Source organism: Pseudophryne corroboree, chromosome 3 (assembly GCF_028390025.1).
Source record: "Pseudophryne corroboree isolate aPseCor3 chromosome 3, aPseCor3.hap2, whole genome shotgun sequence".
NCBI classification, from domain to species: domain Eukaryota; kingdom Metazoa; phylum Chordata; class Amphibia; order Anura; family Myobatrachidae; genus Pseudophryne; species Pseudophryne corroboree.
Window position 1 is genome coordinate 183,783,576 of NC_086446.1, and position 1,153,433 is coordinate 184,937,008.

At 45.5% G+C, this 1,153,433-nt stretch overlaps 2 protein-coding genes, 1 long non-coding RNA gene and 1 pseudogene across 16 annotated transcripts in view; 3 read left to right on the forward strand and 1 right to left on the reverse strand.

The window, feature by feature from the left end:
• Window positions 1-109,699, forward strand: part of LRMDA (leucine rich melanocyte differentiation associated) — a 1,251,204-nt gene extending 1,141,505 nt beyond the window's left edge. Inside the window, exons 4-7 of the mRNA XM_063958686.1 lie at window positions 48,515-48,641; window positions 55,907-56,046; window positions 64,632-64,758; window positions 109,387-109,699. Of these exons, the coding sequence (XP_063814756.1) occupies window positions 48,515-48,641; window positions 55,907-56,046; window positions 64,632-64,758; window positions 109,387-109,578 (586 nt within the window). The 3' untranslated portion in view covers window positions 109,579-109,699. The remainder of the gene's footprint in view (window positions 1-48,514; window positions 48,642-55,906; window positions 56,047-64,631; window positions 64,759-109,386) is intronic.
• A 22,845-nt stretch (window positions 109,700-132,544) lies between these two features.
• LOC135055071 (uncharacterized) lies at window positions 132,545-728,819 on the forward strand. Its single transcript, XR_010243638.1, has 3 exons — window positions 132,545-132,630; window positions 437,433-437,517; window positions 728,540-728,819. It is a non-coding gene; the product is annotated as an uncharacterized LOC135055071 (long non-coding RNA).
• On the forward strand, window positions 560,207-563,095 carry LOC135055972 (junctophilin-3-like; annotated as a pseudogene).
• A 356,233-nt stretch (window positions 728,820-1,085,052) lies between the features above and the next one.
• Window positions 1,085,053-1,153,433, reverse strand: part of KCNMA1 (potassium calcium-activated channel subfamily M alpha 1) — a 1,046,495-nt gene continuing 978,114 nt past the window's right edge. For 8 of the 14 annotated variants that reach the window (XM_063958697.1, XM_063958687.1, XM_063958689.1 and 5 more), the window contains 7 exons: window positions 1,136,135-1,136,248; window positions 1,125,719-1,125,849; window positions 1,115,850-1,116,044; window positions 1,105,394-1,105,512; window positions 1,097,819-1,098,043; window positions 1,089,233-1,089,252; window positions 1,085,053-1,085,787 (listed from right to left, as the gene is read on the reverse strand). In XM_063958697.1, the coding sequence (XP_063814767.1) occupies window positions 1,085,633-1,085,787; window positions 1,089,233-1,089,252; window positions 1,097,819-1,098,043; window positions 1,105,394-1,105,512; window positions 1,115,850-1,116,044; window positions 1,125,719-1,125,849; window positions 1,136,135-1,136,248 (959 nt within the window). In that variant the 3' untranslated portion in view covers window positions 1,085,053-1,085,632. The remainder of the gene's footprint in view (window positions 1,085,788-1,089,232; window positions 1,089,253-1,097,818; window positions 1,098,044-1,105,393; window positions 1,105,513-1,115,849; window positions 1,116,045-1,125,718; window positions 1,125,850-1,136,134; window positions 1,136,249-1,153,433) is intronic. The other 6 variants (XM_063958688.1, XM_063958698.1, XM_063958701.1 and 3 more) reach the window with 3 other exon arrangements.

Sequence of the window (1,153,433 nt, forward strand, 5' to 3'; positions counted from 1 at the left end):
CAGACAATGCACTCTCTAATAGGTAAGCAAATCAGTGTGTGGTTGGCCACAAACCCTCTGAATACTGGTCACACCCCTAAACGTGGACCCTTACCACTGCTTCCCCCCGGTGGGCCCTTCATGCCCCAGTCCGACACTGGATAAGAGCCTGTCCTGGCGAAGAGCTAGAAGCAGTGTGGTTGCGTAACACTATCCCACTGCTTCCTGGTTCAGGTCCTTGACACACACTGCGCATTTGCGACCATCTTTCCATAAAAGTTTGTGAAGCTGTAACCCTTAAGCTACAAACAGGATAACACCATCTGGAGATAGCATTACCTATCAAGGCCAAAATCAGGAATGCTTCCAATTCTGGAGCTTGGTAAATCCGGCAGCACAATGTAACAGGCCCGGACAGTGATATAGGGGGTCATTCCGAGTTGTTCGCTCGTTATTTTTTTCTCGCAACGGAGCGATTAGTCGCTAATGCGCATGCGCAATGTCCGCAGTGCGACTGCGCCAAGTAAATTTGCTATGCAGTTAGGTATTTTACTCACGGCATTACAAGGTTTTTTCTTCGTTCTGGTGATCGTAATGTGATTGACAGGAAGTGGGTGTTTCTGGGCGGAAACTGGCCGTTTTATGGGTGTGTGTGAAAAAACGCTACCGTTTCTGGGAAAAACGCGGGAGTGGCTGGAGAAACGGAGGAGTGTCTGGGCGAACGCTGGGTGTGTTTGTGACGTCAAACTAGGAACGAAACTGACTGAACTGATCACAGATGCCGAGTAAGTCTGGAGCTACTCAGAAACTGCTAAGAAGTGTCTATTCGCAATTTAGAGAATCTTTCGTTCGCAATTTAGATAAGCTAAGATTCACTCCCAGTAGGCGGCAGCTTAGCGTGTGCAAAGCTGCTAAAAGCAGCTTGCGAGCGAACAACTCGGAATGACCCCCATAGTGCCTGCTGCCGTGCAGGTGTCGTCGCTACACCCACCTGTGGCAACTCCCGTCACAAACGATACCCAGAAGCGCCCTCCGGATCGATCGCCGGCACGAACACCTCCCTGCAGCGGTCGACGAAGCACCTAGAAGGAAGGAATGTACCGGTTGAGACGTGTGCGTGTCGACCTCCGTCGGAGGTACAGGGCGCGTCAGGGGTAGCGGCGACCTTCACCGGCTGGGCGGAAGGTCATCACTGGCCGAAAGGCCTAAGCTACCCAGTTCTCACACACTCGCACTCTCGCACGTTGTGTGGTGAGAGGGGTCCTCACGTCCGTGAGCAAACCCCCGACCGGTATACGGGGACGATGACAAAACAGACACAGAGTAATACTCACTCCCAACTCGCTGGTCACCTTGATGGTCGCACCTCTCCGCTCCTGTTGGGGCAAGAAGAGCAGCCTCCCTAACTGCAGGCTACACTAACGGCAAACAACTTACAGCCAACTACGCCTGCCTGACCAAACTATCTTCAGCAACTGAGGCTACTGGTTCTATTCCGAACTAGCAGAGACCGGACTAACTAAACACATTCGCTAACCAACAAGCCAGTAGAACAATTCCCCGGTACAACAGGTTAACCCCGAATAACCAATTCCACTTACCGGATACTGGTAAGTAGCTACTTCTTTCCGCTCCTAACTGAGGACGCAAGCGGGGGTCCAGAGCGGACGGCCGTCCACTCCGGATTACCGGAGAATAGAGGAGCGTGGGACCGGAACGTTACTCCACACTCTCTAATCCCTCGTATTGTACACCGCGTGGGGCCAGCCGGCTCCTCACGCCGGCCGACTGCGAACCCCTCGTGAGCTGCCGCACAGCCCACTCCCAACCGGTTCTACCCGGGACGGACGGTACGATACCACCCCAAGTCCTATAAAATGCAGTAGGTGGAAGCCTGGATGAGGGCGCAGGCCAGAGGCCTGAACTGTGGGCACAGGCCGGAGGCCTGAACTGTGGGCACAGGCCTGAAATGTGGGCACAGGCCTAGAGGGCCTGAACTGTGGGCACAGGCCTGGAGGGCCTGAACTGTGGGCACAGGCCTGGAGGGCCTGAACTGTGGGCACGGGCCTGGAGGGCCTGAACTGTGGGCACAGGCCTGGAGGGCCTGGACGGTGGGCACAGGCCTGGAGGGCCTGGACGGTGGGCACAGGCCTGGAGGGCCTGGACGGTGGGCACAGGCCTGGAGGGCCTGGACGGTGTGGGCACAGGCAGGAGGCCTGACTACTGTGGGCACAGGCCTGGAGGGCCTGGACGGTGGGGCACAGGTGGGAGGACTGGACTATGGGCACAGGCGGGAGGCCTGACTACCGTGGGCACAGGCAGAGAGGGCCTGGTTATCCCCGCAGGCCTAGTGCCTGTCCCTGGTGCTCTAGGGTGGACTAAATATAAGTGCAGGTGGCCCAGGGCCGCCTAAGTGTCTCGGTGGGAGAGGCTGCAGCGGGGAGCTTCGTTGGCTCTTTTGCTTCCCACACGCTGCAGCACTCTCCGCCGGACTTCTGCTGCTGGGCGCCTTACTCCGCCGACGTCTTCCTCTTCGTCGTCCTCGCCGCCGGCTCTGCAGGCTCCGCCGCCGCCGCCGCCGCCCGGTCTTCAGTCTTCTGTAGGAGATCTTCTTTCTTCTGCAGGAGCTCTTCTTTCTTCTTCGTCCGGCGTCCGACTGAGCTCTCCCGCTCCTGCAGCGTTTCTTATATGATGCTGGGAGCGGGCGGAGCTATGACGCAGCGAGCTCTGATTGGCTCGCCGCGGCGTCTTCCCATTGGCGGCCAAGGCGCGAGCTCCGATTGGCTCGCGCTTGGCGTGCCGTTCAAAATGCCGTGACGTGATTGGAGGGGCTTGAATCCCTACGGATGCAAGTCCCTCCAAGCTGGGGCCTACCCGCCGCCGCGCCGAAGCCCGCCGCGACGAACGGAGGCGGGGGACAACCCCCTTCACATGTCCCCCCCCCCCCTTTGTCCTTTGTGGTCCTCACAAAGCAAGAATCCGACCACACAAAGATTGGGTCTGCGTAGCGGGGGCCCGGAACACCCCTATTTGAATGCTGAGAACGTCTTGGTAAGGGAGGAGTGACCACGTCAGTCAGTTGAGTCCTTGATAACTCCTCTGGCTGATTCTCCTCGACAGGCAACCACCATTCTTCGTCTGACAGGGGGACAGTAGTTTCCCAGGCAGGAGCCTCAACTCCGTCCGCCTTTTCAGGGGACCCAGCATCAATAACCGGATCCAGGAAAGGACAAGGTCGCAGTTTACTCCGATGTAACGTGCGTAGAAGTCCAGTCCCATCAGTAGACTCCACTTGATACACTGGACCACCCGGGGACAAGCGACGTCGAATAATATATGGGGTAACCTCCCACCGTTCTGACAGTTTTCCCCCCGGACGGACCTCACGCACCAAAACCCGCTGGCCCACGGCCAGCGACCCAGGTTCGTGGGACCTCGCAGGCGCATGTTGTTGATCCGCGATGAGTCTTCCAGCCAGCTCGTGGGCCGCATCCAACCATAGTCGATGTTCCTCTACCCATTCGGCAGGGGCCAGGGGAATTTCTTCTTCGGTTCCGGACAGTTGTAAGTCGTGCGCCTCCCGCCCCTGTCGACCAAACAACAAAAAAAAAGTGGAAAATCCGGTGGTGTGATGAACTCGGTTGTTATAAGTCCAGACCAACTCCTGCACATGTTCGGGCCATCGTTGCTTCTTTGCTGCAGATGCTCCGCGTGTTGGAACGAGCTAAGTCTGGTTAAACCTCTCACAGGCTCCATTTCCCTGCGGGTGGTAAGGCGTCGTACGGGACTTTTGGATGCCATAAAGATGGCAGAGACGTTCCATCAGCTGCCCCTGGAAGCAGGCCCCTTGATCAGAATGAATCCGCTCGGGGCAACCGTACTGCCGAATGAAATGTTCAATGATTGCCCGTGTTGCTGATTCCGCAGTTTGGTTTCGGGTCGGGACCACTACCGTGAACTTGGTGAAATGGTCAGTCATCACCAGGGCATACTGGTGTCCACTAACCGACTCCCCAATCAACACATAGTTAATCATCAGCCACTCCAACGGCTGACTGGTCCGGATTGTCTGGATGGGCACGTGCTGTTCCTGCGGCTTAACTACCGCACACTTCCTGCACTCACGACACACCTGATCCACGACCGCTTGCAGCCGGGGGGTGAAATACTGGCGTCTCAACCAATGGTATGTCTTATGGGACCCCTGTTCGTGCGCCTCTTCGACCAATGCCCGCACCCGGGCTTCCGGCACCACCACCTGTTCAACAGTATGCAGTTCCTGCTCCAAATAGCATCGTCTCCGCAAAGTACCAGAACAGACCCGCAATTGGTCCCAACGACGCATCACCTTTCTACAGAATACTGTCAGCCCATCCTGCTCTCGTCGAGACGGCAGATGACCCCTCTGTATCCACTGTCGAATAAGGTCCAAACCCTCGTCAGCCTGTTGCTCCTGTGCCCAGTCCATTTCCGTGTACCTGAGTAAGGCAGTCCGGGCGTTCTGTTGACACAACTCTCTACCAACGGGCTGCCGCACACGAGTTAGATCCGGCATTTCCTCCCCACCGTCGTCCTCTTCCTCACAAGGCTCTGGGATTTCCACTGGGAAGCGAGACAGGGTATCCGCGTTGGTATTACTCTTCCCCGAACGATAATGAATCTTATAGGAAAACTTGGCCAACCTGGCCACCCACCGTTGCTCTAGGGCACCCAGCTTGGCAGTCTCCAGGTACGCCAAGGGGTTGTTGTCCGTAAAGATGTCCACGTGAGCGGCGGTCAAGTATTCCGCAAATTTCTCAGTTACTGCCCACACCACTGCCAGCAATTCCAGCTTGAAGGAACTGTAGCTGTCTGGGTTCCTCTCGGTCTCTCGCAAGCTACGACTGCCGTAGGCAATCACCCGCTCTAGTCCATCCTGAACTTGAACTAAGACCACACCCAACCCCTGCAGACTTCCATCCGTGTGCAAAATGAAGGGCTTCTCAAAATCTGCATACCCTAACACTGGAGCCTCCGTGAGACTTTTCTTCAGTCGGTTAAAGGCCAGGTCCTGCGCTCCTCCCCATGTCTTCAGGGTTGCTTTCCTTGTAGTCGCGATCCCTCGAAGCAACGCATGTAGGGGTTCCGCGATCCGGGCAAAATCTTTGATGAAGCGTCGGTAATACCCTACCAAACCCAGGAACGCTTGCAGTTCCGTGACAGTGGTGGGCACCTTCCACTCCTGAACTGCCGCAACCTTGCTGGGGGTTGGGTATACTCCATCACGGGACACCACATGTCCGAGATACTCCAAACTGGATTTCTACAGATGGCACTTCCGAGGTTTAAGCTTCAGAGCATACTTCTCCAACCGCTGGAGAACCATGTCAAGTCGAGCAAAATGTTCCTCCAAGGTTGCCGCAAACACAATGATGTCGTCCAGGTAGATCAGTAAGGCCTCAAAATTCAAATCTCCCAAGCATCTTTCCATCATCCGTTGGAACGTGGCGGGCGCATTGTTCAACCCAAACGGCATGCGACAAAATTCGAACAACCCCATGGGCGTCACAAACGCGGTTTTCTCCCTATCCTGTGGGGCCACAGGCACTTGCCAGTATCCACTGGCCAGGTCCAAGGTCGAAAAGAATTTCGCATTGCCCAACGCGGCTAGGGACTCCTCGATCCTGGGGAGAGGGTAAGCATCACGGACGGTGCAACTGTTCAACTTCCGATAGCCCACACAAAAACGGATGGTCCCATCCTTCTTTCGGACTAGGACTATGGGTGCAGCCCATGGACTCTTACTCTCCTGGATCACGTGATTGTCCAGCATCTGACGCAGCATTGTCTTGACTTCCTGATACAATCGGGGAGGTATCGGCCGATACCGTTCTCGAACAGGGGGGGCATCTCCAGTGCGAATCTCATGTTGCAGGTCATCAGTGTATCCGAAATCCTCCTCATGTCGCAAGAAAACTTTCTGCTGATTCCAGAGCATCTGATCCAACTTGGCCACATCCCCGGCCGCGCACTCTTCCAGCGACACGTCCATCTGTTTTCGGATAACCGTTCCGTTCCACTCGGGGCTGGCCTCTTCTAGCTCCTCCACTCGAACAGACAATGCCCATGCTTCCGAAGCCTCTGGCTGTAGGGAGAGTTTCCGCATCCCCTGAATACTACCTTCATGAATTGCCACCACCTGAGCGATAACTGCTCCTGCCGGGATTCGACAAAGCTGGTGTGTGAGGTTACAGAAACGGACGGAGACCTTCCCCCCGGCCACCACCGACACGGTACGAGCCACCATCACCCCAGACCCTACTCCTAGCACATCCGTTGGCTCTACCATTACCTCCATGCCATTTAGGCTCTGATGAGTCCGTACCTCCAAAGGGATAAGGACTTCTTGACGAGGGGGTAATTCCAGGCGCTGGTGGTGACCAATCTTCAAAAGGCCCAGGTGTTCATCGATAGCCCCTAGGCCTCTGGCTCCTTGTTGTCGTCCCACCTGTTGAAAAGCCTGCTGGACAGGACGCTGAACTCCCAAATTCTTCCAGTATCGTGGTCCATTTTCCTGGAACAATAGCTGATCGAGATGTCGGAGCACATTCATTCCGAGGATCACCGGGCCATGGCTCAGTCCGGGACTGCTAACTACCAGCAGCCCCTTTCTGCCCAGGTTTTGGCCACAAACTTCAATTTCCATCCACACCACCCCCACCACGGGGATGGGCAGGTTATTAGCCGCAGTGAGGGTAATGAAGCTCTCGGACACCTCACCCTTGAGATGAGCGTAGTGTTTCAAAAAACATGCCTCAGACACGGTGGATACCTGAGAGCCGGTATCCAACAGGCAGGACTGATCTTTCCCCCCAAGGCGGCCGACTACTATGGGACACTCTCCTACCAATTCAGCCTGTTCGTTAATGGCTGACTTCCCCTCGTCGCTCTCCCTCACGGGTGGTCCCGTTACCGCGAGGGAGGTCAGTTTAACGGTGCCTCTGGGATCGCTTCCGTACAGGTTTGTGCGATATGCCCGTACCGATGGCAGCGGTAACAACGAGGGCCCCGGCCCTCTCCAGGATGGCTATCTGGTCCAGTGCTCCGTCCACGGGGCAGTCTGGTGTCCCTCTCTCTGGATCTGGACTCCGTACACTGGCGGTCCCGCCGGTACACTTCATCCCGCAGTTGGGCGACTTCCTCCCTCATCTCTTTGGTCACCCGGAGGAAGGTCTCTTTTAGATCTTGCACACAGGTTTCCAATGGGTTGGTTTCCCTGCTAGCCACTGGCGCGGACACCGGTTGCACCCATTGGGGGAACACAGCGTGGGGTCCGTAATTGGTATTTCGGTCCCTGGCTACGGCGTCAATTTCGACCTGATGGAAGGTCAAGGTATCATCCTGGGATATTTTATCCAGCATGACATGCCTCAAGGGCACATTCCTAAGTCCCATGGCGAACTGGTCCCGTAATATCTGGCTGGTATTGGTGAGTGCCCCAAACCCATCAGGAACCTTTCGACGCACTTCTCCCATCATCTCCTGGAGTGCGTTGGCGTACTGGGGTATGGATTCGTCCTCCCTCTGGAAGCGGCCAAACAGGCGCTGTCGGAGGGTTCCTGCGGAGGAGGTGTCCCCGTAGATATCCCCCAGTATATCGTAGATCTCCTCCAGTTCCTCGCGTTCGTCTTCAGGTCGTAAGAGGATCGTCCGGCGAGCCTCGCCTTCCAGGGAATTCAGGGCGAGGGGCACTCGTAAGTCTTCGGGCACCCGGTAGATAAGGAAAGTCGCCTCTAGTCGGGCTTTCCAGTCCTCTAAGGTCATATTACGTCCGTCATACCGAGGTAAGTGGGCGAGGGCTGGTCCAACGTTGAGTCGACGGGATGACCTTCGTCGCTCGTCGTCCGACCCTCTCCGGGCCACCTGAGTGGCATCTGAGTCCCTCCGGGAGGATCGTCTTTGCTCATCTCCCAACGTCTTCTCGGCGGGAGGGTGTGACTGATCTTCATCCATCCTGCCGACTACGCCAAATGTAACAGGCCCGGACAGTGATATAGTGCCTGCTGCCGTGCAGGTGTCGTCACTCCACCCACCTGTGGCAACTCCCGTCACAAACGATACCCAGAAGCGTCAGGGAACTCCGCCTTCCGGATCGATCGCCAGCACGAACACCTCCCTGCAGCGGTCGACGAAGAACCTAGAAGGAAGGAACGTACCGGTTGAGACGTGCGTGTCGACCTCCGTCGGAGGTGCAGGGCGCGTCAGGGGTAGCTGCGACCTTCACCGGCTGGGCAGAAGGTCATCACTGGCAGAAAGGCCTCAGCTACCCAGTTCTCACACACTCGCACGTTGTGTGGTGAGAGGGGTCCTCACGTCCGTGAGCAAACCCCCGACCGGTATACGGGGACGATGACAAAACAGACACAGAGTAATAGTCACTCCCGACTCGCTGGTCACCTTGATGGTCGCACCTCTCCGCTCCTGTTGGGGCAAGAAGAGCAGCCTCCCTAACTGCAGGCTACACTAACGGCAAACAACAACTTACAGCCAACTACGTCTGCCTGAGCAACTATCTTCAGCAACTGAGGCTACTGATTCTATTCCGAACTAGCAGAGACCGGACTAACTAAACACATTCGCTAACCAACAAGCCAGTAGAACAATTCCCCGGTACAACAGGTTAACCCCGAATAACCAATTCCACTTACCGGATACTGGTAAGTAGCTACTTCCTTCCGCTCCTAACTGAGGACGCAAGCGGGGGTCCAGAGCGGACGGCCGTCCACTCCGGATTACCGGAGACTAGAGGAGCGTGGGACGGGAACGTTACTCCACACTCTCTAATCCCTCGTATTGTACACCGCGTGGGGCCAGCCGGCTCCTCACGCCGGCCGACTGCGAACCCCTCGGGAGCTGCCGCACAGCCCACTCCCAACCGGTTCTACCCGGGCCGGACGGTACGATACCACCCCAAGTCCTATAAAATGCAGTAGGTGGAAGCCTGGATGAGGGCGCAGGCCTGGGGTGTGGGCACGGGCCTGGAGTGTGGGCGCAGGCAGGAGGCCTGACTTAGGGGCACAGGCCGGAGGCCTGAACTGTGGGCTCAGGCCGGAGGCCTGAACTGTGGGCTCAGGCCGGAGGCCTGAACTGTGGGCACAGGCCGGGGCCTGAACTGTGGGCACAGGCCTGGAAGCCTGAACTGTGGGCACAGGCCTGGAGGGCCTGAACTGTGGGCACAGGCCTGGAGGGCCTGAACTGTGGGCACAGGCCTGGAGGGCCTGAACTGTGGGCACAGGCCTGGAGGGCCTGGACGGTGGGGGCACAGGCCGGAGTCCTGGACTGTGGGCACAGGCAGGAGGCCTGACTACTGTGGGCACAGGCCTGGAGGGCCTGGACGGTGAGGCACAGGCAGGAGGCCTGACTACCGTGGGCACAGGCCGAGAGGGCCTGGTTATCCCCGCAGGCCTAGTGCCTGTCCCTGGTGCTCTAGGGTGGACTAAATATAAGTGCAGGTGGCCCAGGGCCGCCTACCTGTCTCGGTGGGAGAGGCTGCAGCGGGGAGCTTCGTTGGCTCTTTGCTTCCCACACGCTGCAGCACTCTCCGCCGGACTTCTGCTGCTGGGCGCCTTCCTCCACCGACGTCTTCCTCTTCGTCGTCCTCGCCGCCGGCTCCGCCGCCGCCACCGCCCGGTCTTCAGTCTTCTGTAGGAGATCTTCTTTCTTCTGCAGGAGCTCTTCTTTCTTCTTCGTCCGGCGTCCGACTGAGCTCTCCCGCTCCGCAGCGTCTCTTATATGACGCTGGGAGTGGGCGGAGCTATGATGCGGCGAGCTCTGATTGGCTCGCCGCGGCGTCTTCCCATTGGCGGCCAAGGCGCGAGCTCCGATTGGCTCGCGCTTGGCGCGCCGTTCAAAATGCCGTGACGTGATTGGAGGGGCTTGAATCCCTACGGATGCAAGTCCCTCCAAGCTGGGGCCTACCCGCCGCCGCGCCGAAGCCCGCCGCGAGGAACGGAGGCGGGGGACAACCCCCTTCACAACAGCATTCAGCATTTTTACACGAAAATGGAGGGACAGCTGCAGATACTGTAGATATTTGCTGTGATTTCTCATTAGTACATCTGGGGGTTACCTAGTACCCCTCCCCCCTTCCCCTCCGAAGATGGCTGCTATTGGGGAACACCCAGCAAAATATTTAATGATAAATAGGCCAGATGATGACTAAATTAGATAAATCTGTTGCATAATGCTCTTTCAAATAAGGATGGATGAAGTAATGGGCAAATTTTATTAAAATAAGTTTGGAGTACTAATAAATTTGTTGTAAAAACTGTGAATAATAGCATTGTTGTCCCGTGGACAACAATAAGCAACTACTAATTAATTATTCTGATTTAGTGGTCTATTTACTAAGGATAAAGCCTTGCAGAAACCTACACAGGTTACGTATCACTGCAATTGACCAAATCCTGGACTTGGAAATAAAAGACCCAATATGGCTTAGCATGCCAACACTATCTTCAGATGCACCCCACAAGGTAAGACAGGGTGGCAAATGTGCCATCTCCAAGATGTTATCCCACTATACATTGGGAAGCGGCTCTGAACTCGCACGCCTCATTACGCCCCAATATTGATAGCAATAGTTATCCCTTTACTGCCAACATCTTGCTTGGTTAAGCAAAGTTTGTTTGTTAAAGCGCTTCATAAAAACAGTATGGGCCTATTTTCCTTGTTCAAAGGAACATAGGTTTACCCAAACTTTAAAGGACTGTTAAATCAATACTACAGGAAGTGAGCTGAAATGACAAGGCAGAGGGAATCAGAGCTGTAACTGGATATTTTGGTTCCTTGTGCCAAACAGAGGGAACAGAGTTTTCCCTAAAAATGGAAGGGCCGTTGTCTCGTAGAGAAGGGGCATTGCCACACAATAGTATCCCCAATTCAAATTACACCACCCAATAGTGCAACCTTATTTCTATTATACCGCACAATACTGTCCCTTATTCACATTACGTTGCACTGTAGTGTCGCTTATTGATGTTACACCCACAATAATGACCATTATTCACATTACATCACATAGTAGTACCCCTTATGCAAGTTTTGCCACAGAGTAAAGCCCCTGATTATGGTATACAGAAGACCATACCACTATGTGAATTATATTTCTATTGGTGAGGCTGTACTGTTCCCTTGGACCACACACATACAGACCAACAAGAAACTAACTGCTAAACTGCAAATAGTCTACTTAAATTTCTACTTATCTACTAATTTATTACACAAACACACAGACACACACCACACACACACACACACACCCTCTTCACTCCTACCTGGCACTGCAAAAAGACCTCATCTGTGTGGCTGTCTCCTGGCCACAGATATGAGCTGCAGTAAGAGGATACGGGCCACCACTGCTGGGATCCGATGACATGGACAAGGCAGAGGCATAGATGGTTTTGTCAGCACACCTACCAAGCATGGTCGCCGCCGCAGCCAATGACAACAGAGGTTTGCCTAACCATTAGGGAGTGCATAGATTGGAACTCTTACAAAATATATATAGTAAATATTGCTAGTGCATGCATGATAATATTCCAGATTAATAACAGGAATGCACTGTAGGAAATACACCACTGTCCTGTGCCGTATAATGTAACACATGTACGTGATTAATGATTAATTAATGCACAGTCTGGAACCTAATCCCAATGGAAAGAGGTGGGCTCTCAGGCAGTGGGGTCCACCAAGGGCTTCCCCTGTACCCCTGTGGGCAAGTCTAATCCTGGATGCCGCCCACAGGCCATCTGTGCTGTGTGCAACGCACCTTCAGCACCACCCTAGTTACTGCTCTTGAGGGAATGATCAGATAAGTAGTAGCAACAAGAATATACGGATATTTGAAATGTGACTGAAGGTGTCATCCATGCAGAATGTGTGTGTCTTGTGTGTAGTTCCAGTAAGTTACTGGAAAATAGTGACACAATCTCTTATTGTCATTGTTACACTCAAGCACCGCTGACCCACTACTGTATATGTGGAAGCAACTGGAAAAAGTTGTAGCTGCTAATTTATTTTCTAATCATAACATATTAGATGTACATGATTGAGTGATGTAAACTCTAAACCATCCATTTCCCATTAGCATGTGTGGGAAGCGCCTTCTATTACCCCCCTTTCATTAATTGGATTGGGGTTATATGTGTTTCACTTAAGAGCAGCAATGATCACTAATGGAATGACCTTGATATCATTATCTCTCTCTCAGCTATGAGACAAAGATTGTTATTCACGTTTCCTATATTTGTCATTACTTGAACATAATGAACGTCTAATATATTGTCCACGTACTTACACAATTTGAGAAGTGTCATGTATATGCAATATACCCAGCAATGGGTCATTTCCATTTCATTGCTGGGAAGTGATTTGGCTAGTCTCTGACATTACCGAGTCTGTGAATTATTAACCTTTTTCCTTCACTATTGTATAGGAAATAATTTAGTGTATTTAAGGCATCGGACATTGCTACTGTGCTGCCACTGCTTAAGGTTCCTTTGTGCCTTCATAACATAATGAAATGAATTTCACTGACATTTTCTCATCCAATATTATTCAACACAGCCTAGTTAGTGAATATAAAGTACTACAGTTCCCAGAATAAAAAGTCCAGAGGACACTGTTATGTTGTTATTTTATTGCACTTTAAATTGAATTTATACTAACACACAAAGCATGCTATGCAGGACAAAGGTGATGATTGAACGGAGTATGCAGAAGAAATATAGGTCTTTTGATTGAGACAAACAACAACAGAAAGATAATTGAATTGTAAGAAGAACATACCAACGGTAGGTACACAGGTGCATTCACAGTGGTTGCTGGACAGACTGTACATGTAATTACAGGCCAGCAACGAATGCATCTCAGACGGGTGTGGTTCATCAAATCGACAGTATCTAGGTCGACAATGTTTAGGTCGACCACTGTAGGTCGACAGTCACTAGGTCGACATGGATGGAAGGTCGACAGGGTTTCTAGGTCGACATGTGCTAGGTCTAAAGGTCGACATGAGGATTTTTTTTTTTTGGTGTCGTTTTCTTCGTAGAGTGACCGGGATCCCAAATTAGTGCACCGCGTCCCCTCGCATGGCTCGCTTCGCTCGCCATGTTTCGGGCATGGTGCCTTCGCTTCGCTCGGCACAGATTACCGTTCCAATCATAGTCCACGTGGATCGTTAAGTATGAAAAAATTCAAAAGAAGAATTTTTTTTTTTAAAAACTCATGTCGACCTTTAGACCTGTCGACCTAGCACATGTCGACCTAGAAACCCTGTCGACCTTCCATCCATGTTGACCTAGTGACTGTCGACCTATAGTGGTCGACCTAAACATTATCGACCTAGATACTGTCGATCTTCAGACCGGATCCCTCTCAGACAGAATGTACAGACACATGGAAAGTATCCAGGTTCATTGGCCCCCACGCTGTTCCTGGAAGTTAGGAATACTGCTAGTGTCAAACCCGGGTATATTTAGAGATAGACATTGTCACTTACTAACAAACCAATCCACTATTCTGCTCTATCTTGCATCAGAGCTCTCAATTCTACACAAACTAAAACTATGACTATGGATACAACTTTACACATAGGGCCTAATTCATGTTTGTATGCAATGGCCGATGTTCACGCAACAGAGCGATTGTTGGCAAAGTGTGCATGTTCTGCGATCGCAATGCGCATGCACGAGGGTGTCGCTGTGATCACGCTTGCACTGAGAAGCTTTGTTTTAGAGTGATTGACAGGAAGTGTCCGTTTGCAGATGTTAATGGTGAGTGTGTGGGGAGTGGTGGGGAAACCGCAGGCATGTCATGGCCACTTTCAGGGCCTATATTTTCTGGCTGCATGATCGTACGTGCAAATACATGGCGTCTGAGCCACTAATGCTGTGGCCCATCAGCGTAGCCGTAGACCAACCTTTAGACTCAATGGGGGTCATTCCGAATTGATCGCAAGCTGCCGTTGTTCGCTGCGTAGCGATCAGTGAAAAAAAGGCTAATCTGCACATGCGTATGCACCGCAATGCGCACGCGCGTCGTATGGGTAAGAAGTCCTTTGTGGTTTTGCACTGGTTCTAGCTACGATTCCAATCGCACAGTCGAACGCAAGGAGATTGACAGAAAGAGGGCATTTCTGGGTGTCAACTGACCGTTTTTTGGAGTGTTTGGAGAAATGCAGGCGTGGCTGGGCATTTGCTGGGCGGGTATCTGACGTAACTACCGTGTCACTCGTCGCAGCAATCATCGCACAGGATAAGTAACTACAGGGCTGGTCTTGTTTTGCACAAAATGTGTTTGCAGGCGCTCGGCTGCACAGGCGTTTGCACTCCTGCAAAGGGAAAATACACTCCCCCGTGGGCGGCGACTATGCGTATGCACAGCTGCTAAAAACTGCTAGCAAGCGATCAACTCGGAATGACCCCCAATGTTCTCCATAATTGCGTATAATCCGCTAATGTAAATGCAATTGTGATTGCATTTGCAATGTGTCCGGTGGGCGTTGCTTTTCAATCCTGGGCGACAGCTTCACTTGTATTAGCAGTTCCGTAGCCTAGAGATTGCAAATTACATTTGCTTACAAACATGATTTAGGCCAATAAGGGCTGATTCTGAAATGGACACAGCTGTGCGTCTGCGTCCATCTGGTCTGGCTGCAGTGTGTGACCTTACACATTGCGGCTGCATCCCGGAAGGATGCGGCCGCAGCGTGATTGACAGCGGTGGGCGTTCTTGGTGCATCGCCACTCAGTCGTACCGAGCACTGATTCAGAATTGTTGGGAGGTATGTTGTATACATATTTTTTTTATTAATGGAACTGAAAGCCCAAGTCAGAGCTTTTAGTTCCACTGTGCATACCTGGTCGGAGTGCCATGCATGTGTACATCCCCCAGACTGGCCAGGCAAAGCAATAAGTTCAGTCTCTCTTGTCCAGTATATTGATCATGTAGATTGCAGCGATAACTGATTATCGATGGACTGATTGACAACAAGACAATACTGTATATTGTTCTGAACATTTTCTTGGGAGGAAAGGGGTTAACATCTCCCAGTTATAACTCTTTAATACTTGTCTGCAATATAAGTGCTTTGCCTTTGAGATCCCCTTGATTCCTGTTATCTTAGGTTCGAACCATCGCTTATTTATTGTGGATCCTCATTTATTACAAAAAAGGGCAAGAATTAATGGTTTTGTACGTATTAATGCATTACTTGGGAGAAATTCAAATTCTAGTATTTATGGTAAACTGCTACATAATGAAATGCGAGAGAGAGAGGGGACGCTGACACCACAAACTGTAAAAAGCCTGTTCCCACTTAAAAGTGCGTAAAATATGGAGAAGAAACTGGCAGGCTTTTATTTACAATAAAAAAAATGGAGAATAGAACAATGATCTCTGCTCATGTAGACAAGTTTGCCTATGAGAAAATAAATTATCACATGGTGAAAAAAGTTATATAAAAGCATGGAGAATTAGTTTTTAGCAGTGACACAAAGTTTAATCACCATGAGCAGCAGGGCGGTGAGTTTCCATATTGCGCTACAATACAGCACTCATCGCTGATAAATCAGGGCTTGTTAACTTACCCCATAAATTGGTCATCTTGCCATTAGGATGGGTGCTCTTTATTCCATTTTCTTTCCCAAAACAATATATGCTGCATTGTAAAAGCACCTGCTTTCCTAATCATATTTTAATATAAGTAGGACATTTTATGTGTAGCCAGCAGTTAAAAACAGTAATTAGAATGATATAAATTATTAATACAAAACTGAACAAGTCCAGGAGTTGATCGTTTGTGTCTCGGGCTAAATACAACTAACAACTAAAGTTTAGTGCAGAATATTCCAAGCTGAGCGCCTACTCGACAACATTGATGAGAGCAAAAATATTTATACATAACATTCATTCACCAAAATGTTAACTATTAATTAGAAATACAGGATGTAGTTAATCAAAAAATAAGTTTACAAACTGCCCCTTAAGATGTCTAAAGGTACATACACTACACACGGTGCGATTTGAACTACCGATATGGACTATATATTCCATATCAGTAGAAAACATAGTACATATCGCACCGTGTGTGTACAGCTTGCGATGCCGATGCGTGCTCCCACAGGGTAGGTATCGCAAGAAAAACAGACTGTGCAGGCATGGCAATTTTGACTAGAAAGTGTACAATCTAGTTTCTCGTATAGTCAAAATTGTACATAGCCAAAATTGCACCGTGTGTATAGTCAATATCAGTGGTGCTGGGCTCCGAGGAGTTCAAGGGAAAACGCAAAGTCAAAATTGGCCTTTTGGCAGAATCACACCGTGTATGCACCTTAACTCCTAAGCAAGCCTGTCAAATGCACTAAGGCTTATTTAGGTGCCTTTGGACACTATGCTACTGGGTTTGATATTTTATCAATGAGAATCAGCCAAATTGAACTTGATGTTACGTATTGCAGTTTATTTATTGAACATGGGAGTGACACTGTCTACTGTACAAACTGGAATGAGTGAAACCTGGCCAGTTTGGCCATGGTTATAAGTATCCCTTATCTTAAATGCAACCTACCTGGTTGAGGACAGTGGTGGCCATATCAGCACAGTTGTTGTGAGCCAATGGTTGCTATATCTGACCACTTTGGTGCTTATAAGCATAACGGGAAACTATTAATGCAAGTGGAAAACTTTGTGAGGATAATCACTTACTGTACAGTACTTACCTACTTTAAGGGACAAGTGCTGCAGGCATCACAAGGATGTTGGAGATTACTTCTCATCTTGTCTTTAACACAGCCTTTGCAATACTTGTATCCACAAATAAAATAATTTGGCTCACCTGTAAAAATAACTTTTTCTGGTCATGTAGCACCAGCACTAGCCACATACAAGCTAACCTGACAACTAAATCCTTTACTTGCTGACCTTCTATCAGTGATGTAGATACCAATGACGTTTATTTTTGTATTTGTTTATTATACCTTGTTCAGCCAGACCTGATTCTTCATCACGGGTCAGCGAGACATGTTAGACATATCTTATGATAGTTTGACCATTCTGTTAAGGTGCATACACACGGTGAGATATTGACTAAGTGCCGATTTTGACTATTCGATTTCCCTTGAACTTCCCGGAGCCCAGAACCACCGATATTGACTATCTTTACTTACGATTTTGTCACTGTGTGATTTTTACTAAGTGCCAATTTTGACTATGCTACGTACTAGATTGTACACAATATTGTAAAAATTGCCTTGCCTGCACAGTAGATTGTGATCTTCAACAAGATCTGGAGCAAGAACCTCCATACAGTACTATTTAAGTACAACTTTTTAGGCTTTCATTTATAGTGTTTCAACATTTTGTTTATTCACTCTGGAAAATGTGTACCTTAATGATTGACAATATTACAGGGAACTGAACTTGGTGATTCAGAAGAACAGTGGTGATATGCACATAAAAGATCAGATTTAGGACAATTAAGTTTACATGGATCTTGGTTATCGCCAATTCTAGCCCACTGTATAACATTTTGTTTTGTATAAAATAAATATTTTATAGAGTAGCTGAGAGATTTTGTGCAACTGTAGAACTGGAAGTCTGCACAGTCTTTATTTTTGTTTTGTTGACAATACATTTGCATAGTCTCCTACAGACCCTCACTCTTGCTGGTGTCTGGGCCGACATTGCACTCTGTCAAATTCTCTTGCAAAACCTGGGAATATCTCAGTGGAAATTGACCCAAAGTTTTATATGCTATGAAGCACCGTGTAATTTTTTTCCCCGGCAAATCGTTTTTTTTTTAGATAACATTTTGTCCCTTTACAAATGCTCATGTTACATGTCAGAAGCTTTCACACTGCAGAATCTGTCACATTCCCTTCCAAGTTTTTGATTGTCTAAATAACACAGTAACCCATCATTCAGTTGTCTAGAACACTGACAGTACAATAACCCATAATTCTTACTGCCACTCAGCGCCTCAAGGTTACCATTTTGTACTTTGCTCTTAAGGAGTGTTCATTTAAATGTTTGAGGGGTGAGAAATGTAATGTGTTCAACCGTACCTAAGCTGTCCTTTCCTTTTTAATTTCTACTATACTATTTGTGCTGTCATTTTTTTGTGGCACCTTTTATATTAATCACAAGCTTGGTGTAGACCTCCCCAATATCATCATATGTTACTCTTGGATGGTATATAAAATTATTGGGGGAGGGGGTGTTGCTGATACTGTCTGTTGAGGCTGCTTTACTCCTCTGTTCATGCATGTAACATTTAACAATCTGTTGAATATTAACATTTAATTTTTTTTCTAGATTCTATTGTAACTGACAGGAAGACTCCTGACAAATATTAACAAAAGCAGACAATACAAACCGGGAATTTATTTGCTAAAAACAAATGTGGCAGATTTACTCAGCAGGTCTTCTGTTTTCATCTGCTGTACACTGTATACATTATGTACATTGGTCTATGATTTTTTTGTATTTTATTTTTTTCAGTCGAGACATGGTGGGTTTTCAGCTGACTTGGGGCAGATGAACCTACAAGCGATCTTCTTATCACTTGTTATGAATTTTTAATGGTGCTCCAGCCCATCAGCTTCTGTAATTTTTCAAACACATGACAGGAGTTGATTGGCTGGAGTGCCATTTAACATCCGTACCAATTAATATATCACTCGTTAAATCTGCCCCTTCCAAACGGGGATAAAAAATATGTGATCTATTGCATTGAAAGTTCCTAACAGAGATGCAGAAAGGGGTGCAGCCACAAGTTGCTACAGTCACAGACCCTCAAGTGGCACAGCGGCTCAGTCACTGTATATTGTATACACAGTGGGGCTTGGCCAACCCCTGGTAATGCCCCATCTGATATCTCCTATGACTAATGGGTCTGGAGGATTGGGCTTATTCCTTGCTGCTATGACTTCATAGAAATATGAAATACAGAATATTGAATTTGACGGCAGATAAGAATCATTTGTCCCATCTAGTCTGCCCTAAACACATGTACATGCACACACTTACACAGTAGGGTTATTAGTTTGTCAGGAGCCAATAAACCTACCAATATATTTTTGGTTTGTGGGAGGAATCCGAAGCACCCGGAGGAAACCCACGCAAGTACTGGGAGAATATACAAACTCCGCACAGTTAGGGCCATGCTGGGAATCGAACCCATGACCTCATTGCTGTGATGATAACAATTACATCATTAGCAGTAATGCTAACCATTACACCATTCGTACTGCCCTAAATCCTTATATATACATTAGTACATAAATTAATATCCACTTATCATATAATGTTTTTTTGATAGTTTTCTCAAACATATCATGGGATGAAGGAATACATTGTTTGATATATTTAATTTTAAAGGGGCACTAACTTCAAAAATGTACTTTGTTCAAATGTACTTGGCAAAGTACTGTAGGGTTATGTTACCTGTTTGTGCAGTGCAAGCTATGAGCAAACTAAGGAGTGTGCTTGCCCCCTCATTACATGTACCTTGTCATCACATTTAGTTCGTTTTGGAACTGGTCACCCACCAGTCAATTCATAGCTGCCCCCAATGATTACACTTATGCCTTGCCATTGGGCCACAAAACTTCCCCCATTTACTTTTTTTGTGTACATGTAAAACTGCCAGGACAGATTTTGTTAAGTTAGTATTTAGACTAGTTACAAAATGCACATAAATATTCCTATATAGTACATGCAAGTATCCATAACAAACTAACAAAACATCTTCAGATTGTTTAGTTTTACAGGACTTCCATCAATGAGCTACTTCAACAATTGCAGTGTCGGGTGTTGATGTTTTCCACTTGAGTTTCTGTCTGATATATTAACAATGAGTTTGTTAGGATACAATAGCCAGGAGCCAAAACAAAAACGTGTTTGTTGTGTGGAGATGTAAATCAGCAAATTATCCCCAAAAGCCATGGCACCATTGTGTTATCAGCAGAACACATCTCATGCAGGACTCTCCCACTTAGACAAGTCTTTGCCAATTATAGTGTTTGTTTTGGATCCTCAGATTACAGCAAATGTCACTGCTTTGCATTTCCAGTGCATGCAGTACTTTAAAAGGCTGCTAAAACTTTTACAATCAACCATACCAGTTTTAAATAATGCAAACTAAAATCTGTTGCCGCAATACAAGAGTGCAGCCCACCCAAACAGAATTTTTATAACCTTTTGTAAATAATGTAGAAATAGAGTTCTGATTCAGTATTATTGCTAGTCAAAACTCATTAATACAAATTAGTCAACCATTGCATGAAATTGAGGCGGGGGGATGGGGTGAGCATGTGCCCCCCCACTCAGTGCTTTTCTATGGGAAAAATCACAAATTTTGTGTGTTATTCCTCATCTGCCTGACCACTTATCAAGATTCTGTGACCTTATTGCATATCTGCATCACATACCTATCAAATGACACCTGAACCATCAAAACCAGCGTTGTCATTTCGGAGGAGCTGCTCTCACAAAAAAATTGCTTAGCCAATTAAATATATAAATTAATATAAATTATTTTTAAGAACTAATGCACCGTCCATTCTGTAAATGATCAAGAATCCTATGGGGGGTATTCAGTTAGGGCGCACTTTTCGCTATTTTTTAGGGCGAATGGAGATTTACCCTATTCAATAGCAGGGACGTTTTTTCGCCTAGGCAGGTGCAAAAAACATGTGGATCAGTGATTCAACGTGTTTTTGCACCTACACCAGTGAAAATTGTGGGCTGTTTTTTGGCCTATTTTGAGGCATTTTTCACTGATGTTTTTTCACACAAAAAAAGAATGAAAAGGCATTGGCGAAAATGCCTTGAAAACGGCCCGCAATTGAAAATGCAGGGGGAAGAGAGGGGGGGGTGAATTTGATAAGTCTGAGCTAATTGGATACCCCCCTATAAGTCACATTGGATTTCCACAACCTGTATAAATGAATCCTTATATATTTATATTATCACAGAACTCTCCAATGATTTCTATCACTATAATGTACAGCATGGGTCATCTAAAATGTAGGTAAGCTCAGTTAGGGCAATTCAATATTTTATATTGCATAACCCTGCCCTGTTGGTGCTGCTGCAGGCCTTAAGCACACAGGGGCTACTAATAGCTTTCTCCACAGTGGAGGTGGAGATGGGTATTGTGATTTGCCAGCACAGGGTTGAAAACGACATTTTCAGAATCCAGTTCAGAAAAGGGGGTGGGTCTTTGGAGAGATCATCCTGAGTGAAGGTGGGCAGAGAGAACCAGGCGAATGACCCAATAGAATGAAACTATTAAAGAACAGTAATTTATTGTTCTTTAATTTATTCATTGAATTCTAATGTCCCCGTCCAGCCCTCTGCCTATGCCTAATATAGCAGCAAGGCTAGTGGTTTTATTGTTAATAAGGGCAGAGGCGGTCCTAGGCAAAGGCAAACTAGGCAATTGCCTAGGGCATCTGGTATGCCTAGGGGCACAAGCAGCTTCTGCTGATTAAAATGATATGTGGCATGCCTATATTCTATGTGTAGCATTTCGTATGCAGATACAGCCACAGTCGCACACAGTATATAGGCATGCCACATATCATTTTAATCAGCAGAATCTGCTTGTGCATCCTAGCCATATAGCAATGCAAACAAGATGCATTTTCATAAAAAATAGGCATCTGACGTTGCCAGTTGACTCACGTCAGGAACTATATGTGTCATTATGTGTATAAGGGCATTAATAATGTGTAACATATGTGTAAGGGACACTATGTGTGTCATTATGTGTATAAGGGCACTAATAATGTGCGGCATATGTGTAAGGGACTTTATGTGTGTCATTACATGTATAAGGGCATTAACAATGTGTGGCATATGTGTAAGGGAAATTATGTGTATAAGGGCATTAATAAGGGTTGGCATAAAGTGTAAGGTGCATTATGTTTATAAGGACATTAATAATGTGTGTCATATGTGTAAGGGGCATTACTGTGTGGTATTATGTGTATAAATGCATTACTAATGTGTGGCATTATGTGTATAAGGTGCTCTACTGTGTAGCGTAACGTATAGAAAGGGCACTACTGTGTGGTCTAATATGAATAAAGAGTAATTTGGTGTGGTGTAATGAGAATAAAGAGCAATATGGTGTGGTGTAATGTGAATAAGGAGCAATTCAGTATGATGTTATGTGAATTAGGGGCACTACTGTGAGGAGTAACATATATAAGGTAAAGTGGCACTACTGTGTGATGTAATGTGAATAAGGGACACTATCATATTATAATTTGTGAATAAAGTTGCACTACTGTGAGACATAAGTTGAATTGGGGGTACTATTGTGTGGCCACGCCCCTTGCCAGCAAAAACACATACCTTTTTGGGCTGTGCACCGAATGTGCACACTGTTCTTATTTAAATGACAGGGGGTAGGAAAACAAAAAAAGGACTGCTATGGGTGGGGGGTGATGGTGCTGGGAAAGGGGTGCAGGGTCAGAGGCGGAACTAGTGGTGGTGCTAGGGGGCACCAGACAAAATCTTGCCTAGGGCATCATATTGGTTAGGGCCGGCTCTGAATAAGGGGCACTACTGCGTGGCATAATGTGAATAAGGAGATCTCCTGTGTTGCGTAGCATGAATAAGGGACATTACTGTGTGGTATAACATGAATAAGGAACAGTGTAATGTGTAAGGAACAGTGTAATGTGAATAAGGTTGTACTACTGCATGGTGTAATTTGATTTAGGTGCACTATTGTGTGACCACGCACCTTCCCCATGAGACCACACCTCTCTTTTCACTATTTGAAATAGGGGGAAGAGGGCGCCAGTGCTCCTTCTGGCACACTGCACCAAAATGTCTTATTACTGCCTAGCACATGTGACATCATGACATCACAGAAGAGGGGGCCAGGAGCTGGATGCTACCTGAGGATGTGTCTATCACCCCTGCAGTCCTTCTAGGCACCCCACAAACCAGAGAATAGTGATACTCCGGCAGCAACAGTACTGCTCTCTCAGCCTCGCACCCTGGCCATTGGCACCGGTCGGCAGTCACACCCCTCTTGTTACAACCCTCAAAATATCAAACACATCAATCTCTGCATGAGCAAAACTTGTTGCCCATCACATGCTGAACTTAATATCAGTTCAAAGATGACAATAGTAGCTTCTCTATTTTACTAGTTGTATAAAGTTAATATTATTTTTTCCCCCAGTACTTTTCATTGTAACAGTCCACCATGGAATAAAAATGCTAATCAACAGCGTCATCACTGTGTATTATTTATTTCTTTGTAATATATATTTGACATAAGATCAAGAATTCAAAACCTGCAGGATAACCCTGGCCTCACTTTTTTTTCTTTAGTTGCCTCTAACTGCCTTATTATATTCCCTGCTCTACGCTTAGCTATGCATTTCAGACCCACTGACAGTATAATTGACCTAAAAGTTCTGGATTTCATCTTAATGCACTGTTCTGCATGTACATCAACTACCTTAAAAAAAAATTGTTTCTGTCTACGTTTCACTTGACTTCCATTTTGAAGAAAGCATTTCTTTTTTGTCATCATTATTTCCTTGTGAATAGCCTTGGTATCTTGAGAGATGGAGTTAGACTTACACTGTATGCAATTGTACTTCCTTTATTACCTTTGTCTCATTATACATGATAAACACACATTAGTGAGATTCACTGCATGTTTTGGAGAATGAATGGGGGATCTTTTTAAACTGTTTCTGACACTCTGTAACCAGGGGGGTTTAATGGCATTCTTTCTTTTGATTCAATAATTTATCTGTCAGAGGGAAGGGGGGTAGGAGTAGCATAGAAGCTGCCAGGTTGACACACTCATTTCGGGAGGAATGAGATGCTGTGAAATAGTCTTTAACATGCACTTGCTTTTTTTTTTCTCTGTAAATTGCAATAAATGTTTCCACTGTATCTCTTTCTTTTAAGAACAAAAACAATTTAGCTGACATTTTTAACCCAGCCAGGACCTGAAATGCATAACTGTTATTTCAAGCATACATAACAGGTGTAATTACAAGTTTATAGTTCTTACAAAATAAATGTTTTCAAGAATAGTATCTATCCACTTTTTATATACAGCCGATACAAACCCAGTGTGTCAAAGGAAGCGGGTAGAGAGAGACACTATTTTACTCTCATGGGTGCAGCTCCAATATTGAGTTGTCTTACCTGCATCGGGTGCTAATATTTATACATTTTGGATAAGACCCCACCCCCTCTTACATTAATCCACCAAGTTCTTTTTAGTAATCTCCCATCCTCCCCTTGGGACAGACATCTCTAAGGAAGTGACCAGCAAAGTGACTATGCAAGATATGTGATATATCTCTCCCCCCCCCCCCCCCCTTAAGAAACAAAAAGAAAAGCTAAAGGCACACTTGCCAACATTCTGGTTGGCACAGTGCAGGGGAGAGCAGGTCAGGAGACTTGCACACTTTTCCGGGGATGCCGGGAGTGCCACACAATTTTCAGGAGCCTCACAGCCGTTACGGGAGGGTAGACAAGTAGGCATAAAGGCTTACAATCTAAACAACATTAGATTGTAAGCTCTCACGAGCAGGGCCCTCTTACCTCATGTGCTTATCCTTTGTCTTACTTTAATAATCTTCAACTGTACCACATCCAGCAGTCTTCTGCCACCTGATACTTATTCCAGTGTCATCTGCTGATGTAACTATGTTTATTTACCCTGTACTTGTCCTATACTGTCATCAACTGTAAGTTGCTGTTTTCCTGTTTGATTATTTATGTACTCTGTAATTGGGCGCTGCGGAACCCTTGTAGTGCCATATAAATAAAGGATAACAACAACATAAAAGAATAGCTGGTTTAGCTATGCTGCTGGACTAGTAATATAAATACTCCATTTCATCCCTAGGACAATAAAATTATTCATGAAGTCACAAGAAGTGATGAACAGTAGCAGGAACTTAGTCCTCTTTCCTGATCCTCCTACCCATTGTACTACTCCCTAGAGATTCTTTCCAACAGTCTATTCTTTTGGACCCATTTTGTCAGCAGAAGCTGTTATGCATTTGCCTGTATAGCGGTGTAAGTAAACACTTAATAGAGCCTCTCAGAAACAGGCACTTATGCTTTTGCCTGTCTGCTCCAATCTTTTTCTTTATTTGGTGATTGTTACAGAGGAGGGAGAGGTCATTGGGTCTCTTTGACCCTCTATACTGTAATTGAACTGTTTATACATCTGATTTGTGCTTACCTCTGCCTGTTTTTTTCCGTTTTTTTCGCATTCAGTTTCTAATTATGTTTCCTTTACACCACTTGTATACCTGTATGTTCTTGTTGTGACCAGAATATGGCCACCTACTGTGAAATCTGCAGCTACAAAGGCAGTTGGGCTGCTATGTCATATTGTGTGGCCTCCAGATGACCCCAGGTAAACAGACAAAAGTGTTTGTTCAGACAAATTGCCTAAATTAAACGGATTTAACCAATTTGTCTGAATGATTGTTTTTGTCAGATTTTCAGTATTTGGGACCAAATGGCTGATTGTCATTTGCTCCCACACATTACCAGATTTTTGTTCCAACCAGCAAGTTGGTTGGACAGATAATCCTAAAGTGTGTAGTCAGCTTTAAATGGGCTTTATAAACAGTCTATCTCTCTCTATACACATTTATATAGACAGACCCTTTATAGATTGTAAGGTTGCATGAGCAGAGTCCTACTTTTTGTCTCCTCTGCATAATTATTAGTGATGAGCGGGTTCGGTTTCTCGGAAACCGAACCCCCCTGAACTTCACCCATTTTACACGGGTCCGAGGCAGGTTCGAACCTTCCCGCCTTGCTCGGCTAACCTGAGCGCGCCCGAACGTCATCATCCCGCTGTCGGATTCTCGCGAGATTCGGATTCTATATAAGCAGCCGCGCGTCGCCGCCATTTTCACTCGTGCATTGGAGATGATAGGGAGAGGACGTGGCTGGCGTCCTCTCCGTTTATTGTTGAACTTGATTGCTTTATTGCTTAATTGTGGGGAGGACTGGGGAGCAGCTGTTAGGAGGAGTACAGTGCAGAGTTTTGCTGATAAGTGACCACCAGTTTTATCCGTTCTCTGCCTGAAAAAAACGCTCCATACCATATCTGTGCTCATTGTGCTGCATAATATATCTGTGCTCACACTGCTTAATTGTGGGGACTGGGGAGTAGCTGTATTATATAGCAGGAGTACAGTGCAGGGTTTTGCTGACAATGACCACCAGTATACGTTGTCTGCCTGAAAAACACTCCATATCTGTGCTCAGTGTGCTGCTTTATTGTGGGGACTGGGGACCACCAGTATAATTAATATTATATAGGAGGAGTACAGTGCAGAGTTTTGCTGACACAGTGACCACCAGTATACTATATATAGCAGTACGGTAGGCCACTGCTGTACCTACCTCTGTGTCATTCATTAAGTATACTATCCATCTACATTCTATACCTGTGGTGCATTTTAGTTTTGCAGTTTGCTGACACAGTGACCACCAGTATACTATATATAGCAGTACGGTAGGCCACTGCTGTACCTACCTCTGTGTCGTCATTAAGTATACTATCCATCTACATTCTATACCTGTGGTGCGCCTCTTTTTTTCTTTGCATCATGTGCTGTTTGGGGACAATTTTTTTGAAGTGCCATCCTGTCTTGACACTGCAGTGCCACTCCTAGATGGGCCAGGTGTTTGTGTCGGCCACTTGTGTCGCTTAGCTTAGTCACACAGCGACCTTGGTGCGCCTCTTTTTTTCTTTGCACCATGTGCTGTTTGGGGACAATTTTTTTGAAGTGCCATCCTGTCTTGACACTGCAGTGCCATCTAGGAGTGGCACTGCAGTGTCAAGACAGGATGGCACTTCAAAAAAATTGTCCCCAAACAGCACATGATGCAAAGAAAAAAAGAGGCGCACCAAGCTCCTAGATGGGCCAGGTGTTTGTGTCGGCCACTTGTGTCGCTTAGCTTAGCCATCCAGCGACCTCGGTGCAAATTGCAGGACTAAAAATAATATTGTGAGGTGTGAGGTGTTCAGAATAGACTGGAAATGAGTGGAAATTATGGTAATTGAGGTTAATAATACTATGGGATCAAAATGACCCCCAAATTCTATGATTTAAGCTGTTTTTTAGGGTTTTTTGAAAAAAAACAAAACACCTGAATCCAAAACACACCCGAATCCGACAAAAAATGTTCGGTGAGGTTTTACCAAAACGCGTCCGAATCCAAAACACGGCCGCGGAACCGAATCCAAAACCAAAACACAAAACCCGAAAAATGTCCGGTGCACATCACTAATAATTATCCGAATCGGCTTTATTGGCCAGGTGTAATCATGTACACTAGGAATTCTTTGTGGTACAATGCATCGCCAAGCAGCAGCATGAAGGGGTAATACATAGCATAAGAAGGGGGAAAAACGTAGCTTACATTACAAACATTACACGTATGAGGTCATACTGCACATTGCAACTGTACGATAGACTCGACATATTAGACATATTATACATGTTAGACTTTTTATATATTGTTCAGCTGGTGGACAGCTAGTGGGAAGAAGCTTTTAATGGATCTGGTCGGCTTCATGGGAATGAACCTGTAGCGTCTGCCTGATGGAAGCGGTTCAAACAGTTTGTGACCTGGGTGCTGCCTCGATTTTCTCCGCTCGCTTCCTGACCCTTGACTGGTATAATTCCTGTATGGGAGGGAGGTCAGCCCAGGTTTGGACTGGCCCACAGGGGTACAGGGGAACCACCGGTGGGCCCCACTGCTGGGGGCCCACCTTTTGCTCTAAGGATCAGGTTCCAGACTATGCACTTGAATTATACATATGTTATCTTATACTGGACTATGGTGTATTTTCTACAGTGCATCGCTGTTATTAATCTGGTACATTATCATGCATGCAGCAGCTGAATTTACTGTATATATTTATGAAGGGGCCCAGACGTTACACTCTCTGATGGTTAGTCAAACCAATGAGGTGCAGACTGGCCACACCCCTAACATGGGCACCTTCCACTACATTCCCCCGGTGGGCCCTACATGCCCCAGTCCGACACTGGGTCAGCCCCAACAATCTTTTCAACTGTCCTCACCACCCTTTGCAGCCTCCGTCTGTCACTCTCATTGGCAGCTCCGTACCAGACTGTGATCGAGTAACATAGGACTGATTCTACGATCGCTGTGTAGAAGAATTATGCAAACCACAAACTTTAATTCTGTATCTATGTGAATTTCTATACTACTGTATCTGTATTAGACTGCACTTGTGTATCTTTTTCTTAGTTGTTACCCCTACAGAATAACTGTGCTACCCAGGGCTGTAACTAGAGTGGTGAGACATGTGCCAGCGCACAGGGCACAGCAAAGCATGGGGCACTGTCCTGCAGCACCTGTTAATTTTCTGATTTAATCGATTTCACTTGCAACTGCCTCCTCTTTAATCCCCAGCATCACACGGCATCCCCCATCACCCCCTCACATCTATAAGCACCTTCAGTCACACACTCCTTTATTTAAGGCACACATTTAAAAAGCCTCCCATACTTCGCATACAGGAGTAAATAGCTCCATAAGTTAGGTGTCTGATTGCAATATGGAAGACCATGGGATCGAATATGACAGTATTTTGAAACGTGTGCTTTAAATAAAGGAGGATGTGACTGAAGTTGCTGGGTATGACTACTAATACCCCTTTCACATCGCAAAAATAACCCGGTATCGACCCGGCATACTGCCGGGTCAACACGGGTCACTCTGCGATGTGAAAGGGGCCTTTGAGAATTCCCGGGTCGCCTGACCTGGTAATTCGACCCAGGTAATAAGAAGGGTTATTCCCGGGTTGAATACCAGGTCAGGCGCAGTGTGAATGGGTTGCCGGGTCGATGTGACCCGATACGCATTTGCAGTATAGGGAAAGGCGGCACGGAGATGAGCTCATCTCCCAGCGCTGCCCCCACTGCCGGTTCCACCCCCCGCCGCTATGGCAACCGAACCGGCAGCGCAAAGTCTCCAATGCCGGATCCCACCTGGGAAGGACCCGTTTCCAATTCCTGGCTGGGATCCGGCATTGGAGATGTGAAAGGGGTATAAGAAATGTGTGATTTAAATTAAAGGATAATGTAACTAAATGACAAAGAGCTCTCAAATTAAGGTCATAAAAGATGGTGTAAGAGGATCGACATCCAAGTATAGGTGTTTGTGTGTGTGTGTGTGTGTGTGTGTGTGTGTGTGTGTGTGTGTATATATATATATATATATATATATATATAAAATCATGTGGGGACATAGGGGGTCATTCCAAGTTGATCGCACTCTGTCGATTTTCGCTACACTGCGATCATGTCTCTACTGCGCATGCGTATGCACTGCAATGTGCACGCGCGTCATACGGGTACAATGCGGATCGTATCTGAGCATTGGATTTAATGAAGAATCCATACGCACAGCCGATCGCAAAGAGATTGACAGGAAGAGGGCGTTTATGGGTGTCAACTGACCGTTTTCTGGGAGTGGTAGGGAAAACGCAGGCGTGTCCGTGCGTTTGGAGGGCAGGTGTGTGACGTCAATTCCGGCACCAAAAAGACTGAAGTGATCGCAAGGGCTGAGTAAGTTCAGACCTACTCTGAAACTGCACAAAATGTTTTTGTAGGGCTCGTTTGCACAAGCGTTCGCACACTTGCAAAGCAAAAATACACTCCACCGTGGGCGGCGACTTTGCATTTGCACGGCTGCTAAAAACAGCTAGCGAGCGATCAACTCGGAATGAGGGCCATAATAGCAAATGCTTTTTTTCTGGCCCAGGGCATCAAAGTGTCTAGTTATGGCTCTGGTGGTGCCTTATAAATAAACAGTAATAAAAAAATATGTATAGGTTTAAATATCCATTGTGAATGTTGTGTACAATATATGTTTATTTACACCGTACTCTACTATCAGAGTGCAGTGGACATAAGCCTATATTTTACACCCCCTGCATAAGGTCTCTTGCAGCATTCCTCTTACTGTTATACAGCCAAAGTTATCTGATAGAACTAAGGTAAGTTTTTGTGTTACATAGCTGTCAACTGTCATTATTTTTCTGGTACAGTCCCATGTACTGTATCTTATTTTCACCAGGGTTGATAATCTTCACTATACAGGTCTGTTAGTATAATTATTCAAATATCACTTTCCATTAATAGTATTTGTTTATTATAACTTAATATTTATTGAATAGGAATGTTGACAATTCAAACATTCAGTAAGCATAACATGATGGAGAATGTAGTCCTTGAATGTCTACAAACAACAATCCACATGACATGACTGCTGAGTGGCAGAGGCTAAGCAGCAAGTTTACCTAGACCTTAATTGCCAACATATTTAACATCCCCTCTGGGTGAGCTGGAGGAGCAGTCTGACTCTGGAGGATAAGTGGAGGGGACGCTCAGACACAATTAGTGCAGCAACACCAATTTACTAAAGGGAGTGTGCATGATGCGAGAGGGTGGCCTGCTCTTCCGGAGAGTTGAGGTACATACAGTACATGTATATAAATAAATATTATATATGAATGATATGCAAACTAAAACACACCACTGATGTGTAGCCTCTAAGATCTAAACTTGACTGGAAAATCCGTGGGAAAACCGTGTGCCTCATCTCATCGAGCATACTTGTGGCAAATGCCAAACTTAGATTTTGGATAATATCTAATGTAGAGAAATTGAATTTAGTGAATTGAAGAGCTTGCATAGAACCTCAGATAACCTCAAAATTATCTTTATAATGTACTCATAAATTTGACTTTCTAGTGTGAGACATCCACGCGGTCATAATGTGTGGAATACATTAACTGATTATATGCTACTTTGAGCAATTGCATATGCATTGACAGCTCTGTTTTTTTGCCAATGGCTAGAAACCATTGATGGTTCACCTACTCAGATTCAAGTGGTGATGCGCCTGCAATTCATACAATTCTACATTAGCCATGGTTGTGTATGCTTAGTTCAGGAGCACACACATTGCAAAATCCCCAACATTTGCTCCACAGATGGACTTGTGTCCAACTCTCGATCAACCCCTATGTGTTGGACATACTGTAGTTTGTATACATAGAAACTATGCACCTAATAAATATGGCTAGCTATTTATGGAATGCCAACGTTTGCTTGATACACATGTATTTTAGTTGTACTATTATTTCTTTCCACACTACCGTTTAATAGAAAATAAAAGAAGTCGCCTTAGGAAAAACAATGGTCTGTGATACAAGTTTTACTTTCTCTCGGGCCCTATTATCATCTCATCCTTATTTTTATAGCCAACAGATTAAAATGCTAGCAATGCAATCTTTGATCTCCCCGTTCGCTGACACAAATCCTTTCTACGCCCCCAACGTGTTCTTCAGAGGTAATTAGTACTAATTAAAAGGTTTCCAACAGCCTCTGGTTCTCCCCCCCCCCCCCCCCCCCCCCCCTCCTGCCTCTCTCCAAGGAAAGTGCATTGTGCCTTTGAAATGCAAGAATCACTCTCTGTTTAACTCAGGCGTCAAGTGGACTTCTGCAGTTCCATTATATTTGAGAAGGGAACACAGTCGCGTCTGTCAATGTTGTGTATATTTTATCCCTGTGTAGCCCTTCTCACAATCATAGGGTATTCTGGATAGGAAAACAGGACTTAGCTTCTATACGGTGCTCACTGTCAGCTTTAATCCATGAGCTTGTTGTTCAACAAGTCATGTTCATTGCTGAAGGTTGCGTAACATGGTTCTTGTTCAGTAAAATCAACAAATACTATTACATTGATATCCAGAATAAATACATTTACATGTTCTGGCACAGTAATACTCTGTAATTTACAAGGATACAGTATTAAGCGAAACTTGATGAGAAAATCAGCAAGGATTAAGTAATTGTGCCCTCCGATGATGTCATAGCACAATACTGTTTACATAAATAATTTGCGTGAATAATAACTAAATAAAACTAGGTTCTAGGGAATATTTATGCTTCTTAATGTAAACATATTGTTTGCTTGATTTTTTAAGTTCCTAAATGCTGTAAAAAGCTATGCTATAACTGTTAAATGTTGGTTGGGGAGTTTGCTATTAATATTTACTTCTTTAAAAAAAAAAAAACTCTACAACTGTGAATTTGGAACATTGCGTGATATACGCATATATAAGCAGACACATACATACAGTATATATAACGAACTGAAGCGGGTGAGCGCTTACCATTTAAAACTAGCTTCTGTGTGAGGCTGCTTCCCCTAAGCTTTATAGAAGGCATGTCAATGGAGTTGTGGTCTATGTGTTAGCCTTACGTGTAAATATGCCTGTTTTCACATGTATCTTTAGATCCATTAGCGCCACGGATAGGGCTTGTGCAAATGTGCCCTGATAATGATGGAGTTTAGGAAACCTAGCATACAGATGGGTTCAGTCTGGCCGCATATATATGTACAACTCTGCATATGGATGAAATTACACACCTTGTTACATGCACATAATGTGGGATCAATTGTGCCCAACATGAGTTTCATCTCACATGTGTGTGGCCTTTAAATGTCCATTCTGAATTATAAAATGTAATTTAAATCAGATTTGATTGAGCAGAACAGATAACCAGACAGGACTTCTTCTTCCTCCTCATTGGGATCCATTTGTTTATCTTAATGCTTAATTACTGTATCTGGATTTGTACAATTTTCTCTTCGATATACAGTACATAGCCAAATTGATCATAGATCTGAACCAATTTACCAGGTTGTGGTTTATGGACACAGTAGGCTGATTCAGAGTTGCAAACAAGTCCATTTTGCAGACAGATGTTGTTATTTTTTTACACTGTGCATGCTCCGTATATGCTACTTTGAGCAATTGCGTATGCATTGATAGTTCGGTGTTTTTGCCAATGGCACTAACCATCATGGGCTTTCCACCAATGTTCACCATCAGCGTGCCCCCCATCAATGGTGGAAGAACTCACCATAACCATCAGATCATTGATGGGTGATGATAACCAGTTCTGCAACTACAGCCAATTGTCATATGCATCTCAACCACATCTCCACTGGTGGCTGAATTTGTGCAGCTGGGGGCTCACATATACAATAAATGTTTTGATAGTGTGTCATGGGTGTATTCAGAGCTGAAAATCTGATTTTAGATGGCCCTTCTGCACTAAGAATTGGGCTGGTGAAAATACCTGCTGATAGCAATGATTGCTACTTTCACATGCTGATGTGGCAACAAAGATGTGGCCATTTTTAAATACAGGAGATAATCTGCCTTTATTTCAGAGAAGACAATGTGCCAGCATTTAATTTTCGAATTGTGCTCCATTCCGATTCAGGTTCATTAAGGGGAAATTGCATGACCTAATATGAAGTGTAACATAGATACAATATAATACATTTGTATTTGTATTGTACACAGGATAAAATGATCCACATGTTAACACATAGATCTGGAAACTTATCCGGATTATATGTGTTAATGCCAGGGTGATTTACTCTGCAAAAAAAAGGGCTCTAATTGTATAGCCCCAGGCTGACACAATTTTTCACATCCAGTCAATTATCGGGGCTAATTGAATTCCCCACTCAGTATAATATTTTTTTAAAAATCACTCATTCACCCTGTCAAGAATAGATAACTAAATAACAAATATTAGAAGGACTGTATTAGCCTGCGAGTAAAAACTTCCCCACACTACTTTTGTCACATTACTCTGCATTACCACAATTCACATTGTAAGTATAACTGTGCCCCAATACAGAGCTATTATACACCACATCCTTACACTAGAATTCCTCATTTCTCATAACCTCCTTTACTGTACTGTATATCAATACAACATATTTTTCACAATGCAACATCAAAGTAAAAAAAGGAGCACATGACAATATCAGGATGACCCCACAGTATTACACTACAACAATATCAACCTCTTTTACCAGTATACAAAAGCGCCTACATAAACGTTCTTGCCACGCAACACTGGTAGCGGTGATAGATCAAAACATATATTGAATACACAATGTACAAGAAAAATTGACAGTGTATGAAGCCATTTGGGGCTGGGTGTCTCATACGCCCCAGCTTGATTGTTCGTACCCCTGAAAACTGCCTGTATTCTCAGTAACTCCGGCGGATCCTAGATACAGGCGCAAACAGTGGTACTTGGCGGGGGCAATGATTTTGAAAGAGGGTTATCTAGGTTTGATGAAATTCTGTTTACACTTTAACTTACTGTTGTAAAGTGAATTTACAGCCCAATATTGCTATTCAGCATATAAACAACTACCTATAGAATAGTATCTATAAATCTAAACCACTTTTAATCTCCCATTGTACATCATCCTGTATGTTACTCACTAAGCTCCTTTAAACCCATTCTGGTAAGGTCAGACTTTACTGAAGGAAAAAAGTTGGGTGCTCTAAAAAAAAAAAAAAAGGCCTGCTCACTTACAGGCTCATCTAGACATGGTCAGCTTCTCCATGAGTGAGTGTCCATCTCCAATCATTGCAACAGAATGGTTCTTATCATATCAGGTTTCTGGTTCAATATCACTGGTTCTGAAAGTTTTCTATCATTCAAGGAAAGTCGGTAGTATAGCATATTTTGGGGCTTAGTACTACATTCAGGTATTTTAGCATTATAAATAGGTATATTAGGAACAATTTGTAATTTAGTATAGAGTTAAAAAATGAAACATTAAACTGAACTATACATTTGCTGGAACAAATGCTACATATTCCTTCCACGTTCCCTGACCTATTTAAATATATTTTCATATTATTAAGTAATGTTTAAAACACATGCCATGTGAGCAATATGGACTCTAAAATGCAAGCAAGTCTCAATTTAAAAAGTACACACAGAAGTATGACACGCTAGTTTGACAAAACCTCCCAGAATCATTGGGTTATCCAGGGGCCATGACGTTGGGAGGAAGGTTCTATGTAAGATCAGACCCAGTGCCAAGATAGCATCCCTGCCAAAAACTTCAGTCACATTCTTACAACTAGAAACCTCTACTGATCTCAAGTCATTAATCAAAGCAGAGAGCTGTCTTGACCCAGGCTACTTCCCTTTGAAGTGTGGTGTCCTCTACTGTGGAGTGGGAATAATTTGCTGCCTGATTCAATGAGCCATCAGTGGAGCAAGCAGACCTAATGACATGTGAGAATATTAACCTCCCAGCACACAGAGCTGTGAATCCTGCCTGGCAGTCTATAACTCACCCGTCACACCCAGCCTCACTCTGTCTGTGTTGCTGTCTCTCCCCTTCATTCACATGGTGAACCTGGGGACACAGAGAAGGGCCCCACACTCTGCAAAACTAATTATCTTCTGTGGCAGGGTGCAGAAAAAGGCAGCTATGGGTTTCAGTGGCCAAGTGACTTTCTGAAATTGAGCACCGCACAAAAATGCTGTGCTGGTGGAAGTCTGGCTCATACATGACAGGTATCTGTGAGCTGCCCGACAGGCATCTAATTGCTGCAACTTGCTATCTTAAGGATTACAAAATTATTTTTAACGCCTTAACAATATCTGTGCTACAGTGTTAAGTAATACACTGTAACTCACTGTGCATTATAAAGGTAACACGGGTAGGGATATTTTATCTGGAAAGCTACTGCTATTCATTGGTAATGTAATATACACAGTTGTGATCAGCAAGTGTTTTTTTAGCACAGTCACTGATGGTAATTTGTGAAGTTCAAAATGTCCAGTTCGCAGACCAAAAGCACATTTGGACTCATGGATGGAGTAGACTGTGCAAGTGCGCTAACATTTCTGCTTTAGAGCGTGACTGGTACATGTGTTTTTTAGATTATCATTGGACAGGTAGTGGGAAGGAGTTCCTAGCAAAGTTAGAGTAAGCGCATCCGTGCACCTCATATTATGGAACACTGCAGAAATGAAAGATTATTGAAATGTGGCAAAGAGAGCACATTTCTAAGGCATGCCATGCACAGCAGGGGCAAACACAGGATATCTGGAGGGGGGTTACAAATATTTCATTTTAGAGCTATTGTTGCCAGCCCATGAAGATGCATAATTATCATGTAACAAGCTATAGTCTTCCCCAAAGTGTAGTTAAGACATACGGCAGACATATGCAGGCCCAATAATCACGGTAAACCACTTACCAGATTTTCTCGTTGGCAGGGGCGTTTTAATAGAGGAGGAGGCCGCTATGCACCACAGGGTGGGCCCCCTCCTCTGCATGGCGCAGTAGTCTCTGGCATTGTGTCGGATTCTACTGCGCATGCGCAGGTCTCTGGAAACATGGCACCCGCCATGTTCCGGAGACCAATTTGACTACTACACATGCACGTGGCCATTTTGGCTGCGATTTTCACTGCGACTGCTGCGCCCGATGCTGGACTCTGGAAAGGTAATTACTAAAATATGGGTGCAGTGTGTACTGTGGACCCTCCTGGACCCAGGGGCCTGTGTGTACCGCACACATTGCACCCATTATAGAAACACCAATGCTCCCTGGTGCAATGATGCAGCACTCAGATCCACAGACACACACACACTTTGCAGACAAATCTGCTGCTACTGGGCATGTGCAGCAGCTCCTCCCTTTATACTGCATGTAGTAGTCGCTGCAAATATAAAAACTTTTTCCCAACGCGAGAGGGGTGTGAATACCACAACTTCCACTTATCTCACAAGGCATGCAGAGTTCTAGAGTATTCCTCAACTACTTTTCCAGATATATCCAGCATATTCATCTCACTCCAACAATCTTGGGCGATGTGCTTCTTCGCTAAAATGACCCCATTGACTCCTACACTGATGTGGTAATTATCCAACATTGCTGGCTGTTTTATATACACTAAAAGCAAGTGATATATCAGTGATTGACTAAACAACTGGTTCCGGATGCTATTTTTTTCTAAGGACTTGGCACCCATTAATAACAACGACATTAACACTACTGATAACCCAATAACAACCCTAAATGACTCTCTAGCTGAGCTCCAGGAGCGGATGAGTGCCAGTTGGCTGAGACTGAACCTGATGATAGGTAACAGGACAAGACTGCAGCATAGCCAACTGACAGGACTTACGCTTGCGGGTTCAGAACTACAAAACACTGAGCATGTGCAGAATTTTGGTTTTGTCCTGGATAGTGACCTGACATAAACATTAGGTATTAGCCACAATCAAATCCTCATTCGTTCATCTCAGGAACAAAGCCAGAATCATGCACTTAATTCCCTCAGAAAACATGCCTAAAGTCATACATGCATTTGTATCATCACGCCTAGACTACTGCAATGCCCTCTACCTTGGTCTCCCAGCAAAAGAATTGCACTGCTTGCAGATTGTACAAAAGGCAGCTGCCAGACTATTAACCAACCAGTCCCGTTCCAGCCACATAACACCCATTATCTACTCCCTTCACTGGCTACCTGCAAAATGGCAAATCGTTTACAAGATTGGCTTACTCACTTTTAAAGGTTTACATGACCAGGGCCACATAACCAGGGCCCAAGGTACTTGAAGCAGCTTCTGATTCCTAAGACCAATACACACTTGCCGATAAAATGAGCGACGTCGCTCATTTCCCCCCTCCCTGAGCGACGTTGCTCATTTTATCGGCAAGTGTGTATGCCACCAGCGACGACCGATGTGCGGCCCCACGGGTCGGCAACGATCGTCGCTGTCGGCAGTGCATGCATGCTCTATCTGGACTGTCGTCCAGGAGCTGCATGCACGGCCGGCGGAGGCGTGACGTCACTGAGCGATATGAGCGGTCATATCGCTTAGTGTGTACAGGTGGCCGCCGACTGGCCGGCCCGAGAGGGGAAACACTAGACGACGTCGCTCACAGAGTGACATCGTCTAATGTGTATGGGACTGTCCCACTCGATCACTACGATCTGTAGAAGAAGGACTACGAGCAAACTAGAATCTCACGGAGTTTATCTGGGGGTTGAGCTTTCAACTTTGTGGCTCCGACTCTATGGAACTCTCTTCCCTGCACAGAGCGAGAAGCCTCCACTCTAGAATCCTTCAAAAATTGACTAAGGACTTACTCAAGCATTTCACTAATATCCACTGTTAAGCTTGTTTTGTATTTTGAGCTGTAAAGACAATTGTAAAGCACTTTGAGTCCTATTAGGAGAAAAGTGCTAAATAAATATTATTATTATTATTATTATTGTTGTTGTTGATGATGATGATGATGATGATGATGATAATAATAATATTATTATTATTATTATTATTATTTAGAGATTGAGACTGAAGTATTTAAGGAATTGGGATTTTTTTAATTGATATTTATTAATTTATACCATGAACTCATTTTTATAATGTTTGATTTTATTTGTTTCATCCTGATTGATGTTATGTTAATATGATAAGCCCATGAGGCAAATTTGAGCACTGTTTTTTTTTATATTTATTGCTGTTCTATTGTTCTGTTGGAGAATGACTATACCTATTTTAAATAGATGCTGTGGCCAAACCACCCTGAGTAGCGTCTGATCACAGTCATAGAGTCTCATTTTTTTTTTTTTTTTTTGCATGTAGTGGCTGCTGGTCAGGCAGTGGGGAAAGGGGGTTCTGGGTAACTGGAAATTCCCCCTGCATTTGCCTAAGCATAGCCACCCCTAATCTGCTAAAGAACTTACATTTTGCACCAGCTGAGAGCTGGAAAAGGTTTCATTAAAAGGGGTGATGTGAAACAGATAGGAGGTGGGTTTTACACTTTTCCACAGTGTGTGTGTGTGAGATTTTTGTGCCCCTCCATATATCGAGGCACACTTTGAGTTTGTAGAGGTTGCTGTTGTGAGCAGAGAGTTGTACACACTGAAGTGTATTAGGTGGACTGCAATTGAGTCTCCCATCCAAAGACTGCACTATGGGGGTCATTCTGAGTTGATCGCACGCTGCCGATTTTCGCAGCGCAGCGTTCAGGTAAAAAAATGGCAAAACGTCTCATGCATATGCACCGCAATGCGCACACGCGTCGTACGGGTACAAACAGCATTGTTGCTGTGCAATGCTTCTAGCGACGATTCCATTCGCACAGCTGATCGCAAGGAGATTGACAGGTAGAGGGCGTTTATGGGTGTCAACTGACTGTTTTCTGGGAGTGGTAGGGAAAACGCAGACGTGACTAGGTGTTTGCAGCGCGGGTATCTGCACTCAGTTCCGGGTCCTCCGTCGCTGGAATCATCGCACAGGATAAGTAACAGGGCTGGTCTTGTTTTGCGCAAAATGGTTTTGTACTGCTCGGCTGCACATGCGATCGCACACTTGCAAAGCGAAAATACACTCCCCCGTGGGCGGCAACAATGCGTTTGCACGGCTGCTAAAAGTAGCTAGCGAGCAATCAACTCGGAATGAGGGCCTTTTGTTAGCATGCTGGGGCCTGCCCATCGCAAGGCCACCCAGCATGCTGAACACCGCCCCCCCTTCAACAAGCAGAAATTGTGATTGCATCGCAACAAGCACAAATTAAGGTTGCTTCCTGCCGCCGCAGGAGGCCTGCTGCCATGTTTCCAATCGCGGCGGCTGTGTGTAACATCATGCAGCCGTCGCAATCATGCCCCGCTCACTCCGCACGTCCCCCCATTTGCGGTTGGATAGCTTACTGCGATCCAACCTGAATAAGGCCCTGTGTACGTAACTATTTGATTACATATTTATTTATTTTATTTATTAACAGTTTCTTATATAGCGTAGCATATTCCGTTGCGCTTTACAATTAGAACAACAGTAATAGCACGAACTGGGCAAAAACAGACAGACATAGAGGTAGGAGGGCCCTGATCGCAAGCTTACAATATATAGGGAAATAGGCATTGATACACAAGGATAGATGCTACCTATTGCATAATGGTCCACCAGATTGCTGGGTTCTTAATGGGTTGTATGATATGATCACCCAGCAATGTTGGCCAAGTGTCAGGAGGGTGTGAGAGCAAAGAAAGGCAAAATATGTGATGTTATGTGTTCTGTACAGAGAGAGTGTAATTAGATAGGGATGCATTGAAGGTTATGTGGAATTTGATAGGCTTGTCTGAAGAGGTGAGTTTTCAGGGAAGGTTTAAAGGGTTGAAGACTGGGGGTGAGTCTTATTGTGCATGGGAGGGCATTTCACAGAGTGGGTGAAGCCCGGATAAAGTCCTGTAATTTTGAGTGGGAACAAGTAATACGTGTGGATGAGGGACGCAGATCTTGTGCAGAGCGGAGATGTCGGGTAGGGAGATATTTTGAGATGAGTGAAGAGATGTATGTTGGTGCAGTTTGTTTAATAGCTGGTATGTAAGTAAAAGTATTTTATTTTTAATATGGTAGAATACCGGTAACCAATGGAGGGACTGACAGAGCGGAACTGCAGATGATGAACGTCATCTAGCGAGGAAGATTAGCCTCTTAACTGCATTCAGAATGGAGTGTAGTGGTGAGAGCCTATGTTTGGGAAGACCAGTCAGGAGACTATTACAATAATCAATGCAGGAGATAATGAGGGCATGGATTAGAGTTTTTGCTGTGTCTTGTGTAAGATATGGTCGTACTTTGGATATGTTTCTTAGATTTATGTAACATGATTTTGAGACAGATTGAATGTGAGGAACAAAGGACACTTCAGAGTCAAGAATGACACATAGACAGCGAGCTTGTGGGGTAGGGGTGATTGCTGAGTTATCAACAGATAGATAGATATATCAGGTTGGTAACTACTGTTGGCTGGTGGAAATATAATGAATTCTGTTTTAGTTACCACAGTGTGCATTCAGATAGTAGACTGGCTGAAACTGACCTGGCTGTGGCTCTTCTTGGGACTGGAGACTGGCAGGATAGTCGCAAGATGCCAAGACAAGAACCACAGTGGAACTCACCTAGTTCTAAGAGAAACCTAAGCCACCAACTTTTGGATTCACATGGACAAGGGACAAAGGCCATCTCCATGCATTATAGCTGATGTAAAATGTCCAGGCTAACATTCACAAACATAACGGGGTCACATGGATTGGTTAAGGTGCTTGAGGCTGGAATACCCACTCCTATTTAATGTAAAAATAGTACTTCAATAGTAATCCAAGCACAGTGTTCACTGTTGTGGTATACATGTTCCTGTTAGGATGACTGTCCATGCATTGCTGTGTTTCTGTGAATGGCATTTTGCAGAGTATATTGTGTATGCTTAATAAATTACCTCCACTGTATGGGGCAATACTGAACAATTAATAATATGGGTGACAATGCCAGAGGCAGTGTGGAGAAAACCAGCAATTATTTTTAAAAGTAATTTAGTATATTAGGTATTGTGCCTTGAATTAATGGAAACCTTCCAAAGAAAACCTCTTCTCCTCAGGCCGACACTAGCCAAAAGGAATTGTTGAGGCTTACATTAATGCGGTGGACAAAATTACATCCTTACTCTTCATTGTGGGACACTTGCCTGCACACCCCTCCGCCCTCCGTTCTGCTAATGAGGGTGGAGAGTAAGAAAAGAACAGTGGTGATTTGAAATTGACTGTGACAGATAGCTTGATCATAATTATCTTAACAAGGATAGGGTTAATTACAGTGAAAACCAAAAGTTCATATATACTCAAGACAAGGGGAAACCTGAATATGTTTTGATGGTTTGTCATTGCCATAAAGTCTTTGATGGGGTTGTTTCTCAGTCTTATAAAGGACGGGCAGAGAATGTCAGTGTTAGCAATCGGTAGGTCATACTGGTTCCAGAGCAACATGTCCAAAGAAATTCATAGGCCTATTTCTGATATTATTGAGGCCATAAGTGTTTTATCGCCAACTATCGTGGAGATAAAATTAGTTAGCGCCTTGATTTTACATTAATTTATTGTTGTGGCAACTGAATAATTCTCAGCTGCTATGATGAAAACTATAAAGGTGATCTATCAGTCTGGAGCTCCTGGTTTAGCAAACTTTGTTATGTTCGGGGCATGGTACATGCTTGAAAAGGAAAGCTTGGTTTGAGTTGTAATCAATAAAAGCCTTTCTAAATAGCTCCATTCATTTTTTAAAGATCCAGGCTGAAAAAAAAAAAAATTTAATTATTTTTTTCTTCAGGCCTCTGAGATGGTTTGTACAGGTATAACAGTGTAGTGTTCATTCTAGTACCCTGCACCTTTCAAAACCTGTGCAGTTTTTCTTTCCTGCCTTGGGGTGTCGCTCTCCGCTGTGGTGCTTCTCAGCACTGACCTGTAACTCGGGGCTGTGATACAGACCTGTATGTGCTGAGAAGCACCAGAGCAGAGAGCGACACCCCAGGCAGGAAAGAGGAACTGCACGGGTTTTGAAAGGTGCGGGGTGCTAGAATGAACACGAACAGTGGTACAAGTATACTTAGGAGCATATTTATTAATAGTTGCAGCATGTCCCCAAACATGAAGATTCTTTATTGCTGCAATAAGGAATCTATGGTCGCATGAATGTATTATATTGCTAGAACATGAGGGCAGATTCATAACACGGCTTTTCAGCACTCTGTACTGGCCACACCCCTGGAATGCACAAAGTCATGACATCATGCGGAGGAGGTGGGACCAACAGAGTTGGTGCTCCGGGGGTACTGTAAGAGCTGTGGCGTGCTCGTCTGGAGCATCCAAAGGATGCTCCAGCGGCACTGCTGTAGCGATGCAAAGTGCTTTTCCAAGGACCCTGATAACCAGATGCGGTGCTGCCCACAGGGCATACTTTCTGACTTTTCGGCTGCCCCATGAGAGAGGGGGTTCCAAGTCTATACAAAAGGGCATGATTGCGTCATTGTGGCCCTGCCCCCTGCTATTCAATTTCCAGATTATGTAGTAGAGTGGGGGTGGGGCTATGATGATCGCCCACTTTCAAGCATGGCTGGGAGGTATGGGGGTTGAGTCCGGCTCAGGAGTCCCGCGGCTGGTCCAGGAGAGTAGGCAAGTATGCCACAGAGCTCTGTGTGGTGGAAATGCTCACACACTCCTATTTATGGTACTACAGGTGGGACTAAGATACGAGCCCATACTGGTGATCAGTAAGAAGTAAAGTGACCCTTTACTGATCACTTTACTTCTATGTTCAACTCTCCCAGTTGTGGTACTGCGCATGCACAAATATCGATGGATCAGCACATGTGCAAGTGGACAGCATCAGGGAAGGAATGCTCCAGAAAAAAATTGCATTGTGTAGCTTGTAGGCTACAATGGCTAACGTCATCTTTAGATGATGTTAGATGCCAGGTTCCATGCACCAGAATGCTATATATTGATAAATGTGCGCCTTAATGTCATTATCACTGACTGTAACGCCGTACAAATACACACATATTTTGATATGCAAAAAGCCTGCAGAATTGCTATAGGGATTTTTGACATTTGATAAATCGTCCCTTAGGACAAGGTATTTTTCTACTCTAATACTAGCAAGGGTTGTAAAAATAATCCTACAAAAGGTAAAAGGCTGCACATGTAGTTGTACAATCTTGTAACCAAATGATCTAATATCAGCACTGCTGTGTGGTTAGTGACTACATAAAGATGTCACCACTAATAAATATGTTGGTTTTGATCGTCCAATGAAATTTAGGTATCAAATTGGCTCTGATGAAATCAGAGAATGCACAAGAGCATAACAGTGACCTGACATGAAAACAATTATTTAGGAACCTCCTGAGATTTGGGACTGACTTTTGAAAGAGCATATTATATTCTAACAGGCACATACGATTATCCAAAGCAGGCAGGTGTAAAAAGCAATTGGACTCCGGTGGTGTGGTTTTTTCTTTTTGCTACATTTTATGTGACTGAGATTTCAAAGTTTTCATTTTCCACTCTCTTTTGTAGTAATAGATACTGTATATAACTGGTTAACACTAGCCACCTGCAATACTTTGGTTAATATTCTGGCTTCCAGTTGGTTAATGCATCAGGCTCAGTATTATTTACTACAAATACCTAACTACCTGTCACAGATCTTCTATCTGAGCCTTACAGCTATCATTGTTGATTTATGTGATGTCCTTGCAATGCACAAATATGTGCTTTTGACTGGACATGATGCACTGCTTGCCCCAGAGGACCTTGTATGAGCCCAGAAGACAGCGACATACTATATATACTGGAAAGAACAAATATTTAGGGTTCTGCTCTGACTATGAATGAGTTAAACTCCAAATTATACCCTCCAATACTATGCTCTATTTATTGATGTTGCAGGGAAGTAGGCAGAAAGGGTTGGCTGATATTTACTCAGGCATGAATGATGGATGACATCTTAAATTTGTGCCCAGGGATTGAAGGTGAACTGTGACAGCCTTATTTATCTTGGGAATGGAGGTTGGGTCCATGAAAGACTAGGTGCTTTGAGATGCTAGACATTGACAAATGCATCTTACTGGAGTTTTGGGCATTCTAGGATATCCTTTTATTATTTTTTGCCCTTACAGCATACAGTATGCTACTATACTAAATGCCATACTTTTGTTTTTAACCACCACTACAATAGTAGTATCTTTCCTTCTTTTAATAGTATAAGAAGGCAAAAAAGATCTGTTGTGACATTTTTTTCACTCATAACGGAAAACTTCTGACTAAAACTGTTTGGTAATTTGTGTATTACAAAATTCAGTTTATGTATGGATAGTTTTACAGACAAATAGATATATCACATTATCTGGAGACACACTGGTTAGCACTACTGCCTACCAGTGTTGGTGTTTTGGCTTTGATTCTATCTAGACCAAATTCTATCATCTTGGGGTTTGTAATTTGTGTTCTCACAGGTTTGCTCTGGTTTTCTTCCACGGTTTAAAATAGTAATCATTTACTTGGCTTCTGAATAAACTTGGTCCAGAGAGTCTATGGTAGGATAACCATGTTGAAATGTTCTACTACCGAAGGGACTAATGCGTCTACATAGACTCCTCTGGTTTGGCATCTCTGCATAGTATGTTGAAATTTCATAAGTAAAAAGAAACTAATTGTCTACTTTATTAGGTACACATTTTAATATTGGGTAGGACCTCCCCTTACCCAAAGAACAGCCTAAATTATTTGTGACATAGGTTCAACAAGGTGCTGGAAACATTCCTTAGAGATTCTGGTTGCTATTGACATGATAGCATCATGCAATTGCTGTAGATTTGTTGGGTTCACAGTCATGCTCTCTTTCTCCGCCACATCCCAAATGTGCTTTATTGGAATAAGATTAGGTGACTGTGGAGACCGGTGTACACTGAACTCATTGTTGGGTTTGTAGAACCAGCTTGAGATGATCTGCATGTCAGATGGGCCAATCCCGCTTACAACAGCATGCAGATAAATGTAGGATGGAAGGATTTATCACATGGTAGTACACTGGATCGTGCAGTGTGTACAGTCGACTGATGTATCCTTCCATCAGCTGTAAGGTCGCGACCGATGTATCCTTCCATCGGCATCAGGTCATCTGGAATACACATCATTCTAATGTGTATCTGGCCTTACCTCACAATTCTTTCCCATTCTGGGGTTTGGTCATCTAAACAACAACTTAACCACTTGACCATGTCAGCATGCTTTTATATATGATGTTGCTACCACATTGGTTCCTTAGATATTTGCATTAAAGAGCAAGTGTGAAGATGTTCCTAATAAAGTGGCCGCTGAGTATGGCATATTTCTAGGAAATTGCTCACCAGCTTAATAGAACCTTGGGTCAGATAGTGCTTTTCTGTTTAGTTTACAAACTACATTGTCATTGGTGTACTGTCATTGTCACAGTCATGCCTTCATTAATCTTTCAAACAGTATTAGTAATTTCTTACAGAACATGGTCTGTGATATAGGCTTTACTTTGGCCTGCATTACCTTCAGCTGTGACCCTAACTTAGTGTTTCCAGCAGAATGGGAGCAGGGTAGGGCGCTGACATGTGTGGAGGGCTTCCCTACATGCGCCAAAGGTGTGCGTATTTCCAAAAAGGGACATGGTTGGCTGGGGAGGGTGGCAAGCCCAGCACTTATGGAGGTGCTGGGCTCCCCCCAAGCTCTCCCCTCAATATAAATAGATGCCGTGTGCATCTATTCACCAACAGTGCTCGGAAACAGCAACTATTCCCACCCGAGGGACACTGTGGCCTGTGGGTGCTGACCTCACCGGGCAGGCTGTTTTAGCAGGGCGACGCGATTAAGGCAGGGCACATTTTCCCACTTTAAAATTCGGCGCGGTGCCCTGCTAAAACAGCCTAGCATGAAAACTACTCCAATTACTGAGTGTTTAAAACGTTTACATCACTATAGAACAGGTTTGTTTGTTTTTTCTATATCACATACTGTATGCTTTTTAACGTGTAACAAAACAAATATTACGTTGACAAATACTTAAGTTAATTAGTGCATTGTGATAAATAGATCACCTAATATTTATAGCAGGACACCAATAGACAATTTATTGGGAAATGGGTGTGGTATATTATATACTAATCCTGGTGTTGACATTACACTGGCAACATTCTGAGTGTCAACAATGTGACTGCATACCTAAAATATGTCACATGACATAACATGGTAAAAGAAGGTCTCTACAGTACGATAAATACACACGTGTACACATGGTTTTATATATAAAATATTAATATTCTGGAAGGAATAAATATGGCTACCACACACAGACATTTTCTCAGCATGCCATGGTGGTAGATAGAGGTTTAGGATCCCAGGTATGTTCCAGGACATGTGCAAATATTTTTTTATTGTTTTTTTACGTGCACGCTGGATCATTTACAGTGCATCCGGAAAGTACTCACAGCACTTCACTTTTTCCACATTTTGTTATGTTAGACCCTTATTCCACAATGGAATAAATTTATTTTTTTCCCTCAAAATTCTACACCCAATACCCCTTAATGACAATGTGAAAAAGTTTTTTTGAGATTTTTGCAAATTTATTAGAAATAAAAAACGAAGAAATCACATGTACATAAGTATTCACAGCCTTTTCTCAATACTTTGTTGATGCACCTTTGGCAGCAATTATAGCCTCAAGTCTTTTTGAATATGATGCCACAAGCTTGGCATACCTATCTTTGGGCAGTTTCGCTTATTCCTCTTTGCAGCACCTCTCAAGCTCCATCATGTTGGATGGGAAGCGTCGGTGCACAGCCATTTTCAGATCTCTCCAGAGATGTTCAATCGGATTCAAGTCTGGGACTGGCTGGGCCACTCAAGGACATTCACAGAGTTGTCCTGAAGCCACTCCTTTGATATCTTGGCTGTGTGCTTAGGGTTGTTGTCCTGCTGAAAGTTGAACCGTTGCTCAGTCTGAGGTCAAGAGCGCTCTGGAGCATGTTTTCAAGCAGGATGTCTCTGTACATTGCTGCATTCATCTTTCCCTCTATCCTGACTAGTTTCCCAGTTCCTGCCGCTGAATACCCACAGTATGATGCTGCCACCATAATGCGTCACTGTAGGGATGGTATTGGCCTGGTGATGAGTGGTGCCTGGTTTCCTCCAAACATGATGCCTGGCATTCACGCCAAATAGTTCAATCGTTGTATCATCAGACCACAGAATTTTGTTTCTCATGGTCTGAGAGTCCTTCAGGTGCATTTTGGAAAACTCCAAGCGGGCTGCCATGTACTTTTTACTAAGGAGTGTCTTCCGTCTAGCCACTCTACCATACAGGCCTGACTGGTGAATTGCTGCAGAGATGGTTGTCCTTCTGGAAGGTTTAACTCTCTCCACAGAGGAATGCTGTAGCTCTGACAGAGTGACCATCAGATTCTTGGTCACCTCCCTGACTAGGGCTCTTCTCCCCCGATCGCTCAGTTTAGACGGCCGGCCAACTCTAGGAAGAGTCCTGGTGGTTCTGAACTCCTTCCATTTATGGATGATGGAGGCCACCGTGCTCATTAGGACTTTCAAAGCTGCAGATATTTTTCTACCCTTCCCCAGATTTGTTCCTCGAGACAATCCTGTCTCGGTGGTCTACAGACGATTCCTTTGACTTCATGCTTGGTTTGTGAACACACGTGCACTGTCAAGTGTAGTACCTTTATATAGACAGGTGTGTGCCTTTCCAAATCATGCCCAATCAACTGAATTTACCACAGGTAGACTCCACTTAAGCTGTAGGAACATCTCAAGGATGATCAGTATAAACAGGATGCACCTGAGCTCAATTTTGAGCTTCATGGCAAAGGCTATGAATACTTATGTACATGTGATTTCTTAGTTTTATATTTTTAATAAATTTGCAAAAATCTCAAACTTTTTTCACGTTGTCATTATGGGGTATTGTGTGTAAAATTTTGAGGGAAAAAATTCATTTATTCCAGTTTGGAATAAGGCTGTAACATAACAGAATGTGCGAAAAGTGAAGCGCTGTGAATACTTTCTGGATGCACTGTATTTCTGTACTCCGCAGAAGTATTTTCATACTGTTTGTTTGATGCTATTTACTATTTATATTAAAATCTGTTTGCGCACTTCATGGTATTTTTCCCTCTTTGTGCTCTAATGCAGGTCCCTGGATGGACTGGAAGGCTTTGTGTGCCTGAAGGAGCTTATACTGGACAACAACCAACTGGGGAATCATGTCTGCTTTCCATCACTACCATACCTTCACACGTTGACTATCAATAAGAACCAGATATCCTTTTACACAGCTTTCACCTATAAATAAGCAACTTATTATTATATTTTATTCCTATCTAAAAAGGTTAGCATTGCTGATAACACACTTATACTGCTTTCACATGCGAAAGGTAGGTCGCACCTGGGATTTCTACAAGGGTCCTTCCCGGGTGCAACTCACTTGAGACCCCTTTCAGACTGGCGGCACCAACCCGGCATAATGGTTGGTGATGTGTGCGGAGGCAGCGCCTGGAGATCAGATCACACTCAAGCACCGTCTGTCCCTATTGCGCCGCCTCTCCCTATAGAGTGAGCGGGTTCCAGGTCGCATCGACCCGGCAACCCATTCACACTGCATTTCAACCAGTGAATAACCCTGCTTTATTCCCGGGTTGAAGTATCGGGTCAGTCAACCCAGGAAATTGCAACATACCCCTTTCATATCGCACCTTGGCCCGTGTCGATCCAGCAATATATCGGGTTATTTGTGTGTATGTGAAAGGGGTATAAGCTGTAGAACTGTGACGGCAGAAGTGCCAATCTGAAACTACTGTTGACTCTGGGTAGTGTATAAGACACGAGCCTCTATGCCATATGATATTTTTTGTTATTTATACCCACAACAAGCTTATACGGAAACATACAGCTAAAAAAAGCTGGGACATCTTCTTATGTTCATTCAATTACACTGGATATTAATAATAATAATAATAATTTTATTTATATAGCGCTCTTTCTCCAATAGGACTCAAGGCGCTTAACAGATACATAGCATAATATAGTACAGAAAATAATAAAGTACATTTTCATAAAATACAGAAACATGAAGATACTAAAAGGGACATTATGGAAATGCTTGAGTAAACAGAAAAGTCTTGAGTCTACTTTTGAAGGATTCTATAGTTGGGGCCTCTCGCACTGTGCGGGGAAGTGAGTTCCATAGAGTTGGAGCCGCATGACTAAAAGCTCGTCCCCCAGATGAATTACGGTAGATTCTAGGTACTGCTAAAAGTCCTTCATCTACAGATCGCAGTAATCGAGTGGGGCAGTATGGGGTCAGAAGCTGTTTCAAGTACCTTGGGCCTTGGTCATGTAATGCTTTGAAACTCAGTAAGCCAATCTTGAAGATGATTCGCCATCTTACAGGCAGCCAGTGAAGGGAGTAGAGGATGGGTGTTATGTGGCTAGAATGGGGCTGGTTGGTTAACAGCCTGGCAGCTGTGTTTTGCACCAGCTGTAAGCGTTGCAATTCTTTTGCTGGGAGACCAAGGTAGAGGGCATTACAGTAGTCTAATCGAGATGATACAAATGCATGTATGACTTTTGGCATATCATCTGAGGGAATTAAGTGCTTGATTCTGGCTATGTTCCTCAGGTGAAAGAATGAAGATTTGATTGTGGCTGATATCTGATGTTTAAGTGTCAAGTCACAATCCAGGACAACGCCAAGATTCTGCACACGATCAGTGGTTTGTAATTCTGAATCCCCCAGTGTAAGTCCAGTTGGTTGGCTATGCTGCAGTCTTGTCCTTTGATATTGCGGTCGTATCATAAGGACCTCTGTTTTATCCGGGTTCAGTCGCAGCAAACTGGCGCTCATCCACTCCTGTAGTTCAGCTAGAAAGCCATTTAGGGTTGCTATTGGGTTATCAGTGCCCGGAGCAAAGGACAAGTACAGTTGTGTATCATCTGCATAGCAGTGGTAGACCAGGCCATGGCGCCTGATTATTTCGCCCAATGTGAGCATGTATACTGCAATTGAGCAACCATTTTTTTCTGCATTCTGCTAGTTTAGGCTGCTGATAATTGTGTAGCTTTGTTCATTTTTTCTGCCTTTGTGATGTTGTAAATTATGTTCGGATTCATTTTCAAACATCCCAACTGTCTTGATTTTGGCCGAAGGTACAATATATGTATCAGGAATGTACTTTTTCGAGCATGATCTAAGTGCTTAAAATAGAGACCTGACAGCAGAATTCAACAAATTCATATAATCCACGCAATTATCTACTCAAAAGGTCCCAAGAAATTTTAGCCATTGCTCACTTGATGCTTTACAAAATGGTTTCCAGTTATTTCCAGTTTTTGGAGGCGTTTACCTCAAAGCCATAAAAAGGATTTAAAGAACTCAGGGGGTAATTCAGATCTGGACGCAGCTGCGCATTTACATGCAGCGGCCACATCCAGGGTGTCTGCGATCGCGCGCCAGCCACAGTGCACGTACGGATGTGGCCATCGGGGGGGGAGGGGGGGTGACACGGCATTGTGGGCCAAATGGGGGCGTGTCAACAGAATTTTTGGGGGGTGGCTGCTTGATGTTACATGCACCCGCTCCCAAACAAATAGCGCCGGACCGTCTGCTGGCACAGCCAGGGTGAGCTGGCAGAGGCCAACCCCAAATCGATGTGTCCGCAATTAAACTGTGGATGCATCGTGAGGCAATGCCACACATTCTGGACCCAGCATGTGAGAAGATGGACGCATATCTTGCTGCGGATGCAACAATCTACATCCATCTTTGAATGAGGTCCTTAGACCTGGATGTATGTACTCCATTTATGCATGCAGTTTATGGATAGGTCATTCAAAAGGTAGCCTCATTCATTTTCCAGTGGCTCATTCATTTTCCAGTGGCTCATTCATTTTCCAGTGGACAGTAAACTGAATAACCATATATCTAACATGGCCTCCTTTCAACAGCTGGGAAAAGGTGGTGGTCTTTAAAGTGGGGGTGAACCCTGTGTCTCATGCATTTCATGGACCTGAGCCACTTTGCAAGAGTGATGCCAAGTTCATCCGCTTGAAATACCACCTCACAGCAGCTCTAGCATCCTGACACAGTACTTTCTATTCTTCACAGAGACTTACAGCAACTTCTGCAGCTTGGTGACTTTGGGTATTGAGGGGCTGTGGCCAAATATTATAGTTGTGGCCATGTCCCATCCAAAAACAAATTAATGTAAAATACTAGGCACACTTGCAAAGGGGAACATCTGTCCCCCTCAGCAGCTGGCCCAGGGCCACTCCAACAGACCCAGGTAATCAGTACCAACAGCTGTCAGAAAGCCAATGCTGAAAACCCGTCAGCTGGCATGCCGAACATAAGTATCAGGGCGAGGATTTGGCTGCGAGATGGGAGGGTTAGGGTTAGGCTGCCAGGGGATGGGGGTGGGGTGTGTGTGGGGGGGTTGTTAGATGGAGGGAAGGAATCAGTGACGTGCAGTGAGGTTAGTGACTGGTGAGGCACTGGCTGCTCAGAACCCCCCCCCCCCCCCCATAAAAAAGCACATGGTTCCCCTACTTAAGCAAAACTAGCACGAGACTGAACCAGTCAGGGGGGATAATGCCATAGCAGGGGAGACAGTCAGTAAGGGGTCCTCCTGACATAGCATTAAACACCCCCCTCCCCCCAATAAAAAAAAATATAAAAATGGGGTCCCATCTCCTGAGCAACAGCCAGCAATGGGCTGAAAGTCCAGTGCTATGCCGCACACCCCTGGTGGCGATGGGTGCGGGGTTCATGATGGGACAATATTGTTTTTTATAGGTGGCCTACATGTCCCAGCAAGAACCGCAAGTGCCAGCATGCCCAGACATTAAGGGCCCACTGGCACCTGTAGTCCGCCTGTAAAAAGAATATAACAATAAAAACACAGCACCTAATGTTTTAATAGTTTATTATGCTGCGTCTTCACCTGAGGGCAGCAGCCTTTAAGCTCTTTTTCATGTCCGCCGCCTCTTTAAGGCTTCCAGCATCTTCACCTGGGGGGGGGGGGGGGAGGGGGGATCTTTAAGCTCTTTTGCATGGCCGTTGCCTCCCCAGGGCTTTCAGGGTCTTCTATCTTCGGGAGCTCTTCCCTGCTCTCTTCCCGCCGCTGGACTGACAGCGCTGCCTCATATAAGCCAGTCGAGGGGGTGGGGTGATGACGCGCGAGCCGTGATTGGCTCACTGCATCCATCTTGAATTTAAAAAATGACGCTGAGGCACCATTTTCGAAATGGGAAGCCGGCTCTTCACTGCCGAACTCTGCAGAATGGCTGGAAGGGACTGGATCCTCTCGGATCCAGGTCTCCTGCCAGCCATCCTTTCTCCGTCTGGTCCCGCCGCATTGCGCTGCCGCATGTGCCCGCTGGCTAGTGGATCCAGTAGCTCCGCTGGTCCAATCACATCTGCGGGACTGACAGGGGCGTGCTTTCAGGTGGGCTGAATGCACGCCCCTGTCATTGAGGCACATACAGTACACTGGTGCGCTACCCTGTCCTTTTTCAATGGGCATTTACATCCCATGGCCCCCCCACTTCCTGAACTTTATATTGTCAGTGGGAGGCACCACTCCCGCTGACTCCTACCCCAATATGTAGGGATTTTTACAGGGGAGGAACTATTAGAATGATAAAAGAAGATATCTATGTCACAGAACATGTGTTATAAATATCTACTTTGTATTATTTTAATCATTATGGCAGGGGAGGCACTGCCTCTCCTGCCTCCCCTGACTACACGTCCCTGGAAGTGATAAGGTTAGAATTAGAATACTGACCCTAAAAGTTTAAGAAACCTGGCTCTCTATAGATGCCGGTGTCTGTCTTCTGACCACTGGCATTCTAAGCGCTGGGAACCCAACCCCCAGGAAAGGCTATACTCTCCGTTTACTTATTGCTGGTTTTCATTGTTTTGTTTTAGCCCTGTAATAGTCATTTGTCATGCTAAATTGTGACTGTTTTCACATGAAACATAGATCTATAGAATGTGACGGCAGAAAAGAACCACTTGGCTCATCTAGTTTGCCTTAAACACATGTACACGCACTAGGGTTCATTTTTGTAGGGAGCCAATTAGCCTTCTACTATATTTTTGGTTTGTCGGAGGACACCGGAGTACCTAATGGAAACCCACTCAATTACAGGGAAAAAATACAAACTACACACAGGGTCATGGTGGAAAATGTACCCATGACCTCAGTGCTATGAGGCAGTAATGCTAACCATTACACCATCCATGCTGCCCTAAACATGCATTGATCAAGTAACACCCATTTCAGTACACGGGTGCTTCCCAGGTACGAGTCGCTGAGGCCCCTTTCACACTGGCGTGATGCGTGCAGGGGTGGCACTTGGAGATCAGATGAGCTTTATGTGCTGCCCGTCCATACAGTATGAACGGGAAACGGGTTGCATCGGCCTGGCAACCCGTTCACACCGCACAGTAACACTGGTTGAAGCTTTATTCAACCCTGGTTGCTACCAGGGTTTAAATACCAGGTTGCTCAACCCAGGATATTTCCCCTGGGCCCTTTCAGACGGCACAGCAACCCGGGTTACTACACGCTCATGTGCAATAACCCGGGTTACAAACTGTCGGTCTGAAAGGGGTATAAGACTGTAGTGTCCATGTAAATGAGTACAAGTCAACTGTTTTGGAAATAGTACTGTCTCTGCCACAGGTACAGAAATGGATTTAGCTGTTTGAATATCTGTACAAGAAACATCATAGTACGGGGCTGAATGGTAGAAAGCTAAGTACCACCTCTGTGGGCTCATGCATATCAGAGCCACAGCTAAGCTGTTAATAGTAAACAAAAGGTTTCTTTAAAACAATGTTATAGATGCAAATCATTAAATGAGCATAATACATTTTTCATTTACAGATATGTATTTGTCTGTAAATATTTTCATTTACTGTATGTGATTGATGACAAGCGCGTGAGGCATGGTGCGTGAGGATTGAAAATAATTGCAATAAAGAATAATGATTTGTATTATGAACTGTGTTTACCATCCCAGCCAATTAGGCATCTGCTGTGGCAACACTGAGGCACTTTTATTTTATCTTGTTTCCCACTTTTTGTTGTTTTCTTTTTTCTGCTTGTTATGTACCTGTCACTTAGTTTTCCTAATAAAATAATGGGTGAAAGGGTGTTGGATAGCAGTGCATGGGAAAATGATGTGCACAATCACAGATGAGAAACAATTGCTTAAAACAAACAAAAAATGTGTGTAAGTTAGTAATTATGAACGCATTATGTAAGGTGTAATATTTATCTGTTAAAGCTGATACATAATAAATATTTAAAAGGCAGCACAGTCTTTACATTCACAAAAGCAAAGTGAATATTGTCAAAAACATAAACTAAATAAGTGAGAATTTAATAGAATTCATCAGTTGATAGCCGTTTGAGCACATGCCCTCTGGTGGTAGAATAACAGTAAGCATGGCTTTCTGCTCTAAACTGATGCAGCTTGGAGTCCTATAACTTCTATTATTTTTTTTATTTTCTTTTATATATTCAAGAGGAGTCTTATTTAAACTTTAGACAAATATCCTATGCCATCAATGGAACAGATAATACAATTATGCTTCATAACTAATTACATTTGCTTTTATAGCCTCACTTGTTGTGTTTCAAATATTTTGCTTTGGAATTCAAGCTACTGACAGCTACCTGAGTTAAATACTGGTTACTCGGGTTAGTGAGAAATAGCAGCAGAGCTGATGGGATTGGAAATACATGTACCTTAGATTTTGGGCCTATTTATCAGCAATCACATATTCAGTGTGATCTGGGTGCAATATTAGTTCCCAGAATCGCATTCCTGTATGCAACTGTACCAGCACTATGTATTATAGAGCACCGACAGGGGCAGGGGCTCCGTTATGTGCCCATCTTTGCGATGAACTAAGTGTGGAAGTGGGACTACTGTGCATGCATGGTCTGGGTGACCACACATGCACAGCAGCCATTTCCAGGAACGGGTTCCAGGAGAACCCTCTGCTGACTGTCTATGTGATGTGCTACAACTGGCTACCCCCATCTTCACATGATGTTAGCTGTGGGTGTCAATCCCGGGAATGCTTCACATTACAGAAATTGATAAATCTGGCAGCATCGCATGCAAGATAGAAACCTATGGGGGATATGACTGCTGGTTGGAATGGAGGAATCGCAGCAGGTATCGGAGATATCTGCTGCGGTTCCTCCTACTTACATTCAGATGATACTAAAAATTTGCGGCTAATCACCAAAAATGGGTGTTTTCAGGAAAATAGCCGCAAATATTTTTTGATAAATGGGCCCCTTAGCCATGCAGGACACATACTAGTTTCTTTTTTGTTCTTTCTTTCTCCTTCTATGGACTTTTGGAGTCAAAGTAATAAACTGTGTACTGGAACCTAGAGAGGGAAAATAGGAAAGTTTGGACAGTAACATGTGGATGTAACATATTGGTCGAAAGAAAGTAACATAACCACTTTGTGTTGCCCTGTTCCTTAACATTTTTCACCTGACAGAGCTGGACTTTCTTCTGGACTCACTGGCTCTATCTGCCCCGGCCCTGGAATATCTCAGCTTGCTTGGTAACCAGGCCTGTCCCAATGAGCTTGTTTGCATGGAAAAAGATGAAAATGACTATCAACGTTATAGGTCGGTAGCTACTTTCTCCTCCGTATTGGTTTTGTCGCCATCAGTGAGTCAACCTAATAAGATGGTGTTGTTACTATGGGTGTATGAGGCCAATAATCCCTTACGTGAGAGTGACAATACAATGTTCATAAAGCACATATGTGTCCTCATACACTATTGCTGCAATTGCTAGGCATAACTTCTTGGCACGTCAAGTCCCATGTAGCACTGCGTGCACTGAGGGTCCAATTCATGTACTTTTCGATCAAATGTGTGTCTTAATCGCAATGTAACAAAACCGCTTCACAAGACTGCACTGATTGTTTTTATTTGTGACATTTGTGTATCTGTGTGTGAATTACTCTTAATCTGTATTCGAAGTGCTATGATGCAGTGGCCATGACCTTTTACCACGCCAAGTACCGTTGTGCTTTGTATACAAATGCAGACTCAGTCGCACACAGATGTACAAGTATCGCACATCAGATTAATCAGTTCAGTCTTGTGAGGTGCTTTTGTCGCATCACGTTGCGATTAAGACACACATTTGATCGAAAAAGATGTGAAAAGGACAAAAGGCAATATGTATGAGGAAACATCTGTATGTTCTTAAAACTAATAATAGTACTGATATAGATGGTTCAGAAAGGTTTACTCACTTTAAAGTAAAATTCTTTAACCCAACATGCCATGCTGTCAAAGTGACGGTGTCTAATTTTCACTTATTTACTAATAGTCACTCAATTATCGACTTTCGAACGGGGCATGATAGTGGGAGCCCAACAGATGAGGATAGTGCGGTGGAAAACCACAGGTTCTTAATGATTATGTCTGGCCAGAATTGGCCGTGGTAACAGATAAGCGACAAATCACATCCACATTCAGTGCAGAAGGTACCAGACACATATCCAGCAGGTCAGTGCTTTAGCTTCCTTGAGATATGGGAGCAGTAGAGCCACCTGTATATAGTTGAATTTCTCATGGATGTTGGGGTCTAAGATGAACACTAAAGGGTTACAGCCAGCCAGGCAAACCCACTCCAGAGAGTAGAATGATTGTCTAGTCTTAGAAAATGGCATCTGAATGAGGCACTCTTGCCTAGATATCAGGGGTGCCACAAGTAATAGGTTATATATATATATATATATCATGTCAGGTCAGTCACTTGGAGCTTCAAAGACCTCTGCTGTAGCATCCCTGGCAAAGGGTTAGCAATCTGTAAGTGCATATAGTAGACCTGGGAAGACAGTCTGATGCCCAAAAATCTCTGATCTAAGCAAACTGAGTATTCTCTATTGCCAGTTAGACCTGACACTGTTCTAACTCTAACTCTAGGACACAGGAGTCAGGACTGTGACCTGACGGGATGCATAACAGCCTGAGTAGACTGAAACTGTCATCTCTTTCATCCTTCCATGTTTGCAAATTAACAGGGGTGGCTGCGCCCCTCTCTTGTCCTGCATTGTGCTCCGTACCCAGTCACTGATGACAGCCATGTCTGTGCTCTTGCCGGACCCTTTGTCATTGTGATGCCATTCGGATAGCCTCTTTCAAGTAGACATTAAAGCACAAGTTTATTGCTCCACCTGGTCCCTCACCTGTCTGTTCAGAAGTCTCCTTTTACAGTATATCTGTGACACATCTTTGTTTTCTAGGGCATTTATTGCTGGTCTTATTTTTTATTGCTCGCATAATGTGTATTTTATATATGGTATAAAGGCACTATAATGGGAAATCCGGTACCATCTTGTCATGAATACACTAAACTACTATCCGTATGATACAATGCAGCATGTCAATACTGTAGCTGTATCACATACATAATAAATAATTGCTGTAAATCAAGCGTGCTGGCCTACAGGTACAAGAATATAAGAAAAAAAACCTCTTGATCTCTCACAATATCATAAAACACTAATAAAAAAATCCATTGTGTTACATAAGGATTACTGCTTATCATTGAAATCACATTGATATTAAATCTTTTCTTTCTGCGGAGATCCCTGACACGTTTGTTATAAAAAAAATAAAAAATGTCAACAAGCGTGACTGTATACCTCACTGTTTAATTATCCAGGGCATGGCAAACGAAGCTGTGTCCTCCTGTCAGAATGACCTGTAGTTTTATTGACATCATTAGAGTAATTCTGAACATTAGCTGGAGTATCACTGTTAATAGACAGAATATGACATTTACAGTAATATTCTCCTTGCAGTGACAACACTTAACCTGAAAATAAAGTTCATTGTGGTTTAGGTGATCTGCTCGATGTGAGACTGAGCTGCCGTCTGTATGAGCAATGCGCTCTAGGCCATTCTGACGGGTGTTGGATCACAGCAGCCAATGACAGAAAGCTGAACATATCGGCAAGCTATTCCTTCAGTGCTTTCATTTTGACGTTTTGTAGAAGCCGCTTAAGCAGTTAACTATTTGGCTACAAAACAATACGCCATCTGCTTATAGACTTTAAATATAAGCAGGAAGTAAGGAAGAAAATGCAGAGCAGAGTACTGAGTGATCTACACAAGAGCAGGAATTAGGTGCCACGCAACAGGAAGGGCCATGGCAAATGCATGGGTGATGACTGTGGCTCTGCTGAGTCTGGGTCCTCGCAGATATTCACAGCCGCTCTCTGCTCTTCATCAGATCATTTTTATTTCCACTAATGAAATGAAATAGTTTCAACTTTAGGAGTACAGAACATGTTTGGCCAGTTAAATAAGTTCATTTATTTGAAGGTTGGTGTGACATAACTATCTTGCATTGACAAAAACCAGCAATGTATTCAGTAATTCATTGCAGCTTTATTTTAATACAAAATGAGTAATATCCTATGATGTGATTGTCACAAAGGCTGTTACCAATTTATTTCAGGCATTGTCAGTAAAGGCTTGTGATCCTCGATTTAATACAGAAGCAATGTGAATATGAAGATAGTTTACTGTACATATTATTGTTTGCTCTGTACCTTTAGCTACAGTTTGGTTTGGTGCATAAACTTAAATCTTTATGCGCACTATTACATAGATTACAAGCACAATAAGCATCTTACATTGCTGAGTCTGTGCTTTTGTCTGCCGAGAGATCAAGCTATAAGGGTGTCAGTTGAGCAGGGTCTTAAAGACACAAGATATCACTTGCCCGCTCTTCATGCTTCACCTTTAGCAAATACTGAATTCTGCAGACAGACAGTCTTGAGTAGACAGAATCTATCATCTCCCATCTTCGTCTATCTCCCAATCCACTGAGAGTGGCGGAGTTCTTCTCTCATCATATGATGTGCTCCTTTCCCAGCCAGTGATGACAACTCTGTCTTTGTTTACGCCAACCCCTTTGTCACTGTGGTTGCATTTGGATGAACTCTTTCAACTAGACATTCAAGTTTGTGTTTTCCCCACCTGGTCCATTCACCTGAGTGTAGGTTTCACTCTCCTTTTATAATATATAAATGACACTGTGAATATAATGTATGTTGCTCTACCCTACTAAGGTGCTTATTAAATGTAGCTCTTAGCAGGGGCATAACTAAAAGTTTGTGGGCCCCATAGCAAAATCTTGAAAGCCCCCCCTCCCCCCCATTGGCAAAGAGGGGTACAAAAACACACATTTGTCCACCTATGGAAAAAAAAACCCCACACTCAACACTGCAGGCGGGATCTCTTTCATCCATGGAAGTTACACAACTAGCCAGGGGTGAGTGAGTGCTGGTATACATGAAGGGGGTAGGAGAGAGCTGATTTACATGGGGGGAGGGGGGGGATAGAGTGGGTATGCATGGGATGAGAACAGGAATATATGGTGAGGGGAAAACAAGCCTACATGGAATGTAGAGAAGGTATACAGTACATGGATTAGAGCCAGTGTAAATGGGAGTGTGGGGGGGTAGCTATACGTGGAGTGTGGAGCAGGTATACATTGAGGAGGGAGGGCTGGGTACATGTGCTGCAGCTCATACTTGGTATTACTATGTCAACAATTTGCAGATGATTGTTTATTACACTGCAACCCAACACTTCTACCTATAACACACTACATCGACAACTAGGACCCAAAACTACTACCTATAACACATTACCATGACACAATTTACAGCACCACCCACCAATACACTACTACCTATAATAAAACATTACAGTGACATATATTGCAGCACCACCCAGCACTACCTATAATAACACATTACAGTCACACACATTACAGTGACATATATTACAGCACCACCCAGCACTACCTATAATAACACATTACAGTGACACACATTACAGTGACATATATTACAGCACCACCCAGCACTACCTATAATAACACATTACAGTCACACACATTACAGTGACATATATTACAGCACCACCCAGCACTACCTATAATAACACATTACAGTGACACACATTACAGTGACATATATTACAGCACCACCCAGCACTACCTATAATAACACATTACAGTGACACACATTACAGTGACATATATTACAGCACCACCCAGCACTACCTATAATAACACATTACAGTGACACACATTACAGTGACATATATTACAGCACCACCCAGCACTACCTATAATAACACATTACAGTCACACACATTACAGTGACATATATTACAGCACCACCCAGCACTACCTATAATAACACATTACAGTCACACACATTACAGTGACATATATTACAGCACCACCCAGCACTACCTATAATAACGCATAACAGTGACATATATTACAGCACCACCAAGCATTACCTATACAGGTTGAGTATCCCTTATCCAAAATGCTTAGGACCAGAAGTATTTTGGATATCGGATTTTTCCGTATTTTGGAATAATTGCATACTATAATGAGATATCATGGCGATGGGACCTAAGTCTAAGCACAGAATGCATTTATGTTTCATATACACCTTATACACATAGCCGGAAGGTAATTTTAGCCAATATTTTTGGTAACTTTGTGCATTGAACAAAGTGTGTGTACATTCACACAATTAATTTATGTTTCATATACACCTTATACACACAGCCTGAAGGTCATTTAATACAATAGTTTTAATAACTTTGTGTATTAAACAAAGTTTGTGTACATTGAGCCATCAAAAAACAAAGGTTTCACTAACTCACTCTCACTCAAAAAAGTCCGTATTTCGGAATATTCCGTATTTCGGAATATTTGGATATGGGATACTCAACCTGTACACACAGCCTGAGGGTAATTTTAGCAAATATTTTTAATAACTTTGTGCATTAAACAAAGTGTGTGTACATTCACACAATTCATTTATGTTTCATATACACCTTATACACACAGCCTGAAGGTCATTTAATACAATATTTTTAATAACTTATTGTATTAAACAAAGTTTGTGTACATTGAGCCATAAGAAAACAAAGGTTTCACTATCTCACTCTCACTCAAAAAAGTCCGTATTTCGGAATATTCCGTATTTCGGAATATTTCGATATGGGATACTCAACCTGTAATAACACATTACAGTGACATATATTACAGCACCACCCAGCACTACCTATAATAACACATTACAGTCACACACATTACAGTGACATATATTACAGCACCACCCAGCACTACCTATAATAACACATTACAGTGACCTATATTACAGCACCACCCAGCACTACCTATAATAACACATTACAGTGACATATATTACAGCACCACCGAGCATTACCTATAATAACACATTACAGTGACATATATTACAGCACCACCCAGCACTACCTATATTAATAACGCATTACAGTGACACACATTACAGTGACATATATTACAGCACCACCCAGCACTACCTATAATAACACATTACAGTGACACACATTACAGTGACATATATTACAGCACCACCCAGCACTACCTATAATAACACATTACAGTCACACACATTACAGTGACATATATTACAGCACCACCCAGCACTACCTATAATAACACATTACAGTAACACACATTACAGTGACATATATTACAGCACCACCCAGCACTACCTATAATAACACATTACAGTGACACACATTACAGTGACATATATTACAGCACCACCCAGCACTACCTATAATAACACATTACAGTGACACACATTACAGTGACATATATCACAGCACCACCCAGCATTACCTATAATAACACATTACAGTGACACACATTACAGTGACATATATTACAGCACCACCCAGCACTACCTATAATAACACATTACAGTGACACACATTACAGTGACATATATTACAGCACCACCCAGCACTACCTATAATAACACATTACAGTGACACACATTACAGTGACATATATCACAGCACCACCCAGCATTACCTATAATAACACATTACAGTGACACACATTACAGTGACATATATTACAGCACCACCCAGCACTACCTATAATAACACATTACAGTGACATATATCACAGCACCACCGAGCATTACCTATATAACACATTACAGTGACACACATTACAGTGACATATATTACAGCACCACCCAGCACTACCTATAATAACACATTACAGTGACATATATCACAGCACCACCTATAATAACACATTACAGTGACACACATTAGAGTGACATATATTACAGCACCACCCAGCACTACCTATAATAACACATTACAGTGACACACATTACAGTGACATATATTACAGCACCACCCAGCACTACCTATAATAACACATTACAGTGACATATATCACAGCACCACCGAGCATTACCTATGTAACACATTACAGTGACACACATTACAGTGACATATATTACAGCACCACCCAGCACTACCTATAATAACACATTACAGTGACATATATCACAGCACCACCTATAATAACACATTACAGTGACACACATTAGAGTGACATATATTACAGCACCACCCAGCACTACCTATAATAACACATTACAGTGACACACATTACAGTGACATATATTACAGCACCACCCAGCACTACCTATAATAACACATTACAGTGACATATATCACAGCACCACCGAGCATTACCTATATAACACATTACAGTGACACACATTACAGTGACATATATTACAGCACCACCCAGCACTACCTATAATAACACATTACAGTGACATATATCACAGCACCACCTATAATAACACATTACAGTGACACACATTAGAGTGACATATATTACAGCACCACCCAGCACTACCTATAATAACACATTACAGTGACATATATTACAGCACCACCCAGCACTACCTATAATAACACATTACAGTGACACACATTGCATCACTACTACCTATAATTGCGGACTGTACATTACTGGTCCCTTGCAACTGGAATATGCCACGTATGCATCCTGAGGGTGGGGGGTACAGGGCATTGCTTTGTGTACAGGGCATTGTCATGCTGAATCAGAAAGGGGTCTTCCGAAAAGTGTTGCCACAGAGTTGGAAGCTTACAATTTTCTAGCATGTCATTGTACACTGTAGCATAAGGATTTCCCCTCACTAGAGCTAAGGGGCGCAGTCCAAATCATGATAAACAGCCCAAGAATATTATTCCTTCATCACTACTAAAATGTACAGTTGAGAATGTGCTTTCGAATAGGAAGTGTTCTCTTGGCATCCGACATAAACACATATATGTCCTTTAGTTATATTCCTATGGATCCAGAATCACTGAAACCAAAGTCTGCAATTGTGCATGATACTCCGATGCTTGTGTGGGGCTGCTCAGCCATGGGAACCAAATTCATGAAGCTCAGAGTTACAAAATGCCTTTTCTTGCTGACATTGCTTACAGAGGCATTTTGTAACTCTGTAGTGGGTATTACAATGATCTTCAACACTCGACAATGCCGTTTTGTGAGCTTATGTGACCTACCACATCGGCGCTGAGTAACTTTTGTTCCTAGACATTTCCCCTTCACAATAACAGCATTTACAGCTGATCGAGGCATCTATAGCATGGCAGAATTTGACAAACTGATGTGCTGGAGAGGTGGCATCCCATGACCATTCCATGTTAAGTCACTGAGCTCATCAATACGACCCATTCTACTATTATTGTTGGATGATTGACTGTGGAGTCTGCATGGCTGTATGAATAGTTTTATACATCTTTTAGTAGTGGATGTGGCTGAAATGTACAAAAACACCAATTAGAAGGGGTGTCCTCATACTTTTGGCCATGTAATATATATAGCAATAAATCCAATGAATAACCCAGGTGCAGTAACACATTTATTGGCCCTACACACTTAAATATTTCACTGAAAGATATGAACGATCTTGTTCATTATTGAACGAGATATCTTTCAGTGTGTAGGCACCAACGATGTACGATGCGCGGCACCGCGCTCGTTCACCGTTGTTGCCGGCTTGTTCATACCTGAAGGCCAATCTGGACAATATCGGCCATATTAGCATGCAGGGCTATGGAGCCGGGTGACAGGGAGAGTGAAGAAACTTCACTCTCTCCGTCACCCTTCCTCCCCCGTTGCCGGGTCATCCAGCGGCTGTATCGGCCGCCGGGCAGCTCGGCGGCGGGTCGCCGAGTGTGTAGGGCCCATTACTGGACAAAGAGATGGATGTGACTTGTGGGATATGCAATCTTTACCTGAAGCTCTGTCTTTGCAGGTACTATGTCCTGAACAAACTTCCTACACTAAAGTTTCTGGATACGAGGAAAGTGACAAAGAAAGAGCGTGAAGTGGCAAGTTCCAGAGGGGCCTTTATGAAAGTTGTAAAGCCACAAGAAAACAAGGTAAGCTTTTATAATGAATACAAAATGTAAAAAAATGCCCATCATTTTTACAGTTAGAAAATTTAATATACAGTGCACTAGCACTGAAATAACCTAAATCTACACATCTGCATAGCCTATCCATCTATGGCTCACTATTGATGATTCATTGCTGATGGTAAAAAAAAATGGTTGATGGTCATTACTATTCATTACACACAATATTCAAACTAAATGCTGTGTACCATATAGTCCCTCATTAGTAAATGGGAGATCTGGAAGTTATTACTATGTGATGTCACCATGGACAAACATAGGTCATGGGGGAAGGGGCAGGACTTCAGTGTGAACAGATGCAGCTAGAACTGAAGGTAATGAAGTTACACTGAATCTGTTGTAACAAGGTACACCCCCTAGGTCTGCATAGAATCCCTTACAACCCCCCCCCCCCCCCCCCCCCCCAAAACATAAACATTGCTAAAGTTTAAAATAAGTATATCTGGTGTGTTTTATTTCCAGAACTTTTCTTTTAACATAATATATTTATTTGTATATTAAACCAAAAGAAGTCACCATAATAGAATGGCTATGCTTCCTGTCACAATTCCCTGTGCTGCAAAGTTGGGAGTTATGATCTATTCCTGTGTTTTAATATTAGAGAGTACTTTCCAGATTCTAACTCTACAGTGATCCTTATCTACAAAGCACACTGGATGCACACAGCAAAGCGCCTTCAGACACACCAGTGCGAAACCATCAAACACACCTGCTCTTAGCTCTCAGGTGATGTCTCCACAACCTAGAAGTGTGCAAATTGGTGATCTGAGCTGATGGCAAAAATCTTCTTTTTTCGTTTTTATTGAGTAGAAATGTCAGTGTGCCTTTATACACAACAAGTCACGTCCCTAGAAAGGTGTTCCTCATATCAATCATCTCCTTCATCAAAATTAATCTTTGTACTGTACTGAAAAACTTGACACAGTAGTGCGCTTACCATACGTAACACACTCCCCCTAATTCCTCACATTCAGCCTAATTCAGAGCAGCAAATTTGTTAGCAGTTGGGCAAAACCATGTGCACTGCAAGGGGGGCAGATAGAACATGTGCAGAGAGAGTTAGATTTGGGTGGGGTGTGTTCAAACTGAAATCTAAATTGCAGTGTAAAAATAAAGCAGCCAGTATTTACCCTGCACAGAAACAAAATAACCCACCCAAATCTAACTCATTGGCCATGCACAGTTTTGGCTTTCTACACCATCTTGTTCCGCAAGCCTATGTCCTTTGGCTGAAACCTAGGTGTGCTCCTGCACAGTTCAAACCATACTGTACATGCCACTAAAGCGGAACTGCTCTGTGACTGGACATTTTGAGCTTTGTAAATGAAGCAAAGTGTTTTCAGCTCTAACAGATTTATTGGTGCCACTGTAAATGGTGCCTGTTAGATTATTTAAATCTCTTCAATTATCCACAATTCTGATGTTCTCTGTAACATTTATAATTCTACTTAATTATAATACTCTATTTATACACTGAATGTGTTTTACCCCTAACACGTGTTTACTTACAACACAAGTGAGTTTTAATCTCATTGGATGATTGCACCAGGGCCGGTTATCAGCCTGGGTCAGCCATTGATGGTAGGGGGGAGCATAATGAGATGTTTTACTTTTGCGTTGATTTCTGTTGGTACATTTTCCAACAGCAGGCAGGGGGCCATCAATACTGTAGAAAATACACCACAATTAGTGCTTGCTCTCATGTTAATTTCTGTACGGATCCCTGTAATTGTCACTAATGGCAATTAGACAGCAAAAGGCTGCGTAGACATTTGCATTGTTCCCTTGTGTAATGCTGAGACTGGGTAATATGTATTAACACTTTATGCACTGCAGCCATCAGTAGTGTAATGGGTCACGATGAAAGTGCTTACACCAATAGTGTATACTGTGTCCTTTCAATATACATCTAAGTCAGGCATGTCCAAACTGCAGTTTGGACATGCCTGATCTAAGTGAATCGTTTTTTGTTTTTTTAAGCTATCTTACAAATGTCCCTTACTGCTCTATTATTCTAGCATGCTATGCCAGCTACAGTAGCACATTTGGAATAATACTTTCTGTAACCAACTGCATGTAGATGTAGACCAGGTATTTTGCTCCCCAGCAGGGTACATCTTGTTATGTTAGCAGGGCATACCTTGTTATTTTATTTCTTCAAATCATTGCCATTGATTGTGATATGTGTAAGTACTTTGTTAGACCACAGCCTCTTCCTGTGTATACACCTGGTTACTGTGTACCTGACAGGGAAGCAGACGACCACCCAAAGTTCTCTGTTTTTACAGATGCAGGCTGGCACAAGACGTGTCTGCTCAGCTGTGCATGGTCACTATTAGTGACAGGAAACACAACTCACATAGTGCCTATCAGTGGTTATGGAGCAAATGTCACTAGAAAGAGAGGACTAGTCATAATTACACTCTTCCAGAAGAATACAGCTGCTCAGCCCTTATGGCTATCTATCCAGCATTACTGTAAACATGTATGTAGTGTTGTGGTACCATGGGCATACTTTTTCCCTATCTCCAAGACCATGCCTGCCGTTCCTTGGCCACTGGAAGCAATGCGTTGATTTCATACTTTTTATAGTTAAGTCATTTATGCATACCTGGACCAGTAACCATTAGACAGTAAATGTTAATGGTCCTGTCACTAGCTAACAGAAATCTACTCCCTACTCCCTAGTCCCCGCTAGTTTCCCGGCATTGGTTATCATCATAAATCACCCCAGACAGCCTTTTTATTCCTTAGACGACTCCTCCCCTTCCCAGACTGACAGGTAAATTGCACTCACACTTTGCCACTAAAAGGGATCTCTTCACAGCAGCTCTGGTTGATTAAGCACATGCTTTCAGCTGCCCCAGGCTGAAAAGGAGAACTGCACTGAAATTAATCAAGCAGGTAAGACACACAGTCCCTATCTCCTCAATGGATGGTTTTCCGGGGCTTAACAAATAAACACTCCTGGTTCCTTTAAACCAAACTGCCCCTGTTGCCACAAAAAGAATAAAAAATGAAATAAAATAAAAAATAAATAAATATATATATATATATATATATATATATATACTTCCCACGGATCGGCACTCCCTCCTCCACTTGATAATGGCTCCGGTGCCTTCCAAGGAAATCCAGACAGACGAAAAAGGAGAGGCGGCACTCGGAGACTTTAAAGTTTAAATATTGTATTAAACAAGTAGACCGGTCTACGTATATGTATATATATATAAATAATTTGAAGATTGTTGCTGTTATTCTTTTTTCATTTTTTTTTTTAAACAGACCAGCAAAACCTAATTATTGCAAATATGATAATGCAGGCAACTCCCCTGCTATGCACAGTGATGTGATGATTCTAAAAGGAATAGGTCATTGATTGATAGCTCTGTTCCCCTACTCTATCTGCATCTATTGAGCTCTCCTAGTTCCGCATGTCCAGCTTAATTTTCAGCCTTTGTTTTAGTACCCCTCTGATTGAACACAATTACATCTGTCATGAGCACAGGTTGGTCTGTCAGAGTGATGGAGCCAGTGCTGGAGTGAGGACATTCATAAAACTTGCAATAAAGTTTGAAGTTGAAAATCAAATCAAAGCGATGACTTAGTCAGCTCTCCAGCTGTGCCGCTGTACACAGCTTAATGTTAGCGCTCCAGATGGCACAGTGGCTGGATCCCTATGAATAATGTACCAACCGCTGAAGATTATTTACTGGACCAGATCTGAAATTATTCACAGGACTTCACTGATCGTTCAGTGGACACCAGACAAAATGTACATCCTATTTACACTACTAATGTAACTCAATACAGAAATCAAAGACACCTGTTTTCTATTCACACATCAGTTCTTAGCCTTTGTTGAGAGACATAATGCTCTCCCTCTTGAATTACATGGCTCATTTTGCAATCATTTATAAAGATTACATGTTGGAATGATATCAGAATATTGCTTGGCAAAGGCTAAAGAAGATGTAATGGGTAGGACATAAAGGAGATTAGCAACATTCCACAGATATCCATAGGAATAGGTAGATGATCCTTATCCATTTGCATTACCTTTTAGTTACTGCAGTAATATAGCTACTGTGATCATCTAATCACTAGTGTAGACATACCAGTTGGATTGACTGTGTATAAAAATAGTTATGGTTCATAGAAATATTGTTTAATAATTGTTTAATATGGGATATTGTTCAATTTCTGTTGGGTACAGTGTCCAAAGCATCAGAGTATAGTGTACTCCCACTTCTAGAGGTTTCGCTGACAGATGGAAGAAAGTTATAATAACTCAGATGTCAAAGTGTTGAAAGGCAACCATTACGTCTGTAAGTTCATCTATAAGGGAGATGAGGGGATGCTTGCAGGACTGAACTTGGCCAAAATGAAGCAGCTATGTCACCAATCCCACCCAAAGCCAAATTCAGAGACAATGGATGCGATGCCCTTAGCCTTAGGCTATTTTATTTAAACAGGACTGGAAGTTGAGTACTCTATTTTAACAAGACCCTGGGAGAACAGATTAGCTCAATAATACTAACAAGAAAGAAGTCGTTTGCGAATGTAGTTATTATATTATATATTGGATTTCACCATTTACATAGTGGTTAGTATTACAATCTCACAACCCTAAGTTCAATTCAGTTCAGTTCCTGACATAGGCAGTAAATGTGTGGAGTTTGTATGTCCTCCACACCCATGTTTGATTGGATATCTTCTGGGTGCTCTAGTTTTCACCCACACTCTAAAAACATACTGGTGGACTAACTGCTCCTGACAATAAATTACTGACCGCATGACAGTATATTCTCTGTAAAGGGCTCCATAGTAAGTGTGTGCAAAAGAAATAATTGTTAATAAAACATTTATATAACTAGTTGCTCTAAAATTATTATTTTAAATATCTGTGTTAATGATAGCCACTTTTAAAAATAATTCTAGTGTCTGTTCTGAAGGCGTACATTGGAGGACACCTGTTTCAGGCATAGGCGTGCGCAGGGGGGGTGCCTGGTGCGCACAGGCACCCCCTAATGTCTGGCACCCCGATCTCACATGCTTGATGCAGCGATCGCCGAGCAGGCTGATTACTGTCCCCTCTGCGCTGCACCCTGTCAGGACTGTATTACTGACTGGACGGCTGGGTTAATCAAGGGTGCCACTGCCACTGGCTTTCAAACTCCCGGCTCCACCTCCATGTACCATACCCTCCAACATTTTACACATAAAAATTGGTACAAATTAGAAAAGGGGGCGTGCCCATGGGTAAAGGGGCGTGGCTACATCCCTTTTCCTATACTTTCAATGGAAGTTTGGAGAACCAAAAGTTGGTACGGACCTTTAAAAAAAGGTACTGTACCTGCTAAAAAGGTACAGCTGGAGGGTATGATGTACAAAAACAGCGTAGCGTGATGTGACGTGATGATGTCATGCTGCTCGCAAGCCCACCTGTCACACGCCTACCTCTCTCCTTCTATTCTATGCCAACACCAGCCACTGATGAGCAGCATGCAGCCAGTGTTCAATACTGGCAGGCGGTCGGCAGCAGCATTAACACGTCACACGTTTTTCCAGCAGCAGCAGTACTAGTGTGCAACTGTCAGTGTCAGCTTGCAGGGGAAAGAGAGGGGAAGCCAGATCAGGCTGAGGAGGAGCAATGTAATTGCAGTGAGTGCCATCAGGGGTGTTTGTTTGGTGCACATCACAACATATGACAATGCATCTGCTTTATTAGGACTGGTACATGGGTGGATATTTTATATTGCGTTGACCATCAATAGATGATGCCAGACACGCCCAAAAGGCGGTGCTAGACACACCCCTCCAACAGTGCACCCCCTAATAAAATGTGCTGCGCACGCCTATGCCTATGTACTATCTATAGTAGATGCATCACAGCTTGAGGCTCTTACATTATAACTTGATTTGTACAGTTCCCATATGCTGTCTTCTTTCCCCCAGTTTATCTTTGTAGAAATGTTATTCTAGCATTCAGCACAGTGATAGGAAATCTCTGCCTCACCAAAGCTTAAGAGTTACTACTCTGAATATTAAAATGATAGGCAAGTATCCACAGGATTGTACGAGCTATAGATAGTATAGGGTTATGCCCTTCCTGCACATCAAACTTCTAGTTATGCTGTTATAAGCAGACATAAAGAAGGCACTTGAAAATATAGATAAGGAAACAACTCTTAGCAACATTTGCTCTCTGATGATTCGTGTTAACCTTGGATCATTGCCCTCTTCTACCTGAAATCATAGGCGTGCGCAGCACATTTTATTAGGGGGTGCACTTTTGGAAGGGTGTGTCTAGCACCACCTTTTGGGCGTGTCTAGCACCACCTATTGACGGTCAACGCAATATAAAATATCCACCCTTGTACCAATCCTAATAATGCAGATGCATTGTCAGATGTTGTGGTGTGCACCAAACAAACACCCCTGATGGCACTCACTGCAATTACACTGCTCCTCCTCAGCCTGGTCTGGCTCCCCCTCTCTTTCCCCTGCAAGCTGCAGTCACTCACTGACACTGACAGTCGCAGACTTGTTACTGCTGATGCTGGAAAAAGCGTTATGTGTCAATCCTGCTGCCCACTGCCTGCCAGTATTGAATTTGTCTTTCCAAAAGGAGTGCTGGCTGAATGCAGCTCCTCATCAGTGGCTGGCGTTGGCACAGAATAGAAGGAGAGAGGTGGGCTTATGACGGGTGTGACAGGTGGGCGTGCGAGCAGCATGATGTCATCACGTCACATCACGCTGTTTTTGTACATGGAGGTGGAGCCGGGAGTTTGAAAGCCGGTGGCAGTGGTACCCTTGATTAACCCAGGCGTCCAGTCAGTAATGCAGTCCTGACAGGGTGCAGCGCAGAGGGGACAGTAATCAGCCTGCTCGGAGATCGCTGCATCAGGCATGTGAGATCGGGGTGCCAGACATTAGGGGGTGCCTGTGCGCACCAGGCACCCCCCCTGCGCACGCCTATGGTCCTGTCCCCTATTGCAGGTGTTAGCAGGGCTCTTGGGACAGAGCAAATTAATTCTGCAGCAGCAGCGGTTTTGCTGCAGAGCTCCATTGGAAGTGCAGCAGTCACACTTTGATCCTGCTGTGAACCATACAAGTGCAGCTGTACAAGCAGGGGCCCCTTTATGGCCTGGAGCCCTGAGGCAGGCGTCTCTATTTTCCTCTGGGAGTTACGCACCTAGTTGGCGTTGAAACTGTAGTTTGAAGGTTAGCTGTTATGTACTATGAAGGTACGTCAAGCTTTTGTTACCATGACCTGGGTTATGCTTTATATAACCTCACATAAAAAGGGAGCATAATCAGTGGGCAAGTATATTATTATTTATTTCATTATTATCCTTTATTTATATGGTGCCACAAGGGTTCTGCAGTGTTTTACAAAGTACATAAACAGAATGAACAAAACAAGTAAGAAGTGACTTACAGTACAGACCATTGCAGGACAAGGACATGCTTTATACACATTACTGCATCAGCGGTCATAATACCCAAATAAGCAGCAAGGCGGCAAAACCCAAGGGTTAGGTGAATGCTTATATTGGGAAGTCCTACTCATGTCCCTGGTAGCTGGAAACAGAGGGGGGATTTAACCTTCTAATGGGTGCAGTGTCGGACTGGGGTGTGAAGGGGCCACTGGGGGGTATGCAGTGGTAGGGGCCCATGCTTAGAGGCTTGGCTAACCATTAGTGAGTGCATGGTCTGGGTCCCTTGATAAATATATACAGTAAATACTGCTAGTGCATGCATGATAATGTACCAGATTAATAACAGCAATACACAGTAGAAAATACATCATAGTCCTGTGCAGTCTAGTATAACATATTTATAATGTATAACTTCATTGCACAGTCTGGAATCTGATCCCTAGCGAAGGGGGTGGGCCCCCAGGCAGTGGGGCCTGCCGGGGTTTTCCTCTGTACCTCAGTGGGCCAGTCGACCCTGGATGAGTTGAGATTAAGCCCATAGCAATCAGATTCTAGCTATTATCTGTCTAGTACATTTTATAAAATTACTGAATTTGATTGTTTGCTATGAGTAACTCCTCCATTTTCATCCTTAGAAGGTTTGATAAATCTCGCCGTGAGTAAGAATCTCTGGTCAGGCAACTCTGATATTCAAAAAGAAGCTAAGTGATCTCACTGAAGAGATATCATTTTGTTTCCTTTCTAATTATTTATTATGTCCATACAGTACTATATACATTCCTGAAAATGCTGACTTCTACATTGATAATGTGGATTTTTATTTTTTTACGTATGTAATCGATTTAACCATGGAGTGAATTATGTACATGTATTTATGTCATATGAATAAACATGGTGGAGCTTTGGGCCTTGTAGTGTCGTGGCTGTCAGGGAGGGGTGCTGAAGTGGCCTCAAGGAGCAAAAATGTAAATCTGGACCTGCGTTCCAGGCACTTTACATGACCCTCAGACAGGTTTCATCTTGTTGTAGCACACCCCAGGCCTGGGAACCTAACACACACTATTCTTTCATCTCCATTTCCAAAGGACTTTTTAAAATGCTGTACAAAAATCTCCCTCACTGCTGCAATAAAATGAAGAAATAATATGCTTTGAAAGTGATTTATGGTGGCACCTAAACAGCCAGATTTATAAAGAAGTATTTTGGGTCTGGGAGAAACCCCAGGAGTCAGGTCAAAAATGAGTCTAAGCGTGATTTAAAAGGCTCTGTTTCTGACATGACATTTAATGTGTGTGCTGTGAGACCCATATGTCCCTAATAAAAGAGCATTACTTTTCAAATATAAGGCACATGCTGTGTGTATGTGTTTTTTCCTTGTCTGTAGAATCCATAACCTTTTCCTACAGTCGAAAATGCTAACCACAAAGGAAGTTTTACATGCAATAAAACTTCAGCTCAGAAAATCGCTTTTCATTAAGCTGGCTAGTGGGCTGACAGCTGGACTAGGAATGAAATGAATGCATGTAGACACAGCTGAGATATTGATCCTATTTACACTGTACATTGGTTAGCTGAGGCTTTCCGCTATACTTCAGCAGCAGTCAAAGTAACCAGCCTGGATGGGAACAATCCAGTGTGCGATTCCAGGACGATAGCTCAGATTTAGGAGTTTAGAAATGAAGACCCTCATGGCAGTTCTACTATGAACATGCTTGGACAGTGCCCATGACTAAAATGCCCACATGAACGTGTAAAAATACCTAACAAGCAACTGTCATATAGGGGGAGTGGCTAAGAGACAAAGGCCAATTACAAATCTGTATTTGTTATTATTATTACAGGTTGAGTATCCAATATCCAAATATTCCGAAATATGGATTTTTTTTTAGTGAGATAGTGAAACCTTTGTTTTCTGATGGCTCAATGTACACAAGCATTGTTTAATACAAACAGTTATTAAACATATTGTATTAAATGACCTTCAGGCTGTGTGTATAAGGTGTATATGAAACATAAATCTATTGTATGAATGTACACACACTTTCTTTAATGCACAAAGTTATTAAAAATATTGGCTAAAATGACCTTCAGGCTGTGTGTATAAGGTGTATATGAAACATAAATGTATTCTGTGCTTAGACTTAGGTCCCATCGCCATGATATCCGAGTCATTATGGTATGCAATTATTTCAAAATACAGAAAAATACGATATCCAAAATACTTCTGGTCCCAAGCATTTTGGATAAGGGATACTCAACATGTACAGGTTGAGTATCCCATATCCAAATATTCCGAAATACGGAATATTCCGAAATACAGACTTTTTTGAGTGAGACTGAGATAGTGAAACCTTTGTTTTTTGATGGTTCAATGTACACAAACTTTGTTTAATACTCAAAGTTATTAAAAATATTGTATTAAATGACCTTCAGGCTGTGTGCATAAGGTGTATATGAAACATAAATGAATTGTGTGAATGTAGACACACTTTGTTTAATGTACAAAGTTATAAAAAATATTGGCTAAAATTACCTTCAGGCAGTGTGTATAAGGTGTATATGAAACATAAATGCATTCTGTGCTTAGATTTAGGTCCCATCACCATGATATCTCATTATGGTATGCAATTATTCCAAAATACGGAAAAATCCGATATCCAAAATTGCTCTGGTCCCAAGCATTTTGGATAAGGGATACTCAACCTGTATTATCCTTTATTTATATGTCGCCACAAGGGTTCTGCAGTGCCCAATTACAGAGTACATAAACAAATAATCAAAACAGGAAAACAGCAACTTACAGTTGAAGACAATACAGGGTAAATAAACATAGTTACATCAGCAGATGACACTGGAATAAGCATCTGATGGCAGGAGACTGTTGGATTTTGTGCAGTTGAAGATTATTAAAGTAAGAAAAGGATAAGCCCCCTTTCCCCTTTTCCCCAGAACAGAAAAGGATAAGCACATGAGGGAAGAGTGCCCTACTCGTGAGAGCTTACATTCTAAACAGGGCTGGTTATGGACCCAGGGTGAAAGTTTCCTTTGCCCCCCCCCCCCCCAAATAAATAAATACATATATATATATATATATATATATATATATATATGCAATTCTGGTCGGCACTCTTCCAAAAAGGTATCAACCTGCCTTGGTGCCCTCCAAGGTTGTCACACCAATGATACAGATTATAAGCTGGCGGCACTCACAGGACTTGTTACCACAGATTACACGAGGCTGCCCCCGTGAATATCAACGTTTCGATTGTTTAATCGTCTTCAGGATAACACATAGTACAAAAAACAAACATTTATAACTCACCCTGTAAATAGACGCCGTCTCACGCTGCCGGGCTCCGGGCGTCCGTCGTCCCATGATGACGTCACACAACGGCGACGTGCGCTCTCCAGCGCTCACACCAAGTTCCGTACTGGACTCCCGTTGCCTGGCAACAAGAAAGGGCATAATCATGTGACTTGCATCCTCCACCGCAATACATAAACATAAAAGTTTAAAAAGCAGTTCCACATACCCACCAATCTACATTAGGGATTTCATAATCAGACATCTCTATAATTCATTAATATACTCATATATATAAAAAAAATACTGAAGTATTTTGTTATAAAGAAAAAACCAATATCACTCCCATTTAGAGAAAACAATTAAGGCCAAAATTTTCATTGATGCCAAAGAAAAAACCAATATCACTCCCATTTAGAGAAAACAATTAAGGGCAACATTTTCATTGAGGCCATATGGGGATACAGTATTTAATTCATGTATCCACCTGGCCTCACACTGCAATAAACATCTGTCTCTATCTCCACCTCTAACCCTTTTTTCCACCTGATCGATAATCATATATCTTAAAGTTGATAACCCATGTTTATACATTCTAAAGTGCCTTGCTACTGGTTGTTCTTGGGCTACTATTTGTCCTTCTATTGCTTTTCTAATAGATGACCGATGCATATTCATCCGTTCCTTAAATTGCCTGGTGGTCTTCCCTACATAGAGAAGACCACACGGGCACCGGATGAAATACACTACATGGGTGCTTGTGCATGTTAATACTTTCTTTATAGGGATCCGTTTACCGGTATGTGGGTGTGCAAATGTATCACCTTTTTCAAGGTAACTACATGTAGTGCACCCCACACACCGGTAACACCCTGGCTTTCTCGTTAGAAAATTAGATTTTATCTGGACTTTGGTATTTTCAGATATATCATTTTTTACAAGCCACTGTTTAAGATTTTTACTTCGTCTGAAGCTAGGCATTAATTTTGCTGTTCTTAGCGCCTTCAAATCTGGGTCTGTGGTAACTAATGGCCACAACATCTTTGTTTCCTTAACCACTTGCTGACTCTGCGCATGGAATTGTTGAACAAAGGGTATTCTGGACATATCCCCTTGTAACTTCCTAGTACTTAATAGTAATTGCTCCCTGGGTTCCGCAATGCTTTGGTTTTAGCTTTAAGCAATTGGTCATATTTGTAACCTCTAGCCATAAATTGCCTAATCATAGAATCTATTTCCTTGATCGTTTTTTCCATGTCGTCAGAGATTCGATGAACTCTTACGAACTGGGAGAAGGGGAGCCCCTCCTTAGTCGCTCTTGGATGCTGACTCGAATGATGCAACATATTATTGCGATCTGTTTTCTTCCTATAAAGTGAGGTGTGTAATGCCCCTTCACTTAATTGAATGGTTACATCAAGGTAATTTACTTCACAATCACTAATCAAGTATGTAAATTTGATATATTCATTAGCAGTATTAGCCATGGTCATTAGATCATGAAAATCACTCTCCTCTCCCAACCAAATGATAAATAAGTCGTCTATATATCTCAAAAAGACCAAAAATTTAGATGCTATATTGGAATCAGAGAAAAATATCTCTTGTTCTACCTCAAACATGTAACTTGTTGCCAGGCAACGGGAGTCCAGTACGGAACTTGGTGTGAGCGCTGGAGAGCGCACGTCGCCGTTGTGTGATGTCATCATGGGACGACGGACGCCCGGAGCCCGGCAGCGTGAGACGGCGTCTATTCACAGGGTGAGTTATAAATGTTTGTTTTTTGTACTATGTGTTATCCTGAAGACGATTAAACAATAGAAACGTTGATATTCACGGGGGCAGTCTCGTGTAATCTGTGGTAACAAGTCCTGTGAGTGCCGCCAGCTTATACTCTGTATATATATATATATATATATATATATATATATAAATAAAAAAAATTATAAAAAAAAGAAATACAAAAAAAGAGAAGAAATAAAAAAATAGGCAACAAAGGGTTATAGGCACATAACATAACATAGTTATAGGCACATAGTTATAACATAGGCGCGTGCAAAAAATAGGGGCATGGCTTCATAGGGAAGGGGCGTGGCCACAGTTATGCCCCCTGTAGTTGTTCCCCCAGCAGATTTGCCCCCTGTAGCTGTGCCCTCAGTAGTTGTGCCCCTGTAGTTTTGCCCTCTGTTGCTGTGCGCTCAGTAGTTGTGCCCCTGTAGTTTTGCCCTCTGTTGCTGTGCGCTCAGTAGTTGTGCCCCTGTAGTTTTGTCCCCTGTTGCTTTGCCCTCAGTAGTTACGCCCCTGTAGATTTTTCCCTGTTGCTGTGCCCTCAGTAGTTGTGCCCCCTGTTGATGTGCCCTCAGTAGTTGTGCCCCCTCTTGCTGTGCCCTCAGTAGTTGTGCCCCTGTAGTTTTGCCCCCTGTTGCTGTGCCGTCAGTAGCGGTGTGTAGAAAAAAAATACTCACCAGCCTGCTCCTGCTTCCCGACCGCTGCTGCTGTCCTCCATCTCCGGATGCCGCTCCTCGGATCTATGCCCATAGCAACGCACACTGCACAATTATGACCTCTAGCGTCTGCTCCCACAATGTCGTGCAGTGCGCGATTATATCAGGTGCACCGCACGGCACCAGCAGTAGTCGTTCTTGCCCCGCCCTCCCCCCCCATTTTTTTTTTAAATAAATAAAAAAAATTATTACAAAAAAAATAAAAAATAGGCAACAAAGGGTTAGTGCGTGCCATAGGTGCGCACAAAAATAGGGGCGTGGTCACAGTTATGCCCCTAGTAGATTTGCCCCCTGTAGCTGTGCCCTCAGTAGTTGTGCCCCCTGTTGCTGTGCGCTCAGTAGTTGTGCCCCTGTTGCTGTGCGCTCAGTAGTTGTGCCCCTGTAGTTTTGCTCCCTGTTGCTGTGCCCTCAGTAGTTGTGCCCCTGTAGTTTTGCCCCCTGTTGCTGTGCCCTCAATAGTGGCGCGTGAAAAATAAAATACTCACCAGCCCCGCTCCTGCTTCCCGACCGCTGCTGCGGTCCTCCATAGCACCGCACACTGCACAGACACTAAAGGTCAATTATGACCCCTAGCGTCTCCTCCCACAATGCCGTGCGGTGCGCGATTATGTCAGGTGCACGGCACCAGCAGTAGCGGCTCCCTCAGGACAGCAGTGCCCCCGGCAAAAACCCTGCTTGCTCGTGGCAAGAGCCGCTACTGTTTCTAAAGGCCAGTACTGACGAGAGAGATGTGTGCTGAGCAATTTTAACACAGACCGCTCAGCACACATCTCTCCCCACGAGCGAGGGGGGGGGGGGGGGCGCTCTCTTTACACAGCGCTGAAGTGAGCAACCCGCTAGATTGAGCCTGCATACAGGCTCAATCTAGCACCGGTGATAGCATCGCTATCGCTGGGGGACATACACACAACAGATCCGTGCTTAAAATCTAAGCAATCTAGTCAGATTGCTTAGATTTTAAACACGGATCTCTCCGTGTGTACCCCCCCTTAAAGGGGAGGGGTAGACAAACTTGGGTGACACAGACGGGGTTGTTACAGTGTTGCTGGCTTAAAGGTTCTGTGTTAATATTTGGACGGAGTTACCAACTCTCCCAAATTAAATGGTGGGAGTTGTCCTCTAGTTAATTTGCAATTTTATAAATCTTTGTTGACAGGATTACTGGTATGTACGGTAATCCTGTATCTCTGCAATCTCATCCTATACAATTTCTAAAGGCTATTCTTGCCATTCATTGTGAGTGCCATGCAACAAATGGTTGTTGAATATGGTTGCGCAAATTGGAGAAGATCAGGACTTTCAGCACATCTGTACCACTTCTAGCAGGACTGGTGACTTTTAGTGAAGTCGGAAAATAACCTCACATGGAGGTTGATAGTGGCTCTCTGCCAACAACATTTACCATCATACAGATAATGCTATGAGCAATTTAGATCAGATTTTAATCAGACGTTGTGGTAGTTTTCTGGCCAGATTCCCTATATTAGCTGTGATGATGGTGCATGGGTAGTCTGTATGCTGTGTGAGTCCATTTACCATGCTTATCTTATGTTAGTAAATCTCAATGCTTGCACCATTTCGTCTGCTTTAGGGGCCTAATTATCACAATCTGTGTTTTTATGCAGTTGTGATGAGGTGGCTTCAGCTAAAGTCACAAAACAAAAATGTATATTTCCGCTTGTTTTTAGCAAAAGTCTGTCCTATAAGAACCTGTCCCAGCACAGAGTTGGAAGCAAAGTGATAGCAAGCACTAGCACTTTGCGACCAGGTTTGGACCTGGCTAGTGTAGTGTGCATACATGGCCGTCGTCCTGCACATACATCAGCAGGAACTGTTCTGATCCTTCTCACCTAAAAACTGCGAAATAGTTGTTCTAAGGTTACTATGGGCTAATGACAGCTGAAGGTGGCATTGGTTCCTGAGGCAAAGTCCCAAAATTCCAGACCTTTGCTAAATTTTACTGTTTAGCAGCCCCCTATTGAGGCTGATTTTGTGAATGGAAATGGAGGTACCCCATTCATAGATCCTGGGGATGCTTACGTTTTGCGGGTACACTCCAAAACCTGTTTTTGTGGCAACTCTGGCAAAAATACTTTCATAACTATGCCCCTAGAAACAAGATTGGTAATAAGATTGGCAGCTATATTTGCACACATTAAAACTTGGTAATGGGGTGCAGATGAGATAAGTAGCTGATGTGCACAGGTTTATCACTGTGCTGCAGGGCATGAATATCACTTACATGGCCGAACACAAATAGAGGGATGTTTACTACTAGTTAAACACTTAGGTGCATACAAATAAGCAGAAGGGTTAAACACACAAGGCATGTACACATAAACCCTGAATTGGGTTTCTGAGTACCAAGCTTCTTCTTACCAAGCCCTACCACTAAGAAGAAAGCGTATGAAAGTACTTTTCCCCTTTCGTTTTTCTATCTTTTTTTTTTCTTTTTTTTTTTGTCTTCCTCTCTCTCTTTGTTAAGTTAGTGCTCACACAAAGCAGCTTTGTGGCTTTTCCAGACTTGTCACAGCCGTCAGTCGGGATAAGGAAAACGATATTGTTTCCAGTACTTGAGTTCCTTCCGCGCTGACATGTGCCACTCGATGAGGATGATAAATGCCTCCCTCATTAGCTTGGGGTGTGGGATTACTGGCTGACAACACATTAATCACCAGCTTCTGTGGCAGACTGACGAGCAATAGACATTGTTAACAAAACTTTTCTAATATGTCACTCTTCTGTCTGGCAGGCAATAATCAATCACTCAGATTGGCAGGCCTGATAAATCATACTATTTATACTCTATGTAATGAAAGATCTTTCCCACATTCTGTCATTTTATTTCTGTGGACAGTCACGCAGGGTGCGGTCCTACCCTTGTGTGGCAATGCAGGAGTTAATGGCTCCATTGGGACCCCTACAATGTAGTTTTTCGTTGTCTTATAAGTTCTGCTACCTCTGGATGCTAAAATGTATCCAATCTAGTTGTTTGCTCTGGCTACCTATAACTTGGAATGTTTTTTTCTCTTCTTTACTTCCTGAAAGTTTTATCATGAATGTGTATGGTATCTATCGTGGGTTTTCTTGTACATGTACAGTAAAAGACTAATATGCAAGTGCATCACATTGGTGTACTTCTTCAGATGTGTGTATATGCCATGCTTCCGAGGCCTGTAAGTAAGCTTTAGCTGTGTTTACATTAGGGCCCCACTTTTATACCCGTGTTCTGTAAATTGCCGTGTCCTCCAGTGCCCAGTCTCCCCTTCTCCCCTTCCTGTGTAGACCGCACTGTAGCAGTTCTTCTGATTGTTTATTGCTTTACTTGTGAAAGGTTTAAACAAAGAAACACCAAACTAGTTCTTGTAATTTTGTATAATGTATTACTTAAATAAATTTTCCTTGTTGTTTATTGTTTTATTTGCTTTTAACATATTTGACTAATTTTTTGACTGGATTTGATGCACATGTGGTTTTCGGCACATAATGTCGGTCTCTGGAATATATGTCTAGGATCAGAGAGCTGAACATTATTGGTGTCTACCAGTGCTTTATTTACCTCTCTGTTACATGTCACTAGCAATGCCCTGCTTCTCATGGGAGGCTGCGCATTGCCACAGGTCATGTGACGAGAAAGGGACAAGGTCTGTAACAGGATATGGGTAGCCCTTGTTTCTTTCCTAGTTCTGTCTGTTATATGATTAATGTCCCTGCAGGCTCTCTGCGGGTCAGGTGAGGGCCTGTCACTACAGCTGCAAATGACACTTCTAGCAGATGTTACAGCTCATACTCTTATTTACTGTCACTTCTAAACAAGGGCAGTGTGTGTGTAAATACAATAAACAACACAAATTCCTATACAGCAATTACAATGCTACAAGAAAAGAAGGAATAAATAATATAAGAATAGATTCTCTTTGAATTATAGCCACAGATCACATCAATATTCATAAGAATTATGAGTTTGGTTGCAGTTAGACACAGTGTGAAGATTCTTCACCTGTTTACATGTAGAAATTACATCATTTATATTTCTCACTATACTAACATATAGTTTGTTTGGAATTTGTTGATTTTATGCTCATAACTGATAATTATGTTTGATTTTTTTTTCTATACCTTATTCTGATTTTACTTATAGTAAGTTCTGCAATAGAATTGTTCACAATGTAAATATTATAATATAATATATGTAATTTAAAATTTAGGGGATCAATGCCAATACAAGTGAAGCAATGGTCTCTGCATTTTTAGTTGTTTTTTTTTTTGGGGGGGGGAGGAAAAGACACTTGCAGTAGCCATGCTTGCTACAAAAGCAACATATGTACACACATAGAAGGCATGGGGGATAATGTCTACATCACGATATACACCCAGTATTATGTCTGGGAAATTTAGATGGATCTTTGAGACCCATATTAAATTTTTTTTTTTAATTTAAGCAAACCAAAATATCTATTAGCATTACCACAACATTTGTAATGCTAGGATATCATTATGATTCACAAGTTATGTATTGGTAGTAAGTTGTATAGCACTTTACACATGACATATGTAGACTGGTGGAGAACATATGAGAGAGATGACACAAGAGCTTAGTCTACAGGGGGATACTAGTGGCAAGAGTTATGGGATGCTGCTTTATTATTAGACGGCCACTCACTGCTGGAGGAAGTGGCAATTATGATTTTAACAGGAGCAAAGGATGAGTTTTGTGGGAAAATTTGAAATAATAAGAGCCAGTGCTCAATACAGAGGTGCTGCAAGTGTGAAAGTGAGAAGCAGTACTGTATGTGGGAGGTTTGGGGGGCGAGATTGCTTACAGTATGTATGGAGGTGCAGAGTACTTTTCAGTCTTATAAAGAGCTAATTAGGGAAATTTGTCCACCTTCATTAATGATCCTCTCCGCTATCACTGTCTGCATAATACAAATTAATTGTCTAGTCCTTATGTACCAAAGGTTCCATACTGCAACCTTACCTAACTCATTGTCTTGGCAGGTGACCTCCATATGTATTCTTCCTTGGGGTGTAGTATGGCTGACCTGCGGTCAGGAGATCGCCGGTCAGCTTACCGACGCCGGGATCCCGGCAGCATACCGACGCCGGGATTCCGGCGGGGAGGGGTGAGTGCAGCAAGCCCCTTGCGGGCTCGGTGGTGACCTACGGTCGCATCGGGTTCTATTCCCACTCTATGGGTGTCGTGGACACCCACGAGTGGAAATAGTCCCTGTTGGTCGGCATGCCGACCATCGGGATAGTGAGAGGTCGGGATGCTGGAGGAGGTCATGTGACTGTCGGTCTCCCGACCGCCGGTCACATGAATACCACCCCTTCCTTGATATCTTCCTCTTCTTTATGCCTGCAGAACTTCCCTTGTCCTGCACCCCACTTTTGAAATTAGCTAATTTACTATAGATCTTGTTTTCTGACCTTGAAACTTTACTTAAAAACAAATTTGTTCCAAAGAGTGAAAAAATAATAGCTCTCGATTATATGTATAACATTTAAAATGAATGCACATACTTTTACTATACAGTGTGTCTCTATACTGACTTAAGTAAGATTTAGAGGCTTTATAAAATACAACTACGTTTGACTTTATAGGCATCATCAAAAGGTAAAACCATTCTTAATTTGTCTTCCTTCATCCATACAATCAGTCATGAACAAGGCCTACAGTGGTGTTATTATTTTTATTAGTTCTGCACATTGCTGCAGAATGTAGCAGTAATATATAACCAGCAGTAATAATCAAAATGTATTCAGTGTCTTTGCTAAGCAGAATGACACATAGATCCATTTGTGGAATGTATGACTGCTGAAAAATAATTTTACCCAAACTGAGCATGTCTCCAAAAGTGATGTCTCACTCTGAGCTGCTCGACTAGGTCAGAGGCTGCTTGCCAGAGATGAGATCCTAAAATGTGGATGAAGTTGTGGATAATATGGCACAAATGTTCTCTCTCTGTGCTCTTTATTTCTTCTTAATTAGTCCCAAGAGTGGGCATTGATTTTGTAACGCTAGTAGCTCACATCTGCTGGTGTTGGACAGGTCATTCTGTCTGTGTCCTTCCCTCTTCAATCCCCAGCAGGTGACATTTCTTGCAAAGGAAAAGGCACTTGCTCAATGTGACACTGGCTGTCTCTCCTGTCCCTCGACGGGCACAGATGGCTGGTCGAATGAAGACATCAAGCTAATAGGTACGTTGACAGCTCTCCGCAGTGCTGGAACTTTTCATGCTTGCAAGGAGAGGAAGAGATGGACAGACAACTTCGGTGCCAAGGCTTGTGGGTTCTGCTGAAGCAATGGCATATGGTCTTTTTCATGAGGAGATTCAAGAAAGAGCAGACATCAGTAGGTGACACAATGTGGGCTCAGCGTGAAGGCATCTCCAAACCAAGATGCTTTTGTTGTCAGTCTCTGCACAGGAGGCCGAATTTTTAACAAACACCTTAATGTAATACTATGCTTATACATTTCATGAATTTACATTTACAGCATAGAATTCCATTTTATATTGAGTGTTTGAAAGGTTATTCAAATTTTCTTATAATGTAGTTTTTTCTGTGTATATATTACTTTGGGCAATGTGAAGATATTGTTTTAATATTAGTTTTCAGATAAACAAACAATAATGGGGTGTAGTATAAAGTTAAGTAACCCAGGAAACACCCACATATATAACTAACTTCAATTTGAAATTAAGAAATATTGGTATTAATGGAAATAACAAAAGTTGTGGAAAGATGCAAATGGAGCAGAGAAGAATCAGGAAGAATAGGGAAGGTACCATTTCTCCAGTAGAATCCTTGTTGTGAATGGCAGTTATACATCAGTGTCACATTTATTCCACATGAGCTTTTCAAGGTGAAACTATATTGTTTATACAATTTATCATGAACTAATACTGTATGTTGCACAGTATTTATGTAGTTATCCCTATTAGTGCTGACCTAAGAGCAACTCAAACATTATTGCATGCCCAGCCCACACACTGTACTATTACCTGATATACCAATTTGGGTGTAGTATGGTATGCCGGCGGTTGGGCTCCCGGTGACCAGCATACCGGCGCCGGGAGCCCGACCGCCAGCATTCCGACAGTGTGGCGACCGCAAAGGAGCCCCTTGCGGGCTCGCTGCGCCCGCCACGCTACGCGCGCCACGCTATTTATTCTCCCTCCAGGGGGGTCGTGGACCCCCATGAGGGAGAATAGCTGCCGGTATGCCGGGTGTCGGGATCCCGGCGCCGGTATACTGTGCGCCGGGATCCCGACATTCGGCATACTGAAGACCACCCACCAATTTATATGGATGTGTTCTCTCTCTCTCTCTCTCTCTCTATATATATATATATATATATACGGAGAGTTGGAGAGATAGGGTTCGGCGCTCAGTGTTGTTAAAAAATGGTAAAAGGCACACAAATATCTAAAAGTTTAAAAGATTTATTTTTTAAAAAATTTTTAAATTTTTTTTTTAATATATGAGAGTAAAACAAGGGTACTTAAAAACATATACGTATGGATCAAGTAAAATCAAGTAAAAAAAGGTCAAGTAAAAAATTTTTTTTCAAGTAAAAAAATGTTTTTGGAATACGTAAATTTTTTTACAAGGATAAGAGGATTAATTTAGCTTTAAGAAACAGCAGGGGATTGGTGCAGGAAACCCAACGCGTTTCGTCTCAAACAGACTTCTTCAAAGTGACCCTTTGAAGAAGTCTGTTTGAGACGAAACGCGTTGGGTTTCCTGCACCAATCCCCTGCTGTTTCTTAAAGCTAAGTTAATCCTCTTATCCTTGTAAAAAATTTTACGTATTCCAAAAACATTTTTTTACTTGAAAAAAATTTTTTTACTTGACCTTTTTTTACTTGATTTTACTTGATCCATACGTATATGTTTTTAAGTACCCTTGTTTTACTCTCATATATTAAAAAAAAAATTTTAACATTTTTTTAAAAAATAAATCTTTTAAACTTTTAGATATTTGTGTGCCTTTTACCATTTTTTAACAACACTGAGCGCCGAACCCTATCTCTCCAACTCTCCATAAATCTAGCAGTGTGGTACCGGCACTGCATCCTTAGGGCCCGGCAGACACCTTTAAATGAGGTTATGTGTGTTTTCTATGGTAAATTTTAGGTATATGTAATCCCTCTTTGTAAGGTTGATTCTTTTTACTGAGATATATCTCGCAAGTGGCGCTGCACCTCCCCCCCCCCTTTTTCTCTCTATATATATATATACATACATACATATATATATATATATACATACATACATACATACATACATATACACAGGTTAAATATCCCATATCCAAATATTCCGAAATATGGACTTTTTTGAGTCTGACTGAGATAGTGAAACCTTTGTTTTCTGATGGCTCAATGTACACAAACTTTGTTTAATAGAAAACAAATATAAAAAATATTGATTAAATGACCTTCAGGCTGTGTGTATAAGGTAATGTTGTAATAGAAAAGGGCCTTCCCCAAACTGTTGCCACAAAGTTGGAAGCATAGCATTGGTAAAATGTCTTGGTATGCTAAAGCATTAAGACTGCCCTTCACTGGAGATAAGGAGCCTAGACCAAACCCTCAAAAACAGCCCCATACCATTATCCCTCCTCCACCAAAATTCACAGTTTGGCATAATGCAGTCAGGCAGGTAACGTTCTCCCGGCATCCGCCAAACCCAGAATCGCCCATCTTGCTGCCAGAGGAGCATTATTCGTCACTCCACAGAACACATTTCCACAGCTCCACAGTCCAGTGTTGGTGTGCTTTACACCACTCCACACATGCCATAGGACTTGGTGATGTGAGGCTTGCATACAGCTGATCAGCCATGGAAACCTATTCCATTACGCGCCCACCGCACAGTTTTTGTGCTTACATTAATGCCTGTGGAAGTTTGGAACTCTTCAGCTATGGAATCAGCTGAGCGTTGGCGACTTTTACGCACAATGCACCTTAGCTGTCGTTGACCCCGCTCTGTGATTTTATGTGGTCTTCCGCTGCGTGGCTGAGTTGCTGCCGCTTCTAAACACTTTTACTCGGGGCCGGCTCCAGGCCTACTAGCACCCTGAGCGAGAAAATTTCAACCCCCCCCCCTTCCCCCGCTACATGCTTGCTCCTGGAAAAGTGGGCGTGGCCTCGCAACTTAATATTATCAAACTATAAATAAAGATATTTCCACCCCCCCTCTATGCACGCAATTAGCAGCCTTACACATAACAGCCACAGTAGTGTTCCTTGAACATAATGGGGGTCATTTCGAGTTGATCGCTAGCTACTTTTAGCAGCCGTGCAAACGCATCGTCGCTGCCCACCGGGGAGTGTATTTTTGCTTTGCAGAAGTGCAAACGCTTGTGCAGCAGAGCGGCTGCAAAATCATTTTGTGCAAAAAAAGACCAGCCCTGTAGTTACTCTTCATGTGCGTTGATTCTAACGACGGAGGGACAGCTTTTGATGTCACACACCCGCCCAGTCACGCCTGCGTTTTTCCAGACATGCCTGCGTTTTTCTAAGCACTCCCTAAAAACGGTCGGTTGCCACCCAGAAACGCCTACTTCATGTCAATCTTCCTGCGTTTGGCTGTGCGACTGAAAGCTTCGCTAGAACCTGTGCAAAACCACAAAGGACTTTGTGCCCGTACGTCGCGCGTGTGCATTGCGGTGCATACGCATGCGCAGAAATGCCAATTTTTAGCCTGATCGCTGCGCTGTGAACAACGGCAGCTAGCGATCAACTCGGAATGACCCCCAATGTCTCCAGTATAGTGCCAGATACACATAATGTCTCCAGTACAGTGCCAGATACACATAGGGGGTCGGAAATGCGCATGTGTGGCAGGCGCATTGCACACGCGCATCGTTGCCCAGTGACGATCACTGCCGTGACGCCGTCAGCGAGAAAAGTGATCGCAGCGGCGATCGCAAGAAGACGGTCAGGCGGGAGGCATTCCGGGGCGGATACTCATCGTTTTCCAGACGTGGTGAGTTCAACGCAGGTAGAACCAGACGTTTGGAGGGCGGATGTCTGACGTCACAGCCGGGACCTTCATCGCTGGATCCGTCGCACTGGGTAAGTAGCTGCAGAGTTAGTCTTGTTTTACTTAAAACTTTTTTTAGCATAGCAGGGCTGCACAAGTGATCGCAGCTGTGCTATGCTAAAATACACTCGTCAGGTTGATCGCACGAGCAGCAAAAAGTTGCTACGTGCGATCAACTCGGAATGACCCCCATAATGTCTACAGTTTAGTGCCAAATACACATAATGTCTACAGTAGTGCAGTGCCAGATAAACATGACATGCCCCCCAGCAGTGCCAGCTACACATGATATGCCCCCCAGCAGTGCCAGCTACACATGGTATGCCCCCAGCAGTGCCAGCTACACATGATATGCCCCCCAGCAGTGCCAGCTACACATGATATGCCACCCAGCAGTGCCAGCTACACGATATGCCCCCAGCAGTGCCAGCTAGACATAATATGCCCCCCAGTAGTGCCAGCTACACATGATATGCTCCCAGCAGTGCCAGCTACACATGATATGCCCCCCACCAGTGCCAGCTACACATGAACTGCCCCCCACAGCAGTGACAGATAGACATGATATGCTCCCCAGCAGTGCCAGATAGACATGATATGCCCCCCAGCAGTGCCAGCTACACATGATATGCCCCCCACCAGTGCCAGCTACGCATGATATGCCCCCAGCAGTTCCAGCTAGACATGATATGCCCCGCAGCAGTGCCAGCTACATATGCTATGTCCCCCAGCAGTGCCAGCTACACATGCTATGCCCCCAGCAGTGCCAGCTACACATGATATGCCCCCCAGCAGTGCCAGCTAGACATGATATGCCCCCCAGCAGTGCCAACTAGACATGATATCCCCCAGCAGTGCCAGTTACACATGATATGCCCCCAGCAGTGCCAGCTACACATGATATGCCCCCCAGCAGTGTCAGATACACATGTCCCCACAGTGCCAGTTACATATATGCCCCCAGTGCCAGATACATAAATGCCCACAGTGCCACATACATAAATGCCCCCACAGTGCTAGATACATAAATGCCCCCACAGTGCCAGTTACGTATATGCCCCCACAGTGCCAGGTACATATATGCCCCCACAGTGCCAGGTACATATATGCCCCCACAGTGCCAGATACATATATGCCCTCACAATGCCAGATACATATATGCCCCCACAGTGCCAAATACATATATGCACCCACAGTGCCAGATACATAAATACCCCCACAGTGCCAGATACATAAATGCCCCCACAGTGCCAGATAGATATGCGCCCCCACAGTGCCAGGTACATATATGCCCCCACAGTGCCAGGTACATATATTCCCCAACAGTGCCAGACACATAAATGCACATACAGTGCCAGACACATAAATGCCCCCACAGTGCCAGATACATAAATGCCCCCACAGTGCCAGATAGATATGCGCCCCCACAGTGCCAGGTACATATATGCCCCCACAGTGCCAGGTACATATATTCCCCAACAGTGCCAGACACATAAATGCACATACAGTGCCAGACACATAAATGCCCCCACAGTGCCAGATACATAAATGCCCCCACAGTGCCAGATACATAAATGCACCCACAGTGCCAGATACATAAATTCCCCCAGTGCCAGATACATAAATGACCCACAGTGCCAGATACATAAATGTCCCCACAGTGCCAGATACACATGTCTCCAGAGTGCCAGATATGCCCCGACAGTACCTGTGCCGACGACGAGGGAGGGAGAGTGCTGCTGTGGGCAGACTAGGCTGAACTACTCAGTGCGCGCTGTTCGGCGCCGGCGTCTGATGTCAGCACGCACAGATCAGTTTAGCATAGTACCGCCTACAGCACCCCCCCCCCCCCCCCCTAACACACAGGCAGCCACTGTAATCGCTGGAGGTGGGCCGGGACAGATGTAGGCTGGCAGCTTCTGCAGGCTCCAGGACAGGGCCGGCTCCAGGTTCCGATATGGTTGCGCCATGGTGTGGCACCCATTAAGGGTGGCACCCTAAGCGGCCGCTCAAGTCGAACATGCCTGGAGCCGGCCCTGCTTTCACTTACTATTAATATCACTTGCAGTTGACTGTGGAATATCCAGCAGAGATGAAATTTCATTAACTGTCTTATTTCAAAAGTGGCATCCTACCAAAGTACCATGCTTGAAGTCACTGAGCTCTTCAGAACGACCCATTTTGTATCACAAATTTTCAAATGGAAACTGCATGGCTAGGCTTGATTTTATAAACCTGTGGCAACGGGTCTGATTGAAACACCTCAATTCAGAGGTTCCCAAACGCAGTCCTCAAGGTACCCCAACGGTCCTGGTTTTAAATGTATCCATGCTTGGCCGTAGGTGACTTAATTAGTACCTTAATCAATTTGATTTACCTATCTGTGCTGAGCCATGGATATACCTAAAACCTGGACTGTTGGGGTGCCTTGCCGACCATGTTTGTGAACCTCTGCCTCAATTCAATAATTAGCAGATGTGGCCAAATACTTTTGTACATATAGTGTGTGTTTGTGTGTATATACACAGTGAAGCCAGTGCAGTCACATACTGTCTCTGGCTCACTGACACTGAGCTGAGGTGGCAGATTGTAATTGGGGGGTCCTGCCAAGACTACAAAATTGTCTTTACATTTTTTTTTAAATAAATAAACGCTGAAAATCTTACTCCTCACAGAATGTATGATTGCCCAGTGTAAATATTTTTGGTGCTCAAGTCCTGTTCTGACAAATTTACTTTGGCCAATCCTGAACTGGACACCCTGAAACAATTCATTGAACTAGGGTTCTATTTGTCTTTCCGCTTCTCCCATTGGCGCTTCAGTATTATTTGTAAGTAAAAAAAATGGAGATTTAAGAACTTGCATTGATTATAGTGAGAGCACTCAATGAGGGAACCATTAGAAAAAGATATCCACTGCCACATATCTCTGAACTTTTTAATGTATCCAAAGAACAAGAACATTTACTAAACTAGACTTGAGAGTATCATATAATTTGATCCAAAGTCGAGTCGGTTATGATTGAAAAAAAAAAAAACATTATTAGAGCAATATATGGTCACTGTGAGTATTTAGTAATTTATTTTAAATTAATCAATGCACCAGCAACCTTTCAGCACTTTGTGAATGTATTTGCAGAGTAATTTTAAATAATTTTGATGTATTTAGACAACATCTTCATCTGTTCACAGAAACAACATTGAGTACATGTTTAACGAGGCTAAGAATCCATGGATTATATGCTTCCTTTGAATTTCTGGGTCATAGTATTGAATTCCTGGGTCATATTGGCCCTCATTCCGAGTCGTTCGCTCGGTAAATTTCTTCGCATCGCAGTGATTTTCCGCTTAGTGCGCATGCGCAATATCCGCACTGCGACTGCGCCAAGTAATTTTGCTATGAAGATAGTATTTTTACTCACGGCTTTTTCTTCGCTCCGGCGATCGTAGTGTGATTGACAGGAAATGGGTGTTACTGGGCGGAAACAGGCCGTTTTAAGGGCGTGTGGGAAAAAACGCTACCGTTTCCGGAAAAAACGCGGGAGTGGCTGGAGAAACGGGGGAGTGTCTGGGCGAACGCTGGGTGTGTTTGTGACGTCAAACCAGGAACGACAAGCACTGAACTGATCGCAGATGCCGAGTAAGTCAGAAGCTACTCTGAAACTGCTAAGAAGTTTGTAATCGCAATATTGCGAATACGTCGTTCGCAATTTTAAGATGCTAAGATTCACTCCCAGTAGGCAGCGGCTTAGCGTGAGCAACTCTGCTAAAATCGCCTTGCGAGCGAACAACTCGGAATGACCTCCATTGTTTCTACAAGAAGAACAGCAGTTCAATGATTATTGAGATTTTGAAGTGATAAGAGATGCATTAATATTTTTCCCAAAATTGTGCAACCTGTAAAGTACACCTCTCAATCTTGGAAAGCATTCTGTGAAAATCTTCTTGTAAAATAAAAACTGTCATCAGAATATCGCCCATAAACAAACCGGTAGAGAGAGACTAAATAAGTGTCTCAAGCAATATTTAAATTTTTTAATAATGATCATGAAGACACTTGGGTTGAGTACTTGCCTCTAGTAGAATTTGTATACTGTACAACAGTTACCATGCATTTGCTCTACAAAGTCCATTTTTTCAGTAGTTCCGGGGATGTAACGGTACTTCAGGAATAACAAAAAAACACATGTAAGATACGGCTAATTTACATCAAGTACAGTTAATACATAAATTGCAGGTAGATAGAAGGTGTTTACCAACTCCATCAATTAATGTAGGAGTTAAAGTTTGGTTGTCTACAAAATACTTTAACTTTTCTCAACCTTCTCCTAAATTTTCTAATTAGTACATTTAGCCATTCACTGCATTAGCTGTTCTTTCTTCAGTTACAATGGCGTTACAATTTGCATTTACCATGAGGAGAGGTTATTGATGGTCTCTGATACCTACTGTTTTTCCTCCAGTTCAGTGGTTCCCAAACTCGTTCCTCAAGGACCCTGAACAGTTCCTGTTTTTCAGGTTGCCTAGCAGGTGCACAGGTGTATTAATTACTCGCTGACACATTTTAAAAGATCCACAGGTGGAGCAAATTATCTAACTTGTGATTCTGTGAGGAGACCTGGAAAACGTGGACTGTTGAAGGTCCTTGTGGACTGAGTTTGGGAACCACTGCTCCAGTTTAAGTACAAGATGAACATGCAGTTGAGAAAATACTGGGGCAGATGTATTATCCTGGAGAGGGCATAAGGAAGTGATAAACCAGTGATATGTGCAAGGTGATAAGGGCAGCAGCCAATCAGATCCTAACTGTTAATTTACATATTGTAGCTGATTGGCTGGTGCCTTTGTCACCTTGCACATATCACTGGTTTATCACTTCCTTATGCCCTCTCCAGGTTAATACATCTGCCCCACTGTACTATATTCTTGAAAATGAGTCAAGCCTCTGCATTTTTTTGTTAAATGTAAAGAGTGCTTTGGAGAATTTTGTTCATGGGAAAAACTTGAAATTGTCTATTATTCCCATCTTGTTGTTGTTGTTTTTTAATGGAAGTATGCTACTGAGCCTGGAAGTCACTTTGAGAAGAGTGGCATAATGTTACAATCCGCTTTATATGTTGTGATGTCTTAGCGCATATTTCATGCCACATAGTTTAGTAGGTTGACCTGACAGTATGGCTCTAAGGATATCCATGCTTGAGTCCAGATGGTTAAATCAAATTGTCTGAGGTACTAATTAAGTCACCTGTGCTCAAGCCTGTATATCCTTAAAACCTAGACTGTAGTGGAGGAGTTTGGAAAACTTTGCTCTAAGGTATTTGGAGACATTGTGCGGTGGTTGAGCTGAACTTCCAGGTGCTGGAGTTATTTGAATGCAACTGCACTTTCACAGCCATCTGGCTTTTATGTGCTTTGATTTTGGCCTTGTAGGGCTTTGTTCTGGGTTCTCACTTAGGGGGTGATTCTAAGATGGACTGTACTTGGATGCTTGTACTGGATATTAGCACAAGCTAAGATGCTGGAACAAGACTAAAGCAGAGCTGGACAGGAAACAGTGGAACGACTGCAATGGAGTCGGTAACTCCAAGGGCTGGCTCTGGACTGGAGACTGGATCAATGAGTCTGTGGTAACCGAATAAGTGTTTAAGTATGGAGTCTCTGTATTTAACCAAACTAGTATTGGATAGCAGAGGAGGACAGAGATAGTGGATAACCAGACTGGAATTGGATTGATAGACTGGAACCATACTAACACCTTGGTATCAGGGAGCTCAGCACAGAGCTGCATTCACTGGAAAAGCGACTTTGTACTGGCAATTTGGGAGTGCCCAGGAAGCTCCCCTTATAGGTATTTGTCTTGTGATTGACTGCTGTTATCAGCTTATTAAGAACAGTGACTGGAGTGGCTGAGAATGATCAGGTGACCGCTTCCAACATGGCTGCACCCATGTCTGAGTTTTGGAGGGAACTCTAGTGTGGAGGGAGAGCAGAGTGCTGTGGACAGTCCTCAGCGTCCGCTGGGAGCGAAGCCCACATGCAAATCCCAGCACTACCAGTGAGCAGTGTGAGGGCACACTGAGAGCGGACCGTAACCAGGGCTGGATTAAGCCCTTGGGGGACTCAGGGCTCCCAGGACAGGGGTCCCTCCCACCAGCAATCAACCCCCTCCACCCCAACGAGGCCGATCACCAGCAACAGAAGCCATCGGAGGGAGGTCCCCCACACTGCAGCAGGGAGAGAAGACTCCAGGCTGAGTTTAAGGAAGTGTTCCACACTGCCGGGGAAGGAATGCGGTATGTCCCATACCACATACGGCTGTGCATGTGGCTTCCTTCCCCCTTCTCTTGGGCAGCACAGTCTGGGACGGATCCATGCAATCTCCAGCCTCCGCTGCTGCCAGGAGAGCTGCTGCTGGAGGCGGAGGCTGAAGACGGGAGTGGACACAGAAGCATCAGGGCCCCCTCCCTTAATCCGGCTCTGACCGTAGCACCAACAAGTAGAGGAACCGCAAAGCTAAATAGAATGTTTTAGTACTCCGGATTGTAACAGCTATACTTTGTATTTTCATTAGTAATTGAATTTCAGTATAATCTGTTATGTTTTGGACTTGTAGTAAACCACAGTCAGTACTTTCGGTGTCTTTGTTTCAATGTAAGCTTCTATTTAAGGCTTTGGTATTGTAATTTCCTCAGCAATATCTTGCTACAAGATTGTACGTTATATTTTGTATATTTCCTGACTGTACAAACCATGCTATAGCTTTCTTTATTCACTGCCTGGTCATTAGGAATGAAAATTTAAACCAGACATAACGATAATCTATAACCACTACAAAGTCAGGGCCCACACTACTTATTTATTTGTGCGGTGCGCCTCTGTTTCTGATCCTACATTTGCGGCTCTGCTGATACTCTGCATACAGTAAAGACATAGCATCAAAGTCTTACCTAATACCACTGGGAGCCATCACCATCGTTAATTCAAATTTTTACATTTTGACAAAAACTATGGTTTAAATTAAGCAATACATTCCTTATTGTATGTTTCATGTTTGTGTGTACTACATTGTGTGTATTACATTGATGAGTGTGCCTAAATGTGATTTTTTCCTGCAAAAATACAACTGTAATGTGCACAATGCACCCCACTGAAAGTATATAGGGATGATGTTGGTTTTGTAGGAACTTAGATATTTTAACTGAACCTTAAGTCTTTTGTTGGCTATACTATGTATAATGTTGCCTGAGTCAGTAAGCTAGACCAGGGCCGAAACTAGGATTTTTGGCGCAAAGGGCAAGGCAGTAATTTGGCACCTGCAGACAAACAATTTGGCACCCCCACCCCCCAAAAAAACACAAAATAAAACATAAAAAAATAAAAACATAAATAAAATTAAAAAAAAATAATAAAAATACAAATGAACAAAAATTAATTTTTAAATTACAACTGCGCCACGCAGCAGTGCAAACTTATTCTAATTACACTGCACAGTAGTATCCCTCATTACGCCGACCCACAGGGGAAAGAGGGAAGGTGATAGAGAGAGAGAGGGGTTAGGGAGAGAAAGTAATAACACACATAAGTACATACAGTGCCCCTTCCCTGAGTCACACTCACCATTTAGGCAGGCTCAGGCTGATGCTGGATAGTGAGGTCTCCACTCTCCTCCCCTCCTCTCTCCCATGCTGGCCAGCCTTGCGCTGACAGTGCAGTGTCTTGTAGCCCCGTCACCTTTTTGGACTTCACCTCCGGCTGCACTGTGGCTGATGAAAGACTTGGAGGGTTGAGGTAACTTGCCGGATGCACCTCAATGGATAAACTGAAAGTAAACTACAGCCCTTGCAAGGGCTGCTGGGAACTATAGTTTATTTTTAGTTTCTTCACTGCAAGGAGCCGGGCGCATTGTAATGAAGAAACTGAAAATAAACTACAGTTCCCTTTAGCCCTTGCAAGGGCTGTAGTTTGCTTTCAGTTTATTCATTGCCCATGCGTCCGGCTCCTTGAAAACCACAGCTGCAGGGGAATAGGGTGTGTTAGGGGGGTTAAAGTGACTGTCCTGGCACCCCCTCTGATCCAGCACTCGGGTCACAAACCCCCCCCACTGCACAGGATTATGGTTTACTTTCTGCAGTGCATTCCTGTTAATTATCTGGCACATTATAATACATGCACTAGCAGTAATTATTATGTATATTTATCGGGATGCGGTTATGTGACCAGCGTTCAGGAGACCGCCGGTCAAAACACCTCCCCCATCATCCCGCCCCCGGAAAATCCAGACAGTCAGCATGCCAACCAACAGAGACTATTCCCAACCGTGGGTGTCCATGACACCCATACAGCGGGAATAGAACCTGTGGCGACCACAGCACCGAGCCTGCAAGGGGCTTGTTACGCTCGTTTCCCCGCCCTGCCGCCTTTCCGCTGCGGGGATACCGGCGGAGGTATGCTGACTGCCGGTCACGAATATTCAACACACATTTATCAAGAGGCCCAGTCTATGCGCTAATGGTTAGTCAAGCCTCTAGGCATGGACACCTACCACTACATTACCCCAGTGGGCCCTTCATGCCCCAGTCCGACACTGGGAAACTTGTTTATTATGAAAATTAACACACTCCCAACTGTAAGCTTATAGATATAAGTAATATAGGTGATATAATTATACAGCTTTTCCAGGAACTCTGTATTGTAAATATTTCTGTGTAGCCAACAGTTATCATTGATATACATAAGTACAGTCCAGGAAAAGCTTTACAAGCTGACCTACTTTTCAAACAACCAATGATAACACCATTGACATATCCTTAAATCACTATTTTTAAAGACTTGTTCATTATGTTTCTGCATAACATTTAAACAGTGCACCCCATTCACAGGAGTTCTCTCCATGGTACATAGCACCGATTGGACAGTGGTACCAATGTATCTGGGTGTGCCTGCTAGCCAGTCACATTCTCTTACCTGCTGGTAAGATGAGAAAAATGGGAGAGAGACACAGCAAAGAGATGCCCATGGGGTCTCCATCAATTTCCCTCTGACATGCGCTATGTGATTGATGAGCTAGCCTAAGGCGCTGAAGTTTACTCTTTCAACCGTTCATAATTTATACATCTTATCTCTGCCAAAACAAAAAAAATGGACCAGTCAGTAGAAGCATATGATCAAGCAGTCTGGACTACATTTTAATTTAACTGTATCTTAAAAGAAGACAAGAGAGAGAATGATCTGACAGAGCAGAGGCGGTAGATTTTAAATGTTGGTAATTTGAAGTGAAACTCAGTGCTCTCTATGAGTAGGAAGTTTATTCTTCTTAAGTAGTTCAGTGCACTAACTCCCAGTCTTAGCAGAAAGGGGTATATTTAAGGAAGGGCAGAAATAGGGCTTTTTTATTTTTATACACTTCGCCACATACAAAATGGTTACTCTCAGTGACTGCAATACTATTGCCAGTTTAGGTTAATTGTAAATAATAATATATGCTTAATTCTTTGCTTAAACCATCTTTTTTCAGTGTTGAATGGTTTGTGCTATTGTTGTTTTGAATATTTTTTATCTTTTTATTTCTTTAGATTTTTTTTTCTTTTTCATTTGCTGTTATCCTTTGCTCATTCACAAGTCGGCATACCAGTATTGGCAGAGAATTCATGTATTTTACTGTTAAATTGTGGTGACAAGTGAAAGGAAAAAAAAGTGGCACCACATTTAGTTATACAGGGGCCAAATTCCTTTGCAGTTTAGAGATGTTCACATTCATGGGGTTAATTTTCCCCTATTGCATGTGTTTTGTTCTGGAGGGATGTTCTGGATACTTTGGTTACTCTCAGCCAGCAGGTCTGTTTTACATTGTGTTAGTGGAATGCTGGACAGGATTTATATCAACACAAGGAAAGCTAATTTATCATATTTTCATCCATCTCTTTTCATTTGTGATGAGGGATGAGGAAGTGGTGCGTTATTGTTAAGCTAACTTTGATTGAACTGCTTCCAGCACTGAGATCTTTCCTGACCCCCCCTTCCTCCTTCCCAAACTGTCATACCTGTTTTGTGTCATCATGGTAACTACACAAGTCTGCTTTTTTAAGGGCATGCACTGAGAAGGGAATGGAAACATCTGTCATGCATGAAATAAAACCAGGTAGCCATGCAGCAGTGGCCCAGGAACAATGAGGGTGAATAATAGTTGGCGGGTCACACAGGGAACTTTAACACCTGTAGGTTCAGTGCATTGTGGCTTTGTTTTGAAGGAACCACAATATAATCTGGCTAACATTTCATGCAGTTTTTCATTATTCGCTGTGGGAATGCCTCCAAGAATCATTCATTGATCATTCCCTTTTTTGTTTTGCTTAATAATTAGATGTGGGTGTTTTATAAGTCGTTATTTGAATTGATTCCGCTTGTTGCTCTTTAGATGCAAAATGTTTAATAATTTGGAATGAAAACTCATAACTTAAAAATATCTTTGTACTGATCACAGCTGGAGGTGGTCAGTTTTGCTTAAAAGAGACAAAACAGTTCCCATGAAGAGAACACTAAACATAAATAAAAGATTAAAAATGAGCAGCTAATCTATTTCTACGACTGAATCTCTTTATGAAAGTTAAAGAAAAAGCTCTTCTCCATATATAACAAGCACCAGGCTGGCTATAGCTATCACTGGGTGTGTACCACAGATCCAACAGGTTAAGCGGTAAGAGCCCTGTTACCGCTGCAAACTGGTTTCAGTCAGTTGCATTTTAGGATATTATTGATAAATTCAGATCAGAGAAGAATTGATTACAGCAACCAGAGCCGTAACTAGACTTTTTGGTGTCCATTTTTTTCCAATAGCCTCGTGGGGAGGGGCATGACAAGATTGAGCCCAGAGAAATATATATATACACTCACATTTATGGACCACTGTAAGAAAATGGATTTGTAGACAAACATCAAAGATGGCTCATCCTCGGGGATTTCAATACATGGGTGGATGATAAGCTCTCACGCCTTGGCCAAGACCCCCTGTGCACAATGAATGGTCTGGGCTTCACACAGGTCATTCCCTCTGCTACACATAAAAGTGGTCACACTCTCGATCTTGTCTTTCAGATTGGATTAGAAGTCACTGACCTAAAAATAAACCCAGTCATCTGGTCAGACCACTACTCCCTTTGTTTCTCAGTTGCAACCCCTCAAATAAGATCTCTGCCCGTGGAGTTCACCAGGTATCGTCCAAGGAGGGGTATGACTCCCCAGGCTCTTGCAGCAAATCTGGATCTCTCTGCTATACTGGGTGCCTGTGAAGATCCCTGTTCCCTAGTCCGTTATTATAATAGGGATTTTATGGCTGCAATTGATATTATCGCCCCTGTGCGTATAAGACCTCGTAAACCACAACGTCAAGCTCCATGGTTCGACAACAGTGTTAGTGAGCTCAAGAAAAGGGGCCGTAGACTGGAAAGACGATGGAGGAAGACTAACCTAGTGGATGACAAAATAAAACTAATAAAGCATAACGAAGAATATCAATCGACAATCACTCATACGAAATCACAGTTCCTGTCAAATGAGATCACAGCAGCAAACAATAGGCCAGCTCAACTTTTCCGCACAGTGGAGATGCTTTGCAAGCCAGCATGCCTGCAGACTGATGAGACCCTCTCCCAGGCAAGATGCAACGAGTTTGCAAACTTCTTTGCAGATAAAATATCCACCATTCGGGCTGGAATCTCCACAGTGCCATCAAAGGAGTGCCAAACTACAAAGCCTGCCAATCAGGGACGTGCAGTCAGGGGAGGCTCTGCCTCCCCTGTCAAATTCCGATCTGAGAATTACAATAATACAAAGAAGATATTTATAATACAGACTCTGTGTTATAAATAACTTCTTTGTATTAATCTACTTCTTTTTGTAGTAAAACCTGGAAATTCCTGGATATGAGGCAGCGAGTGTGCTGCCTCCCACTGACAATTATAAACTGTATAAACTGGAAAAGCCCATTGAAAAAAACAAGAAGATGAGGCATCTCTAATTCTGCCTCAGTGACAGGGCTGCAGGGACGGATCAAGAGGGGGCGTGACACTGCTGCCTGACCCTCCCTGATTGGATGACTGGAAAAGGAGGCTTGGCTATGCTGGTTATCGTCACTATCTGGTTTCCTGCCCGAGCAGCCCCTGTACATCTGCCCCTTAGCTCCCAGCGGTGCGCTTTTGCTGTAGTGTGTGCCGGAGCTCTGTGAGGGACCAGCTGCCTTGACTACACCGGACTCCCCCTAGTGCTGCTGGTGGCCTCTACTTTCCTGCAGGTTCATAGAACAGGTAATACTTGGCTGCTGCGACCCCACATCACTCCCCAACCTCCCCTCTATCAGGGCTGTCTTCCTGCAGCTGAGCAGTGCCGCAATTCACGGGTGTTTAGGGGGCGGGGCCTAATGCCAAGAATTGCCCACCCCCAGGACATACCTGTGCTGCTCAGTGCTGTGTAATCAGGTCGTGTCACTGTCTCTCCTGCTTGCTGCCTCTTAATAACCCCCTCTCTCTCTCCATAACACTCCCTCCTCTTGCTCCTCTCTCTCTGTCTCTCTCTCTCTCTCTGTCTCTCTCTCTCTTTCTCTTTGTCTCCCTAACACTATGTCTCCTTCACACTCTCTCTCCCCCTGAAACTGTCACTCTCCCCCTGACACTGTCACTCTCCCCCTGACACTGTCACTCTCCCCCTGACACTGTTACTCTCTCCCTGACACTGGACCTTATTCAGAGTTGGCCACATCAGCAGCTCGCAGCACAGTTTGTCAGCATCAGCAAACTGCGCATGTGCTGCAGCCGCATCACACCTGCACTACCTTACACAGGATGCAGCCACAGTGTAATTGACAGCGGCAGTGTTCGCAGGGCAGCATTGGGGGGGGCATGGCATGACAAACGGGAGCATTTTCAGTTTTAAAAAATGACGGTGGGCCGCCTGACAGCGCAGTCAGGGGTCAACTTTAATTTGCTGCGTCTGCAATGCGGACACATTGTGAGGCGGCACTACACATGCTGGGTGGCCTTGCCCTGTGCTGGGCGGTCCCCAGCATGTGAGGAGATGGACGCAGATCTGACTGCATATGCAGCGATCTGCGTCCATCTCTGAATAAGGTCCACTGTCTCTCCCTCTCTCTCTCTCTCTCCCTCCCAGACACTCTCTCTCTCTCCCTCTTTCTTTCCCTGACACACTCTCAATTGCTCCCCTCTCTCTCTTTGTCTCACGCTCCCTTTCTCCCTGACACTCTCTCTCTCACTCCCGCTCGCTCCCCTCTCTCTCCTGCTGACACCTTTTCTATCTTTTGCTCTATCCCTGTCTCTCTCCATTTCTTTCTTGCTTCTCTCTCTCACCCTGTCACCCTCTCTCTTTTGCTCCTCTCTGTCTCCATGATAACCTCGCTCTCTCTCTCTCTCACTCCCTCACTATCTGCTCCCCTAAGAGGAATTGTAGTGACAGCGGCAGGAGGTGGGGGATGTGTGGGTGTATGGGCGGGTGGGGGGGGGGGGCAGAGTTATCCACGTACCGGGAACCAAGATTTTGGTTGCCGGCCCTGCCCCTCGTCCTCTCTCTGCCCCTGTTCCTCCCGATTTGTGAATACAAGTCTCTGACTGTATTACCCCACAACTAAAGCTCCCTTCAGTCTCTCCATCTACCCTGTTTCTGCCTCTCTCTCTTTGTGACTGCTCTGTCATTGTTCTGTTTTTGACACTCTATTAGCTCAGCCAGTCGCCTCTCTTTGCCCCTATTCCTCTCTGTGTGTGACCGCACTCTCATTGTCCTGTCTTTAACACTATCCCCCAGCCACACCCTCTCTCTCTGTCTTCACTCATCGCATCATTGCACCACCCACACTGGCCAGTGCCTCCCCAGCCATTGACCTCACCGCACGTCACTGCTGCCAATATAAGCCACTTGCCTTCATGGACCAGCTTTGACCCAGTGGATGTAAAGGACACTGCTGAAATTGCTCGGATTTTGCGTCCCACCACCTGTGATCTGGACCCAGCCTCAACCAAGCTTCTAATAGGTTGTATGGATATAATTGGTCCTGTCTTTGCAAAAATTGTTCAATGCAGACAGGCATTTTTCCTGGACCCCTAAAGGAAGCAATTGTTAGACCGCTTCTTAAAAAACCTAATTTAGATCCCGACTGCATGACCAACTATAGACCGGTATCAAACCTTCCTTTCCTAGGAAAGGTTATTGAGAAAGTGGTTGCAAATCAACTGGAAACCCGCCTGACAACCCATGATATTTATGATCCATTTCAATCAGGATTCAGGAGAAGACATAGCACTGAAACAGCCCTGGTGTGTGTGTTAAATGATCTTCTGATGGCAAGAGACAGGTGACTGTTCAATATTAATCCTTCTGGATCTCTCGGCAGCATTTGATACCGTGGACCATGGGCTTCTGATTGAGCGACTGATACATTTCTGTGGACTGGATGGCACAGTCCTAAACTGGTTCAAATCATTTCTCACAGGCAGGTCACAAAGAGTATCGTCTGGATTATACTCATCACCACCAGTGCCATTGCCACAAGGTTCTATACTATCCCAAATGCTTTTTGCAGTATACATGCTCCCATTGGGCGAAATAATCAGGCGCCATGGCCTGGTCTACCACTGCTATGCAGATGATACACAACTGTACTTGTCCTTTGCTCCGGGCACTGATAACCCAATAGCAACCCTAAATGGCTGTCTAGCTGAGCTACAGGAGTGGATGAGCGCCAGTTGGCTGCGACTGAACCCGGATAAAACAGGTCCTTATGATACGACAGCAATATCAAAGGACAAGACTGCAGCATAGCCAACCAACTGGAATTACACTCGGGGATTCAGAATTACAGACCAGTGATCGTGTGCGGAATCTTGGCGTTGTCCTGGATTGTGACTTGACACTTAAACATAAGATATCAGCCACAATCAAATCTTCATTCTTTCACCTGAGGAACACAGCCAGAATCAAGCACTTAATTCCCTCAGATGATATACCAAAAGTCATACATGCATTTGTATCATCTCGATTAGACTACTGTAATGCCCTCTACCTTGGTCTCCCAGCAAAAGAATTGCAACGCTTACAGCTGGTGCAAAACACAGCTGCCAGGCTGTTAACCAACCAGCCCCGTTCTAGCCACATAACACCCATCCTCTACTCCCTTCACTGGCTGCCTGTAAGATGGCGAATCATCTTCAAGATTGGCTTACTGAGTTTAAAAGCATTACATGACCAGGGCCCAAGGTACCTGAAGCAGCTTCTGACCCCATACTGCCCCACTCGATTACTGCGATCTGTAGATGAAGGACTTTTAGCAGTACCTAGAATCTACCGTAATTCATCTGGGGGTCGAGCTTTTAGTCATGCGGCTCCGAGTCTATGGAACTCACTTCCCCGCACAGTGCGAGAGAACCCAACTATAGTATCCTTCAAAAGTAGACTCAAGACTTTTCTGTTTACTCAAGCATTTCCATAATGTCCCTTTTAGTATCTTCATGCTTCTGTATTTTATGAAAATGTACTTCATTATTTTCTGTACTATATTATGCTATGTATCTGTTAAGCGCCTTGAGTCCTATTGGAGAAAGAGCGCTATATAAATGAAATTATTATTATTATTATACCACATTCATGCATTTAACTTGAGAGTTTGTTGTTATTCAATTACAATACCCTTTATTGAATAATACATTTCAAAATACTGCCATACCCATGATCAAACCTATAACCTGTTGAGTTCTAATCATACACCCTACTCATTGAGCTATTTGATCAAGCATGAAAACTATGAACACTATATGAAGCTACTGGTCCTTTGTAAAAAATAATAATCAGCATTGTAATTGAGCAGATCTATGTAGTGTGCAGCCACACCTCCAATCTCTTGCAGGCACGCACTACATAGATCTGCTCAGCAATGCTGATCATTTTTTTCACAAAGTACAAGGTAAGCTTCAAATGGTTAGAATTCTCTAGCTTAGAATTATCTACCTTTCTATGCAAGGGCAGATAGCTCAATGAATTGATTGTCTGACTGCAATGCCACAGTCAGTGGGTTTGCATCCCGGGTATGTCAGCATCTTGAAATGTAATAAAGGACAGTGAGACTAAATATCAAAGAAATCTCAAGTTGAGTTCATGAATCTTGTATAGGTATTAGCGACAGAAGGGGTCATGGTAGGAGACAGTGGCAATCAGGAAATGCTGGGCTTCAAAAAGAGGGGAAACTGCAGGTGAAAGTAATTAAAACAGATAATTGACAAGTGCCGCCAACAGCGCCCCCTACCCTGCAGCGTTATGTGCGGTGCCCCCTCCGCACACATCTAGTTACGGTCCTGACAGCAACAGAAAATCATTCTTGTTGCTGGAAAAATAGACTTCTAACCCTTTCACACCAAGCCTCTGACCTTGGATATTGCTGGGGCAACCTGGCTTGGTGCGAAAGGATCAACCCAGCAGTTTGAATGGTGTAACCCGGGTTACACCAAAAGTATGCAGAGAACAGACCACCAGTGCATGGATATGATATAATCTCTAAGCGCCGGAAAAGGGATGGCCTGGGTCCAGCCTGCAGTGTGAATGCAGCTTCAATCAGTTTAGACACGACTTGAAACAGTGTTCGATAACTCAAGTTGGACCCAGGTTATTGGTGTTAAAGTGGTATTATAGGAAAGATTAAGCCAAGAGGAATTAGGTGTAAATTGCATATCTGACATGACCCGTATGTTGCTTGATACTGGTCATATATTGCCTACAATAAATTCACCAGATTATTTTTATACTTTCTAGTTGCCGCTGTGGGAAATTTTCGGTTAGCTGGCAGAGTGGAATGCAGTAGAATGGAATCGGTCCTGGTAATGTCCACAATGGGTCTGGTATCACTGTGGATCTCCTGGTTATAATGTGACCTGCTTCCATCCATACACCCCTAAAAATGCACTGAATGTACCAATCTTTTTGCTCTGAAATGGTTTTCTTCTTTTTGCATTACTCTGCAAATTAAGACACACAAGTCTGCCTGCTCTTTACTTTGTAATACCCCCCCCCCCCCGCACACACACACACACACACACACACACACACACACACCCCTTCCCTGACCCTACCCAATATCCTTCCATGATGTTGTGCAAACTCCCTCTTCTCTGTAAGTCTATGTGCTTTTTCTGTACTCTAGGTGTACTTACCTATGCAAATGGAGGAGCACCAAAACAGTTATTTTGTTTCAGTTGTCCCATGGATAGCTAATTTTACAAAGGTGTGCTTAATGACTGTAGTTTTCTAACTTTCAGATACTTACTGCCAAATACAATTGATTGTAAAGGTTATTTCCTTGTTACACTGCAGCACTTCAGCTGTAAAGAAAAAAAAATGCTGAACACAAGTGCTCCAATTGTTAAGGAATATACTGTATGTTTTAACATTATTAAACTTCCTGGGCAATGCAGGATCATAAAGACTGTGGGGATCTCCACGCTAATATAACAAACAGGTCACACAACTGTCCAGGTCACATTATAACCAGGAGATCCACATTGATACCAGATCCACTGTGGTTACTATCAGGACCAATTCCATTCTACTGCCTTTCACTCTGCTGGCAAACTGAAAATTGCTAAGAGCAACAACTAGAATTAATAAAATAATCTGGTAAATTTATTGTAGACAATATTTGGCTACTGTCTAAGAATGTCTGGGGTATAATGACATTTTGGAGAGCATGATAAATACCAGATCTCATCAACTTCACCAAAGAGGATGTCCACATTTAGGTTATGGCTGCTTGGTGCTGCAAATTGCAACAGTGAGCTTGGTGGGGCCATAATAACATGAGTGCATGTCACCCTGCCTTCTGCACATGCCAATTGGACCTTATCTCCACATCTCCAGGACCTACCAGAGGGGCATAAAGCCATTTTCACTACTTAGTTTTTTTGTATTAGCTTTTAGCTGGAGGGATTGGTCATCTAGGGGGGGGGGGGGGGGGGAGGGGGTTTGGGACACATTCTGCACCTTTTTCCAATATAAAAAACAACAACTTTTAAACACATTAACATGCCAAAAGCCCTTCACACCCATCAGTAATTTACGCCCAAAATGTGGTATTTGAGGTAGAAAAAAATGAGCCCCACCCCTATTAAAGAAAAAACCTAACTTACTCTTTTATTGCACTCACTGCAAAGTCCTTATGTATAACATAGATTAAGCTATTTAAAACACTCCAACTTGATAATTCACAGCTTTCAGTATATTTGAATATATTAAAGGTTTGTTAGGTAATAGGCTTATCAATAATGTTGACTTTTTTCTTCATGTTCCTTTAGTACATTAAAGAAAAACACAACAACTAGCAGCAAAGGAGTTAATGCAGGACCAACACTTCTCCTTTCACTGAGTATGTTTGTGCTGCTTTTGGAGCTGCATTTGACAGCCAATATGTAGATAGAACCGAGCCCCGTAAGGAATTGCAATAACACTTGAAATGCATTGTTTTATATGTTACTCACTTGAGAACAATGAAAGCTGTTGCTGGAACCCAAATACTATTATAAACAGATTTATCGGAGCATGCGTTTTCCCACCTTTCCCCAGGAGTTATGGCTTTAATCTTAAGAATTTATGTTGGTTTGCTTGTGGCTTTTATACGCGTTATGCATTCACTTTTGAGACTTTTCAGCTATTTAGTGTCGCGGTGTTTAAAACAAGTGTTATCAAGGAAATAATTTCAGCTCTAGATCATTTTTTATATTCACTCCCGAATACTACATATAAAAGAGCCAGATGGTAATATAATAGAGTTATAGGAAACGTCAGACAGACTTATACGCGCTCTGCCCTTTTGCGTTCTGCATTGCCTTTATCCAGCAAACAGGAACGAATAAAGGATGCAACCTCCCCCCCCCCCACCACCATCGCCACCCTTTCACAGGCCTGTCTCTCTCGCTCTCATCACACCCTAAAAATATGAGCAATTAAATTAATTTTCACTAGCGCCTGTTTCTTTTTCCCCCCTCCTCGTTCAGGAACTGAAAAAGCTTTTAAGAACCCCTCCCAAAAAGAAAATAACTGTTTTGGAGTGAAAACAGAAAATCGTAATTTCTCTAAACAGCCTGTGCTGATATTCCCTGGAGAGCCAGAGCTTATTTTCCTCCGTTTTATATTATTTCCTACTAAATCAGATCTAACAGGGGGAGAGACGAAGAGAGGATGGAATCGGTTCATAAAGTGTTTGTGAACGAGCTGCATATAACTGCTTCTCCACCAAACTTAAAATTAAATTAACGTTCCTGCTGCTCACACAGTATCTTTGATGCCTTTCCGGTACCATATGTAACAGTTTTCTTTAAGGCTTTGAGAGTTGCAATTATTATGGCCTTCATTTAAAACTGGTTGCTCTATGTTTAGCATGCATAGTCAATAGTAATTCATATTGTTGTGTTGTTAAAGGTAGCGTAGTACAGTGCTGAATTTGTCCGTAATCATTATGTGAAGTACATGAAGAATGCAATGCCTACAGGAAAAATTAGTATTGGAATTTAACTAGGTGTAAGTTCAGTGAAGGACCTGCCATTATTTTGTATGGGTATTAAACTTGGTGGATGTTGTAGCACATTCTTTGTGTGCGTAATGTACAGATAACACAATGAGCACAGTGTATCCACCCTTCTACTTCTGTCGACTAACACCAAATATACAACACGTACACCGACACATCCCATATATATATAGGCTTACCATACTATCCTTATAAACTGGGACACTCATGAATTACACAGGTTTTGTGATTTATAAAACCAGATGAAATGCAGGCTTGAATTAAGCCAGCCACAGAATTCATGAGTGTCCTGGTTTAAAGGAATAGTATGGTAAGCCCACATATAAACAGGGCCAGCAACAGAAATCTTTGGGCCCGGTACACTCATATTTGTGGGGCCGCCTATCACTCCAAGGTAGGTACAGGCTAGTTGGCCATTGGTATGTCCCCCCCCCCCCCGCCCCCACCCCCCAACTCTCTCCAGCCTTACTCCTCACCTGTATTGCTTCAGTCTTCCAGCTTCATCCTGACTTCCTCCAGCACCATCCTTCCCACCCCCGGTGTCTCTCAGCCCCTTCCTCATTCCCCTGTGTCTCTCAGCCTCACACTGTCTATCAGCCTCCCCATTCCCATGTCTCTTTGCCTCCCCATTGTCCTATGTCTCTAAGTCCTTCAGTCCCCCCATCACCTTGTGTCACTCAGCCCCTCCCCTTACATCACCCTGTGCCTATCAGCCTCCCCTTGTCTCTCAGCCCTGGGACAAATGTGGGATTTGTGGGGAAGGTGGATTTTTTTCTATAAACACACGTGTGTGTATAGTCATCAATGCTGGGTCTGGGCACTTACAGTAGCAGCTCAGCACTCTATAGATCCAGACTGGGGCAGCCAGCATAATTAATCTAAGATCTTTGATCCCGGCAAAGTACTGCTTTGCCGGGATCAATGATCTTTGATTATGCTGGCTGCCTCGTTCTGGATCAGCACATACAGGGCTCCGACTGGACTCCCAATTATGGGGCCCGTCACAAGTATCCCCTTTGACCCCCCTGTCACCAGGCCTGCATATATACCATATTTTAGTGAGATTTCTGCACATAATGACACCTACATGCTTCACTGCCAGGAGGAGGGGTCCCAGAGTTTCAGTGGGCAGGGCTCCTCAGTCTGAGGTCACTTGGCAAGCATGTTGTAACAGAAAATCATTTTTCCTGTCTACAGCAGCACATCAATTGCTCTGGGCCAAAATTGATGGGAGGCCTGGAGCTGCAGCTCCATTCGCCCTATTGTTAATCCAGCCCTGCTGATACAGATATGTATGCAAATCCGACGGTTTACTTACAAATCTGATTGTTGAGAGTCAGCGCAAGATTGACATGCAAGTGAAATGCAGGCATGAATGAAGCTAGCCACAGACCCTGTGTAATTGATGAGTGTCCCGGGTTAAAGGAAAAGTATGGTAAGCCTGCATACAGTATATACCATATCTTACTGAGATTTCTGCACATAATAACACCTACATGCTCCACTGCCAGTGGGAGGTGTTCCAGTGGGCAGGACCCCTCTGTCTGAGGGCAGCTGGCAAGCATGCTGTAACAGGAAATGGTTTGGCATGGGTCAACTAGTAATGCATGGTCACATTAACTCTGAGAAGTATAGAGATGTTCTCCATAACTCTGTGCTCCCTACATTGTGGCTGTTCTACAGCAATGGCATGGTTTTTTTTTTTTTTATCAAGGAGTCCATTCCACCTGTCTTGATGCTTGACTGGTATACAGAGAATTTGGTAACCCTGATGGAATGGCCAGCTCAGAGTCCAGATCTAAACCTCATTGATAACCTCTGCGGTGAACTGGAGCGACAGCTGCATTCTAGGCTGACTCGATCTTCTTCATTGTCACAGTTGGTCACTGTACATAAGGCGGAATAGCAAAACATACCACCTTGCTGTTGTCCAGGAACATGTGAACAGTTAGACAAGAAGGGTGTCTGCAGTAATCACTGCACATGGTGGACCTAAAAAGTATTGTCAATAAAATCTTGTTGATCTATTTGCTGTCTGTGTTCAATCATGTGGTGCAGGTGAGTTATTGAAATGATCAACACAAAAATGGTTGACACAAGCTTTTTACCTTTTTTTGTGTCATTTGCTCATTTCTTGATATGTGACCTCAGTTATAGCAAACGTAGACGCTCGCCATGCTTCAGGCTTGGTGTCTCGCTCTACTACTGCTGCGCTCGGCAAAGGTTACTATTCCCAATAAAAGTCCACATGGATGGTAAATCAAGCAAAAGTTGAAAAATATGTGAAAACGCCCCAAAAAATTGTCGCCCATTGTCATTTTGACCTTTTGTACCTATGAGCCTTATGCACTGTTTACCTTTTTACCTGTCAACCTTTTGACCCTATCGACTTTATAACCATGTCGACCTATTTGCTGTCTATCTAGACAGTGTAGATTTATCATCCAGATACCAGTAGCCACTACCTTAAAGTACCTAACCAGAAAAAGAAAGAATAGAAAACAGTAATTGTAGATTATATAGTGTGTGTGTGTGTGTGTGTGCGTGATTTGCCCATAAAAAGGCTGCTTATAGGTCCAAACGTATTTGCACATTCTTACACGTACACAGTTAATTTTAATCCATGCAGTCCATGCAGCTATCTAAGTTCCACTTATAAGTGTTAACATGTCCTTGGTTAGTGCATTGTGGGGCATAAGTACTACAGTGTTGAACTATAACCAGTCGCCTGCAATGATCCTTCAAACTTGTCTTCATGTGCCAGTGTGTTGCATAGCTCTCTGACGCCAGGTCTAGTGACAGTCACCAGGTGGTGATTCTCGGTCAAAGTAAAAAGAGAGGGTTTATCATGAGGTCATAATACCAGGTCAGAGCATAACCTTCTAAGAATGTCTCACTGATAGCAGTGTCTCTTGGAGCCTCTACATGGGAGAGAAATTTAAATTGGTAGGATGTATAAAGAATGTGTTATCACTTTTATTTCATTTTTATAGATAGTACTAAATGCTTTGCAAGCAATTATAATAGATACACTGATTGCTATTTGCACATACCATAGCTGTTTATTGTGTAATCTGTCTGCTTCATACATAGATCGGTACTGTATCCTCAGTGCTGGCCCATGTTACGGTATGACCAGGTCACTTGATTGTTCAGTAATGACTGCATTTTACATCTCCTTCCATCTTTGTATTGCTGCAATTCTCCAAGCTCCACGAAGAATACATCATTCCATCTAAATGGTTTTATCAATTTTTGCAGCTCAGGCACTTCTACCAGACATTTCAAATTATCTTCCATAATAGACACCTGACTATGTTCGAATCCTATTGTATGTGTTGTGTGTCCACAAACTACCTAATATCCACAATCAATTGTGAGCTAACCACTCCCAGCTTCTCAACAAAGGACCCCACAAATAGAATAGAGAGGCCACTCTAGCATATGCCTTGGATGAAGAGGAATGGGCAAATAAAGAGAGAACACTGACCTATGTTCTAGTAGTAGCAGTAAAGTTATAACCAAAAAAAACCCCTAGAAGTTCTTGTACTAATAGTACTTAACCACTTAATACCCCTTTTACACTCGCACTCCCGGTCACTCCCGGGATGCTTCCCGGGATGCGTCCCGGGATGCATTCCCGGGACTGACCCCTTTCACACTGCACTAAGACCTGGGATAGACCCGGGACAGCCCCATTCACACTGATCCCGGGATATCCCTGCAAATGCATATGTATGTCATTAGAAATGGCCTTTTTCTGGCTCACATAGATGAGGTCACACTAGTCAACAAAGGGAGGGGTGAAGAAGAATCAACACAACATGTTTGGCGAATTAAATTTTTTTATTTCACCTTTGATATTTGGTTTAATTTTTTATGATTTCCCCCACAAAAAAACACACATTGCCAGCAACTGTGTATATATGGAGAAACAATGTAGAAAACACTGCAAACATGGTCTACTGTTACGCACATTTGGCTATGTTATGCATAGATTTGCAATCAAGTTTTGATTGGCATAAAATAAAAAAAAACACTGGTAGGCTTGTAGAAACAACACCATAAACTACAGTGTCCCTGCAATATATTATTACTGTGTCAAAAATAAATAAAAAGTGCTTTAATGTAGACACTATACAAAACAGAACAGAACATAGAAAAACAATTAAAGAATGCACAAACAGTTGTGCATAAACACTGACCACACTGTGGTTATTTAACAACAAAAGAACTTTCACTGTGTTTCAGGGCACATTGCGCAATACAGTAAACTCTGAGGTTTGCGCGCTAGATGGTGCAGTATTTGGGGCATAGTATGGGCCAGGATTAAATGAGGAAAAACCCTGCTCAGGGTATTGTGAGTTGTGGTGTTGGGTTGGTGCTCTTGAGGTATTGCTCATACGCTCAAAGAACGCCATGTTCATTTGGTGCAATTCCCTGTGACGTTCATACTGCTCTCTACTCATGCGTTCCTGCATTGTCATGACTTGGATAAGAAATGAATCATGCATTTGGCGTTCTGCCTCTAGAAACCTGTCGAGCCTTGCATCCTCCTCTGCGGACATTGCAGCGTTGGGGTGACGGTGACGACACTTTGTACAGTCCCACTGTCACTGGTCTGAGCATCCACGACCTCTTCAATGGTTGCAGTTATGCTGTCGTCGTTTCTAGATGTGTTGATGGACGGGTGGGAGGATGTGTCGCTGTCCTCAGGTGTGTCGTCAATTAACAACGGTGATGACGGGCAGACGTCATTGCTTGTCTGTGTCTCTTCTGGAGTGCCTTCTGTAGCAGTGTATTGTGAACTGAAAGACAGACTCACCGGACTGCAGAGAGCTGTGTGTCCAAAGATATTTGCACAGATGTCATAGTACTGCCAGTCGATACGGCCAAACCCGCTCTTTTCCGGTTGTTGTCATGCACTTTCATGAAATGCTTTTTAAGAGTTTTCATTTTGTTGATCACTTGCTGCTGTGTGCGGATGATTCCTCTGGCTTCCAGCATCTTGGAGATGTTTTTATAAATCACTGCATCTTTAACTGTGCCCATAGGCGTGCGCAGCACATTTTATTAGGGGGTGCACCGTCGGAGGGGTGTGTCTAGCACCGCCTTTTGGGCGTGTCTAGCACCATCTATTGATTGTCAACGCAATATAAAATATCCACCCTTGTACCAATCCTAATAAAGCAGATACATTGTCAGAAGTTGTGTGCACCAAACAAACACCCCTGATGGCACTCACTGCAATTACACTGCTCTTCCTCAGCCTGGTCTGGCTCCCCCTCTCTTTCCCCTGCAAGCTGCAGCAGCTTACTTACAAGTCAGTTCACTCACTGACACTGACAGTCGCAGACTAGTACTGCTGCTGCTGGAAAACGAGCGACGTGTCAATGCTGCTGCCGACCGCCTGCCAGTATTGAATTTGTCTTCCTAAGAGGAACACTGGCTGCATGCTGATCCTCATCAGTGGCTGGCATTGGCATAGCATAGAAGGAGAGAGGTGAGCGTGTGGCGGGCGTGGCAGGTGGGCGTGCGAGCATGTTTTTGTACATGGAGGTGGAGCTGGGAGTTTGAAAGCCGGTGGCAGTGGCTCCCTTGATTAACCCAGGCGTCCGGTCAGTAATGCAGTCCTGACAGGGTGCAGCGCAGAGGGGACAGTAATCAGCCTGCTCGGCGATCGCTGCATCAAGCATGTGCCTTCCTCAAACGCTTCCTGGACGCTCCCCTGGGCTCTGAAAGATGACATCAGTATAATACACTTTAAACCCTAGCAGGGAAACGAGGACACAACACCGATTTGTAGTTAATCACTGGGTTCCGACACCACAGAGTAATATATATCTGAAAGGGGGTTTAACAATACAAATTATGCACTACAATACAACAGAGTAAATGGCTACAGTCAATGTACATACGTGAGAATATTCGCATGCACTTCCTGGTCCAGTCCTCCGCTAATCAGGTAGATAGCGTTGAGAGTCTTGTGTCTGGCCGGCCTGCAGCAGGCTTTATTTATACAAATCTTCCAAAAGCAATACAATGGATACTGTAATCCCTTTGTCAATTGGACACAGGGATGCATCTTTACAGTACAGGAGAGGTCATAGGTTAATTTGAAAAGGTGGGCGATGTCTTTCTCAACTGCTCTTGTGGGTGGTCTCCTCTGGATTCCCGCCGCATACATAATATACAGTAAATACAGTTTATATCTATATTCTGCTTCTGCACATAACTATCCACAGGAACATGCGATCTTCCGCAAACCAACACCGGAATGTTACCCTTAAAATACCCTACAGCTGGATACCAGACACCACCTTATAACCTTAGTCTGTCCCCTCCTATCATGCAAAGGTGAATCCCTTTGTTCTGGAATCATTTAAACAGTTGATACTTGCTGATGTGGTGCAGGGGGACTATGTGTACAATGTGCACTATTTGGATTAAATATGTAATGTTTTGATGGCCCTCCATGCGTTCACAAACTCCACCGTAAATACCCATACCACGCGCAGGACCGCGGGAGCGACCATATGCAAATTGTGGATATGTGCACACACGGCGGGCATGTGTATGTATTTTATATGTGCTGCGTGTTCTATAATATTTTTCGACTTTGACAGTCCACCCTTTGGCAGTCAACAATAACTTCCACTATCTAAACACTAAACAGAAAAATATCAATACAATATCTACAGATGATTGGATGGTAGGGGGAGAGTTGTAGGCGGGAAATGTATGACCTAGTGGGATAGTAAAAAGCATGTATGTATGAATCCATGTCTGAGGGGCATGTACCATCGTGCCGTATATGTTCTAGATAAGCTTCGAGGTATTGCGAAGTATACATTAAATCCTTCTTATCCCGTATTAAGGGTCTGTAAGTGGGCCAACAAACACTACCGAGCTCTTTTCGGCTTCTTGTTCCAACAAATGGGGTGCACATTTAGTTGATGATACATGGAGGGGGAACATATGTGAGTGCTAGTATATGTGGCTATCACCTTACGACTATGTGTGTCACTAACTGAAGGTTGTAGAGATGAAGATAAGACACATATCTAGAATACATTCACATAACATTTTCATAATCATTCTTGGGTGTAGTCGATGTCTTTTCCGGATCGGTGTATCTGGGCAGAGGGGGAGACAAAGGAAAAACGGGTGAAAGAAACAGGCCATGGAATTCATTTGCAATCCTTATCATAACACTGTCTCTATGGATGGGTCGTAAATTAAATCTGCTGCTGTAACAATGCCCCCGCTCCTTAAACTCGTCAACTTTGTGCCGTGCTTGCGCCGCATCAGAATTCGAACATACCTAAATTTCAAACCAATAATTATGATGACTCCCAGGATACAAAGGAGAAACTTTCCTACACTCATAATAACATTTTGAGCCCACTCTCCTAATCCTGAGAACCAATTTCGTGGGTTCAACCATGAGACCCAGCCGGTCAGCTCATTACTCACAGCAGTCAGGGTAAGGTTGTGTCTCCTCCGAAACTCCCACTTCAACTGCAATATATCATCCATCTTTTGATCGATAATCTCTGTGGGGTCGTCAGTGCTGTTTGTAATATACGTGCAGCACTTCACACCATATTGAGTTGCCAAAGTGACACAGTACCCACCCGTCACGGCTGTGATATAATTGAGGACCATCCTATGCTGGATCAGTTCTGTCTTGTAAGCTTGCAACTCCCTACCCGTATACCTGAAGGTGTCGTCATACATCTCAGTGATATTATCTATCAAGTTCGCTAGCGCATGGATATACCTATAATTTATAATTCCTCTGGCAGTACGGGTGATGTCTAATGCGAGAAGGAATTGAATCTTGGTGGATTCGTGGATCAAATCAGAGGCTACGTGCTCTGTCCTATCTATGAGGTGTCTCTTGACGATGTGTTCATAGTGAGTATGTGTGTAAGGAGCCTGAGCACTGCGGTGAACATCTTTCATCTTATCATGGGTTATGGTCATGACCTCTGGCAACACTCTTCCAATATAAAACAATCCCTCTGAGTTTGGGGCAAGCCACTTATACGCCTTCCTCCCACATATGAAATAGGCATCATCGGGGAGAACATATGGGACAGAATATGACATTACCATATTACAAACTTTCCAAGTGAAAAACCCAATCCCTAGTTCTTCCATCTGTTCAGTACAAGTATCAGGCTGGATGATATGAGCACAGTACCCTGGTGATACTTCTCCAACCCACATAATCTTGCTTCCTCTAGTATACCTATACCGAAAATACCTTCCACTGTTTGCTATTTGGTGTACAAGTTCAGAGTCTATGGGTATCCTATCGGCTCTGTGCGAAAAGGCCATGGTCTGGTTATTCCATGTCACTTCCCAATTTCCTGGTTTTTGGTAATTGGAAATATTGAAACATAGGCCCTCATTCCGAGTCGTTCGCTCGTTCTTTTTTTTCGCATCGCAGTGAAAGTCAGCTTAGATCGCATGCGCAATGTTCGCACTGCGACTGCGCTAAGTAATTCTGCTATGAAGAAAGGATTTTTACTCACGGCTTTTTGTTCGCACCGGCGAACGTAGTGTGATTGACAGGAAATGGGTGTTACTGGGCGGAAACACGGCGTTTTATGGGCGTGTGGCTGAAAACGCTACCGTTTCCGGAAAAAACGCAGGAGTGGCCGGAGAAACGGGGGAGTGTCTGGGCGAACGCTGGGAGTGTTTGTGACGTCAAACCAGGAACGACAAGCACTGAACTGATCGCACAGGCAGAGTAAGTCTGGAGCTACTCTAAAACTGCTAAGTTTTTTTTGTTCGCAATATTGCGTAAACTTCGTTCGCACTTTTAAGATGCTAAGATACACTCCCAGTAGGCGTAGACTAAGCGTGTGTAACTCTGCTAAATTCGCCTTGCGACCGATCAACTCGGAATGAGGGCCATAATAAGGATCTATCTACATGATACTGGTGGAGCTTCAAACTAGGGGGCCTAGAAATATTGAATTTCTTGTCCACCGGCCTCCCACCCCGTAATTCGAGTACCTCATCTATTGCTAAAGGGTACGGTACTAATCCTGACTTGCTCTGACCTTGAGGTACTTGTGAGCACACCCAGCATTCTGTCTGGTTTAAGACCTTACCCACTAGTGAGTGGTAATCACTCAACGGATGACGGTCCATGTTGATATTAAGGCTGGACTGACATCTCTGGATGCACCCATCCTCGACTATGTTCTCACAATTCCTACAAATGCAATTTTCCTCAGCCAATAACCCTTCACAGTGCCTCCGAGCTCCCTGACTACCAGATCGTTTTCTGAAACTCGCCTTTGCTCGAGTGATGTGTTGCTCTTGGAATTCTACAAATCCATCCTTGCCATCAGAACCCATTCCAGATCCTTTCTCGACCTCTCTGGGACCCTCACCGAAACAGACTGTCCTGGCCAACAACAGGATTAACAGGAAAACCCGAAACACAGTCTTTTGGGGTAAGTCCATCTTGTTAAAGGAAGAGAAGGGAAACAAGAAGGGGGAGAAAGGGAAGGAGAGAAGAAGGGTAGTGGAAGATGGAGAAAATAATAAAAAAAGAAAACTGGTGCGACAACCGCCTCTGGTCTTGTTGTTCTCCGCGCTCAGGTGCCGTGACAACAGTCCTGCCTCTCAACCTTCCCGGAACAGACACTCCAGTGATACGATATTCTCTACACTCTGCTCTTTGTCACGGGTTCTCTCTGGGTCAGCGACCTTCTTGCAGTGGGACGAGTGGACCCAAGTCTCTCTTTCGGCAACCTTTAATGCTGTCGTGCTGGTTAGTAAGACTTGGTACGGTCCTTCCCACCTGTCAATGGGGCAACCTGAGCGTAGAAAATTTTGAATCATTACATAATCCCCAGGTTCAATGTCATGACAATTACTGTTTGTCAGGTCAGGAATCACCAGCTTTAGATTTCTGTTTTGATTCCTCAGCTGCTGGCTCATCTTAACCAAATATTTACAGTCACTTCGTTATTGCATTTCAAATCATCCTGGGGTCTATCATTACATGGGGTTGTCTGCCAAAAAGAATCTCAAAGGGTGATAGGTTAAGGGGGGACCTGGGAGTGGTTTTGATGCTGTACAATACTAGTGGCAAAGCTTCTGGCCACAACAATCCAGTTTCAGCCATCACTTTGCTCAGCTTGTTCTTAATAGTGCTGTTTACTCTCTCCACCTTCGCACTCGCCTGTGGGCGGTACGGAGTATGCAGCTTGCTATTAATTCCCATCAGTTTGCACATAACCTGAAAGACTTCACCTGTAAAATGGGTACCCCTATCGCTTTCAATTATTCTAGGGATACCATATCTGCACACAAATTCCTGCACAATTTTCTTTGCAGTGAACGTAGCAGTATTTGTGGCAGCAGGGAACGCTTCTACCCAATTGGAAAACACATCAATACAGACTAACACATATTTTAAATTCCTACAGGGTGGTAACTGTATGAAATCAATTTGTATTACCTGAAAAGGGCCGTCTGTCAGAGGGATATGGGATGGTTCTGTTGGTATTGACTTTCCAATATTCTTCCTCAAGCAAGTAAGACATGTCATTGCTCTCTTACCCGCATGAGAAGAGAATCCTGGCGCACACCAGTAGGCTCTCACCAGCTTACACATACCCTCTTTACCCAGATGAGTCAGACCGTGTGCCGCCTCAGCTAAGTTTGGAAGATATGCTCTGGGGGCCACTGGCTTACCCTGTCCACCTGTCCAGAGTCCTGAGGACTCCTGGCCCTACCCCTTTGACCTCCAGACCGCCTTTTCCTGTGGAGAACACAAATTTTGCATTTCAATTATTTTTTGTGTGTTGATTGTGTTGAATGTCATCAGTGATGTGATATCTGTTTGTATAGGGGTGCTGGCTGCTGATTTAGCAGCTTCGTCTGCCCGGCTGTTACCAAATGAGATTGGATCTTGGTTGTAAGTGTGTGCTTTGCACTTGATAACAGCCACTCTGTATGGTCCTTGTATCGCTGTTAGAAGCCTTTTTATGTGGGATGCATGCGCTACAGGTGTGCCAGCTGCCGTCATGAAATTTCTGAGGCGCCGAAATCATACACTACTCCAAAGGCATACCTAGAATCTGTGTATATATTGGCTGACTTACCCTTAGCCAATTCACACGCTCTGGTTAGGGCGACCAGCTCAGCAACTTGTGCTGAGTGCGGTGGGCCCAGGGGTTCAGCTTCTATGATACCTCTGTCATCTACGACTGCGTATCCAGTACACAGGTCTCCCGAGTCCGTCTGTCTGTGGCAACTACCGTCAGTGTAAAAAGTAAAATCTACGCCTTCCAGTGGGTTGTCACTAATGTCGGGTCTTGCAGTGAAAGTCTGGTTCAGGTATTCCATACAATCATGCTTGTCAGTGTCTGCACTAAATCCTCCTTCACCATCATTCTCATCCTCCACCCTTTGTGCCTGTCCAGGCACACCCGGCAGATAAGTTGCAGGATTTAGTGCGCTGCATCTCTTTATGGTGATGTTTACAGGGGCCATTAGTGCTAATTCCCACTTTGTAAACCGTGCCGATGAGACATGTCTGGTTGGGGCGGAGTTCAGTAAGGCTGACACTGCATGAGGTGTATGGGTTGTCAGGTTGTGTCCTAACACTACATCTTTGCTTTTACTTTCTAGCACAGCTATCGCTGCAACACTTCGCAAGCATGTGGGGAGAGACCGCGCTACGGTGTCCAACTGTGCACTGTAGTAAGCTACCGGCCTGCTGACATCACCATGTCTCTGGGTTAAAACACCTGCCGCACACCCAGCACTTTCCGTACCGTACAATTCAAAGGGATTCCCATAATATGGCATGCCTAATGCAGGTGCCTGTGATAGGCACTGTTTGAGTCTCTCAAATGCTAGTTCGGACTCATCTGTGTGCGAGATCCGATCTGGTTTGTTCGAAGAGACCATTTCTTGCAAAGGTAAAGCTAGTATGGAGAACCCTGGGATCCAGTTTCGGCAGTACCCACACATTCCAAGAAAAGTGCGGATCTGTTGCTGGGTTTGTGGCAGAGTCATGTCGCGAATCGCCTGTATTCTATCAGCGCTGAGGTGTCTAAGTCCTTGCGTCAAGCAATGTCCCAAATATTTTACCCTGGTCTGGAACAGCTGCAACTTATCCTTTGAAACCTTGTGTCCCGTATTAGAAAGGTGAAACAGAAGCTGTTTCGTGTCTTTCAAGGACGATTTTAGTGACTCAGAACACAGTAGTAAGTCATCTACATACTGTATTAATACTGATCCGCTCTCAGGTTGAAAGGATTGTAAACAGTCATGCAAAGCCTGGGAGAAAATACTTGGGCTGTCAATGAAACCTTGGGGTAGGCGAGTCCAGGTGTACTGTACTCCCCTGTATGTAAATGCAAACAGGTATTGGCTGTCAGGGTGCAGAGGGACAGAAAAGAAAGCAGAACAGAGGTCAATGACAGTGAAAAATTTTGCAGTAGGGGGAATTTGCATGAGGATGACAGCTGGATTTGGCACTATGGGGAATCTGCTCTCAACTATCTTGTTTATCCCCCTTAGATCCTGCACTAGCCTGTAACCCCTCCCCCCACTCTTTTTCACAGGGAAGATGGGACTATTGGCAGTGCTGGACGTCCTGACTAGGATGCGCTCTATGAATGGGTACACTCCTAATTCCACCTCTGGCTTCAGAGGATACTGAGGGATTTTTGGAGCTCTCCTACCATCTTTTATTTGCACTACTACTGGAGCTACATTTGCCATCAATCCAGTGTCTTGTCCATCTTTGGTCCAGAGGGATCCCGGTATTTGTGAGATAATTTCCTCTACCTTTGATGGACACCTGTCTATAACAGCAGAGTGTGACATCAGCCTTTGTGGGGTGTCTAACATATCCTGCACTTCCTGAACGTGATTCTCGGGTATATCCAAGAAGACACCATCAGGAGTACAATATATGACACACCTCATTTTACACAATAAATCTCTCCCTAGTAGGTTAGTCGGAGCTGATGCAGCTAGCAAAAAGGAATGCTTGGTCTGCAAAGGCCCTATCGTAATCTCTGCAGGTCTACTCAAAGGGTAGTGTTGCACTACTCCTGTTACTCCCATTGCCGAAATTGTTTTACCAGTGGTTTTCATACCTACCATCGAATTTAACACTGACCTGGCCGCCCCTGTATCTACAAAAAAAGGTAATGATCTACCAGCTACATCAACTGTGACCTCAGGTTCACTACCAAGGCTAGCAATCAACGTCACTGGCTGCAGACTACAGGTGTGGCCCAACCCCTATTGTATATTGTGACCCTCCCGCAGCGCACTGGCAGCTACAATATGTGAGGGGGGTAACTGAGAATTTTCGGAGGCCTGCCAGTCCCTCCTAGGTGGGTACCTCCTTGTTTCCCCTGCATGTGGCTCATAACTTCTCCTATGCGATCCCTGATCCCTATTATGTGTATTATAGTGTGGTTCATATCCTGGTCTAGGGGGTCGGTATACCTTATGTGTGTTTGTATACCTACAATTCCGTGCAAAATGTCCTTCCTTCTGACAGTTATAGCATACTATTACACGTGACTTACCATCAGGGGTCTGGGGTTTTGGCTGATGCGGTTTGGTTGTAAGAGCATTTATACTTACTGTCATCAGCTTATCCCCCTGTGACTCCCTGTGCTCAATGACGTTCCGATCGTGCTCGATAGCGGACTCTCTTAATGCAGCCACGAGATACCTCTCCAATTAGGTAGAGTGGTTTGTACCCTTGTTCTTAATGTCTCTTTTAACCCGTCCATTAATACTGACACAGCTACCTCCCTATGATGTACATTGTCCTTAATGTCCTCGATCCCAGTGTATCTAGCCATTTCCTGCAGTGCTCGGTGGAAATATTCAGATGCCATTTCACCTTCTTTTTGTCTTATGGAAAAGATTTTATTCCATTTGACAACAGTAGGGAAATATACTCCTAATTGCAGATTGATTTGTCGTACATTCTCCTGAGTGTACTCATCACTGAGAGGTACTTCTGCATCTAATTTACAATCAGTAATGAATTTTGCGGGGTCAATATTGGAAGGTAAACATACTCGTAGCACTGTTCGCCAATCTTTGTTTGTGGGTTCAGTGGCGTTACCTAATTCTTTAATGAACCTCTGGCATGCAACTAGATCCTTTCTGGGATCGGGAAATTCAGACATAATTGTCCTCAATTCTGTCCGGGACCAGGGACAATGCATAGCAATGTTTCTGATGGGAGTGACTCCCTGAGCGTCAGTCTTCCCATTGGGGACTGCGATCACCCTGACAGGATTTAATTCAATTACGTCATTCTGAGTTGACTCCACAATCTGAGGTGCTATTGTCTCTGCATAATGTATGGTACCGTACTTACCTGTGGACACGACCTCACTTATCCCTCCACTAGGTGGCCTTACTACTGATCTTACTGGTTGGGCCGTGCCCACCTGAGAATTCTGTATGGTGGCTGCTAGAAAGAGTGCCGATATCATGCTGGGCTCGTCTTCTTGCTCGCAGTCCTGGGGAAAATTTAAAATGGGATACAACTGGCAAGGGTTAGCGTTAGTACATTTATCAACTATACTCTTATAGGATACCAATATGCCATTGTCTGTAGCCACTTTCTCCCCCACAATATACGGTGGTGGTGGTGCAGTTGCCATCATTTTCCTGCTAGGTTTGGAACCTGCTACGTGAGCTAATTCTCTTTGCATATCGCCCTCTTGCTGCCATAAGTTTAAACAGTTTGTGTGTCTGCCCCTTTGTTTTCGGGATTTTATCAGACATATCCTAATCCTTAAATTCTGCAATACCTCTGGTTCAAAACTGCCTACCTTAGGGAATGGTTCCCTATCTCCCGCAGTTATACGTTCCCATTCATTGCACAAAACTTCTGTGTGTGGTCCATACTTCTCACACATTATGAACCTCGCTGACCCCCTGGGCCGCGGTATGTCAACCTGAACCCTGGTTGAACGTCCCTTACTTGAGCAACTGGCCCCCATATTTTTGCAGGTATTGTCCTTTCGGCTAAGCCCACAAAAAAAACCCTAAATACTCAATATAAGGCAACGGTGAAAGTTCTCTGAGCGCTCTTCACCTGCTCACCGCCCACGTTGGCCAGTACTACCATACACTGTCGATAGCAAAGGCAATGTACCCAATTTAGGGCCCTATGTAACCTCTATTTACTGGAAGTATCTGGGAATAACTTACCCTTTCCAGTAAATATAAGTTGTTGGAGATTTCCTGAGAGAGACAAGCGAAAACTCCCTAAACCTTTATTATACACAAATCACGCTTGCGTATGCTATATACAGCGCTAATGATACCGCGATTTTACGCAAAGCTCGTAAAAAAGGGTATCACGTTGTGCAAAATATTGCATCCACGAACGCGCGGTCCAATCACACAGCGTATAGGTACTTGTTACTTATCCGCCGTACGACCACTGGAATCGATTTTCAGGCTGCGAAACCTCAGCCGGAGCGTATAAAAAAAACCTAAATGGGTAAACCTTCGCTAACCCCCTGGGCTGCGGTACTCTAAACCTCGCTGACCTCCTGGGCCGCTGTACTCTGCTACCTTGCTCCTTTGTACTTCAATCTATATTAACGTGAGTCAGCTGCCTCACGCCACCAAGTCTCCACTCCCTTGATGTACCACTCGACGGGATCCCGAATTCCCTGGGTCCACAAAACCTTTAATATGTTTGCTCACTCACGTTCGTTCACTCAAATACACTTTGTTTTTTTCTGTACAGAAAATTATCTTTCATTCAGATAAACAGCCTTAGTACCAGAGGTAGTACAGTAAAAAAAGGTTTTATTTAAACTACATTTTTTTGGAAACCGAACAATTTGTGCTAATGTAACGTGACTACTGTCCCACCCCTAAACGAAACAATACTATTATGTAATTTGTACTTAGCGGCCGTACCCTTACGCACGTTGCGTAAACATGCGACCGTGTGTATGTCTTTACGTTGCGTACGCAGTCCCGTACTTTGTCCGAGACACGTGTACAAAAACCGTACGTCCGCAATAGTACAAATCCCACACTTCTATAAATGTAAGCGATATTACCTATAATCGTTTACTTAACAGAACACAGTTTCTTTCTGTATAAACCTGTTTAACTAGGCCAGACTGTATTTGTGTTTTACGTTTTACTTCCTTAATATTTATTCTATATTTTTAACTAAATAGCAACAAATTTCTCCGCACAGGTCTAAATGAATCTAGTAATCAGTATTTATGGCAACAATATGAGCAGGTACACAAAGTACAGGTGTACGCTTGTGTTGTGTGCGCATTTGGCGCTAAACAGAAATTCAAGACTTTTTAAATAGCTTTGCGTATTTACTTTATGGGTCCCACCAGCATCCCTACAAACCATGCAGAGCAGACGCCATCTAATCAGCAATAAAATAGAGTTTCCCAGTGTATCCTGCGGCCAGAAAAAGGTTTACGTAGGATACCTGTCCGCCTTTTGCTGATAGATAAAGTCTGCTTTAACCTGCTAGGCTGCGGGTATGTGGAAAAACCGGACGATGCCCCCAATTGATAATGTCGATATTATCTTAAACCATAAAGCTATACCTTTAAACACACCTTTACCATGGAGCCGCTACGGCCGCTAAACTTAATATGCACTCTATGTACCTTTTACGCTATTTGCGTAACGAGTCCCGTACTGTGTACGGACTCTGCGTACAAACTCCGCACTGGGGGTACTAAGTACACGCAGCGCGTACACACTTAATTAATACACTTTAAAACCTTATACAGTTAGGCAATGTAATACACTTTAAACCCTAGCAGGGAAAAGAGGACACAACACCGATTTGTAGTTAATCACTGGGTTCCGACACCACAGAGTAATATATATCTGAAAGGGGGTTTAACAATACAAATTATGCACTACAATACAACAGAGTAAATGGCTACAGTCAATGTACATACGTGAGAATATTCGCGTGCGCTTCCTGGTCCAGTCCTCCGCTAATCAGGTAGATAGCGTTGAGAGTCTTGTGTCTGGCCGGCCTGCAGCAGGCTTTATTTATACAAGTCTTCCAAAAGCAATGCAATGGATACTGTAATCCCTTTGTCCATTGGACACAGGGATGCATCTTTACAGTACAGGAGAGGTCATAGGTTGAATTGAAAAGGTGGGCGATGTCTTTCTCAACTGCTCTTGTGGGTGGTCTCCTCTGGATTCCCGCCGCATACATAATATACAGTAAATACAGTTTATATCTATATTCTGCTTCTGCACATAACTATCCACAGGAACATGCGATCTTCCGCAAACCAACACCAGAATGTTACCCTTAAAATACCCTACAGCTGGATACCAGACACCACCTTATTACCTTAGTCTGTCCCCTCCTATCATGCAAAGGTGAATCCCTTTGTTCTGGAATCATTTAAACTGTTGATACTTGCTGATGTGGTGCAGGGGGACTATGTGTACAATGTGCACTATTGGGATTAAATATGTAATGTTTTGATGGCCCTCCATGCGTTCACAAACTCCGCCGTAAATACCCATACCACGCGCAGGACCGCGGGAGCGACCATACGCAAATTGCGGATATGTGCACGCATGGCGGAACAAGTGCACGCGCAGTGGGCATGTGTGCATATTTTATACGTGCTGCGTGTTCTATAATATTTTTCGACTTTGACACTACACAAGCCACCGCTTGTACGCATGAGCAGGCCCGGCCTCTGCCAGATCCAGTGCACAGGCACCGGGACCTGGATAGATGGGAACGGCGGTTCTTACCTGTCTCCTATACGGTCAGTAGCAGTCCTCCTGCCCACCAAAGGTAGGAGCCAACGCTGGCTGTGGCACACTTACATAGAGAATGTGACTTGCTTTAATAAAAATCCTGCTGAATTGTTCAAGTAAGTCTCAAAACCATGGGGATAACTGTAGGAGACATACATTCTCATCATAATAACTTTGGCAGAGATTCTTTTTCCCTGTGTTCTGTCCCCACACCTTGCTTTCTTCTATTTCTTTTCCATTTGATAATTTAAAAATGAGTCCTAGTACACCCATGGTATAGATATGTCACCGGGTAATTATCAAAACAAGTGACTACCGATTCAGTAGTGGATCTTGCCACGGGCAAGCAGGACTTTTGCCCGGGCGCTGCCTTCCAGAGGGCGCTGGCGCCTACCGGAGGGCACCGCACCATGGCAAGATCCGCAACTGCTGTGCCCCCCGCTGCCCGCTGTGTCCCCTGCTGGTCCCGCTGTGAAGGGAACTAGACGCTACGCGTCTAGTTTCCCTACGTGGAGAGGACATTTGCTATGCGGTGCGCGATGACATCATCACGCACCATACAGCATTTCAGCGGAGCTACTCTACTGTACAGGGGGCGTAACTGACCACGCCCCCTGTATGAAGCCACACTCCTATTTCCCACCCGGGGCGCAAAAAGGGCTAGAACCTGCCCTGTTCCTATTGGATGACCGTCTGCTCTCCTCTCTGGGTACAGGGGTAGCTTAAGCCCCCTACTAAATGTAAGTAGGAGCTGCTGCTGGTGAAATTATTTATTTACTTATTTTGCATAGTGAGTCCTGCAGTGGTAAAGCTGACCGCTCAGTGAAGAAGCACAGGTAGAGTCGGGGAAGGAGGGGGCACTTCCCATGCCCTGTGCACAGAAAGTTGCTTTACTGTAATGCACCTATGTAAACACAGTGGCCACATGTTGCCTCTAAATTGTGTAGGAACAATCTTTCTTTTACACCGTGCAATCTGTGCCTTACGAGGTGCAGAAACTACACGGTCATGTATCTTCGCCAGTCTGTGCCAACCTCGGTGGTACCCAGTAAGGGTAAACATTTGTGAAATGGTACATGTTAGAAAGTATGGCATTGTAACATAATCTTTGTAAATAAGGCACATTAGTATATTAACATAATTGAGAAGCAGGACACATGTTAATGGAATAATAAAAGTGCTATCTTTCTGCTTCTGATACTAAAATCTATTACTGTGACAAATAATTACTTCAAAATATGAATACAATTTGTCAAATTGTCAGAGCCTTTAAAAAAATGTCATCATCTTAGCTAGTGACAAGTGCGATTAATACATCCAAGTTATAAACATGGCATTTAGTAAGTGACCTTCCAACATTCCATGTGGTACAAAATGCTCTGCTCTCTTTTCATCAAATGATTAATTTAGCCCAGATACAGTAATGCTGGTTACACACTGGCAGATATATTGGCCAATCAGTTGGTTGTCCAATATATCTTTTGCTGATCTGCAGGTGTGTACAAGCAATATGTCTGTGAAAGACGTCTTTCACAGATATATTGCATCTGCTGTGCGACACAGCAGATGACCAATATATCTGCAGATACACCGTAATGCCTGTGACACATTATGACAGGAATCGCAATGCCCGTTATACATTATGCTACACACTGCAATGCCCCTGATACATTATAGCACATACAATGTCTGTGACACAGTATGACACACACCACAATGATCCTGAGACATTATACCACATACCACAATGCCCGTGATATAGTATACAACACACCGTAATGCCTGACACATTATGACACACACCGCAATGTCCGTGATACATTATGCCACACACCGTAATGCCCATTACACATTAAGTTCTACAGTAAGGCTTCTAATTACTTTTAAATTACCCACTCGTTGCCAGGGGTTTCATGCTCTTGGTTCCATGCACGGTGCCAGGGGTTTTCATGCTCAGGGTGTCATGCTCGTTGCCAGGGGTTTCATGCACTGGGTGTCATGATCGTTGCCAGCGGTTTCATACTCTTGGTTCCATGCACGGTGCCAGGGGTTTTCATGCTCAGGGTGTCATGCTCGTTGCCAGGGGTTTCATGCACTGGGTGTCATGCTCGTTGCCAGGGGTTTCATGCACTGGGTGTCATGCTTGTTGCCAGGGGTTTCATGCACTGGGTGTCATGCTCGTTGCTAGGGGGGTAGTGCTTGTTGCTAGGGCCATGCTCCCAGTGCCACATATGCCCCCAGTGCCAGATATTCCCCCACAGTGCCAGGTATATGCCCCCAGTGCCAGATATTCCCCCACAGTGCCAGGTACATGCCCCCAGTGCCACATATACCCCCCCCCCCAGTGCCACATATGCCCCCTCAGTGCCTGCTCCCCCCAGTGCCAAATATTCCCCCACAGTGCCACATATGCCCCCTCAGTGCCTGCTCCCCCCAGTGCCAGATATTCCCCCACAGTGCCAGGTATATGCCCGCAGTGCCAGATATTCCCCCACAGTGCCACATATGCCCCCTCAGTGCCTGCTCCCCCCAGTGCCAAATATTCCCCCACAGTGCCAGGTATATGCCCCCAGTGCCAGATCTTCCCCCACATTGCCAGGTATATGCCCCCAGTGCCAGATCTTCCCCCACATTGCCAGGTATATGCCCCCAGTGCCAGATATTCCCCCACAGTGCCAGGTATATGCCCCCAGTGCCATATCTTCCCCCACAGTGCCAGCTATATGCCCCCAGTGCCAGATCTTCCCCACAGTGCCAGGTATATGCCCCCAGTGCCAGATCTTCCTCCACAGTGCCAGGTATATGCCCCCAGTGCCAGATCTTCCCCCACAGTGCCAGGTATATGCCCCCAGTGCCAGATCTTCCCCCACAGTGCCAGGTATATGCCCCCAGTGCCAGATATTCCCCCACAGTGCCAGGTATATGCCCCCAGTGCCAGATATTCCCCCACAGTGCCACATATGCCCCCTCAGTGCCTGCTCCTCCCAGTGCCAAATATTCCCCCACAGTGCCAGGTATATGCCCCCACAGTGCCAGGTATATGCCCCCAGTGCCAGATCTTCCCCCACAGTGCCAGGTATATGCCCCCAGTGCCAGATCTTCCCCCACAGTGCCAGGTATATGCCCCCAGTGCCAGATCTTCCCCCACAGTGCCAGGTATATGCCCCCAGTGCCAGATCTTCCCCCACAGTGCCAGGTATATGCCCCCAGTGCCAGATCTTCCCCCACAGTGCCTGCTCCCCCCCCCCCCCCGCTCCTTTGTGTTGGAGGGACACGGAGGGCACAGCGCGCGCCTCTCCTGTGTCCCTCCTGGCTCTCCTGCCGGTCTAATAAAGGAAGTGCCGGTTCGTGAGCCAATCAGAGCTCACGAACGGCACTTCCTTTATTAGACAGGCCGGGGGAGAGCCAGGGAGGGACACAGGAGAGGCGCGCGATGTGCGCTCCGTGTCCCTCCTTACAGCAGCGGAGGGAAGGAGACCGCAGATTGAGATGCGGACGCTCGTCCGCATGTCAATATGTCCAAAGTCAGTGGCGCCCCCGCAGCCCCTTGCCCCCAAGCCACCGCGAGGACTGCGGGGGCAGTAGTTACGCCACTGACCAGGGACAAGTTGATTTTGGAGGGTCTGATAAGAATGAATAGAGTTTTTGAATTAGAATTCATAGTATGCGTGCACTGAATGAGCACCATTTCTGAAACACCATTTATTAAGGGCCAACCAGAAACATACAGACCTCGGAGGAAGTAGCTAAACACTGTGTTGTTTTTTTTTACTAACAAAATGCAATTGCATAATAACCCAAACAGCCACACCAGCTTTTGTTGTCTAATACTGTGCATACAAAAGAAGGTTTCATCTGCCTCGTGTAAATTGTCCAGCATTGCCTTTGCACAAAATCTATTAAAAAAAATATCTAGATGCAGATAGTCCAATAATATAAGCGAGCGGACATTTTTTTTTTTTTTACGGACATTCCCTTTGCTGTGCTTTGTATCAATTCTGACCTTGCTTGCAGACTACAGAAGCTGTGGGGGCCTGTTTATCAAGTGTTTTCTTTCCAATAAAATTATGTAGAAGCTGTAGTTTCTGCTTCATTTTTATGAATTGCTGCTATGTACTAATAGTCTAATGCAGAAGACTGCACATATATCTCCTGCAGAAGGCTAATTATTATCAGTGTAGACAGCGCCTACATGTAGCCGGGAGAGAACACTGAGCACTACAGCGGCAGCCTCTCTACCTAGCGCAGCACACAGCGCTGGTGACAGAGGCAGCTGCAGCAGTGTCCTCTTTCTCCTTGCTTGACGTGTGTGGGACCGAGCGATTGTCCCCGTGGCCTCCTGCTGCTCATCTGTGCCTCCCCCGTGCCCAGCGTTCGGCCAGTTCGCGGGTACAAGAAAACTTTGTTTTAAAATATTTTTAAAGGAGGGGTGCTGGCCACACCTCCCTGCATTGGCCACACACCCCTCAGATTACCTGGGCCTGGCACAGCTGTCGGTGCCCCTGAATAAATCTGTTGTGACACAGATTGATAATTGTGGCTGTGCCGTGATTGTGAATAGATAGGCCCCATAATACTTATTGAATACATTGTATAAGAAGCGTTGAGATGCATTAATGTAACGCATATGCTTTGATTGCGCTGTAAAAAGCAACAACAAAATACAAGGCTTTGTCCATGGCTTTAACTAGGAGATTGTTCAAGGTGCCAGGGTAGAGAGGAGGAGTCCTAGGAGGGAGAGCGAGGACAAGGTGTTAGGACAAAGAGGAGGGGCACCAGGAGAGAGGGAGAAGAGGGCAAGGGGGATACGGTCATTATGTCGACACCACTTAGGTCGACAGTCATTGGGTCGACCACTATTGATCGACATGCATTAGGTCGACAGGGTCACTAGGTCAATATGGTCATTCGTTGACAGTTCGAAAGGTCGACATGAGTTTTTCATTAGTTTTTTCAATTTTTGGACTTTTTCATACTTTATGATCCACATGGACTACAATTGGGAATAGTAACCTGGGCCGAGCGCAGCAGTACCAGAGCGAGGCACCTTGCCATGCGAGGGGACACGGTGCACTAATTGGGTTTCCCCGTCACTTTACAAAGAAAACGACACCAAAAAAAGTTAAAAAACTCATGTTGACCTAATAACCATGTTGACCTAGTGACCCTGTCGACCTAATGACTTTCGATCTAAGTTGTGTCAACCCAACGACCCATACCCAGGGCAAGGTGCCAGAGAAGATAGGAGGTTAAGCAAGGTGCCAGAATTAAGAGCAGGGAGGAGGCAAGGGGGTATATTTACAAAGATTCATGTTTTGGCTGTTTTGAAGGGTGTTTGAACTCGAATGGTATCGGGTGCATTTTACTGCAACTTTTTGAATCCTGATACGATCATTCACTAAGCTGCCGAGTTTTGCACAATCGTTTTTTCCGATGTCGATGTGATTTGTAATATCAGGCAGTGTTTTACGGGAGTGATGAGTAAACACTGCCTGACAAAACACAAGGAATCCCGGCCAGACCTGTGAGATTCGTGCAGGGCTTCATTGTGTACCTTAAAAAGTTGATTAAAGTCTTAAAAAATCTTTAAAAAATTGCGTGGGGTCCCCCCTCCTAAGCATAACCAGCCTCAGGCTCTTTGAGCCGGTCCAGGTTGAAAAAATATGGTGAAAAAAATGACAGGGGTTCCCCCATATTTAATCAACCAGCACCGGGCTCTGCACCTGGTCCTGGTTCCAAAGATACGGGGGACAAAAAGCGTAGGGGTCCCCCGTATTTTTGAAACCAGCACCGGGCTCCACTAGCCAGGTACGTAATGCCACAGCCGGGGGACACTTTTATACTGGTCCCTGCGGCCCTGGCATTACATACCCAACTAGTCACCCCTGGCCGGGGTACCCTGGAGGAGTGGGAACCCCTTAAATCAAGCCCCCCCCCCTCCAGCCACCCAAGGGCCAGGGGTGAAGCCCGAGGCTGTCCCCCCCATCCAAGGGCGGCGGCTGGGGGGCTGATAGCCTTGTGAAAAAATGTGAATATTGTTTTTAGTAGCAGTACTACAAGTCCCAGCAAGCCTCCCCCGCAAGCTGGTACTTGGAGAACCACAAGTACCAGCATGCGGTGGAAAACCGGGCCCGCTGGTACCTGTAGTACTACTACTAAAAAAATACCCCCCAAAAAAACAGGACACACACACCGTGAAAGTATAAGTTTATTACATACATGCACACCTCCATACACACATACTTACCTATGTTCCCACGAGGCTCGGTCCTCTTCTCCATGTAGAATCCTTGGGGTACCTGTGGAAAAAATTATACTCACATAATCCAGTGTGGAATCGGACCTTTGAATAATCCACGTACTTGGCAAAATAAAAAAACGGAAACCCGACCACGCACTGAAAGGGGTCCCATGTTTACACATGGGACCCCTTTCCCCGACTGCCAGGACCCCCCCTGACTCCTGTCAAAGAGGGTCCCTTCAGCCAATCAGGGAGCGCCACGTCGTGGCACTCTCCTGATTGGCTGTGTGCTCCTGTAGTGTCTGTCAGGCAGCACACAGCACAGATACAATGTAGCGCCTATGCGCTCCATTGTAGCCAATGGTCGGAACTTTGCGGTCAGCGGTGAGGTTACTTTCGGTCAACCGCTGACCGCAAAGTTCCCATATTTTTTTAACCAGGACCGGCTCAAAGAGCCGGGGGGGGGGAGAGAAGAGATAGGAGCGTTGGAATAGAGGGTGAAAAAAATCCTGCACAACAGCTAGTGTGAGAGAGGTTATGCACATCCACTGTTGAATTACTGGATATTTAAAGTCACAAGTAATCCACTCTTTATTTAACTATTTGATTTTGCTCACTAACAATGACTAACATCGACTCAAAATGCCAGTGAAAGGATATACACTCCCACAGTAGCACAATCACTGACCAATACCTCCTCTGTGACGCTGCTGACTGACCACTGCGCTCTAGGCAGGGGGTCGCACGCACACAGCAATAGCCCGTACTGGCGTGAAGGATGCAGGAGCCACAGACGCCGCTTCCTGCCCCCCTCAGTACGTGCCTGTTCCTCACACTGAGGCGAAGCTCCGCGGGCGCAGCTGGTACGCGGGGGAACTAGCTCCCTCGCCCCGGAGGACGGTAAGTGTGCATGCCGTGTGCATTCTGGTGGCGGAACATGCCATTTATCCACACTAACATAATGAACAACAATAGTTCACAGCAAGTAGCGACACCCGTCACATCTCTGCCCAAACTCCAGTTACATTGTAAGAACAATAGGCGATGCCCTTGCAGCTGCACAGTGAATTTTACCAGACTTTTTAAGTATTTGCATTATTCTGCTGCGGCCATAGCTGTGCTGTATGCGCGGTGCATGGGCTCCCACAGCTCAGGTGAGTCTGCATAGTAGAGAATACACTGCTGTGACTTGTGGTACAGGATAATGGTGACCATGTATGACGTGCAGAGGTCTAGTACAGGACAGTTACATGGCCACATATTGCTGTAACGTGTAATTTTTTTTGAAGCCTGGTGATACCTTATTGCAGGTATGTGTCTCTTCTATAGATTAAATGTATTCATGTAAATTACTACTGAAATTCATAAATTTAATGTGCGGCATTCCGGAAGGTCAGGGCCCCCAGACTGCTATCAGGTTGCCATTATAGGTGATTTATTGCCTGCATGATGATGCATCGCCTCTGGTGCTCCTGATATGTGAGCACTAAAGGGTTAACAGAGTCCCAAGCCCTTACATGCAGTTGCTGGCACGGTTCCTCTGACATGTCAGGGAGACGCAGCTAATTGGCAATGATTAGGTATGTCTGAGAGCCGATTCCCTGTGATTTCAGCACACATAATTGTTCTGTGTAATCCAGCCTGTCAGAGGTCTTTCATCTCCCCGAGAGATCACAGGCGATGGGTCTGTGCAGGCTGGGTCTCATTCAGCCACACACGGCTCGCCTCATCCACCTTTGCGAGGGAATTCTCCCAGCGCTGTTGTGACTAGTTGGTTGAGGATTATGTGTTATATTGAGGTCACCTGTGCGTTCCTGCCCCATGATTGATTGACTGGAATTAATTACGTTGTCAGAGCTGTAATGGAAGTTAAGATTGCAGGCTCTGATAGATGCAAGGAGCTAGCAATTCTGCCTGTTTCCTGCTGAGATATAGCTTTATAACATACAAGTGATGTTAATGTGTATATATTTCTATAAACTAGACAGTGTTCTAATCTCATGGTTTTTATAATTGGTGAGTTCTGAGGTTTTGTGATATTAAGGAAAACTACAATAAATATTTCAGAATATGTAATGTACCCCCACTGTAATTTTATTTGAAGCCTGTTAGAAGCCCTCTCAGATGTCTGCTTCCTATAATGTAGAAAGCATGAGGCTCTTATATAGCTGCAGTCCTCATCTTTGACAACTAATATTCTAATAATTATCTCACACACACCTTGCAAGTGCCTTTATTAGGTGGGGTAGTACTGATTTTCCCATCGCCCCATCTGTGGACAGATCTGTCCCATGATAGGAAGATTGGGACTCGGATATCTAATGTGTATTACAACTCTGCATTAGTACCTGAAGACCACCCATTCACAGCAGTGCACTAGGCTTTCCCTCAGGGGACATGATGATCACACACCCATTCTAAAGTAACAACGACCTCTGCCCCTACTTCTGGTTCTAAACTGCCTGTTCAAACACTCTGGAACATTGGTATTCGCTTCCTTTCCTATAATGTTATTAGTACATGGGGGTCTTTGTAGTTCCCCATGGTAGTGCAAGACTGACTTACAAATATCTGCCTTCTGTAATATGTAGATGAGTACATTAGGAATAAATGGAAGATATAAAATTGACAATAAGCAGTGATATGCATTTCTTTTTTTAATTAACATTTATATTGCATATACATACTCAACAGTTAGAAAATGTGCCCGGAGGAGCAGGTCACAGCTAGGGGAGCTCCTAGGAATTTTTTCTGGTTTTATTGTTTTCTGAGCTTGTTAGGTTACAGGAAGGCTGCTGGTAATAGCCTCCCTGCTTCATGGGACTTAGGGGGGGAGTAGGAACCAACTCTTGAAGTTAATGGTTGTCTATCTCCACTGACAGGACACTGAGCTCCTGAGGGTGCTGATCGCAAGCCCACAAGGTGATCACTCACTCCTGCAGCACGGCCGTCACCCCCTAACAGAGCCAGAAGAAAGAAGAGTGGCGAGTACAACGCCGGCATCTCGGTTAGCGGGTCGCCGTCGGGAATGGCGGCACAAGGGTAGGAGCGCAACTCTGACAAGGCTGTGCTCCGGCAGGCTCAGAAACTTACTGTGTAGGCGCGTGAGGGGCATCCTGGGCCAGCGCAATTCACCCTAAACTGGTCACTAGACTAATAGGAGCTAAACCCTGCTGTTAGCGACACACACCTAAGTCCAGTATAAACAACTTAGTGCGGGAAGCCGCGCGCCATTGCAAGGAGCGGGGCTTCCTCTCCGAGCGGATCCAGCACTCACCAGCGCCATTATCTCCATGCAGATCATAGGAAAGAGACGCTGACAGGGAGCGCTGCCCTCCAGATAACTCCAGCAATACCTCTGCGATACCAGGGTGTTATGGACAGGGGGGGTGGGTGTGTGTGATTATAGTACTAGTTACCCTAATAAGGTTAATTAGTCATCGCCAGGCTTTTATCGTAATAACTGCCTACAGGGGCGCTGTGTGGCTGGCTCCTTATACTCTGTGACTCTCTGAAGGTACTCTGGGGGAAACTGTGTCTGACATTTTTCTGTGTGTGTGTGTATGTGTGTGTATCCAGTTTACCATGTCTAAGGACTCTGTGTCCTGTGCTGCAGAATGTGTATCTTCTCCTGAGGAGTCTATCCCATGTACTCAGGACTGCAATGTGCTTTCCCAGCCTTCTGAATCCAAACCTCCATGGGTGGATTTATTAAGGGGAATGATATACCAGATTTCAACAAGGATGTCACATACTGAGAAAGAGACACAGTTTTTGAGAAAATCTGTAGAGGATTTGAAGTATTCAGTCCCCGCTACTTCCGCAAAAACACCACCTACATACCCGAAATACGTACACTTGCCCAGATAATGCAAGTTGACACTGATACCGACTCTGATACAGGGGACGGTGATGGTGATATGCAGGGGGGAGATGCATCCCTTGCTAGATAGGTGCAGCTAATGATTGAAGCCATTAGGGATGTTATACATATTTCTGAGACGGTATCTGAGCAGGACGAGGAATCTTACTTTACCGAAAATAAGAAATCCTTGCTTACCTTCCCTGCTTCAAAAGAGTTAAACTCTTTATTTGAAAAATCCTGGGAAAAGAATTCTCATTGCTTTTCCTTTCCCTGAGTAGAATAGAAACAAGTGGGAACACCCACCTATAGTAGACGCCTCTGTATCTAGGTTGTCTAAAAAGGTGGTTTTACCTGTCCCTGGTTCAACCGCCTTAAAAGAGCCGGCTGACCGCAAGATTGAGACTATGCTCAAATCACTATACACCGCTACTGGCGTGGCTTTATGGCCCACTATTGTTTGTGCGTGGATTTCTAAGGCCATAGTAAAGTGGTCAGGCACATTACTAGAGGACTTAGATACTATGGATAGGAGTGACATTGAATTGTTTTTACGTCACATACAGGTTTCATGGTGGAGGCCATGAAGGACTTTGGCATGCTGAACGCACGGGCTACTTCCATGGCGGTCTCGGTGCGCAGAGGACGGCGGATGCAGAATCCAAGAAAAGTGTGGAGAACCTACCATTCACAGGTCAGGCTGTGTTTGGGGACGCATTGGATGCGTGGATCTCCACGGCAAATGCGGGTAAGTCAACCTTTGTTCCCTCAGCAACACCACCGACTAGGAAACCTTATCCTACGTCTACACTGCATTCCTTTCGGACCGCAAAAGTTAAGAAGTCCAAACCCCCTTCCACTTTCTTTAGGGGTGGTCGGGGAAAATCCAGAAAACCTGCACCAACAGGTTATCAGGAACAGAAACCGGGTTCTGCTTCCTCAAAATCTTTAGCATGACAGTGGACCTCCCAGCCTGGAGATCAGGCAGGTGGGAGCGAGACGAAAAAATTTCAGTCACATCTGGGCGTCTTCCTGCCCAGACCCCTGGGTAAGAGATATTGTTGCCCAAGGGTACAGACTAGAGTTTCAAGAACTCCCTCCTCACAGATTCTTCAAATCTGGTTTACCAGCTTCGCTACAAGAGAAAACACTACTGCTATAAGCACCAAGATACAAGTTTCAATTCTGGTCCCCTATGCGGTGCTGTAAAGGTTAAGTGTATACCTTATATGCACAGGAAAGAGAAAAAAAAACAGCAGCGCTTGAGGGAGCAGAGGTGAATAATTGGAATGGAGAGCTAGAATTTATATATAATATATGAATTCATTAAATTTCACAAACACATATATAATGTGGACATTGATACAAAAAACACGTGTAGATAAAACAAAGTATTCCTTAAGATAAAAATTACTGGTTCACTGAATCAGCACAATTAATAAATGTGCACTTATAGGCACTCGGCAGGTGCAGATCTTCAGAGCTTAAAAGCCATAGTATTAGGCTGATACAGATAAGCACGCTCAGTATGAGGCCAGGCTGAAATAAGAGGTCTAAATAGCAACTGTAGCAAAAGTTATTAATACGGGTGAGACAATTGTTGCAAAATGTCTCAGCAGTGTTCCTTTATGTGGTTATACCTTAACAGTGTTTTCACAGAGGGACTCCCAATACAGGCGGTGAGGAATGATGTTTCATTGTACTGATGATCCACTGGCTGAAGCGACCACCTCTGTGTGACGCGTCAAGGACTCCTCCTCCTACCTTACTGGTTCACGGCTCAGTCGAAGCAGTCTCATCCACCCACTCCGTCAACACAGAGGTGGTCGCTGCAGCCTGTCTCAACAAACAGACCAAGGCTCTCATTTGCGGTGCATCCAGGTAAGCCTATAACAGGACCTACGCTCCTCCCTCCAAACACAGGAGTGGGCATTGCATTGGACTCTACCCGAGGACGCTCGGGTTCACCAGCCAACGGGAAGAGGTAACCAAACACCTCACACCTGGTTTCCTGCATTCTGCCGCAGCAGGCATCAGTACAGTGAAACATCATTTCTCACCGCCTTTATTGGGAGTCCCTCTGTGGAAACACTGTTAAGGTATAACCACATAAAGGAACACTGCTGAGACATTTTACCAGCTTCGCTGACAGAAAGTGCTATCCTACAGGAAGCCATTCAAAAATTAGTAAAAAAAAAATGTTATTGTTCCATTTCCGCCTCACCTAAGACACAAGGGTTATTACTCAAACCTGTTTTTGGTACCGAAACCAGACGGTTCGGTAAGACTGATATTAAACCTAAAGTCTTTGAACCCATACTTGAGGGAATTCAAATTCAAGATGGAGTCTCTGAGAGCGGAGATCTCAGATCTGGAGGAGGGGTAATTCCTAGTATCCCTGGATATCAATGATGCGTAACCTTCACATTCCAATCTGGCCGTCTCACCAAGCTTATCTCAGATTTGCGCTACTGGACTGTCACTATCAGTTCCAGGCACTGCCATTTGTCCTCTCCACAGCACCGAGGGTGTTCGCCAAGATCATGGCAGAGATGATGCTACTCCTCCGCAGGCAGGGAGTGAACATAATTCCATATCTGGATGATCTGCTGATAAAAGCATCTTCCAGGGAGAGGTTGTTGCAGAGTATTGCTCTCTCAACTCGACTACTCCAGGATCACGGATGGATCCTGAACCTTCCAAAGTCACATTTGGAGCCGACAAGGAGACTGAACTTCCTGGGGATGATACTAGACACGGAAGTGCAGAGGGTGTTTCTACCGGTGGAGAAAGCGTTGGTGATCCAATCAATGGTACGGGATGTCCTGAAGCCAGCCCGGGTATCGGTTCATCAGTGCATTCGCCTTCTGAGGAAGATGGTAGCCTCCTACGAGGTTCTACGGTACAGAAGATTCCATGCTAGGTCATTCCAATTGGATCTCCTAGACAAATGGTTGGGATCACATCTTCATATGCACCAGCGGATACGTCTGTCGCCAAAAGGCAGAATTTCACTCCTCTGGTGGCTGCACACTTCTCATCTACTCGGACTTCCTCAGCAGACACGATATCATCCAGGAGAATGGGGCCTCCACCCGGAGGTGTTCGCAGAGGTCACATGCCGATGGGGTGTACCTCAGATAAACATGATGGCCTTTACCTCAACAGGAAGCTTCGGAGGTACTGTTCCAGGTCGAGAGACCCACAAGCTTCCTGGTAACTCCGTGGATGTTCCAGTCAGTGTATGTGTTCCCTCCACTTCCACTCATCCCAAGGATTCTCAAACTAATAAAAAGATCAAGAGTTCTGGTCCGGACTGGCCAAGAAGGGCTTGGTACGCGGATCTTCTGGATTTACTGCTGGAGGATCCGAGGCCTCTTCCTCTTTGCGAGGACCTTCTTCAACAGGGGCCATTCGTCTATCAAGATTTTCCATGGCTACGTTTGATGGCATGGAGGTTGAACGCCAGATCTTAGCTCGGAAGGGCATTCAGAACAAGGTCATCCCTACCCTGATACCAGGCTAGGAAGTGAGTAACGTATAAACATTACTATCGGATTTGTAAAAAGTATGTGTCTTGGTGTGAATCCAAGAAGTTTCCTACGGTGGAGTTTCAACTGGGATGGCTTCTCCTCTTTCTGCAAGCAGGTGTGGATGTGGGCCTACGCTTAGGCGCCATAAAGGTCCAGATTTCTGCCTTGTCCATTTTCTTCCAGAAACAATTGGCTTCTCTCCCTGAGGTTCAGACATTCTTGAAAGGGGTTCTGCACATCCAACCACCCTTTGTGCCTCCTACGGCACCTTGGGATCTTAATGTGGTACTGCAGTTCCTGCAATCGGATTGGTACGAGCCCTTACAGGAGGTGGATGTCAAGATTCTTACTTGGAAGGCGGTCACACTGTTGGCATTAGCATCTGCTAGACGTGTGTCGGAATTGGAGGCATTGTCGTGCAAAAGCCCCTACTTGATTTTCCATGAGGAACTCAAAACGCGTCAGCAGTTTCTTCCAAAGGTTGTGTCAGCTTTTCATATCAACCAACCTATTGTGGTGTCAGTGGCTACTGACTCCACAATTACCTCAAAGTCCTTGGATGTTGTGAGGACTTTGAAAATATATGTGGAGAAAACTTCTCGTCACAGGAAATCTGATGCTCTGTTTGTCCTTTATGTTCACAACAAGGTTGTATGTCCTGCTTCTAAGCAGACAATTTCTCGCTGGATCAGGTTCACTATCCAGCATGCTTATTCTACGGCAGGCTTGCCGTGTCCAAAATCTGTTAAGGCCAACTCTACTCGTAAAGTGGGTTCTTCCTGGGCGGCTATGAAGCTTTGCCTAGCAGCTACTTGGTCAGGGTCGAACACGTTTGCTAAGTTCTACAAGTTTGATACTTTGGCCTCTGAGGACCTAAAGTTTGGTCAATCTGTTCTGCAGGAACCTCAGCGCTCTCCCTCCCATACTGGGAGCTTTGGTACATCCCCATGGTACTAAATTGAACCCCAGCATCCTCTAGGATGTAAGAGAAAATAGGATTTTAATTACCTACCGGTAAATCCTTTTCTCGTAGTCCGTAGAGGATTCTGGACGCCCACCCAGTGCTTCGTTTTCCTGCATTGGTACTTGGTTAAGTATTGTTGGTTCAGTCGTTGCTGAATATTTTCAAGTTGGTTAACTAGGCTTTCTTTTTATTATGTGTGAGCTGGTGTGAGTCTCACCACTATCTGTGTTTTTCCTTCTCTCGAAGTATGTCCGTCTCCTCGGGCACAGTTTCTAGACTAAGTCTGCTAGGAGGGGCATAGAGGGAGGGGGCCAGACCACACTATTAAACTCTTAAAGTGCCAGTGGCTTCCAAGGGACCTGTCTATACCCCATGGTACCCAATAGAACCCCAGCATCCTCTACGGACTACAAGAAAAGGATTTACCGGTAGGTAATTAAAATCCTATTTTCAGTCCGTCACATCAGTCCCTGCCCCAGAGAAGCTTATACCCCTTTTCCACTGCAACCTGGAAAATTGCCTGGGCTATTAACCTGGCAATTTTCTGGGTCTCAGCTCCGTGGTTTTACACATTGACATGCAAAAACCTGGGATTTTGAAGCCCGTGGAAAAGAAGGGGTACTCCCACATAAACACTACAGTTCATTTTTTTTTTATCAGAATGCAATTAACTAACCAGTATAGTTTGGAGTGTGGGAGGAATCCCACATAAACGAGGGGGAAACATGAAAATCCACCTATACTGTAAAGGGTCTTGGGGGTCTATTCATAAAGCTCTGATTTGCAGAAAACAGGGCTTTTCTGTGCTTCGTGCTATTCATGGAGCAGGTTACTGTGGAGAAGTCCCTGACTTCTCCAGCGGCACCCCCACTCTGCAGCTGAATTGCATCACCATACTTTTGTATGGAGAGTGCAATTCATGAAAGAATGGATAGGTCTGCTTTCCGTTTCTCCATGTAAATCAGGTTCACCATCCCGGGGTTGCGCAACCTGCCCTGCACCCGTGCTAGCTCCGCCCCCTGACCTCCCAGCAGCCCCTGCTGCCTCCTGGTTGGTCAGCCGGGGGCGCAAGTGCAGACTGACACCCCCCCCCCCCCCACCCCGGCTGTCTCCGCGCATCGGAGAGGGGACTGCCTGGAGAAGACGTCACCGCTGGACTCCTGGATTCCGCAGCACATCACCGGATAGGTGGTTGTACATGAATTGCTACTTACAGTATTACAGTCAGCTATACATCGCATCAAAGCGATATAAGTAATAATTCTGTTTTCATTATTTTTTCATGAATTAAACCTCTCTGCAGTGCGGCAGCTAGCTAACAACCACAAGATGGGCAGGAATGGAGTTTCCGTAAAAAAATGGAATGGAGTTTCCGTAAAAAAAACCCAGAATCTCTAAACGTAAAGAAATGCAATATTGGTTTTAAGGTTTCCTGCTGGGAACACATTGGCAGATATATTGGCCAATCAATTGATCTGCAGGTGTGGACAAGCAGTATACTGTATATCACACTTGCCTACTCTCCCGGAATGGCCGGGAGGCTCCCGAAAATCGGGTGACCCTCCCAGCCCCCCGGAAGAGCAGGCAAGTCTCCCGATTCGTGGGGTCCCCCCTGCCTGTCCGCCCACTTAGTGTGTAAAGTGGGCGGTCCGGGCAGTTGATGACGCGATTCTTGCTGAATTGCATCATCATAGCCACGCCCCCCTGCAGTGTAATGCCGGTGATCGCGGCATTACAGAGCAGGGGCGTGGCTTACAAGAGGCATCATCATGACCCCGCCCTTGCTCCGCCCCGTTCCACCCTTTCTCCGCCCGCCTCCGGCCCACCCCCTCCTCGACGTCACAGCCTCCCCTGCCCGCCCTCTGAGCCGACCTGGCTGCTCTCTCCCGCAGAGAGCAGCCAGAATGTAGGTAAGTATGCTGTATATATGTGAACAACGTCTTTCACAGACATATTGCATCTGCTGTACAGCACAGCAGATGGCCAATATATCTGCAGATAAACATTTTCCACATTTTATGTTACAGCCTCATTCCAAAAATTGAATAAATTCATTTTTCCCCTCAAAATTCTACACACAATACCCCATAATTACATCGTGAAATTTTTTTTTGAGATTTTTGCAGATTTATTAAAAATAAAAAACTCAAAAATCACATGTACATAAGTATTCACAGCCTTTGCCAGGAAGCTCAAATTTGAGCTCAGTTGCATCCTGTTTCCACTGATCATCCTTGAGCTGTTCCTACAGCTTAATTGGAGACCACCTGTGGTAAATTCAGTTGACTGAACATTATTTGGAAAGGCACACACCTGTCTATATATAAAGTCTCATACTTGACAGTCCATGTATGAGCACAAGCCAAGCATGAAGTCAAAGGCATTGTCTGTAGACCCCTGAGACAGGATTGTCTCGTGGTACAAATGTGGGGAAGGGTACAGAAAAATATCTGCTGCTTTGAAGGTCCCAATGAGCACAGTGGCCTCCTTCATCCGTAAATGGAAGTTGTTCAGAACCACCAGGACTCTTACTAGAGCTGGCTGGCCGTCTAATCTGAGTGATCGGGGTAGAAGGGCCCTAGTCGAGGAGGTGACCAAGAACTTGATGGTCACTCTGTCAGAGCTACAGCATTCCTCTGTGGAGAGAGGAGAATCTTCCAGAAGGACAACCATCTCTGCAGCAATCCACCAGTCAGGCCTGTATGGTAGAGTGACCAGACAGAAGCCACTGCTTAGTAAAAAGCATATAGCAGCCCACCTGGAGTTTGCCAAAATGCACCTGAAGGACTCTCAGACCATGAGAAACAACATTATCTGGTCTTATGAGACAAAGATAGAACTCTTTGGCATGAATACCAGGCATCATGTTTGGAGGAACCAGGCACCGCTCATCACCAGACCAATACCACGCTACAGATGGTGGTGGCAGCATCATGCTGTGGGGATGTTTTTCAGCAACGGGAACTGGGAGACTAGCCAGGATAGAGGGAAAGATGAATGCAGCAATGTACAGAGACATCATGGATGAAAATCTGCTCCAGAGCACTCTTGACCGCAGACTGTGGCGACGGTTCAACTTTCAGCAGGACAACGACCCTAAGCACACAGCCAAGATATCAAAGGAGTGGCTTCAGGACAACTCTGTGAATGTATTTGATGGTTTCAGCCACAGCCCAGACTTGGAGACATGTGAAAATGGCTGTGCACCAACGCTTCCCATCCAACCTGATGGAGCTTGAGAGGTGCTGCAAAGAGGAATGGGTGAAACTGGCCAAAGATACTGTAGGTGTGCCAAGCTTGTGGCATCAAATTCAAAAAGATTTGAGGCTGTAATTGCTGCCAAAGGTGCATCAATAAAGTATTGAGCAAAGGCTGTGAATACTTATGTACATGTGATTTCTTAGTTTTGTATTTTTTTTAATATTTTTTTTAAATAAAGTATTTTTATTTCGAAGGAGAGTAGTTTGCATACAGACATTGCATAACAGGAACACAATAAACACGTAATGACATGTCCTCATCGGGGAACAGCATTCTCTTTCGACTTATTATCAAGCTATGTCATTTGCTCAGAGGCGCATAGGAATGTACAGTTATATATACCATTATTTTGCATAATCCGTACACTCTAGTATTCATGAAATCACATTATACTTTGTTTTGGTTTCCCCCCCCCCCCCCAAATATAACACTTACGGCCAACCCGTCCGAGTAAAACCTTTTAGAAAAGAAGAAAACAATCAGAAACCAAACACAGAGAACCCCGGAAATAAAAAAAAAACCAAAGAGACCAAGACCATTAGGGGGAAGAGGACGCATTGGGGGACACTAGCACTCTAACTCCTACCCTGTCCAGCTGGGCACAGATCCACCCTCTCATTCACAACCCATTGGGTGAGAGGAAAGCCTATGGCCCTAGAAGAGCATAACTTGGCAAATCCAGGACTTGTTAGTAACCCTATCACCAGTAAATTGTAGGGTCTGGGACGGAGTATATGGATTCCAGCCATGGAGACCAAATTCTTTCAAATTTAGCGGAGGCATTATGTTTCATATAAATGTATCGTTCCTTAAAAACAGTGTCGTTTATTAGTGCCTTAAGAGCGGGGAGTGTAGGGCCCTTGGGGGCCATCCATAGCCTTGCAATGCTCACCTTCGCCATTGCACATATGTTGCGAGCATATAGGCCCCCTGGACCAGACACAAAGTCAGAGCCACCCATTCCCAGGATGCAAAATTGCGGAGTAAGCATGGCCTCGTCCACCCCTGTGTTCCCCAGAATCGATCCGACCCCCGCCCAGAAAGCCAGCAACACCGGACAATCCCAAATGAGGTGCCAAAAAGTACCTGCAGTCATCCCACACTTAGGGCAGTCACCCACACGACCCGTCCCGAATTTGGCCAGACTGGCCGGGGTCATATATATTCTATGCAAAAGGAAATATTGTATCTGTTGATACCTGATGGATTTGGTAACCGTGCACGGAGTTTCCAAAGCAAGGGCCCAGTTCTCTTCATCTATGGGGCCCAGATCCTGCTCCCATTTGACACGGAGACGTGTCAAAGGATCTGTATGGAGTTTGGCGAGTAGATAACCATAAGCATGGGAAATCATCTTAACTCGACCCAGCAAACCTACAAAGGTCTTAATGGGAAATGGTATAATTTTAGGGGGGGAATTGACAAATTGGGACTGCAAGGCATGTCTGAGTTGGAGGTATCTAAAAAAAATAGGAGTTAGGCAAATTAAACTCATCTTTTAGTTGTTGGAAGGATTTGAGCGTATTATCCGTATAAAGGTGATTTATGGAAATCACTGATTTAGGGCCCCAAACTTCCCTCCCCTCGAGCGCATATAGTTCAGGAAGCCATTTAGAATACCAGAGGGGGGTGTCCGGGTCCAATCCATCAAATTTCAAAAGAATTTTTAGTGCCTGCCACACCTTCATGGCTTGGTATATAAGAGGAGGGAGGAACCGGGCCAAGCTCCCACTCAGCAACACCTGCAGGGGGGATAAGTCGGGGAAGTAGCATTGGACAAATACCCAGTGTAGAGAAGTGACGCCAGTATCCTGCACCCATGCACTAATATGAGACAGCTGAGCGGCATAGTAGTACATCTGAAAGTTTGGCAAGGCCAGACCTCCGTCGCTGCGCAGCCTGGTGAGAGTGTTCAGTTGTATTCTAGGACGTTTGCTAGCCCATATTAAAGAAGACAGGACACTATTCAATTTTCTAAAGAAGGATGGATGAATATATACAGGGGATTGCAGAATCACATATAGAATCTTAGGTAGTATCATTTTTACGAGGCTGACCCTGCCAGATACAGTCAATGGAAGCTTACACCAAGTCTTGGATTTACGAGTAATTTGTTGCATGATCGGATCAAGGTTCAAAGGTGTAAAGTCAGAGGGGTCATTGGTTACCTGAATCCCAAGATATTTAAATTTTGCCGTCCAACATAGCGGTAGGGAGATTTTAGGAACAGCAGGGGGGGGGGGGCAATCACAGGCATAATAGAGGACTTAGACCAGTTAATATGAAGGCCTGAATATACACCTCAATCAATTGCAACAATGTAGGCATAGACCTGGTGTAATCCTGCAGAAACAACAGCATGTCGTCAGCGTAAAGGGCAATCCTATCCTCACGAGGGCCGGTATGAATGCCCACTACGCCTGGGTGGGACCTTATTAGACAGGCCAAGGGTTCGATGGCCAGGGCAAACAAGGTTGGGGACAGAGGACATCCCTGCCTGGTCCCGCGAAACAGGCGGAACGAGGGAGAGATATAGCCATTCACCGAGATCCTGGCAGTCGGGTGCTGATAAAGCAATTTAATCCATTTTATAAAATTAGGCCCGAAACCCATAGTTGTCATGACCTCCCATAGATAGGACCACTCGATACTGTCAAATGCCTTGGCGGCATCCAGCGAGACCACTACCGAGTCAGAGGGGAAGTCATATGGGATTTGTAACATGGTATATAATCTACGTAGGTTAATAGAAGTGGACATCCCTGGCATAAAGCCGGTCTGGTCGGAGTGGATAATGGAAGTAATTACGGTGTTGAGTCGAACTGCTAGAATCTTTGCCAGGATCTTAGCGTCAGTGGGAATCAATGATATCGGTCTATAGGATTCTGGGGATCTATGGTCTTTTCCGGGCTTCGGGATCACTATAATAATCGCCTCCGCCATAGAGGGGGGAAGTTGATCATTAACAAAATATCAGAATACAGGGCGTGAAGCCTAGGACCGAAGAAATCAATGTGGGTCTTGTATACCTCTGAGGGGATGCCGTCATAACCCGGTGCCTTGCCGCTGGGAGACAAGCCAATAGCCGCCGTTACCTCTTCTAGAGTCAAGGGTGCCTCCAGCATCTCAGAGGCCTCCGGGGGGAGTGTGGGTAGGGGAATATTACTTAAGTAAGCGGAGAGGTCTGATGTCGAGTCTACCAGTTGTGAACTGTAGACCTCAGCATAGTAGGAGCGGAATAGCTGCGCAATTTCCGGCGTGGTGTTCACAAGGGCGCCATCGCTACCGGTCATCTGAGCAATTGTAGAACCTGGGCGGTCACTGTGCACCAAGCGAGCCAACAGGCCACCTGGCCTATCGCCCTGCATATAAATATTAGTAGCCTGAAATAGAAGCGAGCGCGAGTTTTTATCAGACAGATGGGCCACCCATGCCGACTGGGCCGCCAGCCAGCGTACCTTCAACGCAGGGGTGCCATCCACCAAGTATCTAGATTCCAAATCCCTGGCGTCACTCTCAAGGGCTCGCTCTCTCTCCCTGCAGGACATTTTGAGGGCAGAAATACGTATAATATACGTTCCCCTTAGGAATGCCTTAAATGAATCCCAAACCACTGTTCCGGGGGCCGAGCCTACATTGTCAGTAAAGTATCCCTCCCACTGAGTCACCTGGTCAGAGCAGTCACCCATTTGCAGCAGCCAGGAAGGATGCAGTTTCCAATAGGATTGACCCCTCTGGCTCACCATAGCGAGAGTCAACACCATAGGGGAGTGATCAGATATACCCCGGGCCTCGTACTGGACGTCAATCACCCTAGGGAGAAGAACGGGGGAGAGTAAGGTCAGATCGATCCTGGAGAACGAACCGTGCGTGCCAGAGAAGCATGAAAACTGTCTAGTCGTAGGGTGCCGAGCTCTCCACACATCCACCCACTGCAAATTATTCAGAAAATCAGCAAATTTAGTAGGACTAGAGCGGACCCCAGCAGCCTGCGGAGAGCGCCATCTGTCTAAAGCTAAATTCATGACATTGTTAAAGTCACCCAAGCAGATTACCGGGGTGACCGGAGAGGAGGCTATGAATGAAGCGGCTTGCTGTAGTACATCGTACGAGAATGGGGGGGGGATATAAACCGCCAGTATGTAATAGGGTTGGGAACTTAGTCTACATTCAAGGAACACAAATCGACCGTATTTGTCAGTCTTGACCGATACCAGCTCAAATTGGACCGATTTCTTTATCAGGATTGACACACCCCTGGAGGAAGAGGAGTGAGAAGCGTGATAGGCCCAGCCCACCCAGGGTCTCCTAAGTGACAGTAACCTATTCCCCTCCAAGTGAGTCTCGCAGAGACATGCAACATCCGGGCCATATTTCCGAAGTGTAGTTAAAGCTAAGGAACGCTTTATCTTATTATTTAAACCTCGAACATTCCATGTCAGAAATTTCAAATTAGCCATAGATCTGGTAATATTCTATGTAGTAACCTAAAGATACAGTCCAGCGAATATTCCTGGAAATTGTTAGTGAGGGTAAGAACAGTGCTATACTACTCAATCCCTGACTCTCAATCGACAGTATCCAATGCATCAGACATACTTCCCACATCAAAATGAATGTACTCCAAAACAAATTTAAGCATGAGAAAAATAACAAACTATAGAAAGAAAAAAACTTGTGTAAGGCACAGCAACAAGCTGTTCGCTGAACTCTCCCCCCCTCCCCGTATACCACCGCTAACTTCGACATACTTAAATCCCAAACTACCGTTTCTATCTCTCAAGGGCTAAATACTAAACAAAACCCTTAACCAAAAACAAGCGATCAAGAGAAAGAAAAGTCCTGAGCCACCAACGCCAAGGGGGGGCTCCCTGGACAATGGGTAGATGCCTCTGGTGGTCCCAACCGATCATTAGACAGTGCAGGGCCTCAATCCGGTGCCATCTGGCGCGCTCCCGGTGCATATCTGTCCAGCCATTGGGCCGCCTCTCTAGGGGAATTGAAGAATTTGGTTTCCCTGTCCGCTATCACCCGGAGTCGGGAGGGGAATAGCATAGAGTAGGAGAGGTTCAGGTCTCTGAGGCGCCTCTTGATAGGCATAAACTGGGCTCGATCCTTCTGGATGTCCGCGGCAAAATCAGGAAAAGCAGACACGGTAACCCCGTTCCTGGTTAGGGGGCCTTTTGTGCGTCCCAACCGGAGGACCGAGTCACGGTCCTTATAATGCAGAAATTTGGCGATGAAGGTGCGCGGAGGGGCGCCAGGAGGTAGAGGACGAGATGGTATCCGGTGTGCACGCTCCACCGTAAACTGTGCCGTGAAGGATTCAGTGCCGTACAGTTCCTTAAGCCATGACTCCAGGAAGACCTTAGGCTGGGAGCCCTCCTCCTTCTCCGGCAGGCCCACAAAACGCACATTATTTCTACGCAGCCTTCCCTCCATATCTAGTAATTTGGATTGAAGGGATGTTACGTGCTGGGTTACCGTGGAAATAGATTGTTTCATAGGACCGCACATATCCTCCAGATTCGAGACACGGGTTTCTGCCTCTCCCACTCTCTTTCGTATGCGCTGGACGTCCTGCCGAAGCAGTGAGAGATCACACTGCACTTTCTCCATCTTATCTGAAAGACGCTGTTCCGATCCAGCTATTGCCTCCAGCACTTGTTGAAGGGATGGAGCCGCGGGTGTGTTAGGGGATTCAGCAGCTGTTGCAGATGGGGAGTAGGAGTGGGACGGAGAGGCTCCCTGCGAAGCGGCCTGCGAGGCCCGTTGGTTTAGTGGGTTAGGTTGTCTAGCAAATTTCTCCAGCTTCGCCGCAGCCGTGCGCTGGCCGTCCCGAACCATGACGGACAATAGGTAGTAACAGACACTCCGGTATAATCTCAGGTCAAAAGCGTAGAAGGAGACATCAGCAATGAGTGAATTTTAGGGTTGTAATAAGCAGAAACACATCCGCAGCTGGTCTCTAAAGTAGTAGGCAAATGTAAAAGAAAGTACTGGCAGCGTCCCAGAATATAGGTGAGAGCAGGAGTGATGCAGTTATTTAGTTTGTAAAATAAGACAGCAACTGAAGTAAAAGTGTAAATTGATCCCAGGAGGTAGAAGTCACTCACCAGTTACATACCAGGCAGCCTTTAAGTGAGAGTATTCCCTCTATGACTGGAAGCAGCAGTCCAGAGCAATGGGGCCATTCATGCAGCTATCCACGAAATGGCCGCCACACACAGTGCCCTTTTCTCCCCTCCAGGATTTGCTGGGTACGTTCCGAAAGGTCAGGGCCCCCGATCTGCAGCCCACAAGTAGGAGGGTGACCAACCGTCGTCCCCACACTGCCCCGCGGCGTCCAGCAGCGACAGCGGCCCGTCTCTGAGGCCCCGTGCACAGCGCGGCCGGGAATCTCCAAAATTGAGGCCGGGGATCCGGAGGAGGTATAGGCCGCAAATCCGGATGTATGTCTCCTCGGCCGTACAGACCCCGGGGAGAGCGGGGAAATCGCCTGCCGGTGCCCTGCAGCGTAGGGAAGAAAAGCAGGGTATTCAGGCACACCAAAGGGGTCAGGATATTACAGGAGGATGTTTAATCCAGGGAGCTCCCGGGATCTGCTTCCTATTCCTGTGCTGCTGTGGCCACGCCCCCCCTAGTTTTGTATTTTTAATAAATTTTGCAAAAATATCAAAAAAACTTTTTTAACGTTGTTATTGTGGGGTATTGTGTGTAGAATTTTGAGGGGGAAAAATGAATTTATTCCAGTTTGGAATAAGGCTGTAACATAACAAAATGTGGAAAAAGTGAAGCACTGTGAATACTTTCCAGATGCACTGTATCTCAAGCTTTGCTAAACACCCCCCCCTTTATCACACTGTTACGAATTTGTAGGTGTAGAGCATTATCATGCAGATCCTACAGTTTATAAGTAATAATATACATGTACTTTTTATGAAAAGGCACCTTTAACTGCAACACTTTATGCTTTTTCCAAGAGTAGGTCATACACCTGAAACTTCTTTAAGAGCTGATCAAGTTGCCAGCACAGGGGACAAATGGAGCTACAGTAAATATAAACCCCCAATTCTGTAAAAACATAACTAGTATGAACTTATGCACATGTGAAAACTTATAATAGCAATACTCAAATAAGCACTTGCAATAGCATGCATTTCTAGACAAAAGGGTCAACTATTTTCTACACAGATTTTTATTTGTTATTTATCAAAAGCAACTATTTAATAGGAATATCAGTCATGAAAGTGCTGACGTTGTCTTCTTATCATTATTGCCATCTCAGGGCAGCAATAGTGGAAGGGGTAGGGGAAAAAAATAAAAATTATATATATATATATATATATATATATATATACATACAGTATATTTATTATTAACATAGGTTTGGGGATGGCTGGGTCTTCCTCTAGCAATATGTATCTTTCCTGTTATCTGCCCACTGCTGCCGTTGTCTGCCCACTGCCTCCTGTTATGTGCCTGCCCGCTTCTTGTTATTCACTGAACTTTGTAAATCTGAACACAGTTGCCCACATGCATTCAGTGGAATCCATGTTGGGAAAGGCACAATTTAAGAACAAAAGCGTTTGGGGCATTAATAGGAGCATGTTGTATTCGTACCTATGTGTATTTATAGTGGAGGGCATATAACAGGAAAGATCCGGAAATAATAAAGTACAGTCTACAAGTTAAACGACTGATCTATAGAATAAGAGTTCTAGCAAACTTCATGTGAAAAAGTTTGTGATTTAACGTACGAACAAGTGTTGCTACAAATGGAAGGCCTCAACACACAACTTTGAAAGGACACTATTTTTATAAAGACACCTCCAAGGTCTGAGCCAAAATGGAAGTTGCAACATAAAAATTCTGAAATGTCACACACAACACTGTAGCACACTAATAATACCCCTTTCACACTGCCAATGCCGGATCCCACCCATGAATTGGAAACGGGTCTTTCCCGGGTAGGATCCGGCATTGGCAGCTGCTGCAGGCTTCCCCGACCGGGCAATATGCCGGGTGGGTTGCCATAGCAGCGGGGGCGGAGACCGCGGCGAGGACGGAGATGGAGGTGGCACTGGGAGATGAGATAATTTCCGCGCCACCTCTCCCTGCTGTAGTAAACGGGTCCCGGGACGCATCGACCCGGGAGTCTGTTTACGCAGCTACTGACCCGATATTCAACCCGGGTATAACATTGCTTTATTCCCGGGTTGAATTGCCGGGTCAGGCGACCCGCGATTCCGGCTATGCCCCTTTCACACCGCTCACCGACCCGCCAATGTGCCGGGTCGATAGCAGGTTATTTGTGCGGTGTGAAAGGGGTATTACATAGTTATCAATCTTTAAATAAATCAGATTACATGCATTATATAATGTACATTCCTGTCATATTAATATTTATCACTAAATAAATCTGGAATCAATACATTCAAATCATTGGATCCTTCAACATCTTGTTTCCTTTCTGCAAGGCCCCATAACGTTCACATTATTTTTAATACTTTGATAAGGTATAAAATGCCTTGTTGCATGTAAAGATGATAACAGACAAACACTTTTGAGGAAAGCAGCTATATAATGTGCACCTCATTGTCTTTTATTTAATTCTACTTTGTCTTATGCATTGCTTAAATTAGCAATTGGGGTATGCTGAATGCTTGAAACACTTCCTAGGGTGCGATTCAATTTTTCCCCCCCAGACTGCCACTAGGTAACACTTGATGGAGCAATTCAATTGTTCAGAGCCTGCCCTAACTAATATGATGCCCTAGGCAAGATTTTGGCTGGTGCCCCCTAGCACCACCGCTAGTTCCGCCTCTGACCCTGCACCCCTTTCCCAGCACCATCACCCCACACCCATAGCAGTCCTTTTTTTTGTTTTCCTACCCCCTGTAATTTAAAAAAGAACAGTGTGCACATTCGGCACACAGCCCAAAAAGGTATGTGTTTTTGCTGGCAAGGAGCATGGCCAAACAATAGTACCCCCAATTCAAATTATGCCTCACAGTAGTGCAACTTTATTCACAATTTATCATGCAATAGTGTCCCTTATTCACATTACATCACACAGTAGTACCACTTTACCTTATATACTTTACTCCTCACAGTAGAGCCCCTCATTCACATAACATCATACTGAATTGCTCCTTATTCACTTTACACCACACCATATTGCTCTTTATTCTCATTACACCACACCATATTGCTCTTTATTCACATTACACCACACCATATTGCTCTTTATTCTCATTACACCACACCATATTGCTCCTTATTCACATTACACCACACCATATTGCTATTTATTCACATTAGACCACACAGTAGTGCCCCTTCTATACGTTACACCACACAGTAGAGCACCTTATACACATAATGCCACACATTGGTAATGCATTTATACACATAATACCACACAGTAATGCCCCTTACACATATGACACATTATGAATGTCCTTATAAACATAATATGCCTTACACATTATGCCAACCTTTATTAATGCCCTTATACACATAATTTCCCTTACACATATGCCGCACATTGTTAATGCCCTTATACACATAATGACACACATAATGTCCCTTACACATATGCCGCACATTATTAGTATCCTTATACACATAATGACACACACAGTGCCCCTTACACATATGTTACACATTATTAATGACCTTATACACATAATGACACATATAGTTCCTGGCGTGACAGCTCTGCTAATGTCGGGTGCCTATTTTTTATGAAAATGCATCTTATTTGCATTGCTATGTGGCTAGGATGCACAAGCATCTTCTGCTGATTAAAATGATATGTGGCATGCCTATACATGCCAGCGACTGTGGCTGTATCTGCATACGAAATTCTACACACAGAATATAGGCATGCCGCATATCATTTTAATCAGCAGAAGCAGCTTGTGCCCCTAGGCATACCAGATGCCCTAGGCAATTGCCTAGTTTGCCTATGCCTAGGGCCGGCTCTGCAATTGTTGCTTTGTTTGGAGCACATGCTACTGGGTGTCACATTTCTGCTTGCTGCCTCCTGAGGCGGCGAGCAGAAATGTTAGAAAACTCTGTTTGGGTGCCCTAACCAGGAGTTTAGATGGGTTTAGCTGATGTATGCTGCTAAACCTGGTCTAAGTGGGCGTGACAAGCGTGATAAATAATGGGCGGTTGGAACAATTTAATTCAATTTAATTGCTCTGTTGGGAGCCAATTAATTATAGCGGCTCCCATAACAACTGAACAGCCCCCCTAGAGTTCCTCAATTATAAATCTATGGGCCGGATTCAAATGTCCCGCCACCCCCCCCTTTTCTCCGCGATTGTACCTGGCCGCAGATATTCTATTGTTGCTATTGATGGGTGCAACAAGTTCATTTCAGCTCGCTACCCCGTCCGTACTGAGCTCAGTGGGCCCCGTTTGGTATCGCCTTGCCCTATACTGTCACAACTGAGGGCTGGTGCTGACCAGGGGAAGCCTCAATTGTAGGGGCTGAGGTATATGTGAACCTGGGAGGCAGTACAGGGTTTTTAGACATGCAGGGAACCTTTACCACAGATGCCCGAAGGCGTGACCACGACAACAAAGGGAAGTTCAAAGGTTTTAGTGAAACTCAGCTCACAAGCATATGTCAGCAGTTAGCAATATTAAGAACAGCATATAAATCACAGTTCCCAGGAGTGCATATATGCAGTCTGTAGGTGTGGTATAATTAAGCACAGTCTTGTAGGACTTGGAGATGATATGTCCTTACCAACACCGATGCACTGGGTAGCTGATGGGAAACAGAAGCTGATGACTGAACTGCCGGGAAATGCAGGATAGAACCGACACAGGTGGTGAGCTGTGAAATGGTGTCAGATACCAGTGTAATGGAAGATCAGACGCAGAAACACTGGTGATGCTAGAGATCGATGACAGAGCACCGATGGTGACTTGGGATCAATGGCAGAACACCGATGGTGACTTGGGATCGATGGCAGAACACCGATGGTTACTTGGGATCGATGGCGGAACACCGATGGTTACTGGAGATCGATGGTGGAACATCGATGGTTACTGGAGATCGATGGCGGAACACCGATGGTTATTGGAGATCGATGGCGGAACACCGATGGTTACTGGAGATCGATGGCGGAACACCGATGGTTACTGGCAGGGCACCGCTGGAAGCTGGAAGCCGGTGTCGGGTAACTGCCAGTCACAGGGTGCAATGATGAGACACTGCAGAGTCAGGCTGTACTGCAGAGAAAGTCCATGGAATCACTGAAGACAATTGAAGCACTGACATCTTTCCACCCCAGGAACAGGATATTTATACCTGCTGGGAAGCAGGGATTGGCTGGCTGATTAAGCAGAGTCTAGAGTGCAGCTGCTGGATAATTAGGCTGAGACCAGAGTGCAGCCGATAAGCTGAAAGGTAACATGTGACTAGAAAACATGGCTACGCCCATGTTAGCTTTTGGAGGGAAAGATTGTTTGTAACTTGAATGTGAGCTTTAACCATGAAGCTGCCAGAATCACAGTAAAGAGATTTGAGACAATGAGATGCAGCGTGCTGCACACAGACAGTGCAGATGGAATCCAGGCTTGGAACGCTGGGACAGTCTCAGGAGGCATTTGGAAGGTAAATACTGATAAGGAATTACCTGGATCATGACAGCTGGTTACTAAGGTAATACTAATAAGACTATATAGTCAAAATTGTAAGAAAAGTTAGTGCAGATCGCAGAGTGAAAGTCAGTTGAGAAATAACCAAACCGAGGCTTGAGATACATGATTAATATGCACGAAATACGTAAGTGAAGGAATCCTCAAATAGAGGCTTGGCTAATGAGAGCCTATAAATAGGTCCAACATGATCAAGGCTTGGGACGCACGAAGTAAGAGTGCGGATGCGCAGGACGGCGCAGAGATGCAGACGGTGCATGATATATAAAACACAGGAGCAGGGCTCAAAATGTGTCTGAGGAAGCCGCTGAGAGTGTTATTACAGGCGGAGAAGCGCGTTATACATCACAAGGAGCCCACACATCACTTAGGCTAGATGAAACCACGGACCCCATGTGTATTGGAACAATCAGCAAACCAACAGTCCCGGCTCAATCAGCATGGCTGTCTATCTATAAATAAACAGCAGAGGCTAAAGGGGACAAGCTGCATTTGTGGAGCCAGGGGAGTCAAGTGGAGAAAGGATTTTATTTGAAATGGCCACAGTGGGTGAGATAATGACCATTACATGCATGTAGGATCTTGATCACAAGTTGTGCACAGCTGTGAATTACGTGACTTAACAGCCCTACCATTATTGGAATTACAATAGCCTCTGAACTGAGGGCATTTACGCTTTGAGGTTATATGGTTATAATGCAAATATAAGAAGAAGTGTGATACATGTTCTCAAGCCTTGCAAATTCCAGTGCAAATTAATTTCAGTGAGAATACCATGTACAGTTTTTAATGTATGAATATTATTGTGTTTTATCAGAGAATAAATATGTTTTTTTTAAATATATTACACATGACCGTTTAGAGTAGGGGTGGGCAAAATACGGCCCGCTGGCCGGATGCGGCCCGCAAACCGATACTGTCCGGCCCACTGCCTCCCACCAGCGAGCAATGACAAGCGGCCCGAACGGCTGAGCTGCTTGTCATTGCTCTGAGCTGCAGTACCTCCAAGCTGCCGGCGGCGCCTGTCTCCCCTGCTGCTGCGTTGTAGCAGCCTCCTCCCTCCTCAAAAGTCCCCAGTGACAACGTCTGGGTTCAGCCGAAAAGGGGTGGAGCTACGTGCCGAGGAGGGGGCGGGGCTACACGGGACCTCAGGGGGCGGAGCTACACGGGACAAGATCCAGACTTGTACAGAATAGATCCATCCTTCCTGCCACTGCCAGCCAGCCAGATCAGTAAAGTTAATGGAAAAAGTGAGTGAGAGAAAGAAAGGGGTGTGTGTGTGTGTGATAGTGTGCGTATATTTGTGTGTGCGGGCAGTGGCGTCAGTCTGTTTTTAGGTTTGGGGGAGAGATCTTTAGCTCTCGCTGTACCAACCCCTCCCGTGTTCTGTCACCATGTCACCCCCGTGTTCTGTCACGTATAACCCCCCCGTGTTCTGTCACTGTCACCCCCCCGTGTTCTGTCACTGTGTCACCCCCCCGTGTTCTGTCACAGTGTCACCCCCACCGTGTTCTGTCACCGTATCACACCCCCCGTGTTCTGTCACCGTGTCACACCCCCCGTGTTCTGTCACCGTGTCACACCCCCCCGTGTTCTGTAACCGTGTCACCCCCACCGTGTTCTGTCACCGCGTCACACACCCCGTGTTCTGTCACTGTCACCCCCCCTCCCCGTGTTCTGTCACTGTCACACCTTTCCCCAGGGGCCATAAGACACTGGATAATTTGCTTGCTGCACAATAATTATCCTAAGTAAAATGTTAATGTGCAAAAGGGGGCTCTACCTGCTGTAATGTGTAAAAGGGGCTCTACCTTCCATACTGTGTAAAAGGGGCTCTATCTGGTGTAATGTGTGTAAGTGGCGCTGTGTGGCGCAATTTGAATAATGGAGACTATTGTGCAGCCTAATATGAATCTGTATTATTTTTTGCCCACACCCCTTCCACATGAAGCACGTCCCTATATTTTTGGCAAGTGGGGGGAGCTGCTATTTTCTATGTGGCCCTCGGATACTGACAGGAAATGTCAAGTGGCCCCTTAGCTGAAATAATTGCCCACCCCTGGTTTAGAGTGTTGTTTGTGATTTAATCACAGATTTATACATTTATTATTGTAGTGGAAATAGCACATCCCCAACTGCTTTTATATATATATATATATATATATATATATATAAAATCATTCCATGGTGCAGCACTCGTGCTGATCTCAGAAATAAATGGACTTCAAGTCCATTTATTTCTGAGATCAGCACGAGTGCCGCACCATGGAATGATTATCAAGTTTATTTTGTGAGGGCACCAGCGACAGTAATGATCAAGGCTAACACGGAGTGCCGGACCACAGCTGCCACATATATATATATATATATATATATATATATACACGATGTCCGGCACTCCAATACTAACTTGAAACACGCCCGGTGCCCTCACAGCCAAATTAAGATGAATAGAAGATAATAACAGGCGGCACTCACAGCTTGATGGACACTGATAAATAAACGGCCAGACTCCGTGAAGATAGATCAACGTTTCAATTTATAAAATTGTCGTATCCTGACGACAATTTTATAAATTGAAACGTTGATCTATCTTCACGGAGTCTGGCCGTTTATTTACCAGTGTCCATCAAGCTGTGAGTGCCGCCTGTTATTATCTTCTATATATATATATATATATATATATATATATATATATATATATATATACATATATATTTATATTTATTTTTCTTTCTTTTGATATAAATAGAGGTTGGCAATTACCTCATTAGGGGGAAGCAGCAACATTCACTAATGAGAAATAAATTAAACTTAAAAAGATATGATTCCACCAGCAGGTTAGCGCATATCGTGTTCATTTGTGTTTCTTTTGTGCACCTTGCGATCCCAATGCAATTACGATGCGCGGTTCTGCACAGTTGGCATCGCAAGCCTAGATAGACTGTGCAGGCAAGTTAATTTTGACTATCTCGTAGAAAAGAGAGTCAAAATTGACACTTAGCCAACATCGCACATAGTCATTATTGCAAGCACAGTCATTAAGTGCTTGCGATACCGACCTAACCCCTATAGCATAGTGAGAATCCGGTTTAGCCCGAATCTCACCATGTGTACACACCTTTATATCACTCATGGCCGATCTTCCATCTGAGCTGGCAAATTCCCGCAGAGACAGGGAAATGTTGCGCAGACAGGTCGACACGGTTGAGCCAGCCTGGGCCCAGGCTTTGGCTCGGTCTGTGGACACCTTGGTCCATGTGGTCGGTTCTTCCTTTACTATGCCGGCACCACCTCCTTCTAAGAGGAGATTTGTGCACGCAATCTGATGTCTCGGAATACCCTGACTCAGATCTGGAAGAAGGAGAAATCCACTACGGATCTGATGTCGATCCCTTATCGGATGAATCTCCTGACGAGGACTTGCAAGGCATCAACGCCCTCATAAGGGTGGTCAGACAAACCTTGGATATTAAGGACCCGGAGGCACCCACAACTACATCATTGTTTGGTAAGTCTCCTAAAAACACTGTTTCTTTTCCAGTTGACCAGAAACTGGAGGGACCTCTTGCAGCAGCCTGGAAGACTCCTGACAGAAAATGTCATATTTCCAGATCCCTTAAAGTTTTATATCCTTTCCCGGAGGAGTCCAGGGCCAAGTGGGAAAATCCACCTCCTGTCGATGCTTTGGTTTCGCGTCTCTCATAGAAGACGATGCTTCCTGTCCCACGGGATACATCCTTTAAGGATGCGCCTGACCATCGCTTGGAGTCTACCTTGAAGTCCATTTATACTATGGCAGGGGTTGTACTTCATCCAGCCCTGGTAGGATCATGGGTCAACAAAGCCGTGGAAAGCTGGCTGAAGAACTAGGCCGGGGTTTGGAAGACAACCATCCTCGTTAGGAGCTTAGAACACGCGCTGAACATATTAGAGAATCTGCGCTGTACTTGGGTAAGGCCTCCAGAGACACAGGTCTCCTCAACTTAAGGATTTTTGCATCGGCTGTGGCTGCACGCAGTACCCTTTGGCTTTGGTCATGGCACGCGGATGCCAAAAAAGCAGTGGAATCCTTACCGTTTTCAGGATACATTCTCTTCGGACCCGAACTTGACAAATGGTTTTCGCAGGCAACAGGTGGGAAATCCATTTTCTTACCCACTGCAGCTTCGGCTCCTCGCAAAGCCTTTGCCATACCATCCTTTTCGGTTCTTTTGGTGTTCCTCAAAGTTCAGATGTAAGTTGAGAGGTGCTTTCGCTACCGTCAGGGGGCAGAGAGGCGTCCACTTCATCCTCCCGTCCTCAGGAGCCTAAACCGGCTGACAAGCCAGTGGCATTATGAGCTCCCGACCCACCTAGGGGATCCTACGGTGGGTGCTCATCTTTTGGACTTTAAGGAGAATTGGTTGAGGACTTGCTGGGACACCTGGGTCCAGAACATCGTGTCCCGGGGTTACAAAATAGCCTTCCACCCTCTGGCTCTGTTCTTCACAACAGGACTCCCACAGTTACTGGACAAAAGATTGGTCATGCAGGCGACCATAGAGAAACTGCTGTCCTCCAGGGTTATCCAGCCCGTTTCGGAAAGCGGCCAAGATATTTTTCCAATCTTTTTGTTCCCAAGCCGTTCAGATCAATATGTCCCATCCTCAACTTAAAGTCCTTCATCGAGTATCTCAGTTACAACAAATTCAAAATGGAGTCCATCCAGTCAGTCATTGCCAGCCTAGAACCACAGGAATTCCTGGTGTCTCTGGATATAAAAGACGCGTACGTGCATGTCCCGATCTGGCTGCTGCTTCAGGCTTTTCTGCGGTTCGCAGTGTGGGAAGACCAATACCAATTCAGGGCCCTTCCATTCGGTCTATCTTCTGCGCCCAGAGTCTTCACCAAGGTAAAGGACGTTTCAATTAGACCTGTTGTACCAGTGGACGGGCTGGCTCTCCCCTACACATGCATCGACTGGTACGCCTGTCGACCGAGACAAGACTGTCTCTCCAATGGTGGCTACAGTCCAGCTATTTTCAGCATGGCCGTCAATCCAGAATCCTGGATCCGGAATCGCTGCTGACAATGGATGCCAGCCTCGGGCTGGAGGGCAGTGGTCCTGTGCCATCAGTATCAAAGGCGATGGACGCACCAGGAAGCACAGCTCTCAATCAATGTCCTGGAACTTCGATCGGTTGCAAATGCCTTAAAACAGGTGGATTACCTTCTCCGAGGGTGGGCAATCCGCGTTCAATCAGACAACGCCACGGCGGTGGCATACATAAATCGGCAGGGAGGAACAAGAAGCTGGAAAGCGATGTGCGAGGTCCGCCTCATTCTACTTTGGGCAGTAAAATACGCAGTCGTCAGTCTTCATCCCTGGCGTCAACAACTAGGAAGCAGATTATCTCAGTCGTCAGGACCTCCATCCAGGGAAGTGGGTGCTTTACCCGTCTGTTTTCTACCAGCTCACAATGAGGTGGTGCCTGCCCGAGATCGATTTAATGGCGTCCAGGCTCAACAAGAAACTTCCGCGGAATTGCTCCAGGTCAAGAAAAGTCCGGCGGTGACAGCTGTGGATGCGCTGTCAATTCCCTGGGATTTCCGAAAGGTGTATCTGTTTCCTCCTCTGCCACTTTTGCAGAGGGTCCTCAAATGCATCAAGAGAGAGGAAGTCAGAGTGACTCTCGTTGCTCCAGACTGGCCTCGTAGAGCATGGTATTCGGACCAGCGAATACATCTAACGGACGAGGCGTGGCGACTTCTGCTTCAAGAAGATCTCCTTCAGCAAGGACCATTCGTCTTCCAAAACTTAGGTTAGCTTTGTTTTAACGGCGTGGCTGTTGAGACCATGCTGTTAAGAAGATGGGGCATACCAACTATGCTGCAAGCCAGGAAACCGGTGACTTCTGCACATTACCATCGCATCTGGAAGTCCTATGTCTCCTGGTGCGATACTCGTCATTTACCTACTATGTTGTTCAGCTTGTCCGGTCTTTTACGCTTCCTCCAAGAAGGTCTGTGAGCGGGACTTCAGCTGGGCTCACTTAAGGTCCAGGTTTCAGCCTTGTCATTTTTTTCCCATTGCGCTTATGATGGACGTTCAGACTTTTCTGCAGGGGGTTTTGCAGCTATAGCCGCCATTTTCGCACCGACGGAACCATGGAATTTATCCCTTTTTCTCTCCTTCCTATAGTCGGAGGTATTCAAACCGTTGGAATCTGTGGAGCTCCGTTTTTTCACCTGGAAGATGGTCTTGTTACTGGCATTGGCATCAGCAAGACGGGTTTCGGATCTCAGCGCCCTGTCTTGCAAGGCGCCATACTTGATATTCCACGAGGACTGAGCCGAGCTGCGAACACATCTGGAATTTTTAACAAAGATTGTTCCAGCGTTCCATCCCATTGTGGTTCCAGCTTTGTCAGGAGACTCTAGTTCCCTGGAAGTGGTGCGCACCAATGTGGGACGAACGGCGTCCCTCTGCAAGACTGATGTACTGTTTGTCTATGACGCATCAAAATGGAATTGGCCTGCTTTCATACAGTCCTTGGCTCGTTGGATCAGGCTGACTATTAGTCAGGCATATCTGACGGATTCACAGCGGCCTCCTAGTCGATTTCAACTTGTTCTACTCGTTCGGTTGCTTCTTCCTGGGCAGCTGCCTGTGGGGTCTCGCTTACCCAATTGTGGTGAGCGGACACTTGGTCTACCTCGTGCACTTTCATTCGGTTCTGCACTATTGCGGCTTCTGCATCTCGCTTTGGTCGCATGGTGTTACAGGGGTCTCAGCGCTCTCCCGCCCTTAGGGATAGCTTTGTGACGTCCCCATCATAAGAAGACTCCAGTGTCCCTTATGGTCTGGAGGAGAAAACAGGAATTTAGTACTTACCGATAATTCCCTTTCTCCGAGGCCATAGCGGACACTGGGCACCCTCCCCGCGCTGCTTTTCTGTTACGGTATATCTGCGCCTGGGTGGTTTGGATCTTATGTTCTTCTGTTCTGATCCTGGTCTGTCTGCTGCTTTCTTCCTCTCAGGAGATTGCCTGGTCTCCGACTCCTCTCGGGCACCTTTCTAAGAATGGTGTCTGGGAAAGAAATAGATGGGGAGAAGCCTGTGATACTTTAAAATTGAAAGTGTCGTCACCATCTGTCACCACCTATTTACCCATCGTAAGAAGAGTCCAGTGTCCCCTATGGCCTTGGAGAAAGGGAATTATCGATAAGTACCAAATTCCTGTTTTATGGACACTATTAGAGAAAAAGAGTGGGTCTATAAGAAATACTAATGTGTCATCTTCATCTTTGTTTGATGTACGGTTTCCTAGCTATCCAACAGCCTTGCAACCAATTCAGGCCTATTCTCTTAACTTGTGCATTCATTCCTTCACTCAGTTTGCATTGGGTGTCTCTGGTACAGTATGTAGACACGCATCTCAACAACCCCCCTCCTTCGGGAGTTGCGACTGCAAGCTACACCGCTGCCCTCAGGCATAGATTTACATGTTGCTCCGATCCATCCAGCACCTTTTGTTGAGCCACAACATGCCTCATTCTGCTGCCACAAAATAGTTTCAACCACCATTGTGTATAAGAGGAACACACAGGATAATTTATTCTTAATCGTGCTATTGTTTATAATATGAAAAAAGTACATTATTTACAAAACAATTAGGGACATGGAAAATGCTGGCTAAACATGTCTGCTATCATTACATAAATGACCAGGCCTGGTAACATTCTCAGATTTATAGATGTCTTCAGGGATACATTTGTCTGGTATTTCCCCTTTTTCTTCTTCTCTTTTTGTGAATTAATCCAGGCTAAGTAAAACAAGCCTTTTACATTAATACTTATCAAGCCCAAGTTAATTACTGAAAAAGTAACTGGGGAATTCTTGGACAAATGTCTCCCTGATGAAGATCATTTGCTATGTAGGAACAGTATCATATTTTTCTTCTTCTACTTATAAATAAGTAATGCTGGTTACAGCATTGGGTTTCTCTACACCAGGGGTATTTCACATGCAGGAACTACACATCCCAACACGCCCTGCCTCAGATACATCATGCCTCAGTAGCAGAACTGTGTCAAGGTATGCTGGAATGTAGTTTCACAGTTGCTGAAGTGTCACATATTGAATATCCCTATTCTACACTCTTGCTACACCCCATCATTCGGAGTGTACATGTATTTTTGACGTCCTTTCTGCTGAAATTGATCCATTTGCTGTTTGATGGTAAGAATGTGGAATCAATGGGTTTCCTTGCAGCTCCTGAAGCATTGTGGAATAGTCCATCTCTGTGGCTTAAAGCGCGTAGGGTAACCTCCCGCTGATAAATGGATTCATCCATTCTAAAAGGGGGAAAAAATTGGGGTCCCAGGTCAGTTGACTTTTACTCTGAGGCATACCAGTCCTCCGGTCAGAAGCCTTTATTGCTGCATTGCAAACTGGGTCTGATAATATTGAGAGATTGTGACAATCAAGTCTGGTCTCTCATTTCCACTGTACATCTGGAAACTGCCATGCCATTCACACATATGCAAGTTCCCTGAGACTGCTGCAGCAAAGCAGTAGTATCCTTCACTGTTCACGGCCAGCATCATCTTAAGCTGGGTATACACTGGGACGTTGGGTATTCGTTCCGACATCGGAACAAATGCCCGTCAACCTAGATTGCCCATACATACCGCAGCGATGTTAATGAAGGTTGGTACGATCGTGTTCCATTCTTCATTTGCACAAACAAGGACGCTAACAATATGTGCAGCATGTCAAACCTAGCGACCGTGGGAGCATGCAATCACCCCTATACACTGAGCAATGTAGTTGATTTGTATGAAACGGCAATTGGGCCTGACATCACTCCAGTGTGTATCCAGCTTTAGTGAGATTTTATTCCTACATTGCAGCTATAGGCGACTTTTTTGTTTGTTAGTTTTTTTCACTGCGATATTGATATTCAGTCAATATCGATATTCAGCTAATATTCAGTTTTCAAAGATTGTTCCTTCAAAATCTGTCCATGTTTATCCCAAATTTTCAGTATTCACCAGCTGAACAATGAAATTCCCCTTTTTATGCAGGTTTATTAAGTAGAACGTAAATTCAGTTTGCGCAATATAATGAGGATTGTAGTGGTCACATATGGGACTGCTCATTTTTAGCCTCATAAAGTGACTAAACTCGTCTAAAGTACTGGATGCGACAAGGAAAATGTGCGAAAAGCCTTTTTGCACATTTCTGCTTGCCTCCTCAGGAGGACGTCAGTAGCAGTAATGGGTGCCCATGGTATTCTTGCCCGTATGGAGCAGCGATTGAAGTGGCCGTGTGCCCAAAAGAATAGTTGAATTCCCCCTAAGAAAGAAATATGAATACGCAAGTATCTGACACGAGACTACAAAAACTTTAATTCTCATAGGGGGTCATTCCGACCCGTTCGCACGCAGCGGTTCTTCGCTGCGGTGTGAATGGGTCGGGACTGCGGCTGCGCGGCACCCGCAATGAGCACGCATCACCGGGCAGCAATGCCGCCAGCGCAGAAAGTGATCGTAGCGGCGATCACATGAAGACTGACAGGCGGGAGGCATTCCGGGGCGTCAACTGACTGTTTTCCAGGCGTGGGGAGGCGAACGCAGGCAGATCCGGGCGTTTGGAGGGCGGATGTCTGACGTCAATCCTGGGACCTTCGTCGCTGGATCCGTCGCACAGGGTAAGTAAGTCTGACCCTGGTCTTGTTTTGCAGGAATCTTTTTTAGCATAGCAGGGCTGCACAAGCGATCGCAGCCCTGCTATGCTAAAATACACTCCCCCCATAGGCGGCGTCAAGTTGATCGCACGAGCAGCAAAAAGTTGCTACGTGCGATCAACTCTGAATGAGGGCCATAGTCGCCTGTATTGACTATTACAATATAAACACAACAACTCTCCAAACTTCCATCTAATGCTCCTTTGCATTGCCTGCCAGTGCACCCCAGTGTTTGCATTCTTCCCATTTCTATATGGACCATTACCAGTCTGCAGCATTTAATCTCTTTTGTCAAACTCCTGTTTCCCTACTGATTGCAAGCTTGTGAACAGGGCCCTCAAACTCATCTGTTAATACCCAGTCTTGTTTTATTACTGTGCTTGTTCGCAATTGTTAAGCACTTGGAGTATCTTGGTGCTTTGTTATGTTAAGAATAATGATAATCAGCCGTGTCTCCTACCTTTGTGAAAGAGGGCGGCTGCCACTGGCCTTGCTGCGTGGTTTGGAGAAAGTGGAGAGGCGAAAGAGCCCCTGCTGCTGGCGCATGCGCACAAGTGACCGTTTGACTGTACATATGCAAAACCTTGAGTTCCATGGACTGCATCGGCTGCAGCCCATAGAAGCTGGCTAGGGCTGATGATAAGGTAGGGAGTGGCTTCCTACAGGCAGAGTAACCCTAACCCTCCCCCTATTCCGCCGTCGGCATTTTTGCCAGTGTTCAGTTGACGGTATTCAAATGCCGGGATCCTGACAGCTGGCATCAAATGATGTATATTCTGTGTATGGGTTTGTTGCTGGTATGTGAGACAATGTTGTCTTCCAGTAAAAAGGACTGCTATTATTTGGTACAGCTCTGCTACATTGCTTATGACTTGGGTTGCAGAGCTAACATTCTAAGCAGTCAGCCCTTATTCTGAGCATGTCTCTGGTTGAATTGTTAACCAGGCACTCTTAGTGTACTTAAAGTTTCAGCCCAGTTTTCTGCTTATCGGGCTGTTCTTTTAATTAGGCGTTCTTGGCTGTCTTTCTGTCTTAAATGTTGTTATTTTCCTTTTCCCCTCTCTTTTTCTGTTTTTTTGTGTGCTTGTCTGTGTAGGGACTTTGGAGCTCTCAGGCTGAAAGGGTTGTTAAGCAAGTTGAAAGGCCTTTTGGTGCAAAGGGAGATGAAGCAGATGAGTCGGGATCAGTAAAACACCTCTAAATAGGAATGAAAGATAAACACCCAATTGAGCCCTGCTTTATCGTTCTGCATGAAAGCAGTGACAAGGACTTAAGCCTATATAAGAGCTGTGCTAATGATCTGGAAACCTGGGCAGGAGAAGGGGGGATTAGCTGGTAATTTATAAATAGATAAAATAAAGATATGTTACTGCATGGAAGCAGCTAGTGGTGCAAATAAACAACATTATGATACTTAACATGTTTCTCTTCCATTCTCCACATGTTTATGCATATACAGTATACCCTCCTTGTTAGATTTTAGTATTCGTACAAATAAAGGGAACCCTCTGTTGCGGCTAGAGAGCCTGCTGTATGGCCAATGACACAGGTCTGCTGTCACAGTACATAAAAGTGATCGTGTTAGTGTAGCACAAATTCTAGGTAAGAGAAAAAGAAGCAATGTTTTATGTGTGTTGTGAATCACATATTCAGCAATAGTGTACCTAAATCAGAAGTGGATTCCGTCTCATTTACAACTGAGCTTTCCCATGCAGCGGATCTGCGAAAATATGCTAATGATGCTACCGCAGGTATTTGTACAGAGATGCCCACTGACAGTGTCTCTGAGCCAGTGCTTGAGTACAAAGACCTAACCAACATAGGCCACACCACTATACCGCTGAGCAACCATAAGGGTTGTAAGTAAGCCGCTGGAGCCATTACAACTGCGTGCCAATTCGCAGCATGCTTTTTCCTTTTTCAGGCCACGTAATCCCAAAAACATGTTGCATGGCTTGGCACATTATACTGTACTTGGGACCTAATGCATCTCCGCAAGTTATACTGTGCGCTATATACTGTATGATTGGAATCAGACATTGTTCATCATTTTATATATGAAACCAGATACTTTGCAGCAGCATGGCTTAAATTGTGGCTCAGAGAATACTAAATATTGTGTACATGACAGTATATTGCATTTGGTACTAGACGTAGTTAAGCTTTGCAGAAGATACTGTACAACTCAACTTGTTATACTTGGCACAAGATGATTTTGAGTACATGTGTTGCATAATTTGTCCTGGTCTTTGTTTTGTTTTGTTTTTTGTTTATGTGGTAGAAATAGGCCAAGTCTCTCAAGTTTGGTCTTGACGAAGCAGCGCATCAGGGCAGAGTTATTATAATTTCAGAGTTCATAGAACTTTTCTGTTAACCTTTAGAAACTGAAACGATGGGGCCGAATTCAATGTTTTTTTCACTAGAGGGTGCCCAACGCCAGCGGTTGCGGAGGACACATTTTTTCTTGCAGCCTCCTGAAGTGCGAGAAAAAATGTGTCCAAACTCGTCAGTTTGGTCATCCAAATGGGCGTTTGGATGCCCAAAGCAGGAGTTTAGATGGGTTTAGCCGTTTTACGCGGCTAAACCTAGTCTGTTTGGGCGCAAAATACACCATGTGCGTTGGCGCCCAAACAACAAATGAATAGTGACAATTGTTTGGGCGTCTAAACAGTCCCGTTTAGACAGGATTTTTAGATGCCCAAAACAATTTAATCCCCCCATGAACATCTGTTATAAAAAATTATATATATTTTTGTTTATCTTTCATTTTCTTTTGTAAGTATTCTTAGATGTCAAATCAGCAGCCTTTAGGTCTGTGCTTTTTTTAATGTCTGTTTGAATATCATGTACAATAAATACTATTTTATAGAGAAATAACTTTCATGGCTATTATACTTCCATTATGCTAAGTGTGCAATTGGCTGCTATGTGTAGAGACATTCAGTGACAGAGTTGCAGCCACCAAAATGCTGAATGATGACTATATTTGGTTAAAAACCACCACAGTGTTCTTGCATTGGATCAGTTTGTCCTGCAGGGTCATGGTCGCCAGTTTTTATTTTTTATTTTTGCACAAAACATTATTTGCCACCACAATTATGTGTTTATACATTCTGTTTCATAGACAAAAGTATACAATGCTCAAAGAGCTTACTCCCATTCAGTGTGTTTTGCTACAGAATGTTTATGTTGTCATAGCTGTAAAATAAACCTTTAAAACATTACTCAGACAACAGCCACTAGCCATAAGCTTGGTTATAAAGTCTGCATCATTGAAACTTGTTATCTTCAATCCTAGCTCCCCTGGAGTTGTTTACGATTGTACAGTAAGCACCAATCATGGCCAGGCAAGAGCCTCTTGTGGGCCCTTCCCTGCCTGATAAAGCCTGACAAACAGCTCGTTACCACTTAATTAGGCAGGTGAAAATTTACCACCCACTAGACAGAAGCCTGAGATGGTCTCCCGTCGTCGGCTATGTAGAAGACTTGGAGGCGAGGCTTCTCTGCTTTAATTACCCTTAAATCTGCTGATTTGCAAACTTAAATAGCAAATTAGTTCCTGCTGAAGAACTGTAAGCAATCCTGTATCATCCCAAGTCCCCACGGTGAACAGAGGCAGAACACCTTCATACACTAAGAGTTGTATTTCTGCGGCAAAACAGGAAGCAGGGAGTGGCGGGGAAACAATGCTGAGGTTTATGGGTCATTATGTAACAGTAGTATGGGTCCATGTAAAAGATTCATCAATAATCAGTCTATATTTTCTAACCTGTTCATAACAATTACATTAGATCAGTACTGTAAGTACATATTTGCTGTAAATAGCTATTTTCAGACAAAATCCCATTCATAGAAGTCCATTGTCAAAAACTAGTTAAATTAATTGTTTAAATTAATGTAATTAAAAGGGGTTTCATTAACAAGTTCATTACTGTGTTACGTTCAGTCAGTTGGGAGATACTTCACATGCTTAATACAACTAGATTCTAGGAAGAGCATGAGATTCTGTCCTAATACAGTATACTTCAACTCACATCCAATCATAGACCTGCACCTCCATTTGTCATGTGTTTCCTTCTCTTTTTTTTTTTTTAAAATGTGTTTATTCAAGAAAAGCATGAGATTATACAACGTTACACGCACAGATAACGATATACCAAATACGACAGTAGACATTGACAATATAGGCGTAACAGGGTACAAAGTAAGAGGATCATAATCCGTATATGTGTAGGTGAAGACCTCCAAGCCTCAGATTTAATGGTGCGGGAAAACAAATGAATGGGGACATGGTCAAAAATCTATATTATAAAAGGAGGGAGACTGAATTTCAGGAAGCTAAAAGGGAGGCATACCTTTGTCCAGGAGTTCTAAATTGTACCAAGTGGACAGTCTTACAGCGCTCCGTACCGTTTCTTTAGTCAAATATGGCAAGGTGCGTACGTAAGGTAACCATATATCGAGAAAAAATTGTGCTTTGGATTATATATCCAAAAAACACTCCGACCAATCCACCTGATCCAAATAAAGGAGGCGAGGAGTCATAAGAGAGAAGAAAACAGGTTCAGGCTTAATCCACTGTGATAGGATAGTTTTTTTTTGACGCTGCAGCGACCTTAGCTAATAGTAGGCGATTACCTTTGGAAATAGAAAGGGGGGTATGAGAGGGATAATAGTTCATAGAGCCCAGGCCTTATGAATCGTAAAAGGAATATGCAATTCATCATTAATATAGGATCCCACATTATTCCATAAGGCTCGCACTAGATCGCAGGACCATATACAGTGGGTCAGGTCCGCCTCTGGCTTGGAGCATTTGAAACAATTGGAGGTGTCTGAAGCACCCGTCAAGAAACAAAGTCTTGGGGTGTAATATGTTCTGTGAAGTAATTTATAATTCATCTCCGCATACAGTATGATGCAAAGACCAGTTGCTTATTCAATGCGGTGCATGATGCTATAATAGTTTTCAAGGGAATGTCTGGGAATGTGACTGACCATTTGGCCATGCCGGTAGTAAGGGTAGAGATAGCTAAAGTCCTCCAGGTTTGCATGTAAGTAAGGGAGGTAGGAGCTGAGGAACCTGATCCACTCTGTGTGATAGAATCTAAGACATTAGACCTGTCGGCATCAGTCAATTGGGACAATAGTTTGGTAATGTAGCTGCAAATTTGAAAGTAGACAAATAGGGGGAAGTGTAAGTCTGGGAAGCGTTCTTGAAGTGAGGATAAAGAAAGAATAGAGGAGCAATTTTTGTCCAGGAATTGATACATCATACGTAAACCCCGAGGCTGCCATAGTCCAACCACCCAATCAGACGCACCATTTTGAAAATCATAATTATGTAGCAGTGGGAGAAATACTGTGCGGAAAGGGGAAAGAGCATGTCTTTTCCGCAGCAAACGCTAAGCATAACATGGGGTATTGTGCAATGGGTTGGTCTTAATCAAGGGGGGAATAGATGTAGGGTATCTATGTAATAAGCTCACTAAATTACAATCAGGGCTAAATGCTTGATCCAGGGTCGTGTCAGTATGATCATTTCGTCCCCCTCTCCAGTCCAGAGCAAACCGATAATTTGCCGCTAGGGCATAATCTTGTATGCAAGGTAAGTTAACACCACCCAAAGGTAATGAAATCCCAAAACGTTTTCAGGCCCATATAAATTTAGATAGGGCAGCATTAATAATGTCTGCATCTCTCTTCAAAAAGGTGGACCGGCTAGAGCAAACAAGGGAAAGAAATCATCTTATATAAATAACACCTTCCTAGATAGGAAAGTGGGAGATGCTTCCACTTTTCAAAATCAGCCAACAGTTGGGCAATAAAAAAGGGTATGTTCACTGAATACAAGTCTGTTGGCGCAAAGGGTATACGCAGACCCAAATAAACAATAAAATCACGAGCCCAACAAATGGGAAAACTAGATTTGACAGCATCATATAAGGCCAGGGTTTGACAAAGTTAATTAGGAACCCAGAGATATCCTTACATAGCTTCAAGGTTTTCAACAACGATGGAAAGGCAGTTTGCGGATCACTAAAATAAAGAAGCAAGTCATCGGCAAAGGGCGACACCTTAATCTCCTATGCGCCAACAAAAATGCCTCTTCATGTTGTGTCTCTAAGAAATGTACGGATCAAGGGTTCCAAGGCAAGATTAAAAAGCAATGGAGAGAGGGGGCATCCCTGCCGTGTGCCTCTCTGTAATGTAAAAGAGGGGGAGTTAACACCATTTAGAGTTCACTCTAGGCTGTTTTAGCAGGGCGCCACGCCCTGCCCGATTTTTTTAAGGGCAAAACCTGCCCTGCCCTTTCTGCGGCGCCCTGCTAAAACAGCCGCCCGCTTTCTGCCCCTCTCAGCGTGTAAAGATACCGCGCGCATGCGCACGGCATCCATTCACGCTGTCAGAGAGCTTGGGGGAAGCCCAGCACCTCCGTAGGTGCTGGGCCCGCCCCCAACAGTGATGGCGCCATCTGCCCACGCCCCGTCTGTGTACTGACTCGCCCACTTGCATTACGTGCAAGTGGACACCCCCCTATTTCCATAGCCACACCCCCAAAGCCGCGCGCTTGTGCCCCTAACGGACGCGCGCCCTGCCCTGCCCGTCCGCTGGAGTGAACACTACCATTAATAGTTAAGCAAGCAGTCGGCTGGGCATATAGCATACGGAAAATACCAGTGAACCATGGCCCAAACTGTTGGACATGCGACCAGGAAACACGATCAAATGCTTTGTCTGCGCCACAGCTGACCACTATAGCCTTTTTGTTTTCAGAATATTTATTACTTATCATAGCCGCGAGCAACGTCCGTACATTATGCACAGATGTGCGACCCCGCACGAATCCCGTCTGAACAGGGTGCAGTATCCTGGGTAATACAGGATCCAAAACAACATGGATTTACTGGTGGTAGATCATGCCAAACAAATCTTATTGACTTTGTAGCTGTAGATGTAGCATATCTAGACTTTAGTAAGGCATTTGACACTGTCCCACATTGCAGACTGCTAAATAAACTTGAAAGCGTGGGGGTGGATTATAAAACAGTTAAATGGATAAGAACCTGGTTGCAGGATAGGAAACAGACAGTTGTAGTTAATGGAGTGCAATCTATGGAGGGAAATGTTACCAGTGGAGTACCCCAGGGATCTGTACTTGGTCCAGTTCTCTTTAATATCTTTGTTGGTGACATTGCAGATGGTATTGAAGGGAAGGTATGCCTTTTTGCAGATGATACAAAGATATGCAACAGGGTAGACACACCGGGAGGGGTAAAACAAATGATTGATGACCTAGGTAGGCTTGAGAAATGGTCAAGAACGTGGCAACTACAGTTTAATGCTAAAAAATGCAAAATCATACACTTAGGTCTCAAAAACCCAAAGGCTAAATATAGTATCAAGGGTACAATAATGGAAACTACTGAGGAGGAAAGGGATTTAGGAGTCACTATTTCAAGTGACTTGAAGGCAGGAAAGCAATGCAACTAAGCAATGAGAAAGGCAAGTCAGATGCTTGGTTGCATAGGGAGAGGAATCAGTAGTAGAAAAAAAGAATTGATAATGCCACTGTATAGGTCATTGGTGCGGCCCCATCTGGAATACTGTGTCCAGTTCTGGAGACCATATCTCCAGAAGGATATAAATACATTAGAGAGTGTACAAAGAAGGGCAACTAAAATGGTGCATGGCCTACATCACAAAACGTACCCGGAAAGGCTAAAAGATCTTAACATGTATAGTTTGGAGGAGAGAAGAGAAAGGGGGGACATGATAGAAACTTTCAAATATATCAAGGGTCTTAACAAAGTTCAGGAGGAAAACATTCTTCAAAGGAAAATAAATATTAGAACTCGAGGACATACACTGAGACTGGAGGGGGGGAGGTTCAGGGGAAATTTAAGGAAAAATTACTTCACGGAAAGGGTAGTGGATAAGTGGAATAGTCTCCGATCAGAGGTGGTAGAGTCTAAGACTGTAGAGCAATTTAAACATGCTTGGGATAGGCATATGAATATCCTTACAAAGAATTAAGGTTCAAAAAGGGTTGATTACCTAAAGGATAAAAAAAGGGGCAGAGTGGGCCAAGTGGTTCTTATCTGCCGTCAAATTCTATGTTTCTATGTTTCTAAGACGTAGGGCAATTAATTTGGTGAATCATTTCAAATCTTGATTAAGAAGAGAGATCGTTTATAAGATTGTACTAACGCAGGATCTTTTCCTGGTTTCGGGAAAAATACTGTCCTAGCATCATTAAAACCACGTGGGGGAGAATGACCAGTTAATAAGGAGTTAAATAAAGTGAGGAGGTGGAGCATTAAATGGGACAAAAGAAGTTGATAATATTCAGCTCCAAAGCCATCTGGGCCAGGAGATTTGCCTTTATGGATTGAGTTAATCAGGGATTGGAGTTCAAATTCCGATACTGGAATAACCAGAGAGTCTCTCTCTCCAACTCAGTGAGCGTAGGAAGTTGTGCAGCAGTAATAAATTGCATACCCAGAGTAGGAGAGTCTGGAGGGGCTGTATAAAGCTCCTGATAATAACGGATGAAGTGTTCTGAAATAAGCGAGGCATCTGTAACGGGCTTGGGAATCTGTATTGAGCTGTAGAATGTAAGAAGATGAATTATATTTTCTCACCAGATTGGCCAGTAACCTACCAGATTTATTAAATCCTCTGAAATATCTATTACGTTGAGCATTGTGCGCATATTGGGCAATTTCCGCTCATGCGCATGTTTAGCGGCAAGATAAGTTTGTCGATTAACCGAGGATTCATTAAGCAGCAGTGTGTCATAAGCTTTTGCTAAGTCACGGCTCAATTCATCTAATTTAGCAGTCAGCAATTTGCGCTTCCTGGACACATACTCAATAATCTGGCCACGGATCACTGGCTTTGATGCTGTCCAAGACAAATTAATATCATCTAAGTGGGTGGCATTATCATTCCTGTAATTCAAAAAAGCCTGCTCGATATGGTGACTAAAATCGGTGGACTTATGGAAATAGCTAGGGAATCTCCAATTGTACAATATCAGGATGGGGGTTTCTAATAATAGGGTGAACCAAACAGGGGCATGGTCAGAAATATCAATGAGTGCTATACCCGAGTCTGCTATACGTTGATATAAAGAGAGAGAAATCAACCAAAATCTATACGTGAGGATGTATGATGGGGATGGGAATTGAAGGAATATTCATGTGCGGTAGGATGTTGGCACCTCCAGGGATCAAAGAGCTGCAGGGAGTCAACTAATAGTTGTAAGGAAGGTGCATATGTACATGTAGGATCTATCCAAACCCAGGGAAAGCACATTATTGAAGTCCCCTCCCAATATGAGTGAACCCTCTACCCAACCCTGCAGTTTTACAAATAGATCAGTAAAGAAAAGATCATTCGGGGTGGTAGGGGCATAAATGGTGGCCAAAGTATACAATGAGCCACACAGCATTAACTTAAGAAATAAAAAGCGTCCCTCAGTGTCAATCCATGAATCGCGAATAGTAAACTGTAAATGTTTTCTAAACAAAATAAGGACTCCCCTACGTTTGGCTGTGAACGATGCGGCCTGGTAATCACCTAACCAATTGTCTCGTAAAACGTTGGGATCTTTTACATTCCAGTGGGTCTTTTGAAGAAACGCCACGTCAGGTTTTAGACGTTTAAGATGAGTCAAAACCTTACGCCTCTTGATCGGGGAGTTTAACCCCTCCACATTCCATGACATACATTTAAGGAATTTTTGTACCCTGTTGGTATTATTGTAGGAATCAGCCAATACCCACTCTAGGCCAGGAAAAAGACACAGAGTTAAGTTGTGATCGTCCCTTACCCATCCCAGCGAGCGGGCAGTGGGGACACAATGACAGCCCATAATGCCGTAATTTCATTAAAAAATGAGAGCAAGACATGCCTGTAACATACCAATTAAGTGTAAGGAACAGTAATTTTAACTTTTGTAGAACCGGAGAGAGCAAATCACAGTATAACCCAGTAACATTAAACGGCCAAGAAAAAGAGAAAGGAAAGTAGGAAGAAGTGGAGAAGCTGCCAAGACCCAAGGCAAGTCAAGAGCCGCCCAGTAGTTCATTGATAGGAGAGAGCAATAGGGCGTAGAGTGAGAAAAAACAAGCAGTCCTTCCATAGACAGAAAGACATCACATAGAGATAATATAAAAATCACAATTTTAGGTGAACAATATAACATACACCATGTAGGCAAGAGCCATAATCAATATGACCTGAATGCATAACAAGTAGAGGATACAATGTCCGGCGGTCATAGAGTGATCAATCGTTATCAGACACACGTGTCTGAGAGGCAGACGAGAGCGAGTCCACAAAGTTCTTTGCGGCATGTGGAGATTTAAAAAAGAACATTTTGCTATTATGGGACACCCTCAATTTTGCAGGATAGAGCAAGGCAAAGCAAAGATTCATGGCAAACAGGCGTTGACAAACTGGAGCGTATTCTCTTCTCTCCATGGCGACCATGTAGGAAAAGTTTTGAAACAGCAACAATTTGGCATCGGTATAACATAATTCAGAGTGTTTTCGGTATGCCTCGAAAAATGGACCTTGTCAGCATAGTTTAGCAACTTCATTATGACCGGGCGGGGTCTATCACGAGAGGCCTGTCTTGTCAGGACCGATTCTGTGGACACGTTCCACAATCAGCGACCCAGTACTGAACTTGGTGCCTAGCTCCTGCGGGACACGATCCGAAACCAGTTTCATGAGTTCTGCAGGTTTCACCGTTTCTGGGAGGCCGATGATGCGGACATTGTTTCGTTTATTTCTATTCTCAAAGTCTTCCAGCTTATCCTGCATGGAGGTTACCACTTTTTCATGGTTAGATATGGTAGTGTGCGCAGTGGTCAGCTCATCTTCTAAGTCCGAAATCCTTTGTTTTGCCTCAGATAAACGTTCATGTTGTATGAGCTGAGTAAGGGCAGAGTCCAAAGAATTTTGTATGGGGGCCAATTTTTGATCAAGCAAAATAGCCAAAAGGTGGGTAAGTTCTTGTGTGGGAAATTAACTGACCGTCTCCGAGCTGGGAGCGATCAAGTCCGCTCATTTTGGGCTGTTGTTGGGACCTGCGGCAGGTGGTGCAGGAGAGCAAGGAGCAGAAAGTTCCTTACCACGTCCTTTCCCAGTCTGATTACCCCTAAGGCCCCGTACAGGCTTTGCCACAAACTTATCCATGAGAGCTGCAGTAGATGCAAATCAGAACCAGGCCATCAGATATAATGAAGCAATGAAAAATCTGAACAATGTCAATGTGAGAGCAGAAGCCGTTATCTCTAATGATAAGTATAGTCAGTATGTTGGGGGAGCAAAGAGACCTTTACTGTAGTGGGTCTCCAGCAACAGCCCCAATAGGATGCAGCTGCTTGTAGTTTGGAGGGAGATAGCCCCTGTGGGACTTAATACAGTAATGAAAACGCTGGCCTGCCAGCAGTATTTGTATAACAGGGGGGTTCATCAGGCACCCTATTTCAGCAGCAGCAGAGGGTGGTAGGAAGAGAGAAGCCACAGCGCAGTTGAGGCAGAGAGAGGAGAAAGAACCGCTGCAGCAGTAGTGCCTGGCCTATCCAAGATGGCGCCTGCGGCAACGCCCTTCAGAAGCAGGGCTGAGGATCCGGTGTTCTGGCGAGCAGGGAGATGTGAGTCCCCGCAACCGTTCCCAGGACTCTTACTGGCGCCGGGGATGATAATATCCGGGGTTTGCACGCACTCTACCACTCGCGGGTGGTTGCCGAGCTTGGAGTCAGCGGGGAGCTCAGTAAGCCAGCGTCCGTGCAGCGCAATCCGCCCACTGGAAGTGTGTCTCCTTCTCTTATATACAGAGATCAGGTAGTTTAGTATTTGGTTTAATCATTTCAATTAGGTCAATGATATCTTAGGACATGTTACTAAAGCACTTAGGAATGAAGAATGTATATCCCATGCCAATTAATAGCATTGCCTATCCTTCTACACTATACTGTATTGCACGACTAGAGACATACTTCACAACTATCCTGATTTAAGCTTTTGCACGCTCTGTGCTGCTGGCCCACCGGTGGGCCAGAAGGTTGGGGAAAATTGGCCCTCATTCCGAGTTGATCGCTCGCTAGCTGCTTTTAGCATCAGTGCACACGCTAGGCCGCCGCCCTCTGGGAGTGTATCTTAGCAGAAGTGCGAACGAAAGGTTAGCCGAACTGTGCGTAAAAATTTTCATACAGTTTCTGAGCAGCTCGAAACTTACTCCTACCTTGCGGTCACTGCAGACTGTTTAGTTCCTGTTTTGACGTCACAAACACGCCCTGCGTTCGGCCAGCCACTCCCCCGTTTCTACAGCCACTTCTGTGTTTCTCTGACATCCTAGTGGATGCTGGGAACTCCGTAAGGACCATGGGGAATAGACGGGCTCCGCAGGAGACTGGGCACTCTAAAAGAAAGATTAGGTACTATCTGGTGTGCACTGGCTCCTCCCTCTATGCCCCTCCTCCAGACCTCAGTTAGAATCTGTGCCCGGCCAGAGCTGGGTGCTCCTAGTGGGCTCTCCTGAGCTTGCTAGAAAAGAAAGTATTTGTTAGGTTTTTTATTTTCAGTGAGATCTGCTGGCAACAGACTCACTGCTACGTGGGACTGAGGGGAGAGAAGCAAACCTACCTGCTTGCAGCTAGCTTGTGCTTCTTAGGCTACTGGACACCATTAGCTCCAGAGGGTTCGAACACAGGGCCTGACCTCGAACGTTTGTTCCCGGAGCCGCGCCGCCGTCCCCCTTGCAGAGCCAGAAGACAGAAGAGAAGCGATGAAATCGGCGGCAGAAGACTCCTGTCTTCATTAAGGTAGCGCACAGCACCGCAGCTGTGCGCCATTGCTCCCACAGCACACCACACACTCCGGTCACTGTAGGGTGCAGGGCGCTGGGGGGGGGGGGGGGGCGCCCTGGGCAGCAATTATACTACCTTTTGGCACTTAAAATACACATAATACAGTCTGCAAACTGTATATGTGTAAAAAACCCCGCCATTAAGTTACATAAAACGCGGGACAGAAGCCCGCCGCTGAGGGGGCGGGGCCTTCTTCCTCAGCACACCAGCGCCATTTTCCCTTCACCGCTCCGCTGGAAGCAGCTCCCCAGGCTCTCCCCTGCAGTATCCTGATACAAGAAGGGTAAAAAAGAGAGGGGGGGCACATAAATTTAGGCGCAAATAAGATATTTAAGCAGCTATTGGGGAAATCACTTTTTATAGTGTAAATCCCTGTGTTATATAGCGCTGTGGTGTGTGCTGGCATACTCTCTCTCTGTCTCCCCAAAGGACTTTGTGGGGTCCTGTCCTCAGTCTGAGCATTCCCTGTGTGTGTGCGGTGTGTTGTTTGATGAGGAGGGTTACGTGGAGGCGGAGCAGGGGCAGATAAGTGTGGTGTCGCCCTCGACGGGGCCGACACCTGATTGGATGGATATGTGGAAAGTCTTAACCGACAGTGTCAACTCCTTACATAAAAGGTTCGATGACGCAGCAGCCTTGGGACAGCCGGGGTCTCAGCCCGCGCCTGCCCAGGCGACTCAGAAGCCGTCAGGGGCTCATAAACGCCCGCTAGCTCAGATGGTAGACACAGATGTCGACACGGAGTCTGACTCCAGTGTAGATGAGGATGAGACAAATGTACAGTCTACAAAAGCCATCCGATGCATGATTACTGCAATGAAAGATGTATTGCACATTTCTGACATTAACCCGGTTACCACCAAAGGGGTATTATGTTTGGGGAGAAAAAGCAGCCAGTGACTTTTCCCCCATCTGATGAATTAAATGAATTGTGTGAAGAAGCGTGGAGTTCCCCTGATAAGAAACGAGTGATTTCTAAGAGGTTACTGATGGCGTACCCTTTCCCGCCAACGGATAGGTTACGTTGGGAAACATCCCCTAGGGTGGACAAGGCGCTAACACGCTTATCTAAAAGGGTGGCACTGCCGTCTCGGGATACGGCCGCCCTAAAGGAGCCTGCGGATAGAAAGCAGGAAGCTATCCTGAAGTCTGTGTATACACACTCTGGTACTCTACTGAGACCTGCTATTGCTTCAGCCTGGATGTGTAGTGCTGCAGCAGCATGGACTGATTCCCTGTCAGACAACATTGATTCCCTCGACAGGGATACTGTTTTGCTAACCCTCGAACATATAAAAGATGTCGTCTTATATATGCGGGATGCCCAGAGGGACATTTGCCTGCTGGCATCTAGAATTAATGCAATGTCCATTTCTGCCAGGAGAGTATTATGGACTCGGCAGTGGACAGGTGATGCTGATTCTAAAAAACACATGGAGGTTTTGCCTTATAAGGGTGAGGAATTGTTTGGGGACGGTCTCTCGGACCTCGTATCCACAGCAACTGCTGGGAAGTCGACTTTTTTACCTCGGGTTCCCTCACAGCCTAAGAAAGCACCGTATTATCAAGTGCAGTCCTTTCGGCCTCAGAAAGGCAAGCGGGTCAGAGGAGCATCCTTTCTGGCCAGAGGCAAGGGTAGAGGAAAGAAGCTGCACCAGGCAGCCAGGTCCCAGGAACAAAAATCCTCCCCTGCTTCCACTAAGTCCATCGCATGACGTTGGGGCTCCACAGGCGGAGCCAGGTGCGGTGGGGGCGCGTCTCCGAAACTTCAGCAACCAGTGGGTTCGCTCACAGGTGGATCTCTGGGCTGTACAAATTGTATCTCAGGGATACAAACTGGAGTTCGAGGCGACTCCCCCTCGCCGTTACCTCAAATCAGCCTTGCCAGCTGCTCCCAGGGAAAGGGAGGTAGTACTGGCGGCAATTCACAAGCTGTACCTCCAGCAGGTGATAATCAAGGTCCCCCTCCTTCAACAGGGAAGGGGTTACAAATCCACAATGTTTGTGGTACCGAAACCAGACGGTTCGGTGAGACCCATTCTGAATTTAAAATCCTTGAACACTTATATAAAGAAGTTCAAGTTCAAAATGGAATCGCTCAGGGCGGTTATTGCAAGCCTGGAAGAGGGGGATTTTATGGTGTCGCTGGACATCAAGGATGCTTACTTGCATGTCCCCATTTACCCACCTCACCAGGAATACCTCAGGTTTGTGGTACAGGACTGTCATTACCAATTCCAGACGTTACCGTTTGGTCTCTCCACGGCACCGAGAATATTTACCAAGGTAATGGCCGAAATGATGATACTCCTTCGGAAGAAGGGAGTTATAATTATCCCGTACTTGGACGATCTCCTCATAAAGGCGAGGTCCAGAGAGCAGTTGTTGGTCAGCGTAGCACTCTCTCAGGAAGTGTTGCAACAGCACGGCTGGATTCTGAATATCCCAAAGTCGCAGCTGATTCCTGCGACGCGTCTGCTTTTCCTGGGCATGATTCTGGACACAGAACAGAAGAAGGTGTTTCTCCCGGTGGAGAAGGCCCAGGAATTGTCATCTCTGGTCAGGGACCTCCTGAAACCAAAACAGGTGTCGGTGCATCACTGCACGCAAGTCCTGGGAAAGATGGTGGCTTCTTACGAAGCAATTCCCTTCTGCAGGTTCCATGCAAGGATCTTTCAGTGGGATCTGTTGGACAAATGGTCCGGATCGCATCTTCAGATGCATCGGTTGATCACCCTATCCCCAAGGGCCAGGATGTCTCTGCTGTGGTGGCTGCAGAGTGCTCATCTTCTCGCGGGCCGCAGGTTCGGCATACAGGACTGGGTCCTGGTGACCACGGATGCAAGCCTCCGAGGATGGGGGGCAGTCACTCAGGGAAGAAACTTCCAAGGACAGTGGTCAAGTCTGGAGACTTCACTACACATAAATATACTGGAACTAAGGGCCATTTACAACGCCCTGAGTCAAGCAGAGCCCCTGCTTCAAAACCACCCAGTACTGATTCAGATGGCGTCCCGCCTCAGCAAAAAGCTAAAAAAATATTGCGCCAGGTCAAGGGACCCTCAGGCAATAGCTGTGGACGCACTAGTGACACCGTGGGTGTACCAGTCGGTTTATGTGTTCCCTCCTCTTCCTCTCATACCCAAGGTACTGAGGATAGTAAGAAAGAGAGGAGTAAGAACTATACTCATCGTTCCGGATTGGCCAAGAAGAAGGGCCCTGTCTGTTCCAAGACTTACCGTGGCTGCATTTGACGGCATGGCGGTTGAACGCCGGATCCTAACGGAAAAGGGCATACCAGATGAAGTGATTCCTACGCTGATAAAAGCTAGGAAGGATGTGACAGCAAAGCATTATCACCGCATATGGCGGAAATATGTCGCTTGGTGTGAGGCCAGGAAGGCCCCAACAGAGGAATTCCAGCTGGGTCAATTTCTGCACTTCCTACAGTCAGGGGTGACTATGGGCCTAAAATTGGGGTCCATAAAGGTCCAGATTTCGGCCCTATCTATTTTCTTTCAAAAAGAACTGGCTTCACTGCCTGAAGTTCAGACGTTTGTAAAGGGAGTGCTGCATATTCAGCCCCCTTTTGTGCCTCCAGTGGCACCTTGGGATCTTAACGTTGTGTTGGATTTCCTAAAAATCACACTGGTTTGAGCCACTTAGGACCGTGGAGCTAAAGTATCTCATGTGGAAGGTGGTCATGCTGTTGGCCTTAGCTTCAGCTAGGCGTGTGTCAGAATTGGCGGCTTTGTCGTATAAAAGCCCGTATCTGATCTTCCATATGGACAGGGCAGAATTGAGGACTCGTCCCCAAATTTCTCCCAAAGTTGGTATCAGCGTTTCATTTGAACCAACCTATTGTGGTGCCTGCGGCTACTCGGTACTTGGAGGATTCCAAGTTGCTGGACGTAGTCCGGGCTTTGAAAATGTATGTTTCCAGGACGGCTGGAGTCAGGAAAACTGACTCGCTATTTATCCTGCATGCACCCAACAAGCTGGGTGTTCCTGCTTCAAAGCAAACTATTGCTCGCTGGATCTGTTGCACGATTCAGCTGGCACATTCTACGGCTGGACTGCCGCATCCTAAATCAGTAAAAGCCCATTCCACAAGGAAGGTTGGCTCTTCTTGGGCGGCTGCCCGAGGGGTCTCGGCTTTACAGATTTGCCGAGCTGCTACTTGGTCGGGTTCAAACACATTTGCTAAATTCTACAAGTTTGATACCCTGGCTGAGGAGGACCTTGAGTTTGCTCATTCGGTGCTGCAGAGTCATCCGCTCTCTCCCGCCCGTTTGGGAGCTTTGGTATAATCCCCATGGTCCTTACGGAGTTCCCAGCATCCACTAGGACGTCAGAGAAAATAAGAATTTACTCACCGGTAATTCTATTTCTCATAGTCCGTAGTGGATGCTGGACGCCCGTCCCAAGTGCGGACTCTCTGCAATACATGTATATAGTTATTGCTTCACTAAAGGGTTATTGTTATGAGCCATCCGTAAAAGGAGGCTCAGTTGTTGTTCATACTGTTAACTGGGTATGGTTATCACAAGTTGTACAGTGTGATTGGTGTGGCTGGTATGAGTCTTACCCTGGATTCCAAATCCTTTCCTTGTTGTGTCAGCTCTTCCGGGCACAGTTTCCCTAACTGAGGTCTGGAGGAGGGGCATAGAGGGAGGAGCCAGTGCACATCAGATAGTACCTAATCTTTCTTTTAGAGTGCCCAGTCTCCTGCGGAGCCCGTCTATTCCCCATGGTCCTTACGGAGTTCCCAGAATCCACTACGGACTACGAGAAATAGAATTACCGGTGAGTAAATTCTTATTTTTTTATCAGGCACGCCTGCGTTTTTTAGCACACTCCTTGAAAACGGCTAGTTACCACCCAGAAAAACCCACTTCCTTTCAATCACTCACCGATCAACACAGCGACTGAAAAGCGTCGCTCGACCTTGTGTAAAACTGCATAGTTTTGTGTGAAAGTACTTCGCGTGTGCGTACTGCGGCCCGTAAGCATCCGCAGAAGTGCCGCTTTTTTAACTAATCGCTGCGCTGCGAACGAAAGCAGCTAGCGATCAACTCGGAATGAGGGCCATTGTCACGCTGCACTGCTATACTTACGTGTGGTGTTCATTTAGTGCTGGGAGAGCTTGGGGGCAGCCCTGCAGCTGCCAGTGTGCTGGGAGAGCCTCCAGACTGACTCAATGCAGTGGCATAACATGGTCACCCCCCAAACATCACATACAGATGTATCTTCATACATCTAGCCTCATACATCTAGCCAGGGCCGGTGCAATGTCTCTCCGCACACTAAGCAAAGCTTCAGCCTAGCGCCCCCTAACCTGCAATCCCCACCACCACCTCTCAAAGGGGAATGCAGGTGGGCTGAGGTGAATTACATCATTATACATATGATTACACCGGCAGCAGAAGGCAGCGCAGTGTAAAAAGAGAAGGCTGCATACAGAGACATCCTTCAGATTTTTGCTAGATTAATTCAATGGTGCCCCCAGATGCCGCCGCCCCTAGGCAGCCGCCTAAAGCTGCCTAATGATAGAGCTGTCCCTGCATCTAGCCTCAATACGCCATGCAGCGTGAGATGCCTGGCTTGGGTGAGGTCCCATGCAACTCTGATGACATCGGGCGTCTTTTTTTTGCCGCAGTGCGGCTTGGACGCATGAGGAGACTGTGCAGATTAGTTTGCTATGACAGTTGTATATTGTGTGTGACTGAGACTGTATATGGAGAAGAAAAGAACTTGTGCAAAAAAGCTACGGCTGCTACTTTGTAGCACTTTGTGTGCAGTATCAGAGACTCAGTCCAGGGGCGTTTTAAGAGAGGAGGAGGCCCGTGTTCAGCCTCCTCCGTTCGGCCCCCTCCTCTCTTGCCGGAGCTCCGTAGAGTCTGAGCACTAGAGGGCTCAGACTCTACTGCGCATGCAGAGATCTCCGGGAAAATGGCACGGCGGCCATTTTCCCTGAGATCTCTCTGCTGTGCATGCGCAGAATGCTGTGAAAATGGCCACTGGGCCATTTTCACTGTGTTCTAGCGGCGCAGCGGATGCCGGCGCTGGACTTCGGAGTGGTAAGTATTTTACAAATGGGTGCAGTGTGTGCGATGGGGGCCCCCTCTGGACTCAGTAGCCCGTGTGCACCGCACACACTGCACCCATTATAGAATCGCCAGTGACTCAGTCGCACACAGATATACAAGTGTTGTATATCAAATTAATCAGCACAGCCTCCTTTTGCGTTCTAGTCACATTCCAGTGATTGTGCAGAGCGAAAAAAATTGTGGGTCCCAGGGACCCACTACATTTAAAAATTGGGGTCCTACTCCACTGTTTCTGGGTCCTATCACATATTATGGGGGTAGAGGCAGGAAGAAGCTAGTTAGAGCTGGAGGTAGAGGGGGTTAGGGCAGGCAGTGCTGGAGGTAGAGAGGGGTAAGTGCAGTTGGGATAGTGCTGAAGGGCAAGGAAGGGGCTAGGGGCAGGCAGTGCTGGGGGTAGTGAAGGGCTAAAGGTAGCAGCTGGGGTAGTACTGGGGGCAAGATGGGGGTTAGGGGCAGTCAGTACTGGGGGTACAGAGGAGGAAAGGATACCAGCAGGGGCAAGTAGTGTTCAATGCTGTAAGTGTAATAACACTTAAAACAATGCTGTGATCCTAGCTCACCACTCTGTCACTACAGCCACACACAGCAATTACTGCACACTTACTAAAGACACACACTATAATCACTGCACCCCCACTACAGCCACACACTGCAATCACTGCACCCTTACTAAAGACACACACTATAATCACTGCACCCCACTACAGCCACACACTGCAATCACTGCACCCTTACTAAAGACACACACTATAATTACTGCACCCCCACTACAGCCACACACTGCAGCCACACACAGCAATCACTGCACCCTTACTAAAGACACACACTATAATCACTGCACCCCACTACAGCCACACACTGCAATCACTGCGCCCTTACTAAAGACACAAACTATAATCACTGCACCCCCACTACAGCCACACACTGCAATCACTGCGCCCTTACTAAAGACACACTATAATCACTGCACCCCCACTACAGCCACACACTGTAATCACTGCGCCTTCACTACTGCCACACACTGCAATCACTACTACTAACATAGAATTTGACGGCAGATAAGAACCACTTGGCCCATCTAGTCTGCCCCCTTTCTTTTTTATCCTTTAGGTAATCTCAACCCTTTTTGAACCTTAATTCTTTGTAAGGATATTCATATGCCTATCCCAAGCATGTTTAAATTGCACTACAGTCTTAGCCTCTACCACCTCTGATGGGAGGCTATTCCACTTATTCACTACTACTATGTACTTTCTCTGCTACCCTTTCTCCGTTCTTTCTGTAACTATGTCCCGCCAGCAGCGGCCCATCACGTTGCGGATGCCCGCCTCTGGCGATCCTGGCCTCTGTTGGGGGTCCCCGCGAGGTGAGGCATCGGCCTGTCTTAATCACTGAGGGGCAGTGCTCTCAGATGGCTCTCTCCTCCCAGCTCCCCTCCACTGGTGGCACAGCAGCACGGTCTATGGATAACTGTGGGGTGGCGCTGAGGCCACGGGGTATCATCAGGGGCATAATTAGAACTTTGGGAGCCCCATAGCAAAATTTTGAAAGGGCCACCTTTTTACAGAGAGGGGAGGTAGAGGGTGACACACGGGGTAGAGTGGGGAGTACAGGGTAACACACAAACGAGTAGAGTGTGCGTACAAGGTGGCACAAACACACACAGTGATAGGGGGTACAGGGTCACACGGGTAGGGGGTGTACACTGTGTCATACACACAGGGGTAGGGGTACAGGGTATCATACACAAGGATGGGGACCAAGGTGTCATACACACACATGTGGTTAGAGGAGTACAGTGTGTCACACACACACACACACACACACACACACACACACACACACACACGGGCAAATGGGTGCAGGGTGTAATGCGCAGGGGAAGTGGGTGTACACTGTGTCACACATACACAGGGGTAGGGAGTGTACACTGTCATACACACAGGGGTAGGGAGTACAGTGCAGGGTGTCATGCACTTGGGGGAGGGGGTACAAGGTGTCACACAAACACACACACACCGAGGGGTACAGGTGGTCACACACAAGGGAAGGGGGGGTACACTGTCACACATGGGCGTGTAGGGGGGTACAGAGTGTCACGCATACAGTGCAGGGTGTCATACACTTGGTGGTACAAGGAGTCACATACACAAACAGGGATACAATGTGTCACACAGTGTCTGTGTGGGCAGTAACAAGCAGGGTATGGTCCGCGGGCTTTGAGTTACCTGTGTCCAGCACCCAGCAGCTCATCGTTGTCCTGGTACTGCTAGTCCTGGCTCCTGGGCACACACCAATCCACCATCTGTAGGAGCGGGGAGAGCTGCCCATGTCTCCCTGGGACACCCGGCAGTGCCTGCTCGGCTCCCCACTCATGCAGGGCCAGCCGCCGAGCGCAGTCCATTGCTTCCTTCAGCACTGCTACCCACCGCAGAAGGGCTGTTTGCAGTGTGTCTGGTACAGGGGATGCGGCCCACAGTTACGCCACTGGGTATCGGGATTCCAGCAGCTCTGGTGTAGGCTGTAGGTGCTGCTCGCGGCGGGAGGGACTAGTGGGTGGACGGATAAAGGCGGAACAAACTCCTGAGCGCGGCGGGGGTGGGTGACCTTGGGGACGAGCTTCTGTGGGATTGTCTACAAGTTTAATGAATGATGTCTGCCTTCCCGGCTGCTCTCTGCAGCTGGCCATGGGAGACATCAATTATTAAACCTGTAGCCAATCCAGGTGGAGCGCGTCCCCGGGGACCCACCCACTTTGAAAAAGTGAGTCCCCGGGCACCAAAATCGCGTAAAATACATTGCATTGCAAATAAGATGCATTTTCGGCACAAAAAGATGCCCGACGCTCGAAGATTCTTGCGCGACCTGGCACGCCAAGAGAGGCTGTTTGGTGTGACTGCAGCAAAGATGTTTGAAGATACATCTGTATATATCTTACACATATACAGGGTGTTTCACTTGCTATTGGCTCCAAACTTTTTCTTAGAACTTTTAAAAGTAATTGACGGAATTTAGTGCATATTGACATAGACATATCTTGATCTATGAGACACATGAGGAAGTTATAGCAAGTGTTAAAGTGTACGCCATTAGCATCCAGGCCAGCTGTTCAGGCATGTGTAAAGTGAATGACTGCTGTTCACCACTCTAGCCAGTAGGTGTTCCTGCTTCTGACAATGGTGTTGTGTACTGTGGTGACCACATTCATCGTGTCTGTGTGTTATGTGCCGATATGAACGAGTTCACAGTTGAACAAAACGTATTTATTGTCCAGATGTGCTGGAAAACTGAGTTGATAAAGGCATTTCAAAGACAATTTTTTTATTTTTTTAACATCAATAGTTTTTATTGAAATTTATAACATGTGGGGGGGTACAAAAAAAGAATAGGAAAGAGGGAGGGGGAATATAGTAAAAGGGGGAGGGGGATGTACACATAAATAAAATCAAACATATTCAAAAAAGAAACACATTAGCGAACCAGGTAGTGTGGATCATTAGATGAACAAAACAAAGGCACATAACGAAGATATGTAGGGTCTGTCAGCCCCGGATCAAGTATTAAAATAACTTAGGCAGTAATACTACAGTTATCATGACCAAGTCAACACACAGGAAAAAAAGGAGAAGAAAAATAATTACGAGGTAGGATTTTCGTTCAAGCTAAAATGTAAGGGAGATGCCCTAGTAGAGTATGATATAAGGGCAGCAACTTCTCCATCTGTAACATATTCATGCCAAGAGAACCATTTCAGAATAGGTGAGGAAGAAGAAGAGGAGTAGGGCATGTATTCAGTTTCCATGGTATAATTAAAATGAATCTTATGAAATACTTTTATGACGGGGCACTACCGACTGTTTCCAAGCTTGGGCTAAAGTTGCCCTTGCAGCTATACAGATGTGTCCCAGTAATTACCTTTGAGAAACTGGAACTTCTGCTGGATAAATATGAAGCAGTGCCAAAGTGGGGGATGGGCTTAGACAATCGTAAAACTTTATTTATCAGCTGAAAAACGTCTGACCGAAAAATTCGGAGTAAAGGACATGACCAAAAAACATGAAACAAATGGCCTATTTCTCCACAATTCCTCCAACAAAATCGAGAGCAGGAAGGCCAGAAGGTGTGCAGCCTATCAGGGGTCAAATATAGTCTCTTCAATAGTTTAACATGCATTTCTGAACGATTTAAACATCTAGACATGCGGAATGTTAAACAATATAATTTCTCCCATTGTGCGTCAGTAATAGAAACCTCTAAATCCTTCTCCCAGCGTTTCTGGGCATTAGACTTTTGGGATGGAGCTAATGCTATGAGTGTATTATACCAAAAAGATATATCTTTAGAAGATGTAATCAATAATACGTGGGACAAAACAGATTGAGCTATAGGACTGGGATGAGTTTGTGAATGGGGCAAGCTCTTAAACCAGTGTCTAATCTGAATATAATGAAAGAGTTCTTTATGCGGGAGAGAGAATCTGTCGTGTAGCTGAGTAAATGAAAGAAAAGCATTTCCATCCAATAGATCACCAAGAGTATGAATATTGCAAGCATTCCAAACAGAAATATTCAAATTGGGTATTAACTTACTCACAGCTTTCAATGAAAGAGTTGCATATTGGGCAGTAAACCCAAGAAGTTTGCTTAATAAATTATCCCATACACGTAAAGATGAGACCGTAGAAGAAAAAATGGATACGTTTATGTTGCAGAGGGCTTTTGGAGTCTACAGCAGGTCCTATAGGGGGTAATCTAAACAACCAACATTTCAGTGTGTGCCCACAAGGACCTAAAATAGGTTAGATTTTAGTTGAGCTAGCAAACAAGCTTATTGGTATAAAACTAAATCAGGGAGAGCACGACCTCCTCGGTGTCGAGGTAGGATCATTCTAGTACGTGCCAGTTTAGGGGGATGGTATTTCCATCAATATTTTGACAAAATAATTCTGCACTTATCAAGGTAATATTTAGAGAAAGAATAAGGTATGGTCCGAAATAAATACATAAGCTTAGGAAGTAAAGACATTTTAAAGGCAGATAAACTTCCTAGCCAGGATATTTCATATAAAAGCCAAGAGGATGTCAAGGTTTGGAAGGTAAGGATCAGGGGGGTAAATTCACTTCAAAGACCTTAGAGGTGGAGGATGGAATTTGTATCCCGAGATATGTAAGCGAGTCAGATTTCCAGTTATATGGATATTGAGAACGTAGATTAGCCGTGAGTGCATCTGATAAGTGAATAGGTAAAGCGTCCGCTAAAACTATTTAGTAAAGAGTACAGATGAGGAAGGGAGGAGGAGGGGCGTGAAGCAAATAAAAGCACATCGTCCGCAAAGAGACATAGCTTGTGAGACAATTGACCATGAGTCAATCCGGGGAATGCTGTGTCTGATCTAACTTTAGCAGCCAGGCGTTCTATCACAAGTACATATATCAAGGGTGAGAGAGGGCAACCCTGACGCGTACCATTGGAAATTAGGAATGTGTCTGACAGGAAACCATTACTGAACACCCTTGCAGTTGGCGAACTGTATAATGCTAAGATTGATGACAAAATCTGATTTGAAAAACCAAATTTAGCTAAAATTAAGCATGCAATACCAGTTTAATCTGTCAAACGCTTTCTCAGCGTCCAGAGATAGCAAGAGAAACCCTTCGCCTTCAAAGACTGCATCTATTACATTAAAGACTCTACGGGTATTATCGGAGCCCTGCCTGCCAGACACAAACCCAACCTGGTCTGGATGAATCAGCAAGGGTTAATAAGCATTAAGACGGAACGCTATAATTTTGGCATATAGCTTTGCACTACTTAACAGTGATGTAATCGGGCGATAATTTTGGCAATAAGCCGGATCCTTCCTTGGTTTGGGAATTGCTACTACTTGGGCCTCTAACATTTCTCTAGGGAAGGAGCCAACACGGGTGACTTCGTTAAGTAAAGAAGCCAAGATAGTAGCGAAGCCGTCAGTAAAAGTAACATAGAAATCATTAATAAATCCATCGGGACCAGGGGCCTTGTTTGTAGGGAGAGATTTAATCGCTGACTCAACCTCGAGTGCAGTCCAAGGAGCGTTTAAGGAATCTAGCTGGTCGGGAGTCAAGGAGGGAAAATTAAGAGAGGACAGAAAGGACTGTATAGATTCAGAGGTAGGTTGGGGCGTGAGGGGGTCAGAATGTAAGTTTTATATAACTGTGCATAGTATTCAGCAAATTGATTAGCAATATCTAAGGGATTCGCTAATTTAGAACCTGTAGGGGAAAAGACAAATTTAATTCTGTTACAAGGTTGTTGAACCCGTAATCTGCGAGCAAGCATTTTACCAGGCCTATTACCAACTAAATAGAATTTTTGTTGTAGTCTATTGAGAGCTGCTTGAGTTTTAACAACTAAGAGTTTTTGTAACTGGCTACGAATTTCAGATAGTTCTTTGCGTAAAATCCCAAGTGGAGTGCTGCTTATTTCTATCGTCAGCTACTTTAAGTCTATTTTAGAGATTCATTTGAAGTTGTTTGGCTTGTTTTTTTAAGTGTGGCTCCAGCTTGAATAGCGGAACCGTGGACTACTGCTTTAAGTGCGCACTAGAAGTTTTGTGGAGAAGTATCAGAGGGGGTGTTTGTTTCTGTGTAAAGAGAGATACAGTCAGAAATAATCTTTTTTGCTAATGGGTCAGATAATAAATGCGGAGATAGACGCCACAAACTAGGAGGCATGAATGCATTATTAATATTCCAATTCCAATACAACGGTGTGTGATCAGACCAGGTGATGGGCAAGGTATCTATTGTACAAGAATGTTGTAAGCACCATTTATCACACAGAACCAGGTCAATACGTGGGTATGAATTATGAACTGGTGAGAAGAACGTATAGTCTCTACCGGATGGATTGTGAATGCGCCAGATGTCGTACAGGCCAAACTCGGCCAATACATTACATAGCGCTAATTATGGGCGGGACCGGGTTTTGGATTTAGTAGAAGATGGTGGGGACGATTTATCTAGTTTTGAATCAATTACTAAATTGAAGTCTCCCATTAGAATTAGGGAACCGACACGAATCTTTTGTATAATTAAGCACAGTTCCCTAATAAAGGCTACTTGATTCGAATTGGGGGCATATAAGGAGACTATGGTAACAGGCTTATTTTCCAAAATACCCGTGAGTATGAGGTAACGACCTGATTTATCAGCAAGTTGAGAGTGGAGGGTGAAGGGAACATTGGAGGTAATTCCAAGTTGATCGCAGCAGGAAATTTTTTAGCAGTTGGGCAAAACCATGTGCACTGCTGGGGGGGCAGATATAACATTAGCAGAGAGAGTTAGATTTGGGTGGGTTATTTTGTTTCTGTGCAGGGTAAATACTGGCTGCTTTATTTTTACACTGCAATTTAGATTGCAGATTGAACACACCACACCCAAATCTAACTCTCTCTGCACATGTTATATCTGCCCTTCCTGCAGTGCACATGGTTTTGCCCAACTGCTAACAAAATTCCTGCTGCGATCAACTCAGAATTACCCCCATTTTTCCTGAATAAAATAGTTACTCCGTTTCTCTTAAAGGGACTGTTGGCAAAATAACCTACATGGTATCTTTGATCTTTTAATATAGGGGGATTGTGGGAGGAAAAATGTGTTTCTTGTAAAGCGACTATATCTGCTTTATATTTATAAAAAGAGGATAAAGCTAACCGTCGTTTGTTAGGGGAATTTAAGCCTTATACATTTAACGAGAAAAAACCTACCATAATGACTCAGTCAAAATGTAATGGAACTGGTGACATCCCTTAGAGAAGGGGACGGGAGGGGGAGGGAGATAAAAAAGGGCAAAAAAGGGCAATATAAATAGGAACATTGTAAACATTGTAAAGAAGGGAAAGAAAAAACAAAACGACCCAGTGTATCGGGTCTGCATAGCTACTGTAGGGGAAAAAAAATGCTGTAGATAAACGAGGGGGTGGGCGGGCTCGACATGCCACCCAGGGTCAAATAGGGAACCAAAGAACATAAAGAGGATAATAAAGGCACAACTCCAAATATGTCAAATTAACATATGGAAAAAAACAAAACATATCTGTTCAGGGGAGATGCAGCATTCCTCCATATCCCAAAATGTATTAGTAAGATAGGCTTAATAAACATACAAACACAATCTAGAACTATCATGGGAACATAGACAGTAAGAACCAGCATGGAAAAGTTCTAACTTACTTAACGGACTGCAATAATCAATAATATAATTCGAACTTGCAGGAAGCAATATATCTCTAAAAGAGTATAGTAAGACAAGTAATAACAATACTTATGGAACACGTTCAAGTAGTGGACCATTCCGATCGAGGTGGGGGACGTATTTCGGAAGGGCAATTTAACAGAAATGTCCCAGTCCGCAAGCAATTTCACTCCGGCTTCCAGCTCTGATATAATAAACGAGGAACGGTCATAAGTGACGATCAGTTTCACTGGAAAGCCTCATCTGTATTGGATTTCTTGGGCCCGTAGGGCAGACATGATAGGAGCCAATCGTCGTCTCTTAGAGATGGTAAACCCAGAAAAGTCCAGAAATAATTGCAGTCCGCCTTAGACGTTCTCTGTGTCACGAGTTGCTTGAAGGATGCGCTCTTTGACAGTAAAGAAGTGTATTCGTAGTAACGTGTCTCTAGGTGAAGAGTTAGATAGAAATCGAGGCTTAAGCAAGCGGTGAATCCGATCGATAAGCAGCTCTGAGTCATCCGTATGAGGCAGGAGTTTACGGAACAAAGACATAGCGAAAGAGTCGGATATTCCACAAATTTTTATATTATTCCGTCTGGACCGGTCCTCCATATCTGCCATTTTGTTTTTGAACACTTCCAAATCACTCTGTTTGTGATCATGAGCTGTAATGAGGTCATTGTGCGACGTCACCAGTTCTTCCATCTTACGCTCGAGAGCGTCTGTCCTATCGCCAATAACTGTACGTTCGACCTTGACTTCACGTATTGCAGCCGCCAGGATCTGACAGAGGGTCTTTACAGTAAGGGGTTCCTCAGAGTTGGGATTCGCACCCGGTACTGTGAGCAGACCGGTCGGGTCATTCCGATTAGGACTTTTCAAAGGAGGTACAGAGATTCCTCTGGGTGGGGGTGACGACTGAGGCTGTTTTCGAATTGGGAAAGATATTGGAAGGGGAAGCGCTCCTTTAGCCTTCTTGGGCGGCATAATGGGATAAACAAAAAGGGAGCTGATGGATAATGAGGTGGAAGAAGGCCGCAGAGCCGGTACGTTATAGTGTGAATGGAATGCCGCATCTAAAATTACGTCATATAGTTAGGAATAAGACCCTGGGTGGAAAGGCACATATTGGAGATCACATTTACTCACTGTAAGGGTGCATTGATGTGTTGATGCCCAATCACTGAGAAAAATACACTGTAAAAAAAGCTGGCAGGAGCTATAGACAGGGCAAAGTCACAGACTGCACTACTAATCCAGTGGGAGCCAGCAGTGTGTATTATGGCACAGAACAGCTGAATCAGAGGGCAAATGTAAAGAAAACCCAGGTAGAAGGGCCGGAGTAAAATAGACTTCAGTAGGCTTCTGTGTGACACAGTGACGCAGTGTAAGCTATGCGAGCTGAGTAATGAAGCTGTAAAATGTCCGCCGCCAGTGACACAGGCAGGGGACTTCAGAGTTTACCTGATGATTCAGGGCAATAAAAGAGATTTCTCCACCGTCTGGAGGTGCCAGGGGGTATGGGGTGGGTTACCGCTGCAGTGTGGATGAGGCAGGTGTCCGCAGGCTGCTCAGAGGGTCCCGGAGCGCACGGCCGGGTTGCCTCCAAACTCGAGGCCCCGGCTTCAGGTCGGGATGGAGGCCGCAATCGCTGGGTGGTGTAAGAAGCTGCCTGGCCGTTCAGTGCTGCACAGTAAACTGCCCACAGCCGTGGGCAGACCTCAGGAGGCAATAGTATCCAGGGGGACAGTGCGAGACAGCACATCTGGGCACACTTTGCAAGAGCCCTTCTGCTGCACGTCCAGCAAAGACAATTTATTGAGCAGTTTGGAGGTTGGGAACCACCGGCAAAATTCACCATTCAGTATCTGGTGAGAAAAATCAATGTAAAGCAGTTAGACGATGAGCAAATCAATACTTGTTACTTTCAGCAGAATGGTGCCACCTGCCACACCTCAGATTCCAGCACAGCTGAAATTTCTTTATTTTTTTATGTCATTTCCAAGGACCTTTGGCCACCAAGTTCGCCTGACCATATGCCACTGGATTTCTTCCTATGGGGCATGTTTAAAGGGAAAGTGTACCACAACAAGCCACGGACTCTCATGGCACTGTGAGAAAACATTCAGCGGGAAATTGAGACTGTGATTCTTGATATGTTGGTTAAAACCTTCCATAACATGTAGCGACATGTTCAAGATGGCCTGGATACTAATAGTGGGCACTTTCAACACCTGCTATGACTTCCTCTTGTTTCTCATAGACCAAGGTATGCCTGCGTCAAATTTCACTAAAGTAAGTAAATTACTTTAAAACTTATAAGAAAAACTTGTGGGCCAACAGCAAGTGATGCACCATGTGTGTGTGTGTATATGAATATATATATATATATATATATATAACACACACAAATATATATATCTCCTATATATTTGTCTAAATCTGTGACTCTGTGCCCGTAACGCTGGGTGGAGTCACAGCGGTGGGCGGAGTCAGCAAGTCTCTGCTTCTGCTGCCTGTCCATCTCTCTCTCTCCCCTCCCCCCACCCATCAGCAGCTCTGATTCCCCGGCTGCGGCGCCGGCCCAACAACAACGGCTGATGCCGCCCCCGGCATACACATTAGGAGGGACGGGTGGCGCAGGAGAAGGCTCTCATAGCCCTCCCTGCGCCGTGTACACAGACCCGCCGCCTCCTCCGCACAAATCCCGCTGTCAGCTCTCCTGCTGTGACAGGAGGCGAGTGCTGCAGTGACGTCATCTCCTGCAGTACTCTCCTCCTGTCACACAGCCGGCACACACTCTCCAGTCTCCGGGGGCTGCCAGCATCTACAGGCAAGCTGGAAACACCCCCGGAGCGAGAGAGAACAGACCTGTGAGGCCACGCCCCTTTCACAACAGGCCACACACCCTTTTCGGCCGCGGGGGGGGGAGAGATGTGTGTAACAGTCATGCTGGAATGCTGAACCAGTGACGCCTCTGGACACTGTACTGTTTACCAGCCTGCAGCAGCCGCCCACAGCCCCAACGGTGAGTTCCTCCGGCCATCCTACCCACTGTTTCTATGTCTGCTCGCCACTTTACACAAGTCTCCTCTTCTGGTGCCCTCCCCCTCCACTACTTTCCCCCCTCTCTTCATCAGCTTCCTCACTGGGGACCCTCCCTGCCGACCCGCGTCTCTATATCCCCTCCCTACCACCCCGCGTCTCTCTATCCCCTCCCTACCGCCCCGCGTCTCTCTATCCCCTCCCTACCGCCCCGCGTCTCTATATCCCCTCCCTACCGCCCCGCGTCTCTCTATCCCCTCCCTACCGCCCCGCGTCTCTATATCCCCTCCCAGCAGCCCCGCGTCTCTCTATCCCCTCCCTACCGCCCCACGTGTCTCTATCCCCTCCCTACCGCCCCACGTCTCTATATCCCCTCCCAGCCGCCCCGCGTCTCTCTATCCCCTCCCTACCGCCCCGCATCTCTATATCCCCTCCCAGCCGCCCCGCGTCTCTCTATCCCCTCCCTACCGCCCCGCGTCTCTATATCCCCTCCCTACCACCCGCCTCTCTCTACCCCCTCCTCCCTATGCCTCTGTATCCCCTCCCTACCGCCCGCGTCTCAGTATCCCCTCCCTACCGCTCTGCGTCTCTGTATCACCTCCCTACCGCCCCGTGTCTCTGTATCCCCTCCTACCGCCCCGCGTCTCTGTATCCCCTCCCTACCGCCCAGCGTCTCTCTATCCCCTCCCAGCCGCCCCGCATCTCTGTATCCCCTCCCTATCGGCCCGGGTCTCTCTATCCCCTCCCTACCGCCCCGCGTCTCTCTATCCCCTCCCTGCCGACCCGCGTCTCTCTATCCCCTCCCTACCGCCCCGCGTCTCTATATATCCCCTCCCTACCGCCCTGCGTCTATCCCCTCCCTACGGCCCTGCGTCTCTCTATCCCCTCCCTGCCGCCCTGCGTCTCTCTATCCCCTCCCTACCGCCCCCCTTCTATCTATCCCCTCCCTACCGGCCCGCGTCTCTCTATCCCCTCTATCCACTCATACAAATATTGAACCGCAGCAAGGCGTGCAGGGGTTAAGGGGGCGTAGCCCCTTTCGACGGTGTGAAGAGCGCCCGTAGGGCGCGATGAAGCACCTAGTATATATATATATATATATATACACACACACACACACACACACACACACACACACACACACACACACACATATATATTCAGTAAACTGAGAGAAGAATTGTAAATTGGACTAAAAGGTGATTATCAGAGACATGGGGGGGGATTTATCAAGCATTCTAAAAATTAAAAGTGGAGGTGTTGTCCACAGCAAGTAATAAAGGTGAGACATTTGAATAGGATTTTGGAGAATATGGGAATCCGATGCAAGTGTTTATAGTATTGTGTGGCAGAGATAGAAGCTGGGATACATCTGTGAGGAACATTCTAGATAGGAGGAGTTTTGAGTAGCCATGGTGGAGATGAAGAGAGGATGGAATAAGGGCGTCATTGTGAGTTTATCGCTCGCTAGCTGTTTTTAGCAGCCATGCAAACGCATAGTCGCTGCCCACAGGAGAGTGTATTTTAGCTGTGCACATGTGCAAACGCCTGTGCAGCCAAGCAGTACAAAAACAGTTTGTGCAGTTTCTGAGTAGGTCTGAACTTACTCAGCCGCTGCGATCACTTAAGCCTGTCCGGTCCCGGAATTGACGTCAGACACCCGCCCTGCAAATGATTGGACACGCCTGCGTTTTTCCAAACACTCCCAGAAAACGGTCAGTTGACATCCATAAACGCCTTCTTCCTGTCAATCTCCTTGCGATCGGCTGTGCGAATGGATTCTTCGTACAATCCATCTCTCAGCAACGATCCGCTTTGTACCCGTGCAACGCGCCTGCGCATTGCGGTGCATGCGCAGTAGTGACCTGATCGCTGTGAAAAATGGCAGCGTGCGATCAGGTTGGAATGACCCCCAAAGTTGTATCAAGAAAAGTATGTATTTCACATGTTAAGGTGACGACTGCTGTCAGCCACTTACTGTGATTTGATCAATTTAATGTGACCAATCTAGTTTAATGTTCATCAGCCTGCTATAGTGATGCACAAATGTATTCTTTAATCATATTTTTTTGACAACAATGGTATGACTTTGAAAGATGAATTTTGGGGGGCTTTGTTGACAACTGTTCACATCCTGTTCCTTCTCTTAAATGGATTGTCAGCAATTTTTTTTAATATTGTAATTACCAATCTTACCAAGTGTGCACCACACTTGTCAATTCTGCAACCAAGTGTTGAAATACCATCCCCCCCACCTCCTCTTCCCTTAGATCCAAGCACACACCACACATTTTGTAATGAATAGCTTCATAAAAGGAAAATATTTTAATTACATTTTAGTTTGGGGCTCGTTATTAGGCGAGAGTAGCTAAATTGAATAATGCAATCCCAGTAATAATTATGTGTAAATGAGCACATTTAAATGATATTTTACAGCTTCTTTATAAAATTACAGCTAGAGGCAGTACAATGATAGACACACAAAGGCCGCACAGAAATTATCATAAACTATTAGCTTGTTTGCAAAGGGTTTTATGTTAATCTTCGAGTACTTAAATCACTCTGCAATTAACATATCAGGGGGAGATGCCTCCGAGTGCTCAGATAAAAAGCTATCCACATTAAGGAAATCAAAGCAAGAAGGGGTCACCCCCTCCCCATCATGCACACACATATACACAAACGCACGCACACATACAGCTTTCTGTTATTAGTTAAAGACTTGTAATGATGTGTTATCTAATCATGGTTATAATTAACGCTTTTCTGTATTAAAAATGACAGGCGATGCAGTAGTGATTCCAGCTGTATAACTGTGGGGGAAATTAGGTGGTCATACTGTTTTTGGGAGGGAAATGTAGCACGCACTGTAGCTATGTGAGGGCTGTAGATATAAGCCTTGTTGAGAGTGACAGTCTTGTTATTGAAAGGCACGCATCTGTCTTGCCAAGCCTGCCATTTTCATTTACTCTCAGTATTCTGTCTTGAAGTTGTGAATATTACAAAGTGATACTCATATTCCCTCCGGCTATATTTTCCAGTGAATGTATTTACTGAACATTGCAAAGGCAGTGAGTAAGCTGAAATATAACTTTTTAGTTACAAGTGCTACTTAAAGTCTTGGGTTGTTTAGAGGATTTGCAGTCAATTTTTGGCCCTTCCATCTTTATATCTTGCCAACAGCACCACGTAAAATAGTACTGGTGTAGTAAATATGGCACATCTCCCAGTTACAGTTTAATGACGGGTAGTTGCTGTGTACCTCCCAGTTTATGTTGGCCACTAGGTTAATACTGGCTGCCAAGGATTTGCCCTCTACTTTTTTCTCACATGGTCCAAGCTAAGGGTCTAATTCAGAACTGATAGCAGCAGCAGCAACAGTTTTCTCTAATGGGCAAAACCATGTGCAGTGCAGGGGTACAAATATAACATGTGCCCAGAGAGTTAGATTTGGGTAGGGTGTGTTCAAACTGAAATCTAAATTGCAGTGTAAAAATAAAGCAGCCAGTATTTACCCTGCACAGAAACAATATAACCCACCCAAATCTAACTCTGTCTGCACATGTTATATCTGCCCTGCCTGCAGTGCACATGGTTTTGCCCATTAGAGAAAGATTTTGTTACTGCGATCAAGTCTGAATTAGGCCCTAAATTAGTTGTCGTTTCTAGTTGATGTCATAAAAACACTTTCACTCTTTTATTCCTCCATGGACACGCCAGAGACCACTTTTCCCCATCCATGGTTTCTTTCACCTCAGTTTTTTTTTTTTTTGTTTCTCTTTCTCCTCTTCTCCCCTCCCCTCAATAGTATTTGCTATTGTATCCGCATCTCAGATGCAGTTTGTTAAAAAAAAATACACAAAAACTAAGTGGCAATCATGGAAATCTTTTTTTTTCTTCGATGTACATAATTTTTTCTTGGCACAGTCACTGACCTATATATCTGCATGTATATTGATCTGTAAATCTTTATGTCATGTATTGCTTGCCACTTTTTATTTCAAAATAAAGAGTTAAAGAAAAAATAATACTTTCACTCTGATACAAGCTTAACCTCAACTCCCTGTTATAACTTGTGCCAGCTATGTCATTACTGTGTATGTATAATACCCTGCGCTTCCTAGTTTAAACATGTTATAGGGACAACTTCACCACAGTGATATAATAGCACACAAATGCACACAACGTGGGTCACAGAACAAAGATAAAATACTAAACTTTTAATTTTGATGAGTTAATCCAGCATCTGCTCCAGATAATTCAAAGATTGCGATATGATAAGTCTGTTTGGTGAGTATCTGAAACAATAGATGTGCTGCCCTCCCACAGGCTTATTCAGCAATGGAGGGAAGACCATAAAAATAAAAATGATAGTGCAGCAGTCTTTAACAGACACAAGAATTTAATACAATATTGTACTCACAAGACAGAGAGAAAAAGTAACATATATAACTCCTCTCCTGGCATGTACAGCAACGCTTCTTAATGTCTCACAGAGTCCACGGGTGTTCAGCGTGGTAGGCAGACACATGCAGGTCCGGAATATCCAGCTGCGCTCCCAGACAGTGATCAGCGTTGATGGGTGTCCAGAACGATGTGTCACAACAACCACACTCTTTACGCGTTTCGGACCACAAAGGGTTCTTCATCAGATGTGGGGTACTGATAGTCAATCCTAATCCTTATAAAAGCGTCCCAATTACCCCAGATTCAGAGCACTGGAGTGTGCGCTACCTTTCATGTCTAAAAGCGGAAGTGACGTTTTACCGGAATTCAGCGCTCGTCCTAGCGCAGGCTTGCGTTCCAAGTATGCATTCCACCTCAGATAGTTCCGGGATAAGTCCGTTTTCATATTAAATGCATAAAAGTCCATCATTCGGAATTTCCGGTGGACGTGCCTAACGCAGTGGCAGCTTCTTACAATGGGCTCCCCATTCCCCAGCTAATATAATCGTCTGGGGGCCACCATCGCGCCCCCCCCCCCGACCGGTTGAAAACCTCCCTGAAGTGACGGGTATAGCAGCGGGCAAGATCCAGGACATTGTGGTCAGACCCCGCACCGTGACAAGCTGGACTGTGTGCTGGCTCCCTGCACACGGCGGCCATCTTGGGAGGCGCGGAAACGGAGCTCTCCTCCACCCAGTTTCTGTGCAGGTCGCTGCCTGGATAGCAGTTCCCCCTCCATTGTACGGCCGGCTGCTTTACTCACAGCTGGAACCTGCAGTTTGGGGTGCTGCTGGAGGATCCCTGTGAGCGCTTCTCTATGAGAGCGGCAGTGCTGGGTTGTTTACCCTTAGCGCCCCTACTTATTTATGGTAGATTGGTCTGAAGTCTCCTTACAAAAGGAACAAATGACAGCTATTTTCTTTGACACCTGGTTACCTTATATCACAACACTATCTTCAGAGACTAAAGGGGGGTACTCACGGAGCGATCGCTGCTTAAAATCTAAGCAATCTGACTAGATTGCTTAGATTTTAAGCAGGATCGCTCCGTGTGTAGCCCCCACAGCGATAGCGATGCGCAGCCCCGCGCATCACTATCGCTGGTGCTAGATTGGCCTGCTGTGCAGGCCAATCTAGCGGGTTGCTCATTTCACCCGCTGGGTGAAATGAGCGCCCCCCGTCTCCCCCCGCACGCTCAGCACACATCGCGCTGTGCTGAGCGGTGGGAGAGATGTGTGCTGAGCGGTTCGCTCAGCACACATCTCTCCCTCATCGGCTGGTGAGTACCGGCCTTAAGACACTGTTGCGCCAAAGCTTCCAACTCACCACATTGTATAACATGACAGTACTAGACACTGGTTACCCTTTTTGAGAAGAGAGTGAGGTTTTTAGATTTGTTTGCATGTTATCATTTTTGATATTGTGAATTCTTGTCCTTCAAATGTGCTTCATGTTCAATACTCTTGTATTTACTGTGATTTTCTCTTATTTTCATATTGATGATGTGTGTACCCCTAGTTTGTCTACTATTCTCTTGTCAATAAAAATGTTTAAAAAAAAAAAAAGTCCATCATTCTATAAAAAACATATATGGACAAACAAATAGGTAAATGGATCAGGGTAATATAAGAACAATTGTTTAACCCATCACCAAAATAACACAGAAGTCCAACTTTAACTAAAGTGACTTAGAGATTTTAAAGTGACATTGCATAAATATAAGATAATAGATCCAACAATAAAAGATATGTATATAAAAACACGTAAAAGAGGAAAAGAAATCAAGATCAAGTTAAAAAAAACACCCCAATTCGAACTCACTATTAAGACCTTTAGGAACTAAAGTTTTTAGGCGATAGATCCAGTGCATTTCGGCTTTTGATAGCCTTTGTTCCAAATCTCTGGATCTTTCTCTTGGTAAAACCTGTTCTATACCATAAATACTTGTGATGTGGCACTCTTTTTTTTTTTTGTCATGTACTTTTTTAAAATGTGCAGACACCGTGTATCCAAGCCTTTTCTTATATTACAGGTTGAGTATCCCATATCCAAATATCCGAAATACAGAATATTCCGAAATATGGACTTTTTGAGTGAGAGTGAGATAGTGAAACTTTTTTGTTTTTCGATGGCTCAGTGTACACAAACTTTGTTTGATACACACAGTTATTAAAAATATTGTATTAAATGACCTTCAGGCTGTGTGTATAAGGAGTATATGAAACATAAATGAATTGTGTGATGTAGATACACTTTGCTTAATGCACAAAGCTATAAAAAATATTGGCTAAAATTACCTTCAGACTGTGTGTATAAGGTGTATATAAAACATAAATGCATTCTGTGCTTAGATTTAGGTCCCATCGCCATGATATCTCATTATGGTATGCAATTATTCCAAAATAAGGAAAAATCCGATACCCAAAATACCTCTGGTCCCAAACATTTTGGATAAGGGATACTTAACCTGTATATACGTGTTCGGCTAGGCGTACTTTTAGTGCCCTTGTTGTTTTGCCAACATATCTAAGTCTCTAAGTCTGCAACTACACTCAAGGACATTGATAATAAGGATAGCCAGGAAACAAAGCGCAGACTACGGTGCTCTGAATCCGGGGTAATATTGACGCTTTTATAAGGATTAGGATTGGCTACCAGTACCACACTTCTGAATGAAGGACCCTTTGTGGTCCGAAACGCATAAAGAGTGTGACACCTCGTTCTGGACACCCGTCAATGCCGATCACTGTCTGGGAACGCAGCTGCAGATTCTGGACCTGAATGTGTCTGCCTACCATGCTGAACACCTGTGGACTCTGTGAGACATTAAAGGGCCCTACACATTAGGCGATTTGCCCGATGACCGATACGGCAGACGGGCGACCCGGCGGCAGGGGGGAGGTTACGGGGAGTGAAGGTTTTCCACTCACCCCATCACCCGGCTCCAAATGGGTGCATGCTAATATGGACGAGATTGTCCATATTGGCATGCATGCATAAGCGTCCCAGCACCAACGATGAATGAGCGCGGGGCCGTTCATAGTTAGTGCCTACACACTGACCGATATGAACGAGTTCTCGTTCATTAATGAACAATAACGTTCATAACGATCACTGTTATCGGCCAGTGTGTAGGGCCCTTTAGAAGCGTTGCTGTACATGCCAGTAGAGGATGTTATATATGCTACTTTTTTTCTCTGTCTTGTGAGTACAATATTGTATTAAATTCTTGTGTCTGTTAAAGACTGCTGCACTATCATTTTTATTTTCATGGTCTTCCCTCCATTGCTGAATAAGCCTGTGGGAGGGCAGCACATCTATTGTTTCAGATGCTCACCAAGCAGACTTATCATATCGCAATCTATGAATTATCTGGAGCAGATGCTGGATTAACTCATCAAAATTAAAAGTTTAGTATTTTATCTTTGTTCTGTGACCCACGTTGTGTGCATTTGTGTGCTATTATATCACTGTGGTGAAGTTGTCCCTATTACATGCTTAAACTAGGAAGCGCAGGTTATTATACAAAGTCCTTTGTTTTTATTTGTACTAATTAGGGTGTTGGATGAACACCCAAGCTATGTGTTTTCCCAGCTGCATGTCCTGTTTTTAACAGCACATAACTTCAGCAACATTTTTTTTTAAATAATGTAATTACTGTGTGCCATACAATTGATTGCCCACTTTTAGCATTACTATACAGTATGATCCCTTTCTTTCTTTCTTTCTTTCTTTCTTTCTTTCTTTCTTTCTTTCTTTCTTTCTTTCTTTCTTTCTTTCTTTCTTTCTTTCTTTCTTTCTTTCTTTCTTTCTTTCTTTCTTTTTCTTTCTTTTTCTTTCTTTCTTTCTTTCTTTCTTTCTTTCTTTCTTTCTTTCTTTCTTTCTTTCTTTCTTTCTTTCTTTCTTTCTTTCTTTCTTTCTTTCTTTCTTTCTTTTTCTTTCTTTCTTTCTTTCTTTCTTTCTTTCTTTCTTTTTCTTTCTTTCTTTCTTTCTTTCTTTCTTTCTTTCTTTCTTTCTTTCTTTCTTTCTTTCTTTTTCTTTCTTTCTTTCTTTCTTTCTTTCTTTCTTTCTTTCTTTCTTTCTTTCTTTCTTTCTTTCTTTCTTTCTTTCTTTCTTTCTTTCTTTCTTTTTCTTTCTTTCTTTCTTTTTCTTTCTTTCTTTCATGTTTTTTTACTTGTTGATCATATGCTTGAAAGACTTTTTGTGAACTGAATGTTTGTGGATTTAAATCTCTGCGTTCTTGTAGCAATGATTATCATCATGTTTTCCAAAAACATGAGCAAATTAAAAATTCAGTCATTCACTGTTTTACTATGCAGTTCCTATAATCTGCCACATTTTATAGAATTTTATAAAGGTATATCTCATTGTTAGCTGCATCCTAGTGCATTTAATGTTGTAACCCTATGTTAATGCTTCTCAATACCTTTATGAACAGGTGTTCTCTTAACATCTTGACCTCTAATGTGACGTAGTTTACTCACAGGGGTTCTACTCTTCTTGTACTGTGATCGGTGTTATAGACAGCTCATGAACAGCACCAGGGTTAGAGTTCAGCAATTTGAAGATGCCACGGCTTTCTCCCAGTCTTTGGAGTGGGATACTTCTCTGACAGGCTATAATTGAGTTGAAATAGACTCAAGAGTAATGAGTAATGTAGCACGAGCTGAGAGGTGAGCGAGACAGATTGGAGGAGAATTCTCTGAACTTTCTGTGGTTGCTAATGAAAGAATGACTAATATAATTAGAGACCGCTTTATACTGGATTATTCTGCGTTAAATCTGGAGTGTATTTAAATACAATGGTCCATTACAAGCAGGGCGAGAGGTTAAAGAGAGTTCTGCTATGCTGTATCTACACTTGTAAGTGCAACATTGATTACCACTAGCCTGTCCTCCACACGAACATGCAAATGAAGAGGTATGCCAGAGGGCTAAATGTTTCCATTTGCAAGGTTAATAAATGTTTTATGGTTTGTTTTTCTTTCCTTCCTTTTTATTACATGGTAGGTCGACTATGGCTATGCAGAATTTTTTTAAGTGCTCTATATGATATGGAAATAAGTCTTTTATCCAGATTGTACTTTATTGCTACTGAGTGGTTATAGCTGTGTGAAGTTGAAGTGATAAACATTATATACACTGGTATGCTGCATTTAGGTAAGGTGTACACAGTAATGTGTCAAAATTAGGTAACTGCAGGAGAGGAAACTGAAAATAAGCCGATGTATTGCTTAAATCATTTCAGATTTCCATTGTTGTGCTATTACTAAAATTGAGGTATGCTATTTATGTTTGTCTTGTGATGTGTTATCAAAATGTATCATACTGCATACATACTGTGTATTAAATACCTGCTGATCTACAGCTATCATCTACAAAACACTGCAAGGGCTCAATCAATGCCTATCAAGCCCTCCAGATCGGTTTCATAGTTGCCAGCTCCTGCTGAAATTTTGAATTTTTCATTGATAGTGTTTCCTTGTTTATAATGGTCCAGCTGCTAGAGAACTACTAATATATATATTTATATATATAATTATAGATAGATATAGATAGATATATAGAGAGAGATAGGTGTGTGTGTGTGTGTGTGTGTGTGTGTGTGTGTGTGTGTGTGTGTGTGTGTGTGTGTGTATATACAGGTTGAATATCCCATATCCAAATATTCTGAAATACGGAATATTCCAAAATACAGACTTTTTTGCGTGAGAGTGAGATAGTGAAACCTTTGTTTTTTGATGGCTCAATGTACACAAACTTTGTTTAATACACACAGTTATTAAAAATATTTTATTAAATGACCTTCAGGCTGTGTGTATAAGGCGTATATGAAACATAAATGAATTGTGTGAATGTACACATACTTTGTTCAATGCACAAAGTTACAAAAAATATTGGCTAAAATGACCTTCAGGCTGTGTGTATAAGGTGTATATGAAACATAAATGCATTCTGTGCTTAGATTTAGGTCCCAATCACCATGATATCTCATTATAGGATGCAATTATTCCAAAATACGGAAAAATCCGATATCCAAAATACCTCTGGTCCCAAGCATATTGGATAAGGGATACTCAACCTGTATATATATATCTGTCATAAAAACGTTTGTGCCAGAGTTTTGACTGTATAAAATATATGAAAAATACTAATAATTTGTTTGAAATATCTTCATTGCATTATTCTAATAATTGTTAAAGCCAAAACTCTGGAGTAAAAAGTCTATGGCAGGTTAGGCGTAAAGGAGATATGGGAAGGTCTGCAACTGGGGGGTGGGAAATCGGGAGAGAAGTGTAGGGGGGCATGTCTGGGTGCTGGATTTCAGGATTTGAATTTGATTTGTATAGTCTGCCACAGTCTGATAGAATCAAGTGCTAAACAAAGCACATGATCCTGTAGGGGCAGTGGATTATTGTGTGCAGAGACCTTTTCCTGGATCCTGCCTGCTATTGTTGGCGTTTACAGGGTGCTGTGATTGGTGGCAATCTGCATCTCCATCAGTGATGCAGTGGATGGAAACTGGGAAGTTTAATTGCCAATCCAAGCCTGGACTTGCATGATCTCTCTCTCTCTCACCACTCTCCCATCTTTCTCTACCTCTGCGATCTCTCTCTCCCTCTCTTTCTCTCTCTCTCGTCCTCACCTCTCTCTTATTTCTCCCATCTATTCCTCTCACCTCCCCATTCTTTTTCTCCCTCACCCCCTCTTTGTTTCCCCTCTCTCCCTCACTCCTCTCTCCCTCACCCCTTTCTACCTCTCCTCTCTCTCCCTTACATCTCCCCCCTTCTTCTCTCCTCTCTCCCATCTCTCTCTCCCCTATCTCTCATCTTTCTCCCTAATGGTCCCATATTCTGAACTGGAGTCAAAGGGCAATACTACTATGTGGCATTATGTGTATAAGGTCTATAAGGGTTACTAATATGTGGAATAATGTGCTATATAGGATATTACTATTGTGTGGCATATTGTGAATAAGGGACCCTATTGGGTGGTATTCAATTCTTTTCACACCCGTTCTGTTTCTGCTGACAGGCGTGGTATAATCATTTCAGCTCACTACCACGGGGGACTAGCGAGGTCGTCCAACCCTTTAAGCAGCTATACCTGATTACTTTGGGTGCAATACTGTATGTGTGATAACGGTGATCACTTCAGAACGGAGATTGGGCGTGATATATCATTTGAATACCGCCAATTGTGTGACATAATGTGTGGTGTAATTTTAATTTTTGTGTATGTGTGTGTGTGTGTGTGTGTGTGTGTGTGTGTGGGGGGGGGGGGGGGGGGGGGCATATCACTGCCTTGACCCGGGTGCTGAACATCTTAGTTTCGGCTCTGATATGGGAAATGTTATTTTAGCTGAACGTATGCATTGTTTTTATTTTTTGGGGACATTTGCCTGTATACAGTATCCTTAAAGAAGTTTAGTAGCTGAGTGATGTAGAGTTATTGCAGTAAAGGTATCCACTATCAGCCAAGGTCAAAGAGATCACTAGCCCAATGTGTGCTGGAAGATATTAAATTAATTTGAGGGATATACAGGTGAAACTCAGAAAATTAGAATACTACATAAAATCAATAAAAAAAGGATTTTAAATACAGAAATGCCGGCCCTCTGCAAAGTATAATCATGCATATGTACTCAGTACGTGGTTTGGGCCCCTTTTGCATGAATTACTGCCTCAATGCGGTGTGGCATGGATTCTATCAGCCTGTGGCACTGCTGAGGTGTTATGGAAGACCAGGATGCTTCAATAGCGGTCTTCAGCTCTTCTGCATTGTTTGGTCTCATGTCTCTCATCTTTCTCTTGCTAATGCCTCATAGATTCTCTTTTTTCTTTAGCCCGGGTAAGACGTTACTGATGTTGTTGTTCAGGAGCAGCTTGACAAGAGGAATACGACATTTGAAGACCATGTCCAGGGTCCGTCTATGTGTGGTGGCTCTTGATGCACTAACTCCAGCCTCAGTCCACTCCTTGTGAAGCTCCCCCACACTTTGGTCGGAATATTAGATAGGAAAAAACAGACACCCAACTGACTTTTCAAACAATTGAATATCCCCCTTTGAATGTCCTTTTCCTGACAAGAAAATAAGAACAGGTATTTCTCTTACGTCCTAGAGGATGCTGGGGGCTCCAAAAGGACCATGGGGTATAGACGGGATCCGCAGGAGCTTGGGCACACTGAAAAGACTTTGACTGGGTGTGAACTGGCTCCTCCCTCTATGCCCCTCCTCCAGACCTCAGTTAGACTTTGTGCCCAGGAGTGACTGGACACTCACTAGGGGAGCTCTACTGAGTTTCTCTAGAAAAGACTTTTGTTAGGTTTTTTATTTTCAGGGAGACCTGCTGGCTACAGGCTCCCTGCATCGAGGGACTGAGGGGAGAGAAGTCTACTTCTACTTAGTTAAGGGCTCTGCTTCTTAGGCTACTGGACACCATTAGGTCCAGAGGGTTCGATCACTTGGTTCGCCTAGCTTCTTGTTCCCGGAGCCCCGCCGTCACCCCCCTCACAGAAGCCAGAAGAAAGAAGCCGGGTGAGTATGTGAAGATCCGAAGACATCAGACGGCAGAAGACTTAAGTAACGAGGTAGCAGCTGCGCTCCATGCTCCCACACACTTCAACAACGGCACTTGTGGGTGCAGGGCGCTGGGGGGGGGGGGGGGGACCGCCCTGGGCAGCATGTTACTGGGTCTTTTAAGGGCTGGCAGACAGGCATTTTTGGTGCCCGGGCACCATTTTCTGTACCCCCGCCAGCATTCGAGTTTAAATTTTTGCGGAACTGAAGCACGCCGGGAATATATTTGGTGCATATATTGTAATTAACAGCAGCGCTTTTCCACATATATCGTTTGGTGGGATATATGGGCGCTGGGGTGTGCGCTGGCATACTCCCTCTGTGTTTTCTCTATCCGGGCTTTCTTGTGGGTCTGTCCCCTAGCTGAGGCAGTGTGTGTGTGTCGGTGTGTCGGTACTATGTGTCTGCATGTCTGAAGCTGAGTGTTACTCCCCGGAGGAGGTTGCTGGGGGAGCAGATGCGGGTCTGGAGATGGCTCTGTCGGCACAGCCGACACCTGATTTGCTTACAATGTTAAGTGCACTTAATACAAATGTGGCCTCATTGTCTAAAAGATTGGATAAATCGGAGTCTCAGACTCAAGTGTGGAGGAAATCCATGGAGGATGCTTTGTCTCAGGTGCAGGCCCCGTCAGGGTCACAAAAGCGTTAGTTTACCCAGATGGTAGATACGGATACCGACACGGATTCTGATTCCGATGTCGACTTCACTGAGGCTACTTTACACGCAAGGCTAGTTAAGAGTATTCAGTACATGATTGTGGCTATTAAAGATGTTTTATGTATCTCTGATGAACCTGCGGTGCAGGAAACAAGGATTTGTTTGTTTAAAGGGAAAAAACCTGAGGTGACGTTTCCCCCCTCTCATGAAATGAATACTCTTTGTGAAAAGGCTTGGGAGTCGCCGGACAAGAGGTGGCAGATTCCCAAGAGAATTTTCATGGCGTATCCTTTCCCCTCTGATGACAGGGAAAAATGGGAGTCGTCTCCGAATGTCGACAAGGCTTTATCCCGTTTGTCTAAGAAGGTGGCGCTTCCGTCCCCTGACACGGCAGCTCTCAAGGATCCGGCGGATCGCAAGCTGGATACGTCTCTGAAGGCCATTTTCGCTAATACGGGTGCATTGTTCAGACCTGTTGTGGCGTCGGTATGGGTGAGTAGTGCTATTGCTAAATGGGCTGATAATTTAGCTTCTGATATGGATACCCTTGATAAAGATAATGTTCTTTTGACTCTTGGTTATATCAAGGACGCTGCAGATTACCTGAAGGATGCGGCGAGGGATGTTGGTCTCTTGGGATCAAGAGCCAATGCCATGGCGATCTCTGCCAGGAGGGCGCTGTGGATCCATCAATGGAAAGCTGATGCCGACTCCAAGAAAGCTATGGAAGCTCTCCCCTTCAAAGGTAGTGTCTTGTTTGGTGACGGCTTGACTGACCTGGTGTCTACCGCGACTGCGGGTAAGTCATCTTTTCTTCCTTATGTTCCCACATAGCAGAAAAAGGCACCCCATCAGCAGATGCAGTCCTTTCGTCCAAATAAATACAAGCGAGGAAAAGACTCGTCCTTCCTCGCTTCAAAGGGTAGAGGGCGGGGAAGAAAGTCGCCTGCAGTATCAGGCGCCCAGGACCAAAAGTCCTCCCCCGCCTCTACCAAGTCCACCGCATGACGCTGAGGCTCCCCTGGTGGAGTCCGGACCGGTGGGGGGCCGTCTGCGGATCTTCAGTCAGGTCTGGGTTCAATCAGGCCTGGATTCTTGGGTCCTAGAAATAGTGTCTCAGGGATACAGGCTGGAATTTCAGGAGATGCCCCCTCACCGCTTTTTCATTTCGGCCTTGCCAATGTCTCTTCCGGACAGGGAGGTCGTGAAGGCAGCAATACAAAAGTTGTGTCAACAGAGGGACATTGTTCCCGTTCCCCCGTCCCAACAGGAGGAGGGGTTCTACTCGAGCCTCTTTGTTGTACCGAAGCCGGGCGGTTCGGTCAGACCTATTCTGAACCTAAAATCCCTCAATCCTTACTTGAAAGTTTTCAAGTTCAAGATGGAATCTCTTTGAGCTGTGATTTCCAGCCTAGAAGGGGGGGATTTTATGGCGTCAGTCGATATAAAAAATGCCTACTTACACGTCCCGATATATCCTCCGCATCAAGCTTTCCTCAGGTTTGCGATACAGGATTGTCATTACCAATTTCAGACGTTGCCGTTTGGGCTTTCCACGGCCCCAAGGATTTTCACCAGTCATGGTGGAAATGATGGTTCTCCTTCGCAAACAAGGGGTTACATTTATCCCATACTTGGACGATCTCCTAATAAAGGCGAGGTCCAAGGAAAAATTGTTAAGAAATGTGGAATTGTCTCTGTCGGTTCTGCGACAACACGGTTGAGTTCTAAATTTACCAAAGTCTCAGTTGATTCCGACCACTCTGCTGCCCTTTCTGGGCATGATTCTAGATACGGAGTTACAGAGAGTGTTTCTTCCGGAAGACAAAGCTCTGGAACTACAGACAATGGTCAGGGAGCTTCTGAGGCCGACAAGTGTGTCGATTCATCAGTGTACTCGGGTTCTGGGGAAAATGGTTGCGGCGTACGAAGCCATTCCGTTTGGCAGGTTTCATGCCCGGGTGTTTCAGTGGGATCTGCTGAGCAAATGGTCTGGGTCTCACCTGCACATGCACCGGAAAATAAGTCTATTTTCCAGGGACAGGATTTCTCTCCTGTGGTGGCTACAAAGCTCCCACCTTCTAGGAGGGCGCCGATTCGGAATCCAGGACTGGGTCCTACTGACAACAGATGCAAGTCTCCGAGGCTGGGGCGCAGTCACCCAAGGAAGAAATTTCCAGGGGAAATGGTCAAACCAGGAATCTTGTCTCCACATAAATGTCCTCGAGTTAAGAGCCATTTACAACAGCCTGCTACAAGCAAAGAGCCTTCTTCAGGGTCGACCTGTCCTGATCCAGTCGGACAACATAACAGCAGTGGCGCATGTAAACCGTCAAGGCGGAACAAGGAGCAGGGCAGCTATGGTGGAGGCCACAAGAATCCTTCGCTGGGCGGAACAGCACGTCAGCGCTTTGTCGGCAGTCTTCCTCCCGGGAGTGGACAACTGGGAAGCAGACTTCCTCAGCAGACACGATCTCCATCCGGGAGAGTGGGCTCTTCATCAAGAGGTATTTGCAGAAGTGACGAAGCGTTGGGGAATTCCTCTGATAGACATGATGGCGTCTCTCCTCAACAAGAAGCTCCTGAGGTATTGTTCCAGGTCAAGGGACCCCCAAGCCAGTGCAGTGGACGCCCTGGTGACTCCGTGGGTGTTTCAGTCGGTATATGTGTTCCCTCCACTTTCTCTCGTTCCAAAGGTGCTGGGAATCATACAACGAGCAAAGGTTCAGGCGATTCTCGTAGTTCCAGATTGGCCGCGCAGGGTCTGGTATCCGGATCTTCAGGAATTATTGGTGAAAGATCCTTGGCCGCTCCCTCTACGAGAGGACCTGTTATTGCAGGGTCCATGCGTATTTCCGGACTTACCGCGGCTGCGTTTGACGGCATGGAAGTTGAGCGCCAAATTTTAGCTCGAAAAGGTATTCCTGGGGAGGTCATCCCCACTCTCCTTAAGGCGAGGAAGGAGAGGTTACGGCGAAACATTATCACCGTATTTAGAGAAAGTATGTTTCGTGGTGTGAGACCAAAACTGTTCCTGCGGAGGAATTTCACTTGGGTCGGTTTCTTCATTTTTTGCAGGCAGGCGTCGATGCAGGCCTGAAATTGGGTTCCATCAAAGTGCAGATTTCGGCTTTATCTATTTTCTTTCAAAAGGAATTGGCCGTCCTTCCAGAGGTTCAGACTTTTGTGAAGGGAGTGCTGCATATCCATCCTCCATTTGTACCGCCTGTGGCGCCGTGGGATCTTGAAGTGGTCTTGCAGTTTCTTATGTCTCCCTGGTTTGAGCCTTTGCGTAAGGTTGAGTTAAAGTTTCTCACTTGGAAGGTAGTCATGCTTTTGGCTCTGGCGTCTGCCAGGCGAGTGTCAGAGTTGGCGGCCTTATCTCACAAGAGTCCATATTTGATCTTCCATTCGGATAGAGCAGAATTGAGGACTCGTCAACAATTTCTGCCGAAGGTGGTTTCTTCCTTTCACATTAACCAACCGATTGTGGTACCTGTGGCTACGGATGCTGTGGCAGTTCCAAAGTCTCTTGATGTTGTAAGAGCTTTGAAGATTTACGTCGCCAGAACGGCTCTTGCCAGGAAAACAGAGGCTCTCTTTGTCCTGTATGCTTCCAACAAGATTGGAAATCCTGCTTCTAAGCAGACTATTGCACACTGGATTTGTAGTACGATTCAGCAAGCTCATTCTTCGGCTGGGCTACCGTTGCCGAAGTCAGTAAAGGCCCATTCTACCAGAAAAGTGGGCTCGTCTTGGGTGGCTGCCCGAGGGGTCTTGGCACTTCAGCTTTGCCGAGCTGCTACGTGGTCGGGTTCAAACACCTTTGCTAAGTTTACAAGTTTGATACCCTGGCTGATGAGGACCTCATGTTTGCTCAATCGGTGCTGCAGAGTCGTCCGCACTCTCCCGCCCGTTCTGGAGCTTTGGTCCTCTAGGACGTAAGAGAAAATAGGATTTTAGTACCTACCGGTAAATCCTTTTCTCCTAGTCCGTAGAGGATGCTGGGCGCCATTCCCAGTGCGGACTGTTACTTGCAGTGTATTATTGCTGGTTAAATTTGTTTACATGCGGGTTGTGTATTAGTTGTATTCAGCTTGTTGCTGTTGTTAATTCATACTGTTATCTGGTTTCCTGATACTCCGGTAGTACGGTATGTTGTGGTGTGGACTGGTAGGTTTTCTCGCCCTTGGTTTAACTGAGGTCTGGAGGAGGGCCATAGAGGAAGGAGCAAGTTCACACCCAGTGAAAGTCTTTTCAGTGTGCCCAAGCTCCTGCGGATCCTGTCTATACCCCATGGTCCTTTTGGAGTCCCCAGCATCCTCTACGGACTAGGAGAAAAGGATTTACCGGTAGGTACTAAAATCCTATTTTTGCTCAGTGGTCCGGAGTCCTCTTTTCTGATGAGAGCAAATTTTGCATCTCATTTGGAAACCAAGGTCCCAGAATATGGAGGAAGAATTGAGAGGCACACAATCCAAGATGCTTAAAGTCCAGTGTGAAGTTTCCACAGTCTGTGTTTATTCGGGGAGCCATGTAATCTGCTGGTGTTTGACCACTGTGCTTTATTAAATCCAGAGTCAGCGCAACCGTCTACCAGGACATTTTAGAGCACATCATGTTTCCTTCAGCAGACAAGCTTTATGGAGATGCTGACTTCATTTTCCAGCAGGACTTGGCACCTGCCCACACTGCCAAAAGTACCAAACCTGGTTCACTGACCGTGGGATTACTGTGCTGGATTGGCCAGCAAACTCCCCCGACCTGAACCCCACAGAGAATCTATGGGGCATTGCCAAGAGAAAGATGAGATACATGAGACCGAAACAATGCAGAAGAGCTGAAGGCCGCTATTGAAGCATGCTTGTTCTTCTATAACAACTCAGCAGTGCCACAGGCTGATAGCCACGCCGCATTAAGGCAGTAATTCATGCAAAAGGGGCCCAAACCAAGTACTGAATAGATATGCATGATTACACAGAGGGCCGATATTTCTGTATTTAAAATCCTTTTTTTTATTGAATTTATGTAATAATCTAATTTTCTGAGATTTTGGATTTGGGTTATCTTAAGCTGTAAGCCACAATAATCAAAATTATAACAAATAAAGGCTTGAATTATCTCACTTTGCATGTAATGAGTCTATATAATACATTAGTTTCACCTTTTAAGTTGACTTACTGAAATAAATGAACTTTTGCACGATATTCTAATTTTCTGAGTTTCACCTGTACTCCATGTCAGTAGCTTTCTCTGCTAGTGGGTTTGGATGTTCGCTATGCATTAAACCAATATTTAAGAGTGTTATGACAAAAACATTACTTTAGAACGTAAAATAAATGTACTTAATGTTTGATTTGAGGAATGATAATATTATAAACACTTGGTTATTATTCTAAAGTATGTAACCCAGAAGGCAAGGTAGGCTTAATGCCTAAAAGTTTTAATTTGACTAATTTTCTCTTACGTCCTAGAGGATGATGGGGTTCCATTTAGTACCATGGGGGTATAGACGGTCCCTTGGGAGCCACTGGCACTTTAAGAGTTTAATAGTGTGGGCTGGCCCCTTTTTCTATGCCCCTCCTACCAGACTCAGTTTAGAAAATGTGTCCAGAGGAGCCGGTCACAGCTAGGGGAGCTCTTAGGAGTTTTTCTAGTTTTATTATTTTCTGAGTTTGTTAGGTTACAGGAAGGCTGCTGGCAACAGTCTCCCTGCTTCGTGGGATTTAGGGGGGAGTAGGAACCAACTCTGGAAGTTAATGGTTAATCTCCGCTGACAGGACACTGAGCTCCTGAGGGTGCTGATCGCAAGCCCACGAGGCGACCGCTCACTCACGCAGCACGGGCGCCACCTCCTAACAGAGCCAGAAGACCGAAAAGTGGCGAGTACAGCACCGGCGGGCCGGTTAGCGGGTCGCCGGTGGGAATGGCGGCACAGCTCCGGCAGGCTCAGCAACACACTGTGTAGGCGCTGGAGGGGCGTCCTGGACCAGCGCAATTCACCCTAAACTGGTCACTTGGCTAACAGGGGCTAATCCCTGCTGTTAGCAACAAACCCCTCAGGCCAGTATAAACAACTTAGTGCGGGAAGCCGCGCGCCATTGCAAGGGTCAGGGGGTCCCTCTCAGAGCGGATCCAGCACTCACCAGCGCCATTTTCTCCCTGCAGATCATAGGAAAGAGACGCTGACAGGGAGCGCTGCCCTCCAGATAACTCCAACCATTCCTCTGCGGTACCAGGGTGTTATGGACAGGGGGGAATGTGATTATAGTACTAGTTACCCTACTAAGGTTAATTAGTCAGCGCCAGGCTTTTATCATAATAACTGCCTACAGGGGCGCTGTGTGGCTGGCTCCTTATTCTCTGTGACTCTCTGAAGGTACTCTGGGGGAAACTGTGTCTGACATTTTCCTGTGTGTGTGTGTGTGTGTGTGTGTGTGTGTGTGTGTGTGTGTGTAAGTAAGTGTGTATATCCCACATTACCATGTCTAAGGACTCTGTGTCCTGTGCTGCAGAATGTGTATCTTCTCCTGAGGAGTCTATCCATGTACTCAGGACTGCAATGTGCTTTCCCAGCCTTCTGAATCTGAACCCCCATGGGTGGATTCTTTAAGGGGAATGATATCCCAGATTTCAACAAGGATGTTACATACTGAGAAAGACACAGTTTTTGAGAAAATCTGTAGAGGGTTTGATGTATTCAGCTACCGCTACTTCCTCAAAAACCCCACCTACATACCCGAAAAAACGTACACTTGCCCAGATAATGCAAGTTTACACTGATACCGACTCTGATACAGGGGACGGTGATGGGGATATGCAGGGGGGAGATGCATCCCTTGCTAGAGGGGTGCAGCTAATGATTGAAGCCATTAGGGATGTTTGTCATATTTTTGAGAAGGTACCTGAGCAGGAGGAGGAATCTTATTTTACCGAAAATAAGAAATCCTCGCTTACCTTCCCTGCTTCTAAAGAGTTTAACTCTTTATTTGAAAAATCCTGGGAAAACCCAGAGAAGAAAGTCCAGATCCCTAAAAGAATTCTCATTGCTTTCCCTTTCCCTGAAGAAGATAGAAAGAAGTGGGAAAACCCACCTATAGTAGACACTTCTGTATGTAGGTTGTCTAAAAAAGGTGGTTTTACCTGTCCCTGGTTCAACCGCCTTAAAAGAGCCAGCTGATCGCAAAATCGACACTATGCTCAAATCCATATACACGGCTTCAGGGGCGATACTACGTCCTACTATTGCCTGTGCATGGATTTCCAAAGCAAGATTGAGACTACGCTCAAATCACTATACACAGCTACTGGCGTGGCTTTAAGGCCCACTATTGCTTGTGCGTGGATTTCTAAGGCCATAGTAAAGTGGTCAGGCACATTACTAGATGACATTGAATTGTTTTACGTCACATACAGGATTCTGCAGGTTTCATGGTGGAGGCCATGAAGGACCTTGGCATGCTGAACGCATGGACTACTTCCATGGCGGTCTCGGCGCGTAGAGGACTCTGGCTACGCCAATGGACGGCGGATGCAGAACCAAGAAAAGTGTGGAGAACCTACCCTTCACAGCTCAGGCTCTGTTTGGGGACGCATTGGATGCGTGGATCTCCACGGCAACTGCGGGTAAGTCAACCTTTCTTACCTCCGTAACACCACCGCCTAGGAAATCATCCTACATCTACACTGCAGTCCTTTTGGGCCGCTAAAGTTAAGAAGTCCAAACCCCCTTCCACTTTCTTTAGGGGTGGTCGGGGAAAATCCAGAAAACCTGCACCAACAGGTTCTCAGGAACAGAACCCAGGTTCTGCTTCCTCAAAATCTTCAGCATGACGGTGGACCTCCCAGCCTGGAGATTGGGCAGGTGGGAGCGAGACTAAAAAATTTAGGTCACATCTGGGCGTCTTCATGCCCAGACCCCTGGGTAAGAGATATTTTTGCCCAGGGGTACAGACTGGCGTTTCAAGAACTCCCACCTCACAGATTCTTCAAATCAGGCTTACCAGCTTCGCTGTCAGAAAGTGCTAGCCTACAGGAAGCCATTCAAAAATTGGTTCAAACAAATGCTATTGTTCCAGTTCCACCTCAACTAAAACACAAGGGTTATTACTCAAACCTGTTTGTGGTACCGAGTCCAGACGGTTCGGTAAGGCTGATATTAAACCTAAAGTCATTGAACCCAAACTTGAGGGAATTCAAATTCAAGATGGAGAGCGGTGATCTCAGGTCTGGAGGAGGGGGAATTCCTGTTATCCCAGGATATCAAGGATGCATACCTTCACATTCCGATCTGGCCACCTCACCAGGCTTATCTCAGATTTTCTCTGCTGGATTGTCACTATCAGTTCCAGGCACTGCCTTCTGGCCTCTCCACAGCACCGAGAGTGTTCACCAAGGTCATGGCAGAGATGATGCTATTCCGCAGGCAAGGAGTGAACATAATTCCATATTTGGACGATCTGCTGATAAAAGCATCTTCCAAGGAGAGGTTGTTGCAGAGTATTGCTCTCTCAACTCGACTACTCCAGGATCATGGGTGAATCCTGAACCTTCCAAAGTCACATTTGGAGCCGACAAGGAGACTGCCTTTCCTGGGGATGATACTCGACACGGAAGTGCAGAGGGTGTTTCTACCGCTGGAGAAAGCTTCTGTGATCCAATCAATGGTCCAGGATGTCCTGAAGCCAGCCTGAGTATCGGTTCATCAGTGCATTCGCCTTCTGGGGAAGATGGTAGCCTCCTACGATGCTCTTCAGTACGGAAGATTCCATGCAAGGTCCTTCCAGCTGGATCACCAAGACAAATGGTCGGGATCACATCTTCACATGCACCAGCTGATACGCCTGTCGCCGAAAGCCAGAATTTCACTCCTCTGGTGGCTGCAGACTTCTCACCTACTCGAGGACCGCAGGTTCAGTATTCAGAATTGGATCCTTCTAACCACGGATGCAAGTCTCAGAGGTTGGGAGCAGTCACCCAAGGGGATAATTTCCAAGGAAAGTGGTCAAGTCTGGAATCCATCCTTCTGGAACTAAGAGCCATATACAACGGCCTTCTACAAGCGGCACATCTTCTGCAAGATCAGGCCATTCAGGTTCAGTTGGACAATGTAACGGCAGTGTCCTACATAAACCGACAGGGCGGAACGAAGAGCAGAGCGACAATGTCAGAGGTAACAAGAATCCTCCTCTGGGCAGAAAAGAATGCGGTGGCACTGTCAGCAATCTTCGTTCCGGGAGTGGACAACTGGGAAGCGGACTTCCTCAGCAGACACGATCTCCATCCTGGAGAATGGGGCCTCCACCCGGAGGTATTCGCAGAGGTAAGAAGCCGATGGGGTGTACCTCAAGTGGACATGATGGCCTCTAGCTTCAACAAAAAGCTTCGGAGGTACTGTTCCAGGTCGAGAAACCCACAGGCAGTGGCAGTGGACGCACTGGTAACTCAGTGGATGTTCCAGTCAGTGTATGTGTTCCCTCCACTTCCGCTCATCCCATGGAGTTTCAAACTAATAAAAAGAACAAGAGTTCAGGCGATCCTCATTGCTCTGGACTGGCCAAGAAGGACTTGGTACGCGGATCTTCTGGAATTACTGCTGGAGCATCCGAGGCCTTTTCCTCTTCGTGAGGACCTTCTACAACAGAGGCCGTTCGCCTATCAAAACTTACCGTGGCTACGTTTGATGGCATGGAGGTTGAACACCAGATATTACCTCGGAAGGGCATTCCGAAAAAGTTCAATCCTACCCTGATACATTCCAGGGTGGGGGTAACGTCTAAACATTACCATTGGATTTGGAAAAAGTATGTGTCTTGGTGTGAATCCAAGAAATTTCCTACAGTGGAGTTTAAACTAGGATGGCTTCTCCTTTTTCTGCAAGCAGGTGTGGATGTGGGCCTATGCTTGGGCTTCATAAAGGTCCAGATTTCTGCCTTGTCCATTTTCTTCCAGAAACGCTTGGCTGCCCTCCCTGAGGATCAGACAATCTTGAAAGGGGTTCTGCTCATCCAACCACCCTTTGTGTCTCCTACGGCACCTTGGGATCTTAATGTGGTGCTGCAGTTCCTGCACACTGTTGGCATTGGCTTCTGCTGGACGTGTGTCAGAATTGGGGGCATTGTCATGCAAGAGCCCCTACTTGATTTTCCATGAGAATAGAGCTGAGCTCAGGAAGCGTCAGCAATTTCTTCCAAAGGTTGTTCGGCTTTTCATATCAACCAACCTATTGTGGTGCCAGTGGCTACTGACCCTCAACTACCTCAAAGTCCTTGGATGTTGTGAGGGCTTTGAAGTTATATGTGAAGAGAACTTCTCGTCACAGGAAGTCGGACGCTTTGTCCTTTATGACCCCAACAAGGTTGAGTGTCCTGCTTCTAAGCAGACAGTTTCTCGCTGGATCAGGTTTACTATCCAACATGCTTATTCTACGGCAGGCTTGCCATGTCCAAAATCTGTTAAGGCCCACTCTAATCGTACAGTGGGTTCTTCCTGGGCGGCTGCCCGGGGTGTCTCGGCTTTAGAGCTTTGCCGAGCAGCTACTTGGTCTGGGTCAGACACGTTTGCTAAGTTCTACAAGTTTGATACTTTGGCCTCTGAGGACCTAAAGTTTAGTCATTCTGTTCTGCAGGTCATTCTGTTCTCAGCACTCTCCCTCCCGTACTGGGAGCTTTGGTACATCCCCATGGTACTAAATGGACCCCAGCATCCTTTAGGACGTAAGAGAAAATAGGATTTTAAATACCTACCGGTAAATCCTTTTCTCGTAGTCCGTAGAGGATGTTGGGTGCCCGCCCAGTGCTTCGTATTCCTTGTTACTTAGTTCAGTGTTGTTGTTTCAGCCGTTGCTGAATTGTTCCAATTTGGTTAGCTTGGCTTTCCTTTTTATTATGTGTGAGCTGGTGTGAATCTCACCACTATCTTTGTGTTTCCTACTCTCGAAGTATGTCCGTCTCCTCTGGCACAGTTTCTAGCCTGAGTCTGGTAGGAGGGGCATATAGGGAGGGGCCAGCCCACACTATTAAACTCTTAAAGTGCCAGTGGCTCCCAAGGGACCTGTCTATACCCTATGGTACTCAATCGAACCCCAGCATCCTCTACGGACTACGAGAAAAGGATTCACCGGTAGGTAATTAAAATTCTATTTTTTCAAATGTTCTGATTCCAATTGACAAGATCTTCCTAAAAATGTCCTGCTTGTTTAACATTCTCTGATTTTAGCTATGTTCCACTGTACATGAAATAGTAAGGTTTCATCACAGCTATGAAAACCTATGGCCCTCATTCCGAGTTGATCGGTCGCAAGGCGAATTTAGCAGAGTTACACACGCTAAGCCTACGCCTACTGGGAGTGTATCTTAGCTTCTTAAAATTGCGACCGATGTATTCGCAATATTGCGATTACAAACTACTTTGCAGTTTCTGAGTAACTTCAACCTTACTCTGCCTGTGCGATCAGTTCAGTGCTTGTCGTTCCTGGTTTGACGTCACAAACACACCCAGCGTTCGCTCAGACACTCCCCCGTTTCTCCAGCCACTCCTGCGTTTTTTCCGGAAACGGTAGCGTTTTCATCCACACGCCCATAAAACGCCGTGTTTCCGCCCAGTAACACCCATTTCCTGTCAATCACATTACGATCGCCGGAGCGATGAAAAAGCCGTGAGTAAAAATACTATCTTCATTGTTAAATTACTTGGCGCAGTCGCAGTGCGAATATTGCGCATGCGTACTAAGCGGATTTTCATTGCGATGCGATGAAAAATACTGAGCGAACGACTCGGAATGAGGGCCTATATTCCTACTGCACATCCTTTTCTGTTTTCAGTTTTGTGTTAAAATGATCTTGCCTGTTCAATGCCTCTCATACACATTTGCAGCAAATTAGCCACCATTGGGGCTATGTAATATAATTAAATAATAATGAGATTGGTATATAACAATGAAGGGTTGATATCATAAGGAATGTTTATAGATGTTTGAACGTCTGTCAGAAGGTTAAACACTGAGTAGGCAGTTACTGTTTCTAGGAATATCGCATTGCCATATGGTGTACAGGAGTTGCTATGAAAAGTGGCCTTATGGGTCACCAGCACAAATGCAAACACACAATTACCATGTAACATATTTCATGGGGTCAGGAGAAAGCCGCAAATCTTCAATGTAAACTGACACCTTCTGCTTGCCCTGGCCCCCAGAGTGTAGAAAATGTTTAGATTCAACAATAACTAGGCTACAGGTCAGTTTCCAACCTGAGGTGCTAATACAGCAGGACACACTAGGAATGTACATTAACTCCATGTTTAAAGTTATGTATTTAATATTTAAATGCATTATTATCAAATTGCTTTATTTTGTCATAACAATTTATATTTAGCTGGAAAAAAACAAAGTCCGGGTTGTTTTTGCTGTTTATTTTCGTTTACTATATACAGTAAAGGTGCATACACACGGTGAGATATTGATTGTGCCGATTTTGACTTTGTGATTTCCCTTGAGCTCCTCGGAGCCCCACCGATATTGACTATTTTTACTTACGATTTTGACTGTGTGATTGTGACTAAGTGGCATTTTGGAGTATACTATATACTAAGTACACAATATAGTCAAAATTGCCTTACCCTGCACAGTCTATTTTTTCTTGTAATACTGACCCCGCGGGAGCATGCATCGGTATCGCAGGTTAGTGCAATTTGCGCTAACTTTCCTTTACGATTTTCACTATATAGTCAAAATGGTAAGATTACATCGCACTGTGTGTATGCACCTTAAGAAACATATATTTCTCTTTTTATATAACACCAGTCCCTGCCCTATTGGAGTTTACAGCCTAAATTCTATGCCATGCAAGCACAGTAGGGTCAGTGGCTGAACTAGTGAGTGCTGGGCCGAGGTGCAACAATAGTCCCCTTTCTCTTTCATCCACTAGGGGACACTGGAGAGCTTACGCTGGGGTTTAGAGACTTAGTTACCAGGAGCTGGCACATATCAATTTAGAAACAATTTGGTGAAGCTCCTCCCCTTCTAATACCCATCATCCCCCTCCTCTACTGCCCTATAGTTGTTTAGTTGCAATAATTACAATTAAATATCGTGTGTGTGTGTGTGTGTGTGTGTGTGTGTGTGTGTGTGTGTGTGTATCTGTGTTACCACTTCTCTCACGGGACCATGACAGGCAGATCAAACACAACAGCTTCTCAGAAGCTCTTTTCATGTACAGGGGTGCTTCATGGCTTTGACGGTATGAGGCCTGGGACACTGCCATTTAGTTCATAGGTGCCTGTCGGCTCCGGACCACCTCCTCATTTACAATGTAATTCCAGATTTACACTGTCAAATCCTAAAGGTAATTCCACCTCGTGTGAATCATGCTCGGCTGAGGCAACGGATCAGCCAACAGAGGTGTCTGACATGCCAGCCTGGCCATCGGCTTTGGCTGGTTCTGTAGTGACTTTGTCGACCGAATTAGCCGAGTCTCGTAAGTCAGAGCCAGCCTGGGCGAGGGACTTAGCGAAATCCATGGAGGGTCTCGCTCATGTCTTGATTTCTGCTAGTAGAATTTCTCCTAAATCTTCCCTCAGACAGAAACGTCCACTGCTAGTGGTTCTCAAATCTGATGAGTCAGATGCTTCATCATGAAGATCTGGAAGAAGGTGAATGGAAAGAACTTCCGGAAATAGTTCTACCAGATTCCAACACAGGTACACACGGCGTGAAACCTTTAAATATAAGAGAGGTCCTTAACTTCCTGGAAGATCCCATTCCGGAACCTAAGGAATTTCAGCTGTTTGGAGAACAACCGGTTTCTTCTACTGTTTCTCAACAGCTACATGACATTTGGTGACGGCTTGGAAACAGCCTGACAAACGTTTCCAGGTGCTGAAGAAGTTCTTTTCTCATTTATCCTTTTCAGTCTTCGATGACAGGTAAATGGGACACTCCGGCACCAGTAGATGCTTCGGTGTCTAGACTTTCCAAAAAGACGACTCTTACAGGTGCCGGGGGCAACTATGCTCAAGGACGCTTCAGATCGGAGACTTGAGGCTACCCTGAAGTCTATCTACACAGCACCATGAGCCCAACTCAGACCGACTCTGGTGAGTGCATGGGTTAACTCTGCCATTGTAAAATGGGCAGAAGAGTTGGGTAATGGTCTTGATGCTGGTTCTCCGAGGTCTGATCTTAAGGTCATCGCGGAACATATACGTGAATCAGCCACTTTCTTTGCGAGTGCCGCAAATGTTATTAGTTCAGTTAGTTCTAGAGTCTCTTCCTCAGCCGTCTATGGCTACGCTTATGGCATGAAGATACAGAATCCAAGAAGGCGGTCGAGGTTCTTCCATTTAAGGGCGATATATTGTTTGGTGCGGAATTAGACAAGTGAATTTCTCAGGGTACTGGGGGTAAATCCATGTTTTTACCATCTGCACCTCCGCCTGCTAGATGACCTTACACAGGTCCTTCCTTACATTCATTTTGTCCTCAGCAGTCCTTTCGTGGGAGAGGCAGAGTTGCTTCTTCCCAGGGCAGAGGAGGAAGTACGGATGGTGTAATGGTTAGCATTACTGCCTCACAGCACTGAGGTCATGGGTTCGATTCCCACCATGGCCCTAACTGTGCGGAGTTTGTATATTCTCCCCCGTACTTGCGTGGTTTTCCCCCGGGTACTCCAGTTTCCTCCCACAATCCAAAGATATACTGGCTTCCAACAAAATTAACCCTAGCGTGAATGTGTGTACATGTGATAGGGAATATAGATTGTAAGCTCCACTGGGGCAGGGACTGATGTGAATGAGCAAATATTTTCTGTAAAGCACTGCGGAATATGTGTGCGCTATATAAATAACTGGTAATAAATAATAAAATAAGATCTCGAGGGCATCCAAGTACAACGGTACATCGCCCCGAAGCCAAACCAACTGAAAAATAGGTGGCAAGACGGACTTCTGACCCACCTGGGACCTCCTTGGGTGGGTGCTCGTCTCCGGTCTTACCACGCTTGGGAACAAACATTCGCGGACTCTTGGATTCACCATTTAGTATCGTCAGGCTACAGAATTGATTTTTCAGTTTTGCCACTGCATAGGTTTTTCACAACGTGACTACCACTGTCTCCAGCCAAGTCAGCAGTTCTGCATGAGGCCATTCAGTCTCTTCTTTTATCAGATGTACTGATTCCAGTTCCACCGACGGAGAGGTCAGGGTTTCCAAAACCGGATGGCTCTGTCTGGCCGATTCTAAACCTGAAATCCCTAAACGAATACCTGACCTTTCATCGATTCAAGATGGAATCCATTCCATCGGTAATAGCAAAACTGGAACCGGTGGAGTTCTTAATTTCTATGGATATAAAATATGCGTATCTCCACATCCCGATTTGGGAACCGCATCAGGCCTATCTGAGGTTTGCCATTTTACAAGATCACTATCCGTTTTGTGCCCTGCCTTTTCAGATTATCGGCTTCCCGGCGCTTCACCAGGTCATGTCTGTGGTGATCACTCACCTTTGGTCCTTGGGTGTCATGCGTTGTTAACATAACATACCAGACCCTGATCCATCACGGATGGATACTCAATTTTGACAAATCACAATTGACCCCATTTCGCCGTCTTCTCTTCATCCGTCTGATGTTCAATACAGTTCTCCAGAAAGTTTTTCTGCTTCTGGACAAGTCACAGGACATTAGGCAAGTAGTCCAGGTGGTATTGCGACCAAAATGGTTATGCATTCTTCTGCTCTGCAAAATGGTGGCAACCTTCGAGCATTACAATTGGAAAGGTTCCATCATCTCACTGGTCAGGTTCCCATCTACACCTTCATCGACGGAATTGGACTATCTTGACGACGAGTCTCAGAGGTTGGGGAGCTCAGAGCAATCTACAACGTTCTGATATCAGCGTCTCATCTGCTTCGCTCACATCCGGTTTGGATGCAGTCAGACAATGCGACTGCAGTTGCAAACATCAACAGGCAGGGCGGAACCCGCAGCCGGCTGGCGATGCGAGAGGTCAATCAGATTTTGCAATGGTCCAAAGTGAATCAAGTAATTCTGTCCGCCATGTTCATTCCAAGTGTAGACAACTGGGAGGCAGATTATCTCAGTCACCAGGACGTTCATCCCGTGGAGTGGGCCTTGCACCCAGAGGTCGTCCGTCGCTGGGGACACCCTCAGTTCGATCTCATGGCGTCACGATTCAATCATCAACTACCCAGGCACATGTCCAGAACAGGGGATCCAGCAGCAGAGGCGGTGGATGCTCTCACTACCCCTTGGGAGTTTGACCTGGCGTACATATTTCTACCCATACCCCCCTTCCTTGTGTACTCAAACGCATAAAACACGAGTCGGTAAGGGTCATGCTGGGGGCACCAAATTGGCCGCGCGTAAGCTGGGTTTCGGACCTTCAACTACTTCTGGCGGACGAACCGTGAACTCTACCGCTCCGGACAGATCTTCTCAGTCAAGATCCGTTCCTACACCCCAATTTAATACAAGTGCATTTGACGGGGTGACAGTTGAGACCGCTATTCTAAGAGATAAGGGTATTCCTGAATCTGTCTTTCCCACCATGCTGAGGGCCAGAAAGCCGGTCACGGTGGCCCATTATTACCGTATTTGTCAGTCTTATGTCACCTGATGTCAGTCCAGACACCTTCCATCCGGATCTTTTTGTCTATCCAAGTTTTTACTGTTCTTTCAACATGGCTTGGACGCCTGTCTTTGCCTAGGTGCCTTGAAGATCCAGATTTCTGCCCTCTCCTTTTTCTTTCAACGTCGGTTGGCGCTACTACTGGAGGTTCAGATGTTTCTTCAGGGAGCTCTTCGACTTCAGCCTCCTTTTGTTCCACCTACGGTGTGGTTCTGTCTTTCCGTCAGTCCCCCACATTTGAACCATTGGAGGAGGTGGATCTACGATTTCTCACCTGGACGATGGTATTTTAGTTACTCCTAGCCTCTGCACGCCGGGTATCTGAACTGTGTGCCCTTTCGTGCAAACTCCAATACATTGTCTTCCACAATGACAGAGCGGATCTTCGTACTCAGGCTGCCTTCCTTCCTAAGGTTGTATCCGCTTTTCACATAACTCAGCCTATTGTGGTGCCGGCTCTTCCTGATGAGTCTGGCCAGACCTCAAGTTTGAATGTTGTTTGGTCTCTGCGCACCTATGTTTCTCTTACGTTCTAGAGGATGCTGGGGTCCACATTAGTACCATGGGGTATAGACGGGTCCACTAGGAACCATTGGCACTTTAAGAGTTTGAGAGTGTGGGCTGGCTCCTCCCTCTATGCCCCTCCTACCAGACTCGGTTTAGAAAATGTGCCCGGAGGAGCCGGTCACAGCTAGGGGAGCTCTATAGAGCTTCTCTGGTAAAAGGTATTTTTAGAGTTTATTATTTTACAGGGAGGCTGCTAGCAACAGCCTCCATGCTTTGTGGGACTAAGGGGAAGAGAAGTGTCCGCCCTGCGGGGTCTGAGCCACTATCTCCACTGACAGGACACTGAGCTCCTGAGGGGATCGAATGTTCCCCGCCACAGGGGATCGCTCACCCCAGCAGCAAGCTGCACCCCCTTACAGAGCCAGAAGATCTGTGGTGAGCTAGTCACCGCCCCCCCTAACAAGCAGGGGGCCGGTGTGAAGATGGCGGCAAGAGGGTATGGAGCACAGTACTAACTACGCTCCGGGGCTCAGCGGTACATAGTGCGGCGCTGTGAGGGGCATCCTGAGCCAGCACCTACACCCTACACTGACCTCCAAGCCTGTCAGGGTCCCAGCACAATTCCTCAGGCCAGTATAATCTGCAGAAGAACGGGAAGACAGCGCCATGAAGAGGGCGGAGCTTCTCCTCAGAGCGGACCCAGCAGCGTTCACTGCCATTTTCCTGCCTGCAGAAGCGCTGTCAGTGAGAGCTGTCCCTCCAATTCAACTCCAGCTATCTCTTACGGTACCAGGGGGTTGTAGAATGGGGGAGAAGCTGTATAAAGACTCTGTAACCTATTAAGGTGCACAGTCAGCACTGGTTGGGGGTCTCCATATACCTTAAAAGCGCTGTGTGTGGGTTGGCTCCAATCTCTGTGTCTCTCTTGCCATTCTTGGGGGTGAAACTCTGTCCTCCCCTGTGTGTGTGTGTAGTGTCTGTGGTCTCCATTAAGCTATGTCCAGGGACTCTGTGTCATATGCTGAAGAGTATATGTCCTCTCAGGATGATCCCATTCCATGTAATCAGGATTGCACTGTTTTAGCGCAGATACCAGCAAGGGAGCCGGAATGGTTATCCTCTATTAAAACTATGATTTCTCAGATTTCTACTAGGGTTGCACAGAATGAATCTGCAATTCAGGTTTTACAGAACTCTATGGCAGTTTGGCCCGGTTCTGTTACCGCAGGACCCCCTACTGTATGTTCCCACAAACGTGCTCTTGCCCAGATTATGCAAGATGACACGGATACCGATTCTGACACGGCAGACGGTGAGGGGGATGTGCTGCGGGGGGCGGCATCTCTTGCAAAAGGGGTGCAGTTGATGATAGAGGCTATTAGAGATGTGTTGAATATTGCTGATACAACACCTGAACAGGTTGAGGAGGCTTACTTCACTGACAATAAGAAAGCCTCGCTAACCTTCCCTGCGTCTAAAAAATTAAGGGGCAGATGTATTAAGCCCGGAGAAGGCATAAGGGAGTGATAAACCAATGATATGTGCAAGGTGATAAACACACCAGCCAATCAGCTTCTAACTGTTAATTTACATATTGGACCTGATTGGCTGGTGCGTTTATCAACTTGCACATATCACTGGTTTATCACTTCCTTATGCCTTCTACAGGTTAATACATCTGCCCCAATATGCTATATTTGAGAAAGCATGAGAAAACCCGGAGAAAAAATTCCAGATCCCTAGGAGGGTTCTGGTTGCTTTCTCCTTCCCTGAGGAAAACCCACCCATAGTTGACGCGTCTGTATCCAGACTCTCAAAAAAGGTGGTTTTACCTGTTCCAGGATCTACCGCCTTAAAAGAGCCAGCTGATCGCAAAATCGACACTATGCTCAAATCCATATACACGGCTTCAGGGGCGATACTACGTCCTACTATTGCCTGTGCATGGATTTCCAAAGCTATAGTAAAGTGGTCTGGTATGTTACTTGAGGATTTGGATACAATGGATAAAAATTATGTTGAATTGTTTTTACGTAACATTCAGGATTCTGCAGGATTGATGGTGGAATCCATGAAAGACCTGAGTTCCATGTCTGTCTCAGCTCATAGGGGACTTTGGCTGCGCCAGTGGTCTGCTGACGCGGAATCCAGGAGAGGTGTGGAGACCCTACCCCTACACAGGTCAGGCTCTCTTTGTGGAAGCGTTGGATGCGTGGATTTCCACGGCTACAGCGGGTAAGTCTCCTTTTCTTCCCTCAGCTGCACCTGCTACGAAGAAACCCTTTTCTTCAGCTGCATCTCAGTCCTTTCGGACTGCCAAAGCACGAAAGGCCAAGCCGTCTAACACCTTCTTTAGAGGAGGTCGTCCAAAATCCAAGAAACCTGCTGCGGCAGGTTCCCAGGAACAGAAACCTACTTTGGGTACGCCAAAGTCCTCAGCATGACGGTGGACTGTGCGGCCTATAGGTGGGACCAGTGGGGGCGAGACTCAGGCATTTCAGTCATGTCTGGGTGTCGTCCGTCCTGGATCCCTGGGTGCAAGATATTGTGTCTGGAATTTCTGGAAAGGCTGGAATTTCAAGATCTCCCTCCTCACCAGTTCTTCAAATCAGGCTTGCCAGCTTTGCTGGCAGACAGGACTATCCTACAGGAAGCCATCCAGAAGTTGGTGGAGGCACAGGTTATTGTACCAGTTCCTCCCCATATGCAAAACAAAGGTTACTATTCAAACCTTTTTGTGGTACCAAAACCGGATGGTTCGGTCAGGCCCATTCTGAACTTAAAATCCCTAATCCCCTTTCTGAGGGAGTTCAAGTTCAAAATGGAGTCTCTAAGGGCGGTGATATCAGGTCTGAAGGAGGGGGAATTCCTGGTATCCCTGGATATCAAGGATGCATACCTCCACATTCCGATTTGGCCGCCGCATCAAGCTTATCTCCGATTCGCACTGTTGGACTGTCATTTTCAATTCTGGGCCCTGCCATATGGCCTCTCCACAGCACCGAGGGTATTCACCAAGGTGATGGCGGAAATGATGGTTCTCCGCAGACAGGGGGTGAACATAATTCCATATCTGGACGATCTGCCGATAAAGGCATCGTCCAAGGAGAAGCTGTTACAGTCCATAGTTCTCATGACCCATCTACTCAGGGAACACGGTTGGATCCTGAATCTTCCAAAATCACATTTGGAACCAACCTGGAGGTTGTCCTTTCTGGGAATGATCCTCGACACGAAAGTGCAGAGGGTGTTTCTTCCAGAAGAAAAAGCGTTGGTGATGCAAACAATGGTCCAGGATGTCCTGAAGCCAGTCCGGGTGTCGGTTCATCAGTGCATTCGCCTTCTGGGGAAGATGGTGGCCTCTTACGAGGCTCTGCAGTACGGGAGGTTTCATGCTCGGTCCTTCCAACTGGATCACCTGGACAAGTGGTTGGGATCTCATCTACACATGCACCAGAGAATAGGTCTGTCGCCAAAGGCCAGGATTTCACTCCTCTGGTTCGGGATTCAGGACTGGATCCTTCTAACCATGGATCCAAGTCTCCGGGGCTGGGGCGCAGTCACTCAAGTGGAAACCTTCCAAGGAAGGTGGTCAAGTCTGGAAGCCAGCCTGCCGATAAACATTCCGGAACTAAGAGCCATCTACAACGGTCTTCTCCAAGCGGCCCATCTTCTGAGAAATCTGGCCATTCAAGTGCAGTTGGACAATGTAACGACAGTGGCTTACATAAACCGACAGGGCAGAACGAAGAGCAGAGGTGCAGTGTCAGAGGTAACAAGAATTGTCCTCTGGGCAGAAAAACATGCGTTGTCGCTGTCAGCAATCTTCATTTTCTGGGAGTAGACAACTGGGAAGCGGACTTCCTCAGAAGACACGATCTCCATCCAGGGGAGTGGGGTCTCCATCCGGAGGTGTTCAAGGAGGTAACAGATCTTTGGGGTGTACCCCAGATCGACATGATGGCCTCTCGTCTCAACAAGATATTGTTCCAGGTCGAGGGACCCGCAAGCAGTAACGGTGGACGCCCTAGTGACTCCGTGGGTATTCCAGTCGGTGTACGTGTTTCCACCACTCCCACTCATTCCAAGAGTGCTAAAGCTCATAAGGAAAATAAGGGTTCAAGCAATCCTCATTGTTTCAGACTGGCCAAGAAGGTCTTGGTACGCGGATCTTCTGGATCTACTGCTAGAAGAGCCGAGGCCTCTTCCTCTTCGGGAGGACCTGCTGCAGCAAGGGCCATTCGCCTATCAAAACTTACCACATCTACATTTGACGGCATGGAGGTTGAACGCCAGATACTAGCTCGGAAGGGCATTCCGAACAAGGTTATTCCTACCCTGATACAGGCTAGTAAAGGAGTAACGTCTAAACATTACCATCGTATTTGGAAAAAATATGTATCTTGGTGTGAGTCCAAGAGGTTTCCTACGGTGGAGTTTCAACTGGGACGTTTTCTCCTCGTCCTGCAAGCAGGTGTGGATATGGGCCTGAGGTTAGGATCCGTAAAGGTCCAAATTTTGGCCCTATCCATTTTCTTCCAGAAACAGTTGGCTGCCCTTCAGACTTTTTTGAAGGGAGTTCTGCACATCCAACCTCCTTTTGTACCGTCTACGGCACCCTAGGATCTTAACGTGGTGTTGCAGTTCCTCCTGTCAGACTGGTTTGAGCCTCTACAGGAGGTTGAGGTCAAGTTTCATACGTGGAAGGCTGTCACTTTGTTGGCCTTAGCTTCTGCTAGATGTGTGTCGGAGTTGGGGGCTTTGTCATGTAAAAGCCCCTACTTGATCTTCCATGAAGATGGAGCTGAGCTTCGGACACGTCTGCAGTTTCTTCCGAAGGTTGTGTCTGCATTTCATATCAACCAGCCTGTTGAGTCTGACTCCTCAATTTCTTCAAAGTCCTTAGATGTTGTAAGGGCTCTGAAAATCTATGTGAGGAGGACTGCTCGTCACAGGAAATCAGACTCTCTGTTTGTCCAGTATGATCCCAAGAAAATTGGGTGTCCTGATTCTAAGCAGACGATCTCTCGCTGGATCAGGTTCACTATCCAGCATGCGTATTCTACGGTAGGATTGCTGTGTCCAAAATCTGTTAAGGCCCACTCTACTCGTAAGGTGGGTTCTTCATGGGCGGCTGCCCGGGGTGTCTCGGCTTTGCAGCTTTGCCGGGCGGCTACTTGGCCGGGGTCGAACACGTTCGCAAAGTTCTACAAGTTCGATACTTTGGCCTCTGAAGACCTGAAGTTTGGTCAATCAGTTCTGTAGGGGCCTCCGCGCTCTCCCTTCCTTTCTGGGAGCTTTGGTACATCCACATGGTACTAATGTGGACCCCAGCATCCTCTAGGACGTAAGAGAAAATAGGATTTTAATTACCTATCGGTAAATCCTTTTCTCGTAGTCCGTAGAGGATGCTGGGAGCCCGCCCAGCGCTTAGTTTTCCTGCAGTGGTTTTCTGGTTCAGTACAACTTTGTTTTTAGTTATGTTCTGCATTGTTACTTGGTAAGTACTGTTTCAGCGGTTGCTGAGTTTCTAAGCATGTTTGCTTGGTTTGCCTTCTGTGTGTGAGCTGGTATGAATCTCGCCACTATCTGTGTTAAATTCTTCTCTCGAAGATGTCCGTCTCCTCGGGCGCAGTTTCTAGACGGAGTCTGGTAGGAGGGACATAGAGGGAGGAGCAGTCCCACACTCTCAAATTCTTAAAGTGCCAATGGCTCCTAGTGGACCCGTCTATACCCCATGGTACTAATGTGGACCCCAGCATACTCTACTGACTACGAGAAAAGGATTTACCGGTAGGTAATTAAAATCCTATTTTCTAGGACGGCATCTTTCCGGAAATTGTACGCTTTGTTCGTCTTGTAAGACGCCGCCCAACGGGGTTGGCTTGCTTCGAAGTAGACCTTGGCCAGATGGATTCGCTTGACCATTCGTCAGGCATATGTCAGCAGGGCTCTTTAGCCTCCATACTCCATTGTCGCACATTCCACCAGATCGGTGGGTACTTCTTGGGCGGCAGGTCGGAGTTCTTTCACACTCTTAACTTAGCTGTGAGGCCACCTGGTTGTTGTCCACTACGTTTATTACATTTTATCGTTTTGACACATTTGCTTCTGTGGCCTCTCGTTTTGGTCAATTAGTTCTGCAGGTTCCCCAGAGCTCTCCTGCCCATGGGGAAAACTTTGGAATGTCCCCAGCGTAAGCTCTCCAGTGTCCCCTAGTGGATGTAAGAGAAAATGGGATTTTGGTACCTACTGGTAAATCCTTTTCTCTGATTCCACAGGAGACACTGCACTCCCACCACAGCTCTTTCATCTGCTTTTTCTTATACTTATTGGGTTTTGACCTGTTCGTCATGTTTCCGTGTGAGTGTGTGTTCTCCGTGTAGTTACCCCATATGTTCCATCTCCTCTGTGCTTACATTTTCCTAACTGGGGGATGATGGGTATTAGAGGGGGAGGAGCTTCACCAAATTGTTTCTAAGTTGATATGTGCCAGCTCCCGGTAACTAAGCCTCTAAACCCCAGCGTAAGCTTTCCAGTCTTCCCTAGTGGAATCAGAGAAAAGGATTTACCGGTAGGTACCAAAATCCAATTTTTTCCATCACACACAGAAGCATACCTCTCAACATTTGGGAGGGCGGGAGTAGGGAATCTTGCTTGTGCGTCCTAATAACGTGCATGGTCTCATGCCACTTGAGTGCACACCCCCTGGTGCACACATTTTGGGGGCAATACTGCATGTCATGCCCCTGTTCTTTGTTATGCTGGTGGCTTGCTATGAGCTACAGGAGCTGCTAGGCAGCCCCCAGCCTCTACTGGCAAGGTGTGGATGACGCATGAGCACATCATTCATTATCCACTGCGACAGAGTGCCTCCCCAATTCCCATCACACACACATCCGCAGGACATTGCAGCCACGGGACTTCCCCACTGATATTGGGACAATGATTCACACTTCTTCCAAATTTGGGACCCCAAGACAGAGGCTCCATCTCCAAAAAAAAAAATTGTGGAGTAGTAGCCCATAGGCTACAGTTGGCGGGTAATTCCATCTTTATTGAACTTACCAAGTGTTTGTGTTGCATTGTAAAATGGGAGCTAATGCAGAGGTGATTGCAAAATGGTCCCAAATGATTCTGAAAAATAAAACTAACACAAAAGTAGCATATTTCTGCCCATATGCTGAGTTCAGGAAGTCTCCCAAGCAAGCAGGTGTAAATAACGGAGTCATGCAAATCTGCATGAGGCCATTGTTCAGGTAGTGAGCAATGCAAATGGGATACATATGATATCCTGGCAGACGAGATGCCGGCTGTCACTATACCGACAGCGGCATCCTGTCTGCCAGACTCCCTGCTGGGAGTACCCTTGCAGGCTCGCTTTGCTCGCCACACGGTGGCGTGGACCCACCAGCCGAGTGGGAATACCCAGCGTGAGTCAGGATTCCGGGCGTCTGTATTTCACCAGCTGTTGGGATTCCTGTGTTGGTCTGCTGAATTCTGGGATCCCGACAGTCGGTATATTGACTGCATCCCATGCAAATTCAGGAAAGATAAGATACACCAACTGGTAATGAGTACACACTGGTAGCTCAATATTAGAAACAGTGTGAAACTTGTATAAACACATGCGATTCCTTAAAGTGTTTTCCCTACACTGCACAGAAAGGCAGATGATGAATTGAGAATTTTTTTTATGGCTGAACAGGCTGAGTTTAAAAATATAAATATAAATAATTGTTGGACATTTCTACGGTCTACACATGGTGGCAAACCGCTGTTCTCCCGAGCATGTAGTATAGTATGTTTGCATGTACGTAACCATTACCTGCATAATACATTAGTATGTACATCTCAGAAAATAGGTAATTTCTAACTAACCTAAATCATACATGGGTTGTGAACTATAACTATAGTACTTTGAAACCTACAATATTTTATACTGGCAATAATAATAATAATAATATATAATTAAGGGTTAACAATAGGACTGGCTATATCCATACAATCGGGATGTAGTTAATATCCCTGCTGTCGGGATCCCGGCGTTCAGGATCCTGATGCCGGAAACCCGACAGCTGAGAATGCCTACAACCTCGCCAGGGCTATTCCCAATTGTGGGTGTCAAAGACACAAATAGAGTGGGAATAGAACCAGTGGCAGTGAGCCACCGTGCCCGCAGCGTGGTGAGTGCAGCAAACCCGCTAGGGGCCTCCATGTGGCTTTCTGACGGCATTCTGGCGGGCGGGATGCCGCTGTCTGGATAATGACAGCCGGCATCCCGTCCGCTGGGATTTCATATCCAACCCATAGAATCATAATTTATTAATATAATGTAGGCAGTGGGAGTGGGGGAAAAACATATAGCTATCCCTAATGCACACTGAGTGAGAAATAACGCTACATAATCAGATAATACAGAGATCTTAGTTGCGTATATCTGTAGATATAGGGTTAAGCCCCCAGGCCGAGTGGCAAGGCGTCTCTGTCACTGGGGGTCCCTAATACTAGGTGTGGGTCCCCATCATGTCGGCGCAGGTCAGCTACCCCAAGGCAGCACACAGGTGAAAATTAGTAAGGGTTAATAAGAAGCACATAAGTGCTATGTAAGTGAGGTGTGATTAAAATACTACAAAAATATATACAATGTGACAGGGAAAAACATAAGTGTTAATAAAGTGTTAGGGTGTGCCAACCTGAAGCAGCCTATTACCAATAAATGGGCAGTGGGAGTGGTAATCATGAACTTGTCTGGGAGTGGTAAGAATAAACTTACAGCTTACCTGGGATATGTGGGACCTCGATAGCCAGGTTCATGTATACAGAGTGGATTTGGGGAGCCAGACTTGGATTTTCTGTTACAGATAAAAAGTTTAAAAGAAATAGAATTCATTCATTTACAATTATTACTTTGTCAAAATAGGATTTTAATAACTACCGGTAAATCCTTTTCTCTTGGTCCGTAGAGGATGCTGGGGTCACTTCAAGAACCATGGGGTATAGACGGGATCCGCAGGAGACATGGGCACTTTAAGACTTTCAAATGGTGTGACCTGGCTCCTCCCTGTATGCCCCTCCTCCAGACTCCAGTTTAAGGAACTGTGCCCAGGGAGACGGACATTTCAAGGAAAGGATTTATTGTTAAACCACGGTGAGCATCTTACCAGCTCACACCTCCAGCATGCCGCAGAACGTGGCATTCAACAGAACACAAGCCAACGGCATGAAGAATTATCAGCAATATGCTGACGAAAATCGTAACACAACCTGTGTGTAACCACAACCAATAACTGCAGATACAGTACGCACTGGGACGGGCGCCCAGCATCCTCTACGGACTAAGAGAAAAGGATTTACTGGTAGGTATTAAAATCCTACTTTCTCATACGTCCTAGAGGATGCTGGGGTGACTTCAAGAACCATGGGGTTTACACCAAAGCTCTAGAACGGGCGGGAGAGTGCGGATGACTCTGCAGTACCGATTGACCAACTTAAGGTCTTCATCGGCCAAGGTGTCAAACTTGTAGAACTTTGCAAAATGTGTTTGACCCCGACCAAGTAGCTGCACGGCAAAGTTGCCATGCCGAGACCCCCGGACAGCCAGGAGGAGCCCATCTATTTAGTAGAAAGGGCTTTCACCGATTATTATTATTTATTATTATCCTTTATTTATATGGTGCCACAAGGGTTCCGCAGCGCCCAATTACAGAGTACATAAACAAATAATCAAACATGAAAACAGCAACTTACAGTTGATGACAGTATAAGACAAGTACAGGGTAAATAAACATAGTTACATCAGCAGATGACACTGGAATAAGTATCAGGTCGCAGAAGACTGATGGATTTGGTGCAGTTGAAGATTATTAAAGTAAGAAAGGATAAGCACATGAGGGAAGAGGGCCCTGCTCGTGAGAGCTTACATTCTAAGGTATCGGCAATCCAGCCATGGAATGAGTGTGCTGAATGGGGTTCCGGATCCAGCATGCAATGATCTGCTTGGAAGCAGGACACCCAACCTTGTTGGGAGCATACAGGACAAACAGAGCCTCTGTTTTCCTAATCTGAGCCGTTCTGGCGACATAAATCTTCAACGCTCTGACCACCTCCAGAGATTTTGACTGAACGAAGGCGTCAGTAGCCACAGGCACCACCATAGGTTGGTCGATGTGGACAGAGGAAACCACCTTCGGTAGAAATTGCTGATGTGTCCTCAATTCAGCTCTATCATCCAGGAAGATCAACTAAGGGCTCTTGAGAGACAAGACCGCTAACTCAGACATCTGCCTTGCAGATGCCAAGGCCAATAGGATGACCACTTTCCAAGTAAGGAATTTCAACTCCACCTTCTGTAAAGGTTCAAACCAATGTGATTGAAGGAACTGCAACACCCCATGACGATCCCAAGGTGCCACTGGAGGCACAAATGAAGGTTGGGCGTGCAACACGTCTTTCACGCAAACTGAACTTCCGGAAGGGAAGCGAATAGTTTCAGAAAGAAAATTTCCAATGCTGAAAACTGGACCATAATGGAGTCCAACTGCAGTCTGCATTTCCCCCAGCCTATAGGAAACGGAGAAAACACTTCAGTTGAAACGGTCTTGGATTTTCTCCAAGACACATATTTTCTCCAAAAACGGTGGTAATGTTTAGACGTTACTCCTTTCCTGGCCTGAACAAGAGTGGGGATGACTTCCTTGGGAATACCCTTTCGGAGTAGGATTTGGCGCTCAACAGTCATGCCGTCAAATGTAGCTGCGGCAAGTCTAGGTACACACCTGGTACCTACCGTAGTAGGTCCTCGCGAAGAGGAAAAGGCCCAGGATCTTTTAATGAGCAACTCCTGAAGATCTGAGCACCAAGCCCTCCTTGGCCAGTCTGGGGCAGTGAAAATTGCCTGAACCCTTGTTCTTCTTATTATCCCAAGAACTTTTGGGATCAGTGGAAGTGGAAGGAATACACTGACCGGAGTAGTCACTGGGTTACCAGAGCATCTACTGCTATTGCCTGAGGGCCTCTTGACCTGGAACAATTTTTCTGAAGTTTCTCGTTGGGACGAGAAGTCATCCTGTCTACTGAAGGAACTCCCCAAAGACTTGTCACCTCTGCGAAGACTTCTTGGTGGAGGTCCCACTCTCCCGGACGGAGATCGTGTCTGCTGAGGAACCATGCTTCCCAGTTGTCCACCGGAATGAAAATTGCCGACAGAGCCCTTACATATTTTTCTGCCCAGAGGAGGATCTTTGTCACCTCTGCCATTTCCGCTCTGCGTTTTGTTCCGTCTTGCTGTTACCTTATCCTACTGAATCTGCACGGGGTGATCTTGAAGAAGATGTACCGCCTGCTGAAGGCCGTCGTAAATGGCTCTCAATTTCAGCATATTCATGTGAAGGCAGGCTTCCCGACTTTAGCATTTTTCTTGGAAGCTTTTCCCTTGAGTGACAGCTCCCCAGCCTCGGAGACTTGCATCCGTGGTTACCAGGACCCAGTCCTGAATCCCGAACCTACTTCCCTCTAGTAAGTGTGAGGTGTGGAGCCACCACAGGAGGGAAATCCTGGCTTTTGACAACAGGATTATCTTCCCGTGCATGTGTAGGTGGGAACCGGACCCCTCGTCCAACAGGACCTACTAGAACACCTTGGCAAGGAACCTGCCAACTGAACGTCCTTGTAGGCCACAACCCCCTTTTCTAATGTATTGATGGATTGACACTCCAGCTGGTCTTGCAATTCGTATGTCCAGATTCTGGATCTCCAGATCCTTTTCCACTGGAAGAAAAAACTCACTGTAGTATCTAATATTATTCCCATAACCGTCAATCGCGTCGATGGGCCATCAGTGATTCTGGCTAGTTCAGGAGCCAACCCTGTTGTTGAACTGTCAGGGAGAGTGCAACGTTTTGCACCAACTGGTTTCTTGATCTCGCCGTTATCTAGATCGTCCCCGTACGGGATAAACGTGACTCCGTACTAGAGAAGGAGAACCAACATTACTGCCATCACCCTGGTGAAATTGGTAATGACCATCCTGAATAGCAAACCTCAGGTAAATCTAATGCGGAGGAAAATGTAATTAGACCTCCTTTATTCTTTTTTAGATTGGATTTGAATTTCTTTAAATAGAAATTAAGGGATGTCAGATTTAGGATTGGTCTGACCTAACCGTCTGGCTTCGGGAGCACGAAGAGGCTTGAATAACAGCCTTCTCCCTATTGTGACAGGGGACACCAGGACTATGACCTGATCCTGACACAACTCTTGTGTTGCGTTGCATACTCCCTCCCCTTCCGGAGGAGAATCGGTAATAATGAAGAATTGGTGAGGGAAAACGCCTGGAAACTCCAGTATGCACCCTTGGGACACCATTCGTAAAACCCACGGGTCCAAGTCCGTTCCAGGACCGACTGAAAAGTTTTAGACGTGACCTCACCGGTGTGGGCTCCCTCAAGAGAGTCCCAGCGTCATGCGGTGGATCTGGCAGAAACAGAGGATGATTTCTGCTCCTGTGACCTTGAAGAGGCTGTTGACCTCTTCCCTTTTCTCCTTCCTCTACCTGCAAAGAAAGAAGGGGGAATCCTTATCTATCGGGCTGACATGACTGCATCTGACAATTATGTGTCATCATCCGTTTCGAGGGAACCTAGACCCAGAAGGTAGACTTACCCGCAGCATCTGCCGAGATCAAATTAACTAGGTCGTCACCGAACCGGGCTTCACCTTCATCGGGAAGAGACTCCATATCTTCTCGGAGTCAGCCTCAGCATTCCATTGGTGAATCCACAACGCCCTCCTAGCCAAAACCACCATGGAATCGGCCCCCGAACCCAAGAGTCCTCTATCCCTTGCAGTCACACGAAAGCATGCTGCAGCGTACTTGATACGCCCCAACGTAAGGAGTATCCCATCTCTCCCCAGGGTATCTATAACGGATGACCAGGCCACCGACCATTTTTGAATACTACTACTCCCCATGCGCATGTAATGGCAAGGTCTAACTGACGTACGCGTGGACACATAACTAGAAAATAACGAAAGCTTCCTACATATGATCCGCTGGCTATGTGACAGGGCCCCATGTAGAACAGGGGGTGACACCCACTTTATTCTATCCGCGGCGGGAAATCGAAATCCTCTTGAGGATTTGATATCATCTTGTCCAGTGGCGCACGCAAGGGGGGTTTCCGAGTACCCAGAAACCCCCCTGATGGGTCAAGTGTTTGGGTTTTTTATGAGACGGAGACGGCTGTCTCCGTCTCTCTACAGTGACCGCTGCGGCCATCCCTACCGCTGCCGCCAAGATCGGAGCTGACGGCACCTCTCTATGCTTTCCACAGCATATGAGATACAGGCAGCGGCCGGCAGCGGAAGACAGCCAGGCGGCCGACGGGAGCTGCAGGACAGTACTCGGCAGCAGTGGCCGGCCGAGGGGAGCTGCGGGCAGACTTGCGGGGGTGGCGGCCAGTTGGATGAATTGGTACTCTGGAGCGGGTGGCACTCGTCCAGCTTCAGGTGCAGTTGATTTCTTTATTTGCAACTGTGCATGTAATATATATATATTATTTTTGTGTTTTTTTTTGGTTATGATTTTTTTTTTCTTTTTTTTGGCAAGGGGTTGTGGTTTCCAAATTTGTAATGATATATATATATATATATATATATATATATACTGTATATGTATGTATGTGTATATATATATATATATACTGTATATGTGTATATATATATAGATATATATATATCTCCAAAGTAGCACGGCACTCACAGGGACTCGTTTCAGCAAAGTTTTAATTGAGGTGTTTACATCAACATGTTTCGAGGCTGACGCCTCTTCCTCAGGACTCACCAACAAACGTTCGTTGCTGTGTCCTGAGGAAGAGGCGTCAGCCTCGAAACATGTTGATGTAAACATCGGGTTCGTTGGTGTGTCCTGAGGAAGAGGCAATTAAAACTTTGCTGAAACGAGTCCCTGTGAGTGCCGTGCTACTTTGGAGGTATGACGACGGGGGTCCACCATGAGACACAGCATACCTCCCAACTTTGTCCCATCGGCAAGAGGGACACATGCGCGGAGAAGCCGCGCGCTCTTGAAAAGGGGGCGTGACCTATGGAAAATGGGGCGTGGCTTCGCGGGAGGACCCACGATCGCGAGCCACGCCCCGTTTTCGTCACTAAGGGGGCATGCCCAGCGCTCTGTGAGCCGCTGTCATGCCCCCTCTCCCTCGGTCTGCACTGAATAGACGCTGTGCGCATGCGCATAGCGTCTATTCACCGCTGCTCTGCTAAGCAGGGCAGCGAGAGACGGAGCCTCCCAACTGCCCCCCCCCCCACCGCGGGACACTGCGGCCCGCGGGTGGGACAGCCCCCAAAAAACGGGACTGTCCCGCGAAAATCTGGACAGTTGGGAGGTATGGACACAGGTGCAAAGGACCAAGCACCACAACTGCCTCCAAGTCCGCCAACTGCCACCCGCATCACAGTGTGTGTGAGATGAGCGCCGGAAATTTTTCGAGTTTTGGTTTTGGGTTCGGTTCCGCGGCCGTGTTTTGGGTTCGACCGCGTTTTGGCAAAACCTCACCGAATTTTTTTTGTCGGATTCGGGTGTGTTTTGGATTCGGGTGTTTTTTTCCAAAAAACCTAAAAAACAGCTTAAATCATAGAATTTGGCGGTCATTTTGATCCCAAAGTATTATTAACCTCAAAAACCATAATTTCCACTCATTTTCAGTCTATTCTGAATACCTCACACCTCACAATATTATTTTTAGTCCTAAAATTTGCACCGAGGTCGCTGTGTGAGTAAGATAAGCGACCCTAGTGGCCGACACAAACACCGGGCCCATCTAGGAGTGGCACTGCAGTGTCACGCAGGATGGCCCTTCCAAAAAACCCTCCCCAAACAGCACATGACGCAAAGAAAAAAAGAGGCGCAATGAGGTAGCTGTGTGAGTAAGATTAGCGACCCTAGTGGCCGACACAAACACCGGGCCCATCTAGGAGTGGCACTGCAGTGTCACGCAGGATGTCCCTTCCAAAAAACCCTCCCCAAACAGCACATGACGCAAAGAAAAAAAGAGGCGCAATGAGGTAGCTGTGTGAGTAAGATAAGCGACCCTAGTGGCCGACACAAACACCGGGCCCATCTAGGAGTGGCACTGCAGTGTCACGCAGGATGTCCCTTCCAAAAAACCCTCCCCAAACAGCACATGACGCAAAGAAAAAGAAAAGAAAAAAGAGGTGCAAGATGGAATTGTCCTTGGGCCCTCCCACCCACCCTTATGTTGTATAAACAAAACAGGACATGCACACTTTAACCAACCCATCATTTCAGTGACAGGGTCTGCCACACGACTGTGACTGATATGACGGGTTGGTTTGGACCCCCCCAAAAAAAGAAGCAATTAATCTCTCCTTGCACAAACTGGCTCTACAGAGGCAAGATGTCCACCTCATCATCACCCTCCGATATATCACCGTGTACATCCCCCTCCTCACAGATTATCAATTCGTCCCCACTGGAATCCACCATCTCAGCTCCCTGTGTACTTTGTGGAGGCAATTGCTGCTGGTCAATGTCTCCGCGGAGGAATTGATTATAATTCATTTTAATGAACATCATCTTCTCCACATTTTCTGGATGTAACCTCGTACGCCGATTGCTGACAAGGTGAGCGGCGGCACTAAACACTCTTTCGGAGTACACACTTGTGGGAGGGCAACTTAGGTAGAATAAAGCCAGTTTGTGCAAGGGCCTCCAAATTGCCTCTTTTTCCTGCCAGTATAAGTACGGACTGTGTGACGTGCCTACTTGGATGCGGTCACTCATATAATCCTCCACCATTCTATCAATGTTGAGAGAATCATATGCAGTGACAGTAGACGACATGTCCGTAATCATTGTCAGGTCCTTCAGTCCGGACCAGATGTCAGCATCAGCAGTCGCTCCAGACTGCCCTGCATCACCGCCAGCGGGTGGGCTCGGAATTCTGAGCCTTTTCCTCGCACCCCCAGTTGCGGGAGAATGTGAAGGAGGAGATGTTGACAGGTCGCGTTCCGCTTGACTTGACAATTTTGTCACCAGCAGGTCTTTCAACCCCAGCAGACTTGTGTCTGCCGGAAAGAGAGATCCAAGGTAGGCTTTAAATCTAGGATCGAGCACGGTGGCCAAAATGTAGTGCTCTGATTTCAACAGATTGACCACCCGTGAATCCTTGTTAAGCGAATTAAGGGCTCCATCCACAAGTCCCACATGCCTAGCGGAATCGCTCCGTGTTAGCTCCTCCTTCAATGTCTCCAGCTTCTTCTGCAAAAGCCTGATGAGGGGAATGACCTGACTCAGGCTGGCAGTGTCTGAACTGACTTCACGTGTGGCAAGTTCAAAGGGCATCAGAACCTTGCACAACGTTGAAATCATTCTCCACTGCGCTTGAGACAGGTGCATTCCACCTACTATATCGTGCTCAATTGTATAGGCTTGAATGGCCTTTTGCTGCTCCTCCAACCTCTGAAGCATATAGAGGGTTGAATTCCACCTCGTTACCACTTCTTGCTTCAGATGATGGCAGGGCAGGTTCAGTAGTTTTTGGTGGTGCTCCAGTCTTCTGTACGTGGTGCCTGTACGCCGAAAGTGTCCCGCAATTCTTCTGGCCACCGACAGCATCTCTTGCACGCCCCTGTCGTTTTTTAAAAAATTCTGCACCACCAAATTCAAGGTATGTGCAAAACATGGGACGTGCTGGAATTTGCCCATATTTAATGCACACACAATATTGCTGGCGTTGTCCGATGCCACAAATCCACAGGAGAGTCCAATTGGGGTAAGCCATTCCGCGATGATCTTCCTCAGTTGCCGTAAGAGGTTTTCAGCTGTGTGCGTATTCTGGAAAGCGGTGATACAAAGCGTAGCCTGCCTAGGAAAGAGTTGGCGTTTGCGAGATGCTGCTACTGGTGCCGCCGCTGCTGTTCTTGCGGCGGGAGTCCATACATCTACCCAGTGGGCTGTCACAGTCATATAGTCCTGACCCTGCCCTGCTCCACTTGTCCACATGTCCCTGGTTAAGTGGACATTGGGTACAACTGCATTTTTTAGGACACTGGTGAGTCTTTTTCTGACGTCCGTGTACATTCTCGGTATCGCCTGCCTAGAGAAGTGGAACCTAGATGGTATTTGGTAACGGGGGCACACTGCCTCAATAAATTGTCTAGTTCCCTGTGAACTAACGGCGGATACCGGACGCACGTCTAACACCAACATAGTTGTCAAGGCCTCAGTTATCCGCTTTGCAGCAGGATGACTGCTGTGATATTTCATCTTCCTCGCAAAGGACTGTTGAACAGTCAATTGCTTACTGGAAGTAGTACAAGTGGGCTTACGACTTCCCCTCTGGGATGACCATCGACTCCCAGCAGCAACAACAGCAGCGCCAGCAGCAGTAGGCGTTACACGCAAGGATGCATCGGAGGAATCCCAGGCAGGAGAGGACTCGTCAGAATTGCCAGTGACATTGCCTGCTGGACTATTGGCATTCCTGGGGAAGGAGGAAATTGACACTGAGGGAGTTGGTGGGGTGGTTTGCGTGAGCTTGGTTACAAGAGGAAGGGATTTACTGGTCAGTGGACTGCTTCCGCTGTCACCCAAAGTTTTTGAACTTGTCACTGACTTATTATGAATGCGCTGCAGGTGACGTATAAGGGAGGATGTTCCGAGGTGGTTAACGTCCTTACCCCTACTTATTACAGCTTGACAAAGGGAACACACGGCTTGACACCTGTTGTCCGCATTTCTGGTGAAATACTTCCACACCGAAGAGCTGATTTTTTTGGTATTTTCACCAGGCATGTCAACGGCCATATTCCTACCACGGACAACAGGTGTCTCCCCGGGTGCCTGACTTAAACAAACCACCTCACCATCAGAATCCTCCTGGTCAATTTCCTCCCCAGCGCCAGCAACACCCATATCCTCCTCATCCTGGTGTACTTCAACACTGACATCTTCAATCTGACTATCAGGAACTGGACTGCGGGTGCTCCTTCCATCACTTGCAGGGGGCGTGCAAATGGTGGAAGGCGCATGCTCTTCACGTCCAGTGTTGGGAAGGTCAGGCATCGCAACCGACACAATTGGAGTCGGACTCTCCTTGTGGATTTGGGATTTCGAAGAACGCACAGTTCTTTGCGGTGCTACTGCTTTTGCCAGCTTTAGTCTTTTCATTTTTCTAGCGAGAGGCTGAGTGCTTCCATCCTCATGTGAAGCTGAACCACTAGCCATGAACATAGGCCAGGGCCTCAGCCGTTCCTTGCCACTCCGTGTGGTAAATGGCATATTGGCAAGTTTACGCTTCTCCTCCGACAATTTTATTTTAGGTTTTGGAGTCCTTTTTTTACTGATATTTGGTGTTTTGGATTTGACATGCTCTGTACTATGACATTGGGCATCGGCCTTGGCAGACGACGTTGCTGGCATTTCATCGTCTCGGCCATGACTAGTGGCAGCAGCTTCAGCACGAGGTGGAAGTGGATCTTGATCTTTCCCTAATTTTGGAACCTCAACATTTTTGTTCTCCATATTTTAATAGGCACAACTAAAAGGCACCTCAGGTAAACAATGGAGATGGATGGATTGGATACTAGTATACAATTATGGACGGGCTGCCGAGTGCCGACACAGAGGTAGCCACAGCCGTGAACTACCGCACTGTACTGTGTCTGCTGCTAATATATAGACTGGTTGATAAAGAGATAGTATACTCGTAACTAGTATGTATGTATAAAGAAAGGAAAAAAAAACCACGGTTAGGTGGTATATACAATTATGGACGGGCTGCCGAGTGCCGACACAGAGGTAGCCACAGCCGTGAACTACCGCACTGTACTGTGTCTGCTGCTAATATATAGACTGGTTGATAAAGAGATAGTATACTCGTAACTAGTATGTATGTATAAAGAAAGAAAAAAAAACCACGGTTAGGTGGTAATTACAATTATGGACGGGCTGCCGAGTGCCGACACAGAGGTAGCCACAGCCGTGAACTACCGCACTGTACTGTGTCTGCTGCTAATATAGACTGGTTGATAAAGAGATAGTATACTCGTAACTAGTATGTATGTATAAAGAAAGAAAAAAAAACCACGGTTAGGTGGTATATACAATTATGGACGGGCTGCCGAGTGCCGACACAGAGGTAGCCACAGCCGTGAACTACCGCACTGTACTGTGTCTGCTGCTAATATATAGACTGGTTGATAAAGAGATAGTATACTCGTAACTAGTATGTATGTATAAAGAAAGAAAAAAAAACCACGGTTAGGTGGTATATACAATTATGGACGGGCTGCCGAGTGCCGACACAGAGGTAGCCACAGCCGTGAACTACCGCACTGTACTGTGTCTGCTGCTAATATATAGACTGGTTGATAAAGAGATAGTATACTCGTAACTAGTATGTATGTATAAAGAAAGAAAAAAAAACCACGGTTAGGTGGTATATACAATTATGGACGGGCTGCCGAGTGCCGACACAGAGGTAGCCACAGCCGTGAACTACCGCACTGTACTGTGTCTGCTGCTAATATATAGACTGGTTGATAAAGAGATAGTATACTCGTAACTAGTATGTATGTATAAAGAAAGAAAAAAAAAACCACGGTTAGGTGGTATATACAATTATGGACGGGCTGCCGAGTGCCGACACAGAGGTAGCCACAGCCGTGAACTACCGCACTGTACTGTGTCTGCTGCTAATATAGACTGGTTGATAAAGAGATAGTATACTCGTAACTAGTATGACTATAAAGAAAGAAAAAAAAACCACGGTTAGGTGGTATATACAATTATGGACGGGCTGCCGAGTGCCGACACAGAGGTAGCCACAGCCGTGAACTACCGCACTGTACTGTGTCTGCTGCTAATATATAGACTGGTTGATAAAGAGATAGTATACTCGTAACTAGTATGTATGTATAAAGAAAGAAAAAAAAACCACGGTTAGGTGGTATATACAATTATGGACGGGCTGCCGAGTGCCGACACAGAGGTAGCCACAGCCGTGAACTACCGCACTGTACTGTGTCTGCTGCTAATATAGACTGGTTGATAAAGAGATAGTATACTCGTAACTAGTATGTATGTATAAAGAAAGAAAAAAAAACCACGGTTAGGTGGTATATACAATTATGGACGGGCTGCCGAGTGCCGACACAGAGGTAGCCACAGCCGTGAACTACCGCACTGTACTGTGTCTGCTGCTAATATAGACTGGTTGATAAAGAGATAGTATACTCGTAACTAGTATGACTATAAAGAAAGAAAAAAAAAACACGGTTAGGTGGTATATACAATTATGGACGGGCTGCCGAGTGCCGACACAGAGGTAGCCACAGCCGTGAACTACCGCACTGTACTGTGTCTGCTGCTAATATAGACTGGTTGATAAAGAGATAGTATACTACTAATATTATATATACTGGTGGTCAGGTCACTGGTCACTAGTCACACTGGCAGTGGCACTCCTGCAGCAAAAGTGTGCACTGTTTAATTTTAATATAATATTATGTACTCCTGGCTCCTGCTATAACCTATAACTGGCACTGCAGTGCTCCCCAGTCTCCCCCACAATTATAAGCTGTGTGAGCTGAGCACAGTCAGATATATATATACATTGATGCAGCACACTGGGCTGAGCAGTGCACACAGATATGGTATGTGACTGAGTCACTGTGTGTATCGTTTTTTTCAGGCAGAGAACGGATATATTAAATAAAACAAACAACTGCACTGTCTGGTGGTCACTGTGGTCGTCAGTCACTAAACTCTGCACTCTCTTCTACAGTATCACAGCCTCAGGTCAATCTCTCTCTCTCTCTCTCAACCCTAATCTAAATGGAGAGGACGCCAGCCACGTGCTCTCCCTATCAATCTCAATGCACGTGTGAAAATGGCGGCGACGCGCGGCTCCTTATATAGAATCCGAGTCTCGCGAGAATCCGACAGCGTCATGATGACGTTCGGGCGCGCTCGGGTTAACCGAGCAAGGCGGGAGGATCCGAGTCTGCTCGGACCCGTGAAAAAAACATGAAGTTCGTGCGGGTTCGGATTCAGAGAAACCGAACCCGCTCATCTCTAATATATATATATATATCTATCTATCTATCTATCTATCTGGAAACCCCCCTTTGCAAATCCTGCGTTTGCCCCTGTTGTCAGGGCTGACCCAGACTAGAGATGAGCGGGTTCGGTTTCTCTGAAACCGAACCCGCACGAACTTCATGTTTTTTTTACGGGTCCGAGCAGACTCGGATCCTCCCGCCTTGCTCGGTTAACCCGAGCGCGCCCCGAACGTCATCATGACGCTGTCGGATTCTCGCGAGACTCGGATTCTATATAAGGAGCCGCGCGTCGCCGCCATTTTCACACGTGCATTGAGATTGATAGGGAGAGGACGTGGCTGGCGTCCTCTCCATTAGAAATTAGATTAGAAGAGAGAGAGAGATTGTGCAGAGTCAGACAGAGTTTACCACAGTGACCAGTGCAGTTGTTGTTAGTTAACTTTTATTTATTTTAATATAATATATCCGTTCTCTGCTATATCCGTTCTCTGCCTGAAAAAAAACGATACACAGCAGCAGCCAGTCACACAGTGTGACTCAGTCTGTGTGCACTCAGCTCAGCCCAGTGTGCTGCACATCAATGTATAAAAGGCAAAGCTTATAATAATTGTGGGGGAGACTGGGGAGCACTGCAGGTTGTTATAGCAGGAGCCCCCAGGAGTACATAATATTATATTAATTTAAAATTAAACAGTGCACACTTTTGCTGCAGGAGTGCCACTGCCAGTGTGACTAGTGGTGACCAGTGCCTGACCACCAGTATAGTAGTATATTGTTGTATGTATTGTATACTATCTCTTTATCAACCAGTCTATATTAGCAGCAGACACAGTACAGTGCGGTAGTTCACGGCTGTGGCTACCTCTGTGTCGGCAGTCGGAACTCGGCAGGCAGTCCGTCCATCCATAATTGTATTACAATATATACCACCTAACCGTGGTATTTTTTTTTCTTTCTTTATACCGTCGTCATAGTGTCATACTAGTTGTTACGAGTATACTACTATCTCTTTATCAACCAGTGTACAGTGCGGTAGTTCACGGCTGTGGCTACCTCTGTGTCGGCAGTCGGCAGGCAGTCCGTCCATCCATAATTGTATTATTATTATAATATATACCACCTAACCGTGGTTTTTTTTTCATTCTTTATACCGTCATAGTGTCATACTAGTTGTTACGAGTATACTACTATCTCTTTATCAACCAGTGTACAGTGCGGTAGTTCACGGCTGTGGCTACCTCTGTGTCGGCAGTCGGCAGGCAGTCCGTCCATCCATAATTGTATTATTATTATAATATATACCACCTAACCGTGGTTTTTTTTTCATTCTTTATACCGTCGTCATAGTGTCATACTAGTTGTTACGAGTATACTACTATCTCTTTATCAACCAGTGTACAGTGCGGTAGTTCACGGCTGTGGCTACCTCTGTGTCGGCAGTCGGCAGGCAGTCCGTCCATCCATAATTGTATTATTATTATAATATATACCACCTAACCGTGGTTTTTTTTTCATTCTTTATACCGTCGTCATAGTGTCATACTAGTTGTTACGAGTATACTACTATCTCTTTATCAACCAGTGTACAGTGCGGTAGTTCACGGCTGTGGCTACCTCTGTGTCGGCAGTCGGCAGGCAGTCCGTCCATCCATAATTGTATTATTATTATAATATATACCACCTAACTGTGGTATTTTTTTTTCTTTCTTTATACCGTCGTCATAGTGTCATACTAGTTGTTACGAGTATACTACTATCTCTTTATCAACCAGTGTACAGTGCGGTAGTTCACGGCTGTGGCTACCTCTGTGTCGGCAGTCGGCAGGCAGTCCGTCCATCCATAATTGTATTATTATTATAATATATACCACCTAACTATGGTATTTTTTTTTCTTTCTTTATACCGTCGTCATAGTGTCATACTAGTTGTTACGAGTATACTACTATCTCTTTATCAACCAGTGTACAGTGCGGTAGTTCACGGCTGTGGCTACCTCTGTGTCGGCAGTCGGCAGGCAGTCCGTCCATCCATAATTGTATTATTATTATAATATATACCACCTAACCGTGGTTTTTTTTTCATTCTTTATACCGTCGTCATAGTGTCATACTAGTTGTTACGAGTATACTACTATCTCTTTATCAACCAGTGTACAGTGCGGTAGTTCACGGCTGTGGCTACCTCTGTGTCGGCAGTCGGCAGGCAGTCCGTCCATCCATAATTGTATTATTATTATAATATATACCACCTAACTGTGGTATTTTTTTTTCTTTCTTTATACCGTCGTCATAGTGTCATACTAGTTGTTACGAGTATACTACTATCTCTTTATCAACCAGTGTACAGTGCGGTAGTTCACGGCTGTGGCTACCTCTGTGTCGGCAGTCGGCAGGCAGTCCGTCCATCCATAATTGTATTATTATTATAATATATACCACCTAACCGTGGTTTTTTTTTCATTCTTTATACCGTCATAGTGTCATACTAGTTGTTACGAGTATACTACTATCTCTTTATCAACCAGTGTACAGTGCGGTAGTTCACGGCTGTGGCTACCTCTGTGTCGGCAGTCGGCAGGCAGTCCGTCCATCCATAATTGTATTATTATTATAATATATACCACCTAACCGTGGTTTTTTTATACCACCTAACCGTGGCAGTCCGTCCATAATTGTATACTAGTATCCAATCCATCCATCTCCATTGTTTACCTGAGGTGCCTTTTAGTTCTGCCTATAAAATATGGAGAACAAAAAAGTTGAGGTTCCAAAATTAGGGAAAGATCAAGATCCACTTCCACCTCGTGCTGAAGCTGCTGCCACTAGTCATGGCCGAGACGATGAAATGCCAGCAACGTCGTCTGCCAAGGCCGATGCCCAATGTCATAGTACAGAGCATGTCAAATCCAAAACACCAAATATCAGAAAAAAAAGGACTCCAAAACCTAAAATAAAATTGTCGGAGGAGAAGCGTAAACTTGCCAATATGCCATTTACCACACGGAGTGGCAAGGAACGGCTGAGGCCCTGGCCTATGTTCATGGCTAGTGGTTCAGCTTCACATGAGGATGGAAGCACTCAGCCTCTCGCTAGAAAACTGAAAAGACTCAAGCTGGCAAAAGCACCGCAAAGAACTGTGCGTTCTTTGAAATCCCAAATCCACAAGGAGAGTCCAATTGTGTCGTTTGCGATGCCTGACCTTCCCAACACTGGACGTGAAGAGCATGCGCCTTCCACTATTTGCATGCCCCCTGCAAGTGCTGGAAGGAGCACCCGCAGTCCAGTTCCTGATAGTCAGATTGAAGATGTCAGTGTTGAAGTACACCAGGATGAGGAGGATATGGGTGTTGCTGGCGCTGGGGAGGAAATTGACCAGGAGGATTCTGATGGTGAGGTGGTTTGTTTAAGTCAGGCACCCGGGAAGACACCTGTTGTCCGTGGGAGGAATATGGCCGTTGACATGCCAGGTGAAAATACCAAAAAAATCAGCTCTTCGGTGTGGAGGTATTTCACCAGAAATGCGGACAACAGGTGTCAAGCCGTGTGTTCCCTTTGTCAAGCTGTAATAAGTAGGGGTAAGGACGTTAACCACCTCGGAACATCCTCCCTTATACGTCACCTGCAGCGCATTCATAATAAGTCAGTGACAAGTTCAAAAACTTTGGGTGACAGCGGAAGCAGTCCACTGACCAGTAAATCCCTTCCTCTTGTAACCAAGCTCACGCAAACCACCCCACCAACTCCCTCAGTGTCAATTTCCTCCTTCCCCAGGAATGCCAATAGTCCTGCAGGCCATGTCACTGGCAAGTCTGACGAGTCCTCTCCTGCCTGGGATTCCTCCGATGCATCCTTGCGTGTAACGCCTACTGCTGCTGGCGCTGCTGTTGTTGCCGCTGGGAGTCGATGGTCATCCCAGAGGGGAAGTCGTAAGCCCACTTGTACTACTTCCAGTAAGCAATTGACTGTTCAACAGTCCTTTGCGAGGAAGATGAAATATCACAGCAGTCATCCTACTGCAAAGCGGATAACTGAGTCCTTGACAACTATGTTGGTGTTAGACGTGCGTCCGGTATCCGCCGTTAGTTCACAGGGAACTAGACAATTTATTGAGGCAGTGTGCCCCCGTTACCAAATACCATCTAGGTTCCACTTCTCTAGGCAGGCGATACCGAGAATGTACACGGACGTCAGAAAAAGACTCACCAGTGTCCTAAAAAATGCAGTTGTACCCAATGTCCACTTAACCACGGACATGTGGACAAGTGGAGCAGGGCAGGGTCAGGACTATATGACTGTGACAGCCCACTGGGTAGATGTATGGACTCCCGCCGCAAGAACAGCAGCGGCGGCACCAGTAGCAGCATCTCGCAAACGCCAACTCTTTCCTAGGCAGGCTACGCTTTGTATCACCGCTTTCCAGAATACGCACACAGCTGAAAACCTCTTACGGCAACTGAGGAAGATCATCGCGGAATGGCTTACCCCAATTGGACTCTCCTGTGGATTTGTGGCATCGGACAACGCCAGCAATATTGTGTGTGCATTAAATATGGGCAAATTCCAGCACGTCCCATGTTTTGCACATACCTTGAATTTGGTGGTGCAGAATTTTTTAAAAAACGACAGGGGCGTGCAAGAGATGCTGTCGGTGGCCAGAAAAATTGCGGGACACTTTCGGCGTACAGGCACCACGTACAGAAGACTGGAGCACCACCAAAAACTACTGAACCTGCCCTGCCATCATCTGAAGCAAGAAGTGGTAACGAGGTGGAATTCAACCCTCTATATGCTTCAGAGGTTGGAGGAGCAGCAAAAGGCCATTCAAGCCTATACAATTGAGCACGATATAGGAGATGGAATGCACCTGTCTCAAGTGCAGTGGAGAATGATTTCAACGTTGTGCAAGGTTCTGATGCCCTTTGAACTTGCCACACGTGAAGTCAGTTCAGACACTGCCAGCCTGAGTCAGGTCATTCCCCTCATCAGGCTTTTGCAGAAGAAGCTGGAGGCATTGAAGAAGGAGCTAACACGGAGCGATTCCGCTAGGCATGTGGGACTTGTGGATGCAGCCCTTAATTCGCTTAACAAGGATTCACGGGTGGTCAATCTGTTGAAATCAGAGCACTACATTTTGGCCACCGTGCTCGATCCTAGATTTAAAGCCTACCTTGGATCTCTCTTTCCGGCAGACACAGGTCTGCTGGGGTTGAAAGACCTGCTGGTGACAAAATTGTCAAGTCAAGCGGAACGCGACCTGTCAACATCTCCTCCTTCACATTCTCCCGCAACTGGGGGTGCGAGGAAAAGGCTCAGAATTCCGAGCCCACCCGCTGGCGGTGATGCAGGGCAGTCTGGAGCGACTGCTGATGCTGACATCTGGTCCGGACTGAAGGACCTGACAACGATTACGGACATGTCGTCTACTGTCACTGCATATGATTCTCTCAACATTGATAGAATGGTGGAGGATTATATGAGTGACCGCATCCAAGTAGGCACGTCACACAGTCCGTACTTATACTGGCAGGAAAAAGAGGCAATTTGGAGGCCCTTGCACAAACTGGCTTTATTCTACCTAAGTTGCCCTCCCACAAGTGTGTACTCCGAAAGAGTGTTTAGTGCCGCCGCTCACCTTGTCAGCAATCGGCGTACGAGGTTACATCCAGAAAATGTGGAGAAGATGATGTTCATTAAAATGAATTATAATCAATTCCTCCGCGGAGACATTGACCAGCAGCAATTGCCTCCACAAAGTACACAGGGAGCTGAGATGGTGGATTCCAGTGGGGACGAATTGATAATCTGTGAGGAGGGGGATGTACACGGTGATATATCGGAGGGTGAAGATGAGGTGGACATCTTGCCTCTGTAGAGCCAGTTTGTGCAAGGAGAGATTAATTGCTTCTTTTTTGGGGGGGGTCCAAACCAACCCGTCATATCAGTCACAGTCGTGTGGCAGACCCTGTCACTGAAATGATGGGTTGGTTAAAGTGTGCATGTCCTGTTTTGTTTATACAACATAAGGGTGGGTGGGAGGGCCCAAGGATAATTCCATCTTGCACCTCTTTTTTCTTTTCTTTTTCTTTGCATCATGTGCTGATTGGGGAGGGTTTTTTGGAAGGGACATCCTGCGTGACACTGCAGTGCCACTCCTAGATGGGCCCGGTGTTTGTGTCGGCCACTAGGGTCGCTTATCTTTCTCACACAGTCAGCTACCTCATTGCGCCTCTTTTTTTCTTTGCGTCATGTGCTGTTTGGGGAGGGTTTTTTGGAAGGGACATCCTGCGTGACACTGCAGTGCCACTCCTAGATGTGCCCGGTGTTTGTGTCGGCCACTAGGGTCGCTAATCTTACTCACACAGTCAGCTACCTCATTGCGCCTCTTTTTTTCTTTGCGTCATGTGCTGTTTGGGGAGGGTTTTTTGGAAGGGCCATCCTGCGTGACACTGCAGTGCCACTCCTAGATGGGCCCGGTGTTTGTGTCGGCCACTAGGGTCGCTAATCTTACTCACACAGCTACCTCATTGCGCCTCTTTTTTTCTTTGCGTCATGTGCTGTTTGGGGAGGGTTTTTTGGAAGGGACATCCTGCGTGACACTGCAGTGCCACTCCTAGATGGGCCCGGTGTTTGTGTCGGCCACTAGGGTCGCTTATCTTTCTCACACAGCTACCTCATTGCGCCTCTTTTTTTCTTTGCGTCATGTGCTGTTTGGGGAGGGTTTTTTGGAAGGGACATCCTGCGTGACACTGCAGTGCCACTCCTAGATGGGCCCGGTGTTTGTGTCGGCCACTAGGGTCGCTTATCTTTCTCACACAGTCAGCTACCTCATTGCGCCTCTTTTTTTCTTTGCGTCATGTGCTGTTTGGGGAGGGTTTTTTGGAAGGGACATCCTGCGTGACACTGCAGTGCCACTCCTAGATGGGCCCGGTGTTTGTGTCGGCCACTAGGGTCGCTTATCTTACTCACACAGCGACCTCGGTGCAAATTTTAGGACTAAAAATAATATTGTGAGGTGTGATGTGTTCAGAATAGGCTGAAAATGAGTGTAAATTATGTTTTTTGAGGTTAATAATACTTTGGGATCAAAATTACCCCCAAATTCTATGATTTAAGCTGTTTTTTAGGGTTTTTTGAAAAAAACACCCGAATCCAAAACACACCCGAATCCGACAAAAAAAATTCGGTGAGGTTTTGCCAAAACGCGGTCGAACCCAAAACACGGCCGCGGAACCGAACCCAAAACCAAAACACAAAACCCGAAAAATTTCCGGCGCTCATCTCTAACCCAGACCTTCTCGAACAGAGCGTTTAGCACATGAGAATGAAGAATGTCACTTCAGCCGTATTAGAAAAAAAAAAATATATATATATATATACACATGCATACAAATATATATACATATACGCACATAGACCCCTTTGTTCGGAACAGCAGGGTCCTCAGTGACGTAACTTAATACGTCTTTATTATGTACTAATCAAGTACTAAATGCTCCTTCTTTTTTTTTTTTTTCCGGATCTCATCAGGAAGCATTATGGTCGACACAGGAATTAGCATCTGTGTCGGTATAAGGGAGTAGTAACTGGGCAAAATAACCTGTTTGCGACCCCGAGGAGTCTGAGGGAAACATAGGTATGAACAAGACATCCATAGATATTCCTGTGTCTCTTACACCGATTTATTCAACCTTACTATATATATATACGTATATACATAGCCCTTTCTGATATGCATCACATTTAATATGCAATTTTTTTTTTACCCAGTCATATATCGGTGGTGCCGACAGGGCCACCCACCCGCGTCTGTGTCCCTAATATAGTTTTCACTTGGGAAAAAAGCATCCATCCACCTACATGTTGACACACATGTACCAAGTACCATCAGGAGTCGGCCGTGCCGACAGGGTCACTCCCACAGCCGCTTGTGGGAAGCACTCCGCTTCAGACATGCCGACACACGTGTACCAAGCATGTCAGAGAGACACAGATAGAGTTTGCCAGCTCATAACCCCGCGCATAATCAACAGTTCTGAACATTATAGAATGCCCCAAACCTGCAGCGCTTTTATATTACACATATATTGCACCATTTGACTGTGCCCCCCCCCCCCCCGTTTTGCACCCTGATACACTTAGCAGTGTGAGGAAGGACCAGTGTATTGCAATAGAAAATGGTGCTGGATGTGTGAGCTGTGAGGGCTAAGCCCCGCCCCCGCAATGGCGCGCTTCAGTCCCGCTATTTTAGTTAAAATTTTTATACTGGCGGGGGTTAGGACAGTGCCCCAGCACCTATGTCCCCTGTAGCCAGTCTTATAAATGAGGTATATATGCTGCCCAGGGCGCCCCTCGCTGCGCCTTGCACCCTGGAGTGCCTCTGTGTGTGGGAGCATGGCGCGCAGCATGCGATCGCTGTGCGGTACCTCACAAGCCGTCACTGAAGTCTTCTTTGCTTCTTCTACTCACCTGTCTTCTGACTTCTGGCTCTGCAAGGGGGGTGACGACGGGCTCTGGGAATGAACCCCTAGGCGTACCTAGTGATCAAACCCTCAGGAGCTAATGGTGTCCTGTAGCCAAAGAAGCAGAGCCTTTAAACTCACTAGATGTAGGTCTGACTTCTCTCCCCTAAGTCCCACGAAGCAGGGAGACTGTTGCCAGCAGTTCTCCCTGAAAATAAAAAACCTAACATAAGTCTTTTTCAGAGAAACTCAGTAGAGCTCCTCAGAGTGCATCCAGTCTGCCTGGGCACAGATTGTAAACTGGAGTCTGGAGGAGGGGCATAGAGGGAGGAGCCAGGTCACACCATTTGAAAGTCTTAAAGTGCCCATGTCTCCTGCGGATCCCGTCTATACCCCATGGTTCTTGAAGTGACCCTAGCATCCTCTAGGACGTATGAGAAAAATATTTTATTTAATAATAATTTTATAAGGGTTTTTTTTTTCACACACTAGACTGTACGGATCGTACAGTATATCGTTCACATCGTCTAGTGTGTATTCACTATGTCGCTGATAATGCGCGATCCCGCATGTCGTCAGTGACACCCTCTGTCGGACCTGCTGTATGTCCAACAGAGACATCACCAGCCGCTGCCAGCATCTGCAAGTGTGTATGTAAACATAGTCTAGTGTGTATCCAGCCTAATTTTGCTGTCGCTGATGGTTACCCTTTGACTGTTGGAAGAAAGCCCTATTGAGAAAACACCTGTTTTCAACAGAGCTGTGCTTTTATATTTTTATGTCTTACAGGTTTTGCTTTGGTTTTCGTTGTTGGTGAGACCTTGTATAAACTACAAATGTTTTACTCGTCTTTGCAACTTAAGTGTAAACTTAGAAACATTTACTCATACTTACTCTCCTGCTTACTGTATTCTCCTGGGATGTCTGGGAGTTCTTCTGGACTCCCAAGAGAGTCCAGTAGATCAACCTCCCAAATTTATGGGGGCAGCCCATCTGCTTGATTCAATTTGTTATGAATTGCATCATGATCCCACCCTATGCTTTGTGATAAATCCTGCACTTTATCAGTAAGAGGTAGGGCCTCAGAAAAGCTAGTCATGGTTTTATGCCCTTCCCACCTGCATCTCCTGGAGAGTAATAAGAGAAAGTCAGCAAGTGTGCATTCACTTTACACTATTATGTTTGCATCTATATCACTGTATCTTGTTTGGATGACATTTAGGGGGCATTCATTTATTTTCCATAAAATTGGTACAATAATTCAATCATTTTTCAATACAAATGCAGCAGTAGTCCAAGAGATGACAAAAAACGAAGAGTATCACATTAGTCCTATAACATTAAGATACCATAAGCCATTTTCAGATGGATGACAATTTGATGGTTTTGAGAGTATTGCGTACCAGTAGACCCTGCGCGTTTCATCCCAAAAGACTTCTTTAGGGTTAGATAATGGAAACAATATGTGGACAAATGATGCGGCCTGTGGGCTAGCTTTAGGGACGTATTGGGGCCGATTCAATTGATATAACCCGCGGCTACTCGTAGAGGGTGCAAAATGGAGCAGTTCAATTGTTGCTCCATATACACGGCCAGCAGCCTCAGGGTTGACATTTCTTCTCTGTTTGAGTGCGACATGCACTATATGTAGGGGCGCCCAAAAATCAGTTGAATTGTGACAATTGTTTGGAAGTCTAAACAGTCCCGTTTAGATTTTTTTTTTAGACGCCCAAAACAGTTGCATAGGCCCCATTAATTTAACCCACAGTAAATTATGGCGGCTAATTGAATTCACCCCTTATGGTAATATTTTTAATTTAATAAGTACAGGACTGCTTTTGCACCGTACTCGCAAATATTAATCCCTCCCCAGATGTACAGTGGAGAGATAGCAACAGATTACTCCGATATGTGCCGCAGTCTCTCCATTTCCATGCGCAAATACAGCCCCCATAAATTTCTATTGTGGTTGCTGTTCTGCTGCTGGACTTACCAAATGAATCAAATATTTATCACATCGGCATTCAAAATGTGGATTGTGATAAATATGCCCAAGATTATTGCTGCTGATACATTTTACATTTTTATTAGACACTGTAGTTTCATATTTTTCTTGCGTATACCTGATAATAAGCTTTTTAAATTAAAAGATAGATGCGCTAATACTTCAAAGACAGTGATATCTATAATAATTGTACAGCTGTAATATATTAATAAGGAAATTGTGATAGTAGAAGTTTACATTCAGTGATGGCTAACCTTGACACTCCAGCTGTTGTTGAACTACACATTCCAGCATGCCCTGCATCAGTTTTAGCATGGCCAAACAACAAACCTGTAGCAGGGCATGCTGGAATATGTAGTTCAACAACAGCTGGAGTGTCAAGGTTAGCCATCACTGTACTAGGCTGTACCTATTTGTTTTCAGGACACAGCGCTGAACGTGCTTGTTTCATGGCAACATCCACTGTTCTTACACATTTGTTGTAAAAGCCAGCTGAGATATTGTGCATTGGATTGGTAAATATGTACAGGTCAATGGGGATTTCACAAGCTTCTTGGGTGCGTTGCAGCTCATAATGAATGTGGCCCTTTTTAACGCCATTGGTTTAAAGGCCAAATGCAGCAAAGGGCTCCAGGGATTTTATTCATTCTGGAGACAAGATCTTTTTATTGCTTTACAAAAAGGCAAACAAGAATTAAGTCCTTCTATTCCCCCAGTTCAATATGGACAAAAGAGGCTAACAGGAAGATATGCAATAACCGACACTGTCAGATCTTCATGATCTTCTGCCTTACAGTACCAAATTGTTTTGTATCTTGTAGTTTACGTGTGGACCGTTTGTTTGTGTTTGTCAGATTTGATTTTATTGAGAACGTAGAATATATAAATGTATGCATTTTTTCTGTAACTTGGGACATTATGCATAAAATATAATATAGGGTCTGATTCAGAGATGGACGGAATGGCAGAGCCGCAAACAAGCAGGTTTGCAATTCTGTCCACCAAAATGCAAATGCAGTAGGAGGTATCTATATGAAATGAACACCTACTGCATTGAATTTGTAATCCGAGTGCAGCATCTGTAGACGCTGCCTTGGATCACCATCGTGACCATCGATTGTGATGGTTGTAGGTTTGGCCAGGCTGCGTAAGCTGAGGCTTACTCAGCCTGACTAGTTCCTGGCAGCTTGCTAGCCACGCAGACCCTGGCCTCATCCCTCCAGGAGAACGGGTGCGACACCACCCCTGTTTCTGTGAAAGCCCCATCTCTGCCTCCAAACTTCATAGTTTGCCAGTTAAGCTGTGGGTGGGAGACACTATAGGTGAGGTCAATATCTCCGCCCCCTATCGCGCCCGCCAGCAGTATTCTAATGTTGCTGCGGACGGGAGCAACAAGTTCATTTCAGCTCGCTACCCCCGGGGGTAGCGAGCCAAAATGCGCATTAAGAGAGCTTTTCATGCTCGCGCCAATTACTTTACTCGGGTTTAGGTGCTTTTCAGTGCGATAAGTGGAGACATTTGAATATTGCCCCTCGATCTTCCGTCACTTTAGACGGGAGATCGGGGGGAAAATTACATTTGAATTCCCCCCTATGAGTGGACTCGCAGATAGAGGGGTGCTGATGCGCAGGACACATTCTGTGCATGCCCAGTCCTCCCACCATAGGAGATGTATGCTAACCATCGGGTTAGCGTGCATCTCTGAATCAAGCTCATAGTACATTTACACATTACTTGTAAAGAAGAATTGTGCAGCTCCTAACTTTCACCTCGTTATTGCATACCTCCCAACTGACCCGATTTTCGCGGGAAAGTCCCGTTTTTTGAGAACTGTCCCACCCGTGGGTCGCAGTGTCCCGCGGTGGGGGGGCAGTTGGGAGGCTCTGTCTCTCGCTGCCCTGCTTAGCAGAGCAGCGGTGAATAGACGCTGTGCGCATGCGCACACCGTCTATTCAGTGGAGACAGGAGGAGAGGGGGCATGCCAGCGGCTCACAGAGCGCTGGGCATGCCCCCTCAGTGACGGAAAATGGGGGCGTGGATTGTGATAGCGGCCCCTCCCACGAAGCCACGCCCCCTGTTGCACAGGCCACACCCCTCTTCTGGAGCGCGTGCGGTTTAGCGCATGTGTCCCTCCTTGGGCCAGGACAAAGTTGGGAGGTATGTTATTCATTAGTTTAGAAGTATGTGAGGAAATGTGCTATCCATTGATAAGCGTCAAATATGCTAGGTCTAGTGCAATTTGAAGCTAGTAACAATCTTCAAGATGTATTAAAGCCAGTACCACAGAGAAAATCACTTTTGCGTGTACTACATACTTATTGGCAACGTCATACAACTGTGCCACATCTATAAACTCACCTTTGTAGATTTGATTTTTTTTCACATATCTGCAAGATTACCTGCCAGTAAGTGTAATGCGTGTATCAAGTGACTGAGGAGAACAGCAGTGGGTATCTTGCACATGTGCCATCTGTGCCAAATGGGATCTTACGGTTTTGAAGAGATATCGCACATGTGCTTTAAGACCGACCAGCAGGGCTGATACATACGGGACTACAGAGATTACCGGAAGGGAGCGTTTTCTCTCCCCCACTCCGGTAACTGAGTTGGTAACATCTTGGCGTTATTGCTTCCTGCTTGATAAGCAGAAAAACAGGAGCAGCTTTAGCAGCACAATATGTGCCTTAATAATACATCTTTCCCTGTATGTGGAAACTCTCAGTAGCTATGTCCATGACATTGTTATTGATCACTTTAATATATTGTACTAGGATTACTAGACAACCCTCATTGACTTAACAAGGCCCAACTCTCATCCCTGGTTAGGATGTGTTCCTGCTGACACAAACCAAAGGGGCAGGCAGATAGTGTGGAAATACAAATAATAACCAGGAGAAACTATGTAGTATTTATTTATATAAGATGCCAAATGGTGATAAAATTCGCTGAAATTCTGTTGTTCAGAGCCAGCACTGTGAGTAAAAACAATCAGTATCTGATTGGCTTAACCTTCAGCCACATAGTTGGGGGGCGGTGCGAGGGTGTGAGGCAGGGTAGAAGCATGAGAATACAAAAAAAGGCAGTATTGGGTCCATGATCACGTCAATGCCAAGATTACTGGCCTTATAAAGCAAACGGGCGTGGCTGTGAGGACGCGTTTCAGTGAGAATTGCATCATCGGCCACCTGGACCACCCACTTTACTTGTTAAGTTAGCGGCCAAGCAGGGGTGCAGCTGAATTTGTAAGACTTACACGTTCTTCCGGGGGGGCAAGTGGGCCACCCGATTTTCGGGAGCCTCCCGGCTATTCTGGGAGAGTAGGGAAGTATGCATAGACAGCCAGTCTGAGACATCAGCATCTAGCCGGGGTGAACGGAGCACTGCTGCTGGTGCCTGCAGACTGTCCTCTTATTACTTGAGCTGAGTGGCTTAACAGTGCCAGTGCTGTATGTGTGTGTGCTGTATCAGCTGCCCAGACCAGAAGACACTGCATCACAAGGTACAGATAGTTGCTGCAGTCATGTTAAACAGCCCTTCTAGTCGCGCCTAGCCGTGAGCGCTTCTTTTTGTGCATCTTTTCCCCAAAAAGGTGTCTTATTCGCATCACTATGCAAATAATACGCACAGGCAAACTATGCTGATTAAAATGATATGCAGCATGCCTATATTCTGTGTGCGACTGCAGGTGCCTCTAGGTGGAAGGTCTATTCACTTCTGGTTCCTAGCTTCCGGTGTGCATCCCAACGTGAATGTGGTCACCTGACACATTTTTCCACCCAATGATGCTGCAGATTCAGCAGAAGGATTTGTCACTGTTGACACAAAATAGATGGGCAAACAGTGGCCCTCATTCCGAGTTGTTCGCTCGGTAATTTTCTTCGCATCGCAGCGATTTTCCGCTAACTGCGCATGCGCAATGTTCACACTGCGACTGCGCCAAGTAAATTTGCTATGCAGTTAGGTATTTTACTCACGGCATTGCGAGGTTTTTTCTTCGTTCTGGTGATCGTAATGTGATTGACAGGAAGTGGGTGTTTCTGGGCGGAAACTAACGTTTTATGGGAGTGTTTGAAAAAACGCTACCGTTTCTGGGAAAAACGCGGGAGTGGCTGGAGAAACGGAGGAGTGTCTGGGCGAACGCTGGGTGTGTTTATGACGTCAAACCAGGAACGACAAGCACTGAACTGATCGCACTGGAAGAGTAAGTCTCGAGCTACTCAGAAACTGCACAGAGAAGTCTTTTCGCAATATTGCGAATCTTTCGTTCGCAATTTTGATAAGCTAAGATTCACTCCCAGTAGGCGGCGGCTTAGCGTGTGCAAAGCTGCTAAAAGCAGCTTGCGAGCGAACAACTCGGAATGACCACCAATGTACAAATACATATAATAAAAGGAGAAACTGTATTATTTACAAAAGATGATAGCACTACAATACAGTAGGCTCTCTAACTATTTGAAAAGGGCGTTAACTAGTGAATAACAGCTTATCAGTGTTGGAGTTTGAATGTTAACCCTTTGTTTGCATAGGTTTCTTCCTGGTCCTCCTATTTCATCCCACAGTCCGATAACATACTATAGTAATAATGTAGACGGTAAGCTTCAATGGGCCAGAGACTGATGGGAATAACAATCTCCGTACAATGCTGCATAATATGGTAGTGCTTTATAAAGAAACAGTAATAAAGAACAGAGCTGCAGGTGTCCCTAGTTGTCAGTGATGGGAAGTTCATGTCCAATAGTTTGAGGTATTTCTTACACATTTAAGAAATTAAAATAAAACAAACCATTGTGAGATGTCCCAGAGTGATTTGTGCTCTAATTCCCTGGAAAAAACCTTGATCTCCGATTATAACTTCAGGAGTACCTCTTACCTCACCTTCAAATCTAACCCTTTGCCTTTAGACTCAGCTCTTGATTTAATATCGGCCCATCTCTATCCCAGAGCCATCTAATAGATTTTAGTGCTCGAGTCCAGACTGTGACAGCTGTACAGTGATAAGTACGTGCCAGCTATAGTTCCAAAAGAAAGACTCTGGTATTTAGGTTTGTCGAATATTGTATCAGAATGTTGCTACAAAATTGCGCACTCAAGATCCAGCAGAATAGCCCAAGACCATCAACCTTCCCAAGATTTTATTTGTCTTCTGTAAGCAGAGGCTTGTAAAAGCTCTGGTTCCTGTGGTGTTTAAACTCAAAATTTAAAAGGTCAGTGCTTTAATAGCCAAACACATTGCTCCTTTAAATTTTCATCTTAAACACAGCTATTTAGTGGCTACTCTTCACACAGAGGAACCATCTTTTCTCCTCCAGGACAGCATACAAAAATCCTGCGTGGTGACCCAAAGATTACAGAATTTGAGTAATCGGTCCACTGAATGCTGGTCCATGGACCTGACAAGTCTCTTTCATTGCTGCAGAACAGCTGTAAGTTCTTAAACCTATTACTTTAATCCCTGAAAAAGGCCTTTTGAAATTTACGCTGTATTTTGCGTACCTAAACTTTTTATATTTTTTTCGAATACTTCAGCAGTTTTACAGCTTACATTTTGTACCATTTTAGGTTATTTGACTTGAATTGCTTAAATTGCAATAAAAACTGGAAAATGGGGGTGTTCTAAAACTTTTAACAGGTAACGAAAATCCACTAACGCAGGTAGAGTACACACAGATATACGGTATACGGGCTCCACCCACCCTATGGAATGCCCTCCAACGCACAATAAGACTCTCTAGTCTCCAAACCTTCAAGTGTTCCCTCAAAACTTACCTCTTCAGACGAGCTTACCAGTGTCCGGAACCGTCCACATAACCTTCATAAACTTTCCTATCCAATTACGTCCCCAGTGTACAGTCCACACATATCCTCACATATTTTCTCTTTCTTCACTTTCCTGACCTCAGGACATCATTGCCGTGTGATCATATCACCACTAAGAATATTTGCAATCTAGTGGACCATTATGCAATAGATAACGCCTATCCTTGTGTATCAATGCCTACTTTCCTATAAATTGTAAGTTTGCGAGCAGGGCCTTCATACCTCTGTCTGTTATTACCCAGTTTTGTTTTATCACTGTTGCTTCCAGTTGTCAAGCCCAGCGAAATTTGCTGCACTATATAAGAAATTGTTAATAAATAGAAAAAAATCATAAATATATAATATACATATACCTACACTAAGGGGGTGATTCAGTTGTTTCCCCCACAGCTGCCACTAGATGGCACCTGATGGACCAATTCAATTGTTGCTCCGCTTGCTTGAGAGTGCCATGGGGGCACACATTTATTCTTGCAGCCTCCTGAGATGGCGAGGAGAAATGTACAAAATCTCTGGTTTTGGCTAACAGCCGTGGGAGAGATGTCTGCGGCGGTGGGGGCAGCAGCGGGAGAGCAGCGGAGGAGGATGAGACTGAGAGGAGATGGGGGGAGCAGCGGCTGCAGCAGCGGAGGCTCACGGCAGCGTCCACCCGGCTCCAGCAAGCAGGACCTCGCTTGCTGGAGCCGGGTGGATGCTGACGCTGGAAACGGGGCTAAAACCTGTCGGGTTTGGCCCCACTTCCGACAATGCACGCTGATCGGCGGCTGAAGCCGCCAATCAGCGTGCATTCCGACAGTATTCAGACAAGTCGGGTTACCCGACTTGATCGGAATAAACGGGGCCCTAATGAATAGGTCGGAACCCCTTCCGACCTCAAACTGTCGGAAGCTGCCGTCTTTCCGACAAGATGGCAGCTTCCGACAGTTATTGAATATACCCCTAAATGGTAACTATAATATGTAAAACCAGCACTCCATATTTTAGTATCCCTAGTATTGGCTACATTACCTATCTAATGTGTCCCATATGTTACCAACAACATATCTACAGTACATATATGTGACTTGGGGCAGCGGTTGGGAGACCGCCGGTCAACATCCTGGCAGCGAGACCCCGACTTTTAGAAGGCCAGCGGGGAGGGCGAGCACCACGAAGCCCCTCGCTGTGCTCACCACAGTTTGTCTTCCCACTCTATGGGTGTCGTGGACACCCACAAGTTGGAATAGTCCCTGTTGATCGGTATCCCGGCGTCGATATAGTGATCGGTGGTGTCCTGACTGCCGATCACATAACCGCATCCTGTTCAGCTTCCTGTCAGGACACATTCTGGGCACAGACCTTTAAGACTGCATGATTCAATTGCCCCACATAGGCCTCTGAATCACTCATCTATTGAAACACCCAGGGGTAGCCACCCAGCTTGATTCTATTCCCCCCCCCCCCCCACACACACACCCACACACCCCAGTTTCGAACATGTTACTTTAATGAGGCTCATCAGACATATACAAATACATCAGCCCTCAGACAGACAGAAGGCTACCCAATACAATTAAGTAATTAAAACAATTGTGACACTAAACACTGCTTTTACCTGTCAGCAGCAAGCTTTCTCAGGAGCAAACTGTGATTGACAGGAAAAAAAAAGCTTAAACAATACAGAAGCAATTAATTAGTAAGGGTGATGTCGAAGGGTCGTGTTGGATATACAAGTACCTAGCAAGCATCTCAATTAGGAGATACAGTTAACAGTGACTACAATCATCTTGTTAAGTGAAAGAGTGGTGAATTAGGATATTGCAGTGGGAAAAATATGTAACAACTGTCTAATACTGTACTCCTTTCTCGCCAAGAACCTGGAAAAAGCACAGGTTGTGTGCTGAAGTGATGAAAGGGTTGACCCAGGTTATCTGATCCATGTTCATGCTCCTTTTAATGACCTGGTATTTAACCAGTTGCAACTAGGTTTCTGTGATGTGGAAAGGGTTACGCTGGTTGGTTAGTCTAAACCAGGTTATGATCAAGGAACCTCTTTGACACTTAGGGGGTCATTCCGAGTTGATCGCTCGCTAGCATCTTTTTGCTGTGCTGTGATCAGATAGTCGCCGCCTATGGGGGAGTGTATTTTCGCTTTGCAAGTGTGCGAACGCTTTTGCAGCAGATGGCACAAAAAATGTTGTTGCAGTTTCTGAGTAGCTCTGGACTTACTCAACCGCTGCGATCACTTCAGTCTTTTTGGTCCCGGAATTGACGTCAGACACTCGCCCTGCAAACACTTGGACACGCCTGCGTTTTTCCAAACACTCCCAGAAAACGGTCAGTTGACACCCATAAACGCCCTCTTACGGTCAATCACCTTGCGATCGTCTGTGCGAATGGATTTTTCGTTAAATCCATCGCCCAGCACCGATCCTCTTTGCACCCGTACGACGCACCTGCGCATTGTGATGCATTCACATGCGCAGTTTTAACCTGATCGCAGCGCTGCAAAAAGTTCCTAGCGAGCGATCAACTCGGAATAACCCTCTATATCAGAGGTGCATGGTACTATTGCAGTGATGTAAGAAGGTGACAGCCCTATTCTTCAGGGCAGACACATTCCTATTGTGAAAGGCAAAGATTTGTGATTTTCCAGGGACTGATGCAAGGTGTGCACAACATGGTTGAATCTGTATTCAATATCCCGTGTCAGTCCCAGAGTGTTTGTAAGAAAGGGATATTAGGTACATAAGAAGATAAATTATTTAAAATTGTAGCCCATTGCAATATCTATACTTCCTTGTAAGTTTTACCTGTCAATAGGACATAGGAGTCAATTCTATTTAGCGCGATGTGAATCGCACCGGGAAGCAGGTCCCGGAGCTATTCAATTCAGAGCGCTGTTATTTTAGAAAATGCGGTACTCGCGCCTTAAACTGAGTGTTTAGTTGCAAGTACAGGCATTCTCCGACTTAAGTGCCTGCCGCAATGCTGATTGTACTGTGCTAAGGCACAAAACAGCAGTTTTGTTGGATTTCTGCTCACTCCTCTGTAGGGGTGCAAGCAGAAATCCTGTAGTCGAACTTAAAAGCCCGCTGAATTGAATAGCTCCGGGACCTTCTTCCCGGCGATTCTAACAGACACCATAGTGATAGTTGCGTTAATCTCCATGAGTCACATTAGTCTTAACTTTATATAGTTGTTGTATACTCATTAATTGTAAAAATCAAGTGACTGCCAAGATAAGTTCCTTATGAAACCACGTTTAAAAGTTTCTAAGGCCCTTTGTGCTGTTGGACCATATAGTCACTTGCACTGCTGAGGTTCCAGTTATGCCCTTGGTTATTAGACTTCTTTGTTGAAGTAAAGTTTGCTTTGTCAGTAGTATGGTAGGTTTGGAAAGTTAGATCAAAGGTTCCGAACTATGGGCTTCATTCAGATTGCATTGCTGTAGCGATGCGACCACAATTTACCTTTACTGGCACTAATGTGCAGGTCACGTTCTGCGCATGTGTGCCTGGCCAAAACCATCGCATCGCATTGCCTGCGAACCCCTCTGCCTAATTGACAGGTGCGGCTGCGATGCTGGGGTGGGACGCTGAAAACGGGTGGGTCGGTGCCATTTTCAGAGTGCTGCCTGGCGTCACATGCAGCCTCTCTGATGGAAAAAATTCACAGCAGGGGTCATCCACAATTGCCACGACTGGTCACAGCAGCTGGGTGGGGCGGTCAGCATCATGCGATAGTAGCAGTAGCAGATTCTGCTTTTTAGTGGAATCTGCTACCCTTACTGAATAGGGGGGCTAATTCAGTAAGGATAGTAAATTCTGCTAATCAGCAGAATTTGCTGTCCTTTTCCTAGCATGCTGGAGGCCGCCCAGCATGCTGACCGGAGTCTCCCCCCCCCCCCCCCTTCAACAAGCAGAAATTGCCTAGTGGATGCTGGAGTCCATTTAGTACCATAGGCAGAGGCGGAACTACCGCCAGTGCAACCAGTGCGTTGCACTGGGGCCCGCCTCTGTCCAGGGGCCCAAAGCATGTAATGAGTCAAACTGACTCATTACATGCCGCTGTGCGCTGCGGGCAACCGCTGCCCGCAGCGCACAGCCGCCCAGAGAGGAGAGGAGCAGTGGTACGGGGGAGAAGGAGGAGGAGGGAGCCGGAGGAGGGAGCCGCAGCAGCGCTTTGTTACTGGTGGAGGCGCTGCTGCTGCTGCCCCTCTGCTTCACCACTAGGCTGTCTTCCGAGAACAGCCTATAGTGAAGCAGAGGGGCAGCAGCGCCTCCACCAGTAACACAGCGCTGCTGCGGCTCCCTCCTTCACCTTCCTTCTCTCCTGCCCAGGAATCGTCTGACGCTGCACCGAGGAACCTGAGCCAGCGGAGAGGGTAAGTATAATTCATTCTTTCTTTCTTTCTTTCTTTCTTTCTTTCTTTCTTTCTTTCTTTCTTTCTTTCTTTCTTTCTTTCTTTCTTTCTTTCTTCAAAAAAGGGGGACTGTCTGCCACAATGTGTAAAAAGGGGGAATCTGCTTGCCGCATTGTGTAAAAAGGGGGAATCTGCTTGCCGCAATGTGTAAAAAGGGGGAATCTGCCTGCCGTAGTGTGTAAAAACGGGGAATCTGCCTGCCGCAATGTGTAAAAACAGGGAATCTGCCTGCCGCAATGTGTAAAAATGGTGAATCTGCCTGCCGCAATGTGTAAAAATGGGGAATCTGCTTGCCTCAATGTGTAAAAAGGGGGAATCTGCCTGCCACAATGTGTAAAAACGGGGAATCTGCCTGCCGTAGTGTGTAAAAAGGGGGAATCTGCCTGCCGCAGTGTGTAAAAACGGGGAATCTGCCTGCCGCAATGTGTAAAAACGGGGAATGTGCCTGCCGCAATGTGTAAAAACGGGGAATCTGCCTGCCGCAATGTGTAAAAAGGGGGAATCTGCCTGCCGCAATGTGTAAAAACGGGGAATCTGCTTGCCGCAATGTGTAAAAAGGGGGACTGTCTGCCGCAATGTGTAAAAAGGAGGAATCTGCTTGCCGCAATGTGTAAAAAGGGGGAATCTGCCTGCCGCAATGTGTAAAAACGGGGAATCTGCCTGCCGCAATGTGTAAAAAGGGGGAATCTGCCTGCCGCAATGTGTAAAAACGGGGAATCTGCTTGCCGCAAAGTGTAAAAAGGGGGACTGTCTGCCGCAATGTGTAAAAAGGGGGAATCTGCTTGCCGCAATGTGTAAAAAGGGGGAATCTGCCTGCCGTAATGTGTAAAAAGGGGGAATCTGCCTGCCGTAATGTGTAAAAAGGGGGAATCTGCCTGCCGTAATGTGTAACAAGGGCACGCTGTCTGCCGTAATGTGTAACAAGGGCACGCTGTCTGCCGTAATGTGTAACAAGGGCACGCTGTCTGCCGTAATGTGTAAAAAGGGCACGCTGTCTGCCGTTATGTGTAAAAAGTGTACGCTGTCTGCCGCTATGTTTAACAAGGGCACGCTGTCTGCCGTTATGTGAAAAAAGTGTACGCTGTCTGCCTCTATGTTTAACAAGGGCACGCTGTCTGCCGTTATTTGTAAAAAGTGTACGCTGTCTGCCGCTATGTGTAACAAGGGCACGCTGTCTGCCGATATTTGTAAAAAGTGTACGCTGTCTGCCGCTATGTGTAACAAGGGCACGCTGTCTGCCGTTATGTGTAAAAAGGGGACGCTGTCTGCCGTTATGTGTAAAAAGTGCACGCTGTCTGCCGTTATGTGTAAAAAGGGCACGCTGTCTGCCGCTATGTGTAAAAAGGGCACGCTGTCTGCCGTTATGTGTAAAAACGGGGGACGCTGTCTGCCGTAATGTGTAAAAAGGGGACGCTGTCTGCTGTAATGTGTAAAAAGAGGAATCTGTCCGCCGTAAGGTGTAATAGGGTCTCTACCTGGTGTAGTGGTGCTACTGTGCGGCGTAATTTGAATAATGGAGACTACTGTGCACCGTTTTATGAATTGGTATTATTTTGTGGCCACACCCCTTCCCCACGAAGCCACGCCACTATGTATTTTTGCGCGCGCCTGCGGCGCTCACTGCCCCTGTTATGCATGCAGGGGTGGGGCTCCGATGCCGTTTCTTGCACACAGTGCTAAAATGTCTAGTTACGGCACTGTTGCTAGGTATCCACTACCTTGAGCAGGTCCCCCTCACCAGATCCTCTCCAGGGGTGAGGGGATGGACTTGGATGGGATGGGGGGCCCCAAGCCATTTTGTCGCACATGGGCCCACCGCTCGCTAGTTCCGCCACTGACCATAGGGGTATAGACGGGTCCTTTGGGAGCCACTGGCACTTTAAGAGTTTAATAGTGTGGGCTGGCCCTCTATGCCCCTCCTACCAGACTCACTTTAGAAAATGTGCCAGGAGGAGCCGGTCACAGCTGGAGAGCTCCTAGGAGTTTTTCTAGTTTTATTGTTTTTTTAAAAGAGTTAGGTACAGGAATGCTGCTGGCAACAGCCTCCCTGCTTCGTGGGACTTAGGGGGGGGAGTAGGAACCAACTCTTGAAGTTAATGGTTCTCTGTCTCCGCTAACATGACACTGAGCTCCTGAGGGTGCTGATCGCAAGCCCACGAGGCGACCGCTCACTCCCGCAGCACGGCTGCCACCCCCTAACAGAGTCAGAAAAAAGAAGAGTGGTGAGTACAGCGCCGGCGGCCCGGTTAGCGGGTCGCCGGCGGGAATGGAGGCTCAGCAACATGCATATGTAGACGCTGCTGAGGGGCGTCCTGGGCCAGCGCAATCACCCTAAGACTGGTAAATATAGCTAACAGAGGCTAATCCCGCTGTTAGCATCAAAGACCTCAGACCGGTATAATCAAATTGTGCGTAAAGCCGCGCGCCATTACAGGGGGCTGGGCTTCTCAGAGCGGATCCAGCACTCACCAGCGCCATTTTCTCCCTGCAGATCACTGAAGCAGGACGCTGATAGGGAGCGCTGACCCACACATAACTCCAGTTATCATCTGCGGTACCAGGGTGTTATAGACATGGGGGGAGAATGTAGTTAGTACTAATTAACCTATTGAGGTTAGTCAGCGCCGGGCTTTTATCATAATAACTGCCCACAGGGGCGCTGTGTGGCTGGCTCTTTATACTCTGTGACTCTCTGAAGGTACTCTGGGGAAACTGTGTCTGACATTTTCCTGTATGTGTGTGTAAGTGTATATATCCACATTACCATGTCTAAGGGCTCTGTGTCATGTGCTGCAGAGTGTGTATCTTCTTCTGAGGAGTCTATTCCATGTACACAGGACTGCAATGTGCTATCCCCACCTTCTGACTCCGAACCCCCATGGGTGGATTCTTTAAGGGGAATGATATCCCAGATTTCATCAAGGATGTCACATAATGAGAAAGAGACGCAGTTTTTGAGAAAATCTGTATAGAGGGTTTGAAGTATTCAGCTCCCACTACTTCCTCAAATACCCCACCTACATACCCGAAAAAACGTACACTTGCCCAGATAATGCAAGTTGACCCTGATACCGACTGATACAGGGGACGGTGATGGGGATATGCAGGGGGGGGGGGGGGGGTGATGCATCCCTTGCTAAAGGGGTGCAGCGAATGATTGAAGCCATTAGGGATGTTTTACATATTTCTGAGAAGGTACCTGAACAAGTAGAGGAATCTCATTGTACAGAAATTAGGAAATCCTCGCTTACCTTCCCTGCTTCTAAGGAGTTAAACTCTTTATTTGAAAAATCCTGGGAAAACCCAGAGAAAAAATTCCAGATTCCTAAAAGAATTCTCATTGCTTTCCCATTCCCTGAAGAGGATAGAAAGAAGTGGGAAAACCCACCTATAGTAGACGCTTCTGTATCTAGGTTGTCTAAAAAGGTGGTTTTACCTGCCTTAAAAGAGCCGGCTGACCGCAAGATTAAGACTACGCTCAAATCACTATACACTGCTACAGGCGTGGCTTTAAGGCCCACTATTGCTTGTGCGTGGATTTCTAAAGCCATAGTAAAGTGGTCAGGCACATTACTAGAGGACTTAGATACTATGAATAGGAGTGACATTGACTTGTTTTTACGTCACATACAGGATTCTGCTGGCTTCATGGTGGAGGCCATGAAGGATCTTGGCATGCTGAATGCTAGGGCTTCTTCCATGGCGGTCTCGGCACGTAGAGGACTCTGGCTACGCCAATGGACTGCGGATGCAGAATCCAAGAAAAGTGTGGAGAACCTACCCTTCACAGGTCAGGCTCTGTTTGGGGATGCATTAGATGCGTGGATCTCCACGGCAACTGCGGGTAAGTCAACCTTTCTCCCCTCAGCAGCACCACCGGCTAGGAAATCTTATCCTACATCTACACTGCAGTCCTTTCGGTCCGCAAAATTTAAAAAATCCAAATCCCCTTCCACCGTCTTTAGGGGTGGTCGGGGAAAATCCAGAAAACCTGCACCAACAGGTTCTCAGGAACAGAAACCGAGTTCTGCTTCCTCAAAATCTTCAGCATGACGGTGGACCGCCCAGCCTGGAGATCGGGCAGGTGGGAGCGAGACTAAAATATTTCAGTCACATCTGGGTGTCATCATGCCTAGACCCCGGGGTGACAGACATTGTTACCCAGGGCTACAGACTGGAGTTTCAGGAACTCCCTCCTCAAAGATTCTTCAAATCAGGCTTACCAGTTTCGCTGACAGAAAGTGCTATTCTGCAGGAATCCATTCAAAAATTGGTCCAAACAAATGTTATTGTTCCAGTTTCACCTCACCTAAAACACAAGGGTTATTACCCAAACTTGTTTGTGGTACCGAAACCGGATGGTTCGGTAAGGCTGATATTAACCTTAAAGTCATTGAATTCCTACTTAAGGGAATTCAAATTCAAGATGGAGTCTCTGAGAGTGGTGATTTCAGGTCTGGAGGAGGGGGAATTCCTGTTATCCCAGGATATCAAGGATGCATACCTTCACATTCCGATCTGGCCGCCTCACCAGGCTTATCTCAGATTTGCGCTGCTGGATTGTCACTATCAGTTCCAGGCACTGCCTTCTGACCTCTCCACAGCACCGAGAGTGTTCACCAAGGTCATGGCAGAGATGATGCTACTCCGCAGGCAAGGAGTGAACATAATTCCATATTTGGATGATCTGCTGATAAAAGCATCTTCCAGGGAGAGGTTGTTGCAGAGTATTGCTCTCTCAATTCGACTACTCCAGGATCATGGGTGGATCCTGAACCTTCCAAAGTCGCATTTGGAGCCGACAAGGAGACTGCCCTTCCTGGGGTTGATACTTGACACGGAAGTGCAGAGGGTGTTTCTACCGGTAGAGAAAGCGTTGATGATCCAATCAATGGTCCGGGATGTCCTGAAGCCAACCCGGGTATCGGTTCATCAGTGCATTCACCTTCTGGGGAAGATGGTAGCCTCCTACGAGGCTCTGCAGTACGGAAGATTCCATGCGAGGTCCTTCCAACTGGATCTCCTAGATAAATGGTCGGGATCACATCTTCACATGCACCAGCTGATACGCCTGTTGCCGAAAGCCATAATTTCACTCTTCTGGTGGCTGCAAACTTCTCACCTATTCGAGGGCCGCAGCTTCGGGATTCAGAATTGGATCCTTCTAACGACGGATGCAAGTTTCAGAGGTTGGGGAGCGGTCACCCAAGGGAAAACTTCCAAGGAAAGTGGTCAAGTCTGGAATCCATCTTTCTGATAAACATTCTGGAACTAAGGGCCATATACAAAGGCCTTCTACAAGCGGCACATCTTCTGCAAGATCAGGCCATTCAAGTTCAGTCGGACAGTGTAACGGCAGTGTCCTACATAAATTGACAGGGCGGAACAAAGAGCAGAGCGGCAATGTCAGAGGTAACAAGAATCCTCCTCTGGGCAGAAAAGCACGTGGTGGCGCTATCAGCAATCTTCGTTCCAGTGGTGGACAACTGGGATGCGGACTTCCTCAGCAGACACAATCTCCACCCAGGAGAATGTGGCCTCCATCCAGAGGTGTTTGCAGAGGTGACAAGCCGATGGGGTGTACCTCAGGTAGACATGATGGCTTCTCGCCTCAACAAGAAGCTTCGGAGGTACTACTCCAGGTCGAGAGACCCACAGGCAGTGGCGGTGGACGCACTGGTAACTCCGTGGGTGTTCCAGTCAGTGTATGTGTTCCCTCCACTTCCACTCATCCCAAGGATTATCAAACTAATAAAAAGATCAAGCGTTCAGGCGATCCTCATTGCTACGGACTGGCCAAGGATGGCTTGGTACGCGGATCTTCTGGAATTACTGCTGGAGGATCCGAGGCTTCTTCCTCTTCACGAGGACCTTCTGCAAAAGGGGCCTATCAAGACTTACCGTAGCTACGTTTGACGGCATTTAGGTTGAGCGCCAGATCTTAGTTCGGAAGGGTATTCCGAAAAAGGTCAATCCTATGCTGATACAAGCTAGGAAGGGGGTTACGTCTAAACATTACCATCGGATTTGTAAAAAGTATGTATCTTGGTGTAAATCCAAGAAGTTTTAAACGGAGTTTCAACTGTGACGGTTTCTCCTCTTTCTGCAAGCAGGTCTGGATGTGGGCCTACGCTTGCGCTCCATAAAGGTCCAGATTTCTGCCTTGTCCATTTTTTTCCAGAAACAATTGGCTGCCCTCCCTGAGGTTCAGACATTATTGAAAGGGGTTCTGCACATCCAACCACCCTTTGTGCCTCCTACGGCACCTTGAGATCTTAATGTGGTGCTGCAGTTCCTGCAATCGGATTGGTTTGCACCTTTGCAGGAGGTGGACGTCAAGTTTCTTACTTGGAAGGCGGTCACACGGTTGACATTGGCATCTGCTAGACGTGTGTCAGAATTGGGTGCATTGTCATGCAAGAGCCCCTACTTGATTTTCCATGACGATAGAGCTGAGCTCAGAACACGTCAGCAATTTCTTCCGAAGGTTGTGTCAGCTTTTCATATCAACCAACCTATTGTGGTGCCAGTGGATACTGACTCCTCAATTAACTCAAAGTCATTGGATGTGGTGAGGGCTTTGAAAATTTATGTGAAGAGAACTCGTCACATGAGTCGGGCGCTTTGTTTGTCCTTTATGATCCCAACAAGGTTTGGTGTCCTGCTTCTGAGCAGACGATTTCTCGCTGGATCAGGTTTACTATCCGGCATGCTTATTCTATGGCAGGCTTGCCATGTCCAAAATTTGCTAATGCCCACTCTGCTCGTAAAGTGGGTTCTTCCTGGGCGGCTGCACGGGGTGTCTCGGCTTTACAGCTTTGCCAAGCAGCTACTTGGTCTGGGTCGAACACATTTGCTAAGTTTCCACAAGTTCGATAATTTGGCCTCTGAAGACCTAAAGTTTGGTCATTCTGTTCTGCAGGAATCTCAGCACTCTCCCTCCCGTTCTGGGAGCTTTGGTACATCCCCATGGTACTAAATGGACCCCAGCATCCTCTAGAACGTAAGAGAAAATAGGATTTTAATTACCTACCGGTAAAACCTTTTCTCATAGTCCGTAGAGGATGCTGGGCGCCCGCCCAGTGCTTCGTATTCCTGCATTGTTACTTATTTCAATGTTGTTGTTTCAGCCTTGGTTAGCTTGGCTTTCCTTTTTGTTATGTGTGAGCTGGTATGAAACTCACCACTATCTGTGTATTTCCTTCTCTCGAAGTATGTCCGTCTCCTCGGGCACAGTTTTAAGACTGAGTCTTGTAGGAGGGGCATAGAGGGAGGGGCCAGCGCACAGTATTAAACGCTTAAAGTGCCAGTGGCTCCCAAAGGACCCGTCTATACCCCTATGGTACTAAATGGATCCCTGCATCCTCTACAGACTACGAGAAAAGGATTTACCGGTAGGTAATTAAAATTCTATTTTCTGCTTGTTAGCAGAAATACTGGAAACCTCCTGCTGGCGCAGCTTGGCTGCGCCCGCAGGAGACCTTCCTCCTTCTCCCTGATCACGGCGGCTGCATGTGATGTCACCGTGATCACGCCCATGACACGCCCCCTTCACCCAACTCCACCCCCCATTTGCGCCGCGTCGCCATCGCAATGCTCCGTCCCCTCCCTGGAAATGGAGCGCTGCCCGTCCCACGACCGCGCAGAGGCGATCGCATTTTCTGCAGCCCCCCCGCACAAAGTCTGGGCACATGCCCAGGACGGGCGCTGCGCATGCGCCTGCGGGGCGATCGTAAAAATTCCGGTTGGATCACGACTTGCGATCCATCCTGAATTAGCCTCAGAATCCTGTATTTGTTGTGGTATGTACTTTTCTGCAGCAGGTTACACTGGTTTCCACAGGGAAAGCATCGGGGTGTATAGTGGATCTTGATCCAGAGGCACCAACAGGCTAAAGTTTTAGCTGTCCCAGGATGCATTGGGGCCTCCTCTATAACCCCGCATCCAGGCACTGAGCGCTCAGTTTCGAGTTTGTGCCTGCAGCAGCAGGTCACCTAACAGGAGAGCTGCACTGGGCAGGCCTGAAAAGAAGATTTTCTAAAAGAAGATTTTCTGCAGCGGAGTACACTGGTATTCCACAGGGAATAACATCAGGGTGTAGAGTTGGATCTTGATCCGAGGCACCAACAGGCTAAAGCTTTGACTGTTCCCAGGATGCACTGCACCACCTCCTCTATAGCCCCGCCTCCAGGCACTGGAGCTCAGTTTTGTAAATTGGTGCCTGCAGTGCAGGTCACTAACAGGAGAGTATGCGCTAGGCAGCCAAGCGGCTTCTCATACTCCCGCGGCCTGGTTCCCGGGCACTTGCAGCGGAGAATTCACAGGTCGGGTGTACTAACGCCCCATTTAATAAGCCTCACTAGTACCTGGGGTAGAAGTCCAGCATAGGGGAGGCGGCGATTGACCTGTAGCCCCCCCCCCCTCCCCCAAGCCCAGGACGCCATCTCCTCGCAGATTTCCCGCCCAGGAGCTGCCTCACACTCTTCCTCTCTCCCTAACTGAGGCACTGAGCGCCATCTTCTGAACATAGCTGCTGCTGGTCTCCGTGATTGCAGGGCAAGGTCTCCCTTGTAAAGCCGCTCGTACACAGCGCTGAGACTTTACAAACACTTAAGTATTCTACATATCTTGATACAGACAGAGGGGCAGATTTATTAAGCTCGGTGAAGTGATAAAGTGGAAGGTGATAAAGGACCAGCCAATCAGATCTTAGCTACCATGTCACAGGCTGGGTTTGAAAAATGACAGTTAGGAGCTGAATGGCTGGTGCTTTATCACCTTCCAATTTATCACTTCACTGAGATTAATAAATCTGCCCCAGAGTTAGTTGAGAAAGAGTGTACCTTTACAGAATATATTGTACGAGTATTCTGGTATATCCTCCGGTCACTGACTGCGCTGTGATATGTATGTATGTATGTATGTATGTATATATATATATATATATATGTTGGATATTTGGATATCAGATTTTTCCGTAGTTTAGAATAATTGCATACAATAATGAGATAAAATAAAACCTCTGAAGGAGCTACCCCCTCCCTTCAGTGCATGTGCGTTCCTGCGAAAGTGGGCGTGGCCTCACAAAAGTGGGTGTTTCCTCGCAACAATGCCCCCCCGTGTAGTGCCAGATACACAAATAATGCCTCTCAGCAGTGCCAGATGCACAAATAATGCCCCTCAGCAGTGCCAGATACACAAATAATGACCCTCAGCAGTGCCAGATACACAAATAATGCCCCCAGCAGTGCAAGATACACAAATAATGCCCCACAGCACTGACAGATACAATGCCCCCACCAGTGCAAGATGCCCCCAGCAGTGCAAGATACACAAATAATGCCCCACAGCACTGCCAGATAAAATGGGGTCTGGGACTCAGGATCGACAGCAAAAAGGTCGACAAACATTAGGTCGACGCCAATTGGTCGACACACCTTAGGTTGACATGGACAAAAGGTCGACATGGACAAAAGGTCGACTGGGACAAGGTCGACATGGAAAAAGGTCGACATGAGTTGTTGTTTTTTTGGTGTCGTTTTCTTCGTAGAGTGACCGGGAACCCCAATTAGTGCACCGTGTCCCCTCGCATGGTGCCTTCGCTCCGCTACCGCTTCGCTCGGCACAGATTACCGTTCCAATCGTAGTCCACGTGGATCGTTAAGTATGAAAAGGTTCCAAAAAAGAAAAAAATCGTGAAAAACTCATGTTGACCTTTTTCCATGTCGACCTTGTTCCTGTCGTCCTTTTGCCCATGTCGACCTTTTGTCCATGTCGACCTAAGGTTTGTCGACCAATTGGCGTCGACCTAAGGTTTGTCGACTTTTTTGCTGTCGATCTGGAGTCCGGATACCAATAAAATGCCCCCACCAGTGCCAGATACAATTCCCCCCCGCAGTGCCATTTAAAATGCCCCCCGCAGCGCCAGATAAAATGCCCCCCCCCCCCCGCAGTGTCCGATACAGTGCCCCACACAATGCTAACCCTTGCTGGCTTATTTTACTGCCACCGGTGCTGCGCCTCCTGTATGAGGGATGGAAGGGGAGGAGACTGCAGTGTGCCTCACCTGTGAAGTCCGGAGAGCGGCTGCGGTGAGGGCGACAGAGTATCCAGCGACGACGGGCATTTAAAATATGGTGCCGGTAAGTGAGACAATCAAAACTCACGGTCCGGCAGCCAATCAGGTGCAGCCTCTGCCGGTCCACGAGCTCTGATTGGCTGACGGCCGGTACCATATTAAAAATGAAGGGAGGAGGAGTGCCAGTGACTGCCCAAGCCCATGCGCTCTTTGAGCTACCGAAAATACCACGGCGAGCTACCAGTAGCTCGCGAACTACGGGTTGGAGATCACTGTTTTAGACAGTGTTAGTTAAGAACAAGTATACTGCTATATGAATATTTAGTACAAGTATTCTATGATATACATCCAGTGTTTACTGTGCATTGTTATATCTGTATACATACATATCTATATGTAGATTTACTTGTTCAGTGCAGTCTTATTGTTTATATGTAATCATTTCTGCATTGTACCTGTGATTGTGTGTGCCTTTAGCTGCTGTGTGGATTCTATTCTGTGTATCGCACGTATTGCTATCACTATATTCTGTACCCTGGGGGACTAAGTGCGTCAGGGTCTCATTTCAAATCTTGGTGTTAATTCAATTTGCCGACAGTTGAATAGCGCCGGGAATTAGCTCCTGGTGCTATTCAATACAGCGCCAAGTGACACTTAATTGTCGGGAATTCTTCTCTCACCACCGGGTGATGCGAGAGGAAATCCGACAAAAGTGCTGGTGCGCGGCTGGGGTGAGGCTGAATCTGTTGGGAATCAGCATCGCGCCGGGGAGTTAAGTCGGAGAATGCTCGTTCTCCCAACAAATCAACCTATTAAGTCCAGGAGAACGGGCATTCGCCGACTTAACATGAGCTGAATTGAATAGCGATGGGAGCTAATTCTCCGCGCTATTCAACTGTCGGCAAATTGAATTGACCCCATAGTGTTCCACAGGATATACTGTTTTGTATTTTTCACTGTGTTTCAGTCACCGCACACCGCTTAAATCCTCTGTTTTGTGCTTTGAATTTGCTATCACATAACACAGTTTTTTGTTGTTGCAGGTATTGTGTTTGTCTAGCTATATTGTACTGCTGCGCCCTAAGGCTACATTCCTAATAATGTCCGCTACTCAGGGCGGGAAATCCTCAGATGCACCTGCATCATGCAGTGCTGGCGCTACGGATTTGTCTGAGGAAAAGGTTTCAGCTGAGGGTCCAGGTACTGCGTGCCCTGCACCTTCCAGTCAGTTTGCAGCACCTGTGGCAAATCAAGAACCACCTTGGGCTGCTTTTTCAGATATGCTGTTGACACTTGTAAAGCAGCTTACTCCTCCTGTGGGACCTCCTGTGCCATTGCAGCCCCATATTGTCCCTGTAGTCAACCTACCTTGGGCGGATGCTCTGTCTACCCAGTTAAAACAACTAAATCAGTCTTTGGTTAGACAAAAACCTACCCTTTGCCCTGATGGGGCCATGGGATCATCTAAACGGGCCATTTCTTCCTCACAATCCACTAATATTTCGGATGATGCTTCCGATGAGGATGGGGATTATACTGATCCGTCAGACACTGATACAGTTGCTTCTGATGAGGAATCTACAACTCCAGTTGATGTTCCTGACTTAGTGGAGGCTACCAAGCTGATTCTCCAGATTGATGACGATATTGAGCCCTGTTACGTCTAAGAAACCTGATAAGTTTAAACGTCAGAAGGTTGCTAAAGTAGTTTTACCACATTCTGAACTTTTAATTGACATACGTCAGGAATCCTGTTCATCTCCAGGGAAGACATTTTCCCTGTCTAAAAGATGCTAGCTCATTATCCGATCCCTGCGGAGTTGAGTAACAAGTGGGAAACTCCACCGCCGGTGGACTCTCTTGTCGCCCGTCTAGTGGTATCTTCTACTCTGCATGTCACCTCACTGAAGGAACCAACGGATAAGCGTGTGGAGGGAGGCCTGTAGTCTATTTACACACTTACCGGTGCTGTGCGTAGACCCAAAAGCTATTGAAGCATGGGTTCAGGCAATTGAGGATGAGCTACCTCTTAATTTTTCTGACACTGACAGACAATATTTGTCATATATTACCACAGTCTCTCAATATATTCAGGAGGTGGCCTCTGATGCAGGTGTAATGGCGGCCAAGGCGTCTACTACGTCTATCCTAGCTCGCCGGATTTTGTGGTTAAGGTCCTGGAAAGTTGACCTGGACTCCATAAAGACCGTGAAGGTTCTCCCTTTTAAGGGAGATATACTATTTGGAGAAGATCTGAACAAGATCGTGACTGACTTGGCAACAGCTAAGACTGCATTTCTCTCAAGTACTAATCCTTCTGCTCTGAAGGCTAAGAGTACCACTTTTCGTTCCTTTCGGCCTCCAGGTAAAGCAAAGGGTCAGGCGTACCCGAGACAGGCTCGTACTTCCAAAACCACCAAGCCCAAGTCTAAGCAATCTTGGGCCGCCCGTCAAATCAGTATACATCACCATTCACCGAGCGCTTGGCTTTCTCCCATTCTTGGGCCGCCCGTCAGCCTGCTTCCAAACAGGATAAGCCTGCGGCATGACGGGGCGGTCCTCCCCCTGGGGGACCTCAGGGTGGAAGGCCGACTTATGCAGTTCGCCCAGGTCTGGTTAAAGACCACTTCAGACTCCTGGGTGCGGGAAGTTGTCTCTCACGAGTACGCGATCTCCTTCAAGAGATGTCCCCCTCACCAGTTCTGCTCGACGGTTATCCCTTCGGATCCACTGAAAGCACAGACTTTACACTTGGTTGTACAATCTCTCCTAGATCCTGGAGTGATTGTACCGGTACCTCTGTCTCAAAGAGGCAGGGGCTACTATTCGACCCTGTTTCTAGTACCAAAACCAAATGGGCCTATTCTCAACCTCAAATCTGTGAACAAATTTGTGAGGGTATTCAAATTCCGTATGGAAACTCTGCATTCCATTGTACTGGCCATGGAACCCAAGGACTATATGGTATCCCTGGACATACAGGATGCTTACCTGCACATTCCTATTGCCATGTTGCATCAGCAGTATCAGTGGTTTGCTATTGGCAACCTACATTATCAATTCCAGGCCTTGCCTTTTGGACAGACCATGGCTCCTTGGATCGTCACCAAGGTCATGGCAGTCATGACGGCTCTTCTCCGCCATCAGGGTGTCCGGATCATGCCATATCTGGACGACTTGCTGATGCTGGCGAACTCCCCAGAGGTTCTCCTCAGTCATCTGAAACTGACGGTCCAATTCCTACAAGCCCACAGGTGGCTCATCAACTGGAAGAAGTACTCGCTGGTTCCTGCTCAGAGCATGGTGCACCTGGGGGCATTGTTGGACACACACAACCAATGATTGATCTTGTCTCCAGAGAAGGTCCTGAAACTTCATGACAGGATCAGATACTTCCTCTCTTGCCAGAGAGTGTCCGTACACTCGGCGATGCAAGTACTAGGCCTCATGGTGTTGGCATTCCACATGGTAGAGAACGCTCAATTTCATTCCCGCCTTCTGCAGAGGTCAATCCTTTCCAAGTAGGACGAGCTGCCTCACCGGATCAGGTCTCAAATGATCTCCTCGACTCCGAAGGTTCGTCTGTCACCGAGCTGGTGGCTACAGGACCAACCGTTGAGCAGGGGCTGTACCTTCTGGATCTCCAACTGGGTCCTCCTGATGACAGACGCCAGTCTGCGAGGTTGGGGTGCATTGTTGGAGCAACACTCTCTCCAGGGTCGGTGGACCAGGGAGGAATCTCTCCTCCCGATAAACATTCTGGAATTGCGGGCAGCGTTCAATGCGTTGACACTGGCCCTGCCTCTGGTACAGAACAGGCCTGTTCAACTACAATCAGACAACGACACCACGGTGGCGTACATAAATCATCAAGGCGTCACTCGAAGCCGCATGGCAATGATGGAAGTGTCAAAAATCCTCCAATGGGCGGAACGCCATCTGCCAGCTATATCGGCAGTGTGCATTCCGGGAGTCCTCAACTGAGAAGCGGACTTCCTCAGTTGTCAGGACGTGCACGCTGGAGAGTGGAGCCTTCATCCAGAAGTCTTTCAACTCCTAGTGGACAAGTGGGGCCTACCAGATGTAGACCTGATGGCGTCTCGACACAATCACAAGGCTCCGGTCTTCGGAGCAAGGACAAGGGATCCTCAAGCAGCATTCGTGGACGCACTGGCAATTCCATGGAACTTTCGGCTGCCATACGTGTTCCCTCCAGTATCACTCCTGCCCAGGGTAATACGGAAGTTCAAGCAAGAAGGAGGCATACTACTTCTAATTGCTCCACCGTGGCCCAGAAGGCATTGGTTCTCAGACCTGCAGGGTCTCTCGATAGAGCGTCCTCTTCTACTATCGCAATGCCCAGACCTCCTCGTTCAGGGCCCTTGTGTCTACCCGAACCTGGCCAAGACTGGCTTTGACGGCATGGCTCTTGAAGCATCACTCCTGAGAGCAAAAGGATTCTCTGAGGCGGTCATTCAAACTATGTTGAAAGCCGTAAACCAGCTTCTGAGTCTGGAATTCTTACTTCACATGGTATGCCGCTAAGAATTATGATGCTTATACTTTCAAAACTTTCAGACTTTTGGCTTTTCTTCAACAAGGCCTAGACTTGGGCCTTCATCTGGCCTACCTAAATCATATATCTGCCTAGTCGGTGTGATTTCAGAGAAAAATTGTGTCTCTTCCTGACACTTTCACTCAGGGTGTTCTAAGGATTCAGCCTCCCTATGTCCCTCCTGTGGCTCCATGGGATCTGTCTGTCGTCTTAAATGCCCTGCAAGAGTCTCCATTTGAACCTCTTGAGTCTGTGGACCTTAAATGCCTTACGCTTAAGGTTGTGTTTCTGTTGGCTATTGCCTCTGCTAGAAGCGTGTCGGACTTAGGTGCTTTGTCCTGTCGTCCACCCTTTTCTGATTTTTCACTGTGAGCGGGCAGTTCTTTGAACTCGCCCTGGTTATTTGCCTAAGAGATTGTTCTTCCGGCCTTCATCTCTTCTGTTTTGTCCTCTAAAGAAAGATCTTTAGACATGGTAAGGGCTCTCCATATTTATATGGAAAGGACTGCCTTTATCAGGAGGTCAGATTCTCTTTTTGTACTTTTTGGTTTGGCCTGCGAATAAGCAGACCTTGGCCAGATGGATTAGAATAGTGATTGCGCAAGCTTATGCTGCTCCCAGCTCCTGCTGCTATCAAGGCCCATTCTACTCTGTCGGTTGGACCTTTTTGGGTGGCCCGCCGTGGCGAGTCCGCAGAACAATTGTGCAAGGCGGCTACGTGGCCCTTAGTGAACACGTTCATTGGGTTCTATGCCTTTGATACTTCCGCCTCCCAGGATGCTTCCTTTGGACGCTGGGCTCTTGTGCCCGCTACAGTGCGTCCCCTCCCATGGGGAACTGCTTTAGGATATCCCCAATGTTATTTCCTGTGGAATCCAGCTGCAGAAAAGGCGATTTATGGTAGACTTACCATTGTTGAATCCCTTTCTGCGAGGTACACTGGATTCCACAGGGCGCCCACCCTTAAGCACTTAGCTTCTTTGGGTTTGTATAGCATTAGCCGCTAGTCCCTTCTCCTGTCGTGAGAATGTGGTTCTATGTGACTAACATCTACCATCTCTCTTACCTGCTACTGCATTGGACTGGTTAACAAAACTGAGCTCCAGTGCCTGGAGGCGGGGCTATAGAGGAGGAGGTGCAGTGCATCCTTGGAACAGTCAAAGCTTTAGACTATTGGTGCCTCAGTTCAAGATCCAACTCTACACCCTGATGTTATTCCCTGTGGAATCCAGCGCTGTATGTCAGTGTGATATTCAGCGCTGCAGCTCCATCACCTCCCAAGCGGCTACTCATACTCCCGCGGCCTGGTTCCCGGGCACTTGCGGCGGAGAAGTCACAGGTCGGGTGTACTAACGCCCCATTTAATAAGTCTCACTAGTACCTGGGGTAAAAGTCCAGCATAGGGGAGGCGGCGCTTGACCTGTAGCCTCCCCTCCCCCCCAGCCCAGGACGCCATCTCCTCGCAGATTTCCCGCCCAGGAGCTGCCTCACACTCTTCCTCTCTCCCTGACTGAGGCACTATATACATACATACAGGTTGAGTATCCCTTGTCCAAAATGTTTGGGACCAGAAGTATTTTGGATATCCGATTTTTCCGTAGTTTGGAATAATTGCATACAATAATGAGATATCATGGCGATGGGACCTAAGTCTAAGCACAGCATGCATTTATGTTTTATATACACCTAATACACACAGCCTGAAGGTAATTTTAGTCAATATTTTTTATAACTTTTTGCATTAAACAAAGTGTGTGTACATTCACACAATTCATTTATGTTTCATATACACCTTATACACTCAGCCTAAAGGTCATTTAAAACAATATTTTTAATAACTTTGTGTATTAAACAAAGTTTGTGTACATTGAGCCATCAAAAAACAAAGGTATCACTATCTCACTCTAACTCAAAAAATTCTGTATTTCGGAATATTTGGATATGGGATACTCAACCTGTATATACATACTTGACCAGTGCAGTTTTATTGTGATAATTTCTGCATTGCCTCTGACTGTGTGCCTTTATCTAATGTGTGGTTTCACACTCAGTGTTTCCCAGATATAACTGTCATTATATTCTGTACCCTGGGCTAGGTGCGTTTGGGTCTTGTAATATAGTATTACACAGTATTTATCAAATACGTATATTCTACTGTGTTGCAGTCACATAAAGGGGGTAATTCCAAGTTGATCGCAGCAGGAATTTTGTTAGCAGTTGGGCAAAACCATGTGCACTGCAGGGGAGGCAGATATAACATGTGCAGAAAGAGTTAGATTTGGGTGGGTTATTTTATTTCTGTGCAGGTTAAATACTGGCTGCTTTATTTTTACACTGCAAATTAGATTGCAGATTGAACACACCACACCCAAATCTAACTCTTTCTGCACATGTTAAATCTGCCTCCCCTGCAGTGCACATGGTTTTGCCCAACTGCTAACAAAATTCCTGCTGCGATCAACTTGGAATTACCCCCAATACCAGGTTTTATTCGCAGGTATTGTTTTTTGTGTGGGTTCATCGTACTAAGTAGCCCTATTGCTGCATTTATCTCTTAATGTCTAACAGAAAGGGCAGTAAATCCGAGTAAGCTCCTGCATCATGCAGAGCATGCTCCAAGGATTTACCAGAGGGGGAAGTGTTGTATGATGGTCTGTGTATTACTTGCTATGCACCTCCCAGGCAGTCTGCAGCTCCTGCATCTACTCAGGAGCCACCCTGGGCTGAGTTCACCACCCTGCTGGGTACTTTGGTGGGACACCTAGCACCCCTATGGGACCACTGGTGCCACTACCACCACAATTGTCCCTATGGTTAATACGCCTTGGGCGGAAAATTTGTCTAACCATCTGCAGCAACTGAATCAGTCTCTGGTTAGGCAGAAATCTACCCCAGGTAACTCCCGTGTCCCTGGGTCCACTAAGCGGGCTGCTTCCTCCTCACAATCCACAAACCTCTCTGATGTTTCATCTGAAGAGGAGGGGGAGCATACGGTCCTGTCAGACACTGAATCCTGTGTTACTGATGAGGATTCTCCCTTGCAGATTGATGTCCCTGCCTTAGTGGTTGCTCTTAAGCATATCCTACAAATCACTAATGACGAGGATTCCACTACTGCGGCAAATAAAACTGATACATTTAAACAACAGAAGGTTATTAAAACTGTATTACCCCATTATGATCATGTAGTGGACATCAGTAGGGAACCCTGGTCTAATCCAGAGAAGAAATTCCCTCTGCCTAAAGGGGCCTTGGCTCGCTATCCTCTATTCTCATGTCACCCGCCTTGTGGTGTCATCCACGCTGAATGTCACCACTGTCACTTCACTGAAAGATCCAACAGATAAGCCTGTGGAGGGATGCCTGAAATCTATCTAATCCCTTACAGGAGCTATACATAGACCCACTATAGCTGCCTCTTGGGCTGCAAAAGGTATTGAGGCGTGGGTTCAGGCGTTAGAGAAAGAGCTGTCCGAGGATATTTCTGACAATGCCAGACAATACCTGTTCTCACATTACCACCGCCACCTATTACATTCAGGAGGCATCCTCTAAGGCAGGTGTATTGGCAGCCAAGGCGTCGACCACGTATGTCCTGGCTCGCCGCATACTGTAGTAGAGGTCATGGAAAGTAAACCTGGGCTCCAAAAAGACCTTGGAGGTACTCACCTTTACTGGGGACATTTTGTTTGGGGAAGACCTAAAGAAAATTGTGTCTGAATCAGCAGCTGCTAAGACTGCTTTTCTCCCAACTACTAATCCTTCTGCACAGAAGGTAAAAGGTACCACTTTTAGTTCCTTTCAGCCTCAAGGGAATGCAAAAGATCAGTCATACCCGAGACAATCTCGTGTTCCCAAAACCACCAAGCCCAAGGTGAAACAATCTTGGGCAGCCCGTCGGCCTGCTTCAAAACATGACAAGCCTGCTACATATGGGGTGGACCTCCCCCTGGGGGACCCCAGGGTAGGAGGCCGACTTCTACAGTTCACCCAGATCTGATTGAAAATACCACTTCAGACGCATGGGCACTGGAACTTGTATCTCTCGGGTACGCTGTCTCCTTCACGAGACAAACCCCTCGCCAGTTCTGCACAACGGCCCCCCCTTCGTATCCCTCCGTTAAAGGTGCAAGCTCTACAAACGGTTGTGGGTTCTCTCCCGAGTACAGGAGTGGTTGTGCCGGTACCTCAGTCCCAGAGAGGCAGAGGTTACTACTCGACCCTGTTACTGGTCCTGAAACCCAATGGGTCCTTCCGGCCTATACTCAAGCTCAAATCAATGAAAAATTTGTGAGAATGTCCAAGTTTCGTATGGAAACGCTTGACTCAATTGTGCTGGCTATGGACCCCGGAGACTATATGGTATCCCTGGATATACAGGATGCATATCTTCATATTCCTATTGACATGTCGCATCAGCAGTTCCTGCGGTTTGCTATTGGCAACCTTCACTACCAATTCCAGGCTCTGCCATTTGGACTGGCGACGGCTTCTTGGATCTTCATCAAGGTCATGGCCATGATGACGGCCCATCTCTGTCATCAGGGAATCAGAATCCTGCCATACTTAAATGACCTACTGATTCTGTCAAATTCCCATGAAGTCCTCTGCAACTGACGATGACCTTCCTGCAAGCCCATGGAGTACTAATCAATTAGAAGAGGTCCTCGCTGGTACAAGCTCAGAGCATGGTGCACCTGAGATTGATTGTTTCTGTCTCCAGACAAAGTCCTGAAGCTTCAGGACTGGATAATATGCTTCCTTCGTTGCCCTAGAGCGTCGATACACTCGGCGATGCAAGTACTTGGCCTGATGGTGTCGGCCTTCGACATGGTAGAGTACGCTCAATTTAATTCCCGCCCACTACAACGGTTATTCCTTTCCTAGTGGGATGGCCTACCTCATCGGATCAGATCTCAAATTAGCTCTTTGAATCCAGAGGTTCGTCTGTCGCTGACCTGGTGACTCCAGAACAGCAGTTAATCAGGGGCCATCCCTTCCTGATCCTCGACTGGGTCCTCCTGACAACGGACGTCAGTCTGAGGGTATGGGGAGTGATGTTGGAGCAACACTCTTTTCAGGGTCGTTGGACCAAGGAGGAATCCTTCAGATATATACACTTTGGAGCTGAGAGCAGAGTTCGATGCACTATCTCTTGCCCTGCCCCTGGTACAGAACAGGCCTGTTCAAGTATGGTCAGACCACGCTGGCATATTTAAACCATCAAGGGGGCTCTTGAAGCTGCATGGCAATGATAGAAGTGTCAAAATTCCTTTGTTGGGCGGAACGCCATCTGCCAGCCATATCGGCAGTGTTCATTCCGGGTGTCCTAAACTGGGAAGCGGACTTCACCGGTCTTTGGATCTTGGACCAGGGATCCTCAGGCAGCGTTTGTGGACGCACTGGCAGTTCCATGGAACTTTCGGCTGTCCTATGTATTCCCTTTGGTGTCACTCCTGCCCATGGTCCTACGGAAGTTCAAACAAGAAGGAGGAATGCTGCTTCTAGTCATTCCAGCGTAGCAGGGTCTGTCGACAGGCCTTCTACTTCCTCAGTGACCAGACCTCCTTGTACAGGGTCCTTGTCTCTATCCAGACCTGGCCAGACTGGCTTTGACGGCGTGGCTCTTGAAGCATCACTCCTGAGGGCCAAAGGATTTCCGAGGCGGTTAGCCATACTATATGTAGGCCTGCAAACCGGCATCTGAACGGATTTATTACAGGGTTTGGAATTCTTACTTCACTTGGTGTGCTGATAAGAATTACGATGCCTATAGATTCAGAACTTCCCGAATTCTGGCTTTTCTGCAGAGGGGCCTGGACTTAGGTCTTCATCTGGCCTCCTTCAAGGTTTGCATATCTGCCTGGGATCAGTACGTAGTCCCGCTGGACGGGATCCCGGCGGTCAAAATACCGACACCGGAATCCCGACCACACAATCCCGACAGGGGTGGCGAGCGGAACGCAGCCCCTTGCGGGCTCGCTTTGCTCGCCACGCTGCGGGCACGGTGCCTCGCTACGCTCGGCACACTATTATATTCTCCCTCTATGGGTGTCGTGGACACCCACGGAGGGAGAATATGTCGGGATTGTGGCGGTCGGGATTCCAGCGTCGGTATTTCGACCGCCGGGATTCCGTCCAGCGGGATGTTGACCGCATCCCATCTGCCTTGTCGGTATGGTTTCAGAGGAAAATTGCGTCTATATATGATGTTCATACATTCACTCAGGGTGTCCTACGGATTCAGCCTCCCAATGTTCCTCCTGTGGCTCCATGGGATCTGTCTGTTGTCCTGCGTACCCTGCAAGAGTCTCCATTTGAACCTCTTGAATCTCTGTGGACCTTAAATGGCTCCCGCCAATGTCCTGTTTTTGCTGGCTATTGCATTTGCGAGACGGGTTTCGGACTTAGGCGCTTTGTCCTATCGTCCACCCTTTGTGATATTTCACCATGACCGGGCGGTTCTACGAACTCGTCCAGGTTGTTTGCCTAAAATGTTGTCATCATTTCACCTTAACCAAGAGATTGTGGTCCCTGGCCTTTATCTCTTCGGACTTGACTCCCAAAGAACGTTCTTTGGATGTGGTAAGGACTCTCCGTCTCGATGTGGAGAGGACTGCCTCTATTCAGAGAGGTCAGATACCCTTATTGTCCTGTTTGGTTTACACAAATGTTGGCCTGCGAATAAGCAATCCTTGGCCAGATGTATTAGAATGGTGATTGCACAAGCTTATGCTCAGGCTGGACTCCCATCTCCTGCTGCCATTAAAGCCCATTCTACTTGGTCTGTTAAACCTTCTTGGGCGGCCCGCCGTGGTGTGTCCGCAGAACATTTGTGCAAGACCACAAAATATATTTAAACAAGGGAGCGCTAAGAACAGGGTCAGTTTAAATCACACATTTATTACAATCCACATATAAACAGCAAATAAAATCAAGGATAATATCCGGATATTAAAAACAATATAGTGCACTCTTTATTTAGTCCCATGCCCTGAGCTCGAATTAGTAATTGTCTATTCACACAGATAGATCCGTACAATCTCCACTGGTACGCATTAATTGTGTCCAATTGTAACCATGCTGTCTTGATAATTAATTGGCTTTAAACAAGGCAACCTTCTTATTATTTGTATCCAGCAAAAATGTATCAGTCACTGGAAGGCTCCTTAATAGATAGCAGTAGGGGGAGAGCGCTGTGTAGTAAATGGATGCACAGCGGTATGCTACGACCCCTACGTCCCAGCCGCAGCACGTCTTTTGAAAGGTTACTCACAGCCGCCTCTGCTTCCCTCGGGGTGCAGACCGTTTTGCACTCGGTCCTGCTGTTGCTTTATCCCCGGTCAGGTTTCCATTGCGCTGCGTGCGGTAGTGGGATCCGTTTGTGAAAGAGCTCCGGGCACCGGAATCCAAGTAGTGAACGCCCCTCTTACGCGTTTCTCCGCCCACGGGGCCAGCGGTTTCCTCAGAGAGTTATAACTCTCTGAGGAAACCGCTGGCCCCGTGGGCGGAGAAACGCGTAAGAGGGGCGTTCACTACTTGGATTCCGGTGCCCGGAGCTCTTTCACAAACGGATCCCACTACCGCACGCAGCGCAATGGAAACCTGACCGGGGATAAAGCAACAGCAGGACCGAGTGCAAAACGGTCTGCACCCCGAGGGAAGCAGAGGCGGCTGTGAGTAACCTTTCAAAAGACGTGCTGCGGCTGGGACGTAGGGGTCGTAGCATACCGCTGTGCATCCATTTACTACACAGCGCTCTCCCCCTACTGCTATCTATTAAGGAGCCTTCCAGTGACTGATACATTTTTGCTGGATACAAATAATAAGAAGGTTGCCTTGTTTAAAGCCAATTAATTATCAAGACAGCATGGTTACAATTGGACACAATTAATGCGTACCAGTGGAGATTTTACGGATCTATCTGTGTGAATAGACAATTACTAATTCGAGCTCAGGGCATGGGACTAAATAAAGAGTGCACTATATTGTTTTTAATATCCGGATATTATCCTTGATTTTATTTGCTGTTTATATGTGGATTGTAATAAATGTGTGATTTAAACTGACCCTGTTCTTAGCGCTCCCTTGTTTAAATATATTTTGTGGTTTTTGGTAATTGGTGGAACAGTACCACCGGTGGGAGCAGTAGAGATTAGGTGTGTTTTTTTAATCAATTATGGGTAGTAATTAACAGATTTCTTGGTGGTATTATCATAAAGCGCTGTGTATTTTAGAAATATTTAGACTATTTGTGCAAGACGGCTACGTGGTCCTCTGTGAACACATTTCTTAGGTTCTATACCTTTGATACTTTCGTCACCCAGGATGCTTCCTTTGGACGCCGGATTCTCACATCTGCTAAGGCACATCCCCTCCCTTGAGGAACTGCTTTAGGACATCCCCAATGTATTCCCTGTGGAAACCAATGTAACCTGATGCAGAAAAGGAGAGTTATAGTAGACTTACCATTGATAACTCTCTGTCTGCGAGGTACATTGGGTTCCACAGGGTGCCCACCCTGATGCACCTAGCTTCTTTGGGTTGTATGGCATTAGCCTGTGGTACCTTCTCCTGTCGTGAGAATGTGGTTCTATGTGACTAACATCTGCCTTCTCTCTTGCCTGCTCCTGCATTAGACTGGTTAATGAAACTGAGCTCTCAGTGCCTGGAGGCGGGGTTATTGAGGAGGCCCCAGTGCATCCTGGCACAGCTAAAGCTCTCTCTGGATCAAGATTCACTCTACACCCCAATGTTTTCCCTGTGGAACCCAATGTACCTCACAGAAAGACCGTTAACAATGGTAAGTCTACCGTAACTCTCCTTTTTTATTTGAAGATACCTCTTTTATGAACTATTGATTGGATATTTTATTCTGTCCTAAACACACACACACACACACACACACACACACACTCACACTCACACTCACACTCACACTCACACTCTCTCTCTCTCTCTCTCTTGACGTGTGAAATGTGTTCAAAATGGGATGGTATTCATGTGACCGCCGGTCAGCTGACCGACAGTCACATGACCTCCTCCGTGAGCCCGACGGCTCACTATCCCGATGGTCGGCATGCCGACCAACAGGGACTATTTCCACTCATGGGTGTCCACGACACCCATAGAGTGGGAATAGAACCCGTGGCGACCGCAGGTCGCCACCGAGCCCGCAGCGTGGCGAGCGCAGCGAGCCCGCAAGGGGCTTGCTGCACTCGCCCCTCCCCGCCGGGATCCCGGCGTCGGTATGCTGCCAGGATCCCGGCGTCGGTAAGGTGACCGGCGGTCAGGAGACCGCCGGTCACCAGTACTACACCCTTCAAAATGATCTCTCTTCCAATCTTACCTAACTCCACACTGATATGTCTAAATCCTGTCACTATACATTCATAAATGCTACTTCGTGAATCGGGACTATCCTACCACACTTGACAATTGAGAGGTACAATTAAGATACAGCTTCTTGTAGGTTGGAAGCAGGTTAGTTCAAATATGTTCTCTCCGAGATGTTTTATAGGAAAAGGTGGGAACTTTATTCTTGGTATTAAATTATTTCCATATGTTAAGCCAGTTATGCTGTTATCAATAGGCCAGCCAACCTCATAGGGTGTGACTTAACAAGATTTAAGTTGTCATGTTTAAAACTCCACACCATATTAAATGTAAGACATTAGGATTGCCTAATCAATTGATTTAAATCTGAATAAAATGGTTTATTGGGGAATAATATTTTATGAGATATCGTTTCTCCCCAGTTAAAAAGCTAGGAGACTAATATACCTGCTGCTAAATTATTACTTGTTCTATTGCTTGTCTGTTATCTTGCTCTTTACTAAACATGATTCTCTAACCTGCTTCTGCTAAATTGCTGGTTATATTTCTCTTCTGCCTACATTGATTTTTGCTTATTACCCTTTGTTATCGTACAGTATGCTGCCTACTGTATCTTGACCTCAGCTTTTGACCATATTCTGTTAGCTTCCTGCCCTGAACTCAGATCTGTACCTGACTATTGCTAACTGTATTGCCATACTGTTTATCTTGTCTGTAATCTTGTATAGTTAGCAGATTATTGCTTGAGGTTCAGGGCCGTATTTAATTAGAGTCGAAATCTGCCGTCTTGTCGGAAAGTCTGCAGTTTCTGACTGGAATAAGTCGGAAGGGGTTCCGACCTATTCAATCCGGGCCCAGTTTTTCCGATAAGTTGGGAAATCCAACTTGTCGGAATGTTGTCGGAATACACGCAGCTCGGTGCCATCAGCTGCCGAGCTGCGTGTATTGTCAGAAGCAGGGCCAAACCCGACAGGTTTTAGCCCCGTTTCCAACAATGTCAATCTGACTTTTAAAAAAGTCTGATTGACACTGTCTGGACTGGGCCAAACCTATCAGGTTTGGCCCTGCATTGAGTAGAGTGCTATCGGGTTCTTTCCGTCGGCAAGGAGCCGACAACTATTGAATACGGCCCTACTGTATGTCTCCAAAGTAGAATTGTTTGCACAGGCTTCTACAGTATGTAAACTTGTGCTACCATGCACACCGGTCCCTGTGGAGAAGGGTCCTATGTACTGAAAGACCAGAAGAGAATTATAGGGGGGAATTCAGTTGTTTTGGGGCACCACTACAATAATTGTAGCAGTGCCCGATGGAGCAATTCAGTTGTTCTGAGCGTCCTTTAAATATTGCGCTTTTTGCACCCAGTTAGCAGCTAAACCCATCTAATGCCCTGGTTAGGGAACTAAGTGGCTGCAAGAAGAAATGTCTCTCCCGGCGGCACTCGTTGAATTGCTCCGTCTGATATCATCTAGAGGCAGTAGTTGGGAAAACATTTGAATTGCACCCATACAGTTTTACCTGAAAGTTTGGCCAATTCACTACTCCATCTGGGTATCCTGGACCACTGTTTAAGAAAAAAAACAACAACTTTCCACTATGGGTATTGGGCTGTTTTCATTGGTTACATTTACTAATTCCTTATTCCACAAACCAGCCATTCTCTTCTCTGATACGTTGTGTGTGTATTTATGAGCATTAAGTTAAATATGAGAAACAAAGCGTAAACTCCATCTATGTTGGCTGCACAATTTCTGGACCTGCTTTATAACTGGGTGCAGTGCCCAGTGTCTGTTGATGTTGCCAAATCTGCATGTATCTGAGCTCATAATGGTCATTTTAAGATTATTATAGCTTAAAAATAATATTCTTGGTTGCTGCTCTGCATCTTGAGGCTTATCCAAGTTCATACAATTTCTGTCCATCCTAAATTAGATAGTATCAATAGATGTCAGAAGAGCAGTAAATAGAATTTCTCTAACGTCCTAAGTGGATGCTGGGGACTCCGTAAGGACCATGGGGAATAGCGGCTCCGCAGGAGACTGGGCACATCTAAAGAAAGCTTTAGGACTATCTGGTGTGCACTGGCTCCTCCCCCTATGACCCTCCTCCAAGCCTCAGTTAGATCTCTGTGCCCGAACGCGAAGGGTGCACACTAGGGGCTCTCCTGAGCTTCTTAGTGAAAGTTTTAGATTAGGTTTTTTATTTTCAGTGAGACCTGCTGGCAACAGGCTCACTGCATCGAGGGACTAAGGTGAGAAGAAGCGAACTCACCTGCGTGCAGAGTGGATTGGGCTTCTTAGGCTACTGGACATTAGCTCCAGAGGGACGATCACAGGCCCAGCTTGGATGGGTCCCAGAGCCGCGCCGCCGGCCCCCTTACAGAGCCAGAAGGCAGAAGAGGTCCGGAAAATCGTCGGCAGAAGACGTCCTGTCTTCAACAAGGTAGCGCACAGCACTGCAGCTGTGCGCCATTGCTCTCAGAGACGCAATAAAAACACCTTGGATGGCAAAAAAAAATGCATCACATATAGCTCCTGGGCTATATGGATGCATTTAACCCCTGCCAGAATCCATAAAAAAGCAGGAGAAAAGTCCGCGAAAAAGGGGCGGAGCCTATCTCCTCAGCACACTGGCGCCATTTTCCCTCACAGCTCCGTTGGAGGGAAGCTCCCTGTCTCTCCCCTGCAGTCACTACACTACAGAAAGGGTTAAAAAAAGAGAGGGGGGCACTAATTAGGCGCAGTATTAACTATACAGCAGCTATAAGGGGAAAAACACTTATATAAGGTTATCCCTGTATATATGTAGCGCTCTGGTGTGTGCTGGCAAACTCTCCCTCTGTCTCCCCAAAGGGCTAGTGGGGTCCTGTCCTCTATCAGAGCATTCCCTGTGTGTGTGCTGTATGTCGGTACTTTTGTGTCGACATGTATGAGGAGAAAAATGATGTGGAGACTGAGCAGATTGCCTGTAATAGTGATGTCACCCCCTAGGGCAGGCCTGGCCAACCTGTGGCTCTCCAGCTGTTGTGAAACTACAAGTCCCATCATGCCTTGCCACAGTTTTGCTATTAGGGAATGCTAAAACTGTGGAAGGGCATGCTGGGATTGGAGAGCCACAGGTTGGCCAGGCCTGCCCTAGGGGGTCGACACCTGAGTGGATGAACTGTTGGAAGGAATTACGTGACAGTGTCAGCTCTGTATAAAAGACAGTGGTTGACATGAGACAGCCGGCTACTCAGCTTGTGCCTGTCCAGACGTCTCATAGGCTGTCAGGGGCTCTAAAGCGCCCGTTACCTCAGATGGCAGATATAGACGCCAACACGGATACTGACTCCAGTGTCGACGGTGAAGAGACGAATGTGACTTCCAGTAGGGCCACACGTTACATGATTGAGGCAATGAAAAATGTTTTACACATTTCTGATAATACGAGTACCACCAAAAAAGGGGTATTATGTTCGGTGAGGAAAAACTACCTGTAGTTTTCCTGAATCTGAGAAATTAAATGAGGTGTGTGATGATGCGTGGGTTTCCCCCGATAACAACGGATAATTTCTAAAATGTTATTGGCATTATATCCTTTCCAGCCAGAGGTTAGGGTGCGTTGGGAAACACCCCCTAGGGGGGATAAAGCGCTCACACGCTTGTAAGGGCTCTACCTTCGCCTGAGATGGCCGCCCTTAAGGATCCTGCTGATAGAAAGCAGGAGGGTATCCTAAAAGGTATTTACACACATACTGGTGTTATACTGCGACCAGCAATCGCCTCAGCCTGGATGTGCAGTGCTGGGTTGGCGTGGTCGGATTCCCTGACTGAAAATATTGATACCCTAGATAGGGACAGTATATTTTTGCCTATAGAGCATTTAAAAGATGCATTTTTATATATGCGTGATGCACAGCGGAATATTTGCCGACTGGCATCAAGTCTAAGCGCGTTGTCCATTTCTACCAGTAGAGGGTTATGGACACGTCAGTGGTCAGGTGATGCGTATTCCAAACGGCATTTGGAAGTATTGCTTTATTAAGGCAGGAGTTATTTGGGGTCGGTCTTTCAGACCTGGTGGCCACGGCAACAGCTGGGAATTCCACGTTTGTACCCCAGGTCGCCTCTCAACATGAGAAGACGCCGTATTATCAGGCGCAGTCTTTTCGTGGACAAGCGGGCAAAAGGTTCCTCATTTCTGCCCTGTGACAGAGGGAGAGGAAAAAGGCTGCAGAAATCAGCCAGTTCCCAGGAACAGAAACCCTCTCCCGCCTCTGCCAAGCCCTCAGTATACGCTGGGGCTTTACAAGCAGAATCAGGCACGGTGGGGGGCCCGTCTCAATGAATTTCAGCGCGCAGTGGGCTCACTCGCAAGTAGACCCCTGGATCCTTCAGGTGATATCTCAGGGGTACAAATTAGAATTCGAGACATCTCCCCCTCGCCGTTTCCTAAAGTCGGCTTTACCGATGTCTCCTTCTGACAGGGAGACAGTTTTGGAAGCCATTCACAAGCTGTATTCCCAGCAGGTGATAATCAAGATACCCCTCCTGCAACAGGGAACGGGGTATTATTCCACACTGTTGTGGTACCGAAGCCGGACGGCTCGGTGAGACCGATTCTAAATCTAAAATCTTTGAACACTTACGTACAGAGGTTCAAATTCAAGATTGAGTCACTCAGAGCAGTGATTGCGAACCTGGAAGAAGGGGACTACATGATGTCTCGGGACATCAAGGATGCTTACCTTCATGTCAAAATTTACCCTTCTCACCAAGGGTACCTCAGGTTTATGGTACAGAACTGTCACTATCAGTTCAGACGCTGCCGTATGGATGGTACACGGCACCCCGGGTCTTTACCAAGGTAATGGCCGAAATGATGATATTCCTTCGAAGGAAGTGAATTTTAGTTATCCCTTCCTTGGACAATTCCCTGATAAGGGTAAGATCCAGGGAACAGTTGGAGGTCGGTGTAGCACTATCTCAGGTAGTGTTGCGGCAGCACGATTGGATTCTCAATATTCCAAAATCGCACCTGGTTCCGACGACGTGTCTTCTGTTCCTAGGGATGATCCTGGACACAGTCCAGAAAAAGGTGTTTCTCCCGGAGGAGAAAGCCAGGGAGTTATCCGAGCTAGTCAGGAACCTCCTAAAACCGAGCCAAGTCTCAGTGCATCAATGCACAAGGGTTCTGGGTAAAATGGTGGCTTCCTACGAAGCAATCCCATTCGGCAGATTCCACGCAAGAACTTTCAAGTGGGACCTGCTGGACAAATGGTCCGGATCGCATCTTCAGATGCATCAGCGGATAACCCTGTCACCAAGGACAAGGGTGTCCCTCCTGTGGTGGTTGCAGAGTGCTCATCTTCTAGAGGGCCGCAGATTAGGCATTCAGGACTGGGTCCTGGTGACCACGGATGCCAGCCTGCGAGGCTGGGGAGCAGTCACACAGGGAAGGAATATCCAGGGCTTATGGTCAAGCCTGGAGACATCACTTCACATAAATATCCTGAAGCTAAGGGACATTTACAATGCTCTAAGCTTAGCAAGACCTCTGCTTCAAGGTCAGCCGGTGTTGATCCAGTCGGACAACATCACGGCAGTCACCCACGTAAACAGACAGGGTGGCACAAGAAGCAGGAGGGCAATGGCAGAAGCTGCAAGGATTCTTCGCTGGGCGGAAAATCATGTGATAGCACTGTCAGCAGTATTCATTCCGGGAGTGGACAGCTGGGAAGCAGACTTCCTCAGCACGACCTCCACCCGGGAGAGTGGGGACTTCACCCAGAAGTCTTCCACATGATTAAAAACTCGACAGGTATTGCGCCAGGTCCAGGGACCCTCAGGCAATAAGCTGTAGACGCTCTGGTAACACCGTGGGTGTACCAGTCAGGGTATGTGTTCCCTCCTCTGCCTCTCATACCCAAGGTACTGAGATTGATAAGATGGAGAGGAGTAAGCACTATATTCGTGGTTCCGGATTGGCCAAGAAGGACTTGGTAACCGGAACTTCAAGAGATGCTCACGGAGGATCTGTGGCCTCTACCTCTAAGAAGGGACCTGCTCCAGCAAGGACCCTGTCTGTTCCAAGACTTACCGCGGCTGCGTTTGATGGCATGGCGGTTGAACGCCGGATCCTGAAGGAAAAAAGGCATTCCGGATGAAGTCATCCCTATCCTGATCAAAGCCAGGAAGGATGTAACCGCAAAAACATTATCACCGCAATTGGCGAAAATATGTTGCGTGGTGCGAGGCCTGTAAGGCCCGACGGAGGAAATTCAACTGGGTCGATTCCTACATTTCCTGCAAACAGGAGTGTCTATGGGCCTGAAATTGGGGTCCATTAAGGTTCAAATTTTGGCCCTGTCAATTTTCTTCCAAAAAGAACTAGCTTCAGTCCCTGAAGTTCAGACGTTTGTAAAAGGGGTACTGCCTCCTTTTGTGCCTCCAGTGGCACTTTGGGATCTCAATGTAGTTTTGGGTTCCAAAAGTCACATTGGTTTGAACCACTTAAATCTGTGGAGTTAAAATATCTCACATGGAAAGTGGTCATGCTGTTGGCCCTGGCCTGGGTCAGGCGCGTGTCAGAATTGGCGGCTTTATCCTGAAAAAGCCCTTATCTGATTTTCCATTCGGACAGGGCGGAATTGAGGACTCGTCCTCAGTTTCTCCCCAAGGTGGTTTCAGCGTCTCACCTGAACCAACCTATTGGTGGTGCCTGCGGCTACTAGGGACTTGGAGGCCTCCAGGTTGCTAGACGTTGTCAGTGCCCTGAAAATATATGTTTCCAGGACGGCTGGAGTCAGGAAATCTGACTCGCTGTTTATCCTGTGTGCACCCAACAAGCTGGGTGCTCCTGCTTCTAAGCAGACTATTGCTCGTTGGATTTGTAGTACAATTCAGCTTACACATTCTGTGGCAGGCCTGCCACAGCCAAAAATCTGTAAATGCCCACTCCACAAGGAAGGTGGGCTCATCTTGGGCGGCTGCCCGAGGGGTCTCTGCTTTACAACTTTGCCGAGCAGCTACTTGGTCAGGAGCAAATACGTTTGTAAAATTCTACAAAATTGATATCCTGGCTGAGGAGGACCTGGAGTTCTCTCATTTGGTGCTGCAGAGTCATCCGCACTCTCCCGCCCGTTTGGGAGCTTTGGTATAATCCCCATGGTCCTTACGGAGTCCCCAGCATCCACTTAGGACGTTAGAGAAAATAAGAATTTACTTACCGATAATTCTATTTCTCATAGTCCGTAGTGGATGCTGGGGATTGTCTGCAATACTTGTACATAGTTATTGTTACAAAAATCGGGTTATTATTGTTGTGAGCCATCTTTCAGAGGCTCCTCTGTTATCATGCTGTTAACTGGGTTCAGATCACAGGTTATACGGTGTGATTGGTGTGGCTGGTATGAGTCTTACCCGGGATTCAAAATCCTTCCTTATTGTGTACGCTCGTCCGGGCACAGTATCCTAACTGAGGCTTGGAGGAGGGTCATAGGGGGAGGAGCCAGTGCACACCAGATAGTCCTAAAGCTTTCTTTAGATGTGCCCAGTCTCCTGCGGAGCCGCTATTCCCCATGGTCCTTACGGAGTCCCCAGCATCCACTACGGACTATGAGAAATAGAATTATCGGTAAGTAAATTCTTATTATGTGCAATATTATGGATATCCTGAAAATCTTGACCACTTAAAGAAAAGCTGGTATGTAGACAAGTTTGTCTGGACAGCAATATACTGACAATTGGTCATCAGGAGTGGTAGGCCCAGGAAAAGGGGGCATACTAAGTACAGCTGTAGTATTGCATAGAAAATATTCTGTGTGGGGCTCAACAATCTGGTAGCAATTTGTGACACTTTCTGTGCATTCACTGTATACAAAAGCAGCAACCACTGTTACTGTAGTCTACAAAGTTATTATAATTTACTGCGGTCTTCTAAGTGTGGCAGTGATTATTTAAATACTTTTTATTAGCTACTGTGTATAGTCTGTGTAAGATTGAACAATATACTGTATTTTACCTGGATGAACATTACATTTCTAGTTTAGTTGTACTTTGACTGTACACTATTTTAAACAGTCCAGTAGCACAACCACAATCTGGAGGGCGGGCAGAGTTGTTTGGATGGCCATCACTGTAACTGGTATTAGCATACCAACAAGAACATAACCTACTTACCTAGGTTCACCTGTATGAACAAGTGTAACATCCATCTAACAGTTTGAAAGTCAGCATAGGCCTTTTAAATTACCTATGCACATGGTCAGCCTGTGGTTGGAAATATACATAGATAATGTTTAATATTCCAAGTACATCTAGGAATGAAGATAGACAAAATGTTCCTCTGACCATGTGTACTGTTACAGTTCCCTTATCGGCCATATTTTATCTCATCAGATGTTATTTGGGGCGTTCCGCAAAACCAGTTTAATTTAAGGTTCATTTGAGTTGTATCAGAGAGCAATTAAGATGCTGATTTAATATGGTAGCACAACCGGGAGAATGATATTCTGCTACCTTCCTCTCAGTGTCCATTGTATAATTAACTTATTCAGAACTGGCAAGGTACTACTGTATGCTATTCAGGGCAGTTCCATGTATGTCGTACTGGTGTCAGAAGGGTTAAGCTGACGGTGTTTAGAAAAATCTGCTAGATGTCAAAAACTGGCAAGCACCCAGTTTATGAAGCTACTCTGTAATTTACCACAAAAATGTGTCACCATTGGGGAAAAAAAAAGGAAGAGGAAAGAAGGAGGGGGAAAAGATCACGGATAATAAATACTCTTAATTTATTAGCTAACAACAAAGAGATCAGAGCCAGCCGTAATGTGATTGTTTGACATAATTTTGTCAAAGAAGAAAAGCAAAGCTGACCAGAGATGTATATTACACATTCAGCCAGATGTCTGGGCTCTTGGCTTGTCAGCAGCAGAGCTAAACAAAACGGCAAACACAGGAGAAAACTGGCAAGATCTGTGCTCATTTATCATCAGGAGAGACAGCTTCAAGAGCAAGTGAAATAAGACCTAGTTCTCCAGGTTTGGTGAAGGGCCAGGCTTTGAGTATTATCAATTGAATGTTTTGTGTATCATGTTTGGCAGCTACATTGAAATTCACCATCACTTTAATTCCAGTTGTTGTTTTTTTTTTTGTCCAGGCCTTTGCTGCGATTACTTTCTGAGCTTTTTCAATGAAGGTGGAGAGAACACTTTGGGCTTGATTCAGAGGTGTACGCAGATCTGGCCATTTCTCATGGATTCTCAAGTGCAAAAATATGCAAATGACAGTTTAAGCATTTCCCGTATGCACTACAGTGCAACAGACTTCCCAAACCCACCGACTCCTCGAGCAGGCCCTGCCTGGCACAGAATCTCCATTGTAACTTCAAGATATGGCCACTATGGCTGTGGTGCTGTGAAAGGCATGTCAGCCTGCATGCTGAAACACACCCATGACACTAGCATAACACGCCCATGACACTTCCTCTTTTTGCGAACATTTTAGGTCACCTCCCAGTTGGCCCGGATTAAGAGCCATTTGGGCCTGGAACAGAAACGGTTCAAAGGCCTATTATGAGACGTTGAGGAGCTCTGACCGGTGCTGTGTGGGTGTTGCCAGAGCCTTATGGACGCGTACACCTTTACACTATCAGCCCCAGTGTTTTCCTAAATATGACATGCTGTCATATTGATGCCCATGTTTTGGGGGATGTGATATACAAGATCTACATTCATTAGGTCTGCATTCATTCAGTCGACAGGTACAAGGTCGACATTGCAAAAGGTCTACAGGGTCAAAAGTTCAACATGACAATGGTTGCACAAGAATGGTTTACACACTTTTTTTGCATTTTTGTTGTTAGTGTGGCAAGATTTTTCACCATTTGTACAAAGGCATCCCCTCGCGGGCTCGCTTCGCTTGCCATGCTGTGATCGGGCACCCATTACTTTTTATGCGCCCAGATAGACAGTGTTTAGCCGCAAATAGCGGCTAACCCTGTCTAAGTAGCCCCCGCAATGGCCCAAATGGGACACTTTTCACACAATTCTGTTTGCCACCTCGGGAGAAATGTCGTCACTGGCGGTGATCTCGCCCAAATGACAGAACACTTGAAATACTGCCGTCGAGCACTACCTAATAGCTGGTGCCTAAGAAACAATTGAATCAACCCCAGTGTGTACTTTCTTCTATGGGATCGTGAGGTCAGCCATAAATTTTTAAGCAGCTCATAAGATGTTTCCTCCCAATCTGATTGCTACATGAGCTTCTGAAGGCATTTATAGGCTTATGCTCCAGCATACACACCTTTGCAGTTATCAGGCCAATCAGCTGATATCGGGTGTTCGGCCCAATAAATAGGTGTCGCCTATGTAAATGTTGACTTTATAGCAACTATTTGGTCAATTCAGTGAACTACGTTGAAACACATTTCCACATCTGTATTTACCAGATCCTTACTGAGTTACCAAAATCAGGCACAGTATTAGATTTGTTGCTTTAGTCTCATATTTTGTTAAACACTTTGGTGGAGGCAGGTAGTAATTCATTTTCTATTTATGAAGCTACAATATTATGGATTTTCTGCTAAACTTAAGTCACCGCTAGAGAAGTCCTTCTCCACTGGACTACTATTTGGAACTGGTAAGTGACCCTAATTAGTACACATTGGAATAATTGTGCTGTCTGTTTTTGAAATACTAAGCACTCTGAGGGGGGAATTCAAATGTTATCGCACCCCCAATCTCCCGTCTCTAAAGTGACGGGAGATCGTAGGGCAATTTTGAAATGCCCCCACTTATTGTGGTGATCGCGCCCATTACTCTCTGGTTTAGATACTTTGCGCAAGCCTTAAAAGGCGCCCAAACGGGTCTCTATACGCGCATTTCAGCTCGCTGCCCCTGGGGGGAGTGAGCGGAAATTAACTTGTCGCTCCAGTCGGCAGCAACATTTGTGAAGGAACAGAGTGGAATGTTTGAAACTTAGATATTTACTATTCTCTAATAATGGAAGGATTTAAGCCAGTTTCTGAATAACTGGAGGTTTTGAAATAGTAAAGCCATCTTTATATTACTTAAACTGCCTTTTCAATATTAATTCACCCAATTCAGGAGGCATAATTTCTCCTAAGGTAGCAGGTTCCTATTTGAGGTAACTGAAGTTTGCCTATATGGGATGCGGTAAACTCCCATACCAAACCTGCATTTGGTGTTGAGAATTACAGTCAGTTGACAATAAAGACAAAACTTTTGAGAACACTATGAAACAGCTACTGAGTTTAGGGCAATTTAATGAACTGGTTTGTTAATGTGAGAGATTTAAAAAAAAAACAATTTTTTAACCTCTCTATTTCTGGTTACCAATAAATGCATCACATTGGTGTGTGTATGTGTATATATATATATATATATATATATATATATTTCTCATACGTCCTAGAGGATGCTAGGGATGCTTCAAGTACCATGGGGTATAGACGGGATCCGCAGGAGACATGGGCACTTTAAGACTTTAAATGGGTGTGAACTGGCTCCTCCCTCTATGCCCCTCCTCCAGACTCCAGTTAGATTCTGTGCCCAGTGAGACTGGATGCACACTGAGGAGCTCTCCAGAGTTTCTCTAGAAAAGACTTTTGTTAGGTTTTTTATTTTCAGGGAGACCTGCTGGCTACAGGCTCCCTGCATCGAGGGACTGAGGGGAGAGAAGTCTACTTCTACTTAGTTAAGGGCTCTGCTTCTTAGGCTACTGGACACCATTAGCTCCAGAGAGTCTGATCGCTAGGTACGCCTAGATGCTCGTTCCCGGAGCCGCGCCGTCAACGCCCTTGCAGAGCCAGAAGTCAGAAGCCGGGTGAGTAGAAGAAGATCAGAAGACTTCAGTGACGGCAGAAGACGGCTTTTGAGGTACCGCGCCATGCTCCCACATACAAACGGCACTGCAGGGTGCAGGGCGCAGGGGGGGCGCCCTGGGCAGCAGACCCTCGCCAGTATAAATATATAACATTAAGCGGGACTGAAGCGCGACATTATGGGGGCGTGGCTTAGCCCTCACAGCTCTAACCAGCGCCATTTTCTCTTCACATAAGCTGCAGAGACGCTGAGCCTGGCCTTCCACACTACTGTGCAAGTAACAGGGTGCAAAATGGGGGGGGGGGGGCACAAGTGATTTGGTGCTGTTTTATTAAATATAAAGGCGCTAACAGATCTGGGCAGTATATTACTCGCTTCAGAACCGGGATAGGCGCTGGGTTGTGAGCTGGCAGATCTCCCTCTGGGTTTCTCTAACAGGCTTTGCTGTGGGTCTGTCCCCTGTAGCCCCAGTGTGGTTGTGGGTGTCAGTACGCGGGTGTCAACATGTCTGAGGCTGAGTGCTCTTCCCAGGAGGAGGCTGGAGTGGGGACAGAAAAGGCTGTGGGAGTGAACGTGTCGGCACCGCCGACGGCTGATTGGGTAAACATGTTGAGTGTTTTAAATGCAAATGTGGCTTGGTTGACTAAGAGATTAGATAAATCTGAGTCTAGGAACCAGACATGGAGGAAATCCATGGAGGATGCATTTTCACAAGCTCAGTCCCCTTCGGGGTCACAGAAACGTGCATTTACCCAGATAGCAGATACAGATACCGACACGGACTCTGATTCCAGTGTCGACTATAGTGATGCCAGATTGAATCCTAAACTGGCTAAGAGCATTCAGTACATGATTGTGGCAATAAAAGAAGTCTTGCATATCACGGAGGACCCTGCTGTTCCTGATACAAGGGTCTGTATGTTTAAAGGAAAGAAACCTGAGGTAATGTTTCCTCCCTCTCATGAACTGAACGCTCTCTTTGAAAAGGTTTGGGAAAATCCTGACAAGAAGGTGCAGGTCCCCAAAAGAATTCCAGTGGCATATCCGTTCCCCTCTGGGGACAGGGAAAAGTGGGAGTCAACCCCCACGGTGGACAAAGCTCTATCGTGTCTGTCCAAAACGGTGGCGCTTCCGTCTCCGGACACGGCAGCCCTAAAGGATCCTGCGGATCGTAAGCAGGAAAATACACTAAAATCTATTTATGTCACTACAGGTTCGCTACTCAGGCCGGCCGTTGCTTCGGCATGGGTGAGTAGCGCTATTGAAAAGTGGGCAGATAACTTGTCATCTGAGATAGATACCCTGGACAGGGATAACGTGCTTTTGACTCTGAGTCATATCAGGGATGCTGCAGCATATTTAAAAGAAGCTGCAAGGGATATTGGCCTTTTGGGATCAAGGGCCAATGCCATGGCAGTCTCAGCTAGGAGGGCATTGTGGATTCATCAATGGAATGCTGATGCTGACTCTAAGAAGACTATGGAGTCTCTACCGTTTAACGGTAGTGTCTTGTTTGGTGACGGCCTCACTGACCTGGTATCTATGGCTACCGCGGGTAAGTCATCATTTTTACCTTATGTTCCTGCACAACAAAAGAAAACGCCCCACTATCAGATGCAGTCCTTTCGGCCCAATAAATACAAAAAAGGACGAGGGTCCTCCTTCCTTGCTGCGAGAGGAAGAGGAAAGGGAAAGAGGTCACAGGCTGTGGCAAGTTCCCAAGAGCAGAAGTCCTCTCCGGCTTCTACCAAATCCACCGAATGACGCTGGGGCTCCTCTTCGGGAGTCCGCACCGGTGGGGGCGCATCTCAAGCTCTTCAGTCAGGTCTGGGTTCACTCGGACCTGGATCCTTGGATATTAAAAATAGTAACCCAAGGGTACAAATTAGAGTTTCAAGACGTGCCCCCTCACCGATTTTTCAAATCGGCCTTGCCAGCTACGCTTCCAGAAAGGGAGATAGTATGTGCTGCAATACTAAAGCTGTGTCAAAATCAAGTAATTGTCACGGTACCCCGGTCACAGCAGGGGGAGGGTTTTTATTCGAGTCTGTTCGTGGTCCCGAACCCGGACGGCTCAGTCAGACCGATTCTGAACCTAAAATCCCTTAATTTCTTTCTAAAAAAATTCAAATTCAAGATGGAATCTCTCCAAGCAGTGATCTCCAGTCTGGAGGAGGGGGATTTTATGGTGTCGGTCGACATAAAGGATGCCTACTTACACGTCCCCATATATCCTCCGCATCAGGCACACCTGAGGTTTCCTGTTCAGGATTTTCATTACCAATTTCAGACGTTGCCGTTTGGTCTGTCCGAAGCTCCAAGGATTTTCACCAAGGTTATGGCGGAAATGATGGTTCTCCTGCGCAAGCAGGGAATCACAGTTATCCCGTACTTGGACGATCTCCTCATAAAGGCGAGATCCAAGGAGCAATTGCTGAAAAATGTTGCGCTATCGCTGACGATTCTGCAACAACATGGTTGGCTCCTAAACTTGCCAAAATTACAGTTGGTTCCGACGATACGGCTGTCGTTCCTGGGTATGATTCTGGATACAGAATTACAGAGAGTTTTTCTTCCAGTGGAAAAGGCTCTGAAAATACAGAACATGGTACAACAGATTCTGAAACCGGCAAGAGTGTCGATTCTTCAATGCACTCGTTTGCTTGGGAAGATGGTGGCAGCCTACGAGGCCATTCAGTATGGCAGGTTCCATGTCAGGGTGTTTCAGTGGGACCTGTTGGACAAGTGGTCCGGGTCTCACCTGGACATGCACCGGAAAATAATCTTATCTTCCAGGACCAGAATCTCCCTCCTGTGGTGGCTGCACAGTTCTCACCTTCTGGAGGGACGCAGGTTCGGGATTCAGGATTGGATCCTGGTGACCACAGATGCAAGTCTCCGAGGCTGGGGAGCAGTCACACAGGGCAGAAATTTTCAGGGAAAATGGTCAAGCCAGGGTAGCTAGTCTGCTCATAAACATTCTGGAATTAAGGGCCATTTACAACGGCATTCTGCAAGCGGAACATCTTCGTGGTATGCCCGTCTTGATTCAGTCAGACAACATAACAGCAGTGGCGTACATAAACTGCCAGGACGGAACAAGGAGCAGAGCGGCGATGGCCGAGGCCACAAAAGTTCTTCGCTGGGCGGAGGGACATGCAAGCGCTCTGTCAGCAGTCTTCATTCCAGGAGTGGACAACTGGGAAGCAGACTTCCTCAGCAGACACGATCTCCATCCAGGAGAGTGGGGTCTTCATCAAGAGGTCTTTGCAGAAGTGACAAGTCGTTGGAGTCTTCCTCAAGTAGACATGATGGCGTCCCGCCTCAACAAGAAACTTCAGAGATATTGTTCCAGGTCGAGGGACCCTCAAGCAATAGCGGTGGACGCCCTAGTGACACCATGGGTGTTTCCGTCGGTCTATGTGTTCCCTCCACTTCCACTCATTCCAAAGGTGATAAAGATTATAAGAAGAACAAGGGTTCAGGCGATACTCATTGTTCCAGACTGGCCAAGGAGGGCATGGTATCCAGATCTTCAGGAGTTGCTCATAGAAGATCCCTGGCCTCTTCCGCTACGGGAGGACCTGTTACAACAAGGACCGTGCGTGTATCAAGACTTACCGTGGCTGCGTTTGACGGCATGGCGGTTGAACGCCGAATCCTAGCCCGAAAGGGTATTCCCAGTGAAGTCGTTCCCACACTTCTTCAAGCTAGAAAAGAGGTAACGGCAAAGCATTACCACCGTATTTGGAGGAAATATGTGTCTTGGTGTGAATCCAAGAAGGCTCCTGCGGAAGAATATTCAGCTGGGGCGTTTGCTCCATTTTTTGCAAGCAGTTGTGGATGCGGGCCTAAAGTTAGGCTCTATTAAAGTACAAATTTCGGCCTTATCAATCTTAATTCAGAAAGAATTGTCCTCCCTTCCAGAGGTTCAGACCTTCGTGAAAGGCATGCTACACATCCAACCTCCATTTGTGCCTCCTGTGGCACAGTGGGATCTTAATGTGGTATTGCAGTTCCTGCAATCACATTGGTTTGAACCTTTACGTAAGGTTGAGTTTAAATTCCTTACTTGGAAAGTAGTCATGTTGTTGGCCTTGGCATCCGCAAGGCGGGTATCTGAGTTGGCGGCTTTGTCTCACAAAAGCACCTATTTAATCTTCCATGCTGATAGGGCGGAGTTGAGAATTCGTCAGCAATTTCTGCCAAAAGTGGTTTCATCATTTCACGTAAACCAGCCTATTGTGGTGCCAGTGGCTACTGACGCCTTGGCGGAATCGAAGTCTCTCGATCTGGTCAGAGCTTTGAAAATCTATGTCGCCAGAACGGCTCAAATTAGGAAAACAAGGCTCTGTTTGTCCTATGGGCTCCCAACAAATTTGGGGCTCGTGCTTCCAAGCAGACTATTGCACACTGGATCTGTAATACGATTCAGCAGGCTCATTCTACGGCAGGATTGGCGTTACCGAAATCGGTGAAGGCCCATTCTACCAGGAAGGTGGGCTCATCCTGGGCGGCTGCCCGAGGGGTCTTGGCATTACAGCTTTGCCGAGCTGCTACTTGGTCGGGATCAAACACTTTTGCGAAGTTTTACAAGTTTGATACCCTGGCTGAGGAGGACCTCTTGTTTGGTCAATCGGTGCTGCAGAGTCATCCGCACTCTCCCGCCCGTTCTAGAGCTTTGGTATAAACCCCATGGTTCTTGAAGCATCCCCAGCATCCTCTGGGACGTATGAGAAAATAGGATTTTAATACCTACCGATAAATCCTTTTCTCTTAGTCCGTAGAGGATGCTGTGCGCCCGTACCTGTGCGGACACTATCTGCAGTACTTGTTTTATAGTTATTGCTTGTGTTTCAGTTATGGTCAGCCTGTTGCTGATTTTGTTCATGCTGTTGACTGGAATTCTGTTTAATGCCATGTTGTACGGCGTGTTTGTGGTGTGAGCTGGTATGAATCTCACCCTTAGTTTAACAATAAATCCTTTTCCTCGAAATGTCCGTCTCCCTGGGCACAGTTCCTATAACTGGAGTCTGGAGGAGGGGCATAGAGGGAGGAGCCAGTTCACACCCATTTAAAGTCTTAAAGTGCCCATGTCTCCTGCGGATCCCGTCTATACCCCATGGTTCTTGAAGCATCCCCAGCATCCTCTACGGACTAAGAGAAAAGGATTTACCGGTAGGTATTAAAATCCTATTTTATATATATATGTCTCTGAATTTAGTAATCATGAGTGTATTAAATCTTACACCGTATGTGAGATCAAATACATTCCCCTTTATATTACTATCTATGTATCTGGATCTGTTAGACTTCACCATAGGCATTCACGGAGGGCTGTCTGTTCAAAGTGAGAACAGGCTTTTGCATCCGTTCGGCCACCGTAGAGACTGGAGCGCATAGCGCTTCCGGTTTCCGGGTCGTGGAACGCATTGCGTTCCATTGAAAACGCGATCGATGCCCGGATCGTTTTGTCTCCTGTTTGGCAGTGAGACTCGTTGGTATTCTTGAGGGAAATTAGGTGTAGGCCGTTGGGGATGTCGGCACGACTAGGGTGGATCCCTGTGTAGCAGAAGAATGGTTGGGGAGACTTTCTGGTAGGGTGCACTACTCACTTCCTGTCTAAGGGGTATTTAAGGACAGCCCACCAGCTTCTAAGCTGTGTGGCTGTAGAGGTTGTGAGGACCTGATTATCATTGGTGAGTACTGAATTTTTACTATATACCAGGCTAGAAAGTAATTGCATTTTGGGCTTCCGACGGATTGAGAGGTTGGCTTACTTTACATTCATTTACAGTGATCATTCTGGTTGTCTAAGCTGTTCCATGACTGTGAATTCCAATAAACATAAGTGTAAGTACTATGTTTTGGGCTTACCTACTGGTGTACCTGTAGACACGTGGATTGTATACATATATAGGTTTGTGTGTTGATGTGCCCATATAGATATATGCACTGATTTGCCTATTCACAGAATCTCCATTTGAATATGGCCTCATTAACCATGCAGCCTGGGTATTGTCTGAACCTGACATATTGATTTGTCTGAGTAAGTGTACTGGATTACTGGCACTATGATACTAGTTGTACCACGCTTCATTGGTTTTCAATACCCTTTATTTGTGCACGACGATATATGCCCTTGGTGTAGGTGTATACACATGGTGATTACTAATAGAGACATTGGTTTGTGTTTTTGACTCACATATGGTGCTTAACGAACTTGTTTGATAATTGATATGAGGGGCGTGGTGGTCTACAGATGTTTTATTGTATTTTGTTTCTGCAATGTATGTATTTTTTCTATTTCTTTTTCAGTATCAATATATGATGCTTTCAAAATATTGTGTATAATTGGAAGCTTGTCTTGATAAAGATCCCAAACTGAGGATTGAAACGTCGACTAAATAAGCCTAATCTCGACTGCAATAAAGCTATTGTGAAAAAGTGAATTCGTGAGAAATCATTCGATTGGATGAGTGCGCCTCCACATTGCTGGTCTTCTGTCTATATATATATATATATATATATATATATTACACACACACCTTGGTCATGTTTGACTTCAGACATTAACTTTTAGATTTTTTTTCATTTTCTGCTCTAACGACTCTGCTCACTTATATGAATGATACTCCTTTTTGATTGGTCTTTGGTGACCAGGCTTCTCTATGATAGGCCTGATGATTGAATAGTTTTGGTATTTTTGTTTTATCAGGGATTTTAATGATTTTCAAACCCTTTATATACTATAGTTAATTTCATTAGTATGTTGGTTTGTTCCCCTATATTTAGCTGTGTTGGTGTTCTCAATCTCTATGCCAAGCTAATGTGAGGATTATTAGTGTGTTAAGGGAATAAGATATGCACCTACATGGCTTGGCTAAATAAAATGTATTATAACACGGAGTGGGATGTTAATAGTGGTTAAGAATGTGAGATCCATCAGAATATATTAATATATAAATATATTGCTTTTTTGATAAGTGGACCAACACTGTGTTTTTTAGGAAATGTAATCCTTCCCAGTTTGCGTTCCACCAGAATGTAATTGGGACTTTCGGGGCTGCATTCAACCGGTGGGTTCAGCGGTAGAGCACAAGTTGGAATCAGGGCTTCCCAGCGCTATGAGGTAAATTGACTTACGGTTGAACGTCCCAGGGGATTTGGAACACGTCGGGTGACAGGAAGTCTCCAATATGTGCTATATTAGTAGGGAGACGATTTTAGCAGTGATTGAGGTCTCAAGTAATAAATAACTATTAAGGTGCTTCTTTAGATCTATTTATATTTCTATGTTTAATGATATGCTTGCTATAGTGATTGATAGTTGTTGTTGGTGGATTTGTTTATGAGATGATGATCACGTCTCATGACATCACTTCCGGTGATGTCTCCACGTAGAAATGGCCTGGGGGTGCCCTTGGGGTACTTATAGACACACTGGGACAGCCCGAGGGGTTTATTTGGTCTGGCTGACATGCTCTAAAGTCTTGACGAAGGTCTGAGTGGACCGAAACGTCGACAATGAATCTTTTCTCTGTTGGTATGTGAACAGTAAATTTGCACCTCTAAGCAAGTCTGGTGTATGCACTCAGTCATTGGAGATTATCTATCTATCTATTTTATATATATATATATATATATATATATTAATTACATTTGTTGAAAGTCTTAAAACCACCAAAAGGGTGTTGCTGTATCTATCGGGTGATTTCATAACTATGATTGTTTGGAATCATGTTTCCTGGGATTTGAGGCATCGCTAGGTGGATGAGAAACAAGATCAAGTTCTTCTTGTTAACAAGTGCCTCATTCCTTTTGTTCTTTATCTGAGAACATGTAGTTCAAAGGTCAGTAGCTGGAGGGGTAAACAAGAGTTTTAAATCAGTTTACCATGAGTTGCGTACAATTAAATATTGGCATGGTCTGCTTTCAAGTGATGTTAAAGCCTTTAATTTGGAGAATACAGTAACTGTTGACACACAGACCTGGCACATCTGTAGAAGGATGTGAGCATAGTATGATCTATCCTACCGTAAGATACTCACTTGGTCAGGTATTATAATAAATATAATGTGGCACGGCTTTTTCTACCACTTTACATGAAATCTGCCTGTAGCAAATCCTGCATCTTTAGTTGTTACTTTCGTGACTAATACTTGAAACAAGCAGAATGGTGGTTAGCATACTGCCTCACAACACTGGAATCTTGGGTTCCATTCCCACCATCTCTCGATCACTGTGACATTTGTATGTTTTCCCTGGATGGACTGATGTGAATATTTAGAATACCAGCTGAGATCACTCAAGATGGCTGCTTCACCCTTTGAAAAACGTAAAGTGCTTTGTATCCTATTGTTGGGTGAAAGCTGATTAAATAAAGAATAATCATTATTTAGTTGCTCAGGGATAGAAAGTGAAGAATGCTACTTTGCTTCTCAAAAGATTACTTTTAATCAATATTAATATATATTTTTCATTACAATGTCTAAGATCTAGTTATCGCTTGTGTTCCTTTAATAATTCTTTTGAAGACTGTTAGTCAGTGACTAGATTTGTCAAGAAAAAAAGTCCATAAATTATAGCTGCACAAATGAAATATTTGCTCATGAAGTCCTTTCGCTAGCTGGAAATCATACATGTGCACAAATCTGTGACACATTTTGACACCGATGAGGAACATTGAAATAAGCAAGCTTCGAGTCTGTTGTCTCTCACACCTTTTAATGCAAAGATTCACGAGCTATAAAATCCATTTCCTATCCACAGTGGGGCTTCAGAGAGACTGCTGTGAGAAAAAAAGCACAGCCAGCGAGGCTCTGAGATGGAGGCTGACAACCGCAGTTATTTATTCTGCCAAGCATTAGATGTTAAGTCTCAAGGTCTGGAGGATATAGTGCTTTTGCAAATCTTCAGTTTGGCTTTGTGTGACACCCTTCCTTTCTCCATGCTATGTGAATGGCAAATCTATCAAATGCTTACCTGTCTCCTCACAATTTGAATTCTGTAGGAAGAGGTCAAGCAGAAATTATTGGACCAGATAGTAACATTTTGATGGTGCAGCCCCTCTCTTCTAGCTTTAAACAATTGTTTTAACATGGTCAATTATTAACATGGATATTATGGGGGGAATTCATATGCAGGCAAAATTACGTTTTTTTTCTCCAGTGTTAACTTTTCGCACTTATCGCCCAATAATTTCACTCTTCACCTGTATGCATGCCCCTATCTATTGGGCAATTCAATTGGAAATGAGTGAAAACGAAATTCGCCTGATAATTCTTGTCGGCAAAACCTGTGTTACTTGTAGGTGAAAATGGGGAAATCTGCCTGTACCCCCAAAAAAGGCAAACTAATATTGGATAAACGTGTAGAAGTCTATTAGTGGCTATAAGGCAAGTATTTGGTTTTCTTAAAATGTGTCAAATAGCTGTTATATGTATTTTTCTATAACAGTGGAAAAATTATACAGTGCCAGTGGTTTCCAGCAAAATAAGTGCTATAATTAAATTAGGGGTGCATAAAAATGTCAATCAGTAGGTTTTTGTGTCATTTTAAGGGACTTTTAAAATGTGTAAAAAACACATGTACAGTAACTCCCACCTGCAGCCTTAAAACACCTTTGCCATTCGTATAATTCCCCAGTATATTTGTCCCACATATTTAAACCCATTTTCCTGCACTTTGCAGTTTTTCACCGCGAAAATGACATGTCATTATTGTTCAAATTACGATAATGAAAAAGTTGTCATCACGGGGGGTATCCAAGAGGTTCTGAACCAAGTCCCAACATTTTTACCTTAAATTAAGGATTTTCCCCAACTTTTGCAACTGCTCAGGGGGTGGCGAAAAATTCCCTGTTTCATGTACAATCGAATTGGCTCAGTTTTTCACGCAAAAACAGCATGTCGCCTGCAATTGAATTCCCTCCTTTATCTAAGCCTTTCTTTTCTTTAACCCAAATTTTTTTTTACACTGTACTGCACCCACTAAATCCACTTGCTTTCATTTTTGGAGGGTATCCTATATAATAATAGGCTATGGCTGCTCCTTACCTCTGCTATTTGCACCAGTGGCCACTAGAGACCACGGTCCAAATGAGTCCTTAAAGTGAAAGTGATCATTAAGAGAGATGTTACAGACTGCTGCTAATTAATTAGCATATGTACAGAAGGTGCTGGGAAGAGAGAGAGAGTGGGAGGAGGGGTAGGTTTTTGGTGTGGCAGTTGCCATTAACAACAAACTTTCATATTCAAAATTGACTAGATTTTCTATCCGTTAGTGTGAATTCCACTTACTGTTCATTTATATATATAAAAGGTTAACGTTGCTCCTCACCCCTTTTGTGCCACCGGCAGGGCCGGAGCTTCCATTAGGCAGCTTTAGGCAGCCGCCTAGGGGCGCCGGATCCTGAGGGGGCGGACGGCTACAGCTGCCTGAAAAAGGTAGCGTGGTCCTACCTCACAGTCGTCGCAACCCCCCCCCCCTCCCCCCGGCACTCATATCTTACAGTAGTCGCGACTGGCAAGTTCCCATATTGCAGCCTCCAGCTCTGCCTCCACCTGGCACAGGCAGTAACTTTGACAGCTCCTGGAGTCCTGGTTGGGGGTAACATTTGGCACTGCTCTTCATTCCAGACTCTTTTGCAGATTACTCAGTCCCAACTCTGCATCACAGCCTGCAGGTAAGGTGGCTGCACAATGCACTCTCTGCATTTGATAAGAAAAGAGGGGGAGAGCAGCAGTCTGGGGAGGGAGGGGCGGAGATTAGCAGCAGGCACGCACACTGTCTGGGGGGGAACGTGCAGCAGCACACACACAGATGGTGGGGGAAATGGAACAGCAGACATTTAACAGAGTGGGGGGGGGGGCGGGTGAGAGCAGCAGGCACCCACACATACTTGGGAGATGGAGAGAAGAGAGCAGCCATGCAACAGATTGGGGGTGGGGGAGAGCAGCAGCATGTCTTTCACCTGGAGGGCAGATATGGGGAAGGGGCAGTAGGCAGAAGTTTTGCCTAGGGTGCCAAGAAACCTTGCACCGGCCCTGGCCACCGGTGGCCACTGGAGTGTGCCTGACGGAGTTCCATCCAGGACATAGACACACACACACCCAGGATTAGCTGCCCCGCCGGTCTCCATGGAAATGGGGGAGTGCCACAAGTCCACACCCCCCAGACTTGCGGCACGTCTGAAGCAAGCGTCTCCATGGAAATGGGGGCATGTCATAATTCCAAGCCCCCTAACTTGCGTCACACCCCCATGCGTCGTGTCTGCGGCTCCCCCGTGACATGCGCGCATTCACAAATGCCCAGCCCGATTTGGAGCCCCAGTCCATTCCTGCACACACTGCACCCTTCACCATATACTGCCCCTATCCTCTTCCATATTCTGCTTCCCCACCATAGACAATCCCTATATACACACTCCATAACCACACCTCCATAACCACACCTCCATAACCCACCATATAGTAACCCCTATATAAAGGGCACGCCCCTCCTCCATGTACTGTTCCAGCCATATACTGCATACTATGCACCCCTTCCTCCTTATTCTATGCTGCAACCCCAGGTTATTTGCCATCCCCAGACTCGAATAGCAACAAATAGCAGCAGTAACCAGGAAATGGATGCAAGAACCACTACATGGTATACCACAGCGCTCAGAGTGGAAGCACTGGGGACACTTGTGGCCACTTTCTGGCGGATGGAGAAGGTAAATCAGTCCGTCAGATGCAGATGATGTGGGTAAGGAGGAGGTAGATATCCGGCTCAGCTGCTTTATAAATAGAAACCCAGCAGCTCCTGTCTGAGTAGTTAATGCCCCTTCCCATAATCCAGCCCTGGTATCCGTCATTTTGACGGGCTTTTGCCTAGTTTTTATATAATTATTTATTAACAGTTTCTTATATAGCGCAGCATATTCCGTTGTGCTTTACAATTAGAACAACAGTAATAGAATAAACGGGGCAAAAACAGACAGCATAGAGGTAGGAAGGCCCTGCTCGCAAGTTTACAGTCTATAGAATACATTTCCTTATCCAAATTCTATGACAGGGACTTTACCAATAGTGAATGAGCATGCCTCTAAACTCTTAAGTTAGGAATTAGAGCAGGGGTATGTATGCATCATAGTATGCATGTCCCTGATTTGTATTCTTAATATATGTATTTCTGCTATATTTATTTCTGCACGCACTGGAGGTATTGACTTTCATTGCCTGTGCTGGGACAGTCCGCTTAGATTGGAGCTACAGTATGTTTGTAGTTCCCAGGGATGTGCACTATTGCCACTGCAGCTGTGAATGTGTATGCAGCAACTATGGGAAAAATGCAGCTGCCACAGCTGTGTGGATTTGTATTAAGACAATCATCGGTGGCTGTGTGAGTCCCAGTAGCTGCGTACAAAGATGCAGTGCTGGTCGCAGATCAGTAGAGTATGGAATTTCTGAGTATCCTTAAGCTGCGTACACGGTGCGGCCTGTGTGGCACCCATCGCATCGACACCGCAAGATGCATACACATGGTGCAATATGCACTATATTTACTTCCGATATGGATTATATATCGTGTGTATGCATCTTAATGTTCGCGCTGAATGGCTGCAGGTAGTGAGATGTCTGAGCCACTGCAGCTGCATACAGTATAACAATTGCGGGCTGAGACACTCCTCGAAAATGGTCAAGATGCCGCCACTCCCCAGAACCGACTTCCAAACTATCCCTGATTACAATTACTTTGCAAATAATTTCTCTCTGTCACAAGGGCATTGCGGCACATGCACAGTGCGACTTAGACATATGCGCAGTCAGATAATCGCTCAACTGCAAAAATATATTGGGACTGCTTACATCTATGAATCAAGCCCCATATGTATACATACAGTACAAACTGTGTGTATGTATGTACAGTTTTACAGTCATGGAAGTTTAAAATGCACTGGCTAACTTGGAACCAGAGACCTACAGAAGAAGAGAAGACCTTTGCAGCACACTTGTTTTTTGTTGCCGGCCACAGTTGTTCAGTGTCCACTTCAGAATAACTGTAAATCAGTGAGATGTCACCATTGTAAGCACTACTGAAATGAGCTTCAAAGTGTTATGTTCTTGAAATGACATCTAGCGCATCTTGGTATATTAGAGAAACTAAACACCTTTCATACCTTCAGGCCATGACTCTATGTGTCTCCCTTCTCTATTCTTTCCAACGTCCTCATTTTATAACTCTAACTGACCAGCATTAACTTTCTATAACAATATTTTATTTATTGACCAATTTTTTTTGTATTTTTTTGTTTTATTCATACTTAGACAGATGCACTATTGAAAAGAAATACAGATTGAGCAAATGTTCTAAGTACAAATGATTGTACAGAAGTAGCTGGACTATTTTAATTATATTTCAATAGTAGTAGATCAGTTTTAATTTTGTATCATGTCATTTGCACGACATGGTGTTTTTGTGTTATTATGGATCATTTACATTAACTGAGCACTATACTTTTTGTATATCAGATTTAAATAGCTGTGTGTGTGTGTGTGTGTGTGTGTGTGTGTGTGTGTATGCCTACTGCAGAATTGATGATCCAAGCTGTTTTTATTTATTGGTCTAGTAGCATAGATGACTTTGTTGCTACAGTACTCTACAGCATATTATACTCAGTTATGTTTTAAACAGAAGTAGTATTTACAGACACAATTTATTTTAGTTATGCATCTTTTAAGAGGTTACTCAGAATTGTACTGTAAAAAAGTTAAGTCTGGACAAAAGTCTTTTTTTCTCTTGCAATTTTGATTGTATACAGTATTTCACATAAAACATACCTCCCAACATTTGTGACCTGAAAATCGGGACCCTGCGGTGCATGCACCTAAAAAGTGGCGTAAAGGTGATGGGAATTGGATGGGGCCTCACGACATGCCCGAGTTTTCTTCACTGTGAAGATATGCCCAGCACTCTTGGAGTTGCTGGGCTTCCCTCAGATTCTCCCCATACTGTGAACTGATGCCTCCACACAGTGTGTGTGGAGGCATCAGTTAAGAGTACGGGGAGAATGCACCCATTAGGGGTGAATTGAATTGTGGCTGGGAAATTCTACATCTACCAATAGTTTTACTAATGTGCAGGTTTATTTATCCGAATTTTCCATATTGCCTTCATGTATCCATTTAGAATGGAGAAATCTTGACTTCTTTATCATCCCCCAATTTAACATCCCCAAATTCCACTATACACGCTTTGAGCGGAATTCAGTTCTTATCGTGGGTCCGTGCATCAGCGCGCACCCGCCGGCAGCTATTCAAATGTATCTGCTGACGGGCACGAGAACTTAATTTCAGCTTGCTACCCCCAGGGGTGGCAAGCTGAAATTCATGAAAAGTAACCCATTTTGGCGCCCAAACAGGATTTTCGTGTTGCGCCCATTCGTTTTGTTGGGTTTTGCTGCTCTACGTGACTAAACCCGACTGATGTGGGTGCGATCAGCGTGATAAGGGAGATCAATTGAATATCGCCTCGTGATCTCCCGTCAATATAGACGAGAGAGCAGGTGCAAGAAAACAATTGTATTCCCCACTTTGTCTTTTCTTGTCCTACACTCTACACTAATTTGTTATTGCCTCCCCTCCACTAAAGCCCTCACTGCTATTTCATCCTATCCACTTTCTAGTGAGTACTTTCAATGGTTTCTAAACTTGCTATACTGTAGGTCTGAGGCTCTCACAGTCAGAAGGGTTGCGCAGTGGGGGTCCCGGCACTTGCTCGGATGCTGTGGCTCTGTCTGCAGAGCGGCTGCGGCGGGTGTCCGGTGGAGGGATGGGGTCTGGGGTTCCATGCAAAAGCCAGTGGCGTTCCTTCAGGAGTTTATGGGTGCTGGGCGCTGCCATTTTCTTTTCCTTCATTTGAGCAAGCACCAGCCAATCCAGGTATTCAGTTGTTCAACTGACCACAGACAGCCAATCCCTGCTTTCCAGCAGGTATAAGAAGGGCCAGCTGGGAAGTCTCTACTTGCCAGTGTAGTGATGTCTCATGAGCTCCTGTGGATTCTATCCCTATTCAGAGTCTCCAGTATGGATTACCATCTCACTGCACTACCTGGCTCCATTGGTTCCAGTCCGATAATTGTTTCATCGGTTCCACAATATATTTGCTATTTTCCAGACCAATATTTAGTCCGTTGGTTCCAGTCCGATAATTGCATCATTGGTTCCAGGTCAATATGTGCTCCATTTCCAGTCCGATATTTACTCCATTAGTTTCAGTCCAGTACTTAATCCATCAATTCTAGCTCAATACGTGGACCATCGGTTCCACTCCAATATCCTGTACTCTGAATTTTATCCTGTTACTTCACTTCCCTATGATATGCAAGCGCTAATACTGGGCTACCCAGCCAGAGGGCAGTGACCTGCACATCTGACGCAGGAAAGTCCAAACTTCCTTGTTGGGGTCCTGGTGAAAACCACAAGCATGTTAGACTCTGAGCCTCTGTTCTGGGTCTCTGTCAATTGTCCGGTACTAGTCAGTATTTCTGCATAATCCATGAGCAGGAACTATATTTGGCCAGCTAGTTTCCAGATGCCGACTCCAGGATCCGTTTCAGCCCAAGATCCAATTCCGGATTCACAAATACCTTACAGCGTGACGGTATGTACTAGCCACATGGATCCGGCAGTGGGTCAGTGACAGTGGGGATCTCCTTTAGAAGTCTCCCAGAGACAGATGGCTTAGTCCTTTCAGGAGATGTCAGTACGTCAAGATGCCTTTCAAGTAATGCTCTCCAAAACCACAGTCACTCCCAGGTCAGAACAAGCACCTCCTAGACCAGTGTCTCCTCAAGTAGCTATGTTGTCTGCCCGCATTCAGCTTTCAACCCCCAACAAGTTTGATGGGTCTCCAAAATTGTGCAGAGGGTACTTGAACCAGTGCAATGGTCATTTCGCTCTTCAGCCATCAAATTTTCCCAGTGAGAAAACTCGAGTGGCATACATTGTGTCTGTGCTATAGGACAAGCTTTGGATTGGGTCTTGCCATTGTGGGAAAGATCGGATTCTTTACTTTCCAACTACTCAGACTTTATCTCTATATTTAAAGAACCGGGGAAGGCATTAATCAGTCACTAAAGTAATTATACGTCTCCGCTGGGGTAATAGACCAATGCCCAGTATGTGATCCAGTTCCAGATGTTGGTGTCTGAGTTGCAATGGAACGAGGAGGCTCTCCTTACAGCATTCTGGTGCGGTCTTTCGGAGAGGCTGTAGGATGACCTAGCCACTAGAGATCTTCCATCTAAGCTCAAAGAGGTGATTTCACTATTTAATAAGGTAGATCTTTGCTACAGAGGATGTGAAGCGCAGAAGAGCAAGGGAGACCGGTATAGATATTGTCCCCTGACTCGTTCTAGTGCTTCTTCAACTGCTCCTGTAGATGAGCCTATGCAAATCTACTGCTCTCGTTTAACTCCAGAGGAATGCCAAAGATGTTGTTGAGAAAATATTTGTATGCACATACTGCGGAGTGTCAAACCGTCTAGTGGCATCTTGTCCCCGTTGTCCTTGAAACTACCGGTCCTACTCAGTCCCGGAGAAGCCAAATTCTTGCTATTTTAGAATCTGGAGTCAAAGGAAATCTAATTACTGACAGTTTTGTCCAACAATGTCAACTTCCTGTCCAGCCTCTATCACAGCCTATTTACTTATCTGCAGTGGATGGCAATTTAATACAAAATAGTTCCATAGCCCATCACACCTTGCCCCTTAAACTTCTATTGGGAGTTCTTCATCTGGAGCCTATCCCTGCTTCCCAGCAGGTATAGAAAGGGCCACCTGAGAAGTCTCAATTTCCCAATGCAGTGATATACACAGTTTGTCTGCATGTCTCATGTGAGCTCCTGTGGATTCTTTCCTTATTTAGAGACTCCTTTGCAGATTCCCATCTAGCTGCATTATGTGGCTCCATCGGTTCCATGCCGGTATTTGCTCCATCAGTTTCAGCCCGATATTTGCTCCATCGGCTCTAGTACGATATCCACTCCATCGGTTCTAACTCAATATCTACTCCATTGGTTTCCGTCCAGTACTCACTCCATCAATTCTAGTTCAATACGCGGACCATCGGTTCCACTCCGATATTCATACATCTTTCTCAGTTTAGTATCCTGTACTCCGAATCTTATCTTGCTATCTGCATTACCCACATTCCTGCTACTTAATTTCCCTGTGATATTCAAGCGCTAGTATTGGGCAACCCAGTCAGGAGGTCGTGACCTACACATGGGGCGCAGGGAAGCCCAAACTTCCTTGTGGGGGTCCCTGGTGAAAACCACTAGCATGTTAGACTCTGCACCTCTGTTCTGGGTCTCTGTCAACTGTCCGGTACTAGTCAGTATTTCTGCATAGTCCATGAGCAGGAATTATATTTGTCCAGCTGGTTTCCAGACGCTGACTCCAGGATCCATTTCAGCCCAAATCAAGAGCCACAAAAACCTTACAGCGTGACAGAGGCTCTTGTACAGAGGGAATGACTGTATTAATTTTCAATCTATACTATGTATTTACTGTAAGAAACTCATGATTGGTGTACATTTCCATGTTACTGTATATCCCAAACTTTTACTAATAAATGTATTTGCTTTCAGCCCCTTTATTGATTGCAAAGTTGAACTGACAGTTAAATATTCAGAGTAGAAAGTTCAGTGCCATTCCACCCTCCATTAAGAGATTCATTTATCTAATTAAGTTTCTCTAAGGTAAGTGACAAGTTAGTTGTGGACATTTTCATGATATAAGTACTGTATTAAGAACTCAAAGTTATAAACATTTAACCAGCATATCCATACAGTATTAATCAATAAAGAGTTTGCACAAGCACACACATACAGCTCTTAAAACTTGTGCAATTACTTTTATTCTGGCCACCAGATGCGAGCAGTCAAGCCTACAGAAGAATACAGGCCAAATAAATCTGTCAACAGCCGTCACCCCCACATACTATTTTTTTTCCTTCAGATATTAACTGGTTGTGTAGTTTTTGACAAAAGAAAAAAAATTATTCATTAAGCCAACCCATCATATATTAGCTAACTGGAAAATCGCCTGCGAGAAACCTGTTTGGTTTTGTAGTTGTGATCACAAGTAAATTTTTAACTTAATTAATTGACCATTCTTGTTGACAAGAAATTTATGGGCTCGTAATTTGTGGGGGAATAGATGCCTTGCGGAGGAAATGAAAAATCCATCACGGGGGCCAAACAGATATATTTTTTTTATACATGTAATTTTTTTTTCTTTTTTGAAGGTCTTTGCTTTTTTTGAGTTAGGCCAGTGTTTGTGCAGTCTGGATTAAATATACTTCCAATCCATTGCCTGCCTGAACAGCACCCGTGGAGGTCTGTGATAACAAAAGCGTGGTGAGTTATGGCGTGCTGTGAAAGCAGAGCCTTGATGAGATTAAACTATTTCGGAGCACAAGTGTTTCTTAAAGCCTGATTTGTAGTTGCAAGTGGATGTTAAATCACATTTATATATCGGAAAGCGTGCTTGGGAGAAGAGCACAATTACACCGCGAGACAGCTACTTTCTATTTCATTTTTATCCGGGGTTCTTCTTAGCTTTTATGTCCCTCGCCTCCCTCTCTGCTAAAAGGCTTCACCTTCAAAAGTTCTCTGCGGAGGGGCGGCCACTCCAGACTTCCTCTGATAACGGCTCCTTCTGTGTCCAGCATTTACAAACATACACACAGTGTCTATTTCTTACGTAGGTTTCAAAGTTATTATACATTACCGGGTGTCACCTAATAGGTATTTTTCCTGAGATAGCATGCTAGTTTAAAATTGGTGTGTCGACAGTCCTGTTGTTATGTGAAACTAATGTACATTTAATTTTAATATGTGTATAATATCCTATTAATATTTAGAAACAGCTGAAAACAGCTTTTTTTTCTTCTTATATTTGTCAATGAACTGGTTCATCAATAAGCCTCTTTGAGGGTGTTACACTTCTTCATGGAACTGAGCTTTTAGCCCAAGGGTAAGGAGGATCACGTCTACAGGCATAGTCATAGGGGACCACTTTTGTCAAATTGATCTAGTGAATAATTCTTTTTACCAACAGTAGATTCTCTACATTAGCCAGTGGTGCTTGGTAAAAGACCCAAAATACTATTTTTTTTATAGTGTGCGGGGACTGGGGGGGGGGGGGGGGGAAGGGATGTGTTGTTGGTAATATACCCATGTCATTGCAGCAATTCACATTCAGCTAAGCATTTGCGTTACTGTACAGTCACTTTCTGTGTTACTGTGAGACATGATATGTGTTCATGGTATGGCACAATGATTTACCAAACTGTGTGCTCTTCGTACAGATGATCATAAGATGTGGCATGGCTATGTATATCACCCACGTTATGCCAGCACAGATTGGTTGCTGTATTACTCCACAGACACAAGGAAAGGAAGCAGTACATGATCATATGGATAACAATGATTATGCAAGGAAAAGAACAGGTTGACCCTGCTCCCTAGATAAGAGATCTCTTTATACAATTCATCAAAATGCCATTGCCATTGATTAATATCATTATTATTTTATTTTTAAGTAGCCAACATATAAAAGTGATTTATATTACAGTTCTTAAGCCGTTGCTAGAGAAAAAAACAACGTTCATCAAGTTATTCACTCAGGTCACAAAGACACACAAGGGAAGGACAACTGTGTGTTAGAAATTGTGTTTATATTACTGTTGCCGGAATCTGTCGGAGTAGATTTATTCCAGCCATTATTAGCAGTAACTTCTTTACTGCCAGAGGGTTCTGGCTGCAGAACACTTCTTAAGCTGAAAGTTGAATTGTAGGTTTACATATTAATGAGTAATAATGGTCAGTGATGTGTTTTATATGTTGGCTACATGACTTCTATGCTGTTTCACTTATTTTGATGATGAAGAGAGTTTGGTACTTATGGAAAGGGCTAAATGTACCAGAGTGATGTTAATAAAAGCCCTAGTAGAAATAATATCAATAAAAGTTTAGGGCCTATTTAAGTATTTTTTGGATGCATAAATCAGTGTCTCAAAATGTACAACTCCCCTTATGCCACCTTAATTGCTAAATGTCTAGTACAGTATGCACTTCACGCTACAGTACATGTTAGTGTGGGTCCTGTCTAATCTATATACATAAGCATGTGAGGTCACCATGTTCTGTGTACACAGTGATTTGTAAGTATGTATTGTGTGTTTTGCAGTCCCTCATGCGTGGAAAGAGAGCACATTACAGCCCCACGGGTAGAGCTGTACTTCATGCCCTTTTTTTACACCGATTGTTTATTTAGCCAGGTATAAATAGGTAGAAACAAAGAGCTAGTGCCACACAGTCGGCTTCTTAAAATTCATCTGCATGAGCTGCATTAAGTGGAGAGCTTGCTGGTACGAGTCATTAAATTCTTGTTGCATGTAACCCCTGCTTGTTGTACAAAAGGTGCACACGAACATCTCTGCGCAACCTGCTGAGGCCTTCTACAAACACCCAGCAGCTTTAACCCTGTTCACTGCCAAAAAAATAAAAAATACATGGGGATTACTGTATCTGCAATTTATCCTATGAACCTCAATTATTTTAGTGAAGTTACATTGTAGCATAATGTTAATTTAATTAATTAACTAAAAATTTTTGCCCTACGTCAAATTAAGATGTATACGTGGCATGAAATATAACCGTTCTTTGTGGTGTTGCTTTGAGAAATACATCATATCACATTCTATTAATATTGAAAATCCATGTATTACAGTTTTATGCCACCAGATGACATTATGAAAGAATCGTACTGCGCATTATGAATGATAAGTATGCAGTGCATGCTCACTGTGCTTTATAACTCAAATTATGATGTTTTTCCTGGCCTCAACTAATGACCCAAGGGCATCTATAGTCTGAGTAAAGGTTAAGAATCAATTACTGGAACAATAAAACAAACAAAATAAAACACATATCTGCACTAAGAGGAACTGCAAGTGATGGACAGTTATTTACTCACAAACCATAGATGGCAATGATATTAAGTAAATTCAGGTAGGTACTTTGCCATCCTGAATTCCTCAACCAACTTCGGTGCTAGACAGCCGGTGCTGGTATTCTGAATAACCACCAGACCATGAGCTGGGAGAAGGGATTATGCAAGTATTGAGTTAAAAAAAAATTCTGGTGTCTCTTCTTGAATCTGCTCATCTGTGGTGGCCAGAGTAATTACCGTGATTGGGATCCCTTTAGTGGTAACTTTTGTCATGTAGAGGTCCCAGAATAATGAACATATGTCCTGAAGACTCCTTCCCATTATTATATGAAGAGTAATAAAAAATGACACGTTTTCAAATAAATCTGTTTCATTACACTATAAATAATCTGCAAATCAATACTCACGGTGAGCTCATTTAGTGTATTATTTATTTATAACCAGTTATTTATATAGCGTACACATATTCCGCAGCGCTGTACAGAGAATATTTGCCCATTCACATCAGTCCCTGCCCCATTGGAGCTTACAATCTATGTTCCCTACCACAAGTACACCCACACACATTCTTGCTAGTGTTAACTTTTGTTGAGTATAGTGTATACTGTAGTTCTTACCACAACTTCATATATGTACAATTTTTCAAACCAATTTAAAAACCACAACATAAAGTTAATACCCCTTTCAGACTAGCAAAAGATTACTGGGTTATTGCACGTGAATGCGCAGAAAATCCCAGGTCGAGCATCCCGCATTTCATCCCAGGTTGCGACCTGGGTTGAAGCCAGAATCGATGCGTGGAATGGGAACGGGTAAAACGGTTCAAAGTGACCCGGCCGCTTTCTCTGCATAGGAGGAGGTGGCGCTTGGAGAGAATTATCTCCAAGCGCCTCCTCCTGTAGCATCAGTGGTGATGTCACCGACCTGGCAATATGCCATGTCGGGCTGCAAATCTGAAAGGGGTCGCACCTGGGAAGCACCCAAGTACAAATTCCCGGGTGCGACCAGGCTCTGCTAATCTGATAGGGGTATCACTGTGATGTTATAACACATATTAACCATTTGATGTTTAGGGAGCGATTCAATTGTTTTCTCTGGTGGCTGTCACTAGTGAGCGTCTGGCAGAGCAATTCAATTGTTGCTACGTTCAGGTGCGAGTTCCACAGGAGGACACAATTTATCGTGCAGCCTCCTAAGATGAAAGCAGCAATAGAAACCCTTTTTTAACCTTTAGGTAATCTCTACCCTATTTAATCTTCAGTTCTTTATAAGGATATTCATATGTCTATCCCAAGCATGTTTAAATTGCTCTATTGTCTTAACCACTACCACCTCTGACCGGAGGCTATTCCATTTTTCCACTACCCTTTCTGTGAAGTTTTTCCTCAAATTTCCCCTGAACCTACCACTTTCCAGTCTCAGCGTGTGTTCTAGTACTTCTCTTCCTATGAAGAATGTTTCCCTCCTGTACCTTGGACTTTAAATGAGTTTAACCATGTTAATTAATGGGCACCTGCAGACAATTGAATTGCTCCTTCGAATGCCCATTACTTAGAGCCGTCAAATAACAATTGAATTTCCACCTTTACAGTATGTTCAGATTGTAGTGGATTCAGTCAAACTGATGGTGACATAATAGTCTTGCATTGCAAGAGAATTTGATGTGTGCTACATACTGTGTGTACATACATACCTGCCAAACAGAGTTATTTATTTTATGGACAGAAACTGCAAGAAACAATGTCATATTTTTTTCTTATTTAGCCTTATGGTGTTGTGTGCAAAACAAATCGATTATTTACAAATTATGTACTGTACTTTACTGGTTTACAAAATAGGGGGAAATACTTACACTCTGGTTATATGTGACGTTTTATAAGTGAGCACTATCCATTTAAAGCTATAATTCAACCAAATTTCTCCTTAGCTGCCTCTGTGATCACCACCTAACCACTTCCATCTTCTATCCTGCAGTGATGTTTGATTATTCCACTTGTTAGACAATCTAGAGAGCAGCATATACAGTATTGTTGAGAGCGGCACGGGAATACTTTGCCCATGTACTAGGTTAGTTAATATGTTAATTGGACATGTTTAGCTTGTGATAAATAGGTTGCTTCCAGCAGTTAGACAGGGTAATAACTTGCCAATATACCAGTACAGTACTTAAACCATCAATAATATGATGTTGTTCACTTAAGCATCAACTAATTACTAATTAACTAATGAAGTTCTCAGTTGGAATACTGCCAGTTTAGAAGATAACTGACAAACAACCGCGTTCACTATCATTGGGAGTGAAAGCAATTTCAGAGCACATGACGTTGCTATATAATGCAGCATGCTACTATCTGATAAATGAGTGATTGTTTTCAAAGGAGCAATCCATAGTGAAGAGAGTACATCTATTCTGTCCCTCTAAGGCCTATTGCTATCAGTGTTATGGATCTAAGAGATGCAGATGAAAATACACCTTGTGACCAAGTATCAGTGACTTGCATTAACACCTAAATATTTAGCAAAAGGATCTTGAGAGCTTTTGACCAGGCCAATTACCTTTAGAAGCTGCTGTGTGCCCTGCTCAGATACTGAAACTGGCTTTTTACACTGCTTTGTTAAAGCACTCCTTGGGGATCTTCCTACGTTACAGGCCCCATGCTAAGCAGTAGCATTCCTGTCCTTGGAAACAGCTACCTTGCCCGATGTGAACTCCTCCAAGTCACAGTAAGGGCAGATCTGTGTTGTTTTAGCACATTGTCTGCATGTCCAGATATATCACAAGATAAAATGTTACAGTGTTTACACTTTTCTCCTTCACTCCCTCCCTTTGCAGACTGGGACATGTAATTAAATTGTGTTGTTAGAGGCCTTTGTGAGACAGGAACTGACCTGCACTGGGAAGAATATCTCACTTTCCGCTATTAAAGCAGTGATACTGTCAAGGCAGTCCTGGGTCTCTGGGTTTCTTATGCAGACTCCTTTATCTCCTTGCAGCTGAGGTGGTGCAGTATACAGTATGATCACAGCATCTGATATTGTTAGCCGTTCCTTTCTTACATATGTGATCTGTCGATTAACCCTATCCATGTACATATTGATATGTCATCGTCATTAAACATATTACGTGCACTAAGCTTTGCTATTTTATGTTTAAAACACTTGAATGTTGCTCACATGTATTATGTGTATCAAATCTTTTCCCCAGCCTGAAACTGGTTGTTGCTGGAATGTACGCGTGTGTCTGCAGCAAAGCGGCTGGGCGTATTACGGACACGTAGATTTAAGAAAGAGTCAAGAAGAATGACCAAGATGTGCCTCTGTCAGTCAGATGCCAAGTGCTTGAGAACCGCAGAGCCTGCAGCATGTGAAATGTTTGTCAGCCTGACAGTCGGGGCCCAAAGAGCTCCCTTCTCCCCAAGAGCAAATAAACCCAGTCTTGTTTCTTTGCTTTTAACTTGCACATTTCACAGGCCTGTGATTGGAAGCACTATTAATAACCTTCAGTGCGTGGTGACAAGCTTGATTCCAGCATTCAGCACGCTGGGAACCTGCCAAGTGTCGTAAATGCTTGCTTTAATCTGCAACTACAGCAATACTCCATTTGCATCTTAAATGGATGACACACTAGCACCCCCTTCTGCTGACAGGCTGAGCTTTCAGCTGGGCCAGCTTCCCTCACACTCTCTCACATTGCAGGATTATCTACCTTGCTGTAGACAAGGCCCATCTGTGCACAAGCAGTTACAATTTGTAGGCAGAATACCTGCGGGATTGTTGGAAAACGTTTCTGTAGTATTTATTCTTTGCAATGCCATAGAGGGGTGCTGGAAAATGAACAATGTCGGGATACTGTATTTTTTTTATTTTATGTACAGTGGCAAAATGGCGAAAATGAAATTGTCCCCTTAAACCCATATAAATGTTGGTGATGTGCACTGGAAATGTTTTGGGTTTTGGTTTTGGATTCGTTTCCACGGCTGTGTTTTGGATTCGGACGCGTTTTGGCAAAACCTCACTGAATTTTTTTTGTCGGATTCGGGTGTGTTTTGGATTCGGGTGTTTTTTTACAAAAAACCCTCAAAAACAGCTTAAATCATAGAATTTGGGGGTCATTTTGATCCCATAGTATTATTAACCTCAATAACCATAATTTCCACTCATTTCCAGTCTATTCTGAACACCTCACACCTCACAATATTATTTTTAGTCCTAAAATTTGCACCGAGGTCGCTGGATGACTAAGCTAAGCGACCCAAGTGGCCGACACAAACACCTGGCCCATCTAGGCACTGCAGTGGCACACAGGATGGCAGATTCAAAAAAAAGTCCCCAAACAGCACATGATGCAAAGAAAAAAAGAGGTGCACCAAGGTCGCTGGATGGCTAAGCTAAGCGACCCAAGTGGCCGACACAAACACCTGGCCCATCTAGGAGTGGCACTGCAGTGTCAGACAGGATGGCAGATTTAAAAAATAGTCCCCAAACAGCACATGATGCAAAGAAAAAAAGAGGTGCAATGAGGTAGCTGTGTGACTAAGCTAAGCGACCCAAGTGGCCGACACAAACACCTGGCCCATCTAGGAGTGGCACTGCAGTTTTCTAGCGAGAGGATGAGTGCTTCCATCCTCATGTGAATCTGAACCACTAGCCATGAACATAGGCCAGGGCCTCAGCCGTTCCTTGCCACTCCGTGTCGTAAATGGCTTATTGGCAAGTTTACGCTTCTCATCAGACGCTTTTAATTTTGATTTTTGGGTCATTGTACTGAACTTTTGTAGTATACTTGACGACACAGAGGTAGAGCAATGGACTACTGTACCGTACTGCTATATATATACTGGTTGTCACAGCAACATTCTGCACTGTCCCCTCCTACTATATACTGCGCACAACTAAAATGCAGCACAGGTATGGATGCATAGTATACTTGACGACACAGAGGTAGAGCAGTGGACTACTGTACCATACTGCTATATATATATATACTGGTGGTCAGCAACATTCTGCACTGTCCCCTCCTACTATATACTGTGCACAACTAAAATGCAGCACAGGTATGGATGCATAGTATACTTGATGACACAGAGGTAGAGCAGTGGACTACTGTACCGTACTGCTATATATATATACTGGTGGTCACAGCAACATTCTGCACTGTCCCCTCCTACTATATACTGCGCACAACTAAAATGCAGCACAGGTATGGATGCATAGTATACTTGACGACACAGAGGTAGAGCAGTGGAATACTGTACGGTACTGCTATATATATACTGGTGGTCACAGCAACATTCTACACTGTCCCCTCCTACTATATACTGCGCACAACTAAAATGTAGCACAGTATGGATGCATAGTATACTTGACGACACAGTGGTAGAGCAGTGGACTACTGTACCGTACTGCTATATATATATATACTGGTGGTCACAGCAACTTTCTGCACTGTCCCCTCCTACTATATACTGCGCACAACTAAAATGCAGCACAGGTATGGATGTATAGTATACTTGACACAGAGGTAGAGCAGTGGACTACTGTACTGCACTGCTATATATATACTGGTGGTCACAGCAACATTCTGCACTGTCCCCTCCTACTATATACTGCGCACAACTAAAATGCAGCACAGGTATGGATGCATAGTATACTTGACGACACAGAGGTAGAGCAGTGGACTACTGTACCGTACTGCTATATATATACTGGAGGTCACAGCAACATTCTACACTGTCCCCTCCTACTATATACTGCGCACAACTAAAATGCAGCACAGGTATGGATGCATAGTATACTTGACGACACAGTGGTAGAGCAGTGGACTACTGTACCGTACTGCTATATATATATATATACTGGTGGTCACAGCAACATTCTGCACTGTCCCCTCCTATTATATACTGCGCACAACTAAAATGCAGCACAGGTATGGATGCATAGTATACTTGACGACACAGAGGTAGAGCAGTGGACTACTGTACAGTACTGCTATATATATATATACTGGTGGTCACAGCAACATTCTGCACTGTCCTCCTACTATGTACTACAATGCAGCACAAATATGGAGCGTTTTTCAGGCAGAGAACGTAGATATTTTCAGCACACTGAGCACAGATATTTGCAAGCACACTGAGCACAGATATTTGCAGCACACTGAACACAGAAACTGAGAGAACGCAGCCACGTCCTCGCTATCATCTCCAAAGCACGAGTGAAAATGGCGGCGAGGCGCGGCTCCTTATATAGAATACGAATCTCGCGAGAATCCGACAGCGGGATGATGTCGTTCGGGCGCGCTCGGGTTAACCGAGCAAGGCGGGAAGATTCGAGTCTGCCCCGGAACCGTGTAACTTAAGTGAAGTTCGGGGGGGGGGGGGGGAGGGGGGTTCGGATCCCGAGGAACCGAACCCGCTCATCACTAATAAATATTTAAACGTCTTTCAAATATAAAGGTATTGATACATTTCAGAAGGCTTTATTAACTTGCAATCCAATTTATAGTCACAATCATTCACAGTATTGTTAATGAGATAAAGTTAGAATATGACTGTGTTACTACCACAAATATGGGTGTGGATTATTAGATCTACACTAAAAAGGTCTACAGTCAATAGGTCTACCACTAATGGTAGACGTGCATTAGGTTGATAGGGTCAAAAGGTCGACATGGAATAGATACAGTAGAAAGGGTCGACACGGTCAAAAGGGCTACAGGGTTAAACTGTTTACATGGTAGACACAATTTTATTTATTTTTTGCCACTTTTCTGCCACAAACAATCCCCATTAGTTTACCACATCCTCTCACATGGCTTGCTTCACTCACCAGCTTACTATTCCTAGTCGTGGTCCATGTGGATGGTAAAGTATAAAAAAAAGCTAAAATATTAATAATAAAGTTTGTGTCATCCATTTGAATGTCGACCTTTTGACCCTGTCGAACTAATCATTTCGACCATACCTTTTTAGTGTAGCTCTATACACCGGATACCCACTAATATGTATGAGATATTGCCAAACTAAAGACAACTGCATTAGAAGAAAAATAATTTTGAATGAAATAGATTCAAACTGGAACAATTTAAAGATACTGCAATATTTGCCTATTGTACAATAGTTGCCAACTGTCCATGTAAACATTAACAGGGTGTCAATATTAGTCCCTGCAAAATACCTAATTTTTGTCATTGGCCAAATGCGCAATAAAATTACACATTTTCAGCATGTTAGATGCAATTATAACATCAGGCGCTCCATGGTAAAATATGAAAGCTGTTGCTTTCCTCTTGGACATTCATGCGCACCATAGCCACATTTTGTACAGGCTCTCTATGTACAGTAAAAAAAAAAAAATGAAACCCCTGTGCACATACGGTTGAGTATGAAGTCCTGGCAGTCGGGATCCCGATGTGCAGAATTCTGACACATCCCGGTAATTCCTCACCAATACTAATCTACCCCCCCCCCTCCCCTCTCCTGCAGCCTAACCCTAACCTACCTCCCCTAGTGCCTAACTCCAACTATACTGGCTCAACTAGGACTCTAAATTTTAGCAAAGCCAACTTTGACATGATGAGGGAAGCTTTAAAGGACATTCAATGGGAAATTCTGTTTCAAGGAAAAAATACTAGGGAGAAATGGGATGTATTAAAATCACTGCTAGTTAAAAAAAACTCGCAAATTTATTCCCATGAGCAGCAAAAAAAGGAATAAAAATCCCAAACCAATGTGGCTTAACAAAAAGATAAAGGAACTAATAGGCAAAAAAAGGCAAGCATTCAAAAAATACAAATCTGACGGGAATGCGGAGTCATTTTAGCACTATAAGGATTGTAACAAAATATGCAAAAAAGAAATAAGAGCGGCTACAGTAGAAACTGAAAAACTAGTAGCACAGGAAAGCAAAGCGAATCCCAATTTTTTTTTCAAATACATCAACTGCAAGAGATTAAAGAAGGAGAATATAGGTCCTTTAAAAGACAAGTTTGGAGTCTTAATCAAAAATGATAATGACATAGCGGACATACTAAATGAGTTTTTTTTTCCAACGGTATTTACAAGAGAGGACCAAATGTAGGGGGACACAATCTCAACAAAGATAATGTCCCACTGCGAAGTGCTCATTTAAGTGAGGAGGTAGTCTGTGACTGATTAAAAAATGTAAAGATTAATAAGTCACCTGGTCCCGATGGAATTCACCAAAGGGTTCTTATGAAGCTTCACTCTGAACTATCAGGACCGCTATTTTAAGATTCAGTTATATCAGGTATGTTTCCCAAAGACTGGCGTATAGCGTAAGTAGTGCCAATATTCAAAAAGGGAAGTAAAGCTGAACCGTGTAATTATAGACCAGTTAGTCTCACATCTATAGTGGGGAAAGTATTGGAAGGTATTCTAAGGGATAGTATTCAGAAGTTCCTTGAAGCCAATAAGGTCATTAAAAGGAATCAACTTGGATTTGTGAAGGACAGATCATATCAAACCAATTTACTTGGCTTTTATGAAACAGTAAGTGTGAACCTTGATCAGGGTAAGGAGGTGGATGTAATCTTTTTAGACTTTGCCAAAGCGTTTGACACAGTACCACACATACAACTTATCTATAAGCTACAAGAAATAGGGCTAGGGAGCATGATATGCACTTGGGTCAGAAATTGGTTGGATAATAGGGAGCAGCGAGTTGTGGTTAATGGATCATTTTTTAGATTGGACTGAAGTGCTAAGTGGTGTGCCGCAAGGGTCTGTACTTGGACCACTATTGTTCAACATTTTTATTAACGAGCTAACAGTAGGTCTAGAGAGCATGGTGTCAATTTTTGCAGACGATACCAAATTGTGTAAGGTTATAAATACGGAGGGGGATGCTGAGTCTCTTCAGAACTACTTAGTTAAACTAGAGGCATGGGCAGCTAAATGGAGAATGAGCTTCAATACAGACAAGTGTAAGGTAATGCACTGTGGTAGCAAGAACGAGTGTGGTTCATCAAATCGACAGTATCTAGGTCGACAATGTTTAGGTCGACCACTATAAGTCGACAGTCACTAGGTCGACAGGGATGGAAGGTCGACAGGGTTTCTAGGTCGACATGTGCTAGGTCAACAGGTCAAAAGGTCGACATGAGGGGGGGTTGTGTCGTTTTTTTCGTAGAGTGACTGGGAACCCCAATTAGTGCACCGTGTCCCCTCACATGGCTTGCTTCGCTCGCCACGCTTCGGCATGGTGCCTCGCTCCGCTACCGCTTCGCTCGGCACAGATTACCGTTCCAATCGTAGTCCACGTGGATCGTTAAGTATGAAAAAGTTCAAAAAAAGGTTGTTGTTTTTTAAACTCATGTCAACATTTTGACCTGTCGACCTAGCACATGTCGACCTAGAAACCCTGTCGACCTAGTGACTGTTGACCTAAACATTGTTGACCTAGACAGTGTTGATCTTCAGAGCGGATCCCGCAAGAACCTAAGTAACACCTACATTCTAAATGGGGTAATATTAGGGGATTCTGTACTGGAAAAAGACTTAGGTGTTCAAATAGATAGCAAACTAATCAGCAGTACCCAAAGTAGGATTGCAGCAAAGAAGGCTAATAAGGTATTAGTATGCATAAAACGGGGAATTGATGCAAGGGACGAGAGTGTTATACTCCCATTATATAAATCACTAGTGAAGCCACATCTTGAATACAGTGTACAATTTTGGGCACCATACTACAAAAAGGATATCCTGGAGCTAGAAAAGGTTCAGAGGTGGGCGACCAAACTAATTAAGGACATGGAGACGCTGAAATACGAGGAAAGGCTTGCAAGGCTAGGCATGTTTACACTGGAAAAGATGAGTCTAAGAGGGGACATGATCAACATCTACAAATATATGAGGGGAAAATACACAGAGCTTACGCAGGACCTGTTTTTGGTAAGATCAGCACAGAGGACACGTGGACACTCGCTTAGGTTAGAGGAGAGGAGATTCTGCACAAAGCTGCGAAAGATTTTTTCACAGTAAGGACAATACGTGTTTGGAATTCCCTGCCTGAGGGAGTTGTATTGGCGGACTCAGTCAACACCTTTAAGAATGGTTTAGATAAATTCCTAATGGATAAGGATTTCCAGGGTTATGGTGCGTAGTCACACACTATAGTTATTAAAAAAAGAGGAATAAAACACAATAGCCGACATCAGCATCAGACAAAATTTAGTCCAAAAATAATACTGCATAGGAGACCACAAATAGGTTGAACTCGATGGACAAATTGTCTTTTTTCAACCTTAGATACCATGTTACTACGTTACTTACCCCTGAGATGTGTCAGGATTCTTGCCATTGGATTTCCCGTCTGTCTCCTGATTGTCGGGATCCTGACCGCATCCCTTCACATGGGGCTTTGACAATGCAGCAGTTGCATCCCCTACTGATATGGCCGTGCCTTTGCCTGTTATCAACCATAATGCAGCAACTATACATTAAATTCATATTAAAACAGACATCACGTAACTTAATATCTGTTTCACTTCTCAATGAAGTTAGTCATATTCTGGGGAGGATACAATTCACAAATGCATAATAAAGATAAATTAGGAAGCCATCATTTCAAAAGGAGTGCTCATTATATAGCTTTATCGCTAAACAATACAGACAAAAATGTATAGATTCATAATTATCATTAATCTTTATTTGAAAGCTGCCACAATGCAGTAATGCTGGACAATCAGAGTTACAAATCATCCACAATATATTTTCACTTAAGAAAGAAGTACAAAGGAGGTTCAGATGTGAAACAAACTGCAGAGAAGGACCTGCTCATGAGCGATATAATGACGAGTAGCAAATCCACACAGGTGCCAATTCAATAAACTGAGTTAGCTGACAATTGCTGAAAACCAGGTGAAAAATCCTTATTTTAAAGGCCTATACACAGTGGGTGATTTTGAGCTCACAGTAGCTCACTTTTGGCATTTTGAGCTACTTTGAGCTCAAACTCGTCCAGTGTGTATGGGCTAGCAGTGAGTGCTGATGCGCGCTCCCTCATCATCGCTAGCCACCGACGTCTGTCGGAGTATTTGTACAGTCGAGTGAAGCACTTTCCACAGTCTCTTACTGTGGAAAGTGCTTCACACCCCTCCCCCCCGTGAACATCGCTGGCACGGGAAAAATAGCTCAGTGTACAGTATATGCACTGAGCTATTTTCCTGCCAGCGATATTCACGATCATCATTGTACATATACGCTGGGCAAAAATGCCCAGTGTGTACACACCTTAAGAGAAAAAAAAATGTCAGGACACAGTACAGCCCCTGGGCCAACCTTTAAAATGAATAATAATGTATTGCAAGATTTTTTTATATAGCAATACAGAGAGGTACAGGAATTTTTCAGGTGATTTGTTTTTCTAAAAGCTAGGAAAATAAGTTAAATGATGATGGACTTGTACAGTATGTTGGGTCTTGTATTCATGGGAAAAAGCTTTTTGGACATTCCAATGTTTTTCAAACTTGTAAACACTTCAAAATCATTATAGAATCCTATAAATTTACTCCCAAATACTCTAGACACTTTTATTTATTGAAATACAATTTCTGGACATCATTTTTATAAAAAAGTGCAAAAATCACCTATTTGACCCCTTTGACTGCCTCCAAAGCTTTGCTTATGGCCACAAGCAGCCTTGTACACCGTCCTGTCAAATGTTTTGTCATTTATTTTTGGGGGTTTCGGGATGATTTTTCCACCCTTTCATGTACTTAAAAAAGTTCACACACTGAAAAATTAATGTACAATATCCTTGACTTGCCGTATTTTATTGAATTGCTAGGAAATCGGGAGTTTGCTGCATGCAAATGTCCTGTGAAATGCGCACAATGTTAATCTGTGAGCACAGGCATATAATCTGCAACTAATTACAATTAATGTTTCACATACAGTTACAAAAATGCAAGCAATGTACTGATAATACTATACAGATCAATACACTGTACTTAGGTCAATGGACTATGGACCAAGAAATCCTGCCTCCCCTCTATGTGTACCTTTAAAACCCCTTGAAATCAGGCAGATCTCCATTGTATCTTCTAGGTCAAGAAGCAATAATTGATCAGCTTTTTGATTGCTTATAAGTACAATAGCTTTTACATAATACACTGTAGTGATCTGCTATTATTTACCTTAATGTACTAAATATTTGTGACTATAAATTAAATTGTGAAAATTCCATGTATTGGCAGTAGCATTCACACTATGGGGTGTGTTTAATTTACCCTGTTGTCGGGATCCCAGTGGTCAGAATACAGACGCCGGAATTTCGACAGCCGACTATGCCGCCAGCTGAAATCCCGGCACAACATGGCAATTTTCCACTCGTGGGTGTCCACAACACCCATAGAGTGGGAACAGATCCTGTGGCGAGTGCAGCGAGCCCGCAAAGGGACTCTTAGTGCTCGCCCCATCGCCGGTTATCCATACCGATCCCCACACTACAGGTACAATCGTTGGGCTTATCTTTTGATTACCATAGTGTTCATGTGATAGCTCAAGAGTGCATACGCACCTTCAATCACGGTTTATTAGGAGTAAACTGGTGGCACCTGAAGGTCCAGTCTTATGTGCACTTCCTTTCCTTAAGATTCCATTATGCGATTTCATACCAAAAGTCAAATGTGTGAGCACTGCCGACCATTCTGCATACAGTATCCTGCCTTTGTGTCTTTTGATCCAATATTTTAGACAGATGGGAGGTCGAAGATTGCAAGTCTGATTGTACAGGTGTATACACGCACATCGGCACTGTGGTATAGACCTCCAAATGTAATTGCAATCAAAAGTAAAATCTCATCGAAAGTGTGATTGTACATGTGTGTACCCAGCTATACTGAGCAACTTTCTATGACCTCATTAAACTAAAAGCAGTCTTCCAGCTTTCAGCACAGTAGTCCAAGTTAGCGCATGCATACTGTATGCAGCACTTATGTAGCCCTAAGATTGCAGATTTCTGTTACAAAAATCCTTGGTTTTGGAGTGTGGCGGGAAGGAGTGGGGGAGAGTTGATATGCCATACTGGAGTTCTGCAGCATTACAATGGCGCATCGCGTAGCCCGCGGCTAACTGAATCAATCCTTAAAAGTTGAAATTAGATTTGCAGGATACTCGGTCCACTATGTATTTTACTCCAACAGTGATGATATAACAGGAAGCACAATATGTGAAGGACACATCGCTATATCTCATATGTTGGAAACATTGAATGTGTTCCCAATTGAAACTTTACTTTATGTTTAATATTGTACCACAACAATAGTAAACCTAAAATGCACTAAAAGTATGTGTTTTGAGCGCCCAGGACAGAGTTCAAAAAGCTTTTTCCCATCAATACAAGACCCAACATGCGCAACAAGCACAATAAGTAATGGGTGCCTAGAACATAGGATTTGCTCTTTTGGGTGCCAAAAGAAATGAGAGGCCACAACACACATACAAACAGTATGCTTTAAACGATTAGCAGTGATTGATTTGCACTTATTTGTGTAATTTATGTACTGATAACCTAAACTGTATTCACATCCACACACACAATTGTTGCTTATTCAATTTGGTCAGTATAAGCCAATTAACCTGTAATACATTGTTTGTTCCATTCAAGACAAAAAAAATTCTAATGGCACATTTCTGATATATATATATGAACCATAAGATGTCCATTCACATCACCTTCATTTTGTGTACCAACAATTTGATGCTTTTCTATACATCCACATCAGTATAAGATGATGGCACTGGCTGACTCTTCCTTTGTAGTGTAATTTGTGAATCTCAAATACAAATATAAATGGAAACTACCGAGGAGGAAAGGAATTTCAGAGTCACTATTTCAAGTTACTTAAAGGCAGATAAGCAATGCTACAAAGCAATGAGAAAAGCAAGTCAGATGCTTGGTTGCATAGGGAGAGGAATCAGTAGTAGGAAAAAAGAAGTGATAATGCCACTGTATAGGTCATTGGTGCGGCCCCATCTGGAATACTGCATCCAGTTCTGGAGACCACATCTCCAGAAGGATATAAATGCATTAGAGAGCGTACAAAGAAGGGCAACTAAAATGGTGCATGGCCTACCCAACAAAACTTACCTGGAAAGACTAAAATATCTTAGCATGTATACAGTAGTTTGGAGCAGAGAAGGGAAAGGGTGGACATGAAACTTTTAATTATTTCAAGGGTTTTAACATGGTACAGGAGTGAAACATTCTTCAAAGGAAGAGAAGTATTAATACTCAAGGACATGCACTGAAATTGAGGGGAGGCAGGTTCAGGGGAAATTTTAAGGAAAAATTACTTCACAGAAAGGGTAGTGGATAAGGGGGGTAATTCCAAGTTGATCGCAGCAGCAAATTTTTTAGCAATTGGGAAAAACCATGTGCACTGCAGGGGGGGGGGGGGGGGGGGGGGCAGATATAACATTTGCAGAGAGAGTTAGATTTGGGTGGGTTATTTTGTTTCTGTGCAGGGTAAATACTGGCTGCTTTATTTTTACACTGCAATTTAGATTGCAGATTGAACTCACCACACCCAAATCTCTCTCTCTCTGCACATGTTATATCTGCCTCCCCTGCAGTGCAAATGGTTTTGCCCAACTGCTAAAAAATTTCCTGCTGCGATCAACTTGGAATTACCCCCAAGGTAAGAGGTGGTAGAGGCTAAGACAGTAGAGCAATTTAAACATGCTTGGGATGGGCATATGAATATCCTTACAAAGGATCAAAAAGGGTTGAGATTACCTAAAGGATAAAAAAGGGACAGACTAGATGTGCCAAGTGGTTCTTATCTGCCAAATTTTATGTTGCTATTTTACACACACACACACACACACACACACACACACACACACACACACACACACACACACACACACATCCCCGTAGGTGCAGCACTCGCTGATGTGCTAATTTCCACTAAGACAGCAGGCATATACTCCGTTTGTGTCTATATGGTATTGTCATCAGGGAGTAAATATAACAAAACAGTTTTTACCATAAATAAGCCCTTTGCCATGTGTGCGGCATTTGCAGGAAACGGGATGCACCACTCACCTTGCTGCGCCATTTTGGTGATATCATGCCGCTCCATATCTTGCCACTACCACAGGCTGATGACCTCACCCTCACCAAGACAACCAGTACACTCACCACAAAAATAAATACAATACATGCTAGTGCTGAATCAATATATAAATATATATATATATATATATATATATATATATATACACACACACACACTGTATGCTTTACATACCCTCCAACTGTACTTTTTTGGCAGGTACAGTACCGTTTTTTTTTTCTGGTCTGTATCGGCCAAAAGGGCCCTTGTACCGGTTTTCAGCACCGCTTACCCACACCCCTTTTACAGGTGACCACACCCCTTTACAATTTTGTTCCTGTTTTTAGCTGGGCAGTGTTGGAAGGTAAATACTGTATACAGTATGTGGTTTAATAGCGCACAATAGATTGTGAAGTCTATGGTCAGCAAAGGATCAAGACTCAGGTGGCATTTTTTTTTTTATTAAAGCTCTTTTCCAACTGGGCCTTTAAGCATCATCAGTGATGTGTAACATTTATATAAGGGTAACATATCCTATGATGCTGAAATAACAGGAAGATTAATTGAGCACGTGTATATCTTTACAGAATCATACAATGAAAGAGCTTATAAACCTGCAGTTCTGAATGGCTTGTATTCCCTATAAAGCATTTGCTTATTAATTTAAACAGTATATTATTGTATTGCAACTTTTCCCCAAGAGTGCTAATGCCTATGGGCCTAATTCAGACCCGATCGCTAGGCTGTGTTTTAATACAGCGGGCGATCAGGTCTAAACTGCGCATGCTTATGAACCGCAATGTGCAGGTGCTTCGCATGGGTACAAAGCGGATCGCCGCTCAGCGATGGGTTTGTGCGAATGATCCATTCGCAAGGGCATTCGGAAGGAGATTGTCAGGAAGAAGGCATTTGTGGGTGTCAACTGACCGTTTTCTGAGAGTGTTTGGAAAAATGCAGGCGTGTCCAAGCATTTGCAAGGCGAGTCAATTACGGTCCTGAACAGGCTGAAGAGATCGCAGCGGCTGAGTAAGTCCTGGACTGCGCAGAGACTGCACAAAATCTGTTTGTACAGCTTTGCTACACATGCGTTCGCACACTTGAACAGCTAAAATACACTCCCCCTGTAGGTTGGCGACTATCTGATCGCAGCAGTACAAAAATTGCCTGCTAGTGATCAGGTCTGAATTAGGCCCAATAGCTTTTAAAGTCTGTCAGATAATTAAATACAGTACATGTGATGGAGCACTAGACTTTATTAAAGAATGTTCAGACTGATATCAATGATCTATTACGCTGTAAAATCTCTAGTATTCAGTAAAAGTCCTGGAACACCCCTCTAGTTTGTTTGTTCTTACAGTATCTTTCTGCTTGCAATTAGAACAAATTGTTGGAAGTTGGCAGTACAGTGTGAGTGGGCAGCAGCTGGCACTGCCATCTAATACTCTGATGTGTCAGACACTTGGTGTATCATAATTTCATACACCTCATATAGTTACTTTCATATCTTGGACATTAAGTACACCATCCCACTCACCCCCCCCCCCCCCCCCCTTTCCCCTTTCCAATGTCCGCCCCCTTCCTCAAGTCTTAAGGAAACAAAAGCTCATTTGTTATTACATGCTCTCTGTGCTACACTGAAACAAATCAATCTCAACTTCTCAGAGGTCTTGTGATTATGTGTGTGTAAAGACTTTGTGGGCCTTTGATCTTGAAAATTCATTTAATCCTCTTCCTAACTCAGCCCTGCTTCAGGCTGTTTAAACAGCAGCAGAGGGTGGGGGATTCTTGGAGGAAAATAGGAAACCTTCATAACTGCTGGGGTACTTTCATTTAGAGCCACCATTTCATGTATTAGTGTTATTCATCCTTTTTCCTCATCTACTTTATATTACAGTTGTTTTCTTACCTTCCTACTTATTTTGGCCTTGAAACTTGTTAAGCAGGAGAAAAGGCATTATATAAAAAGGTATGAGAGGGGACACATTTCCAAGAGGAAATGGGTGCTGGAGGTGAATTGATCTTCAAATGAAAATGTTTGATCAGTGAGGGGAAAAGGATAGCAATGCTTGATGCTCATAGCGACCTGGGTCAGGAGAGCCTTTGATGGAGATCTTTGATGCTTAGCAAGGGGTCTTCTTATACGTAGAAGAGTGTTGCCCCTCAGTGGGTGGGAATGTTAATAATGTAGCAATTTAGCAAGATTAATTAGGACAGAGGTTCTGGATTAGAGACTCTTCTATGTCAGACAAGGGAAGGGGGTAAGGATGGAGAGTTTAAAAGACCTGTGATCTATCATCTGAAAGAAAATTAGTCAGGGCAAGCGGGAGCCAGCTTAACCAGACTTTAAAAGTATTAAACCCAAAATGGAAGAGGATATTGAAAAGTGTTTGGGAGGGAAATGAGACTTCACTGTGATTATACATCAAAATAAACCCTTTGTTATTAAGACTTATAGTCTATCTCCCTTATTTCCACTGGACTGCTTTGGACAAAATAAGGCAAAACATGAGTTCATATCCTTTTCCCTAACAGTCCCCCACCGGCTCCTGTAATGCGAACAAGCCTCAACTATCACTAACATACAGTACTTCTAACATAAAAACAGACTGTTTTATTTATATATGTGAATAGCATTAATCTAGGACTAGCATGCTCCATACTTCCTGAGTTCTAAGCAACTGAATTACAAGTGTATTTTGCTGAAGCAGATGGACAGGACATTAAAGGTGGTGATTCACATGTTTTTGGCGGCGCCCAAAGTAATTCAATTGTTGCTCCAATCGGTTGCCCGTTAAGTGTCCAAAAGCACTGGATAGTGAAACCCGACTAAATTAGTGCCCACAAAACGAAAATTCCAGTTTGGGCAAACTTTTCACACATTTCTACTTAACACCTCAGTGGGCTGCGATTGCTGCTATCAGGCGCCATATAATGGCTGCCGCCTAAAACCAATTGAATTGCCCACTCATTTTTATTGGCTTCATGGATCTGACCTCCCTTGTTTTTTGCCAGTGCTAATTTTAAAAGCTACATTTCTGCTGTCAGTCGCTGATTTATAGACTATTATTCTCTGACTATGGGGTATATTTACTAGAATATGTCACTTTTTGACAGTTCTGGCCTTGGCATTTAAAAGGCAGTATTATTAAATCCACTTTTTTTGGGGGGGGAATTCAGTTGTTTTTAGTGCCATGGTAATTAATGATGCCTGATGGAGCAATTCAGTTGTTTTGGGCGCCCTTTAACCACTTGCCTGGCATGGTCGCATCAGGTGCGACCATGCCTGCCTGCAAGTGCTTTATCAGACCTGCTCGCACAGGATGCGACCAGTCAGATAAAAAGTGTTAGCAGTGGCAGGGAAGTGAAACTTCCCTCCGCTGCTGCTCTCAGAGGGAGAGCACCCCCAGCGGCTGGCAAGTGTAAATCATCGTCCCCAAGCCCAACCCCCCCCTCCTGTGTACCTGACAGCTATCCGGGCACAAAAACCTAAAGCAATGTTACTGATGTTCCGATGTTCCCGATTGATGTTCTTATGTTTGAAAAAATATATTTCTCATACGTCCTAGAGGATGCTGGGGACTCCGTAAGGACCATGGGGTATAGACGGGATCCGCAGGAGACATGGGCACACTATAAGACTTTGAATGGGTGTGGACTGGCTCCTCCCTCTATGCCCCTCCTCCAGACCTCAGTTAGATTCTGTGCCCAGGAGTGACTGGACACACACTAGGGGAGCTCTACTGAGTTTCTCTGGAAAGACTTTATGTTAGGCTTTTTTATTTTCAGGGAGACCTGCTGGCTACAGGCTCCCTGCTTCGTGGGACTGAGGGGAGAGAAGTCAGACCTACTTCTTCTTAGTTCAAAGGCTCTGCTTCTTAGGCTACTGGACACCATTAGCTCCAGAGGGTTCGATCACTTGGTGCGCCTAGCTGCTTGTTCCCGGAGCCGCCCCGTCACTCCCCTCACAGAAGCCAGAAGCAAGAAGCCGGGTTAGTATTAGAAGAACAGAAGACTTCAGTAATGGCAGAAGACTTCAGTAACAGAGGTACAGTGCAGCGGTCACGCTGCGCTCCATGCTCCCACACACCAACGGCACTCACAGGGTGCAGGGCACTGGGGGGGAGCGCCCTGGGCAGCAAGTTACCGAGGGTCTTTTCACTGGCAAGAACTGCATATTCGGTGCCCGGGCACCGTGTACGATACCCCCGCCAGTATAAAGCAGCGGTCGCGCTGCGTGCCATTGCTCCCACACTCCAACGGCTTTACAAGGTTCAGGGCGCAGGGGGTGCGCCCTGTGCAGCAATATACTCTTACATTAAGCCTGGTTAAACACGTATACAGTGCATAGGCACTGTATACGGACCCCTGCCAGCATAAAAAGCTAAAATATTAGCAGGGCTGAAGCGCTCCGAGAAGGGGCGGGGCTTAGCCCTCACAACATGATTCAGCGCCATTTTCTACATGTCCCCGCCAAAACAGTGTACAGTGTAAACGAAGGGGGGGCACAGTGATTCTTAGATAATGGGCATGTAATCAATTGAGTTGTGCATATATGTCTGTGTTTTCCCTGTCAGATATACCCACTATAGCTTTTTAGTACACATGTGTCGACATGAGTGAGTGCTATGTCGCAAACAGCTATGGGATTCTCTCTGTCGGCATCGGCGACTCCTGTTGATAATTGATTCAGTAGATGAAGTGTCAACAGGTTAGTAATTGTATGCTTTTCAAAGTAAACACTGTGGGGGAGACACAGTAATATGTGGGTGGCCCTGTCGGCACCAACTGTTATTACTGGGTGAAAATTAACATGCTGTAACTAACCTGTATATATATACTTTTATATGTATATGTATGGTACTGTTCCATGGGCCTGTAGCTCGAGCACAGACATGGTAGTATTTGTGGGGAAGTGTTATTAAAATTATATGTGTATACTTCCCTCGGACCCCTCGGGTCGCAAGAATGTTATTTTGCCTGGTTACTACTCCCTGCTGTCGATGAATACTAGGTTTTCTGTCGACTATAAGGTTTCCTGTTAGATCCACTGGGGCATTCAGTACATGGTCATACACATTCAGAACACATTATTGTCACTAGGGACCCGATGGTTCCGGACAATCCGCTTATATGTATGGTGTATATATATATATATATATATATGATATGTGTGTATATGTGTATTACATTTATGTATGTTCATATGATTTCTAATGACTGCTGAAGTGAAAGTATTCCTTCTCATGTGCTGGTCGCTCTGTTGATAAAGCTCTAGGTCGGCCGTGACGAGTTGGTCTCAGATCCTCACAAGGAGTCCGAATGTTTATTCTTTTCCCGCCGCGGATAGAATACTGTGAAAGTCAACTCCTGGTCGATACGGGGCCCTGTCACAAAGGATCGTACACAGGAAGCTAAGTGATATTTTATTTCTATGCTTTGGAGTTATTTGCATTACATGCACATGGGGGAGTGTTTGTATTGGGAAATGTGTCTTATGTTTATTCTTCTCTATAACATGGCGGCAGGCTGCCGTGCAACTGCAGAAGAAATGCTGAGGCTGACTCCGAGAGATACTGGAGTGTTTCCCTGGGATGGTGTACCGCTGTTTGGGGAGGCCTCAGTTCAGTCAGTCTCGGCGGATACCACTGGTAAGTCTAACTTCGTGAGTTAGATTCCCTCACAACGGTTGGTGACGCATTCTGTTGTGGGATGCAGTCATTTTAACCTGTTTGATACCGTTCTTTTTTCCCTTTCGGTGCAGATTGTGGAAGGTGAAAAGGTAAGAGTTCTGCAGCCTTGTTAGGTTCGCAGAAGCGGATGTCGTTTTCTGTTTCTGCCACATCCACCGCATGTCGCTGGGTCTATCTGGCTGGAGCCCACTCCGGTGGGAACTCGTCTACTACTCTTCAGTCAGTCTGGGAATGGACTTGGACCTTTGAGTTAATAATAGAATCCAAAGGGGGACATGCTGGAGTTTACAAATGATTCCCCTCACTGATTTTTCGAATAGATCTTACCGATTCCCCTCTGGAAGGGGAGGTAGTACGCAACGCCATACCAGAGTTGTGTCAGGTTCGGGACATTGTCCTGCTGTCCCTTTAAAAAAAAAAAAAGAAAAGAAACAAAGGTTTCTACTCACGAAGGGAGCTCCAGCACGTAAAGGTAGAAAAAGGGTTAAATGCGTTTTTCTCCGCATTCAGCTTACCTGGGTTGATATCCAGTATTGTCTTTGCCATTTCACCGGAGTGATGGCAGGATGATGGGTTTCTTTCAATAGTAAGAGCCATTGTTATTCTGTACTGAGACGCTCTCCTGATTAAGGCGAGGTCAAGAAACAAGTGGTGCAAATTGTTGTTTCTCTCTGACCGTTCTTCAACACAGGGAATGGCTGTTGTTCCCAATGACGCAGATGTCGGAGGTGGGTATCAGAGTAGATACTGAACGGTTGAGGTTCTGTGTTTTCCTGTGGAAAGAGGTCTGAGGATCCAGAGTCGGATCAGATTTGCAGTGACAATCCATCAATATGTTCCTTTGATGAAGAAGATGGTGCGGCCTAAGAGGCTTTTCGGTGAGCAGGTCAAATGCCAGAGTGGTTTTCACGGGGCCAGTTGGAAAGGTGGTCCGGGTCTCACCTGCACATGCACCAGAATATAATCCTAATGGCCAGGATATCGCTCCTGTGGTGTCTGCTCAGTTCTCACCTCCTAGAGGGACGAAGGTTCGGAATCCAGGTGGAGTTCCTGGTGTCCATGCATGCAGATCTCCGAGACTGGGGAGAAGTCCTTGCAAGCAAAGTATTTCCATAGTAAAAGGTCAAGCTGGGAAGCTTGTCTGAAATAAACTTTATTGAATTAAGAGCTATTTTCAGTGAACATATGCTTAGTGATCTGCCCGTGTTAATTCTGTCGGATAACTTGGCAGCAGTGGTGTAAGTAAGCCGCTAGGGCGGAACAAGGAGCAAAGCGGCAATGGCAGATGCCGTAAAAGTTTTCCGCTGGGTGAAAAGACTGGTAAACGCTATATTAGCAGTCTTCGTTCCGGATGTGAACAACGGAGAAATAGATTCCTCTGCAGATGCGATCTCTGTCCGGTAGAAATACAGTCGTCATCGAGAAGTTTCACTGAAGCAACAAGTTTTTGAGGAGTGCCTCAATTGGACATATTGGCGTCTCGCCTCAACGAGAGATCTCAGGGATATTGTTCCAGGTCAGGGGACACTCAAGCTATAGCAGTGGACGTCCTCGGGACACCTTGGGTGTTTTCAGTCGGTCTATGTGACCACTCCGTTTTCACTCTTCTGAAGGTGATAAACGTAAGACGAACAAAGGTTCAGGCATTGTTCCGGTCTAAACATGGAGGGCATGGTATCCAGTTCTTCAAGATTTACTCCTAAAAGATCCCTGGCCTCTTCCTCTATGTGAGGAACTGTTACAGCATGATCCGTGCGTGTATCAAGTCTTACCGCTGCTGCGTTTGACAGCTTGGCGGTTGAACGCCATATCCTAGCCAGAAAGGGTATTCCCAGTGAAGTCATTTCCACTTTTCTTCAGGCTAGAACAGAAGTAACGGCAAAGCCTTACCACCGTGTTTGGAGAAAATATGTGTCTTGGTGTGAATCCAAGAAGGCTACTACGGAAGCTTCAGCTGGGTCGTTCTTCTCCATTCTTTGCAAGCAGGTGTGGGTGCAGGCCTAAAGTTAGGCTCCATTCAAGTGCGGTTTTGGCCTTATAAATTTTCTTTCAAGAAAGAATTGGCGACCTTTCCGGAAGTTCGGACCTTCGTGGAAGGAGTACTGCACATACAACCTCCATTTGTGCCCCCATTGGCACCGTGGGACCTTGACATGGTGTTGCGTTTTCTTGTGTCACAATGGGGGTAATTCCAAGTTGATCGCAGCAGGAATTTTTTTTAGCAGTTGGGCAAAACCATGTGCAGTGCAGGGGGGGGGGGCAGATATAACATTTGCAGAGAGAGTTAGATTTGGGTAGGATATTTTGTTTCTGTGCAGGGTAAATACTGGCTGCTTTATTTTTACACTGCAATTTAGATTGCAGATTGAACTCACCCCACCCAAATCTAACTCTCTCTGCACATGTTACATCTGCCACACCTGCAGCGCACATGGTTTTGCCCAACTGCTAACAAAGTTCCTGCTGCGATCAACTCAGAATTACCCCCAATGATTGGAACCTTTATGAAAGGTTGTGTTAAAATTTCTCTCTTGGAGAGTGGTCATGCTTTTGGCTTTGGCGTCCGCAAGGCGGGTGTCCGAGGTAGCGGCTGGGTCTCGCAAGAGCCTCTGTTTGATCTTCCAGGTGGATAGAGCGGAGTTGAGAACTCGGATAATAGTTCTGCCAAAAGGTGGTCTAGGTGTTTCGCAGAAACCAGCCTATTGGATGCCTGTGGTTACTTAAGCATTGGCTGATTCAAGGTCTCTCGATGTAGTCAGGGCTTTGAATATTTATGTTGCCAATTTGGCTCAGATTGGGCAAACAGAGGCTCTGTTTGTCCGGTATGCTCCCAGCGTGATTGGGGCACCTGCGTCTCTGCAGTCGGTTACACGCTAGATCTGTGATCCGATTCGGCATGCTCGTTCTACGGCTGGATTGCCGTTACCGAATTCGGTGGGGACCTATTCTACTAGGAAGGTGGGTTTTTCTTGGGCGAATGCCCGAGGAGTCTCGGCGGTTCAACTTTGCCGAGCGGATACTTGGTCGGGTTCAAACACTTTTGCTAAGCTCTACAAGTTTGATACCCTGGTTGATGGGGACCACATGTTTGCTCAATCAGTGCTGCAGAGTCGTCCGCACTCTCCCGCCCGTTCTGGAGCTTTGGTATAAACCCCATGGTCCTTACGGAGTCCCCAGCATCCTCTAGGACGTATGAGAAGATAGGATTTTAATTCCTACCGGTAAATCCTTTTCTCTTAGTCCGTAGAGGATGCTGGGCGCCCGTCCCAGTGCGTACTGTGTCTACAGTTATTGGTTATGGTTACACTCTTGTGGTGTTTCTTTTCTGTCAGGCTGTTGCTGATGTTGTGCATGCCATGGCAGGCGGTGTCTTATTATTAGTTGTGTTGACGCACTGGTTGTGTTACATGTTCTCTCAGCATGTGGCTGTGTATTTTTCATGCCGTTGGCTGGTATTCTGTTGAATGCCACGTTCTGAGGTATGTTCGTGGTGTGAGCTGGTATGACGCTCACCGTGTTTAAACAATAAATTCTTTCCTCGAAAAGTCCATCTCCCTGGGCACAGTTTTCTAACTGAGGTCTGGAGGAGGGGAATAGAGGGAGGAACCAGTTCACACCCATTCAAAGTCTTATAGTGTGCCCATGTCTCCTGCGGATCCCGTCTATACCCCATGGTCCTTACGGAGTCCCCAGCATCCTCTACGGACTAAGAGAAAAGGATTTACCGGTAGGTATTAAAATCCTATTTTTTCCTCCCTTTTAAAAAAAAAAAACTAAAATAATTTTGGATAGGGTTAAATTCATGTTCTTCCCCTAATTCACTCATATCCCTCCCCCCCTCCTGACAATTTCTGAGCATTTTGTTTTTGGGGGAAAATAGTCAGTTGAGTGGTTAATGATGGCGATTGTTGCGCCCAAGGCATCAGATTTAGTCACCCAAAGTGGCTAAACTCATCTAATTGATATTATTTATTTACAGTTTCATATATAGCGCAGCATATTCCTTTGTGCTTTACAATTGGAAACAACAGTGATGAGACAAATTAGGTAATAACAGACAGACACAGAGGTAGGATGGCCCTGCTTGCAAGTTTACAATCTATAGGGAATTAGGAAGGATACACAATGATAGTCACTATCTATATAATAGCAGTTCCACCAGATTACAAAAACAGACCTGATGCAATGTAATGTCCTGGTTAGGGCACCCAGACTGCCGTTTGAGTGCCTAAACGAAAATGCAAATATTTGTACTTGCCACCTCAGGAGTCTGCGAGAAGAAATGTTGGCACCTGCAGTATTCACGCCCCATCAAAGCAACAATTGAATTGCTCTGTTGGGCATCCCATTACACAGAACACTGCTAAAAACAATGTAATTACCTCTTAGGTTCTGTATTTTAAGTTAATTCTCGTTTAAAACCCATGGCCAGTGTAAATTAAGTGCAATGGTTAAAAAACACCTCTTATTGAATATGCCCCTATATCTGTGATTAACTATCCTGTAGAAAGCTACAAACTGTGGGTAATTTCACCATGGACTTCAAGTAGTAGCCTGCAAATTGCAGGCATGGGCATGATTCCAGTGAGTTAGCCCCTCTTTCTCCTGCAGGTTCCACAGAGTATCCACAGGATACATTGGGATATGGTGGAGCGACAGTGGATCTGCACCAAACGGTCAAAGCTTTCTGGCCTCCCAGCATGCAGCGGGCCCGTCCATATATCCCCACCTCCTGGCTCAGGCAAATAAGTTTTTTGTTTGGTGCGGGAGGAGCCGGACCATGGTCTAAGGGCTGCTACTTTTTAGCAGCCATAAGCTTTTGTTATTTTATTTTTATAGTCTTTCTAAACAGCGTCTTATACGTACCTTAGAAAGAGCCACTCCGGCAACTCCCCGCTGGGTCGCGACAACGCTTACCCATGAGTACAGTGCTGTTTTGGCGGGCGTCTGTGTTGGATAAAACTAGCAGGTCCAGCAGACGTTACCAGGCTGTGGCCAGAGCACAGGGAGAATGTAAGGCATTGGTTCCGCTTAGAGGGGGAATGCGGACACTGCCACACTGTTTTGGTAGGAGACTACCAAACAGTCGCTGACGCGGCTGCCACCGAGAGTGCACCAGTGCTAGGGCTTAGTGATCATAGGCTCCAAGGGGGTAGTATGAGGCCGCAATCCCTAGGGTTGATGTCAGCAGTGGGGAGTCGGACACTCCCCTGTGCGTGACCAGTTTCCTCCGAGTCCCCCGCCATGAATTGTTTTCCTGCTTCCGTCCGAGATGCTGTGTACTAAGGGGACCCAGTCACAGCATAGGCGGCTGTGTTACTGGTGCGTCAGTGTTCACTTGGGCGTCTCTGTCTGTGTTCACTATAGGTTCACGGAGCGGCGGTGTACACTAATAGCGTCTGGATCCACTCAGCATTCTCAAACGTACTGATCGGTCCTGGAAGCAGGGTAAGTGTCCCTGTATCCCACTCTACTGAGTATGGGTTATACAGCACTAAGGGGATAATTCCGAGTTGATAGCTCGCTGATGTTTTTTGCCACGCAACGAACAGGTTATAATTGCGCATGCGTATGCACCGCAATGCACACTCGCGTCATATGGGTACAAAGCAAATCGTGGGCGATTGATTTAATGAACAACCCATTCGCACAGCCGATTGCAAAGGGATTGACAGGAAGAGGGCGTTTGTGGGTGTCAACTGACCGTTTACAGGGAGTGTTTGGAAAAACACAGGCGTGTCCAAGCGTTTGCAGGGTGGGTGTCTGACGTCAGTTCCGGGACCAAAAAGACTGAAGTGATTGCAAGGGCTGAGTAAGTCCAGAGTTACTCAGAAACTGCAAAAAACTTTTTCGTCCCGCTCGGCTGCACAGGCGTTCGCACACTTGCAAAGCAAAAATACACTCCCCCGTGGGCGGCGACTATGCGTTTGCATGGCTGCAAAACGTAGCTAGGGAGCGATCAACCCGAAATGAGGGCCTAAGGGGGTCATTCCAAGTTGATTGTAGCTGTGCTAAATTTAGCACAGATACGATCATATTCTTCCCTGACATACAGGGGGGCGCCCAGCACAGGGCTAGTCCGCCCCGCATGTCAGTGCCCCTTCCCCCCGCACATATACAAAAGCATCGCACAGCTGCGTTGCCTTTGTATTTGAGGAGTAGCTCCCGGCCAGCGCAGCTCCTCCTGCGGGCCGGGAGTTAATTGTCGCTGCCACTGGCCGCAGCTGCTGCATGAGACATCACTCAGCCGCCGCGGCCCCCCCTCCCCAACGGTCCGGCCACGCCTGCTTAACGCCGGGGCATGCGCAGTTCCTACCCATTCGCTGCGCTGCGACAAACTGCAGCGAGCGATCGGGTCGGAATGACCCCCTAAGTCTCTATCTACCTTTTGAGTACGAATAGTTGGATAAGTGCATAATGCATATGAGTCTGATAATATTACCGTGGTTTATTTCACTATGCGTCTGAAGACGGTTAAAACTTTTATAAAGTAATACAGTAATATGTTTCTCCTACATACTTGAAATGTATCTGTAGTTGATTGCTTATTATACTAATGTATAACCTGTGACTGGCTGCTAGTGTGATTGCTGACTTTTCTCTGTCTATTCTGATCCTCAATGCTGGTGTTAGCAGTGTAGGGTTGGATTGTATGTCGTCACTTTAACACATCTTACAGTTATTACAGTCACAAATTGTTTAGAACATTGTGAAAGTGTCTGATTATTTATCATGTCTAAGACCGGCAAGGGTGAGGAAAATACACTCACAGCAGCACCAACACTCATATCATGTGTGTCATGCAAAGCTGGGTTAACCTCTCAGGATCTGGTTCAGGATGGGTTGTGTGCAAATTGTTTTACAGTAGCTTTCACCAAGGTCTCTTGAAAAATTCAAGGCAGACGCATGTGCAAGTTGATCCCACGTGGGTTATGGGGGTGATTCCGAGTTGTTCGCTCGCTAGCTGCTTTTAGCAGCATTGCACATGCTAAGCCGCCGCCCTCTGGGAGTGTATCTTAGGTTAGCAGAAGTGCGAACGAAAGATTATCAGAATTGCGAATAGAAATTTCTTAGCAGTTTCTGAGTAGCTCCAGACTTACTCAGCCATTGCGACCAGCTCAGTCCTTTTCGTTCCTGGTTTGACGTCACAAACACACCCAGCGTTTGCCCAACCACTCCCCCTTTTCTCCAGCCACTCCTGCATTTTGCAACTCAAACGCCTGCGTTTTTCTGCACACTCCCATAAAACGGCCAGTTTCCGCCCAGAAACACCCACTTCCTGTCAATCACAGTACGATCAGCACAGCGATGAAAAAGCTTCGTTATGCCGTGAGTAAAATACTTAACTTTTGTGTAAAATAACTAAGCGCATGCGCTCTGCGAACCTTGCGCATGCGCAGTAAGCGACTAATCGCAGTATAGCGAAAATCGGCAACGAGCGAACAACTCGGAATGACCCCCTATATTTGTACAGACATTATCCAGTATAGCTGAGTGGATAATTCCAACTTCTGTACCAGGTATAGGTTTACACTATTAACCCTTATGTGCAGTATTCCACCTGCGGTTTATCATTTCCAGCAGGGAAAGCAGTAGCCTCAGAAGCAGGCTGAAAAGCCAGTGGTAAGTTAGACACGGAACAACATCTTCATCATCTACACATGTTTCAGATGAGGATTCGTCAGAGGAGGAAGACTCATTACACTCTGGTTCTGCGTACGAAGATAATGAGGAAGGTCTCAGCTCAGTGGACTTATCTGGGTTGATTAATGCAATGAAGGCCATTCTATCCTTAGGTGAATCAGCAGAGCCTGTGTTAAAATCGAAGGCACCTGTATTTAAACGTCGCAAAACAGTTAAGACTTGCGTTTCCTGGATCAGAACAGGTGACGGAAATTATGGAAGAGGCTTGGGCAACACCCAGTAAGAAGTTTAGAATTCTTAGAAAATAGAATTCTAGTTATCCTTTTCTGGCTGGGGACTGTTTAAAGAAGGAGGTAGGTCCTAAAGTAGATAGCCATGTTATTTGATTAGTGTGAAAACTACATTACCTCTGCCTTTAACATCATTAAATGATGTCACAGATAGGAGAGTAGATGGTTTGCTAAAAGCTATTTTTTCCCTGTCTGGGGAAATCATTACACCAGCCATGGCTTCAGTCTGGATGGCTAAAGCAGTGGCTGCCTAGGCTGATGCATTTTGAGGGGAAACTTCAATGGCATCTAAAGAGCAAAAATCCCATTTTGCACATATCAAAAAGGCTGAAATATTCATGGAAGAAGCAGCCTTGGACATGGGTAATATTGCCTCTAAGGCATCAGCTTCAGCAGTAGCCGCTCGCAGAGCAGTTTGGCGACGCACTTGGAAAGCTGATTCAGAAGCCAAGAAGGTTTTGGAGTCTTTGCCTTTTATTGGAGATATTCTCTTTTTGGTAAAGAGTTGACCAGTATTTTGGAGTCAGAAGCAGACTCCAAGAAAGTAAAGTTTCCTTCCACTTACAAATTTAAGCCTAAAATCCCAGCTTTTCTGCCCTTTCGGTCTCAAGGAAAAGCAAAAGGAAAAGATGATGGCAAACTCCCAATACAACAGGTCTGGTAAGACTAAAAAGCATTGGGCTACCAGAGGACTAGCTTCTAAAACAGAAGATAAGCCATCAGCCTGATGGTGCGCGCCTCCACCTGGGCGACCCCAGGGTGGGAGGCTGACTTCTTCATTTTGCACAGATCTGGGAGCAGTCTACCAAGGATGCCTAAGTGCAAGAAGCGGTATCTCACGGTTATGTGTTTGCTTTCAGGAAAAACCCTCCTCAAAGGTTTTTTTGTACCAGCCCGTCTTTGGTAGGGACGAGGGCCACTTTTCAGCCTGCTTCTGAGGCTACTGCTTCCCCTGCTGGAAATGATAAACCGCAGGTGGAATGCTGCACATAAGGGCAAGAGGCAGTTCAGAATTTGCTTCAGTCAGGAGTAATGATTCCGGTTCCTTCTGCACAATAATGACAGGGTTTCTATTCCAACGTGTTTCTAGTCCTCAAGCCAAATGGGCCCATACTCAATCTAAAAATACAGAACAAGTACATTTGGGTCCTCGTTTTCATATGGAGACTTTACGTTCCATCATTTTGGCCATGGAGCCAGGGGATTTTATGGTGTTTCTAGATATCCAGGATGCTTACCTACATGTCATGTTCCTATAGCCTTGTCCCATCAGCGCTATCTCAGGTTCGCTATCCTCGCACAGCATTTTCAGTTTCAAGCCCTAACATTTGGATTGGCCACAGCTCCCAGAGTATTCATCAAAATGATGGTAATAATGGCAGCTTATCTCCGTCAGCAGGGGATAAGAATTTTTCCATACCTCAACAATCTTTTCATCCTGGCACAGTGTCAGGAATTGCTTCTGTGTCATCTGCAGCAGACAATAGAGTGTCTGCAGAAGCATGGATGGCTCATAAATTGGCAAAATCATCTCTGGTTCCGTCACATCGGATGACTCACTTGTATTGGATTCGAGTCTTCCAAGAGTAATTTTACCTCTGAACAAAATAGCCAGGATTCAGGAGATTCTACACAGTCGGAAAGTATCCATTCATGCAGCAATGCATGTTATGGGGTTGATGGTGTCAACATTCAACATGGTAGAGTATGCTCCGTTCCATTCAAGGCCTCTGCAGCATCTGATCTTCACCCAATGAAATGGTTTTCGGGGGTAATTCAGAGTTAATCGCAGCAGCAAATTTGTTAGCAGTTGGGCAAAACCATGTGCACTGCAGGTGTGGCAGATATAACATTTGCAGAGAGATCTTTGTGGATGCCATGTCAGTGAGATGGGACTGTCGTCTGGCCTATGTGTTTCTAACCATCGCCCTGCTACCCAGGGTGTGGTGAGAAAGGTAAAACAAGGAAAAAGTGTTGTGATACTAATAGCTCCGGCTTGTCCCAGAAGACATTGGTACACAGATCTGCAGAGGATGTCGATGGAGGCTCCATTCCTACTGCCTCAACGTGCATGTCAGGTCTATAACTGTGTCTGTACCCGGAGGGGGCACTAGTGGGTCAGTGGTGGTGCGGTGGAGGAAATGAGGAGGCTGTAGAAGATTCCTGCGCATGTGCGCAATGATATTTATTAGCACTCAGAGGTATGAACAGTCAGTGAAGCACAATAACAATACTGATGGTTTGAGCAGAGAAGCTGACAGAGGTATAAGAACAGTCACAGGTGATGATCTGTAAACCAGTGAAATTAATAACAGTGATGACCAGCCTGGAAGCCGATGGCAAACATTGATGATCAACTTGAAAGTCGATGGTAACTGGATCAAATATGCATGATGGTAATGCAACTGATGACAGTGAACACAGGCAATAGTAACTCCGGTGATTGGTCTGGTAACCAACAGCAATGAATTCACACAATCTGTATATATGCAAAAGTCCACAAAGACGAGCAAGGCCAAAGCAGGAGACCGTTTATAAATTGCATGCTGGCTGTTTTAAGTGCCAGATGGAATAGCACAGTGCTGAACGCAGATAAACAACACACAGGTGAGAATGGTAAGTAGCACCTGGAGAGAGTCTCTTACTGCATGCAGAGGTGGAATCTGACTGTGGAAGGAGTTGTAGCAGAGCTGGATGGCTGGGGCCTGTTGTTCCACGGAGACACTGGGGCAAGGAAATCACTGATGACAGGAGACTGGAGCCAGGAGACGCTGTACACTGGATGTGACGCGATGTTCATGACGATGAGACTGAGCCGATGTTCTGGATTTATACCCCCTTGTCAGCAGTTATTGGATGCTTGAATCATGTGCAGACAGCGCAGGATTGGATGTTTGCAGGTCAGCTGACCGCAAGTGTCATGGTGGCGCCCATGCTGCACAGATGGTGGGTACACACTAGATGAACTTCAGAGGTACCCAATGACAATGGGCACCGTGCCCGCAGACAGAGCATTCATGCAGCCACAGACTGGGGCCGTGACCTCCGGAGGCCTGCACACCAGCGCACTGGTAAGTGAGATGCCACTGAACGCTTATTCCTGACAGTCCAGATCTACTGATTCAAAGGCCTTGTCATCATAGACATCTGGCTCAACTGTCTTTGATGGCGTTGCTCTTGAGACCTCCATCCTGAAGTCAAGAGGATTCTCACAACAGGTAATTGAAGCAATGCTTAGAGCAAGGAAACCCTCCTCAGCTCGCATTTATCACAGAATATGGCAAGCCTATATTCAGTGGTATAGTGAACGGAAATTTGACCCCAGGTCTTTCATAGTTTCTATAATCTTAGCATTTCTTCAGGCAGGAATGGATAAAGGTTTAAGGGTGGCTTCCTTGAGAGTGCAAGTGTCAGCACTAACTGTATAGTTCCAAAAGAAAATTGCCGACCTACAGGATGTGTGCACTTTTTTCTAGGGAATGGTGCGCATTCTACCTCCTTTTGTTCCTTCTACAGTGCCTTGGGACTTAAGTTTAGTTTTAAAGGCCCTTCAAGTTGCCCCATTTGAGCCACTTAAGAGCGTAGATCTTAAATAGTTGACAGCTAAAGTTCTCTTTCTGCTGGCCATGGCTTCAGCTAGAAGAGTTTCAGATTTAGGGGCATTATTATATCGTCCTCCATTTCTGATTTTTTTTATCCAGATAGAACAGTTTTCAGAACTAAATTTTGGTATCTTCCTAAGGTGGTGTCTAAGTTTCACTTTAATTAAGAAATTATAGTCCCGGCTTTTCAAGGGCCGAAATTTTCTGCGTGAGATGCATCGTTGGACATAGTCCGTGCCTTAAGGATCTACGTAGATCGTACCAGTGCTATCAGAAAGACAGATTCTCTTTTTGTTCTCTACGGATTTCACAAGAGAGGATGGCCTGCTGATAAGCAGACACTGGTAAGGTGGCTTCAGATGATGATTTCAGAAGCATAGTCTCAAAATAATCTCCCTGTTCCGTATAATGTCTCTGCTCGCTCTACTCGTAAGGTAGGTCCATCATGGGCAGCACAACAGATATGTAAGGCAGCCACATGGTCTTCCATTAACACATTCATTAGACATTATGCCGTGGATACCTTTGCCTTTCAGGACGCTGAATTCGGGCGAAGGATTCTCCTGTCCAATCAGGATAATCCCCACCACTATATTGCTTTGGGACATCCCAATGTATCCTGTGGACCCTGCAAGAGAAATATACGTTATGGTAAGAACTTACCGTTGATAACAGTATTTCTCCTAAGTCCACAGGGATCCCACCCTGATGCACCTGATTCGAGGATCCTTTTACTTACTAACCTCTTCTCTCTTGTACGGAAGGGTTTGCATGTGTGGTGTTCTCACCTGATTAGGGCTCTACGTGATGCTCCTGCCTTGAGCTTTGGAAAACAACTGATTTGCCTGAGCCAGGAGGCGGGGATATATGGACGGGCCCGTTGCATGCTGGGAGGCCGAAAGCTTTGACCGTTTGGTGCAGATCCGCTGTCGCTCCACCATATCCCAGTGTATCCTGTGGAACCTGTGGACTTAGGAGAAATACTGTTATCAACAGTAAGTTCTTACCATAACGTATATTTTAAGTGTCAATAATTTAAGAGGCAAAGTCCCTTTGTGGGTGCCTTAAGTGAAAGACCATTAGGCTTAGAGTCAGCACCATTTATTAGAAAAAATGTATGGGCAAATCCCCTAAAACATCCTTTTTCGGTTGAAAACCCTCAAATATTAAGAATCCCCAGAATGTACTATGGAGAGACTGCCACAGATATCTCCAATGCAGCATCTGCTGTGGTCTTCCCATTGCCAACAGCAACCACATCCCCATACGTTTTATGGGGCTGGGAAGTGGTCAGATTTACCAAACAGCTTGACCCGATCTCCAGATGGCATGAAAATTAACCCTGCTCAGCACTGTCCACCGCACATGCGTGGTCTGCTGTTCATATGCAGAACGGCCTTGACTCTCAATATAGTAGGGAATGATTTCTTTTGTGATCATTAAGCTTCTTTACACATCGTAGGGATCCTCTCCTTTTGTATCTCCTGTCCCTTCATTTGAATTTTTCTTACATTTGGGGGAAATGTAGTTGCTTATAGCAGCGATAAGAAATTCAAGTTATTGGGTCTGAAACTGTAAATATGCCCCTTAGAATCTATTTTCCCTGAAAGTTGTTATAACACTACTAGTTGACTCATCGCGCCCTACGGGCGCTCATCACACCGTCGCAAGGGGCTACGCCCCCTTAACTTTTGCACGGCCTTGGGCCGTGCAATATTTAGATTATATGGAGTATTACCTCCAATCATAATTCTATGAGTGGTTAAATATTGCACGGACAAAGGGCGTGCGATGGTTAAGGAGCCTAAGCCCCTTGTGACGGCGTGAACAGCGCACACGGGGTACGAATCACATCGAAGGTGCTGTGGTTGGGGGAGTGGAAGGGGAGACGTGGATGAGGGAGGCAGTTCGGGGGTGCAGTGGATGGGTATGGGGCAGTTGCGGGGGTGCTGCGGGTGCGGGCAGTTGTGGTGGAACGGCTGGTGGGGGAGGGCCAGGTGCAGGTGTGCCATGGGTGGGAGTCCGGAGCCACCGCGGGGGGTCGTGGGTGGGGGAGGGACAATTGCAAGGGTGGCGCAGGTGGGGGAGAGACGGTGCGGGGGTGAGATGCGGGTGGGGTAGGGGTGTGGGGGTGCTGTGGATGGGGGAGGTATGGTGTGCAGTGTATGTATGGTGTGTAGTAATGCAGTGTATGTATGTATAGTAATGGAGTGTATGATGTATGCATGTATATATACTGTATGGATGGTTTGCAGTGTATGTATTTAATGTGTGGAGTGTATATATGTATGAATAGTACTGTAGTGTATGTGTGTATGTATGTGTGTGTATATATATATATATATATATATATATACATATATACATACATACATATACAGTGGGGCATAAAAGTATTTGGACAGCCACCGATTGTGCAAGTTGACCCACTTAAAAAGATGAGAGAGGTCTGTAATTTCCATCATAGATGCACTTCAACTGTGAGAGACAGAATCTGAAAATCACATTGTATGATTTTAAACAATTTACTTGTATATTCTTATGGAAAATAAATATTTGGACACCTACCAAGCAGCAAGATTGCTTGCTCTTACAGACCTGTTACTTCTTCTTTAAGAAGCTCTTCTATCCTCCACTCGTTACCTGTATTAATGGCACCTGTTTGAACTGGTTATCTGTATAAAAGACACCTGTCCACACCCTCAAACAGACTGCTACCTCTCCACCATGGCCAAGATCAGAGAGCTGTCTAAGGACACCAGGGACAAAATTGTAGTGCTGCACAAGGCTGGGATGAACTACTCAACTACAGGTTGAGTATCCCATATCCAAATATTCCGAAATACAGACTTTTTTGAGTGAGATAGTGAAACCTTTGTTTTCTGATGGCTCAATGTACACAAACTTTGTTTAATACACAAAGTTATTAATAATACTGTATTAAATGACCTTCAGGCTGTGTATATAAGGTGTATATGAAACAAATGAATTGTGTGAATGTACACACACTTTGTTTAATGCAAAAAGTTATAAAAAAATATTGGCTAAAATTACCTTTAGGCTGTGCGTATAAGGTGTATATGTAACATAAATGCATTCTGTGCTTAGACTTGGGTCCCATCACCATGATATCTCATTATGGTATGCAATTATTCCAAAATACGGAAAAATCCCATATCCAAAATACCTCTGGTCCCAAGCATTTTGGATAAAGGATACTCAACCTGTATATGCAAGCAGCTTGGTGAGAAGAGATCAACTGTTGGCGCAATTATAAAAAAATGGAAGAAATACAAGATCACTGACAAATTCCCTCGACCTGGGGCTCCATGCAAGATCTCACCTTTTGGGATATAAATGATCTTGAGAATGGTGAGAAATCAGCCCAGAACTACACGGGGGGACCTGGTCAATGACCTCGAGAGCTGGGAGCACAGTCACAATGGTTACCATTAGTAACACACTACGTTGTCATGGATTGAAATCCTGCAGCGCCTGAAAGGTCCCCCTGCTTAAGCCAGCACATGTCCAGGCCCATCTAAAGTTTGCCAGTGACCATATGGATGATCCAGAGGAGGATTGGGAGAATGTAATGTCGTCACATAAGAGCAAAATCAAACGTTTTGGTATAAACTCCACTCGCAGTGTTTGGAGGGAGAAGAATGTTGAATGGCATCCCAAGAACACCATACCTACTGTGAAGCATGGGGGTGGAAACATCATGCTTTGGGACTGCTTTTCTGCAAAGGAGACAGGACGACTGATCCGTATTAAGGAGAGGATGAATGGGGCCATGTATCGTGAGATTTTGGGCAAAAAACTCAGTAAGAGCATTGCAGATGGAACGTGGTTGGGTCTTCCAGCATGACAATGACCAAAAAAACACACCGCCCGGGCAACTAAGGAGTGGCTCCGTAAGAAGCATTTCAAGGTCCTGGAGAAAATCTGTGGAGGGAGTTGAAAGTTAGTGTTGTTCCGGCGACAGCCCCAAAACATTGGGCCAAAATACCTGTTACAGTGTGTGCAAACCTGGTCAAGAACTATAGGAAACATTTGACCTCTGTAATTGCCACCCGAGGTTATATTACAAAGTATTGAGTTAAACTTCATACAATCATACAATGTGATTTCCTAGGTTGTTTTTTTTTCAGATTCTGTCTCTCACAGTTGGAGTGTACCTATGATGGAAATTACAGACCTCTCTCATCTTTTTAAGTGGGTCAACTTGCACAATCGGTGGCTGTCCAAATACTTTTTTGCCCCACTGTGTCATATATATATATATATATATATATATATATATATGGTGCGGGGGGATGAGGTATTTGCAAGCGACCAAAGGTGTCTAATCAATAATGAAAAAAACCAGGTGCTATAAAATTATATAATTTAATTTTAAAAAGACAAAGCACTATAAAGGGGTAATACGTGAAATAATAACAATATTAAAATGCAGCCTAGTCAAGAAATATTAGATAAAAAAAGAAGCAAGAGGCTAAGCTAAAAAAAAGTCAGAGATACATATGCCAAAATTCATAAAAGAGTACATAAAAACACAGAGAATCGGGTGTAAAATGCACAGGATAAAACATAAAAAAGGGGGGAGAGGTAGCTTATCTTAATAGGTTGAGGTAAAATCAGAGTAGCACCCAACGCGTTTCGTCCCTCATGGACTTCATCAAGGGGTGGTGAAAGGCTAGAGACAGAACATATTTATACCTCATAACTGGGGGAAGTACTGTTGACATCACTTCCTGTTTGTTAATTAATGCAATGTTGACATCACTTCCTGTTTGTTAATTAATGCAATGTTAACATATATTCAAAGTGCATATATATACAAATAAATATGAAAATAGTGCAATGGAGAACACTACTAATGTGTTCCTTAATCAAAACGAGACATGCTGGTGCTGAGAAGCATAAAAAACAGGTAGATCCGTCTACTTCCGGTCCGTAGACGGATCTACCCGCACCACTTTCTAACTAGTAGGTATATATACCAGTGCCTACATATACTTTTGAGGTTTTTAAGTTGACGCCCTAAAATTTTTAAGGGAGTGTCCACCAGGTTATGTTCTGTTAATTACTACGGAACGTATCTTTCCCGTACTGTCGTATATACCCTAAATACTACATCTGTGGCGCTGCTAGCTTCTTTTGTACACATATATATATATATATATATATATATATATACAGCTGGAGTATCCCTTATCCAAAATGCTTAGGACCAGAAGTATTTTGAATATCGGATTTTTCCGTATTTTGGAAGTGAGTGTACATTCACACAATTCATTTATGTTTCATAAACACCTTACACACACAGCCTAAAGGTCATTTAATACCATATTTTTAATAACTTTGTGTATTAAACAGTTTGTGTACATTGAGCCATCAGAAAACAAAGGTTTCACTATAACGCGCTCACTCAAAAAATTCTGTATTTCGGAATATTCCGTATTTCGGAATATTTGGATATGGGATACTCAACCTGTATATGTAATGTGTGCAGTATATGTATGTAGTGCAGTAGTGCAGTGCAGTGTGTGTGTGTGTGTGTGTGTGTGTGTGTGTGTGTGTGTGTGTGTGTGTGTATAATATATATATATATATAATGTAATGTGTGCAGTGTAGGTATAGTGTGTAGTAATGCAGTGTGAGGGCGGGCAGGAGTAATGGGAGCAGAATCCGGGCAGTGTGTACAGTAGAAGGGGGATATTATCCCCTGTACCCTGGGACATGGAGACTGTCGCAGGCAGGATGGAGCTGGAGATATAGGTTGAGGCCGCTCCGGGGAGATACCGTGCTGCGCTGCCCGCTCTGTGGCTCCTCCACGCGGTCCCCGTGTGGCTGGCTCCGGCCTGTGCGCAGTGATATGAGGCGGCCTCTCTCCACCTGAGCCTTGGAATCACTGCCAGCTAGAGCCGGGAAAAGAGGGCTGGGGGAGAGAGGAGGGGGCCCCCGCCCTCTTTTCCCGGCTCTAGCTGGCAGTGATTCCCAGGCTCAGGGAATCAGTGTGGTCATACATACAGCTGCGGCGCTGACTGACTAAGGGGTGCGTCCTCCTCCTCCTCCTATTGGCCTAGCTCTTTGACTGTGACTCTGCCCAGCGTTAGCCACACAGTCACAGAGTGACAGATCTGGGCAATTATATAGGAGATTATGCAGTTTGACAAGTAGAAATCTGAAGAGAGAAGCTGTTCACTGACCTGGTTTTGGGCCTAATGCAGACCTGATCGCAGCAGCAAAACTTCTCTCTAATGGGCAAAACCATGTGCAGTGCAGGTGGGGCAGATATAACATGTGCAGAGAGAGTTAGATTTGGGTGGGGTGTGTTCAAACTGAAATCTAAATTGCAAAGTATAAATAAAGCAGCCAGTATTTACCCTGTACAGAAACAAAATAACCCACCCAAATCTACAGATGGAGCCGCACTCATCTGAGGCGGCTCCATTGCAAACGTGCACTCCCGGCGTGACTAGGTAATCTGTCCACCTAGTCAGGCCGGGAGTGCACAAAGATGCTCACATTCAGAGCTTCTCTGTCCAGGTGCGCGGCTAGAGACGCTCTCCATTCAAGTGAATGAGGCGCGTCTACGTCGCGGGTATGCGTGCCAGGCGGACGGGGATGCTCTCGGCGATAGGCGCGCCTAGTCACAGATGGAGCCACGACTAGCGTGGCTCCATCTGTAACTCTCTCAGCACATGTTCTATCAGCCCCACCTGCAGTGCGCATGGTTTTGCCCATTCGAGAAAAATTTTGCTGCTGCGATCACGTCTGAATTACGCCCTTTGTCTACTTTAATTCTTGCTAAAAACATTGCAAGGAAGCATTCTGTAACTCAAAGCATAGTTGCCAATCTCCCGGAAGGTCCGTGAGAGTTCCAAATTTAATTCTGCCCACCTCCAAACTGAATAGGGCGACCCAGAGGGTAGATAATGGTATTCACTTTGAACCGCGTCATCCTAATCTTGCCTCCCCTTTCCTCACACACACACACACACACACACACACACACACACACACACACACACACACACACACACACCACAGAAAATATTGCAGATTGCAGATTTAATCAGTATTGCTGAAGCCTGGGTGATACAATTGAAGAAAATCCTTTGGAGATGGTAGATATATAGTTTTCCTTAAACATCTCACTTACATTCCCAAATAGCCATGGGAATATTTTCATCTTAACACTTTTAAAAAGCTACTGAGGGCATGTAGACCAATCAGATGGATCACTGTTCATGATATCCCATGATGTTTGTGACTTCCTTTCTGTGTGGTGATCCCTGTTTTTCACTTGGACCAGATCATGGAGCACAGTTATGTGACTGGCGGTTAGGAGACCGCCGGTCACAAAACCTCCCCCTACATCCAAACCACTTAAAATCCTGACAGTTGGCATGCCGACTAACAGGGACTATAGTGTGGCGAGCACAGCGAGCCCGCAAGGGATTTGTTGCGCTCACCCCTCTGTTGGCATTCCGCCGCCGGGATCCTGCCATCAGTATAGTGACCAGCGGTCACGCATACCCAACCCAAAAGGGCTGTGCCGGTCAGTCCCCTAGTGACTGCTACCCTGGGTACAGTCCATTTCTTTTTCTTCCACTAGGGGTCACTGGAGTACTCTTGGGATATGGACGGGGCGTTAGCAGGGATAGCCACATTTAAATTAGTAACCCTCCATTCCCTCCGTACTCCCAAGGTACCTCAGTGTTTTTTTGTATCTCAGCCGGGAAGGCACACATGGAGAGTACTCCACACTTTACTTCTATTTTTATTTTTACACTCAATCCCTTCCCAGCTTTCTAAGAAGCTTAGGTCCGGGATTGTGGAGGCTGCTGAGGGCAGCAATTGGCTTGTCGGTGCTCAGCAGCGGAGCCCCACCATAGACCAAACTCAGCATTAGCGGATTACAGCCTAAGGCTGCGAAGTGGAGCTGGACAGTGCTTAGAGAGAATCCCCATCATAGCCTCCACTGGATTCAGGTAATAGGCAGCTCACAATGGCTCCGCTCACTTGTACACAGTATTGCTGGGGGAGCGGGGCGGACAGCTTATGCTGCCGCCCTGCCATGTGGGGACTTTACATGTTTCTGTATAGTGTATCGAAGGGCTGTATAAATGTCTGCCCCAGATCAGCCGAGGTCAGCCATGCTGCCGCCGCTCGGCGCTCCCAGCAGCCCAGGTCCCACATGTGGGTCCGCTACCCGCTATCGCCAGAAAGGGGGAACACTGACAATTGATAGAACAGCCGAGCACAGTTCATCGGTCGCAGTCAGCTCCAGTGGCTGCCGCGGCTCTCTCCCTGTGCACGGCAGTCACTGTGCTCCGGCCGCAGACAGCTCCAGTGGCACGACGAATACTGTACTCTGGCCACAGACAGCTCCAGCGGCTGTCACGGCTCACCTCTCCCTGCACAATCCCCGACCGCGGACAGCTTTCTCTGCTGCTGCAGCCCGCCAGCACTCCTTGCATGTGTAACGCTGAGGGGGGAGATTGCTGATACTAATAGCGGGGAGGCTACAAACACAGCAGCACGGTGGGAAGAACGGTGATGTAGGGTCCCTGCTATCAGGCTATTAAGCCTGAAACAAATGTGCTTATAGATCTGATGTATATTTGTCAAAAAGTGTTTATAGTAGACATAGGAGATCTAATGTGTATATATCAAATGTGCTTATATTATACATAATTGTGCATATATTATACTTATGGATTTCATGTATAGATATGACAAGCGTGACAACACATGGCTGGACACCATTTTAACACTACTTCCTGGTTCTTCTTTCATGTAGTTTGGTGCCGGTCCTACAACACTCGGCCACTGGAGGAGCAGGGGTGTTAGTAGGAACTCTGTTAAACAAATACTTAACTGAGTTTAGTGTATATCATGTGCACTGCAATTCTGGCTAATACACACTTTAGTTCAATTTTTTACTTAGTCGTGGGTCTTGTCTTTCACTGTATTCCTGGCTGTCTGTAACGATGAGTAAAGCTAATGCAAAATCATGTTACATAATAGGGTTCAAATACGAACTGTTACCCTGATCATACTTGGGAGCATGAAATAATCCAGATAAACGGTTTTCTATGCCTAGATGGTTTCGTCTAACTACCCATTCCCAGATGTTATGTCTGAGTTAAAATCGGAGCTTGCTGCTGCGCGACAAGATCGTGAGGCCGCTAGATCTGATTCTATGGTAAAGCTATCTGCACTGCCAGAGTCGGCTCAGGATATGTCAAGGACTTTGCAGAGTTTACAATAGTCCAGGTCTATCTACTAAAAGTAGTCATAGTTTGGTTCATCATTTCCCGTTGTCAGCTGTGTTGCATTCTGACGATTCAATGCCAGACAAGAGGAAAGTTAATTGGGCCAGGAGTCATATAGTGAAGGTACTAATAGTCCGGCCATTGATAATCTCATTAGGACAGTACACCAGGTTCGAAATTTTACTGAGACTTGAGGAACCTCTTTCACATGCTGAAATTGTATTTGCTAAAAGAACACAGCACCTGTGTTTTCTTTATTCATAGACAACTGAATAGGAAAATCCACCAACAGTGGATTCCTCGTTGTCAAAAATGTATAAGAGGTTAACCATTCCAGTCCAGCTGCAACTACGCTTAAAGACCCGTCAGATCGTAATCTAGACGCTAAGCTAAAGTCAATATACCCAGCCCTGCCATAGTTGCTTTTTGGGTTCACAAGCCTGTAGTTGCATGGGCAACACAGCTCAAGTTGGGCCTACAACAGGATCTTCCCTTAGGCAAGCTTATACTTTTTGATAATCACAGTTGTGAATCTGCTAAGGATTTACGTACGGCTTCCATGTACGTCGGCTAGGTTAGTTCTCATCTTTCAGCTTCACTAGTTGCAGCTCGAAGGGCGCTTGGCTGCGTTCTGGGAAAGCAGACAAAACTAGGAATAAAAGCATTGCCTTACACTGGCGATATATTATTTGGTCCAGAATTGGACAAATAGATTTCTCAGGCTATGGGGGAAAAGTCTGTTTTCCTGCCATTGCCCACACCAGTTCCTAAACAGAAATACACCGGACCAGCGTTCAAATCTTTTAGGCCTCAGTCCTTTTGAGGCCGTGCTCGAGAAACCGTCATACAGAGTAGATGTGGTAGAGAACGTGGTTTTCAACTAGTGATGTGCACCGGAAATTTTTCGGGTTTTGGGTTCGGTTCCGCGGCCGTGTTTGGGTTCGGACGCGTTTTGGCAAAACCTCACCGGAAATTTTTTGTCGGATTCGGGTGTGTTTTGGATTCGGGTGTTTTTTTCAAAAAACACTAAAAAAACAGCTTAAATCATAGAATTTGGGGGTCATTTTGATCCCATAGTAGTATTAACCTCAATAACCATAATTTCCACTCATTTTCAGTCTATTCTGAACACCTCACACCTCACAATATTATTTTTAGTCCTAAAATTTGCACCAAGGTCGCTGGATGGCTAAGCTAAGCGACACAAGTGGCCGACACAAACACCTGGCCCATCTAGGAGTGGCACTGCAGTGTCAGACAGGATGGCACTTGAAAAAAATAGTCCCCAAACAGCACATGATGCAAAGAAAAAAAGAGGTGCAATGGGGTAGCTGTGTGACTAAGCTCAGCGACCCAAGTGGCCGACACAAACACCTGGCCCATCTAGGAGTGGCACTGCAGTGTCAGACAGGATGGCACTTGAAAAAAATAGTCCCCAAACAGCACATGATGCAAAGAAAAAAAGAGGCGCAATGGGGTAGCTGTGTGACTAAGCTCAGCGACCCAAGTGGCCGACACAAACACCTGGCCCATCTAGGAGTGGCACTGCAGTGTCAGACAGGATGGCACTTGAAAAAAATAGTCCCCAAACAGCACATGATGCAAAGAAAAAAAGAGGCGCAATGAGATAGCTGTGTGACTAAGCTAAGCGACCCTACTGGCCGACACAAACACCTGGCCCATCTAGGAGTGACACTGGAGTGTCAGGCAGGATGGCCCTTCAAAAAAATACTCTCCTAACAGCACATGATGCAAAGACAAATGAAAGAAAAAAGAGGTGCAAGATGGAATTGTCCTTGGGCCCTCCCACCCACCCTTATGTTGTATAAACAGGACATGCACACTTTAACGAACCCATCATTTCAGCGACAGGGTCTGCCACACGACTGTGACTGAAATGACTGGTTGGTTTGGGCCCCCACCAAAAAAGAAGCAATCAATCTCTCCTTGCACAAACTGGCTAAATGTCCACCTCATCATCATCGTCCGATTCATCACCCCTTTCACTGTGTACATCCCCCTCCTCACAGATTATTAATTCATCCCCACTGGAATCCACCATCTCAGGTCCCCGTGTACTTTCTGGAGGCAATTGCTGCTGGTGAATGTCTCCACGGAGGAATTGATTATAATTCAATTTAATGAACATCATCTTCTCCACATTTTCTGGAAGTAACCTCGTACGCCGATTGCTGACAAGGTGAGCGGCTGCACTAAACACTCTTTCGGAGTACACACTGGAGGGAGGGCAATTTAGGTAGAATAAAGCCAGTTTCTGCAAGGGCCTCCAAATTGCCTCTTTTTCCTGCCAGAATACGTACGGACTGTCTGACGTGCCTACTTGGATGCGGTCACTCATATAATCCTCCACCATTCTTTCAATGGTGAGAGAATCATATGCAGTGACAGTAGACGACATGTCCGTAATCGTTGGCAGGTCCTTCAGTCCGGACCAGATGTCAGCACTCACTCCAGACTGCCCTGCATCACCGCCAGCGGGTGGGCTCGGAATTCTTAGCCTTTTCCTCGCAGCCCCAGTTGCGGGAGAATGTGAAGGAGGAGCTGTTGACGGGTCACGTTCCGCTTGACTTGACAATTTTCTCACCAGCAGGTCTTTAAACCCCTGCAGACTTGTGTCTGCCGGAAAGAGAGATACAACGTAGGTTTTAAATCTAGGATCGAGCACGGTGGCCAAAATGTAGTGCTCTGATTTCAACAGATTGACCACCCGTGAATCCTGGTTAAGCGAATGAAGGGCTCCATCCACAAGTCCCACATGCCTAGCGGAATCACTCTGTTTTAGCTCCTCCTTCAATGTCTCCAGCTTCTTCTGCAAAAGCCTGATGAGGGGAATGACCTGACTCAGGCTGGCAGTGTCTGAACTGACTTCACGTGTGGCAAGGTCAAAGGGTTGCAGAACCCTTGCACAACGTTGAAATCATTCTCCACTGCGCTTGAGACAGGTGCATTCCACCTCCTTTGCCTATATCGTGGCCAGATGTATAGGCTTGAATGGCCTTTTGCTGCTCCTCCATCCTCTGAAGCATATAGAGGGTTGAATTCCACCTCGTTACCACCTCTTGCTTCAGATGATGGCAGGGCAGGTTCAGGTATTTTTGGTGGTGCTCCAGTCTTCTGTACGTGGTGCCTGAACGCCGAAAGTGGCCCGCAATTCTTCGGGCCACCGACAGCATCTCTTGCACGCCCCTGTCGTTTATTAAATAATTCTGCACCACCAAATTCAAGGTATGTGCAAAACATGGGACGTGCTGGAATTTGCCCAGATGTAATGCACGCACAATATTGCTGGCGTTGTCCAATGTCACAAATCCCCAGGAGAGTCCAATTGGGGTAAGCCATTCTGCGATGATCTTCCTCAGTTGCCGTAAGAGGTTTTCAGCTGTGTGCGTATTCTGGAAAGCGGTGATACAAAGTGTAGCCTGCCTAGGAACGATTTGGCGTTTGCGAGATGCTGCTACTGGTGCCGCCGCTGCTGTTCTTGCAGCGGGAGGCAATACATCTACCCAGTGGGCTGTCACAGTCATATAGTCCTGAGTCTGCCCTGCTCCACTTGTCCACATGTCCGTGGTTAAGTGGACATTGGGTACAACTGCATTTTTTAGGACACTGGTGAGTCTTTTTCTGAGGTCTGTGTACATTTTCGGTATCGCCTGCCTAGAGAAATGGAACCTAGATGGTATTTGGTACCGGGGACACAGTACCTCAATCAAGTCTATAGTTGCCTCTGAATTAACGATGGATACCGGAACCAAGTTTCTCACCGCCCAGGCTGCCAAGGCCTGAGTTATCTGCTTTGCAGCAGGATGACTGCTGTGATATTTCATCTTCCTCGCAAAGGACTGGAAGTAGTACAAGTGGTCTTCTGACTTCCCCTCTGGGATGACGATCGACTCCCAGCAGCAACAACAGCAGCGCCAGCAGCAGTAGGCGTTACACTCAAGGATGCATCGGAGGAATCCCAGGCAGGAGAGGACTCGTCAGACTTGCCAGTGACATGGCCTGCAGGACTATTGGCTTTCCTGGGTAAGGAGGAAATTGACACTGAGGGAGTTGGTGGTGTGGTTTGCAGGAGCTTGGTTACAAGAGGAAGGGATTTACTGGTCAGTGTACTGCTTCCGCTGACGCCCAAAGTTTTTGAACTTGTCACTGACTTATGATGAATGTGCTGCAGGTGACGTATAAGGGAGGATGTTCTGAGGTGGTTAACATCCTTACCCCTACTTATTACAGCTTGACAAAGGCAACACATGGCTTGACACCTGTTGTCCGCATTTGTGTTGAAATAATTCCACACCGAAGAGCTGATTTTTTTTGTATTTTGACCAGGCATGTCAATGGCCATATTCCTCCCACGGACAACAGGTGTCTCCCCGGGTGCCTGACTTAAACAAACCACCTCACCATCAGAATCCTCCTTGTCAATTTCCTCCCCAGCGCCAGCAACACCCATATCCTCATCCTGGTGTACTTCAACACTGACATCTTCAATTTGACTATCAGGAACTGGACTGCGGGTGCTCCTTCCAGCACTTGCAGGGGGCGTGCAAATGGTGGAAGGCGCAAGCTCTTCCCGTCCAGTGTTGGAAAGGTCAGGCATCGCAACCGACACAATTGGACTCTCCTTGGGGATTTGTGATTTCGAAGAACGCATAGTTCTTTGCTGTGCTTTTGCCAGCTTTAGTCTTTTCTTTTTTCTAGCGAGAGGATGAGTGCTTCCATCCTCATGTGAAGCTGAACCACTAGCCATGAACATAGGCCAGGGCCTCAGCCGTTCCTTGCCACTCCGTGTCGTAAATGGCATATTGGCAAGTTTACGCTTCTCCTCAGACGCTTTTAATTTTGATTTTTGAGGCATTTTACTGATCTTTGGGTTTTGGATTTTACATGCTCTGTACTATGACATTGGGCATCGGCCTTGGCAGACGACGTTGATGGCATTTCATCGTCTCGGCCATGACTAGTGGCAGCAGCTTCAGCACGAGGTGGAAGTGGATCTTGATCTTTCCCTATTTTTTAAACCTCCACATTTTTGTTCTCCATATTTTAATGCGCACAACTAAAAGGCACCACAGGTATACAGTGTAGATGGATGGATAGTATACTTTATGGATGACGAGTGACGACACAGAGGTAGGTACAGCAGTGGCCTACCGTACTGCTATATACAGTATAATGGACCTGGTGGACACTGTCAGCAGACTGCTAAACTACTAGTATAAAAAAAAAGCCACCACAGGTATACAATGTAGATGGATGGATAGTATACTTAATGGATGACGAGTGAAGACACAGAGGTAGGTACAGCAGTGGCCTACCGTACTGCTATATACAGTATAATGGACCTGGTGGACACTATCAGCAGACTGCTAAACTACTAGTATAAAAAAAAAGCCACCACAGGTATACAATGTAGATGGATGGATAGTATACTTAATGGATGACGAGTGAAGACACAGAGGTAGGTACAGCAGTGGCCTACCGTACTGCTATATACAGTATAATGGACCTGGTGGACACTATCAGCAGACTGCTAAACTACTAGTATAAAAAAAAAGCCATCACAGGTATACAATGTAGATGGATGGATAGTATACTTAATGGATGACGAGTGACGACACAGAGGTAGGTACAGCAGTGGCCTACCGTACTGCTATATACAGTATAATGGACCTGGTGGACACTGTCAGCAAACTGCTAAACTACTAGTATAAAAAAAAAGCCACAGGAGTGTTTTTCAGGCAGACAAACATATACTGGTGGTCACTGTCAGCAAAACTCTGCACTGTACTCCTGCTATAGCTGCTCCCCAGTCCCCACAATTAAGCAGTGTGAGCACTCAGCACAGATATATCATGCAGCACACTGAGCACAGATATGGTATGGAGCGTTTTTTTCAGGCAGAGAAGAGAACGGATAAAAAACTGGTGGTCACTATCAGCAAAACTCTGCACTGTACTCCGCCTAACAGCTGCTCCCCAATCCTCCCCACAATAGTAAAATAAACAAGCAAAGCAATCAGATCAACTGTCTCGTATATAAACGTAGAGGACGCCAGCCACGTCCTCTCCCTATCAATCTCAATGCACGTGTGAAAATGGCGGCGACTTATATAGAATCCGAATCTCGCGAGAATCCGACAGCGGGATGATGACGTTCGGGCGCGCTCGGGTTAGCCGAGCAAGGCGGGAGGATCCGAGTCTGCTCGGACCCGTGTAAAAAAGGTAAAGCTCGGGTGGGTTCGGTTTCTCGGAAACCGAACCCGCTCATCACTATTTTCAACAAACCATTCACCGTCGTCAGGACACAAAGACTGCTGACAAGACAGTGGTATGATGGGCTTCCAGCCCATCTCCGATCTTCAGTTGTGGGAGCACGCCTTCAGACGTTTCAATTGGCGTGGTTTGAGACATCCACAGATGGGTGGATCTGCAATTTAGTGTTCAAAGGTTACAAAATACAGTTCGATTGTCTTCCACCAAGGCGGTTTTTCAACATAAGCATGCCTGGGTCAGAAGACAAAAAGGCGGTTCTGCAGACTGCGGTTCAGTCTCGTAGATTCATTAGTTTTGATTCTAGTTCCAGTTCACCAACAGGGTCGAGGTTATTATTCCAGTCTTTTTGTAGTACCACAGCTGGACGGCTTGGTCAGGCCGATATTGAACCTAAAGGGGCTCAATCAGTACATCACTTTCAACAAATTCAAGATGGAATCCCTGCGGTCAGTGATTAAGGTTTAGAACCACAGGAATTCATGACTTCGATGGATCTCAAGGATGCGTACTTGCATATTCCAATTTGACCACCGCATCAGGTGTACTTATGGTTTGCAGTACAACAAAACCATTATCAATTTCAGGCACTACCTTTGGGCCTCTCGTCAGCACCTCAGGTATTCACAAAGGTGATGTCTGGGATGATAGCTCATCTCAGATACCTAGCAGTGATAATAGTTCCGTATTTAGACGACCTTCTCATCAAGGCTCCGTCTCAACAAATACTCCTTCAACATGCCTTACTAACGTACAATGTACTAGTTCAGGACGGTTGGATTGTCAACTTCAAGAAATCAAGCCTGGTTCCGTCACAAAGAATTTAATTCTTAGGAATGATTCTGGATGCGGTGGATCAACAAATTTACCTGCCAGACCAGAAAGCACAAAGTATTCGTCATCTGGTACAGCTGGTGCTCAAACCACAGACAGTCTAGGTGCATTTGTGCATTCGACTGTTAGGGAAGATGGTGGCGTCTTTCGAAGCACTCCAGTTCGGAAGATTTCACTCTCACATCTTTTTCAACTGGATCCACTCGCAACATGGGGGTCATTCCGAGTTGTTCGCTCGCAAGTGAATTTTAGCAGATTTGCTCATGCTAAGCCGCCGCCTACTGGGAGTGAATCTTAGCATCTTAAAATTGCGAACAATGTATTCGCAATATTGCGATTACACACCTCGTAGCAGTTTCTGAGTAGCTTCAGACTTACTCGGCATCTGCGATCATTTCACTGCTTGTCGTTCCTGGTTTGACGTCACAAACACACCCAGCGTTCGCCCAGACACTCCCCCGTTTCTCCAGCCACTCCTGCGTTTTTTCCGGAAACGGTAGCGTTTTTTCCCACACGCCCATAAAACGGCCTGTTTCCGCCCAGTAACACCCATTTCCTGTCAATCACATTACGATCGCCAGAACGATGAAAATGCCATGAGTAAAATTCCTAAGTGCATAGCAAATTTACTTGGCGCAGTCGCAGTGCGGACATTGCGCATGTGCATTAAGCGGAAAATCGCTGCGATGCGAAGATTTTTACCGAGCGAACAACTCGGAATGACTCCCAATGGTCAGGATCGCATCTACAAATTCATCAGATGGTGCGGTTGTCTCCAAGGGCCAGAGTGTCACTACTCTGGTGGCTCCACATACACAATTTCACTGCAGGAAAAAGGTTCGGAATCTGAAATTGGACAATTCAGATGACGGATGCAGGTCTCAGAGGTTGGGGAGCAGTGGTCCTATGTTGTCAGCTTCAGTGACTATGGTCAGACTCAAAAAGATTACTGTCAATAACTGGTCCTGGAGCCAATTTACAACGCCCTGCGACAGGCATTACACATGCTCCCGTCTCAGACTGTCTAGGTTCAGTCAGACAACGCGACGGCAGTCACATACAAGAAGTTGCATGGCCATGCGAGAAGTTGCTTGAATCCTGCATTGGGCCGAGCATCACCAAGTGATATTGTCGGCAGTGTTCATTCCAGGAGTGGACAACTGGGAAGTAGATTATCTCAGCCGTCAGGATTTTCATCCAGGAGAATGGCCTTTACATCCAGAAGTGTTCCAAATGTTAGTCCAGCGGTGTGCTTACCCACAGGTGGATCTAATGGCATCTCGCCAAAATCATCAAACACCCCAGTATGTGTCCAGAACAAGAGATCCAAAAGCTGTGGCAGTGAATGCTCTCACAATAGCATAGCTGTACAGCCTCGTGTATCTATTTCCACCATTTCTGCTGCTTCCTCGCTTGCTAAAGCGGATCAAAAGAGAATCCACAACCGTCATACTAGTGGCGCCTCATTGGCCACGGAGAGAGTGGTTCTCGGATCTCCATGGTCTACTCGCAGACGATTCGTGGTCGCTTCCACTACATCCAGACCTACTACAACAGGGTCCGTTCCTTTACCCCGATTTAATGCGGCTGCATTTGACTGGGTGGTTGTTCAAACCGCTCTCTTAAGATAAGAGGGCATTCCAGAGTCGGTTATACCAACCATGTTATGTGCTAGAAAGCCGGTTACAGCAGCTCATTATCACAGGGTTATGCGAGCTTATATAGGTTGGTGTGAAGCTCGGAATTTTCCAATATCTTCTTTCAGGTTGTCCCATCGTTTGCTATTGTTACAGATGGGGTTAGATAGAGGACTACATTTAGCTACACTAAAGGTGCAGGTCTCTGCCTTGTCAATTTTCTTTCAAAGGCATTTGGCCCTTTTGCTAACAGTTCACACTTTCCTGCAAGGTGTCCTTAGAGGTCAACCTCCATTTATACCACCTACAGCGCCATGGGACTTGAATCTGGTTTTAGATTTTTTAGTCTTCAATTTTTGAACCCTTACAACACGTGGATTGTATGTTTCTGTTTTTCTCCCAGCCTTAGCTTTGGCAAGGCGTGTTTCAGAATTGAGTACCTTGTCATGCAAGCCACCGTATCTTATATTTCATGATGACAGAGCGGAACTTCGGACGAATCACGCTTTTCTACCAAAGGTAGTATCTTCTTTTTACATCAATCAACAAATCGTAGTTCCTGTTTTTCAGAAGGTTCAGAAAGAAACTAATTTGGATGTGTTACGCGCACTTCGCGTTTATGTAGCCCGAACATCAACAGCACGTAAAACAGATATATTGTTTGTCCTCTAGGATGCAGTCAAGATAGGGTGGCCATCTTCCAAACAGACCTTGGCCAGATGGATTAAGCTGACCATTTGTCAGGCTTATTTTCATGCTAGTCTACAACCGCCTGCATCTGTTTCAGCACATTCCACGCGTTCTGTGGGAACGTCATGGGCAGCAGGTCATGGAGCTTCTACGACGCAGCTTTGCCGTGCGGCTACATGGTCATCAGTGCACACGTTTGTGCGCTTTTACAAGTTTGATATGTTTGTGGTATCAGCATCTAGCTTTGGCCATCTAGTATTGCAGGTGCCAAACAGCTTTGGTACGTCCCAAGAGTACTCCAGTGACCCCTAGTGGATGAAAAAGAAAATAGGATTTTGGTACTTACCAGATAAATCCTTTTCTTTGAATCCACAGGGGGCACTGAATGCCCACCCAGAGCAGTTTCACCTGGTTTGTGGTAAGTACAGTAGATCTTATGGTAACACTTTCTCACCGACTTGTTCAAATGTTAAGGTGATTGTTATCTATTGTCGTGTTAACTTTATAGTTGTCCGTTATTTTATGTGTCAACTTTATAGTTGTCCGTTATGTTATTATGTAATTCTCCATTGTTCATCCTCTCTATCACTTGGGTCAGTAAAAAACACTGAGGTGCCTTGGGAGTATGGAGGGGGTGGAGGGTTACTAATTTAAATATTTAAATGTGCCTATCCCTGCTAACGCCCCGTCCATATCCCAAGAGTACTTCAGTGCCCCCTGTGGATTCAAAGAAAAGGATTTCTCTGGTAAGTACCAAATTCCTATTTTTTCACCCTAATGGAGAATGCAGATTTAAAGTTATGGATTTATAACTTTATAAGTCTGGTTTTCCATCATGCTTATTGTGACAATGAAATAAAAAAATCGCTTTCGCTGCAATTCATCAATGTTTCCTGGGCATCTGAGAATACACAGCTACCTTGCTGATATTGGTTTGAAATGAGTTAACTTTTCACTTCAACTGGCATGTGTACACATATGCACACGCGTGACACAGCTAGCGAGATCATGAATGCACAATGGAACATAAATATTTTAAGTTATTGGAAATTGAAAAAAATGCTTTTATTTAATGAATTATGCATTTATTTTGGGGATCGGTATGATATCCTGGCTGTCGGGATCCCAGCGGTCAGGAGACCGATGCCAGGACCCTGACAGTGGACACTGGCAACGCTCCGTTTCTAGGGCGAAGACTGAGCATTGCGAGGGGGGGTTGCGGCCAAAAGGGGGGCAGTGTGGCGTGAACAGAGGCGTGTCGGGTGCGTGATCGCGGTGGCTCTGTGGCATCATAAGCTGCCGCCAGGATCGGGAACATGGCGGCGGGCCTTCTGCTGGTGCAGCTAAGCTGCTCCGGCAGGAGGCATCCTTTATTTCTGCTAACAAGCAGAAATTGCGATGTATTTTAAATTTCTGCTTGTTGAAAGGGGGGGAGGCGGCGGTCAGCTGCTGGTCGACCTTGCCCTGCGATGGGCGGCCCCCAGCATGCAAGCAAAAGGATTGCAAATTCTGCTATCCTTACTGAATTGGGCCCTTAATTCATTGCATAAGGAAGGTACAACAGGCGAGACACAGTAAATCCTGGTGATAGCACTGCAATTACCGGTGGTGACCCTTAATGTATAGGACAATGCACTATTGCTTTCAGAATTACTCATTTTCACCCTTCTATAAATATGCCCTATAGTATGAAGTATATATATTTTTCTTTTGTTTTCTTGAATGAAATAAAATGGTTTCTGTGCAATGCTATCTTTTTCAGCATGAGCGGTCATGGTGATCTTCAGTTATTTTAAAGATGAGAAATACAATTTCTAAAAAGGCCTATATACATAGAAACAATTTCCAACAGCATCTAAAGTATATTACAATAGTTTCTGTCTTCATCATGTCATTGGAACCTTGTATGTATCAAATACCATAAATTCCACTTTATGGGACTGGACAGAGATAGTCTGCGTCAACTCTGTTGTCCATTCGCCATTGGGCCGTGTCGAAGTCACCCATCCTGTAGCTCCTGCAGACTTGCCCTGCTTACAGTGGTTGGTTTTCGGGACTTTGCTTCAGCTACAGGAATTGGCAGCTGTCCTTATGGATGCCCATTCTCACTGTTCTTTCTCTCGGCTGGTTTCTGTGGAGACTGGGGTTGACCCCAGCCTTGATTTTTCTTGAGTTGGGCCCCACTGTCTGAGGTACCTGAATCCCTGAGTGCACTTTGAGAAATGGGGGTGGCAGGCTGGGTAGCGCCGTGGCTGTAGAGACATAGTGTATCTGCAAAGGCCCATGGGAGGAGGATCTGTTACTGCTGGTCATGTGCAGCAACCCTCCTCCTGCAGCCATATTTGTTGCCCCCCTGCTGCCCTCACTGAATGTTCCTGGCCCTTCAGCTCCCACTGCTGAGAGCACCAATTGCGGTAGCCAGTCCAAACAGGACCTCCGCCCAGGGGTAGATCTAAAAGAAAATGACAGGAGGGGGGCACCATGATAGGGGGAAGGGGGAGTGGTCAGCTTGTGCAACATGGCATGCAACTCGTATTTGTGGGGTGGGTGCATGCTTGCGCTCACATCCGCTAAACGGGCATGTCCTCGCTACAAGGGATGTGGCCTCACAGGGTATGCCGTCCTTTGCACACAAATACATTTGCCCACATACTGTGCTCATGCTGGTGGGACACAGATAGCCAGCCCATCTTGCTGGATGGACACAGATGACAGAAATGTCCAGATACTGCCATACTTGCTGGTTGCTGGTCTTAGACCTGTTATTGACAAATAATGGGTATTTGATATCAAATATTATAGTAGGGGAGCCCATAGGAAACAGCGACCACAATATGGTCACAGTCAATATAAATTTTTTTTTTGTAAACACATTTTTATTCAAGTTTTTCAAAGTACAGAGAAACATACAACATTGCAAAAAGGAAGAATGATGCAGGATATGTGAGTACTGCAATTATACAAAAGGCATAACGAGGTATAAAACGATGCAGCAATATAAAGGTACAAAAAAGAGAGCTTCCCCAAATCCTGAAGGCAAGGTACATAATAGTCAAAGTGAGGTAGAAGGGGAAAATCTGAAAGACTAGATTAATGCATACTCAATCTCTCCTGAATACAGCATTCGAGGGCCCATATCTCTATCTCCGATTGGAGTCTGAAGAAGTCTATGGAAACAACATACATTATACCTCATAATAGGCAAGGGGAGAGAAGATGTGTCTCTCAACATTCCTGTGTACTGATCGAGTGTGATCAGAGATCAGAAAGAAAGAAAGAAGAATAGAGTTAACAAAGAGAAAAAGAAAGAGGTGAAAGGAGAAAGAGGAAAAGGGAGAAAAAAGAGGGGCAGGGGGGGGGATTTAGGACGGCGGTCCTACTAGATTGCTCATCGGCGCCCTCAGAGACAACACCCAGCCACCTGTCCGGCATCTAATTACGACAAGGGATGGACCCAAGCATTGAGAGGGGAGGGGGGGGGGGGGTGATCAAACTCTATGGGATTGTGAGATATCTTGTTCAAATATCTTCATAATCTGTGAACACGTTTCAGGGGGTCTAGTAAGGATATAGGGTCTCCACTTTTGAAAAAAGTGCCCATTCCCGAGGTGAAATTGGGCAGCAATGAGTGACGCTCAAAGTATAACAACTTCATTAACAAATTATGTACCTCCGCCATGGAGGGTGAAGATCTAGAAATCCAGGACTTCAATAATACTTTTTTCACTACGGTGACCAGTATTGTCAGGGCACGAGATGTATCTTGTCAGAGGGTAAGGACCATCTGTCAAAATTTGCAAATAGCAGCGGGACGGGATCCATGGGTACCACCAGGGAGAAAGTAGAGTTAACAAAGTTCCGCAACTTATACCAGAATTTCTTCACCGTGCCACACTCCCAAAAGTTATGGAATAAAGTGGCCGAGGAATGGTGGCATTTCAGGCAGGAGCCATTCTCCTCTTGTTCAAAAAAGCTGCGTTGTTTTTGGGAAATATATGCCCTATGTATTGTTTTTATATGGGTTTCCTGAAGGGAGGAGGTGTGCAGGACTTTTAAGGTATTATGGTAATATTTAAAAATAGTATCTCCCGTTATAGCTATACCCAGGTCCTTTTCCCATTGCGCAGCCGTGGACCCCCACGCTGACAACTTGCTTGAGGAAATGAGTAGACGGTATATTTGTGACGTTTTATAAGTATTGTTCAGAAATGTTGTCACTAACAGAGCCACAGGGTCGGGGAGATCCCCGCAGGGCATAGGAAGGGGCAGAGATTTAATGTAGTGGGAGAGTTGTGCATAGGAAAAAGCATACATCTTTGAGACACCATACGTCTCCTCCCAATAGGAAAAAGGGAGAAGCTGGCCCCCTGGGTCAAAGACCTGGGAGGTGCTGCGTAATCCTCGTAATTTAAGTCTATGAAAATGAGTGCTATGGAGGCCTGGAAGGAACATTGGGTTCCCCCAGAGTGGTATCCATTTAAAGTTCAAGGGGTTCCTACCCAACCGTTTGCTAGAGGCCCACCAGGCATCATATGTGTCCCTAAAATAAGGGTTAGAGTATAATCCAGAAGGCAATTTCGTTTTGGGGGTAAGTAACAATGCTCCCGGGGCATAAGTTGCAGATAGAGCACAGTCTAGCTCATAATCCGTATATATATTCGTCTCCAACAGCCAGTCTAGCATATATCGGAAGAACAAAGCACGTGAGTATTGGAGTAAATCAGGGAAACCCCAACCGCCACTAGTCTTGGGCATTTGGAGTTTTTGTCTAGAAATTCTGGGTTTTTTGGATCTCCATATAAACCTCTGGAAAATGGCATACAGTTCCCCCACATCCCTAAGGGAGAGGCGAAGCGGTAGCACCTGCATGCAGTATGTCAATTTAGGCAGCAGTATAGTCTTAATAACTTCTAATCTGCCCAACAAATACAGAGGAAGGGCACTCCAGTTCTCCAGAGACTTGCCAAAATGAGTGAGTAGTGGGGCATAATTCAGTTTGTACAGGGCAGAGAAGCACTTGGGGATCAAGATACCCAAGTATTTAATATGCGAAGGCATAATCCTAATAGAATTTAGTCCAGCGGAGGCCGGAAAGATAGGGGGGGGGGGGGGGGGGGCCTGTAATCATTAATAGTTCTGATTTATCTACATTAATCTTGTACCCTGAAAAAGTGCTAAAATGGCGAATCATATTAAAAAGCTGAGGGATCGAGTGGGTCCGGTCAGAGAGAAAAAGCAGCATATCATCCGCAAAAAGGGCTAAGCGCAAGTCAACCCCACCTACCTTAATTCCGGTGTACAAAGAGGAATGTCGGAGAGTCAAAGCTAAGGGCTCCAGTGCTAGTACAAATAACAAAGGGGATAAAGGGCAACCTTGACGGGTGCCTCTCAAAATTGGGAAAGCTCACGACAATATTCCATTACAAATTATTTGTGACGATGCCCCAGAGTACAGGGTTCTTATAAGATCAATAAAGCGAGCTGGAAAACCAAAGTGGGCCAACGTGTCATAGAGATGGTCCCAGTGTACCATATCGAAGGCCTTTTCTGCGTCAAGTGATAATATGGCTCTCGGCACTTCAGGTCTGGCACACTGGGAAGCACTCACCATTGCCAGGACTCTCCTAATATTTATTACCGGGTTCCTGCCCTTCACGAAGCCTGTCTGGTCAGCGTGGATGACATTAGGAAATATTGATTTAAGCCTGTCGGCAAGGATTTTTGTCAGAAGTTTGTAATCGATATTGAGGAGAGAAATTGGTCTATAGGAGCTCGGATCAGAGGGGTTTCGGCCGGGTTTTGGAAGTAATCTTAGAACTGCGGAATTGAAGTAGGGAGGCATCGATCCAGAGGTCTTAATTACATTCAAAACCGAGGTAAGGACCAGAGTTATACTGGGGCTGAGTAGTCTATAATAATCCGGGGTGAGACCATCTGGTCCCGGTGCCTTGCCAGACTTTAGCCCTGAAATTGCCTTCTGGACCTTGGCTTCAGAGATAGGTGACAGGAGAGAAGTACCCTGGGCTGCAGAAATCTGCGGGATAGGAAGGTTTTCCCAGAATGAGGAATAGTCTGCCGCAGGAGCAGGGGGGAAGAGTATAAATCTGTGTAGAAAGATTGGAGGATGGAGGCCGTCTGCTCATTTGTAGAGGACAGGGAACCATCCGCCATTTTTAGCGGCTGAATAATGGATGAGGGGCGCTGGCCTTTTAAAAGGTTCGAAAGCGTTTTGCTAGATTTGTTTCCATATTTAAAAAATCTATATTCTTTCCGGAAAGTGTAGTTAGCCTCAAGTTTAGAGAGCAGGGCCTTAAAAAGAGTCTTAGCCTTGGCATATTCTATTTTATTATGGGTGGACAGTGTCTGTTTGAAGTTAGTAAATGTACATGTGAGGGATTGTTGTGCTGCCATGTAATCCTTCAGTAAGGCCTTCTTGGCCGCTAGAGTGTGAGCAATAATGTTGCCTCTAATTGTGGCCTTGGAAGCCTGCCAAAATAAAAGGGGGTCAGTGACAGAAGTGTCAGCGTTATGAAAAGCAAAGTCATCCCAGCTATCACTAACCCTCTGGCGCAGGGGGATGGAGGGGGCTAGAGTGGGGGGGCATCTCCATGAAATAAAGTTTTTCTGGGAGGGTGTCAATTGTAGTTCCACCCATATGGCCGCATGATCCGATACAGAGATGGACTCAATTTCAGAATGGACAACTTTGGGCAGCAAGAACTCAGACAACAGCATATAATCAATGCGGGACAGGGTGCCCTGTGCCGCAGACAAGCACGTAAAATCCCTATCAGTCGGATGCATAACCCTCCAAATGTCCATCAGCTGTAACTTCCTAGCCAAGGCGGGCACCCCAAATTTCGGCGGGTTATTCCCATGTTCAGATGGGAACTGTTTGTCTAAATGCTTCGAGGAAATCAAATTCCAGTCCCCACAAACTAGAAGCGGAGTGTCCGCCATTGGTGTAAGTTTGGTAAGAATAGTTTGCAGAAAGCGCTTTCTGTAGACATTTGGAGCGTAAACATTACACAGTGTATACAATTGGTTATTATAGAATATCTGACATATGACCCATCTACCCCCCTCATTGGCAAGAGTCAACTTAACCTCTACTGGGACAGATTGTTTAACAATGAATACAACTCCCCTGGTTTTCTTTGAGAAGGATGCGGATGCTATGACCTTCCAACCCAGGGCATTCAACCTGTGGATGTCCTGGGATAAGAGGTGGGACTCCTGCAGGAATACCAGGTCCGCATGAAGCTTTTGCAAATATATAAGTACCTTTTTTCTTTTTTGTGGGGAGTTTAGTCCTCCCACATTCCAGCTACAGATCTTAAGAGAAGGCATAAACCCAAAAGAAAGGGTTAGAAAAAATAGGAGACCCACAATAACCGTTGCCCCCCTATAGGTGATACTAATACCTATTCGAGAGATCGCCGTCCTGGGAGATAAAGGGGAAGGGGGAGACAGGAGACAGGGACAGAAAGGAAGAAAGGACAGTAATTGAAAGAAGAACAAAAACAGCATAAAACGCATATTGACATTCCGGTTGTTTAGCCCTAACATAGTCGCCAAACAGAGTGTACACAGCAAAATTTCCATGGGGGCCCCCAAAAATACAATCAATACGACCCCACCGCCGGCCCACCCACCGCGCACCGCTACGCCCTGTTTGCAAAAGCGCGTGCATAGCATCCCCTCTCAGTAAGGAGCCCGTCACTTGAACAAATAGCAGCTTGGTCGCTTACAGAAGACTATAAATATCATGGCCTAGTTGCTGACATCAGTGTAATAACAGTGGCAGATTTGCAAACTAGGGAACAGGATCCACAGAATAGGCACATATAGAACAGTCATCATAAACCATATAGACAGTGTAACAAATGGTAACAACAAAACGTAGTTACAGCATCAATAACTGTATCAGAGCAGAGGATGGTGTATCCAACCGATTTCAGGAACCACACGTATCATAGACAGCCATTCACTGAAAAATTAGGGACACGTTAGTCCTGTGAGTGAGAGTCGTCATCTGGTAAGTGCAGAAACGCCTCTGCATCCTGCACGGAGAGGAAGTCCTTGAACGAGCCATCTCTATTAATACGCAGTCTCGCCGGATGTAACAGCGCAAACTTTTGGTGTTCCCGGATAAGCTTTGAGCATAGGGGGGAGAATTATTTTCTGGCTTTTGTCAGCTCGGCCGAGTAGTCTTGGAATATTAAAAGGGAGTGCCCTTCCCAGGAAATAGGGCGCTGCTTACGGGACGCTTGCCAGAGGATTTCCTTATGTAGGTAATTTAAAACCCTAAAGATCACAGCCCGGGGTCTGCTGCCCTCTTGTGACCGGAGTGGTCCAAGGCGATGGGCTCTCTCTATAACGATGTCGGCACATACATTGCTAACTTGCAGTAAACTTGGCAGGGTATCTCCAACAAAAATAAGCAATTCGGAGCCTTTCACCGTTTCTGGCAGCCCTATGACGCGCAGGTTCTGTTGTATGGCCCTGTTTTCCAATTCGTCTGTCTTATTGTGTAAGTGGTAACAGGCTTTGGTGTTGAGACTCACCGCCTTTTTTAGATTAGCAATATCTGCAAAGCATTACCCCATTCTGTGTTCTGTAGTGGAGAGTCTCTGTGAAAATTTAGCTAATTGCCTGTTTATATCAGCGGTCTGTTCTTTCAGGAGTGGCCCCATCGTGTCTTTAATTGCCTGCACCATAGCAGTGTAGGTAATACGAGAGTCTGAGACAGCCTGTGAGTGCAGTACAGGTGGAGGGGGGGCTTCTTTCCCCCGGTATGTCATGTAGCAGGAGGGGTGAAGAGGGTGCCCCATTCGGGGATGGTATGGGAGAGCTTGGGGAGCCGCTAATGCAGCGTGCGGTGTACCTGCTGCGGCGTCCGCCGCCATCTTAACTTCTGTGCTGCGCCGCTCCCTCTCCCTCTCTTCTCCTTCTGGGCTTTGGTGCGTGGCATGAGCGGCGTGAAATAGCGCTCCATGCGCTGCAGGGCGGTCATGGGCGGCACGGGGACCCAGCGGGTCGATCGTGGGAGGCTGTGTGGCCTTGAAAGGGCTCAAATAGGCTGGGGGTCCGGGAGCTCAGCTCAGCAGCAGCCTTCCATGCGGCGCCCGGAACCGGAAGGCCAATATCAATTTTTATAAGCAGTCCTATATCAGTTTTTATAAGCAGTCCTATGTAAGTTCAACTAGGACACTGAACTTCAGTAAAGCCAACTTTGACATGATGAGAGAAGCTTTAAGGGATACTGAATGGGAAATTTTGTGTCAAGGAAAAAACACTACGGAGAAATGGGAGGCATTAAAATCACTACTCGATGAGATTACTCGTAAATTTATTCCCATGGGCAGCATACAAAAAGACTAAAAACTCTAAACCAATGTTGCTTAATAAAAATATTAAGGAATTAATGGGCAGGAAAAAAGGCGAGCATTCAGAAAATACAAATCAGACGGGAAGGCAGAGTCATTCCAGTACTATAAGGTTTGCAACAAAATATACAAAAAAGAAATAAGAACGGCTAAAGTAGAAACTGAAAAGCTAGTGGCAAAAGAAAGTAAATCAGACCTCAATTTTTTTTTTTAAATATATCAACAGCAAAATATTAAAGAAGGAGAGTATAGGCCCTATAAAGGACAAACTAGGAGGCTTAATAAAAAAATTAAAACGACATAGTGGATACATTAAATTTGTTTTTCTCATCGGTATTTACAATAGAGGATCAGATGCATGAACTAACACCCAACCCCAATAAGGATAATGTCCCACTGCTTAGTGCTTATTTAAGTGAGGAACAGGGCCGGTTCTAGACCTTGTGGCGCCCAGGGCGAAAGTTTCCAATAGTTGTGTCCCCTGCAGCTGTTCCCCCATTAGTTGTATAAAAAATACTTACCAGCCCCGTTCCTGTTTCCGACCACTGCACTGTCTCCGCCGCCGCTCCTCTGATCTATGGGAGAGACGTCATGACGTCTCTCCCATGGCGCTGCACAGAAAGGTCCTCTCCGCGAAGGGAAACTAGACGCTACCTCACTGCACGTCTAGATTCCCTTCGCGGAGAGGACCTTTTCAAACCCACCGCCGCCATCCTAGTTAGTAGCGGCTCTTGCCACGGTGGCAGCGCCCCTGGGACAGCGGCGCCCCGGGCAAAAGTACTGAGCCGCTACTAGTGAGGAAGTCTGTGACCGATTGAAAAAAATTATGATTAATAAGTCACCTGGTTTAGATGGTATTCATCCAAGGGTTCTCATCGAGCTACACTCCGAATTAACAAGACCTCTATTTTTTATCTTCAATGATTCACTTACATCAGGCATGGTTCCCAAAGACTGGCGTATAGCGTAAGTAGTGTCAATCTTCAAAACGGAAAGTAAAGCTGAACCAGGCAATTATAGACCAGTTAGTTTACATCTATAGTGGGGAAAGTCCTAGAAAGCATTCTGAGGGATAGTGTACAGAAGATCCTTTAAGCCAAAAAGATTATTAATAGGAACCAACATGATTTTGTGGAGGATAGATCATGTCATACAAACTTACTAGGCTTTTATGAAACAGTTAGTGTGAACCTAGATCAGGGTAAGGAGGTGGATGTGATCTTTTTAGACTTTGCTAAAGCTTTCGACAAAGTGCCACACATGAGACTTATCTATAAGTTACATGAACTAGTGCTAGGGAGCATAATATGCACTTGAGTTAATAACTGGTTAGATAATAGGGAGCAGCACGTTGTGGTAAATGGAACATTTTCAAATTATACTGTTCTAAGTGGTGTGCCACAACGGTCTGTACTTGGACTGCTATTGTTCAACATTTTCATTGGCGATCTAGCGGAAGGTCTAGAGCGCATGGTGTAAATTTTTTACAGACGATACCGAACTATGTAAGGTTATAAATTTGGAGGGAGACGCTGAGTCTCTCTAGAATGATTTATTTAAACTGGAATCATGGGCAGCAAAATGGAGAATGAGGTTCAATACAGACAAGTGTAAGGTAATGCACCTTGGTAGCAGGAACAAAAATATCACCTACATACTTAACGGGATGATTTTAGGGACTCCGTACTGGAAAAAGATTTAGGTGTTCATATAGATAACAAACTTAGCAGCAGCACCCAATGTAGTATAGCAGCAAATAAGGCAAACAAGGTACTAGCATGCATAAAGAGGGGTATTGATGCATGGGATGAGAGTGTTATACTCCCACTATAGAAAGCTAGTGAGGCCCCATCTGGAATACTGTGAACAATTTTGGGCACCCTACTACAAAAAGGATATCCTGGAACTAGAAAAGGTTCAGAAGCGGGTGACCAAATTAATTAAGGGGATGGAGATGTTGGAATACCAGGAAAGACTTGCAAGGCTTGACATGTTCACACTAGAAAAGAGGAGATTAAGAGAGGACATGATCAACATTTATAAATATTTAAGGGGACAATACACAGAGCTTTCGGGGGATCTGTTTTTGTTAAGACCAGCACAGAAAACACTGGACACCCACATAGGTTAGAGGAGAGGAGATTTGGCACACAGAGGCGGAAAGGTTTCTTCACAGTAAGGATACGTGTTTGGAATTCCCTGCCTGAGAAATTAGTAATGGCAGACTTGGTCAATACTTTTAAGAATGGCCTAGATAAATTCCTAATGGATAAGGATATACAGGGTTATGGTGGATAGATCACGTACCATAGTTATAATAAAATGAGGAAATACAACACAACGGCCGACTTTATCAACAGATAAAATTACTCCTGAAAATAATAGAGTAGGAGAAAACAACTCGACAAACGAATTGTCTTTTTCCAACCTCACAAACTATGTACACAAAAAGACCAGTAGCAAACATGTAACAACTGTCCACTCTCTTCATTCACTGTTTAGTGTGGTTGCTGGTGTCTGATACCCCCGGCAACCACGGGCCCTTTATTTTATTCTGTGGGAGAGATATGCTCTGCCCTCCAGTCCGAAAGTCATGCCGAACTGATGTTTCATATAGAAATAGCGCAACGCAACTTATTGGCCACGTTACAGTGCTGGGGGCAAGGGATTCTACGGCATGGACTGATTGAGAAATATAGTGTGGGAAGAACACTGCCCACGTTATGTCGCTGCAGACACCCGGGGTTTGTACCATAGTTTTCGATATCCTGGCCAAGTCTGCTCAGCAGAAGGGGTGAGAAGCGGCGGAGATATGACGCGGCAAGAGGGCAGAGAGGAGGCATAATGTGGGGACATGATTACTGTGATCGCATCATTGTAGCCGTGCCCCCGCTCTGTAATGCAGATATTACCGGCATTATACTGCAGGGGGCATGGCTATGATGATGCAATTCAGCAAGAATCACGTCATCGACTACCAGGACTTCCAAAACGGGAGACTTGCCTGTTCTTCCGGGGGACCTGGAGGGCATCCTGATTTTTGGGAACCTCCTGGCTATTTCGGGAGAGTATGCAAGTATGGTTTGCACATGTATAAAGGACACACACAGGATGGCAAGGTCTCCCTCCCGCATGTGCACACTTTAAACACAAGTAGTATAGGTGATGTCAGAATCATCTCGAACAGTCTGCAAAATACACATGTGGTATCATATGGAGCTCTCCAGTAATAGCTTTATGTAGTCAGTGAATGTCACATTGAGGTCCAAGAATTGCAGACTTGGGCATGTGCATTCTCTCTCACAAGTCACTCAGGCTGAGACTAAGGGACAGTCTGCACTCTACTTGCCAAGTCTAATCAACAGTGTAATACAAGTGTAAGCAATAGCTCTGGTAAAGCAGAAATAGTTTGCAGACTGTCCCCTACTCACTCCCACAATGATATACTGTAGACATACTTGAATGTCCCTAGGCATTCCAAGAATGCACTAGGCCAGGGGTTCCCAAACTCGGTCCTCAGGATCCCACACAGTGCATGTTTTGCAGGTAACCCAGCAAGTGCACAGGTGTATTAATTACTCACTGACACATTTTAAAAGGTCCACAGGTGGAGCTAATTATTTCACTTGTGATTCTGTGAGGAGACCTGCAAAACATGCACTGTGTGGGGTCCTGAGGACCGAGTTTGAGAACCTGTGCACTAGACAATTGCTTATATTGCCTAACCTGCTCTGATCATTGCCAAGTTTTTCTGATTCTGAAGTTGGAATCTTAGCAGCTCTCTACATTACCTTGATTCTGAGCCTGCTCCCCATGTGTGCTTTTGTAATGGAGTTCGTGGGATAATTGTCGGAAATTCCTCTCGCACCCCCGGGGGGTGTGAGCAGAAATCCGAAAAAAGTGCTGGTACAACGCTGATTCTGTCAGGACTGTTAAGTCGGAGAATGCCGTTATCCCGACAAATCAACCTGTTAAGTCCGGGAGAACGGGCATTCGCCAACAACGGGAGCTAATTCCCGGCGCCATTTAACTGTCGGCAAATTGAATTGACCCCTTTGTCTATTATAGCCAAAATATCTGTGCCTCGGCCATAATGGATGACAGGCCATCTCGCCCACTGAACAATCTATGCATAAAGATAGCAGCTACCTGAAAATATCAGCATGTATACCCCACCTCTTGTGTGAACCATTACCCCAGCAATAGGGGATTTTTATTGAGTTTGAAAACAAAGTATTTTCTGATTGCTGTTATATATGGAAATAAGAAGGCATAGTCTACAGGACCCCTAAATCTGAGAATCTGACCACATTCATTGGAGTGAGGGCTACTAATTCATGAGATATCTGAAATGGGCATCTCCTTAGCTATGGGGGTCATTACGAGTTGTTCGCTCGTTGCTGATTTTCGCAACGGAGCGATTAAGGCAAAAATGCGCATGCGCATGGTACGCAGTGCGCATACGCTAAGTATTTTAGCACAAAACTTAGTAGATTTACTCACGTCCGAACGAAGAATTTCCATCGTTGAAGTGATCGGAGTGTGATTGACAGGATGTGGGTGTTTCTGGGTGGAAACTGACCGTTTTCTGGGAGTGTGCGGAAAAACGCAGGCGTGCCAGAATAAAACGCGGGAGTGTCTGGAGAAATGGGGGAGTGGCTGGCCGAACGCAGGGCGTGTTTGTGACGTCAAACCAGGAACGAAACAGGCTGAGCTGATCGCAGTGAAGTAGTAAGTCTCGAGCTACTCAGAAACTGCTAAGAATTTTCTATTCGGAATTCTGCTAATCTTTCATTCGCAATTCTGCTAAGCTAAAATACACTCCCAGAGGGCGGCGGCCTAGCGTGTGCAATGCTGCTAAAATCTGCTAGCGAGCGAACAACTTGGAATGAGGGCCTTTGTCTGATTATGCTGGTGCTTTAATCAGTAGATTTGATGTAACTGATGAATCTTGTACACCATGTTTATGTGATAGGTCCGACGCACTACATTTAATTTTCAAGAGCTGGCTTTCCTCTAAGCTTCTTTACAATTTTGCAAATATCAAATCTACTGTATCTTGTCAGTAATTGGCTATATACTATTTATTTTGTGTATTTTTTTAGCTGCCTCCATTTCTTGGTGCTGCATTTCTGTCTTCCTATTAAAGAGGCAATTTGTCATTTTACCTTATGTTATTAATCAAGATACACTGCAGTATTCTTAAAATGAGATCATTTTGATAAATCATGCCTGACATAAAATGACTTTATTCCTTTTAAGTGCAATTTAGACTGTAAATTTTTTTCCCATTTATGATTCATGGGTGAAACATGGATAAAATCTGCTCTCACATTTGGACTATATCTCCGGTGATAATTCACAAAAACTCCATGATGAAAAATCAGTGGCATTTGAATGCTGGCTCCATATTTTTCTGGCAGGCACTTGTCCTTTCAATTCTGACATCCTTTCATTAAGCTTTGCCACCAAACTTCGGTTTGGCTTTATGCCTGAGACAACAAAAATATAAATCTGATACTAGTATTCTCTGTCACACTACATGTTTGTTGATTGTTGTCAACATATTCTAATAGGTTTACATTCAGTTATGCAGGTTAACAATCACTTATCAAGCTAAGCAAGTGGAAACAATTATTGTTAACTTTTCTATAGCATTAACATATTACATTTCCGTTTACAATGTTTAATCACTCACAGAAGCCCCTGCCCCAATAGCTATCAGACTAAAGGGTCTATTTACTAAGCCTTGGACGGAGATAAAATGGACAGAGATAAAGTCCCAGCCAATCAACTCCTAACGATCATGTCACAGGCTGGGTTTGAAAAATGACAGGAGCTGATTGGCTGGTACTTTATCTCCATCCAAGGCTTAGTAAATAGACCCCTAAATTCTATAACCAACCAACCCATACTATAGGATCAGTTTCACCAAAAGGCGATCAATATCCCAGTGGTTTTGGACTGTGGCTGGAAACTGGAGAAGAGAGAGACCAGTCAGTCATGGGGAGAACATACACATTACACATACAGTGGTGCTTGAAAGTTTGGGAACCCTTCAGAATTTTCTATGTTTCTGCTGAAATTTGGACTAAAACTGCCTCAGATTTTCAAACAAGTCCTAAAAGTATATAAAGAACCAAATCAAACAAATGAGACAACAAAATTAGACTTGCTCATTTTTTTTAATGAGTACAATGATCCAATATCACATATCTGTCAGTGGCAAAAGTACGTGAACTTTTGCTTTCAGTATTCGGTATGACCCCCTTGTGCAGCAATAACTGTATGTGAATGTTTCCAGTAATTGTTTGTTAGTCCTGAACATCAGCTTGGAGGAATTTTACCCCATTCCTCCATGTAAAACAGCTTAAACTCTGTTATGTTGGTTGGGTTCGTCCCATGAACTGATAGCTTCAGGTCCTTCCACAGCATTTTAGATTGGATTAAGGTCAGGACTTTGACTTGGCCATTCCAAAACGTTACATTTATTCTTTGGATCACTGTCTTGTTGCATTACCCACGTTCCTTCGAGATGCAGCTCATGGACAGATGTCTTGACATTTTCCTTATTCTGGTATAATTCATTGTCCCATCAATGATGGCAAGTCATCCTGGGCCAGATGCAGCAAAACAGGCCCAGACCATGATACTACCACCACTGTGTTTCACAGATGGTATGAGGTTTTTATGCTGGATTGCAGTGTTCTTCTTTCTCCAAACGTAAGGTTTCTCATTGGAACAAAACATTGTTCCAGTAGTCTTCTGGCTTGTCCAGGTGATCTTTAGCAAACTGCAGACAGACATCAATGGGGTTTTTTGGAAAACAGCTGCTTTCTTCTTGCAATCCTGAAATGCACACCATTGGTTGTTCAGTGTCCTCCTGATGGTGGACTCATGAACATTAACATTGGTTAATGTCAAAAAGGCCTTCAGTTGCTTAGTTAGAGGTTACCTTGGATTTTTTTGTGACCTTGAAAACTATTAGACGCCTTGCTCTTGGCGTGATGTTTGTTGGTCGACCATTCCTGGGAAGGCTGATAATGGTCTGGAATTTCCTCAATTTGTACACAATCTGTCTGACTGTTGATTGGTGGAGTCCAAACTCTTTAGAGATGGTTATGTAACATTTTCCAGCCTGATGAACATCAACAATTTTTCTTATGAGGTCTTCAGAAATCTCCTTTGTTCGTGGCATGATACACTTCCACAAACGTGTTGTGAACATCAGATTTTGATAGGTCCCTGTTCTTTTAAAAAGACAGGTTGTCCACTCCCACCTGATTGTTATCCCATAAAAATATCTGCTAAGCCTAAAGGTTCACGTACTTTTGCCACTCATAGTAATGTGATATTGGGTCTTTTTCCTCAATAAGAAAATCAGCACGTCTAATTTTTTTGATTTGATACTCTTTATCTACTTTTAGGATGTGTGTAAAAATCTGAGTTAGGTTTAGGCCAAATTTCAGCAGAAATAGATAAATTCTGAATGGTTCACAAACTTTCACGTACCACTGTACATATTGCCTTGTTTGGAAATGGAGCACAGAGAGACCAGTGAAACATAGGGAGAACATACACATTTCACATACATATTGCCTTGTTTAGTTATGCTATCTGCACGTGGGAACCCATTCAGCACTGAACGCAAAACTTGATAAAAAGCAGTTTCTGCAATCAAATAGTTGCTACACAGAAATAAAGAAAAAATGCCCATTGCAGAAATTGCGATTGCATCGCAATGTGTGATGTGATCGCATTACTATTTGCAAATACTGGAACATCGAAGAATTTTTCCATCTGCACCAAAGTCAAGCACAAGATGCTGGAAGTGGTCATCGCTGACGTCAGAGACTCCCCTGAAAAATGCCTTACCACACCTGCATTTTCTCTTATGTCCTAGAGGATACTGGGGATCCATTTAGTCCCAGGATGTATAGACAGGCCCACTAGGAGCCATAGGCACTTTAAGAATTTGATAGTGTGGACTGGCTCCTCCCTCTATGCCCCTCCTACCAGACTCAGTTTAGAAAATGTGCCCGGAGGAGCACCAGCCTGCCTGCTTCGTGGGACTTAGGGGGGGGGGGGGGGACAGCCCAACCTCCCATAAGGTTAATGGTCCCATCACCAGATGACAGGACACTAGCTCCTGAGGGAACTATTCGCAAGCCCCACCACGGCGAGCGTACATTTCCGCAGCACACCACCACCCCTAACAGAGCCAAAAGAAAGAAGAGTGGTGAGTACTAAGCCGAAGTCCCAGCTAGTGGGTCGCCGGCCATTATGGCAGCACGAGGGTACGGAGACGCACGGCTTCTACCCGGGGCGGATTGCCTCTCCAGACACAGTACCCAACTGCGTCTCAGTACACTGTACACAGTACCCAAACTGGCAAACACAGCCTTAAAAAGGTTCTGCTCCATTTTAAGCACAAAAATTTCCTCAGCCAGTATAAAAAAAAAGTGGGAAGACCGTGTGCCATTGAAGTGGTGGGGCTTCACTATGAGAGGATCCAGCAGCTCACCAGCGACATTTTACCTCTGCAGTGGACACAGACGCTGATTGACTCCAGATTACCTCAGCGGTACCAGGAGGTCATAGCAGGGGGGGAGTGATATTAGAGTACTAAGTCTTCAATCAGGGTACTTGGTCTGCGACCCAGCTAAGCTTGGCATTAGCGATAAGGGCGCTGTGGGCTGGCACATTTACATTATGTCAGGCATAGAGTGTGTTTCATGTACGGCAGAGTGTTCCTCTTCCCCAGGGAGCTCACTACTATGTACTCAGTGTAGTGCACCTTCTCAGGCTAGCGTGGTTGAACCAGTGTGGCTGGATTCCCTCAAAGGAAGGATTTCAAATATCTCTAATAACTTGTCCCGCAACGAGAAAGAGACGCAATACTTAAGACAGACTGTGGATGAGATTATGAACAGAGACTCAGTCCCCAAACAAGCGTCTCAGTCCCTTGCTATTTGTCCACAAAAGCGAACTCTGGCCCATATCCTGCAGTCTGATGCTGAGGGGTCAGACATGGAGGAGGGGGAGGTAGATTGAGAAAGGGGGCACGCTGCTCTGTCACAGGGAATACAGGCTCTTATAGAGTCTATCAGAGATGTGCTACAAATTCCTGATAAGGTGATAGAGGAGTGTGAGGAATCCTATTTTAATGTAAAAAAGAAGACCTCAGTCACTTTACCAGTGTCAAAGGAATTGAATACCCTATTTGAAGAACCGTGGGTAAATCCTGATAAGAAATCTCAAATCCCTAAAAGATTACTCATATTTTCCTCCTGAGGATAGGAAAAAATGGTAAAGTCCACCGATAGTGGTTGTCACGGTAGATTGTGTTACCCGTCCCCAGGGCTGCCACCAGAAATTGAGGGGCCGCGACTGAGAAAATAGGCAGGGCCCCTCACCCCCCCCCCCCCCCCCCCCCACACACACACTTTTACAAAAAATATTTACCACCTTATTAAAATAAATAAAAATGTATACATTATCAAACGTGATGGGTGCTCATGAAATATGTAAGGGGTGGGGGAATCAATAAATATTTATGAGGTGGGGCAACATTAAATAAGGGGTGAGCGAGGGTTATTATTATATAAGAATAATAGAATATGTGTGTGTGTATATACACATTATTTTATTCTTATATAATAATGACCCTCGCTCACCCCTTATTTAATGTTGCCGCACCTCATAAATATTTAATGATTCCCCCACCCTTTAATATTTCATGAGCCCCCATTGCATTTGATAATGTATTTGACCTTATTTAAAAAAAAAAATAATAATTAAAAAAATAATAATAATAATTTTATATATATATATATATATATATATCTGAAAGTAGAGGAAGAAACAACAGAGCACCTATAGTGTAGTATCCTTTAGTGAAATTTTTGTCACACGCAAGAATAATATTGCGTACCGGATTACGGCTTGACACAGTGCCTGTCGATCCCCTGGTCTTTTGAGTCCAATCTTCTGTCGGAGTCTTAAGGCAGCATTAGTGTGTGCTGGGTGCAGTGCTGCAGTGCATTGATCATTCTCACTGCAGCTGCAGTGAGAATGATCAGTGCACTGCAGCACTGCACCCAGCACACACTAATGCTGCCTTAAGACTCCGACAGAAGATTGGACTCAAAAGACCAGGGGATCGACAGGCACTGTGTCAAGCCGTAATCCGGTACGCAATATTATTCTTGCGTGTGACAAAAATTTCACTAAAGGATACTACACTATAGGCGCTCTGTTGTTTCTTCCTCTACTTTCAGATTTCCGTTTTGGGCCACGAATACCTAGTGGCACATTTTGAAGAACTGAGCAGCCACCCGTTAAAACGGGGAGAGTGTGGACTTTTGACTAATCAAACCTTGAACTAGTTGAACAAAACTTACTTACTGGACTGGTCATTTGACCTATTTATTCTGGACTGCAGATTGCACTTTTTACAGTGAGATATTACGTATAAAATTGACGAGCGCACTGATCCACTCATCTGTAAATATATATATATATATATATATATATATACATATATACAGAGTATAGGCTGGCGGCACTTACAGGACTTGTTACCACAGATTACACGAGACTGCCCCCGTGAATATCAACGTTTCGATTGTTTAATCGTCTTCAGGATAACACATAGTACAAAAAACAAACATTTATAACTCACCCTGTGAATAGACGCCGTCTCACGCTGCCGGGCTCCGGGCGTCCGTCGTCCCATGATGACGTCACACAACGGCGACGTGCGCTCTCCAGCGCTCACACCAAGTTCCGTACTGGACTCCCGTTGCCTGGCGACAAGAAAGGGCATAATCATGTGACTTGCATCCTCCACCGCAATACATAAACATAAAAGTTTAAAAAGCAGTTCCACATACCCACCAATCAACATTAGGGATTTCATAATCAGACATCTCAATAATTCATTAATATACTCATATATATAAAAAAAAAAAGAAAAAAACAATATCACTCCCATTTAGAGAAAACAATTAAGGCCAACATTTTCATTGAGGCCAAAGAAAAAACCAATATCACTCCCATTTAGAGAAAACAATTAAGGCCAAAATTTTCATTGAGGCCATATGGGGATACAGTATTAAATTCATGTATCCACCTGGCCTCACACTGCAATAAACATTTGTCTCTATCTCCACCTCTAACCCTTTTTTCACCTGATCGATAATCATATATCTTAAAGCTGATAACCCATGTTTATACATTCTAAAGTACCTTGCTACTGGTTGTTCTTGGGCTACTATTTGTCCTTCTATTGCTTTTCTAATGGATGACCGATGCATATTCATCCATTCCTTAAATTGCCTGGTGGTCTTCCCTACATAGAGAAGACCACACGGGCACCGGATGAAATACACTACATGGGTGCTTGTGCATGTTAATACTTTCTTTATAGGGATCCGTTTACCGGTAAGTGGGTGTGCAAATGTATCACCTTTTTCAAGGTAACTACATGTAGTGCACCCCACACACCGGTAACACCCTGGCTTTCTCGTTAGAAAATTAAATTTTATCTGGACTTTGGTATTTTCAGATATATCATTTTTTACAAGCCACTGTTTAAGATTTTTACTTCGTCTGAAGCTAGGCATTAATTTTGCTTTTCTTAGCGCCTTCAAATCTGGGTCTGTGGTAACTAATGGCCACAACATCTTAGTTTCCTTAACCACTTGCTGACTCTGCGCATGGAATTGTTGAACAAAGGGTATTCTGGACATATCCCCTTGTGACTTCCTAGTACTTAATAGTAATTGCTCCCTGGGTATCCACAATGCTTTAATTTTGGCTTTAAGCAATTGGTCATATTTGTAACCTCTAGCCATAAATTGCCTAATCATAGAATCTATTTCCTTGATCGTTTTTTCCATGTCGTCAGAGATTCGATGAACTCTGACAAACTGGGAGAAGGGGAGCCCCTCCTTAGTCGCTCTTGGGTGCTGACTCGAATGATGAAACATATTATTGCGATCTGTTTTCTTCCTATAAAGTGAGGTGTGTAATGCCCCTTCACTTAGTTGAATAGTTACATCAAGGTAATTTACTTCACAATCACTAATCGAGTATGTAAATTTGATATATTCATTAGCAGTATTAGCCATGGTCATTAGATCGTGAAAATCACTCTCCTCTCCCAACCAAATGATAAATAAGTCGTCTATATATCTCAAAAAGACCAAAAATTTAGATGCTATATTGGAATCAGAGAAAAATATCTCTCGTTCTACCTCAAACATGTAACTGTTTGCAAAGGCTGGGGCCACACAGGACCCCATTGCACAGCCTTGCTGCTGCAAATACCATTTATTATTAAACAGGAAGTAATTCTTTTTTAAAGTCAATTCCAGTAGACCAATAAAAAATGAAACATCTGGTCCAGTGTATAAGGGGTTATTAGTGAGAAGTCTCCTGGCTGCATTTAAACCCCCTTCATGAGGTATACTAGTGTATACATTTATAACATCAAGGGAACATAGGAGACATTTTGGGAGGGAGGATGGTAATTGTTTCAATTTGAGAATAAGGGATGTAGTATCCTTTAAATACGTAGTCTGGGCCTGTATCACTGGTTGGAAATATGTATCTAAATATTTTGAAACCTTATAGTAAATGGAATTACGGGCTGAAATTATTGGACGTCCAGGTGGTGATATTGGATCTTTATGAACTTTCGGGATTGTATATAGGCCCTCATTCCGAGTTGTTCGCTCGGTATTTTTCATCGCATCGCAGTGAAAATCCGCTTAGTACGCATGCGCAATGTTCGCACTGCGACTGCGCCAAGTAACTTTACTATGAAGAAAGTATTTTTACTCACGGCTTTTTCTTCGCTCCGGCGAACGTAATGTGATTGACAGGAAATGGGTGTTACTGGGCGGAAACACGGCGTTTCAGGGGCGTGTGGCTGAAAACGCTACCGTTTCCGGAAAAAACGCAGGAGTGGCCGGAGAAACGGTGGGAGTGCCTGGGCGAACGCTGGGTGTGTTTGTGACGTCAACCAGGAACGACAAGCACTGAAATGATCGCACAGGCAGAGTAAGTCTGGAGCTACTCTGAAACTGCTAAGTAGTTAGTAATCGCATTATTGCGAATACATCGGTCGCAATTTTAAGAAGCTAAGATTCACTCCCAGTAGGCGGCGGCTTAGCGTGTGTAACTCTGCTAAATTCACCTTGCGACCGATCAACTCGGAATGAGGGCCATAGTACAGGCGCTATCGGACACCGCTGATATAATGCATTTTTTTATGTATCGGAAATTATATTATCTGATACAGCCTTTGTAAGTACAGAAAATAACTCATTGTTAAATGCAGTTGTAGGGTCAGCTTGTAATTCACAATATACAGTACTATCTCCCAATTGACGGTAAACCTCTTTGCAATATTGATCCAAGTCCTGGACCACAATCCCTCCCCCCTTATCCGCTGGACGGATGACAATATTCATGTCCTTACTGAGACTGTTGATGGCCTCAAATTCTTCTTTAGATATGTTAGACCCACTAGATTTAGTATCTATCTTAATGTCCCCGATTTTCTAATCCAACCTTCGCTGGAAACATTTAAGTGAGACATTGTTCGTATAAGGATCAAATGTGGATCAAATAGTAGCCCAAGAACAACCAGTAGCAAGGCACTTTAGAATGTATAAACATGGGTTATCAACTTTAAGATATATGATTATCGATCTGGAGAGCGCACGTCGCCATTGTGTGACGTCATCATGGGACGACAGACGCCCGGAGCCCGGCAGCGTGAGACGGCGTCTATTCACAGGGTGAGTTATAAATGTTTGTTTTTTGTACTATGTGTTATCCTGAAGACGATTAAACAATCGAAACGTTGATATTCACGGGGGCAGTCTCGTGTAATCTGTGGTAACAAGTCCTGTGAGTGCCGCCAGCCTATACTCTGTATCATTGGTGTGACAACCTTGGAGGGCACCAGGGCAGGTTGATACCTTTTTGGAAGAGTGCCGACCAGAATTGCATATATATATATATATATATATATAGAAACTGGGTAGTACGGCACTCAGACACTGGTAGTTAAATTGAGTCCAAGCCCTGGATTGCTGTCGTCAACGTTTCAATTTAATAAATTTTTCTCAAGACATACAATGTCTTGAGAAAAATTTATTAAATTGAAACGTTGACGACAGCAATCCAGGGCTTGGACTCAATTTAACTACCAGTGTCTGAGTGCCGTACTACCCAGTTTCTATCCACATCCCCCTGCCTGTGGAGGACCAGTAAGGGCACCGGACCAAACAGCCAGCAACACCAGTGAGTGCCAGATCATCACACAGAATATATATATATATATATATATATATATAAAACTTGCCAAGGGGGGAGGAGGATCAGCCAGGGGATGCAGTACTGACATTAGGGGAAATGGCCATACTGTCTTAAGTGTCACAACAATCAAAAAACACTTACATACAGTAATACTCACCCTCTGCAAATCCGTCCTGAGCGTCCTCTCACCCACTCTGTCTGCTCCTGGCCTCCTGTGCTCTTCAGTCGATTGTCCAGCATGGCGGCTGACTGCTGAGCGGCTCCTCTTCACTTCACTGATGCGGCATCATGACATCACGCCGCGCCCGGCTCCAATAAACTTTATTAAACCGCAAGCTGCTGCTTGCTTAATATGATTAGCAGCGGGCGGCGGCGGGCAGAGGAGAGCAGCCTGCGGCCCACCGATGACAGCCTCAGGGGAAGGGGAGCAGCGGCGGCCTCAGGCAGTCTCACCAGCGGTGGCCGCCGCCGGGAATACCTACGGCAAACTGTTTGAGCAGCCCGGGCCCTCCACTCTCTGTCAGAGTGGCCGGGCCCGGGACAAGTGTACACAGGGCACCCCCTTGATGGCGGCCCTGCCCGTCCCTGGTGCATCCTCCCTGAAGGACGCTGCTGATCGTAAGATTGAGACTACACTCAAATCCTTTACACAGCGGCTGGGGTGGCTCAGAGTCCCACTATAGCATGTGCGTGGATTACTAAAGCCATTGCTAAATGGTCGGGTAATCTTATTGAAGGGTTGGATTCCTTATCTAGGGGGGAGATTGTGTTACTCCTGCAACATATATCGGACTCTGCGAACTTTATGGTGGAAGCCATAAAAGAAGTAGGTTTGCTTAATGCATACAACACTGCTATGGCAGTGTCAGCACGCAGGGGCTTGTGGTTACGCCAGTGGACTGCGGACGCGGACTCCAGGAAAGGCATGGAAGGCCTACCCTTCACATGAGCGGCCTTATTTGGAGATGAACTGGACAAATGGATCTCCAAAGCTGCTGTGGGTAAGTCCACATATCTTCCTTCTGCAGCTCCACCAACAACTAAGACCTCAGGACCTACCCTACAGTCCTTTCTGACTGCCAAGTTTAAGGGCAAAGTCAGAGGATCTTCTACTGCCAACAGAGGCGCTAGAGGTAAATCACGCAAACCAGCAGCTGCCGGTTCTCAGGAACAGAGCTCCAGTTCGGCTTCCTCAAAGCCTGCTGCATGACGGTGGACCACATGGCCTGGAAGACTGGCAGGTGGGAGCCCGACTATAGAATTTCAGTCACATCTGGACAACATGCCAGGATCCATAGATCTTATTGCCCAGGGATGCAGACTGGAGTTTCAGGGGCTCCCACCTCACAGATTCTTCAAATCAGGCTTATCAGCTTCACAAGAGGCTAGTATAACCTTACAGAATGCCGTTCAAAAACTGGTACTGATTCAGGTCATTGTTTCAGTTCCACCTCATCTGTGGAAGGGGTACTATTCCAACTTGTTTGTGGTACTGAAACCGGACGGTTCGGTGAGACCGATTTTGAATCTAAAATCGTTGAACCAGTACTTACGAGTTTTCAAATTCAAGATGGCGTTTCTGAGAGCTGTTATCCCAGGTCTGGAGGAGGGGGTATTCCTAGTGTCTCTGGATATCAAGGATGCGTACCTTCACATTCCGATCTGGCCGCCTCACCAAACTTATCTACGGATTGCACTGCAGGACTGTCGCTACCAGTTCCAGGCCCTGCCATTTGGCCTCTCCACAGCACCGAGAGTGTTCACCAAGGTGATGGCAGAGATGATATTTCTCCTTCGCAAGCAGGGAGTGAACATTATTCTGTACCTGGACGATCTTATAAAGGCACCGTCAATGGAAAGGTTGTTGGACACATTGGTCTCACAACCACACTACTCCTGGATCACGGTTGGATTCTAAATCTTCCGAATCTCATTTAGAGCCAACTCGGAGGCTCCCATTTCTGGGAATGATACTGGACACAGAGTAGCAGAAAGTTTTTCTTCCATTGGAAAAGGCATTGGTAATCCAGTCGATGGTTCGGGATATCCTGAAGCCAACCCGGATATCGGTGCATGTATGCCTTCGCATTCTGGGGAGGCACTTCAGTACGGATGGTTTCCAGCTGGATCTGTTGGACCGGATCGCATCTTCACATGCACCAAAGATTCCGTCTGTCGCCAAAGGCCAAGATCTCCCTTCTGTGGTGGCTACAGACTTCTCACCTAATCGAGGGCCGAAGGTTCAGGATTCAAAATTGGATTCTGCTAACCACAAATGCAAGCCTCAGAGGTTGGGGTGCAATTACCCAGGGGGTGCAGTTTCAAGGAAGATGGTCAAGTCAGGAAGTCGTCCTTCCAATCAACATTCTGGAATTCATGGCTGTTTACAACGCCCTTCTGTAGACCTCATATCATCTTCAAGATTGGGCCATTCAGGTTCAGTCGGACAGTGTGAAGGCGGTGATGTACATAAACTGACAGGTCAGAATGAAGAGCAGAGCATCAATGTCCGACATATCAAGAATTCTCCTCTGGGCAGAAAAACACGCTGTGGCATTGTCGGCGGTCTTCATTCCGGGAGTAGACAACTGGGAAGCAGACTTCCTTAGCAGACAACGACCTGCACCTGCACTATGATCCAAGCCAGGAAGAGGGTAACGTCTAAACATTACCATCATATTTGGAAGAAATACGTCTCTTGGTGTGAGAGCAGAAAATATTCTGAGGCGGAATTTCATCTGGGACGTTTCCTGCTTTTTCTGCAGTCGGATGTGGATGTGGGACTACGTCTGGGCTCCATAAAAGTCCAGATTTTGACCTTGTCCGTTATCTTTCAGAAACAATTGGCGTCTCTTCCTGAGGTCCAGACGTTCTTGAAAGGGGTTCTGCACATCCAGCCTTCCTTTGTGCCTCCCACGGCATCTTAGGATCTCAATTTAATGCTGCAGTTCCTGCAATCGGACTGGTTTGAACCTTTACAGGAGGTAGACGTAAAATATCTTACATGGAAAACTGTCACACTGTTGGCCTTGGCTTCTGCAAGACTTGTGTCGGAACTGGGGGTGTTGTCTCACAAGAGTCCCTATTTAATCTTCCATGATGACAGAGCTGAACTCAGGACTCGTCAGCAGTTTCTTCCTAAGATGGTGTCGGCGTTTCACATAAACCAACCAGGTTGTGACCGACGCCGCTGTTACTTCAAAGTCTTTGGATGTTGTGAGGGCTTTGAAGGTGTATGTAAAAAGAATGGCTCATCACAGGAAATCAGACTCACTGTTTGTTCTTTAAGATCCCGATAAGATCGGGTGTCCTGCTTCAAAGCAGTCTATTGCACGCTGGATCAGGCTCACTATCCAGCATGCTTATTCCATGGCAGGCTTGCCGGTTCCAAAATCTGTACAGACCCTCTCTACTAGGTCGGTGAGTTCTTCTTGGGCGGCTGTCCGGGGTGTTTTGGCTTTACAGCTCTGCCGAGCAGCTACTTGGTCAGGTTCGAACACATTTGCAAAGTTTTACAATTTCGATACCTTGGCTTCTGAGGACCTTCAGTTTGGTCAATCAGTTCTGCAGGACCCTCAGCATTCTCCCACCCGGTTTGGGAGCTTTGATGCTTCCCCATAGTACTAAATGGATCCCCAGTATCCTCTAGGATGTAAGAGAAAATAGGATTTTAATTACCTACCGGTAAATCCTTTTCTCGTATTCCGTAGAGGATAGTGGGTGCCCGCCCAGTGCTTCGTTCGTCCTGCACTGTTACTTGGTTAAGTATTGTTGTTTGGTTCAGCCGTTCCAAGTTTGGTTAGCATGGCTTTCATCTTGTTTGTGTGTGCTGGTTCGGAATCTCACCACTATCCTTTTATATCCTTCTCTCAAAGTATGTCCGTCTCCTCGGGCACAGTTTCCTAGACTGAGTCTCATAGGAATGGCATAGAGGGAGGAGTCAGCCCACACTATCAAATTCTTAAAGTGCCCATGGCTCCTAGTGGACCCGTCTATACCCCCATAATTCTGAATGGATCCCCAGTATCCTCTACGGACTACGAGAAAAGGATTTACCGGTAGGTAATTAAAATCCTATTTTTACAAACACGCCCACAAAACACCATGTTTCCTCCCCTAAACGCTGGCTTCCTGTCAGTCAAAATGTAATTGCATCGAAGCACAATGCGTTCGCAGAAATAATTGCAAATCACGGGTGCACATGCGTAATACGAATGCTGTGCATGCGCAGTCGTTCGGTAATCGGTCAGATTGCATTTTGTCAATTTTGTGATCCGTACTGAATAGGGTCCATAAAACTGATGGCATAACTAAAAGTATTTGGGTCCCATAGCAAAACTGTGATGGGTTTTTTATATACCATCACAAGCTTAGCACCCCACAAGCAGAAAATGTGGTGGGAATGCACTTAACAAAATTACTTACAAAAAGAGAGGCACAACAGTTTTATGTATGTTAAATACAAATTAAATAGAACATTGTGCTTTTAAAATTTGAAAAAGGTTGGTAATCATCAGAAGTTTCAAGTTGATCCTGAATCAGCAGAATACCCCCCCCCCCCTCCCGAAAAAGAAAAGTTCCATATACAAATATATGAATCTAATCTACTTTATAGCACTGTATCGCTGGGGTCATGACTTAGATTCCAAACAGGGTATTATCTATTTGGTTAATTAGCTTCTGACACAAAAATACAAACGAGCCTGGCATCCTTCTCAACTCCTACTTCATATGTTCCTTATTTCTTCCCCCCTCTGCTTCCCTCTGCTCTCTTACATCGAGGCACCCCCTGACCTCCAACCATTTGCAACCGGGTTCAGCTGAAAATATACCCTGTATAGTCTCATTACCTTCCATGCACAACCTACACAGGCAGGATGTGAGTTATGACTGTATTATGGGGGTCATTCCGAGTTGATTGCTAGCTGCCGTTGTTCGCAGCGCAGCGATCAGGCATAAAAACTGCATTTCTGCGCATGCGTATGCCCCGCAATGCGCATGCACGATGTACGGGTACAAAGCCCGTTGTGTGTGCGCACAGGTTCTAGCGAAGTTTTCAGTCGCACTGACTGCCGCAAGAAGATTGACAGGAAGGGGGCGTTTCTGGGTGTCAACTGACCGTCTTCAGGGAGGGTTTGCAAAAACGCAGGCATGTCTGAAAAAACGCAGGCGTGGCTGGGCTTTCGCTGGGCGGGTGTATGACGTCAAATCCGGACACGAATAGGCTGAAGTGATCGCAAGCGCTGAGTAGGTTCAGAGCTACTCAGAAACTGCACAAACTGTTTTTGCAGATCTCAGCTGCACATGCATTTGCACTTCTGCTAAGCTAAAATACATTCCCCAGTGGGCGGCGGCATAGTGTTTGCACGGCTGCTAAAACTAGCCAGCGAGTGATCGACTCGGAATGACCCCCTTTGTCTCTTTGACCCCCTTTGTCTTCTACATAAAGTCACTCAAATGTGTTAGTTATTTTTTTCAGGCATCTTCATGATACACATTTTCTGGTTAATCACCCCAAAAAATAGGATTTTAATTACCAACCGGTAAATCCTTTTTACCCATGGTATCCCATGGTACTAATGCTGGGGTCCACATTAGTACCATGGGGTATAGGGTTCCGGTATGAAAGATAGATAGTGTCTAGTTAGACAGTCAATAGATAGACACCATATGTTAGATGGACATTAGGTCGACAGGGTCAAAAGGTCAACAGGGTCAAGAGGTCGACATGGAAAAGGTCGACAAGTCGAAAGGTCAACAGGTCGAAAGGTCGACAAGAAAATGGTCGACATGAAAAAGGTAGACACCATGTTTTTTGCATTTTTGTGGTTTGTGTGGATAGTTTTGTCATCTGGGACCTCCAATTGTAGAAAGGCATACCCTCGCGGGGCTCGCTTTGCTCGCCACGCTTCGGGCACGGTGGCTCGCTGCGCTCGCCACAAGGTTTATAACCAACTCTATGCCGACATGGATAGAGAAAGTATGAAATAATCCAAAAACATGTTACATTTAAAAAAAAACATTTGTCTATCTTTTTTATGTCGACAATTTTCATGGCGACCTTTTGACCATGTCGACATTTTGACCTGTCGATCTTTTACATGTCGACCTTTTGACCCTGTCGACCTTTTGACCCTGTCGACCTAATGTCTGTCTAATATATGGTGTCTATCTATTGACTGTCTAACTAGACACTGTCTATCTATCAAACGGATAGGGGGGTATAGATGGGTCCACTAGGAGCCACTGGCACTTTAAGAGTTTGAGAGTGTGGGCTGGCTCCTCCCTCCATGCTCCTCCTACCAGACTCAGTCTAGAAACTGTGCCCGAGGAGTCGGACAACTTTGAGAGAAGGATTTTACACAGATAGTGGCGAGATTCACACCGGCTCACACACAAGGCAAACCAAGCTAACCAGCTTGAAAGATCAGCAACGGCTGAACAATATTACTTAATCAAGTAACAAAACAGTACTTAACCAAGAACTAAGCAGTACTGAACTAAGTAGCCACTGCAGGATCACGAAGCGCTGGGCGGGCGCCCAGCATCCTCTGTGGACTACAAGAAAAGGATTTACCGGTAGATAATTAAAATCCTATTTTCTCTTAAGTCCTAGAGGATGCTGGGGTCCACATTAGTACCATGGGGATGTACCAAAGCTCCCAGAACAGGAGGGAGATCGCGGAGGCTCCTGCAGAACTGATTGACCAAACTTTAGGTCCTCAGAGGCCAAAGTATCGAACTTGTAGAACTTTGCAAACATGTTCGACCAAGACCAAGTAGCCGCTCGGCAAAGTTGTAGAGCCGAGACACACCGGGCAGCCGCCTAGGAAGAACCCACCTTATGAGTAGGGTGGGCCTTAACAGACGTAGGACACGGCAATACTGCCGTAGAATACGCATGCTGGATAGTGAACCTGATCCAGTGAGAGATTGTCTGCTTAGAAGCAGGACACCCAAGATTCTTGGGATCATACAGGACAAACAGAGAGTCCAATTTTCTGTGATGAACAGTCCTCTTCACATAGATTTTCAGAGCCCTTACAACATCCAAGGACTTTGATGAAATTGAGGAGTCAGTAGCAACTGGCACCACAATAGGTTGGTTGATATGAAAGGCAGACACAACCTTCGGAAGAAACTACTGACGTGTCTGGAGCTCAGCTCCATCTTGTCACAACTGAGGGCCTGAGCTGACGGGAGGCAGCCTCAGTTGTAGGGGCTGAGATGTACCGGAACCTGGGAGGTTGTATCAGACCCCTGGACATGTAAGTAACATGAATAATAACTGCCCGAAGGCGTGACCACGACAACTTAGATAAAAGTCAATGATGTTTATTATGACAACTCCGCATCACAGCAGCAATAAAAGAAAACGTAAAAGTCAGCAAAGAATAAATACAGTTCCTGAGTACTACAGCATGGCAGGAGCCACAGGGCACTGGTAGTGTGAGATAGTTCTTATGATCTTCTAGATGGAAAGTCCTTACCAGGCCCGGCTGTAGCAATGGAGATAACCCAGGATTGTACCAGCTGGTGTTCCAGGAAGAGCTGGGTTGCTGAAGGTAAAACAGCTGCTGTGGATACTGGCTGGAACCAGACTGTTGTTAGCACGGAGTGGATACTGGCTGGAACCAGTTAAATAATAAATGAACTTTGGGAGCGATGAAATGTGAACTGAAATGTAGAACTTGAGAGCGGAGAAATAATAATTCCGGTGGAGAGTGGTAAAGTGTAGAAAGGACACCGACCCTTTAAGGGAAGCTGTACTCTGCTGGAAGCTGAGGCTGGAAGCAGGTAGTGTTGTAGCTGGAAACAGATGAATCCACAATGGATTGGAGAGTCAGGCTACACCGCAGGTGGAATGCTGGTGCGGGTCTCTATGGTGGAAGTCTTGAGACAGGAGCTGGAACCTGGAAGACAATCATAGAAGAGAGACAAACAGGAACTAGGTTTGACAACCAAAGCACTGACGTCTTCCTTGCTCAGGTACAGCTTACTTATACCTGCAGCAAGGAAGGGGTTGGCTAGGCAATTATGCAAATCAACAACACAGACAGCAGATTGGTGGAAATGATCAGATGACAGAATCCAAGATGGCTGCGCCCATGCAGACACTTGGAGGGAAGTTTGGTTTGTAATCCATGTGGTCTGGGAAACAGTAATGGCGGCGCCGGCCACCGGAGACAGGAGACGCCAGGCTGATAGATGCACATTTAACCACGCGGGCACAGCGGAGGCCGCGGCTGATGAAAAGACCACTCTGCATGTGGAAACTCAGGAACAGCGGAATCCGGTCCTGGAACGCTGAGCCCGCCTTAGGAGGCATCTGAAGGGTAAGTAATGGCGTCCAGATACCCGGATCGTGACAGCACCCCCCCCTTTAGGAGTGGCCCCAGGACACTTCTTAGGCTTTAAAGGAAACTTTGCGTGGAAATTTCGGACCAAGGCAGGAGCATGGACGTCAGAGGCATTGGTCCAAGAGCGTTCTTCAGGACCATAGCCCTTCCAGTCAATGAGATACTGAAGTTGACCGTAACGGTGACGTGAGTCCAGGATCTTGGCCACTTCATACTCAACGCCTCGTTGAGTTTGGACTTTCGGAGTTGGTGGAAGTGAGGAATGAAACCGATTCAAGATTAGCGGTTTCAACAGGGAAACATGGAATGTCCTGGGTATTTTTAAGAAGGGAGGTAACTGGAGTCTGTAAGCAACAGGATTGATGACTTGATCAATTTTAAAAGGACCGATGTAGCGAGGTGCAAACTTCATACTGGGAACTCTTAACCTCAAATTCTTCGTGGATAACCATACCCGATCACCCACCTTGAGAGCAGGAACTGCTCGACGCTTCTTATCCGCAAACTTCTTGTACCTGAACGATGCCTTGAGCAGAGCTGATCGTACGCTCTTCCAGATATTGGCAAACTGATGCAAGGTGATATCCACTGCGGGAACAGAAGTTGCTGGAAGCGGTTGGAACTCAGGGACTTTAGGGTGGAATCCAAAGTTGGTGAAGAATGGTGTTGAGGAAGATGAAGAATGATACTGGTTGTTATGACAGAACTCGGCCCAGGGAAGTAATTGAACCCAGTCATCTTGAGAGGAGGACACATAGATGCGGAGGAAGGCCTCCAAGTCCTGATTCACCCTCTCAGTTTGACCATTGGTCTGAGGATGGTAAGCCGTGGAAAACTTTAACTTGACTTGGAGGACTTGACATAAACTTCGCCAGAATTTGGCTGTGAATTGAACTCCTCGATCTGAGATAATTTCTTCTGGAAGACCGTGGAGTCGGAAGATCTCTTGTATGAATACTTGAGCCAACTTGGAAGCTGACGGAAGACCGGTGAGAGGAATGAAGTGTGCCATCTTGGTGAACCGGTCAACTACCACCCAGATGGTATTGAACTTGTTGCACATGGGCAAATCTGTAATAAAATCCATCGACAAATGGGTCCATGGTCGACGGGGAACAGATAGTGGAACCAGTTGCCCCGCAGGCGACTGGCGGGATACTTTATGTTGAGCACACTTTGGGCAAGATGCAATAAACTCCAAAACGTCCTTTTTCAGAGTTGGCCACCAATAGGACCTAGAGATAAACTCCAGGGTTTTTTGGATACCTGTATGTCCGGCAAAACGGGAAGCATGGGCCCAATGCATGAGCTTCTTCCTTAGTGTCGGCTTCACAAAACTTTTCCCTGATGGGGGCGTAGAGTCCATCCCTACCGTGGAGAATGCCAACGGATTTATAATAGGATGCTTGTCTGAAGACTCTGACTCATTTTCTTGCTCCCATGAGCGGGAAAGGGCATCGGCCTTGCGATTCTGAGAGCCCGGACAGAACTGGAGTTTAAAGTCGAACCTGGAAAAGAAAAGTGCCCATCTGGCCTGACGAGGGTTGAGACATTGTGCGCCTTTTAGATATAGAAGGTTCTTGTGGTCTGTAAGGATGGTGATTGAATGAGAAGCTCCCTCCAACAGATATCTCCACTCCTCTAGAGCGAGCTTGATGGCTAGCAACTCCTGGTCGCCAATGGCATAGTTGCGCTCCGCTGGGGAGAACTTCCGTGAGAAGAAACTGCAAGGATGTAAATGACCATCTTTAGCCCTCTGAGATAACACCGCTCCTACTCCAACGGAGGAGGCATCCACCTCTAAGATGAAAGGAGAGTCGATGTCAGGCTGTTTCAGGACAGGTGCAGAGATGAACCTCTGTTTTAAAAGATGAAAAGCTTGCATGGCTTCTTCAGACCACTTGGACGGGTTAGCACCCTTCTTGGTGAAAGCAGTAATAGGCGCCACAATGGTGGAAAAGTCTCGTATAAACTTTCGGTAATAATTGGCGAACCCTAAGAACCTCTGGACCCCTTTGAGGGTTAAGGGTACCGGCCAATTCTGGATTGCTTGTAGTTTCTCAGGATCCATCTCTAGTCCGGAACCGGACACAATGTACCCTAGAAACGGAATGGACTTGACTTCAAAGACGCATTTCTCTAATTTGCAGTAGAGATGATTGACACGGAGACGGGACAGAACCTCCTTTACCCAGAAACGATGTTCCTCTAAATCGTTGGCAAAAATGAGGATATCATCTAGATAGACCACGACATGACGGTATAGAATGTCTCTGAAGATCTCATTGACGAAATGCTGGAAGACAGCTGGAGCATTGCTCAATCCGAAGGGCATGACGAGGTACTCATAATGTCCGTCACGGGTGTTAAATGCGGTCTTCCACTCGTCACCCTCACGGATCCGGATGAGATTGTATGCACCTCTCAGGTCCAGCTTTGTAAAGATGGTAGCTCCGCTAACTCTGTCAAAGAGCTCAGTAATCAGGGGTAAAGGATAGCGGTTCTTGATGGTAATGTCGTTCAAACCTCTGTAGTCGATGCACGGCCGCAGACCACCATCTTTCTTCTTTACAAAAAAGAAGCCTGCGCCGGCTGGAGAAGAAGAAGGTCGAATGAACCCCTTTGCTAGGTTCTCTTTAATGTATTCCTCCATAGAATGTGTCTCGGGGAGAGACAACGGATAAGTTCGGCCTCGAGGTGGAACCTTCCCTGGAACGAGATCAATCGGGCAGTCCCATTCTCTATGAGGAGGAAGGATATCAGCAGAAGCTTTACTGAACACATCCGTGAAATCTTGATATGGAGGAGGTGGAACATCAGACGACCTGGGGGAGGAAGAACAGACAGGCAACACTTTAAACAAACATGTCTTAGTACAGGAGGAACCCCATGCCAGGATTTGCGTAGTCGTCCAATCAATTGTAGGATTGTGAAGACGGAGCCATGGAAGGCCCAGGACCACAGGATGTGTGGCTCTTGGAATCACTAAAAATGAAATAAGTTCGGAATGAAGAACTCCCACTCTCAGACGAACTGGTAGAGTCCTTAGAGAAATAACTGTATCAAAAATTTTACTGCCATCCACAGCAGTTAAGGAAAAGGACGAAGGAAGTCTCTCGGTGGGTAGGGACCACCGTTTAACATAGGCTTCAGTAATAAAGTTCCCAGCTGCTCCGGAATCCAGGAGGGCAATGACGTTCTGATAACGTTGAGCAACTTGAAGCGAGACTGGGAGGTTACAATCTTGAGGAGATGGAGAGGAGATCATTACTCCTAGCCGGCCCTCTCCTTGGCGAGCTAGGATTTGGAGTTTCCCGGACGTTTGGGACAGGCATTAATGGTGTGAGACGGAGCTGCACAATACAGACAGAGAAACTCGGAGAGACGTCTTCGGCGCTCAGCAGGAGTTAAACGGGAACGGCCAATTTGCATGGATTCATCTGTAGTTGGTGACAGTTGGCGAGGAGGAGGAGTAGAAGATTTTGGAGCAGATGATCTTCCACGCTCAGTTGCTCTCTCTCTGAAACGTAAGTCAACTTTCGTACAAAGTGAGATTAGCTCATCTAACTTGGAGGGTAAGTCTCTGGTAGCTAACTCATCTTTAATACGCTCGGATAAACCATGCCAGAATGCAGCATACAGGGCCTCGTCGTTCCATGCCAGTTCGGATGCCAGGATCTGGAACTGTATAAGATATTGTCCTACAGTACGTGATTCCTGGCGTAAACGGAGAATCTCAGACGAAGCTGAAGTTACCCGGCCTGGCTCGTCGAAGATGCGCCTGAATGTTGACACAAATGCAGTGTAAGAAGATAGCAGGGTGTCGGACCTCTCCCATAACGGTGATGCCCAATCAAGGGCTGAGCCACTGAGAAGAGAAATAATGTAGGCAATTTTTGTACGGTCACTGGGAAAATTGCCAGGTTGTAGCTCAAACTGAATCTCACACTGGTTGAGAAATCCCCTGCAGAATCTTGGAGATCCGTCAAATTTTGCTGGCGTTGGAAGATGAAGACGTGGAGCAGAAATGGGTAAGGTGGGTGGGGTTATAGCTGGAGTCACTGTGGTTGACGCACCAGACGCGCCTGATCCACGGAGAGTTGTCTGAATCCCATCCAGCCGAGTAGAGAGATCCTGGAGACAGCGGATGATGTGGCCCTGTGCAGCCTCCTGATGTTCTAGTCGGGCTGCCAGTTCTTGCATCGGCCTGGCCGCTTGATCCTGGTCTCCGGCTGGATTCATTAGGTCAGTGCTTACTGTCACAACTGAGGGCCTGAGCTGACGGGAGGCAGCCTCAGTTGTAGGGGCTGAGATGTACCGGAACCTGGGAGGTTGTATCAGACCCCTGGACATGTAAGTAACATGAATAATAACTGCCCGAAGGCGTGACCACGACAACTTAGATAAAAGTCAATGATGTTTATTATGACAACTCCGCATCACAGCAGCAATAAAAGAAAACGTAAAAGTCAGCAAAGAATAAATACAGTTCCTGAGTACTACAGCATGGCAGGAGCCACAGGGCACTGGTAGTGTGAGATAGTTCTTATGATCTTCTAGATGGAAAGTCCTTACCAGGCCCGGCTGTAGCAATGGAGATAACCCAGGATTGTACCAGCTGGTGTTCCAGGAAGAGCTGGGTTGCTGAAGGTAAAACAGCTGCTGTGGATACTGGCTGGAACCAGACTGTTGTTAGCACGGAGTGGATACTGGCTGGAACCAGTTAAATAATAAATGAACTTTGGGAGCGATGAAATGTGAACTGAAATGTAGAACTTGAGAGCGGAGAAATAATAATTCCGGTGGAGAGTGGTAAAGTGTAGAAAGGACACCGACCCTTTAAGGGAAGCTGTACTCTGCTGGAAGCTGAGGCTGGAAGCAGGTAGTGTTGTAGCTGGAAACAGATGAATCCACAATGGATTGGAGAGTCAGGCTACACCGCAGGTGGAATGCTGGTGCGGGTCTCTATGGTGGAAGTCTTGAGACAGGAGCTGGAACCTGGAAGACAATCATAGAAGAGAGACAAACAGGAACTAGGTTTGACAACCAAAGCACTGACGTCTTCCTTGCTCAGGTACAGCTTACTTATACCTGCAGCAAGGAAGGGGTTGGCTAGGCAATTATGCAAATCAACAACACAGACAGCAGATTGGTGGAAATGATCAGATGACAGAATCCAAGATGGCTGCGCCCATGCAGACACTTGGAGGGAAGTTTGGTTTGTAATCCATGTGGTCTGGGAAACAGTAATGGCGGCGCCGGCCACCGGAGACAGGAGACGCCAGGCTGATAGATGCACATTTAACCACGCGGGCACAGCGGAGGCCGCGGCTGATGAAAAGACCACTCTGCATGTGGAAACTCAGGAACAGCGGAATCCGGTCCTGGAACGCTGAGCCCGCCTTAGGAGGCATCTGAAGGGTAAGTAATGGCGTCCAGATACCCGGATCGTGACACATCTCCATCGAAGATCAAGTAGGGGCTCTTACAAGACAAAGCCCCCAACTCTGACACGCGTCTAGCAGAAGCTAAGGCCAACAAAGTGACAGCCTTCCACGTGAGAAACTTGACCTCAACCTCCGGTAGAGGTTCAAACCAATCCGATTGGAGGAACTGTAACACCACGTTGCAGCTCTGCTCTTCGTTCCGCCCTGTCGGTTTATGTAAGCCACTGTCGTTACATTGTCCGACTGCACTTGAATGGCTCGATCACACAGAAGATGGCCAGCTTGGAGAAGACCGTTGTAGACAGCTCTTAGTTCCCAAATATTTATTGGTAGGCTGGATTCCAGGCTTGACCACCTTCCTTGGAAGGTTTCCCCCTGAGTGACTGTGCCCCAGTCTCGGAGACTTTCAACCGTGGTTAAAAGGATCCAGTCCTGTATCCCGAACCTGCGGCCCTCCAGAAGGCGAGGTAGTTGTAGACACCAGATGAGTGGAATCCTGGATTTTGCCGACAGACGTATTCTCTGGCGCATGGGTAAATGAGATCCCGACCACTTGTCCAGGAGATCCAGTTGGACGGGACGAGCATAAAACCTTCCGTACTGTAGAGCCTCGTAAGAGGCCATATCTTCCCCAGAAGGCGAATGCACTGATGAACCGAAACCCGGGCTGGCTTCAGGACATCCCGGACCATTGTTTGTATCACCAACGCTTTTTCCCCCGGAAGACACACGCTCTGCACTTCTGTGTCAAGGATCATTCCCAGAAAAGACAACCTCCTGGTCGGCACCAAATGTGATTATGGAAAATTCAAGATCCAACCGTGTTCCCTGAGCAGATGAGTCGTGAGAACAATGGACTGCAACAACTCCCTGGACGATGCCTTTATCAGCCCATCATCCAGATATGGAATCATGTTCACCCCCTGTTTGCGGAGGAGAACCATCATCTCTGTCATCAACTTGGTGAATACCCTCGGTGCTGTGGAGAGGCCGAATGATAGTGCCTGGAACTGATGGTGACTGTCCAACAGTGAAAATCTGAGATAAGCCTGGTGAGACGGCCAAAGCGGAATGTGAAGTTATGCATCGTTGATATCCAGGGATACCAGAAACTCTCCCTCCTTCAGACATGAAATCACTGCTCTGAGAGACTCCATTTTGAATTTGAACACCCTCAGGTAAGGGTGCAACAATTTCAAGTTCAAAATTGGTCTGACTGAACCATCCGGTTTCGGCACCACGAAAAAAGGTTTGAATAATACCCCTTGCTTTGCATATGAGGTGGAACTGGGACAATGACCTGTGATTTTTTTTCCAATTTTAGGATAGCTTCCTGTAGGATAGCCCTGTCTGTCAGCAAAGTTGGCAAGCCTGATTTGAAGAATCGGTGAGGTGGGAGTTCTTGAACTGCAGTCTGTACCCCTGGGACACAATATCCTGTACCCAGGGATCCAGGCCGGATGACACCCAGACGTGGCTGAAACGTCTGAGTCTCGCACCTACCTGCCCATCCTCCAGGCTTTGAGGTCCGCTATCATGCTGAGGATCTTAAGGAACCAGCCGGGTGCAGGCTTTTTGGATTTTGCCCGATTACCTCTAAAGAAAGTGGTAGAAGGCTTGGGCTTTTTTAGTTTCTTCATAGGAGGAGTAGCAGATGGAAGGAAAGTGACTTACCCGTAGTTACCGTGGAGAGCCACGCATCCAACGCTTCCCCAAATAGAGCCTGACCTGGGAAGGGTAGGTTCTCCACACTTCTCCTGGATACCGCGTCAGCAGGTTATTGGCGTAGCCAGAGTCCCCTGCGAGCTGATACTGACATGGAGGATATCCGTGCAGTCAGCGTACCCAGGTATTTCATGGCTTTCACCATGAACCCCGCAGAATCCTGTATGTTACGTAAAAACAATTCATGGCATTACTATACAGTGCATCCAAATCCTCTAGTAATGTGCCACCACTTTACTATGGCTTTAGAAATCCATGCACAAGCAATAGTATGCCTTAAGGCCACTGCTGAAGCAGTGTATATGAATTTGAGTGTAGTATCAATCTTACGATCAGCCGGTTCTTTCAACGCGGTAGAACCAGGGACAGGTAAAACCACCTTTTCAGACAGTCTGGAGACAGATGCATCAACAATTGGTGGGTTTTCCCATTTTTTCCTATCTTCCTCAGGGAAGGGAAAAGCAACCAGAACTCTTTTTGGGATCTGGAATTTTTGCTCCGGGTTTCCCCAGGATTTTTCAAATATAGCACTTAATTCTTTAGACGCAGGAAAGGTTAGCGGGGCTTTCTTATTATCAGTGAGGTAAGCCTTCTCAACCTGCTCAGTTGTAGTGTCATTAATGTTTAACACATCTCTAATGGCCTCATCATGAGCTGCACCCCCTTTGCAAGGGATGCCGCTTTGCAAGGGATGCCGCTCCCTTCAGCACGTCCCCAACACCGGCTGAAGTATCAGAATCTGTATCCATGTCGTCTTGCATAATTTGGGCAAGTGCACGTTTCTGTGGGAACATGTTAGGGGATTTTGCAGGAATAGGGACAGAGCCTGACCAAACTGCCCTAGAATTCTTCAACACCTGAGTTTCAGTCTCCGTATTAGCTTCAACAATAGGGATCTGAGCCATAGCATTACAATCCTGTGTACATGGAATGGGTCCCTCCTGAGAGGAAACATCTTCTGCAGCATATGACACAGAGTCCCTAGACATGGCTATGTGAGATAGTAAACACCCACACACATACACACACAGGGAAATGTCAGACACAGTTTCCCCCCAAGTATGCCACAGAGAGACACAGAGATTGGAGCCAACCCACACACAGCGCTTTTTAAGGTAGAACTAATGACACTACCAGTACTGTCTGTGTACCTTAATAGACTACACCGACTTTACACAGCCTCCCCCTCCCTTCTACAACCCCCTGGTACCGTACAAGATAGGGAGAGCTGTCCCTCCAAGTCAACTCCAGCTATCAGCGCTTCTGCAGGCAGGAAGATGGCGCTGAACGCTGCTGGGTCCGCTCTGAGGAGAAGCTCCGTGCCCTTTCATGGCGCTTCTTCACACTCTCCTGTAGTTTATACTGGCCTGAGGAATTGTGCTGGCAGCGATCCTGGGACCCTGACAGGGTTGTTGGACAGTGTAGGATGTAGGCGCTGGCTCAGGGCGCCCCTCACAGCACCGCGTACCGCTGAGCCCCGGAGCGCAGTTAGTACTGCGCCCCCTACCCTGTTGCCACCATCTTCACACCGGCTCCCCGCTTGCCAGGGGGGCGGTGACTAACTCGCCACTGAAGTCTTCTGGCTCTGTAAGGGGGTGGTGGCATGCTGCTGGGGTGAGCGATCCCCTGTGGCAGCGAACGTTCGATACCCTCAGGAGCTCAGTGTCCTGTCAGAGGAGATAGTGGCTCAGACCCCGCAGGGCGAACACTACTCCCCCCCTTAGTCCCTTGAAGAACTAAAAACTCATATGGAGCGCCCCTAGCTGTGACCGGCTCCGCCTAGTGGACCCATCTATACCCCATGGTACTAATGTGGACCCCAGCATCCTCTAGGACGTAAGAGAAATCGGGATACACTTAAAATGTAAGTATTTACTGGGAGAGGAATTGTCTGGAATACTTTTACTCACACACAAGGCCATTAACCAAACTACACCAACGTATATCACTTTGCTTATTTCAAAATATCTCCCAACCCGACCTCTTCGCTCTTCACAAGACCTGCGTCTCTCATCCACACTCATTACTCGCTCCCACTCACAATTGCAGGACTTTCATCGGGCTGCACCCACTCTGTGGAATGCCCTACCACGGGGTGGTCTTCAGTATGCCGGCGGTCGGGCTCCCGGCGACCAGCATACCGGCGCCGGGAGCCCGACAGCCGGCATACCGACAGCCGGCATACCGACACTTATTCTCCCTCGTGGGGGTCCACGACCCCCCTGGAGGGAGAATAAAATAGTGTTGCGCACGTAGCGCGCCATCGTGCCCGTAGCGTGGCGAGCGCAGCGAGCCCGCAAGGGGATCATTTGCGCTCGCCACACTGTCGGTAAGCCGGTGGTCGGGCTCTCGGTGCCGGTATGCTGGTCGCCGGGAGCCCGACCGCCGGCATATCGTAGTGAACCCCCTACCACGCACAATAAGACTCTCCACTAGCCTCCAAACTTTCAAGCGTTCCCTGATAACTCACCTCTTTAGGCAAGCATATCAAATTCCAAAACCGCCCACATAACTTTCAGAAACCTTCCTATCAAATTGCATCCACTCTGCACAGTCCACACATATCCTCACATGTCTTCTCATTCTTTACTTTCCCTTCCTCTCGACCCCGGTTCATCATTGCTGTATGACTATATCATACAGCCCACCAAGAACCTTAGCAATCTGGCGGACAACTATGCAATAGATAGCACCTTTCCTTGTGTATACATGCCTATTTCTTTATAGATTGAAAGCTTGCGAGTAGGGCCTTCCTACCTCTATGACTGTTTATTACCCAGTTTTGTTATATCATTGTTATTTCCAATTGTAAAGCGCAACGGAATTTGCTGCGCTATATAAGAAACTGTTAATAAATAAATAATAAATAAATCCCTCCCCGGTAACAGTCACAGGTTCATGCTTTAATGGCCACGCATGTGCTGTAGATCTGCAGCATAAAGTATAATGATCACTGATGCGATCACTGTAGCTTACACATTGCTGGGATGGACTCCTATCGGAGCGACTGTCCATGGATGTAATTTTTAATATGCAGTATCTGGGTATAAATCAATTTCTTACTGCCCAAAGAGCGGCAATAAGAAATTCTAGTTATGAAATCTAAACCTCAATAAACAGTAATTGGCCCCCTTAATGTTGTAATTTACATTCCCCAAAGTTTCCTCTGTGCCTTTTTTTTACATAAATGTGTACGTATATAGAGTTAGAGTTAGCTAGATAGCGATATCTATATAGATGATGATGATTATTATTATTATTACCAGGTATTTATTTAGCGCACACTTATTCCAAAGTGCTTTACATAGAGAATATTTGGCCATACACATCAGTCCCTACCCCAGTGGAGCTTACCATCTATATTACACGCACACACATTCACAATAGCATTGATTTCAGTGGCAAACGCAGGATTTGCATGGGTTTTTTTCCAGAACTGGGTGGAGGTAAGCACGGGGGGGGGGGGGGGGGACTGAGGTGACCCAGTATATGCTGGGTCCGTAAAACTAGTGTGTCTGTGTATATATTTATCTGACGTCCTAGTGGATGCTGGGAACTCCGTAAGGACCATGGGGAATAGCGGCTCCGCAGGAGACTGGGCACAAAAGTAAAAGCTTTAGGACTACCTGGTGTGCACTGGCTCCTCCCCCTATGACCCTCCTCCAAGCCTCAGTTAGATTTTTGTGCCCGGCCGAGAAGGGTGCACACTAGGGGCTCTCCTGAGCTTCTTAGTGAAAAGTTTAGTTTTAGGTTTTTTATTTTCAGTGAGACCTGCTGGCAACAGGCTCACTGCATCGAGGGACTAAGGGGAGAAGAAGCGAACTCACCTGCGTGCAGAGTGGATTGGGCTTCTTAGGCTACTGGACACCATTAGCTCCAGAGGGACCGAACACAGGCCCAGCCTCGGAGCTCGGTCCCGGAGCCGCGCCGCCGGCCCCCTTACAGAGCCAGAAGCAAGAAAAGGTCCGGAAAAATCGGCGGCAGAAGACATCAGTCTTCAACAAGGTAGCGCACAGCACTGCAGCTGTGCGCCATTGTTACTCAGGCACACTTCACACTCCGGTCACTGAGGGTGCAGGGCGCTAGGGGGGGGCGCCCTGAGCAGCAATGTAAAACACCTTGGCTGGCATAAATACACCACATATAACCCCCAGGGCTATATGGGTGTATTTTAACCCCTGCCAGATTCCACAGAAAAACGGGAGAAAAGGCCGCCGAGAAGGGGGCGGAGCCTATCTCCTCAGCACACTGGCGCCATTTTCTCTCACAGCTCCGTTGGAGGGAAGCTCCCTGGCTCTCCCCTGCAGTTACTACACTACAGAAAGGGGTTAAAAAAGAGAGGGGGGCACTAATTGGGCGCAGTATAACAATACAGCAGCTATAAGGGGAAAAACACTTATATAAGGTTATCCCTGTATATATATATAGCACTCTGGTGTGTGCTGGCATACTCTCCCTCTGTCTCCCCAAAGGGCTAGTGGGGTCCTGTCCTCTATCAGAGCATTCCCTGTGTGTGTGCTGTGTGTCGGTACGTTGTGTCGACATGTATGAGGAGGAAAATGAGGTGGAGGCGGAGCAATTGCCTGTAACAGAGATGTCACCCCCTAGGGAGTCGACACCTGAGTGGATGAGCTTATGGAAGGAATTATGTGACAGTGTCAGCTCTTTACAAAAGATTGATGACATGAGACGGCCGGCGACTGTCTGTGCCTGTCTAGGTGTCTCAAAAGCCATCTGGGGCTCTAAAACGCCCGTTACCGCAGATGGCAGATACAGACGCCGACACGGATACTGACTCCAGTGTCGACGATTAAGAGACGAATGTGACTTCCAGTAGGGCCACACGTTACATGATTGAGGCTATGGAAAATGTTTTTACACATTTCTGATAATACCAGTACCACTAAAAAGGGTATTATGTTGGGTGAGAAAAAACTGCCTGTAGTTTTTCCTGCATCTGAGGAATTAAATGAAGTGTGTGATGATGCGTGGGTTTTCCCCGATAAAAAAGTTATTGGCATCATACCCCTTCCCGCCAGAGGATAGGGCACGTTGGGAAACACCCTTTAGGGTGAATAAAGCGCTCACACGCTTGTCTAAACAGGTGGCACTACTGTCCCCGGATACGGCCGCCCTTAAGGAACCTACTGACAGAAAGCAGTAAAATATCCTAAAATGTATATACACTCACACGGGTGTGATACTGCGACCAGCAATCGCCTCAGCCTGGATGTGCAGTGCTGGGGTGGCTTGGTCGGATTCCCTGACTGACAATATTGATACCCTAGATAGGGACAGTATATTACTAACTATAGAGCATTTAAAAGATGCATTTCTATATATGCGTGATGCACAGAGGGATATTTGCCGACTGGCATCAAGAGTAAGTGCGCTGTCCATTTCTGCCAGAAGAAGGTTATGGACAAGACAGTGGTCAGGTGATGCTGATCCCAAAAGGCATATGGAAGTATCGCCTTATAAAAGGGAAGAGTTATTTGGGGTAGGTCTAACAGACCTGGTGGCCACGGCAACGGCTGGAAAATCCACATTTTTACCCCAGGTAGCTTCTCAACCTAAGAAGACGCCGTATTATCAGGCGCAGTCCTTTCGGCCCCATAAAGCGGGCAAAAGGCGCCTCATTTCTGCCCCGTGGCAGAGGGAGAGGAAAAAGGCTACAGCAAACAGCCAATTCTCACAAAAGCCCTCTCCCGCCTCCGCAAAGTCCTCAGCATGACGCTGGGGCTTTACAAGCGGTCTCAGGCACAGTGGGGGCCCGTCTCAAGAAATTCGAGACGTCTTCCCCTCGCCGTTTCATAAAGTCTGCTTTACCGACGTCTCCCTCAGACAGGGAGACAGTATTGCAAGCCATTCACAGGCTGTATTCCCAGCAGGTGATAATCAAGGTACCCCTCCTGCAACAGGGAAAGGGGTACTATTCCACACTATTGGTGGTACCGAAGCCGGACGGCTCGGTGAGACCAATTTTAAATCTAAAATCCTTGAACACTTACATACAAAGGTTCAAATTCAAGATGGAGTCACTCAGAGCAGTGATTGCAAACCTGGAAGAAGGGGACTATATGGTCTCTCTGGACATCAAAGATGCTTACATACATGTCCCAATTTACCCTTCTCCAAGGGTACCTCAGTTTTGTGGTACAGAACTGTCACTATCAGTTTCAGACGCTGCCGTTTGGATTGTCCACGGCACCACGGGTCTTTACCAAGGTAATGGCCGAAATGATGATACTCCTTCGAAAGAAGGGAGTTTTTAGTTATCCCTTACTTGGACGATCTCCTGATAAGGGCAAGATCCAGGGAACAGTTGGAAGTCGGGGTAGCACTATCTCAGATAGTGCTGCGGTAGCACGGTTGGATTCTCAATATTCCAAAATCGCAGCTGATCCTGACGACACGCCTTCTATTCCTAGGGATGATCCTGGACACAGTCCAGAAAAAGGTGTTCTCTCCCGGAGGAGAAAGCCAGGGAGTTATCCGAACTAGTCAGAAACCTCCTAAAACCAGGCCAAGTGTCAGTGCATCAGTGCACAAGGGTCCTGGGAAAAATGGTGGCTTCCTACGAAGCAATTCCATTCGGCAGATTCCACGCAAGAACTTTCCAGTGGGACCTGCTGGACAAATGGTCCGGATCGCATCTTCAGATGCATCAGCGGATAACCCTGTCACCAAAGACAAGGGTGTCTCTCCTGTGGTGGTTGCAGAGTGCTCATCTTTCAGAGGGCCGCAGATTCGGCATTCAGGACTGGGTCCTGGTGACCACGGATGCCAGCCTGCGAGGCTGGAGAGCAGTCACACAGGGAAGAAATTTCCAGGGCTTGTGGTCAAGCCTGGAGACATCACTTAACATAAATATTTTGGAGCTAAGGGTCATTTACAATGCCCTAAGCCAAGCAAGACCTCTGCTTCAAGGTCAGCTGGTGCTGATCCAGTCGGACAACATCACGGCAGTCGCCCACGTAAACACACAGGGCGGCACAAGAAGCAGGAGGGCAATGGCAAAAGCTGCAAGGATTTTTCGCTGGGCGGAAAATCATGTGATAGCACTGTCAGCAGTGTTCATTCCGGGAGTGGACAACTGGGAAGCAGACTTCCTCAGCAGGCACGACCTCCACCCGGGAGAGTGGGGACTTCACCCAGAAGTCTTCCACATGATTGTAAACCATTGGGAAAAACCAAAGGTGGACATGATGGCGTCCCGCCTAAACAAAAAATTGGACAGGTATTGCGCCAGGTCAAGGGACCCTCAGGCAATAGCTGTGGACGCTCTGGTAACACCGTGGGTGTACCAGTCAGTGTATGTGTTCCCTCCTCTTCCTCTCATACCAAAAGTACTGAGAATTATAAGACGGAGGGGAGTAAGAACTATACTCGTGGCTCCGGATTGGCCAAGACGGACTTGGTACCCGGAACTTCAAGAGATGCTCACGGAGGACCCGTGGCCTCTACCTCTAAGAAGGGACCTGCTCCAGCAAGGACCCTGTCTATTCCAAGACTTACCGCGGCTGCGTTTGACGGCAGGGCGGTTAAACGCCGGATCCTGAAGGAAAAAGGCATTCCGGATGAAGTCATCCCTACCCTGATCAAGCCAGGAAGGATGTAACCGCAAAGCATTATCACCGCATTTGGCGAAAATATGTTGCGGGGTGCGAGGCCAGTAAGGCCCCGATGGAGGAATTTTCAACTAGGTCGATTCCTGCATTTCCTGTAAACAGGAGTGTCTATGGGCCTAAAATTGGGGTCCATTAAGGTTCAAATTTCGGCCCTGTCAATTTTCTTCCAGAAAGAACTAGCTTCAGTTCCTGAAGTTCAGACGTTTGTAAAAGGGGTACTGCATATACAGCCTCCTTTTGTGCCTCCAGTGGCACCTTGGGATCTCAATGTAGTTTTGGGGTTCCTAAAGTCACATTGATTTGAACCACTTGAATCTGTGGAGTTAAAATATCTCACATGGAAAGTGGTCATGTTGTTGGCCCTGGCCTCGGCCAGGCGCGTGTCAGAATTGGCGGGCTTTATCCTGTAAAAGCCCTTATCTGATCTTCCATTCAGACAGGGCGGAATTGAGGACTCGTCCTCAATTTCTCCTTAAGGTGGTTTCAGCGTTTCACTTGAACCAGCCTATTGTGGTACCTGCGGCTACTAGGGACTTGGAGGACTCCAAGTTGCTGGACGTAGTCAGGGCCCTGAAAATATATGTTTCCAGGACGGCTGGAGTCAGAAAATCTGACTCGCTGTTTATCCTGTATGCACCCAACAAGCTGGGTGCTCCTGCTTCTAAGCAGACGATTGCTCGTTGGATTTGTAGTACAATTCAGCTTGCTCATTCTGTGGCAGGCCTGCCACAGCCAAAATCTGTAAAAGCCCATTCCACAAGGAAGGTGGGCTCATCTTGGGCGGCTGCCCGAGGGGTCTCGGCTTTACAACTTTGCCGAGCAGCTACTTGGTCAGGGGCAAACACGTTTGCTAAATTCTACAAATTTAATACCCTGGCTGAGGAGGACCTGGAGTTCTCTCATTCGGTGCTGCAGAGTCATCCGCACTCTCCCGCCCGTTTGGGAGCTTTGGTATAATCCCCATGGTCCTTACGGAGTTCCCAGCATCCACTAGGACGTCAGAGAAAATAAGAATTTACTTACCGATAATTCTATTTCTCGTAGTCCGTAGTGGATGCTGGGCGCCCATCCCAAGTGCGGATTGTCTGCAATACTTGTACATAGTTATTGTTACAAAAATCGGGTTATTATTGTTGTGAGCCATCTTTTCAGAGGCTCCTCTCTTATCATGCTGTTAACTGGGTTCAGATCACAGGTTGTACGGTGTGATTGGTGTGGCTGGTATGAGTCTTACCCGGGATTCAAAATCCTTCCTTATTGTGTACGCTCGTCCGGGCACAGTATCCTAACTGAGGCTTGGAGGAGGGTCATAGGGGGAGGAGCCAGTGCACACCAGGTAGTCCTAAAGCTTTTACTTTTGTGCCCAGTCTCCTGCGGAGCCGCTATTCCCCATGGTCCTTACGGAGTTCCCAGCATCCACTACGGACTACGAGAAATAGAATTATCGGTAAGTAAATTCTTATTATATATATATATATATATATATATATATATATATATATATATATATCTACATATCTACACATAAGATTCCTTATGAATAAGAATCCATACAGGCACTCACCGATAACAGCATGCTGTTTTTAATAAAGTTCTTTTAAAGTGCAAGAAAAAACATGGTCGACGTTTCAATCCCTAAGGATCTTCTTCAGGACTTAGCAGCACAATGAACCATCCACCAAGCAGCCATACACATATATATATATATATACACCGTATATACACCTATGTATATATATATATATATATATATATATATATATACATACATACATACATATACACATAGCATATTAAACATGCATATATATATACATATACATACATACACATACAGTACACGTATATATACGCATGTATTTATATCATATGTGTGTGTGTTTATATGTATGTATGTATATATACATGTGTATATATGTATGCACAAATTGCACATGGATATATATGTACTATAATTAAAATAAAGTAAACTTTTATTAAGCACTTACAAGTGCCACCAGGAAGAAAGCAGGCTGCAGAGGACGCTAGACAGCCATTAATAATACTCATGCAGCAAAAAAAAAAAAAAAGGGGGTTTCTGGGTGCGTCACTGGATTTTGTTGGGATCCAATTAACCTACCAGTATATTTTTGGATTGTGGGCGGAAACCCACGCAAGCATGGGGATAATATACTCCACACAATTAGGGCCATGGTGGGAAAGAACCTGCTGTGAGGCAGTAATGCTAACCATTACACCATCCATACTGCCCCCAATATCTATGTCAGGTAGGTGGTGGGTCAGGTAAGTCCTGGAGGGGGCAACATTCAGTAAATTAGGGGTGCTAAAATGAAGTTATATCTTGCCGCCCCCAACCAAAAAGGTTGTGGCGCCCCTTGATTGCAATAAAGGTTATATTCCGTGCCACTTAACCAAGTAATGTCAAGGTTTTCAAGTAATTTTTGCCCACACTGCAAAATTAAGGGGAATCTAGAGTCCCGTCAATGCAGAAAATACAGAAGAAGAAAGTACTCTTGGGTGAAGGTGTACAGATTACAATATAGTATTCAGTATGTTGTGAATTATTCAGTTGTTAATAGGATTGATAAAACTTTATGCTTTTTCATGAGTCAACTGCCCACTTCAACAGAATGAAAAAACTGTGATTAGTAGTATGCAAGCACTACTATTGGAAGTCTTACAGAGGTTGGACACTCATTGGGATTTATCCTGTCTAGAGTCCACTCAGTGCTTCATGGGTGAGATCTCACCGCAGAACCATTAATTGGCCAAAACTTGGATATTCGCTAGGATCCATTTCTTCCCAGAATTCTTACATAATTTATTAATTTTGCCATAATAAAATAAAAGTTTGTATGAACTATATGCAAATGCACTTAATCTGTGTTTGAAGAGCCGCTCTCTAACTGAATGATCAATCGCTTTGTCTTCTTTATAGCCCACCAAGAATATTATCCCTTTATAAACTGAATTTATCAAATTCATCTTTCTCTACAGATTATAAGCATGCGAGCAGGGCCCTCTTTGTTTGCCAGTCTTGATTTATTTCTGTTTTGTTCATAATTGTAAGCGCACTAGAATATGCTACCGCTATATGAATAAATGTTAATTTAATAATTATACCAAAGTGATAGCAGCGCTGTGTAATACCACCTTTTCTTTTAGATTCCAATCCTGACATCCCTAGTGATGTTAAAGTAGTTTTCTTCCCTTATCCCGACCTCTGACCTAGGAGATAACCGAACTGACAGAAGTGTATAACAAGGATTTTAGTTTTAGATTGATCAATTGATGCCTGTAATTTCAGCTTGCATCACATAATCCTGTTTAAAAAAAAAAAAAAAAAAAAAATGAAACTTAGGCACAATAAAAATACATTCTTTTCATTTCTGAAATATATTTCAGTAGTTGTCTCCTAGTCGCAGCAGTTTTTTAATGCTTTGCTCTCCATTTTTGTTTGATGTAAACTCCAGATCTAGGTCAACTCTTTTTAGGTGCTGCAGAAAATCTCTATTTATGTTATTAGTTTGTTCATGTATTTGTTGGTGGTTGGTCTGTAACAGGAACCAATTAATTCAGAAACACCAGGAGGGGATGTTGAAATGTTCAGCACAAGCTTCAGGGTGGCACAATTACAAATTTAGAATTAATTCACATTGAAGAAAAACAATTCTAAATACATTCTGGGATGTTTTATGCAGGATTGTGTTCCCACATGATTGGTTCTTACCTAGAAAAATGTCATTCATCTTATTTCTGAAGAGTCTGCCATATTTAGTGACCTCACAATTGTTCATATCTTCCTGTATATGATTTCATTTGCCAGTATACTGTATAGTTGAAAAAAGGTAAATATTAATAGACATAACACACATTTGTGACTGCTATGAATTTACTTTAATTTCTCACATTTTTTGCTGAGAAATTGCAGTAGAATATCTATTTTTCTTTTCCTATACCATCCATTCTTTCATAGCAATAACTTTTGTACTGTTTCATTTGTCATAAATATTGGTTTACCTATGGTCCATGAAGCTGAGTACTAGATAAATTGTAATTTTGTTCTATACTAGTGATTTCCAGTCCCAGATGGGTCCTGCATGATTGATTACAATATAAAATACATTTTATTAATAATAATAATAATATTTAAATAGCACTTACTGTATCTCCTCTTAGGACACAAAGTGCTATACATTTGCCTTTAAAGCACAAAATCCAAAACATGCTTGACAGATTTTAGTGAAATGCTAGATTAAATAGGTACAGATGTGTCCTCATACATGTTGCCTCAATACACCACGCAGCAGGAGTGAGTGAGCTGACAGGTCTCGTGCAACTCCGTTAGTGTCAGGTGTCTTTTTTTTTCTTTTGCCGAAAATGTGTCTTTGCATCGCTATGTGATTAATACGTACAAGCAAACTATGCTGATTAAAATATGTGGAATGCCTATATTCTGTGTGCGTCTGCAGCTGTAGCGGCATACAAAGTGGTACGTTACAGTATTTTCCAGAAAAACACTGTACTGTAGCATTTAGTATGCAGCTACAGCCGCAGTCACACACAGAATATAAGCATGCCACATATTTTAATCATCAGAGTCTGCTTGTGCATCTTGGGGGTAATTCCAAGTTGATCGCAGCAGGAAATTTTTTTGCAGTTGGGCAAAACCATGTGCACTGCAGGGGAGGCAGATATAACATGTGCAAAGAGAGTTAGATTTGGGTGGGTTATTTTGTTTCTGTGCAGGGTAAATACTGGCTGCTTTATTTTTACACTGCAATTTAGATTGCAGATTGAACTCACCATACCCAAATCTATCTCTCTCTGCACATGTTCTATCTGCCCCCCCTGCAGTGCACATGGTTTTGCCCAACTGCTAAAAAATTTCCTGCTGCGATCAACTTGAAATTACCCCCCTTGTTCGCACTGTTTTGGGAATAAGATACATTTTAAAGGATGAAAGTTGCACAAAAAGACTCTTGGCGCTACATAATCACGGTATGGCATAACTAGAAGGGCTGTTTAATGTGCCAGGAGGCTTGATGTATGTGGACACATCTGTAAGTCTTGAGTCTATTTTTGAAGGATCCTAGAGTAGAAGCCTCTTAAACTGTGCAGGGAAACGAGTTCCATAGAAGAGCCAGAGCTACAAAACTGAAAGCTTCATCCCCAGATGAATTCAGTGAGATTCTAGGTACTCTTAATAGTCATTCATCTACAGATTGCAGTAACTGAGTGGGACATTAAGAAATCCGAAGCTGCTTCAGGTATCTTGGGCCTGGAAATGTACGGTTTTGGAAGTGAGTGAGTCAATCTTGAAAACGAGTAGCCATCTTACAGGCAGCCAGTGATGGGTGTTATGTGACTAGAATGGGGCTGGTTGGTTAATAGCCTGGCAACTGTATTTTGTACCATCTGTAAGCAGTGCAATTCCTTTGCTGGGAGACCAAGGTAGAGGGTATGGCAGTAGTCTAATCGAGATGATACAAATGCATGTCTGACTTTAGGCAGATCTTCTGAGGAATTTAGTGCTTGATTCTGGCTATGTTCCTCAGGTGAAAGAATGAGGATTTGATTGTGGCTGATACCTGATGTTCAAGTGTCAAGCCACTATCCAGGACAAATTAGTTATATTAAATGTGCAATTATTGTCATTAATCTCTCTTTCACTAACGTCCTAATGGATACTGGGGAACTGTACTTTAGTACCATGGGGTATAGATCGGGTCCACTTGAACCTGGCACTTTAAAAACCTTTAGTGTGTGTATCAGTGGCGTGCAGTGAGGTCAGTGGCTTGTGAGGCACTACAGCCATAATGTCTGCCAAATCCTGCCGATGACCCCTACCGCCGCCGAGCCAATGCCCACTACTGCCTCTGAGCCGATGCCCGCTGCCACCGCCAATGGCTTACAAACTCGCCCACCATCAGCTGACCCAGCCCTCCGCCACTAATTTGCATCTCAGTCCGATGCCGCCAATGCCCGCTGCCTGACTGCTCATCATACTTGCTGTATATTGTACATTTTTATAGAAAACAAAATAGTGTTTGGGACTGGGAAGGGAGTAAGAGGAGGACATGAATGCAATTTTGTTGTCCAGGGCTTCCATTAACTTAATGGAGAAGGGTCTGAATGGGTTAAAAAAAATAAAAAATAAAAATAAGTGAGGTCCCCCTCCGAAGTATAACCAGCCTCGGGCTATTTGAGCCGGTCCTGGTTGTTTAAATACTGGGGAAAAAATTGGACAGGGGTTTCCCGTATTCAGACAGCCAGCACCGGGCTCTTAGTCCGGTCCTGGTTCCAAAAATACGGGGGACAAAAGATGTAGGAGTCCCCCGTATTTTTAAAACCAGCACCGGGCTCCACTAGCCAGGGACATAATGCCACAGCCGGGGGACACATTTATGTAGGTCCCTGCGCCCGTGGCATTACCCCCCCCAACTAGTCACCCCTGAGCGGGGTTCCCTGGAGGAGTGGGGATCCCTTAAATCAAGGGGTCACCCCCCCCCCCCCCTCCAGGCACCCAAGGGCCAGGGGTGAAGCCCGAGGATGTCCCCAGCACCCCTGAGCGGTGGGTGCTGGGCTGATAGCCATGTGTGTAAAAAAAAAAAGAGTATTGTTTTTTGTTGTGGAACTACAAGGCCCAGCAAGCCTCCCCCGCTTGCTGGTACTTGGAGAACCTCAAGTACCAGCATGCGGGGAAATAACGGGCCCGCTGGTACCTGTAGTTCTACAACAACAAAAAATACCCAAATAAAAACACAACTCACACACCGTGAAAGTAAAAATTTATTAAAACACACTTACACACTCACACATACAGATGTGTCCACTTAGATCTTTGCTTTTTTACAAATTTGGCACAACATGCAAAGCACGGCTAAGCTGTTTTTCACGAGTAGCGAGTGGATGAATTTTAAAAATTTTGTTTGCCATAATAGAATATGTATAAAGTAATATATTAAAGAAGCAAATTAAGAAAAATCACAAGGCATGGCTAAATCTCTGAGTTTATGGCATGCAAAATCCTCAGCCTACTGCGCTGTCAGTTGCTTCCGCATCTCCTGTTCCACGTGACTTCTTCGGCACGGTACCTGCTCTTATAGGTAGCCTATTGTTCCACCACGGGCACTGTATGTACGAACGTACAGGACCCGTCACCTCCAGGCATATGTGCCATTGCTTAATGATCGGAGGTGATGGGTCCTGTACGTTCGTACATACGGTGCCCGCGGTGGACCAATAGGCTGCCTAAGAGAGCAGGTATCGTGCATAAGAAGTCACGTGTAACAGGAGATGCGTAAGCAACTGATAGCGTGGCAGGCTGAGGGTTAATTACATACGGGGTGAAAAGATATTGAGCTGGTTTTACCACTGCGGGGGCACAGACACACACACACACACACACACACACACACACACACACACACTAACCTGCTGCTGCTGGGGAGAGCCGCACACTGCAGGGCCACGCCGGAGGAGGGAAAGAGCCGCACACCGCCGCTCCTGTCAGTGGGAGGACGGAGCCGGCGGAGGTAGGGGGGGGGGGGGAGAGCTGCACACAGCAGACGCCACTCACCGCCGGGATCCGCCGCCCCCAGCGCCGCGTAGGTGATTGGACAGCGGATCCAGCACTGGATCCGCTGTCCAATCACAGGTGCCTCGCTGACATGGGGGTGGTGTCCCTGTCAGCGAGGCACTTGTAGAAGTGCCGCTTTCCCTATCTTTTTGAATGGGCTTTTACAGCCCAGTGCTTGGCCCCGCCCCCCGCTCCGTCCCGTTTCCATTATGTTTGGGAGGCACTGCTATAAGTGCCTCCCAAACACATTTAAGCTAGGAAAATTGTTAGAATTACATAAAGAAGATACTTATGACACAGACTATGTGTCATAAGTATCTTCTTTATATTATTTTGATAATCACAGGGGAGGCAGTGCACACTGCACGTCCCTGGTGTGTATGCGTGTACTGGCTCCTCCCCCCTATGCCCCTCCTACCAGGCTCAGTTTAGAAAAATGTGCCCATGTGCCCATTTCTCTGGAGTTCCAGAGAGTTTCCTTTATTTTTTATTTTAGTTATTTATTTTCAGGTAGTACTGTTTGGCAACCAGTCTACCTGCTTCGTGGGACTTAGAGGGGGGACCGAACCAACCTCCTGAGGGTTAATGGTTCATAATCCCATCTGACAGGACACTGAGGTCCTGAGGTGCTGTTTCATACACCAATACTGTGTGTGCCCATGCCAGCAGATTAAGTCAGTGGTTTTCAATCTGTATACCGTGGCACCCTGGGTTCCTCGGGACACTTGCAGGAGTGATTCGGGTTGGTGGTCTAGGACCAATTCAAATTATTCATGGTCAATGCAATAGGCAAAACCAGTGCTGGTGAATGCTAATCATAAAATATGTGGACCAGCAGCACATCTTGCCCCTCACCACACAATTGAACACAAGGATAACATGTAAACCCAGTTTACTTAATTTAGTATTTCTTTCTAAATTTCCCAGTAAGAAACTCTTGGCCTAGGTGTTCCATGAAAAAAATTCTGATACTCTAGTATACCGTGATTCAGAAAAGTTTGGGAACCACTGGGTTAAAGCTTCAGTGAGTTCCAAAAGTTGTGAGGTGAAACGTGTAAAACAACATTTTTATAATTTCCAACAGTTGCAAAATTACTATTATTATTATTATAATACTCTTCTAAACAAAAACACAAAACAATCTTTGATTTTGCTATATGCTGGTTGACACAATAGCATCCAGTCTAAAGGTGTGTACACACAGTGAGGTAAATCTGTAAGATTTTGACTATATACTCAATATCTTATGAAAAGTTAGTGCATATCTCAAGGTGTTAGGCAGCTTGTGATACAGATTCGATCCCGATGCGCACTCCCATGGGGTCAGTATTGTAAGGCTAGATAGACTGTGCAGGCAAGTACATCTTTACTATCTAGTGTACTATCCAATACAAAGTATAGTCAAAATTGTACTTAGACAAAATCTCCAGCACAGCTAGTCAAAATCTGTGCCATCTGGGCTCTGGGGGAGTTCAAGGGAAATCACATAGTCAAAATCGGGCATAGCAAGGATTTCACCGTGTGTACACACCTTAAAGGTCACCATACAGAGTATTTATTTACTGTTATACAGTACATCTTTCTCTTATGTCCTAGAGGATGCTCGGGTCCAATTTAGTACCATGGGGTCCACTAGGAGCCACTGGCACTTTAAGAGTTTAATAGTGTGGGCTGGCCCCTCTCTCTATGCCCCTCCTACCAGACTCAGTTTAGAAAATGTGCCCGGAGGAGCCAGTCACAGCTAGGGGAGCTCCTAGGAGTTTTCTTAGTTTTATTTTCTTTTATTAAAGTTTAGAGTTTGTTGTTTTACAGGAAGGCTGCTGGCAACAGCCTCCCTGCTTCGTGGGACACAAGGGGGGAGTAGGAACCAACGTCCTGAAGAGTTAATGGCTTTCTGTTCCGCTGACAGGACACTGAGCTCCTAAGGGTGCTGATCGCAAGTCCACGAGGAGACCGCTCCCGCAGCACGGCCGCCACCCCCTAACAGAGCCAGAAGATAGAAGAGTGGCGAGTATATCGCCGGCGTCCCGGTTAGCGGGTCGGGCGGCACAAGGGTTGAAGCGCAGCTCTGACATGCTGCGCTCCTGGAGTCTCAGCAACATCACACATGTAGACGCTGGAGGGGCGTCCTGAGCCAGCGCAATTAAACCTACACTGGTCACATTGTTAACAGGGGCTAATCCCGCTGTTAACACACAAAACCTCAGGCCAGTATAAATAATAAGTGCGGGAAGCGCGTGCCATTGCAGGGGACAGGGCTTCCTCTCAGAGCGGATCCAGTACTCACCAGCGCCATTTTCTCCCTGCAGATCATACAGACAGAGACGCTGACAGGGAGCGCTGCCCTTCACATAACTCCACAAGTACTCTGCGGTACCAGGGTGTTATAGACAGGGATGGGGGAGTGTTACTGTATATCAGGACTAACTACCCTATTAAGGATAGTTAGTAAGCGCCAGGCTTTTATCATAATAACTGCCTACAGGGGCGCAGTGTGGCTGGCTCCTTGTGACTCTCTGAAGGTGCTCTGGGGGAAACTGTATCTGACATTTTCCTGTATGTGTGTGTGTAAGTGTGTGTATTACACATTACCATGTCTAAGGATTCTGTGTCCTGCGCTGCAGAATGTTTATCTTATCTTTTATCTATTCCATGTACTCAAGACTGCCATATCCTTTCTCAGCCTTTGGAATCCGAACCCGCATGGGTGGATTCTTTAAGGGGAATGATATCCCAGATTTCTACAAGGATGTCACATACTGAGAAAGAAACGCAGTTTTTGAGGAAATCTTTGGAGGGGTTACAGTGTTTGGCCCCCATTATTTCGTCAAAAACCCCACCTACATACCCACAAAAGCGTACACTTGCCCAGATAATGCAAGCTGACACTGATTCCGACTCTGATACTGGGGACAGTGAGGGGGATATGCAGGGGGGGATGCATCCCTTGCTAAAGGGGTGCAATTAATGATTGAAGCCAATAGGGATGTTTTGAACATTGCTGAGAAGGCACCTGAGCAGGAGGAGGAATCTTATTTTACCGTAAATAAGAAATCCTCGCTTACCTTTCCTGCTTCTAAGGAGTTAAACTCCTTGTTTGAAAAATCCTGGGAAAACCCAGAGAAAAAATTTCCAGATCCCTAAGAGATTTTGCATTGCTTTTCCTTTCCCTGAAGAGGACAGAAAAAAGTGGGAAAACCCACCTATAGTAGACGCTTCTGTATCAAGGTGGTTTTACCTGTCCCCGGTTCAACCGCCTTAAAGGAGCTGGCTGACCGCAATATTGAGACTACGCTGAAATCACTATACACTGCTACAGGCGTGGCTTTAAGGCCCACTATTGCGTGTGCGTGGATTTCTAAAGTAAAGTGGTCAGGAACATTACTAAAGGAATTAGATACTATGGATAGGATTGACATTGACTTGTTTTTACGTCACATACAGGTTTCTGCTGGCTTCATGGTGGAGGCCATGGAGGACATTGGCCTGCTTAATGCATGGGCTACTTCCATGGCAGTCTCGGCATGTAGAGGTCTCTGGCTACGCCAATGGACTGCGGATGCGGAATCCAAGAAAAGTGTGGAGAATCTACCCTTCACATGTCAGGCCCTGTTTGGGGAAGCACTGGATGCGTGGATCTCGAGTTTTCCCTCTGCAGCTGCATCGGCTTGGAAATCTTATCCTACACCTCCACTGCAGTCCTTTCGGAACGCAAAATTTAAAAAATCCTTTCTTTAGAGATCGGGGAAAATTCAGAAAACCTGCACCAGCAGGTTCCCAGGAACAGAAACCAGGTTCTGCTTCCTCAAAATCTTCGGCATGACAGTGGACCTCCCAGCCTGGAGCTCAGGTGGGAGCGAGACTAAAAGATTTCAGTCACGTCTGGGTGTCATCGTGCCTAGACCCCTGGGTAAAAGATATTGTTGCCCAGGGGTACAGACTGGAGTTTCAGGAACTCTCACCTCACAGATTCTTCAAATCAGGCTTACCAGCTTTGCTGACAGAAAGTTCTATCCAACAGGATGCCATTCAAAATTTGGTACGAACAAATGTCATTGTTCCAGTTCCGCCTCACTTAACACACAAGGGTTATTACTCCACCCTGTTTGTGGTTCTGAAACCGGACGGTTCGGTAAGACCAATATTGAAACTAAAGTCATTGACCCCCTACTTAAAGGTATTCAAATTCAAGATGGAGTCCCTGATAGCGGTGATCTCAGGTCTGGAGGAGGAGGAATTCCTGGTATCCCTGGATATCAAGGATGTGTACCTTCACATTCTGATCTGGCCGCCTCATCAGGCTTACTTACGGTTTGCACTTCAGAACTGTCACTATCAGTTCCAAACATTGCCATTTGGCCTCTTCACTGCACCAAGGGTATTCACCAAGGTCATGGCAGAGATGATGTTCCTCCTCCGCAAGCAGGGAGTGAACATAATTCCATATCTGGACAATTTACTGATAAAGGCATCTTCCAGGGAGAGACTGTAGCAGAGTATTGCTCTCTCAACTCAACTACTTCAGGATCACGGGTCGATCCTGAACCTTCCAAAGTCACATTTGGAGCCGACAAGGAGACTGCCCTACCTGGGGATTATTCTCGACACGGAAGTGCAGAAGGTGTATCTACCGGTGGAGAAAGCGTTGGTGATCCAATCAATGGTCCGGGATGTCCTGAGGCCAGCCCGGGTATCGGTTCATCAGTGCATTCGCCTTCTGGGAAAGATAGTAGCCTCCTACGAGGCTCTACAGTATGGAAGATTTCATGCACGGTTCTTCCAGCTGGATCTTCTGGACAAGTGGTCTGGATCGCATCTCCACATGCACCAGCGGATACGCCTGTCGCCAAAAGCCAGAATTTCACTCCTCTGGTGGCTCCAAACTTCTCACCTACTCGAGAGACGCAGGTTCGGGATTCAGAATTGGATTCTTCTAACCATGGATGCAAGTCTCAGAGGTTGGGGAGCAGTCACCCAGGGGCAAAACTTTCAAAGAAGGTGGTCAAGTCAGGAGTCTCTCCTTCCAATAAACTCTCTGGAACTGAGGGCCATATACAACGGCCTTCTACAAGCCGCACATCTTCTGAAAGATCAAGCCATTCAAGTTCAGTCGGACAACGTCACAGCAGTGTGCTACATAAACAGGTAGGGCGGAAAGTAGAGCAGAGCTGCAATGTCAGAGGTAACAAGAATCCTCCTCTGGGCAGAAAGACACGCGGTGGCGTTGTCCGCAATCTTCATTCTGGGAGTGGACAACTGGGAAGCGGACTTCCTCAGCAGACACGATCTCCATCCAGGAGAATGGGGCCTCCACCCGGAGTTATTCACAGAGGTAACAAGCCGATGGGGCGTACCTCAGATAGACATGATGGCCTCTCACCTCAAAAAGAAGCTTCGGAGGTACTGTTCCAGGTCACGGGACCCGGACCCGCATGCAGTGGTGGTGGATGCCCTGGTAACTCCGTGGGTGTTCCAGTCCGTGTATGTGTTCCCTCCTCTTCCACTCATCCCAAGGATTCTAAAACTAATAAAAAGAACGAGAGTTCAGGCGATCCTCATTGCTCCGGACTGGCCAAGAAGGGCTTGGTACGCGGATCTTCTGGAATTACTGATGGACTTACCATGGCCACGTTTGACGGCATGGAGGTTGAACGGCAGATCTTAGCTCAGAGAGGCATTTCAAACAAGGTCATTCCTACTCTGATCCAAGTTAGGAAGGGAGTAACGTCTAAGCATTACCATCGTATTTGGAAGAAGTATGTATCTTGGTGTGAATCCAAGAAGTTTCCAACGGTGGAGTTTCAACTGGGACGTTTTCCCCTCTTTCTGCAAGCGGGTGTGGATATGGGCCTATGCTTGGGCTCTTTAAAGGTCCTGATTTCGGCCTTGTCCATTTTCTTCCAGAAACATTTGTTTGAAGTTCAGACTTTATTGAAAGGAGTTCTGCACATCCAGCCCCCCTTTGTGCCTCCTATGGCACCTTGGAATCTTAATGTGGTGCTGCAGTTCCTTTAATCGGATTGGTTCGAACCTTTACAGGAGGTAGACGTAAAGTTTCTTTCTTGGAAGGCGTCACACTGCTGGCATTGGCATCTGCAAGACGTGTGTCGGAATTGGGGGCATTGTCGCAGAAGATCCCCTACTTGATTTTCCATGAGGATAATGCTGAGCTCAGAACGCGTTGTATCGGCTTTCCATATCAACCAACCTACTGTGGTGCCAGTGGCTACTGACACCTCTGTTACCTCAAAGTCCTTGGAAGTTGTGTGGGCTTTGAAGATATGTGTGAAGCGAACGGCTCGTCACAGGAAGTCGGACGCACTATTTCTCCTTTATGATCCCAACAAGATTGGGTGTACTGCTTCTAAGCAGACAATTTCTCGCTTGATCAGGCTTACTATCCAGCATGCTTATTCTACGACTGGATTGCCGATTCCAAAATCGGTTCATGCCCACTCTACCCGTAAAGTGGGTTCTTCCTGGACGGCTGCCCGGTGTCTTGGCTCTTCAGCTTTGACGAGCAGCTACTTGGTCAGGGTCGAACACGTTTGCTAAGTTCTACAAGTTCGATACTTTGGCCTCTGAGGCCCTTAAGTTTGGTCAATCTGTTCTGCAGGAACCTCAGCACTCTCCCTCCCGTACTGGGAGCTTTGGTACATCCCCATGGTACTAAATTGGACCCCAGCATCCTCTAGGACGTAAGAGAAAATAGTATTTTATATACCTACCGGTAAATCCTTTTCTTGTAGTCCGTAGAGGATGCTGGGCACCCGCCCAGTGCTTTGTATTCCTGCATTGTTACTCGGTTAAGTATTGTTGGTTCAGCCGTTGCTGAATCAATTCTTGTTGGTTAACTTGGCTTTCCTTTTGTTATGTGTGAGCTGGTGTGAATCTCACCACTATCTGTGTATTTCCTTCTCTTGAAGTATGTCCGTCTCCTCGGGCACTGTTTCTAGACTGAGTCTGGTAGGAGGAGCATAGACGGAGGGGCCAGCCCACACTATTAAACTCTTAAAGTGCCAGTGGCTCCTAGTGGACCCGTCTATACCCCATGGTACTAAATTAGACCCCACTCTACAAGGTCAATCCAGTTGCCGGTGTACCCGTGATTATGTCGGTGTCTGTGCCGAATTACAGTAACCCTGCAATTGCATATTTTAATCTGCCCCCCAAAATATGCAATTTCAGTTTATTTGATGTCCCGTCACTGACATTGTAACAGCACATTACAGGCAATGTCCGCAATTAAATTGACCTCTGCCAGTTCATCTTATAGATGTACTGGATGTATTTTACCTCCTGTTATGGTGCTGCTTTTGTGATGTGTAATAATAAACCTGCAGCATAACTTCAGTGTGACAGATACTGTCTTCATTATCTGTATTTTTAATGGTAAAAACACAGCATTATACACCTGACTTTTTTGACTGATGTTTCTTATTTTTGTTGGCCCTTAGGTTTCAAGCGGTACAGACTCCAGCTCTCCTGATTTGTCTTACACCCCTCTGCCATCCGTATCAAGGGACCCAGCCAATCACAGAGGTAAGATGTGCATGTAATATTATTTATTTAGTATTTTACTGCAGGGTAGTAAAAAGTTTACAGCGTTCTGTGTCTCTCTTGCTCACTGTTCCATCTTGCTGGCTCAGCCATTTCACTGTATGCGCTGCACTTTTTCAGATTATGAGTAAACCATCCTTGTCAGGCCCACAGCCTGGTGCATTGCGTTAATTGAAGATTTAAATGTAATGTGTTGACCCAGAGAGAAAAAACCTATGGCTTGTACCTGGCCAGTATCTCCAGCTATGGTGACAAAGTACAGATTGTGAGGCTTCAATATTTTGAGTTACAGTAACTTCTTGTTGCATATGTGTATTCAAGAGAAAAAAAATAACAACCAAATATGTTAAAATCAAGAGAGGACAGGGCAAAGCATAGGTTTTACAAATCTGGTCCTCAGCAGCCGGAGGTCATTTGCTAGGTCACAGTAGCAGAATGAGTTTGACATTTAAGTTCCAATCCCATAGACAAGATTTATTTCCGGAGGCTTGCAACACATTGTACAGCCGCACTACATGATCATGATGTGAAATATCACTGAGTATACTCTATAGAGGGGTGAAAACAATGAAGAAATGTAGCCATTATCTTTTTTTTTATTAGATTGACAGTTTTTATTTGTTCAGGTATGCTATAATCCTAAAATAATAAAAATCAACATAAGTAACAGCGTAGTCAAAGAATATTTCACCTAGAGATTATTAAAGGAGACGTACCAATTTGACTTGTGCTTTTCATCTGTTACATCTAGATGTATTGTGCTGTAGCACATTGGTTAGCATTGCTGCCTCACTGTGCTAGTTCCTTAGGTTTGATTTGGACAAGCGCACAGTGAGGCATTAGTACTGTATGTTTGTTTTGTGGGTAATTTAAACTGTAACCCTCAATGGGGATAGGAACTAAGCTGAATAATTCAGTATTCACTGGAAAGCGCAGTGTAATATTGATGATCAGCAGCACTGACTCAGGCACGGACATCTTCTACCCCACCCCACCTGCTTGGCAAACACAAGGTAAGTAATGGGGGAAGAGTATCCGAAGACCGACAGCCCTCCTGGAGCATCGATCACTGGTCCCTGGATGCTGGTAGTACGTGCAGCGGGGGAAGCTTTGGGAAGGGGGGGGGGGGAAGCTTGGTGTGGGTGTAGTCGCAAAAGGGGGAAGGCGGGGGGACAGGCCGGCAGCTTTAGAGGCAGCGTCGGCAGCAACGCATGTACAGCATGCACAAAGGGTATTTTTTACGAAAAATACCCTGAAGAAGGCTGCATGGTAGCATCATAGGGACAAAGCTTTCTCGCAAACTCTGTCCCTGCATGCAATAAATGATACCTCCATACAGTGTAATCAATTGTAACATTGCGGATTGGGCCGATTTTATCACATCCGCATCCTCAAATGCAGATTGTGATAAATCGACCCCTTAGTGTGTCCAAATAAGTACACTGACTGGTATGATCTCCACCTGATTATCAAGTGTACAGTCTCACTAGCTTTCTCAAAGAGCACATACTGGCCGATATATCGTCCGGTCAATTGAACGGACGATATATCGATGGTCTGTCTGTCACTGTGTACCAGCGTTCACAGACATATCGTGTCGGCCCTGCTGCACAGCCAATGGCTGATATAGCTACAGATATATTTATTATTTATTTATTAACAGTTTCTTATGTAGCACAGCATATTCAGTTGCGCTTTACAATTAGAACAACAGTAATAGAACAAAACTGGTTAAAAACAGACAGAGATAGAGGTAGGAAGGCCCTGCTCGCAAGCTTACAATATATTGGCACAACGTGCTGTGTGTGCGGGCGATCAGCGTCACTGCACAAGCCAGGGGTGATTGACAGCACGACTGAGCGGGCACATGGAAATGCACAATCCAGTTTGTGACGTCAGTCAGGACGGATCGGGCAGAGTGCATGCACAACACACTGTCCGATCGGCCTATAGATATATCTGCAAATCAGTTAATCTACAGATATATTTCTAAGTGTGTACCCAACATAAAATTGGTTGAACAGTCATTCTTCACAGAATCAGTTGTTTGTTGTCTTTTTTTTTAATTTGTGTTACGCTATTGCTTATTTTATAGATATATAGAAAATATATTGCGCAACAAACTCAGGTTGATTCTCTGTGCATTTCCTATTACCTTGTTGCAAAGGCACATTCTATGCTTTCAGCTACTCAATGACTATCTAGTTTATTAAAAAGCCATAAAAATCTACATATATAGCCAAATACCACTGAGTGACTCCCTGACTCATCTCGAAATCTCCAGAACCATGAGGACTAGGAACTTAAAACTTGGATAGTAGCTTTGTTTTGTGACGTAGGCACCCACTAAGAAGGAATTTATCAAAATTTTCCCCCCAAAGGGGTGAAATGTGTTTCTTTTTTTTTTTCTTACTAAATTCTTCATTATCTCTTAATCCAGATAAGATTTACATTTAGTTTTTGCATACAAATGTTACCAAATTAAGTGTCTAAGTACCTGTTCTGCTGCGGGGGGTACTCATGCACGACGAGGTCAAGGCATGTCTTAAGTTATCCTACTTATGGCCAGGAGTCAACGTCCTTTCCTTGAGGTTCAACATGCGAGTGCACCTTAAAGGCGCCTTGAAAGCAGAGGAGTTTTCTGAATTACTTCTGAAAATAGGGCATGGCTAGTTTTTGGAGGAGGTGGGGGGGGGGGAGTCCGTATTCCGGAAAAACCTCTGCGATTTAGTCTACGACTTGAACGCTTTGATTGAGAGTATCTACCCGGCTTTGAATGAGAATGGAGGTAAGAGAGTCTCTTGGCTGAGGGAGAGGGCTGACAAATGACAGTAGTTAACATCAACAACACTTTGTTGAAGAAGCTGGCTACTAATATGGTTAGGTACGAGTCGGTTGATTCCGTGGTGGAGGACACCCTGTACAGTTTCTTAATACTCTGAACCCACCTGGAATACCACCTCATGTACTCTATCTCAAAGTTGGCGTCCCCATAATGCTTTTACGCAGCTTCCATCCACCCAAACTGTGCAGTGGTACCAGGCTGCAGGTGCACAAACTTGTAATTGAAGCAACAATATTCACAGGCGTCGGACAGTGAGAAACTTAATTCTGAGAATTCCTCTGATCCCATCAGACTACCATTTCCAGTTCAAACAGCTGCAGTTCCCGGTAAAGGTCTACTATGCCATAACCATTAACAAAGCTCAGGGGCAGATCTTGAAAGTGGCTGGTGTGGATCTGAGGAGTCACTGCTTCTCCCATGGCCAGTTGTATATTGCCTCTTCCAGAGTCAGCTCCTCTGACATCCTGGTCGTTCTCCAGCCTGAAGGAAAGACTAAGGGGAATATTCAATCAGCCCCCCCCCCCCCCCGCATATTCAATTGCTGGCCGCCTCTTCAAAAATGTCTCAAAATGGTGAAGACGGGCCACGTTTTTACCAGTGCAGGTGCGATAACACGTGTCTTTCGCTCCTGCCGAATGTTTTGCCTAGGCAGAAAAACGGCCCTGCTATTGGCTAGGGCAAATCCCTATTCGCTCTAAAAAAAACTGGAAAAGTGCTGCTTTTTCACCTAGAATATCCCCCTATAAATGTAGTTTACCAGAAAGTCCTTCAAATTAAAGTCACACTCACAGAAATACTTGAAATTCCGTAGTGAAGCAAGGGTGTTTAGCCAGTACTGTATAGTTGAGGAAATAACTGAATTTCTTAATATGCTTAATAACTTAAGTAAGTGGATCTATCAATAACGATGACATTTAATCCTACTTTGTGATGTGCCTCCAATAAAATCATAACAGACAGCTATTATAAAGCTTGTGATTAATTAAACAAATACACATAGGCAATAAAAGTTATCAGGCCTGGTCAATAGGTGCAGAGTATCAAGGTAAAATAATAGAAGCTTATTTGGGCTTGTGGAAAATAAAACTGTAGCAAATCAAGACACTAATAGTAACAACGGTCATGATTAGAAATGTATAATTAGTTGCATAACATAAAAGAATAGAAAGTGAAAGGGGGTAATATAACGCTTTTCTACAGCAGTACTCAAAAGGGCGGTATTCAATTACCCATGGTAGTTGCATCACCGGGGGCTATCCAGTTAACCCCGATAACCATGCGCGTGCCGCGGCATTTCAGGGATTTTGTTCCCCTTTTTTTCAATATAGAGGGGATCCTCATTTCTGCCGTAGTGGAGAGCAGTTCTAAATACATAGGCTGTGTGTGGAGAGCCATTTACACACAGAACTGGCTTAACAGTTACAGTATACAGTATGCGCTATAATGGAGTATTAGACTGTCTCAGGAAACACCTGGACTAATTATAATACTGCATTTGATGCTAAGAACTTGCTACTTGTGCAAATACAGTTACAAAGATAACTCCATTACTACCTGCTACATTTAGTCTATAAAGTTCCACCTCCCTGAACATATATATCTTTTTTGATATATTTAATTATTAATAGATGGTTCAATTGGTGTAAACCTTTTATGTGTATCTCATGTTTATTCCTGAAGTTCTATGTTAATTTTGACTGGTCAACTTATTTTAATACATTTGTTTCTGTAACTAATGTTTTAGTGTGGTGTGTAATTTCTGCCATATCAACTCTCTCTCACATTATTAGTGCAGAGGTAATGTAGTTTTCTAGTGTGCAAGTGTCAGTTCCAAGCATTTTTCATCCCACCCATGGGCGTACCAAGTGAGACAGCCATCTTGGTTGCACTACAAAGGTTACAGTGTGTGAAGTAAACCATACAAGCAAAAAGGTACATACTGGGGGTCATTCCGAGTTGATTGCACGTAGTAACTTTTTGCTGCCCGTGCGATCAACTAGACGCCGCCTATGGGGGAGTGTATTTTAGCATAGCAGGGCTGCGATCGCTTGTGCAGCCCTGCTTTGCAAAAAAAGTTTTGTGTAAAACAAGACTAGCCCTGTAGTTACTTACCCTGTGCGATGGATCCAGCGATGAAGATCCCGGAATTGACGTCAGACATCCGACCTCCAAACGCCTGGACGCGCATGCGTTCGGATCTCCACGCCCAGAAAACGGTGAGTTGACGCCCTGGAACGCCTTCCTCCTGTCAATCTTCTTTCTTCATACGTGGCGTCGCTACCCGCCGACAGCTGTCGCCGGGCAACAACGCGCCTGCGCAATGTGCAGTTCTGACCCGTTCGCACCGCTGCCACAGCCAGCAGCTATGCTGATGCTTACCTCTGCTGTCACGAGCAGCATGTCTCCGCAGAGCGTAGACACTTCAGGAAATGAGGTGGGGTTGGCGAAGCACACTGGGAAGGCAGCTTCAGCGCCTTCCCGATATGTAAAGTAATAGTAGCGGTGCCGGATGCACCACTGCTAGCAGGGTCGGCCCCAGCTTAATTATTTTGGTAAGTGAATATAGATTTTTGGTGCCCCTTGATGGGATAAACATTGTAAAGGGGCAGCATCCCCGAAGGCAAAAAGGGATGTTGCTTCACAAGGAAGGTGCATGGCCACACAATAGTAACCCCAAGGGTACAGGGAGACAGTGGGTGACTCGGAAGGCAATGTAGCTAGCAGCCAGGTGTAGGACTGACAGTGAAAGGAGTCCCAGTGGGATAGGGCCCTGGGAATTTCCTCCCAGGCCTAGCACTATTATAATTGTAACCAGTGGCAGAAGCAATCAGTAGGTATCAAACTGGTAGCCTCTGCTTCCAATATAATAACTCATTAACAGTTCTCTAAAAAAAAAAAAAAACCCAGATAACGCATCACACATAGTAATCTCATACCCCACAGGGGGAGATCTAGGGAGAGAGCAGGTGAGAGGCACACAAGGGAGAGACCGGAAGAGAGCAGGTGAGAGGCACATGGGGGGAGAGACAGGTAGAGAGCAGGTGAGAGGCGCACAGGCGGAGAGACAGGGAGAGAGTAGGCGAGAGGCACACAGGGGGAGAGAGCAGGTGAGAGGCACACGGAGGGAGAGAGCAGGTGAGAGACGCACGGAAGGAGAGAGCAGGTGAGAGACGCACGGGAGGAGAGACGGGGAGAGAGCAGGTGAGAAGCACACAGGGGAGAGACAGGGAGAGAGCAGGTGAGAGGCACACAAGGGGAGAGAGGGAGAGAGCAGGTGAGTGGCGCACAGGCGGAGAGACAGGGAGAGCAGGCGAGAGGCACACGGGGAGAGCAGGTGAGAGGCACACCGAGGGAGAGAGCAGGTGAGAGGCGCACGGAGGGAGAGAGCAGGTGAGAGGCGCACAGGGGGAGAGTAGGTGAGAGGCACACGGGGGGAGAGACAGGAGGAGAGCAGGTGAGAGGCGCACAGGGGGAGAGACAGGGAGAGAGCAGGTGAGAGGCGCACGGGGGAAGAGACAGGGAGAGAGTAGGTGAGAGGCGGACAGGGGGAGAGACAGGGAGAGAGCAGGTGAGAGGCACACAGGGGGAGAGACAGGGAGAGAGGAGGTGAGAGGCACACAGGGGGAGAGAGGGAGAGAGCAGGTGAGAGGCGCACGGAGGGAGAGAGCAGGTGAGAGGTGGACGGGGGAGAGATAGGGGGAGAGCAGGGGAGAGGAGCACGGAGGGAGAGAGCAGGTGAGAGGCACACGGGGGGAGAGAGGAGGTGAGAGGCACACGGGGGGCATTGGAAGCTAGGGTATGGAACTCATGCTGCAGCAGCCTGCCTTAATAAAATTAGACAAACTGTAGTGTGGAGCAATGAAGTTTAAGAATTAATGAATTAGAGCAACATGAAAGTAACAATAATGGATTAAATATTTTAATATTGGCTCAGCGCCAACAGCATACCTAAATAAGAGGCCCTTGGGATACGATGGCGCCGGCGGGCAGCGCGTTCCAAATGCTAAAACGCGCTTCCTCCACTCGAATGTAGCGGCCCGCCCTGCCCCAGCACAGTTTCTGCATATTGTAATGAGTAGTGTGACTTCATGACGCTCCGTCGCTCATTACATATGCACTGAAGTCACTGAACAGGGAAGAGACGCGTCTCTGCAGCAGCACTGATCACTGTGATGAGTGAGTGCTGCCGGCTGTATCGCGGCTAAATGCGGCGCCCTACTCAGCTAGTGCTAATACAGCGCGGGCAGCGCTGAAGCTGGTGGCGGCGGCTGCACATTCGTGCGGGACCGGGTAGATGCGGATGGCGCCTCTCTCATGTTTTAGGGGGAGCAAGCTGCCCCCTTGCCCACCCCCCCCATTCCGACGCCCCTGTTTGAATGTAACCGTACCATGTCATTTGTGGAATCATTCCATCTTACATGCAGAACATTTGATCGGATGATGCAATGAAAGATTGGGTTGTATACACTATACAATAGTTGTCCAGATTGGTAAAAACTACAAGGATTACCCAATATATTGTGTAGTGTGTACCCAGCTCAATATTTACATCCAATTTTATAGAGCTAAAAAGATAAGTCCCATAATGTGTCCATTAAACCAGTAAGGATTCTACGAAAGAATATTACCTGATTTTCCAAAATACCGTTATCTAGATAAGTTTTCTTTTGCAGGTAATTAGTTATATTAGTGATGATATCACTTTTATGTACTCTGTATCATAAGAGGTGGGAGGCGACTGGACGAGCTTTCCACCAAAGGGAGTAGAGTGTGATATCATGCTCTATTTTCTGACAATATTTTACCGTTACAATGAGCCAACGTCCTTGACTTTGCAGGGTTAAGAACATCTGCACAGTTTTAGCATAAGAATAAAAATACTGCCATAACTTTAAGTACAAAGTCCGCAAACTTATGGTGCTGTATTTGTTAGCAGCAGCTGATACTTTACAAACTGTCCAGATCTGAGTGATTTACTCCTCCACTTTCCCACATCTGAGTCCCATTGTAATGTAACCAGTGTATGGGGAGAGTGTGCAGGCCAAGGCAGGCGTGCTTCCTGTGTAATGTCAAACTCAGCACATTTATCAGTGACAGTCAGGAAGGGTCATCCAGATGGAGAATCTCTTAATTCCTTTCCTGTTAGAGAACTCCACAAGCCCTGAGATCTGCTAAATAGTTAATAAGGAGCTGCATCTTGTTTTTTGGGGGGAGTGGTCATAGGGCAGTGGTATGTGAAATAAGTGACATAACTATTTGCTTTGATTTATTAACATTCTCTTTACATGACTGGGTGCAATATGGAGATGCTATTATAAAGTAAACGTGTATTTGACTTATAATAAAGTTGCTCAGAAAGAATTAGTAGACTGCTCTCATCAAGTTGTTTAGTAGTTTTATACAACAGACTATTATTTGCTAAACTGATCATCATATTTATATGTCATCTTTTTAAACAATGAATCATGATGACTGACGAGAGTTTAATGTTTTGTTATGATGACTCTTTGCAACCCGGCAGAAAATATATACTTCCAATCGCAGACACATGCATAACGAAAGGCATTTTTGGAGTTTACTGAAAAATTATCCCTGTTTGCAATAAAAGTTGGCATATTTGTGTCATACAGTTTAACAAGATGGCTCTTCTCACCCTTTTGTACCTGTTTGTATTCACTTCGTATTGTCCTAGTGCCTCTCACAACTTAGTGTATCTTACTGATGTTAAGTTGTCATATATGTTTAAACTTAGATTTACAGTACACACTAAGTGTGTGATATGCTGACACAGGCTGAGTCTGTAAGCTGCCAGTTCTGCAAAGGGATGCTGGCTTTATCACGGCCTATCATAGTCCTTTGCCTGCCTTCACAGAAAGGAAGCAGAACCTTGCACGGTATCACTTTAATCCAAGAGGACAAGTCGATTCCGTTCAAGGGCCCTGCTGGTTGATGAGTTATGACAAGTGATGTCACCTCGGGATGATTCAGATGAATGACTTGCAGGGGTCACTTCTCCCTGTTGAATCCAGCATAATTCTTGCTTTTCCCCCTAACACATTGATCTAAGCAAGAATGAGCTGAGCTGACATGTAATTGTGTGGTTAACCTTACTTACTCAAACCCTTTCACCCCATCCCTTTAGCAGCCTTCTTCTAAAATGGAACCAGAGAAGGTGAACAGAACATCAGGGGGTGGGGGAAAGCCGTCTAATTTTCTCTTTTATCTGGCTCATAAAAAATGCATTTGATTAATGGCAGTGCTCAATAAATTATCCACCCTCCACATGGAGGATGAGCTGGGAGATTTATTTTACATTTTCACATGTTCCTCATTTAGCCTATGGATCACTGGAGAAAGATCCTGAGCCTGGGGAATCTAAGAGCAGAGGAGGGGTCCAGGGTTGTACTGGAAATCTCAGGCGATAGATAAACTAGGGTTGTGTTTATGTACTCCTCCCAAAAGTTTATCAATGTGCAATTTCCACTTTCGTATTGTTCAAAATGTTACTAGACCTTATTAAATACTTTTTGCCAAGACAACAGCATAATTTGCCCCGCATACTGTAATTTGTAGGATTCTTTTTTTTTTCCATGTAAACCAAAGGACTATCAAGGAGAGAGGACGGACATGATTTTCCAGCCTGTGGAATTAGCAAATCTCATCCAGTGTTTGCTGTTAATGTGTGTATAAATAGCACAACTTAAAGATACTTTTTGATAAAATTAGAAAATTAATATATGCTTTATGACCTTGGCTTATAAAGCTCAACATGGATTCTTGTAGCTAGATGCTTTCTGCTGAATAAGTATTATAATTATTATTGCTGTTATTTGATACAGCATTTTATATTTATTGATCATTCTGATCACCAAAGACAGTATTTTACGTATATTTATTACATCTCAATTGAAGTCGGATCCATTCCGACATTCATTTGTCGGAATGGATCCGACAAGGGTTATTCAATGCCATCTCACAAGTAGAATTCCTCGACTTGTGGAATAATTTTGGGTTATATTGAATAGGTCAGGACCCCTTCCGACCTAAAAAAGTTGAAAACTGCCGTCTTTTCGACAGACGGCAGCTTTCGACTTCAATTAAATATACCCCATAGTCTGAGTAGGTGTAAAGCCCATTCTGCATCCAGACAATTTACACAATTTTTGGTCACAAACCTGTTAAAAATTACCTAGCACAAAACCAAACATGGTACAAATGCCCCATGCAGATGACATTTTGACAAAATACAGCATGCAGAACTTAGTTTGTACTAGGGTCTACAGACAAAAACAAAGCAATGCACATGCAGAACATAGTGAAGACGCAGAAAAGTAACATTTAAAACACCTAATCCATCTGATCTTTTTTTTTTTTAATGATTCACAGGAAGGGGTAATTTTACTAAGGTGGGAGTTTTTTTTTAGAGCTGGCAATGTTGCCCATAGCAACTAATTGGATTCTATTATCTTCTAGAAGCAGCTAGATAAATGTTAAGTAGAATCTGATTGGTTGCTATGAGACACATCAGCAGCTCTAAAAAAAAAAACACAAAAAAAACCCCTCCCACCTTAGTAAATTTAGCCCGAAGAGTCTAATTGAAGGCCAGTTGTTAGGACAATATGGTTCATCTATGTAAACTTGGCGCTTCCACGTAACATAAGTGGACTATTTATGCAAGCAGAACTTTTAAGTTTAGAAAATAAATTGCAGAAAAAATTAACGATAAGTTTGAATATTTACGTTAAAAGCGCGGTTTGCGATAAAATAATACTGTCTGGAGCAATATGTGTAAGTGTAATACAGACAAATTAGTTAACTTGTTAGTTGGTTAGATACTTTTGCAATTTAGAAGAAAATGAAGAATTTGAATAGGGGTAAAATTAAAACATTGTATTGAAAAAATAAGATTTTAAACCTACTGGTAAATCTTTTTCTCCTAGTCCGTAGAGGATGCTGGGGACTCCGTAAGGACCATGGGGTATAGACGGGCTCCGCAGGAGACATGGGCACTATAAAGAACTTTAGAATGGGTGTGCACTGGCTCCTCCCTCTATGCCCCTCCTCCAGACCTCAGTTAGAGAAACTGTGCCCAGAGGAGACGGACAGTACGAGGAAAGGATTTTGTTAATCAAAGGGCAAGATTCATACCAGCCCACACCATCCACACCGTATAACCTGGAATATACGAACCAGTCAACAGTATGAAACAAACAGCATCAGTCAGAGACTGATCAAAACTGTAACATAACCCTTATGTAAGCAATAACTATATACAAGACTTGCAGAATTTTGTCCGCACTGGGACGGGCGCCCAGCATCCTCTACGGACTAGGAGAAAAAGATTTACCGGTAGGTTTAAAATCTTATTTTCTCTTATGTCCTAGAGGATGCTGGGGACTCCGTAAGGACCTTGAGGATTATACCAAAGCTCCAGACCGGGCGGGAGAGTGCGGATGACTCTGCAGCACCGATTGAGCAAACAGTAGGTCCTCATCAGCCAGGGTATCAAACTTGTAGAATTTCGCAAAAGTGTTTGAACCCGACCGAGTCGCCGCTCGGCAAAGCTGTAATGCCGAGACGCCTCGGGCAGCCGCCCAAGAAGAGCCCACCTTCCTAGTGGAATGGGCCTTTACTGAATTTAGTAATGGCAATCCAGCCGTAGAATGAGCCTGCTGAATCGTGTTACAGATCCAGCGAGCAATAGTCTGCTTAGAAGCAGGAGCGACAACCTTGTTGGCAGCATACAGGACAAACAGAGCCTCTGTTTTCCTAACCCGAGCCGTCCTGGCTACATAAATTTTCAAGGCCCTGACTACATCAAGGGACTTGGAATCCTCCAAGTCCCCCGTAGCCACAGGCACCACAATAGGTTGGTTCATATGAAACGATTAGACCACCTTAGGTAAAAATTGAGGACAAGTCCGCAATTCTGCTCTATCCACATGAAAAATCAGATACAATGCAGAAGCCAAGGCCAACAACATGACCACCTTCCAAGAAATTTAATTCCACCGTTTGAAGTGGCTCAAACCAGTGAGATTTCAGGAACTGTAACACCACGTTAAGGTCCCATGGTGCCACTGGAGGCACAAAAGGAGGCTGTATGTGCAGCACTCCCTTTACAAAAGTCTGGACTTCTGGGAGAGAAGCTAATTCCTTCTGAAAGAAAATTGATAGGGCCGAAATCTGTACCTTAATGGAGCCTAATTTTAGGCCCATATCCACTCCTGTCTGCAGAAAGTGGAGAAAACGGGCCAGATGGAAAACTTCCGCAGGAGCATTCTTGGTTTCACACCAAGATACGTACTTCCTCCAGAAACGGTGATAATGCTTCGCCGTCACCTCCTTCCTAGCCCTTATCAGAGTAGGTATGACTTCTTCCGGAATGCCCTTCCCAGCTAGGATTCGGCGTTCAACCGCCATGCCGTCAAACTCAGCCGCGGTAAGTCTTGGAACAGACAGGGCCCCTGTTGCAACAGGTCTTCTCTGAGAGGAAGAGGCCACGGATCTTCTGTGAGCATTTCCTGAAGACCCGAATACCAGGCCCTTCGAGGCCAATCTGGAACAATGAGTATTGTCTGTACTCTTTTTCTTCTTATGATTCTCAATATCTTTGAGATGAGTGGAAGAGGAGGGAACACATAGACCGACTGAAACACCCACGGTGTCACCAGGGCATCCACTGCAACTGCCTGAGGGTCCCTTGACCTGGCACAATACCTCCGCAGCTTCTTGTTGAGACGTGACGCCATCATGTCTATTTGAGGAAGCCCCCACAGACTTGTTATCTCTGCAGAGACTTCTTGATGAAGTCCCCACTCCCCTGGATGGAAATCGTGTCTGCTGAGGAAATCTGCTTCCCAGTTGTCCACTCCCGGAATGAAGACTTCTGTCAAAGCGCTTACATGATTTTCCGCGAAGAATCCTGGTGGCTTCCACCATTGCCACTCTGCTTCTTGTCCCGCCTTGGCGGTTTACATGAGCCACGGCTTTGACATTGTCTGACTGAATCAGAACCGGTAGGTCGCGAAGAAGATTCTCCGCCTGACGCAGGCCGTTGTATATGGCCCTCAATTCCAGTACGTTGATGTGTAGACAAGCCTCCTGGCTTGACCATAGTCCCTGGAAGTTTCTTCCTTGTGTGACTGCTCCCCATCCTCGGAGGCTCGCATCCGTGGTCACCAGAACCCAGTCCTGAATGCCGAACCTGCGACCCTCTAGAAGGTGAGCACTCTGCAGCCACCACAAGAGAGACACCCTGGCCCTGGGGGACAGGCTGATCTTTTGATGAATGTGCAGATGGGACCCGGACCACTTGTCCAGAAGGTCCCACTGAAAAATCCTCGCATGGAACCTGCCGAAGGGAATGGCCTCTTAAGACACCACCATTTTCCCCAGAACTCGTGTGCAGTGATGGACCGACACACTTTTCGGTTTCAACAGGTCCCTGACCAAGTTCTGGAGTTCCTGGGCTTTTTCCACCGGGAGAAAAACCCTCTTTTGTTCCGTGTCTAGAATCATGCCCAATAAAGTCAACCGGGTCGTTGGCACCAACTGTGACTTTGGTAGAGTGAGAATACAGCCGTGTTGCTGCAGCACGCTTAGGGAGAGGGACACGCTTTTCAGCAATTGTTCTCTCGATCTCGCTTTTATCAGGAGATTGTCCAAGTACGGGATAATTGTGACTCCCTGCTTGCACAGGAGCACCATCATTTCCGCCATTACCTTGGTGAAAATCCTCGGGCCTGTGGAAAGCCCAAACGGCAACGTCTGAAACTGGTAATGACAGTCCTGTACAGCGAATCTCAGGTACGCCTGATGAGGCGGATATATGGGGGCATGAAGGTATGCATCCTTTATGTCTAGTGATACCATAAAATCCCCCCCTTCCAGGCTGGCGATAACTGCCCTGAGCGATTCCATCTTGAATTTGAACCTTTTCAAATACAGGTTTAGGGATTTTAAATTCAGAATGGGTCTGACCGAGTCATCCGGTACCCCTTCCCCTGTTGAAGTAGGGGAACCTTGACCACCACTTGTTGATGACACAGTTTTTGAATTGCAGCTAAAACTACCTCCCTTTCTGGGGAAGAAGCTGGTAAGGACGATTTGAAAAACCGGCGAGGAGGCGCGTCTTCGAATTCCAGCTTGTAACCCTGGGATACAATTTCCATTGCCCAGGGATCCACCTCTGATTGAACCCAGACGTGGATGAAGAGTCGAAGACGTGCCCCCACCGGGGCGGACTCCCTCAGTGGAGCCCCAGCGTCATGCGGTGAATTTAGTAGAAGCCGGGGAGGACTTCTGCTCCTGGGAACTAGCCGTAGCCAGCAGTTTTTTCCCTCTACCTTTACCTCTGGCGAGAAAGGAAGATCCCCGACCTCTTCTGGATTTATGCGACCGAAAGGACTGCATCTGATATTGTGGCGTTTTCTTTTGCTGTGAGGAAACATAAGGTAAAAAAGTAGATTTACCTTCAGTAGCCGTGGAAACCAGGTCCGTGAGACCTTCCCCAAATAAGTCCTCACCCTTGTAAGGCAAAACCTCCATATGCCTCTTTGAGTCGGCATCACCCGTCCATTGGCGGGTCCACAGGGCTCGCCTGGCAGAGATCGCCATGGAGTTGGCTCTCGAACCCAGCAGGCCAACGTCTCTCTGAGCATCTCTCATATATAGGACTGCGTCTTTAATGTGACCCAAGGTCAATAAAATGGTATCCCTATCCAGGGTATCAATGTCAGCTGACAAGGTATCTGTCCAGGCTGCTACAGCGCTACAAACCCAAGCCGACGCTATTGCCGGTCTGAGCAAGGCACCCGTATGTGTATAAATTGACTTCAAGGTAGTTTCCTGCCTGCGATCAGCAGGATCCCTGAGGGCTGCTGTATCTGGAGTCGGCAGCGCCACCTTTTTGGACAAGCGCGTTAACGCCTTGTCTACTCTGGGCGAGGATTCCCACCGTACCCTATCCTTAGCCGGGAAAGGATACGCCATAAGAATTCTCTTGGGAATCTGCAGTTTCTTGTCTGGAGTTTCCCAAGCTTTTTCAAATAACTCATTCAGCTCATGAGATGGGGGGAAAGTTACCTCAGGTTTCTTTTCTTTAAACATGTGTACCCTCGTGTCAGGGACAGAGGGGTCATCTGTGATATGCAAAACATCTTTAATTGCAATAATCATATAATTAATACTTTTGGCCACCCTTGGGTGTAACCTCGCATCATCGTAGTCGACACTGGAGTCAGACTCCGTGTCGTTATCAGTGTCTGCTACTTGGGACAGTGGGCGTTTCTGAGATCCAGAAGGGCCCTGTGACGCAGTTAAAGCCATGGATTGACTCCCTGCTTTATCTCTGGACTCTGCTTTGTCCAACCTCTTATGTAATAAAGCCACATTTGTATTTAAAACATTCCACATATCCAACCAGTCAGGTGTCGGCGTTGCCGACGGAGACACCACTATCATCTGCTCCACCTCCTCCCTAGAAGAGCCTTCCGCTTCAGACATGCCGACACACACGTACCGACACCCCCACACACTCAGGGAAATTTCTATCTGGAGACAGTTCCCCAATAAGGCCCTTTGGAGAGACAGAGAGAGAGTATGCCAGCACACACCCAGCGCCAACTGACATTGGAAACAATTCCCAGATAAATAGCGCTTTTATATATATATATATATATATATATATATAACAATATACCCTCACGGGGCCAATTATAAGTGCCCCCCCTCTTTTTGCCCTCTGTCACTGTGTTCAGCAGGGGAGAGTCCGGGGAGCCAGCGTCTCTGCAGTGTACTGTGGAGAAAATGGCGCTGGTTAGTGCTGTGGTACCAAGCTCCGCCCCCTCAGCGGCGGGCTTCGGTCCCGCTCAAATTTACAAACCCTGTCGGGGGATTGTATATCTACTGCCTCCGCAGCCTATATAATATATTAGCCAGTCCTAGAGGTTTATTATTGCTGCCCAGGGTGCCCCCCCTGCGCCCTGCACTCATCCGTGCCTGCAGTGTGTGTTGTGTGAGGGAGCAATGGCACGCAGCGTTACTGCTGCGCGTTACCTCAGAGAAGAACTGAAGTCTTCTGCCGCCTTTGAAGTCTTCTTTCTTCTAATACTCCCCCGGTTTCTATCTTCCGGCTCTGCGAGGAGGATGGCGGCGCGGCTCCGGGATGAACGGCTAGGGTGAGACCTGCGTTCCGTCCCTCTGGAGCTAATGGTGTCCAGTAGCCTAAGAAGCAGAGCCTATCACTTAAGTAGGTCTGCTTCTCTCTCCTCAGTCCCACGATGCAGGGAGCCTGTTGCCAGCAGTGCTCCCTGAAAATTAAAAACCTAACAAAATTCTTTTTTCAGAGAAACTCAGGAGAGCTCCCTGTAATGCACCCAGTCTCCTCTGGGCACAGGATCTAACTGAGGTCTGAAGGAGGGGCATAGAGGGAGGAGCCAGTGCACACCCATACTAAAGTTCTTTATAGTGCCCATGTCTCCTGCGGAGCCCGTCTATACCCCATGGTCCTTACGGAGTCCCCAGCTCCTCTAGGACGTAACAGAGAAAAAAGTTAGTAAAAAGGATATATGGTTTTACAGTTGATAGGAATATACAAGTAAATCGTATACCCCTATACACCATCAAAATTGTTCTATAAAATAATGTGCTATTTATAAGGCAACACAACCTTGAATTTGCTATGAATCGTGTTTGGTTGAGTTGAAACACACTGGGCATAACAGGGATACGCTACAGCGTAAGTTCATCCCAGTCGGGCAGAGTTGCAGTTTGTTGACTCTCCACCTTAAGTTAAAAAAAGAGAAAACAAATATGGAGGGTGTGTATATACATACATACACATACACACACATGGGATCCCATGGTCAGCATGCCGACGCCGGGATCCCAGCCGCCAGAATGCCGGCAGGGGGGCAAGCACAACAAAGCCCCTTCCGGGCTCGGTGTCTCACTGTGCTCGCCACAGGTTCTATTCCCACTCTATGGGTGTCCTGGACACCAACAAATGGGAATAGCCCTCGGCCCCCTGCCGGCATTCTGGTATAAACACAACTTACATAATTATATAGATAGCACTCTGAGCTGGTCTACAGGGCTGTGAATTGGCAGGGCTCCAGCTACACAGTGTGATAACGGCTGGTGGGTCAGGGTTAGACTCTCCAGATACAGCCATCTGCAGCATGCAGTATCAGCGCTCCGGCAGTATTGGAATCGCCTATCGTGAGGTGTGCAAGCCCGATTGCGCATTCCTGCCGGTCGCATGTAATATCTTCTGATCGCCCATGATGGATGGCCATTTTTAAGATTTCGCATGCGACCCAGCGCAGTGTAATGAAGGATGGAATAGTGATCGTTCCATCTTACATTACATCATATTGATGTGTACAGCGGATACGTTGACCAGCATAATGGTTGGGTACACATCGTTCTGATACTGTATGTAGCCGGCCTAAGAGTCAGACCACTCTCAGCCAATTAGTGGGCTGATTCTGTGGCAGCGGAAGATGATTGGCTAAGAGTGACCCACGTGGGCAGCTGTCATTATCCAGGGAAGTACTGTATATAGTGTATATATGTATACATATATATATATATATATATATATATACAGTGCTTCTGTGTCTGTCAGGATCAAGTAAGCGTGTTTTTATTTTGCAAAGCCAGGATCCATACTGGAGAAAAGGACAACTTGCGGCAGGGAATAGTGGTAATTATATAGTGCGGGTGTGCAGTAAAGTACTGCCCTATCGGTGTGTGTGTGTGTGTGTCTTGTGTTCTTTTAATATTTACTCTACAGTGGTACTAAAGGTGCCAGCAAGCCCTCAATGCCTGGGTCAGCTGGCACTTGTGGTTCTCCAAGTGCTGACATACTGTAAAGGGCTCCATACACTAGTGCGATATTGCACATTTTCGTGCAATTGCGATGAGTTCCTGAGATGAATAGCATGAAAAATGTCAAATTGCATGTACTTTTCTTGCGATTGCGCGCTCCCATGTGTCACCCATCGCATTCGCAGATCACATGTGCTGCACGTGAGATTTATCTCAATTGCATGGAAATAGGTTTAATAACATTAGATTGCCTGAGATAAATCACATGTAAAAATACACTCAAGTATGAAATCGCAATTGCAGGCCTCCTGGGAAGCTCCCGGCCAGATTGCAGGAAAATTGCATGGAAGTCATTGCGGAGATACATCTGCCTAGTATATGGGGCCCTTAATGGACAATATTGCATATTACTTTTTTAAACAAGTTTTTCTTTATTGAAGCATGACAATTGCATATCAGCCATCAAATATGCACTTTTCACTGCAAAAACAGGCTAAACTCGCACAAGAATGCAGTTTCAGTATAACACGATTATTAGTAAAACTACCCCTAAGAGTGTAAGAAATATAATAGGAAACTATGCTGTAGCTTAACTGGCTAATATTTTTCCCAAAAACCGCTCAGAAATTGTCCGTTTATTTAACCGACTGAGTTAGTTTTAATGATGATCGAAACATTGTGACAACGCAGATTGTACAGTTACCCCTCTCTGCAGCCGGGCTTCCTGATCAGCTGTGATCAGCTGCATGGTAGGCATTGAGGGAGGGTAGAAGGATGCAGAGGGGTCATTGGTCTCATCTGATGCAACCATGCCAGGCAAGTGGTCAGAGAAAACGACATCTTACTGAGTAATACAGCCCCTCCTTAACAATTTTATTATTTTCAGGTATAATAACTTGCAAAATTCTAACTACATGTGACTATGGAGAAAATTGTGGAGCACAATGCTGACGTTTTCAAAGTTTGGGTTGTACCATGAGTATGTTACATGAAACTACGGCGACAAGTTCCTGTAGCTCTAAGTAATCAAAAGGAATTTGCATTTATGGAAAACTGTACGTAATAGTAGAGTTCCCATCAGAGTTCCATGGTTCGCAGTGGGAATTTTTTTTTTTTTACATAATATGCTGAGAATCTGCACAGACCCAACAGACCTAAATCCAATTTTAACTTGTAAGCCCTATCCATTAAAAACACTGGATAACATATTGTATAAGTTGGCAGGCATCCAAGTTGTTCAGTGTTCTTGATGCCCAATCTCTATAGTGGCAAAGTCTGAATGAACAGGCATTTATGAACCACTTTGCAAACACAATTTGAAAGGTCCAGATTTACACTCAGACCATTTGGAATCACACCCACACCGGTAATAACACTCCAAAGAAGTGGTCCTGGTAGATGTTGATACCAGGGCCAAACATGATGCAAACCTGCATGCACAGCTAGAACTCTTCCTAGAGGTCTCTAATAAAGGGTGAAATGGCCACTTGCCCTACAGTAAGCAAGGCCTGGCCAACCTGTGGCTGTCCAGGTTTTGTAATACTACAACTCCCAGCATGCCTTGGCACAGTTTTAGCATTCCCTAATAGCAAAACTGTGGCATGGCATGCTGGGAGTTGTAGTTCCACAACAGCTGGAGAGCCACCAGTTGGCCAGGCCTGCTGTAAGCCCTTCACCAGAGATGTCTATTTATACTTTGGCATTAGAATACTGTTAAGATTCAAGTACCACCACACTATCTGTCCTGTCAATGTCCGCTCAAGACAAACTTGATTAATTTATTATTACCATAAATCATATTTAAGATGTAAGAATTTGGTTATAAAAAAAAAAAAAGAATAATTAAAAAAAAAACCTGGAAGTTCAAGTAGAGAGAAATTGGGACTTCCAGAGCTATAAGTTATTCTTATCGCTATGGATACATTTCACTGTGACAGTTGAGTATCGCTCAGGTGCCTGCAGTAATCCCCATGAGAAGAAGAACATTTAATCCTGCCAGTATGGGAATATAAATACCAGGGGTAAGCAATATGGCATAAAAAAAAAAAAAAACAGATTAAAAAATAACAGAAGCAGACACTTGTTATCAGAAGTAAATTAGAGCACACTTTTACATAACACAATTATGATTCTATGCAGTGAAATATCGACAAAATAAAATTTTGGTCACCTGTGGGAATAGTGTTGAATAAGAGATATGTCGGTGATACAGTGTTCTGGCCGCACATAAATTAGGGCATTCAGATGTTAATAGCGGTTTGTCAAGCCTTTCAAGCAAATCAAAGGAAAAACTTCAAAGAAGTAATGATGCTTACTGTAGTAGTTAACTGCATTGCAGTGGTTTTGAAACTGGCAAACTATAAAATTTATATGTAGCATGTAATATGGCAATACAGGGAATTATACCACTCTACTGTCCAAACTTCAGCAGGACAATCCTTATTAGGGGGCTCAGTTCTGGTTTGCAGGTCGAATTCACATTCAACCTATTCAAAGCCTGATTGTTCCACTTGTCGAAAAGTTCAGCCAGGTGGAAACCACGTGTTTTGTCAAATTCACAGGCATTTTCGACAGTTTTTTGGTCCGTTTTCACCCATGTTGATTCGACAAAAAAAAATCTGAAAAGGCATGGAGAAAACAGAGCAAAAACCTGTCGAAAACGCCTGCGATTGAATAGCCAATGGTGGAATTAGTGCCGGTTTTCTGACTGTCGGAAAGCTCGGCACGAATTGTATACCCCCCTATGACTGCATTGTCTCAATCAGCTCAGCCATTGGGTGGTTTGTACCATAAACTGCTGCTCTGGATAACAGCAGCGGGGAAGTGGTACTGTGCAGCAGTGAAACATCCAAAGTGAGCAGAGGGGCGGAAGTAGCAGCTTAATGCCATAGGCATATATTTGAGGGAGATCATGTCTCCTCTGACCTAAACATCCCCCCTCTCACATGGGATGTTGGATGGTAACATTGGGAAAAACCAGAATTTGTGACTTGACCCAGAATAAGAAGTAAAATGAAGAACAGGTATGATAAATTGGCTACCTGCTACTGCGGATAGGGTAACAAGCACACCATGATCTTACTGTCTCAGGATGCCATCTGTTAAACAGGAGGGAACAACTTAATCTGAGTCCAAGAGAGACAAATGTGCCCAACAATAATACTGCTCAAAGGAGTGAAACAAGTAAAGACAGAGTGGCCATTAGAGACATGCCTTACTTAGTGGAACCCATCCAGGTTCAGTGCAACTCTGAGATTATTATTATTTTTTGATCCAAGTTATTTGCTGTAAGCAGCAAAGTGTTCCATGCAGGAAGAGTTCTCAAACCCAGAAAATAGGAAGATAAGTAAGACTATTAATAATCGTCCACAAAACAGAGTAATAAATAATAGATCAAACAAAAGCTGTGAATGTAGCTTGCTATTATTATGGGGTTTTTCCCCTTAATTCTGCAGTCTGTCAGCTCTCAGTTCACCATAGTTTGGTGTAATACATGTACGGTATAGAGTCCTTTATTTTTTTTTATAGTAGTAATATAAGCATATGCAGGAAATTGGTTTAAAATAATTAGCATCATTGTGAATGGGCATGCCTCATAACGGGATGTAGTTTTGTGACCGGTGGTCAGGAGACCGCTGATCGCATTACCTCCCCATACATCCCGCACCCTCACAATCCTGACGGTTGGCATGCCGACCAACAGGGACTATTCCACTCGTGGGTGTCCACAACACTCATAGAGTGGGAATAGAACCCGTGGCGAGCGCAGCAAGCCTGCGAGGGGCTTGTTGCGCTCGCCCCCGCTGGCATGTCACTGCCGGGATGCTGGCGTCGGAATGCTGAAGGCGGAATGCTCACCCTAATGACCAGTGGGTGTACAATGTGCTTTAGAAGTGCTGCACTTCCATCCAATCCCCTTTCTCTAAAGGCTACACAACAAAACCATCCACACCATAGTTGCAGCACTCCATTTGACAGCAAGACAGTCCCACAAAACTGCCAGCATTGGGAGAATTAAGAGACCTAAAAGTATACATATCTACATATAGATTTTCACTAAAGACATTCCCCTCATGAAGTAATTCCACCCAGAACATGTGTGCTCTCTTGATTCCAACCCCCCTCTCCCCCAATTAACTTTCCACAAGTTTGTGTTCAGCAGCACAATTTTCTAATTCTCTCGCTCTAGTCCAGTGATTTTCAACCTTTTTTTTACTCGCGGCACACCAAACAATATTTTAAAATTGCCAAGGCACACCATCCGTTCCCCACAGAAAAAAAACAAAAACACACACATTGGCCCTCACAGTAAAAAAAAATGAAAAAAATCATCCACGCATACAGTGGCCTACACAGAAAAAAACAATCACATTGCTCCCCACATAAATCACGTTGCTCCTCACATAAATCCTATTGCTCCACACATAAATCAATCACATTTCTCCCCACATAAATCCTATTGCTCCCCACATGAATTATTCACATTGTTCCCCCCATAAATTCTTATTCTCCCCACATAAATCCTATTGAAATCCTATTGTTCCCCACAGGAGAAATATAATAACAAATATCAGCTGTCCTCCTCTTTGTCCCTCAGTGGCGGGAGTTGTTCATAGTGGAGTTCTGTGAATACTGAGCAGCGGGCGGTCGGGCAGGTGTGGATGTGAGTGGGAAGGAAAGCTGTGTATGCAGGCGGGAACTGCAAGATGTGCATGTAGGCGGGTGGGCTGGCTGGGTGGTGAGATGCGGCGGCTGTGACCTATGATATCACATCGTTTTCAAGGCATAGGTCATGGCCGGAGCACGACTGAACCTCTTAGAAGAGCCCGGGCCAACAGTTCACTCTGAATGTGCAGGAAGAAGCTCTGGCTCCACGGCACACCTTGCAACTGGTCGCGGAACACTATTTCCTGCTGCGATCAACTTGGAATTACCCCCATAGTACATAAATAAGTAAGCAAAACAAGAAAACAGTGATTTACCGTTCAAAACAATACAGGACAAGTACAGGTTATATAAACATAGCTGCGTCCGCAGACAACACTGTCAGGGTGGCAGAAAACCAGGATTTGGTGCCGCCGAAGAAAGTGTGGAGTAGAAAATAGTTTAAGTAAGAGAACGAAAAGCACATGAGGGAAGAGGGAACTTTGGTCATATCTCACATGGTTAAGGGCTTTGTAATGGGACTTGATGTAATGTGGGATAGGACACATAAAGGGGCACTCAGGATTTTGACCACTTGAGTAACCAAGGGTCAAAATGGCCCTAAAAACAGTAGAAAAAATATATGTTTTGACAATATCCAATAGAGCTGTGCTTGCCTCATAAACAAATGTTCATGTTAGGATAGGTTTCTTACTAATAAGCAATGTATGTGGTGTGTAGGTTATATCGTTTCTATACACAACATTTACTACTAGAAAGCACACCTCTAATACATTGCATCATATTATAAAATTGTATTAAGTCAAGTGAAAAATTGAGATCCTAAAGCATGATGACTAACCTGCACCTTTCCAATCGTATTTAGTGTCTGGGATATGGTCGTAGCAACATTTCCAGGCCAGGAAGCTACATTTGAGTTGGTGGCCGCGGGTGTGGTATGACAATTTGACATTCAGAATGGTGACTCCTGAATGTCAAAATGGACTTTAAGTTGACATTCTAAAATGTCGACTTGCTCATAATGTTAACATTTAGCATGTCGACACTGTTAAGTCTGTGGCTATGAGGTCCTTAGTAACCATGACACAGTGGTTGTTGTACACTTCTTTACTGTAGAACTGCCGGACTTGGGGGTCTATTTACTAAGCCTTGAACGGAGATAAAGTAGACAGAGATAAAGTACCAGCCAATCAGCCCCTAACTGCCATGTCACAGGCTAGTTTTGAAAAATGACAGTTAGGAGCTGGTTGGCTGGTACTTCATCTCCGTGCACTTTATCTTCATCTAAGGCTTAGTAAATAGAACCCTTAATCTTCAAACAGAAAGGAACAAGATAAGTAAGGGACCCTACTTGTTTGGCCAGGAAAACTCTGGGGATGGGCACACAAAGGACCTTCAGATACCTAAGCAGAAACAATAAAAAATTTTTTGAAAGGGTTAAAAATCCCCAAGGGATGGGGCCAAGCGGCAGTATTGGAGATAAATCTGCCTGTTTAGCTGAATCCAGTGTGCATTACCCAAGGAGAGTCTGGCGTGAATGGTTTCTATATCGACCACTTCCAATGTCGGGCAGGTGCGTGAAGGGCCCACCGGGGGAATGCAGTGATAAGGGACCATACTTGGGGGTGTGGCCAGCTTACAAAGGGTCTGTGGCCAGCCTCCACAGAGGCTTGAAATACATAATAGACTTGTGCAGTGTAATGCAACATATCTACCATGTATAATACAAGTGCACAGTCTGGAACCTGATCCCTAGAGGAACGAGTGGGTCCTCAGGCAGTGAGGCCCAACGGTGGTTTCCCCTGTACCCCTGTGGGCCAGTCCGACTCTGACCACTTCTGATGTGACTCATTCACGACAAAAGTTCTCAATTTACGTAACGAGAACTCCGTATCTGTTTGTTCCTTTTATTATTTTCTCTGAGATTGTCTGAAATTTGTGTGTACTTTTAAAATATATCACTTAAACTCTGAAGTTATTCTTAAACTGGAATCCTAATTTCTAGTTCTGATTTTATGTGTTCTTAGACCTACGGCCCTGTGAGGCTCATATTGCTTGTTTCGTGAAATAATAATAATTGTGTATGTAGGTAAAAGCTAAGACTACCTAGTATCATAGCAATTAATTATTCACTGGCACGATTTTCAGATTGACGTATCTGGAGAATCAGCTGGCCAGTCGTGACAGTTCAGCAGTAAGAATTCCATAAATGAAGTGACATATTTGCATATTCTAAACATTTTGCCAACTTAATTGTCTCAGTGTTGTTGGCCTATGCTAAAAAATGTGTCTATTTTGTTTCTTGTGAACAAAACAATGTGCAACACAATTGAGCCATAAAATGCATATATAATCTTTGCTTCTAGGTAAATATGAGAGTGTAGCCTAAAAAGTGAGTTTTAATTTTAACTTAGTTGTAGTATTATGATATGATACATTCTATCAGGACAGTTCGTTTAGCTGCTTCTTTCACCCAAGCCTCTGCAATTGAACTGCCTTTCAAACAACTAACATTGATTTGATTCTGTTAGTGCCGCCATGTTGTTTTGTTGTGCCATTGATTTCTCATTCTTCACACTGATAATCCTGGCATGTCCCTTACACCCACAAGGAGTTATTTATACTGCAAGCAGTGTTTCATTGTGCCTGACTTGCTGATGTCATGAGCTTACCTCACCTTTAATGCAGACTGGTACATAATGTGCAGTGAGCCCTTTATCATGTACCATTATAATTAGCACTGTTAAGCTCTACAGCCTTCATGCATATCAGATCATAATATGTCTTCATAAGCAAGTGACTATACATGCACAATATTTCTCCCCTTATGGAGATTGCATGTCAATAAAGTAATTGAGTCTCCAAGGCTCCAGCAGGGAAAGATTTAAAGGATAGGGCTTTCCGGGCAGTGATGTATAACCATTATTATTCTGCTAGTCAATGGCGCTGAATCTGAAAGCAAAAATGGACAGGCGATGACAAAGTAAATGGTTATATGTCACTCATAAATAAAATGATATACATACACATACTGTATGCATATATATATAATATATATATATATATATATAAATGTGTGTATATATTTTTCTCTCTCTCTCTCTCTCTCTATCTATTTATCTCTATCTATATCTATCTATATATATCTATCTATATATATATATATATATATATATATATATATATATTAGTGATGAGCGGGTTCGGTTCCTCGGAAACCGAACCCCCCCGAACTTCACCCATTTTACACGGGTCCGAGGCATACTCGGATTCTCCCGTATGGCTCGGTTAATCCGAGCACGCCCGAACGTCATCATCCCGCTGTCGGATTCTCGCGAGATTCGGATTCTATATAAGCAGCCGCGCGTCGCCGCCATTTTCACTCGTGCATTGGAAATGTTAGGGAGAGGACGTGGCTGGCGTCCTCTCCGTTTATTAATAATATTTGTGCTGCTTATTGCTTAATTGTGGGGACTGAGGAGCAGCTGTATTATATAGGAGGAGTACAGTGCAGAGTTTTGCTGACCAGTGACCACCAGTATACGTTGTCTGCCTGAAAAACGCTCCATATCTGTGCTCAGTGTTCTGCATATATCTGTGCTCACACTGCTTAATTGTGGGGACTGGGGAGCAGCTGTATTATATAGGAGGAGTACAGTGCAGAGTTTTGCTGACCAGTGACCACCACTATACGTTGTCTGCCTGAAAAACACTCCATATCTGTGCTCAGTGTGCTGCATATATCTGTGCTCACACTGCTTAATTGTGGGGACTGGGGAGCAGCTGTATTATATAGGAGGAGTACAGTGCAGAGTTTTGCTGACCAGCACTGGCGTGCGCAGCACATTTTATTAGGGGGTGCACCGTCGGGGGGGTCTAGCACTGCCTTTTGGGCGTGTTTAGTACCATCTATTGATGGTCAACACATATAAAATAATCCATCTTTGTACCGATCCTATTAAAGCAGATACATTGTCAGATGTGATGTGCACCAAACAAATACCCCTGATGGCACTCACTGCATTTACACTGCTCCTCCTCAGCCTGGTCTGGCTCCCCCTCTCTTTCCCCTGCAAGCTGCAGCAGCTTACTTACAAGTCAGTCACTCACTGACACTGACTGTCGCAGACTAGTACTGATGCTGCTGGAAAAATTAGTGACGTGTCAATGCTGCTGCCGACCGTCTGCCAGTATTGAATTTGTCTTCCTAAGAGGAACGCTGGCTGCATGCTGCTCCTCATCAGTGGCTGGCGTTGGCATAGCATAGAAGGAGAGAGGTGTGTATGTGTCGGGTGTGACGGGTGGGCATGCGAGCAGCATGACGTAATCACGTCACATCACACTGTTTTTATACATGGAGGTGGAGCTGGGAATTTGAAAGCCGGTGGCAGTGGCACCCTTGATTAACCCAGGCATCCAGTCAGTAATGCATTCCTGACAGGATGCAGCGCAGAGGGGACAGTAATCAGCCTGCTCGGCGATCGCTGCATCAGGCATGTGAGATCGGGGTGACAGACATTAGGGGGTGCCTGTGCGCACCAGGCACCCCCCCTGCGCACACCTATGCTGACCAGTGACCACCAGTATACGTTGTCTGCCTGAAAAACACTCCATATCTGTGCTCAGTGTGCTGCATATATCTGTGCTCACACTGCTTAATTGTGGGGACTGGGGAGCAGCTGTATTATATAGCATACCTCCCAACTTTACAGTTCCCTAAAGAGGGACACACGCGCGCGCTCCCGAAAAGGGGACATGGCCTAAGGAAACGGGGCGTGGCTTCGCGGGAGGACCCGCGATCACGAGCCACACCCCCGTTTTCGTCACTGAGGGGGCATGCCCAGCGCTCTGTGAGCCGCTGGCATGCCCCCTCTCCCTCTGAATCCAGTGAATAGACGCTGTGCGCATGCGCACAGCATCTATTCACCGCTGCTCTGCTAAGCAGGGCAGCGAGACACAGAGACTCCCAACTGCCCCCCCCCCACCGCGGGACACTGCGGCCCGCGGGTGGGACAGCAGGACAGTCCCCAAAAAACGGGACTGTCCCGCGAAAATCGGGACAGTTGGGAGGTATGTATAGGAGGAGTACAGTGCAGAGTTTTGCTGACCAGTGACCACCACTATACGTTGTCTGCCTGAAAAACACTCCATATCTGTGCTCAGTGTGCTGCATATATCTGTGCTCACACTGCTTAATTGTGGGGACTGGGGAGCAGCTGTATTATATAGGAGGAATACAGTGCAGAGTTTTGCTGACCAGTGACCACCACTATACGTTGTCTGCCTGAAAAACACTCCATATCTGTGCTCAGTGTGCTGCATATATCTGTGCTCACACTGCTTAATTGTGGGGACTGGGGAGCAGCTGTATTATATAGCATACCTCCCAACTTTACAGTTCCCTAAAGAGGGACACACGCGCGCGCTCCCGAAATGCGGACGTGGCCTAAGGAAAGGGGGCGTGGCTTCGTGGGAGGACCCGCGATTACGAGCCATGCCCCCGTTTTCGTCACTGAGGGGGCATGCCCAGCGCTCTGTGAGCCGCTGGCATGCCCCCTCTCCCTCTGAATCCAGTGAATAGACGCTGTGCTAAGCAGGGCAGCGAGAGACAGAGACTCCCAACTGCCCCCCCCCCACCCCGGGACACTGCGGCCCGAGGGTGGGACAGCGGGACAGTCCCCAAAAAACGGGACTGTCCCGCGAAAATCGGGACAGTTGGGAGGTATGTATAGGAGGAGTACAGTGCAGAGATTTGCTGACCAGTGACCACCAGTATACGTTGTCTGCCTGAAAAACACTCCATATCTGTGCTCAGTGTGCTGCATATATCTGTGCTCACACTGCTTAATTGTGGGGACTGGGGAGCAGCTGTATTATGTAGGAGGAGTACAGTGCAGAGTTTTACTGACCAGTGACCACAAGTATACGTTGTCTGCCTGAAAAACACTCCATATCTGTGCTCAGTGTACTGCATATATCTGTGCTCACACTGCTTAATTGTGGGGACTGGGGAGCAGCTGTATTATATAGGAGGAGTACAGTGCAGAGTTTTGCTGACCAGTGACCACCAGTATACCAGACTTACCTACATTTTGGCTGCTCTCTGCGGGAGAGAGCAGCCAGGTCAGCTCAGAGGGCCGGCAGGGGAGGCTGTGACGTCATGGAGGGGGTGGGCCAGAGGCGGGGCGGGGCGGAGCGGGGGCGGGGTCACGACGATGCCTCTGTAATGCCGCGATCACCGGCATTACACTGCAGGGGGCGTGGCTATGATGACGCGATTCAGCAAGAATCGCGTCATCAACTGCCCGGACCGCCCACTTTACACACTAAGTGGGCGGACGGACAGGGGGGTCCCCACGAATCGGGAGACTTGCCTGCTCTTCCGGGGGGCCTGGAGGGTCACCCAATTTTCGGGGGCCTCCCGGCCATTCCGGGAGAGTAGGCAAGTATGCAGTATACGTTGTCTGCCTGAAAAACACTCCATATCTGTGCTCAGTGTGCTGCATATATCTGTGCTCACACTGCTTAATTGTGGGGACTGGGGAGCAGCTGTATTATATAGGAGGAGTACAGTGCAGAGTTTTGCTGACCAGTGACCACCAGTATACGTTGTCTGCCTGAAAAGCACTCCATATCTGTGCTCAGTGTGCTGCATATATCTGTGCTCACACTGCTTTATTGTGGGCACTGGGGACCACCAGTATATTATATAGGAGGAGTACAGTGCAGAGTTTTGCTGACAGTGACCACCAGTATATATAGCAGTACGGTACGGAAGGCCACTGCTCTACCTACCTCTGTGTCGTCAAGTATACTATCCATCCATACCTGTGGTGCATTTCAGTTGTGCGCAGTATATATAGTAGTAGGCCATTGCTATTGATACTGGCATATAATTCCACACATTAAAAAATGGAGAACATAAATTTGGAGGTTAAAATAGGGAAAGATCAAGATCCACTTCCACCTCGTGCTGAAGCTGCTGCCACTAGTCATGGCCGAGACGATGAAATGCCATCAACGTCTTCTGCCAAGACCGATGCCCAATGTCATAGTAGAGAGCATGTAAAATCCAAAAAACAAAAGTTCAGTAAAATTACCCAAAAATCAAAATTGAAAGCGTCTAATGAGAAGCGTAAACTTGCCAATATGCCATTTACGACACGGAGTGGCAAGGAACGGCTGAGGCCCTGGCCTATGTTCATGGCTAGTGGTTCAGATTCACATGAGGATGGAAGCACTCATCCTCTCGCTAGAAAACTGCAGTGCCACTCCTAGATGGGCCAGGTGTTTGTGTCGGCCACTTGGGTCGCTTAGCTTAGTCACACAGCGACCTTGGTGCACCTCTTTTTTTCATTGCATCATGTGCTGTTTGGGGACAATTTTTTGGAAGTGCCATCCTGCCTGACACTGCAGTGCCACTCCTAGATGGGCCAGGTGTTTGTGTCGGCCACTTGTGTCGCTTAGTTTTGTCACACAGCGACCTTGGTGCGCCTCTTTTTTTCTTTGCATCATGTGCTGTTTGGGGACAATTTTTTTGAAGTGCCATCCTGTCTGACACTGCAGTGCCACTCCTAGATGGGCCAGGTGTTTGTGTCGGCCACTTGTGTCGCTTAGCTTAGTCACACAGCGACCTTGGTGTGCCTCTGTTTTTCTTTGCATCATGTGCTGTTTGGGGACTATTTTTTTGAAGTGCCATCCTGCCTGACACTGCAGTGCCACTCCTAGATGGGCCAGGTGTTTGTGTCGGCAACTTGTGTCGCTTAGCTTAGCCATCCAGCGACCTCGGTGCAAATTTTAGGACTAAAAATAATTGTGTGAGGTGTTCAGAATAGACTGAAAATCAGTGGAAAGTATGGTTATTGAGGTTAATAATACTATGGGATCAAAATGACCCCCAAATTCTATGATTTAAGCTGTTTTTGAGGGTTTTTTGTAAAAAAAACACTCGAATCCAAAACACACCCGAATCCGACAAAAAATTTTCAGGGAGGTTTTGCCAAAGCGCGTCCGAATCCAAAACACGGCCGCGGACCCGAATCCAAAACAAAAACACAAAACCCGAAAAATTCCCGGTGCACATCACTAATATATATATATATATATATATATATATATATATATATATATAGCATGCAGAGGTGCGGCACTCAGGCTTGTAAAAATGACACTTAAGTCTGTGGAATTATGATCAATGTTTCAATATTAGCAATATTGTCATCAGGATAATACAATAAAAACAAACATACCTTTTATAGGTGCACACCACACGTGAATGCTAGCGTTGATCATAATTCCACAGTCATTTTTACAAGCCTGAGTGCCGCACCTCTGCATGCTATACAAATAGTTTCAAGTGGAGTATGGAGTGCCGGACCTGCAATCTCTCTCTCTCTCTTTCTCTCTCTCTCTCTCTCTCTCTCACACACACACACACACACACACACACACACACACACACACACACACACACACACACACACACACACACGAACACTATTATTGTTTAATTGTTATCTCATTCTCAAAGTCACAGTAGAGACAATTAATTATATTAGGCTCCCCTGTAATGGTGCTGTACCATATGCATTCAGGGTCTGTTTCCGTCCAGTGATGCACATGATGCACCAGATAAAACTGATATTTTATAATTGCTGATGAAATGTGACACATATATTTATACTACAAACACACGGAAATGATTTTAAAGTCCTAAAATGGAAAAAGAGAGGGACATCAAATTTATGACTTGAAAAAATATTGCTGTGAGCTAATGTCTTGCATGTTGCAGCATTATGCTTAATGTGCACAAGGCTTAACACAACTCTCTTGAATAGGGTAAAGCCAAATATGTTCTTGACATACTGTATAAAAGGTCACACATTTTGTTAAATAAGCAGAACATTAACATAACATATCATAGCCGTGCAAATAACAGCAAAACTGTCTGTCCCTGAAAACGTAACTTACTGAGGGGTTGGGTACCGGTGACCAGCGGTCGGGATCCCGGTGGTCACTATACTGACACTGTGATCCCGGCCATCAGGATGTTGAAAGGGGGGCGAGCGCAACGAAGCCCCTTGCTCTGTGGCTCGCTGTGCTTGCCACAGGTTCTATTCCCACACTATGGGTGTCGTGGACACTGCCGTGATCATAACTACATCCCCTTGCTGGGTTATCCACAAATACAACCCAGACTATACTTGTAAATGCATTCTGTTCAGAAGGACTTGCACCATTATCACTAACTGAAATGGTGATGGACGTTCACAGAGCCTATATTGTTCCCGATATAGGATCGTTACTTGCAAATCACCACAGCCAAATATTGTCTGAAGAAAATTGATATTGTTTGGGACAAAACGCTAATTTGGGTATGCACACACTGAGGATCATTGTTAGGATGCAGCATGACACTTGTTTAACAGTGGAAGCAGTGTAAAGAGGACAAGTATTTATCGTCCCAGGTCCACTGGCAGATATCCCACTAGACACGTGCCTAGGGGCGGCACTTGCTTTGGAAAGGGGGGGGGGGGGGGGTTCACAGGAGGCTGATGAGGCCAGGTTATTCTTTTTTTTAAATATATATTGCAACTTTATTTTTTTTTATTTTGCAACTGATGGAGGTGAAGTAGTGGGTTGCAAATTGTGGTGCTGGAGGTGGTGGTGGGGTGAAGTTGAGGCTGTTTGGTGCCTGAATGCAACGGGACTGACCTTGACATGAATGAGGGCATTGACATGATGGGAGGGGGGGGTGAGCGGTTCAGAGGCACAATATTGTGCCTAGTGGCAGCCTGTCCTCCACTCCAGCCCAGGTCATATATCGCACTGGCTGCATCAATTGCTAATCTGATCAGGATCTAATTAGAAATATTTTAGAAATCCATCATATGTCATTTCTGCCCATAACCTAAGTTACAGAGTTCAGTAGTAACGATCAGCCTGTAAAAAAGCATTATTAGGCGCTGTGGCCCTAATACTTGGGGCCCTCCTGAACCTCGGAGTCCTGTATCGGTGTTCCCTTTGTTTTCCCCTGTCGCTGGGCCCAGGCACAGCAAAACATTCTAATTGTTCTAGAGATTCTGGGCTGTGAATTTCATTGGACAAGCGTTAGTTTTAAACACATACAAAGTCGCATATGCAGCACACTGGGGTGAGAAAAAAGAGGCAGCTGCTGAATCTGAGCAATTCTTGCACAGATTAGCCCACAGACATACAGATGTCACACATCAAATTGATCAGTGCAAGCTAGCATTGTAGATTTGTTGCTCTCAGTTGTTTTATTAATGAGAATATGATGCAAAATTTTGAGCGAGTAAGACACTCTGCACTGCCTTGAAGAGCCCACATAGACATTCAGAAAAGAATGAAAGGGAAAACATATCCAGAAATTGTATTTTAGTTAATTCCGAGATGACAACACACAAAATGGTATGTGATACAGAAGAAGTGACAATGGATAGGACCACAGAACCAATAACTAACTTACACGATCAAAGCAACACAGACACACAGACACACACACACACACCAATACACTAACCTGCAAAGTCCATTAGTATAGTTAAACCAGGGGTGGGGAACCTCAGGCCCGAGGGCCGCATAAGGCCCTCAAAGCCACTTGATCCGGCCCAAAATACGGGGGGAAAAATAACAGGGGATCCCCCGTATTTTAACAACCAGCACCGGGCTCTGCGCCTGGTCCTGGTGCAAAAAATACGGGGGACAAAAAGAGTAGGGGTCCCCCTTATTTTTTGTACCAGCACCGGGCTCCACTAGCTGGACAGATAATGCCACAGCCAGGGGACACTTTTATACCGCTCCCTGGCCGGGGTACCCTGGAGGAGTGGGGACCCCTTCAATCAAGGGGTTCCCCCCCAGCCACCCAAGGGCCAGGGGTGAAGCCTGAGGCTGTCCGCCCATCCAAGGGCTGCGGATGGGGGGCTGATAGCCATGTGTAAAAATGGAAGAATATTGTTTTTTGTTTTTTTTTTGCAGAAGAACTACAAGTCCCAGCAAGCCTCCACCGCAAGCTGGTACTTGGAGAACCACAAGTACCAGCATGCGGGGGGGGGGGGGGCGAAACGGGCCCGCTGGTACCTGTAGTTCTTCTGCAAAAAAAATACCCAAATAAAAACAGGACACGCACACCGTGAAAATACTACTTTATTTCACACATGCCGACACATACATACTTACCTATGTTGACACGCCGACTGCCACATCTCCAATGTCGACGAATCCGGGGTACCTGAAAATAAAATTATACTCACCTGATCCAGTGTTCGGTTCTTTTATTGTAATCCACGTATTTGGCAAAACAAAAAAACGCATTTACCCGAACCAGACGGACTGAAATGGGTCCCATGTTTACACATGGGACCCCTTTCCCCGAATGCAGAGACCCCCCGTGACTCCTGTCACAGAAGGTCCCTTCAGCCAATCAGGAAGCGCCACGTCGTGGCACTCTCCTGATTGGCTGTATGCGCGTCGGAGCTGTCAGACGCGCATCGCACAGCCCCCTCTGTAAGTATGTGTGTCGGCGTGCATGTATGTAATAAAGTTATACTTTCACGGTGTCTGTGTCCTGTTTTTATTTGGGTATTTTTTGGCAGTAGAACTACAGGTACCATAACACTGTAAGGCCAGGTACTAAGTGACATCTGGACAGTGGAAAATCTGGCTACAGCAGTGCATTTTTGGATGTTTTCTGCATTCAAACATTAGGTATTTTCTGTGCAATAATATCTGTAAAGGTTGGTAAAAATTCAAGTAACATTCTATAACAAATGCGTATTGCACACGTTTATATTTGTTATTGCTAGCACTTTCCATATTGTGGGCCTGATGTAGTTATGGGATTAAATTGGGCATATTTTGCTAAATACAAATGCCTATGGAAACATTGCGTATCTTCAGCCTTATGCAGAGTTATGAACTATCTCCTCCTATGCTACTAATCAACATCAGTATATCTCTGTACAGGTGTGCATTTGCTATTGTCCAACTCTGCACAGCCAGTCAACACACACTGAACTTTGCCTACATGAGAACGCCCAATATCACGTACAGGGGCATAATGCCAGAGTCTACTGCAGGTCTCTGGGAACATGGCACCCATGCCTTGTTCCCAGGGACACTTTCAGTGCGCATGTGCAAATCACTCGGAAATGGCTGCAGCTGCCATTTTTCGAGTGATTTGTGTCCGCACAGCCGGACCGCCGTTGTGGGACTTCAGAGGAGTATGTATAATGTGTGTGTGCGGTGTGGGCCCCCCTGGACCCAGGGGCCCGTGTGCACCGCACACACTGCACCCATTATAGAAATGCATATTACATCTCTTCTGTCGTAAATGTAAAAAATCAAGCACCTGTACCTCTATGGTGTTTGAAATGGGGCGTGTACAACGAGTGGTGGGCCGTCCCTGTAGATAGGTTCTGCAAACAGTCATACATACAACTCTGAATCATACCCCTTTCAGACAAAAATGTCTGAAAGTCCCGTCAATTACCCAACATTTCAGTGCCTGGTAGTTTTGCCGGGACCTGTCTGACCCTCCCTTTCACACAGACATGCAAGTTACCGAGTCGAGAATTTCGACCCGGTAATTTGCAGATCAACGCGGGTATTTTGTCTGTGTGAATTTGTCATAATTCTCGTGTTTCTGACCCTGGTAAATTCCAGGGTTGAAGTCCCGGGAATTACAACATGGGTTGACCCTTTCACACAGAAAAAGGACCCGTGTGTTTCATGAAATTTCTGGGTGGAACTGCTTCAACCAGTAATTTCATTTTCTGTCTGAAAGGGGTATTAGTCTCCATATTTGTACAAATGTTTCAGTTGATCTTTTGAATTAAATTTGATTTGACAGTATTTTAGTATTCCAATGGTTTCGTTATTGGTAGCTTTTCCTTGTTGAATTTCTGCACATTATTTTTACGACTGTAATATACTGTATTTAAAGTGTACTATTACTGCCAGTCTTTCATGTGATTTCTATAAATTCTTTGTGGATTGGCTTTAGGGAACATTTGTCAGCTAGTGATGGCAACAAGGTATCAATGTTCTGACCATTTTTCCTGCACCTCAAAGCGTAAGAAACATAGAATTTGACGGCAGATAAGAACGACTTGGCCCATCTAGTCTGCCCCTTTTTTTTTATCCTTTAGGCAATCTCAACCCTTTTTGAACCTTAATTCTTTGTAAGGATATTCATATGCCTATCCCAAGCATGTTGAAATTGCTCTACAGTCTTAGCCTCTACCACCTCTGATGGGAGGCTATTCCACTTATCCACTACCCTTTCTGTGAAGTAATTTTTCCTTGAATTTCCCCTGAACCTCCCCCCCCCCCCCCCCCCCCCTCCAGTCTCAGTGCATGTCCTCGAGTTCTAATACTTCTCTTCAGGGGCAGATTGGGATCAAAAACCAGCACGGGAAATTTATGGAAGCAGCCCTAATGGGGGGGGGGGAGGGCTGTTGAGGGGGTGGAGTCTGTCAAGTGGGTGTGATTACTGCTCATAAAGCCGAATGACATTAAGGTATGGAGAGTGCGCGGCGCATAATTTTAGGGGCGTGGCTTAGTGGGGAAGGGGCGTGGCCACATAATGGTGCCAATTCACATTACACCACACAGTAGTGCCGCTTATACACATTGCACCAGGTAGAACCTCCTATACACACTGTGCCAGATAGAGCAAGTTATGCATATTGTGCCAGATAAAGCACGTTCTACACTTTGCGCCAGGTAGAGCACGGTATACACTTTGTGCCAGGCAGAGCACATTATACACATTGCACCAGGTAAAGCACATTATACACTTTGCACCAGGCAGAGCACATTATACACATTGCACCAGGTAGAGTGCGTGTTATACTTTGCGCCATGCAGGGCACATTATACAGATTGGACCAGGTAAAGCACATTATACACATTGCACCAGGTAAAGCACATGATGCACATTGCACCAGGTAAAGCACATTATACACATTGCACCAGGTAAAGCACATTGTACATACTGCACCAGGCAGAGCACTTTATACACATTGCACGAGGTAGAGCACATTATACACATTGCACCAGGTAAAGCACATTATACACATTGCACCAGGTAAAGCACATTGTACATACTGCACCAGGCAGAGCACTTTATACACATTGCACGAGGTAGAGCACATTATACACATTGCACCAGGTAAAGCACATTATACACATTGCACCAGGTAAAGCACATTGTACATACTGCACCAGGCAGAGCACTTTATACACATTGCACGAGGTAGAGCACATTATACACATTGCACCAGGTAAAGCACATTGATATGCCCCCCAGCAGTGCCAGATACACATGATATGGCTGCCAGCAGTGGCAAATACACATGACCCCAGTATAGTGCCAGATACACTTATGCCCCCAGTATAGTGCCAGATGCACATATGCCCCCAGTATAGTGCCAGATGCACATATGCCCCCACAGTGCCAGATACATGTATGCCTCCACAGTACCAGATACACTTATGCCCCCAGTATAGTACCAGATACATATATGCCCCCATAGTGCCAAATACATATATGCCCCTATAATGCCAGATACATATGCATCTATTATCATTATATGGGTGGAGTGGTGGGGGGAACATTCGGAACCACACTGCTTACTTCATAAATCATAGGCGGGGCGGCAGGGACGTCAGAGCCTAAATCAATAATAATACGTACACACGGGGGGTGGACACTCAGCTCCACAGTAGTCTTCGCTGGCATCTGGCATCCATGACCACACACTGCAGGGACCGCACCACCGTGACGTGGTGTATCACACTGTGCGCGGGCAGGAACAGCGTCTGACGGCAGACGTGGTGCCGCACAGTGCACACATTGTAATTCCTGGCCCGCCCACAACACTCCCCTATCAGCGGCCAGACAGCTGTGATCTGGCAGGGCCCGGCTCCATGAGCTCTGTAGGGCAGCTGCTGCTCTGTCATATGCAAAGGGTCGCAGTGATGACAGAGTGACCGTGTCCGCAGAGCTGGCACTCGAGAGAGAGAGAGGAGACGGGAGTATATAGGATGTCTGCTATTGGAAAAATGTGTCAGTGAGAAAAAGAGGGAGAGACAAAGAGAGGGAGAGAGAGAGGGATGGGGAGCAAGTGGAGAGAGCGAGGGTGTCAGGGGGGGAGCAAAAGAGAGGGAAAGAGTGTTGGGGAGAAAAAGAGAGGGATATAGAAAGGGACAGATTGAGGGGAACAAGAGGGAAAGCGAGAGGAGAGACAGAGAGAGGGAGGGGTAGTGAGTGGGAGAGAGCGTCCGGGAGAGAGAGCATCAGGGAGAGAGAGAGGGCTGCAAGAGACAGAGGGGGAAAGAGAGAGGGGGTGGGAGATATGGAGAGAGAGGGCAGAGATGGGGGAGATAGAGAGAGGGGAGAGAGAGCAGAGGGAGAGAGGGCGGGATGTACTAACCTCTCCCGCTGCGGTATTAGGGTTATCTCTGCGCTCCCGGTGTTTACTCCTTGTTAGTTTTCCTCCTGCTGCCCGGGGCAACTAACGAGGAGTAAACACCGGGAGCGCAGAGATAACCCTAATACCGTTGCGGGAGAGGTTAGTACATCCCGCCAAGAGAGAGAGAGAGGGAGGGAGGAGGAATGGGGAGAGACAGACTACCTGCCCCAAACTTGCTAGGCTTCAGCACAGGTCTCCGATTGGGGGCGGGCACTTCACGGCATTAGGCCCCACCCCCTTCCCACCAGCGAATCGCAGCAATGCTGCTAGGAGCCGGCCAGGTAGACTTGAGTGGTCAAGCATTATCTGTCTCATTGTGGAGGCCCCTGGATGCCCACACAGCTCTCCTATAATCTGGCCCTGCACACACAAGCAGCATGCCGGCACTACAGAGCCTTAACAATCCCCCCCCCCCCCCCCCCGCCCCCCTGGCAAGGCTGCAGCTGCCGTGGAAGAAACGCCAGGTGTCCTGTATTGGGAGGAGGGGCTGCTGCGCATGCGCAAAAGCTCAGACGGCGTCCATCTCTAAAGTGCTTCACTGAGCTTCTGCGCATGTTCAGAAGCTTTCAGTGAACGCTGCCGCGATCGCGGCTGGCGGCCTGCCTGGGGGTGGCGGGCAGCCAAACGGAATCCGGTCCAATGTCCCGGCATGCCAATCTGCCGCTGCTTCTCTTCCTTTGAAGAATGTTTCCCTCCTGAACTTTGTTAAGACCCTTGATATATTTGAAAGTTTCTATCATGTCCCCCCTTTCCCTTCTCTGCTCCAAACTATACATGTTAAGATCTACTAGCCTTTCCGGGTAAGTTTTGTGATGTAGGCCATACACCATTTTAGTTGCCCTTCTTTGTACACTCTCTAATGTACACTGCTCAAAAAATAAAGGGAACACTAAAATAACACATCCTAGATCTGACTGAATGAAATATTCTTATTAAATACTTTGTTCTTTACATAGTTGAATGTGCTGACAACAAAATCACACAAAAATTATCAATGGAAATCAAATTTATTAACCCATGGAGGTCTGGATTTGGAGTCACACTCAAAATTAAAGTGGAAAAACACACTACAGGCTGATCCAACTTTGATGTAATGTCCTTAAAACAAGTCAAAATGAGGCTCAGTAGTGTGTGTGGCCTCCACATGCCTGTATGACCTCCCTACAACGCCTGGGCATGCTCCTGATGAGGTGGCGGATGGTCTCCTGAGGGATCTCCTCCCAGATCTGGACTAAAGCATCCGCCAACTCCTGGACAGTCTGTCACGTTTGTCACATGTGCTCAGTGAGAACCTGCTTTCATCTGTGAAGAGCACAGGGCGCCAGTGGCGAATTTGCCAATCTTGGTGTTCTCTGGCAAATGCCAAACGTCCTGCACGGTGTTGGGCTGTAAGCACAACCCCCACCTGTGGACGTCGGGCCCTCATACCACCCTCATGGAGTCTGTTTCTGATCGTTTGAGTAGACACATGCACATTTGTGGCTTGCTGGAGGTCATTTTGCAGGGCTCTGGCAGTGCTCCTCCTGTTCCTCCTTGCACAAAGGCGGAGGTAGCGGTCCTGCTGCTGGGTTGTTGCCCTCCTACGGCCTCCTCCACGTCTCCTGATGTACTGGCCTGTCTCCTGGTAGCGCCTCCATGCTCTGGACACTACGCTGACAGACACAGCAAACCTTCTTGCCACAGCTCGCATTGATGTGCCATCCTGATGAGCTGCACTACCTGAGCCACTTGTGTGGGTTGTAGACTCCATCTCATGCTACCACTAGAGTGAAAGCACCGCCAGCTTTCAAAAGTGACCAAAACATCAGCCAGAAAGCTTAGGAGCTGAGAAGTGGTCTGTGGTCACCGCCTGCAGAACAACTCCATTATTGGGGTTGTCTTGCTAATTGCCTATAATTTCCACCTGTTGTCTATTCCATTTGCACAACAGCATGTGAAATTGATTGTCAATCAGTGTTGCTTCCTAAGTGGACAGTTTGATTTCACAGAAGTGTGATTGACTTGGAGTTACATTGTGTTGTTTAAGTGTTCCCTTTATTTTTTTGAGCAGTGTATTTATATCCTTCTGGAGATATGGTCTCCAGAACTGGACACAGTATTCCAGATGGGGCCGCACCAATGACCTATACAGTGGCATTATCACTTCTTTTTTCCTGCTACTGATTCCTCTCCCTATGCAACCAAGCATCTGACTTGCCTTTCTCATTGCTTTGTTGCATTGCTTTCCTGCCTTCAAGTCACTTGAAATAGTGACTCCTAAATCCCTTTCCTCCACAGTAGTTTCCATTATAGTACCCTTGATACTATATTTAGTCTTTGGGTTTTTGATACCCAAGTGCATGATTTTGCATTTTTTAGCATTAACCTGTAGTTGCCACGTTCTTGATCATTTCTCAAGCCTACCTAGGTCATCAATCATTTGTTTTACCCCTCCCGGTGTGTCTACCCTGTTGCATATCTTTGTATCATCTGCAAAAAGGCGTACCTTCCCTTCAATACCATCTGCAATGTCACCAACAAAGATATTAAAGAGAACTGGACCAAGTACAGATCCCTGGGGTACTCCACTGGTAACATTTCCCACCATAGATTGCACTCCATTAACTACAACTGTCTGTTTCCTATCCTGCAACCAGGTTCTTATCCATTTAACAGTTTTATAATCCACCCCCACGCTTTCAAGTTTATTTAGCAGTCTGCGATGTGGGACAGTGTCAAATGCCTTACTAAAGTCTAGATATGCTACATCTACAGCTCCCCCTTGATCTATTATATTCGTCACAGAGTCAAAAAAGTCAATAAGTTAAGTTTAGCATGATCTCCCACCAGTTAATCCATGCTGTTTTGGATCCTGTAAGTTGTTTGATTTAAGATATTACACAACTCTTTCTTTTAATAGTTTTTCCATTACTTTCCCTACTACTGATATAAGGCTTACAGGTCTGTAGTTACTTGCTTCTTCCTTGCTTCCACTTTTGTGCAGTGGAACTACATTTGCTCTTGTCCAGTCCTCTGGAATAGCACCTATATTTAGTGACTTGTTAAATAATTCTGTTAAAGGTGTAACCAGCACATCTTTTAGCTCTTTGAGTATCCTTGGGTGTATCCCATCTGGTCCCATTAATTTATCCACTTTTAGTTTTGAAAGTTCTGTTAGGACCTTCTCCTCTGTAAATGTACTTTCATCTGCCTTATTTTTATGAATGTCCTTGCAACTTAGCTGTGGCCCCATCCCTTCTTCTGTAGTAAATACTGGGCAAAAATAATTATTTCGGTGATCTGCTATTGCCTTGTCTCCCTCCACCAAATGCTCACTCTCTGTCTTAAGTCTTATTATTCCTCCATTTGATTTTCTCCTTTCACTTATATACTTAAAAAAAGTTTTGCCCCCTTTATCTACTGACTGGGCTATTTTCTCCTCAGCTTCTGCCTTTGCACGTCTGATCACTTTCTTAGCATCCTTCCATCTGTCAATATACACCTCTTTGTCGTTATTATTTTGAGTCTGTTTGTATTTCCTAAAAGCCATCTTTTTTGCTTTCACACTAGTTGATACTTCTTTTGTGAACCACACTGGTTTCCTTTTCCTGGTGCTTTTACTAACCATTTTGATACAAAGGTCTGTTGCACTTAGTATTGCACATTTCAGTTTTTCGCACCTCTCCTGCACTCCTTCCAAGTTCCTCCAGTCTGCAAAAATGGGGAGATGTTTAAGTGATTCATTGGCAAAGTCAGCATTTCTAAAATCCAACACCTATGTTTTTGTGTGACAGGAGTTGGATCCTATCTTTATACTAAACCATACTGCTTGATGATCATTGGACCCCAGGTGCTCACCCACATGTATGTGGGATATCCTATCACCATTTGTAAGAATCAAATCTAATATTGAGTCTTTGCGAGTGGGCTCCCTCACCAATTGCTTGAGAGATGCTCCCTGTAAGGAATGTAGAAATTTGCCACTTGTAGCTGAACTTGCAAAGGACCCCTCCCAATTTACATCAGGTAAATTAAAGTCTCCCATGATTATGACTTCTCCCTTTAAAGCCATTTTAGTGATGTCCAACAATAGGTTCCTGTCCAAATCCTGCCCATGGCCTGGTGGTCTATAGATTACCCCAATGCGAATAATGTCCTTCTCCCCGGTTTCTATGGTGATCCAAAGGGCCCCAGTTTTGTCTTCAATATTTTTTATTAAAGTAGCGTTTATGCTTTTTGTTCACATACATTGCTACCCCTCCTCCTATTCTTCATTTTCTATCCTTCCTAAACAAATTATTGCTAAATAAAAGTATTGCTGTGGGGTAGCCACACTAGTATATAATTGCATACCTCGCCCCCGCCCCCAGCATGTGCTGAAGAAATGGGCATTATAAAACCTTTCTTATATAATTTGTATGTAAATATTTGATTGCTTGAACATTGTCGTTATATGTTAAGGTGAAGCTTAGATCATTATTATTTATGTGTGACAAAATAACGTATGATGGAATTGGAAACATTTTCTAGGCCCTGTTGCCAAATTACGGTATATTGCTAATTAATAAATGGCCTGTAGAGGACTAGGTTCATGCCAAATGGGTTATTAGACCAGATACATTTTTCTTCAAAATAATTTATGTATCGGTGAGCGAAGCCTGCATAAACCTGATACATTGGTTTATTATTGCCTCTTTTTTTTAAAATAAATATCAACACACTCCTGTCAGATTATGTTCTCCTCCTGTGCTTGTATCTACTTTGTTTAGATATTTGTTCTGGTACATTTTGGTGTTACATAAATATAAGCAATCTGTCAGTTGGTCATGCAAACTTAATGTGATGCATGTAGTGGCATTGTGGAAGAATTGCTCGGGGTCTGATATGACCATGAGTGGTAAATTTACTGAACGTAGCAATGATATTTTGGGGCAAAAAGCAGCTAAGAATCTTACAAAAGTAAAAGTAAATCTTGAGTCTGTCAGGTGGCCGATGCCGGAATCCCGACACCACTCAGGATCATGGACAGTCTAAATCCTGTAGGTGAGTACTAGGGTTTTGGGTTAGGGCCGGGGGGGGGGGGAGGTGGAGTGTTAGGGTTAGGCACTGGGGGGTAGGGGGTTAGGCTAGGCACTAGGGGGGTAAGCTCTAGCCACCAGCCCATGACGGTTAGCCGTAAACGACACCCCCGTAGGGTTAGGGTACCGATGTCGGGACCTTCAGATTCGGGATGACTACCGGCATTTAGTATGTATTTCAGTACAGGCATTTTTGAGGGAGGCCAGATAGGAGGAGATTGCAGTAGTCCAATCTGGAGATGACCAGTGAGTGGATGAGGGTCTTAGTAGTATCCTGGGTGAAAAACGGTCTGATCCTGGAGATGTTTTTGAGATGGAAATGGCAGGTTTGTGAGAGGTACTGAATGTGTGGTTTGAAGGAGAGGGACGAGTCAATGATTACTCCAAGACATCGCACTTGGGGGCTAGAGGAGATAGTTGTGCCATCAATGGATAATGAAATTGTGGGAGGTGAGGTTATGCGGGGGTTTAATAAAACGCTGGGACATCCAAGAGGAGATAGCAGAGAGACAGTTGGAGATACGAGTGAGGAGAGCAGGGGAGAGGTCAGGGGAGGAAAGGTAGATTTGAATATCGTCAGCGGAGATGATATTTTAAGTCAAAGGAGCTAATGAGCTTGCCTAATGAGGATGTGTAGAGAGAGAAGAGGAGAGGCCCAAGAACAGAACCTTGGGGGACATAACCTTCACCACTGATGTTTTACTGACCCGTGGAAGTGCCACAGGATAGAGTTTATAGAAATGGATTATATTTGTGTTCAGGAAGCAATAAAGTGCGCAGATAGACATCTGATCACGGTCACAAAACGGAGGTTATCTGCGCTCCCCAGACGCACTTTATCTTACCTCTGCCGCAAGCCTTTATGCAATCCTTCATCTGCGCGCTCCCCTGATGTGGCTCGCCACGGCGCCCCTGACTCTGTACCAGTGTCTCCCTGTCCAGCTGCCGTAGCGGCCAGTCTCGGCCGCAGCACTCCAAGGTTCCTGCCGCTCACCTCCATGGACAGCGCCATGACAGTCTCCAGTCAACTGATCTTCCAGGAGCCAATCCGGAGTCACTTCCGCATCATGTGAGCCGCTCCTCCACTCAGCTGTAAGCGCTGGGTATAAGTTCCAGGTCTCAGCACTAGCAAGCTGTCAGTGCTTTGGTGTCTTTCAGCCTGGAGTGAGCTCCAGAATATCCTGCTGGTAATAGACTCAGTGCAGTTGTCATCTCTCGCACTCCCTAGCTCCCTGGATGATTTAAAGGCCATCGCTGCCACTACATCCTGGCATCTCCAGATTCACTGGAAGTCCTCCACTGATCCAGAGGGTCTGTCCTATATTCCTAGCGGCATTAGAGACTCTGCTAGTTCCTACCAGCTTCCAGTTAAACTTTTGCACAAGGTAGCGCACCTCAGTATCTAAAAAACTGCTACTGCGGTTTACCACCCTGCAGCAGTAACTTAAACACTGTGCAAAATCACTACATCACAGCACCTGGGGAACCAGCAGTGCTGACACTGCAATACACAGCGTTTGGAATCCCACTGTGCTGCCACAGTTTGCCTAGCATCGGGAAACCTGCATTGCTGATGTCCTCAGCTTCCTCTACTGTTATTGCTGATGTCCTCAGCTGCTTCTACTGTTACTGCTGATGCCCTCAGCTTTTTCTACAATTATTGCTGATGCCCTCAGCTTCCTCTACGATTAATGCTGATGCCCTGAGCTTTTTCTACAATTATTGCTGATGTCCTTGGCTTCTCCCTCAACTATTGTGCTGGTGCCACCCAGAGCCGGCCTTAGGCATAGGCAAACTAGGCAAATGCCTAGGGCATTTGGTATGCTTAGGGGCACCAGCAGCTTCTGCTGATTAAAATGATATGCGGCATGCCTATATTCTGTGTGTGACTGCGGCTGTATCTGCATACGAAATGCTACGTTGCAGTGTATTCCTGGAAATCACTGTAATGTAGCATTTCGTATGCAGATACAGCCGCAGTCGCACACAGAATATAAGCATGCTGCATATCATTTTAATCAGCAGAAGCTGCTTGTGCATCATAGCCACATAGTAATGCAAAGAAGATGCATTTTCATAAACAAAAGGCGCCCAACGTTAACAGAGCTGCCAGCTGACTCATGCCAGGCATCTCCTGCAGAACTAGCGGCGGTGCTAGGGGGCACCAGCCAAAATGTTGCCTAGGGCATCATATTGGTAAGGGCCGGCTCTGGTGCCACCCAGCCTTCAGTGAACTGTTTGCATTGCTGATGCCCTCAGCTTCTTCTACAATCATTGATGATGATGATGATGATTATTATTATTACCAGTTATTTGTATAGCGCACACATTCTGCACCGCTTTACAGAGAATATTTGGCAATTCACATCAGTCCATGCCCCAGTGGAGCTTACACTCTATATTCCCTACCACACGCACACACATTCACGCTAGGGTTAATTTTCTTGGGAGCCAATTAACCTACCAGTATATTTTTGGATTGTGGGAGGAATACGGAGTATCCGGAGGAAACCCACGCAAGTATGGGGAGAATATACAACTCCACACAGTAAGGGCCATGGTGGGAATTGACCCCATGACCTCAGTGCTGTGAGGCAGTAATGCTAACCATTACACCATCCGTACTGCCCAATGGGGGTCATTCCGAGTTGATCGCTAGCTGCCGCTGTTCGCTGAGTAGCGATCAGTGAAAAAAAATGGCTAATCTGCGCATGCGTATGGTCCGAAATGCACACGCGCGTTGTACGGGTACAAAGTCCATCGTGGTTTTGCACTGGTTCTAGTGACGATTCCAATTGCACAGACGGCCGCAAGGTGATTGACAGAAAGTGGGCGTTTCTGGGTGTCAACTGAATGTTTTCAGGGAGTGCTTAGAAAAACGCAGGCGTGGCTGGGCGTTCGCTGGGTGGGTGTGTGATGTCAAAAGCTGTACCTCCGTCGTTAGAATCAACGCACACGAAGAGTAACTACAGGGCTGGTCTTGTTTTGCACAAAAAGAATTTGCAGGCGCTTTGCTGCACAGGCATTCGCACTTCTGCAAAGCGAAAATACACTCCTGCGTGGGCGGCGACAATGCGTTTGCATGGCTGCTAAAAACTGCTAGCGAGCGAACAACTCGGAATGACCCCCAATGTCTTCCGCTTCCTCTACAGTTATTGCACTGGTTCCAGCCAGTGATCAGTGAACTTCCTGTATTGCTGGCTCCCCCAGCATTCCGTCAATTCACCAATCCTCACATGACTTTCTACTAGGTGACAACCCAGCTACTCATTGCACTGGTGGCTCACACTTCCAGTGTTCCAGTACCCATAGCTGCTCACTTCTCTGCTTAGAACCTACTAACTGCCACATCTGGATGAGCAGATCATTCATCAAGCCGCCCAATTCTGTCCACAGCGTTCAAGACCAAACCCAGTGTCCAGTACTAGTCCGGGTTCACAAGTGACAATCACTTTGTGTATACAATTTGGATGTATTTCAGTTTGGTGACCATGGTTAGCTAGCAGCCATCTAGAAATGCAGATGCAAGTTTTGCATCTATGCTGTTGAACGCTTTAATCTTCCAATTAAATTATAATTCTGTGTCTTGTAGACTGCTTTCATAGTGTATCAGTATCTTTATGACCGTAGGGGTAGAAGTGGGTGCTGCCACTATTTTGCTTAACACAACTAGGAGTCGATTCAATTGTTGTCGGCATCTAAAAATCCTGTCTAAACGGGGCTGTTTAGATGCCCAAACAATTGTCACAATCCAGTTGATGTTTGGGCGGCCATGCACATCGTGCATGTTGTGACCAAAGAGACATGGTTTAGCCATGTAAAGTGATAAACCCATCTAAAGTCCTGCTTTGGACGTTTGAACTCCCATTTTGCAAACTGGCGTTTTCTTGGTATTAAATGATAACAGTATGTGTGTGGCAGTTGGATTATTTCTCTGCACTGTTTGGCTGGCAGCTACTGTATTTCTGTGCCAAATATATCATATAACAGGGATTTTGAACATTGTATTGCATCACATGAATATACATAAATATATGCGCAATACATGAATAGCAGTGGGGTTTATTTTAATGTACCCTATTTCACTGTGTTAATGGACATTACCCGTACTGGTGGGAGTGTAGCCACATCATCATCTTGGATACCTACTTTCCAGGCCCATGCCCCAGGTTAGCGAACTTTGTAGAACATGAAATAGTCCGTGTTTTTCAAAAACATTAGAAAATGTTGTTGAAAGGGTAAGATATAATGTTTAATTTATGAAGATTAAGAGATAAGAATTTAAACGTGTGAGTGTAGCAAAATGGTGTATAGTAGAGAAGGGATCCGGTCTCTAGGTCGACAAGACTTAGGTCAACAGTGTCTAGGTCAACCACTATTTGTCAACAGTAAGTAGGTCAACGGTTTCTAGGTCGAAGTACACTCTTAGAAAAAAGACATAAATCAATAATGTATTGTGATAAGGGTATAAAAATTAAGTTTTATTCATTAAATATTAAAATATAGTCCTCTGAGGAAATGTAATACATACTGATGGATATCAGTATGGGTATAAGCGGCAGTAGTGACGGGAGTAATTACCCCGTATTGAGAATCCTAAATTGGATTATTTTGTGTAGCCTTTATGAGCTTCTGTTATCTAATGTTGGCTCACTTGTACCTGTTATCAGCTTGGTCGTATGTAGTATGTAGGTCTAAATGCATCCGAGAGTCCAGATATTGGTCCTAACCCACCAAGAAACGTATGTTCGGATGGCATCTAGATTATCCACCACAGGTTAGTATTGTATAAGGGAATAGTGACAGAGTGAATCTGCTGTCAATGTTAGACCAGAGTGTCCCCAAGTCTCCGACCTTCTACACCGGGTATTCCCAGGTGGTCTCCCACCTGGTACTAACACAGCCCTGAACTGTATAGCTTCCAAGATCGGACATTATTGGGCACATGCAGTATGGTGTGGTAGTAGGTCATGGGAGTCCTTATTCACCTCTTCTCTAGGATCATTGATGAGAGTTCATGGAAAATAGCCAGATAGAAGATATACAGTGGGATCTGCTGTTGGTGTTAGGCAGTAGGACAAGCCTAGCAGTTGGCGTACTGCTGTGGGTGAAGGTACTGGATCACCAATGAGAGTCCCTGATGGAGAGAAGGGGGAAATATGAGAGGGGTTGTTCTCTTTCCAACCTATTGGCGGTGAGGGTATTGTTGCCGGACCTTTTGACCAGACTGACACTATGCTCAGTTTTTGGACTCCAGCACAGTTGAATCACGCAATCTAGGGGCATCTGTTTCCCCACATCTCCTACTAACAATATCCACAACAGTTACCTCGGTGCCGCTACAGCCTTAAATTATGAGCACCTTCTCATTGAAAGATGAGCTCATTAACAAACATAAATTATATGACACAGAGGGCGACCCTTTTAGCAGTACTTTGAAGAAAGGCGATACCGATTACAATTGGCATGATGACTTACATAAACTCAGAAATGCCCTGTATAGACGTACAAGAATCTCATGGGATATCACAACACTCAACAACTACGCCAGACAAAAGATCGGGCCCCAGAGGCTTAAGACCCAAAGTCTTTCCGGCATTCCCTTTAGCCACGGATAACCTGAAAAAAGACAGGGAAGCAGCACTATTGAAGTGCTCCCAAGATTTAATTAAAATCTTAATAAAACATGATAACCTCATCTTAGACCAGGGGTGGGCAATTATTTCAGCTGGGGGGCCGCTTAACACTTCCAGTGAATAGTCGAGGGCCACACACAAAATATCTTGTAAATCGGGTCTGAACTGCACCGCAATGTGTAGGCGCGTCGGTCCGCAGCGACGGGATGGTACGAACAAAGCGATCGCACTGGCGATCGCAAGGTGATTGAGAGGAAGAGGACGTTTGTGGGTGGCAATTGACCATTTTAGAGGCGTGTCCGTAAAAACGCAGGCGGGACCTGGCGTTTGAAGGGAAGGTTTCTGACGTCCGCTCCAGTCTCGATCATCGCACTGGAAGAGTAAGTCCTGGGCTGTGCAGAGACTGCACAAACTTTTGTTTGTGCAGCTCTCTGTAGATGCGATCACACCCCTGCACAGCGATTACCCCCTCCCCTGTAGGCGGCGACTACCTGATCGCAGCAGTGCAAAAATCGCCTGCTAGAGATCAGGTCTGAATTAGTCCCATAGTTATGTATATAACAATAAAAACATAGTGTGTATATATATATATATATATATATATATATATATAATATATATATATATATATATATATATATACACACAGAGAAAAAACCACAGCACTCACCACACCAGAAGTGGGGCACAGCTATGCACTTACCACTCACAGGGTGGGGTGCATGTAACACAGCACTCTCCACCACAAAAGCGGGGTACACAGCTGTACTTACCACTCACAGGGTGGGGTGCATGTAGCCCATGACCACATCACATAATTTCCAAAGGTCGGCACTCACTTCTGTCCCACATGTATAACTTGCCACGGTGCTGCGTCGAAAGAAAGCATGTAGGTACACCCAAAGACGGCACTCACTGGTCTCACAAAGAAATACTGGACACGGTCCGTGTCCAGTATTTCTTTGTGAGACCATTGAGTGCCGTCTTTGGGTGTACCTATATATATATATATATATATATATATAAAACACTATAAAAACATACACCACAATATACATTAAATACGTAGTTTTTTACGGGCAAAATACAAAATGTCTAAAAAAAAGTAATCCAGTAATAACAAACAAATAAAAAAAAAAAACAGTGCTGAAAACAAACAGCATTCTGTGTAATGCTCGTATTCACAGCTCCTGTCTCTCCCTGGGCACAGTTACTAGCTCCCCACTCCCCCCCATCCTCCCCTGGACCCATATAGCAGTCTCTACCCCCCTCCCCGCTGGACCTATATAGCAGTCTCTATCCTCCCCTAAACACATATAGCAGTCCCTCCCCTCCTAACCAACCCTCCCCTCCCCTGAACCTATATAGCAGCTTTTAAAGTTAAGCATAGATCCTTTTACCTTTTTTCACAGTGGCAGATCCGCTGCCTGATGCCCGCTGTGCCGCACGGAGTCGCTGCTGCCTGCTGCCCGCTCCTGCCGTGGCCCCGCCCCCCGTGCCGCCCAGCGCCTAACCTTACAGTGGAAATCCTGGTCAGCAGACCCAGTGACGTGACTGGGATTTCCTCTGCGGCGCCGCTTCTGGGAGCTAGGTAGCGCAATGACGAGCGGCTCAGCCAGTCGGGCCGCTTGTCATTGCACACTGGTGTGGGACAGCGGGGCCGGACAGGATCGGTTCGCGGGCCGCACGTTGCCCACCCCTATCTTAGACCAATGTGAGAAAGCCATCGGGGAACTTGGCAAGAAATTGGAACCATGGGAGAAAGATACGTCCTTTCAGGCAGCATTTGACCACAATAGAAAAGAACTGGAGCAATACGAACAAATCATCATTGACAGAAAACGCAATAAGCTTAGGGGAGACAGAAGGGATTTCACTGATGGTACCACATTCAGGTAGAACATACAGCCACAGTTTAACCCTTACAAAAATCTACAAGGTGATTATAGTTCATCGGATATAGAATCCTCGACAGGGGAGGATACCCCACAAGACCAAGGTGTTCACATTGAATCCCGATAAAGAGACTACGACATCTTCGGTGAACCGTCTTTTTTAGGGAGAGGTCAGAAGAACAGAGGCAGATACAGAACAAGAGGAAGAAAAGGAGATGGGGCAAAAAACACTCGAAGATGAGAAGCGCAAAGAATGTCCCAATACCCCATGAGATCCAATCGGAATTGAGCAGCCCTCTAATAACGTATAGCTTCCAAATAATCAATCTGTCTGACAAAACACTGTCAGATGAACAAAGGGAGGGCCTGAGCAAGGGTCTGTCTTTCTCTCCCACAGGAGTATTTCACAGATTCATGTGGCAGAAAGACTTACGGCTTTTTTGGCGGAAACTATTGCTCAAAAAATTCTTTGCACGACACACGAACACAACCACCACGGTCACCCCACAGCTGAAATCAACTATATCACCAATCATTTCCCAGCAGGAACCAATCGTACTATCAATGGAAGAACAAGAGGCCCTGGAAGTATTGGAGGAATTACAAGGAGACTCTTACAACAGACCACCTAACAACACATCATCACGACCGTCATGTAAAACTAAAGCCACATTCTTACCACCAGATGACCTCAGCCCTGAAGTTCAAGTTTTTCTCAAAATGATCTCACTCAAGTTTGATGCCATACACATGAAGAACATTAAGAGACCTGGAGCTCGAAATTCCGACCTGAAACCCAGAGAAAGAAAAGCTTTGAAGGAAATCCAAGAATGGAAGGTTATGGAAATAAAACCTTCTGAGAAAGGGGGCAACATCGTTCTGTTGCCTACAACGATGTACATGAGGGAGGCCAAAAGACAACTATGTGATACTACGTGTTATCGCAGACTATTCTCCAATCCCACTGAGGAGTTTACACAATCCTATAATCGATTGATTCTAGATGCCAATGCCCAGGGCATTAATTCCAAACAAGAACTCAAGTACTTAACAGTCATTAAACCAAAGGTTCCCACCTTCTACTTATTACCAAAGATGCACAAGAAGCTCGATCAACCTCCGGGGAGACCAATTGTCTCAGGGAAAGGGGTCTCCTAGAACCACCTAGTAGATTTTTGGACCTCCATCTGAGGGAATATGTACTCATGCTACCATCATACCTAATAGACACAGCAGATGTCCTGAGAAGATTCAAGGAAGTTCGGATGGAGGATTCTTACTTGTATCACTGGATGTAGAAGCCTTGTACACAAGTATAGATCACCCAACAGAAATAGCGGCAACTAAATATTTCCTCAAAATTAATGAAGACCTCCATTTCAATGAATTTCTACTTGAACTCCTTGAACCAGTTCTTCCTCCAGGTGAGAGGGACAGCGATGGGGGCAGCTTGTGCCCCCATGTACGCAAGCCTCTTCCTAGGATAATGGGAGGCTGAACATGTCTTTCAAGACACCCATGAGCAATACACCATGCATGTACTAAGTTGGTTTCGGTACATAGATGACATCATCCTCCTCTGGGATGGGAGTAGGACATTGTTGATGGAATTAATTATGGAATTGAACAATAACAACCTCAATATCAAGCTGACTCTCACTATTAGTTCAGAAAAAGTATTGTTCCTTGATCTTAACATCTACAAGGCAGCAGATGGAATGCTAGCAACTGAACAGTTTCGTAAAGAAACTGCTACCAACAGCATTCTGCTGCAAACTAGTTCACAGTTCCCACCCAAGGTTGAAAACATACCGAAAGGGGAATTCCTGCGCTTACACAGGAATTGCATGGAAGACCACATGTTTAAATCTCAAAGCAAAGAACTTTGGGCCCGCCTGATTAAACCTGGGTACAGCAAGAGGTCACTAAAATGTGCACAGACAATGGTAAGCCAAATTGAGAGGAATACCTTGATCTTTCCCAACAAATCACCCCGAGAAGAAGACAACACAAAACTGAGGTTCGTTGGAACCTTCTGCAAGGAGTGGCATGAGCTAAAGACGCTATACAAAAACATTTTCCAATCCTGCAATCTGATCCAGACCTAGCCACCCTTCTCGAGTCAAAGGTTCAGATGAGTTGGCACAGATACAAGAAACTCAGAGACCACTTAGTACAAAACCATTTCGTCCAACACCCGAGGAGACAGGTTAAGGATATTGAAACTTATCCCTGTGGCTCATGTAGAGCATGTACCTATATTCAGAAAAATAACACAGTAGTTGATAACTATGGACAGAACATCAACATTAAACAATACTTTAACTGCAACACCAGTGGAGTTATTTACTGCCTCACATGCACATGCGGCCTGAAATATGTCGGCATGACAACATGGGCATTTAAATAGAGGATTTTGGAACACGCAGGAAATATCCGCGACGCAGCCTCCGACCTCGTCAGAATGAGAGAACTTACCTTGGTTGCTCGTCATTTCCATACACATCACGGGATCTCCACAAATGACATAAAGATCTTTGATCTCGAACATGTACATCTGGGCATATAACACACGAACTACTCAGGAAGGAAAGCAACTGGACTTTCCGACTAGGAAGACTCAAACCCACAGGCTTAAATAAGATGATTTATTATAATATTTTCATTTGATAACCAAAATGTTCAACTACGGATACCATCAAGTTTACAATCAAATGTGATATTCTCTGCATTTAATAGTTAACCTTACATGTACATAATCCACAAATAATAGTATAAATTGCATGCGTAGACAATTACAAAGATTCCACTGCTTTACCTGGCAATTGATATACTTTTTCACTTGCTAGGTTCGTAAGACTAACCAGTAAGAAGATTCTCTGTCCATTAAACATTCTGTTCTATTCTATGGATTTAGGGTTGCTCATACCCATTACATACCTCTATGGTACTTATGTGAAACCTACATTTCTTCCCACTGGACTACCATCCGGTTTATACCTATTGAATAACCTCTATAATATAGCACATAATTAAATTCTATTTATTTTCTATTTAGTATTTTTAATGTTTGTGTATATTTTATTTTATTTGTTTAAAAATGTAATCTTTTGTGATACAAATATATACATTTCTTTTTCCTACAAACAAAATCGGCACAGGATGCTACAAAATAATCCAACAGTATCGTAATCATGCAAGATCAACCAAATCCTTTGAATTCTTTCCTGTCAAATCCTTCGTTGTCACACTAATAGGCTTAGACACCACACACCCCGTGTGGACCTAACAGTTCATCTCCCCTCCCCTCCCCCTGGTGTAGCAATAAAGATCTCGCCAGGTGAGAGGGATCACAGGAAGTGAGCAAGCCCGGTTTCTCACGGGTGAAACGCGTCTTTCCAGAGCTTCTGGCGGCAGCAGCGGTGGCGGGTCCGACACAGCGCACCTCCGTACCTCCGCAGCAGCAGGTCCGTGTAGGGATGAGCGGGCACACACGGCGGTGGTGAAAGCGGGTCTCCTCCAGCCCATTCTCCGGTATTCACATCGCGGCAGCACCAGCTGGCCACACTAACACGGTATCTATGTGGCAGTAAATGTAGGGACCAGGAGAGGAATAGGTTGTCTAAACCTCTCAAACACCTTATTTGTTACGACTATATGATACAGCAAGAATGTATAGCCCGTGGTGATCAATCTTAAGGGCTGTTTTCTGCAGATGCCATACTGTATATCTACTCACAGATGCAAAGGCACATACTACCCACAGGTGTAATCCCAGCATTTTGCAGCTCACCAGTTGAAAAACCTGTTCTCTGGGGCTTTTGTCTATAGATACTATAAACCCACTGACTGACGCTGTTACGGATGCCTATCCACAGGGATAAATGTTTAGCACTCAGAATATGTTTTAAGCTCACCACGGCGACCCCATACCTTTTGTGTCTGTATATAATAGTGCTGTTTGAACTCTCCAACTGCCTCCTGTGCTAGGTCCATATAATAGAGCAGGATTGTGGAGCCCGGTGGTCACAAACAATTGGGCTCTGTTTACAGATACTATATACTTACCCACAGGTGGAATTGTACACACTTGTCCACAGGTGCAAGGGTATAGCACTCCATAGCCCATTGGTTGCAAATTCTCCCTCCTTTTAGGGGGCTCCTGTCTGCAGACATTATATACTTGCAGACAAACAATGGTAGTTGCTCGGTCATTCCTGGAGATAATTATGTATCAGGTGCTGGAAAGGAGGAAGGGTCACAGACAAACAACAGACAGAGAGGGAGGTGCAAATCCCCACCCCTAAATTTTCCTTCAGCACACTAAAAATTACCTGTAACCATACCTGAACCTATCTGGTAATAGAAATTCAGAGAATTAGTCACACATGTTTGCAAACACATGTTTAGCTGCTGAGCCACTTCACGGCTTCTCCAATATCAGCAGTCCTAACTCTACATAATAGCGGTGCCCACATAGGGCCATGTACTTTGTCACAGTAGGCCTTATGATAAAAGCTATTACTAAAACACATCCAGACAGAGAGCTAACATACCCGGGAGCCACCACCAGGATCTCCCATTGGCAGTACAAGGAACAGCATGCCTTCCAAATACTACTCCCATTCAATGCGTCTCGCACACAAGCAGACAAACAAAGGTAGTTGCTTGGTCATTCCTGGAGATAATTATGTATCAGGTGCTGGAAAGGGGGAGGGGTCACAGACAAACAACAGACAGAGGGGGGGGTGCAAATCCCCACCCCTAAATTTCCCTTCAGCACACTAAAAATTACCTGTAACCATACCTGAACCTATCTGGTAATAGAAATAGATAGGACACTGCTATTATGTAGTGTTAGGACTGCTGATATTGGAGAAGCCGTGAAGTAGCTCAGCAGCTAAACATGTGTTTGCAAACATGTGTGACTAATTCTCTAAATTTCTATTACCAGATAGGTTCAGGTATGGTTACAGGTAATTTTTAGTGTGCTGAAGGGAAATTTAGGGGTGGGGATTTGCACCCCCCTCTCTGTCTGTTGTTTGTCTGTGACCCCTCCCCCTTTCCAGCACCTGATACATAATTATCTCCAGGAATGACCAAGCAACTACCATTGTTTGTCTACTTGTGTGCGAGAGGCATTGAATGGGAGCAGTATTTGGAAGGCATGCTGTTCCTTGTAGTGCCAATGGGAGATCCTGGGGGAGGCTCCCGGGTAAGATAGCTCTCTGGATGTGTTTTAGTAATAGCCTTTACCATGAGGCCTACTGTGACAAATTACATGACCCTATGTGGGCACTGCTATTATGTAGTGCTAGGACTGCTGATATCGGAGAAGCCGTGAAGTGGCTCAGCAGCTAAACATGTGTTTGCAAACGTGTGACTAATTCTCTGAATTTCTATTACCAGATAGGTTCAGGAATGGTTACAGGTAATTTTTAGTGTGCTGAAAGGAAATTTAGGGGTGGGGATTTGGACCCCCCCTGTCTGTTGAGATTATATACTTACCTACAGATGTAATAACAGATGCTTATCCACAGGTGTCTGCATACAAGTGTTGCTAAAATTCTCTAATTGGTTTACCTGCTATGATCATATAACAGTTGTTGTGATCATATCATGTAGCAGGACTGTGTAGCCCGTTGGTTGGAAATTTTATGGGCTCTCATCTGCAGACACTATATACTTATCTACAGGTGGAATTGCACATACTCATCCACAGGTGCAATTGTGTAGCACTTTGTAGCCTATCTGCTGTAAAACCTCCTTTGGGGCTCCTGTCTGCAGATATTATAGACCAACTGATAGGTGTTATTACAGATGCTTATCCACAGGTGTAATTTCACAGCAATTTGTCTTATGTTCTGAGCTCACCAGTGTAAGGTATTTGCCTCAGCTTGTCATATCATCAATAGTGTCCACTACAGAATAAGAATTGGCATATGAGTCATACTGCTCATTCAATTGAATTTGTCAGTCTGGTCAAAAGGTCCGGCAACAATACCCTCACCGCCAATAGGTTAGAAAGAAAACAACCCCTCTCATATTCCCCCCTTCTCTCCATCAGGGACTCTCATTGGTGATCCAGTACCGTCACCTACGGCAGTTCTCCAACTGGTAGGCTTATCCTACTGCCTAACACCAACAGCAGGTCGCGCTCTATATCTTCTATCTGGCTATTTTCCATGAACTCTCATCAATGATTCTAGAGAAGAGTGAATAAGGACTCCCATGAACTACTACCACACCATACTGCATGTGCCCAATCTCGTCCGATCTTGGAAGCTATACAGTTACCTGGGAATACCCGGTATAGTAGGTCGGAGACTTGGGGACTCTCTGGTCTAACATTGACAGCAGATTCACTCTGTCACTATTCCCTTATACAATACTAACCTGTGGCAGATAATCTAGTTGCCATCCGAACATATACGTTTCTTGGTGGGTTAGGACAAATATCTGGACTCTCGGATGCATTTAGACCTACATACTACATACGACTAAGCTGATAATAGGTACAAGTGAGCCAACATTAGATAACAGAAGCTCATAAAGGCTGCACAAAATAATCCAATTTAGGATTCTCAATACGGGGTAATTACTCCTGTCACTACTGCCGCTTATACCCATACTGATATCCATCAGTATGTATTACATTTCCTCAGGGGACTATATTTTAATATTTAATGAATAAAAGTTAATTTTTATACCCTCATCACAATACATATTGATTTATGTCTTTTTTTCTAAGAGTGCACCAACCAAAAGTCTACTTTCTTCCTCTTTATGTACTTCAAACTATATACTGACTTTTCGGTGCGCCGCCAGCAGGATTGATTATGACTATCTAGCCACATAAATTAGCAAATACTGGTTTTCCTCTATCCAAAATAAATTTGTTTTTATTCTAGACTGGTGCGGAGTCACCCCCAATTTTTTCTAAAGCTGGTTTCTAGGTCGACAGGGACTCTAGGTCGACATGACAAAAGGTCGATATGAGTTTTTAAATAAAAATGTTTATTTTTTGAACTTTTTCATACTTTACAATCCATGTGGACTACAATGGGGAACAGTAACGTGTGCCGAGCGCAGCGAGGCACCTTGTCTGAAGCTGCAAGGGGGCACGGTGCACTAATTGGGGTTCCCCATCACTGTACGAAGAAAATAACACAAAAAAAATGTATAAAGCTCATGTTGACCTTTTTTCATGTCGACCTAGTACATGTCGACCTAGAGTCCCTGTCAACCTGCTTACTGTTGACCTAAGTCTATTCTGTCTAACATACCACACCCAGTAGAGATGTAGGTGTGTAAAATGGAATGTTGGGGGTCCTGGTGTAATTGGAAGAGCAGTTGTAGAAGAAGGGAATATATACAGTAGCTTTAATTTAAAATATAAATGAACAATTGTTTAAAATCTATATCTTGTCCTTAGGTGAACTTTTATATAATAGTATTATGGTTGCCTTTCATTTTTCCCCAATCACAGATAATGTGGTATGCTCTTAATTCCACTGCCTTAGCAGTCAAACATCTGCTTTATCTTGCACTTTGTGAAAGCATCTCAAGACATGCAACAGGCGGGAGTAAAACTACAGACCTGGTGTCTGCAGTGCTGAGTTTACCTGCTCAAAACCTGTTTAGCCATAAATCAGTGCTCACACAGATACTCAACAGCAAGATTGGGATTTCGTTCAGAGCATAAATTAGAGAGCTTGTGTTTCCTGTAAACACAGAGAAATTTATGCTTTAAATAAAGGATAACTGACTGGTTGGGTAACAGCTCGGGAGATCTGCGTTGCCAGGTATTTTTCATTTCCATGGGAAGCTGATCTGGTAAAAGGATCCATACAGTATCTGTCAGAGCTAGAGTAATCAGAGGTAAACCAGAAGAGACTGAGGAATACTCACAACTGACCTCCTTGAAAGGTTATCAAGCCTCCTCTACAGGAATTACTATGTATGACACACATGCAATATCATTAAGTGGGGAAGAGGATATTAGGTTGATTTTACAGTCAAATCTTAACAAGGACATCACCTCCTTCAGGCTGAGATGTATTTATTTTATCTGCTGTAATTGGTATTGATCTATTGATTGTTGTGTACAGAAGTGATACTATGTCATGACTGCAGTGCAGTCCCTCATGTCATTGGTATTCAACTGGTGATGGATAGCTGAACTTGGATATACATGTAAATATTCACACATGTCGACACACAGCACAACAATATGCGGTACAGTGTAGGAATACTACAGTATAACCGTGAAACTGTACACATGTCAACTTATATGAATATACCAACATAATGTATGTGAGCTGAATGGCACAGTCTGGACAGCTTGGATGACATTTTGCGTTGTGCTATTGTACTCCGTCCAATGAAATTATTACCTTACGTTATGTAAGAACTCAATTTTCTATAAAACTGACATCTTACATTTATTTTCTCTTACGTCCTAGAGGATGCTGGGGTCCACATTAGTACCATGGGTATAGATGGGTCCATTAGGAGCCATGTGCACCTTAAGAGATGAATAGTGTGGGCTGGCTCCTCCCTCTATGCTCCTCCTACCAGACTCTATTTAGAAAATGTGCCCAGAGGAGCCGGTCACAGCTAAGGGAGCTCTTAGGAGTTTTCTTAGTTTTCTTTATTTTAATTAGCTCTTTAGGTAAAGGAAGGCTGCTGGCAACAGCCTTCCTGCTTCGTAGGAGTAGGAAACAACTCTAGAAGTTAAAGGTTCTCCGTTGACAGGACATTGAGCTCCTGAGGGTGATGATCGCAAGCCCACGAGGCGACCGCTCACTCTCGCAGCAAGGCCGCCACCCCCTAACAGAGCCAGAAGTAAGAAGAGTGGTGAGTAAAGCGCTGGCATCCCGGGTTAGCGGGTCGCCGGCGGATATGGCGGCACAAGGGTGGGAGCGCAGCTCTGACAGGCTGTGCTCCAGGAAGGCTCAGCAACACTTCGTTTAGGTTCTTGGAGGGGCGTCCTGGGCCACCGCAGTCACCCTAAACTGGTCACAGACCCTAACAGGGGCTAATCCTGCTGTTAGCATAGAGACCTCCTGGCAGTATAATCAAATTTGTGCGGGAAGCCGCGCACCATTGCGGGGGGCGGGGCTTCTCCTCAGAGCGGATCCAGCACTCACCAGTGCCATTTCCCTCCCTGCAGACACAGAAGAAACGCTGACAGGGAGCGCTGACCCTCCACATAACACCAGTTACTGTGTTACCAGGGTGTTATAGACAGGGGGGAGTGAAGTGTTAGTAATAATCAACCTATTAAGGTTGGTTTCTCAGCGCCAGGCTTTTTTTATCATAATAACTGCTCCAAAGCGCGCTGTGTGGCTGGCTCCTTAGACTCTGTGACTCTCTTAAGGTACTCTGGAGGGAAACTGTATCTGACATTTTCCTGTGTGTGTATCCCACATTACCATGTCTAATGACTCTGTGTCCTGTGCTGCAGAGTGTTTATCTTCTCCTGAGGAAGATAAACACTCAGGACTGCAATATACTGTCTCAGCCATTTGAATTCAAACCCCCATGGGTGGATTCTTTAAGGGGAATGATATTCCAGATTTCTACAAGGATGTCACTTACTGAGAAAGAGATGCAGTTTTTTAGGAAATCTGTGGAGGGGTTACAGTATTTGGCCCCCACTACTTCATCAAAAACCCCACCTACATACCCACAAAAGCGTACACTTGCCCAGATAATACAAGCTGACACTGATACCGACTCTGATACAGGGGACGGTGATGGGGACATGCAGGGAGGGGATGCATCCCTTGCAAAAGGGGTGCAACTAATGATTGAAGCCATTAGGGATGTTTTACACATTTCTGAGAACGTACCTGAACAGGTGGAGGAATCTTATTTTACAGAAAGTAAGAAATCCTCGCTTACCTTTCCGGCTTCCAAGGAGTTAAACTCTTTGTTTGAAAATTCCTGGGAAAACCCAGAGAAAAAATTCCAGATCACAAAAAGGGTTCTCATTGCTTTCCCTTTTCCTTAAGAGTATAGAAAAAAGTGGGAAAACCCACCTATAGTTGACGCTTCTATATCTAGGTTGTCAATATAGGTGGTTTTACCTGTTCCTGGTTCAACTGCTTTAGAAAAACCGGCTGAACGCAATATCGAGAATACACTCAAATCACTATACACAGCTTATGGCATCACTTTACGGCCCACTATTGCTTGTGCATGTATTTCTAAAGCCATAATAAAGTGGTCAGGCACATTGCTAGAAGACTTGGATACTATGGATAGAAGTGACAATGATATGTTCTTACGTCACATACAGGATTCTGCAGGGTTCATGGTGGAGGCCATGAAGGACTTTGCCATGCTGAATGCATGGGCTACTGCTATGGCAGTCTTGACGCGGCGCAGAGGACTCTGGTTACGCCAATGGACTGCGGATGCAGAATCCAAGAGAAGTGTGGAGAACCTACCCTTCACAGGTCAGGCTCTGTTTGGGGATGCTTTGGATGTATGGATCTCCACAGCAACTGTGGGTAAGTCAACTTTTCTTCCCTCAGCAACACCACCGGCTAGGAAGTCTTTTCCTTTGCCTACACTGCAGTCCTTTCGGACCGCAAAATTTAAGAAATCCAAACCCCCTCCCACCTTCTTTAGAGGAGGTCGGGGAAAGTCCAAAAAACCTGCGCCAACAGGTTCCCAGGAACAGAAGCCTGGTTCTGCTTCCTCAAAATCTTCAGCATTACAGTGGACCTCCCTGCCTGGAGGTCGGGCAGGTGGGAGCAAAACTAAAAGTCTTCAGTGACGTTTGGGCGTCATCATGCCTAGACCCCTGGGTAATGGATATTGTGGCCCAGGGATACAGACTGGAGTTTCAACAATCCCATTTCACAGATTCTTCAAATCAGGCTCACCAGTTTCACTGATAGACAGCGCTATCCTACAGTAAGCAATTTAGAAAACTGGTTCAAACAATTGTCATTGTCCTGTTCCACTCCACCTACAACACAAGGGTTATTACTCAAGCTTGTTTGAGGTACCGAAACCGGACGGTTCGGTAAGGCCGATATTAAACCTAAAGTCATTGAACCCCTACTTGAGGGAATTCAAATTCAAGATGGAGTCTCTGAGAGCAGTGATCTCTGGTCTGGAGGAGGGGGAATTCCTGGTATCCCTCAATATCAAAGATGCATACCTTCACATTCCGATCTGGCCGCCTCACCAGCCTTATCTCAGATTTGCGCTACTGGACTGTCACTATCCGTTCCAAGCACTGCCATTTGGCCTCTCCACAGCATCGAGGCTATTCACCAAGGTCATGGCGGAGATGATGCTACTCTGAAAACAGGGTGTAAACATAATTCCATATTTGGACGATCTGCTGATAAAGGCGTCTTCCAAGGAGAAGTTGTTGCAGAGTATTGCTCTCTCAACTTGTCTACTCCAGGATCATGAGTGGATCCTGAATCTTCCAAAGTCACATTTGGAGCTGACAAGGAGACTGCCCTTCCTGGGAATGATACTCAATACGGAAGTACAGAGGGTGTTTCTACCGGTGGAGAAAGCGTTGGTGATCCAATCAATGGTCTGTGAACTCCTGAAACCGGCCAGGGTATCGGTTCATCAGTGCATTTGTCTTCTGGGGAATATGGTTGCTTCCTACGAGGATCTTCAGTACGGAAGGTTCCATGCGAGGTTCTTCCAACTGGATCTCCTGGACAAATGGTCGGGATCACACCTTCACATGCACCAGCGGATACGCCTGTTGCCAAAAGCCAGAATTTCGCTCCTCTGAAGGCTACAAAGGTCTCACCTACTCGAAGGCCACAGGTTTGGGATTCTGAATTGGATCCTCGTAAACACGGATGCAAGTCCCAGAGGTTGGGGAGCAGTCACCCAAGGGGAAAGTCAGGAATCTCTCCTTCAAATAAACGTTCTGGAACTGAGGGCCATTTACAACGGCCTTCTACAAGCAGCACATCTTCTGCAAAATCAAGCCATTCTGGTTCAACGTCACAGCGGTGTCCTACATAAACAGACAGGGCGGAACGAAGATCAGAGCTGCGATGTCAGAGGTAACAAGAATCCTCCTCTGGGCAGAAAAGCACGCGGTGGCGTTGTCAGCAAACTTCAATCCGGGAGTGGTCAACTGGGAAGCGGACTTCCTCAGCAGACACAATCTCCATCCAGGAGAATGGGCCTCCATCCGGAGGTGTTCGCAGAGGTGACAAGCCAATGGGGGGTACCTCTGATAGACATGATGGCCTCTCACATCAACAAGGCACTTCAGAGGTACTGTTCCAAGTCGAGAGACCCACATGCAGTGGCGGTGGATGCAATAGTCACTCCGTGGACGTTCCAGTCGGTGTATGTGTTCGCTCCACTTCCGCTCATCCCAAAGGTTCTCAAGCTCATAAAAAGAACAAGAGTTCAGGCGATCCTCATTGCTCCGGACTGGCCAAGACGGGCTTGGTAAGCAGATATTCTGGAATTACTGCTGGAAGATCCAAGGCCTCTTCCTCTTCGCGAGGACCTTCTCCAACAGGGGCCATTCGCCTATCAAGACTTACCATGGCTACATTGATGGCATGGAGGTTGAATGCCAGATCTTAGGTCGGAATGGCATTCCGAAAAGGTCATTCCTACCCTGATACAGGCTAGGAAGGGTGTAACGTCAAAGCAATACCATCAAATTTGGAAAAAGTATGTGTCTTGGTGTGAATCCAAGAAGTTTCCTGCGGTGGAGTATCAACTTGGACGGTTTCTCTTTTTTCTGCAAGCAGGTGTGGATGTAGGCCTACGCTTGGGCTCCATAAAGCTCCAGATTTCGGCCTTGTCCATTTTCTTCCAGAAACAATTGGCGGCTCTTCCTGGGGTTCAGACATTCTTGAAAGGGGTTCTGCATACTCAACCACCCTTTGTGCGTCCTACGGCACCTTGGGATCTAAGTGTGGTGCTGCAGTTCCTGCAATCGGATTGGTTCGAGCCTTTACAGGGTGTGGATGTCAAGTTTCTTACTTGGAAGGCGGTCACTCAGAATTGGGGGCGTTATCCTGTAAGAGCCCCTATTTAATTTTCCATGAGGATAGAGCTGAGCTCAGAACGCATCAGCAGTTTTTTCCAAAGGCTGTGTCAGCCTTTCATATTAATCAACCTATTGTGGTGCCAGTGGCTACTGACTCAATTACCTCAAAGTCCTTGGATGTTGTGAGGGCTTTTAAAATCTATGTGAAGAGAACTTCTTGTCACAGGAAGTTTGTCCTTTATGATCCCAGCAAGGTTGGGTGTCCTGCTTCTAAGCAGACAATTTCTCGCTGGATCAGGTTCACTTTCCAGCATGCTTATTCTATGGCAGGGTTGCCGTGTCCAAAATCCGTTAAGGCCCACTCTACTCGTAAAGTGGGTTCTTCCTGGGCGGCTGCCCGGGGTGTCTCGGCTCTTCAGCTTTGCCGAGCAGCTACTTGGTCAGGGTCAAACACGTTTGCTAAGTTCTACAAGTTCGATACTTTGGTCTCAGAGGACCTAAAGTTTTGTTAATCTGTTCTGCAGGAACCTCAGCACTCTCCCTCCCATACTGGGAGCTTTGGTACATCCCCATGGTACTAATGTGGACCCCAGCATCCTCTAGGACATAAGAAAAAATAGGATTTTAATTACCTACCGGTAAATCCTTTTCTCGTAGTCCATAGAGGATGTTGGGCGCCCGCCCAGTGCTTCATATTCCTGCATTGTTACTTAGTTCAGTTTGTTAGTTCAGCCGTTGCTCAATCGTTCCAAGTTGGTTAGCTTGGCTTTCCTTTTGTTGTATGTGTGCGCTGGTGTGAATCTCGCCACTATCTGTGTATTTCCTTCTCTCGAAGTATGTCCGTCTCGGGCACAGTTTCTAGACTGAGTCTGGTAGGAGAGGCATAGAGGGAGGAGCCAGCCCAAACTATTGATCTCTTAAAGTGCCCATGGCTTCTAATAGACCCGTTTATACACATGGTACTATTGTGGACCCCAGCATCCTCTACGGACTACAAGAAAAGGATTTACCGGTAGGTAATTAAAATCCTATTATTTCAAAGCAAAAAATATATATATTTTTTTTATTAGTATTTTATTAGATCAATAACATTTATTTTAAAACTTTTTTTAACCAAGTGTGGCAAGTACAGCATGAGTCCACATGAGGTTAATGTGGAACGGCAGGCTTTCGCAATGTTGGTGCAGCAGCAGCAGGTCTGATGGGATCCAGTCCAGGTTTTGTCTGAGTCTGTTGTAAGCCACAGCTGGGCAATTATTAACACTTGTCTGCTAAATTAAAAAATGTGTTTGTGCAGTATGTCAATGTTTCCGATGGTGAACCAGACGCTTAGATTATAGGACTGTTAGTGTGGGGTTACATTAGGAGCCATCTAGATTGTTATACCAACTTCTTTGAAGCCTGTGTATTACTAAGCTGTGAACTGTGTGCTATTGCCTGGTACTGTCGTTCTGCTGTCTACCTTCTGAACAAATAAAGAAACTGCTTGTACTGTATCCAGCGTACGTGATCCTTTCACATTTGGCGCCTGGACAGGGACCACTATTGGTAGACGCTTTAACGCAGCAAGGGTCCCAGGAAATAGCTTAAGTAAGTTAGCAGCCTGTCACGAGCTTTAAAAGTTGTTTTCTTCTTTTTAAATTACTTAAAAACAGCAGTCTTATCAAGTGTGTTATTTGTGGTGAAGTGACTAGTGACAGATAAAGTGCACAGATGATGTCTTAATTTGCTTTTGTTAAAACTGGCACAACAGAGAGGGTTAATTATTTAAAACTCCTATGTTTGTCCACAAAGTGGAAAAATGAGGTGATATGGAGGAAGTGTTGAAAGTTTTTTCAGAGCTGGCTATAGGCCAGCAACTACAGATACAAGGCCAGCAAATTTTGATACGAGGTCAACAAACTCAAATTCAGTTACTGCATGCTGAATTGGCTGAAATAACGTTAGGTTGGCATGAGCAGGAGTTCTTACAGAAGCTTAACTCGTATGATGATAATTAAGAATTTCTGTGCACTTTTGAATGCACCGCTTCACATTTAAAATGGCTATGGGAGGAATGGGCAGCTAGACTGGCTTCTTGTCTCACAGGGGAGCCACAGAAAACTTATATTGATTTGATCGTGTCTGAGGCAAACTCTTACCCTCGCCTAAAAAAAGCCATACTCAGGAGGGTCAGGAGGACATGCCCCAGCAAAGTACAAGAGTTTTCCGAATTTTCCGAATGGTGGCTGGACCGGAGTGAGCCTCGAAAGGTCCAGTTGGCTAAATTAGCCGGGCTGAGTAAAGCATGGTTGCAGCCAGATAGGAACTCTGCTCAGCTTATAGTAGAAACGGTTGCACAATGGTGCAACAGTTGGCCCTTCAGGCCGATCCTCAAATGTTTGAGGAGTTAGCGGTGGTGACTGAACACTACCTGACCCTTGGGAAATAGAACAAAACTAATCAGGAGTGGCAGCCAGTATCTTAACCCGGAACCCAGGTTCCCGTTGTTAAAGCGAAGACCCCGACTGTGTGTTTTGATTGCTGCAAGCCCAGTCATATACGCTGGGACTGCCTAAAGCACGGAGAGCCGATGATTTGCAGTATGGGAAGAACAACTAGACCTGTGGCTGCTGGAAGTATTCCTCCAGCAGAAACCACCCCGTTTCGGCTGCCGGTAAAAGTGGCATGCAGGGATATCTGGGCGTTCATTTATATTGGCAGTGAACTGACAATCATCTCTGCTAACCTAGTTCCTCCAGGGGCTGACCAGGTCTTACCGCCTGTAAAGGTGCTATGTATTCGCGGGGATGTAGAAGAATGCCCACGAGTGCAGCTATAGTAATAAAAGGGCCACCATTAAAGGTGGTAGCCGCATTAACCACTAGACCACCTTATCCGCTGATCCTGGGCCATGATTACCCATTGCTACAGGAGGTAGTTAAATGGTATGACATCAGCAGACAGACAGTGGCTGCGCTGTCCCAGAAGTCAAGGTCTACGGAATACCAAAGCTTGGTGACTGTGAATTCCTCCTTGGCCAGTAAGTGTCAGGAGGAAAATGAGACCAAGGCACAGCGGTTTGCCATTGGTTAACGGGTATCTTTAGAGGACTTTGGACGAGACTATCAAGATGATTGATACTTGATTAATGTATTTGAAAACGTCGTAGTGGTTAATGGTAAAGTAGTTGCTGCTTTGCCACCAGATGGCATACCATATTTCGTATTGAAAAGTGAAAAAGTAGCCTATTTGCAGGGTGAAAAGGTAGACCAATTGTTGGTACCCCGGAAACATGAGCAGTTGGCATTGTGCAGCACACACACACATTTATGTGGGGCAGTGTATCCAGTTAAGGTTCTTTTGGCCAGGCATTAAAGCAGCTATAAAGAAATACTGTCAAGAATGCCCAGTGTGTCAGTAGACAGCACCCAGGTCAGTGTTTAGGGCACCCTTAGTTCCCTTCCCTTTCATTTACATACCTTTTCAACACATTGATATGGATCTGATATGGCTTTTGGGAAAATCTACTCGTGGGCAGCTATACATATTAGTGATAGTAGATTATACCTCTAGGCACCTGGAAGCCATACCACTATGTAGTATAAAATCTAGCACTAATGCCTGGGAGTTATTGATGCTATATATCCTTTTGGGAATACCAAAGGAGGTCCTGACCGACCAAGGTACCCCTTGTGTATCCATATTGATGAGCCTGTGTTGCCTGTTAGAATTACTACTTTGGTTTACCACCTGCAGACAGGCAGCCTTATAGAATGCATTAACCAGACCCTTAAGCAGATGATAAAAAGGGCAGTGTCTCAGGAAACGAAAGATTGGGACCTACTCTCGCCTTTTTTAATGTTTGCAGTCCAAGAGGTGCCCCAATTTTCTACGGTGTTTATTCCCTTCTAACTCCTCTATGCAGCCCAGAGGGATTTTAGGGGGTCTTTCCGAGTTGTTCGTTCATTACCGATTTTTGCAACAGAGCGATTAAGGCGAAAATGCGCATGCGCATGGTACGCAGTGCGCATGCGCTAAGTATTTTTGCTCAAAAACTTAGTAGATTTACTTACGTCCGAACAAAGAATTTTCATCGTTGAAGTGATCGGAGTGTGATTGACAGGAAGTGGGTGTTTCTGGGCGGAAACTGACCATTTTCAGGGAGTGTGCGGAAAAACGCAGGCGTGCCAGGATAAATGCGGGAGTGTCTGGAGAAACGGGGGAGTGGCTGGCCGAACGCAGGGCGTGTTTGTGACGTCAAACCAGGAACGAAATAGGCTGAGCTGATCGCAGTGTAGGAGTAAGTCTGGAGCTACTCAGAAACTGCTAAGAATTTTCTATTCGCAATTCTGCTAATCTTTCGTTCGCAATTCTGCTAAGCTAAGATACACTCCCAGAGGGCGGCGGCCTAGTGTGTGCAATGCTGCTAAAATCTGCTAGCGAGCAAACTCGGAATGACCCCCTTAGATCTGTTGAAAATAGGATGGAAGCAATGGTCGTGCCAAGAACCTAATATCATTCAGGTTTTGTCCAAACATTATAGCCATTTGAGGCAAATTGACCCACTTCTGAACAAACAAATGGAAAAGGCTCAACAGCGTCAGAAACATAGTAATGACGTTACCGCAGTCAACCGGTCCTTTATACCCAGGAGACAAGGTTCTCGTGGCCATGACCGAAAGCAAATTGTATGCCCAGTGGCGAGGCCCATACGAGATCAAAGAGGCAGTGGGACCTGTTAACTATAGGGTTCGACATGAGGGTAGAAGACAGGAGGTACAATTCCACCATGTTACATCTTTTGTGGCTAAGAAAACCTCAGACTGCCAGGTACCCATATAAGTCACCCTAAGTCCTAGCCAGAAACAAGAAGTGGTGGATTTAGTAGCACGGTACCAGGATGTGTTTTCTGCCATTCCGGGGAAAACTCAAATCATACAGCATGATATTCATACTCTTCCTGGGGTCATTATAAAGCAGAGGCCTTATCGCATACCTGAGACAAAATGGGCATCGGTAAAACGGGAAGTGGAGAAAATGCTGCACCTGGTGGTTATGGAGGAATGTAACAGTGAATGGAATAATCCCATTGTTTTAGTATCTAAGCCTTCTGAGGGAAACAAAGATTCTGTAATGACTTTAGCAAGTTAAACAAAGTTTCTCAGTTTAATTCATGATCTGACAAAAGGCTACTGGCAGATTCCCTTGACTGAAGCTACTAAGGCAGAGTCAGCCTTCTCTACCCAAGAGGGTCTGTTTCAGTACAAAGGGCTGCCCTTTGGTTTGCATGGGGTCCCAGCAACTTTTGAGAGAGCTATGAACAAGTTGCTACGGTCTCACAGGGAATATGCGGCAGCATATTTGGCCGATATTGTTAGTTTTAGCGCAGTCTGGGAGTCACACCTTCCAAAGGTGGAGGCAGTGTTGCAGTCTCTACGAGCACATGGGTTCACTGCTAACCCGAAAAAGTGTGCCATCGGAATGGTGGAGGCAAAATGTTTGGGGTATATTGTTGGCAGAGGATAAGTTAAACCTAACTCCCAGTAAGGTGGAAGCAGTCCTCACATGGCCTAAACCTAAAAGCATGACACAACTTAGAACATTTCTTGGTCTGGTGGGCTATTATAGTAGATTCATATGTGATTTTGCCACTAGGATGGCTCCACTAACTGAGTTCTTTAAGAAACAGTCTCCAGACAAATAATCTGGTCTAGGCCAGCAGAACCTGCTTGGCAAGATTTAAGGCAATCCTTGTGCGCAGAACCAGTTTTGCAAGCTCCTGATTTCATGAAGCAGTTTGTGTTGCAGACCGATGTCTCTGGGACCAGATTAGGGGCAGTCCTTTCCCTAGAGGTAGATGGGGAAGAGAAACCCACCCTCTATCTTAGCCAAAAACTGCTGCCCAGAGAACACAAGTATTTACTGGAGCAGGAGTGCTTGGCGATTAAGTGGGCAGTGGAATCGCTGAAGTATTACCTGTTCTTATCCATTAACCTGTTCAAAACAGGTGATGGCAATCATAAATTAAGAGAAGTCCAGGAGCAGAGTATTCTGTCCCTCCTGCAGACGGTCATGGAGATATGATTAAACCCATTTCCAAAACCTTTCGAGAAAGAGGTCTGACCTCCTCCCTTCACAAACTGAGATCTCTACTTCAATACATATTTTAAAACTTCTTTTACTGTTTTACTTTCTGCCTGTTGGTGTCCACTGTAGTATCACCCCCCCCCCCCCCCCCCACCAGAGGAGTCACAAGGGGGGTGTGGACCACACACAGGTGTCATACTTCCAGGGGGTGACACCAAAATGCATTTTGACATGCTCGTGCAGCACCCAGCTCCTGTCACTAAAGAGGAGCTAGCAGTGCAGTCAGAGTCTCTGGGGGCAGCAGAACATCTCCTTCAGGAATGCTGGGGGTGGCCCTGGAGTGATGTAACGGAGGCTGTTTGCCTCCTTCCCTGTGAGGCCACACCCATAGATTGATGTAAACTCTGGCTTCCTATGAGGCCATGTTCCCTTTTTGCATTCCTATGCCGCACTGGGTGTCACTGATCTCAATATCGCCTCTGATCCCAACCACCCTGTGCCCGTAGGTGTCCTTTATAGCATTATGCCCCACCATTCCCAGTATCAATACATGCCTTAAAGACTATGAAGTCCTGAATTAAGCCAAAGGTGCAGGGCCAATTCAATATCCTGACCTAACTTGTCACTCCTCGGGCATTTGAATCCGGCCTTATGTATGTGCTACTTACATCATACTTACCTACTCTCCTGGAAGCTGCGGGAGGCTTCCATTTTTTTTGGGTAGCCCCCCGCACCCCTGGAATAGTGGGCAGATCTCCCGCATCCTGCTTGCACCCTAGTGATGTGGGCAGGATGGAGACATACTCTCCCGTATTTGCGGGTCCGTTGGGTGGGGAAGGGGTTAAAATGACGCAAGTCGGGTCATTGTAGCCCCGCCCCCTTCCCACGGACCCGCGAATCGAGTCATTTTCCGATGTGGGGGTGGGGCTTGGTGATGTCACAGCCCCCCCCCCAAAGGACTCCTGTAGTGTCTCCTCTATGGGGTTCTCCCACAGAGGAGAAATATAATGTAGGCAAGTGTGGCTTACATCCTCCTGATGTAAAGTCAGTATTATGATGCAAGTTTTAAATATGCATTTTAACTGCCCTTATGTTATGTAGTTTATACTCTCCAGTAATATATTGTGCAATGACTATGGCATCAGATTACACGGAGGTGGGAACCATTAAAAAAAGAAATAAAAATGTCCCTGGGAAAATCATTCTGTGATTCCGTAAGTCATGTATTATCGTTACATCGCACACAGCATCCAGTATTCATCAACATGACCTCATCCACCATAACTCAGCTCCCTTCATCTTTTGTTTTTTTGACAAATGTTATTTTAACCTATCCTCTTGTTATGAATAATTAGAGAAGAGATTAATAGTTTCCAGTAACCCTAAAGGCTAAAATACAGGCCCATAATTGCTCACTTCCTTACTTCCAGCCCTATAACTGTGAACTTTAACTTGGCACATTTCCTTTTTATTTGTAGAAACGCTGGCTTGTGTTTTCCAGCAGGTACATGATAGACGTCACGGGGTAAAATATCCCAGCTGCTCCATAACACACTACATAGTGTATCAAGTTCAAGGGAACATCAGTTTTCCTTCAGTGCTAAAGAACTAAATCTATACAATTTCATTTAAAAACATGAAAATAACAATGTTCCAAAACAGAGAAAGCCAGTTCTGTTATAAAACACCCAGTCTGTTGAATGATATTGGCAAGGAAAATATTATACATCTCCATAAGTCTAAGGCAATGTACTGTACACACTAGCACGACTCGCTAAGATGCAATGTTGTCTGCATACACACTTGCTGATGCCGGCAGCGATGAACAGCGGTGGGGCATCGGGGCGCTGGTGATGTCGCATGCATGTTCAATGGAGGATGGTGCTGACCATGCGTGAGACATCATGTACATCGTCAGTGACATAGGGTCTAATTCAGACCTGATCGCAGCAGCAAATTTGTTCTCAAATGGGCAAAACCATGTGGACTGCAGAGGGTGGCATATATAACGTGCAGAAAGAGTTAGATTTGGGTAGGGTGTGTTCAAACTGAAATCTAAATTGCAGTGTAAAAATAAAGCAGCCAGTATTTACCCTGCACAGAAACATTATAAGCAACCCAAATCTAACTCTCTCTGCAAATATTATATCTGTCACACTTGCAGTGCACTTGGTTTTGCACGTTTGAGAACAGATTTGCTGCTGCGATCAGGTCTGGATTAGGCCCCTAGTACATACACACTGGACAATATTGTGAATATTATTTCCAAATCGTGCACATTGTACACAATATTGTCTAGTGTGTACGCACCTTAGAGCTAGCTACACACCTATACAATTATCAAGCCGATCAGCCAATATCAGTAAACACTGATCAGTTAATCAATCCAAGGATTGGAGCATATATCTGATGTGCTGATTGATCGACATGCAATAGTGTGTACCAGGATTAACATTCAAGTACCACACAGGTATAAATAGAATACACTATCACCTCTATGCACAAGAGTTCCAAGTCATAACAACATGATCACTTTACATGCCTGTGACAGCATAAAATAGTTTGCCAGTTGTATTTACTTTACTTTACTTTATTTTCATTTTAATTTGTTGTCTTTTTGACCATCAGAATTATCTAACCACAATGAAAAGAGTGAAGGGGAACTATTGGAAGCCCAATCCCTAGGGACTGCTAAATGCAGCGTAGAACCACACCAAATAATAGACAGGATTATTTATTGTTTTACACAGATGAAATGATTCCTGATTGGGCTGAATGAGTAACGCTATCCTCACCATTCTATTAAAATGTTAGCATGGTGGGGGTTGTAAAATGGAATAAAAAGGTCTGCTATAAATGATTGTGCTTAAATTTCCATTTAAAAAGAGCGGGGCACTGGCTGAAGGTATTATAAAAACCTTTATCTGCACTTTGTAGAACAAGGATCTATTTGCAGCGTAATATCCTCATATGTTTTGTCAATGTTAATAGGAAGACAAAGCAAAATTAGGCTTTATGGTGCCCAAGGCATGAGCGCTAAAACAGTCTCTTCCCACAGCAGATATTCCAATGCATGACAGTAAAGGAATGGAAAAGGGAGTGATGGCCATCCCTTCCAACCATGTCTGAATCATTAAATCATTACAGATATTAACAGTGACAAAATAAATCATGTTATGGGCTTGATGTAGCTATCAATCTAAAGAGAAGGAACTTACAAAGAGTATTTTCTGCAGCGGGGTACACTGGTGTTCCACAGGGAATAACATCGGGGTGTAGAGTAGGATCTTGATCTGAGGCACCAACAGGCTAAAAGCATTGACTGTTCCCAAGATGCTCAGCACCGCCTCCTCTATAACCCCGCCTCCGTGCACAGGAGCTCAGTTTGTAAGTTGGTACCTGCAGTGCAGGCAGCTAACAGGCAGGGCTGCTCCAGCAGCCCTAAGAAGAGCTATTTTAAAGAAGATAGAAGACTTCAAGGGCTGCAGCAGAGGCACTCTAGTGCTAGATATCATTCTGATATCTCCTGCGTCAGCTCCATCACCTCCCCCAGCGGCGCTGTATACTCCCGCGTCCCTGGTTGCCGAGTACTTACAGCGGAGGCTCCGGTTCTTCACCCAGGGCACACACACTAACCAAAGTTCTCCGGGATCGCGTGGCTGCACTCAGGGAGGAGTTAAGAGGATCCCCCAGGCGGGACCCGCTGGAAATCGCGATCCGCTGTGGCCCTTAGAAGGGCCGCGCGCGCTGGCGTGGACACTGTGGCAGTACAGGGACCCCACTACACCACCAGGGCAAGGGCACAGGTCGGATTAGGCTATAATCCAGTTTATTAAGGCCCGCAGCTCAACGGTGGTGAAGTCCAGCAAGGGGTTAAGGCTCTGACCTGTAGCCCCTCCCCCAGCCCCTGAGTGCCATTTAGAGTAAATGTTCCCGCCCTGGAGCTGCATCTCTCTGTCTCCCTCACTGCCTGTCAGCGTTTGGGCGCCATTACACACAGCTGCGCAGATTCTGGGACTGCTGGGTGATGCCTCCTCTGTAAAGCCGCCTGCATCATCAGCTCTGTGCATTTACATGACACTTAAGTATTCTACATGTCGTTTAGACAGTGTTAGTTAAGAACAAGTGCATACTTCAGGGTTATTTAGTACAAGTACCCTGTGATATTCATCCAGTTTTTACTGTGCATTCATATATCTGTTTATATACATAGCTTTACTCAGTAATAGTATTGCTAGTCCAGTGCAGTTTTATTGTTTGTCATAATTCCTGCATTGTACATGTGACTGTGTGTGTGTGCATATAGCGGCTGGGTGATCTCTACTCCATGTATCTCACTCCTACTGCTATCCCTATATTCTGTAACCTGTGGAGGCTCCGTGCGTCAGGGTTATTAGATAATATAGGTATTTCACAGCATATACGTATTTTGTATTTTCCTCAGTGTTTTTCAGTCACATTTTACCTCAGAAATCCTCTGTTTGTGCTGTCACACTGCACGGGGTTTGTGTTAGGTATTATATCTGCTGATTTCGTACTGTGTCACCCGTGGTTTACACTTTCATATCATGTCAGCTACAGGGGGCGATGGGTCTGGGGCTGATTCCGCAGTGCGCGGTTATGATGTCCCAGATGCATTTGAGGATAACATGGCTGCGGAGGGTTCAGGTTCTGGGGGTTCTGTACCCCCCTGTCAGTTTGTAACAACCGGGGCACATCAGGGCCCGTCTTGGGCTGCCTTTTCTAATTTACTGACTATGCTGGTAACTAGACTCGCGCCCCCTATGGGACCTCCTGTGCCTTATCAGCCTTATATGGTCCCTGCGGTTAATCCGCCATGGACAGATGCTCTGTCAACTTAGTTACAATTGGATAACTCTTTGGATAAACGAATTCCTGACCCTCGCCCTCTTAAGACTAAACCTAAGAAGTCCTCTAAGCGGGCTGTTACTTCCTCTCAATCCACGCATGTTCTGGATACCTCTTCCGATGAAGATGGTGTGTATACTGACCCCACAGACTCTGCTCATGAGGTTTCTGATGGGGAATCTATTTCACAGGTGGATGTTCCTGATCTATTAGAGGCTCATTCTTCAGATTGATGATGATCCTGAGCCTGCTACTACATCTAAGAAACCGGACAGGTTTAAATGTCAGAAAGTTACTAAATTGGTTTTACCTCATTCTGACCACTAGGTTGACATACGTCAGGAATCCTGGGAGAACCCAGGAAAGAAATTCACCCCGCAAAAAAGATGATAGCCCGATATCCACTTGTGGCAGAATTGAGTCAAAATTGGAAAACGCCACCGCCGGTCGATTCGCAAATCGCTCGGCTGGTGGTGTCATCTGCTCTGCCTGTCACTACCGTCACTTCTCTCGAGCCTACAAATAAGCGTGTGGAGGGCATCTCATTACATTAAAGAAGCAGCTTCAGATGCAGGTGTTCTGGCGGCCAAGGCTGCTACGACATCCATTTTGGCTTGCCGTATTCTCTGGTTTCAGTCCTGGTTGGTGGACTTGGATTCTAAGAAAACCCTGGAGGTGCTCCCGTTTAAAGGAAACATCCTCTTTGGTGAGCATCTCAACAAGACTGTCGCTGACTTAGCGTCTGCTAAGACTGCATCTCTGCCTAGTACTACTCCTTCGGCCCCGAAGGCTAAGAGTACTTCCTTTTGTTCCTTTCACCCTCCGGGTAAAGCAAAGGGTCAGGCGTACCCGAAACAGTCTCGCACTTCCAAAACCACCAAGCCCAAACCTAAACGTGCCTGGGCTGCCGCTCAGCCGGCTTCCAAATCTGACAAGCCTGCGGCATGACGGGGCGGGGATCCCAGGGTGGGAGGCCGACTTCTACAGTTCACCTAGGTATGGTTGAAGACCACTTCAGACGCTTGGGTGCGGGAAGTTGTCACTCACGGATACGCTATATCCTTCAAGACACGTCCCCCTCTTTGCTGTTGCCTGACGTACATCCCTTCGGATCAGGTGAAGGCAACAACTCTCCGTTTACTGGTACAATCCCTCCTGGACACCGGAGAGGTAGTACCATTGCCTCTGGCTCAGAGGGACTGGGGGTACTATTCAACACTGTTCCTAGTCCCCAAACCGAATGGTTCCTCCCGGCCCATTCTCAACCTCAAATCTTTAAACAAGTTTGTGAGGGTCTCCAAGTTTCGTATGGAGACCCTTCGCTCTATTGTGCTGGCTTTGGAACCAGGGGACTATATGGTATCCCTGGATATACAGGATGCTTACCTTCATATCCCTATTGCTGTGTCACATCAGCAATACCTGCGGTTTGCCATTGGCAATCTCCATTACCAATTCCGGGCATTACAGTTTGGTCTGACCACGGCTCCGCGAATTTTCACCAAGGTCATGGCAGTTATGACGCCTTCATCCCGCCGTCGGGACATCCGGATCCTGCCGTATCTGGACGATCTGCTGATCCTGGCCAATTCCCCGGAAGTTCTCCATCATTTGGATCTGACGGTCCAGTTTCTGCAAGCCCACGGGTGGCTCATCAACTGGAAGAAATCATCCCTGGTCCCTGCCCAGAGCATGCTGCCTCTGGGTGCGTTGTTGGACACACACAAACAGAGGTTGTTTTTGTCACAGGAGAAAGTCCTGAAGCTTCAGGACAAGATACGTTGCTTCCTCTCTCGTCCGCGTGTGTCGATACACTCTGCGATGCAAGTACTAGGCCTCATGGTGTCGGCTTTCGACATGGTGGAGTATTCTCAATTACATTCCCGCCCTCTGCAGAAACTGATTCTTGCCAAGTGGGAACTGCCTGCCTCACCTGATCAGGTCTCAAATGATCTCCTTGTTTCCGGAGGTCCGTCTGTCACTGACCTGGTGGCTGTAGGACCATCGATTGAGCAGGGGTCGTCCCTTCTGGATCTCCAACTGGGTCCTTCTGACGACTGATGCCAGTGTGGGGGTTGGGGCGCGGTAATTGAGCGACACTCTCTTCAGGGTTGGTGGACCAGGAAAGGAGTCTCTCCTCCCAATAAACATTCTGGAATTGCGGTCGGTGTTCAATGCTCTGAAACTGGCCCGGAATCTGGTACTGAACAGGCCTGTTCAAGTACAGTCAGACAACGCCACCACGGTGGTGTACATAAATCATCAAGGCGGCACTCGAAGCCGCATGGCAATGTTGGAAGTGTCAAAGATTCTTCAATGGGCGGAACGCCATCTGCCAGCCTTATCGGCTGTGTTCATTCCGGGGGTCCTCAACTGGGAAGCGGACTTCCTCAGTCGTCAGGACGTACACGTCAGAGAGTGGAGCCTTCATCCAGAAGTATTTCAACTCCTAGTGGACAAGTGAAGCCTACCAGATGTAGACCTGATGGCGTCTCAGCACAATCACAAGGTTCTGGTCTTTGGAGCAAGAACAAGGGATCCTCAAGTGGGGTTCGTGGACGCACTGGCAATTCCATGGAACTTTCGGCTGCCAAACGTGTTCCCTTCGGTGTCACTCCTGCCCAGAGTAGTGAAGAAGTTCAAGCAAGAAGGAGGAATCCTTCTTCTAATAGCTCCAGCGTGGACCAGACGGCATTGGTTCTCAGACCTACAGGGTCTCTCGCTAGAGCATCCTCTTCTGCTTCCGCAACGACCAGACCTCCTCGTTCAGGGCCCTTGTGTTTACCAGGATTTGGCCCGACTGGCTTTGACGGCGTGGCTCTTGAAGCTTCCGTACTGAGGGCCAAAGGATTTTCTGAGGCAGTCATTCAAACTATGTTGAAGGCCCATAAGCCAGCTTCTGCTCGGATTTACCATAGGGTCTGGAATTCTTACTTTGCTTGGTGCGCATCTAACAATCATGATGTTTACAAGTTTAGTACGGCCAAACTTTTGGCATTCCTACAACAGGGCCTGGACTTGGGCCTTCGGCTGGCCTCCCTCAAGGTTCATATTTCTGCCTTGTCGGTATGGTTTCAGTGAAAAATTGCGACTCTGCCTGATGTTCATACTTTCACTCAGGGTGTTTTACGGATTCAACCTCCCTATGTCCCACCTGTGGCTTCTTGGGATTTGTCGGTGGTTCTGGAGGCTTTGCAAGAGTCTCCGTTTAAACCTCTTGAGTCTGTGGACCTTAAGTGGCTTACTCTTAAGGTTTTATTTCTGCTGGCTATTGCCTCTGCTAGACAGGTTTCAGATTTGGGTGCCTTATCCTGTCGGTTTCCCTTTCTGATTTTTCACCGTGACCGGGCGGTTCTTCGGACACGCCCTGGTTATCTACCTAAGGTGGTGTCTTCATTCCACCTTAACTAAGAGATTGTGGTTCCGGCATTTATCTCTCCTGAATTGACATCCAAAGAGCGGTCTTTGGACGTGGTACGGGCTCTCCGTATCTATGTGAAGAGGACAGCTTCCATTCGGAAGTCTGATTCTCTCTTTGTCCTTTTTGGTTTTCACAAACGTGACTGGCCTGCTAACAAGCAGACCTTGGCCAGATGGATTAGAATGGTGATTGCACATGCTTATGTACATGCTGGCCTTCCAGCTCCTGCTACCATCAAAGCTCATTCTACTCAGTCTGTTGGACCTTCTTGGGCGGCCCGCCGTGGTGCAACCCTTGAACAATTGTGCAAGGCGGCTACGTGGTCCTCAGTCATAAGGTTCTATGCCTTCGATACTTCCGCTTCCCAGGATGCTTCCTTTGGACGCCGGGTTCTTGTGCCCGCTACAGTGCGTCCCCTCCCATAAGGAACTGCTTTAGGACATCCCCATTGTCCAATCCTTGTGGAGCCCAGTGTACCCCGCAGCAGAAAACGAGTTTTATGGTAAGAACTTACCTTTGTTAAAACTCTTTCTGCGAGGTACACTGGGCTCCACAAGGCGCCCACCCTGACGCACTTAGCTTCTTTGGGTTGGTATGGCATTAGCCGCTGACACTTCTCTTGTCGTGAAAGTGTGGTGTATGTGGCTACTAACCGTTGTCGTCTCTTTTCCTGGTACTGCATTGGGCTGGTTAACTAAAAACTGAGCTCCTGTGCTGGGAGGCGGGGTGATATAGGAGGCGGTGCTGTGCATTCTGGGAACAGTCAAAGCTTTGAGCCTGTTGGTGCCTCGGCTCAAGATCCTAATCTACACCCCATTGTCCAATCCTTGTGGAGCCCAGTGTACCTCGCAGAAAGAGTTTTAACAAAGGTAAGTTCTTACCATAAAACTCGTTTTATTCCCTAAATTGGGTCGGTGGGAGGCCGACTCCTGGAGTTCACTCAGGTCTGGTTAAAGACCACTTCAGACGCGTGGGTGCAGGAAGTTGTCTCTCATGGGTACGCAGTCTAGTTCAGGAGATGTCCACCCCGCCAGTTTTGCACAACGGTCATCCCCTCGGATCCGTTGAAAGCGCAAGTTCTACACCTGGTTGTGCAATCCTTCCTGGAGACAGGAGTGGTGGTGGCGGTGCCTACCTCTCAGAAAGGCAGAGTTTACTACTCGACCCTGTTTCTAGTACCGAAACCCAATAGATCTTTCCGGGTTATTCCCAACCTAAAATCACTGAACAAGTTTGTGAGAGTTTCCAAGTTCCGTATGGAAACAATGAGCTCAATTGCACTGGCCATGGAACCTGGGGACTACATGGTATCCCTGGAATTATAGGATGCTTACTTGCATATTCCTATTGCCCTTTCACATCAGCAATATCTGTGGTTTGCTATTGGCAACCTCCGTTATCAATTCAGGGCTCTGCCATTTAGACTGACCGCGGCCCCTCGTCTATTTACCAAGGTCATGGCCGTCATGACAGCTCATCTTCGTCAACAAGGGAATCAGGTCCTGCCGTATCTGGACGACCTGCTGATCCTGGCAAGCTTCCAAGATGTCCTTCTGAGTCATCTCTAGCTGACGGTGCAATTTCTACAAGCCCACGGGTGGCTGATCAATTGAAAAATGTCCCCCCTGGTCCCTGCTCGGCGCACGGTGCACCTGGGGGCTCTACTGGATATGCACAGCCATACACTCTGCAATGCAAGTACTAGTCCTGATGGTGTCAGCCTTCGACATGGTGGAGTATGCTCAATTCCATTCTCGCCCTCTCCAGCGGTTAATTCTGTCCAAGTGGGACGGTCTGCCTCATCGGATCAGGTCTCAAATGATATCCCTGACTCCGGAGGTCCGCTTGTCTTTAGCCTGGTGGCTCCAGGATCAACAGTTGAGCAGAGGCCATCCCTTCTGGATTCCCCACTGGGTCATCTTGACTACGGATGCCAGTCTGAGGGGCTGGGGCGCGGTGTTCGAGCAACATTCTCTCCAGGGTCGCTGGACCGAGGAGGAGTATCTCCTCCCCATCAACATTCTGGAACTGCGGGCAGTGTTCAGTGCATTGACACTGGCCCTAGATCTTATAATGAATAGGCCTGTTCAAGTACAATCAGACAACGCAACCATGGTGGCTTACATAAATCATCAAGGCAGCACTCGAAGCCGCGCAGCAATGATTGAAGTGTCAGGAATTCTTCATTGGGCGAAACGCCATCTGCCAGCAATATCGGCAGTGTTCATTCCGGGTGTCCTCAACTGGGAAGCAGATTTCCTCAGTCGTCAGGACGTACATGCAGGAGAATGGAGCCTTCAGCCAGAGGTCTTTCAACTCCTAGTAGACAAGTGAGGCCTACCAGACGTAGACCTGATGGCGTCTCGACACAATCACAAGGTTCCGGTCTTCGGATCAAGGATAAGGGATCCACAAGCAGCGTTCGTGGACACACTGTCAATTCCATGGGACTTTAAGCTGCCGTACATGTTTCCTCCAGTGTCACTCCTGCCCAGGGTACTGCGAAAGTTCAAGCAAGAAGGAGTCGTCCTACTTCTGGTCGCTTCGGCGTGGCCCAGACGGCATTGGTTCTCAGACCTGCAGGGTCTATCGATAGAGCGTACTCTTCTACTTCCTCAATGCCCAGATCTCCTCGTTCAGGGCCTTGTGTCTACCCAGTCCTGGCCAGACTGGCTTTGATGGCTTGGCTCTTGAAGCATCACTCCTGAGGGCCAAAGGATTCTCTGAGGCGGTCATCCAAACTATGCTGAAGGCCTGTAAACCCGCTTTGGCTCGGATTTACTACAGGGTCTGGAATTCTTACTTCACCTGGTGTGCTGCTAAGAACTATGATGTATACAAGTTCAGAACTTCATGGTTTCTGGCTTTTCTGCAACAAGGACTGGACTTAGGCCTTCGTCTGGCCTCCCTCAAGGTTCATATTTCTGCCTTCTCGGGGTGGTTTCAGAGACAGATTGCGTCTATTCCTGACATTCATACCTTCACTCAGGGTGTTGCGGATACAGCCTCCCTATGTCCCACCGGTGGCTCCATGGGATCTGTCTGTTGTCCTTAACGCCCTGCAGGAGTCTCCCTTTGAAATTCTTGATTCTGTGGACCTGAAATGGCTTACGCTTAAGGTCCTGTTCCTGCTGGCTATTGCCTCTGCTTGGAGGGTGTCGGACTTAGGAGCCTTGTCCTGTCGTCTGCCTTTTCTGATATTTCACCGTGTTCGGGCTGTTCTCCGAACTCGCCCTGATTATCTGCCTAAAGTGGTGTCATCTTTCCACCTTAACCAAGAGATTGCGGTTCTGGCCTTTCTCTCTTCTGGTCTGTCCTCTAAAGAGCGGTCTTTGGATGTGGTACGGGCTCTCTGTATATATGTGGAGAGGACTGCCTCCATCAGGAGGTCTGATTCCATCTTCATACTGTTTGGTTTTCACAAACGTGGCTGGCCTGCGAACAAGCAAACCTTGGCCAGATGGATTAGAATGGTGATTGCACAAGCTAATGCGCAGGCTGGTCTCCCAGCTCCTGTTGCTATGAAGGCCCATTCTACTTGGTCTGTTGGACCTTCTTGGGTGGCCTGCCGTGGCGCGTCAGCTGAATAATTGTGCAAGGCAGCTACGTGGTCCCTCCCAGGATGCTTCCTTTGGACGCCGGGTTCTTGTGCCCGCTACAGTGTGTCCCCTTCCATGAGGAACTGCTTTAGAACAGCTCCGATGTTATTTTCTGTGGAATCCCAGTGTACCCCGCTGCAAAAAAGGAGATTTATGGTAAAACTTACCATGGTTAAATCTCTTTCTGCGATTTACACTGGATTCCATAGGGCGCCCACCCTGAGGCACTTAGCTTCCTTGGGTTTGTATGGCATTAGCCGCTAGTCCCTTCTCCTGTCGTGAGAATGTGGTTCTATGTGACTAACAACTACCGTCTCTTATACCTGCTACTGCATTGGACTGCTTAACAAAACTAAACTTCTGTGCATGGAGGCAGAGTTATAGAGGAGGTGGTGCGGTGCATCCTGGGAACAGCCAAAGCTTTTAGCCTGTTGGTGCCTCGGATCAAGATCCAACTCTACACCCCAATGTTATTCCCTGTGGAATCCAGTGTACCTTGCAGAAAGAGATTTAACCATGGTAAGTTTTACCATAAATCTCCTTTTAGAAAGAGTCATGTTAATTAAATCTAATAATGATGTGCGATTATACATAAGACTTGTATGTCAAGGAAGAAGGTTGTTAGGGTAAACTGCTGGTTTTCCGGATGAAACATTGGCTACAGCGGCGTAACTCCCAGAGACATTAGAGGCATTTGCCGCTGGGCTCTAGCTATCAGAGGGGTGCCAAGAAAGAACGAGGAGGCTTCTGAACTAGAAAAGATCTCTCTCCACCAGTGGCGGAACTTGTGTGTGGTGGGCCCAGGTGCAAAATTATAATTTTGGCCCCCCTCCTCCACTCAACCCAAGTTTATTATGCCACACGGCAGTGGGTGACAGGGAGAGGCAGAGGATGACAGTTTAAGGCAGGGGGAGGCAGATGGTGAGAACGGAAGGCAAGGGGAGGCAGAGGGTGACTGCAGAACACAGGGGGTGACAGGGGTACAAGCACCTGTTTTGCGAGATGTGAAGAACAGGGGTCATGTACCCTGGTGGGGGCAGGAACACAGTCCATGACAGGTGCCCCCACTCCTTGTGCTTTCCCCAGTTTGGCACTTAGTCAGGCAGACTCTTGACAGTGCCAGTTACACCAGTTGTGAGCTGCTTTTAATTCACAGACAGTAGTGAATCAGAAAAGAATGTGCTGATGACTATTAATTAGATTCAGTACTCCTCTATCAGTCCAGCACACATAAGATCAGTCCTGCCTATCTAAGGGGGGGGGGGGGGGGAGTAGGGTATAACTTAGTGCCTTTCCGGGCAGTAGTGAACCCCTTGGCCTTGGGTAGTTCCGCCTCTGCTCTCCAGTCATTTCATAGTGATTTGCTGCGGTCACTGCTGACTGCTGTCCAAGCTCAGTAAAACCCTTTGAAGACCCCTTCAGCTGAAGAGTCTGGAATGCGTATGATAATAAATCAAATTGTGTACAATGAGCTACAGCTCTGCTGTTCTGTCTTATATAAGCTAATACAGAGGAGCAGAAGTGGTTTTTTTGAAATGCACTTATTTATAATACAGCTTTTACGTGGGGTGGAGAGAGATAAAATGATGAGAGATAAAGTACCAACCAATTTGCTCCTAACCGTCACTTTTCAGACACAGCCTGTAAAATGTAAGGCTTAAGCCAGAGGCAGAACTCTGGGAGGCAACGGAGTCATCTGCCGCCAGGCTCCTGCTCTGAAGGTGGGCACCTTTCTTTTCATTCTGTGACACCATTGAATAAAGTTAATTGATAGCTGCCACTGTCTTTTCAGTGGCCGACTTCCTCACTGGTCCCTGCACCTTCCAAATCACACCCTTTTTATTATACTGTAGATACACATTTTACAAGTGTCATACCCAGGATTAGAAACCACAACCTATTACACTGGAAGCAGACACCTTACTGATGAAGCGGTTTGCTCCTGTATAGTAAATATGAGAATTTTAACTATATGAAGATACTTCTCTGACAATTACACGTAACTTCATATAGTTAAAATTCTCATGCTTCCTCTATAGGAGCAAATAGCTCCATCAGTAAAGTGTCTGCTGTCAGTGTAACAGGTCATGGGTTCTAATCCTAGGTATGACTGCTAAGAAATGTGTGATTTAAAATAAAAGACAATTAAATGTATAAATACAGTATATACATTTTTTTTCAGAACACTCCATACATACACACACGCACACACACACACACACACACACGCACACACATATTTATCTTAATATAGGAAATAAGGGGGCACCGATATTTATCTTGCCTCTGGGCAACTGGGACGAACTTACGCCACTGACTTAAGCTGATTGGCTGTTACTTTTCTCTCACTATTTTATTTCTGTCCAAGCTTTGATAAAACCCATGCTCAGGGCTCTATTTATTATCATTTGCTGCCAGCACCCAAAAATAAAGATTCCATATCGCCTCAATTAGCTGCAAAAAGGAATTCTCCCAGATGTACCATTGGCATGTCGCTGGGACATCAGCACATGTGCAAGTCGGAGCCAATGGAAGGGCACCACCTTCTATTTCGCCTCCAGGCGCCTGGCATGAACTTACGCCCCTGATTGGCTACTTTATGTAAGCATAAAAGATCACTAAATTGCTGAAGATTCCAAAGAGATATTACATAAGATACTTTGAGGCTGTGCAAATAGAGCAAAAGAGCTAGCTTCTTCAGGGCCAGAACAAGAAGGGAGATTTTGAGAAAATTGGTTTTGTCTATTGTATTTTGGTGGTCATTCCGAGTTGTTCGCTCGTTGCCAATTTTCGCTATGCTGCAATTTGTTGCTAAATGCTCATTCGCATGGTACGCAGCGCGCATGGGCTTAGTTATTTAACTAAAAACTTAGCAGTTTTGCTGTTGTCTCTGCGGCGCTTTTCAGTCGCACTGCTGATCGGTGAGTGATTGACAGGAAAGGGGCATTTCTGGGTGGTAACTGAGCACTTTCCGGGAGTGTGCTAAAAAACGCAGGCATGTCAGGGAAAAACGCGGGAGTGCCTGGAGAAACGGAGGAGAGGCTGGCCGAACGCAGGGCGTATTTGTGACGTCAAACCAGGAACTAAACGGACCGAGCTGATCGCAATCTAGGAGTAGATCTGGAGCTACTCAGAAACTGCAATAAAATATTTAGTAGCAATTCTGCTACTCTTTCGTTCGCTATTCTGCTAAGCTAAGATACACTCCCAGAGGGCGGCGGCCTAGCGTTTGCAATGCTGCTAAAAGCAGCTAGCGAGCGAACAACTTGGAATGACCACCTTTGTTGCTTGTGTGCATTGGACTCCTACTGTCACTGCAAAGTTCTGACTGTAGTCTGTCAAAATAAAATTTACGTGCATAAAAAAAGAAAATTGGTGAATATATATAGTGACCAGTTCATTTTCGACTTTTTACAGTCTCTTCTTATTCCATCAATACCACACCAACCTCAACTGTACAGAAAAGCCATCCGCCTATGGCTGCTTTTCTATTGGTTATTGATAATGTTACAGTATACACAACCGCTACAACTGTTATCCCACTAGTCTATGTAGCTACGGCTTGTCCCACTCCAAGGATTTTAATCTAAATTTTCAGGTCCATCTTATGCCTCTGTTTCCCTAAGTAATATTTTGGTGCTTTTCACATAAACAAACATGATAGTAATAATAATTGGAAAATATAGTCTTCACTTTCATTTTACAGTATTATGGCAGTTTTCTGCATTGTCAAAGTTACAATCGCATGCCCCTACCCATCTAACTTCCGCAACATTATGAGGTATATTCATCAATATGTCCCTAAAGCCTTCATAGAATTATGTTTCCATTTTGCCATGGCAGCAGATACAATAGTACTGTATTGCTCCAGTGTGTAGACATTTGCGGCTGGATATAATGGAGTCCAAAATCACCAGAGGTGCGGGATGCCTGACGATCTCAGCCTTGTTTTTTAAAGGGGCAGTCACTTACAAGGCATCCTGCCGCTTCTCTGAAAAGCATTTATTCCCGTCATTCCTACTCATTCTGCAACTAATTACTAGCAGTAGTATTTTAGAATTTGAAGATGGCGTTGTTCCCGCAGTCAAACTCCGAAAAAAAATGTTCAGAGTTTGATGACTGAAGGTCCCCATACTAGTATATGGGAACTGCGTACAGCAGTGTTTCCCAACCTCGGTCCTCAAGGCACACTAACAGTCCTGGTTTTAGTGATATCCAGGCTTGAACACAGGTGACTTAATTAGTACCTCAGTTCTTTTGATTTAACCATCTGTGCTGAAGCCTGGATATCTCTAAAACCTGCACTGTTGGTGTGCCTTGAGGACCGCGGTTGGGAATGCCTGGCGTACAGCATCAAGCTGTAAGGTAAGCAAGAGATATCAGTGATATCCTTTGCATTGCCTATATAATGAATGGCCCCGATACCTCATTCTTACAAGAGTAGCAGAAAATATTCTTTTCACTTACTGTACTTTTAGAATGATGTCATGGCCCATCTGACACAAAGCAGCAGTATGTCTAGGTCATTCACACAAATGAGTCATCTTAAACAGTTAAACCCAAGAATATTGTACAAATGGAACATAGCAATGTCTACTCCTGTCATAGCATAAGCATTAAACTGAAATATGATATTCAGTTTCCTCAAGTCGTTGGAGTAGTGGATTGTCATGCTGGATTTCGAAACAAGACAAACGACACTGTTCTACTCAGTGTTGTATTCTTCACTAATGTCTATTTAGATAATTTCTCTATCTCTTCCTTACCTACAGCTTGTCACAAAGAGCGCTCTCTTACCTCTCCCACTCTGTCACAGTGCACCAGGATTCCTGCGTTGACAGCCGCGGCCCCCGATCACCTCCTTCATCCTGCGGCCACGGTACTTATCGGATACTGCATCAATACAGATAACTTGCCTAGCTGGTACTGCAATATCCCTGTGCCCTTTCTTATATGAAACTGTATAAAACCATTAATTCTGCATCACTGGTACAGTGGTACTGCAATATTCCAGTGCATCTCCTTGTCTGGTACCGCATTATTTCAGCAATCCTGCATAGCTGGTTCTGTTCCATATTCCAGCTACACAGTTTAGCTGACAGTACTGCTCTGCATTCCAGTTGTCCTGAACAGCAGATCCTGCCGTCCAGTTATTCAATATAATTGGGTCTGCTTAGTTCCAAAGCACAGCTGTCACCACAGTCCTGGTCCTCTCTCTTCTCTGTCCTGCTCTGCATCAAGAAATTATTATTATTATTATTATTATTATTACATTTTATTTATAGGGTGCCACAAGTGTTTTGCAGCACCGTGCAAAGGACAGTACAGGGAGACAAAACTTAGCATTACAGTAAATAAATAACAGAAATAGAGTACAGGTAACAAAGAGCACCACAATTCTCAAAACATAATACAGCTACGATGTAAGTAGCGAGGGAGTAATCATTGTACTACTTGGGGCTGGCAGCCATAGATAGAGATGAGCCATTTCCAGCAGGGGAGAAAAACGGGTAAAGATGGTCACTAAGTAGGAGATAGCTGCAAGTGAAATGTGTCGGGAAGAGGGCTTTGACAACAAGAGGAAAGAGGGCCCTGCTCTGAAGAGCTAACAATCTAGTGGGGAGTGGCGACAGACAGATGACATGAGATGCAAGCAAGTGGGAGGAAGCCTGATGGCAGTATGCAAGCAAAGCAGAGATTTTCAAGGCATGGAGGATGTAGGGGCAGCCTAAGGACTAGGTTATGTATCAGAGGGGTACGCGTTGATGAATAGGTGGGTTTTCAGTGCCCGCTTGAACCTTTGCAAGGTTGGGGAGAGTCCAATGGAGCAGGGGAGTGCATTTGACTGAAGGGGAGCTGCACGGGCAAAATCTTGGACTCGTGCATGGGTAGCAGTGACCAGGGCAGAGGAGAGGCGACGGTCATTGGCCGACTGTAGTGGGCGGGAGGGAGTATGAAGGGAGAGGAGGTTGGAGATGTAAGGAGCAGAGGAATTAGAGATGGCCTTGTATGTGAGGGTGAGGCATTTGAAGAGGATTCTATAGGGGAATGGGAGCCAGTGTAGAGTTTCTCGCAGGGGAGTGGCAGATGTGGAGCGTCGGGAGAGGAAGATGAGCCTAGCTGCGGAGTTGAGGACAGATTGGACAGGAGCGAGATGGGAGCAAGTGAGGCCAGTGAGGAGAACATTGCAGTAGTCGAGTCATGAGATGACCAGTGAGTGGATGGTAAGTTTAGTTGCACTCTGGGAGAGAAATGGTCTGATGCGAGCAATGTCGCATAGCTGGAACCGACAGGATTGTTCCAGAGCTTGGATGTGGGGTGCAAAGGAGAGGGAGGAGTCCCAGGCAGCGGAGTTGGGGAACGGGGGAGATGATTGTGTTGTCAACAGTGATAGAGATATTTGTAAGGGGTGTTGCTCTGGCTGGGGGAAAGATAATGAGTTCAGTTTTGTCCATGTTGAGCTTCAGAGAGTGCTCAGACATCCAGGAGGAGATGGCAGAGAGGCAGCTGGAGACCTGAGAGTGGACAGAAGGGGACAGATCAGGAGATGAGAGGCAGAGTTGTGTGTCATCAGCATAGAGGTGGTATTGAAGGCCAAAGGAGTTAATGAGCGCACCCAGGGAAGAGGTGTACAGGGAGAACAGAAGGGGGCCTAGGACAGAACCCTGAGGGACGCCAACAGGAAGGGTGTGAGGTGGTGCCAGAGGCAGACACAGAGAAGGAGCGGTTAGTGAGGTAAGAGGTAAACCAGTCAAGGACGATGCTAGAGAGGCCAATGTTTTGGAGTGTGCGGAGGAGGACAGGATGATCCACGGTGTCAAAAACAGCAGAGAGGTCCAGAAGGATGAGCAGAGAGAAGTGGCCCTTGGATTTGGCTGAAAGCAAGTCATTGGTGACTTTCACCAGGGCAGTCTCGGAGTGGAGTGGGTGAAAGCCAGATTGTAGTGGATCAAGGATGGAGTTGTCAGAGAGGTAGCTTGTGAGACGGCTGTAGACCAGTCGTTCAAGTAGTTTGGAGGCGAATGGGAGAAGAGAGATGGGGCGGTAGCTAGTGAGTGATAAGGGGGGCGAAGGAGAGTATTGAAAGTTTCAAAGAGACGTCCATCAGGCCACCTAGCTTCCTTTCTAAGCTCCCACACTCTGCTTCCACAGCAACTCCTAGTCCGGCAGACCAGGCCTGACACAGCTATTTTGGCCTTGGGAATACTGTAGAGCTTCTACTGATGTGTCTTCATACATCATAGAAACATAGAATTTGACGGCAGATAAGAACCACTTGGCCCATCTAGTCTGCCCCTTTTTTTATCCTTTAGGTAATCTCAACCCTTTTTGAACCTTAATTCTTTGTAAGGATATTCATATGCCTATCCCAAGCATGTTTAAATTGTTCTACCATCTTAGCCTCTACCACCTCTGATGGGAGGCTATTCCACTTATCCACTACCCTCTTTGTGAAGTAATTTTACCTTAGATTTCCCCTGAACCTGTCTCCCTGTATGTGTATGTCCTCGAGTTCTAATACTTCTCTTCCTTTGAAGAATGTTTCCCTCCTGAACTTTGTTAAGACCCTTGGTATATTTGAAAGTTTCTATCATGTCCCCCCTTTCCCTTCTCTGCTCCAAACTATACATGTTAAGATCTTTTAGCCTTTCCGGTAAGTTTTGTGATGTAGGCCATGCACCATTTTAGTGACCCTTCTTTGTACACTCTCTAATGTATTTATATCCTTCTGGAGATATGGGGGGTCATTCCGACCCGATCGCTCGCTGCAGTTTGTCGCAGTGCAGCGATCGGGTCGGAACTGCGCATGCACCAGCACCGCAGTGTGCCGGCGCATGGGGTCGCTGGGCGGGAGGGGGCTGAATGGCGGCGTTAAAGCCACCATTTAGTAGGCACGGCCAACGCAGGTGTGGTCGGACCGTTGGGGGGGGGGTGCGACACACAACTCCCGGCCAGCCGCAGGAGCTGTGCTGGACGGGAGTTACTCCACAAATATAAGAGCATCGCCGCTGTGCAATGCTTTTGTATTTGTGCGGGGGGGGGGGGGGGGGGCGGCACTGTCATGCGGGGTGGACTGGCCCTGTGCTGGGCGTCCCCCCGCATTTCTGAGTTCGTGATCATAGCTGTGCTAAATTTAGCACAGCTACGATCAACTCGGAATGACCCCCTTGGTCTCCAGAAATGCACACAGTATTCCAGATGTAGCCGTACCAATGACCTATACAGTGGCATTACTTCTTTTTTCCTGCTACTGATTCCTCTCCCTATGCAAACTAGCATCTGACTTGCCTTTCTCATTGCTTTTGTTGCATTGCTTTCCTACCTTTTAAGTCACTTGAAATAGTGACTCCTAAATCCCTTTCCTCCTCAGTAGTTTCCATTATAGTAAACTTGATACTATATTTAGCCTTTGGGTTTTTGAGACCCAAGTGCATGAAATTGCATTTTTTAGCATTAAACTGTAGTTGCCATATCCTTGACCATTTCTCAAGCCGAGCTAGGTCATCAATCATTTGTTTTACCCCTCCTGATGTGTCTACCCTGTTGCATACCTTTGTGTCATCTGCAAAAAGTCATACATTCCCTTCAATACCATTTGCAATGTCACCAACAAAGATATTAAAGAGAACTGGTCCAAGTACAGATCCCTGGGGTACTCCACAGGTAATATTTCCCTCCATAGATTGCTTTCAAGTTTATTTAGCAGTCTGTGATGTGGGACAGTGTCAAATGCCTTACTAAAGTCTAGATATGCTATATCTACAGCTCCCCCTTGATCTATTATTTTCGTCACAGGGTCAAAAAAGTCAATAAGATTTGTTCGGCATGATCTCCCACCACTAAATCCATGCTGTTTTGGATTCTGTAAATGGTTTAGTTTAAGATATTCCACAACTCTTTCTTTTAATAGTTTTTCCATTACTTTCCCTACTACTCATGTAAGGCTTACTGGTCTGTAGTTACTTGCTTCTTCCTTGCTTCCACTTTTGTGCAGTGGAACTACATTTGCTTTTTTCCAGTCCTCTGGAATGGAACCTGCATTTAGTTCTTTTAGTATCCTTGGGTGTATCCCATCTGGTCCCATTGATTTATCCACTTTTAATTTTGAAAGTTCTGTTAGGACCTTCTCCTATGTACTTTCATTTACCTTATTTTTATGAATGTCCTTGCAACTTAACTGTGGCCCCTTCCCGTCTCCTGTAGTAAATACTGAGCAAAAATAATTATTTATGTTATTTGCTATTGCCTTGTCTTCCTCCACCAAATGTTCACTCTCTGTCTTAAGTCTTATTATTCCTCTATTTGATTTTAACCTTTCACTTATATACTTAAAAAAGTTTTGCCCCCTTTATCTACTGACTGGGCCATTTTCTCCTCAGCTTCTGCCTTTGCATGTCTGATCACTTTCTTAGCATCCTTCCGTCTGTCAAGATAAACCTCTTTGTCATTATTTTGAGTCTGTTTGTATTTCCTAAAAGCCATCTTTTTTGCTTTCACACTAGTTGCAACTGCTTTTGTGAACCACACTGGCTTCCTTTTCCTGGTGCTTTTCCTAACCCTTTTGATACAAAGGTCTGTTGCCCTTAGTATTGCACTTTTTAGTTTTTCCCACCCCTCCTGCACTTCTTCTAAGTTCCTCCAGTCTGCAATGAATCACTTAAACATCTCCCCATTTTTGCAAAGTCAGCATTTCTAAAATCCAACACCTTTGTTTTTGTGTGACAGAAGTTGGATCCTGTCTTTGTACTAAACCATACTGCTTGATGATCACTGGATCCCAGGTGCTCACCCACATATATGTCTGTCTTTATACTAAACAATACTGCTTGATGATCACTGGATCCCAGGTGCTCACCCACATATATGTCTGATATCCTGTCACCATTTGTAAGAATTAAATCCAATATTGAGTCTTGGCATGTGGGCTCCATCACCAATTGCTTGAGAGATGCTCCCTGTAAGGAATTTAGAAAATTTGCCACTTGTAGCTAAACTTAAAAAATACCCCTCCCAATTTACATCTGGTTAATTGAAGTCTCCCATGATTATGACTTCTCCTTTTAAAGCCATTTTATTGATGTCCAACAATAGGGACCTGTCCAAATCCAGCCCCTGGCCTGGTGGTCTATAGATCACCCCAATGCGAATAATATCCTTCTCCCCAGTTTCTATGGTGACCCAAAGGGCCTCAGTTTTGTCTTCAATATTTTGTATTAAAGTAGCATTTATGCTTTTTTCACATACATTGCTACCCCACCTCCTATTCTTCCCATTCTATCCTTCCTAAATAAATTGTATCCTGGTATAGCTATGTCCCAGTCATGATTCTCATTGCACCATACTCTGTAATTGCCACAATATCCAGGTTATCCCTTGTCATTATTGCAATTAGCTCTGAAATTTTGTCTCCTAAGCTCCTTGCATTTCACACATAGCTTTCAGAATTTTGTCTGCGCATCTGTTGTTAGTAGCCATGTCCAGGCAGTAGAAAATAAATGACAAGTTTAAAGTTGAAATTACCTGTTTGGTGATGTTGCTGAGTTTGGTATTTGTTTTTTTTTTTTACTAATCAAGAATCACTCTCTCTCCTTTACACCATGACTACACCTCACTAAATGTAAAGATATAGTACACCTGACCACAAATGGCCAAACGATCAAAGGAGGTAAACACCAGACAGCATGCAATAATAAACTATGGCCCTCATTCCGAGTTGTTCGCTCGGTATTTTTCATCGCATCGCAATGAAAATCCGCTTAGTACGCATGCGCAATGTTCGCACTGCGACTGCGCCAAGTAACTTTGCTATGTAGAAAGTAATTTTACTCACGGCTTTTTCATCGCTCCGGCGATCGTAATGTGATTGACAGGAAATGGGTGTTACTGGGCGGAAACACGGCGTTTCAGGGGCGTGTGCCTGAAAACGCTACCGTTTCCGGAAAAAACGCAGGAGTGGCCGGAGAAACGGTGGGAGTGCCTGGGCGAACGCTGGGTGTGTTTGTGACGTCAACCAGGAACGACAAGCACTGAACTGATCGCACAGGCAGAGTAAGTCTGAAGCTACTCTGAAACTGCTAAGTAGTTAGTAATCGCAATATTGCGAATACATCGTTCGCAATTTTAAGAAGCTAAGATTCACTCCCAGTAGGCGGCGGCTTAGCGTGTGTAACTCTGCTAAATTCGCCTTGCGACCGATCAACTCGGAATGAGGGCCTATGTTTCACTGAGCTTCCCTACACATGCAATGCCAATTACAAGCAAATCATTACATCAAAAAACATACATGAGTTTGCATAAGAGATAACTGTAGTGAGCAGATTGGGGATGTCTTTTCATAGTTTAAAAATACAGATAACATTGGTACAGGTGAGAATTCATATGTTTTTGGTAAGCTATATACAGAAATTTGAGTAGCTGCGGATCAAATTGAAAGGTCTTGCAGCGTTCCTAACACAGATTTAAGTTATGGATGTTATTGTTTTAGAGAAAAAACTAAGGAGTACTGTACAATGAAGAAAATTAATTTGTGGTACATGGTACATTTCAGATAAAAGTACAGTTCTTTAGGCTTGAAGTGTAAAATGTTGCAATATTTAAATGTAAACGTTCAAATACCTGTTTACTGGTGTTGCTCATTTGTTCATTTACAAACACTTACTATTATGAATAATTTATGTATGTGAAGGCAAATTGATCAGCACAGCTGACCCTAGATTGCATCTAAGGGAGTTCTTGGCAAATGAATAAAGGCTACCAGTGTGGCAAAAGTTTAGTTGGTTATAGGTGAAAGTAAGTACTTTGAGAGTATGCAAACACCAGGCTAGCTTGCTATCATTGACTATGCATAGGTAAGCAAAAATTGCAAACCCAGGTATTAAGTCGCAAACAAATCATGATTTAACAACTGTTCTTAGACTGCATGAGGATGTTAGAGCAAAACATATACTGTATATATACGTTTAAATGGACAGATGAGTTTGCATGAGGTTGAAAGGCATGTTGTGTGTCTGTTCCTTTGCTATAATGTTGTTTTTCTGTTTACTTCCTGTTTAAGTCCTGAATAAGTGCTTTTTATATTATTTCATAACCCTTTTAAACAACCCTTCTAATACAACCCTGATCAGCCCAGCACCTCTCCTTAAGATGATGTCATGCCAAACACCCTATCGCGGTATGCCAGGTCCCATTGCTAACGTTGAGCGTCTCTTTTTGACGAAAATGTGTCTTAGTTGCAACGCAATGCGACTAGGACACCACAGGAGACTAATTTGATATACACTTGTGTATATATATGTTTGACTGAGTTCCGTTCTGCTTCGTATACAGACTCAAGATGCTTACAGATTTAAGCATCACATATCCAATTAATCAGCAGAGTCTCCTTGTGCGTCCTAGCCTCATATGCAAAAAAGAGACCCAATGCTAGCAGAGTTGCGCTGAACCTGGTGTCTCACTCAGCCAGGCATCTCATGCTAAATAGTGTATTGATGCTAGATGTATGAGGACACACTTAACCATTACCCCATATGAGTGACAATGTCATGTGAAAGTAAATCAGTACTCTGGGATACTGGAGAAAACATCTAGGTTTTCTTTTGCTTGTTGCTTCTAAGCATGTGTCAGTCCTAATTCTGTGGGAACTGCAGGAGCTTCAGTGACAGAACCTACTAAGGAAGCTATTCTCCTCACCTTATCACCTTTTATCGATTAACTTTGTAGTTCACAGGTCTGTCCTCTTCTAAGACCTCATATGGACCTTGACAGTGAGTGAAAACCTTACTCCCCCAACTTTAGATGTAAAACTAACAACTTATGGTAGATATACTAAAGTTTTCTAAAACTCATAGCAACCAGTCACATTCTAGCTATCATTTCTCTATTGCATTCTAGAAAATAATTAAATCTGATTGGTTGAAGTGGGCAACACCACCACTTGTTTATTTTTGAAGCTTCGGTTAATCTCATATCATATTATAGCTTTTCCACTGGCACTACTGCATCATTTCTGGCCAGTGGCATAACTAGGAGGGGTGAGCAGGGCATGTGCCCTGGGTGCTGTGGCGGGCCCAGCAAAGGGGGCACCACCGGCCAGGGCATCATATCCACACCACCCACATGCCACCATTGAACCGCCCACCTACCCAAAATTGTGCCACCGAGCAAGGTATGCTGCCGGGAGCTCGACCACGTTGCCAGCATTACTTCACGCTGCCTTCAGCCCCTGCTGTGGTGTCTTCTGCTGCCTGGCATCACCATCCCCACCAGCTCCTGGTTCCCAGAAAGTGAGGGCGGGGAGAGAGTGACACAGAGAGAGACATAGAATTAAAGGGGGGGGGGGGGGAGACACAAAATACACTGAATGAAATGGTGGTGGCTGTTTGCCACAGGTTGAAGTGAGGGGGATACTGAGAGAGACAGAGTGAAGGGGATGGTGAGAGGCACAGGCGGAACATAGTGGTGTGGCAGAGATGCAGGGCGGAGAAGGTGTGGCTCAGAGACACAAGAGGGAGATGATATGGCTGAGATGCAAGGGAGAGATGGTGTAGTTGAGAGATGCAGGAAGGAGATGATGGTGTGATTGAGAGACGCAGGGAGAGATGATGGTGTGGCTGATAGAGGCGGGGGAAATGGTATGGCTGAAAGGCAATGCAGGAAGGAGATGATGGTATGGTTGAGAGATGCAGGGAGGAGATGGTGTGGCTGAGAGACATAGGGTTAGATGATGGGGTGGCTGAGAAATGCAGGGGGCAGGAAGTGACCCAGGGGGTGCGAGTCTAGTTGAAACGCTATTGCATGATGATGACCTTGGTAATATTCCTACACAAACAGGCATCTTCCGGACAATGAGATATCCTACATGAATAGTGAATGCTGACTGAAGATGACGTCTTAAGGGAGGATACTGTATGTTTCTTCAGATTTCCCCCATTGTGGGAAATGGTCAGAATTGGCTTTATTACGTACACTAGGAGTTTTTTGCGGTACAGTGCATCATATATGTCAGGTGCAAATGAAATGTAAAGGAATGTTCCAAGAGTGACGAGAAATGGTTTGCGTGTCATGCTGACATGCCCCAGTTTCAGTGGCCACACCCAGTTTTCGGGTTACAACATAGGCGTGCACACATAATTTCTAAAGGGGGAGGCGCTGTTCTTCATCTTGCGCTGGGTGCTAGAGACCCTAGTTATGCCTCTGTTGCCTTCTGCCATGTTCTGAAGATCGTGGGGATGGGTTTGTCCTGTTGCCAAGAGTGATCACTTTTCTTACAACAGACTAGTGTCCAGCTGCTGTACCTCAGCGAGTCACAATACCTGCGCCTGCTGTTCTTGCTGCCCAGTCACAACAGTTACCAGAACTTGCAGCAGGTCTTGCATTTTGTTTTGCTGAGGTGTAGAAAGTAAAAACTACTGTAGCTTTCTAAGAAACCCATTTCAGAGCACTACTTATGACACTCAGGATAAATAGCCCAGCTCAAACCTTTTATTGTAAGGTTTGCAGGGTTAAAGAAATCATTCTAAACAAAAATACACACTATTATACAGATCTTTTACCTATGTAAAGGCTGCTTCGACCAGGTGGTCTGTAGTTAAGTAATCGACATCAAGAGTGTCGACAGCAACAAAGGGGGGACAGCATAATGTCAAACACAACATACTGATGTGGCGTTAGAACTTTACCATCATGTTTCAAATATATTGCTGACAGAGTTATCACATTACTACCATGTCGGCATGCTTCTGTCTATGCTTGTGATTGTCAACATTCTGAATGTTGATAATACATACAAATCCAGCTCTGGTTGTTACAGTATTTCTGCTAGAAACACAGCCACCCTGGTGCATGATTATTACAAATGATTCTACTTCTTTTCTGTAAAAACAACTGTGGAAATGTACTTCTCTGTAGCAGTTCAAATGGAAATGATATATAATGAAAGCAAATGAACTACCGTATCTTTATATAATATAACTATATATATATATATATATATATATATATATATATATATACACTGTATTAGGGATCCGTTTGTCATTCCGCCGGTCAGGATGCCGGCGTTAATGTGACTGACGCCGTAATGCCGACACCACTCAGGAGGCAAGCACTGAAACAACAACACCACTCAGGAGACCGGCGCCACCAGCACACAGACAGCTGACATCCCAAAGGTAAGTATCGGGGTTAGGGCCGGGGGGTAAGAATGGGGTGGATGGATAGGGTTAGGCACTAGGGGAGGTTAGGGTTAGGTACTAGGGGGGTTGGTTAGCCCTAGCCGCCGGCCCCCGGAGGGTTAGTGTAGGGGAGGGTAAAAATACCCCCTTTGAAGTCGGGATCTTCACTATCGGGATGCCACGGTCATTTGTGTCCGCCTCCAACCCGACCACCGGTATATCAAACAGAACCCATATATATAATATAGATACAGATGAATTTTAATAAAAATCTGTTTTTGAAAAACCATCACATTGAAAAGTTTTTACATGCAGAATAAACATCTGCCATGTTTAATATAGTAAGCATTTTCAGAGAAGAGATCCCTTAATTCTAACCATTTTATTTACCCACACAAATTTCTGATTGATAAAAATGTTCAGCTTAGACAGTCATATGGCCTAATTCAGAACTGTACACTAATACATTTGCAGCTGCGTCTATGTTCGCACAGGTACTATGTACACAGACGCAGCATAAGTCGGAGATGCTTTGATAGTCGACCATCTGCGTCAATGCTTACACAGAATTCCTGTGTGTACTGAGACGCAGGCGCCATATTTTCTGCTTACAAAATAGCAGACACAGCCTGAAACACGCCCCCAAAATGACACCCCTGCATTGTTGCTTCCACTCCCCGTTACTATTCCCTTTCTGCGAATAAATCCTCACTGCAAGTGACATTGCTAAGGTACTTTGGCGTGTGCGCAGTGCGATTTAGATACGTGTATAGATAATCACTCAACTGCGAAAACAGTGACATTGCGTGTAACTCAAGGCCCATATTTCTTTTATTCTTTTTTTTTTTTATTTAATCTGTTTTTATTAAAGCTGTAGATATATCAATAGTACAACATTTTCAGACATTAATATCCAGAAATAAAAACAACATAAAAACATCTCTGGTCGTACATTCTTATTAACTTTGTTTTAAGCATGTAAGGCAACATAGAAAAAGTTGTCTGTTCAACAATCATAGATATATCTATGAATATAGACATTATAATGAATTAGCTAAGAAAAATGTAGAAAAAGAATAGAGAATAGAAAAGGAAAAAGTGTGAGAAATAGAAAGGGGAAAAGAGTCCTACAGGAGTAAGATGGGATGGGTTACGTATCTGGAGGTGTACAAGGGGTCGAGGAATTGTCAGGATGAATACTGGGAAGACAACTAGGTCACTACACAGGACCGATATATCGGAGACTCCATAAAGTCATACCAGGGGAACCAAATAGCGGTAAAGTCAGTGGTTCTTCCCATCGAGAAGGAGATAAGGTCTTCCATGTCTAAGAAATAGGTGATTTTATTAAACCATTGTTTGATCGAGGGCGGGGAGGTGGACCTCCAAAGAGCCGGTATCACGGCCCTTGCAGCATTGCTGAGGTGCCTCAAAAGTGAACCTTTATAAGAATGCACACTTGCTGAGGTAAGATTAAAAAGCCAAAACTCCGGCCCTCTGGGTACTGCATCCCCCACTATCAACTCAGTAAATTTAAAAACGTCATTCCAGAAAGGGATTATTAGAGGGCAATCCCACCAAATGTGTAAAAAGCTCCCTAAGGCCCCCTTGCATCTCCAACAGAGATTTGAAAGGGTAGGAAACGTTTTATTAAGGACACGAGGAGTCCTGTACCATCTATATATGAGCTTATATAGTGTTTCCATCATTGACAGACATAGAGAGCTTGCCTGGGCATTACGAAATATAGTGTCCCAATTGGCCTGTATAGCTAACCCAGGTATATCTTTCTCCCAGGAAGTCATGAAGGCAGGGGGCTGAGAAAATAGATCTTCCACAATAAGTGTGTAAATTTGGGAGATGGTATGTGTAGGAGAACGATTGGAAACACATAATTTTTCGAAATGAGTGAGATCTCTAGTGATGTCAGAGAGATTCTTAGAGTAAGTTAGGAAATGATGGACCTGAATGAACTTCCAATAATCAGTGCTTGAGATATTCCAATGAGATTGAATATCTGAAAATGACCGTACCCCACCTAAACTCACCAGCTGACCGACCCTAAAAAGCCCAGCTTAGGCCCATGGAGCAAAAGCCAAACCATGGAGTCCTGGAACAAATTCGGGGTTGTGAAGAAAAGAGGTTAGGGGCGACCACTTAGAGGAGATATGGCTCCTCGACCTGAGCTTGTTCCATAATTTAAGCGTGGGCGAGACCGTGGGGTGAGTGACTTTCGGGAGGGTGGGTAACCATGGAGCGATTTCTGTCACAACTGAGGGCCTGAGCTGACGGGAGGCAGCCTCAGTTGTAGGGGCTGAGATGTACCGGAACCTGGGAGGTTGTATCAGACCCCTGGACATGTAAGTAACATGAATAATAACTGCCCGCAGGCGTGACCACGACAACTTAGATAAAAGTCAATGATGTTTATTATGACAACTCCGCATCACAGCAGCAATAAAAGAAAACGTAAAAGTCAGCAAAGAATAAATACAGTTCCTGAGTACTACAGCATGGCAGGAGCCACAGGGCACTGGTAGTGTGAGATAGTTCCTATGATCTTCTAGATGGAAAGTCCTCACCAGGCCCGGCTGTAGCAATGGAGATAACCCAGGATCGTACCAGCTGGTGTTCCAGGAAGAGCTGGGCTGCTGAAGGTAAAACAGCTGCTGTGGATACTGGCCGGAACCAGACTGTTGCTAGCACGGAGTGGACACTGGCTGGAACCAGTTAAATAATAAATGAACTTTGGGAGCGATGAAATGTGAACTGAAATGTAGAACTTGAGAGCGGAGAAATAATAATTCCGGTGGAGAGTGGTAAAGTGTAGAAAGGACACCGGCCCTTTAAGGGAAGCTGTATTCTGCTGGAAGCTGAGGCTGGAAGCAGGTAGTGTTGTAGCTGGAAACAGATGAATCCACAATGGATTGGAGAGTCAGGCTACACCGCAGGTGGAATGCTGGTGCGGGTCTCCATGGTGGAAGTCCTGAGACAGGAGCTGGAACCTGGAAGACAATCATAGAAGAGAGACAAACAGGAACTAGGCTTGACAACCAAAGCACTGACGTCTTCCTTGCTCAGGCACAGCTTACTTATACCTGCAGCAAGGAAGGGGTTGGCTAGGCAATTATGCAAATCAACAATACAAACAGCAGATTGGTGGAAATGATCAGATGACAGAATCCAAGATGGCTGCGCCCATGCAGACACTTGGAGGGAAGTTTGGTTTGTAATCCATGTGGTCTGGGAAACAGTAATGGCGGCGCCGGCCACCGGAGACAGGAGACGCCAGGCTGATAGATGCACATTTAACCACGCGGGCACAGCGGAGGCCGCGGCTGATGAAAACACCACTCTGACACTCTGCATGTGGAAACTCAGGAACAGCGGAATCTGGTCCTGGAACGCTGAGCCCGCCTTAGGAGGCATCTGAAGGGTAAGTAATGGCGTCCAGATACCCGGATCGTGACAGCACCCCCCCCTTTAGGAGTGGCCCCAGGACACTTCTTAGGCTTTAAAGGAAACTTTGCGTGGAAATTTCGGACCAAGGCAGGAGCATGGACGTCAGAGGCATTGGTCCAAGAGCGTTCTTCAGGACCATAGCCCTTCCAGTCAATGAGATACTGAAGTTGACCGTAACGGTGACGTGAGTCCAGGATCTTGGCCACTTCATACTCAACGCCTCGTTGAGTTTGGACTTTCGGAGTTGGTGGAAGTGAGGAATGAAACCGATTCAAGATTAGCGGTTTCAACAGGGAAACATGGAATGTCCTGGGTATTTTTAAGAAGGGAGGTAACTGGAGTCTGTAAGCAACAGGATTGATGACTTGATCAATTTTAAAAGGACCGATGTAGCGAGGTGCAAACTTCATACTGGGAACTCTTAACCTCAAATTCTTCGTGGATAACCATACCCGATCACCCACCTTGAGAGCAGGAACTGCTCGACGCTTCTTATCCGCAAACTTCTTGTACCTGAACGATGCCTTGAGCAGAGCTGATCGTACGCTCTTCCAGATATTGGCAAACTGATGCAAGGTGATATCCACTGCGGGAACAGAAGTTGCTGGAAGCGGTTGGAACTCAGGGACTTTAGGGTGGAATCCAAAGTTGGTGAAGAATGGTGTTGAAGAAGATGAAGAATGATACTGGTTGTTATGACAGAACTCGGCCCAGGGAAGTAATTGAACCCAGTCATCTTGAGAGGAGGACACATAGATGCGGAGGAAGGCCTCCAAGTCCTGATTCACCCTCTCAGTTTGACCATTGGTCTGAGGATGGTAAGCCGTGGAAAACTTTAACTTGACTTGGAGGACTTGACATAAACTTCGCCAGAATTTGGCTGTGAATTGAACTCCTCGATCTGAGATAATTTCTTCTGGAAGACCGTGGAGTCGGAAGATCTCTTGTATGAATACTTGAGCCAACTTGGAAGCTGACGGAAGACCGGTGAGAGGAATGAAGTGTGCCATCTTGGTGAACCGGTCAACTACCACCCAGATGGTATTGAACTTGTTGCACATGGGCAAATCTGTAATAAAATCCATCGACAAATGGGTCCATGGTCGACGGGGAACAGATAGTGGAACCAGTTGCCCCGCAGGCGACTGGCGGGATACTTTATGTTGAGCACACTTTGGGCAAGATGCAATAAACTCCAAAACGTCCTTTTTCAGAGTTGGCCACCAATAGGACCTAGAGATAAACTCCAGGGTTTTTTGGATACCTGTATGTCCGGCAAAACGGGAAGCATGGGCCCAATGCATGAGCTTCTTCCTTAGTGTCGGCTTCACAAAACTTTTCCCTGATGGGGGCGTAGAGTCCATCCCTACCGTGGAGAATGCCAACGGATTTATAATAGGATGCTTGTCTGAAGACTCTGACTCATTTTCTTGCTCCCATGAGCGGGAAAGGGCATCGGCCTTGCGATTCTGAGAGCCCGGACAGAACTGGAGTTTAAAGTCGAACCTGGAAAAGAAAAGTGCCCATCTGGCCTGACGAGGGTTGAGACATTGTGCGCCTTTTAGATATAGAAGGTTCTTGTGGTCTGTAAGGATGGTGATTGAATGAGAAGCTCCCTCCAACAGATATCTCCACTCCTCTAGAGCGAGCTTGATGGCTAGCAACTCCTGGTCGCCAATGGCATAGTTGCGCTCCGCTGGGGAGAACTTCCGTGAGAAGAAACTGCAAGGATGTAAATGACCATCTTTAGCCCTCTGAGATAACACCGCTCCTACTCCAACGGAGGAGGCATCCACCTCTAAGATGAAAGGAGAGTCGACGTCAGGCTGTTTCAGGACAGGTGCAGAGATGAACCTCTGTTTTAAAAGATGAAAAGCTTGCATGGCTTCTTCAGACCACTTGGACGGGTTAGCACCCTTCTTGGTGAAAGCAGTAATAGGCGCCACAATGGTGGAAAAGTCTCGTATAAACTTTCGGTAATAATTGGCGAACCCTAAGAACCTCTGGACCCCTTTGAGGGTTAAGGGTACTGGCCAATTCTGGATTGCTTGCAGTTTCTCAGGATCCATCTCTAGTCCGGAACCGGACACAATGTACCCTAGAAACGGAATGGACTTGACTTCAAAGACGCATTTCTCTAATTTGCAGTAGAGATGATTGACACGGAGACGGGACAGAACCTCCTTTACCCAGAAACGATGTTCCTCTAAATTGTTGGCAAAAATGAGGATATCATCTAGATAGACCACGACATGACGGTATAGAATGTCTCTGAAGATCTCATTGACGAAATGCTGGAAGACAGCTGGAGCATTGCTCAATCCGAAGGGCATGACGAGGTACTCATAATGTCCGTCACGGGTGTTAAATGCGGTCTTCCACTCGTCACCCTCACGGATCCGGATGAGATTGTATGCACCTCTCAGGTCCAGCTTTGTAAAGATGGTAGCTCCGCTAACTCTGTCAAAGAGCTCAGTAATCAGGGGTAAAGGATAGCGGTTCTTGATGGTAATGTCGTTCAAACCTCTGTAGTCGATGCACGGCCGCAGACCACCATCTTTCTTCTTTACAAAAAAAGAAGCCTGCGCCGGCTGGAGAAGAAGAAGGTCGAATGAACCCCTTTGCTAGGTTCTCTTTTATGTATTCCTCCATAGAATGCGTCTCGGGGAGAGACAACGGATAAGTTCGGCCTCGAGGTGGAACCTTCCCTGGAACGAGATCAATCGGGCAGTCCCATTCTCTATGAGGGGGAAGGATATCAGCAGAAGCTTTACTGAACACATCCGTGAAATCTTGATATGGAGGAGGTGGAACATCAGACGACCTGGGGGAGGAGGAACAGACAGGCAACACTTTAAACAAACATGTCTTAGTACAGGAGGAACCCCATGCCAGGATTTGCGTAGTCGTCCAATCAATTGTAGGATTGTGAAGACGGAGCCATGGAAGGCCCAGGACCACAGGATGTGTGGCTCTTGGAATCACTAAAAGTGAAATAAGTTCGGAATGAAGAACTCCCACTCTCAGACGAACTGGTAGAGTCCTTAGAGAAATAACTGTATCAAAAATTTTACTGCCATCCACAGCTGTTAAGGAAAAGGACGAAGGAAGTCTCTCGGTGGGTAGGGACCACCGTTTAACATAGGCTTCGGTAATAAAGTTCCCAGCTGCTCCGGAATCCAGGAGGGCAATGACGTTCTGATAACGTTGAGCAACTTGAAGCGAGACTGGGAGGTTACAATCTTGAGGAGATGGAGAGGAGATCATTACTCCTAGCCGGCCCTCTCCTTGGCGAGCTAGGATTTGGAGTTTCCCGGACGTTTGGGACAGGCATTAATGGTGTGAGACGGAGCTGCACAGTACAAACAGAGAAACTCGGAGAGACGTCTTCGGCGCTCAGCAGGAGTTAAACGGGAACGGCCAATTTGCATGGGTTCATCTTTAGTTGGTGACAGTTGGCGAGGAGGAGGAGCAGAAGATTTTGGAGCAGATGATCTTCCACGCTCAGTTGCTCTCTCTCTGAAACGTAAGTCAACTTTCGTACAAAGTGAGATTAACTCATCTAACTTGGAGGGTAAGTCTCTGGTAGCTAACTCATCTTTAATACGCTCGGATAAACCATGCCAGAATGCAGCATACAGGGCCTCGTCGTTCCATGCCAGTTCGGATGCCAGGATCTGGAACTGTATAAGATATTGTCCTACAGTACGTGATCCCTGGCGTAAACGGAGAATCTCAGACGAAGCTGAAGTTACCCGGCCTGGCTCGTCGAAGATGCGCCTGAATGTTGACACGAATGCAGTGTAAGAAGATAGCAGGGTGTCGGACCTCTCCCATAACGGTGATGCCCAATCGAGGGCTGAGCCACTGAGAAGAGAAATAATGTAGGCAATTTTTGTACGGTCACTGGGGAAATTGCCAGGTTGTAGCTCAAACTGAATCTCACACTGGTTGAGAAATCCCCTGCAGAATCTTGGAGATCCGTCAAATTTTGCTGGCGTTGGAAGATGAAGACGTGGAGCAGGAATGGGTAAGGTGGGTGGGGTTATAGCTGGAGTCACTGTGGTTGACGCACCAGACGCGCCTGATCCACGGAGAGTGGTCTGAATCCCATCCAGCCGAGTAGAGAGATCCTGGAGACAGCGGATGATGTGGCCCTGTGCAGCCTCCTGATGTTCTAGTCGGGCTGCCAGTTCTTGCATCGGCCTGGCCGCTTGATCCTGGTCTCCGGCTGGATTCATTAGGTCAGTGCTTACTGTCACAACTGAGGGCCTGAGCTGACGGGAGGCAGCCTCAGTTGTAGGGGCTGAGATGTACCGGAACCTGGGAGGTTGTATCAGACCCCTGGACATGTAAGTAACATGAATAATAACTGCCCGCAGGCGTGACCACGACAACTTAGATAAAAGTCAATGATGTTTATTATGACAACTCCGCATCACAGCAGCAATAAAAGAAAACGTAAAAGTCAGCAAAGAATAAATACAGTTCCTGAGTACTACAGCATGGCAGGAGCCACAGGGCACTGGTAGTGTGAGATAGTTCCTATGATCTTCTAGATGGAAAGTCCTCACCAGGCCCGGCTGTAGCAATGGAGATAACCCAGGATCGTACCAGCTGGTGTTCCAGGAAGAGCTGGGCTGCTGAAGGTAAAACAGCTGCTGTGGATACTGGCCGGAACCAGACTGTTGCTAGCACGGAGTGGACACTGGCTGGAACCAGTTAAATAATAAATGAACTTTGGGAGCGATGAAATGTGAACTGAAATGTAGAACTTGAGAGCGGAGAAATAATAATTCCGGTGGAGAGTGGTAAAGTGTAGAAAGGACACCGGCCCTTTAAGGGAAGCTGTATTCTGCTGGAAGCTGAGGCTGGAAGCAGGTAGTGTTGTAGCTGGAAACAGATGAATCCACAATGGATTGGAGAGTCAGGCTACACCGCAGGTGGAATGCTGGTGCGGGTCTCCATGGTGGAAGTCCTGAGACAGGAGCTGGAACCTGGAAGACAATCATAGAAGAGAGACAAACAGGAACTAGGCTTGACAACCAAAGCACTGACGTCTTCCTTGCTCAGGCACAGCTTACTTATACCTGCAGCAAGGAAGGGGTTGGCTAGGCAATTATGCAAATCAACAATACAAACAGCAGATTGGTGGAAATGATCAGATGACAGAATCCAAGATGGCTGCGCCCATGCAGACACTTGGAGGGAAGTTTGGTTTGTAATCCATGTGGTCTGGGAAACAGTAATGGCGGCGCCGGCCACCGGAGACAGGAGACGCCAGGCTGATAGATGCACATTTAACCACGCGGGCACAGCGGAGGCCGCGGCTGATGAAAACACCACTCTGACACTCTGCATGTGGAAACTCAGGAACAGCGGAATCTGGTCCTGGAACGCTGAGCCCGCCTTAGGAGGCATCTGAAGGGTAAGTAATGGCGTCCAGATACCCGGATCGTGACAATTTCTATATGATGTGGGAGACAGCCCTCCTCCAAAAGCACCCACTGTTTACAGTCTTTGGCCCTTGTCCATTCTAAAACTCTATTTAACTGTACAGCATGGTAGTAGCTGGGAATATGTGGGAGCTGTTGTCCCCCTTGGTGTTTTCTCCGATATTTCTTTTATTCTTATATTGTGTGCCGCTCACAAAGGCATAGTGGTACGATGGTATATCATTTGATTGCATTATGAGAGACAAGTCATTGGGTGTACTTTAATACTGAAAGAATACTGGTCAGTAAAGCTTTTTCTATGTGGAAATGTTGCAGTGTAAAAATAACAATATAAAGAGGCCCATTCTGAGATTCTTGGGTGTAAATGTAAGTGAAAAACCTGATAATGACATCAAAGAGGTGGATGTATGGAATGGCATTCATTCTTTACAGTACTGTAAGTTCTTAAACATCTGCAAGCTGTGCAGGGGTTAATCTGTGATCATACTGCATACATTATTAATGATCATTATGTGGACTTCAAGGTTTCATTTCCTTTGAAGCCAGAAAGCTGCAGATGCCAGTGTGCGTGCCTGAGAAGGTGTTACAGATGTTATTGATATTTTGGTAACTCTGTAATGCCCTGCCTGAAACACAATATCCTTATCACACTCTTATTCATTTTCCCTGCTCTTATTTACTCATTTCAGAGGATGTGGCTGAGTGTTATTGACAGGTCCAGAAAAGAACATTTATGAATTATTTTGGCAAATTGTCTAATATTCACAAAACGAATAGCTGTATTGATTTGGTAGCAGCTGAATGAGTGGGAAGACAGAAAATGGTAATTATTTTGACTAGTTGTTCATAGATCTGAACAGATGGAGATGCCTGTAAATTACAGTATGTGAATAAGTAGATACTTTGAGTGTGGTATGATATGTTGACAGTCATACTTGGAATTGTCAGCATTTGTGATAATGCCATCATTTACTGTGCAGTGATAACATGTCGACATGCTAGAATGACAACACATTATCCCTAGTGGCCCAGCAGTCACTTACTCGCTCCTGGTTGCTGTTGCAGTGTAGTTTGCAGGTCCTGGCTGCTCCAATATTCCGGGGAGTATTTCTCCCCTAACTCTCCCTCTAGTGCCCAACCTTCCCATGTACCTAACCCTCCCATCTGCAGCCTAACCCTTATGTTGACATTCTGACAATGTTGACATTTCACATATCAACATTTTGTGAATGTTGTCATGCTGCCTGTTGACCTTTTAATAATGTGGACATAACTTTCGACATTGTAGTCTCAAAGTTGTGATGAGAATTCAGTTGTTTTTGAGGGCAGTCTAGTAATAGGCGTCAGGCTGACAATATTGAATTGCTCTGCAGGGACCCATTACTTGTCATGCTTGTCACACCCAAAAGCACCAGTTTTAGGCATGTAAAGTGGTTATGCAAAGTATTGGGTAGGCTGCCGTAACAGCACTTTGGGGCGCCCAAAAGCTTGACTTTTCGCAGATTTCTGCTTGCCACCTCAGGAGTGTGTGAGCAGAAATAATGGGCACCCACGTTATTGGCATAAACAATTGAATAGCTTCCGTCACTTGACATGAGCTGTGGGAATCCATTAACAATTAATTTACCATCTGTTAATGTCAACCTGACGACTACTTTCTAAAATATATATAGGGTGATATAGGGAAGAGTAGACATGTGGCTAAATTACCCATAGCTACCTATCAGCTTCACAGGGCTGGCAGCAGAAATCTTGGGGCCTGGTACAGTGGTAACTCTGAGGCCCCCTTCAGAATAAATATATATTGCTCAAAAATAAAGGGAACACTAAAATAATACATCCTAGATCTGAATGAATGAAATATTCTTATTAAATACTTTGTTCTTTACATAGTTGAATGTGCTGACAACAAAATCACACAAAAATGATCAACGGAAATCAAATTTATTAACCTATGGAGGTCTGGATTTGGAGTCACACTCAAAATTAAAGTGGAAAAACACACTACAGGCTGATCCAACTTTGATGTAATGTCCTTAAAACAAGTCAAAATGAGGCTCAGTAGTGTGTGTGGTCTCCATGTGCCTGTATGACCTCCCTACAACGCCTGGGCATGCTCCTGATGAGGTGGCGGATGGTCTCCTGAGGGATCTCCTCCCAGACCTGGACTAAAGCATCCGCCAACTCCTGGACAGTCTGTGGTACAACGTGGCATTGGTGGATGGAGCGAGACATGATGTCCCAGATGTGCTCAATTGGATTCAGGTCTGGGGAACAGGCGGGTTAGTCCATAGCATCAATGCCTTCGTCTTGCAGGAACTGCTGACACAGTCCAGCCACATGAGGTCTAGCATTGTCTTGCATTAGGAGGAACCCAGGGCCAACCGCACCAGCATATGGTCTCACAAGGGGTCTGAGGATCTCATCTCGGTACCTAATGGCAGTCAGGCTACCTCTGGTCGAGCACATGGAGGGCTGTGCGGCCCCCCAAAGAAATGCCACCCCACACCATTACTGACCCACTGCCAAACCGGTCATGCTAGAGGATGTTGCAGGCAGCAGAACATTCTCCTTGGCGTCTCCAGACTCTGTCATGTCTGTCACATGTGCTCAGTGAGAACCTGCTTTCATCTGTGAAGAGCACAGGGCGCCAGTGGCGAATTTGCCAATCTTGGTGTTCTCTTGCAAATGCCAAACGTCCTGCACGGTGTTGGGCTGTAAACACAACCCCAACCTGTGGACATCGGGCCCTCATACCACCCTCATGGAGTCTGTTTCTGATCGTTTGAGTAGACACATGCACATTTGTAGCTTGCTGGAGGTCATTTTGTAGGGCTTTGGCAGTGCTCCTCCTGTTCCTCCTTGCAGAAAGGCGGAGGTAGTGGTACTGCTACTGGGTTGTTGCCCTCCTACGGCCTCCTCCACGTCTCCTGATGTACTGACCTGTCTCCTGGTAGCGCCTCCATGCTCTGGACACTACGCTGACAGACACAGCAAACCTTCACATTGATGTGCCATCCTGGATGAGCTGCACTACCTGAGCCACTTGTGTGGATTGTAGACTCCGTCTCATGCTACCACTAGAGTGAAAGCACCGCCAGCTTTCAAAAGTGACCAAAACATCAGCCAGAAAGCATAGGTGCTAAGAAGTGGTCTGTGGTCACCACCTGCAGAACAACTCCTTTATTGGGGCTGTCTAGCTAATTGCCTATAATTTCCACCTGTTGTCTATTCCATTTGCACAACATCATGTGAAATTGATTGTCAATCAGTGTTGCTTCCTAAGTGGACAGTTTGATTTCACAGAAGCGTGAATGAATTGGAGTTACATTGTGTTGTTTAAGTGTTCCCTTTTTTTTTTGAGCAGTGCAAGTATATATATATATATATATATATATATATATATATGTTGAGTATCCCTTATTCAAAATGCTTGGGACTAGAGGTATTTTGGATATGGGATTTTTCCGTATTTTGGAATAATTGCATACCATAATGAGATATCATGGTGATGGGACCTAAATCTGAGCACAGAATGCATTTATGTTCCATATACACCTTATACACACAGCCTGAAGGTCATTTTAGCCAATATTTTTTATAACTTTGTGCATTAAACAAAGTGTGTGTACATTCACACAATTCATTTATGTTTCATATACACCTTATACACACAGCCTGAAGGTCATTTAATACAATATTTTTAATAACTTTGTGTATTAAACAAAGTTTGTGTATATTGAGCTATCAAAAAACAAAGGTTTCACTATCTCACTCTCACTCAAAAAAGTCCGTATTTTGGAATATTCCGTATTTCGGAATATTTGGATATGGGATACTCAACCTGTGTGTGTGTGTATATATATATATATATATATATATATATATATATATATAGACTGGAAGGTGTAGGCGGCACTCAAAAGTCTTGCACACTCGATTATGAAGAAAAAGCCATGTGCATTTATTGACGTTTCGGAGGACGAACCTCCTTCCTCAGAACACTGCAAACAAGTGACAAGCAACAAAAAACAAACTTAAATACCTGATCCTCCTGGAACCCGTCATCTCCCGCCGCGTCCGCGTTGTCCGGTCCACAGAGAACGCACTTCCGGTCACGTGTCACGCCCGGCAGCCGGAAGTCGCGTAATCTCACGACGCGGTCTCGCCTCTGACGCGGCTGTGGACAGAGGGGAACAGGTTACCATGGAGACGATACACAGTCTGCCTGAAGCGCCGTGTATCGTCTCATGGACAAGCAAACAAAACATGCATATAGATCAAAAAACATACATATAAATTACAACACCTCGTGCCTACATAATTGATAAAACATCTAAATCTTAATGCAAATGTATAATCGTAAGACACACTGACAAGCAGTGTGATGGATCAAAGTGATGAGCAAAGAAAGGATGGCCCAACATAGATCGGCAATCAGGGCAGCATTGAATACGGGCAAAAGCGACCAACCGGTCGCTGGACATTTTGCCCAGATGAAACACAGTCTGGCTTCAGTAAGATACAAAATTGTGGACCACGTTCCAGATGCTCCTCGAGGGGGCAATAGGGCCACCAAGTTATTACAATTAGAAGCCAGGTGGATATTTAGACTCGACACCATCCACCCTAGAGGCTTAAACGATCAGCTAAATTTAAATTGTTTTCTATAGATGTTTTCTTACAATATTTTTTCCATCAAATAGACATCCCAGTGTAAGCTCCAATTCTCATTTAATCTTATTTAGTACTGTTTACAAAGAATTTTGCATGATGGCACGATTCAATAACACAGGCATTGGCAGCTGTTGTTTGATTCAGCAAAGTAATGTTGATCATGCAACACTCACCATGTTTTACTTTTTACTAAAAAAAAAAAAAAGATTTAGATGCATTAAGATTTAGATGTTTTATCAATTATGTAGGCACTAGGTGTTGTAATTTATATGTATGTTTTTTGATCTATATGCATGTTTTGTTTGCTTGTCCATGAGACGATACACGGCGCTTCAGGCAGACTGTGTATCGTCTCCATGGTAACCTGTTCCCCTCTGTCCACAGCCGCGTCAGAAGCGAGACCGCGTCGCGAGATTACTCGACTTCCGGCTGCCGGGCGTCACACGTGACCGGAAGCGCGTTCTCTGTGGACCGGACAACGCGGACGCGGCGGGAGATGACGGGTTCCAGGAGAATCAGGTATTTAAGTTTGTTTTTTGTTGCTTGTCACTTGTTTACAGTGTTCTGAGGAAGGAGGTTCGTCCTCCGAAACGTCAATAAATGCACATGGCTTTTTCTTCATAATCGAGTGTGCAAGACTTTTGAGTGCCGCCTACACCTTCCAGTCTATATTGGGGTCATCCCACCCCTAGGAGGGCACCGGAGCATTTATCCCTTTGGGGACAGCGGAGTGCCGGGCTATTTGCATGGATTATGTATATATATTTATAATGGTATAATAGCCGCCACACTCTCCACAGAACTGTAGGTGCCCAGGTGCCTCCCAAATTGGTCTCCCGACCATGTACAGTGCAGCAAACGGTGGCACTCACGGGACTTCAAATCAGATAAGAACGGACACAGAGGTCACTAGTTCAAGCAAACGACGTTTCGATAATTTAACATTGTCATCAGGATAAACAGCATAAAAGTACACAAACAATAAACAACCACTCACCACACCTCGTGCATCCACGCCATCGTCCCGGGCGCTGCGTCCTCTGACGACACCCACTCGCGTTGCGCACTTCCTGTGCGCCCGGCTACTCGGACGGTAGCCTGGCAACCAAAAATAACAGTGTCATGTGATTAGGATAAACAGGAAAAATAACAGACGATCTGTACTAGCATGTACAACAGTGGGTAAACTATGGCCCTCATTCCGAGTTGTTCGCTCGCAAACTGCTTTTAACAGCTTTGCACACGCTAAGCCGCCGCCTACTGGGAGTGAATCTTAGCTTATCAAAATTGCGAACGAAAGATTCGCAATATTGCGAAAAGACTTCTCTGTGCAGTTTCTGAGTAGCTCGAGACTTACTCTTCCAGTGCGATCAGTTGAGTGCTTGTCGTTCCTGGTTTGACGTCACAAACACACCCAGCGTTCGCCCAGACACTCCTCTGTTTCTCCAGCCACTCCCGCGTTTTTCCCAGAAACGGTAGCGTTTTTTCACACACTCCCATAAAAACGGCCAGTTTCCGCCCAGAAACACCCACTTCCTGTCAATCACATTACGATCACCAGAACGAAGAAAAAACCTCGTAATGCCGTGAGTAAAATTCCTAACTGCATAGCAAATTTACTTGGCGCAGTCGCACTGCGGACATTGCGCATGCGCATTAGCGACTAATCGCTCCGTTGCGAGAAAAAAATAACGAACGAACAACTCGGAATGACCCCCTATGTGTGTACCATATCATGCACATAAGGACACTCCTGCTAAAATTACACCTAAGGTGAAAAGCAGGAGAAGAATGTCATGTATAAAACTAATGGGACATACCTAGCGACACTATAGCAATTCCAAAAAGTAAAATGCAAATAAAGTGCATCTGCAGACACTTCCATCCTAGCACTATGACATAAACATAAGTATGGACTGTAATAATAATCTAGAAAATCACCTGAGCCATATCAGAAAAGTAAGGAAAACCTGTATACAGAGCAAAGCCAGATAGTAAGAAGGTAAACATAATAACTGATATAATTCTTATTAGGACCAAATCTTGTCACTATCATCCACCCAGGGTCGGACTGGCCCACAGGGGTACCAGGGAAACCACCGGTGGGTCCCACTGCCTGGGGGCCCACTCCTTCCTCTAGGGATCAGGTTCCAGACTGTGCACTTGTATTATACATGGTAGATATGTTGCATTACACTGCACAAGTCTATTGTGTATTTCAAGCCTCTGTGGAGGCTGGCCACACCCCCTTTATAGGCTGACCACACCCCAAAGTATGGGCCCCTATCACTGCATTCCCCCGGTGGGCCATTTATGCCCCAGTCCAACACTGCATCCACCAATAGCCTACAAAAGGGTTAATCTTGCTGGAAACTAGATCCGATTAGAGAAAACAATTCAGTGGAAGATGTTCATTCAAGCCTTTGGGGGCAATGGTATTAGGACGGTGTATCCACCGTGCCTCTCTCTGCAACAAGGCCTTTCCTCTGTCTCCCCCTCTCAGACGCTTCGGTACTGAATCTATGATTTTATATCTCAGCGTTGCTAACCCATGGTTCAATAATTTGAAATGTCTTGCCACTGATTGGTTCAGACCACCTTTGCCACCTTCCAGATCCTGCCGTATGGATGATCTGTGGAGCGCCATGCGCTCTTTAAACTGCCTAGTGGTCTTCCCTACATAGAGAAGACCACAAGGACAGCGGATGATGTACACAACGTAAGTACTACTGCAAGTAAGTATCTGGCGTATGGCAGTCCGTTCCCCAGAGTGAGGGTGGGCAAAAGAGTCACCATACTCCATGGAGCTGCACGTGGTACAGCAAGTGCAGCGATGACAACCCGCTTTTCTCGTCAGGAAGGTAGTACGGCCACTGAATTTACTAGCAGATACATCATTCTCGACTAGCAAATCTTTCAGATTTCTGTTCCTGGTGTAGCTCGGCATTACTCTCGTTTTGCTGAGCATCTTCAGGTCTGGATCCGACGTCACAATGGGCCAAAGGCGATGGTTAGGCTCGCAGTGTTGTATTGTTGGACAAATGAGATGATGTCCTCTTTGTGCCTCCTCACATCTCCCGTAGGAACCAAGGTTCTGGAGCGTGGAATCGCTAGTGCCTTGTCTTTAGCCTTTATTAGATCATCATATTTGTATCCTCTGGTCATGAACTGTTTAATCATAATATCAATTTCCTTAATGGTGTTAGTCATGTCGTCTGAAATACGGTGTATACGTAGAAATTGAGAGAAAGGTAATCCCTCTTTCGTGGAAACCGGGTGCTGGCTGCTTCCATGTAGGATGGTGTTACGATCCGTGTCTTTTTTGTATAATGCAGTACGCACTTTGCCTTCCTTTAAAGAAATTTGGACATCCAGATAATTTACATACTGTGTACTCATATGATATGTGAATTTTATAGTGCTATCTGCAGCGTTGACCCTTGTCATTAGGCTATTGAATTCTGTCTCAGTACCCACCCAGACAGAAGCAGGTCGTCAATGTAGTGCGCGAAAAACTGTATTTTTTTCAGCAATGTCGCTCTCACTAAAGAAGGCCTGTCACTCCACCTCGAACATGTAACTGTTGGCAAAGGCTGGGGCCACACAGGACCCCATAGCACAACACTGTTGTTGGACGAACCATCACCAACATCCCCCACTCTGGGGGACTAGAATCTGTTTTGAGACTTTTGTCATCTAGTCCGCTATATACGGGTCCAGAACTTTCGTTTTTTATTAGACTCTTGGAACTGGCATTGAAAAGAAATTGCTTCTTGTTCGACTCCCGATGGTTCGTCTAACAACAGGGTTGTGCTATGGGGTCTTGTGCTGGCACCAGTGTTCAAGTTCCAGTGTGTACGTTGCTTTTGGTGGAACCTCTGGAAGGTCTATGCTTGCCTTGATTTTCTTTCAGCCATTCATGTACAATAATACAGATTGACAGCTGTACCTATGCAGTGAAAACGGTATGGTGAAAATAATGTGTTGTCAAAATGGACGGATTCAAACCTAGAACATTTTTGATAATCATGGCAACTTTTATTATTACTACGTATTATTAATAGTACACAGTATGTAACTGTAATAATAATAACAACTTAAATCTCATTAAAAATTACTTACTGCTGCCTTGTTGAGTAATACCATAACGTGCAGTTATTCATAGAAACCATCAGAACTGTGTTAGTCTTAAAAAGTGCCAAGGGCATAATGAAATAGAGGGGCTAAAACCTCAATAGCACAAAAGTATTACTAATATTGCTAATTCTTTACAAAGCAGAAGGCAGTCATTAACAAAGTAATAATTACTATTACATTGGCATCATAAACAAAGCAACAAAGAATGCTTCAAGAACCCTCTGAGGCTGAAGGCCCTTAAACAATTCATGGTAACACTGTAGAAATGGTCATGCATCTTATTGCATATACTTTGCATGGATGTGTGCAGAGTGCTAAGGGAAGGAGTTAATCGACCAGTTAATCTTAGATTTATTAGGGCTAAACGGTGTGCAGTCAGGATGATGTCACCAGTCACTATACCGGCGCTGGGATCCCAACATTGAAAATGCTGCTTACAACATTTCATTTTAAACCTGCTGCTTACCAATGGTCTAGACCAGTGGTATTCAACTATTATATTGAGTGGGTCACTATGAAAAGTTGAGGTGATTTGGTGGGCCAGCCGTTTGAGATTTACCACTGAAAAAATAATTCTAAAATATACTTTTAAAGTTTTTTTGTTTAATGTTATTTATTTCATCCCACTTTTTGTAGCACACTTGATTGGGAAATAAGTACATTCCACTGCAATGTAATGGTGTGCCGAGCATATATACTAGTGCAGGGACCTGCAAAATATTGGGTTTCCTTGACAATGGGCTAAAAGCTTAAAATGTTTTGATCAAAATATGACAAAATCCCCTATTTTATTGCTATATACACACAGATTTGCAGTATAATATTGTTAGCTCCGACAGCAAAAGTCATTCTATTTTGTATACATTTATGATATTAATAGTGCTACGCAGATGGTACAATGTCCAATATGGGTAAAACAGAGCGCTGGCATATGTATTTTTTAATTACTTGGTGTAGCAATAGCACTGAAGAACAGCACTGATGAACTTCTATACAAACTGCAACAAGATTTGCCCACTAGCCAATCAAAGTGGGTGGTCACAACACACCCCTGTCTCCCAGGGCCGGTGCAAGGTTTGTCGTCGCCCTAGGCAAAACTCCACCCCCCTTCCCTACACCCTGCAGCGGGTTGGGAAAGGGATCCCGACGCTTACAATGTCGGTGGTCAGAAGAATGACAGCTGCACCCCAATATCTAATTTGAACGTATGGTAACCCTCACTCCTCCCCTCACTGCAGCCTAACCCTCCCTTCCCGCAGTCTAACCCTAACCCCAATCGCCCCCCGCAACCTAACCCTCCTCTCCTGCAGCCTAACACTAACCCTCCCCATGGTGCCGGAGTGTAAGAGAAGGAGCAGCCTGGGGGGTATAGGAAGGACACCAGGGACGTGCAGTCAGGGGAGGCAGTGCCTCCCCTGTCATTAATGATTAAAATAATACAAAAAAGATACTTATGACACAGATTTTGTGTCATAAGTATATACTTTAACCTTTGTATTATTTTAATAATTTTTTTCTTTGTCAAAATCTGTGTTGAAGGTATTTCGGAGGCACCGCTCTCGGTGCCTCCCGCTGACAATGTAAAAGAGCGGGGGGGGGGGCAAGCGGCGGGAAGAAAAATACCATTTAAAAAAAAGCTCTTATGGAAATGCCTCTTAGACAGGGGCGTGCTTTCAACCCATATGTAATCACGCCCCTGTCAATGTGTGGAGGAGGTGATTGGGCAGTGTTGGATCATGCGGGTGTGTCAACTATATGTGGCCGTCACCGCTCACTCGTCCCCCAGACCAGTTCGTCCCCCAGGTTGCCGCTGAAGGGGACACTTTCTCCATTGTCTCCCGGCAGTTCCGTGCCCTTCACGCTGGATAGATAGGAGCCACCCAGTGGAGAGCCGCGCCGCACTACCATGACCCAGCCTAGCTTCCACGTCACCACTACTGCTACCTGCAGCACTGTCAGCTGTGGGGTACACCGGCTTCTTCTCTCACCGAAGCACGCAGATAGCCGGGCAGCGGCTCCGCACCCTCCCGACTTACGACCTCTGCTGCTGCTGTGACCAACTAGGAGCCAGCTGCTTGCAAACAGTGCGGGGAACAAAGAAGACTTCGACAAGTTATCGGGGAGCAGAGAGACTGAGGTATGTAATGTGGGATGGTGTGTAGGGGGGGGGGGGGGCAGGGCTGGGAAGCGGTAGAGTGTCCTGTTGCTTGGTACAGTATTGAAACACAGTGTCACTGAAAGGTAACTGCCCACAACGCTCGCTGCTGTCACTGCTCACAGGGTCTATTTACTAAGCCTGGCCCTGTCTCCCATGTCCTGTCCCATCTTTGTCACCTCTGTGCTGGCCCTGTCTCCCCTCTCTCCTGTCCCTGTCACCCCTGTTCTGTCCTATCCCATCCCCGTCACCTCTGCGCTGTCCCTGTCTCCCCTCTCTCCTGTCCCTGTCACCCCTGTTCTGTCCTATCCCCGTCACCTCTGCGCTGTCCCTGTCTCCCCTATCTCCTGTCCCTGTCACCCCTGTCACCTCTGTGCTGGCCATCTCCTCTCTCTCCTGTCCCTGTCACCCCTGTCCTGTCCTATCCCATCCCTGTCACCTCTGCGCTGTCCCTGTCTCCCCTCTCTCCTGTCCCTGTCACCCCTGTCCCATCCCCGTCACCTCTGCGCTGTCCCTGTCTCCCCTCTCTCCTGTCCCTGTCACCCCTGTCCTGTCCCATCCCCGTCACCTCTGCGCTGTCCCTGTCTCCCCTATCTCCTGTCCCTGTCACCCCTGTCACCTCTGTGCTGGCCATCTCCTCTCTCTCCTGTCCCTGTCACCCCTGTCCTGTCCTGTCCCATCCCCGTCACCTCTGCGCTGTCCCTGTCTCCCCTCTCTCCTGTCCCTGTCACCCCTGTCCTGTCCCATCCCCGTCACCTCTGCGCTGTCCCTGTCTCCCCTCTCTCCTGTCCCTGTCACCCCTGTCCTGTCCCATCCCCATCACCTCTGCGCTGTCCCTGTCTCCCCTATCCCCTGTCCCTGTCACCCCTGTCACCTCTGTGCTGGACCTGTCTCACCTCTCTCCTGTCCCTATCACCCTTGTCACCTCTGTGCTGGCCCTGTCTCACCTCTCTCCTGTCCCTATCACCCTTGTCACCTCTGTGCTGGCCCTGTCTCACCTCTCTCCTGTCCCTATCACCCTTGTCACCTCTGTGCTGGCCCTGTCTCACCTCTCTCCTGTCCCTGTCAGCCCTGTCCTGTCCCATCCTGGTCATCTCTGTGCTGGCCCTATCATCTCTCTCTGCTGCCCCTGCGATCTGTCCCCGTACTCTCTGCCCAGTGGGGGCACCAAAATCTAACTTGCCTCCGGGCAACGGGGATGAACTTACGCCATAGCTCCTGCACCTTGGTAGAGGGGAGCGGCGCTGGTCAAGGAAACCTAGGCTGAGAAAGTTCCCTGAGCGTGGCGCAGCCAGGGAGCTCCCAGGTCCGTTCCTTGTGCCCACCTCCCCCTCACTCCCTCCTATGATTCCGCACCACCAGTAACTACTGAGCTGCAATCAGGGAGTCCAGTCTGGCCAGAGGGGGAAAGGGGCCCCTCTTCTCTCACTCACGACCCCGGATTACTGTTCAGGCTGATCTTGTCACCAGTGATCCCCGCAGTTCTAGGCCCAGGTCCAGGTAAGTAAATACCAATATAATGGTCATTCACTGTCTGTTCCCATCGCCCTTTCCTTCTCTCTTTTACACTCTCACCTGCTGCTACTGCCGTTAGCCTCTCCCTGGCATCACCCTCCCCGTCACCCTCTCCCTGGCATCACGCACTGCTGCAACCCTCCCTGACTTCACCCACCGCTGTCACCCTCTCCGTCACCTTCTCCCTGGCTTCACCCACTGCTGTCACCCTCTCCCTGGCGTCACCCTCCCCGTCACCTTCTCCCTGGCATCACCCACTGCTGCAAGCCTCCCTGACATCACCCACTGCTGTCATCCTCTCCGTCACCTTCTTCCTGGCTTCACCCACTGCTGTCACCCTCTACCTGGCGTCACCCTCCCCTTCACCTTCTCCCTGGCATCACCCACTGCTGTCACCCTCTCCCTGGCATCACCCACTCCGTCACCTTCTCCCTGGCTTCACCCACTGCTGTCACCCTCTCCCTGGCGTCACCCTCCCCATCATCTTCTCCCTGGCATCACCCACTGCTGTCACCCTCTCCCTGTCATCACCCTCCCCGTCACCTTCTCTCTGGCATAACCCACTGCTGTCAACCTTTCCCTGGCGTCACACTCTTCCTGTCACCCTCTCCCTGGCATCATGCTCTTCCTGTCACCCTTTCCCTGGCATCACCCACTCCCTGTCACCCACTGCTGTCCCCCTCTCTCTGTCACCCACTGCTGGCTATTTTGTTGTCCAGGACTTCCATTAACTTAATAGCGCCACACCCACGGTGCTATTAAGTTAATGGAAGCCCTGGACAACAAAATTGCATTCATGTCATCCTCCCACTTCCTTCCCAGTCCCAAACACTAATTTTTTTTATTTTTTTTTCTATAAAAATGTACAATAGAATAGCAGCCTGCTCATCACAAGTATGATAGGCAGGCAGCGGGCATTGGCGGCACCGGACTAAGATGCGAATTAGTGGCAGAGGGCTGGGTCAGTTGATGGTGGGCGACTTTGTAAACCATTGGCGGTGGCAGCGGGCATCGGCTCAGGGGCAGTAGCGGGCATTGGTTCGGCGGCCGTAGGGGTCATCTACAGGATTCGGCGGACATTATGACTGCAGTGCCTCACCAGCCACTGACCTCACCGCACGCCACTGAAGGACACCCTGCTCCCCAGTCCAGGCTGCCTATTGCTGTACTAAAAATAACAAAAAATAATAATTATCCTCCTAAACGGCAGGGTGGGAAGCGGGGTGGTGTTCGGTGCTGCTACTGAATCTGCCTATGCTCTCATCAGCTGCAGGCCTCTAGTGATATAGTATGTATGCAGGGAACTTCTGTAACTAATAGAGTGTAAGATATGGCAATACAGGTACTGTTTTTTTCCCCAATGAGCCCTATAGCACACAACCACTCACGCTGACGAGCACACACTCATACTGAGACATACACACTGACACTCACACTGAGGCACACACACTTATACTGAAACACACACGCACACACTGTCACACTGAGGCACACAGACACTGAGGCACACACTCATACTGAAACACACACTGACACTCACACTGAGGCACACACTGAGACACACACACACACACACACCCTGTCACTCACCCTGAGGCATACACACACTCACTCATACTGAAACACACACACACACACACACACACACACACACACACACACACACACACACACACACAGACACTGATACTCTCACTGAGACACACACACTCATACTGAGACACACACACACACACTGTCACTCACATTGAGGCACACACTGAGGCAAACACACACTCATACTGAGACACACACACACTACCACAGTAGTTATCTCCAGCTCAGACTGCAGGAGCCAGAGACAGTAGGCAGAGCAGCAGACAGACCGCCGGGGACCTGACAAAGCCAGGGGCGTGGCCTAATAACGGAGATGTGACCACGCACCTTTTTCTAAAAAATTATAATAAAATCATCACATGCACCAGGCGCCGGAGGCGGCACGGCAGAGGGTACACGGGACCGGCCGAGTGGGAAAACCACCTCTCCACTCCCACTGTATAGCTTCTCCGGTGTTGGTGAATTCCGGAGAGTCAATGGTGGATCCTGGGACACTAGGTAGTGTACAGTGGCCTGGAATGGGCAAAAAGCTTCAGCTGCTGTCAGTCAGTTTAGCATCGTTGCAGGACTCCCCACAGCGCTGCTACTAGTGTGCCCATGCCGCCGGGTGCCCTGCTGCTGCTATTATAGCAGTCACATGGGGGCTACATGGCGGGGTGCTAACAGGCAAACTGACTAGGGCCCCTGACAGCCTCAGTGAGCCACCCCCCTCAGGTCCTGGCCCCCTTGGACAGCTGCCTAATGGAAGCGCCTGCCCTGCTGTCTCCTCCTTTTGTTAGCTATGGGCTTTAGCATAATGAACACAGTGATTGGAATGGCATTGTAGCTGCATTCATTCACAAACCTACAATTAAGTCACCCCAGTGGTAAGAGTTTAGATATTTGATTTCTTATATTATTATTTTTTTTACAAGATCATGTATGTCACACTAATGGGCAAATCCATGTTGCACTGCAGTTGGGGCAGATGTAACGTGCAAAGAGATTTTAGATTTGGATGCTTTTTTGGTTTGCTAACAACCCTAAATAAGGCCCCTAATGCAGTTCTCATAGAGTTTTAAATACTAGCAAGTCAGTACTAGGTTCCCCTACCAGACATACAGTGCATTAATAAGGTATACAATATACATAGCTCACTATCGTGCTTAATTATTATACATATGTTGCATTATACTGCATTCCCTAGAATGTGATGTATTTACTACAGTGCATTCATGTTATCAAACAGGTACATTATCATGCATGCACCTCAGTATTTACTATATACAGGTTGAGTATCCCTTATCCAAAATGCTTGGGACCAGAAGTATTTTGGCTATCGGATTTTTCCGTATTTTGGAATAATTGCATACCATAATGAGATATCATGGTGATGGGACCCAAGTCTAAGCACAGAATGCATTTTTGTTTCATATACACCTTACTATATACACACACAGCCTGAAGGTCATTTCAGCCAATATTTTTAATAACTTTGTGCATTAAACAAAGCGTGTGTACATTCACACAATTCATTTATGTTTCATATACGTCTTCTACACACGGCCTGAAGATTATTTAATACAATATTTTTAATAACTTTGTGTATTAAACAAAGTTTGTGTACATTGAGCCATCAGAAAACAAAGGTTTCCCTATCTTACTCTCACTCAAAAAATTCTGTATTTCAGAATATTCCGAATTTTGGAATATTTGGATATGGGATACTCAACCTGTATCATTATAAAGGGACCCAGACCATGCAGTCTGATTGTCATGCCTCTGTGGTGGCTTGCCGTGCACCCTATAGAGACTGGCCACACCCCTTAAGTATGGACACCTACCACAACATTCTTCTAGTGGGCCCTTCATGCACCTATCAGTCACTGTCTCTCCTTGTGTTTGCTTGGGTTCCCTCTGGTACTCTAATCCTAGCTATACACTATACAGTTACTGGCCCCAATTTGCCAATAATTATACGATCAGCCTGTTGTGTGTGTAGGCATGTGCATTTTGTCCAAATGCAGATAAACAGTCCAGAAAAGCTCTGCTTCGACCAATCAGTCAATGTTGACAAAAGATATCGCCCAATATATCCCGATATTGCGCCTAATTCAGACCTGATCGCTGCTGCAAATTTGTTAGCAGTTGGGCAAAACCATGTGCACTGCAGGGGAGGCAGATATAATGGTGCCCATACACTTGTGCGATGCCCCACGACACGACATCGCAGGGCATCGCACCGGCAGTTCAGGTGTGATTTCATTGCACCTGAACTGCAAAAGTGATTACCATGCGATCATGCGATAGATCGCATAGTAATCACGTGATGAGCACATAACCGCTGATTGGTAGCGGCCTCTGGCCGCTCCCGGTGGATGCCCATCGTGCATCACAGTGCGATATATCGCATGTGTTTTAAAATCACATGCGATTGCACTACGATGCAATAAATATTAAGTGCAGCACTTACTATTTTGTACCGCGATATTCGAGCGGCGTGCCTGCGCATTGCGTCGCAGGGTGCTCAATATGTGCATACAATCATGTGATTGATCGCACAGATGCGATCGAAATCGAAGGATTGTTTGCTATATTGTACAAGCGTATGGGCTACATAACATGTGCAGAGAGAGTTAGATTTGGGCGGGGTGTGTTTAAACTGAAATCTAAATTGCAGTGTAAAAATAAAGCAGCCAGTAGTTACCCTGCACAGAAACAAAATAACCCACCCAAATCTAACTCTCTCTGCAAATGTTATATCTGCCCCACCTGCAGTCAGTGGCAGATTTAGACAGGGGTGATCAGGGCGATCGCCCCCCGTAACACAAAGCCCCAGCCCTGCCCACTTGCTGTTTACCTGGGACAACACCAAGCGCAGCCCCATCTTCCTGTCTCAGCGCAACGTGGTCTCTCCGGGACCCCACTCAGCCCTGTATTAGTAATTGCGGGTGGCAGGAGATGGAGTGAGTGGAGATGATCCCAGGCCGGGTGCTCTGAGCTGTGAGTGGGCTGCGAGTGGAGCAGCAGCTCGTGTGCCAGCGGCGGCATGCACTATCTTCCCGTGTCCAGGCGCGGCATGCGCCTGGACATGGGATGATAGTACATGCCGCCGCCGGCACCCATGAGCTACTGCCCTGCTCGAAGAGTCTCCTGCGCCAGGTGTGCCAGCACTGACCAAGCTCCCCTGAATGCTGGGCGGATACTTGACGTTGGCGGCACCTACTGCGGCGGCTTGGAGGACATCAAGGCTCATGGGCACGGCATCTGCACTAGCTGCACGGCTCCCAAGGGGCATGGTGAGTACTCTGGCTCCTGGTCGCACGGCTTTGAGGTGCTGGGGTCCTATACCTAGCCCAGCAGTAACAACTGCCAGTGCACCTGGGCACAGGGAAAGCAGCACGGCATTGGGGTGGAGAGCAAGGGCAAGTAGCTGTACCGGCATGAGTGGACCAATGGCTTCAAAGGGAGCTATGGGGTCCGGGAGTGCACAGGCAATGGGGCCAAGTACGAGGGCACCTGGACGAACGGTCTGCAGGATGGCTAGGGCACAGAAACCTACTCAGACAGAGGTAAGAGTTCCACACTGTGAAGTGATTGTCAGCTCTGCGGCCAAGCTCCTGCCTGGGGTGGTAACCAGCTTGTCTGGCCAGTCCTGCCAGTGTGGATGGCTGTCACCTGATGATGGCACTGCCACTGTACTAGTGCAAGGCCATGGCTTAGTTGTATTATCATGTGTGGGTTGCAGGTTAATGGCTTGTAGCTGGAGCTGTAAGAGGGGTGATGAGATGGTACCCCCAGGGCTCACCCTACTAAGAACTAAAATACATATGCACTGGAATAATATATATACTGTATATCTATATAATTTGAGTGTGTTTTTTTTTTTATAAATAGTAGTGTTCATTCTAGCACCCTGCACCTTTCGAAATCCATGCAGTTCCTCTTTCCTGCCTGGGGTGTCGCTCTCTGCCGTGGTGCTTCTCAGCACACTCTGTTCTGTTACTCCGTGCTGTGATACAGAACTGTGTGTGCTCAGAAGCACCAGAGCAGACAGCGACACCCCAGGCAGGAAAGAGGAACTGCACAGGATTTGAAAGGTGCAGGGTGCTAGAATGAACACTAAATAGACAGCCCTTTCCTGTGCAATTAGTGAGGGAAGGGAGAGCTGTACCACCTGTACCAAGGCTGAGGATGCAGATGTCCTCAAATTAATTTATGATTTTCCTTGCACGGGATAATGGTGTTTCAGTAATTTTAATTATTTATCCCTTCTCTTGGCTTTAGAATTAATTTAAGTGACTATCCGATATAGAGGAAGTAAAGTCTCAAAACCCCATTTTTTCAAAACCACATGTCAGAGACCGTAATTCTTACATGTGTGCTGTACACTGAATGGCATAGATTCTACAGTATCGGCTTTTGTGGCGACCAATGCCAGAGTGGGTGTCACAATACTGCATATGCCAGGATAAAAGAATATTATATAATATCGTCATAATTTGCTATTACATTTTTTTTTGTGTGCTATAGTTAACCATTCAAAGGGAGGAGAAAAGCCTGCAGTGACATACATTGCTGCACATGGGCCAGTTTATTTACTGATTTAAGTCAGCGACTTGGGATGAGGGCCAGCATTCGCAGAGATGTGGTAGCAGTTAGTGAGCAACTTGCTGATAAAGATCATGTTGGCATGTAATGACCATTGGTCTTAATTCAGAGTGTCAGTTTGTTCCCAAGTCGTGGGTGGATTACGGAGAGAGGAGGGGTCAGGACAGAAAATGGGGAGGAATCTGGACTGGAAAGGGGAGGGGTTGGGATTGGAAAGGGGAGGAGTTGAGACTAAACACTAAACCACCCCCCCCAAAAGAAAAGTCTAGATCCGCGACTGCCTGCAGTGCACATGGTTTTGCTCAACTGCTAATAAATTTGCAGCTGCGATCGGGTCTGAATTAGGCCCATTGTGCAATGTGTGTGCATTCTCGATAATCTGCCAATATTTCCTACAGTTTATCTTGATAACCTGATCCTCCTTGTGGGCAGACATACGTAAATTCAGTGTTGCTTGCCAGAAAATCAGTAACTATTTCAAAAATCTTTGTGTGTGCTGCCAATAAAAGGACCTTCCACTGGTAGAAAAATCAACCCGACGGTCTGGACGACAAAAATGTTTTTAATAGTGTGTAGGTATCTTTGTTCTTCACAAACTCCAAAAACATATCGGTAGATTAACGGGTTGATGAAGAAATGAATTGGATTGTATGATTCTCTGTGTTAGGAAACATAGATTGTAAGCTCTACTGGTACAGGGACGTATAAAACTGGTTACATATTCTCTGTAAAGTAGTGCATAATTGTTACAGTAGGTGCTATACAAATAACTGCTGGGGAAAAAACCAAAACAAAACTAATGTATGTTATTTGTCATACAGATTGAATGATGGGATACAGTATTTGGTATCCTAAAGGAGAGGTTAGGTATTTGCCAAAACTAAGCCTGTGAAACGTATCCTTTGTTGTTGTTTTTTTTTGTGGCCAGTAAACTTACCATGGCATAGCTAATCTGTTTGGGTGGGTCTGTACTATTTCCAATAAAGGGAATAAAGAAAGAATTTTTAAGATACTGTATCACATTTGAGCACAATTTGTTCATGTAGTCCTTGTACCTCATCCTCAGGGAAAAGAACACACTTCTGACTGTGTAAATTGCTCTGTTACTTTCTGTTTTTATTTGTGCCTGTTTGTATAGAAAACATGCTGTCATTTTTTAACATTTATGTTTCTGTAGACTTAATACTTATGTGTTGCATTTTTAGATGTTACTAATACAACTTTCAGACTTCAACTTTCAGCTTCATCCCAGCTCGGACCCGGGGCACACAGAGCAAGGGTTGAGCCGGGGCTACCCCTTTCATACAGGGGTGACAATCTGGGTAGTCCCCATTCACACGAACCTGGGTCTTCAAGTGACCCAGGTATTCTTGCATTTAGTGGGAGCTTGGAGATGAGATGATCTCATCTCCAAGTGCTGCTGTCCCCGGCTAATCAATTTCTTTTAGGTGTTACCTGGGTCATCAAGATCTGGAATGCACCTAGACCTAAGCCGGATCGTCTACCCAGGTTGAAAGTTCTGGAAAAAAATTTGCTAGGGAGCAGGGTCATGAATCTGGGAATCTCAGACATAAGACTAACCTGGATTGATGCACATTCATGCGCAAAAACTCATGATTTAGGCTTATGTCTGAAGGGGTATTAATGAAAACATGTGGAAATCACTATAGACTTTACAAATGCATTTAACCCATGGTAAATGCTCTAAATAGGAGAGAATGGGGCCAATACAGAGTGGGAAATAAAATGGCTGTATATTAAAGAAAATAAACATGCTTGGAAACTAGTGTATTTATGCACATACTGTATGTAGAGCTGTACATATCTCAGGGGGTTCAGTATGAAATACTGCTCGTCTGCATGCAGACACCGGCATCCTGATGTTGAAGATCCCAATGTCGGAGGGTTAAGAAGTTTTTTTAAAAATACCCTCACTGCCCCTAGACCTAACACTCCTGGGGTGGCGGCTAGGGCTATCCCCCCCCCCCCCAACCATTGCCTAATCCTAACTCCCCATAGTTCCTAACCCTACCCCAGTCCCCCTCCCCCCCCCCATACACCCACACACATTCCCCCCCGGCATCCTGACATTGAAGATCCTCTCCCTCCCCAAGCCCTAATACTCCGGGGGTGGCGGCTGGGGCTTACCCTTGGGGATGGCAGCTAGGGCTAAACGCCCCCCAAGTGACTGTTCCTAACCCCCACCCCCCTGGCCCCTAACCCTGACAGTTACTACCACAATATTTCCCTTTGGGCTGTCTGTGTTCCGTGCTGGTCTCTCAAGTAATATCAGGATTCTGGCATCAGCCACATGACCCCCGGGATCCCGTCCATCAAGATGCTAAACGCATCCCATCTCAGTATTGATACACCTCTGCATCTATGGCAGGATTGGGCAATAAGTGTCCCTCCAGCTGCTATAGAACTACACAGCATGCCCAGCCACAGTTTTAGCATGGCCGAATAGCAAAACTGTGGCTGGTTAGAACTACACATCCCAGCATGCCCAGCCACAGTTTTGCGATTCGGCCATACTAAAACTGTGGCTGGGCATGCTGGAATGTGTACTTCTACAGCAGCTGGTGGGACCCTCATTGCCCAATACTGCCATAGATGCAGAGGTGTATCCATACTGAGATGGTATGCGTTTAGCATCTTGATGGACGTGATGCCGGGGGTCATGTGGCTGACGCTGGAATCCTGATATTACTCGAGAGACTAGCGCGGAATGGTTTCCATTTTTAGAATGCATAAAATGAATGCAGTGAGTATGAGGCCCTAGAAAAGAGGTGTCTGGCTATTGTAACAATTTAGGAGCTTGCTCAATATACTGTGTGCAGATGTGATATAAATGCTTTATTGCAAACTGTGTATACTTACTAAAATGTCACCCTTAGTGGCAGCAACAATTTGTATATTGATAGGGTGATGATTCCTCTGATTTCTGTAGCTTGTGTGAAAGATTGGTGTCAGCCAGAGTGGTGAGTGGGATTAATCCGTCATAGTCATGCGCAAGACAAGTATTCAGCGAGTGTATACACAAAGGAGATTTATTGAGGATGTAAATTGTATGGGTCATCCGTTTGTTTACCTGCCATCTACGTGTACTGTATGTTTTGTAGTGGCTTTTTTTTTCAAATCTGTCAGCATTATGATATCTGTAAGAACAAAACGTGCTAGTTAAAACAAAAGTCTGCTGTTGGCTGGAATATGTCACATCTGGGAGGTTTTGTCTTTCTAAAGGCCAGTCACATAGTGCATCAGTACAGCCGGTAATGCAGCCACTATGTGACCCTCCCAGCACATCTCTCTGTGAGAGGTTATCCCTTTAAGACTGAGTACATTGACAAATACAGCTGATTCAAGGAATTTACAGAACATTTCCAATGTCAACAGCCATTTAAATTATCCCAACTTTATAGTGAATCTCGCAAATCCAATTAACAGCTAATAATATTTGTCACTTTTACTTGAAGTCATTAATGGGAAGTCGCGGGAGATGTTGTAACAGCCAGATTAAATTGTTTCAGTCTTCGGCTTTGGCCTGCCTTTAAATCACTGGACTCTTATCTCTGCCTAACAGGGCCTTTTATGTTTTTGTGGCAGGTTTTTTTTTCTATTTCAAATGGATGTCACCGAAAATGAATTTAATCTCTCTTAGATTACTTCTTTAGTGTGATACCGCTCGTTTTAGACAACATGTGTAGCGGCATATCATGGAATTGCTTTAAGTTTTATTATTTTTGATTATTTTAGTACAGTATATGTTATGGACATATTTGGATTTATCCAGAAGGCTTTCAATAACAGGAAAACACCCAATCAGTTAGGATAAATTACATGGACACACAATGTACCAGGACATGATGCAGAAGTAGACCAGTGGTCAGGTGTTTGTCACATGGGGTTCACAGTTTCCAAATGAGTATGGTAGCTTCATGTTGTTAATGCCCAGCATAATGCACAATAATTATATTTAACGTTTCCCGTACCTGCTGGTTTAATTTTTTTGTACTCTGTCCTAAGACGAATAAAGCTATTATTTTACTTAATTGTAAGCCATTACTTTGAATAAGGGTTGTTGTCATCACATTATACAAATATGCAGAAAGCAATGGCATTTACAAAATGTAAATGTTCAAAAATGTAAATGTAAGTTACTTCAGTGACGTACTAAAAAACTTTAATTTTTCAGCAAGAATAAATTTAGTGTAATCAAATAAAGTAATCAAAACTGAAGTACAATAGGCAACACTTTAACGAGGCATATATATTTTTTCGCTGGCATGTATAGTTCCATGATGCAGTGGGGTATTTATCAAAGCATGGAGAAAGATAACGCGGAGAGAATCAAACACTAACCAGTCAGCTTCTAACTCTCGTTTTACAGGTTGTGCTTTGACAGGAGCTGATTGGTTAGTGCTTTATTTCTCTTCACTTGATCTCCTCCATGCTTTGATAAATACCCCCCACAGTCATATTCTACACAAACTGGGGAATTCAGTAAAAATATCTGCAGCGTGGGGAAAGACTATTTAATTAAATAGCCTTTTTCCCACACCTAAAAATCAGGATTTAAGCTCAGAAACGTACTGATTCCGCATAAACTGCAAAATCAATGGTATTTTTTCCCACGTGCAAACCTGATTTTGCCATTTTTACACAGACTACCTCGCAGCTCATGGAGCTGCAAGGTTGGGTCCGACTTCAGGGATTCATTAGCAGGGCAATCTCCGCTAATTGGATTGCTCCTGCGTGGCTAATTGACTACCCCCCAAAGCATTTACCCTGTGGTATTTTCAAAAAGTGGATTGTATGTCAGAACATTGTTTAACACATGGTGGTCAATAAATGCATCTGTCCAGTCCAAAGTCCTTTTCAGCAGATCTCAATGGAATTATTGTGGGCTGGTCTTCTAAGTTATACTGGAGAACTGAGTTACAAAACATCATTATTTTTTATTTACAGTATATGGCACCACAAAGTATCCATAGCGTTGCACATATAATGACAATAGTACAATATGTTCAAATAGATAGTACACAGGCAACAGTTCTAATACTTAGCACACTATTAGTGTATTAAGACGCAAAATTCAAGAAAAAGTATACAAGTACCGGAATAGTTACCCATGGTGGAAGCATCTAAGTCGCTCTGCGCTTATCACACATAGGCAAAGCATTCTGAGGGTGTGAAGGCAGACTTGTGGCCTTTCAGAGGTGAGCCTATGCAAAGATCCACCTGATTTCAGGCTTCTCTCTTACACCAAGGATAGGTCTGGGAAAATGCGCTCCAATAGTGTTGACAGCTATTTACATAAGCCAATATATATGGGAGTTATGGCCAACGCTGAATACAGGCAAAGATCTGCATTCATTTCTGAACATACAATGTGACTGCAGCTGACTTGTGTGCAACGCTGAATCAGGCCCTAAAGTGAGTATCTGTTATTAACAGTAAAATTCAATTACACCCCGGAATAGATGGACAGAAATGATCAGATACGCAGACTGTGGGGTAAATGTAATAGTCTGCGACCTGCAGGCATTGGTGAGATCCTGACAGACCTGTCTGATGTTTCATAGTGGCAACCATTTAAAAGGTATACCCAACCCAGCTCCCACTCACTGGAGCCAATGGGGTGGGAGGTATTAATTCCCCTGACATTGACGCAATATGTAGTTTTGGAATTGGACTCCACATCTGATGGCATCGCAAGTTTTCCCTCACACCCCATAGAGATGCAAAGGAAATCTTTCTAAATACGAGCCATTGTAACTGGCTGATACGTGCTCAGCCAGGCATGGTTGCGTTGCCCAGTGACTCATCACTATGAATTGCTTACTGTCTAGGAGAGCACATTAATAGCTAATAAGTATGCATTGAGAACAGCAATGGCTGCTTCATTAGAAGGATGTGTTCTTCTTCCGAGGAAGAATCGCCATCTAATTGTTACTTGAGGGAGAGAGTACATAAGGCCCAGTAGTCTGCAACTCTTTTAAATAAATAAATGTTTTAGGTTCTCCCGTAGCATAGCTGAAAATTTTAATGTTGCAATGTCACATTGTTTATCTTCCAGACATATACTGAGAAACATTGAAACATATTTTGTTTTCTCACAATGTGTCTCTTTACAAACACAGAATATTCTCGTTGAGTAGTAATGAGCATGAAAATGTTTAGGTTCTAGATTCAAAATAAACTCACAGGCGCCAGTCTGCGAGACAAGGAGATGTCAGAAAATGTGATTCTTTGAGATTTGTGTTTTCATTTTAAAGTTAAAGCGTTGAGACAGTAACACTGATTATTATTTTTTATTTTCTATGATGGATACCAGTACTTTTAAACTGCAACACATATACCTAATGTCCCTAATTAAAAACATACATAGAAGATGAACTATTCTGTATCTGATGGTGTATTTTTTAATTAACGTTCTGGTTTTGTTTTTTTTCTTGCCCTGAAAAATGACAGCCATTGCATAAAGCACCTCATCACATTTCTCCCAATTCTCTGTCTCTTTGGAAGAAGTGAGTGGGTGTTTGGCATCCATTCTTTCTAAATTTTTATCAGATGAATATTTTTTTTTCTTTTTGGCAAGTGTTTTTAAAGAGATTTGTTGAATTATCTCTCAGCTGTCACCCTCTAGCTCCCCAAAAGCCATTTCCCATATGCCAGAATGGAAGAAAGTGCACAGACGTTTTCCATGTGAAGGAAAGCAGTGAGGCTCAGCCAATTGATGCACACAGCACTTACCTAGTGGTAGCAAGAATTATTTGTATTTTCTTTTCGCTCTAAAGTTCCAATTTCAACTTCTTACTTCTGTGCTTTGGTGTAACCTTTTGTGTCTTCTAGCAATAAATAACTGTATTTTTCATACATTTATATTTAAAGAATTTTCAAAACAAGTAAAAAACAACAAAAAGCAGTCAAGCATAAAAAAGAACAATCATTCAAGCAACAATAAACCTTTGTCAGGATCTTGTGGGTACGAGTTGCTAGTGACCACAGCCGGATTAAGCCTTTGAGGGGCTTGAGGCAGCACAGGATGTGCTGCGCAGGGAGAGCCCCTACTAGCGGGCTACCGAAAAGAAAAATTGGGCTGCAGGCAGCTTGTTTCTGGCTAAGTAACCCTGTGCAGCGAATAGGCAGCATGCATTACTTTCTTTTATTGATAATTAAGATCTTGTTGCTTCTATAAAGCTGCAAAGTAAGGAGGGATAGCTCACGTTCTCAGAGGTGCATTTGGTTACTTTAAGGACAGATTTGAAAATGCATTAGAATGGTTTGGTAATAAATTTTAGGCTATAATTTGATACGTCCCCTTGCTATCCAGCTCTGATCTGCGTCTTGTGGAGGCTTGGAGGCACAGGGCTGTGGGGCCGCCGCTGCTGATTCAGTGCAGATTGACGTGCAGACTAGCCATCTGCTAAATGTTCCTCCCAAAAATGGCTGCCACCATGGAGGAGACGGATGCTAGAGGTCATATTTGACATCACTTATCTGACAGAGCCGGGACTCGGGAGCGCAAAGCGCCGGCTATCGCTGGCGGTCACGGCAGCCTTACACCCTTGGCAATGAGCATGAAAACCCTTTGGCATCGAGCATTACCCCTTGTCAATGAGCATGAAAACCCCTTGGCAATGAGTATTACACACCCAGCACATGAAACCCCTGCCAACAAGCATTACACACCCAGCGCACGAAACCCATGGCAACAAGCATTACCCCTTGGCAACGAGCATGACACCCAGCGCATGAAATCCCTGGCATCCAGCATGACACCCAGCGCTTGATACCCATGGCAACAAGCAACAAGCATTACCCCCTGGCAACGAGTATGACACCCACTGCATGAAATCCCTGACAACAAGCATTACCCCTTGGCAGCGAGCATGGAACCAAGGGCATGAAGCCCCTGGCAATGAGCCGGTAATTTAAAAGTAATTAGAAGCCTTACTGTAGGGTATAATGTATCACGGACATTGCTGTGTGGCATAATGTATAAGGGGCATTGCGGTGTGTGGCATAATGCGTCACAGACATTACAGTCTGTGGTATACTGTATCACGGGCATTGTGGTATGTGGTATAATGTCTCAGGGGCATTGTGGTATGTTGCATAATGTGTTATAGGCATTACGGTGTGTGGCATATTGTGTAATGGGCATAATGGTGTGTGGCATAATGTTCAAGGGCCATTGTGGTGTGTTGCATAATGTGTAAGGAGGAAAAATGACAAATAATGTAAGGCACATGAATCAGGATTATTTATTTCCTGTGGTGGCCAATGTCTGGGCGTGCAGGTTGCAAAACTGGGATTTAAGGTAGACTTTCCCTGTAATGCCATGCCCCTTGCAGCGAGACCACACCCCTTTTTGGGGCAGACACAAATTCTTTACTATTCTAATGGCAGTGAGGGGGGGGGGGGTGCAAGAAATTTTTTTGGCTAGGGGGAGAAAAATTTCTAATTACTTGTCCTATATTGTCTTGAGCTTGTAAGTGCTGTTTTGCTCATTTGTTTATGTAATCTACAATGGGTGATGCGGATCCCTTGTGGGTCCATATAAATAATGGATGATAATAATGTTGGTCTGCCACCACCAAGGAGATTAATCTAGGAGGCAACTCCTCCCACAGTGGCCCTTCAGTTCTGCTCACTGTATATATGATTTTAAAACCCTTATCAGTGCTTCCTTTTGTCTTCAAAAGATTGTGTCCTCTGTACAGAGAAGGCATTTGTAAAAAGAAATGTCCCCTACACTTGACCTTATCAGAATCAGAATCAGCTTTATTGGCCAGGTGTACTCACGTACACTAGGAATTCTTTGTGGTACAATGCATCGCCAAGCAGCAACATGAAGGGGGAATACATAGCATACGAAGGGGGAAGAACATAGCATACATTACACACATTACACGTATGAGTTGATACTGCACATTGCAACTGTACAATAGACTCAACATATTAGACATATTATACATGTAGGACTAAACACAAAGGCTGCTTGGCAGAGCAGCACCGAGGCAGCCATCTGCGGCGCCAACTAGAACTCAAACAATGCACATAATACAGAAGATTTAAGTATTACATCAAAAGATAAACCACACAGACAATAAAGACAGAAAGCATAATGCAGGGTTGGTGTAAGCATTTTGGGTAATAACCTCCAGGGGTTGTGTATTCCACCCTCACAAGGTACCAGGTGCGGCAGCCATCTTAGGCGCTCTGCGTAGGATTACCCAGGGTGGAATAGTCCACCCCTAGAAGAGAACACAAAACGGGGAGATTGCAGAGTCCTTAGGTTCAGAGTAGGGTTCCAGTAAAACCATCAGGTCCATGTATTTTTCATCCCATCCACAAGTTTACCAGATAAGGCAGCCATGTTGGGCGCACTACGAAGGTTACACAGTGGGAGATGAGCCATACAAGGGCCAAATGCATTCACGAGAAAACTGACACGTGTAGGAGTATGCTATACCCTGCATGGAAAGATCCAAATGAAGCACACTCTGCCCATGGAGGAACCATCCGAGGCAGCCATGTGAGGCGCACTGTGTAGGTTACTGCTGGCAGGGTGTGCAACAAATGGAGGTACACATTACAGGAATAGCACACAGTGGGGGGAAAGTACCCTGTAAGAAGAAAGAAAAGAAAGACACATTTGCAGGAAAACATTAATTTGTGAAAATGATAAATGTCCTGGTCTCATGAGAGCAGTGCGGGTGTGTGTGAGAGTGTGGGGAGCAGTGCGGGTGTTATGATATGAAGAGCAAATATAAACTTCTTTGCAACCGTACCAATTGCCTGGAGCAGACACTGGCTAGTTAATTACAGGCTTGTAATTTGTCAACAGGATGAAAAGAACATTTTTCATACAAAATATACATGATGCAATATACAGTTTGAACAATACCATTTGTTAATATGCCCATTCCAATATGAAATGGGCTTCATCACTACATTAGCCATCACTCCCTTTCCATTTTGCGTCCTGTACTTTATTTTTTTCCCCTCTGGTTTTCCCTTCTCTCATCCAAAGAGATTGCCAATCATAATCCAGACTGACAACTGATGGACTTATTGACAGCATAAAAAAGGCAGTGGGTGGTACTTCCTCTGAGAACTTTTCCCCAGCTCTCTTGCAGAGGGAATGCAGCAGCAGTGTTCTGCCTGGTGTCTCCAGCAGACAGCCAAGAACATGCAGCTTTGGATGTCCTGTAGCTCCCTGAGCGAGGGGAGCCTGTTGGTACTCACCCCCTGCACCCCCCTTAATCTGGCACTGCTAGTGAAAGCAGTGCTAAAAGAGGTCCTTGTTTGTTCTAACAAAAAAAAAAATTGAGCCAGGGTGGTTCTAGTTGTAAAGACAATAAGAATACTGAATGGAAGTAATCACTAGACTAGCTATCACGAGGCTTACTATATGCAATACTTCGATATAAATATAGTCAATAATGTTTCCATAATTTTATATAGTCAAGAATGTTTTGATACTTTAGAAAAGCAATTTGAAAGATCTTGAAAACAAAACACATGCAGCATGTCACAGCACCACTCCCAGCATGGCTCAGATACGCCAACCTGACACAGGTGAGCGGTCGTGTTGTGGGTTTCACTCAAGCTGCCACCATAAAGAGTGTTAGAATGGTGCTCTTGCGATCGCTAAACACATCACACTTAAAAATCAACAGTTATTACACATATGTAGCCTGTCTAGGCATGTGAATTTATAGAGCACAGAGATCATGCTGATACAGTTTTTGGATTTATTGAGAAAATATCTCCAGGGTTAAATCACAAAGAAAACAAAGGCAAATACCAAGGCATACAATTAGGAAATGCACAGATTGATTCAAGAAAAAGAAAAAAAAGGAATAAAATGTTAAAAACCTAAATCATCTTACTCTGAAGTTTTAGGTGATCTGAATGGGGTAGACCACATGAGGCCGAAGATGAGACCACTCTTAGCATGAAGCTAAAGTAATCCCTTGTAGAGTGAACAGTCAGTAGTGTGCTTCTGATCCTTATAGTTCCACAGCTCCACTCCTCCCTGTAGCTCCCACTCTTTCCATGCTGAGCAAGAGCTTCCTTTGTTCTCACAGAAGCCTTTGTTTATTCAAATTAGGGTGCCTCCAGGGACAATATGTCATATCTCTCTCTGGCTTCAAGAAGTATTTTTACTGCCCAGGAAATTGGGCATGGGCTGAATATTTATAAGTTTCTCTATCGTCCTAAGTGGATGCTGGGGTTCCTGAAAGGACCATGGGGAATAGCGGCTCCGCAGGAGACAGGGCACAAAAGTAAAGCTTTTACAGGTCAGGTGGTGTGTACTGGCTCCTCCCCCTATGACCCTCCTCCAGACTCCAGTTAGATTTTTGTGCCCGGCCGAGAAGGGTGCAATTCTAGGTGGCTCTCATAAAGAGCTGCTTAGAGAGTTTAGCTTAGGTTTTTTATTTTACAGTGATTCCTGCTGGCAACAGGATCACTGCAACGAGGGACAGAGGGGAGAAGAAGTGAACTCACCTGCGTGCAGGATGGATTGGCTTCTTGGCTACTGGACATGAAGCTCCAGAGGGACGATCACAGGTACAGCCTGGATGGTCACCGGAGCCACGCCGCCGGCCCCCTCACAGATGCTGAAGCAAGAAGAGGTCCAGAATCGGCGGCTGAAGACTCCTGCAGTCTTCTTAAGGTAGCGCACAGCACTGCAGCTGTGCGCCATTTTCCTCTCAGCACACTTCACACGGCAGTCACTGAGGGTGCAGGGCGCTGGGGGGGGGGGCGCCCTGGGAGGCAAATGAAAACCTTTAAAAAGGCTAAAAATACCTCACATATAGCCCCAGAGGCTATATGGAGATATTTACCCCTGCCTAAATGTACTAAATAGCGGGAGACGAGCCCGCCGAAAAAGGGGCGGGGCCTATCTCCTCAGCACACGGCGCCATTTTCTGTCACAGCTCCGCTGGTCAGGAAGGCTCCCAGGTCTCTCCCCTGCACTGCACTACAGAAACAGGGTATAACAGAGAGGGGGGGCAAAATAAATGGCAATATATTAATATAAAAGCAGCTATAAGGGAGCACTTAATCATAAGGCTATCCCTGTCATATATAGCGCTTTTTGGTGTGTGCTGGCAGACTCTCCCTCTGTCTCCCCAAAGGGCTAGTGGGTCCTGTCTTCGTATAGAGCATTCCCTGTGTGTCTGCTGTGTGTCGGTACGTATGTGTCGAAATGTATGAGGACGTTATTGGTGTGGAGGCGGAGCAATTGCCAAATATGAGGATGTCACCTCCTAGGGGGTCGACACCAGAATGGATGCCTTTATTTGTGGAATTACGGGATAGCGTCAACTCGCTTAAGCAGTCGTTTGCCGACATGAGGCGGCCGGACACTCAATTAGTGCCTGTCCAGGCGCCTCAAACACCGTCAGGGGCTGTAAAACGCCCCTTGCCTCAGTCGGTCGACACAGACCCAGACACAGGCACTGATTCCGGTGGTGAAGGTGACGAATCAACCGTATTTTCCAGTAGGGCCACACGTTATATGATTTTGGCAATAAAGGAGATGTTACATTTAGCTGATACTACAGGTACCACTAAACAGGGTATTATGTGGGGTGTGAAAAAACTACCAGTAGTTTTTACCGAATCAGAAGAATTAAATGACGTGTGTGATGAAGCGTGGGGTGCCCCGATAAAAAAACTGCTAATTTCAAAGAAGTTATTGGCTTTATACCCTTTCCCGCCAGAGGTTAGGGAGCGCTGGGAAACACCTCCTAGGGTGGACAAAGCGCTAACACGCTTATCAAAACAAGTGGCGTTACCCTCTCCTGAGACGGCCGCACTTAAAGATCCATCAGATAGGAGGATGGAAAATATCCAAAAAGGTATATACACACATGCAGGTGTTATACTACGACCAGCTATTGCGACTGCCTGGATGTGCAGTGCTGGGGTAGTTTGGTCAGAGTCCCTGATCGAAAATATTGATACCCTGGACAGGGACAATATTTTACTGTCGTTAGAACAAATAAAGGATGCATTTCTTTATATGCGTGATGCACAGAGAGATATCTGCACACTGGCATCACGGGTGAGTGCTATGTCCATTTCGGCCAGAAGAGCTTTATGGACACGACAGTGGACAGGCGATGCGTAGAGGAGTTATTTGGGGTCGGTCTATCGGATTTGGTGGCCACGGCTACGGCCGGGAAATCCACCTTTCTACCTCAAGTCACTCCCCAACAGAAAAAGGCACCGACCTTTCAACCGCAGCCCTTTCGTTCCTTTAAAAATAAGAGAGCAAAGGGCTATTCATATCTGCCACGAGGCAGAGGACGAGGGAAGAGACAGCAACAGGCAGCTCCTTCCCAGGAACAGAAGCCCTCCCCGGCTTCTACAAAAGCCTCAGCATGACGCTGGGGCTTCGCAAGCGGACTCGGGGGCGGTAGGCGGTCGTCTCAAGAATTACAGCGCGCAGTGGGCTCACTCGCAGGTAAATCCCTGGATCCTGCAGATAATATCTCAGGGGTACAGGTTGAAATTAGAGACAGAGCCACCTCGCCGTTTCCTGAAGTCTGCTTTACCAACGTCCCCCTCAGAAAGGGAGACGGTTTTGGAAGCCATTCACAAGCTGTATTCTCAGCAGGTGATAGTCAAGGTACCTCTTCTACAACAAGGGAAGGGGTATTATTCCACTCTTTTTGTGGTACCGAAGCCGGATGGCTCGGTAAGGCCTATTCTAAATCTGAAGTCCTTGAACCTGTACATAAAGAAGTTCAAGTTCAAGATGGAGTCACTCAGAGCAGTGATAGCGAACCTGGAAGAAGGGGACTTTATGGTATCCTTGGACATCAAGGATGCGTATCTCCACGTTCCAATTACCCCTCACACCAGGGGTACCTCAGGTTCGTTGTACAAAACTGTCACTATCAGTTTCAGACGCTGCCGTTTGGTTTGTCCACGGCACCTCGGGTCTTTACAAAGGTAATGGCCGAGATAATATTTCTTCTTCGAAGAAAAGGCGTATTAATTATCCCATACTTGGACGATCTCCTAATAAGGGCAAGGTCCAGAGAACAGCTAGAGATGGGTTTAGCACTATCTCAAGAGGTGCTAAAGCAGCACGGATGGATTCTGAATATTCCAAAATCCCAATTAATGCCGACAACTCGTCTGCTGTTCCTGGGGATGATTCTGGACACAGTTCAGAAAAAGGTTTTTCTTCCCGAAGAAAAAGCCAAGGAGTTATCTGACCTGGTCAGGAACCTCCTAAAACCAGGAAAGGTGTCTGTACATCAATGCACAAGAGTCCTGGGAAAAAATGGTAGCTTCTTACGAAGCAATCCCTTTCGGCAGATTCCATGCAAAGGGATCTGTTGGACAAATGGTCAGGGTCGCATCTTCAGATGCACCTGCGGATAACCCTGTCGCCGAGGACAAGGGTATCCCTTCTGTGGTGGTTGCAGGAGGCTCATCTATTGGAGGGCCGCAGATTCGGCATGCAGGATTGGATCCTGGTGACCACGGATGCCAGCCTGAGAGGCTGGGGAGCAGTCACACAGGGAAGAAATTTCCAGGGAGTGTGGTCGAGCCTGAAAAAGTCTCTTCACATAAGCATTCTGGAACTAAGAGCAATCTACAATGCTCTAAGCCAGGCGGAACCTCTGCTTCAAGGAAGACCGGTGTTGATCCAGTCGGACAACATCACGGCAGTTGCCCATGTAAACAGACAGGGCGGCACAAGAAGCAGGAGGGCAATGGCAGAAGCTGCCAGGATCCTTCGCTGGGCGGAGAATCACGTGATAGCACTGTCAGCAGTATTCATCCCGGGCGTGGACAACTGGGAAGCAGACTTCCTCAGCAGACACGACCTTCACCCGGGAGAGTGGGGACTTCATCCAGAAGTTTTCCACATGCTATTAAACCGTTGGGTAAAACCAATGGTGGACATGATGGCGTCTCGCCTCAACAAAACACTGGACAGGTATTGCGCCAGGTCAAGAGATCCGCAGGCAATAGCTGTGGACGCGCTGGTAACACCTTGGGTGTACCAGTCGGTATATGTGTTTCCTCCTCTGCCTCTCATACCAAAGGTATTGAGGATTATACGGCAAAGAGGAGTAAGACTAGTGGCTCCGGATTGGCCAAGAAGGACTTGGTACCCGGAACTTCAAGAGATGGTCACGGACGATCCGTGGCCTCTACTTCTGAGAAGGGACCTGCTTCAGCAGGGTCCTTGTCTTTTTCAAGACTTACCGCGGCTGCGTTTGACGGCATGGCGTTTGAATGCCAGATCCTAAAAGGAAAAGGCATTCCAGAAGAAGTCATTCCTACCTTGATAAAGGCAAGGAAGGAAGTCACCGCGAAGCATTATCGCCGTATTTGGCAAAAATATGTTGCGTGGTGCGAGCAGCGGAGTGCTCCGATGGCGGAATTTCAACTGGGTCGTTTTCCTACATTTCCTGCAATCAGGATTGTCTATGGGTCTCAAATTGGGATCTATTAAGGTTCAAATTTCGGCCCTATCAATATTCTTCCAAAAAGAATTGGCCTCAGTCCCTGAGGTCCAGATTTTTATCAAAGGAGTACTGCATATACAGCCTCCTGTGGTGCCTAAGGTGGCACCGTGGGATCTAAATGTAGTTTTAGATTTCCTCAAATCCAATTGGTTTGAACCACTAAAGAATGTGGATTTGAAATATCTCACATGGAAAGTGACTATGTTACTGGCCCTGGCTTCGGCCGGGAGAGTATCTGAACTGGCGGCTTTGTTTTATAAAAGCCCTTATTTAATTTTCCATTCGACATAGGGCAGAGCTGCGGACGCGTCCGCATTTTCTCCCTAAGGTGGTATCAGCGTTTCACCTGAACCAGCCTATTGTAGTGCCTGCGGCTACAGACGACTTGAAGGACTCCAAGTTGTTGGACGTTGTCAGAGCCTTAAAAATATACATTTAAAGGACGGCTGGAGTCAGAAAATCTGACTCGCTGTTTATACTGTATGCACCCAACAAGTTGGGTGCACCTGCTTCTAAGCAGTCGATTGCTCGTTGGATTTGTAACAAAATTCAACTTGTACATTCTGTGGCAAGCCTGCCACAGCCTAAATCTGTTAAGGCCCATTCCGCAAGGAAGGTGGGCTCATCTTGGGCGGCTGCCCGAGGGGTCTCGGCATTACAACTCTGCCGAGCAGCTACGTGGTCAGGGGAGAACACGTTTGTAAATTTTTACAAATTTGATACCCTGGCAAAGGAGGACCTGGAGTTCTCTCATTCGGTGCTGCAGAGTCATCCGCACTCTCCCGCCCGTTTGGGAGCTTTGGTATAATCCCCATGGTCCTTTCAGGAACCCCAGCATCCACTTAGGACGATAGAGAAAATAAGAATTTACTTACCGATAATTCTATTTCTCGGAGTCCGTAGTGGATGCTGGGCGCCCATCCCAAGTGCGGATTATCTGCAATACTTGTACATAGTTATTGTTAACTAATTCGGGTTATTGTTTAGGAAGCCATCTTTCAGAGGCTCCTCTGTTATCATACTGTTAACTGGGTTTAGATCACAAGTTGTACGGTGTGATTGGTGTGGCTGGTATGAGTCTTACCCGGGATTCAAAATCCTCCCTTATTGTGTACGCTCGTCCGGGCACAGTACCTAACTGGAGTCTGGAGGAGGGTCATAGGGGGAGGAGCCAGTACACACCACCTGACCTGTAAAAGCTTTACTTTTGTGCCCTGTCTCCTGCGGAGCCGCTATTCCCCATGGTCCTTTCAGGAACCCCAGCATCCACTACGGACTCCGAGAAATAGAATTATCGGTAAGTAAATTCTTATTTTTTGTAGGATATTGGATTCCTGAACCTGGATACGGTTTATGGCAGGAAAGCTGACATTCTTTGAGCTTGCTTGTCTGGATCTAGGGGCTAGAACAAGGCCCCCCTACTGTGAAAAGCAAACACTGTTTCCAAGGAAGTTTAACCTTCAAAATATCCTTAGTTAACACCTCGCCACTTGGTCAACAAGAAGCTTACATAATGAAGACAAGAGTTCTGAAACTAGCAATTCATATCAAACAGACATTTATAAACTATACATTTTGGGAGCACTATAATAATTCACCTCATGGTCACAGCCAGGTTATTCCTCATAGGACCTTGAGCACAGTTAAACCAGTGCACACACAATGCATACAGTCATGACATGTGACTTTGAGGAATCGCCGTGACCCATGACAACGCCACACATAATTTTTTCACATGTCACATATTATTATTATTATTATTATTATCCTTTATTTATTTGGCGCCGCAAGGGTTTCGCATCGCCCAATTGCAGAGTACATAAATAATCAAAACAGAAAACAAGCAACTTACAGCTGAAGACAATATAGGACAAGTACAGGGTAAATAAACATGTGAATTTCCATTATTTTAAATAACCATTTAAATACCAGCGTTAATATATACTGCGGCCGCAAGGTGCATCTTATTACCATATACGAAATTAGTGCGCTAAACGTCCCTTAAGAGAAAGCAATTACTCACACACATGGTATACTGAGGTCCAAAGCTCAGAGATATATATGTTTTTGATATTAAAAGTTATGCGTACAAAATAACATATGTACAGTATATCATTCAGTATAACATGTATAAGCCTAAGTGAGTGGTAGAGTTACAGTTACATAAGAAATAGTCACAGCCAGTATACATCACCCTATCCCATAGGACCTTCCTCCATGTCTTCCTCTCAGCAACTAACTTTCTAAGCCCTAGAAACTACATATATCAAACAGTGGGAGTTAACAGGTTGTTGGTTTCGGTCTCCTTCCATGGGTCCAGGAGAGGGAGGTTTTGCATTCATTGTGTGTTATTGGTCAGTTCATATGTAAGCAATGTCCAGTTTCAAGACGCAGGTACAGGGGTTAACCACTGGGATTCTGCCCACATGCTTTCTCAGGAAGTCCTTTGTTCTCGTAGAATGTGACTTTATATTCATACATTTGATCATAACTAATCGTTGCAATGTGCTACGATTTACCCATAGCTATCAAATTAATCCACACATTCTACTGACCATTTTGTCACTAAGCATGATATAATAAACTTGTTCCATCCCAATAATACATATTTATCTGGTTTTACACTCTATTATATAAATACAATTTAATACAAGTCTGGTGCTGGACATGTTTTGTCTATGTGTAATTTATGTGTTGTATGAATATGAGTTTGTGTGCGTCTTTATGATGCTTATCAGTGATTGCGCCTTTTACCGTATATACACCCACCACGCTGCAACATGCACGCTGTGCGGCTCTATGCATGATGTACGGTAAAGAAGCATGGTGCATCCATATACGTCAATTGCGTCCTTACGCCACCATGAGAAGCGCCACTCTGTGTGTAGTTTGTATTGTCTTCTGTTTACGACTTCGACAGTCCACCCTTTGATAGTCAACAAAACTATCATAACTGTCACACTAAACATAATTAAAATATTCCAAACAATAATTTGTGACTCAGACACACGTATGCATTAATTTCGCAAATCAGACATTGACTATAGTTGGGGAAGACAGGGAAGAGGACGGGACATTCTCTATATGCACTCGGCGGTCGCGAGACCATTGGTTGGATGTGGGACAATATTCAACCTATAGAGTATGCTGGGACAGTACTATAGCCTATGTCTGATCTGAATGATCATTGCATACATACATGTACCTACGTCTTTGTACACTGATGTTTGGATTCGATAGAGGTTTTGCTGTAGAGGGAGAAAACACAAACAAGTAGTGAAAGAGACATATAAAATTTTCATGGTATATATTCTTATCACTCCCTGAACATTGTTTAAATTTCTGGGTCGTTTACCAAATCTGTTTCATCATTGAACAAGGGTTATTATTTCAGGTAGTATCCTTCCTAGATAACATACTCTGGCTTTAAACAAAGTGATAGGCTGATCCTGGGATCCTATAAAGACATCACTCCTTTCTCCAGAACCAGTTCCAGTCCCACACTCGACACCTCAGGAACCCTCACAAAACTAGAATGTCCTGAAAAAAATGTTTGTCAAGGGAAAAAAAAGATAGAACAAAACAAATCTTGCTTATAGCAAATCCATTACAATGACTGATCTTTTGTCTTAATGTCCTAGAGGATGCTGGGGTCCGTTTAGTACCATGGGGTATAGATGGGTCCTTGGGAGCCTTCGGCACTTTAAGACTTTAAACGTGTGGGCTGGCTCCTCCCTCTATGCCCCTCCTCCAGACCTCAGTTTAGAAATTGTGCTCGGTGGAGCCGGACGCAGCTAGTGAAGCTCTACTGAGTTTTACTGGTAAAGACATTTCTAAGGTTTTTTATTTTCATAGAAGCTGCTGGCAACAGCGTCCCTGCTTTGTGGGGAAGCAGGAACCAACTTCCTAAAGAGTTCATGGCTCTCTGCTCCAGCTGACAGGACACTGAGCTCCTGAGGATAATGATTGCACGCCCACTGAGGCGACCGCTCACTCCCGCAGCACAGCCGCCACCCCCTAACAGAGCCAGAAGTCAGAAGAGTGGTGAGTATTTACCGGTGACCTGCAGAGAGGGGTCCCCGGTCATCGATGGCAGCTATAAGGTAAAGCGCAGCGGTGGGACAGCGGTGGGTCAGTCTGTACAGAGTGCAGAGCATGAGAGGGGCGCTCTGAGCAGCATTAAACCTACTCTCACTGGCCATATAGAAAAACAAGGGTTCTAACCCGCTGTTTGACGAAAAATTTCCTCAGGCCAGTATAAATAACAAAAACGCGGGAGAGCCGTGCCATTGTGGGGGGCGGGGCTTCTTCTTACTACATAGCCAGCACTCACCAGCGCCATTTTCTCCCTGCAGGATCACTGATAAGGACACTGACAGGGACGCTGACCTCCTCATAATGCCACTGCGGTACCAGGGTGTTATAGAAAAAGGGGGGGGGGGGAGTATTTTTTAGGTGAAATAGCCTAAATTGATTTTCTCTATCGTCCTAAGTGGATGCTGGGGTTCCTGAAAGGACCATGGGGAATAGCGGCTCCGCAGGAGACAGGGCACAAAAAAGTAAAGCTTTACTAGGTCAGGTGGTGTGCACTGGCTCCTCCCCCTATGACCCTCCTCCAGACTCCAGTTAGATTTTGTGCCCGAACGAGAAGGGTGCAATCTAGGTGGCTCTCCTAAAGAGCTGCTTAGAGAAAGTTTAGTTTAGGTTTTTTTTCTTTACAGTGAGTCCTGCTGGCAACAGGATCACTGCAACGTGGGACTTAGGGGGAAAGTAGTAAACTCACCTGCATGCAGAGTGGATTTGCTGCTTGGCTACTGGACACCATTAGCTCCAGAGGGATCGAACACAGGCCCAGCCGTGGAGTCCGGTCCCGGAGCCGCGCCGCCGACCCCCTTGCAGATGCTGAAGCGTGAAGAGGTCCGGAAACCGGCGGCTGAAGACTCCTCAGTCTTCATAAGGTAGCGCACAGCACTGCAGCTGTGCGCCATTTTCCTCTCAGCACACTTCACTGGGCAGTCACTGAGGGTGCAGAGCGCTGGGGGGGGGCGCTCTGAGAGGCAAATATAAACCTTATACAAGGCTAAAAATACCTCACATATAGCCCATAGGGGCTATATGGAGATATTTAACCCCTGCCTGACTGGAAAAATAGCGGGAGAAGAACCCGCCGAAAAAGGGGCGGGGCCTATCTCCTCAGCACACGGCGCCATTTTCTGTCACAGCTCCGCTGGTCAGAACGGCTCCCAGGTCTCTCCCCTGCACTGCACTACAGAAACAGGGTAAAACAGAGAGGGGGGGCACATTAATGGCTATATATATATATATTAAAGCAGCTATAAGGGAGCACTTAATATAAGGATATCCCTTGTATATATAGCGCTTTGTGGTGTGTGCTGGCAGACTCTCCCTCTGTCTCCCCAAAAGGGCTAGTGGGTCCTGTCTTCATTAGAGCATTCCCTGTGAGTTTGCGGTGTGTGTCGGTACGTGGTGTCGACATGTATGAGGACGATATTGGTGTGGAGGCGGAGCAATTGCCAAATATGCAGATGTCACCCCCCAGGGGGTCGACACCAGAATGGATGCCTTTATTTGTGGAATTACGTGATGGTTTATCTTCCCTTAAACAGTCAGTTGAGGACATGAGGCGGCCGGACAATCAATTAATGCCTGTCCAGGCGCCTCAAACACCGTCAGGGGCTGTAAAACGCCCTTTGCCTCAGTCGGTCGACACAGACCCAGACACGGGCACTGATTCCAGTGACGACGGTAGAAATTCAAACGTATTTTCCAGTAGGGCCACACGTTATATGATTTTGGCAATGAAGGAGACGTTACATTTAGCTGATACTACAGATACCGTAAAACAGGGTATTATGTATGGTGTGAAAAAACTACAAACAGTTTTTCCTGAATCAGAAGAATTAAATGACGTGTGTGATGAAGCGTGGGTTGCTCCTGATAAAAAGTTGATAATTTCAAAAAAGTTATTGGCATTATACCCTTTCCCGCCAGAGGTTAGGGCGCGCTGGGAAACACCCCCTAAGGTGGACAAGGCGCTCACACGCTTATCCAAACAAGTGGCGTTACCCTCTCCTGAGACGGCCGCACTTAAGGATCCATCAGATAGAAAGATGGAAGTTATTCAAAAGAATATATACACACATGCAGGTGTTATACTACGACCAGCTATAGCAACTGCCTGGATGTGCAGTGCTGGAGTAGTTTGGTCAGAATCCCTGATTGAAAATATTGATACCCTAGATAGGGACAATGTTTTACTGTCGTTAGAACAAATAAAGGATGCATTTATCTATATGCGTGATGCACAGAGGGATATTTGCACACTGGCATCTCGGGTGAGTGCTATGTCCATTTCAGCCAGAAGAGCCTTATGGACACGACAGTGGACAGGCGATGCGGATTCAAAACGTCACATGGAGGTTTTGCCGTATAAAGGGGAGGAGTTATTTGGAGTTGGTCTATCAGACTTGGTGGCCACGGCTACTGCCGGGAAATCCACTTTTTTACCTCAAGTCACTCCCCAACAGAGAAAGGCACCGACTTTTCAACCGCAGCCTTTTCGCTCCTACAAAAATAAGAGAGCAAAGGGCTTGTCGTACCTGCCACGAGGCAGAGGAAGAGGGAAGAGACACCAACAGGCAGCTCCTTCCCAGGAACAGAAGCCCTCCCCGGCTCCTGCAAAAACCTCAGCATGACGCTGGGGCCTCTCAAGCGGACTCGGGGACAGTGGGGGGCCGTCTCAAAAATTACAGCGCGCAGTGGGCTCACTCGCAGGTAGACCCCTGGATCCTGCAGATAATATCTCAGGGGTACAGGTTGGAATTAGAGACGGATCCTCCTCATCGTTTCCTGAAGTCTGCCTTACCAACCGTCTCTTCCGAAAGGGAGAGGGTGTTGGAAGCCATTCACAAGCTGTACGCTCAGCAGGTGATAGTCAAAGTACCCCTATTACAACAAGGAAAGGGGTATTATTCCACTCTATTTGTGGTACCGAAGCCGGATGGCTCGGTAAGGCCTATTCTAAATCTGAAGTCCTTGAACCTCTACATAAAAAAGTTCAAGTTCAAGATGGAGTCACTCAGAGCAGTGATAGCGAACCTGGAAGAAGGGGACTTTATGGTATCCTTGGACATCAAGGATGCGTATCTACACGTTCCGATTTACCCCGCACACCAGGGGTACCTCAGGTTCATTGTTCAAAACTGTCACTATCAGTTTCAGACGCTGCCGTTCGGATTGTCCACGGCGCCTCGGGTCTTTACCAAGGTAATGGCCGAGATGATGATTCTTCTTCGAAGAAAAGGCGTATTAGTTATCCCATACTTGGACGATCTCCTAATAAGGGCAAGGTCCAGAGAACAGCTGGAGACAGCTTTAGCACTATCTCAAGAGGTGCTAAGACAACACGGGTGGATTCTGAATATTCCAAAATCCCATTTAATCCCGACAACTCGTCTGCTGTTCCTAGGAATGATTCTGGACACGGTTCAGAAAAAGGTTTTCCTTCCAGAGGAAAAAGCCAAGGAGTTATCCGATCTGGTCAGGAACCTCCTAAAACCAGGAAAAGTGTCAGTACATCAATGCACAAGAGTCCTGGGAAAAATGGTGGCTTCTTACGAAGCAATTCCATTCGGCAGATTCCATGCAAGAATATTCCAAAGGGATCTGTTGGACAAATGGTCAGGGTCGCATCTGCAGATGCACCTGCGAATAACCCTGTCACCAAAGACAAGGGTGTCACTTCTGTGGTGGTTGCAGAAGGCTCACCTATTAGAAGGCCGCAGATTCGGCATTCAGGATTGGATCCTGGTGACCACGGACGCCAGCCTGAGAGGCTGGGGAGCAGTCACACAAGGAAGAAACTTCCAGGGAGTATGGACGAGTCTGGAAAAGTCTCTTCACATAAACATTCTGGAACTAAGAGCAATCTACAATGCTCTAAGCCAGGCGGAACTTCTCCTGCAAGGAAAGCCGGTGTTGATTCAGTCGGACAACATCACGGCGGTCGCCCATGTAAACAGGCAGGGCGGCACAAGAAGCAGGAGTGCAATGGCAGAAGCTGCCAAGATTCTTCGCTGGGCGGAGAATCACGTGATAGCACTGTCAGCAGTGTTCATCCCGGGCGTGGACAACTGGGAAGCAGACTTCCTCAGCAGACACGATCTTCATCCGGGAGAGTGGGGTCTACATCCAGAAGTCTTCAACATGTTAATAGACCGTTGGGAAAGACCAATTGTAGACATGATGGCGTCTCGCCTCAACAAGAAACTGGACAAATATTGCGCCAGGTCAAGAGATCCACAGGCAATAGCTGTGGACGCACTGGTAACTCCTTGGGTGTACCAGTCAGTGTATGTGTTTCCTCCTCTGCCGCTCATACCAAAGGTATTGAAGATCATACGGCAAAGAAGAGTAAGAACAATACTAGTGGTTCCGGATTGGCCGAGAAGGACTTGGTATCCGAAACTTCAAGAGATGCTCACGGACGAACCGTGGCCTCTACCTCTGAGAAGGGACCTGCTACAGCAGGGTCCCTGTCTTTTTCAAGACTTACCGCGGCTGCGTTTGACGGCATGGCGGTTGAACGCCAGATCCTAAAAGGGAAAGGCATTCCAGAAGAAGTCATTCCTACCTTGATTAAGGCACGGAAGGAAGTCACCGTGAAACATTATCACCGCATTTGGCGAAAATATGTAGCGTGGTGCGAGGATCGGAAGGTTCCGACGGAGGAATTCCAACTGGGTCGTTTCCTACATTTCCTGCAATCAGGATTATCTATGGGTCTCAAATTGGGATCCATTAAGGTTCAAATTTCGGCCCTGTCAATATTCTTCCAAAAAGAATTGGCCTCTGTCCCTGAGGTCCAGACTTTTGTCAAGGGAGTACTGCATATACAGCCTCCTGTGGTGCCTCCGGTGGCACCGTGGGATCTAAATGTAGTTTTAGATTTCCTCAAATCCCATTGGTTTGAACCATTGAAAAAGGTGGATTTGAAATATCTCACATTGAAAGTGACTATGTTACTAGCCCTGGCCTCTGCCAGGAGAGTATCTGAATTGGCGGCTTTATCTTATAAAAGTCCTTATCTAATCTTCCATTCGGATAGGGCAGAACTGCGGACTCGTCCGCATTTTCTCCCTAAAGTGGTATCAGCATTTCATCTGAACCAACCTATTGTGGTGCCTGCGGCCACTAGCGACTTGGAGGACTCCAAGTTGTTGGACGTTGTCAGAGCCTTAAAAATATACATTGCAAGGACGGCTGGAGTCAGAAAATCTGACTCGCTGTTTATATTGTATGCACCCAACAAGTTGGGCGCACCTGCTTCTAAGCAGTCGATTGCTCGTTGGATTTGTAACACAATTCAACTTGCACATTCTGTGGCAGGCCTGCCACAGCCTAAAACTGTAAAAGCCCACTCCACAAGGAAGGTGGGCTCATCTTGGGCGGCTGCCCGAGGGGTCTCGGCATTACAACTCTGCCGAGCAGCTACGTGGTCGGGGGAGAACACGTTTGTAAAATTTTACAAATTTGATACCCTGGCAAAGGAGGACCTGGAGTTCTCTCATTCGGTGCTGCAGAGTCATCCGCACTCTCCCGCCCGTTTGGGAGCTTTGGTATAATCCCCATGGTCCTTTCAGGAACCCCAGCATCCACTTAGGACGATAGAGAAAATAAGAATTTACTTACCGATAATTCTATTTCTCGGAGTCCGTAGTGGATGCTGGGCGCCCATCCCAAGTGCGGATTATCTGCAATACTTGTACATAGTTATTGTTAACTAATTCGGGTTATTGTTAAGGAGCCATCTTTAAGAGGCCCTTTCTGTTGTCATACTGTTAACTGGGTTTAGATCACAAGTTGTACGGTGTGATTGGTGTGGCTGGTATGAGTCTTACCCGGGATTCAAAATGCCTCCCTTATTGTGTATGCTCGTCCGGGCACAGTACCTAACTGGAGTCTGGAGGAGGGTCATAGGGGGAGGAGCCAGTGCACACCACCTGACCTAGTAAAGCTTTACTTTTTTGTGCCCTGTCTCCTGCGGAGCCGCTATTCCCCATGGTCCTTTCAGGAACCCCAGCATCCACTACGGACTCCGAGAAATAGAATTATCGGTAAGTAAATTCTTATTATTACAGCGCTGAAGGGTTTATATCTGTTTGTAAAACGCTTCATATATAGCACGGTGCAGGCTGGCTCTAATCTCTGGGCTCCTCTGACATTCTTTAGTGGGTGACTGTCCCTGATAGTTCCCAGTGTGACTGTGGGTGAAAGCACACGTTGTGTCATGTCTAATGAAAATGTGTTAGAAGCTACAGAGAGCTCATCCTTAGAGGAATCCTTGTTGGATACTCAGGAGTGTAATATGTTGGCTCATCCCTCAGGGACCGAACCAGAGTGGCTAGATAGTTTGAAAGGAATGTTATCTCAAATCTCTAGCAAAATATCATATTCTGAGCAAGCGACAAGATTCTGGAGAAAATCAGTGGAAGATGCACTGTACGCAGAACCCTCCACTCCGCCAAACAACCCCCCTCATATCCCCATAAACGATCGCTTGCACAAATTATGCATATCGACACGGAAATCGACATGGGAGATACCAGAGCGGTGGACGCTAAAATGGCAAAGAGTATTCAGTGTATGATACAAGCCATTAGAGAGGTGTTAGAGATTACTGATACAACACCTATACAAGAGGAAAAGGCTTATTTTAATTTACATAAGAAATCCTTAGTAACTTTTCCTGTCTGTAAGGAACTGAACTCATTATTTGAGAAATCCTGGTCCAACCCAGAGAAAAGATTCCAGATTCCAAGGAGGATTCGTTTCGCGTATCCCTTTCCTGAAGAGGACAGAAAGAAATGGGAGACCCCTCCAATAGTAGACACTTCTGTGTCCAGGTTATCAAAGAAGATTACTTTGCCTGTCCCTGGCTCGGCTTCATTAAAGGAGCCGGCTGACCGCAAATAGAGACGACACTTAAGTCCCTGTATATGGCCACTGGTGCCGCCCTTAGGCCCACTATTGCGTGTGCATGGGTGGCTAACGCTATTGTAAAGTGGTCTGACAATTTACTAGAGGATCTAGATACAATTGATAGGGATAATGTCTTAATTCTAGGTCACATAAAGGACTCGGCGGGATTCGTGGTGGAAGCCATGAAGGACATTGGATTGTTGAATTCTAGAATTTCCTCGATGGCAGTATTGGCTCGCAGAGGTCTCTGGATACGCCAATGGAACGCAGACGCTGAATCCAAAAAGAGTATACAGACCCTCCCTTTCACAGGTGAGGCGCTATTTGGGGACGCACTGGATGCGTGAATATCAACGGCTACTTCAGGTAAGTCAACTTTTCTTCCTTCCGCAGCACCACCTGCGAGAAAACCTTATTCTGCTCCTCCAATGCAGTCCTTTCGGGCCGCCAAGCCGAGAAGGACCAGAGGAACCCCCTTCTTCACTGGAAGAGGCCGTGGAAGGGGTAGGAAGCCTGCAGCAGCTGCAGAGTCTCAGGAACAGAAGAACTGTTTCCTCAAAATCCTCCACATGTCACTGGGGCTTCCTTTCGAGAGACCACTCAGGTGGGAGCACAGTCAAATTTGGGCCCTATCGGACCTGGACCCCTGGGTACTGGAGATTGTGGCCTAGGGTCACAAGCTGGAGTTTCAGGAGCTTCCCCCTTGCATATTTTTCAAATCAGCCTTGCCAGTTTCCATATCAGAAAGAGAAAAGGTGCTGAAAGCAATTCAAAAATTGGTTCAGGAAGGGGTGATTGCCCCTGTCCCAGTATCACAACAGGGAAGAGGATTTTATTCCAGCCTGTTTGTAGTACCAAAGCCGGACGGCTCAGTAAGACCGATTTTAAACCTCAAATCGTTGAATCCTTTTCTAAAGAAATTCAAATTCAAGATGGAGTCGCTAAGAGTGGTGATCTCCAGTTTGGAGGCAAGGGAATTCATAGTGTCTGTAGACATCAAGGATGCATGCTTGCATGTTCCCATCTGGCCTCCACATCAGGCATACCTGCAGTTTGCTGTTCAGGACTGTCACTACCAATTCTAGATGTTACCATTCGGTCTCTCCACAGCACCGAGAATATTCACCAAGGTGATGGCAGAAATGATGGTTCTCCTTCGCAAGAAGGGTGTCAACATAATTCCGTACCTGGACGATCTGCTGATAAAGGCGAACTCTAGGGAGAAGTTATTGCAGAACGTCGCAATATCCTTGAAATTGCTTCAGGAACGCGGCTAGATTCTGAATCTTCCAAAATCACAGTTGGAACCGACAAGGAGATTATCGTTCCTGGGGATGATATTGGACACAGAGGTCCAGAGAATTTTTCTCCCTGAGGAGAAATCTTTGGAAATCCAGTCAATAGTCCGGGAAGTTTTAGAACCACCCCGGGTATCGGTTTTTCAGTGCATCCGCCTGCTGGGATAGATGGTAGCTTCGTACGAAGCTCTACAATTCAGTCGGTTCCATGCCAGGTTCCTCCAGTTGGATCTACTGGACAAGTGGTCCGGCTCGCATCTACACATGCATCACCGGATAAGCCTGTCGCCAAAAGCCAGAATTTCGCTCCTTTGGTGGCTCCAAAGTCCTCACCTATTTGAGGGACGCAGGTTCGGCATACAAAACTGGATCCTATTGACCACAGATGCAAGTCTCCGAGGTTGGGGAGCAGTCATGCAGGGGGAAAGCTTCCAAGTAAGATGGTCAAGTCAAGAAGAAATTCTTCACATAAACATTCTGGAGTTGAGAGCCATTTACTACGGCCTTCTACAAGCGGCGCATCTTCTGCAAGATCAAGCCATTCAGGTTCAGTCGGATAATGTAACAGCGGTGGCTTACATAAACCGTCAAAGCGGAACGAAAAGCAGTGCAGCAATGGCAGAGGTGACAAGGATTCTCCTCTGGGCAGAAAAACATGCAAAAGCATTGTCCGCAATCTTCATTCCGGGAGTGGACAGCTGGGAAGCAGACTTCCTCAGCAGACACGATCTCCATCCGGGAGAATGGGGCCTCCATCAGGAGGTGTTCACAGAGGTAACAAGCCTTTGGGGCGCTCCTCAGATAGACATGATGGTGTCTCGTCTCAACACGAAGCTTCGGAGGTATTGTTCCAGGTCAACAGACCCACAAGCTGTGGCAGTGGATGCCTTGGTAACTCCCTGGGTGTTCCAGTCAGTGTATGTGTTCCCTCCACTTCCACTAATTCCAAAGACTTTAAAACTGATAAAGAGAACAAGAGTTCAGGTGGTCCTCAGTGCCCCAGACTGGCCATGGAGAGCTTGGTATCCGGATCTTCTGGAGTTGCTTCTAGAAGAGCCTTGGCCTCTTCCTCTTCGCGAGGACCTGCTTCTGCAGGGGCCGTTTGATTATCAAGACTTACCACGGCTACGTTTGACGGCATGGCGGTTGAACACCAGATCCTAGCTCGTAAGTGCTTTCCAAGCAAGGTCATTCCCACACTTATCCAGGCTAGGAAGGGAGTAACGTCTAACCATTACCATCGCATTTGGAGGAAATATGTGTCTTGGTGTGAATCCAAGAAGTTTCCTACCGTGGGGTTTCAACTTGGTCGTTTTCTTCTTTTTCTCCAAGCTGGTGTGGATGTAGGCTTACGTTTGGGTTCGATCAAGGTCCAGATTTCGGCCTTGTCTATTTTCTTCCAGAAACAATTGGCTGTTATCCCTGAGGTTCAGACATTCTTGAAAGGGGTTCTGCACATCCAACCACCCTTTGTGCCTCTTACAGCACCATGGGATCTTAATGTGGTGTTGCAGTTCCTGCAATCGGAGTGGTTCGAACCTTTACAGGAGGCAGATTTAAAATTTCTTACATGGAAGGTGGTCACGCTGTTCGCCTTGGCTTCTGCACGGCGTGTGTCTGAGTTGGGGGCCTTATCTCATAAGAGTCCCTATTTGATCTTTCATGAAGATAGGGCTGAACTTCGAACTCATCAGCAATTTCTTCCAAAGGATGTGTCGGCTTTCCATATCAACCAACTGATAGTGGTGCCAGTGGCTACTGACACCTCGGTTTTTTTCAAAATCTCTGGATTTGGTCCAGGCTTTGAAGATATATGTGACGAGAACTGCTCGTCTCAGGAAATCGGAAGCATTGTTCGTACTTTATGATCCCAATAAGATTGGGTGTCCTGCTTCTAGGCAGACTATTGCTCGCTGGATAAGATGTATGATTCAGCATGCTTGTTCTACGGCAGGCTTGCCGGTTCCTACTTCGGTTATGGCCCACTCTAGTCGTAAGGTGGGTTCTTCCTGGGTGGCTGCCCGGGGTGTCACGTCTATTCAACTTTGCCAATCTGCAACTTGGTCAGGGTCTATCACGTTTCCTAAGTTCTACAAGTTTGATACCTTGGCCTCTGATGACCTTCAGTTTGGTCAGGCAGTTCTACAGGAACATCCGCACTCTCCCGCCCGTACTGGGAGCTTTGGTATATCCCCATGGTACTAAATGGACCCCAGCATCCTCTAGGACGTTAGAGAAAACAGGATTTTCATACCTACCGGTAAATCCTTTTCTCGTAGTCCATAGAGGATGCTGGGCGCCCGCCCAGTGCTTCTTTTTCCTGCGTTGTTACTTGTTAAGTAATGGTTCAGTAGTTGTTGTATTGGTTTCATGCTCATTGGCATGTTTGTTTATGTTACATGTTGATTGGCATGGTTATAAATTTTGTGTGAGCTGGTGTCAATCTCGCCACTATCTGTGTAATTTCCTTCTCTCGAAGTTGTCCGTCTCCTTGGGCACAGTTTCTATACTGAGGTCTGGAAGAGCGGCATAGAGTGAGGAGCCAGCCCACACATTGAAAGTCTTAAAGTGCCGAAGGCTCCCAAGGACCCGTCTATACCTCATGGTACTAAATGGACCCCAGCATCCTCTATGGAATACGAGAAAAGGATTTACCAGTAGGTATAAAAATCCTGTTTTTGTAATCCTTTAGTACGCTCAGGTAGTGTTCAACAGTGCCGCCTCTCAGTCTTCACGGAACAGATTCTCGAGTGATATTTCTGCAGTTTCACTCCCTTTACGAGTTCCTTCCGGACTAATGACTTTCTTGCAATGGGAATCGTGGACCCAAGTCTCTCTCTCGGCTACTTTCACTGAAATCGTGCTGTCAACAAAACTTGATACGGACCTTCCCACCTGTCTATTAGGCAACTTGAGCATAAGAATAATCACACAGTCTCTTGGTTCACAAGACAGTTAATAGTTGGCATATCAGGAATCAACAGTTTCAAGTTCTTTTGCTAAGTTCTCAAATGCTGTCTCATCTTGATAAGGTACTGTACTGTCACCTCATTGGTGTATTTCAAATCATGGTACAGATTGATCATGACATGAGATTGTCTTCCAAAAAAAAAAAAAATTCAAAGAGGGTGATTCGTTAAGTGGGGATCTGGGAGTGGTTCCGATGCTACATAACACTAGTGGCAGTGTCTATGACCAAAATAGTCTAGTTTTAGCTATCACTTTGTTTCTAATCCTAGGGATACCATATCTACACTCAAATTCCTGCACAATTTTCTTTGCTGCAACCCAGTTTGAGAAAACATCAGTGCACATCAATACATAGTCCAAATTCCTACAGGGTGTTAACTGTACAAAGTCGATTTGTATTACCTGAAAAGGTCTGTCTGCAGGAGGAGTATGGGATGGCTCTGTTGGTACTACCTTACCAAATGTTCTTCCTCATGCAAGTAAGACAGGTCATTGCTTCCGTGCTCGCCTGAGGAGAGAACCCTGACACACTCCAGTAAGCTCTTACCAATTTGCTCATACCTTCCTTACCCTAGGTGAGTCAGACCATGTGCCGCCTCAGCTAGGCTTGGGAGATATGCCCTGTGGGCTACTGGTTTACCTTGTCCATCTCTCCAGAGTCCTGAGGACTCCTGACCATATCCCTTCACCTTCCAGACCTCCTTTTCCTGTAGGGAGCACAAATCTTTGCATCTCAATTTAATTGTTGTGTGTTTGCAATGTAGAGTACCTTGAGCATCACTCCAAAAACATCTCTAGAGTCGGTATATATATTGGCTGAGTGGGTTAGGGCTTTGCAAGTGAGTGTGAGAAGCTTGAAATTGATTCTGAAAGGATAGGGAGCCAGTGAAGGTCTTGTAAGAGAAGGGGAGGTTGATGTAGTTTGGTGAGGAAGATGAGCCGGGCTGCAGCACTGAAGATAGATTGGAGTGGAGAGAGGTATTTGTCAAGGATGCCAGTCAGGAGGAGATTACAGTAGTTCGGTCTGGAGATGACCAGTGAGTGGAAAAGGGTCTTAGTGACATTCTGGATGAGAAAGGAGTTGATCCTGGAAATATTTTTTCAATGAAAATGTCAGGTTTGTGAGAGGTGCTGAATATGTGGTTTGAAGGAGAGAGAGGAGTAAAGGATTACTCCAAGACAGCGCACTTGGGGGCTAGAGAAGGTAGTTGTGTCATCAATAGATAATTAAATTGTGGGAGGTGAGGTTGTGTGGGAGGGTAGGAAGATGATCAGCTCAGTCTTAGACATTTTAAGTTTAAGAAAGTGCTGGGACATCCAAAAGGAGATACCAGAGAGACATTTGGATACACAAGCGAGGAGAGCAGGGGAGAGGCTGGGGGAGGAATGGTAGGTTTGAGTATCATCATCATAGGGATGATATTGTAAGTCAAAAGAACTAATTAGTTCACCTAAAGAGGACGCATAGAGAAAAGGGGTGGACCAAGAACAGAACCTTGGGGGACACCTACAGTTAGTGGGGAGGTGGGGGGGTGGAGCCATGAGAGGAGACCAAGAATGAATGGTCAGAGAGGTAGGAAGACAGCCAAGAGAGGGCAATATCACGCAGACCAATGGAGTAAAGGATTTGCAGAAGGAGAGGGTGGTTCACAGCATCAAAAGCAGCCAAGAGGTATGGGTCAAGTAGTGAGTGTGAGAAAAGAAAAGAAGTAAGGTGGTTGTAGACAATATGCTTAAAAAGTTTGGAGGTAAAAGGGAGGAGAGAGATGGGTCGGTAGTTGGAGATAGTGTTTGGCTCAAGGGTACAGGGGACAGTGGGAGAGATTGAGATGGTGGGAAAGATGGGAACAGGCAGAAGGAGAGAGGTAGTGGAGGAGGCGGGAGGGGATGGGGTCAAGTGGTGAGAGGGGAGGAACAGATCAGGCCCATGACTTCCTCACCAGATACATGGGAGAAAGATGTCAGAGTGTTTGAGACGGATGGAGAGGGGTGGTAAGGGATAGGAGGAGGCTGGTTGCTGATGGTCTGGTGTGATGTCCTGACGTATGGAGTCAAATTCTGGATGTGAAGTAAGTCAAGAGCAGAGAGTGAAGAGGGGAGAGGAGGTAGTGTTGGGCAGAGGAGTGAGTCGAGAGTGACAAAGAGGACACGGGTTGGAAGACTGGGAGGAAATTAGGTTTTTAGAAGTATGACTGTTTAGCGAGGGAAAGAGCAGCACTGAAGGACGAGAATATAAGTTTGAAATGGAGGAAGTCTGCCTTAGTGAGTGATTTCCTCCAGTGTCACTCAGCAGTACGTGAGCATTTTTGCAGATATCTGGTGCATTTGGTGTGCCAGCGTTGAGGTGTTAATTTGCGAGGGTGAATAGTGGTTGGTGGAGCGACAGACTCAAGAGCAGAAGTAAGGGATGCATTGTATAGGGAAGTGACTTGTTCAGGCCATGAGAGAGAAGAGAGAAGCAAGTCAAACACGGAGGATAAGGAAGTGGTGTCAATAGCCTCAATGTTACGCTTAGTGATGGTGGGCTTAGGAGTTAGAGATGGGGAAGCTGAGAGAGATTGGTTAAAGGAGAGGAGGTGGTCAGAGAGGGGAAATGGGGAGTTGGAGAAATCAGAAATAACAGAACGGTAGGTGAATACCAGATCCAGTGAGCTCCCATTCACATAGGAAGATGAGGAGGTCCACTGGGAGAGACCAAGTGAAGATGTGAGGTTAAGGAGTTTAGAGGCAAGGGATTTAGTGGGAATATCAATAGGGATGTTGAATTCGCATAGGATAATGGAGGGAATGTCAGAAGTGAGGAAGCCAGGAAGCAAAGTTGTCAAGGAATTTGGAGGCAATGCCAGGGAAGCGGTAACTAACACCTACTCTAAGATGGACAGGTTGGAAGAGGCGTATAGCATGGACTTCAAATGTAGAGAATGTATGGGACGGTTCTGGGGGTATGAATTGGTAGGAGTAAGGTAAAAGGACCCCAACACCACCCCCATTGACGTATGCAAACTTGCCATTCATTTCACTGTATTTCAGTATACTGCAATTTTTTTTATCTAACATTGCTTAGTATAAATGGGCTTGCATTGAATTGTGTGTCACTGTATTAATCTACGTTAGTATAAAATCACATATCATAGCTTTATACAGGCATTCTGATCACTTTTTACTGCTTTCCCAAATAGTCGTGTATTTAAATAGCACATTAATTTTAATACATTCTCCTTCAGAGTAGCTATAATGTAAAGACAGCCTCCTAAGTGCAGAGAAAGGCACATTTTTATTATCATTATTACCCAATTACAGATGGGAGCGCAGGTGTGCAGAGCGGAAATAGAATTCTCAGGCTTGTATATTTTAAATTGTTACTGCTGCTTCTCTGCACAGCTTTTAAATAAGAGGTTATCTACAAAACTGCCAATTGGTGTGCAAGTAGTTAAATATATTTGTATTGTATTTAGTTGGTCTGCTGCCCAGCAAAGTACAACCATGTTTTATTAGTGTACCAGCTGCCATCTGTCTCCATGACCTTTAATGACCTTTAATCACAGCAGCCAGAGTTGTGGACGGAGGAAACGTGTGATATGGACAGTCCTAGTAACCTTGTAACTCTGCACTTATCTACACATTGCATTCTGGCCACGAAGGGACATCATGCCATGACAAGATGGCACAATGTTGTGTCCTATTGATAATAGACATTAGCCTACTCCCTAAACATGTGTCCCTTCTCCAAACGAGTGTGGTATGTTAATTGGAATAGTCTTAGGTCGACCACTATTGGCCTACAGTAAATAGGTTTCTAGGTCAACATGTACTAGGTCGAAATGAAAAAAGGTCGACGTGTTCTTAAAAAAAATTTGGGGGGTCATTCCGAGTTGTTCGCTCGTTATTTTTTTGTCGCAATGGAGCGATTAGTCGCTAATGCGCATGCGCAATGTCCGCAGTGCGACTGCGCCAAGTAAATTTGCTATGCAGTAAGGTATTTTACTCACGGCATTACGAGGTTTTTTCTTCGTTCTGTTGATCGTAATGTGATTGACAGGAAGTGGGTGTTTCTGGGCGGAAACAGGCCGTTTTATGGGTGTGTGCGAAAAAACGCTACCGTTTCTGGGAAAAACGCGGGAGTGGCTGGAGAAACGGAGGAGTGTCTGGGCGAACGCTGGGTGTGTTTGTGACGTCAAACCAGGAACGAAACTGACTGAACTGATCGCAGATGCCGAGTAAGTGTGGAGCTACTCAGAAACTGCTAAGAAGTGTCTATTCGCAATTTTGCTAATCTTTCGTTCGCAATTTTGATAAGCTAAGATTCACTCCCAGTAGGCGGCGGCTTAGCGTGTGCAAAGCTGCTAAAAGCAGCTTGCGAGCGAACAACTCGGAATGAGGGCCTTGGTGTCGTTTTCTCCGTACAGCGACAGGGAACCCCAATTAGTGCACTGTGTCCCCTCGCATGGCTCGCGGCTTCGGGTGCCTCCTAGTCCACGTGGATCGTAAAGTATGAAAAAGTAAAAAAAAAAATGCTTTAAAAAAAAAAAAACCTCATGAGTCCCTGTCGACCTAGAAACCATGTCGACCTACTTACTGTCGACCAATAGTATTCGACCTAGAGACCGGATCCCCTCCAAATTAGCAGAACCGCATCATTCCCTGATCAGAATGAGTTGTATTTTCCAAGCCCTGGGGCTCTCGTGGTAGGGACTCCTGTAATTCCTATAGTTCGGGGAATACTTTTAGAGTATTGATCCAGGAGAGACATCACTAATAAGTACATTGTTGCAGTAATTTCCTTATATTAGCGTCTACCTAGAAATTTGTATGCTTGTGCTCAATGCTTTTTGTTACTTTTTGTTTACCTCATACAACGCAGTGATCTTGGAATAATATTTTCCTGTGGCATAAATAGTCACACAGAGTTACTCTTGTACAGTAGGTAGCTCTACAACACTTTCAGGCTTCAGTTGATCGTAAAAGCAATAGCTATTGTTGAAGCAAAGTTGCTATAGCCCTCTGCAGGCCATGCAAGGCCCCTTCACTGGAAGCCTAACTCACACAATTTTAAGCTACCTCCTCTCAGAGATATAGCCTCAACATTCTAAAGTTGCCTAACTGGAATTGAATAGCCAAGTCTGTGCAAGGCAGTGGCGTAACTCCCAAATGCAACAGAATCATTGGCCTCCTGGTGGAAGCGGTCAGCTGCTGGGTGTCGAGGACATAAGGATAGCGACATTCAGACTGTTGGAGGTGCGCTCTATGGGGGTCATTCCGAGTTGTTCGCTCGTTGCCGATTTTCGCAACGGAGCGATTAATGCAAAAATGTGCATGCGCATGGTACGCAGTGCGCATGCGCTAAGTATTTTAGCACAAAACTTAGTAGATTTACTCACGTCCGAACTAAGAATTTTAATTGTTGAACTGATCGGAGTGTGATTGGCAGGAAGTGGGTGTTTCTGGGTGGAAACTGACCGTTTTCTAGGAGTGTGCGGAAAAACGCAGGCGTGCCAGGATAAAACGCGGGAGTGTCTGGAGAAATGGAGGAGTGGCTGGCCGAACGCAGGGCGTGTTTGTGACGTCAAACCAGGAACGAAACGGGCTGAGCTGATCGCAGTGTAGGAGTAAGTCTCGAGCTACTCAGAAACTGCTAGGAATTATTTATTCGCAATTCTGCTAATCTTTCGTTCGCAATTCTGCTATGCTAAGATACACTCCCAGAGGGCGGCGGCCTAGCGTGTGCAATGCTGCTAAAAGCAGCTAACGAGCGAACAACTCGGAATGAGGGCCTATGTTGCCACTGTTACTTCCCATACCAGCCTATGACTAGGACCTTGAGCGGCTTTCTGGACACACATTCTCCAACCTGCGTGGCTCCCCAGCACGTCATTCTTCTCTGTCAGTCTGTACTAAAGGACGGGCCCCTAAGTATGTCCTGCAGTTGGAGATGGAAAAAACACCATTAATAGGCTCTATCATCACTGACTATGTCACTGTCCCCTCCTGGACTTCAACCTTAAATTCCAGGTACAGAGGGGCAGATTTCTTAAGCTTGGTGAAGTGATAAAGTGGAAGGTGATAACGCTCCAGCCAATCAGCTCCTAACTTCCATGTTACAGGCTGGGTTTGAAAAATGACAGTTAGGAGCTGACTGGCTGGAGCGTTATCACCTTTCACTTTATCACTTCACCAGGCTTAATAAATCTGCCCCAGAGTGACATGGGATTGCTAGGGGCTGGCGCCCAGAAACCACGTCTCCAGGTGCCATGTTAAAAGTTACACTACTGGTAGTCCCAGCCTCCAAGAAAGGCAGGAAAGTGACTCGCAGTGCTGCAGACCCCCACACTCCCCTTCGGCTTCCCACTTACAGAGCACAAGTGGGCGGTCTAAGGGTACTCGATGATGCAATTTGCACTGAATCCCCCCCACCCACCCACCCACCCCCCTGGTGCTGTACAATGCCTGTAACATCGGCATTGTATAGTGGGGGCGTGGCCACATTGATGTGAATACAACTGCCTCCAATGCATAGCCCCGCCCCTAGCAGCATATTACATGATCAATGGCGTGAGTAGTATTTATTAAACAGGGATGATCTCTAAATGTGACCAATTCTAGTGTTTTTGCAGGAGATAGAGCTCCCGATTTAACAAGCTTCCTGGCTATCTTGGGGTATTTCCAGTTACTTTGGGAAATAAGTGGAAGAATAATATGTGTGTGCAAATTTCTAAATGGTACTGGTTCTGTCTTCCACCCATTGCTACAATACCACATGTTTTTTGTGGTCAGTTAATACAAAACAGCACCAAATTGCAGACAACATGAACACACACCCTTTTTTAATCATTGTAACATTTGAGAACATGATTTGAATAACATTTGAGAACATGATTTGCACTGGAAAATGAAGGGAGGTGAAAGGTAATAAATTAATCACCCCTTAGACGCATACTTCACCAGTTTCATCACTGCGTCTTACCCTGCCTCTTCACCCTGCACACACCTCTATTCCCAGCATTAGACTGAAATAAAATCCCAGTATAGTTTGTGTGGCCAATGCTTATTAGTATGCAGCAGAAATGCCAGAATCTGTTCCCAAGCCTATGCCGGGTGAAAAATCGCTTGCATTTTCCTGATAGCCCATGTGGTTGTAAAGAATAAATGGCTAATGAATTACAGATGAACATTGACGCCAATTAATCTTTCCGCTGTCCCTGGGTTATATGGCAGCCATTTAAAAGTTTAATCAATACACTAAAGTTGAAAACATGCAGGCACTGCAGTTGTTTGCCTGTAATAAACATCAGAAAGAAACAGCAGCCTCGTACAGGCTTGTGCATTAGAATGACAGGTATTTATGCTTAATGGACTAAATATTTTTTATTGGGAGAGAGCAAATGTCAACTTAAGTTTTGCGAGGCCAGCGTTCCCTTCCTTTTCCTGGAAGGTGGGTGAGAGATTGGTGGCAGGTCGGTGACAATGACAGATGAGCGAATAAATAAGGAGGAGAATGCACTGGGGACAAAGGAAGAACAAGAATCCACGGCTTGCTGTCTGTGAAACAGTAAGGCCTCTGTTTTGCATTATGAAAGCATTACAGATTATAATCGCAATACATTATTATTATTTTAAATCATGAAGAATCAGAGCATCCCTATAAAGGTGCCCTTCACATTGACAATAACATTTCCCACTGACCACAAAAGATTTTAATACCATAGAAAATAATTTTTGAGTAACACGTATTTGTGGTGTTTGCATCTCTATTTTATTGAATAATGTTAATTAACCCCTGTTTAGAATAAACACATACCTTCCAACTCTTACAGTTTCGGAGGGACAGTCCTTTAGTCAATTTGGGAGTGTTCCACTATCCGGTGTGTCAGCATGTTTGTCCAGGTTCACTCAGGGTAGTCTTTTTGTATGGGCTCAATGGGCAGTTGATCAAGGGCTGTAGAAGTATAAGAGCACTAGGCTGATAACTGAGGGTCCCCTTTAATCAGGGCTACAAGATTTTAATATCTAATGTGATATGGTATTGTTACATATTAGGAGGGAGTGTGACTTTCTCCCATTCAAGAAACATAAATGTTGGAGGTATGTAGATATATATATTCACAGCAAACAGCAGGGACATTGGGGGCCACAGATGTACAGCCAATGCTACTCATATGGTGCAACCAGGCCCTCTCAACACACAGGTTCTACAAAAGTCCTTCACACGTGACCACCCTCTCTAGCAACGGGGACCCACTTAAGTTCTTGATAAGGGAAGTGGGTCATCATAATGATATATTTTGCCACCGTCACTACATGCTTTGTGATGGCATGTAACCATTGTGTCTAAAAAATTTGGTGGTGTAAACCATCGATATCATCATGCACATGTTAAGTCACCACACATTGGATGCATAGGATGGAGCAACAAGTGGCGGTTCCAGAGGTGGGGCTGCAATGCAATTCAAAATTCAGACAGGGGAGCCACACCAACTGCCAGTGAGTCCTAGCTAGAGATATTTGGCAGCATTTGGTGCGGCAGTTAGTATGCCACCCCTATTTAAATTGTAAAACTGCACTGCAGCCCTACATCTGGAGCTACCACTGGTGGCAACCGTCACCATCCTAGACTCAAATGCCGAAGTCCCCACCATCAGATTAAAAACCTTGTTGGTTGTAAACCATTGGTTTTCAAAGGCCATCCTTACTCTTGACAGCCCTAACAACAATGCCAAAGAAGTGAAATGAGATGTATTAAGCAAGGCTAAAGAAAGAGCGTGAAGCAACTAGATAGGCTTATATTATGCCTAGTTTAGCCTCCATCCCTTGCTAAGGGATTGCATGCCACCTACAACTTGGAGACATGAAAACTGAACCAAACTGTTTCTTTTTGCCTCAATCCTGATAGTCAGAACCCTATCTTGCAATGATCCAAGTTACTGTAGGTACCATGTTAATGAATCCCAAAATGTATAATTTGCTCCCTGTGACAAATATCACTGGAAGCATGGCAATTAATCTGCCAATGAAATGTGACAATGTTATGCGAAAATGTGTAGCCTAGTTGTAGCCTATTAGATCTGAAATCTGATGCAGATTAAAAAAGAAAACCATATGAACCAACTGAATACAAGCAAACTATGAAATTGTGCTTTTTACCTATTCAGCCGTTTTCATGGTTCTAGTCAAAAACACGACATTCAGAATGTCGACACCATAATGTCAGTATAGTCTGCATATTGACATGGACGGGATATTGAGATTCATAATTGCAGCACTGCCAGAATGCCAACATTGTGTAGGTCAACAGTTGAAATGTTGACCATGCGGTTTGCTATAGATTTATCAACTAACCCCAATGGCAGCCTAACTCTACTGTCAATATTCACATTGCCAACATACTGAATGTATACTATTTTCCTATATCTGTGTTAAAAAGTTAGAGATTGATCATCTAACAGTGTCGTTTTTGGTTAATATATGAACTAAAAGAATTGCTGCTATTTACATGTACAGCTGTATTTGCTAGTGAACAGAATACATGTAGTAACATATTCTTGCTTTTCATAATTAAATCTAGCTATTACTGTAATAAAATGTTATTGTTTGAACTGAACCACGACTCATACTCTTGGAAGAAACTACTCATGTAGCAGTACATACAGTGTACAATGCAATGTGCATGAGGTGTAAGTAGATAGACAACACAAGGTGTAGCCCTATCCTGGCCTCTTGCAACTGTCAATCTTCACAGAACTGCTTTGATAAATTACTGTTGAAGGTATCATTGTATTTATATCTGATAGTAAGTGACTGCAGACTGGCAGCTCCGTCAATCAGCTCCCTCACTGCTGAGTCCTATGTCTCTGACAGCTAATCAACGATCAAGCGAATGTTGTTCCTGATTTGCAGTAATGAGGATATGACAAGAAAAGTTTCCTCTTCCCCTGCGGCTGGCTGTAGTTGAAAAATGTCTGTGAATATGTTTTGAGGCCCTGCATTGAACTCCCAAAAAATATTTTATGCTTATTCGTAAGTGTTTCACCCAAAATAGTATTCATATCTATTTATAGTGTTGGAGCACACAGCAATGTTTTAAATATAATGCTTGTTGCCATTTGGGATAGAGCCTGGTGCAGATTTATAATAATCGGTGAGATTGAATACAATCGACAAGCTCATTGTGAAACTAGTTGCTAGACAATGGAGCAAGAGGTAAAATGTGATATTTGGTTTTGTATTATTATTTTTTTTCTTTTAGCACTTTGGTCAACCTGAAAATGTAACATCATGTTGTTTACCTGTGGTATTCTGGGTGCCGTTATTCTCCTCATATCTTATTGTCTCTGTGTTGTAGCTTACCTGAGTTGAATTAAGAGCTGTTGTTCATTAAACTATCCAAGCATGCATGTCAGTGGCACACACTGTACTTCCGATACATGTCCCACAATCAGAACCCAGTGCATGCAACTGTCTCACATGCATCATGTGTGCAGTAGTCTGCCAAACAGAGTAGGGAGTGATAGAGCCTAGTAGATTGGGTGAAAATTTTCAGCACTCAAATTCTCTTTTAAATCCAGACATCTTATAGGCCCTACACACATGCCGATATTCTGAAAGATATGAACGATCTCGTTCATAAATGAACGAGAACTCGTTCATATCTTTCAGTGTGGAGACTCCAGCGATGAACGATGCGCGGCCCCGCGCTCCTACATCGCTGATCTCCCGTCGGCTGTGCATGCAGGCCAATATGGACGAGATCGTCCATATTTGCCTGCAAGTCTACGGAGCCGGGTGACGGGGGGAGTGAAGAAACTTCACTCCCCCCGTCACTGCCCCCCCGCCGCCGGGTCGCCCGTCGGCCGTATCGGCCGTCGGGCACCTCGGCGGCACCTCGTTAAATGTGTAGGGCCCATTAAAAGCAAGCAGAGATTGTCACTATATAGGCCAGCCACACAGGCTCCCAGTTAATTGTGTCCAGGTTGTCTCAGTTCCTGTTCTTGGTTATGCTGGTCTCTACTGCTAAAACCATCCATAGTACTGCCAGGCTCCAACAGCTATCCTGTGTAGCTACTCTGCTACAGTGCAATCCCGTTATCCTGCTAAGTTGCATAGTACAGTGCTGTCCTGTCCTGTGATCCTGCTACAGTGCAATCTTGTTGTCCTGGTATGTTGCATACTCTACCACAGTGCTATCCTGTTATCCTGCTACAGTGCAACCCTGCATTCTCTGCTCAAGTGCATCCTGCTACGGTGCTAACCTTCTACAGTGCAACCCTGCATTCTCTGCTCAAGTGCATCCTGCTACAGTGCTAACCTCCTACAGTGCAATCCTGCAACCCTGCATTCTCTGCTCAAGTGCATCCTGCTATGGTACTAATTCTGCTACAGAACAATCCTATTACAGTGTCTATACAGTCTACAGTGTTACAAGTGCCTTCACAGTCCACAGTGTCTCAAGTGTTTCCACAGTCTACACCGGTTTCATGTAATCACAGTCTTCAGTGTGTCCGTGTACTCAGTCTGTACTCAGTCTCCTGGCATCCAGTGTACCCACATTTTCCAGCGTCTCTGTGTCCCCTCAGTTCCCAGCATCACAAGTGAGTTTCCAATCCCAGTATCACAAGTGTGTTCCCAAGTATCCAGTACTTCCCAGACTCCCAGCATTGCAAAGTGCAATTCCAGTTCTCCCTTTCATTTTGTGTTCTCCAATCATTCCTGATTTTTACTTATTGTTTACAGTTGTACACTGCTTTACCCTGCATAAATAAACCTGCTATTGTACCGAGAACATCAGTCCCTGTGAATATGTTCCTACAGAGGGAATTCCAAACGGATTCTGACACTCTGTTTTCATAGAACGCTATGGGGGAATACACTTGTGTGCCCCCAGCTGCCACTAGATGGCGCCCTATGGAGCATTTCAATTGTTGCTCCTTTTGGGCTTGCATGCAGCATGGCAACACATTTCAGCTCGCAGCCTATGGAATGTGCAATAAATCAGGAGTTTGGGTGCCCTAAGCAGTTGTTTTGACAGGTTTAGCTGCTTTGCATTGCATTGGGCGTGCACACATGGTAAGGGGGGGTGGACTTATACTTGAGATAGTAAAAAGTTACCAAATGCTATTTCAGATAAAAATCAGAAACTGAAATATCAGATGACAGACCTGATGGTACTGCATCTGAGCACTAGCTGATGATGTGCAGGATGCAATTCTGCAATTTGTCAGGGGGCAAAATACATACCACAAAGAGATATCAGGGCCAATTCAATTACATGCAAGCTTCTGCTGGGACTTCACACTAAGCATATAACAGCAATTATGGCAGTTCGTTTCTGCTTGCACCTCCATAGGCCGTAGTCATTCCAGGCAGCAGACAATAAGTCTGGGTACACAGGCAGTGTTTAGGCCAGGTATGGAATAACAGAGTGTGAATCATTGTAACCAGCAATGATTTTCCACTGAAACTGTCATACATATAAAATTACAGGGACAAATCAGAATATAGCAAGAGTCAAATCCACTGAGTAGGGGGAAATTGTATAAAATCATATGACAGTACAGACTTGTCCCACTTTCTTCATGCAAAACTTTTAAGATATTCTTGTTGTGGATCCATTAGTATCATTTTGACATATAAGTGCTTTTCTTTTGATTGAATATAAATGACAGTGAAAATAACTGTCACAAATAATACACATCGTTAAAAAACAATGTTCCCTGAAATAACCAGTTTGAATAATGCACTGAGTGCCATATCTAAAACCAAAAAATAACTGTTTGCTACTACTCATGGCATAATTTGAATACCAACAGTTAACAAAATTGATAATATATAAACATAAGCCATACCGGCCAACATTTGACTGCTGCTAATAGGGAACCTTGCTTAGGGGTGTGGCCTCCTGGCAATGGTCATGGCCTTGCTGAAATGCCCTGTCCACAAGTCTAGCCCATTTTTTCTCATGTTGGGAGCATGCCCAGCACTCAGAATAGATGCTGTGGACATGCACACAGCATCCAATGACACAGTAGCTCCCAAAAATTAATTCAGCAAATAGACACTCCAATTGAGAAACAAAAAAAAAAGATAAAGAGTGTAGTATCATTATGCAATACACATTTTAATAACTAAAAAAATAAATAGTATTTGTAAATAATACATTGTGTCTGCAAGCACCTTTCCAATGGTGGTGGTGGTGCATGCATCTCCGATGTTGGTGGTAGGGGTGCATAATTCATCAGTGATGATTGGGGGTGCATGCCTTTCCAGTGTTTGTGGGGGCATATACCGCTCTGATGCCTCTCCAGTGGTGGTACATGCCTCTCTGGGGGTGGGGGCACATGCCTCTCCAGTGGAAGTGGTGGGGTTGCATGCCTCTCAGTTGGTGGTGGTGGGGGCACATGCCTCACCAGTGGAAATGGTGGGGGTGCATGCCTCTCCAGTGGTGGTGGGAGCACATGCCTCTCCAGTGGTGATGGTGGGGGTGCATGCCGTACAGGTGGTGATTGTGGGGATACTTGATTCTATGGTGGAGGGTGGTGGGGGTGCCTGCCTTGCCTAGGGTGGCAGGATGTCTGCCTTGCCCATGGTAACAGGGCACCTGCCTTGCCCAGGATAACAGGGCATCTGCCTCTTTGGGGTAATGGGGGCATACGCCTCTCCGGGAGTAACTGAGCTCCTGTTTCTCTGGGGCAGTGATAATGCCTCCCCCTCCGGTGGCGGTTGGGGTGCATCACTTGGTCTCACATTAATTAAATGAAGATACAATAGAAATTCTAAATAATAAACCTCAGTTGCATGCAAAGATCCCTTCTAGTTTGGCTTTCACCATCACCATCCTCTGAGGCTGCCCTCACAAGAAGTGATCAGTGATCTACTTATAATAAAGTCTAAGGGGCCCATTTATCAACACTTGCATTTGCAGTGCAATGTGGTCACAATATTAGCACCCAAAACCACATTGCAAGATGCGATTATACCACCCGAATGTATTAAAGAGCACATGCATGGTCTGGGGTATGTACATTTGCGTACACAAGATGGAGTACAAGCATACAGGTACATAAAGTAAGGATTTGATAGATTAACAGGAATGTTCAACATGCAGCTCTCTGGCTGTTGTGGGGCTGGACATTCCAGCATGCCCTGACACAGTTTTAGCATTGCCTAAAAGCTGCGGTATGGTGGGGCATGTTGGGATGTGTGGTTCCACTGTGGCTGGAGGGCCACATGTTGAACCCATGGACTATAAAAACTACTTCAGTTCATATATAATGCCTATGATTTGCAGCTAATGATAACCATCACTGCTATAAATAATAATAATGAATCTCTTAGCTTAGTCAGATTTGGGAAGAGACACCTCCTGACATGACTACTAAATTGAGACAAACTCGCGTTCTATACCGTGACATGCCCACTTTGAGGTGATCCCTGTTCCTTATGAAATCCGTGAAAACCCGAATTCTGCAACCAACAAAGTACAATAAAAAATAACAGTGCACTTACCTTACTCCTGCAGAATGGCCATATGTTGAAATGGAAACAGCCCATGGTTGCACCCTAGTGCTTCCTTCCTCCTCCCTCCTTACTCATTGCTCCTCTCCTATTACAATACTAAAAACTAAAATACTTAAAACTAACTAAATATAACTTACAGTACCTAAACCTAACATTAAATATATTATTTTATAAAAACTCAAAAGGGCCCCATACCCTAGAGCGATAATGCCTGATTTCAGCCCAATTTGGGCATTCGGCCCGATATATTGGGTGAAATCGGGCATTTTTTAGGTGTCTCCGGGCCGATCCAATCCGATGCGCGTTCCCGTGAGCATCGGATCAGATCCTCCAGAATGAATGTGCTGCACATTCAATCTGGTCCGACCTGGGGGCATGGCTGGGATCGCCCAGGATACATTGGATGCAAAAGGACAGCATCCGATGTATCCTGGGCAATCCTGCCCCCCGGGAGGCTGCCGGGATGATCGCCTGCGATCGCCTCCAACATGAGGTCGGACAAGTGTATGGGGCCCTTAACTAAACTATTACTGACACTAATCAATCGCTTCGTGCACTAGTGGGGACCAGGCAATAGGATAAACCCAAGTGTGCTACCCTGACTTACCACTCATTGTGTAATCTTAGGACTATTATGAGATCTTTGCACAGACATTAGCAGCATCCATACAGGCAAATATTTATGTGATATAAAGTAGCAGACTGTGTATAGGGATTAGCAAGGGCAGAATGGCATGTCTCCAACCTGCCCCAATTGACACATCCTGTAAGGTATATTATTTTAACCAAAATAGGTGAAGTCTTGTACATTGGGGCGGGCTTATTTTGTCCCGGTGACACATGTCTGAATGCTGTGAAGTGGATCAGGCATTGTCAAGCACCATAATAAAGTTTGGGTAGGGGCCTGGGGATGCTACTCCAGCCGTCCAGGGCACCCTCTGTGCTCTCAAGGGCAGAGCACGTGCTTCTTCTGATCATGTGCAACCTTGATAAAGCCATAAAAGCGCCATGTGCTTTGTCAGAAATCCTGCTGTGTACAGTTATGGTAACAGTGATGTGTTACTGTGTGTGAGTGAGGGTTAGTCAGTGGAGCTCAATAGTGGGGTTAACCTTGAGCCTTAGAACAGATACTGTAGGTGCCTAATGCTGACTGGCTCTACTATCTATAGTGTAAGAGATACATTGTGTGTACCTATAGCAACCTACCCTGCATAACATTTTCTAACTTACACATTGTGTGTGTACTTATAGCAACCTACCCTGTATCTACATCTCTGATCTTATCTCGCTTTACACTCCCACCCGTCCTCTTCGCTCTGCTAATGCTCGCCGACTCTCCTGCCTACGGATTACTTCCTCCCACCTCCAAGATTTTTCATGTGCTGCACCACTTCTCTGGAATTCCCTACCTCTCCCCCTCAGACTCTCCACCTCTCTACAAAACTTCAAACGGGCTCTCAAGACCCACTTCTTCACCAAATCCAGCCAAATCTCATCCTAAACCTCTGTTCCACGCTCTCTATGTACCCCATCTGTCTCACCCCTGTCTGTCTACCCCTCCCCTTTAGAATGTAAGCTCTCACGAGCAGGGCCCTCTTCCCTCATGTGCTTACCCTTTTCTTACTTTAATAATCTTCAGCTGCACCAAATCCAGCAGTCTTCTGCCACCTGATACTTATTCCAGTGTCATCTGCTGATGTAGCTATGTTTATTTACCCTGTACTTGTCCTATATTGTCGTCAACTGTAAGTTGCTGTTTTCCTGTTTGATTATTTGTTTATGTACTCTGTAATTGGGCGCTGCGGAACCCTTGTGGCGCCATATAAATAAAGGATAATAATAATAATAATAATGATAATAATAGCACTGGCTTATTGACACATTGGGGGTTATTCCGAGTTGTTCGCTCGCAAGCTGCTCTTAGCAGCTTTGCACACGCTAAGCCGCCGCCTACTGGGAGTGAATCTTAGCTTAGCAAAATTGCGAACGAAAGATTAGCAAAATAGCGAATAGACACCTCTTAGCAGTTTCTGAGTAGCTCCACACTTACTCGGCATCTGCGATCAGTTCAGTGCTTGTCGTTCCTGGTTTGACGTCACAAACACACCCAGCGTTCGCCCAGACACTCCTCCATTTCTCCAGCCACTCCCGCGTTTTTCCCGGAAACGGTAGCGTTTTTTCGCACACACCCATAAAACGGCCTGTTTCCGCCCAGAAACACCCACTTCCTGTCAATCACATTACGATCACCAGAACGAAGGAAAAACCTCGTAATGCCGTGAGTAAAATACCTAACTGCATAGCAAATTTACTTGGCGCAGTCGCACTGGGGACATTGCGCATTAGCGACTAATCGCTCCGTTGCGAGAAAAAAATACAGAGCGAACAACTCGGAATGACCCCCCATTGTGTGTACCTGTAGCTACCTGGCCTGTATAGCACTGGCTTACTGACATATTGAGGGAGAGGTGCTGGGCCTTGGGGGATGATGGAGTGGGGAGGGATCGTGTGTTACACATATTACAGGCTCCATTTGAGAAATTATAGTTTTGAACTGATTGGTTGGTGCCTTTTGTCACTCAAAGGCTTAGTACATATATGGCCCATAGCATGTATCTTGAGCAGCCTACCCTGTATAACACTGGTTTACTGACACATTGAGCCGCAAGGAGTGGTTGCAGCTGTGCCCATTATTGCAGAATACTGATTTTAGGTACTTTGTGCATGAACAGGACCCGTTCTGCACGTGAACAAACGTGTCCTGTGACATAGTTAGCAGAGCGGCAGCAGGCTGTCAATGGCCGTCAGTCTTCTGGCATCTGGGGGGTGGGAGGGGGCGGCAACAGCCTCTATTTGTGAAATTGGAGGTGTGTCACTGCTGTTTAGGGGGTGGGAAGAGGCCAAGGATTTCTGTCCTAGGATGGAGATTTCCTGGCCTCTGTGATGGCCGGTTTGCGCATCACTATGGGTGGCGCAAGCAACCCAATGGTGAGAAGGGCCGGCTCCAGGCACGTTCCAATAGAGCGGCCGAACAGGGCACCACACTTCATGGGTGCCACTAGCTCTCGCCGCCATATTGAAGCCTGGAGCAGTTCCCTACAGCAACAGCGTCCGGCCTGCCTCCTGGCTCCTAGCAGTGGCTGTGTGCAGGGCTGGGTTAACAATAGGGCGGGTGGAGCTGGAGCTCCAGGCCCCCCAATGAATAGGCCCACAGGATCACCTGCTGCTGTAAACAGGAAAAAATATTTTGATCTCTACCACTATGGGCATTACATATAAGCGTCACTACCACTATGGGCATTACATATAAGCGGCACTACTACTATGCGCATTACGTAAAAGCGCCACTGCTACTATGCGCATTACGTATAAGCAGCACTACTGCTATGGGCATTACGTAAAAGCGTCACTGCTACTATGCGCATTACGTATAAGCGGCGCTACTGCTATGAGCATTACATATAAGCGGCACTACTACTATGGACATTACATAAAAGCGGCACCACTACTATGCACATTACGTAAAAGCAGCACTGCTACTATGGGCATTATGTAAAAGCGGCACTACTATGGGCATTACGTAAAAGCGGCGCTGCTACTATGTGCATTACGTATAAGCGGTGCTACTACTGTGGGCATTATGTTTAAACAGCGCTACTACTATGGACATTACGCATAAGAGGCACTACTACAATGGGCATTACATATAAGGGGCGCTAATACTACCGGTGTTACGTAAAAGCGGCGCTACTACTATGGGCATTACGTATAAGGGGCGCTGCTACTATGGCCATTACGTATACAGGGCGCTACTACTATCTATGGGCATTATGTGTATAAGCGGCACTACTACTTGCTGTGTAATGTGAATACGATTGTGCTACTGTGTGGCGTTAATTGAAATGGGGGTACATTCCTTGTGAGACCACACCCCTTTTTCCAGCGCATGTTGTCCCTTTATAAAGTGTGGGAGGGCGCAAATTTATAGTTTGCAGGAGGGCGCCGAACACCCTAGCACCGACCCTGCTCCCGTGTCCCTGGTTGCTGAGTACTTACAGCGGAGGGCTCCGGTTCCCGGCACATAGCACACACATCCACCGCTGCTCTCCAGGATCGCGAGGCCGCATCAGGGAGGAGGTAAGAGGGTCCCCCAGACGGGACCCACCGCAAACCTCGATCTGACGCGGCCTGAGGGAGGCGAGCTGCGCTCGCTGGCGTGGACACTGTGTTGGTACAGGGACCCCACTAGCCGACCAGGGCAAGGGCACAGGTTGGGTTTTAACCCGTTTTACAAGGGCCCGCAGTACCCGGTGAGGAAGTCCAGCTAGGGCATGCATGTCCAAACTGTAGCCCTCCAGCTGTTGAGAAACTACACATCCCAGCATGCCCTGACACAGCTTTAGCATTCACTGACAGCAAAACTGTGTTAGGGCATGCTGGGATATGTAGGTTCACAGCAGCTGGAGGGCCGCAGTTTGGACATGCCTGAGCTAGGGGATTTGGCTCTGCACTGTAGCCCCTCCCCCAGCCCCAGGCGCCATTTTCTATAAATGTTCCCTCCCTGGAGCTGCATATGTCTTCTCCCTCATTCCCTGTGGCAGTGTTTGGCGTCATCACACTGCTCTGGGACTTCATGGGCAAAACCTCCTCTGCAAAGCCGCCTCTGTAGTTAGCGCTGTGCATTTGCAGGACATTTTAAGTATTCTACATGTCCTTTGGCGGTGTAATGCTGGGTACACACTTGCAGATATTTTGGCCAATCAGTTGGTTGTCCAATATATCTTTTGCTGATCTGCAGGTGTATACAAGCAATATGTCTGTGAAAGACGTCTTTCACAGATATATTGCATCTGCTGTGCAACATAGCAGATGACCAATATATCTGCAGATATATTAGTGCATCTTTCAGTGTGTATGAACAATGCCCATCTGCATATATAGCTGCAGATAGATTTAACAGCAGATATATCTTTAAGATAAATTGGCGCAGCTTTCTGTGTGTATGAACAACCACCATCTGCAGATATATCTGCAGATCGATTGAACTGCAGATATATCTGCCAGTGTGTACCCAGCTTTAGTTAAGAAATAGTGCATTGTGACAGGGTAATCTTTACTGTGCATTGTTATATCTAGTGACAGATATAGCTTTACTCAGTATTACTTATACCCCTTTTCCACCTGAGTACCGGGTCCGACCCGGGATGTTTAACCCGGCTACAGCCGTGTTGGCCCCGCCTTTTCCACTGCACTTCGACACGGGTTATTCCCGGGTCGAATCTGTTTCCACTTAACCCGGGTAAGCGCTGCAAAAGCCTATTGATGTCACTCATTAATCGGTTCTGAAACACGGGTAATGACCGTTTCCACTGTACAGTTACCCGGGTCATTACCGTGTTACCGTGTTCAACCCAGGTAGCTACCCGGGTAGGATTCCAGGGTCACTCAACCCGTGTTGAGCCGTTTCCACTTACTAAAAACCCGTGTTGATGCGCGCCCCCGTGCAAAAACACGGGTAAATTTAGCTAGTGGAAAAGGGGTATTAGTATTGCTAGTCCAGTGCAGTTTTATTACTTGTCATAACTTCTGCATTGTATATGTGACTGTGTGTGTGCATATAGCTGCTGTGTGATATCTACTCCGTGTATCTATCTCATAAGTGCTAACCCTATATTCTCTACCCTGAGGGGGCTCAGTGCGTCAGGGCTTTTGGTTAATATAGGTGTTTTTCACAGGATATACTTGTATAGTATTTTTCCCTGTGCTTTTAAGTCACCATTTGCCACTTGAATCCTCTGTTTGTGCATTACACTGTACAGGGGTTCTTGTTTGGGTACATTTTCTGCATTTATTGTACTGTGTTGCCCTTGGATTAGCCTTCCTATCATGTCGGCTACAAGGGGCGATGGTTCCGTGGCTGATCCCGCCAGTCGCGGTGGTGACGTCATAGACCCCTTAGAGCACAGGTTCTCAAACTCGGTCCTCAGGACCCCACACAGTGCATGTTTTCCAGGTCTCCTCACAGAATCACAAGAGAGATAATTATCTCCACCTGTGGACCTTTTAAAATGTGTCAGTGAGTAATGAGTACACCTGTGCACCTGCTGGGTTACCTGCAAAACATGCACTGTGTGACCTGAGGACCGAGTTTGAGAACCACTGCCTTAGAGGATAACATTGCAGCTGAGGGCTCAAGTGCTGGGTGCTCTTTACCTCCCAGTCAGGTTGTAGCAACGGGGTCACATTCAGACCCACCTTGGGCTACTTTCTCTACATAGCTGAATACGCTTGTACCAGCATGCATGGAAATAACGGGCCCGCTCGTACCTGTAGTTCTACAACAAAAGAAATACCCAAATAAATACAAAACACACATACACACACACCGTGATAGTACAAATTTATTAAAACACACTTACACACTCATACATACTTACCTACATCCCACACCGACCAATCACGTCCCCTTCTCCATGTACTGCAGAATCCAAACGTTTACCTGTAAATCCAAAATTCCAATATACTTACCTATTATCCAGTGATGATCGGTCCTCTTCGATCCTGAAGTAATCCACGCCCTTGTCAAAAAAAGAAGCCCAGTGCTGGTTTTAAAATACGGGGGACCCCTACGTCTTTTGTCCCCCGTATTTTTGGAACCAGGGCCGCCCAAGAGCCCGGTGCTGGATGTCTAAATACGGGGTACCCCAGTCACTTTTTCCCTGGTATTTAAACAACCAGGGACAGCTCAAAGAGCCCGAGGCTGGTTATGCTTAGTAGGGGGGGACCCCACGCAATTTTTTTTTCTAACTATTTCAGACCCCTTTCCACAGATATGCATGCACAGATCTTACTGATCCGTGCATGACTATCTGAACACGCCAGCAAAAAACAGGTCTATTTGAAAGCTGCTTTTTTACGAATTCTATGCGTGTAAGTGATTGAGAATACGAATTCTTAGTAAATTACAGAGTTGTATCAAATAACAGCCGTGTTTGACCGATGGTCTATTCATTCGTATTTGTGAACTCAGCCGGGAAAAACAATACGTATAGCCCCAACACTGCTGAGATTTATGTTTAGTAAATTCCCGTGATCAGACTTAGAAGAAAAATACAAACTCGAATTGAATCGGGACCTTAGTAAATATAACCCCCTGTCTGTAACTGTAGCAGACTATCCTGTATAGAACTGGTTTACTGACGCATTGTGTGTAACTAGAGCAGCCTACCCTGTACATTGTGTGTAGATATAACAGCCTACTCACCCTAAATATTAACCCTAACACCCTATACCTGGCCCTAATACACTAACCTCTGATCCTTACCTAACCCCAAACCTCTACCTAATCATAACCCCTAACCCTGATACCTTAAGTCAAACTGTTAAACCAACCCTAATATCCTATCCCTAAAACTCTAACCCTGTCCACCAAACTAACCCTAATACCCTAACCACAACTGCTAAACTAACCCTAATACCCTCTTCCCTAGCCCAAACCGCTAAAACAATCCTAATACCCTATCCCTAATACCCTAACCCAATCCCTAGCCCTAATACCCTATTAGGCAGACTGGATGGCCCATATGGTTCTTATCTGCCATCAAATTCTATGTAAAAATAAGAACAGTCACCTGCTGTTACAAACAAGGATAAGGTTTTGTTTTATTTGGTGCTCCTGCGGAGCAGCTTATGCGGAGAACCAATGATTTATGTAGACAATTGGAACAATCTACATGAGTGGACAATTATAAATTAACTTTAAAATGTTCAAAGGCTTCAGAATATTGAAGTCATTGTTGTCCATGTGAGGTTTCCCTAAATTATGTGCTAAGAAAAGTATTAATCTTTCACACTCGCACCATAAACTTGTCACAGGCTCCTACTCTTACTAAAAGTGATTTTCTCCATTAAACATCAAATCCTAAAGGCTCATGTGGACAGAAAGCTGAAACATAATCAGTAATTCACACGTTTAAGGCTCTGCAAATGATTTGCTACAAACAAGATTAATTTAAGATTGTGTGATGTTTCAGCCTCATTAGGATACGCCTCAGGGTTCAATTCATAGAGTTATAAATCTGTTTGGGACAAGCAGCCCTCTTGTACGTCATTGCTTGATCTCTCACCAGCATTTCAGAAGCAAGTGACACACAAAGATTTGTGGCCTGTAAAGTTTGTTTGTGCAGATGTATTCCTATAAAACCTTTACCACGCCTCTCCCAAAGCAGACAAGTCATCTGTATATCACACGTCCCTTGTGTAACACAACATATCAAATATTCTGTTAATTAACAGAACTAAATAAAAATAAATTCTTCATGATATAATCCTTAGTGAACTCTTTAACGCATATATTGCACATATTATGTAAACTTCTGTTTTTCTTTTTCTTTTCTTTTTTAAACATTAAGGTTTTTATTGAAGAGTTTACACATAAAAAATGGGGAACAGAATAAAGAGATAGGGAAACACAGGGGGAAGTCCAGAATTGTTACCATAAGCAAACTTAAGCAACGCACAGTCTAAGGGGTATACAATTGGTTACATTGATCATACAGATACAAGAAAAGGTGAAAGCGCTAAAAGGAGACATGAAGAGGACATATCTAGTATCCCGGCATTCTCGTAGAGATAATTCTAGGAGAGATCGAGAACGGACATGTCAATTGGAGAGCTATACACTGTTAGCCTACCTTCTCTATTTCTATAATCGGACCATCCCAACCATTCCATGTGGATAGAGTTAGCCGATGAGGAGTATTTAGCCTCCGCGGTTTCAAAAATGAAATGTTTGTGGATCTTATTTTGGATGAACTCTAAGGTGGGAACACTCTCAGATTTCCATAGCTGTGCTATAGCAGCTTTAGCGGCTATCAAAATGTGCCCCAAGAAATAACGGTCACCTGCAGAGAGGCGATCCACGTACAAGTGGAATAGCGCCAGGGCTGGGTCCATTGGGATGCTAAGCCCTAACACTATGCCGGCCATACTTAAGACTTTTCTCCAAAGAGGTTGTATACGAGGACATGCCCAGAAGACATGATAGATATGTCCCGTGGAACCACATTTCCTCCAACATTATTTAGATTGGTAAGGCCAGATTCTATGCTGCTTGGCAGGAGTGAAGTAGGCCCTCTGTATAAGCTTGTAAAACATTTCTGAGTGGTTAACACATTTGGAGACTTTAAAACAAGACCTAAATATACCATCCCACTCTGCCTCAGTAAAGGACCTATTCAAATCTCTTTCCCATAAAGTCTGAGTTTTACATTTTTTCAGGGGGCCGTTTGACAGTTGAAATTGATACCACCACGTAATCCCATATTTGTGCGAGGGTGTCTCCAGTCGGCTCACAATGTAAGCCGGAAGAGACAGTTTGTGGAGATGTGAGGGAGTACATGAGTGCAGCCAACTTCTCACTTGCAGGTATTTAAAGAAATCCTGAGTCCGAATCCCAAATCTCTCTTGTAATTGAGAGAAGGACATCAAGATGTCTCCTTCATATAAATCGCCCACGGTAGTGAGCCCCTGCCGAGTCCACTCCACTAGGGAAACATTGGGGATCAATGACATAAGAGCAGTTAACGACAGGCAGGAAGCGGGTAAATTAAGTTCTTCTGAAGAGAGTACTAATTTATGCCAGGAATCTATGGTCGTTTTAATAGACTTGCAGGACTCAGCCCTACTCCTAGCAGCGGGCAGTGGCAACCAAAACATATCAGGGAGAGAAACAGCGTCTAAGCATGAGGCTTCCAGAATAACCCAAGGCTTCAGACTCGTGGTGTCAAACCAGTCCCTAGACTGACTTAGCAGACATGCCGCATGGTACTTTTCTATATCTGGGAAAGCTACTCCCCCAGACAGTTTAGGCCGAACAAGAGTCTTCTTAGCGATTTTCGGTCTAGATCCTCCCCACACATATCTGGTCAAGACCTGGTTAAATTTATTATAGAAAGAGTCTGGGAAGGGGCCTCGGTATGGCGCGAAACAGGTACATTAATTTCGGCAATAAAACCATCTTAGCAGCAGCAATCCTACCCAACCAAGACACCTCCTGCAGCATCCACTCCCCAGTCAGCTCAGTAAACGCTTTTAATAACGGGGCATAGTTACACTCAATCAAGTTGTCTTCTCTAGTTAGGTTTATACCCAGGTATCTCAGGGAGCAGGACTTCCAGGCATATTTATACCTATCCTTCAACTTAGAGACCACAGTCGGAGGTATATGGAGTGGGAGGGCTTCCGTTTTATTTGTGTTTAACTTATAAAAAGAAACATCTGAATAGCTTTGAAGGACCTCATGCAAAACTGGCAAGGAAGCTTCGGGGTCAGTTAGACATAGCAGAATATCGTCCGCAAACAAACTGATTTTATGAGAAATGCCCCCTATAACAGGGCCGCTAATCGCATCTCGAGATCTAATGCAAGCAGCCAAGGGTTCTATTGCCAGCGCAAAAATAAGAGGGGATAGCAGGCATCCTTGACGCGTGCCATTCGAGATATTAAAGGGTGAGGAAAAGCATCCGTTAACAAAGACCCGTGCACTAGGGGAGGAATAAAGAGCTAAGATAGAGTCCAAGATCCTTCCAGAGAAGCCAAATTTGTTTAGAGTTAATCTCATAAAATCCCAATTCAATCTATCAAAAGCCTTTTCGGCATCAAGAGACAAGACTAGGAGGGGTTCTCTTCTATCGGCTGCGTGCTCAATCACATTAATCACCCTGCGGGTATTATCCGGGGCCTGTCTGTTCAGTACGAAACCCACTTGATCTGGGTTGATAAGAGAGGGGAGCAGAGGGCTGATCTGGTTGGCTATTAATTTGGCATAAATTTCTAAATCCGTATTTAGTAACGCGATCGGTCTAAAATTTTGGACTGAGGTGGGGTTTTTTCCTGGTTTGGGGATGGTAATGATTTGAGCTTCCAGCATCTCCCTAGGGAAGTGGCCTGCTTCTGAGGCTTCATTGAACACCGACAAGAGCACCGGGGCCAAGCTCTCCCTAAAGGATTTATAGAAACCAGCAGGATAACCGTCGGGACCCGGGGCCTTGTCTGCGGGGAGGGAGTCAATAGCCTTTTTGACTTCAGCTAAAGTCCAAAGCGCACTTAGAGAGCTACAAGACTCCGGCGACAGCGAGGGGAGAGGAAAGTTGCTCAGAAAATTCTGAACATCTATGCCTGTAGGTTGAAAGGTAGAAGAGTCCCCCTTCAGGTTGTATAGTTTGGAGTAATAGGACGCAAAGACATCTGCAATTCCGTCTGGATCGTAGACTCTGTTACCCCTATCCGAATGAACAATGTGAATTTTTTCTTTTGCCTTCTTTCCCCTCAGCTTCCTCGCCAGCAGTCTACCAGCCCTATTACCATAAACATAAAATTTTTGATTCAGTCTATGTAGGTTGCGTTGCACTTCCGCTAGATAGAATACATTCACCGCCTCCCTTGCTTCTTTCAAAGACTTAAGAAGGGCTTCATTGTGCGGATGTGCCTTGTGAGAACTCTCCAGGGAGGCGACTGTAAGCTCAGCTTGTTCAAATTTTTTGCGATATGCCCGCTTAAGTTTAGCCGCTGTTTGAATTGCCGTCCCTCTTGTCACTGCTTTGAGGGCGCACCAGAATGTGAAGATAGACGTCTCCTGGGGAGAGTTCTCAGAACGATAATAATCTAAGGCGGATTGGATCGCCTGCGTGGTCTCCGGCTGAAGAAGACTGAGTTTACCCAAACGCCAAGGGGCCGGGGTGACCCTTCTATTATTTATATCCCATTCAAAAATAGTGGGGAGTGATCCGACCAGGACATGGGGAGGATGGTGATTGCACGGATGGACTGTAGGGTCCACTTATCCGCCAATGCTAAATCTATTCTAGAGTAGGATGCATGCACCGTGGAGTAAAATGTGTAATCTCTATCCATTGGATGCTTAACACGCCAGAGGTCTAAAAGATCATATTCCGCCAGTAGCTGGCTAAAGCCCTTTGCATTCCTATGGAGCTGACTGGAGGGTGAGGGTTGCTTACCAGAATTATCGACGAGAGGGTCTAAAGTCAAATTAAAATCCCCCATTAAAAGTAAAGCACTCTTAGCTAATTGTTGCACCTTAGCGCAGAGTTTCCTGCAAAATGCTAGTTGCTTGGTGTTAGGGTCTGATAATGCTGATATTATCTTAGACCACAAAGCTATTCCCCTGAGTACACAATTACCGTTGAGCCGCTATGGTCGCTAGGCTACGTGCACGTGCTACGCACTTTGTACGCTATTTGCGTACAGAGCCCCGCACGTGGTACGTACTTGACGTACACAGGCCGCGCTGAGTGTACAGAGAACACACAGCGAGCGCACACACAATTGATAACCTTTAAACCTTGTTAACGATATAATGTGATGATATGCTTACACTTTAAACCCTTAATAGTAAAGTACTGTAATGATGTTATACCTTTAAACCTTAAGTAGCACTGGCGATACAAAGTATCCGCAGTGCGTACACCTTAACAATGCTTATACACCTTACACAGGTTAAACTACTTTAAAGCCCAGTCAGGAAAGTGAAAACACAACACTGTTTTGTAGTTGAAACCACAGGGTTCTAAGGCCTCCGTGGATTTGTTCCAAAAAGGTAAAAACAATACAATTTATACACTACAGGCTAACAAGTAAATCTAAACAGAATAATGGCTACAGAGAATGTACGTACGTGAGAATATTCGCAAGCGCTTCCCGGATCCGGTCCTCCGCTCATCAGGTAGATAGCGTTCAGAGTCTTTGATAGTGACCTGGCCTGCAGCTCGCTCTTTATTCAGTAGATCAAGGCATAATACAATAGACACTGTGTGCTCTTCTTCCATTGGTTAGGGGTGGGACATGTCCTGCACCGGGGACCATTGGTTAGTTCAAGAAGTGGGCGATGGCTAGGACTTGGGATGTGGTTTCTGTTGTTTACATCTGAGTTCCCGCCCCACGATCAGATAAACCCATCACATTAAACATAAATCTGGTATTATTAATATCTTAATGAGGAAGTTTTAACAATGTTCTTATTCCCACCAGATTAATGTTCACGTGACTCTGAACAATATGATCCCACACATGATATTACTATCTATTTCAATCTTCAAGATATTCATATATCCACATATTCATATATATATATATATATATATATATATATATATATATATACATACATACACACATACTCCTGCTATTACAATTTGTTAGGAATTATATATTTATTCATTTATATATATATACATATATAATATATATAAATGAATACCTCTATCTCCATGGATTTTGGACTAGGAATGTTAGTATCCTAAATTCCTATCTGTCTGGTTTTGTTGTGGTTAGCTATTGTTTCTGATCTTCCAAACATACTCGGCTCCTGGGCATTGTTCACCCTTGTTTGTCCCTTACTTTCAGGTGAGACAATGACAACTCAGCACTCATTATTCTGAAGAGAAACCTGGCCATCTTAGTAAACAAAGGTGTATGCCCTCTTCATAGAATCTCAAAGCTTAGTGTAAATAAGGCCATTGTATCTCAGTCTGTGGGAGAGTTAATTTATGTGTGACTGGGTTCCATTCTCGTTCCCTCCACATTCTTAATATATTTTAAATACAATTTATATCTATATTCTACTTCTGCACATAACTATACGCAGGAACATGCGATTTTCCTCTAACCAACACCAGTATGTTTCCCTTAAAATACCCTACAGCTGGATACTAGACATCACCTTCCAACCTTTATCTGACCCTTCCTATCATGCAAAGGCGAATCTCTCTGTCCAGGAACTGTTTACACTAATAATACTCGCTGACATGGTCTAGGGGAACTATATCTAAAATGTACGCTATATGGGTTAAATATGCAATGTTCTAATAACACGCTACGCGCTCACAAACTCCGCCGTAAATACCCATATCATGCGCACGATCGCCGGAGCGATCCTACGCAAATTGCGGATATGTGCACGCACGGCGGACTGAGTGCACGAGCAGCGGGCATGTGCATGGGGTTAGTACAAGGCATATGCATTATGATATTTTTCGACTTTGACAGTCCACCCTTTGGCAGTCAACAATAACTGCCACTATCTAAACATTAAACGGAAAAATATACAATACAATCTATAAAATAATTGGATGGTAAGAAGAGAGGAGTAGGCGGGAAATGTATGGCCTAGTGGGATAGTAAAAGCATGTATGTATGAAATCCATGTCTGAGGGGCATGTATCATCGTGCCGTACATGTTCTAGATAAGCTTCGAGGTATTGCGAAGTATACATTAAATCCTTCTTATCCCGTATTAAGGGTCTGTAAGTGGGCCAACAAACACTACCGAGCTCTTTTCGGCTTCTTGTTCCAACAAATGGGGTGCACATTTAGTTGATGATACATGGAGGGGGAACATATGTGAATGCTACTATGTGGATATCACCTGTCGACTATGTGTGATACTACCTGAAGATTGTAGAGATGAAGATAAGACACGTATCACACATACATTCACATAACATTTTGTGCAATCGTCCTTGGGTGTTGATTGAAGTCTTGTCCGTATGGGTGTATCCTTGCTGTGGGTGTTAATCAAAGTCTTTAGAGTGTCCATAAAAAGTCTTTAGAGTGTCCATTAAAGTCTTTAGAGTGTCCATTAAAGTCTTTTCCGGATGGATGTATCTTTAGTTTACGTGTTCATCAAAAGTCTTGTCTAGATGGATGTATTTTCGCTGAGGGAAAACAAAGGAGAAACGGGTGAAAGAAACGGACCATGGAATCACGTCTTATAACAACATTGTCTCTATTGAAGGGTCATAAATTAAATCAGTTGTTGTAACAATGCCCCCGCTCCTCAAACTCATCACTTTGGTACTGCGCTTGCATCGCATTAGAACTCGAACACACCTAAATATCAAACCAATCATTATGACAACTCCCAGGATACAAAGGAGAAACTTTCCTACATTCACGATAACATTTTGAGCCCATTCTCCTAAACCAGAGAACCAATTGCGTGGGTTCAACCATGAGACCCAGCCGGTCAGTTCATTACTCACAGCAGTAAGGGTAAGGTTGTGTCTCTTTCGGAACTCCCATTTCAACTGCAAGATATCGTCCATCTTTTGCTCTATGACCTCGGTTGGGTCATCAGTGCTGTTTGTAATATACGTGCAGCACTTCACACCATACTGAGTTGCTAGGGTGACACAGTACCCGCCTGTCACCGCTGTGATGTAATTGAGAACCATCCTGTGCTGGATCAGTTCCGTTTTGTAAGCTTGCAATTCCCTCCCAGTATACCTGAAGGTGTCATCATACATCTCGGTGATATTGTCTATCAGGTTCGCTAGCGCATGAATATACCTAAAATGTATAATTCCTCTGGCGGTACGGGTGATATCTTACGCGAGTAGGAATTGAATCCCGGTGGATTCGTGGATCAAATCAGATGCTGCGTGCTCTGTCCTATCTATAAGGTGTCTCTTAGCGATGTGTTCATAATGAGTGTGAGTGTAAGAAGCTTGAGCATTGCGGTGAACGTCTTTCATCTTATTATGGGTTATGGTCATTACTTCTGGCAACACTCTTCCAATGTAACACAATCCCTCTGAGTTTGGGGCAAGCCACTTATACGCCTTCCTCCCGCATATGAAATATGCATCATCGGGGAGAACATATGGGACAGAATATGACATTACCATATTGCAAACCTTCCAGGTGAAAAATCCTATCCCTAACTCTCTCATCTGTTCAGTACACGTATCAGGCTGTATGATATGCGCGCAGTACCCTGGAGATACTTCTCCAACCCGCATGGTCCTACTTTCTAGAGGATACCTGTACCGAAAATACCTCCCACCGTCGGCTATTTGGAGTATAAGTTCTGAGTTTACGGGCATCCTATCGGCTCTGTGTGAAAATGCCATGGTTTGGTTATTCCATGTTGATATTAAGGCTGGACTGACATCTCTGGATGCACCCGTCCTCAACTATGTTTTCACAATTTCTACAGATACAATTTTCTTCAGCCAATAACCCTTCACAGTGTCTCCTAGTTTCTTGACTACCAGATCGTTTTCCGATACTCGCCTTTGCTCGGTGAATGTGTTGCTCTTGGAATTATACAAATCCGTCCTTGCCATCAGAACCCATTCCAGATCCTTTCTCGACCTCTCTGGTACTCTCACCGAAACAGACTGCTCTGGTCAACAACAGGATCAACAGGAAAACCCGGAATGCAGTCTCTTGGGGTAAGTCCATCTTGTTAAGGGAAGAGGAAAAGAATGAGAAGGGGGGAGGAAAGGAGGGTGATGGGAGGTGGAGAAAATAATAAAAGGGAAAAAGAAAAACTGGTGCGACAACCGCCTCTGGTCTTATTGTTCTCAGTGCTCAGGTGCCGTCTCAACCTTCCCGGAACAGACACTCCAGTGATATGATTTCCTCTACCGAGTCAGCGAACTTTCTGTAGGGAACATAAATCTTGCATTACCATGTGTTTAACTGTTGTGTATTATCGGTTGAAGTAAACCATCCGTGAAAAATGAAAAGGAGAGAGAGAGAATAATAAAAAGAAAAAATTGTCAGATTTCCGTTCACCATCAGGCTGTCACACCAACATGTCTATCGGTATCTCTGCACAGTCTCCCTCCACCAGTATTTCCACTCTCCACCCTCTGTGCATGGCCAGGCACAATGATGCTGGTGAGATATACCGGGGTTGGGCAGACCTCTGAAAAGACCGAGTAGACATGTGACGTTTGAGCTGTAGTTCTGTCAGTGAACGTCAGAGATGAAAAGGAAACTTTAAAGATAAATCACAGAGTTTACCTGGCCGCTCCTGTATCTACAAGGAATGATCTACCAACTACATCAACTGTGACCTCAGGTTCACTTCCAAGGCTAGCAATTAACTTCACTGGCTGCAGACTACAGGTGCGGGCCAAAATTTTTCATATGTTATCCCTGATCCCAATTACGTGTGTCATACTGTGAGTCATGTTCTGGTCTAGGGGGTCGATATACCTTATGTGGGTCTTTAAAATTACAGTTCCGTGCGTAATGTCCTTCCCTCTGACATTTAAAACATTTTACCACATACGACTTACCATCAGGGGTCTGGGGTTTAGGCTGATGTGGCTTCGTTGTCAGGGCTTTTATACTTACTGTCATCAGCTTATCTCCCTGTGACTCCCTGTGCCTAATGATGTTCCGATCATGCTCAATAGCGGACTCTCTTAATGCAGCCACCGAGATACCTCTCCAACTTGGTTGAGTGGTTTGTACCCTTGTTCTCAACGTTTCCTTTAAGCCGTCCATTAATACGGACACCGCTACCTCCCTATGATGCACATTTTCCTTAATGTCCACGACCTCAGTGTATCTAGCCATTTCCTGCAGTGCTCGATGGAAATAGTCAGAAGCAGTTTCACCTTCTTTTTGTCTAATAGAGAAGATTTTATTCCACTTGACAACAGTTGGGAAATATACTCCTAACTGCAGATTGATCTGTTTTACGTTCTCCTGATTGTATTCATCAGTGAGAGGTACCTCTGCATCTAATTTACAGTCAGCAATGAATTTCACAGGGTCAATATTAGAGGGCAAACATGCCCGTAGCACTGTCCGCCAATCTTTGTTATTGGGTTCGGTGGCGTTACCTAGTTCTCTAATAAACCTCTGACATGCGGCTAGATCTTTCCTGGGATCGGGAGATTCATACATAATTGTCCTTAATTCTGTCCGGGACCAGGGGCAATGCATAGCAATGTTCCTGACGGGAGTGATTCCCTGAGCGCCAGTCTTCCCATTGGGGACTGCGATCACCTTGACCTTAGTTCAATTATATCATTCTGGGTTGCTTCTACAATGTGAGGTGCAATTGTCTCTGCATAATGTACTGTACCGTACTTACCTGTGGACACGACCTCACCTGTCCCTCCGCTAGGGGCCTTTGCTACTGCTCTTACTGGTTGGGCCGTGCCCACTTGTGTGTCTTGTATGGTGGCTGCTAGAGAGAGTGCCGATATCGTGGTGTGCTCATCTTCTTGGTCGCAGTCCTGAGGGAAGTTTAAGATGGGATACAACTTGCACGGGTTAGTATTAATACATTTATTAAGTTCACTCTTATCATATATTAGTATGCCATTCTCTGTAGCCACTTTCTCTCCTGTAATGTACGGTGGTGGTGGTGCAGTTGCTATCAGTTTCCTGCTAGGGTTGGAACCAGCCGCTTGAGCTAATCCCCTTTGCATATCACCCTCCTATTGCCATAAATGTAAACAATCATAATGTCTAATCCTTTGTTTTCTGGATCTTATTAGACATATCCTTCTCCTTAAATTTTGCAACACCTCAGGACTAAAACTGCCTACCCTAGGGAACGGTTCCCTATCTTCCGCAGTCATACGTTCCCATTCATTGCATAAAACCTCTGTGTGTGATCCATATTTCTCACACATTATGTACCTCGCCGACCCTTTGGGCCGCGGAATATCAACCTGAACCCTGGTTGACCGTCCCTTACTTGAGCAACTGGCCCCCATTCTTTGCAGGTATTGCCTTCTCAGCTAATTCCTACAAAAACCAAATTACTCAGAGGTAAGGCGACAGTGAAAGTTCTCCGAGCGCTCTCACCCACTCACGCCCACGTTGGCCAATACACCTACACACTGTCCTCAGCGCTGGTCGTACCCAACCTAGGGCCCTACGTAACCTCTATTTACTGAGAGTGTGTGGGAGTGACTTACCCTTCCCAGTAAATATCAGTCGTTGGAGATTTCCTGAGTGACCAGCGAAACTCCCTTAAAATAAAAAAACTGTTACACAAATCACGTTGCGTGTACAGTTAGCGTCTATGATCCCGCAATTTTACGCAAATGGAGTAATGGGTATCAAGTTAAACTAACTATTGCATAAACTAACGCGCGGTACATTCGCACGGCGTATAAGTAACTGTTACTTATCCGCTATACGACCAATGGAATCGTTTTTCAGGCTGCGAAACCTCAGCCGGAACGTATTTAAACAGGCCTATATGGGTACTACGCAAACCCCCGGGGCTGCGCTCTCACCGCTGACCTTTTTCAGGCCACGGTATTCAGAGCTTCGCTTGACTTAGTCAGCGGATTTCTGACTTCGCTGACCTCTTGGTCTGCTGTTATACTAATTGCTCCTTTATACCTTAATCAATGTTAACGTGAGAAAGCCACTCCCACGCCACCAAGTGTCCACTCACCTGATGTGGTCTCCTACGGGATCCCGAATTCTGGGTTCACAAAACCTTTATTTGCACACTCACGCTCGTTCACTCATATACACTTTGATTTTTCTGTACAGAAAATTAACTTTCATTCAGATAAAACATCCTAGTCCCAGAGGTGACACAGTAAGAGAAGGTTCTTTTAAACTGAATATTGGAAACTGAACAAATTTGTGCTATTATCGCGTGGCTACCGTATCGCCTAAACTGAAACAATGCTATTGTGTGATTTGTATTTAGTGGGCGTACCTGTACGCACGTTGCGTAAACACGCCACGTGTGTACGCCTTTACGTTGCGTACGCAGTCCCGAACGCTGTCCGAGACACGTGTACAAAGGCCGTACGTCCGCAGTACTACAAATCCCACACTTCTATAAATGTAAGCGATATTTAACTATAATCACTTACTTAACACACACACAGTTTCTACTGTATCAACCTTTACAACTAGGCCAGGCTGCGTGTGCGTCTTACACTTACTCCCTTAAATATTAACTCTATATGTTAACTAAATAGCAACAAATTTTCCAGTACAGGTCAAAATAAACCTAGTAATTAGTGATTATGGCAACGGTGTGAGCAGATATGCATAGTACAAAATACAGGTGTGTGCGTATGATGTGTGCGCATTTGGCGCCAAAATAGAAATTTACAGATTTTAAAAAGAAAAATAGCTTTTGCGTTCTTACCTTACGGATCCCTCCAGCATCCCTTCAAACCATGCAGGGCAGATGCTTATCTAATCAGCACTTATATATCCCCTGACGAAGAGAAGGTTCACAGGGGATACTCCGCCCTTTGCTGATAGATAAAGTCTGCGAAAACTCTGCTAGGCTGCGGGTATGAGAAGGAACCGGACGAGCCCTCATGTGATAATGCTGATATTATCTTAGACCGCAAAGCTATACCCCTGAGTACACAATTACCGTTGAGCCGCTATGGCCGCTAGGCTACGTGCACGTGCTACGCACTTTGTATGCTATTTGCGTACAGAGCCCCGCACGTGGTACGTACTTGACGTACACAGGCCGCGCTGAGTGTACAGAGAACACACAGCGAGCGCACACACAATTGATAACCTTTAAACCTTGTTAACGATATAATGTGATGATATGCTTACACTTTAAACCCTTAATAGTAAAGTACTGTAATGATGTTATACCTTTAAACCTTAAGTAGCACTGGCGATACAAAGTATCCGCAGTGCGTACACCTTAACAATGCTTATACACCTTACACAGGTTAAACTACTTTAAAGCCCAGTCAGGAAAGTGAAAACACAACACTGTTTTGTAGTTGAAACCACAGGGTTCTAAGGCCTCCGTGGATTTGTTCCAAAAAGGTAAAAACAACACAATTTATACACTACAGGCTAACAAGTAAATCTAAACAGAATAATGGCTACAGAGAATGTACGTACGTGAGAATATTCGCAAGCGCTTCCCGGATCCGGTCCTCCGCTCATCAGGTAGATAGCGTTCAGAGTCTTTGATAGTGACCTGGCCTGCAGCTCGCTCTTTATTCAGTAGATCAAGGCATAATACAATAGACACTGTGTGCTCTTCTTCCATTGGTTAGGGGTGGGACATGTCCTGCACCGGGGACCATTGGTTAGTTCAAGAAGTGGGCGATGGCTAGGACTTGGGATGTGGTTTCTGTTGTTTACATCTGAGTTCCCGCCCCACGATCAGATAAACCCATCACATTAAACATAAATCTGGTATTATTAATATCTTAATGAGGAAGTTTTAACAATGTTCTTATGCCCACCAGATTAATGTTCACGTGACTCTGAACAATATGATCCCACACATGATATTACTATCTATTTCAATCTTCAAGATATTCATATATCCACATATTCATATATATATATATATATATATATATACACACATACATACACACATACTCCTGCTATTACAATTTGTTAGGAATTATATATTTATTCATTTATATATATATACATATATAAATGAATACCTCTATCTCCATGGATTTTGGACTAGGAATGTTAGTATCCTAAATTCCTATCTGTCTGGTTTTGTTGTGGTTAGCTATTGTTTCTGATCTTCCAAACATACTCGGCTCCTGGGCATTGTTCACCCTTGTTTGTCCCTTACTTTCAGATGAGACAATGACAACTCAGCACTCATTATTCTGAAGAGAAACCTGGCCATCTTCTACTTCTGCACATAACTATACGCAGGAACATGCGATTTTCCTCTAACCAACACCTGTATGTTTCCCTTAAAATACCCTACAGCTGGATTCTAGACATCACCTTCCAACCTTTGTCTGACCCTTCCTATCATGCAAAGGCGAATCTCTCTGTCCAGGAACTGTTTACACTAATGATACTCGCTGACATGGTCTAGGGGAACTATATCTAAAATGTACGCTATATGGGTTAAATATGCAATGTTCTAATAACACGCTACGCGCTCACAAACTCCGCCGTAAATACCCATATCATGCGCACGATCGCCGGAGCGATCCTACGCAAATTGCGGATATGTGCACGCACGGAGGACTGAGTGCATGAGCAGCGGGCATGTGCATAGGGTTAGAACAAGGCATATGCATTATATTATATATTTTGACTTTGACAGGGCATAGCAGGAAACTAATGTCACCTCTTTGCTTTCAAGAGTACCTACTAAAATAAGGATTCTCCCCTCAGGGTCGCAATATTGCGAAGCGAGGGTAAATGCGCAGTGCTGAGATATCAAGATTGCCACTCCCGCCTTCTTAGCCGGCCCGTTAGCCAAATAGCAATGGGGGTATCTCCCATTAGTAAACCGTGGAGGGGCAGAATTAATAAAATGAGTCTCTTGGACTGCTATAATTTGAGCCTTAAGTTTATGAAAATAATTAAGCGCTAATCTCCTCTTGTGTGGGGAATTAAGCCCTTTTGCATTTAAAGAGACAATGTTAACCATAACGTAAAACTGTCGGGGAATGCGTTTCTAACCACAACCAACTGGCTAGTAAAAAATTTATGTAACATATCCGGACAAAAAAGAGAGGAAAGAGGAAGGGACAGGCAAAAGAGAAGAGGAATACAGAAAGAAAAAACAGAAAGAAAAAAAAGAACATTAACCCCGCTCGGGGGCACATTTGGACGCCTAACCATGGCGACTCCAAGTTAAACAGTGGGGGGGTAGTGGCAATCCGCTCGCACCCGAACCGAAAATAAACTAAATGTAGGCTCTCGACACCCAGTCCCTGGGCCCCCGACTGCCACCGGGAGTAAATGAAACTTGAGTAGAATTCCCATCCAACAAGGAATTGTGGGTGGCAGTCGGGGCAGCAGAGACAGACCGTAAACAAGGAAATACCGGTGAGGAGGCCACACTGAAAAACATTCTAGAGACATAAACAACCTCCTCAAATAATCGCCAAGGAGTTGATGCAACATAGGAATATACAACATAACAAACTAATTAGGAAACATGAAAACAAAGCAAGTGTAGCAAATCAAACCATATTCAAAGTTCCGCAGCCGATTAGGCCCAGTCCCGCTGAAGGCCCCGTTCGGGAGAGGTGTGTGTAGGAGAACTTACAGAGTTCCATGTTGCTAAGATCTTTTTACCCTCCTCGACGTTCGTTATAACCACTGTGGACCCCTCTCGAGAAATGAGCAACTTCGTAGGAAATCCCCATCTATATAGAATTGTTCTCTTTCCGTAGCACTGATGTGATAGGGTAAAGAGAGCGCCGTTTCGCCAAAGTGGCAGGGTACAGGTCTCCGAAAAGTTGAAGTGAGCCCAAAGCCTCTGACGCAGCATCCGAGGGTCTAGCAGCTTTCAAGATTGCTTCCTTCACATGGTAATAGTGTAACCTCATGAGGACATCCCGGGGGACACCATCGGGGCCATTCCTGGCCTTTTGGAGCCTATGGATACGATCAATTAAGAAGTCCGCGGGATGGTTTGAAGGAAGGAGCTTGCTAAAGAGGACAACTGCAAAGTCGTTTAAAGCGCTATTAGCGACAGTTTCTGGAACCCCTCGTAGCTTTAAGTTGTTACGCCTCGATCTGTCTTCCATGTCCGAGAGTTTGTCTCTGAGCGCCGCGACCTCAGTTTGGAGCAGTTCGTGTGAGGAGATTAGGTCGTTGTGAGACGACACCACTTCACCCATTTTCGTTTCGAGGTGAACAGTGCGGCCTCCGATCTCGTCAATAGAACGCTGGCATTCCTTCATAGTTGCTCTAAATTCTGCCGCGATTTCCTCCTTAAATTGCGTTAAGAGCTGCTTCATAGCACCCACCGTAAGCGCTTCGCTGTCGGCAATGACGCTTGTGTGAGCAGTGACCGGGACGGGCGTATCTCTAAGCGGTGAGGGCACAAGAGCAGCAGGTTTAGTGGTGCCACGCCGTGCGTCCTTTGCTTTAGCGGCCTGGGGAGAAGGTTTAAAGAACGCCACCTGGGAGACAGATTTAGCAGCCTTATATTTCTTGGGAGGCATAGCAGCGCTGAGTGACAAAGGTATAGGAACCGGAGGCAAGAGGCGTCTGGAGCGTCAATCTAGGAAGGATCCACAGAATTGTCGAGCTGTCATATCATGTCATAAGAGCATTCGGGCGCAGGCGGAGCCTTCTCAGAGCGATCAGAACATAATATTATTCACCCATGTGGGCATCGCGGGCGATCGTCACGGCTGGAATTGGGAAATTCGCGGTCTGGTGAAGTCTGCAGAGCAATTTGTATTATAAATCCAGCACACTGAAAGAGAAATGTGGGCTATTGCATCCAGAGACCACTAGATGGGGTAGGTGCAGTAGAAATGAATAGTGCCAAGTATAAGTCTGTTTCCCAACTTAAGAAAATACATGCACATATCCTGCCACAGGGGCCCCAGGGCAAGAGCAGTGAGGGAACAATACCAGAGGGCCACCAACCTGAATAGGCCCCAATCCAGAGACCCCCACAGCCGAACAATCACTCTGCTAACTCAGTTCCAGTCCACCTGAGGGATTAAAGATGGCCGCCGCGACTCACTGGCCGTCTGTTCTGCCTCCGTCCCGGCGTCTCTCCGATCCCCTGCCTCGGGGGGTGTATGTTCTGGAGGTCCAGGGGAGGCTCCTGAATGCTCCGGAGCTAGTATGCGTGGAGCTCAAGACGTGGGCGCCGGGAGTACGCGAGTCCCCGGCTTCCGCCTGCGTGTGAATGCCGCAACCTGCAAGAGCGGTTAAAACCGCTCCCCGGCTCCGCAGCAGACACCACAGGGCTGAGTGGACCCACAGGGAGGGACAGGGAGCCCCCGGAAAGGAAAGCCAGGGGGTGAGCACCCCGGATTAAACAAATAATGAACGCTGGAGAGAGGAGAGCAGCAAAGGCACGACTGCTCTCTTCTCCAGCCAAGCCACGCCCCTCCTGTTTTTCTTTTTCTTTGTTTAAGCTACTATAATTTTTGAAATTTTGGGTTACTTTATATGTGGAACATCTTATTGGCTTCTGTCAATCCCTATATACTGTACACTCATGTACCAGAAAAACTTAGCCATTTCGATTCCAAGTACATGCCACCAACCCCCTGCACTAAATTGTATCTTATGCTATTGAAATACTATACATAGGCAGATAACTCTGCACTCCGTTGTTGTATAATAACTGAGAAGATGTCAGTGTATCATGATTTAAGTAACTTTAATCTAGGCTGATAGTAGAGGCAAGAGAGATGTGGCCACTCCATCTCCAAAATCAACATGACATTTGGATTTCACATTCAACAATTTGGTGTACCGCAACTTCACCACACAACATCAGGTAAGACATCCAGTATGTGGCACCACTGTGTTTTACAAAAATACTCTGGATAATTGCTGACTGCGTCACCTGGGTGCATTGCGACATCCAACCAATGTGCAACACTGCTGCAGATAACAGCAAAATTTAATACTGGGACCACACGTACCATCAGTGTTTAAATAGTGCAATATTCCCTTTTTGACAGCCCACTCTGGCTCCATTCATGACCCTATGGCACAATGTTCTTCACATCACGTGTGTTTGTGAACACTGCTATTGGATGTAAGATGACTGGAAACGTGTAGCATGGTCCGGCAAGTCGAGGAACCAACTGTTTCGGGTAGATGGAAAAGTATGCATGTGGAAAAGACCCTACGAGGCAATGGACCCCACATCCCAGCAAGGGACAATCCAGGGATGCAGTGGCTCTGTTATAGGGACATCACTGACTGGCGTAAACTACATAACCATCCTTATGGATGCACCCTTTCATTAAAATAAATACTGTATATGCAATATGAGAGGCAGGTAGTGGCAGGGGCGATTTGAAATGAAAAACCAGCCTGGGAAATTTCTGGAAGCAACACCAAAAGAAGGAGGGGGTTGCTATTGCAATCGATAACAGGGACACATCCAATATCTGATTAGGAAGTTAAAACCCCTATAATACATCCAGGGGACACTTACATTTTGTGAGTATCCCCCAAAATTAGATGTTTTGGGAGATTTCCCACAAACTGTGTTTAATAAATAATCCTCTATATCACACTAATAGCACCCACACATTACATTAATATAACACATTAATATACTAAATTAATATACTATATTACATTACTAAAAACATCACACACACATCACATATATGTACATCCTATTATTACAACTACACACATATTATATTAACACTAGGTCACATCTGAGCTAGCTCAGCGGGAAGTGGTCCACAATCCCAGTGACCCAATCCGCCCATGGTGTCACAGTATTTGAATCTTTAGCCAGGCCTGTGTCCTTATCTTTCCTCTGTGGGTCTAGAATACTCACCACACCCCAAGATGTCCCTCACTTTATTACTATTACAGGGGACAATCATCACCAGATACAGACAAGAGGGTGGCATTAACTCACTGGATGCCAGTCACCCAAAAAGCCTGTAGTCAATTTAGTTTATATTGGTAGCAATTTCCACCTGCACACAGTGGAATCATCCATCAGTGTAAGTCCTCCATTCATGCAAATACAGTGGCTTAATAGTAGAGGTCATGTGCAGTTAAGCTGTATACTGGTGGTGTGAGGGTTCAATACTGTAGCTATGTGATAGGACTATATATACAGGGAACACTGATATGTACTGTATACTGCATGCGTTCGGGGGGGGGCTTGGGTCTTTGCTGTATACTCTTGCCATGAAAACTTGCCCATATACTGAGGGCATGTGATCTGCACTATATACAGTATACAAGTATATACTAGTGATGAGCGGGTTCGGTTCGTCGGAATCCGAACCCCCCGAACTTAACCTTTTTTTACACGGTTCCGAGCAGACTCGGATCCTCGCGCCTTGCTCGGTTAACCCGAGCGCGCCCGAACGTCATCATCCCGCAGTCGGATTCTCGCGAGATTCGTATTCTATATAAGGAGCCGCGCGTCGCCGCCATTTTTCACTCGTGCATTGGAGATGATCGTGAGAGGACGTGGCTGGCGTCCTCTCAGTTTCTATGTTCAGTGTGTTGCAAATATCTGTGCTCAGTGTGCTGCAAATATCTGTGCTCAGTGTGCTGCAAGTGCAAATATCTACGTTCTCTGCCTTCAAAATGCTCCATATCTGTGCTCAGTGTGCTGCAAATATCTGTGCTCAGTGTGCTAATTGCTTTATTGTGGGAACTGGGGACCAGCAGTATTATATAGTAGGAGGACAGTGCAGAGTTTTGCTGACCAGTGACCACCAGTATTATACGTTCTCTGCCTGAAAAACGCTCCATATCTGTGCTGCATTGTAGTATATAGTAGGAGGACAGTGCAGAATTTTGCTGACCACCAGTATAACTATATATATAGCAGTACGGTACAGTAGTCGACTGCTCTACCTCTGTGTCGTCAAGTATACTATCCCATCCATACCTGTGGTGCATTTCAGTTTTGCACAGTTTGCTGACCACCAGTATATAATATATAGCAGTACGGTACAGTAGGCCACTGCTCTACCTACCTCTGTGTCGTCAAGTATACTATCCATCCATACCTGTGGTGCATTTCAGTTTTGCACAGTTTGCTGACCACCAGTATATAATATATAGCAGTACGGTACAGTAGGCCACTGCTCTACCTACCTCTGTGTCGTCAAGTATACTATCCATCCATACCTGTGGTGCATTTCAGTTTTGCACAGTTTGCTGACCACCAGTATATAATATATAGCAGTACGGTACAGTAGGCCACTGCTCTACCTACCTCTGTGTCGTCAAGTATACTATCCATCCATACCTGTGGTGCATTTCAGTTTTGCACAGTTTGCTGACCACCAGTATATAATATATAGCAGTACGGTACAGTAGGCCACTGCTCTACCTACCTCTGTGTCGTCAAGTATACTATCCATCCATACCTGTGGTGCATTTCAGTTTTGCACAGTTTGCTGACCACCAGTATATATAATATATAGCAGTACGGTACAGTAGACCACTGCTCTACCTACCTCTGTGTCGTCAAGTATACTATCCATCCATACCTGTGGTGCATTTAAGTTTTTGTGCGCAGTATATATAGTAGTAGGCCATTGCTATTGATAAATATATTACTGGCATATAATTCCACACATTAAAAAATGGAGAACAAAAATGTGGAGGGTAAAATAGGGAAAGATCAAGATCCACTTCCACCTCATGCTGAAGCTGCTGCCACTAGTCATGGCCGAGATGATGAAATGCTATCAACGTCGTCTGCCAAGGCCGATGCCCAATGTCATAGTAGAGAGCATGTAAAATCCAAAAAACAAAAATTCAGTAAAATGACCCAAAAATCTAAATTAAAATCGTCTGAGGAGAAGCATAAAACTTGCCAATATGCCATTTACGACACGGAGTGGCAAGGAACGGCTGAGGCCCTCTCCTATGTTCCTCATGACTAGTGGGTTAGCTTCACATGAGGATGGAAGCACTCATCCTCTCGCTAGAAAAATGAAAAGACTTAAGCTGGCAAAAGCACAGCAAAAAAACTGTGCGTTCTTCTAAATCACAAATCCCCAAGGAGAGTCCAATTGTGTCGGTTGCGATGCCTGACCTTCCCAACACTGGACGGGAAGAGGTGGCGCCTTCCACCATTTGCACGCCCCCTGCAAGTGCTGGAAGGAGCACCCGCAGTCCAGTTCCTGATAGTCAAATTGAAGATGTCACTGTTGAAGTACACCAGGATGAGGATATGGGTGTTGCTGGCGCTGGGGAGGAAATTGACAAGGAGGATTCTGATGGTGAGGTGGTTTGTTTAAGTCAGGCACCCGGGGAGACACCTGTTGTCCATGGGACGAATATGGCCATTGACATGCCTGGTCAAAATACAAAAAAATCACCTCTTCGGTGTGGAATTATTTCAAGAGAAATGCGGACAACTGGTGTCAAGCCGTGTGTTGCCTTTGTCAAGCTGTAATAAGTAGGGGTAAGGACGTTAACCACCTAGGCACATCCTCCCTTATACGTCACCTGGAGCGCATTCATCAGAAGTCATTGACAAGTTCAAAAACTTTGGGTGACAGCGGAAGCAGTCCACTGCCAACTAAATCTTTTCCTCTTGTAACCAAGCTCCTGCAACCCACACCACCAACTCCCTCAGTGTCAATTTCCTCCTTAGACAGGAAAGCCAATAGTCCTGCAGGCCATGTCACTGTCAAGTCTGACGAGTCCTCTCCTGCCTGGGATTCCTCCGATGCATCCTTGAGTGTAACGCCTACTGCTGCTGGCACTGCTGTCGTTGCTGCTGGGAGTCGATCGTTATCCCAGAGGGGAAGTCGGAAGACCACTTGTACTACTTCCAGTAAGCAATTGACTGTCCAACAGTCCTTTGCGAGGAAGATGAAATATCACAGCAGTCATCCTGCTGCAAAGCGGATAACTCAGGCCTTGGCAGCCTGGGTGGTGAGAAACGTGTTTCCGGTATCCACCGTTAATTCACAGGGAACTAGAGAATTGATTGAGGTACTGTGTCCCCGGTACCAAATACCATCTAGGTTCCATTGCTCTAGGCAGGCGATACCGAAAATGTACACAGACGTCAGAAAAAGAGTCACCAGTGTCCTAAAAAATGCAGTTGTACCCAATGTCCACTTAACCACGGACATGTGGATCAGGGCAAACTCAGGATTATATGACTGTGACAGCCCACTGGGTAGATGTATTGCTTCCCGCAGCAAGAACAGCAGCGGCGGCACCAGTAGCAGCATCTCGCAAACGCCAACTCGTTCCTAGGCAGGCTACGCTTTGTGTCACCGCTTTCCATAAAAGGCACACAGCTGACAATCTCTTACGGAAACTGAGGAACATCATCGCAGAATGGCTTACCCCAATTGGACTCTCCTGGGTATTTGTGACATCGGACAACGCCAACAATATTGTGCGTGCATTACATCTGGGCAAATTCCAGCACGTCCCATGTTTTGCACATACATTGAATTTGGTGGTGCAGAATTATTTAAAAAACGACAGGGGCGTGCAAGAGATGCTGTCGGTGGCCCGAAGAATTGCGGGCCACTTTCGGCATTCAGCCACCGCGTGCCGAAGACTGGAGCACCAGCAAACACTCCTGAACCTGCCCTGCCATCATCTGAAGCAAGAGGTGGTAACGAGGTGGAATTCAACCCTCTATATGCTTCAGAGGATGGAGGAGCAGCAAAAGGCCATTCAAGCCTATACAGCTACCTACGATATAGGCAAAGGAGGGGGAATGCACCTGACTCAAGCGCAGTGGAGAATGATTTCAACATTGTGCAAGGTTCTGCAACCCTTTGAACTTGCCACACGTGAAGTCAGTTCAGAAACTGCCAGCCTGAGTCAGGTCATTCCCCTCATCAGGCTTTTGCAGAAGAAGCTGGAGAGATTGAAGGAGGAGCTAAAACAGAGTGATTCCGCTAGGCATGTGGGACTTGTGGATGGAGCCCTTAATTCGCTTAACCAGGATTCACGGGTGGTCAATCTGTTGAAATCAGAGCACTACATTTTGGCCACCGTGCTCGATCCTAGATTTAAAACCTACGTTGTATCTCTCTTTCCGGCAGACACAAGTCTGCCGAGGTTCAAAGACCTGCTGGTGAGAAAATTGTCAAGGCAAGCGGAACGTGACCCGTCAACAGCTCCTCCTTCACATTCTCCCGCAACTGGGGCTGCGAGGAAAAGGCTAAGAATTCCGAGCCCACCCGCTGGCTGTGATGCAGGGCAGTCTGGAGCGAGTGCTGACATCTGGTCCGGACTGAAGGACCTGCCAACGATTACTGACATGTCGTCTACTGTCACTGCATATGATTCTGTCACCATTGAAAGAATGGTGGAGGATTATATGAGTGACCGCATCCAAGTAGGCACGTCAGACAGTCCGTACGTATACTGGCAGGAAAAAGAGGCAATTTGGAGGTCCTTGCACAAACTGGCTTTATTTTACCTAAGTTGCCCCCCCCTCCAGTGTGTACTCCGAAAGAGTGTTTAGTGCAGCCGCTCACCTTGTCAGCAATCGGCGTACGAGGTTACTTCCAGAAAATGTGGAGAAGATGATGTTCATCAAAATGAATTATAATCAATTCCTCCGTGGAGACATTCACCAGCAATTGCCTCCAAAAAGTACACAGGGACCTGAGATGGTGGATTCCAGTGGGGACGAATTAATAATCTGTGAGGAGGGGGATGTACACAGTGAAAGGGGTGAGGAATCGGACGATGAGGAGGAGGTGGACATCTGGCCTCTGTAGAGCCAGTTTGTGCAAGGAGAGATTGATTGCTTCTTTTTTGGTGGGGGCCCAAACCAACCAGTCATTTCAGTCACAGTTGTGTGGCAGACCCTGTCGCTGAAATGATGGGTTTGTTAAAGTGTGCATGTCCTGTTTATACAACATAAGGGTGGGTGGGAGGGCCCAAGGACAATTCCATCTTGCACCTCTTTTTTCTTTCATTTTTCTTTGCGTCATGTGCTGTTTGGGGACTATTTTTTTGAAGTGCCATCCTGTCTGACACTGCAGTGCCACTCCTAGATGGGCCAGGTGTTTGTGTCGGCCACTTGGGTCGCTTAGCTTAGTCACACAGCTACCTCATTGCGCCTCTTTTTTTCTTTGCATCATGTGCTGTTTGGGGACAATGTTTTTAATCTGCCATCCTGTGTGACACTGCAGTGCCACTCCTAGATGGGCCAGGTGTTTGTGTCGGCCACTTGGGTCGCTTAGCTTATTCATCCAGCGACCTCGGTGCAAATTTTAGGACTAAAAATAATATTGTGAGGTGTGAGGTGTTCAGAATAGACTGGAAATGAGTGTAAATTATGGTTATTGAGGTTAATAATACTATGGGATCAAAATGACCCCCAAATTCTATGATTTAAGCTGTTTTTGAGGGTTTTTTGTAAAAAAACACCCGAATCCAAAACACACCCGAATCCGACAAAAAAAATTTCAGGGAGGTTTTGCCAAAACGCTTCCGAATCCAAAACACGGCCGCGGAACCGAATCCAAAACCAAAACACAAAACCCGAAAAATTTCCGGTGTACATCATTAGTATATACAAAGGTAAAGAAATTGTGTTGTCTAATAGAGACGTGATGCACAATATACTTTGGGACTGGGCATTGTAATAACATCCAGCAGCAATTAATGTACAGTAGTGTCTGTTTTCTTTTTCTGTGAAAGAATAATAAAAAAAAATGAATAACCTCTCCTACATCCAACTATGTTGCCTTCAGTGAATTCTGAACATTTTGTTTAGCTGGGAATAAATGGCGGTGTTCCCATAACTGAGCCTAATAACACAAGGAAGATAAGGAATCTCTCTACTTTCCATTAATCCTGTGGAATTTAAAGATACCTCGGCAGTTCTGTATAGACTGCAGATCCCAGGATAATTGATTGTTCTTGTTTACATACAGATGTAAATGGAATTATAGCATTTATATTTTATGTTTTCTTTGAAGGATCAGTTTGTCCTCTTGAGTAATATTCCTTATTAGAACTTCAAAGTTGAAAGATTTTTTTTTCTTATTTCCCTTTGTGTTTATCTCTAGAGCAGAATAGGGCCTGCTGGTGGAACCAAATGTAATCATTAACCCTTCGTTATGCATGATTTATATATAAGATCTTGTCATTGAAAGTCATTTTAAGGAACGTGGGGTAACATTGATCTGAATGAAAAGAAATCTGTACCACTTCAAACATATGTTGTGATGAGCACAGTGCCAGTCTGCGCACTCTTACCACACTACTGCATGGTACATTATAACTATGTTCTCCTTCAACTCCTGCCCCTTCCTTATAGCCCGGAAATACCAACTGCCCCAATGTTATTGCAAGTGGTCCATCTCCTCTTCAAGATAGGAAATTTAATTCTGACAGTGAGGAAGTAGGGAGTTTGGGGTTTTATTTGGACAGGACTCAATACGGGTTAAATAAAAACGCTAGACAAGTGAGTTATGTCTTATGTTACTTCTCCTTGTGGTTGTGACAGCTGTGTATTCTGATACTAGAATTGTAATGTACCAATAACTATATCTAAAACTAAAAATGGAGCTTTAGGTGTAATTTGGTGGTACAGTATAAATAATCTGTGCACTTACAATACTTAGATCAGGCAGATTTTGTAATGTGACATATAAAGTATACTGTAAGTGTACACACAGTATAAATAAAAAATATGATTGGAGCATTAATACTACCAGAGATAGCAGTTAGGGGTGAAATATGCAAAGGCTTTCAGTTGGGTCTATTTCGACCAAGGTCAGTTCCACTTTTTACTACTAAGGATTTGAACATATGCTATGAAAGATATTGATACGCACATACAGTTTTATATTTGTCACCGAAAATGAATTAGACATTTAATGACCTTGAAAACAACATTTTGTTATTCACAACTATGGCAGACCTTATATATTGATCACATAGGATCTGTTAGTTAACGTTCTCATATTTATGTTTCTATCCTGCCATTATGGATGTTCTCCACTGACAGGCGCCGGGATCCTAAACAAATTTCTGCCAGGACTGCAGACAGGGAAGCCGCGGGGGGGATAGGGTTAAGCTGCTGGGGAGGTATAGGTTTAGGCGGTGGGAAGTGGGAGGGTTAGGGTCAGGCTGCGGGAAAGGTGGGTTAGGGATTAGGGGGTACCATACTTACCTAGTAGGTGTCTGGATCCTGAGTGTTGGGATGCCACCGTCGGTATTCTGACTGCTGACATCCCAAGCGCAGGGATCCTGACACCATCCCATAAGGAATCATGTAAAGTAATAAATGGAGATTATCATTCAGTACAATTCAATTTATTTTTAAACATATTACAGCATAGTATAGACCATATTTACATATATAGATTGTTATAGATTGATATAGATTTTTATACTTTATTGTTAGTAATACAATGCATGTAACATTTACATCACAAGGTTAGTACGATCAAGCAAATATTTATCTTACAAAAAGGCTTATGAATTAATTAGAGTAAAATGTACAGAACATTTTTTATTTTATATACCACTGCACAGTGTATTGAATATAATAAAAAGCCAAGAAAAAAAAACCATTATAGAAATATAACACTTAAACAGGTCATATTGTCTGTGTGCCTGGGACTAGGCAGAATAATATTGATAACAGCACTTCAGTTTTCATTGAATATCTATAACCTGCAAGTATATTGAACAAGTTCTCCAGAGAGTTTCCTCAGAGGGGCAGTGGTAATGCTAACATGGGGAGGAAATCCCCTTGGGTATGAATCATACTTGTTTGGAAAATAGTCCTTCATTTTTACCTTCCTTATCTTTCCTCTGATAACTCACAGAGTACCCATTCAATAAACAGATTATTATATGACGCATATTCGTATATGAAATATGATTGTGTTATGATACAACAAAATATATGATATTATATAATAGAAACGGGAGATAATTTTCCTTTAGCTTCTCTGCACAGTTGATATTTATAATTCACACAACTTACATCATTTTGGTCTCTGAATTTGTTGTCTTACATATTTCTCAAGACATGAATTGTCAATATATGTGTTTTGAAGGTTTACATTTTCCGTGATAAGAATAAAGTCTGCTTGTATACTTTGGAGAAATGCAGTTGATCACAATGCCTGCACATGGGCGTGCGCATGGGGTGTACAGGCACACCCTAATGTAGAGTGCCGCGGCCGCCAGTGGAGCCAGTATGCAGCTATTACCCGCCGCACACATTGCTTGGTGCACCCTGTCCCTGCATCTTGCCAAGTCTGCTGGGAGGCGGTAGCACGGCTACGGATTTGCATCACAGCCACGCACGCTCTGTGCCCTGTCTGGTCCTGCTGCAAAGAAGCTGTGCCTGCCCTCACTGTCTGTCTGCTGGCTCACTGCATTTAACGGAGAGTGAGGTGGGGGAGGATGCTGAGAAACCAGAGTAATGCAGGCTGAAAGACTCAAAATGGAAGGGGGCTGGGGGTGCAGGCGGAGAGACAGAGGAAAGGTGGAGGCTGAGAGGCACAGACTGAAGGGGTGGGCTGGCTGAGAGACCCAGACTGAAGGGTGGTAGGTTGAGAGGCACAGAGTGAAGGGGGCAGGCTGAGAGGCACAGAGTGAAGGTGGAGGCTGAGAAGCACAGACTGAAGGGGTGGGCTGGCTGAGAGGCACAGAGTCAAGGGGTGAGGCAGCTGAGAAGTACAGACTGAAGGGTGGTAGGCTGAGAGGCACAGAGTTAAGGGGGGCAGGCTTACAGACACAGAGGTGTGAGGCTTGTGATGCACAGAATGGAGGGGGAAGGCTGATAGACACAAAGTGAGGAGGGTGGTGAGATATGCAGGCAGGAGATGATGGCATGGCAGAGAGATGCAGCCGGAAAATGATGGTGTGGCTGAGAGACGTGGGGGGAGATGATGATGTGGCTGAGAGATGCAGATGGGAGATGATTGTGTGCTGAGAGACGCAGGGAGGAGATGATGGTGTGGCTGAGGGATGCAGAGGACAGGAGGTGATACAAGTCTGGTTGAACCTCTGTTGTATGATGATGACATTGGTTATATTCCTATACAAACAGGCATCTTCCTGTGGGGCTAGACATGCCCCTCGAATGGTACACCTCCTAATAAAATGTACTGCACATGCCATTGTGACTGCAATGCGAATACTGGTAACAGTGGCATATTGCAGGCGGCAGTTAAGAATGCAGGCAAGTAACTCTACATCCTGTTTCTCCATTGTATTGTGGTTGTCCCTTCATTAGGATGTTTTATTCTGTGTTCGTCTTTCCTAACAACAACTTTTTTCCTCTGATCTCCATGTAATTTCACTCTGGTAGTCTGTGTTCTTTTGCTTGGGGGTAATTCTGTCCTACTTTTGTTTCTTTTTTGTGCCTGCTACCTCTTCATTGTCTAATTTTGTACAGTATACCACATATCTGCCCTGAGTGGGTGGTGGATGATAGGTCAACAGTCAGTAGGTTGACACCATATGGTCGACAAAAGGTCTACAAGGTCAACAAGTAAAAGGTAGACAGTACAAAGGTCGACAGGTACCATAGGTAAATAGGTTCAAAAGGTCAACATGACAATGGTCAACACACATATGGTCGACATGTTTTTTGCTTAATTTACCATCCATGTCACCATCTATTACCTTTAGTAACCTTTTGGTGAGCGAAACCAACCACCTTGCCCAAAGCAAGGCAAGGGTACGCGTTTCTACTAATTTGGGTCATATATCGTTAAACATAAAAAATGACCAAATGTGTTGACCATATTCAAGTCGACCTTTTGTACTGTCTTTCTTTTTCATGTTGACATTTTGACTCTGTCGCCCTATTGGCAGGTGACGATATGGTTGATCTGTTAAACCACACCTGGGGGTAAATTTACTAAAGCTTCTAAAACAGAGAATTGGTGATGTTGCCCATAGCAACCTATCGGATGTTGTCTATTATTTTCTAAAAGGTAATACAGAAATAATAGACCGCAATCTGATTGGTTGCTATGAACACCATCACCAATTCTCTATTTTAGAAGCTTTTGTAAATTTACCCCCTGCCCTGAGTCTCCGTTGTCACTTCTGTCATATCTGCCGATTTGCCTCCACCTTGATTCCTCAGTAGTATTCCACCAGCTTCACATATGCTCTCAAACACACCTTTTCATTAAAGCCTACCAGTCCTCCTAATCTCCAATTATTTTCTGACCTTGACCTGCTCTTCTTGTGGCACCCCATCAGTGCTGCCATGTACTGTAGAGTGACTTTTGTGCCCCTTCCCCTGCTGAATGCATCCCTGACTGGACACTTTTAAATTTACAGCAGGGATAGGGTTACCTGTGCCCTGAGTGCTGTGTTTGACACAAGGACACTGACCAATAAGCAACAGGCGTATTGATCCCAGATAGAGAGAGACGGCTTGTGCAATGGCAGTTGCAACAGTCTTCAGGGACAGTTGGCAATTGGGCAGGGGCCATCTTAGAAGGAAACAGAACAGTAACTTGGAGCAGAGCCAGCTGGTGGTGTGTGACAGGAGTGCTGCATAGCTTATGGAGAGCCAACTTCTATTTCTGGTGACCGGAGATCATCATTGTAGCAGCCAATTGGTAATAGCACAGGGTAGCAATGCTGTCTGACTGTGAGCTGAAGACAGTGATATACTTCAATGTAAGGAAACTAGACCTTCTCTTTGTATTTCAGTCAGTCTAGTCATGCAAGACCTACACATCTTGTATAAGACTGTGAACTTTCAAAACTGTGATCACTGAATAAGGAGCTATAGCTATTATGACTGAATTCTCCAACATTAACTATTTAATGGACATAAACTAGGACATGTGGCCCCACTTGTAATGCAGTGTTTATGTTTGTTGCTACCTTTGTTGCTTTTATTAGTTTGATAAGATTGTTAGCAGTGGATAATACATCCTGTAATGTTTCGTGGTAATATGAATTCCACAAAGTGTTATTGTAAATTGTGATAACTACTTCTAAGCTTTGTAGTAGTGAAACTGTTGCCCAGAAGCGTTCCAGCTAAATAAAAACTACTGAGGAGCAACTGTGTAATTAATGTCTGTGCTAATTGTAATTTGAAGTATATTGTGAATTGCCAGAGAAACTTAACTCCCTAATACTTACTTGTAAATTGTAATCTTCCACGTGATACTTACACCGAGTGTCACATTCTTCCCAGTTCAACCATCCTTCTTTGCATGTAAGCTCTTATGGGCAGGACCCTCTTTCCTAAACACTTTCCATGTTTCCCTGTCTTTGGTCTTCAAGGATGTAAGCTCTCACGAGTAGGGCCCTCTTCCCTCATGTGCTTATACTTTTCTTACTTTAATAATCCTCAACTGCCCAGATCCCGCAGTTTTTTGGCCACCTGGAACTTATCTCTATGTTGTTTACTGGTGTAGATATGCTTAGTTACCCTGTACTTGTCCTATATTGTCTTCAACTGTAAGTCACTGTTTTCCTGTTTTGATTATGTGCATATGTACTCTGTAATTGGGCGCTGCGGAACCCTTGTGGCGCCATATAAATAAAGGATAATAATAATGGAGGGGTTATCAAGCATTGGAGAGAGATAAAGTGGGGAAAGTTGCACAAAGCAACCAACCAGCTTCTGTAAAAAAAAATATATATATGTTTTAGCACAGTCTTTGAAATGACCATTAGTAACTGATTGATTACAGGTTGCTTTGGGTTACTTCCCCACTTTATATATCTCCCATCTCTCACGGCGGAATGCGCCGGACAGAACTTAGACCCATAATATCTCTAGCTCTCTCCCATATGCTTAAGTTCTAATCAGTGAGTGGCCACTCCATTTTAGCCACAGCCTTTGTAGGAAATAGTGAAACTACACATCACCAATCTCAAATATTGGCGGGCTTCGCACCATAATAAATTGGGCTTGTTATAGTTGTTTTGTTTTGAATGGATTTGTCACTATTAGCTGTGGTTCTGGAATTTTATTTTATTTTTTCCTGCCAATTTCATCACACAGAGTGACAGGGCAGGATAGAGAACATTGCTCATAATGTAGTGGCAGAATACAGTGGATGAAAGGGGAGTGACTACAGAGCCTGGAGGTGATGGTGACCCAGGAAGGGGGAGGCAATGACGAGACAGCCTGTCGGGATCCCGGTGGTCACAATGCCGACGCTGGAAACCCGACAGGCGGTGAAATGCTGCTGCCAGAATATTGGCGCCACAGGCTTTTCTCCATCTGTGGGTGTCCACGACACCCATAGGGGGAGAATAGATCCAGCTTACCACGCTGCCGGCATACTGGTGGCCGGGATCACGCTGTCGGGATCATGACAGCCGGGATACCAACCACTGGTAAAAGGTATGTATTCCCAGTAAGGTTGTGTGTCTCTTAACCAAGGACCCCCATTTCAATGTGGATATGCACACTGAGAAGTCTAAGGCAGCATCACCAGTCTCTTGTCAAATGTCATGTTGCCCACACCTGGTGCTGAGAGAGTTAGGCATCAGTGAAAAATAGGAGGAAAATCCAAAACAGTGCAATAACAAAGGTGTTAATTAATTTTTTTAGTAAAGTGACAGTGTGCCCCATCTAATATTTCCATAGTGCACCATTAGACCTGCCCACCCATGAAAACAGGTCTGCTGAGCCTCAAAAGTTATTATGCCCAGTCACTCTGGTGCATCTCAGTCTTTTCTGCATCTGAGAAGACAGCAGCCGAATCGTGTACTCTGACTCTGCCAAAGCCTTCTATGCCAAATTATGGATGTCCGCAGTCATAGAAGTCTTTCATTCCATGGGGTATTATTTCCACCCTTCAAGGTAATATTAAAAATTTAATTGCATTGTTAATTGATTTTTTTTTTTAGCACAACATTATTACCCTGATTGATTGCAAAGTTGATGAAAACATTAGACAGTAACGGCATCAGCTATGAGCAAAACGATGGAAAGCAAGAGCCTTGTGCAGAATAGATAACCTTGATGTTAAAAGCCGTAGCCTTCAGATAAGTCTATTCATGACATATTGATGGTCCTTGAAAGGGGAAAAGTTGATTGTATGCAGAATGCAATCATTAAAGGCACTTCAACTAGCTCTTGATAAATTTGTTTTTTCCTGAAGGATTCAGTGAAAGAAAGGCTTTCCATACACACCGCCAGATAAAACTGAGCTATGTCTTTAAGCATAATATACCTGTATTCTGTCTAACTGAAAGTGAGAGCACCCAGCCATTTATCACAACATTAACACCATAGGTTCAGTTTTTGTTAAACGCAATTTAATAAACTGTGTCACAAGTATAAAACAGTAAATTTACTATTAGTTGTTTTTGGTGAATAAGATCTATCTAGTAATCCAATTTCAGATCTGATGCCTAAATTATAATGGATATGAATAAGTGGATTGACCTGCAACTTTAAATTACATATTTAAAGAAAGTAGCTACAGATGGGTCCTCCGTTATCTTGGCTGTTTATGCGCCTAGACTAGGGGTGGGCAAAATACGGCCCGCGGGCCGGATGCGGCCCGCAAACCGATCCTGCCCGGCCCACTGCCTCCCACTAGCAAGCAATGACAAGTGGCCCGACCGGCTGAGCTGCTTGTCATTGCTCTGCAGTACCTCCAAGCTGCCGGTGCCAGTCTCCCCTGCTGCTGCTGCTGCTGCTGCACGGCGCCTGTGTTGTAGTAGCCTCCTCCCGCCTGCACCCTGCAGAGTCCCCAGTGACAACGGCTGTGTACAGACGAAAAGGGGCGGAGCTATGTGTCGATGAGGGGGCGGGGCTACACGGGACCTCAGGGGGCGGAGCTACACAGGACAAGAGCCATACTGCTACGGATCAATCTTTCCTGCACTGCCAGCCAGCCAGATCAGTGAGTTAATGGAAAAAGTGAGTGAAAGAAAGAAAGTGTGTGTGTGTGTGTGTGTGTGTGTGTGTGTGTGTGTGTGTATATGTGAGAGTGTGTGTATATTTGTGTGTGCGGGCAGTGGTGTCAGACTGTCTTTAGGTTGGGGGGTAGAGATCTTTAGCTCTCGCTGTACCAACCCCTCCAGTGTTCTGTCACTGTGTCACCCCCACCGTGTTTTGTCACCATGTTACCCCCCAATGTTCTGTCATCGAGTCACCCCCCAGTGTTCTGTCACCGTGTCACCCCCCCATGTTCTGTCACCGTGTCACCCCCATGTTCTGTCACCGAGTCACCCCCCAGTGTTCTGTCACCGAGTCACCCCCAGTGTTCTGTCACCGTGTCACCCCCCCATGTTCTGTCACCGTGTCACCCCCCCATGTTCTGTCACCGTGTCACCCCCCCATGTTCTGTCACCGTGTCACCCCCCCATGTTCTGTCACCGTGTCACACCCCAGTGTTCTGTCACCGTGTCACCCCATGTTCTGTTACCGTGTCACCCCCCCATGTTCTGTCACTGTGTCACACCCCCGTGTTCTGTCACTGTCACCCCCCGTGTTCTGTCACTGTGTCACCCCATGTTTTGTCATCGTGTCACCCCCCTGTGTTTTGTCACTGTGTCACACCCCCCTGTGTTCTGTCACTGTGTCACACCCCCGTGTTCTATCACTGTGTCACACCTTTCCCCAGGGGCCATAAGACACTGGATAATTTGCTTGCTGCGCAATGATTATCCCAAATAAAATGTTAATGTGTAAAAGGGGGCTCTACCTGCTGTAATGTGTAAAAGGGAGCTCTACCTTCCGTACTGTGTAAAAAGGGGGCTCTACCGTCCATACTGTGTATAAGGGAGCTCTACCTGCCATAATGTGTGTAAAAGGGGCTCTACCTGGTATAATGTGTGTAAGTGGCGCTACTGTGTGGCGCAATTTGAATAATGGAGACTATTGAGCAGCCTAATATGAATCCATTCTTTTTTGGCCATGCCCCTTCCACATGAAGCCACGTCCCTATATTTTTGGCACGTGGGGGGGAGCTGCTATTTTATGTGTGGCCCTCGGATACTGACAAAAAAGCGTCAAGTGGCCCCTCAGCTGAAATAATTGCCCACCCCTGGCCTAGACAGAGGTTTAGTCACGCCTAGGCGATAGCTTAGGTTGCTGAGTTTAATCACGGGCAGGCGCTTTGAGGCACGATTACATACTCAGGATGCAATACACATCTCCACCACTGGGTGGCTAATGCTCCACTAATCCAGTACTTTAGTTTGAATAGAGGCTGATTGATCTGCAGTACAAGCTCTGGCAAATGGTCAGTGATAACTGTAATGTTAATATACAGTCCTGTACTCCATAGTGTACACACAGATGGTGATCAATTGTCAGACAGAGTAAAAAAAAAAATTTGTTTATACAGACGCAAACGAACATGTTAAAACACTTGTGTATGCAGATGCAACTAATGTGTGAAAGGAATAATGTAGCTCATTGACTTTAAAGTATGTACAGTGCACTAAATACTGTGTTTTGATATATGAGTGTCCAAGTCCCCTAACAGCATAAACAAACACCAATGGGAAGAAATCGCTACTTGCATTACTTTTACACATGTACTTGTGTAACTTCCATGCAGCAACGTGGGCAAGCTATGAAGGCTCCCGCCTCCCATGCTGAGAGTCCTGGGTTCGATTCCCAAAGAGCCAATCTATATTTTTTTCCCCCCTGACATTCACTTTATTAATTTTTTTTTCTTTGTAATCCATTGTAATACATTCAATGGAAGGGTGCACACAGGTTTCACATAAATCAGGGTACATCTGCATGAGCATCTGATTACGCTATCTAAAATACACAGCGATAATGGCCCTCATTCCGAGTTGTTTGCTCGTTATTTTCCTTCGCATCGGTGCGATTTTCCGCTAACTGCGCATGCGCAATGTTCGCACTGTGGCTGCGTCAAGTAAATTTGCTAAGAAGTTTGGTATTTTACTTACGGCATTACGAGGTTTTTTCTTCGTTCTGGTGATCGGAGTGTGATTGACAGGAAGTGGGTGTTTCTGGGCGAAAACTGGCCATTTTATGGGTGTGTGTGAAAAAACGCTGCCGTTTCTGGGAAAAACGCGGGAGTGGCTGGAGAAACGGGGGAGTATCTGGACAAACGCTGGGTGTGTTTGTGACGTCAAACCAGGAACGAAACTGACTGAACTGATCGCAGTGGCAGAGTAAGTCTCGAGCTACTCAGAAACTGCTAAGAAATGTCTATTCGCAATTTTGCTAATCTTTCGTTCGCAATTCTGCTAAGCTAAGATACACTCCCAGAGGGCGGCGGCTTAGCGTGTGCACTGCTGCGAAAAGCGGCTAGCGAGCGAACAACTCGGAATGAGGGCCCATGAGCACCCGTAGGCATACCAATAAATATGAGTGTATCCTGACGCAATTAACTGTTCGAGCAACACAGTACTGTAGATCATCGATGATAGAGAATCTGTTTTGTACTTTATGAGAAGACATCACTGCTACTGTACCATTTACACACCTATCAACGCGACTGCAGTTCTCTATGTGATTTCATATACAGTATACTGTAGTATTGTGTTGCACATTTATTGTAACCTGACCTCCGTCCCTGTCTACTGTATGAACTGTGTAGGCTCCCAGGGGAGAAGGGGGATGGGAGTAGGGGGAGACGGTGGGAAGGGGGATGGGAGGTAGGGGGAGGTGGTGGAAAATATTGTGTTTTGCGATATGAGCGTCCGAGTCCCCTAACAGCATAAACAGACACCAATGGGAAGGAATCGCTGCTTGCATTACTTTTACACATGAACTTGTGTAACTTCCATGCAGCGATGTGGGCAAGCGATGAAGGCTCCCGCCTCCCACGCTGAGAGTCCTGGGTTCGATTCCCAAAGTGCCAATCTATGTTTTTTTCCCCTGACATTCACTTTATTAATTTTTTTTCTTTGTAATCCATTGTAATACATTCAATGGAAGGGTGCACACAGGTTTCACATAAATCAGGGTAAATATGCATGAGCGTCTAATTCCGCTATCTAAAATACACAGCGGTAATGAGCACCCATAGGCATACCAATAAATATAAATGAGTGTATCCTGATGCAATTAACTGTTCGAGCAACACAGTACTGTAGATCATCGGCAATAGAGAATCTGTGTCGTACTTTATGAGAAGGGATCACTGCTACTGTACCATTTACACACCTATCAACGCGACTGCAGTTCTCTATGTGATTTTCATATACAGTATACTGTAGTATTGTGTTGCACATTTATTGTAACCTTACCTCCCTGTCTGTCTACTGTATGAACTGAGCAGGATGGGTAGGGGGAGGTGGTGGCTTAAAACTGTGTTCTGCAATATGAGCGTCCGAGTCTCTTAACGGCATAAAGGGAAGGGGGAAGGATGAGGGGGGAGGTGGGGATTAACCAGCAGAGTTCAGAGACGCTGTCGAAAATATTAATTGTCTGTCAGGACCCAAAAAAAGAAAGTAATAAATCAATAAATAAAAGTAGTGTGTACAGACACAAAGTGTCTATTGATGTTCGGTTTATGTGAGCTATTAAATTCAATTAAAATGGGCTTAAAGCTTAATATCTCTGGTTCTGAGGGTCCAATCGGCTCAGAATCAGGTTGGTATGGAAGGGGAGACAATTAGCTACAGGAGGATACCAACCCCAAATTTCTGTGACCCCCACAAGGCTCATGGCAAGCATCAGAACCCATGGTGGGTCTGAATTAATGGGCCCAATATAGTCTATGGAAAAATGGGTCCACTTTGCATACTGATATCTCTGGTTCTGGGTGTCCCAGAGACTCAGTACCATTACGGTACAAAAGAGTAGACTCTTGGCTTTCGGTTTATGTGACACTGCAAAGGGAAACGGCAAGCAACAGTGTGTCGGGTCCCCTCCAGTTGTCCGCCCAGCTTGCACGGGATGCAGGGTTTTTGGCTAGATAGTGATAAAGCTGATTATTTATCTTGAACTTAAGCTATATACTTATTAAAGACAACATACGCAATAGGCGCACGAGGTGCCGTAATGGTACGCACTTAGCGTAACAGACACTGTACCGCGAGAGCGGGATGCGAGCGGTGCTGACGCTCACTAATCTACACACACACAACCTTGTAACAATACACTGTAAGGGTATGCTTACACTTTAAACCTTATTACTGTAATACTACCACAATGTAACGCTGATTAACCTTTATGATATGAAAGCTGTTTGAGCGACTGAGACGCTCAATAACCATTAGTAATAAATGATGAAATACACAAGACCTGATGTAGATTTAAAAACCACTCCGGCTCTAACACCAGGTGGATGATTCTTTTAGTATAAAAAGGGGAAAACAATACATCTGATACACTACAGATCTAACATTAATACCTGAACAGAATATCTAGACATAAATACAAACATTAACAAATGATTGAAAATACAGATACATAGAATGAGAATGACTGGCATACATTAACCGGGTAACAAAGTGGCCACAGAGAAACATACCATACGAGGAAACACTCGCAAGCGCGACCGGATCCAGTCCTCCAATTATCCGACTGATAATTGTTGATGAGAGAGAGTCTTGTGTCACCAAGCCTATTGCAAGCTATATTTATTTACTAACTCAAGACATACTACAATAGATACTGTGTGCTCTCTTTCCATTGGTTAGGGGGTGGGACATGTACTGCACCTGGGATCATTGGTTAGTTCAAGAAGTGGGCGATGGCTAGGACTTTTTAGTATTCTAAATTCCTCTCTGGTTGTATTGTGGAAAGCTATTTGTTTTGGATCTTCCAAACAAACTCTGTCTCTGGGCTTTGTTTACCCCACCTTCAGTTGAGACAATTGACAACTCAGCACTCATTATTCTGGAGAGAAACCTGGTTCTATTCATAAACAAAGGTGTAAGCCCTCTTCATAGAATCTCAAAGCTTAGTGTAAATAAGGCTATTGTATTCAGTCTGTGGGAAATAAATGACTGAATTCTATTCACCTACCCTGCACTTGTGTAATTTATTCGGAATGCAATTAATCTTATTTTCTACTTCTGTGCATAACCATGAGCAGGAACTATGCGAATCCCTCCCAATTATCATAGGCACAACACCCCTTCAATACCCCACAGCTGGACACCAACCACTACCCTCCAACCTTTGTCTGAGCCCTCCCAGCATGCAAAGAGGAATCTCTCTGTCTAAGAGGTTTTAAACTTACCATACTTGCTGACATTGTTAATGGGAATATTAACTATAATATATTATTACGCTATTTGGGTTAAATATGTCGCGATCGAGTCGCACGCTACAAGCTCACAAACTCCGCCGTATTTACACATCCCATGCGCACGAGACGCTGGAGCGTCCCTTACAAAATCTGCGGGGATGTGTACGCACGGGGGACCAGGCGACGAGCAGCATGCGCACACATTAGAGGTTAATACAAGGCATATGAATCATGATATTTTTCGACTCTGACAGTCCAGCCTTTGGCAGTCATCAATAACTGCCACTTCCTAAACAAAACAGAAAAATATATGTCATCATGTAAATACCTTTTTATGATTGGGTAAGGGAGGTGAGGAGAAGGTGAGAAAGATATGACCTAGTGAGATAGTAGAAGCATGTGTGTATGAATCCATGTCTGAGGGGTCATATATCATCGTGCCGTACGTGTTCTAAATCAAGCTTCGAGGTATTGCGAAGTATACATTTGAATCCTTCTTATCCCGTATTAAGGGTCTGTTGATGGGCTGTCAAACTCTACCGAGCTCTTTTCGGCTTTTGGTTGCAACAAATGGGGGAGCACATTTAGTTGATGATACATGAATGGGGGGAACATGTGAATGCTGATATATGTGTCTATATTCCCTGCCAACTATGTGTGTCATTACCTGAAGGTTGTAGTGGTGAAGATAAGAAACAATTGTTATGAATGCAGTCGTAAAACTATGTGAGTTTTAATAGACAGTCGCCGATTGAGGTCTTGTCTGATGTCTTGTCTTGATGTACATGTTGTCTGATGTCTCTCGGTGCTTTTGCTGTAAGTGGTAAGCAAAAGCTGTCCCAGTGTCCATAAAATTATAGTCTCTAAAGTATTGGGCTTTCGTAAAAAGTTAAAGTCACTAGGGATATTGGGGGTCTGTGACATAGTTCATCAATGGTCTGTATAAAAGAGGTTGTCAAATTCTTCTTCCAAGCGGATGTCTTTGTACCTTGGAGGAAAAAAAGGAGAAACGGGTGAAAGAAACGGACCGTGGAATCACATTTTCATCACAACATTGTATCTATCGTTGGGTCATAAATCAAATTAGTTGTTGTTATTACAGTGTCCTCGCTCCTCAGACTCATCACTCTGGTACTACGTTTACACTTCATTAAAGTCCGAACGCATCTAAATATCAGACCAACCAATATGACGACTCCCAGAATACACAAGAGAAATTTCCCTACATCCATGATAATACCTTGGGCCCATCCTCCTAGACCAGAGAACCAATTTCGTGGGTTCAACCATGACACCCAACTGGTCAGCTCATTACTCACAGCAGCGAGAGTGAGATTGTGTCTCCTTCGGAACTCCCACTTTAATTGTAAAATGTCATCCATCTTTTGGTCTATGACCTCGGCCGGGTCCTCATTGCTGTTTGTAATATACGTGCAGCACTTTACACCATATTGAGTTGCTAAGGTGACACAATATCCGCCTGTCACTGCTGTGAGGTAATTGAGAATCATCCTATGCTGAACCAGCTCTGTTTTGTAGGCTTGTAACTCTCTCCCAGTATACCTGAACGTGTCGTCATACATTTCGGTGATATTGTCTAACAAATTTGCTAGCGCAGATATATATCTATAGTTTAACATCCTCTGGCGGTACGAGTGATATCTAACGCGAGTAGGACTTGAATCCCGGTGGATTCATGGATCAGGTCAGAGGCCGGATGCTCTGTTCTCTCTATCAGGTGCCGTTTAACGACGTGCTCGTAATGAGTGTGAGTATAAGGAGCTTGGGCTCCACGGTGTATGTCTTTCATTTTGATATGGGATACAGTCATTACTTCAGGCAGTACTTTTCCAATGTAACACAATTCCTCTGAGTTTGGGGCAAGCCACTTATACGCCTTCCTCCCGCATATGAAATATGCATCATCGGGGAGAACATATGGGACTGAGTATGACATAACCATGTTACAAACTTTCCATGTGAAATCTCCTAACCCTAATTCTCCCATCTGTCTAGTACACGTATCTGGTTGTATGATATGTGCACAGTATCCTAATGATACTTCTCCAACTCGCATGGTCCTACTTCCTAGGGTATATCTATACCGGAAATATTTTCCACTGTCGGCTATGTGGCGCATAAGCTCTGTATCTATGGGGATTCTGTCAGCTCTGTGTGAAAAGGTCATGGTTTGATTACTCCATGACACTTCCCAATTTCCCGGCTTTCGGGGATTGGACATGTTAAAGCATACTAAGGACCTATCCACATGATATTGGTGGAGCTTCAAACTAGGAGGACTAGAGATATTAAACCTCTTGTCCACCGGTCTCCCACCACTTAACTCAAGTACCTCTCCTACAGATAAAGGGAATGGTACTAGTCCTGTTTTGCTATGACCTTGAGGTACTTGAGAGCATACCCAACAGTCTGTCTGGTTTAACACTTTACCCACTAAGGAGTGATAGTCACTCAATGGATGCCGGTCCATGTGGATATTAAAACTGGACTGACATTTCTTGATGCACCCATCCTCAACTATATTGTCACAATGCCTACAGATGCAGTTCTCTTCAGCTAACAATCCTTCACAATGTCTATTAATAACATAGCTACTGGATCGTTTTCTGGTACTCGCCTTTACTCGGTGATTGTGTTGCTCTTGGAAATCTATGCCTCCATCCTGGTCATCAGATTCCATTCTAGATCCTTTCTCGACCTCACTGGAACTCTCACCGAAACAGACTGCTCTGGTCAACATCAGGGTCAACAGGAAAACACGGACTGCAGTCTCTTGGGGCGAGTCCATCTTACAGGAGGAGAAAGAGAAATTTGTAATGGGGGTACAGAAAATAATTGAGGGGAAAGAAAAAGGTTACGATGTCTTCTAGTCTTGTTGTTCTTCTTGCTCTGTCATCATCTCAAAAGTGCTGTCTCTCAGTCTTCCAAACGAACATTCCGGTGATGCAATATTCTTTCCGACTCAGCGATCTTTCTGTAAGGAGCAAAAAATCTTGCATTACCATTTGTCTAACTGATGTGTGACATACCATCTGTAAAGCATGAAAACATGAGAAAAAACTAAAGAGAGAGAGAGAACAATATATATATGTTATATAAGCCACAACAAAAAAAACATTGTCAGATTTTCATCAGCAGGCTGTCACATCAACATGTCCACCAGTATCTCTGCATAATCTCCCCCCCCCTCAGTATTTCCCCTCTCCACCCTTTGCGTCTGGCCAAACACAACGATGCTGGTAAGACATACTGGGGTTAGGTAGACTTCTGCAAAGACCAAGTAGCTATGTGATGTTTGAGTTCTGCCGATGAACGTCAGAGATGGGGAAAAAGAAACATTTACAGATAAATTACAAAGTTTACCCGGCCGTTCCTGTGTCTACAAGGAACTGACCTCCCAATATCATTGACTGTAACCTCAGGTTTACTATCAGTCCTAATGATCACCTTTCCTGACTGCATATTACAGGTGCGGCCCAAACTTCTTCCTATATGATCCCTGATTACAATTTTGTGTGTCATAACTCTGCTCGAGTTTTTGTCTAGGGGGTTAATATACCTTCTGTGGATCTTTCCTAGTTCTTTAATAAACCTCTGACATGCAACTAGATCTTTCCTAGGATCAGGGAATTCAGACATAATTGCTCTCAATTCTATCCGGTACCAGGGACGGCGCATTGCACTGTCCCTGGCGGGAATGATTCCCTGAGCGTCAGTCTTCCCATTGGGGACTGTGATCACCCTGACAGGATTAAATTCAACTATACATCATCTTGTGTTGGCTCTACAATATGAGGTACATTTGTTTGTGCGTGATATATAACACCGTACGTACCTGTGGACACGACCTCACTTGACCCTCCGTTAGGGGGTTTGATTACTGCCTTTACCGATTTGGTCGCGTCCACCTGGATGTCTTGTATGATGGCTGCTGGAAAAGGTGCCGACATTGTGCTAGGCTCACTTTCTTGCTTGTAATCCTGAGGGAAGTTTAACATGGAGTGCAACTTTCACGGGTTAGAATTTGTACATTTATCAGTTTTCCTTCTATCATTATTACATTTGTTACAATTATTCTTATCATTAATATTCATTTTACTCTTATCACTACTACATTTGTTAAGTGCACCCTTTTCGTGTACCCGTATGCCATTCTCTGCAGCCACTTTTTTCCCTACTATATACGGTGGTGGTGCCGTTGCCATCAGACTTCTACCAGGATGTGAATTTGCTTTTTGAGCTAATTTCTGTTGTATTTCACTCTCTTGTTGCCATACCTGTAAACAATCATAATGTCTAATCCTCTGCTTTGCAGACTTTATTAGACCTATCCTTTTTCTTAGATTCTGCAATACCTCAGGATTCAAACTGCCCACCCGGGGAAACTGTTCCCCATCATTCTCAGTCATTCGTTCCCATTCTTTGCATAATACCTGTGTGTGTGATCCGTCTCACACATTATATACCGTGCTGACCCTTTGGGCCAACAAATACCAACGTGAACCCTTGTTGGATGTCCCTTCTTTGAGCAACTGGCCCCCATTGTTTGCAGATATTGCTGTAGCAAATTCTTACAAAACAAACCAAGTTCCCCTCGGTAAGGCGACGGTGAAAGTTCAACTAGTGCCTTCACTCACTTACGCCCCAATTGGCCAATACGAGTTCCAGCAATGTGCCCACCACTGGTCGTACCCAATTCGCGGGATCTTTTTTTTCTTGTAACCTCTATTTACTGGGGCGTGTGGGAGTATGCTACCCTCCCCAGTAAGTATTGGTTGTTGGAGATTTCCTGAGTGAACAGCGAAACTCCCTTAAAATACCAAAAACCTACACAAATCACGTTAGAATGTACAAATAGCGTTTATGATCCCACAATAAATTTTTAATGGGTATCAAGGTAACAAACTAATGCACACAATTACATGCGGTACAGTCGCACTTCGTATAAATAACTATTATTTATACACCTTACGACCAGCGGAATCGTTTGTTTAGGCTGTGAAACCTTCAGCCGGAGCTCAACTTGTGTCTATATGGGTACTACGCAAACCCCCTGGGCTGCGCTTCAACCTTCGCAATTCTTTTTTTGTTTGCGAATACTACTTGCTCCTTTACCTTATATAATGTTAACGCGGGCAAGCCAGTCCCACGCCACCAAGTGTCCACTCACCTGATGTGGTCTCCGACGGGATCCCGATTTCTGGGTTCACAAAAGAATACCTTTATTTCCACACTCACTCCTATTCATTCATATACACTCTAATCTTTCTGTACAGAAATTCCTTTCATACAGGCAGTAGTCCAATTCCTGGGTTTTGCAATAGAAAAAGGTTCTCTTTAAACTAAACTTTTTGGCAACTGAACAAACTTATGCTATTATCAGGTGGCTATTATACCACCCACACTAAAACAATGTTATCATGTGATCTGAGTTTCAGTGGGCATATCCGTACGCAGGTTGCGTAATGTACGCCACGTGTGTACGCCTTTGCGTCACGTACGTAATCTCGCACGTTGCCCGAGACACGTACGCACAAAGTCCAGATACACCAAATAAATTTCCTCAGTACGTGTTTAACAATCAATTCTAATGGCAACAAGAGTGACTATGCGAAAATACACAAAATAAAATACAGGTGTATGTGCATGTATTGTGTGCGCAATTGGCGCCAAACAGAGAGAGAGAGAGAAAGAGAGAGAGAGAGAGAGAAAAAAAAAACAGATTTAAAACAATAGCTGTATGTTCTTACCTTCCTCGGATTCCACCAGCATCCCTACAAACCAAGAGAAGCAGACACAGACGCACATCCGATCAGCACTACAAGATACTACCTATCCGCCCTTTTGCTGATCGATAGTCTGTTGTTTTAGCCTGACTGCGGATATGAGGTGGACCCGACTAGCCCCCAATTGATAAAGCTGATTATTTATCTTGAACTTAAGCTATATACTTATTAAAGACAACATACGCAATAGGCGCACGAGGTGCCGTAATGGTACGCACTTAGCGTAACAGACGCTGTACCACGAGAGCGGGATGTGAGCGGCGCTGACGCTCACTAATCTACACACACACAACCTTGTAACAATACACTGTAAGGGTATGCTTACGCTGTAAACCTTATTACTGTAATACTACCACAATGTAACGCTGATTAACCTTTATGATATGAAAGCTGTTTGAGCGACTGAGACGCTCAATAACCCTTAGTAATAAATGATGAAATACACAAGACCTGATGTAGATTTAAAAACCACTCCGGCTCTAACACCAGGTGGATGATTCTTTTAGTATAAAAAGGGGAAAACAATACATCTGATACACTACAGATCTAACATTAATACCTAAACAGAATATCTAGACATAAATACAAACATTAACAAATGATTGAAAATACAGATACATAGAATGAGAATGACTGGCATACATTAACCGGGTAACAAAGTGGCCACAGAGAAACATACCATACGGGGAAACACTCGCAAGCGCGACCGGATCCAGTCCTCCAATTATCCGACTGATAATTGTTGATGAGAGAGAGTCTTGTGTCACCAAGCCTATTGCAAGCTATATTTATTTACTAACTCAAGACATACTACAATAGATACTGTGTGCTCTCTTTCCATTGGTTAGGGGGTGGGACATGTACTGCACCTGGGATCATTGGTTAGTTCAAGAAGTGGGCGATGGCTAGGACTTGTTAGTATTCTAAATTCCTCTCTGGTTGTATTGTGGAAAGCTATTTGTTTTGGATCTCCCAAACAAACTCTGTCTCTGGGCTTTGTTTACCCCACCTTCAGTTGAGACAATTGACAACTCAGCACTCCTTATTCTGGAGAGAAACCTGGTTCTATTCATAAACAAAGGTGTAAGCCCTCTTCATAGAATCTCAAAGCTTAGTGTAAATAAGGCTATTGTATTCAGTCTGTGGGAAATAAATGACTGAATTCTATTCACCTACCCTGCACTTGTGTAATTTATTCGGAATGCAATTAATCTTATTTTCTACTTCTGTGCATAAGCATGAGCAGGAACTATGCGAATCCCACCCAATTATCATAGGCACAACACCCCTTCAATACCCCACAGCTGGACACCAACCACTACCCTCCAACCTTTGTCTGAGCCCTCCCAGCATGCAAAGAGGAATCTCTCTGTCTAAGAGGTTTTAAACTTACCATACTTGCTGACATTGTTAATGGGAATATTAACTATAATATATTATTACGCTATTTGGGTTAAATATGTCGCGATCGAGTCGCACGCTACAAGCTCACAAACTCCGCCGTATTTCCACATCCCATGCGCACGAGACGCTGGAGTGTCCCTTACAAAATCTGCGGGGATGTGTATGCACGGGGGACCAGGCGACGAGCAGCATGCGCACACATTAGGGGTTAATACAAGGCATATGAATCATTATATTTTTCGACTCTGACAATAGAAAATACTGTACAGAAATGCTAAGCACGGTAATTTGGCATTCAGGAACTTAGGGAGGAGCTTTTATCTGTCCCCATTATACTTATAAAGATAACACTTGCCGCTGTAGCCTTTACAGCATAGTACGTTCTACTCAAATACAAAATACTATATAGAGATGCTAAGCACAGTGATTTGGCATCCAGGAACTTAGGAGGGAGCTTTTATCTCTCTCCATTGTACTTAGAAAGATAACACTTGCCGCTGTACGTTACAATCTGTTCGTGCTATTTAGTACTCAAATACAAAATACTGTACAGAGATTATAAGCACGGTGATTTGGCATCCAGGAACTTAGGGAGGAGCTTTTATCTCTCCCCATTATACCTAATACTACGGGATTTGGACGCTCACATATCCCTAACATCAATAGAACATACTGTACCTGTAACACGTTCGTTTGCATATGTATATGCTGTACTATTTGCGTCTGTACTGTATATACTGTTATATACTGTATGACATACTGTAGCATATTGTATCGTAATGAGACACATCAGTAAAGTAGTTCTTACGTTGTAGTTCAGTATTGTATTTAAATGGAGACCACACGCATGCGCATTGGTGATTTTAAACAGTGACATCTGGTGGATGATTGCAGGTATTACACTCATAGGTAATGCCAAACGCTCTGTGCGCCTCCCTACGACTAGGCGCGCCTCCTTGCGCACAGGCATACTGCGTATGCCCGATCGCGACTAACCCTCAGCCAGCCAAGATAACAGAGGACCCATCTGTATAAGATAAAGTCAGCAGTCAAGGCCAATGGGAGTCTCTCCAGCAAAAAAAATTATCATGCTCATGGGCTGAAGGGTGGAGCTTTATGAGGCTTTGCAATTGGCTCTCAGTCTCTACCAATGGAGCAGCCCTGCTCAGTAATCTCCACACATCGTCTGCTTACACCTTCCTGATAGACTGGTGAGCTGTTGACACGCTTGTGGCTCCTATTACAGACTGGATAATATTTTGCATTTAAACACAATCCTGGGATTGGGTCTCATTAATCCTGGGATTTCAAAATGCCTCTAGGATTTGAATCCCTAACCATATTATACCTCTCACCATCTGAAAATTTATGGTACACAGCCGAAAGGAAAAGGGTCCATGTTCAGTTATAGGGATAGTCTAAACAGGATCCCTGTGGTCGAGATCCCCTCAGTTGAAATACCAATGTCAGAATCCCGACAATGCTCGGGATGCCATGGTCTGCTTATCAGCCCCAACCCGTCTAAATTGTAGTGGTACAAGTACAACACCACCCCATTTCCGTAAACAAAAACAATGAAATTCAATGTTGCTCTGACGAATGCGTCACTGAAAGGGAAACCAATAGTGGGACATACTTCTGCACTAACTATAACAGGACGGATTGGAAGTACTGTATGCGCAACATGGTTCTAAACAGTTCTGGACCATGTTTCAGGGTGAATTGAGCCCATCACACATTTTCTTTAGAAATCCATTGACTGAGGGATTATGTGATGCCACCCCTTCCACCTGAATACCTTGTGACCATAAATAATCAGATGGTTAATTCCGGTAACCTACCTATTTTGAGGATCCTAATTACGCTTTTGGGGTGAGTAGTAGGATGTATTCTGCCCTGAGGTAGATAACACGATAGTATGAATCTTTTATATATCCACATTTAATATATTTAGGTATAAGAGTGATTATTTTCTATATAAAAAAATAGTATCTGAAACTATTCATGCCCACTGGTTATCTAGAATCTCTATAGGACATAACGGCTGTATAATGTCAGCAGCTGCTATAATGGCATGTTGACTGTGAGGTGTCATGTTAGTTTATATGTAGGGATATTTGACTATGTTGTGGCATGTGAGACTATGTAACAAGCCTACTGGATTGGAATTATTATTATTATTATTATTATTATTATTATTAGTTTATTTTGGTCTATGTGGCAGCAACTGAAAGGTCAAGTGGGTCTGATGTACATGATATTTGTTTTGAAATATTGTAGTCTTTAATTAGTAGCATTTCACTTTTTTTAAATTAACGATCAAAGTACTTAATATTTGACTTGCTATCCATTTTCCCAATGCCATATTATGTACATATTTTTAAATCCACGGACAGCAGATATATATTTTTCACAATAAAGTGTTGTAATGATACTTCGAAATGTTGGCAGCCTGCTCTGCACCCCAGAATGTATTTGAAAATTACTTTTGTGTTGTGCATCCCCTTGGATGGTCTTACACAGCACTAGAGTATGATACTGCTCATCACACAGCAGCATACAATATTACAACACTGTATATGTAGGCATAGACAGTATAAAAGAACAAACACCCTTTATTATAATAGCATTGGTAGCACATTATGTCAACATAACAATGAGTGCATACAACCCATTAAGAACCTAGCAATCTGGTGGACCATTATGCAGTAGGTAGCATCTATCCTCGTGTATCAATGCCTATTTCCCTATAGATTGTAAGCTTGCGAGCAGGGCCTTCCTACCTCTATTACTGTTGTTCCCCAGTTTTGTTCTATTACTGTTGTTCTAATTGTAAAGCGCCACGGAATATACTGCGCTATATAAGAAACTGTTAATAAATAAATACATTTTCGTTGTGTGCCTTATGTCTGATGTGATTCAACACTGCCCTATCGTGTACTGTAGTGCTAAGCTATGCAGTATTCAGATACAGTATATTCTTAAGGTTTCTGGACTACAGTATGTTCTGTAGGAAGAACAGACTGGCTCAGGCCACAGTACGCTAATTATTGAGCCTATCATTAAAATGAGACAAGCCTCAATCAATAAACCTGCTACTTGTTTCTGACAGCGTTCACAGGAATGTCGGGCATGAGGCCTCAGACAAGCTTCCCATTCTGTTTCTTTAACCTTTCTCTGTTGTCGCATTTGTAATAGGCATTTTTTTATCCTGTTTTTATAAAAGAAGGGAACAGGAAGACAGCTTGCTTCAGATAAAGAAACAATGAAGACATATTTCATGACTTGGAACTGAATATCCCGGCAGGGGTTTAAAAAGCATCTTGGATGCTATTGCACACATTTTACTACCTTTTGAAAAGTGTGTTTGTTGCAGCCTGGAGCTATTTTAGCACTTTGGCCATAAATTGACTGCTCAGTAACAACACAAGAAGGTTGAAATATAGCAATACTAACAAGTTATTTGATAGTCTCTTAGTGCTATTGCAAAGTCGATGGAAGAGGGGGGCAGCTTCGGTAATATTGTGGTATGCAAATGACCTAAGGCATGTAAATGACCATTTGATGGAAACTATTTGACTTTGCACTCAGGAGCATAGAAACACTCATTTTGAAACGTAAGATTTGAACCTTTGATTGGATGTTGATATTGAATTAGATGTTTCCTGAGCCATTATTTCCCTCAGACTATAGAATTTCTTGTAACAGGAAAATGGGACTGGGTGGCTAGTACTAACTTCCATTTATTCTGCAATGTTTTCCTGTTACATATCTTATTGCCAGCTGCTCTGCCCAGGTTGCCGGTTACCCACTGCTAGCATCATCCTTAAATAGAGGCCAAGATTCTAAATCTTTGATATTATTATTGTTGTTAACATTTACTTAGATTGCACCAGCATAGTCCATTGCGTTTTACAAGTGGGAACAAAACCGTAATAGAGCAGTAATTAAACAAGACTGAGTAATAACAAACTGACAAAGAGGTAAGAGGGCCTTGCTCTCAAGCTTGCAATTTAAGGCCATTTCATAGTCCCAGTATGGTGACTGCTGCTGCAAATGGTTGTTAGTGGAATGGGATATTTCTGCAGCAATACATGTGTAACAAAATACAACTAAACCTTAAAAATGTTACATTCAATGACAGGGAGGGGATGGTTTGATAAATAGGCCTCAAAGTAATCACAAAACACTATAATGACAGTTCATGTATGTTTTAGTTTGTCAACAAACAGAGAAAGATAATAAGCAATTCATGTGCATGATATGATTTCTTTTATCAAGAATTAATCCTGTATGAAAAGGGCTTGTAGGCAACTTTTTTATGCTCTCATATTTTAGAAAAGCTTCCATTCAATGTTGATGAACAAAGTAAAACTTTTCACATATGACAACAGGCTACAGATTTGACTTGGCTGTCGGAAACATGGTGTAGCAGTTATCTTAGCCCATGACTAGAGGTGGGAGAAATCTCAGCGACCGTTTTCGCAAATGGCCATTCACAGGGGAGTAACGTTGTGGTAATATATTCTGTGATTGCTAATCTTACACTTTCATTGTGAATTTGCATTTCATTGCATTTATAGTAAAGGAATAGAGCTGAAACAATGAGGGTTAATTCTTTATACTATGTGGTGTGGTTAGTATAAGACTGGGGACACCTAAGGCCAAATTCTGCTGGCAAAATGTCTACCCATTACATAAGAAGTGTTCATTAGTAATATTGAAACCTTACTTTTGTGTTACGTGTTACACTTAACCCAAGCATTTGTGCTTATGAACAACTGAGAACATATGAAAATGTTGCACCCAGATTTTTTTAAGCCATTAAGATTTTAGCAATTTAAAGGAAATCTCCTTGATCTTATTATTATTAGACGTTAGTTCCACTAAATGTGGCGTATCAAAATACAAACTTTAACGCTTCAGTCTCAAATGAAAGCACCCAAAGAAGAAACATCTGTTTATCCTGAGCTGGGATTTTGGAGCTTGCAGATTTTTCCATCCATAATTCTTCAATGGTTTCTGTCCAATAAATCACAATGAGTTTGTGTAATAATATCACCATCACTAAAACAGTTTGCCTTGCTGAACTAATTCCCTTACTCTGAGAATTAGGCTTCCATCTGCCAGGTCTCTGCCTTTCTGTTCCTGTAATCAACAGAGACTTTCTGCTTATTTACAAGTTGTATTTATGTTACGTATTCTTCCACTATATCTGGTGATTTTATCCAGACATCCTAGCTGCCTAAATACCGTCTCATCCTGACAAGATCTTCTCATAGTGAGGTTGAAAAGAGACTGTAAGTCCATCAAGTCCGTCAACCTGGATCCAGAGGAAAGTAATACAAAACTCCCAGAAGAATCTGCCAATTCAGCCTCAGAGGAGGAGAAATCCTTCCATAGGAACATTAATCAGATTAATTCCCTGGATTAATTACCCCCACTGCTTAATTTGTTCATTGTATCTATTGATGTATCCTCATAACAAAGTCATCCAGTCCCAAAAACGTGTCAGATTAATCTTTGCCTTGCTGTTCAATATATTTGTAGACAATAGCTAGATCACCTTATAAGGCACCTTTTCCTTTTTTTTTAAAAAAAAAAAAGAAAGAAGAGAAGCAACTGCAGTTTTTATTTAGCATTTTAATTATTATTATTACTACTGCCCATTACTTAACAGTCACAAGTTCTTCCATGCCTTTATTATACTTTACAGAAGTGCCAAAAGCTGAACACCATGTTTAAGGAAAAATCTAACAAGTGATTTATGCAATGGAAAAATTATTTGCTGCTATGTTTGATGCATCTCCGGATTTCCTTAGCAGTAGCACTTGAAAACAGCTGCCTGACCGTAGCATACCTCCCAACTGTCCTGATTTTCATGGGACAGTCCTGTTCTTCTTGGACTGTCCCAGTTGGGAGACCCTCTCAGTCCATTCAATATCAGATCTTTCCAGCTGTAGCCATATATTTGCTCATTTAGATTTAGGAGTAATTTTAGCTACAATTACAGTTTTTCACCTAGGCACAATCATAGAGGAGGTAGATATTTAAAATGCTCTCTGTCTGCCCCATCTGTGTCACCCCTGTCTGTCTGCCTCTCCCTTGTAGAATGTAAGCTCTCACAATTAGGCCCTCTCCCCTCATGTTCTTTTCCTTCTCTTACATAGACTCTCAACTACTCCATACTCCATACTGCATACAGCAGCACCTACCTCTTGGTTTCTGCCACCCTGATGCTTATTTCAGTGATATGACCGCTAATGCATCAATATAATTTACCATGTACTTGTCCTGCATTGTCTTGTACTGTAAGTCAAAGGCATCGTGAGTGTGGTGAGGCCTTCAGGAGGTGACTCCAAAATGCAGACCCCTCCGCAATGACAGGAGCCGGGTGCTGCAGTGTTACTTTATCCTGCAGCACTGTCACGGAGAAGGAGCTGGCAGTGCTGGAAGAGTCTCTGGGGGCAGCCCACATGCCCCCAGAGTGAAGTAATCGGGGGATTCAGTGAGGCCACACCCCTATAGTGATATCAGTGGGGTCTTCACAAGGCTATGCCCCTGTCAGGGAAACCACGCCCCCTTTGTGAGCAAGCTTGACGAAGGTGCGCACTAGGGTGTCTCTTGGCCGCAGTGGGTGTCACCGACCCTCAGTGCTACCACGGCAGTAAAGTCATTGTTCTTGTTGTGCTCATTTGTTTATGTACTTTGTAAAGTGTTGCTGAACCCTTATGGTGCTCCATAAATAAAGGATAATAATAACATGGAACATATATACTGTAGGGCTGAAAGCGATGATGCATCCTAACGGGCCTACTTACTAAATAATCGCAATTACGAAGATTTTCGATCAGAGCAGCTGAATGATGCTAATATACAAGGCAACATCGGCTGGCAGCGGTTGTGACCTTAGTTCCCTATGAAGATAGCATTAGCTGGGGTATTCTCTATGGGGAAAGCCCATCTGGAGAGGAATTTCCTGTTCCTTCTCCAGTAGGTTGGAAGCTTCTTCCACAACTTCTGTTGCTAAATGTTCAAATGTCTACACAATTTCAGAAGTATACAGTTTACTGATAACTTTGACTATATTGTAAACTCTTTACATCTCATAGAATACGCTGTCCCCACTCAAGTTTCTTGGTAAATTACCAGAAAGTAGCATCTATTATCACAACTAATATTGGTGAAGAGATGTTATTTACTGGGGCAAAACTGCAGACAAAGATAAATAGATGGCATAGTCACAGTATAAAATAAAACTGTTCTGTTATTCTGTTCAGCATGCAAGCAGTATTTCCGTGCATGCAAGAATAAAATTCCATTTGTACTCCTTTAATTGCATTAAGGTCTCCACTGTTAGAGGCAGATTCTATTAACCTCAGGTCTTAGTGTGCGGATGTAGTTCCGGGTTTTAATACCCGGCCCTATTGAATTACCAGCCAACTTCCCCCCAACCTCCTGAGTCTGCAAGGAGAATACCCACTTTAAGTGTACCCTCTGGGGCTTACTGCATGGCTGAGTGGCAGTAATTGAATAGTTTCTGGCAGAGCTGCAAGCATTCAGCTAACTGAATGTGCCCCTGTGTGTATCCTTAAAGCCTATTATATACGTTATAATGTGTAATAACATAGTAAATGGATGGGCCTGTACACAGCCACTTTCTGACCAGCTTTGATTTGTGTTACTTTTAGAAGTATTAGTGAGTTCTATTGGAACGCTCCTTATACTATAGGTTTGCTTTGAGATTAATCCATACTCATATGATTTGAGTGTGATAGGCGCCCCATTGAAAATATTCCCACAGGAGTGACAGCGTTGACCGAAAAAAAAAACTTTTTCCTGTCACAGACTGCCAGCGGCCCTCCTCTCTCCCATGCACCTCCTCCTGCAGCTCCAGGAGTGATCACTCTGACCTGAGATCCGTGCAGGCAGTGTGGTGGCTGCCCCTCCCCTCCAGTCTCTACTTCACTCCAGGTCCTGCTGTCACTCACAGTACCAAGCACCGCCCCCAGGCTACACGGGGAGCTGCTGCTGCTGCATGATGCCTGGTAAGTGTTATGGCTTCTTGAGTAGTATCATCAATTAGTGTGTGTGTACTGTGTTTGTGGTGTGTGTATATATACTGTGTGTGTTTGTGTAGTGCATGAGTGTATACTGTATGTGTGTGTATGTGGTTGTGTGTGTGTACTTTATGTATGTGTGTGTGTGTGTGTGTGTGTGTGTGTGTGTGCGCACTGTGCGTCTGATGTGTATGTGTACTGGTTGTAGTGTATGTGTGTGTACTGTGTGTCTGGTATGTGTATGTGTAGTATGTACTGTGTGTATATGTGTACTTTATGTATGTGTGTGTACTGTGCATCTGGTATGTGTGTGTAGTGTGTACTGTGTGTGTGTGTGTGTGTGTGTGTGTACTTTGTGTGTTGTGTACTGTATGTGTGTGTATATGTGGTGGTATAAGTGTGTGTGTGTGTGTGTGTATATATATATATAATGTGGTGGTGTGTGTGTTTGTGGTAGTGTGGGGAGGTGGATGTGTAAGTGGGCACTGGGATGTTGAAACTGATCAATAAATCGGTAATGAGTGCTACAGTAGGTGAGTGTAGTAACGAGTGTTGCTTTTTGAGTGTAGTAATGGGTGCTGCTGTGTGTAGTAAGGGGTGCTGCATTGTGAGTCTAGTAAGGGGTGCCTCTGTGTGAGTCTAGTAATGGGTGTTCTGTGTGTCTAGTAAAGGGTGCTGCGGTGTGAGTGTAGTAAGGGGTGCTGCGGTGTGAGTGTAGTAAGGAGTGCTGCGGTGTGAGTTTAGTAAGGGGTGCTGCGGTGTGCGTGTAGTATGGGGTGCTGCTGTGAATGTAGTGTAGTAAGGGGTGCTGCAGTGTGAGGGAAGCTTTATAGAAGCTGATAGGGTGGATGAGTGTGCTAATGGCTACTGGGAGGAGGGATTAATAATGATTTGGGAGAGATGGGTTAATGGATGCATAGTGGGAGATTAAAGGAAGGCATTTGCCACAGCCCATGACCCAGAAACATCCCAACACCACTGGTCATGCTCCCATCCCACGTCACTAGTCACACCCCCGGCGGCCGCACATAATAGGCCCTTTGGAAATTTTAGCTCCAGGCCCATATGGACCTTAATCTGGCACTGGATAGGCGTGATTTACGAATCTTGAAAGGAATGCGGCTTGTGTGAAATGGGAAGGCCTTAACATTAAGTGGGTATAGTTGGACAGAAAGTCGGCTGTCTGACGCATGGCTTATTTTATCCATTTTGCCCTACTAAATTCTGAGATAAATGGTTACTCATTGCTCATTTAAAGGGCAAGGTACAGTACAGTACAAGGTTTTTTTGTATGCATTTGTTTTTCAACACCCTTTTGTACTAGTTTGTCAGATGAAATAAAAATCTCAGCGATGTGCCACCATGATGTTCAGCTGTGCACCATATATTACGTTAGCCAAATGTCCCAAGTTTTCCTGTGCATCTCTATGGAGTGTGACATGTTACTGTTTGTTTCACCCTGCCTTTTTGGGACCATCGCAGATAATGGAGTCTTCCCCTTACAGATGATAAAATTCTCAGTATCCCAATTAATGCATAAGTACTGTAGTTAAAATAACCATAAATGAGGACTTTGCTGTCTTATGTAGTTGTATCAGTAATTGTGTCAGATATGTTTGATGACTTAGGGGCATATTCAGTTAGTTCTCATAGTGTTTTTGTAGCTTTATATATTTACCCATAAGGCATTATCACCCATCTTCCCATCTCCCTTTCCTATCTTTTCTGTTCTTCCTCTACGTGTTCACTTCTCATACGTATAATTTCCATATGACCTTGTGGGATAATAAAATTAACTTGGAAACATTAAACGTATGTTTCTTGGAATGCAGACTTTGTTTATACTGGATATGATGGTAATCTTACAGTGTAGTCTAACAATTATTAATCACAGTCTTGTTTTTCTTTTTGGTGTACTCTTTTAATTTTTTATCTTCTGATTCTTATGACATAACTGATGTTAAGGGTAGCCCTGTCACATTGTGGCCATATCGCTCTCAGTCTCTGCTTTTCCCTCCAACTTTTTAATTGAGTAGCAAAACAACACAAACTGAGCTTCCCAGATTTCCTCTGTTAAAACAAGGTCTTGCAACAGATGGATGCCACCCTCTAGTGGTCATACCCTGAAATTAAAAATAATCTTTGGTCCGTAATAAAATAAAGCAAAACAAGGTTGTACTTATGGGAACAATTAATAGATTAGTATACTAATACTGTATCTTTGGGCCATTTGTGAAAAGGCGAAAAACCCTAATGCTAACTAACTTTTATAGACCAGAATTACGAGAAGCAGAATGTTATTCAGCTGTCTTGGCAATTTTTTTTGTTTCATTTAGGCAATAAGTGATTTTTGTAACATAAAAAAAAAAACACAAAAAAAAATCAAACCCAATAATTTTTTTAGAAATGTGTCCATTCATCTTTGTTAAACTCCTAGCATATGTATTGTAGCAATCAACATTTTCCTTTGGAATGCACACCCTATACTGTAATTGCATTTGTTATTATTCATATATAAATACACTTCAAGTCTTTTCTCTCTAAGGGGCAGATTTATTAATGTTTTTTTACTAAAATATTGTGAAAACGGGTGTTTTCACACCCTTTTCACATTATTTTAGTATCAGCTGAATATAGTGAAGCGCTTTTGGAGGCATTTACGTGAAAAACATGCTACAAACCCTTTAAAAAATTTTCATCAGATCGCATTTCCCAAACTTGCAATGGTAAATTAAATCTGGCCAAATTTACTAAAAAAAAAGAAAAATAAACTGCAGTGAGCCCTGTCATATTTACGCTATCTTCAGATATGCTGCCTCCTGCACAGCTTTCTCTGCCCGCTGACAGAGAAAGCTGTGCTGGGACCCAGGCAATCTGATCAGCTATGTGTGTATGTGTGTCCGATGGAGCTGATCACTGTCAAAAAGCATACTCACCAGACCCAGGGGCCGGTATTCGGTGCCTCAGTGAGGGCTGCCGGCCATCAAGTCCTCCTGCGCTGCTGCGTGACCCCACGGCAGGGCCGGATAAACAATGGGGCTGATGGAGCTGCAGCTCCAGGCCCACACTACAAAAAGGCCCACAGCATCCACATTGCTGTATGCTGCTGTAGATAGGAAAAAAAAATTATTTCTACTGCAGCGTTCCTAGGCCCCCGGCCGTCGCCGATCCCCTAGCCGCCGCTGCCGCATAGAGGTAGTTATAATGCCACACAGCGGCACTGGCATAGATGTTTTCTGTAATGGCAGCGCAGTGGAAGGCTTTCCTAGCCCTCCCTGCGCCGCATTCCCATGGTGACTCGGAGCCTCCTGTGCGGTGCAGACGTCACGACGTGTGACGTCACAAATGTGCCGCCCTGCCGCCGCTGCACCCAGAGACTCAGAGTTCCAGCACGCCGCACGGAAAGCGCTGGCTGAAGCTCCTTGAAGGCGGCCCCGCTGCTAGTCTGACTATCCTCTGTGAGGTGAGGACATTTCAGAGGTGCCTGGCTGCTGCTCTATATATACATACAATACATATATGTACAGTATATATATATATATATATATATACACACAGAGGAAAAACCACAGCACTCACCACACCAGAAGCGGGGCACAGCTATGCACTTACCACTCACAGGGTGGGGTGCATGTAACACTGCACTCTCCACCACAGAAGCGGGGTACACAGCTGTACTTACCACTCACAGGGCGGGGTGCATGTAGCCCATGACCACATCGCTCTAATAAATACAAACAGAGAACCCAGCACTCACCAAAGTAAACTCACTTATCCTCAGTGAAGTAGTCAGGTTTTAAGACTCTGTGATAGTGTAGGACCTGCATGAAGGTGGGGTACCTTGAAAATCGGTATGCAGGCTTCCGTGCATTGGCCAATCCACCAACTAAACTCCCATCATTTATTTATTGAATTGTTGAGGATAAGTGAGTTTACTTTGGTGAGTGCTGGGTTCTCTGTTTGTATATATATATATATATATATATATATATATCATAAAGTATATATATGTATAGTATAAATATGGTATATATGTTTATATGCTTTACCCTTACACATTTGCACACATCTTGACAAAGGGGTTGAAGTCCCCGAAACGTCGATGGACACTATGTTGATGTTTTAATACAAATTATGCTTTCACAAGACCCTGAGTGCCGCGGATTTTTTTTGCTTGCTATATATATATATATATACATACACATACATATATATATATATATATATATAGATAGATATATATTAATTTTTTTTATTAATTAGGCTGGTGTGGTCTGGCTGTCCCTGTATTATGCATCGGGTGCCTGCACAAATAAGTAGATAAATGAAATAAATGTGGTGCAGCACTACGGATGTCTAAAGCATCGAGTCTTACAGCCTGACGCTATGAGACTCAATGCTTTAGACATCAGGAGTGCTGCACCACATTTATGTTGTGTGTCTTCTCGGCACTCAGTTCCATAAACGGGTATTTGCCTTGATGCTCTCCCAAGTGAGCAAAGTCACAAACATATTCGGCAGCAACGGGCGGCACTCACCGGACTTCACATGTAGCAAAAATCATGAGGCGGAAGTACTCAGTTAGATTTCAGTTGTATTAACTTTCGTGTCATTAATCTAAGTACTTCCGCCTCATGATGTCTGCTATATGTGAAGTCTGGTGAGTGCCGCCCGTTGCGGACAGATATATATATATATATATATATATATATACAGCCTTGTAAGTGATTGCCTCTTTAGAAAAAGTCAGCGTTCGGCCGGGATCCAGCACAGCTGCGGAACTCGGGTGGGATTACATCTGGCCCCATATGTTTACAAATATTATATACAAATACATACTGGTAACCACTTACTGAAGCAATAAAAATTATTTCTGCAATAAAAAAGAAATGGCAGCAAGCAATACGAGTCTTGAGGATTAACAATTTACCACTTTATAGTGCCAGTCTCCAAACTGCACCCATGCGTGAGCTAACTTTTGTATGAACTGAGGAACCATTCAAAAATAGATACTTATTTTAAAAGTGCTTTTGTTCTGTTATGGACATCCAGGTACACATACTGTTGCAATACTTAATAAATGGACCTCGCCTTGCACACACTCTTATTGTCACTGGCAATATGGCTCAATATGTCCCATGCGAATGTATGCCTTCTTCACATATGCATTTTGTGGCTATATTGCCTATAGTTGAAGCAGGAATATATTATTATTGTGATTAATCCTCAATTACCATATAATAATGGTCATTACATTTAGTACCTGTACCTACCAGCTGTATTTGCAGAATCCCCAGTGCACACTAAATTTTAGCAAAGTGATTAATAAAAAAGGAACAGCACGAATGTCACAAGTGGTCTCTGATAAACTCTGTAACATTGTAATCTGTGCTTTTTTGTTGGGATGATAAAGCATAATCTCCACAAGTGAATGAGATGATGGCTATGACCTGGAAATTCCCAGTCCATTGCTGCTCTTGGCCTCCGTTTACCTGGCACCAGTGCCAATGCTGATGTCGATAACAGCTATAGCAGAGCATGTGGTTTCCAGTACATTATCCAGACACAAAGCATCAACTGACGGCACATGTCCAGATTACAGCCAGTCATGTCAAAGTCATCCAAATAACTAAGATCCCCCCTCCCTCTTATTATACAAAATATGACATCCGAAGAACAAAGCGTTGCTTGTCCCACAGCCAACATGAACATAATGGAAACATTAGCCTGCAGATAACTTCTAGTGTGTCAGCTTAATGGTTCCTTAATATGTAAGGAGTTATAAAGATATGTCACATAAGGCTATGGAGAGTTATGCCATCCTAGGTCCTGAAAGAGATGGGAAGGCTTCCCTTATCAAGCATTGTTGGTTATCACAGAGCAATAGCTAATCCCCCTGCCTCCAAAGCAGGGATTGTATTTAACAAAATTGAAAAGCTTTTTCTTGCCACACTTTTCCTACTAAAGAGACCTATAGTACATAGGGCATATTATAAATAGGGAAGGAGGCCAGAGAGGGTGTAGCTCCAGGCTACTTGTGTAAAATAGGACTTCCAGACCTTTACATATATGATTGTAGTTCATAAACTAAACTTCTCAGTAAACTTCAGTTTTCATATTTTCATCCATTAGTATAAACTGAAACCTATATCATATAGCATATCGGCATCCAAATAATGAACCTTGTTAAACTATGTGTGTTTCCTTTTTAAAGAACTCTGTCATGCAAGTGTTTATTAACATTTGTTTATTCACATTTACTTATATGGGTTGTGTACGAAATCTTGGCAGTCGGGATCCTGACAGTCTGAATACTGACAGCGGGATACCAGCGGACAGAAACCCAACAGAACGCGTTACGTATTTTTACCCTACCCCTCCCCTAATCCTACCCCTAACCGTCCCTCAGCCTAACCCTAACCACCCACTGCCTAGCCCCACCCCCTGCAGCCTAACCCCACCCCACCAGCCTAACCCTAATCCGCTCCCTAGTGCCTAGCCTCAAGATCAGTATTTACGTTGGGATTCTGACCTTTTGGGATCCCGCTGTTGGTGTTATTTCAGTCATTTACCTCAGTCCCTGCCCCAGTGGAGCTTACATACAGCATACCCTATCACATGGACACCCACACTAAGGTTAATTTTTTGTCAGAATGCTGTTTACTTATCAGTATATTTTGGCAGTGTGGGAGAAACTTGGAGCACTTGGGCGAAACCCACCCAATTATGAGAACACACAAACGTCCTTAGTCAGTAATTGGACTCATGACCTCAAGGCTGTAAGGCAGTAATGCTAACCACTACACCTGTGTTGCCTGGTATGCTTATTAACCTTCATAAGGTGAGTTATGAAAAACATACACAGATTTAGAGTAAGGAGTAAACCTGCTAGTACAGGCCTGGCCAACCTGTGGCTCTCCAGATGTTGTGAAACTGCACATCCCAGCATGCCCTGCCACAGTTTTAGCATTCCCGAATAGCAAAACTGTGGCAAAGCATGATGGGAATTGTAGTTTTACAACAGCTGGAGAGCCACAGGTTGGCCAAGCCTGTGGTAGATGTAGTGTACCTAGGCAAAACCATGTTGCACTGTGTGTGGTGGTGGTGGTGGCTTGCGAAGGGTGGGGTTCCTTGTGTGAACTGATTAAGACTTTAAAGGTGAACTCATCCTAGCTTAACTCTAAGTTGTAGTGCATAATACAGTTGCCCTGTATGTGTGTATTTCATGCAAGGGCAGGCAGTAATTCCATGAATGCAGAGAACAATTGAATTTGCACCCCTTATATATTTGACTTGGTGCACATTTACAGTACATCCTTTAGCTGTGTTTGCTCCGAGCTGTAAATGAAGTCCAGAATGTTCAAATGTTATCATTCTCATCATACTTGGGAACCACTGAGAGCTAGAATTGAGACACACAAATGTACTATTTCTGCTCTAAACCAGGAATGCTACACACACACACACACACTCCCACCTAAATCCTTGTTTCTTTGAGGCTCTCCCATGTGTTTGTTTCCTGTACTTTCCCAGCTGCTGGATGCGCCTTGAACTAAATTCCTAACAAGCTGCACCAAATCATACATCAGCTGCCCGCTAGTTTATACTGAACATTTCTGGATCATGCTCCTGGCCAGGGATTAAAACTTCACATCTCTCTTCCTATCGCCCTCCGGGCGAATTTATTTCCAACTGTCTCCAGATCTCTGTCTTGCCAGAATGCTTTTTTCTTTCATCTTTTCATTCTTTCTCTTCTCATTCTATCTCTTTCCTTGTGTTTCTTTCTCTATTCATCTCTTTTTATTTAAACTACTAACACATTCCCGTATTCCTTCACTCCATATTCAGTGATTGAAGTGTCTGTTTATTTGGTCACTTTTTAAACAAAATCATTATCCTAGAGAAAAATAGCATCTTTAACTCGCTGTGTTCCCAATCTGAGGCCCTAATGAAATCAATTTTTTTCATATACTGTAATATAAGAAGGCTCTTTAAAATAAGTACTCCCTAGATCCTCTAGACATTGTTATACCTATAGAGCTCCTCTTTTCTGTATTTTAGTAAATACTGTGAGTAAGATCATTTTCTTGCCATTACAGCATGGCTGGACTGGAAAGTAAAATTTGCTTTGGCATACAAACAATATGCCAGTTCTAATTAGTATCTCTTTATTGGTCTACTTCAGAGTGCCCAGTGGCTGCAGCTTGTGACTGTTTAACTAATTGCATGGTTAGGTTGCTGAGGAAGACGAAGACAGAGTAGGCCATTTTTTCTTGCATTAAGAACCGAAACCAACTTACAAAAGTTGTGACTTCCTTTACACTTGTTGTAAAGTAAATTATCCCATTGCTACGGTGTAAAATGCTATCAAACAAAATGCATCTTCCTACAGCAAAGACAGGTTCCGATGACATGATTCACAACATTAAGGCTCCTGCCCCACTTACTTCATAGGTTAAGCTTGGAATACATTACACCAGTGGTTCACAAACTTTTTTGAATCATGGCACCCTAGTGCATCAGAATGCAGAGGCGTCACTAGGGTTGGTGTCACCCGGTATGGTAACTCATGGTGTCACCCCCATGGACCTCCTTCCGTACCACACCACACGGAACCCTTAGTAATGTTTTTGTACTAGTTTTAGAGCACTTGTGTACAATATCGTGAGTCCAGGACTGCCGGGGAGCTTATGGGGAGTTCAAGTGAAATCGCATGCAATGCTCACATGTGATTCATCTTTCTAATATATGGCCACCTTCAGGTATGCACATTCATGCGGAAATCTGTTTCATTACAAAAAAATGCATTTGCAGACTCGCACTTACAAATGTGTCCTCCTACACTCTTACTGCGGGAGGCAGATTGTACTGGTGCTGCCGCATCGCAGAATGCCGTAGCCTCCTGCAGCTAACAAAGGGCCTAATTCAGACCTGATCGCAACAGCAATTTTTTCCTCTAATGGGCAAAACCATGGGGGTAATTCCAAGTTGATCGCAGCAGGATTTTTTTTTAGCAGTTGGGCAAAACCATGTGCACTGCAGGGGAGGCAGATATAACATGTGCAGATAGAGTTAGATTTGGGTGGGTTATTTTATTTCTGTGCAGGGTAAATACTGGCTGCTTTATTTTTACACTGCAAATTAGATTGCAGATTGAACACACCACACCCAAATCTAACTCTCTCTGCACCTGTTATATCTGCCTCCGCTGCAGTGCACATGGTTTTGCCCAACTGCTAAAAAAAATTTCCTGCTGCGATCAACTTGGAATTACCCCCCATGTGTAGTGCAGGTTGAGCAGATGTAACGTGCAGAGAGAGTTAGATTTGGGTGGGGTGTGTTCAAACTGAAATCTAAATTGCTGTTTAAAAATAAAGCAGCCAGTATTTGCCCTGCACAGAAACAATATAACCCACCCAAATCTAACTCTCTCTGCACATGTTACATCTGCCCCACCTGCAGTGCAGCATGGTTTTGCTCATTAGAGAAAGATTTTCCTTTTGCGATCGAGCCCAAAATCCATTGATATGCTAATAGTCACAGGTGTGTGTATATGGTATATGCCTATTATTGCAATAACTATGGGTATCAGGAGCATTGCTTCCCCCCCCCCCCCCGAATAAATGGGCGTGCCATAAAGAGGCATGGCCAGTGAAAATGTGGCATGTTGACATGACACGCCCCCATTTCTCGCCTCTCTGGGAACATTACTTTACATTCCATATGCACCTTACCTCTATGGTGGTTTCTCTGATGAATGGGGAGCCTGTGAAGAAATGTATCCTCCCTTGTCAGACACCTTCTTTAGTCGGTATTCACTATACATGTAGGAAATGACATGGGGGGTCATTCCGAGTTGATCGTAGCTGTGCTAAATTTAGCACAGCTACGATCAGGCACTCAGACATGTGGGGGGACGCCCAGCACAAGGCTAGTCCGCCCCGCATGTCAGTGCCGCCCCCTTTTGCATTTCAGGAGTAACTCCTGGCAAGCGCATTTCAAGAGTAACTCCTGCGGCTGGCCGGGAGAATCTCCTCGCTGCCCGGGTCGCAGCGTCTGCGTGTGACGTCACGCAGCGTCTGCGACCCCCCCCCAACGGTCCGGCCACGCCTGCGTTGGCCAGACCGGGCCCCCAAAATGGCAGCTTAATGCCGCTGTCCAGCCCCCTCCCGCCCAGCGACCGCCTCTGCCTGTCAATCAGGCAGAGGCGATCGCTACAATACAACAGGCTTCGGCCGCCCAGCATGCACCGGCGCATGCGCAGATCCGACCCGATCGCTGCTCTGCGATAAACTGCAGCGAGCGATTGGGTCGGAATGACCCCCAAGGTCCGGAAGATGCCTGTTTGTGTAGGAATATAACCAAAGTCATTGTCATACAACAGAGGTTCAACCAGATTCATGCCAGTTGTGTCACCTTCTACCCCTTGCGTCTCTCAGCTACACAGTTATCTCCCCCCTGCATATCCCAGGCAAACCATCTTCTCCCTGACACTCTCAGCCACACAGTAATCTGCCCCCAGCGTCTCTCAGCCTTCGTTCCCCCACTCCTTCATTCTGTGTCTCTCAGCCTGCATTCCCCCGTCCTTGTCTCTCAGCCTGCGTTCCCCTCCTCCTTCATTCTGTGTTTCTCTTACGTCCTAGAGGATTCTGGGGTCCACATTAGTACCATGGGGTATAGACGGGTCCACCAGGAGCCATTGGCACTTTAAGAGATTGAGAGTGTGGGCTGGCTCCTCCCTCTATGCCCCTCCTGCCAGACTCAGTTTAGAAAATGTACCCGGAGGAGCCGGTCACAGTTAGGGGAGCTCCAAAGAGCTTTTCTGGAAAAGTTTATTTTTAGAGTTTTTTTTTTTTTACAGGGAGGCTGCTGGCAACAGCCTCCCTGCAGCGAAGGGCTAAGGGAGGGAGCAGTGTCCGCCCTGCGGGGTCTGAGCCACTGTCTCCGCTGACTGAACACTGAGCTCCAGAGGGGTCGGATCGTTCCCCGCCACATTGGACCGCTCGCCCCAGCAGCATGCCGCCAACCCCTTACAGAGCTGAAGATGTGGTGAGTGAGACACCGACCCCCCTAGCAAGTGGGGGGCCGGTGTGAAGATGGCGGCAGCGGAGAGGGAGCGCAGTATTAACTGCGCTCCAGTGAAGGCTCAGTGGCACATGGTGCGGCGCTGTGAGGGGTACCCTGGGCCAGCGCTTACCCCCTACACTGGTCCAGAAGCCTGTCGGGGTTCGCGGATGTCAGCCAGCACATTTTCCTCAGGCCAGTATAATCTATGAAGAGCGGGAAGACAGCGCCATTAAGGGGGTGGAGCTTCTCCTCAGAGCGGATCCATTTTCCTGCCTGCACAACGCTGAGAGGAAGAACAGGTCCCTCCACAGCAACTCCAGCTATCTGTACACGCTACCAGGGGGTTGTAGAATGGAGGGGAGGCTGTAATAAGACTGTGTGTCCTATTAAGGTGCACAGTCAGCACTGACAAAGGGTCTCCCTTTGCTAAAAGCGCTGCGTGTGGGTTGGCTCCAATCTCTGTGTCTCTCTTGCCATTCTTGGGGGGGAAACTCTGTCTGCCCTCACGTGTGTGTGTGTGTGTGTGTGTGTGTGTGTGTGTGTGTGTGTGTGTGTGTGGTGGTGGTCTCCTTTAGCTATGTCCAGGGACACTGTGTCATATGCTGCAGAGGATTTATCCTCCCAGGTTTAGCACAGATACCAGCAAGGGAACCTGAGTGGTTTTCCTCTATCAAATCTTGTATTTCTCAGATTTCTGACAGGGTTGCAAGTAATGAACCCAGGTATTACAGAGCTCTATGGCAGTATGGCCGGTTTCTGGTACCTCAGGGCGCCCCGCTGTATACTCCCACAAACGTGCGCTTGTGCAGGTCACACAAGACGACATGGATACCGATTCTGACACCACAGACGGTGATGGGGATGTGTTGCGGGGGTCCGCATCTCTTGCAAAGGTGGTGCAATTGTTGACATAGGCTATCAGGGATACCACACGTTAGCAGGTTGAGGAGGCTTTTTTCACTGAAAATAAAAAAAGCCTCGCTAACCTTCCCTGCGTCAAAGGAATTGAATGCTATGTTTGAAAAAGCATGGGTAAACCCTGAGAAAAAACTCTAGGTCCCTAAAAGGGTCCAAGTATCGTTTACTTTCCCTGAGGAGGATAGGAAAAAATGTGAAAACCCGCCGATTGTTGACGCATCTGTGTCCAGACTCTCAAAGAAGGTGGTTTTGCCTGTTCCAGGATCTACCGCCTTAAAGGAGCCGGCTGATAGAAAAATTGATAGCATGCTTAAATCAATGTACACTGCTTCAGGGGCCATATTACGTCCCACTATTACTACCGGATTGCAAAGGCAATAGTAAAGTGGTTGGCTACCTTACTTGAGGATTTGGATACGATGGATAGGGATGACGTTGCTTTGTATTTACGCAACATACATGATTCAGCAGGTTTTATGGTAGAATCCATGAAAGACCTGGGTTCCATGGTTGCGGGAATATCTTCCATGTCTGTTTCAGCTCGTCGGGGACTGTGGCTGCGCCAGTGGTCGGCCAACGTGGAATCCAGGAAAAGTGTAGAGGCCCTTCCCTATACAGGTCAGGCTCTCTTTGGGGAAGCTCTAGTTGCGTGGATATCCACCGCTACAGCGGGTAAGTCTCCGTTTCTTCCCTCAGCAGCACCTGCGCCGAAGAAATCCTTCTCTTCAACTGTAACGCAGTCCTTTCGGCCTAACAGGCCTAGAAAGGCCAGAGCGTCCAATACCTTCTTTAGGGGAGGTCGAGTTAAGTCCAAGAAACCTGCAGCTGCAGGTTCCCAGGAGCAAAAGCCTGCTTCAGGTACGCCAAAGTCCTCTGCATGACGGTGGACCGCGCGGCCTGGAGATGGGGCTGGTGGGAGCCAGACTCAGACACTTCAGTCACGTCTGGGTATCGTCCGGCCTGGATCCCTGAGTGATAGATATTGTATCCCAGGGATACAGGCTGGAATTTCAAAGTCTCCCTCCTCATCGTTTTTTTAAATCAGGCTTACCAACTCTGTTGGCAGACAGCACTGTACTACAGGACATTGTCCAAAAACTGGTGGAGGCACAGGTTATGGTACCAGTACCACCTCACATGCAGAACAAAGGTTACTATTTGAACCTTTTCATGGTACCGAAACCATATGGTTCGGTCAGGCCCATTCTGAACCTGAAATCATTGAACTCCCTTCTAAAGGAGTTCAAGTTCAAGATGGAGTCTCTCAGGGCAGTGATATCAGGTCTGGAAGATGGAGAATTCCTTTTATCACTGGATATCAAAGATGCGTACCTCCACATTCCGATCTGGCTGCCGCATCAGGCTTATCTCCACTTCGCATTGCTGGACTGTCATTTCCAGTTCCAGGCCCTGCCATTCGGCCTCTCCACAGCACCAAAGGTGTTTACAGCGGCAATGTCAGAGGTCACAAGAATACTCCTCTGCACAGAAAAGCACGCGTTGGCGCTGTCAGCCATCTTAATTATGGGAGTAGACAACTGGGAAGCAGACTTCCTCAGCAGACCTGATCTCCATCCAGGAGAGTTGGGTCTCCATTCGGAGGTATTCAAGGAAATAACAGACCTTTGGGGTTTACCCCAAATAGACATGATGGCCTCTCATCTCAACAAATAGCTTCTGCATTATTGTTCCAGGTTGAGAGACCCACAGGCAGTGGCAGTGGATGCCCAGGTGTCTCCGTGGGTGTTCCAGTCAGTGTACGTGTTTCCACCACTCCCACTCATCCCACGAATCCTAAAGCTCATAAGGAGAACAAGGGTTCAAGCGATCCTCATTGCCCCAGATTGGCCAAGAAGGGCTTGGTACGCGGACCTTCTGTATCTACTGCAAGAAGAACCGAGGCCTCTTCCGAAAGGATCTGCTGCAGCAGGGGCCGTTCGCCTATCAAGACTTACCGCGGCTATGTTTGACGGCATGGAAGTTGAGCGCCTGATACTTGCTCGGAAGGGCATTCCGAAGAAGGTCATTCCTACCCTCATACAGGCTAGGAAAGGGGTAACGTCTAAACAGTACCATCGTATTTGGAAGAAATATGCCTCTTGGTGTGAGTCCAAGAAGTTTCCTACAGTGAAGTTTCAACTCAGACGTTTTCCCCTCTTCCTGCAAGCAGGAGTGGATACAGGCCTGAGGTTAGGATCTGTGAAGGTCCAGATTTTGGCCCTATCCATTTTCTTTCAGAAACAATTGGCTGCCCTCCCTGAGGTTCAGACTTTTTGAAGAGGGTTCTGCACATCCAACCTCCCTTTATACCACCTACGGCGCCTTGGGACCTTAACATGGTGTTGCAGTTCCTCCAGTCGGATTGGTTTGAGCCTCTACAGGAGGTAGAGGTCAAATTTCTTACATGGAAGGCAGTCACATTGTTGGCCTTAGCTTCTGCTAGATGCTTGTCCGAATTGGGGGCTTTATCCTGTGAAAGCCCTTACTTAATCTTCCACGAAGATAGAGCTGAGCTCAGGACATGTCAGCAGTTTCTTCCGAAGGTTGTGTCGGCATTTCATATCAATCAACCTATTGTGGTGCCAGTGGGTACTGACTCCTCAATTACATCAAAGTCCTTGGATGTTGTAGGGGCTCTGAAGATATATGTGAGGATAACTTCTCGTCACGGGGGGTCGGACTCTCTGTCCTATATGATTCCAAGAAAATTGTGTGTCCTGCTTCTAAGCAGACTATTTCTCGCTGGATCAGGTTCACTATCCAGCACACTTATTCTACGGCAGGACTGCTGTGTTCAAAATCTGTTAAGGGCCACTCTACTCGTAAGGTGGGGTCTTCCTGGGCGGCTGCCCGGGGTGTCTCGGCAGTGCAACTTTGCCGAGCTGCAACTTGGTCTGGGTCGAACACGTTTGCGGGGTTTTACAGGTTCGATACTTTGGCCTCTGATGATCTGTAGTTCAGTCAATCAGTTCTGCAGGAGCCTCCGCGCTCTCCCTCCCATTCTGGGAGCTTTGGTACATCCCCATGGTACTAATGTGGACCTCAGCATCCTCTAGGACGTAAGAGAAAATAGGATTTTGGTACCTACCGGTAAATCCTTTTCTCATAGTCCGTAGAGGATGCTGGGTGCCCGCCCAGCGCATTTGTTTTCCTGCAAACGTTATTTGGTTCAGTACAACTTCGTTTTAGTTGAGTACTGCATTGTTACTTGGTAAGTAATGTTTCAGCAGTTGCTGAGTGTTCAAGCTTCGTTGGCTTGATGTGCCTTGTATGTGTGAGCTGGTACGAATCTCACCACTATCTGTGTATAATGCTTCTCTCGAAGATGTCCGTCTCCTCGGGCACAGTTTCTAGACTGAGTCTGGTAGGAGGGGCATAGAGGAAGGAGCCAGCCAACACTCTCAAACTCTTAATTAAAGTGCCAATGGCTCCTGGTGGACCCGTCTATACCCCATGGTATTAATGTGGACCCCAGCATCCTCTATGGACTACGAGAAAAGGATTTACCGGTAGGTACCAAAATCCTATTTTCTCAGCCTATGTTCCTCCCCCTCCTTCATTCTGTGTCTCTCAGCCTGCGCCCCCTACATTCTGTGTCTCTCAGCCTGCGTTCCCCTCCTCATTCATTGTGTGTCTCTCAGCCTGCATTCCCCTCCTCCTTCATTCTGTGTCTCTTAGCCTGTGTTCCCCTCCTCCTTGGATCTGTATTCTGTCTCTGCCTGCGACCCCCCTCTTTATTCTGTCTCTCTCAGCCTGCACCCCCCCCCCTTCATTCTGTGTCTCTCAGCCTCCGTCCCCCCTTCATTCAGTCTCTCTCAGCCTGCGCCCCCCCTTCATTCTGTGTCTCTTAGCCTGCGTCCCCCCTCCTTCATTCTGTGTCTCTCAGCCTGCGTCCCCCCCTCATTCTGTCTCTCTCAGCCTGCATCTCCCGCCTTTATTCTGTATCTCTCAGCCTGCATGCCACCTTCATTCTGTGTCTCTCAGCCTGCATTCCCCCTCCTTCATTCTGTGTCTCTCAGCCTGCATTCCCCCTCCTTCATTCTGTGTCTCTCAGTCTGCGTCTCCCCCTCATTCTGTCTCAGCTTGCATCTCCCGCCTTTATTCTGTGTCTCTCAGCCTGCGTCCATCCCCTTCATTCTGTGTCTCTCAGTTTGTCCCCCCCCCCCAATTCTGTGTCTCTCAGCCTGCGCCCCCCCCCTTCATTCTATCTCTCTCAGCCTGTGATCCCTCCCCTCCATTATGTCTCTCTCAGCTTGCGACCCCCCCCCCCATTCAGTCTCTCTCAGCCTGCATTCCTCCCCTCTTCAATCTGTCTCTCTCAGCCTGCATCCCCCCCCCTTCATTCTGTCTCTCAGCCTGCATCCCCCCTTCATTCAGTCTCTCTCAGCCTACTTACACCCCCCCCTTTATTCAGTCACTCCCAGCCTGCATTACCCCTCCCCTTCATTCAGTCTCTCTCAGCCTGCATTACCCTTCCTCCTCAGTCAGTCTCTCGCAGCCGGAATTCCCCCTCCTTCATTCTGTCTCTCTCAGCCTGCGTTCCCCCCTCCTTCATTTAGTCTCTCTCAGCTTACTTACCCCCCCCCCTTTATTCAGTCTCTCTCAGCCTGCATTACCCCTCCCCTTCATTCAGTCTCTCTCAGCCTGCGTTCCCCCCTTTATTCAGTCTCTCTCAGCCTGCATTACCCTTCCTCTTCATTCAGTCTCTCGCAGCCAGCATTCCCCCTCCTTCATTCAGTCTCTCGCAGCCTGCGTTCCCCCCTCCTTCATTCAGTCTCTCTCAGCCTACTTACCCCCCCCCTTTATTCTGTCACTCTCAGCCTGCATTACCCCTCCCCTTCATTCAGTCTCTCTCAGCCTGCGTTCCCCCCCCCCCCTTCATTCTGTCTCTCAGCTTGCATTCCCCCCACTCCTTTACTCTGTGTCTCTCTAACTTACACACTCACCCTCCACTCCAGGCACCGGCTGACGGAAAGGTGCATGCAGCAGGAGGAAGCAGCGGCTCTTCCTTCCTGCTATAACGCTGCGCCCCCAGCACGCAGCTCCGAACAAGAAAGAGGTGGTGTTGTGCAGGTGGGTGTGTAGCTGGCTCATGGAGTCGGCGGGGGTGCGGCGTGATTGCAGCGCTGGGTGCCGGGGAGGAGGGTGTGTGGCCATGCCTGCGGACGTGTCTCTGCCAGGTCAGTGGATGGGATGAGGGTGGAGGTGTGAGTGCGCGGCTCTATTTGGTGTCATCCCACGGAAGAGTGACACCTGGGTGCGGGCTGTACCCCCCTCATGACGAGACTGTCGGAATGCTTTTCACGGCACACCTAGGCCAAATGTTTCTTATTGAAAAATTTTGAAAGAAATATTAAATTAATTTAAATTTTGGTTTTATATGTCATCCTTAGGTGTAATTGTGTGGTGAGGGACAGGATTTGCTTCTGTTTGTCCACATATTTTATGATTGTCAGTCACCAACACTGGTTTTGCCATTTATATTTACCATAAATAATTTTGAATTGATCCTGGACCACCAGTCCCTGCAATTACCGTGAGACACTCCAGGGTGCCACAACACACAGTTTGAGAACCACTGCGCTATGCAATTATCTGGCAGATCATCTGTCCAATCTGGCTGGTTGGAAAGAAAATATGGTATTGGATGGGAACAAATGACAATCGACCATTTGCTTCCAAACACTTGAAAATGGGTGGAATCTGTCATTCAGTTTAACCGTTGGCTTTTATGTGCAAGGCCTTCTGGGACATTCATCATATTCGACATCCTCACAACCACATGTGCACACATGACACACAATCTGTACCGTAAGCCTTGGTTAGCATATGGAAAGATTCAATGGGCATTTTGTACAATTAAATGTCGCTGTATTTTCGAACTAAGCATTTTTACGACGCACTGGGAAACTGCGAGAGGGGGGAAACTTGCAAAACCGGTTCGGGATAGTCAAGGTCAGTGTTCCTCCACTCTCTTTTAACCCACGCGGTATGGTTTATTTTTTACAAGTACATTCCTGTTATTTAACCACATGCCTGGCCACACCAGCAATTTCCGTATATGATCTGGTCACACATAATGCGACCAAACCGATACACAGTGTGTGCAGCCGCAGGGAAGAAAACCTTGCCGCAGCTGTTGCGCTCGGAGGGACCTTCCCGTCCCTCTGCCTCCCTTCACTCGTCCCCAGTGTTTGCTGTGCTGTTGATCACTGCTGATCGGTCAGCACGGCAGGATCTACCAGACAATAGCAGCCACTGGAGAAATGTAAATGAAACACCACCACCCACAGTGTGGGTGGCTGCGTGGCTCTGAAATTTTAACAATAAAATAAAATAAGCAATTAAGTGGCTAATAGCCCGTAACAAGGGCGAGGCGGCATTTATGAAAATCCAAGAGGCTGCATTGAGCCAATTGCGGCACGATGTGCACTGCCCCCTAATATTAGTCAGCGCAAGGCCAGGGAGGCAGACCCACAGCAGAGGAAGAGCGATGAAGAGCTCTTTATGATAGAAGATGCCATGGCAGTCCTGGATGGGTGGCGGCCAAGCAAAAGAGCTTAAAGGCTGCAACCCCCAGGTAAAGATTAAAGAAGACGCCGTGGATGTCCTGGTGGGGTGGCGGCCATGCAAAAGAGCTTAAAGGCCACTGCCCCCCAGCTGAGGAATGTATGCTGTCTGCTGTTTTATTTGGGGGGCGCCAGTTTTCATTTTGCCCAGGGTGCCAAAGTTACACCTCTGATAGACACACCTCATATCCTTGATCCTTCAAAAAATAATAGTGTTTGTTATATCTGCCTCATTGACCTATTGGGAGAACAACATTAAACTAATCATGGAAAGGGCAGGGGGGGGGGGGGGTGTAATAGCCTGCGAGAAGCAGAAAGTGCGAGACTCTGTGTGAGTTCTCCTATTTTAACAAATCTGCAGTCATGTACATGGCAAAACCAGGTTGGTTTTGCCATACAAATGATTGCCGCTTTAAAAGAGAAAATAAAAAAGAAAGGGAGGACTTGCATTTTCTGCTTCTCGCAGCAGGGCCGTCTTAACAGTAGTGTGGGCCCCTGGGCACAGCAACGCACTGGGGCCCCTATCCATCCTCCAACAGTAGGGGTGGGGGGTGCTATCAGTGGCAACTTTGATGTCCCGCGGGCGGTACGGGGTGATCTATCTTCCGCTAAGCATGTAGAACCTGGAGCAGTAATTTCTGCTAATTACTCCTTTACTGCACAGATGGGGCGGGAGGGAGAACACTAAACTGTAGAATGGGGCATTGTGCTGGATGAAGTGGCCCTGGTACATGACTTTCAGGGTGGTAGGGGGTGTTTAATACGTAGCGGAGGAGTGGATGGTTGTGCGGCTTAATATTTATCATTTTCTGGTGGGAGGGCAGCTTGCTTGACTGCAGATATCTCAAGTTCCTGGTAATAGATTTCTTAGCTTTTAATAGGATAAAAAACTATAGAGACCCACCTTTCAGGAGGTGCTAGGGACTTGTAGATCAGAGTTCAGGAACTAGAGCAGTCCTCCAATGAAAATATAAACTGCATACCAGGCGTGTGGAGCTGGAGCAGGGACCATCTGCTTGAAGGCGGATATCTCTGGTTCTGGGCATAGTAGGGCCAAGTTGCCATTGTCCGCTGAAAGGGGAGAGTCCCAGCATTTGGAGAATACCCTCGGAAAAACTCTATGTCAGACAGAACCTAAGATATCTGGCTTGGAAGAGCAACTAACAGGCTTGGATGGGGACCACTGCTTTGAAGTCGGATATCTCTGGTTTCCTAGGGCCGATTTTCAAAAACCTGGTACCCCTTGAAAGAGGGGACCCTCAGCTATTAGCCTAGAGCCCTTATACTCATGGGGCCCTTGGGCAAGAGCCCATTGAGCCCATACGAAAAAACGGCCCTGTCTCGCAGGCTATTACATCCCCCCCCCACACACACACCCACCTGAAAAGTTAATACACATTTTTCTTTTTTTTTTCTTTTCTTTTTTTTTTTTAAGCAATTTTCGTTTCCTCTCTCATTTGTTTCCATTCTTCCTATGCATTTTCTTCCTGTATGTTGGTCCATCACACCCTTTCCTGTTTCTTTTCTAAATTGTTCCTTCTATAAGTAAAAAAAGCAGATAACATTCCATAGGGCAGGCTTTTCATTAGAGACTATTGAGCACCCCTGAGGCAACACTTTAACACAGTGGTTCCCAAACCTTTTTGAGTCATGGGGGTATATTTACAAAGATTCGTGTTTTTGCCGTTTTTAAGGGTGTTTGAACTCGAATGGTATCAGGTGCATTTTACTGCAACTTTTTGAATTCTGATACGATCATTCACTAAGCTGACGATTTTTCCAAATTCATATTTTCCGATGTCGATGTGATTTGTAATGTCAGGCAGTGTTTTACGGGAGTGATGAGTAAAACACTGCCTGACAAAACACAAGGAATCCCGGCCGGATCTGTGAGATCCGTGCAGGGCTTCATTGTGTACCTTAAGAAGGTGTTTAAAGTGTTAAAAAATCAGGAAAAAATTGCGTGGGTTCCCCCCTTCTAAGCACAACCAGCCTCGGGCTGACCGAAAGTAACCTCACCGCTGACCGCAAAGTTCCCACCATTAGATACAATGGAGCGCATATGCGCTACATTGTATCTCTGCCGTGTGCTGCCTCACAGACTCTACAGGAGCACACAGCCAATCAGGAGAGTGCCACAACGTGGCGCTCCCTGATTGGCTGAAGGGACCCTCTTTGACAGGAGTCAGGGGGGGTCCTGGCAGTCGGAGAAAGGGGTCCCATGTGTAAACATGGGACCCCTTTCAGTGCGTGGTCGGGTTTCCGTTTTTTTGTTTTGCCAAGTACGTGGATTATACAAAGAAGACAAGCAACACTGGATTATGTGAGTATAATTTTTTTCACAGGTACCCCGAGGATTCTACATGGAGAAGAGGACCGAGCCTCGTGTGAACATAGGTAAGTATGTATGTTTGGAGGTGTGCATGGGTTCACTACGATATGCCGGCGGTCATAGACCCCCACGAGGGAGAATAAGTGTCGGTATGCCGGCTGTCGGGCTCCCGGCGCCGGTATGCTGGTCGTCGGGAGACCGACCGCCGGCATACTGAAGACCACCCGTGTGCATGTATGTAATAAACTTATACTGTCACGGTGTGTGTGTCCTGTTTTTTTGTTGGGTATTTTTTTAGTAGTAGTACTACAGGTACCAGCGGGCCCGGTTTTCCACCGCATGCTGGTACTTGTGGTTCTCCAAGTACCAGCTTGCGGGGGAGGCTTGCTGGGACTTGCAGTACTGCTACTAAAAACAATATTCTAATTTTTTACACAAGGCTATCAGCCCCCCATCTGCCGCCCTTGGATGGGGGGGGACAGCCTTGGGCTTCACCCTTGGGTGGCTGGAGGGGGGGACCCCTTGATTTAAGGGGTTCCCACTCCTCCAGGGTACCCCGGCCAGGGGTGACTAGTTGGGTATGTAATGCCAGGGCCGCCGGGACCACAATAAAAGTGTCCCCCGGCTGTGGCATTATGTACCTGGCTAGTGGAGCCCGGTGCTGGTTTAAGAAATACGGGGGACACCTACGCTTTTTGTCCACCGTATTTTTTGAACCAGGACCAGGCGCAGAGCCCGGTGCTGGTTGATGAAATATGGGGGAACCCCTGACATTTTTTTTCCAATATTTTTTCAACCAGGACCGGCTCAAAGAGCCCGAGGCTGGTTATGCTTAGGAGGGGGGACCCCACACATTTTTTTTCTGTTTTTACACTAAACACACCCTTTCCCATAGATAACCATGCACAGATCTCACTGATCCGTGCATGGTTATCCAAACTCGACTGGAAAAAGCAGGTCTATTTTTTTGCTGCTTTTTTTAACGATTCGCAAAAAAATAGACCCGCACTTGAGCACTCAGAGACTAACACCCAAATACGAATGAATAGTGAATACCCGTATTGTATGAAATAACAGCTGCGTTTGACCGATGGTCTATTCATTGCCGTTAAATCCATTACGAATAGACCAGACACTGCCGAGATTTGTGCTTAGTGAATTCCCGGATTGGGACTTTGAAAAAAAAACACAAATCGGACAAACTCGATTTTTTAGTAAATATTGGCCATGGTGCCCTATAGTATCAGAAATTTTTTCACGGCGCCCCTAGGCCAAAAATTTCTTATTGAGAAATTCATTAAAAAAAATATTACATTAAGTGAGTTGAGGTTATAAAGATGGAGCCTCGCTCATCTAGTCTTCTCTGGTGCGCCATGGTGCACCAAGGTTTATTAGCATAAGCCTTTCATCAATTGTTCTCAGCTGCAATACAATACAGAGAGAACAATACAGCAGGGGATTTAAGGGCCTAATTCGGACCTGATCGCTGCTGTGCGTTTTCGCACAGCAGCCGATCAGGTGTGAACTGCGCATGTGCCGCCGCATGCTAGTCCGCTATGGCCATCTCAGCCCAGTGATCGCCTCTGCCTGACTGACAGGCAGAGGCGGGAGGGGGCGGGCCGGCGGCGTTTGCCCGCCGTTTTGGGGGCGCGGCCCAGTCAATGCAGGCGTGCCCAGACCATGCGGGTGGGGGGCGGCCCGCGGCTGCTGCGTGACGTCACACACAGCCGCACGACCCGGACAGTGACGGGAAGCTCCCTGCCAGCGCGCAGGAGCTGCGCTGGTAGGGAGCTACTCGTCAATTACAAAAGCATCGCCGCTGTGCAATACCTTTGTACTTGTGTGCGGGGTAGGGCCAGATATGCGGGGTGGACTAGCCCTGTGCTGGGCGTCTCCCTGCCTGTCTGAGTAACTGATCATAGCCGTGCAAAATTTTGCACGTCTACGATTGCGTCTGAATTAGGTCCTAAATCATTACAGCAGGAAATTAAGTCCGACAGCATTGGCTCAGTTAATCCTATTAAAGGGGTAGATGAGTAGGGCTCCATCTGTATGTCATCCCAGGTTCACTTATGTGGTGAAGGACAGGATTCACTTCTGTTTGTTCACTTTTTTTATGATTGGAAGCCACAAGCGCTGGTTTTGTCCATTACATTAACCGTAAATAATTTGAATTGGTCTTGGGCCACCAACCCAGGGCACCCCTGCAAGTAGCCCAAGGCATCACATGGTGCTTAGGCACACAGTTTGGGAACCACTGCTTTAACATGTAAAGTACTGGCTTAGAGGTGCTCATGCATTGATCACAGGTCTCTAATTAAATAGCTCCAGGCACTTTAACAGGGAGCAGAGATCACGTATTATCACCCTCTACCCCAATAAGTAAATAGTGAGAAGTCTTGAATGGAAAGGGGAGGTGTAGGTCATTAGTAGATCTAAGAGGGTGACAGTATTTTGAAATGAGATTTGAGGTGTATGAAGGGATGGTGCTGTTGAAGTCTTTGTCGGTAAGGAAGAATTATTTGAAATGCATTCTGCTAGACATGGGGATCCAGTGAAGGGATTTTCAGATGTGAAGCAACAGATATGGGGGTATATTTACTAAGGTCCCGATTTTGACCGAGATGGTGTTTTTTCTTCAAAGTGTCATCTCGGGAATTTACAAAACTAAAATCACGGCAGTGATGAGGGCATTCGTATTTTTTTGGAAGTCCAAGGAAAAAAATACGAATGAATACACCATTGGTCAAATACGCCTGGAATTTGGTAGAACGCGGTCATTTACTAAAAAGTGCAATTCACAAACACTGCCGACAATAGCCAAACACTGCCGTGAAAAAATACAAATCGTGAAAAAGTGCTAAAATAAAACAGACCTGCTTTTTTTTACCGTGTTCTGATAGGCATGCACGGATCCATGAGATCCGTGCATGTTTATCAGTGGGAAGGGGTGGGAAAGTGTTAAATTTGCTTAAAAAAAATGCGTAGGGTCCCCCCTCCTAAGCAAAACCAGCCTCGGGCTCTTTGAGCCGGTCCTGGTTGAAAAAATATGGGGGGAAAATTGACCGGGGTTCCCCCATATTTAAACAACCAGCACCGGGCTCTGCGCCTGGTCCTGGTTCCAAAAATACGGGGGACAAAAAGCGTAGGGGTCCCCCGTATTTCTGAAACCAGCACCGGGCTCCACTAGCCAGATACATAATGCCACAGCCGGGGGACACTTTTATATTGGTCCCTGCGGCCCTGGCATTACATACCCAACTAGTCACCCATGGCCGGGGTACCCTGGAGGAGTGGGGACCCCTTCAATCAAGGGGTCCCCCCCTCCAGCCACCCAAGGGCCAGGGGTGAAGCCCGAGGCTGTCCCCCCCATCCAAGGGCGGCGGATGGGGGGCTGATAGCCTTTTTGTCAAAATTTGAATATTGTTTTTAGTAGCAGTACTACAAGTCCCAGCAAGCCTCCCCCGCAAGCTGGTACTTGGAGAACCACAAGTACCAGCATGCGGTGGAAAACCGGGCCCACTGGTACCTGTAGTACTACTACTAAAAAAATACCCCAATAAAAACAGAAGACACACACCTTGAAAGTAAAAGTTTAATACATACATCCACACCTCCAAACATACATACTTACCTATGTTCGCACGAGGGTCGGTCCTCTTCTCCATGTAGAATCCATGGGGTACCTGTTGGAAAAATTATACTCACATAATCCAGTGTAGTTCGGTCCTCTTCTGTTCTATTTGTAATCCACGTACTTTGCAAAATAAAAAAACGGATACACGACCACGCACTGAAAGGGGCCTCATGTTTTCACATGGGACCCATTTCCCCGACTGCCAGGACCCCCCCTGACTTCTGTCTAAGAGGGTTCCTTCAGCCAATCAGGGAGTGCCACGTTGTGGCACCCTCCTGATTGGCTGTGTGCTCCTATAGTGTATGTCAGGCAGCACACGGCAGTGATACAATGTAGCGCCTATGCGCTCCATTGTAACCAATGGTGGGAACTTTGTGGTCAGCGGTTGACCGAAAGTAACCTCACCGCTGACCACAAAGTTCCCACCATTGGTTACAATGGAGCGCATAGGCGCTACATTGTATCACTGCCGTGTGCTGCCTGACATACACTACAGGAGCACACAGCCAATCAGGAGGGTGCCACAACGTGGCGCTCCCTGATTGGCTGAAGGAACCCTCTTAGACAGAAGTCAGGGGGTGTTCCTGGCAGTCGGGGAAAGGGGTCCCATGTGAAAACATGGGGCCCCTTTCAGTGCGTGGTCGTGTATCCGTTTTTTTATTTTGCAAAGTACGTGGATTACAAATAGAACAGAAGAGGACCGAACTACACTGGATTATGTGAGTATAATTTTTCCAACAGGTACCCCATGGATTCTACATGGAGAAGAGGACCGACCCTCGTGTGAACATAGGTAAGTATGTATGTTTGGAGGTGTGGATGTATGTATTAAACTTTTACTTTCAAGGTGTGTGTCTTCTGTTTTTATTGGGGTATTTTTTTAGTAGTAGTACTACAGGTACCAGTGGGCCCGGTTTTCCACCGCATGCTGGTACTTGTGGTTCTCCAAGTACCAGCTTGCGGGGGAGGCTTGCTGGGACTTGTAGTACTGCTACTAAAAACAATATTCAAATTTTGACAAAAAGGCTATCAGCCCCCCATCCGCCGCCCTTGGATGGGGGGGACAGCCTCGGGCTTCACCCCTGGCCCTTGGGTGGCTGGAGGGGGGGACCCCTTGATTGAAGGGGTCCCCACTCCTCCAGGGTACCCCGGCCATGGGTGACTAGTTGGGTATGTAATGCCAGGGCCGCAGGGACCAATATAAAAGTGTCCCCCGGCTGTGGCATTATGTATCTGGCTAGTGGAGCCCGGTGCTGGTTTCAGAAATACGGGGGACCCCTACGCTTTTTGTCCCCCGTATTTTTGGAACCAGGACCAGGCGCAGAGCCCGGTGCTGGTTGTTTAAATATGGAGGAACCCCGGTCACTTTTTCCCCCATATTTTTTCAACCAGGACCGGCTCAAAGAGGCCGAGGCTGGTTTTGCTTAGGGGGGGGACCCCACGCATTTTTTTTTAAAATTTTAACAATGTATTATTTTTTACGAAAGGTGCACAATGAAGCCCAGCACGGATCTCACAGATCCGGCCGAGATTCATTGTGTTAAAGTTGGCAGTGTTTTACAATTCACTCATGTACAGTAAAACACTGCCAAAAAATACGAATGACATCGGTAATTACGAAAATGCAGAATACGAAAGCTTAGTAAATTAGTCGTAATAAATTCAAAAAGTTGCAATTTTACTCTTTCGATGTCATTCGTGATTGAACTTTAACCTCATTCGGAAAAATACGAATTTTAGTAAATATACCCCATTGAGCTGAATGAGAAATACTGTAGAATGTAATATAGATAAAAGCAGGGACTGATAAGTTTGTGGGTTGCCAGACTGGATGAGGATGCAGTAGTCAAGGCAGAAGATGATGAGAGAATGGATTTATAGAATTTTGAAAGGTGGAGGTTACAGGACTGGAGGTATATGTACCACAAGCTGCAATTACACTTGCACTGCAGTCGGAAATCGGAGATCTACGATATTGTCAGCAGTCCCACCTTGTTATATCCAGGAGAAACTTAGCGTATTCAGGGATTGCTTTGGCAAATATGCCCTTGGGAGAGAGACAGGATGTGATGAATAAAGTATAGGACAGAGTCAAATGTGGCACCAAGGCATGGGTTCAGGAGGCAGAGGAAAGAGCAATGTTATTGATAAGTGAGGGGGATTGAGTGGAGGTGGAAGATAATAAACACTGTTTTTACCTGTTCAGCTGTTCATTTTATTATTTTAATTCTGTTTGTCGCCTGCCAGCCTCTATAAGTAAAATTAATTTTATTAATAATGCAAACTAGGGGCCGGATTTAATGCCGCCCAATTTCGGTGGCCGCGCAGGATGCCGGCTGAACTCTGACTTTTTTATAAGGTAAAAAATGTACGAGTTCGGCCAGCATCCCGCGCGGCCTCAGAACTCGGACGGCATTACATCCGGCCCATAGTGTTATTAGAATTTGATTACTAGAATGGATTTATGCTGGACTTAACTTGGAAACTGAAGGAGAGACCTCTAATAGCCAATAATACTATAGAAGGACTGCTTTTAAACTGCAAATGTGAGTTCACCAACTCCCCATAACTAACACCTCGGGCGGCATTACATGCGTTCCTAAACCTTTACTCTCTACTAAATGACAGGACTTTGATCTTGTGTTTGGGTTATTTTTGCTTCTTAGATTATTTTTATGTTGCCAGCTATTTTTGCTTATTAAAGCCATTTCGAATGCTGGCCACATATGCACCAATATTCCAAAATTGAAATAGGAAGGCTGACTTTGCATTGCAAAATGAGAATAATTGGTCTTTTAGTAAGGCAAACTTCAGTGAAGTCATATTATTTAAAATTTGGACCATGCAGACCTGCATTAAACAAATACTGTGTATGCATTTTAGGAGGCATATAATTACAAATTATATACTGTAGGTAGGTATAGTAATCTAGGCACAAGTGCTAACTCCTCAGAAGCGGGCACATCTCCAGATGCATCCCACTCTTTTCTATTTCTGTGAAAGCTTCCTTTGAGTAATATATGCCAGATTTACTTCCGATTATTTACAGTATTCTATTAGTTACAGTAAAACATTAGGTGTCAAAACATCACATTTTTGCACTTTTTCCTGAAGTTTCACTTTTTTTTATTTTTTTCACAGGCTATCCATTTAGGATCGCCCGTAAAAAAAACCCCCAAAAAACCTTCCCTTTCCGAAATCACACAGGTTCAGTGAAACCTGTGTGTTTTTCGTCGGCCGCAGTCCTTTTTTCACATGAAAACGAGGCTGCTTTTGGGGACTTGGTTTTGCCTGCCTGAGGTGAAACAAAATCCCTGCTAAATCGCTCCTCATGCCTGCTTATTAGAGCTAATAGGATATCGCCCTATGCATCAGCCACACTGTGAAAATTCACAATTAAATTGTTGTTTAATTGTGAGTATTACATATTGCACATGCCGCGCCCAATCAGCGTTTAGCCATTTTACATGTTACTTCTGCCCCACCTGCGGTGCAACATGGTTTTGCCCATTTGTGTGCTTTTTTTGGTTTGCTAACAAACCTGAATAACCCCCATGGTCAAGCTGACTGAACCCCTGTGAGGTTTGACAGGTCAGGGCTAGAGTTGATTGTAGATGGGGCTTATACCTAGTTTACTTTTCAAAATACTGCAAGCCATGATCAACAAGTTAATATCAATGTGTGCTATAGCAAGCTTCTTGCTACCAGCTCTACAGTAGCTTAAAGTACAGTATGCGGTTTTCTTAGAACAAATACATTTGAATATGTTCCTTTTATTCAAAATTTTGCATGTATTATGGGTCACAATTTTAGACCAGTTCTTACTTTTAATAATAATAATAATAATAATAATAATAATTTATAATGTAATAATACAGATATAGCCACGCCCATCCATCCTGCACCTAGCCACGGCTGTGTCTTTTGGCATCATGCAGACGCTGTCGTGCGTGTGCTTCTAATTCGCACCTGTCACCATAGGCTTTCTATTGAGATGATCGCGGGTGCTACTAGCTGCAGCTTTAAGTACTAAGGGGGTAATTCAGTGTTGATTGCAGCAGCAAAGTTGGGCAAAACCATGTGCACTGCAGGTGTGGCAGATGTAACATTTGCAGAGAGAGTTAGATTCGGGTGGGTTATATCTGCCCCCCCTGCAGTGCACATGGCATTGCCCAACTGCTAACAAATTTGCTGCTGCGATTAACTCTGAATTAGGTTCTAAGGCGCCACCGGGAGGTGTGCACATGCTGCCATGTCGCAGGATGGATGAGCGTGGCTATCTGTGTACTGTATATGGAATAATCTCTTGAAAATAGCTCATAGCTGCGCCTATTGCTATTGAAGAGTTAAAAAGTAAATCGTTGCTTGTAACCTGATCACTAAAAGCAATCCCGACAGGCCTTTATGTCACTCCGCACCTAATAGCGCTCTTCCCTATTCACGTTAAGTGCAATCAGGTTAATAGTCCCTGAGTCAGGAATACATGAATAGTAAGTAGACTCAATTTAAGGTCATATTACATCTTGGAAGCAGCAGAAAAGCATATAGGGTCAGGGGATAAGATGTTATAACTTGTGTTTTATATCTGTGCCGGCATCTCTAAGAAGAATAGAAGTCAGAGATCTGTGGTACGTAATTGTTTATAGCCAACAAATAATACTTGTATGGGGTATTTTGTTATGCATTAAATGCTACTAAAATACAGGTTTTCACTTTATGACTGGGTATCTCAAATATACAAGCTGGTATGTGGCTATAGCAGTGGTTCCCAAGCTGGGGAGCCGTGGGAAGCTTGCAGGTGTACCCAGTAGCGGATCTTGCCATGGGCAAGCAGGACTTTTGCCCGGGGCGCCGCCTTCCGGAGGGCGCAGGGCGCCATCCGGAGGGCGCCGCACCAGGGCAAGATCCGCTGCTGCTGTGCCCCCCACTGCCCGTTGCCCCCCGCTGCCGCTGTGAAGAGAAACTAGACGCGTACGCGTCTAGTTTCCCTTCGTGGAGAGGTCCTTAACTGTGCGGTGCGCGATGACATCATCGCGCACCGCACAGCAAAGGTCCTCTCCACGAAGGGAACTAGACACTGCCCCCCAGTGCCAGATACAATGCCCCACAGTGCCGGAGACATGCCCCACAGTGCCAGTTACATTGCCCCACAGTGCCGGATACATGCCCCACAGTGCCAATTGCATTGCCCCCCAGTGCCAGATACAATGCCCCACAGTGCCAGATACATGCCCCACAGTGTCAGATACAATGCCCCACAGTGCCAGATACATGCCCCACTGTGCCAGTTACATTGTCCCACAGTGCCAGATACAATGCCCCACAGTGCCAGTTACATTGCCCCACAGTGCCAGATACAATGCCCCACAGTGCCGGATACATGCCCCACAGTGCCAGTTACATTGTCCCACAGTGCCAGATACAATGCCCCACAGTGCCAGTTACATTGCCCCACAGTGCCAGATACAATGCCCCACAGTGCCGGATACATGCCCCACAGTGCCAGTTACTTTGTCCCACAGTGCCAGATACAATGCCCCACAGTGCCAGTTACATTGCCCCACAGTGCCGGAGACATGCCCCACAGTGCCAGTTACATTGCCCCACAGTGCCAGATACAATGGCACAGTCTAATAGCCGTCAGAGGAAGCAGTGGTCTACACGCTCTGGGCTGGTGGGAAATTAGAATGAAATAGAGGACATTACACACATGAGAGGTTTTGTTACCTTACTTACTGAATGGGATACGGTCATTAGGTCGACCACTATTGGTCAACATGGTCACTAGGTCGACATGGTCATTAGGGCTACATGGAAAAAGGTCGACATGAGTTTTTCTCATTTTTTTTCCATTTTTTGAACTTTCATACTTTACGATCCACGTGGACTACGATTGGGAATAGCTCGCTCACCATGCGAGGGGACACGGTGCACTAATTGGGGTTCCCCGTCACTTTACGAAGAAAACTACACCAAAAAAGTAAAAAAAAACCTCATGTCGACCTAATGACCCATACCCTACTGAACCACCCTCATGTATTAATCTTAAGAAAAACAAATTAATTTTAAATAAAACGGTTACAGTAAGTCTTCCCTTGAAGGTACAGGTACCAGCATAAAATGACTGCATCCCTCTAGTAGTTAGGGAGCTAATATTTTCTTTCACAGATTGTCCTGTTACGCTAAAGGTTCAGATGGTGAGATCCTTGCTATTTCCTTCACGGTGAGATCCTTGCTATTTCCGATTTTGACTATGCGATTTCCCTTGAACTCCCCCAGAGCCCAGATAGTATAGATTTTGACTATCTGTGCTTGAGATTTTGTCTATGTATGATTTTGAATAAGTGCCCATCTTGACTATACTTTGTACTACATAGTACACTAGACAGTAGCGGCTCTTGCCACGGGTAAGCAGGCTTTTTGCCCGGGGCGCCGCTAACCAGAGGGCGCAGCCGTGGCAAGAGCCGCTACTGTCTAGTGTACTATGTAGTACAAAGTATAGTCAAGATGGGCACTTATTCAAAATCATACATAGACAAAATCTCAAGCACAGATAGTCAAAATCTATACTATCTGGGCTCTGGGGGAGTTCAAGGGAAATCGCATAGTCAAAATCGGAAATAGCAAGGATCTCACCGTGAAGGAAATAGCAATAACAATACTTACCAGCCTTGCTCCTGCTTCCAGACCGCTGCTGCTGCTGTATCCGGGCGCCAGTTCCTCTCTATGGGAGAGACGTCATGACGTCTCTCCCATAGCAGCGCCGCACTGACACTAGGGGTCAATTTTGACCTCTAGCTTCAGTCAGCGACGCCGGCTGCAACGGGCGCACACGGCGCTCGCTGCAGCCGGCGTCGCTGACTGAAGCTAGAGGTCAAAATTGACCCCTAGTGTCAGTGCGGCGCTGCTATGGGAGAGACGTCATGACGTCTCTCCCATAGAGAGGAACTGGCGCCCGGATACAGCAGCAGCAGCGGTCTGGAAGCAGGAGCAAGGCTGGTAAGTATTGTTTTTTTGAAAGCGTCGCTACTACTGGGGCACATACAGGGGGCACAGCTACAAGGGGTACTACTACTGGGGGCACAGCTACAAGGGGCACATACTGGGGGCACTGCTACAGGGGGAACAGCTACTGTGGGCACTACTACAGGGGGCACAGCTATTGGGGGCAGATCTACAGGGGGCACATACTGGGGGCACTGCTACAGGGGGAACAGCTACTGGGGGCAAATCTACTGGGGGCACTACTACAGGGGGCACAGCTATTGGGGGCAGATCTACAGGGGGCACATACTGGGGGCACTGCTACAGGGGGAACAGCTACTGGGGGCAAATCAACTGGGGCACAGCTACTGGGGGCACTACTACAGGGGCCACTGCTACAGGGGGAACAGCTACTGGGGGCAAAGCTACAAGGGGCACTGCTACAAGGGGCACAGCTACTGGGGGCACAGCTACTGGGGGGCAAATCTACAGAGGGGCACAGCTACAGGGGGCAAATCAACTGGGTGGCACAACTACTTGAGGCAAATCTGGGGGCACAGCTACTAGGGGCATAACTGTGGCCACGACCCTCCCCTATGAAGCCACGTCTCTATTTTTCACGAACTAACTGTTTTGCAGAGGGGGGGGGGGGGGGACGCCAGTGGAAACTTTCGCACTGGGCGCCGCAAGGTGTAGAACCAGCCCTGACACTAGATTGAGTTGCCTGCACAGTCTATCTAGCCTTACGATACCGACCCCACAGGAGCGCGCATCGGGATCAAATCTGTATCGCAAGCTGTCTAACCCTTGATATATAGACTAACTTTTCTTAAGATTTTGACTATATAGTCAAAATCTTACAGATGTGTCTCACCATGTGTACACCCATTTAGGTGCCCTATTTCACATCCAGAGGGTTAAATGCTTATCTGTTGTTCCGCTCACCAGCTGTGTAATTGCTTTACTCCACTGCATATCCCTTTTTCAGTATGCTGGTAACAGCTTATCTTTGTATGTATGTCCACATCAGTGTAATTGTATGACATGTGGTGTGTGTGACGTGTCCTCAGAGATCCCTCACCAACACCTCACCTCCCTTCTCTCATGTCATGTCACCATTGATTTTTAATGTACTGTCACAGAGAACTCCATGCTCTCCCTTTGCTGCCAGTGTTTTCACAGCGAGTATAGTTTTAGGAAAATGGAAAGATATTATCTGGACTTTAATATCAGTGGGGAGCCATGGTGGTATAGTTTAGTTTTACAGGTTCATCACTGGAAATACATCTTTCCACTAATCTTCACTTCAAGGCTGAAATCCAGTTTTTCTATGTTTAGTGAATGTTAAATTACCATCCAGCCCACGCCTCGTTCCTAAGGCAAGTGTTGGCATCTGAGCTATCCTTCTTCCTCTGAATCTGTCATGCATTACCCAACTGGGCAAACATAAGATTGTAATGCAAGGTGACAGCTGACTCACACTTAAATCTTTCACACCACCTCCAATTGCCAAGGTTTCTGAGTCCTCCTCCTAAAATGCATAAATATGAATTGACGTGGCATGTACCTGAGACCTGTCCACTAAACCTGCTTGATAAACTATCCCTTCAAGTGCAATACAGAAACTTATACCACAGGAATCAGTGTAGGAATATTTAGTGAGATTTAGTAACCTTATTATTTGCTTAAAATACATGTTGGCACAATGTAAAATTGCTTACTGCTGATTGCTAGTGAAAATTATATTACTTTGCTTTTTATCTAATCTGTCAACATGTCGTTATTAAATGTACCTACCATTGAATGATTTTATGAGTTTTAATTGAAAGCTCTTTACACAACATTTTCATTGAATAATTTATACAGTACACACCACAGGACAAGTTTGATAGAACAATCTAAGAGATCTAAATCTAGCAAAAACGTTTTCATCAGAGATAAGTCGTCTCTCTATTTATCAAGCCCGGCAGCTGGCTAGAGCCTGGTGATAGCCTTTACTGACTGCCTCTGGCAATCGCGTGTATGTCATACACATAGCACTAATTGTATCTAATATGATCAAGTTCTGAAAAACATTGTTGCATGTATTGGCGTGTATAAATACTGTGGGGAGTATTCAATTCATGATTTTTTTTCGACCAGTCGACAAAACTGCACTTTTCATCCGTTTTTAGGTTGAATTTACATTCGACCTATTCAGTGGCCATGACGTTTTTTTCGACTGGGAGAAAAATCTGGAATGGGCGAAAACCACGTGGATTGGCAAATTTCTCGCCCATACACGCGTATTGTCAAATTTGCAGGCATTTTTCGCCTGTTTTTAGGTTTGTTTTGACCAATGCTGATTCGACAAACAACAACAAAAAAATTAAGTGCTAGACAAAATGACAACAAACACACCTAGAAATGGCAATGTCACTTGTAACTGTATCTGTTTAATCACTGATTGCTTTTCTAAGAATGGTCTTTAAACAACCATCATCAATACATTTTTTATGTTATCTGAACAAGGATGATTGTTTACGGTCTCTATTTATCAATATGCAGTGACAACACTTATTTTTTTCGCTACTTATTGCAGCAAACGGAAAGCCATTGTTGAAATTTGTCATTACAGTGTCGTCAGGGCAGTTGAGCGATCGCTGTCCGGACAGCGATCGCTCAACTGCCCTGACGACACTGTAATGACAAATTTACGGTCTGGTAGCGGTGAATGAAGTCTTATTTTACCGCTTTGCCGGCCCATGACGATGGATCTGCAGATGTGTGAAACAGCTTTCTTAGTTCACACATGCGTAGTGGATCTGAAAAACAGCAGACATGTCTGCCCCAAGGTGTGTATAGTTGGGTGGTATTTCCTGGTCACCACTGCTCACCATAGTAAAACAGTGAACAGGTGTTATGTGCCTCTTAGACTTCAGGTGCATGCACCAATGAACAGGTATTTGTGGGGGAGGTACAGTAGATAAAGAGGTAGATTAGTGCTTCACAATTGAAAGCCCAAGGATGTGGCCTTATGTCCATCAAAAGGTGGCCACGTCACCTGCCTCGATTAAAGATTGCGTTAATCAGCCAGTGAGAAAGTGGCTCTAGCATACCTCCTAACTTATGCCCCTTTTCCACAGCCAAAATAACCCAGGTTATTTTTTCCAGGTCTACCTAGGTCATGGGTCAGTGGAAAAGGGTCCATGAAAAATAACCCAGGTCAATTGACATGATCCCCTGCAAAGCCGCACACTCCCTGTAGTGAAGCACACACGCTGCGTTCCCCTGCTCATCAGTCTGCCAAATTATAGCACATTTTACACACACACATGCACACTTACACTGTATCTATATCTAAAAAAAAGGGCCAGGCGTTATGAAAGGTAAAATTTCTAATACAGTAGATCGAGGATTTTTCATTTTTTTTGGAACATATATAAAATTATTTTGCATTTACAAATGGATTCTTGTTTTAGGAATTTATATTGTAATCTTTACTAGGGTAGGAACTCGGGGGAAGACTTGCAGTGGCATAGATAGTGCTCAAAGGGACTTCGTTGCGCATTCACTGGCCCCACTCATGCTTGTAAAAGCAGTGCAGGATCCTCTGAAGCAATAAATAAATATGCATTGCTTGTTTTCCAAAACATATTTGTTATTGGGTTCAGAAATTGCTTGTTACATCCCTTCCAGATTGTTATATGTTGGCAGTATGTAAATCTAATTATAATATTAGCCACTTCCAGAAATTGCATTAATTGACCAATGTAAAGATTTTAAGCTACAATGATACAACCAGTTATATTGGCAGACCTAACAACAAAGCAAATACACTGGGGCACAGATTTGAAAGGGGGCTTCAACTCATAATTTTTAACTGTAGGGGACAGGCCTCCTTTTCTATGTCCCCAATCCTTATAGCTCACTTAACCCAATCACCAATGCCTATATGTTTCTATGTGCTAAAATCCTTAAAGTAGAGATGCTCAGACAGTACAAACAGGCACAATGGGTGCACAGTAGATATTCAGGTCCTACATTGTCTTGAGTTTGAACTAACATCATCTGTTGCCATGTCTCCGGCACAGCTGCCTCCCAGCACCAGTATTTGGAATGATGTTTGTGACTAGGAGAGCCTGGCAGAGTAAGTGAAGAGAGAACTTGAAGACACAGAGGCTGGGGAGTGTTGTCACCTCTTGTTAGGGCTTTGATTGGTGGATGTGAATACTAGCACCAGTATCTTTGTCAGATGCTCTGCTTTCTGTCACTGTGCACAGCTCCTGTCCTGTCTGTATTTTTGACAGTGTCTCCTCTGATTATAGCTACAGCTTAACTTTCAGGGTGGCTCTGTGAAGTCGTCTTTTATTCAAAGTCTATAAAAATCAGTGTTTTCTGCTCTGAACTCTTGATATGCAGTTATTGTACACCCTTGTTTAAACACTGTTGCTATGACAGCATTTTAATTCCACTGCTTTATTTTCAGTTAAAGGTTAAGGAGCGGTGCATACGTACAAGTGCAATAGGGCCCAGATGGCATGATGACCCATACCTCAGGCTCAGTGTTGGACTGGGGCATGTAGGGCCCACCGGGGTAATGCAGTGGTAGGGGCCCATGTTAGGGGTGTGGCCAGTCCGCAGAGGGGGTGTGGCCTGCCACCTCATTGGTTTGACTAACCATTAGAGAGAGCAACGTCTGGGCCCCTTCATAAATATATACAGTAAATTCAGCTGCTGCATGCATGATAATAATGTATAAGATTAATAACAGCAATTTACTGTAGAAAATACACCATAGTCCAGTATAAGGTAACATATGTATAATGTATAATTCAAGTGCACAGTCTGGAACCTGATCCTTAGAGCAGAAGGTAGGGCCCCAGGCAGTGCGGCCCACAGTGGTTTCCCCTATATCCCTGTAGGCCAGTCCAAGCCTGCTCAGGCTCATACATTACATGACTTCAACTGGCTTTCATTGATATCTGGGAAGTTCAATCTTATGGAGCTCCCTGGCCATGTACTATACAGTAGTTAGTGCACACAGCGTTCATACTCGACTCTATATGCGCACACCTACTCAAATGACAAACACCATCCAGGAAAAATTACTGGTGCCACCAGCATTCAGATGAGGTGACAGTGGGCCTGATTCAGAGTTGTACGTAAAGCCGATGATTTGTGTACAACTCTGATGGTGGGTGGACTGTGCATACAGAAAACTGCAGAACGGGTCCTGTGTTGTCGCAAGCAGTGTCCCCTAAGCTGTAGCCTGATTCACAGGCTGCTGTCATGTGGGGACGTCACTGGGCAGTGTTATCAAAAATGGGAGAGTATTGTCCCTGTTTTCTGGAAGTGGCAAGGTCAGGGTTTACATCTTTCAATTCAGATTTCCTGTCCCACGGCCATCCTGTGTAGCCTGAGGGTCACTCAGATGACCAGTCTTTTTGCAGATGTTCCAATGCTGCATCCTCGGGCGCAGCAGCGGATCACAGAAGCTTGCAGGAGATGGCTATTTACACAAGACTTCTCCTGCATCATTAGCATATTTACACACAGCAGGTGCATCTGTGTCCATCTCTGAATCAGGTACAGTGTCCATGAGTGAGTGTGACTCTATGATATGGGGGAGATCGGGAAAATGACGATGGGAGTGGGATTGATGACATGAAAGTAGTGCTAGAAACACTCCCTGATGAAGGGTTTCCCCCGTATACTTTCCCTGGGTGCACACCCTAATGAAATATGCTGGTACACTGTGTGGATGGAAGACAGTCCATTGTATTATCACTGTACAGCAGGGGTATTTAACAGGCGGCCCTCCAGCTGCTGTGGACCTTTTCATCCCAGCATGCCCTGCCATAGTTTTGCTATTAAGGCATGCAAAATCCTCTTTCTCTAACGTCCTAGTGGATGCTGGGGACTCCGTAAGGACCATGGGGAATACACGGGCTCCGCAGGAGACATGGGCACTTTAAGAAAGAATTTAGATTCTGGTGTGCTCTGGCTCCTCCCTCTATGTCCCTCCTCCAGACCTCAGTTTGAGACTGTGCCCGGACGAGCTGGGTGCTGTTCAGTGAGCTCTCCTGAGCTTGCTGTGAGAAAGTATTTTGTTAGGTTTTTTTATTTTCAGGGAGCTCTGCTGGCAACAGACTCCCTGCATCGTGGGACTGAGGGGAGAGAAGCAGCCCTACTCTCTGAAGCTAGGTCCTGCTTCTTAGGCTACTGGACACCATTAGCTCCAGAGGGATCGTACGCAGGATCTCACCCTCGCCGTCCGTTCCCGGAGCCGCGCCGCCGTCCCCCTCGCAGAGCCGGAAGACAGAAGCCGGGTGAGTATGAGAAGCAAGAAGACTTAGAAATCGGCGGCAGAAGACTCCGTTCTTCACTGAGGTAACGCACAGCACTGCAGCTGTGCGCCATTGCTCCCACACACCTCACATACTCCGGTCACTGTAAGGGCGCAGGGTGGGGGGGGGTGCCCTGGGCAGCATATGGACCTCTTTTGGCAAAAGTACACATATATACAGTTGGGCACTGTATATATGTATGAGCCCCCGCCAAGAAAATGCATATTTGAGCGGGACAGAAGCCTGCCGTCGAGGGAGCGGGGCTTCTCCCTCAGCACTCACCAGCGCCATTTTTTCTCCACAGCTCCTCTGAGAAGAAGCTCCCCAGGCTCTCCCCTGCAGATTCACGGTAGAAGAGGGTAAAAAGAGAGGGGGGGCACATAGATTAGGCGCAAAAACACAATATACAGCAGCTACTGGGTTAACATTAAGTTACTGTGTTATTCCTGGGTTATAACGCTGGGGTGTGTGCTGGCATACTCTCTCTCTGTCTCTCCAAAGGGCCTTGTGGGGGAACTGTCTTCGAAAAGGGCATTCCCTGTGTGTGTGGTGTGTCGGTACGCTTGTGTCAACATGTCTGATGAAGGCTATGTGGAAGCAGAGCGGGAGCAAATGAATTTGGTGTCTCTGCCGATGGCACCGACACCTGATTGGATGGATATGTGGAAGGTTTTAAATGATAGTGTGAATTCCTTACATAAAAGAAACTAACCGGACAATAAGACAGCGCTTCTCACTTTGTATCAAAGTATTTTTACTTCATATATAAATTAAACACAATAAGGCACTGGCCAGTGCCAATACTAAAACATACAAGTAATGTTTAAAACATATTTTACCACATACAAATACTATATATTACACATTGATATCGCAATCCCAATATGACTCTATTTAAAAAGACATATGGGAATATATATGGTATCTAAACGGGCTCTAATAAATGACACAAGCAAGCTTATATAGATAGATCTTCATTAGCTAATGAGCCCACATGTGAGGTGCAAGGTGTTAGTTCAGCAAGCAGCATGAAGTTAATAAGCCAGTCCACATGCAGGTAAAACACGATGTTAATCAAGCAGATATCATTGATTAAAGTCCATCCATGTTAGTACTTGTAAATTTGTTAATATAGCTGGTAGATCTAAATTCAGCTAATATGAAAGCATATATTTGGGAGGCAATAAATAAACACTGCAGTCCACAGTCCACCTAGGGTACATTTACTGTGTACCCAAAATTGATACCTCTCCTTAGTTGATACAGGGCATTGCAGCCTATTCCGTGGAGACCGGTGGACAGATGAAGACCTGCACAGTGTTCCCTTTTAGGTAGATGCCTCACTCCAATGTAGCAGCTGCGGCCAATGTAACTGTGAATAGCAGAGTGCGGTATTCCAGCGGCCAAAAAGTCACCAAACGCGTTTCTCCGCCTACCCTCCAGCTTCGGCGGCTTCCTTACACACTGAGGAAACAATAATTATAAACGACTGGTAGGTAGGGAAAGCTAGATCTCTCATGGACTGTGCTTACCGCATACAAAGCTCTTAAAAAGAGCTGTAAACATACGCTAACAAAAATCTTTTTTACAGGTGCCACATAGTTTTAATTTGTTCTCCTAGCGCTCATCATTTTACCACACTGAGGAAACAGCCGAAGCCGGAGGGTAGGCGGAGAAACGCGTTTGGTGAATCTTTGGCCGCTGGAATACCGCACTCTGCTATTCACAGTTACATTGGCCGCTGCTGCTACATTGGAGTGAGGCATCTACCTAAAAGGGAACACTGTGCAGGTCTTCATCTGTCCACCGGTTTCCACGGAATAGGCTGCAATGCCCTGTATCAACTAAGGAGAGGTATCAATTTTGGGTACACAGTAAATGTACCCTAGGTGGACTGTGGACTGCAGTGTTTATTTATTGCCTCCCAAATATATGCTTTCATATTAGCTGAATTTAGATCTACCAGCTATATTAACAAATTTACAAGTACTAACATGGATGGACTTTAATCAATGATATCTGCTTGATTAACATCGTGTTTTACCTGCATGTGGACTGGCTTATTAACTTCATGCTGCTTGCTGAACTAACACCTTGCACCTCACATGTGGGCTCATTAGCTAATGAAGATCTATCTATATAAGCTTGCTTGTGTCATTTATTAGAGCCCGTTTAGATACCATATATATTCCCATATGTCTTTTTAAATAGAGTCATATTGGGATTGCGATATCAATGTGTAATATATAGTATTTGTATGTGGTAAAATATGTTTTAAACATTACTTGTATGTTTTAGTATTGGCACTGGCCGGTGCCTTATTGTGTTTAATTTATATATGAAGTAAAAATACTTTGATACAAAGTGAGAAGCACTGTCTTATTGTCTGGTTAGTTTCTTTTATCTTTTGGGGAAATTTGGGATCAAGTTCCCTAAGATTAGCTGCTCTCACTCTGTAGGTGACAGCGCCAGGTGTACATATTTGCATTATTGTTCCCTTACATAAAAGGTTAGAAAAAGCTGAAGCCTTAGGACAGTCAGGGTCCCTACCCATGCCTGATCCTATGTCGCAGAGGCCGTCAGGGTCTCAGAAGCGCCCACTATCCCAAATTGTTGACACGGATACCGACATGGATTCTGACTCCAGTGTCGATTACGATGATGCAAAGTTACAGCCAAAATTGGCTAAATCCATCCGTTATATGATTATAGCAATTAAGGATGTGTTGCACATCACAGAGGAAACCCCAGTCCCTGACAGGAGGGTTCATATGTATGGGGAAAAGAAGCCACAGGTAACCTTTCCCCCCTCACATGAGCTAAATGAGTTATGTGAAAAGGCTTGGGAATCTCCAGATAAAAAACTGCAGATTTCCAAAAGGATTCTTATGGCGTATCCTTTCCCGCCAACGGACAGGTTACGCTGGGAATCCTCCCCTAGAGTGGACAAGGCTTTAACACGCTTGTCCAAGAAGGTAGCCCTGCCGTCACAGGATACAGCTACCCTCAAAAGATGCTGCGGATAGAAAACAGGAGGGTACCCTGAAGTCCATTTATACACATTCAGGTACCTTACTGAGGCCGGCAATCGCGTCGGCCTGGGTGTGTAGTGCTGTAGCAGCATGGACGGATACCTTATCTGAGGAACTTGATACCTTAGACAAGGATACTATATTAATGACCCTGGGGCATATTAAGGACGCTATCCTATATATGAGAGATGCTCAAAGAGACATAAGTCTGCTGGGTTATAGAATCAATGCTATGTCGATTTCTGCCAGAAGGGTCCTGTGGACTCGGCAATGGACAGGTGATGCCGACTCAAAAAGGCATATGGATGTTTTACCTTACAAGGGTGAGGAATTGTTTGGGGAGGGTCTCTCGGACCTGGTCTCCACAGCTACTGCTGGAAAGTCAATTTTTTTGCCATATATTTCCTCACAGCCTAAGAAAGCACCGTATTATCAAATGCAGTCCTTTCGATCTCAGAAAAACAAGAAAGTCCGAGGTGCGTCCTTTCTTGCCAGAGGCAGGGGCAGAGGAAAGAAGCTGCACAACACAGCTAGTTCCCAAAAACAAAAGTCCTCCCCGGCCTCTACAAAATCCGCCGCATGACGCTGGGGCTCCACACGTGGAGCTAGGCCCGGTGGGGGCGCGTCTTCAAAATTTCAGCCACAAGTGGGTTCACTCCCAGTTGTATCCCTGGGCAATAGAGATTGTGTCTCAGGGATACAAGCTGGAATTCGAAGAGATGTCCCCTCACCGATACCTCAAATCGGCCCTGCCAGCTTCCCCCCACGAGAGGGAATTAGTGTTAACTGCAATTCAAAAATTGTATCTTCAACAGGTGGTGGTCAAGGTTCCCCTCCTTCAACAAGGAAGGGGTTATTATTCGACCAGGTTCGTAGTCCCAAAACCGGACGGTTCGGTCAGACCCATATTGAATTTAAAATCCCTGAACATGTACCTGAAAAGGTTCCGGTTCAAGATGGAATCGCTGAGAGCGGTTATCGCAAGCCTGAAGGGGGGGATTTTATGGTGTCTCTGGACATAAAGGATGCATACCTTCATGTCCCCATTTATCCGCCTCATCAGGCGTACCTCAGATTTGTGGTACAGGATTGTCATTACCAATTTCAGACGTTGCCGTTTGGTCTCTCCACGACACCGAGAATATTTACCAAGGTAATGGCGGAAATGATGGTACTCCTGCGAAAGCAAGGGGTCACAATTATCCCATACTTGGACGATCTCCTCATAAAAGCGAGATCAAGAGAGCAGTTACTGATCAGTGTAGCACTTTCTCTGGAAGTGTTATGGCAACACGGCTGGATCTTAAATATTCCAAAGTCGCAGTTGGTCCCTACGACTCGTCTGCCTTTCCTGGGCATAATCCTAGACACAGACCAGAAAAGGGTTTATCTCCCGATAGAGAAAGCTCAGGAACTCATGACTCTGGTCAGGAACCTATTAAAACCAAAACAGGTGTCTGTGCATCACTGCACTCGAGTCCTGGGAAAGATGGTGGCATCATACGAGGCCATTCCCTTCAGCAGGTTCCATGCGAGGACCTTTCAATGGGACTTACTGGACAAGTGGTCCGGATCACATCTTCAGATGCATCGGTTAATCACCCTATCCCCCAGGGCCAGGGTGTCGCTCCTGTGGTGGTTGCAGGTTGCTCACCTTCTCGAGGGCCGCAGATTCGGCATTCAGGACTGGGTCCTGGTGACCACGGATGCAAGCCTCCGAGGGTGGGGAGCAGTCACACAGGGAAGAAATGTCCAAGGTCTGTGGTCACATCAGGAGACTTGCCTTCACATCAACATCCTGGAACTAAGGGCCATATACAACGCCCTACGTCAAGCGGAGACCCTGCTTCGAGACAAACCGGTTCTGATTCAGTCAGACAACATCACCGCAGTGGCTCATGTAAACCGACAAGGTGGCACAAGGAGCAGGGTGGCGATGGCGGAAGCCACCAGAATTCTTCGCTGGGCGGAAAATCACGTAAGCGCACTGTCAGCAGTGTTCATCCCGGGAGTGGACAACTGGGAAGCAGACTTCCTCAGCAGACACGACCTCCACCCGGGAGAGTGGGGACTTCATCAGGAAGTCTTCGCACAGATTGCAAGTCGTTGGGAACTGCCACAGGTGGACATGATGGCATCCCGCCTTAACAAAAAACTACAGAGGTATTGCGCCAGGTCAAGAGACCCTCAGGTGATAGCTGTAGACGCCCTGGTGACACCGTGGGTGTTCCAGTCGGTCTATGTATTTCCTCCTCTTGCTCTCATACCCAAGGTGCTGAGAATAATAAGAAAAAGAGGAGTGAGAACGATACTCATTGTTCCAGATTGGCCACGAAGGACTTGGTATCCAGATCTGCAAGAAATGCTCACAGAGGACCCGTGGCCTCTTCCTCTAAGACAGGACTTGTTGCAACAGGGGCCCTGTCTGTTCCAAGACTTACCGCGGCTGCGTTTGACGGCATGGCGGTTGAACGCCGGATCCTAGCGGAGAAAGGCATTCCGGATGAGGTCATTCCTACACTGATAAAGGCTAGGAAGGACGTGACAGCTCAACATTATCACCGTATATGGCGAAAATATGTTTCTTGGTGTGAGGCCAGGAATGCCCCTACGGAGGAATTCCAGCTGGGCTGTTACCTTCACTTCCTACAGTCAGGAGTGAATTTGGGCCTAAAATTGGGTTCCATTAAGGTCCAGATTTCGGCCCTATCCATTTTCTTTCAAAAGGAGTTGACTTCTCTACCTGAAGTTCAGACGTTTGTAAAGGGAGTGCTGCATATTCAGCCCCCTTTTGTGCCTCCAGTGGCACCTTGGGATCTTAACGTGGTGTTGAGTTTCCTGAAATCCCACTGGTTTGAACCACTCAAAACGGTGGAGTTGAAATATCTCACGTGGAAGGTGGTCATGCTATTAGCCTTGGCTTCGGCTAGGCGGGTGTCAGAGTTGGCGGCTTTGTCACATAAAAGCCCCTATCTGGTTTTCCATGCGGATAGAGCAGAATTGCGGACCCGTCCACAATTTCTGCCGAAAGTGGTTTCATCCTTTCATATAAACCAACCTATTGAGGTGCCTGTGGCTACTACTGACTTGGAGGATTCCGAGTTGCTTGATGTAGTCAGGGCTTTGAAGGTTTATGTAGCCAGAACGGCTAGGGTCAGGAAAACAGAGTCTTTGTTTATCCTGTATGCTTCCAACAAGCTTGGTGCTCCTGCTTCAAGGATCTGTAACACGATTCAGCAAGCTCATTCTGCGGCTGGATTGCCGCTGCTGAAATCAGTTAAGGCCCATTCCACTAGGAAGGTGGGCTCTTCTTGGGCGGCTGCCCGAGGGGTCTCGGCATTACAGCTTTGCCGAGCGGCCACTTGGTCAGGTTCAAACACTTTTGCAAAGTTCTACAAGTTTGATACCCTGGCTGAGGAGGACCTTGTGTTTGCTCAATCGGTGCTGCAGAGTCATCCGCACTCTCCCGCCCATTTGGGAGCTTTGGTATAATCCCCATGGTCCTTACGGAGTCCCCAGCATCCACTAGGACGTTAGAGAAAATAAGATTTTACTTACCGGTAAATCTATTTCTCGTAGTCCGTAGTGGATGCTGGGCACCCGTCCCAAGTGCGGACTTCTTCTGCAATGCTTGTATATAGTTATTGCTAAAATAAGGGTTATGTTATGGTTGCATCAGGGTTGACCTGTTGCTCTGTTATTGTTCATACTGTTGACTGGGTATGTTTATCTCCAGTTATACGGTGTGATTGGTGTGGCTGGTATGAATCTTGCCCTGGATTACCAAAATCCTTTCCTTGTACTTTCAGCTCTTCCGGGCACAGTTTCTCTAACTGAGGTCTGGAGGAGGGACATAGAGGGAGGAGCCAGAGCACACCAGAATCTAAATTCTTTCTTAAAGTGCCCATGTCTCCTGCGGAGCCCGTCTATTCCCCATGGTCCTTACGGAGTCCCCAGCATCCACTACGGACTACGAGAAATAGATTTACCGGTAAGTAAAATCTTATTTTTTCTGAACATGCTCACGGGTAAGAGGCATGCAGGAAATGCCCAGATTCCAACTGGAGCTCAAGAACCAATAATTACCTCTTTATGCACTTGGGTGCTTATATATGCTAGTGTAACCCCTGTGATGCTTGGGGTTAGGTGTATTGAACTGCAATAGTTACTATATGTATTGTTATAAAACCAAAATGGTAATTAACCATAAATATAGTACATGTGTCATTGTATGGAATATGTTATGATATATAAATGTACCTGAGATATGTAATAAATACTGTATGTGTACTTATACATAATAGGTGGTGTGGGCAAGAATCTGCCAGAATGTACTGGCTGCCTAGAACTGGTTGGCGCTGGTTCTGCAGACTGTGCAAACAGGAGCGGTTCTAGGCATGGGCAAGCAGGGCGGGCGCAGTCACCTCGTAGGCGCCCACCCGCACCCCACTCCCCGATGGCAGCAGGTGCCGTGGGCTGTGTGGTCGCCTGCTGCAGCCGGCGCCACTGTCAGACGTTAGAGGTCATAATTGACCTCTAGTGTCTGTGCAGCTCTATGGGAGAGATGTAATGACTTCTCTCCCATAGAGAGGAGCGGGCGCCTAGAGACGGAGCAGCAGCGGCAGCAGTGGTCGGGAAGCAGGAGCGGGGCTCGTGAGTATTGTGGGGTTTTATTTTGTGTTTGTAAGCGGCGCTGCTAGGGGGCACACAACTACTGGGGGGCATAACTGTGGCCATGCCCCTTCCCTATTAAGCTACGCCCCTGTTTTACCTGTGGGGGGTGACACATAAGGGAGAAGACACCTGAAATGTGTAGTACCTAAAAGCAGAGAAAGTAACCTGTTACCTGTGAGGAGGTCTCTGAGAGGGGATTGCTGTGTAACAGGGGGAGTTGTAGAGGTGGGTGCCAGAAATAAAGTGGCATCAGATCAGAGTGGAGGCAGAACGGCTCTGAGGAGAGAGCGCAGCATACAGAAAGTATGTGAGTGTGAGTTGCAGTAAGAGGGCTATATTTAATTGCCTAGATACGGAGCAAACAGAGTGTGTCAGGAGCTACCATATCTGTGAGAGAGTGCGAAGTGGAGATTACACTTGGAGGTATCAGTTAGGTGACTAGAGATGTTAGTGAAGTAAGGTACTGACTGTAATACATCTGGAGAGGTCGGTGCTTGCTCCTTAAATGCAGCACTTAGCCATCAGGACCGATAAACAGTGAAAGAATAGCCATCTCTCCTCCTCCTCTCACACCTGCATCTGTTAGCACAATACATTTATGCTAGCCATACATCAGACCAACTTAAGACCAGCTTCCTCCAACTCTTCAAACTTCCAATCGTCCAACTTGTCTGTCCAACTAAAACAGTGCTCCACACACCTAACCAACTTTTCCATCAGACCAGCCAACTTTTTCAGTAGACCATTCAACTTTTCTCCAACTTGTGATGTCATAGAATTAGGCAGACAGTGTCTGCTTACTTCGGCATGTTTGGAATAAATGAATACCTGGGTTTTTTTTAAAGAGAAAAAACTTTTGCATGTCACTAGCGGCGCTCAGGGCACATGTCCTCCTGACACCCACTAAGCCACCTTGTTATACCGCAGGCCCCTGCCCCTACATAAGAACCAACTACACAGCGGCAGTTGTTGTTAACATGGAATGGAGCACCACCGATGCTGATCAGGAGCTCAGCCCCTCTGTCAGATTAGTAAGCGGGGGATTTGGGTACTGGGAAACTGCAGCAGAGGTGAAGTGCCCCCTTCTGTACTAGAGCTTAGAGGTGGGGTAGAAGTAGCGGTCCATGAGAACATGGTAGTTTTGCACTGGCAGCACCATCTTCATTCCGGTGCTCTACGCACCCACGTACCTGGCGTATGCGTCGGGCCGGCCCTAATCACGTCTGCATTAAAAATGCACATTATGATAAATGCTGGGTAGGATGCTGGATTCCTGCACTCAACTATTATGTGTTTCAAATTATTGTAACCAGTGTATAAATAAAATAATATGTTGCGAAAGTGTAATAAGAATCAGTAAAGAGATGTATCTAATGTTCTTGACGTGTTCTATTTGTTACTGTTCGTGTCATGTTACTGGTGCCTACCTGGCTGTGTGCCGGGCTGGGTGGGAACTGTATGATGTACTGTAAGTGATAGAGAGGTCAGGAAGAGGTGGGTGAGATTAGGGTACAGAGAGAGAGAGGGAGAGCTCAGGAGGAGGTGGGCGAAGTTAAGGCGCAGAGAGAGAGTGTTCAGGAGGAGGTGGGTGAGGTTAGGGCACAGAGAGAGCGAGAGGTGTGTGTGTGTGTGTGTGTGTGTGTATATATATATATATATATATATATATATATATACACAGTATGCAGGAAGCTGACACTCGCTAATTCTTGCATTTCTGACAATGTGCACCAGTGCCATCCTCAAACCATGCCGGATAATGGTAAATACAGTGTAAAGATCCGTGAAGGCGGCACTCCAAGTGACTTTCAAATAAGACAATAAAATCAGCATTGTTTTGTCAGCGTTTCAGAAGTCGTATACTTCAGTTCTTTTGTCAGGATCCTGACGAAAGAAATGAAGTAAACGACTTCTGAAATGTTGACAAAACAACGCAGACTTTATTGTCTTATTTGAAAGTCATTTGGAGTGCCGCCTTCACGGATCTTAATACACACATACTGTATATGACTAACAAGTTCATTATGTAGTGATCCCTGAGTGCCGTTTTTCCTTATGTTATATATATGGATGGTGTTATGGTTAGCATTACTGCCTCACAGCAATGAGGTCATGGGTTCAATTCCTATCATGGCCTTAACTGTGCGGAGTTTGTATATTCTCCCTGTGCTTGTGTGGGTTTCCTCCGGGTGCTCCGGTTTCCTCCCACAATCCAAAAATATACTGGAAGGTTAATTGGCTCCCAACTAAATTAACCCTAGTGTGAATGTGTCTGTGTGTACATGCGGTAGGTAATATAGAGTGTAAGCTCCACCAGGGCAGGGACTGATATGAATGGGCAAAATATTCTCTGTTAAGCGCTATGGAATATGTGTGCGCTATATAAATAACAGGTAATAAATTATATATATATATATATATATATATATATAATATATATGTGTGTGTGTGTGTATGTATATATATATATATATATATATATATATATGTGTGTATACATACAGTATACACGCACACACATACATATGTTTCTCTTACGTCCTAGAGGATGCTGGGGTCCACATTAGTACCGTGTGGTGTAGACAGGTCCACTAGGAGCCACTGGCACTTTAATAGTTTAATAGTGTGGGCTGGCTCCTCCCTCTATACCCCTCATACCAGACTCAGTTTAGAATATGTGCCCGGAGGAGCCGGTCACAGCTAGGGGAGCTCCATAGGAGTTTTTCTAGTTTTATTATTTTTCTAAGAGTTAGTCACAGGGAGGCTGCTGGCAACAGCCCTCCCTGCTTCATGGGAGGGAGTAGTGTCCAACCCTGTTAATGGCCACTATCTCCGTTGACAGGACACTGAGCTCCTGAGGGTGATGATAGTTATCCGCCCGAGGCGACCGCTCACTCCCACAGCATGCCGCCACCCCCTAACAGAGCCAGAAGATTCCAGTGGCGAGTGAGTCCCCGACGACACGACAAGCGTGGAGCCGGTGTGAATGGCGGCAACAGGGTAGGAGCGCAGTACTAACCGCTCCGGAGAACTCAGTGGTACACAGTGTGGCACTATGAGGGGCGCCCTGAGCCAGCGCGAATACCCTACACTGGTCACTCAAGGCTGTCAGGGACCTCAGTAATGCTGCTAGCCCATACCTCAGGCCAGTATAAAGAATTGAAAGTGGGAAGACATGCCATGTTCAAGGGGCGGAGCTTCTCCTCAGAGCGGACCCAGCGGCTTCCCTGCAGATACACCTACAGCAATGCTGACAGGGAGTGCTGTCCCTCCGCACTACTCCAGCAATCCTGTGTGTTACCAGGGGGTTGTAGAAGAAGGGGGGGGGGGGCTGTAAATTACTGAGAAGTCTTTTAAGGGTACACAGTCAGCGCCAGATATTTGGTTTATATCTACCTATTGAAGCACTGTGTGTGTGCTGGCTCCAAGCTCTGTGTTTCTCTGAGGGAACTTGGGGGGGGGGGGGGGGAACTGTCTGACTTTTTCCTGTGTGTGTGGGGATGTATGTTCTCTCACATAGCCATGTCCAGGGGCTCTGTGTATAATGCTGCAGAGGAGGATTCTCCTCCAGAGGAATCCATTCCTTGTACCCAGGAATGTAATATCTTGTCTCAGGCTTCTATATCTGAGCCAGAATGGCTGACTTCAATTAAGGGAATGATCACTCAGGCTTATACTGAGACTGAAACTCAGGTTTTAAAGAATTCTGTGGCAGTTTGGTCAGGTTCTGTTCCTATTCCTTCTAAATCCTCTAGCATATACCCAAAGAAACGTGCACTTGCACAGATTATGTAAGCCGACATGGATACCGACTCTGACACGGCAGACAGTGATTGGGATGAGCGGGGGTGGGGGGCGGCATCCCTTGCAAAGGGGGTGCAGCTTATGATTGAGGCCATTAGGGATGTGTTAAACATTACTGACACACCACCTGAGCATGTTGAGGAGGCTTACGTCACAGACAATAAGAAAGCCTCGCTAACCTTCCCTGCGTCTAATGAATTAAAAGCTCTGTTTGAAAAATCCTGGGAAAACCCAGAGAAAAAATCCCAGACCCCAAAAAGTATTCTGGTTGCCTTTTCCTTCCCTGAGGAGGATAACCCACCCATAGTTGACGCATCTGTCTTCAGACTGTCAAAAAAGGTGGTTTTACCTGTCCCTGGATCTACCGCGTTAAAAGAACCGGCTGATCGTAAAATTGACACTTCGCTCAAATTCATATACACTGATTCAGGAGTGGCGTTAAGGCCCACTATTGTCAGTGCATGGATTTCTAAAGCTATAGTAAAGTGGTCAGGCACATTACTATAAGACTTAGATACAATGGATAGAAGTGACATTGAACTGTTTTCACGTAACATACAGGATTCTGTGGGTTTCATGGTGGAGTCCATGAAGGACCTGGGTACGCTGAATGCAAGGATATCTTCCATGGCTGTCTCAGCTCGCAGAGGTCTATGGCTACGCCAATGGTCTGCAGACGCGGAATCCAGGAGAAGTGTGGAGAACCTACCCTTCACAGGTCAGGGGGAAGCGTTGGATCCGTGGATTTCCATGGCAACCATGGGTAAGTCACTCTTTCTTCCCTAAGCTACTCCTTCTACGAAGAAACCCTTTTCTTCTTCTACATAGAAGTCCCTTCGGACCGCTAAGACGAAAAAGTCCAAGCCTCCTACCACCTTCTTTAGAGGTGGTCGGGCAAAATCCAAGAAGCCTGCCTATGCAGGTTCCCAGGACCAGAAGCCTGCTTCTGTTTCCTCTAAATCCTCAACATGACGGTGGTCCGCACAGCCTGGAGAACGGGCTGGTGGGGGTGAGACTCAGACGTTTCAGCCACATCTGGGTGTCGACCGGCCGGGATCCCTGGATACAGGATATTGTGTCCCAGGGATACAGACTGGAGTTTAAAAACTCCCGCCTCACCGATTCTTCCAATCAGGCTTGCCAGTTTTACTGACAGAAAGAGCTATCCTACAGGAAGCCGTCCAAAAATTGGAAAGGTCAGCGGTCATTGTTCCAGTTCCACCTCATATGCAACACAAGGGTTACTATTGAAACCTTTTTCGTGGTACCTAAACCGGATGGTTCGATCAGACCGATTTTGAACTTGAAATCGTTAAAACCCTTATCTGAGGGAATTCAAATTCAAAATGGAGTCTCTGAGAGCGGCGATCTCAGGTCTGGAGGAGAGAGAGTTTCTGGTAACTCTAGATATCAAGGATACGTACCTCCACAATCCGATTTGGCCGCCGCATCAGGCTTATCTCAGATTTGCACTGTTAGACAGACACTATCAGTTCCAGGCACTGCCATTCGGTCTTTCCACGGCACCAAGGGTGTTCACCAAGGTGATCGCAAATATAATGGTACTCTTCCGCAGACAGGGAGTGATCATAATTCCATATCTGGATGATTTGCTGATAAAGGTATCATCCAGGGAGAAGTTGTTGCAGTCCATTGCTCTCATGACTCATCTGCTCAGGGAACATGGTTGGATCCTGAACCTTCCAAAGTCACATTTGGAACCGACAAGGAGATTCTCTTTCCTGGGGATGATCCTCGACACGGAGGTACAGAGGGTGTTTCTACCGGTGGAAAAAGCGTTGGTGATACAATCAATGGTCCGGGATGTCTTGAAGCCTACCCGGGTATCAGTTCATCAGTGCATTCGCCTTCTGGGAAAGATGGTTGCCTCCTACAAGGCTCTACAGTTCGGAAGATTTCATGCTCACTCTTTCCAAATGGATCTCCTAGACAAGTGGTCAGGATCTCACCTACACATGCACCAGCGGATACATCTGTCGCTGAAAGCAAGGATTTCACTCCTCTGGTGGCTGCAAATGCCTCACCTTCTGGAGGGCCGCAGTTTCGGGGTTCAGAACTGGATCCTCCTAACCATGGATGCAAGTCTCAGTGGTTGGGGCGCAGTCACTCAAGGGGAAACCTTCCAAGGAAGGTGGTCAAGTCTGGAATCCACTCTTCTAATAAACATTCTTGAACTGAGAGCCGTATACCACGGTCTTCTCCAAGCGGCACATCTTCTGCAAAATCAGGCCATTCAAGTACAGTCGGTCAATGTGACAGTCGGTCAATGTGACGACGGTGGCCTACATAAAGCGACAGGGAGGAACAAAGAGAAGAACTGCTATGTCAGAAGCAACAAGAATCCTCCTCTGGGCAGAAAAGCACGTAGGAGCGCTGTCAGCAATCTTCCTACCAGAAGTGGACAACTGGGAAGCAGACTTCCTCAGCAGGCACGATCTCCATCCAGGAGAATGGGGCCTCCATCTGGAGGTGTTCACAGAGGTGACCAGGGGCGTACCTCAAATAGACATGATGGCCTCACGTCTCAAAAAGAAACTTTGGAGGTACTGTTCCAGGTCGAGAGACCCACAAGCAGTGGTGATAGATGCCCTGGTAACACCGTGGGTGTTTAAGTCAGTGGGGGAGATTCAAATGTTTGAAAAGTCAGTTGGGTGTCTGTTTTTTCCTATCTAATAGACAGGACAACACAGACACCCAACCGACTTTTCAAACATTTGAATCTCCCCCATTGTATGTGTTCCCTCCACATTCTCTCATTCCAAGAGTTCTAAAACTCGTAAAGAGAACAAGGGTTCAGGAAATTCTCATTGCTCCGGACTGGCCAAGGAGAGCTTTGTACGCGGATCTTCTGGACTTACTGCTGGAAGATCCAATGCCTCTTCCTCTTCACGACTTATCAAGACTTACCGCGGCTACGTTTGACGGCATGGAGGTTGAACGCCAGATCTTAGGCCGGAAGGGTATTCCGAGCAAGGTTATTCCTACCCTGATACAGGCTAGGAAAGGAGTAATGTCTAAACATTACCATCGCATTTGGAAAAAATATGTGTCTTGGTGTGAATCCAAGAGGTTTCCTACGGTGGAGCTTCAACTTGTATGGTTTCTCCTCTTCCTGCAAGCAGGTGTGGATATGGGCCTGCGTTTGGGATCCATAAAGGTCCAGATTTCAGCTTTATCCATTTTATTCCAGAAACAATTGGCTGCCCTTCCTGAGGTTCAGACTTTCTTGAAAGGGGTTCTTCACATCCAGCCTCCCTTTGTGGCGCCGACAGCACCCTGGGATCTTAACGTGGTGTTACATTTCCTGCAGTAGGATTGGTTTGAGCCTTTACAGGAGGCTGAGGTCAAGTTTCTCACATGGAAGGCTGTCACTTTGTTGGCCTTAGCTTTTGCTCGACGTGTGTCGGAATTGGGGTCTTTGCCTGTAAAAGCCCCTACTTGATCTTCCATGAAGATAGAGCTGAGCTCAGGACACGTCAGCAGTTCCTTCCAAAGGTTGTGTCTGCTTTTCATATCAACCAACCTATTGTGGTGCCAGTAGCTACTGACTCCTCAATTACATCAAAATCCTTGGATGTTGTGAGGGTTTTGAAGATCTATGTGAAGAGGACTGCTCGTCACAGAAAATCGGACTCTCTGTTTGTCCTGTATGATCCCAAGAAACTTGGGTGTCCTGCTTCTAAGCAGTCGATTTCTCGCTGGATCAGGTTCACTATTCAGCACACATGTTCTACGGCAGGATTGCCGTGCCCAATATCTGTTAAGCGCCACTCTACTCGTAAGGTGGGTTCTTCCTGGGCGGATGCCTGGGGGGTCACGGCTTTACAACTTTGACAAGCGACTTCTTGGCCTGTGTCGAACACGTTTGCTAAGTTCTACAAGTTTGATACTTTGGCCTTTGAGGACCTGAAGTTTGGTCAATCAGTTCTGCAGATGCCTCCGCGCTCTCCCTCCCGTTCTGGGAGCTTTGGTACATCCCCATGGTACTAAATGGACCCCAGCATCCTCTAGGACGTAAGAGAAAATAGGATTTTAATTACCTACTGGTAAATCCTTTTCTCGTAGTCCGTAGAGGATGCTGGGCGCCCGCCCAGCGCTTCGTGATCCTGCAGTGGTTACTTAGTTCAGTGCTGCTTTGTTCTTGGTTAAGTACTCTTCTTCTTACTTTGTTAAGTAATATTGGCCCTCATTCCGAGTTGATCGGTCGCAAGGCGAATTTAGCAGAGTTACACACGCTAAGCCTACGCCTACTGGGAGTGTATCTTAGCTTCTTAAAATTGCGACCGATGTAATCGCAATATTGCGATTACAAACTACTTTGCAGTTTCTGAGTAACTTCAACCTTACTCTGCCTGTGCGATCAGTTCAGTGCTTGTCGTTCCTGGTTTGACGTCACAAACACACCCAGCGTTCGCTCAGACACTCCCCCGTTTCTCCAGCCACTCCTGCGTTTTTTCCGGAAACGGTAGCGTTTTCATCCACACGCCCATAAAACGCCGTGTTTCCGCCCAGTAACACCCATTTCCTGTCAATCACATTACGATCGCCGGAGCGATGAAAAAGCCGTGAGTAAAAATACTATCTTCATTGTTAAATTACTTGGCGCAGTCGCAGTGCGAATATTGCGCATGCGTACTAAGCGGATTTTCATTGCGATGCGATGAAAAATACAGAGCGAACGACTCGGAATGAGGGCCTTTGTTCAGCCGTTGCTGAGTTTTCAAGCTGGTTAGCTTGGTTTGCCTTGTATGTGTGAGCTGGTAGGAATTTCGCCACTATCTGTGTAAAATCCTTCTCTCGAAGTTGTCTGTCTCCTCGGGCACAGTGTCTAGACTGAGTCTGGTAGAGGGAGGAGCCATCCCACACTATTAAACTCTTAAAGTGCCAGTGGCTCCTAGTGGACCCATCTATACCCCATGGTACTAATGTGGACCCTAGCATCCTCTACGGACTACGAGAAAAGGATTTACCGGTAGGTAATTAAAATCCTATTATGTGTAAAAAAGAAAAAAAAGGGGTTCCCTATGACGCTATGTGAGAGAGTAGAAGCAGCACCTCAAGAAGAACCTCCTGTTAGTCGAGGTTCAAAAATAACAGATAGCATACTATTTATGTAATAAACTAATATTACAGCTGTTTTTATGTCAATTAAGGTGTATTAATGTGATGAACAATTAGCGCCCTCAAAACTGTATGCTATATATATATATATATATATATATACAAGTGGATGATGGCACGGCACTCCAAGGCGGCTTGTTAAATCATGACACAGACGGCAGAACTTCAGCAACGTTTCAATGTAATATACATTGTCCTCAGGCTTCAGTGAATTCAGCACTATAGTGTTATTGTTTGCCTCACTGAGTTGGCACATTCATTTTAGATGTGAATTCAGCGCACTTTTCATTACATCCATTACTGCAAGCGTTTTTATTGATTTTTTTTTAGGGATAAATTCGATCATATATCGGCCATCCATTCTTTTATGTTCTTCCGACCTTGTTGATAATGAGCCCCTGATGAAGTCCAGTGGGACGAAATGCGTTGGGTTTTGGTTTGGATATGAGATCATCGGATATGTATTAATTAAGAGAGCATCTTCGGATTAACAAACTGTCCGCATTATATTGTTTTATATCTGATGTCTGTATTTTAAATATGTCAGCCATTTGTTATTCAATGTGATTCACTGTCTAACACTTTTATACAAATAATTTGGAGTTTTTTAAGTGAACTGTGGTCAAATCCTGGAAGATAATACCTTGATTAAGCTCCCTTAAGACACCCCCTTTTCTTTTATCTGCACTTTTGTACTCCATCTAACAGGGAGTACCAGGGGCGGATCCAGAAGAAAATGATAGGGGGGGGCACCATGGAAGGGGCAAGTACATTTGCGTGCGGCTTCGGTGGCGCTTCTTATACAATGCCCACAGTTGCAGCGCTCATTATGCAATGTCCACTGTACTGGTAGTGCCCCTTATATAGACCCCATAGTAGTGGTGCCCCTTATGCAATGCCCGTATTGACCCAGTAGTAATGTTGCCTGTAGTAATGCCCCCAGTCATTATGCCCCTAGTGATAATGCCCCTGCAGTTATGACCCCAGTAGTTTACCCCCCCCCCCTTTAGTTTAGCCTCCCAGTGGTAATGCCCCCAGTAGTTTAGCCACCAGTAGTAATGCCTCCCTGTAGTTTGCCCCATTGTAGTTAAGCCCCTGTAGTTATGCCCCCCTTGTAGTTTAGCCTCCAGTAGTAATGCCCCCAGTAGTTTGGCCCCTGTAGTTATCCCCCAGTAGTTTGGCCCCTGTAGTTATGCCCCCAGTAGTTTGGCTCCCTGTAGTTTAGCCCCCAAGTAGTAATGCCCCTGTAATTAAGCCGCCAGTAGTAATGCCCCTGTAGTTACACCGCCAGTAGTAATGCCCTCCTGTAGTATGCCCCCAGTAGTTAGCACCTTTGTAGTTGGCCCCCAGTAATAATGTCCCCCAGTAGTTTGCCCCCAGTAGATGCCACCCAGTAATAATGTCTCCCAGCAGTTTGCCCCCAGTAGATGCCCCCCAGTAATAATGTCCCCCAGTAGTTTGCCCCCAGTAATAATGTCCCCCAGCAGTTTGCCCCCAGTAGATGCCCCCCAGTAATAATGTCCTCCAGTAGTTTGCCTCCAGTAGTAATGCCCCCTAGGAGTTTGCCCCCAATAGATGACCCCCCAGTAGTAATGCCCCCAGTAGATACCCCCCAGTAATAATGCCCCCAGTAGATATCCCCCAGTAAAAATGTCCCCCAGTAGCTGCCCCCAATAGATGACCCCCCCAGTAGTAATACCCCCCAGTAATAATGCCCCCAGTAGATGGCCCCCAGTAAAAATGTCCCCCCAGTAGCTGCTCCCAATAGATGACCCCGCAGTAATAATGCCCCCTATGAGTGTGCCCCAATAGATGACCCCCCAGTAGTAATGCCCCAGTAGATGCCCCCCAGTAATAATGCCCCCAGTAAAAATGTCCCCCAGTAGCTGCCCCCAATAGATGACCCCTCAGTAGTGATGCCCCCAGTAGATGCCCCCCAGTTATAATGCCCCAGTAGATGGCCCCCAGTAAAAATGTCCCCCAGTAGCTGCCCCCAATAGATGACCCCTCAGTAGTGATGCCCCCAGTAGATGCCCCCCAGTTATAATGCCCCCAGTAGTTTGCCCCCAGTAGTAATGCTTCCCCCCCCAGTAGTAATGCCTCTTGTTGATGCCCCCCAGTAGTAATGTCCCCCGTAGTTTGCCCCCAGTAGATGCCCCCGCTGCATTAAGGAAGGAAAAAACATCATACTTACTGAGCCCCGTTCCCGCTTCCAGGCCGCTGCAGTCCTCCTCCTCCCTGGGCGTCCGCTCCTCAGTCAGCACTATGAGAGAGACGTCATGACTGACGTCTCTCCCATAGCGCACGGCGCACAGTGACAGCGCCGGAAGCCGGAGCTCAGTACTGAGCTCCTGCCTCCGGCTGCCGCTGTGCAGGGAGACGGGCGCCCGCTGGTAACACAATCTCTGCGGGCGCCCGTCATCTCCCTGTGCGGCGCCTGCGCCAGGGGGGGGGGGGACAGGGGACAGAAGGCCACAGATGACAGGGGGGGCACGGGCCCGAGTGCCCCCCCCCCCCCCTGGATCCGCCACTGGGGAGTACGCCTTGAGGTTGAGCTCCATACTTAGCGCTTTCATTAGGTCTACCCCAGTTTCCATATATATATATATATATATATATATATATGTGTATATATATATATGTGTGTATATATGTGTGTGTGTGTGTGTGTGTGTGTGTGTGTGTGTGATCACGGGTGGGGTACGACTGCTGGGGGTCCCGGTGTGACAGGGGCAGCTCGGCAGCAGTATAGCTGTAGCTGCCCCTGGTCCTCCTCCCACTCCGCCGCCACCGCTGAGGGACCCGGTATGGCAGGGGCAGCTCGGCAGCAGTGATGTGAACTGCCGCAGCTGCCCCTGAACCTCCTCCCAGCTCCTGCTCCACAGTGCTGCCGCTGCCGGGGATCCACATAGTGTGACAGATGTAGGCGGACACTGCTGGTCATTGTCCGCCTACTTATTGTTCTGTTGGGGGGAAAGTTCCCCCTACACCTGAACGATTATTTGGGAAAATCAAACAAGCTTGATTTTCCCAACTTGTTTAATCCAACCGTTTCTGGACGGTTTTTAGCGTGTGGGAGCAAACGGCTGATAATCGTTTCCTCCTACACACTGCCAGATTATCTTTCCAACCAGCCAACTAGTTGGCTGGATGGAATGATATTGTCCTATGTATGGCTAGCTTTAGAAAGGCACCTCAGAAACTGTTGATATAGAGATTTTGCATCCTTCTACACTGAACCTTTCTAATATAACGTATTGTAGTTCCTTAGTAAGAGAAACAGGATAGGATCCTGTCAGGATCAAGGACTGGAACGCAATAAGCTGTAGACAGTCAAATTAGATTGACTAGCTCAGTATAAAAGTTGCCAATATTCCAAATGACAACCAAATGAAGGAATAATACAGTGCAGAGGTTTATATCTGCAGTGCTCTAGGAAAGAGTGCCCACTCCAACTGGATGCTAAATAAAACTATTAATTTATTGTGATTATGTCAGTCATTGGCCTGTCATAAAGGTGGATACAAAGTTTCATTTAATTCTTCTATACAGCGTGCCAATGCACAATAACTCCTCTGCAACTTACTGTTTAAACAGCAATTGTAGTTAAAAGCAACACTGCAGCTACACTCTACAAAGACATTATACAATTTGTAAATAGGGTTTCAACCCCTGCATGCACCACCAGTGCTGGAATATATCTAAGATATTATAACAATTGGTATTTAGAGACTTCTACTGCAGTATGAGAAGTGGTTAACTTAAGCGGGTTAGGAGGTAGAAATAAATATGCTAAAGTGTGTGATGCATTTAAATATGAAATGACCGTTATAAAGATGTGAATTTAGATCTGTACTATAGCTTGATAGAATAACAGAACAGATAGAATATTAGTATAGGTTTGTGATTTATGGGCTCTATTAGTCAGTGTTCCTGCAAAATAAATACAATTCTGTAATTCTGTAACTAAGGCATTCTTTATTATTAGACAATGTTTTAATTTAATGTATAACAATTGTATTTTGTGACGAGTCCATTGTTTAGTCTGGAAAATAGTATTAATAATCAGGACTTACCCAAGCAAGCCCCAAAACTGTATCTAATAATTTGGCTTGGGTGGAGGCACTAAGTAAATATCGTATCCCACTAGACGGGAGAGTATGGCCATCGACTATCTGTGATTCAAAATCATCGATGGTCTATACCCGATGCTGAATATGTTTACCATCAATTTGGGAGAAGTAAATTCCTTGACACCATCAGTGGTACAGCACCATGTTTTGTTTTTCTCCTCCCACTACAAGGTGGCAGGACACGGAGTATAGCTCCACTGCCAACACCCACAAAGCCCCATCCCCAAGCTCGCAGCCCAGTGAATAGTAAAGCAGGGTAGACCATTGATGGGTGAGACCATCTATGGTTCTTTTGCAGATGATTTTATATCATTGAGGTTAACCATCAATGGCACCATCGTTGGTACTCATTGATAGTAACCCATCAATGGCCATCCCTAATACGTGCCAATAATTCAATACAGTGCTGTGCACAACATGACAACATCTACAACTCAGCATACTTATATACTTCACAAGTAAAGGCGGTTGGGACAGAGGCAGAGCAAGAGGTAGGGGGGATTGGTTTTGTTAATGAGGAGTATTTTCTAAGTTACTTGGCTGTTTTGTGCAAAATAAGATTTTCAACATTTGATTAATGGATATGAACACTTGCTCTTTGAGAAGATTTGCTAAGACTTCCTATATGTTGTTTGGTGCATCCATGAAGAGATTTCCTTTTATTTTTGTTGCCTTATGTGTCAAGCACCCATCCTGAGAAAACCTGCTATAGGTGACAAGATGCATTGGGAATGTGACTTTGGTGACAGTTTACAAATGGGTAAATTTACTAAATAGCGGGTTTACTAAAGCGGAGCTGGTGTCCATAGAAACCAATCCAATCTTAGCTATCATTTGCCATAGCTGGAACTAAGGGAGGGGGGGCTGGATCAGAGCGGGCGCCAGGATAGTGACTTTAACCCCCAAACACCCCCCCCCCTCCCCCTGTGGCTGCAGTTGCAGGAAGCCGGACACACAGCACTGAATAAACTGAAAGTAAACTAGGGACCTTGCATGCGCTGCTGGGAACTGTAGTTTATTTTCAGTTTCTTCACAGCAATGCGGCCAGCCCTTGCAGTGAAGAAACTGAAAATAAACTACAGTTCCCAGCAGCCCTTGCAAGCGCTGTAGTTTACTTTCAGTTTATCCATTGCAGTGCATCCGACTCCTTTCAACCGCAGCCGCAGGGGGTGTCAGGGGGAGCAAGATTAAGATGGATCACGGGGGGCAAGTTACCTCAGCCCCCAAGCCACAGTACAGCCGAAGGTGCAGTCTGAAAAGGGGGAGGGGCTACAAGGCACTGCACTGTCAGTGCCAGGCCAGCCAGCCAACATGGGAGAGAAGAGTGGAGGTCTCACTAGCCAGCATCAGCCTGAGCCTGCCTAAATGGTGAGTGTGACTCAGGGAAGGAGCACTGTATGTACTTATGTGTGTGATTACTCTCCCTCATCTCTCTCCCATCTCTCTCTCTCCCTCTCTCATCCGTTGGGCGGTGTAATGAGGGGTACTACTGTGCAGTAATTAGAACAAGTTTGCACTACTGTGTGGCGCAGTTGTTATTTTTTTTATATTTTTGTTTCTGTTCATTTGTATTTTTATTATTATTTTTTATTTTATTTTTGTTTTTGTTTGTATTTTTGGTGAGGGTGCCAAATTACTGCCTTCCCCGATGCGCCGAAAATCCTAGTTTCAGCCCTAAATTTGCTAGAATGTACCATAGGGAAAGCAATGTCCTGTGGTTCTCCTAGTCCCATGTGTAACAGAAAGACCTTGACAATAAAATGAAAAAGTATATCCCAGTAAAAGATGTGGTCTATAGTTTTATTATCAATTTTTCCTAAATTAGAAAGTATGAGAAATAAATGCTGTACTGTATGTAGAATTCACTCTATTCTTGGTTTGTTTTTCAAATCTTGTTTATAGCACGTGTTGCTCTTTTATATAGAGACACCCAAACAAAATGCCCAATAGCAATTGTAGTCAGTATAAATGTATTACTTTGCAAATGTTGGGGGTACAAATAACAAAAATGAGCTGCCAAGGGGTACACAGGTGGAAAATGTTTGAGAACCACTGATCTATAAGAAAGACATGGAACATGAGAGTGCTTTCAGACAGGCTGCCTTGTTCAGCTGATCTCGTATAATAATAGGTTGCCTTAGATTTGTACATACATATTTAAACAAAAGTTTGTCTAACAGCCAGGAAAATGCAGTTGACATGGAGCTTCCACTGCGTCTGGAGAAAGGCTTGCTCGAACAAGATGTAAAAATCGAGTGCCGTATGCTCTTGTTAGGACTGTACCATAAGATGACCAGTTCTGCTTTGTGTTCCAGGTGTTGCAGGGAAAAGCCGCTACATTTACTATGGAAAACATTCAGAGGGCAATAGATTCATTCGTGATGACCAGCTGTGACCATTTCCCTGAACCACTAGAGTGCATGTGTTCCCATTCTCATGTTTCTCGAAATGGGAATTGTTGGTGGAAATTACGGAGTAAAAGGAAAAATGCATTCTTCTGGGTTAGGTGGTAACCTGAAACGCTATCATCGGAACTATTACTTTCAACTTCTCCTTTTGTTTGATGGAAAATAAAAAATACTTTTTAAGAGAGAATCTGCTTTTATTTCCCATGTAGAAAACCTATCCATACCATTAATTTAGTGTTTGTTTTTTTTACCAGTAAAAATGTTGAATGCAAAGAATTATTTTAGTTACAATTAGACTACAAATGTATGGTGTCTTTGTGTCAGTACCTAGCAAAGCCACACACAATACAGTGCTGGGTCTAGTCCATTTATCACATTGGACGAATCAGAAAGCAATAGCTTGTCAGTGTGTGAAATGCAGCACAAGTGCATTCTGATACCATAAGCTGCTACTCTCCTGACCAACTTTTCTGGCTGTCAGGATCAGTCTCCGCACTGTGCTGGAGATCTGGATTGATGATTGACACATTTGCTTAAAGAGTTTGATGTCCACCACTGTGATTGGCAGTTGCATTGCTGGAGCGGTCACGAACAGGAGGAGTGGATATATAGGTCACAGACAATGGCATCTACACCTTGCTTTCCCAATAGTAAACCTAGATTTGTTAAATGATTGTGTACATGTCATACAGATATAGTACCTATATGCTGGTAGGTTGCTTGATTAGTATTTTTTTCTGTAATGTAATTACATTGCACAAGCATTTGAGAGCTGCATTATTATCAATAACCTTTATATAACACAAACATCTTACACAGCACTTTAAAGTAATGTTTAATTACTCTACCACACAATCGCACACTATATTGTTCATTTCATTACAACCAATTATGTTTTAGTTTATAAATAAGTAAAATTGCGTACCAGAGGATGCCTTCACGAAAGCAAATGATGCCATGATCAAAATCGACCCCAAGTCCGCAGTACTGCTAATCATTGTTGGCACCCTCCTTTTCGCTAGCCATCATTATCACCTATAGAAATTTGTTACCCCATTGTTTTCATAGGTTTTGTTTTTACATTAATAGGAGAATCTTGCTGCTTTAATTAGCATTTAATTATATCCTTTGACCTGTATATTATACTAGCCCCATACAGACTGCCATAAGTGATTGGCTAAATTCTACAGTCCCTGCCAAGCCACCGGATAACAATACAGGTCTGTTAATTGGTTGGCACACAGAAACTCTCACAAGTCTATAGCCGTTATCTAACAACCAGGCATCCTCAAAATGATCCTATTGATTTTGGGCAGATTAGTAAAGCTAATCACTGGTTTCAAAAAGTTTTTCAAATGAAAACATTGGCACTTTACTCAATATTATAGTATCAGTTAATATTCACTTCTAGTATGCCAGCGCAGAATGTATCTCAGCACTGCCGAAAGATAAGTTGGATATGTTTTTTTTTTTTTTTTAAATGGCCTGAAAAGATTTGTTTTACATAATCATCCTACTCCCTGGTCACGCAAACACTGTACTTCAATGTACTAAGCAGAGACTTATTTCATTGTGTGTGCATTGCTTAGTTCCCAGCCATGCCTTATACAGTAGCAGGAAATTGTGGCCATAGAGGAGACGGAGATGAGAGTTCAGTTTGTCAGCGTGATGGTGATTTCTTGTGAAACAAACATGACTGGGACTTACTTTGCCCACAGAAATATACGCTCTTTGAGAGCTTGTGAAAAGGCTGATCCTTCAGTTCTGGTCACACTGTCAGGGAAATTAAGGGAGGACAGAGAATATGGTCAAAAGGGCTCAACCATCCCATGTCATACAGTCTCCTAACCCTTTACATAACTTTTCATCAGGAAGAATATTCCTATCAAACAGCAATCCCTTCCAGGTATGTTTGCTAGTAACCAAGCTACTGCATTACTTAATTATCCTACCTGTCACATGCTATTCTTCAGAAGCTTACGGAAGTTGTCATTACAGTACCTACAAAGGCGAATCTAGAGGTTGATGGGTGCTATTGCAGAGCCTTTCACTTCACCCTGCTGGTACAATAATGCACTTTGTGCACATGCCATCAAGTTATTTTTTAGATTATTAATACCTTGATTGTATATTTTAAAATAAACTATTTAAACAATAAAACCCAAACAGAAAAAAACAGAACACAAAATATAATCTGTTCACAGTATGAAGAAAAATTAAATATAACTGAGCCCTTGTAAAAAGAGCGCAAAAGATCCAATTCTCAGCATAAAATCCTCCACGGTGGTCCTGTGCACCTCAATTTGAGCATAGGGCATGGTTTGCAGAACAAATGACAATGAGAACGGGGACAATGTTAAGTTGAACCTAGTAGGTCAACATGGTAATAATGCAATTGAGCCTCAAACATGATGTGCTACCATCACCTTTGAAGTTGTAATACCGACACTGTTAAAATGCTTTAAATTTCATTGTTACTATGTTGGCCTACTGGGTTTGACTTAACAGTGTTTCTGATCTCATTGTTGAAATGATGATTGTAGAAAACACATACCAAACCTGTTTATGGAGCGGCAGAATTTTAATGATGGAAAGAGTTGAAGGAGTATGGGCCTCCACTGTAACTGGACACTTTGTGCATCTTACAGTTGAAATTTGATGAAGGATCTCATTTTTATTAGAGATGAGCGGGTTTGTTTCTCAGAGAACCGAACCCCCCGAACTTCACGATTGGATCCTAGAATGAGGCAAAACGTCATCATCCCGCTGTTGGATTCTCGCGGGTTTTGGACTCCATATAAACAGCCATGCGTCACCGCTATTTTCACTCCGGACTTGGAGAGTGAGGGAGACAGACCTCTGTCTCTCTCTGTGGGTGGTGGCATCGGGTGGGCTCAGTGTGTGCTCTCTAGGGGTGCTGTCCTGTCACTGTGCTGTTAGGGGTGCTGTCCTGTCACTCACTGTGGTGTTGTGCTGTTAGGGGTGCTGCAGCTGTACATAGGTGTTGCTGTCCTGGCTGTCACTGTGCTGTACAGGGGCACAGTCCTCCTTTATGCTGTGAAAATTCAGTGGTGCTGTGAAAATACAGGGGTGCTAGCCCTGTCCTGTATGCTGTAAAAATTCAGGGGTGCTGTGAAAATATTTACACTGGCCCTGTCTTGTATGCTGTAAAATTACAGGGGTGCTGGCCCAGTCCTGTATGCTGTAAAAGTTCAGGGGTGCTGTGAAAATAAATGTACACTGTCCCTGTCTTGTATGCTGTAAAAATTCAGGGCTGCTGCTGTTAAAATAAAGTTACACTGGCCCTGTCTTGTATACTGTAAAATCACAGGGGTGTTGTTCAAATACAGGGGTGCTGGCCCTGTCCTGTATGCTGTAAAAATACAGGGGTGCTGTTTTTAAAATAAAAGTACACTGGCCCTGTCCTGTATGCTGTAAAAATACAGGGGTGCTGCGAAAATAAAAGGGCACTGTTCTGTGTGCTGTAATAATAAAGGGGTCATGTGAAATGAAGAACAAAAATTTGGAGGAAAAAATAGCGAAAGATCAGGAACCAGTTCCTAGTACTAGCGCTGAAGCTGCTGCTGCCACCAGTCATGACGTTGACAATGCAATTCCATCAACGTCGTCTGCTAAGGCCGATGCCCAATGTCATAGAGGGCATGTAAAATCCAAGAAGCAAAAATTAATCAGAAAAAAAAATTATCTGATGAGAAACGTAAAATTGGCAATATGCCATTCACGACATGAAGTGTCAAGGAAAGGCTAAGGCCTTGGCCTATGTTCATGACTGGTGGTTCAGCTTCTCATGAAAATGGAAGCCCTCCTCCCTCTTGAAAAATTTTACATTTAAGCTTGTTAAAGCACAGGAAAAAACAACTGTGCGTTCAGTATCCTGAAAAAAGCGGTAGTAACCACTGTCCACTTAACCACGGACATGTGGACAAGTGGAGCAGGGCAAACTAAGGACTACATGACTGTGACAGCCCACTGGGTAGATGTATTGCCTTCCGCAGCAACAACAGCAGCAACATCAGCAGCAGCATCTCACAAACGCCAACTCGTTCCTAGGCAGGCTATGCTGTGTATCACCGGTTTCCATAAGAGGCACACCGCTGACAACCTCTTACGGAAACTGAGGGACATCATCGCACAATGGCTTACTCCACTATGTCCCATCTTTTGCACGTACAATTAATTTGGTGGTGCAGATTTTTTTTTTTAAACGACAGGGGTGTGCAGGAGATTCTGTCGGTGGCCGAAAAAATTGCAGGCCACTTTCGACATTCAGCGACTGCATGCCGAAGACTGAAGCACCAGCAAACACTCTTGGACCTGCCCTGCCATCACCTGAAGCAAGAGGTGGTAACAAGGTGAAATTCAACACTCTCTATGCTTCAGAGGATGGAGAAGCAGCAAAAGGCCATTCAAGCGTATACATTCACCTATGATATAGGCAAAGGAGGGGGACTCAAGCGCAGTGGAGAATGATTTCTGTGTTGTGCAAGGTTCTCCAACCCTTCCAACTAGCCACACGTTAAGTCAGTTCAGACATTGCCAGCTTGGTCATTCCCGTCATCAGACTTTTGCAGAAGCAGCTGGAGAAATGTAAGGAAGAGCTAAGACAGAGCGATTCCGCAAAGTATGTGGGACTTGTGGATGGAGCCCTTCATTCACTTTGCCTGGATTCAAGGGTGGTCAATCTGTTGAAATCAGAGCACTACATTTTGGCCACCGTGCTCGATCCTAGGTTTAAAGCCTGTGTTTTATCTCTCTTTCCGGCAGACACAAGTCTGCAGAGGTGCAAAGACCTGTTGGTGAGAAAATTGTCAACTTTAGCGGAACGTGACTCGTCAACAGCTCCTCCTTCATTTTCTCCTGCAACTGGGCTGCAAGGAAAAGAATAACATTTCCTAGCCAAACCACTGGCATTGATGCAAGGCAGTCAGGAGCAAGTGTTGACATTTGGTCCGGACTGAAGGAGCTACCAACAATTAATGACATGTCTACTGTCACAGCATATAATACTGTCACCATTGAAAGAATGGTGGAGGATTATATCGGTGACAGCATCCAAGTAGGCATGTCAGACAGTCCGTATGTATACTGGCAGCTAAAATAGACAATTTGGAATCCCTTGCAAAAACTGACTTTATTTTACCTAAGTTGCCCCCCGGCGTAGGAGGTTACTTCCACAAAATGTGGAGTACATGATGTTCATTAAAATGAATTATAAATTCCTCCAGAAGACCTTTACCAGCAATTGCCTCCAGAAAGTACACAGGTGCCTGTGATGGTGGATTCCAGTGCCGAATTAATACTCTATGAGGATGTAAACACTGAAAAGGGTGAGGAATCTGAGAATGAGGACGACATCTTGCCTCTGTAGAGCCAGTTTGTGCAAGGAGAGATTAATTGCTTCTTTTTTGGTGGGGTCCCAAACAAACCAATCATTTCAGCCACAGTCGTGTGGCAGACCCTGTTGCTGAAATGATTGGTTTGTTAAAGTGAGCATGTCCTGCTTATACAACATAAGGGTGGTTGTGAGATGGCCCAAGGACAATTCCATCTTGCAGCTCTTTGTTTTTTGTTCTTTGCATTATGTGCTCTTTGGGACCTAGTTTTTAAAACTGCCATCCTGTCTGCCACTGCAGTGCCACTCCTAGATGGACCATGTGTTTGTGCCGCCCACTTGTGTTGCTTAGCTTAGCCATCCAGCGACCTTGGTGCAACCTTTTGGCCTAAAAACAATATTGTGAGGTGTTCAGAATAAAGTGGAAATTAATGTTATTGAGGTTAATAATACCGTAGGATCAAAAATATCCCCAAATTCTGTGATTTTAGCTGTTTTTATGTTGTTGTTTTTTTTAAAATACAGATCCAAAACCCGAAAGGGTGGTTTTGGCAAAACCAATCCAGATCCAAAACTCAAACAGAGATCCAAAACACAAAACCCAAAATGTGTCCGCCGCACATCTCTAATTTCTATGTGACCTAAAATAAATCCTATAAACTTAAAATTCCCATGTAATACAGTAATAGCACTATCTTGTCACTCTCATAATCAGGGTCGGATTGGCCCACAGGGGTACAGGGGAAACCACCCGTGGGCCCCACTGCCTGAGAGCCCACTCCTTCCTCTAGGGATCAGGTTCCAGACTGTGCACTTGTATTATACATGGTAGATATGTTGCATTACACTGCACAAGACTATTGTGCATTTCAAGCCTCTGTGGATGCTGGCCACACCCCCTTTGTAGGCTGGCCACACCCCTAAGTATGGGCCTCTATCACTGCATTCCCCGGTGGGCCCTTCATACCCCAGTCCGACACTGCTCATAATTAATGTACACTTCTTAGCATACACTTGTTCTCCATTAGAAAGTATACTATTTTAATTTTTTAAATGGAGATTAAACTAATAATATAGTATGACAAAATGTAAATTAGTTTGAAACTCTTCAACTGTCCTTCAGAAGGCATGGTGTGAAGCTCAATACCTGGCTAGATGGGTCGTAGGAACCTTTACAGTATAATAAGTGCAACTGGTGTGATTTGTGAATTTTAATAGTAAAATTAACATGTTGGCTTTAATGTTGTTTTTTCAAACATTCATATGTAATGAAGATTCTGGCTTTATGTAGTACTATATTTTAAAAATGACTTGTCACAAATAATTATAAATATTGTATATGTGCAGATAGATGCAGCACAATTCTACAAAAATTGAAAGCTGTGCTAACACACTGAAAAAAAGAACACAAAAAAAATCACCAAAAAATCCAGCTCACAAGACAATGTAGGTATTTGTGGTATGTATTATGGCAGGCTATGTATGTTATCCATGACTCATGTGAGAAACATTATTTCATATTAACACCCATAATACAAAATATAATATTTTGTATTGTGTTTATATTTTATTAGCTACCGTATTATTTGTTACATGATCTGTGAAATATATTATGGTGATTATTAAAGAGGAACTATAAAGAATTGATAACCTGAAATATGAACTGTATGTAATGGGTGACAGAGAAGGGAGTGGGGGCATAGCACAGAATCAATGGTGTTCATGTACATCTATATGGTGTTATTATGAAGTATGTTGTGTTTAATATAGGGATTCTGCATGATTGCATTTCAAAGAATGTTTGATGTACAATTGTGTGCGTCTGATGTTGATGGAATGGTGGGGGAGTGAGGGGGGGAAGGTCAGTGATGGAAAGTACAGACTGGACCAGTGTTCATTCAAATATCTAAGCAAGTCCTTATTTTGCACTAGATTGTAGGTCGCAGTGCTACTGCCAGAGCTTCCTATAGTAGTGGACAGCCATGATGAGCTTTAGATGATGGTCGGTCAAGAGTATGTTTAACTGAAAAAGGGTTACTTAATTTGAGGCAGCAACCTCACCTACCGGCTTCTACATTAGATATATTAATGAGTGGATACAAGGGACAGTTAAGGTGGCACCAATCCATCAGGGAGTTCTCTAAAACTGTCACGATCCGGGTATCTGGACGCCATTTCTTACCCATCAGATGCCTCCTAAGGCTGGCTCAGCGCTCCAGGACCGGATCCCATCTGTTATCCTGATGTGTACATTCCTGTATCCTCTCCTGTCACTCTGGGACGCTGTCACAGTAAACGCCATATTACACCTGGCATGGCGTCTCCCGCGGCCTCCGCCGCCGTCCCTGAACTTCTGCATGCAGAGTGTCTGAGTGGCGATTACGTCAGCCGCGGCCTCCGCTGTGTCCGCGTGGTTGGATGTGCATCTGTCAGCCTGGCGCCTCCTGTCTCCGGTGGCCGGCGCCGCCATTACTGTTTTCATTACCACATGGATTACAAACTAAACTTCCCTCCAAGTGTCTGCATGGGCGCAGCCATCTTGGATTCTGTCAGCTGATCATTTCCACCAATCTGTTCTCAGTATTGATAATCTGCATAATTGCCTAGCCAATCCCTTCCTTGCTGCAGGTATAAATACACTGTGCCTGAGCAAGGAAGGCGTCAGTGCTTTGGTTGTCAAACCTAGTTCCTGTTTGTCTCTCTCCTGTGATTGTCTTCCAGGTTCCAGCTCCTGTCTCAAGACTTCCACCATAGAGACCCGCACCAGCATTCCACCTGCGGTGTAGCCTGACTCTCCAATCCATTGTGGATTCATCTGTTTCCAGCTACAACATTACCTGCTTCCAGCTCAGCTTCCAGCAGAGTACAGCTTCCCTTAAAGGGCCGGTGTCCTTTCTACACTTTACCACTCTCCACCGGTATTATTATTTCTCCGCTCTCAAGTTCTACATTTCAGTTCATATTTCAACGCTCCCAAGTTCATTTATTATTTAACTGGTTCCAGCCAGTATCCACTCCGTGCTAACAACAGTCTGGTTCCAGCCAGTATCCACAGCAGCTGTTTTATCTTCAGCAACCCAGCTTTTCCTGGAACACCAGCTGGCACAATCCTGGGTTATCTCCATTGCTACAGTCGGGCCTGGTAAGGACTTTCCATCTAGAAGATCATAAGAACTATCTCACACTACCAGTGCCCTGTGGCTCCTGCCATCCTGTAGTACCCAGGAACTGTATTTATTATTTGCTGACTTTTACGTTTTCTTTTACTGCTGCTGTGTTGCGGAGTTGTCATAATAAACATCATTGACTTTTATCCAAGTTGTCGTGGTCACGCCTTCGGGCAGTTATTATTCATGTTACTTACATGTCCAGGGGTCTGATACAACCTCCCAGGTTCCGGTACATCTCAGCCCCTACAACTGAGGCTGCCTCCCATCAGCTCAGGCCCTCAGTTGTGACAGTAAGCACTGACCTAATGAATCCAGCCGGAGACCAGGATCAAGCGGCCAGGCCGATGCAAGAACTGGCAGCCCGACTAGAACATCAGGAGGCTGCACAGGGCCACATTATCCGCTGTCTCCAGGATCTCTCTACTCGGCTGGATGGGATTCAGACAACTCTCCGTGGATCAGGCGCGTCTGGTGCGTCAACCACAGTGACTCCAGCTATAACCCCACCCACCTTACCCATTTCTGCTCCACGTCTTCATCTTCCAACGCCAGCAAAATTTGACGGATCTCCAAGATTCTGCAGGGGATTTCTCAACCAGTGTGAGATTCAGTTTGAGCTACAACCTGGCAATTTTCCCAGTGACCGTACAAAAATTGCCTACATTATTTCTCTTCTCAGTGGCTCAGCCCTTGATTGGGCATCACCGTTATGGGAGAGGTCCGACACCCTGCTATCTTCCTACACTGCCTTCGTGTCAACATTCAGGCGCATCTTCGACGAGCCAGGACGGGTAACCTCAGCTTCATCCGAGATTCTCCGTTTACGCCAGGGGTCACGTACTGTAGGACAATATCTGATACAGTTCCAGATCCTGGCATCCGAACTGGCATGGAACGACGAGGCCCTGTATGCTGCATTCTGGCATGGCTTATCTGAGCGTATTAAAGATGAGTTAGCTACCAGAGACTTACCTTCTAAGTTAGATGAGCTAATCTCACTCTGCACGAAAGTTGATTTACGTTTCAGAGAGAGAGCAACTGAGCGTGGAAGATCATCTGCTCCAAAATCTTCTGCTCCTCCTCCTCGTCAACTGTCACCATCTAAAGATGAGCCCATGCAACTTGGCCGTTCCCGTTTAACTCCTGCTGAGCGCCGAAGACGTCTCTCCGAGTCTCTCTGTCTCTATTGTGCAGCTCCGTCTCACACCATTAATGCCTGTCCCAAACATCCGGGAAACTCCAAATCCTGGCTCGCCAAGGAGAGGGCCGGCTAGGAGTAATGATCTCCTCTCCATCTCCTCAAGATTGTAATCTCCCAGTCTCGCTTCAAGTTGCTCAACGTTATCGGAACGTCATTGCCCTCCTTGATTCCGGAGCAGCTGGGAACTTTATTACCGAAGCCTATGTTAAACGGTGGTCCCTACCCACCGAGAGACTTCCTTCGTCCATTTCTTTAACTGCCGTGGATGGCAGCAAAATTTTTGATGCAGTTATTTCTTTAAGGACTCTACCAGTTCGTCTGAGAGTGGGAGTTCTTCATTCCGAACTTATTTCTTTTTTAGTGATTCCAAGAGCCACACATCCTGTGGTCCTGGGCCTTCCATGGCTCCGTCTTCACAATCCTACAATTGATTGGACGACTACGCAAATCCTGGCATGGGGTTCCTCCTGTGCTGAGACATGTTTGTTTAAAGTATTGCCTGTCTGTTCTTCCTCCCCCAGGTCGTCTGATGTTCCACCTCCTCCATATCAAGATTTCACGGATGTGTTCAGTAAAGCTTCTGCTGATATCCTTCCTCCTCATAGAGAATGGGACTGCCCGATTGATCTCGTTCCAGGGAAGGTTCCACCTCGAGGCCGAACTTATCCGTTGTCTCTGCCTGAGACGCATTCTATGGAGGAATATATTAAAGAGAACCTAGCAAAGGGGTTCATTCGACCTTCTTCTTCTCCAGCCGGCGCAGGCTTCTTTTTTGTAAAAAAGAAAGATGGTGGTCTGCGGCCGTGCATCGACTACAGAGGTTTGAACGACATTACCATCAAGAACCGTTATCCTTTACCCCTGATTACTGAGCTCTTTGACAGAGTTAGCGGAGCTACCATCTTTACAAAGCTGGACTTGAGAGGTGCATACAATCTCATCCGGATCCGTAAGGGTGACGAGTGGAAGACCGCCTTTAACACCCGTGACGGACATTATGAGTACCTCGTCATGCCCTTCGGATTGAGCAATGCTCCAGCTGTCTTCCAGCATTTTGTCAATGAGATCTTCAGAGACATTCTATACCGTCATGTCGTGGTCTATCTAGACGATATCCTCATTTTTGCCAACGATTTAGAGGAACATCGTTTTTGGGTTAAAGAGGTTCTGTCCCGTCTCCGTGTCAATCATCTCTATTGCAAATTAGAAAAATGCGTCTTTGAAGTCAAGTCCATTCCGTTTCTAGGGTACATTGTGTCCGGTTCCGGACTAGAGATGGATCCTGAGAAACTACAAGCAATCCAAAGTTGGCCGGTACCCTTAACCCTCAAAGGGGTCCAGAGGTTCTTAGGGTTCGCCAACTATTACCGAAAGTTTATACGAGACTTTTCCACCATTGTGGCACCTATTACTGCTTTCACTAAGAAGGGTGCTAACCCGTCCAAGTGGTCTGAAGAAGCCATGCAAGCATTTCATCTTTTAAAACAAAGGTTCATCTCTGCGCCTGTTCTGAAACAGCCTGACATCGACTCTCCTTTCATCTTAGAGGTGGATGCCTCCTCCGTTGGAGTAGGAGCGGTGTTATCTCAGAGGGCTAAAGATGGCCATTTACACCCTTGCAGTTTCTTCTCCCGGAAGTTCTCCCCAGCTGAGCGCAACTATGCCATTGGCGACCAGGAGTTGCTAGCCATCAAGCTCGCTCTAGAAGAGTGGAGGTATCTGTTGGAGGGAGCTTCTCATTCAATCACCATACTTACAGACCACAAGAACCTTTTATATCTGAAAGGCGCACAATGTCTCAACTCTCGTCAGGCCAGATGGGCACTTTTCTTTTCCAGATTCGACTTTAAACTCCAGTTCTGTCCGGGCTCTCAGAATCGCAAGGCCGATGCCCTTTCCCGCTCATGGGAGCAAGAAAATGAGTCAGAGTCTTCAGACAAGCATCCTATTATAAATCCGTTGGCATTCTCCACGGTAGGGATGGACTCTACGCCCCCATCAGGGAAAAGTTTTGTGAAACCGATGCTAAGGAAGAAGCTCATGCATTGGGCCCATGCTTCCCGTTTTGCCGGACATACAGGTATCCAAAAAACCCTGGAGTTTATCTCTAGGTCCTATTGGTGGCCAACTCTGAAAAAGGACGTCTTGGAGTTTATTGCATCTTGCCCAAAGTGTGCTCAACATAAGGTATCCCGCCAGTCGCCTGCGGGGCAACTGGTTCCACTATCTGTTCCCCGTCGACCTTGGACCCATTTGTCGATGGATTTTATTACAGATTTACCCATGTGCAACAAGTTCAATACCATCTGGGTGGTAGTTGACCGGTTCACCAAGATGGCACACTTCATTCCTCTCACCGGTCTTCCGTCAGCTTCCAAGTTGGCTCAAGTATTCATACAAGAGTTCTTCCGACTCCACGGTCTTCCTGAAGAAATTATCTCAGATCGAGGAGTTCAATTCACAGCCAAATTCTGGCGAAGTTTATGTCAAGTCCTCCAAGTCAAGCTAAAGTTTTCCACGGCTTACCAACCTCAGACCAATGGTCAAACCGAGAGGGTGAATCAGGACTTGGAGGCCTTCCTCCGCATCTATGTGTCCTCCTCTCAAGATGACTGGGTTCAATTACTTCCCTGGGCCGAGTTCTGTCATAACAACCAGTATCATTCTTCATCTGCTTCAACACCATTCTTCACTAACTTTGGATTCCACCCTAAAGTCCCTGAGTTCCAACCGCTTCCAGCAACTTCTGTTCCCGCAGTGGATATCACCTTGCATCAGTTTGCCAATATCTGGAAGAGCGTACGATCAGCTCTGCTCAAGGCATCGTTCAGGTACAAGAAGTTTGCGGATAAGAAGCGTCGAGCAGTTCCTGCTCTCAAGGTGGGTGATCGGGTATGGTTATCCACGAAGAATTTGAGGTTAAGAGTTCCCAGTATGAAGTTTGCACCTCGCTATATCGGTCCTTTCAAGATTGAACAAGTCATCAATCCTGTTGCTTACAGACTCCAGTTGCCTCCCTTCTTAAAAATACCCAGAACATTCCATGTTTCCCTGTTGAAACCGCTGATCTTGAATCGGTTTCATTCCTCACTTCCTCCAACTCCGAAAGTCCAAACTCAACGAGGCGTTGAGTATGAAGTGGCCAAGATCCTGGACTCACGTCACCGTTACGGTCAACTACAATATCTTATTGACTGGAAGGGTTATGGTCCTGAGGAACGTTCATGGACCAATGCTTCTGATGTCCATGCTCCTGCCTTGGTCCGGAGATTCCATTCCAAGTTTCCTCAAAAGCCAAAGAAGTGTCCTGGGGCCACTCCTAAAGGAGGGGGTGCTGTCACGATCCGGGTATCTGGACGCCATTTCTTACCCATCAGATGCCTCCTAAGGCTGGCTCAGCGCTCCAGGACCGGATCCCATCTGTTATCCTGATGTGTACATTCCTGTATCCTCTCCTGTCACTCTGGGACGCTGTCACAGTAAACGCCATATTACACCTGGCATGGCGTCTCCCGCGGCCTCCGCCGCCGTCCCTGAACTTCTGCATGCAGAGTGTCTGAGTGGCGATTACGTCAGCCGCGGCCTCCGCTGTGTCCGCGTGGTTGGATGTGCATCTGTCAGCCTGGCGCCTCCTGTCTCCGGTGGCCGGCGCCGCCATTACTGTTTTCATTACCACATGGATTACAAACCAAACTTCCCTCCAAGTGTCTGCATGGGCGCAGCCATCTTGGATTCTGTCAGCTGATCATTTCCACCAATCTGTTCTCAGTATTGATAATCTGCATAATTGCCTAGCCAATCCCTTCCTTGCTGCAGGTATAAATACACTGTGCCTGAGCAAGGAAGGCGTCAGTGCTTTGGTTGTCAAACCTAGTTCCTGTTTGTCTCTCTCCTGTGATTGTCTTCCAGGTTCCAGCTCCTGTCTCAAGACTTCCACCATAGAGACCCGCACCAGCATTCCACCTGCGGTGTAGCCTGACTCTCCAATCCATTGTGGATTCATCTGTTTCCAGCTACAACATTACCTGCTTCCAGCTCAGCTTCCAGCAGAGTACAGCTTCCCTTAAAGGGCCGGTGTCCTTTCTACACTTTACCACTCTCCACCGGTATTATTATTTCTCCGCTCTCGAGTTCTACATTTCAGTTCATATTTCAACGCTCCCAAGTTCATTTATTATTTAACTGGTTCCAGCCAGTATCCACTCCGTACTAACAACAGTCTGGTTCCAGCCAGTATCCACAGCAGCTGTTTTATCTTCAGCAACCCAGCTTTTCCTGGAACACCAGCTGGCACAATCCTGGGTTATCTCCATTGCTACAGTCGGGCCTGGTAAGGACTTACCATCTAGAAGATCATAAGAACTATCTCACACTACCAGTGCCCTGTGGCTCCTGCCATCCTGTAGTACCCAGGAACTGTATTTATTCTTTGCTGACTTTTACGTTTTCTTTTACTGCTGCTGTGTTGCGGAGTTGTCATAATAAACATCATTGACTTTTATCCAAGTTGTCGTGGTCACGCCTTCGGGCAGTTATTATTCATGTTACTTACATGTCCAGGGGTCTGATACAACCTCCCAGGTTCCGGTACATCTCAGCCCCTACAACTGAGGCTGCCTCCCGTCAGCTCAGGCCCTCAGTTGTGACAAAAACCTGTTCTACTGAAGCCACACATGCATCCAAACTGGGGTGAAAGTCTTCTTTGGGACAGTATTGCAGGGGCTACGGTTCCTGCCAGTTTGAACTGGGATTGTGCTAGTGGGTTGGATCTTCTCAATTTATGTAGTCTATGTGAGTTTGGCTACCTGAAAAAGTGACAAGATTACGCTTGGTCTCTTCCCGGCTGGTAGAGGATCATCATTCTGAGGAATAAGGTGACTGTAGCCCCTTTATGGACGGGTTGGAAAGTAGGTTTGTTGTAATGAACTCCCTGGTAATTAGACCATAAGTGTGTTGTAATCCTGTGTGTATTTTGTATGATTAAGCTTGTTTGTGCTTTGAAATATCTGTTTTCTGAAGTGATTCTTAACCCACAAAGGGTACACAAGGCTGCCTCTATGCAAACCAGTTAGCTGCGAAGGTAAAATAATAAACATTTATCCAGTATACTCACATTGCCTCCTGTTAAAGCTCTCACAGATGACTGACTACATGTTTTCTCAGCAGTCTTCCTAATCTGCCTGCCGATTATAGTGGCGGCACAGTACTTAAGATCATGATTCTCATGCTACAGTATGAAAAATGAAGGAACTACCAGATCTGTAAAAATATAATACCTACCATAAAATGGGGAAAATAGTACCCATCCAAAAGGAGAGTATGAAAAAAATAGACACTACTGCCTACTCTAGTATGTGGCAGCAATTTCTGTACTTGTCACCATTCAAACAGATTTAAACGTTCTAGAATCTAAAACTCAAGAAAATACCAGAAAAGAGATATCTACTCTGAAAGCTGACAATACCCAGATCATCTTCACCTTACAAGCTTGTAGTAAAACAAAGAAGCTGCAGAGGGCAATTTTACTCAGCCACAAGATACAACTTGGCAACACTTGAATTAAAGACCATAAAAGGTGCTTGATGATCACTGATACAAAATTAATTTAAGGATTTCGATTTGTACAAAGCTATAACTGGGCACCATACAAAAATGACCTCTTCAAATCATTATAAAATCATATGGACCATAATGTCTGCTTCATTCCCAGTCTACATACAAGGCAGAGTACTAACTGCATTAGTAGCACATTTGATTGAATTACATTGTTTAAGTCAAATTACTTTCTAATAAATATTTAAAATGCCAGCTCTAATATATACTGCGGATGCCAGGCGCATCTTATTACCATGTGCTATGAATGTGTGCTGTAAGTCGCAAAACACTACATCCCATAAGAGAAAACAATACACCCACACATTATCGGAGTTCCAAAGCTCATTGATGTATATATTTGTTATTAAAAGGATATGTATACAATATATCACATGTACAGTATATATATTTACATGGTTACAATTTACACAGTAAGCAGTTATTACAAACTAATTCATTACAGACACAGCCAGCATACAATTACCCTCTCTCTCAATGCACTTTATGCACTAATCGCTCCAGTTCTTCCATCTTTAGCTCTGCTTCAACACCAGCTAACAGCAGCAGAGTATCACCAACACACCATCTTGCTCAGGACCCAGGAGAGTAATAGAACAGGAAACTCTTCTGTGTGGGATCAGCTATACTTTGAGTCTGTTGGGGGCGTACAGATCTCTCTGTTATTGGTCCAGGGGAGGGAACGTTCTCATTCATAATGAGTCATTGGTCAGTTCATATGCAAGCAATGAAGATGACATCATAGGGGCTGGCCTCTGGTTTCCTGGCCACACATGCTGTCTTTTGGAATGTTCTTTTGTTCACTTCAGAATTGTGGCTTTAGCTTTCATACATTTAATCATATCTGCTCATGGCAATGAGCTACAACTTAATCACAGGCATCAAATGAATCCACACATTAATCTGGTTACTTTGACACCAAGCACAACATGTCCATCTTGCTCTGCTCCAACAATACACATACATCTGATGTTAAACTCTATTATATAAATACATTATAATGTCTGGTGCTTGACATGTTTAATTTATGTGTGGTATGAAATATGTGTTGAATATATCTTTGTGGCATGTCTGTGTAAATGCGTATGTTACCATATATTGCTGTGCACACTGTGCGTATTCGCAAGCATAGCGACTCATAATGTGTGGGGTTTGTATGTTCTCTCCATGTAATATTTTTGACTTCAACAGTCCACCCTTTGGCAGTAAACAATAACTGCCATAAATTATTAACATAAGAAAAATATTTCAAACAATAATCGGTGACCTAGACACACATATGTATTCATTTCGCAAATCAGACACTTGACTATATTTGGGGAAGACAGGGAGGAGGACGAGACATCCTCTATATGCACTCGGTGGTCACGGGACCACTGGTTGGGTGTGGGACAACATTCAACCTATAGAGTATGCTGGGACAGTGCTATGGCCTATGATGTCTGATTTGAACGAACATTTCACACATATATGTACCTACGTCTTTGTACACTGATGTTCGGATTCGATTGAGGTTCTGCTGGGTAGAGGGAGAAAACACAAACAAATCGTGAAAGAGACATATCAAATTTTCATGGTATATATTCCCATCATTTTCTGAACATTGTTTCCATTTCTGGAATGTATGCTAGGTCTGTTTCATCATTGAACAAGGGTTATATAAGTAGTGTCCTTCCTAGATAACATAAACCTTCGGAGTTCGGGGAGAGCCATTCATAAAGCTATCTTCCACATATATTAATGAGCTCTTTATCTGCTATGTGTGAATAGCCATTGTCTGATTGTTCCTGATTACCTCCCAATTTCCTGATTTCCTGAAATTGGTGAGATTTAAACATACCAAGGATTTATCTATGGTACTGGTGGATCTTAAGACTAGGGGTCTAGTTATATTATATTCCTTGTCCACCGGTCCCCTCCCCCTTGTGTGTAATTCAAGTACCTCAGCTAACTCAAAAAAAAAATGGCACTAATCCTGCATCATTTCGTCTTAGAGGTACCTGTGAGCACATCCAACATTCCTTTTGGTTTAAGACATTACCCACTAGTGAGTGGTTATCACTCAAGGGATGTCTGTCAAATGCTGCCTTATTGCTAGACTGACATCTCTGGATGCACTCATCTTCAATTATGGGGTCACAATAACTACAAAATACAGTATTCCTCAGACAATAGCCTATCACGTTACCTCCGAACTCCGTAACTACTAGACCTTTGATTTTCTCTGGCTTTAACAAACTGATAGACTAATTCTGGGATCCTATAAAGAAATCACTCCTTCCTCCAGAACCAGTTCCAGTCCCACACTCGACTCCTCATGAAAAACCTCACAAAAGTAGAATGTCCTGGAAAAAAAATGTTTGTCAGCAGGGAAAAAAAGAAAGAAAGAAAAAATAAAACAAACCAAATCTTGTCCATAGCAAATAAATTACAATGACTGTTCTTTCTGTAATCCTTTAGTACGCTCAGGTAGTGTTCAACAGTGCCGCCTCTCAGTCTTCACGGAACAGACTCTCTGGTGATAATTCTGCAATCTCACTCCATTTATGAGTTCCTTCCGGACTACCGATTTTCCTGCAATAGGAATCGTGGACCCAAGTCTCTCTCTCGGCTACTTTCACTGGGATAGTGCTGTCAACAAAACTTGGTATGGTCCTTCCCACCTGTCTATTAGGCAACCTGAGCGTAAGAACAATCACACAGTCTCTTGGTTCACAGTTAATATTTGGCATACCAGGATTCAACAGTTTCAAATTATTTTGTCAAGTTCTCAAATGCTGAATCATCTTGATAAGGTACTGTACTGTCACCTCATTGGTGTATTTCTGATCATTGTGCGTATCAATCAATACATGAGTTTGTCTTCCCAAAAAAAAAAAAAAAAAAATTATAATTTTTTTCGAAGAGGGTGATTCGTTAAGTGAAGATCTGGGAGTGGTTCCGATGCTACATAATACTAGTGGCAGTCCAGTTTCACTTTGCTCCTACTTCTAGGGGTACCATATCTACACACAAATTTCGACACCATTTTCTTTGCGGTAAACACAGCAGCATCTGTGGCGGCAGGAAATGCCTCTACCCAGTTTGAGAAAACATCAGTGCACACCAATACATAACAATAATTCCTAAAGGGTGTTAACTGTACGCAGTCATTTTGTATTACCTGAAACGGTCCGTCTGCAGGAGGGATATGGGATGGCTCTGTTAGTACTACCTTACCAAATGTTCTTCCTCATGCAAGTAAGACAGGTCATTGCTTTCCTGCTTGCCTGAGAAGAGAACCCTGGTACACGCCAGTAAGCTCTTACCAATTTGCACATACCTTCCTTACCCTAGGTGAGTCAGACCATATGTCGCCTCAGCTAGGCTTGGGAGATGGGGCCACTGGCTTACCTTGTCCATCTCTCCAGAGTCCTGGGGACTCCTAACCATACCCCTTCAACTTCCAGACCTCCTTTTCCTGTAGGGAACACAAATTTGTATCTTAATTTAACTGTTGTGTGTTTGCAATGTAGAGTACCATGAACATAACTCAAAAAAAAAGGGGGAAAAAAACATCTCTAGAGGAGAGAAAGAAGAAGAAAATATCAGGTCTGCATTCACCAACGGGCTGTCACTTATGTCTGGTCTCGTAGCAAAGGTCTGATTCAGATATTCCATACCATCATGCATATCAGTGTCTATACAAAATTTCCCTTCACCAGTATTCTCATCCTCCACCCTTTGTGCATGACAAGGCACACTGCAGTAATATACTGGTACCATCGTGCTGATGGGACATACTTGGTTCAGGCAGAACTTTGAAAGACCGATACGGCATGTGTTGTATGAACTGTCAAATCATGTACCAGTACTACATCCCAGGTATTTGACCCTTGTCCTACACAACTGTAGTTTATCCCTTGATACCTGGTGTCCTGTTTGGAAGAGACTAAACAGAAACTGCTTCGTATCTGCCAGGGACAACTCAAATGAATCAGCGTACAAGTCATCAACATATTGTATCAGCACCGACCCACTCTCAGGCTGAAAGGACTGTAAACAGTCATGCAGGGCTTGGGAGACAATACTCAGGCTGTCATTCTAAATCTTGGGAGAATTGGGTCCATGTATTGTACCTCCCTGTTTGAACATAAAAGATGAAGAGGAAACTGTGGAGAAACAGAATAGAGGTTGGTGACAGATAAGTTTGCAGAGGTGGAGAGGATTTTTATTAAAATGACAACTGGATTGGGCACTATGGGGAATTGATTAACTACTTGGTCTACCCCCCCTTAAAGCTTGTGCATGCTGTGTCACTACTGGGACTACCTCAGCCATCAATCCAGTGTCCTGTCCATCCTAAGTTCAAAGGGAACCCGGTATCTGTGAGATAATTTCCTCTACCTGTGATGGACATGAATCTAGAACAGTGGAATGCAACATTAGTCTTTGAGGGTGTCTAACATACCTTGTACTTCCTGAGCGGGAGTACAATATATGTATTTCACATTTAACAAAATCTCTGTCGATTGTTAGTCAGCGGCCACTGCTGCTAGGAAAAAAAAGGAAAGGGTTTAGCATCATAGAGGCCCAATCGTAACTTCAGCAGGTTTTGTCAAAGGGTAATGTTGCATTTCTTTTGTTCCTCCCATTTGCCGAATTACTGTTTACCAGACGGAGAATTTTCTATTACTGCAAAAGAAAAAAAAAGAAAAAATCAACAAGCTTCTAGGTCATGCGAAGTATTCATTCAATCCTACTCATCCCATATTAAGGGTCTGTACATGGTCAAAAAAACATTTCCGAGCTCATCTTGACTAGGGGCATTACTAGAATGAATACTTCTTATATGGTAACTAAAAGAAATACCCGGGTGTTACCCTATCTCTGTCCCCTTTCCTACTGGCAAATACTAATGTGCGGACAGGATTTTCTCCATTTCTGTCGTTACTTTCTTGATTTTTTTATTTTATTTTTGGGTTATACTATATATGTACGCGAATTACTCCATACTTACCAGTTCCACTGGTCTCAGCCACTTCCCCTGCAGGCTACTGCTCCTCTTTTACCGGTTGGATACTCCTCTGAGTGCATGAGAAATGGCTGAAACCAGTCAGGTCGCCTTCTCCTCCTAAATAAAACTTCGGCATTCATTAGTACATATATAGGTTACATTCATATTTTTATTTTTATTATTTTCTATGGTTAGTATGCTGGCCGAAACTGCTTCCACATCTACATATGGCTGTGTACTTGCTTTCTCTTTTTTCTACTTGCTTATTGTTTCTACAAGTTCAAACAGTTCTTATATTTCCGTTCTTGTCTTATATGACTTTGGTTAGACATACTACCTGCAATACCTCAAGATCAAACTCACCAACCCTAGGAAATGATGCCCTATCCCCCGCAGTCATACATACTCATTCATTGCAAAAAGCCTCCGCGTGTGGACCATATTTCCCACACATTATAAACCGAGCTGACCCCCTGGGCTGTAGCTCTCCAGCCTGAACCCTGGCTGCCAAACGCCCCTCGCTTGTGCAATTGGATCCCATCGCAGACTTTTTGCCTTCGTACACAATCCCCAAATGCACAATCGAGATGACGGTGAAAATCCTCAGAGCGCTTTCCACCCGCTCCTTCTACGCTGATGTACCACGACTCACTCCAATAATGAACACCGCATACCCAGTGAGGACCCTAACTGGTTTCTGTTCACTGGAAGTTTGTAGGACCAATCACCTCTTCCAGTGAATATCTACCGTTGAAGATTTTCCTGAGAGAGAAACAGCGAAAACTTCCCTTGTACTGTACACAAATCACGTTTGCGTATGCTTTACGCAACGCTTATGATGACGCAGGTTACGCAAAAAGCACGCAAACTGGTATCACGTTGCACCACGTATCGCACACACGAATGCGCGGTCAAATCGCACAGCGTATAGTTACTTGTTATCTATCCGCCTTACGATCACTGGAGTCGAATCCACAAGCTGCGCTCCTCAGCCGGAGCGTAACACAAAATCTTAACTTCAATTCACAATTTCTATACTCACAATTCTATATCACTCTCCTTTGCAAGTCTCCTCCCGACTTGCGTATTTCTCTATGTATTAACGTAAGTTAGCCAACCTTACGCCACCAAGCCTCTGCTTACTCAGTGTTTCCACGAGATCCCGATTTCTGGGTTCAACAACCGTTCACTCCTACTTTCAGCTCACACAAATACACAGTGTTTTTCTGTACAGAAAAATATCACTCCCTTTGATTGATGGTTTTACCCCAGAGGTAGTACAGTTTAAACAAAGTCTTACACTAATCTGCTTTTGAAATCGGATAGTTATGTGCTATAGTATTAAATGTATTCTATCCCGCCTTAAATTGAACTGCTATTGTGCAGTTATAATTTGCGCTCGCAACTCTACGCAACCTTGTGTAAACACGCGACTGTGCATGTCTCTACGCCACGTGCACACTTCTGTACGCTGTCCTCACGTACCGTACCACGTGTACAAATGTGCGTTCGCAATTCAATAAACCACACTATCTCGATAAATGTGAGCAATAAAACTACTAATATAACACACAATTGTTCCTTACATTCGCCGGAAGTCACCCACAAAGATGATCCACTTTTGAACGTATACCTAACAGTTTAGGCTGGAACTGCATATCATGTTTTTATAATTATTCCCTTAACACACTAATTAAAATATATATGTATAGCAAATAAATGTATCTGATTTCACACAGATCTATAATGATTAATAATCTATCATTTAAATGCTATGATTCAGATTGGATAGATATCTTGCAGAACATACACTGCTATAAATACCCATAATTATAATATATATATACACACACACACACACACACACACACACACACACACACACCATTTACTGCACTTCTATGAAACCCCTCACCCATTCAGTGCCTCTGCTTTGCATATCAACAGATGTTTGCCTTGCACTGTACTAAAGTGGTTAAACAAGTTAATTAACATTTCAATGGCTATCCTACCCTAGCAAACAGAGTCAAAAAGTCCTGGAAAGAGAAGGGGGGGGGGGGGACACCTTATTTTTTAACTCTCACCAGGCCCAATCGAAACTATTTGTAATTGACTATGGCATGGGTTAAATAAATTCATTGGTAACTTATAAATGGTGTTGGATTTGTACACATATGTTGTTTCTTTGTGACAAAGGAAGCTGATTGTTTTAACCAGATTGAAGGTCAGCTATTTAGCTAAATTGGATAAAGTAACCTTCCTAAAATGGCCACTGCTCCTCCCCCCTCATTCCCATGCCATGTGGCTTGAACAAGATGGTGGACAGGCCATGTGGCTAACCCAAAATGGAGGACAGACCATGCGGCTCTTTTGTCACAAAGAAATCACACTATACAAGCAGCAGAAGTTACTTTAGGCCTGGGTTTAAAATTATACGAATTTGCCTCAGCATTCTAACACAGCTATATTATGGCTATGCACCAACTTTCTCATACGTCTAAGAGGATGCTGGGGACCCCAAAAGGACCATGGGGTATAGACGGATCCGCAGGAGCCCTGGCACACTATAAAGACTTAAACTGGGTGTGAACTGGCTCCTCCCTCTATGCCCCTCCTCCAGACCTCAGTTAGACTTTGTGCCCAGGAGTGATGGGTCACACACTAGGGGAGCTCTCCTGAGTTTCTCTAAAAGACTTTATGTTAGGTTTTTTATTTTCAGGCAGACCTGCATCGTGGGACTGAGGGGAGAGAAGCAGGACCTACTTCTTCTTAGTTTAAAGGCTCTGCTTCTCGGCTACTGGACACCATTAGCTCCAAAGGGTTCGATCACTTGGTGCGCCTAGCTGCTTGTTCCCGGAGCCACGCCGTCACCCCCTCACAGAAGCCAGAAGAAAGAAGCCGGGTGAGTATGTGAAGAACAGAAGACTTCAGTGACGGCAGAAGACTTCAGTAACGGAGGTACAGCGCTGTACCCCATGCTCCCACACACCAATGGCACTCACAGGGTGCAGGGCGCTGGGGGGGGGAGCGCCCTGGTCAGCAGGTTTCTGATTTCTTCTTCTTAAGGCTGGCATAAAAGCATTTCGGTGCCTGGGCACCGTGGATCGTACCCCCGCCGCCATATAACTGCGCGCTGCGCGCCATTACTTCCCCGCCGCCGGCTCCCACGGGTGCAGGGCGCGGAGGGGGGAGCGCCCTGGGCAGACATTTTACACTATAGTTGTGACTCTCTGGCGGTGCCTTGGCTCCGTGTCCCGGACGCCCGCCAACATGTGGTAGCGCACTACGCGCCATTTCTTCCCCGCTGCCGGCTCTCTCGGGTGCAGGGCGCTGGGGGGGGGGGCGCCCTGGGCAGCATTTTACAGGTTATTGTGTAGTGTTCAGCTGGCGGTGCCGGGGCTCCATGTCCCGGACCCCCGCCAGCGTGTTGTCGTTCACGGCGCGCCATTTCCCCACCGCCGCCGGCTCCATGGGCGCTGGGGGGGAGCGCCCTGGGCAGCAATTTTGGGATCATCCCGGGCGGGGGAACATACCCGGACACCGGGTGTCTTCACCCCGCCAGGGCACCGCAGCGTCCGTGCTGCGCTCCATCGCTCCCACACACCAATGATTTCCGTGGGCGCGGGGGGCGCCCTGGGCTGCGTTTGGTATATATAGGGGTATATTCAGGGGGTTAATCCCTGTATATAAGGCCCCAGCTCAATTTTTAAGGTTATGTATGTATATATGTTTGAGCGGGCTTCAGCGTGCCGGGAAGGGGCGGAGCTTAGCCCTCATAGAGTCAGCACCATTTTCCTCAGATCCACGCCAGGGGGGGGGGGGGGCACAGTGTTTTAATGCTATATGGTTGTCATATAGCATTAGGTTGATAATGGACGCATAAGCACTCTTATAGTACATAAATTCACTGTTTCCTTGTTTGTACCCACTATTGGTTAGTCGACATATGTCGGCAGATGTGAGGGCTCTGTCATAAGCTGCTGTGGGGATAACTGTTGGCTTCGCCAGCGCATGGCGGTACTTGATTCGGAAAATTAAGTATTAGCAAATGGGTGTTTGTGTGCTTGAACAGTAAACACGATAGGGGAGATACAGTTGTTTATGGATGCCTGGTCAGCATTAACGGTTTTTCCTGGATAAACAATTATTAGGCTGTCATTGCCTTGTACCTGTATATATATGTATATTTATAGGTATATGTGGGGGGATTGTTATCAAAATTGTATTTGTATGCTTCCCTCAGACCCCTCGGGGTTTCGTGGTTATTAGTATTTTTTGCCCACTTACTATTCCTTGCTGTCGACATTTACTCAGTTTCTGTCGACCATAACGTTCCTGGTAGATCCACATCGGGGGCACGTCAGTACATGGTCATACACATTCACAACACATTACTGTCACTAGGGACCTGACGGGTCTGGACAATCCACTTGCGTATAGGTTATATCTATATGTATATATATGTAGATATATGTTTATATATGCAGGGTTAGGATATGTGTGTTTTATTGTGTATTACATTATGTATATCCATGAATGCTGAAATAATGGTATTCTTCTCATGTGCTGATCGCTCTGTTGATTAAGCTCTAAATTGGCCGTGACGAGTTGGTTTTCGATCCTCTCAAGGGGTCTGAATATTATTCTCTTCCCGACGCGGAGAGAACATTACGGCAGTCAACTCCTGGTCGACATAGAGCCCGGTCGCAAAGGATCATTCACAGGAAGCTAAGTGATATTTTATTTCTATACTTTGGCCTTATTTGCATTGCATGCACATGAGGGAGTGTTGTATTCGGGTAGGCATCCGATAGAATTACCCTACCCAGAGTGGGTAAGCTTGCTTATGTTGATTCTACTTTATAACATTGCAGCAGGCTGCCGCGTGACAGCAGGAGGTGTAGCCGGGAAAAATGCTGAGGTTGTCTCCGAGAGATACTCGAGGGAGGTATACAGCTGTTTGGTGAGCCCTCTGTTCAGTCACTCTCGGCGGATACAACTGGTAAGTCTAACTTCGTGAGTTAGCCTCCTTCACAAAGGTTGGTGACGCATTCTTTTGTGGGATGCAGTCGTTTTAACCGGTTCGATACCGCTCTTTTTTCCTTTTCTGTGCAGACAGTGGAAGGTTGAAAGGTAAGAGTTCTGCAGCCTTGTTAGGTTCGCAGAAGTGGATGTCGTTTTCTGTTTCCAACACATCCACCACTTGTCGCTGAGTCTATCTGGCTAGTTCCCACTCCGGTGTGCACTCGTCTACTAATTTCAGTTAGTCCAGGAATAGACTAAGACCTGTGAGTTATTTATAGAATCCTAAAGGGGAGCATTCTGAGTTACGGTTGTTCCCCTTACTGTTTTTTCTAATAAATCTTGCCGTTCCCCTATGGAAGGGGAGGTAGTAAGCTACGTCATACAGAGGTGCGTCAGGTTCAGGACATTGTCCGGTTGTCCCTGTATAAAGGTGCAAATCATTGTTTCTCTCTGACTGTTCTTCGACACAGGGATTGGCTGTTGTTCCCATCGACACAGTTGTCGGAGGTGGGTTTCAGAGTAGATACTGTCCGGTTAATATTTGGTGTTTTTCCTGTGGAAAGAGGTCTGAGGATCCAGAGTTGGATCAGCTTTGCTGTGACACTTCATCAATATGTTCTGTTACTAAAACAGATGGGTGCGGCCTACAAGGCCTGTTTTGGTGAGCAGGTCTACTGCCGGAGTGGCTTTCAAGGGGCCAGTTGGAATAGTGGTCCGGGTCTCACCTGCACATGCACCGGAATATAATCCTAAAGGCCAGGACATCACTCCTGTGGTGTCTGCTCGGTTCTCTCCTTCTAGAAGGATGACGGTTCGGGATCCAGGTTTAGATCCTGGTGTCTGTGCATACATATCTCCGAGGCTGGGGAGCAGTCCTTGCAAGGGACGTATTTCCAGAGGATAAGGTTAAGTTGGAAAGCTTGTCTGCAATAAGCTTTCTTGATTTAAGAGCTGTTTTCGACGAACGTATTCTTCGTGTTCGGCCCATGTTAGTTCTGCAAAACCACTTGTCAGCAGTGGCGTAAGTAAGCCGCTATGACGGAACAAGGAGCAAAGCGGCATTGGCAGAAGATGCACAGTTTTGCCGTGGGGCGGAAAGTCTGGTAAACACTATATTACCAATATTCGTTCCGGTGGTAAACGAAGGTGAAATAGATTTCCTCTGTTGACGCGATCTCCATCCAGGAGAAATTCAGTCATCATCGTGAAGTTTTCACAGATGTGACAACTTTTTGTGGAGGGTCGTAATTGGTCATGTTGGCGTCTCGCTTCAACGAGAGGCTTCAGGGATATTGTTTCAGGTCAAGGGACACTCAAGCTATAGCAGTGGACACCCTCGTGACACCGTGGGTGGTCTATGTGGCCTCTCCTCTTTCATTTTTTATGTAGGTGATAAACGTAAGAAGAACAACGGTTCAGGCGATCCTCTCGGATACGATCTAGCCAAGAAGGGTTTGCTATCCAGTTTTTCATGATTCGCTCATGGAAGATTCCTTCCCTCTTCCTTTACGTGAGGAACTGTTACAACTAGATCAGGGCGTGTATCAAGACTTACCGCGACTGCGTCTGACGGCGTGGCAGTTGAATGCCATATCCTAAGCCGGTAGGATGTTCCCAGTGAAGCCATTTCCTCACCGTTTCCGGCTAGGAAAGAAGTAATGGCGAAGCCTTACCGCCGTGGTTGACGTAACTCTGTGTCTTGGTGTGAATCCAGGATGGTTCCTACGGAAGACTTTCAGCTAGGTCGTTCTTATCCATACTTTACAAGCCGGTGTGGATGCAGGCCTACAGTTGGGCTCCATTTCGGTGCAGTATGGCCTTATTGTTTCTTTAAAAGAAAAAAAAAATTCTCTCTTGGAAAGTGGTCATGCTATTGGCTTTGGCGTCCGCAAGGCGGGTGTCGGACGTGGTGGTTTTGTCTCACAAGAGCCTTGTTTGATCTTCCATGTGGATAGAGAGGAATTGTGAACTCAGATTGTAGTTCTGCCAAAGAGTGGTTTCTGGGTTTAGCAGAAATCAGTCTATTTTGATGCCGGTGGTTACTTAGGCATTAGCTGATTCAAAGTCTCTCGGTGTTACCGGGGATTTGAAAATTTCGGTTGCCATTTTGGCTCAGTTGAAGAAACAGCGGCTCTGTTTGTCCGGTATGCTCCCAGCATGCTTGGGGCGACTGCAGTATGCAGTCTGTTACACGCTGAATCTGTGATACGATTTGGCATGTTTGTTCTACGGCTGGATGGCCGTTACCGAAGTCGGTGGAAGCCCATTCTACTGGAAAGATGGGCTCTTCTACTTTGCCGAACGGATTATTGGTCGGGTTCAAAGCTTTTGCTATGCTCTACGAGTTTGATACCCTGATTTTTGGGGACCTTTTGTTTGCTCATTCGGTGCTGCAGAGTCGTCCGCACTTTCCCGCCCGTTTTGGAGCTTTGTTATAAACCCCATGGTCCTCTTGGAGTCCCCAGCATCCTCTAGGACGTATGAGAAAATAGGATTTTGGTACCTACCGGTAAATCCTTTTCTCTTAGTCCGTAGAGGATGCTGGGCGCCCGTCCCAGTGCGTACGGTGTCTGCAGTTAGTGTTTTTGGTTACACCCTGGTGGTGTGTCTTCTCTGTCAGGCGGTTGCTACCGTTTTTCATGCCATGGCATGCGGGGTCTTATTTTTGCTTATGTGGACACACAATTTGTGTTACATATTCTCTCAGCATGTGGCTGTGTTTTATTCATGCCGTGGGCTGGTATTCTACTGAATGCCACGTTCTACGGTGTGTTTGAGGTGTGAGCTGGTAGGACACTCACCGTGTTTATAACAATAAATTCTTTCCTCGAAATGTCCATCTCTCCTGGGCACAGTTTTCTATCTGAGGTCTGGAGGAGGGGCATAGAGGGAGGAGCCAGTTCACACCCAGTTTAAGTCTTTATAGTGTGCCCAGGCTCCTGCGGATCCGTCTATACCCCATGGTCCTTTTGGAGTCCCCAGCATCCTCTACGCACTAAGAGAAAAGGATTTACCGGTAGGTACCAAAATCCCATTTTTAAATGTTCTTTAAATTTACTTAACAGATAAACAATCCAATCTGAATCAAACACAATATGACTTATTTGAACTTTGTTTTGCAACAATAAAAATACGCTGTAGCATTTTAAATATTGTGAGAAACACTGTCTCTTGAATTTCATATCAGCGCCTTACTGATAACACAACAAAACAAATGGATGTGATTCGGCAGCATCACGATGCATCCATCGTTAGCTGGTAGACCACAGCGGCGCTTATACAGTGCATTATTAATAACGTGATATCGCGGTCGCAGTCCCCATCTGTTTAAGTCAAATTACTTTCTAATAAATATTTAAAATGCCAGCTCTACTATATACTGTAGATGCCAGGCGCATCTTATTACCATGTGCTATGAATGTGCGCTGTACGTCGCAAAACACTACATACCATAAGAGAAAACAATACACCTACACATTATCTGAGTTCCAAAGCTCATTGATGTATATATTTGTTATTAAAAGGATATGTATACAATATATCACATGTACAGTATATATATTTACATGGTTACAATTTACACAGTAAGCAGTTATTACAAACTAATTCATTACAGACACAGCCAGCATACAATTACCCTCTCTCTCAATGGACTTTATGCACTAATCGCTCCAGTTCTTCCATCTTTAGCTCTGCCTCAACACCAGCTAACAGCAGCAGAGTATCACCAACACACCATCTTGCTCAGGACCCAGGAGAGTAATAGAACAGGAAACTCTTCTGTGTGGGATCAGCTATACTTTGAGTCTGTTGGGGGCGTACAGATCTCTCTGTTACTGGTCCAGGGGAGGGAACTTTCTCATTTATAATGAGTCATTGGTCAGTTCATATGCAAGCAATGAAGATGACATCATAGGGGCTGGCCTCTGGTTTCCTGGCCACACATGCTGTCTTTTGGAATGTTCTTTTGTTCACTTCAGAATTGTGGCTTTAGCTTTCATACATTTAATCATATCTACTCATGGCAATGTGCTACAACTTAATCACAGGCATCAAATGAATCCACACATTAATCTGGTTACTTTGACACCAAGCATGACATGTCCATCTTGCTCCACTCCAACAATACACATACATCTGATGTTAAACTCTATTATATAAATACATTATAATGTCTGGTGCTTGACATGTTTAATTTATGTGTGGTATGAAATATGTGTTGAATATATCTTTGTGGCATGTCTGTGTAAATGCGTATGTTACCATATATTGTTGTGCACACTGTGCGTATTCGCAAGCATAGCGATTTATAATGTGTGGGGTTTGTATGTTCTCGCTATGTAATATTTTTGACTTCGACAACATATTTAGTTATTTAGGGGTACATTTACTAAGCAGTGATAAGAGCGGAGAAGTGAGCCAGTGGAAAAGTTTCCCCATCAACCAAGCTCTGTATCATTTTATAGTATGCAAATTATAGATGTTACTTCAGTGCTGATTGGTTGCCATGGGCAACTTCTCCACTGGCTCACTTCTCCACTCTTATCACTGCTTAGTAAATGTCCCCCTAAGTGTTACTCAGGCAGTCCATCTGACAAAAGGAAGGTGCAGCCTGGCAGCTGCTTATTGTGAGAATGGGGGCTCATAATGGGGGTCTCTTGGGTCATGTGTCCAGGGCCCCCCTACTTCACACCTCACTAAATATCCCATTACCACCTGGTTTCTCCTCTTCAGTGGCCAGTGGGGATGTAACCAAGCTTTGTAGCCACCAAGCCTATTTAATCAATTTGTCTTTACATCAGTTATATATACAGATAGCAGCTCCCAACAAGGTAGTACTTAGCTGCCCACTACTGAATAATACCACAAGATAAAACAATTATCAAAGAGTGCATAAACAATTTATTACAAATTAGAATTAAATATAATACACATCAAATACATACACAGATAAATGAGATAATTAAAATTTAAATACAAATAGTGCTCTATTCCTTCTTGTACTCCAGCGGAAAAGGAAGTAACAACTTTATGTGGAGACTCCTTTGTTGTGTCCAAATAAAACTCGGATTTGAGTCGGTAAGCGTTTTTTTATGGATTAGTTCCAAACAGGGTCTCATATATTGTAATGTGCCTCTTTCAACCTGCAGGTAAATAACAGCTAGTAAGGTATTGTTCTGCTGCTGTTTTATTGTTAGGAGGGCAATCAGATAAAACGCCTTTTTCAGCTTAATTAGCTGCACATTATGCTCAGACTTGCTGCTCCTGTAGTTGGTACTCGCAATTTATCAGGTGCAGCAGATGGTAACATTCTGTAGAGTTCTAATGTGGGGATAGCACAGTGTGTACAGTTACCTGCAGTGTAATACTTACACTCTCGCTTCTGTCTCTATGTCCGCAATGTAGAATGTCCAGAATACTCACTGCCGGAGGATGACTCGGTCAGCGTTACGGACGGCCCGCAGTTTAATCCTCTGACGAAAACCGCAGGTTCACATTTGCGGAGAAACACGTTAGGAATAGGGTTGTAAACTGGACTTTGATATACATCTCCAGCGGATTTACCCTAACAACAGGACACTATATTCTACATTTTGCCGGTTCATGGAGGAGAATGACAGATAGGCAAGAGACCTAATCATGATGTCTGCACAGTCCTAAGCTGGTTCAAATAATTTCTCACAGGCAGGTCACAGAGAGTATCGTCTGGAGTATACTCATCACCATCAGTGGCATGGCCATGTGGTGTCCCACAAGGTTTTATACTATCCCCCAGGCTTTTTACAGTATACATGCTCCCACTGGGTGAAATAATCAGACGCATTGGCCTGGTCTACCACTGCTATGCAGATGATACACAACTGTACTTTTTTTTTTTGCTTCGGGCACTGATAACCCATTAGCAACCCTAAATGGCTGTCTAGCTGAGCTCCAGGAGTAGGTGAGTGCAGTTGGCTGCGATTGAACATGGATAAAACAGAGGTCCTTATGCACCACAACATCAAAGGACAAGACTGCAGCACAGCCAACCAACTGGACTTACATTTGGGGATTCAGAATTACAAACCACTGATCGTGTGCAGAATGTTGGCGTTGCCCTGGATGGTGGCTTGACACCTAAATATCAGTCATCAGCCACAATCAAATCCTCATTCTTTCACCTGAGGAACATAGCCAGAGTCAAGCACTTAATTCCCTCAGGTGATCTACCAAAAGTCATACATGCATTTGTATCATCTCGATTAGACTACTGTAATGCCCTCTACCTTGGTCTCCCAGCAAAATAATTGCACCGCTTACAGCTGGTGCACAACACAGCTGCCAGACTGTTGACCAACTAGCCCCGTTCTAGCCACATAACACCTATCCTCTACTCCCTTCACTGGCTGCTTGTAAGATGGCGAATCATCTTCAAGATTGTCTTACTGAGTTTCAAAGCACTACATGACCAGGGCCCAAGGTAGCTGAAGCAGCTTCTAATTCCATACTGACCCACTCGATTACTGCGATCTGTAGATGAAGGACTTTTAGCAGTACCTAGAATCTCCCGTAATTAATCTGAGGGTTCAGCTTTTAGTCATGCGGTTCCGACTCTGTGGAACTCACTTCCCCGCACAGTGCGAGTGGCTCCAACTATGGAATCCTTCAAAAATAGACTCAAGACTTTCCTGTTTACTCAAGCATTCCCATGTTTCTTTAGTAACTACATGCTTCTGTATTTTATGAAAAGCTGTTCTGTACTTCATTGTTTTTGTACGATATGCTATGTATCTGTTAAGCGTCTTGAGTTCTATTGGAGAAAGAGCGCTATATAAATAAAATTATTATTATTATTATCTACCGTGAGTAAATCCAAAGACTACTCCAATAAAACTTTGAAGAACCCCGCCATATAGTAGCTGGTGGAGTACAGCAAGAAACAACAGTGAATAAAGCTCCAAGTGAGTCAAGAAAAAAAATCCAAAATATGCGCACAGTGTTTTTGAAGGAACATAAAAAATACAAAGCATCCGTTTCATCTGGAGCGGAGGCGAATGAGCACCACATTCCAATGTTGTTCTATTACGACATGCTTAAAGTTATGTTGGAGAAAGATTCACAACTCTGCCATAAGTTCAATGGATCCTCTGCTAGGAGAATAGGTTTATGAAGTGGACGAAACCTCCAGCATTTATTTGGTAAGTGGAGATAGTGCTAAAACACACCATGCATAAAAATAAATAAATACATTTTAAATTGTTGCCACTATATTTTATTTTAGGCAGTCTTCCTGCCAGGGCACTGCCCCCACTCCATTAAAATAGTCCAGGTACTCCTTCCTGACTTGTTTGGTGTGTACAGGCCCAAGGTGCAGCCACAGTAGACCACCAATCCATATCCTATGGGTGGTCTGGGTCATCTGGCATAGCTGTGCTTGTTGTTCTTTGTTGGCTTTTTTTTTGCCTTAGAAAATTATGTAGGACACAGCATGCCATGATGACCCAGTCAATCAGTCCACATTTTATTATTATTATTATCCTTTATTTATATGGTGCCACAAGAGTTCCGCAGCGCCCAATTACACAGTGCATATGCACATAATCAAAACAGGAAAACAGTGACTTACAGTTGAAGACAATATAGGACAAGTACAGGGTAACTAAATATAACTACATCAGTAGACGACACTGAGATACAGTAAGTATCAAGGTGGCCAAAAACTGCAGAATTTGGGCAGTTGAGGATCATTAAAGTAAGAAAAGGATAAGCACATGAGGGAAGAGGGCCCTACCCATGAGAGATTACTTTCTATATGGGATAGGCATACAGTCAGGGGTGACACAGATGGGGTAGACCGAGTGTGGGACAGAGGAGTAGGATGAGATTTGGCTGGGTTTGGTAAAGAAGTGGGTTTTAAGAGCCCATTTGAAGTTATGTAGAGAGGTGGAGAGTCTGAGGGGGAGAGGTAGAGAATTCAAGAGTAAGGGAGCAGCATGTGAAAAATCTTGGAGATAGGAGTGGGAGGAAGTGATAAGAAGACAGGAGAGTCGGCGTGCATTAGCAGAGCGAAGAGGATGGGTGGGAGAGTAAAGGGAGATAAGGTCAGAGATTTAAATGGGAGAGGAGTGGGTGAGTGCTTTGTAAGTGAGTGTGAGAAGTTTGAATTGGATTCTGAAAGCAATGGGAAGCCAGGAAAAGGCTTGTAAGAGAGGGGAGGTGGACGTAGTGCATTTGGTGAGGAATATCAGCCAGGCTGCAGCATTGAGGATAGATTGGAGTGGAGAGAGGCATTTGTCTGGGAAGCCAGTTAGGAGGAGATTACAATAATCCAGTTTGGAAATGATCAGTGAGTGAATAATGGTTTTGGTGGCATCCTGGGTGATAAAGGGTCTGATCCTGGAAATATTTTTGAGATAAAAATGACAGGTTTGTGAGAGGTGCTGAATGGAGGAGAGCGAGGGGTCAAGGATTACGCCAACACAGCGTACTTGGGGGGCTAGAGCAGATAGTCGTGCCATTAAATGGATAATGAGATTGTGGGAGGTGACGTTGTGTGGGAGGGTGGGAAGATGATCAACTCAGTCTTGGACATGTTGAGTTTAAGAAAGCACTAGGACATCCAGGAAGAGATAGCAGAAAGACAGTTGGAGGTACGAGTGAGGAGAGCCGGGGAGAGATCAGGGGAGGAAAGGTAGATTTGAGTGTCATCAGCGTAGAGGTGATATTGGAAGTTAAAAGAACTAATGAGTTCACCTAAAGAGGACATATAGAGAGAGAAAAGGAGAGGACCAAAAACAGAACCTTGGGGGATACCAACAGTTAGTGGAAGTAGGGGGGAGGTAGCATCATGAGAGGAGACAGAGAAAGAAAGATCAGAGAGGTAGGAGGACAGCCAGAAGATGGCAGTATCACCAAGAGCGTTAAGGATTTGCAGAAGGAGAGGGTGATCCACAGTGTCAAAAGAGAGGTCAAGAAGAATAAGCAGAGAGTAGTGGCCCTTTGATTTGGCTGCATGGAGGTCATTACAGACTTTTGTGAGGACAGTTTTAGTGGAGTGGAGAGAATGGAAACCAGACTGGAATGGGTCAAGCAGTGAGTGGGAGGAAAGAAAGGCAGTGAGGCGGTGATCGACAATATGCTCAAGGAGTTTGGAGGAGAGAGATGGGTCGATAGCTGGAGAGGGTGTTTGGATCAAGGGTAGGTTTTTTAAGAATAGGGGAGACAAGAGCATGCTTGAAGGCAAAGGGGACAGTGCCTGATGAGGAGGAGAGATTGAGAAGGTGGGTAAGATGGGAACAGGCAGAAGGAGAGAGGTAGCAGAGGAGGTGGGAGGGGGATAGGGTCAAGTAGGGAGGTGGTGTGGGGGAGGAACAGATAAGGGCCATGACTTCCTCACCAGATAAGTGAGAGAAAGATGTCAGAGTAGGTGAGAGGGAAGGGGAGGGGCGGCAAGGGATGGGTGGTGGCAGGTTGCTGGTCTGGTGAGATGTGATGTCCTGACGTATAGAGTCAATCTTGGATGAAGAATAAGTGTGAAAGTGAAGAGCAGACAATGAGAATGGGAAAGGAGGTGGTGGTGGGCAGAGGAGAGAGTTGACAGTGGCAATGAGGCGCCGGGGGTTGGAAGACTGGGTAGAGATGAGAACTTTGAAGTATGATTGTTTAGCGAGGGAAAGGGCAGGACTGAAGGATGAGAGCATAAATTTGAAATGGAGGAAGTCTGCCTTAGAACGTGATTTCCTTCACTGTCGCTTGGCAGTACGTGAGAATTTTTTAAGATACAGTATCTGGTGGATTTTGTGTGCCAGGGTTGAGGTGTTGATCTGCGAGTGTGAATAGTGGTAGGTGGAGCTACAGAGTCGAGCAGAAGTAAGAGATTCATTGTATAGGGAGGTGGCTTGTTCAGGGCATGAGAGAGAGAGAATAGGGGAGATAAGCGAGTCGAACAGGGAGGATAGGGAATATCCTCAATGTTACGCTTAGTGATGGTAGCCTTAGGAGGGAGAGAAGGGGAAACGGAGATAGATTAGTTGAAAGAGAGCAGATGGTGTCAGAGAGGGGAAAAAGGGAGTTGGAGAAATCAGAAATATCGCAACGGTGAATGAAAACCAGGTCCAGTGAGCTCCTGTTCACATGGGACGGTGAGGAGGTCCACTGGGAGAGACCAAGTGAAGAGGTGAGGTTAAGGAGTTTAGAGGCAGTTTTGATTTTGTGGGATTATCGATAGGGATGTTGAAATATAGTTAGTGAAGTTGAAAAGAGGCAAAATGCCCATCGGGTTGAACGTGTATTCTGTGTTAAGCTGTTTATAATATAATGCATCTGCTGAAGTAATGGTTTAGTACCAATTGACACCTATGATTCTTACCACTCCCAGATATTAATGTCACTATGTTAAATGATATACAGTAACCCTGGATACTTTTTCCAGTTAAACATTTGTCTAATCCGTTTTTAAATGCATTTACAGAGTCTGCCGTTATTACCTTCTCCGACAGGGAAGTCCAAATATTTGTTGCCCTTACCATGAAGAACCCTTTCCTACGTTGTGCACGGAATTTTATCTCCTCTTGCCTCAATGAGTGCCCACGTGTCCTATACAGAGTTCTTTTATTAAACAAATCCCCTGCTAACTCCTTGTAATGACCCTTTACATATTTGAAGATATTAATAATGTCTCCTCTCAGACGCCTCTTTTCTAGTGTATACATATTTAACCTAGTAAGCCTTTCCTCATACTCCAGTGTCTCTAACCTTTAATCAATATAGTAGCTCGCCTTTGAACTCTTTCTAGTTCCCCGATATCTTTTTTTATAATATGGTGCCCAAAATTGAAAACAATATTCAAGATGTGGACCTACCAATGATTTGTACAGTGGCAGGATTACATCTTCGTCCCTTGTCTCAATGCCCCGTTTTATACATGCAAGCACTTTACTTGCCTTTTTTGCTGCATTTAGACATTGTGTACTGTTATTAAGCCTATTATCTATGAGCACCACCAAATCTTTTTCCACCACAGTTACCCCTATATTTTCCCCATTTAGAGTATATGATGCATATGTGTTTTTTGTCCCAAAATGCATAACTTTGCATTTTTCTATATTGAACCTCATTCCCTATTTAGACGCCCAGGTTTAAATTTTAAATAAGTAAATCTGTAGAGACTCCACATCGCTTTCTGACTTAGCTTAAACAGTTTAGTATCATCTGCACAGATTGACACTGTGCTTTCCAGGCCTATTCCTAGAGTATTGATAAATATATTGAACAGTAGAGGGCCAAATATGGACCCTTGTGGTATTCCGCTGCCTACTAGTGCCCAGCTGGAGAACATCCCATTGACCACTACTCGTACTTTGATACCCAGCCAATTACCTATCCATGTACAAATAGTATTTCCTAGGCCAAGTTCCCTTAATTTGATGCTCAGTCTCCTGTGAGGACCGGTATCGAAGGCTTTTGCAAAATCTAAATACACCACATCCACTGATTTTCCCTTGTCAAGATTCTCGCTCACTTCCTCGTAGAAGCTAATTAAGTTAGTTTGACATGTTCTGCCCCTTACAAACCCATGATGACTTTTGCTAATAATCTCATTAACCTGCAGATAATCCTCTATGCTATCCCTCAAAATACCTTCCAATATTTTACCCACTACAGAGGTTAAACTAACTGGTCTATAGTTACCAGGATTATTTTTACTTCCCTTTTTAAATAAAGGCACTACCTCAGCTATGTGCCAATCCTTTGGTACCATGCCTGATGTAATTTAACTATGGAAAATCAAGTATAGGGATTTTGCTAGCTGCGACCTAAGCTCCATAATAACCCTTGGATGAAAACCATCTGGGCCTGGTGATTTATTTATCTTTGTGTTGTTTTCTGTTGCTAAGATAATGGAGGGAATGTCAGAAGAGAGCAAGTTAGGTAGCCAGGAAGCAAAGTTGTCGAGGAATTTGGAGGAAATGCCAGGGGGACGGTAAATGACAGCAACTGGAAGATTAGTAGCTTGGTAGAGGCATATTGCATGGACCTCAAATGTAGAGAATGTAAGGGACGGTTCTGGAGGTATATGTTGGTATGTGTAGCTAGAGGGTAAAAGGACCCCAACGCTACTACCATGGCGACCCCCGGGTCGCGGGTGTGTGTGAGAATGTGAGGCACCCAGCAAAGAGAGCAGCAGGAGAAGTAGTGTCAGAGGGGGTAATCCAGGTTTCAGTAATGGCTAGGAGATGCAGGGAGTTGGAAATGAAAAGGTCATGAGTGGGGGCCAGTTTGTTGCAAACAGATCTGGCTTTACAGAGGGCACAGGATAGGGGATATGAGTGTGTGGGAGAGATGTGAATGAGATTATCAGGGTTGCTGTAGCCTTGAGGAAAGATTAATTTGGAAGGAAGGGATATTGAGGTGGTAATGATGGTGGTGGGCCCTTTGCTAGGAAGGGAGACTGCAGGATGGAGGGAGTGCCGTATGACAGTGGTGGAGGAGAGGCGAGGTGACAGGCACAGGAGGGAGAGAGCAGGGTTGAGTGGTGGGGTAGAGAGCCTGTGAAGGGGCAAAAGTAAATTGCAATGGAGGAGGGGAAGGGAGGCAAAGGGAGGATGGGAGACAGGAGAGGATAGAGGATGAGTATGTAGGAGACTGGGAGAAAAGGTAAGTTGTGTAAGTTATCACATGTAAGTTGAGGACTGTGGCAGATCCTGAAGTGATTGCTAAGGATGCCAAATGTGTTCTCCACCATACGGAATACTCTGAAAAGCCTAAAGTTGTAGATACGCTTCTCCTTCGTCAGCCCCGTTTGCGCATATGGCTTCATAATGTGTTCATGGAGTGCAAAGGTCTTGTCAGCCACAAACAAAAAATTATACCTGTGCTTTGTTTCCTCAACAGACAGCAAGTTAAGGGTTTTGGAGATAAGTTTCTCATAGAAAGCTGTCTGTTTGAAGGACACACCAACCGAAGCATGACCATTCTTGCCAATGTCCACAAATAGGAATTCATAGTTGGCATTGACCACGACCATAACAACAATGCTAAAGAATCCCCTGTAATTATAGTAATAGGAACCACTGTTGGCAGGTGGGGTTATTTGCACTTATTTGCCATCTGTAGCTCCTCCACAGTTAGGGACGTTCCACTGGCTTTCAAACTCCTCAGCAATAGCTTTCCATTACTCCACAGTTGAAGGGAACTAGAATAAAAAATAAAATAAAAATGAATACATGATCTTTAACATAACTTTATTATTTTACAGACTTCAACCCCTGACTTGGACATCATTGTGACCCTAGAAATATCAAACATTGCAGAAAGTGAAAGGTACAGTAGTATGCCAAATCTGCAATCTCCAAAAAGGCAAGGAAGAGACCGTCAAAAGGGAGTAATGAAAGTAGTGTAAAGGAAAAATTCATTGAGAGAGCGGAAAGAGTACTACAGGCCCACTGCAGATCAATGGGATGTTTTAGGGTAAAATTTAGCATCTAACCTGCGAAATATGTCTGCCAAACAGCAGTTCAACTTTGAAAGGTTGTACTTTGGCCTGATTATACAGAGCAAGGGTGACCAACCATAATTCTATTTGAGTCACTACCCCCACAACCCGATCCCATCCCCACAACACACATGATGGCTCCAACTCCATCAATGCCTCAGCCCCCATCTATCCAAATGGTAGTTCAAGCGGCATGTATTCTGAAATTCCGCAATCTGAGGTAACACAAGAGCATCCTCATTTTTACAATTGAAAGTGCTGTTTTCATACCCAATAACTGTGGTGCTATATGATATACTGTATAGTGCTCTTGCATGTTTTTTTACTAATTACAATAAACGCGTGCCATAATGACTGCAGCATCATATTTAATACACCACCAAAGTTATTGGGTATGATAAAACTTTTTGATAAATTATATTTAAAGTGTAAAAGGTTATGTACATTACACGTTTTTATGTGCATATATTTAAATATTGGTCATGTGCATTTTGTTACATTTAGTATATAATAATAATAATAATAATAATAATTTATAAATATACATTTATTAAATTTTTGCATCCTGTTATTTATAAAGTTATACTGTTTTCCAATTGAAAATGAGATTTTATTTGAAAAATAATGCTGCCATCCTTCCTACATGGCACACAGTTTTGTACTTTCAAAAAAAGTTTTTCTTTCCTTCAAGTACTGCTGCTTCAGGATAGTAATGATGGCTGTGCGGGTTTCTGGTATGATAAGGCCCAAAGCTTGAGGTGAGAGAACTCATAGAGAATCCAACATCAGAGAGACCTGGGACAAAGAGAGAAAACTGAGGCAGAGAAAGAGAGACCTGGAGCAGAGAGAGCGAATAAGAGACCTGGGACAGAGAGAGTGAGCGAGACCTGGGGCAGAGAGCAAGAAAGAGACCTGGAGCAGAAAGAGTAAGAGAGCCCTGAGGCAGCTAGAGTGAGAGAGTACTGGGGCAGAGATAGAGACCTTGGCTAGAGAGAGAGAGAGAGACCTTGGCCAGAGAGAGACCTTGGCCAGAGAGAGAGACAGGGAGACCTTGGCCAGCGAGAGACCTTGGCCAGAGAGAGAGAGACATTGGCCAGAGAGAGAGAGAGAGACCTTGGCCAGAGAGAGAGAGAGAGACCTTGGCCAGAGAGAGAGAGACCTTGGCCAGAGAGAAAGACCTTGGCCAGAAAGAAAGAGAGAGAATTTGTGAGAGAGAGACAATTTGGGTGAGAGAGAGACCTTGGGAGAGAGAGACATTGAGAGAAAGAGAGAGAGACCTTGTGAGAGAGAGACCTTGTTAAGAGAGAGAGAGAGAGAGACCTTGTGTGAGAGTGAGAGACCTTGTGAGAGAGAGAGAGACCTTGTGAGAGAGAGAGACCTTGTGAGAGAGAGACCTTTGGCAGTGAAAGAGACCTGGGGCAGAAAGCAAGAGAGAGACATGGGGCATATAAAGAGAGAGAGCCATGGGGCAGAGAAAGAGAGAGTGACCTGCAAGAGAGAGAAAAAGAGACCTGGGACAGAGAGAGCAAGAACAAGATCTGGGGCAGAGAGAGCAAAAGCGAGACCTGGGGCAGAGAGAGTGAGAGAGAGACCTGGGGCAGAAAGAGCAAGAGAGAGAGAGAGAGACACCGGATGCAGATAGAGTGAGAGAACTGGGCTAGAGATAGTGAGAGGAGAGACCTTGGGCAGAAAGCAAGACAGAGACCTGGGGCAGAGAGAGAGACCAGGGACAGAGAGAGAGACCAGGGGCAGAGAGAGAGAGACCAGGGGCAGAGAGAGAGACCAGGGGCAGAAAGAGAGACCTGGGGCAGAGAAAGAAAGAGACCTGGGGCAGAAAGAGCGAGAGAGAGACCAGGGGCAGAAAAAGTGAGAGAGAACTGGGGCAGAGAGAGACCTGGGACAAAGAGAGCAAAAGAGAGTCCTGGGGCAGAGAGAGAGAGACCTGGGACAGAGAGAGAGAGAAAGACCTTGGGCAGAGAGAGCAAAAGAGATACCTGGGACAGAGAGAGCAAGAAAGAAACCTGGGGCAGAGAGACCTGGGGCAGTAAGAATGAAAGAGAGAGACCTGGGGCAGTAAGAACGAAAGAGAGAGACCTGGGGCAGTAAGAACGCAAGAGAGAGACATGGGACAGTGAGAGTGAAAGAGAGAGACCTGGGGCAGTGAGAGTGAAAGAGGGAGAGACCTGAGGCAGATAGAGTGAGGGAGAAGTGTGGCAGAGATAGTGAAAGAGAGGCCTAGGGCAGACAGAGATACACCTGGGGCAGAGTGAAAAAGAGACCTGGAGCAGAGTGAGAAAGAGACCTGGGGCAAAGAGAGCAAGAGAGAGTGAGACCTGAGGCAGATAGAGTGAGAGAGTACTGGGGCAGAGATAGTGAAAGAGATCGGGGTAGAGAGACAGAGACACCTGGGGCAAATACAGAGAGACCTTGGGCAGAGAGAGAGAGTGTGAGTGACCTGGGCCAAAAAGCAAGAGCGAGAGAGATGGGGCAGAAAGAGTGAGAGATAGACCTGGGGCAGAGAGAATAAAAGAGATACACCTGAGGCATAGAGAAAGACATGGGGCACAGAAAGAGAGAGACCTGGGGCAGAGAAAGAGAGAGGGACCTGCGACAGAGAAAGAAAGAGAACTGGGGCAGAAAGAGCAAAAAAGAGACCTGGGGCAGAGAGACAGAGAGAGAGAGACCTGGGGCAGAAAGAGAGAGTGAGACCTGGGGCAGAAAGAGAGAGACCGGAGGCAGAAAGAGAGAGAGAGACCGGAGGCAGAAAGAGAGAGAGAGAGAGACCGGAGGCAGAAAGAGAGAGAGAGAGACCGGAGGCAGAAAGAGAGAGAGAGAGACCGGAGGCAGAAAGAGAGAGAGACCGGAGGCAGAAAGAGAGAGCAGAGGCAGAAAGAGAGAGAGCGGAGGCAGAGAGAGAGAGAGAGTGAGAGAGACCTGGGGCAGAGAGAGTGAGAGATACCTGGGGTAGAGAGAGTGAGAGATACCTGGGGCAGAGAGAGAGACCTGGGGCAGAGAGAGAAAGAGAGACCTGGGGCATAGAGAGAGAGAAAGACCTGGGGGAGAGAGAGAAAGAGAGAGAGGCCTGGGGCAGAGAGAGAAAGAGAGAGTGACCTGGGGTAGAAAGAGCGAGAGAGACATGGGGCAGAGATAGTGAGAGGCCTGGGTAAGAAAGTGAGAGAGAGACCTGCAACAGAAAAAGAAAGAGACTTTGGGCAGAGAGAGAAAGAGAGAGTGAGACCTGAGGCAGAGAGAGTGAGACTGAGACCTGGGGCAGAGATCGAGAGAGAGACCTGGAGCAGAGGGAGGAACACATATGGAGTAGAGAAAGTGACACGTGGAGCAGAGAGAGTATGTTGTAAAATAAGTGATAAGGGGTATAATAGTGTGTGCAGGGTTAGGGGGTAATAGTACAGCAGTTTGTACAGTGTAGAAAGATAACAAATGTATCCAGTGCTTATCCATTAGGATACTAGGATCATTTAAGACTTTCTGCTTATTATATAAATGGTTTATGAAGAATAACTCGTATTACCCAGTTAGAAGACTTATGTATCTAAATTTCATGATTACCTAGATCGGGATCTCTGTGAGGCCTCAGTACCTGCTCCCTACACACTGCCTGTACCCTAGAACCGGCGCTATGTACTGAACATCCTGCCCGGCCACCGAACTTGGTCAGCATTACATTCGCCCCTTATTGTTATTGGCTGGTACTTTATCTCCTTGAATAGGGAAAGGGTACAGGAATCCTGCCACACTGGCGCTAGCTAGTGCTGCCCTAGTGTCACAACTGAGGGCTGGTGCTGACTGCGGGAAGCCTCAGTTGTAGGGGCTGAGGAATACTTAAACTTGGGAGGCAAAATAGGATTCCTGAACATGCATGTAAACTTGCAGTACCAGTGCCCGAAGGCGTGACCACGACAAACAGGGAGTAAGTTCAAGGGTTTTATTAAACACACAGCTCACAGGTATATTGGCAGTTGCAGTATGGAATTCAACAGACAATAAGTCATAGTCCCTTAGTGCAGTAGGAAGTCTCTAGGTGTGGTATAAATAGAGAACAGTCTTGAAGGACCGGGAGGTGGTATGTCCTTTACCAACACCAATGCACTGAGTGGTGACTTGGGAACAGAAGCTGGTGACTTTGTGAACTGCCGGGTTTTACGAGATGGGACTGGTCCAATGGATGAGCTGTATTAATAGTGCTGGTGAGCACTATTGTAGCTAGGGAGCGAAGGTGATGCTTGGGAGCATATACAGGTGATGCTTGGTAGTATATACAGGTGCGCTTGGGAGCGCAGATTACCAGAGAACGGAGACAGGGCACCGCTGGGAGCTGGAATGCTGGAAGCCGGTGTTGAGTAATCTGGCCAATGCAGGATGCAATGTTGAGACACTGCGGAGTCAGGCTGCACCACGAGGAATCGAACTGATGCGAGTCTCTAGTGGAGTTTTGCAGGCAGGAACAACCACAATGACGAGAGACTGGTATCACTGGGATGACAACTGAAGCACTGACAATCCTCCAGCACAAGAACAGGATTTTTATACCTGCTGGGATGCAGGCATTGGCTAAGCAATTAAGCAGAGTTATGTGGCGCAGTGGATTGGAGGAAACAACAGCATGTGACCAAAAGCAACATGGCTGCGCCCATGTTACTACTTGGAGGGAAAGTCAGCTTGGAAAGAAACATGTGGAAAACCACAGTTATGGCGGCGGAGGCCGCAGCAGGCAGGAGACACCACACTGATCCATTTGCAGAGCCAGACCACAGGGACAGCGGCAGAGACCGTAGTGGGCAGAAGACGTCATACCCAGCTCTCTGCACACTGAGGACACAGGACCAGCGGCAACGGAGATCACGGCGGGCAGGAGACGCCACACCTGCTCACCCGCGCAGCAAGGCCACAGGGACAGTGACAAAGACCGCAGTGAGCATGAGACGTCATACCCAGCTCTCTGCACACTGAAGGCACAGGCACGGCTGCAGCGGTCGCGGCGGGATGAGAACGCCATTCTGGTGCCTGACAAGTATACTGGGAAGGACACTGTACCAGCGCTACGGGCTAACAGTGAAGCGATGCAGAATACATACATCAGCAACACAGCTGGGACCCAACCCTGGAACACCGATTCAACCTCAGAAGACACTTGACTGGTAAGAAATGACGACCAGTTACCCGAACCGTGACACCTAGATTGTGTACCTTCCTAAAAGTCTAAAAGAAAAGGTACAATCTCACTTTGCGCTACGAATGTCCACAAATTTCAATAGTCCGCACAGTCGAGTCAGATGGTATGAGCCAATATTGATACAATAAAAAGAAAAAAACACAAAAAACATAGCATACAGTAATGATGTATTGTAGAACAAATTGAATTCTTCCTGGTGTACGGAAAAGATGGTAATGCAAATAGACCCGACAGGTTTCTAGAATCCACCTTCTTTAAAGTAGACACCTGGAATGGTGATAGGCAGATACACCAACGGATTCTTACATGTATGCTTACTTGTACCAAGGGGATATGAAGTAAATCAAGGGTTCTTTGATCTTCTGATAAATCCTCACTGCATATAAACATGGATCGATGTCTCTCATAACATATATGAAGCCAAAACAAGGACCATGGGGGTCATTCCGAGTTGTTCGCTCGTTATTTTTTTCTCGCAACGGAGCGATTAGTCGCTAATGCGCATGCGCAATGTCCGCAGTGCGACTGCGCCAAGTAAATTTGCTATGCAGTTAGGTATTTTACTCACGGCATTACGAGGTTTTTTCTTCGTTCTGGTGATCGTAATGTGATTGACAGGAAGTGGGTGTTTCTGGGCGGAAACTGGCCGTTTTATGGGTGTGTGTGAAAAAACGCTACCGTTTCTGGGAAAAACGCGGGAGTGGCTGGAGAAACGGAGGAGTGCCTGGGCGAACGCTGGGTGTGTTTGTGACGTCAAACCAGGAACGAAACTGACTGAACTGATCGCAGATGCCGAGTAAGTCTGGAGCTACTCAGAAACTGCTAAGAAGTGTCTATTCGCAATTCTGCTAATCTTTCGTTCGCAATTTTGATAAGCTAAGATTCACTCCCAGTAGGCGGCAGCTTAGCGTGTGCAAAGCTGCTAAAAGCAGCTTGCGAGCGAATAACTCGGAATGACCCCCCATATTAAGAACCATAACTCATTTATTTAGTGATAAAATTTCATAAAAATGGGTGAAAAACAACCATACCATACAGATGGTATGGTATGGTTGAATAAACCTCAGTGGTATAAGTATTTTCAAAGTGTTGTGATGTACATCATAAGACTTTGAAACCGCTTGCCAGCCACATCGGATGAAAACAGAACAGTGAGGAACTTCATTGGGAGTACGTATTGTATATTGAAATACTTTTTCTATGAACTTGTTTGATCTTTGTTACATGATAGTGGTGCCAAGGTCGTGTTTAATCCAACCAAAATTTTGCTTGCATTCTGGTACTTTATCTCCATCCAATGTTTAGTAAATAGACCCCTTATTCTGGACCTTACTTGGGTGAAAATTGAAGGAGAGACCTCTAATAGCTAATAATACTGCAGAAGTACTGCTTTGAAACTACAAATGTGAGTTCACCAACTGCCCATAACTAACACCTGTGGTCTGATAGTGAACTCCCTGTTTGGACACTACAGGGGGGGTTAGGGTCAGGCTGCAGTAAGCGAGGGTTAGGGGTTAGCGGAGGGAGTTTAAATACTTGCCTCACCCCTGTTGGGATCTTGACTATCTGGATGACTGCGTTGGTATTGTGACCGCTGGCATACCGTTTGCTGGGATCGTGTACCGATCCGAATCTCCCACTCTCTAATACCATACAGGAACATTCCCCCACATGCAGTTACCAATACATACTTATAAGACAGCTAGGGAAATGTGTAATGTACTCTGCATACACCACCTTGTACAACACAGCAACAGCAGCTCAGTTGAGCTGAGTGAGGGAGCGCCAACAACAGCAAGGCTGCAAAGATAAAACGGCACAATGTGTTATGATTCCAGTACTCCTGACCGGAGGAGATCTTATGACAATGGCCAGAGTACTGGAAGGGAATGCTGGTTACGGGAGCAGGAAAGACTAGTTGCCCCTGGCGCCCTAACTCTATTGTCTCACCCGTGCTATCGGAAATCCCTTGCGAGACTATGGTTTCGTGAGCCCCTGGCAGCCACGTTTGAAAGGCGGATTATGTCTGCCCAACTCCGGTGCCCCCCGGTCTTAGTGAGAGACAAAGGGAAATCCGAGGCAGGATGATGACAAGAGGACCTCTGACTAACAACAGGCCAAGGGCAACAAGCTAACTAACAAAACCTGAAGTATGTGCGGAAAAACCGCCAGGTAAAAGGACAACCAAAATCCACTAGTCCATTACTCCTACCCAGCACCGCTGGATACCAGAGTGGATCTGTGGGAGCGGAATCCTCCGCAAAATGCTCCGAAACACAAATAATAAGTAATAAATAATAAAGCGGCCAAGCCGCAACACACGGCAACGCCGCGACTCACGAACACCACTGGATGTTTAAACGGTGCTCAGTCAGGACTCCAGGAACAAGATGACGACTTCCGAGTGCAGGACAACTGTGGACTGGAACGACCGGATACAGCAAGACTGGAAACACTCTCAGCAAACAGAGACAGCATGCAGGAAGCTATTACCGGCGTCTGTGTAAGGCACTGCAAGAGCATATAAACTGAAGCCCTCCAATCAACTGCTGAGAGGGCTAATTGCGTGGATGCCGTGCAGCTGCCTTGCTGCATGGCCAGGAAACAGGTGCCCTACTTAATTTAAATGGACCCAGCAACGGGGAACGCGGTCCGCCAGTGGCGTCCCCGTTGCTAGGGTCCGTGCGGCTCCGTGCGCCCGGTGTCTAGCGTTGCCAGGGAGCCGGCGGCTGTACGCGTATGGCGTCCCTGGTTGCTAGGCGCCGGGCCGCACCGACGAGCGGACCCCGGCGCCTAACAGTACCCCCCCCTTGAGGAGGGGTCAAGGAACCCCTAAAGCCAGGTTTCTGAGGAAATTCCCGAAAAAATGCCCTCTTGAGCCTCAGGGCATGGAGATCCTTATCCAGGACCCAAGACCTTTCCTCTGGACCATAGCCTCTCCAGTGCACCAGAAAATAAAGCCGACCCCGGGACAATTTGGAATCGAGAACCTTCTCCACCAAGAACTCCTGTTGTCCCTGTACATCTACTGGAGATTTCCCCTGAGAGATCTTCCGAGGAAATCTACTGGAAGAAACGTATGGTTTCAACAGGGAACAATGGAACGTATTTCCGATCCGGAGAGCTCTTGGTAAAAGTAACCGGAAAGCAACTGGGTTGATTTTTTTAATAATATGAAATGGTCCAATAAATTTGGGGCCCAATCTAGCTGAGGATTGTCGAAGTCTAATGTTACGAGTCGACAACCATACCCTATCTCCCACCTTAAAAGTGCAAGGACGTCGGAGCCTGTCAGAAAAATTTTTCTCTCGAAAGGCCGCTTTTCTGAGAGCAAGGTGCACTTTTTTCCAAATGACTCTGAGATGAGAGGTTAAGGTTAGCGAGGAAACTGAAGAATGTTGAAAAAAAGAATTAGCTCTGGGGTGAAAACCAAAAACTGAAAAGAATGGAGACACATTAGTGGAGGAATGACAGGACCCCGGCGCCTAACACAATGAGGGCAAACGGAGATGTGACGCTGTTGGTACCAAAAATCCTAAAAATTGCAGTGCACAGTGGACACATATTACAGTTAGTGACCGGATACAGCAAATCAAAAATGTCCAAGTGGAACAGAATGTGTAAAATACCACTGAGGGATATCCTGGAAGAGGATAACACAGGGGCAACTGCTGGATGTGTGGAGCCAGGGGCGTAGCCAGAACTGTATGGGCCCCATAGCAACATTTTGAAGGGGCCCCTGTCCCAATCCTTCTTGACAGACGCCTCTCCACAGCACGTGTTAATTTTATGCACCATAATACTGCCCTAAGTCATTTTCTGAACCATAGTAGTGCCTTAGTTAATGTTAAGTTACATTGTAGGGCTGCCAGTACATATTATGCAACAGTAATCCCAATTCACGTTATGACGTGCAGTGTCCCCAGTTCCTGTTATGTCACACTACAGTACCCCCTGTTCATATTAGGTAAAATGGTAATGCCCTCCAGGTCATTGTATACCATATTACAATGAGCAGGTTTAGGGTCATAACTAGATGTATTTGTATGCTCCAAGGCAAACGTTTGTATGGGCCCTTATGTATCACCCAGTGGTCAATAATTTATATAAACCATGTAAATTTGACAGGGAAGGTGGACCCATCTCAGCTCTGGGCCCCATAGCAGCTGCACTCCCTGCACCTATGGTAGCTACGCCCTTGTGTGGAGCCATGAATCCCATCATCACAACCCCACATCCACTGATAAATACCACAATATGCTGCATTGCTGCATTTTGCAACAGGAGATGGGGCCATGATGGTACAATTCACAGTGAACCACATCACAGCCCTGCCCACTTCACTGCAGCAGTCAGTGGGGATGATTCAGTAAGGAGAGAAGTTTGTATTTCATTTTCACCTCAAATTGAACATAAATTCATTACACTAGCAGAAACTAGACCAACTACTGAACATCAGAACCAAATACAGGAAACAATCTTGTTAATGTGGCAATAAAGCATTAAGATTTTTGGTAAGGGCTTTCCACACCCAGAGATACGTATCCTATATTGATTTGTTTAACAATAGCTTGGAAACGGTGCAATATACAACTGAAAATATAGCTAGGGCCTTCCAAACATGATCTTGAGACCAAGGTATCTTGGAGACATGAGGTTTCCTCTTTGCTCATCTGAGCATGTGCTGGGGCAGATAAAGAGTCTTACTGTGATGGAACTGATAGTCCAATTGGGGATTTATTATGGATGTGCCATATGCTCTATTAAGAAGAATGGGGCACTTGGAGCCAGTGACGGAAATTGTGAATGGAGGGCCCAGGTGCAAAAATATAATTTGGGCTAACCTCTTACACCCCAACTCAAGCTCACGATATGTCACACGGCAGTGGGGCGACAGGGAGAGGCAGAGGGTGGCAGCGTAAGCCAGGAAGAGGCAGAGGTTGACAACAGAAGCAAGGTGAAGGCAGAGGGTGACAGAGAGGTAGTGGGTGACAGGTAGACACAGTGTGTGAGAGGGGTACAAGCACAATGTCCTGCGTGGTGCGGAGAATAGGGGGCATGTACTTTGGTGGGGGCAGGAACACAGCGGCCTCTGCTCTCTCTGGGACAGGAGCCCCCTCCCCTTGTGGTTTCCTCAGTTTGTCACTCAGTCAGGCAGAGTCTGGTTGAAAGCTGCCTTTAATTCACAGACAGTAGTGAATCAGAAAAAATGTACATCTGTCTGTTAATTAGAGGCAGTTTATAGCTGTGATTATCAGTCCTGATAGGTGGTGGGACTTCTCTATCAGTCCGGCACACACAATGTCAGCCCAACCTCTCTAAGGTAAGGAGTAGGTTACTCAGGCAGTGGGGCCCACCCTCCTCTCTGCACTTGGCCATTCATCCGACATTGCTCTAAATGGTCTGTGGGGGGGTGGCAGGGAATAACTCATTGCTGGTCTGGGTAGCAGTGGTCCCGCAGTCCTCAGGAGCTCTGGTTCAGTGCACCTGCTGCACCAATGGTAGGTCTGCCTCTGCTTGGAGCGATGAATAGATGCACATTACCAACCCCCACCTACTGTACATTTTTTACTCTTGTACTGTCAGACAGTGACTGTTGGTTATCCATTACCTCTCATTTACTAGAACACCCTGCTGTCTTTTAAAGTGTTAATCTTCATCCTGTTGTTACAACTTTGGCATCTCCCTCTACACACACCCCCCCACACACTCTGGTGTCCCGTGTGCTCCATACAGCCTGTCACCTCCCCATCATTGGTAATGGTTACCTGGCCAGCTCTGCCTGCTATGCTGCCTCATTACCCCATCCCTCACTAACTGTCTCACCAGGTGACAGGAGTGTAAGCGAGGCTCATTGTGGGCATACTGTGGGCATTATGTGCAATACTGTGGGCATTATGTGTGAGCGCCACTACTGTAGTCATTATGCATAAGCGTCATTCCTTTGGGCATTATTTGTAAGCGGCACTACTACTGTGGGCATTATGTGTAAGCAACATTACTGTGGGCATTATGTGTAAGCGGCATTACTGTGGGAATTATGTGTAAGCGGCACTACTGTGGGCATTATCTGTAATGGGCACTACTACTGTGGACATATGAATCAGGGGCAATGCATGCAGTGTAATGTGAATAATGCCGGGTACACACTTGGACAATGTGAGTTCCCGGCGATACCTGCAGTGACTGGACCTGGCGGGGTTCCGTCATCGGCAAGTACATAAACACTTGCAGATGTCAGCAGTGATGGGGGGAGGAGCAGGGCCATGCTGCATTTGGCAGCATGGCCCTCGCTGGCTATGTAGGCCATGCGCGCGGGAGCGCGCATCATCAGCGAAATAGTGCATACACACTAGACAATATTGTGAATGATGTGTCCGAATCGGGTGCATCATCCACATTGTTGTCTAGTGTGCACCCGGCATTAAATTGTATTGTGTGGCTTAATTTTAAATGTGGCCACACCCCTTCCTTGTGAGACTGCACTCCTTGTTTTGCAGTGTGTACTGTTTCTTTACAATGCACGGGAGGGAGGGCGCAAATGTATAGTTTGCAGGGGGCGCCAAACACCCTAGCACCGGCCCTGCCTATGGGCCAGTCCAATTCTGGTTATGCTATCCATATTTTAGTATTTGTACAGTACTTAAAGTCTAATAATCACTTTGGGGTCTATTCATGCAGCAGGGAAAAACCCTGTTTTGCGTTAAACAGGGCTTTTCTCTGCTTACCGCAATTCACAGAGCCGGTTACCGTGGAGAAGTCTCTGACTTCTCCAGCGGTACCCCCGCTCTGTGCCTGAATCGCATCACCATACCTTTGAATGGTGAGTGCAATTCATGAAGGTGCGGAAAGCTCTGCTTTCCGCTTCTCCATGGAGTTCAGGTTCGCCATCTGAGGACGGCGTAACCTGAACTGTAGTGCGGAGACGTCAGGGAAGCTCAATGCTTCCCTGATCGCTGCTCTGCACCTCGCGCTGGCTCCGCCCCCCGACCTCCCAGCAACCACTGCGGCCGGCCGGGAGGTCAACACCCTGCGCATGCGCAAAGGGACCCGTCGCTGGACTCCGCGCATCGCCGGGAGGGATCTCTGGAGAAGACCTCACCACAGGAGCCCCAGACACCGCAGTGCATCATCGGAAGGGTGAGTATACATGAATTGCTACTTATCACAGCTATACATCGCATCGAAGAGATGCGATGTATAGTGATAAGTAGCAATTATATTTTCGTTTTCTACATGAATAGACCCCTTTGTGTGATATACTGGAGATGTTTGAATATATGCCAACTGGAATAAACTATTTTGGCCTTTAAACAAATTATTCTATTCACTGAGTGAATTTACCTGCTAGTGCCAACTTTGTTGGCTGAATAAATCGCCTTTCGTTTCTAGTAACAAATGAACAGCCCCACAAACCGTGTTATTTTCTCATTGTACTTTTTTATTTTGTTTCTTTTGATTTTTCTTTAACCTCTAAAAATGTTAAATCTTCCAGATATCTACAGCAATACTAGAGAACCCCCAATGTGCTCTATATGCCAAATCATTCCAGTTTGATGAGAACAGGGAAATTGTAGGGTCCTTTGTGCATGGCACTGTAAGCATCAATTTTCAAAGCACTGAATCCTAAAAGGTCATCTATAGCCTGCTGTTTATAGCAACTCTTCCCATTCTTGTTTATTTCACAACCCCCTACCTCCTTCCTCACCACAAATAAATAAATCACTGTCTATTTTCTTTAATTTTTTTCTTGTTCTTCTTAAGGTCGGAAGCAATTGACTAGTATGTTGGTCCGAACCTGACAAAACCCATTGGCCAGTAGTATGATATGCTTCGAAGAAACTATGTTTGACAGGCAAAAGGGAGGGAGGAAAATATGGGCAGAAGTGCCCCTGCCCGTCATCAAATGCCAACTGCCCCACTCAAGTCTTCCTCTGCTTGTATATGTATCTTGATTGGGGTGGGTGGCAATAGGAAAAAGTAGTGTTTGTCTTGAAGGAGGAGGTTAGGAAGGAAAGAGCAGATATTTAAAAGTTTCTGACATGTGTCAGGGGCTCAGCCATTGAGACAGTGCTGCATGATGTACTAGGACGTGACATTAGCGGAGACATCCATGTTAGCTCCAGGACATGTGGAGTTTGGTGTGTGTCACATTGCATTCACATCAGGGCACGTCCAGAGGAGAAGGGAGGAAAAACTAAAATGGATGAAGGAAGCAGCTTTTAACTTACTAACTTAAAATAAAAAAAGGTACATTTAAAAGTTCTAGAAAATTGTCAGAATGAATTACAGACTAATCATTTTTAAGTCATCTTCTATTCTCATTATTAAAATTAATATATTCTCAGTGGCCACTTTATTAGATACACCTGTATTAATGCAAATATCTAATAAGCCAGTCGTGACAGTTACTCAGTGCTTGGTCATGCAGTCATGGTCAAGATTTTTAGTTGTTAAAGCAAAACACCAGAGTGCAGAAGAAATGTGATCCTAGGGACATTGACCATGGAATGATTGTTGGCACCAGAGAGGGTGATTTCAGTATCTCAGAAACTGCTGATCTCCTGGGGCTTTCACACATTACAGTCTCTAGAGTTTACAAAGTATAGTGCGCAAAACACTGGGGGTATAGTGGGAACCGGCTCACCCATAGTGAACAGTTGAAGATTGGTAAAATGTTGCCTGGTCTCTGATAAATCAAAGTTTCCACTGTGACAGATGGTAGAGTCAGAATATGGCATAAACTATATTCATCCTGATCCATCCTGCCTTGGGTTAACGGTTCCCACTGTGTAATGGTATGAGCATACCTCCCAACTGTCCCGATTTTCCCAGGACAGTGTCCCAGGGGAGTGGGGGAGGTGCAATTGGTAGGCTCCTGTTACTCGCTGCTCTGGGCAGTGGTGAATAGACGCTGTGTGCACGCGCATAGCTTCTATACACGGGAGACAGTGCATGACCTCTTCAATGACAAAAATTGGGGCATGGCTCGTAATCGCTGCACTCCATTGAAGCCACACCCATTTTCCCAGAGGCCACACCCTTGTTTGATCGCGCGAGGGTGTCCCTATTTTTAAGCTCCAGATGTTGGGATGTACAGTATGAGGCATTGGGGCATATTTATTAACCCGGAGAAGTTTTCATGAAAAACTGCTCAAAACTCTTTAATTCACTTTTTTTTTTAGTAACCAATATTGCATTTCTCATACTTATAATGGGAAATGTAAAGAAAACGTATAATGGGAAATAAAAAATAAAAAAACACAGCAGTGAGCCCTGTGATAATTCCGCCAGCTTCAGCTGGTGTAATCACAGGGCTCACTGCAGATTGTGTACTTCTGTACAGCTTTCTCTGCCACTGAGCAGAGAAAGCTGTGCAGGGAGTCGGCAGTGTGATCAGCTCTGTGTGTCCGATGGACACACAAGCTGATCACTGTGTTTAAAAAACAACAACAAATAAACCTACCTACCCAGGGACCGGTGACCAGAGCTCCAGTGCAGGCTGCTAGTCATCAGGGCTCCCTGCTGCTCCTGTGACCTCTGGTGGAGTAAAGTGATGCTGCAAAGTTGCAGCTCACTTTACCGCATTGGAGCTCACTGCAGCAGGGATCCCCAATGAACGGCAGCCATCCAGAAGCTCCGGTCAACGATCCTCGGGTGTTGAGGAGTATGGTCACCGGTGGGGGGGGGTGTTGAAGTTGCAGGGTGGGGCTTTGTCGACCTGGCGGTGGTGGTGGCGCTAGCACAGCAGGTCATTGGAGTATTGTTTACAAACAATAGGCTCTGTCCCTGCATGTGATTATTGATACATCTGTGCGATGTAATCAATTATCGAAGTGTGGATTGGGTCGATTTTATCACATCCCATCCGCATCCTCAAATGTGGATGGTGATAAATTGGCCTCAATGTGTGATACTATCATATCAAAATGGAATAGAGTAATATGTTTGGCTTCTATTTGAACCTATGCCACAAAGAATTATAACTGTTCTAGGGGCAAATGGAAAAAAGTGTACATAATACTGTGACTTATAGTATGTTAATAAAATATTCAGGTGTGCGCCTTACATAAGACAATAGGCTTGTGTCTAAAGGTGACAGAGGCTGCGGCACACGTTCCCATATTCTCTAGTACTGCCAGCTTTACAGGCTGCTTCAGCACACTTGTCACAATAATGATGTATTGTTTCCTATGACAAGGGCAGGAACTATACTCAGGGCATTTTTTACACAACAGCTTGTTGCATCAATGATGCATCCATTATTAACTACCTGTGACTATGTAACCTTTTAGCTGCTGACTATTAATGTTCTATAAAGAGTACTTCCTTGTTTTACTTTGTTACAAGACCTTCAATCAGGAATGTAATATTTGAAAATGGTATGGATAGTGGCAGGAGAATGGAGTACTTGAAATAAAAGTATTGTTACACACATTACAGCACATCATTATGTCTTGTCATATGTGAGAAACATAAATGTCACCAGACCCTGAATAAAGGCAAGACAGCACACTCGGATAGCCACACAAGTTACCTTACCATGGCCTATTACGTAATGACAATTCTGTAGATGCATGCTGACTCTCTTCTGCCATACTGCTGGGATCCAGGTGCTATGTGCAGTGTCTTATACCTCCACTAAATTCTACACAGAGCAAAGGCTGATCATGTATGGCATAGGTGTGCAGGACTGAAAAATGGCAATCTTGAATAAGTTGCTTATGAAAAAACATGTCTGTATGAAGGAAGAGGTTCTATTCAATAGCAATACAGGGCAACAAAACAAGGAAAAGTGGTTTGCAGTGGGGTCTGTGGAATGAGGGGTATGTACAATGCTGTGCGGGTCTGCATTGTGATGACTGTGCTTAATGTACAGTGCTGCTCATATAAAAATACCTTAGGATACGAAGAAAATAGAACGTCCTACCCAGCCTACGAATGCATTTGTTCTTAATCTGTCTACAATTTTCACATCTATTGGCTGAAAGATTACTTGCATATTATTTATTGGATTATTTATTGCTTGGGAAACACGTTTACTTGAATGAATTCTGCCTGACAGGGTTTGAATTATTTAACAATGACTTAAGACCTGTTTCCTAAGGACAGCTCATTCTTTCTATAGACACATTTTTACCTTTTATGATAGCTAGTATAATACACCTTCTGGTGGTGCACTCAAGAGTATGGCATTTCCTACATTATTCTGTATAGCATGTACCTTCAGCACTGACAGGGTTAACCTAGAAGGGGCTTAAAGCACCGCTAGTTGCATAAAAGCACCAAGACCATTTCTAGGGTGACATATTGCATTGTGACAGTGACTGTCATTCTTAGTTAATCACTGCAGAAATGTCCTGCTCCTCCTGCTTTTAAAAAGCTGGACTTCTGACATAGTATAGTTCATCAGAACGGCAGGGATGTTCTCTCTGGACATTTGTCTAATACCTGGAAGGGGCGCCACAGTCCCGGAATCCGCTGTTCTAAACACTTATCAGCTCCCCCTTCATTTTTAATGCCAGCTTCTCTTATTCAACATGATCTCACACCTGTGAGGTTGTTTGCGATTTGGAAGAAAGACATATTAACCCTTCATTTTCTGAGGGGAAAGTTTTGAACAGGATCCATGTACCAGGAGGCGAAGGAACTGCAACACAATGCAAACAGAAAAAGATAGTAATCAGTAGTAAAAAAAAAAAAAAAAGCAACAACAACCTTTAAAGATATATATATATATATAACAATATATATATAACAATATATATATATATATATATATACTATACACTGCTCCAAAAAATAAAGGGAGCACTAAAATAACACATCCTAGATCTGAATGAATGAAATATTCTTATTAAATACTTTGTTCTTTACATAGTTGAATGTGCTGACAACAAAATCACACAAAAATTATCAATGGAAATCAAATTTATTAACCCATGGAGGTCTGGATTTGGAGTCACACTCAAAATTAAAGTAGAAAAACAAACTACAGGCTGATCCAACTTTGATGTAATATCCTTAAAACAAGTCAAAATGAGGCTCAGTAGTGTGTGTGGCCTCCACGTCCCTGTATGACCTCCCTACGATGCCTGGGCATGCTCCTGATGAGGTGGCGGATGGTCTCCTGAGGGACCTCCTCCCAAACCTGGACTAAAGCATCCGCCAACTCCTGGACAGTCTGTGGTACAACGTGGTGTTGGTGGATGGAGTGAGACATGATGTCCCAGATGTGCTCAATTGGATTCAGGTCTGGGGAACGGGCGGGCCAGTCCATAGCATCAATGCTTTCGTCTTGCAGGAACTGCTGACACACTCCAGCCACATGAGGTCTAGCATTGTCTTGCATTAGGAGGAACCCAGGGCCAACCGCACCAGCATATGGTCTCACAAGGGGTCTGAGGAACTCATCTCGGTACCTAATGGCAGTCAGGCTACCTCTGGCGAGCACATGGAGGGCTGTGGGCCCCCCAAAGAAATGCCACCCCACACCATTACTGACCACTGCCAAACCGGTCATGCTGGAGGATGTTGCAGGCAGCAGAACGTACTCCTTGGCGTCTCCAGACTCTGTCACGTTTGTCACATGTGCTCAGTGAGAACCTGCTTTCATCTGTGAAGAGCACAGTGCGCCTGTGGCGAATTTGCCAATCTTGGTGTTCTCTGGCAAATGCCAAACGTCCTGCACGGTGTTGGGCTGTAAGCACAACCCCCACCTGTGGATGTCTGGCCCTCATACCACCCTCATGGAGTCTGTTTCTGATCGTTTGAGTAGACACATTTGTAGCTTGCTGGCGGTCATTTTGCAGGGCTCTGGCAGTGCTCCCCCTGTTCCTCCTTGCACAAAGGCGGAGGCAGCGGTCCTGCTGCTGGGTTGTTGCCCTCCTACAGCCTCCTCCACGTCTCCTGGTGTACTGGCCTGTCTCCTGGTAGCGACTCCATGCTCCGGACACTACGCTGACAGACACAGCAAACCTTCTTGCCACAGCTCGCATTGATGTGCCATCCTGGATGAGCTGCACTACCTGAGCCACTTGTGTGGGTTGTAGACTCCGTCTCATGCTACCACTAGAGTGAAAGCACCGCCAGCTTTCAAAAGTGACCAAAACATCAGCCAGAAAGCATAGGAGCTGAGAAGTGGTCTGTGGTCACCACCTGCAGAACAACTCCTTTATTGGGGGTGTCTTGCTAATTGTCTATAATTCCCACCTATTGTCTATTCCATTTGCACAACAGCATGTGAAATTGACTGTCAATCAGTGTTGCTTCCTAAGTGGACAGTTTGATTTCACAGAAGTGTGATTGACTTGGAGTTACATTGTGTTGTTTAAGTGTTCCCTTTATTTTTTTGAGCAGTGTGTGTGTGTATATAATATATATATATATATATATGTATATATATATATATATGTATATATATATATATATATATGTATATATATATATATATATGTATATATATATATATATATATATATATATATATATAAAACAAACTTATGGTTACCCCAGCAGTCCCTTTATTTGACTGAATTTTTCTGAAAGGTTTCTGGTGATGGGATCATTACGAGATCCTGGCTATCAGGAGACAGACAGCCAGGATCCCGGCAGCGAGAGCAGAGTGTCCCCTCGTGGACTCGCTGCACTTGCCACACTTCGGGCCCGGTGGTGACCTGCGCTAGCCACGCTTCGGTCGCCACAGGTTTCTAGTCCCCTCCGGGTGGTGGCATGGACCTCCACCCAGGAGGGGTAACCAGCCGGCGGTCAGGACTCCGACCGCCGGTATTTCAGCTGGTTTCGGGATTCTGGTGTCGGGATCCTGACAGGCGGTCAATTGACTGCCTCCCCTGGTGTTAAATATGTTGACTGGCAATTGTTTTATTTTTATTTTGGTTTTGAACTGAAAATGCTAAAGAACTGTTCAGTGCTAGAAATTATAATTTCATACCAAAAAATCACAGACATACAGTATGTAGAAGGGAAAGTGTGTTTTCTTTTGCACAATATATGTATTTCCATACTTTGTATGTGGACAGCATTGCATCCACATATATGAATTTGCATATTATTAAATTGCATCTTCTTGTGGTGGAACAGTGGATGGCATGGACTGTACAGTAAGTACATGTTGTAAAGTAATTACATATAACTGTGGATACATCCATGTCTAGATGTATGTCTTTTACCTCTTGCTGTAGCTGGAAGTCTGGTCCATGATATGCAATTACAGTGATTACTATCAGCAGCACTATATAGCTGCTACTAATTGGCTGATTGTGTACCGGACGCTCTTTTCCCGTTACTTGATTGATATTCCCTTTTTTTTTAAATGTGGAAAACAACAGATGTTTGTATTAATTTAATTTGTGTTTATATTTAATTACATCTTATAAAGAAGATGTGGGGGACAGACACAAGAGATATAAGTGCGGCTTAGAAAGAGATCAGATGGCTTTTAGTAAAGAAAAAGGCTGTAAGAGCCCATTTGAAGCTTTGAAGATAGAGAGTCTGATAGTGACAAAGAATATGTTCCAGAGGTTTGGTTAATTGCTGCAGGCAAGAGTGTGATGAGTTTATCACATGGGAAGAAAGGCAGTGGTCACTGGCAGAGCATAGTGGATATGGTGTTTGGAGGGAGAGGAGGTCAGAGATGTAGAGGGGAGAGGATTGGGTAAGAGCTTCATAGATAAGGCTGAGCATATTGAATTGGACTCTGTAGAGGCAGGTGGAACCATTGCAGTGTCTGACAGGGGGAAAGGATATGATGAGTGGTTACAGAGTGATTTGGAACTTGCAATAGATCTGATGTTGTGGCCTTTGAATTCTATGAAACGAACGCCAGTGACTGCTCATATGCAACTAAAATGCTTGTTTCATTGCAAATGGTAGAATTTTAAAATGGAATTGAATGTTCGATAATAAAAAGAAAATGAAAATGAAAGTAGCATGTATCTTAGAAAGGCTTATGCTGCAATAGCACCAGCCCCAATGGTATTGCTGTAACATTGTAAGTGGAAAGTTCTAATAACCATTCAAAGCTGGGGGGTTTTCTCATTCTTGGAGTTGGACAGAGGGAGATGGCATGACAAGCATGCACTAGGGTCTGTGTATAACCTGTGCACACAACAACTGATCTCTGTGCACACAACAACTGATCCCCCCCCATGATGAGAAGCCACAGCTGATAACATAGTCTTAAAATGCATACACGCTGGGCGTTTTTGCCCAGCGTGTATGCACAGCGATGATGGATGACATCGCTGGGCTGAAAATCGCTCAGTGTATACACACCGAGCGCTTTTCCCCCCTGCCCAGCGATGTCAGCGGGGTTGAGCGGCTTTCCATAGCTGAGCGGCTTTCCATAGCAGGATGCTATGGAAAGCCATTCACCCCGCCGTTCATCTGCTGGTAATACCAGCAGATAAACGGTGGCCGCCGGCGATGAAGAGGGAGCGCGCATCAGCGCTCATTGCCGGGGCATACACACTGGGCGGTTTTGAGCTGAAAGCAGCTCAATACACCAAAAGTGAGCTGCTTTCAGCTCAAAAACACCCAGTGTGTATGGGCCTTTACAGATATATAAGTGCTTGTTAGCTCCTGAGCAACACTTCTCTGGGTGAAGTAGTCACAGATTTATATTTTAGTATAGCTGTTCTACCCCTGTATTCAGGTTGCTTTTCCCCTCCTCATGTTATATTAAGTTCCCTGACATTCTGCAAGAGTGTTGTATAGTACAAAATGCATCATTTTGTTCTGTATTGGAAATGGCTTGTAGACTCATGCATTAATAAACACATAATTAATAATACATAGGGAAAATATATTGCATTTGCACATTTGGCAAGAAAGCAGTGGAGGAAGCTAATGCAAAGAGAGCTTTATGCCTGAACAGCAATTGGACGCTTTTTGAGAAGTTTGCCGTGAGATGCACAAATAGAATTTCTTACAAATAAATTTAGTGGACTGTAACTCTGTGAGTGAAAGTTCCCTCAGGAGCAGAAAGAAAATAGCCTATTAATTATTTCCCAAGAACTAGATAAATGTTTGTACTAATTATATTACAGGCTTAGCTTTCTGGCACTTAAAGGTTACTGGTATAGAGGAAGCCTCTTTGTTTTAAGATCTCGTCTGAATTAAAACGGCTCAAGGCATCACAGGGAGTTGGCGCAAAGAAATCTCTCTCTATGACAGAACAGTCATATGACAATCAGTTCTTTTAACTCATACAATAGTTTATTTGGTCCAGTGGTTAAAAATGCTGCAGCTGCAGCATTGGGGTCCTGGGTTCAACTTCGTTCAGGAACCTATTTGTGTGCAGTTGGTTTGTTGTCTCTGCATTTAGCTGGTAAGTTAATCAGTTTCTTACAGAATGCAGTAGTCATGTGGTACCCTGACACGACTGCGTAATACGGTGCTATAGAAACCAAAAAATTATAGTAATTCATTATTTGCTAAGTAATCTAAATCGATAGGCCACAAATCTATAGGCTTCACCTCATTTGTTAAACTACAACTTTGGTACCAACTACTTGCATAGAAGTGTAGTCCCACCCAACACGATTTTTTTAAATCAATAAAATACACAGTGAAAAGGGATGGTCCAAATTATGGTGGGCAATCCTGAGATCAGGATTGGTGGGATCCCGGTATTTAGGCCTAAAATTGGCTGGGATTCAATCTCTGGCATTTTGGTATTAGTCAGACCACTTTTTTTTCCCCTTGAATGCCAGGCAGTGTTGAGCATTTTCAACAGGCTCAGATGCCGTCCGGCTCCCTGAACCCGGCTATACGCATGATGCAATGTCAGCGGTCACCTTACCGACCTTACTGCCACCCGTTCAGAGGATGGTGAGATGTGTGTGCTGGGCCATGTGGGGGACAGTGAAAAGTTTAATTTTAAACACAACAAGCACATCCCGGGATTGATAATTTTTCAATCCCAATTCCCAGGATTGAAAAAACAGCCCAGGATTGGCCTCCCTAGTCCAAGTCAGGTCCTCCTGCACTTCTTTTGGCTGCCCATTCATATGTTATTCTGTAATGTAATTTTTATGTATATAAGGAACCGTGAGGGCATGCTAAAGTTATTTGTAGCTCAGTCTAGATATGGTTTGGTTATAACACAATAAAAAGCATACATACTGTACATGTGATTGAAGTAGACTGTTAAACTGAAAGGACTAGGTTGGCTAATGCAGAGTTGTGGTCCATTGTGTGAATGGATCTTGTGATTTATTTATATATTGTTTGCTGTACAGAAAAGCATACACAACTGTGTGAAACTAGGTCGGGCTGTAATTGTGGTAACAGAAGGTTCCCACATAGGCATAATATGAGTGAGGACATGTAATCAGAATCATAGGCCATGCTGAATTGTGTGTATGGAAATCTTGCATTGGGCAGTCACATACAATATGTACAGATCTATGTACAGTAATGGAAAATATTTGCATATAGTTCCATAAATGCAGGGTGAGTGCAATTGCTGTTGACTTACAGTATATGCAACTCTGTCTCTCAACAGGAAGCGTCAGACAGTCCCAGCAGAACACCCTTCCTGGGTCTTATAGAAGAATCACTGAGGTGAACATTTGAGAATTCCACCAACCGGTTTTGGAGATGAAGACAATGACTGACTTAGAAGAGGTTCCATTATCACCTAGAGCAGGGGTAAGCTAAGCAATGCCTGGTACTCCAGCTGTTCTAAAATTAGACATTCCAGCATGCCCTGCCATAGGTTTAGCATATACTAGTTATTAATGTGGAAAGGTACATGGGATGAGGTAATTCCGGAGCTGACATTTTTAGCTCATAGCAAATTTGAGGGCTAAGCGAGGGCCAATTTCTTACTTTGGCCAGTTCCCTCCTAACCTGGTGTCAAGAATAATGCTTCTCTTTGTAGTCTGTCAGGAGAGTTTTGGTGTGGTAATTTAAACTCCTCTATCAAGCTTGAAGAGCATTGGGGTAAGTTTAGACCATGTAGTCGTAGTCACACCATGGGTCCCACTCCAGTTTTATGTCATAATTTGCATAATGATTATATGGTAGTTAGGAAGTTCTGATGCAAGTCTTGTCATTAAGTCCCACTACCCTCAAATTCATAGAACTATCTTGTGCATATCCTGCAAGGAAAATCTGAAAAATAAGTCAAATATGAGTATAGTATAAGTCAGATTGCAGGAAGAATGTGTCCAGAGTGACGTAACCTTCTAGTGTTATCTCCCCATCCTGCAGGCTTTTAGTTCAATAGCTGTAGTGTACAGAACAAAACAATTTTTAGAATAATACATTGTACTGTTACATTGTTCATATTACATTAAAAAAAAAACAGTTTACTAGAAACAATGAATACAGATGCACAAGTGACATAACCATCTTAAATTACAGTTCTTCTGACCTGTGTTTGGTGACATGATGGGTTACGGGCGGGTATGCAGGTACTTTACTGTACATCTCAGGATAACGCATATCTGCTCTCTTAGGAGTATAGAACTGAAATACACCTGTTGCAGATGATTAGTGTCATCACTGCCAAATGGCAGCTTGATTAGTACATTTCATAGCTTTGTTTCTTAGTGATTGCATTTATACACATTTTTCTCAGATTTGCTCAGTGCTTCTCCTGCTGTCAGGCAGGCACTTTGGACTTCTAATAAGTGCTAGTGTTCATAACGCTTAGATTGTTCCGTGCTGACACAACAAAGTGCTATGAATTGGGAACACACCTCCCTTATAACACGGCAATGATTATGCTCAGAAAACATTGCATGCTAAATTTTCAAAAGATAACCGCTCCCATATGATAAGGAATGAGCGGTCTCCCTTTCACTGCACTGTGTCTGCACAGACCAATTTCAAAATGATACTGAAAGAGGGCTTTTGTAGCTACCCCTTTGATACCACAATAATTATGTGTGGGGATTTTATTCAAAAGCCTTGCAAAATGTACCATCAATTTGGAGCCCAGTACAATGGAATGAATGGTCTTCCCATGTAACCCTGTTACTGAACAGTACCTATTGCTTGTCTAAGAATACTTTTTCTGGCCCTTAAATGGTTAACTATTCTAGAGATCTTCCAATACAAGGTGTTTTCTCGTGTCCCCGACTGCCTCCAAGAAGCTGACTCTATTGATTTCCCTGTCTAATGACTAAAAGAGATGTTATTTTGATTAATTAGAAAGTAGCTAGCATGTGGACCTGCCTCCCATCCCATCTCCTGACATTTAAAGTCTGCTTTTTCCTGTTGGTTGGAGGATATGAACCGCAGCTATTCCTTAAATGTTACATTGAAGAAAGAAAATCTAGAGGTCACGCATGGGATATTTACTTCATAATGATGGCTCTTTGAAGAGACATAATCAGTTAGGATGTTGCATTGTGATTAATGGAATAATTATCAGTAAGAAAGCAAAATCCCTTTACTACTGTATTTATCTTACCAGCCAAAAGCCATGTAATGTTCAATCAAATGTTATAGTTTTGTATGCTTATATAAAAAATTAATTTCTGCTGCGGGGTACACTGTGCTCCACAGGGAATGACATTGGGGTGTAGAGTAGGATCTTGATCCGAGGCGCCAACAGGCTAAAAGCTTCGCCTCCTCTATAACCCTGCCTCCGTGCACAGGAGCTCAGTTTTGTAGTTGGTGCCATGCAGTGCAGGCATACAACATGTGGACTGCTCCAGCAGAAGACAGGGGAGTGAGAGAGAAACAAAGAGAGTGTCGGCGAGGGGAAGCATTCGATATCCCGGCTGTGGGGATCCCAGCACTCAGCATACCGGCACCGGAATCCCGACCGCCAAGATACCGACAACTTTTCTCCCTCTTGGGGTGTCCACAACACCCCTGGAGGGAGAATAAATAGAGTGCCACCGTGCCCGCAGCGTGGCGAGCGCAGTGAGCCCACAAGGGGCTCTTTTGCACTCGCCCCACTTCCGGCAGTCAGGATCCCGGCGCTGGTATGCTGGGCGCTGGGATCCTGACAGCCGGGATATCATAGTCCCCCATCGGCGAGAGAGAGAGGAGCAAGAGGAGAAAGTGTTAGGGAGAAAGAGTGGAGTAAGAGAGAGAGTGTCAGCGAGAGAAGTGCAAGAGGAGAGAGAATGATAGGGAGAGCGAGCATACGCACAACCATGGGGGTTCTGAGTACCTCATATATAATATGAGGTAATCAGTTTGCCGGCTGTCGCTATCCTGGCAGTCAGGATACCGACGCCGGAATCCCGGCAGCCAACTATGCCGACAGCCGGAATACCGGCTCACAGGGGCTATTCCCACTCGTGGGTGCCCACAACACCCATAGGGTGGGAATAGAACCTGTGGCAGCGCTTCATTGCGCTCCCCCCTGCTAGCATTTTGACGTAGATGCTGTATGTATTCCATATATATATATATATATATATATATATATATATATACAAACACACATATTTGCAGGGGGCCTGGGGGTTTCCATATATGTGCATTTTACACACACACATATATATATATATATATATTTATATATGACGCACATATATGGAACCCCCCCCCCCCCCTCCACCCTCCCTACAAACCCTGCATTTGCCATTGGAGAGGTTGAGAGAGCGAGGGAGTGGGAGGGAGCGGGGGAGACTTGTCTCTTACCGGTCACAAGCCAGCCACAGGTCTGTAATGAAGGGAAGGCAGGCACTTATCTTCATTAGGCCACGCCCCCTACACACCCGCGAATCGCAGCACTTCTCTGGGGTCGTGAGCCGGCCCTGGTAAGAGGGGGGGTGACGGGCAGCACCATTGAAAACTGGGTCTGGGAGCAGGAGTGGCTGCACAGTGCACACAGCTACACCCTGCTGCTGCTGCCCAGTTCCTGCCAGCACGGAGGTGATGTGCGGTATTTCAGCTGACCGCACATCGCTCCTCCTGTATATCGGCGGCGGCGCCTGTCATATTTTGGGGGGGGGGGTGCGAGCTGCCCCCTTGCTCCCCCCCATTCTGATGCCTCTGTAGCTATACTTAGTCTTGCTTTGTATTGCTAGTCCAGTTCAGTTTTATTGCATGCCATAATTTCTGCATTGTACAATGTGACTATGTGTGTGTGTGCATATAGCTGCTGTGTGACTTCCATTTCGTGTATCTCACTCAGATTGCTATCCCTATATTCTGTAATGAGGGGACTAAGTGCGTCAGGTTTATTAGTTAATATAGGTGTTTCACAGGATATGCTTATTGAGTATTTGTCTCTGTGATTTTTAGTCACTGTATACCTCTTGAATCCTCTGTTTGTGCTGATACACTACACAGGGGGTTCTTGTCAGGTATTTAGCTGCTGATATTGTACTAGGTTGCCTTGAATTGAGCTTTCAAACATATTAGCTACAAGGGGCAACGGAGCTGGTGCTGATCCCACATTGCGTGTTGGTGATGCTGCAGACACGTTGGAGGAAAACATAGCAGCAGAGGGTTCAGGTTCTGGGGGTTCCTTACCCTCCAGTGGGACCGCAGCAACGGGGGTTCAAAATGACTCACCTTGGGCTACTTTCTCCACGTTGTTAAGTACGCTAGTAACTAAACTTACGCCCCCTATGGGACCTCATGTGCCGGTACAACCGCTTATGGTCCCTGCGGTTAATCCACCATGGGCAGGTCACCTGTCCAATCAGTTACAGCAATTGAACCAGTCACTGACCAAACACATATCTAACCATCGCCCATCCTCTAAGCGGGCCATTACTTCCTCACAATCCACCCACGTCCCAGACACCTTGTCTGATAAGGATGGCGTATATACTGACTCCACAGACACTGATCCAGATACTTCTGATGGGGAATCGGTCTCACAGGTGGATGTTCCTGACTTATTGGAGGCTATCAGTCTAATTCTTCAAATTACTGATGACCCAGATCCTGACGCTGCTCCTAAGAAACCGGATAGGTTTAAACGTCAGAAAGTAGTTAAACAAGTTTTACCTAGAGATGAGCGGGTTCGGTTCCTCGGAAACCGAACCCGCCCGAACTTCAGGTTTTTTTACACGGGTCCGAGCGACTCGGATCTTCCCGCCTTGCTCGGTTAACCCGAGCGCGCCCGAACGTCATCATCCCGCTGTCGGATTCTCGCGAGGCTCGGATTCTATCGCGAGACTCGGATTCTATATAAGGAGCCGCGCGTCGCCGCCATTTTCACACGTGCATTGAGATTGATAGGGAGAGGACGTGGCTGGCGTCCTCTCCGTTTATAGAGAGTGAGACTAGAGTAGAGAGAGACACAGTATTATTTACTTTAGTAATTTTGGGGAGCATTAGGAGGAGTACTACTACTTGCTGAAGTGATAGTGTGACTGTATATCTGACTTGTGGGGGAGACAGTGGGGAGCAGTTAGAGTCTGAGAGCAGGCTGCAGGAGTACATATTTTAACGAACAGTGCACACTTTTGCTGCCAGAGTGCCACACTGCCATTGTGACCACACTGACCACCAGTATATATTGTGATTGTCTGCTTAGGAGTACTACTTGCAAGTTGCTGATAGTGAGACCAGTGACCTGACCACCAGTTTAATTAATCACCACCAGTTTAATATATATATATATATATATATATATAATTGTATATAATATATATATAATTGTATACCACCTACCCGTGGTTTTTTTTTTTCTCTTTCTTCTTGATACATACTACTATAGTAGCTTACTGTAGCAGTCTGCGGTGCTGCTGAGCTGACAGTGTCCAGCAGGTCCGTCATCAGTCATTACATAATAAATATATATACCTGTCCGGCTGCAGTACTAGTGATATTATATATATATATATATATATATATATATATATATTAATTTCATCTCATTATCATCCAGTCTATATTAGCAGCAGACACAGTACGGTAGTCCACGGCTGTAGCTACCTCTGTGTCGGCAGTCGCTGGTCCATCCATAATTGTATACCACCTACCCGTGGTTTTTTTTTTCTCTTTCTTCTTGATACATACTACTATAGTAGCTTACTGTAGCAGTCTGCGGTGCTGCTGAGCTGACAGTGTCCAGCAGGTCCGTCATCAGTCATTACATAATAAATATATATACCTGTCCGGCTGCAGTACTAGTGATATTATATATATATATATATATATTAATTTCATCTCATTATCATCCAGTCTATATTAGCAGCAGACACAGTACGGTAGTCCACGGCTGTAGCTACCTCTGTGTCGGCAGTCGCTGGTCCATCCATAATTGTATACCACCTACCCGTGGTTTTTTTTTTCTCTTTCTTCTTGATACATACTACTATAGTAGCTTACTGTAGCAGTCTGCGGTGCTGCTGAGCTGACAGTGTCCAGCAGGTCCGTCATCAGTCATTACATAATAAATATATATACCTGTCCGGCTGCAGTACTAGTGATATTATATATATATATATATATATATTAATTTCATCTCATTATCATCCAGTCTATATTAGCAGCAGACACAGTACGGTAGTCCACGGCTGTAGCTACCTCTGTGTCGGCAGTCGCTGGTCCATCCATAATTGTATACCACCTACCCGTGGTTTTTTTTTTCTCTTTCTTCTTGATACATACTACTATAGTAGCTTACTGTAGCAGTCTGCGGTGCTGCTGAGCTGACAGTGTCCAGCAGGTCCGTCATCAGTCATTACATAATAAATATATATACCTGTCCGGCTGCAGTACTAGTGATATTATATATATATATATATTAATTTCATCACATTATCATCCAGTCTATATTAGCAGCAGACACAGTACGGTAGTCCACGGCTGTAGCTACCTCTGTGTCGGCAGTCGCTGGTCCATCCATAATTGTATACCACCTACCCGTGGGTTTTTTTTTTCTCTTTCTTCTTGATACATACTACTATAGTAGCTTACTGTAGCAGTCTGCGGTGCTGCTGAGCTGACAGTGTCCAGCAGGTCCGTCATCAGTCATTACATAATAAATATATATACCTGTCCGGCTGCAGTACTAGTGATATTATATATATATATATATATTAATTTCATCTCATTATCATCCAGTCTATATTAGCAGCAGACACAGTACGGTAGTCCACGGCTGTAGCTACCTCTGTGTCGGCAGTCGCTGGTCCATCCATAATTGTATACCACCTACCCGTGGTTTTTTTTTTCTCTTTCTTCTTGATACATACTACTATAGTAGCTTACTGTAGCAGTCTGCGGTGCTGCTGAGCTGACAGTGTCCAGCAGGTCCGTCATCAGTCATTACATAATAAATATATATACCTGTCCGGCTGCAGTACTAGTGATATTATATATATATATATATATATTAATTTCATCTCATTATCATCCAGTCTATATTAGCAGCAGACACAGTACGGTAGTCCACGGCTGTAGCTACCTCTGTGTCGGCAGTCGCTGGTCCATCCATAATTGTATACCACCTACCCGTGGTTTTTTTTTTCTCTTTCTTCTTGATACATACTACTATAGTAGCTTACTGTAGCAGTCTGCGGTGCTGCTGAGCTGACAGTGTCCAGCAGGTCCGTCATCAGTCATTACATAATAAATATATATACCTGTCCGGCTGCAGTACTAGTGATATTATATATATATATATATATATATATATATATATATTAATTTCATCTCATTATCATCCAGTCTATATTAGCAGCAGACACAGTACGGTAGTCCACGGCTGTAGCTACCTCTGTGTCGGCAGTCGCTCGTCCATCCATAAGTATACTAGTATCCATCCATCTCCATTGTTTACCTGAGGTGCCTTTTAGTTGTGCCTATTAAAATATGGAGAACAAAAATGTTGAGGTTCCAAAATTAGGGAAAGATCAAGATCCACTTCCACCTCGTGCTGAAGCTGCTGCCACTAGTCATGGCCGAGACGATGAAATGCCAGCAAAGTCGTCTGCCAAGGCCGATGCCCAATGTCATAGTACAGAGCATGTAAAATCCAAAACACCAAATATCAGTAAAAAAAGGACTCCAAAATCTAAAATAAAATTGTCGGAGGAGAAGCGTAAACTTGCCAATATGCCATTTACCACACGGAGTGGCAAGGAACGGCTGAGGCCCTGGCCTATGTTCATGGCTAGTGGTTCAGCTTCACATGAGGATGGAAGCACTCAGCCTCTCGCTAGAAAAATGAAAAGACTCAAGCTGGCAAAAGCACCGCAAAGAACTGTGCGTTCTTCGAAATCCCAAATCCACAAGGAGAGTCCAATTGTGTCGGTTGCGATGCCTGACCTTCCCAACACTGGACGTGAAGAGCATGCGCCTTCCACCATTTGCACGCCCCCTGCAAGTGCTGGAAGGAGCACCCGCAGTCCAGTTCCTGATAGTCAGATTGAAGATGTCAGTGTTGAAGTACACCAGGATGAGGAGGATATGGGTGTTGCTGGCGCTGGGGAGGAAATTGACAAGGAGGATTCTGATGGTGAGGTGGTTTGTTTAAGTCAGGCACCCGGGGAGACACCTGTTGTCCGTGGGAGGAATAGGGCCGTTGACATGCCTGGTGAAAATACCAAAAAAATCAGCTCTTCGGTGTGGAAGTATTTCAACAGAAATGCGGACAACATTTGTCAAGCCGTGTGTTGCCTTTGTCAAGCTATAATAAGTAGGGGTAAGGACGTTAACCACCTCGGAACATCCTCCCTTATACGTCACCTGCAGCGCATTCATAATAAGTCAGTGACAAGTTCAAAAACTTTGGGCGACAGCGGAAGCAGTCCACTGACCAGTAAATCCCTTCCTCTTGTAACCAAGCTCACGCAAACCACCCCACCAACTCCCTCAGTGTCAATTTCCTCCTTCCCCAGGAATGCCAATAGTCCTGCAGGCCATGTCACTGGCAATTCTGACGAGTCCTCTCCTGCCTGGGATTCCTCCGATGCATCCTTGAGTGTAATGCCTACTGCTGCTGGCGCTGCTGTTGTTGCTGCTGGGAGTCGATGGTCATCCCAGAGGGGAAGTCGTAAGCCCACTTTTACTACTTCCACCAAGCAATTGACTGTCCAACAGTCCTTTGCGAGGAAGATGAAATATCACAGCAGTCATCCTGCTGCAAAGCGGATAACTGAGGCCTTGGCATCCTGGGTGGTGATAAACGTGGTTCCGGTATCCATCATTACTGCAGAGCCAACTAGAGACTTGTTGGAGGTACTGTGTCCCCGGTACCAAATACCATCTAGGTTCCATTTCTCTAGGCAGGCGATACCGAAAATGTACACAGACCTCAGAAAAAGAGTCACCAGTGTCCTAAAAAATGCAGCTGTACCCAATGTCCACTTAACCACGGACATGTGGACAAGTGGAGCAGGGCAGGGTCAGGACTATATGACTGTGACAGCCCACTGGGTAGATGTATGGACTCCCGCCGCAAGAACAGCAGCGGCGGCACCAGTAGCAGCATCTCGCAAACGCCAACTCTTTCCTAGGCAGGCTACGCTTTGTATCACCGGTTTCCAGAATACGCACACAGCTGAAAACCTCTTACGGCAACTGAGGAAGATCATTGCGGAATGGCTTACCCCAATTGGACTCTCCTGTGGATTTGTGGCATCGGACAACGCCAGCAATATTGTGTGTGCATTAAATCTGGGCAAATTCCAGCACGTCCCATGTTTTGCACATACCTTGAATTTGGTGGTGCAGAATTTTTTAAAAAACGACAGGGGCGTGCAAGAGATGCTGTCGGTGACCAGAAGAATTGCGGGACACTTTCGGCGTACAGGCACCACGTACAGAAGACTGGAGCACCACCAAAAACGCCTGAACCTGCCCTGCCATCATCTGAAGCAAGAAGTGGTAACGAGGTGGAATTCAACCCTCTATATGCTTCAGAGGTTGGAGGAGCAGCAAAAGGCCATTCAAGCCTATACAATTGAGCACGATATAGGAGGTGGAATGTACCTGTCTCAAGCGCAGTGGAGAATGATTTCAACGTTGTGCAAGGTTCTGCAACCTTTTGAACTTGCCACACGTGAAGTCAGTTCAGACACTGCCAGCCTGAGTCAGGTCATTCCCCTCATCAGGCTTTTGCAGAAGAAGCTGGAGGCATTGAAGGAGGAGCTAAAAGGGAGCGATTCCGCTAGGCATGTGGGACTTGTGGATGGAGCCCTTAATTCGCTTAACAAGGATTCACGGGTGGTCAATCTGTTGAAATCAGAGCACTACATTTTGGCCACCGTGCTCGATCCTAGATTTAAAACCTACCTTGGATCTCTCTTTCCGGTAGACACAAGTCTGCTGGGGTTCAAAGACCTGCTGGTGACAAAATTGTCAAGTCAAGCGGAACGCGACCTGTCAACATCTCCTCCTTCACATTCTCCCGCAACTGGGGGTGCGAGGAAAAGGCTCAGAATTCCGAGCCCACCCGCTGGCGGTGATGCAGGGCAGTCTGGAGCGACTGCTGATGCTGACATCTGGTCCGGACTGAAGGACCTGACAACGATTACGGACATGTCGTCTACTGTCACTGCATATGATTCTCTCACCATTGAAAGAATGGTGGAGGATTATATGAGTAACCGCAGCCAAGTAGGCACGTCAGACAGTCCGTACTTATACTGGCAGGAAAAAGAGGCAATTTGGAGGCCCTTGCACAAACTGGCTTTATTCTACCTAAGTTGCCCTCCCACAAGTGTGTACTCCGAAAGAGTGTTTAGTGCCGCCGCTCACCTTGTCAGCAATCGGCGTACGAGGTTACTTCCAGAAAATGTGGAGAAGATGATGTTCATTAAAATGAATTATAATCAATTCCTCCGTGGAGACATTGACCAGCAGCAATTGCCTCCACAAAGTACACAGGGAGCTGAGATGGTGGATTCCAGTGGGGACGAATTGATAATCTGTGAGGAGCGGGATGTACACGGTGATATATCGGAGGATGATGATGAGGTGGACATCTTGCCTCTGTAGAGCCAGTTTGTGCAAGGAGAGATTAATTGCTTCTTTTTTGGTGGGGGTCCAAACCAACCCGTCATTTCAGTCACAGTCGTGTGGCAGACCCTGTCACTGAAATGATGGGTTGGTTAAAGTGTGCATGTCCTGTTTATACAACATAAGGGTGGGTGGGAGGGCCCAAGGACAATTCCATCTTGCACCTCTTTTTTCTTTCATTTTTATTTGCGTCATGTGCTGTTTGGGGAGTGTTTTTTGGAAGGGCCATCCTGCGTGACACTGCAGTGCCACTCCTAGATGGGCCAGGTGTTTGTGTCGGCCACTAGGGTCGCTTAGCTTACTCACACAGCTACCTCATTGCGCCTCTTTTTTTCTTCTTTGCGTCATGTGCTGTTTGGGGAGTGTTTTTTGGAAGGGCCATCCAGCGTGACACTGCAGTGCCACTCCTAGATGGGCCAGGTGTTTGTGTCGGCCACTAGGGTCGCTTAGCTTACTCACACAGCTACCTCATTGCGCCTCTTTTTTTCTTCTTTGCGTCATGTGCTGTTTGGGGAGTGTTTTTTGGAAGGGCCATCCTGCGTGACACTGCAGTGCCACTCCTAGATGGGCCAGGTGTTTGTGTCGGCCACTAGGGTCGCTTAGCTTACTCACACAGCTACCTCATTGCGCCTCTTTTTTTCTTCTTTGCGTCATGTGCTGTTTGGGGAGTGTTTTTTGGAAGGGCCATCCTGCGTGACACTGCAGTGCCACTCCTAGATGGGCCAGGTGTTTGTGTCGGCCACTAGGGTCGCTTAGCTTACTCACACAGCTACCTCATTGCGCCTCTTTTTTTCTTCTTTGCGTCATGTGCTGTTTGGGGAGTGTTTTTTGGAAGGGCCATCCTGCGTGACACTGCAGTGCCACTCCTAGATGGGCCAGGTGTTTGTGTCGGCCACTAGGGTCGCTTAGCTTACTCACACAGCTACCTCATTGCGCCTCTTTTTTTCTTCTTTGCGTCATGTGCTGTTTGGGGAGTGTTTTTTGGAAGGGCCATCCTGCGTGACACTGCAGTGCCACTCCTAGATGGGCCAGGTGTTTGTGTCGGCCACTAGGGTCGCTTAGCTTACTCACACAGCTACCTCATTGCGCCTCTTTTTTTCTTCTTTGCGTCATGTGCTGTTTGGGGAGTGTTTTTTGGAAGGGCCATCCTGCGTGACACTGCAGTGCCACTCCTAGATGGGCCAGGTGTTTGTGTCGGCCACTAGGGTCGCTTAGCTTACTCACACAGCTACCTCATTGCGCCTCTTTTTTTCTTCTTTGCGTCATGTGCTGTTTGGGGAGTGTTTTTTGGAAGGGCCATCCTGCGTGACACTGCAGTGACACTCCTAGATGGGCCAGGTGTTTGTGTCGGCCACTAGGGTCGCTTAGCTTACTCACACAGCTACCTCGGTGCAAATTTTAGGACTAAAAATAATATTGTGAGGTGTGAGGTATTCAGAATAGACTGAAAATGAGTGGAAATTATGGTTTTTGAGGTTAATAATACTTTGGGATCAAAATGACCCCCAAATTCTATGATTTAAGCTGTTTTTTAGTGTTTTTTGAAAAAAACACCCGAATCCAAAACACACCCGAATCCGACAAAAAAAATTCGGTGAGGTTTTGCCAAAACGCGGTCGAACCCAAAACACGGCCGCGGAACCGAACCCAAAACCAAAACACAAAACCCGAAAAATTTCAAGTGCACATCTCTAGACCTCATTTTGACAATTTAGTTGACATTCGTCAGGAATCCTGGGTAAATCCAGGAAAGAAATTCACACCTCACAAGAAGATGCTGGCTCGCTATCCCCTCGCTGCGGAGCTAAGTAAGAATTGGGAAACACCCCCGCCAGTGGATTCGCAGGTGGTATCCTCAGCTCTGCCTGTAACTACCGTCACGTCTCTGAAAGAACCGACGGATAAGCGTGTGGAGGGTTACTTAAAGGCGATTTACACCCTGGTTGCTGTGCATCGGCCCACTATTGCAGCGACATGGGCTGCAGAGACTATTGAAGCGTGGGCTCAAGAGTGGAAGCGGAGCTGCCTTCCGACTTCTCTGATAATGCTAGACAATGTCTATCATATATTGTCACAGCTTCTCATTACATTAAGGAGGCGGCTTCTGATGCCGGTATTCTGGCGGCCAAGACTTCTACTACATCCATTCTGGCTCGCCGGATTCTTTGGCTGCGATCCTGGTCTGTGGATCTGGATTCTAAGAAAACCCTGGAGGTGCTCCCTTTTAAGGGAGACATTCTTTTTGGAGAGGACCTCAACAAGATAGTGGCTGACTTAGCTTTTGCTAAAACAGCGTGGCTACCTAGTACCGCTCCTTCGATTCCGAAGGCTAAGAGTACTTCCTTTCACTCCTTTCTTCCTTCAGGGAAGGCAAATGGTCAGGCGCACCCGAAACAGGCTCGCACTTCCAAACCCACTAAGCCCAAACCTAAACGGGCCTAGGCTGCCCGTCAGCCTGCTTCCAAAACTGACAAGCCTGCTGCATGATAGGGCGGGCCTCCCTCTGGGGGATCCTAGAGTGGGGGGCCAACTTCAAGGGTTTACCCAGGAATGGCTGAAGACCACTTCCGTTGCCTGGGTACGGGAAGTCGTCACTCGAGGTTATGCCGTATCCTTCTAAAATCGTCCCCTTCATCGATTTTGCCTGACAGATGTCCCTTCGGATCAGGTGAAGGCAAAAACCCTTCATTTGGTGGTACAGTCCCTCCTGGACACAGGAGTGGTAGTACAGGTGCCTCTGGCTCAGAGAGGTAAGGGGTACTATTCACCGCTATTCCTAGCTGCCTTCCGACTTCTCTGATAATGCTAGACAATGTCTATCATATATTGTCACAGCTTCTCATTACATTAAGGAGGCAGCTTCTGATGCCGGTATTCTGGCGGCCAAGGCTTCTACTACATCCATTCTGGCTCGCCGGATTCTTTTCATTTGGTGGTACAGTCCCTCCTGGACACAGGAGTGGTAGTACAGGTGCCTCTGGCTCAGAGAGGTAAGGGGTACTATTCAAAGCTATTCCTAGTACCGAAACCAAATGGGTCCTCACGGACCATTCTCAACCTCAAGTCCTTGAACAAATACGTGAGAGTCTCCAAGTTTCGTATGGAAACTCTTAGCTCTGTTGTTCTTGCATTGGAACCCGGGGATTATATGGTCTCCCTGGACATACAGGATGCTTACCTGTATATTCCTATTGCAATGTCGCATCAGCAGTAACTGAGGTTTGCTGTTGGCAACCTCCATTACCAATTTCGGGCATTACCTTTTGGTTTGACCATGGCCCAGAGAGTCTTCACCAAGGTCATGGCGGTAATGACGGCTGTACTCCGCCGTCAAGGGGTCAGCATCCTCACGTATCTGGACTTGTTGATCCTGGCGAATTCCCCAGAAATTCTCCTACGCCATCTGGAAATGACGCTCCAGTTTCTGCAAGCCCACGGGTGGCTCAACAACTGGAAGAAATCTTCCCTGGTCCCTGCTCAGAGCATGGTGCACCTGGGGGCATTGTTGGACATTCACAACCAGCGGTTGTTCTTGTTGCAGGAGAAGGTCCTGAAACTTCAGGACAAGATAAGATGCTTCCTGTCTCGTCCGCAAGTATCGATACATTCAGCGATGCAAGTACTAGGTCTCATGGTGTCGGCTTTCGACATGGTAGAGTACGCTCGATTTCATTCCCGCCCTCTGCAGAAATTGATTCTTGCCAAGTGGGATGGCCTGCTTCACCGGATCAGGTCTCACATGATCTCCTTGTCTCCGGAGGTCCGTCTGTCACTGAGCTGGTGGCTGCAGGACCAATGATTGTGCAGGGGTCGTCGCTTCTGGATCTCCAACTGGGTCCTTCTGGCAACGGATGCCAGTCTGAGAGGTTGGGGCGCGATGTTGGAGCAACACTCTCTTCAGGGTCAGTGGACCAAGGAGGAGTCTCTCCTCCCGATAAACATTCTGGAACTGCGGGCAGTGTTCAATGCTCGGAACTTGGCCCAGCATTTAATATAGAACAGACCTGTTCAAGTACAATCGGACAACGCCACCATGGTGGCGTACATAAATCATCAAGGCGGCATTTTAAGCCGCATGGCAATGAGGGAAGTATCATGAATTCTTCAGTGGGCAGAACGCCATCTGCCAGCTATATCAGCAGTGTTCATTCCAGGGGTCCTAAACTGGGAAGCGGACTTCCTCAGTCGTCAGGAAGTACATGCCGGAGAGTGGAGCCTCCATCCAGAAGTGTTTCAACTCCTCGTGGACAAATGGGGCCTTCCAGATGTGGACCTGATGGCGTCTCGACACAGTCACAAGGTTCCGGTCTTCGGAGTAAGGACAAGGGATCCTCAAGCAGCGTTCGTGGACGCACTGGCAATTCCATGGAACTTTCAGCTGCCATACGTGTTCCCTCTGGTGTCACTCCTGCCCAGAGTAATAAAGAAGTTCAAGCAAGAAGGAGGAATCCTACTTCTGATCGCTTCCGCGTGGCCCAGACGGCATTGGTTCTCAGATCTTCAGGGTCTCTCGATAGAGCGTTCCCTTCTACTTCCACAGGGCCCAGATCTCCTCGTTCAGGGCCCCTGTGTATATCAGGATTTAGCCCGGTTGGCTTTGACTACGTGGCTCTTAAAGCTTCCGTCCTGAGGGCCAAAGGATTTTCTGAGGTAGTCATTCAAACCATGTTGAAGGCCCGGAAACCGGCTTCTGCTCGGATTTATCATAGGGTCTGGAATTCTTACTTTGCTTGGTGCGCATCTAACAATCATGACGCTTACAAGTTTAGTACGGCCAAACTTTTGGCCTTTCTACAACAGGGCCTGGACTTGTGCCTTCGTCTGGCCTCCATCAAGGTTCATATTTCTGCCTTGTCGGTTTGGTTCCAGAGAAAAATTGCGACTTTACCTGATGTTCATACTTTCACTCAGGGTGTGTTGCGGATTCAACCTCCTTATGTCCCGCCTGTGGCTCCTTTGGACTTGTCGCTGGTTCTGGAGGCGTTGCAAGGGTCTCCGTTTGAGCCTCTTGAATCTACAGACCTTAAGTGGCTTTCTCTTAAGGTATTGTTTCTGCTGGCTATTGTCACTGCTAGACGGGTGTCGGATTTGGGTGTCTTGTCTTGTAGGTCCCCATATCTGATTTTTCACCGTGACCAGGAGGTTCTTAGAACATGTCCAGGGTACTTCTTTCCACCTTAATCAGGAGATCGTGGTTCCGGCCTTTGCCTCTCCTGACTTGTCTTCCACAGAGCGGTCTTTGAATGTGGTACGGGCTCTCCGTATCTATTTGAAGAGAACTGCATCCCTTCGGAAGTCTGATTCTCTCTTTGTACTGTTTGGTTTTCACAAACGTGGCTGGCCTGCTCACAAGCAGACCCTGGCCAGATGGATTAGAATGGTGATTGCACATGCTTATGTACAGGCTGGCCTTCCAGCTCCTGCTACCATCAAGGCCCAATCTACACGGTCTGTTGGACCTTCTTGGGAGGCCTGCCGTGGTGCGACCCTTGAACAATTGTGCAAGGTGGCTACGTGGTACTCAGTGAACACGTTCATAAGGTTCTATGCCTTCGATACTTCCGCCTCCCAGGATGTTTCGTTTGGACGCCAAGTTCTTGTGCCCGCTACAGTGCATCCCCTCCCATGAGGAACTGCTTTAGGACATCCCCAATGTCATTCCCTGTGGACCCCAATGTACCCCGCAGCAGAAAATGAGATTTATGGTAAGAACTTACCGTTGTTAAATCTCTTTCTGCGAGGTACACTGGGCTCCACAGGGCGCCCACCCTGACGCATTTTGCTTCTTTGGGTTGGTATGGCATTAGCCGCTGACACTTTCTCCTGTCGTGAGAATGTGGTGTATGTGGGTACTAACGGTTGTCGTCTCTCTTACCTACTACTGCATTGGACTGGTTAACAAAAACTGAGCTCCTGTGCACGGAGGCGGGGTTATAGAGGAGGCGGCGCTATGCATTCTGGGAAGAAAGTCAAAGCTTTTAGCCTGTTGGTGCCTCGGATCAAGATCCTACTATACACCCCAATGTCATTCCCTGTGGAGCCCAGTGTACCTCGCAGAAAGAGATTTAACAACGATAAGTTCTTACCATAAATCTCGTTGTATTATTCAATAATCTATGTTTAGGTCAACATGATATGGGACTTTATTTTTCATTAAATATTTGCAGAATATCCCCCAAAACACCGGTAAACATTAAGTATCACCCCAATGTACTATGAAGGGTGGTACTCTGCTGCGGTCCCTCCATTTCCGACACCAGCCACAACTCCCATATGGGGTTTGTGAAGTTTTTCTGGTTTACCAAGCTCTGCAATGGGAAGCATTCTGGAGTTTATCCACCACAGTTAACCTTATATGCAAATGCAATTAGCTGATGTAGCCAATGTGTTTTATTTCGCAATAACTACCAGGAGAGGGTTCCTCTGGTACCCTGTCTGGCAGTAGCCCCCGCACATTCGTGGTCACCGAGGGCCACTGTAGTAAAGTGACTGCTGATACAATTACTTCCCTACTAACACATTGCAATTGGTACTTACAATTATCAGTTCTGGAACCCAATAGTTGATACATACTGTATGCCCCGATATATTTTACTGTGCCTCTATTTTCTAGTATTATATATTAACAAAGCACAATCACATGCTCAGGTTGTCCTGAAATGTTTAGCCACAAGGTACCTTTTTATATAAGGATGGAGGCCTGATTGGTAGTACAGCACCCCCAGTAAGGTAGCTGATCCCAGGATACAGGCCAGAACAGAAATGTCCAGTCTACCGATAAAATTGTGACATTTTGTGGGAGCGTTGCAAGATTGGGGGTATACTAACTGGGTTGGCCCTAGTACTAGGGGTGCATAGCTATGTCCCATCTTGGAGTGCTGTATTTTCTTATGGTGCTTTGTAACCACCATCTTTGAACCGCTTTATACTAGTGCTTCAAAAGTGCTTTGTGCACCCAAAGGTGTCACTTTGGTGTAGGGACACATGGTGCGCACCCTTGATCTCCCTGCACGCCGTGGGGGCGCTCGCTGCAGAAAAGGGATGTGGCCATATATAGAGGTGGCATGGTCTTGTGGGGATTCCGAGATCGTCACTCCTGGGGCATGCCCAGCATCTCCGGAGATGCTGGGCTGTACTGGGCTGCCCCCAGAGACAGTCTCCCTGCGCTGTAGGCTCCTCTTCTATGACAGGAGCCGGGTGCTGTAGCAGACATTCACACTGCAGCACCAGGCTCCTATCACTGCGGAGGGGCAGACATTTTGGTGTCACACCCAGGTGCAGGGCGTACCCCGGCACCCGCCTTGTGACACCAGGAAAAATGGTGTTAACACTAACAATAGCAGAGTTCTATATATCACCCCACCTCCCTTAGAAGTGGTGCACCCCCATCCTCTTGTGTTGCATTACATTGCATCCCCTACTCCTGAATGTGTGGGTGGCTGTTAATGATGCTCAGAACCACGAGTGTCCGTAGTGCTCTTTTAGATGTCATCACATCTGGGGCCGGATGTAATCACGCAGGAGTTCAGCCAGCATCCCGCACAGCCGCCGAACTCAGGCGTCATTACATCCGGCCCCTGATCTCCTTTCATCAGAACATGGACAATTTTACTGTTATAGATGCTGCTGTTTTCACCTGTTAAAAACAGCATAAAATGCATGTGCCACACTGTAGTAAATTAACTTTCTGACCTTGTCTGAATAATCAGAGTATCCATATATTATACAGTAAGATTTCATAATGTGCAGCCATTTATGTATGCTAATGCCTGATTGTATCCTTAGCTTCTGCAAACATTACAATGATAATATACATTGGAGTAAACTGGTTTACATAGCTGCTGCTTTTTACAACCACTTTGATGTTCTTAGCAATAGCCGGAAAAGTGTAGAAGTAGAAAAAAGTGGGGGTTGGAGGAGACAGGTGGGCCAGAAAATAGAAGCCTATTTCAGGGAACTGTTCAAAGGGAGCAGCATTTGTCACAGAGGCGGGTGACGGGTCTAATTAGCTTGTCAGTCTGGCGGAGGCTGCACCCTGCACCGTGAGCTCAGAACGATGGACTGACTGGCAGGGCAGCTGACAGACAGTCGATAATACAGCAATTAATGTCATAAATAATTCGGGAGCCAATTACAAGGGAATGGACACTGAGCTGTGAGCGAGAGGAAGGGAGGGAAAGGAGCGCTGTTATTTGCTCACTGTCAGCAGAAACTACATCTCAGGTGCTGGCAGTAGAACAACCTACAGTGTATGCAGTATTAATAGTCCTTCTGGACATCTATCTACCTATGTTACTGAACTGATAACAGCTAACAAACCCTGAAAGTGGCCTATGATAAAAAGGTATAATAGACAGAGAACCTAGACAAGGAAACATTTTGTTACATGTAGTGTGGTATGTAGAAGTACACAACTACAGTACTGACATCGATTACTGAAACATCTGTCTTTTACTCATATTACAGTCTATTGTATTATGGCATCTTCAATCACTGTATAATTTCATTTTGCCATTTATACTTTTACATTTAGGTTATTTTCAGCATAGGCCCATTTTGCATTGATCTTTTATTCCGTCTATCACACATTGTACCAAATATGTCAAACATTAGAGAACATTATATCATTCTTTTGTAGCATAGAGAACTATTTTGTGTAGCATGCTGTGATTTCACACAAGAGTGAACATTATGTCACAGTAATATATGGGATCATTTAACCTTGATGTAAACTATAATAATAATGGAAGACACTGAATAATTAAAAAGCTCACATAAGGCAGCAGTCTGTTTTAATTCCAAGATAAACTGCTTATGATTCCAAAATGTCCAGGAAACCTGAATCTAGGGGACTGTCCTGGATTCCTGAGTGAGTAGGTCCTCCTTCTGGGGAAGTGGGCAGAGCTGAAGCATCAATGACATGACCCGGGAAATAGGTTGGCAAGTATGAACTTAGCAGAGTAGCCTGTGTATAGTAAATATACTGTATCCTTTTAATGCATATAAATAATAAAAAATAATGTTTTAATAAAATAATGCATTTACAACCAAAGAGTACCCCAACAAAAAGAGTCTTCTTTTTCCTTCTATGGTTTAAACACTATCCCTGACTCTAGGGAGCAACACCAATTCTGTGATTTAGTGGGATACCATACTGTATTATGCTCTACATGTTGGCTTATAAAGACATATATTAATTTGGTCCTATTTGGATCCGGTCAGTGCGGATTCCCATCCTCTCCCCATTTCATATAATAAGTATGCACTTGTAGGTACATAATGAGCCTTATTTAAAGTGTGTTTGTAATTTCAACATTGTCTCAGTGTCAACATGGACAGCATGTCAAATGTTGGCATTTTGTGTCGACACTGACATAATGTCAACAATGCTAGACCATCCATCTGCATGTCAACATTGCGTTTTTCTATTCGGTTGTAAACTAACCCTAAAATCACCTGTTGACATTCAGAATGTGCACATTATGTATGTCTCAACACTCTTAACATCGACATTCAAATCATTCTGAATGTATACCCTTATTTATTATATAGTCAGGTAATGCACTTTAGCTAAAAAGATATTGTCTGAGGTTTGTGACCATATAAAAACAACAAAATTGTAGGCCACAGGTATTTACCTAGAAATCTGCTTTAATATTTGTAATCTCCTATATAACAGCCCAGATCTGTCACTTTGTGACTGTGTGGATAACGCTGGTAGTGGCTAGGAGCTCTCCTTGGGTTAGCAGCGGGTCTATCACACCCAGTCCACAGCTGATTGGGTGAGAAACGTCCTCCCACACAGGTTACATCCAATGGGAGGCTCTGCCCTTTGGCTGCTCTTGTGTCTTCCCAGAGCAGGATTAACAATGGGGCTGATGGAGCTGCAGCTCCAGGTCCACATCCCAAAATACCCTCCAACAATTTACACATAAAAATTCAAAAAGGGGGCATGGCCATGGGTACACTGGTGTGGCCACGCCCCTTTTCATATACTTTCAATGGAAGTTTGGAGAGCCAAAAATCGGTACAGACCATAAAAAAGGTACTGTACCTGCCAAAAAGGTCCAGCTGGATGGTATGCCACTGCATCTGCTGCAAGTCCCTGCGCTGTAGATAGGAAAAACAAAATCCTTTTACTGTAGCCTCCTATGTCCTGCTGCCAGTCTGCCTGCCCCCTCCGGCATCAACAATCCCCACTCCCTAGCCACAGCATACTCTCTGAGCCCCGTGGAGGGTAATGTCTGGACGCTGAATCAATGTAAAAGGTGACAGTGATGTATAGTGCAGTGGGTGTGCAGTGTCACTGACACTGCACAGCACTCTCATCTTTTACATTGATTCAGCGCGTCAGTCAGTTCTGCCAGCCAGTCACTATTGTTAGCGCCGGTGTCCCAACACGTCGCATTACAGGGAAGTAGATGCACTAAATAAATAACCTATACCTCCCAGCAGCCCTTAGCACCAAAGCATTCGGCGCAAAGGCCTGCTGGGAGCTGTAGTTTATTAAGTGCATCTTTTTCCCTGTAATGTGGCATGTTGGGACACCGGTGCTAACAATAGTGACTGGCTACTTGGCTGCTGTGCGAGTCTCCGGGAGAGCCACTGCCAAAGGGAGGACAGCAGCTTACCTGCTTCCAGGAGGAGAAGCAGGAGAAGCACACCCCTCCCCCACTCGCAGTTTCTCCGGGCCCCATCCGCAGCACCCCCACCCCTCCACCACCCGCGGTGGCTCCGGACCCCTCCCCCACCTGCCGCACCACCGCACCAGCCCCTCCCCCACCCACGGTGGCTCCGGACCCCCACCTGCGGCACCCACACACCCGCCCCTCCCCACCCGCAGCACCTGCGCACCCACCCCTCCCCCACCCACGACACCCGCGCAACCACCCATCCCCCACCTGCGGCACGCCTGGACCCGTTCCCCCATCTGCGTCTCCCTCGCACCCACCACTCCCCAAACCACAGCACCTACTACGTGATTCATCAGGCCCTGCGTGCGCTGTTCACACCATTGCAAGGGGCTATGACCACTTAACCATTGCACGCCCTTTATCCGTGCAATATTTAGCCACTCACACAATTATGATTGGAGGTAATACTCCATATAATACAAATACTGCATGCCACAAGGGCGTGCAAGGGTTAAGGGGGCGTAGCCCCTTACGACGGTGTGAAGAGCACCCATAGGGCACGATTAATCACCTAGTAATTTATAATAGGGCTGTGGTATTAAACAGTGATGGCACTAGGGTTGGTGTCAGTCCGCGCGGTAAGTCACAGTGTCACACCCTATGATATTGAAGACCAAGACAACTTACTCCCATTTGCCGCGAGCTCTACTCTCTCCAAATACCCCATATCTCTCTAAATCCCACTGTCCATAGAAGTGTCATTGTCCCCTAAATCCCAGTCCATAGAAGTGTCATTGTCCATAGAAGTATCATTGTCACACCTTCTGCTGCCACTCCAGTGTCCTCTCTTTTTCACTGTCCATAGTTGGCCCACTAGATGCAGCTGGAGGTACTGTAGGTGGCGGTGCTCTGCCTGCTGGGAGAAGCATTGTCCAGGGTTGATCTGGGCAACTCCGCTCTCCTGCAGGCCCATTTGTGCCCATACCCTGCCAGAGTCTCCCTAGCATTGGACATTGTATAGGTGCTGAAAAGTTGGGGGCCAGTCCCCTATAGCAGAATTATACCTCAGTAACAGGAGGAATGTTGTGACTACTCAGTGACGGGGCTGGTGGCTGCTGCAGTGCTGATGATAACTGCCTCAGGGGGTGTTGCTGCTGCTGCTGGACCAATTTGTTAATGGGGTCTATAACCAGTGGCGCCGAGAGGGGGGGTACTAATTACCCAGGCCCAGGTCTGATAGAGGGGCTAGTCTGGAGCCCAGGTCTTCCCCTTACATGGCAAAAGCAGCTGCAGCTCTTCTCCTCAACCCAGCTGCTGTGTGCTAGACTGCTTTATGGCCAGGGAGGCACTTAAAATACATTTTTGTCTGTATTTCTTTTTAAAGGTGCATAGCCATGTCTCCTGTGATTAGGCTCTGCCCCCTGAAAAGTACCTGGGCCCAGCCGGGCTCTCTATTGCCCTGTCTGTACATTATTAATCAGTTCTTCCCATAGCCTGGGCCACTGGCAACCCCATGCTGATGTGTGTGTGCATGAACGGAAAGAGGAAGTGCTGCGGTGCATAGGGCTTGTTGGAGCAGGGCTTCCCTGTCTGCCCCCTGAGTCTATACTGAGTACTGAGATACTGAAGCCTCCTCTGATCGATTGGGGAGTGATCTGCAGAGACAGGTTGGAAGAGGAAAAAAAGTACCAAAAAAATGTTGTCACCCCTTAAGAGGGAGACACCCGGTTCCGGTCCGCACCCCCCTAATTGGTAATTAAATATGTTTTGCTAATGAATACTCAAGTGATAACATCAGAATATTGTAGTAGTCCTCAGATTTGTACCTTATGAGTTAACATAGGGTGACAGTGACTTCAGCAGAGAAGGAGTTAGTTATCTCTGTGCGGTGTCATTCTGGTGACGGGGACTGGAATTGGAATACACTGGTGTTTGGAAATGAAGATGTCACAGATTGGGATGGATTTGTCTGATATCTTCAAAGGTTGTCGTGACTTTGCTGGCACTGAGCATATTGATTTTGCCATTGGCTCGTTAGTGGAACATGCTGGGAGCTGAGAGGATCTCTCGCCTTGCAGGCCTCAAACAGATCTGTGTCAGCGCAGGGAGACAGCAGGGATAACATATCATGCACCTACCTTATAGATACTGTTAGGATGCTTATACATAGATACGGACAAATAAAACCATCATCATGTTACATGTGAAAAAAAAAAGCAATGTGCTGTAAAGTGTAAGTTTTATTTATTTTAAACTATTAACAGATTTGATCTTTAATTGTACCTACGTACATTTAGACTTAGCAACATATTCATATCTTAACTGAGAGGCCTGTGCATATTTGGGTAAAAACACTATAGGGCTATTGCTGGTTGGGACATACGCCTCTTCACCTGGAGTAAAATACACTAATTTGTACTGCATGTGCCCACAAAAAAAAACCGCATATGACTTACGTCTGACACTTGTCTCCTGATGCTTTAAAGGGTATCTAATCTAATTGTTTCGCTGGAGACTATCCTTTCAGCCCCGATGTAGCAGTCTCCCCCTGATGCTGGCACTTATTGCAGTTTATGCTTGGGATGCCTCAGGCACCCAAAGCATTATCCACGATAAGCGGCTGCTGGAGCCGCGATAACACATGGGATCGGGGACTTATTCCCGATCCCATGTGTTTTCGCGTGATTGTGGATCCGTTTTCGCCACATGAAAATGGACCCTACTGTAATTGGATACCGCAATAATGATCATCGGTCGGTCATTAATTGTCCGTTTTCACCCCGCCGAAAAAGGATTGGATATAATTGGATAACCCCTTTGGAGAGAGAAATCAGGGAAGATGCAGACAAACATTGGAGGGCATAGTTATAACAATACACATCTCAGATGCAGATGGCATGTGATAAATGTACCCCAGTCCGAAATGCGATAATTGAATACATCGCAAAGATTTATCGATTATCACATGCATGGACAGAGTTTGCAAGAAAGCTATGGCCCTGCGATTCCTCTTAGTACAATTTATCATTGTATTTTTCTGAAAAATCCAGTGATATGTGTCTGCACATACGCCCTCCCACCCACCCCCACTGCTCCTGCCTGCCTTCCCCGGCTCTCCTGTCACTAGCCCGGCTGCCTCCTCTCTTGTCCCCACTGTGTCTGCCATGGCCACCCTGCTACTAGCCGGCTCCTGTCCCCACTGTTCAAACTCTCCCCCCTTGTGTGCCGCTGCAACCTCTGCCCTACTCTACCCCCGCTGTACCCCCCTACTGCTGCCCTAGCCCCCTTGCCACTGTATGTAAAAATAAAAGATAACTTACATGCACCAGAGGGGGATGTTGATCGGTGACCTCCTCACAGTGTGACCGGCAGATCAGCTAATGTGTGTTGTCAGTTAGGAAAGTGCCGGCTGGTGACAAATAATAATATATTGTCTGCAAATAAATGCAACTTATAGATAGAAGAGGCCACATTAATTCCAGGAAAATATCCCAAGTCACGTATGGTATCTGCAAAGGGCTCAATTGTCACGATGTAAAGGCAAGAGAGGGCACCCTCTGGGTATCCAGAGATATAGATAGATAGATAGATAGATAGATAGATAGATAGATAGATAGATAGATAGATAGATAGATAGATAGATAGAAACCCACTCCCCTAAAAATCCTGTGTTTGCCCATGCTCGGGAGGAGGGGGAGCAGGAGCAGCATAGTAGTGCTGTCGTCGGGCGCATACTGTTTACACTACTAGTGAGGCGAGAACAGGAGGAGCAGGAGCAGCATAAGTATACTGTTACTGTTTACACTACTAGGGAGGAAGGGGAGTAGCAGCAGCCTAGTAGTCCTGGCAGGCGCAAGTATACACTACTAGCAACAAGCATTACCCTTGGCAACGAGCATGGATCCCAGAGCATGAAACCCTTAGCAACAAGTATGCATCTGAGAGCATGAAACCCCTGGAAACGCGCATTACCTTTGGCAACGAGCATGGATCCCAGAGCATGAAACCCCTGGCAATGAGCATTACCCTTGGCAACGAGCATGACACCCAGCGTATGAAAACCCTGGCAATGAGCAGGTAATTTAAAAGTAATTAGAAGCTTTACTGTAGGGCATAATGTATCACAGGCATTGCGGTGTATGGGACGATATGGTGCAAGGTACATCACTGTGTAGGGCTTAATATGGTGGAATTTATTTTTATCCCATGGTGGCCGAGGTCTGTTGTTGCAGGTGGAAAAACTATAGTGGAAGGTTGTGTTTTCCTGTGAGACCACGCCCATTTTTATGAGACCACTCCCCCTCACCAGAGGTCCTGATGAGCTGAATCTTTTATTTTTGAGACAGAGACACAGCTGTCTCCGTCTCAGTTAAAAGCCGCGATCGCCACCGCGGAGCTGCTGCACTGATGCAGCATCAGAGAACTACAGTAGCTCTCTGCTTGTAGAATGTCCGGAGGGGTGGAGGCCAGGGGGGAGCTGCTGGCTGCACATGCTCAGCCACAGCAGCTCACTCCGTCCTCACAGTGCTGCCTGTCTGCTCCCAGCCCCTGATGGAACCCTATGTATGTATGTACTGTATGTACTTATTTGTAGTTATGTATGTATGTATGTATGTATGTGTGTTTGTGTCTATCTGCTTGTGTATGTATGTATGTATCTATGTATGAATGTGTGTGTGTGTGTGTGTGTGTGTGTGTGTGTGTGTGTGTGTGTGTGTGTGTGTGTGTGCAGAGGTCTTTGGGAGTAGATTAATGTATTAACGTACAAAAGGCATAGTGTACCGACGTTTCAACGCTGCGCAGGGCAGGGCATTTTTTTCAAGGTGCCATGCTGTAGGCTTGACAAAAACGCCCTGCTCGGTGTTGACACTGTACAATATGCTTTTTGTACTTTTATACATTAATTTACTCACAAAGACTGCTGAGTGCCTCCTGGTTTCTACTGCACGGAGAGGGTGTGTGTATATGTATGTTTGTGTGTGCGCGTGTGTGTGTGTGTGTGTGTGTGTGTGTGTGTGTGTGTGTGTATATATATATATATATATATATATATATATATACACACACCCAAGCACCCACCCTCCCATGGAAACCCCCCTTACTAAATCCTGCTTTTTCCCCTGGTCCTGTGTGGAGTTTGTATATTCTCCCCGTGCTTGAGTGGGTTCCTTCTGGGTACTCCGGTTTCCTCCTACAATCCAGAAATATACTGGTAGGTTAACTGGCTCCCAACAAAATTACCCTAGCATGAATGTGTGTGCCTATATATGTGGTAGGGAATATAGATTGTAAGCTCCACTGGGGCAGGGACTGACATGAATGACCAAATACTCTCTGTAAAGCGCTGCAGAATATGTGTGCGCTATATAAATAACTGGTAATAAATAAATAACATCAAGGATCTCTTCATCTGACCACAGGGCATTGAGATTTGTTAAATCTTCTTGTCAATTTAGAGAGCTACAACAGACAGAGAGGAGGGGGGTGCAAATCCCCACCCCTAAATTCCCTTCCGCACACTGAAAATTACCTGTAACCATCCCTGAACCTATCTGGTAATAAAATTCAGAGAATTAGTCACAAATGTTTGCAAACACATGTTTAGCTGCTGGCCACGTCACGGCTTCTCCGATACAGCAGTCCTAACCTACATAATAGCAGTGCCCACATAGGGCCATGTCATTTGTCACAGTAGGCCTCTTGATAAAGGCTAATACTAAAACACTTCCAGACAGAGAGCTAACTTACCCAGGAGCCACCCCCAGGATCTCCCATTGGCACTACAAGGAACAGCATGCCTTCCAAATGCTGCTCCCATTCAATGCCTCTTGCACACAAGCAGACAAACAATTTGGCAGTTGCTCAATCATACCTGGAGATAATTATATATCAGGTGCTGGAAGGGGGAGGGGTCACAGACAAACAACAGACAGAGAGGAGGGGGTTGCAAATCCCCACCCCTAAATTCCCTTCCGCACACTGAAAATTACCTGTAACCATCCCTGAACCTATCTGGTAATAAAATTCAGAGAATTAGTCACAAATGTTTGCAAACACATGTTTAGCTGCTGGCCACGTCACGGCTTCTCCGATACAGCAGTCCTAACCTACATAATAGCAGTGCCCACATAGGGCCATGTCATTTGTCACAGTAGGCCTCATGATAAAGGCTAATACTAAAACACTTCCAGACAGAGAGCTAACTTACCCAGGAGCCACCCCCAGGATCTCCCATTGGCACTACAAGGAACAGCATGCCTTCCAAATGCTGCTCCCATTCAATGCCTCTTGCACACAAGCAGACAAACAATTTGGCAGTTGCTCAATCATACCTGGAGATAATTATATATCAGGTGCTGGAAGGGGGAGGGGTCACAGACAAACAACAGACAGAGAGGAGGGGGGTGCAAATCCCCACCCCTAAATTCCCTTCCGCACACTGAAATTTAGAGAGCTGTAGGGTCTCTAAATAAGAAGAAATTATAGCATCAGTAGGTTGCAGGGTGTCTGCGTCAAAACTCAAGCAGCGGTTGCCCATCTGGAGAGTGAATAACTTTAATCCTATTTCTGGTCTGACGTATGCGAAGTTTACGAGCTAAAAATGTACCTGATGTATTGCCCAAAGTATAAAACTTCTGTTGGAGTTTTGTCAGGACACTAAGCATGCAAATCATAAATAAAGTTTGGAGCTGATTCCGTGTAGACACTAATTCCCGCCTAAAGAGATGAGGGAGACGAGCCCGATTCAGGGATTCTACTTGAGCGAGCCACAGTTGTAAATTCAACTGTTGTTGCAAATATTGTCTACACAATCTGGATCCAGTCTGGATAGTCACACCCCGCAGCACTGCCTTAAGGACACACCAATATGTAAGCATGGAGGTGTTGTTAGGGGAGTTAGTAGCCTTATAAGATGTCAGGTCATCAAGTTAAAGCAGTGGTTGCCTCAGGAGTCGTCTACACATACTCGGGAAAATGCCATGGCCGAGGACAGAGCCGGATTAAGGGGGGGGGTCCTGTGGGTAGGTACCCCGGGACCCCTTCTATCCGCTGCAGATCGGAACATATTCAGTCCCGGGTGTCGTACGGTATGCCGGCGCTCGGGCTCCCGGCACCCAGCATACCGGCGCCGGGAGCCCGACCGCCGGCATACTGACAGCGTGGCGAGCGCAAAGGAGCTACGCGCGCCACACTATTTTATTCTCCCTCCAGGGGGGTCGTGGACCCCCACGAGGGAGAATAGTTGTCGGTATGCCGGGTGTCGGGATTCCGGCGCCGGTATACTGTGCGCCGGGATCCCGACATTCGGCATACAGAAGACCACCCTTCAGTCCCAGCTACCTGCGCTCCCGGCTCCCCAGTCCCCACTACCTTGCCAGCCGCATAGCTGTCCGATAGCGTATATAAGAGGCAGCCTGCGGCTCAGTCATTGGCTGCAAGGGGAAAGAGGGATCCATGATGGCTTGTGGAGTTAACAGCGCCGGCGGAGGTCCGAGATTGTGTGTGATGCTTTGAAGAGAGGCACCACACTTGCTCAACTGTTGTGTCTATTCTATGCCACAGCAGCCTGTCAGAGCAAAAAGTAAGGCTGGATGTGTTAAGTTGATGCTATTAACAGAATTAGAACTTTTGCCATATATATATATATATATATACTGTGTATGTATGTATGTATATATATATATATATATATATATATACACACACCAAGCAGATGGATCCGGCACTCCAATGTTAATATTGTTGTAATTGCTCCGGTGCCATCGTAGGGAGGACAGCGCCCCCCACATACATACTGCAACAATGAAAATGGCACTCGGAGACTCCAAAAAAGTGTAAAAAAAGCTACGGCTTTTTTTTTGCACTTTTCTGGAATCTCCGAGTGCCGCTTTCATTGTTGCAGTATATATATATATATATATATATATATATATATAGATAGATAGATAAAATGTGTATAGATAGATAGATAGATAGATAGATAGATAGATAGATAGATAGATAGATAAAATGTGTATAGATAGATAGATAGATAGATATAAAGATAGATAGATAAAATGTGTGTATATATATATATATATATATATGCAGCAGAAAGAACGAGGCGGCTCTCGGAGGCTATGCATCAAACGTGTATTCAGAAAAGTGCAATCAACGTTTCGGGGACCAGTTCCCCTTCTTCAGGATAAAGAAACAGTGCAAAAACAAATGTTTAAATAGCATTCCCAGTACTTACCCACCCCACAACGTGCAAACATTCCTTCTGGTGTTTCCTGCTGATCACGCCGTCGGAGCTTCCGCCCAGCGCTTCCGTTCGCGTCAGTGTAACCAGGAAGTGACGTCGCGGGAACCCCCCCGTGCGACCATGGAAACGCTGTAAACAACAACATAAAGATATTGAAACATAAAGTGCCAGTGCAAAACAGAATAATGTACGATGACCAGACTGGTCAAAAAAAGTGCTAAGTGCCTTTACATAAGCATTATTGAAGCCTGCATTGATAAACATACATCAACACCTATATTAAACTACAATTTTAAAACGTGCACTACAAACATGTGTGTACAACTTACTCTGGAAAACAAAATTACATCACATGGCTCGTTGCCCCCTTATTGAACTAGTATGTTATTGCCCATAAATCGCTTTTATGTAATGTATAACTCGCGTTTTTCAGACTTGCCCTTAACCTCTGGCCTTAAACTTGCGGGATGGCTGACATGACAATGTGTTAATTGGGTGACCGCTCTCTCTAAAGCTTATATCATTACCCTATAGTCACAGAAATCTGGGAAAAACTGGTGTTGTTCCCCTAGATGGGTGAATCCCTATATCAGACCAGCGCTGCAGTGTCCCTTGATTTAATGCCTCACTGGTCGTAACACCTTATATGTAGAAAAAATTATGAAAAATAATAAAAAAATTATAGAAAATTAATAAGGCCCAAATTCTCGTTTAGACCCCCAGGTTTCAGCATATTTAATCTGTCGATTTAAATGGACTCCAGTTGTAGGAGCTTTTTACTAGAGATGAGCGGGTTCGGTTCCTCGGAATCCGAACCCGCCCGAACTTCAGTTTTTTTTACACGGGGCCGAGCGACTCGGATCTTCCCGCCTTGCTCGGTTAACCCGAGCGCGCCCGAACGTCATCATCCCGCTGTCGGATTCTCGCGAGGCTCGGATTCTATCGCGAGACTCGGATTCTATATAAGGAGCCGCGCGTCGCCGCCATTTTCACACGTGCATTGAGATTGATAGGGAGAGGACGTGGCTGGCGTCCTCTCCGTTTATAGAGAAGAGAGTGAGACTAGAGTAGAGAGAGACACAGTATTTACTTTAGTAATTTTGGGGAGCATTAGGAGGAGTACTACTACTTGCTGAAGTGATAGTGTGACTGTATATCTGACTTGTGGGGGAGACAGTGGGGAGCAGTTAGAGTCTGAGAGCAGGAGTACATATTTTAACGTACAGTGCACACTTTTGCTGCCAGAGTGCCACACTGCCATTGTGACCACACTGACCACCAGTATATATTGTGATTGTCTGCTTAGGAGTACTACTTGCAAGTTGCTGATAGTGTGACCAGTGACCTGACCACCAGTTTAATTAATCACCACCAGTTTAATATATATATATATATATATATATATATATATATATATATAATTGTATACCACCTACCCGTGTTTTTTTTTTTCTCTTTCTTCTTGATACATACTACTATAGTAGCTTACTGTAGCAGTCTGCGGTGCTGCTGAGCTGACAGTGTCCAGCAGGTCCGTCATCAGTCATTACATAATAAATATATATACCTGTCCGGCTGCAGTACTAGTGATATTATATATATATATATTAATTTCATCTCATTATCATCCAGTCTATATTAGCAGCAGACACAGTACGGTAGTCCACGGCTGTAGCTACCTCTGTGTCGGCAGTCGCTCGTCCATCCATAATTGTATACCACCTACCCGTGTTTTTTTTTTTCTTTCTTCTTGATACATACTACTATAGTAGCTTACTGTAGCAGTCTGCGGTGCTGCTGAGCTGACAGTGTCCAGCAGGTCCGTCATCAGTCATTACATAATAAATATATATACCTGTCCGGCTGCAGTACTAGTGATATTATATATATATATATATATATATATTAATTTCATCTCATTATCATCCAGTCTATATTAGCAGCAGACACAGTACGGTAGTCCACGGCTGTAGCTACCTCTGTGTCGGCAGTCGCTCGTCCATCCATAATTGTATACCACCTACCCGTGGTTTTTTTTTTTCTTTCTTCTTGATACATACTACTATAGTAGCTTACTGTAGCAGTCTGCGGTGCTGCTGAGCTGACAGTGTCCAGCAGGTCCGTCATCAGTCATTACATAATAAATATATATACCTGTCCGGCTGCAGTACTAGTGATATTATATATATATATATTAATTTCATCTCATTATCATCCAGTCTATATTAGCAGCAGACACAGTACGGTAGTCCACGGCTGTAGCTACCTCTGTGTCGGCAGTCGCTCGTCCATCCATAATTGTATACCACCTACCCGTGGTTTTTTTTTTTCTTTCTTTTTGATACATACTACTATAGTAGCTTACTGTAGCAGTCTGCGGTGCTGCTGAGCTGACAGTGTCCAGCAGGTCCGTCATCAGTCATTACATAATAAATATATATACCTGTCCGGCTGCAGTACTAGTGATATTATATATATATATATATATTAATTTCATCTCATTATCATCCAGTCTATATTAGCAGCAGACACAGTACGGTAGTCCACGGCTGTAGCTACCTCTGTGTCGGCAGTCGCTCGTCCATCCATAATTGTATACCACCTACCCGTGGTTTTTTTTTTTTCTTTCTTCTTGATACATACTACAATAGTAGCTTACTGTAGCAGTCTGCGGTGCTGCTGAGCTGACAGTGTCCAGCAGGTCCGTCATCAGTCATTACATAATAAATATATATACCTGTCCGGCTGCAGTACTAGTGATATGATATATATATATATATATATATATATATATATTAATTTCATCTCATTATCATCCAGTCTATATTAGCAGCAGAAACAGTACGGTAGTCCACGGCTGTAGCTACCTCTGTGTCGGCAGTCGCTCGTCCATCCATAAGTATACTAGTATCCATCCATCTCCATTGTTTACCTGAGGTGCCTTTTAGTTGTGCCTATTAAAATATGGAGAACAAAAATGTTGAGGTTCCAAAATTAGGGAAAGATCAAGATCCACTTCCACCTCGTGCTGAAGCTGCTGCCACTAGTCATGGCCGAGACGATGAAATGCCAGCAACGTCGTCTGCCAAGGCCGATGCCCAATGTCATAGTACAGAGCATGTAAAATCCAAAACACCAAATATCAGTAAAAAAAGGACTCCAAAATCTAAAATAAAATTGTCATTTACCACACGGAGTGGCAAGGAACGGCTGAGGCCCTGGCCTATGTTCATGGCTAGTGGTTCAGCTTCACATGAGGATGGAAGCACTCAGCCTCTCGCTAGAAAAATGAAAAGACTCAAGCTGGCAAAAGCACCGCAAAGAACTGTGCGTTCTTCGAAATCCCAAATCCACAAGGAGAGTCCAATTGTGTCGGTTGCGATGCCTGACCTTCCCAACACTGGACGTGAAGAGCATGCGCCTTCCACCATTTGCACGCCCCCTGCAAGTGCTGGAAGGAGCACCCGCAGTCCAGTTCCTGATAGTCAGATTGAAGATGTCAGTGTTGAAGTACACCAGGATGAGGAGGATATGGGTGTTGCTGGCGCTGGGGAGGAAATTGACAAGGAGGATTCTGATGGTGAGGTGGTTTGTTTAAGTCAGGCACCCGGGGAGACACCTGTTGTCCGTGGGAGGAATATGGCCGTTGACATGCCTGGTGAAAATACCAAAAAAAATCAGCTCTTCGGTGTGGAAGTATTTCAACAGAAATGCGGACAACATTTGTCAAGCCGTGTGTTGCCTTTGTCAAGCTGTAATAAGTAGGGGTAAGGACGTTAACCACCTCGGAACATCCTCCCTTATACGTCACCTGCAGCGCATTCATAATAAGTCAGTGACAAGTTCAAAAACTTTGGGCGACAGCGGAAGCAGTCCACTGACCAGTAAATCCCTTCCTCTTGTAACCAAGCTCACGCAAACCACCCCACCAACTCCCTCAGTGTCAATTTCCTCCTTCCCCAGGAATGCCAATAGTCCTGCAGGCCATGTCACTGGCAATTCTGACGATTCCTCTCCTGCCTGGGATTCCTCCGATGCATCCTTGCGTGTAACGCCTACTGCTGCTGGCGCTGCTGTTGTTGCTGCTGGGAGTCGATGGTCATACCAGAGGGGAAATCGTAAGACCACTTTTACTACTTCCACCAAGCAATTGACTGTCCAACAGTCCTTTGCGAGGAAGATGAAATATCACAGCAGTCATCCTGCTGCAAAGCGGATAACTGAGGCCTCGACAACTATGTTGGTGTTAGACGTGCGTCCGGTATCCGCCGTTAGTTCACAGGGAACTAGACAATTTCTTGAGGTAGTGTGCCCCCGTTACCAAATACCATCTAGGTTCCACTTCTCTAGGCAGGCGATACCGAGAATGTACACGGACGTCAGAAAAAGACTCACCAGTGTCCTAAAAAATGCAGTTGTACCCAATGTCCACTTAACCACGGACATGTGGACAAGTGGAGCAGGGCAGGGTCAGGACTATATGACTGTGACAGCCCACTGGGTAGATGTATGGACTCCCGCCGCAAGAACAGCAGCGGCGGCACCAGTAGCAGCATCTCGCAAACGCCAACTCTTTCCTAGGCAGGCTACGCTTTGTATCACCGGTTTCCAGAATACGCACACAGCTGAAAACCTCTTACGGCAACTGAGGAAGATCATCCAAGAATGGCTTACCCCAATTGGACTCTCCTGTGGATTTGTGGCATCGGACAACGCCAGCAATATTGTGTGTGCATTAAATATGGGCAAATTCCAGCACGTCCCATGTTTTGCACATACCTTGAATTTGGTGGTGCAGAATTTTTTAAAAAACGACAGGGGCGTGCAAGAGATGCTGTCGGTGGCCAGAAGAATTGCGGGACACTTTCGGCGTACAGGCACCACGTACAGAAGACTGGAGCAACACCAAAAACGCCTGAACCTGCCCTGCCATCATCTGAAGCAAGAAGTGGTAACGAGGTGGAATTCAACCCTATATATGCTTCAGAGGTTGGAGGAGCAGCAAAAGGCCATTCTCAGCCTATACAATTCAGCACGATATAGGAGGTGGAATGCACCTGTCTCAAGCGCAGTGGAGAATGATTTCAACGTTGTGCAAGGTTCTGCTGCCCTTTGAACTTGCCACACGTGAAGTCAGTTCAGACACTGCCAGCCTGAGTCAGGTCATTCCCCTCATCAGGCTTTTGCAGAAGAAGCTGGAGACATTGAAGGAGGAGCTAACACGGAGCGATTCCGCTAGGCATGTGGGACTTGTGGATGGAGCCCTTAATTCGCTTAACAAGGATTCACGGGTGGTCAATCTGTTGAAATCAGAGCACTACATTTTGGCCACCGTGCTCGATCCTAGATTTAAAACCTACCTTGGATCTCTCTTTCCGGCAGACACAAGTCTGCTGGGGTTCAAAGACCTGCTGGTGAGAAAATTGTCAAGTCAAGCGGAACGCGACCTGTCAACATCTCCTCCTTCACATTCTCCCGCAACTGGGGGTGCGAGGAAAAGGCTCAGAATTCCGAGCCCACCCGCTGGCGGTGATGCAGGGCAGTCTGGAGCGACTGCTGATGCTGACATCTGGTCCGGACTGTCACGATCCGGGTATCTGGACGCCATTTCTTACCTATCAGATGCCTCCTAAGGCTGGCTCAGCGCTCCAGGACCGGATCCCATCTGTCATCCTGATGTGCACATTCCCGCATCCTCGCCTGTCTCTCTGGACGCAGTCACAGTAACGCCTTATACATCTGGCATGGCGTCTCCCGCGGCCTCCGCCGCCGTCCCTGAGCTTCTGCATTCAGAGTGGCGATTACGTCAGCCGCGGCCTCCGCTGTGTCCGCGTGGTTGGATGTGCATCTGTCAGCCTGGCGTCTCCTGTCTCCGGTGGCCGGCGCCGCCATTACTGTTTTCCAGACCACATGGATTACAATCCAAACTTCCCTCCAAGTGTCTGCATGGGCGCAGCCATCTTGGATTCTGTCAGCTGATCATTCCTACCAATCCGTTGTCAGTATTATTAATTTGCATAATTGCCTAGCCAATGCCTTCCTTGCTGCAGGTATAAATAGGTTGTGCCTGAGCAAGGAAGGCGTCAGTGCTTTGGTTGTCAAACCTAGTTCCAGTTTGTCTCTCTTCTGTGAATGTCTTCCAGGTTCCAGCTCCTGTCTCCAGACTTCTGCTATAGAGACCCGCACCAGCATTCCATCTGCGGTGTAGCCTGACTCTCCGATCCATTCTGGACTCACCTGTTTCCAGCTACTACATCACCTGCTTCCAGCTCAGCTTCCAGCAGTGTACAGCTTCTCTTAAAGGGCCGGTGTCCTTTCTGCAGTTTACCACTCTCCACCGGTATTATTATTTCTCCGCTCTCAAATTCTACATTTCATCTATATTGCATCGCTCTCAAGCTCTATTTATTATTTAACTGGTTCCAGCCAGTATCCACTCCGTGCCAACACCTGTCTGGTTCTAACCAGTACCCACAGCAGCATTTTATCTACAGCAGTCCAGCTTTCCCTGGAACACCAGCTGGTACGACCCTGGGCTTTCCTCATTGCTACAGTTGAGCCTGGTAAGGACTTTCCAACTTGCAGATAATAAGAACTGTCTCACACCACCAGAGCTCTGTGGCCCCTGCCATCCTGTAGTACCCAGGAACTGTATTATTATTTCTCTGCTGATTTTTATGTTACTTTTTACTGCTACTGTGATGCATGGAGTTTGTCATAAATAAATATCATTGACTTTTACTCAAGTTGTCGTGGTCACGCCTTCGGGCGGTTTCTCTTCATGTTACTTACATGTCCAGGGGTCTGATACAACCTCCCAGGTTCCGGTACATCTCAGCCCCTACAACTGAGGCAGCCTTCCGTCAGCTCAGGCCCTCAGTTGTGACAGTAAGCACTGACCTAATGAATCCAGCCGGAGACCAGGATCAAGCGGCCAGGCCGATGCAAGAACTGGCAGCCCGACTAGAACATCAGGAGGCTGCACAGGGCCACATCATCCGCTGTCTCCAGGATTTCTCTACTCGGCTGGATGGGATTCAGACAACTCTCCGTGGATCAGGCGCGTCTGGTGCGTCAACCACAGTGACTCCAGCTATAACCCCACCCACCTTACCCATTTCTGCTCCACGTCTTCATCTTCCAACGCCAGCAAAATTTGACGGATCTCCAAGGTTCTGCAGGGGATTTCTCAACCAGTGTGAGATTCAGTTTGAGCTACAACCTGGCAATTTTCCCAGTGACCGTACAAAAATTGCCTACATTATTTCACTTCTCAGTGGCTCAGCCCTTGACTGGGCATCACCGTTATGGGAGAGGTCCGACACCCTGCTATCTTCTTACACTGCATTCGTGTCAACATTCAGGCGCATCTTCGACGAGCCAGGCCGGGTAACTTCAGCTTCGTCTGAGATTCTCCGTTTACGCCAGGGATCACATACTGTAGGACAATATCTTATACAGTTCCAGATCCTGGCATCTGAACTGGCATGGAACGACGAGGCCCTGTATGCTGCATTCTGGCATGGTTTATCCGAGCGTAATAAAGATGAGTTAGCTACCAGAGACTTACCCTCCAAGTTAGATGAGCTAATCTCACTTTGTACAAAAGTTGACTTACATTTCAGAGAGAGAGCAACTGAGCGTGGAAGATCATCTGCTCCAAAATCTTCTGCTCCTCCTCCTCGCCAACTGTCACCAACTAAAGATGAACCCATGCAAATTGGCCGTTCCCGTTTAACTCCTGCTGAGCGCCGAAGACGTCTCTCTGTCTGTATTGTGCAGCTCCGTCTCACACTATTAATGCCTGTCCCAAACGTCCGGGAAAACTCCAAATCCTAGCTCGCCAAGGAGAGGGCCGGCTAGGAGTAATGATCTCCTCTCCATCTCCTCAAGATTGTAATCTCCCAGTCTCGCTTCAAGTTGCTCAACGTTATCAGAACGTCATTGCCCTCCTGGATTCCGGAGCAGCTGGGAACTTTATTACCGAAGCCTATGTTAAACGGTGGTCCCTACCCACCGAGAGACTTCCTTCCTCCTTTTCCTTAACTGCCGTAGATGGCAGTAAAATTTTTGATACAGTTATTGCTCTAAGGACTCTACCAGTTCGTCTGAGAGTGGGAGTTCTTCATTCCGAACTTATTTCACTTTTAGTGATTCCAAGAGCCACACATCCTGTGGTCCTGGGCCTTCCATGGCTCCGTCTTCACAATCCTACAATTGATTGGACGACTACGCAAATCCTGGCATGGGGTTCCTCCTGTGCTGAGACATGTTTGTTTAAAGTGTTGCCTGTCTGTTCTTCCTCCCCCAGGTCGTCTGATGTTCCACCTCCTCCATATCAAGATTTCACGGATGTGTTCAGTAAAGCTTCTGCTGATATCCTTCCTCCTCATAGAGAATGGGACTGCCCGATTGATCTCGTTCCAGGGAAGGTTCCACCTCGAGGCCGAACTTATCCGTTGTCTCTGCCCGAGACGCATTCTATGGAGGAATACATTAAAGAGAACCTAGCAAAGGGGTTCATTCGACCTTCTTCTTCTCCAGCCGGCGCAGGCTTCTTTTTTGTAAAAAAGAAAGATGGTGGTCTGCGGCCGTGCATCGACTACAGAGGTTTGAACGACATTACCATCAAGAACCGCTATCCTTTACCCCTGATTACTGAGCTCTTTGACAGAGTTAGCGGAGCTACCATCTTTACAAAGCTGGACTTGAGAGGTGCATACTAGAGATGAGCGCCTGAAATTTTTCGGGTTTTGTGTTTTGGTTTTGGGTTCGGTTCCGCGGCCGTGTTTTGGGTTCGAACGCGTTTTGGCAAAACCTCACCGAATTATTTTTGTCGGATTCGGGTGTGTTTTGGATTCGGGTGTTTTTTTCAAAAAACCCTAAAAAACAGCTTAAATCATAGAATTTGGGGGTAATTTTGATCCCAAAGTATTATTAACCTCAAAAAACATAATTTACACTCATTTTCAGCCTATTCTGAACACATCACACCTCACAATATTATTTTTAGTCCTAAAATTTGCACCGAGGTCGCTGTGTGAGTAAGATAAGCGACCCTAGTGGCCGACACAAACACCGGGCCCATCTAGGAGTGGCACTGCAGTGTCACGCAGGATGTCCCTTCCAAAAAACCCTCCCCAAACAGCACATGACGCAAAGAAAAAAAGAGGCGCAATGAGGTAGCTGTGTGAGTAAGATTAGCGACCCTAGTGGCCGACACAAACACCGGGCCCATCTAGGAGTGGCACTGCAGTGTCACGCAGGATGGCCCTTCCAAAAAACCCTCCCCAAACAGCACATGACGCAAAGAAAAAAAGAGGCGCAATGAGGTAGCTGTGTGAGTAAGATTAGCGACCCTAGTGGCCGACACAAACACCGGGCCCATCTAGGAGTGGCACTGCAGTGTCACGCAGGATGGCCCTTCCAAAAAACCCTCCCCAAACAGCACATGACGCAAAGAAAAAAAGAGGCGCAATGAGGTAGCTGACTGTGTGAGTAAGATTAGCGACCCTAGTGGCCGACACAAACACCGGGCACATCTAGGAGTGGCACTGCAGTGTCACGCAGGATGGCCCTTCCAAAAAACCCTCCCCAATCAGCACATGATGCAAAGAAAAAGAAAAGAAAAAAGAGGTGCAAGATGGAATTATCCTTGGGCCCTCCCACCCACCCTTATGTTGTATAAACAAAACAGGACATGCACACTTTAACCAACCCATCATTTCAGTGACAGGGTCTGCCACACGACTGTGACTGATATGACGGGTTGGTTTGGACCCCCCCCAAAAAAGAAGCAATTAATCTCTCCTTGCACAAACTGGCTCTACAGAGGCAAGATGTCCACCTCATCTTCACCCTCCGATATATCACCGTGTACATCCCCCTCCTCACAGATTATCAATTCGTCCCCACTGGAATCCACCATCTCAGCTCCCTGTGTACTTTGTGGAGGCAATTGCTGCTGGTCAATGTCTCCGCGGAGGAATTGATTATAATTCATTTTAATGAACATCATCTTCTCCACATTTTCTGGATGTAACCTCGTACGCCGATTGCTGACAAGGTGAGCGGCGGCACTAAACACTCTTTCGGAGTACACACTTGTGGGAGGGCAACTTAGGTAGAATAAAGCCAGTTTGTGCAAGGGCCTCCAAATTGCCTCTTTTTCCTGCCAGTATAAGTACGGACTGTGTGACGTGCCTACTTGGATGCGGTCACTCATATAATCCTCCACCATTCTATCAATGTTGAGAGAATCATATGCAGTGACAGTAGACGACATGTCCGTAATCGTTGTCAGGTCCTTCAGTCCGGACCAGATGTCAGCATCAGCAGTCGCTCCAGACTGCCCTGCATCACCGCCAGCGGGTGGGCTCGGAATTCTGAGCCTTTTCCTCGCACCCCCAGTTGCGGGAGAATGTGAAGGAGGAGATGTTGACAGGTCGCGTTCCGCTTGACTTGACAATTTTGTCACCAGCAGGTCTTTCAACCCCAGCAGACCTGTGTCTGCCGGAAAGAGAGATCCAAGGTAGGCTTTAAATCTAGGATCGAGCACGGTGGCCAAAATGTAGTGCTCTGATTTCAACAGATTGACCACCCGTGAATCCTTGTTAAGCGAATTAAGGGCTGCATCCACAAGTCCCACATGCCTAGCGGAATCGCTCCGTGTTAGCTCCTTCTTCAATGCCTCCAGCTTCTTCTGCAAAAGCCTGATGAGGGGAATGACCTGACTCAGGCTGGCAGTGTCTGAACTGACTTCACGTGTGGCAAGTTCAAAGGGCATCAGAACCTTGCACAACGTTGAAATCATTCTCCACTGCACTTGAGACAGGTGCATTCCATCTCCTATATCGTGCTCAATTGTATAGGCTTGAATGGCCTTTTGCTGCTCCTCCAACCTCTGAAGCATATAGAGGGTTGAATTCCACCTCGTTACCACTTCTTGCTTCAGATGATGGCAGGGCAGGTTCAGTAGTTTTTGGTGGTGCTCCAGTCTTCTGTACGTGGTGCCTGTACGCCGAAAGTGTCCCGCAATTTTTCTGGCCACCGACAGCATCTCTTGCACGCCCCTGTCGTTTTTTAAAAAATTCTGCACCACCAAATTCAAGGTATGTGCAAAACATGGGACGTGCTGGAATTTGCCCATATTTAATGCACACACAATATTGCTGGCGTTGTCCGATGCCACAAATCCACAGGAGAGTCCAATTGGGGTAAGCCATTCTTGGATGATCTTCCTCAGTTGCCGTAAGAGGTTTTCAGCTGTGTGCGTATTCTGGAAAGCGGTGATACAAAGCGTAGCCTGCCTAGGAAAGAGTTGGCGTTTGCGAGATGCTGCTACTGGTGCCGCCGCTGCTGTTCTTGCGGCGGGAGTCCATACATCTACCCAGTGGGCTGTCACAGTCATATAGTCCTGACCCTGCCCTGCTCCACTTGTCCACATGTCCGTGGTTAAGTGGACATTGGGTACAACTGCATTTTTTAGGACACTGGTGAGTCTTTTTCTGACGTCCGTGTACATTCTCGGTATCGCCTGCCTAGAGAAGTGGAACCTAGATGGTATTTGGTAACGGGGGCACACTGCCTCAATAAATTGTCTAGTTCCCTGTGAACTAACGGCGGATACCGGACGCACGTCTAACACCAACATAGTTGTCAAGGACTCAGTTATCCGCTTTGCAGTAGGATGACTGCTGTGATATTTCATCTTCCTCGCAAAGGACTGTTGAACAGTCAATTGCTTACTGGAAGTAGTACAAGTGGGCTTACGACTTCCCCTCTGGGATGACCATCGACTCCCAGCGGCAACAACAGCAGCGCCAGCAGCAGTAGGCGTTACACGCAAGGATGCATCGGAGGAATCCCAGGCAGGAAAGGACTCGTCAGACTTGCCAGTGACATGGCCTGCAGGACTATTGGCATTCCTGGGGAAGGAGGAAATTGACACTGAGGGAGTTGGTGGGGTGGTTTGCGTGAGCTTGGTTACAAGAGGAAGGGATTTACTGGTCAGTGGACTGCTTCCGCTGTCACCCAAAGTTTTTGAACTTGTCACTGACTTATTATGAATGCGCTGCAGGTGACGTATAAGGGAGGATGTTCCGAGGTGGTTAACGTCCTTACCCCTACTTATTACAGCTTGACAAAGGGAACACACGGCTTGACACCTGTTGTCCGCATTTCTGGTGAAATACCTCCACACCGAAGAGCTGATTTTTTTGGTATTTTCACCTGGCATGTCAACGGCCATATTCCTCCCACGGACAACAGGTGTCTCCCCGGGTGCCTGACTTAAACAAACCACCTCACCATCAGAATCCTCCTGGTCAATTTCCTCCCCAGCGCCAGCAACACCCATATCCTCCTCATCCTGGTGTACTTCAACACTGACATCTTCAATCTGACTATCAGGAACTGGACTGCGGGTGCTCCTTCCAGCACTTGCAGGGGGCATGCAAATAGTGGAAGGCGCATGCTCTTCACGTCCAGTGTTGGGAAGGTCAGGCATCGCAAACGACACAATTGGACTCTCCTTGTGGATTTGGGATTTCAAAGAACGCACAGTTCTTTGCGGTGCTTTTGCCAGCTTGAGTCTTTTCAGTTTTCTAGCGAGAGGCTGAGTGCTTCCATCCTCATGTGAAGCTGAACCACTAGCCATGAACATAGGCCAGGGCCTCAGCCGTTCCTTGCCACTCCGTGTGGTAAATGGCATATTGGCAAGTTTACGCTTCTCCTCCGACAATTTTATTTTAGGTTTTGGAGTCCTTTTTTTTCTGATATTTGGTGTTTTGGATTTGACATGCTCTGTACTATGACATTGGGCATCGGCCTTGGCAGACGACGTTGCTGGCATTTCATCGTCTCGGCCATGACTAGTGGCAGCAGCTTCAGCACGAGGTGGAAGTGGATCTTGATCTTTCCCTAATTTTGGAACCTCAACTTTTTTGTTCTCCATATTTTATAGGCAGAACTAAAAGGCACCTCAGGTAAACAATGGAGATGGATGGATTGGATAGTTTACTAGTATACAATTATGGACGGACTGCCACGGTTAGGTGGTATAAAAAAACCACGGTTAGGTGGTATATATTATAATAATAATACAATTATGGATGGACGGACTGCCTGCCGACTGCCGACACAGAGGTAGCCACAGCCGTGAACTACCGCACTGTACACTGGTTGATAAAGAGATAGTAGTATACTCGTAACAACTAGTATGACACTATGACGACGGTATAAAGAATGGAAAAAAAACCACGGTTAGGTGGTATATATTATAATAATAATACAATTATGGATGGACGGACTGCCTGCCGACTGCCGACACAGAGGTAGCCACAGCCGTGAACTACCGCACTGTACACTGGTTGATAAAGAGATAGTAGTATACTCGTAACAACTAGTATGACACTATGACGACGGTATAAAGAATGCAAAAAAAACCACGGTTAGGTGGTATATATTATAATAATAATACAATTATGGATGGACGGACTGCCTGCCGACTGCCGACACAGAGGTAGCCACAGCCGTGAACTACCGCACTGTACACTGGTTGATAAAGAGATAGTAGTATACTCGTAACAACTAGTATGACACTATGACGACGGTATAAAGAATGAAAAAAAAACCACGGTTAGGTGGTATATATTATAATAATAATACAATTATGGATGGACGGACTGCCTGCCGACTGCCGACACAGAGGTAGCCACAGCCGTGAACTACCGCACTGTACACTGGTTGATAAAGAGATAGTAGTATACTCGTAACAATTAGGATGACACTATGACGGTATAAAGAATGAAAAAAAAACCACGGTTAGGTGGTAGGTATATAATAATAAATAATACAATTCTGGTCGGACGGACTGCCTGCCGTGTGCCGACACAGAGGTAGCCACAGCCGTGAACTACCGCACTGTACACTGGTTGATAAAGAGATAGTAGTATACTCGTAACAATTAGGATGACACTATGACGGTATAAAGAATGAAAAAAAAAACACGGTTAGGTGGTAGGTATATAATAATAAATAATACAATTCTGGTCGGACGGACTGCCTGCCGTGTGCCGACACAGAGGTAGCCACAGCCGTGAACTACCGCACTGTACACTGGTTGATAAAGAGATAGTAGTATACTCGTAACAATTAGGATGACACTATGACGGTATAAAGAATGAAAAAAAAACCACGGTTAGGTGGTAGGTATATAATAATAAATAATACAATTCTGGTCGGACGGACTGCCTGCCGTGTGCCGACACAGAGGTAGCCACAGCCGTGAACTACCGCACTGTACACTGGTTGATAAAGAGATAGTAGTATACTCGTAACAATTAGGATGACACTATGACGGTATAAAGAATGAAAAAAAAACCACGGTTAGGTGGTAGGTATATAATAATAAATAATACAATTCTGGTCGGACGGACTGCCTGCCGTGTGCCGACACAGAGGTAGCCACAGCCGTGAACTACCGCACTGTACACTGGTTGATAAAGAGATAGTAGTATACTCGTAACAATTAGGATGACACTATGACGGTATAAAGAATGAAAAAAAAACCACGGTTAGGTGGTAGGTATATAATAATAAATAATACAATTCTGGTCGGACGGACTGCCTGCCGTGTGCCGACACAGAGGTAGCCACAGCCGTGAACTACCGCACTGTACACTGGTTGATAAAGAGATAGTAGTATACTCGTAACAATTAGGATGACACTATGACGGTATAAAGAATGAAAAAAAAACCACGGTTAGGTGGTAGGTATATAATAATAAATAATACAATTCTGGTCGGACGGACTGCCTGCCGTGTGCCGACACAGAGGTAGCCACAGCCGTGAACTACCGCACTGTACTGTGTCTGCTGCTAATATAGACTGGTTGATATTTAAAGAGATATTAGTAGTATACAACAATACTATACTGGTGGTCAGGCACTGGTCACCACTCCTGCAGCAAAAGTGTGCACTGTTAATTAATATAATTGTACTCCTGGCTCCTGCTAACAACCTGCAGTGCTCCCCAGTCTCCCCCACAATTAATTATAAGCTTTTAATTTATACATTGATGACTGTGCAGCACACTGGGCTGAGCTGAGTGCACACAGACTGAGTCACACTGTGTGACTGACTGTGCTGTGTATCGTTTTTTTTTTCAGGCAGAGAACGGATATAGCAGAGAGAAGTGAACGGATATATTATATTAAATAAAAGTTAACTAGCAACTGCACTGGTCACTGACTGTGGTAAACTAACTCTGTCTGCGACTCTGCACAATCTCTCTCTATCTAATCTATCTATCTCTATTCTAATGGAGAGGACGCCAGACACGTCCTCTCCCTATCAATCTCAATGCACGAGTGAAAATGGCGGCGACGCGCGGCTCCTTATATAGAATCCGAGTCTCGCGATAGAATCCGAGCCTCGCGAGAATCCGACAGCGTCATGATGACGTTCGGGCGCGCTCGGGTTAACCGAGCAAGGCGGGAAGATCCGAGTCGCTCGGACCCGTGGAAAAAAAAGTGAAGTTCGTGCGGGTTCGGATTCAAAGAAACCGAACCCGCTCATCTCTAGTGCATACAATCTCATCCGGATCCGTGAGGGTGACGAGTGGAAGACCGCATTTAACACCCGTGACGGACATTATGAGTACCTCGTCATGCCCTTCGGATTGAGCAATGCTCCAGCTGTCTTCCAGCATTTCGTCAATGAGATCTTCAGAGACATTCTATACCGTCATGTCGTGGTCTATCTAGATGATATCCTCATTTTTGCCAACAATTTAGAGGAACATCGTTTTTGGGTAAAGGAGGTTCTGTCCCGTCTCCGTGTCAATCATCTCTATTGCAAATTAGAGAAATGCGTCTTTGAAGTCAAGTCCATTCCGTTTCTAGGGTACATTGTGTCCGGTTCCGGACTAGAGATGGATCCTGAGAAACTACAAGCAATCCAGAATTGGCCGGTACCCTTAACCCTCAAAGGGGTCCAGAGGTTCTTGGGGTTCGCCAATTATTACCGAAAGTTTATACGAGACTTTTCCACCATTGTGGCGCCTATTACTGCTTTCACCAAGAAGGGTGCTAACCCGTCCAAGTGGTCTGAAGAAGCCATGCAAGCTTTTCATCTTTTAAAACAGAGGTTCATCTCTGCGCCTGTCCTGAAACAGCCTGACATCGACTCTCCTTTCATCCTAGAGGTGGATGCCTCCTCCGTTGGAGTAGGAGCGGTGTTATCTCAGAGGGCTAAAGATGGCCATTTACATCCTTGCAGTTTCTTCTCACGGAAGTTCTCCCCAGCGGAGCGCAACTATGCCATTGGCGACCAGGAGTTGCTAGCCATCAAGCTCGCTCTAGAGGAGTAGAGATATCTGTTGGAGGGAGCTTCTCATTCAATCACCATCCTTACAGACCACAAGAACCTTCTATATCTGAAAGGCGCACAATGTCTCAACCCTCGTCAGGCCAGATGGGCACTTTTCTTTTCCAGGTTCGACTTTAAACTCCAGTTCTGTCCGGGCTCTCAGAATCGCAAGGCCGATGCCCTTTCCCGCTCATGGGAGCAAGAAAATGAGTCAGAGTCTTCAGACAAGCATCCTATTATAAATCCGTTGGCATTCTCCACGGTAGGGATGGACTCTACGCCCCCATCAGGGAAAAGTTTTGTGAAGCCGACACTAAGGAAGAAGCTCATGCATTGGGCCCATGCTTCCCGCTTTGCCGGACATACAGGTACCCAAAAAACCCTGGAGTTTATCTCTAGGTCCTATTGGTGGCCAACTCTGAAAAAGGACGTTTTGGAGTTTATTGCATCTTGCCCAAAGTGTGCTCAACATAAAGTATCCCGCCAGTCGCCTGCGGGGCAACTGGTTCCACTATCTGTTCCCCGTCGACCATGGACCCATTTGTCGATGGATTTTATTACAGATTTGCCCATGTGCAACAAGTTTAATACCATCTGGGTGGTAGTTGACCGGTTCACCAAGATGGCACACTTCATTCCTCTCACCGGTCTTCCGTCAGCTTCCAAGTTGGCTCAAGTATTCATACAAGAGATCTTTCGACTCCACGGTCTTCCAGAAGAAATTATCTCAGATCGAGGAGTTCAATTCACAGCCAAATTCTGGCGAAGTTTATGTCAAGCCCTCCAAGTCAAGCTAAAGTTTTCCACGGCTTACCATCCTCAGACCAATGGTCAAACTGAGAGGGTGAATCAGGACTTGGAGTCCTTCCTCCGCATCTATGTGTCCTCCTCTCAAGATGACTGGGTTCAATTACTTCCCTGGGCCAAGTTCTGTCATAACAACCAGTATCATTCTTCATCTTCTTCAACACCATTCTTCACCAACTTTGGATTCCACCCTAAAGTCCCTGAGTTCCAACCGCTTCCAGCAACTTCTGTTCCCGCAGTGGATATCACCTTGCATCAGTTTGCCAATATCTGGAAGAGCGTACGATCAGCTCTGCTCAAGGCATCGTTCAGGTACAAGAAGTTTGCGGATAAGAAGCGTCGAGCAGTTCCTGCTCTCAAGGTGGGTGATCGGGTATGGTTATCCACGAAGAATTTGAGGTTAAGAGTTCCCAGTATGAAGTTTGCACCTCGCTACATCGGTCCTTTTAAAATTGATCAAGTCATCAATCCTGTTGCTTACAGACTCCAGTTGCCTCCCTTCTTAAAGATACCCAGGACATTCCATGTTTCCCTGTTGAAACCGCTAATCTTGAATCGGTTTCATTCCTCACTTCCTCCAACTCCGAAAGTCCAAACTCAACGAGGCGTTGAGTATGAAGTAGCCAAGATCCTGGACTCACGTCACCGTTACGGTCAACTTCAGTATCTTATTGACTGGAAGGGTTATGGCCCTGAGGAACGTTCATGGACCAATGCTTCTGATGTCCATGCTCCTGCCTTGGTCCGGAGATTCCATTCCAAGTTTCCTCAAAAGCCAAAGAAGTGTCCTGGGGCCACTCCTAAAGGGGGGGGGGTGCTGTCACGATCCGGGTATCTGGACGCCATTTCTTACCTATCAGATGCCTCCTAAGGCTGGCTCAGCGCTCCAGGACCGGATCCCATCTGTCATCCTGATGTGCACATTCCCGCATCCTCGCCTGTCTCTCTGGACGCAGTCACAGTAACGCCTTATACATCTGGCATGGCGTCTCCCGCGGCCTCCGCCGCCGTCCCTGAGCTTCTGCATTCAGAGTGGCGATTACGTCAGCCGCGGCCTCCGCTGTGTCCGCGTGGTTGGATGTGCATCTGTCAGCCTGGCGTCTCCTGTCTCCGGTGGCCGGCGCCGCCATTACTGTTTTCCAGACCACATGGATTACAATCCAAACTTCCCTCCAAGTGTCTGCATGGGCGCAGCCATCTTGGATTCTGTCAGCTGATCATTCCTACCAATCCGTTGTCAGTATTATTAATTTGCATAATTGCCTAGCCAATGCCTTCCTTGCTGCAGGTATAAATAGGTTGTGCCTGAGCAAGGAAGGCGTCAGTGCTTTGGTTGTCAAACCTAGTTCCAGTTTGTCTCTCTTCTGTGAATGTCTTCCAGGTTCCAGCTCCTGTCTCCAGACTTCTGCTATAGAGACCCGCACCAGCATTCCATCTGCGGTGTAGCCTGACTCTCCGATCCATTCTGGACTCACCTGTTTCCAGCTACTACATCACCTGCTTCCAGCTCAGCTTCCAGCAGTGTACAGCTTCTCTTAAAGGGCCGGTGTCCTTTCTGCAGTTTACCACTCTCCACCGGTATTATTATTTCTCCGCTCTCAAATTCTACATTTCATCTATATTGCATCACTCTCAAGCTCTATTTATTATTTAACTGGTTCCAGCCAGTATCCACTCCGTGCCAACACCTGTCTGGTTCTAACCAGTACCCACAGCAGCATTTTATCTACAGCAGTCCAGCTTTCCCTGGAACACCAGCTGGTACGACCCTGGGCTTTCCTCATTGCTACAGTTGAGCCTGGTAAGGACTTTCCAACTTGCAGATAATAAGAACTGTCTCATACCACCAGAGCTCTGTGGCCCCTGCCATCCTGTAGTACCCAGGAACTGTATTATTATTTCTCTGCTGATTTTTATGTTACTTTTTACTGCTACTGTGATGCATGGAGTTTGTCATAAATAAATATCATTGACTTTTACTCAAGTTGTCGTGGTCACGCCTTCGGGCGGTTTCTCTTCATGTTACTTACATGTCCAGGGGTCTGATACAACCTCCCAGGTTCCGGTACATCTCAGCCCCTACAACTGAGGCTGCCTTCCGTCAGCTCAGGCCCTCAGTTGTGACACGGACTGAAGGACCTGACAACGATTACGGACATGTCGTCTACTGTCACTGCATATGATTCTCTCCCCATTGAAAGAATGGTGGAGGATTATATGAGTGACCGCATCCAAGTAGGCACGTCAGACAGTCCGTACTTATACTGGCAGGAAAAAGAGGCAATTTGGAGGCCCTTGCACAAACTGGCTTTATTCTACCTAAGTTGCCCTCCCACAAGTGTGTACTCCGAAAGAGTGTTTAGTGCCGCCGCTCACCTTGTCAGCAATCGGCGTACGAGGTTACTTCCAGAAAATGTGGAGAAGATGATGTTCATTAAAATGAATTATAATCAATTCCTCCGTGGAGACATTGACCAGCAGCAATTGCCTCCACAAAGTACACAGGGAGCTGAGATGGTGGATTCCAGTGGGGACGAATTGATAATCTGTGAGGAGGGGGATGTACACGGTGATATATCGGAGGATGATGATGAGGTGGACATCTTGCCTCTGTAGAGCCAGTTTGTGCAAGGAGAGATTAATTGCTTCTTTTTTGGTGGGGGTCCAAACCAACCCGTCATTTCAGTCACAGTCGTGTGGCAGACCCTGTCACTGAAATGATGGGTTGGTTAAAGTGTGCATGTCCTGTTTATACAACATAAGGGTGGGTGGGAGGGCCCAAGGACAATTCCATCTTGCACCTCTTTTTTCTTTTTTTCTTCTTTGCGTCATGTGCTGTTTGGGGAGTGTTTTTTGGAAGGGCCATCCTGCGTGACACTGCAGTGACACTCCTAGATGGGCCAGGTGTTTGTGTCGGCCACTAGGGTCGCTTATCTTACTCACACAGCTACCTCATTGCGCCTCTTTTTTTCTTTGCGTCATGTGCTGTTTGGGGAGTGTTTTTTGGAAGGGCCATCCTGCGTGACACTGCAGTGCCACTCCTAGATGGGCCAGGTGTTTGTGTCGGCCACTAGGGTCGCTTATCTTACTCACACAGCTACCTCATTGCGCCTCTTTTTTTCTTTGCGTCATGTGCTGTTTGGGGAGTGTTTTTTGGAAGGGCCATCCTGCGTGACACTGCAGTGCCACTCCTAGATGGGCCAGGTGTTTGTGTCGGCCACTAGGGTCGCTTATCTTACTCACACAGCTACCTCATTGCGCCTCTTTTTTTCTTTGCGTCATGTGCTGTTTGGGGAGTGTTTTTTGGAAGGGCCATCCTGCGTGACACTGCAGTGCCACTCCTAGATGGGCCAGGTGTTTGTGTCGGCCACTAGGGTCGCTTATCTTACTCACACAGCTACCTCATTGCGCCTCTTTTTTTCTTTGCGTCATGTGCTGTTTGGGGAGTGTTTTTTGGAAGGGCCATCCTGCGTGACACTGCAGTGCCACTCCTAGATGGGCCAGGTGTTTGTGTCGGCCACTAGGGTCGCTTAGCTTAGTCATCCAGCGACCTCGGTGCAAATTTTAGGACTAAAAATAATATTTTGAGGTGTGAGGTATTCAGAATAGACTGAAAATGAGTGAAAATTATGGTTTTTGAGGTTAATAATACTTTGGGGTCAAAATGACCCCCAAATTCTATGATTTAAGCTGTTTTTTAGTGTTTTTTGAAAAAAACACCCGAATCCAAAACACCCGAATCCGACAAAAAAAATTCGGTGAGGTTTTGCCAAAACGCGGTCGAACCCAAAACACGGCCGCGGAACCGAACCCAAAACCAAAACACAAAACCCGAAAAATTTCAAGTGCACATCTCTACTTTTTACCCTATTTCCTCCTCAAACTGATCCCGGGACATGGTCAATAATACGGTGTTTCAAGGTGGCCATGCTAATGCTATGCCTATGTTCAACAAAGTGCTTGGCTACTGGCTGTTCCCCACTACCTGAAGACAAGGCATTTCTAATGGCCTGCTGCGCCATTCTCACCTTAAATTGACATTCAGTCTTGCCAATGTAATAGCGCCCACATGGGCACATGATGGCGTATATCACGAACTTAGAACTGCATGTAAGGGGCCACCTGATTTTAAAACTCTTACCCGAAAACGGGTAGGAAATGCTGGGGACATGTATGAACAAGTCGTGCAACCCGTGCACTTGTAGCACCCATTTTTCCTGGTCAGGAAATGAGTGGGTGTCACTTTGAGTTTAGCTATGTCGGTTTTAACCAATATGTCCTTGATGCTCCTTCCTTTTGTATAACTAGGCATAACGCTGACGCAAACGGAAGCGCCGGGCGGAAGCTCCAACGGCGTGATCAGCAGGAAACGCCAGAAGGAATGTTTGCACGTTGTGGGGTGGGTAAGTACTGGGAATGCTAGTACATTTGTTTTTGCACTGTCACTTTATCCTGAAGATGGGGAACTGGTCCCCGAAACGTTGATTGCACTTTTCTGAATACACGTTTGATGCATAGCCTCCGAGTGCCGCCTCGTTCTTTCTGCTGTATTCATCAGAGGGGAGACCCTCGGTAGGGGAGGGCACCGGAGCAAGACATATCCCGCAGTGGATATCCAGAGTGCCGGGGCAATTGCGCAGGTATATATATATATATATATATATATATATATATATATATATATTTTGTTTTTCTTATAATTCCTCTGCCTGCCTCTTTATTAGGGGCCCCACTGTCAGAAGTGCCCTGGGCCCTCAATAGCCTTAATCCGGCTCTGGACGAGGAGGGATCCGAGAAGTAAGTTGATCCCAAAATGATGTCACAGCTGCATCGTCAGACCATACCACTGGTATGATGCAAGACCACAGAGTGTTGCAGTGACCATTTATCTAGGAGGATTAGATCAATCCTCTAGCAGGAGAGTGGGTCCCCCCCACACATTATAGAGGTCAAATTCCTGAAGTAGATTACGGAAAGCTAAAGAAGGATTTTGACCAGCTCTCACACCTCTAGAAGAAGAAGACTTATCAAGTTTAATATTAAGAATTAAATTATAATCGCTCATGACAACCAGATGCCCTTTCTGAACATTCTGCAAAGCTCCAAACACCCTCCTATGAAAAGAGACCTGACAGGGATTAGGGGCATATAAAGAAGCAAGAGTAATCTCTGTGTCATATCCACCAGTATCAGGTATCTGCCACACTATTCTCTATCTTATAGGAGAGCTCAAACTGTATGGAATGATGAAACAGTGTTGCTACACCATGACTTTTAATGGGACCATCAGCGCAATAAGCAATTGGGTATCTAGAGTCCTGCAAGACATGTTGGACTATAGAAGAAAAGTGCATCTCCTGCAGGGCCACAACTTTTGCTCTCTTGTGGTGAAAAGCAGCTACAGCTAACCTTTTTTTATTAGGGGAGTTAAGCCCGTGGACATTAAATGAGTAAAACTTAACCATGGAAAAATTATCCAAGGGGAGGAAGTTTGAAGGCCCAAGTGATTCAATATAACTAGATTACCAAAAAACTGACATGAAAGGGAGGGCAAAGAGGATCCAGAAAGGAGGAAGGAACACACAAAACAACAGGGGGAAACAGAATTAGCCCAAATACTGGGGCTAAAGTGTTTACCACAGGGGGGGTAAAGCTGCAAAATAAAAACATTTGAGGGAGTGGCCCGATATAGGGACAACCCATGTAGTAAGGTATGTAGAAAAGGATGGAACTCACCATAATACAAACATTACAATTTCATGGGTACCAGCTACCAAGGAGGCTCAAATATTCAATACAGCAAGAGGTAAAGCGAACCTACCTGCTTGCAGCTAGCTTGGGCTTCTTAGGCTACTGGTCACCATTAGCTCCAGAGGGATCGAACACAGGCCCAGCCTCGGTCGTCCGGTCCCGGAGCCGCGCCGCCGTCCCCCTTGCAGAGCAGTAAGCAAGAAGAACGTCCAGAAAATCGGCGGCTGAAGACTCCGGTCTTCATTAAGGTAGCGCACAGCACTGCAGCTGTGCGCCATTGCTCCCCATGCACACCACACACTCCGGTCACTGATGGGTGCAGGGCGCTGGGGGGGGCGCCCTGGGCTGCAATAAAAATACCTTAGCTTGGCAAAAAAACACATAATATAGTCAGTAAGACTATATATGTGTAAAATCCCCTGCCAAAAGTATCCTGAAAAAAGCGGGAGAAGTCCGCCGTGAAGGGGGCAGGGCTATCTCCCTCAGCACACTGGCGCCATTTCCTCTCACAGCTCCGCTGGAAGAACGCTCCCCAGGCTCTCCCCTGCAGTTTCCAGGCTCAATAGGGTAAAAAAGAGAGGGGGGGCACTAAATTTAGGCGCAAATTGTGTTTTATAGCAGCTATAGGGGAAAAATCACTGTGTCTAGTGTGTATCCCTGCATTATATAGCGCTCTGGTGTGTGCTGGCATACTCTCTCTCTGTCTCCCCAAAGGACTTTGTGGGGTCCTGTCCTCAGTCAGAGCATTCCCTGTGTGTGCGGTGTGTCGGTACGGCTGTGTCGACATGTTTGATGAGGAGGCTTATGTGGAGGCAGAGCAGGTGCCGATAAATGTGATGTCACCCCCTGCGGGGTCGACACCTGAATGGATGGACATGTGGAAGGAATTACGCGACAGTGTCAACTCCTTACATAAAAGGTTTGACGACATAGCAGATGTGGGACAGCCGGCTGCTCAGTCCGTGCCTGCCCAGGCGTCTCAAAAGCCATCAGGGGCTCTAAAACGCCCACTACCTCAGATGGCAGACACAGATGTTGACACGGATACTGACTCCAGTGTCGACGACTATGAGACTAGTGTACATTCTAATAGAGCCATTCGTTATATGATTACGGCAATGAAAAATGTGTTGCACATTTCTGATATTACCCCAGGTACCACAAAAAAGGGTATTATGTTTGGGGAGAAAAAGCTACCAGTGGTTTTTCCCCCATCTGATGAATTAAATGAAGTGTGTGAAGAAGCGTGGGATTCCCCCGATAAGAAACTGGTAATTTCTAAAAAGTTACTAATGGCGTACCCTTTCCCGCCAGACGACAGGTCACGTTGGGAGACATCCCCTAGGGTGGATAAAGCGCTCACACGTCTGTCAAAAAAGGTGGCACTACCGTCTCCGGACACGGCCGCCCTAAAGGAGCCTGTGGATAGAAAGCAGGAGGCTATCCTGAAGTCTGTATATACACACTCAGGAATTATACTGAGACCGGCTATTGCTTCAGCATGGATGTGCAGTGCTGCAGCTGCGTGGTCAGATTCCCTGTCGGAAAACATTGATACCCTAGATAGGGACACTTTATTGCTAACCGTAGAGCATATTAAAGACGCTGTCTTATACATGAGAGATGCACAGAGGGATATTTGCCGGCTGGCATCTAAAATAAACGCAATGTCCATTTCTGCCAGGAGAGGATTGTGGACTCGGCAGTGGACAGGAGATGCAGATTCTAAAAGGCACATGGAAGTTTTGCCTTACAAGGGTGAGGAGTTGTTTGGGGATGGTCTCTCGGACCTCGTTTCCACAGCGACAGCTGGGAAGTCAGCATTTTTACCCCATGTTCCCTCACAGCCAAAGAAAGCACCGTATTATCAGGTACAGTCCTTTCGGCCCCAGAAAGGCAAGCGGGTTAGAGGCGCGTCCTTTCTGCCCAGAGGCAGGGGTAGGGGGAAAAAGCTGCAACATACAGCCAGTTCCCAGGAACAAAAGTCCTCCCCCGCTTCCTCTAAGTCCACAGCATGACGCTGGGGCTCCACAGGCGGAGCCAGGTACGGTGGGGGCCCGTCTCAAGAACTTCAGCGACCAGTGGGCTCGCTCACGGGTGGATCTCTGGATTCTACAAGTAGTATCTCAGGGGTACAAGCTGGAATTCGAGACGTCTCCCCCTCGCCGTTTCCTCAAATCTGCCTTGCCAACAGCTCCCCCGGACAGGGAGGCAGTGCTGGAGGCGATTCACAAGCTGTTTTCTCAGCAGGTGATAATCAAGGTACCCCTCCTTCAACAAGGACGGGGTTACTATTCCACAATGTTTGTGGTACCGAAACCGGACGGTTCGGTGAGACCCATTTTAAATTTAAAATCCTTGAACACTTAAATAAGAAGGTTCAATTTCAAGATGGAATCGCTCAGGGCGGTGATTGCAAGCCTGGACGAGGGGGATTACATGGTATCACTGGACATCAAGGATGCTTACCTGCATGTCCCTATTTACCCTCCTCACCAGGAGTACCTCAGATTTGTGGTACAGGACTGTCATTACCAATTCCAGACGTTGCCGTTTGGTCTGTCCACGGCACCGAGGGTATTTACCAAGGTAATGGCCGAAATGATGATACTCCTTCGAAAAAAGGGAGTTTTAATTATCCCGTACTTGGACGATCTCCTTATAAAGGCGAGGTCCAGGGAACAGTTGTTGATCGGAGTAGCACTAGCTCGGGAAGTGCTACAACAGCACGGCTGGATCCTGAATATTCCAAAGTCGCAGCTGGTTCCTACAACGCGTCTACTGTTCCTGGGGATGGTTCCGGACACGGAACAGAAAAAAGTGTTTCTCCCGGAGGAGAAGGCCAAGGAGTTGTCATCTCTAGTCAGAGACCTCCTAAAACCAAAACAGGTGTCGGTGCACCACTGCACGCGAGTCCTGGGAAAGATGGTGGCTTCTTACGAAGCAATTCCTTTCAGAAGGTTCCATGCTAGGATCTTTAAGTGGGATCTGTTGGACAAGTGGTCCGGATCGCATCTTCAGATGCATCGGCTGATAACCCTGTCTCCAAGGACCAGGGTGTCGCTGTTGTGGTGGCTGCAGAGTGCTCATCTTCTAGAGGGCCGCAGATTCGGCATACAGGACCACGGATGCCAGCCTTCGAGGTTGGGGGCAGTCACACAGGGAAGAAACTTCCAAGGACTATGGACGAGTCAGGAGACTTCCCTACACATAAATATTCTGGAACTAAGGGCCATTTACAATGCCCTAAGTCAGGCAAGACCCCTGCTTCAACACCAACCGGTGCTGATCCAGTCAGACAACATCACGGCGGTCGCCCATGTAAACCGTCAGGGCGGCACAAGAAGCAGGATGGCGATGGCAGAAGCCACAAGGATTCTCCGATGGGCGGAAAATCACGTGATAGCACTGTCATCAGTGTTCATTCCGGGAGTGGACAACTGGGAAGCAGACTTCCTCAGCAGGCACGACCTCCACCCGGGAGAGTGGGGACTTCATCCAGAAGTCTTCAAGCTGATTGTAAATCGCTGGGAACGGCCACAGGTGGACATGATGGCGTCCCGCCTCAACAAAAAGCTAAAAAGATATTGCGCCAGGTCAAGGGACCCTCAGGCGATAGCTGTGGACGCTCTAGTGACACCGTGGGTGTGCCAGTCGGATTATGTGTTCCCTCCTCTGCCTCTCATACCCAAGGTACTGAGAATAATAAGAAGGAGAGGAGTAAGAACTATACTCGTGGTTCCGGATTGGCCAAGAAGGACTTGGTACCCAGAACTTCAAGAAATGATCTCAGAGGACCCATGGCCTCTGCCACTCAGACAGGACCTGCTGCAGCAGGGACCCTGTCTGTTCCAAGACTTACCGCGGCTGCGTTTGACGGCATGGCGGTTGAACGCCGGATCCTGAAGGAAAAGGGCATTCCGGAGGAAGTCATCCCTACGCTGATTAAAGCTAGGAAGGAGGTGACCGCAAACCATTATCACCGCATCTGGCGAAAATATGTTGCGTGGTGTGCGGCCAGAAGGGCCCCAACGGAGGAATTTCAGCTGGGTCGATTTCTGCACTTCCTACAGTCAGGGGTGACTATGGGCCTCAAATTAGGTTCCATTAAGGTCCAGATTTCGGCTCTGTCGATTTTCTTCCAAAAAGAACTGGCTTCACTGCCTGAAGTTCAGACGTTTGTTAAAGGAGTGCTGCATATTCAGCCCCCTTTTGTGCCTCCAGTGGCACCTTGGGATCTCAACGTGGTGTTGGATTTCCTTAAGTCACATTGGTTTGAGTCACTTAAAACCGTGGAACTAAAATATCTCACGTGGAAAGTGGTCATGCTGTTGGCCTTGGCTTCGGCCAGGCGTGTGTCAGAATTGGCGGCTTTGTCATGTAAAAGCCCTTATCTGATTTTCCATATGGATAGGGCGGAATTGAGGACTCGTCCCCAATTTCTTCCTAAGGTGGTATCAGCTTTTCATTTGAACCAACCTATTGTGGTGCCTGCGGCTACTAAGGACTTGGAGGATTCCAAGTTGCTGGACGTAGTCAGGGCCCTGAAAATCTATGTTTCCAGGACGGCTGGAGTCAGGAAAACTGACTCGCTATTTATCCTGTATGCGCCCAACAAGCTGGGTGCTCCTGCTTCAAAGCAGTCTATTGCTCGCTGGATCTGTAGTACGATCCAACTTGCACATTCTGCGGCTGGACTGCCGCATCCTAAATCTGTAAAAGCCCATTCCACGAGGAAAGTGGGCTCTTCTTGGGCGGCTGCCCGAGGGGTCTCGGCTTTACAACTTTGCCGAGCTGCTACTTGGTCGGGTTCAAACACATTTGCTAAATTCTACAAGTTTGATACCCTGGCTGAGGAGGACCTTGAGTTTGCTCATTCGGTGCTGCAGAGTCATCCTCACTCTCCCGCCCGTTTGGGAGCTTTGGTATAATCCCCATGGTCCTTACGGAGTCCCCAGCATCCACTAGGACAGGCCTGGCCAACCTGTGGCTCTCCAGATGTTGAGAAACTACACATCCCAGCATGCCCTGCCATAGTTTTAGCATTCCCTAAGAGCAAAACTGTGGCAAGGCATGATGGGACTTGTAGTTTTACAACAGCTGGAGAGCCACAGGTTGGCCAGGCCTGCACTAGGACGTCAGAGAAAATAAGAATTTACTCACCGGTAATTCTATTTCTCTTAGTCCGTAGTGGATGCTGGGCGCCCATCCCAAGTGCGGATTGTCTGCAATACTTGTATATAGTTATTGCCTAACTAAAGGGTTATTGTTTGGAGCCATCTGTTTGAGAGGCTCAGTTGTTATTCATACTGTTCACTGGGTATAGTATCACGAGTTGTACGGTGTGATTGGTGTGGCTGGTATGAGTCTTACCCGGGATTCCAAATCCTTTCCTTATTGTGTCAGCTCTTCCGGGTACAGTTTCCTAACTGAGGTCTGGAGGATGGGCATAGAGGGAGGAGCCAGTGCACACCAGGTAGTCCTAAATCTTTCTTAGTTGTGCCCAGTCTCCTGCGGAGCCGCTATTCCCCATGGTCCTTACGGAGTCCCCAGCATCCACTACGGACTACGAGAAATAGAATTACCGGTGAGTAAATTCTTATTTTATTAGGGGAGTTAAGCCCGTGGACATTAAATGAGTAAAACTTAACCATGGAAAAATTATCCAAGGGGAGGAAGTTTGAAGGCCCAAGTGCAGGGGTGTATCTAGGGGTCCAGGCTCCCCTGGCAAAGTATGGGACTGGCGCCCCCCATATTTTTAATAAGGAAGGTGCATGTGCAAAAAAGGGTCATGATCTTGTGGGAAAGGAGCATGACTATACAATAGTACCCCCTAATCAAATTACGCTACCCATCATGCCCACACAGTAGCAGTTCCCTTTACACATCATGCCTATACAATAATCCTTTTCACACTGTGGAGACATCAGCAGTGCCTGGCCTGGCCGAGGAGACAATGCCACCTAGGCCAGGTGGTATAATCAAATAGTAGTGCAGTGAAAAATAGTGCAGTGCAGCGCACCGCACTACCTAACTCAGATGTCCGGCACCACACCATACTACGAGATCAAACTGAAAATAAACTGCAGCTCCCGACAGCAAGGGTTGTTGGGAATTGTAGTTTAATTTCAGTTTCTTCCCTGTACTGCATTGTGGTGCTGGACACCGGTGCCAGCTTCAGCCTGCTGAGCGAGCCTCCACACTCCATCCCAGGCAATGCACAGGCAGCTCGGCACACCAGGTATTGCCAGACGCTATGGCCCTCATTCCGAGTTGATCGCTCGCTAGCAGTTTTTAGCAGCCGTGCAAACGCATAGTCGCCGCCCACGGGGGAGTGTATGTTTGCTTTGCAGGAGTGCGAACGCCTGTGCAGGAGTGCGCCTGTAAACACATTTTGTGCAAAACAAGACCAACCCTGTAGTTACTTATCTTGTGCGAAGATTGCTGCAACGAGTGACACGGTATTGACGTCAGATACCCACCCAGAAAACACCCGTCCACGCCTGCGTTTTTCCAAATACTCCCAGAAAACGGTCAGTTGACACCCAGAAAATCCCACTTCCTGTCAATCTTCTTGCGACTGCCAGTGCAACTTAAAGCGTCGCTAGAACCTGTGCAAAACCACGATGCTCGTTGTACCCGTAAGTCGCACGTGTGCATTGCGGTGCATACACATGCGCAGATTTGCCATTTTTTTTACCTGATCGCTGCGCTGCGAAAAACGTCAGCGACTGATCAACTCGGAATGACCCCCTATGGCTTAAGGCAGGGGTCTTCAACCTTTAAGACAGTGTGGGCCACATTAAAAAAGTCAGTGAAATCCGAGGGCCACTAAACACATTTTGCTGCCTGTGCTCCAGGTCTCCGCGTGTTCCCCGCTCCCTCCCCAGCAGTTATCCCAGGCTCAGGAGGCCTTCCACATATTATACATACATATTTACAGTGGTGCAAGTAGAAAAAATGTGTTAATGGTACTGTGTGTGTGCGCCAAAAAATGGGTGTGGCTAATAAAAAAATGGGGGCGTGATACACATATGGGGGGGCCAGATACACATATGTCACCAATAGTGCAGTGCCATATACACATACACCCCCAATAGTGCAGTGTCAGATACACATATATCCCCAATAGTGCCAGATACACATATGCTTCCAATAGTGCCAGATTTAGATATGCCCCCAGTAGTGCAGTGCCAGATGCACATATGCCCCTAATAGTGCCAGATACACATACGCCCCCAATAGTGCAGTGCCAGATACACATATGCCTCCAATAATGCCAGATTCACATATGCCCCAGTAGCGCAGTGCCAGATACACATAAGCCCCCAATAGTGCCAGATACACATGTGCCCCAGTAGTGCAGTGCCAGTCCAGATGCACATACTGTATGCCCCCAATAGACAGCACAGGCTCCATAATCATTCCCCCCTACATATAAAGACAGCACAGGCATCATGATTAATCCCCCTCCCCCCCCCCCCCGACATTGAGAGAGCACAGGCACCATGATAAACCCCCCCCCACACACACACACACACACACACACACACACACACACACACACACACACACACAAACATATACAGACAGCACAGGCACCATAATTAATCCCCCACCCCCCCACATGTACAGACAGCACAGGTATTATGAATAATCCCCACACACACACACACACACACACACACACACACACACACACACACACGTACAGACACCATAATCGCCCACCCCCCACATATACAGACACCATGATCACCCCCCTAACATAGACAGACAGCACAGGCATCATGATTAATCTCCCTCCCACACATTGAGAGACAGCACAGGCACCATGATAAATCCCCCACACACACAAACATATACAGACAGCACAGGCACCATAATTAATCCCCCCCCCCCCCACACATGTACAGACAGCACAAGCATCATGAGTAACAAACATACACACGCAGCACAGACACCATGATTATTCCCCCCCTTATATATAGACACACACTTCTATACAGACAGCACATAGACAGCACATGCTCCCGCCACGCCAGGTCCCTGTACTCACGCAGGACAAGGTTACTTCCCCGGCATATGTAAGGTTACTTCCCCGGCATATGTAAACATAATACCTCACCGCAGAAATGAGTGGAGCCTCTCACCACACACGATCAGGCTCAGCCTGAGAGGAGAACGCTACCCGGAACTCAACGCCGCGTCACGTGACACTGGCAGCTACTTCCCCTACTTCCCAGCAGCCAGTGCAGCTGCTGCAGCACAGGGATTCATGCAACGCGGCGCTGAGCTCCAGAGCGCTCCGGAGGATATTTATTTAAAAAAAAAAAAGTAAAAATATAAATCAATGCTTGCGGGCGGATTCAACCCATTGGCCAAGGGTGGCAATGTCGGGCGGCGCCCCCTGCTCGGCTGGCGCCCCTGGCGAGTGCCATCCTGGCCAATAGGTAGATACGCCCCTGCCCAAGTGATTCAATATAACTAGATTACCAAAAAAATGACATGAAAGGGAGGGCAAAGAGGATCCAGAAAGGAGGAAGGAACACATAAAACAACAGGGGGAAACAGAATTAGCCCAAATACTGGGGCTAAAGTGTTTACCACAGGGGGGGTAAAGCTGCAAAATAAAAACATTTGAGGGAGTGGCCCGATATAGGGACAACCCATGTAGTAAGGTATGCAGAAAAGGATGGAACTCACCATAATACAAACATTACAATTTCATGGGTACCAGCTACCAAGGAGGCTCAAATATTCAATACAGCAAGAGGTAAACTCTTTAATGTGGAAGAAGTGGATTCTCATCAAAGTATCTCTGGGGAAGTTGCCAGCACCAGCCCTCGGTCTAGAGCATAGGTTCTCAAACTCGGTCCTTAGGACCCCACACAGTGCATGTGTTGCAGGTAACCCAGCAGGTGCACAGGTGTATTAATTGCTCACTGACACATTTTAAAAGGTCTAGAGGTGGAGCTAATTATTTCACTTGTGATTTTGTGATGAGACCTGCAAAACATGCACTGTGTGGGGTCCTGAGGACCGAGTTTGAGAACCTGTGGTCTAGAGAAACAGTGAACCCGGTCAATGAGAAGGTCCTTTGCCGAAGCCGAGGAAAGAAGTTTTTGGAACACCTTGGTCATATATTCCAGCAGTTCCCCTGGAGCAATCAAATCTGTGATTCTTCAAATTTTAATGCCATTCCTTCTAGATCTATCCTCCAAAACTGCCAGCTTATCTCAAATGGAAGACACCTCAGATTGTAGTTCACAGTGGGCCATAAGGAGGTCATTATGGGAAGATCCAGCTCCTGCATCTTCTCACTAACTTGGTCAATCCAGCCTCCAAGGCCCACAATCTCCTCCTGAAGCAATTGCTCTAATGCTTCTACACCGGTTAATATATCAGTATGGAAGGAAACAAACAGCTGGGACATCAATTGAGTGGTAAGGGAGGCAGCAGGGTGAAAGTCCAGACCAAGATCAGTAGGGACAATGGAACCCTTGAAGAGCTGGGCAGCAATAGACAATCTCGCCTTTGATGGAGGGGAAGATGTCGCTCTTTGTTGAGATGTAGGAACATGGTGAAGTTAAACCAGAGACATTATCTTTGGGGCTTTGCAACATGGTATGTATTCAATATAGTCACGGAGAAGAGACCGCGGGAAAGCAGAGGGCACTGGACGATGGTGTTATAGCAAACAGAGGATATGTTACTGCATGGGCGATAATGACATTAGCCCAGTAAAGGGAACATGAAACAGAAGAGCACTAGAGCATGTCGAATAAACAACAAAGGACCTCTTCACGCAGACTCATGAAGCTGTGAGGAAAAGCCCTCATCAGAGATTCACACGCGGGGTAATCCCTGCTAATTGAATTGGTCCAGCCATGGCAATTAGCTGCAAGGCTACTTTTAATATGCCCATTATTGTGAAAATAATGACTTAATCCTCACATCCTTCCTTTCCTTACAACAGTGGTTCCCAAACTTTTTTGAGTCATGACACCCTAGCGTATCAGAATATTTTTTTCTCGACACACCTAGGCCAAAAGTTTCTTATTGACAAATTTATGAAAAAAATATTAAATTAAGGAAATTAGGTTTAATGTCATCTTTGGGTTCAATTGTGTGGTTAGGGACAAGATTTGCTTTAGTTTGTCCACATACAGTATTTTGATTGGCCGCCATTAGCACTTGTTTTGCTTATTACATTGACAGTAAATAGTTTGACTTAGTCCTCAACCACCAACCTGAGGCACCCCCGCAAGTGTGCCGCGGCGCACACAGTTTCAGAACCACTGTCTTACACCATTTATTGGCCCTTCTTCAGGCTTTCATTTCTAACACTACACAGAGACTAGTTGTCAATTAATTAATCACTGCTAAATATGCAGTAAAGGACACTCACTACACTCCTCTAAATAATCTTAATTTATATTATTTATCACCTAAATTGTATTGCAGCTGTAAGAATGCTTAGTGGTATATTCAATTGAAGTCGAAAACTGCCGTCTGTCGAAAAAGACGGCAGTTTTCGACTTTTTTTGGTCGAATCCTGATTCGACATATTCAATATTTAGCAAAACGGGGCCAAATCCGACAGGTTTTGGCCCCCTTTTCGACCATCTCAGTCCGACATCAAAATTATGTCGGACTGAGATGCAGACCCAGAGGAGGTGAGGGGGGGGAGGAGCCGCAGGGAGACGGGGGGACAGCCGGCAGGCAGACAGGGAGATCAGCGCTATTCCGCCGATCCATGTGCTTTTCGACAAGTCGAATTTATCGACTTGTCGAAAAATTTAGCTAAATATTGAATATGTCGAATCAGGATTCAACCAAAAAAATTAGAAAACTGCCGTCTGTTCGACAGACGGCAGTTTTCGACTTCAATTGAATATACCCCTTAGTCTGTACTATAACTCAATTCAGAAAACCATCCCTCTTTCCTTCCACTGCTTTTCAAATACCCATCAGAGACTGCTTCCTGCCCCATTACATTTCTACCTTTTGAATGACTTGCCAACATCTGCTGAGAAGAAATGTACAGATTTTTTCCACCTTATTTTGCTTTGCATACGAAACATAATGTACAAGTCTGAGTATAATTATTAATTTGCTTCTGTCAGTGTGGCAATGGAGTTTAATAGAATTGGTCATCAGCACCCCAATTTTCTCTCAAAACTACTGTTGTACACTTGACACTGCAATAAATATTACACGTCTTATATATTTAATTCAATCAGGGACCCTAAGGGGAGAAAACAACTTAAAAAATGGAACAAATAAAAAAATTAAAAAAAAACACAACATGTTGTCCACAACAACACAGAAAGCCACTCTGGTATAATAGACTAAGTGCCCAGTTTTATCAAGCATTGGAGAGCGAAAAATTGCACGGTGATAAAGTACCTACCATCCAGCTCCTAACTTCCATGTTACAGGCTGTGGGCAGGATGCAGTAAAAGAAAAATGTGCTAAAAACCCTGTTTTGTTTTTTACTGCATTTACATATGCACTAAGCCCCACATCCCGGTGCATTGGTGCGGAGAGTAACACTATAGAAGCCTATTGTCTTTTTGCACTATTCTGTCAGAGTCCCAGCATGCCCCGTGGGTGCTGCGTCACTCTGCACATGCGCAGATGGACTTCCGGGGCAGATGCCCGGAAGTCCAGTGACGGGAGCGCATTGCAAAGGACAGCTCTTATCGGAAGAGCTATCCTTTGGAGTACTAATCGCATATGTTGGTGCATATTAGTACCATTGCAATAATAGTACTATGTGTGGCAGACTGTATTCCACCTTCATAGTGCATCCCGCCCTGTGTTTGAAAAATAACAGAAGCTGATTGGTCTATACTTTATCACAATTTATCACTCTCCAATGCGTGATAAATCTGGGGATAATTTTGTTGTTCCACTAAGTGACACTATGTAAATAAAGCCAAGAAGAGTTAACTAATCACCTAAATACAGTATTATAAAATACTTTATTATGTGGTAGCACATTCAGAGGATGCAGCATTTATGGTTTATATGTAAAATACAAAAACGTCATACCTAAAGGTGTATACACACTTGCCGAGAAAATGAGCTCTTTTTCACCCTTCCTGAGCAACGTCGCTCACTTTCTCGGCAAGTGTGTATGCCGCCGCCGACCAGCAATGCGTGGCCCTGTGGGTCGTTAATGACCCTCGCTGTCGGCCGTGCATGCAACTCAATTTGGACTGTTATTGCACGGCCTGGCCGTGTTGCGTGATGTCACTGAGCGATATGGTCGTCATATCGCTCAGTGTGTACGCCCTGCCGCAGACCGCCCCGGCCTGGGAGGGGAAACACTAAGCGACGTCGCTCATAGAGCACATCGCCTAGTGTGTACCTACCTTTAGGGTCATCAGTACAGGATCAGGCAGTATTAGTATTATATGTGATATATACATGATTTACAATAATTCACTGATTGCAGATAATCAGAAGTCAGATCAGGTTGGTTTTCTAAATACTACAGAGTTATCATGTAATTACATTGTAGTATACAGTAGTGATCTCCAAATGGCAGATTATTAGGACATAGTCTTATAGTGATTTATGCAAAAAGCACTATAAATCTGCATAAAATAAAATATTTGTTTGCACCCATGTATCCTGAGCAATATGCAGAGCTGTAACTAGACATCTTAGTGACTTAGGCAAGAGATAACACTGGTGCCAGAGTCAGACTTCATGACGCCAGGATAACCTGTGTGGAAAACTATATAAAAATAATGCACTTCCCATTTGTCCTGATTCAAAACTCTGCCTGCTACCTTGCAGTACTTATCCTAAGTAAGCAGTTTAGAGGAACCAGCCACAGTCACCAGCAAAGAAGTGCTTCAGCAGTTATACCATCCCAACCACCCATAGTGATTCCAGATGCCAGTAGTAACTACTCTCGTACAACTAGTTAGTCCTTGCCATCGGTGAGTGTCTGATGGTGAAGTATCGCCAGTAGGAGTGGTCAGTAATAGCAGGTGACTGATGGCAAGGTGACCCTAAAGTCATAGATTCTCATTGGTAGCCTCAAACAGGGAGGCATAATAAGCCCATCCAGTCACATTATATATGGCGGCATTAGTGAAGAAGATAAAAGGACAAGGTGGTGGAATAAGCCTGTCCAGTCAAAAGGTTGTAATGTAAGTATTCTGAATTAATTACTTCAATTTAATAAGTATTCAAGAGGAAAGGTCACATCTGAGACTATTTTGGTTACTATTACACATAATTCTGAGTATACTGTACAAAGTTGCTTATTAGGTGCAATGCCTCTGAAGGATCTCATATAAAATTAGACAATTAGATTTTGTGTCTGCAAGGAATTAAACACATTTGTTCATAATTATATTTCCAAATAGTAATGCAGTAACACATTTTTAAACCTAACCAATATTCTTGCTGCAACATGTTTTTTATGTGTTTGGTAGTTATCAATTATTATTTAGGTGTGTTTTCGGGGATTCCCACAAATAATAAGTATCCGCCAACTGTATATATGGTGGGCCATAGCAAGTATCGGGTATATCTGTTGCAATCTCTAATTTTTGCTTGCAAAAGCAGCCCCCACAGGTTTTTATGGGGGTTTTTTTTTGACAAATTTACCAACTCCAGAATGCAGTACGATCCAGAGCTGGTAACCTACGCCTACAGATTGCAGAAGTGCTGGGAGAGGTATTCATAAGATCCCTTTCCCAGCACTCTTCACTTGCGCATGCATGGTCAGCAGACTACACGTGCAGTAGTGCACACAGCTTCCAATGCAGCGAAGGGATCACATTAGTGATCCTTTCCCTTTATGCACACCACAGAGACAGGTTCCTTTCAGAGCTCCTGTCCCTGCAGATGTTTCTAAATACAGTATGTCTTTGCAAATGTTAATTTCTTGCTTCAGCGAATATTGGTGATAAGAAATTATAACTGTGGGGGGTCGTGGCCTGGCTGGCTGGAAGGGCGCATTTCACCTCAGTTCTTGCAGCCTTTCCACTTTTAGGCACGATCAGTGGTGCAAGTATGCGGGTACGCTCGGGTACGGAGTACCCTTAAGAATTTGGCAGCGGGTACTCAGTACCACCTGCCACACACTTTGCCATTGCCACAATTATAATGTGCCACAAAGCAACAAGACAATGGTGCTTGGCAGCATGATGGCTCCTCCCACAGTGTCAGGGTTACTGGGAATGCGACAGTGGCTGTATTTTCCTGTTATAATGAAGTCATTACTATATATTGTTATTAAATTGGGGGCATTACTATATATTTCTATTATACTAGAGGCATTACTATATATTTCTATTATACTGGAGGCATTACTATATATTTCTATTATACTGGAGGTATCACTATATATTTCTATTATACTGGAGGTATCACTATATATTTCTATTATACTGGAGGCATTACTATATATTTCTATTATACTGGAGGCATTACTGTATATTTTTAGCCTTGTCTCCAGAATCCCCCCAAAAAGGGTCTGTGTCATGTGGCCACACCGCTAGTGTCATGTAGCCACTCCCACTAGCAGCATGTGGTCACGCCTCATCACAACACATGACCACGCCCATTTTTCATCACTCAGTACCCATAAGAAAATATTTCTACTTGCACCACTGGGCACGATATGAGGAATTTCACCTCTGCTCGGACTGCTGTCTTACCTGTGGTGAGCGGCAGATACTGCTACGTGTATCTGCTGCAATGGGGCCTTCCACCAGGACACTGGCATACAGCCAGCCCACATAATACACATAGTAGCTGGTGCAGAGTAAGAAGTAAAACAGTGTTGCTACAACAAGAGTGTATTTGGTGTCGCTACAACAGCATTGCATTTTCTCACACTACATACACTGGAAATGCATACACCTCTGCATAGGCACCATATGCAGCTATATTCCAACAAGATATAATCATCATGGGCACCTCGCCATAGTAGTTGCAAATTATATACCTCCAAAGGGGTGCATTTGTAAATATTTTCTTGGCTTTGTGAAAAAAAGGGGGATGTGGAAACTAGCACACCTAAATAGGCTTGCTCTTCACTCCACCCCTCACTTGTGAGTGCAGAGAGTCCCTTCTGCATAGCTTGCCCCAATGAGTCTGTTTTTCTCTTCTTCCCTTCCGCACTAGTAAGGAGAATAAAGGAGAAATAATGTTGGGGACAAGGGGCACCTAGGGAGCATATGTTTCCATCTTTGCTCCCCCTTTTGTCAAAAGCTTGCTACACCACTCAGAGACAGAACTCTGGGAGGCAATGGAGTCGGCTGCCGCTGGGCTCCGCATGGAGAGAGAGAGCCGCCGGCAAGGGCAGAACTAGTGGCGGTGAACAAACATATATGCCTGCAGGAGAGCCACAGTGACAGTATCATCAGGACAATGAAGGGTGATGATGACATCACTAATCACCCTTCAAGTCGGCGCCACTACAGAGCGGGAATCCGTACCTCTGGTCCAAATGCGGTGCACTGGTGGGCTTCTTCACTTTATAAGGTAATCATTTGTTTGCTGCTTTTGTTACACACCTTGACAAAGGGGCGTGCGAGCCCCGAAACGTTGGGAATCATTTTGATGTGAAATACAACGTTTTTCTGTTACAAATTCCTCTGAGTGCCGCTGCTGTTTGAAAAGGAGTGTATATATATATATATATATATATATATATATACACACACACACACATATATCATATACGTCTATAATATATCTAACTACATAGATATATAATATGTGTATATATACAGGCACAAACATTTATCTGGACTCCGGGCGACTGTGACGAACTTCCGCCACTGACACTGCTGCCTGTCCAGGGGGTACCAGGATCCATTAGGCCACACTCTCTAGGTGACCCAAATAGTTTTTTCTACAGTTTAATCTGGAAAGGTTATGCTCAGTTCCGAGTAACATTGAATTGGATGCTAATGTATTTGGCAAAACCATTAGCCTAAATTGTATGCTATTAATGGGTTTTCAGTATCAAACACACAAGTTGATAGCTTCTGTATGTCAGAGCTGAAAAACGCATCTACTGTAATATATTTGTTTGGTTTGAAAACCACACATAAGCCCTTTAGTAAATTTGTCCCTTCATATGTTTTGTAGTAGATATGGTGCCAGAAGATGCAGGAAAGAATTTGAACAGGTAGGTGCTTGGGAAAAAGGATACTGCTTCATCTTGTTGCTCGTATTATAGTATATTGGCTACCTTAATTGTTGTGGGAGAGTTGAAAAGAGATTCAAATGTGTTAAAGATGCATTTAGAATTATATGACTGGATGGAAATAGGAAATTGTATGCTTGTGGCAGTGTCCAATTCCTTTTCAGACACTTTAGTGCAGTATGATCACATGATTGCAATGTAACATATTGGCTTATTGGCATAATTCGCTAGCAGCTTGATAGGCTCGTTTTGCTTTTAAAGAAAAGGAAGCTAATAGCCTCAGGTGCCAATTATAGGCTCAGCTCAGCCATGCTGTTTCTGAAAGGCCTGCGTTTCTATGCTTGTCTTGTTTCTGGCCCCTGTTGCTCGATTTTTTTACTATTCTTTGATCACAGTCTATATCAATTACTCTTTAACGGCAGCCTACTTTCAGAATTTGCTTGGCTATAACTACTCTGACACCTCAACCTGGCCAGGCCTTTTTCCTTAGATACTTTCTATTACTGGATCACAACTGCCCACACCTTAGCTCTAGCTCTAGAATATTTTCTCTCAATGGTTATGCATCTGGCCCTTTTTTATGAGTGATACTAAACAATATTCAGGCATAAGCCCGAATCCAGCTTTGTGAGAGTAAGTGGATTCCCATTCACAGTGCACTACACTTCTTTGATGTCTCAAATCTCCTGTGCTAGGATGCAGTCATAATGCCGAAATTCACAATGTTGACAATCAAAGGGGTCTATACAGCTGCTCTGTGTAATTTTATAGTATGCAAATTATAAATGTTACTTCAATGCTGATTGGTAGCCATGGGTAACTTCTCCACTGATTCACTTCTCCTCACCTTTCACTGCTTCATGAATAGACCCCATAATGAGAAGTAAAATGGGCACAGTCTTATCAAAAACAAACTTTTCTGATAATGGAATATACTGTAGTATAAATCTGATGTGTTCAAATGCTTGAATATGCTAAAATGTACAGTACAGATCACTGTCCATTTCTGCCATTTACAAACTGACACAAGCTACGGAGAGACAGATGTTGCACTCTGCTTCTCTCTGCCACTTGCATGACTGCATTTCCACTCACCCTGCCCTTTTTTTTCTTTTTTTTAATTCACACTAACTATGTACCCCTCAGTGTTTGGCTTTGCTTGTGCTTCTTCCATTTCTATCTGCCGCTGCGGTGAAATGCGTTGAAAACTATATCTGTACCTGCTGTTACACATACTCCATCTGCTACAATTCAATACCGATCTGGCTGGATCAAATTACTGTACCTCACATCTTGGTTCCCCTGCCGCTGCTACCTGTTATCACACCCGGACACATTTACAGAGCGCATAGGTATAGCTGACTCTAATTACACTCCAGCAGCTGCAGCTCATATTAATAGTGGGCAGTGGGACACAGTGCTATCACCCTACCAGGCTTCACAGTGAGGGCCTGCCAGCATTAATCATGGCATCAGCAACAAGGCTTTTATATCCAGCATACAGATACCACGCTGGTCTGTGGAATTAACGGGTGAGATTACACATAGTTATTAGGGTACTATTTTTTTTCTAAAATGGAACTGTACTCTCCATTACACATCCAGTTCAAAGGGGTTTAATATTCCACATTGGATTGAAAAAAAAATTTCATCACACTATAGACACTTTATCCATTCCTGGGGCAAGAAGGGTCCAACTGCTTTCAAAAATAGAAGTGTTAATAGTTTATTATTGTCTATTAACAAAACGCAAAGTGAATGAAGATAGATCCTAATCAAATAAATATTTATGGGTCTATTCATGAAGCAGTGAAAAGTGTGGAGAAGTGAGCCAGTGAAGAAGTTGCCCATGGAAACCAATCAGCTGCTCCGTACAATTGTACAGTAAGCAAATTATAAATGTTACCTCAATGCTGATTGGTTGCCATGGGCAACTTTGCCTTCAAAACAGCATACATTTTTCTAGGCACACTTGCACACAGTTTTTATAGGAACTTGGCAGGGAGGTTGTTCCAAACATCTTGGAGAACTAACCACAGATCTTATGTGGATGTAGACTTGTTCAAATCCTTCTGTCTCTTCATGTAATCCCAGACAAACTCGATAATGTTGAGATAAGGGCTTTGTGGATGCCATATCATCACTTCCAGGACTCCTTGTTCCTCTTTCGCTGAAGATACAGATGGAGCCACGCTAATCGTGACTCTGTCCGTGCCGCGCACGCACCCCATTCACTAGACTGGGAGCATCTCTGTGTGCTCCCAGTGTGACTAGACGGACAGATCGCCTAGTCACATCGGGAGAGCTCGTATGTGATGGAGCCGCACTAGAGGTGTCACGAACCGATCTCTCACCTCTGCGGGTTCTGGGGTTCATCCGTTGCCGGTGCGGTTGCTCGTGGTGCTGTGCGGCCGTGTGGGGACGCGGCGTGATCGGTGGCACAGGTGATGCAGGATCTGGGAGCTGGGAGTGCGGGGACCAAATGGCCTAAGGCACCGCTGTGTGTCTGCAGTTTAGGAGGCGGCCATGTTGGAGACCAAATAAGCAATACAGAGCACTTGTGAAAACACCTGTGGGTAAGTGTAAGCCAATCCCGTGCTTGTGCTGCCTTTAAGTAGGCTGGGATTATGCTACTCTGGGCCAGTGCTTTGTTGTATTTACGCTATGCCTTAGCTCTGTGCTCTCTCCGTGCATTCCTGTGTGATTCCCGTGGTCCAGATATCGCCTCCGCTCCCAGAGGTCCGTCTGCAGCCTTCACTGCTAAAGATCCACCAGCTCCCTGCTGTGCTGTCAGTCAATCACTCTCCCAGTGGCAAACAAGTGAACTCCCAGAGTCTTGTAAGAGGTTACCCTGTCTGCCTGCTTCAACCACACAGACTTTGGAGGATTTCTACTAACATCAGCTGTTCGTTTGTTCTGCTCCAAACTTAACCCATTCATCACCAATGTCGTCTGCTGCAGTTTCACAGTGATCTTCAGAACTCGCAAGTAACCCATTTCAGTATTGTATTTTCTGTGTTGCTACAAACAAGGACAATCCACCACAGCCTTTCAGCAGGCCCGGCGCTACCCGCTCAGCAAAGGGATGCAGTGCAGGTAGGCGCCGGGCAGGAGAGGCGCCTTCACTGCTCTGCATCCCTGCTGAAGCGCCGTCCTGTCCCCCCTGCTGCTGGCTGCTGCGTCTGCCCTGTCACACTGACAGGCAGCCGCAGCAGCGCCGGCAGCATGACTCCTTCTCCTCTCTCCCCTGTGACAGTGAGAGGAGAGGAGTGTCAGTTTGCGGTCTGACGAAAGGGGTGGAGCTACACGGACCAAGGGGGCGGAGCTACACGGACCAAGGGGGCGGAGCTACACGGACCAGGCTAGCAGACTGTGGAAGATCTGGCCAGCAAGATTGTGGTAAGGGGATGCAAAAAGAGCGTGAGAGAGAAAGTGTGTGTGTGTGTGTGTGTGTGTGTGTTTGTTTGTATTTAAAAAGGGGATGCTGTATGCCATAGTGTGTAAAAAGGGAGACACTGTTTGCCGGAATGTGTAAAAAGTGGGACGCTGTCTGCCGTAATGTGTAAAAAGGGGACTCTGTCCGCCGTAATGTGTAAAAAGGGGCCGCTGCCTGCCGTAATGTGTAAAAAGGGGGACGCTGGCTGCCGTAATGTGTAAAAAGGGCACGCTGACCGCGCCCCTATATTTTTTGCACGCGCCTGCAGCGCGCACTGCCCCTATTTTACATGCAGGGGAGGGGGGCGATGCCCTCTCTTGCACACAGCGGTAAAATGTCTAGTTACGGCACTGTCTGTGTGCAGGGCCGTAACTAGCGCTGCACAGAGTGTTTGTGGGCAGAGAGTTCACATCCATAGGCGTGCATGGATCTCCTGCAGCTCGGGGGCCCAAGAGGCCATGTTAACCCCCCGGCCCTGCATGTAAAGTATGGGAGGGCGCAAATTTATATTTTGCAGGAGGGCGCCGAACACCCTAGCACCAGCCCCGCCTTTCAGTTAAATCTCTAAACTTCATTACAAGTCTCTACAGTTACTCATTTATGTCTGCATTATCCAGATTAACACTCTACACAGTTCTGCATCAAATCTTGTTGCTTTTGGACAATTCATCATTCTTTCAAGCCTGTTTTAAACTCAGTTCTATGAACATTTCCTCAATGTATCTTTAAGACTGTTCCTGTTTATCATTTTACCACTTCATGCAATACGTCAGTTTATATATGGTGATTTATAATTTGTCATTCAACTTCTTACTGAAATTGTTGCTTTCAATAAATATATGAAACAGAACTTTTTTCGTCCTCCCTGCTTCCATTATACCCCAGCACCTACACCTTTGGTTGGTCCAGGGTTAACGGATTCACAAAAACACCCGGCCCTGACAGTAAGCACTGGCCACTGTTAGGCGCCGGGGTCCGCTTGATGGTCTGCGCGGCCCGGCGCCTAGCAACTAGAGACGCCGTGCACGTACAGCCGCCGGCTCCCTAGCAACGCTAGACGCCGGGCGCGCTGAGCCGCACGGACCCTAGCAACGGGGACGCCACTGGCGGACCGCGTTCCCCGTTGCTAGGCTTTAGGAAATTAAGATATTCACCTGCTCTCTGGCCGTGCAGCAAGGCAGCTGCACGGCATTTATTCTAATCAGCCTTTAGCAGCTGATTGGAGGACTCCTTGTTAAATACACTCCCAGAGCTTCTCACAGACGCCGGTAATAGCTTCCTGCATGCTGCCTTTGTTTGCTGAGAGTCTGTTTCCAGTCCTGCTGTATCCGGTCATTCCAGTCCTCAGAAGTCCGGTATTCGGGAGTTGTCATCTCATCCCAAGAGGTCGTTTGGTTCCCTGGAGTCCTGACTGATCACCGTTTTATATCCAGTGGTGTTCGTGAGTTGCGGCTCTGCCGTGTGTTGCGGCTCAGCCGCTTTACCTTTTATATTTTGTGTTTGGAGCATTTGCGGAGGGTTCCGCTTCCACAAGTCCTCTCTGGTACTCGGCGGTGCCGGGTAGGAGAATTGGACAAGTGGATATTTTGGTTGTCCTTTTCCCTGGCGGTTTCTCCGCACATATTATAGTTTTGAGTTTGCTTAGCCCGTGGCCTGGTTGTTTAGTTAGAGGGCCTCTTGTTATCACCCTGTCTCGGGTTTCCCTTTGTCTCTCATTAAGACCGGGGGGCATCGAAGTTGGGCAGACATAATCCGCCCTTCAAACGCGGCTGCCAAAGGCTCGGGAAACCATAGTCTCGCAGGGGATTTCTGATAACACGGGTGAGACAACAGAGTTAGGGCGCCAGGGGCTATTTTCCTGTCCTGCTCCCTTCCCCAGCATTCCGTTCCAGTGCTCCGGTCCTTGCCATAAGATCTCCTCTGACCAGAGTGCTGGAATCATAACATTATTACCGGCCATACCAAAACTTAAAATTAAACGGGGTTTAATTTTTTCTCATTCAGTTTTGTGAGAGTTTATCGGCCTCATGAATCCAACAGGTTTAGGGCCAAATCCTGGTCAGCTCTTAGTCAGCCAGATTCAAGAACTTACTCAGATGGTTCAGGATCTTTCTCTTCGGGTGAAGTCGCAGGAAGATCTTTTGCGAGCTTCCCCAAGGGTAGTCCCTGAACCAAAGATGCATTTGCCTGACCGTTTTTCTGGTGATAGAAAAGAGTTTTTTCATTTTAAAGAATCCTGTAAACTTTATTTTCGTTTAAGACCGACTTCCTCGGGTACTGAATCTCAGCGGGTCGGGTTTATTATTTCTTTGCTCCAGGGGGATCCTCAGACCTGGGCATTTGGTTTAAGAGCAGAGGATCCAGCATTGTTGTCAGTTGACGCTTTTTTTGAGTCTTTAGGGCTCTTGTATGATGACCCTGATAGAGAGACGTCCGCTGAAAGTCAGTTGCGCGCTCTCAGACAGGGTAGAAATCCTGCGGAGGTTTATTGTACGGAGTTTCGCCGTTGGTCGAACGACTGTGGCTGGAATGACCCAGCCCTGCGCAGTCAGTTTCGCCTCGGCTTATCAGAGTCTATAAAAGACAGTCTCCTTCAGTACCCCGCTCCTGAGACTCTCGATAAACTCATGGAGCTTTCTATTAAGATTGATCGTCGTCTCAGAGAGCGGAGGGCTGAAAAAGGAGCACCTGTAAGGTCAAGTCCGTGTGTATATTCCATTCCTGAAGACGTAGAGGAGCCCATGCAGATGGGTCTCTCCCGGCTGTCTCCTGAAGAAAGAGCCAGAAGGCAAAATTCTGGTCTTTGTCTGTACTGTGGGGGTAAGGGACATTTTGCTCGTAATTGTCCAAACAAGTCGGGAAACGCTTTGACCAGGTGAATTGTGAGGGGGTTCACCTAGGTCTGCAGCTTATCTCCTCGAATAACTCCCTTTTAGTCCCAGTTAAAGTTTCCTTTGGCAGCCTCAGTTCTTCGGTGTCGGCTTTTGTTGACAGTGGAGCTGCAGGAAACTTTATGGATTTTACTTGGGCTAAGGCCTTAGGCATTCCTCAGTTACCTTTGGGTAGGTGTGTCACCATGCATGGCTTAGATGGGAGTCCGCTGTCTAATGGGATTATTTCTCTCCGTACACCCCCTGTACTGCTTACAGTAGGAGCTCTACATTCCGAGAAAATCGAGTTCTTTCTTACACATTGCCCAGCAGTTCCAGTTGTTCTGGGTCACCCTTGGCTGGCCTTTCATAATCCCACCATTGATTGGCGGTCGGGGGAGATTTCACATTGGGGTACTTTTTGTGATAAGGAATGTATCACGTTTCCAGTCAGAGTAGCAGCTATCATTCCAGAACTCATTCCGGTGGAATACCAGGAGTTTGCTGATGTTTTCTCCAAAGGCAATGCGGACATTCTGCCTCCCCATCGGCCTTATGATTGTGCTATTTAGTTAATTCCTGGTGCCGCATTGCCAAAGGGAAGATTATATGCATTATCCCGGCCAGAAACTGCGGCTATGAATGATTATGTAAAGGAGAGCCTTGAGAAAGGATTTATTAGACCATCAAAATCTCCTTTAAGTGCAGGCTTCTTCTTTGTGGAGAAAAAGGATGGCTCGCTTAGACCTTGCATTGATTTTAGAGCCCTGAATAAGATCTCAGTTAAAAACACCTATCCTTTGCCGTTGATTTCTGTACTCTTTGATCAGTTACGTTCTGCTGTGATTTTTTCTAAAATTGACCTTAGAGGAGCGTACAACCTCATCCGAATTAAATCTGGAGATGAGTGGAAAACGGCCTTCAGTACTCAGTCGGGTCACTACGAATACCTGGTGATGCCGTTCGACCTGTCCAATGCTCCGGCAGTTTTTCAAGACCTCATTAACGATGTGATCCGTGACTTCCTAGGGAAATTCGTGGTCGTTTACTTAGACGACATCCTGATTTTTTCTGAATCAATGGAACAACATGTTACTCAGGTGCGTCTGGTTCTTCAAAAGTTACGTGAGAATCATTAATATGCCAAGCTGGAGAAGTGTGAGTTTCATGTCACGGAAGTATCTTTTTTAGGGTACATAATTTCCCCTCAGGGATTTTCCATGGAACCAAAGAAACTCCAGGCCATCCTTAGTTGGGCGCAACCCACCAATTTAAAAGCAATTCAGCGCTTTTTAGGGTTTGCGAATTATTATAGGAGGTTCATTCATTCTTTTTCTGACCTGGTTGCTCCCATTGTAGCTCTGACAAAGAAAGGAGCGGATCCTACCAACTGGTCGCGTGAAGCTGAGTTGTCCTTCCGGGCCTTGAAACAAGCCTTTGTCTCGGCTCCAGTCCTCAGACATCCTAATCCGGAATTGCCCTTTGTGGTGGAGGTTGATGCCTCGGAGGTTGGAGTGGGGGCTATCCTTTCTCAAAAGGATCCGGAGTCTCTGGAGTTACATCCTTGTGCCTTTATGTCCAGGAAATTCTCCTCCGCTGAATCCAACTATGACGTTGGTAATCGGGAGTTACTGGCGGTAAAGTGGGCTTTTGAGGAGTGGAGGCATTGGCTGGAGGGAGCAAAACATACTATTTCGGTATTGACTGACCATAAGAACCTGCAATACATTGAATCGGCTAAGCGGCTTAATGCCCGGCAGGCACGTTGGGCATTATTTTTTACGCGTTTCAAATTTATAATCACTTTCAGGCTTGGTTCCAAGAATACTAAGGCTGATGCCCTGTCACGTAGCTTTCTTCCGGTTCACAATAACAATCCTGTTACCCCCATACTTCCATCTTCGGTCATCTGGGTGGGCCTCACACAAGATTTATTTACCCAGTTAAAACAGCTTCAACACCACTCCTGCTGGTCGTCTTTACGTCCCTGAGTTTTTGAGAGCTACTGTTTTAACGGAATTCCATGATAACAAAGTTTCAGGGCATCCAGGTGTCTCTAAGACATTGGAGTTAGTCTCTCGCTCAGTATGGTGGCCTGGTCTTTCTAAAGACGTCAAGGAATTTGTTTATTCATGTCAGGTTTGTGCACAGCATAAGGTTCCCCGTTCCTTGCCCATCGGGCAACTTATGCCCTTAAATGTTCCTCTCAGGCCGTGGTCTCATATTTCCATGGATTTTGTGGTTGACCTTCCCCTTTCAGCCGGATTCCGAGTCATATGGGTGGTAGTGGACCGTTTTAGTAAAATGGCTCATTTTATTGCTCTTCCCCGATTGCCTTCTGCCCAAGGGTTGGCAGTTTTGTTTCTCCGCCATGTATTCAGGCTTCATGGGTTGCCTACTGATATTGTTTCTGATCGGGGTCCACAATTCATCGCACAATTCTGGAAATGTTTTTGTGCCTCATTGAAGATGAAATTTTCGTTAACATCCGGTTACCACCCACAATCCAACGGGCAAACCGAACGAGTTAACCAATCATTGAAACAATATTTGCGCTTGTATTCAGCCAAACTCCAGAATGATTGGTCCGAGTTTCTTCCGTTGGCTGAATTTGCTTACAATAATTCTTGTCATTCCTCCACTAAAGAGTCTCCATTCTTTTCAGTTTTTGGTTTTCACCCCAGAGCTAATTCTTTTTTTCATCATTCCTCAGTCTCCTCGCTTACCTTAACCTCCCATCTCAGAGCCATTTGGAAAAAGGTGCACCTTGCTCTCAGAAAAGCGGCCTTTCGAGAGAAGAAATTTTCTGACAGGCTCCGACGTCCTTGCACTTTTAAGGTGGGAGATAGGGTGTGGTTGTCGACTCGCAACATCAGGCTTCGACAATCCTCGGCTAGACTGGGACCCAAATTTATTGGGCCATTTCTTATTATTAAAAGACTCAACCCAGTTGCCTTTCGGTTACGTTTACCAAGATCTCTCAGGATTGGAAATACGTTTCATTGTTCCCTGTTGAAACAATACGTTTCTTCCAGTAGATTTCCTCGGAAGATCTCTCAGGGTAGATCTCCAGTGGATGTACAGGGACAACAGGAGTTCTTGGTAGAGAAGGTTCTCGATTCCAAATTGTCCCGGGATCGGCTGTATTTTCTGGTTCACTGGAAAGGCTATGGTCCGGAGGAAAGGTCTTGGGTCCTGGATAAGGATCTTCATGCCCCGAGGCTCAGGAGGGCATTTTTTCGGGAATTTCCTCAGAAACCTGGCTTTAGGGGTTCCTTGACCCCTCCTCAAGGGGGGGGTACTGTTAGGCGCCGGAGTCCGCTTGATGGTCTGCGCGGCCCGGCGCCTAGCAACTAGAGACGCCGTGCACGTACAGCAGCCGGCTCCCTAGCAACGCTAGACGCCGGGCGCGCTGAGCCGCACGGACCCTAGCAACGGGGACGCCACTGGCGGACCGCGTTCCCCATTGCTAGGCTTTAGGAAATTAAGATATTCACCTGCTCTCTGGCCGTGCAGCAAGGCAGCTGCACGGCATTTATTCTAATCAGCCTTTAGCAGCTGATTGGAGGACTCCTTGTTAAATACACTCCCAGGGCTTCTCACAGACGCCGGTAATAGCTTCCTGCATGCTGCCTTTGTTTGCTGAGAGTCTGTTTCCAGTCCTGCTGTATCCGGTCATTCCAGTCCTCAGAAGTCCGGTATTCGGGAGTTGTCATCTCATCCCAAGAGGTCGTTTGGTTCCCTGGAGTCCTGACTGATCACCGTTTTATATCCAGTGGTGTTCGTGAGTTGCGGCTCTGCCGTGTGTTGCGGCTCAGCCGCTTTACCTTTTATATTTTGTGTTTGGAGCATTTGCGGAGGGTTCCGCTTCCACAAGTCCTCTCTGGTACTCGGCGGTGCCGGGTAGGAGAATTGGACAAGTGGATATTTTGGTTGTCCTTTTCCCTGGCGGTTTCTCCGCACATATTATAGTTTTGAGTTTGCTTAGCCCGTGGCCTGGTTGTTTAGTTAGAGGGCCTCTTGTTATCACCCTGTCTCGGGTTTCCCTTTGTCTCTCATTAAGACCGGGGGGCATCGAAGTTGGGCAGACATAATCCGCCCTTCAAACGCGGCTGCCAAGGGCTCAAGAAACCATAGTCTCGCAGGGGATTTCTGATAACACGGGTGAGACAACAGAGTTAGGGCGCCAGGGGCTATTTTCCTGTCCTGCTCCCTTCCCCAGCATTCCGTTCCAGTGCTCCGGTCCTTGCCATAAGATCTCCTCTGACCAGAGTGCTGGAATCATAACAGCCACATGGATCCGTCAGGTGACCAATTTGCAGGAGGCGGTGCTACGACAGACATCCTTTCCCGTTTGGAAAATCAGGAGTCTATACAGACACAAATAGTTCAGTTTATGTAAACTATGGCAGATCGTTTGGAGGTTCTTCATACGGCTATAAAGACATCTCAAGTCCAAGTCCCAACTCCGGTTGTTCCGGCTACCACAACGGTTTCTCCTGTGACGCTGCCTGTGTCCCGTTTGCAGTTACCCTCTCCGAGTAAGTTTGACGGGACTCCAAAGCTTTGCAGAGGATTTCTGAACCAATGCGAGATCCAGTTCGAACTGTTGTCTGCTAGCTTTCCATCAGCCCGTTCTAAGGTCGCATATATTATTGCCCTCCTGTCCGTCAGGCTTTGGAGTGGGCATCGCCACTATGGGAGAGGGGAGATTCCATTCTCTCTAATTACAAAGAGTTCGTATCATCCTTCCGGAAAATCTTCGATGAACCAGGCAGAACCACCTCAGCATCTTTGGAGATTCTCCGTCTACGTCAAGGTTTACGTCCTGTCAGTCAATATATTATTCTGTTTCGCACGTTGTCTTCAGAGTTAAACTGGAATGAGGAGGCCCTGATCGCGGCGTTTTGGAATGGACTTTCAGAGAAAATCAAGGATGATTTAACCATTCGGGATGTGCCAACTAAGCTGGATGAATTGATTTCTATCTGTATTAAACTTGACCTACGCTACAGAGAGCGATGTTTAGAGAAATCCAAGGCAGGGCGATCTAGGCCGCGCTATCATCCTAGGCCTCGACAAGATTCTTCATCTCAGTCTCCTGTAACGACAGAAGAACCTATGCAGATTGGGCGCTCTCGCCTCACAGAGGAGGAACGAATTCGTCGTCGACAGGGTAACCTCTGCATGTACTGCTGGTCCTCCGAACATTTAGTTAAGTCTTGCAAACTCCTGCCAGGGAAACTCTCGCTCCTAGCTTATTCAAGAGAGGTTAAGCTAGGAGTTACTTTGGAATCACGTTCTGGGAAAGAGCCGACTTTGCCTATTCATTTGGAAGTTCCAAGTTCTACAGTTAAAGTTTCAGCTCTCCTAGATACTGGTGCAGCCGAGAACTTCATCACCTCAGCCTTTGTCATACGATCTAAAGTTCAAACTATGCCTCTGGGAACGGCAGTTGCTGTTACAGCAGTGGATGGAAGTCGAATTCCAGATGGTATAATTACTCATCGAACCGTATGTCTCAAGATGAAAGTAGGTGTGCTCCATTCCGAATATATTACCTTCTTCGTGATTCCCAAAGCCTCTCATGATGTGATACTTGGATTACCTTGGCTACAGAAACATAATCCACAATTTAATTGGCAAACCATGGAAGTTCTTTCGTGGGGTAAATCCTGTACCAAGGACTGTTTAGCTTCAATTATACCTCTCCGGTCAGTTAGTCTTCACGACTTACCCTCAGTCTATCAATCCTTTGTGGATGTTTTCAGTAAACAAGCGGCAGACTCCTTACCCCCTCATCGCGAATGGGACTGCCCAATCGTTTTGGTATTGGGAAAAACACCTCCTAGGGGGCGAATTTATCCGCTATCCATCCCAGAGACTCAAGCTATGTCTCATTATATACAAGAGAATTTAACCAAAGGATTTATCAGACCATCTTCTTCACCTGCAGGAGCCGGATTCTTCTTCGTTAAGAAGAAAGATGGTGGGTTACGACCATGCATAGATTACCGTGGACTTAATGAGATCACTGTGAAAAACAAGTACCCATTACCATTAATTCCAGAATTATTTGACCGGGTAAAGGGAGCTACTGTGTTTACAAAATTGGATCTTCGAGGGGCCTACAATTTAATCCGCATCCGTGCAGGGGACGAATGGAAGACTGCCTTTAATACCCGGGATGGGCATTACGAATACCTTGTAATGCCTTTTGGTCTTTGTAATGCGCCTGCAGTTTTCCAAAGCTATGTGAATGAACTTTTTCGTGATCTTCTCTACAAGTGTCTAATAGTGTACTTGGATGATATCTTAATATTCTCCAAGGATCTTAAGTCTCACCGTCACCAAGTTAAAGAGGTACTGACACGTCTGAGGAAAAATCGACTATATTGTAAGTTGGAGAAGTGTACTTTTGAAGTATCCTCCATACCGTTCCTTGGTTACATCATTTCCGGATCAGAGCTATGTATGGATCCTGTAACAGTACAAGCTATCTGAGACTGGTCCACTCCTACGACTCTCAAGGGGATTCAGCGATTCCTTGGCTTTGCTAATTTCTATAGGAGATTCATTAAGAATTACTCTACGTTGGCTGCTCCCATCACAGCCTTGACTCGCAAGGGAGCAAATCCTATGAACTGGTCTTCTGAAGCAATCAGAGCCTTCTCTGATTTAAAACAAGCCTTTGTGTCAGCCCCCATTCTTCGACAGCCAGATTTGAACTGTCCCTTTCTACTGGAGTTGGACGCATCTACGGAAGCAGTAGGAGCTGTGTTGTCACAAGTCTTTGAAGATAAAAAAGTCCATCCCTGCGGATATTTCTCCCGTAAGTTCCTACCGGCTGAACGTAATTATGCAATTGGGGAGCATGAATTACTTGCCATCAAGTTGGCATTTGAGGAGTGGAGATACCTTCTAGAGGGAGCACAACATCTCATTACAGTATATACCGATCATAAGAATCTTCTATATCTGCAGTCAGCTCAGTGTTTGAATCCACGACAAGCTCGATGGGCGCTTCTCTTCACACGATTCAGTTTCAAGCTCACCTATCATCCAGGGTCTCAGAACAAAAAGGCAGATGCCCTTTCTCGGTCCTTCAATTCTTCTGAATTAAATGATGCTACCACGAATCAAGCCATTGTGAGTCCTACGTCCTTTTTAATGACTCGAACTTCTCCGGTTCCTCTGCCTGGCAAAACCTTTGTCGCCACAAATCTTCGAAAACGACTGCTTACTTGGGCTCACTCTTCATCCTTCATGGGTCATCCTGGGGTTCTAAAGACTCTCAAATTTATTCAACAGTCTTACTGGTGGCCACGTCTTAAAGCCGATGTTCAAGAGTTTATAGCAGCATGTCCTAAATGTGCCCAACATAAGAGTCCAAGGGGTTCTCCGCCAGGTTTGTTACATCCATTATCTATACCCAAACAACCGTGGACTCATATCTCAATGGATTTCGTGACCGATTTACCTCCATCAAAAGGGCAGAATACCATTTGGGTGATAGTGGATCGATTTTCGAAAATGGCGCATTTCATTCCATTAACTGGATTACCATCAGCCCCTTCACTAGCCAGATTGTTCATTTCTGAGATCTTCAAGTTGAATGGTCTTCCTCGAGAGATCATCTCTGATCGGGGAACACAGTTTGTAGCCAAGTTTTGGAGGTCGCTGTGTTCATCTTTAAACATTAAGTTGAATTTTTCTTCGGCATATCATCCTCAGACAGATGGACAAACTGAGAGAGTAAATCAAGATCTTGAAACTAGAGATGAGCGGGTTCGGTTTCTCTGAATCCGAACCCGCCAGAACTTCATGTTTTTTTTCACGGGTCCGAGCGACTCGGATCTTCCCGCCTTGCTCGGTTAACCCGAGCGCGCCCGAACGTCATCATGACGCTGTCGGATTCTCGCGAGGCTCGGATTCTATCGCGAGACTCGGATTCTATATAAGGAGCCGCGCGTCGCCGCCATTTTCACACGTGCATTGAGATTGATAGGGAGAGGACGTGGCTGGCGTCCTCTCCGTTTAGAATAGATTAGAGAGACACTTGATTTACTAATTTTGGGGAGCATTAGGAGTACTCAGTACAGTGCAGAGTTTTGCTGATAGTGACCACCAGTTTTATTTATAATCCGTTCTCTGCCTGAAAAAAGCGATACACAGCACACAGTGACTCAGTCACATACCATATCTGTGTGCACTGCTCAGGCTCAGGCCAGTGTGCTGCATCATCTATTATCTATATATAATATTATATATATCTGTCTGACTGCTCAGCTCACACAGCTTATAATTGTGGGGGAGACTGGGGAGCACTACTGCAGTGCCAGTTATAGGTTATAGCAGGAGCCAGGAGTACATAATATATTATATAGTGAGTGACCACCAGACACACAGTGCAGTTTATTTAATATATCCGTTCTCTGCCTGAAAAAAGCGATACACACAGTGACTCAGTCAGTCACATACCATATCTGTGTGCACTGCTCAGGCTCAGGCCAGTGTGCTGCATCATCTATATATATTATATATCTGTCTGACTGCTCAGCTCACACAGCTTATAATTGTGGGGGAGACTGGGGAGCACTACTGCAGTGCCAGTTATAGGTTATAGCAGGAGCCAGGAGTACATAATATTATATTAAAATTAAACAGTGCACACTTTTGCTGCAGGAGTGCCACTGCCAGTGTGACTAGTGACCAGTGACCTGACCACCAGTATATATAATATTAGTAGTATACTATCTCTTTATCAACCAGTCTATATTAGCAGCAGACACAGTACAGTGCGGTAGTTCACGGCTGTGGCTACCTCTGTGTCGGCACTCGGCAGCCCGTCCATAATTGTATATACCACCTAACCGTGGTTTTTTTTTCTTTCTTTATACATACATACTAGTTACGAGTATACTATCTCTTTATCAACCAGTCTATATTAGCAGCAGACACAGTACAGTGCGGTAGTTCACGGCTGTGGCTACCTCTGTGTCGGCACTCGGCAGCCCGTCCATAATTGTATATACCACCTAACCGTGGTTTTTTTTTCTTTCTTTATACATACATACTAGTTACGAGTATACTATCTCTTTATCAACCAGTCTATATATTAGCAGCAGACACAGTACAGTGCGGTAGTTCACGGCTGTGGCTACCTCTGTGTCGGCACTCGGCAGCCCGTCCATAATTGTATATACCACCTAACCGTGGTTTTTTTTTCTTTCTTTATACATACATACTAGTTACGAGTATACTATCTCTTTATCAACCAGTCTATATATTAGCAGCAGACACAGTACAGTGCGGTAGTTCACGGCTGTGGCTACCTCTGTGTCGGCACTCGGCAGCCCGTCCATAATTGTATATACCACCTAACCGTGGTTTTTTTTTCTTTCTTTATACATACATACTAGTTACGAGTATACTATCTCTTTATCAACCAGTCTATATATTAGCAGCAGACACAGTACAGTGCGGTAGTTCACGGCTGTGGCTACCTCTGTGTCGGCACTCGGCAGCCCGTCCATAATTGTATATACCACCTAACCGTGGTTTTTTTTTCTTTCTTTATACATACATACTAGTTACGAGTATACTATCTCTTTATCAACCAGTCTATATTAGCAGCAGACACAGTACAGTGCGGTAGTTCACGGCTGTGGCTACCTCTGTGTCGGCACTCGGCAGCCCGTCCATAATTGTATATACCACCTAACCGTGGTTTTTTTTTCTTTCTTTATACATACATACTAGTTACGAGTATACTATCTCTTTATCAACCAGTCTATATATTAGCAGCAGACACAGTACAGTGCGGTAGTTCACGGCTGTGGCTACCTCTGTGTCGGCACTCGGCAGCCCGTCCATAATTGTATATACCACCTAACCGTGGTTTTTTTTTCTTTCTTTATACATACATACTAGTTACGAGTATACTATCTCTTTATCAACCAGTCTATATTAGCAGCAGACACAGTACAGTGCGGTAGTTCACGGCTGTGGCTACCTCTGTGTCGGCACTCGGCAGCCCGTCCATAATTGTATATACCACCTAACCGTGGTTTTTTTTTCTTTCTTTATACATACATACTAGTTACGAGTATACTATCTCTTTATCAACCAGTCTATATATTAGCAGCAGACACAGTACAGTGCGGTAGTTCACGGCTGTGGCTACCTCTGTGTCGGCACTCGGCAGCCCGTCCATAATTGTATATACCACCTAACCGTGGTTTTTTTTTCTTTCTTTATACATACATACTAGTTACGAGTATACTATCTCTTTATCAACCAGTCTATATATTAGCAGCAGACACAGTACAGTGCGGTAGTTCACGGCTGTGGCTACCTCTGTGTCGGCACTCGGCAGCCCGTCCATAATTGTATACTAGTATCCAATCCATCCATCTCCATTGTTTACCTGAGGTGCCTTTTAGTTGTGCCTATTAAAATATGGAGAACAAAAATGTTGAGGTTCCAAAATTAGGGAAAGATCAAGATCCACTTCCACCTCGTGCTGAAGCTGCTGCCACTAGTCATGGCCGAGACGATGAAATGCCAGCAACGTCGTCTGCCAAGGCCGATGCCCAATGTCATAGTACAGAGCATGTCAAATCCAAAACACCAAATATCAGTAAAAAAAGGACTCCAAAACCTAAAATAAAATTGTCGGAGGAGAAGCGTAAACTTGCCAATATGCCATTTACCACACGGAGTGGCAAGGAACGGCTGAGGCCCTGGCCTATGTTCATGGCTAGTGGTTCAGCTTCACATGAGGATGGAAGCACTCAGCCTCTCGCTAGAAAAATGAAAAGACTCAAGCTGGCAAAAGCAGCACAGCAAAGAACTGTGCATTCTTCGAAATCCCAAATCCACAAGGAGAGTCCAATTGTGTCGGTTGCGATGCCTGACCTTCCCAACACTGGACGTGAAGAGCATGCGCCTTCCACCATTTGCACGCCCCCTGCAAGTGCTGGAAGGAGCACCCGCAGTCCAGTTCCTGATAGTCAGATTGAAGATGTCAGTGTTGAAGTACACCAGGATGAGGAGGATATGGGTGTTGCTGGCGCTGGGGAGGAAATTGACCAGGAGGATTCTGATGGTGAGGTGGTTTGTTTAAGTCAGGCACCCGGGGAGACACCTGTTGTCCGTGGGAGGAATATGGCCGTTGACATGCCAGGTGAAAATACCAAAAAAATCAGCTCTTCGGTGTGGAGGTATTTCACCAGAAATGCGGACAACAGGTGTCAAGCCGTGTGTTCCCTTTGTCAAGCTGTAATAAGTAGGGGTAAGGACGTTAACCACCTCGGAACATCCTCCCTTATACGTCACCTGCAGCGCATTCATAATAAGTCAGTGACAAGTTCAAAAACTTTGGGTGACAGCGGAAGCAGTCCACTGACCAGTAAATCCCTTCCTCTTGTAACCAAGCTCACGCAAACCACCCCACCAACTCCCTCAGTGTCAATTTCCTCCTTCCCCAGGAATGCCAATAGTCCTGCAGGCCATGTCACTGGCAATTCTGACGAGTCCTCTCCTGCCTGGGATTCCTCCGATGCATCCTTGCGTGTAACGCCTACTGCTGCTGGCGCTGCTGTTGTTGCCGCTGGGAGTCGATGGTCATCCCAGAGGGGAAGTCGTAAGCCCACTTGTACTACTTCCAGTAAGCAATTGACTGTTCAACAGTCCTTTGCGAGGAAGATGAAATATCACAGCAGTCATCCTACTGCAAAGCGGATAACTGAGTCCTTGACAACTATGTTGGTGTTAGACGTGCGTCCGGTATCCGCCGTTAGTTCACAGGGAACTAGACAATTTATTGAGGCAGTGTGCCCCCGTTACCAAATACCATCTAGGTTCCACTTCTCTAGGCAGGCGATACCGAGAATGTACACGGACGTCAGAAAAAGACTCACCAGTGTCCTAAAAAATGCAGTTGTACCCAATGTCCACTTAACCACGGACATGTGGACAAGTGGAGCAGGGCAGGGTCAGGACTATATGACTGTGACAGCCCACTGGGTAGATGTATGGACTCCCGCCGCAAGAACAGCAGCGGCGGCACCAGTAGCAGCATCTCGCAAACGCCAACTCTTTCCTAGGCAGGCTACGCTTTGTATCACCGCTTTCCAGAATACGCACACAGCTGAAAACCTCTTACGGCAACTGAGGAAGATCATCGCGGAATGGCTTACCCCAATTGGACTCTCCTGTGGATTTGTGGCATCGGACAACGCCAGCAATATTGTGTGTGCATTAAATATGGGCAAATTCCAGCACGTCCCATGTTTTGCACATACCTTGAATTTGGTGGTGCAGAATTTTTTAAAAAACGACAGGGGCGTGCAAGAGATGCTGTCGGTGGCCAGAAAAATTGCGGGACACTTTCGGCGTACAGGCACCACGTACAGAAGACTGGAGCACCACCAAAAACTACTGAACCTGCCCTGCCATCATCTGAAGCAAGAAGTGGTAACGAGGTGGAATTCAACCCTCTATATGCTTCAGAGGTTGGAGGAGCAGCAAAAGGCCATTCAAGCCTATACAATTGAGCACGATATAGTAGGTGGAATGCACCTGTCTCAAGTGCAGTGGAGAATGATTTCAACGTTGTGCAAGGTTCTGATGCCCTTTGAACTTGCCACACGTGAAGTCAGTTCAGACACTGCCAGCCTGAGTCAGGTCATTCCCCTCATCAGGCTTTTGCAGAAGAAGCTGGAGGCATTGAAGAAGGAGCTAAAAGGGAGCGATTCCGCTAGGCATGTGGGACTTGTGGATGCAGCCCTTAATTCGCTTAACAAGGATTCACGGGTGGTCAATCTGTTGAAATCAGAGCACTACATTTTGGCCACCGTGCTCGATCCTAGATTTAAAGCCTACCTTGGATCTCTCTTTCCGGCAGACACAGGTCTGCTGGGGTTGAAAGACCTGCTGGTGACAAAATTGTCAAGTCAAGCGGAACGCGACCTGTCAACATCTCCTCCTTCACATTCTCCCGCAACTGGGGGTGCGAGGAAAAGGCTCAGAATTCCGAGCCCACCCGCTGGCGGTGATGCAGGGCAGTCTGGAGCGACTGCTGATGCTGACATCTGGTCCGGACTGAAGGACCTGACAACGATTACGGACATGTCGTCTACTGTCACTGCATATGATTCTCTCAACATTGATAGAATGGTGCAGGATTATATGAGTGACCGCATCCAAGTAGGCACGTCACACAGTCCGTACTTATACTGGCAGGAAAAAGAGGCAATTTGGAGGCCCTTGCACAAACTGGCTTTATTCTACCTAAGTTGCCCTCCCACAAGTGTGTACTCCGAAAGAGTGTTTAGTGCCGCCGCTCACCTTGTCAGCAATCGGCGTACGAGGTTACATCCAGAAAATGTGGAGAAGATGATGTTCATTAAAATGAATTATAATCAATTCCTCCGCGGAGACATTGACCAGCAGCAATTGCCTCCACAAAGTACACAGGGAGCTGAGATGGTGGATTCCAGTGGGGACGAATTGATAATCTGTGAGGAGGGGGATGTACACGGTGATATATCGGAGGGTGAAGATGAGGTGGACATCTTGCCTCTGTAGAGCCAGTTTGTGCAAGGAGAGATTAATTGCTTCTTTTTTGGGGGGGGTCCAAACCAACCCGTCATATCAGTCACAGTCGTGTGGCAGACCCTGTCACTGAAATGATGGGTTGGTTAAAGTGTGCATGTCCTGTTTTGTTTATACAACATAAGGGTGGGTGGGAGGGCCCAAGGACAATTCCATCTTGCACCTCTTTTTTCTTTTCTTTTTCTTTGCATCATGTGCTGATTGGGGAGGGTTTTTTGGAAGGGACATCCTGCGTGACACTGCAGTGCCACTCCTAGATGGGCCCGATGTTTGTGTCGGCCACTAGGGTCGCTAATCTTACTCACACAGTCAGCTACCTCATTGCGCCTCTTTTTTTCTTTGCGTCATGTGCTGTTTGGGGAGGGTTTTTTGGAAGGGACATCCTGCGTGACACTGCAGTGCCACTCCTAGATGGGCCCGGTGTTTGTGTCGGCCACTAGGGTCGCTAATCTTACTCACACAGCTACCTCATTGCGCCTCTTTTTTTCTTTGCGTCATGTGCTGTTTGGGGAGGGTTTTTTGGAAGGGACATCCTGCGTGACACTGCAGTGCCACTCCTAGATGGGCCCGGTGTTTGTGTCGGCCACTAGGGTCGCTTATCTTACTCACACAGCGACCTCGGTGCAAATTTTAGGACTAAAAATAATATTGTGAGGTGTGAGGTATTCAGAATAGACTGAAAATGAGTGTAAATTATGGTTTTTGAGGTTAATAATACTTTGGGATCAAAATGACCCCCAAATTCTATGATTTAAGCTGTTTTTTAGTGTTTTTTTAAAAAAAACACCCGAATCCAAAACACACCCGAATCCGACAAAAAAAATTCGGTGAGGTTTTGCCAAAACGCGTTCGAACCCAAAACACGGCCGCGGAACCGAACCCAAAACCAAAACACAAAACCCGAAAAATTTCCGGCGCTCATCTCTACTTGAAACCTTTCTCCGGCTATACATATCGTCCTCACAGGATGATTGGGTTGACTACCTTCCATTGGCAGAATTCGCTCATAATAATCTCTTTCATTCGTCTTCAGAATCTACGCCATTTTATACTAACTTTGGTTTTCATCCTCGTGTGCCAGAGATCCATCCGTTGCCAGCCCTAGAGGTTCCAGCAGCAGATCAAGAGCTTCAACGTTTATCTAGAATCTGGAGTTGTGTGCGCAAGTCGTTGGTCAAATCTTCTGCTCGTTATAAATCTTTTGCAGATAGAAAACGTAAGGCTGTACCAAACTACAAGGTAGGAGACCAAGTTTGGATTTCTACTCGCAATCTTAAGTTTAAAGTTCCTTCTAAGAAATTTGCTCCCAAGTTTATTGGCCCATTTCCCATTGTAAAGGTACTCAATCCTGTGTCATACAAAGTCAAGTTGCCACCATCTTTGAAAATTCCTAACGCCTTTCATACATCGTTATTGAAACCTTTGATTCTCAATAAGTTTTGTACTACCCTGTCCAAACCTCCTAAAGTTCACTCTTTGCAGGATGAGGAATTTGAGGTTAAAGAGATTGTGGACTTACGTCGCCGATATGGACGTCTGCAGTTTTTGGTCGACTGGAAGGGTTATGGTCCAGAGGAGAGGTCCTGGGTTTTTGCCGAAGATGTTCATGCTCCAAGACTGGTACAGAAATTCTATTCCAAAAATCCTGATAAAGCTCAAAGGTGTCCGGAGACCACCCTTAAAGGAGGGGGTACTGTCACGAACCGATCTCTCACCTCTGCGGGTTCTGGGGTTCATCCGTTGCCGGTGCGGTTGCTCGCGGTGCTGTGCGGCCGTGTGGGGACGCGGCGTGATCGGTGGCACAGGTGATGCAGGATCTGGGAGTGCGGGGACCAAATGGCCTAAGGCACCGCTGTGTGTCTGCAGTATAGGAGGCGGCCATGTTGGAGACCAAATAAGCAATACAGAGCACTTGTGAAAACACCTGTGGGTAAGTGTAAGCCAATCCCGTGCTTGTGCTGCCTTTAAATAGGCTGGGATTATGCTACTCTGGGCCAGTGCTTTGTTGTATCCACGCTATGCCTTAGCTCTGTGCTCTCTCCGTGCATTCCTGTGTGATTCCCGTGGTCCAGATATCGCCTCCGCTCCAAGAGGTCCGTCTGCAGCCTTCACTGCTCAAGATCCACCAGCTCCCTGCTGTGCTGTCAGTCAATCACTCTCCCAGTGGCAAACAAGTGAACTCCCAGAGTCTTGTAAGAGGTTACCCTGTCTGCCTGCTTCAACCACACAGACTTTAGAGGATTTCTACTAACATCAGCTGTTCGTTTGTTCTGCTCCAAACTTAACCCATTCATCACCAATGTCGTTTGCTGCAGTTTCACAGTGATCTTCAGAACTCGCAAGTAACCCATTTCAGTATTGTATTTTCTGTGTTGCTACAAACAAGGGCAATCCTCCACAGCCTTTCAGTTAAATCTCTAAACTTCATTACAAGTCTCTACAGTTACTCATTTATGTCTGCATTATCCAGATTAACACTCTATACAGTTCTGCATCAAATCTTGTTGCTTTAGGACAATTCATCATTCTTTCAAGCCTGTTTTAAACTCCGTTCTATGAACATTTCCTCAATGTATCTTTAAGACTGTTCCTGTTTATCATTTTACCACTTCATGCAATACGTCAGTTTATATATGGTGATTTATAATTTGTCATTCAACTTCTTACTGAAATTGTTGCTTTCAATAAATATATGAAACAGAACTTTCTTCGTCCTCCCTGCTTCCATTATACCCCTGCACCTACACCTTTGGTTGGTCCAGGGATAACGGATTCACAAAAACACCCGGCCCTGACAAGAGGAATGTGGCTCCACCTGTAGTTCTTAATGACATTGGCTGAATGTTTGCGGTAGTTGTCCTGTTACTCAATTAATTTTGATGCCTCCCTGATTGTACTGCATGATAAATAAATTCATCATCCTCTATTACTCAGCATTGAGGAAATTATTAATCCTGATCAAATCCCCTGCTCTGTTTGCTGAAATGAAGCTCCAAACTTGCAAGGAACCTCCACCATGCTTCACTGTTGTCTACAGACACATTATTGTAACACTCTCCAGCCTAACTGCCTTCTGTTGTAGCCAAATATTTCAAATTCTGACTCATCAGTCCAGAGCACCTGCTGCCATTTTTCTGCACCCCAGTTCCTATGTTTTCATGCATAGTTGAATCGCTTGGCCTTGTTTCCAGGTTGAATGTATGGCTTTCTATTCTTCCATGAAGACTACTTCTAACCAGACTTAGATGGATGTACTGTAGATGGATGTACTGGGGTCCCACTGGTTTCTGACAGTACTGAGCTGGTGACACTGCCGAATATCTTTCGATTTCGAAGAAAAGTAAGCATAATTTGTCTTTCATCTGATGCACTAAGTTTCCTTGTCCAACCACTGCATCTGCGGTCCTCAATGTTGCCCGTTTCTTTGTGCTTCAATGCTGAGAAATACAGGCAGGTACTTATCCGGGTGGTCTTCAGTATGCCAACTGTCGGGATCCCGGCGCACAGTATACCGGCGCCGGAATCCCGACAGCCGGCATACCGACACTTTTTCTTTCTCGTGGGGGTCCGCGACCCCCCTGGAGGGAGAATAAAATGCACCACCGTGCCCGCAGCATGGCGAGCGCAGCAAGCCCGCAAGGGGCACATTTGCGCCGCCGGCATACCATACTACACCCACTTATCCATCATGCAATACCATCAGGGAGGCGTCTGATTGGCTCCAAATTTATTCTGCAGCAGGACAATTACCCCTAACACTCAGCCAATGTCATTAAGAACTATCTGCAAAATAAAGAAGAACAAGGATTCCTGGAAGTGATGATATGCCCCCACCTCAACCATCATCGAATCTGTCTGCGATTACATGAAGAGACAGAAGGATTTGAGCAAGCCTATATCCACAGAAGATCTGTGATTAGTACTCTAAGATGTTTGGAACAGCCTCCCTGCTGAGTTCCTTCAAAAACTGTGTGCAAGTGTATCTAGAAGAATTTATTGTTTTGAAGGCAAAGGATGGTGACATTAAATCTTGATTTGATTTAGATTTCACTTCTGTTCATTCACTTTGCATTTTGTTAATTGATAAAAATAAACTATAAACTTAAATTTTTGAAAGCATCCTCCTTGCTTTGCAGCATTTTTTCCACACCTGCCTAGAACTTTTACACAGTACTACACACATATATATATATATATATATATATGAGAATGGCACCCTAGGGAACTATTATAGGCTCCCTATTCTATTTCAATTAATAGTGTCTTTCAACATGATCATTATAAAACATCGTAAAATGGACAGTAAGTTCCACAACATATATTATATTTTATTTTAAAAAAGATAAAACATATGAACTAACAGCAGTGTTCATATAGATATACAGGTCTCACTATTGTTTCAAATATTGTTCATTCTGGCTCCGCCTAACAGAGAGCTTAGTGTTAGAAGGCAGCCTACTAATTCATCTCCACCTATAATATTGAGTAATAAGCGCAACAGGGGAGTATGCGGTCACTTTCTCTCTCTCTCTCTCTCTCTCTTTATATATGTGTGTGTGTGTGTGTGTGTGCGCGCGCGCGCGAAAGCACTCACTCACCTACTCACTCACTGACTCACTAGGTATTCTTCAGGTGGGAAATAGGAAAACCATGTAATTAGAATTTTAATAAACCTCCCCTAAGGGGATGAACAGGGGGTTGACATAATGATGTCATTACTGATGCGTGGCTTGTGTTGCGTGAACGATAACGTCCAAACGGACAATTTGATAAAAATTTGGATTGCACCTCCAGTGTGTAGAATTTAATAAACTACAAAAATGGTCATGACACTTTTTACCATATCTGCTATGGGTGCTCCTCTGATTAAAAACCATGGCACACCCAAGTTCCAGACTGTGTACTTGAACTCTACATTTTAAATATGTTACATTATATTGCACAGGACTATGGTGTATTTTCTACAGTGCATTTCTGTTATTAATCTGGTAAATTGTCATACATAGACTAGCAATATTTATTTAACAAGCGGCCCAGCCCATGGTTAGCCAAGCCTCTATGGAGACTGGCCACACCCTTTTGGTGTATGGCCACATCCCTAGGAATGGGCCCCTAAAACTGCATTCCCCGGTGGACCCTTCATGCCCCAGTCGGACACTGTGTGTAGGCTAAAACAGCTACAGGTACCCATGCAGATTTATATGTATCTTTTGATCACGCAACAAAGGGATTGAACTGTCCAAAATACTAGTATGTGTACGTTCTTACATAGACTGCTTTGATTTGAGATAACTATCATTAGCACATTGAGAATCAGCAGAGATTGTCCTACCAAATTAGGTTATTTACAATACAGTATATCCAGATTTGCTGTGTTTAGAGGAAACTGTGCCCTAGACTGTGTACACTAATAGGGTAAATTTTTCTATAAAGGATAAAAAAGTATTGACTGCTTTTTAAAGTTGGTAGTAGTGGATACTCTTAGAAGCAGCTGTAGCTACATTTTTTTTTCTTTCAAGAATTATTTCTCTCCCTTTGCTACTTTGTATCAGGTTGTGCTGGAATTTAGTGTCTGCAGATATCTCTGGATGGGACTATCATTTCAGCAGTGCCTCATCACGGTGCCTCGTTTGGAAGATTCATGACTCCAATACATCACCACAACACCTTCGTCTACCCATATGTTACGGTGATGCATCAGAGCGGGGCGCGCACTGAACACATGCATCAGTGGCTGGTTGTATCCTTGGGAACAGAGGGCTGAGAGGCAGCTGGATTTAGACCAAAGAATAAAGTAAAGCTATTATCTCAGCTTCTAATCCTTGTGGAAATTAATGTTCATTGAATGTAATAATTAGATATATAAACCGTCAACAGAAGCAAAGCAGCATTTGCAACTGGTAGGACGAGTTAAGGATTTAAATTGTATTGAAAAATAGGGAAACAGATAAGTATGTTCCTAAAGAGTTCAATAATATTCCCTTAAAATACACTAGAAGTATCAATCAGCACCTGAAAAAGATGTCTTTATAGGAGTATAAATGTCTTCCTTTTTGTGATTATAAAAGTAGATAGTGTTTGTAATGTCATTTGATCTATGTATGCAATTTTACTGTATGTGATCATTTTATTTTAGGCAGTAACTGATGAAAGCTAGCGAGTAGGAGATAAAGGTGTCTGGGAAACAGAAAGGTGCAAATATGAATTGCCTTTAGATTGTGTCTGTTTAATAACCTTGTTTTGTTTGAATAACACAGCTTCTCTAAAGGTTGTCTAAGTTCCGTGTCAGGGTGATGACTTCCACAAAATATTGTAGGGCTCATGGATCAGCAAGCTTTTACAAATGTGGTTCGATGGTGTGATAGCTAAGTGTGTACGTGTTTATGAAACTTTATTGTGCATTAAGGATAAGGATGCTGCGATATTATAATTTGGCAGAGCTGAAACGTCCAAATTTTAGATGAACAAAGGATATTTGAAATAAAACCAAGTACTGTACATATCATATCAGAAAATGCAATTCTAAGTAGTGTAATATAACAAAACGAACATGTAGAAGTATCTGGGAATTATGTATATTTCTGCAGCGGGGTACACTGTGTTCCACAGGGAATACATGGGGGGTGTTATCAGCGTCCGGAGTCTTACCGGTACGCTGGGGCCGCGGGGCTGGCTTCCTTGGCGATGTGCGGGCAGCGGCGGAGGTGGGCTGCTGCGCCGGATCCGTGGGCAGCAGTAGTGGCGATGAGGGGGTCCGCTCGTGGCGGCGGGACGCTGTTGCTGAGCCGTTGCTAGGAGACCAGGGACAGTGAGCAATGTGGCTTTGCTAAAAGATCTGCATTACTGGGCGCCACCATGTTGGAGACCAAGTTTTAAGCATAGTTCCTGTTTCCTGTTTCTTCCAGCCAATCCAGGGGAAGCACTCCCTATAAAAGGGGGCTGGTTTAGGACAGGGCCGCCAGTGCTTCAAGTTACAACCCTGTTGTAGGTGCTTTAGCCTGTGCTCCCAGGATTCCTGCTGTATTCTGGTTCCTCCTGATCCTGCTTGGTCGGTTCTCTGTTGCTGCTGCAGCCCTGCCATTTCTAGCCTGCTGCTGCCTGTGGAAGCGCTCCTGGAAAACCCGGTCCAGTAAGACTCTTTGGGCACAGTCGGCCCCGGATCTTCTGCCTCGTCTTTCAAGCCACACTCCACAGATCGCCTTCACCACCGACCACAGCCTGCAGATTATTATCTTCAGCTTCGTTTTCCAAACCACAGTCCACAGTCATTGTCTCCAGCCATGTCTTCAACCACCATCCACAGTTCCACAGTTCATCATCTACAGTCTCGTCTTTCAAACCACAGTCCACAGTTCTTCGCCTCCAGCCACGCCTTTAACCACTATCCACAGTTCCGCAGCTCATTAATCACAACCTCGTCTTTCAAGCCACAACCCGCAGTTCTTTATCCGCAATTAAGTTCCTTAACCATCGTGCTCCAGCCTCAGTTCTCTACCTCAGCCCTGTACATAATAAATACTTTCTATTGACTCTCAAACCCCGCCTACGTTCTTCTTTGCTCCGTGTCCCATGCGAAGGAACTATAGCCAACACCCTCATCTTGTTCATCCACAGCCTGCTACCTCCTCGGGCAAATCTCAGCTGCCGGATCCTCAAACTTTGCTAGACGTGACAGTAAGCACTGGCTCAATGGATTCGACGGGTGATCAGGCCTCAGGAGGGGATTCAACTGCAGATATCTGGTCTCGCTTAAGTAAGCAGGAGGCCACACAATCTCAAATCGTAAGGTTCATGCAGAGTATGTCCAAACGTCTCAATTCTCTCTGTGTTGCCATGACGGCCCCTCAAGTATCAACAGCTGCTCCCACATTAGCACCTCCGGTCCCGCTTCCTCCTGTACCAGTACCACTTCCACAGTTGCATTTGCCATCTCCCAGTAAATTCGATGGTAATCCAAAACAATGCCGCAGGTTTCTTAACCAGTGCGAAATCAAGTACGAACTACAGTCGGTCAGCTTCCCATCAGCATGAACCAAAGTAGCCTATATAATTTCTTTACTTAATGGGCAAGCATTGGAATGGGCTTCACCTTTGTGGGAGAGGATAGATCCCATCTTATCTATCTATTCAGAATTCGTGGTCACCTTTCGAAGAATCTTCGACGAACCGGGCAGGACTTCTGCCGCCTCATTGGAGATCCTGCGCCTGCGTCAGGGCACGCGTACGGTCAGTCAGTACATGATCCAGTTTCGCACCCTTTCCTCAGAACTGAACTGGAACGAGGAGGCTCTCATTGCAGCTTTCTGGAGCGGTCTCTCCGAAAAGATCAAAGATGACCTCGCAACTCAGGACGTACCTGATAAGTTGGATAAACTAATTTCTTTATGCAATAAGTTAGACCTAAGGTACAGAGAACGCTGTATGGAGAGGTTGCGGTCAGATCGCCCTAAGCCTAGAGTTGTTCTTCCACCAACACCATCATCACCAACTGCAGAGGAACCCATGCAGATTAATTGCTCCCACTTCTCCAATGAAGAACGTCAGAGACGGCGACAAGGGAACCTCTGCTTGTATTGTGGTGCATCTGATCACTTTGTTAAAACTTGCAATCTACGTCCGGGAAACGCCCGCTCCTAGTTTGTGCTGGAGAGGTCAAGCTAGGAGAATTCTCAGAATTACATATCAAGAAAGAGTCTGTCTTGTTAACCCAATTGGAGCTCCCTTCTTCTTCTCTTCTCATCCCTGCACTACTCGACTCCGGAGCTGCTGAAAGTTTCATTACGTCAGCTCTGGTCAAACGATGTGGAATACAAACGGTTCCTTTGGATCGTACCATTTCTGTTACCGCGATGGATGGAAGTTATATCCCTGAGGGTATTATATCCTGTCGTACTATTCCTCTCAAGATGAAGGTCGGAGTTCTACATTCAGAGAAAATCTCTTTCCTTGTAATTCCTAAAGCCTCTCATGAACTAATCCTAGGGTTTCCATGGTGATGAGACACAATCCCCACATAGATTGGCATACTATGGATGTTCTCTCTTGGGGACAAGACTGCTTTCAGAACTGTTTACCTTTAGTAAGACCTCTCTGTTCTTCTAGCCCTTCCAGCCTTCCTGTGGAGTACCAAGCTTTTCAGGATGTTTTCAGTAAGCATGGGGCGGACACCTTGCCTCCGCATCGTACTTGGGATTGTCCCATTGAGCTAGTACCCGGTAAGACTCCTCCCCGAGGTTGAATTTACCCTCTCTTACTTCCTGAGACACAGGCCATGTCGGAGTATATCCAGGAGAACTTGGAGAAAGGGTTCATCAGGTCTTCTACATCTCCGGCCGGAGCGGGGTTTTTCTTCATCAAAAAGAAGGATTGGGGGTTGCGGCCTTGTATTGACCATAGAGGTCTCAATGACATAACAGTTAAGAGCAGATATCCGTTACCTCTGATTTCAGAACTGTTCGACCGTGTTAAAGGAGCTACTATATTTACTAAGCTGGACTTACGGGGGGCCTACAATCTTATACGTATTCGCCCAGGGGACGAATGGAAGACAGCATTTAATACCCGCGACGGCATTTACGAATACCTGGTAATGCATTTTGGCCTATATAACGCCCCAGCTGTTTTTCAAGAGTTTGTCAACTAAATCTTCAGAGATCTCCTCTATGACTGCTTGGTAGTGTATCTCGATGACATCCTCATTTTTTCTAGGGATCTGAATACCCATCGGGAACAAGTCAAAGAAGTGCTAACTCGTTTATGAAGGAATCAGTTATTCTGTAAGTTAGAGAAGTGCACCTTTGAAGTACCCACGATTCCATTCCTCGGTTACATTCTTTCAGCGAAGAGGTTACAGATGTACCCCGCTAAAGTCCAGGCAAATCAGGATTGGGCGCTTCCAGCTACCCTTAAAGGAATTCAACGTTTCCTCGGGTTCGCTAACTCCTACCGAAGATTCATTCAAAATTATTCTTCTGTCATAGCTCCTATAACCGCATTAACTAGGAAGGGAGCCGATCCTGCCAAGTGGTCTCCAGAGGCTTTGGAAGCTTTTTCGTCTTTAAAGGAGGCCTTCATGACTGCTCCAGTTCTTCAACAACCCGATCTCAGCTGTCCGTTCTTGGTGGAGGTTGATGCCTCTACTGTAGGAGTAGGAGCAGTACTATCCCAGCTCTTCGAGGACAAGAAGGTCCATCCTTGTGCGTTCTTCTCGTGAAGATTCTCCCCCGCTGAACAGAATTACGCTATTGGGGAACAGGAATTACTGGCAATTAAGTTGACCTTTGAGGAGTGGAGGTATATGTTGGAGGGAGCTCAGCATCCAATTTCGGTGACCACGGATCACAAGAACCTCCTGTATCTACAGTCAGCCCGATGTCTGAACCCACGCCAAGCAAAATGGGCACTATTCTTTACCCGTTTTAATTTTAAACTCAGTTACCGACAAGGTTCCCTCAACAAAAAGGCAGATGCATTATCTCGCTCCCTAAGTTCAGAAGAACCCTCTGACCGTTCAAAAGAGCAATTTATCCTGGAATCCACCTCTTTTTCTGCAACTAATACCTCTCCACTTCCTCCTCCAGGGAAGATCTTCGTTGCACCAAATCTTCGCAAAAAACTTCTTACATGGGTTCTTGGCGTGAAATTAAACTTCTCCTCAGGATATCATCCCCAAGCGGATGGTCAAACAGAGAGAGTGAACCAGGATCTGGAGACTTTTCTGCGTTAATTCATGTCCTCCTCACAGGACGACTGGCTGGACTTCCTCCCATTCGCAGAATTTGCCCATAACAATCTTTATCACTCTGCCACAAAATCTTCTCCATTCTTCATTAATTATGGTTACCATCCAAGAGTTCCTGACTTCCAACTTCTGCCTACGCTCGAGGTTCCTGTCTCAGAGTCAACACTTCGACAATTTACTGAAGCCTGGAAACAAATTCACAAGACTTTGCTCAAGACATCCAAGAGTTATAAGACCTATGCAGATCTGAAACGAAAAGCTGTACCAAGCCTTAAGGTAGGAGATCGGGTTTGGGTTTCCACACGTAACCTAAGATTAAAGGTTCCTACAAGAAAGTTTGCTCCTAGATTTATTGGGCCTTACCCAATCGAAAACAAACAAGAAAATATTTCTGAAGTGCGCAACAAATGTTACCCTAGGCAGCCGTCACACATCACTGAGGGAACACCACATCCCACCATACAAGATACAAGTCATAAAGAGATGTATGTATGCATAGGCGCCCTTGTAACAAAGATGCTTGAAACAGTGTTTTGGATAAAAACACAATACTTTAATACATAAAAGGATAACAGACCACAAGTAAAAATAGCACATGAAGCAATAATAGGCCAATCCCAATAGAATCTCACCCTTACAAAGTGAAATTACCTCCGCAGTTAAGAATTCCTAATGCATTTCATATTTCTCTCTTAAAACCATTGGTACTTAATCGGTTCAGAGCCGCTCTGCCTAAATCACCCAAGATCCAATCAGCACATGAAGACGAATGTGAGATTCACAAGATCCTCGATTCTCGCAGACGTTATGGTCGCATCCAGTACCTTGTTGATTGGAAGGGGTATGGGCCAGAGGAGAGATCTTGGGTAGATGCAGAGGATGTCCATGCTCCAAGACTTCTTCAGACATTTCATGCCAAATTTCCAACTAAACCACATAGGTGTCCGGAGTCCACCCGCAAAGGGGGGGGTACTGTCAGCGTCCGGAGTCTTACCGGTACGCTGGGGCCGCTGGGCTGGCTTCCTTGGTGATGTGTGGGCAGTGTCGGAGGTGGGCTGCTGCGCTGGATCCGTGGGCAGCAGTAGCAGCGGTGAGGGGGTCTGCTCGTGGCGGCGGGACGCCGCTACCGCGGGTCTCTCTTGCTGAGCCGTTGCTAGGAGACATGGGGCAGTGAGCAATGTGGCTTTGCAAATGGTCTGCATTACTGGGCGCCGCCATGTTGGAGACCAAGTTTTAAGCATAGTTCCTGTTTCCTGTTTCTTCCAGCCAATCCAGGGGAAGCACTCCCTATAAAAGGGGGCTGGTTTAGGACAGGGCCGCCAGTGCTTCAAGTTACAACCCTGTTGTAGGTGTTTTAGCCTGTGCTCCCAGGATTCCTGCTGTATTCTGGTTCCTCCTGATCCTGCTTGGTCGGTTCTCTGTTGCTGCTGCAGCCCTGCCATTTCTAGCCTGCTACTGCCTGTGGAAGCGCTCCTGGAAAACCCGGTCCAGTAAGACTCTTTGGGCACAGTCGGCCCCAGGTCTTCTGCCTCGTCTTTCAAGCCACACTCCACAGATCTCCTTCACCAGCCACGCCTTTGTACCACCGACCACAGCCTGCAGATTATTATCTTCAGCTTCGTTTTCCAAAGCACAGTCCACAGTCCTTGTCTCCAGCCACGTCTTTAACCACCATCCACAGTTCCACAGTTCATCATCTACAGTCTCGTCTTTCAAACCACAGTCCACAGTTCTTCGCCTTCAGCCACATCTTTAACCACTATCCACGGGACTTCCGGTTCCGGCTCCCATGTGATCGGGTGCCTGGTGTGAGAGCTCCGCTGCTACCCCGGCCAGCACAGTACGCAGCGCCGCGTTAGCGGCTTCAATCCCGGCGGTTCCCGCAGCCTCGGTGAGGGGAAGGTCTCCTCCATATTATGGAGAAGTTTCTCACCTCTCCCATGCCGGCAAAGCAGCAGAGATCCCGCTCTGAGCGGCGCCGGGCAGAATCCTATATGGCCGCCGCACCGGACACACTGGAGGGCACACAGCCGCTGGATGATAGATCTCGGCCTGCCTCTCCTGACCCTGCAGCTCCAGTTTCATATGAGGATGTAGTGAAAGCAATCCAGGTAACGATGGGGCCTCTCATGTACGCGCATGCTGCTAAGCTGACGCAGGTGGCACAGGACATTAAGTCTCAGATGAAACAGCTGTCCCAGAGAGTATTATCCACTGAGCAAAGATTGGGGGAAGTATTCCAAGATGTGGCAGAATTAAAAACGAATGCTGACACTATGCAGAAATCTTATTACCAAGTTATGAATAAATTAGACGACCTGGAAAATAGTTTGAGGATGAATATCCTCAGGATCATGGGCCTAGCAGAATCTCTTAAAGGGCCAGACCTATATCGTTTTTTACAGGTGTCCCTCCCGGAGTTGTTGGAAATCCAAGACACATGTGCAGACATGATAGTGGAGAGGGCCCACCGTTTAGGACTGCCCAGGACGGGTCAGAACGCGAGGCCACGTGTGGTGATTTTTCGCTGTTTAAACTTTCTTCATAAAGAAGCTATTTGGTCTGCTTCCAGGAGACACAGGGCTCTTGCATGGAATGGTGGGGACATTCGTCTCTTTCAGGATTACTCTGCAGATGTATCCCGAGCTCGCAAGGACTTCTCCCAGATTTGCTCTTGCCTGGTCCAGGAGGGCAGGAAGTTTGCACTGTTGTACCCTGCACGTTTATGGCTCTTTGAGGGGGACTCCTTTTGTGGCTTTTCTAATGTAGCTGACGCAGCTGGATATCTGTCTGAAGGAAGGAAATCGGGACATTTGTCTTCTCCTACTTCTCCACGTTCCACATCATAGACCCTGAGCCGGGAGTTGCACGCGTTACTTGATGGATGGCCTGGGTGTTCCGGCCAGGACTGCTCATATGCCTGCTATTTGTATTGTACCCATGAATGGGGAATAACTGCCTAAAGGATTCTCATCTAGTTTATAAGTACCAGATACCCTCTTTTCCTTAGCCTCAGTTTAATCTGTTCAGTTGGGCTGGGTGGAAGCTGGGATTCTCATTTATCTCTTTGAATGTCGCTACTGGCTGGGGTGTGCTAGGGGTAAGCACGCCATGTTTGAAGTTAGCCTTACGGGTTTCTATGTGGCTGGAAGTTCTTATTTCTTGGACGGTGGAGGCGAGTTGCTGCCTCTTGTCCTGTTATGTCTTTTTTTTCTATGTGTTGTTACCCTCTATGTGTCTTGTCCCCCCTGTATGTTTGCTCAAGTGTCGCGGTGGACGGAGCAGCGGTGGCTGGACCACTAATTCCTTTATGTACTCGTCATTACTTCATTGGGTTTGTTTAGATTTGCTGCATGTCGTCTCTAACAATTAGCACATGGAATGTGGGGGGTATTAACTCCCCGGCTAAGAGGAAAAAAATCCTTATGTATCTGAACAAGCTCCGCATTGTTATAGCATTCCTGCAGGAAATGCACCTCCTCCCTCTAGAGATAGCCAAACTTAACACACTTCGGTGGTCAGTGTTGGCCTCGGCCCCATACTCCTCTAAGGCACGGGGGCTGGCCATACTGATTAGACAGTCACTATCTCATACTGTACATTCTGTAAAGATTGACCCGCAGGGTCGGTATGTTATTGCAGACGTCACAGTAGATTGCACACGCTTATTGCTATGTAACATATATGCTCCGAATAACCGCCCCAAAGTGTTTTTCCTAGATATGCTGAACAAATTGTATGGTCATACATATTCTAACATTGTGTTGGGGGGGATTTCAATGTGGTTTCGTCTCATGTTTTGGATAGGAATGTGGCTTCGAGTCGGGGGAATAGCCCCCCGAAAGTTGGTGTTTAGTATTTAACACGCCGACTGCGGGTGGTGGATGTGTGGAGGGTGTGCTATCCGCTAGAACGGGATTATACCTGCTTATCAGCTGCATATGGTGCGCTCTCCCGCATTGACTACCTGCTGTTGTCAGAACATATGTTCCCTAAGGTTATGGATGCTAGGATCGAAGCTATTAGCATTTCGGATCATGCCCTATGTTGGATTAAACTGTCGGTGCACGTAGATAAGGGCCCGGTGAGGCAGTGGCGGTTCCCGGCGCATCTGGCTAATTCACTGAAATTTCGTAACATGTTGGAAGTGGCATGGTTAGATTACAAGAGTAATAATGCTAGTTTTGAGTCTGAGAAGCCTCTGACGTTCTGGCAGGCATCTAAGCCCGTCATGAGAGGGGTTATTATGTGTTACTGTGCACACAGGGATAGGCAATTAGATGGCTCATACTTGGAAGCCCAGGCAAACTTGACGACTTCCTTTCAAAGGTTTAAGCAATCATCAACCCCAACTAATAGGGCTGATTATAATAATAAAAAGGCCGTTTTTGATAATATTCTGAATCACTTGGAAGCCAAGCACACCTTTTATAGGAATGCCTCCTTTCATAGATATGGTAATAAACCGGGTAAATAAATGTCCTTCTTATTGAAAGGGCGTCACTCTTCTTCGGTAATTAAATCCAGAGGTGCTGAGTTATTTTTATTCCCAATTGTATTCTCAGCCTCCTAGTAATCTGCCCAATAAAGAGGCCTTTTGGGCTAATATGAGTTTACCTCAGATGTCTGACAGTCAGGCCTCATCCCTTATGGCACCCATCTCGGGGGAGGAGGTGGAGAGGGTGATTAAGGCACTGAAATCTGGAAAGGCGCCGGCACCGGACGGCCTCTCCAATGATTATTACAAAATCCTATTGCCCCATATCCCGGACACATTGCAGGTATTTTTTAATCAATTACTCTCAGGTCAGGCCCTGCCTAGTTTCTTTAACTCAGCGTTCCTTAGGGTGTTGCCGAATCCGGGTAGGGATCCGAAACTCCCGGAATCTTATAGGCCTGTTTCCCTGCTTAATACGGACTATAAGTTGTTTACCAAGATATTAGCTGACAGGATGAAACTTATATTGCCCTCTATTGTCCAGATCAGTCGGGATTCATTTGGGGCCGTCAGGCGGTTGTCAATATTAGAAAAGTTAACAGTAATGCAGAGGTTACAGTCTTCCTCAGATACGAACACCAATGTTATCCTATCACTTGATGCCGAAAAGGCATTTGATATGGTGACTTGGGACCATTTATTTGATACCCTACATAGGTTTGGGGCCCCTCTGCCTTTGTAGATGTGTTGGCCCGCTTATACAAAGATCCTGCCACGCAGGTATTAGGAAATGGCTATATTTCTTCCCCTTTTTACATTCAGAGAGGCACCCGCCAGGGCTGCCCCCTATCCCCACTGCTTTCGCTCTGGCCCTGGAGCCACTGGCGATAGACCTCCGTGACGCGTCTTCCTTTAGAGGCATTTTTGTGGGCAGGCTGGAGGTTAAGATAGCACTGTTTGCTGATGATATGTTGCTATTTATCGCTGGCCCCAGCAGATCAATAGGACGTATAGTTTCCATCATTGACAGCTTTGGATCCCTTGCGGGTTACAAGGTTAATCTTTCCAAATCGGAACTAATGCCTCTATCGGGAGATGCGTCTTCTTTTAATATGCATCTGGTTTTATCTGACCCAGAGGGCTCTTAAGTATTTGGGGATAATGATTCCCACGTCACTGGAACTGTTATATGCAGTTAATGTTGTACCAGTCCTGACGGCTGTCCGTGTCCTCCTAAACGGGTGGGTTAATTTGCCTTTGTCCTTGCTGGGTAGGGCCATGGTCCTCAAAAGCGTGGTGTTCCCGAAGCTCTCATATATTTTGCAGATGCTGCCATTACGCCTTACAAAAAAAGACTGTCAGTCTGTAAATTCCATGTTCTCTAAATATTTATGGGGAGGGAGGAAACCAAGGATTTCTTATGCTAAACTTCAGTTGCCACGGGTGGAGGGGGGGCTGGGATTTCAGACTTGGAAGTGTTTAGTAGAGCAGTGATGTTCCGTTATGTCACGGACTGGTTATGGCAGCGTTCCTGTTTCACCAATTATACATTGGAGGAGGAACTGTTTGCCCCCTTCTCCCCCAGCGCCCTCCTTCACACCCCAAAGAACAAACTGCCGGCATCACTTAAGATGAATATTATTCTTTCTGATACTCATGGAGCTTGGCACTATTCCAATTCTAAATTACATAGACACCCGACCTCCTCCCGTTACACAACTTTCTGGGGGAACCCTTGCTTCAGCACTGGTCTGGAAAATGCTAACTTTAAGCAGTGGCGGGAGCGGGAAATTTCGTCTATTAGAGACGTATTTGACCCTGGTGGACGGCATATGCTGTCCTTTGAGGAATTGAAGTCCAGATATGGTATATCGAATTCAAATTTTTATATGTACCTGCAAGCCCGACATTTTGTCACTACTATGGCTGCCCCTATGTCCTCGCCAGACATACAGGATCCGATAGCTACTCTCCTCACTCTCACGAATGCCTCTACTTATCGATTATCATACTATTATGATCATTTAAGGGTGGTGCAGGTGGAAAAGCTATGGAACCGTACGGTTTCTAATTGGGAGGGGGATATACCGGATTTCCCGGCGCAATCAATCCTACTGAAATCCTGTCAGTTTATATTTAAATATTTACACTCTGCTCAGCTTCAGGAAGTGTATTTTAAGTTACTACATAGGGCTTATATAGCCCCAGCCCAAAGAGCACATATGATCCCGGATGGGACTAGTGAATGCTTAAAATGCCACGTGTCAAGGGCCTCCTTCTTTCACTGCTTTTGGATATGTAGGAAAATTGCTACGTTTTGGAACAAAGTTATTGTGTTCATTAATCAAACTCTCTCATTGGGGGTTGCCAGAGACCCCATAGCCTGTTTATGCAACTGTTTTGAGGGCTGGCCTCTTGGCCCAGATAGGAGGCGAGTCACTTCCATTCTCACGGTCATTCTCACGGTGGCTAACAAAGTTATTTTGAATCATTGGATGAAAAAGTCGTCTCCCTCTTTAGGGGAGTTAAAAAATTTGCTTTTACGGGTTCTCTATTTTGAACGCCAAGCCACCTGAGAGGGGTGTTGCTCGCTTTTATTCGAAATGGGAGCTATACATTGACCGTCTAGACATTGCTACACAGGGCCATATTGAAAGGCTCTTTAAAAATACCTCATGGATTCTTTATAAACGTGTGGATGCTAATTGATATAAGTATACACCTTGCTGTTTTGAGGTTGATGAGTTCATAGGTTGTTTGTACTGTATGTACTCCACGCGACCATGGAGTGAATTGTCTTGTCTTGTCTCCCCCCTTCCCCTCTCCCTTCTTGTTTTTCCCCTTATTATTTTATGATGTTTATCAGTGGTTGATAATAGCTTACAGTGTATGAGTAGAGGATATGCGGAATTAGGTGGCACGAGTTGCAAGGTACTGTGATACCCGCAGTTTTTGGATTGCGGGGATGTATGTATTTCCGCCCTTCCTATAATTTTTTATTATGACTCACCACTGTCTGTAACTCTTTACATTATGAAAATAAGAAAATAAAAACAGTTTAAAAAAAAACACTATCCACAGTTCTGCAGTTAATTAATCACAACCTCGTCTTTCAAGCCACAACCCGCAGTTCTTTATCCGCAATTAAGTTCCTTAACCATCGTGCTCCAGCCTCAGTTCTCTACCTCAGCCCTGTACATAATAAATACTTTATATTGACTCTCAAACCGCGCCTACGTTCTTCATTGCTCCGTGTCCCATGCAAAGGAACTATATCCAACCCCATCATCTTGTTCATCCACAGCCTGCTACCTCCTCGGGCAAATCTCAGCTGCCGGATCCTCAAACTTTGCTAGACGTGACAGGTGTAGAACGGGATCTTGGATCCAGAGGTACCATCAGGCAAAGCTTTGACTGTCCCAGGATGCATTGATGCCTCCTCTATAACCCTGCCTCCAGGCTCTGAGAGCTCAGTTTCGAGTGGTGCCTGCAGGAAGCAGGTCACCTAACAGGCTGCCTGCACTGGGCAGCCCTGAAAAAGCTGAAGACTTCAAGGAACCCAGCACTGTTATGTCAGGGTGACATTCAGTGCTGTGTCTCCGTCACCTCCCAATCAGCGTTGCATACTTCCGCGGCTCAGATCCCGGGTACTTGCGGCGGAGACGCTCCAGCTTAGGCACACGGTCGCAGATGCTCTCCTGGTTTGTGTGGCTGCTACAAAGGGAGGACGTAAGAGGGTCCCCCAGGTGGGACCCGCCACTAAATCGCGGCCCTGTCACAGTCTAGGGAGATGGACTGCGACGCTGGCGTGGACACTGTTACCGAGCAGGGGCCCCACTATATCCGCCAGGACATAGGAGTACAGGTCGGGTGTACTAACGCCCCTATTGGTAAGTCTCCGTAGTAGCGGCGGTGAGGCCCAGCATAGGGGAGTCGGCGCTTGACCTGTAGCCCCTCGCCCGGCCCAGGGCACCATCTCCTTGCAGATTTCCCGCCCTGGAGCTGCCTCACACTCTCCCTCAGTTCCTGACAGAGTCGCTGGGCGGCATCTTCTGAGCATAGCTGCTACTGGTCTCTGGGATTGCAGGGCAAGGTCTCCCCTGTAAAGCCGCCTGTCCACAGTGCTGAGACTTTACAGACACTTGAGTATTCTACATGTTTTGTCACAGTGTTAGTTAAGAAAGAGTGTACCTATTACAGAATATATTGTGCGAGTATTCTGATATATACCTCTGGTCTAGGACCGCGCTGTGTTTTTTATGTGTATATATACACTACACAGTGCAGTTTTATTGTGCTTATAATCATCTCTGCATTGCCTGTGACTGTGTGTGCCTGTACCAGCTGTATGATTTCACTCTCATGTGTATCCCATCTAAGGTAAATATCACTATATTCTATATCCGAAGGGACTAGGTGCGTCAGGGTCCGCTAATATAGTGTACACAGTACTTATCGCTATACGGATATCTTACTGTGTTACAGTCACGTACACCAGGATTTAGTTCACAAGTTTGTGTATTCTGACGCTGTTTGTGTACTTTGTCCACAAGTTGTGTACTCTGGCTTCATCGTACTAATAGCTTGATTGTTGCTTTATTACAATGTCTAACAATAAGGGCAGTAAAACTGTGGAAGCTGTAATTTGCAAGGTATGCTCCAGAGGTTTACCTGAGGGGAAAGTATTGTGTGATGGTCTGTGTACAAAATGTCATACATCTCCCAGTCAGCCTGCAGCTCCTGTAACTACGATGGATCCACCCTGGACTATGTTCACCACCCTCCTGGGGACTCTGGTGGACCGTTTAGCACCCCCTATGGGACCTACGGTGTCACTGCCACCAAAATTGTCCTTATAGTAAATTCGCCTTGGGCGGAAAATTTGTCTGCCCAGCTGCAACAGTTGAATCAATCTTTGATTAGACAGATATCTACTCCAGGTCGCTCCCTTGTCTCTGGGTCCTCTAAGCAGGGTGCTTCCTCCTCACAATCCACTAACCTCTCTGATGTTTCATCTGACGAAGAGGGGCAGCATTCAGACTCTGAATCATGTGTTACTGACGAAGATTCTACTGTGAAGGTTGATGTCCCTGCCCTGGTGGATGCTATTAAGCAGATCCTTCAAATCACTGAGGATGAGGATTCCACTACAGTGGCCAAGAAAACTGATATGTTTAAACAACAGAAGGTGGTTAAAACTGTATTACCCCATTCTGATCATCTTGTGGACATCAGGAAGGAACCCTGGTCTACCCCAGGTAAGAAATTCCTGCTCCCTAAATGGGCTTTGGCTCGCTATCCTTTCCCTGCAGAGTTATGTTGTAAATGGGAAAACCCACCGCTGGTGGATTCTCACGTCACCCGTCTCATGGTGTCGTCTACTTTGCCTGTCACCACTGTCACCTCCCTGAATGAATCAACAGATAAGCGTGTGGAGGGATGCCTGAAGTCTATTTATTCCCTTGCAGGGGCCATCCATAGGCCCACCATAGCTACCTCTTGGGCCGCAAAGGGTATTGAGGCGTGGGTTCAGGAGTTAGAGGATGAGCTGCCTGAGGATATTTCTGGCAGATATTTCAAGGCCAGACAATACCTGTCTCACATATGCACCGCCGCCTATTACATTCAGGAGGCGTCCTCTGAGGCGGGGTACTGGCAGCCAAAGTATCATCCACGTCTGTCCTGGCTCACCGCATACTGTGGTTAAGGTCGTGGAAAGTGGTTGCTCCGTCCCTTTAGGATCCCCGACTGGCTCCTTCCTGACGATGGATGGCAGTCTGAGCGGATGGGGAGCGGTGTTGGAGCAACACTCTTTTCAGGGTTGTTGGACCAAGGAAGAATCACTCCTTCCAATAAACATCCTAGAGCTGAGGGTGGTGTTCAATGCATTATCACTCACCTTGCCTCTGGTTCAGGTCCGGTCAGACAACGCCACTACAGTGGCATACATAAAGCATCAAAGTGGCACTCAAAGCCTCATGGCTATGAAGGAAGTGTCAAAAATCCTGTGTTGAGCAGAACGCCATCTGCCAAGTATATCGGCAGTGTTCATTTCGGGTGTCCTGAACTGGGAAGTGGACTACCTCAGTCGCCAGGACGTACACGACGGAGAGTGGAGTCTTCATCCAGAAGTCTTTCAACTCCTATGGGACAGGTGGGGTCTACAGGACGTAGACCTAATGGCATCTTGACACAATCACAAGGTTTCGGTCTTTGGATCAAGGACAAGGAATCCTCAAGCAGCGTTCGTGGATGCACGGGAAATTTCATGGAACTTTCGGCTGCCTTACGTGTTCACTCCAGTGTCACTTCTGCCCAGGGTTCTACGGAAGTTCAAACAGGAAGGAGGAATGCTACTTCTAGTCGCTCCAGTGTGGCCCAGACAGCATTGGTTCTCAGACCTGCAGGGTCTATCGATGGTGCATCCCCTTTTACTTCCTCAATGACCAGACCTCCTCGTACAGGGCCCTTGTTTCTACCCAGAACTTGCCAGACTGGCTTTGACGGCGTGGCTCTTGAAGCATCACTCCTGAGAGCCAAAGGATTTTCAGAGGCGGTTATTCAGATGATGCACGGATTTATTACAGGGTTTGGAATTCTTACTTTGCCTGGTGTGCTGAGAAGAATTACAATATCCATAGATTCAGAACTTCCAGAATACTGGCTTTTCTGCAAAGAGGCCTGGACTTGGGTCTTCGTCTGGCCTCCCTCAAGGTTCATATATCTGCCTTGTCGATTTGGTTTCAGAGAATACTTGCCTCTTTACCTGATGTTCAGATGTTTATTCAGGGCGTTATTCAGATTCAGCCTCCCTATGTCCCTCCTGTGGCTCCATGGGATTTGTCTGTTGTGCTGAATGCTCTGCAAGAGTCTCCATTTAAACCTCTTGAATCGGTGGACCTTAAATGGCTCACAGCCAAGATCCTGTTCTTGCTGGCTATTCCTTCTGCAAAGGCGTATGACTTAGGTGCTTTGTCCTGTCGTCCACCCTATCTCATATTTCACTGGGACTGAGCGGTTCTACGAACTCGCCCAGGTTATTTACCTAAGGTGGTGTCATCTTTTCACCTTAACCAAGAGATTGTGGTTCCGGCCTTTGTCTCTTTGGATTTGTCTCCCAAAGAATGTTCTTTGGATGTGGTTAGGGCTCTCCGTATCTATGTGGAGGTCAGATTCCCTTTTTGTTTGGTTTTCACAAACGTGGCTGGCCGGCCTGCGTATAAGCCAACCTTGGCCACATGGATTAGAATGGTGATTGCACAAGCCTATACGTAGGCTGGTCTCCCAGCTCCTGCTGCAGTTAAAAACTATTCTACTTGGTCTGTTGGACCATCTTGGGCGGCCCACCGCGACGCGTCTCCAGAACAGTTGTGCAAGGTGGCTACGTGGTCCTCAGTGAACACGTTCATTAGGTTCCATGCCTTTGATACTTCCACCTCCCAGGATGCTTCCTTTGGATGCCAGGTTCTCTTACCCGCTAAGGTGCGTCACCTCCCTTGAGGAACTGCTTTAGGACATCCCCGATGTATTCCCTAGGGAACACAGTGTACCCCGCTGCAGAAAAGGAGAGTTATGGTAGACTTACCATGGTTAACTCTCTTTCTGCGTGGTACACTGGGTTCCACAGGGCGCCCACCCTGACGCACATAGCTTGTTTGGGTTCTATGGCATTAGTTGCTGGTACCCTCTCCTGTCGTGAGAATGTGGTTCTGTGTGACTAACATCTGCCTTCTCTTTTACCTGCTCCTGCATTGGACTGGTTAACGAAACTGAGTTCTCAGTGCCTGGATGCAGGGTTATAGAGGCGGCCCCAGTGCATTCTGGGACAGTCAAAGCTTTGCCTGATGGTGCCTCTGGATCCTAGATCCCGCTCTACACCCCCTATGTATTCCCTGTGGAACCCAATGTACCTTGCAGAAAGAGAGTTAACCATGGTAAGTCTACCATAACTCTCCTTTTAGCATTACACGCACATCAAGACTGTGTTGCACAACCAGAATATACACAGCCTCAGGAATACCATCAGAGTAGTCTACTTGCATAAACTGCGCAGAATCAGGTTCACATATTTAGCCTCATTTAGAGTTAGGAGAAAATTCAGGTAAATGGTATAAATTTATTCCTGGGCATACCTGTTGCATTGTAAGGCATTCAAATAGTAGCTTTTGAGTGTAACAATGAGTGTTAAATTTCCATCAGGCACGTGACACTTCTTGGGGGGAGGACTTGGAGGTGTGGATGGATAGGACATGTGCAATCATAAATCATGGCTTTTTGTATTATTATTATTAGTAGTATTGTTATATTAAACTGCCAATTGTCAAATGAGCGCTTATAATCAAGCAATTAATATAATTAAATGTGGTGGGGGTGTAGCCTAGATGCCGACGATGGTGAACACTTCTTTAGGTCGTTCCATTTAAATGGCGCAATTTCCAGCAGCTGGGGATCTGTGTCATCTTACTGCCTCCTCTACCATTGGGCTGCCTGGTGAACTCACCATTAGTGTTTCTCTGATCATTCTGGTATACTCCTGTTCCTCTCTACACCTGGTTTTCCTACACTTTCTCCACTACTTCCTATTTCTCCTGGTCCTCAGACAGCTGAGTTGCAACAAGATCCTCCTGCCCCGGTTGACAATAGTGAATTGCTTTAATACCTCATATCCTTGCCTACCAAGCAGGACATGCAGTCTCTACACATATACATTACCTATAATCTAAGATTGCTCCACTCCAAACTGACATCTTTAATGTGGTTACTTAGCTCACCACACTGGACGAATGCCAGCACCACACTGGACGAGTCCAAGGAGGATGCTCTGTGCAGTGTGCAAGACACCATGCCTTTCAATTACATCTCAAAGATATAGATAACAGGGGCAGGCACAATAACCTATGCATTAGAGGCATCCCGGAAGATATTCTACCCGCGGGTTTTACTGATGTCTTCACAAAATTCTTTAACATGTACCCTGGTTGCAACGCAGAACAATTCTGTTTGACAGAGCCCTACAACCCTGGAGATCTACAGTTTCACAGACCAATTTTCTGTATTATTTTCATGCTACAGTATAGGGGACATGCTCAGACATGTCAGAAGCCTTGAGGGAGTTGACTTGAATGGCCACAGAGTTCAAATCATCCAGGATCTTTCATGGAATACTCTTCACCAGAGGCTCTTTGTAGGCCCCTTAACGGAAGTTCTCAGAAATAAGAATATCAAATATAAATAAGGTTACCTCTCTAGGTCCAATATGATGATAAGCGTGCTGCTCCTGATGACTTTAATAAGTTCAGCAAAACCCTTGACTTGGGAAAAGTCACACTTCCAGATTGGCTGTCCACCTACTCCCGCCTAAAGCCATCCTTGGTTCCAGCCTCTGAGAAATAGCATACCATCCACCGAAACAAGAAGGTCCCCAGGGAAGCCACTGCACTCACTTCTACCTCAGTAACTTAAATATCCTTGCTGCTTTCATCATGTATACTTCTTGTGTGTGTTTTACGCTTAGTCAACCTTTTATTTTTATTTTCAGGTCCATGTTCATTGTCTCTCACCTGTGTAGTTACTTGAAGTTTTTGACATGCCTTTTGTCACAGTGGTTTGCTGAGCCCTCTTAGATTGTGTTACCTCATTTCAAACCATGTGTAGCTTTTTCCATCTTAGATAGGTTTGTTTTTTTCCAGTTAGCCATGACAGTGTGCACTATTTTTAATTTGCCCTCCCTTTCACTCCTAGTTTAAGGAGCCTACCACTGTTTGTTGCTCATCCCCATTAGAAGAATTCTTTCTGCCCTCCTAGTTTTGAACATGGGTCCATGGACAGAGACCATTCTCCTTTTTGTGCAGACTTTTTGTCACCGTGGGACTTATTCAGGGCCCAACAGACTTGTGGCACGTAGGGCAAAGTACTGATGTTTGGTACTGTGCGCGTGCACCAGACCTGCATTGCTTATGTGGAGTTCGGGTCTGCGATGTTGGACACAAGATGGCATCAGACTGTCAGTGACTGACATTCTGATGCCATTTGGGGGCAGCAAGAGGGCAATGACTTCCTCTTTTATTTAAAACGGTGACGTGTTAACGCCATTGCTGGGAAGGGATGAGGTCAGGATCTCCAGCAATGTTATGGTTGCTATACCTGAGCTCTTATACAAAGCTCAGTGAGTGCTGGGCCGCACCTAGAGTTGGACCGCAAAACTTTCTCACCAATTAAACTATTAAAATATCCAAAAATACCACAAAACTAAAAATTGTCCCTATAATTTGCTGTGAAGCATTAGAGCACAAATATTTCCACAGAAAGTTTGTTTCATAAGATGTCACCTTATGCTATATTTATAATTATTTTCTTCACTAAACAGCTCTGACAATAATTAGATGAAAATAGCATCACATTTTTCTGAAAAATTTTTTTTTCTTTATAATACCTTCTGAATGAATTTCCAAGATATAATAAAGGTAATTTACTAGCTGCAAAATGTGTGCTGTAGACTTTAATTCTAAACTTACTTTATGCTGTCAGGAAATGTAAGGGATATTGCTAGATCGTAATATGGTGACCTACAAAGAATCAGCACCGCTATCACTGGTGCCGTTACTAGGTGTGTGCGCAGAGGGGGCTCCGCACTTAGCGCTGCAGGGTAGGGGGCGCTGTTGGCGGCACTTTTCAATTACCTTTTCTAATTACTTTCACTTGCAGCTTCCCCCCTTTTTGAAGCCCAGCATCTCCTGACTACCCCTGTCTTCTACCCACGCCCGGCGACTGGAGGGGTACAAAGGGTACACCTGTCCCAAGCCCTGAGGATAAGAGGGGCCCAAAGGTCCAGAGATACCAAAAATATTGGCGCGGTGTCTGTATTCTGTGTCTGTGTTCATCTAATATTAATTTTTAAATTGCCCGCTATGACCGCCACAACTTAACTTAGTGGGCAAAATGAAAGCAAATTTTCAAGCAGCAACTCCAAGACCCCAATCCGTCACTTGGTCTGGTCCCAACTCACGGGGGTCCATGCTGCGCTGCCATTGAATGATGTTGCAACGTCATGACGCAGCAGTGGACCTTCTCTACTTGTCACTGCCGCCGCGGCCCGGGCCACCCAAGAAGAGGAGCAGGCAGCTGAACAGTAAGAACCGCTACCCTACAGGCACTTACTGTAAACAGAATCTACTTCAGGCAGCATCCCGACTACTGTCCAGCTCCGTTGGCTACACAGACACCCTCTCTGGTATGGTAGTAGCTGGCAGTCCCAACGATGATGATGCAGAGATAGAGTGACGACTGGCAGCGCAGCAGCTGCGTTAGCCTGCACTAAGACTATGGTGGTGTTGGTAAGTCAAGTCACAGTGCATTTTTATTGTACAGGTTGAGTATCCCATATCCAAATATTCCGAAATACGGAATATTCCGAAAAACTTACTTTTTTGAGTGAGAATGAGATAGCGAAACCTTTGTTTTTTGATGGCTCAATGTACACAAACTTTGTTTAATACACAAATTTATTAAAAATATTGTATTAAATGACCTTCAGGCTGTGTGTATAAGGTGTATATGAAACATAAATGATTTGTGTGAATGTAGACACACTTTGTTTAATGCACAAAGTTATAAAAAATATTGGCTAAAATGACCTTCAGGCTGTGTGTATAAGGTGTATATGTAACATAAATGCATTCTGTGCTTAGATTTAGGTCCCATCACCATGATATCTCATTATGCTATGCAATTATTCCAAAATACGGAAAAATCCCATATCCAAAATACCTCTGGTCCCAAGCATTTTAGATAAGGGATACTCAACCTGTATTTCATTTTACATTTAATGTGGTGAGTCCCTGTGGCAGTGAATGTGTCAGGGTCAGGGTTGAGAGGTTTGGGAGCACCAGAGAATGTTCTGCTGAGTGAACGGGCTCCTGGCACCACCACACCGCAGTGCTGGTTCTGTGACAGCCACAATAGTCACTAGTCAGAAGCACTTTTTGCTAGGGTCTCTCCCAGGGGATGCAGTTAAAATGCTGCCAGGCCGGATCCCGGTAGCCAAAATAATGACGCCAGAATCCCGCCTGGCATCCATAATCCCGACTGCCAAATGCCGACACAGGTGGTATTCCTGGCGTCCACATACAGATGCTGAGAATCCCCAACGTCCTCTAAGCGGGATGCGCTCGCATCCTGCCAAGGGGGGGGGGGGGGGGGTAGATTTAGGCAGGAAAAAGGGGATTAGGGTGTAGGGACAGCAAGGTTAGGGTTAGGTACCGGGAAGGGGGGTTTGGTTTAGGCACTGGAAGGAGGAGGTTAGGGATGGACATCAAGCAGGGAGAGTTAGTTTTATGCAGTGGGAAAAGGAGGGTTAGGGTTCGACACCCACAAGGGAGGGCTAGGGTAGGGGGCAGGGGAAGTACAATACATACTGAACCGTCTCCTAGGTGTGGAGCCCCCTGCAGCCGCCAGGTGAGCCGAGTCCTGAGGTCAGGTGGCTGCAGCTGGGTGACGGGGTCAAGGGGATACCCATAGATATAAGGGTACTGGGCCCCAAGATTTTTTTTGCCGGCCCTGCTCCTATGCTGACCCTTTCTATCGCTATTACCTATGCAACATTAATGAACTCAACTTGAGATTTCTTTGTTATTCAGTCACACTGTCCATTATTAAATTTCAAGATGCTGACATACCCGGGATTCAAACCCATTGCATGTGGCATTGCAGTCAGACAATCTATTCATTGAGCTATCTACCCTTACATAGAAAGGTAGATAATTCTGAGCTAGAGAATTCTAAATATTTACAGCTTACCTTGTACCTTGTGAAAAAATTATCAGCATTGCAGCTGAGCAGATCTACAGTATATAGTGTGTGGCTGTAAGAGATTGGACATGTGCACACTACATAGATCTACTCAATTGCAATGATGATTATTATACGAAGCACCAGTCGCTTCATATAGTGTTTATAGTTTTTATGCATGATCAAATAGCTCAATGAGTAGGGTGTATGATTAGAATTCAACAGATTATAGGTTTGAATTTTGGGTATGGCAGTATATTGAAATGTGTTATTTAATAAAGGGTATTGTAACTGAATAACAACAAGCTCTCAAGTTTAGTGCATGAGTGTGGTTTAAAGAGGATTTGTGTCCAAATCCATTTTCTTGCAGTGGTCTATAAATATGTATTATGTGTCTTTGTTTATATATTGTGGCAGTCCAGTCCGGATGCCACCCCGGGTGTTTGCAGGACAGGGCACAACAGTTCGGGTGGCCCGGGCCAAGGCAACCTGGGTTTAGGAGTGGACCAAGAGGAAGCCCAGGGAGGTGTTGGGACACAGCAGGTTGTCTCTTTAATGTTATGTCAAAGATTATCTGGCAGTTGGAAATTATATTATTGTATTGCTGTTGATACACAGAAATACCCTGCAATTTCATACATGAGATCCCATCCATGCAGGTCCGGTCCAGGTATTGGAGCAAGCGCTCCCAGCAATCAGGCACACCTGTGCCACACTTATAAAGTTCGTTAGGGCAAGGGTTCAGGGCTCCTGATGCCAACAAGTGGCCAAGCAATAGAGGGCAGGACAGTGGGTTAGAGACAGGGAGCCTGAGATTGTGTACATGCTGTATGTGAACTGGTGCCTAATTAAGGTACCCATTTAAATTTGTTGTGAAAACTGTTTACTATGCTGTGGAAGTAAACGGTCTGCATTTCTTTCATACAACTGTGTCAGCGTCTTGTCTGGTGGAAGGTCGCTTGTTACAAATTGGCACCCGAACAGGGTCCCTCTGCTGGATGCACCAAGCGCAGCGGGAACCCAGCGGCTGCAGGAGCCGCCGGTGCCGTGACAGTCTCCACAGACTCTGCAAACTTCCTCTGGTCAGGTTAGTAACCAGCCAGGGTGTGTGTGTCAATTAGTTACAAAAAAAAAAAAAATTATCTTTGTGTGTTTTTGTTGTTGTTGAATTGTGGTTTGGTGGTGTATGTTAAGGGAAGCAAGATTAATTTATCGTGCATCCGTCCCGTCTACCATGGAGGAGTTGTTAAGGGTCTAAACTAATGTGGCTGCGGGGCAACAACCCCAGATGCAGCTTCTCCAAACACAAGTACAGGCTCTGCAGGAAATCCTGCGCCTGATTCGTGATGAAGTGGGTCTCCTGCGACAGCATCACCAGAAGCCTAGGCCGTTGCAAAAGATGTGTCCCTCAGACGATGTAGAAGCCTACCTGTGGACCTTTGAGTGCACAGCCGCATGCCAGGGATGGCTAGAGGATAGCTGGGCGAATAAGCTGGCCCCATATTTCCCCAGAAAACGTACCATGACTTCCCGGCGGACCAGGCATATACCTATTCGCAGCTTAAAGCTTCCATACTGGGTCGCATCGGCGTAACGACGGCCTGCAAAGCACAGAGGTTCCAGGACTGGCGTTGGACCACGACAGAGAATTCTCGAATCCAGCTGTCGGAACTTCTAAAAATGGCGAGGTCTTGGCTTCAGCCGGAAAAGAATACGGCTGCCCAAGTGGTGGAGACCGTAGCCATAGACCACTGTGTGCGGGTCTTAGCCAGAGGCATGCAGAGGTGGGTTCTCCAGGCTGACCCTCAAAATCTGGAGGACCTAGCCGCTGCAATGGAGAGATATGCTCCGCTAGGGAAAATGGCTAAGCCCTTAGACCAAGAGACTCGACCAGTCCCAAGACCCCAGACCCGTCAAACTCCGGAAACGGGGGCCCGTACCAATCCGGTCATCTGCTATGAGTGCGGGGAACAGGGCCACATCCGAAAGGACTGTACCAAGCAACCTGAGCCTATGGAGTGCGGAGCAGGGAACTCAGAGCAACCAGCCTACAGCTGTATCAGAAGTAAGGGTTCGTCTGTGCCTTCCCGGTTCCAGGTGACCCTCCAGATCGCAGCACGGCCAATCCAGTCGCTTGTCGATACCGGGAGTGAATTGTCAATTATCTCCATGGGGTCGGTCCCTGATGCTGCTGACCAGGTCTTACCTGCGGTTGAGGTGCTCTGCATCCATGCTGCCACTCGCAAGTACCCCAGAGTGCGGTTTCCAGTACAACTTTGGGGGCGGACAATCCAGCTGATGGCTGCCGTCGCCCCACCCTTTGATCCTGGGGCGAGATTTCCCTGGCCTATCAGAACTGCTGGCGTTTCAACTCGAGGAGCTGCCTTCCTCTCCCAGCTTCGTGGCTCGAAGATCGAGTAAGTCCTCAGGAACAGAGTGTGTGTGTGGAGTCGGTACGTCTACGCCAGAAGAGCCGACCGATCTGGGGGAGGCGAGTGATGAAAGGACATTGAGAACTGTCATGTTGCTTCAGGATTTCGGATGAGACCAGCGGGAAGACCCGAACCTTGCGAATGCTTTCCAGAAAATTTGTACTTATAATGGGAAAATGTATTCTCCCTTACCCAGGGGGGCAGCCCTTATTTCATAGTAGAGAAGGATTTACTATATCGGGTTGTCGAGGAACAGGGCAAGAAAGTTGAGAAACTTATAGTACCACGGGTCCATCAGGCTCTGGTCCTGGAAGCTTCCCATTCACAGTTGTGGGGAGGACATTTGGGGTAGGAGAAAACTGTCAGGAGTGTCCCATTTGCCAGCGTACCGCAACAAAGCCCCAGTACAGAGTTCCCCTCATCCCTCTTCTGGTAATCTCCATTCCCTTTGAAAGGAATGGGATGGATATTGTGGGGCCAGTGGAGAAATCAGCAAGGCGACATCAGTATATATTAGTCCTCCTTGATTATGTCACAAGATACCCTGAAGCCATCCCGTTAAGAAATATGAAGACAGCAACCATTGCCAAATAATTATTGCTGATCTTCTCCCACCTGGGCATACCCAAGGAGGTCCTCACTGACCAGGGGACACCCTTTATGTCCCGGCTGATGAGCGACTTATATCGGCTGCTGGGGGTTAAGAAGATTCGCACCTCAGTGTATCATCCCCAGACAGATGGCTTGGTGGAGCGTTTAACCACACACTCAAGCAGATGCTCAGGGGGGCAGTCACCCAGGACAAAAGGGATTGGGACCAGCTCCAACCTTTTCTGATGTTCTCCATCCGAGAGGTTTCACGGTACTCTATGGGTGGGCTTCAGCCCCTTTGAGCTGTTGTATGGCAGACAGCCCCGGAGAATCCTGGACCTCCTAAAGGAGGGATGGGAACAACAGATGTCCCCAGAGCCAAGTGTAGTACAGTTTGTTCACCAGCTCTACGGGCAGTTCCAGCAGATAGCTCCGTTGGTAAGGGACCATATGACTCAGGCCCAGTCTAGACAGAAACGTCATTATGATGTCCCAGCTGAGAAATGGAGTTTTAACCCTGGAGACAAGGTCTTGGTCCTGGTACCCACAGTGGAGGGAAAGCCTTATGCCCATTGGCAAGGGCTATATACAGTGCTCGCTGTGGGACCAGTGACTTATCGTGTGAGCCAACGAGAAAGCGAAAGCTTACACAGATCTATCATATAAATTTGCTGAAGCCTTGGAAGGAAAGCTCAGAGACGGCAACTGAAACAGTGGGCAAGATCTCGGCATGCACGGTCCTGATTGACAGTATCCTCGGCGAGGTCAAGACGCGCCAAGCTCAAGACATGGTCAGGAGTAATTTAAATGTCTTTTCGGCGATTCCAGGGAGGACTAAGATCATCGAGCACGATATCGTTACTCCTCCGGGGGTAGTGGTCAATCTGCGGCCGTACCGGATACCCGAGGCAAAGAGGAACGCAGTACACAAGGAAGTGGAGGAAATGTTACGCCTGGGGGTTATTGAAGAGTCCACAAGCGGGTGGACTAACCCCATAGTGCTTGTTCCCAAGCCGTCCAGAGTACTGCAGTTCTGCAACGACTTCCGCAGGTTGAACCAAGTATCTAAATTTGATGCCTACCCCATGCCACGTGTTGATGAGATAATCGAGCAACTGGCCCAAAGCCAATACTTGACCACTCTTGACCTTACTAAAGGCTATTGGCAGATTTCCCTCACCGAGGCTGCCAAGGCAAAAATGGCTTTTTCCACCCCAGATTGCCTGTTTCAGTATCGAGTCTTGCCATTTTGTCTTCACGGGGCCCCAGCCATGTTCCAGGGGGCTATGAATAAGCTCCTCCAGCCCCACCGGAAGTACGCAGCCGCGTACATTGTTATCTTCAGCGACGACTGGGAGTCTCTTCTAGCCAAAGTGGAAGCCGTATTAAAGACTCTGCGCTTGACGACCAACCGAGAGAAGTGTGCGATAGGTATGTCGGAGGCCAAGTACTTGGGGTACGTGCTGGGCCAGGGCCAAATCAAACCTCAGGTCAATAAGGTGGAGGCGGTTGTTGCCTGGCCAAGGCCTGAGAGGAAAACCCAACTCAGGGCCTTTTTAGGCCTGGTGGGATATTACCGCAAGTTTATCCCGAACTTTCCCACCAGAGCAGCCCGCTCACTGATTGCTTGAAAAAGCAAAGTCCGGACAAACTTGTGTAGACATTCGAGGTACATGAGTCCTGGAAGGATTTAAAAAGTGCCCTGTGTAAAGCACCAGTGTTGATATCCCCGGACTTTGGTAAAAAGTTCATCCTGCAGACAGATGCTTCAGGAACAGGCCTCGGTGCAGTGTTGTCTCAGTGTTGTCTCAGGAGGTAGGTGAGGAAGAGAAACCAGTCCTCTACCTTGGCAAGAAACTACTGCCTAGGGAACAGCGATATGCCACGATAGAGCAGGAATGCCTAGCTATCAAGTGGGCAGTAGAGACTCTGAGGTACTATCTCCTGGGACGGGAGTTCACCTTAATCACAGATCACGCTCCGCTCCAATGGATGTGCCTGAATAAGGAGACCAACACGGTGGTTCCTTGCCCTCCAGCTGTACCGCTTCAAGGTCCAGCACAGAGAAGGAAGATTACAGGGCAACGCGGATGCCCTTTCAAGGAAGTTCCTCTCCTCAAAAGATGCAGAGCTCTGTGGAGTGAAGATAGAGGGGGGGGGAGGACTCGGAGAGAGACCGACCCAAAAAGGGGTACGCCTGTTGAGATTGGCGAGCAGGTATGTGCACCAAAGAAGGACTCTCAGCTTCACCCGTAGGCTCGAAGCTTAGGGGGAGGATATGTGGCAGTCCAGTCTGGTTGCCACCCCGGGTGTTTGCAGGACAGGGCACAAAAGTTCGGGTGCCCCGGGCTAAGGCAACCTGGGTTTAGGACTGGACCAAGAGGAAGCCCAGGGAGGTGTTGGGACACAGCAGGTTGTCTCTTTAATGTTGTGTCAAAGATCTGGCCGTTGGAAATTATAGTATTGTATTGCTGTTGAAACACAGAAATACCCTGCAATTTCATACATGAGATCCCATCCATGCAGGTCCAGTTTTGGTATTGAAGCAAGCGCTCCCAGCAATCAGGAACACCTGTGCCACATTTTTATAAAGCTCGTTAGGGCAAGGGCTCAGGGCTCCTGTTGCCAACAAGTGACCAGGCGATAGCGGGCGGGCCAGTGGGTTCGAGACAGGGAGCCTGAGATTGTGTACATGCTGTTTGTGAACTGGTGCCTAATTAAGGTACCCCTTGAAACTTGCTGTGAAAACTCTATTTAATATGCTGTGGAAGTAAACGGTCTGCATTTCTTTCATACAACTGTGTCAGCGTCTTGTCTGGTGTCCCTGAGAAAGAATCCAACAGGATTCGAAAAGCGTTGCATATAGTGTGGGAGCAGACACAAGAGAAGGAGAAAGCACCGCCTCCACCAGCATCTGACGTCACCGGAAGCCAAAGACCCGAACTTCCGGTCAGAGCGCATAGCGCACACAGCGGGAACTGACTTAGGGTAAGTCAGGGACAGTGTTCAAAGCGGGACTATCGTTTTCTCCAACCAGCTCCACACCAAACACCCAGAAGGGGTTGTAAACATTGGGTCACCAGACCATTGTTTTATTTGTTTTTACATATGATTTTATACATTTTTTTAAAAAGTAATTATTCCTAGTGTCCTTTCTCAACCCTTTTTTTCATTCATTTATTTCTTGCTGCACCCACTGCACTTTCTTGCTTCCTTCTTTTTCTTTCTTTCTTTTCCACCATATTTTTCTTCTCTCTTCCATACACATTAACACAGCACTCAGTCACACTTCCGAAGGTCACTTGTTACAATAAATATATATATATATATGTATATGGGTGTAGTACGGTATGCCGGCGCTCGGGCTCCCGGCGACCAGCATACCGGCGCCGGGAGCCCGACCACCGGCATACCGACAGCATGGCGAGCGCAAAGGAGCCCCTTGCGGGCTCGCTGCGCTTGCCACGCTGCGGGCACGGTGGCGCACTACGTGCGCCACACTATTTTATTCTCTCTCCAGGGTGGTCGTGGACCCCCAGGAGGGAGAATAGTTGTCGGTATGCCGGGTGTCGGGATTCCGGCCCCGGTATACTGTGCGCCGGTATCCCGACATTCGGAATATATATGTATACACAGTGCATGCGGACAGTATTCACAGCGCTTCACTTTTTCCACATTTTGTTATGTTACAGCCTTATTCCAAAATGGAATAAATTAATTTTTCCCCTCAAAATCTACACACAATACCCCATAATGACTGTGTGAAAAACGTTTTTTTAAGATTTTTGCAACTTTATTAAAAATAAAAAACTAAGAAACCACATGTACATAAGTATTCACAGCCTTTACCATGAAGCTCAAAATTGAGCTCAGGGGCACCGTTTCCACTGATCATCCTTGAGATGTTCCTAAAGCTTAATTGGAGTCCACCTGTCGTAAATTCAGTTGACTGGACATGATTTGGAAAGGTACTCACCTATCTATATAAGGTCCCACACTTGACAGTTCATGTCTGAGCACAAACCAAGCATGAAGTCAAAGGAATTGTCTGTAGACCTCCGAGACAGGATTGTCTTGAGGCACAAATCTGGGGAAGGGTACAGAAAAATATCTGCTGCTTTGAAGGTCCCAATGAGCACAGTGGCCTCCATCTTCCATAAATGGAAGAAGTTCGGAATCACCAGATCTGAAAATGGCTGTGCACCGATGCTTCCCATCCAACATAATGGAGATTGAGAAGTTGTGCAAAGTGGAATGGGCGAAACTGCCCAAAAATAGGTGAGCCAAGCTTGTGGCATCATATTCAAAAAGACTTGAGGCCGTAATTGATGCCAAAGGTGCATCAACAAAGTATTGAGTAAAGGCTGTGAATATTAATGTACATGTGATTTCTTAGTTTTTTTATTTTTAATAAATTTGCAAAAATCTCAAAAAACTTTTTTAACGTTGTCATTATGGGGTATTGTGTGTAGAATTTTGAGTGAAAAATAAACTTATTCCATTTTGGAATAAAGCTGTAACCAAAATGGGAAAAAAAGTGAAGCGCTGCGAATACTTTCCAGATGCACTGTGTGTGTGTGTATATATATATATATATATATATATATATATACACACACACCAACAGTAGCGGCACTCCAGGACAGCCAATAGATTCAAAATATCTGTGTCGTTTTATTGCATATCATCAACGTTTCGGGGTGTTACCCCCGTCTTCAGGATAATATTACACATTAAACAAGTGAAATTTATACCTTACCGTCCTTGGTCCTGCCCGCTGCGACTCCCGTCCGTCGTCCAGGCCGTAATCTGACGCACTTCTGGTCACGTCACCCGCCGGACCCGGAAGTAGCGTCGTTCGTAACCCGTGGCGTCAGGAAGTCCAGGGGAGACTCGTAGGGCGGTTTCCATGCCAACATAAACAACTGTGTGCAAAACATAAACATTAAGAGATGTACATTTAATCAAGACATCATATTAGTGCCAAAGAGAAAAAAACATCCAAAACATACTTATGTGTAGCCATTTAGACTGTGCCTACGTGTCCCTCCTAACTTTGTGTAGCGCTGTACAATATATTACTTTTCCTACTTGGTTGTAGTAATATGTGAATCAATAAAATATCAACAATGTAGCGGTGACTTCAGTACTTTACTTTATTATTTACCAAGTTATACCTAAACTAGTATTATATACAGTATTCTATTTCCATTTTTAAGAAATTACTTGCTATCTAATCTTGGTTTTAATTTTTACATCCTTCTGTACCTCCATCTCTTTGGACCCTTTGTGTATCTTATCTATATAGAGTTAAAATCAATTAACCTACAAGTCTATCAAGTCTCTTCATGCTATGTGTCCTACACCTCCTTTTCTTGTTTATTGTACTATGGGGGTAATTCCAAGTTGATCGCAGCAGGAAATTTTTTAGCAGTTGGGCAAAACCATGTGCACTGCAGAGGGGGGCAGATATAATATTTGCAGAGAGAGTTAGATTTGGGTGGGTTACATTGTTTCTGTGCATGGTAAATACTGACTGCTTTATTTTTACACTGCAAATTAGATTGCAGATTGAACTCACCCTCCCCAAATCTAACTCACTCTGCACATGTTATATCTGCCTCCCCTTGCAGTGCACATGGTTTTGCCCAACTGCTAAAAATGTTCCTGCTGCGATCAACTTGGAATTACCCCCTATGTTTTTTCTTAATTTGCTGTTCTACAAATAACAGGACAACCCCATGGATTCATTAAGGCCCCTGGGTACCATGGTATCTAACCTATGGATCCATTGGGCCTCTATTTGTAACAGCTTTCTTTGTCTGTTACCACCCCTGATGGATACAGGAACGTGATCCACCACTATGTATTTCAGGGATGCAACTCCATGTTTGTGCATCGCAAAATGGCGTGCCACCGGCTGCTCACTTTTGCCTGATTGGATGGCAGCTCTAATGGCCGTACGATGCTGTGCCATCCTTTCTTTAAACTGCCGTGTGGTTTTACCTACGTATTGTAAGCCACAAGGGCAAAACAATACGTATACCACATATCTGCTAGTGCATGTTAGTGGCCATCAGATTTTACATTTTTTACCTGTATATGCATGGGTTACATAGTCCCCCACCTGCATATACCCACACGTGGTACAGCCCAGGCAGCGGTGGCAGCCATTTTTGCATCCTAACAAGGATGTTTCTGTTTTTTTGGAGTGAAAATTAGTGATATCGGTTTTAACTACCATATCACGTATATTCCGACTGCGGGTATGGCTGGGTAACAGCCGTGTACCATGTAGTTCACTTAGATCGGGATCTGTGGTTACCATGGGCCACAGTCGCTTCACTCTTGCGACCGTTTTGTTACTGAGGGTATTGTATTCATTGACCCATGGAATGATCCCTCCCAGTTGTTTTTTATCTTTTAACCTGAGTAGCTCATTTCGCTCCATGCCCAATGCCCTTTGCTTAGCCTTTATCAACTCCTTTGGCTTATACCCTCTAAGGATAAATTTTTCAAACATTATTTGTAGTTGTTTTTCTGTCTCCTCTGGGTCATTCGTAATCCGACACACCCTCAGAAACTGAGAGTATGGCAGACCTCTGATGGTCGCTGCAGGGTGGAAGCTATCACTTCTAAGGAGGGTATTCCTATCTGTAGGTTTATTACAAATGGATGTATGTATACGTTGATCAACAATTTTAATTTCCACATCTAAGAAGTTGATACATTTCTTATCCATATTATAAGTCAACTTAACCGGGCTACCCGTGGCATTGTGTGTCTCAATAATCCCACTCAGGATTTCCTGTTCTCCACTCCAGAATAACAATAAATCATCTATATACCGATGATACACAAATATACTGTTGACAATATCCTCATTTTCAAAAAATAGTTCGTTCTCCACTTGCCACATATATGTATTGGCAAAGGCCGGGGCCACCGCCGATCCCATGGCGCACCCGGTCCTTTGCCAATACAATCTACCATCAAACAGAAAATAATTATGTGACAATGTGTATCTCAGCAATTCTAGAAACATCTCTATTTTAGGTCCTGTATATAGTGGGTTGTTAATCAGCAACCTTCTGACTGAGTTGTGTCGAAGTCAGAAAAATGTCTCAATGCACACTGCCATATTTGCACCGCACACTGGTCCGTGCTGCGCATGCGTACGCTCTCCCGTGGAAGCGCATACCCGCAATAGCGTGCACTCGCACGCGCAGTATGCGCATTTACGGTAGAGTTTATGTGATCGTAGCGTGCGACTCATTCGTTACAAAAGTTCACAATTAATGTCGTTTATAGATCATGTTCCCCTCAATAGTTTCTGTAAGTTTGGTTTAGATAGAATGTCCCTGAGCGGAGGAATCCCTCTTTGTATTGTACGAAGGGTCTAACAGGAGTCATACAGCAGTATTTGGTACCCATCGGAAGAGTATTTAATTAGCAATATTCCGGTGTTGGTTTGGAGCGTATTAATCGCTCGTGCGAATAGTTATGAACATAAGAAGTTTATGTCCATTTCTATTATTTACCCATACTCAGGTATGCGGCGGGAAACCCAGTTTCCCACCCACCTGAGCCGTTTAAACTCAGCACAGCCCACCTGTATGAATCAACCTATGACCTTTGGTTACAGTACAGGGCCGAATTCCTGTGTCCAATAAACTGAAGGATTGTAGGACCAGGAGATTGCATTGTGTGTGGGGCATAAATAGGCAGGCCGACCACATCCAGCTCTCACTCTCTCATCAACGGTTATCTGCTGATAATCGGGAGCTGGATATCGAGGCGCAGGCGATCATACCCTTTGTGCGTAAGTTCTCTCCGTAATCATTGTCTTTCTGTGAGCCAATTCCTCTCTCTCCCTCTGTGTCTATTTCTCTCTCTCTATTTTCTCTTCTCTCTCGTAACTCCCCTAGACTAAACTTTATAGTATTGTATTGTATTGTGTTAGGCCAGGATAGTATTGTAGTTTATCCCTTAGTTAGGTGTTTGGTTAGGAAGTCTTTGTTATATTGTAGTGTATCATTTGTACTGTGTTACTCTTTTACAAGTATACTAGATATAATACAGATAATAGGCTTTGGAACCCTAAAACAGTATCTGTGTATTTACTATAGTGTTAAGTGTTCACTTGAGCGTCGGTGACGCTCAAACAGCTTTGTAGATAGTCAGGCTACACAAAGTTGCATTTACACCCTGTACTCACATTAAAGGTATTCTGTGTGTTTCGTCGGTATAAGGTTTAATATCAAGGTATAGTGTTGTGAGCGTCTGCATCGCTGGTGACCTCCTCGTGGTCTCGAGTGTATGCTACGCCATAGCGAATCTTTCCCCTAGACATAACCAATAACGTGTCCTGTGATCGCTGGGCCGTGAGCGAACGTGACGCTTGAGCGTCTCGCCTACGGCTGAGCGATCGTTACGCAAATAGCGTACCATTACGGTATTTCTTAAGTAAACAGCGTACAGTGTTCTTAGCTTCATAAGGGTTGTTTATACGACATAGGAATTTAGCATTGTCAATTGGGGACTCGTCCGATCCTTTTCACATCTGCACTAGGTAGATCAGCAGACATTATCCCCCAGCAAAAGGGTGGGAGGTTGTCTCGCAGTTGCTGACGGGATAAGCGTCTGCTTCACTTAGGTAAAGAGTGCTGAAGGAATCCGGTAACCGGAAGTAAGAACAAAACGCTTGTGTCTTTTTAAAACTGTTTATTTGTCTTTTGTCTTGCGTACGCACGCATATATCTGCATTTCTGTTTCATTTTTCGTATATCACTATTCCTGTTTGCCAAATTTTATAGTTGATAGAAAGGGCTAAAAGGAGATTTGCTGTTATTTAATAAATAGAGGTAATAGTTAAAGAATAGAACAACACACGGCTTGTCCGAGAGACGAGGCAGCCAGTGTGCAGTGTGGATTGCGGTAGATGATCAGGGATCATCTACATTGATAAAATATATATTGTGTTACGGTGGATCCTTTGCATTGCGTACACGTGTCGCTAACAAAGACTAGTGTACGCAATCCGAAAGGCAGGACGCACGCAGCGTACATTACGCAACGTAGCGTCTGGTTACGCCCACGTAGCTCAAGTTGTGATAAAGTTGAATTAGCGCAAAAGCGATAAGTAGCGCAAAAGCGATAAGTGGCGCAAAGGCGATAAGTAACGCACAGCGGTAGATAACGCGACGCGGTAAATAACGCAAATCTATTTTTGGAAAATCTGAAATTTAGTTTAACAGATCCTGCTCCTAATTGGTAACACTCTTGGCCTGAAGACAATTTCTGCGCAGAAATAGATATAGAAACAAAAGTGTACATGTGTTGAGTGAGTGTGTTTTGTATACAAAAGTTTATATAACTTTAAGGTGGAACCAAAAGGAAAGTCGGGTACTCGTTAAGGAACATACGTATAAGTGACATATACGGTGGCCAGGGAGGCATCTCTGGTTAAATAATATTTGAGCATTAGAGTATAGCGGACCATAAGGTAACAAGACCAGGAGGTCATAAGGTAACAAGACCAGGAGGTCATAAGGAACAAGACCAGGAGGTCATAAGGTAAAAAGGTCCGCTATAAAAGTCCAGTGGCACAACGCCTGGGGTGTTGGTGCAGAACCCATATAGGCCATTAAGCTCTGGCTGAAGGAATTCGCAGCCGAAATTTTCGATTCCACTGGTCGCTCCGCACATAAGATTAGTTGCTTATGTGCTGAACGATTGTACCGCACGTAATTGTGTGCATTAGTAAACCTGACCGGTACTATTTGTGTACGAAGGTCATAAACGCTATTTGTACATTCTGACGTGATTTGTGTAATTTTTTATTTTTGGAAGGGAAGTTCGCTGGTCACTCAGGAACTATCTAACAACCCCAACGTTTACTGGAAAGAGTAAGTGTCCTGCGGGTATCCCTCATATGTTCCAGTAAACTGAAGGTTCCATAGGGGCCCTGTATCGAGTACGCCAGCACCACGTCGGTGTGATCAGGTCGTATTGGTCGAGGTGGGCGAGTGAGTGGGGTACTCGGTAAACCGCCACCGCCGGCCTACTGCGGAGTAATTTGGTTGTCTGTAAAGGCTTGCTGAAAACCTTGATACAGAAAACCCAAGGAGGACTAAGCAACACCTACAGACGATGGGGGCCAGTTGCTCAGGTAGGGGGCGATCAACCCTGGTTCAGGTTGATTCTGTGAACCGACCAGTTGGGTCGGCACGATATGTAATGTGTGAAAAATATGGAATTCACACCGAATCTTTATGTGATGAATGGGAGAGAATGACTGTACAAGACAGGGACAAGTTCCCAAGAATAGGTAGCTTCAGTCCGGAAGTGTTACAAAATTTAAGGAGGAGGATATGTCTCGTAAAATCATCAAAGAGACGAATTCAGCATCATGATTACTTACAGTTATGGCACCAGGAAGGTGAGATACAGAGAGGTTTGGCTCTGGCGGCAGGATCTGGGGCAGTCAGGAAGTTGATTGCCACAGCTCCTCCTCCACCATATATTGCAGGAGAGAAGTTGATTGCGGAGAGAAACGCACTGGGTTGTAAAACACAAACTCTTAGTAACAATGTAAATGTTAATGATGTTAACCAAATAACTCATGCAAGTATTAACCCGTGCAAGTTGTACCCTGTTTTGAACCTTCCTCAGGAGTGTGAACAAGAAGACGATTCGGCAACGATTTCAGCGCTCTCTCTAGCGGCCACCATAGCAGAGACCACAGTAGGCACAGCACCACCCACGAGATTAGTGAAGGCCCCTAGCGGAGGGATAGGTGAGGTCGTGTCAGCGGGTAAGTACGGCACCATGCATTACACTGAAACAATTGTACCACAAGTTGTAGAATCTACACAGAATGAAGTTGTTAGAATTGCTCCTGTAAAGGTGATAGTAGTTCCCAATGGGAAAACAGATGCATCAGGAGTCACACCCGTCAGGAACATTGCCATGTATTGCCCGTTAACTAGAATGGAATTAAGGACCATAGTGTCTGAATTCCCAGACCCCAGAAAGGATTTAGTGGCAAGCCAAAAATACATCAGGGATTTAGGAAACACTTTAGAGCCCAATAATAAGGATTGGCAGATAGTGTTAAGAGCTTGCTTACCTCCCAGTGTCGACTCAGTTAAATTCTTAGCTGATTGTCTATTAGATAAAGATGTACCACTTACAGATGTGTACGACCAGGATAATGTAAAAAGGATAAATTTGCAGCTAAAAGAATATTTCCCAGCCGTTGCTAAATGGAATAAACTATTCTCCATTAAACAAAAGGAGTCTGAAACGGCAGCAGAATATTTCCACCGGGCATTATCAGAAATGGCAAAATACACTGGTATAGAAGACATAAAGACCAACCCAAACCATCGAGAAGTAGCAGTATCTGTACTGATGGATGGTTTGAAAGAAACATTAAAGGCTAGGGTACAGACCACGCAGCCATGCTGGCGAGGTCTGTCAGTGTCCACTTTGAGAGAGGCTGCTGTTGATCACGACAAAAACATCACTAGGCACAGGGAGTCGCAAAGTGATAAGTTGATGTCCGTAAGTATACAGGCGCTGACCACAAGGCAGCCTGCGTATGTACCACCGAATCCTGTGGATAAGGCAAGTATGATAACATGTTTTTCTTGTAACAAACCAGGACATTTTGCACGAGACTGTAGAGTAAGAAATGTACAAAGATCTTTTCAACCCCCTAGACAACAACACCACACACGACATTGGGAGCAGGGTCCACAGAGGCGGAGTTTTGAGCCACATACAGGGGAAACAAAAAGATATCCCCCAAACAGAGATTGGCATGCCTCTGGTAGTTCCCAGCTAACCCCCGCACAAGTAGTTGCTGCCAATGGGATTCAGGGCGGTCAGCATACCCAATAGGGGTGTGGCCATACCTGTAATCTGCAACCAGTTAAATTGATTGCCAGTCTTGGAAGCGAACCAGAGATTGCAATCAATGTGGCTGGTAAAACTTTAAACTTTCTTGTAGACACAGGGGCGGCCAAGTCAGTGATAAATTCGACAGTGGGCATGAGAACCACTGGTAGGACAGTTCCAGCCATAGGAGTAACAGGAGTAGTCCAGCACTACCCTGTTAGCAAACCAGCCGAGATTACAATAGGGCCTCTGCACACCAAGCATTCCTTTTTGCTGGCTGCATCGGCACCGACCAATCTCCTGGGAAGAGACTTACTATGTAAAATGGGTTGCGTCATTTATTGTACTCCTGAAGGTGTATTCTTGGACATACCTGAGAATCACGCTCAAGAAGTACGAGATATGTTAGACTCCCCATCAAAATTAATGTCACATTCCATTATGACAAATAGGAACCCATCCCAGGTAGAAGAGATGACATCTCAGATACCAGATTCACTTTGGACAAAAGATGGACAAGACACTGGATTAATGGCAAACGTAGCTCCAGTAGTAGTGCAAGTAAAAGATGGTAGGATAGCTCCAAAAATCCCACAGTATCCTCTGAAGCCAGAGGTGGAGTTAGGAGTTTTTCCCGTAATAGAGCGCTTGCTACAACAGGGCATTCTAGTAAGAACGTCCAGCACAGCAAATAGTCCCATCTTCCCTGTTAAAAAGAGTGGGGGGAGGGGTTACAGGCTAGTGCAGGATCTAAGGGGGATTAACAAAATAGTCGAGAGTCAGTTCCCCGTAGTGCCTAATCCAGCTGTCATCCTAATGCAAATTCCTCCCACTGCCAAATTTTTCACTGTTATTGACCTCTGCTCCGCTTTCTTTTCGGTACCTCTGCACCCTGACAGTCAATATTTGTTTGCATTCACATACAGAGGAGTCCAATACACGTGGACTCGATTACCCCAAGGTTTCATAGATAGTCCAAGTATATTTTCTCAGGCTTTGCATGATTGTTTACAGTCTTTCCAACCGGAAAGTGGATCAGTGTTGATACAGTATGTGGATGATCTACTACTGTGTTCTGATTCATTGGAGGCATCCCTGAAAGATACGAAACAGCTCCTGTTTCATCTTTCAGACACAGGTCACAAGGTCTCCAAAGACAAGTTGCAATTATGCCAAGCTAAGGTAAAATACTTGGGACACTGTCTAACACAAGGACTGAGACACCTGACCGCGGATAGAATCCAAGCCATTAGAGACATGACACTACCACAAACCCAGCAACAGATCAGAACGTTTTTAGGAATGTGTGGGTATTGCCGTAATTGGATCCCAGGGTTTTCCATATTGGCACTACCTCTGCAGGAAATGGTCTCCTCAAACAAACCTGATCGGATTTCGCATACAGACGAATCTGAAACGGCATTTGAGAGACTCAAACAGTGTCTAACACAGGCACCTGCACTAGGTATGCCAGACTATGGGAAACCCTTTGAACTATACGGAACAGAAAGTGCTGGGTGCGCAGCAGGTGTACTAACACAAAAACACGGTAACAGCCGAGCAGACGAAGCTGCAAAGCTTGCAGCTGCTACCCCCATACGGACAGACACCACACAGTTGATGGTATTTAATACCATCAACACACAGAAGTTGTGTGAGATGCAGAATTTGTGTTCCACTCAAGAGAGAGCAGTCTGGAAGGCAAAGGGATATGGCCAGGAGCCCTCAGGGCTCTGGACGGATGGACATGGTAAACCAGTGGCCCCCAGGGCATACCTTCCATGTCTGGCTGAAGCAGCTCACGGGCTGACTCATCTAGGCAAGGAGGGGATGTGCAAATTGGTAAGAGCATACTGGTGCGCCCCAGGATTCTCCTCTCATGCTGGTAAAAGAGCAATGTCATGCCTTACCTGTCTGAGAAAGAATATTGGAAAGGCAATACCTACAGAACCCTCCCATATCCCACCTGCCGGCGGCCCTTTCCAAGTAATACAAATTGACTTCATCCAATTGCCCCCATGTAGAAACTTAAAGTATGTACTTGTTTGTATAGATGTTTTCTCGAATTGGGTCGAAGCTTTTCCAGCAGCTACAAATACCGCCATGTTTACAGCTAAGAAAATTGTGCAGGAATTTGTATGTAGATATGGTATCCCTAGAATAATTGAAAGTGATAGGGGTACCCATTTTGCAGGTGATGTCTTTCAAGGAATGTGTAAGTTGATGGGAATTGATAGTAAGCTGCACACTCCGTACCGTCCACAGGCGAGTGCGAAGGTCGAAAGAGTGAACAGCACTATTAAAAATAAATTGAGTAAAGTAATGGCAGAGACAGGATTGACATGGCCAGAAGCTTTACCCATTGTTTTATATAGCATCAGAACCACTCCCAGGTCCCCTCTTAATCTGTCTCCTTTTGAAATTCTGTTTGGTCGACAACCGCATGTCATGATTAACCCTCAGGATGATTTGAAATGTAACAATGAAGTAACTGTAAAGTACTTGATTAACATGAGTAAGCAGTTGAGGAGTCAAAATGATAATCTGAAGTTGGTGATTCCTGATTTACCAGATAGTAATTGTCATGACATTGAACCTGGGGATTATGTAATGATACGAAATTTTCTACGCTCAGGTTGTCTTATTGATAGATGGGAAGGACCATACCAGGTCTTATTGACTAGCACCACAGCATTGAAGGTTGCTGAGAGAGAGACTTGGGTCCATTCATCCCACTGCAAGAAGGTTGCTGACCCAGAGAAGTCCCGTGATAAGGAACAGACGGTAGAGGTTGTATCACTGGAGTGTCTGTTCCAGGAGGACTGAGGCGGCACCTGAGCCTTGAAGATCGAAAGCAGTTGTCGACTCCCTTCTCCCTTTTATTGTTTTTCTCCACTTCCCATCCCTTCTCCCTTGATATTTCTTTTTCCCCTTTCTCATTCTTCTCCATTTCCTCCTCAAAGATGGACTTGCCCAAAGAGACTGTGATCCGGATTTTGATGTTAACCATGATGTTGACCAGAGCAGTCTGTTCCGGCGAGAGTACCATAGAGGTCGAGAGAGGTTCTGGAATGGGTTCCGATTATGATGATGGAGGCGTAGTTTTCCAAGATCAACCAATCCAACAAGCAAAGGCGAGTATCAGAAAACGATCCGATAGAAGAAATTGTGATGGATTGTTAGCTGAGGAAAATTGTATCTGTAGGCTCTGTGATAATCTGGTTGAAGATGGATGCATAAAGAAATGCCAATCTAGTTTTAATATCCATATGGACCGGCATCCATTGAGTGACTATCACTCTCTAGTGGGTAACGTGTTGAACCAAACAGATTGTTGGGTATGCTCTCAAGTACCTCAGGGTCACAGCAAATCAGGGCTAGTACCATTTCCTTTAACGTTAGGGGAAGTACTTGAGCTAAGTGGTGGGAGACCGGTGGACCGGAGGTTTAACATCTCCAGCCCTCCTAGTTTGAAGCTCCACCAATACCATGTGGATAGGTCCCTCTTATGTTTTAACATCTCCAATCCCAGAAAACCGGGAAATTGGGAAGTGTCATGGAGCAACCTTACCATGACCTTTTCACACAGAGCAGATAGAATGCCTACAGATACAGAGCTTGTACGCCACATAGCCAGTAGAGGAAAATCTTTCCGGTATAGGTATACCTTAGGAAATAGAATTACTAAAGTGGGAGAGGTATCACCAGGATACTGTGCACATATCATACAGACTGATACGTGTATTAGACAGATGGAAGAATTAGGGTCAGGAGATTTCACCTGGAAGGTTTGTAACATGGTCATGTCCTTCTCCGTCCCTTATGTTCTCCCCGATGATGCATATTTCATATGCGGGAGAAAGGCGTACAAGTGGCTTGCCCCAAACTCTGAAGGATTGTGTTATATTGGAAAAGTATTGCCTGAAGTGATGACTGTAACACATGACAAAATGAAAGACATACACCGTGGTGCCCAAGCTCCTTATACTCACACTCACTACGAACACCGAGTTAAAAGACAACTGTCAGAAAGGTTAGAGCATCCGGCCTCTGATCTTATCCATGAATCCACCGGGATTCAGGTTCTGGTAGCGTTAGATTTCACTCGTACCGCTCGAGGAGTGATGAATTATAAATACATTTCCGCACTCGCCAATTTGTTAGATAATATCACTGAAATGTATGATGACACGTTTAGATACACTGGAAGAGAACTTCAAGCTTACAAAACAGAACTAGTTCAGCATAGGATGGTTCTTAATTACCTTACAGCAGTAACAGGCGGATATTGTGTTACATTGGCAACACAGTACGGTATAAAGTGTTGCACGTATATCACAAATAACACCGAGGATCCGGTAGAGGTCATAGACCAAAAGATGGACGATATTCTGCAATTAAAGTGGGAATTTCGTCGGAAACACAATCTCACCCTTGCTGCTGTAGGTAATGAGCTGACTGGTTGGGTGTCATGGTTGAACCCGCGAAATTGGTTCTCCGGTTTAGGAGACTGGGCTCAAGGAGTCATAATGGATGTTGGAAAGTTTCTCCTATGTATTTTGGGTGTCGTTATATCTATTGGATTGATATTTAGATGCGGGCAGGCTTTAATGAGGTGCAAACAAAGTACGAAAGTGATGAGCTTGAGGAGTGAGGAAACTGTAATTAACCTGGATTTGATTTATGACCCAATGCTAGAAACCATGACGTAATGATGTAATGAGTATACGGTCCGTCTTTCACCCATTTCTATGTTTTCCTCCGAGGTACAAAGACCCACGTAGACGAAGGACCTGATGAGCCAAGGGGCCGACAACGGAAAGATGGAAAGAAGAAGAGCAGACGACCTGATATACAAGATTTTATGGACAATGCCATGGGTACCCCAGTTTCCCTAGGAACTTTAAAATCACGCTAGCCCAACATTTTTTGTAAATCCATGGACGTTGTTTGCTTTACTCACGATTTATGAGCAAAAGCACAAAGAAGAAGACTGCAATCAAACGACACCAATCAAGACCTCAATCGACGAACGTACATTAACCTGACATAGAATATCATTGCATTTTTCGTAAGTGTTCTTTATCTTCATCTCTGCAACCCTCAGGTAATAACACACATAGTCGATAGGGAATACAGGCACAGATAGCAGCAACCACATACCCCCCCCAATTCATGTATCATCAACTAAAATGTGCATCCCCATTGTGTTACAACCACAGCCGAAATGAGCTCGGTAGAGTTTGACAGCCCATCCACAGACCTGTACCACAGGATAAGAAGGAATTCAAATGTATACTTCGCAATACCTCGAAGCTTGATTTACCACACGTACGGCACGATGATACATGACCCCCCCAAACATGGACTCATACACACATGCTCCTGCTTTCTCACTAGGTCATACTCTCTTCACACCTACTCCATTCTTCCTCCTTTCCCCACCATGGAAATCAATTAACCCCTGACTTACATTTTTCTCCTTAAATATTTTGTGGCAGTTATTATTGACTGCCAAAGGGTGGACTGTCGAAGTCAGAAAAATGTCTCAATGCACACTGCCATATTTGCACCGCACACTGGTCCGTGCTGCGCATGCGTACGCTCTCCCGTGGAAGCGCATACCCGCAATAGCGTGCACTCGCACGCGCAGTATGCGCATTTACGGTAGAGTTTATGTGATCGTAGCGTGCGACTCATTCGTTACAAAAGTTCACAATTAATGTCGTTTATAGATCATGTTCCCCTCAATAGTTTCTGTAAGTTTGGTTTAGATAGAATGTCCCTGAGCGGAGGAATCCCTCTTTGTATTGTACGAAGGGTCTAACAGGAGTCATACAGCAGTATTTGGTACCCATCGGAAGAGTATTTAATTAGCAATATTCCGGTGTTGGTTTGGAGCGTATTAATCGCTCGTGCGAATAGTTATGAACATAAGAAGTTTATGTCCATTTCTATTATTTACCCATACTCAGGTATGCGGCGGGAAACCCAGTTTCCCACCCACCTGAGCCGTTTAAACTCAGCACAGCCCACCTGTATGAATCAACCTATGACCTTTGGTTACAGTACAGGGCCGAATTCCTGTGTCCAATAAACTGAAGGATTGTAGGACCAGGAGATTGCATTGTGTGTGGGGCATAAATAGGCAGGCCGACCACATCCAGCTCTCACTCTCTCATCAACGGTTATCTGCTGATAATCGGGAGCTGGATATCGAGGCGCAGGCGATCATACCCTTTGTGCGTAAGTTCTCTCCGTAATCATTGTCTTTCTGTGAGCCAATTCCTCTCTCTCCCTCTGTGTCTATTTCTCTCTCTCTATTTTCTCTTCTCTCTCGTAACTCCCCTAGACTAAACTTTATAGTATTGTATTGTATTGTGTTAGGCCAGGATAGTATTGTAGTTTATCCCTTAGTTAGGTGTTTGGTTAGGAAGTCTTTGTTATATTGTAGTGTATCATTTGTACTGTGTTACTCTTTTACAAGTATACTAGATATAATACAGATAATAGGCTTTGGAACCCTAAAACAGTATCTGTGTATTTACTATAGTGTTAAGTGTTCACTTGAGCGTCGGTGACGCTCAAACAGCTTTGTAGATAGTCAGGCTACACAAAGTTGCATTTACACCCTGTACTCACATTAAAGGTATTCTGTGTGTTTCGTCGGTATAAGGTTTAATATCAAGGTATAGTGTTGTGAGCGTCTGCATCGCTGGTGACCTCCTCGTGGTCTCGAGTGTATGCTACGCCATAGCGAATCTTTCCCCTAGACATAACCAATAACGTGTCCTGTGATCGCTGGGCCGTGAGCGAACGTGACGCTTGAGCGTCTCGCCTACGGCTGAGCGATCGTTACGCAAATAGCGTACCATTACGGTATTTCTTAAGTAAACAGCGTACAGTGTTCTTAGCTTCATAAGGGTTGTTTATACGACATAGGAATTTAGCATTGTCAGTTGATTCCATCCTCATGCGGAATGCATGTATACAGGCTGGCCACATCTAGTGTGGCCATTACTATTGTGTCTGGGATGGATCCTAACTCGTTCAGATGTCGCAACAGTGCTGACGTATCCTTAAGGTGCGTGTGTGTACCTTGTATACAAGGCTGCAGATAAGAGTCTAAAAATATTGAGATGGACTCGCATAAGGAACCCCTGGCAGACACTATAGGTCTGCCAGGGGGTCTAAGAGGATCTTTATGCATTTTGGGTATGCTATAAAAAACCGGTACCCTCGGGTACTCAGTTTTTAATTTATCTACCACATCCACAGTTAGTTCACCTGCAAAGGCGACCTGATCTAAAATGTTGTCTAACTCAGTCTTAAAGGCAACAGTGGGGTCCCCCGCCAGAATAGTATAAGTATTTGCATCTCCCAATAAACGCAAACATTCTTTACGATACTCTGCGGTGTCCTGCACCACTACACCACCACCTTTGTCCGCACTCCTTATAATGATGTCTTGTCTCAGACTGAGGGACCTAAGCGCCTCCTGCTCCTCCAAGGTTAAATTATGCCGAATCCTAGGTATCTTCTCCTGTGTCGGAACATTCTCCACTAGACGATGAAACGTCCTAATAGTTGCATTCGAAGTAATGGGCTCAAATTTAGATTTGGCTCCTATCTTCCGTAGTTGTAACGGCATCTCATTGGTGTTCTTAGAGCCAGGATTCTTACTGAAATGTTCCTTTAACTTAAGAGTTTGTTGTAGCTTGTAACTCTCCACCTTCCACTTAAAGGGATCTGGTCTATTTGTTGGGATAAATGATAGTCCTTTGCTCAGAACTCCTATTTCTGCCTTGGTTAAGGTAGTGGAGGATATGTTGAAAATCAGATCTTCTTGCCTTTGGGAGGCTTCGCTCCGCTTTTGTCTCCACCTTTGCCCGCCCCTCCTTGTGGGTTTTTTTTGCGGCCTGTGATCCGTGCCCTGGTCTTGACCCCTAAAGGGGACCTTTGTGCTTGTGTAGATGGAGTTGAATTACGATCATCTGTTTCACTTGCTGAGGTGCTGGAATATTTAGATTGGGTTCTTTGCCTCCTGGGATATTTTCTCTGGCCTGGCTTGTTTTCATTATTAGTTCCCAACCAGGCATAAACTCTGTGTGTCTCGTAGTCTTGGTGGACCTTCATTAGTTTTTGTTTTTTGAATTTTTAGATTGTGCAAACCTCCCAACATGTCCCATTTCAGGAGGGACAAAATGCTCTCTACCTGGACTTTCCTCTTAATATATGATTGATGTCCCTGTGTTGAACTATTTAATTGCTAAGAAAGGTATTTCAGCACACAATTGTTTGCAATCATAAATTAAGAGGGAAGTCCAGGTAGAAAGCATTTTTTCCCTCTGGGAATGGGTCATGGTGGGAGGTAAAGATTGTGTATATTAAATCTAAACCAATGGTGTATATTAGTTTTAAATTAATAGTTTAATGCCTGAGTACTGTTTATACAGTAGGTCCACCTAATTGAAAGACAAGTATTTTATAAAATTTTCTTGTAGTGGAACAAAGACAACTTAACCTTAAAATACACATAGAAAAATAAAATAATTGATCTTGTCACATGCAATAATAGCAGTAGTCTCTGTACTACTTACACACCGGGACAGGACTCAGGAGCACTCTGTGACCCAAATGGTTTAGTTGCATAAAATATCTAGACCCAAATGGTTTAGTTGCATAAAAGTTTACCCATTACTCAAGACACCCAGGTAGAGAGGAGGAGAATCTGGGATCCCTGCGTTACTTACAGCTATCTCCAACCTCCTATCTCTCCACTGGTCAGAAAGCTGATATTCCTGTGTCTCTGCCTGCACAGCATACTGTCCTGCTCTCATTCTGGCTCTCACATTAAGAGGGAAAGCTAGTGATATCAGTGTACTTTGAACGGGATGGGGGGGGGGGCATCTGACAAAGGGGGGCCCGGGGTACAGTATGCCCTGCATCCCCCCCTTAATCTGGCTATGGCTGTGGTTCAGAAAATGAACTAGGGCACTATTATGGGGCATAATTTGTAACAACTGCTGCAGAGAAGTATCTCTCTAGAAGCACTGGGACAGGTTCCCCATCAAAATGTTACTATGGGGTCCACAAAGTAACCTGGTCCCTCTCCCTGGTGATCGTTAGCACTTTCCTGGTTCCCGGCTGCTGCGATGGTACAGCTGGTTCTGTTTTCCGGCTAAGTGGAGAGTGCAGAATGCAGCAAACAAGTATCTTGTATGCTAATGTGCTGGTATATCTCCAAAGCAAGTATGGTTAGCTGTTGAAGGGGACAAAGATTTCTTGCCAGGGGCCATGGGCAATTATCGACCCCCCCCCCCCTTTCCCAGTACCTGGGCCTGTGAAAAATCTTGATGTTCCTGCATACAGTCAGAATGCAAAAGAACAGACATGAACACACCTTAAGGACAATAGCATCACTATAGGGTTGCGGGCCGCACCCGGGTGTAACCTGCCGAGGGGTGACACCAAAATGCAGACTCCTGCTCAGTGACAGAAGCCTGGTGCTGTGCTTTCACAGTGTAGGAGCAAGCACTGCAGCCAACACAGTCACTGGGCAACGTGCATCTCCTGGATCCCCAAAGTGCCGAAAACGGGGGTTTGCCCGTGATACCACGCTCCTGCCATTGAGGCCACGCCCCCCTGACTGCGAGTGACACAACACTGTGATGCTACAGGCATCTGCTGCTGAAAACAATTTCTAAGTCCTGTGTAAATATTATATAATACATGCACCCATTTCTGTTAGTGACTATTATATATATATATATATATATATATATATATATATATATGGAAAGTGGGGTAGACCTAACAATAGCGCTAAATGAAGAGCTCAACCTCAAGACGTACTCCCTGTTAGACGGAGTACAGAAGTACAAATGCAGAGAAAGGGGTGGTGTCTAAGGGAGCTGAACCCAATGATATCTTCCAGAATTTGACCACAAATCACTTTAAAATAATTTTTTTTATATATTTATATAAAAGTATTCAACAATCACAGTGAATAACAAATGGCTGACATAATCAAAATGCAGACATCAGATATGGACACCATATATTGCGGATAATTGGTAAGTCCAATGTGGTTTTCTTAATTATTGCATATCCGATGTTCTTATATCCGAACCAGAAACCGACGCGTTTCGTCCAACTCAGTAAGGCAAACAGTAATACAATAATTCTGAGTTCAGTATAAGCCACAATTTCGTTTTCGTGGATAATCCTCAGCAGGAAGAGTGGCTTATCCTAGTCAGCAGTCACTGTTTGCCTTACTGAGTTGGCATATTCAATACAAACCTTGATGTGGAATCAGCTCATTCTTTATTACATCTGTTATTGCAAAGCCTGTTTTACTGATGTGGGATTAATACGATCATTTATTGGTCATCTATTCCTTTATGTTCTTCCGACTTGTTTTTGATATTGAGCCCCTGATGAAGTCCAGTTGGACGAAACGCATCGGGTTTCTGGTTCGGATATAAGAACATCGGATATGCAATCATTAAGAAAACCACATTGGACTTACCAATTATCCGCAATATATGGTGTCCATATCTGATGTCTGCATTTTGATTAGCTGTATGTCAGCCATTTGTTATTCACTGTGATTGTTGAATACTTTTATATAAATATATAAAAAAAATATTTTAAAGTGATTTGTGGTCAAATTCTGGAAGATATCATTGGGTTCAGCTCCCTTAGACACCACCCCTTTCTCTGCAAATATATATACACACACACACACACACACACTCTATTGAGAGAGATAGTAAAATAGATATATCTGTATATATACTGTATGTATGTATATATATATATATATATATATATATATATATAGTTTGTCTTTTGTCCCAGTGGGTGTTTCTCATTTGCTAGATACGCCCACAAAGAGGTACTGCTATGCCTCCAACATGGGGGGGGGGGGGGGTAGACTGCGAAGTTGTTGTACTGGGGCCCAGGATTTCTCCTGTCTGCTGCACCAAGTGTCGTAGAGGTTAGTGACACCTCTACTTGAGGATACATTTACTGTGGATACATGACTATTGGGGATCCCACTTGCATTGGAAACAGGGAGATTTCTACTGCCAGACACAATATGAGGCATATAATACAGTAATATCCCTTTAACTATCTAATTTAACTATTTGTGTCCATTATGGCAGGAACATAACGGGGTCATCCACTCTTAGTAGTAAATACTCATTGGACTTTACTAAGGCCTGTAATTTATTCTTCATTTACGGATGGTTTGAGCATCACTTTAACACTGATTTACACAAAATATACATCACAACTGAACAGTGGCGAAATCCTTCTTTTTTTTCTTCTTTTTTTCCCAGAGCCCGAAACATTCCCTTGTGCCTTGCAGTGGGGCATGAGTTACGGGTTTCATTTAGAAAAAGAGAAGACAAAAGCACTTAACCTTGAGATCTAGTGCCTGTGCGCTCAATGTCTTTTATGGAGCTTAATGCTTTGTTCTTCGTTATATAGCGTAAGGCAGAATTTAACATCACCTTCACACTAGTGGCCCACATCCTCATGTTAGTATTAATGACTGCTAATAAACCCTCCGACCGCACATTGATTGCAGGAGTCCCCGCTAATTTCTCCCACATTCTATCATGTTTGGTTTGGTCTCATCTTCACAAAGTCCTTACAGTGTTGTATATTTTGTTGAGATTGTGGCTTACAGCATCAACTGAACACAAAACAGTCATCACCGCTATTCAAACAATATTTAAAAATGTAAAGTACAGTATAAGAAGTCTGCCAATTTGTGCACTGACTTTCAAGGTGGTCTTAGGTTAATACTTGTTGTGTTAACCTAAGGATGTAGTTAGTATCCCAGTGCTCAGGATCAGCACCGTTAGAATGCAGACAGCAGCATCTCGACGGTCAGAATCCAGACAGTAAGTACTGGAGATAGGGTTAGGCACTAGGGGGAGGATTATGGTCAGGCTGTGGGAGGGGTAGGTTAGGATTAGCGGAAAATACCAAAGTCCAGCAGGATTTTGAACATCAGGAAGCCGCTGTATGCATTATGACTGCCTGGTATCAATACCAACCCGTTATCCTGCATGTGTGCCAGTTTAATTCTAATACCTGTGTGACTAACAATCTGTAATTATGGAAAAAGGAACAGATATTTTCATTCACCATTTTAGATTGGGGATAGAGCCGTCTAGAGCAGCGACCTTCCCTCCCATTGAAAATCTTAAAAAATACTATGCGGATCTCCAAGTTGGGACAATTGTCCCCCTCAGCCAGGCCCAGGTACAAGCCCCCCCATAACATTTCTTACCTGCTCACTACCGCTGGTCATTATTCAGCAACGTAGCGGCACATAATGCTGGGAGATTGCTGCTGGTCAGTGCCAGCAGCCCCCTGGACCCAGCCACCCCTCCCTGTTGTTGCCCTTGCCTGGGGTTTACATAAAGTACTAAGATTTCAGCAATTTAACCACAAGATTTAAAAAGGCAAGTTTGTTGAAGGCAAAAGCAATCTGGTTTTGACAACAAAATTTGCTGCTTTAAATCTTATAGCTAAGAGCCATTCATTTAGCTGCAGTACTTACCTCAGGCTTGTAGCAGTGCCTGATGCTATTCAGTTGCAGCCTGCGGTATGCCTGTTATGAAATCTGAAATGTCAACAAGTAAAACATAAGGTGGGTACACACTTGCCGATAAAGTAAATTACGTTGCTCATTTTGAACTTCCTAAACGATGTCCTTTACCATATCGACTAGTGTGTACGCTGCCCAACGACGAGTACTGCGCGGCCCTGCGGGTCGTTAATGACGCTTGCTGTCGGCTGTGCATGCATTACAATTTGGACTGTGGTACAAAATCTGCCTGCACGGCTCGGCCACGGCGTGACATCACTGAGCGATATCGTTTGCATATCGCTCAGTGTGTACACACTACCATTGACCGCCCCGGCAGGAAAGGGAACACACTAGGCGACGTCACTCATAGAGCACATCGCCTAGTGTGTACCCACCTATAAACTTTACAAAACTGAATGAAGAATGTAAATGAAAACATTAAAGACCGGTACAGTGTAACCAGAACCATCCAAGTGGGGTTATCCTTTGGTAGAGATTATAAGGTACCAGTCCATTCTTAAAAGATCCGTATCCGGATAGCTGCTGTCCTATGGTTGTTAGCTACTTAGTGAGATGGTTATGATTTGTGTGTGGTGAAGACGTGTTCTCTGTATGGTATGGTGGTCTCAAACTACTGTTTGAATGATATGGTCAACAGATAACATGGAAGGGTTACAATGGGCACTAGGGGAGGGTTAGAGTTAGGCACTATGGGAAGGTTAGGGAAAGGAATAAGGCATAGGGTAATAATATTTACTGGAATGCTGCAGGATCGGAATTCTGGCCTCCAAGTGATGGTCACAAGACTACTGGAAGCCGAGCTGGAGACGTTGCTGCCATCAGGAGCAGGTAAGTCACCGCGGACCGTATGCTGACATTTTAACATGTTAACATTTTATCAGTGTCTTCATGATGAATGTCAGCGTGGTCAATGTCAACATTATGACCAGTTTGACATATTAAACAAATGTGCTTTGTATTTATGGCTGCTTTTCTGTATTGTATGGCACAAACTAGAATGCTCTTTATATTGTATGGCGGTAATTAGGCTACTCTCTGTATTACAGTATGTGGAGGCTATAAGAATGCTCTTTGTGTTATATCACTTGGATTTCCTGTTTACTGTACTGAGTTCTGGCTGTATTGTTCTAACTTTATTTCTTTACACTGTTTGTCATTACCGTTTAATGTAATTTGAATGCAAATAATGTATTTAGATGTTGATATTTGCATTTTTAGACACCTAGCCTGTGGTGACTATTTTCCATCTTCGTTCCCCATCACATCAAAAGATGGCTCCACCACTGATTTACAGCTATTATCCTCTTTGCAAGATCTGCAGGGATTAAATTCACTGCTGGGTGCAGCGTCTTATTCCTGGATTGTTTTATGTAACTTCAGGTGTCAACAAGACACTCAAATTACAGATTTACGCTTGTAAAGTCAGCAATAATATAATAAATTTTGTTGAATTTAGTGGCATAATAAATATTAAAAAAGTTATTGTGTAGGTTGTGCAAGACTCAACTGATGTAGATCTAGCTTCACCCCTAGTACTCTAGTACTGGACTCTCATTTGTCGAAATGTGTTAAGGTTTAAAAACCGCTTTATACACAAGAACATCAGTTTATCAGTGATATTTTCTGTGGTGGTCGTACTGTATGTGGGGGAATTCAACAGTCGTCACTAGATGGTGTCTAGCGGAGCAATTCTTTTGTTGCTCTGTTTGGGCAACAATTAGTTGTTGGGAGACACATTTCTTCTTGCACCCAACATGCTGGCACTTTTTACGTCACACCCAGAACTTTAGTCTGGTTTAGTCGTTTTACGCCGCTAAACCTGGCATTTCTGGGCACAAACAGCGCAATAAAAAATATTTAATTGCGTCCTGCGATCTCCCTTCACTTAGATGGAAAACTGGGTGCGCATGGGCAGAAATAAAAAATGGATTCCCCCTAATGTGTCCTGATTTAGATCTGTAAAATACTGTAATGCAATACAGAGACTTCTGCTGTGAATTGAGAATGCAGTCACATTGTCAACATTCAGAATGTCAACAAACAACATGAATAAGAATGCTGACACCAGATTTTAGGGATAGGTTGTAATTAGAGTTAGGCATATATTTACATTGATTTACACTGAATACTAATGTCGACCTTGTGAATGCTGACACTCACGCCATGTTGACTTCGTGCTGACAAAATACTGAATGTCGCATTTTCTGTGCCTACAATAGTTATGCCTATTAAAGAGTGTACACTGTAGATCAAATTGATTGTGTATACTGTGACTGATATATACACGGGTAGCACACTGTGTAGTGGTTAATGGTGGTAACAATAAAAAATATAGTTATTGTGGTACTGTGCAGAATGAGAGTTGTAATTTCAATAGGTTTAATTTTACAAATGCTGTATACTTGTACTAACTGTAATGCCCGGCATTGCTGGCTTTTATTTCTTACTAGTTACCATAACAGTAATGTCAGCACCAGTGGCTGTATGCGCCCGAACAGAGTAACATGTGAATTGCCTTGTTGGGCACCATATAGTGGCCATTAGCGTGGAAAACACTTGAATTCTCCTCACAGAGGTGAGGAGCAGCGTAACCCTTTTATTATATAGGATTTTTCTCTTTGTCTCCACATCCCTCCTTTTCTTTCTCTCTCCCCCTCCAACACCTTCTCCACACTTCTCTCCCTCTCCTTCTCTATGGGGCCTATTTATCAAATAATATTTGCAGGATATTCCCCTAAATTCCCCGTTTATGAGGGATATCTGCAATCTGGCTCTGGTGCTAGTCAGTTCCTCCTGAGCCATTTAGCTTACCGCACGTCCCTGCTTCTGTGGTGGTTGCAAAGCTGTCAGATTGACCAAGTTTGACCCTGGCAGCTAACATCATCTGAAGATGGTGTATCCCATTGTAGCTTACGGCAGTGTTGGACTGGGATATAAAGGGCACACTCGGGGAATGCAGTGGTAGGAGCTCATGCTTAAGAGACTTGGCCAACTATTAGAGAGCAAATAACCTGCAGACAGCATATGCATACTAAAGTGCCTGAGGCCATATAAATATGTTAATGCAACCACTAAATTTAAATGACATGAGTGCGGATCTTGGTGTAGTTTTAATAAAAACAAACCAAGCAGCAATGTTCATCCATCGTGATTCTGGTCTACCAGGTAACTGCACCTCTAATAGAGTAACAATGTATAACGTGAGTGCATAGTTTGGAATATGACATCGGAGGAGGGAATGGGGCCCACCGGGGACTTCCCGTGTGCTTCAAAATTATTTTATGCTGTTGCAACAGCAACTCACCCCTTACGTCCCTAATTGAGTTGACCCCTTAATGTGACAGGTCCTGTTTAAGGTTTGTTTAATAAAAAAAAAAAACATATTGTATCTCATTATACCAGTAGATTATTGTTGTTGTTGTTGTTTTATGTTTTTGCATATGCTGCCTCACATTTGTTTCCGTTAAATATATATTTCATCTACAGTGTTGAAGACAGATGTATTACCATATACAGTAGTTACCGTAGCAAATTTTCACGATTATAGCATATGCTGCTTTATTTTATTTTAGTAATATTTTATAGCACTGCAAACATACAGTATCTGTTAAAGTTTTCATCGGGCTGTATCTTATTACGTACCTAGTAGAGATGAGCGCCTGAAATTTTTCGGGTTTTGTGTTTTGGTTTTGGGTTCGGTTCCGCGGCCGTGTTTTGGGTTCGACCGCGTTTTGGCAAAACCTCACCGAATTTTTTTTGTCGGATTCGGGTGTGTTTTGGATTCGGGTGTTTTTTTAAAAAAACCCTAAAAAACAGCTTAAATCATAGAATTTGGGGGTCATTTTGATCCCATATTATTATTAACCTCAAAAACCATAATTTCCACTCATTTTCAGTCTATTCTGAATACCTCACACCTCACAATATTATTTTTAGTCCTAAAATTTGCACCGAGGTCGCTGGATGACTAAGCTAAGCGACCCTAGTGGCCGACACAAACACCTGGCCCATCTAGGAGTGGCACTGCAGTGTCACGCAGGATGTCCCTTCCAAAAAACCCTCCCCAAACAGCACATGACGCAAAGAAAAAAAGAGGCGCAATGAGGTAGCTGTGTGAGTAAGATTAGCGACCCTAGTGGCCGACACAAACACCGGGACCATTTAGGAGTGGCACTGCAGTGTCACGCAGGATGTCCCTTCCAAAAAACCCTCCCCAAACAGCACATGACGCAAAGAAAAAAAGAGGCGCAATGAGGTAGCTGTGTGAGTAAGATTAGCGACCCTAGTGGCCGACACAAACACCGGGCCCATCTAGGAGTGGCACTGCAGTGTCACGCAGGATGGCCCTTCCAAAAAACACTCCCCAAACAGCACATGACGCAAAGAAAAAAAGAGGCGCAATGAGGTAGCTGACTGTGTGAGTAAGATAAGCGACCCTAGTGGCCGACACAAACACCGGGCCCATTTAGGAGTGGCACTGCAGTGTCACGCAGGATGTCCCTTCCAAAAAACCCTCCCCAAACAGCACATGACGCAAAGAAAAAAAGAGGCGCAATGAGGTAGCTGTGTGAGTAAGATTAGCGACCCTAGTGGCCGACACAAACACCGGGCCCATTTAGGAGTGGCACTGCAGTGTCACGCAGGATGTCCCTTCCAAAAAACCCTCCCCAAACAGCACATGACGCAAAGAAAAAAAGAGGCGCAATGAGGTAGCTGTGTGAGTAAGATTAGCGACCCTAGTGGCCGACACAAACACCGGGCCCATCTAGGAGTGGCACTGCAGTGTCACGCAGGATGGCCCTTCCAAAAAACACTCCCCAAACAGCACATGACGCAAAGAAAAAAAGAGGCGCAATGAGGTAGCTGACTGTGTGAGTAAGATAAGCGACCCTAGTGGCCGACACAAACACCGGGCCCATTTAGGAGTGGCACTGCAGTGTCACGCAGGATGTCCCTTCCAAAAAACCCTCCCCAAACAGCACATGACGCAAAGAAAAAAAGAGGCGCAATGAGGTAGCTGTGTGAGTAAGATTAGCGACCGTAGTGGCCGACACAAACACCGGGCCCATTTAGGAGTGGCACTGCAGTGTCACGCAGGATGTCCCTTCCAAAAAACCCTCCCCAAACAGCACATGACGCAAAGAAAAAAAGAGGCGCAATGAGGTAGCTGACTGTGTGAGTAAGATAAGCGACCCTAGTGGCCGACACAAACACCGGGCCCATTTAGGAGTGGCACTGCAGTGTCACGCAGGATGTCCCTTCCAAAAAACCCTCCCCAAACAGCACATGACGCAAAGAAAAATAAAAGAAAAAAGAGGTGCAAGATGGAATTGTCCTTGGGCCCTCCCACCCACCCTTATGTTGTATAAACAAAACAGGACATGCACACTTTAACCAACCCATCATTTCAGTGACAGGGTCTGCCACACGACTGTGACTGATATGACGGGTTGGTTTGGACCCCCCCCAAAAAAGAAGCAATTAATCTCTCCTTGCACAAACTGGCTCTACAGAGGCAAGATGTCCACCTCATCATCATCCTCCGATATATCACCGTGTACATCCCCCTCCTCACAGATTATCAATTCGTCCCCACTGGAATCCACCATCTCAGCTCCCTGTGTACTTTGTGGAGGCAATTGCTGCTGGTCAATGTCTCCGCGGAGGAATTGATTATAATTCATTTTAATGAACATCATCTTCTCCACATTTTCTGGATGTAACCTCGTACGCCGATTGCTGACAAGGTGAGCGGCGGCACTAAACACTCTTTCGGAGTACACACTTGTGGGAGGGCAACTTAGGTAGAATAAAGCCAGTTTGTGCAAGGGCCTCCAAATTGCCTCTTTTTCCTGCCAGTATAAGTACGGACTGTGTGACGTGCCTACTTGGATGCGGTCACTCATATAATCCTCCACCATTCTTTCAATGTTGAGAGAATCATATGCAGTGACAGTAGACGACATGTCCGTAATCGTTGTCAGGTCCTTCAGTCCGGACCAGATGTCAGCATCAGCAGTCGCTCCAGACTGCCCTGCATCACCGCCAGCGGGTGGGCTCGGAATTCTGAGCCTTTTCCTCGCACCCCCAGTTGCGGGAGAATGTGAAGGAGGAGATGTTGACAGGTCGCGTTCCGCTTGACTTGACAATTTTCTCACCAGCAGGTCTTTCAACCCCAGCAGACTTGTGTCTGCCGGAAAGAGAGATCCAAGGTAGGTTTTAAATCTAGGATCGAGCACGGTGGCCAAAATGTAGTGCTCTGATTTCAACAGATTGACCACCCGTGAATCCTTGTTAAGCGAATTAAGGGCTCCATCCACAAGTCCCACATGCCTAGCGGAATCGCTCCGTGTTAGCTCCTCCTTCAATGTCTCCAGCTTCTTCTGCAAAAGCCTGATGAGGGGAATGACCTGACTCAGGCTGGCAGTGTCTGAACTGACTTCACGTGTGGCAAGTTCAAAGGGCATCAGAACCTTGCACAACGTTGAAATCATTCTCCACTGCACTTGAGACAGGTGCATTCCACCTCCTATATCGTGCTCAATTGTATAGGCTTGAATGGCCTTTTGCTGCTCCTCCAACCTCTGAAGCATATAGAGGGTTGAATTCCACCTCGTTACCACTTCTTGCTTCAGATGATGGCAGGGCAGGTTCAGTAGTTTTTGGTGGTGCTCCAGTCTTCTGTACGTGGTGCCTGTACGCCGAAAGTGTCCCGCAATTCTTCTGGCCACCGACAGCATCTCTTGCACGCCCCTGTCGTTTTTAAAAAAATTCTGCACCACCAAATTCAAGGTATGTGCAAAACATGGGACGTGCTGGAATTTGCCCATATTTAATGCACACACAATATTGCTGGCGTTGTCCGATGCCACAAATCCACAGGAGAGTCCAATTGGGGTAAGCCATTCTTGGATGATCTTCCTCAGTTGCCGTAAGAGGTTTTCAGCTGTGTGCGTATTCTGGAAAGCGGTGATACAAAGCGTAGCCTGCCTAGGAAAGAGTTGGCGTTTGCGAGATGCTGCTACTGGTGCCGCCGCTGCTGTTCTTGCGGCGGGAGTCCATACATCTACCCAGTGGGCTGTCACAGTCATATAGTCCTGACCCTGCCCTGCTCCACTTGTCCACATGTCCGTGGTTAAGTGGACATTGGGTACAACTGCATTTTTTAGGACACTGGTGAGTCTTTTTCTGACGTCCGTGTACATTCTCGGTATCGCCTGCCTACAGAAGTGGAACCTAGATGGTATTTGGTAACGGGGGCACACTGCCTCAATAAATTGTCTAGTTCCCTGTGAACTAACGGCGGATACCGGACGCACGTCTAACACCAACATAGTTGTCAAGGACTCAGTTATCCGCTTTGCAACAGGATGACTGCTGTGATATTTCATCTTCCTCGCAAAGGACTGTTGGACAGTCAATTGCTTACTGGAAGTAGTACAAGTGGGCTTACGACTTCCCCTCTGGGATGACCATCGACTCCCAGCAGCAACAACAGCAGCGCCAGCAGCAGTAGGCGTTACACGCAAGGATGCATCGGAGGAATCCCAGGCAGGAGAGGACTCATCAGAATTGCCAGTGACATGGCCTGCAGGACTATTGGCATTCCTGGGGAAGGAGGAAATTGACACTGAGGGAGTTGGTGGGGTGGTTTGCGTGAGCTTGGTTACAAGAGGAAGGGATTTACTGGTCAGTGGACTGCTTCCGCTGTCGGCCCAAGTTTTTGAACTTGTCACTGACTTATTATGAATGCGCTGCAGGTGACGTATAAGGGAGGATGTTCCGAGGTGGTTAACGTCCTTACCCCTACTTATTACAGCTTGACAAAGGGAACACACGGCTTGACACCTGTTGTCCGCATTTCTGGTGAAATACTTCCACACCGAAGAGCTGATTTTTTTGGTATTTTCACCAGGCATGTCAACGGCCCTATTCCTCTCACGGACAACAGGTGTCTCCCCGGGTGCCTGACTTAAACAAACCACCTCACCATCAGAATCCTCCTGGTCAATTTCCTCCCCAGCGCCAGCAACACCCATATCCTCCTCATCCTGGTGTACTTCAACACTGACATCTTCAATCTGACTATCAGGAACTGGACTGCGGGTGCTCCTTCCAGCACTTGCAGGGGGCGTGCAAATGGTGGAAGGCGCATGCTCTTCACGTCCAGTGTTGGGAAGGTCAGGCATCGCAACCGACACAATTGGACTCTCCTTGTGGATTTGGGATTTCGAAGAACGCACAGTTCTTTGCGGTGCTACTGCTTTTGCCAGCTTGAGTCTTTTCATTTTTCTAGCGAGAGGCTGAGTGCCTCCATCCTCATGTGAAACTGAACCACTAGCCATGAACATAGGCCAGGGCCTCAGCCGTTCCTTGCCACTCCGTGTGGTAAATGGCATATTGGCAAGTTTACGCTTCTCCTCCGACAATTTTATTTTAGGTTTTGGAGTCCTTTTTTTACTGATATTTGGTGTTTTGGATTTGACATGCTCTGTACTATGACATTGGGCATCGGCCTTGGCAGACGACGTTGCTGGCATTTCATCGTCTCGGCCATGACTAGTGGCAGCAGCTTCAGCACGAGGTGGAAGTGGATCTTGATCTTTCCCTAATTTTGGAACCTCAACATTTTTGTTCTCCATATTTTAATAGGCACAACTAAAAGGCACCTCAGGTAAACAATGGAGATGGATGGATACTAGTATACAATTATGGATGGACTGCTGAGTGCCGACACAGAGGTAGCTACAGCCGTGGACTACCGTACTGTACTGTGTCTGCTGCTAATATAGACTGGTTGATAAAGAGATGTAGTAGTAGTATGTATGTATAAAGAAGAAAGAAAAAAAAACCACGGGGAGGTGGTATACAATTATGGACGGACTGCCCAGTGCCGACACAGAGGTAGCTACAGCCGTGGACTACCGTACTGTACTGTGTCTGCTGCTAATATAGACTGGTTGATAAAGAGATGTAGTAGTAGTAGTAGTATGTATGTATAAAGAAGAAAGAAAAAAAAAACACGGGTAGGTGGTATACAATTATGGACGGACTGCCCAGTGCCGACACAGAGGTAGCTACAGCCGTGGACTACCGTACTGTACTGTGTCTGCTGCTAATATAGACTGGTTGATAAAGAGATGTAGTAGTAGTAGTATGTATGTATAAAGAAGAAAGAAAAAAAAAACCACGGGTAGGTGGTATACAATTATGGACGGACTGCCGAGTGCCGACACAGAGGTAGCTACAGCCGTGGACTACCGTACTGTACTGTGTCTGCTGCTAATATAGACTGGTTGATAAAGAGATGTAGTAGTAGTAGTATGTATGTATAAAGAAGAAAGAAAAAAAAACCACGGGTAGGTGGTATACAATTATGGACGGACTGCCGAGTGCCGACACAGAGGTAGCTACAGCCGTGAACTACCGTACTGTGTCTGCTGCGACTGGATGATAAATAATGATATAAAAAATATATATATATCACTACTGCAGCCGGACAGGTATATATTATATAATGACGGACCTGCTGGACACTGTCTGTCAGCAGAATGAGTTTTTTATAGAATTAAAAAAAAAACACCACACAAGTGAAGTCACACGACGAGTGTTTAACTTTTTCAGGCAATCACAATATAGTATACTATACTACTAACTATACTGGTGGTCAGTGTGGTCAGGTCACTGGTCAGTCACACTGGCAGTAGCACTCCTGCAGCAAAAGTGTGCACTGTTTAATTTTAATAATAATATGTACTCCTGGCTCCTGCTATAACCTATAACTGGCACTGCAGTGCTCCCCAGTCTCCCCCACAATTATAAGATGTGTGAGCTGAGCACAGTCAGATATGAGTGTTTAACTTTTTCAGGCAATCACAATATAGTATACTATACTACTAACTATACTGGTGGTCAGTGTGGTCAGGTCACTGGTCAGTCACACTGGCAGTGGCACTCCTGCAGCAAAAGTGTGCACTGTTTAATTTTAATAATAATATGTACTCCTGGCTCCTGCTATAACCTATAACTGGCACTGCAGTGCTCCCCAGTCTCCCCCACAATTATAAGATGTGTGAGCTGAGCACAGTCAGATATATACATAGATGATGCAGCACACTGGGCTGAGCAGTGCACACAGATATGGTATGTGTGTGACTGAGTCACTGTGTATCGTTTTTTTCAGGCAGAGAACGGATATATTAAATAAAACTGCACTGTCTGGTGGTCACTGTGGTCAGTCACTAGTAAACTCTGCACTCTCTACAGTTCTACAGTACTCCTAATCTCCAGTAAATCAGGTCAATCTCTCTCTCTCTCTCTTCTAATCTAAATGGAGAGGACGCCAGCCACGTCCTCTCCCTATCAATCTCAATGCACGTGTGAAAATGGTGGCGACGCGCGGCTCCTTATATAGAATCCGAGTCTCGCGATAGAATCCGAGCCTCGCGAGAATCCGACAGCGTCATGATGACGTTCGGGCGCGCTCGGGTTAACCGAGCAAGGCGGGAAGATCCGAGTCGCTCGGACCCGTGAAAAAAAACATGAAGTTCGTGCGGGTTCGGATTCAGAGAAACCGAACCCGCTCATCTCTAGTACCTAGGACTATGGTTTCAACAGGTATAGAAATTGTGTAATACAGTATATGCATTCTAATTAATATCCTCTGGAGGGCACATTATTGCCTCCTTAGCTTGTGCTCATACCTACATACTTATGGCCTGCCTTTGCCCTCTTAGAAGATTTATCCTGGTGGGGCTCCTAGTTTCCAGTCACAATGAGATATCTCACATATAATAAAAAGTAACTATTTTCATTTTAATGAATCTTCCCTCTCCCTCCAATTTCCTGATCAGGCTCATCCCGTGTTAGCTTTCCAATGATATCTTAGCTGTGTTATTCTTAGATGGTTTCCGTGGCTAATGGTGCTAATCAATTTTCTCCCACTAGTTTTAAAGACCCTATATTTCTCCTTTTTATTACCTTTTAAGCAGACTTCACTACAAATCTTTCCAAATGTATGATGTTATGATCACTGGACCCTGATGCATGCACAACTCCCTTCTTGTTCATTATCACAGCTTGCCTAGTCTCAGAGAGCCTGGATAACTATTCTGTATTTTATCACCATCATTGCTGCTTGCAAATAAAATATCATATATTGTTCACTATGTATCAATTTCTCATGTTGTGATTACATTGGTATCAGTACATCGCATTCCTGTCAGCTGGTGAGAGGCTAAATGAATTATTATAGGATGTGCAGTTCCTGATTGGAGCTCTTGTGCAGCACTTCAGTAGCATCTAACAATGGGGGTCATTCCGAGTTGTTCGCTCGCAAGCTGCTTTTAGCAGCTTTGCACATGCTAAGCCGCCGCCTACTGGGAGTGAATCTTAGCTTATCAAAATTGCGAACGAAAGATTAGCAAAATTGCGAATAGACAGTTCTTAGCAGTTTCTGAGTAGCTCCACACTTACTCGGCATCTGCGATCAGTTCAGTACTTGTCGTTCCTGGTTTGACGTCACAAACACACCCAGCGTTCGCCCAGACACTCCTCCGTTTCTCCAGCCACTCCCACGTTTTTCCCAGAAACGGTAGCGTTTTTTCGCACACACCCATAAAATGGCCTGTTTCCGCCCAGAAACACCCACTTCCTGTCAATCACATTACGATCACCAGAACGAAGAAAAAACCTCGTAATGCCGTGAGTAAAATACCTAACTGCATAGCAAATTTACTTGGCGCAGTCGCACTGCGGACATTGCGCATGCGCATTAGCGACTAATCGCTCCATTGCGAGAAAAAAATAACGAGCGAACAACTCGGAATGACCCCCAATGTTTGTTGCAATAATTAGAACTCTATGGCCCTCATTCCGCGTTGATCGCTCATTGCCGTTTTTCGCAGCATAGCAATCAGGCTAAAAATCGGCTGTTCTGCGCATGCGTATGGGCCGCAGCGCTCACGCGCTAAGTACTTTCACACAAAACTTTCACACAAGGTCGAGTGACGCTTTTCAGTCGCTTGAGTGATCGTTGAGTGATTGACAGGAAAGGGGCGTTTCTGGGCGGAAACTGACCGTTTTCCGGGAGTGTGCTAAAAAACGTAGGCATGTCAAAAAAAAACGCAGGAGTGGCTGGAGAAACAGGGGAGTGGCTGGCCGAACGCAGGGCTTGTTTGTGACGTCAAACCAGGAACTAAACAGTCTGCAGTGATCGCAAGGTAGGAGTAAGTTTCGAGCTACTCTGAAACGGCATGACATGTTTTAATAGCAGAACTGCTAACCTTTCGGTCGCACTTCTGCTAAGCTAAGATACACTCCCAGAGGGTGGCGGCTCAGCGTTTGCACTGCTGCTAAAAGCAGCTAGCGAGCGATCAACTCGGAATGAGGGCCCATGTACGTCAGTGTTGTAAAGAGAGTTTTAAGGTGCATACACACTGGGTGATTTTGAGCTCAAAGTAGCTAATTTTTTGCCTTTTGGGCTAGTTTGAGCTCAAAATTTCCTAGTGTGTATCATGGCCAGGCGATGAACGCTGATGCGCGCTCCCACATCATCGCTAGCCGCCGCCATCCGTCGGCCTGCGTTACCGTCTGAGTGAACCACTTTCCACAGTCTCCTACTGTGGAAAGTGGTTTACACCCCATGAAAATCGCTGGGCCGGGTGAAAATCGCTGGGCCAGGTTACTCAGTGTGTATGCACTGTGCAATTTTCCGGCCAGCGATTTTCACATCATCTCTCAGCATACACCATAGGTCTGCAAACTCGGTCCTCATTACACCTCACAGTGCATGTTTTGCAGGTAACCCAGCAGGTGCACAGGTGTATTAATTACTCACAGACACATTTTAAAAGGTCCGCAGGTGGAGTTACTTATTTCACTTGTGATTCTGTGAGGAGACCTGCACTGTGTAGGGCAGGCATTCCCAACCACGGTCCTCAAGGCACACCAACAGTGCAGGTTTTAGTGATATCCAGGCTGCAGCACAGATGGTTAAATCAAAATAACTGAGCTACTAATTAAGTCACCTGTGCTGAAGCCTGGATATCACTAAAACATGCACTGTTAGTGTGCCTTGAGGACCGTGGTTGGGAAAGCCTGGTGTAGGGTAATGGGGACCGAGTTTGCAGACCTATGGCATATATACACTGGGCAAAAACTCCCAGGGTGTTGCACCTTTAGTTATCAGAAGTAACATATTTGCTGCTATGAAACCAGATTTCTTTTTGATCAAGTCTGGGGAACACAGGACCATGGCATTGCAAGTCGTCTGGAGGAGTTGCCACTTAAACTATAGCTTTCAATTCTAAGCCCCCCCCCCACACACACACACAACCCCATAATGCCAGTCTTCCGTATGTGCCTAATTTTCAGGGGCTGTATTGTAGCTAGATTATTTTAACTTTTTTTTTTAAGTTTTCTGTTTCATTTCTAGTTAGGTACTGTGCGCTAAGTGGAGACTCCCCCACAGCACTCCAGCCTCTGCTGAGATTGCCAGGAATGGGGACAGGAGCTGCAGCGCTGTCTTGGATCGCGGACCCATTTTTCCGGGTTGCACATGGTGGTTCCCTAGAGAGAGTGCGCAGATATATGTGGCTGGCTACTTCATACCCAGGTGGGTAGCACCTCTGCGGAGAGGGAGGAGGTCTCCCCTACACATTTCAGCAGAAGTGGTACAGTCATGGTTACTGCCTGTGTACCACTTCACATGCAGGGATGGGCTACTTTCATCTACAGCCTCTGGATTGGCATATACAGTAAGTGTATTTGTCTGTGTCACTCTCAACTGTCCGTATCTGCATATGCTATATATGGTGTATCTCACACTCGCCTATGAATGTTCATCAGTATATATTGTAGTGTCACTTTCATCTATGCATCTGGGTACGCTACAGTATATGCTATATGTTATTGTGTCTAACGCTCACCTATGGGTGTTCACGCACCTATGCGTATCTATGTACGCTATATATTGCTGTGTCTCGCTCTAACCTATGGGGGTTTATTAGTATATATTGCAGTGTCACTCAACTATGTGTATCTATATACACTATATATTGCTGTGTCTCACAATCACCTATGTGTGTTCATCAGTGTATATTGTAGTGTCACTCTCACCTATGCATTTTTATGTATGCTATATATTGCTGTGTCTCACGCTCAACTATGGGTGTTCTTCACTATATATTGCTGTGTCACTTTCACCTATGATTTTTTATGTACGCTATATATTACTGTACTCACGCTCACCTAGGTGTGTTCATCAGCAAATATTGGGGTGTCTCTCTCACCTACGCATATTTATGTATGCTGTATATTACTATGTGTAACACTCACCTATGTGTGGTTATCACTATATAATGCTCTGTCACTCTTGCCTATGCGTGTCTTTGTACGCTATATATACAGTATATATTGCATGGTCTGATGCTCACCTATGTGTTCATATGTATATGTGGTGGCGCAGTATGGATGGTGTAATGGTTAGCATTACTGCCTCACAGCAATGAGGTCATGGGTTAGATTCTCACCATGGCTCTAACTGTGTGGAGTTGGTATATTCTCCGGGTACTCCGGTTTCCTCCCACAATCCCAAAAATATACTGGTAGGTTATTGGCTCCGACCAAAATTAACCCTAGCGTGAATGTGTCTGTGTGTACATGTGAAAGGGAATTTAGAGTGTAAGCTCCACTGGGGCAGGGACTGATGTGAATGGGCAAAATATTCTCTGTAAAGCGTGGCGGAATATGTGTGCGCTATATAAATAACTGGTAATAATAATAATAGAATGCTACAAATTATAACAATAAGTATGATAAGGTATGAGTGCCTGCATTGTTTATCAGTGCCTCTCCCCCTCCGCTGATTGTAGCACATCCTCCATCCCCTATTAGCAGGTCCCCGATCCATTATAATACCAATTATTGCACAGATCTGTCAGTGACTACATTGATTATATATCACTGCCTTTAGTGTGACTCATATACATCAATGCCTCCCCCCTGCTCACTGATTGTAGCAGGCACTACAATCAGTAAGGGGTGGGTACCGATATATAATCAATACAGTTACTGAATGAGGATTGTAATAATGGGTATTATAAAATGCTGTCAGTGAGAGAGGGGGAATAGTAATGAGTATTTTCGGCGATGGTGCTTGCTACAATCAGTAAGCATGGGTCACTCATACACAATGCAGTCAGCGAGTGAGGGTGTCATGATGGGGTATGGGGACCTGCTACATTCACTGAGGGGAGCACTGATCTAAAATGCACATGGTGCAATCAGTGAAGAGGGAAAGTAATATACTGTAACAGAATATAAGAAGGAAAAACAACAAATCATGTAAAGGGCATAAATCGTATGGATTGTTTGAGGGAGGGGTTCCCTAACTCTGCATCTTGCTTAGGGCCCCATGAGGTCTAAATCCACCTCTGGTCCATGTGCACTATGCATTTCTGTGATTCACACTCACCTGTGCTTATTAGTTTGTGTTCACATGTGTGTGTATCTATGCATAGAGAGGCTAACTCAGAGGCTTTCTGTGAACTGTCGGGCACCACCCAGTCACATGCAAGCAGCAAAAGACGCAGCGTCAGCCATAGTACAACCTAGAGCAGTGATTTTCAGCCTTTTTTTACTCGCGGCACACTGAACAATATTTTAAAATTGCCAAGGCACACCATTCGTTCCCCACAGAAAACCCCCCAAAAAACAAACATTGGTCCTCACATTAATAAAAAATCTACACATACATTGGCCTGCACAGAAAAAAATAATCACATTGCTCCCCACATAAATCATGTTGATCCTTACATAAATCCTATTGCTCCCCACATAAATCCTATTGCTCCCCACATGAATTATTCACATTGTTCCCCCCATAAATCCATAAAGCCTGTTGCTCACCACAGGAGAAATAACATAACAAATATTAGCCCCTACCTGTCAGCTGTCCTCCTCCCTGTCCCTCAGAGGCGGGGGTTGTTCATAGTGGATTGCTGCGAATACTGAGCAGCGGGTGGTCGGGCAGGTGTGGATGTGGGTGGGCAAGGAAAGCTGTGGATGCAGGCGGGAACTGGAAGATGTGTATGCAGGCGGGTGGGCTGGCTGGGTGATGAGATGCGGCGGCCGTGACCTATGATATCCCACCACCGTGTCATCAAGGCACAGGTCACAGCCGGAGCATGAATGATGCTCTAAGAAGAGCCCGGGCCACCAGGTCTCTCTGAAGGTGCAGTAAGCTGCTCTGGCTCTGCGGCACACCTTGCAACTGATCGCGGCACACTAGTGTGCCACGGCACACTGGTTGAAAAAGCCTGACCTAGAGGGACTCAGGCTCTATTCAATTCAGTATCCCACCTGGTAAAATAATTCTGTGGTGCTTCTACAGGGGGCGCTGGATGGCTTTGATTGTTGCAGTATTTCCTCCTTTGTTATCAGCTCATACTCTAGCTCCTTAGCATAGAGTGAGTGGCATGGGAGAGTATAACAGTGTTTCCACTGGCATGGTACAGGTGGCATGGTACGATATTTAGTGTCTTTATCCAACCTTTATTTACTAGCCTCTACATTGGGTGGTTTACCCTATAACAACTTAGGCAACTCGTCACAGGTCTTTAGTTATTTGTTGGTGATGGTCTGCTCTACACAGCTAAACAAATTAACAGTGCAGCTGAGAATGGAAGTGTGGCAAAGCACTTTCGGGATTCACGCTCATATCCAGAATGTGGTGGTTTAACGTCGTATTGGTCAGACTATCCAGTCTAACCATCCTTTTTCTCGTTCCATTAAAACAAGAACTGAAGTTTTACTCCACATTGTTCCTTGCTTGAGGCTACATGGCTTCTTCCAGCCAATATGGCATTTTCGCACTTTGAACAAAGAGGTGTGCCGGTATCTTTTTTGCCTTCCTGCTGTGGATCATTTTCTTGCAGTGGAAACCAGTATTCCGTCTAGCAGTCAACTACGATAATGGTCAAATAAATGTATCTAGACAATGTATTTCTGCAGTAAGATTTTACTCCACAGTTTTGAAGGCATCTGGCCTACACTGTTCAGGTGCTTCAACATTACAGCTGTATCCTGACTTACTGATGTCTCGTCTACTATCACCGCAAACCCTACTGAACTTTATCACCTGCGGGCTGTTACTACCTATTCCGTTGGTCTTATTGTGCAAATATTTGTTGTACACAATCATCCCCACTTTGGTGACCATTCAATATGCCAGGTTCCACTAACCTATATATCAGTAGGTAATTACTCCCAAGCCGCTCAGCGTCTCCTTTTGGTTTGTAGTTCGGAACAACCTTACTTGTCAATCACTCCTTTGGTGGCTGTTGTGTGGTTGTCTCCTTGCTCTTCTTGTTTTTCCAGTTTCTGTCATTATGAATCCTGTCAATGGGCTTTGAACATAGGGTGCTGTGACATTGCATATTCGGCACCAACACCTCTAGTCGTCATCATAGCTGGATCTCACAATCACTGTGCTTAAGCTCACAGCCATTTTCTCGAACTCTCTTGAAAGTGCAGTCTGGCCTTGCTGGCCAACCAGTTCATATTCATCATTTAGTTTGACGATGGTGGTGTATGCACAGTGTCTGTAAAGCACCAACTGCGAGATAGTGCTGGTACAGGCCCAATCATTTCCTGCATAGAGATTTTTCATCCGGCGTTTTAATTGGTGTTCATATTAGCAGTAGGACATTACAAGGCTTACTGTATAAACGAGTGGTCTCTCGTTCCAGGAATCTTCCAACAATTGGTTTGGAAGTGGAGTTTTTCCACAGGGGAATCTCATGGACTTTCAAAACAACTTCAAAGTTCCACAGTTCTGTGCGAGAACTAGGAACCTATGGTTTTTCGCAGTGACCTCTATTACAATAACGTAAGTTTCTCATCTGTATCTGTTTCCTCCATCCTGATGTTGCCTCAAGGAATCACCCACATCAGGGTTCACAACGTGATATTCTAATCCTAGTGACTCTACACTGAAAACTGAAGTCTGGGTAGTCCAACATTTTTTAATGTTTCGCAGATCTCAGATGGCATCTTCCATTTCGACCAGATCTGCTACAACATTGTCTGTTTCTGCACGTCGACCTCCTTGGTTTTAACAACCTAGCTTTGAGACTGAGCTTTTAAAAGCTAAAGGTTTTTCTACCTCTGTAGTCCGTACTATGCTGCAAACCTCGAATTTGGTTTTGCCATGTGATTATTACCAGAGTATAGATGTTCTACATCTTGTAGCATGAACAAAAACAGGCTCATATATCCCAATTTCACCCCTCTGTTTATTTTTTGCTTTCCTTCAAGGGGGTTTTGGAAACTAATTTAAATCTTTGTTCTTACAGATTTCGGCCCTGTCATTTTATTTCAAATAGTGTTTGGACCTTCTTCTAGGAGTCCGTACCTTTTTACAGGGTGTGGGCGTATTCCTCTACCATTTAATCTGCCAACAGCACAGTGGGCTCTTTATCTGGTCCTATCAACTCTCAAATAGGCTCCGGTTGAGTCTTCCTTATTGCTAATGCCTCGGCCCAGTGTTTTACCAGGTTAATGGTTTTGTCTTACAAGCCATCTTGTTTCCTCTTCCATGACGATAAAGAGATTATCCATATTGTTCCTATGTAACAGCCGAAAGTTGTTTTGGTCTTTCACTTAACCGGGAAGATTTTTTTTTCAGTTTTTTGTCCTGTAACTGAGACAATCTGACTCTACTAGACGTAGTTCGAGCTCTGCAGATTAACTTGGAAAAAAAAGTCTGTCCATCACACAGATTCTCTGCTTGTTATTTACAATGCACATATGGAGTGCAGGGCGACCAACACCGAACTTAGCCACTGCTCTTTCGGAATGCACAGACACTATCTCCGGGGGAGCATGACACATGGTTTTGGAGGAACATGTCTGTCATGCAGCTTTCTGGTCCTCTGGTCACACATTTTTACTGGTTTCAGGTTTTCGCCTCCAGCGACATCCACTTTGTGAATACAGTTCGTTGGTCAGGCAGCTTGAGCATTCCCTTCCCTGGGAGTGGCTGTTGAACACCCCATGGTTCAGTATTCCCCAGCCTTGGATAAAAGAGGATTTTGGTCACCTACCATCAAATTCTTTTCTCTGCAGCAGGCTGGGGAATGCTGTGTTCTGTCCCTCACACTCAGTCTTGCAAAGTTTGGTTCTTGACTGTCTTCTCCCTACTGGTTTGTTTGATTGTTATAACATTTTCACTGGGTTACACACTCCTTTCCACACACAGTCTTTTAAAGAAGTACTGGCATTATGGGGTTGCAGGGGGGAGTGGCCTAGAATGTAAAGCTATAGTTTAGTTTGAGTGCCAACTCCTCCATCCAGTCTGCAATCCCATGGTCCAGTGTTCCCCAGCTTGCTTCAGAGAAAAGGATTCAATGGTAAGTGACCAAAAATCCTCTTATTTTCTGTGAAGCAGAATATATTTAAATATTCTACTTTGAGGACCACATTCCTTGAGCAAGTCTCCTTGATGAAACTGAGCACTGGACCCATGGACACTGCCATACTGTACTTGGTGGCAAGTCTCCAATGGTGACAAGCATTATGGGGACTCCGGTAGCAACTGTAGCAAATGTAAAATGCTACTCTAAGCATTTTAGGTGAATCGGCAGTAGAATTTTAAACACAATGGTATTTCATCATGTTTACAGTTGTACTGCTGGCGGGTGTGAGATGCTGTAGGAAGGATGTTACAGTTACCGACATCAACATTTTGGTATGGATGCCTCTTAGGTAGTGTAAATGTAGACAGTCAATCACCCCATCCACTGAGAATACCTGATGGGAAAACACTGATTACTTGTTTAGCTAGTAAGCTTTGTGAGCTGCAGTAATAACATTACAATTTTGACAGGGTAGAATGCATTTATCCCTCCAGATATCTGAATCAGCTTGAGGAATTAAGACCACTAATGTCACAGTAAACTTTTGATATGGTCTTGAAGCATTGGCAAATATTACATTTGCTATGCATAGCGGTATAACCTCAAGGAGCTTGATTTAAAGAATGAGCTGAGATGAGGTTTATGGCCCTCATTCCGAGTTGTTCGCTCGTTAGCTGCTTTTAGCAGCATTTCACACGCTAGGCCGTCGCCCTCTGGGAGTGTATCTTAGCTTAGCAGAATAGCGAACGAAAAGATCGCAGCGCTTCTACAAAAAAAAATAATTCTTAGCAGTTTCTGTCTGAGTAGCTCAAGACTTTCTCCTACACTGCGATCAGCTCAGCCCGTTTCGTTCCTGGTTTGACGTCACAAACACGCCCTGCGTTCGGCCAGCCACTCCTCCGTTTCTCCAGACACTCCCGCGTTTTATCCTGGCACGCCTGCGTTTTTCCGCACACTCCCAGAAAATGGTCAGTTTCTGCCCAGAAACACCCACTTCCTGTCAATCACACTCCGATCACTTCAACGATGAAAATTCTACGTTCGGACATGAGTAAATCTTCTAAGTTTTGTGCTAAAATACTTAGCGCATGCGTGCTGCGTACCATGCGCATGTGCATTTTTCTCTTAATCGCTCCGTTGCGAAAATCGTCAACAAGCGAACAACTCGGAATGACCCCCTATGTGTGTAAGGTTAGTCCTAATCAGTCTTTTTGGTGTGGCACCAGTTGTAGACTCTAGTGTTTTGACTAATTCTCAAAACAGTACCTATAAATAGATACTACAAAGGAGCATATTTTACTACAGACTGGCTAGGCATACAAAAAGAAGCAGGTCTTTTAAAGTATGCAGCCCACAGTCTTGCAGTCAGTGGAGCAATTGAATACTGTGATGGTTTTCAGGTATTACACTATTACTACAGTATTAACCATTATCATTGTATAACATTGCAGCCATGCAAACTAGAAGCTGACCACCAGTTGGGAACCTGCTGTTTTGCGTGATTGACTAAATTACTAACATGAAGTGACAAACTGCTGCAGTTACACAGAGGCTTATTCACAGAGTCAGTTTAACATTTGCTGCAGGTTTAGAAGACTCTATGGTCTTCAGCAAAGGGTATGGGACAAGTATTTAACTATTGTTATTGTACTCTATAACGTCTTTGTAATTGTGTCTGGCTCTGGTTTGGACACAACTGAAACAGATTGGAGTTGAAGACAACCTAGTATGGTATGAAAAAAAATCTGCAAATTTCTCGGAATATATTTGCCTGAGCTACTATACTTAGAGTCTGGTCTATTCACCAGCTTTGTGCACGTTAGACATCAGTACACAGTGAAAACAGAACACATCTGACAGAATACTTGTAAACCTACAGCAGCATTATCCCAGGACAATATTAAGGGACATATTTATGAATGTAATTTTACGGGACAATTTCTGGGGATATTTCTGCAAAATGTAAGTACTGTATTCCCAGGATAGACAGCATTAACCCAAAGCATCCTATTGGCTACTGTTCCACATTTTTCTGTTGGCCCTTATTAATGCATGCAAACATTGACCGTGCCCTTCCAAATTAAAATATGCCTTCCTCACTGATCAGCACCCTGCACCTAGAGTGAACACTAGTGATGAATGTGGACATGCTCCATGACAATATATCATCCATGTTGACATTCTCATTCATGTCAACAAGCTGGAAAGAAGAAAAAAGGACTCCTGAATGAAAGCAGAAGGAAAAATATGGTCTCAAGATAGAAAAGCTGCCATTAGCAGTGTTAATCAAGGAGGAACTGATGGCCAGAAGAGCCTAGGAGAGACATAAATTGCGGGAGGTAATGGAGTCCGAGATCGTCGGAGGTGCGGGATGCCAGGCGATTATGGACATTTTTTCTTAAAGGGGTAAAGACTAACAAGGCAACACCATGCCATGTAAGTGATTGCCCCTTTGACAAAAAGTCTGAGATCAACTGGCATCTGCACATCCAGTAACCTGCATTACATCCTGACGAAAGTCTTTTCACCGCAGATGATTATTTTGTAAAAGAGATAACACTTGCCTTCTGCTGTCCAGGTGAAATCAGCCTGATTACAACTGAAGATAGTGCAGAGAATAATGGTGAGGAGCAGAGAAGATGGACAAAAGAGATTCCCATTCCCTCTGTGGTTACACCTCTGGCATTGGAAACAGGTATGTTTTTTCCATTAATGGGCACCATTAGGCCACCAGGCCATCCATTAAAGGCATTGGCCAGCCACCTAAAGCCTTACACTACCCCAGTACGCCAATGTTCCTTTTGTCCTGAGCACTAGGCCAAGAGGCTTTTAGTAGTGGGCACTAGGCTTGGCGGCAGTCTTGATGAAGGTACTAGATGATCACCATTTTCCCCTTTGGTCCATTATCCACATATGCCACATTTGTATCATATTTAATAGGCACTAGAACTAGTGTGAATATTAAAGACACAAGGTTTGGCACAATGGGATGGTTTCCCCATCAGTTTGTTACATTGGGCATTAAGGCCCAGTATCTTAGACCAAAATACATGTGTTTTGGTCTAGTTAGAGGTACCCGCACAATTTTGACCCGGTGATCAAGACTCCGGTGACAGGATTGTGTTTCTAGTCGGGGTGCCAGTGCCGGCATACTGAGCAGTGTTGAGATTCCAGTATTTAGACTGCTGGGATCCTTACCAATGAAGGTGGTTTTATCAAACAAACTGGAAATACTTCTCGTGGAACCCGCTGTATAGGTATAGTATATAATAGTATATGCTGTATAGAGTAAAGTCCTATGCAGTGGACTAGGTTTCAGTATATACATATACTGTATATATATATGTATATAGATAAGATATAGGATTTATCTTACCTAGTTTTCCCTCCGATGTATAGTACAGTAAAGAAAGTCTTTAAGTTCTCCAGCCTCTGTCACTTGCGGTGCACTCTCTTGGCTAAGGATTTCAGCTACTTGACACTGTTTAGTTCCTAGAGGTGTTTTGGTTGCTCTCCCGCTGCTGTGTACCTGCCTCCTGCTTACTGTCTCTCTGCTCCTGATTACTGTCTGCCCTCTCTCTGCTGCTCATCTCTACTCAGTGGAGTCATCAGCTCTCCCACCTCTCCACTGTTTCAGCTGTCACTCCTCAACACTGCTGGTTTATTTTTTTTATTAAAAAAACAAACAAAAAAAAAACACTTTATGCAGTATGTCACTGGCTTCTACTGTATGCCCTTTTCCAAAATGTCCATATTGGAATATCACCATGTGTGTTCCTAACAAGTGCTGTGGGCTACAATCAAAGGGATCTGGCAAGTTTCACAGAAAGTCACTATTGTCGGTCATGGTGCTTGCTTCTTTCTCTGGCCTTCACACTAAGGGGGAGATGTACTAAGCCTTGGCGACTGATAAATTGCACGGTGATTAAGTACCAACCAATCAGCTCCTACTGTCATGTTACAAGCTGTGGTTGAAATATGTGCATTAGGAGCTGATTGGCTGGGTGGTCTACGGTTTGCTGGCTGTCGGGATCCCGGCGCACAGTATACACTTTTTTTCCCTCCTTGGGGGTCCACGTCCCCCTGGAGGGAGAATAGATAGCGCGCCACCATGCCCGCAGCCTGGCAAACGGAGCGAGCCCGCAAGGGGCTCATTTGTACTCGCCCAGCTGTCGGTATGCCGGCGGTCGGGATTCCGGCGCCGGTATGCTGGTCGCTGGGAGCCCGGCCGCCGGCATACCCTACTACACCCGATTGGCTGGTACTTTATCTCTGTGTCACTTTTCAAGGCTTAGTACATCAAATAAGGTGTATGTGGAGGAATTCTTCTCTGCTATAGACATTTATAGATTACCGCAAGCAGAGCAGACTGGGGCAAGACCACTGTGGAATGGTCAGGCTACTTTCTCCTAGAGATGAGCGCCTGAAATTTTTCGGGTTTTGTGTTTTGGTTTTGGGTTCGGTTCCGCGGCCGTGTTTTGGGTTCGAACGCGTTTTGGCAAAACCTCACCGAATTTTTTTTGTCGGATTCGGGTGTGTTTTGGATTCGGGTGTTTTTTTCAAAAAACACTAAAAAACAGCTTAAATCATAGAATTTGGGGGTCATTTTGATCCCAAAGTATTATTAACCTCAAAAACCATAATTTACACTCATTTTTAGTCTATTCTGAATACCTCACACCTCACAATATTATTTTTAGTCCTAAAATTTGCACCGAGGTCGCTGTGTGAGTAAGATAAGCGACCCTAGTGGCCGACACAAACACCGGGCCCATCTAGGAGTGGCACTGCAGTGTCACGCAGGATGTCCCTTCCAAAAAACCCTCCCCAAACAGCACATGACGCAAAGAAAAAAAGAGGCGCAATGAGGTAGCTGTGTGAGTAAGATTAGCGACCCTAGTGGCCGACACAAACACCGGGCCCATCTAGGAGTGGCACTGCAGTGTCACGCAGGATGGCCCTTCCAAAAAACCCTCCCCAAACAGCACATGACGCAAAGAAAAAAAGAGGCGCAATGAGGTAGCTGTGTGAGTAAGATTAGCGACCCTAGTGGCCGACACAAACACCGGGCCCATCTAGGAGTGGCACTGCAGTGTCACGCAGGATGTCCCTTCCAAAAAACCCTCCCCAAACAGCACATGACGCAAAGAAAAAAAGAGGCGCAATGAGGTAGCTGTGTGAGTAAGATTAGCGACCCTAGTGGCCGACACAAACACCGGGCCCATCTAGGAGTGGCACTGCAGTGTCACGCAGGATGTCCCTTCCAAAAAACCCTCCCCAAACAGCACATGACGCAAAGAAAAAAAGAGGCGCAATGAGGTAGCTGACTGTGTGAGTAAGATTAGCGACCCTAGTGGCCGACACAAACACCGGGCCCATCTAGGAGTGGCACTGCAGTGTCACGCAGGATGTCCCTTCCAAAAAACCCTCCCCAATCAGCACATGATGCAAAGAAAAAGAAAAGAAAAAAGAGGTGCAAGATGGAATTGTCCTTGGGCCCTCCCACCCACCCTTATGTTGTATAAACAAAACAGGACATGCACACTTTAACCAACCCATCATTTCAGTGACAGGGTCTGCCACACGACTGTGACTGATATGACGGGTTGGTTTGGACCCCCCCCAAAAAAGAAGCAATTAATCTCTCCTTGCACAAACTGGCTCTACAGAGGCAAGATGTCCACCTCATCTTCACCCTCCGATATATCACCGTGTGCATCCCCCTCCTCACAGATTATCAATTCGTCCCCACTGGAATCCACCATCTCAGCTCCCTGTGTACTTTGTGGAGGCAATTGCTGCTGGTCAATGTCTCCGCGGAGGAATTGATTATAATTCATTTTAATGAACATCATCTTCTCCACATTTTCTGGATGTAACCTCGTACGCCGATTGCTGACAAGGTGAGCGGCGGCACTAAACACTCTTTCGGAGTACACACTTGTGGGAGGGCAACTTAGGTAGAATAAAGCCAGTTTGTGCAAGGGCCTCCAAATTGCCTCTTTTTCCTGCCAGTATAAGTACGGACTGTGTGACGTGCCTACTTGGATGCGGTCACTCATATAATCCTCCACCATTCTATCAATGTTGAGAGAATCATATGCAGTGACAGTAGACGACATGTCCGTAATCGTTGTCAGGTCCTTCAGTCCGGACCAGATGTCAGCATCAGCAGTCGCTCCAGACTGCCCTGCATCACCGCCAGCGGGTGGGCTCGGAATTCTGAGCCTTTTCCTCGCACCCCCAGTTGCGGGAGAATGTGAAGGAGGAGATGTTGACAGGTCGCGTTCCGCTTGACTTGACAATTTTGTCACCAGCAGGTCTTTCAACCCCAGCAGACCTGTGTCTGCCGGAAAGAGAGATCCAAGGTAGGCTTTAAATCTAGGATCGAGCACGGTGGCCAAAATGTAGTGCTCTGATTTCAACAGATTGACCACCCGTGAATCCTTGTTAAGCGAATTAAGGGCTGCATCCACAAGTCCCACATGCCTAGCGGAATCGCTCCCTTTTTAGCTCCTTCTTCAATGCCTCCAGCTTCTTCTGCAAAAGCCTGATGAGGGGAATGACCTGACTCAGGCTGGCAGTGTCTGAACTGACTTCACGTGTGGCAAGTTCAAAGGGCATCAGAACCTTGCACAACGTTGAAATCATTCTCCACTGCACTTGAGACAGGTGCATTCCACCTACTATATCGTGCTCAATTGTATAGGCTTGAATGGCCTTTTGCTGCTCCTCCAACCTCTGAAGCATATAGAGGGTTGAATTCCACCTCGTTACCACTTCTTGCTTCAGATGATGGCAGGGCAGGTTCAGTAGTTTTTGGTGGTGCTCCAGTCTTCTGTACGTGGTGCCTGTACGCCGAAAGTGTCCCGCAATTTTTCTGGCCACCGACAGCATCTCTTGCACGCCCCTGTCGTTTTTTAAAAAATTCTGCACCACCAAATTCAAGGTATGTGCAAAACATGGGACGTGCTGGAATTTGCCCATATTTAATGCACACACAATATTGCTGGCGTTGTCCGATGCCACAAATCCACAGGAGAGTCCAATTGGGGTAAGCCATTCCGCGATGATCTTCCTCAGTTGCCGTAAGAGGTTTTCAGCTGTGTGCGTATTCTGGAAAGCGGTGATACAAAGCGTAGCCTGCCTAGGAAAGAGTTGGCGTTTGCGAGATGCTGCTACTGGTGCCGCCGCTGCTGTTCTTGCGGCGGGAGTCCATACATCTACCCAGTGGGCTGTCACAGTCATATAGTCCTGACCCTGCCCTGCTCCACTTGTCCACATGTCCGTGGTTAAGTGGACATTGGGTACAACTGCATTTTTTAGGACACTGGTGAGTCTTTTTCTGACGTCCGTGTACATTCTCGGTATCGCCTGCCTAGAGAAGTGGAACCTAGATGGTATTTGGTAACGGGGGCACACTGCCTCAATAAATTGTCTAGTTCCCTGTGAACTAACGGCGGATACCGGACGCACGTCTAACACCAACATAGTTGTCAAGGACTCAGTTATCCGCTTTGCAGTAGGATGACTGCTGTGATATTTCATCTTCCTCGCAAAGGACTGTTGAACAGTCAATTGCTTACTGGAAGTAGTACAAGTGGGCTTACGACTTCCCCTCTGGGATGACCATCGACTCCCAGCGGCAACAACAGCAGCGCCAGCAGCAGTAGGCGTTACACGCAAGGATGCATCGGAGGAATCCCAGGCAGGAGAGGACTCGTCAGAATTGCCAGTGACATGGCCTGCAGGACTATTGGCATTCCTGGGGAAGGAGGAAATTGACACTGAGGGAGTTGGTGGGGTGGTTTGCGTGAGCTTGGTTACAAGAGGAAGGGATTTACTGGTCAGTGGACTGCTTCCGCTGTCACCCAAAGTTTTTGAACTTGTCACTGACTTATTATGAATGCGCTGCAGGTGACGTATAAGGGAGGATGTTCCGAGGTGGTTAACGTCCTTACCCCTACTTATTACAGCTTGACAAAGGGAACACACGGCTTGACACCTGTTGTCCGCATTTCTGGTGAAATACCTCCACACCGAAGAGCTGATTTTTTTGGTATTTTCACCTGGCATGTCAACGGCCATATTCCTCCCACGGACAACAGGTGTCTCCCCGGGTGCCTGACTTAAACAAACCACCTCACCATCAGAATCCTCCTGGTCAATTTCCTCCCCAGCGCCAGCAACACCCATATCCTCCTCATCCTGGTGTACTTCAACACTGACATCTTCAATCTGACTATCAGGAACTGGACTGCGGGTGCTCCTTCCAGCACTTGCAGGGGGCGTGCAAATGGTGGAAGGCGCATGCTCTTCACGTCCAGTGTTGGGAAGGTCAGGCATCGCAACCGACACAATTGGACTCTCCTTGTGGATTTGGGATTTCGAAGAATGCACAGTTCTTTGCTGTGCTGCTTTTGCCAGCTTGAGTCTTTTCATTTTTCTAGCGAGAGGCTGAGTGCTTCCATCCTCATGTGAAGCTGAACCACTAGCCATGAACATAGGCCAGGGCCTCAGCCGTTCCTTGCCACTCCGTGTGGTAAATGGCATATTGGCAAGTTTACGCTTCTCCTCCGACAATTTTATTTTAGGTTTTGGAGTCCTTTTTTTACTGATATTTGGTGTTTTGGATTTGACATGCTCTGTACTATGACATTGGGCATCGGCCTTGGCAGACGACGTTGCTGGCATTTCATCGTCTCGGCCATGACTAGTGGCAGCAGCTTCAGCACGAGGTGGAAGTGGATCTTGATCTTTCCCTAATTTTGGAACCTCAACATTTTTGTTCTCCATATTTTAATAGGCACAACTAAAAGGCACCTCAGGTAAACAATGGAGATGGATGGATTGGATACTAGTATACAATTATGGACGGGCTGCCGAGTGCCGACACAGAGGTAGCCACAGCCGTGAACTACCGCACTGTACTGTGTCTGCTGCTAATATATAGACTGGTTGATAAAGAGATAGTATACTCGTAACTAGTATGTATGTATAAAGAAAGAAAAAAAAACCACGGTTAGGTGGTATATACAATTATGGACGGGCTGCCGAGTGCCGACACAGAGGTAGCCACAGCCGTGAACTACCGCACTGTACTGTGTCTGCTGCTAATATATAGACTGGTTGATAAAGAGATAGTATACTCGTAACTAGTATGTATGTATAAAGAAAGAAAAAAAAACCACGGTTAGGTGGTATATACAATTATGGACGGGCTGCCGAGTGCCGACACAGAGGTAGCCACAGCCGTGAACTACCGCACTGTACTGTGTCTGCTGCTAATATAGACTGGTTGATAAAGAGATAGTATACTCGTAACTAGTATGTATGTATAAAGAAATAAAAAAAAACCACGGTTAGGTGGTATATACAATTATGGACGGGCTGCCGAGTGCCGACACAGAGGTAGCCACAGCCGTGAACTACCGCACTGTACTGTGTCTGCTGCTAATATATAGACTGGTTGATAAAGAGATAGTATACTCGTAACTAGTATGTATGTATAAAGAAAGAAAAAAAAACCACGGTTAGGTGGTATATACAATTATGGACGGGCTGCCGAGTGCCGACACAGAGGTAGCCACAGCCGTGAACTACCGCACTGTACTGTGTCTGCTGCTAATATATAGACTGGTTGATAAAGAGATAGTATACTCGTAACTAGTATGTATGTATAAAGAAAGAAAAAAAAACCACGGTTAGGTGGTATATACAATTATGGACGGGCTGCCGAGTGCCGACACAGAGGTAGCCACAGCCGTGAACTACCGCACTGTACTGTGTCTGCTGCTAATATATAGACTGGTTGATAAAGAGATAGTATACTCGTAACTAGTATGTATGTATAAAGAAAGAAAAAAAAACCACGGTTAGGTGGTATATACAATTATGGACGGGCTGCCGAGTGCCGACACAGAGGTAGCCACAGCCGTGAACTACCGCACTGTACTGTGTCTGCTGCTAATATATAGACTGGTTGATAAAGAGATAGTATACTCGTAACTAGTATGTATGTATAAAGAAAGAAAAAAAAACCACGGTTAGGTGGTATATACAATTATGGACGGGCTGCCGAGTGCCGACACAGAGGTAGCCACAGCCGTGAACTACCGCACTGTACTGTGTCTGCTGCTAATATATAGACTGGTTGATAAAGAGATAGTATACTCGTAACTAGTATGTATGTATAAAGAAAGAAAAAAAAACCACGGTTAGGTGGTATATACAATTATGGACGGGCTGCCGAGTGCCGACACAGAGGTAGCCACAGCCGTGAACTACCGCACTGTACTGTGTCTGCTGCTAATATAGACTGGTTGATAAAGAGATAGTATACTACTAATATTATATATACTGGTGGTCAAGTCACTGGTCACTAGTCACACTGGCAGTGGCACTCCTGCAGCAAAAGTGTGCACTGTTTAATTTTAATATAATATTATGTACTCCTGGCTCCTGCTATAACCTATAACTGGCACTGCAGTAGTGCTCCCCAGTCTCCCCCACAATTATAAGCTGTGTGAGCTGAGCAGTCAGACAGATATATAATATATATAGATGATGCAGCACACTGGCCTGAGCCTGAGCAGTGCACACAGATATGGTATGTGACTGACTGAGTCACTGTGTGTATCGCTTTTTTCAGGCAGAGAACGGATATATTAAATAAACTGCACTGTGTGTCTGGTGGTCACTCACTATATAATATATTATGTACTCCTGGCTCCTGCTATAACCTATAACTGGCACTGCAGTAGTGCTCCCCAGTCTCCCCCACAATTATAAGCTGTGTGAGCTGAGCAGTCAGACAGATATATATAATAGCAAAGGTATGGAAAAAACACCCTAAGGCGCTGATGAGGGAGGTGCACCACAGCAGCTGAAACAAATGGGGTTGGTCAGACCCCCAAAAACATGGGTAGGTAGGAAAGGGTTAAAGCGCTAAAATGGTCAAATATGAGAGCAAATGGTCACATGAAAATACACATTTATTGAGATAAAATGAACTTAAAATCGATTAAGAATTGGTAACACTGTAGAAAATTAACGGGTTACCTTGAGCATATCTATTAAGGGACTGCTTTATTGGAACAGGTGTGAATTGTCTATGCATTCTTATCAGGACTGGGAGAGACATAACGATTGGACACTTCACTGTGTCCTCCAGCATTTAGTACTCATTTTCTACAGTGTTACCAATTTTTAATCGATTTTAAGTTCATTTTATCTCAATAAATGTGTATTTTCATGTGACCATTTGCTCTCATATTTGACCATTTTAGCGCTTTAACCCTTTCCTACCTACCCATATATATAATATTATATATAGATAATAGATGATGCAGCACACTGGCCTGAGCCTGAGCAGTGCACACAGATATGGTATGTGACTGAGTCACTGTGTGCTGTGTATCGCTTTTTTCAGGCAGAGAACGGATTATAAATAAAACTGGTGGTCACTGGTCACTATCAGCAAAACTCTGCACTGTACTGAGTACTCCTAATGCTCCCCAAAATTAGTAAATCAAGTGTCTCTCTAATCTATTCTAAACGGAGAGGACGCCAGCCACGTCCTCTCCCTATCAATCTCAATGCACGTGTGAAAATGGCGGCGACGCGCGGCTCCTTATATAGAATCCGAGTCTCGCGATAGAATCCGAGCCTCGCGAGAATCCGACAGCGTCATGATGACGTTCGGGCGCGCTCGGGTTAACCGAGCAAGGCGGGAAGATCCGAGTCGCTCGGACCCGTGAAAAAAAACATGAAGTTCTGGCGGGTTCGGATTCAGAGAAACCGAACCCGCTCATCTCTACTTTCTCCTAGCTCCTTCTCCAGAACACTCACACCTGGGGAGGTTCTTCTAATATGTTTAATTTCCCTGTTTTCTGTTTCAGGTTTGCTGTTCCTTGGAGAGTCACAGGAGTGCTGGCTCCTCTTCACAGTTCATTGCATCTGGATCTTGTAGACCACCTTATAATGACTGTTTGAACGATTTTATTCTTTATTTGAGATTATTGTGTTCCTACACAGCTGAAACAGGCTTATGCAACAAAATGACCAATATTTTCTTTTCACCAGGCAAAGGTACAGCTAATTAAACACCATTCAGGGACCAGAAAATAGTATTGCATAATTTGCACAGTAATTCTGTTTTTAGGATACACAACAGAGGAATGGGCACGTGTTGCCGGTTGACGGGATCCCGGCGGCCAGCATACCGACCCTGGGATCCCGGCGGTCAGCGTACCAACCTCTGGATCCCAGCAGGAGAATGCCGATGGGGGGTGCGAGCACAACAAAACCCCTTACAAGTGGTAATAGACCCTGTGGGTATGCGTTTTGACTGCACGCATTTTGAGCACTCAGGATTCCGGCATCGGCATGGTGACCACCGGGATCCCGAGCGCCGTTACATGACTGCAACCTATAACAAAGATGGGTTGAAGAAAAAGATAGATTATTAAATGGTTGGAAACTCAGTAATGACTGTGTTCAGCATGTAAATACCAATATTATGTTGACATTGTTGAAATGTTGATTGTTTATGATGTATTTCTGTCTAATGATGAGATTATTACAATGTCGGCATTTTGCAGGTGTTAAAAAATAATTATGTTGGCCTCATCAATTTCATCCTTCTGCTGGCAACGTTGTGAATGTCTATATTTTAAACGGAGACAATCTGACTGCATACTATTTGCCTAGCACTATTATAAGCACTCTGTTCTATGGGTACCGAAAAATTACTCATTGAGTTTGAAATGTTGGGGTGCACGCAAGGTATGTTCAGCTGTTGTAGACACAAAAACAAAAAGTATATTGGTCAAAACTATGCGCTTATATAAGCTGCCTAACAAGAACCAAATGTAAAAACATGTCACCACACACTACATATAACTATACGCACAATAATATGACCATTCAGTCCACAGGCGCTGGTATACTTTACCATGAACAGAAATTCCCAATGGAAATATTGTTTTTCTTTCTTTTAGCACCTGCCCTGGGACACTGTTTATTTATGCCTTGAAAAAATAAGAATTTACTCACCGGTAATTCTATTTCTCGTAGTCCGTAGTGGATGATGGGAAATCCGTAAGGACCATGGGGAATAGACGGGCTCCGCAGGAGACTGGGCACTCTAAACAAAAAGATTAGGTACTATCTGGTGTGCACTGGCTCCTCCCTCTATGCCCCTCCTCCAGACCTCAGTTAGGGAAACTGTGCCCGGAAGAGCTGACATTACAAGGAAAGGAAATTTTGAATCCAGGGTAAGACTCATACCAGCCACACCAATCACACCGTACAACTTGTGATAACCTTACCCAGTTAACAGTATGAACAACAACTGAGCCTCACTAAACGGATGGCTCATAACAATAACCCTTAGTTAAGCAATAACTATATACACGTATTGCAGAGAGTCCGCACTTGGGACGGGCGCCCAGCATCCACTACGGACAACGAGAAATAGAATTACCGGTGAGTAAATTCTTATTTTCTCTGACGTCCTAGTGGATGCTGGGAACTCCGTAAGGACCATGGGGATTATACCAAAGCTCTCAAACGGGCGGGAGAGTGCGGATGACTCTGCAGCACTGAATGAGCAAACACAAGGTCCTCCTCAGCCAGGGTATCAAACTTGTAGAACTTTGCAAATGTGTTTGAACCCGACCAAGTAGCAGCTCGGCAAAGCTGTAATGCCGAGACCCCTCGGGCAGCCGCCCAAGAAGAGCCCACCTTCCTTGTGGAATGGGCTTTTACAGATTTTGGATGCGGCAATCCAGCCGCAGAATGAGCCTGCTGAATCGTGCTACAGATCCAGCGAGCAATAGTTTGCTTTGAAGCAGGAGCACCCAGCTTGTTGGGTGCATGCAAGATAAACAGCGAGTCAGTCTTCCTGACTCCAGCCGTTCTGGAAACATATATCTTCAAAGCCCTGACTATGTCAAGCAACTTGGAGTCCTCCAAGTCCCTAGTAGCCGCAGGCACCAAAATAGGTTGGTTCAAATGAAACGATGACACCACCTTTGGGAGAAATTGGGGACGAGTCCTCAATTCTGCCCTATCCATATGGAAGATCAGATATGGGCTTTTACATGACAAAGCCGCCAATTCCGACACACGCCTAGCCGATGCTAAGGCCAACAGCATGACCACTTTCTGAATCAGCACTGGCCGGTTTCGAAGCAGGGGCTCTGCTTGACTCAGGGCGTTGTAAATGGCCCTTAGTTCCAGTATATTTATGTGTAGAGAAGTCTCCAGACTTGACCACAGCCCCTGGAAGTTTCTTCCCTGAGTGACTGCCCCCCACCCTCGGAGGCTTGCATCCGTGGTCACCAGGACCCAGTCCTGTATGCCGAACCTGCGGCCCTCGAGAAGGTGAGCACTCTGCAGCCACCACAGAAGAGACACCCTGGCCCTTGGGGACAGGGTGATCAGCCGATGCATCTGAAGATGCGATCCGGACCACTTGTCCAACAGATCCCACTGAAAGATCCTTCCATGGAACCTGCCGAAGGGAATGGCTTCGTATGAAGCCACCATCTTTCCCAGGACTCGCGTGCAGTGATGCACTGATACCTGTTTTGGTTTCAGGAGGTCCCTGACCAGAGATGCTAATTCCTGGGCCTTCTCCACCGGGAGAAACACCTTCTTCTGTTCTGTGTCCAGAATCATGCCCAGGAAAAGCAGACGCGTCGTAGGAATCAGCTGCGACTTTGGAACATTCAGAATCCAGCCGTGCTGTAGTAACACTTCCTGAGAGAGTGCTACACTGATCAACAACTGCTCCCTGGACCTCGCCTGTATGAGGAGATCGTCCAAGTACGGGATAATTATAACTCCCTTCTGCCGAAGGAGTATCATCATTTCGGCCATTACCTTGGTAAATATTCTCGGTGCCGTGGACAGGCCAAACGGCAACGTCTGGAATTGGTAATGACAGTCCTGTACCACAAATCTGAGGTACTCCTGGTGAGGTGGGTAAATGGGGACATGCAAGTACGCATCTTTGATGTTCAGCGACACCATAAAATCCCCCTCTTCCAGGCTTGCAATAACCGCTCTGAGCGATTCCATTTTGAACTTGAATTTCTTTATATATGTGTTCAAGGACTATAAATTCAGAATGGGTCTCACCGAACCGTCCGGTTTCGGTACCACAAACATTGTGGAATAGTAACCCCTTCCCTGTTGAAGGAGGGGGACCCTGACAATCACTTGCTGGAGGTACAGCTTGTGAATTGCCGCCAGCACTACCTCCCGTTCCATGGGGGAAGCTGGCAAGGCTGATTTGAGGTAACGGCGGGGGGGGAGTCGCTTCGAATTCCAGCTTGTATCCCTGAGATACAATTTGTATAGCCCAGAGATCCACCTGTGAGCGAACCCACTGGCTGCTGAAGTTTCGGAGACGCGCCCCCACCGCACCTGGCTCCGCCTGTGGAGCCCCAACGTCATGCGGTGGACTTAGTGGAAGCAGGGGAGGACTTTTGTTCCTGGGAACTTGCTGCATGGTGCAGCTTCTTACCTCTACCCCTGCCTCTGGCAAGAAAGGATGCACCCCTGACCCTCTTGCCTTTTTGGGAACGAAAGGACTGCATTTGATAATACAGTGCTTTCTTAGGCTGTGAAGAAACCTGAGTCAAGAAAGTCGACTTTCCAGCCGTCACTGTAGACATGAGGTCCGACAGACCGTCCCCAAACAATTCCTCACCCTTATAAGGCAAAACCTCCATGTGTTTTTTAGAATCAGCATCTCCTGTCCATTGTCGAGTCCATAAGACCCTCCTGGCAGAAATGGACATAGCATTAATTCTAGAGCCCAGCAGGCAAATGTCCCTCTGAGCATCTCGCATATATAAGACGACGTCTTTGATATGGCCCAGGGTTAGCAAAACAGTATCTCTGTCGAGGGAATCTATGTCGTCTAACAGAGTATCTGTCCACGCTGCTACAGCACTACACATCCAGGCTGAAGCAATAGCAGGTCTCAGTAGAGTACCAGAGTGTGTATACACTGACTTCAGGATAGCTTCCTGCTTTCTATCCACAGGCTCCTTTAGGGCGGCCGTATCCTGAGACGGCAGGGCCACCTTTTTAGATAAGCGTGTCAGCGCCTTGTCCACCCTAGGGGATGTTTCTAAACGTAACCTGTCCGTTGGCGGGAAAGGGTACGCCATCAGTAACCTCTTAGAAATTACTAATTTCTTATCAGGGGAACTCCACGCTTCTTCACACAATTCATTTAATTCATCAGATGGGGGAAAAGTCACTGGCTGCTTTTTCTCCCCAAACATATAAACCCTCTTGGTATTAACCGGGTTACTCTCAGAAATGTGTAATACATCTTTCATTGCAATAATCCTGTATCGGATGGCCTTAGTTATTTTAGACTGTAAATGTGCCTCATCATCGTCAACACTGGAGTCGGACTCCGTGTCGGCATCAGTGTCAACCATCTGAGCTAGAGGGCGTTTATGAGCCCTAGACGGTTTCAGAGTCGCCTGGGCAGGCGCGGGCTGAGACCCCGGCTGTCCCAAGGCTGCAGCGTCATCAAACCTTTTATGTAAGGAGTTTACATTGTCATTTAAGACCTTCCACATATCCATCCAATCTGGTGTCGGCCCCGACGGGGGCGATACCACACTTATCTGCCCTTGCTCCGCCTCCACGTAACCTTCCTCATCAAACATGTCGACACAGCCGTACCGACACACCACACACACACAGGGAATGCTCAGACTGAGGACAGGACCCCACAAAGTCCTTTGGGGAGACAGAGAGAGAGTATGCCAGCACACACCACAGCGCTATATAACACAGGGATTTACACTGCTAATAAGTGATTTTCCCAATAGCTGCTTGTCTGTATCGATTTGCGCCTAAATTTATGTGCCCCCCCTCTCTTTTTAACCCGTCTTGTACCTGGATACTGCAGGGGAGAGCCTGGGGAGCGTGCTTCCAGCGGAGCTGTGAAGGGAAAATGGCGCTGGTGTGCTGAGGAAGAAGGCCCCGCCCCCTCAGTGGCGGGCTTCTGTCCCACTTTCAGTGTATAATAATGGCGGGGTTTTTTACATATATACAGTGCTAGACTGTATATATGTATGATTTTGTGCCAAAGGTACCTCAATTGCAGCCCAGGGCGCCCCCCCCCCCCCCCCCTGCGCCCTGCACCCTGCACCCTACAGTGACCGGAGTGTGTAAGTGTGCTGGGAGCAATGGCGCACAGCTGCGATGCTGTGCGCTACCTTAATGAAGACAGGAGTCTTCAGCCGCCGATTTCGACGTCTTCCAGCTTCTGTTCTTCTGGCTCTGCAAGGTGGACGGCGGCGCTGCTCCGGGAACGGACGATCGAGGACAGGTGCCTGTGTTCGAACCCTCTGGAGCTAATGGTGTCCAGTAGCCTAAGAAGCACAAGCTAGCTGCAAGCAGGTAGGTTTGCTTCTCTCCCCTTAGTCCCACGTAGCAGTGAGTCTGTTGCCAGCAGAAACTCACTGAAAATAAAAAACCTAATAAATACTTTCTTTTCTAGTAAGCTCAGGAGAGCCCACTAGGAGCACCCAGCTCTGGCCGGGCACAGATTCTAACTGAGGTCTGGAGGAGGGGCATAGAGGGAGGAGCCAGTGCACACCAGATAGTACCTAATCTTTTTTTTAGAGTGCCCAGTCTCCTGCGGAGCCTGTCTATTCCCCATGGTCCTTACGGAGTTCCCAGCATCCACTAGGACGTCAGAGAAATATGCTGGATAGTATCGGAACGTGTTGGCAAATAATTTTTAAAGAAGGAATGGATTGGAGCTGACCTGTGTAGTAACGACAGTAGTTCCTGGGATTCCTGGTTTAACAATCTATGCCTTGTTGGTCTACTTTTTCTGGGTAGACAATTGCACACGGTGAGAGCCCAACCTGTATCCTGTAATTTTATTTTAAATTATGTTATAGAATAAAACTGCATTACACTGTACCAGTTTTTTATTTCCTGTTGATGAGGATTTGATACCATCAGAGTGTATAAAAGGCGGTAGAAGATCAATCCATTAAGGTCCAATACATGTGATTATTGTCTACTGGAATGGTAGACTATTCTTTTTGGAATGAGTCTTCCTCACTTAAATTTACTTATACTCTGCACTGTCATTGCAATATTCCACTATTGTATTTCCTTCTATTTTTTATATGTATGTGGAGACGCAAGGTGCTAAAAGAAAGAAAAACGATATTTCCATTGGGAATTTCTGTTTATGGTGAAGTATACCAGCGCCTGTGGACTGAATGGTGATATTATGTGTATGTTCAGTTGTTGGCCTACTGACAGTGGCGTATCTATAATGAGTGCAGTTTGTACGGTGCACATGGGCCCCGGGCACACCCTGCACCTATTTTTTAATACTCTCCTCTCCAGAGTCCCGTGCCGGCGGTAGCATCTATCACAAATTTACTGGTAGATGGTGCTGTGGCTATTTTCCTGGAGTATTGCACATTTCCAGTAAGGAAATCTCTGGGAAAATGGTCACACACCATTTTCCTAGAGATTTGCGCATGTGCAATAGAGTCTGTGCCCCTCTGGTGCTCAAGCTCTATTGTGATTACCAGGCACCGGCTGCAGAGGAGGGGGCCCGCAGTGAGGAGGTTGCACACTGGCCTCCTCCTCTGTTAAAACACCCCTGCCTACTAAACATAGTACGTTTCAGCATGCTTGTCCACAGTAGGGATGTCATTACAGTCACTATGGATGTCATTCAGACCTGGCCGCTGATGCAGTCCGCAGCGCAGTTTGCTGATGGACATGTGATCGACAGCGGCAGGGCATTCATGGGGAGGCAATGCGGCGTTATTGGGGGTGGGGTGGGTCAAACGGGGGGCTGCGCTGCCAGGGGTCAAACTTAGTTCCAATGCATCTGCAATCTAATTGCGGACGCATCGGGAGGCGGCCACACACATGCTGGGCGGCCTTGCCCTGTTCTGGCAGTCTCCAGCATGTGAGGAGATGCACGCAGATCTGGCGCCAACTCTCAAACTCTCAGCGATCTGCGTCCATATCTGAATTAGGCCCCATGTACTTTTCCTCTGTGCTGTCCTGAAAGATTTTGTAATTGTAAGGTCATTAATTTTATTTCCCAGTTTGACTTTTTATTATCCATACAGATCAAACAGAGGTAAGCAATGTTTTTGTGTGATAATTATCTGCAATTATATACCATTGATGTTGGTTGTTGTACAAAAGCACAGGCCACCGCTTTAATAGTGGCTACTTCAGCATTCTGGATACCTGAATTCTATTAAATGTTTTATTATAATTAACATTTCTTTCACTCTATGCATTCAAGCAATTTTCGCATGTCATAGAACCATTCTGTAATTACCACCTCTTCTATTGCACTTTGTGATACACTGTCTTTTAACATTATTCAATGCAAACTATCACAATAAAAACAAATCCTCCCAGAAACAGAAGTTATGTCGTGGGCAAAAATTTGATTAGAAGTGATTTCCATGAACTGCCAGAGAAACACGGAAAAGCATCACCTTGCAGCCACCAACACATTTCCTCACACCTCATAGGAAAATGTAAATTTTGGGCGACCATAATTATCATTGAGGTGCACAACCGAACATCATAATTGCACATCATTGAGAATTTAAATGCTGCTGTAGAATACAGGAATTCTTAACCTTATTGTGAATCTGCACAGTCATATTTAATAGCTCAGGTAGTAAATGGAGATACCAGGTGTGCCTCTATGTGTAAGCCTCCTTCATCTCCAAAATTGAGGATATCCAAAATAACATCTCCCGTCACCCCTCTGCTGCCCCCTGCCCCCATCATCCCTCCCCTCCATCTATCCCACCCTATCCTGCTTCCGTCCCACCTCAGACAAGGAAGTCCACTCCCTCATTTTTCCTTCCTCCCCCCCCAAAAAAAAAACTGCCTCTTGGACCCCCTCCCTTCCCATCTTCTCCGCTCCCTCCCCCCCCCACTGCCTACTCCCACCTTGCTCACCTCTTTAACCTATTGCTCTCTGCCGGCATCTTTCCCTCACCATTTCAACATGGACAAAACTGAACTCATTATCTTTCCCCCAGCCAGAGCAACACCCCTTACAAATATCTCTATCACTGTTGACAACACAATCATCTCCCCCATTCCCCAAGTCCGCTGCCTGGGCGTCACTCTTGACTCCTTCCTCTCCTTTGCACCCCACATCCAAGCTCTGGCGCAATCCTGTCGGTTCCAGCTACGTAACATTGCTCACATCAGACCATTTCTCTCCCAGAGCAACTAAACTTATCATCCACTCACTGGTCATCTCACGACTCGACTATTGCAATGTTCTCCTCACTGGCCTCACTTGCTCCCATCTCGCTCCCCTCCAATCTGTCCTCAACTACGCAGCTAGGCTCATCTTCCTCTCCCGACGCTCCACATCTGCCACTCCCCTTCGACAAAATCTACACTGGCTCCCATTCCCCTACAGAATCCTCTTCAAACTCCTCACCCTCACATACAAGGCCATCTCTAATTCCACTGCTCTCTACATCTCCAACCTCCTCTCCCTTCATACTCCCTCCCACTACAGTCGGCCGATGACCATCACCTCTCCTCTGCCTGGTCACTGCTACCCATGCACAAGTTAAAGATTTTGCCTGTGCTGCACCGCATCAGTGGAACGCGCTCCCCCGCTCCATTAGATTCTTCCCGACCTTGCAAAGCTTCAAACGGGCACTGAAAACCCACCTATTTATCAAAGCATACCCCTCCGTGCATAACCTAGTCCTTAGGCTGCTCCTCTATCCGCATGCCTTGAAAATCTCTGCTTTGCTTGCATACTGCCATCAGGCTTCCTCCCGCTTGCTTGCACCTCATGTCATCTGTCTGTCGCCCCTTCCCACTAGATTGTTAGCTCTTCAGAGCAGGGCCTTCTTTCCACTTGTTGTCAAAGCCCTCTTCTCGATACATTTCACTTGCAGCTCTCTCCTACTCAGCGACCATCTTTACCTGATTTTCTCCTACTGGTAAAGGCTCATCTCCATCTATGGCCGCCAGCCCCAAGTAGTACAATGATTACTCCCTTGCTACTTACATCGAAGCTGTATTATGTTTTGAGAATTGTGGTGCTCTTTGTTACCTGTACTCTTTTTGTTATTTATTTACTGTAATGCTGTTTTGTCTCCCTGTACTGTCCTTTGTATGGCGCTGCGAAACACTTGTGGCGACCTATAAATAAATTATAAGAAGAAGAAGAAGAAGAAGAAGAAGAAGAAGAAGAACAACATCAATATCCGTTATAATTATATGACATCAAAATAAGTGAGATACAGACCACTGGTGAAAAAAAATAGATAATTAAAGCTGGACATTTTATGTCCAGTGTCGCACTGGGGCAGGTAGGGCCCACCGGGGGGATGTAGTAGTAGGGGCCCATGTTTAGAGGTATGGCCAGTCTCCAGAGGGGGTGTGGCCAGCTGCCACAGAGGTTTGGCTAACCATTAGAGAGTGCATGGTCTACTCTAGGCCCTTTGATAAACATATAAAATAATATAATTCTCTACAGTGCATTGCTGTTATTAATCCGGTACATTATCATACATGCACTAGCATGATAATGTACCAGATTAATAACCGCAATTCACTATAGAGAATACATCATGGGCCCTCATTCTGAGTTGATCACTAGCTGCTGTTGTTCGCAGCGCAGCGATCAGTCCAAAATCGGCAATTCTGCGCATGCATATGGGGCGCACTGCGCACACGCATCGTACTTTCACAAAAGCCGATGCAGTTTTACACAAGCTCTAGCAATGCTTTTCAGTCGCACTGCTGGCCACAGAGTGATTGACAGGAAGTGGGTACTTCTGGGTGGTAACTGACCGTTTTCGGGGAGTGTGTGAAAAAACGCAGGCGTGCCAGGTAAAAACGCAGGAGTGGCTGGAAAAACGTAGGCGTGGCTGGGCGACCGAAGGGCGTGTTTGTGACGTCAAAATAGGAACTAAATAGTCTGAAGTGATCGCAAGCTAGGAGTAGGTCTCGAGCTACTCTGAAACTGCACATTCTTTTTTTTGTAGAAGTGCTGCGATCTTTTCGTTCGCACTTCTACTAAGCTAAGATGCACTCCCAGGGGGTGGGGGCTTAGCGTTTGCCTTCTGCTAAAAGCAGCTAGCGAGCGATCAACTCGGAATGAGGGCCATAGTCTTGTGCAGTAAAAAGTAAAATAAGTATAATTCAACTGTACAGTTTGGAAACCGATTCTAAGAGCAGGAGGTGGCCCCTGGGCAGTGGGGCCCACAAGGGTTTTTTCCCTGTGGGCCAGTCCGGCCTTGTTTATGGCCATCACCACTGTGTCACAGAAACGGGAACGGATATTTGATATTTTGGAGATGAAATCAAGAGCTCCTGAAGTCTATAAAGTAAGAATGTCCAGTCACATTTATTTAGGAATCCAATACATATCAGAGAGAGCATTCAATTTAGCCCATATTTGCTGTGCAAATTACAGAATACTCTCTTCTTCTTATGGACTTATAGTACGCTTATAGCCTGAAGCAATGGAAAGAAAAATGTAACATTTCAGTGCACAATATAGTCCAGCTGAGAAGTGTTCTTTTATGTATGTAACAGAACAGTACACAGAGTTCATTTCTTTTTAGTTATTACACAGGACAGTCAGTCCACAAGCTCTATGCTTTGAAAGTAGAAATTAAAACATTTTTTCCTTTATCTTAATGAATATGGCACTATGTCTATAGATGAAAAAAAAGTTTGTTATCTATGCTTTAACAAGCTTAGATGTACATATTTTCTCCCCCTAGATTGTTGTTTCTTTGTAACAGGCCTCTAGCCCCCACTGCCACTCTCACGTACGCCTTTGGTGCGTCATGGTTCTTTCCCCCAAGTGCATTCCATTTATGTAAAATACATTTGCAGAAATTATTCAGTCAGAATTGAGTCCAATATAAAGGTAATGATTAATATTTAAAGTTAATAAACATTAAAATAATTATGCAGGGCTGTGCTGGTGCTCCTGCCCTGACCCTATATTTCTGCCCCTTCTGCGGTCCCCTGCTCTCCCACGGGCCACCACATTACCTACTTGGGTCCCCCTGCACCGGCCCGTGAGGTCCGCGGAGCCGGCAGACGCCTCCTGCGTCTGTGCGGGTTGCGGCCTACAGGTCGGCCCGAAGCCGGGGCCTCTATTTTCCCCCCGGTCCGAGATGGTAGCTGACATCAGAGGACGCGCGGCTATACATACCTTCTCCATCGGACGGTCTTCGGCTCTCCTGCTCCTCCGTGCTGCCCTGGTCCCCGTCCGTGTCTGCCTCCCGGGGAAGCCCCTCTGCCGTGGTGGACCACTGTGACCTGCGGTCCCGCCGCCGCACTGCGATGAGCTCCGGGAGCATTGTGCGGCCACGGCGGCGCCCGCCGGCGGCCTGTTCGCACCCGCCGTCTACATCCAGCTCCCTGCCCAGCTGCTGCCGCTCCCTCCTTAACCTGCCCACCCGATCTCCTCTGTACCCTTCAGCCCCCCCTGGTCCCCGGAACCCCTGCTGGCGGTGCCCCTGTTATAAGCCCCCAGCGTGTGCAGAAGTGCTGGCTGGGCTCCCTGCAGGCTCCTACCTACCCTGGTCCCCTTGGGAGGCACTCCTGCTGCTGTGGTCTGGACAACTACGGCCACTATTTCCCTGCACCCCCATCACTGCTGGATCCTGGAGGGGCCCCGGTCACTGGCTGGTCCGTGACCGGACTTCACCCTGGGGCTTTTTCTTTACACTGTCCTTGGATGGGAGTGGTTGAGGGGGCACTCCACTGCAGCTGTCCCAAACTGTCTGGCTCCCCCTTGGGGCGAATAGGCTGCACTACACAGAACGCTGACGGAGCTCCCTGGCCCAGCTTTGCTGACCCTTTATAACTTTTCTCTAAACCTGCCGCCCCCCCCCCCGGTTCTGAGCTAAACCGCTGGAGCGCTCCCCCTATTCTCTATCTTGTCGATTGCCCCTGCTTCCGCCTATCCAAGATACCTAAAGGCGGCAAAAAGTCGCAGGGGTCTGACCTCACACCTGTCCTTACTAAAAAAAACGGGATCCCGTCTGAAGATCGACAGTGTCTAGGTCGACAATGTTTAGGTCGACCACTATAGGTCAACAGTCACTAGGTCGACATGGATGGAAGGTCGACAGGGTTTCTAGGTCGACATGTGCTAGGTCGACAGGTCTAAAGGTCGACATGAGTTTTTCACATTTTTTCTTTTTTTGAATTTTTTCATACTTAACGATCCACGTGGACTACGATTGGAACGGTAAAGTGTGCCGAGCGAAGCGGTAGCGGAGCGAAGGCACCATGCCCGAAGCATGGCGAGCGAAGCGAGCCATGCGAGGGGACGCGGTGCACTAATTTGGGATCCCGGTCACTCTACGAAGAAAACGACACCCAAAAAAAAAAATCTCATGTCGACCTTTAGACCTGTCGACCTAGCACATGTCGACCTAGAAACCCTGTCGACCTTCCATCCATGTCGACCTAGTGACTGTCGACCTATAGTGGTCGACCTAAACATTGTCGACCCAGACACTGTCGATTTGATGAACCACACCCAAAAAAAACACCCCGGCCAAGAGTAGATCCGAAGTTTCTGAACACTCTCAAGGTCTCTCCAACTCTGACCCTGAGGACAACGATCTCACACCCCTTACCCGCAGAGACTTTCTCTCCCTACTTAAGGAGGTTAGGGATGTCAAGACCTCAGTCCAGGCTCTCCAATCCCTGAAGTCCGATATTGCGGAAATTGGCTCCAGAATGGATCACCTTGAACGATGGGTGGAGGACGTGGTGACGTTCCAACAATCGGTTGAGACCGACCTCCATCTGATCCGCCAAGATGTTGCCCAATTGAGGGAGGAGAATGAAGACCAGGACAATAGGGCGAGGAAAAATAATCTCAGGATTCGGGGTATTCCTGAAGAGATTGAACAAGCTCATCTTGATCTCTACCTCAAGCGCCTATTTACCCAGTTGTCGCCGGACACCCCTGAATATCATCTACTTCTGGACCCTGCTCATCGTGCCCTCCAGCCTCGCTCTCAAGATTCCTCCCAGCCTCGGGACGTTATTCTTAGAATGCATTATTTCACTGCAAAAGAAGCCATCATGAGAAAAGTTCGCCAACTGGGATCTGTAACCTTTCAAGATGTCTCCTTACAGGTCTTCCAAGATCTATCCCCGCTTACCCTGGCCAAACGTAGAGACTTTAAACATATCACCTCTCTGCTCTCCCAACATAACATCAAGTGCCGCTGGGGTTTCCCCTTCGGCATCTTGGTATGGCATCAAGGTGTCAAAGTCAGAAAAATATCTCTATGCACACTACCATATTTGCACCTCACACAGGTCCGTGCTGCGCATGCGTACGCTCTCCCGCACGTGCGCATACTCACAGTCGCGGGCACCCGCAGGCGCACGGTATGCGTATTTACGGTAGAGTTTATGTGATCGTAGCGTGCGACTCAATCGTTACATATTTTCACTATATAATGTATTTTGTAGATCATGGTCCCTTTGATAGATTCTGAAAGTTTGGTTAATATAGAATGTTCATGAACAGAGAAATCCCTTTTTGTTTGATACGAAGGGTCAGACAGGAGTAATACAGTGGTGTTTAGTATCCATCGGAAGAATATTTAATTAGAAATATTCCGGTGTTGGTTTGAAGCAGATCAATCGCTCGTGCGAATAGTTATGGACATAAGAAGTTTATGAACATTTACTTTATTTGCACTTTATTACCCATGCGGCGGGAAACCCAGTTTCCCTCCCACCTGAGCTGTTGGAAATAGTCACAGCCCACCTGTATGAATCAACCTATGACCTTTTGTTATAATGCGAGGAGGAATTCCTGTGTCCAATGAACAATGAGATTGTAGGGACCATTGAATTGCATTGTGTGTGGGGCATAAATAGAAAGGCCGATCACATCCAGCTCTCACTCTTCAACGGTTATCATTGCTGAAAATCGGGAGCTGGATGTCCAGAGGCGCATGCGATCGTTTCCTTTGTGCGTAAGTTTTTCTCCGTAATCATACTGTTTCTCTCTTGTTATTATGGGCCATATCTTTCTCTCTCTTCTCTTTCTCTCATTTTTCTCTTAAACTTAATTGTATTGTATTTACTGTGTAGTTACCTGGTTAGTTAGTCTATGTTATATTGTAGTGTATGATTTGTATTTGTATTAATTCTTTTGCAAGCATATCATTCAAAATATATATATATTAGGCGTTGGACCCTGAGCACGGTATCTGTGTATTTCTTATAGTGTTAAGTATTCTCAGAGCGTCGGTGACGCTCGAACAGCTTTAAAGGTAATAAGGTTATTCTGTGTTGCATTTACACTCTACCACTACACAAAGGGTTTACTGCATAATACACTGTTTATGGTTTAGATATAAAGGTTTTACATTGTGAGCGTATGCGCCGCTGGTGATCTCCTCGTGGTCTCGAGCGGTCGCATCGCTGTAGCGAATCATTACGGTATTCGGCAGCCAATAGAGTGCCTGCTAGTGATCTCTTGGCCGTGAGCGAACGTAACGCTTGAGCGTCTCGACCACGGCTAAGCGATCGTTACGCAACGTGCGTACCCTTACGGTACTTCATACGTAGTTAGCGTACAGTGTTCTTAGACCTCATAAAGGGTATTATATACGATAAATATTTAGCTTTATCAAAGGATAGCTACTCATGGCTAGGAACCCGTCTGAGGCCCAATCGTTACTACCCAAACTGGGTATTTCCTCCGATGATCTGGACTTTTCTACTACACCCCTGCCTCCACGTACACAGCGGAAACCGCCTCCCCGGTCTGAGTCGTTTAAGGTTCCAGCTTCTACGACCTCTCCGGCTCCGCCTCCGCCTCCAGTTCCTTGAGTTCACTTCAAGTTTCCTGATTTGATACTTTGTATTTGTGTATTTGTCAACCTGTTCCGGTCGTACTCCCGAATGGGGAGCTGTCTCACCTTAGAGTTACTTTGTTCTGACTTTTCGAACACTTAGTCGATTTTCAGCTGTTACTGTATGTTGTTACCCGTTCTTGCAATGTGACATTCCGTCTCTTCTATGTTTTCCCTCTCTCTTCTTCTACTCCTCTTTGTTATTAGCGCTCCTGTTGCACTTCGTTCTTGTCTTATCTCTTCTAGCTTTTTCCCTCAGGCTCTTCGGGGGGGGTCTGTCCCCCCTCCCGCTGCTACGCGCTTTGTGATGCTCCGCCTGGATGCCTTGCTGCGCCCCCTTGGGGCTTATAGCCCTCCAGCTGACCTGGGTGCCCCTCCGGCACCTAGTATCCCTTCCCCCTGTCAGCGCCACCGGTCCTGGCTCTACCGCCGGATGACCAGTTACCCTTCCCTCCCTCCCAGTTTCCCCCCCTTCCTCCCTTTCTTTTGACCACACTGTTTTACATCTTAAAGTCCTTCTTACCTACTTTTCTACTTCTCTATGCTGCCACTACCGGCCTACATTTTACCGCTGTTTGCCCATGGGTCTTCGGGTCCTTTCTTTTAATGTAAAGGGGCTCAACGGCCCCCAAAAACGGGGAAAGCTTTTTGTGTCTCTCAAACTTCATAAGGGCGACTTGGTCTTCCTCCAGGAGACTCACTTCCTACATAACTCACACCCTTCACTTCAATGTAAGCCTTACCCTGACTCCTTTTATGCATGCGATCATACGTCCAAAACACGGGGAGTCGCGATCTTGATTGCCCGTCACCTCACTTTTGAGCTTCTTGACTCCCACGTTGACAAAGAGGGTCGGTTTCTTGTTCTGGTGGGGAAACTTAACAATAAACTCTGTACCTTAGCTAATGTTTATGCCCCTAACCAACATCAGGAGCTGTTCTTTGCTATACTAGATACTCTCCTTACTCAAGTCCGACAAGGGGAACTCATACTGGCAGGGTATTTTAATTCTGTTCTGAACCCCTCCTTGGATCACTCTCCCCCTCTGCCCTCGACCTCCTCGTCAGACTCCCTACGCTCTAGGTCTCTCCTCCGTCTCATGAAATCCCAACTCCTCTACGACTCCTGGAGGGTAAAAGACCCCTCTGCGCGCGACTACACTTTTCATTCTTCACCGCATAACTCCTCCCGCATAGACATGATCCTCCTCAGCCACGAATTTGCTCTGAACCTCTGTTCCGCCAATATTTATCCGCTTATCTGGTTGGACCATGCCCCCATTTCCTGTGACCTCTCTGGCTTACTCTCTCGCCCCCGCCCCATGACATGGCATCTTAATGACTCTCCTCTTCATAACCCGGTCCCAGCTTCGGGACAAACTCTCTGATTACTTTGCCCTGAATGACTCTCCAGATATCTCTAGATCCACACTCTGGTTGGCACATAAGGCAGTTCTTTGGGGTCATATTATTAGCCTCTAAGGCCAAAAACAGTCTCTTACCCAGTTTACCGAACTTTCTGTCAAACTCCACACCCTTGGACTTCAGCACAAGGCGTCTTCCGACCAGGCTATTTTGTCTGAACTCCGTAAAGTTAAAGCGGAACTTGATCTCCTTCTCTCTAGTCGAGTGGCCAAACGCCTTAAATGGCTTCGCCAGTCTTTATATGAAAAGGGAGATAAAGCGGACAAACTCCTGGCGGCACGTCTCTGTTCTGCTAGGGCCAAAACAAATATTATCTCTATTAGAGACCCCCGCAACCTTTTAGTTCATGATCCGGTTGCCATTAGGGCCGCCTTCCAATCCTACTACGATGGCTTGTACTATCTGCCGTCCCCTCCAACTACTTCATCTCCTTGGTCCCACTTGGACCTGATCTCTCACTTTCTCTCTGCTTCTAACTTGCCCAAACTTCCTCAGGACGCCATGGACCATCTCAACAGTGGGATCTCGGTGGAAGAAATTGCCTAGACTATACTCGCGCAGAAAACTGGCAAATCTCCTGGCCCTGATGGGTTTACGGTTTGTACTATAAAAAAATTTCTGACTTTCTCTCTCCCCACCTTCACTCCCTGTTTAACAAGACTGTCCATGGTGACTCTTTTCCTCCTGAGATGTTAGAGGCTAGGATTGTGGTGATCCCTAAAGAAGGCAACGATGCCTGCTAGTTATCGGCCTATCTCCCTCATGAACTTAGACTTGAAAATATTTGCTAAAATTTGGCTACCCGCTTAAACCCTTATCTCCCTTCCCTTGTTCACTACGACCAAGTGGGGTTTGTTCCGGGCCGCCAGGCGAGAGATAACACCAGACGTGCTATTGATCTTATCCATATCTCAAACTCCAGGAGATCCCCTACCATCATGCTCTCCTTAGATGCTGAAAAAGCCTTTGACCGGATCTCCTGGGGTTTCCTGAGAGCCGCCCTGGAGGCCTATGGTCTGTCTGGTGTCTTTCTCACTGGTGTCCTGGCACTATATTCCACCCCTACTGCTACGGTCAATGGCGTCCCGTCTGCCCCAGTCCGCATCTCTATTGGCACCCGTCAGGGATGCCCTTTGTCCCCATTAATATTTGCCCTCATTATCGAACCGCTTGCTTCTCAAATTTGATCCCATCAGGGTATACATGGCATACCCGTGGGCCATGTCAACCCCAAAATTTCTGTCTTATAGATGACATCCTACTTTCTCTGACTCAGCCGCTTATCTCACTCCCAAATTTATTCTCGGTCCTCCATTCTTATAGTCTTTTTTCGGGCTATAAGATCAATTACTCCAAATCAGAGGCTATGCTACTTCATGTCCCCTCTAAGGAAGCTTACTCCCTTCGCGCCAACTTCAACTTTAGATGACAGCCCACAAAGATCAAATCCCTGGGTATTTATTTGACCTCTCGCTATGACTCCCTTTTTCACGAAAACTTTTCACCTCTTCACACTAAAACCCAGGCTGACTTAACGTCCTGGAATGGTCTGTTTATTTCGTGGCTGGGTAGGATCATAACGATTAAAATGAATATAATTTCCAAATGGCTCTATCTTTTTCAGACTCTCCCTGTAGCTGTCCCTGCCTCCTTCCTACACAACATTCAAAAAGGCCTTGTCCGATTTATTTGGAACCACAGGCCCCCCCGTATTGCCGCCAACACCCTGAAAAGATCGACTGCCGCAGGCGGTAGAGGTCTCCCTGATAACAAACTCTACGATTTGACCTCTCATCTCTCTCTTATATTGTCACCTCTTACGCTCCCCCTGGTTCTGTCTCCTGGTTGGATATTGAGTCAGCCTATGTTAACCTTCCTGACCTGACCCCCTTATAGGGCTTATCCTCCACCTCTCGACCCCCGACGTCCAAACTACTCCCCACTATTAAATGTAATCTTAAAATTTGGGACTCTCACTCTCTGAAGTTGAATCTCACCTCCACTCCCTCACCCTTGACCCCTATTTAGCAGAACCCTCTGATCCCTCCCGGACTCTCGATTACGAGGTTCCGTACATGGTCGCAGCTGGGCTTCAAATTCCCAGTTGATTTTGCCGATCGGGGCCAATGGTTGTCCCTACCTGATCTTCAACAGAAGGTCCCCTCGCATACACTTAACTCCTTCCAATTCCTTCAAATCGACACTTTTTAAGTTCCTTGCCCTCTTCCGCTTTACTCCGTGACCTCACCTCTTTTGAAAATATATGTCAAAACTCCCTTCTCTCCAAAGGCTTGATATCCCAACTTTATTCTCTCCTCCTAGATTCTACCCTTCCCTCTACCAAATCCCATGAACTCGCTTGGGAACGTGATCTTGGATCGCCCCCGGATACTGAGGACTGGGAGGACATGAGACTGGGGATAGCTAGGAGCTCTATTGCAACTGCTTTTAAAGAGACAGCATACAAGATTTACTATCGTTGGTACTATACTCCTGATCGTCTCAGCAAACTCTTCCCGTCTTCCTCCCCAAATTGCTGGAGGAATTGTGGATGTAAAGGCACTATGCTCCATATATGGTGGACCTACCCAGTCATTGTTCCCTTTTGGAACCTGGTCCACTCCCTCCTGAATTCCCTTCTGGAATCTCCCATTTTGAAAGATCCCTGGACCTTTCTGCTATGTTACCCTCTCCCAATCCTTGATAAATTCTCCAAAAAATTAGCTACACATATTCCAACTGCGGCAAAATCGCTGATTGCTCTCAACTGGTAAAACCCTTCTTCCCCTTTGCTTTCCTCTCTTAAAGCCAAAATTTGGCATATTGCATCTATGGAGAGCATTACGTACTATCTACATGATCGGGATCACGCTTTTGAGCAGGTCTGGACTCCCTGGCTCCTTGCAGAGCGTAGATCACCCCCCTTCCTCCAGTCTGAAGCTCCACCCGTTGACCCATGGCGACAGCTACTACCTCTTCTTCATTCTTTCTCCTTTTTTCTTTCTTTCTTTCTTTCTTTCTTTTATAGTCCGGCAGCTCTTACAGTATCTACTGATATGTGACTACTTTGTGGTCTTCCCCCTTTCTCCCGTCCCCCCTTCTCCCTCCCTCTCCCCCCCCCTACATTTGATACTTAATTGCCATTGTTTCCATTTTGTTTGTTCTTGTTCCTCATTTTAAAATTGAGGTCCCTATTGTACGATGGTTTTCGGACCGTCGGCCCTCTCTTTCATTGTATTGTTTTACCACAGTGTTTGACCATGCAAAATAAAGAATCCTAAAAATAATAATAATAATTATGCAGCAGATCATGGGCAGGATGTAATGCCGACTGAGTGGGGGATGTTGGCCGAACTCTGACGTTTTTTTAAAGGGGCAATCACAAGGCAAAGCCATGCCTTGTAAGTGATTGCCCCTTTGGAAATAAAGTCTTAGGCCAGCTGGCATCCGCACAATAGCTGAATTTGGGCGGCATAACATCCGCCTGCATATGTCAAGGCCTGTATATACTATTTACTACACTTAATTTCACACATAATCTCATACATTATGTGGCCAACTGTAAATATCATACATATCCCAGTAGTAACCCTTTTGATAAATCTTTGAGAACAGACAGCCAACAGGGCACGTTTTACTACAGTAGTTATTAAATTGTGCGTTGGAATGAAAGAACTCAAATATCTGTATACGTGACTGAATTTATATTAGATTTATAAGGGATGTAGTTAATATACTGGCTGTCGGAATCCCGGCGTTCAGGATCCCGACGCCGGAATCCCGACAGATAGTAAAATTCCGGCGGCCGGAATACCGACTGCTCCCCTCTATCCCCACTCGGGTGGTGGGTCTACGCCACCATCCTCGGGACTCGCTGGTGACTTCTGGCTGGCGGGATGCCGCTGGTGGGATCCTGACAGCCGTCATCCCATCAGCTGGGATATCATACTGAATCCGACTCATAGGGGTACATTTACAAGTGCAGGTTTATAGAAGTGGCGATGTTGCCCATAACTTATCTATCTAGCACCTTCTATCTAGAAGATAATAGCTAGAATATGATTGGTTGCTATGTGCAACATCTCCACTTCTATAAACCCACACCTTAGTAAATATGCCCCATATAGTGAGTCTTAAGGCCCATGCACACTAAACAACCGCTGCCGATATTGGCAGCGGCTCAATGCCGGCATCAGCAAATGCATACACACTTGCCGATGCCAGCGGGGAAGGGAGTTACTGTCGTTAACGAGGACCTCCCACGTCTGTACATGTTCAGACGAGGAAGGGGTGGATAACGACGCGCGGGTGCGCGCAACGTTAACGACATTGAGTGTACACACTAAACGAGATTGTAAAAGATCTTGCTTAGATTGGCCCTTCTGAGCGATATCGTTTACTTTCTCGTCTAGTGTGTTTGGGCCTATAGGCTGGGTACAAAGTTGACGAAATGATCTTGTTCACACAGGGCCAGTGCTAGGGTGTTCGACGCCCCCTGCAAACTATAAACTTGCGCCCTCCCATGCTTTACAATGGGACAGCACGTGTAAAAAAAGGGGTGTGATCTTACAATGAAGGGACGTGGCCACACAATAGTACCCCCATTTAAAATTATGTCACACAGCAGCATAATCTTATTCACATTACACCGCAAGTAGTAGTGCTGCTTATACACATAATGCTCCCAGTAGTAGTACAGCTTATTCATAATGCCCCCAGTAGTGGTGCTGCCAGTAGTGGCACTGCTTACACATAACACCCCTAGTAATGGCGCTGCTTACACAAACCGCCCCCAGTAGTGGTGCTGCTTACCAGTGGTGCAAGTAGAAAAAATGTCTTATAGGTACTGCGTGCACGTCGAAAATGGGCGTGGCCAAATGCCACAAGGGGCGTGGCCAATGAAAATGGGGCATGGTACACATATGGGGGGGGCAGATACACATATGACCCCAATTGTGCCAGATGCACGTTACCTCACAGTGCCAGATATACATTGCCCCCACAGTGCCAGATATACATTGCCCCCACAGTGCCAGATACACAATGCCCCACTGTTCCAGATATACATTGCCCCCACAGTGCCAGATATACAATGCCCCCACAGTGCCAGATATACATTGCCCCCACCGTGCCAGATATACATTGCCCCCACAGTGCCAGATATACATTGCCCCCACAGTGCCAGATATACAATGCCCCCACAGTGCCAGATACACAATGCCCCCTCAGTGCCAGATACACAATGCCCCCACAGTGCCAGATACACAATGCCCGACAGTGCCAGATATACATTGCCCCACAGTGCCAGAAATACATTGCCCCCACAGTGCCAGATATACAATGCCCACCACAGTGCCAGATATACATTGCCCCCACAGTGCCAGATATACATTGCCCCCACAGTGCCAGATACACATTGCCCCCACAGTGTCAGATACACCTTGCCCCACAGTGCCAGATATACAATGCCCCACAGTGCCAGATATACATTGCCCCCACAGTGCCAGATATACATTGCCCCCACAGTGCCAGATATACAATGCCCCACAGTGCCAGATATACATTGCCCCCACAGTGCCAGAAATACATTGCCCCACAGTGCCAGATATACAATGCCCCCACAGTGCCAGATACACAATGCCCCACTGTGCCAGATACACAATGCCCCACAGTGCCAGAAACACATTGCCCCACAGTGCCAGATACACATTGTCCCCACAGTGCCAGATACACATTGCCCCCACAGTGTCAGATACACATTGCCCCACAGTGCCAGATATACATTGCCCCCACAGTGCCAGATATACATTGCCCCCACAGTGCCAGATATACAATGCCCCCACAGTGCTAGATATACATAACCTCACTCAGGCTGCTCCACGTCCCCTCCAACTGATGTGCTCCCTGCTCCGCCTCCGACTTCTCCTAATGTGCGCAGCTCAAGCAGCCTCAGTCAGCCACAGCCGCCCAGCCAGCCCCCCTCTGTGTCCACTGCCGCCCTAGCCGCGGGAGCGTGATGACGTCACGATCACGCTCCCAGCAGACTGAGGAGAGGCGCACAGCGGCAGCAGCGGTACCCGGCCGTCCACAGCAACTGGTGAGCGCTGCGCACATCAACGCTGTGAGCGGCGGCCCGGCGGAGTGGGTACGGCGTACCCGCAGCTAAACTCTTAAGGGTATTCCGTACCTGCCCACTTGCAGCACTGCTGCTTACACATACCGCCCCCAGTAGTGACGCCACTCACACATAACACCCCTAGTAGTTGCGCCACTTACACATAACGTCCTCAGTAGTGGCACCACTTACACATAACGTCCTCAGTAGTGGCACCACTTACACATAATGCCTCCAGTAGTGGCGTCGCTTACACATATAGGGCCTAATTCAGACCTGATCGTAGCAGTAACTTTGTTAGCAGATGGGCAAAACCATGGGGGTAATTCCAAGTTGATCGCAGCAGGATATTTTTTAGCAGTTGGGCAAAACCATGTGCACTGCAGGGGGGCAGATATAACATTTGCAGAGAGAGTTAGATTTGGGTGGGTTATTTTGTTTCTGTGCAGAGTAAATACTGGCTGCTTTATTTTTACACTGCAATTTAGATTGCAGATTGAACTCACCACACCCAAATCTAACTCTCTCTGCACATGTTATATATGCCCCCCCCCCCCCCCCTGCAGTGCACATGGTTTTGCCCAATTGCTAAAAAAAATCCTGCTGCGATCAACTTGGAATTACCCCCCATGTGCACTGCAGGAGGGGCAGATATAACATGTGCAGAGAGAGTTCAATTTAAATTGCAGTGTAAAAATAACGCAGCCAGTATTTACCCTGTACAGAAACAATATAACCCACCCAAATCGACTCTCTCTGCACATGTTATAGCTGCCCCACCTTCAGTGCACATGGTTTTGGCCATCTGCTAATAAATTTGCTGTTACGATCAACTCTGAAGTACCGCCATAATGCCTCCAGTAGTGGCGTCGCTTACACACATAATGCCTCCAGTAGTGGTGCCGCTTACACACACAATGCCTCTAGTAGTGGTGCCGCTTACACACACAACGCCTCCAGTAGTGGCGCTGTTTATACATAACACCCCCAGTATTAGTGCAGCTTACATATATCACCCACAGAAGTGCAGCTTACACATAATGCCCCCAGTGGTAGTGCAGCTTACACACAACACCCACAGAAGTGCAGCTTACACATAATGCCCCCAGTAGTAGTGCAGCTTACACATAACCCCAACAGAAGTGCATCTTATATATGACGCCCCCATTGGTGGCGCCGCTTACACATAATGCACCCAGTAGTAGCGCAGCTTATACATAACACGCACGGAAGTGCAGCTTACACAAAACGCCCCCAGTAGTAGCGCCGCATATACATAATGCCTGCAGTAGTAGCGCCGCTTATGCATAACACCTGCAGTAGTAGCGCTGCTTATACATAACGCCTCCAGTAGTAGCGCAGATTACACATAACACCCACAGAAGTGCAGCTTACACATAATGTCCCCAGTAGTAGCACTGCTTACACATAACACCCCCAGTAGTAGCGCTGTTTACACATAACGCCCAAGTAGTAGTGTCGTTTACACATAACGACCCAGTAGAAGCGCAGCTTACACATAACGCCCCCAGTAGTGCAGCTTATTCACATTTTGCCCTGGCCCCCACACACGCATACATACATACATACATACATACATACATACACATACACACACATACTTGCTCACTCATTCTCCCTCCACTTATCCATCACAGTCTGGCTGGTCGGATCTAGAGCAGCACATCCTCCTTTATAGAAGTCAGCTAGCCCTATGTAGCCCTGCCCACTGAGCACAGTGTAGCCCCGCCCCCTGATCCATGCCAAACACTGACGCTGTCACCAGGGGGCAGGGAGGAGGCTTCATGCTGCCGACACTGCTGCCTGTCATTACAGTGTGACAGGCGCAGCAGACTGCAGCACCAGGGGGGACAGAGCAGCACAGCAGCAGGGATGCAGAGCAGGGAGAGTGCCTGTCCAGCCATGCACCTACCTGCTCTGCATCCCTTTGCTGAGCGGGTAGCACCAGGCCTGTGTGTATACACACTTAGCAGTCATCCACCCAATGGGCAGTAGACATTTGAATATGTCCAGCTACTTCTGACATCATATGGATTCTGCAGCCATTCTGTCCTGTACACACTCGCAGATGCAATAATATATGTGCAAGAGATATCTGAATCTGCCTTGCTGCATGCCCGATTTATCTATGAATGGCACTGGACAATAGTCCAAGCGATTATATCGTTCATCAGCAGTATTGCCAAGTGTGTACCCAGCATTTGAGTGGAATTTTTTGTAGCCACACTTCAAACATTGAACCTTATCATATCCTTCCCCTTATAGAACCTACAGTATTTTGGCTGCACTGGTTTGCTTACAGCTAGGCTGAGATGTCCTTTGCATGGGCTGGACTTATTGTGTCCTGAACAGTAGCGGATCTTGCCACGGGTAAGCAGGACTTTTGCCCGGGGCGCAGGAGCCATCCGGAGGGCGCTGCATCATAGCAAGATCCGCTGCTGCTGTGCCCCCCGCTGCCCGCTCTGTCCCGCTGCCCCCCACTATGAAGCTAGTTTCCCTTCGTGGAGGTGCGCGATGTTTCCCTTTACTGTGTGGTGTGCGATGACGTCATTGTGCACCGCACATCATTTCAGCGGCGCTACTACTGTACAGGGGGCGTAACTGACCATGCCCCCTGTATGAAGCCACGCCGCTATTAGCCGCCCGGGGCGCTAGAAGCCCAAGAACCGGCCCTGGTCCTGAATTATGCTCTTAGCTTCTATTTTGTTTGTCCTGGTTACCTGCTGTTTTCTTCTTGGTGAGTTTTACAGCTCTTTGAAATGTACAGTACATAAATAGTACTTTAATGTTGGTGTCACACATTGGGTTGTTGCTTTTATTTTAATATGTTGACGTGTAAGTCAAACACAGAGATTTCATGAAAAATTATATATTCTATAGCATAGGTGTGCGCAGCACATTTTATTAGGAGGTGCACCGTCAGAGGGGTGTGACCAGCACCACCCATCAGGCATGACTAGCAGTGCCCATCAGGTGTTATATATGCACACACTGAAAGCTAAATAACAGGGAATTTGATAAAATAGAGTGTACAGTGAGGGCTGGCAGTCAGGCAGATAATTTTGTCAGTAATGGTGATGGACTGATGTGTGTTAATCCTGCCCAGTTCCATCCAGTCTCACCTGTTCCTCATTCAGCTGCTTCTCTTAGGAGGATGATCTTCCATATCACTTCACAACCTCCCACCCCAGATCCACTACATCACCTCTCGTCCATCCCCTAAGGCTTCACATCACCTCACATCTTACTCTGATGATCAATCTCGCCTTTCACCTACCCCTGATTTTCTCTGCATCGCCTCACGCCCTCCCCTGATCTCCACATTGCCTCACACCCTCCCCTGATCCTCTGCATCTCCACATCACCTCTCACCCTCCCCTGATCCTCCGCATCCCCACATCACCTCTCACCCTCCCCTGATCCGCCGCAATGCCTCTCATCCTCCCCTGATCCTTCAAATCACCTGTTGCCCCTTCCTGATCCTTCAGATCACTCCCCCCCTTGAGCGTCCACAACACCTATCGCCCTCCTAATCTTCAACACCATGTCAAAGTCGAAAAATATTGCAGTACACACATCACGTACAAACCACACACATGTGGCCTCTGCGCGTGCACTTGTTCTGCCGTGCGTGCACATATCCGCAATTTGCGTATGGTCGATCCCGCGGTCCTGCGCATCAGCGCGTGGTATGGGTATTTACGGTAGAGTTTGTGAACGCATGGAGAGCTATCAAAACACATTACATATTTAATCCAAATAGTGCACAATGTACACATAGTCCCCCTGCACCACATATGGAATAAACAACAGTTTAAATGGTTTCAGAACAAAGGGATTCGCCTTTACAGAATAGGAGGGGAGAGAACAAGGTCATAAGGTGGTGTTTGGTATCCAGCTGTAGGGTATTTTAAGGGTATCATTCCGGTGTTGGTTTGAGGAAGATCACATGTTCCAGCGGATAGTTATGTGCAGAAGCAGAATATAGATATAAACTGTATTTACTGTACATTATGTATGCGGCGGGAATCCAGAGGAGACCACCCACAAGAGCAGTTGGGAAAGACATCGCCTACCTATTCAAACCGACCTATGACCTCTCCTGTACTGTAAAAGTGCATTCCTGTGTCCAATGGACAAAGGGATTACAGTATCTATTGTATTGCTTTTGGAAGAAGTGTATAAAGAGAGCCTGTTTCTGGCCTGGTGAGACACAAGACTCACAAAGTTATCTATTTGATGACCGAGGACCGGGCCGGGAAGCACAAGCGAATCTACTCAAGTATGTACCATTGAATGTAGCCATTTACTCTGTTATATTGTATTGTATTATTTGTATTGTAACCCCCTTTCAGCAATAATCCACTGTGGTGTCGGAACCCAGCGGTTAAATCACAATTGGTGTCATGTCTTCATTGCCCTGCTAAGGTTTAAAGTGTTTTATCATTGCATTGCATTACTGTAAAGGTTTAAAGTGTATCTCTGGGTGTGTGTGCGCTGTGTGTACTTTGTTCCCCCAGCGCGGCGTTTGTACGCTAAGTCCGTACAGTGATACGGGACTCCGTACGCAAACAGTGTATAAAGTACGTAGCGTGTGTACATAGTTTAGCGGCCGCAGCGGCTCCATGGTAAAGTGTATTCTAAGTGTGTATAAGGTATAGCTTTCTTTCCTGTAAGATAATCGACATTATCAATTGGGGGCTCTCTGGTTTTCCACATACTTACTACCTAACAGGTCACAGCAGACGTAATCTATCAGCAAAGGGTGGGAAGTTATCCTACGTATCCTTTTCTTGGTCGATGGATGCACTGAAAACCCTACTTAATTGCTGATTAGATGGCGTCTGCTCTGTATGGTTTGTAGAGATGCTGGTAGAACTCGTAAGGTAAACAGAAAAAAAGCTATTTAAAATCTGTGACATTTTTTTTGGGCGCCAAAAGCGTACACAGCACCCATACTCTTTGCATACTCTCTCACAGTGTTGACATAACATTCAGATTGCTAGATTCATTTAAACTTGTGTGAAACCGGAGATATTTGTTGCTATATAGTTAAAACTAAAATAAATGTTAAGGAAGTAAGTATAAGACACACACGCAGCCTGGCCTAGTTATAAAGGTTTATACAGAAAGAAACTGTGTGTTGTGTTAAGTGAGCAATTATTGTTGGTATTGCTCACATTTATAGAAGTTGTGGAATTTGTTTAATCGCGGACGAACGGTTTTGTACACATGTCTCGGACAAAGTACGGGACTGCGTACGCAGCGTAAGAAGACACGCACGATCGCGTGTTTACGCAAATTGCGTAAGAAATACAGTCGCTAAGTACAAATTACACAATAGTTCGTTTAGTTTAAAGGCGGGACAGTAGCTACGACCCGGTTTCTAAAGAAATTTAATATAAAAACAAAATTTAGTATAAATATTTTTTTTTTAAATTGCCTCTGGGGGTAAAGCTGCCAACTTGAATGAATCCTAATTTTCTGTACAGAAATATAACGTGTATTTGAGTGAGCGAATGCAGGAGTGAGTGGATACTGAACCTAGGAACTAAGTGGTCTAAGTGGACACACTGGGTTAGTAGAGGCCCGGTGGCGTAGGGTTCGCAACCCTGCGTTATTAACTAGGTGGTCTTAGTGGACTGAGTGGTATCCCATACAACTCTTAGTGGTCTAGGTGGTCTAAGCTAGGTGGTCTACAGCAATCGTAGGGCATATAGATAACTAGTATTTATAGGCTGTGCTATTGCATCACATGTCCGTTTGTTCAGCACAGAGCAACGTGATATTATTGTGTCATATGCGCTGTGGAAGGGCATACGCAGACGTGATTGTATAGACAAAGGGGTTTTTCTTTGATAACTTCGGGAAATCTCCCTGGTGGGCTTCACTGGAAAGGGTGAAATATAGTTATCTAATTTCTCTGTTTTTCACCCTACAAACAATTCCAGTTGAAAGATACCGAAAAGAAAATTTTCACTGACTCTCTCAGGAAAATATTCCAAACAGAACTTCCACCGAAAGAAATTACGGTGTAAGGTCTGAGAGGAGCCCTAAGTTGGGTACATTGCGATCCGCTATCAACAGTGTATCGTTGTATTGGCCTGCACGGGCGAGAGCGAGTGTAAGGCGCTCAAGTATACTTCCACCGTCTAATTATATTGAGTATTTTGGTGTTTGTCGGAATTTTTTAAAGATATTAGAAGAGACCCACAAATATGGGAGCCAGTTGCTCAAGTAAGAGACGTTTAGACAGGGTTCAGGCAGAATTATGGCCAAAAGGCTCAGCAAGGTTTATCATGTGTGAAAAATATGGTTCACACACAGAAGTTTTATGCAATGAGTGGATATGTATGACTAACAATGATAGGGAACCATCCCCTAGGGTGGGCAGCTTTGAACAGAGGTATTACAGAACTTAAGGTTAAGGATTTGTCTGATAAAATCCAAGAAACGAAGGATTAAACATACAGATTGTTTAAATTTGTGGCAACAGGAGGGGGATATGCAAAGGGAATTAGCTCGCGCAGCAGGTTCCAAACCTAGCGGGAAAACAATGGCGACCGCACCACCACCATATATTGTTGGGGAGAAAATGGCTACAGGCAATGATACATTGGTACAGAATAGAAGTGTAATTGAAAAATGTACTAACGCTAACCCTTGCCAGTTGTACCCTGTTTTAAATTTTCCTCAGGACTGTGAACAAGAGGATGAGTCCAGCACGATATCGGCACTCTCTCTAGCAGCCACCATACAAGACACTCAGGTGGGCACGGCCCAACCAGCAAGAGCAGAAGTCAGGCCCCCTAGTGGAGGGATAAGTGAGGTTGTGTCCACAGGTAAGTACGGTACCGTACATTATGCAGAAACCATAGCACCTCACATTGTACAGTCAAATCAAAATGATGTAATTGAATTAAATCCTGTCAGGGTGATCGCAGTCCCCAATGGGAAGACTGACGCTCAGGGAGTAACTTCCGTCAGGAACATTGCCTTGCATTGTCCCTGGTCCCGGACAGAATTAAGGTGAATTATGTCAGAATTTCCCGATCCCAGAAAAGATCTAGTCGCATGCCAGAGGTTCATTAAAGAGTTAGGTAATGCCACCGAACCCACAAACAAAGATTGGCGAACAGTGCTACGGGTATGTTTACCCTCAAATATTGACCCCGCGAAATTTATAACTGATTGCAACTTAGACGCAGAAGTACCTCTCACTGATGAGTACACTCAGGAGAATGTACGACAAATCAATCTGCAATTAGGAATATATTTCCCTACTGTTGTCAAATGGAATAAAATCTTTTCCATAAGACAAAAGGAAGGTGAAACGCCATCCGAATATTTCCATCGAGCACTGCAGGAAATGGCTAGATACACTGGGATCGAGGACATTAGAGACAATGTACATCACAGGGAGGTAGCTGTTTCAGTATTAATGGACGGGTTGAAGAAGGCACTCAGAACAAGGGTACAGACTTCTCTACCAAACTGGAGAGGTATCTCGGTGGCTGCATTGAGAGAGTCCGCTATCGAGCATGATAGGAACATCATTAAACACAGGGAGTCACAGGGGGAAAAACTGATGACGGTAAGTATACAGGCCCTTACGGCAAAACCCCATCAGCCGAAAACCCGGACCCCTGTTGTTTTGGACAGACCTAGAACATGTTACACTTGTAGGAAGGAAGGGCATTTTGCCAAAGCCTGTAAGAGTAGTAGATCGCATAGCCAAGATAGACCCCTAGACAGAAAATACAAACCACACTACTACTCACATAACTGGGATCAGGGACCACATAGGAGAAGTTACGAGCCACATGCAGGGGAAACAAGGAGGTACCCACCAAGGAGAGATGGGCAGACCTCCGAAAATTCTCAGCTACCTCCCCCACATATCGTAACTGCCAATGCGCTGCGGGAGGGTCTCACCACACAATAGGGGTTGGGCCACACGTGTAGTCTGCAGCCAGTGAAGTTGATTGCTAGCCTTGGTAGTGAACCTGAGGTCACGGTTGATGTAGCTGGTGTACCATTACCTTTTCTTGAAGATACAGGGGCGGCCAGGTCAGTGCTAAATTCGACTGTAGGTATAGAAACCACGGGTAAAACAATTTCGGCAATGGGAGTAACAGGAACGGTGCAAAACTACCCTTTGAGTAGACCGGCAGAGATTACGATAGGGCCCCTGCAGACCAAACACTCTTTTCTGCTGGCTGCATCGGCTCCCACTAATCTGATCGGCAGAGATTTATTGTGTAAAATGCGGTGTGTCATATATTGTACTCCAGAGGGTGTCTTCTTGGATATACCCGAGAATTACATTCAAGAAGTGCAAGATATATTAGACACCCCTCAAAGGCTAATGTCGCACTCTGCTGTTATAGACAAGTGTCCATCAAACGTAGAGGAAATGATCTCACAAATACCGGGTTCCCTTTGGACCAAAGATGGACAAGACAATGGATTGATGGCGAATGTAGCTCCAGTAGTAGTGCAAGTAAAAGATGGTAGTATAGCTCCAAAAATCCCTCAGTATCTTCTGAAGCCAGAGGTAGAATTAGGAGTGTACCCCGTCATAGAGCAGTTGCTACAACAGGGCATCCTGGTCAGGACGTCCAGCACTGCCAATAGTCCCATCTTCCCTGTGAAAAAGAGTGGGGGGAGGGGTTACAGGCTAGTGCAGGATTTAAGGGGGATAAATAAGAAAGTTGAGAGCCAATTCCCCGTAGTGCCCAATCCAGCTGTCATCATGCAAATTCCCCCTACTGCGAAATTTTTCACTGTTATTGACCTCTGTTCTGCTTTCTTTTCTGTCCCTCTGCACCCTGACAGCCAATACCTCTTTGCATTTACATACAGGGGAGTACAGTACACCTGGACTCCTCTTCCCCAAGGCTTCATTGACAGCCCGAGTATTTTCTCCCAGGCCTTGCATGACTGTTTACAATCCTTTGAACCTGAGAGTGGATCAGTACTAATACAGTATGTCGATGACTTATTGTTGTGTTCTGACTCACTCGAATCGTCCTTGAAAGACACGAATCAGCTTCTGTTTCATATTTCCCAAACGGGACACAAGGTTTCAAAGGACAAGTTGCAGTTGTGCCGGACCAGGGTAAAATATTTGGGACATTACATGACTCAAGGACTTAGACACCTCACCGCTGATAGAATACAGGCGATTCGCGACATGACTCTGCCACAAACCCAGCAACAGATCCGCACTTTCCTTGGAATATGTGGGTACTGCCGAAACTGGATCCCAGGGTTCTCCATACTGGCTTTACCTTTGCAAGAGATGGTCTCTTCGAACAAACCAGATCGGATCTCGCACACAGATGAGTCCGAACTGGCATTTGAGAGACTCAAACAGTGCCTATCACAGGCACCTGCATTAGGTATGCCAGATTATGGGAAGCCCTTTGAATTATACGGTACAGAAAGTGCAGGGTGCGCAGCAGGAGTTTTAACCCAGAGACATGGTGATACCAGCAGGCCGGTAGCTTACTACAGTGCACAGTTGGACACCGTAGCGTGGTGTCTCCCCACATGTTTGCGAAGTGTTGCAGCGATAGCTTTGCTAGTAAGTAAAAGTGAAGACGTAGTGTTAGGACACAACCTGACCATCCATACACCTCATGATGTATCAGCCTTACTGAACTCCGCCCAAACCAGACATGTCTCATCCGCGCGGTTTACAAGGTGGGAATTATCACTGATGGCCCCTGTAAACATCAACAGTAAGAGATGCAGCGCACTAAATCCTGCAACTTACTTGCCAAGTGTGCCTGGACAGGCACAAAGGGTGGAGGATGAGAATGATGGTGAAGGAGGATTTAGTGCAGACACTGATACGCATGACTGTATGGAATACCTGAATCAGACTTTCACTGCGAGACCTGACATTAGTGACAACCCACTGGAAGGCGTAGATTTTACCTTTTACACTGACGGTAGTTGCCACAGACAGACGGACTCGGGAGACCTGTGTACTGGATACGCAGTTGTAGACGACAGAGGTATCATAGAAGCTGAACCCCTGGGCCCACCACACTCAGCACAAGTTGCTGAGCTGGTCGCCCTAACCAGAGCGTGTGAATTGGCCAAGGGTAAGTCAGCTAATATATGCACAGATTCTAGTTATGCCTTTGGAGTGGTACATGATTTCGGGGCCCTATGGCGCCTCAAAAATTTTATGATGGCAGCTGGCACACCTGTAGCGCATGCGTCCCACATAAAAAGGCTCCTAACAGCGATACAGGAACCAGACAGAATGGCTGTTATCAAGTGTAAAGCACATACTTACAACCAAGACGCAATTTTACTTGGTAACAGTCGGGCAGACGAAGCTGCTAAATCAGCAGCCAGCACCCCCATACAAATGAACATCACATCACTGATGACATTTAACACGATCAATACACAACAATTAACTGAAATGCAAGATTTGTGTTCTTCACAGGAAAGGGCAGTCTGGAGGTCAAAGGGATATGGCCAGGAACCCTCGGGACTGTGGACAGGTGGACATGGTAAGCCAGTAGACCCCAGAGCATATCTTCCAAGCTTAGCTGAGGTGGCACACGGTCTGACTCATCAGGGTAAAGAGGGTATGTGTAAGCTGGTGAGAGCCTACTGGTGTGCGCCAGGATTCTCTTCTCATGCAGGTAAGCGAGCAATGACATGTTTTACTTGCTTGAGGAAGAATATTGGAAAGTCAATACCAGCAGAGCCATCCCATATCCCTCCGACAGACGGTCCTTTTCAGGTAATACAAATCAATTTCATACAGTTACCACCCTGTAGGAATTTAAAATATGTGTTAGTTTGTATTGACGTATTTTCAAATTGGGTAGAAGCGTTCCCTGCTGCCACAAATACTGCTACGTTCACTGCAAAGAAAATTGTGCAGGAATTTGTGTGAAGATATGGTATCCCTAGAATAATTGAAAGTAATAGGGGTACCCATTTTACAGGTGAAGTCTTTCAGGTCATGTGCAAACTGATGGGAATTAATAGCAAGCTGCATACTCCGTACCGTCCACAGGCGAGTGCAAAGGTGGAGAGAGTGAATAGCACTATTAAGAACAAGCTGAGCAAATTAATGGTTGAAACTGGATTGTCGTGGCCAGAAGCTTTGCCACTAGTGTTGTACAGCATCAGAACCACTCCCAGGTCTCCCCTTAACCTAGCGGTGGGCAAAATACGGCCCGCGGGCCGGATGCGGCCCGCAAACCGATCCTGTGCGGCCCACTGCCTCCCACCAGCGAGCAATGACAAGCGGCCCGAACGGCTGAGCTGCTTGTCATTGCTCTGAGCTGCAGTACCTCCAAGCTGCCGGCGGCGCTTCTCTCCCCTGCTGCTGCGTTGTAGCAGCCTCCTCCCTCCTCCAGAGTCCCCAGTGACAACGGCTGGGTTCAGCCGAAAAGGGGCGGGGCTACGTGCCGAGGAGGGCCGGGGCTACACGGGACCTCAGGGGGCGGAGCTTCACGGGACAATAGCCAGACTTGTACAGAATAGATCCATCCTTCCTGCCACTGCCAGCCAGCCAGATCAGTAAAGTTAATGGGTAAAGTGAGTGAGAGAAAGGTGTGTGTGTGTGTGTGTGTGTGTGTGTGTGTGTGTGTGTGTGTGTGTGTGTGTGTGTGTGTGATAGTGTGCATATATTTGTATGTGCGGGCAGTGGCGTCAGTCTGTTTTTAGGTTTGGGGGAGAGATCTTTAGCTCTCGCTGTACCAACCCCTCCCGTGTTCTGTCACCATGTCACCCCCGTGTTCTGTCACGTATAACCCCCCCATGTTCTGTCACTGTCTCCCCCCCCCGTGTTCTGTCACCGAGTCACACCCCCCGTGTTCTGTCACCCCCACCGTGTTCTGTCACCGTGTCACCCCCCCCGTGTTCTGTCACCGTGTCACACCCCAGTGTTCTGTCACCATGTCACCCCCCCCCCGTGTTCTGTCACCGTGTCACCCCCACCGTGTTCTGTCACCATGTCACCCCCACCGTGTTCTGTCACCATGTCACCCACACCATGTTCTGTCACCGTGTCACACCCCCGTGTTCTGTCACCGTGTCACCCCCCCGTGTTCTGTCACCGTGTCACCCCCGTGTTCTGTCACCCCCACCGTGTTCTGTCACCGTGTCACTGAACCCGTGTTCTGTCACTGTCACCCCCCCTCCCCGTGTTCTGTCACAGGTTCAACCCCCCGTGTTCTGTCACCGTGTCACATCCCCCGTGTTCTGTCACCGTGTCACCCCCCCCCGTGTTCTGTCACCGTGTCACCCCCACCGTGTTCTGTCACCGTGTCACACACCCCGTGTTCTGTCACCGTGTCACCCCCACCGTGTTCTGTCACCGTGTCACACACCCCATGTTCTGTCACTGTCACCCCCCCCCCCGTGTTCTGTCACTGTGTCACACCTTTCCCCAGGGGCCATAAGACACTGGATAATTTGCTTGCTGCACAATAATTATCCTAAATAAAATGTTAATGTGTAAAAGGGGGCTCTACCTGCTGTAATGTGTAAAAGGGGCACTACCTTCCAAAGGGGCTCTATCTGGTGTAATGTGTGTAAGTGGCGCTGTGTGGCGCAATTTGAATAATGGAGACTATTGTGCAGCCTAATATGAATCTGTATTATTTTTTGCCCACACCCCTTCTACATGAAGCACGTCCCTATATTTTTGGCAAGTGGGGGGAGCTGCTATTTTGTATGTGGCCCTCGGATACTGACAGGAAATGTCAAGTGGCCCCTCAGCTGAAATAATTGCCCACCCCTGCCTTAACCTATCACCCTTTGAAATTATTTTTGGTCGACAACCTCAAGTAATGATAGACCCCCAAGATGATTTGAAATGTAATAATGAAGTGACTGTGAAATATTTGGTTGGGATGAGCCAGCAGCTGAGAAATCAACAAAGAAATTTAAAGCTGGTGATTCCTGACCTGCCGAACAGTAATTGTCATGACATTGAACCTGGGGATTATGTGATGATTCGAAATTTCTTACGCTCAGGTTGCCTCATAGACAGGTGGGAAGGACCATATCAAGTCTTGTTAATCAGCACAACAGCATTGAAAGTCGCCGAAAGAGAGACGTGGATCCACTCGTCCCACTGGAAGAAGGTCGCTGACCCGGAGAGAACTCGTGACAGAGCAGAGTGTAGAGAATCTCGTATCACTGGAGTGTCTGTTCCGGGAAAGTTGAGAGGCAGGACTGTTGAAAGGCATTTGAGCACAGAGAGTAACAAGAGCTAGAACGGTTGTCGTACCACTTTCTTTTTTCACCTCCCCTGCATTTTTCCTTTCTTTTCTCCTTCCTTTTCTCCTTCTTATTTTCCTCCTTTCCCCTAACAAAATGGATCGATCACAAAAGACTGCGATTCGGGTTCTGTTAGTAATTCTGGTTTTGATAAGGACAGTTTGTTTTGGTGAGGGTCCCAGAGAGGTCGAGCAGGGATAACAGCACTGATGACCCAACGGAGATTATCGATCAAAAGATGGACAATATCTTACAGTTGAAGTGGGAGTTCAGGAGGAAACACAACCTTACCTTGGCGACTGTGAGTAATGAACTGACCGGCTGGGTCTCATGGTTGAACCCACGAAATTGGTTCTCATGTTTAGGAGAGTGGGCTCAAAATGTTATTATGAGTGTAGGGAAGTTTTTCCTTTGTATCCTGGGAGTCGTCATAATTATTGGTTTGATATTTAGGTGTGTTCGAATTCTGACGCGGCGCAAGCATGGCACAAAATTGATGAGTCTAAGGAGCAAGGGCGCTGTTATAGCAGCAGATTTAATTTATGACCCATCCATAGAGACAGTTTTATGATAAGGATTGTAAATTAATTTCAAGGCCGTTTCTTTCACCCGTTTCTCTTGTGTTTCCCCCTCTGCCCAGATACATCCATCCGGAAAAGACATCTGCCCTACCCAAAATATTTATGTGAATGTATTTTAGATATGTGTCTTATCTTCATCTCTGCAACCTCCAGTAAATAGCACACATAGTCGACAGGTGATATCCACATATACTAGCACTCACATATGACTCCCCTCCGTGTATCATCAACTAAATGTGCACCCCATTTGTTGGAACATTCCGACAAGAGCTCGGTAGTGTTTGTTGGCCCATTTACAGACCCTTAGTACGGGATGAGAAGGATTTAATGTATACTTCGCAATACCTCTAAGCTTATTTAGAACATATACGGCATGATGATACATGCCCCTCAGACATGAATTCATACATACATGCTTTATACTATCCAACTAGGTCATACATTTCCTACCTAGCCCTCTCTCCCGACTATCCAAACTTCTGTAGATATTGTGTAGATATTTTTCTGTTTAGTGATTAGATAGTGGCAGTTATTGGTGACTGCCAAAGGGTGGACTGTCAAAGTCGAAAAATATTGCAGTACACACATCACGTACAAACCACACACATATGGCCTCTGCGCATGTACTTGTTCTGCCGTACGTGCACATATCTGCAATTTGCGTATGGTCGCTCCCGCGGTCCTGCGCATCAGCGCGTGGTATGGGTATTTACGGTAGAGTTTGTGAACGCATGGAGAGCTATCAAAACACATTACATATTTAATCCAAATAGTGCACAATGTACACATAGTCCCCCTGCACCACATATGGAATAAACAACAGTTTAAATGGTTTCAGAACAAAGGGATTCGCCTTTACAGAATAGGAGGGGACAGAACAAGGTCATAAAGTGGTGTTTGGTATCCAGCTGTAGGGTATTTTAAGGGTATCATTCCGGTGTTGGTTTGAGGAAGATCGCATGTTCCAGCGGATAGTTATGTGCAGTAGCAGAATATAGATATAAACTGTATTTACTGTACATTATGTATGCGGCGGGAATCCAGAGGAGACCACCCACAAGAGCAGTTGGGAAAGACATCGCCTACCTATTCAAACCGACCTATGACCTCTCCTGTACTGTAAAAGTGCATTCCTGTGTCCAATGGACAAAGGGATTACAGTATCTATTGTATTGCTTTTGGAAGAAGTGTATAAAGAGAGCCTGCTTCTGGCCTGGTGAGACACAATACTCACAAAGTTATCTATTTGATGACCGAGGACCGGGCCGGGAAGCGCAAGCGAATCTACTCAAGTATGTACCATTGAATGTAGCCATTTACTCTGTTATATTGTATTGTATTATTTGTATTGTAACCCCCTTTCAGCAATAATCCACTGTGGTGTCGGAACCCAGCGGTTAAATCACAATTGGTGTTGTGTCTTCATTGCCCTGCTAAGGTTTAAAAGTGTTTTATCATTGCATTGCATTACTGTAAAGGTTTAAAGTGTATCTCTGGGTGTGTGCGCGCTGTGTGTACTTTGTACCCCCAGCGCGGCGTTTGTACGCTAAGTCCGTACAGTGATACGGGACTCCGTACGCAAAAAGTGTATAAAGTACGTAGCGTGTGTACTAAGTTTAGCGGCCGCAGCGGCTCCATGGTAAAGTGTATTCTAAGTGTGTATAAGGTATAACTTTCTTTCCTGTAAGATAATCGACATTATCAACCACTTATCTACTCCACATAACCTATTGTCTCCTGACTCTCCATATCCCCTCTTGCCCGCCTGATCATACAACTTCCCTCACACCCTAATTCTCCAAGTCATCTCTTAACCATTTGCATTAATATTATCCACATTACCTTATGCCTCACTAGTTTACTCCCAGGACACTTCTCCCACGACCCTCCCTTCTTCCTTCTGCCGCCTCACCTGGATCACCCCTTGACCTTCATGTTACCCCTGCTCCTGCGCCTCCCCCAGAGCTAAAACAGTGGTCACTGGCCTGTTAATGTCCTGTCCTGCCCTGTTCTTTGCAATTCTTATATTGTAAGTTCAGTTGGACAGGGCAAAGTTTTCCTCCTGTTTTATGACATTAAATGTAATTTTTTTTCATTATGATATAAATAAAAGGTAATATATATGCTCTTTTTACTTTATTGTGTAAACAAGAGATGAGCTAAAAGTTAGAAAATGGAAAGTCATTGCAGTGATGAATAATGTTGATCCCATAAATCAATCACTAAGGGGGGAATTAATTATGAGGTGCACATAAATCACACAGAGGGGGAGGGCAACAAATGGTGTGCATGTAAGTCTCATGGGGGTATAATGAAGTGATCCTAAATTGGAGGGTAGTGAATAATGGGGAGCACCAAAATCACAAAGGGGGGTCAAATAATGGGGTGTGCCGGCAGGCTGCCTGTCATTCAAGAAGGGTTACACACTACTAGGGGCAGAGTCCCGTGCCCGTGCAGCATTCGCAATTTGTGCCGGACAATAGGGGGTGCCTGTGCACACCAGGCATGCCTATGCACTAATGGGATTTTAATTACCTACCGGTAAATCCTTTTCTCGTAGTCTGCAGTGGATGCTGGGGTCCACATTAGTACCATGGGGTATAGACGGGTCCACCAGGAGCCATTGGCACTTTAAGAGTTTGAGAGTGTGGGCTGGCTCCTCCCTCTATGCCCCTCTTACCAGACTCAGAAACTGTGCCCGAGGAGACGGACATCTTCGAGAGAAGGATTACACAGATAGTGGTGAGATTCACACCAGCTCACACAACAAGACAAACCAAGCTAACTAGCTTGAAACTCAGCAACAGCTGAAAAACATTACTTAACCAAGTAACAACGCAGTACAAAACTAAAAACAAAGCCATACTGAATCAAGTAAAAACTGCAGGATAACAAAGCCGACACAACCTTTGGAAGAAACTGCTGACGCGTCCTGAGCTCAGCTCTATCTTCATGGAAGATCAAGTAGGGGCTCTTACACGACAAAGCCCCCAACTCTGACACACGTCTAGCAGAAGCTAAGGCCAACAAAGTGACAGCCTTCCATGTGAGAAACTTGACCTCAACCTCCTGTAGAGGCTCGAACCAAGCCGATTGGAGGAACTGCAACACCACATTAAGATCCCAGGGTGCCGTAGGTGGCACAAGGGAGGCTGGATGTGCAGAACCCCTTTCAAGAAAGTCTGAACCTCAGTGAGGGAAGCTAGCTGTTTCTGGGAAAAAATGGATAGGGCCGAAACCTGGACCTTTACGGATCCCAACCTCAGGCTCATATCCACACCTGCTTGCAGGAAGAGGAGAAACCGTCCCAGTTGAAACTCCACTGTAGGAAACTTCTTAAATTCACACCAAGAGACATACACATACACATTTTCCAAATGTGATGGTAATGTTTAGACGTTACTGCTTTCCTAGCCTGTACCTTGTTCGGAATGCCTTTCCGAGCTAATATCTGGCGTTCAACCTCCATGCCATCAAACGTAGCCACGGTAAGTCTTGATAAGTGAACGGCCCCTGTTGCAGTAGGTCCTCCCGAAGAGGAAGAGGCCTCGGATCTTCCAGCAGAAGACCCAGAAGACCCGCGTACCAAGGCCTTCTTGGCCAGTCTGGAGCAATGAGAATTGCCTGAACTCTTGTTCTCCTTATGAGTTTTAGAACTCTTGGAATGAGTGGAAGTGGAGAAAACACGTACACCGACTGGAACACCCACGGAGATACCAGGGCGTCCACTGCCACGGCTTGCGGGTCCCTTGACTTGGAACAATACCTCCAAAGCTTCTTGTTGAGACGGGAGGCCATCATGTCTATTTGAGGTACACCCCAAAGATCTGTCGCCTCCGTGAACACCTCCGGATGCAGGCCCCACTCTCCTGGATAGAGATCGTGTCTGCTGAGGAAGTCCGCTTCCCAGTTGTCTACACCCGGAATGAAGATTGCTGACAACGCCAACGCGTGTTTTTCTGCCCATAGGAGGATTCTTGTTACCTCTGACATTGCAGCTCTGCTCTTCTTTCCGCCCTGTCGGTTTATGTATGTGTCAAAGTCAGAAAAATATCACGCTACACGCTGCCATATATGCACCTCATGCGAGTGCCTGCTGCACGTGCATGAGCCCTCCCATGCGTGCGTATACTCGCGGTCGCGTGCACTCGCGGACGCGCGGTATGCGCATTTACGGTAGAGTTTGTGTTCGTCTAGCGGGCAACTCAATCGTAACATATTTTATTCATATAATGTATTTTGTAGATTATGGTCCCTTTGATAGAATCTGAAAGTTTAGTTAATGTAGTATGTTCGGGGACAAAGAGATCCCTCTTTGTTTGATACGAAGGGTCAGACAGGGGTTACACAGTGGTGTTTAGTATCCATCGGAAGAGAATATAATTAGCAATATTCCGGTGTTGGTTTGAAGCGGATTAATCGCTCGTGCGTATAGTTATGGACATAAGAAGTTTATGGACATTTACTATATTTGCACTTTATTACCCATGCGGCGGGAAACCCAGTTTCCCTCCCACCTGAGCAGTTTGAAATAGTCACAGCCCACCTGTATGAACCAACCTATGACCTTTTGTTATAATGCGAAGACGAATTCCTGTGTCCAATGAACAATAAGAATGTAGGGACCATTGTACTGTATTGTGTGTAGTGTATAAAAGGACAAGCCGATCTGGGCCAGCTCACTACTCTCTTCAACGGTTCTCATTGCTGATAATCGGGAGCTGGATATCCAGAAAGGCGCTTGCGATTGTTTCCCCTGGTGCGTAAGTTCTCTGCAACCATATTGTCTCTTATTTAATGTTATAAGCCATTCTCTCTCTCCTTCCCCCTTAAATGTAATTGTATCTTTATTGTATTTTATGTGTAGTGATTCGGTTAGGTATTTTATGTTATCTTGGTAGTGTATAACTTGTATTGTATTATTCTTTTGCAATTGAACGTTCATTCATTTCCTTAAAAGGCGTTAGACCCTTAGACCGGTATTTGAGTGTTTACTATATTGCTAAGGGGTTCTCAGAGCGTCACATACGCTCATACAGCTTTTAAACTAACAAGGTTACACTGTGTTGCATTTACACCTTATCACTGCACAAGGGTTTACAGTATAAGTACATTGTATATGGTATAGTTATAAAGGTTTAACACTGTGAGCGTCAGCGCCGCTTGTGATCTCCTCGTGGTCCCGAGCGTCCGCTACGCTGATAGCGTATCATTACGTTAGTCGGCAGCCTATAGCGTGCTTGCCTGTACGCTCTAAGCCGTGAGCGAACGTGCCGCTCGTGCGTCTCATCCACGGCTAAGCGTTCGTTACGCTACGTGCGTACTCTTACGGTATTCCTTACGCCAATTGCGTACTGTGTTCTTTGACCTTTTAGAGTGTTTTATTCAAGGTATAGAATAGGCATTGTCAATTGGGGACTCGCCCGCTCTTCACATATCTGCACTAGGTAATTTCAGCAGACATTATCGGTCAGCAAAAGGCGGGAGGTAATATTCCTCGTAGTGCTGACCAGATAAGCGTCTGCTTCGCTTAGTAAGGAGTGCTGAAGGAATCCGGAACCAAAAGGTAGGAACAGTACGTTATTGTCTTTTAAAACCTGTTTAGTTTCTGTTTTGCGAACACCTGTATTCCTTGGTTAGTATTATTTGTCCGTATTTCATTCTCCTGATTGCCACACAATTGATAACGTGCTAAGAAAGATTTGTTGCTATTGGTAGTTAAAGAGTAAAAGTAATACATTAAGGGGTAATTTGTAAAACACGCACACAGCTTTGCCTAAAAGACAAGGAAAGACCTGTGTGGTGCTCGGTAGATGATTACAGTTATAGAACATCTACATTGATATAAACGTGTTAAGTGTATTTCTGTGGACATATCCGGCTGGCGTACACGTGTCTCTAACAAAAGGGTGAGACTAGTGTACGCAACACAAGGGCCGACGCACGTAGCGTATATTACGCAACGGAGCATCTGGGTACGCCCACATAATACAAATCACACGATAGTATTATTTTAACAGGCGAAAAGGAGGCAACGCGATAAATAGCGCAAGTCAATTTTAGTGTCCAAAATTTTAAGCTAATAGATCCTTCTCTAATTTGTGACTCATCTGGTCTAGACTGTGGTACTGAGTGAAAGGGATTTCTGCGCAGAAATAAAAGTAAAAGTATACATGTGGTGAGTGTGTGTGTATATATATATAAGTTTCTACAATTTTTTTTGGATTGAACCACAGGAAATCGAGTTCTCGTGAGGTACATACATGTAAGTGACATGCATGGTGGCTTGGGAGGCATCCCTTGTTAAACATTTAAAAAAAAGAGCATTAGAGTATAGCAGACCAGGAGGTCTACTGTAGCACAGACCAGGAGGTCTACGTACAGCAGACTAAGAAGTTTGCTATAGATAAAACAGCACAACACCAGAAAGGGTTGGTGCGGAACCCATATAGGCCATTAAAGCTCAGGCTGAAGGAATTCGCAGCCATAATTTTCGATTCCACTGGTCGCTCCGCACATAAGATTAGTTGCTTATGTGCCGAACGATTGTACCGCACGTAATTGTGTGCATTAGTTAGTAATTTGACCCAGTACCATTTGCGTACGAAAGGGGTCATAAACGCTATTTGTACATTCTAACGTGATTTGTGTAATTTTTTTATTTTAAGGGAGGTTCGCTGGTCACTTGGGAACTATCCAACAACCAATAGTTACTGGAAAGGGTTAAGTGCTCTTCGGATCACACCCACATGTTCCAGTAAATAGAGGTTCAGGTCGCAGGGGCCCTAGGTCGAGTACGCCAGCGCTAAGGCAGTGTGTGGGCGTATTGGTCGGCGTGGGCGAGTGAGTGGAGTACTCGGTAAACTGCCACCGTCGGCCTACCCCGGACATCTTGGTTTTGTAAGGGTTCGCTGAAGACCCTGATTAAGGTCAGAGGTAGTGAAAGCAACACCTGCAAAGATGTGGGCCAGTTGTTCAGGTAGGGGGCGATCAACCTCGGTTCGGGTTGATTTAGTAAACCGACCAATCGGGTCGGCAAGGTATGTAATGTGTGAGAAATACGGTCCACACACAGAGGTTTTATGTGATGAATGGGAAAGAATGACTGTGCATGACGGGGAGAAGTTCCCAAGAGTGGGCAGTTTTAGCCCAGATGTTTTTCAAAATTTAAGGAGAAGGATATGTCTCATAAAATCCACAAAGAGATGGATCCAACATTATGACTATTTACAGTTATGGCAGCAGGAGGGTGAAATACAGAGAGGATTGGCTCAGGCGGCCGGATCTAACCCTATCAGGAAACTGATAGCCACCGCGCCGCCGCCACCATACATAACAGGGGAGAGAGTGGTTGCAGAGAAAGACACACTGGGGTCTGATAAACAGGCACTTAGTAACTGTGTAAATGTTAAGACTAATGTAACCAAGATTATAGATGCAAATACTAACCCGTGCAAGCTGTACCCTGTTTTAAACTTTCCCCAGGAGTGTGATCAAGAGGACGAATCAACGACAATATCGGCGCTCTCTCTAGCAGCCACCATAGCAGAAACAACAGTGGGCACGGCCCAACCCGTAAGATTAGCATCAAAGGCCCCTAGCGGAGGGACAGGTGAGGTCGTATCAACTGGTAAGTACGGCACCATACACTATGCTGAAACCATTTCACCACATGTTGTAGAATCTACTCAGAATGATGTTATTGAACTCAATCCCGTTAGGGTAATAGCAGTGCCAAATGGGAAAACTGACGCTTCAGGAACCACCCCTGTCAGAAACATCGCCATGCACTGTCCTTTTACCCGAATGGAATTAAGAGCAATAGTGTCTGAATTCCCTGATCCTAGAAAAGATCTAGTCGCTAGCCAGAAATACATTAGAGACCTAGGAAATACTGTAGAGCCCAATAACAAAGACTGGCAGATAGTACTGAGGGCATGTTTACCTTTCAATGTCGACTCAGCAAGATTTTTAGCCGACTGTAAATTAGATGAAGATGTACCCCTTACGGATGTGTACAACCAAGACAATGTAAAGAGGATAAATTTACAGTTAAAAGAGTATTTTCCAACTGTTGCCAAATGGAACAAAATTTTCTCCATTAAACAAAAAGAGACAGAAACAGCTGCTGATTATTTCCATCGGGCACTACAGGAAATGGCTAAATATACAGGTATAGAAGACATTAAGACAAATGTAAACCATAGAGAAGTAGCAGTATCTGTGTTAATGGATGGTTTAAAAGAAGTATTAAGGACAATGGTACAGACCACGCAACCATGTTGGCGAGGTCTGTCGGTGGCTACTTTGAGAGAGGCCGCTCTTGATCACGATCGAAATATCACCAGACACAGGGAGTCACAAAGTGATAAGTTAATGGCCGTAAGTATACAGGCCCTGACCACAAGGCAACCTTTGTATAAATCTCCGACACCTGCGGGTAAGTCAAATGTGGTAACTTGTTATTCCAGTCATAAAGAGGGACATTTTGCACGAGACTGTAGAGTGAAAAATGCAAAAAAATCATATCAACCCCCTAGAGAACGGCATGACACACGAAATTGGGATCAGGGACCGCTGAAACGGAGTTATGAGCCACATGCAGGGGAAACTAGAAGGTATCCCCCAAAAAGAGACTGGCAAGTCTCTGGTATTTCCCATTTACCCCCTTCACAGGTAATAGCGGCCACTGCAACACAGGGAGGTAACCACACACCATAGGGGTGTGGCCATACCTGTAATCTGCAGCCAGTGAAATTAATTGCGAATCTTGCAAGTGAACCCGAGGTCACAATTGATGTAGCTGGTAAATCTTTAAATTTCCTTGTAGATACGGGGGCGGCCAAGTCAGTGATAAATTCGACCGTGGGCATGAGAACCACTGGTAAAACAATTCCAGCCATGGGAGTAACAGGAGTAGTACGACAATACCCTTTAAGCAAACCTACAGAGATTACGATAGGGCCTTTGCATACCAAGCATTCTTTCCTGCTGGCTGCATCGGCTCCGACTAATCTCTTAGGGAGAGATTTACTGTGCAAAATGGGATGCGTCATATACTGTACTCCTGAAGGTGTGTTCTTGGACATACCCGAAAACCACGCTCAGGAGGCACAAGATATGCTAGACTCCCCAACAAGATTAATGTCACACACTGTTATTGTAAATAGGTGTCCGTCCAAGATTATCGAAATGACGTCCCAGATACCAGATTCACTGTGGACCAAGGACGGACAAGACACTGGATTAATGGCAAATGTAGCCCCAGTAGTTGTGCAAGTAAAAGATGGTAGGATAGCTCCAAAAATCCCACAGTACCCTCTGAAGCCAGAGGTGGAATTAGGAGTTTACCCTGTAATAGAGCGCTTGCTACAACAGGGCATTCTGGTAAGGACGTCCAGCACTGCCAATAGCCCCATCTTCCCTGTTAAAAAGAGTGGGGGGAGGGGTTACAGATTAGTGCAGGATCTAAGGGGGGTCAACAAAATAGTTGAGAGTCAATTCCCCGTAGTGCCGAATCCAGCTGTTATCTTAATGCAAATCCCTCCCACTGCCAAATTTTTCACTGTGATTGACCTCTGCTCCGCTTTCTTTTCGGTACCCCTGCACCCTGACAGTCAATATTTATTTGCATTCACATACAGAGGAGTCCAATATACATGGACTCGCTTACCACAAGGTTTCATAGACAGTCCAAGTATCTTCTCACAAGCTTTGCATGATTGTTTACAGTCTTTCCAACCAGAGAGTGGATCAATATTGATACAGTATGTGGATGATTTACTACTGTGTTCAGATTCACTGGAAGCATCCCTGAAAGATACGAAACAACTCCTGTTTCATCTTTCAGACACGGGACACAAGGTTTCCAAGGACAAATTACAATTATGCCAGGACCGGGTGAAGTATTTGGGACACTGTCTGACACAAGGACTGAGACACCTTACCGCTGATAGAATTCAAGCAATTCGTGACATGACTCTGCCACAAACCCAGCAACAGATCAGAACGTTTCTAGGAATGTGTGGGTATTGCCGTAACTGGATCCCAGGGTTTTCCATACTAGCCCTACCTTTGCAGGAAATGGTCTCATCAAGTAAACCTGACCGGATTTCGCACACAGACGAATCTGAAATGGCATTTGAGAGACTAAAACAGTGCCTAACGCAGGCACCAGCATTAGGTATGCCTGACTATGGGAAACCCTTTGAGCTATACGGAACAGAGAGTGCTGGGTGCGCAGCAGGTGTCTTAACCCAGAAGCATGGTGATGCCAGCAGGCCGGTAGCTTACTACAGCGCTCAGCTAGATACAGTAGCGCGATCCCTCCCCACATGCCTGCGAAGTGTTGCAGCGATAGCATTGCTAGTTACAAAAAGCGAAGATGTAGTGCTAGGACACAACCTCACAATCCATACACCGCATGCAGTGTCAGCCTTGCTGAATTCTGCCCAAACCAGGCACGTCTCATCAGCGCGGTTTACAAGATGGGAATTGGCATTAATGGCCCCCGTAAACATCACCATAAAGAGATGTAGTGCATTAAATCCTGCAACGTATCTCCCAGGTGTGCCTGGACAGGCACAAAGGGTGGAGGATGAGAGTGATTTAATACAGGAGATGACATGCATGATTGTATGGAATATTTGACCCAAAATTTCACGGCAAGGCCTGACATCAGTGACAACCCACTGGAAGATGTAGATTTTACTTTCTACACTGACGGTAGTTGTCACAGACAGACGGACTCAGGAGACTTGTGTACTGGATACGCAGTCGTAGATGACCAAGGCACCATAGAAGCAGAACCGCTAGGCCACCTCACTCAGCCCAGGTTGCTGAACTGGTTGCCCTAACCAGAGCATGTGAATTGGCTAAGGGCAAGTCAGCCAATATCTACACAGATTCTAGGTACGCATTCGGAGTAGTCCATGATTTCGGAGCCCTATGGCGCCTCAGAAATTTCATGACGGCAGCTGGTACACCGGTAGCGCATGCAGCTCACATCAAAAGGCTTCTAACAGCGATACAGGAACCCGACAGAGTGGCTGTTATCAAGTGTAAAGCACATACATATAGTCAAGACCCAGTATCACTTGGTAACAGCCGAGCAGACGAAGCTGCTAAGTTAGCAGCTGGTACCCCCAGACAGACAGACACCACACAACTGATGGTATTTAATACCGTCAACACACAGAAATTGTGTGAAATGCAAAATTTGTGTTCCACACAGGAAAAGGCAGTTTGGAGGGCAAAGGGACATGGCCAGGAGTCCTCAGGACTCTGGACAGATGGACAGGGTAAACCAGTGGCTCCCAGAGCATACCTTCCAAGTTTGGCTGAAGCAGCACATGGGCTGACTCATCTAGGCAAGGAAGGGATGTGCAAGTTGGTAAGAGCATATTGGTGCGCCCCAGGATTTTCTTCCCATGCGGGAAAGAGAGCAATGTCATGCCTCACCTGCTTGAGGAAGAATATCGGAAAGGCAATACCAACAGAACCATCTCATATCCCACCTACAGGCGGTCCTTTTCAGGTAATACAGATTGATTTCATACAATTACCCCCTTGTCGAAATTTGAAGTATGTACTAGTTTGTATAGATGTGTTTTCAAATTGGGTCGAAGCATTTCCTGCGGCCACAAATACCGCAATGTTTACTGCTAAGAAAATTGTACAGGAATTTGTGTGTAGATACGGTATCCCTAGAATAATTGAAAGTGATAGGGGTACCCATTTTACAGGTGATGTCTTTCAAGGAATGTGTAAGTTGATGGGAATCGATAGTAAGCTGCACACTCCGTACCGCCCCCAGGCGAGTGCGAAGGTAGAAAGAGTGAACAGCACTATTAAAAATAAATTGAGCAAAGTTATGGCAGAAACAGGATTGACATGGCCAGAAGCTTTGCCCATTGTGTTATACAGCATCAGAACCACTCCCAGGTCCCCTCTTAATCTGTCCCCTTTTGAAATTTTGTTTGGTCGACAACCGCATGTTATGATTAACCCTCAGGATGATTTGAAGTGTAACAATGAAGTGACTGTAAAGTATTTGGTTAAGATGAGTAAACAGCTAAGGAATCAGAATGACAATTTAAAGTTAGTGATTCCTGATCTGCCAGATAGTAATTGTCATGACATTGAACCTGGGGATTATGTAATGATACGGAATTTTCTACGCTCAGGTTGCCTTATTGACAGATGGGAAGGACCATACCAAGTCTTATTGATTAGCACGACAGCATTGAAGGTTGCCGAGAGAGAGACTTGGGTTCATTCGTCCCATTGTAAGAAGGTTGCTGATCCAGAGAGGTCCCGTGATAAAGAACAGACGGTAGAGGAAGTTGTATCACTGGAGTGTCTGTTTCAGGAGGACTGAGACGGCACCTGAGCATTGAGAATAATAAGATCGGAGGCAGTTGTCGATTCCCTGTTCCCTTTTATTGTTTTTCTCCACTTCCCATCCCATCTCCCTCAATTATTTCTTTCCCCCTTCTCATTCTTCTCCATTTCCTCCTATAAGATGGACTTGCCTCAAGAAACTGTGATCCGGATTTTCCTGTTGACCATGATGTTGACCAGAGCAGTCTGTTCTGGCGAGAGTACCATGGAGGTCGAGAGAGGTTCTGGAATGGGTTCTGATGACAAAGTTGGAGGCGTAGATTTCCAAGAACAACATAATCATCAAGCAAAGGCGAGTATCAGAAAACGATCCGATAGCATTGACAATAGGAGGAATTGTGAAGGATTGTTAGCTGAAGAGAACTGTATCTGTAGACTCTGTGACAGTGTAGTCGAGGATGGGTGCATCAAGAAATGTCAGTCCAGTTTTAATATCCACATGGACCGGCATCCATTGAGTGACTATCACTCCTTAGTGGGTAAAGTGTTAAATCAGACAGATTGTTGGGTATGCTCTCAAGTACCTCAAGGCCATAGCAAATCAGGATTAGTGCCCTTCCCTTTAACTATAGGGGAGGTACTTGAGCTAAGTGGTGGGAGGCCGGTGGACAGGAGGTTTAATATCTCCAGTCCTCCTAGTTTGAAGCTCCACCAATATCATGTGGATAGATCCCTAGTATGTTTTAACATTTCCAATCCCCGAAAGCCGGGAAATTGGGAAGTGTCATGGAATAACCAAACCATGACCTTTTCATACAGAGCCGATAGAATGCCTACAGATACAGAACTTATACGCCACATAGCCGGTAGTGGAAAATATTTCCGATATAGGTATACCCTAGGAAGTAGGATCATGAGAGTTGGAGAAGTATCACCAGGATACTGTGCACATATCGTACAAACTGATACGTGTATTAAACAGATGGGAGAATTAGGGTTAGGAGATTTCATATGGAAAATGTGTAATATGGTAATGTCCTACTCCGTCCCATATGTTCTCCCCGATGATGCATATTTCATATGCGGGAGGAAGGCGTATAAGTGGCTTGCCCCAAACTCAGAAGGGTTATGTTATATTGGAAAAGTACTGCCTGAGGTAATGACCATATCCCACACTAAAATGAAGGATATTCACCGCAGTGCCCAAGCTCCTTATACTCACACTCATTACGAGCACATCGTAAAACGGCACCTAATAGAAAGAACAGAGCATCCGGCCTCTGACCTGATCCATGAATCCACCGGGATTCAATTCCTAATCGCGTTAGATATCACTCGTACCGCCAGAGGAGTGATAAATTATAAATATATATCTGCGCTTGCAAATTTATTAGACAATATCACTGAAATGTATGATGACACATTCAGGTATACCGGAAGGGAGCTCCAAGCTTATAAAACAGAACTGGTTCAGCATAGGATGATTCTCAATTATCTCACAGCTGTGACAGGCGGGTATTGTGTTACCCTAGCGACTCAGTATGGAATAAAGTGCTGCACATATATTACAAACAGCACCGAGGACCCGGTCGAGGTCATAGACAAAAAGATGGATGACATTTTGCAATTAAAATGGGAGTTCCGAAGGAAACACAATCTCACCCTTGCCGCTGTGGGTAATGAGCTGACCAGTTGGGTGTCATGGTTGAACCTACGAAATTGGTTCTCTGGTTTAGGAGAATGGACTCAAGGAATTATCATGGATGTAGGGAAATTTCTTTTGTGTACTCTGGGTGTCATCATATTGGTCGGTCTGATATTTAGATGCGTTCGGGTTTTAACAAAGTGTAAACGTAGCGCCCGAGTGATGAGTTTAAGAAGTGAGGACACTGTAATAACAATGTCTAATGTGATTTATGACCCAACGATAGAGACAATGTTGTGATGAAAATGTGTTTCCACGGTCCGTTTCTTTCACCCGTTTCTCCTTTGTTTTCCTCCAAGGTACAAAGACATCCGCTTGGAAGAAGAATTTGACAACCTTTTACACAGACAACTGATGGACTATGCCATAGACCCCCATATCCCTAGTACTTTAAATTTTACGCTAGCCCAACACTTTTTGTAAGTCTATGGACATTGATAAAGCTTTGCTCGCATTGTTGGCAAAAGCATCGGGGGACTACAGTCAACATGTACATCGAGACAAGACAAGACAAGACACAAGACAAGACCTCAATCGGCAAATGTATATTAAACTCACATAGTTTATCACTGCATTTACCATAATTGTTCTTTATCTTCATCTCTACAACCTTCAGGTAATAACACACATAGTCGATAGGGAATATAGGCACAGATATCAGCACTCACATATTCCCCCATTCATGTATCATCAACTAAAATGTGCTCCCCCATTTTGTTGCAACCAAAAGCCGAAGAGAGCTCGGTAAAGTTTGACAGCCCATCCACAGACCCGTACCACGGGATAAGAAGGAATTCAAATGCATACTTCGCAATACCTCGAAGCTTGATTTAAAACACGTACGGCACGATGATACATGACCCCTCCAAACATGGATTCATACACACATGCTTCTGCTATCTCACTAGGTCATACCCTTTTCCTACCTTCTCCTCTCCTCCCCTACCCAATCATAGAAATGTATTATACATGACATATATTTTTCTCTTTTTGAACTGTTTTAGGAAGTGGCAGTTATTGGTGACTGCCAAAGGGTGGACTGTCAAAGTCAGAAAAATATCACGCTACACGCTGCCATATATGCACCTCATGCGAGTGCCTGCTGCACGTGCATAAGCCCTCCCGTGCGTGCGTATACTCGCGGTCGCGTGCACTCGTGGACGCGCGGTTAGCGCATTTACGGTAGAGTTTGTGTTCGTCTAGCGGGCGACTCAATCGTAACATATTTTATTCATATAATGTATTTTGTAGATTATGGTCCCTTTGATAGAATCTGAAAGTTTAGTTAATGTAGTATGTTCGGGGACAAAGAGATCCCTCTTTGTTTGATACGAAGGGTCAGACAGGGGTTACACAGTGGTGTTTAGTATCCATCGGAAGAGAATATAATTAGCAATATTCCGGTGTTGGTTTGAAGCAGATTAATCGCTCGTGCGTATAGTTATGGACATAAGAAGTTTATGGACATTTACTATATTTGCACTTTATTACCCATGCGGCGGGAAACCCAGTTTCCCTCCCACCTGAGCAGTTTGAAATAGTCACAGCCCACCTGTATGAACCAACCTATGACCTTTTGTTATAATGCGAAGACGAATTCCTGTGTCCAATGAACAATAAGAATGTAGGGACCATTGTACTGTATTGTGTGTAGTGTATAAAAGGACAAGCCGATCTGGGCCAGCTCACTACTCTCTTCAACGGTTCTCATTGCTGATAATCGGGAGCTGGATATCCAGAAAGGCGCTTGCGATTGTTTCCCCTGGTGCGTAAGTTCTCTGCAACCATATTGTCTCTTATTTAATGTTATAAGCCATTCTCTCTCTCCTTCCCCCTTAAATGTAATTGTATCTTTATTGTATTTTATGTGTAGTGATTCGGTTAGGTATTTTATAACTTGTATTGTATTATTCTTTTGCAATTGAACGTTCATTCATTTCCTTAAAAGGCGTTAGACCCTTAGACCGGTATTTGAGTGTTTACTATATTGCTAAGGGGTTCTCAGAGCGTCACATACGCTCATACAGCTTTTAAACTAACAAGGTTACACTGTGTTGCATTTACACCTTATCACTGCACAAGGGTTTACAGTATAAGTACATTGTATATGGTATAGTTATAAAGGTTTAACACTGTGAGCGTCAGCGCCGCTTGTGATCTCCTCGTGGTCCCGAGCGTCTGCTACGCTGATAGCGTATCATTACGTTAGTCGGCAGCCTATAGCGTGTTTGCCTGTACGCTCTAAGCCGTGAGCGAATGTGCCGCTCGTGCGTCTCATCCACGGCTAAGCGTTCGTTACGCTACGTGCGTACTCTTACGGTATTCCTTACGCCAATTGCGTACTGTGTTCTTTGACCTTTTAGAGTGTTTTATTCAAGGTATAGAATAGGCATTGTCAATTGGGTACTCGCCCGCTCTTCACATATCTGCACTAGGTAATTTCAGCAGACATTATCGGTCAGCAAAAGGCGGGAGGTAATATTCCTCGTAGTGCTGACCAGATAAGCGTCTGCTTCGCTTAGTAAGGAGTGCTGAAGGAATCCGGAACCAAAAGGTAGGAACAGTACGTTATTGTCTTTTAAAACCTGTTTAGTTTCTGTTTTGCGAACACCTGTATTCCTTGGTTAGTATTATTTGTCCGTATTTCATTCTCCTGATTGCCACACAATTGATAACGTGCTAAGAAAGATTTGTTGCTATTGGTAGTTAAAGAGTAAAAGTAATACATTAAGGGGTAATTTGTAAAACACGCACACAGCTTTGCCTAAAAGACAAGGAAAGACCTGTGTGGTGCTCGGTAGATGATTACAGTTATAGAACATCTACATTGATATAAACGTGTTAAGTGTATTTCTGTGGACATATCCGGCTGGCGTACACGTGTCTCTAACAAAAGGGTGAGACTAGTGTACGCAACACAAGGGCCGACGCACGTAGCGTATATTACGCAACGGAGCGTCTGGGTACGCCCACATAATACAAATCACACGATAGTATTATTTTAACAGGCGAAAAGGAGGCAACGCGATAAATAGCGCAAGTCAATTTTAGTGTCCAAAATTTTAAGCTAATAGATCCTTCTCTAATTTGTGACTCATCTGGTCTAGACTGTGGTACTGAGTGAAAGGGATTTCTGCGCAGAAATAAAAGTAAAAGTATACATGTGGTGAGTGTGTGTGTATATATATATAAGTTTCTACAATTTTTTTTTGGATTGAACCACAGGAAATCGAGTTCTCGTGAGGTACATACATGTAAGTGACATGCATGGTGGCTTGGGAGGCATCCCTTGTTAAACATTTTAAAAAAAGAGCATTAGAGTATAGCAGACCAGGAGGTCTACTGTAGCACAGACCAGGAGGTCTACGTACAGCAGACTAAGAAGTTTGCTATAGATAAAACAGCACAACACCAGAAAGGGTTGGTGCGGAACCCATATAGGCCATTAAAGCTCAGGCTGAAGGAATTCGCAGCCATAATTTTCGATTCCACTGGTCGCTCCGCACATAAGATTAGTTGCTTATGTGCCGAACGATTGTACCGCACGTAATTGTGTGCATTAGTTAGTAATTTGACCCAGTACCATTTGCGTACGAAAGGGGTCATAAACGCTATTTGTACATTCTAACGTGATTTGTGTAATTTTTTTATTTTAAGGGAGGTTCGCTGGTCACTTGGGAACTATCCAACAACCAATAGTTACTGGAAAGGGTTAAGTGCTCTTCGGATCACACCCACATGTTCCAGTAAATAGAGGTTCAGGTCGCAGGGGCCCTAGGTTGAGTACGCCAGCGCTAAGGCAGTGTGTGGGCGTATTGGTCGGCGTGGGCGAGTGAGTGGAGTACTCGGTAAACTGCCACCGTCGGCCTACCCCGGACATCTTGGTTTTGTAAGGGTTCGCTGAAGACCCTGATTAAGGTCAGAGGTAGTGAAAGCAACACCTGCAAAGATGTGGGCCAGTTGTTCAGGTAGGGGGCGATCAACCTCGGTTCGGGTTGATTTAGTAAACCGACCAATCGGGTCGGCAAGGTATGTAATGTGTGAGAAATACGGTCCACACACAGAGGTTTTATGTGATGAATGGGAAAGAATGACTGTGCATGACGGGGAGAAGTTCCCAAGTGTGGGCAGTTTTAGCCCAGATGTTTTACAAAATTTAAGGAGAAAGATATGTCTCATAAAATCCACAAAGAGATGGATCCAACATTATGACTATTTACAGTTATGGCAGCAGGAGGGTGAAATACAGAGAGGATTGGCTCAGGCGGCCGGATCTAACCCTATCAGGAAACTGATAGCCACCGCGCCGCCGCCACCATACATAACAGGGGAGAGAGTGGTTGCAGAGAAAGACACACTGGGGTCTGATAAACAGGCACTTAGTAACTGTGTAAATGTTAAGACTAATGTAACCAAGATTATAGATGCAAATACTAACCCGTGCAAGCTGTACCCTGTTTTAAACTTTCCCCAGGAGTGTGATCAAGAGGACGAATCAACGACAATATCGGCGCTCTCTCTAGCAGCCACCATAGCAGAAACAACAGTGGGCACGGCCCAACCCGTAAGATTAGCATCAAAGGCCCCTAGCGGAGGGACAGGTGAGATCGTATCAACTGGTAAGTACGGCACCATACACTATGCTGAAACCATTTCACCACATGTTGTAGAATCTACTCAGAATGATGTTATTGAACTCAATCCCGTTAGGGTAATAGCAGTGCCAAATGGGAAAACTGACGCTTCAGGAACCACCCCTGTCAGAAACATCGCCATGCACTGTCCTTTTACCCGAATGGAATTAAGAGCAATAGTGTCTGAATTCCCTGATCCTAGAAAAGATCTAGTCGCTAGCCAGAAATACATTAGAGACCTAGTGTCACAACTGAGGGCCTGAGCTGACGGGAGGCAGCCTCAGTTGTAGGGGCTGAGATGTACCGGAACCTGGGAGGTTGTATCAGACCCCTGGACATGTAAGTAACATGAATAATAACTGCCCGAAGGCGTGACCACGACAACTTGGATAAAAGTCAATGATGTTTATTATGACAACTCCGCAACACAGCAGCAGTAAAAGAAAACGTAAAAGTCAGCAAAGAATAAATACAGTTCCTGGGTACTACAGGATGGCAGGAGCCACAGGGCACTGGTAGTGTGAGATAGTTCTTATAATCTTCTAGATGGAAAGTCCTTACCAGGCCCGACTGTAGCAATGGAGATAACCCAGGATTGTACCAGCTGGTGTTCCAGGAAAAGCTGGGTTGCTGAAGATAAAACGGCTGCTGTGGATACTGGCTGGAACCAGACTGTTGTTAGCACGGAGTGGATACTGGCTGGAACCAGTTAAATAATAAATGAACTTGGGAGCGATGAAATATGAACTGAAATGTAGAACTTGAGAGCGGAGAAATAATAATACCGGTGGAGAGTGGTAAAGTGTAGAAAGGACACCGGCCCTTTAAGAGAAGCTGTACTCTGCTGGAAGCTGGGCTGGAAGCAGGTAATGTTGTGGCTGGAAACAGATGAATCCACAATGGATTGGAGAGTCAGGCTACACCGCAGGTGGAATGCTGGTGCGGGTCTCTATGGTGGAAGTCTTGAGACAGGAGCTGGAACCTGGAAGACAATCACAGGAGAGAGACAAACAGGAACTAGGTTTGACAACCAAAGCACTGACGCCTTCCTTGCTCAGGCACAGTGTATTTATACCTGCAGCAAGGAAGGGATTGGCTAGGCAATTATGCAGATTAACAATACTGACAACAGATTGGAGGAAATGATCAGCTGACAAAATCCAAGATGGCTGCGCCCATGCAGACACTTGGAGGGAAGTTTGGTTTGTAATCCATGTGGTAATGAAAACAGTAATGGCGGCGCCGGCCACTGGAGACAGGAGACGCCAGGCTGACAAGTGCACATCCAACCACGCGGACACAGCGGAGGCCGCGGTTGACGTAATCGCCACTCTGACACTCTGCATGCAGAAGCTCAGGGACGGCGGCGGAGGCCGCGGGAGACGCCATGCCAGATGTAATAAGGCGTTACTGTGACAGCGTCTCAGAGAGACAGGAGAGGATGCAGGAATGTGAACATTAGGATAACAGATGGGATCCGGTCCTGGAGCGCTGAGCCAGCCTTAGGAGGCATCTGATGGGTAAGATATGGCGTCCAGATACCCGGATCGTGACAGCACCCCCCCCCCTTTAGGAGTGGCCCCAGGACACTTCTTTGGCTTTTGAGGAAACTTGGAATGGAATCTCCGGAACAAGGCAGGAGCATGGACATCAGAAGCATTGGTCCATGAACGTTCCTCAGGGCCGTAACCCTTCCAGTCAATAAGATACTGTAGTTGACCGTAACGGTGACGTGAGTCCAGGATCTTGGCCACTTCATACTCAACGCCTCGTTGAGTTTGGACTTTCGGAGTTGGAGGAAGTGAGGAATGAAACCGATTCAAGATCAGCGGTTTCAACAGGGAAACATGGAATGTCCTGGGTATTTTTAAGAAGGGAGGCAACTGAAGTCTGTAAGCAACAGGATTGATGACTTGTTCAATCTTGAAAGGACCGATATAGCGAGGTGCAAACTTCATACTGGGAACTCTTAACCTCAAATTCTTCGTGGATAACCATACCCGATCACCCACCTTGAGAGCAGGAACTGCTCGACGCTTCTTATCCGCAAACTTCTTGTACCTGAACGATGCCTTGAGCAGAGCTGATCGTACGCTCTTCCAGATATTGGCAAACTGATGCAAGGTGATATCCACTGCGGGAACAGAAGTTGCTGGAAGCGGTTGGAACTCAGGGACTTTAGGGTGGAATCCAAAGTTAATGAAGAATGGTGTTGAAGCAGATGAAGAATGATACTGGTTGTTATGACAGAACTCGGCCCAGGGAAGGAATTGAACCCAGTCATCTTGAGAGGAGGACACATAGATGCGGAGGAAGGCCTCCAAGTCCTGATTCACCCTCTCGGTTTGACCATTGGTCTGAGGATGGTAAGCCGTGGAAAACTTTAGCTTGACTTGAAGGACTTGACATAAACTTCGCCAGAATTTGGCTGTGAATTGAACTCCTCGATCTGAGATAATTTCTTCAGGAAGACCGTGGAGTCGGAAGATCTCTTGTATGAATACTTGAGCCAACTTGGAAGCTGACGGAAGACCGGTGAGAGGAATGAAGTGTGCCATCTTGGTGAACCGATCAACTACCACCCAGATGGTATTGAACTTGTTGCACATGGGTAAATCTGTAATAAAATCCATCGACAAATGGGTCCAAGGTCGACGGGGAACAGATAGTGGAACCAGTTGCCCCGCAGGCGACTGGCGGGATACCTTATGTTGAGCACACTTTGGGCAAGATGCAATAAACTCCAAGACGTCCTTTTTCAGAGTTGGCCACCAATAGGACCTAGAGATAAACTCCAGGGTTTTTTGGATACCTGTATGTCCGGCAAAACGGGAAGCATGGGCCCAATGCATGAGCTTCTTCCTTAGCATCGGTTTCACAAAACTTTTCCCTGATGGGGGCGTAGAGTCCATCCCTACCGTGGAGAATGCCAACGGATTTATAATAGGATGCTTGTCTGAAGACTCTGACTCATTTTCTTGCTCCCATGAGCGGGAAAGGGCATCGGCCTTGCGATTCTGAGAGCCCGGACAGAACTGGAGTTTAAAGTCGAACCTGGAAAAGAAAAGTGCCCATCTGGCCTGACGAGGGTTGAGACATTGTGCGCCTTTCAGATATAAAAGGTTCTTGTGGTCTGTAAGTATGGTGATTGAATGAGAAGCTCCCTCCAACAGATACCTCCACTCTTCTAGAGCGAGCTTGATGGCTAGCAACTCCTGGTCGCCAATGGCATAGTTGCGCTCAGCTGGGGAGAACTTCCGGGAGAAGAAACTGCAAGGGTGTAAATGGCCATCTTTAGCCCTCTGAGATAACACCGCTCCTACTCCAACGGAGGAGGCATCCACCTCTAAGATGAAAGGAGAGTCGATGTCAGGCTGTTTCAGAACAGGCGCAGAGATGAACCTTTGTTTTAAAAGATGAAATGCTTGCATGGCTTCTTCAGACCACTTGGACGGGTTAGCACCCTTCTTAGTGAAAGCAGTAATAGGCGCCACAATGGTGGAAAAGTCTCGTATAAACTTTCGGTAATAGTTGGCGAACCCCAAGAACCTCTGGACCCCTTTGAGGGTTAAGGGTATCGGCCAATTTTGGATTGCTTGTAGTTTCTCAGGATCCATCTCTAGTCCGGAACCGGACACAATGTACCCTAGAAACGGAATGGACTTGACTTCAAAGACGCATTTCTCTAATTTGCAATAGAGATGATTGACACGGAGACGGGACAGAACCTCTTTAACCCAAAAACGATGTTCCTCTAAATCGTTGGCAAAAATGAGGATATCGTCTAGATAGACCACGACATGACGGTATAGAATGTCTCTGAAGATCTCATTGACGAAATGCTGGAAGACAGCTGGAGCATTACTCAATCCGAAGGGCATGACGAGGTACTCATAATGTCCGTCACGGGTGTTAAAGGCGGTCTTCCACTCGTCACCCTCACGGATCCGGATGAGATTGTATGCACCTCTCAAGTCCAGCTTTGTAAAGATGGTAGCTCCGCTAACTCTGTCAAAGAGCTCAGTAATCAGGGGTAAAGGATAACGGTTCTTGATGGTAATGTCGTTCAAACCTCTGTAGTCGATGCACGGCCGCAGACCACCATCTTTCTTTTTTACAAAAAAGAAGCCTGCGCCGGCTGGGGAAGAAGAAGGTCGAATGAACCCCTTTGCTAGGTTCTCTTTAATGTATTCCTCCATAGAATGCGTCTCAGGCAGAGACAACGGATAAGTTCGGCCTCGAGGTGGAACCTTCCCTGGAACGAGATCAATCGGGCAGTCCCATTCTCTATGAGGAGGAAGGATATCAGCAGAAGCTTTACTGAACACATCCGTGAAATCTTGATATGGAGGAGGTGGAACATCAGACGACCTGGGGGAGGAAGAACAGACAGGCAATACTTTAAACAAACATGTCTCAGCACAGGAGGAACCCCATGCCAGGATTTGCGTAGTCGTCCAATCAATTGTAGGATTGTGAAGACGGAGCCATGGAAGGCCCAGGACCACAGGATGTGTGGCTCTTGGAATCACTAAAAAAGAAATAAGTTCGGAATGAAGAACTCCCACTCTCAGACGAACTGGTAGAGTCCTTAAAGAAATAACTGCATCAAAAATTTTGCTGCCATCCACGGCAGTTAAAGAAATGGACGAAGGAAGTCTCTCGGTGGGTAGGGACCACCGTTTAACATAGGCTTCGGTAATAAAGTTCCCAGCTGCTCCGGAATCAAGGAGGGCAATGACGTTCCGATAACGTTGAGCAACTTGAAGCGAGACTGGGAGATTACAATCTTGAGGAGATGGAGAGGAGATCATTACTCCTAGCCGGCCCTCTCCTTGGCGAGCTAGGATTTGGAGTTTCCCGGACGTTTGGGACAGGCATTAATGGTGTGAGACGGAGCTGCACAATAGAGACAGAGAGACTCGGAGAGACGTCTTCGGCGCTCAGCAGGAGTTAAACGGGAACGGCCAAGTTGCATGGGCTCATCTTTAGATGGTGACAGTTGACGAGGAGGAGGAGCAGAAGATTTTGGAGCAGATGATCTTCCACGCTCAGTTGCTCTCTCTCTGAAACGTAAATCAACTTTCGTGCAGAGTGAGATTAGCTCATCTAACTTAGAAGGTAAGTCTCTGGTAGCTAACTCATCTTTAATACGCTCAGATAAGCCATGCCAGAATGCAGCATACAGGGCCTCGTCGTTCCATGCCAGTTCGGATGCCAGGATCTGGAACTGTATCAGATATTGTCCTACAGTACGTGACCCCTGGCGTAAACGGAGAATCTCGGATGAAGCTGAGGTTACCCGGCCTGGCTCGTCGAAGATGCGCCTGAATGTTGACACGAAGGCAGTGTAGGAAGATAGCAGGGTGTCGGACCTCTCCCATAACGGTGATGCCCAATCAAGGGCTGAGCCACTGAGAAGAGAAATAATGTAGGCAATTTTTGTACGGTCACTGGGAAAATTGCCAGGTTGTAGCTCAAACTGAATCTCACACTGGTTGAGAAATCCCCTGCAGAATCTTGGAGATCCGTCAAATTTTGCTGGCGTTGGAAGATGAAGACGTGGAGCAGAAATGGGTAAGGTGGGTGGGGTTATAGCTGGAGTCACTGTGGTTGACGCACCAGACGCGCCTGATCCACGGAGAGTTGTCTGAATCCCATCCAGCCGAGTAGAGAAATCCTGGAGACAGCGGATGATGTGGCCCTGTGCAGCCTCCTGATGTTCTAGTCGGGCTGCCAGTTCTTGCATCGGCCTGGCCGCTTGATCCTGGTCTCCGGCTGGATTCATTAGGTCTGTGCTTACTGTCACAACTGAGGGCCTGAGCTGACGGGAGGCAGCCTCAGTTGTAGGGGCTGAGATGTACCGGAACCTGGGAGGTTGTATCAGACCCCTGGACATGTAAGTAACATGAATAATAACTGCCCGAAGGCGTGACCACGACAACTTGGATAAAAGTCAATGATGTTTATTATGACAACTCCGCAACACAGCAGCAGTAAAAGAAAACGTAAAAGTCAGCAAAGAATAAATACAGTTCCTGGGTACTACAGGATGGCAGGAGCCACAGGGCACTGGTAGTGTGAGATAGTTCTTATAATCTTCTAGATGGAAAGTCCTTACCAGGCCCGACTGTAGCAATGGAGATAACCCAGGATTGTACCAGCTGGTGTTCCAGGAAAAGCTGGGTTGCTGAAGATAAAACGGCTGCTGTGGATACTGGCTGGAACCAGACTGTTGTTAGCACGGAGTGGATACTGGCTGGAACCAGTTAAATAATAAATGAACTTGGGAGCGATGAAATATGAACTGAAATGTAGAACTTGAGAGCGGAGAAATAATAATACCGGTGGAGAGTGGTAAAGTGTAGAAAGGACACCGGCCCTTTAAGAGAAGCTGTACTCTGCTGGAAGCTGGGCTGGAAGCAGGTAATGTTGTGGCTGGAAACAGATGAATCCACAATGGATTGGAGAGTCAGGCTACACCGCAGGTGGAATGCTGGTGCGGGTCTCTATGGTGGAAGTCTTGAGACAGGAGCTGGAACCTGGAAGACAATCACAGGAGAGAGACAAACAGGAACTAGGTTTGACAACCAAAGCACTGACGCCTTCCTTGCTCAGGCACAGTGTATTTATACCTGCAGCAAGGAAGGGATTGGCTAGGCAATTATGCAGATTAACAATACTGACAACAGATTGGAGGAAATGATCAGCTGACAAAATCCAAGATGGCTGCGCCCATGCAGACACTTGGAGGGAAGTTTGGTTTGTAATCCATGTGGTAATGAAAACAGTAATGGCGGCGCCGGCCACTGGAGACAGGAGACGCCAGGCTGACAAGTGCACATCCAACCACGCGGACACAGCGGAGGCCGCGGTTGACGTAATCGCCACTCTGACACTCTGCATGCAGAAGCTCAGGGACGGCGGCGGAGGCCGCGGGAGACGCCATGCCAGATGTAATAAGGCGTTACTGTGACAGCATCTCAGAGAGACAGGAGAGGATGCAGGAATGTGAACATTAGGATAACAGATGGGATCCGGTCCTGGAGCGCTGAGCCAGCCTTAGGAGGCATCTGATGGGTAAGATATGGCGTCCAGATACCCGGATCGTGACACCTAGGAAATACTGTAGAGCCCAATAACAAAGACTGGCAGATAGTACTGAGGGCATGTTTACCTTCCAATGTCGACTCAGCAAGATTTTTAGCCGACTGTAAATTAGATGAAGATGTACCCCTTACGGATGTGTACAACCAAGACAATGTAAAGAGGATAAATTTACAGTTAAAAGAGTATTTTCCAACTGTTGCCAAATGGAACAAAATGTTCTCCATTAAACAAAAAGAGACAGAAACAGCTGCTGATTATTTCCATCGGGCACTACAGGAAATGGCTAAATATACAGGTATAGAAGACATTAAGACAAATGTAAACCATAGAGAAGTAGCAGTATCTGTGTTAATGGATGGTTTAAAAGAAGTATTAAGGACAAGGGTACAGACCACGCAACCATGTTGGCGAGGTCTGTCGGTGGCTACTTTGAGAGAGGCCGCTCTTGATCACGATCGAAATATCACCAGACACAGGGAGTCACAAAGTGATAAGTTAATGGCCGTAAGTATACAGGCCCTGACCACAAGGCAACCTTTGTATAAATCTCCGACACCTGCGGGTAAGTCAAATGTGGTAACTTGTTATTCCTGTCATAAAGAGGGACATTTTGCACGAGACTGTAGAGTGAAAAATGCAAAAAAATCATATCAACCCCCTAGACAACGGCATGACACACGAAATTGGGATCAGGGACCGCAGAAACGGAGTTATGAGCCACATGCAGGGGAAACTAGAAGGTATCCCCCAAAAAGAGACTGGCAAGTCTCTGGTATTTCCCATTTACCCCCTTCACAGGTAATAGCGGCCACTGCAACACAGGGAGGTAACCACACACCATAGGGGTGTGGCCATACCTGTAATCTGCAGCCAGTGAAATTAATTGCGAATCTTGCAAGTGAACCCGAGGTCACAATTGATGTAGCTGGTAAATCTTTAAATTTCCTTGTAGATACGGGGGCGGCCAAGTCAGTGATAAATTCGACCATGGGCATGAGAACCACTGGTAAAACAATTCCAGCCATGGGAGTAACAGGAGTAGTACGACAATACCCTTTAAGCAAACCTACAGAGATTACGATAGGGCCTTTGCATACCAAGCATTCTTTCCTGCTGGCTGCATCGGCTCCGACTAATCTCTTAGGGAGAGATTTACTGTGCAAAATGGGATGCGTCATATACTGTACTCCTGAAGGTGTGTTCTTGGACATACCCGAAAACCACGCTCAGGAGGCACAAGATATGCTAGACTCCCCAACAAGATTAATGTCACACACTGTTATTGTAAATAGGTGTCCGTCCAAGATTATCGAAATGACATCCCAGATACCAGATTCACTGTGGACCAAGGACGGACAAGACACTGGATTAATGGCAAATGTAGCCCCAGTAGTTGTGCAAGTAAAAGATGGTAGGATAGCTCCAAAAATCCCACAGTACCCTCTGAAGCCAGAGGTGGAATTAGGAGTTTACCCTGTAATAGAGCGCTTGCTACAACAGGGCATTCTGGTAAGGACGTCCAGCACTGCCAATAGCCCCATCTTCCCTGTTAAAAAGAGTGGGGGGAGGGGTTACAGATTAGTGCAGGATTTAAGGGGGGGTCAACAAAATAGTTGAGAGTCAATTCCCCGTAGTGCCGAATCCAGCTGTTATCTTAATGCAAATCCCTCCCACTGCCAAATTTTTCACTGTGATTGACCTCTGCTCCGCTTTCTTTTCGGTACCCCTGCACCCTGACAGTCAATATTTATTTGCATTCACATACAGAGGAGTCCAATATACATGGACTCGCTTACCACAAGGTTTCATAGACAGTCCAAGTATCTTCTCACAATCTTTGCATGATTGTTTACAGTCTTTCCAACCAGAGAGTGGATCAATGTTGATACAGTATGTGGATGATTTACTACTGTGTTCAGATTCACTGGAAGCATCCCTGAAAGATACGAAACAACTCCTGTTTCATCTTTCAGACACGGGACACAAGGTTTCCAAGGACAAATTACAATTATGCCAGGACCCGGTGAAGTATTTGGGACACTGTCTGACACAAGGACTGAGACACCTTACCGCTGATAGAATTCAAGCAATTTGTGACATGACTCTGCCACAAACCCAGCAACAGATCAGAACGTTTCTAGGAATGTGTGGGTATTGCCGTAACTGGATCCCAGGGTTTTCCATACTAGCCCTACCTTTGCAGGAAATGGTCTCATCAAGTAAACCTGACCGGATTTCGCACACAGACGAATCTAAAATGGCATTTGAGAGACTAAAACAGTGCCTAACGCAGGCACCAGCATTAGGTATGCCTGACTAAGGGAAACCCTTTGAGCTATACGGAACAGAGAGTGCTGGGTGCGCAGCAGGTGTCTTAACCCAGTAGCATGGTGATGCCAGCAGGCCGGTAGCTTACTACAGCGCTCAGCTAGATACAGTAGCGCGATCCCTCCCCACATGCCTGCGAAGTGTTGCAGCGATAGCATTGCTAGTTACAAAAAGCGAAGATGTAGTGCTAGGACACAACCTCACAATCCATACACCGCATGCAGTGTCAGCCTTGCTGAATTCTGCCCAAACCAGGCACGTCTCATCAGCGCGGTTTACAAGATGGGAATTGGCATTAATGGCCCCCGTAAACATCACCATAAAGAGATGTAGTGCATTAAATCCTGCAACGTATCTCCCAGGTGTGCCTGGACAGGCACAAAGGGTGGAGGATGAGAGTGATGGGGAAGGAGGATTTAATACAGGAGATGACATGCATGATTGTATGGAATATTTGACCCAAAATTTCATGGCAAGGCCTGACATCAGTGACAACCCACTGGAAGATGTAGATTTTACTTTCTACACTGACGGTAGTTGTCACAGACAGACGGACTCGGGAGACTTGTGTACTGGATACGCAGTCGTAGATGACCAAGGCACCATAGAAGCAGAACCGCTAGGCCCACCTCACTCAGCCCAGGTTGCTGAACTGGTTGCCCTAACCAGAGCATGTGAATTGGCTAAGGGCAAGTCAGCCAATATCTACACAGATTCTAGGTACGCATTCGGAGTAGTCCATGATTTCGGAGCCCTATGGCGCCTCAGAAATTTCATGACGGCAGCTGGTACACCGGTAGCGCATGCAGCTCACATCAAAAGGCTTCTAACAGCGATACAGGAACCCGACAGAGTGGCTGTTATCAAGTGTAAAGCACATACATATAGTCAAGACCCAGTATCACTTGGTAACAGCCGAGCAGACGAAGCTGCTAAGTTAGCAGCTGGTACCCCCAGACAGACAGACACCACACAACTGATGGTATTTAATACCGTCAACACACAGAAATTGTGTGAAATGCAAAATTTGTGTTCCACACAGGAAAAGGCAGTTTGGAGGGCAAAGGGATATGGCCAGGAGTCCTCAGGACTCTGGACAGATGGACAGCGTAAACCAGTGGCACCCAGAGCATACCTTCCAAGTTTGGCTGAAGCAGCACATGGGCTGACTCATCTAGGCAAGGAAGGGATGTGCAAGTTGGTAAGAGCATATTGGTGCGCCCCAGGATTTTCTTCCCATGCGGGAAAGAGAGCAATGTCATGCCTCACCTGCTTGAGGAAGAATATCGGAAAGGCAATACCAACAGAACCATCTCATATCCCACCTACAGGCGGTCCTTTTCAGGTAATACAGATTGATTTCATACAATTACCCCCTTGTCGAAATTTGAAGTATGTACTAGTTTGTATAGATGTGTTTTCAAATTGGGTCGAAGCATTTCCTGCGGCCACAAATACCGCAATGTTTACTGCTAAGAAAATTGTACAGGAATTTGTGTGTAGATACGGTATCCCTAGAATAATTGAAAGTGATAGGGGTACCCATTTTACAGGTGATGTCTTTCAAGGAATGTGTAAGTTGATGGGAATCGATAGTAAGCTGCACACTCCGTACCGCCCCCAGGCGAGTGCGAAGGTAGAAAGAGTGAACAGCACTATTAAAAATAAATTGAGCAAAGTTATGGCAGAAACAGGATTGACATGGCCAGAAGCTTTGCCCATTGTGTTATACAGCATCAGAACCACTCCCAGGTCCCCTCTTAATCTGTCCCCTTTTGAAATTTTGTTTGGTCGACAACCGCATGTTATGATTAACCCTCAGGATGATTTGAAGTGTAACAATGAAGTGACTGTAAAGTATTTGGTTAAGATGAGTAAACAGCTAAGGAATCAGAATGACAATTTAAAGTTAGTGATTCCTGATCTGCCAGATAGTAATTGTCATGACATTGAACCTGGGGATTATGTAATGATACGGAATTTTCTACGCTCAGGTTGCCTTATTGACAGATGGGAAGGACCATACCAAGTCTTATTGATTAGCACGACAGCATTGAAGGTTGCCGAGAGAGAGACTTGGGTTCATTCGTCCCATTGTAAGAAGGTTGCTGATCCAGAGAGGTCCCGTGATAAAGAACAGACGGTAGAGGAAGTTGTATCACTGGAGTGTCTGTTTCAGGAGGACTGAGACGGCACCTGAGCATTGAGAATAATAAGATCGGAGGCAGTTGTCGATTCCCTGTTCCCTTTTATTGTTTTTCTCCACTTCCCATCCCATCTCCCTCAATTATTTCTTTCCCCCTTCTCATTCTTCTCCATTTCCTCCTATAAGATGGACTTGCCTCAAGAGACTGTGATCCGGATTTTCCTGTTGACCATGATGTTGACCAGAGCAGTCTGTTCCGGCGAGAGTACCATGGAGGTCGAGAGAGGTTCTGGAATGGGTTCTGATGACAAAGTTGGAGGCGTAGATTTCCAAGAACAACATAATCATCAAGCAAAGGCGAGTATCAGAAAACGATCCGATAGCATTGACAATAGGAGGAATTGTGAAGGATTGTTAGCTGAAGAGAACTGTATCTGTAGACTCTGTGACAGTGTAGTCGAGGATGGGTGCATCAAGAAATGTCAGTCCAGTTTTAATATCCACATGGACCGGCATCCATTGAGTGACTATCACTCCTTAGTGGGTAAAGTGTTAAATCAGACAGATTGTTGGGTATGCTCTCAAGTACCTCAAGGCCATAGCAAATCAGGATTAGTGCCCTTCCCTTTAACTATAGGGGAGGTACTTGAGCTAAGTGGTGGGAGGCCGGTGGACAGGAGGTTTAATATCTCCAGTCCTCCTAGTTTGAAGCTCCACCAATATCATGTGGATAGATCCCTAGTATGTTTTAACATTTCCAATCCCCGAAAGCCGGGAAATTGGGAAGTGTCATGGAATAACCAAACCATGACCTTTTCATACAGAGCCGATAGAATGCCTACAGATACAGAACTTATACGCCACATAGCCGGTAGTGGAAAATATTTCCGATATAGGTATACCCTAGGAAGTAGGATCATGAGAGTTGGAGAAGTATCACCAGGATACTGTGCACATATCGTACAAACTGATACGTGTACTAAACAGATGGGAGAATTAGGGTTAGGAGATTTCATATGGAAAATGTGTAATATGGTAATGTCCTACTCCGTCCCATATGTTCTCCCCGATGATGCATATTTCATATGCGGGAGGAAGGCGTATAAGTGGCTTGCCCCAAACTCAGAAGGGTTATGTTATATTGGAAAAGTACTGCCTGAGGTAATGACCATATCCCACACTAAAATGAAGGATATTCACCGCAGTGCCCAAGCTCCTTATACTCACACTCATTACGAGCACATCATTAAACGGCACCTAATAGAAAGAACAGAGCATCCGGCCTCTGACCTGATCCATGAATCCACCGGGATTCAATTCCTAATCGCGTTAGATATCACTCGTACCGCCAGAGGAGTGATAAATTATAAATATATATCTGCGCTTGCAAATTTATTAGACAATATCACTGAAATGTATGATGACACATTCAGGTATACCGGAAGGGAGCTCCAAGCTTATAAAACAGAACTGGTTCAGCATAGGATGATTCTCAATTATCTCACAGCTGTGACAGGCGGGTATTGTGTTACCCTAGCGACTCAGTATGGAATAAAGTGCTGCACATATATTACAAACAGCACCGAGGACCCGGTCGAGGTCATAGACAAAAAGATGGATGACATTTTGCAATTAAAATGGGAGTTCCGAAGGAAACACAATCTCACCCTTGCCGCTGTGGGTAATGAGCTGACCAGTTGGGTGTCATGGTTGAACCCACGAAATTGGTTCTCTGGTTTAGGAGAATGGACTCAAGGAATTATCATGGATGTAGGGAAATTTCTTTTGTGTACTCTGGGTGTCATCATATTGGTCGGTCTGATATTTAGATGCGTTCGGGTTTTAACAAAGTGTAAACGTAGCGCCCGAGTGATGAGTTTAAGAAGTGAGGACACTGTAATAACAACGTCTAATGTGATTTATGACCCAACGATAGAGACAATGTTGTGATGAAAATGTGATTCCACGGTCCGTTTCTTTCACCTGTTTCTCCTTTGTTTTCCTCCAAGGTACAAAGACATCCGCTTGGAAGAAGAATTTGACAACCTTTTACACAGACAACTGATGGACTATGCCATAGACCCCCATATCCCTAGTACTTTAAATTTTACGCTAGCCCAACACTTTTTGTAAGTCTATGGACATTGATAAAGCTTTGCTCGCATTGTTGGCAAAAGCATCGGGAGACTATAGTCAACATGTACATCGAGACAAGACAAGACAAGACACAAGACAAGACCTCAATCGGCAAATGTATATTAAACTCACATAGTTTATCACTGCATTTACCATAATTGTTCTTTATCTTCATCTCTACAACCTTCAGGTAATAACACACATAGTCGATAGGGAATATAGGCACAGATATCAGCACTCACATATTCCCCCATTCATGTATCATCAACTAAAATGTGCTCCCCCATTTTGTTGCAACCAAAAGCCGAAGAGAGCTCGGTAAAGTTTGACAACCCATCCACAGACCCGTACCACGGGATAAGAAGGAATTCAAATGTATACTTCGCAATACCTCGAAGCTTGATTTAAAACACGTACGGCACGATGATACATGACCCCCCAAACATGGATTCATACACACATGCTTCTGCTATCTCACTAGGTCATACCCCTTTCCTACCTTCTCCTCTCCTCCCCTACCCAATCATAGAAATGTATTATACATGACATATATTTTTCTCTTTTTGAACTGTTTTAGGAAGTGGGAGTTATTGGTGACTGCCAAAGGGTGGACTGTCAAAGTCAGAAAAATATCACGCTACACGCTGCCATATATTCACCTCATGCGAGTGCCTGCTGCACGTGCATGAGCCCTCCCGTGCGTGCGTATACTTGCGGTCGCGTGCACTCGCGGACGCGTGGTATGCGCATTTACGGTAGAGTTTGTGTTCGTCTAGCGGGCGACTCAATCGTAACATATTTTATTCATATAATGTATTTTGTAGATTATGGTCCCTTTGATAGAATCTGAAAGTTTAGTTAATGTAGTATGTTCGGGGACAAAGAGATCCCTCTTTGTTTGATACGAAGGGTCAGACAGGGGTTACACAGTGGTGTTTAGTATCCATCGGAAGAGAATATAATTAGCAATATTCCGGTGTTGGTTTGAAGCGGATTAATCGCTCGTGCGTATAGTTATGGACATAAGAAGTTTATGGACATTTACTATATTTGCACTTTATTACCCATGCGGCGGGAAACCCAGTTTCCCTCCCACCTGAGCAGTTTGAAATAGTCACAGCCCACCTGTATGAACCAACCTATGACCTTTTGTTATAATGCGAAGACGAATTCCTGTGTCCAATGAACAATAAGAATGTAGGGACCATTGTACTGTATTGTGTGTAGTGTATAAAAGGACAAGCCGATCTGGGCCAGCTCACTACTCTCTTCAACGGTTCTCATTGCTGATAATCGGGAGCTGGATATCCAGAAAGGCGCTTGCGATTGTTTCCCCTGGTGCGTAAGTTCTCTGCAACCATATTGTCTCTTATTTAATGTTATAAGCCATTCTCTCTCTCCTTCCCCCTTAAATGTAATTGTATCTTTATTGTATTTTATGTGTAGTGATTCGGTTAGGTATTTTATGTTATCTTGGTAGTGTATAACTTGTATTGTATTATTCTTTTGCAATTGAACGTTCATTCATTTCCTTAAAAGGCGTTAGACCCTTAGACCGGTATTTGAGTGTTTACTATATTGCTAAGGGGTTCTCAGAGCGTCACATACGCTCATACAGCTTTTAAACTAACAAGGTTACACTGTGTTGCATTTACACCTTATCACTGCACAAGGGTTTACAGTATAAGTACATTGTATATGGTATAGTTATAAAGGTTTAACACTGTGAGCGTCAGCGCCGCTTGTGATCTCCTCGTGGTCCCGAGCGTCTGCTACGCTGATAGCGTATCATTACGTTAGTCGGCAGCCTATAGCGTGTTTGCCTGTACGCTCTAAGCCGTGAGCGAATGTGCCGCTCGTGCGTCTCATCCACGGCTAAGCGTTCGTTACGCTACGTGCGTACTCTTACGGTATTCCTTACGCCAATTGCGTACTGTGTTCTTTGACCTTTTAGAGTGTTTTATTCAAGGTATAGAATAGGCATTGTCATAGGCCACCGTCGTTACATTGTCCGACTGTACTTGAATGGCTCGATCTCACAGAAGATGAGCTGCTTGGAGAAGACCGTTGTAGATGGCTCTTAGTTCCAGAATGTTTATCGGAAGACTGGATTCCAGGCTTGACCACCTTCCTTGGAAGGTTACCCCCTGAGTGACAGTGCCCCAGCCCCTGAGACTTGCATCCATGGTTAGGAGGATCCAATCCTGAATCTCGAACCTTTAGCCCTCCAGAAGGTGAGGTAATTACAGCCACCATAGTAGTGAAATCCTTGCTTTCGGCGACCACTTGTCCAGGAGATCCAGTTGGAAGGACCAAGCATGAAACCTTCCGTACTGTAGAGCCTTGTAACAGGCAACCATCATTCCCAGAAGGCGAATGCACTGATGAACCGATACCCGGGTGGGCTTCAGGACGTCCCGGACCATTGTTTGAATCACCAATGCTTTCTCCTCTGGTAGAAACACCCTCTGTACTTCCATGTTGATGATCATTCCCAGAAAAGACAATCTCCTTGTCGGCTTCAAATGTGATTTTGGAAGGTTCAGGATCCAACCGTGTTCCCTGAGCAGATGAGTCGTGAGAATAATGGACTGCAACAACCTCTCCCTGGATGATGCCTTTATCAGTAGATCGTCAAGATATGGGATTATGTTCACCCCCTGCCTGCGGAGGAGAACCATCATCTCTGCCATCACCTTAGTGAACACCCTCGTGCTGTGGAGAGGCCGAACAGCAGTGCCTGAAACCGATAGTGACTGTCTAACAGTGCAAATCTGAGATAAGCATGGTGCGGCGGCCAAATCGAAATGTGGAGGTACGTATCCTTGATATCCAGGGATACCAGAAACTCTCCCTCCTCCAGACCTGAGATCACAGCTGTCAGAGACTCCATTTTGAATTTGAACTCCCTCAGAAAGGGGTTTAGTGATTTCAAGTTCAAAATTGGCCTGACCGAACCATCTGGTTTCGGTACTACAAAAAGGTTTGAATAATAACCTTTGTTTTGCATAGGAGGTGGAACTGGGACAATGACCTGTGACTTTTCCAATTTTTGGATGGCTTCCTGTAGGACAGCCCTGTCTGCCAATAAAGCTGGCAAGCCTGATTTGAAGAAACGGTGAGGCGGGAGTTCTTGAAACACCAGTCTGTACCTCTGGGACACAATATCCTGTACCCAGGAATCCAGACCGGACGACACCCAGACGTGATGGAAACGCCTGAGCCTCGCCCCCACCGGCCCCTCCTCCAAGCTGTGCGGCCCACCGTCATGCTGAGGATTTTGATGTACCAGAAGCAGGATTCTGTTTTTGGGAACCTGCAGTAGCAGGTTTTTTTTATTTTGCCCGACCTCCTCTAAATAAGGTGTTAGAAGGCATGGTCCTCTTTGTTTTAGCCGTCCGAAAGGACTGCGATGTAGATGAAGAAAAAGGTTTCTTCGTAGCTGGCGAGGCTGAGGGAAGAAAAGGTGAATTACCCGCGGTTGCCGTGGAAATCCATGCATTCAACGCCTCCCCAAATAGAGCCTGACCTGTGTAGGGTAGGTTCTCCACACCTCTCCTGGATTCCGTGTCAGCAGACCATTGGCGTAGCCAGAGTCCCCTGCGAGCCGAGACAGACAAGGAAGATATCCCTGCAGCCATCGAACCCAGGTCTTTCATGGATTCCACCATAAATCCTGCAGAATCCTGTATGCTACATAAAACAATTCAATGTCACTTTTATCCATTGTATCCAAGTCCTCAAGCAACGCGCCTGACCACTTTACAATAGCTTTAGAAATCCATGCTCAGGCGATAGTAGGTCGCAGTATTGCCCCTGGAGCCGTGTATATGGATTTGAGCTTAGTGTCAATTTTGCGATCTGACGGTTCTTTTAACGTGGTAGATCCCGGGACAGTCTGGAAATAGATGCGTCAACTATGGGTGAATTTTCCCATTTCTTTCTATCCTCCTTAGGGAAGGGAAAAACAATCAGAACCTTTCTTGGGATCTGGAATTTTTTCTCCGGGTTTTCCCAGGATTTTTCAAATACAGGTTGAGTATCCCTTATCCAAAATGCTTGGGACCAGAGGTATTTTGGATATCGGATTTTTCTGTATTTTGGAATAATTGCATACCATAATGAGATATCATGGTGATGGGACCCAAGTCTAAGCACAGAATGCATTTATGTTACATATACATCTTATACACACAGCCTGAAGGTCATTTTAGCCAATATTTTTATAACTTTGTGCATTAAACAAAGTGTGTCTACATTCACACAATTCATTTATGTTTCATATACACCTTATACACACAGCCTGAAGGTCATTTAATACAATATTTTTAATATCTTTGTGTATTTAAACAAAGTTTGTGTACTTTGAGCCATCAAAAAACAAAGGTTTCATTATCTCACTCTCACTCAAAAAAGTCCGTATTTCAGCATATTCCGTATTTTGGAATATTTGGATATGGGATACTCAACCTGTATAGTGTTTAATTCTTTAGACGCTGGGAAGGTTAGCGAGGCTTTCTTATTATCCGTGAAGTAAGCCTCCTCAATCTGCTCAGGTGTTGTGTCAGCAATATTCAACACATCTCTAATGGCCTCAATCATCAACTGCACTCCTTTTGCAAGAGATGTTACCCCCCACAGCACATCCCCATCACCGTCTGCCATGTCAGAATCGGTATCCGTGTCATCTTGTATAATTTAGTCAAGAGCACTTTTTGAGGGTGTACACTAGGGGCCCCAGAAGGACACAATACCGGACCAAACCGCCATAGAATTCTGTAAAACCTGAGTTGCAGCCTCAGTCTGTGCTACCCTAGTAGAAATCTGAGGAATCATACCCTTAAGAGAGGCTAACCACTCAGGCTCCCTTGCAGGGATCTGTGATAAAACAGTACAATCCTGATTACATGGAATGGGATCATCCTGAGAGGAATTATCCTCTGCAGCATATGACACAGAGTCCCTAGAGATGGCTTTTGGAGACAGCAAACACTCCACACACACACAGGGAAAGGACAGATACAGTTTCCCCCTAAGAATGCCAAGAGGGGGCGTGGCTTCGGCGGACATGGAGTAGCACACAGGCTGTGTGACTCTCCAGCTTCTTTATCCTGTAATTTCATCCTGTGTCCCTCCATGGGCCCGAAATCTACCCCAGTGTCTATCTAAAGGTGTGGAGGAGCCCCTGTGCTGTTTTGGGACCCGTTCGTCTGCTTCCCGCTGCGGCAGAGCTGGTTATATGTGCTGGGTTCCTGAGCCTGCGACACCACGTGGGACGCCGCTCTCCTGTCTGCCCGCACTGTCCGGTCACTGCCCTGCCCGTACCTGCTGCAGCCCCTGTGTGGTGCAGAAGCCTGGGAGGCGCTGAGGTGAGCCCCGTCTGTCCCTGCCTGTGCCCGGGTGAGTGTCCGCGGGATCTCATAGAAACATAGAATTTGACGGCAGATAAGAACCACTTGGCTCATCTAGTCTGCCCCTTTTTTTTATCCTTTAGGTAACCTCAACCCTTTTTGAACCTTAATTCTTTGTAAGGATATTCATATGCCTATCCCAAGCATGTTTAAAATGCTCTACAGTCTTAGCCTCTACCACCTCTGATGGGAGGCTAATCCACTTATCCACTACCCTTTCTGACGTTATTTTTCCTTAAATTTCCCGTGAACCTGCCTCCCTCCAGTTTCAGTGTATGTCCTCGAGTTCCTTTGAAGAATGTTTCCCTCCTGAACTTTGATAAAATCTTTGGTATATTTGAAAGTTTCTATCATGTCTCCCCTTTCCCTTCTCTCCTCCATACTACACATGTTAAGATCTTTTAGCCTTTCCGGGTAAGTTTTGTGTTGTAGGCCATGCACCATTTTAGTGACCCTTCTTTGTATACTCTCTAATGTATTTATATCCTTCTGGAGATATGGGGGTATATTTACTAAGGTCCCGATTTTGACCGATTTGCTGTTTTTTCTTCAAAGTGTCATCTCGGGAATTTACTAAACAAAAATCTCGGCAGTGATGAGGGCATTCGTATTTTTTTGGAAGTCAAAGAAAAAAAATACGAATGAATACACCATCTATCAAATACGCCTGTTATTTCATACAACTCTGTAATTTACTAAAAATTCTATTTCACAAACACTGCCGGCAATAGCCAAACACTGCCGTGAAAAAATACAAATCGTAAAAAAAAAAGCAGTTTTAAAATAGACCTGGAGGAGGGGCCGGTGGGGGCGAGGCTCAGGCGTTTCAATCACGTCTGGGTGTTGAGGTTACTCGCGGTCAACCGCTGACCGCAAAGTTCCCACCATTGGATACAATGGAGCGCCTATGCGCTACATTGTATCTCTGCCATGCGCAGCCTGACTGACAGCTCAGGAGCGCACAGCCAATCAGGAGAGTGCCACGACGTGGCGCTCCCTGATTGGCTGAAGCGACCCTCTTTGACAGGAGTCACGGGGGGTCCCGGCAGTCGGGGAAAGGGGTCCCATGTGTAAACATGGGGCCCCTTTCAGTGCGTGTTTCGGGTTTTTCGGTTAGTTTTTTTGCCAAGTACGTGGATTACAAGTAGAAGAGGACCGATCTACACTGGATTGTGTGAGTATAATTTTATTCACAGGTACCCAGTGGATTCTACATGGAGAAGTGGACCGACCCTCGTGTGAACATAGGTAAGTATGTATGTATGTAGGTGTGCATGTATGTAATAAAGTTTTACTATCACGGTGTGTGTGTTCTGTGTTTTGTTGGGTATTTTTTTTGTAGTAGTACTACAGGTACCAGCGGGCCCGTTTTTCCACCGCATGCTGGTACTTTGGTACTTGTGGTTCTCCAAGTACCAGCTTGCGGGGGAGGCTTGCTGGGACTTGTAGTACTGCTACAAAAAACAATATTCTTTTTTTTACACTTGGCTATCAGCCCCCCATCCGCCGCCTTTGGAAGGGGGGACAGCCTCGGGCTTCACCCCTGGCCCTTGGGTGGCTGGAGGGGGGGACCCCTTGATTTAAGGGGTCCCCACTTCTCCAGGGTACCCTGGCCAGGGGTGACTAGTTAGTGATTTAATGCCAGGGCCGCAGGGACCTATATAAAAGTGTCCCCCGGCTGTGGCATTATCTCTCTGACTAGTGGAGCCCGGTGCTGGTGTTAAAAATACAGGGGACCCCTACGCTTTTTGTCCCCCATATTTTTGGCACCAGGACCAGGCGCAGAGCCCGGTGCTGGTTGATCAAATATGGGGGAACCCCTGTCAATTTTCCCCCCAGATTTTTTCAACCAGGACAGGCTCAAAGAGCCCGAGGCTGGTTTTGCTTAGGAGGGGGGACCCCACGCATTTTTTTTCTTGATTTTTAACACTTTTTTTTTAAAGGTGCACTATGAAGCCCTGCACGGATCTCACAGATCCGGCCGAGATTCATTGTGTTAATGTCGGCAGTGTTTTACTATTCACTCCCGTAAAACACTGTCCGAAAATACGAATGACATCGACATCGGAAAACTCGAAAATGCAGAATACGACAGCATAGTAAATAAGGCGTAAAAAATTCAAAAAGTTGCAATTTCACACATTCGATGTCATTCGTGTTTGAACTTTAACCTCATTCAGAAAAATACGAATTTTAGTAAATATACCCCATGGTCTCCAGAACTGGACACAGTATTCCAGATGAGGCCGCACCAATGACCTATACAGTGGCATTATTACTTCTCTTTTCCTGCTACTGATTCCTCTTCCTATGCAACCAAGCATCTGACTTGCCTTTCTCATTGCTTTGTTGCATTGCTTTCCTACCTTTAAGTCACTTGAAATAGTGACTCCTAAATCCCTTTCCTCCTCAGTAGTTTCCATTATAGTACCCTTGATACTATATTTAGCCTTTGGGTTTTTGAGACCCAAGTGCATGATTTTGCATTTTTTAGCATTAAACTGTAGTTGCCATGTTCTTGACCATTTTTCAAGTCTAGCTAGGTCATCAATCATTTGTTTTACTCCTCCTGGTGTGTCTACCCTGTTGCATATCTTTGTATCATCTGCAAAAGGGCATACAGTACTTTCCCTTCAATACCATTTGCAATGTCACCAACAAAGATATTAAAGAGAACTGGTCCGAGTACAGATCCCTGGGGTACTCCACTGGTAACCTTTCCCTCCATAGATTGCACTCCATTTACTACAACTATCTGTTTCCTATCCTGCAACCAGTTTCTTATCCATTTAACTATTTTATAATCCACCCCCACACTTTCAAGTTTATTTATCAGTCTGCGATGTGGGACAGTGTCAAATGCCTTACTAAAGTCTAGATATGCTACATCTACAGCTCCCTCTTGATCTATTGTTTTCATCACAGAGTCAAAAAAGTCAATAAGATTTGTTTGGCATGATCTCCCACCAGTAAATCCATGCTGTTTTGGATCCTGTAAGTTGTTTGATTTAAGATATTCCACAACTCTTTCTTTTAGTAGTTTTTCCATTATTTTCCCTACTACTGATGTAAGGCATACTGGTCTGTAGTTACTTGATTCTTCCTTGCTTCCACTTTTGTACAGTGGAACTACATTTGCTCTTTTCCAGTCCTCTGGAATGGCACCTGTATTTAGTGACTGGTTAAATAATTCTGTTAATGTTGCCACCAGCACATCTTTTAGCTCTTTTAGTATCCTTGGGTGTATTCCATCTGGCCCCATTGATTTATCCACTTTTAGTTTGAAAGTTCAGTTAGGACCTTCTCCTCTGTAAATGTACTTTCATCTAACTTATTTTTATGAATGTCCTTGCAACTTAACTCTGGTCCCTTCCCTTCTCCTTCTGTAGTAAATACTGAGCAAAAATAATGATTTAGGTGATCTGCTATTGCCTTGTCTCCCTCCACCAAATGCTCACTCTCTGTCTTAAGTCTTATTATTCCTCCATTTGATTTTCTCCTTTCATTAATATACTTAAAAAAAGTTTTGCCCCCTTCATCTACTGACTGGGCCATTTTCTCCTCGGCTTCTGCCGTTGCACGTCTGATCACTTTCTTAGCATCCTTCCGTCTGTCAAGATACACCTCTTTGTCATTATTATTTTGAGTCTGTTTGTATTTCCTAAAAGCCATCTTTTTTGCTTTCACTCTAGTTGATACTTCTTTTGTGAACCACACTGGCTTCCTTTTCCTGGTGCTTTTCCTAACCCTTTTGATACAAAGGTCTGTTGCCCTTAGTATTGCACTTTTCAGTTTTTCCCACCTCTCCTGCACCCCTTCCAAGTTCCTGCAGTCCGCCAATGAATCACTTAAACATCTCCCCATTTTTGCAAAGTCAGCATTTCTACAATCCAACACCTTTGTTTTTGTGCGACAGGAGTTGGATCCTGTCTTTATACTAAACCATACTGATTGATGATCACTGGATCCCAGGTGCTCACCCACATATATGTCTGATATCCTGCCACCATTTGTAAGAATTAAATCTAATATTGAGTCTTTGAGAGTGGGCTCCCTCACCAATTGCTTGAGAAATGCTCCCTGTAAGGAATTTAGAAATTTGCCACTTGTAGCTGAACTTGCAAAGGACCCCTCCCAATTTACATCAGGTAAATTAAGTCTCCCATGATTATGACTTCTCCCTTTAAAGCCATTTTAGAGATGTCCAACAATAGGTTCCTGTCCAAATCCTGCCCCTGGCCTGGTGGTCTATAGATCACCCCAATGCGAATAATGTCCCGTCTCCCTGGTTTCTGTGCCGCTGCCGCGTGTGCCGCCGCTGCTATCCATCCTCCTGCGGCTCTGGCCTCTGCCCTCCGGCTCCCCTGATAACCTTCTGGACCGCGCTGCGCGGGGGGGGGGCGGTGTGCAGCCTGGAAAGACTGCTGGTGTACATGTGCCCTGCTTGACTCTGTGTGCTCCACATCTGACTGCATCACTATCTCTGCTCTATTAACCCCTGCTCTGTCCCTCTGTATCCTGAGGCCCCAGGGGCTTGGATGAGCAGGCTATATATTTGACCACAACCTATGCTCCATGTGACCCGCATGCTGGGGGTTATCCTGCTATGGCTTCCCCTCTGGGATTGGTGAGAAGCCCTCCGTTTTGTGTACTGTCGGTCTCCTGTGAGGGACATCAGGGACAGTGGCTGGAGACGCTTTTTGATATATTGTACTTCCTGGCTAGCAGCGAAGGGGTGATTCTGCTATATTATCCATGCTCACAGGCGCTGCTGGACGGTTTTGATATACTACTTCTTCACTTACTGCAGCTGGACGGTTTTGATATACTATATTTCCTAGCGGGCAGCAATTGGACGGTTTTTATATACTACATCTATCTGATTCCCGCCTTCAGCTGGCTATGATGGTCAGACAGCACCAGAATAACGCGGCCACAGCGAAATTAGAAAAATTTGCTAGAAATCCTCCAGCTCGGCCCCAATGTGGGGAAGATGCGCGATCGGCCTCTTCACCGTCACCACCGTCGCCTTCTCCTCCTCATCTGTGGAGGCTTCAGATGCTGTCTTGAAGAAGATACTGGAAGTGGTCACCGCCAGCGAGGCCCGCTTGGCCGACAGGATAGGTCAGGTTCAGGCGGACCTATCCATTATACACCGAGACTTCCAACGGGTGCAGGAAAGGGTCGGTGAGGTTGAAACGCGCATTTCCACGCTGGAAGACACGGTTTTGCCACTCGGTAGACGTACCACTGCTCTGGAGTCCCAGATGACGGAGGTACACAAGAAGATGACGGATATGGAGGGGAGATAGTGACGGAACAATGACCGTTTTGTCGGCCTGCCCGAGAAAGAGGAGGGTGCCTCCCCCGAGAAATTTCTTGAACGCTGGATGTTGGATGCATTTGGAGCGGAGGAGTTTACCTCACACTTTGCAGTGGAGCGCGCTCACAGAGTCCCGATGCGTCCACTACCTCTAGGGGCACCTCCCTGTACGCTCATAGCCAAGCTCCTTCATTATCGTGATAGGGATGTGATTTTGAAATTGGCCCGCCCCAAGGGTCCTCTCATGTGGAACGGATCTCCAATTTCAGTCTTTCCAGATTTTGCTATTGACGTTCAGAAAGACAGAGCTCAGTTTGTCCCTGTGAAATGCAGGCTGCGTGAACTGAATATCCCCTATGCCAGGTGTAGGGAACCTTTTTTCTAGCGAGGGCCATTTGGATATTTATAAAATCCTTCGGGGGGCCATACAAAAATTCTCAATTTAAAAAAATTACCCTGCCCCCCAGTAGGTCTGCCCCTTAGAGGTACTGTGTGCGCGCGCCGGAAGTGCGCGCGCCAACAAAATGGGTATGGCCAGTTAAAATGGGACGTGATACACATATGCCCCCAATAGTGCAGTGCCAGATCCACAATTGCCCCCACAGTGCCAGGTATACAAATGCCCCTCACAGTGCCAAGTATACAAATGTCCCTCACCGTGCCAGGTATACAAATGTCCCTCACCGTGCCAGGTATACATATGCCCCTCACTGTGCCAGGTATACATATGCCCCTCACTGTGCCAGGTATACATATGCCCCTCACCATGCCAGGTATACATATGCCCCCCACCGTGCCAGGTATACAGATGCCCCCACAGTGCCTGGTATACAAATGCCCCCCACAGTGCCAGGTATACAAATGCCCCCCACCGTGCCAGGTATACAAATGCCCCTCACCGTGCCAGGTATACAAATGCTCCTTACCGTGCCAGGTATACAGATGCCCCCACAGTGCCAGGTATACATATGCCCCCACAGTGCCAGGTATACAGATGCCCCCCACAGCGCCAGCTATACAGATGCCCCCACAGTGCCAGCTATACAGATGCCCCCACAGTGCCAGGTACACAGATACCCCCACAGTGCCAGCTATACAGATGCCCCCACAGTGCCAGCTATACAGATGCCCCCACAGTGCCTGGTATAGATGCCCCCACAGTGCCAGCTATACAGATGCCTCCACAGTGCCAGCTATACAGATGCCCCCACAGTGCCAGGTACACAGATACCCCTACAGTGCCAGCTATACAGATGTCCCCACAGTGCCAGCTATACAGATGCCCCCACAGTGCCAGCTATACAGATGCCCCCACAGTGCCAGCTATACAGATGCCCCCACAGTGCCAGGTACACAGATGCCCCCACAGTGCCAGCTATACAGATGCCCCCACAGTGCCAGCTATACAGATGCCCCCACAGTGCCAGCTATACAGATGACCCCACAGTGCCAGCTATACAGATGTCCCCACCCCACAGTGCCAGGTATACAGATGCCCCCACAGTGCCAGGTATACAGATGCCCCCCCCATGCTGCTTAGCGCTGCCGCTGCTTGCTGATAGGGAGGAGAGCGCGGCTATATCGGGTGGCGGCGGCGGCGTGTAGGACTTCAAACCAGCCGCTGGTGCGAGAGCCAATCAGAGCTCGCGGGCCGGCAGCCGCGGCTCCTGATTGGCTGCCGGTCCGCGAGCTCTGATTGGCTCACGTAGCGGCGGCTAGTTTGAAGTCCTACACGTTGCCGCCGTCATCCAACATAGCCGCGCTCTTCTCCCTGTCCTGATAGCTGAGACACGCTGCCGCCGGACTGAGTGGCAGTGTATCTCACTGACAGAAGCGGGTGGGCTGGAGCAAACGGCTTTGCGGGCCTTATACGGCCCGCGGGCCGGAGGTTCCCCACCCCTGCCCTATACCATGCTCTTCCCATCTATACTGCGGGTGGTTTCAGGCGGAGAAACTAAATTCTTCATGACTCGCCGCAAAGCCTCAGTTTGGTTGGACAGACGCTTTCCGGCACGGCGGGCGTTAGCCGCTGACTGAACTCCTGCACTTAGTTTCTCCACTAACCATTATTTTGCTCCCTGTATACCTGCTGTGTCATTCCTGAATGTGGTCTAGGGGGGGTGGGGGTTTCTCATATTGCTGTTTCGTGTTGAGTTGCTATGCTGGGCTTATAGGGGCTCTCTGCGGCTTACTATAAGCCTTCGTTGGGATTGTGTGGCTGTATGGGGACGAGGAAACTACGAGTTGCTACTTCCGTACTGTTTTTATGCCCTATATTATAGGTGTCTGTCCCACTATATAGTCCCCGGGGAGGAGAAAGTTTTATTCAGTTGGTATGGCTGTAGTGGCCTAGGGGGGGATCTGAGTTTAGCTGGGAGATTCTCCTGTCTCAAGGTCATTAATTTCTTGGCCCCCTTTTGGAGATTGGATTTTGGTTTTGTTAAGTATTGGCAGAGTATGTAAAGGTATTTTCTGCCTTGGCTGTTACTGTTAATATTTAGGGAATTTTGTTCGTTAGGGAACCAGGTATGCTGCAAGTTTTAAGTGGTATACGGGGTGGGGGTTATTTTAGGATAATCTTGTTAGTTTGTTTTCATTTTCTTGCTGTGCATTGCGCTTGTTTCTGTTATGCTTATGTCTCAACTGACCACGAGCGTATGTTCCTTGATGTTTGCTGGAGGTGGCTGGTCGCGGGTAGTCTGCTTTCTTAAAAGGATGCTTTGCTACGGCTTTGGTTAGGTTTCTGTCAGGGAATGTACAATCAATGACAAAATCAAGCGCTCCCTAGTACTTCGACAGATCAAGCATTATGCATCGGATATAACCTGCCTGTTGGAAACCCACTTAGTGGGTTCTAAGATTTTGTCTCTTAAAAGGCCATGGGTGGGATGGGCCTTTCATTCCATACATACCGCTGCGTCGCGGGGAGTGTCGATCCTAATTAAAAAGTATGTCCCCTTCTTGCTTGATAGTGTGCAAACGGATCAATGGGGGAGATATGTGTTTCTAAAGTGTAAAATTAACTCCGTCCCCCTACTTCTGCTGGCTGTATATGTGCCCCCTCCATACTCGCATGACGTGCTTAAAAAGGCGTCTGCTTTTATGGCTGCATCCCCAGGAGTGGCTGCTATCTGTATGGGTGATTTTAACAATGTTTTGAACCATGAGATGGATAGGTTGTCTGCGGCATCCTCCAAACCGCAGCCTAAGCAGTCTCCATTTGCAGACACTGTCGCGGAACTGGGTTTGGTTGATCCCTGGAGATTGAAATATCCAGATTTGAGGCAATATTCGTGTTTCTCGCATTCTCACTCTTCCTTCTCTAGGATAGATTTGGCTCTTCTTTCTTGGGAGCTTCTGCCTAAAGTTCAAAGTGTCAGATATGAGACTAGGGGTATTTCGGACCACTCCCCTATATCGTCACATATTGACTTAAACTGTCAGCGGGGACAAGCAGTGTGGAAATGTAACCCTTTCTGGCTGACGCATATGGGTGAGGGATCTGAATTAGAAGCTAGCTGGCTAGAATTCTTTGATACGCACGGAGACACTACTGATGTATCTCTGCTGTGGGACACCTTTAAGGCTTTTCTGAGAGGTACTCTGATTAAAAGGGTAGGCAGTCTTAAATCCTCTTTTAGAAAACGTGAAGCTGACTAAGAAGCCCGGGTTGTTGCTTCAGAGGTGACATATATACAGGACGGCTTGGGTGCCTCTAGGCTGGATTGGCTCCATGCTCAGGGTGAATGGAAGGAATATCTGTGGGGGAAAACCCAACACAGACTTCTCTTCTCCTCGCATGTCCAGTATGCTACAGGGGATAGACCAAGTTCTAATTTGTCTAATCTTGCGAGAGGGGATCGATCCTCTCATGCAGTGGTGGAGGTTTTGAACTCGGATGGGACAGTACTGGACCGCACCCCCCAGATTGTGGCGAAATTTGTTTCATACTATCAAGCATTATATAGTTCCAAATTGACCTGCTCCCCGCTAGAACTGGGTGCTTACTTAGATGGAATTCAACTGCCCTGTGTCACGCCGCCGCCCCGGGCCCCTTACTTACCTCTCCGGGCGCGCTGGTCCTCTCTGCGGCGGTCCTCGCTGGCGGCTCCCAGCTCCCGTCGCTCGGCCCGGCGTCTGGGCGGGTGACGTCATCAGGCACTTCCCACCAACCAGCTGGTGGTGGTAAGTAGAAATTCAGGCACCAGGAACTGCATCAGTGCCTGAGTATCATCAGTTCCCCAGGAGTGGTGATCGCCAGACCCCCGTGCCTCTGAGCATCTCCGTGCCTCCAAGCACCTCCGTGCCTCCCAGCACCTCCGTGCCTCCAAGCACCACCGTGCCTCCCAGCACCTCCGTGCCTCCGAGCATCTCCATGCCTCCAAGCACCTCCAAGCATCTCCGTGCCTCCCAGCACCTCCGTGCCTCCGAGCATCCCCGTGCCTCCCAGCACCTCCGTGCCTCCAAGCACCTCCATGCCTCCGAGCATCTCCGTGCCTCCAAGCACCTCTGTGCCTCAAGCACCTCCGTGCCTCCAAGCGCCTTAGCGCCTCCAAGCACCTCAGTGCCTCCAAGCGCCTTAGCGCATCCAAGCACCTCAGTGTCTCCACGCGCCTCAGCGCCTTCAAGCACCTCAGTGCCACCAAGCGCCTCCAAGCACCTCAGTGTCTCCAAGCGCCTCCAAGCACTTCAGCACCTCCCTGCGCCTCAGTGCCTCCAAGCACTTCAGCGCCTACAAACACTTCAGTGTCTCCAAGCCCCAGCGCACGTAAGCGCAGTTGTGCCTCCAGCACCTGGTATTCTTCTCTGATTCACCAGCACCTTTCAAGTTCTGTCTTTCAGGAGACCTTCAGCGTCCACGTGTGCCTCCTGTTTGCCGACCTGATCCTGCATGAGGAAAACTTACATTCGGCCATCTCTGCTGCGGCCCAGTTGCGGTTCCTCTTCCCGGTCACCGGAAGAAACACCGAGTCCACAACACTCCCAAACCAGGTCAGTGATAGTATACTCAGGCCACATTGACCCGGGGTATCGGAACACGGACTCAAGTGCCATCCAGAATCTGGCTTTCCGAGTACAAAGTCAGGAAGCGGCACAAGGTCAGGTGATGCAGTACCTCCATTAGTTGTCCGGGCGTCTGGATCAGATCCAAGCGTCTCTAGCCTCGGTAATTCCGGCACCAGTTCCAGTAGCCGCACCAGTTGCCGCTTCCAGCAATGTTCAACCATCGGCCGGTGCCACTCCGCGCCTTCAGCTGCCTACTCCGTCCCGTTATAATGGGAATCCTAAAAATTGTCGTGGTTTTTTAAACCAATGCGAGGTACATTTCGAGCTACTTGCACATAACTTTCCTACAGACCGGTCCAAGGTGGCATATATTATTTCTCTGCTGGAAGGATCTGTCTTGGATTGGGTGTCTCCATTATGGTAACATTCGGATTCACTGGTTTCCAATTACTCCGAATTCATCACGTCTTTTCGACTAATTTTTGACGAGCCCGGCAGGATGACCTCGGCCTCTTCTGATTTGCTCCGCATCCGTCAAGGCTCCCGATCCGTGGGTCAGTATGTGGTTCATTTTCAAACCATTGCCTCTGAACTTCGCTGCAATAATGAGGCTCTGAGAGCTGCTTTCTGGAACGGTCTCTCTGATCACCTGAAGGATGAGTTGGTCACTCGGGAGCTTCCGGATTCTTTAGAGGAATTGATCTCTCTCTGTGTCAAGGTAGATCTCCGGATGCAGGAACGTGGAGGTGAACGTAGTCGATCGGATCGTTCTAGGTTCCGGCTACCCCCTGCAAGGCAAGCGGTGGTCCCAAGTCCAGACGAACCCATGCAGATTAACTGATCCCGATTGTCCCCGGAGGAGCGACAGCATCGTCATGAGGGTAAACTCTGTCTGTACTGCGGAGCTGCGGGTCACTTCATCAAGTTTTGCAAATCCCGTCCGGGAAACGGGCAGGCCTAGCTTGTTCCGGAGGAGTCAAGTTGGTGGTTACGACCAAATCTTCTCCGACTTCGTACTGTTTGCTTCCTGTAACATTAACCACCAAGGTTACTTCCAAGTCTTTTGAAGCCCTGTTAGACTCCGGGGCTGCGGGGAATTTCGTTTCTTCCCTCTGTGTCCAAAGCCTGAATTTGGAAGTACGGTCCATCGAACGGCCTATTTCCTTGACAGCTATCAATGGTACTAGGATATCCAAGGGTATCATAACAGAACACACGGTTCCAGTTAAATTACAGGTCGGGGCTCTACATCAAGAATATTTGGAGTTCCTGGTGATTCCGGAGATGCATCACGATCTGGTTCTCGGAATGCCTTGGCTCAGAATTCACAATCCCCATATCGATTGGAAGACCGCACAGATTCGGTCTTGGAGTTCTTTTTGTCACGCTAACTGTCTCACTCCTGTCTGTCCGCTTCGTGTTTCTACTAAGGCGGAGGAAGAACTTATCCCGGAGGCGTACCAAGAGTTCAAGGATGTGTTCACGGAACAGGCGGCTGACCAGTTACCACCCCATAGGTCTTGGGACTGTCCCATTGACCTCATCCCAGGGAAAATGCCGCCCCGGGGTCGCATTTATCCTCTGTCCCTTCCAAAGACACAAGCTATGTCAGACTATATCAAGTCCAATCTTCACAAGGGATTCATTCGCCCCTCTATCTCCCCAGCTGGAGCGGGCTTCTTCTTCGTGAAAAAGAAGGACGGAGGGTTAAGACCATGTATCGACTACCGCGGCCTAAATGATATTACCATCAAAAATAAATACCCCTTGCCTCTAAACACAGAGCTATTTGATAGAGTTCGTGGTGCCCACGTTTTTTCCAAGCTCGATTTGAGGGGGGCCTATAACCTTATACGCATCAGAGAGGGAGATGAATGGAAGACCGCCTTTAATACCCGTGATGGGCATTATGAGTATCTGGTGATGCCGTTCGGTCTTAGCAATGCTCCTGCTGTCTTCCAGGGATTCGTCAACGAAATCTTCTGAGACATGTTATACCTAAGTGTCGTTGTGTATTTGGATGACATACTGATTTTTTCCAAAGACCTTGCTGAACACAGGATACAGGTCAAAGAGGTACTCCGCCGTCTACGTGAGAATCATCTCTATGCCAAGTTATCCAAGTGTACCTTCGAAGTAACATCAATACCGTTCCTCGGTTATATCATCTCGGGGATGGAGCTTCGCATGGACCCGGAGAAACTTTCCGCCATTCGGGACTGGGCACAGCCACTCTCCTTGAAAGCAATACAGAGATTCCTGGGTTTTGCGAACTATTATAGAAAGTTCATTAGAAGTTTCTCCACCATTGTTGCACCCATTACCGCCTTGACGAGGAAGGGTTCCAACCCGGGTTTGTGGCCCCCCGAAGCCATAGAGGCCTTTTCCCACTTGAAATCGGCTTTTATGTCTGCTCCAGTACTCCAACAACCAAATTTCGAGGAACCTTTCTTCCTAGAAGTTGACGCATCCTCGGTCGGAGTTGGGGCCGTTCTCTCTCAGTATGCCTCAGATAAGAAATTACATCCGTGTGGCTTTCACTCTCGTAAATTCTCTCCGGCTGAACGAAATTACACTATAGGAGACCAGGAACTCTTGGCAATTAAATCTGCCTTGGAAGAGTGGAGATATCTCTTAGAAGGGGCCAAACATGTGATTACCATTTACACTGATCACAAAAATTTGTTGTATATCAAAACCGAACAGTGCTTGAATCCTCGCCAAGCTAGATGGGCACTCTTCTTCACTCGATTTTCTTTTGTTATCAAGTACCGAGCCGGGACTTTAAATACTAAAGCGGATGCACTGTCCCGTTCACAAACTCCCACAGATGAAGAGGATTCTTTTGAGCGGAGTTTAATTCTGAATCCAATTTCTGTCTCCGCTGCCTCAACTACTCCAGGTCCTCCCCCTGGAAGAATGTCCGTACCAGCTAAATTCCGGTCGAGGATACTACAGTGGGCCCATATCTCCAAGTTTTCCTGTTATCCCGGCGCCCAGAAGATGTACAAGTTTCTGCAAAGATCTTACTGGTGGGACTCCATGAGGAAGGATGTACTGGATTACGTTAATTCTTGTCCACAGTGTACACAGCATAAATCTCCCCATCTACCTCCTGCTGGGTTACTTCGTCCTCTGCCCATTCCTATGAAACCGTGGACTCACATTTCCATGGACTTCGTCACCGACTTGCCCTATTCCAAAGGTTTCAACACTGTCTGGGTGATCGTCGACCGTTTTCGAAGATGGCGCATTTCGTTCCTTTGACTGGTCTGCCGACAGCTCCTAAATTAGCTCTAATATTTGTCCGAGAACATTTTCGGTTGCATAGGTTGCCTCAAGAAATAGTCTCTGATCGAGGGGTACAGTTCACTGCAAGGTTCTGGAAAGCTCTCTGCTTGGCCTTACAAATTAAACTTAAGTTTTCGTCCGCTTATCACCCACAAACTAATGGGCAAACGGAACGAGTCAATCAAGACTTGGAGACTTTCCTCCGCCTGTATCTATCCCCTTCACAGGACAACTGGGTAGAGTTATTGCCTTGGGCAGAGTTTGCACATAACCATTCATTTCATTCCTCCACTGGCGAATCTCCGTTCTTCATCAACTATGGCTTCCACCCACACATTCCGGAATTACCAATTCTTCCAACAGGAGAGGTTCCAGCTGTGACTTCCACTCTACTACACTTCAGACAAATTTGGAGTAAGGTTCATGCTAGTCTTAAAAAGGTTTCTGTCCGATACAAGTTCTTCGCAGACAAGAAACGGCGAGCCGCTCCTCAATACAAGGTTGGAGACAGGGTATGGATCTCCACACGTAACCTCCGGCTAAAGGTACCCACCATGAAGTTCGCCCCAAGGTTCATCGGTCCATACCCTGTGCTACAAATCCTGAATCCTGTGGTCTGCAAGTTGGGATTACCTTCCCATCTACGCATACCAAATGCCTTTCATGTTTCTCTCCTTCGTCCTCTCGTCCTTAATCGTTTTCATTCTAAGCCCTCAAGCCCCACTTCGGTAGAAACTGAAACTGGGACAGACTTCGAGATCAAAACTATTCTGGACTCTCGTTATCTTCATAAGAACCTGCAATATCTGGTAGAATGGAAAGGTTATGGTCCTGAGGAGAGAAGTTGGATAGGAGCTTCTGAGGTCTCAGCTCCTCGACTAATCCGGATCTTCCATGCCAAGCACCCTACGAAACCTGGGAAGTGTCCAGGGGCCACCCCTAGAGGAGGGGGTACTGTCATGCCGCCGCCCCGGGCCCCTTACTTACCTCTCCGGGCGCGCTGGTCCTCTCTGCGGCCGTCCTCGCTGGCGGCTCCCGGCTCCCGTCGCTCGGCCCAGCGTCTGGGCGGGTGACATCATCAGGCACTTCCCACCAACCAGCTGGTGGTGGGAAGTATAAATTCAGGCACCAGGAACTGCATCAGTGCCTGAGTATCATCAGTTCCCCAGGAGTGGTGATCGCCAGACCCCCGTGCCTCCAGCACCTCCGTGCCTCCGAGCATCTCCGTGCCTCCAAGCACCTCTGTGCCTCCAAGCACCTCTGTGCCTCCCAGCACCTCTGTGCCTCCGAGCATCTCCGTGCCTCCAAGCACCTCTGTGCCTCCGAGCATCTCCGTGCCTCCCAGCACCTCCGTGCCTCCAAGCACCTCCGTGCCTCCGAGCATCTCCGTGCCTCCAAGCACCTCCGTGCCTCCAAGCGCCTCCGTGCCTCCAAGCGCCTTAGCGCCTCCAAGCACCTCAGTGCCTCCAAGCGCCTCCAAGCGCCTTAGCGCCTCCAAGCACCTCAGTGTCTCCACGCGCCTCAGCGCCTCCAAGCACCTCAGTGCCACCAAGCGCCTCAGCGCCTCCAAGCACCTCAGTGTCTCCAAGCGCCTCCAAGCACTTCAGCGCCTCCCTGCACCTCAGTGCCTACAAACACTTCAGTGTCTCCAAGCCCCAGCGCACGTAAGCGCAGTTGTGCCTCCAGCACCTGGTATTCTTCTCTGATTCACCAGCACCTTTCAAGTTCTGTCTTTCAGGAGACCTTCAGCGTCCTCCTGTTTGCCGACCTGATCCTGCATGAGGAAAACTTACATTCGACCATCTCTGCTGCGGCCCAGTTACGGTTCCTCTTCCCGGTCACCGGAAGAAACCCCGAGTCCACAACACTCCCAAACCAGGTCAGTGATACCCTGTATCTCTAGTGAAGCCAGAGCCCTTCTTAATGCTCCATTATCATTGGAGGAGATTGAAATGGTGATTTCTGCCTCCCCTGATGGTAAGGCCTCTGGCCTTGATGGCATCCCATCAAAATTGTATAAGAAGCATGCTAAATTTTTTGCCCCTCAATTGCTTAACTTGTTCAATACAATTTTTGCCCAAAACGTGCTTCCCCCGTCTATGGCGGAGGCATTGATTATAGTGATTCCTAAGCCGGATAAGGACCCCAGGAGAGTTGAATCATACCATCCTATCTCCCTGCTGCCCACGGATATTAAAATCCTAGCCAAGGTTCTGGCTTCCAGACTTAACCGGGTTATCACCCAAATCATTCACCCCGACCAAACGGGCTTTATGCCTGGAGTTCCACTGCTGTTAACTTGAGGTGCCTGTTCACTCACTTCCAGGTTTCTTGGGAAGAGGCCTGCTCTGCCGTTGTAGCCTCTTTAGATGCCGCAAAGGCCTTTGACTCGGTGGAGTGGGCCTTCCGATGGGAGGCTATGGGTAGGTTGGCATGGGTCCCAACTTTATCAGCTATGTTAAACTACTGTATTTCTTCCCCATGGCCAGAGTCTCGGTGAACAGGTTTGTGTCGCACTCCTTCCCCCTGTCTAGGGGAATGAGACAAGGCTGCCCTCTGTCCCTGACTCTGTTTGCTATTGCTATTGAGCCACTGGCATGTTTGATTAGGGCTACTCAGGATATTGTTGGTATTAGGGTGGGCGCGAGAGAGGACAGAATAGTAAGATACGCTGATGACCTTTTGTTATTCGTTGATTATTACGTTTCCTCTATGCCTAAAATCCTGGGCTCAAGATTAACTGGGACAAGTCCACCATTACTCCGCTTAGGGGCCCAACCCCGGTAGCCCCACTGATCAATACCCCGCTCAAGTGGGTGGATTCTTTCAAGTACCTGGGTATATGGGTATCGAATGACCCTTGTACCTATGTATCCCTTAATATTAGGCCACAGATTGTGTATCTTCGCTCAAAGGTCAAGGTTTGGGGGACTCTGCCTCTGACTGTTACTGGTAGGGTCAATTTGGTGAAAATGGTGTATTTGCCTAAGATTCTTTATGTCTTCCAGCAGTCCCCTATATATATATATGCTTAAAAATATTCAGACAGATAGACAGTTTGCTATCCTCCTTGATCTGGGCCAGTAGGAGAGCGCAGTTGAGGCTTGACATCTTGTCCAGACCAAAAATGCTGGGTGGCCTTGCTCTCCCTATCTTTAGATTTTATTATTATGCTGCGCAGCTGGCACATATATGGGAATGGGTGACTGATTCGGATACCCTCACTATACACTCACAACTGCTTCTACAGGAGTATCCTGATGGCTCTCCATTACAGATGCTTCTCTGTGGGAACCCTAAATTGTCCAAGATCCCTATAATAAAACAGGCCATTCTTATATGGAAACAGGTACATGTTATATTGTTGGGCAAAGGTATAGACCCAGATACTCCATTGGACAATGTCTTCGGTTTCCCAGAATTGGCCTCGTTGCAGCCTGGGGCGATGTGGGGGAGGTGGGGTGTGACATCCCTGGGACACTTGTATAACAACGCTATATTGAAATCCTTCTTGCAACTCCAACAGGAATACAATATACCCTCTTCTCATTTCTACCGTTACCTGCAGTTGAGACATGCGATTAACGCACAGTTTCCCGATACCCCTCCAATGATTATTGACTCCCCGTTTAAGTCTCTCCTACAGACCCTAGTGAATGGACATCTGGTATCCAATATTTATACAAGTGTACTTCGATCTCACTACACTGACTCGTTATCCCTTCTTAGGAATAAGTGGGAATCTGATCTGGGCTCCATCTCTGATGAGATATGAGAGGGTCCTCTATGCTCTCCATGATTATCTACCACCACCACTAGATATCAACAAATCCAACTGTTTATTATACACAGAGTATATATGACACCAGTGCGATTGTGCTGCATAGGGGGTATCATTCTACCAGATGTCCTAAGTGTGGCGGTCTAGATGCAGATTTATAGCACATTATCTGGCTCTGCCCCAAGATTGCCGTATTTTGGTCTGGTGTCATTAACGCCCTGGTGTCGACTGGCATTCCTTCATCTGTATGCTCCCCGTTGACATGTGTGTTATCAGCTATAGAGGAGGATGCCTTGGATCCCCCTGCTAGACGCTATGTAATTAATCTCTGTGGCCTGGCTAAGGTGTGCATTGCCAGACTCTGGCTGGCCAAAGATACGCCCATAGTACAGTCCTGGGTTGCGCTTGTTAATGATACAGCCTCTCATGAGAAGTACGTATACTTAGCCAGGAAGGCGAGGAAAAAATACCAGGACCTGTGGGGTAGATGGCTTGAGTCCCCATATTCACTGAACTGGAGTGGCTAAGCACTCGCCACTCTGTGCTCCGTGTCTAAGTATGTGGAGGGTTAGACATATACCGGAGGGTTGGAGAGGGATTGTGACATTAGATCTACACCGGGAGAGTTGCCTCGCCTGCCGTTATGCTGTTTTTTGGCGCCTGCGACCAGCCGCCCCTCTGCCAGTACTTTTTGTTGTGTGATTTGTTGCTTAACTATGTCTTGTTGCCATAAATGATTCTGTATACAATACCTGTGTGGTCTGTGATGACTTGCGACGTTATTTCCAACTTGAAAGATATGTGTCTGGAAATTCAAGCCTACACTTCTTTACTGTTATAGTGGTTGATATTAGTGCCGGGAATCTGCGTATTCCATAATCTAGGAAATGTGTTCTATTTTATTTTGTTTTCTTGTTTTGGTGTTTGCTTTTTTGTTATGTTAAAAAACAGAAAAATCAATAAAAACTATTGAATTGAAAAAAAAGAATGCCAAGAGAGCCACAGAGATTGGAGCCAACCCACACACATCGCTTTTTAGATAGAGGGAAGCCACTACCCAGCGCTTACTGTGCACCTTAATAGGCTACACAGCATTTACACAGCCTCCCTCCCCCTCTAAAACCCCCTGGTACCGTACAGGATAGCTGGAGTTGATTTGGAGGGACAGCTGTCCCTGTCAACGTCTCCACAGTGATCTGCAAGCAGGAAGAATGGCGCTGAACGCTGCTAGGTCTGCTCTGAGGAGAAGCTCCGCCCCCTTTCATGGTGCTGCTTTCCGCTCCGTTGTTTGTGGCATAGGGGGAGGAGCCAGCCCACACTCTCAAACTCTTAAAGTGCCAATGGCTCCTGGTGGACCCATCTATACCCCATGGTACTAATGTGGACCCCAGCATCCTCTAGGACGTAAGAGAAATAATAATATGCAGCATTGATATCACAACCTGTATTGTGAAATAACAGTGACATTTGGTAAGTGTCTTTCCATGGATTTTGATTCTGGTAAATTGCTTTTACAGTAAGCAATCGTCAATACCTGTCATTCATACGTTGTTTAAGTGGACACTTGAGAAAGATGATGTTTTAACATCCATTATAATGTTATTGTACAGTACTCATATCAAGTGCTAATGTCATGTTTTATGGTATAGCACCTTATCTCTAGATGCATGCATGGCTTGTGATGACTGGAAGCAGAGTTGGACTGGCCCACAGGTCTACAGGAGAAATCCCTGTGGGCAGTGTCGCAACTATAGATGTGCCCAAAGCAGTGGATGCAACTGCTATGGGGCCCAATGGGTTGGGGGGCCCCAATGGCAATCCCAGTGCACCCTCTGAAAAACATCTTTTTCTTAATTTTTTTATTTTTAATTACTATTGCCACCCTGGGTTCGGGGCCCGACAGTGTACTGACTGGTAGGGAGTAGGGAGGCGGAGGTGCTTGTTCTACAGAATCCGGTAGCGGTGATGCGCAGCTGAAGGATGTGGCACTGTATAAGCACAAAGAGTGCACATCCATCAGCCGTGCATTGCTGGCGCTGCTGCTGAAGGTGCAGCCATGCTTCCGTATTCTCTGGAACAAGCGGCTTCACCTCCCTACCATTTAGTACACTCACTGGGCCCTGAACCTGGCGTGGCAGCAGTAAGTTATAATAAAATAATGAAGAAAAAAAATATTAAATAACAATACATTTTAGAGGGTACAGTGTGATTGCCTTCGGGGTCCCCCCAAGCTGCCAAGCATCATAGCAGCTGCATCCTTGTTTAGGTAGAAAGTCCAGCCACGTCTGTTTGTCTATGCCCCATCCTGTCCATTCGCCTGTCCCCATGTAGGGCTCTGTCTGTCCGCCCATGCCCCTGTCCATCCATCTGTGCCCACTCCCATCTGTTTATACCCCCATATGGTGCTCTAAACATCTGTTTGTCTGTGTATGCCCCCTCCTGTCTACACCCCATGGTGTCTGTCTGTTCGTCTGTCCGTTTATTCCCTCTCCCATCCGTCTGTCTGTCCATCTATGGTCCCTCCCATCCATCTATACCCCTATATGGTGCTCTGTCTATGCCCCCTACCATCCGTCCATGCCCCCATATTGTGCTCTGTCTGTCCATCTGTCTGTCAATGCTGCCAGCATCTGTCTATGCCCTCATATGGTGGTCTGTCCGCCTATCTGTCCACCCCCCTGTCCATTTGTCCATCCCCCTGTCTGTCTATGCCTCCACACCCGTCCTCTGCTATAGTCAAGTAGTGTCTCTCCTGCTCGCTCCTTCTCCCTCTCTCTCTCTACACTCTCTCTCTCTCACTACTTTCTTTTGCTCCCTGACACTCTCTCTCTTTCATTCCCTCTTTTTCATTAAAACCCTCTCTATTTCTCTCCCCCTGTAAATCGTCCTCTCTCTCTCCCCCCCCCCCCTCCCCCCATGGCACCCACTTTCTCTCTCACTCCCCTCTCTCTCCTGCCCTTAAGGGACATTGAAGCCACAAAGGCTGGGGGTTCCAAGATTTTGCTATGGTGCCCACAAAGTTCTAGTTACGCCCCTGCCGGTGGGCCCCACTGCCTCCTCCAGGGTCAGATGTATAAGAACAGGTGATCTCGGCTTGCGCTTAAAAAAAACAGTGACTGCCAGTGATATTAATACAGGTTTCAGAACATCCAGTCACAATAAAAATTGTTGCTCTACTAGAGTGTACAGTGCACCCGGAAAGTATTCCCAGCGCTTAACTTTTTCCACATTTTGTTATGTTACAGCTTTATTCCAAACTGGAATTAATTAATTTTTCCCCTCAAAATTCTACACTCAATACCCCATAATGACAACGTAAAAAAAGTTGTTTTGAGATTTTTGCAAATTTATTAAAAATATAAAACTAAGAAATCACATGTATATAAGTATTCACAGCCTTTACTTAATACTTTATGATTCCCCATTTGGCAGCAATTACAGCCACAAGTATTTTTTAATATGATGCCACAAACTTGGCACACCTATCTTTGGTCAGTTTCGCCCATTTTCAGATCTGGTGGTTCCGAACTTCTTCCATTTACGGATGATGGAGGCCACTGTGCTCATTGGGACATTCAAAGCAGCAGATATTTTTCTGTATCCTTCCCCAGATTTGTGCCTCAAGACAATCCTGTCTCGGAGGTCTACAGACAATTCCTTTGACTTCATGCTTGGTTTGTGCTCAGACATGCACTGTCAAGTGTGGGACCTTATATAGACAGGTGTGTGCCTTTCCAAATCATGTCCAATCAACTGAAATTACCAGAGGTGGACTCCAATTAAGCTGTAGGGACATCTCAAGGATGATCAGTGGAAACAGGATGCACCTGAGCTCAATTTTTAGCTTCATGGCAAAGGCTGTGAATACATATGTACATGTAATTCCTTTTATTTTTTTTAATACATTTGCAAAAATAACAAAAAACTTTTTTCACATTGTCATTATGGGGTATTGTGTGTAGAATTTTGAGGGGAAAAATACATTTATTCCATTTAGGAATAATGCTGTAACACAGTGGTTCTCAACCTCGGTCCTCAAGTATCCCCAACAGTTCATGTTTTCCAGGTCACCTAGCAGTTGAACAGGTGTATTCATTACTCACTGCCACATTAAAAAAAAGACCCACAGGTGGAGCAAATTATTTCACTTGCAATCCTGTGAGGAGACCTGGAAAACATGAACTGTTGGGGGTACTTGAGGACCGAGGATGAGAACCACTGCTGTAACATAACAAAATGTGGAAAAAGTGAAACACTGTAATTGGTGCAGCAAGACCATGGGGGTTATTCAGGGTTGTAAGCAAACCAAAAAAGCAAGTGGGCAAAACCATGTTGCACTGCAGGTGGGGCAGATGTAACGTGCAGAGAGATTTAGATTTTGGTGGATTATATTGTTTCTGTGCAGGGTAGATATTGGCTGCTTTATTTTTACACTGCAATTCAGATTTCAGTTTGAACCCCACCCCACCCAAATCTAACTCTTTCTGCACATGTTACGTCTGCCCCACCTGCAGTGCAACATGGTTTTGCCCAATAGCTAACTTTTTTGGTTTGCTAATAACTCTGAATAACCCCCCCCCCCCCCCCATGTATGAATTTGAGTACTTGGTTTGTCTCTATGCAAACTACATCAAGATTAGCCCTCCTACCAATCAAAGTGAGATGTCTTAACACAACAAGTCAGATGTCCCCTCGTTTATAAAGAGGCCCTGTTGCTTGCAGGTTATGTCATCTCTAATGGTTGTCCAAGTCCCTCTGTGATGGCTGGCCACAGCCTCTTTGGCCTCTTAAGATTGGGCTTCTACCACTGCATTCCTTAAAGGGCCCTTCAAGTCCCAGTCCAACACTGCCTGGAAGTAATGTGTCAAATGTATTTCAGATACCTTCCGATTCCTGATCTTAAGTGGAAGTCTAACATTGAGGGAATTCTGGGGCAAGCCCAGCAGAGACTGTACTTCCTACGTCAGTTTAGGAAGTTCAAACTGCTGCAAGAACTTCTAATCCTCTTCTACTCGGCAATCATTCAATCCGTCGTCTGCTCCTCCATAACAGTGTGGTTTGGCTCTGCCTCAATTCACAACAAAAATAGGGTACAGCGGGTTGTAAGGTCTGCTGAAGAAATCATAGGGACAAATCTTCCGGCAGTTGAGGATATCTATCAGGCAAGGGTTATGAAGAGGGTGGGGAGGATTATTGATGACCCTTCTCACCCTGCTCATGATATGTTCCAACTGCTACCGTCTGGCAGACGGTACTGCTCGCAACTAGCACAAACTGCTAGACACAGGAACAGCTTCTAAACCTTAAGCAATCAAACTGCTCAACTCGATATTCGCTTAGCATTACTCTCATATTCAGCTCTCTACTTGTGTATTTTAGTCATACGTCACATTTTCTTTTTCCTCTATCTTTTTTGTTGTTGTTGTTGTTGTTGTATATCATATACTATATCGGAGCTGTAGCTATCGGAAACCAATTCCTTGTGTATTGGGTATTTTGTACTGATATATTTGGCAATAAACTGCTTCTGATTTTGACAATGGACATTATAAATAATACAAACACTACTTTACAAATCTGAGCAAGTACAAAACGGATACTATAACCATATTGAATCACTTTTTTCTCCAATTTAGATTGTCTTACATTTGTACTTTGCAGTCTCTATCACTGATGTGTCAGCAACCACTGAGGACCACCGTATATAAATGCAGGTAAACCAGTGACACTGTTAGGAACATGCCCCGAGTGATGATGTTTAAGAAAGTTTAGTTATAATATGAATTGAAAATAGTTGTAAACTTGCACATCTACCAAGTATATTATAATGGTTTCTTTCAGACCAACATTAATTTATACTATATTCTACAACACCTACAGTATTTTATACCATAGTCATATCTATAATGGGTGCAGGAAGCACAGGGGCCTGCAGCGGACACCTTGCACCCAGAGCATACCTCATACTGGTATAGGCAATTGGATCCCCCTGCGGCTGGTGCCATCTCCCCAGTGATATCTTCAGAGAGATTGCACTGTGCACTAAAAAAGCAAATATGCCCCTACTTTAAACAATAATGTACACTATTTGGCAAATATTTATGCTGAATAATCAATGTACTGACCTTTGACAGTGTCTTGGATAGCATAAAGCTTTTCTTGTCAAAATACTAGATTTTTCCCCCCCAGAAATCTATGGCAGGCTACAAGAATTTAGCCACTATTTATGTTTCTTTATGCTGTTGTTATTGATTCTAAACTAAGAAGGCAAACATATTTTTTATAGCAAGATGTAATGAGTCTTTGGAAAACCCCTCTGAGTTCAGTCTGCACTGACATTCTCCTCCAGCCTGGTGTTTGCCTTTCAGAGAAATTTTGAAAAGGAGATTATGATTTGTTGAACAGGTAAGAAAAAATACAGATTCATGTTTAAATGTTACTTACAGTAACTTGCAATTAAATGTCTATGTGGACTTCATGCTTTATTTATTTATGGCAAAAGTTAGAGTTAACAATTGCTCCTCTTTATACTTTCTATTATAAGCTATGCGTTGTGTCTTATATACATGTATGTGGACCATACAGAAATTTTAAAGGAGAACAAAATCAACACAAAGTGTTACCTCTGCTTTATTGCTGCCACCTGAAGCATTGAGGTAAAAATATACATATTAAATTAAAAAATGTGGCACTGCTTCTAGAACTCAATAAATGTATGATTTTGTATAAAGAGTTAGTCACCAAGTAATCAGTTAACATGGCCAGCATGGCTGACATACTAACATTTTACTGTGTTTTCCTAACTTGTGTTCAACCAGCATATTAAAGAATTGTTTTCAAGGGGGCATAATTTTTTATTTATTAGCCCTGGGTCCCTTTAACCCTAGTTATGACACTGGTAAAGCAGCAGCAGGGTGGAGTATATGGTAACACTCCAGTTGGCACCTTTCACAGTATTCAACAGATGATCCTCTTAGACCATTGCATCACAGCATACAGTCCATTACTGGCACATTTTGGAACATAGTTCTTTTTCCGGATATATTGCTTTTGTTACTGATCCTTTGTTTTCAATGCTGACTTATTAAACGTTCATTTACTGGACTATTCTGAATAATTATTTTAATTGGGTCATAATTTATTTTTATTCACTTTGGAAAACAGTTCTTTATAGCTCAATTACAAATGCTTGACTTGAATAAATAGCATTCATTATTCAGTCCACCCCACTCACATCCTCCTAATTAAACTCAAGCTTTTCAGGTAAAACCTTTTTATAAAATGCTATAGAATCAAAACTGCTGTTTCACTGGGATATGATAACTTTAGGGCAGGAGACTTCAGTACAGACGGTCATCATTAAATTCTACTCCGGCTGTACTAGATGGGCAGATGGCTACTGCATTATCTAGCTGCTCCTTGGATATATGTTGTTTGTCATGTATCAGAAACTGTTTCTTATTTAAATCACTGACTTGTCATGAAGATTAAGTGGCCCATATATTAATTATTGTGTTTTAGACCCGATGATTGGAATTTTGTATCGCTGTTATTTGCAGCAATAAGAAATTTTGTAATGTCAGGATGTATTTATAATCACAAGCAGTGACAGGAGCTCTAATAGAAACCATCCCTGCAATGTGTAAAGTTAAGCAATAGCTAATGTGGTCACATTACTTTGTGCTGTGGAGGTCCAATTAAGCCTACTGCGCCCAATGGACCAAATGACTACTCTCTCTCACAGGTGAAAGTGATACTGCAGGGAGATGTTACAGCCTCCTAACCTGCTGCTGCTATTAATAGTACTGATCTGACTGTTTCAAACTTGCTGCATACAAAGAGAGTGGGCTGAGGAGAGAGGGACTTGGGGGGTGGAGAGATGGGTAGGAACTGCAGTGGCGCACGCAGGGGGGCTTTCTGAGTACCTGAAAGCCCTCCCGGAAGAGCTGAATTTTCTATTTTGAGACAGAGATGGCAGTGTCTTCGTGTCAATAAAAAGCTGTGATCGCGACCGTTGAGTGCTGCAGAGCCGCGGGCACTAATCCCTCCTGCTGGAGATTGCAGCTTAAGACCTGACCTACTTCCTGGGCATGCAGCCATGGGTATTTAGACCCCGACCTCCCCCCACTGGAGCTTGCACCCGTGGATACTAAGAGCCTCCCCCCACTGGAGCTTGCTGCTGTGGCCATCAGGGATCACCCTTACCTGAAGCTTCCTCCATCCTTCCCCAGAGCTTACAGCCGCAGACAGTGGGAGTCTGTAAATGTCAGAGGAGTTGGGGTGAGTGAAAGCATAACACCCTTCCCCTTTACACCCCCGTGTGTGCCTCTCCAGCCACTAACCTCACCGCATATCAGTGGTGTATATATATTTCTGCAGCAGGGTACAGTGGGGTTCCACAGAGAATAACATTGGGGTGTAGAGTAGGATCTTGATCCGAGGCACCAACAAGCTGAAAGCTTTGACTGTTCCCAAGATGCTCAGCGCCGCCTCCTCTATAACCCCGCCTCCGTGCACAGGAGCTCAGTTTGTAAGTTGGTGCCCTGCAGGCAGGACACTAACAGGCAGGTCTGCTCCAGCAGCCCTGAAAAGAACTGTTCATGTACAGTCGGACAATGCTACCACGGTAGCGTACATAAATCAACAAGGCGGCACTCGAAGCTGCATGGCAATTATGGAAGTGTCAAAGATTCTTCAATGGGCGGAACGCCATCTGCCAGTCATCTCGGCAGTGTTCATTCCGGGGGCCCTCAACTGGGAAGCGGACTTCCTCAGTAGTCAGGACGTACACACCGGAGAGTGGAGCCTTCATCCCGAAGTATTTCAACTCCTAGTGGACAAGTGGGGTCTACCAGTTGTAGACCTGATGGCGTCTCGACACAATCACAAAGTTACGGTCTTCGGAGCAAGAACAAGGGATACTCAAGCGGAGTTCGTGGACGCACTGGCAATTCCATGGAACTTTCGGCTGCCGTAGGTGTTCCCTCCGGCGTCACTCCTGCCCAGAGTAGTGAGGAAGTTCAAGCAAGAAGGAGTAATCCTACTTCTGATAGCTCAGGCGTGGCCCAGACGCCATTGGTTCTCAGACCTACAGGGTCTCCCGTTGGAGTGTCATCTTCTGCTTCCACAACGACCAGACCTCCTCGTTCAGGGCCCTTGTGTCTACCAGGATTTGGCCTGGCTGGCTTTGACGGCGTGGCTCTTGAAGCTTCCGTACTAAGGGCCAAAGGATTTTCTGAGGTGGTTATTCAAACTGTTCAAGGCCCGTAAGCCGGCTTCTGCTCGGATTTACCATAGGGTCTGGAATTCTTACTTTGCTTGGTGTGCATCTAACAATCATGTCGTTTACAAGTTTAGTACGGACTAATTTTTGACCTTCCTTCAACAGGGCCTAGACTTGGGCCTTCGGGGGGCCTCCATCAAGGTTCATATTTCTGCCTTGTCGGTATGGTTTCAGAGAAAAATTGCGACTCTGCCTGATGTTCATACATTCACTCAGAGTGTTTTATGGATTCAACCTCCCTATGTCCAACCTGTGGCTCCTTGGGATTTGTCGGTGGTTCTGGAGGCCTTGCAAGGGTCTCCGTTTGAACCTCTTGAATCTGCGGACCTTAAGTGGCTTTCTCTTAAGGTCTTGTTTCTGCTGGCTATTGCCTCTGCTAGACGGGTATCAGATTTAGGTACCTTGTCTTGTAGGTCCCACTATCTGATTTTTCCCCCGTGACCGGGCAATTCTTAGACCATGCCCTGGTTATCTACCTAAGGTGGTGTCTTCTTTCTGCCTTAACCAGGAGATTGTGGTTCTAGCCTTTGTCTCTCCTGAATTGTCTTCCAAAGAGAGGTCTTTGGATGTGGTACGAGCTCTCCGTACCTCTGTGAAGAGGACAGCCTTCGTTAGGAACTCTGATTCTTTCTTTGTACTGTTTGGATTTCACAAACGTGGCTGGCCTGCTAACAATTAGACCTTGGCCAGATGGATTAGAATGGTGAGTGCACATGCTTATGTACAGGCTGGCCTTCCAGCTCCTGCTACCATCAAAGCCCATTCTACTCGGTCTGTTTGACCTTCTGGGCGGCCCGGTGTGGTGCGACCCTTGAACAATTGTGCAAGGCGGTTACGTGGTCCTCAGTGAACACGTTCATAAGGTTCTATGCCTACGATACTTCCGTCTCCCAGGATGCTTCCTTTGGACGCCGAGTTCTTGTGCCCGCTACAGTGCGTTCCCTCCCATGAGGAACTGCTTTAGGACATCCCCAATGTTATTCCCTGTGGAATATGCTGGGGCTGTAGATGATGCGGTAAGGAGGAGGCAGATAACTGGTTCAGCTGCTTTATCTATACTGTGTGTCAGGGGAGGGTTGGGGTCCTGTGCTCGACCCCCCACAGTTCATGCCCAGACCACTCCGAACTGCTGCTGGTGGCTGCTGACCTCCTCTACCCCCAGACTGGCCGGGAGTGGTGCGAGGACTGGTGAGCTTACATGTGCCAGTACTAGTGTATATGGTGCTGCATCATTATAGCTTGCCCATTACAGATATATAGCGTCTATATTTATATATAAAAGGCTAACACTGCTCCTAACCTGTATGGTGCGCCGACAGCACATACCTACACAAACACACTCCTGCTCAGCATGACAGAGCTCCAGCTCCCAGCAGCAGGAGTTCCAGAAACCCGTCAGCTTCTGTGTGAGTTGCGACCAGCCCCTATAATCAGGCCCTGGTGTCATTTTAACTGGCCTTTAACTAGTTATATAATATTGATAAAAATGTGTTAGCAGTTGCTTGTTTTTGTAGACCAGTCTATTAAAATCTATTTCCTTTGGCTTGCTATTACAAGTTAAGCATTGTATGTTATGTAAAAGTCTATAGACAATAATTGTGGAGCAAAAACTGAAATGGACAAGTGCAAGAAAGGGAGGTAGGCGTTATGCTTCATATAACTGTCCATCAAGGCATAGTATTCCACTGGTGATGGAATAGACACTAGAGATGATGGAGTGAATGGGCGAGTAGGTGCAGCTGAACAATGCAATGAAGAGATAAGATTTCAATGTTTTACAGCTCAGAGAGCCGTTACCTGCTGCAGCCCCTCTATCATTTTTAATTTGCTTTTTATAGCCATCATCGCTCTGACAGTTTGATGCAGTCATAGCAAAGTTTCCAGGCTCATAAAAGAGATGTGTCCCTGTAAGAGGAGCGTTTCGCCCAGCAGGGATCGGCTCCACTACTCTTGCTGTGTTAGAACATTTGCCGGGATCACCTGATCTTGTGCTACCACCGAAGATATACTTGAAATTATTCACGTTAAAAGTCTAGCATTTTCATAGGCTTCTATTTCACAACACAGATGCAAAGGCACAGCAGTGAAATGTACTATTAATAATAATTCGTTTCATGTTTTGAACCTTGAGTTACTCCAACATGACAGCAGCATTCACTCTGTCCTGCAGTGGCCTCCATTCCTTGCAGTGACCGCTATAGTCCCCTTTGAGTATTACTGGTTTAGTAGATTAAAATTGCCTGGACAAAGATAACTTTAGTAGAACCTACTCCTATGCAGCACACAACAATTCATCTGAATTCCGAAAGTACAGTAGGCACTGAAACATGTATTTTTTTTGTTGTTGTTTCATAATAGTCTTGATATTAATGGGCTGGTGTATAAATTCTTCAGTAAATGTTGGTCTCTAATGACATTTAGCTTTTCACAACCGTCAATTTAAATTGCTGTTGTGCTGTAGATGATGAGGCAGTGGGCCCGGGAGTATGCACATTTAACGAAGAAAAGGCAGTAGTGTCATATTTACATTGGTTAACATTTTCTACTTAGGGGAGTGCTAGGGCTATATAGGTGCTGTTATGTAACCCTAACAAACACATGAGCTACAGTAGTCACACTCTTGTAAATCGTGGGGAGTGTACCTGCTTCCTACCTTGCTTGCTGCTGGAAGCTGGGCCCTCCTCCATGGCTGGTGCCATCTTCCCAGTGATATTTGGGAAGATGATGCATGGGCACTAGAAAGCAAAGCACAGTGCCAGAGTCTTTGCTTTCAGTGTGCGGTGGCGATCTCCCCCCTTCCCCTTCTCGGCACCACTGCTGATTGAACTCAACAGAATCTAGTCTGTGTGTGTGTTGGGGGGGGGGGGTCAATGGCTGACCAGGAAGCAGAAAAAGCCCCTACAATTTGCTGTGCAACTATTCTGGCTGGTCATAATTTCATAATTTGGCCATAAGTATATATTAGTAAATTTACTGAACTGTATATGAATGTGTGTGGCCATCTGGGATATTTTAGAATCTGGCTAATAGATAAAAGTAATAGAAATTAACTTAAAATATGAAACTTTGTGACCAGTGTGGCAGGGCTAACCCCCATGCTGCACCGCCATTTTTAAAGGAACAAATTGGCGCCAGGCTTCAGTTTTAAAATGCGATCGGCGCTAGGCACTATTTTTGAACTATATTACCGGCGCTAAGCACCTGAGGTTTAAATACATAATTTTAAATGAGTTTGATGTGACCTGGTCCCCGACTCCTCTGGTGACCAGAGGAGTCGGGGACCAGGTGCGCAACATCCAGCTGTGCAACATCCTGTGCCTGGTGTAGGTCAGTGAAGGTGTGGCAGCAGTGTATACATGCATACACAGCAGCGAGCGGTTTCAGGTGCCAGTGGGAGGAGACCGGTGGTGGCAGCAAATTACCTACCCACTGCAAAGTGGGTGGAGTCATTAACAGGTAATCTGTGATCACTTGGCGCGAGCAGCGAGGCGCATCCGGTCACAAACAGTCAATCATGTTTTCTATGCATTATGTGGAAAAATGGTAGCAAGTTAAATAATAATATTTTAGATATACATGATACATTGCGCAAAGGGTAGGAAATAAAATAACTGTGTAGAGTGGCCAGATTCTATGTACAAAGATGGCGGTGGCTATAGACTGAATGCACTTTCTATAACTCTGACACATCCCAACCACAGAAACTGCTGCCCACTTTGGTTCCCATGAAGAACTCTGCAAAACTGGGTGGTAATTCCATTGTATGCAGAAGGATAAAATGAATAGTCATTGCGAAATGTAAATTATTTGTTATATTTTGTTTTACAACTGTGATAATTAACCAGATATAAAGTTTATTTCTGCAGCGGGGTACATTGTGTTCCAGAGGGAATACATCTGGGTGTAGAGATGGATCTTGATCCAGAGGCACCAACAGGCTACAGCTTTAGACTGTCTTAGAATGCTTTGCGGGGCCTCCTCTATAACCCCGCCTCCAGGCACCGTGAGCTCAGTTTTGAGTTGGTGCCTGCATGAAGCAGGTCACTTAACAGGGGGGGCTGCGCTAGGCAGCCCTGAAAAAGCTTTTTAGGAGACTTCAAGGGCTGCAGCACTTCATATGTCAGTGTGACATACTGTGCTGTGGCTCCATCACCTCCCCAGTGGCGTCACATGCTCCCGCTGACTCTGTTCTGGGGTACTTGCGGTGGAGGCGCTCCGGTTCCTAGGCATGCCACTGCAGACGCTCTCCTGGATCGCGTGGCTGCTACGAAGGGAGGAGGTAAGAGGGTCCGACATTAAATCGCGTTCCGGTCGCGGTTAAGGAGACGAACCGCGATGCTGGCGTGGACACTGTGACAGAGCAGGGACCCCACTATATCCACCAGGGCATGGGAGCACAGGTCGGATAGTAAAATATCCACTTTAATAAGGCTCCATATCCGGTGGTGAGGACCAGCATAGGGGAAAAGGCGCTTGACCAGTAGCCCCGCCCCCAGCTCCAGGCGCCATCTAGTGCTGGTGTTTCTGCCCTGGAGCTGCCTCACACTCTCCCTCACTCCCTGACTGAGACACTGGGTGCCATTTTCTAAAATAGATGCGACTGGTCTCCGGGACTGCAGGGCAAGGTATCCTTTGTAAACCCGCCTGTACATCAGCGCTGTGGTTTTACAAACACTTAAGTATTCTACATGTCGATAATAAGACAGCGTTAGGTAATAACAAGTGTACCTGTGCCAGAATATGTTGTATGAGTATTCTGATATATACATCTGGTCTCAGACCGCGCATTGTTTTTATATATATATATATGGGATGCGGTCAGGATGCCGCCGGACGGAATCCCGGCGGTCGAAATACCGACGCCGGAATCCCGACCGCCACAATCCCGACATATTCTCCCTCCGTGGGTGTCCACGACACCCATAGAGGGAGAATATAATAGTGTGCCGAGCGTGGCGAGCGAAGCGAGCCCGCAAGGGGCTTCGTTCCGCTCACCACCCCTGTCGGGATTGTGTGGTCGGGATTCCGGCGTCGGTATTTCGACCGCCGGGATTCCAACCGGCGGCAATTAGTACTGATCCCATATATATATATATATATATATATACAAAGCAGATGAATAGGCACTCCCACTAGTGACTTACATGCGCACCGGTGCCTTCCCAGAAAGAATTTTCAGCTAGTAGAAAGAACGAGCGGCACTCGGCGTCTTGAAATCACAAACTTGTATTGAAACAACACATGAAAATACCGACGTTTCGGGGCTCACATGCTCACATGTGTACACCTTGACAAAGGGGCATGTGAGCCCCGAAACGTCGGTATTTTCATGTGTTGTTTCAATACAAGTTTGTGATTTCAAGACGCCGAGTGCCGCTCGTTCTTTCTACTAGCTATATATATATATATATATATATATATATATATATATATATTAGATGTGTTCATATAATAATCCAATTAAATTTTATTGTCATGAAAATTATTATCTGCTTTGCAAACGTGACTGTGTGCCTGAATCTGCTATGTGATTTCCCTGCGGTGTATTCCAGATATATCTATCATTGTATACTGTACCCTAGGGGACTGGGTGCGTCTGGGTCCATATATAGTGCGTCACAGTATTTACCTAGTACGTGTATTCTACTGTGTACACAATCACATAATACCGGATTTATTCGCAGGTGTTGCATACTGGGTACTGGGTACTCAGTCACATGCTAACGGATTTATTCGCAGGTATTGTACTCTGTCTGGCTCATCGTACTAAACCGCTCTCTGTTGCATTTATGTATAATGTTTAACATGTAGGGCAGTAAATCTGGGGACGCTCATGCATCCTGCAGAGCATGTGCAATGGATTTACCTGAGGGGGAAGTTTCGTGTGATGGTCTGTGTGCTATGTCTCATACATCTCCCAGTCAGTTCGTAGCTCCTGTAATCAATCAGGAGCCAACCTGAGCTGCGTTCTCAAACCTACTGGGTTGTCTAGTTGAACGCTTTATGCCCCCTAATGGACCACCTGTAACATTACAGTCACTGATGTCCTCATGGTTACTCTGCTTTGGGTGGGAAAATTTTGCCTCACGGATTGTAGCGTATTACTCATTCCTTGGTCAGGCAAAACCCTATTCCGGGTCACCCTTGTGTCTTTGGGTCATCTTTGCTGGCTGCTTTCTCCTCCCTATCCAATAATCTCTCTGATATTTTATCTGAAGAGAGGAGGATCATGCTGTCCTGTCAGTCCCTATATCAGGTGTTCCTGACAAGGATTTTCCATTGCTAAATGATACCACTGACCTTGTGGTTACTGGGTAACAAATCCTACAAATCACTGATGATAAGAGGATTCCCCTACTGTTGTTAAGCAAACTGATATGTTCACACGTCAGGGGGTAATTAAAACTCTGTTACCACAATCTGACTATTAAGTGTACATCAGACAAGCCCCCTGGTCTAATCCAGGGAAGAAAAAAGGGGGGTGTTGTAGGTGCACTGTCTCTAGCATTACTGATATCATATAGCTTAGCATATAATAAATAGTGGAGTTTAGTTATGAATTGATCAATGCATGAAGCTGCAGCCCCGCGGTAAGGGACTCCACTCTGAGAAGGATTAAGGGATAGGTGAGAAAAAAAGGGTGTTATGGGGTGAATTAATATAAGTGAAAAAAATGTGTAACATGTATAATAAACATTTGGCACTTTCACCGTTTGTTTATTATACATGTTACACATTTTTTTCACTTATATTAATTCACCCCATAACACCCTTTTTTTCTCACCTATCCCTTAATCCTTCTCACTACACATAATTATTCCCTGCGATGCCCTGGGGTTGCTTGGCTGTGGTTTTTTGGGGGGTCCCGTGCCCTAGGTTTGAACCCCTATAGTGTTAGGTACTGCAGCAGAGTGGAGTCCCTTGCCGCGGGGCTGCAGCTTCATGCATTGATCAATTCATAACTAAACTCCACTATTTATTATATGCTAAGCTATATGATATCAGTAATGCTAGAGACAGTGCACCTACAACACCCCCCTTTTTTCTTCTGTAGAACTACAAGTCTCAGTAGGTAGCACCTCACATTACTGGCAGCTATAGGTGTGCAGTCTAAGGCCCCTCCCTAGCAAACTAATCCAGGGAAGACATTCCCCCTGTCTACAATGGGCATTAGCTTGATATCCTCCCCCTGCAGAGTTATATAATGAGTAGGTAATTCACTGCTAGTGAACTCATGTGTCACCCATCGGATGTCATCCACTCTGCCTCTCACCACTGTCACCTCACTGTAGGCACCAATAGGTAAACTTGTGGAGGGATGCCTGAAGACTATTACTCCCTTACGGGTGTTGTACATAGACCACGATTGCTTCCTCTTGGGGCTGTAAAATAGATTGATGACTGGAACAGGTATTCGAGGAAGAGCTGCCCGAGTATATATCTGACAATGCCAGACATTCCCTGTCTCACAATACCACCGCAACCTTTTTCTACACCAGGAGGCGGGTGTGTTGGCTGCCAAGGCATCAAAAACATCTGACCTGGCTCGCCATATTCTGTGGTTGAGGTCATGGATGGTGGACCTGGACTCCAAAAGTCCTTGGAGGTATTCCCCTTTTACTGGGGACATCTTCTTTGGGAAGACCTAATTAAAAATTGGGTCTGAATTGGTGGCTACTATGACTACCTTTCTCCCAAATGCTACTTGTTCTGCACAGAAGGCAAAAGGTACCACTTTTCCCTGCTTTCGGCCTTAAGGGAAAGCGAAGGTCAGGCATACCCGAGATTGTCTCGTGCTCCCAACAACCACTAAGCCCAAGGCCTATCGTTCCTGGGCTGCTCGTCAGCCTGCTTCTCATGACAAGTTGGCTGCATGACGGGACAAGCCTCCCACTGGGGGATCCCAGGGTTGGGGGCCGACTTCTACGATTCATCCAGGTCTGGTTAATGACCACTTCAGACGCATGGGTGCGCGAAGTTGTGTCTTATGGGTACGCAGTCTTTCCCATAGACGTCCCCCTCGCCAGTTCTGCACATCGGTTATCCCTTTGGATCCGTTAAAGGTGCAAGCTCTACTGATGGTTGTGCAATCCCTCCTGGACACAGGAGTGGTAGTGCCGGTACCTCTGTCCCAGAGAGGCAGAGGATACTTCTCGACCCTTTTTCTAGTCCCGAAACTTGATGGGTCTTTCCGGCTTATTCTCAACCTCAAATCACTGAACAAGTTTGTGAGTGTCCAAGTTCCGTATGGAAACACTCCGCTCAATTGTACTGGCCATGCACCTGGAGTCTATATGGTATATCTGGTTATACAAGATGCTTACCTGCATATGCCTATTGCCATGTCGCATCAGCAATGTCTGCGGTTTGCTATTGGCAACCTTTACTATCAATTTCAGGCTCTGCCGTTTGGACTGACCATGGCCCCTCGGATCTTCACCAAGGTTATGTCCGTGATGACGGCTCATCTCTGTCGCCAGGAAGTCAGGTTCCTTCCGTATCTGGAAGATTTGCTGATTCTGGCAAACTCCCACGATGTCCTCCTCTCAGTCATCTACAACTAATGGTAAACTTCCTACAAGCCCACGGGTGGCCCATCAACTGGAAGAAGTCCTTGCTGGTCCCTGCTCGGAGCATGATGCACCTGGGGGCACTACCGGACATACACAGTGAATGGCTGTTTCTGTCTCCAGAGAAGGTCCTGAAACTTCAGGACAGGATCAGATACCTCTCTCGCCCAAGAGTGTCGGTACACTCGGCGATGCAAGTACTAGGCCTCATGGTGTCGGCTTTCGACATGGTAGAGTACGCTCAATTTCATTCCCGCCCTCTACAGAGGTTAATCCTTTCCAAGTGGGATGGCCTGCCTCATCGGATCAGGTCTCACATGTTCTCCTTGACTCCGGAGGTTCGCCTGTCGCTGACCTGGTGGCTACAGGACCAGCAGTTGAGCAGGGGCCGTCCCTTCTGGATCCCCAACTTGGTCCTACTGACTACGGACGCCAGTCTGAAGGGTTGGGGTGCAGTGTTGGAGCAACCCTCTATCCAGGGTCGGAGGACCATGGAGGAATCACTCCTCCTGATAAACATTCTGGAATTGCGGGCAGTGTTCAATATTTTGTCTCTCGCCCTGCCTCTGATACAGAACAGGCCTGTTCAAGTACGGTCAGACAACGCCATCATGGCGTACATAAACCGTAAAGGCGCACTCGTAGCCGCATGGCAAAGATGGAAGTGTCAAAAATCCTTCGTTGGGCGGAACGCCTTCTGCTGGCAATATCGGCAGTGTTCATTCCGGAAGTCCTCAACTGGGAAGGTGATTTCCACAGTTGTCAGGACGTGCACGCCGGAGAGTGGAATCTTCATCCGGAAGTCTTTCAACTCCTAGTGAACAAGTGGAGCCTACCAGATGTAGACCTGATGGCGTCTCGACACTATCACAAAGTTTCGGTCTTCGGCTCAAGAACCAGAGATCCTCAAGCAGCGTTCATGGATGCTATGGCAATTCCATGGAACTTTCGGCTGCCCTACTTGTTCCCTCCAGCGTCAGGGTACTATGGAAGTTCAAACAAGAAGGAGGAATACTACTTTTAGTCGCTCCAGCATGGCCCAGATGGCATTGGTTCTCAGACCTGCAGGGTCTATCGATAGAGCGTCCTCTTCTACTTCCTCAATGCCCAGACGCTGCGTCCTCTTCTATTTCCTCAATGCCCAGGGCGCTTGTGTCTATCCAGACCTGGCCAGACTGACTTTAACGGCGTGGCTCTTGAAGCTTTACTCCTGAGGGCTGAAGGATTCTCCGAGGCGGTCATCCAAACTATGCTGAAGGTCCGCAAACCGCCATCTGCGCGGATTTATTATAGGGTCTAGAATTCTAAGTTCACCTGGTGTGCTGCTAAGAATTACTATGCTTACAAATTCAGTACTTCCAGACTTCTGGCTTTTTTGCAACAAGGCCTGGTCTTAGGCCTTTGTCTGGCCTCCCTCAAGGTTCATGTGTCTGCCTTGTTGGTTTGGTTTCAGAGAAAAATTGCGTCTATTCCTGACGTTCATACTTTTATTCAGGGTGTTTTATGGACACAGCCTCCCTATGTCCCTCCTGTGGCTCCATGGGATCGGTCTGTTGTTCTGAATGCCCTGCAAAAGTCTCTATTTGAACCTCTTGAGTCAGTGGACCTTAAATGGCTCACGGTCAAGGTCCTGTTCCTAATGGCTATTGCCTCTGCTGAGAGGGTGTCAGACCAAGGCGTTTTGTCCTGTCGTCCACCCTTTCTGATATTTCACCGTGACCGGGCAGTTCTTTGAACTAACCCTGGTTATTTGCCTAAGGTGGTGTCATCCTTTTCACCTTCACCAAGAGATTGTGGTTTCGGCCTTCATCTGTTCTGGTTTGTCCTCCAAAGAGCGGTCTTTGGATGTGGTACGGGCTCTCCGTATATACGTGGGAAGGGACTGCATCTCTCAGGAGGTTAGTTTCCCTTTTTATACTTTTTGTTTTTCACAACCGTATCTGGCCTGCGACTAAGCAAACCTTGGCCATATGGATTAGAATGGTGATTGCACAAGCTTATGCACAGCCTGGACCTCCAGCTCCTGCTGCTATTAAAGCCCTTTCTATTCGGTCTGTTGGACCCTCTTGGGCGGCCCGCCGTGGCGCATCCACAGAACATTTGTGCAAGGTGGCTACGTGGTGCTCAGTGAACATGTTCATTGGGTTCTATGCCTTTGATACTTCCACCTCCCAGGATGCTTCCTTTAGATGCCGGGTTCTCATACCCACTAAGGCACGTCCCCTCCCTTGGGGAACTGCTTTAGGACATTCCTGATGTATTCCCTGTGGAACACAGTGTACCCCGCTGCAGAAAAGGAGATTTATGGTAGACTTACTATGGTTAAATCTCTATCTGTGGTACACTGGGTTCCTCAGGGCACCCACCCTGACGCATATAGCTTCTTTGGGTTTGTGTGGCATTAGCCGCTGGTCCCTTCTCCTGTCGTGAGAACGTGGTTCTATGTGAATAACATCTGCCTTCTTTTTTACCTGCTTCTGCATTGGACTTGTTAACAAAACTGAGCTCTCAGTGCCTGGAGGCGGGGTTATAGAGGAGGCCCCGCAATGCATTCTGGGACAGTCTAAAGCTTTAGCCTGTTGGTGCCTCTGGATCAAGATCCATCTCAACACCCTGATGTATTGCCTGTGGAACCCAGTGTACCTCGCAGAAAGAGATTAAACCATGATAAGTCTACCATAAATCTCCTTTTTATCATACATTGTCGGTAATAGAGTAATTAATTATTGATACAAATCTGCGACTAGTGCTGGGAACAGTGACCTAGAATACAAATGTAGATTGCCAAAAGGACGGGAGGATGGGGCTTCTTACTGTGGCTTAATATGGCGCAAGCTGCATTATTTATCTCTATAGATCACATATTGGCCCTCATTCCGAGTTGATCGGTCGCAAGGCGAATTTAGCAGAGTTACACACGCTAAGCCGCCGCCTACTGGGAGTGAATCTTAGCTTCTTAAAATTGCGACCGATGTATTCGCAATATTGCGATTACTAACTACTTAGCAGTTTCAGAGTAGCTCCAGACTTACTCTGCCTGTGCGATCAGTTCAGTGCTTGTCGTTCCTGGTTGACGTCACAAACACACCCAGCGTTCGCCCAGGCACTCCCACCGTTTCTCCGGCCACTCCTGCGTTTTTTCCGGAAACGGTAGCGTTTTCAGCCACACGCCCCTGAAACGCCGTGTTTCCGCCCAGTAACACCCATTTCCTGTCAATCACATTACGATCGCCGGAGCGAAGAAAAAGCCGTGAGTAAAAATACTTTCTTCATAGTAAAGTTACTTGGCGCAGTCGCAGTGCGAACTTTGCGCATGCGTACTAAGCGGATTTTCACTGCGATGCGATGAAAAAGAACGAGCGAACAACTCGGAATGAGGGCCATTGATACCAAAGAGCATTTTTGTGTGCAAATTGCACTCTTTAAAAAGTATATGTACAAATACGACTTCGTCTTTACGTTTAAATAGGCAGAATGCGTGAGAGGTAGTGTGCAAGTTTGGTTGAGCCTAATTCATGTTTCTACGCAATGTTCACACAACTGAGCAATCATTGGCAGACTGCGCATGTGCTGCGATTGCACTGCACATGTGCCAGGGTACCTTTGCTTGCAGTAAGATTTTTAATGCAGAGTGATTGACAGGAAGGGACCGTTTGAGGGAGGTAACAGGGAAAGGCGGCAAAAATACAGGCATGTCAGGGCCATTTTTGTTGCATGTATCTGCCTTCAGCTGTCATCATGTACGCAGAGAAATCTGGTGGCAGCATTGAAACTGCCGTGGCCTGTCTGTGTGACCATAGTCTCACTCAAGGCGTTGATGTTCCTTGTTGTTGCATTGTTGCTGCGTATGTGTAGGTAGTTGCTGCGGATTCTGCAATAGCTCCAGTGGGCGTCTATAATCTTTTCTGGGCGCGTTTTTCACTTGGGATGATTAGCAATTTTGCCGCCTGAAAAATCACAACTGTGTCAGCATGTGCGTACAAACATGAATTAGGCCCACAGTACGGTCGTGTTCCCGCAAATTCAAAAAAATAGAAAGTCTTAATCTATTTGGTTTGATGGTATGTGAAAGTAGAGGCTGGGACAATGACAGCCCTGAGCACCCAATTACTTTATATGAGCAGGTAATTGCTGACGTATATAACATGATATTCTCGTTTGGCAGCGGTAAGTTCCTGCTTAATGTACATACACCAAGTAGTTTTTTACTTGCATATGGCACCATTATGTTCTCTGCCTCCCATGAATATACTGTGTATGGAGAGTAGCAGACAAAGTTCAGAAACTGTTTCAGGACCAGGACAAAATATATGCAGCTAATGGAGAATGGGTCTGGGAATAGCTCATTCATTTAATACTAATTTGGGGCCATAGACCCCCAACCAGGGCTGCTATCAGAAATTGCGGGGCTCGGGACTGACAAAATAGGTCCTCTCTTTATCCCTACACAAAATTATTACTTACCTTCTTCTTTGACCGTTCTTTCCACTGCAATGCAATCTTCGCTCACTTGGAGCTCTAGGGCACAGTATTCTGCAATCATTTTGATGGGCGTTTAACTAGTCACAAATAAAATGTTGGCCTTTGTGCATTTTATAACTTTGTAATAAGTTAAAATATATTTTCAAGGTTTGGAGAGCATGCCGTTCAGCAACATTACAGAATAACTATCATCATACAATCCGTAAATCTAAAAGAAAAAACAAAACAGATCTTTTGGCTCATTAATATAAGTATGCACCTTTTTTTCTGTTAATGACATGTTATTAACTATGCTGTGATTATAATATAAATATGCAGCAACAACCATAACAGTGTAATACTATTGTCAGAATAAAATTTGACAGATATCATGCAGAACGGTATCCGGTCTCTAGGTCAACCACACATTAGGTTGACAGGGTTTCTAGGTCGATATGGTCACTAGGTCGACATGACAAAAGGTCAACATGAGTTTTTCACGATTTTTTTTTCATTTATTTGAACTTTTCATACTTTACGATCCACGTGGACTACAATTGCGAGGCACCTTTCCAGAAGCATGGCGAGCGGACATGGTGCACTAATTGGGGTTCCCAGTCATTCCCGAAGAGAACTCTAAAAAATTAAATGAAAAACCCTCATGTTGACCTTTTGTCATGTCGACCTTGCTTGTCAAGCAAATGCTTGTGTCGACCTATTTTGGGTGTCGACTTAGTTACTGTCAACCAATAGTGGTCAACCTAGACACTGTCAACCTAAGTGTGGGCGACCCTATGAACCACAGCCATGCAGAACATAAAAACTTCCACTATGTGAATGCAGTTTTTCATGTTTACATCTTCTGGAATTTTTGTCACTAATAAGAGCTAAGCCTCACACTTACTCCCCAGCTCTTCGGATCCTCCATGTAAACTGGTACACCACTCACCCCCAGCATCAGTATACATAGTGTGGTACTTGTTATAATATGTACACTCAAATAACAGAGCACAGGAGCACACTCTCCCTGGCTGTACACAAGCATAGTAACATGATGATATACACCTATCAAGAACTCACCAGACACTTGGTTTAGTTGTGTGTTCATAAAAAGGCCTTCTGGGAAAGAACAACGAGGAAGAGAGTCATAGGGATGTTTAAATGTTACTTATGATGGGGTAAGGCTAGGTCCTTTACATGGGCAGGGGAGCAGGGTGGTCATTAGAAGTTACCACCTGTCCATGAACCCCACCAGCCTTGGTAAAGCTCTTTAAATAAATCTGTGATTACAGCCCCTGGTTTGCTGATAATTAACGTTCTTAGAGATATGTTATTCTCAGCATAGGGAACTGGAAAAAAGTCACTAACTTTTGTGTAAAAATTCCATATAGAGCACATAGGAACATAACATGAGAGTGATTAGTGCAATGCCAGTGAGTAAGAATGAGCGGCTAGGTTAAACATTATAAACCATCTGAACAAATATTGTACAACATTGCATTCATGGATTGAGTTTTGAGACATTGTGAAGTATGTTTTGATGAAGCTGATCCAAGCACACCTACCAATTCTTACCTTCTCTTAGGAGATCACATCCGTCTAACGTCCATATTTATAGAACACACAAAATGAGAAAGTGAGATAAATTGATTTGGCCGCCTCATTTCTTCTTTCACCCCCCCTTCCATGCTAAAACCAAAGAAAATCAAGAGCTACCTTGCTCCTTACTGGTTTATAATGAGAGTTTGAGTGTTTCCTTTGTATTGTCTTGTATTAATCTGTGATAAGTTTATGGAAAATTGTTGCAGAAAGTAACTTCAAAGTTGATTGTGTTAAAACTATAACAGAGGTTCTCTAACGCGGTTCCCAAGGCACCCCAATGGTCTAGGTTTTATGTTTATCCATGCTTGGGCACAGTCAGGGCCGTCTTCTCATATGAGCTCAATGGGCAGTTGTCCAAGGGCCCCAGGAGTATAAGGGCCCTATGTTGATAGCTAAGGGCCCTCTTTTTCCGGGGGTACCATATGTTTGAAAATTGGCCCTGGGAAACCAGAGATATCCAACTTCAAAGCATTGTTCCCCATCCGAGCCAGATATCTCGGGTTCTGTCTGACTTAGAGTTTCTTTTAGGGTATAACCCAAAAGCTGAGACTCTCCCCTTTTGGTGGACACTGGCAGCTTGTCTATACTATGTCGAGAACCAGAGATATAATTTTTCCGGCAGCTGGTCCCTGGTCCAACTCCACACGCCTAGTATTCAGTTTTATGTACAGATGGAGACTTACTCATCTATCCCTTTAATAGGATTAACTGAGCCAGTGCTGTCGGACTTAATCCCCTGCTGTACTGTTCTCTCTGTATTGCAGCTGAGAACAGATGAAAGGCTTATCCTAATAAACCTTGGTGCACCTAGACGCAGCAGAGAAGGCTAGATGAGCGAGGCTCCATCTGTATTCGTCGGTGGATTGCTCCGGCTCCTGAACTCTGATCTCCAAGTACCTCCTGAAAGGTGGGATTCTCTAGTTTCTTATCCAATTGAAAGCAAACAAAGCTATTTCCAGGAACTGGAGATATCTGCAGTCAACTCTCTAATTTTTTCCAAGTTCCTTTGTGGTGGCTGGGCATACCCCTTAAGCTTGAGCCCTAACACTGCATTCTGTGGTGGGTCCTTAATGCCACAGTCCAGCACTGATGGCGCATCAGTACTCTAGTGGATGATTCACATGAATGTAAAATGTATCATGTTAGTTTTCCATGCATTTTGCCCATTTACCCAGGGTGCATGAGTAAAACAACCCTCATTAATTGATGCAGCTTTATACTGTTAAGATGTTACTGCTAACATTGATACATCTTCTACAGCTTTATACAGTGTGGCACAATGTCATAGGCATTGTGTCTTCATTTAAGATTTTCCTCCAGTGAGCTCAAAGTAACATCTATGCAGACAGTTGCATCTGACGTTTCGTCTTACAGTATATCACATTATTTGTGGTAATACTCATTTTCATTAAATCTCCATTAAACACACCTTTGTAATGTAATTTAGATTATATAGTCAAAACTTGGTACAGTAAATTGTCTTCATATAGCCTCCTTGAGATGAGCTGGCATATAAATAGGAACAAATATAGAGTGAAGGCTTCTGTGGGTGTTACAAAGACATGTGAGCACTGGATGTGCAATATACAGATGTGTTCTCATACATCCAGCACCAATACGCCATGCACCGCAAGATGCCTAGCATGAGTTCCCGTGCAACTCTGATAATGTGGGGCATCTTTTTTTGGGGGGGGAGGGCTGGCAAAAATTTGTCTTAATCGCATCGCTATGCAAATTGTACGCACAAGCAGATATGTACATCTGCAGTCGCAAATAAAATATAGGCATGCCGCATAATCAGCAGTCTGCTTGTGCACCCTATCTGCATAGCGATGCAAATAAGACACATTTTCAACAAACAAATGCACAAAAAGATGGCCGGTGTTAGTAAATGCTAGTAAATGCACTCATGACTAGGCGCGACTAGAAGGGCTGTTGTAATGGGGTCTGACATGGAGAAAAATGCACTACTATTTTACTAATAGGGCAATGTTGGCATCTCTGTGCAGCCATTTTCCCTGGCTCCTCTCATCTCTCTCATGGTCTCACCGCAATTCCCCCTTCCACTGGCATTTAAAGATGGTGAGCTCTGTTGACCTGACTCTTCTGTATCCCATTTCCACGTATGCGAAGGGGGCATGTTAGAAAAACATTTTCCGAGCAGCAGCTTAAAGCAGAAAACAGTCATACTGAGAATATTTAACTGTAAAATAAAACTCTTATAGCTGTTGTCTCGTCCTAACGTGCAGAATTTCAGCAATGTTTTGTAGGATTTAACAGCTATAAATGGCACTACAAAATTGTCAGTTTTGTCAAATCGTACTCTGTTACATTTGGTACTTTGTACATCATTCACTGCTTGGCTACAATTCATTCACCTCTCTAGGCAATAAGTTGCTGCAATCCTTTACATAAAATGTTAATAATCTATATACGGTGAATAAGGCTTATAAGCAAGCATTTTTGCTTGTTACAAATAGTCAATGCAGAACAAAATGATGTGTACATAGTGAATAGAATAATGTAACAGTGTACCTTAGAAGCAACAAAACACTTTATTAATTTCAAACTGAATCCATGTTCTTGACGCTGGTTCCCCGATTACATCTGAGATGCAAACTGCAGTGCTGTAAGGACTTCCACAGTGGAAATAGATTGTAAAGGCCTGACCATTTATGGAATAGACCAGAGAAATTTATGTACAGACCCTAAACTTGAACACAGTGATTCCAAACCAGCATCTCTGTATTTCTGTAAAATTAGTTACAACCTATATTTGAAAGCGTAAGACAGTTTTTTTAGGATTCGTAGAAAGGGGACAAAACGTAAAGGCAAATATATGTATAACCAATTGCTGATAATATTATATTGCTGCAGTGGTCTTCAATTCTGGTAATCTTCACTGTATGAATAATTTATAATCTCGATTGTTCAAGTTGTACCAAATAATATTTACCAGAGCGCTAGGTAAATGCTTAAAAGGTAAATCCTCTTTAGTGACATTATTTAAGAAAAATCCTCAGATGCTAATTAGGAAAAATGACTAAACACCCTTGTTCCTGTAATTTGCAAGATGTACATGCTTCTGAAGCTTGTTCATTTGTTTCTCAAACACAAGCATAAATGCAGTATGCCCACCACACATCATATTACGGGAGTCAGTGCCCAGTGCACCAAATGTTTTTACGTTATCAGATAGAGACTTGACTGTATCTTATGCACGGTACACAGAATTGGTGATTTGGTTTGAAAGAGTTACTCTAACAAATGTAAGGCGATAAAAATGTCTGTCAGGCTCAATCCTGATAATGTAGTCTTTTTTTCTTTTCTAGGAATGTATTTGAAGTGATTTGGTGTTTCAGATACACCCCAAAATAATTCTCCAATCAATATAAAGGATTGCAGAACTAAATAAATAACACACACAACACCTGGAGCAAGAGGAAAATGAGGATCTCATATTTTATGCTCCTGGATGTGACGTGAGAGGATAGTAGTCCAATGACACCGTTTAAAAGATAAATATGGCCATCTGGACATACTGTACTGTAGCTTTAAAGCCTGGTTAAAATGAACCAATGCAGTCCACTAAAGATGGATGGACAGATCATTTAGAAGTTGGTGCTTTGTAAGGATTTGGGGTTTTTTTGCAGTGAAAAAATATGACTGTAATAAATGTAAGTGCAGCTCATGGTTGTAACATTTCACACTGGTCTGAAACTCTCCAATCCTGCACACAAGTTTAATCTATAATGACATCTGATTATACTAGTATAGAAATAATGTATGTGCTCATTTCTTACTTAAATTTACTTTATAAAAAGAAAACATAATTTAGCCGGGCATGTGGAATTGTGTTCTATGCTGAAAGCAAAAACCTCTTACCAGTATGACATTATGTGGTGACTGTGACATATTATGTGGTGACTGTATGTGACATTATGTAGTGACTGTGTGTGACTAGGATATATTGGTAAGAATATGAAATATTATGAACTAAATCATATTCCACTAAAAACCTTGACTGCGTTGTTACGATTTATAGTTTTTTTTCTATCATATCAAGGCTTTATGTGAACCCTCATTAACAATGTTAGTTGACGCTGATAGCAGAAAGAAAACGAAGCAAGGTAAAAGAAGCAATTTCAATAAGATTATCCAGATCTTTTACAATACTCTGTGGCAGAAGCATGAGACATAATTCAAGACAATGACTTTCTCTATGTGATCTCTCCATGGCAAGAAGAACCTGCAGAACGTTGAATGCGCGGTGGCGAGGTCTTAGGAACAGGCTTGCACGGTCTTCTAGCAGGAAAAGGATTCAGCTGTTCTTACAGTAAGTAACAATTTGACACAAAGTTTTTTTTCTTATAACTTTCCCATAGAAATGGCTGTATTTTATCCTTTGTTTTTGGGCAAAGACTTGACAAAAAATATATATTTATATATTTTCTTCTTTCTAATGAATAAAAATAATTTAAAACACTAGAGGCTATACATGACTATATAGATGCTGTTCATTTATAAATTAAATATTTTACACTTCTTTCAGTCTCTGTACTCCTGCATCTCACGCAGGCCTAGTGCGCGGCGTCACTTCACCAGTCTCATTTACGCTTGCGGATTCTAGATTGTTTTGCAAGTCTGGATATGTCTTCAAGTTCTGTGAATAAGTCTTTGTCTTTTTTTTTCTAAGTAGTTTATTTTTGAATCAACATTCATCTTCGACCTCTCGGATTGGCGGTATCAAACTGCTCGTCGATTTGTATTGATTAATCTGATTAGCCATATGTGTGCTCATTGGCTTAATTTGAATGTTTCTGGGATAAGAATTTTCCATTTCATCTGTATACCATTTCTTTTCTGCTGTAGAGCAAAGTTTCGGGATATAAAGGAGGGAAGCAGGGGAAGGAGTAACAGAACGGGAGACAGCAGATATGGAAATATAGCAGATTTAGAGAAGGAAGTAAAGTTTGAAAGGAAAGATAAAAGATCATAGAGAATAGTATGAAAGAAGAAATGAGAGACATCATTTTCAGGACAAAATGATGATGTCCGGTATAACAGAAAATGTGTGTAGTAAATAGATGATAAAGAAAAAGTTTACGTACAATAAGCAAAGAAAATAAATAGTATTATGGCCAAAATAGAGAGAGAAGCATTCGAGATTAGTAGCAGCAAGAGGGGGTGTAGCCATGAAACAGAATGGAAGGGTGGGTTTTAAGGAAAGACAAAATGGGAGAAAGGGAAATAGGCATAGTTAGTGCTGGAAGCCAAATAATTCAACAGTCATTAAAAGAAAAAAAAAATCAAAACATGAGTGAAACAAAAATAAAACTGTGAGAAATAGAGGACCAGCAGTGATGGGAAAACTCCAGGTAGAAATCTAATTTCACAGCCCCTTAGTTACATTGGAACTGTTCCTGATCTACTTAGCTTAGCAGTACAGCTGATAATTATATTGAATTGAGCTTCCAGGCTTGGCACTTGGTGTTCTCTTTGTTCCAATATGTTTCTGTTTACACCAATATATTATTTAGTATTTAAATAGTGTGACATTTATCAAGCAGCAATTTCATGTATTGCCAGAGGGTCCTGTAACACACTGTTTATGTCTGTAATCAGTCTGACTCCTGGTGCTAAGGTTAGCTAGTACAAGGCTACGTACAACTGGTGGTAAAGTTGTGTATCTGAAGCAAATGTAAGCAGGTGTAAACGGTGCTGCATTGTCTTTATGAAAGATTCTTGTTCCAGTTCTGTGTCTGAACATTTACATTCAGCTCAATTAAATTATAAATATAATGAAATGCAGTTAGTAAGTGATTGGCTTGAACAAGGCAACAACTTCCTGTTTTGTCACAAACACTTATAAATGCAAATTGAATGCATTTGTATAGGCAGCTAAACAAAATGCATCGCGTTTTATGATATGCAACAAAACATACTTAAAACACCAGTGTGTACGTAGCCTAAGCCTGTCTAGTCATAAAATGCCTAACTGAAGATGGGAACGCCATTTACAGTAAGTTACTCTTGCATTGCTAGCTCAGCCAGTTAGGCATCCTAAGAGTTAACTGTCTCTCTAATAAAACTCTAATATTTCAGTTTAATTCGTGTTCTTTTAAAGCTCCCAGATCTCTTAGAACACATCACAGGCTCTGAATTATAAATGAGGTTTTAAAGAGACGGATCTGGATGCATCGTTTTAACAGTGGGTTGTATTAAAACACTGAGATGTGTACACATCAAAATAATTTCAGCTCCATTTAAAAAGCCATTTAGTTGGTATGTGACACATAGTGGGACATATTTCATTCGGGAACAGCCAATTGTGCCTCAAAGCAACCTTTCAATGATAGTGTGTTAAAAGCCTATCTGTGATCAGATGAACACATTTCATATATAATGTTTAGGATTATTATTTTTTTAATACAGTTTTTATCTACTTTCTTGCATACACCCCCACCCACACCTCAGTTTATGCTGTCACCTCCACTTGTCAGTAAATATTTTGTTTCTGTTTAGAGAAAAGCCTGGGTTTGTTTTTTTTATGTGTGCTTAATACAGTGGAGTAGGTAATATAAATGTATGTGTTACTAACAAATTACAGTTTCAGCAGATACTTCTAAAGCTTGTACATTCACACTCTTCAGATTACTAATAAAATGTCTGATAAAAGTTCCACTAGTTTATCACTTCTGAAAATCCTCAACTTACTTGCTTTCTTTAAAGGAGAAATGTATTTTTATTTAATCTATTTTACCTAGGAACCAGCAACCTCCAAGTAGTGTACACCAGTAACAGTGATCTTATAGAACAAGGAACCAGCAACCTCCAAGTAGTGGTCACCAGTAACAGTTACTTCGTTTCTGAGGTTGAAAAACAACAATTTGTCCATTGAGTTCAACCTATTAGTGGTCTCCTACACTGTATTCATTTTTAGGACTAATTTTATCTGTTGTGAATGTCGGATGTTTTATTTCTCTTTTTTTAACTATAGTTCATGATCTACCCAACATAACCCTGTATATACTTGTCCGTTAGGAATTTATCTAGCCCATTCTTAAAAGTAATGACCGAGTCCACCATTACTACTCTCTCAGGCAGAGATTTCCAAATATGTACTGTCCTTACTGTGAAGAAACCTTTTTGTGACAAAATCTCCTCCCCTTTAACCTAAGCGGGTGTCCCCGTGTCCTCTGTGTTGATCTTACCAAAAATAAATCTCCCGCAAGCTAGGTGTATTGACCCCTTATATATTTGTAAATGTTAATCATGTCCCCTCTTAATCTCCTCTTTTCCAGTGATCCTTTAGAACCTGTGTCTTTCTTTTCATAATATCCGTTATTAAAAGCACTGAACACTGGTGTGGGCCAGGCAATGGATGTCCTTTACTAAGGAAGAGAATAGCAGGTAGTTTTGATAATTATTGTGTAATAAACCTGCAAACACTGAAACTGTTGGTATATCGTTTGTTTCTCCAATATTTGAGGTCATCATTGTTGGATTCAGTCACCCACAGCACAAAGTTGCACATCAATTTCAAAGCAGGATCTACTACACAGAGCCAAGACTTGAAAATGCTTCCATGTTTATATAATAGTTTAAATAGTATAATATGCAGATTAACTTTACTATAATTGAGCATAAAGGGGCATTGGACAGGTAGCCTTTGGTCATATAATTGGAATTTGTAAGAGATACAGACTAAAAATTATACTTCTGATCTAAATAATGCAAGAAACAAAGCCAAGTATCTGTCAATTTGATTTGCCCAACTAAGGTATCCCTGTCTACACGGTGTAACTGAACACACACACAAACACAGAAAACATATGGCAATGGAAACTGACGAAGAGGAAGGGAAGGTATTGAAATGAGGACAACCAATAAAAAAAAGCACAAGGTCACATGCAAGAAGGCAAGCAAGCTGGCAATGAGGAGCCACATAAAGACAGTAGCGACAGAACAGCCACTTCAGATTAGGACTCGGTAAAAGCTGAAATCAAAGTAGAACAACATTACACAGAACACAATAATATAAACAGGAAAATACCAAACAATGGGATCCCCTTGGCAGCTGGAACAGCCTGTAGTGTCCTTGATGGAAACATTTACTACCACACTACATTGCATAGACATAGCCTTCCAGCAGTAAAGGGGCACGGACTGATTGACCTCTGTCATTATATATATGCTCTATCTGCATGTTATTCATTGTTCCACACAGGGTTTCACAAGGACAGAGTTATAGAAGGAGGAGGAAGCCCATAGAAGCCTCTAGTGCATGCAGAACTGGGGTGATCCATACCTTGGCCCATTCTATTCGTCCTTGTTGCAATTTAGAGAGAGAAGTAATCTATGTGAGTCATTCCAAAGCCTGTTACACAGTTCAAATCCTTGCATATGTTATTTAGGTGGGTAGAGCTGTATTACATTCTATCCTTTTATGTTATTAGTTTCATTACTTTGATTACCCTGGTTCTAGAAGCATGACACAGTATAGAGCTGTGCTACTGTTTCTAAAATGTTTCTGGTTGCTGATTTCTTACAGCAAATGAAATGCACTGGGAGAGATCTACTCTGTGTCTGATAATATGACCCAATAGTCTATACAGTTCGCCATGTATGCAGAACCTAGTTCTACAATAAAACAGATATTTTAGCATTTAAACAGTAGTCACTTTAAATACATTAAATGTCTTTTTCATTAGAAAGTACCCACTCCTCTCCTTCAACATTTATGTTTCTGTCATGCCAGTCCACCCAAACATCATACTCTACTGTAAATGGCATATTTCTAAAAAGAAAACAGGTGCTAATATGATCTGCACAACATCTTTGTATAAATGCTTCCAGTATTGCTATTTGCTCATTTTCATCATTACTTTTTTCCCCTTAAAATGGTACATAGCTATCTTTACAAGATGTCATGTGAAACCTAACAAAAAGGTACACCACAGGGGAGGTAGAAAAGCCACTGCAAAAACTGTTTGCAACGTTTGCAGTCATTTGGAATTTTGCAGCTACTTTTAATTTTTGTTACTTCATGTCATTGTTGAGCTGGAAAATGATTGTGTGGAGCTGGAAAATGATTCTATCAAATAATATATAAGGGGAATGCAGAGATTAAACTGTACATTTTATGGCTTTACCTGACATCACCCTCACAGAAGGTGCTGCATGTTCTAAATGTGTCTCCTATTATTACACTTACATTTATCCATTTTCAGAATGTGCTGTCCATTTGCCAATATCTAAAATAACAATTTTGCTGTCATTTGTCTATAACAGGGGTGACAACACACGGCTCATTGTACAGCTGAAGGACATGTGGCAGTTTACAATACCCCCTCATTAAAGCAGTTCCCTCCCCAGCAAATGTAGATGGGGTAGCAGTGTGAGTGAATGTGAGAAGTCTTTTTGGACACAGCAGTGAGGTAAAATATGCACTGATTTTATGACAATTCTGAATATTTTGGTATGTGTGGATATCTGCCAGGCATGTCTAATGTTCGTATGTGTGTGTGGATAATTGGCATGTGGGGAGAACTGATCTATAGATTTTTTTCTTGATCAGACAGCCGCCCCTAGTCTACATGTTCAGCAAGTAGCAGCACATAATCTCGGAATGATTCTCCTAGGCTTGAATGGCAGCTGATGTAATATCACTTATCTCAATATTGTACTTTTCATCCAGACTTGTCAATTACTGTAGGCAGCAACTGCAAAAGCAATGTGTAATTCACAATTGTCTACTTTTGCCTAAACTAATTACCACACATTTCTAACCTTGTTCAACATTTTTAATAAACCCTTAGGGCGGGATGTACTAAATGGAAAATATGATAAACCTCCCATATGTACTAACCCCGTCCGCCACGTTTTCGTCCCTGAGGGTATCGCCATCTTTGGATGGCGATACCCTTTAGTAGCCTATGGTCTTCTTAACGCCAGCCGCAGACCCCCCTTCCCCCGGCATACCTTCTTCCAGGCAGCCCTGGTCCCGGAAGCTAAACTTCCTCCTCCCACTAGCAACACAGCCGGAGGTCCTTCCAGCTGCAGGGAGGAGGAGGCGGCGCCTGGGACAGCCTGCTGCCTGCTTTCCGGCAGGTGAGCAGGTGGAGACCCCAGGGAGGTGACGGAGACCCCCCGCACACCACCTCACAGGTATCGCGGGGGGCCTCCGTCACCACATTGCGATTTGCATATGTTAGTACACATGTGATCAACATCTCTGCGAGGGGCGGCGATGTATGTTAATACATCCCACCCTTAAAGAGAAAATAAAACAAGTAGTATGTATAATATGTTCATAGTGGGACTAGGCTTCCTAGGTGGGCTGCAAATTTGTTCTCATCCATTATTGGTGGAGGTTAAACCACACTTCAATTTTAGGCCCCTGTGGTGTAAATGAACCAAATCGCCAGATGATGTAATCATATATGGCCACATAATTTACCTAAAGTAGACAAAACCTGATGGATAGATCCTTTGCATATTTTAAGTGTACTGATAGGAAAAAGGCCAGTGTATGTATCCTCTTATAAGAAGAAGAATACAGTTTAAGATAGGTGAACTGGGCAAGCACTTCCCTGAAAGCCAATGTACATTGCAAAGGCTGTAATGTAGAAGGGTTAGAGCAGCATGTCCTATTCTGAATACCGGTCTGACACACCTGTACAAGTGGAGATTTGACAAGCCACAGTGGTAAACAGGAAGGAACACTGTAGCCTCCATTTTTGCAAAAAACAGAACAAATATAGTTAGTTTATCTGTTTTTATTCTCAAATATCTTTAACAGAATTACAGAACATACACAATATGTGTGCAGAGCTTGGAAACGTGCAACAATGTGTCCAGAGTGTGATTTATCAGATAATGTGCAATAAGGCACTGCGCGGTTTTGTTTTGGAGACGTTGTGTGATGTAAGCACTACATTGTTTTCCTAAGCATTTTCCTCCAGACAGCACGTACACTGCAAATAAAAGACTCTTCTATCCTGTAAACTAAGCAATTTCATTATTGTCATCGTGAACCGAAAAATGTATACTAACGCCAGTAGTCGTAAAGAATTCATATAACAATACAATGACAATCACCACTACAGTTTACATTTGCCATAACTTTACTTCTAGGTTTCACCTGGTTTATTCACTGCGCATGCACAATGTATGCAAAGATATTCTGGCCCAAGATGGAGATAAGGAGGCATGCAGCCTGCCTGGGAGGTATCAGAGGAGCCTCATCTGCTGCTGCATCACCCATAGGTAAGACAAGCTAATGCCACCTTCAGATAGGGATGGCTAATGTGATTCGTTATATTCTGTTTCCTGTCTGTGTTAGGGTGTGTACACACGGTGAGATTCGGACTTATCCGATTCTCACTGTGCGACGTGGGGCCGGGTCGGCACTTAGCCAGTATCGCAAGCACATAATGAGTGTGCTTGCGATCCTGGTTCTGTGCGATTTTGGCTAAGTGTCAATCCTGACTATCTCTTCTATAGAGATAGTCAGGATTGACTTGCCTGCACAGCCTATTTTTTCGGCCGATGCCGACCGCGCGGGGCCGCGCATCGGCATCGGATCGGGATCGCAAGGTGACTGTCACCTTGCGATCTGCACTATCTTTTCTTCTGATTCTGACTATATAGTCAGAATTGGAAGAAAAGATCTTACCGTGTGTACACGCCTTTAGATTCAAGCTCAGCACTGATGCTGCCACAATACCAGGGAGGGATATTCTATAGAAGACCCAATCCATATTCCACTGAATCTTCCAGAAATTTGGTAGTAAAAGTTGCAATAAGGAGGGTGAACATATCACCGTTAGGAACTGGCAACTCAGCTGATTCTTTTGGTCTAGTAATGACCAGGGGTCTTTATCCCAAGACAAAGCTAGGAGGATCTTTGGCTTTTAATTCATGCATTTAGCATTGTAGTACAAAATAGCACTGCTCATAGCCAAATTCTATAGTATGTTAGCAATACACGCAATAGCAGGAATAGAGAATGAGAATTTATGTAGCTGGGAGACTACACGAATTACAGATAACTACATTAGACATATTTACAATAATTCAAAAACATTCACCCACATGTACATTCATGCAAACACAGATACACTGTACACATGCACATAACCTTGCTTTAAAGGCTTAGAGGAGTGAGGAGGTTTGGCACATATGGCACAAAGATACAGTTTCACATTAATCATTTAAGGAAAATATATCAGTTTTAAACAAATATCACTCTCTCTTCTTTGTTACACCCTCCCATCATGCTGGCTTACAGTAAGTGTTTTTTGCTTCTGTTTGTGTGAGAACGTTTACATTTCTCACCGCTAGAAAGGTTTAGCAGGGTTTTCTTTGAAGATGGTAAATGATTTTATTAATCACAGTAATAAATATTTAATGATAACAATAAACTAATCAAGTTTTTTTCCTGTTTTTAAAATAATCTACCATCCCTTTGCTTTTACAGTTTTCTGCTTCACATGGCTGTCAGTATGTAGTCGTCAGAATATGTGTGACTGTTAAGCTGTTGCTATAAAGTACTTAATTGAGAAGATGTTGCAGTAGTGTAGCATGACAATGGCTCTGTTTATGGAGTGTGATGTAATTATTTTAATGAAGATCACTATAGTCAGGGCAGAGATCACAAATACCATGTGCATCTCTCACTGGCAGTACACATACCTGGAAACGTTCAACAAAGTGGGATTTGTGAATTATTTACATACTTAAATCAGCTATTGCTTTGTTATTGCTTTCATGATCACCAGCCTTACTGGCATCATGCCGCTTGTGGCCTTTGAAAGACCATAAAGACATTTGGTACTTTATACAATGGATATGATATATGGTGCTATTCTGAGTATAAAGACATAAAAAAAACCACAAAAAACATCCAACTTCCACTGTGTAATAACTGGCCTCACACACAACCTGGCATGCAGTAACTTGGGGGGGGGAAGAGGGGGCGCATTCCATTCTAGTTACTACAAACATACTCTTGTTTATTGCAGTTCCATTTTCTATCCAAATTTTGTCATGTTAAAGCATTATCGTCTTACACCAGGTTTTTTTTCTGATTCACCAGATAATACTGTGGTAGTCCTAGCAGCCTGATTTTTGTCTAGAGTGATATTATACATTCCAATCACATGTAAGATAAGTGCCAAATGAGTGCCTAAACTACTTCGGTAATCCTTCAGTTATGGACTATGGTATAAAACACTGCAAGATTTGAAGACTCTAAGACCCCTTTGTTTATTTAGTTGCTTATGTAGGGTCTGCCATAAGACTGCTTTTTCTGTCATAAGTGGATAAAGCTAGATGTGGCAAAAGGCTAGACATCATTTATCCATGATCTGTGCAGTAAACATTTGTAAAGTGTTATTTGGTTGCATAACCTATAACAGCACATAACATAATGTATGGCGTAACAGATGGAGATATGTTTAGGAACACAGAAATAAGGCACTTGGTCACACCAGGTTCCCTGTAATTGGCTGGAACTAAAAAGTAATTTTGCATAAATACTGTACGCATACCACCCAACTTTTAATTGTTGGGGGTCGGGACAAGCTGCGCCGGAAATGCGGACGGAAAGGGGATGGGGCCTCAAGTGGAGGGTCGGGACCTCTAGAGAGGGGACGAAGCCTCACGCCATGACGCCCCGGTTTTGACACTTTGGGGGCGTGCCCAGCGCTCTCTGAGCGGCTGGGAAGCCCCTGGATGCACTCCCCGCAGAGCAGAGGTGATCACTGCCTCTCCCAACTGTCCCCCCCCCCGCCCCCACAGTGGCAATGTGGCCCGCACGTAGGACAGTGTCCAATTAGCAGGACTGTCCCGCTGTATTCGGGACAGTTGGGAGGTATGCTGCACGTTACCTCTGTTTCTAGACTATCATGTCACCTGATCGCCTAGAGTAGCTTTTGACATTTTCTATACTATACATGTCACAGCACTGTGGGCGATGAAGGAAGCCTGTCTGGGACACATCATACTGTCTGAATGAACTGCTATGTTGGCCACATGGATCTTTGTAATTGAAGTAAATTATATCATTTGAGGACTGGGAGGGAGGGGGGTATTTACTAGGGTTACCACAGCCACAGAACCTGTGTAATTAATGTGTCCAGAACTAAAGGGATGAGATGGTAACCCTAGTACTTACTAAGCAGTGCATTTTCAAAACTCTTGCTTTTTTTACAGATTTTGCCTACCAGGTTTAAAAGGACAATCATAATTCATGCAAAATAAGCCTGACTTTGCATTTACTGTTATTGCCCTTTTAATATGGCAGGCAAAATTGTGGGTTTGAAAATCCATTGCTTAGTAATTATACCGCCAAGTCTGCTTTAGCACGATGTAAAGTCCGTCAGGATCAGTTTAAAGAAATTTGATGACTAAACTTTTTGAAAAATGATATAAAAATGATATTGGCATGTTATTCTGGTTCTAGCCTTCCAGTTGACCTCAGTGAGCTTCTGCAGAGTTCCTGGAGGAAACGCTTATGGCCTATTTCTCACTTACTGTATTTCATACAATGAACAAGCTTAGGGTAAATTAATCAAAACATTAAGACCATCTCCACCGTGACACGAAGATGTTTTTAACAAACTCACCTGTGCAGCCAATAACCAAGTACATGTAGAGCAGAATGTTTAGCCCTATCTTTAGTCCCACATAATGAAACATGTCCATGAGTAGCATGGTAGGACTACTATCGTATACCAGATGCCTGGCACTGACTTGAATACTTGATGCTAAGCAGAATCCAGATTCTCTTGGAAATGTAAAACATGTGACAAAGAAAGTGTAAGAAAAAAATAATAATATACGAAAGCAAAATAAATAATCCTAAACTACCAGCCTGCCGCTGACTCAACATTTTATCACTTCCCCTGGCCTGTGGGGCCAAAGTCACCAGCTGCCCACTAAACCAGAACCTATCTTTCTTCCTTCACCCAAATACAAAGTGTAATTGCATTTTGATTGAACTATTAAAACCTATTCAAGGAGCTATACAGCCTCTGCTAACATTCAGCAGTACCACAGAAGAGGTGTCCTATGGCCGTGTCTTATTCCTACAGATGTGCCTTCATACATCTTTGTTGCAGTCACGCCAAACAGACCCTCTTGGTACGCCAGGTCGCGTGAGAATCTTCTAGCATTGTTCATCTTTATTGCTTTTTTTTTTTTTTTGCCAATAATGAATCTTAGTCTCAACGCAATGCGACTGGAACACACGAGGAGACTGTGCTGATTAATTTGATATGACACCTGTGTATCGGGGTGCGATTGAGTCTCTGAATCTGTACACAAAGTGCTACAATGTAGCAGCCACAGCTTTTTCCAAGTTCTGTTCTGCTCTGTATATGCCAGGCATCCTTTGCTGTATGGCCTAGATGTATGAGGACACATCTGTATGTGCCTTTCTAAGTAGTAGGACATCACCCATGCCACCCTTTCGGCCCTTGCACACTGGGCAGTGAGATTGATCACATACCCCTTGTCACAACCCTGCCATTTAGACAAAGCAACAATAGTTTAGAGAATCCAGTTTTTCTCAAATATCGTCTGTCAAAAATTATCTGCCATATTATATGGTTTGTAGTCAAGCAGATATTAGAGAAATGAAAAACCTCTGTCATTAATTAAAAAAAATGCACAATTACAGTTTCCATAGCTTGATTTGTCTAACTACAGCTTTACCTGCTTGGTAGAATAACATGACAATAAATATAACATGCAAACAAATACCTGTTCAAAATGATATATAGAGGTGACAAGTTGTATGTCACTGACGTTAGCAAATGATTATGTCCATCCCATAAAAACTTAATGGCACTTAAATAACATACTGTAGCTCAATTTTAACATTTACAGAGCTACCTGGATGATCCAGCCAGTAGCATATGCTTGTCTCAGAGATTACACCATACACGCATCACACAGCCACTACAGGGCAACTGCAAATGGCGCATCAAATCAGTTAAGGTTCCTATGCACGTATCTTTGGTGGTTTGTGGAAAACTGTATTGTTTAGCTCCCACTAGCGTCTATTTGCTATGAACCCATTTTTATATGGAAATTCTATTTGTTTCTGGTCCTTATAAATTTCCTTCATACACGTAGAACTGATAAGTATATACTGTACCAGATTCTGCACGTGGCTTAATGAATACTTCTGTGTGGTCATCTTATTTAGGACTGGTTCCAAAGCTCACAACATTTTTAGATACTGCCTGTTGAACAGGTGGGTAACATTTGAGCTATGGATTAGAGGAATGGTAGAGTGACACTACGGAGTAGATCAGTAAACAGAAACAGCCATGCACTCATGACCAAAACAAATGAGGAAGGACAGTGTATATGAGGCAGGATTTCTGACACTGATGCGGCAGGGGAATGGAAGCACACATGGGAAACAATATCACACATTAGCTGTTATGTTTTTACCATTCAAGTAGTATGTCAGTTCTGTGGGTTACATGTGTTTCACACCCTTTATAGATTTCAGCTATATAACCAGGATCTACAGCTGCACCCCTTTTAATTTGGCATACTAGTCACCTATACAACTCTAATAAAGTGTAAATTATGTTGGTGGGTGTGGGAGAAAGCAGATTAACAGATACCTGAAGCAAACTTTAATATAATGAGTCCTATCACCCTAAACATTTTTTTTTTTTTTTTTTGCTGTAGCAGTTGCGTAGGGTTTAGCAAATGTATGAAACAACCCCTTTGCTGGTCTTGGAGTCTGACAAATATTGCTGCACAAAGGGATTAATGAGAATCATTCTATATTAATACCCCCTCTGTCCTCAGTACCCCATCTACCCTCCCAGAGTATTGCCCTGTTTACAGTCTGTCTTCCAGCACGTACTTCTGTTTGTCACGGGCGTCACGAGCCTTGACCCGGTTCTGGCGGTTAGCAGAGGCTGGGATGGAGTGAACGGATGAACTTTTTTTGCTAGAAGAATGTGAAGAGTGCGAGGAGTGCGAGAGGCTGGCACGAGACTGGCTGGCATTGTGGTCGAACTGCATCAGGCAGAAGATGAGGTCCGTGGGCACCAACTCAAACTCGTAATGAGGGTTTGTTATTACATACCTAGAAGAAAAGAGGTAATTTCTCTAAAATGATCAATACATTTTCTAGGTTTGTTATAATTACTAAACATAAGGTGACAGATGTGTGGTTCTGCTGCTGCTGTAGTAATAATTCCATATTTCCCAGTTCAGAGGTTTACCGGTGTAACATTAAATGTGCCATTTCATTATCAGCATGTGGTTGCAGTTTGCAATATGAGAATTACTGGAAACACTGCTGGAATTGAATGAATCAGAAGACAAGCCTTAATGAATATGCATTTAAAATACCAACCGTCGGAATTCCGGCGGTTGCAATACTGATGCCGAAATCCTGACAGGGGTACAATGCCGCTGCCAGAATACAGGCGAAGTAGGTGATTCTCCCTCTATGGGTGTCCACGACATCCATAGAGGGAGAACAGTACCTGTGGCTAGCAAAGCACCTTGATATGCTCGCCCCCTTGCCGGCATTGTGGCGGACGGGCTGCCTCTATCGGTCTAGTGACAGCCGTCATCCCGTACGCCAGAATCCCATACCAATCCCCCATAATGTAGTAGGACATTTTATCGCCACATAAAGAGAAATTATTCAGTCAGATAATGGGTTAACATTGCTAATTAGAGACCACTTGTTTTTCAGTTTAAATGATTTGATGGGAGGCTATAAGTTTAAAAGATAGCCCCTCTAGTGTCCCAGCTATTCTGCTTTAGAACGTACACATGAAATGGTGAAACTCATTAAAGCTTATGCAGTTGTCTGGCGAGATGCTATGCTGCTATTTTGTAGCTCTCTCCAGAACCTACTGATATCCTAGCATTCACTGCTCAATAAAAAACAAAGGTTGAACATCATTTCGGGTTTCAGTAATTTGTGTGTCATATGGCGAATCTGGGATGTAATTTCAGCATTCATAATGTTGACAGTTATGATTTTGACATTGAAGATGTCGGCATGTGTAGAATGTCAACATGCGGAAGGGGAGATTAGGCACTAGGGGGAGGTTTAATAGTTGGGCATAGCAATACTCACCCACAAGAAGTCCTCAGCAGCTGACCGGCAATCTTGGGAGACATATCTGCACTAGGACGTCATCGCTAAACCATCAGTAACATTTTGTGGACATTCTAATCATGTTGGCATTTCATAAGTGTCAACATAATGGATGTAGACATGATTAATGTCGACACTGTGAACATTTTGACATGATGAATGTCAACAACATATACCACAATCAGTGAAACGGCTTGTTCTCAAACGGGAATGGAGAAGTTTAATATTTCTCCACCAATCTACTTGTTTGTGGCTTTATGAAGTACCTCATTCTTGATGATATTTATGATACAAGGCAAACATTCCTTCCAGAGATTTACAGCCCATGGATTTGACAGTACTTTATATACAGTAAAGTGGACTGTTAGATTCTCTGGGATACCATATTTGTATGAATTCCATCATTGCAAGGTACCATTGGTATATTAAGTATGCATTATTTTATATTGCTTCATGAATTTCATGACTTTATTTATTTAAAAAATAACAGCTTAATATATTCCGATTTAAACATTTAATAGAGGATATGTTTGAGCAGAGTGATACAATTTTGAGCACAGAAGATCATTTTTTTCTCTATTAGTAGATTAATAAATAAATAAATATATATATATTTCTCTAACGTCCTAAGTGGATGCTGGGGACTCCGTCAGGACCATGGGGAATAGCGGCTCCGCAGGAGACAGGGCACAAAAATAAAGCTTTAGGATTAGGTGGTGTGTACTGGCTCCTCCCCCTATGACCCTCCTCCAAGCCTCAGTTAGGTTTTTGTGCCCGTCCGAGCAGGGTGCAATCTAGGTGGCTCTCCTAAAGAGCTGCTTAGAAAAAGTTTTTAGGTTTTTTATTTTCAGTGAGTCCTGCTGGCAACAGGCTCACTGCATCGAGGGACTTAGGGGAGAGAATTTCAACTCACCTGCGTGCAGGATGGATTGGATTCTTAGGCTACTGGACACCATTAGCTCCAGAGGGAGTCGGAACACAGGTCTCACCCTGGGGTTCGTCCCGGAGCCGCGCCGCCGACCCCCCTTACAGATGCTGAAGATTGAAGGTCCGGAAACAGGCGGCAGAAGGCTCTTCAGTCTTCATGAAGGTAGCGCACAGCACTGCAGCTGTGCGCCATTGTTGTCACACACTTCACACCAAGCGGTCACGGAGGGTGCAGGGCGCTGCTGGGGGCGCCCTGGGCAGCAATATTTAATACCTTTATGGCAAAAGAATACATCACATATAGCCATTGAGGCTATATGTATGTATTTAACCCATGCCAGTTATCTAAAACTACGGGAGAAAAGCCCGCCGAAATAGGGGGCGGAGCTTATTCTCCTCAGCACACAGCGCCATTTTCCTGCTCAGCTCCGCTGTGAGGAAGGCTCCCAGGACTCTCCCCTGCACTGCACTACAGAAACAGGGTAAAACAGAGAGGGGGGGGCATTTTTTTGGCGATATTTTGATATATTTAAGCTGCTATAAAGAACAACACTTATATAAGGTTGTTCCCATATATATTATAGCGCTTGGGTGTGTGCTGGCAAACTCTCCCTCTGTCTCCCCAAAGGGCTAGTGGGGTCCTGTCTTCGATAAGAGCATTCCCTGTGTGTCTGCTGTGTGTCGGTACGTGTGTGTCGACATGTATGAGGACGATGTTGGTGTGGAGGCAGAGCAATTGCCGATAATGGTGATGTCACCCCCCAGGGAGTCGACACCGGAATGGATGGCTTTGTTTATGGAATTACGTGATAATGTCAGCACATTACAAAAATCAGTTGACGACATGAGACGGCCGGCAAACCAGTTAGTACCTGCCCAGGCGTCTCAGACACCGTCAGGGGCTGTAAAGCGCCCTTTACCTCAGTCGGTCGACACAGACCCAGACACTGAATCTAGTGTCGACGGTGATGAAACAAACGTATTTTCAAGTAGGGCCACACGTTATATGATCACGGCAATGAAGGAGGCTTTGCATATCTCTGATACTGCAAGTACCACAAAAAGGGGTATTATGTGGGGGGTGAAAAAACTACCTGTAGTTTTTCCTGAATCAGAGGAATTAAATGATGTATGTGATGAAGCGTGGGTTAACCCAGATAGAAAAATGCTAATTTCAAAAAAGTTATTAGCATTATACCCTTTCCCGCCAGAGGTTAGGGCGCGCTGAGAAACACCCCCTAGGGTGGATAAGGCGCTCACACGCTTATCAAAACAAGTGGCGTTACCGTCTCCTGATATGGCCGCCCTCAGGGATCCAGCTGATAGGAGAATGGAAACTACCCTAAAAAGTATATACACACATACTGGTGTTATACTGCGACCAGCCATCGCCTCAGCCTGGATGTGCAGTGCTGGGGTCGTCTGGTTGGATTCCCTGACTGAAAATATTGATACCCTGGATAGGGACAGTATTTTATTGACTATAGAGCAATTAAAGGATGCTTTCCTTTATATGCGAGATGCTCAGAGAGATATTTGCACTCTGGCATCGAGAGTAAATGCGATGTCCATATCTGCCAGAAGGAGTTTATGGACGCGACAGTGGTCAGGTGATGCGGATTCCAAACGACATATGGAAGTATTGCCGTATAAAGGGGAGGAATTATTTGGCGTCGGTCTATCGGATCTGGTGGCCACGGCAACTGACGGAAAATCCACCTTTTTACCTCAGACCCCCTCCCAACAGAAAAAGACACCGTCTTTTCAGCCGCAGTCCTTTCGGTCCTATAAGAACAAGCGGACAAAAGGACAGTCATATCTGCCTCGGGGCAGAGGAAGGGGTAAGAGAGGGCAGCAAGCAGCCCCTGCCCAGGAACAGAAGCCCTCCCAGGGTTCTGCAAAGCCCTCAGCATGACGCTGGGGCCTTACAAGCGGACTCAGGAGCGGTGGGGGGTCGACTCAAGAATTTCAGCGCACAGTGGGCTTGCTCACAGGTGGACCCCTGGATTCTGCAGGTAGTATCTCAGGGTTACAGGTTGGAATTCGAGAAGTCTCCCCCTCGCCGGTTCCTAAAGTCTGCTTTGCCAACGTCTCCCTCAGACAGGGCGACGATATTGGAAGCCATTCACAAGCTGTTTTCTCAGCAGGTGATAGTCAAGGTACCCCTCCTACAACAGGGAAAGGGGTATTACTCCACGCTATTTGTGGTACCGAAGCCGGACGGCTCGGTAAGACCTATTCTAAATCTGAAATCTTTGAACCTGTACATACAAAAATTCAAGTTCAAGATGGAGTCACTCAGAGCAGTGATAGCGAATCTGGAAGAAGGGGACTTTATGGTGTCCCTGGACATAAAGGATGCTTACCTACATGTCCCAATTTGCCCTTCACATCAAGGGTACCTCAGGTTCGTGGTGCAAAACTGTCATTATCAGTTTCAGACGCTGCCGTTTGGATTGTCCACGGCACCTCGGGTCTTTACCAAGGTAATGGCCGAAATGATGATTCTTCTGCGAAGAAGAGGCGTATTAATTATCCCTTACTTGGACGATCTCCTGATAAGGGCAAGGTCCAGAGAACAGCTGGAGGACGGAGTAGCACTAACCCAACTAGTGCTGCAACAACACGGGTGGATTCTGAATTTTCCAAAATCTCAGTTGACCCCGACGACACGTCTGCTGTTCCTGGGAATGATTCTGGACACGGTTCAGAAAAAGGTGTTTCTTCCGGAGGAGAAAGCCAGGGAGTTATCCGAACTTGTCAGGAACCTCCTAAAACCAGGAAAAGTGTCTGTGCATCAATGCACAAGAGTCCTGGGAAAGATGGTGGCTTCTTACGAAGCAATCCCATTCGGCAGATTCCACGCACGAACTTTTCAGTGGGATCTGCTGGACAAATGGTCCGGATCGCATCTGCAGATGCATCAGCGGATAACCTTATCGCCACGGACAAGGGTGTCTCTTCTGTGGTGGTTGCAGAGTGCTCATCTGTTAGAGGGCCGCAGATTCGGCATACAGGACTGGGTCCTGGTGACCACGGATGCCAGTCTGAGAGGCTGGGGAGCGGTCACACAGGGAAGAAACTTCCAGGGAGTATGGTCAAGCCTGGAGATGTCTCTTCACATAAATATACTGGAGCTAAGAGCGATTTACAATGCTCTAAGTCTGGCAAAACCCCTGCTTCAGGGTCAGCCGGTGTTGATCCAGTCGGACAACATCACGGCAGTCGCCCACGTAAACAGACAGGGCGGCACAAGAAGCAGGACAGCAATGGCAGAAGCTGCAAGGATTCTTCGCTGGGCGGAAGATCATGTGATAGCACTGTCAGCAGTATTCATTCCGGGAGTGGACAACTGGGAAGCAGACTTCCTCAGCAGACACGATCTACACCCGGGAGAGTGGGGACTTCATCCAGAAGTCTTCCACATGATTGTGAACCGTTGGGAAAAACCAATGGTGGATATGATGGCGTCCCGCCTCAACAAAAAACTGGACAGGTATTGCGCCAGGTCAAGAGACCCTCAGGCAATAGCTGTGGACGCTCTGGTAACACCGTGGGTGTTCCAGTCAGTGTATGTGTTCCCTCCTCTGCCTCTCATACCAAAGGTACTGAGAATTATACGGCAAAAGGGAGTAAGAACGATACTAGTGGCTCCGGATTGGCCAAGAAGAACTTGGTACCCGGAACTTCAAGAGATGCTCACGGAGGATCCGTGGCCTCTACCTCTAAGACCGGACCTGCTTCAGCAGGGACCGTGTCTATTCCAAGACTTACCGCGGCTGCGTTTGACGGCATGGCGGTTGAACGCCGAATTCTAAGGGAAAAAGGCATTCCGGAAGAGGTCATTCCTACACTGGTAAAAGCCAGGAAGGAGGTGACTGCACAACATTATCACCGCATTTGGAGAAAATATGTTGCGTGGTGTGAGGCCAGGAAGGCCCCCACGGAGGAATTTCAACTGGGTCGATTCCTACATTTCCTGCAAACAGGATTGTCTATGGGCCTCAAATTGGGGTCCATTAAGGTTCAAATTTCGGCCCTGTCGATTTTCTTCCAGAAAGAATTGGCTTCAGTTCCTGAAGTCCAGACTTTTGTAAAAGGAGTACTACATATACAGCCCCCGGTTGTGCCCCCAGTGGCACCGTGGGATCTTAATGTAGTCTTGGATTTTCTCAAATCCCATTGGTTTGAGCCGCTCAAATCAGTGGAGTTGAAGTATCTTACATGGAAAGTAACCATGCTACTGGCCCTGGCTTCAGCCAGGAGAGTATCAGAATTGGCGGCTTTATCATATAAGAGCCCATATCTGATTTTCCATACGGACAGGGCAGAACTGCGGACACGTCCTCATTTTCTGCCTAAGGTGGTGTCAGCGTTTCACCTGAACCAGCCTATTGTGGTGCCTGCGGCTACTAACGATTTGGAGGATTCCAAGTTGTTGGACGTGGTCCGGGCATTGAAAATATATATTTCAAGAACGGCGGGAGTCAGAAAGTCTGACTCACTGTTTATATTGTATGCACCCAACAAGATGGGTGCTCCTGCTTCTAAGCAGACGATTGCTCGTTGGATTTGTAGCACAATTCAACTTGCACATTCTGTGGCAGGCTTGCCACAACCTAAATCTGTCAAGGCCCATTCCACAAGGAAAGTGGGCTCATCCTGGGCGGCTGCCCGGGGGGTCTCGGCATTACAACTTTGCCGAGCTGCTACTTGGTCAGGGGCAAACACATTTGCAAAATTCTACAAATTTGATACCCTGGCTGAGGAGGACCTTGAGTTCTCTCATTCGGTGCTGCAGAGTCATCCGCACTCTCCCGCCCGTTTGGGAGCTTTGGTATAATCCCCATGGTCCTGACGGAGTCCCCAGCATCCACTTAGGACGTTAGAGAAAATAATAATTTACTTACCGATAATTCTATTTCTCGTAGTCCGTAGTGGATGCTGGGCGCCCATCCCAAGTGCGGATTGTCTGCAATACTTGTACATAGTTATTGTTACAAACAAATTCGGGTTGTTATTGTTGTGAGCCGTCTGTTCAGAGGCTCCTACGTTTGTCATACTGTTAACTGGGTTCAGATCACAAGTTATACGGTGTGATTGGTGTGGCTGGTATGAGTCTTACCCGGGATTCAATATCCTTCCTTATTGTGTACGCTCGTCCGGGCACAGTATCCTAACTGAGGCTTGGAGGAGGGTCATAGGGGGAGGAGCCAGTACACACCACCTAATCCTAAAGCTTTATTTTTGTGCCCTGTCTCCTGCGGAGCCGCTATTCCCCATGGTCCTGACGGAGTCCCCAGCATCCACTACGGACTACGAGAAATAGAATTATCGGTAAGTAAATTCTTATTATATATATATATATATATATAAATTCTGTTCACTTACCTTTTGGTACACTGACTGGGTGTGCTTAGATGGGCATCACGTAATCGATATATGCCAAAGCAAAGCATGTTGTATGTTTTCAGAGCTTTACAGTAGAGATCCCCATAACAACCACCATCCTGCAGAATAGCATAAGCCGGAGACATTTAGGTAACAATATATGTGTGTATATCCTGACATTTCAAAGATTACATCTTTCTTCCACACAGTGTTTATATAGGACTGTTTAATATGTTCTACGTCTTTTCTGCGCCATACTGCACTAGACACCTGGTATGAGCCACAGGTAACATTTCCTGTTCTGCGCATTTTGCCCTCAATTTCAAGTCTAAGGGCGGGATTCAATTCTTTTCACCCCTTTCTACACCCATTCTGTTTCTGCCCTCGCGGGCATGGTATCATTATTTCAGCTTGCTACCCTTGGAGTAGCGAGGCACCCAACCATTTACGCGGCTAAACCTGATTACTATGGGCGCGATATGCACGATAACGGGGATCATTTTAGACAGGAGATTGGGCGTGATATATCATTTGAATTCCACCCTTAGTATACATACAGTATAGTGCACCAAGTACTTAGAATTAGGGTTTTTTGTAGCAACAGATAGAGGGCCTTATTCAGAATTGTTAGCAAACCAAAAGAGCACACTAATGGGAAAAACCATGTTGCACTGCAGGGGGGACAGATATAACGTGCAGAGAGAGTTAGATTTGGGTGGGGGTGTGTTCTAACTAAAATCTAAATTGCAGTGTAAAAATAAAGCAGCCAGTATTTACCATGTACGAAAACAATATAGCCCACCAAAATCTAACTCTCTCTGTACGTGTTACATCTGCCACACCTGCAGTGTAACATGGTTTTGTCCATTAGTGTGCTTTTTTGGTTTGCTAACAAACCTGAATAAGGCCCAGAGTCACACATAACTATGCATGGTGGGCGTCACTCGCAACAAAGCTGTCTTTTGTCATTTTAACCAAGATTTTGTTCTTTTTCCTCAATTTTGCATCTTACATCTGTGTCTGTGCTCATCGCACCAATCACTATTTGTTTGTGTTTATTGGATTGTCAAAATTAACACACCCGCGAATGGGCACTAGCAAATAGTCACACCTGCAATACATAGCACATGCATTATGTGAGTGCAGGTGCAAATACTTTTGGGTAGTCGCTGACGTAACGTGTGCATATGTGTGTTTGCATCTCGGTAAAGGTGAGCAAGGACTTATCTGCAGGTCATTTATAGCATACTAGGGGGTATATTCAATAAGAGTTGGATCCATTCCGACATGCAGTTGTCGGAATGGATCCGACAACCCCTGTTCAGTGGATGGACAAATCTGACTGTCGGATTTGGCCGTACACAGGGACCCATCCTGCCGCTGCTGTCAGCGGCTGCAGATACGCTAACAGCAGCGGCCAGGTGCGCAGATGGCAGCGGGCGAGAGCGGGATGGCGGTGGGGGTAAGCTGGGCAGGGGGAGCAGGGATCGGCGGCGGCAGGAGGAGCTGGCTGCAGGGAGGGATGTGCCTGAAGGCGGGGAGAGCACAGATCGGACAGTTATTGAATACACCCCTAGGTCTTAGCACACTAAGAGGTCATTCCGAGTTGTTCGCTCGCTAGCAGTTTTTAGCAGCCGTGCAAACGCATTGTCGCCGCCCACTGGGGAGTGTATTTTCACTTTGCAGAAGTGCGAACGCTTGTGCAGCAGAGCGCCTGCAAAATCTTTTTGTGCAAAACAAGACCAGCCCTGTACTTACTCTTCCTGTGCGTTGATTCTAATGAAGGAGGGACGGCTTTTGACGTCACACACCCGCCCAGCCACGCCTGCATTTTTCCAGACATGCCTGTGTTTTTCTAAGCATTTCCTGAAAACGGTCAGTTGCCACCCAGAAACGCCCACTTCTGGTCAATCTTCCTGCGTTCGACCGTGTGACTAGAATCTTCGTTAGACTCTGTTCTGTGCAAACCCACGATGCTCATTGTACTCGTACGACGTGCCTGCGCATAGCGGTGCATACGCATGCGCAGAAATGCCAATTTTTAGCCTGATCGCTGTACTGCGAACAACGGCAGCTAACGATCAACTCATAATGACCCCCTAAATACGGGTATTTGTTGCAATTTGAGGATAGGAGTATGTGGATACATCTGTGGTCTTTCTCAGGTAATACAACTTCTATAATGAAGTATTCATTTCTTATTTTTATTCTGGGCTGTCAAAATGTATGAACTACAACCATAGACATTGTCAGCCATGCAACCCTACACATATGTTAGTCTGTGATACCTTAGTACTATCTCAAGCAATTTTTTTTATATTTTATTATGGAAGGCTACCCAGAGAGTGAGGAAGCTGACAACTTACCTGATCAGGGCTGGGATGTAGAGCGACGATGTCAGTAATAAACAAAACAAGGATGAATGTGTATTGAGCAATCAAAATGAACCAATCAGGATTCAATTAGCCTAACTCTTTTCAAAATAGTTGATCTGGGCAGGTTGGATGGCAAAGTTAAGTGAGAGAACATCACAGAGAAGAAGGAAGACAACACTGGTATCAATGAACAACACCAAGAAGAGGGTATGATCAAGATGTGGCAGCAGGAAGCTGTACAGCTCGTAGTGGACTGAAAGGCAGAGTAGTCTAGCTATCCCTGTGCGCACTCCTGGCTCCAGACCAGGAAAGTGTTTTGGATGTTCAGACCCTGTCACTACCAGGCTCTGGACTTGGTCCATTTTATCCAGGTCCTACAACTCAGACTCTAGGCTATCACCCTTGTCCACTATTCACTTCCACTAGGGTCTGACGGGGACTGCATTTTTGTACGGCAAGACCCCTTAAAAGATAGGCCCCTTGCTGCTGCTGCTTGTTTGGCACAGTCTTTATTTACCATACTTGCTGAGTGTTTATGCTTCTAGGATAGGGATCAGTAGTCGTTAGCCTAGAGGGGGATATGTTTTCTTTCTGTAGGAACCCCCATATGTACCAGCAAATTCTTTCTCTGGGTCAACAGGTGATCCTGTGCACATGAGTTTGATGGACTTGACAGATTTTCTTATGGTGATGAAGGAAAATATTGCCCGATGGAAGAAGTAACTGCAGTGCGCAGAGGAAGAAGCAGTGATGATGCAGGCTCCTATGATGGAATGGAGCAGAAATTTGTTGCTTATCTGATACTGGAGCAGTTAAACTAGAATCCTGGGATTTCACTGATGGAGGATAAACTACCTTAAGTAAAAGGGTTTCAGAGACTGACTAAACTCTCTTGGTATCACATTATGTGTAGGGAATAACCTCTTGGTTAGTCCTTTCACTGAAGTACCTTGGCTAGGTTAACCATGAGCAAGCCCATTTCAATTTACAGCTCAAAGGAAAAATGAAGCCAATTCCCCAGGTACCTTGCATATTCTGTCGGTGGTTAGATATACTGTCAATTTTCTAGTAGGAGATCTAGGATGTAAGTGTGGAGAACGCTGTATCAAGCCTGATACTCTGGTGAGTCTGATATTAATGTATTGTTGTCCGTTTATTTTGATGCAGAATAATTGACAGCAGCTATGGAGGTCTGAGACTTTTCAATATATCCCCCAACCCTAGCACAGTTTCTGTGGGGGTGGTGTTGACCCAAATAATATGGACAGAACTTCATGTTGTCCATTTGGTGGAGTGAATGTGAGGCACAGATGATCTGTACCAGGTGACAGATCAGAAGCAAACAGAAACCACAAAGTTGACACTTTTAAAAGCCTCAACCGTATTTATGAAAGCATGTCGTGCTACAGAAGAGTTTTTTTCCCCAAAATTTGCAAATACCCTGCAAGAATGAGATGAGAGATGGACATGGGGCTCCAGGGCCCTAACTAATATAATTATATATGCTTCAGAAATACATACAGCAGACTCCAAATAGGGTGATTCAGCAGTGTGAGCCAGATCAAGCAGCAAACATGTCCAGGCTGCTTTTCCAGATCGGTTATCATCCTAGTTTAGTGTTTGCTCTTGTGAGGAACTGATGATGCACACGGAACTGGTCCAAAAGGTTCAACCATGAATTCTATTCTTTCCAACGTCTGGCACTTAAGACCTCTACGGTCCACTGGTGATTGTCAGTTCCTATTCAGTTGTGCAGTATTGGTGAACACAACTGTCTTGACACAAAATATTTACAATGGCTGGTACAAATGGATGCAGTTGTTGCATGATGGTGTGTAGGGCCCAAAGGACCATGATACTATAGCTCAGGTGGAGGAGGAAATACCTCCTAAACATGTTCAAGTGGATTCTGAATAACATGGTAGTTGAGTGTAGTGGCAGATTTTACCTATGGGCTGCAGGACTACAGCACCCCCCCCCCCCCCCCCCCCCCTTCCCCCAGTAAAATCTGCCATCCAGTATAGTGTCAGTGAAGCCAGATGCAATCCAAGACAATTACCAATTGCTGGCTTTACTGAGCTTGATGGGGTATGCAACCGTGGCTAGATCTCTTGATTAAGTACTCTGGGGAGTTACCACAGGGATTTGGAAATGGATATTAGCAGGGACACTGAACAAGAAGCAGCATTCAGCCAACTTAAAGAGAGATTACTGAATGTGCTGGTGTATCTTGTACTTTGAGAAGCCCATTGTGCTTTTTACACCTGGTGATTGATAGCTGTCCTCGCCCAGGTGCATGTGATGTGAGTGATCAGCCAAAGTTTGAGCAGGATCCAGGTAATTGCAGCTCACTTAAACTCGAAATGCTTGCTGTAGTTTGCTGTACTGTAATTTTATTAAAATTCAAGAAGTGCCTAAAGATGTGACCTTCAGGATAGTCACTGGCAACAATGTCCTGACTTATGTGAAACCATCAAGTTTTGAAGAAATTGTGAGTTTTGAGGTTGTTAAAATTTCAGTTGAAGCGTAATAGGAAAACCAATGCATTTTCCAGCAGAAATACCAGTTGCTGTCTGGGACAAAGAGCAGCATGACTTGCCAGAGTTGAACTACAGTCATACACCCATCAATGAAAGGCTGCAGCCTAAGTCTGTACTGAGTATGGTACCACAGAGAAGAAAAAGATCTAAGTGTCTGGCAGGGCCGGCTCCAGGCATGTTCGACTAGAGCGGCCGCGCGGGGCGCCACCCTTAATGGGCGCCGCCGCCATATTCGTGCCTGGAGCCGCCCCTGTGCAGCGCTACCTGGCCTTAAACTGTTGTATGCGTGCTATGCGCGCTGTGCGGCATCAGACGTCTGCAGCGCGCATAGCGCACACAACCATTTTGGAAGAGTCCGCCCGCGCCCTCAGACAACAGCACTCCCCCTCCCAGCGCCGCAGGTATTGTGGGGGGTATTTATGGATCGGCACTGTGTGGGGGCATATCTGGCACTGTGGGGTCATATCTGGCACTGTGGGGGCATTTATTTATCCGGCACAGTGGGGGCATTTATGTATCTGGCACTGTGGGAGCATTTATGTATCTGGCACTGTGGGGGCATATCTGCACTGTGGGGGCACTTATTTATCTGGCACTGTGGGGCATTTATTTATCTGGCACTGTGGGGGCATTTATTTATCTGGCACTGTGGGGGCATTTATTTATCTGGCACTGTGGGGGCATTTATTTATCTGGCATTGTAGGGGCATTTATGTATCTGGAACTGTGTGGACATATCTGGAACTGTGTGGCAATTTATGTATCTGGCATTGTTGGGGGGCATGTCATGTGTTGCTGGCACTGCTGGGGGGCATGTCAGTGTTGCTGGCACTGCTGGGGGCATGTCACGTGTTGCTGGTACTGCTGGGGGGGCATGTCACGTGTAGCTGGCACGGCTGGGGGGCATATCATGTAGTGTTCCCGCTAGGCGTCTGTGGCTAGGAAATGTGTCTCAGTGCTCTACCTGGCGCAATGTGTCTCATTGCTCTGCCTGACGCAATGTGTCTCAGTGCTCTGCCTGGTGCACTGTGGCGCAATGTGTCTCAGTGCTCTGCCTGCCGCAATGTGTCTCAGTGCTCTGCCTGGCGCAAAGTGTATTAGCTTCACTACTGAGTGGTGTAATGCGAATTGCCACTATTATGTGGCCACGCACCTTCCCCACGAAGCAACGCCCCTACATTTTTGCAGCGCGCCTTCGCCGCGCACTGTCCACGCTTTCGCATGTAGGTAGGTGAGCACCAAGCATTACAGTATGTACATAATTTTGCCCTCCTAACTTAAAAATGTGCCCTCCCTGTGATAAGCACCCTGCCCTAAAAAGTGAACACTATCAGGTGTAGCTGGCACTGCTGGCGGGCATATTGTGTGTAGCTGGCACAGCTGCGGGGCATGTCATGTAACTGGCACTGCTGGGGGGCATATCATGTCTACCTGGCACTGCACATTATGTGTATCTGACACTATACTGGAGACATTTTGTGTAAGGAACACTACTGTGGCTGTTATGTGTAAGGCTGCTAATTGTATGTGTAGAGGGGGTGTGAAAATATATTTATTTATAGTCTGATAATATGAAGTTACGAGGCCACGCCCACCTTTCCAGGAGGCCATGCCCACTTTCCTGGAGCGCGCGCATAGGGGTTAGGGGGGGGGGGCGCTTTTACATTTTCTCACTCAGGGTGCTAGTAGGCCTGGAGGCGGCCCTGGTGTCTGGTCAGTGTGGGAATGGCCATTTTTCCTTTATGTCAGAGTGGAGTGCTGATGGAACAGGAATGCCACATGATAAGGCAAATTGTGTTCCTGGAGGGTGTAGTTGGGAAGCTTGTTTTAGATTCCCTTGTACAAGTAGCACATTTGTGACTTATAAACAATAAAACCCAAATAAATCTGATTTCGAAGACTGCTCTTAATGCTTGGATTACAAGAAATCAAAGAGAATGAGAATAATATTCCAAGGTCTGCCATGAAATCTCGATGTCTACTCTGGCCTTGACGATACCATGGAAACTATTAGCAATGGGAAATGTATCAATTTCTTCACTGCACTCTAAAGGTGGGTACACACTAATAGATATATCTGCAGATCAATTGATTTGCAGATTTATCTATTGACGGATCGGGCAGTGTGTTGAGCATACACACTGCCCGATCCGTCGGGGACTGACGTCATGAACTGGGCGGGCGTGTACACACGCCGCCCAGTTCAGCTGTCAATCACCGCCGGCCGCCGCAGCATGTGTACGGGCGGTCGGCCGACCGGCCCGTACACATACAGCGACGCGCCAATATATCAGTAGATATATTGGCCGTCGGCTGTGCTGCGCGGCCGACGCGATATGTCTGTGAACGACGGAGTTCACAGACGTATCAGCCGTACACACTGGCCGACGGTCCCGCGATATATCGGCCTTTCAATAGAACGGCCGATATATCGACCAGTGTGTACGGGCCTTAAGTCCTTGGAGCAGCAGGTGTTTACATAGACTGTAGTGAACAGAACAGTCAGTAGATGTCAGTACACTTTGGTGATGACAGACCACTTCACCGAGTTTACAGTAGTCTGACACATTCAGTAACAGACAGTATAATCTGCTGCCAATACAATCACACAGCAGCTTCCAAGCATGACTAATAAGGAACATGGGCATAACAGTCCTGGACTACCTCAAACCACCCTCAAGGGAATACGTTGTGTGATCAATTTAACAGAACAATATTGTATATATTCAGGATGTTTGAAGCTTATCAATGGATCATATGGCCAGAATTTGTGTACGTACTTTAATTGCTTAATTGACTAGGGAAGGAGGTACAGGACTTGTGAAGAAAACTGTTCCCTGACCGGCTGGATGAACATTGAAGGTAACTGAAAGTAGCTTGAGATGTGGCTAATAAATAATTCAATTGTAAGTACATCAATCAAGACCATTCACCGTGGGGCAGAAAACTGGTGCTGTCAGCAGACAATTGTAAAAGTTTCTCCTGGTGATTTGACAATCATAACAACCACTCCTGGATTAGGGATCATGCCACCCTGGCACATGGACATGGCCTTTTTAAGTAGGTTTAAATAGAGAAGACTGTCCAATAGGAGAGGTAACTGGTGATGTTTCAGTCTTGGAAGGTGGTTTGTTTGCAACATAATACAAATGGTTAAAAGAAAACCTGAATGTAGTCACTGTGAATCCATTAGGATTGTCCACCCTGATCCAATCATGATGAGCCAACTGTAGCTTTCGGCATCATCTGCGCAACTCTTTTCAGTTATGGCGGACATTTTCTGTAGAAGTAAGTATAATTTTATGGGTGCAGGCTATGCGGTGTGTGGGCCCCCCCCCCCAGGACCCACCTTGCTCGCTATGCACCCAGTGGTGGATTGTAAATAAAATAGTGGGGGAAAAACAGCAGTTCTGTCAAAAGATCACACCAGGTAAGTGGTTCTGTAATTGTATGTCCCATACTGCACCCTCAAGCTCCAACCTTGCAGCTGTAATTTCTGGCCTGGATCCATGATATATCACATTAGGTTGTTAGGCTTAGTTTAGAGAGGGAGGTGTGTTCTTTTCTCAGGTGCCATCACTGAAATAATGTTTAGACAATGGCTACTGATCAGTTAGGTGCTTGTAACCTACTGCTTCTGACTGTTAGCTGCTCAGCATGGTTCACACTCTTAATCCAGACTATTGTATCCATATATTCCATCACTGGTCATGAGTATATTCATGGATTAAGTATTCGGGGGCTTCGTACAGATGTCTGAAGGAGAATGAACTACTTTAAGTAAATTCCGGATGATTGTGACAAATATAGCTCATATTCTAAGGCTCTATGATTGCCCCAGTTGTTTGTACAGAAAGGTGCCTGGACTGGGTTGACTAGTACCTGAACGCACTTTCATTTGCACACAGTAAAATTAAAGGCCATGTGCTTTCATTCGGAATAACTCAAAAAGTTTCAAAGTTACTTGCACAGGATTGATTCTGTAAGAACCTAAGCATCAGTGCCCATGATGCTGCATCAAGGGGGCGAGGCACTAGCACCAGGAAGTACAGCATTGCCTGAAGCATCCTTTGGAATGCTCTAGTTAGCTGTACAGACTGCAGGGTGCCTGCCCGAAACATCCAAAGGACACTCTGGGTGATAGTGCCAGATGCAGTGGTCATGGGGCAGCGACAGTGCCGGCCCAATGGCCCTGCATGATGGCAACCACTTGTACAACCCTAGTTACAGCCCTACTAAGCATCAGTAGAGCTAGAAAAGTTTTCTTGCAAATGTAAAATAGTAAAACTGGACCCGCCCATATACTTGATTCAGAAGGTAAGATTCTAAATATAATAACATAAACACTGACTACTCACAGCCATTACTTGTAAAAGAATATCCTAACTGCAAATTTACTGTAAAAGCTTGACCAACATTATGCGAATAGGGGCTATTGTCCAAAAATTGAGATACTGAACAGATCAGACAAAAAGTACTCCTGAATTGGATGACTGTAACCAATTTGCTGCCTGTTCCGTACATTCCTTTATGCTAAAATCCACTCTGTGAAATATAAAGATGGATATTGCAGAGAATCAGCCGAGAAGGTTAGTGCTGCTCTCTGAAATGGTGGTGGTGGTGAAGGCTCCTTTAGGTGACATTCATAAATACATTTGTTTTTAAGGTTAGTTAACAAAATACAGTGATTTACCGTACTATATAATAAAATTAGTTTTTTTTATGAGAGGAATTCATCTTAAAAGCTGCATAATTAATAGGTCTTTGGTCCTAATTCTGAAACGCATATCTATTTTCTGAACATTAAACCTAGAGATTTGTCCTCATACATCCAGCCTTAATACACCATGCAATGCGAGAAGCTTGGGGTGAGGGAGCCACCAGGTCCCGTGCAACTCTGCTAAAGTCGGGCATTGTGTCTTATTCGCAACACAATGTGACTAGGAAGCATGAGGAAATGACGCCCAACGCTACAAGATTCTCACGCAACCTGGCATGCCAAGAGGGCATGTTTGACGTGACTGCAGCAAAGATGTACGAAGACACATCTGTATCACACAAATAACATCTATAATACATTAAAACTGATCTTTTGTATCGATTTTATATCTTAGTATATTTTCGGCAGAAAATTTTGTGTATTTAGTTCCCAATGGTTCACCTTTTGTGAGCGGGCCAATAGTGAGACAGCCTTCGAAGTGTCCTAAACATACTGTAATCCATGTAATAGCTGTAAGTACATAAATGTTCTATAACTGGCTACATTTATAATTCTGCATTTGATCTATCCAAGCCATGCTGTCCATTGCAACATACTGCCTGTGTGTATCAGCACCCAGATGGTGATGTATTAAGCAGATACAGTATGCTCTACTTAGGGGGTGAATTTTGTGTTAAAATTGTTTACGTATTTGAACACATACTTTATGCATGCTACAGCTACAAACAGAAGACCTAATTTTGAACACATTCTTTTGGCAAACAATGCACGGAGGAAATGTGCTGCATACACAGTGAATGTCTTTTTAGAATTTTCCTTACCCCAAGGTCAGCAAATGGGCCATCATACAGAGCCAGCTGGGCTACTCTGCAACGATCCCTGTTGGCTAACGTTTGTGGGGTGCTGTACCCTCCACGTAATGCATTCTCTTCTGCTATAAGGGACTCTAACTCCGGCGTTGCACCTCCTGTCACCAGCGTTCTGATCAGGGTTAAAATGTTATCATTGAAGTATGTCTGAAAAATGAAGCAAATAAATAATATTATTTCAGGTACAGTTACAGCCAACCATCAATATTGTTGTTTCCTTTGTTTGCAGGTCTATACATCAAGGGCCTTCCGCGCAGTGGCCATCTTTTCGGCTGACCTCCATCACAGATTTATGGCAGTGACGTAAATAATAAAATTGTATAAAATGAAAAGAATAGTCTGCTGTATTCATGTTCCATCATTTTATTTTATTTCATCTCGTCGTAACCTATCCCACCCAGGGTAATCCTACATAGTGCGCCCAAACAGCTGCCTCACCTGGAACCTTTCATGGGTGAAATAGTTGACATGTGGAATTTATTATCCAAAATGACTGCTCCAAGCCTGCATTATGGCTGCTCTCTAGGTTTTACCTCTTTTAATTGTTTTGCGTTTTTATTCGATTTTCTAAATCCTTTGTGTCATGTGCTATGTTTTTTTATGCCTGTAAATCACCTTGAGTCCCATGGGAGAAAGAGTGCTATATAAATAAAATTATTATCATAATAATTGGGTACACCAGGACAGCTCTGAATTATAAATGGATGCCGGGTATATATTTTAGAATTTATAGTGCTGAATCAGGTCAGAAGGCTCTACTATATACATAGAAAGTGCCACATAGAACCCAATGATTCCAGATTAGATGATGGACAGAGTATCCTGTATTCTATCTACCTTTCAATGGTAACCACTGTACTGGGGCAGGCAGAAGTACTGTACATGAAGATGCTTTGGTTAAAGTCTCAGTGATAGTTGCTTATTGATCAGCTTCAAAATTCTGTCTGAATTCTAATTCCCAAAGGGGTTGATGTGGTAACAAAATTCATATAATGCGTGAGTGGCTCCTTGTGGTTTGAAACCTAGCATCCGATATATGGAATCTCAGCCAATTACACTGCCTGTCTTAATTATTTAAAAAATAGCTTTCTCCTATTTGCTGTTACATACTGTACATCTCTGTGGTAGACTAGGTAGAGAGGGTAGTCCATAAGTGTGGTCATTTGTGAGGGGGAATTTTAAATTTAATAGATTCTCAAAAGTGTAATATGTGGGAGTAGGGCGATGTGCCACACGGCTAATAAATTATCTCCTATAGAGACAGATAGCGGATGCTTTCAGAGCTACAACACAAGTCAGTCAGTCACGCATTTATTATTAAGCAAAACTCCAGTGCTCAGTGTTTCAGGAAACCAGTAGCTACTCTCTCTCTCAGGTTTGGCTCACCTGACAGATTTCCCTGTGTCACTTGGTTGATAATAAGTGGGTGAATTTCCATACACTAGAACTGTGAAGCAATTTACAAACCAAATTATGTATATTTATAATACAGTTGTAATGGTTGTGTCTACATAGAATGTTTTTTTTAAGAAATGTACTCTTTGGGACTGTTTATGAAGTACAGTATGGAGACAATTTTTTTTTTCAGCGGAATTATTGTTTGTCTGTATGTTCATTCCAGCATCACGCAAAAACTACTGGATGAATTTGGATCGCATTTTCACTATTGTATAGTTTAGTCACCTAGAAAGAAACTAATGTATGTATGATCTCAATGTGGCATCAGGGAGAGGAGCAATAAAGGAAAAAACAGACGACTAACACTCGGTACATGCAGGCTTCTCAAGCCAAATATGACTATATGTATTTAAATATAATGTGGGACAAAAATACTTCCAGGGACTGTGTGAACTATACAGACAAAACATTTGTTGTTGTTTATTTGCACAGGCTCCTCAAGTCCAAAATGACACCCCAAATGCACACAGTTATATACTGTATGTATGCATAAATACATATATATATATATATATATATATATATCTATCTCAAGATCTATTTCACAGGAATATCCAAGGCACCTTATCTTGACTCAAGAAGTTGCAGTATACATGTCAATCCAGTAAATGGCGCACCAAGACAAATACTACATATCATAGAGTAGCTGGTTATGTTACATGCAACCTATCAGGGTTACTGTAGGTTAAGTAGCAATGGATTTGGGATCTACAAGATAATATTTGTTTGACTAATGTGAACTTAAACTAGACTGAGACTAATTGCCCTTTGAATTGAATTTTGTGGTTTACATTGAAAAAAAAACAGAAAACTGTGGATTATTGCTTAGCGGTCTACTGTTGCACGGACAAACGCTTAGGGCTGCAGGCATAGATCTCAGGACCAGCTGCTTCTTCCATGGGCAGCTTTACGTGGCTTGCTCATAAGTTACTAGCCCCAAGCATCTTTTTGTACTAGTCCCTGAAGAAAAAACTGCAAATATTGTTTACAAAGATATTTTGTGGTCAGTGTCTACTATCTATATATTTAAATGCGAAAGCACTGACTGACTGACTGACTGACTGACTGACTGACTAACTCATCACTAATTCTCTTACTTCCCGATATGTTAGGAAGCTAAAATTTAACACAGGTATTCTTCAGGTGGGAAATAGGAAAATTACGTAATTACAATTTTAATAAACCTCCACTAATAGGATGAGTAGGGGGTTGACATAATGACATCATTACCAATGCGTGGCTTGCGTTGCATATCCTCCCTGTTTAACTCACTCCTCTCTCCCATTCTCTGTCTCTCTCCTGCCCTGAACAAGCTACTTCCCTATACAATGCACCCCTTATCTCTGCTCTTGACTCTGTCGCCCCACCGACCACTATTCACTCTCGCAGATCGACACCTCAACCCTGGCACACCAAATGCACCAGTTATCTGCAAAAATGCTCACTTACCGCTAAGCGACAGTGGAGGAAATCACGCTCTAAGGTCGACTTCCTCCACTACAAATTTATGCTCTCATCCTACTTTGCTGCCCTTTTCCTCTATAAACAATCATACTTCAAAACCTCATCTCCTCCCAATCCTCAAACCCCTGGTGCCTCTTTGCCACTGTCAATTCGCTCTTCTGTCCACCACCGCCTCAACTCCCCTCTTCAATCTCTGCTCTTGACTTTGCCACCTACTTCACATCTAAAATTGACTCCATTCGTCAGGACATAACATTCCACCAGAACCTGAGCAACCCCTCCCCCCTCTTTCCATCATACCAACTCTGACATCTTTCTTCCCTGTACAGTATCTGGAGAAGAAGTCATGGTCCTCAACCCCTCCACCTCCCAACTTGCCCTGTTCCCTCCCGCCTTCTCCACTTGCTCTCTTCTTCTGTCTGTTCCCATTTTGCCCATCCTCTTTGCTCTGCTAATGCACGCCGTCTCTCCTGTCAACTGCTTACTTCCTCCCACTACTACCTACAAGATTTTGCATGTGCTGTTCCCTTTCTCTGGAATTCTCTACCTCTCCCCACTTGACTCTTCACCTCTCTACAAAACTTCAAACGGGCTCTCAACACCCAGCCAACTCTCCTCCTAACCCTCTTGTTTATGGTGATAATTCAGAGTTGATTGTAGATGTGCTAAATATAGCACATCTACGATCATTTACTCTGACATGCGGGGGGACACCCAGCACAGGACTAGTCCGCCCCGCATGTCAGGCCTTGCTTCCCCACACAGGTACAAAAGCAACGTGGCGAGTAGCTCCCTACCTGCGCAGCTCCTGAGCTCTGGCAGGGAGCTACCCACCGCGTTCGGGGTCACATCGGCTGCGTGATGTCACGCAGCCGCCGCTGCCCGCCCCCCCCCCAACAGTCAGGACATGCCTCCGTTGTCCGGACCACGCCCACCAACGATGTTCTAAAGCTGTTGGCACACCCCCTCCCGCCCCGCGTCCGCCTCTGCCTGTCAATCAGGCAGAAGCGATCACAGCCATTGAGATGCTGATTGGTATCCCTGCCGCGATCCAGTCTGAATTACCCCTTATGCTCACTGTCTTCCCCTTTTGTATCACCCCGGTCTGTCAGCCCTTCACCTTTTAGATTGTAAGCTCACAAGAGCAGGGCCTTCTTTCCTCATGTGCCTTTCCTTTTTTTATTTACACTATCTTATACTCCATACTCCCTTTGATGGTACCTAACCCCGGGTTTCTATACCTGTCCTATATTGTCTTGAGCTGTAAGTGCTATTTTCATGTTTGCTCATTTGATTATGTACTGTGTAGTGGGTGCTGCGGATCCCTTGTGGCGCCATATAATAAAAGATAATAATAATAATCAACTATAACGGCCAGTTGGACCAAAATTTGGATTGCATATCCAGTGTGTAAAATTTAAAAAAATACAATAATGGTCCTGTTACTTTTTACCGTATCTGCTACGGTGCTTCTCAGGTAACGCCAAGAACCATGGACTAATTTACTTGCATTAACATGTCTCAAATTTACATATCTCTACATTTACCCAATTTTTAACACTCATTTATGTTTACAACCGTGAAAATCAGAACTCCCGTGCGAAGAACGGGTAGAACAGCTAGTATAAAATATACATCACAATACATGCTACTACTGTCTTTGTAAAATTAGTTCCACTGATCAATAACAGATATACACACGAGTGAAGCTGCGGGCAAATGCTAGTTAAAAATATCAAGAGGTAAAAGGATCCTGTTGGATTATGCAGCTTTGTAGTGCATTCAGGTTTACCTGCTTACTATGGATGGCCATTTGAGTTTACAATGACTGCTGTATAACTGTAGATTTTTTTATTCAAAACAAATATGCTGCCTACTGCGATTTGTGTCACAAATAACTGATACAAATAAGTTGTTTTGAGCATTTCAGTGTATGGTGAAATATAAGTGTGTGTGTTGTATTTAAGTTTATATAGCTCAAACCTGAGGGAAATAGTGTTGAAAATGTAAGCAGCTGTTCTAATGCAACAGTTAATAAAAGCAATAAGACATGTATATGTTGCGAGAGCCTGGATGCTTTTTCAGACATGACACACACTGGTCTGGGAGCCTTGCTTTTGTGTTGTAAATGTCACAGCTGATTATCCCCCCCTGGACTCAGGTCTTGGGGCTGCTGATTTCTCCTGCATCTGTTCTGTCAGCAACATGTATCAATTAAACATTCAGCTAAATGGTAGGCAGGCAGGTCTCTTAAAACTAAGAAAACTCTCCAGGGTATATACAGTAGAAAGCTTACAAATTACTGTCTAGAGTGACTGCACAGCCGAAGCCACAATGGCAGTGTGTAAATATTCATGTTGTGTCATGATGATGACTACTTCAATAGAATTGTGTCATCTGCTCAGTGAAAACTGGACAAGTTGTCGTCTACTATAAGGGCACAAAAGTATACTGGCCCTCATTCCGAGTTGATCGGTAGCTGCTTTCGTTCGCAGCGCAGCGATCAGGCAAAGAAAAAGGGCAAATCTGCGCATGCGGTGCACTACGCACGCGCGTCGTACTTTCACAAAAGCAGATGCAGTTTTACACAAGCTCTAGCAACGCTTTTCAGTCGCACTGCTGGCCGCAGAGTGATTGACAGGAAGTGGGTGTTTCTGTGCGACCACCACGTGATCTGAGGTCCGATGCTGCTGCTGGAGCTGGCGGGGGGGGCCCAGGGCCAGCATCACGGTGGTGTGCGAGCGCCAGCCGAACGGAGACCTACTGCTGACGCCGGGGCTGACGGGGGTGATTGCAGCTTGTGGTCTGGCAAATGGACTCAAGCTGCTGATTCTTCTGCACCTAGTGGAGGTATGGGCCGATCAAAGAGGGCGAATATCTGGAGAAGGACCATGCCTGAAGGGGACACAGGGGATGATGAGCGGGTACATCAAGGCTGTAGATTTTGGAGGCCAATTAGTGTCATTAGGTCTATATGGAAGCGTAGACCTCGTAGGGAGAGGAAGCAGAAGCGGGGGAAAAGAGCTGGCATTAGACTGAGACTGCTCCTATGCCCCTACAGACCTGCTCTCCCTAGTGTTTTCCTTGCAAACGTGAGGTCTCTCCCTAACAAGTTAGACGAGATTCGGGCGATAATGGCCAGTCAGTTTTTTATTAATTCTTGTTCTCTTATGATATTTACAGAGACTTGGCTGAATGATTTTATGTTGGACACTGCTGTACAGCTTGCGGACAGAACATTATTTAGATCAGATAGGACCCTGGATTCTGGTAAATCCATAGGGGGGGGGGGTTGTTTGTGTGTACGTGAACGATAGTTGGTGTTCCGACGCATTTCTTATTGATACCTTTTGTTCAGCTAACATAGAATATGCTATTGTTAAATGTCGTCCTTTTTATCTGCCAAGAGAATTCTCAGTAGTAATTGTGGTTGCTGTCTATATTCCCCCAGATGCTCATGTGGTATCCGCTCTGGGATGTTTGTATACTGCCATAACTAAATTAGAATCTAAATATGTAGATGGTGTATTTTTAGTGGCAGGGGACTTTAATCAGGCCAGATTGAAGACTATCCTCCCTAAATATTACCAGTATGTAAAAACTCCTACTAGAGGGGAAAATTTATTAGATCATGTCTATTGTAACATCAAGGAGGCTTATTCATGCTGTAGGCATGCTAATATTGGTAACTCGGATCATATCTCCTTGTATTTGGTGCCAATATATAGACCCCTAGTCCGACGTTTTAAACCTGAGAGTAAAATTGTTACAATATGGCCACAGGGAGCCATGACTAGACTCCAAGATATTTTAGAATTTACGGATTGGGGCTTGTTTGTTATAGAATCCCAGGAGGAGGAGAATGATAATTTGGTGAATGTAGACCATCTTACTTCTATGGTATTAGGTTACATTATATAATATCCCAATGCGGTGATGGAGGCCCCCTGCGATACCTGTGAGGTGGTCTGCGGGGTGTCTCCGTCACCTCCCAGGGGTCTGCACACTTCTCCCACGCCGGGAAGTAGCAGCAGGCTGCCCCCGGCGCCTCCTCCTCCCCCCTGCAGCCGGAAGGACCTCCGGCGGCGTTGCTAGGGGGAGGAGGAGATTACCTTCCGGTACCAGGGCTGCCTGGAGGAAGGTATGCCGGGGGGGGGAGGAGGGTCGGCATCTGCGGCGGGTTGTGGCGGTCGGCGATAAGAAGCCCATAGGCTTCTAGAGGGTATCGCCATCCAGAGATGGCGATACCCTGGACGGCGAAATACCGGCGGTAGGGTCTTAGTACATTTGAAAATGCGGTGAAACCCACGTTTTCGGGGGTTTTACTGCATTTTTCCTTTAGTACATCCCGCCCCAACAGAGAATATGAATAGATCCTAAGCATAAACATAGCAGAAACAACTCCCATACAAAAACACCACATGTTTTTAGTTGGGGACAAGAACGTAATAATTTTATATTTTAAACAAACCAGAAATCACTGAATACATTTTTTGAAAATAATACACATCTGGTAAGGCTATTTCCACCATTGCAGTGCCATCATTACGCAGGTCTACGGTTCTGTCAATTTCTATCTGTTAGCTAATGTTTCACCCTTTCTAATGCAATTTATAGAGCTACACAGGGCCAGATTAACAATGGGGCGGATGGAGCTCCAGCTCTCCACATAAAAATAGGCCCATCATCATGGCAATATGATGATGACCAGCCATCAGCTGGCCACATAGTTGGCCATAAAGAAAAACTATTTACATTATATTTTTATTTCTCTAAAAAATGATGCAATTTTTATATTCTTACAGAAGTAGGGAGACATTGGGGCTGATATTGTAGGGGGTATTCATGCCCATTTGCCTCTGACCACACCCACACAGCACTTGTCACACCTCCCCGATTCTCACAATAGGCCCTTGAATATTTTCAGCCCCAGGCCCATGTGGCCTTTAATCCGGCCCTGGAGATACAGAATCTATTGTTTTGTCCCAGCAATCATACTTGTGGCATAAAAATGATGGGGGGGGGTGTAATTTGAACTGTGATCACTGTCGTTCTTTGGCTACACAACGATTTTCTGCTAAACAATAATAACTTGGCAGTCACTGTTGTATTACGTGTGTCTCATGATCAGGTGCTTTTTATTAGCTACATGAATGGGGGAATTGTATCAAACCACTTGGCAAGTGGAGAAGTTACTGATCAATTCACTTCTACAGATAATTTTATAGAATGTAATTGATAAATGCCAGCTAGAAGCTACATTTTCCCCTATATATTTTAATACTATTGCATGGGTAAAACACAAAGAGATCTTGCCAGTCTTTAGTCACTCATGTACCTTGCTTTAAATGATCATTGTACCACATCTTGGTGTATTGAAGAATCAAATCCTCAATCCACAACAGTATTTATTTGTAATGAAACATTAAATGACATAAAATAGACCTTCATAATAGCTATAGACCAAAACCATATAAAGTCATTACTGCTATTTGCTAGCTTGTATAATTACTATATTTTGGGATAACATGCCTGAATATACAGGTTGAGTATCCCTTATCCAAAATGCTTGGGACCAGAGGTATTTTGGATATGGGATTTTTCCGTATTTTGGAATAATTGCATACCATAATGAGATATCAAGGTGATGGGACCTAAGTCTAAGCACAGAATGCATTTATGTTACATATACACCTTATACACACAGCCTGAAGGTCATTTTAGCCAATTTTAGGTAATATTTTTTATAACTTTGTGCATTAAACAAAGTGTGTGTACAGTCACACAATTCATTTATGTTTCATATACACCTTATACACACAGCCTGAAGGTCATTTAATACAATATTTTTATTAACTTTGTGTATTAAACAAAATTTATGTACATTGAGCCATCAGAAAACAAAGGTTTCACTATCTCACTCTCACTCAAAAAAGTCCGTATTTCGGAATATTCCGTATTTCGGAATATTTGGATATGGGATACTCAACCTGTATCATAAAATAAGTAATCTGCATGAACCAAAGGGAGTTTCTACCTTCTGTAGAATGGACAGGCTAGAATCTAAAGTAGTGTTAGAAAGTCAATCATATTCATTATAGCATAATAGGAATAAATGATGCAGGACTACTGAACTAAATTTATGAAGCCAACTCCCACTGCATTAATATTATTACATTGTATGCACATGGTTTGCATCTTTACTTAATAAACTTTATTGGAGAAGAACTGTGTTCCAAAGCACAGATTTGTTTGGTGACAATCCGTGCCAAACCCATACCCAAACTTCCCAGTTACACTTATGGTATTACAGGTTGAGTATCCCTTATCCAAAATGCTTGGGACCAGAGGTATTTTGGATATGGGATTTTTCCGTATTTTGGAATAATTGCATACTATAATGAGATATCATGGTGATTGGGACCTAAATCTAAGCACAGAATGCATTTATGTTTCATATACACCATATACACACAGCCTGAAGGTAATTTTAGCCAATATTTTTTATAACTTTGTGTATTAAACAAAGTGTGTGTACATTGAGCCAACAAAAAACAAAGATTTCACTATCTCAGTCTCACTCAAAAAAGTCCGTATTTCGGAATATTCCGTATTTCGGAATATTTGGATATGGGATACTCAACATGTATCTACATGCTCCAGGTGTCACCACTGCACATTGCCAGATGATTTACAGCACAGGGAAAGGCTAAATCATTGAACAGGTCCCGGTGTATCATACATAAACGTATTTGCTTACTTAACTCTTCTACTGTAAGTTATTTCAGGGATTCAAGGGGATGTGCTTTTCAAACCTCCTTATTGACTCTACTGGTGGAAGACTGAAGTAAAGGTAGTCAACAGGTGCTGTAGCGGTTACATTTAATAACCTCACTTACCGCACTCATGAGCGAGTCCAGCACGCTTACGGCAAAGGCAGTGCCACAGGCAAATGGCTGGGTCAAGTAAAGCTCAGTGTCTGGGTCATCATCATCGTCCTGGTCCAGGAACTGAACATTCGAATCGTTCACTGTAAGCCACAAACAATGAAGTTATCAGCTGCATAAAAAAAACAACGTTCAGTACTGCTACTTACCCATAATGTGCTCCACTTAAGAACTCACATGCGAGATTACCTACAACTCACATGTCTAATGATGAATGTACATACTCAATCTTATTGTAGTGAGGCGATCATAAATGAATGGCACAAAGAAAACACAGCTCACTCATTTTACCTTAAACAACAACTGTAGTCAGCATAGACCTAAACGCTGTGGTCATATTACTGGTTCTACTAGAGGTTGCATTAGTTCTGTACAAACTTTATAGCTATAACTATATATATATATATATATATATATATATATATATATATATATATAAATATATATATATCCGAACAAATAGACACGGGGGCGCTCAGATGTCACAGTGCACTACCAGTAATAAATACAAAATCGAGTGTATACGATATGTGACACTTCCTCTAGAATGAGAGTGGCTGCAACCTTAAGCAATAAATATGTGCTTGGAAAACACATAAAAAGAGATATTTTGGAAGTGAAGAAAAGGGCGCCTACTAGTGTCTAATAAGATTATATAAAATATAGAGTATAGAGCTGGTGTGATTGAGAACAGAACGCTACTTATCTGGTATACACAGACTTTTGCTTCAGTCATAGGACCAGTATAGGTACATGAAAAAAGAAGAACAAAATAACATAGCGCGTACTGTTTTTACGCAATTTTCAATCTACAAATCAAATGAACCAATTATGTGTCTAAAAAACTTTCTGGGTAAAGGCAAATCCCACAATTTAAAATCCACAGCCAGGGATTTTTTTTAAAGTTTTTCACAATATTTAATAAAACACATAAAACATAAACGGTAGAAGTAATGCGAGCGTACAAGATAAAATGAATGACAAGCTTATCTGTCCATATCAGGAATGGGATAAATCAGATTTTCCATAGACATCCAAGATAAATAGTAAAAATTCAAACGTACAAAAAATAAATATTAAAACAGCTTATCTGCCCATAAGGGAAGTTCAGGTGCATCAGTCCCAACGCGTTTCGTCCTTAATTAGACTTCATCATGGCTGTGGATTTTAAATTGTGGGATTTGCCTTTACCCAGAAAGTTTTTTAGACACATAATTGGTTCATTTGATTTGTAGATTGAAAATTGCGTAAAAACAGTACGCGCTATGTTATTTTGTTCTTCTTTTTTCATGTACCTATACTGGTCCTATGACTGAAGCAAAAGTCTGTGTATACCAGATAAGTAGCGTTCTGTTCTCAATCACACCAGCTCTATACTCTATATTTTATATAATCTTATTAGACACTAGTAGGCGCCCTTTTCTTCACTTCCAAAATATATATATATATATATATATATGAGCAATTGGTATAAGGGTTCTGGCGACCACCGGTGTGTTAAAAATATATGTATCAGTCAATGTATATAATAAAATAAGATATACAAATTTATTTGGTACAGATAAAATACAAATAGAATGACAGTAAAAAATGTCTAATACTGTACTTAAAAAATTTTTTTTTTTTAAATAGGAAGAGGGGATGGATTGTGTTATAAAAAACACATAGACAAGGTTCTAAAACCAGAAATTACATACATAAATAAATAAAAAAAAATGTTTAATAACTAGAATGAATAAAGGAGAGTCTTAACTTTTAGGTAGAGGGTCACAGAGGGAGAGCCCAACGCGTTTCGTCCTGATGACTTCTTCAAGGGGTACTGGTGTGCTGGGATAGGGTCTCTATATATACCCTCTACAATCAGTCAGTAATTGCTGATGTCACTTCCTGTTTCAGGACAGGTCAGTTGTTTGTATTTAAATCCTTTGCTAAGAATACATGGATGAATATGCATTACTCTATGGGGGACCATTCATATCTAGTAATATGCTAAGATTCCTAAAACGATGAGAATAAGGTGTTAAAGAATGTATAATCAAACCGGAGTGCGGCACTTCCGCCACACTTCCGGTATCGGAAATGTCTATGTTGCGCATGTGCAGGTTACGTTTGTCCTTCTATTGCCGGAGTGCGGCCTTTCCGCCCCACTTCCGGTTTCGTGCTCGTCTGGGATGCGCACGCGTCGTGTAAGACCTTCTTCTCCTGCTGCGTCCTCGTCCTTATCCCGGAACCGGAAGTCCGCTTGCGTCAGGTGTCAGGACGTGCAGTGTATAGATGGCTTCTAATCCAGTTTAATTCATGATTAGAAGCCATCTATACACTGCACGTCCGCTTCCGGTATAAATGACATCGAGTGCGTGCCAATATGCGGCTCACGGGAGGATTTCCTGGTCAACAATGTAACAGACACCTGACGCAAGCGGACTTCCGGTTCCGGGATAAGGACGAGGACGCAGCAGGAGAAGAAGGTCTTACACGACGCGTGCGCATCCCAGACGAGCACAATACCGGAAGTGGGGCGGAAAGGCCGCACTCCGGCAATAGAAGGACAAACGTAACCTGCACATGCGCAACATAGACATTTCCGATACCGGAAGTGTGGCGGAAGTGCCTCACTCCGGTTTGATTATACATTTTTTAACACCTTATTCTCATCGTTTTAGGAATCTTAGCATATTACTAGATATGAATGGTCCCCCATAGAGTAATGCATATTCATCCATGTATTCTTAGCAAAGGATTTAAATACAAACAACTGACCTGTCCTGAAACAGGAAGTGACATCAGCAATTACTGACTGATTGTAGAGGGTATTTATAGAGACCCTATCCCAGCACACCAGTACCCCTTGAAGAAGTCATCAGGACGAAACGCGTTGGGCTCTCCCTCTGTGACCCTCTACCTAAAAGTTAAGACTCTCCTTTATTCATTCTAGTTATTGAACATTTTTATTTATTTATTTATGTATGTAATTTCTGGTTTTAGAACCTTGTCTATGTGTTTTTTATAACACAATCCATCCCCTCTTCCTATTTTTAAAAAATTTTTTTTTTAAGTATTAGACATTTTTTACTGTCATTCTATTTGTATTTTATCTGTACCAAATAAATTTGTATTTCTTATTTTATTATATACATGGACTGATACATATATTTTTAACACACCGGTGGTCGCCAGAACCCTTATACCAATTGCTGATAAACCATTACTACAGTAATTTACCACTACTGCATACTTAAGGGACGGCAGACGCCCAAAATCGTTGGGAGTGTTTTTAGTTGGGGGTATTTATAACATTTGTGGCGCTTGCACATTCTCTATCTTATTATATATATATATATATATACACACACAGTATATGTATATATATATATATATATATATACACACTGTACATACATACTTCCTCCAAAGTGTTTCTGAAGATTATCAAATCACCAGTGTACAGTGTGTACAGGTCAGTAATGTCCCAGACAACTCACACCCATAGGCTGCTGTACGCAACTTAAAGCAAATCAAATACACTATTTATGCCAAGAATGCTTGAATCAAACTCAAGGGTATTGTAAGTATGCAAACTGCCATGAATCAAATGGGTAGCAAAGCTTTGCAGACCTGTAGGAAAATGGGCCAAGTAGGTGTACATAGTGGATTTATCCTGCATTGGCTTTTTTGTATTTCTATGTTTCTTTCCATTACACATGACTTTGAACCTCCCACTGCCCTCAAGAAAAGCAGACTATCTGCTCTTCAATAACCCAAGAGCTTGATCACTCCAGAGAAGTAAGAAATGAGAAACAAACACTAGGAAAAGTCTGCAAGGCATGTGGAGTCAAGGGTTTTTTGCCTTTTGAGTCATGTCTCTCTTGTCTGAACAGCCAGTCATACTGACAAACAGGAGCTGGGGGCAACTAACTATCAGCTCGGTTATAAGAAAAGATTCTATATCAGAGGTTATCGTGATCAAAGCCACACTGATGTTGGCGTGAGAGCCATGAACAGAAAATCATTACAGAAGATGCAAACCAGTCCCACTTAAAAACTAGAGCCACACACACAAAGTATGTAACTAAAGCAGCCAGAACCAAAGCACTGAATAGTAATGCTGAGACGTGGTTTCTCTCCCACAGCCAAAAGAAAAGCACCCAAAGCACTGGACGAGAAAGAAAAACAATTAAAAGCACAAAACAATATATACAATAGTATATATGCAGATCAGGTGTGCAACCAGATCAACATCAGATGACAATGTATTTTTTTTTCTGGGAAAGGTCTCCTAATTTTAGATTCCATCAAATGAACTCCCCAAACAAAAGTCACTCTCGCACCCGTGAATTTACTCACATGGCAGCTGTGTTAGATGGGTATGGGTACAAATTGATGAAGAACACAGGACCACTTGTGGTAAAGCCCATGAATAACTATTAAAGATTAGATGGAGAGCAGCAGGTTATGTGTGGAGTCCCACATGGAAACATGGCCTGGCTGATAGAGCCTTTGATAAATTTTACCTCTAATATCTTAAAAGCCAGTCTGCTTCACTTGAGTTCATACAAATATTGTGGAGCATGTGCGGCAAAAAATAAAGTTTCGGCCGGATGTATCAAGTCATCTGAAAGAAGCCCATCCCGGGGATTTGTTCTGAGTGACGTGAGGCCTCAGATGTCTCTTCATTCAACTATCAGAACTACTGTGAACTTCTGTGCACTACTGCACATACGTGTCCATTGCCGGGGAGGCTTCTGGAAGAACCCTCTCACAGTAAGTTTTGAGAAATGTAGCCTATAGACTACTATAGGATAACAGCATCTGGAGATGGCGTTACCTATTGGAGCCAAACTGTAATGCTTTTCATTCTGGAGCTGAAAGCATGGGGCTTCAGCTGCTGTCAGAAATGGAGGGACTGCAGCAGATATTTCCAATATTTGCTGCAATCCCTACATAGTTCATTCAGGGGAACCTTAATATTTGCGGATATCCCCCAAAAACAAGTGTTTTCAAGGAATATCCCTCAAATATTATTTGCTAACTAGTCCCTGCAGTGAGAACTGTATGTGCCACAAAACAGACTGCATACAAACTTTGGTGCTTTTGAAAAACAAAATCAAATTTATCTGGGTGGGCATAGTCACTTTAACATAATGTATTCTGTGTCTGTGTTTGTTGCAAACTGTAAAGCATTACGGAGTTCAATGGCGCTATATAATCAAATGTTAATAAAGGTAAAGTTACTTTTTAAAATCATGAAAGACAAGTACTGGTGCAAGTGTATGGACTTTTACATGGCTATGGACGATAACTATTCTTCTACACCTGAGAAGCTACGCACCCCCAGTAGGTGTCTATATGGTTCAGATGGTTGGAATTCAGGTAACCTTTTCCTATAAGGCCTTGGTACCCATAGACCCTAATTGATTAATCATGATAGTTATTGATTTGGATAGTTATGATGTTATTATTGTAAACATTTTTACTAATTCCAACTTAAATAATTTTCTTCTTGGACTGTTCTGAGGCATGCCAGCACTTATGAACCCCTGACATATGGAAAACCCTATTCTTGTCTTTATCACCCTCTTTCCCTTTAATTTATGTTCAACTATTCCTTTGTCATTGTGCTTTTGACAGTAGTTTTTCTGCTCTCTTAGTCCATTACGTTCACTAAGTGATATGATATTTTTTCTTGTCTTTACATTATTGCCTATATTTGATTTGTGTACTGATTCCTTGTTTTGAAAATATATTTTTGAAATAAAGAATTTATCAAATAAAAATAAAAAAAAATCATGAAAGACAGACCACCATTACAGCTGACCATACATGAAATAGGGGAGTTCAGATGATGTTAGCCTCTAGAATACCTTATTAAAGAGGAAGCATCAGAGGGGCAAACCCCATCCAGCACATGACTCAGAGAGTAAAGTTCAATTAATTGTGTTCACTGGTTGCGCCTCTCAGTGGAGCAGCTTTGTAATATCCACAGTGACAAGAAGGTAAAGAAAGAAGAGATACTTCTTCTTACCCAACTCTGTCATTATTGGTATGTGAGTTCCACAGTTTTTTTCCTGACTGAATGAAATCAAAGGCAGCAGTTTGCCAGGCTTAGCTGAACGGTGTGTTAGAAAGGGACAGGACAGGAAAGGATCAAAGAGAAAAGACAGAGAAAGGGTAAGGCAAGAAGGCAGCTCAATGAGTGTGCAGATGAAGGGAAAACACATGCACAGAGGAATTCAATACAAATGGAAGATACAAAAAGTAGAAGTTACTCGTTCTTAAAATGATGGTACATAACCTTCCTATTCTATAAGAGAATATATTACCACTTCTTGGTTCTAACCTGGGGATAAAAGTAATAATATTTTCATACAATATGTAGTTCATTACCCTCACTTTTTGGTTCTTCCACTTCTACCAATGGGGAGAAAACGGAAGAGGATAGAGGCATCTCAGAAACACAGTAAACCAAGCTGTAATATGGTCTCCTATGCAATACGCAACATTTTCTGAGCTGCAGTCCAATGTATCAATGTGCCAATTAAATAATCCAACATTAAAAAACCTATATAGATTTTGACACAGATATAAACAGAGGCGTAACTTAAGTGTACTCGGCAACACAGCACAATTTTTTAATGCCCTGAAGCTGCTAACAACTCTGTATAATAAGATACATCATTATGACATCCAAGAGGAGATGATCGACAGAGAAATACAGGAGAGGACAGAAGGTGAGAGGTCAGGGGTGGAGATGTATCATCACTGAATAGCTGGTACTGGAGGTGGAACAAAATAAAGCACAATCTGGGGGACGAGAAGGGGACTAAGGACTGAGCATTGGGAAGAACAACCAAGAACGGAAAGAAGAGAAAGGAAAAAAATGGATGAACAAGAAAGCGCAGCTGGAGAGGTGGTGATGTGGGGGAAAGCCATGTTTCAAAGCCATGGACAAAGCCAAAGGAGTTGGAGATGAAGAGATTGTGAATGGAGGCCAGTTTGTTGCAAACTGATCTTGTATTCCAGAGGGCACAAGCAAAGAAAAGGGAGGTGATGGAAGTGAAATGGAAGATTACATGGGAAGCAGGTGGAGGTAGGTTTGGCCTATCTTACAATTAACCTCCTCCCTTGACATTCATGCATCCTGACAATTATTCACAAATGCTGTTTTCAAAATAGCTCAATGAAATTCAACAAATTAACAATATTTTATTCTTAATCTATGCAGATTTAGTTTATTATCTGAATAAAGCCATACTGAGTGGTCCATTAATGCTTCCTATTAGTCTTTAGCCCCATATGTTACATGACCTGTTGTGGCTATAGTTACGCTTCCGGTTATAAAAAGTATAAAACTGTAAAGTGTGTGTGTGTGTGTGTGTGTGTGTGTTTGTGTGTGTGTGTGTGTGTGTGTGTTACAGTGTATAAACACTTCTTGGTGGCCACTTTCTAGGTACTCCTGCGTGTTCGTACAAGCATCATTCTATGCAGACATGGTGAAAAGGTTCAGTTGGTGTTTCGAACAAACAGCACACTGGGGAAGAAATGTTTTTGGAGGGACTTTCACTGTGGAATGATTATTGGTATCATGGTGGTTTGAGTTCACCAAAAACTACTGAGAAGAAATGTTTTTGGAGTGACTTTCACCGTGGAATGATTATTGGTATCATGGTGGTTTGAGTTCACCAAAAACTACTGAGAAGAAATGTTTTTGGAGTGACTTTCACCGTGGAATGATTATTGGTATCATGGTGGTTTGAGTTCACCAAAAACTACTGAACTCCTAGAATTTTAAAAAATTATCAAGTGAGCAGCAGTTTTGTGGTTAAAAATTGCATCAAAAACCTCTTGTTAATTCATAAAGGAGAATGGCCAAACTAGTTCAGCTTGGCAGAAAGGAAACAGCAGTGGCATGCTAAATAGCATCTTTGCCACATGGATGAGCTATAATCAACACTGGGTTCCAGTGGCATATCTAGGGGAGCAGAGGCGTATCTAGAGAGAAGGGGACCCGGCTATGGGAGAGGATGGGGCACACACACTGTCACTGATGGATGCCGGAAAGGTAAGTATAGAAGAAATGGGTGCAGTGTGTGTGGTGTGGGCCCCCTCTGGACCCAGGGGCCTGTGTGCACCACACATACTGCACCCATTATAGATACGCCACTGTAAAGGATGTACCCATGCAAGTGCCCCCCTGTCATTTTCAGACAATTTTTTTTCTAGTAAAATTGCTGCCTACAACATACCCGGTCTGTGGTGACAGGAGAGGACTGCACTGGGACTCGGGATGTGCCAGACCCTTTGAACTCCTACATCCATCCCCACAGCCCTCTCTCACCCACAGTCACTGTGTCCTGTTCCTGCAGTCCTCTTCCCCCATATCCCTTGCAGCCATGCCTGCAGCCTCTTATGTAAGTTCCATTCTCAACTTCAGCAAGTGTCCTGTTCCTGCAGCCGCTGCATTCTGTCTCCATGCAAGATTAGGGTGCTGTGGGTGGGGGACGGAAGGGGCAGTGTCGCTGGTTGTGGGTGCTGCTGACGGGGGAGGGGGGGTTACAGTTGAGGGTTGTGCTGGGAGTCGCAGACAGAGAGGACACAGAAGGGGGGGGATCTAAAGGATTCTTCTGCTGCATGTAAGTGGCAGCTTGTAAAGGGTATTGGGTGCTGTACATGAAAGAGTACCATTATAGGGACCTAGAGGGTGGCATCGGGGACACCTTCTAGGACAGCAGCATGGGCACTACATGTCACCCACTGGGCACCGCATGTTGCCCACTGCCTTTCATGTCACCCACTATCTTCCTGCCTCTCTCTGCCTTTCCTTGTTACCCTCTGGTGCTACCTGCTACCCACTGCCTCTCCCTGTCACCCACTACATTTCCCTGACACTTCAAGTCACTCACTGTCTCTCCCCCTCACCCACTGCCGCTCCGTCTCCTACTATCTCTCCCCATTACCTCCCTCTTCTGTTAACACTGCCTCTCCCTGTGAACCTCTATGTCACCAGCTGCCTCTCCCTGCTGTCACCCACTTCCTCCCCCTGACACCCATTCCCTGGCGTCATCCACTACTCCTCCTGTTACACGTTTCCTAGCATCACCCAATGCCCCTTACTGTTACCCTCTGCTTCTCCCACTATCTCTCCCCATTACCCTCTGCCTCTCCTCTGCTTATTTCCCTATCACCCTCTCCTATCACTCTCTGCATCTCTAAGGCATCACCCTTTCCCTGTCATTTTGAAACAACATTCCCTTTGAGGCCATGCCCCGTTTTACCAGAAGTGCACGTGGCCAAATAACACCCTTCCTCCTTCTACTGTCATGGTGCACCCCCTGTCATTTTGTTTAAGATCTATCCCTGCTGGATTCCATTCTTTCAGCTAAGAACCAGAAACTGAAACTACACTGGGCCCACCAAAACTGGATTGTTAAAAAATGGACAATTGTTGCTTGCTCTTAAGGATTTAGATTTCTGCGGCAACATTCTAATGGCAGGGTCAGATTTTGCAAAAAACCACATGAATCCATGGATCCATTCTGCCTTCTGACAACGGTAAGCTGTGTAGTAGTGGTGGTATGTAGATAATGCTTTCTTGGCACATATTAGGTCCCTTAAATACCATGTCACAAAGCACACAACAAGCTGGTTTTACAAACATTACAGTACAGTGTACTCCAATGACCTCCACAGCATCAAATCTCAATCCAATAGAGCACCTTTGGGATGTGGTGGAACGAGAGATTAGCAGCATGACTGCAGCTGACAAATCTGCAGCAATTGCTAACACAAGTCAGAACCTCTAATTAATTCTTACAGTTCCCTTGTTGAATTCATGCCACAAAGAAATAAGGCTACTCTGGACACAAACAAGGACTATATCCAGTACTAGAAAGTGTGCCTAAAGGGGGGTACTCACAGAGAGATCCATGCTTAAAATCTAAGCAATCTGACTAGATTGCTTAGATTTTAAGCACAGATCACTCGTGTGTAGCCCCCTCAGCGATAGTGATGCGCGGCCCCGCACATCGCTATCGCCGCTGCTAGATTGAGCCTGCATGCAGGCCAATCTAGCGGGTCACTCACTTCACCCGCTGGGTGAAGTGAGTGGCCCCCGTCCTCCCCCCGCATCGCTCAGCACACATCTCTCCCGTGTATACCCCCCTTAAGAAAGTGGACACTGAATTACACCAAATTGGTGATACTCTCTTTCACTCAGTATATTTATAGAAGATTTACTTTGCTGATCTATTTGTACTGTTAAAAGTATTAACATAAACTTCACATGTATACTGTATTACATTTTAAATACACAATATCTACAATTCATACTAAATCTCTGTACGCTTCAATATAAACAACAGTGTTGCTTACCAAGCTCAGTAATGATGGGAATGTTGGCTCCTGTGGTAATAGATGGCTGCCTTGCTAGACCATGTACTGGACTGTTATCAGGGGACGATCGATCCATCCCAGGTGGTGTAAAACCTTAGAAGGAGAATAAACACATTGCAATAGATCTTTTGTCAATTTTATTTTGGACATATTTTAGAAAAGCAAAGTAGCAAATCACAGTATATGTATAGTTTTTACAGGAGAAGGCTGGAATTCAATTAGCTGTGGCAATTGACTTGCCCGGGGCTATTCAACTGTCCTTGATACGGGCAGTCATCAGGGATTTTGTTTTGCCTGCCTGAGACAGATGAAGCAAAATCCGAGATAACCAGCCCTATCAGCCGCATCACCCCATCCCCCCGAAAACACACAGGTGCGGGAACTTATCCCGGATCCGATGTATTTTTGCATGACAACAGAGTATTTTTTGCACTAAAATAAAAGGGTATAATTGAAAGTGCCAAAGTGGACTATCGGGCAAAAATCGTGATAATACCCCGTTTTTATCGGGGAAAATTTTATACCCCATATGTGTTAGAAATCATCTAGACCTTGTTGGATGGTGCTCTATTGTTGCTGGTTGCAAAGGGGCCCCATAACAGTTCAAGTTTCAGGGGCCAAAAATGTAGGTCTGCCACTGGGACTACAGAATCACTGGTACCGTGGCCCCACCAATTAGAACCACAGCCATGCAGCATGTCCACCCTTCTCATGGCAGGGCACGAGCTGTTTGCAGAGAGGTATGACAAGGCAGAACATCAATAGCATGAAAACTAAAAAATACTAAAAGTTACATGCATTGTTGGTACATAAAATAAGAATTTACTTACCGATAATTCTATTTCTCGTAGTCCGTAGTGGATGCTGGGGACTCCGTCAGGACCATGGGGATTAGCGGCTCCGCAGGAGACAGGGCACAAAAGTAAAAGCTTTAGGATCAGGTGGTGTGCACTGGCTCCTCCCCCTATGACCCTCCTCCAAGCCTCAGTTAGGATACTGTGCCCGGACGAGCGTACACAATAAGGAAGGATTTTGAATCCCGGGTAAGACTCATACCAGCCACACCAATCACACTGTACAACCTGTGATCTGAACCCAGTTAACAGCATGATAACAGCGGAGCCTCTGAAAAGATGGCTCACAACAATAATAACCCGATTTTTGTAACAATATCTATGTACAAGTATTGCAGACAATCCGCACTTGGGATGGGCGCCCAGCATCCACTACGGACTACGAGAAATAGAATTATCGGTAAGTAAATTCTTATTTTCTCTGACGTCCTAAGTGGATGCTGGGGACTCCGTCAGGACCATGGGGATTATACCAAAGCTCCCAAACGGGCGGGAGAGTGCGGATGACTCTGCAGCACCGAGTGAGAGAACTCCAGGTCCTCCTCAGCCAGGGTGTGCCCCTGACCAAGTAGCAGCTCGGCAAAGTTGTAAAGCCGAGACCCCTCGGGCAGCCGCCCAAGATGAGCCCACCTTCCTTGTGGAATGGGCATTTACATATTTTGGCTGTGGCAGGCCTGCCACAGAATGTGCAAGCTGAATTGTACTACACATCCAACTAGCAATCGTCTGCTTAGAAGCAAGAGCACCCAGTTTGTTGGGTGCATACAGGATAACAGCAAGTCAGTTTTCCTGACTCCAGCCGTCCTGGAAACCTATATTTTCAGGGCCCTGACAACATCTAGCCACTTGGAGTCCTCCAAGTCCCTAGTAGCCGCAGGTACCACAATAAGCTGGTTCAGGTGAAACGCTGACACCACCTTAGGGAGAAACTGGGGACGAGTCCGCAGCTCTGCCCTGTCCGAATGGACAATCAGATATGGGCTTTTGTGAGACAAAGCCGCCAATTCTGACACTCGCCTGGCCGAGGCCAGGGCCAACATCATGGTCACTTTCCATGTGAAATATTTCAAATCCACAGATTTGAGCGGTTTAAACCAATGTGATTTGAGGAATCCCAGAACTACGTTGAGATCCCACAGTGCCACTGGAGGCACAAAAGGGGGTTGTATATGCAGTACTCCCTTGACAAACTTCTGGACTTCAGGAACTGAAGCCAATTCTTTCTGGAAGAAAATCGACAGGGCCGAAATTTGAACCTTAATGGACCCCAATTTGAGGCCCATAGACACTCCTGTTTGCAGGAAATGCAGGAATCGACCGAGTTGAAATTTCTTCGTGGGGCCTTCCTGGCCTCACACCACGCAACATATTTTTGCCACATGTGGTGATAATGTTGTGCGGTCACCTCCTTCCTGGCTTTGACCAGGGTAGGAATGACCTCTTCCGGAATGCCTTTTTCCCTTAGGATCCGGCGTTCAACCGCCATGCCGTCAAACGCAGCCGCGGTAAGTCTTGGAACAGACATGGTACTTGCTGAAGCAAGTCCCTTCTTAGCGGCAGAGGCCATGAGTCCTCTGTGAGCATCTCTTGAAGTTCCGGGTACCAAGTCCTTCTTGGCCAATCCGGAGCCACGAGTATAGTTCTTACTCCTCTACGTCTTATAATTCTCAGTACCTTAGGTATGAGAAGCAGAGGAGGGAACACATACACCGACTGGTACACCCACGGTGTTACCAGAACGTCCACAGCTATTGCCTGAGGGTCTCTTGACCTGGCGCAATACCTGTCCAGTTTTTTGTTCAGGCGGGACGCCATCATGTCCACCTTTGGTCTTTCCCAACGGTTCACAATCATGTGGAAGACTTCCCGATGAAGTCCCCACTCTCCCAGGTGGAGGTCGTGCTGAGGAAGTCTGCTTCCCAGTTGTCCACTCCCGGAATGAACACTGCTGACAGTGCTAACACATGATTTTCCGCCCAGCGAAGAATCCTTGCAGTTTCTGCCATTGCCCTCCTGCTTCTTGTGCCGCCCAGTCTGTTTACGTGGGCGACTGCCGTGATGTTGTCCCACTGGATCAATACCGGCTGACCTTGAAGCAGAGGTCTTGCTAAGCTTAGAGCATTGTAAATTGCTCTTAGCTCCAGTATATTTATGTGGAGAGAAGTCTACAGACTTGATCACACTCCCTGGAAATTTTTTCCTTGTGTGACTGCTCCCCAGCCGTTCAGGCTGGCATCCGTGGTCACCAGGACCCAGTCCTGAATGCCGAATCTGTGGCCCTTTAGTAGATGAGCACTCTGCAGCCACCACAGAAGAGACACCCTTGTCCTTGGAGACAGGGTTATCCGCTGATGCATCTGAAGATGCGATCCGGACCATTTTTCCAGCAGATCCCACTGAAAAGTTCTTGCGTGAAATCTGCCGAATGGAATCGCTTCGTAAGAAGCCACCATTTTTCCCAGGACCCTTGTGCAATGATGCACTGACACTTTTCCTGGTTTTAGGAGGTTCCTGACTAGCTCGGATAACTCCCTGGCTTTCTCCTCCGGGAGAAACACCTTTTTCTGGACTGTGTCCAGAATCATCCCTAGGAACAGCAGACGTGTCGTCGGAGACAGCTGCGATTTTGGAATATTTAGAATCCACCCGTGCTGTCGTAGAACTACTTGAGATAGTGCTACTCCGACCTCCAACTGTTCTCTGGACCTTGCCCTTATCAGGAGATCGTCCAAGTAAGGGATAATTAAGACGCCTTTTCTTTGAAGAAGAATCATCATTTCGGCCATTACCTTGGTAAAGACCCGGGGTGCCGTGGACAATCCAAACGGCAGCGTCTGAAACTGATAGTGACAGTTTTGTACCACGAACCTGAGGTACCCTTGGTGAGAAGGGCAAATTGGGACATGGAGGTAAGCATCCTTGATGTCCAGGGACACCATATAGTCCCCTTCTTCCTGGTTCGCTATCACTGCTCTGAGTGACTCCATCTTGATTTGAACCTTTGTATGTAAGTGTTCAAATATTTCAGATTTAGAATAGGTCTCACCGAGCCGTCTGGCTTCAGTACCACAATATAGTGTGGAATAATACCCCTTTCCTTGTTGTAGGAGGGGTACTTTGATTATCACCTGCTGGGAATACAGCTTGTGAATTGTTTCCAATACTGCCTCCCTGTCGGAGGGAGACGTTGGTAAAGCAGACTTCAGGAACCTGCGAGGGGGAGACGTCTCGAACTTCCAATCTGTACCCCTGGGATACTACTTGTAGGATCCAGGGGTCCACTTGCGAGTGAGCCCACTGCGCGCTGAAACTCTTGAGACGACCCCCCACCGCAGCTGAGTCCGCTTGTACGGCCCCAGCGTCATGCTGAGGACTTGGCAAAAGCGGTGGAGGGCTTCTGTTCCTGGGAATGGGCTGCCTGCTGCAGTCTTCTTCCCTTTCCTCTATCCCTGGGCAGATATGACTGGCCTTTTGCCTGCTTGCCCTTATGGGGACGAAAGGACTGAGGCTGAAAAGACGGTGTCTTTTTCTGCTGAGATGTGACTTGGGGTAAAAAAGGTGGATTTTCCAGCTGTTGCCGTGGCCACCAGGTCCGATGGACCGACCCCAAATAACTCCTCCCCTTTATACGGCAATACTTCCATGTGCCGTTTGGAATCTGCATCACCTGACCACTGTCGTGTCCATAAACATCTTCTGGCAGATATGGACATCGCACTTACTCTTGATGCCAGAGTGCAAATATCCCTCTGTGCATCTCGCATATATAGAAATGCATCCTTTAAATGCTCTATAGTCAATAAAATACTGTCCCTGTCAAGGGTATCAATATTTTCAGTCAGGGAATCCGACCAAGCCACCCCAGCGCTGCACATCCAGGCTGAGGCGATCGCTGGTCGCAGTATAACACCAGTATGTGTGTATATACTTTTTAGGATATTTTCCAGCCTCCTATCAGCTGGCTCCTTGAGGGCGGCCGTATCTGGAGACGGTAACGCCACTTGTTTTGATAAGCGTGTGAGCGCCTTATCCACCCTAAGGGGTGTTTCCCAACGCGCCCTAACTTCTGGCGGGAAAGGGTATAACGCCAATAATTTTCTATCGGGGAAAACCCACGCATCATCACACACTTCATTTAATTTATCTGATTCAGGAAAAACTACAGGTAGTTTTTTCACACCCCACATAATACCCTCTTTTGTGGTACTTGTAGTATCAGAAATATGTAACACCTCCTTCATTGCCCTTAACATGTAACGTGTGGCCCAAATGGAAAATACGTTTGTTTCTTCACCGTCGACACTGGAGTCAGTGTCCGTGTCTGTGTCTGTGTCGACCGACTGAGGTAAATGGGCGTTTTAAAGCCCCTGACGGTGTTTGAGACGCCTGGACAGGTACTAATTGGTTTGCCGGCCGTCTCATGTCGTCAACCGACCTTGCAGCGTGTTGACATTATCACGTAATTCCCTAAATAAGCCATCCATTCCGGTGTCGACTCCCTAGAGAGTGACATCACCATTTCAGGCAATTGCTCCGCCTCCTCACCAACATCGTCCTCATACATGTCGACACACACGTACCGACACACAGCACACACACAGGGAATGCTCTGATAGAGGACAGGACCCCACTAGCCCTTTGGGGAGACAGAGGGAGAGTTTGCCAGCACACACCAAAACGCTATAATTATACAGGGACAACCTTTATATAAGTGTTTTTCCCTTATAGCATCTTAATATATATAATCATATCGCCAAATAAGTGCCCCCCCTCTCTGTTTTAACCCTGTTTCTGTAGTGCAGTGCAGGGGAGAGCCTGGGAGCCTTCCCACCAGCATTTCTGTGAGGGAAAATGGCGCTGTGTGCTGAGGAGAATAGGCTCCGCCCCCTTTTCGGCGGGCTTCTTCTCCCGTTTTTTTGAGACCTGGCAGGGGTTAAATACATCCATATAGCCCCAGGGGCTATATGTGATGTATCTTTTAGCCAGTATAGGTATTTCATTGCTGCCCAGGGCGCCCCCCCCAGCGCCCTGCACCCTCAGTGACCGCTGGTGTGAAGTGTGCTGACAACAATGGCGCACAGCTGCAGTGCTGTGCGCTACCTCATGAAGACTGAAAAGTCTTCTGCCGCCGGTTTCTGGACCTCTTCACTCTTCGGCATCTGCAAGGGGGTCGGCGGCGCGGCTCTGGGACCGGACTCCATGGCTGGGCCTGTGTTCGATCCCTCTGGAGCTAATGGTGTCCAGTAGCCTAAGAAGCCAATCCATCCTGCACGCAGGTGAGTTCACTTCTTCTCCCCTAAGTCCCTCGTAGCAGTGAGCCTGTTGCCAGCAGGACTCACTGAAAATAAAAAACCTAACAAAACTTTTACTCTAAGCAGCTCTTTAGGAGAGCCACCTAGATTGCACCCTTCTCGGCCGGGCACAAAAATCTAACTGAGGCTTGGAGGAGGGTCATAGGGGGAGGAGCCAGTGCACACCACCTGATCCTAAAGCTTTTACTTTTGTGCCCTGTCTCCTGCGGAGCCGCTAATCCCCATGGTCCTGACGGAGTCCCCAGCATCCACTTAGGACGTCAGAGAAAGTGATGTTTTAAAATATAAAAAAACTGATTTATCAACAAGTATTATCATATGCAAAGAGTTTTAAAACTCATTGTGTATGCTCCAGTGAATCAGCTCCAAACGGATTGCGAGCTGATTGATTGGCGCACCATTTATCATACACAACGAGTTTTAAAACTGGTTGCATATGATAAAACTCATTGAGGTAAGCTCTCACGAGCAGGGCCCTCTTCCCTCATGTGCTTATCCTCTCTCTTACTTTAATAAGCTTCAACTGCCCCAAATCCAGCAGTCTTCTGCCACCTGATTCTTATTCCAGTGTCATCTGCTGATGTAACTATGTTTATTTACCCTGTACTTGTCCTATATTGTCGTCAACTGTAAGTTGCTGTTTTCCTGTTTTGATAATTTGTTTATGTACTCTGTAATTGGGCGCCGCGGAACCCTTGTGGCGCCATATAAATAAAGGATAATAATAATAATAAAACATTTATACCGTATATCAGAGTGCAACCTCTGTGTTATTTTGTATACTGTACTTTCCGTTACTTATTATATTATGCTGAACTTTGTTTTAATGGAAGATGACCTGGGGTACTCGCAAATCTTAAACCTGCCTTGGACCGTATATACACACAGTATATATATATATATATATATATATATATATATACTGTACAAACACACATTTATTTACAGACACATCAGAATAAAGCTTTAAATCTCAGCTCTCAAAAACAAATAGTGACAAGTGTGTGAAGCTGTGCCAAGTATGAGGGCCATGATTTCCCTGCTATGTGACAAGCCTGTACCTCCAGTGAGTGATGGCACATGTATAATGCAGGGCCTTGCACAAACACATCTATCATGAAACGCTGAATGCTAAAAGCACAGCTGGGAGGAGAAATCACAGCCACTCCAATCTCAGGATAGCTAACAAGGCTGCAGCAAAGTGATGCCATTTAAAGCTGTAAGCCCTCAGTGTCAAAGTGTTGATATTCATACTGGTGTAGGTCAACTTAAAACACAGAAAATATCTTGATGGGTTTGTTTTTTCTAAAGTGTAGATGTACCTACTGTACCACCTTAAAAACAAGGTCCAAGCCTGACAAATAAGGCAGAAAAGAAAGTTATCCGATTCAATGATACGAATGCTATTGCAGCTTTCTGATATAGTCACACGTTTAAAAAATGGCTCAAAACTGTCTGCAAGGTATTTAGCGTACTTGAAGAATTGGAAGGGGTGAGTGACATTTGTACAGTATTTGTTACACAGGAGTCATTCAGAAAGAGCTATGTTTAAAATCATACTGCCCTCTGGTGGCCGCCTCATATTATAACATGACACGTACGTTTTGGTGAAATGTTTGTTGCTTTAAGGAGTTTTTAAATGTTTTACATTCTTAAAGTTCTTAAGCATAATGATACAGGTTTATTTAGTTATATGTGCCTCATGAAGCAAACATCTTGACAGACATCTGTTTCTTGGAGATGTAGAGATAAAAAAATCAAACATTACAATCAGAGCTGGCCCTAACCAATATGATGCCCTAGGCAAGATTTTGGCTGGTGCCCCCTAGCACCACCGCTAGTTCCGCCTCTGACCCTGCACCCCTTTCCCAGCACCATCACCCCCCACCCATAGCAGTCCTTTTTTTTGTTTTCCTACCCCCTGTAATTTAAATAAGAACAGTGTGCACATTTGGCCTTACACATATGCCGCACATTATTAGTGCCCTTATACACACAATGACACACATAGTGCCCCTTACACATATGTTACACATTATTAATGCCCTTATACACATAATGACACATGTAGTTCCCAGCGTGAGTCAACTGGCAGCTCTGCTAACGTCGGGTGCCTATTTTTTATGAAAATGCATCTTATTTGCATTGCTATGTGGCTAGGATACACAAGCAGCTTCTGCTGATTAAAATGATATGTGGCATGCCTATATACTGTGTGCGACTGTGGCTGTATCTGCATACAAAATGCTACACACAGAATATAGGCATGCTGTATATCATTTTAATCAGCAGAAGCTGCTGATGCCCCTAGGCATACCAGATGCCATAGGCAATTGCCTAGTTTGCCTATACCTAGGGCCGGCTCTGATTACAATGATCAATCTTAAAGCTTTGAAATGGCAGTACAGCAAGAGTAGTTCAATGACTTACACAAGTATTCATTAACCTAGTTATGGTATAAATATTATAAAATTAGACTAGGCTCAATTTGCCCTAGGCGATGGGAAAAATAAAATAATATTTAAGATTCAGCATTACTAGATCAAAGCTTTCACACTTCCTGTAGTACTGGTGAAAGCAGCAGTAACTGCCTTTAAACTCATCAGCTAATTTGATGCTTGCACTTTGTACTCATTGGGCCTAAATCAGCGATCGCAGTCTGAAGCCCTTTGCGGATACCCCGGGAGCCAAGTGGGAACTCAGGGCTGCGATCACCTCTGCCTGATTGACAGGCAGAGGCGGTCGCGGGGTAGAAGGGGGTATGCCAACAGCGTTAGAACACCATTTGCACCTGTGGGATGGGCGGGGGGGGGGGGGGGAAGAGACAGACATGCGGGGCGGACTAGCCCTGTGCTGGGCGTCCCCCTGCATGTATGAGAAACTGATTGTAGATGTGCTAAATTTAGATCTGAATTACCCCCATAGTACGGACTACAAATATCTGCAGAATATACGTGAGCAGCTGCGTCCTCATACTATGCGTATACTACCAACAATGTAATCCACATAATCATCAATACCAGAGGTTAAAGTGGGCCAGAACAGGGCAGAACTGCATTCTATCACATGAAATTGGAGCTGCCTACATTCACCCATCTTGCCCGGCAGCATCAGTCAGGAGTCCTTGGCTGCCCCGCTGTGTGCCGATCCCGCTGGTGCCACCCATATGAATAGATGTGATGGGCGGGTGGTAACTAAAGGCAGCAGTGACTTACCTCCTCCAATCCTCGTACTCATTCTAGCTGCAGCAGCTAGAATGAAATGGTCGTCACAGTCAGTGATGCCATCACACTGCCACTTATATCTGCTGGCTCTTCCAAGGGCTCCACGGTAATAAGGGCCCACAGCCAACAGCAATACAGTAATGCCCGCAGCCTTAAAGCCATGGCAGGAAGGATCTCCCCCAGTACCCAGCCGCATGTAACTTTGGCCCGGTGGTTCCCATGGGGCTTTGAGAACTGCAGTAGCTCGGTGATGTGCTGTTTCCTCTTGACTCCTGCAGGTAAGTGAGCCGGAGGGCGAGAGGGCAGCACGCAGGGAGAGGTGGGCATTATGTGTTGTGTGGGCACTACTACTGTGATGATCATTATGTGTGTAAGGGGCGCTACTACTGTGTTAGTTATTATGTGTGTAAGGGGCACTTTGTCAGTGTAATTTCAATTATGGGTACTGATGTATAGCCACACCTCTTCCTTGTGAGACCACACCCTTTTTTAATGGCGTGCACCTTCGGCGCATATTGTTCTTCTGGAGAGTATGTGAGGTAGGGCACGACTTTATAGTTTGCAGGCGTCGTCGAACACCCCAGCACTGGCTTTGCCTAATGAGTGGGGAAGGGGGTGTTAGGTGGCATGGGAAATGAGTTCCACCACCTCTCCAGGACCACTTTTAGCACTTATCACTACTACAGTGGTTGCGTTGCCTCATTATGACTACAATTATGCTTTCTCACATTCAATATTTACCCATGCATTTCAAATATATAAATATGAACCAGTAAATTATTAATATTGGTATAAAGCAATTTCCACTGAGACACAAAAAAAAGAGAGATCTGTGAAAAAGCCAATATACAACCATATGAGCATCCACTCTAGTTTGTACACAACTATCGGCTGTGTGCCAGCTACTCTCAGCCCCTGGACCACCATTTCCACTTTTTGATACTTTTTAGAAAGACATAAATAAATATGCCATAAGAAAAACAAATCAAACAGGTTCTTATAAGAGGGAATTATGTTTTCTACTGTATATATGTCTGTGCATTCAATCAGCAGAGGGACAGTCCTATGTATGAGACATTCTTATTCCGGTATATAACATATATTGGAGGATTGTATGTTATACTTTCAGTAGTGCTCCGTTCACTGTAAAACTATTTAGTCATATACTTTCCTTTATGTTATTTCCTAACCTCTTTGAATATTAACAAAAATCCAGTTAAATCACACCTCCAGGGGTTACCTGATAAAAACTGTAGGCATAATATTCCTAAAGGGTTAACTCCATAAGAAATGATACATACATGTATAAATTCTTGCAATTCCCTGTTGCTGCTTATGGGAAAATTATGCAGATTAGAACTTGATTAGGGTGATTTTGTGAGACTCAATTTGGACTTTTAATCTATTAAACTCCAATAAATGAGCCTGTGGAATCGGTCCCCTGTGCCGCTGTAATAATAACCACCACAGAGAGTTTTTACAAGGAGTGCTCTTTATCCGAGAGAGATTGGATCACTTTACTAGTGCCTGAGTGACGTGTTTCTGGGAGTTCCACGTTGTATGTTCCCCAATATGGAATAAGACAAGCACTGTGCTAGAAGGAAGACTATGGCAATTTAAGTACTGTCTCCAATCTTGGTGTATGTTCTCAGTGGGACTGACCTTGTTTACAAATTATATAAGGGGTCCGGGACCTGTGCAAACAATGCACTTGTTTTTGGTTTTGGAAGCAATTAAATCCTTATAATTAGATACACTAGTCAATTAAGGTAGTGATTAGCAACAAGCTAATGACACTACCTTAATGATAATGTGCTTATGCAAGCCTCTGAGGTATAGATATGACGGTGTGCAAAGTGTTTTCAGCGTGAGCGCAGATTGTCCTCATTACCAGGCAGTGGGTCAGTTATGTCACATTCTGATGCTATGTGCATATACTGTATACTGTATATATGGCATAAAAGAAAGTGTCAGCCTTTTTCTCTAGAAATTGGATAAGCAGACGACTTGCATGGCCGTAGAGAGCAAGACATTATTTAGACTTTTCTGGCACTTTAAAATGGGGGTAGTCTACTGTAAAAGGGCTAACTGATTTTAGTAATTTTGTGTAATTTAGTAATCAAACTATTTTTAATCACTTTGTAGTGTGACTTTGTCATGCAACTGAGCAATAAAGTCCCAGTGAATAATCTCTTGCATAAAGCTTTTTGCGTGATAGATTAATCGCTGAACGTCATGCTCAGGGGTTGCGGCCACCGCCATGTTTTCCTTTGGAGCAGCTAAGTGTGACGTCACGCAGCTGCCCCGAAAATGGTACTGACCCGCCCCCGTTCGTATCAACCCGCCCTTGCAACGCCGACCCGTGAATGCAATCCAATCACATTGGCCGGGCAAATTGCGGTCGCGCTGCAACATGAATAAGGCCCATAATGCATGTTCAGTGGCCTGTACATGAATGTTCATGGTTCACCACAAAACATGGCCTCATTTGTGTGACCTGACCAGCTAACAACCTTATGTAAAACAATTTTGCCTTCAGATGTTCAGAAAACTAAATGGAAACATACACACAAAAAAACATATAAAAAAAACTAAAACATTTGACCAATCTCTGAGCAACATACTGCAGTGTACTGTAAACGGGCGGATTGGCATGCTGGGACAGCGGGGCGAAATACCGGTAGGCCGGTCCTTTAGTCCCCTCAGCCGTCCGCTTCACGCTGTCACCCAGGCCGGCTTTCACGGTTGGTTCTATATCGGAGTGGGAGAAGGGACCTTGTGACGTACCTAGGGCAGGAGACACGTCACCAGGGGGAGGAGCTACGGCCGAACAGGGTACCCGAAAAGTACGCTCGCCACGCTTCGGGCTTCGGGCTAATTACTAAAGGTAATAGTTGGTGGCGGGGATAGTAGAGCAACTGTCCCGCTAGCCTAGCTCCTCCCCCTTGTGTCGTGGCTCCTCCCCCTGACGGAAAAGGTCCCTTAGTGCTGAAACACACTACCCGGCTTTTGCCGGCCGGGAAAAAGCCGGACGGCTTTTTCCCGTGCCGGCATTGTAGTTAACAGTGTGAGGGCTAGGGTCCCTTCACACTGCACGGCCTCGGCCCGGCTGCCGGGTTGCAGCCGGGTCTCACCACTGGAAGGTCCGGCGGCCGGGTGGCCGCCGGGCCGTCTTTGGAGCCAGTAAACCATGTGTGTGAAGGGGAGCTTTCACACACAACGTTTTTTTCTGAAGCCGTGTCTGATGCTGCGCATGCGCACAGCATCACACGCGGCTCAAAGCCGTCCTGTGTGCCAGACACTGCCGGTTTCTCCCGGATGGCAAAAAGCCGGACAAAGTTTGTCCGGCTTTTTGCCATCCGGGAAAAACCGGAGTGTGTGTTACAGCCCTTAGGCCACTTGGATCTAGCCTCAACCGGCTTTCACACTGCCGGCTGGAAGGAAGCCGCTACCCGGGAGAAGCAGCATCGTCACTTGGGGATCCAGCAGGGGGCGTGGCTGGCTGGCTACAAGGGACTCAGCAGGGGGCGTGGCTACATAGGACTCAGGCCCCGCATTGCTGCTTATGTCAAGGAGAGAAAGAGGAGAAGCTGATGCTGATCCATGCCAAGCCCAGCCAGTGAGAGTGTACTCTGCTGGTTTTATGGTACAGTGCTGTAAGATAGAGTGGAGGGAAACGTGTATGACTGTCTGTGTATAACTTGCATATGAACTTCTGTGTGTGTCTTACATGTGTGTTGTGTAACTTGCATGTGAACTTCTGTGTCTGTCTTACATGTGTGGTGTGTGTGACTTCCATGTGTGTGTGTGTGTGTGTGTGTGTGTGTGTGTGTGTGTGTGTGTGTGTGTGTGTGTGTGTGTGTATATATATATACACACACATATATATATATATATATATATATATACACACAAATATATATATATATATATATATATAAATTGAGTGACTTGCATATGGGCTTCTCTTTGTGTGTATGTAAGCTTTTGTGTGTGTGTGTGAGACGTGCATGTGGGCTTCTTCGTGTGTATGTGTGTGTGTGTGTGTGTGTGTGTGTGTGTGTGTGTGTGTGTGTGTTTGTGAGACTTGCATGTGGGCTTCTGTGTGTGTCATGCTTGCCTACAGGGAGGCATCCGTTTTTGGCCCCCACTGCCCTGAAAATTAGACTACAGCTCCCCTTGACAGACCCCATCCCCTCAAGAGACCCTGCCCCCAATTAGGGCTGCATCCCTAAATTTCCCTGGCTGGTTTTCCATCCCAATCAGCCCCTGACTGTAAATCTATTTTCTCTTACGTTCTAGAGGATACTGGGGTCCATTTAGCACCATGGGGTATAGACGGGTCTACTAGGAGTCATGGGCACTTTAAGAATTTGATAGTGTGGGCTGGCTCCTCCCTTTATGCCCCTCCTACCAGACTCAGTTTAGAAAATGTGTCCCCGGAGGAGCCGGTCACGCTGAAGGAAGCTCCTGAAGAGTTTTCTGCATTTATTTTCTCTGTTTGTTATTTTCAGGCAGGGCTGGTAGGCACCAGCCTGCCTGCTTCGTGGGACTTAGGGGGCACTTGGGGGGGGGAGGGGGAGGGAACGGCCCAACCTTTTGAAGGGTTAATGGTCTCTTTCCCTGCTGACAGGACACTGAGCTCCTGAGGGAACTATTCGCAAGCCCAACCATGGCAGGCGTACATTCCTGCAGCAAGCCGCCACCCCTAACAGAGCCAGGAGAATGAAGAGTGGTGAGTACTGAGCAGGCGTCCCAGCAAGCGGGGCATCAGCCATTATGGCGTCATGAGGGGCGGAATGCGTCTCCGGACACAGTACCCATACTGGCACAACAGCCTTAAAACGGTTCTCTCAATTTTAAGCACCAGATTCCTCAGCCAGTATAAAAAAAGCGGGAAGACCGAGCGCCATTGAAGGGGCGGGGCTTGACTACGAGAGGATCCAGCAGCTCATCAGTGCCATTTTCCCTCTGCAGTGGACACAGACGCTGACTGACAGGGACGCGCAGCTCCTCCAGTGTGACTCCAAATTACCTCCGCAGTACCAGGGGGTCATAGTGGGGGGGGGGGGGGGGGGGGGCACTAGTAGTTTACTAAGGGGTCTATTTACTAAGCCTTAGATGGAGATAAAGTTGGTGGAGATAAAGTACCAGCCAATCGGCTCCTAACTGTCATTTTTCAAACACAGCCTGTGACATGGCAGTTAGGAGCTGATTGGCTGGTACTTTATTTCTGTCCACTTTATTTCCATCCAAGGCTTAGTAAATAGACCTCTAAGTCCCCTATCAGGGTACTTAGTCTGCGACCCGGCTAAGCTTGGCATTATCGGTAAGGGTGCGGTGGGGGCTGCCTCCAAACAACTCTGTGTTTCCCTGAAGGGCACTTTGTGGGTTAATTGTGCTTAACCTTTTCCTGTGTGTGCTGTCACATTTACATTATGTCAGGCAAAGAGTGTGACTCTTGTACAGCGGAGTGTTCCTCTTCACCAGGAGACTCACTACTGGGTACTCAGGGTTCACAGAATAGCGGGGCTGAACCGGAATGGGTTAATTCTCTTAAGGGAATGATCTCAACTTTTTCTACAAAATTATCCCGCAATGAGAAAGATGCAATACTTAAAACAGACTGTGGATGAGTTTATGAACAGAGACTCAGTACCCAAAATAGCATCTCAATCACCTCCCATTTGTCCACAAAAGCGATGTCTGGACCATATTCTGCAGTCTGACGCTGACAGGTTAGACATGGAGGAGGGGGAGGTGGACTCAGAAGGGGGGGGGGGGACGCAGGTCTGTCACAGGGAATAGAGGCTCTTATAGAGGCTAACAGAGATGTTCTGCACATTCCTGTTAAGGTGTCAGAGGAGTGTAAAAATGTAATGTAAAAAAAGAAGTCCTCAGTTACTTTACCTGTGTCAAAGGTATTGAATACCCTGTTTGAAGTACCATGGGTTATTCCTGATAAGAAGTTTCAGATCCCTAAAAGGTTGCTCTCATATTTTCATTTTCCTCTGGAGAATAGGAAAAAAATAGCATTTTAATTACCTACCGGTAAATCCTTTTCTCATAGTCCGTAGAGGATGCTGGGGTCCACATTAGTACCATGGGGTATAGACGGGTCCACAAGGAGCCACTGGCATTTTAAGAGTTTGAGAGTGTGGGCTGGCTCCTCCCTCTATGCCCCTCCTACCAGACTCAGTCTAGAAACTGTGCCCGAGGAGACTGACAACTTTGAGAGGATTTTACACAGCTAGTGGCGAGATTCACACCAGCTCACACATACAAGGCAAACCAAGCTAACTAGCTTGAAATATCAGCAACGGCTGAACAATGGTGGTCATTCCGAGTTGTTCGCTCGGTAATTTTCTTTGCATCACAGCGATTTTCCGCTAATTGCGCATGCGCAATGTTCGCACTGCGACTGTGCCAAGTAAATTTGCTAAGAAGTTTGGTATTTTACTCACGGCATTACGAGGTTTTTTCTTCGTTCTGGTGATGGTAATGTGATTGACAGGAAGTGGGTGTTTCTGGGCGGAAACTGGCCGTTTTATGGGAGTGTGTGAAAAAACGCTGCCGTTTCTGGGAAAAACGCGGGAGTGGCTGGAGAAACGGGGGAGTACCTGGGCGAACGCTGGGTGTGTTTGTGACGTCAAACCAGGAACGAAACTGACTGAACTGATCGCAGTGGCAGAGTAAATCCCGAGCTACTCAGAAACTGCAAAGAAATTTCTATTCGCAATTTTGAGAATCTTTCGTTCGCAATTTTGCTAAGCTAAGATTCACTCCCAGTAGGCGGCGGCTTAGCGTGTGCAATGCTGCTAAAAGCAGCTTGCGAGCGAACAACTCGGAATGAGGGCCAATATTACTTAACCAAGTAACAAAAACAGTACTAAACCAAGAACTAAGCAGTACTGAACATAGTAACCACTGCAGGATCACGAAGCGCTGGGCGGGCGCCCAGCATCCTCTACGGACTACGAGTAAAGGATTTACCGGTAGGTAATTAAAATCTTATTTTCTCTTACGTCCTAGAGGATGCTGGGGTCCACATTAGTACCATGGGGATGTACCAAAGCTCCCAGAACGGGAGGGAGAGCGCGGAGGCTCCTGCAGAACTGACTGACCAAACTTCAGGTCCTCAGCGGCCAAAGTATAAAACTTGTAGAACTTAGCAAACGTGTTTGACCCAGACCAAGTAGCCGCTCGGCAAAGCTGTAAAGCCGAGACACCCCGGGCAACCGCCCAGGAAGACCCCACCTTACGAGTAGAGTGGGCCTTAACAGACGTAGGACACGGCAATCCTGCCGTAGAATACGCATGCTGGATAGTTAACCTGATCCAGCGAGAGATCGTCTGCTTAGAAGCAGAACACCCAAGTTTCATGGGATCATACAGGACAAACAGAGTCCGATTTTCTGTGACGAGCAGTCCTCTTCACATAGATTTTCAGAGCCCTTACAACATCCAAGGACTTTGATGAAATTGAGGAGTCAGCAGCAACTGGCACCACAATAGGTTGGTTGATATGAAATGCCGACACAACCTTCGGAAGGAACTGCTGACGTGTCCGGAGCTCAGCTCTATCTTCATGGAAGATCAAGTAGGGGCTCTTACAAAACAAAGCCCCCAACTCCGACATACATCTAGCAGAAGCCAAGGCCAACAAAGTGACAGCCATCCACGTGAGAAACTTAACCTCAAGCTCCGGTAGAGGTTCGAACCAATCCGATTGGAGGAACTGTAACACCACATTAAGATCCCAGGGCGCCGTAGGCGGCACAAAGGGAGGCTGGATGTGCAGAACTCCTTTCAGGAAAGTCTGAACCTCAGGGAGGGAAGCCAATTGTTTCTGGTAAAAAATGGATAGGGCCGAAATCTGGACCTTTAC